At 41.8% G+C, this 1,079,852-nt stretch overlaps 2 protein-coding genes across 4 annotated transcripts; both read left to right on the top strand.

Annotated features, from left to right (window-relative positions):
* Positions 1 to 113,402: 113,402 nt before the first annotated feature.
* Positions 113,403 to 427,450, top strand: LOC124556328 (NACHT and WD repeat domain-containing protein 2). Its single transcript, XM_047130299.1, has 29 exons — positions 113,403 to 113,505; positions 126,016 to 126,104; positions 126,369 to 126,485; positions 168,727 to 168,930; positions 173,567 to 173,711; positions 182,521 to 182,746; positions 182,827 to 183,025; positions 200,229 to 200,471; positions 214,767 to 214,967; positions 218,233 to 218,372; positions 232,823 to 233,033; positions 237,106 to 237,350; positions 238,761 to 238,907; positions 253,015 to 253,120; positions 266,859 to 267,031; positions 300,730 to 300,949; positions 313,467 to 313,679; positions 330,151 to 330,275; positions 335,992 to 336,192; positions 350,293 to 350,404; positions 356,979 to 357,223; positions 361,834 to 361,945; positions 369,185 to 369,438; positions 384,579 to 384,787; positions 389,474 to 389,673; positions 391,761 to 391,930; positions 402,445 to 402,603; positions 420,838 to 421,027; positions 427,298 to 427,450. Exons 1-29 carry the CDS (start codon positions 113,403 to 113,405, stop codon positions 427,448 to 427,450), a joined length of 5,112 nt encoding a protein of 1,703 aa, XP_046986255.1.
* A 22,825-nt stretch (positions 427,451 to 450,275) lies between these two features.
* LOC124555498 (arrestin domain-containing protein 2-like) lies at positions 450,276 to 687,916 on the top strand. 3 transcript variants are annotated; one of them, XM_047129423.1, is made up of 10 exons: positions 450,276 to 450,406; positions 538,875 to 539,037; positions 552,679 to 552,832; positions 554,849 to 554,971; positions 562,879 to 563,009; positions 593,516 to 593,611; positions 619,230 to 619,409; positions 625,191 to 625,388; positions 659,140 to 659,254; positions 686,965 to 687,916. In XM_047129423.1, exons 3-10 carry the CDS (start codon positions 552,721 to 552,723, stop codon positions 687,138 to 687,140), a joined length of 1,131 nt encoding a protein of 376 aa, XP_046985379.1. In that variant the 5' UTR covers positions 450,276 to 450,406; positions 538,875 to 539,037; positions 552,679 to 552,720; the 3' UTR covers positions 687,141 to 687,916. The 3 variants fall into 3 exon arrangements, with proteins under 3 accessions (XP_046985379.1, XP_046985381.1, XP_046985380.1); XM_047129425.1 differs by lacking the exon at positions 659,140 to 659,254; XM_047129424.1 differs by lacking the exon at positions 538,875 to 539,037 and having other exon boundaries at positions 450,302 to 450,406.
* Positions 687,917 to 1,079,852: the final 391,936 nt, after the last annotated feature.

Here is a 1,079,852-nt window from a genome sequence, read left to right as displayed (position 1 = left end):
CCAGGCTGCTGTACATGGTGGCAGCCAGTCAAGTATTATTTTAGGGAACTGGTTTAAAACATTTATTTCAAAGGCCCAATCAGATCTTTACAAGTTTACTCCTGGAGCAACGTACTCTGTGCCTATGTGACACAAGTTGCCTGTCTTTCAAAACCGAGGCATTTCTGTCCAGTTAAAGCTGCTGACAAGAGACGCTCTTGAGACCACTGCTGGAACTGCTAGCGAATTTACGCCATTGGTTTTAGCCAATAGCGTGCGTGGGATACAGGTCACGTGTGTGGACGCTGGAGTGTTCTGCGCTGCGCAACACAGTTGCCTCTCTCTCTTGTAATCCAGACCTCGAGCAGAACAGACGTCTTTTCGGAAGGCAGAGCCTCTGGCTCTGCTTTTCGCTACCTGCCACCACCGTAAGTTAACATGAACCGCTTCCCCTTCCGTTGCTCATTTCAATTAATTGTTCGATCTCCTAGACTGGCCTAAACCTGGTAACTTCTGACCCTACGCGCGCCCCTTGTATGCCATACACTGAAATGGCTCTGAGCACTATGGGACTTAACATCTACGGTCATCAGTCCCCTAGAACTACTTAAACCTAACTAACCTAAGGACAGCACACAACACCCAGCCATCACGAGGCAGAGAAAATCCCTGACCCCGCCGGGAATCGAACCCGGGAACCCGGGCGTGGGAAGCGAGAACGCTACCGCACGACCACGGGATGCGGGCATACACTGAAATATATTCTCTTTATTGTACCTAATTTCCTGTTCTGTCATTTAACGGCAGCCGTGGATGCCCACTCTCGAGTCCTGACCGCTCGACCTCCTGCTCACTGTTGTCACGAGGCACACGTAACAACCTTCTCCCCCCTTCCCTGGCCCTATACGGTACACTGCGGTGGTGTTTGCAAGTGTGGCGAATTTATCATCGATGAACTGGGCTGTGCTAATGAACACATCATCTTGTCAAGCCATGGAGTAGTTGTTGCAGGCACAACTCTGAGTCTGCACATATCCATCACATACACAAGAAGAAGAGGAGAAGGAGAAGAAGAAGAAGAAACTAATCATCGTACTGCAGCTATAATTAGCACACATAAACATAAAGACACCAAAAAATCATCTTAAATACATACCTGTAGGATCACTGGAGTCAAATCAGGTTCGCTTGTTCTGATGAACCATAGTTTTTATCATCTCTGCTGGTTCTGTCAGCCCTGTTCCTTCTAGCAAGTCTCTGACTGGACTGACTTCACAAACCAAAATGACTCCTACTTATTGCCAAGAACCACATTCCTTTGCTTTTTTCAACCAATAGGAAGCCAGTATGATTATCTCTAGTGACGAGATTTTAGGCAGGATAGCACTGGCACAGGGCTGTTCATAGGCAACGCAGTCTTACACAACTTCCGCCAGTGTTCTTAAATATAGGATTATATTTCAGTGCAGGTGCATGCTGTGGTCCATCCTGTGGATGGAGCATCTGTTGTTGAAAGAGAGGTATTATTTTCTGACGCTCTAAGACTTGGTACACGCCACAACCAGTATCTGCTGAGGACTACCAACGAATCAGGTGCTGCTGTCGTCCCCATTCAAAGAATACCGTACATAATTTAGTAAGGCACCTCTTACCTTTTAGTGTGGAAGCTATCAGTGTAAGAACCATGCATAGCTCAGTGTTGGAAGCTGTCAGGGTATAAACCGCTTCTGAAAAAGTAATAGTAATAGGAATAATAATAATAATAATAATAATAAGGCCCGGGAAAAGAATAGGCCTCCGGTATGTTCTGCCAGTCGTAAAAGGCGACGAAAAGAACAAACCACTAATAGGGCTAACCCCCCATTTAGTGTGATTAGTTGGTTCAGGACAGAACTAAAGAAGCCTCGGGCAAGCGCCGTCATGGTCGGGGACGACGTTTGAACACTATGCCCGCCCACAATGGTAGCGACACTGCTAGCCAACTGGAAAATGATTTAAATCCAAATAGAGGTGTTTTGCAGGATATGCTTCCTGCAACCACCCTAGAAGGAAAACAAAGACAGAGGATGAGATGGTCAGATGAAGTTAATCGACACCTCATGTTCTGTTATTACCAAGCAACAAACCTAGGAACCAACACAACTGGATACAGATCACAAGTATACACAACATTTATTATCAGATACCCAGAATTAAAATTTTTAACAGAACAACGACTAGCTGATCAGATCCGTATAATAATAAGAAATAACAGGATACCCCAGTCATAACTAGAAAACATCAAACAACAAGTACAACAAATACTGGAACAAAATAATGTACAGTCAGAAGAAGAAGAAAAAACAGTAATGGACTCAAACATCCCAGAGCAAACAAACAAAGAACAACACACATCAGTTAAACAATCAGAGGAAAACGAAATCTTAAGACAGCCACCAGAACAAGCACAAATAGAACTCGAAGTAACACACATGTTAGATATAGAAGAAAAATTTCAGCTGGCATATATAGAATACAAAGACACAAATACAGACATTAGACCATTCTTGCATAGACCACCAAATAACCCACAAGTCGAAACAACATTAAAAACTATCAACACAATCATACACAACAAAATAAATGAAAACCCAACTATGGAAGAGTTACAACTACTGGTTTATATAGGAGCACTCACTACACTAAATATACGCACTAGGCAGAGATCAGAACCAACCAACATACAGAAGAAAGCCACAAAACCAGCATGGCAACACAGGCTACTGATCAGAATAGAAAAACTGAGAAAAGACATTGGACAGCTAACACATGAAATATCAGACAAAAAACGAAAAAGGTTAGGTAATATCTCACAACAAGAAGCGATAGAGCAATTAGATGAAAAGAAGCAAAAATTACAAGCATTGGCCAAACGACATAGAAGATACAAAAAAAGTAAAAACAGAAGGAAACAAAACCCAACATTCAACAAAAGCCAAAAGAAATTTTGCCAGACAATAGATAACACACACATTAAAATAGACAATCCACCAAACATAACAGACATGGAACACTTCTGGAGCAACATATGGTCAAACCCGGTACAACATAACAGGCATGCACGGTGGATACAAGCAGAAACAGACACATACAAGATGATACCACAAATGCCTGAAGTGGTAATTTTGCAACATGAAGTCACCCGAGCAATTAATTCTACACACAATTAGAAAGCCCCTGGAAAAGATAAAATAGCAAATTTCTGGCTAAAGAAGTTCACCTCAACACATTCACATCTAACTAAATTATTTAACAGTTACATTGCAGACCCATACACATTCCGTGATACACTTACACAAGGAATAACTTATCTGAAACCTAAAGATCAAGCAGACACAGTAAACCCAGCAAAATATCGCCCCATAACACGCCTACCAACAATATACAAAGTATTAACTTCAGTCATTACACAGAAATTAATGACACATACAACACAGAACAAAATTATTCATGAAGAACAAAAAGGCTGTTGCAAACGAGCACAAGGATGTAAAGAGCAACTGATAATAGATGCAGAGGTGACATATCAAGCTAAAACTAAACAAAGGTCGCTACACTACGCATACATTGATTACCAAAAAGCTTTTGATAGTGTACCCCACTCATGGTTACTGCAAATATTGGAAATATACAAAGTAGATCCTAAATTGATACAGTTCCTAAACATAGTAATGAAAAATTGGAAAACCACTCCTAATATCCAAACAAATTCTAATAATATCACATCACAGCCAGTACAGATTAAGCGTGGAATATACCAAGGAGACTCATGAAGTCCTTTCTGGTTCTGCCTTGCTCTGAACCCACTATCCAACATGCTAAATAATACAAATTATGGATACAATATTACTGGAACATACCAACACAAAATCACACATTTACCATACGTGGATGATCTAAAACTACTGGCAGCAACAAATCAACAACTCAACCAATTACTAAAGATAACAGAAGTATTCAGCAATGATATAAATATGGCTTTCACAACAGACAAATGTAAGAAAAATAGCATAGTCAAGGGAAAACACACTAAACAGGAAGATTACATATTGGATAACCACAGCGACTGCATAGAAGCGATGGAAAAAACAGATGCCTATAAATATCTAGGATACAGACAAAAAATAGGAATAGATACTACAAGTATTAAAGAATAACTAAAAGAAAAATATAGACAAAGACTAACAAAAATACTGAAAACAGAATTGACAGCAAGAAACAAGACAAAAGCTATAAATACTTATGCTATACCAATACTGACCTACTCATTTGGAGTAGTGAAATTGAGTAACACAGAGCTAGAAGCACTCAATACACTTACACGATCACAATGCCACAAATATAGAATACATCACATACATTCAGCAACAGAAAGATTCACATTAAGCAGAAAGGAAGGAGGAAGGGGGTTTATTGACATAAAAAACCTACATTATGGACAAGTAGACAATTTAAGAAAATTCTTTATAGAACGAGCAGAAACTAGCAGAATACACAAAGCAATCACTCATATAAATACATCGGCTACACCATTGCAATTTCATAACCACTTCTACAACCCTTTAGATCACGTAACATCAACAGATACGAAGAAAGTAAATTGGAAAAAGAAAACACTACATGGCAAGCAACCATATCTAACACAGCAACACATTGCCAAGACGCATCAAACACATGGCTAAGAAAAGGCAATATATACAGTGAGACGGAAGGATTCATGATTGCAATACAGGATCCAACAATAAACACCAGATATTACAGCAAGCATATTATTAAAGATCCCAATAACACAACAGATAAATGCAGACTTTGCAAACAACAAATAGAAACAGTAGATCACATCACAAGCGGATGTACAATACTAGCAAATACAGAATACCCCAGAAGACATGACACTGTAGCAAAAATAATACATCAACAACTTGGCATACAACATAAACTAATAAAACAACACGTTCCCACATACAAGTATGCACCACAAAATGCACTGCAAAATGATGAATACAAATTATACTGGAACAGAACCATTATAACAGATAAAAAAACACCACATAACAAACCTGAAATCATACTCACCAATAAAAATACATATTCAATTACCTGAAAGTTCCTAAATGCAATGTAACATATACTGTACAGTTAAAAGGAAGTCACGCTTGATCCAGGTCCACGTCACTTTCCATTTTTAACCAGACATAACGTTTGAGAAAGGAAAGAAATAATAATAATAAAAGAAGGCAGTGAGAATAAAATTTTATTGCGGCAGTGAGACAATACCTTAGAGCTGCAGAGCATCACGTAGTGGCAGGCACTCGCTATCGCCAAGAACATGTCCATAGCTCTGTGGGCGCCACCTGGAGAGACTGCCACACATCTGTATCAAGACATTACTTGGCTCTGTCCTGTGTTTGAGAAATTTGATAATAACAGGAATGTTTTTAACAATAGCACTCTGCAAGGAGTATTTATATGTCGTTCTGTGGCATGTAATATGAGTACACAAACAGCATGAATTTGCATAATCGATTCCCACGTTAAACAATTAAAGTTATAGACAATGGAAACTCCAAATAGGAGCATCAACAATTCTAGGAAAAGACACATTACTACTTACCATAAAGAAGACACATCAAGTTGCAGGCAGGCACAATTAAAAGACACTCAAATATATCTTTTGGTCACAGCCTTTGTCAATAAAATAGACACACACATGCACCATTCAGACTGCCAACAGGCGCAGCATCTGGACGTTCCGGAGCATGGATGTGGGGAAGAGAGGAGAAGAAAAGGAGAGGTGGGGAAAGATGGCTGGGTGGATTGGCAGAGGGCCGCAAGTAAACAGGGTGGGAGATGAGAATAGGGAAGAGATGATAGGACAGAGGGGGTGGAAACTGTTCGGTGGAGTTTGCAAGGAGAGTATGTTACTGTAGGTTGAGGCCGGGATAATTATGGGGGCAGAGAATGTGTTGTAAGGGAATGATCCATACGGCTCGGGTAGTGAAGCAGCCATTGAAATCCAATGTGTTACATTCAGCTGCATGGGTGGTTTACTTTGGAGGAGGAGGAGGAGATTAGTGTTTAACGTCCCATCGACGATGAGGTCATTAGAGATGGAGCACAAGCTCGGGTTAGGGAAGGATGGGGAAGGAAATCGGCCGTGCCCTTTCGAAGGAACCATCCTGGCATTTGCCTGAAGTGATATACGGAAATCACGGAAAACCTAAATCAGGATGGCCGGACGTGGGATTGAACCGTCGTCCTTCCGAATGCGAGTCCAGTTTGCTAACCACTGCGCCACCTCGCTCGGTGGTTTACTTTGCTCTTGGCTGCAGTTTGGCGGTGGCCATTCATCCTGGTGGACAACTGGTTGGTACACATACCGATATAAAAAGGTGTGCAACAACTGCAGCAGAGCTGGTAAATAACGTGGCTGCTATCACAGAGGCCTGGCCCCTGATGGGGTAGAATAAACCAATGACAGGACTGGAATGGGAAGTACTGGGTGGGTGGATGGGGCAGGTTATTCACCTGAGCTTTTCACAGGGATGTGATCCTTGTGGCAAGGAGTTGGGATTGGGATTGGGAACAGCACATGTATGGACTAGGATGTTGTGTAGGCAATGGAATACCACTTTAGGAGGGGTGGGAAGTATCTCGGGTAGGATGTCCCTCATTTCAGTGCATGATGATAAGTAATTAAAGCCCTGGCGAAGGGTGTGGTTCAGTTTTTCCAGTCTGGGATGGTACTAGTTGATGAAGAGGTATTCCCTTGTGGCTGGTTCTTGGGGATGTTGGAAGGATTGGGGGTGTGAGGGGAAATGGCACGGGAGATTTATTTGCAGACTACATCTGGGGGATAGTGTCTGAAGGCCTTGGTGAGACCCTCAGCATACAGAGCAAGGGAGTTTTTATCACTGCAAATAACACTGTCCTCGTGTTTTCAGGCTGTATGGGAGGGATTTTTTGATGTGAAAGGGGTGACAGCTGTCAAAATGCATGTACTGTTGGTTGTTGGTGGGTTTAATGTGGACAGGGGTGTGGATGGAGCATTGGAGAGGAAGAGGTCAACATCTAGGAAGGTGGCCCGCTAGTTTGAGGAGGACCACACGAAGTGGATGGGAGAGAAGGTGTTGAGGTTGTGAAGGAACAAAGATAGAATGTCTTGGACCTGAGTCCAGATCATGAAGATATCATCAATGAACCTGAACCAGACTAGGGGTTTGGTGTTTTGGGAGACTTGGAAGATCTCCTCTAGATGGCCCTTAAAGAGACCATGATAAAAAGTTCTTGAAGCTTAAAAACATCCCCCCCCCCTCCCAGGTGTGATGCTCCTTTCTCGTAGTCTATATGCCGACTTCATGTGCTTCCTAGTTCCTGTAGAACCTTTTGAAGGTAACCCCATTGCCTCCCATACTACCTTCATGGAATGAGATGTATGGTATGTTGCATTGTATCACTACAGCTATCATAGGCAGTTGACCAACTGGATTTATCACCACATTACCATGGCTACCTCATAGGAGGGATGATGTCTCCTATGAGCAAGGGAACTGATTGTCATATTTACGAGGTACCACTGGACAGAGAAGCGGAATCCTACATAGAGACCATTGTCATCTAATGAGGAAGTTCTGTGGTGCAGTTCACAACACCTGCAACATGAAATACCAACTGCCATGGCACATACCCATCTTGCCAATTTTTTCGGGTAGATACCCACTTCCTTGTTGAGCACCTGAGTGATTTTGGTTTGAATGGTGGCAAGGTCAGTGCTATTCGTGACACCATTGAAAAGTAAATTTTCTTTTCCAAGAAAATCATACCAAGAATAACTCTTCACTTCCTGGATTGGCCACATTTAATTCAGGCATCTCTTCAGAAACTTGTTTATACAATGTGCCAGGAAGATATGCATATCACCAAAGTCACATATCCTAATGACGAAAAGTTTCAGCTTATGACAGTGAAGGAGGTCTTTCTATATGAATGCCTGGATTTGATAGAGAGACTTTATGAAACCACATTGCTCGATATGATCACATTGGCCAGTAAACCAACAGGCACTTCCGTAACAGATGCAGAGTATGGGTACATCGTGAATATTTGGCAGGAGTTCAGCATCCCTGATTTAGGAGAACTTTCAAGATTATTCACGAGCATGAATGTATATCTTCTCGAAGACAGTTTTGAGAAATTCTGGAGTATAGACTTTGACACATATTCTCTGTATCATACCTTCTATTTCACCACACCATGGCTTTCATGAGACACAATGTTAAGTAGAACACATGTTAGCATCGAACTGTTGACCAACCTTGACATGCTGCTCTTCTTTGAATGAGCCGGCCGAAGTGGCCGTGCGGTTAAAGGCGCTGCAGTCTGGAACCGCAAGACCGCTACGGTCGCAGGTTCGAATCCTGCCTCGGGCATGGATGTTTGTGATGTCCTTAGGTTAGTTAGGTTTAACTAGTTCTAAGTTCTAGGGGACTAATGACCTCAGCAGTTGAGTCCCATAGTGCTCAGAGCCATTTGAACCATTTTTTCTTTGAATGTAGGATTTGCGGTGGACTTCACCAGTGCACACACAGGTATGCCAAGGCAAATAACCTGCAAATGAGTGAGGAGAAATACATGCCATCTGTCAATTTGAGTTACATCCTCTATTTGGGTGTAAACAATCTTTACAGGTATGCTACGCTACATAGTCTACCGTTTGGAGGGTTCTGGCGGATAGCCAAAGAGGAAACTGCCAGATTGACGAAAAAGATCGAAAATATGATGGCGAATGCTGGTGAGGGATATATTTTAGATGTAGAGCTGGCATATCATGCCCATTTCCATTATGTGCACATTGACTTGCCACTATGTGCAGAGTGCCTAGACACACGAAATGTATCCATCCAGGAGCTGTTGACAAAACTGGGGAATATTCAGTGATACATCCTGCATTTCAGAAACCTCCAACAGTGTCTCAGGTTGGGACTGAACTTGTTAGGGTCAAGTGCAGCATCTCCTTCAAGCAGTATTGCCAAATTTCAAGCAGGTCACCATGTTAAATAAAGGAATAGTTGCTATGCAGATGGCTAAGGTTTCAGTGCAGTTCACGAACCATGTCTGTATTGGTATGTGTGTTCTGTACCTCTCTGAACTCCACATGTGGTGATTCCACTATGAGTCTGCAAAGTCACTTTTCATTGATCCCAAGTAACGTTATATGGATGCAGACAGACAGAGGAACAGTTTAATCTACTAGGTGAAAGGCTGTGATACATATTGTAGTGGCGTGGCAAGACAGCCAAGCCACTCGGAGGTAGCCGAAAGGCACGCGTTAAGCTCATGCAGATTGGCGTGACGTCTGGAACAGTTAAAGGATTTGAGTCTAGCAAATAAAGTACGTAGCTGTTGGAATACTTAACTTTAATCCACAATTGGTGTACTTCTCTCGTTACTGTACAAGCTTCACAATATTAATTATCAAATGCTATGGCGCCTTGCTCGGTCGTAGCAAATGACGTAGCTGAAGGCTATGCTAACTATCGTCTCGGCAAATGAGAGCGTAATTGTCAGTGATCCATCTCTGGCTAAGTCGGCTGTACAACTGGGGCGAGTGCTAGTACGTCTCTCTAGACCTGCCGTGTGGCGGCGCTCGGTCTGCAATCACTGACAGTGGCGACACGCGGGTCCGACGTATACTAATGGACCGCGGCCGATTTAAAGGCTACCACGTAGCAAGTGTGGTGTCTGGCGGTGACACCACACATATGAAGCAATTAGGTACAGTTACAAAGAAGTAGAGACATCTTGTTATGTGACCAATAACCCTTCTATAATAACACCACAAAAGGAGAATGTTATTGGCCTGATGAAAGATGAGGCGAATGAATCACTGATTGCACACTTCATAGGGCTCAGGTTGAAAATGTATGTATATTGTATAGATGTAGCTGCTACCCAGAGGTGAGCTAAGTGTGTGTATTGTGTGGTCTCAAAGGCTATCTTGATGGAAGATTACAAGATATGATTGTTCAAGGATATTGGCTCTGCACCATATACACAAATCAAAAAAAGTTTTGCATCACCCCAGTTCCCAGAACATCTGAAGATAGACGTTGACTGTGGATATTGTGTCACAGACACAGTCCCTTTGACTGTTCTGAGATGTCATTAAACCCGCCCAAAGATGTAAACAACCATGCATGTGCAGTGCCTATTAGACGGAGGGGTCTGACAGCCGATCAGTTCCAGTCATTCAAACAGGAAGGAGGTACACAGCTTGTGTAGTCTGTAGTTCAGTCATGCCTGGACCGTCAATACCGCAGTTCGATCTTGTCCGCATTGTTACTTTGTGCCAGGAAGGGCTCTCAACAACGGAAGCATCCAGGCGTCTCTAAGTGAACCAAAGCGATGTTGTTCGGACATGGAGGAGATACAGAGAGACAGGAACTGTCGATGACATGCCTCGCTTAGGCCACCCAGGGGCTACTACTGCAGTGGATGACTGCTACCTACAGATTATGGCTCGGAGGAACCCTGACAGCAACGCCACCATGTTGAATAATGCTTTCCGTGCAGCCACAGGACGTCGTGTTACGACTCAAACTGTGCGCAAGAGGCTGCATTATGCGCCACTTCACTCCAGACGTCCATGACGAGGTCCATCTTTGCAACCACATCATGCAGCGCGGTACATATGGGCCCAGTAACATGCCGCCCAGGATTCGCATCAGGTGCTCTTCACCGATGAGTGTCGCATATGCCTTCAATCAGACAATTGTCGGAGACGTGTTTGGAGGCAACCCGGTCAGGCTGAACGCCTCAGACACACTGTCCAGCGAGTGCAGCAAGGTGGAGGTTCCCTTCTGTTTTGGGGTGGCATTACGTGTGGCCGACGTACGCCACTGGTGGTCATGGAAGGCGCCGTAACGGCTGCACGATACGTGAATGCCATCCTCCGGCCGATAGTACAACCATAACGGCAGCATATTGGCAAAGCATTCGTTTTCATGGACGACAATTCGCGCCCCCATCGTGCACATCTTGTGAATGACTTCCTTGGGGATAACGACATCGCTCGACTACAGTGGCCAGCATGTTCTCCAGACATGAACCGTATTGAACATGCCTGGGATAGACTGAAAAGGATGTTTATGGATGACGTGATCCACCTACTACTCGGAGGGATCTACGCCGAATCGCCATTGAGGAGTGGGACAATCTATACCACCAGTGCCTTGATGAACTTGTGGATAGTATGCCATGAAGAATACAGGCACAGTGGGTACAGTATTGGCACCTTCCTGTACTGTTACGGTTCATTGAGTAAGTGTGTGAGTGTATGTGGTTTTTTTCCACTTGCTACTGCTAGCCCTCATTACCCATATATTTTATATGGAAAAAATGATTAAAATGTAAATATTGTGTGCATAATGATAGAAAGAAAATGTAAATGATGTATAAAAGTGCGTATTGAAACACAGTGGAAAACTTAGTATTTAAGTTGTTGTCTCTGTACTAGCTTTAGCGTAAATGAATGTTGTTACAGTGATAAGTCATCTGAAAAGTAAAAATTAATTTGTTGATAAAACCAATATGTGTACATGCAAGAAAAATAAATGGCTATGTAAATACACTAACAAAAAATGTAAAAAATTTGCTGTGCAAATTACTGTAAATACGGAAAAAGCATTGTAAAGAACCCACTGTGCGTGTTTTCAGAAAGAAATAACTTTGCAAGTAAAATCTTCCCCTTGTGGAGTTGCTAGCCTCCCATCGGGCGCCTCCCCAAGTGGCGGATAGAGGAATGCTCACCAGATGTGGTGGTTATCAGGGAAATAAAATACCCACCCAAGTTGGACCAAAACTAGCGGATGCTGCCCTGTAACGTGATACTGGCTTATCAAAGGCTAAAGGAAGAAAACCTTGAGAATAAATTACCTGGTCCTCAGGGGGGGGGGGGGGGGGGGGGGGGTTGTGCAGTGGGCCAACTCCTCACTCAAACGTGAAAAAATTAAAACCTTAAAAACCTAATAATATGTCTCAGAGAAACTTGAATCTTGGACGACGAACTGGCGAAGAATATATTACCAACAGAACTTCACAGTTTCGAAATGGATGTTGTACTGTCTGAGACGAAGAGGAAAAGCAAAGGAGAAGAAGAACTTGGTAATTATGTACATATTTGGAGTGGTGTGTTCAGAGCGGTAAGAGGCAAAGCAGTAGTCTCTACTATGATAAAGAAAGCATGGAAAAAGAGAATCAAAAATTCCAAATTTATTAATGAAGTACTGTTGTGGTAAAAAGACTATTTGCCATGGAAGTTGCAATTATTGGCGTATATGCACCCACGAATGATACCAAAGAACAGGAGAAAGATATTTTCTGGACAATCCTTAGGGAGACTCCAAAAAAAAATCCCAAGGAGGAAGGAACTGGTTATCATGGGAGATGTGAATGGAAGAATAGGAATTAGAGAATCATGTTCGATAGTGGGAAAACATGGAGAAACAGAATATAACGGTAATGGAGAACGATTGATCGAATTTTGTGAACAGTTTGATCTGAAAATTACCAACACACTTTTTACAACACAAGGATACTCATAAATATACTTGGTAACAGAATACTAGAGAACTTTGTTCTATAATAGATTATATTAGCAGTAGGGAGTTGGCAGCATGGGTGCAATTTTGATATCAAATTGATATGGAAATTAATTAAATTGATCAATTAATGACCCCCAGTCTCCAACTGCCCCTGACCACGACCACGCCCACGCCCACTCCTGCCCCAGGATTACATCACATCTTTTTCTCAGCTAGCATGTGGGCCCCAACCTCCTCTCCCCATCCTCACATCGTCACCCTCCCCCTCACCATACCTACCCTATTGGCGGGTATTTAGTATTTTGGTGGGAATTTCTTTCTCCTAGGACTGTGCAGACATCGCACCCCCCCCCCCTCCCCCCCCCCCCCCGGAATTGGACGGAAGTTAAAATTGGCAGTACCCTTTCCAGGACTCGAACTTTGGTCCTCCTGAACTGAAAGCCCAAGTGCACCGCCCTAACACAGTTACACCACCAGTGGTGCTTGGAATTGATGGGACATTAAAAATATCAGTGCCATTTCTGGGCCTTGAACCCTGATTCTACTGGATCGAAAGCACAAGTGCAGCCCCCAACACATGGAAACTGTTCAGGTGCAGGAGAGGAAGGTTAGGTTAGTGTACTTTATTTATTTTCGTCGGGAAAATGACGCAAAGATCCATCCTAATTACGTAAGTAATCATAATGATCGGGCGTAATTATACAACAATATGTATAGTGCTACAAAAGGATGGCATAAAATCGCAATACAACTCAAAAAACTGATGATGCCATACAACTGGTGTTATCCCGCTGGGAAAAAATTTCGCAATACCACTCGAAACTAATGACAGACACACTCAACCTACATATACAAGATGTTGGGAAAAAGACAGTGGTGTAAGGCACTATCTTTATTGTTTTTGGCACGAAATATGTTCAACTGACGAGATGCTGGTGTTGGACAGAGAGGAGTTTAAAAAGTATATTACCTTCTAGCATACAGTATCTATTGTTGTTTGATGTCAGCATTTGCTACATACACCTACTCAAAAACAACCCTACAGCCCAGCTAATTGAAGCCAATACACAAAAGCACAACTGATGGGAAAAATGTGTCATAGTTCTAATTACACTTCGAAATTGTAATGAAAAAACAAAAAATCACTCATAATGAATGGGTCATAATGCAGCACATGTACTGGGGAAAATCGTCGTCCTAAAAGACAGGAAATGGGGTGGTAGTTGAACGTGCATTCTCCTCGATGTACAATCACAAACTGCCGAATAATCAAGGCCCTCTCCCCTCCCTCCCTCTCTCCATTCATCTACAGGGAGGATACAGGCATTTTGAAACTGCCCGCTATTCCACCGACCATCTTGTGGCAGGAGCTGGCCGCTGTTCAGCTTGAGGCGATGGTCCTCCGTCAACACAAAAGCAGGTATAGTTAACTAAACGATAAGAGATAAAATGACGTCTGTCCCAAGTGCAACTCGTTCTTCTCATGTAAAGTGCCACAGCTGCCCCTAATGGTTAGGGGGTCCACTTGTGATGGCGACCTGACACAGACTAGGCAAGACCCCAACGCCTCCAATAGGACTCTCGTTCTTCGATGGAAAACACTTTTATTTAACGTCAACAACTCTTTCTTGCAATCTGTTAAAAGTATATCTTGGAAAGACCGGACCCCTCTGGAGCAACAACGAAATTTCAGTGAACAGTCCAGATGGTCCGCAGTGTCTTCAGTACAATGAATTGCTGGGCGGTCAGCGTTACAACAGAGTGTGATGCAGGCATCCCTCAGAACAAAACCGTGATAAATAAGACCTATCCTGACAGCTGGTTGTTTCTCTAAAGGGACAGCCGCGGCCTATTAGGGAACAGCCTGCTATTCTGTGCTGGAGAACAACTGTATTTTGACGTTAGATTAGATTAGATTAATTATTCATTCCATAGACCCATGAAAGAGGGAATCCTCCTGGGTGTGGAAAATGTCAGATAAACACATTACAAAAATGTAATTAGAAAAACTTGAGTTTCATTAATTTTTATGATCCTCAGTCAATAAACAGTAAAATTATGTACATGAATTAAATTTAAACATCTACTATTTACAGGTTTAATACTTACATCTGCTTTCATTAAATCCATCATTCAGACATTTGCTAGTTTCTTGGCTATTACAACCAAGTATTGTCAAAAATTAAAGTAAATTATTCATTTCAGTGATCCTCAGTTAAGAACAGTCAGATTATGTACAAGATTTAAAATTAAACTATTTACAAACTTAAGACTTACATCTGCTTTCCATACATCCATCCGTCAATACATCTATAATCTAGCATCTATTAAAAAAAGGAAAACAGATGCGACGATAGTAAATGTCCTCTTTCCACGAAAACAGGCGCAGTCCATTTACTTTCATTTTGTATGAGCAAAATCGGTATAGCTTTTACATTCAACTGCATGATACAATTCGCATATCATTATTAACCGATATCCAGCGAAGGGTAACGCCGCCGATTACAGATGATCAGCGGAATCATGCCCACTCTGCATAAAATCGGGAAAAAAACTTTGACTATTTTGCAGCACAAACACAAACATACTGAAAACAGAGTAAACGTGTTGCAACTGTAGAATATGCGGGTGGAGGCGACTGGATTCATTCAAGTACGGTGCTATACTATGCCGCCCGACCAGAAAAATAGTGCATTTGCGTTAGGTGTTAGCAGCTGCACTACAAGCAATTTTAGAACACGGAACGAGAAGTGATGTCATGATCGCATGGATAGAAGTGACATAAAATCGATAAAATGGCGGAAAATACGAATAAATTGAGGGAAAATACGCCAAAATGCAGGGAAATTGAGGGAGTACTTGCATGTCTTCTGACTGGTGCAGAACAATTTTTCTACATGGGAACGAGTATACGGCAGCAAGAGGAATACAGGAAAACAATGAGATGGACGCACCTGGAACTGGGGAAACAGTTTTTATTTTTCGCCGAGGTAACATTCCACCATATGTCTATTGAGGTAGTAATGATACATGCAAGTTGACTGCCGTCTTTGATACTTTCTTGGAAAAAAGAGAACTATCTGCCTTTAAACTTACTTGCATATGCATTAGGAATGACAGAGTGTGGATGGAGTGATCAGTTGTGATGGAGTTGTAACAAGGTAGGATTTCATGTTAGACTGATGATGAATTCTAGAGAGAGAGAGAGAGAGAGAGAGAGAGAGAGAGAGAGAGAGAGAGAGAGAGAGATGTTTCTACAGGTCATTTGATCATTTTTTTCCAGTGTTCTGTTGGGATGCATCAGTTGTGTGACATAACCTGTGTTCATCCCACAGACAACTGCGTGTTCTGGTTGTTACTTAGAGCACTGCCTACTTGCGATCATTAACAGCAAACCTCTCGGTCATCAGGGACTTTCATCTCATGTGTAATGAAACGCAACCATACTGTTTCGACACATTCCTCTGGACAAACGAAGATTTATGCCATGTGCTGCGTCCCCCCGCCGCATCTTTGGAATAAAATCGAGTCTTTAGTTTCATAACTACAGTGATTCTAAGTTAGTGACAGGTGTTTGTGAGGCTCTACAGCCCCCATGTATACATCTGCTTGACAGATGTCCTGTTTACTGGTTAGTGATGGTATGATGTGTAATTTCACATGTCAAACACCGCTACTATGGGTTTGTCTCTTTCTTTGCGTGAGGCATTCTGCGTTACTAACGATCATTTTATATTGGACTGATGCGGGCATAGTATAATTTCTGAACCATGACGTGTGTGAGCAGTGGGCAGAAACCATAACGATCTAACATTATAGCGTGTTTTAAGCGCAGAACATTGTAGCCTTAGGAGGGCATGTGTTATTTTCTCTCTTACCAATGCCTTCTTGGTAATGACCCCAGACACTAGAACAATACTTTAGAATTGATAGCACAGTTGTTTTACTTAAGCTGCTACAAACTCCGTCTGTCTGGAGCTCCATCACGCATAAAAGCCACCCATTTCTTGTTCTTAACCGTCTGTTACGCCATCACAACATTTTCATATCTACTATTCACCGATAACGGGTGCCAACCTCCTCGACATTCGCGCATTTGGAGAAATCTTGTGCTCTTGGATGGATGCAGGACATCAGTTACAGCCTCGGTTCGCACTGTTCCTACTTCTGGTTAGCTGCAGATTAAATTGATGCCAGTGCTACAGGGAGCGTTGGTCAAAGACAATGCGAGGTGATCTTTCGGTCTCTAACTTTATCCTAAGATTGCGAGAATGCCCTGTGACTCCCATCCGCATTGAGAAAGATCGTAAATTACGCACTATGATTGAAGTTCTAGAGAAATGTAGGTCGCTGTCTGGTATACTTTGGTGTATATGTTCCAGAATTAACAATGAATGAACGTACTGCACAGTCAGCTATTTAAATTCGCTATGGTACTCGCAAAGCAGTGGAGGGGCTGTTTAGCGACTATACAGAAATTGGTAAGCATGCTGCTGCGTCGTTGGTTGGTGTTGAAAATATGATAAAATTGCTAAAATTGATCGCACTATCAACTATGATGTTTATTATTACAGTACATCGACGGTGTCTTTCCCATCCAAGCCGTCCACTGGTACGCTGTTGATTACCACGTAATGGTTGACTAACATCGCTTGTTTTATGTGGACAAAGAGTCTTGGTGGAGGGGGCAGCACCTTTCGTGGATGGCTAACGCTGAAACAGTGATCATGTGCATGGCATCAATACGAAGAATCAGTCAAACAGAACACAGCGCCATCAGCTACCCCATCACTGTGAATGATGAGTTTAAGTGTAGAGGACGTCAACCACCTTCGGACACCAGTTTGGAAACGCTCCACAGTGCCTCAAAACTCTTCCAGTTCCCTTATGTTGTGTTGTTGTTGTTGTGGTCTTCAGTCCTGAGACTGGTTTGATGCAGCTCTCCATGCTACTCTATCCTGTGCAAGCTTCTTCATCTCCCAGTACCTACTGCAACCTACATCCTTCTGAATCTGCTTAGTGTATTCATCTCTTGGTCTCCCTCTACGATTTTTACCCTCCACGCTGCCCTCCAATGCTAAATTTGTGATCCCTTGATGCCTCAAAACATGTCCTACCAACCGATCCCTTCTTCTAGTCAAGTTGTGCCACAAACTTCTCTTCTCCCCAATCCTATTCAATATCTCCTCATTAGTTACGTGATCTACCCACCTTATCCTCAGCATTCTTCTGTAGCACCACATTTTGAAAGCTTCTATTCTCTTCTTGTCCAAACTAGTTATCGTCCATGTTTCACTTCCATACATGGCTACACTCCATACAAATACTTTCAGAAACTACTTCCTGACACTTAAATCTATACTCGGTGTTAACAAATTTCTCTTCTTCAGAAACGATTTCCTTGCCATTGCCAGTCTACATTTTATATCCTCTCTACTTCGACCATCATCAGTTATTTTACTCCCTAAATAGCAAAACTCCTTTACTACTTTAAGTGTCTCATTTCCTAATCTAATTCCCTCAGCATCACCCGATTTAATTTGACTACATTCCATTATCCTTGTTTTTCTTTTGTTGATGTTCATCTTATATCCTCCTTTCAAGACACTGTTCATTCCGTTCAACTGCTCTTCCAAGTCCTTTGCTGTCTCTGACAGAATTACAATGTCATCGGCGAACCTCAAAGTGTTTACTTCTTCTCCGTAAATTTGAATACCTACTCCGAATTTTTTTTGTTTTCTTTACTGCTTGCTCAATATACAGATTGAATAACATCGGGGACAGGCTACAACCCCGTCTCACTCTTTTCCCAACCACTGCTTCCGTTTCATGCACCTCGACTCTTATAACTGCCATCTGGTTTCTGTACAAATTGTAAATAGCCTTTCGCCCCCTGTATTTTACCACTGCCACCTTCAGAATTTGAAAGAGAGTATTCCAGTTAACTTATGTTGTGACTGCCTCTTATTGCAATCACCCAGTGCGTGGGTGTGTTGTGGGATCAGCAGCACCAACATGATTTACACCGTGCGATGTCTAGTTTTGTGGGGCAATGGAACAAAATTTGTTAATGTCAGTTTAAAACCTGACACAGACGTCGAAGTCGTGAATGTCAATTTAAAACCTGACACAGACGTTGAAGTCGTGGCGGAAAAAAAAAGTATGGCAGTGTACAAAACGTGTTACAGCAGAAAAAGCAGTGTGTCAAACAACGAAACAGGGACCCTCTCCTGCGACTGATAATCTGTGAGAGATGGTCCTCATACAGTATAGGTGATGCAACCTTACACCGGTCTGTGCAAGCAACGTCGATCACTGGCCACCTGTTCCAATGGATCAATACCTGTATATTTAATAGGATTGCCGCATGTGCTAGATGCCAGACTGCAGACGGTATTTGTTTTCGATATATCAGAAGAGAGAGATGCGGTAAAAATCTATTGGATAAAGTTAGCAGAGCTTTTATATTTCGCAATTTTTCTCTGTTGGATGGTACAGAGTAACGATGATAGAGTGTTTGGGTGATAGACGTGAATGGCTCCTGAGGGACGCAGGTCTGCTTTGGACTGCAGTACCTGTATGATGTTGAGTCTTCCTACTTTTTCCGATAAGAAACACCACTGTAACTGTTCATACTGTCTTTTATACTACGGTGTGTTGCAGAAGCAGGCGCTGACCTTACATATTGTACGTGGGCGGGGGGAGGGGGGGGGGGGGAGCTACTACATGTTCCCATTTCCACCGAGTGATCAAAACACAGTCCTATAGCATTAACTCAGCTCACTCTGTTTCTACATGGGTTGCAGAATGTGGTGGATATAGCTCTCACCAACTTCTGGGGGGTAAAACTGATCTCGCTGTCAACCACAGTGTGTATTACAGTACATCGTTCCATATCAATGGTGTCTTTCCCATCCCGACTGTCCACTGGGTATGCTGATGATTACTGCATAATGATTGACTGTCACCACTTGGTTGAGATCGAGGGAGCCTTGGTGGAACACCAAATATCTGCTACTTGTCACTGTGGAGCATGGGATTAAATGTAGAGGTTATCAACTCCATACAGTTGTTTGGTAGCGTTCCTCAGTGCTACAGACTGGTCCTATTTCCATATGCTGTGATGCCCTCCACGTTTTTATTTGTACTACTTCACACATGTTGTGAACAACACCTTATGGCGATGGTCAACACTGGACCAGTAATCATGTACATGACTGCCAAATGAAGGAACAATGCTTTTCGAAATGGAACGCCAAGATATCCGCTACCCTGTCGATGGGGAAAATGAGATTAGCTGTACAGGTCATCACCTTCGAATAGCTGTTGTAAGCACTCTACAATACTGCAAACTCTTTCAGTTTCCATATGTTGTGATGTCTCCCACATTTTTGTCAATGAGAAACATTGCTTCTCTGTTTTATTTCTACCAGCCTGTGTTGTGGTAGCCGTGCAGTTTATGCCATGCGATGTTCAGATATCTGTGAGAGCCAGAGGATCAAAATGTGTTAACGTTGGTTTAGCAGCAGCTGACATGGATCTCTAAGTCATGGTAGAAAAAAACAGTGTATGGCGGTGTACACTGATAAGGTGTGTTACGACCGAAAAAACAATTAAACTGCTTATGAAGGAATAATACAGGAACCCTCTCGTGTGATTGATAGTCTGTTGGACATGGTCGTCCTACAGTACAGGTGATGTAACTTTACACCGGTCTGCGGAAGCGATTTCGGTCACGACCAAGATGCAGAGGGACTGTCTACAAAACAACGTTGGAGTTTTTGCTGTATGGGATCCTTAGCAGATAGGTTCGAAAAAGGCGACTCGCTTCGAGATATGAGAGGGGCACGTATATGATTCACCAGTGGCTGTAATCATTAAAAGATGTCTCTACAGGATTCAACGCAAGTACATGGTAGAATGGATAGACTTGATTCCAAATCGCAGACAGCATTCTACCCGAAAGCTTAACAGTATCAGCGACTCGTGTGTGTGCCTGCGGTCCTGGGGACGATTAATTGATCAATTTAATTAATTTGCATATCAATTTGATGTCAAAATTTTACCCGTGCCGCCAGCTGCTTATTACATATATTATCATTAGACAGAGAAGTAGTTTCAAGGCAGCAGGTGTTGGATGTTATAGAGGAGCCCAGTGTGGATCAGACCATTATTTAGTAAAAATGAAGATTTTTTTGGCCATGGAAGAATGGAAAGAATGATTCTAACCACATAAAAACGAAATGTACTGAGAAAGCTCAAAATCTACACTTCAATATTGACAGCATATAAGATGAACGTATAGGAGCATTCTTTGCTGCCAAAATAGAAAAAAAGAAAGACATCGGAAGAATCATTTTGAGGAAGTAAAGAGGAAATATATGAACACATAACATCCGATGGTAAGTATAGCAACAGAGGTGCTGGGCATAAGGGGAAACAACCACAGTCGTACAGCAGAATAGTGGTCTGTGGAAATAGAGGCGTCAGTTAAAGATATTGTAAATAACAATCTATAGGGAAAAGAAGAGTGAAGTGATGAAAAAAAAATAAGGACAGCAAAGAATGAAGTATGGCAAAAGACATGTGCTAATGTCAATAGCAAACTAGGATTTGGGAGAGCGAAAGAAACGGGGTCAGTATTAAAAGGACTTCGACAGGAGATGAAAGCCAAAACCAATCTTCAACTGATAACACCAAAAGAATGGGAAGAATATCCCAGAAATTATTAAATGAGGACAGAGAAGAGTATCTGGAGGAAGGAACAGTGAAAGAAAAGGAACGGGAAGAGGAGGAGATCCAAGTTTTAGAAAGCGAGGTGAGTAATGTATTAACGATGGGGAAGAATGGTAAATCACCTGGACGAGGCGTATCAGTCTGTAGCTCTTAAAATATGGTGGCGACAAAATTATGAAACTAATAACACGGTTATTCAGTAAAATTTTATGTGGAGCTTCAATACCAAAGGAAATGAAGCTGGGCTGTATTAATACTATATTTAAGAAAGGGTACTGCAAAAGCTACTCGAACTATAGAAGAATTTATGTTATAAACACATTAATGGAAAGTTTTGGGAAAATAATTAAAAATAAGCTGGAATTAAATTTTAAAACCAGGAAGAACAATGTGGCTTCACAGCTGGTAGATCATGTATAGACCATATTTCTCCATTGCGACAGATCTTAAAGAAACATCAGCAAAAACAAAAAAAACAAAAAAAAAACATACGATTAGTTTTCATAGATTCAGAAGAAGCATATAATATTGTACCGAGAAAACTACTTTGGAGAGCATTACATATGGCAAACATAAAGTGTACTTTAATTAAAACAACACAAGAAATATATAAAGATAACATGTCAAGTGAAAATTGGTAGTACACTTTCACAAAAATTTAGAACAAGCAAGGGTTTTGTTACAAGGCTGCCCCGTGTCACAACCATTACTTAAAATTTAAATAGACATCAGTCTTAAGACATGGTCTCGTTATGCAATGGGGTGGGGCTAGAAATTAAGCATGGAGATTATTTGCATCTCCTACTGTTTGCTGAAGGTCAAGTAGTCATAGTACAAGATGGGGAGGATGCAAATTATATATGTAACCAATTAGCAATGGGCTACAGAAACTGGGGATTGAAGATTAATTACCAAAAAGCAGAATACCTAACTAATGATCCATGTGACTTATACGTAGAGGGAAAGAAAATGAAGAAGATCGGTACTTTCTGTTATTTGGGATCCATTTTAGAGATGGAGGGAAAATCAGAGGTAGAAATTAATAAAAGAATTAGCAGTGGAAGGAAGGTCATTGGGATGCTCAACTCAATCTTATAGAGTAGAAATATAATAAACCGAACAAAAGAAAATCATGTATAAATCTATACTAGAGAGCATAGTTATGTATGGAGTGGAGACCTGGACTACTAATCTGAAACACACAGAAAAAACTGCAAGCAGTAGCAGTGGACTTCTGGAGAAGATCAGCAAGAATTTCTAGAAAACAGAAATTACGAAACGAAGAAATCATAAAGAGAATGGAAGTAAGAGAAAGAATACCTGACGTGATGGATAAAAGGAAATTGCAATGGTACACGCATGTAAGAAGAATGGAGGACGCCAGAATTCCGAAAATGATCCTGGAATGGGAACCGAAGGGGAAGAAGAGAAGAGGACGCCGTTTGATCAGCTGGTTCCAGAATTTACAATTAACAGTGAGAAGACTTGGCGCAGAGGAAGATCGGAAGAGCTGAAGGGACATCATGAGGAGCTAAATTAAGATCTTATGTAACAGATAAAATTATTCCTGGGTATTTGTTATGTTGGAAAAAAACCTTTTTACAGAGAAAAAACTCAATAAACAACAACAACAACAAGAATAAAACCTTTAAAATTGTTAGTAAACAATAAAAATATTGTGAAAATTGTATCACAAACAACTATTAATAACAATCAATTATGTAATTTGTCATAACACTTATTTTCAAGTCCTGCCACTATAGAATTACTGTTAACAATATTTTTTTCTAAGAAACCTGAACCCTCCACATGATGGACAGACCACCGAATGATGAGGCCTAGGCAATTGATCCTGTTATAAAGGAAGATAAGAGGGAGGTAGAGCCCGAACCTTATTGGTCCAGGCGAGAGGAGGAGGGGTTTCCAACCATGTTGGTGTCCACCCATTGGCCCACAGTTTCCCACTAATGTTATATTATGTGACTGGTATAGAGTTATGTCATGACATAGTCCACTTATGTAAGGTGCATGGGTGGTTCTGGGGTTTACTTGTTTGAGCTAAAATATAATTCGCACAGTAAGGTATTTGAGTTTTCTGGAAACTGTCTTAAATGTTTAATTATGTCACTTTACAGTCCTAACATGCTTTCTTCCCGCTTGAATTTCAGTATTCTTTTGTAAAAACGGAAATGAAATTGAAATTATTTGAAAGCCCACTAAAACGCTTCATTCGGGTTACGTGATGCCTTTAATGTTACTGGCTACATCGCTGCTCCTGCTGTCAGAGCTCATTCACAGTGAGATTTTGTTTTGGAATTTACATTTCGGAAAATGGGTTAAAATAGTGTGTAGTACAATACTCTATAAATACATTGATAAAAACTCCTGAAAAATTGTTTTTGGATGTTCCAGAGAATGAGAAGATGCGTAAAATGTGGTCGCAGCGCGCCGACAAATTGCCACCACGTCGCCGCACAAGTTCACGACTTAATTAAAAGTGTGTCTCTCTCTGAGGTTGACTATTAATTTACCTACGAGATATGCTTTCCTACTGTTACAAAAAAGGATAGCTCATTCAACGAAATCAAACTCCTTTGAAAATTGTTGTTTTAGCCAAATGTACCTAAATTCCAGAATGAGATTTTCACTCTGCAGCGGAGTGTGCGCTGATATGAAACTTCCTGGCAGATTAAAACTGTGTGCCCGACCGAGACTCGAACTCGGGACCTTTGCCTTTCGCGGGCAAGTGCTCTACCAACTGAGCTACCGAAGCACGACTCACGCCCGGTACTCACAGCTTTACTTCTGCCAGTACCTCGTCTCCTACCTTCCAAACTTTACAGAAGCTTTACCTAAATTGTTTGGTAGCTTAGTTGTTATAGTGTTAGACCGTCCAACTGTATAAAATGACGATCATAGATCACTTGTGCAAATTCAGTCCGAAAAACGATATTTTACCTCATTTGTAAAACTACTCGACAGTCGTCTCATATGAAAATGACAATTACAAAACATCACCACGCTGGCCAGAAACAAGATATTATTATGTTTTCCTTGCTGTTTACATGCGCTTATATTTGCAATCGCTGTTCACATACGTTGTGTTCAAAAAGATTTTCTAGTTACTGTCACCACACACGTTTTACTTTATTAGAAAGAATCAATGTTCTCTTTATCTTCCAGCTAGAATCCTTATTGTATAAACTTTTGAAGTTCCATCATCTTACATAAAGGTAAAGAAAGTCTGATTCGAACACTGACGTTGCATTGCACTCACAAACGTCAAAGCCCTTACGTTTATGTTACGCAGATGATGTACATGCATTATCTCTCCATACAGAAAACTTCATCGTCCCACACGTCGTTGTACTGTGGGAGTATGGTGATATCAGTATTGGGAGAAAGCTGTTAGGGGTGCACTCTGCATTGTTGCCAGATGTGTCCAAGATGGCGGTGATGACGTCATCCAAGATGGCGGCGTGTAGACTTGGCAACAGTGTATGACGTCATCCAAGATGGCGGTGATGACATCATTCAAGATGGCGGTGATGACATCATTCAAGATAGCGGATTTTGGCGGGAAAATAGGTCAATTGGGCTACCTAGACTAACCTAACCCCTCCTCCCCTCCCCCAGAAAAATGGTGAGAAGTTCAAATTTCAACAGGATAATGCATCACACCTTGGTTATCTCTACTAACCCAAGAAAATGGCGGGAAAGAAAGGGCAGTTGGGATACTTCCATAACCTAAGTTATCTGACCACCACCTCATTCTAGGGATTGGTGCGAAGTCTGAATTTTGGTTGTAAAGAAAGACCACTTGGGATATCTCTACTAACCTAAGAAAATGGCAGGAAAGTAAGGACACTTGGGCTACCTCCACTAACCTAAGTCATCTGACCACCTCCTTGTCCTAGGGGTTGCTGGGAAATTTGAATTTTGGCAGGAAGATAGATCAATTAGTGTAACTCTACTAACCTAAGAAAGTGGCGGGAAAGAAAGGACAGTTGGGCCACCTCCACTAACCTAAGTCACTCGACCACCGTCTTGTCCTAGGAAATGGTGGGAAGAGGACTCGACCTGTACTGGACATAAGTCTTTATTATTTTGCATACATGAGTCTTTATTTAAACAATTTGATGCAGTACCACCATCCAATGTGTTCACCATGAGGTCCGGACTCCAACTGACCTAGTACACAGTACTGCCACTAGAGGGTGCTGCCATCCCTCCTGTGACATAATCCAAGATGGTGGTCTGGAGGAGGAAGATGGCACGAAAATCGCTCAGCCTGCACAGGGCTGCTAGAGAGAGTAAGGAAGGAGTGTACATTATTTATATTGCAACAGTCGCCATGGGGTCCAGAGTTAAAGTGACCTAGTACACAGTACTGCCACCAGCAGGTGCTGTCATCCATTACGTGACAAAACCCAAGATAGCGGTCTGGGGTGAGAGAAAATAGCGGGAAAAGGACTCTGCCTGTGCTAGACATAAGTCTTTATTTAGCAGGCAGTGTCTCCACCATGAGATCTTGAGTCCAGCTGACCTAGTACACACTACTGCCACCAGAGGGCGCTCTCATCCATGACATAACACAAGATGACTGTCTGGAGGGGAAAATGACTCAGCCTGCGCTGGGCTGCTGGAGAGAGTAAGGAAGGAGTGTACTTTATTTATTTTTGAACAATTTATTTAGTGACGGATTTTGAGAGATAGTATATTTATTACGCTGACACAAAACACTCGCCCTGATGTGCTTGGGGTCACAATACACAATCTGCAGGCCTGCAAACTACTCGTAAATAATGCAACAGACACGCTTGCTAATTGTAAACTGTCGAAATAGTGCATTCTATAGCTTACACACAGGCAAACTACTACACCAAAATAATTTCAGTACACAGTACACAGACCTACAAACTGCTCCTAAATGGTGCAGCACACTGATGTGTAGACATGTTCTGTACTCATAAACTGTCCAAATAACGCATAGCACAGTCTAGAGACCTGTAAACTACTCCTAAATAACGCTCTGCAGACACACAAACAACTCCTAAATTACCGAAATAATTTCAGTACAGCCTGCCAACTGCTCCTAAATAATGCAGTACACTGATGTGCAGACATGAAATCAACTGGTAAACTGTCCAAATGACGCACAGCACAGCCTACAGACCTGCTAGCAAAATAATACAACAGTCACGCAATCAACGTATGCAGATACCGCATGCCACTCCCTGACCACTGGACTGCACAGGAGGCTACAGGCAACCCCCATGAAGTGACGCGGCTGTCAGCTGTTAAACCATGCATAGGCACCACAAGCATGAGGCGGTGACATCCCTTTCATACTTGACACCTGAGAAATTCCTCTCAAAGTATGTGTTCACCTAGGTACCGTTACTGAAGCGACCAGACGGGAGCGAAGACCTATTTGCAGAGCCACTGCTGAACCCAAGCCAGCACGAGCCACCACTCTCATGCTGCTGCTACATGCAGCGAGCAGGTGAAAGCTGCTTCTGTTTTCGGGTATACAGTTAGAGTTCTTAGAGTGTTATACTGACGTCACAGAACTCCATATGCAAGACACCTCTGGGCAGCACGTGTGTTTTACCATTTCTGATGCGATATCTGGGGTTACTGACATCACCGAATAGCACAGGGTACATTGATCCTAGTGCAACATGCGAGATACATCTAACCGTGCTTGACTGTCCACCGTGAAGTGCGTGCGTGTAGCTACAAACCAATGCAAGCGCATCTAACAAGGTTCTCAATGTTACACTCAAACCACATCACTATCTAAAATAAGAACTGAGTCGACCTCTCAAAAAGTGTATAGTGTCCCAGAAATGGTTAACGCTCGCTTTCTTGATGTCTCAGCTTGTACGCACGGAAATTCTTGCCCTAACAAAACCTGTTTACGAAAATAGCGCATAATAATATCGAATGCAGTTCCTCATGGTCCTAACGTGGTACCCCATCCATCACATGTTACCCTTCTTGCTTTCAACACACAGAAACGTTCTCACCACTATGTAGAGACTCCTATATCCCAGCACAAACGAATGTCTTGTGAATGTATCGAGCATTATAATTGGCTCTTATCGAACTTATCCTCTGAATTACTGATGCCGCCGGTGTGGAAGCCCCGTCTGCCTTTTCTTTCTATATGCAGATGGGACTTTCAGAGGCAAAAAACTATTTTACACAGATTGCCCTATTGTATCCACAACTAAACCCTGCAAAGTGCCACTACATATCGTCAAATATGGAAAGACTCATAGTCAATTACACTGCTCTCCCACTGAGGACAGGAGCTTGAATATTAGAGGGTGAAACCAATCTCCAACCCAGCAATATATCACAATCTACCGTAAGTAGGTACAATGATAAAACATATATGTGTCAATGATAAAACATATAGGATACCTCTGTCTGTGTGTGGCCTGTGGTGGGAGCGATTCACATTTCCAGCTAGTGGCAGGAGCTGTCCGAATGCAAAGGTCTGTTTGTATGCAGGAATGTAGTTGAGTTAACTGCATCATCCTCTAGATGGCAGAATAGCAAACTAATACTTAGTATGTGTTGGATAGCTTTTGTGATCTAGTGGAAATTTCAGAAGATTCAATATGGACGTGTGTTTGTGCTGGGCCATTATTCCCATCCATGTAAATTGTTGGGTCATTACTTCTGCACATTTCACACCTTTATTTAGTTGAGGGTACATGGATTGTGGTGTGTCCATCTAGCAGGTGAAAGTCACGTTTGCTGGTTCTCTAGAGAAGAGAAACACGTTGTTTGACTTTGTAAATTATAGGGATGATTTGGAATCTGTTACATCACCAACATCGGTATTAGCGAGTGGAAATATCAGTTTCCTCTATTTCTCTTTTGTCGAGTTTTTTTCACATAAAGGCTCTTACACATGGGATAAATTTCTAGTTACTCAGTGGTCTAGAGCACGCTCCACCTCGCTAAAGTTTGGGGTTTGTAGATAAATAATTTCCAGTCTATATCTTGGGAATTATGTTGTGCCAGCTATCAGTAGGATGCTGCAGTGTGCTTGATATCGAGAAGTACTGCGAAAATGGTATAATATTATCGCAAACCATGCGAAAATACATCTGTTCTTGTAATCCCAGAGTCTGGAGATGGATGCAGAAAAGCAAGTAAGCAATCAGGTTCAGACCAGAAACAGTAACGTGTTTGTGCCGAGGGGAAGCGAGCCCGAATTTGTGGAACTGTTGTGAGAATGACTTCGATCTGTGGAGGGCGTTCTGCTCAACCATCAGGTGTGGATGACTGCCGACCTTGCAGGGAAATATCTAGTGTTGCGAGGGGTATATATGGCACTGTCTGTCTCGCGGTATATGTATGAGTGATGTTAAAGGGATGATTTCGTATACAAATTGTATGTTTACTACATCGAGATGGTAGGTGGTGATATATTGCTGGGTTGGAGATCGGTTTCACCCTCTAATATTCAAGCTCTTGTCCTCAGCGGAAGAGCAGTGTAATTGACTAAGAGACTTTCCATATCTGATGATATATAGTGGCACTTTTCAGGGTTTAATTGTTGATGCAATATGGCGATCTGTGTGAAATAGTTTTTGGCCTCTGAAAGTCCCGTCAGCAGAAAGAAAGAAAACACAGATGCTGCATACACACTGACGGCATCAGTAATTCAGAGGGTAAGTTCTATAAGAGCCAGTCATAATGCTTGATTCATTCACATGACATTCTTTTGTGCTGGGATATAGGAGTCTCTACATAGCAGTGGGAATGTTTCTGTGTGTTGAAAGCAGCATGGGTAACACATGATGGATGGGGTACCACATTAGGACCACAAGGAAGACTGCATTCGATTTTATTATGCGCTATATTTGTAAACAGGTTCTGTTAGGGCAAGAATTTCCGTGTATACAAGCTGAGACATCAAGAAAGCGAGTGTTAACTATTTCTGGGACACTGTACAATTTCCGAGAGGTTGACTTGGTTCTTATTTTAGATAGTGATGTGGTTTGAGTATAACATTGAGAACCCTGTTCGATACGCTTGTGTTGGTTTTTAGCTATGCGTGCGCACTTCACAGCGTTGCGTCAGTCACGCTGGGCAGTTAAGTATGGTTAGATGTATCTCACATGTCGCGCTAGGCGGTGGTGTGGTGAAAGGCCACAGTCGGGGAGGGGTACACCATTTTTTGGGTCATTAATTAGCAAAATTAAAATGACAGTTATCACTTTATGCTGTAAGCATTGAACACCTTGGTAAACATGAACCCAAATCCCAGACTAGCCTACCATCTTGCCTATAAATGATGGCAATTATCATGGCAGTTATTTACCATTAATTGCGTCATAATTAAACAAAACTTGGGCCCAAAAAATAGAGTTTGTTAAAAAAAGTGTTAATAAATTAGGCTAGGGCAAGTTGACACTTTACATAAGAAAACATTGGCCCCCATTTGGCCAGAACTACCATACATCCACTACCAGTTATGTGATTGAGAAGTGGAAACGCAAAGATCTAGGCAAAGCTAAACCGAGATCAGTCAGACCTGATGTACTGACAGAGGGGGCCGTTGACCACTGTGGAGGGCTGATGTAAAAATTCGGACAAAATCGATGAAAGGAATTCCTTGTGTGTTCTAAAGTTCCAAAGTGCTACCAGCAGTCCAGCTAACACAACGGCTGTACATAAGAAATTATAAAGGCTAGGGTACAGTGGTCGAGCAGCTCCTCATAAGCCACACATTTATGGATTCAATGCTGAGTCACGCTTGAGCTGGCCTAATTAGCGACAGTACTGGATGATTGGAAACGAATGATTTGGAGTGATGAATCACGCTAGACCCTTTGGCAGTTCGATGGTAGTTTTTTTTTTTTTTTTTTTTGTTTTAGGGTGCAAAAACGACTAGGGTCATACGCGCTCATGGCAGAACTATAGAACACGAAGAAAAACGACTGCGCGTTAAGCGCAGTCGACGGAAGGAAAGACAGCTAAAAACAGGGACTTGGAGAAAGGTCCATAAAATACGCCATAGAGAAACTGAGGTCCTGAACTAAAAATTAAATTTCCTCCGCCATATTGCTACGACGGATAAAATGTAAAACGCGGTCGACAGCCCACGCGTCGTCCGCTAACACGGCCGATAACTCAGACGTCATACATAAATGAGAACGTAAGTGGTTAAAAAATGGCATTCCGCCAGGTAATGGCGAACTGTCAAAGATTGAGTGCAATGAGCACAAAGTGGTGGGGGAGCACCACTTAACAAATGGCGATGGCTGAAAAGACAGTGCTAAATACGCAACCCAGGTAAAATGACTTCCTCACGGCGAGAGGCCAAGAATAGGTCGTCCAAGCCACTGGGAGAGGCTTAATTCCCTAGAGCTTGTTCCCATGAAGGGACGACCAGTGGTGATGCCAAAGTAACACCACCTGCTGACAGACGGTAACATAGAGATCATAGGAGGAAGAACTAACGGGCTAAGGTACAAGGACTGCAGCCTTGGCAACAGCGTCAGCAGTCTCGTTTCCCATCAGACCGACGTGACCAGGAATCCACATAAACTCTATCAAGAGTGAGCAACTGACAACTTTCCTGGACCCGTTGCTCTAACAGATAGACGGTGTACAAAGGAATGGACTGTTTACAGCACACATAGGCTCTGAAGGCCACTGAGAGAGTCAGAGCAGATGCCGCAATTGAGCCTGTGTCTCTGGACGTATCGTGTGCTGATGCAGGGCAAAGAGCTCTGTTGTAGATACTGAGCAGTGTTCCGGAAGGCGATACCGAAAATCGTCTGTGCCAATGACGAAGGCACACCAGACACGGTGGTCATCTGAGAGCCATCAGTGTACGCAAAGGTACTATCGCGAAGTTCCGTGCGAAGGTCGTGAAACTTTCGGCAATAGGACGAGGCTTTAGTAGTGTCCTTAAGAAGCGAATGAAGGTCAAGGTGAACACGGGCTGGCGCACGAAGGGTTCACACCCATCGGGAAAGTGGCAGGAAGCGTGAAGCTAACCTGCCGGAGCAAGAGCCAAAAGCGAACTACAGGAGCATACAGAGAAGAGGGACGCGCTCCATACTGACGATCAAAGGAGTCATCGAAGGAGGAGGCATAGGATGGGTGGCCAGGCATGGCAGAAATCGCATGCGAATCTGCTGAGGAGAAAGTCACGATGGTATGACAGCGGTAGTTCGGCAGCTTTTGCACGCAGGCTCTCAACCAGGCTAGTATATAAAACGCCAGTGGCCAAACGGATGTCGCGATGGTGAATAGTATTGAGACAGCGTAATAGAGACGGACGTGCAGATGGATAAACGAAACACCATAATCTAGTTTCGAACGGACGAGGGACTGGTACAAGCGGAGGAGGGTGGTCCGATCCGATCCCCAGGGAGTAACACCGAGGACACGTGGGACACTGAGGGACTGCGTACAGTGGGTGGCCAGGTAAGACACGTAGGAGAACCAAAAAAGTTTCCTATCGAGCATGAGCCCCAAGAATTTCGTAGTTTCAACGAATGGAAGAGCAATTGGCCCAAGATGTAAAGACAGTGGAAAAAAACCAATTGCGCCGCCAGAAATTCATACTAACGGTTTTTTCGGTGGAAAAGCTAAGACATCGTCGATTCTCCATGAGTAAAGGCAATCAAGACATCGCTGAAGATGCTGCTGAAGGAGACAAGTCAGTGGCGAACTGCAATAGATCGCAAGATCGTCAACGAATAGGGAGCTGGGAAAGTCCAGTGGGATACAGGACATAATAGGGTTAATGGCGATAGCAAAGAGGACAACGCTCAGGCTGGAACCCTGAGGCACATAGTTTTCCTGGATGAAGGTGTCCAACAAGGCAAAAACTACACGTACCTTGAAAACACTGTCCTTAAAAATTCCTGAAGGACACAGAGAATGCGACCACAGAAGCCCAATGTCTAGACAGTACAGAGGATACTAGTCCTCCAGCAGGTGTCGTAGGCTTTCCCCGAATCGAAAACCACGGCCACAGTCTAGTATTTCCGCAGAGAACCATTCATGACATGGGTTGAAAAGTGACGAAATGGTCAACTGCAGAACGGCGTGCTCGAAATCCACTCTGTGCACAGGTTAGTAAGTTGCAAGACTCGAGCCCCATACCAGCCAGGCATGAATCATACGTCCCATCACCTTGCAAAAACAGCTGGTGAGAGAAATGGACAACAACTAGGAGGAAGCTGTTCGTCCTTACAGGGCTTAGGCATTGGTATGACACTCGATTCACGCCATTGTCTGGGAAGCGTGCCCTCTGCCCAGATGCCATTGTATGTATGAAGGAGAAAGTGCTTGCCTGCAAGGGAAAGGTTCTGCAACATCTGAACATGAACATCGGCCGGTCCCGGGGCGGAGGACTGAGATGAAGTGAGAGAATGATCTAGCTTCCTCATAGTGAAGGCAGCATTGTAGCACTCACTATTCTGAGAAGAGAAGGGTATTGCCCGCGCCTCCTTCACTAGTTTCCGATGGCGGAAGGAAGATTGATAATGGGAGGGCTCGAAATCTCCGCAAAAAAGTGGCCCAAGGTGTTGGAGACAGCAGTAGAGTCCACTATGAAATCATCTGCTACGTTCAGACCGGAAATTGGACCTTGGTCCCAGACAGCCGTCGGAGGTTGGCCCACACGATAGAAGGGAGAGTGGAACTGTTAAAAGAACTAGTAAAGGAAATCCAGCTAGCTTCTTTGCTATCCCGAAGAACGCGACGACACTGTGCATGTAACTGTTTATAACGAATGCAGTCTGGTATCGTAGGATGACGGTTAAAAACGCGGAAAGCACGTCTCCGCGCACGAATTGCGTCGCGGCACACGTAAGTCCACCAAGGGACTAGCACATGGCGTGGTAAAGAGCAAGTGCGAGGAATGGGACGTTCTGTGGCGGTAAGGATAACGTTTGTAAGACATTCGACTCGGTCATCACAACTGAGGAAACGGTGTTCGTCGAAGGTCGCCAGGGAGCAGTAAAGCCTCCAGGCAGCCTTAGAAAGTTGCCATTTGGGTATGCACTTAAGTGTGGTAGAAGTCAGCAAACAGATAGCACATGGCAAGTGGTCCCTCAAGTACGTGTCAGAGAGAATGGATCACTCAAGACAATGGGCAAGATGGGCAGTGCAGAAGGAGAGGTCCAAATGGGAACAGGTGTGCGTGGAATCTGAAAGGTATGAAGGTGCTGCCGTGTTATGGCAGATGAGATTAAGCTGACTGAAAAGGTCAGCCAAGAAAGCACCTCTTGTACAGGCTCTGGGAGAACTCCAAAGCGGATGGTGGGTATTAAAGTCAGCAAGCAGCAGAGAGGGGTGAGGTGGTTGCTCAGTAAGCTGGAGGAAATCTGCCTGGGTGATACTAAATGACAGACGGATGTAAATGGTAGAGAGAGAAAAGGTCAAGTGAGGAAGGAAAATGTGGACTACAACAGCTTGAAGCTGGGTAGTCTGGGAGATAGGTTGACTATGTACGTCATCCTGGACGAGTAGTATGACTCCCCCTTGGGACGGAGTGCTGTCCTTGGGGGGAAGGTCAAAGCAGACTAGGAAGAAATGCGAGAGCTCAAAGCGGTCGTGAGGATGGAAGTTTGTTTCCTGGAGGCAGGGAACAAGCTGATGCTGTGATTCCAAGATCAGCTGTGAGTTCTCTTTGTTGGATCAAATGTCGTAAACGTACCATTGGAGGAGAGTCAGGATGAGGAAAGGAGAGGAGGGAAAAAAAGAAGGGGTGTCATCTCGGTGGCTGCTGAGTGCCAGCCTTCGAAGACTCACTGCTACAAGGCGCAGAGGCTGGATGATCCAGCTCCATGAGATCTACAGAGGCATCAGCATTCTCCTTCTGTCGGTCTCTGGAGTACAGGGCAGAAAAACGTTTGGCAGCACGCACTGGCGACACAGAGACCGGACGAACGAGGGAATCACAAAGCAACACTGTCAAAGAGGATTTCTGAGTCGGCGAAGGAGAAGACCGTTTGCCTTTGTTTCATTTATTGGAGCCATTCCGGTTCGCAGAGTAAGACACAGATGTCTGTTGGCTGGAGGAACGCAGGAAGTCTTTTCGAGTGTATTCCTTCTGTCCTTTATGGCCTGCTGGATGTGCAGCAGGCGACTACGACCTGTAAGGTGAAAGTTTGATGACTTGTTACACAGCTGGAGGAAGGGACAGGTATGCTACCATGAGACTGGACGATTTTGCAACTGCCGTACACAATTTGAGGTCGCATGTCTGAGTGGCCATGTCCTTTGTGGTGCGAGATGTAGCAAGAATAGTACTGTAAGTGCCGAAGTGCCGGATGGTGGAATGCAGGGTTTTCGACTGGCCAGCAACTTGTGAGCGACCAGGTAAGGCACTTTTCCCTTTACCCAGCTGTCCATGACTCACCCATCTAGATACATGCCATAATCTCGGGGGGAGGCGGTATGGTCGCCACTGCAATTGATATGGTGGGTGGAAGGAGGTGGACAAGTGCCTTCGTGAGCAACCCTATCACGGGTTACGCATTTGGCCAGCTATCGACAGAACATTCGAGTGTGGCTGTAATGATGACACTAGTAACAGCACATGAGGTTTGGAAGGTGTGGTCAGACTCTCATAACTTCATAGCCTGCTTTAATCTGTGACGGAATCACCACTCTATCAAAATTGAGAAAAAGAGTGTGTATGGGCAACAAGGATTCATCTATCTTGTTCATCACCTGATGGACTGCAATGACACCCTGATCAGAGAGGCATATTTGGGTTTCTGCCTTGGTCAGACCATCAAGCAGCATAGTGTAAATAACACCACAGGAAGAATCCAGCATTTGATAGTCCTCGACACGAACAGTATAGCTGTGGAGAAGCAAAGCTGCAAGCAGTTACGCTTGAGAGGGGGAAAATGGTGAGAAAACGACTCTGCCTGTGCTGGCCATGAGTCTTTATTTTGCAGGCAGTGTCTCCACCATGAGATCTAGAGTCCAACTGACCTAGTACACTGTACTGCCACCAGAGGGTGCTGTCATCCCTCCTGTGACATAATCTGAGATGGTGGCCTGGAGGGGTAAATGGCGCGAAAATGACTCAGCCTGCATTAGGCTGCTGGGGAGAGTGAGGAGGGAGTGTACTTTATTTATTTTGGAATAATTTATTTGGGGATGGAGTATATTTATCACACTGATACAAAATACATGCTTGGGGTCACAATACACAGTCTGCAGACCTGTAAACTATTTCTAAATAACGCTATGCAGACACGCAAACAACTCCTAACTTACCTAAATAATTTCAGTACAGACCTGCAAACTGCTCCTAAACAATGTGGCACAGTGATGTGTAGACATGCTCGTTGTTGTTGTTGTTGTTGTGGACTTCAGTCCAGAGACTGGTTTGATGCAGCTCTCCATGCTACTCTATCCTGTGCAAGCGTCATCATCTCCCAGTACCTACTGCAACCTACATCCTTCTGAATCTGCTTGGTGTATTCATCTCTTGGTGTCCCTCCACGAATTTTACCCTGCACGTTGCCCTCCAATGCTAAATTTGTGATCCCTTGATGCCTCAGAACATGTCCTACCAACCGGTCCCTTCTTCTTGTCAAGTTGTGCCACAAACTCCTCCCCAAATCTATTCAATAGCTCCACATTAGTTATGTGATCTATCCAACTAATCTTCAGCATTCTTCTGTAGCACCACATTTCGAAAGCTTCTATTCTCTTGTTGTCCAAACTCTTTATCGTCCATGTTTCACTTCCATACATGGCTACATTCCATACAAATACTTTCAGAAACGACTTCCTGACACTTAAATCTATACTTGATGTTAACAAATTTCTCTTCTACAGAAACGCTTTCCTTGCCATTGCCAGTCTACATTTTATATCCTCTCTACTTCGACCATCATCAGTTATTTTGCTCCCCAAATAGCAAAACTGCGTTACTACTTTAAGCATCTCATTTCCTAATCTAATTCCCTCAGCATCACCCGACTTAATTCGACTACATTCCATTATCCTCGTTTTGCTTTTGTTGATGTTCATCTTATACGCTCCTTTCAAGACAGTGTCCATTTCGTTCAACTGCTCTTCCAAGTCCTTTGCTGTCTCTGACAGAATTACAATGTCATCGGCGTACCTCAAAGTTTTTATTTCTTCTCCATGGATTTTAATACCTACTCCGAACTTTTCTTTTGTTTCCTTTACTGCTTGCTCAATATACGGATTGAATAACATTGGGGAGAGGCTACAACCCTGTCTCACTCCATTCCCAATCGCTGCTTCCCTTTCATGCCCCTCGACTCTTATAACTGCCATCTGGTTTCTGTACAAATTGTAAATAGCCTTTCGCTCCCTGTATTTAACCCCTGCCACCTTCAGAATTTGAAAGAGAGTATTCCGGTCAACATTGTCAAAAGCTTTCTTTAAGTCTACAAATGCTAGAAACGTAGCTTTGCCTTTCCTTAATCTTTCTTCTAAGATAAGTCGTAGGGTCAGTATCGCCTCACGAGTTCCAACATTTCTACAGAATCCAAACTGATCTTCCTAGAGGTCGGCTTCTACCAGTTTTTCCATTTGACTGTAGAGAATTCGCGTTAGTATTTTGCAGCTGTGACTTATTAAACTGATAGTTTGGTAATTTTCACATCTGTTAACACCTGCTTTTTTTGGGATTGGATTATTATATTCTTCTTGAAGTTTGCTCAGTACTCATAAACTGTCCAAATAGCGCATAGCACAGCCTACAGACCTGCTCGCAAAATAATGCAACATAGACGTGCAGACATCACCCACTGCCCCCTGTCCATTGTACCGCACATGTTCCCAGAAGCCAGGAAGCACTGACAGCCCTGTGAAGTGATGCGGCCATCAGTTGTCAAACCACACACAGGCATCCATTCGGGTCCCGCACACATGAAGTGGCGGCATCCCTTTCATACTCAACAAATTTCTCTCGAAATATATGTTCACCTTGGCGCCGTTGATAACGCGACTGCAGACGCTCCAAGGTGGGCTGCGTGGGCGTGTTCACTGCTGCTGGCATGAACCCTCCCTCTACCTGTGGTCCAGCGAAGAGCTTTTTGCCGAGCAATGGTGCAGAGATACGTTTCAGAATAGCACAGGCTGCTTTCTCCCTAGCAATTGTAATGGATCATGCGTGACGTGTGGCTGACACATCGTTGTGCTTAGTTACATACCATCGCAAGCGCATGTAGCAATGTTCTCAATGTTATACTGCAGCCACACGGCTATCTAAAATAATAAACATCAACTCTAGTAAATTGCATAGTGTACTAGAAATATTTAACGTGCGCTTTGTATGAGTTTTCGTGAGTCTCAGCTTGTATGCACGGAAATTCTTTCCATAACAGAACCTGTTTACGAAAATAGCGCAGAATAACATTGAATGCACTCTTCCCAGCGGTCCTAAAGTGATACCCTTCCTGCTCTCAACATATGCAAACGTTGTCGCCACTATGTAGAGACTCCTATATTCCAGCACAAATGATGTCTTGTGAATGAATTGAACATTATGATAGGCTCTTATCGAATTTACCCATCGAATTGCTGATGCCGTCGGTATCAAAGCACCTTTTCTTTCTTTCTGCAGACAGGAGTTTCAGTGGTACAATTATTTGATCAGATCGCTAAACTGCACTGACAGCTAAACCCGCAAAGTTGTTTACAGATCATCAAATACATACGAGACTCACAAGAATATTGGATGCCAGGAACATTTTTACCAGTGTTACAACAATTAAATAATACGATTGCTGCTACAGTCTGACACCGATCGATGTACAGGTAATGTCTCCTCTTGACGGCTATGCTTCTGGAACGAATCTCAGTATCTATAGCACACATAATTTTCCATGTAAAAAATCTCTCTCATACCTTTGCAGTTATCGATGTGCTGAATCTATACCTCCCTCACGATAGGGTACACAGTCATCCTCTCTAGTCATGCCACAACATAAACCACAGTAAGTTCACAATACAATATATACACATTTTACGCAACATAAGCCACAGTAACTTTACAATGATGTACAGGGTGTTAAAAAAAAACGTATGGCCAGACTTTCAGGATACATTCCTCACACACAAATAAAGAAAAGATGTTATGTGGACAAGTGTCCGGAAACGCTTAATTTCCATGTTAGAGCTCATTTTAGTTTCGTCAGTATGTACTGTACTTCCTCAATCAAATTGTAAATTTTCACAATCAACATGTGTGGGCTGACGAGAATCCGCATGCAATTCTGTAATCACGTCATCAACACAGATTTTCTGTGAACGTTTGGGCAGGCATTGTTGGTGATGTCTTGATTGGGCCCCATGTTCTTCCACCTATGCTCAATGGAGCATGTTATCATGATTTCATACGGGATACTCTACCTGTGCTGCTAGAACATGTGCCTTTACCAGTACGACACAACATGTGGTTCATGCACGATGGAGCTCCTGCACATTTCAGTCGAAGTGTTCGTATGCTTTTCAACAACTGATTCGGCGACCGATGGATTGGTAGAGGCGGACCAATTTCATGGCCTCTATGCTCTCCTGACCTCAACCCTCTTGACTTTCATTTATGGGGGCATTTGAAAGCTCTTGTCTACGCAACCCCGGTACCAAATGTAGAGACTCTTCATGCTCGTATTGTGGACGGCTGTGATACAATACGCCATTCTCCAGGGCTGCATCAGCGCATCAGGGATTCCATGCGATGGAGGGTGGATGCATGTATCCTCGCTAACGGAGGACATTTTGAACATTTCCCGTAACAAAGTGTTTGAAGTCACGCTGGTACGTTCTGTTGCTGTGTATTTCCATTCCATGATGAATGTGATTTAAAGAGAAGTAATAAAATGAGCTCTAACATCGAAAGTAAGCGTTTCTGGATACATGTCCACATAACATATTTTCTTTCTTTGTGTGTGAGGAATGTTTCCTGAAAGTTTGGCCGTACCGTTTTGTAACACCCTGTATGTACACATTTTACACAAACAGTGGAGTTACCTTTTATATCTGTACAGCACCCGAAAAAAGCTGATCGACACAGTGCACGGACAACTACACCTCGCCAAGTGCCTTACATATCGTCAAATATGGAAACACTCCTACTCAATTACAGTGCTCTCCTACTGAGCACAGGAGCTTGAATATTAGAGCGTGAGACTGATATCCAACCCAGCAATATATCACCACATTGATGTAGTAAACATAGAATTCATATCCTTCGACATAGAAACGACATAGAAAATCATCCCTTTTACATCAGAAACCTGTCAGTGGATCGAAGTCACTCTCAGAAATGTTCTACAAATTCGCCCTCATTTCCACCCTCTGCACAAACGCATTACTGTTCCTGGTCCAGACCTGCTTGCTTGCTTGCTCGCTTTTCTACGCCCCTCTCCAGACTTTGGGATTACAAGAACATATCGAATTTCGCATGGTTTGCTAGAATATCTTACCATTTTCGCAGTAATCCTCGATATCAAGCCCATATCAATATCGTTTGCAAAAAAATGGTTCAAATGGCTCTGAGCACTATGGGACTTAACATCTGAGGTCATCAGTCCCCTAGAACTTAGAACTATTTAAACCTAACTAACCTAAGGACATCACACACATCCATGCCCAAGGCAGGATTCGAACCTGCGACCATAGCGTCACGCGGTTCCAAACTGAAGTGCCTAGAACCGCACAGCCACACTGGCTGGCTATCATTTGCATTGCAGTACCGCTCGCGTGATATAATTCTGAAGATACAGACCGGAAATTGTTTCTCTAGAAACCCAAAACTTCAGCTAGGTGGGGCATGCTGTAAGCCACTGACTAACTGGGAACCTCTCACTTTCAAAATGCGATAATTTTATCATGAGTTCGAGTCTCGGTCGGGCACACAGTTTTAATCTGCCAGGAGGTTTCATATCAGCGCATACTCCACTGCAGAGTGAAAATATCATTCTGGAAAAATCCCCAAGGATGTGGCTAAGCCATGTCTCCGCAATATCTTTTCTTTTAGGAGTGTTAGTCCTGCAAGGTTCGCAGGAGAGCTTCTTTAAAGTTTGGAAGGTAGGAGACGAGGTACTGGCGGACGTAAAGCTGTGAGGATGGGCTGTGAGTCATGCTTGGGTAGCTCAGTTGGTAGAGCACTTGCCCGCTAAAGACAAAGGTCCCGAGTTCGAGTCTCAGACCGGCACACAGTTTTAATCTGCCAGGAAGTTTCATATCAGCGCACACTCCTCTGCAGAGTGAAAATCTCATTCAGCGAACTAATACTTAGTATGTGTTCGATAGCTCTCGTGACTGCGTGAAAATTTGAGAAGATTGAATATGGAGGTGTGTTCGAGCTGGGTCGTTATTCCCTCCCATGTAAATTTTTCGGTTGACTACTTCAGCACATTTCGCTTCTTTATTTAGTTGAGGGAAGATCGATAGTGGTGTATGCATCTAGCGTGTGGAGGACACGTTTGCCGGTTCTCTAGACTTGAGAAACAGTTAGTTGACCTTATTAATTATAGGGATGATTTGGAATCTGCTACATCACCAACATTGGTATTCAAGAATAGACATATCAGATTGCTCTATTTGTTTCGAGTTGCCGAGTAAATGTCTCCGCAGATGTGACAGGTTTCTAGTTAGTTAGTGGTTTACAGCACGCCCCACCTAGCTGAAGTTTTGGGTTTCTAGAGAGAAATAACTTCCGGTCTATATCTTCGGAATTATATCACGTGAGCGGTACTGCTATGCAAACGATATTGATATGTGCTTCATATCGAGAAGTACTGCGAAAATGGTAAGATATTCCAGCAAAACATGTGAAATTATACATGTTCTTGTAGTCCCAGAGTCTGGAGATGGGTGTAGAAAAGCGAGGAAGCAAGCCAGCAGTAATGCATTTATGCCGAGGGGGGAAACGAGGCCGAATTTGAAGAACATTTCTGAGAGTGACTTCGATCCACTGGCAGCTTTCTGAAGAAGTAAATATTCCAGTATTCGAATCGAGAACAGCTGTCATCATGAGTAACATACACTCCTGGAAATTGAAATAAGAACACCGTGAATTCATTGTCCCAGGAAGGGGAAACTTTATTGACACATTCCTGGGGTCAGATACATCACATGATCACACTGACAAAACCACAGGCACATAGACACGGCAACAGAGCATGCACAATGTCGGCACTAGTACAGTGTATATCCACCTTTCGCAGCAATGCAGGCTGCTATTCTCCCATGGAGACGATTGTAGAGATGCTGGATGTAGTCCTGTGGAACGGCTTGCCATGCCATTTCCACCTGGCGCCTCAGTTGAACCAGCGTTCGTGCTGGACGTGCAGACCGCGTGAGACGACGCTTCATCCAGTCCCAAACATGCTCAATGGGGGACAGATCCGGAGATCTTGCTGGCCAGGGTAGTTCACTTACACCTTCTAGAGCACGTTGGGTGGCACGGGATACATGCGGACGTGCATTGTCCTGTTGGAACAGCAAGTTCCCTTGCCGGTCTAGGAATGGTAGAACGATGGGTTCGATGACGGTTTGGATGTATCGTGCACTATTCAGTGTCCCCTCGACGATCACCAGTGGTGTACGGCCAGTGTAGGAGATCGCTCCCCACGGCATGATGCCGGGTGTTGGCCCTGTGTGCCTCGGTCGTATGCAGTCCTGATTGTGGCGCTCACCTGCACGGCGCCAAACACGCATACGACCATCATTGGCACCAAGGCAGAAGCGACTCTCATCGCTGAAGACGACACGTCTCCATTCGTCCCTCCATTCACGCCTGTCGCGACACCAATGGAGGCGGGCTGCACGATGTTGGGGCGTGAGCGGAAGACGGCCTAACGGTGTGCGGGACCGTAGCCCAGCTTCATGGAGACGGTTGCGAATGGTCCTCGCCGATACCCCAGGAGCAACAGTGTCCCTAATTTGCTGGGAAGTGGCGGTGCGGTCCCCTACGGCACTGCGTAGGATCCTACGGTCTTGGCGTGCATCCGTGCGTCGCTGCGGTCCAGTCCCAGGTCGACGGGCACGTGCACCTTCCGCCGACCACTGGCGACAACATCGATGTACTGTGGAGACCTCACGCCCCACGTGTTGAGCAATTCGGCGGTACGTCCACCCGGCCTCCCGCATGCCCACTATACGCCCTCGCTCAAAGTCCGTCAACTGCACATACGGTTCACGTCCACGCTGTCGCGGCATGCTACCAGTGTTAAAGACTGCGATGGAGCTCCGTATGCCACGGCAAACTGGCTGACACTGACGGCGGCGGTGCACAAATGCTGCGCAGCTAGCGCCATTCGACGGCCAACACCGCGGTTCCTGGTATGTCCGCTGTGCCGTGCGTGTGATCATTGCTTGTACTGCCCTCTCGCAGTGTCCGGAGCAAGTATGGTGGGTCTGACACACCGGTGTCAATGTGTTCTTTTTTCCATTTCCAGGAGTGTAGAAGTAAATATCCTCGGAGTAGTTAAGCAACTTAAATAACTTAATAAAAGCAAGTCATCTGGTCCAGACTGTATACCAGTTAGGTTCCTTTCGGAGTATGATGCATTATCTCCATACTTAACAAACATATACAACCGTTAGCTCGACGAAAGATCCGTACCCAAAGACTGGAAAGCTGCACAGGTCACACCAATATTCAAGAAAGGTAGTAGGAGTAATCCACTAAATTACAGGCCCATTCGTTAACATTGATATGCAGCAGGATTTTAGAACATATATTGTGTTCCAATATTATGAATTACCTCGAAGAAAACGGTCTATTGACACACAGTCAACATGGTTTTAGAAAACATCGTTCGTGTGAAACACAACTAGCTCTTTACACACACGAAGTGTTGAGTGCATTTGACAAGGGATTTCAGATCGATTCCATATTTCTGGATTTTCGGAAGGCTTTTGACATGGTACCACACAAGTGGCTCGTGGTGGAATTGCTTGCTTATGGAATATCATCTCAGTTATGTGACTGGATTTGTGATATCCTGTCAGAGAGGTCACAGTTTGTAGTATCTGATGGAAAGTCATCGAGTAAAACAGAAGTGATTTCTGGTGTTCCCAATGTAGTGTTATAGGCCCTTTGCTGTTCCTTATCTATATAAACGATTTGGGAGACAATCTGAGCAGCCGTCTTCGGTTGTTTGCAGATGACGCTGTCGTTTATCAACTAATAAAGTCATCAGAAGATCAACAACGAAAAGTGTGAGATCGTCGACATGAGCGCTAAAAGAAACTCGTTAAACTTCAGTTACATGATAAATCAGTCTAAACTAAATATCTTGGTATTACAGTTTTGAATAACTTAAATTTGGAAGGAACACATAGAAAATGTTGTGGGGAAGGCTAACCAAAGACTGTGTTTTATTGGCAGGACACTTAGAAAATGTAACAGGCCTACTAAGGAGACTGCCTACACTACACTTGTCCGTACTCTTTTAGAGTACTGCTGCACGGTGTGGGATCCTTAGAAGATAGGACTGACGGAGTACATTGAAAGGCAGTTCAAAGAAAGGCAGCTCGTTTTGTATTATCTCGAAATATGGGAGAGAGTGTCATAGAAATGATACAGGATTTGGGCTGGAAACCATTCAAAGAAAGGCATTTTTCGTTGTGGCAAAATCTTCTCACGAAATTGCAATCACCAACTTTCTCCTCCAAATGCGAAAATATTTTGTTGACACCGGTCTACATAGGGAGGAACAATCACCACGATAAAGTAAGGGAAATCAGAGCTTGTACAGAAACATATAGGTGTTCATTCTTTCCGCATGCTATACGAGATTGGAATTATAGAGAATTGTGAAGGTGTTTCATTAAACCCTCTGCCAGGCACTTGAATGTGATTTGCAGAGTATCCATGCAGATGTAGATGTAGATGTAAAAGGGATGTTTTTTTATGACGGAGGATGTGAATTGTATGTTTACTACATTGATGCGGTGATATATTATATTGCTGGGTTGGATATTGGTTTCACGCTCTAATATTCAAGCTCCTGTCCTCAATGGGAGAGCAGTGTAATTGAGTAGGAGTCTTTCCGTATTTGACGATATGTATGGCACTTTGCGAGGTTCAGTTGTCAGTGCAATATGGCGATCAGTTTTTTATGGGTGCTGTACAGATATAAAAGGTAACTCCACTGTTTGTGTAAAATGTGGATATATATCATTGTAAAATTTACTGTGGCTTATGTTGTGTAAAATGTGTATATATTGCATTGTAAACTTACTGTGGTTTATGTTGTGGCATGACTAGAAAGGATGACTGTGTGCCCTATCATGAGGGAGGTATAGATTCAGCACATTGATAACTGCGAGAGTATGAGAGAGGTTTTTTACATGGAAAATTATGTGCAGTATATATACTGAGATTCGTTCCAGAAGCATAGCCGTCAATCGTTGTCAGAGTGTAGTAGCATTCGTATTATTTAGTTGTTGTTACACTGGCAAATATGTTCCTGACTTCCAATATTCTTGTGAGTCTCGTATGTGTCTGTGCGTCTCTGTTGCACTATTTTGCGAGTGGGACTGTAGGCTGTACTATGCGCTGTTTGGACAGTTTACGAGTATTGAACGTGTCTATACATCACCGTGCTGCATTGCTTAGGAGTAATTTGCAGGTTTGTACTGAAATTATTTAGGTAAGTTAGGAGTTGTTTGTATGTCTGTCGAGCATTATATAGAAATAGTTTACAGGCTTGTGTATTGTGACCCCAAGCATGTGTTTTGTATCATTGTAATAAATATACTCCATCCCTAAATAAATTGCTCCAAAATAAATTAAGTACACTCCCTCCTCACTCTCCCCAGCAGCCCAGCGCAGGCTGAGTCATTTTAGCGCCATTTCCCCCCCCCCCTTCCCCCCAGACTATCATGTTGGATTACATCACAGGAGGAATGACAGCACCTCTGGTGGCAGTACTGTGTACTAGGTCAGTTGGACTCTAGATCTCATGGTGGAGACACTTCCTGCAAATAAAGACTCATGTCCAGCACAGGCAGAGCCATTTTCCCACCATTTTCCCCCACCATCTTGGATTATGTTAAGAAAGGACGACAGCGCTCTCTGGTGGTGGTACTGCCTACTAGGTCTGTTGTACTCTAGATCTCTTGCTGGAGACACAGTCTGTCGCCATTTTTCCCCTGCGATCTTGGATCATGTCACAGATGAGTGCGCTCTCTGGTGGTGGTACTGTGTACTAGGTCAGTTGGCGTCCAGACCCCTTGGCGACCACACTGGATGGTTGTAGTGCCCGTAATTGTTTAAAGAAAATAGTGCATGCAAAATAGTAAAGACTTATGTCCAGCACTGTCGAGTCCTTTCCATGAATCCTTAGGAGGAGGTGGTGGTTGCGTGACTTAGTTTAGTGGAGGTAACCTTTCTTTCATGTCATTTTCTTAACTTAGTAGAGGTAAGCGAACTGACATTTCTTTACCACCGAAATTCGACTTGGTGCCAGTTCCTAGGAAGAGTTAGTGGTCGGATGACTTACATTAGTGGAGGTAGCCCAAGTGGTCTATCTTCCCGCGATTTTCTTAGGTTATTAGAGATAGTCGTGCTGTGATGCATTATCGTGTTGGAATTTGAACTTCCCGCCATTTTTCTGGGGGAAGGGAGGGGGGCGTGGCACTTTCCCACCATGAGCCACCATCTTGGATAACGGCACTTGCGTCATCAGCTCATGTCATGGCCGCCATCTTGAATGACGTCATCGCCGTCATCTTGGATGACGTCTTCAGCGCCATATTGGATAACAATACTTGGGCATAGAATCCGCCTTGCCCAATTCTACTGTGTACTGTAGGCGAACATTTCGGAGACGATGGCTGTTTGTATCAGTATGGCAATGCTCCATGTCAAAGTAGCATTTGTAAGGCAATGGTTTGTGGACAATGACATTCCTGAAATGGAGCAGTCTGCCTAGAGTCCCGACCTGAGTCCAATGGAACACCTTTGAGATGAGTTAGAACGTGCCAGAGAGCAGCGTCCATCACTACATTCCCTGGTTTCGGTTCTTTAGGAAGAATGAGGTGCTGCTCCTCTACAGGCACTGAGACATCTCTTTGAAAGTATCTCCAGCAGAGCTGAAACCGTTATAAATGCAAAGGGTGGACACTTCCTGTATTAATGTCCGGTAATAGGAGTCTGGACACTTTATCAGTTAGTCGATATGAAGTTTTATTTGCAGCTACTGTTGATCAGTTGTTCCTGCACCATCACTGTATTTGTAGGAGTACGAGTACATGGTATGTATTTTCTTCAAGCTTCCGTCCAGAATCCCTGGAGACCACCATCAAAGCGTAATCTACTACTCTGTCTGCATTACCGACCTCGTACAGCAGTATCTGCAACTCATGATCATCTGGTCTCAGAAAATTGTCCCACACGTCAATCTTTGCGAGCAACCCATGTTAATCTTTCGTATTACCGTGTGCCACCCAGCGAATCATCCTTCTATCCGGCTCTAGAATAGTCCATAAAACTAAGATTTTAAGGCATTTTAGCACCCACAGACATCTTAGGCGATCCAACAGCACAGGCCTATACAAATTATTGAAGGCGCCTACGATGTCAGTCACCATTGTTGCACGATATTTATTGTTTACAAATCTACAATCTGAGAGCATGTTTGGAAACGTTGTCGATAGGTATATCTCTACGTAAGCAAAACCGACACAGAATAAGAACACAGAGATCCGTACTGTCGAAAATTCTTCCACAGTAGCCGCTTCAGAACTTTTTCCAAGGCATTTATTAAACGTAACGGTCTACAGCTGTTAGTTAAGCAGTGCCTTTTACAATCCCTATCCTTGTAATAACTAAATATCTTAATATCAGAGTCTTCCATAGCCTACCCAATCTCAGTGCTTTATTTAAAAGATTTCTCAAGAAGAGCACTAACTTCCGTATTACTTCTCAACAGGTCACGGTGCTTCGACTCAATTCAATGTGGTTATCGTTGACGTTGCTCCTTTCTATTCAGTCAGGAGTAGGATGTCATTGTTATTGCTCTCAGAACTCATTTGTTCACGAAGTATTGATTGATAGAGATTTCATATAAGGCGCTTCTGCCGCCTAGACTAGAATACTGCTAGAATGTGCGGGATTCACATCGATCACGTACAAACAAAGACAACGCCAACGACTGCAAATTAGTTTCATGCACTGTACTGTTTTACATGAGTGCTTAAAAATGAGAACTCATAGATGCTCCAAGTGAAACATCACTTATCTTGCAAAAATCTGTTCAGGAAATTAGTGAACCATTTTTAGGAGATTTATATAATAGTTTATTGTTGTCGTACCACATTGGGACTTTTGCGTAGCGTTGTACGGCTGCTATACGCAACCACGAGAAACAATGCAAATACAGAAAAGACAGCTGTAAGATGATATTTCCATTAAATTTGAGTGATTTCTTTAGTTTTCGACTTTTAACGCTGGAAATTGTTAGGTTGTTTACGATTCTCCATATTACAGAGATTTTTACCCGTCTCCACCGGTCATATTTGTTCAATTAACTTCATTAGCAAGTAGTGAAAGCACCACTTATTGATGATCATTTGACGATCGCCAACACTGACCGTGGGGATTTTGGGCGTTTTGGGAATTTCTATCGTATTTTTATAACCTAGTTAAGCAGGTGAAATAAATTTGCATAATAACAATACTTACGTTTTAGGCGTTCACACACAAACTTTCGGGAGGCACTAGCTTCCCACAATTACTTTTAGAAGTAGTTTCTCTTGTCGTGAAATTGAAGTAGGCAGTTCCTGTGAGATAGTATGGACAGAGGTCATTCTTGGCAACCGGAATAAAATATTAATTGGATCTTTTTACTGACCTCCCAACTCAGATTATACAATTGCTTAAAGGTTCAAAGATAACTTGAGTATAATTTCAAACACGTACCCGACTCATACAATTATAGTTGGTGGTGACTTTAATTTACCGTCGATATGTTGGCGAAAATACATGTTTAAATCCGGAGGTACGCATAAAACATCAACAGAAATTGTGCCAAATGAATTCTCTGAAAATTATTTCGAGCAGTTAGTTCATGAGCCCACTCGAATAGTAAACCGTTGTGAAAAAGACACTTGACCTCTTAGCAACAAATAAACCTGAAGTAATAACGAGCACCAAAAAGGATACAGGGATTAGTGAACAGAGGGTTGTCGCAGCGAGACTGAATATTGTAACCCCCAAATCCTCCAAAAATAAACGAAAAGTATGCCTATTCAAAAAAGCAGATGAAACTTCAATTGTCACATCCCTGATAGACAATCTCCACTTCTTCCAAAACAACAATGTAAGTGTAGAACAGATGTGGCTTGAATTCAAGGAAATGGTATTGACAGCAGTTAAGAGTTTTATAGCAAATAAATTAACAAACGACGGAGCTGATCCTCGTTGGTACTCAAAACGTGTCAGAACACTGTTGCAGAAACAATGAAAAAAAGCATGCCAAATTTAAACGAACGCAAAATCTCCAAGTCTGGCGATCTTTTACAGAAGCTCGAAATTAAGTGCGGGCATCAATGCGAGACGCTTATAATAGTTCCGACAACGAAACTCTGTCTCGAAACCTGGCAGAAAATCCTAAGAGATTCTGGTCGCATGTAAACTATGCTAAAGGCAACGCCTTCTCTCCGCGATAGCAATGGAAATACTACCGACTAACGTGCTGCGAAAGCAGAGTTACTAAACACAGTCTTTCGATATTTCTTCACCAAAGAAGACGAAGTAAATATTCCAGAATTCGAATCGAGAACAGCTGCCAAGACGAGTAACTTAGAAGTAGATACCTTCGGAGTAGTGAAGCAGCTTAAATCACTTAATAAATGCAAGTCTCCCGGTCCACACTGCACTCTAATCATGTTCCTTTCAGAATATCCTGACGCAATAGCTCCATATTTAACTATCACATACATCCGCTCACTCGACGACGGATCCGTACCCAAAGACTAGAAAGTTGCACAGGCCACGCCGATATTCAAGAAAGGTAATAGAAGTAATCCACCAAATTACAGTCCCATATCATTAACGTCGATATGCAGAAGGACTTTAGAACATATATTGTGTTTGAACATTATGAATTACCTCGAAGAGAACGGTCTACTGACACGTAAGCAAAACGGATGTAGAAAACGTCGTTCGTGTGAAACACAACTAGCTCTTTACACGCACGAAGTGTTGAGTGCAATTGTCAGAGAGGTCACAGTTCCTAGTAGTTGACGGAAAGTCATCGAGTAAAACAGAAGTGGTTTCTGGCGTTCCCCAAAGTAGGGTTATAGGCCCTCTGCTGTTCCTTATCTACATAAACGACTTAGAAGATAATCTGAGAAGCCGTTTTAGGTTGTTTACAGATGATGCTGCCGTTTATCGTCTAATAAAGTCATCGGAAGATCAAAAAAATTGCAAAAAGATTTAGAAAAGATACCTGAACGGTGCGAAAATTGGCAATTGACCCTAAATAATAGAAAGTGTGAGGTCATACACGTGAGTGCTAAAAGGAATCCTTTAAACTTCGGTCACTCGATAAATCAGTGTAATCTGATGGACATAAATTCAACTAAATACCTAGGAATTACAGTTACTAACAACTTAAATTATAAATAACACATAGAATATGTTGTGGTGAAAGCAGACCAGAGACTGCGTTTTATTGGCAGGACACCTAGGAAAAGTAACAGATATACTGAAGAGCCTGCCTACACTACGCTTGTCCGTCCTCTTTCAGATTACTGCTGCGCGGTGTGGGATCCTTGCCAGATAGGATTAACGGATTATGTCGATAAAGTTCAAAGAAGGACAGCAACGTTTTTTACTATCGCGAAATAGGGGAGAGAATGTCACTGACATGATCCAGGATTTGGGGTGGACATCATTAAAACAAAGGCGTTTTTCGTTGCGACGGAATCTTCTCATGAAATTTCGATCACCAACTTTCTCCTGCGTATTCGAAAATATTTTTTTGACGCCGACCTACTTAGGAAGAAATGATCATAATAAAGTAAGGGAAATCAGAGCTCGCACGGAAATTAATAAGTGTTCTTTTTTTCCGCGCGCTGTTCGAGTGTGGAATAATAGAGAATTATTGTGAAGGTGGTTCGATGAACCCTCCGCCAGGCACTTAAGTGTGATTTGCAGAGTATACATGTAGATGTAGATAAAACAAAGTTATGCTTAATTAAAACTGACAATCTTCTCGTCTTTTTCCCCTGATAATAAAACAAAGGTGGTTGAACCAGGAATATCACACAATGATTGGCGGAGTACAGATGCAGGCTTGGATTAAGTAATATCCAGTTTACCACGGTTTATGTAGCAAGCTACTTGCAGATGAGCTTGCCAAATGATGTCAGGTAAATATTCATATTCAGCTATTGCTGTACAATTATGGTTCATTTTCTCTACCCAAGCTGACATATGAGTTTTCTGTTTCTTTTAAATTTCGATGGTGTTCGTATTTTGTGTTTCATATTAGCAAAGAATGCGAAGAGGAAGAGTAATAATAAATTAATAACGTGAGTTTATAACGCACGAGTCGCAAATTAAAATAATATTTGGAGAAATAAACAGTATTTCTTAATTTACGTTGGAACTGTGGGCTGGAAAACTACATACAGAGATAAGAACTATAAAAGTCAGTGCATTATTATTAGTAAGCACTGGAAAGAATTATAAGATCCCGTACTGGCATTAAAGTTAAAATTCTCGTACGAATGTTTTGACATGGTCTTCTCTGGACCTTTTACGGAACGTGAAGTGCTTGTTTCTATCTCCTAGGTCACCGTGGTGAGTAATGTTGTATTTCTATTGATGTAAACCAGTAGAGATTAAAGGGAAGAGACAAAGTGACAGGCGATGACGGTACACACTTCACTCCTTTCAGATAACGTCGTGAGCTTAACGTCCTCATCCGACACACAGGTGGATCGTTATCACAATATCACAAACCCTCACTTCGGAGCACTCCAGAGTGTCTCTAATTTAATCCAGCGTATGTATGCACAGTTTTGTGACAAAGAAATTTCTTCTGCCTCTAAGATTAGAACCCGGTATCTGCTCGTCGGCTGCGGATGTCTGCTGTAAAGATGAGAAAAGCTTGAAATGTGACGTGTTGGAGACGACTGTTAATGTTTCAAGCGTTGACAGTTTTTTATCTATTCTCAAGTTACACGAAACAGCTAAACCGCATGAAAATTTCTTCGGAACGCTGTCGAAATGCTTCACTATCAAACTTTACCTGAAGATTCATCCACATTCAGAACTCACTTTCCTTTTGTTTGTACTATCAGACATCAGATCCACTGTAATATTCTCATTCTACAAATTATTAATTATTTCTTTGAATATTTTACGCAGAAACGGTAGGTCTTATTTTCACTATGAATTTGAGTTCTCATACTTTCCTATTTCAAACGGTAGTTGAAATTTCCGGTTGAAATGAGTGACTATATATTTTAATTTGTTTTTAACAAAAATGAGAAAAACGTAAGAGGAAGAACATGATAAAATAAGCAATAGGCAAACACTGCGTTGTGTTGTAACTTGAATCTTTCTTTCAGGTTTCGAATAACTTTTTGGTATCACAAGTTCTAGACTTTTGCTAACGTACAGCTTCAGAACCAAACGCTGTTTATAATTTTACATTTATCTGTGGAACTGAGAAGGAGAAGGCAGGCATGAAATAGGAATAATGTTTAGTTTTACTTTCTCTGTTTGTAACCCGTGATATGCAAACAAACAAATTTCAATATGTTAACATCGTTTGAAACGCAATGAATTTTTTGCCATGAATGTTTGTGTCCAAATGCGCTGAGAGCGTCTCAAGAACGCTTCGAACCTGAATAATGCTAGGCTGCGGCGACAGGCGTATTTACATTTTTTTGCAAATAGAAACTTCTGCTTTCAGTGAGGTTAAGCGCCCTTCGAGAACATTACGGGAGAAGGAAACTGGCCTGCACTCCCAAGTTGGTTTGTTGCTAGGTGACGTCCGGCAAGCGATCGAACAGGAAATGCAGTTTGTGGCCTGTCGAGATCTCGGTTTCTGCTTGACAGTTTGAAACCACGGACTAGGTCTTTTCTTTCGTCCTTTAAAAAGAAGTTGGTACTGAAGATGTGAGCATGTGGTGTTATTTAGTAGCGGCACTCCCTGAGGATGTCGCGTTCTGGTGAAGTGTAGAAGCAATCAATATCCCCTGTGTCGGTGCCAGGAGGCGCGGGGATTGCAGACGGACTTCTTCCTCTGCATGCAGGCGGTCGGCGCGTATTTGGTAGGTAAGTGAACAGCACTTCCGCGGAAGTGATATTAAAGGCTCTCGGCCGGGCATTATGAACCTAGCAACGCGTGATAAGAAATGTGAGACTTATTTGCATTTATTTGTTACATTCTTTTCTTGTAACACCAAAACCTGTTATCACTACTGCCGTAGTTGTTTGAATAAAACGTCCCATCTACCCGGAACTACGGTACACAGCTGTTGATGCATCTAGGCGTTCCACTTTCACCATCCCAGTAAGTATATCGTCACGCGAGATTGATAGATAATAATGAAAAGGCACTTAGAAAGTTGTTCAGTATTCACTGAGTGAACACTTACACAGTCGAAAATGTGCATTTAAATTACACTGTCTTAACTGTTGTACAGAAAGGTGTGTATTATTTTGCAGGCTCCATTTTCATCAGGATTCCTCAGATTTTCAAATCCAAGCTGCAACGCGGTCTTTTTATTCAGCTCATGAGTTTCTCGCAGCAGTATTTCGCTGATATATAATGTACGAGAAATCTCTTGTTCTTCGTGTTTTCCTCCTTTTTATGAACATTCTGTGAACTGTAAATGTAGTGATTCCTTGCAAGTGGCTGTGGATTAGATGGTCCCATGTATCCTGACAAAGTAAAACAAAATCCTTTTGACCATGTTTCGGCTACATTCCGTTCTGTTAACCTATAGGACTTCGAACAATATTTCCGAATATTTGAAGAGGGAAATTATTTGCTGGTACTTTTGTATGCTCGGTATCCCTTCTGCCTAACACCACCTAATATCAGCCGATCTGAAGGTGCGTCACTGGTAAATTAATAATAATTACAACACAACGACTAAAATTGTTTGTTTCCTCGCAAGAATGTGTAAGCTTTTGCATTTGTGGTCGGCAACATTCGCGAACCATTGTAACCTACTCTGAAAGAATTTCAGTGTACGGTTGACATATCTTATATTAAATATGCTTTTCCCCATTCGGAAGCAAATTAGGTGTCAACTTATTTCAAGATATGTAGAGTTATTGACAAGATAGTTGTGTGATATGGTGATTCCAGACAGTTTCATGTGGTTCAATAGACACGGTTATTCCTTTCTGCCAACGCTTTATAATTATTCAGCAGCGTACTGAAACGCTATCGGAGTCAATATTCTGGAAGTATATTCTTGACAAATAGTTGTTAATAAGCCATTTTTTAGTTACTTTAATACTAAAACGATTTTCGCTTCTGTTATATAATTGAAGGGCTTATTTCAATAGTGGTACAAGTCCATTACCTCCACTTTTCTGCCTATAATGCTTCTGAAATTAATGATCCAAACAAACAGAAAGAAAGGTTCATCTCTAGCAAGAAGCCATAAGCTTGAATATTTCTGGTATCTCAACTGCCGATTTTTCAGCGCTAATTTAATTTTAGGACTCTGTATCTCAAAATGAACAAAAATGGACTTGTACCACTATTGAAATAAGCCCTTCAATTTTATCAGAAATAGTGTTTCACACGTATGTGAGTCTGTTATGTTCTTTCTAGGCTAAAATAATGCAAAATACCCATCACAATTAAGAACTCTATCGCAATGTATTTACTAAACTTTTGCTATTGGCCAACTGATATAACTAAAATCACTGCTCGAAAAATGAGCTCATCTGCGTTGCCTTCCACAGAGGCAACTTATTTATACATGAGGCCCTGAAATACTGTGTGATCAGGAGTTTCTTCCGACACCCCAAACCCACAACGATGTATTACGCTTTTCCAAGTACAACATACATGTAGTGGATATGGCCCATGGCAATAAGGAAGTGTATTATATCCTTTGTTAGTCATATGTAAGTCCTTCATTATAAACACTATTTAGCACGGCTTAACTCACTTGACAATCTCTGAGTAGATAAAAAAGGTCTTTTGTCTAAATTGGGGAGTTTCTCCCTCCAAAGCCGATGTATTAGATTAACTACTTACTCCAATAAAAAGGGTAAACTCTTGAGCAGTTATTCATAATTACTGATTACGCTGTTATTCATATTTGTGTGCTCATAACTGTCATAATTTTGGAGAAGCAGACATAATATTTTACCTGTTTTTCATCAGATTTTGATCGTCTCATTCGTACGTGTTTTGTTGAGCGTTTACTTTATTTTGACAGATATTTGATCTTAATAAAATATTCTTTACTTCGTCTACGATCGCCTTTTTCAAGTGAGGGACTTCATCTAAGACAAATTACCTATTAAGTGGGCCGAATTCCAACTCAAGTAGTTCCTATTCTGCTTTGACTACACTCCCCTGATATTCGTTGCACGAGAGGATAACCCCGCGCCTGATTTGTGATCTTAAATAATATCTAATTATTATCTTCAGCTCTGAAGTCACTTATTCACGTTAACAGACTCTTAATGCAAAATCTAACTTCACCAAAACTGGACGCAATTTCGGCTACTTGGTACCCCAGTTATCCAACAAAGAAAAGAGACCTACTGTTTAACATGGAATCCAATCCACGTGTAGTTTCTAGCGACTCCTCACATCGTTGAAAGAGGAGGCTAGGTAAAACGAAGAATGAAAGATCCAAGATCCGACTGGGATTTTTTGCCGCGACCTTTTGGTTTCCAGAAAAGCGTTTTACCGCTTTCTTTCTTTCGTTTTCTATTATGTTCGTCATTGTTTTCGTCATTTGGTCTGGGCGGACGTCACATGACACCCCTTCAATTTCATCGTTGGATACTTCACTCAGTTTTTCTTTTTCAGTAGAATAATAACCAAAAACTCACTGAAGATAGCTCTGACATGTTTAGGCAATGCAAAGCTCGATAAAATATACATTGTTACAGTTGTGGTACAACTTTACAGTTGCTATGCTGTTTGTGATGGATACTACTTTCAGACTTCGTAATACAAAACTATTCTGGCAGTGTACCCGGGGCAAAGTCTCCAGGTCACTGATGAAATCTTCCCATTGTAAATCACTGATCACTTTTCAGGACTGTTGTGGGCTAAAGGGAGAAAAACTGTGTTGCATTACTTCCTGGAAATTTGGCATATTTTGGAGGATGTACAAAACATGCTAATGACGTCAGTAAACACTACTTAACAAATAACATTAAACACTTTATACTTTAACCCTCAGTATTTACAGGTTCTCGTGCATGATGAATTTTCAGATGCTTATTGTGATTAGATTTAGTTGGAGATGCTTTGCCACAAGAGTGGCACGTGTAGGGCCGTACTCCTGTGTGCACAGTCGCGTGTTCCTTCAGGTAATGGCCTCTATGAAGTAGTTTTCCATACACACCACACACATAATTTTTTCCTAATTCGTGTTCACGTACATGGCGTACACAATTGTATTTATACACAAAGCAACGGCCACAGTCATTGCAAGTATAAGGCCTTGTACCACGATGAGATCGTACCTGAGCTGAATAGCATGTTTCCCCATGAAATGCTGCTGTACAAATTTCACATATGGCTTCGCAGAGCGTGCTGTATGGGTCCAGCGATGAAGCCGCAAATTCCACTTTGAGGTGAAACTCTTTGAACAAAGGGGACACTGGTGTGGTCGCTCTCCAGAATGTAAACTCATATGAGCCGAAAGTGAATTTTTAAGACAGACAGCAGAACAGACAGGGCACTCGACATTTTCTCCATCACATTCCTTCTGAAGTATATAACGACTATCGTGAGCTTTGCGTATGTGTCTTGTTAGACTGACTGCATATACAAACCTCACACTGCAGAATCCACAGGATTTTGGTTTTGCATCATGTGCCTCTTTGTGCCACTCCAGTTTCTTTTTTGTATGGAATACTGACCACAATCTATTGGTTATGAACTGTAGATTAAAACTGAAGAAACTGCAAAAAGGTGGGAATTTAAGGAGATGGCACCTGGATAAACAAAAAGAACCAGAGGTTGTACAGAGTTTCAGGGAGAGCGTAAGGGAACAATTGACAGGAATGGGGGAAAGAAATACAGTAGAAAAAGAATGGGTAGTTTTGAGGAATGAAATAGTGAAGGCAACAGAGGATCAAGTAAGTAAAAAGACGAGGGCTAGTAGAAATCCTTGGGTTACAGAAGAGATACTGAATTTAATTGATGAAAGGAGTAAATATAAAAATGCAGTAAGTGAAGCAGGCAAAAAGGAATACAAACGTCTCAAAAATGAGATCGACAGGAAGTGTAAAATGGCTAAGCAGGGATGGCTAGAGGACAAATGTAAGGATGTAGAGGCTTATCTCACGAGGAGTAAGATAGATACTGCTTACAAGGAAATTAACAGAGACCTTTGGAAAAAAGAGAACCACTTGCATGGATATCAAGAGCTCAGATGGAAACCCAGTTCTAAGCAAAGAAGGGAAAGCAGAAAGGTGGAAGGAGTATGTAGAGGGTCTATACAGGGGCGATGTTCTTGAGGACAATATTATGGAAATGGAAGAGGAGGTAGATGAAGATGAAATGGGAGATATGATACTGCGTGAAGAGTTTGGCAGAGCACTGAAAGACCTAAGTCGAAACAAGGCCCCGAGAGTAGACAACATTCCATTAGAACTACTGACAGCTTTAGGAGAGCCAGTCCTGACAAAACTCTACCATCTGGTGAGCGAGATGTATGAGACAGGCGAAATACCCTCAGACTTCAAGAAGAATATAATAATTCCAATCCCAAAGAAAGCAGGTGTTGACAGATGTGAAAATTACCGAACTATCAGTTTAATAAGTCACAGCTGCAAAATACTAACGCGAATTCTTTACAGACGAATGGAAAAACTGGTAGAAGCTGACCTCGGGGAAGATCAGTTTGGATTCCGTAGAAATGTTGGAATACGTGGGGCAATACCGACCCTACGACTTATCTTAGAAGAAAGATTAAGGAAAGGCAAAGCTACGTTTCTAGCATTTGTACACTTAGAGAAAGCTTTTGACAATGTTGACTGGAATACTCTCTTTGAAATTCTGAAGGTGGCAGGGGTTAAATACAAGGAGGGAAAGGCTATTTACAATTTGTACAGAAACCAGATGGAAGTTATAAGAGTCGAGGGACATGAAAGGGAAGCAGTGTTTGGGAAGGGAGTGACACAGGGTTGTAGCCTCTCCCCGATGCTATTCAATCTGTTTATTGAGCAAGCAGTAAAGGAAACAAAAGAAAAGTTCGGAGTAGGTATTAAAATCCATGGAGAAGAAATAAAAACTTTGAGGTTTGCTGATGACATTGTAGTAATTCTGTCAGAGACAGCAAAGGACTTGGAAGAGCAGTTGAACGGAATGGACAGTGCCTTGATAGGAGGGTATAAGATGAACATCAACAAAAGCAAAACGAGGATAATGGAATGTAGTTGAATTAAGTCGGGTGATGCTGAGGGAATTAGATTAGGAAACGAGACACTTATAGTAGTAAACGAGTTTTGCTATTTGGGGAGCAAAATAACTGATGATGGTCAAAAAAAATGGTTCAAATGGCTCTGAGCACTATGGGACTTAACATCTGTGGTCATCAGTCCCCTAGAACTTAGAACTACTTAAACCTAACTAACCTAAGGACATCACACACATCCATGCCCGAGGCAGGATTCGAACCTGCGACCGTAGCAGTCGCGCGGTTCCGGACTGAGCGCCTTAACCGCGAGACCACCGCGGCCGGCGATGGTCAATGTAGAGAGGATATAAAATGTAGACTGGCAATGGCAAGAAAACGTTTCTGAAGAAGAGAAAATTGTTAACATCGAGTATAGATTTAAGTGTCAGGAAGTCGTTTCTGAAAGTATTTGTATGGAATGTAGCCATGTATGGAGGTGAAACATGGACGATAAATAGTTTAGACAAGAAGAGAATAGAAGCTTTCGAAATGTGGTGCTACAGAAGAATGCTGAAGGTTAGATGGGTAGATCACATAACTAATGGGGAGGTATTGAAGAGAATTGGGGAGAAGAGGAGTTTGTGGCACAACTTGAATAGAAGAAGGGATCGGTTGGTAGGACATGTTTTGGGGCATCAAGGGATCACCAATTTAGTACTGGAGGGCAGCGTGGAGGGTAAAAATCGTAGAGGGAGACCAAGAGATGAATACGCTAAGCAGATTCAGAAGGATGTAGGCTGCAGTAGGTACTGTGAGATGAAGAAGCTTGCACAGGATAGAGTAGCATGGAGAGCTGCATCAAACCAGTCTCAGGACTGAAGACCACAACAACAACAACAACATGGAATACTTCATCACACTGGCAAACAAAATCTTTCACTTTTTTCTTCAAATTCAGATGATGTCTGTTTTTATGTTGTATGGGACTGCTGTACTGGTGAAACGTCTCACTACACAAATCACATCTAATAGGAGTTTCTCCAGTGTGAACATTAGTGTGTTCATTTGATTCCTAGATGCCTGTTTGTATAGGGGTTAAGGTTGTGATGTCTCCACAATATTTGCACTCCAGAGGATGTATTTTTAAATGTGCACGGTATAAAATGTCGGTGCTGAAGGCTTTCCTGACAAGTTGGTTCAAATGGCTCTGAACACTATGGGACTTAACATCTATGGTCATCAGTCCCCTAGAACTCAGAATTACTTAAACCTAACTAACCTAAGGACATCACACAACACCCAGTCATCACGAGGCAGAGAAAATCCCTGACCCCGCCGGGAATCGAACCCGGGAATCCGGGCGTGGGAAGCGAGAACGCTACCGCACTCCTGACAAGTTGGACAGACATGAGAACCCCGTTTCTTCCTGAGTTTGTGTGCTGTGTGCACATGTTCTTGCAAATCGTCTTTCAATGTAAAAACCAAAGCGCAGTTCACTGAAACGCATTTATATTCTTGTTTCTCTGTGTCTTCCGGACCATTTCCTGTCTGTGTCTCACCTACTGCAGTCTCTGGTGTGGGTTTGGCGACTAAACTATCACTTGTTTTTATTTTTTTTCTGATCAGGGTCCACATCCAATACAGGAGTATCAGTTTTCTCAGTCTTAATTTTCACCGCTGCAGAACTACTTGGACCATTACTGTCAGGCGTCCTTGCAGCGGATAAGCTCTCTGCGGGAGGAGTAATCACGTAGATGAAAATATACAGGGTGAACAGTAATAAAACTAACAGGCCGGCCGGAGTGGCCGTGCGGTTCTAGGCGCTACAGCCTGGTGCCGAGCGACCGCTACGGTTGCAGGTTTGAATCCTGCCTCGGGCATGGACGTGTGTGATGTCCTTAGGTTAGTTAGGTTTAATTAGTTTAAGTTCTAGGCGTCTGCTGACCTCAGAAGTTAAGTCGCATAGCGCTCAGAGCCATTTGAACCAAAACTGACAGACTGTAGGGACGGATTCCTGACTGGAAGTTGAGGGAAAAAGGTCCTATGAAAATCTGTCAGGAAAAGCATCGCTGCCACTGTAGATGGCGCAGACGAATGAAAGTTCCTATGACCACGTTCCGTGTGTTCCTTGGGTGTTGCAGGCTGTGTGATCAACTCAGCATACAGTAAGCAGCAGAATGGGCTGGTATTCATGTCGGGAACAAACCGAGATGATGTTTGTGTTAGGTCTCATTTGACGAAGGTCTGTTCCTAAAGACTTTAAAGTAGCACAGGTCACACCAATTTTCAAGAAAGGAAATAGGAGTAACCCATTGAATTACAGACACATGTCGCTGACCTCAATTTGCAGTAGGATTTTGGAGCATATACTGTACTCGAACATTATGAATCACCTTGAAGAAAATGACTTATTGATACATAACCAACATGGATTCAGAAAATATCGTTCTTGTGCAAGACAGCTAGCTCTTTATTCCCATGAAGTAATGAGTGCTGTCGACAAGGGATCTCAGATCGATTCCATATTCCTAGATTTCCAGAAGGCTTTTGATACCGTTCTTCACAAGCGACTATTAATCAAACTGCGTGCATATGGAGTATCGTCTCAGTTGTGTGACTGGATTCGTGATTTTCCTCTCAGAGGTCACAGTTCGTAGTGATAGACGGTAAATCATCGAGTAGAACAGAAGTGATATCTGGCGTTCCGCAAGGTAGTGTCATAGGCCCTCTTCTGTTCCTGATTTACATAAATGATCTAGGTGATAATCTGAACAGACTCCTTAGGTTGTTTGCAGATGATGCTGTAATTTACCGTCTAGTAAAATCATCAAACGATCAATTCCAATTACAAAATGATCTAGAGAGAATTTCTGTATGGTGTGAAAAGTGGCAATTGGCATTAAACAAAGAAAAGTGCGAGGCCATCCACATGGGTACTAAAAGAAATCCGATAAATTTTGGGTATACGATAAATCGCACAAATCTAAGGGCTGTCAATTCGACTAAATACCCAGGAATTACAATTACGAGCAACTTAAATTGGAAAGACCACATAGATAATATTGTTGGGAAGGCGAAACAAAGGCTGCGCTTTGTTGTCAGAACACTTAGAAGCTGCGACAGACCCACTAAAGAGACGGCCTACGTTACACTTGTCCGTTCTCTGCTGGAATATTGCTGCGCGGTGTGAGATCCTTACCAGATAGGATTGACGGAAGACATTGAAAAAGTGCAAAGAAGGGAAGCCCGTTTCGTGTTATCACGCAATAGGGGTGAGATGTCACTGATATGAAACGCGAGTTGGGGTGGTAGTCACTGGAACAAATGCGGTTTTCTTTGCGGCGAGATCTATTTACGAAATTTCAATCACCAACTTTCTCTTCCGAATGCGAAAATATTTTGTTGACACCCACCTACGTAGGGAGAAATGATCATCATAATAAAGTAAGAGAAATCAGAGCTCGAACGGAAAGATTTAGGTGTTACTTTTCCCCACGCGCCATTCGAGAGTGGAATGGTAGAGAAGAAGTATGACAATGGTTCGATGAACCCTCTGCCAGGCACTTAAGTGTGAATTGCAGAGTAACCATGTACATATAGATGTAGGTCTAGTAGATTAAAATGGTCGAGAGGCAGCACGAATATACGAAAACAAGTACCTCAAAGAAACGAACCGCATTACACAACAATTCAAGCCCTTTTTGGGCGTTTATGTGATCATGGGTGCTTGCAGACAGACGAACGTCCAGGGAGGCGGAGCACTGTGCGTGCAACAGATTTCGAGGACCGGCAGGATACTGAGCTCCAGGCAAGTGTCCCTGCATGACAACCGCTACTATCCCTATCACCTGCAGTCCCATGGAGTCACTTAAAACATCAGTTGTGATGTGGATGCGATGCCGCTCTGTACTGTGTTCTGTGGCGACTTGTAGTCGTTGCACGTACACCGTCCATTTCCGGACACGTGTCCATACGACCTTTTTTCCTCCACTTCGAGTCAGAAATCCGTCCCTGCATTTTGTCGGTTTCATTAATGGTCACCCTATATAAGGGGAATTTGTCTCCAGTTATTCGTTTAATCTCCGAGTTTCGGCACAGATGTCTTAAGAGTTAAATATTTGGGACATGATAAACTGTATTCTGAACTGTGTCTCTAACTTGGATACTTGACTGCAACAACTATGCTAACTGATCACGCCACACGCATTGAATATTTTCAACTCCTTTCCACACTTTCCAAGATGCTACTCCGGGCGGTGTAAAATGAATGTGCGCAACGGAAAATACCGAATGCGAAGGTCAAGATTTGGCCCTGTCTGACTATCCCCTGAAGCAGCTCTTAGGATTTCTTAATTGTGATATTATTTCCTCCTTCTTGCTCTTTAATATATAAATTACAACATAAACATAAATGAATGGTTAAGGGAACTAGTGACTACAAAATGACACATGCTGTTTCTGCGTATAAATTTGTTGTAGATTAAAAACCCTTTTATATATTACAAATGTTTATATATCAATGTCCAATGGACATAAAGAGATACAAATATATTTCCTAACTAATATGATTGATGAAATTGCCCAAATATGTCTCCTTTTTATGGCTACGCGGTCTAATACAAATAACGCGAGGTGACTGACATCATCTACGTACCAAACCCTAGAAGACAATACTTTCAACGATGGTCTACAGTGCTGTGCAACCTCGGTGGAAATAAAACTTAAGAGATCACAGCTGTTTAGCTTTACAGCCCTAATAAGCCGAAACAATTAGCAATATCACCGTATGTACTGCGTCCAGTGCGTCGGATATATGGTTCTCGTACACGCCTGCGACGATGGAAGAACTCCAGCCACAAAATAAAAAAACTCTTTCAAACAGTAGGACGTCAGAAGGCGGTCCCCCCACCCCCCCCTGACTAGTATACTCTAATACTGTCTTCTCCTCTCTGTGTTCTACAGACAAGAAACGAGAGCTCCCAGCCACAAGGACGGATTCAGATAACGCCTCTATATCAGTATAGGCAGAGGAAGTGCTCTCATTGAACGCTGCGTACTCAACGACGACTCCCTACCCGGAGGCGAAGTCCAGAATCGTGTAAGTTCGCGACTGTACAGTGCCTAACAGTTCTAACCATAAAATCTCCTGAGAGCAAAGATAGCAAGTCCGTCTGTACTAAGCGACCGTCAGACACGGGCGCTCAAAACGCAAGACCTCATTCTATCCACCGCTGGCTTCGCAGCAAAGCTCGGCCCCCCTCCCTCGTAACTGCAGAAGGCGAATCATATTCTCGAAACCACGGAATATTCTCCCTCTCTACAGATTCTTCCGAACGGCGACCAACCATATTCTAATCCGCCGGCCGCGGTGGTCTAGCGGTTCTAGGCGCTCAGTCCGGAACCGCGCGACTGCTACGGTCGCAGGTTCGAATCCTGCCTCGGGCATGGATGTGTGTGAGGTCCTTAGGTTAGTTAGGTTTAAGTAGTTCTAAGTTCTAGGGGACTGATGACCACAGATGTTAAGTCCCATAGTGCTCAGAGCCATTTGAACCATATTCTAATCCTTTGTCATCCAGTGCAGAAAGCTTGTGAGGAAATACCTATACCCGTTAATTAGGAATTCATACAGTGGCACGCTTCTCAGAGTAAAAATCCTCGGAAATCCCAGCCTGCGTGATTTCCGAAGTAACACTTCCTTGTTCCTCTCTGCTGCGTCAAAGATTTTCAGAGTTTCCGGTTATCCTTCCGGCCTAGCTACAAAACCGGCCAGCCGCCACTCTACTGTGCTTCAGCGCTCAGGTGCCCCAACCGTCCGGCTAGGCCTACTTCCTCTGTTAAGCAGGACCAACACACCTGTGCGGGCTTTCCCACTCAGCGCCTGAGTTACGCCTGCCGTTTCATTTCCACGCGCATTCCAACCTCTACTAGTATAGGCAATCATCATTACGCCGTTTCGATAATAAAGACACTCCATCACCTTTCATGCAATAAGCGTTAACAACTATTTACAAGGTGCACGTGGCAATATCAGTCTTCTATAAATATTCGTATATTCTATGTAAAACCTATCAAATGACACCTAATTCCGGTTGTAAATCATGGCAAAGTATGTAGGTGAGCGCTTGTAGGGTGCGAAATTATAGCCACCTTACAACTGATTAAGCTCTCAGCTACCCTGGTTACCTCCAAGCAAATTTTTTTTTCTTTTTGCAAAACTAGACATCAGGCTGTTAATTTGATACCCCACTTGTCCATTTCCTACTCCTCATCTAGCTCATGTGAACGTCATCTCAGTTAGGAAAAGGTAAAAATAGTGTACGACATTAAGAAAAGTTATTACATATACTTTCGCAGAAGTGGAGGTATTCTGAATGAACACGACAACAGTTGCATGACTGTACTCGTAGTTTAAAGGAGGTTGGTTGGTTGGTTTGGGGAAGGAGACCAGACAGCGTGGTCATCGGTCTCATCGGATTAGGGAAGGATTGGGAAGGAAGTCGGCCGTGCCCTTTCAGAGGAACCATCCCGGCATTTGCCTGGAGTGATTTAGGGAAATCACGGAAAACCTAAATCAGGATGGCCGGACGCGGGATTGAACCGTCGTCCTCCCGAATGCGAGTCCAGTGTCTAACCACTGCGCCACCCCGCTCGGTAAAGGAGGTATTCGAAGTGTTTTCCTTCCACCTGGATTCTGGCCTGTACCTATCACCGCAATGAGTTTAGAATCCTTGCAAACACGCCTGGATCATTTCGAAATTCTTAGCAAGCACTGACGAGTCTCAGCTACAATTCTTCAACTCTGCTAAACAGACTGGCGTTTACTACATCTTAAAGGCGGCCCCGAACGCAGAAATCCATGGCTATCAGATAAGGTGATCTTTGAGGCGATTGTACAGGTGCAACTCGCCCAATCCAGCTTTGGGAATATTGGCGCGTTAGATGTCGTCCCACCATAGCAGCAATATGTGCCGGTGCTCCATCATGCATGTACCTCTTCCTTTGGCGTCACTGCGTTGCCTACAGCTTACTGTTGCATTCACTGACTGAAGGTTAGCTTAGAACCAAAGTCCATCTCGCTAAGACACTGAACTCATTGGAGATGGTACGGGTACATTGCACTGTGTTGCGTTATTCTCCAAACACTGCAATGGCTTATTCCAGGAATTTGTGTGACAAGTCTTCTTGTCGAGATTCTGGAGTTTGTTCGGCTGTTTTCAGCACTACATCTTCAAGCACAGGCGTAATTTGTGCAGCCCTACCGCCCCCGCAGCATGTGCGAAGCTCCTAGTTTCTCGGACGTGTTGATGCACCCTAGTAAACGTTCACAAGGTGTCTTCGGGCACGGCATGCTTCTTGGTACAAGTGTGCAGCCTCCCTTGTATTGCCGTTAGCCCGCCTATAAATGAATACATATCTGCATACTCTTCGTTACTGAAATGTCCCATGTTACCTCCAGCACCTGTCCAACACAGCTGATGCTCCGCAAACAACTGATATGTGTGGGACTCTGTGTTTTGGACTGTCGTATCCATGCTGTTTACAACGCCACGTCTCAAAAATGCAAAGAGCACACCACGGACCGGTATGGGCTTTTTAAGCATAACTACATCAGCAATAGCTGGTAACCGCAAAGTCGCCATTATCTCGTAAACGGTTCGTTTGCGGACCTATGTTTACTGAGATTTTTTTTTACCTCTAGCATCGTTTAGTTTCAACTGTTAGCGTTTACGCCGTTAATTATGATACACCCTGTAGTTTACTTTCGTCTGGAGGCCAGGGAAAGAATGGTCCGATGGCAAACAGCAAAGCAAATAAAGAACAAGGAAAAGTGTATGTTTGTGTCTGAAAAGAAAAACGAATATCATTGGGTTAGTGAATAACTATTTTTTAAAATTGTCAATAAACTCGAAGTAAGTCAAATAATTCCCGTTTCTACGCAGGAAAATAAATTTTTCATGGAGTGGAGCCAGTGATGTCTAGCGCTAATAAGTTGTATAACTGTAGAAAATATTCGCTCGACCAGACCAAGTGAGATTGGGATAATAGAATACAAAATGGCAACTTCCCTTAGCCCGTTGGTATGATTTTCATGTAACAAGTATCCCAATGGCTGGAGTGACTGAGGTACGTACGAATTTTCAACTTACTGAACCTCAAAAATTGTGACGTCAACGGTAGCCGATTCACACGTGAATTTGCTACGCCTTAAATACACCACTCCTTCATTATTATTTATGTGCTATATTCTTTATCGTCTTGGTTTTGCTTAAAAACACGATACAGGAGACACAGGAGTAGGTAGGCTTTGACAACAATGTACACAGGACGCAAGTTACAACTGGACAAGGGGGCAACGCATATGATTTTCTTGAAAGAGGGAAAAAAAGGAAGCTTGGGGTTTAACGTCCCATGGGCATCGAGTTCATTAGAAACAGAGCATATGCTCTGAAAGTTTCAAAAGAATCATACCAGCATTCGCCGGAAGCGATTTCAAAAATCACGAAAATTTCTTAAAGCGTTTATTAACGAGTCTGTCAACAGATGCTCATCTTCAACCCTGACCTACTGAGGCTACAGAAAATCAGGACAGAGTTGTCTGTGAAAAGTGAATACATAAGTGGAATTACAGTAAACAAATCTAACAGAAATTAATTATTTGAATTCAAACATACCTGCACTGACAGTGCCTGATCTTAGTAATAAACATCAAAGTCGCAACACATGCTTTCTAAATGTTTGCCGAATGAATATCACAATCCACACGTGCCTCTTAGCAAGTAAGAGTCAAACTGGAGGCCAACACAGCAACCAGCATCAGGAAACATTCGATGGCGATAGCGTCGCGCCTCACGTAACAGCACAGAATAGAGAGCATACACTAGTGTCGCGTGTACAAGTTACGTATTTGAACAGAAAACAAGCATTTAATGTTCAGTTGCGCGTCCACGGCCAATGGGCGCTTTCAGTTGAAATTAAAGGGCCTCGCAGCATCTTCATTAACCTGTCACACTGAAAATAAAGGCCAATGAAAATCATGTTTGTTGGTCAATTACAAATTTTGCGTCATGAATGTCGATGCTTGACTCCAAAAGTCTAAATCCATAAATAGTTTACATATATAAAACATAGAAAAACACAGATCGTTTGTTTAGCCAATAACCTTTGAAAAAAAAAAACAGTTACATAGTTCTACTCAATCAGCGTCTCATGGTATAGAATGCGAGCTAACATCTGAAAGATGTTCGGGCACACATGCGATTCCCCTTCGTCGAAGTGTCTTGGCTCAAGCTCGCCTAGGGGTTGAACCGCACATGTCGCATTAAACGCCCTAAATTAGACACTAAATTGTCTGGCTGATGGCAAGATTGCGATATTGTATGAAACATACAACGTTAATATAACAACAGCAATAATAATATCAGGAGCTAAATTAACGACCCTTAAATGATGTAGGCCACACAGTTGCGATTTGGTAAGAATAACATTTATTCAGAAAGCAAACTAATGGCGAAAGTGGTCGTATTTAGAATTACTATTACACTCGAGTGCATATCCATTTGACACAGTTCGATCATTCACAATCTCATTGCGAATTACAAGTCCAATACTCCGCCTCGTTAACTACACGAGAAGTTGAAGTTCACACCAGGCGCACGGCTGCTCACCGCTCAAGAGACTAAGTCCCGCGATCCCACACAACGCGAAATTTTCTAAGTCGTTTCACTTCCTAGTTACCTAAGACCGACTGTCCGCTTTCGCGGCTCCACCAGCACTGTCCCTCTGCCCGTCGCCGCCCGTGTTTCACTTTCCTGACGCCATCCATCTGATTGGCTACAACTTATTCTACATTATTCTACATTTAACATATTTAAATAATTAAAGCTTGACCACTTTCACGTTCTAAATAAAGTTACAATAATATCCATTACACAATAAACGTAAAACTTTTTTACATAAAACCATTACAATTTCCTTCTTAGCTTTGAATGTCACGGCTAGTAGCCTTGCACCAATATGCTTTCTGATAAATAAATAAAGAACAAAAGTAATTTTTATGCACTAAACTTTACAAAAAATATTTTGTTACCTAATGATTCAATAAGGTGTCATGCTGTCGTCGTTCAATGTGGGTTGTGTGGAGGAAATGATGATCTGATGCTTAACTGAAAATACCGATAATTTAAATTTACTATGTCTTTTAAACAAATAAAGTTACAGAGTTGATACTCACAACATTTGTCATTATAATTATGCGCTTTTATGTGAAATATCGGTCGCTAAGATCTGCCAAAGCGTTCAGATTTTAGCATTGAGGTCTTTGTTACAGAACTTGTTCATTTCAACAGTAAATCCTAAACTATTATAAGTATGATCAGTATTCAAGTTTTATTGGCATCACCATGCAAATTTATGAAGGGTGGTTCATTAAAATTACTGTGGCTTCATGCCCTGAATTACTACAGAATTAAATAGTTTTCATAAATTTTTCCCTTTATGACCGATCTTAGGTCCGTCATATTTAACACTGCTACATCTCCCTGGCCACAAACAGCTTCTATGGGGTTTCCCTATGACGTAGATTCTCGTCTGTCTCACACACTACAGTGCTTAGGCCTCATTCAGCACAATAGACGCCTGTGAATTTCCCCATCCTGTGGCGAATCTGCTCTCTTTGTGGTACACGGTCCTGGACGACAGGGTTCGTTTCACAGTTCCTGAAGGCCATATACTTAAATGAGTGTGAAATGCTCATTAACTCACAAGGATCATTACGACAGCACGTCATGCGTCATTGAAATCGCTTTGTTCTGCACTCTTAGAGCCTATCCGTTCATGCGAATCCCGATGTTGTAAATCACAAAGGACGAGTACAGAAAGACGGATATTCAAGGATGTTACATAATTCTAAACAATTTTGCGTCATTGGTCACGCATGTCTCATGATAAACTTCTTCATATGGTGTCACATTGAATTACGGCGCCAGTCAGATACAAACATCATGACCTGGGATAATTTACTAACTAGTCATGCTAATCCAATTACAGAGGCACTTAAGTGCTCTTCTACAAAACATTGTTTAAAATCATGTACAAACGTATTTGCTGGCGTGACGTAGATATCTAATTACAGATTACATCCAGTTGATGTGATATCAACTTCAAGCACTCTCGCACAAAACATTGTGCTACGTGTCATAATTCCTATATATTGGCTGTGAGATCATCATACACTATTTTGGGTACCTAATGCAGTAATTAAAAACTGAAAAGGCCATTATGTGTAGCGTCCATGCGAAAATCTACATGTCAAATGGTTCAAATGGCTCTAAGCACTATGAGACTTAATATCTGAGGTCATCAGTCCCCTAGACTTGGAAATACTTAAACCTAACTAACCTAAGGACATCACACACATCCATGCCCGAGGCAGGATTCGAACCTGCGACCGCAGCAGCAGCGCGGTTCCCGACTGAAGCGCCTAGAACTGCTCGGCCACAGTGGCCGGCATCTACAAATCCTCAACTGAAAAATGGCTCTGAGCACTATGGGACTTAACTTCTGAGGTCATCAGTCCCCTAGAACTTAGAACTACTTAAACCTAACTAACCTAAGGACATCACATACATCCATGCCCGAGGCAGGATTCGAACCTGCGACCGTAGCGGTCGCGCGGTTCCAGACTGTAGCGCCTAGAACCACTCGGCCACCCCGGCCGGCCTCAACTGAAAAAACTTAAGTTTAAAGTCAATAAACAAAATTTAAAAAATGAGACCTTTGTGTCCGGCCTACGTGTACGAGCCAATCTGCACGTCATCACGTCATAAACACGGAGGCAGACGTCACTTCAAGCCCCAAGTCAATCTGAGGAGCGTGATTATACGAAGCCATGGTTGGTCAACCGACACTTCCACTTACAGAATCACTATCCTTACTCTAGCCAATAGTTTTTATTCAGCCCCCATGACACCATCAGGAAGCGCAACCATAACAAACGGATAAAGTAATTGTGCTAATGTGTCAGTATTCAGCCACTGAATTCCAGAAATATCTTGTTCTACTAAAGTTGATATTAAAAAAAAAAAATAAAAAAAAAAACACGGAAAACCTAAGTCTGGATAGCCGGACGTGAATTTCAACCATCGATCTCCCGAATGCGAGTCCATTGTAATAATCGCTAAGCCGCCTCGTTCGGTGATTTTCTTGGAAGGGAGGGTGGTGAAGGAAACGGAGCACAATTTCTTACAAAATAAGACTCAGAAATACCGGAAAAAGGTGTTTATCAGTCATCAAATATACTAATACTATCACTATGTAATACGTAACTGTTGTTGTTCTAGACTCTTCAGCCCGGATCCGCGCGACTGCTACGGTCGCAGGTTCGAATCCTGCCTCGTGCATGGATGTTTGTGATGTCCTTAGGTTAGTTAGGTTTAAGTAGTTCTAAGTTCTAGGGGACTGATGACCTCAGATGTTAAGTCCCATAGTGCTCAGAGCCATTTTTGTTGTTGTTGTGGTTTTCATTCCCAAAACTAGTTTGATGCAGCTCTCCATGCTACTCTATCCTGTGCAAGCCTCTTCATCTCTGCGTAACTATTGCATCATATACGCATTTGAACCTGCTCGTTGTAGTTACCGTTGGTCTCCCATTACAATTTTAACCCTTTGCCGCTTCCCCAACTCACACACACACTTTTCTCCATTACCAAACGGACGATTCCTTGATGTCTCACGATGTGCCCTATCAACTGATCTCTTCTTTTAGTCCAATTGAGCCATAAGTAACTTTTCTTCTCCAATTCAATTGAATACTTTCTCATTTGTTAAAAAATGGTTCAAATGGCTCTGAGCACTATGGGACTTAACATCTGTGGTCATCAGTCCCCTAGAACTTAGAACTACTTCAACCTAACTACCCTAAGGACATCACACACATCCATGCCCGAGGCAGGATTCGAACCTGCGACCGTAGCAGTCGCGCGGTGCCGGACTGAGCGCCTAGAACCGCTAGACCACCGCGGCTGGCTTCTCATTTGTTATCCGGTATACTTATCTAATCTCTAGCATTCTCCATTAACATTACATTTCAAAAGCTTCTAGTCTCTTCTAGTCTGAACTGTTTAACATCCACGTTTCACTACCGTATATCCCTACTTTCCAGACAAATATCTTCAGAAAAGACTTTCTAACATTTAAATTTGTATTCGATGTTAATAAATTTCTCTTTTTCTTAATTCTTTTTCTTGTAATTGTCAGTCTGCATTTTATAGCCTCTCTACTTCGGCCTCCATCAGTAATTTTACTACCCAAATAGCAAAATTCATCCATTACTTCTAGTGTCTCGTTTCCTAAGCCAATTACTTCAGCATCGTCTGATTTAATTCGACCATGTCGAATTACTCTAGTTTTTCCTCTGTTAATGTTCATCTTATACCCTCCTTTCAAGACATTATCCGTTCAGTTCAACTGCTCTTCCAAATCCTATGCAATCTCTAACAGAATTAAACGTCATTGGCAAACATGAAAGTTTTTCTTTCTTCTCCCTTTCTTCTGAACTGTTTAACATCCACGTTTCACTACCGTATATCCCTACTTTCCAGACAAATATCTTCAGAAAAGACTTTCTAACATTTAAATTTGTATTCGATGTTAATAAATTTCTCTTTTTCTTAATTCTTTTTCTTGTAATTGTCAGTCTGCATTTTATAGCCTCTCTACTTCGGCCTCCATCAGTAATTTTACTACCCAAATAGCAAAATTCATCCATTACTTCTAGTGTCTCGTTTCCTAAGCCAATTACTTCAGCATCGTCTGATTTAATTCGACCATGTCGAATTACTCTAGTTTTTCCTCTGTTAATGTTCATCTTATACCCTCCTTTCAAGACATTATCCGTTCAGTTCAACTGCTCTTCCAAATCCTATGCAATCTCTAACAGAATTAAACGTCATTGGCAAACATGAAAGTTTTTCTTTCTTCTCCCTGAAGTTTAACTTCTTTGCCAAAATTTTCTTTGGTTTCCTTTACTGCTTGCTCAATGTACAGATTGAATAACAGCGGAGATACGCAACAACCCTGTCTCACTCCCTTCTCAACCACTGCTCCTCTTTGACGCCCCTCGACTGTTTGTAACTGCCATCTGGCATCTGTACAAGTTGGTATATAACCTTTCGCCCCCTGTACCCCTGCTACCTTCAGAATTTCAAAGGGAATATACCAGTAAACATTGTCAAAAGCTTCTTTAAATCTACAAATGTATACGTAGGCTTGCCTTTCTTTAGCGTACCTTGTACGATTAAATTGTAGGATCAGTATTGCTTCGCGCGTTCCTACAATTTTCCGTAACTCAAACTGATCTTCCCAGGAGGTCGATGTCTACCGGCTTTTCCATTACTGTGTAAACGATTCGTCTGCATTTTGCAACCACGACTTATTAAATTGTTGGTTCGATATTAGGCACACTTGTAGCTGTAAGCAGCTGCCTTCTTTGGAATACGGATTATTTCGTTCTACCTAATGTCTTAGGGAATTTCACCAGTCTCATACATATTGCATTCCAAGTGGAATAGTTTTGCCATATGCAGTCCCAGGGATTTCAGTAATTCTGAGAGAATGACGTCTACCCCAGGGATCTTGTTTCGACGTACTTCATCAGTGCTCTGTCACATTCTTCTCGCAGTATCATATCTTCCATCCTATCTGCATCTACTTTCTCTTCCTTTTTATAATACTGTATTCAAGTTTGTTTCCCATGAATAGCCCACAGATATATTGCTTCCACTTCTCAGCTCTCTTTTCTACGCTTGGTACGGGCGTGATATCTCACTTCTTGATATTTTTAAAACTGCTTTTTTTTCTGCAGAGAACTCTTTAATTTTCGTATGGATGAAATCTATCTTTCTTCTAGTTATGCGTGCTTTTACAGCCTTGCATATGCCTTCTACCCATACCTGCTTGGCCATTTTGTACTTTCAGTCAACCTCAATTTTTAGACATCTGTATTCCCTTTCACCTGCTATATTTGCTGCATTTTTATACACCATTGTTTGTGAAAATTGCTACATCCAAAAGGAATGTTCTGAATCACTCCAAAGTCGGAGGATGTGTACAACAGTGATTAAAATTATGGACGTATGGCTTATACGTAGGTCCAGTAGCACATTCCTTTGTGTGACCGGACAGGTCAGTTCTAGGACACGCTCAGTCGATGCAGAGCCGTCAAACGAAGTGGAAACGGGCAAGCAAGCGCGATTATTCCTTGTCGTCGTCAAAGGGCTCAATATCTGCCGGTGAGTGAGTTCGAATGGGGCAAAATAATTAGTCCCCATGAAACGGTTTTGTCCTACCATGCTGGTGCGGCTCGTAAAGGAACGCTTTTACGACAGTGGAGAGTGTATGGAACCAGCGGATAGAAAAGAGTCGTACACAGCGACAAACGGGTAATGGACCACACATAATGTGGCCACAGTTCGGGATGACCGCTATCTTGTTCGCATGGCTGTAGCCGACAGAACAGCGTCGTCCACGACGTTGGCTCGACGTTGGGCACTACAACAGGGATGGACATGTCTTTGTCGATGGTTCGCCGCCATCAGCTGAGAGCTGAGCCGGTGGCACGCATGTCGTTGCGCCAACTTTCATGCGGCAGAAACCATAACGCCTCAGACGGAAATGGCTATGTGAACGCCATCAATGGAAAGTGTTTTCGGACGAACTCCACTTCATCTTGCCCTACAGTGATGACAGCGTTCGTGTTAAGCGCTACTATGGTGAAAGGAATCGGGCAGATTGAATTGTTGAGCGCTATAGCGCACAAACGCCATTTTTAATTCTTCGGGACGTCATTGGCTATAACATGTGATCTCGTCTCTAATGTACTGAGGAAAATCTAGACATCAACCACTACATCAGGCAGTTTTTAGAGCCCGAGGCTATACCTCTATTGCAGGCAGCACCATAGGCCATATTTCAGTGGGACAATGCCCGGCCACACGTTTAAAGAAATGCGGATCAGTAGGAAGAACAAATCTGTAATGTTCGGTTGCAGTATTACTAGTGTCCTGCTAGACACAGTCAAGTCGTTTAAATATCTGGCCGTAACGTTGCAAAGAGATTTGAAATGGAACGAGCGTGTGAGGACCGTGGTAGGGAAGGCGAATGGTCGACTTCGGTTTATTGGGAGAATTTAAGGAAAGAGTGGTTTACCTGTAAAGGAGACTGCATATAGGACGCAAATTCTTAAGTACTGCTCGAGCGTTTGGGATCTGTACCAGGGGTACCGTCCGCCACTCCCCGTACATTGGCCTGCGGAATATCTATGCAGATGTAGATGTGAATTCAAATGTTATTCGAAGAATGACGAGTACTACAGTTGTCCTGGCTCCGCGTTCGCCTGACATGAAGCTCAGCGAACACGTTTGGGATACGGTCGGTCGGCAACTTGTTCGTTCTGGTCTTCCAGCAGTCACTGTCGACGCTTTGTGGACGTGCCCACAAAGTGTGTTATTCAGCAGCATTTCCAGGTCCTCTTTGGTTTCATGCCACGACTTCTAAAGGCTCTAACAGCAGCTCGTGGTGCCTTCACACTGTGCTGAATTCTCACGGTCATACTGCATGTGTGTATCTGTAATTCTAATCATTTGTGTGTTCTCACGTCGGTTATTTGTGGAAGAAAATTTACTGTAGTTACGAATGTCAGAAGAGAGTAAATATTCTGGGTTTCCAACTAGAGACAATTTTGCTGTGGCACGAATATCAGGCCCAGTTGAAATGGTTCGGGAACTGGAGACGAATTCCAACGTCGAAGTAAGCGATACAGTACGTTTCTTGTGGGCAAAACGACTGAATTGAGCACAGATTTATCGCGGAATTCTGTTGGAACATGAACCAGATGCAATGTCGCGTCGAATTGTAGTGAAATAGTGCCAACAATTTGACCGAAGTTGCACATAAATGAGTGGTGGGTGATGTTGATACAGAAGTCCAGATCTTGGACCATGCGATTTCCATCGTTTCGGAAAGCTGAAAGACATCTGGGGGACAAGAGATTTTCCGATGATAAGGACATTCACACAGAAATTCTAGAATGGCTCTGTGACTAAGCAGTGGATTTCCAGCGTCGAAGAACTGAACGATTGGTAGAACGTTCCAACCGTTGTTTACAAAGACTTGGTGACGAAGCTGAACAATAATGTCATTTCTTGAAAGGAGGATATAAGATGAACATCAACAAAAGCAAAACGAGGATAATGGAATGTAGTCAAACTAAATCAGGTGATGCTGAGGGAATTAGATCAGGAAATGAGACACTTAAAGTAGTAAAGGAGTCTTGCTATTTAGGGAGTAAAATAACTGATGATGGTCGAAGTAGAGAGGATATAAAATGTAGACTGGCAATGGGAAGGAAAGCGTTTCTGAAGAAGAGAAATTTGTTAACATCGAGTATAGATTTAAGCGTCAGGAAGTCGTTTCTGAAAGTATTTGTATGGAGTGTAGCCATGTATGGAAGTGAAACATGGACGATAACTAGTTTGGACAAGAAGAGAATAGAAGCTTTCGAAATGTGGTGCTACAGAAGAATGCTGAAGATAAGGTGGGTAGATCACGTAACTAATGAGGAGGTATTGAATAGAATTGGGGAGAAGAGAAGTTTGTGGCACAACTTGACTAGAAGAAGGGATCGGTTGGTAGGACATGTTTTGAGGCATCAAGGGATCACAAATTTATCATTGGAGGGCACCGTGGAGGGTAAAAATCGTAGAGGGAGACCAAGAGATGAATACACTAAGCAGATTCAGAAGGAGGTAGGTTGCAGTAGGTACTGGGAGATGAAGGAGCTTGCACAGGATAGAGTAGCATGGAGAGCTCCATCAAACCAGTCTCAGGACTGAAGACCACAACAACAACAACATCTAAGTCACTTTGGAATGTAGTGCAGCATTCAATAAAAGCTTCCTGGCCTGTCATAACGATGTGTAACTTATTTTTTGAAGTCGTCTCGTACAAGACGTTGTCTTTGTAACTGTTAGATCCTTTGCTGCCTTCACTATTTAATCCCTCAGACCGTCCTACCTTTACGCAATCAAAAAAATGTGTGTGAAATCTTATGGGACTTAAGCGCTAAGATCATCAGTCCCTAAGCTCACACACTACTTAACCTAAATTATCCTAAGGACAAACACACACACCCATGCCCGAGGGAGGACTCGAACCTCCGCCGGGACCAGTTGCACAGTCCATGACTGCATCGCCTGAGACCGCTCGGCTAATCCCGCGCGGCTTTTCGCAATCTCTTCGCTTTTAATCTGCGCTTTATAAGCACTAACTTCAGGCCAGAATCCACGGTTTCTTCTAGAAATGCCTTACAGCGTAAAATCTGGTTTCGAAATCTCTGCGTCCGGCCATCCTGATTTAGGTTTTCCGTGATTTCCCTAAATCACTCCAGGCAAATGCCGGGATGGTTCCTTTGAAAGGGCACGGCCGACTTCCTTCCCCGTCCTTCCCTAATCCTCTGAGACCGATGACCTCGCTGTCTGGTCTCCTCCTCCAAAAACCAACCAACCAACCGAAATCTCTGTCTTATCTTTACATGATCAGTCTGAAGCCTACCAATGTCCCCAGGTTTCTCCCGCGAATATAATCTTATTTCGTGATTTAAATTCTGTAACCTACCTAGCCAATTAGGGGATATAACATTCCACACATCGACCCGTGGAAAGCCAATTTCCTTTTTCCTGATGACGACGTTCTCCTGACTAGTCACTGAGCGGGGTAGCGGAGTGGTTAGCACTCTGGACTTGCTATTGGGAGGACGAAGGCTCATATTCGCGTCCGACCATCCACATCTCCGCGATTTCCCTAAATTGCTCCAGGTAAATGCCTGGATGATTCCTTTGAAAAAGGCACGACCGATTTCCTTCCCCGTCCTTTAAAAATCCGAGCTTGTACTCCGACTCTAATGATCTCACTGTCGACGGGACGTTAAGCTATTTATCTTACTTCCTTCTTCCTTACTGAGTAGTCCCCGGCCAGTGATTCGAATGGGGGCTATTTTACTTCCGAAATATTTTACCGAAGAGGATGCCAGCATCATTTAACCATGCAGTAGAGCTGCATGACGCCGAGAAAAATAACGATCGTAGTTTTTCCTTGCTTTCAGCCTTTGGTAGTACCAGCACAACAAGGTCATGTCGGTTAACGTTACAAGGCCAGATAAGTCAGTCAATTATCCAGACTGTTGCCCTTGCAGCAGCCGAGAAGGCTGCTGTCCCTCTTGAGGAATCATAGGTTAGTTTGGCCTCTGCACAGATACTCGTCCGTTGTTGTTGCACCTATAATATGGCTATCTGTATCGTGAAACACGTAAGCTATCCCGCCTCAGAAAGACCCGTGGGGTCTGCCATACGCGGCAGTATGCGGTATGATCTGGAAGTTTGCTCCAGGTAATTTCCAGGGTGTCGCCGAGCTGTTACCGATGTTGTCCGCCAGGGATGGAGAATGTATCGTATCGCTGGACTATATCTGCCTCTGTCTTCCTCTGCAAATGCTTCCCTCTCATTCTAACCCGTGCTTCATCGTTATCACGCCGGAAGCTCTGCGCCGAGTCAGTTGAAACAGTATGATTTCCCTAGAGTTTTAAAGTTGGCGCACGTAGGTAGAGGCATTAGATTTGCTTGTTCTCTACAGGGATGGAAACGCGAATAAGCGAGATAACCATGAATTTCATAAATGCAGTATATCTACAACCAGAGCTGTGGGACGCAAAAGTAATGCATGGAACGGCCACAGTTTGACAAAGGGTAATTGACAATCTGTTGCCGATGAGCACAGAATCAGGCATGATGGAGTTTACAAACAATTTCGAAGCCCTCGCTTTATGCAAAATGCGATGGAAAAAATTATGTTCTCCGTGCTTCGTCGTGTTAGAGTAGGAGGTGAGTACAAAAATTTATAGTGAATATGTTAACAATGCAGGTAGCTTCTGCCATACTTTCTTCTTCTTTCTTCGTTTTGTCATCTAAGGACCACACACCAATTTCAGTGCTTCCTTCTTTGTTGTTTTTTCTTTTTCCTCCAGTATTCTTTCATCTTTTCACTATGTATCCTTTTTCTTTCCTCGGACTATTTTGACCCTGTCTTCTTCTCCCTCTTGCCTTGGAATCCTTCCATTTTTAACACTTTCCTCTTGAAAATCTCTCTTTCTGTTGCATCTTTTTCACTTATGTTGTTTCTTTCCAAATCTTTCCTAACTTCTTGAATCCAGGCTACTGTTGACTTCTTTTCCCAAAGATATTTAAAAATCTGTTTGGTTAACCTGTTGCTGTTCGTTCTGTATAGGTGTCCAAAAAATAGCAGTCGCCTCTTTCGTAGTGTTTCATTTATGTTTTCTATGTTGCGATGAACTTCTTCATTGCTTCTTAATTTCCATACCTCTGTATTTTTTGGCGGTCCAAGTACTTTTCGAATGACTTTTCCTTCTAGGACTTCAAGTTTGTGTAATTTGTAGTTCAGTACTAAACATTCACTTGCATAAAGACATTCTGGTTTTACAACTGTATTGTAGTGCTGCATCTTCAAATTTTTAGACAGTCACCTTTTGTTGTAGACATTCCTAGTTATTCCATAAGCTCTCTCCATTTTATGTACTCTTTCTTCCACAGCGAATTTTTCTAAGCCATTTTCTTGGATAATTCCTCCCAAACATTTAAATTTATTTACCCTCTTTATCTGGCCAATATCTATTGCTAGGGATTCCGGAGCATTTTTTTTATATTCGTCATAAATTTTGTTTTTTCTACAGATATTCTTAAACCTGATTTGTTGGCTATTTCTTCTAAGAGATTAATTTGTATTCCAGCATTTGTTAGGTTTTCAGAAAGAATGGCAAAATCATCCGCAAATACTAAACAGTGAATTTCAATAACTTTGTTTGTAGTTCCCAGTCTGATTGGTGATAGCTTCTCTTCTTTTAGTTTTTGTTTCCATTCTCTAACTATTTTCTCTAGTGCGCAGTTAAAGCGGAGTGCAGAGAGGCCATGACTTTGCCTTACACCTGTTTTCATGTTAAATGCCTTCGATATTTCACGCTGAAACTTTACTTTTGATTTGGTGTCTGTGAGCGTTTCACGAATTAGGTTTGATAATTTAGATGTGAAGCCAAATTCTTTGATCTAGTGTTTCCCAATCAACTGAGTCAAATTCCTTTTTAAAATCTATAAATGTTACAACTATATCTTTGGAGTTTGTAGGTCTGTGGCGAATTATGGACTTTAGGTTGAAAATGTGTTCTGAGCAGGATCTGCCCTTTCTAAATCCACTCTGATTCTCTCCCAATTGGCTATCAAGTGTTGCTTCTACCTTGTTTAGTAGTACTGTTGAAAATATTTTATAACCCACTTGCAACAAAGATATACATCTGTAGTTATTTATGTTTTGCTTATCACCTTTCTTGTGCAAGGGATGAATGAGAGCCACTTTCCAGTCTTCTGGTATCTTTTCAGTTTCTCATATTTCTTCAAACATGAGCTAAAGGTTAGTTATAAGTTTTGGTTGGGACCATTTAATAAGTTCAGCTGTAGTTGATTCTTCTCCAGTGGCTTTGTTGTTTTTCAGGGTACTTATTGCTATTTTAATTTCTTCAGCTGTAGGTGGTGGATCTGCTTCTGTATTTTCATGGAGATCTGGAAATTCTTGCTTACAATTTGGTTCTTCACAGTACAATAATTTTTCAAAGTACTTTCTTAGTAGTTCACAATTCTGGCTATTGTTTAGGCCTACTTTACCATTTTCATCTTTGAAGCAAATACTTGGAGCTTGGTAGCTCTTTAGATGACTTTTAAACATCTGATAGAAATTCCGGGAGTTATTTTTTACAAAGTTGTTTTGTATGTCATGAAGTTGTGATTTCTCAAAAGATCTTGTAGCACTCTTTATTATTCTTCCTGATTCTTTCCTTTGCATTCTAAATGCATCAAGGTGTTCAGGCTTCCCAGAACATTTCTATTTCTTCCACTGTTTTGTTCTTTTTGTAAGTGCTTCTTCAAAGATTTCATTCCACCAGATTTTCTTCTTCATTTTTGTTGTTCCAAATACATTTTTTTGCTGCCCTATTGATTTCCTTCGCTATTTCTTCCCGTTTCCTTGATTTAGTTCATTTAATTTCTTCCTGAAAATTTTTATTACCTATTTGGTGATGTTGAGCCTGTCTGTATTATGTTTAATTAATTTTTGCTGTCTCTTTTGGTTTTTATTGGGGAGAAGTTTCAGTTTAATCTTAGTCAGGTAATGATCAGAATCAGATTCCCTGTTTCATGCTACTTTTACATTCATGATTTCTTTAAAATTGCATTTAGAAATAGCCACGTGATCTAACTGGAACTCCCCTAGCACTGGATTCGGAGAGATACATATTTTTGTCTTTTTTGGTAATTTTTTGAAGAAGGTTGACATTACCTTCAACTGAAATGTGACTGATTAGTCTTGTGCCATTTTTGTTTGTTGTTTTATGAGCTGGACAATATCCTATTATTTTTCGAAACGATTTTTCCCTCCCTACTTGTGCATTAAAATCCCTCATTAGTATAACAACATTTGATTTTGGAATTTTTGATATTTCTTCTTCTAGAAATTCCCGGAATGCTTCTACTTTACTTGGATTTTTCTTATTGTCATCATTGATTGGAGCATGAAAATTAACAAAGGTATACTGTTTATTTTTGCATTTAGCTGTGAGAAGAGATAGTCTTTTTGAACTGGATTTGAATTCTGTAATGTTATCTACAAATTTTTTTATGAACATAGAAAGCGGAACCAAGTATTGGCATGCCTTTCATGGTTTTTATTGTTGGTTTACCCTTAAAAATTCTATGGTTTTTGGTTTCTGTAACATTTTCATCCAAAAATCTTGTTTCTTGAACTGCTAAAATTTGTATTTCATGCTTATCTAAGAGAATTCCAAGTTCTTTTTGTTTACCAATTTTTAGTAATGAGTTTACGTTCAGGGTGCCTGCAAAGAATTTCCTTTTCAACTTGAGTTTGGAAGGATACCAAGGATGCTCCGACTCATCCTTAATGCAGATGCACTCTCCTCCCTATTTCGGGATAATACAAAACGTGCTACTCTTCTTCGAACTTTCTCGATATACTCCATTAATCCTATTTGCTACGGACCGCATACGGCGCAGCAGTATTCCAAAAGGGGACGGACATGCGTAGTGTAGGCAGTCTCTTTTGTAGATCTGTTACATTTTCTAAGTGTTCTGTCAGTAAAATGCTGTCTTCGGTTTGTTTTCTCACGCCGTCCGCCTGCTTAGCTGAGCGCAGTCAGCCTTCGGCGGCGCAGCGGTTCGGACGGTGTTTACGTCCCTGCCGCACGTCTGCGCGAGAGGTGTTTACGTTACGTGTGTAGCGGTGTGTCGCGGTAATACATAGAACGAATCATGGCCTTGTCCTTCCGCAAATCGACACTGAAATTTAGTTTTGTTAACGAATATGCTCGACCGAAGGCTTACGAGATCGAACGTTATTTATGGGACGAGGTGAAAATCGAACCTGAAGTTCTAGTTGGAATCCACTTATCTATAGTCAGCAGCGTGGTTTATGTCAAGCTTATAAATGAAGCGGCATGTGACGAACTACTACTTCGACACAGACAAGGACTTCGTTTCTGTCATTCGGACGGGAATGTTGGAGCGGTAACAGTTGAACACGCCGGCATGGGACTCAGAACGATCCGCGTCTTTGAGCTTCCATTCGAAGTGCCAGAAGAATTGGTGACAGACGCCCTGCGTCCTTACGGAACGGTCCTATCCCACGTGGCTGAAAAATGGGCGAGCTTCAAGACGTATCCTGTCCTCAATGGCGTCAGACAAATACGGATTGAACTCCGAAAACACGTCCCGTCATACTTGTACATCGCCGGTTGTAGGGCGATTGTCATTTACGACGGACAACCAAGGACGTGCTCTGGATGTGGGAAGGAGGGACACATACGTTCTGAGTGTGCTCAACGAAGGTTATTACAGCTGCCACGGGATGATCCACCCCTCACGCCGCATCCGACTGTGCTCCCCATGACTTACGTCGCCGCATTACGCGATGACGTGGGCCGCGAGACAGACGCGTACCAGAACACACAGACAGCGGCGGATCGTGGCGAGCCACGGAAAGACGACGTTGCGCTGGACCGCCTGCAACAGTCACAGGACGCCCTCTCTTCGGTTCCGCTTGAGGCCCCTTCAGATAAGGCACTTGGAGACGTCGAAAATACGACGGCGCACGATTCTGACGTCCCCCACGAACAACTGGAGACCATGCTGACCTCTGATTCCGAGGCCCGGCAACGTAAACAGCGCTCACCAAAACGCCGGAAGAAGCGCCGCCTCACGGTGGAGAACGATCACTCTGATCTAGTAGATAATTCTGAGAAGTTTACGGGTACAGAACAGACGACCATGGATACAGAAGAACTACCTCGCGTGGATGCAACGGTGGCCAGCGGGACGGCGGCACGACCTAATGCTGACGATGCTCCAGACACAGCGAAGGAGCTCGATAGACGGCAACAGGATACTGAGGAGGCTACGGCGCCTGCATCGCACGACAACGATGGGACACTAGGGGACTGGTCAGAAGAGCCACCCCCTTGGGGAACAGATGATGCCGGAGGAACTGCTCCCACGCACTCTCCCGGTATAAGACCGGCAGGGTGCACGGAATAATGGCAGACTATATGAGGGGACGGCGGGGGACGTTAGTCCGACAGCAGCCTATGTACGGCAAAATTAGCGACCGTACGGTACCCTATCTACGTTGACCGCCATGCACCAAGCTTATCGGATAGGGTCTGTTAACATCAATCGCATTGGGACGCCGGTGAAAATCAAGATGCTCAGTGACATGATAAAGGCTGCGGATTTAGACATCGCACTATTACAAGAAGTTCGGGTACTTCCCCCCTCGGACTTTTACGGTTACGAAATTTACTGTTCCCCGTGTGACGAGAGAGGCGTTGGTACAGCTATACTATTAAAGGAAGGGATACGTGCAGACGACGTAGAGTATTTGCCTTCTGCCCGTGGTACGGCCGTGACCATAGGAGGAATACGTTTGATCAACATATACGCACCGTCAGGTTCGGATAAGAGAAGGGACAGAGCAGATTTTTACGCCCATGAGGTTGCACCGTTGTTCCAGGGACGATACGATGGTTGCATACTCGGCGGAGATTTTAATTGTGTGCTTGACAGAAAGGACCAACAACCTAACTATACTACTAGCCAAGAACTTAGGGAGCTGGTCAACGGGATGGAATTAGTCGATACATGGGACCTGAAGTATCGCAACCAACCAGGATATACATTTTTTACTAGCCACTCCGCGGGCCGTTTGGATCGAATCTACGTTTCAAGGGCGTTAGCAGTGTCGACGGTGGACGCAGAAATATGGCCGACAGCGTTTACAGACCACGAGGCATATATTTGTACAGTTAACCTTGATAGACAGCAGGTGTGGAGACGGAGGGGTAATTGGAAGATGAACGTCTCCCACCTGCGAGATGCGGAATGCCGACGCATGGTGGAGGACGCGTGGCATGGCTGCCTCCGTCGACGAAATACTTTCGGTTCTATCCTGCAGTGGTGGATCGAGTGCGCGAAGCCAGCTTTACGGAGGACGTTAATAGGTTATGGGAAGGAGGTTTCTCAATGGCAGCGCACGACCACTGAGTTTTACTTTACGGCTCTCCGGGAACTGTTAGCTCAACCACCTACACCAGAACGCCAGACGGCCGTCCACCGAGTTAAGGCGAAGCAGAGGATGGCAGGTATGATGATACGCGCGAGGTCGCAGGATTTCCTGCCCAATGAGGTTCCCTCGATGCATTACGTGATAAAGGAAAGACGAAGAAGACGCAGGAATTTAATACATGAGATCGATCTCGGCGATGGACGTCGTTATACAACACAAAGGGGCATAGCACAGGCGTTCACGGATCATTTTAGCAGATTCTATGCGAGCAACGGGGAGGGTCAGAGGGAGCTGGGGAACGTCCTGGAAGAGATCCCTGACGCGACGACGGTGAACGGGGAAGCAGACGGGTTATCCGAAATTACATGTGAAGAGCTGGAAGAAGCGATTACACGAGGTGCTTGCAACAAGTCCCCAGGTCCAGATGGATTTCCGTTGGAATTTTACCGTGCCTTCGTGACCATTATGACACCGATGTGGCTATGTATGTTTAATGAGCTTCTGCGGCAAGAAGTACCGGTTCACATTCAGTTCACGGAAGGACTCATGATACCGATACCGAAGCCCCGTGGTGGCAAACGGCCTTGTGATTATCGCCCCTTGACCCTCCTTAATAGTGACTACAAGATCTTCATGCGCATCCTGGGAAGTCGTATCAAAACGTCGCTGGAGCATCGAATACATGCCGATCAGACTTGTCTTGGCGGCATCAGTAATATCCACACAGCCTTGGGAGACTATCGTGACGTCGTCGCCCTCGCGGCTGCATGCCGCCTCCGGGGAGCGATGGTTGCTGTAGATTTCGATCATGCTTTTGACCGCGTGGATCATGTGTACCTCGCGGCGGTGATGAACAGAATGGGTGTCTCGCCATTATTGACCAATGCTGTGATGCGGCTGTTGCACGGCGCCAGATCAGCGATGGTGGTCAACGGAGGGAGAACTGAGTATTTTAAGATCTTAAGATCAGTGAGACAGGGTTGCCCCTCGTCGATCCTCCTTTATGCGATTGCCTTAGAACCGTGCCTCGCAGGCCTTCGCCGCCGTCTTACCGGGATCTCCCTACGGCATTTATCATTCAAATGCAGAGCATATGCGGATGATATTGTGTTCCTCGTACGGAATGAGAGGGAGACTCAAACAGCACTGGATTGGCTACAGACGTATGGGATGGCAGCTGGAAGTGTGGTCAACTACCGAAAATCACAATTCATGCATGTGGGGCGTGTCCTAGAACCAGGAACGGAAGGACCCTTACCTGCGGTGGAAACCCTTCGCTGTTTGGGTATCACCTTTCATAAAGAGACAGCGGGAACGGCTGCGGACAACTACCGAAGATTGTTACTCAGAGTCCGCACGGCAGTACGACTAAACGCCCTACGGTCGATGGATATGTTGCAGCGAGTGATACTCGTCAACCTTTATCTCGCGCCCATGATGTGCCACCTGACACACCTTCTCCCCTTGACGCGTACGATGGCTATGAGGATTCAGGCGGCTTTTGGGTACTATGTGTGCCTGGGACAACTCTTTAAGGTACAGTACAACACGCTTACCCTCCCAGCGCGAGAGGGGGGCGTTGGTTTAGTGAACGTGCACGAGAAGGCGCGTGCCATGTATATTAATACTATGCTCAAACGGTGGCGCAACAGGAACCACTCGCTTACGGGGACGATCATCGAAGAACTCGTACCAACATCGCATCTTCCTCCAGTCAGTGTCGGCCATATATCGCCCCCTTTAACGTATGTGCGCACGTTCATCGTGGAACACAGTTACGTTCGAGAGCGTTTACCGACGACCCGACAGTCGACATCGAAGGACGTGTACCATCAGCTCCTTCGACAGATTGCCCGGAATAGGGTGGAACGCAAACATCCAGCTGTTAATTGGCACGTGGTGTGGCGCACGGTCCACCACCCCCACCTACCTACATCAGTCAGATCAACATGGTATCTTGTCGTCAACCGAAAATACCCTACAAATGATAAAAAGTACGCAATACATTTGGCGGATTCGCCCTTGTGTCAGCAATGCGGCGTACTGGATACGGACGACCATCGGCTGGTCTGCGGCGAGGCATTGGCTGTCTGGACTCTCGCAAGAAAGATAATAGCGTTCATGCGGCGCACTATCTATACAGCAGTCTCATCTGACATAGTATTTTTTCCAGAGGAAACGTATTTTCCGCGTCATAAGACGAACGCGGTGGCGTGGATCACAGGTATGACGGTCCATTACATCTATAGAGACACACGTACGAACTTACTGAACGTCCTGGATTACTGGCAATACTTGCAAGATGGACACACAAAACTATTACGGCTACAAAAGTACAAGGATTGGTATGCCAATTTCCTAGTAACGGTTTTTGCGGACCCGCCATATACCTGGGGTGTGCCGGGTGCGCAAAGATGAGCGGCGGTGCTGTCTTGTGAAACCGACCAAATTAAAGTGATCGACTAAGAACACTATGCGAGTATGCGACTTGCGAAAAACTCGCGCTTGAACAGCTATCAAATGGATGTATTTCAAATTTTGTTTTCATATCCAAAATGCTTTTCTTTAGGGTGCCGGAGGTGGCCCCACTTCGATTTTGTTGTTATTTCATGCTGCATGGTAGGACGGCAGCAAGGATCCTTCCAGAACAGTTATCATGTGACAGGACGTACTATGTTTATTTTGTGAATAATAAAGGTTTATGTTTCTCCTACCTTCCTTCAAAAAAAAAAAAAAAAAAAAAAAAAAAAAAAAAAAAAAAAAAAAAAAAAGTGTGTGATGTATGATGCACTTCCTTTTTTTTAAAAAAAAAGGTTGGAAAAAAAAAGTGGTAACGTGCTTGGCTACCACGCCTCGGTCCCGGGTTCGATTTCCGCAGGCTTCGAGATTTTGTCCACCTGTGGACTGGGTGTTATGTTGTCCTCATCACCATCTCATCATCACCGACGCGCCAGTCACCCAATGAAGCGTCGCCTGAAGTAAGACTTGCACCTGGAGACCGAACTTCCCCGGACGGGGTCTCCTGGCCAACAATGCCACACGATCATCATCATTATCTTCCCCACCACATTTCCTACGTTCCAATTTAAACTGTTCGTAATTGTAATTCCTAGCTATTTAGTTGAATTTATGGCCTTTAGATTAGACTGATTTATCGCGTAACTGAAGTTTGACGGATTCATTTTAGCACTCATGTGGATAACCTCACACTTTTCGTTATGTAGGGTCAATGCCAGTTTTCATACCATTCAGATGTCTTTCCTAAATCGTTTTGCAATTTGTTTTGATCTTGTGATGACTTTAATAGACGATAAACAATAGCATCTTCTGCAAACAATCCAAGACGGCTGCTCAGGTTATCTCCTAAATCGTTTCAATAGATAAGGAACAGCAGAGCGCCTATAACACTATCTTGGGGAACACCAGAAATTACTTCTGTTTTACTTGATGACTTTCCGTCAGTTACTACGAACTGTGACATCTCTGACAGGAAATCATGAATCCAATCACATAACTGAGACGATATCCCATAAGCACGCAATTTCAGTACAAGCTGCTTGTGTGGTACAGTGTCAAAAGCCTTTTGTAAATCTAAAAATACGGAATCAATTTGAAATCCCTTGTCAGTAGAACTCCACACTTGATGTGTGTAAAGAGCTAGTTGTGTTTCACAAGAACGATGTTTTCTAAATCCGTGTTGACTGTGTGTCAATAGACCGTTCTCTTCGAGGTAATTTATAATGTTCGAACACAATATATGTTTCAAAATCCTGCTTCATATCGACGTTAATGACATGTGTCTGTCATTTAGTGAATTATTCCTACTACTTTTCTTGAATATTGATGAGACCTGTGCAACTTTCCAGTCTATGGGTACGGATCTTTCGTCTAGCGAGCGTTTGTATATAGTAGTTAAGTATAGAGCTATTGCGTCAGACATGCCTAATTGGTATGCAGTTTGGACGGGAAGACTTGCATTTATTAAGTGATTTAAGTTGCTTCACTACTCCGAAGATGTCTGCTTCTAAGTGATTCATGTTGGCAGCTGTTCTTGATTCGAATTCTGGACTATTTACTTCGTCTTCTTTGGCGATGGAATATCGAAAGACTGCGTTTACTAACTCTGCTTTCGCAGCGCTGTAGTCGATAATATTTCTATTGCTATCGCGCAGAGAAGGCGTTGACTTTGTCTTCTCGCTAGCATAGATTTCATACGACCACTAAACAACACACACAACTTGTTGTACACTTTTAAACATCGAAAACATTTTACATTAATGTACAACAACATTTTACATAAATGTAAAATGTTTTCGATGTTTAAAAGTGTACAACAAGTTGTGTGTGATGTTTAGTGTTTGTTAAACTCTGCACAAATGGACCATAAGGAAACTTAAAGTCAACGAAGTGAAACAGACTCTCACACATCGACAACATCAAATAGAACACAAAAAACGCACTTCAAAATGGGAGTCATTCCCGAAACGCGTCGTGCGAAAAATAAAATAAAGAAAATCTTGACTGGTAGCAGATGCATTATTTATAAACAAACCTATTGTTTCCACAGTCGCAAGCTTTCAGAACCATTTATGATGGATCAAATCAGATCTTATTTTAAACCTGTGAATAGGCAGTCAATGTGGGTATGTGTGAGGCTAGCGCAATTTTTGGCTGTCTGTTTTAGATGTATGCACTGATGTGTTCCATGTATCTGATTTGTACAGCTCTGCTGTTTTGGTCTACGCACATCGACGGAAAAAATTGCAACACCCGGAAGGAATCGTGCAACACAAACGAAAGTTGGCAGGCATGTTTCTACATCTGAAAGATGATGTCTACTTGAACGAGGTTATGTTATAGGGTTACGAGGTTATGTTATAGGGTTACGAGAAGCTAGATGTTCCTACAGCGATATTGCAGAAAGACGTCGCAGGATTGCTGGCAGCGGTGGTCAGGAGAATGTACGGTTACAAGAAGACACGGCTCTGGACTGCCACATGGCACTACCGAGAGGGACGACCATCGTGTTCGGCGCATGACTCTGGAGCATCGTACTGCATCTGCAGCAGCAATCTGAGTATCAGTCGGCACCACAGTGACACAAAGAACAGTTACAAATCGGTTACTTCAAGGACAGCTCGACGCTAGACGCTGTAACACCTACAGCGCGTCTCGGAGTTGAAATTAGCTCCCATGTCCTTAAAATATCAATTTACAAAATGACCCAAGTCCCTCCACAAGTAGTAATTAATAAAAATAAATAAAAAACAAATAGAGGGAAATATTTAGTATAGAAAGCAAAAGAAAAGAAAAGGAAAATTTAATTATAAATTTTAGAAACATGGGAAGGGGCAAAATAGTAGAAAATATTAAAATATCAGTTATTCCAATACGTAAGAAAATCAATATTATAGTCATAGAACGTAGGTCTGGGACACCAAAGATAGTGTTTATTAAAGTATAAATAGCTATACGTTGTAATTACGATACTCCAGTCTCTAGTCTGTTCTAGTTCGGAATTTATTTAGGACGTACAGCTTTAGAGAACAACAATTGGGACTTTATTAAACGGGGATCATGAATAGATCGTGACGAGATTGTTTTTGAGGATTGTCAATTCAAAACTTTAATTTAGACATTTATCAGATTAGCTAAACGGAAAGGTGAATAGTAATCTCTTTGACTTTAATGTCAATTCTTGTGAATATTTAAACGCTTACTGAACTGGGAATTTTAACCGGATTCGGACTTTGAATTGTGATAGTGGGAAACTTTAACTTCACGCGACTAGTTGGGGTTGGGTTGGGTTGTTTGGGTAAGGAGACCAGACAGCGAGGTCATCGGTCTCATCGAATTAGGGAAGGATGGGGAAGGAAGTCGGCCGTGCCCTTTCAAAGGAACCATCCCAGCATTTGCCTGGAGCGATTTAGGGAAATCACGGAAAACCTAAATCAGGATGGCCGGACGCGGGATTGAACCGTCGTCCTCCCGAATGCGAGTCCAGTGTCTAACCACTGCGCCACCTCGCTCGGTCACGCGACTAGTGATCATAGTTAATGACAGTTTGCGGATATTAAATAGAAATAACTTATTTACCGAAAGTGGTAGGATATTATCTAACATCTCTGATGCTAGTGGGAATCCTACTTAGACATCTAATTAAAGAACTTCTTTGAATGAGATCATATGAGTGAACCTATTTATTAATAATTCTTGTCAATAAACTGACGTTGTTAATTTGAAATATAATACAAGTCTTGAACAATAATTTAACTTAGATTAATAAACGTTACGGTTACGTGATCTACGCCAAGAACAAACTAGCGATTCGTAACTAAAACAATTGAACGAAAAGTTAAAGTATCGTCGTCTGTAAACATTGGTAGTAAAGCTATTAAAGATTTTTTCTCTCAGAGTTGGAAAGACTATACGTGTAGTGACCCACGTTTAACATTGGGTTTTAAAAGTAATCAAACTGATACTTAGCCGGGACAATATTAAATAAAAGTAAAACTCTTCAATGACAGTCAATGTATAAAAAATAAAATCAATCTTTCACCTGTTAGACGAAAAAGCGAAAAGAGAAAAAGTGCTGCTACAACGCCCTGCAGCGTGCATTTCAGTGACCCCAAACCACCACTGTTTCAGACTTCTGTGGTGTCAAGCGAGAGCCCATCGGAGGACAGGATTGAGGTCTGTTGTGTTTTCTGATGAAAGTTGGTTCTGCCGCAGTGCCAGCGATGGCACTGAAACGTCCCCTTAGAAAAATTTATATGACTGTGCTTAAACTGACACACAATATTTTGTTAGCGCAACGCAATCTGACTTTCAAAATTCCCTACAAAAGAATGGCCCTGACTAACATTAAACTATACCTTTCACAAATCACTTACCTCACAATAATCTTCGTTTCTCCCACTACTGCAATACAGCAAGCGCCACTACTGCCAGCTTGATAAAAGATTCAAACTATGGAAGGCACTAACTACTGATAGGGATAGTTAGCAAATGAAAGATATTAATAGAGAACAAACAATGTATTTACCTTGATATCATCATATATAAATATAGCAGTTCATGACAAATTTCAAAACTCCGCCATCTCTCTCCCCACATCCACCACTGCTGGCGGCTCACCTCCAACTGCGCAACGCTACGCGCTGTTCACATCCAGCTGCCGCTGCCCAACACTACAATGGCAGACAACAATGTAAACTAGCCACAGACTGCACACAGCACAGCCAGTGATTTTCATATTGAGCGCTACGTAACGTTGCCAATAAGAAAACATAAACAGCCTACTTACATAGAGAAAACATAAACAGCCTACTTACATAGAGAAAACATAAACAGCCTACTTACAGCACCACTGTTTGAGACTTCTGTGGTGTCAAGCGAGAGCCCATCGGAGGACAGGATTGAGGTCTGTTGTGTTTTCTGATGAAAGTTGGTTTTGCCGCAGTGCCAGCGATGGCCGTGTCAGAAGGAGGCCAGTCGAGGGCCTGCAACCAACCTGTCTACAACCTAGACGCACTAGACCTACACCTGGAGTTATAGTCTGGGGTGTGGTTTCTGATGACTCTCGTGGTTATCCCACGTACCCTGACTGCAAATGTTTACGTCAGTCTGGGGATTCGATCTGTTGTGCTGCCATTCACGTACACCATTCCAGGGAGTCTTTTCCAATCGGACAACGCTCGTCGATATACCGCTGTTATAACCTAACACGCTCTGCAGAGTGTCGACATGTTGTCTAGGCCTGCACGATCACCAGATCTGTGTGCAGTCGAGGACATATGGGACATCATCGGACGACACCTCCAGCGTCATCCACAAACAGCATCAACCGTCCCTGTATTGACCGATCAAGTACAACATGCATGGATCTCCAGCCCGCAAACTGACATCTGTCACATGTGCAACACCATACATGCACATTTGCACGCTTGCACTCAACATTCTGCCGGTTACACCGATTATTAATGTACCAGCATTTCACATTTACAATAGCTTGGCTCGCCTTTATATTAACCTGTGATTTTGCAATGTTGGCCACTTAACTATGTTACCTAGACAAATGTATTCCCGAAATTTCATTATTCCGCATTACTTATTTTTTGGTGCTGCGATTTTTTCCCCGTCGGTGTATGGTTGACAAGAAGTCATAGATATTACACTCGACGATAAAAAAATAAATTGAAGCACCTAAAAGGGGAGAAGGAGAAAACGAAATAAAACTTTATGGGTTGGAGGGTATGTGATGTTATTACAGTGGTTACAATATCGAGTCAAATTTAAAAAAAAGTGGTTCAAATGGCTCTGAGCACTATGGGACGAAACAGCTGTGGTCATCAGTCCCCTAGAACTTAGAACTACTTAAACCTAACTAACCCAAGGAAATCACACATCCATGCCCGAGGCAGGATTCGAACCTGCGACCATAGCAGTAGCGCGGTTCCGAAAAAAATGGTTCAAATGAATCTGAGCACTATGGGACTTAACTTCTGATGTCATCAGTCCCCAAGAATTTAGAACTACTTAAACCTAACGAACCTAAGGACATCACACACATCAATGCCTGAGGCAGGATTCGAACCTGCGACCGTATCGGTCGCGCGGCTCCAGACTGTAGCTCCTAGAACCGCTCGACCACACCGGCCGGCGCGGTTCCGAACTGAGCGCCTAGAACCGCTCGGCTAGCGCGGCCGGCGAGTCAAATTTAGAAAGAACTTAGCAGTGAGCACACTTATCAATATGACGTTACACTCCCTCTGAACTGTATGCATGCGCTGAACTGGTTGAGAAGTTACAAAACGAAATGTTACAAATCGGTTTCTTCAAGAACAGCTCCGAGCCAGACGCCCTGTAGCGTGCACTCCTCTGACCCCAGACCACCGCTATTTGCGACTTTAATGGCGCCAAGCGAGAACTGGGTTACCAGCACTGGGACAGAGTTGATATTCGAGGTCGTTTATCGCGTTCTATCGGGCACAGATGTCGGGATCTTGCTGGTCATGTGAATACCTCAACATCACGAAGACAGCTCATAGAGAATTGCGCCATGCTTGGACGAGCATTGTCCCGTTGAAAAATAGCACTACAGTACTGCTGCATGAAGCGTAATACATGAGGGCGCGGGATGTCCGTGACGTACTGTTACGTCGTCAGATTTCCCTCAGTCACTACCAGCCGTGACCCGAAGCCGTATCCATGACACCAGGAGTAACATTGCTGTGCCTCTCCATAAACGTCTGAAGGGACCTCTCCCAAGGCAGCCGCTGCCATGCTCGCTGACAATGGTCGTCTGGAGTAGAGCAGAATCGCAACTCCTCGCTGAAAGCAGTGCGACTCCATTCATCACCTGTCCATGCTTCCCAGTCATGGCACTACCCTAAACGCAGCCGTTTGTGTTGTGGTGCGGTGCTAACGGCAGCCTACGCACGGGACGGTAATTCTTTTGTCCGGCTGCTACTAGTATCTGACCAACTGTGCAGGATGTCAGAGAATGTCGCTCGGAGTCAAAATGGCTCTGAGCACTATGGGACTCAACATCTTAGGTCATAAGTCCCCTAGAACTTAGAACTACTTAAACCTAACTAACCTAAGGACATCACACACACCCATGCCCGAGGCAGATTTCGAACCTGCGACCGTTGCAGTCCCGCGGTTCCGGACTGCAGCGCCAGAACCGCTAGACCACCGCGGCCGGCGCTCGGAGTCCACTACTTGCTCTCGAATGGAAGGCGCAGATATGAAGAGGTTCCGATGTGCTTGGTGATGGTCAGACAGAGACGACCAGGACCTTGACAACGAGTATGCCTGCCCTCAGGTTACCGTGCAGTCCTACATCCGACCACTGTCACATCCGAATGCCCCACCAATCCGGATATTTCACGATTCGACCAGCCTCCCAAAAGGAGATCAACGTTCTACATTTACATCTACATCTACATACATACTCCGCAATCCACCATGCGGTGCGTGGCGGAGGGTACCTCGTACCACAACTAGCATCTTCTCTCCCTGTTCCACTGTCAAGCAGAACGAGGGAAAAATGACTGCCTATATGCCTCTGTACGAGCCCTAATCTATCTTATCTTAACTTTGCGGTCTTTCCGCGAAATGTAAGTTGGCGGCAGTAAAATTGTACTGCAGTCAGCCTCAAATGCTGGTTCTCTAAATTTACTCAGTAGCGATTCACGAAAAGAACGCCTCCTTTCCTATAGAGACTCCCGCCCGAGTTCCTGAAGCATTTCCGTAACACTCGCGTGATGATCAAACCTACCAGTAACAAATCTAGCAGCCCGCCTCTGAATTGCTTCTATGTCCTCCCTCAATCCGACCTGATAGGGATCCCAGACGCTCCAGCAGTACTCAAGAAAAGGTCGTATTACTGTTCTATAAGCGGTCTCCTTTGCAGATGAACCACATCTTCCCAAAATTCTACCAATGAACCGAAGACGACTATCCTCTTTCCCCACAACTGCCATTACATGCTTGTACCACTTCATATCGCTGTGCAATGTTACGCCCAAATATTTAATCGACGTGACTGTGTCAAGCGCTACACTACTAATGGAATATTCAAACATTACAGGACTGTTTTTCCTATTCATCTGCATTAATTTACATTTATCTATACTTAGAGTTAGCTGCCATTCTTTACACCAATCACAAATCCTGTCCAAGTCATCTTGTATCCTCCTACAGTCACTCAACGACGACACCTTCCCGTACCCCACAGCATCATCAGTAAACAGCCGCACATTGCTATCCACCCTATCCAAAAGATCATTTATGTAGATAGAAAACAACAGCGGACCTACCACAATTCCCTGGGGCACTCCAGATGATACCCTCACCTCCGATGAACACCCACCATCGAGGACAACGTACAGGGTTCTATTACTTAGGAAGTCTTCGAGCCACTCACATACTTGGGAACCAATCCCATATGCTCGTACCTTAGTTAGGAGACTGCAGTGGGGCACCGAGTCAAATGCTTTCCGGAAGTCAAGGAATATGGCATCCGTCTGATACCCTTCATCCATGGTTCGCAAGATATCATGTGAAAAAAGGGCGAGTTGCGTTTCGCAGGAACGTTGCTTTCTAAAGCCGTGCTGATGCATGGACAGCAACTTCTCTGTCTCAAGGAAATTCATTCTATTCGAACTGAGAATGTGTTCGAGAATCCTGCAACAAACCGATGTTAAGGATATTGGTCTGTAATTTTGAGGATCTTTCCTTCTACCCTTCTTATATACAGGCGTCACCTGCGCTAGGCGTCACCTGCGCTTTCTTCCAGTCGCTCGGGACTTTACGTTGGGCAAGAGATTCGCGATAAATGCAAGCTAAGTAAGGAGCCAATGCAGTAGAGTACTCTCTGTAAAACCGAATTGCAATCCCATCAGGACCTGGCGATTTATTTATTTTTAACCCATTCAGTTGCTTCACAACCCCAGAGATGTCTATCACTATGTGCTCCATACGGGAATCTGTACGAGACTCAAACGGCGGTATGTTTGTACAATCCTCATGCGTGAAATATTCTGTCACAACGAGCACTCAACATCTGATGCTGTTCACGTCTCTTATCTATACTACTAGGCCGAGTACCAATATTCAACACAAACTACACTACTGTATTCTGGTGGATATTCAAGCTGTCAGAGAATTGCAACTCTATAATCATTTACATACCCGCCGATGGTTTGTATGTGTATGGAGTTACAGTAGCATTCGAACATATCCCCTGGCTACGTCATTTTTTTATCAGGCAGTGAATTTTATAACCTGTCCTGGCACATTGATGTGAACACCTGTCAAAAGCCTGAATAACCACCTTTTGCAACGCAAACCGCTGCGAGACGCGCAGAAAGAGAGTCAGTGAGGGTCTGGAATATACTGACAGTGATGTCGAGCCGTGCAAACTCCAGTGCGACGGCCAGCTGCCCTAGGTTTATCGGTTGAGGATCCACAGTGCAGACAGCCCACTCCGGGTGGTGCCACAGATTCTCCACTGGGTTTAAATCCGGAGGTTTTGACAGCCGTGAGAGTATAGTAAACCTACCATCGAACTGCACACTACATTGCGAGCTTTGTGACAAAGTGCATTGCCCTGATGGTATATTTCATTGTGCCGACGAAAAACAAACAGCATGTAAGGGTGTAATCGTTCCTAAGGACAGATGCATACTGGTATTGATCCATTGCGCCTTCCGCAACGGCGAGGTTACTCAGGGAATGCCACGATACATTTCCCAATTTCCCAGACCGTAACGTTCCCACCTCCAGCTTTTAAGCTTGCTTTCAGACATTTCACACCGGACACTCCAACGGCCATCTGTCCGTTTGAGAAGAAAACGTGACTCATCTGAAAAGGCCATCTGTCGTCGCGCAGTGGACGTCCAGTTGCGGTATTGGCGTGCAAATTTCAGTCTTCGTCGCCAATGAACAGCACTAGGCATGGGTGCATGAACCAGGCGCCAGCTGCGGAGGACCACGTGCAGCAATGTTCGCTGAACAGTGGTTGAGGAGACGCTGTTGGTAGCCCCTTGGATCATCTGGGAGGTCAGTTGCTCAACTGTTGCACGTCTATTCGCCCTAATACATTTCCGCAGCCGTCGTTCACCACTGTCATCTATGAGCTGTGATGCGCTAAAGTTGCCCCGGCACCAGTTTTCGATAGCGCCAGTTTGCCATGCACAGTATATGTTAACTGTTACCGAGCGAGGTGGCGCAGTGGTTAGCACAGTGGACTCGCATTCGGGAGGACGACGGTTCAATCCCGCGTCCGGCCATCCTGATTTAGGTTTTCCGTGGTTTCCCTAAATCGTTCCAGGCAAATGCCGGGATGGTTCCTTTGAAAGGGCACGGCCGACTTCCTTCCCCAATCCGATGACCTCGCTGTCTGGTCTCCTTCCCCAAACAAGCCAAGTCTTAACTGTTATGGCGTGAAGTCAAGCACTGGCACGCCAGTCGGGAACGAGAGAGCAGAGAGGGCTGCGAAGAAGACGGCAGCCAATTGCCCGCTAACTGACCCCTTTCCAGGATGACAACGCGACAGCAGTGGCCTCTATGCGAAGAGGACATAAGCGCCGCGCCCGATTGGTCGCGGCCCATTTCTACTAGAGCTTCATCACCAGCGACCTGAATAGAAGTGTCAAAGCTCATTATTTTGCTTTGCTGTAGCTGAAACTTGGAAGTGTTATATTGAAGAACCTTGCTTATTTTGTCTATTGTCCTTTGCTTTCAACACATCTGTATTTCTCAAAGTTAAGAACTTTATATTTTCCTTTTGTAATAACATTCATTAATACGATTCGTTTGAATTTTGTCTAGCAATCCGAGAAAGCAGGTTTTCCAGACACCCCACATTTTACGACTACGCCGGGTTCGACATGAATCACGGCGGCACGTTGACAGTTTACAGACTTAGCCATTTTGGAAATGCTATACCATTGACCTAGAAGCCAATGATCATGCCCTTTCGGACCGCTCCGTGTCCCACTGACACACTTCATGTACCTTCCACTGCTAGTGTTGCCAACTGCCGTCTGTGAGTGGTTCCTGCACGTTGACGTCGAACATAGTTGGTCACATTAATGTAACTGGACTGTATATCTGTGCTTCTACGGATGGGTACTGCGGAAAGTATGGTTCACATATGAACTTTTGGGCTCGCAGAAGTTCATGTGAAATGTATGGTTAGTTAATGATGTCACACTGGCACCAAATTTCACCACAATGCTGCCCAACGCCACCGTGGACGTTCCACACAATGGGAAGGTCGTCACACACCCCTTACCCACATTTTACCCGTTCTCTTGACACCTGTGCGATGGAGGTAAGAAGGCGATGCCCAGCGTTGAAATCGCACGGTTTTCTTATGGGTGGCCGAGGAAAACATTTCAGACACACAAACGCTCAGAATCGACCCGAAAATGCTTCAGAGGGTGGCATAAAGGGCGTCCCTTCCCCTGGAGTGTTGATTCCCACACATTTCGCGATCGAAAACGACAGTTCGCAGTGCAGCGAGCAACAGGACGGCGTTACTGGCAACCTTTGACACTGCTGACATTCCTCGGACGATTCAATCCGTTTTCAAGGAGGGCCACTGGACCCCACTGAATGAGATCGCAGTCGTTTGGAGTGTAGCACGACTGCGATTTTTGCTCTGATGTGTATGATGGAACTACTTGGTAAAAGGATGGCACATCTACGGTGGCGTTGGGCAGAACTATAGTGAAATTTGGTTCCAATGTGACATCATTAATCCATTTTAAACGTCAGATGAACTTCTAAGCTCTGGCCTTTTCTTCGCATGTGTCGACATTTTGCTGTTTGAAATGTCTTCGAGCCCGAAGGTAACTTTGCAGGGTGTAACGCTTTTGCACCACTACAGAGAAAGCCTGCAGGCACCTTCGAGCCTGGTCGCAGGTTCGAATCCTGCCTCGGGCATGGATGTGTGTGTTGTCTTTAGGTTAGTTAGGTTTAAGTAGTTCTAAGTTCTAGGGGACTGATGACCTCAGAAGTTAAGTCCCATAGTGCTCAGAGCCATTTGAACCTTTGAGCCAAATTTCAAATTTGTGCGTCGCAATGTGAGGCAGTTTCGGTATTTCAAAGAAGATACCCTTTGATTGTGTTGTGAAGTGTATTTCCTTTTGTGCATTAGCTGTCTCAAGCTATATTTTTATCCTATGTATCACATTGTTTTGGATGTCATTATCTCCTGCATTTTCCTTTATGGTGTTTATTTCATTCTGGGAATTGTGTTTGTTTAGTGCAGTTTATATGCCTTATGAAGCAGTGAGCTGTATGCAACTTGCTTTTGACAGTTGTTCATGAATTTACTAGTGTTGGCCAGTGTTTTCTTTCAATGAACGTTGAAGGTGGTTCTGTAGTCGTGCTTTGTTGGTTCACATGGCTCTGGGCACTATGCGACCTAACTTCTGAGGTCATCAGTCGCCTAGAACTTAGAACTAATTAAACCTAACTAACCTAAGGACATCACACACATCCATGCCCGAAGCAGGATTCGAACCTGCGACCATAGCGGTCGCTCGGTTCCAGACTGTAGCGCCTAGAACCGCACGGCCACTCTGGCTGTAGTGTCTCCAATGTCTCCATTTATATTTCAAGATTATTCAAAATACAGGGTGGTCAGAAGCGGCCTGAAAAGCTTGTAGGGGTGTTATAGAGTAAGTTGTGCTGAGAAGTTACTGTTTCCGACTTATTTAGCATTGAAGTTAGCCGATCAAACTGTTGCGCTCGATTGAAGCGGATCGCCAGACACGGAGTCGCCAAACAAGTTCTTCGTTTGGTTTCCCAAAACCGAACAAGAAAAATATATAAACACTGGACATGGGACGGCACTAAAGTTCGAACCCGAGCCAAAAGCTGAGCATTATCGTGCGCTTTCATTTACACTATGAGAACAACTGACATTAATTGTATTGCCGGGCTGCTTGGATTTGCGCCGTTACGGCCTGAGTGGCTAAGTTCAGTGCTAAATAATTCGGGAACGGTGCAAGGTATCGAATTTTTCTCTTAACAGTTATTTCTAACCACAACCTACCCTGCAACACCCCTACAAGCTTTTCAGGCCGTATATGACCACCCCGTATATCAGGAATAGTGCCAGAAAAAGAAAATCCCATTGCCACTCCATTAAGTTGCATACAAATATTATTATTTAATCTGAAATAATTTTAGCTTAAAATTAATCTGAAGAGTTCCAAAGTTTCTATAGTATCTATGAAGACAGCGTTTCGTATTTCAATACATTGTTTTGAATGATATCTGTGACATTTTGGTTCGGAATGTTGTAGTATAATCTTCTGTATGTAGAGATGAAAAATGTGAACCTTCAATAATTTTAACATACTTCAACTCTTAGATAAGGAATTAGTGCCATTTATGGAGTACGTTTTGCTGTATAGGTAGCTTTTAGAAATTATTTCATTTAGTTTAAGGGAGAGTTTGTAAGCAACGTTGACTATTGAATTAACTACTGATCTGACTGGATGTTCCTCATTGAGTAATTTTATTTGAGCTTTTAACTTTGGAGCTCTGGAATTCAGTCATGTAAGGTAATTTTCCACTCTCGGTAAGTAGGGGCCGTACGTTCTGAATCTGATATTTATTTTCAGACGCAGTGATTAGATTTACATGTTACTTGATACTCTGACACTGGGCTCTCGTATTTCTGGTAACGCTGCAGATACAGTATACTTCTGAACCACAGATATTACAGGATAATGAAACGTGCATCATGAAAATATTTTTTCACGCGAGATATGTGGATGATACAGCACTTTTAACAATGATACAGCACTTATAACAAAAGGGAATACTGGTGGCACCATAGATTCTTTTTCACTAATTTACTCGGTAAAATAACATTCTCTATAGAACATGAAGTAAACAACAGCATACAATTACTCCTTCTACGTAGCCAGTTACAACCAACTGAAATAAAGAAATACTAGGCACAAACTGCTAATCCAGCATTCCATTCTTAGGCAAAATCTCACAGAGGGCTACAAATACTTTCAGATCACACAAAAACCGGAATAATTGTTTCCACAATCAATAAATTAGGACAGAAGTTAATACATAAACCATATTGTTCACAAGGGTGTTACGTAGAAGCACGGATTTATAACAAAATGCGTACAGCTTGTTCCCAAATATACCTAGGACAAACTGGCAGACATTTTTGAACCAGAGATATGGAACACATCACTGTATACATCCACAACAGATGTGCAAAATACGCAGTAGCCGCAGGAACATATGTATTCAGGCCATCTGTTCACAGACAGAAAACAAGATCTTAATATTTGAACAAAGGTTACACAATGGATTTGATAGTGGAATTAGAGTTAGGTTGCCACAATACAAAGTAGGAACCAATATAGTGAATGTAATGTTGGAAAGTGATTTAAAGAGCTTTTCAAGAGTTTTTCAGGAAAACTGTGTGAAAACAAAGATTCATCAGGTATTTCAATGATAGAAGATTTGTTTATATTTATATAAGTAATATCTGTGAAAATGCATCGTCTTAAAAAATATCCGCCTTTCTCCGTAGAAAATGTGTAAACTTTGACAAGACGATATTTTTCTTTAAATTTTTTACGTTTTGTGACAGATGTATGCCGGAGCTGTGTACTGTAACCCCAGACATCTCACATATAGTAAGTAAATACAACAATATTGAGATTATTGGCTTATATAGTTTTAAATACTGAACTTTTTAGCTTCACAGCAGAATAGAGAAGCAAAACTTAAAATGCAATAAATCGCTCGGTAATCACACTAACTAGATGATTATACAGGGTGTAACTAAATTCCCTTTACAGACTTTGAGGAGAGGTTCATTACATAAAAAATGAGAAATAATATCGGCTAAATGTGGGCTCTAAAATGCACATCTTAACACCTATGAACACTTGTTCATCTTCGCTACTGTGAAAGCCGTCTCTTCTATTGAGGAAGTGCTCATAGCCCGCAAAGTATGCGTTGTACAGCCAGTTTTTAACAGACGTTTCTTGTTTTGGTGTAAGAATCTATCATTAGAGTCTGTAAAAGAAATTTATTTACACCCTGTATATAAAAATATGTAAGAACAAGGATCTAAAATGAGAATGAAACCTCGAAACGTCTCGTGTTTATCAACATGAAAACTATCTTATACTGTCTGTTAGCAGAAATTCATTACTTTATGAGATATTACCTTATTTGTTACAGTCACTGGCTTTTTCACAACCATTGCAAAATTGATAAAATGTGGTTACATGTACCACAATTTCGGATCTCTGCTCTTCAAAAAACTTCCATACATCTGGTCAACCTTTTGATATCTCCGAGAAGTGATTTATTTCCGATAAAAACACAGTAGTGTTCTCAGAAAAGTGTCATCGTGTGTCCGACAAAAATTCACCTGTATAAGTCAGCTCATTGCTTAAGTTTGTGCTGTCCGTATTTTATATTCACAGATTACAGCAAAATTGGCTGTTTTCTCTTATTAAATGTATTTCATAGCCTTAATTTACTAAAACTTTGTTGTTGTTTTATTGTTTTAGAGATATTAAAAGTAATACATACGATATGTGCAATTTTAAGCAAACTGAAGAAGAAATATGTATTTGCGAAATAAATAAGTGTATAAGGTACCTGGCACGCTATGTTCACTTAAGAAGTAGGACACTGCATCAGTAGTCATATGTATTATGAGCTCCCATGGAAATACGTTCTAGTTTTCGTGTTCGAACTAATGACTTGGCATAGAGTCGAAGTAATTTCATATGTGAAATTCTGAACAGAGCAGTGTGTGCAAAACTAATATATTAATTAGTGTTCATTCCAGTCAACCTGTAATGGAAAAGAAACTTATAACACACGTGATCTTAGGCCTAATGTTTCGGGTACACAAGTTTTGAGTTTTAACATTATTTTAAGCGCATTATATTACTATATTAAGAGTATACACATATATTAGCGCGCCACATAACTTTATTGACTGTTGTTATCTGTAATTAACAACATTACTGTTATTGTCTAGATAAACCATGAGCGAGGAGTGTTTGAACTGCCATGGGAAAGTTAGTTCTGGGGATCTGTGCAGCCGTCGTGACAGATGGTTACATTGGGGGGAATGTGGTGGTATGGGAATTGGGGAAGTAAATGTGTCTCTTCCATGGTATTGCAAAGTATGTTCAGGGAATAGGAACATAGCTGAACAGGAAGGAAAGAATAGAGCCCTTGAGGCTGAATTGGATAGTGCTAAGGGGAACTGAAGAGGTTAAGGGGAGAGAAGGGTGAAGACAGGTGGGAAGTGGTAGCAAGGAATAGGGGCCACAGAAAGAGAACAGTATCTGACAGTTTAATCATTAGCACAAACAATAGGTTTGCTTGCTACCTCAGTTAACTAAGGAAGAGGTTCAGGTAGAAGTAAGTGTAGTTAATACTCATCAGACTTTCACTTTTAAAAATAAGTAGTAAGTAGCAGGAAAGTTTTGTTACTACATAGTGGCTGTGGAAGAGGTATGGCCCAGATCTTTCAGGAAAAATTAGGCGACAGGTACCAGGTCACAAGTTTTTTCAAGCCCATTGAATGTCTTAGCCATGTGATAGAGGATGTAGGATCATTGTGCAATGGTTTTACACAGCAGGATCACGTTGTCATAGTAGGTGGAGCAGAAAACAATATTGATAGGGATCAGGGCTACAATATTGAGTGTGACCTGATAAAAATAGTATCTGCAACGAACCTTACAAATGTTGGCCTGGTTCTTGCTTTCATGCAGTATGATTGGCCCGAGTTGAGCAGCTCTGTCAGAAGGGTCAATATGGAGTTACATCAGCTGCTTCGGGCAGTTACTTTGTCAGGCAGAGGTTTGGTTCCTATTGATGCTAGTGGTAGGTGGGATTTCACGAGGCAACACCTGCATCTGAATAGGAAAGGAAAGGTTAAACTGGACAGGATGACAGCAAAGTCTTAAAGGGGAGGGGTACTGAAACTCGTGGGAGTACCTATTTTTTAGGCTAAGGTTAGTGTCCAATGATTCAACACTGAATGAAATTAAGCTTAATGAGAAGCTCAGACAGGAAGATACTAGAGATGCTAAAATATCACAAGATTCTCACGAAAGTACAGTAAAAAAATAAAGTTAGTATATCACAAGATTCTCACAAAAGTTCAGTGACAAATATTCTTATGATATTGCTTCAGAATATCAGAGGATTAAAAAGCAAAGTAGATGACTTTCTGGTCTGTTTAGAAGATTTAGAAACTGAGGGTAGAAAAGATGTACTACGCCTGTCTTTACACCATACAGTCACAGATTTGGAAAAGATAAATGTAGATGGATATAACTTTTCAGTACATGTAAGTACAGACACTATGGATAGAGGAGGAGTTCCCATAGTCGTTGTACCGAGCGAGGTGGCGCAGTGGTTAGCACACTGGACTCGCATTCGGGAGGACGACGGTTCAATCCCGCGTCCGGCCATCCTGATTTAGGTTTTCCGTGATTTCCCTAAATCGCTTCAGGCAAATGCCGGGATGGTTCCTTTGAAAGGGCACGGCAGATTTCCTTCCCCAACCTTCCCTAATCCGAGCTTGTGCTCCGTCTCTAATGACCTCGTTGTCAACGGGACGTTAAACAGTAATCTCCTCCTCCTCCCATAGTCGTTAAAAAATTATCATAGTGTGAAAAATTTAGAAACTAAAAATTTTGTGAAGAGCAATGTATAGAAGGATATGTCTGCGATCTTAAACTAAATGATGGTACTTTTATAATTGTAAGTGTGTATAGGTCCCCATTGGGAAATTTTCAGCTATTTCTGAAAAACTTGGATTCTTTGTTATGCTATCTGTCAGACAGAGGGAAGGAAATTTTTGTTTGTGGGGATTTCAATGTAGATTTTCTGAACAACTCTGATAGAAAGCTTGACCTTGAAATATAACTTGTTTCTTTCAATTTGACATCAGTTATTGATTTTCCTACTTGGGTAGCACAGGAAATCAGCACACTGATAGATAACGTTTTCATAGACCAAGATAAACTTAATCAAATAAAAACTTTTTCTGTTAAGGATGGACTTTCAGCTCATGATGCACAGCTAGTTGCAGTATATGGCATGGTTCCTTACAATAATGCAGAACAGTCCTCCAGAACAGTACATTCTATTAACGATTTAAGAGCTGGAAATCTTAGGGAAAGTTTGCAAAAGTTAGACTGGGATGAGGAGTACAGGGAACCTGATAGTAATTTAAAATTTAACCTATTTCATAATACTTTTGTGAGTATATTTGAAAAACATTCTGCCTAAGAAAACAATGAAACTTAATTATAAGAAACCATCTAAAAAGTCCTGGCTTACTAAAGGGATAAAAATATATTGTAAACAGAAAAGGGAAATAGATCCTATCGCTAGAAGGAGTAACGATCCAGAAAGAGTCAACCATTATAAAAACTACTGCACTATATTAAAAAAAGTTATTAAAAAGTCCTGAAGTATGTGCACTGATATTAGTACCATTGATAATAAAATTAAAACAATTTGGAATACTGTTAAAAGGGAAATAGGAAGACTGTATTTCTATTAAACTCAATGAAAAGTTTGTTAACAAAAAGTCAGAAATAGAACATAATTTAATAATCATTTTTAAGTGTTGTAGAGAAAATAGGATCTAGGTGTTTATTAGAAAGTGCAAGGCTGTAAATTAAAGAGGCAGTATCTATGCAATTGGATGAAGTTGAAATTCAACCCACCTCCCCTTCTGAAATTATGGAAATAATAAATTCACTCAAAAGTAAAAAGTCACATGGAATTTGATGGAATTTTCAGCTGAGTATTAAGTACTTGTTCCTAATAGATAGGCAGGATCCTCAGCCACGCATGTTGTAGCTCACTAAAACAGGGAATAATTCTGGATGAACTGAAATATGCTACTGTTAAACTATTGCATAAAAAAGGAATAGGTATGATGCTAACAACTATCGCCCAATCTCACTTCTGACAGCGTTATCCAAAATTCTTCAAAAAATAATGTATTCAAGACTAGCTTCACATATCTGAAGTGAAGTACCAACAAAAAGTCAGTTTTGTTTCAGAAAGGCTTTTCAACAGAAAATACTATATATATATGCTTTCACTGATCAAATATTAAATGCTCTGAATAAGCAAACATTATGCATTGGGATTTTTTGTGATCTCCCAAAGGCTTTTGAATGTGTGAATCATGAAATTCACCTAGATAAGCTTAAGTATAGCTTAAGTATTGCGGTATAAGTGCGACAGGGCACAAATGGTTTAACTCATATTTAACTGGAAGAATGTAGAAAGTTGAAATTTACAGTACAGATAATCTAGAAAAATCAGTGGAATCCTCTAACTATGAAGGTATCAAGAGTGGTGTCCCACAGGGTTCATATTAATGACTTGTCTCTCTATATTCATGATGATGCAAGATTTTGATGATATCACACCTCACAAACAATAATTAGATGAGAAAATTGTAAACAATGTCTATCAGATAATCATTAAGTGGTTCACTGTAAATGGACACTGACTAAATTTTGAGAATACACAGTACATACAATTCTTTACAGTAAGTGGCATAACACCATTGCTAAATACAGACTTTGAACAGAAATCTATTGCTAAAGCAGAATATTCAAAATTTCTGGCTGTGTGCAGTGATGAGAAATTGAATTGGAAGAAACACATTGATCTGCTGGAACGTTTAGATTCACCTATTTATGTCATAAGAATTATGGCAAATTTTGGTGATAAACATATCAGTAAATCAGCCTACTATGCCAATTTTCATTCACTGCGGAGGAGGAGGATATTAGTGTTTAACGTCCCGTCGACAACGAGGTCATTAGAGACGGAGCGCAAGCTCGTGTTAGGGAAGGATGGGGAAGGATATCGGCCGTGCCCTTTCAAAGGAACTATCCCGGCATTTGCCTGAATCGATTTAGGGAAATCACGGAAAACCTAAATCAGGATGGCCGGAGACGGGATTGAACCGTCGTCCTCCCGAATGCGAGTCCAGTGTGCTAACCACTGCGCCACCTCGCTCGGTTTCATTCACTGCTTTGGCATCATATTTTGGGACAATTCATCATTAAGGGAAAAAGTATTCATTGCACAAAAGCGTGTAATCAGAATAATTGTCGAGCCCATCCAAGACCACCTTGCAGACGTTTACTTAAGGAACTCAGGATATTCACAGAACCCTTTCAATACATATATTCACTTATGAAATTTATTATTAACAACCCATTCCAATTCAAATATAATAGGAACTCTAGAAGAAAGGATGATCTTCACTGTTCTTAGTTAAATCTGACTTTGACAAAGAAAGGGGTGAATTATGCTGAAAGAAAAATCTTTCGTCATATACCAAATAGCATTAAAAGTCTGACAGACAGCCAACCAGCTTTTAAATGCAAATTTGTATATATGGAGTAGTAATTGCAGCGCCGGCTTTAGGGTGGGGCGACTCGGGCGGTCGCCCAGGGCGCCGGGGGCCAAGGGGCGACACGTACTAAACGCATGTAAAAAAAAAAATTACAATTTACAATCACCCATTTCGCGAAACTAAAATATTATTCAGTCTCATTCAACATACGTCGCTAATCTCACGAATGCGCGATGAATTCGGGGTAGCAGAAGAGAAATCATGCTGAATGCAATCTTCGTATTGTCTGCAACCATCCATGTTTGACGCGGGCTAGCACGGGCTCTACCAAAGCGCCTCTCTTATTTGTTTCAAGAACTGCAACAAGGCAGAGCCCATGCAGCCGCACCATCTCTCGTTTACAACAGAAACTACCGGTCGCTCCAAATAAAAGAAAATACAGACTGTGAAATATACATTACATTATGATTTAATTAGTACGAATGTATTTATATCGAATATTTGTGACTTAATGACTCATGTACATTAATTAATAGATCATGCAATGCGTGCACTGCATTCATAGAGAATTCTCCCCTAACTTACTGAAACAATACAGCGCCACACAATGTTTGTTAGACTGCATATGTTGGCAGCGCTACGATTTGCACCCGCATGTCAGTAATTGTCAGTAAGAGTCGGAGGCAGCGGTCATGTTTTCGTGGCTGAATAATTGTGAGTGAAACGAGTGTCGTGACTGTGTCAACATTTTAATTTTCTGGTAGGTGCGAAAAACATTTTTAAATTCAGTTCCGGTTTTTTTCTAGTTACGTCTACTGATAGGTGAATTTCTTTATTTGTTATAGATCGATTTTTTGTGGTCGCGAAATAGAGCAGTGTCCAAGCAATAATTTGTCAAATTATTAAATCATGCCAGAAGAGAAGGAAATGATTAAAAAAAAGCTTTCTGGTTCAGAAAATCGGAAAAGAAAAGCTGAAAAAGAAAAAGTTCTTGAAGAAACTAAAAAGCACATTAATATTTATAAGTACCTTAAAGGAAATTCTAAGGCGAATACTTCAGATATTGAATCAAAAGTCCATGTATCAGCAAATATTTCTTCAGACTGTGAACAATTATACACAAAAAATATACAATCACCTATTGAAGGTGATCAAATTGACCAGCGCAGTACATCATTGCATGAATCCTCTGATATTTCTCCAAGTCAAAATCAACACATGACATCTGTGGTCGATGAAAGTATCAACGTTCTTGCAATAAAAGAGTACAATGTTTCTGATGTAGGTACGTGGCCAAAAGTACTTAATGCTAGAGATATAGATCGCATTATAATATGTGGACCCTCACAAGTATGTCTAAATAACTTTCCAAAAGATGAAAATGGGCGTCATTTCTCTTCAACTCATTACACAACAAAACTATCAAACGAAGAAACTATCAGATGACGGTGGCTAGTTTATTCTGTATCAAACGACAGTGTTTTTTGCTTTTGTTGTCGACTGTTTGATTTAAAGTCAACTACTAATTTGACTACCACTGTGGGTTTCAGAAATTGGAAACATTTAAGTGAAGCTCTGAAACTGCATGAAAGTAGTCCTAACCACAAAAAAGCATTTACTCAATGGACTGAAGCTGAAATCAGGTTTAAAGCTGGATTAACTATTGACAAAGAAGAACAAAAGCTAATTTCTAAAGAAAGTTTACGATGGAGCAATGTGCTTCAAAGATTGATGCACATTACTTTGTATTTGGCTGAAAATAATATGGCATTCAGAGGGTTATCAGATAAATTATTTACCCCAAATAATGGAAAATTCTTAGGTCTTGTACAGTTATTGGCAAAGTTTGATCCAATCATGGAAGAGCACGTCAGACTGGCATTGAATGGTGATTTGGCTGACCATTATTGCGGCAAAAATATACAAAATGAATTAATAGAACTCATGGCATCACACGTTATGTCTACAATCGTATCCCGCATAAAGGGTTCAAAGTATTATGCAATCATAGCTGACTGTACTCCAGATATAAGCCACAAAGAACAACTTCCGATAACTTTAAGATGCGCCGAGATAACAGAGGATGGCGTAAGTGTAAAAGAACATTTCATCTCATTTCTGCAAATAGATGATACAACAGGTGAAGGCCTCACAGAAAGCATTTTAAAAACATTGAGTGATCTTGACCTTAACATTAATGACTGCAGAGGACAGGGCTACGATAACGGCGCGAACATGAAGGGGAAAAATAAAGGCGTCCAGAACAGAATTAAGAAGTTAAATCCACTAGCTTTTTTTGTGCCATGTGGATGCCATAGTTATAATTTGGTATTGTGTGATGCGGCAAAATCATCAGTAAAATCCGTGACACTGTTCGGAATGTTACAAAAAATGTTTAATCTATTTGCTGGATCGGTAAATAGATGGAAAATTTTGACCGACCATTTGAAGATATACACCCTGAAAAATGTAAGTGACACACGCTGGGAAGCTCGAATTGACAGCGTCAAAGCGGTTCGTTATCAATTATGCGAAATGCATGACGCTTTGGTTTCCTTGGCCGATGCTACTGAACAAAGCGATGCTGCGGTGTCACACGAAGCGACAACACTAGGAGGACAATTAAAAGACTTCAGCTTCATTGTTTCTCTCGTGACATGGTATGATGTTCTGTTTCAAATTAACGTTGTGAGTAAAGCAAGTCAGTCACCCACAATCAATTGTCGAGTTTATGGGAATCCTTGACAAATGTTGCTCTTATTTGGAAACATATAGACAAACAGGTTTCGAACAAGCTATTGTAACAGCAACTGAACTGGCTTCGGATCTTGATACGCAGCCATTATTTAAACCACAAATGCGATTAAGACGTATTAAACGCAGGCCGGGTGAAGAGGCTGTTGATGATCAAATAACTGACCCAAAAAAGAAGTTTAAAGTAGAGTTTTTCAATGCACTGTTGGACACCGTGCACATATCCATGAAAGAAAGATTTGAACAGATGCAAGAATTTTCTGCGACGTGGAGTTTCTTGTTTGACATTAAAAAAAATCAAAATAAAGAAGAACTAATACAATGCTGTTCTAAATTACAAGAAAAGTTAACTGTCAACATGAAGTCAGATATTGATGGAAATTTGCTGTGCGACGAAATTTTAGGCCTGCAACACTATCTCGAAGACAGCCAGGCAACGCCTATTGAAGCCTTAAACTTCATAAAAAAGCATAATCTTCAAGAGTTATAGCCCAACATCTGGATAACGTTACGTATTTTGCTAACAATACCAGTGACTGTCGCAAGCGGCGAACGCAGTTTTTCCAAACTGAAGTTGATAAAAACGTACTTGCGGTCTACAATGTCTCAAACAAGACTAACCAGTTTGGCCTCACTGTCCATTGAAAATGAAGTTGCAGAAAACCTGGACTTTGCTAATCTGATCAGAGACTTTGCCGACAGAAAAGCGAGAAAAGTAAAATTTTAGTCGTTTATAATTTTTTTCATTAGGCGTGATATGCTTTGTGTTCAGATGACTGACAGAAAATATAGGTTTATGGCTTACAGTTATATTAAATTCAATAAAAATATGGTACCCAATTCAAAATTAGTGTTTTTTCGTTATACATATTACCTCCTATATATAAAAATCAATTGTTGTGTGTTAGTCTCACCAAAACAAAGAAATAGCTTGACCAATTTGAATACTTTTTGTTTTGTTTTGTTCGCTTTAGTACAGGGGTGCTTCAGAAAAGAAAAGAAATATTTGGGATATACGAGCCTATTTCAACCACATTTTACGCATCTTTTCTGTGTTTGGAACCCGCAAAAACAATTTTCTGGAGTTTTTGTAGATGTACAGTGCAGTACTACGCAATATTTTTAGACAATTTCCCAAAACGTGAATACCCAAACAATATATCACTGCTATACTGACTGTTACGGCAGCGACAGCAGCATGCTGGACTGACGTCACAGGCTACACAAGACTCACATGGAGCGTCTTAGCGGGCTTTCAGATTATTTGGATTTCATTTCCATTTAAAAAAATAAAATACTCAAATTTACGATGGAAAAAACCATGTTATGATCATAAGATGACGCCATTAACCACTTAAGACGATTTCTAGAAAACAGTCAAATACCGTGTTGCAAAGCACTGCCAGGTTCGCTATTTATACAATAAAGGGCGCCAACTGGACGACTCGCCCGGGGCACCTGGATGGCTAAGGCCGGCCCTGAGTAATTGCAAAAAAAACGAAAAAAAGAAACGAGATTCTGTCGTGTAAGGAAAATTTATGTTACACGGACACGTTTCAAAGCACTACAGAGCGTCGTATGCATGATCTATGGAACAAGTATTAATTTAATGTAATGTAATTTCTCTATCTCCTCCTACACCCAACGACACAATCCAGTCTTAGATTGCAGCTTTTCACGGACCACATTTGCGTTATTGCCGATACTTGATTTGTGAGCATAACCAACGTGGTCCAAGGCATAATTCTCTGCCTAATATTCCGTCTTCCACTGCTGGAAATGTTTAAACACGGAAAAGGAACTTCACCCGCTGTAGTATAGAAAATCCCTCGCACTTGCGGAAAAGAATAGAAGCATTAACAAAAAAGAAGCATTAACACCCCCCTAAAGAAACACAAGAGCAATTGGTGGCTGGACGACACGTATAAATCAGCAGTGGATCTTGCACTAACACCCGCCTAAAGAAACACAAAAGCAGTTGGCGGCTGGACGACACATATAACACTCCGCCAGCTTAGGCAGCGGCCTGATGACGTCACGAACCGACCTGTGCGTCGATCGATACACACACACTTTAAGACGGCAAAAAAAAAAAAAAAAAAAAAAAAAAAAACGCACCTCAATAAGGAATTATTCTAATGGGACCGAAATCGGTAGATGTGATGCACATGTACAGACAAACAAACGATTACAATTTCAAAAAACTGAATTAGTTATTCACGGGAAAGAGCTTCACAAATTGAGCAAGTCAAAAAGGCGTTGGCCCTACTCTGGCCCTAATGTAACCAATTATTCGGCTTGCACTGGTTGATAGCCTTGTTGGATGTATTCCTAGCGATATCGTGCGAAATTTTGTCCAATTAGCTCTTTAGATTGTCAAAATCTCGAGATGGCTGGAGGGACGTGCCCGTAATGCTTCAAACACTTTCAACTGGAAAGAGACCCGGCGACCTTGCTGGCCGACGTAGGGGTTTGGCAACCACGGAGACAAGCAGTAGAAGCACTCACCGTGCGCGAGCGGGCATAGTCTTTCTGGAATGTAAGTCTAGGATGGTTTGCCATGAAGGGCAAAACGGAGCATACAATATCGTTGACGTACCGTTGTGATGCAAGGGTGCTGCGAATGTCAACGCGGATGCCACATCAGACCATCACTTTCGGTTGTCGGGTGGTATGGCGAGCGACAGTCAGGCTGGTATCCCACCGCTGTCTGGGGCTCTCCACACATGTCTTCACTGGTCATCGGGGTTTAGTCCGTGCCGGGACTCATCACTGAAGACAAGTCTATTCCAGTCAGTGACATTTCAGGCCGAATGTGCCCAACACAACTGCAACGGGCTCGTTCGTGTACACAGCAGACTACGCAAGGGGCACCGTGAGCTCAGCCCCCTTTCTGTGAGCCACGTATCAATGCTCGTGATCACTGAAGCACCAGCTGCACGTCAGATCGGTGATAATGATGAATCCAAGGCTCTGAGTTCCTCTCTGACGGTTGCTCCGTCTTGGCGTTCTGTCGTCTCTCTATGTCGACCGCTTCCCTGTTGACGCTGTGTTCGGCCATGGTTCATCCATTCCTGCATCGCTCCTATTCAAATGTCGAGCAATTCACCGATTACTCGAACCAGTGTATTTGAGACCAACTACACGTTCTCTCTCAAATGCTGACATTTACGGATACTGTTCATGCGCCTGCCTGCGCGACATAATTACTATACAACAGAGTAACGAAATGAAATTCGCAAAGAGTTTATGACTTGATATCAACATGTCTCCTGGTTACCGTCTACATCTACATCCACATGGATACTTGCATATCACACTTAAGTGCTTGGCAGAGGGATCATCGAACTGTCCTTGCCAGCTGTACGATGAAATTGCGCTGTAGTCTCACACAGCCATCCATCGGCCGCCAAAGTTTGCAATTTTGCGCTTTCTGTCGATACCTGTCCGAATATCAATTTGGGATCAATTTGCAAAACTCCTTCGACGGTCGTCTTTTTTGTCTTAGTGTGTATAAACAGTTCGGCTTACTGAACTTATTTGAGTCTGTAACAGCTTTCTGAGTCGTTTAAGCTTCTAATAAGGTCTCCGGCAGTGTAAGACGAGAATCATGCCTTGGACTATGGCCTTATGCCCATAAATCAAATATCAGCAAAAACCCAACCTGTCACCTTGGGATGCATTTCACCAGTATAACATTATATTTTACAGCAATACTGCTTTCAGGCTAGCAAGATCACGTTAGGAATCACACTTAGTCGCCAAAGGGGACAGACATGGAGGAGCTCTAACTTGCACCAGAATATGGACGAGCAAAAGTTTACATGCATCAAAATTGATCCTCAGTCAACATTTAAATGGTGGATACTCAAAATACAGAACATTATCTTTTTATCCGTTACAGTTGTGACTGCTCAGCTTTAAGCGCTGTTATTGTGTGCTGTTATTGTTTTTTTCATATTTGATGATAATGTACTGTTAGATTGGTTTTGTTTACAGGAACATAGAAATCTCCTCTATCAACAACCATGGATGATCGAACAATAGACTTAATTTTCTCCGGGTCCCTTGAGAGTCTACCTCCTGTGAGTTCAAAAATTGTGAGGATATTCACAAGCTCCACGTTCACTGGTAAGCTACCATAATACAAATATTATCATTTAATTTAATTTACTGTTAAGCTTTTCTAAAGATAATCACATAATAGTTCTTATTTACAATATTACTCTATATGAACCACGCATCGAATTTGAGGACGCTTTTTTTAACATAAAAACTGTAGTTGTCTATCGAGATATTTTATTCCTTATTCCTCCAATAGGAGAAACTCTGTGTTGAAATTTTATCGGTGAGGGATATATATATATATATATATATATATATATATATATATATATATATATCAAAACCACTGTTATTAGCCGCCGGAGTGGCCGTGCGGTTCTAGGCGCTACAGTCTGGAACCGAGCGACCTCTACGATCGCAGGTTCGAATCCTGCCTCGGGCATGGGTGTGTGTGATGTCCTTAGGTTAGTTAGGTTTAATTAGTTCTAAGTTCTAGACGACTGATGACCTCAGAAGTTAAGTCGCGTAGTGCTCAGAGCCGACCACTGTTATTATACACTATTAAATTCGGGCCCTCCCTTGAAATAGATGTGAAATGCACATGTCAGTGAGATAGATGAAACTAAGTCGAAATCTCAGTTAACGGAATCGATGAGCTGAAAAGTTAGTAATTCAAAGTAATCTAGTAACCATAAACACAGGGCTACAAAAAATTGTTTCTAAAAATTATTTACGTCTTTGAAGCATATTCTGAATATTTTTGCAGTCCTGATTTCGACAATGACATTCGTTTTTCTTCATCAGGTCATGGTTTTTGCTAACTTGATTTCATAAAAGTGCGAACTTGAACGAAATACATTGAATTTTTGTGACATGACCTGTATATTTTGTTAATATTTCTTCTCCAAATTTGATTTTTCACAGGAAAAAAATCTTTTTATAAATATAAAACACTATACGACAAAACACTATTAATTAAACAAATGTAATAGCATGCACTGTGTAACGGAGATTGATACACTATGTGATCAAAAGTATCCGACACCTGGTTGAAAATGACTAACAAGCTCGTGGTGCCCTCCATCGGCAATGCTGGAATTCAATATGGTGTTGGCCCACCCTTAGCCTTGATGACAGCTTCCACTCGCGCAGTCATACATCCAATCAGGTGCTGGAAGGTTTCTTGGAGAATGGCGGCCCATTCTTCACGGACTGCTGCACTGAGGAGAGGTATCGGTGTCGGTCGGTGAGGCCTGGCACGAAGTCGGCGTTCCAAAACATCCCAAAGGTATTGTATAGGATTCAGGTCCGGACTCTGTACAGACCAGTCCATTACAGGGATGTTATTGTCGTGTAACCACTCCGCCACAGGCCGTGCATTATGAACAGGCACTCGATCGTGGTGATTTCTTTAGTTGATGATATGGTGGGGCATCCAAGGCGCTCCTCATCTTCGTCTTCACAGACTTCTTTGAAACGCTTACACCACTCGTAAACCCTTATGTTATTCATAGCAGACTCATCAAATGCAATAATCAACGTTTCTAAAACTTTACTCGAGCAATTTTTTTACAAAATAAATAATCACCGATACTACTTTAACACATATAAACACTTTGATAGCTGACCACAGACTACTAAGTACCCGATATGGATATCACTGTACAGACACATTTATGACATGTATACCAACAGGACAACGAAAAAATCGTGTGAATCGTACTAATGCAACACGCGAAATTGAAAGATTCTAGTTACTTTTTGACACACCGCGTATTTTCCGTTCGTGAGTGCAGTAATCACTGTATGTGAAAAAGTGAGCAATATGTAATTTCAATTTGTTGATTCTGCTGAAGAAGTGGTAATGTCGCTTTTCCTCTAATATCTTTGAAATTCGATAACTTCATGCTAGCAACATTGCTTTACCTCATAAAAATTTTAAAAATGTGCTACTGCTACGCGAATGCCTTGCAAGCGGTGATGATACATTAAAATATATTTGATTTACTTGGAGTAAGTAATGATGTCGAAGCAGTTCAATAACATCTGAATTGTACTATTATTTTTCAGCCATGTAGCTGAGGTTCTAGTTAAATTGAAAAGAACCTGGAAAGGACAGAAGAGAGAGCACATTAACTTTGAGAAATTGAAAGACAAAGGCAGTTGTGAAAAATTAGAGAACGCATGTTGTGAAATCATGATGCAAGGACACAAAACGGAATGCACAAAAGGAAGATGGGATCGTTTTAAAAATGGGATGAAAAAGGTAGCTAAGGAAACGCTTGGAAGTCAAGGAGAGGAAAAAAGTAAATAAAGAATAGGTAACACCATATATGATAACCAAGATGGATGACAGCAGGAAATGGAAAACTGTAAACAAAGAAGAAGGGAAGGGCAACTACAGGAGGTTAAATAATGAATTAAGAAGGGAGACAGAAAAGCAATGGAGAAATGGCTGACAGAAAAGTGTGACAAAATAGAGCAATTAGAGAAAGAAGGAAAATATGATTTGATGTACAAAGAAGCAATGGATTTGACATTGAGGAAAAAGAGAAACAACAATGGACTAAAGGAAGTAGAGGCAGCAGACGGTAAAATGGTGAGTGAACCCCAAGAAATAATGAGAAGATGGGAAGAATATATAGAATGGCTATACGCTACAGACAGCCCACCAAGTGAACAAGAGCTTGGGATAGAAGAAGCAGATAAAGTTTCAGATGAGGGCAAAGGAAATGCAATACTGACTAGTGAGATTGAAGCATCTATAAAGGAGATGAAAAATGGAAAGGCAATGGAAATTGATGAGATTCCTGCGGAACCGCTGAAGCCATTGGAGAAAGAAGGGAAAATGGAGTTGATTGAATTGTGTAATCAAATGACAGGAAAATGGCCAAAGGGCTTTACAGAAAGTATCTTAATACCTATACAAAAGCAAAGAACAGCAAAAAGTGTGAGGAACATAGAACAGTGAGCCTGATATCGCATGCAGCCGAAGTCTTGGCGAGGACGCTCAACAGAAGGCTATATGGAAAGCTGAATTGCGTAATAGGAGATGAACAATTTGGTTTCACGCAAGGAGTGGGAACTAGAGATGCCATTGGTGTGGTGTCACCGCCAGACACCACACTTGCTAGGTGGTAGCCTTTAAATCGGCCGCGGTCCATTAGTATACGTCGGACCCGCGTGTCGCCACTGTCAGTGATTGCAGACCGAGCGCCACCACACGGCCGGTCTAGTGAGACGTACTAGCACTCGCCCCAGTTGTACAGCCGACTTAGCCAGAGATGGATCACTGACAACTACGCTCTCATTTGCCGAGACGATAGTTAGCATAGCCTTCGGCTACGTCATTTGCTACGACCTAGCAAGGCGCCATAGCATTTGATATTGAGATTATAACATGTACCGTCAAGAGCGATGTACACCAATTGTGGATTAAAGTTAAGTATTATATCAACTACGTACTTTATTTGCTACTATTAATTCCCTTAACGGTTCCAGACCTCGCGCCAGTCTGCGTGAGTTTAAAAGCGTGCTTTTCGGCCTCCTCTAGCAACACAGTGTTGGCTCTCCTGCCAACACTACAATTGGGCTACTAAGTGATAGGGTAGAGGTACATGGAGAAGAAAATGAAGGTAAATGTTGTGTTCATTGATCTTGAGAAGGCTTCTGACTGTGTCAGATGGGACAAACTGATGGAAATCCTAAGGAAACATGGAGTTGACCGGAGGGGTAAATGGCTAATTAGAAATTTATATTTGAACCAGAGAGCAAGAGTAAGACAAAGATCCGAGGAAGAGACTTGCCAAATGTTACAATTGGAGCGTTGCACTGTGTGGTGCGGAGGCCTGGACACTGAGGAAGGAAGATGAAAGAAGATCTGAGGCACTAGAGATGTGAATATGGAGAAGAATGGAAAAAGTGAAATGGGAAGACCGAGTAAGGAATGAAGAAGTATTAAGAAGAGTTGGGGAAGAAAGAAACATTTTGAAAGTCATCAGAATGATAAAACGGAACTGGATTGAACGTTGTTTGCGGAGGGACTGTTTATTGAAGGAAGGAATAGAAGGAACGGTAGAGGGAAAAAGGGGAAGAGGAAGAAGACGATATCAAATGCTGGACAATATCAAAGGAGACAAATATTCAGAAATGAACAGACTGGCTATGGACATACAAAAGTGGAAGAGGCTTAGCCCATGAGAAGACCTGCCGCAAGGCAGAATACCATACTACTATTAGTATGTGAGCTACATATGAATAATGCAAGATGGACAGATGTCTGTGACGGTGGTAATTTACACTACCGAAAATACTTGTTCACCTTTTCCACATTCTTTGTTTAATTTCATGTACCGCATTGTGCGCCTTGTGAATTTTTTGAAGAACACATCATTCAAGATATGTAGCAGTAGTGAGTCCTTTACATAATGTATCGCTACGGAGACGACTGGAAAACTATGCATTTTTGCTTAGGTCACTATTTTAGGCTCCAACAAATGCTGCACGAGCAAAATGTCCAACGAAAATATCTATCAGTTGCACATTAAGCGGAGATTGAAATGGTGGTTCGCCTTATGCATACGTTTGTAATAATACAGTTTCTTTTTCTAATTTAAGGCATATCAGATCTGCATGGATACGTTGTGTTTCATAAATTCACATCTGAAACATCAAGGCCAGTGTTGTGCATAGCGAGAAATAGGTGCATCTACAAACTTCTGAAATACACCATTGTTTGCAAGAATGGTCTTTCGCGCGGTAGAAATATTGAAGCTCGTCAAGCTGTCGAAGGTTTTCTTTTCTTCGATGCATTCCTTGTCGTAATTTATGGCCTCCTGATTGTATTTCCCCTCATTATTATAGTAATCTTTACACTGAGGTGACAACAGTCACAGTGTAGCAATATGCGCTTATGCAGATGGCAGCAGTATCGCGTACACGAGGTATAAAAGGGCAAGGCATTATCGGAGCTGCGATTTGTACTCAGTATCCATGTGAAAAGGTTTCCAACTTCATTACGGCCGCACGACGGAAATTAATACACTTCGAACGCGGAATGGTAGTTGGAACTATACGAATGGGACGCTCCATTTAGGAAATCGTTCGGGAATTTTGTATTCAGAGATCAACAGTGTCAAGAGTGTGCCGAGAATACCAAATTTCTCGCAATGTCTCCCACCACGGACAACACAGTGGCCGACGGCTTTCACTTAACTACCGAGAACAGCGGCGTTTGCGTAGAGCTGTCAATGCTAACAGACAAACGACGCTGCGTGAAATAACCGCAGAAATCAATGTGAGACGCACGGCGAACATATCCGTTAGGACAGTGCGGCGAAATGTGGCGTTAATGGGCTATGGCAGCAGACGACCGACGCGAGTGGCTTTGCTAACAGCACGACATAGCGTGCAGCGCCTCTCTTGGGCTCGTGACCATATCAGTTGGACCCTAGACGATCGGAAAACCCTGGCCTTGTCAGATGAGTCCCGATTTCTGTTGTTAAAAGCTGATGGCAGGGTTCTAGTGTGGCGCAGAGCCCACGAAGACATGGAACCAAGTTGTTAACAAGACATTGTACAAGCTGGTGTGGCTCCATAATGGTATGGGACGTGTTTACATGGAATGGACTGGGTCCTCTGGCCCAAATGAACCGATCATTAACTAGAAATGGTTATGTTCGGCTACTTGGAGACCATTTGCAGCCATTCATGGACTTCATGTTTCCAACCAACGATTGAATTTTTATGGATGACGATGCACCACGTCTCCAGCCCACAATTGTTCGCTATTGGTTTGAAGAAAAGTCTTGACAATTCAAGCGAATGATTTGGCCATCCAAATCGCCCAATATGAATCCCATAGAACATTTACGTGACATAATCGAGAGGTCAGTTCGTGCACAAAATGCTACACCGGCGACACTTTCGCAACTATGGACGGCTATAGTGGCAGCATGGCTCAGTACTTCTGCAGTGAATTTCCAGCGCCTTGTTGAGTCCATGCCATGTCGATGCTGCACTATGCCGGACAATAGGAGGTCCGGCACGATATTAAGAGGTATCCCATAACTTTGTCACCTTAAATGGTCTTAGAGATTAGATGTTCCTCCACTTGCAACGTTCAAAATGGTTCAAATGGCTCTGAGCACTATGGGACTTAACGTTGGAACTTTCACATGTTATCTAATGTCAGTTCTCCGTTCTTTCAAAAAACAGATTGTACGTTCTCACAAATCCAAAACTAATTTATTTTCTGATTAGAATGTCATCACACTATTACATAAATCATATTTGCCTTAAAGAAGCAATTTTCGGTCGGCCTAAATATGGATACAGAAAAGAAATCGGTCACCAAGTACAAGTAAAAAGCAACCTGGACTATTTTAGGGTCTGGAAACGTAATTCAGTAAAGCCTTTGAAGACAGAGCAAATATGTGAGCTTAAAGTCCCACCGACGACGACTTTCTTAAGATGGAGCACAGGCTTAAAAGGGGAGGCGAAGGCGTTGGGATCGCGGATTTACTTCAAACTTTGTACACTTTTAGTAGGCTATTAAAACAACATACTGTGCAAGTAGTAAGGTGACTACTCTGGCAATTCCGAGAAAATCGCAAGAGAAGTTTTACGCGCCTGATGTATCTGTGCGAAGGCGCAGGCATGGAAAACCCAAGTCAAAGTTTGGTAGATAATGATGCGAATGATGTTATTCAGTAATGTAGTAAGCTACAATGTGCCAGACCACAAGAGCAATGTACAACTACTCGTCGGATGTGCTCTCGGCATCACACGATGCAGGATGGTTTTTGTCATTCAGACCCGAAAACATAAATTGAAACGACATCTACTACAGCGAACGAATGCAGTTTTCCGTATTTATAGGGAATATTTAGAGTTTCTAAGGAAAAACACATATCGGCGATATTTTGAAAAATTTCTCTTTCTTCCGATAATATAGATTAAAAAATAAGTTTGAGCCAGAGACGAACCGTCACCTCATACACGTTAAGTTCATGAAGCTCGAATGCAGACCACCTTTTTTTTTATTGTTGTTCCCATTTTGTTCGTTGCATTTATTCGGTGCGGATGTCCCATGACACCCGTTCGAGTTCAGTGCTGAGCCGTTAATTCAGTTTTTTATTAAAATGTGTGTTCAAATGTGTGTGAAATCTTATGGGACTTAACTGCTAAGGTCATCAGTCCCTAAGCGTACACACTATTTAACCTAAATTATCCGAAGGACAAACACACACAGCCATGCCCGAGGCACGATTCGAACCTGCAACCGTAGCCGTCGCGCGGTTCCAGACTGTAGCGCCTAGAACCGCTCGGCCACTCCGGCCGGCGGACGACGAGAAAGTTTCCGATCTAAGGCCGTACAGCCGCGCGGAGAGTGTAAGTCTAGGGACCGATGACCTAAGCAGTTTGGTCCCTTAGGAATTCACTCACACACACACACACACACACACACACACACGCACGCTGTCTAAGGCCGTACAGTCCAGAATCGGTATGTCAATGAGGCAGAAACGCCGTTAATTATTCCACCGGCACACCAGGTTGAACATACCCGTTGGGTATAACACTGTGTCCTGCTGCGTGAAGAAGTTCGTAACTGCCAGTTGCACAGCCTCGTCTGACTGGAATCGTCGACGCTTCAAGGCCTTTTTTAAGGGATCTATACGTGATAATCGCATGAGGAGAGATCAGGACTATAGGGCGGGTACTCGAGTGTCTCCCACTGGAGTTGGAGTAACTTATGCGTACTACATTTGCGGTAAGGAGACGTGCGTTATAATGAAGCAGCAACACGGCACTTGGGGTAGCTTCTAACCCTCCTAGCGGATAATAACTAATGTGAGGGCTTGAAAAACTACAGACTTAAAAGCGCCAACGTAGGTACTTTGCAGAACTGTGAAATATATTTGATGCTCACTTATGATATGTTTCTTCGAGAACGAAAAACTTCTCAGTAGGAAGCAACATGAATTCCTAAAGTTGCAATTGTGTGAAACTGTGTATGCTCTATTCATTTCCAGGATTCAGTACTTTGTAGACAACGGTCCTCAAACTCATTCCAAGTTACTTCACCTTCTGTGTGTCTTTCATGTAGTTAGAGTTTGTCACTTTATAAACGAAATACGTACTTTCAGAAAATCGGTCTCGGTAAGTGACTGCAATAACAACTTCCTTAGCAGGCAGAACTCAAGATGTCGACCTCAAGAAGGAGAAGTCGACAAAAAGTAAAGTAACGACTGGTGTACCTCAGGAAATTTGCTAGGACCGTACAGAAATGACGAAATATGAGGGTAATCCCAAAAGTAAGCTCTCCTATTTTTTATAAGTACATAGACCTGTTTATTTCTGCAATGGTTTAAATCAGTTTACAGCTTGAACATTTATATGTTCTTCGACGTAATCACCATTTCTGTCGATGCGTTTTTGTAGACGCTGCAGCAGTTTTTGTATGCCCATGTTATACCAGCTCGCCGCCATGCTGCGAAGGATGCCGCCACTGGCGTGATTGTTACTTGGTCTCAGGTGTAAAGGTTTCGTCACCCATGACAATTGAGTCCAGAAAATTGTCCTGTTCGGCTGCAAGGCGGTGAAGAAATGGGGGAGAAGCATCAACTCGTTGCCGAATGTGGTCCTCAGTCAGCATGCGTGGCACCCATCTTGCGCACACCTTCCGGTAGTTCAATGTTTCCGTTAAAATTCTGTGAGCGGTGCTTCGGGAAACCTCAGGAACCAACGTGTAGAGATCATCCACGGTGATCTGCCGATCTTCACGCATGCTTTGCTCAACCTTCAATACTGTCTCCTCAGAAACGGCTTACGAAGTCACCGCCTCACTTTTAATAGCGGGCCGACCGGTCCGCTGGAACAGTGAACAGAAAGATGAAAACCCAAACACTCTGATTAAATAAAAGTCGGTACTTATCTTTATTGATGAAGATACAGAAACACAATAGTGAACTCCGTGTCTACAGAGATCTGTCTAGTTCGAGTCGGAGCGGCTAGGTCAGCGTCGGCTGACGACAAACAACAACTCTGCTGCGATGAACACACAACTGACTAGCAAGTACACAATTCGGTGGCGAGTATACAACTGAGCGGCGAATCCAGAACTGTCCTAGCGCTCGCGACTCCAGCGCTTAAGAAGCCAGAAGCCAGCGGTGGCGCGCGCAGACTTGCGGCGATTTCCTGTCTCGCTGGCGCTGCTTATGCGGACGGCGTCCGGACTTTGATGCTGCCAACCTTTTGGCAGCGGGCTCGGGTGGCATTACTGGCTAGGATATAACAATACACTTTCGTCAATTGGCGATGGATTTCAATCGGCGCAGTGCCCTTTGCGTTCAAAAACCGAATAACTGCACGCAATTCGCACTTGGCGGTAACATCTAACGGGAGCTCCATTCTCAACGGCTGCCAAGCCAAGACTGAGCGGCTCAGCGCAGCGTGCGCATGTTTACACACAGCGCGTGAAGCTCTCTTCATAACAGTATGACCAACTGCCACACAAACAGAGTTCTGTACTTATAAAAAATAGGAGACCTTACTTTTGGAATTACCCTCGTACATATCACAGAAAAACTCAGTCACGATGGCCAGATGGTGGTTTGCACCCCTTTGCTTCTGAATGCGAATCCATTACCTTAGCCACTACGCTGCCTCGTTTGGCTATTTGGGATAGCGCGTTTGGAGGCATTTACAAATTTCAGTTGTAGATACTCCTTCCAAGTCAGCACTGTCAGTTGACCGAATCTATTCTGCCACAGCAACAACATGCAGTGTCCCTCCCAGTCTAAAGTAAAAGTGTATGCAGCATAGCGCTGACGAAGTCAACGTATTTCCGGGAGAAGAAATCTTTTCCAGCGCAAACTGATGTTTCAGCTATTCTTGCATTTTACACTGAGGAGACAAAAGTCACGGGATACCTCGTAATATCGTGTCAGATCTCCTTTTGCCCGGCATACTGCAGCAACTCAACGTGGCATGGACTCAACAAGTCCTTGAAAGTCCCCTGAAGAAATAATGAGCCATGTTGCCACTTTAGCCGTCCATAGTTGCGAAAGCGGCGCCGGTGAAGCATTATGTGCACCAACTGACGTCTCGATTATGTCCCATAAATGTATGTCGGACGATCTGGGTGGCCAAATCATTCGCTTGAATTGTCCAGATTTTTCTTCAAACCAATCGCGAACAGCTGTGGCTCGATAACCCAGCGAATCGTTGTTTGGCAAGATGAAGAGCCTGAATGGCTGCAAATGGTCTCCAAGTAGCCGAACATAACCATTTCTAGTAAATGATCGGTTCAGTTGGGCCACATGACGCAGTCCATTCCATGCAGACACACCCCACACCATTATGGAGCCACCACCAACTTGCCTAGTGCCTTGTTGCCAACATGGTTCCATGGCTTCGGTGGGGGAGGGGTCTGCGCCACACTCGAACCCTACCATCAGCTTGTACCAAATGAAATCGGGACTCACCAGACGAGTCGTCTATGGTCCAACTGATAAGGTCACGAACCGAAGAGAGGCGCTGCAGCCGATGTCGTGCTGTTAGCAAAGGCACTCGCGTCGATCGTCTGCTGCCATAGCCCATTAACGCCAACTTTCGCCGCATTGTACTAACGGAGACGTACGTCGTACGTCCTACACTGATTTCCACGGTTATTTCACGCAGTGTTGTTTGTCTGTCAGCACTGACAGCTCTACGCACAAGCCACTGTTCTCAGTAGTTGAGTGAAGGCCATCACCCACTGTGTTGTCTGTGGTGAGAAGCAATGCCTGAAATTTAGTATCCTCGGCACACTCTTGACTCTGTGGATTTCGGAATATTAAATACCCTAACTATTTCCGACAGACTTCAAGAAGAATATAATAATTCCAATCCCAAAGAAAGCAGGTGTTGACAGATGTGAAAATTACCGAACTATCAGTTTAATAAGTCACAGCTGCAAAATACTAACGCGAATTCTTTACAGACGAATGGAAAAACTGGTAGAAGCGGACCTCGGGGAAGATCAGTTTGGATTCCGTAGAAATGTTGGAACACGTGAGGCAATACTAACCTTACGACTTATCTTAGAAGAAAGGTTAAGAAAAGGCAAACCTACATTTCTAGCATTTGTAGACTTAGAGAAAGCTTTTGACAACGTTAACTGGAATACTCTCTTTCAAATTCTGAAGGTGGCAGGGGTAATATACAGGGAGCGAAAGGCTATTTACAATTTGTACAGAAACCAGATGGCAGTTATAAGAGTCGAGGGGCATGAAAGGGAAGCAGTGGTTGGGAAAGGAGTGAGACAGGGTTGTAGCCTCTCCCCGATGTTATTCAATCTGTATATTGAGCAAGCAGTAAAGGAAACAAAATAAAAATTCGGAGTAGGTATTAAAATTCATGGAGAAGAAGTAAAATCTTTGAGGTTCGCCGATGACATTGTAATCCTGTCAGAGACAGCAAAGGACTTGGAAGAGCAGTTGAACGGAATGGACAGTGTCTTGAAAGGAGGATATAAGATGAACATCAACAAAAGCAAAACGAGGATAATGGAATGTAGTCAAATTAAATCGGGTGATGCTGAGGGGATTAGATTAGGAAATGAGACACTTAAAGTAGTAAAGAAGTTTTGCTATTTGGGGAGTAAAATAACTGATGATGGTCGAAGTAGAGAGGATATAAAATGTAGACTGGCAATGGCAAGGAAATCGTTTCTGAAGAAGAGAAATTTGTTAACATCGAGTATAGATTTAAGTGTCTGGAAGTCGTTTCTGAAAGTATTTGTATGGAGTGTAGCCATGTATGGAAGTGAAACATGGACGATAACCAGTTTGGACAAGAAGAGAATAGAAGCTTTCGAAATGTGGTGCTACAGAAGAATGCTGAAGATAAGGTGGGTAGATCACGTAACTAATGAGGAGGTATTGAATAGGATTGGGGAGAAGAGAAGTTTGTGGCACAACTTGACTAGAAGAAGGGATCGGTTGGTAGGACATGTTTTGAGGCATCAAGGGATCACAAATTTAGCATTGGAGGGCAGCGTGGAGGGTAAAAATCGTAGAGGGAGACCAAGAGATCAATACACTAAGCAGATTCAGAAGGATGTAGGTTGCAGTAGGTACTGGGAGATGAAGAAGCTTGCACAGGATAGAGTAGCATGGAGAGCTGCATCAAACCAGTCTCAGGACTGAAGACCACAACAACAACAACTATTTCCGAACTGGAACGTCCCATGCATCTAGCTCCAATTACGATTCCGCATACGAAGTCTGTTAATTCCCGTTGCGCGGCCGTAATCACGCCGGACACCATTTCACATGGATCACCTGAGTACAAATGCCAGCGCGCTGCCCTTTTATACCTTGTGTTTGCGATACTTCCGCCTTCTGTACATGTGCATGTCACTATCCCATGGCATTTGTCACCTCTTTGTTCGTTACAATTTATAGGATATTTCTGTAACATTAACGTCGCTTTATTTATTTATTTATTGATTTAGTAGGATTTCAATAGTTTTTATTTTCAGATACTTAAGATAAATAAAGACACTAAGAACGTTCTTTCCTCTTACAGATACAACTATGGAGCGAAACACTCTTATGGCTCAGTGTTATCCGCGACTGAAAGACTATTGTCGAGAGAAACACGGACTGGAATTTCAGGTAACAAAGCAATCATATCAGAAAATATAGTATTTCAACTTTCTCATGGAACAAATTTTAGAAAAAGTGATTTGTCGAAGTTGTCACCAATAGTATAAAGAACGATTTCCTGTTACAGTGAAATTTCTTTCTACTTGTTAAATATCGTGCAGCTACTAAAACTGAGTAGTTTGGCTCAAAAAATGAAAGTTAATGCTTTCTACAAGAAAGCATTGCGTAATGAGTTTGATAATTTACTTGCTCGTGTAAATCTTGTTACTACAGGTGGTAGACATGCGATGGGGAGTCCGAGACGAAGCTACCGACGATCACATGACAACCGAGTTGTGCATGAAAGAGATTGAAAACTGCCAGAGACTTTCCATGGGTCCAAATTTTGTGGTAAGATTTCATTTTCCGAATAACTCAGATACATAGTACTTTGACGAAAGTGTTACAGCAGATCTTTTGAAACTGTCGAATGGATTTTACTATGTTAAAGGTTTTGTGTATAATAATCGGTGAAATTGTCTTTTCTACACCTTTAAATCCTACTCACATCCGTACCTTCGTTTACTATTTTCTCAATTCACCGTTGAAGCCCTTAAAACAAATATGCGTTCTTTCACTGAGGATGACGGCCCAAATCCGTCTCAAGCTATGCAGATTTAAATTTTCCGTGATTTCCGTAAATCACTACAAGCAAATTCCAGGAAGATTCTTTGAAGGGGCATGGTCAGTTTTCTTCTCCATCCTTGAAATAGTCCGAGCTTGTGAGTAGTGGGGCAGTGTATGTTCTGGACGAAAACGCTGTCGCAGCATCCAGCAGTACTTTTTTATTTGCAGTGTCATATTACAGCTGAGAGGATTACACATCTTGTATTTCGCTGACAGCAGCATCAGCACTTCCTTAGAGAGGAGAGAGAGGGGAGGGGAGCGCACCCATCCCCATGACACCCAAAATTTTGTCAACTATGTTTACTTTACTGACTAGGTGGCTACACTGTAGAATTGTGGATAATTCTTTCTTTGAACCACAAGCAGTGCCCACTGACACCAACAGATGGCTCCACTGTTAAAAATGCAACAGAATGGTTAATTAATTATTTTCAATATCTAAGATGTTGAAACATTCCAAAAGTCTGCAAAATATGGTGACAATGCAAAAGTGCGATGTTTACACCAGTTCTGTTGAGGCACATGCATGAAAAAACACTGTACAACTCAAATCAATTAATGCGATGTCACAATATTGCGAAAATACAACTGAAGTGCAAAACAAAATGAAAGTTAATTTTCACATATACACATATTCACTAAATTAGTGCTCCATTCTGCGTAGTTCTAAATGGTTCAAATGGCTCTGAGCACTATGGGACTTAACTACTGAGGTCATCAGTCCCCTAGAACTTAAAACTATTTAAACCTAACTAACCTAAGGACATCACACACATCCATGCCCGATGCAGGATTCGAACCTGCGACCGTAGCAGTCGCGCGGCTCCAGACTCTAACGCCTAGAACCGGTCGGCCTCTCTGGCCGGCTGCGTAGGTCTAGGTCCAGCTTCTATAGATAAATAGGGTGTCCCACAGAACTCTGCCATCTCATGTAATACCGACATGCAACAAAACGTAAAAATTCAATTGGCCAGGCATATTTCAGCGACTCACATATTAGGCAGGAATGCATCACCATTTTAAACACAAAGCCAAGTTTGTTTCTTAAATGGCACGTGTATTTTTTTTTCTAGAGAAATGAAAACTTGAGGTACAGTTAGTGATGGCAGACTTGGTTACACTGTTCTAAACCTCATTCATTCTGAAATATCAGACTTTAATGGGAATATCGCCGCGATTTCTGCTGTAATGCGCGGGGCAAGAGGTGCCTGCACCATCCTGTGGTGTGCTGTCAGGGGCTCACATGATGGGCAGGAATGCAAACTCCATAAAACTAAACACATATAACTTTCAGCATAATGTTATGTTTATTTAAATGACACATGTTTGTTTTTTGCTACAGAACTGAAATGTGGAGGTTCATTGATGATACGACGTGATTTCAGTGCCCTAAACACAATTAGGCTTATTAGTGGCATATAGCCTACAGAAACTTCATGTTCGGACATGACATCCAGCACAGAAAACGCACTCACAACTAACCACATCCGATGAACCTGCATCACTCAAGATGTGTTCGAAGTTCCCACCGTTTGTATCAGTACACTTGTGTAGATGGTGAACAAGTGAGTGTTACACGGACTGCAGTGTTTCCACAGATATTGCCGCACACACAGCAGTAATACTTTGTTGCATATCCTCTGGCGTCGTTGATGGTTCGTGGTACACACACTCTTTCAATGTACCCAAGAGACTGAAATCTAACGGCGTCAAGTCGGGTTACAGGATGGCCAGCTCACAGGATCTCCTCGTCCTATCCACCTATTTGGAAACAATGTATCCACAACTTCTCTGGAAACACGTGTATAGTGTGAGGGGCATCCATCATGCTGGAACCACATTGACAGTCGCGTTTCCAAGCCCCTGTCCTCAAGGAGAAAGGGTAGAGTGTTTTCAGAAATGATGCATCTCACTATTCAGTTAATGTTTTCTCATAAAAATAGGGACCTACAACACGAGTACCAATGATGCCGGACCGGACATTGACAGCCCATTGAGCATGATGAGCAACAACGTGAAACCAATGGGTATTTTGCATGGACTAGTAGTGTATGTTCTGTAGACTCACATGGCCATGATTTGTGAACAAAGCTTCATCCATAAACAACATATCACATACGAAGTCAGGATTACCTTGCAATGGCTGAAGTGCAAAACGACAAAATTCAGTGTGGACTTCAAAGACATTCCTGCACAGTTCTTGGCGGTGTGAGATACGATACGGATGAAACGTATGCCCATGTAAAATTCTCGACACACTACTTCAGCTTATTCCAGAACCACGTGCAGTCTGTCGTACACTCACCTCAGGACTGTGCACTACAGCAGGCAGGGCAGCAATTTCGTTGTCATTGTTAGTGTGTTTGTACGTTGATGATCTCTGGTGCCCAGCTGCCTGTTTCCATGAGACTGGTGCAGATGCTGGAAATGGTATGATGCGAAGGAGTAGCGTTCAACCTAAGTTGCTACACATGTGTCTGCACTTGTGTGAAATTCGCCGCAAATTACCATAGAGTAAATATCTCTGGAGTGAGCATTCACATGCGCAGAACAGATTTTGTGTTGTCAACATACATTGCCGGCCTGGTCACGTGTTCTCGGGACGTCGTGTGTTTGTCCGTATGTTTAGAATGTCACTACATCCCTAGTACAGACAGATTCTTTTCGTAAGTGTCGTGGATTTTATATATATATATATATATATATATATATATATATATATATATATATATATATATATATATACTCCTGGAAATTGAAATAAGAACACCGTGAATTCATTGTCCCAGGAAGGGGAAACTTTATTGACACATTCCTGGGGTCAGATACATCACATGATCACACTGACAGAACCACAGGCACATAGACACAGGCAACAGAGCATGCACAATGTCGGCACTAGTACAGTGTATATCCACCTTTCGCAGCAATGCAGGCTGCTATTTTCCCATGGAGACGATCGTAGAGATGCTGGATGTAGTCCTGTGGAACGGCTTGCCATGCCATTTCCACCTGGCGCCTCAGTTGGACCAGCGTTCATGCTGGACGTGCAGACCGCGTGAGACGACGCTTCATCCAGTCCCAAACATGCTCAATGGGGGACAGATCCGGAGATCTTGCTGGCCAGGGTAGTTGACTTACACCTTCTAGAGCACGTTGGGTGGCACGGGATACATGCGGACGTGCATTGTCCTGTTGGAACAGCAAGTTCCCTTTGCCGGTCTAGGAATGGTAGAACGATGGGTTCGATGACGGTTTGGATGTACCATGCACTATTCAGTGTCCCCTCGACGATCACCAGTGGTGTATGGCCAGTGTAGGAGATCGCTCCCCACACCATGATGCCGGGTGTTGGCCCTGTGTGCCTCGGTCGTATGCAGTCCTGATTGTGGCGCTCACCTGCACGGCGCCAAACACGCATACGACCATCATTGGCACCAAGGCAGAAGCGACTCTCATCGCTGAAGACGACACGTCTCCATTCGTCCCTCCATTCACGCCTGTCGCGACACCACTGGAGGCGGGCTGCACGATGTTGGGGCGTGAGCGGAAGACGGCCTAACGGTGTGTGGGACCGTAGCCCAGCTTCATGGAGACGGTTGCGAATGGTCCTCGCCGATACCCCAGAAGCAACAGTGTCCCTAATTTGCTGGGAAGTGGCGGTGCGGTCCCCTACGGCACTGCGTAGGATCCAACGGTCTTGGCGTGCATCCGTGCGTCGCTGCGGTCCGGTCCCAGGTCGACGGGCACGTGCACCTTCAGCGATGAGAGTCGCTTCTGTCTTGGTGCCAATGATGGTCGTATGCGTGTTTGGCGCCGTGCAGGTGAGCGCCACAATCAGGACTGCATACGACCGAGGCACACAGGGCCAACACCCGGCATCATGGTGTGGGGAGCGATCTCCTACACTGGCCATACACCACTGGTGATCGTCGAGGGGACACTGAATAGTGCACGGTACATCCAAACCGTCATCGAACCCATCGTTCTACCATTCCTAGACCGGCAAGGGAACTTGCTGTTCCAACAGGACAATGCACGTCCGCATGTATCCCGTGCCACCCAACGTGCTCTAGAAGGTGTAAGTCAACTACCCTGGCCAGCAAGATCTCCGGATCTGTCCCCCATTGAGCATGTTTGGGACTGGATGAAGCGTCGTCTCACGTGGTCTGCACGTCCAGCACGAACGCTGGTCCAACTGAGGCGCCAGGTGGAAATGGCATGGCAAGCCGTTCCACAGGACTACATCCAGCATCTCTACGATCGTCTCCATGAGAGAATAGCAGCCTGCATTGCTGCGAAAGGTGGATATACACTGTACTAGTGCCGACATTGTGCATGCTCTGTTGCCTGTGTCTATGTGCCTGTGGTTCTGTCAGTGTGATCATGTGATGTATCTGACCCCAGGAATGTGTCAATAAAGTTTCCCCTTCCTGGGACAATGAATTCACGGTGTTCTTATTTCAATTTCCAGGAGTGTATATATATATATATATATATATATATATATATATATATATATATATATATATACACTCCTGGAAATGGAAAAAAGAACACATTGACACCGGTGTGTCAGACCCACCATACTTGCTCCGGACACTGCGAGAGGGCTGTACAAGCAATGATCACACGCACGGCACAGCGGACACACCAGGAACCGAGGTGTTGGCCGTCGAATGGCGCTAGCTGCGCAGCATTTGTGCACCGCCGCCGTCAGTGTCAGCCAGTTTGCCGTGGCATACGGAGCTCCATCGCAGTCTTTAACAATGGTAGCATGCCGCTACAGCGTGGACGTGAACCGTATGTGCAGTTGACGGACTTTGAGCGAGGGCGTATAGTGGGCATGCGGGTGGCCGGGTGGACGTACCGCCGAATTGCTCAACACGTGGGGCGTGAGGTCTCCACAGTATATCGATGTTGTCGCCAGTGGTTGGCGGAAGGTGCACGTGCCCGTCGACCTGGGACCGGACCGCAGCAACGCACGGATGCACGCCAAGACCGTAGGATCCTACTGGGACTGGATGAAGCGTCGTCTCACGCGGTCTGCACGTCCAGCACGAACGCTGGTCCAACTGAGGCGCCAGGTGGAAATGGCATGGCAAGCCGTTCCACAGGACTACATCCAGCATCTCTACGATCGTCTCCATGTGAGAATAGCAGCCTGCATTGCTGTGAAAGGTGGATATACACTGTACTAGTGCCGACATTGTGCATGCTCTGTTGCCTGTGTCTATGTGCCTGTGGTTCTGTCAGTGTGATCATGTGATGTATCTGACCCCAGGAATGTGTCAATAAAGTTTTCCCTTCCTGGGACAATGAATTCACGGTGTTCTTATTTCAATTTCCAGGAGTGTATATTGCGCAGACATTTTAACAGTATCCATTTGATACCGGGAATAAACCAGCTACGTAACTTTTAAGGGCAAGTGATATTACATCCTGTTTCTTTGCGATAGGTGTCACAGTTCAGATGGTCTCGATTTTTGATAGCTTTCGGTGTGATACGGCACTTTATAGCATTACAGAGCCTGACGTACATTTTTGCAGTGATAGTCTTGCAAAACGACTTGACAGTACGCTACTACTTTTGCAAGTGTCCGAAAAACACGGAATTTGCCACACATTAGCCATTATATCCCTGCTAATTCGTCCTTTTTTTCTGTTATTTCTGCGTATTTATTTTCTCGTTTTTGCTACCTAAGGCGCAATTTTTCTTACTGGTGACACTTTGAAGTATTTATTTAACGCATTTTACGTATTTGCTCCCAGTTTATTAAATAAATAGTAGACCGAGTAATCTATATACATAATCGATAAGTCACTGATAAATGCATGGAGGATAGTATTTGCTGAAACAACTAACCATTTCCTTCCTGTTCCACTAGCAAATTTACGAGAGGAATCGATTGTTTGTAAGCTTTCGTACGAGCCGTAATATCTATTATATAGTCATAAAATCGTAGAAAAATAGGTCTACAGAATCAAGCCTTAATTATAATGCGTCTCGAAATTTTTAAACATATACAGTTTTTCTTACTAATATGATAACTATAATTAGAGCTACATGGTATGTACCCATGAAAAGTTACTATCCTTCCATGTATTTTTCTTTGCATCCGTAGCAACAACAGTAATTCACCATCGCTATTACAATATCAACAAACGGTGAAAGACAACAAAAACTCTTGATATTATAGACTTCAAACGCTGCAGAAAGCACACACGCACAGCGAAGTCCCGAAAACACGTGACAATCCTGGTTTAATGTTGACAACATGCGCAGAACGCAATGCTCGCTCCAGAGATATTTACTCTATGTAAATTACTATAATATATAGTTCTTCTCCATTACTGAAGACCGGCATATCGACGAAGAGACAGCAAATGCCACAAGCCACACCAAAACAAGGAAAGCACTGTCTGAAACGCACGTGAAAAGTGTCAAGTGTTCAAATGTGTGCGAATTCCTGAGGGACCAAACTGCTGAGGTCATCAGTCCCTAGACTTACAGACTACTTAAACTAAATAAATAAATGTCGTGTGACTAGGGCCCCCGTCGGGTAGACCGTTCGCCGGGTGCAAGTCTTTCGATTTGACGCCACTTCGGCGACTTGCGCGCCGATGGGGATGAAATGATGATGATTAGGACAACACAACACCCAGTCCCTGACTGGAGAAAATCTCCGACCGAGCTGGGAATCGAATCCGTGCCCTTAGGATTGACATTCTGTCGCGCTGACCCCTCAGCTACCGGTGGCGGACCTCAGGATGGTGACATGACCATTATCGATAACAGATGACGAGTATCTTTGGTTGTAGGTTTAAAATTTCCATGCACTGCTTGTGAGGAAGAAAACTTTCTTTGTCTAATTGTTCCACAGTAGTGATCTCTCCTGTAAAGCGTAATAACCATTTTCGCCTTTATAATAGGGAGCTGCACATCTGCCAGTAACATCGCATGCTTTGCAGGGGATTTCAGAAAGCCAGTCGCACAGGCGATGCAGTCAAGTCGACATTCTCCTGTGGCTACAACCTTGTACAATAGTGATGCTGTCGGATGCCCTGCCGCGCGGGGTAGCCGTGCGGTCTTGGGCGCCTTGCCACGGTTCGCGCGGCTGCCCCCATCGGAGGTTCGAGTCCTCCCTGGGGCACGGGTGTGTGTGTTGTCGTTAGTTGTAAGTTAGTTTAAGTTAGATTAGTTAGTGTGTGGGCCTAGGGACCGATGACCGTAGCGGTTTGGTCCCATAGGAACTTACCACAAATTTCCAAAAAATTTCGGATGCCCTACTACGACACGAGTATTTCTGTGGAAACTGCTGATCAGGGTGTGATCGAGAACTTTCACGACAAAAACAATGTTGTCATGCAGACACGTGTAGTGTATTTCTGTGGAAACTGGGAGCCATCACTCATTCCAACGACCCCGCGGTTGTGATATACATTGTTCTGCAACTATCGCGAACTGGAATCACAACACACTTTGCCACACCACTTGCAGCTGCAGTAGAAACGGAGAACCGGCGATTCAGCAGAGCAATACCATACCTGCTGCGACAGGCGTCATAGCAAAGGAACTGCAAACTTCCGCCTGTCGCCGATAGCAGTCGCGTGGGATCTGGCAGAACCAGTCGTACACGCCAGCGACATAGCCTACTCACTCTCGGAGCCATTTAGCAACGTAATGCTGCGCAGATGTCACCTGGTCGCAGCTCTGTCTTCTTCATTCGTGCTTTAGTACAAAGAGAATTTTTCCTTGTGGACATCGTGATAGCTGCACTCTGTATCTCGCTGCAGGATTTGTATTGAGTCTTCATTCATTTGGCGAAATACAAGTTAAGAAAATCTTCCGTTTGCTGTGTTACTTGTTCACTAATCCTTTCTGTTCCTGTCCAGCTTTCCTATGTCGACAGTTGCCATACTACTCTATAGTCCACCAGTCCTTACCGTTGTATACAGGGTGTAAATTTTAAGTTGACAAACCAGAATAACTCGAAAAATAAGCTTCACACGAAAAAAGTATGTAGACTCCAAAGTTAATTATTTTCGAGGGGGACATTTACTGGCGCTAAAATCCCCCCCCCCCCTCCCCTGGGGATAGGGCGGGAGGCAACCTTAAAATTTCAATTGGGAACCCCGATTTTTTATTGCAGAATCAGATTCTACATAAAAACCACGTACATTTGTCTTAAACAAATGTTTTGATTCGTGGTAGTTGGCGCTGTAATTAAAAAATCCATGTTCTCATTTTTGTGTGGAAAATGGTTACGGATAAATAAAAAATACTTATTTACTTCCTAAATTTTGATTCGCTAAAACTAAAACTCTCCCTCTTTCCCCGTAGGGTGGTGTTTGAGAGAGAGGAATTACAGTTTTACAAATGTTGACCCAAACATTAATTTTTTCCGCAGATTCGGGTAAGTCTCGTATGTTTCGTGTTCATGAGGCCACACGACTTTTAATTATCAAACAAATCATCTGACTAGCTAACTAACTAACCAAACATCCTACTTACTAACTAGTGAACTCATTGACTAAAAAAACTAGCTGACTCACGAACCAAATTTTTTATTAGATTCGGAGTAATCACTCTTGTTTGTCGAGAGGTCTCACAGCTGGGGTGTCTTTGAGTCTTTTAGTTTCGGGTGGAAAAACGTAGAAAACGACATTCATAAATTTATTGACTTACACTACTGGCCATTAAAATTGCTACACCAAGAAGAAATGCAGATGATAAACGGGTATTCATTGGACAAATATATTATACTAGAACTGACATGTGATTACATTTTCTCGCAATTTGGGTGCATAAATACTGAGAAATCAGTACCGAGAACAACCACCTCTGCCCGTAATAACGACCTTGATACGCCTGGGCATTGAGTCAAATAGAGCTTGGATGGCGTGTACAGGTACGGCTGCCCATGCAGCTTCAACACGATACCACAGTTCATCAAGAGTAGTGACAGGCGTATTGTGACGAGCCAGTTGCTCGGCCACCATTGACCAGACGTTTTCAATTGGTGAGAGTTCTGGAGAATGTGCTGGCCAGGGCAGCAGTCCAACATTTTCTGCAACATGCGGTCGTACATTATCCTGCTGAAATGTAGGGTTTCGCAGGGATCGAGTGAAGAGTAGAGCCACTGGTCGTAACACATCTGAAATGTAACGTCCACTGTTCAAAGTGCCGTCAATGCGAACAAGAGGTGACCGAGACGTGTAACCAATGGCACCACAAACCATCACTCTGGGTGATACGCCAGTATGGCGATGACGAACACACGCTTCCAATGTGCGTTCACCGTGATGTCGCCAAACACGGATGCGTTCATCATGATGCTGTAAACAGAACCTGGATTCATCCGAAAAAATGACGTTTTGCCATTCGTGCATCCAGGTTCGTCGTTAAGTACACCATCGCAGGCGCTCCTGCCTGTGATGCAGCGTCAAGGGTAACCGCAGCCATGGTCTCCGAGCTGATAGTCCATGCTGCTGCAAACGTCGTCGAACTGTTCGTGCAGATGGTGGTTGTCTTGCAAACGTCCCCATCTGTGACTTAGAGATCGAGACGTGGCTGCACGATCCGTTACAGCCATGCGTGTAAGATGCCTATCATCTCGACTGCTAGTGATACGAGGCCGTTGGGATCCAGCACGGCGTTCCGTATTACCCTCCTGAACCCACCGATTCCATATTATGCTAACAGTCATTGTATCTCGACCAACGCGAGCAGCAATGTCGCGATACCATAAACCGCAATCGCGATAGGATACAATCCGACCTTTATCAAAGTCGGAAACGTGCTGGTACGCATTTCTCCTCCTTACACAAGGCATCACAACAACGTTTCACCAGGCAACGCCGGTCAACTGCTGTTTGTGTATGAGAAATCTATTGGAAACCTTCCTCACGTCAGCACGTTGTAGGTGTCGCCACCGGCGCCAACCTTGTGTGAATGCTCTGCAAAGCTAATCATTTGGATATCACAGCATCTTCTGCTTATCGGTTAAATTTCGCGTCTGTAGCACGTCATCTTCGTGGTGTAGCAATTTTAATGGCCAGTAGTGTAAATCCATGGTCGTTAGATCGGCAGGGCAGATCCTGTGAATTGGCCAGCCAGATCGTCTGACCTTACCTCGCCAGAATTTTTCTTATTGCGTTATCTAAAAGATATCGTTTATCAGGAAACGCTTACCACTCGCGAAAACATGATGCAACGAATAAGAGATGCTTGCGCTGCATTTACACCAGACATGTTATGAAGATGTGTGCAGGGATTTACAGCACGAGTCAATAAATGCATCGAAGCCGGAGGTCATCACTTTGAACATTTGGTTTCATAAAACGGTGAGATGCAACAACTTTACTGGCAACAAGCAGGCCGAAAGCGAGAGGCGAGGGGATTAATGGGAAACAAGCACCCCGAAATTCATGTACTTGCAAGTATTTCCAAATAATCAACAATAAAACGAAACAAATCGTTTATTTTTAGGACCACCAAATCTTAAATGGGAGTACGTTCATCTTTAGTTAGCGAGTGGGTTAGTCTTTTCCTCAGTTAGTCCTTTACTTTGTTTACTCCTTGAGTTAATGAGTTCACTCGTTAGTAAGTAGGATTTTTGGTTAGTTAGTTAGCTAGTCAGATGATTTGTTTGAAAATAAAAAGTTGTGTGGCCTCATGACCACGAAACAAGCAAAACTTATCCGATTTTGCGGGAAAAATTAATATTTGGGTCAACATTTGTGAAACTCTAATTCCTCTCTCTCAAACACGGGGAAAGAGGGAGAGTTTTAGTTTTAGCGAATCAAAATTTACGAAGTAAATATGTATTTTTTATTTATCCGTAACCATTTTCCACGCAAAAGTGAGAACATGGATTTTCTTGAATTACAGCGCCAACTACCAAGAATCGAAACATATGTTTAAGACAAATGTACGTAGTTTTTTTTTTAATGTGGAATCTGATTCTGCAATAAAAATGAGGGTTCCCATTTGAAATTTTAAAGTTGCCTCCCGCCCCACCCCCTGGGGGCCGGGGGGGGGGGGTAATTTTAGCACCAGCAGATGTCCCCCTCGAAAATAATCAACTTTGGATTCTACACATTTTTTCATGTGAAGCTTATTTTTCAAGTTATTCTGGTTTGTCAACTTAAAATTTGTGCCCTGTATAAAGTCATTCACAACAGTAAAATCCCAAACGTAATACCAAAGTTACCATATACAAAGAGACTTGCGAGGGAACCTGTATGCAAGTAGCAATCGACCACTGGTTCTTTGATTGTCGTATTGCCGATGTCTCCAAAATCATTTCTCCTGCTCTGCAATAGGAGCACTGATGACGTATGTTAAATACTTACCTGAAGTCTGTAAGTGAGGAGGTGGAAAAAAGGAAGTGAGTAAATAAGTACATAGTTCTGTTTAAGGACCAGTTTATTTATTGGTGGACTACGTGATGAAATTTTGCAGAAGGCACCAGCCTTACATACGTTCTCGTCACAGCCAGCCACGTGCATTTTCGCCTCAGGGCTCGCACTAAGCACAATACAAGTAAGGCCTACCACCTGCTTACGGGTAAGTAATTAATATACGGTGATAGAAAAAAAATCCCAGCACCAAGAAGTAGTTGTGCGTGATTAAGAAAAGTTGGTAGGCATGTTTCTACATCGAGGCAGTCCTCAGGCCTCGCACTAAGCGCAATACACGTAAGGCCTAGCACCTGCTTACGGGTAAGTAATTAATATACAGTGACAGAAAAAAAATCCCAGCACCAAGAAGTAGTTGTGCGAGATTAAGAAAAGTTGGTAGGCATGTTTCTACATCTGAAACATGATGCCTATTCAAATTTCGCGCCAGTCGCATAAGGGCGGTGGTATTAGCACCGCTGTGAGGAGGCAAATCAGTTTTTTTTTTTTTTTTTAATACGGGATGTGACGGTTGTTAAGTGTTAGTTACTTATGAGATTGGTTGTAGTGAGCTGATGTTAGTGAAGAATGCCTTTGAGGCGACGAAAACCCCATTATCGGCAGCTGGCGCTGAGCACTACGGGACTCAACTGCTGTGGTCATCAGTCCCCTAGAACTTAGAACTACTTAAACCTAAGTAACCTAGGGACATCACATACACCCATGCCCGAGGCAGGATTCGAACCTGCGACCGTAGCAACAGCGCGGCTCCGGACTGGAGCGCCTAGAACCGCACGGCTACCGCGGTATCGGCAGCTCACTGAGTTTGTATGTATTCATGTAATAGGGCTACGAGAAGCTGGATGTTCGTTCTACGATATTGCCAATAGACTTGGCAGGAATGTAGCCACTGTACATGCTTGCTGGCAGTAGTGGTCACGGGAAGGTACTGTAGCAAGAGGACCGGTCTCTGGACGGCTACGTGGCACTTCTGAGAGACAAGACCGTCGTGTTTGGCGTATGACTTAACGCATCATACTGCGTCTACAGCAGCCATTCGAGCAGCAACTGGCACACCACAGTCACACGACGAATTGTTACATATCGGTTATTTCAAGGAAAGCTCCGAGCCAGACGCCCTGTAGCGTACATTCCAATGACCCCAAATAACGGCCAATTGCTTTAGTGATGTGAAGCGAGATCTCAATGGAGGGCAGAGTGGAGGTCTGTTGTGTTTTCTGATGAAAGCCAGTTCTACCTCGGTGTGTTGGTCAGAAGGAGGCCCGCGACAGGCCTAGACATGGCTCTGAGCACTATGGGACTCAACTGCTGAGGTCATTAGTCCCCTAGAACTTAGAACTAGTTAAACCTAACTAACCTAAGGACATCACAAACATCCATGCCCGAGGCAGGATTCGAACCTGCGACCGTAGCGGTCTTGCGGTTCCAGACTGCAGCGCCTTTAACCGCACGGCCACTTCGGCCGGCTAGCCTAGACATGCTGGACCTACACTTGGAGTTATTTTATAGTCTAGGATGCAATTTTGTATGACGGCAGGAGAACTGTAGTGGTTATCCCACACAGCCTGACTACAAATATGTACGTCAATCTGGTGATTCGACCTGTTGTGTTGCCATTGATGTACAGCATTCCAGGTGGTGTTTTCCAACAGGATAACGTTCGCCCACATACCACTCTTGTAACCCAACATGCTTTATAGAGTGTCGACATGTTTCCTTGACCTGATCAGTCACCAAATCTGCCTCCAATCGAGAACATATGGAACATCATAGGGCGACAGCTACAATATTATCCACAACCAGCATAACCGGAACTGTATGGACTGACCAAGTGCAACAAGCATGAAACTCTATACCAATGCATCCATTTCTGCATGCTTACGTTCAACATTCTGGCTGTTAAAACAGTTATTAGTGTACTAGCATTTTACATTTGTAGTAGCTTTTTCTGGCACAGCTGTTAAGCTGTGACCTTGCAACATTAATCACTTAGATATGTTACCTAGACAAACCTATTCCCGAAATTTCATTACTCCATATCAATTATTTCTTGGTGTTGGGATATTTTTTCATCACTTTACATCGTCTGTGCTGCACTTGAAGAACAGGTGAAATAATTTTGGAGGCTTCAGCAATACGGTGGTTAAAGCGCCTGCAGTCGATTGATTCTTGCATCCAGAGGCCATGTGAGCCTCTCTATATATGGTAAAATTCCAGTCGTCCAATAAATAAAGTGATGCGCACACAGAGGCAGGAAAGTGAACTCACTTCCTGGTATTCATACTTCCAGCAAATGTAGTTCAGGTGTGGTTGTTCACCGGGAGGCCCACCTGTTCTCTGGTTGCATCAGCAGGGCCCAAAAGACACGGCGCTGAGTTGGCAGCTCTCAGGTTCTCGCCCTAGCTGATACCAAGAAGAGCGTTGGAGACCCGGGCTCTCTCTCAGCTGGCACTGGCAGGTTGCACCAGCATGGTATTGCTGTACTGAGTCCTCCCCACAAGCAGCTAAGCGTGAAAATTTTAACTTTCAACCAAAGTTGCTCACCGTCTGTTATCGATAATTGTCCTGTCACCATCATATACGGGCCAAATATCTCACGAAATAAGCGTAAAAACTAAAAAACTACAAAGAACGAAACTCATCTATCTTGAAGGGGAAACCAGATGTCGCTATGGTTGGCCCGCTAGATGGCGCTGCCATAGGTCAAACGAATATCAACTGCGTTCTTTAAAAATAGGAACCCCCATTTTTTTAATACATATTCGTGTAGTACGTAAAGAAATATGAATGTTTTTGTTGGACCACTTTTTTCGCTTTGTGATAGATGGCGCTGTAATAGTCACGAACGTATAAGTACGTGGTATCACGTAACATTCCGCCAGTGCGGACGGTATTTGCTTCGTGATACATCAGCCGTGTTAAAATGCACCGTTTACCAGTTGCGGAAAAGGTCGATATCGTGTTGATGTATGGCTATTGTGATCAAAATGCCAAACGGGCGTGTGCTATGTATTCTGGTCGGTATCCTGGACGACATCATCCAAGTGTCCGAACCGTTCGCCGGATAGTTACGTTATTTAAGGAAACAGGAATGTTCAGCCACATGTGAAACGACAACCACGACCTGCAACAAATGATGATGCCCAAGTAGGCGTTTTAGCTGCTGTCGCGGCTAATCCGTACATCAGTAGCAGACAAATTGCGCGAGAATCGGGAATCTCAAAAACGTGCTATGTTAGAATGCTACATCAACATCGATTGCACCCGCACCATATTTCTATGCACCAGGAATTGCATGGCGACGACTTTGAACGTCGTGTACAGTTCTGCCACTGGGCACAAGAGAAATTACGGGAGCATGACAGATTTTTTGCACGCGTTCTATTTAGCGACGCAGCGTCATTCACCAACAGCGGTAACGTAAATCGGCATAATATGCACTATTGGGTAATGGAAAATCCACGATGGCTGCGACAAGTGGAACATCAGCGACCTTTCCGGGTTAATGTATGGTGCGGCATTATGGGAGGAAGGATAATTGCCCCCCATTTTATCGATGGCAATCTAAATGGTGCAATGTATGCCGATTTCCTACGTAATGTTCTACTGATGTTACTACAAGATGTTTCACTGCATGACAGAATGGCGATGTATTTCGAACATGATGGGTGTCCGGCACATAGCCCGCGTGCGGTTGAAGCGGCACTGAATAGCATATTTCATTACAGGTAGATTGGTCGTCGAAGCACCATACCATGGCCCGCACGTTCACCGGATCTGACGTCCCCGGATTTCTTTCTGTGGGGAAAGTTGAAGGATATTTGCTATCGTGATCCACCGACAACGCCTGCCAACATGCATCATCTCATTGTCAATGCATTTGTGAACATTACGGAAGGCGAACTACTCGCTGTTGAGAGGAATGTCGTTACACGTATTGCCAAATGCATTGAGGTTGACGGACATCATTTTGAGCATTTATTGTATTCATGTGGTATTTACAGGTAATCACGCTGTAACAGCATGCGTTCTCAGAAATTATAAGTTCACAAAGGTAAACTTGACAGCAATAAAAGTGGGTCACTGCCGAATACAACCAACATAACGTAGCTGTGTTGCAGGTCCTCTAAGCACAAAAACCCCATGGGGTACAGTCGTTTGACTACACACAATGGGTACCACAAGAGACTACTAAGAGACCAAAAGTCTTTATGGCGGTCAGTCTAAGCGTCAACTAATATCGTCATACAAAACATATTAGAAAACACGTTCTTAGCGATGAGACATCCCATAACACTCATAAACTAACTCAATTACAACAAGTGACATCCCAAAAGTTCTGAGAAAACTGATTATTTTACATATATCGTACAGTAATCATTAGTCAAAATTAAATACTTGCGACAATATATGGAAAAAAGTTTTTCGCTCTCTAAAGGGTTTTCCATCCACGTGCTGAAGGTCGCTTAACGGCAAGTGGCTGTGGAAACTGGATACTGGACGAACCAGTAGAAAAACGCGATTAACGGCAACAAGCACTCTAAGGAAATCTCAACATCAACAGCGAATCACCAGTAATATCATTGTTCTCGTAACACATCAACAGCTACGTGTACACAAATTTGAACTTTAAATGACATGACCAACGTCGTCCTTCTGGACCTGGATTCAAACCCGGCACCTATAGCCATTGCTAACTAAGCTAAGCTTTGTTTGTGCCTTATTGAGAGCGGATCACTAGGCATAAAGAGACGTGAAGTATAGACGTTTGCACCAGTATCGGTTATCAATTCAGATCCTTAAAATAAATGACGAAAATGTTTGTACTGAACTTGGAATCCTGTCATAACAGTTACCGTCCTGGGAACTACCCCCAACGACGTTTAATATGGTGTCATTCACAACGAACAAGGTATGCTCATGTTTAAAATTGAAATGCCATCATATAAAGCTTTTGACAGGGATGTGAACCCAGCACCTAATCGGATTGTAAACGAAGTACAGTCATGCTCAAAAGTATCCGAACGACCTGTATTGCATTTCGCCTGATTCCCAAACAACCCACATAACGCAGCTGTCTAGCAGCTCCTCTAATCGCTCCTTAATACAATCGTTTGACTATTGAAAATGGTTCCAAGAAGTCACCACTAGAAAACACTGCTCTGTGTCGCAATAACTCAGGATGTAAAGTAATACCATGATACTAAAAATATCAGGGAACACCTCATCACAGATAAGACTGTCCTAAAGGCTTGTGAGCTCGCATTTATTGCAATAACTGACGTACCAGAAATGTTAGCACTCTCATTATTACGTCAGATAGGTAATGCACGAAGTAAGTTCGTCGTATTCATGATTTCCTCTTCAAAGTAACATACCATACTTGTTATTTAACACAAAATGTCATTGAAAATTTACGTTATTCACGAGCAGCTAGTTGAGAATATGTATGAATTTCAAATGATACGCCGAACCGACTCGTTCTGCATATGGATTCAAACCCAGGTCATGCAAAATAAGATTTCGTGACTGCCGGAAATTAACAGTCATTCCCGACTACGCACACAGAGAGTGATATACATCGATTTTAGACAGTATCAGTTAACAAATATCAACTTTAAATTACATAACGTAAACATTTTTAACGGACGCGAATTCCTACCCAGCATCTATTGTCACTGTTAACGAACTACGAGAGATGTTAAATACTGCTTCTTCACAAGTAACTTACTTGAAATGCAGTGAGGTAAAGCTTTGTGTTGGACAGGGATTCGAAGCCAGAACCTAATCGGATTGTTATCGAAGCACAATCAACTTTGACATATCGGATTTTCTCGGCAGTAGCTAAATGTATTAACTGAAATGACGGGACGAAACATTAATTTTTCCTTCCCAGGACTCCAACCCGGCACGTATCGCTGATATATTCTAGAGAAAAGGAACGTTAAGTATGGGTTTGTTACAGCGACATGTAAGCATGTTTGAATTAGAAATAATATGACGAAGTGTTCAGTGCTGACTGATAATCGAACCCCAAACATATCGTTGTTGACTACACGCAAAGAGACGACACTTACCGAATTTTTCACCACCAGCAGCTCGGAAGAACATCCTTGAACCTTCAGTGCTCTCGCAAATAGTTCTGTGTCTCACTCGGAGTAAAACACGTCAGATATCGTTGGTGTTGACAACGAATGAAAATGCATTAAAAATAATTATCCACCAGCAGATAGGTGTTCTCATGCTAGAGCTTGATAATACATAGTGAGAAGTTTAGTGCTGGGACAGGATTCCAACCCATTCATGCGCAATATGTGGAGATGTTGAGGAATCTGCAGTTTTGAACAAACAACAAGTTGTAGTCGAGCTGTATTGTCACGAAGGGATCAAATTCCGCGTTAAGGGCGGTCTGAGTTGCATTCCCAGTTCAGAACCAATTTTATCGACATACAGAAGCTCAAATAAAAGATGGAATAAGTGTCCTGTGACCATACACAGGGTTTGTTTCATCACTAGAAATAAGTAACTAGTATAAGAGAGGTTACTGGTGATAGAGTTTCTACATGTCGCCACTCCTTACTTCATTGTGGTTCCACCTAACGTCTACTTGGTAGAGAAGGAATATCATGTTTAGTGTGATTTTCAGACGACAATGCCATTATGCCTTCTTCACTTGGCGTAGCCAGAAGAGAATAGTATCTGCCTCTCCCTATCAAAAAACATCGGCGGAAGTTGGAATCCAACCTGGACCAACATCGAATGAAACTATCATCATTCCAACAGACCACCAAAACCTCTTCTCTACTACTCATTTCTCTATCACAACACCGTTGCGGCACACAAGATGAGAATTCTGACACACAGGCTCCCTGCAGTGGTTTTGCAGGACGTTCAGTACATTCATTTACTTGGTTGACCGAATCGCCATGAACTAGCTGCCTTGGCTACCCAGTGCATACATTCGACTCTATTTTGTAATCACCGAAACAAAATAACGTAACTGCCACCTACACAGAACTGCCAACAGTGTAGGATGCAGAAATTTAAATAGGAAGTGTTCCTTTCCATTTGAGCTACTCTATTGCGCTATCTGTTTGTTGAAACCATCGTGCGGTGCAAAAGAAATGCTGTAACTGTCTGTCTCTCAGAAGTCTATATCCGGCCATATGCACTATCTCACAGCACTGTGGAATGACGAAGTTCTGGAGGAACTGTCATTCACTTCCAGAGGTGCTGTAGCTACGTCACAGGTAGTAGCGTAACGGTAAGCATCGCGCACTGTTGATAAACGTCACGTGTTCTATTACATTCGCTACTACATTTTTTTTAAACGCAATTCTGCTGTCTGCTGAAGTTATCAATTTAATGGAACTTTCAACATAATTCTCCTCACTTCTCAACCCAAAATAGTCGCATGTGGAAAAAAGGCCAACTTCTGCGTCATTTTGTTCTTTTCAGGTTTAATAGACGGCCAGGCAGCAGATGCGCTCAAAGCTTTTGTATTATGTATGGGGAGAGCGCATCGTGCCAAAATAGTCAGAAAAGTATTTTCTACATTAGCTGTCGTCTGGTAGTGGCATTTTATTCTTCTTCAAACCTTGTTTGACAGCTTTAACTCAGAACAAGTTTTCTACATGGATGTAATCAATGAGCTGCATGTGCATTGTCAGACTGTTATAGATAACATCAGAGAATTCGCATATTTCGTTGATGATTAATTTCTCTCTCATGTTTAGTATTGTTTTAACAACACTAAAAGAAACCTTACGAAAACTGTGCACTGTATTGTAAGAAATGAAATAAAATTACCCACGATAACCTTACGACGAAAGTAAGTCTGTTTTGATAAAACTGAGTATCTGTACACAAGCGTGCCTCTATCTGCACGAATTAGTAAAACACTATTCACTTAGATTTCGATTGGGTCTGTGTTTAAATGGTATGCTGTGTCATACTCAACAGGTATGCAAATGTGGCATTTCATAAATAAAGTTACGTATTCCTAGAAACCCTAAATTTGCTTGTCAGCAGCGGAATGAGGCGTTACCTGTTGTGCAGCATTGTAAGTTTTTCACCATTGCACTATGAGTTGAAAGTATTTTCTTACGATTTGCTTATCGATGTTTGATCTGGCTGCTTGCAGCTCTTACACAGAAGGGATAAAAACGTTGCATTCAGCGAGGCTAGAACCGCGGACCATAACAGTCGCGTTTCCACAGGTCAACACGTCAACACAGGGCTAGCGGGTAGATATGGTTTGTGCATTCCTCTTACGAGGGTAATAGTGGCTAGAACTCGTAAACCGCTAATTACAGAACGAGATTAGTTGCGATTGCCACGTTCAATGACTTTGCTGGGCTGAAAACCGTAAATTTACAATCTTCTGTTACACTTCAAGCGATAACAACTCAGGTTATTCAATGGAAATGACACGAGAAATCAAGTGAACTTTGACGCTTAGTTTCGTGCACACCAGGAAGTAACTCGTCGATCACAGAGTTGCCAAACATACCTTGCGTTGTTGCCAAATCTCAGTTATATTACCAGCAGGAAGAAGACGAACCGATGTGATCCTACAGCGGGCTGGGAAGTGACCATAGCTGGCGCCTCAAAGACGCGGCTGCTACGGTCTGGAATACGTAATGCGTCTGATTCGCATTTCTGTAACTAGGTTTAGGGACTGGGGCTTAGTTGCTAATAATAGTCAGAACTGACTGCTACTAAGCATCATAAATCAGTAACACTCATAGTTGTTTTTATATTTCTTTCGTATCTGTACTCAGAACTAAGAAACTCATTTACGGACGTTTTCGTGCCTCGCCGATAGTCGAGCACAACAAACAAATAAAAATAAAAAGAGAATGTGGGTGTTTGTGTGTGTGTGTGAGGGAGAGAGAGAGAGAGAGAGAGAGAGAGAGAGAGAGAGGGTAAAAAATTGTTGTAAAGAAATTGAATACTGGTATGTAAAGAAATCTTTCATTGAAATGACTCGTTCCACATCATTACGAAATGTCGTATTCATGATCTATGGAACAAGTATTAATCTAATCTAATCACATTGCTGACTATCCATGAAGAGTCATGAAGTACCGAAATTTTCGCCTATATCAGTAACCAAATCTAAACTTGAAAATAAAAGACGACAGTTTTTGTAATAAACCGGGACTCCTATAAAGACCCTTTCATCCCTGTTAACTAACCATAAAAGATGTCTGATGTACCTCAATTCAGAAGTAACGAAGTGTGTATGAATTTAAAGATGAAGCGCATGATGTGAAGTTCTGCGACCGAGATACGAACCCAAGACGTAATCGGATTGTTAACTAAGTAAAATCAAATGTTAGGTATTGCTTTTTCTTGCCAGCTGCTAGGTGTTTAATCTAAAATAAGGACACAAATTTTTGTGCCTGAGCGACACTCGATCCGCACTCCTATCGTTCATCTTTATTGTCCACGAATATTGGTTAAGTATCAATTGCTTACTCACCAAAAGTAAGATGTATGCTTGTTTGTCCAGAAATTGTTGGCAACATGAACAGACATTAAAAATGCACGTTATTTTCACTAGCAGGCCGGTGTGCACGTGATAGGGCTTGAAATGAAATTATGAATATTTTTGTACTGGATCAGGATTCGGACCCACATATTTACCTTTGGAGGAGACCTAGAGAAGACTGCAGTCTTGCGAAAAGGAATGAAATGATTGAACTATACTGTTCAGAGAGATTCAGATCCTCGAAAGAGGAGATACGAATTTGAGTCACAGTCCAGCACCAAATTTTTCAACGTCTCTAGTTCAATCAAGTACAAGTAAAATAAGAGCCCTGTTGATTTAGACGGCTATCAGTTCATCAAATAAAATAAAATTTTCTAATGTAAGTAAGTTTACTGGTGACAGCATTTCTGTTTACCCTGACTTCCACCTATGTCATTTTCCAACGTAAACCGGCTCTGCCCAGTTTGGAAAGAAGGAACGTGATGTTTAATGCGGATTCTGGATTATAACAGCTTTCTCTTGAGGTTACCACAGGTAAAGTAAATCTGTTTGTGCCTCTTAAAAGTAAATGCCTGAACCCACGCATTGCACTTGTGATAGTTCGTTCCACCAGACCATTGTGGCCACATTTCCCAGCCCCAGGAGTGTGCTGTAATGGATGTGTGCTTAGCTTACTAAACTAGTCACGGTGGAAAAAAACGCGAGTCTATTAAATGGTTAAGTAGAAGCAAGCTTATGACGTGGAGATTATGCTATTCTCATGTCAGCAGGATGTAAAGACTCTTCTAGGCGTCATAGCCTCGATTTGAAGCCATTTTGAAATTTTCACTAATTCAGGAAATTTCTTAGTTCGAGAAAATCCACTGTGAAGTGTGAAGTTACCGGATAATTCGATTATCACCGTCATTATTACTATCATTTTCTTCATACCGCTGCTGCAACACATGTGCTTGAAGATCATTTAAGTCCTTTTGGTCATTACAGAAGTAGTTGCCCAAGAACAAGTTCTTTCCCTGTCTACGGAATCCTTTTCATGTTAATATCAAACATCAGCTATTACTCGTAGATCACATTAAAACTAAAGTAATTGATGAAGACGTTACTTGATAACGAAAACGCGCTGCCTTTCTTCATTTACTTGCGCCTAGAAATGGCTGTCGAATGCTGCCAAACCAAAAGCCAAGGGATCTTACTGCCTTCCAATATACGTCGCTGTCGGTTCTTCCATATGATTTGGTCGACGTGACCTGTTTCAAGTTGTGTATGACACAGAATGTTTTGAAAAATCAATTGTTTTCCTTTGCAATAAACAGAAAGATTTTCATTCTAAGCTATCCAAGTCCAAAATTTTCGCAACATTAGTTCAAATTTAACATTCGCTTCCGTAATGTAAGGTCCGCAGCTCGTGGTCGTGCGGTAGCGTTCTCGCTCCCCACGCCCGGCTTCCCGGGTTCGATTCCCGGCGGGGTCAGGGAATTTCTCTGCCTCGTGATGACTGGGTGTTGTGTGCTGTCCTTAGGTTAGTTAGGTTTAAGTAGTTCTAAGTTCTAGGGGACTGATGACCATAGATGTTAAGTCCCATAGTGCTCAGAGCCATTTGAACTATTTTAGCCATAATGTAAGGAAAGTATTTCACAGTTGCAAAACCCGCATCCAACTCACTGTCCTTACACTTAGTCGCTGGCCATAAACTCTAGCTCAAAGTGACGCCAGTTTAAGTAACCTAATGTAGCGAAGACTGTTTGCCAGTGCTGTTTCTCACCGGAAAATATGCAATTCACTCATTGGGTTCCAACTACCCTGGCCAGCAAGATCTCCGGATCTGTCCCCCATTGAGCATGTTTGGGACTGGATGAAGCGTCGTCTCACGCGGTCTGCACGTCCAGCACGAACGCTGGTCCAACTGAGGCGCCAGGTGGAAATGGCATGGCAAGCCGTTCCACAGGACTACATCCAGCATCTCTACGATCGTCTCCATGGGAGAATAGCAGCCTGCATTGCTGCGAAAGATGGATATACACTGTACTAGTGCCGACATTGTGCATGCTCTGTTGCCTGTGTCTATGTGCCTGTGGTTCTGTCAGTGTGATCATGTGATGTATCTGACCCCAGGAATGTGTCAATAAAGTTTCCCCTTCCTGGGACAATGAATTCACGGTGTTCTTATTTCAATTTCCAGGAGTGTATTTCCCCTGGGGCAGTGTTTGTTGATGTGAAAAATGCCGAGTTGCACTGTGATCTGAAAGACACGTAAAATTGTAGGTTCCCCTATTAACTGGCTAGGTAAGTCAACTCAAAGGTCGGATGAAAGCAACAGCATACCACCTCCAACAAGTCCGTGCCTATTAAAGCACTGTGGTGTTCAAACCACTCTTGCGACTGATGACTGCTTTACTTTCTATGGATTACAAAACTAATGATCTTCGGGTTATTAATATTTTTGTGTTTTCATGCTGTAGCTTTGATACCAGTAAACGTATGTAACCGGCCGAGCACTGTCACGGTTCGAGTTGTCAAGGTGGTAGACGACGATGCTGTCGACCCCCGTTACAATTTTGGTCATGACTATGTTTCAGTCGAATACCTCTATGGGCCTCTCTGCGTATTTCAAGATATACTTTTATACACTTGGTACGCTTCCAAATTGATATCTGATAGAGATGTCCTTAGCAACATGAATCAGTTATGTTTTCCGTGCAATATATCGGACAACACGTAAGTGAGGCGAGATTTCGTTTATGTGTTGCGCATGGTGCAAGAAATATTTGTGTTTTGCTTGCTTCTGTGATAGGTTTCACCCCACTGAATGCGAGCAAGCTCACAAACAGACTCGTCTCCAGCCATCCTGATTTAGGTTTTCCGCGATTTCCCTAAATCGTTTCAGGCAAATGCCGCGATGGTTCCTTTGAAAGGGCACGGCCGATTTCCTTCCCAATCCTTCCCTAACCCGAGCTTGTGCTCCGTCTCTAATGACCTCGTTGTCGACGGGACGTTAAACACTAACCACCACCACAAACAGACTGTCAATAACTGGAATTACGCAATAACACACTTAAAAGTTGTATTTTTGCATTATGTATCCAAATGAAAATAACTGTAAACAGGTTATATGCCTACTTGCTTATTATCGCGCTTCTCGATGCTTTCCTCAAAAAATTAAAATAAAAATAAAAAGAGAGAGAGAGAAAACAGAAATGTATTTCAAATATCAGCTCAGTGACGCCATGTTCGTCTCGTGATGTAAAGCAAGGATATTTGATAGGTAATATCTTGACGTACTAGCGATATGTATGGCTACATGGTTCTTTGTTTTCTCTCTGCAAACAACTAGAACAGAATTCAGTAACAAAGTGGTAAGAACACCTACTGAGTGCGCCAATTAAACACTCAGCCATTCTTGGTTATTTTGTTAATCGTCTGTAATGCAGTAAACATCCTTGATTATTGATTTATAATTACTACCATTGTTATTGTTATACGTCACCCCACAACAGCTTTCGTATCACTCATTGCCGCCGATGCACGTAACGAATGGATCAGGATGAATGGAATGTGGGATGTTTCGTCACGGAGAATATACACATTTATCTCGGCGTCTTGTGTCAGGGTAATATGAAAATCTCAATAAGAAAAGGCGACAATAACACCCAACTATTTCTGTCCACTTAACACCATGACGACAGACAAATTGGCGTCTCACTGTATTTTGATTATAATTCGTTAGCCTTTTTGCGACCTCATTTTAATACCTCGTGCTAGCAGGCATAATATTTTGCTTTTTGAACACCAAACAATAACACACAAAGATAGTAGATGGAAGGATACAAAGGAAAAATCAGACTCATGGGTGTGGATCCAGTTCATCATAAGAAGACTAAACAAGAGGGAAACATTACGAAAGCAATGAATACCCTGGTTAGTATACATTATTTGTATAGATCTGAAGATGAAAAATGGCAGATCTGCACAGTGCCCGCATCTGCACTTTAGTTTCTGTCGTAATGGGTATAAGTTTTAGTTTCTTATCTTCTGAATTATCAAATGAATTGATTATTACGTGGTACAGAATAATTAGGTAACTGTGTTTCTTACAGCTTCCATTCGCACCAACATTTTACTACATTCTCGTGCAATTCATGAAATTCCACTTGTATGATCACAAGACTGCACATAGATGCAATCGATTTCGAGGTGCAAAGTGTTTGTTATCTTACTTTTCGTGACAGGTTGGCAAAGTTGATTTCCAAAGACTTTTTATTGTACTGAAATAATCTTTTGTAACAAAATAACAAGGTAAGTGTTTTATTCGCATATATTTTATGGGAAACTCTAATCGTGATGGAAGATTACACACCTGAATGTTTGACACAGCTGGTAGGAGAAAACGCTCCATAATAACCAAACCCCGCGCCTCCTCTCCGTGTCCTCCTATGACACGAACACAGGATTCTCCTCCTATAACGCTACAGAGCTGTTCCTAGCACAGCTGAGAATTGGCAACAACACTGTCACAAACATTTGGCAACACTGTGACAGTGCAATCACTTCCGCGTATGGTACTGAACTGACTCGCTAAATTCACTTGATATTCCCTTTCCATTTGAATGACTCGTGGTATATAATTCTCACGTAAACTAAGACACTGAGACCGAAATTTCAATTTTTTGGCTAAAGAAATGCTATTCTTCACATACGTGACAACTTTTAATATCTTTCACGATGCGTTATGGGGCTGAGCGACCAATACCATGACGAGAGTGGCGTACTGGCAGCAGTGTGTCCGTAGCCCCGCGGTACCGTCCGTGTCCCATGTTCCAAGGGTTAACAGAATCGTCAGTTCTAACTCTAGTAGCGGCAGCGCGTGCGAGATTTTTTTGTGTATTATTTCATGGAGCTGCGAATTCCCAGAAAAAATTCTGTAACAAAATCAGAAGAAAACCTTTACACATCAAATACTCTTGGCAACTCGACTCAGTAAGTTGTATTAATGGTCGTAGATCTCGGCTTTCTGACTGCCAAGCTGCTATACAATACAAGCGTCTCTGAAGAAATTCGAATCGACCGTCAACGATACGAAATTCAATAATGTTTTTCACTTAAGATTCCCATGCCAGGGTGATAAGTATAAAGGAAATAAATTAATTAGCAAATCGCAAGAAAATACTTTCAGCTCAAAGTGCAATGGTGAAAAACTTACAATGCTGCACAACAGGTAACGCCTCATTCCGCTGCTGACAAGCAAATTTAGGGTTTCTAGGAATACGTAACTTTATTTATGAAATGCCACATTTGCATACCTGTTGAGTATGACACAGCATACCATTTAAACACAGACCCAATCGAAATCTAAGTGAATAGTGTTTTACTAATTCGTGCAGATAGAGGCACGCTTGTGTACAGATATTCAGTTTTATCAAAACAGACTTACTTTCGTCGTAAGGTTATCGTGGGTAATTTTATTTCATTTCTTACAATACAGTGCACAGTTTTCGTAAGGTTCCTTTTAGTGTTGTTAAAACAATACTAAACATGAGAGAGAAATTAATCATCAACGAAATATGCGAATTCTCTGATGTTATCTATAACAGTCTGACAATGCACATGCAGCTCATTGATTACATCCATGTAGAAAACTTGTTCTGAGTTAAAGCTGTCAAACAAGGTTTGAAGAAGAATAAAATGCCACTACCAGACGACAGCTAATGTAGAAAATACTTTTCTGACTATTTTGGCACGATGCGCTCTCCCCATACATAATACAAAAGCTTTGAGCGCATCTGCTGCCTGGCCGTCTATTAAACCTGAAAAGAACAAAATGACGCAGAAGTTGGCCTTTTTTCCACATGCGACTATTTTGGGTTGAGAAGTGAGGAGAATTATGTTGAAAGTTCCATTAAATTGATAACTTCAGCAGACAGCAGAATTGCGTTTAAAAAAAATGTAGTAGCGAATGTAATAGAACACGTGACGTTTATCAACAGTGCGCGATGCTTACCGTTACGCTACTACCTGTGACGTAGCTACAGCACCTCTGGAAGTGAATGACAGTTCCTCCAGAACTTCGTCATTCCACAGTGCTGTGAGATAGTGCATATGGCCGGATATAGACTTCTGAGAGACAGACAGTTACAGCATTTCTTTTGCACCGCACGATGGTTTCAACAAACAGATAGCGCAATAGAGTAGCTCAAATGGAAAGGAACACTTCCTATTTAAATTTCTGCATCCTACACTGTTGGCAGTTCTGTGTAGGTGGCAGTTACGTTATTTTGTTTCGGTGATTACAAAATAGAGTCGAATGTATGCACTGGGTAGCCAAGGCAGCTAGTTCATGGCGATTCGGTCAACCAAGTAAATGAATGTACTGAACGTCCTGCAAAACCACTGCAGGGAGCCTGTGTGTCAGAATTCTCATCTTGTGTGCCGCAACGGTGTTGTGATAGAGAAATGAGTAGTAGAGAAGAGGTTTTGGTGGTCTGTTGGAATGATGATAGTTTCATTCGATGTTGGTCCAGGTTGGATTCCAACTTCCGCCGATGTTTTTTGATAGGGAGAGGCAGATACTATTCTCTTCTGGCTACGCCAAGTGAAGAAGGCATAATGGCATTGTCGTCTGAAAATCACACTAAACATGATATTCCTTCTCTACCAAGTAGACGTTAGGTGGAACCACAATGAAGTAAGGAGTGGCGACATGTAGAAACTCTATCACCAGTAACCTCTCTTATACTAGTTACTTATTTCTAGTGATGAAACAAACCCTGTGTATGGTCACAGGACACTTATTCCATCTTTTATTTGAGCTTCTGTATGTCGATAAAATTGGTTCTGAACTGGGAATGCAACTCAGACCGCCCTTAACGCGGAATTTGATCCCTTCGTGACAATACAGCTCGACTACAACTTGTTGTTTGTTCAAAACTGCAGATTCCTCAACATCTCCACATATTGCGCATGAATGGGTTGGAATCCTGTCCCAGCACTAAACTTCTCACTATGTATTATCAAGCTCTAGCATGAGAACACCTATCTGCTGGTGGATAATTATTTTTAATGCATTTTCATTCGTTGTCAACACCAACGATATCTGACGTGTTTTACTCCGAGTGAGACACAGAACTATTTGCGAGAGCACTGAAGGTTCAAGGATGTTCTTCCGAGCTGCTGGTGGTGAAAAATTCGGTAAGTGTCGTCTCTTTGCGTGTAGTCAACAACGATATGTTTGGGGTTCGATTATCAGTCAGCACTGAACACTTCGTCATATTATTTCTAATTCAAACATGCTTACATGTCGCTGTAACAAACCCATACTTAACGTTCCTTTTCTCTAGAATATATCAGCGATACGTGCCGGGTTGGAGTCCTGGGAAGGAAAAATTAATGTTTCGTCCCGTCATTTCAGTTAATACATTTAGCTACTGCCGAGAAAATCCGATATGTCAAAGTTGATTGTGCTTCGATAACAATCCGATTAGGTTCTGGCTTCGAATCCCTGTCCAACACAAAGCTTTACCTCACTGCATTTCAAGTAAGTTACTTGTGAAGAAGCAGTATTTAACATCTCTCGTAGTTCGTTAACAGTGACAATAGATGCTGGGTAGGAATTCGCGTCCGTTAAAAATGTTTACGTTATGTAATTTAAAGTTGATATTTGCTAACTGATACTGTCCAAAAATGAGGTATATCACTCTCTTTATGCCTAGTCAGGAATGTCTGTTAATTTCCGTGAGCCACGAAATCTTAGCCTGCATGATTTGTTCAAATGGCTCCGAGCACTATGGCACTCAACATCTGAGGTCATCAGTCCCCTAGAACCTACAACCTAACTAATCTAAGGACATCACACACATCTATGCCCGAGGAGGGATTCGAACCTACGACCGTAGCAGTCACGCGGTTCCGGACTGAAGTGCCTAGAACCGCACGGCCACCGCCGCCTAGCCTGCATGACCTGTGTTTGAATCCATATGCTGAACGAGGCGGTTCGTTGTGTTATTTGAAATTCATACATATTCTCAACTAGCTGCTAGTGAATAACGTAAATTTTTAATGACATTTTGTGTTAAATAACAAGTATGGAATGTTACTTTGAAGAGGAAGTCATGAATACTACGAACTTACTACGTGCATTACCTATCTGACGTAATAATGAGAGTGCTAATATTTCAGGTATGTCATTTATTGCAATAAATGTGAGCTTACAAGCCTTAAGGAGAGTCTTATCTGTGATGAGGTGTTCCCTGATATTTGTAGTATCGTGGTATTACTTTACATCTTGAGTTATTGCGATACAGAGTAGTGTTTTCTAGTGGTGATTTGTTGGAACCATTTTCAATAGTCAAACGACTGTACCAAGGAGCGATTAGATGACCTGCTAGACAGCTGTGTTATATAGGTCGCATGGGAATCAGGTGAAATGCAATTCAGGTCGTTCGGATACTTTTGAGCGCGACTGTACATAAAATCAGAAGTTAAATATCAAATGTTTTCACCAATAGCGAAATGCTGGAACCTTAATTGACGATAGAATTGTTTTTGCCTGACTGGGATTCGAAACCAGCATCTAGCACCGTCGTTTTCTAGCCAGGAACAGACGATAAATAGCTATTGTTGGTTCACCAGTAGCGAGATGGGCACATGTTTAGCTAGACATCAGGCGACGAAAAGCTCTGTGCTGAATAGAATTCAAACCCCGCACACGTGGTCATGAAGAAACTTAAACTATCGAATTCTTTTCCAATAATAGCTAGGAATGGCATGTTTGTACTTTCAATGATGTGATGGAAAATACTCTGCTGGCTCGAAGTTGAATCCACAACATGTCGTCATTGGTGATCACAACGAACACAACGTCAAACTCAAATCCGTTTTCACCAGTAGGATAGAGAGGAACGTTTGAACTTGAAAAGATGTAAGGAAATGTTTGATCTTGTAATTTTGTGATAAAAAGCTCATCATGTGGCTGTGAGTTGAAACGAACACGATACAGCTGACAACGCACGAAGAGACGTTAAAATGCAACTATTTTTCACCAGTAGTTCGGAGTGCACATGCTAGGGCTTGAAATGAAATAATGAATATTTTGTGCTGATCAGGATTCGAAATCAGATAGGTGCCTTTCGAGGACGCCTAGAAGAGTTTGCAGTCTTCGGGAACTCAGTGAAATCGAATTCTAATCCCAGTCCAGCACCACAATTTTCAACGTCTCAGTTTCAGATAAAGTAAGAGCCTTGTGAACTTACATGGCCATTAGTTCATTAAATGAAATACGTTTTCTATTTTACGACGGCTTGCTGGTGACAGAGTCTCTGCCTGACGAGGTTTCTCCATCTGTCACAGCTCAAACGAATGCCCAGTCGGCAGCGAAGGGATATTATCTTTACTGCGGATATTGAACTACGGAGCTTACTGGCGTTCTGCACTTGGCGTTACTATGGATGAAGGAGAGCTACTTGTGTGTGTTAAAAATCTACGCCTGACGTGATATGTGAACCTACACGTTTTACACATCAATACAAGATTAATCCACCAGACCACAGAACCCCTTGCCAAGCACAGAATTATGAATTGCAGAGTATTCATTTAGATGTAGACGCAGATGTCAAGGGACGCGTAACAGGAAGGAGGGCGGGATCTGGGAATGGATAGAAGTGCAGAAGTGCAAAATATAACCGTGAAATGCTTGCAAATTATTTCTTACTTAGATGTGTGCCACAGTTCGTTTTATCTTAGGACCGAGAGATAAGGAAGGACTCTTCTCAGAACGAAGAATGGGCTATAGGGAAGGGGAGATCAAAAATACGGTTTCATAGGTGGTGAGAGGAATGATAGAGAGTAAAGACAGCAGCAATTAAAAGAGAAAATGTAGCCTCATTGGAAACCGCTAGATTTGTTTACAAAGTTTTGGGGGAGTATAATAGAAGGGCGTTTGCGGCGATAGTGTCAGAGAGAGAGTGTGTGAGAGAGAGAGAATAGAAGAGATATTAACAACGGGTAAACATAAATGTTCAAATGTGTGTGAAATCTTATGGGACTTCACTGCTAAGGTCATCAGTCCCCAATCTTACACAGTACTTAACCTTAATTATGCTAATGACAAACATACACACCTATGCCCGAGAGAGATCTTGAACCTCCGCCGGGACCAGCCTCACAGTGCATGACTTCGGCGCCTTAGACCGCTCGGCTAATCCCGGGCGGCGAGTAAACTAATATGAAATCGTCGTCGTATTGTGTGGAGGACGGAGGATGTATTCATGGATGGAGGGAAAGAGAGAGACGTATTTTAAATAACAAAAACTACTGTGACAGAGTCCATCTACGCTGATTAGTTTGTAAGTATGTAGACAGGGTATAAATGAAATCAAAATAGAATACTTAACAAACTGTATATTCAAAAGAAACCCACTTGAATTAAAAGGGCAATTCAAAGGAAAGCTAACCCATATTGTATCTTTTCTGTTGCCACGCGATCTTCCACTAGCTCCCAATGAGGAAACATGACGAAAAAGAAGACATAACAAAACATTTTAAGAACTCTAATATTTTATCAAGAATCCTCATTATTTTGTGCTTCTATCACGCGTCTTAGCATAGAATGCATAAGCCGTCGGACGTAACGGCCTTAAGAAACAACTTCCTCCCAGGCTTCCAGGACGCAGTCCCAAAGAGCGTCCGCAGTAGTTGGTTGGTTTCGTGGCCAGTTCTCTGGCGACCTCAGCCCACATGTTTTCCATGGAGTTCATATCAGCCGCCCGTGGCGGAGAGTCGATGACGTTGACGCCAATTGTGGAGAGCCGCTGCTGAACAAATGCAGACTTGTGAATGGGAGAATGGTCCTCTTCCAATGTGACGTCCCCTTCTGCGTACAGCGTTCGCACTGACGGAAGCATCACGTTTTCCAACATGTGGGCATACTGCGCGCTGTCCAGAGTTCCTTCTATCCTGTGAAGAATTCCCGCCCCTCTCGCAGAACTCCAACCCCAGCAGCTAACAGATAGCCGGCCACTTCTTCTCGTCGTGCTTACATATTCGCGTCGATGGCGAGTCCCTTGCGGCCTGAAAACGATTCGTGGACCGTCGTTATTGGTGGAAAACACCTTCTCATCAGTGAAAATGACGTTGTCCCACGACGCCCTCAGATGGAGCTCCGCAAATGCTAGCCGGTATAAAACGTTGTCTTCGCTGAGCTCTTGTTTCACGGCGGATCGTCGTGCATGCAGTCCAGCGTCCCTCAGCCTTCGGCGAATCGTGTCACTGGAGCCGGAGAAGTTGGTCTCCCGCCGTAACTGCTTCGCGTTCAGAAAGGGATTTTCTCTGCTCCTAGACACTAGGTCCCTGTCTTCCTGCTGTGAGATCACTCTCTTCCTGCCTGAGCCAGGAGCCCTGTTGGTGGTGCCTCTTTCAAGGCAGATCCTCCACCATCTCGTTGCAGTGGTATGTGGTACGCCGTACCGTCTGCCAGCTTCTCTGATGGAACATCCTCCTTCCTCAGTGAGAGCGACGACTCTACCTCGGCCGGCCGCAGTGGCCGAGCGGTTCTAGGCGCTTCAGTCTGGAACCGCGCGACCGCTACGGTCACAGGTTCGAATCCTGCCTCGGGCATGGATGTGTGTCATGTCCTAAGGTTAGTTAGGTTTAAGTAGTTCTAAGTTCTAGGGGACTGATGACCTCAGATGTTAAGTCCCATAGTGCTCAGAGCCATTTGAACCATTTTTTGACTCTACCTCGAATAGACATCTCCCAGTGAGCCATTACGGCAGACAGCCTGATGTGTATTTTTTTTTTTTTCCTTTATTGTATTTCAATTCCCCATCGGGGCGGGCTGGCAGCAGCATATGCGCTGCTCTTCAGCCGAAAGACATAGAACAAAACAATAGAAGACATTTAAAAACAGCAAAGGAGAGAAGAAGGCGAACATAGATATAAAAAGGGAGAACATCATGGAAGGCAATAGACAAAGAAAAAAACGGGGTGACTGTAAAATGGAGATAAAAAACTGTTTAAAAGTAGCACACACAAAAAGCCACACACTGCGACGATTAAAAGAACACAAGGCACAGTATGACTGGAGCATAAAGGTGTTGACGGATGGCATAGCACACAACGTAACACTGACGGCGAACCTCAACAGACAGCCTGATGTGTATTTCTGTTTGCCGCTCCAGGAGAGGAGGTAAACATATTTACGTCAAATGGAGCTGCAGAGGCAGAGGCATGCGGCGCAGCCGTGCTGGCTCGTCCCGGGCTGTTGGCCCACCAACGCCACCGCCAGGTCGCTCACTTCCGTCTCGCCTCGGCCAGCCTGGCTGGCCCGTAGCTCGCAAGCCGCGGCTAGTACAGACCCGGGCCGCATGGCCACGATCACTGCTTGAAGGATCAAAAGTTACACCTAATCTACCCAAGTCTGTAGTACAAACTAACGCAGCTACAGCTATTATACTATAACATGTGCAGGCACACCTACAGTTGACGATTTATTCAAATATTTGACGAACAATATATTCAAAAATACATTCATTTTAAACATTGCTACCACAAAATATTTCACCTAGCTAGCAATAGCATGACGCAGGAAACTATGCTTTCTTGTAAGCGCTGTGCATTAGATGTAGCCTTAAGAAAACCTGTATTCAACCACGACAACTAATCGGAATGTAAAAGTAAACAGGTTTGGCGGCAGCTTCCCCAAATAATAGTATATACTTAGTATATACTACACGTTTTGTGCACTTATAACATGTACTCAGTGTCTCTGAAACAACACGTGCTGCACGACGGAAATTACTTTCTGCTGAGGCACTTTATTTACATCTCAATGATACACGACTACTAGAGAACATTGCTCTTTACGGCAGTCAATCCACTTGTAAATTAACATCATGATATCGCAGATATTAGGCAACACGTTACTAGGGATGAGTAAGGCCTTAAGTTTTGCAACTAAACATGCTACTCCTAGCTACTACTGAATATGAAGTTGATTATTAACGTGTCTTCATAACCATGTGTGCAGCGTTCGACTCTCAGTCAGCATGGACGTTTTCGTCACCTTATTTCTAGTTAAACGTGTGCACATCTCGCTGATGGTGGACCAACATTGGACATTTCTCGTCTGTTCATGATTAGACAACGGCAGCGTAGGCGCCGGGTTCGAATCCCGGTCAGGCAATACAACTTCAGTCGTCATTTAAGGTTCCAACCCCACTACTGGTGACAAACTGTGATATCTACATTCTGGTTTTACGTACTTATTCAACAATCCGATTAGGTGCTGGGTTCGCATTCTTGTCCCCAGCATTACATGATGGCATTTCAATTTTAAACATGTGCATCCTTTATTCCTTGACAATGCAACACTATACAACGTCTTTCGAGGTTAATTACCGAGAAGGTAATTGTCATGTTAGGGTTCCTGCTTTCGTACAAACATTATCGTCATTTACGTTCAAGTTGAGAATTGATAACTGATACTGGTGCAAACGTCAATATTTGATGTCTCTTTCTGCCTAGTGATCGAGTCTCGATAAGGCACAAAGCTTTGCTTGGTTAACAATGGCTTTACGTTCTGGGTTTGCATCCGAATCCAGAACGAAGACGTTGGTCATGTCATTTAAAGTACAACTTCGTGCACAAGTAACTGTTAATGAGTAATGCGAACAATGATATTACTTGTGATTCGCTGTTAATGTTGGGATTTCCGTAGAGTGGTTGCCGCCATTAATCACGTTTTCTTTTAACTGCTTAGTATTACATAAAGTTGATGCGAAACCACTCCCCGTTGAACGTTGAACGACGTTCAGCATGTGTTGGGTAAACCTTTTAGACAGCAAAGAACTTGTTTCCAATTTCCATACAACTTTATAAATCCATATACTGTCTCAAATATTTAATTGTGCCTAAGGATTACTGAACGATTTATGTGACAAAACTAGTTGTCCCATAACATTTGAAATGTCACTTATTGTAATTAAGTTTACTTTACAAACGTTAAGGACTGTCTGATCTCGTCTGTACTGTCGTGGTGTTACTTTACATCTGGACGGACTGTCATAAAGACCGGTGTTCTCTAGTAATCTCTAGTGGTACCCATTGTGTATCTTACAACGACTGTACTGTGGAGGGTTGCGACTATGTGCAACACAGACATGCAATGTTGGTTGCAAACATTCACGTACAGCCTACACGTTGGAATTCAGGCGTGATCCACTTTTTTTGCTGTCGAGTGTACGTGTCTCACTGTAACAACCGAAATAAAATGTTCAAACGTACCTACGTTCTGTATTTTAATTTACAAAACCTACCTGTTACCAACTGCTCGTCTAAAATTGTGAGCCATATGTTTGGGACTATTACAGCGCCATCTATCACAAAGCAAAAAACGTGGACCAACTAAAACATTCATATTTCTTTATGTACTACACGAATATGTAATAAAAAATGGGGGTTCCTATTTTAAAAAAAAAACGCAGTTGATATCCGTTTGACCTATGGCAGCGCCATCTAGCGGGCCAACCATAGCGCCATCTGGTTTCCCCCTCCAAGCTAGACAAGTTTCGTTCTTTGTAGTTTTTTCGTTTGACGCTTATTTCGTGAGATATTTGGCCTGGTCACGATCGATGGACCACCCTGTATATGTATACATACGTTTGTCAGGTAGACCTGTGAAGGTTGGAAGTATCTCCAAATTCCCTTCCCAGATTAACACCTCATAAATACAGCCGGCAGGAGGTAGATTAGCAGCATTCGATGAGTGGCCTCTTGCTACTAAGCAGTGACCGATCAGATAAGTAAAGGGAGGTTCTTTTACACCAGTAATGGTGATGCAACACAATGTTTCCATTGTGGTGGTGGTTTGAAGCATTGGCATGAAAAGGATGATTTACGGACAGCACACACTCTATGTTTCTCCAGATGTATGTTTCTGATTCATGTAAAGGGGACTGAATTTATGGATACTATCTATTGAACGAAAAATGCGATAATTACAGCAAATGATGTGTCATATATTAAATTTTGTGGCGGCGTTCGTAGCGACAAACAATTCGCTGTGGAAACGGCTTACGAAGTCACCGCCACACTTTTAATAGCGGGCCGACCGGTCCGCTGGAACAGTGAACAGAAAGATGAAAACCCAAACACTCTAATTAAATAAAAGTCGGTACTTATCTTTATTAACGAAGATACAGAAACACAGTAGTGAACTCCGTGTCTACAGAAATCTGTCTAGTTCGAGTCGGAGCGGCTAGGTCAACGTCGGCTGACGACAAACAACAACTCTGCTGCGATGAACACACAACTGACTAGCAAGTACACAATTCGGTGGCGAGTATACAACTGAGCGGCGAATACAGAACTGTCCTAGCGCTCGCGACTCCAGCGCTTAAGAAACCAGAAGCCAGCGGTGGCGCGCGCAGACTTGCGGCGATTTCCTGTCTCGCTGGCGCTGCTTATGCGGACGGCGTCCGGACTTTGATGCTGCCAACCTTTTGGCAGCGGGCTCGGGTGGCATTACTGGCTAGGATATAACATTAAACTTGAGGCAGATATTCTAAACAAAGCGGTGTCACCTGAGAAACACATGACTGAGGGTAGTCGTCTATGTAAAATTTGCTTTCAGGACGAGATGACTGCAGTATTCCACCCATGTGCAAACGTTACTGTCTGCGCGTAATATGCACTATCCATTCCCTCCTGTGTTGCATTTTGGGAGCCTATGGCATCTACAGTTAGAGTATCCGTCCAACATAATTAAGACAGTATGAGCAAACATTCATTGTGCTTGCAAAGTGTATGATGTCTCACGGTAAATGGTAAGCAGTTTCATTTATTTCCAAGACATAGAATCAGATTCTGTCTTTTGATATGTTACATCTATCATTATCAGCGTGTTTGATCGCATGTTTATGAACTGTTCCTTTTGTTCTGCAGTTTAAGTGATGTATCATAATAAAGCGTATTATTCCTTGCTTTCCTAATAGTGTGTGTGGTATAGTTGAGTACAGCTTTTCTTATCATTTACGCAATCCATATTGTTCTAAAATGCATCTGCACAAAGTGACTACCCAATTTACTTGTCTAGATACCGCTGCAACATAAACGTTACATTTTCTGTCGTGTTTTATAATATTATGCCATATTATTGGAACTTCATAGTTGTGGAAAATAACACAGCTCTAACGCTTTTAGATAGCCTTGCCACCATAGTTCTTACTTTTAACTAGTGTATTGTACATAGCCTTCAGTAGGCCTGTGTTACTTGAAATAATGGCAATAATTGTTAATCAGCAGCATCAGTTATATTTTTTATAGTGACTAACAAAATGCATTTCGTTTATCCCTCCTAAAATGGTACTTGAGAAGAATTTAAATGTGAAAATATTCAATCTGAGCGTCTGTTTTTAGTTACTGTCTATTTTTTTTCGTGCTTGTCTGTTTAGCGTAATATTTTAGCTGACACATATTTTTCTGCAGTTATAGACCTGGTAATGTTGGTTTTATGACACTGAATTCTTAGGCCCAACTTCTAAAATGTCACCTGTTATTAGACATGGAACACTAGCACTAAAGTATATACTTCAGAATTTTGGGCGCTAATTTGGTGAATATGTGTATATGTGAAATTTAACTTGGCTTTCTCTTACACTGCAGACGTATTTTTGCAGTATTGTGACTTCACATTAATTGATTTGAATATTATACCGCTTTTTCATGTTTTTATCACAACTAGGCTCTCGATAATTGATTTTTTGCGCTTTGTACATATTTTGCAGATCTTTTAGAACACTTTAAAATCTTAGATACTGAAAATAATTAATTTATAACTCTGTTGTGTTTTTTTAACAGTGAAGCTACCTGCCAGTGACAGTGAGAATTACTCATCGGTCAAAGAACCAATTATCCACTTTTCTACAGTGCATCCACCTACTGGTGGCAGTAATAACATCAAATAAATTTTGGTACAAAGATCGAAATTAACTCGTTTTCTGTAGTGCAACCATTTGCTCGTGACAGAGGCAGATAGAATTGAAGAAACTAATTTATTTTACAAAATAAGCTCACAGGCCTTCAAGGTAACCTCCATTGGTGCTTATGACAGCTCCCCAATGTTTTGGCAACGTGTGTATTCCGGATAGGTCACCTTCATTGTTGAGCTGTCTGATTACACATGTCACCTTATAGGAAGCTACATCAGTTGTAGCAAAACGTTTTACACGGATTTGTTCCTTCGACTGCAAAAAAAAAAAAAAAAAAAAAAGGTCTGGTGGGTTCATAAGGACTGTATGGTGCCTGGGGAAGTATTTCCCACCCATATGTAGTAGTTGCAATATTTTACTATGTTACATGCGTGATCTTGCATTATTGTGCAAAATGAGAGCAGCAGTTGCAAACATGTCAGGCCTTCTTTGACGAATTTTTGGATGCAAAGCGTTTTGGAGACACAAATTCTAGTACGGTACATGCCTGTTACAGACTTCCCCTGGGGCATTGTATTTGTAGCTATGATTCAGTTCGTGTCATATGCAAAGATCATCATCAGTTTCACGTTTGATTGTTGATGGCGGAATTTTTTCGTGCGTGGGGAGTCAGAAGTTTTCCATTGTGACTACTGAGACTTCAGTTATGATTCAAAGTCTTGTATTCAGGTTTCATCAAATGCAACACTCTTTTTCAGAAATTATTCTGCTTCTGTTGGATATCTTCGAAGCAATCCTCTTGTGATTGTTTTGCGAGCTGCTTTCTGCTCTGCACTCAGATCATGCAGAATCCATCTGGTAACAACGTTTCTCATGTTTAACTTATCGTCCATGATTCTGTAAACTGAAGTGACAGACATTGTGGTCTCATGTGCGATTTCCTCACCTGTTTTTCGTCCATTCCCTCTCAAAATGTCGTTAACAATGACGTGAAACATGTACTCTATTGCAGTTGATGCCCATCCATTTCTTGGGTTGTCCTCAGTGCTTGCCCAACCTTAGAGAACCTTTACTCAACCTTAATGGAAACGAGCAGACCATCGTGATAGTGTGCTACGATCGACTACACTATTTCCACACACCTCTCTCAAAGCATTGTAAATTACTGCTGGGTTCTTTCCACGTAGGGGTTCGATTTTGATGTAGGAGTACCGGTCACTACGTATAAGCCGACCTGACTCGGTTTCAGCTTCCATTTTAAGACTGAATAACTCATGAGTGGACGGCACGTTAGCCGAAGAACCACAGGAGATTCTGAGCAGATGGCAAGAATACATAGAATTTCTGTGTATCGTGGATTAAATATCAGGCGGTATCAAGGATGAGGAGGAGGAATACGTGCCAGAAGATGGAAAGTGGTGCAGCATTTTGGGAACAGAAGTATAAAAGGCGCTGAAGGAGATGAAGAAACGAAAGGCGTTGCCAACAGAAGCGTTGAAGAGTTTGGAAACAGGGGAAGGGAGGAAATCTGTCTCTGTAATTAGATATACAACAAAGGGGAATGGTTTGATGACTTTTTTGCAACGGTAATGATATCTGTTGATAAAAAGAGAAATACCGAAAAATATGAAGAACATAGTGTACCAGCCTTATTTGTCCTGCAGTTAAAGTATTACTGAGAGTGCTGAGTAAAAGGCTGTCTGGCTAGTTGGATGTTTCGATTGGGGAGGAACTCTTCGTATCTATAAGGAGAAAAGTAACAAGAGATGCTATTGGCGTGTTAAGAATCAAAGAGGAAAGATGTATTGAGAGAGGTCGAGAAAGTTACGTTGTTTTTATTGATTTGGAAAAAGCTTTCGACGGGGTTTAATCGAACGACCTGATGAATATTTCGAAGAGGAAAGGAGTGGATTGGAAGGACATATGTCTGGCTCAGGATCTAGATTTACAACAGAGAATAAGCATAAGGAGTGTAAATGAAATGTTGGAAGAAAGCAAAACTGGAAGGGGGTTTAGACAAGGTTGTGTCCCTCCCCTTTGTAGTTATACCGGGAAGAGATTATTGCGATAGGTTTAGATGGGAAAAGAGGAGTATGTATTGGTGGAAAGAGAACAGATTATATAAGATTTGCTGATGACGTGGAATTAGGGAACGAACTGTAAATGAAATGCTAAAAGGTCTGAACGAGATTGTGTGGAGCATGGGACGACAATCAATATAGCAAAAATAAAGAGTATGGTGATCGGAACAGGAAGCAGGCTCGCAGATATTAAGATAGGACAAGTTATTATTAGCCAAACGAGAGCATTTAAATACACTACTGCCCATTAAAATTGCTACACCACGGAGATGACGTGCTACAGACGCGAAATTTAACCGACAGGATGAAGATGCTAAGATATGCAAATAATTAGCTTTGCAGAGCATTCACACAAGGTTGGCGCCGGTGGCGACACCTACAACGTGCTGACATGAGGAAAGTTTCCAATAGATTTCTCATACACAAACAGCAGTTAACCGGCTTTGTGTGGTGAAGCGTTGTTGTGATGCCTCTTGTAAGGAGGAGAAATGCGTACCATCACGTTTCCGACTTTGATAAAGGTCGGATCGTAGCCTGTCACAATTGCGGTTTATCGTATCGTGACACTGCTGCTCGCGTTGGTCGAGATCCAATGACTGTTAGCAGAATACGGAATCGGTGGGTTCAGGAGGGTAATACGGAACGCCATTCTGGATCCCAACGACCTCGTATCACTAGCAGTAGAGATGACAGGCATCTTATCCGCATGGCTGTAACGGATCGTGCAGCCACGTCCCGATCCCTGAGTCAACAGACAGGGATGTTTGCAAGACAACAACCATCTGCACGTATAGTTCGACGACGTTTGCAGCAGCATGGACTATCAGCTCGGAGACCATGGCTTCGTTTACCCTTGACGCTGCATCACAGACAGGAGCGCCTGCAATGATGTACTCAACGACGAACCTGGGTGCACGAATGGCAAAACGCCATTTTTTCGGATGAATCCAGGTTCTGTTTACAGCATCATGATGGTCGCATCCGTGTTTGGCGTCATCGCGGTTAACGCACATTGGAAGCGTGTATTCGTCATCGCCACACTTGCGTATCACCCGGCCAGTGTATCACACGTCTCGGTCACCTCTTGTTCGCATTGACGGCACTTTGAACAGTGGACGTTACATTTCAGATGTGTTACGACCCGTGGCTCTACTCTTCATTCGATCCCTGCGAAACCGTACATTTCAGCAGGATAATGCACGACCGCATGTTGCGGGTCCTGTACGGGCCTTTCTGGATACATAAAATGTTCGACTGCTGCCCTGGCCAGCACATTCTCCAGATCTCTCACCAATCGGAAACGCCTGGTCAGTGGTGGCCGAGCAACTGGCTCGTCACAATACGCCCGTCACTACTCTTGATGAACTGTGGTTTCGTGTTGAAGCTGCATGGGCAGCTGTACCTGTACACGCCATCCAAGCTCTGTTTGACTCAATGCCCAGGCGTATCAAGGCCGTTATTAGGGCCAGAGGTGGTTGTTCTGGGTACTGATTCCTCACGATCTGTGCGCCCAAACTGCGTGAAAATGTAATCACATGTGAGTTCTAGTATAATATATTTGTCCAATGAATACCCGTTTATCATCTGCATTTCTTCTTGGTGTAGCAGTTTTAATGGCCAGTAGTGTATATAGCCAGCGAGTTGCTGGAGGACCTTCAGTTCAACGTGGTCTCCACCTGCATTGCAAGTTGAAATTTTTTGCGTATGAAAATCGTCGTCAGAGGTAAAATAAGCGATACATGGCAGGAAAAGAACCTTGGACCAACCGAAAAATGAACCCAGGGCCTTTGGATATGCAGCCTTACGGTTACCCTTTTAAACACTAAGCCACGCTCAGGTTTTCCTATGCATGGAAAATATTCTAATATTGCGGCCTCATCCTCTTGACCACATTTCCCCATGCCCTTGCTGCAGCCATAAAGTATGGATTCGAGTCTCGCTGTTTACAGTTGGTCGACAAAACTCACGCTTACGGAAACATGAGCATTTTAGCTGAGAAGTATGAACAGTGTAGCATTTTTTTTTTGAGACGTGCGTTTGTGTGCAAGGTGTTCCTGGGCCAGAAGTACGGCTACCGGCCGATCCCGACGTACATCATCTCATCGGAACTGCAGATGCTGCGGGACGAGTTGGCCAACACGGGGAACGACGTATCACTGCTGGACACGTGGTACCGTAAGGACAGCAACGCCGTGCCGCCAGTCTCTGTGCTGCAGCCCATCTCTTCCATACTCATCAACTTCAACAACAAGGTCAACAACCTGCTCATTCTCCTCCTGGCGAAAGCTGGCTGCCAGTGCTGTTTCTCAATTCATACAACAAATACGTTAAATTACTCGGACGCAATACAGGAACTACACGGTTCTCCGTGCACGCAATGTGTTTTTTAGTTGAGGTTTTATTTTTTGTAGCAGAATATCCATTTATTACAAATAAAACAGAAATATAAAATGAAGCATACTGGCAGATTAAAACTGTGTGCCCAACCAGGGCTTGTACGTAGGACCTTTGCCTTTCGTGAGCAAGTGCTTTAGCAACTGAGCTACCCAAGAACGAGTCAGAACTCATCCTTACAGCTTTCCTTCCGCCCGGCCATCATCTTCTACTTGCCGAACTTCAGGCTTGAGACCTGGCCGGCACACAATTTCAGTCTGCCAAGATGTTTCATGTCAGCACTGCAGAGTGAAAATTCGTTCTAGAGAAATATCTAATGCTCAAAAAACGTTTTGCATCACTATCATTATTTACATTTTTTTGTAATCGGAAAATCCAAACATGCAGTTCTTTAGAGCGTGCCGTGTCCCCATTCGTTAACGGGACAATGTGCATTCAATCTGTACGCGATCGTGTTCAAAGTCTTGGATATCGGAAGGATTCTTCAACATATCTTTTTGACGCAACGAAGTAATTAACATTGACCCAGTGGGGACTAAGTGAAAATAACTGATCTATTTGGCTAAACAGGAAGTGGGTTTTCGAACGTAGTGAGACTAACGAGGCCCCAAGTAATTGCCGTAAGCGAAATAAACAGTGTTTAAATTGAATCATTTTTATCATTACTGAACAGTCGTTGAACATAGCTCCCTATTATTATAGGATGTAGAGCACAGAATGGTTGGAGGCACGCGGTTTTATGGGCTATCTACCAGTGTGCTTGATAAACGAACACCTTCACTATTCCAATTGCCGTAAACTTGAGTGAACATTTATGAACTGAATTTTACAAGGTGCGAGAGAAGGCAGTTGTCAGGTCTCGGATTTTTATCCTGTTGTAAATTCATGCCCTTTTATATTTACTAAAGTGCAGTTGAAACTACAGATTTATTTTCAAGTTTGTAAAGACTCAGTCACACTTTTCGCGACAATTATCAGCAGGGTGAAGCCCTGCAGTGTGTGGTGTGTACGATTTCTAAGCGTCTGATCGTCGGTGACATGTCCAAATTGCTATAATAATTGGCAGCTTTTCGTGACATCTGAAACACCGTTTTCAAATGGAGAGCGTGTGTGGCTGATAGCCAGTGAGTAAAGACCATATAGTGCCATGAAAGATTCAAATGTGTGTGAATTCCTAAGAGACCAAACTGCATAGGTCATCGGTCTCTAGACTTACACACTGCTTAAACTAACTTATACTAAGAACAATGCACACGCACATGCCTGAGGGAGGACTCGAACCTCCGGCGGGAGGGGCCACGCAGTCCGTGACGTGACGCCTCAAACCGCACGGCCACTCCGCGCGGCGCCATGAAACGTAATGCCACCAAAATTTTATATGAAAACTCTCATACCTTTCTAAATAAAACAAATGTTATTAACACTCTGCGCATTATTTTTCGTGGCTACATATTTACAACCCCCTGCCGCTAGAGGGCTCCGAATTGTAGCTTGTAACATGGCGGTGGGTAACGTAAGTATGTCGCTGCGTGAGAAACAGCGTACTGTAATCAAGTTTCGAATTCGAAGAGTTCGTCCACACACGGAGCACCCTTTTATTCAGCATGGCAATGCTACACCACACACGAGTGCTGCAACATCTGCAACAATCCGACGCCTATAGTTCACAGTCATCCATCATCCTCCATACAGTCCCGATTGGCCTCATCCGCTTTTCATCTGTTTCCAGAACTTAAAGAACACCTCCGAGGACTTCACTTCCTCTGTTACGCCCATCCAGCCTGGATCTCCGCCCCCCCTTCCTTTTATAAATCCCTCCAAATCCTTGAACGCCATGCTCTCCGCCTTGCCTATCGCATCCGTCTCCCTTCCCCCACGCGGATCCTGTATGACCTTATCCCCTTCCCCCACCTCCTCCTCTTCCTCGAAAGGATACGAATCCTATACACCTCCCGTAAACTCGATCCACCTCACCCGCTCGTCTCCCCGATCCTCTCCCACCCCCGCCCGCTGCCGCGCCTGTACTCCCATGTCCCACCCGGTCTCCATCTCTCCACCCTCCTTACCCTCTCCCAAGGTGGCTTCCGCCAGCTCCCCCTCCCTGATGATGTCCTCCTCCCCTGCATCTACCCCTCCTATCAACTTTGATCCTCCCCCCCCTCCTGTGTCCTTTCCTTCAGGCACCCTCTCTCCCCCCCCCCCTTTCCCTTCCCTTCTCTTTCCTTTCCCCCCTCCCTCCTACCCTCTCCTCCGGGCTTCACTCCCCCTTCCTCCCTCCCCCTCTCTCCTTTGCCCATGGCATCTCTGCTCTCCCCTCTCCCATTTCCCCTTCCTCCTCCTCCACCTCCTCTCTTGGCAGGTCCCCGGACTCGTACACGCTGAGTGGACATTCGCGCGCCGGAGATCATCGCCATCAGTGTCTCGTGAGTGCCGTCGTGTTTCGTGTTCAGTGTTCCCGTCATACTCCATCGTTCACCTGTGCCATCGCCATCTTCAGTGTTAGTGCGTCGTGACAACAGTTTGTAGTGAATTCCCGTCAAGTGTGAACGGCTCCGTGTTTGTCTTTATGTGTCTACTGTTTTATTACCCACCGTTATGTCACATTTGTGTATTCTTTCTGTTCTTTCTTTATCTCCTCTACGGCTGAAGAGCGGCGTACCATGCTGCTGACAGCCTGCCTGTTTGTACGGGTTTGAAAATAACAATAAAGAAAAAAAAAAAAAAAAAGGACTTCACTCTCATAGTGATGAAGCGGTGCAAGCAGAGGTGAGGTTTTGGCTCTGTCAACAAATCCAAATATTGTACAATGATGCTATCAACAAAGTGGTTTCTCGTTGGGAGAAATGTGACGACGTCGAGAAATAAATATGTAGACATGAAGAAGAAAAATGTAAACTGTTAATAACGTTTGTTTTATTTAAAAAGCTTTAAAAAGTTCGGATGATTACTTATCAGCGCGCCCTCTTAGGCATGTTATATGAGAATCTTGGACGGATGGAAACAAAACAAATGGCAATTGCGATACACACTACGCGAATCTATACGTTACAGTAACTAAAACGCGAGACTACACCCACTGTTGTGGCGTAACAAGCTAGCTACGCCATACTGAGAAGGGAGCCGAAAGGCACGCGTACACACACGCCGACTGGCGTCAAGTCTGGAACAGGATACGTTATGACTGCTATAAAGAAAATACGTAGCTTTGGAATATACTTAACTTTTAATCACTCCTTGTGATACATCTCTCTTGACTATACAAATGAGACTCGTAAGATACATGCACTGTTACAATTGGCGCCTTGCTAGGTCGTAGCCATGGACTTAGCTGAAGGCTATTCTAACTGTCTCTCGGCAAATGAGAGAAAGGCTTCGTCTGTGTAGTCGCTAGCAAAGTCGTCGTACAACTGGGGAGAGTGCTATTCCGTAACTCGAGACCCGCCTTGTGGTGGCGCTTGGTCTGCGATCACACAGTGGCGACACGCGGGTCCGACATGTACTAAATGGACCGCGGCCGATTTAAGCTACCACCTAGCAAGTGTGGTGTCTGGCGGTGACACCACACCCACTATGTACAAAAACACGCAAGGAATTTAAGAAAAAAATCATGAAGATAAACGTAGGTGTTGAGGTGGATCGTGAGTAGATAGAGGATGAGGAGTCTGATGGGTGGGCAGAACCGTAGTATCAAGAGGAAAAGGGATGGGGGAGATGAAAAGGGAAGAGGGAAAGGGGAGCCCCGATACGGAGTTATTGGAATCTAGTTGGCAGATAGCGTAGGATATATAGAGATGTTCGATGTGGGTGAGGGAGGGGGTGGGAATTTGATGAGCTGGTAAAGGATCCACGTGAGGGAGGGTAAACGGTTGTGGAAAGCAAGGTGGAATGCGTCAGTTCAAGGATTTGTAGGTACTCATAAAAATTAGTGGGAGCTAATACCCATGAAAAATTTGCATAGGAGAGGATGGGTCCTATCAGGATTTGTAGGTGAGAAGGACAGTGGATGGGTGTAATCCTGAAGTTCAGCCAGTTAGTATATTGCAAGCTTTCTGTAAGATAGTTATTAGGTGGCATTTTCCACGTTAATTGCCGGTCGGAGGTTAGTCCAAGATATTTTAGTGTACTAGTTAGCTGAATAGAACGGTTATAAATGTTGAGATAGAAGTGATGGAGGCCGAAGCTACGCGTGGTTCGTATTAGAATTGTTGGCTGGGTTTTGAATGGGGCCGTTGGTTGCCTCAGAAGGTATACTGATTGAGGTGGATTTTGAGGGATCGTTGGAATTTTTGGATTGTAGGGCAGAGGGCGAGGAAAGACGAAAAATTAATGCGGTAACCTCAATTTCGTGTTTTTCACTGTACTAAGTTAGTATGACATTGCCCGAGTAATTCTGTTAAACTGTAAGTGGTAGCCAAAACGTGTAGGATCAGTATTATGTTTTCTCTAAAACACTGAAATGTGTACATGTGTGTGCGAGGTGTAATGTGTCCGCAGAGGGTGCCGAAGCTACAACAGCACGACCAGGCGCTGTGGTGGGACACTTTGGCCCGCATGCAGAAGCTGCTGCGCAAGGCGGCGCATGCGCTCTACAGTGCAGAGAAGATTGACAAGGATACCATGCACAACTACTTCATGTCTGGTTAGTACTGCTTGAGCCTATCATATTATTATTGGTGTTGTTGTTGGAATTACCATGCAGTGACGTTTCTTAAGTTTGCTTGTAGAACGAATTAGGTAATCCAATGGCACTGTGAGGTCATGTAGTGCATTACTGTACAGCTTCACATTACTACGAGGGCAAGCTGAAAAGTTTGTGGCCAGGCACCGATATCAGTGAAATTTGGTTTTTGGTACCAAATGGTGTCTAATAGTTTCCCTATTTTGAATTTAAATTTTTGTCCCTTGTATCTTTTGGATCAGTTTAGAAAGTGTTTGCGAGCTGACTGCTGTGGTTAGCTGTTGGTGAGCATGTTTCCATTGTAGTGTTTCCGCGAAACTGAAGTTTTGCTGTGGCTAAAATGAAAGTACGGCGTGCCTGTATAAAGATGCTTTTATACTCGGGAAAACTGCTGAAATGCACTTAATGTTGAACCAAGCTTTTGGAAACAACGCTTCATGTCAGATCAATAATCACGACAAGTGTAAGCGTTTCTACAAATAACGAACAAGTGAAAGACCTGACTTCAAGATCGTAGATAGACCATCCAAGACCTCTGCAATATCTTGGTAATAAGTTGTGGTGCATTGCAACTTATTCTGTGAGACGCACTGAACACGAGAAGGATTGCTACGAAGTTTGTGACACGACTACTCCAGGGCGATCCATACATTCTTTCAAAGGTTGATGCTGGTAATGAAAGGTGGATTTATGGCTATGACTCCTAAATGAAGCAGTAATCGTTACAATCGAAGAGTCTTTCACCTAACCGAAATAAGCATTAAAAGTGAACAGTTACATAAAGTCCTTGATGATATGTCAGATGATCAATAAAAAGTTCTGTCGTGATGTTCTAAGACGTTTAAGGGCGGGCATGAGGAAAATTCGTCCACAGAAGTAGCATAAGATTTATTTACTTATTTTATGTACACGTCAAGTTCCGTAGGGCCAAATTGAGGAGTAAATCTCCACGGTCATGGAACGTGTCAGTACGTGAAATTACAACTTAAAACTAATAACAGATACGGTTCTAGGCGCTTCAGTCCGGAACCGCGCGACTGCTACGGTCGCAGGTTCGAATCCTGCCTCGGGCATGGATGTGTGTGATGTCCTTAGGTTAGTTAGGTTTAAGTAGTTCTACGTTCTAGGGGACTGATGACCTCAGATGTTATGTCCCATAGAGCTCAGAGCCATTTGAATAACTGATAAAAATAAACGATCATGAACCTGAAAAATGTCAGTCCATAAGTTTAAGTAAACACTATCAGCAATAAATAAGAATCAGCTTAATTTTTCAAGGAACTCCTCGACAGAATAGAAGGAGTGACTCATGAAGAAACTCTTCAGTTTCGATTTGAAAGCGCGTGGATTACTGCTAAGATTTTTGAATTCGAGTGGCAGCTTATTGAAAATGGATGCAGCAGTATACTGCACACCTTTTTGCACAAAAGTTAAGGAAGTCTGATCCAAATGTAGATGATTTCTGCCGACTGTTAACCGAGTGAAAGCTGCTTATTTTTGAGAATTTGCTAGTTGATACCCACATTCATATATGCGTTACACATAGAACCTACTTGGTTTATTTTTTTTAACTTTGTACCGTACATAAACTAGCTTACCTTATTCTTCAGTGTTTCTCATTTTCCTGTTAGCAAATTTCGCAGTCAGTAGGTAAAATTATATTTCAGTCCTTTAACATCTTCTACTGTTGATAAACAGTAGTATTGTATCCTATTACTCCACAGCGACTAGTAAAGAAACAAAGACACAAAAGAAACGCAGGAACCGCGGAACTACATCTTATACAACAATAATCCACAACAGGAAAGCAATTTTCACTCTAGATGGCACGTATCAAAGGTACTGTAAGAAAAATAGGTACACCAGGGGAGGAATGAACGAGTGTAATAGTAGACTTACAAAAATAAATACGGTATCCATTAATTACTTTCTTATTAGTAATCATTAGAACCCTATCCTAATTGATCGAGTTATTACGACTAGCTCGGACAGCACTACAGAATTCCCTGTAAATGTTATCAACTTATGACACATAGTGTAAGGTGGCAGATTGAATGAATGTCAATTTCACACCTTACATGAAATATTTTATATGTCATAACAAGTAGATGAGTATGTCACTTCACATACTTCAGCGTAATGAGCAGATTGGCCTATTAAAATGTGCGGCAAGTAATGCAAACGGATGACACCTGATTCGACGGTATTAGCACACCAAACCCAAATCCTACATGTCAGTTAGCTAAAGGTGAAAAAAGCTGCTGGAGGAAACGTTTTAGTTTAAGGGCAGATGTGAGTTGCGCCGTCACGGACCAAGTACAACGGAGCGCTTTTAAAAAGGGACTGGTGACCCATGGCGAAAGGGACAACGAACGCACTGGGCGATACATCGAAGAGAGCAGGTAGCGGGCCAGTGGGCACGAGATATCCGATTGGCTGGAATAAACTCGAAAGGAGTAGAAAAGGGTGAAATTGCGACGCAGTTTAAAGGTAGGCCCTTTGTGATTGGCAGAGGTAGTTTCCACAAGATGAAAGGAACGTTCCCATTGGTCTGAAAAAGCTGTGACGTGAAACACGGAAGGGCACAGGTGGGGTACAGTTTGCTACGAAAGACACAAGACCGAAAACTTCAGGGACTCTCCTCTGACTAGCATCAAGTGTAGAACAGGGTGCATCACGCTCTGTACGACGCCAAAAGAGGAATTTTGTGTGAACACTGCGTTCACTTCGGGTGACATTCACCGAGAAATTAGCTGAAGAGTCGTTGAGCTCCAACAGCGGAGAAACGAAACAGCCTCATAGTTAATTGTTATTGTGAGAACTGAGAGGGCATTGTAGTATACACGCTGCTCCATCTATGCACGTGTATATCGCCATATTTCCAGACTAGGGATGAGTGCATGTTTTCTCGCCTAACGAGAAACATAGGACAGTTTCTGCTGATAAAATCAGTGAAGATTTTGATTTGCCATTTTTATAGCATTTTCAGAGGGCGAGAGCAGTCCTGCAGCTGACAGCTCATCGCAGCTAAGGTAAATGCCGCTAGAAGAGGCGAAACTTGTTGGTTCACCAGCTTGCGTCCACTGTGAACTCGAGCAACCTTTAGTAATCATTTTCTCATCTTGTCACAAAAACTAACCCTCCTCCGTAGACTTGATTGTCATGCTAAATACACTCCTGGAAACTGAAATAAGAACACCGTGAATTCATTGTCCCAGGAAGGGGAAACTTTATTGACACATTCCTGGGGTCAGATACATCACATGATCACACTGACAGAACCACAGGCACATAGACACAGGCAACAGAGCATGCACAATGTGGGCACTAGTACAGTGTATATCCACCTTTCGCAGCAATGCAGGCTGCTATTCTCCCATGGAGACGATCGGAGAGATGCTGGATGTAGTCCTGTGGAACGGCTTGCCATGCCATTTCCACCTGGCGCCTCAGTTGGACCAGCGTTCGTGCTGGACGTGCAGACCGCGTGAGACGACGCTTCATCCAGTCCCAAACATGCTCAATGGGGGACAGATCCGGAGATCTTGCTGGCCAGGGTAGTTGACTTACACCTTCTAGAGCACGTTGGGTGGCACGGGATACATGCGGACGTGCATTGTCCTGTTGGAACAGCAAGTTCCCTTGCCGGTCTAGGAATGGTAGAACGATGGGTTCGATGACGGTTTGGATGTACCGTGCACTATTCAGTGTCCCCTCGACGATCACCAGTGGTGTACGGCCAGTGTAGGAGATCGCTCCCCACACCATGATGCCGGGTGTTGGCCCTGTGTGCCTCGGTCGTATGCAGTCCTGATTGTGGCGCTCACCTGCACGGCGCCAAACACGCATACGACCATCATTGGCACCAAGGCAGAAGCGACTCTCATCGCTGAAGACGACACGTCTCCATTCGTCCCTCCATTCACGCCTGTCGCGACACCACTGGAGGCGGGCTGCACGATGTTGATGCGTGAGAAGAAGACGACCTAACGGTGTGCGGGACCGTAGCCCAGCTTCATGGAGACGGTTGCGAATGGTCCTCGCCGATACCCCAGGAGCAACAGTGTCCCTAATTTGCTGGGAAGTGGCGGTGCGGTCCCCTACGGCACTGCGTAGGATCCTACAGTCTTGGCGTGCATCCGTGCGTCGCTGCGGTCCGGTCCCAGGTCGACGGGCACGTGCACCTTCCGCCGACCACTGGCGACAACATCGATGTACTGTGGAGACCTCACGCCCCACGTGTTGAGCAATTCGGCGGTACGTCCACCCAGCCTCCCGCATGCCCAATGTACGCTCTCGCTCAAAGTCCGTCAACCGCACATACGGTTCATGTCGACGCTGTCGCGGCATGCTACCAGTGTTAAAGACTGCGATGGAGCTCCGTATGCCACGGCAAACTGGCTGACACTGACGGCGGCGGTGCACAAATGCTGCGCAGCTAGCGCCATTCGACGGCCAAAACCGCGGTTCCTGGTGTGTCCGCTGTGCCGTGCGTGTGATCATTGCTTGTACAGCCCTCTCGCAGTGTCCGGAGCAAGTATGGTGGGTCTGACACACCGGTGTCAATGTGTTCTTTTTTCCATTTCCAGGAGTGTAGTACCGAATTTAGAACCGGAATCGGATGATTTGTTGTAGTATTGGACAACTTCAACTTGTAGAGAACCTTCAATTTAAATTTGATATTGTTGTGTTGAGTGTAATTTCGGCTAAACAGGAAGTAATGCGTAATCTTGACAACTGTCCTAACATTGTCATGTCACAACCTACTTATATGCAAATTCGTGTACTTCTTTGACAATAATTCTGAAATTAAACAAATTGTGTACAGCTAAACACCAATGTGCTCTCTCCTAGAATAAGGATCCATTCCTAACCCCAGTCACTGATTCTAGAGACGCTAATGCATTCACAGGATGTTTTTTCTGATGTCTGACAAACGTGAAAAGGAGTGGAGTGTCAGAATAGTGTATGGTGTGACCAGCGCTCGCTTCTAGCAATGAACTGAAATTGTTACTACTCATTGTAGATTTGGACACCACCGTCTTTCTATTGATCGGTAGGTAGAATACCACGGCTTGTGAATTGCGACAGCCCTCTGTTAATTGTGTGAACTGTGGACAGGGATAAACTGGAGTCATTTGAACTGCGGACAGAGGATTGGCCACCCATTTAGCGTTACCCGAGAGACAGCCGAGAATGTTGGCTGATTGTCTCCCATATTCGCCACCGAAGTAACAACTAAAAGGTCAGTCAACAAGTACATAACTGAAAAACATTAAATCGTCAAAAATAAGTCGTCCAGTTTATTCTTCTTCAGTTCTTTGAACAAAAACTTGAAGCTAACTCTTTTAACAAAACCGAATCGATCGAATACTTTTTTCTTCAAGTCTGACATCCGCTCCCGTAAAAATGCTTCCTTCTCAACAGTTGGCCGCTTCGCACTGTTTGCACTCCTGATTTTCACGTATGTGTCTGCTTGCACCCCAAGAAGAATCCCCGCAAGACGGCAGACAGAAGGATGGGCAGAATAAAACGAACCGTTCAGTTTAGAATGAAAAGCTTCAGAACTTTTCATGGTATGGTTGCAGGTGAGCAAGTGTTCGGTGGATATGTATGTGTCGAAAACATAGTCGGTAAATTTTACTATTGCAGGGGTCTGTTTCAACACGTACTCCCCGTCTTCCCATATCCAGTCGCCAGAGGTAACTGCCATGAAATCATCAGTGAAGCACTCCATTGCCATATCTGGACTCAGTATCAAGAAGATTTTCAAGTAATATCTCTCTGGCGCGCTGCTGAACTGATCATTGCCAACTTCAGTGACTGAATCTGTTGGGTTATTTGTGGTATTGATGGGCAATGATACCACATATAGAACATGATGAGCGGAAATGTGGAACAACTACATGAGTAGTGAGTAAATAAAACTAGGTGGATGAGCAGAACGACGTGTTTCCGAACGTGAGTAAATAATTGTCCGCAGATCACATTTTCGACAGCGAGAGTCGAGGAGCGATTACTGGATTAGTCGATAAGCCGATAAATCGGCTCTGTACGCAGTTTACATGGCAACATAGTGATGTGGAACCCGGTGAACGTAGTACACACGCAACCTAGAATACCATTCGTATTTAACTTCTTTCTATGTACCCAGGCGTGGAGTCGCCCCCCTACCCCTCCCTCCCATCCAATGTGCGGGGGCCCGTATAATTCGCTAACTCTTGCTACGCGGCTAACCCGGCTAACCCGGTATTGCCCCCAATACTGACTTTTACAAGTCGGCATCATTCGGAACACTTCGTGTCGCCTATTCTCTATTTCAGAGACGCTAAAGATGTGATATTGTAGTTGCTGAATTGCTTGACGAAGGGTTGTCATGTTGTCTGTGTGAGCAAACGATTAATTTATTAATAACAGCAACTGCAATTTATTTGAATTTAAATACGTTATACAATACGTGACACTATCAAAAATGTGTACTAAATGCTTTGAATGTTATTTTTCTTCCAATCATTGTGTTGTATCACAACAACCTGGATTTAATTTCATATTCCTTACTACAAATATGTACTGCATTCGAGGATGACTGTCTCTATAATGCGCATTCACGAATCCGTGTAATTTCCGTGTCAAAATTAACACCATAGCAGCTGATCGGTTCGAGTCGCACATGCGCCTGAGTTGTCATTACTAAAAGACAAAATAAAACATTCCCTGTCTCACATCGCCGGCCAGTGTGGCCGAGCGGCTCTAGGCGCTACAGTCTGGAACCGCGCGACCGCTCCGGTCGCAGGTTCGAATCCTGCCTCGGGCATGGATGTGTGTGATGTCCCTAGGTTAGTTAGGTTTAAGTAGTTCTAAGTCTAGGGGATTGATGACCTTAGATGTTAAGTCCCATAGCGCTTAGAGCCATTTGAACCATTTTCTTGTCTCACATCTTGTAATTTTACCCACGATGTAAGCGACCAACTTTACTCAGCTCACGGCCGAATTCACTAACATCAATTAAAATTAGGTACATTTTAAAATATTACTGTCTCTGTGATTATTTTTGTTTGTTACTGAGCAGGAAATAAAGCTCTCAACGTTAGTTGTCGTTTTTCCATTCGTCTGTTAGTTGCTAGATGCATTTTACTTAAAAATACGGCTGAGAGCCGAGGGCCGGTTGAATACTTGATTTGGACTGCTTGCTGCTACAGTTAGACGACCACTGCTCTATGCGATTCTTTCTGCGTCAATGTTGTTGATTAACGAGTGTCGTTGCTTGCAACGTTAAAATGGTTCAAATGGCTCTCGGCACTATGGGACTTAACATCTGACGTCATAAGTCCCCTAGAACTTAGAACTACTTAAACCTAACCAACCTAAGGACATCACACACGTCCATGCCCGAGGCAGGATTCGAACCTGCGACCGTAGCGGTCGCACGGTTCCAGACTGAAGCGCCTAGAACCGCTCGGCCACACATGCCGGCTGCAACTTAAAACATTACACGAGATATCACTATGTACATCTCATGGCACTCGTTCCGTTCAACAGCGAATGCAGCTGGATTTTGAACTTGTCTGTAAGCTATCTCGAATGAAATTATTTAATGACATATCCAAAGACTATTTGATTTGTAAAAGCTCGTATCAGAGCATCTGATCTGAATTATGAAATTCAAAATTATTTTATTCCCCCAATACGCTTTATTATTTCTTTGAGAAACTGTCTTTCTTGTTGGATTTGGAGAACATTATACGTCCACACAACACGGATTTGCCACGACTTAGGTAGTGAATGAGATAGTAAACTATTCCACTATTTTTCTTTAATTTTAACTCTTCCTGTACGTATTTGTAATTGATTTGGTATCATATTCGTTTAGAAACAAAGTTGTGTTGTAATTTGGAAACAACATTGTCCCACTGTTGTTATGCAGCCTGGAAGACAGGCTTTATTTGAGTAGCAACGTAGAAAGTCAGTATGTAGAATGAGTTTAAATAATATCTGAAAATTCATTTATGTCATTCATATTAAAAATCAGTATTGTAAATTATCAGCTCTGTTCCACGGTCCAATGAAAATAACTTTTTTATATTGTGAAAATCATCGAGAAGTTTCCCTATTCTTCAAGAGTCGGTTTTTCTTTCTATAGTATTTATGCTTTCTTCGTAAAACATTGTTCGTAATACTGTTGATTCACATTACATAAGTTTGTGAAATCAGGCATGATTTAATTTGCATAATAAGTCAAGCATGACCTCCACTCTGCAGACGAATATAAAGACGACTTTCCTAAATAACGTTTTAGAATTTACACAACTCTGATGGAAAATTCCGAGATTTGTGTGAAGAATGTGTAAATACAGTGGATACCAATTTGGATAACGACTGTAATGAAGCTAAAAATTCATTATTGAATAAAAATTCCAATTATTTCACAATGTCCTTAGTATTTTATACCATCTTGGCCCACAGAAGTTTCCACTTTGTGGAGCGTTATGGAAGAATCATGGATAAAGTGATATTTGGAACACATTGGTTAAAGGCATTTCACCCTTACAGCATTTAGATGAAGACATTTTTCTCTATTTTCAGTATGTTTATAATGCCTTAAACGACCTCAAAAGCAAATTTTAGGCAAAATAAAGTCAATCAGTGCACAAACTTGCATTAGTCTTTCAAAAACCACTTTTATATCATTACGCCCAATTTTCTTAGTTGTTACATAAACCTTAATTATAAGAAACATCTAAGAACTAAGAATGGAATCTTTCGTTTTCAGTGACAGAGAGAGAAGTTATAAATGGTATCTTGAACGTTAAGAATACTAAAAATCATTGCCTGGCCTATGTGAGATATATAAATAACATAAACTTACAAAATTTGAAGAAAGCTTCATTGTTCTTAGACATTCTAAACAGAAGTTTAGACAATGAGGCCTCGAGACTTTTGGCAAATCTCAGGGACGAACGTCTGCCAAATAAAATTGAGTCTACGAACTTACAACGGTAAGTAGCTTCACAGAAAGTCTTTAGCATGCTGATCATCTGGTGTAGCTTTGTGTTACTTACAGTGAATATGTTTACAGGTATACTGTCGAATGGATTGGACGTGAAGGTTTAGACACGGAAACACACGAGGAATACCTACAGCACTTTATTACGCATTTTTATAAAAATATCACAAAACTTGTGGATAGAGCAATGAGAAAAGAAGACTCAAGTGCTCAAGGACAGATCGTCACCGAAATATTACAGCACTTACATGCGTGTAATAATTCAGTGAAGGTAACATTTTAAATTATACTAGACATGTTTGATCGACTGTTTAAAGCTAAATATTTGCGGAAAATATAACTGTTAATTTATCTTTGATTGTACGCTTCTTTATTTGCATGTTTTCTACATTGTTTTATAAACTGTTTGTTATAAATCTGCAAACTTAAGAAACCTACTGCGGTCTGCGGACGAAGAATGTCTCAAAGACAAATTTACAGTGCTGGAGGAAGTAGAGGGAACTATTTCGTTCTTATTATTGACATTTGTTTGGCACTACTATCCATCAATTTGTTTCTAGGGTAAGTTACATGCACAGTAGCTGTTAATGGACACTTTGCGTTGCATAGAACTCGAGAGACCATCTTGGGAAAATGTCATAAATAGTAGCAAATGCCTGTTTTCATTCACGTAAGAGGTTACTACTGACTCTAGTTCACAGAAAAATTTGTTCCCGTCCACATTTGCGTTAACTTTCGTTTGACAATAAACTGAGAGACCATTTTGGTTATCATCAATCGTGTAACGCGTTTAAGAAAGAGCCGAACATACGGTAGAAAAATACATTAAGCAAGTTGTTGAATATTTTTTAAGTTGTAACTTCTGTAGAAACCTGAAAACGAGCTATGGTTTTCCACACGCTTTCATCTGCTGGTCAGTTTATGACTTCACGGTGAAACGAAACTCCACTGACAACATTTCTAAGATTGCTCAGGGATATTTTCTGAGCATTGGTTGCCGCTGCGGGAACAGCTTACCATAGGTTCTACGGCTCCTCCGTTGCATTCAGTGAAACTATACACGAGATGCATAATGGCCAAGTCTTCTTCAGTAAACCTATCCATACTACTGTGTGTTACTTAACCTACAACTCACACAGCTGGAAAAACAAACCCGACGCAGGTCGGAGCAGTGCTAAATGCAAGCTCAAGGGCGAAGAGTAAAGCAGGTATCACTGTTGAAAAAAATGTTCTCGGGTTTCCAACCGCGTCAATTGCTTAAAACTACACGAGCTTTCGGCCAAGCTCCTCTTGGCCATTGTCAAGTGGTGTGACTGCCAATGAGCTGTTGGTGCGTCCTTATATACGCTAGCTGCCGGCTGTGACGTCACTGGTGCCCGTGACATTGCCATATATGGACATGTTTTGAGTCGGCCTTGGATGTGCCCTCTTCAGTCGCGCGATCGCTGGATCCCGCGCAGCGCTGAACTGCAAGCCACCGTCTCTATTCAGGGTGTTTGCGGTAATTTTTATTTCAATAGTTGCCTTTATTAAACTGTCCCAGAAGCAGTTAGTGCGAGCCACGACAGAGGTATCGTCAAATTTTATATGGTGACCGTTTTCTAACGCATGCTCAGCTAACGCAGATTTCTCTGGATACCGTAGGGGATACCTCTCATGTTCTTTCCTGCGCTGTTCCACAGTGCGCACTGTCTGTCCGATGTACTTCTGGCCACACTCACAAGGTATTTCGTAGACGCCAGGTGTTCTGAGACCTACTGCGTCTTTAACTGGTTTCAGTAATTGACGGATTTTCGTTGGAGGCCTGAAGATTGATTTGATCTTGTGTCTTTTCAACAGGCGGCTTATCTTACCTGACACAGAGCCACGGAATGGCAGCAAAGCAAGTTTCTTTTCCTGCTCTTCGTCGGTGGTCTTATTCTGCTATTTCCCTGATCCATCGAACGCCGACTCAAAACATGCCCATATATGGCAGTGTCACGGGCACCAGTGACGTCACAGCCGGCAGCTAGCGTATATAAGGGCGCACCAACAGCCCACTGGCAGTCATACCTCTTTACAATGGCCAAGGAGTGCTTGGCCGAAAGCTCTTTTAGTTTTAAGCAATTGACGCGGTTGGAAACCCGAGAACATTTTATTCAATGTTATCGCCGCGAGACTCTGCATTCAGGTATCACTGTTGTCAGTAACAAGTACAGTACGAGGTCTGTTCACAAAATGCCGGAACTATATCCACAAAATTTTTCTACGTTTACCTTTTACTTACTGTGCATGGTCTCCTTCGAAATACTCGCCTCCACAATTGACACACTGCGCCCAGTGCCGGTTCCACTTCCGGAAGCAGTCTTGGTACGCGTCCTGCTGGATCGCGCGAAGCGCAGTCTGTGAATTTTCATTTATCTCATCTACCGTTGCAGGTCTTCGACCTTACTGGCTGTTACTGGCGTGCTGTGTAGTAAAAATTAGCGTTTTCGGACGAATCTTGCATCAACTTGTCCCACGCTGATGACCACATTCGTGTCCACCAGTACTGTGGTGAACGCAATCGGGCAGACCGCATTGTTGAGCGGCATAGCATACAAATTTCAAGGTGATGATTTGAGGTTGTCTATCGTGCGATCTCGTCTCCTACGCGACCCGTACAGGAACCGCTATATCAGGGAAGTTTTACCTCTAAAGGTAATTCACACATCTCACATTGCCCAGTTCGAGTCCATTGTATGTTACACGACGAGCACGTGCGCTAATCGACTGTGCCTTGTGACCTACAAAAATAATTTGAGGCGTCAGCATAGAAGCAGCTGCGCAGGACGTCGGGGCTTTTGGCACAGCATCGGTGGAGGCACTGTGCGTAGTGTTGGGTGTGTGCCTCATTAACATCATTATCCGTCAAAGAGCGGCAGCTTAGGCTGAAGAAGGGCAGGCATGATGACGTACTGGAAATAACAGGAGAAGAAACCACAGAAAAGCGCCAACTAAACTGTTGGCGGAATGACACCTGGCAAAGAGAATTGGGTACAACAAATTAAGAATGTCGCGTCTACTCCTTGTTCCCCAGTATCTGGTAATGGATGAGGCTAAAGCATGTCGATCCAACGCGCGCCATGGTTCATTCTCTCATCGACCATGTCCCGTACGCAGCATATACAGGGTGTTACAAAAAGGTACGGCCAAACTTTCAGGAAACATTCCTCACACACAAAGAAAGAAAATATGTTATGTGGACATGTGTCCGGAAACGCTTACTTTCCATGTTAGAGCTCATTTTATTACTTCTCTTCAAATCACATTAATCATGGAATGGAAACACACAGCAACAGAACGTACCAGCGTGACTTCAAACACTTTGTTACTGGAAATGTTCAAAACGTCCTCCGTTAGAGAGGATACATGCATCCACCCTCCATCGCATGGAATCCCTGATGCGCTGATGCAGCCCTGGAGAATGGCGTATTGTATCACAGCCGTCCACAATACGAGCACGAAGATTCTCTACATTTGGTACCGAGGTTGCGTAGACAAGAGCTTTCAAATGCCCCCATAAATGAAAGTCAAGAGGGTTGAGGTCAGGAGAGCGTGGAGGCCATGGAATTGGTTCGCGTCTACCAATCCATCGGTCACCGAATCTGTTCTTGAGAAGCGTACGAACACTTCGACTGAAATGTGCAGGAGCTCCATCGTGCATGAACCACATGTGTGTCGTACTTGTAAAGGCACATGTTCTAGCAGCACAGGTAGAGTATCCCGTATGAAATCATGATAACGTGCTCCTTTGAGCGTAGGTGGAAGAACATGGGGCCCAATCAAGACATCACCAACAATGCCTGCCCAAACGTTCACAGAAAATCTGTGTTGATGACGTGATTGCACAATTGCGTGCGGATTCTCGTCAGCCCACACATGTTGATTGTGAAAATTTACAATTTGATCACGTTGGAATGAAGCCTCATCCGTAAAGAGGACATTTGCACTGAAATGAGGAATGACACATTGTTGGATGAACCATTCACAGAAGTGTACCCGTGAAGGCCAATCAGTTGCTGATAGTGCCTGCACACGCTGTACGTCGTACGGAAACAACTGGTTCTCCCGTAGCACTCTCCATACAGTGACGTGGTCGAAGTTACCTTGTACAGCAGCAACTTCTCTGACGCTGACATTAGGGTTATCGTCAACTGCACGAAGAATTGCCTCGTCCATTGCAGGTGTCCTCGTTGTTCTAGGTCTTCCCCAGTCGAGAGTCATAGGCTGGAATGTTCCGTGCTCCCTAAGACGCCGATCAATTGCTTCGAACGTCTTCCTGTCGGGACACCTTCGTTCTGGAAATCTGTCTCGATACAAACGTACCGCACCACGTTTATTGCCCCGTGCTAATCCATACATCAAATGGGCATCTGCCAACTCCGCATCTGTAAACATTGGACTGACTGCAAAACCACGTTTGTGATGAACACTAACCTGTTGATGCTACGTACTGATGTGCTTCATGCTAGTACTGTAGAGCAATGAGTCGCATGTCAACACAAGCACCGAAGTCAAAATTACCTTCCTTCAATTGGGCCAACTGGCGGTGAATCGAGGAAGTACAATACATACCGACGAAACTAAAATGAGCTCTAACATGGAAATTAAGCGTCTCCGTACACATGTCCACATAACATCTTTTCTTTATTTGTGTGTGAGGAATGTTTCCTGAAAGTTTGGCCGTACCTTTTTGTAACACCCTGTATACACCGTGTTGGTCTAAGCTAGACAGACAAAAAAAAAAAAAAAAATGGTTCAAATGGCTCTGAGCACTATGGGACTTAACTTCTGAGGTCATCTGTCCCCTAGAACTTAGAACTACTTAAACCTAACTAACGTAAGGACATCACACACAGCCATGCCCGAGGCAGGATTCCAACTTGCGACCGTACCAGTCGCGCGGTTCCAGACTGTAGCCCCTAGAACCATTCGGCCACCCCGCCCGGCCTTGACAGACACTTGCACACGTGGAAAACATGGATCGCCTGAACATGTAACAGTATATTGCAACACATACAAATTAGACCAAGGACAGAGTATGACGACATCGGACAAATAAAACGACAACCGGATAATTTTTCTGTGCTGAACAATATATTTGATGAAGTGTTACGAACCTTATGCGAAGCATACAGACAAGAATGTCCATACGCAAGAATTACAGTGCACACACAAGAAAGATGACAATAGAACACATGGAATGACACAGACACAAACACAGACGCAGACTCAGGCACTAAAGCCAACACAGACAATGATATACATATACAGATCTAGATATAAGACAATACTAAGATTTATAGATTTAGAGCAATCATTACCGTATCTATAAAGCAGCCACCTGTATAACACCTGCCTAACGTAAATGGAGAAAGGTAAATAAATTCTGTTAAACATACAACACAAACATCACGCACATACACAAACACACACACACACACACACACACACACACACACACACAAACACGACATATAGAGCTAAATCTAGTTACAGTTACATGAACACTGGAATAGCAGCGTCCTATATAAAGTACTCAAACCTTGTAACAAGTAGCAGTAATTAATAGGTAATAGAAATACATGCTCATGTAAACACACGTTATTTTACGCAAGTAAACAAAGAAGGTACAATTACGGTATGCTACCTCGGCTGAGACAGGCTCGATGTTCTACTGAGCCCTCATACCCGAAATAGATTGGTGTTGGGACTTCTAGTTTCTGTCTACAAATTTACCTGTCATCTTTTATTCCCATCTTAAACGGAAGAATACTTTTATTTCTCTTTCCCAACTTTTATGTTATTTTATTAATAATCTGTCTATATTATATGTGAGCACTTAGCTCCACGCTGTACATTGTTGTTGTTGTTGTTGTGGTCTTCAGTCCTGAGACTGGTTTTTACAGCTCTCCATGCTACTCTATCCTGTGCAAGCTTCTTGATCTCCCAGTACTTACTGCAACCTACATCCTTCTGAATCTGCTTAGTGTATTCATCTCTTGGTCTCCCTCTACGATTTTTACCCTCATCGCTGCCCTCCAAAGCTAAATTTCTGATCCCCTGATGCATCAGAACATGTCCTACCAACCGGTCCCTTCTTGTCAAGTTGTGCCACAAACTCTTCTTCTCCCCAATTCTGTTCAATACCTCCTCATTAGTTATGTGATCTACCCATCTAATCTTCAGCATTCTTCTGTAGCACCACATTTCGAAAGCTTCTATTCTCTTCTTATCCAAACTATTTATCGTCCATGTTTCACTTCCATACATGGCTACACTCCATACAAATACTTTCAGAAACGACTTCCTGACACTTAAATCTATACTCGATGTTAACAAATTTCTCTTCATCGGAAATGCTTTCCTTGCCATTGCCAGGCTACACTTTATATCCTCTCTACTTCGGCCATCATCAGTTATTTTGCTCTCCAAATAGCAAAACTCCTTTACTACTTTAAGTGTCTCATTTCCTAATCTAATTCCCTCAGCATCACCTGACTTAATTCGACTACATTCCATTATCCTCGTTTTGCTTTTGTTGATGTTCATCTTATATCCTCCTTTCAAGACACTGTCCATTCCGTTCAACTGCTCTTCCAAGTCCTTTGCTGTCTCTGACAGAATTACAATGTCATTGGCGAGCCTCAAAGCTTTTATTTCTTCTCTATGGATTTTAATACCTACTCCGAATTTTTCTTCTGTTTCTTTTACTGCTTGCTCAATATACAGATTGAATAACATCGGGGAGAGGCTACAACTCTGTCTCACTCCCTTCCCAACCGCAGCTTCCCTTTCGTGTCCCTCGACTCTTATAACTGCCATCTGGTTTCTGTACAAATTGTAAATGGCCTTTCGCTCTCTGTATTTTACCTCTGCCATCTTTAGAATATGAAAGAGAGTGTTCCAGTCAACATTGTCAAAAGCTTTCTCTAAGTCTACAAATGCTAGAAACGTAGGTTTGCCTTTCCTTAATATATTTTCTAAGATAAGTCATAGGGTCAGTATTGCCTCATGTTTTCCAACATTTCTACGGAATCCAAACTGATCTTCCCCGAGGTCGGCTTCTACCAGTTTTTCCATTCGTCTGTAAAGAATTTGGGTTAGTATTTTGCAGCTGTGACTTATTAAACTGATAGTTCGGTAATTTTCACATCTGTCAACACCTGCTTTCTTTGGGATTGGAATTATTATAGTCTTCTTGAAGACTGAGGGGCCTTCGCTTGTCTCATGCATCTTGCTCACCAGATGGTAGAGTTTTGTCAGGACTGGCTCTCCCAAGGCCGTCAGTAGTTCCAATGGAATGTTGTCTACTCCCGGGGCTTTGTTTCGACTCAGGTCTTTCAGTGCTCTGTCAAACTCGTCACTCAGTATCGTATCTCCGATTTCATCTTCATCTACATCCTCTTCCATTTCCATAATATTGTCCTCAAGTACACCGCCCTTGTATAGACCCACTATATACTCCTTCCACCTGTCTGCTTTCCCTTCTTTGCTTAGAACTGGGTTTCCATCTGAGCTCTTGATATTCATACAAGTGGCTCTCTTTTCTACAAAGGTCTCTTTAATTTTCCTGTAGGCAGTATCTATCTTACCTCTAGTGAGATAAGCCTCTACACCCTTACATTTGTACTCTAGCCATCTGTGGGGCGGCGGGTAGGAAATTTACTGTTGTTAAATGTTTGAATGTTGAAACACTTCCCGGCCGATGCACCATATGTGGGGCGGCGGGTGGAATTATTGTTGTTAAATGTTTGAATGTTGAAACACTTCCCGGCCGATGCACCATATGTGGGGCGGTGGGTGGGAAATACGTCAATTTTATGTTGTTTATATAAATGTTAGGTTTGTAGAATGTAAAACCAGTTCCTATTATTTAGAATGTTATTTATGCTGTCTTTCGCCGTTCTCAACACTGGCTCTCTAACTACAATATTGGCAACCAGAAAGTGATTAGCAAAACGTGAAGCCTGTAATTAGTATTCCTAGTGCCCACTTCATCTGAGAATACACTTATAGTTACAGCTTATAGCTCTGATGAATTAGGAGATTGTCTGGGATTTATAATCAAAAACGGTCGTGAAAAAACTTTCTGTATTCTGAAAGTCACAGATCACAAAAGAATCCACACAATCTAACAGAACAGTTCAGAGTCTAATGCGCTGATGCAACTATAAATGCCCAAATTAAATATTTAAATGAATGCTCGCCATAATTTGATGATTAGGTTCATCAAACGCCACGCTAAATAATGGTAGAATGTTTGTCCCGCGGCGGCACGTGAAAATACGACAATACGCAAACTGAAGATTGATAATTAAAGTCATCCCAGAATTAACACTTCACTCGAAAATGATTTCATGGTTACGCGTATCTCGAGTAACTTAATACGCCATCCGAGGCTGTTTGTAGCAATGATACCGACGCGACGTGACTCCCGACACAGATGGCGTGCTATTCAGCGTCTGGAGAGAACTGGGGCCTTGCTTCCTCGCGCAGCGTTCTTATATATAAAGCCGCGGTGCGGACGGCTAAGGGAATGCCTGATCAAATCGGCTCTCCCGACTAGCGGCTGGGCTAGTAATGCACCACATTAAATTATTGAATAAATCATAGCTTCTTTTGCTGAAGGCCGATGAAGCTCTCAATTTAAATGTGCATTCAACACACAGGTAAGTAATCATAATAAAAGTTTGACGTGGCTAAGTTAAATATTTTGGGCGAGAGAATTAATTTAATTACACTATACGCAGTAGACGAGCTCTGAACCTGCCCTTTGGAGATACGCTATCGCTATAGTTTTATAGTTATTCACATCTTTATGGTTATAGCGGATCTCCATTCTACTTAAATATAAACATCCTAGCCTTATTTATTAGCCTACTTAATCTATCTTGCTTCCTTAATTTTTAAGACAAAAACCAGAAAATCATGAATTTCAACTAAAATCTTAATTTGTGAGATCCAGAAGACTTTTTCTATTAAATTATTATTGAAAAGGAATCTAAGTATAAATTTTCAAATCTGTAGCTCTTTTCTGTTGCGCCAATGATTTTTACAGAAAAACGTCCAAATTTCGAAAATGGTTAAAGTTATTGAACTGACATTCAACACATGTTAATTTAGTATTACTCCTGACATGCTAGAAACATTTTAGGTTATTTATTTGATTTTTAAAGTATTGCGCAACCTTTATGACGTCAGAGCTAGTTACCGCGGACTGGCTGGCACACAATGGAAAAACTGCTGTGAATTTACTACGGCGTGAGTAGGCTGCTTCCCTACACATCCCTGCTTAGCCATTTTTCACTTCCTGTCGATCTCATTTTTGAGAAGTTTATATTCCTTGTTGCTTGCTTCATTTACTGCATTTTTATATTTTCTACTTTCATCAATTAAATTCAATATTTCCTCTGTTACCCAAGGATTTCTACTAGCCCTCGTCCTTTTACCTACTCGATCTTCCGCTGCCTTCACTACTTCATCCCTCAGAGCTACCCATTCTCCTTCTAGTGTGCTTCTTTCCCCCATTCCTGTCAATTGTTCCCTTATGCTCTCCCTGATAATCTGTACAACCTCTGGTTTAGCCAGTTTATCCAGGTTCCATCTCCTTAAATTCCCACCTTTTTGCAGTTTCTTCAGTTTTAATCTACAGTTCATAACCAATAGATTGTGGTCAGAGTCCACATCTGCCCCTGGAAATGTCTTACAATTTAATACCTGGTTCCTAAATCTCTGTCTTACCGTTATATAATCTATCTGATACCTTCTAGTATCTCCAGGATTCTTCCATATATACAACCTTTTTTTATGATTCTTGAACCAAGTGATAGCTATGATTAAGTTATGCTCTGTGCAAAATTCTACCAGACGGCTTCCTCTTCCATTTCTTACGCCCAATCCATATTCACCTACTATGTTTCCTTCTCTCCCTTTTCCAACTCTCGAATTACAGGCACCCATGATTATTAAATTTTGGTCTCCTTTCACTACCTGAATAATTTCTTTTATCTCATCATACATTTTATCAATTCCTTCATCATCTGCAGAGCTAGTTGGCATATAAACTTGTACTACTGTAGTAGGCATGGGCTTCGTGTCTATCTTGGCCACAAAAATGCGTTCACTATGCCGTTTGTAGTAGCTTACCCACACTCCTATTTTCTTTTATTGATTATTAAACCTACTCCTGTATTACCCCTATTTGATTTTGTATTTATAACCCTGTATTCACCTGACCAAAAGTCTTGTTCCTCCTGCCACCGAACTTCACTAATTCCCACTATATCAAACTTTAACCAATCCATTTCCCTTTTTAAATTTTCTGACCTACCTGCCCGATTAAGGGATCCGACATTCCGCACTCCGATCCGTTGAACGCCATTTTTCTTTCTCGTGATAACGATGTCCTCTTGAGTAGTCCCCGCCAGGAGATCCGAATGGGGGACTATTTAGCTCCGGAATATTTTACCCAAGAGGACGCCATCATCATTTAACCATACAGTAATGCTGCATGCCCTCGGGAAAGCTTACGGCCGTAGTTTCCCCTTGCTTTCAGCCGTTTGCAGTACCAGAACAGCAAGGCCGTTTTGGTTAGTGTTACAAGGCCAGATCAGTCAATCATCCAGACTGTTGCCCCTGCAACTACTGAAAATGCTGCTGCCCCTCTTCAGGAACCACACGTTTGTCTGGCTTCTCAACAGATACCCCTCCGTTGTGGTTGCACCTACGGTACGGCCATCTGTATCGCTGAGGCACGCAAGCCTCCCCACCAACAGCAAGGTCCAAGGTTCGTCCTTAAACTTCCTTCATTTTCTACAACTACTAATATTCTTATTTAACACCCTCAGTTTCCCTTAATTAATTTAATTCTTCTTTGTAAGTCATTATTATCATTTCAGATTTTTATTGCTGCGAACGATATTTGCTTGCAGTACTGAAAAAGTTATGTTATGCGAAGAAAAATGTACAATGTACGACCTGTTTTTAAAGTAATAGGCAATAGGTCTCTAAATATTCAATAAAATGAAATGAAATATCCCTCCTGTAGGCAGTCCTACCTGTCATATTTCAGCAGAACAATGCCCGGCCACATGTGGTGAGAAATGTGCCACCCTCCTTCGAAGAACTGTGGTACCATTATTCCCCTGGCCTGTTCGTTCACCTGACTTGTCACCCTTTGAACACAACTGCCCTGTGATCAGTCGGCAATTTGTTCGTTCTGATCTCCATGAAACCACTGCCTTTGCCTTGTGAACGCACCTACAAACTGTGTAGCAGCGTGTTCCCCATCACTATATCCAGGTGCTCTTTGATTGAATGCTACGATGTCTGGAGGCTCTGACTGCAACACGTATCGTCATCAAATGGTTCAAATGGCTCTGAGCACTATGGGACTTAACTTCTGAGGTCATCAGTCCCTTAGAACTACTTAAACCTAATCTAAGGACATCACACACATCCATGCCCAAGGCGGATTTCGAACCTGCGATCTTAGCGGTCGCGCAGTTCCAGATTGTAGCGCCTAGGACCGCTCGTTCACCCCGGCCGGCGTGGCGTCTTCGTACCGTGCTGAATTCTCAGCGTAAAAGTGCGTGCATGGTTCTGAATTTCTAATCATTTGTACAAGGGGCGATTAGAAAGTTTCCATTCGATGGCCGTATGGTCCATGCCTATCAGGCAAAATCGCCGTGAGCATTGAGGAAATCATCCCACCGAAGCAGCTGGTTGAAGGTATCCTTTTGGTAATACGTAGTGCCCTGCTGCGTCAAGAAGTTCGCAACCGCCTACTGCACATCCTCATCTGACAGGAATCGTCAACCCTTCAAGGCTTTTTGTAAGGGACCGAAAGTTCAAAATGGTTCAAATGGCTCTAAGCATTATGTGACTTAACATCTGAGGTCGTCAGCTCCGTAGACTAAGAACTACTTAAACATAAGTAACCTAAGGACATGACACACATCCATGCCCGAAGCAGGATTCGAACCTGCGACCGTAGCAGCAGCGTGGTTCCGGACTGTAGCGCCTAGAACCGCTCGACCACAGCGGCCGGCGGACCGAAGGCGTGATAATCTCGTGGAGAGAAATGAGGACTACAGGGCGGATGCTCCAATGTCTCCCAATAGAGTTTGCGTAACTTCAGCGTTACGAAATTTGCGATATGAGGACGTGCATTATGAAGCAGAGGCACTCCTTGTCGCAGTTTTCCCGGACGTTTCGCCTTAATCGCACTCACTCTTCATTCTCCGATGGAGGTCTAGCGGTGTTTGTCTTTCGGCAGCCAAGAAAAGAATAATAGTATGTTGGTCCTGCCTGGACTTACTTGGTAATAACGTCGCCGTAGTTCACGTTTATGAATTTACCGTACACGTGTCGGAAAGACGAGAACGCTGTACTAATCCCGTGCCTACATGTTGGTGTTTATATACCCGCACCGGAGTCGCGCTACGGTGCATGAAGGCCGCAGCAACGCCTTCAAACGACAGCTTTTTAATAGCCCTTTATTACATTGCCGTGCCCCTAATCTGTGGAATAAATTTGGTTGTAGTCACATATCTCTTGTTACTGCAATTTTCACAAACAGTATTGTATTTTCTGTGCAATACAGCTGCAAATATAAGCTGGAATAAGAAATCGAACGAAATGCATTTACGGGCCTCTTGTATCAAAATTCGCTGGAAATAACTCCTAGCAATCTCAGAAAGTTTGTAGCTGGAGTTTGGTTCACCCTGTATTAAGGCGATCGACGATCTCTTATTTGCATTCGATTTTAAGTCAGCGATTTTCTGTTTTAATATCACATATCATTTAGAATCAACATACATACAAGGTGTACAAATTTGCTTCCGCCGTTTTTTTCCCCCAACATCTGAGGCTTTAATGAAACAAATTGGTTACACATGTATGATTCAAAGTATTTTCCATCGCTGGCCATTACTTTCTCCCATCTTTCGGGCAGTGTACGAATCCCGTGTCGAAAAAATTGTTCATCTTTTGAAGCGATCCACGAATCGATCCAATTTGCGACTTTTTTTTCCATACTCCGCAAGCCACCTGACGGTGTGTGGCGGAGGGTACCCTTAGTACCCCTATCGGTTCTCCCTTCTATTCCAGTCTCGTATTGTTCGTGGAAAGACGGATTGTCGGTATGCTTCTGTGTGGGCTCTAATCTCTCTGATTTTACCCTCATGGTCTCTTCGTGAGATATACGTAGGAAGGAGCAATATACTGCTTGACTCTTCGGTGATGGTATGTTCTCGAAACTTTAACAAAAGCCCGTACCGAGCTACTGAGCGTCTCTCCTGCAGAGTCTTCCACTGGAGTTTATCTATCATCTCCGTAACGCTTTCGCGATTACTAAATGATCCTGTAACGAAGCGCGCTGCTCTCCATTGGATCTTCTCTATCTCTTCTATCAACCCTATGTGGTACGGATCCCACACTGCTCAGCAGTATTCAAGCAGTGGGCGAACAAGCGTACTGTAACCTACTTCCTTTGTTTTCGGATTGCATTTCCTTAGGATTCTTCCAATGAATCTCAGTCTGGCATCTGCTTTACCGACGATCAACTTTATATGATCATTCCAGTTTAAATCACTCCTAATGCGTACTCCCAGATAATTTATGGAATTAACTGCTTTCAGTTGCTGACCTGCTATATTGTAGCTAAATGATAAGGGATCTTTCTTTCTATGTATTTGCAGCACATTACACTTGTCTACATTGAGATTCAATTGGCATTCCCTGCACCATGCGTCAATTCACTGCAGATCCTCCTGCATTTCAGTAGAATTTTCTATTGTTACAACCTCTCGATACACCACAGCATCATCTGCAAAAAGCCTCAGTGAACTTCCGATGTCATCCACAAGGTCATTTATGTATATTGTGAATAGCAACGGTCCTATGACACTCCCCTGTGGCACACCTGAAATCACTCTTACTTCGGAAGACGTCTCTCCATTGAGAATGACATGCTGCGTTCTGTTATCTAGGAACTCTTCAATCTAATCACACAATTGGTCTGATAGTCCATATGCTCTTACTTTGTTCATTAAACGACTATGGGGAACTGTATCGAACGCCTTGCGGAAGTCAAGAAACACGGCATCTACCTGTGAACCCGTGTCTATGGCCCTCTGAGTCTCGTGGACGAATAGCGCGAGCTGGGTTTCACACGACCGTCATTTTCGAAACCCATGCTGATTCCTACAGAGTAGATTTCTAGTCTCCAGAAAAGTCATTATACTCGAGCATAATACGTGTTCCAAAATTCTACAACTGACTGACGTTAGAGGTATAGGTCTATAGTTCTGCACATCTGTTCGACGTCCCTTTTTGAAAACGGGGATGACCTGTGCCCTTTTCCAATCCTTTGGAACGCTACGCTCTTCTAGAGACCTATGGTACACCGCTGCAAGAAGGGGGCCAAGTTCCTACGCGTACTTTGTGTAAAATCGAACTGGTATCCCATAAGGTCCAGCGGCCTTTCCTCTTTTAAGCGATTTTAATTGTTTCTCTATCCCTCTGTCGTCTATTTCGATATCTACCATTTTGTCATCTGTGCGACAATCTAGAGAAGGAACTACAGTGCAGTCTTCCTCTGTGAAACAGCTTTGGAAAAAGACATTTAGTATTTCGGCCCTTAGTCTGTCATCCTCTGTTTCAGTACCATTTTGGTCACAGAGTGTCTGGACATTTTGTTTTGATCCACCTACCGCTTTGACATAAGACCAAAATTTCTTAGGATTTTCTGCCAAGTCAGTACATAGAACTTTACTTTCGAGATCGGAAGTGTTGGTCAGCCAGGCCATGCACCATTGATCTAAACAGGTGACAGTCAGAGGGAGCAATGTCTGGAGAATACGATGGGTGGGTAGGACTTCCCATTTGAACGTTTGCAAGTACGTTTTGACCTCTTTTGCAACGTGGTGTCGAGCGTTATCGTGCTGTAAAATCACTTTATCGTGCCTCTCGCTGTATTGCGACCGCTTGTCTTTTAATGATATGCTCAAACGCACTAATTGCGTTCGATAACGAGCACCTGTGATTGTTTCACTTGGTTTTAACACCTCATAGTACACGACGCCGAGCTGGTCCCACCAAATGCAGAGCCTGATCTTGGAGCGGTGAATATTCGGTTTGGTCGTCGAAGTTTTTTGCGTTTAGGGTAATCGTAACGATCCCATTTTTCGTCCCCGGTCACAATGCGATGCAGAAATCCCTTCCGTTTTTGCCTCTGAAGCAAATGTTCACAAACACACAAACGCCGTTCAACGTCTCTTGGTTTCAGCTCATACGGAACCTAAGTTCCTTCTTTCTGAATCATGTCCATAGCCTTGAGACGTTTTGAAATGGCTCGCTGTGTAATTCTTACTAATCGTGCCAATTCTTCTTCAGTTTGATGCGAGTCTTCACTCAGCAATGTTTCAAATTCTGCACCATCGAAAACATTCTCCCTTTCACCACTATGCAGGTCTATGACGTTAAAACCACCTTTCTTGAAGCGTTGAAACCACTCGCGACACGTTCTTTCACTAATAGCGTCCTTACCATACGTACTTGAGAGCATTCGATGAGACTCAGCCACTGTTTTCTTCATACTGAAACAAAAAGTAACACCTCCCGCAAATGACGAGAATTAGGCTCGTAAACTGACATTTTCAATCAAGAACAACTTTATGATGCAGACACAAATCGACTAATGTTTGAATGTGGTTATGTTGACCGAGGTCCAAGCTAACTGCCTGACGTCTGCGATTTATTTCTTTCGACCGCTACTTACCGTTTTCACCACCTATCGGCAAACGCCGGAAGCAAAGTTGTACACCTTGTATGTTGAGTCGTACATTTGTAGTCACTTACCAACAAGATATTTAAGGACATTAGACATGCTCCAGGCGAGAGTCGGACCAGAGACCTCTTTACGCTGCACAAGACAATTTTCACCCGTACGTATGACATTCGAAATGAAGACTATAAAATAAAAAAACTTAAAGATAACCAGTTTTCGCGTTAGAGGAAGTACTTATAACGAACCTGCAGCAGAATAAAAATACTGAGCAGTCCATATACAGGGTGGCGCACGAAATGTGTTACCATTTTGTTTTTGAATATAAACTTTATTGTCAATACAATCTGAATGTAATATACACTACAATGAAGAGCCGTCCATGGAGATTTGATCCAACTCAGCACATGCTCAATATGTCCACCATTTCGTTTCCTAACTTCCTTCAAACGAACACTGAAGTTAGTGATTACCCTATGGCACATGTCTTCCGTAATTTCACTGCAAACTTGAAGAATAAGTCTTCTGAGCTCCATTAAATCACGTGGACGTTTCGGGAAATTTTTTTCCTTTAGATACCCTCAAAGAAAAAAGTCACATGGATTGAGGTCTGGACTATTGGGGGGCCAATTTTGTCCGTCATTGAAGCGACCTGGAAACCTGAGTGAAATGATCCGCATGTCGAAATGCTCGTGTAAAAACTCCAACACAGCGTTTGCAAATGTGGCTTTGCTCCATCTTGCATGAACCACTGCGTGTTGAAGGGCAAGGCAGTAGCAAGAAGCTGTAGAATGAAGCTATTGCGAAGCATGCTCAAATAACGCTCGCTGTTCACAGCTTCTTCAAAGAAAAATGGTCCAATAAGTCCGTGACTGGAAATTGCTGCCCACACTGTAATCCTCGGAGCATAATGTTGTCGTTCATGAAGCACTTGTGGGTTTTCAGTGGCCCAAAAGCGAACATTTTGTTTGTTAACCACACCGTATAAATGAAAATGCGTCTCGTCTGAAAACCAAACGTTCTTGAGAGTTTCTTCCCTATCCTCCGCCCACTGAGCAAACAGTAGTCTCTGCTGCTTGTGTTCTTCAGTGAGCTTCTGTGTACAGGTCATCTTGTATGGGTACATATGGAGGTCACTTTTAAGAATGCATTGAACGGAGCGTCTGGATATTCCCAGTTGCACTGCTGCCTTTCTACACGATTTCCTGGGACTTCTCTGTACAGCAACTCGTACCGCTTCAATATTCTCCGGTTAACAAACAGGCTTAGGCCGAGGTCGCTTCGCTTCCAATACTGTTCCTTCCTGTACAAATTTATCGTACAACCCGTGGATGATCTTCTTGCAAGGGACCCATCGCGTGTTAAACTGTTGTCGAAAACGACTCTGAATCACAACAAGGCTTTTCGTTTCATGAAGAAGTAACACAATTGCCGATTGTTGCTGTGTCGTCAGTCTTCCATTGTCAGCCATTGCTGCTTACTAGTCTCCTAGCGGCAGTATCGTGAATTACACGTCATTTCGTAACTCATTTGTTTTTCCAAGCTCTGCTGGTACTGCTGTAGAGATGCCAGCGGGATATCTAATGTGCGTCGTAAACTGTGAAAGAAACAATTGGTAACAGATTTCGTGCGCCACCCTGTACATTGTATACTGTATTTTCAGGTGTTTTATGGGAGAGAAGATGACCTGGAGCGTATCCAGATGTACATGACTGGGGATTCGGAGAAGCCACTGGTACTGTACGGAGAAGGAGGCTGTGGCAAGACGTCTCTGCTGGCGAAGGCGGCCAGCCTCACATCTACGGAGTGGTTCCGCGGCCGCAAGCCCATCAGCGTCATCCGCTTCCTGGGCACCACCCCCGACAGCAGCGCGCTCACGCCCACGCTCATCTCCATATGTCAGCAGGCAAGTTTCAAACAGCTGGTCACATTTTGAAAATCAAAATGACGACATTTTCTTTAACTCAGAAATGGGTGAGTGTTTTGAGTTCACTCTAGAGACCATCAGATTCATCAATATGGTATAAGCTGCCTAAACGATGATCTTGACTTATGAGATTTGTTTTCGAATAAAAGATTGCTACTTGCAATCGGCTGAGCCGCTGCAGCTGGCGCTAACTCGAAGTAATTAACACAGTTTTAGCCAACTTAACGCACTGCCTGATCAAAAAAGTGAAATACCTAGAAGACATGGTCGGATGTCAATCTTAACCTATTAGCACCGATTGTCCTCGATTGGGGACAGTCCATTTTTCCGTCATTGTTACAAAGTATGCTACTACGAACCAACAATGGGCTTTTGTTGTTGTAAAGTAACCTCTCTATCAGCAATGGCTACTATAGTTTGCTACAGTTATTCAATTGAAGACTATTAAGAGGAGAGGAGCGTCTTTGCAGAGCCTGCTGGTTATTTCTATTTTTATTTTTGTGACTGCATCTAAGATAAGGATCACTGTCATTTTCTGCTGCAGCGTAACTTAATACTGTAATATTGTTTGGTACTTATGAAGGCGAAAACAGTTTATTACATTTTCTGTCCCAGTGCATGAAAACCTGCTGTCCTCGTTTGAGGACACTGGGCATTTCCGCGGTAGGTAATTTTTTTTTTTTTTTTTACAGATTTCTTTGCCATGGCTCACCATGTTTTTAAAACTATTTAAGAGGCAGTAGAATACTTATTTTCTGAACAAACAGAAACAGACATAGTAGTTCTACCTCCAGATGTTGATGAGCAGATCAGTGAGGAAAATATTGAGTATGACTTGTTAGGAAATGCGTATGTAGGCGATATTGCAGGTATTACTGAAATATTGCATGAGAGAGACAACGAAGACATTCCACATGTTTCTTCTAAAGATTCCGGTAATTGGAATGATGTGACCAGGTTCCGACATATTCATTTCCTGACTTAGGGAAGAAAGCTTCTAGTATGTCGGATGAACTGAAAGAACTCCCATACAGGTTTATGAAGAACTCTTTCCACAAGAAAAGCATTATTGTAGAGGAAACTGAAAAATACGCTAGGGAATGTAAAAATAAAATAAATCTTTCAGTTTAACCTGATGAAATCCGTGTAATTGTTGGGTTCTTGATCTTTACTGGCTATCATAAATTGTCCGATGAAAGAGATTATTGGTCTGAAGATGATGATCTAGGTGTTTAAATAGTGAATGGTACGATGAGTCGTAACAGGTATCTTGAGCTCAAATCTGTAATATATTTCAACGATAACATAAGGCCAATGAAAACAAGAGAGGCAAATCTTTCAGAATAAAACTACTAGCAGAGGCTCCGGTAAAAAAATTATCAAAAATGGGGAGTCTTTCAGGATAATTTGGCAGTTGATGAAATGATTATGATACTATGGACATCACCCTATGAAGCAATTTATGAGACTGAAGCTCATACGCTTTGGATGTAAACTTTGAGCCATATGTGGTACTGATGGCTACTGTTAAAATTACTTACTCTATTGCGGGAACGATCAGAATGATGACAACGCAAATCTACCACTGGGTTCCAAAACAGTTTTGGAAATGTTGTCCATTATTAATGAGCCGAACAGTTACAAAGTGTTTTTGGCATTTGCTTTACTAGTCATGACCTGCTCGTCCAACTGAAGGAACTGGAATTCCATTCAAGTGGAACTATAAGAGAAAGCAGAATAAGAAGTGCACCAATCACCAGATAAAATTGTGAAAAAGAAAGAAAGGGGATATTTTGAATTCATACTTGACAGAGAGGAGGCAATTTTGATTACAAAATGGGATGACAAGAAATGTGTTACACTAGCAACTAATTTCGACAGTGTGCTTCCTATCGTCAAAGTCCAACGTTGGAATTGATCCCAAAAGAAAAGGCTAGTATTCCATAACCACATGCATTGAATATGTACAAGAATTTCATGGAAGGCGTCGATCTTCACGACTGGCTAACAAAGAAACATACCATTGCAGTGCATGGTTAAAAGTGGTAATGGTGCCTATTTGCGAGGATGGTAAATATGACTGTTGTGAATGTATGTTTGGCTTTGAAGAGATGCAATGAAGGAACTTCTGTTTCAGTGAAAGAATTCAGAAGACAGACTGCGAGAACATACCAGAAAAAAGGTCTTGAAATCAGATCAGATGAGGGAAGACCAACAAAACTCCTCTCACCTTCCAGGAGTAATGTACCAGGTATATGGTATGACCAGAAGCTGCACGTTATCTAGAAGTGTGAAAAGCAAAGAGGATGCCAGTATGAGAACTACAAAGGAAAGCCGAGAACATATTGTGCGAAGTGTAATGTTACTCTCTGTATGGAATGCTTTCCCAAATAACATATCAGGCCTTAACGAAATTTCACTTTTGGAGAAATTTTAAGTTAAAACTCTTGCAGATGTTGCTTATTGTAAAATAAATAGTAATAGTCTTACAATGTTATTTTGGGTTTATTATTAACAATTTCTTTATCACTTGTTTTTCGTGGTAAGCAGTGTAATGACAAAACAACTGCCAAGCGCCCAGCGTCCTCAAATGAGAACGGCCAAAAATTTCACGTTTAGGCAACAAGTGAAGCAAATTTCTTCATATTTCCATAAATTGTGTTGGCAGGACGTAGTTTTCCAAAAATACAAAATATTTGTTAACTGAAACTAAATTGGGTGATGATGGTTAATGTCATACATTACACGCCATCAGCAGGTACGTAAGTGATCAGAGTTGCAGTAATCTCTGTGACAGGCAGAACTGCCACCAGAGTGCATTAATGTTATTCATGTTTAAAGTTGTTTCTAGGCCTGCTAGGGTATATAAAGGGGCATGAATTACGTCAAATGTTAAGTGATCACTGTGAAGACACGGAGATGCCGCGTATTCATGTGAGACACTGATATCAGCACCTGACACAGTTTTGAATGACTTCATTTTGGGTTCCAATTTGGTCGACTGGTTGACTCATGCAATATCCAGATTTGTGGGGCATTTGGACGTTACAGTGGCCCGATGTTGGATTGCATAGGAACGTGTGGGCAGGCATACCCACCATCCAAGTTAGGGTCGACAATGTGTGAACACCACAAGGGAGTATAGACGAGTTGTGCACCAAGCACATCATAACTGCTTGACATCCGCGCCTGAGAGTCGAGAACAAGGAGTGGACTCCCTAAAACATTATGTGTCATGCCGCACCATCAGTCAGAGACTAACAGTAGCCAAACTATACAATTACCGCCCCATTGTGTAGGCTGCCGTTAACACCAAAACATAGACAGCTTCTAATAAAACATTCTCAGGTTTCAAGCCGCGTCAAGTGAATTACTGCCCACGAGCTTCTGGCTGAGAACTCCTCTACCATTGTCAAGTGGATGACTGTCATGTGTTTTTTTTTTCTTTATTGTGATTTCATTTCCCTGCGCCATATGGGCAGGGGAGGGCTGTCTGCGGCACAATCCGCCACTCTTCAGCCGAGTGACATAACAACTTAAAATAAGAATAAAGTGTTACATACATAAGGCGAGAAAGGGGAACTTAAAACAAAATAATGGGAGAAAATGGAAGTAAAAAATAGACTAACACGGAGACGTTCATGGAGGACAGTTAAAAGTCACCAGAAAGTTAAAAAAAACACAGTTGCGAGTCTTCAAAACTCAGAGAAGACACTGAATGGACACGCACACGTTAAAAGTCGGCCACAGTAGTAAAAGCACTCTGGAACAACACACTTAAAACCCACTTGGAGCACACACGACGAATTATAAAACTGCCAGGTGGGACGTGCCGAGGGAAAGGGCAGAGAGGATGGAAAAGGAGGGGAGAGCATGGGGCAGCAGGGGAAGTGGCGGGATGAAGAGAGGAGGGGCATCAGTGGGTTCATGAAGAGGCAGGAGACACGTGGGGTGGGAGAGGAAGAGGGAAGACAGGGCAGGAGGGAGCGCAGAGACACTGAAAGGAGGCACAAGAGATGGAGCGGGAGTAGGAGGGGAAGCTGCTCAGGAGGAGGGAGGGGGAGGAGGGTCGTGTAGTTGTCATTGCCGTGCTTATATAGCCGCGCCGTCGCTCGTGACGTCACTGGTGCTCGGTCCTGCTTCATGTATGGTAATGTTTTGGCCGCGCGACCCCCGGGCCTGCTTCAACTCCCTCAACTACGGATCCCACGCCGTACTCAGCTGCAATCCACCGTCTCTACTGAAGGTGTTGTCAGAAATTCTAATCTCTATGGCTTCGTTTATCACGCTATCCCAGAAGCCATTAGTCCGTTTAATAATAGACGTCTCATCGAATGCAATTCGGTGTCCGTTTTCCAGATCATGTTCTGCTACAGCTGACTTTTCGGGATAGCGCAGATGGCAACATCTTTCATGTTCTATGCGGCGCTGTTCAATAGTGTGAACAGTCTGGTCGATATAGAGCTGCCCACATCCACACGGTATCTTGTAAATTCCTGGCGTTCTGAGACCTACATCGTCTTTCACAGATTTCATTAGTTGCTGGATCTTTGCCGGAGGCCTGAAGATTGTGTCTATTTTAGGCCTCCTCAGGAGCCGAATAATCTTCTCTGTTGTCGAACCACAAAACGGTAAGAATGCAACCTGCTTGGTGTCTTCTTCAGAGGTCTCCTTCCTTTGAGGCTTGGATGACACTGCTTGTGAGATCTGTTTGTTGTTGTAACCGTTTTCCTTAAAAACTTTGCGTAAGTGGCTCAGTTCTCTCGGCAAGTTTTCTGCGCCTGAGACGGTTTCAGCTCGATGTACTAAGGTCCTCAGAACTGACTGTTTCTGTGCTGGGTGATGGAAGCTGATGGCGTGCAGATACCGATCCGTGTGTGTGGGCTTGCGGTAAATGCTATGACCTAGAGACCTCTTGGGTTCAAATGGCTCTGAGCACTATGGGACTCAACTGCTGAGGTCATAAGTCCCCTAGAACTTAGAACTACTTAAACCTAACTAACCTAAGGACAACACACACATCCATGCCCGAGGCAGGATTCGAACCTGCGACCGTAGCGGTCGCGCGGTTCCAGACTGTAGCGCCAGACCTATTGGGTTTACGGCAGACAAGCACGTCCAAGAACGGCAGGGAACCCCCCATCTCTACTTCCATTGTGAAGTTGATGTGGTCGTGGATGCTGTTGAGGTGCTCGAGGAACTCTTCTAATTTTTCTTGTCCATGAGGCCAAATGACGAAGGTATCGTCGACGTAAGCTCTCTTTGCAGGAGCCATGTCCAAGGCGATGTCTTCGAAATGCTCCATAAAGAGGTTGGCTACTACTGGAGCTAGTGGACTTCCCATCGCCACGCCGTCAGTTTGGTTAAAATATTCTCCATCAGGTAAGAAATATGATGACGTCAGAGTGTGCTTAAATAAATCCACGATGGTGTCGTCAAAGAGCTGGGACAGCAAGTCAATAGAGTCTGTGATGGGGACACACGTGAATAAAGAAACCACATCGAAGCTAACCATAATATCCCCTTCAGCAAGTCACAGACCTTTAATCCGATTGATGAAGTCAGCCGTACTCTTTATATGGTGTCCACAGTGTCCAAAGTGAATAGAGAGGAGGCTGGCAAGATGTTTAGCAAGTTTATAGGTCGGCGATCCGATGGTACTCACTATCGGCCTCAACGGTGTGTCCTTCTTATGCACCTTCGGCAGACCATAGAACGTGGGCGGTCTTGGTGCCTTGGGGAGGAGGTTCTCAATAGTATTATCTTCCAGTGATGACCGTTTGAGAAGCTCTGAAGTTTTCCTCACTATTCTGGATGTTGGGTCCCGAGGTAATTTTTGGTATGTGTCTTCCTCCAACATCCGTCTGATTTTTGCGTCATAGTCGGCTCGTTCCATTAATGTTTCTGCATCTACATTACATTACAAACCAACCATTATACAACAGCAAATAATTCCGCCAGCCGCCCCACAAAGGGATCACAAATTTAGCATTGGAGGGCAGCGTGGAGGGTAAAAATCGTAGAGGGAGACCAAGAGATGAATACACTAAGCAGATTCAGAAAGATGTAGGTTGCAGTAAGTACTGGGAGATGAAGAAGCTTGCACAGGATAGAGTGGCATGGAGAGCTGCATCAAACCAGTCTCAGGACTGAACACAACAACAACAACATATTTCAAAAGAGAAATTTTTCCTTTCTTCCAATATTTTTCATTGAAATTCCCTATGTTTCTCTGTATTACGCGTGGGCTAAACGGAACGGTGACAACACTACTAGCACATCGCTGAATATTTTTGTCTAGTACATGAAGTGGAGCTAATTTGAAACTTTCAGACAAACGTGGTTTTTGTTCAAAATGCTAACAATTGCTTCCACGTGCAGCATGGGTATTTCATCAAGAATGTTAGTCGGCAACTGAGAATGTTGACTAAGTGAAACTTCTTCTGATTGGGCGTTTAATGAGACCACGTATGGAAATCGCTGTTTATTCCAAAAGATGTAAATACAAACACATAAAGAAATAAAGGAAGATGAGAATTTGAAGTCGAAGTCATCAGTGCGTATTTGGAGAAAGTTCCATGACCGTTTTGAAGGAACTGGCGTTCGCTTGAAGTGATTCTGGTGGATCAGGGAGAGTCTCGAACTGGATTCTCAGACACAGACTTGAGACTCACTCCTAAAATGAATGTAGTATCTTAACAACTGCGTCACACGAATCCGTGGAAACACAGGGTATTTCTAAATTACTGTAGCAAAATCGTAAGATTTGTAGGGGTGATGTATAAGTAATGGCTTGAATACGAACCGCTTTCTGGAGGTGTATTCTTTCCTTGCTACAGCAACAAGCATGTGAAATTGTGAGTCTCACTAGCCTACATCTGTTGACTGAAAGATAGTAATTCATCATAAATATGTAAATTATTTCATCTGCAAAAAAGTGGCTAACGCTGTAACAATGCCCACTGTCAACCGCTGTTTTTAGAAGCACTGTGGACTCCTGACCATCAGTGATAGAGGAGACAGTGAGTGTGTAATGCGATACGTTGTTACTGGACGTTTCATGTGTCCCTCTACCTTGGGAATGTTACCACATTAGTTAATCAGGTATGTATGTAGTAATTACCAGTCAGTGTAAGTTATTATGATTCTTTTAATCAAGAGACGCGGGATAATGAAATACATTGTTCTGTGTAGAACTGAAACAGTTCATTTCTGGGTATACTATATGTGATCAAAAGTATCCGGACACAAGCAAAACATACGTTTTTCATATTAGGTGCATTGTGCTGCCACCTACTGCCAGGTATTCCTACCAGCGACCTCAGTAGTCATTAGACATCGTGAGAAAGCAAAATGGGGTGCTCCGCGGAACTCACGGACTTCGAACGTGGTCAGGTGACTGGGTGTCACTTGTGTCATACGTCTGTACACGAGATTTCCACACTGATAAACATCCTTAGGTCCACTGTTTCCGATGTGATAGTGAAGTGGAAACGTGAAGGGACACGTACAGCACAAAAGCGCACAGGCCGACCTCGTCTGTTGACTGACAGAGACCACTGACGGTTGAAGAGGGTCGTAATATGTAATAGGCAGACATCTATCCAGACCATCACACAGGAAATTCAAAATGCATCAGTATCCACTGCAAGTACTATGACACATAGGTTGCAGGTGAGAAAACTTGGATTTCATGGTCGAGCGGCTGCTCATAAGCCACGCATAACGCCTGTAAATGCCAAACGACGCCTCGCTTGATGTAAGGAGCGTATACGGTGGACGATTGAACAGTGGAAAAACGTTGTGTGGAGCAACGAATCACGGTGCACAATGTGGCGATCTGATGGCAGGGTGTGGGTATGGCGAATTTCCAGTGAACGTCATCTGCCAGCGGGTACGGTGCCAACAGTAAAATTCGGAGGTAGTGGTGTTATGGTGTGGCCGTGTTTCTCATGTAGGGGGCTTGCACCCCTTGTTGTTTTGTGAGGCACTATCGCAGCACAGGCCTACACTGATGTTTTAATCGCCTTCTTGTTTTCCACTGTTGACGAGCAATTTGGGTATGGTAGTTGCATCTTTCAACATGATCGAGCACCTGTTCATAATGCACGACCTGTGGCGGAATGGTTACACGATAATAACATCCCAGTAATGGACTGGCCTGCACAGAGTCCTGACCTGAATCCTATAAAACACCTTTGGAATGTTTTGGAACGCTTACTTTGGGCCAGGCCTCACCGACCGACATCGATACCTCTCCTCAGTGCAGCACTGTGAAGAATGGGCTGTCATTCCCCAAGAGATCTTCCAGCACCTGAATGAACGTATACCTGCGAGAATGGTAGCTGTCATCAAGGCTAAGGGTGGGCCATCGCCATATTGAATTCCAGCATTACCGATGGAGGGCGCCACGAACTTGTAAATCATTTTCAGTCAGGTGTCCGGATACTTTTGATCACATAGTGTAGGCTCTAATCCAAATCATTATCCATCGGGTACCCTCCACTCTTACTTGGTGAATACAAGTGTAGGTTTTAGAAACATCCTGTATATGCTTTGGGAGTCCATGTAAGATTGGATGGGACGCCACTTTTCAGATAATGCTTCATGTACTGTCTATTTTCCTCATTCACCAGTCTTTACACGTCTACGAGTTTGCCAGTGCAAAAGACGAAGCTGTAATATTAAATCAGAACGGCAATTCCAAAAGTTATGTAGGGTTATTCACAAGTACCTCTGAGGTTCCAGAAGACGACTGCACGGAAACTACAAGATATACAGAAAAATGACACATATCGGTGTATTAACAAGAGCATGCTGAGGGGTAGTGCCACCAATTCTTCATGTCTACATATTTATTTCCAATATAGCCACTGCTGAAACAAAAATATGTCTCCGAATGAGAGATCAGTTTGTTGGTACCGTCACTTTAGAATGTTCGACTTTGTTGATGAAGCTACAACCTTCCCTCTTTTTGCAGCGCTTCATAACTATCAAAGTGAAGTTTACGAATATGTTCTTTAAGTTTTGGAAACAGATGAAAATCAGAGGGGGCCAAATCGGGACTGAATGGGAGATTATCAATGACAGTGAACCCAAGGCGTCGGATTGTTGCCGCTATCGCAGCGCTCGTCTGTGGTCTGCAACTGCCATACTGATGGAGAGGATGAACTCTTCAAATTTGTGCTTTGTTTTCCGAGGGTCTTGCAGTACCTTGCAGAGCTTTTGGTGGCGCCTTTAGGCATGAATTCCAAGTGTACCACACCTGGAACATCCAAGAACACTGTAGGCGTGATTTTGCCTGCTGATGGCATGGTCTTGATATTTTTTGGCGTCGGTGATTCCTTGTGGCGCAACTCCATTGATGCTCTCTTGTTTTTGGGATGAAAATGGTGAACCTAGCTTTCAGCACCTTTCATAATATTGTTAAGGAACGCATCACCCTCACGCTCAATATGCAAAAGAAACTGATGACGCCGGCCTCTGTGGCCGAGCGGTTCTAGGCGCTTCAGTCCGGAACCGCGCTGCTGCTACGGTCGCAGGTTCGAATCCTGCCTCGGGTATGGATGTGTGTGATGTCCTTTGGTTAGTTAGGTTTAAGTAGTTCTAAGTTGTTCTCGGATGTTAAGTCCCGTAGTGCTTAGAGCCATATGAATTTTTGAAATTGATGACAGATGTCCAATCTTCTCTGTTTAATGTCAGGTGTGAGCATTCGAGGCACCTGCCATAAACACAGTTTTCTGTACCACTGTTCTGCATTGGGTGGCCCGTATACACACTTGTGATATGCCACACTCACCTGAGAGCTGTGTCTATGTTATCCGACGATTTTCTCTGATGAGGTCATCAATGTGATTCTGATGTGCCTCATCGGTTGAGGCACTCGGTCATCATCTCTATGCTTTGTCACACACGTTGAGGTTAACACTGCAGTTACTTTCATGACAAGCAGAAATAACCAACTATCACACATAACTGATGTTGATACAATCATCAGTGTGTACACAGCTTTCATTCTTCTATGGATTTCAATTGGAGGCATGTTTCTTCAGTTAGAATCTCTATTACAGCATGCTGTTTCTCACGCTCCGACGTAGTTACAGTACCAAGTTAGATGCTACAATTGGGAGTCATCTAGCGGCAGTGGGTTGCATCTCGTGTCAGGGAAACTACCAACTAATATGCATAACATGCACGAGCAGTACCTCAACCGATACTGAGAACAGAATAAAAAATTCGGGGGCATTACTTTTCAGCATGCCCTCTAACGTTCCTAATACGCGCCATGGCGCAACACTAGGGTGCAGGCGTGCCAGAACATGCAGGAAAATCATCCGCTCTGCATTATGACATGGAATTAGTTCGCGCTTGCGGATAGGCAACCCAGTGAACAAATTTACAAATCGTGCTACTGTCGTTACGCCTTCCTGGGCATGCGGCAGCAACTTCAGTGAACTGCACGCGTATATTAACATTTGCTACATCACAAAGGCTGCCCATTCTGAGCGCATGTAATGTGGGTTTAAAACTCAGAGAGGTGCTTTATCCTCTGATATGTGTCTATTTTCTATATGTCTTGTAGTTTTCACGCAGTCATCTTCTGAAGCCCCAGAGGTATTATGAATAACCCCGACTTGAACTCTCAAGACAGCACATCTTAAAAGAGGCATCCGCTTGATTTCATGCGATTTTTTACAACCACGTTTCACAATTTCGATGGGCCCTGTCTGTCAGAACATGAGGTCAGCATGGTCTTGGTTTAACTGCAGTTGTCTGTTCACGTTTCTACTTCACAACCACTTCACCAACAGTCGGTTTTGGCAGCTTTAGAAGGGTTGAAATGTCCCTGATGAATTTGTTACTCAGGTAACATCCAATGACTAGTCCATGCTCGAAGCCACTGAGCCCTCCTGACCAACCCATTTTGCTGTTTTAGTGGTCAATTCTGCTTGACATAGGGATTTACAGACACCTTTCATCAGGTAGTGTACATGATTTTCAAAAAATGGCTCTGAGCACTATGGGACTTAACTTCTGAGGTCATCAGTCCCCTAGAACTTAGAACTACTTAAGCCAGACTAACCTAAGGACAGCACACACATCCATGCCCGAGGCAGGATTCGAACCTGCGACGTAGCGGTCGCGCGGTTCCATACTGTAGCGCCTAGAACCGCTCGGCCACTCCGGCCGGCACATGATTTTCGGCACACTTGAGAAACTACAGTGCCTCATAGTGCAACAGATACGTGAATGTTACTGTATCTACTATCTAGGAACAGCTCTGATGTTAGAATTTTAATGCGTTACAAAGAATACTGGTACTGCAAAATATGGAAGCAAGTAATCCAGAAAAAGATAATTACATCAGGCAATAAAATAAAAACCTTATGGGATATAGGGAAGACAGAGACAGATGGGGCCAAAAAGGAAGAGGAACAGATAGCTCTAAAAATAAATGAGACTTTGGCAAAAGTGCATTTAGTGTTGGAAATCTCTTAAACAAGTACTTCATTTCTGTGACCAACAGGTTGGGGTTATCAGGTTCGATGAACAGTTTAATGGACTATATGATACTAGTCTTTAAAAATAACTTCAGTAAAATGGAAATGTCACTCACGTCTCCCAAAGAAGTGGCATCCATCATAAAATCATTAAAATCTAAGTATTCCAGTGGGTATGATAACATATCAATGTAGTTAATCGAAGAGTTCTCATGTGAGTTGAGTTCCATCTTAAATTATTTGTGTAATCAATCTCTTATCAGCAGAACATTTCCAGACTGACTAAAATATGCTGAAGTTAAGCCTCTTTACAAGAAGGGGGATAAACAGATACCATCAAACTATCGACCAATTTCCCTTTTGTCTGCTTTCTGAAAAATATTTGAGAAGGTTGTGTTCAAGCATCTCCTTAAGCATCTGACTGCCAATAACATATTGTCCAAGTTACAGTTTGGATTTCTTAAGGGGTCTGATATACAGGAAGCTATTTACACTTACAGTGGGAATGTATTTAATTCCTCAGATAATAAATTAGAGGCTACTGGCATTTTCTGTAACCTGTCAAAAGCTTTTGACTGTGTGAGCCACAGCATTCTTTTAAGTAAATTAGAATATTATGGTGTCACCAGAAATGCTGTGAAATGGTTTGAGTCTATCTAACGGGAAACAAAGGGTGTCATTGCAAAGTACCTGTGCAGTAAGCAGTCAGCCTTCATCTGATTGGGAATTAATTGCTTGTGGTGTTCCTCAAGGTTTCATCTTGGGTGCACTGCTTTTTCTTGTGTACATTAATGACATCTTGTCTGTTACATTGCCAGATGCTAAGTTTGTTTTGTTTGCAGATGATACAAACATTGCAGTAAGTAGCAAGTCAAGTACAGATTCAGAAATAGTTGCTAATCAAATTTTCACTCACATTAATAAATGATTTAAAGCTAATTCACTGTCACTAAACTTTGAGAAGACCTACTATATGCAATTCAGAACCTGTAAGAGATTTCCTTCCATCATGTGTATAATATATGAAGACATGCAGATTGCAGAGAGTGACAGTGTTAAATTTCTGGGATTACAACTTGATAATAAATTCAGTTGGGAAGGGCATACCACAGAATTGCTTTAGCGCCTAAACAAGTCTGTATTTGCAGTCAGAATGATGTCAAATGTAGGAGATATAAATATAAAAAAACTTGCATACTTTGTTTACTTTCATTCTATTATGTCATACGGCATCATATTCTAAGCAAAAGTTTTAAGCGTGCAAAAGCGTGTGATGAGAATCATTTGTGGTGTAAATTCAAGAACATCATATAGAAACCTGTTCAAGGAACTTTGTATTCTAACCACTGCTTCTCAGTATATTTATTCCTTAATGAAATTTGTCGCAAGTAATATATCTCTGTTTCTAACCAATAGCTCAATACATAGTATCAATACTAGGAATAAGAACAATCTACATAAAGACCTAAAATCATTTACCTTGGTCCAAAAAGGGGTCCAATATTCAGGAACACACATTTTCAATAAGTTTACAGCAACCATTAAAAACTTGGTTTCAGATAAAGCATAGTTTCAACAGAGTTTGAAAGCCTTTTTGATAAGCAACTTCTTCTACTCTATAGATGAATATCATAACAGAGACTGTTACGGCAGCTTAAGTAAAAATGTCTGTTAGGTTTCAGCTTTAACAGCACTTGGTCACAACAGTCAAGATTATGTATTTTATGCATGGTAAATTAATTCATGTTAATTCTGTAAATATTGGCTGCTCCAGTTTACCGCGTTGTATTTACCTATTTCGACAATCTTCTGACAAATGATCAGGGTAGTAAATATTATATTCAAATGTTTTGTATTTTTATGTTATACTTTCTGACATGTTCTACACACACGAGAATCATCTCATCTTTTGGGACTATGGAACAAAAACTGAATCTAATCTAATTTAGCCTCATTGCTGAAATACAGAATGCCAAATTGTAGTGTTTTTAGATGTACTGTGCTGTAGTGCAACATACTTTGACGTCTGCATACATTTCTAGAGCTTTTGCAGTGACTATAATCTGGATGCCTGCATTGGTGAGTGGCATAGACGAACACCATGTGTGGTGGTACCAGCAACATCCCTCTACCGGCTGCAACACGTGATGGAAATTTTGTGGAACACATTCTCCCAATATGACATCCAAAGCTCTATGGTCTTCTCTGTGGATGGTTACAGTGCTGCTTTGTTGCTATAGAAGGCTTACGAGATACTGAATAAAACTTAATTCGTGTAGGACCATTACTTCAAGTTCATCATTTTTAATTTTCTTTCCATGTCATCTGAGGAATTATGTGGTTTTTGCTGTGTTTCCTAAAGTGATAGATCATAGATGATGATGTGTTTTGACAACTACTGACCCACTCCTCTTTGTGAATTTTTTGTCTGACATAGAACTACCATTATTGTTGAGACTCAGCTATATAATTGTTTCATCATCTTGAAGGGTTTTTGATGCCTATGCTCCCAGGCAGTCTTTTGAGAGCCAATTTCATGAACCATTACTTTTGTTATATTTACTTTTGTTATGATATTTCCCAAATGCCTACCCTAATTTATTTATGTATGGGTTGTATTACACTAGTGTTGAGTCAACAGAACTGCACAGACAACATGAGCATGATAACTGATATTGATGTGGTGCCCACATTTATTTCTCATACCAGTCTAGCCTATAACAGTCAAAATTTTATATCTAGATGGTAAGTTAACATTATGGTACATTTGCAGATTTCATACAACTACATGCTTCCATTTGATGACATTCCTGTGGATCTGGTGCCTCTGACAGCACACTTTAAGTACTTACTGAACAACGCGACCAAAGAGCAACCGCTGATCCTGTTCCTGGACTCAGTGGACCAGCTGACAGGCACACAGGATGCCAACAAGGTTTCCTGGCTGCCGTTGCGCCTGCCTCCCAATTGCAAGGTACATCTTCCTCAACAGCTAAAGTATAACTTTTAAATTATTTCCATACATCTTCTATTACTTACTGCAGGAATATTGTTCTGCAATATGCAGCTAGGCACTTTGATCACAACTATTAATGGACACAAACTGTTTGTTTGATTTTCTTTGTTATTCTTCAGACATGCTGGCATTTGTTTTAGAGTCGTTAAAGGTAATTGAATCAGTATCTTATGTCATATATGAGTGCTTGTTTGCAAATTAATGCCTCTGAATTTTTGTATGAAAACTCTTAACGCTTTTTAAATAAAACAAATGTTACTAACATTCTATATTTTTGTTCTTCATGTCTACATATTTATTTCTCAACACAGTCACTCTGGAAACACACACATTTCTCCCAATGAGGGACCAGTTTGTTGATACCGTCACTTTAGAATGTTTGACTTTTTTGGCAGAGTCACAACCTCACCTCTGCTTGCTCACTTCATCACTATCAAAGTAAAGTCCTCAAAGGTGTTATTTAAGTTTTGGAAACAGATAAAAATCAGATGGGTCCAAGTTGGGACTGTATGGGGGATTGTTGATGTCAGTGAACCCAAGACATCAAATTGCTGCAGATGTTGCAGCAACTGTGTATGGTCTGGCATTGTCATGCTGAAGGAGAGGGTACTTCACATGTAGATGAACTCTTTGAGTTTGAAACTCGATTACAGTAAGCTGTTTCTCATGCATCATCATAGTTACATTACCCATGGCCAAGGTACATGCTAAAATTTGAAGCCCTCTAGTGGCCGAGGGCTTTGTTTTTCTTAAGATATGCTGGTATTTAGTGTAGATTCATTAAAGGTAATTGAATCAGTATCTTATGTCATGTTTGACTGGGTACTGAAAAGTAATAACTACTAAATTTTTATGTGAAAACTCTTATAGGTTTTTAAATAAGACAAACGTTAGTAACATCTACATCTTTATTCTTTATGTTTACATATTTATTTCTGAGCATAGTCACCCTGGAAACAAATATATTTCTCCCAATGAGAGACCCGTTTGTAGATACCATCACTTTATAATGTTGGACTTTGTTGTTGAATCCATAACCTCACCTCTGCTTGCACTGCTTCATCACTGTCAAAATGAAGTCATCCAAGGTGTTCATCAAGTTTTGGAAACAGATGAAAATCAGTTGGTGCCAAGTCAGGACTGTATGAAGGGTGATCAATGACAGTGAAACCAAGGTGTCAGATTGTTGCAGATGTCACAGTGCTTATGTATGATGTGGCATTGTCATGATAAAGGAGAAGGTGCTCCATGTGTAGACAAATTCTTTAACTTTGAAACTCAATTATAGCACACTGTTCCTCACAAACTGACATAGTTGCATTATCCATTTCCATGTTACACACTTCAATTCAGAGCCCTCAAGTGGCTGAGGGCTGCAAGTATATGGACATGAAGAATGAAGATGTAGAGTGTTAATGGGATTTGTTTCATTTAAAAACCTTTAAGACTTTTCTTATAAAAATTCAGAGTCATTACTTTTCAGCACTTTCCCATAAGGGGCTGCCTTTTTAATTATATAACTCTCATCATTTCAGATTAATATATGAACATGATATATTTCATGTATACTACTCTGATGAACCAGAACATTATGACCATCTTCTTAATATAATGTTGGTCCACCTTTGGAAAGGTTCTGAGATGATATCTCGTTTGCCACATATTTATTTTCCCTTTTGTATGTATAATATATGTTTTCACATTCGAAAGGGATTAGATTAACCATTTCCTCAGCTATTCATACACTTACCCACTACTCTCTCTGTGATAAACAACACCTTGTTGCAGTCTTTCACGGTCGTGGTCTAATGGTGATCCCTGCATTCTGTTTGAGCAAAACAATGAGGCAGTGTACATTGCATTGCTTGCAAAGAGCAGCAAGCTCTACATCTACATCTACATCCATACTTTTTTTTCCATACTCCGCAAGCCACCTGACGGTGTGTGGCGGAGAGTACCTTGAGTACCTCTATCGGTTCTCCCTTCTATTCCAGTCTCGTATTGTTCGTGGAAAGAAGGATAGTCGGTATGCCTCTGTGTGGGCTCTAAGCTCTCTGATTTTATCCTCATGGTCTCTTCGTGAGATATACGTAGGAGGGAGCAATATACTGCTTGACTCCTTGGTGAAGGTATGTTCTTGAAACTTCACCAAAAGCCCGTACCGAGCTACTGAGCGTCTCTCCTGCAGAGTCTTCCACTGGAGTTTATCTATCATCTCCGTAACGCTTTCGTGATTACTAAATGATCCCGTAACGAAGCGTGCTGCTCTCCGTTGGATCTTCTGTCTCTCTTCTATCAACCCTATCTGGTATGGATCCCACACTGCTGAGCAGTATTCAAGCAGTGGGCGAACAAGCGTGCTGTCACCTACTTCCTTTGTTTTCGGATTGCATTTCCTTAGGATTCTTCCAATGAATCTCAGTCTGGCATCTGCTTTACCAATGATCAACTTTATATGATCATTCCAGTTTAAATCACTCCTAATGCGTACTCCCAGATAATTTATGGAATTAACTGCTTTCAGTTGCTGACCTGCTATATTGTAGCTAAATGATAAGGGATCTTTCTTTCTATGTATTTGCAGCACATTACACTTGTCTACATTGAGATTCAATTGCCATTCCCTGCACCATGCGTCAATTCGCTGCAGATCCTCCTGCATTTCAGTAGAATTTTCCATTGTTACAACCTCTCGATATACCACAGCATCATCCGCAAAAAGCCTCAGTGAACTCCCGATGTCATCCAAAAGGTCATTTATGCACATTGTGAATAGCAACGGTCCTACGACACTCTCCTGCGGCACACCTGAAATCTCTCTTACTTCGGAAGACTTCTCTCCATTTAGAATGATATGCTGCTTTCTGTTATCTAGGAACTCTTCAATCCAATCACACAATTGGTCTGATAGTCCATATGCTCTTACTTTGTTCATTAAACAACTGTGGGGAACTCTGATTTTTCTACTTTTTGACAGAGTTTGTATGGATTGCACCCTCATTTTCACTATATCAATGTAACATGCATAGCAGAACAGCAGATGCTACAGTGCACCCAGTTACCAACATAAGAATAATCACACTGATGTAAGTATATGAACTGTGACTTTACTTGAAGCAATTTTTCTGGGACATAAGCATCACTTGAGAAAATATGTAATTGTATTCTATAAAATGATGATAAGCAGCAACACTCATACACTGAAATATATATTCTGTTCCAGCTGCTGGTATCTTGTGCAGCTGAAGCAAATAACCCAGAGGTCTCTAATGACTATTACCTTTTAAGAAGAATGATTGACATTGAGGAGAACTTTCTTGAGGTTACTGACCTCGGAGAGGATCTTGCAATGCAAGTAATAAGGTAACAATTTCTTATGTGCATATTTGGGGGTTTACGTGTGGTATTGACTTTTATTTATTCTTGCAGTTATGTCAGAGACTTGTTATAGGCAAGGTTTCAGACATTCAACTGGGCTTCTCCATCTATGACAGCTGCATTATTATTTGATTATTCATCCAGTTTTATCCCTGTTTCCTTATCTTCTCCTGAGATTAACATTTTCTGGGATAATATTTTCATATCAGAAAGAGTGGTTCACTGAAAGTTTTACGGTGTAAACATGACTTTGTATGAAATAACTGGAAATATGTATAGAATGCAATGCAACAGAGTGTTTAGTTATTCAGTTTTGTTGCTTATAAAACTAATTTTTCAACTCAGTGATTTGTTTAAAGACTGTATTTTTTGTTCAGTAAACTGTGTAATGGATTGTTGGATGATTACATTTTATTGTTAATCACAGTGACCAGTCCTGTAGGAATCATATCTCACAATTAATTTCACTAACGCTGTAGTACTTATTTGATTTAATTCTGTTTCTGCTTTTATTTCATGCCCTTCTCTGAGCCCATTACTACTGTTCCTGATGTTTCCTGATTGTAATATTCAGCCTCTTGCTTCACTTTACTTTCTGCTGCTACATTTTGTAAAATTTTGTTCTCTGAGGCCTGTATTTTACACTCCTTGCTGTTACTGTGCTGTCTCTTTGTTATCAGTACATACTGCCTCCTCACTTTGCTCCCCTGTTCTTTGGGCATAGTTTCTCACCGACAAATGAATTCATGTTGTCATCCCCTTTAGGCTCTACTCTTATTTAGATTCAGAACCTGATATTTTTTTCCAAATTTCAGTTTTAGTAAGATTTGTTTCAGGAGAATAAACAATTGCAATGTGTAATATGACCTTCTCAATTCAGCATCCAAACTTCCCAATGCAAAATATCTAACTGCACAGCTAATATCAACACAACATGCTATTTTGTACTAATGACTGTCTCTTATAACAGGGTAGTTTCCTTTAATTTTAACTAACAATTACAAAAGATACAGATGCGGCGAGTATACACGTAGTTTCAAATCGCTCGGTAATTTGTGATCGTATTTCGTCAGTGAAGTGTACCATATGCCATAAAATTGTGTTAAATGGATTAAGAATTTGCGCGTTCAATCACAAATGGTGCCATACCCATTGTTTCTCACGATCGGAAGTTCTAAATAAGTGCGACTGCGGTATAGAATGCAACGGGCGGGACAAGGCCAGTGAAATGCACAGGGCAGGTTTGCAAGTGAATGTAGAGAACGAACTTAGGAAAGAACTCGATTATATTATAAAATACGCAAAAACGCTTGAAAACTTGGTAATAAGTGTGAGAAATTCCTCAAAATCTAGCCTACAAGAGTTCTCAAATACCAGTCAAATAAGCAGCACACGACCAAAAACAAAAACAGCGGAACTTACTTTAAAACTAAGTAATAGGTTTAGTGTGCTTGAAAATAGCACAGAGGAGAAAGAACAATCAAATTGTACCATCATCCACACGGACAGTTCAGTGATCAACGCTAAATTGCGCTCACAAAGCAAAACAAATCGGCCTGCTATTTGTAAACAAAACAAAAAACACACGTTGGAAAACAGACATGAAATCCTTATTCTAGCAGACAGCCATGGAAAAGGTGTAGCCGAAATTATGAGTTCTAAGAAAACAGGATTCAAGGTAACTGGCGTAATCAAACCAGGAGCGCCGCTATGTGAAGTTTTAAATAGCTGTAATCAATCTATGACGAATGGCAGCACATGTGTGATAATTGGAGGCGCCAACGATGTATACCACAATGAAACTAGACGTGCTACAACAGGTTTAAAGCAAGTAATTTGTAAAATGCCTGAAGTGAAATTTTTTGTTGTCAGTATCCCTCATAGGTATGATCTCATGGAAAACTCTTGCGTGAATACTGAGATTATTACCGCCAACATACTTTTCGCTAAGATATGTCGAGGTTATCCTAATGCTACATATGTTGGGATAAATAGTGATCGCAGAGAGCATTTTACAGAACATGGACTTCACAGAAACATGAAAGGGAAAGAAGCCATGAGTGCTGAAATATCGAATGCTATTAAAGACTCTAAAGTAGAACGAAACACTATTACCCTGTCTGAAAACGGCCTTATTAAAGTATCAACATTAGCGGAAATAGGAAGAGCTGATGTCCCACAATCATTGGTAGTAACAGAAGATTCTTTGACGTTAGAAGAAGTAAAAAAATCTGAAGTGTCGTCCAGTACAGCAGCCACATCAGCCAAATTGTCAGTAGTGTCGAAATCATCAAAAACAGCTGAACCATTATCATCAGCAGCAGATGTGCCACCCTCCCCAGCAGGTTCAAAGTCAAGTCCAGAATCTGTGACTAGTCCATCAATCAGAAGAACAAAGGCAAGAACAGTGGTACAAAATGCCACTCAGATATCATCAACAGAAGGAAAATCAACACCATCGGAGCTTCATTTATCAGCTTCATACGCAGCTTCAACGTCCACAGTAACGTCAGTGCCAACTGTAGCTCAAGATTTAAACGAAAATACAGTTTCAGCAAAAGTTCCAGTATCAATTGGAACATCACTTCCAGTATCAATTGGAACATCACTTACAAAACCAGACTCAGCATCAAAACTGGCAGCATCTCCAACATCCACTGAATCATCAGCTTCAGAAACACCTCCAGCATCCACTGAAACAGCAGCTACAACTACAGATACAAGAAGTATGGTGGCACGTCCAGGGGTAAGAAATACAAGGAGCAGGAAACGTGTAATTCTTGAGGAGTTCTGGTACCCAGCCTCGGCAAGGAGCAGCCGGTAACATTGGGAAACATGAGTACAAACTCCTCTCAATCTAATTTCAATAATTTAAAACTAATGAGCCTTAACATACAATGCATTAAAAATAAAATATTAGAACTTGAGATTGCAGCCAGTGAAGCTAGTATAGATTGTATTTGCATTCAAGAACATTGGTGCATGAGTTATGAACTAGAAAATATTTGCATTTCCCCATACAAATTAGTAAGCCATTTTTGCAGGAAGGAAACAAGACATGGCGGTGTTTGCATTTATGTAAAACCTGGAGTAAAGGTTAAAAATATGACTGTAACTGAATCCTTGAATGAAGAAAAACATTTTGAGGCTGCAGCAATACAGTTGAATATGCAAAAGAGTAAATTAATAATAATGTCAGTGTACAAATCACCATGTGGTGATCCTGAAATTTTTAGAAATAAGTTAGAGGCATTGCTCAAAATATTACATCATAAAAAATCAACAATAATTATAAGTGGAGATTTTAATGTCAACTTATTGACTGAAGGTGCATCCAAGGATCAGTTCCTGAATGTTTTACATAGCTTCAATTTGTATCCACATATAACTAACCCTACAAGAATAACAAACTCTTAAAAAGTCTCATAGATAATATCTTCACACATATAGATGCCATAGATGTAGATGTAATAAATGTTGACCTAGGAATATCTGATCACAATGCACTTATCCTTAAATTTCCCATAGCCCCTGTGACCAAAAATAGTTCATACCAAATGTACAAAAGAACCTTCTCCACAAATAGTTGCAGTCACTTCATAAATACACTGACTAACCAATCATGGGCAGAAGTACTGTTACAAACTAGCCCAAACACTGCATATAATGTTTTTTCTTCCCTATTTATGTTGAATTTTGAAATGTGTTTTCCTAAGAAACTTGTCAAAACAAACACATATGGGCATACACATGCTAACTCCTGGATCACAACAGGTATTAGAAATTCCTCCAGGACCATGAAAATGCTTAACTATAGACTGAAAAGTTGGACTGACCCGAAGTTTAAAGAATATGTAACAAATTACAAAAAATATATATAGAAAAGTAATTACAAAAGCAAAATTACTAAGTAATGATAAATTAATAAGAAAATCAGCCAATAAATCAAAAACTATTTGGGAAATTGTGAAAAGGGAAACAGGTAAGGGCCTCAAGGATCAGGAAATAGTACTCAAAAATAGTGAAAATATTGAATTAAAAGATGAAACTCTGGCAAATTACATTAATAATTACTTTTTAAGTGTACCAATGTCATTAAGTAAAAACTTTACTAAACATGAGAAATTAACAGCCCCAAAAGTAGACAGTAGTATGTTGTTAACTCCCACAAATGATAATGAAATATTAAAGGTGATAAACAGTCCAAAATCAAAAATGTCTGCAGGTGTGGATGAAGTGCCTGTGTCAATAATAAAAAAAGTTGCCCAACAAATTATAAAGCCCCTGGTACATATTGCCAATTTTTTTCTTTCAGCGAAGGTGTGTTTCCTGAGAGGTTGAAAATCTCTAAGGTTAAACCTCTGTTTAAAAATGGAGATCCATACAAGGTAGAAAATTATAGACCAATATCCCTTCTCCAATCATTTTCAAAAATTCTAGAGAAATTAATGAAAACCAGACTCATAAATTACTTAGATGCTCACAAACTTCTAAACTGCAATCAACATGGCTTTCGCTCAGGCCACAGCACAGAATCAGCTATCCATGCCTATACCAAAGAGATTGTCAGGAGTCTCGACACTAAAAAATGTGTAGTGGGAATTTCATTATCAAAATTCTGTTAAACAAGATGGAGGCAGTAGGTGTAAGGGGAGTTGTGAAGCAGTGGTTTGAATCTTACCTTCAAGATAGAACTCAGGTGGTAGAAATCATCGCAGAGAATAAAAATCAGAAAATCAAGTGGGTCTCAGATGCAAAGAAATTGGAAATAGCTGTCCCACAGGGCAGTGTTCTCGGTCCTTTATTATTCTTGCTTTATATAAATGACAAAAAATCCTAATATTTCTACCAAAATAATGTTGTTCGCAGATGATACTAGCATAATTATAAGTGATGATAAAAAATCATTAACCACCACAACTGATATAGTCCTGAAATATATTCAACATTGGTTTAATGCTAATGAGTTAACACTTAATCTAAGTAAAACAAATTATATACAGTATGGCAAAGCAACTCAAGATATGGACCTCCAGTTAAAACTAATGGGTAAGAAGATAGAGAGTGTACAATCCACATAGTTTTTGGGCATGCACATTGATCAAAACCTAAGCTGGAAAGACCATCCCAAGTACTTATTCCACAGGCTCAATTCGGCATGTTTTGCATTGAGGATATTATCTAGTGTATGCAGCACAGACTGTACTAGACTAGTGTATTTTGCTTACTTTCAGTCCCTTGTGTCTTATGGCATAGTGTTCTGGGGTAAAACTAAATCAAGCTTAACAGATATCTTCAAATTTCAGAAAAGAGCTGTACAAATCATAACACATAACTCTCCAAGAACTCATTGTAGGCCCCTTTTCAAAGAACTGCAAATACTCACAATACCATCACTGTATATTTTTAAAAGCATTCTGTGTACAAGAGCACATATGAAAAATCTACGTACAAATGAGGACTGCCATAATTATAATACTAGAACTCGTAAGAATTTGTATGTAGAAAGGGTAAGGACAACACAAACCCAAAAGCATGTAAGTTATTTTGGAATAAAACTCTACAATCCTCTGCCAGTGTACATGAAGGCAATAATAGATGAAGTAAAATTTAAGACTGAACTTAAAAATTACCTTTTAAGCAAAACTTTCTATGACATAGATGAGTACTTTGATTGTGTGTAAATTTATTGCCAAAAATTTTAATTTTTATGTCTAAACTTGTACTTTTAAAAAATGTCTTGAAAGTGATATTCCATTATTATGTCTGTAGTACTTGTACTAGTATGATAACTTTGTTGTGACAATTCCTACATCATGTAAATGATATACAGGAAGATAATAAAATGAAATGAAATGAAATGAAAATGAAATAAAGCTGTTATAAAAGTTCCAATCTCATTTTGATACATACTCTTGAAAGGTAAAATGCTATGTAGCAATGATTTCATAGTTTGTTTAAGTGTTGCGAATGGTGTGGAAAGCAATGAAGCTGGTGTCTCCATTGAAGCTCTGAAGAATTTCCTTGAGGAAAATTAGCAGAAAAACATGATTGTCGCCAGTGTCCTGTATTGGTATGATCTGATCACCAACACGTGTGTACACAAGGAAATAAGAAAAACAAATATTAGGATTAAGACAATATGTTCAAACTATGGAATCTGTTCAACTCTAGATATAGGAAAGTTGGATGTGGGGTCAACACACTAACCAAGGATTTAATTTGAAATATTCAGATAAACATTATTTGTGTCAAAAACTAAATCAAATAATAAAAGTAAAACAGTTCATTCACAACTGAAAGAAGTCCTACAGAAACTTTTTTTTAGAGTAAAACAGCCTTGACCATGTATATGTGAAAACAAAATATTTGAAAACTAAATCATAAATGACATCACGTCACAAAACGTCCAATATATTACCAACAAAATAGAACAAATTGACGAAATTTTAAGTGTTACTAGTGTCCTCATATCTATCGTGTGAATGAACTAGGGTGCAAAACCGAAGAAGAGTGTAGCATTAATTTAAGTAATCATAAAATGGTCCGTGTCTATTATAGGAAACAACAAAAAGGTGGGGTGTTGGTATTTACGTCATAAATAATGTCCAGTGTGAAAAAATTGATTGGTTAGATAAACTTGCATATGAGATGGTTTTTGAAATAGCTGCAAAAAGAATAAACCTTAGAAATAGCAGTTTAATAATAGCTAGTCTGTACAGATCCCCTAAGAGCAACATGGAAGAATTTTTCTGTCATTTAGAGGAACATGTTGACAAACTCTCACCTCATAAAAACAGACTATAATAGTAGGGGATGTGAACATAGACTCCTTAACTAATAATATAAATTAACTTAGGTATATTAATGTTTTACAGACATGTATTGACCATGTTATTACAAACTTAAGAAAGGAAGACCTTGTAGTTAGAACTGTTGAGAATCACATTTCAGATCATAGTGCATTAGACCTAGAACTTCATACAGACAAAGAAATAGTATCTGATGGGGACCTATTTACTTATAAAAGAAAGCTTATCTATCGTACATGAAAACCCTGGTACAAATAAACTGGAATCAGGTAGGTCTATATGAAAAAGGAGATATTTATGAAAAGCTGGACAAATTTTATACATCATTAACCCATTGTATTTTTCAAGTGTGCCCAGTGGTCAAAATACTAAAGAAAATTGACAGTTCCAGGAATCGCTGGCCACGGTGGCCGAGAGGTTCTAGGTGCTTTAGTCCGGAACCACGCGCCTTCTACGATCACAGGTTTGAATCCTGCTGTGGGCATGGATGTCTGTAATGTCCTTAGGTTAGTTAGGTTGAAGTAGTTCTAAGTCTAGGGGGCTGATGACCTAAGATGTAAAGTCCCATAGTGCTTAGAGCCATTTGAACCAGGTTCCACGAATCTCAAACTTCCCCCTAACACAGTAAAATTAAAGGAAGATATGAATTATTTATATATTCATTTTAGACACACCAAGCTGCAGTACTTCCAATCTAAGTACAAAGCCTGTAGAATAATCTACAGGGAAGCACTTAAGACATTAAAAGCACAGATGTATGCTGAACAGCTGAGGCAATCTAATAATGTTACCAAAACAGTGTGGAGCATAGTAAACAAGGAAAGAGGAGGGAGCAACAATGCAGTGTGAAATAGCATAATAGTAAGTGACAATGAAAAATTGCTGAGTGACCCAATTGAAGTATGGGAGAGATTCATAGACCAGTTTAGTAAGATGGGTAGGGAGGATGTGATTGACCCACCACAGATGCTAAATCAAACAGCTCTTTCAGTCAGGGGTCATTTCCTGACCTGTTAAAAGTCACTGAAATAAGACTGGTGTATAAAAAGGGAATAACTACAGACATCCAAAATTATAGGCCTATTTCATTGACATCAATATTTAGTAACCCATTGGAAAGGCTACTTCTTCATCAAACTGAATCATTTTTCTGTAAGTACAATCTATTAAAAAACTGTCAGCATGGTTTCAGGAAGGGCCAGTCTACAAGAACAGCTGTAGCTACATTTTTGCAAGTGGTATTGAATAAACTTGATGATGGAAACAAAGTTATTGGCACCTTTTTAGACCTATCCAAGGCTTTTGACTCTGTAAATCATTCTGTTCTTCTACGAGGGCAGTTCAATAAGTAATGCAACACATTTTTTTCTGAAACGGGGGTTGTTTTATTCAGCATTAAAATACACCAGGTTATTCCCCAATCTTTTAGCTACACAACACTATTTTTCAACGTAATCTCCATTCAATGCTACGACCTTACGCCACCTTGAAATGAGCGCCTGTATGCCTGCACGGTACCATTCCACTGGTCGATGTCGGAGCCAACGTCGTACTGCATCAATAACTTCTTCATCATCTGCGTAGTGCCTCCCACGGATTGCGTCCTTCATTGGGCCAACATATGGAAATCCGACGGTGCGAGATCGGGGCTGTAGGGTGCATGAGGAAGAACAGTCCACTGAAGTTTTGTGAGCTCCTCTCAGGTACGAAGACTTGTGTGAGGTCTTGCGTTGTCATGAAGAAGGAGAAGTTCGTTCAGATTTTTGTGCCTACGAACACGCTGAAGTCGTTTCTTCAATTTATGAAGAGTAGCACAATACACTTCAGAGTTGATCGTTTGACCATGGGGGAGGACATCGAACAGAATAACCCCTTCAGCGTCCCAGAAGACTGTAACCATGACTTTACCGGCTGAGGGTATGGCTTTAAACTTTTTCTTGGTAGGGGAGTGGGTGTGGCGCCACTCCGTTGATTGCCGTTTTGTTTCAGGTTCGAAGTGATGAACCTATGTTTCATCGCCTGTAACAATTTTTGACAAGAAATTGTCACCCTCAGCCACATGACGAGCAAGCAATTCCGCACAGATGGTTCTCCTTTGCTCTTTATGGTGTTTGGTTAGACAACGAGGAACCCAGCGGGAACAAACCTTTGAATATCCCAACTGGTGAACAATTGTGACAGCACTACCAACAGAGATGTCAAGTTGAGCACTGAGTTGTTTGATGGTGATCCGTTGATCATCTCGAACGAGTGTGTTCGCACGCTCCGCCATTGCAGGAGTCACAGCTGTGCACGGCCGGCCCGCACGCGGGAGATCAGACAGTCTTGCTTGACCTTGCGGCGATGATGACACACGCTTTGCCCAACAACTCACCGTGCTTTTGTCCACTGCTAGATCACCGTAGACATTCTGCAAGCGCCTATGAATATCTGAGATGCCCTGGTTTTCCGCCAAAAGAAACTCGATCACTGCCCGTTGTTTGCAACGCACATCCGTTACAGACACCATTTTAACAGCTCCGTACAGCGCTGCCACCTGTCGGAAGTCAATGAAACTATACGAGACGAAGCAGGAATGTTTGAAAATATTCCACAAGAAATTTCCGGTTTTTTCAACCAAAATTGGCCGAGAAAAAAATGTGTTGCATTACTTATTGAACTGCCCTCGTACATAAATTAGAAACTTATGAAGACAGAGGAGTAGCATTAGATTTATTAAGATCTTACCTTGCTGGCAGGAGGCATTGTGTAAAGCTGTATTATACAACTGGGAGACATATACAAACAGGAAAATTGTTTTATAAAATTCTTAACTGTGGAGTCCCTCAGGAAGCATTATTGGGCCTTTTTTTATTTATTGTGTACATCAATGATATAATAATTCCACAAAATTCGAACCTAGTAAATTATGCTTATGACACCTCCTTCATAAGTTGGGGCTATTCAAAATAGTTAGCAGTGCAAAATAATGCAGATAACATTAGCCTCATCACAGGATATCTCACCAAAAACAAATTGGCACTAAATAACAAGACAATTCTGATGTAGTTTCTGGTTACAGAAGCAGAGCTATCAGTTGAAACAATTGATAAACATAAATTCCTGGGTATTATAGTAGATGAACATATTATGTGGAAGGAGCACATCAGTTACATGTGAAAAAAATGTCCTGTAACACCTACCTGCTAAAACAACCATCCTAGCATAATAGTGCCACCTGTTTTGAGACAAATCTATTATGGAATTACACACTCCCAGCTGCAATATGGTACCGAGATTTGGGGTGGGGAATCAACAACATATATAGATAGGGCTTTCAGAACCCAGAAAGCACAATTGGGATAATAGCTTATGTTAGTAAGTGTCAGTCATGTAGAGAATATTTCATTAAATATAACATACTAACAGTGTATTCATTGTATGTTCTCAGAACTATATTGTTTGTAAAAGAAAATGAGGAGCATAGTGTAACCAATAGTGAAATCCATAATTATAATACAAGAAAAAGAGAGAATTACCACATAAAATTTAGCAATAAAAGAGCAACAGATCATAGTCCATTTTATGCTGGAAGACATTTTTATAACAGATTGCCAAACAATACAAAATTGTTAAAAGGAAACATATTTAAGACAAAATTAAAGCTACTGTTAATTGATAATTGTTTGTACTCCATCAAGGATTTTTAATATTATTGTGTGTAATTTATCTTTACTTCTAAACTTTTTTTTAATGTTCTTGTGTTTGTAAACTGAATAAATTCATGAATGTTAAGTTATTATGGACAAATTTTATTTATTTATTTATATAAAGTTTGGCACACAGTGCGCTCCTGTAATTATGACTGTATCTATTTCAAAGTAAATCTGCAGTGCAGAGAAACATTCTACTGTTAATCTAACTTCTGAGTAGGTTTACAACAACAGCAATAGGTCTGACTGTGTCCAAGATATCTAACTGATCAGGAGGACAATACCTAATTGAAAACAGTAAAACTTGAAATAACTGCCTAATGAAAGAAATATCAAATATATTATACACTGTTTAAGGGACAACGAGCCACAAAGTGAAACACAACACAGACAGATATAAATCACAGTTTGAGTGACACTGCATCAAAGCAATGTCAGATCTCACAACACAGCTGGATTTCATCACTTTAAAATCAGAAAATGGAAGGAAAACATGTATAATCACTCACATTTATCAGCATGCATGTAATTAAGTCATACTAAAATACAAAAATAGCATTAGATGCTGCTGCTAATAGTTAACAGAGACTCAGTCACAGCTGTGCAATATGGCTTTCTAGTTGTAGGCCTATACAAAACCATTCACACAGATTTTTCAAGTGTAGTGGAGCATAGAAAATAGTTTAAACATATGGTATGTTTGTTAAGAACAGGGTTGATATACACTTGTGTTCAGGAAAAAACAAAATGCCTTGAACAACTGGAGATAGGACATTCATATTGACAGGACAGCTCGATTCAGCATATTTCCTGTTCCCTAGTAGGCACAAGATCATCCATGGGCCCTGATAACTTGTTCCATGCATGATGGCATCGATGCGTATAAGGTGCGAATGGCGTCCTGTGGTATAGCCATCCGTGTTGAATTTCCTGATTCCGAAGTTCATCTGTGGTGGTTGGCATTGGGTTATGGCACTGCACCCATCGTTCCAACATATCCCACACATTTTTGTCTGGCGAGAAGTTTGGTGATCTAGCAGGCCAGGGCAAAATGCTGACATCCTGTGACACTAAGTAGGAATGTGCTCATGCAGCAACATGTGGTCATACATTGTTTGATGAAAAATGGTGTCTGGGGTGTTGTGCAGAAGGGATTTGGCAGTGGATCACAGGGTGTCATTCACGTAGGTCACACTGGTCACTGTGCCCTGGACACACACCAACTGTGATTTGTGGTTGTACCCAGTACCAGCCCACTCCACAAGGCCTTGAGTTGATGCTGTATGTCTTATGTGAATGGATTCACTGTGATTCTACTCCCCCTGTCTGTGGCAAACCAAAATATGGTCATCAGTTTTAAACAAACAGAACCTGGATTCATCCAAAAACATTATCTGATGCCATTCCTGTCCCCAGTGATGTTGTTCAATACACAATTGTCGTCTAGCATGTTTCTGCACATTTGTGAAATGTAGGTGGAGAAATGGACGGTGCACAAGTAACACATGCCATAATAAATGGCTACCAGGGGTGACAATCCGTTGCTGTAATAAATGGCGATGTATTGTCACCATTCCACTGTTGTGCTAGAGTTGAGGAGATGCAGATCTGTCCTGCAATGCCATTTGGATGAAGTGTCAATCTTCTCGGTGGTGGGTGGGTGGTGCAGCCTGATCCATCTTGTTGTGTCCTGTGGCATGCCATGAACCATTCTGCTTCTACCCACTGCACTACCAAAACACTTTGTCCCACATGAGCAGCAATTTCCCAGATACATCGCATTTGCTCATGCCAATAATCGACCCTCTTTCAAACTCAAAGGTTTGATGGTATGGTTCATGCATACCTCTGTGAGGTGTCCTGCACAACTGCTCAAGTCATACTGATTCAGTACCTTCAGTTTATATTGACAACAAGAGCCACAGGCACATTTTACTGGTAGGTGATGCTGCACCACAATATCGATGTTGACCTTGAACCTGTGGCCAACATGGTTCAGACGCTGATCATTTATGCAATACATAGAAAGAAGGATCCTTTATTGTATGATTATATGATAGCGGAACAAACACTGGTAGCAGTTACTTCTGTAAAATATCTGGGAGTATGCGTGCGGAACGATTTGAAGTGGAACGATCATATAAAATTAATTGTTGGTAAAGCGGGTACCAGGTTGAGATTCATTGAGAGAGTCCTTAGAAAATGTAGTCCATCAACAAAGGAGGTGGCTTACAAAACACTCGTTCGACCTATACTTGAGTATTGCTCATCAGTGTGGGATCCGTACCAGATTGGGTTGACGGAGGAGATAGAGAAGATTCAAAGAAGAGCGGCGCGTTTCGTCACAGGGTTATTTGGTAACCGTGATAGCGTTACGGAGATGCTTAGCAAACTCAAGTGGCAGACTCTGCAAGAGAGGCGCTCTGCATCGCGGTGTAGCTTGCTGTCCAGGTTTCGAGAGGGTGCATTTCTGGATGAGGTATCGAATATATTGCTTCCCCCTACTTATACCTCCCGAGGAGATCACGAATGTAAAATTAGAGAGATTAGAGCGCGCACTGAGGCTTTCAGACAGTCGTTCTTCCCGCAAACCATACACGACTGGAACAGGAAAGGGAGGTAATGACTGTGGCACGTAAAGTGCCCTCCGCCACACACCGTTGGGTGGCTTGCGGAGTATAGATGTAGATGTAGATGTAGATGTAGATACTAATGTACATGTCCTGTGAATGTGAATATCATATCTGCAGTGATCCAAGTTGTTCTGTTTTTTTTTCTGAACATGAGTGTGTTCATCTAACCAAACTTCATGAGAACTGAACTCTGACAATTTTACTTAATAATTTGATTAAGAGAAACAGGATTTTAAAACTGTGTGAAATAAAAGCTTTAGACATTGGCTGTTAAAGGATATTTCAGTATGTTGTTTATTTTGAAGCTGAATTTACATGAGTAGTTTAAGCTAATAGATGCTAAAGAGGAGCTAATAGCAGTGTATCACTCTTTTTGGGTATGTAATCCACATTAGATATCTTAATACTTTTTCACCATTTCTTTTAGCAAAGAGATTTGCATCACAGTACTGATTTTTAGCAAAATAATAGTTATCATAATCTCCTTGGGGGTTGCATTTTTTAATCTAATGGCCACTTGTGGTATAAACAGAGTAATGTAGAGTAAATCTGTTGTTTTATCTGTCTAAATGTCTTGTCTCATGTTTAATTGTACAGAATGTCACAACGTAGAAAATCTTCAACTTTGCATAGTTTAAAACTAAAAGAGGCAAACATAATTAAAGTATCTGTGCTGTAAACCCTTGAAGTCAATTAATGTGCTCCCACAAATCTTTGTCTATCCTGTAATAAGAAGTAAACAATTGAAGAAATGGAAATTACATTGGCTTGTATGATTATTTTTTAAGATTACTTTTATGATTTTTTCAGAGTGTCTTATGTACATAGGATGCAAATTTTTTATGATTATTACTTCAACAGAAATTCAAACACTCCATTATGGAAAATTTTAAAACAAAATAGAAATTCTGTAGACTAGGCCTATTTGTAACCACTCAAACAGTTTTATGGGTACAAATGTCAGGATATGATGTCTACTTAGTGTTTCACATTGAAAAAAGACAGAAGTGGCTTTGCAGCATTCTTCAATCAGCATAATAGACTTCTTTGTGTAAGGGAATATCTCATTCATTGATATTTTTTCAAATTATGGCTCTGCTTGATTAGAAACAATTTTCCTTGATGTCATCATCATCATCATCATCAAAATTCTAAATAGGGAACAAAAAAGAGTGTCACCTTTTTTCCATACCTACTTAAGAGAATTATGTTTCATTTACTGATGTGTCAGATGCTGAATCTCCAAGATAAATATTTGTTGAAAATGTTTTGGTGTCACAGAGTGTTTTGTATTTCAGAATGTGGATGAAGACTGCTCATAGGGATCTTTCAAACTATCAGTGGCGGCTTGTTGCAAATGCAATCGGCCAATGTTCACTACCAATATTTGTCAAACTAGTCTTTGCTGAAATCTGTCGCTGGCGGAGCTACACAAAGCCACAAGAAACACATCTGGCTTCAACTGTCATGGATTCAATCATGATGCTGTTTGAAAGAATTGAGAAGCAGGTAATCTATAAACTATCATCACTGAAGTTCATTACAGTCATCTATTTTTAATTCTCTGTTTCAGATTTCTCATGTCCATTCACTCTCAGATATAATGCTACATACTGTTTTTCCTAATAACAGAGCATCTGAACTTGAGAAGTCATTATATTTCCTTGTTTCTTCATTCTTCCCAAATTCTCTTCATACAATTCCAGCGTCCTCTGTGGTATTCTTTTGACAATTTACCTCCCATTCTCTTTTCCATTTGTTTTTTGTTTAAATATGTGTTTTTTTATAATGTTTCTTAACTGATCCTTATTGCATATGTTATCTTGTTTGATTTCTGCTTCTTTAATAACTTCCTGTGTTTTAGAGGTCCATTTTGTCTTGTTTTTACTAGTGTTTGCTGTCTTGAAGATTTTCCTCATGAGCCTGTTCTTATTCATCCTGTGGCTATGTTCAAAATTTAATCTTTCTCTTTCTGATGGTGCTAATTATTATTTCTGTCTATTTGTAAATGTTTCTTGACGGCCACTTCATCCAAATTTCTTCACAGAAAACTGGTTCAGATATTTTTCTGAGAATTTTCCTTTCCTGCTTTTTAGTCTCTCATATTTTTCTGTGGCCACGAATCACCATAATTTTTAGAGTGTAAAGTGCTCCCAGTGGAACTACTGTGCTGTAATGCCCTGGATTTGCATTTAGAGAGATAGATTTGTTGTTGTTGTGACTCCAAGTTAGCTTCTATGCTTTTTGTAATTTTGAGATTCTTTCTTGATTGTCTATCATGCTCAGTCCTGATGGCTGGATGACAACTCCTATATATTAAAAGTGTGTAACTTGTGACAGTTCCCCACACAAAGTTATAATGGGGAGGTTATCTGCAGGCTTCCTCTGCATGTACTGACATTTCTTGTAGGAAATTTGCAGGTCAGTTTTCTGTGATATTTCATGTGGCTTCTACAGGGCACGTTTAGCATCTCCTCTATTATTTGTTAGGATGATGAGATTGTCTGCAAAAACCAGGCACTTTGCATTGATTCTCTGCTCTTTTTAGTTCATTGATGGATTCCTTTTTTTATTTTCCCAGCTCTTTATAATTTTTTGCAGAACTATGTTAAATTGGGGGGGTGGGGGTGGGGGGAGAGTCCATCTCCTTGTCAAACACTGGTATGGATTTGAAATGCTTCTGAAGTTTAACCTATGAATTTAACTTTGGAGGTTGTATCTGTTAATGTCTGTTGCATAATTGCCCTTGCTTTCCTGTTAGTTTTGAATTCCTGTAAGGATTGGAATAATGTTTGCCTATCTATCAAATCATAAGCCTCTTTGGAGTCAACAGAAGTTACGTCAGTGATTAACTTAATAGAGCCTTTGAACGAATTTTGTTCACAACAGGGAACAATGAAATTCCCCTGTAATAATTCAGATTGGTTTTATCTCATTTTCTTGAAGAGCACCAATTAATGCACATTTATTCATTTTCCCAAATGTCTGATATCATTATTCTTTGAGTTGCTTGTGTGATATTACTATAATTTAATTTCCATATTTCTGCTGTGTGTGTATAAGACAATACTATTACTTCAGATTCCATATTTCTGCTGTATATGTAAGTATGTGTGCGCACATGTGTGTGTGTGTGTGTGTGTGTGTGTGTGTGTGTGTGTGTGTGTGTGTGTGTGTGTATGTTTGTGTGCACCTGTATCACATTGTTGTTGTCATAGATATTGCACTCTCCATCTGTTATCAAGCGACAATTATTTACAGCACAGTGACGATTAGGCATATAAAGTTGGATAATGCATACTCAGCAGGAAAAGTAGCTTCTACACAACAGTATAACTGATGTGATATTACACACTTAGTGGCTGCTATGTTCTACAAGATGGTTGCTTGATAATGGACATTTAGTCTGATACCAGCTAAGAAGGTTTTTACCCTGGGAAGTTTATTGAATTTGCTAGTTGCAGCTCTCAAAATGAAGACATTTCTGATATATTTGAGCATTTAGGATTAATTGTCTGATAATATAATTGTCAGAAAGCTATTATAATAATTTAAACAAAAAGTCTACATTTTCATTTATTAGAAAGTTTCTTTGAAAAATGAATATATGGTATTATTTGGAAGACAAATTGCTGTTAAATACAATATTTTTTGCAGATTCAAATCCTCCTAAGAAAATCTCCTTATTTATTTGGCTTTCTATTCAGTCCAAGCATTCAGTAATTATTCCTGGCATTATTTAGTGCATCAAATAGTTATACCTAACTTGAAAACTATTTCTGCCTTCTGCATTTAGTGTATGATTTAAAAAAATTATTTTCTGAAAAACATTGTTTAATACCAGACAGGCAAAAGCTATCTAGAATAATCCGTGTGATACAGTTTCCAAATGTGGAAACCTTGTAACTGTACATTTTGTGAATATCGTAAATTTTAACTGAGTGTCTATATTCTTGACCAACTGAATATATGGTCATGTTCCATGCCATATACTATCTTCCCAGATAGCTGGATGCGTTATCATGTCTGGATTCAGGAAGGCACACCAGCCTCAGATAAAATCTGCATCGTAGATAAACAATGAGGACCAAAGTGCTGGCCAACCTGGATAATATTTTTAGGTGGATTCTGACATCTGACTAGCTGAATACCGGACTGATACCCACGTTTCATCTCAATTACATAATTTCCAAATATTTATAAAATATTCACACATGTTCACGTGGTTCACATGGGGTAGCACTACATGCAGACTGCTGGGAAACACAAATTCTGTCCCAGGTGGAAAGGAGAGCAGTGTGTGGGGAGTATATGGCCACCCTCTATCACTAACACTACCAAATTCACATCGCAATTAACATGCAGACACTATGAAGAGATGGAATAAAGGCCAAGGAAAAAGGTGATGAAAGTTTCATGCAATATATCAAAATTTCAATTTGGAAAGTTATGTGAGTAAACATAATCTATAATCGCCTTTGTGAACATTCATTTAGTTCAGCCCTATGCATCATGCTACATAAAGAATTCCAACTGTTACATTTTGTTACTATTTGCCGATTTCAGAGAGGAATTTCTGCATTTCAGTCACAAATACTGATATTTGTCGTTAATGCTCACAAAACACTGTTCACTTCTATCTGACTGTTATTACTTGTTGTTTCATGATATATATTCCAATGCTGAAATCGTGAAAAGTGTCAAATGAGTTTTCTGACATTTTATTATTTCAGAATAACTTTATTGAGCTAACTGTACTTCTTTTTCATGTGTTGCAAAGAAAAAGGTGCTTAGGTATTAATTGTAACAAGCTTGTAGTAAGTTATTTCTCTTTTCATTATTTGGGTTTCATTAACACCCTTCTTATCTCTCTGTGGTGCTTTTCCAAATGTTGAAGCAACAAATATGTTCTTTAGTTTCTTTACCTATAACTTTGGTTTATTTTGGACGAATGTCTGAAAGATATTAACTTCTTAAGAATGTAAGTAGTCTTAATAATTAGTGAATATCAAGGAAGGAAAGAAATATCCAGAACACTTGTATTGCATATAATATTTAATTTCCAACTAAGAGCAGCTATTTGATTCCAAAATAGTCATATTTTGATTTCTATTGATAATGTTTGATTAATAATCAGTAGAATTCCATTGTACATAGAATTAATGTATGATAATCGTTATTTATTCTTCATCTTTAAAGTAATTTTATCAGTGCAAAATTTTATGTCAGTTGAAGGAGGTGTGATGACATTAGTCTCACCAAGTTTAAGAACTAACACTAAGTCTATTAGAGAAAATACTAACACTTCACAGTATATTTGAATTATGTTCCTGTCATTTGGATTATGGCAAAGGTGAAGTGCAGGTTGTGAATGTCATTGATGTAAACAATGGTTAATTTTGTACAAATAATTTATTAGTTTCTTTATGGGTCATGCTAAAGAAACACAAATATGTGTAACATGATTGCAGGTTTAAACACGTATGGTGATGCAATTTTACTGTGGGAAGTGTTCCATTACATCTATTTTTATGCTTTTTCACCATCTTACTGTTTGTACAATACAAGAAATATTCCACAGCATGGTCGCATATTGGTATTCCATGCTTTGGCCTACATAACAGCTGCTAAAAGTGGACTGTCAGAATCTGAATTAGAAGATTTGATTTCCCTAGATGATAAGGTACTTGATGATGTCTACCAGTATCATCTTCCACCTGTTCGAAGAATACCTCCTCTGTTGTGGACACGTATTCGGAATGATCTGCCAAATTATCTGTCTGAAAGAGAAGCTGATGGTGTCAGTGTTATGAACTGGTACCACAGGTGAGCTTGCTCAGCAGCATATAATATCACAGTATTCTTATTAAAATTAGTGCTATAATTTGGTCAAACCATTACATAATTATGGAACATAGTTTCAGTTGCTGCGTACAACATAAAATTTTTCATATAAAGAGACAGGGAATGTATGTATCATAAGCATAATTTTCTTTTTACTTATTGATAAAGTAAAAGCAGCAGCAAAGTCTTCACTCTGGATTACTAAGCTTATGTTTGATTCAACTATGTAAATGAAGGAAGGATAAGAGTTTTATGAACAAGCTTTTGTAGTTTGTTGAAAATATTTGCCAGGTTGTTTTATACAAGCAAATGGCTAATGACTTGTTACAGATCAATTCCATGATGATGTGTTAAGCATTTAGTGTTTCCAGGAATGTGACAGATTGATTTTCATACTGAAAATGAACCACACAGTTATTTATTATGTTCCAACAATGGTAATTTGTTTGAAGAAGATATTCTGAATACCTGTAGGCTTCTATCTGCACCATTCTGATATGCAAGTTTTGTGATGTTTAAGAATGAGTGTTCTTTTTCTCTAGTAACTAGGACTTGTTTCCTCCTAAACAGCCTTTCATTCTGCTGTCATTTTCTTAATGTTAAATATTCATCCATCAATAGTGTTGCAATGTTGACCTACCACAACAGTTCTTGGCAAGACCCATGACCCATTTAGCTCAACATGTGTAAGTCCTGTTCAAAGGCTTCTGATTTCTATCACCTGATGAATTAGTGAGAATGCATGTTACAGTTTCATGGGTATGTCCAACAGTTCACTGTTCACATACATCAGTGATCATTGTTTAAGAAGAACTCAGACACCCATTTGTAGAGTACACAGGCCTGAACAACACTCTTGATTTCAATAGAAAGATCTCTTTTTAGTTATCTTACCTAAACCATACGGATCGAAAAGTCCCACCAGCACGTGTTTCAGTCGATCTTTTTGTCTTCTTCACTGTAGAATGCTACTCATCACTCTTGTAGTGGCACAAGAAATGTCTGTGTGTTGATGTTTAAACTTACAGATTAGAAAGAGATTAACTCTTTGAAAACTGCTCAGGAGTCATCTCTACATTTTGCAAATCTATTGACAATTCAGAATTTTGCCTGTTTGGTGAATGATAATCTTACATCTGAATAGATGTTTCTTTTCTCATTTTTGCTGAACAGTAGCTTTTAAGTAACAGAGGTAGTTGTGACTCTTTGGTAATTTGGAATGCAGTGTCATATGTAGTTACTTTTGCCTCACAACAAAATCTTTACAATCCTCCATTGTATTAAGACACACAAAATGTAATGATAAGTAATTACATCAATAATTTTTCTAGTGTGCTCAGTCATCATAAGGAGAAAGAGTTTCATTAATACTAACAAAGTTTACCATTTCAGACAGTTTCGTGATACAGCGAAAGAGCGTTACTTCAAAAATATGAACATGGCCTTTTACTTCCACTCATCAATTGCTGATTACTACCTTGGAATATGGGGTGGTGGCAATCCTAAACCTTTTAAATATACAGAAATACAGAGGCACAGGTACGTTTTCATACCTAATTTGCAAGCAGATAATTTAATACAATTTATCAGTTGTAATAGCAGTATATGAAAAGTAAATTTAAGTTCTTCTCATTAATTTCTCTACAGTGTAGAAAGGCTCATTATACAAAAATTTTAAAAAAATTATGAAACAAGTATATTTATTCAGCTGTGAGCACTAAATTTCAGATGTGGAATATATACTGAATTACCACCACTCTTCATGTTTCTAATTTTCAGATACAATCATTTTTCACAGATTCAAAGTAATGTTTCGAATTAACTTTGTGATACTATTTTATTCTTTATTTCTCAGACATTGAAGGTGTAGTGATAAAATTGCTACAGTCAGGATACTTTTATTGCCAAATGTTAATCAAATCTAGATGAAGTCTTAAAGCCTTGATGGTATCTTCAAAAAGTTTGTAAACTCTTTTGCTTCAGAACTTAATGTTTTGATTGAGGTTTTCCCAAGTATATGAAAGTTGCAGTTGTTTTCTTAAGTGGAACTGTTCAAAACATCAACAATGACATCATTAGAGCATACAATGAGACGAAGTTAGGAGTTTAAATATCATTTTGTTATATGTAGATAACTGTGATTCTGCAAAGATAAGCATAAAGCCATCATATATTAGAACTACTATTTTGATATGAAATTCAATACTGCCAGTTGGAGTGAGACTGATCCTGATGCGTAGTATTTTTCCATTGAGACTAATTTTTAATATACTTTGTTCCTGTCAAAATTGGTGAGAAAATTTTGAATTTCCTGTTTGCCATCTGTTTTAAAACAAATACCAGTGACACTGCAGCACCTGTTTGAATTTTAGAAAGGTTTCAGTTCAGGCAGCACTAGTTTATTTTGGCTCAATATTCTGAACATAAGAAAAGCATCCAGCTACTTTCACAGATGTGTAGTAGATGATAATAGGCAAGCTTCTGGCAGGCAATTATATTACTCAAGGATCAGTTGCATTTTTAGTAATGGAACATAATCTTTCTCTAATAACTGGCAGTAAGTGAGAGATTTAAATTAGAGACCAGAAATGGGTGTGAAGCAAAACTTGAAAAATCCACTCATAAATCACACTAGAACAGAAGAAAGAGTTGAAAATGGCAACTTTTTAACGTCTAGGCAGAGTGCCAGAGAGAATCCAGGGAAGAGGGATTGTTCAAACCTTCTTGCTGGTGACAAGAAAGTACATACTGTTGGTAGTATGAAAATTTTTGGGAGGAAAATTTCTTTCAGGAGTGCTAGTTCTGCAAGGTTCACAGGAGAGCTTCTGTAAAGTTTGGAAGGTAGGAGACGAGGTACTGGCAGAAGTAAAGCTGTGAGTACCGGGCGTGAGTCGTGCTTCGGTAGCTCAGTTGGTAGAGCACTTGCCCGCGAAAGGCAAAGGTCCCGAGTTCGAGTCTCGGTCATGCACACAGTTTTAATCTGCCAGGAAGTTTCATATCAGTGCACACTCCGCTGCAGAGTGAAAATCTCATTCTGGGATTTTTATTATTGTTTGACCAAAGATAATTGTTTGTCATACCAGAATGACATTATTTTGTTTGAGTCAGTAGTTAATGGCTGGCTGTTTACACCAAGTTTTGATTATTAACCATCTTCATGGTTTAACAACCTCCTTTGTTACACATACACTGCTAATTGTAATTATTGTTCATGCAGTAATTAAATATTATTGGCTAGGTCTAGTGGTAGTTTTAAAGAGAAAATATTCATCTTGTTTCTCGAGGATCTCCTTAAATCTGTTGCTTGAACTTCTTCTGTCTGGAAGCCAGGTTCTTTTGTAGGTCTGGAAGTCCTATAGGTTGACATGTTTGTAGAATAATGTAGACAACAAAGCTGATTCATATGTAATTTTCATATTTAATAGTCCTGGATACCTTGCTGCCATAAATTTTGCAATGTTCACACAGTGAAATACACTCCATTTGTACATAACTCCAGAAAAACTTTACATTTCTCCTTCCTTTCTTCCTGTCACACACGACATGCAACCCAACCATACCCAGTTAACAGTTCTGAAGTACATCAATAAAGATATATTCATACTAAGATTGAAACATAGAACACAGAACATTAAATTGAAAATAATTTACAAAAAGTGACATTTCCTCAACAGCACAATGGAAGTATTATGATAACATTTATTGACATAAACAAAAAATATATCTTTTTGTAGTACAGTAATTTTATGAAATTTGATTTTTAAATCACGTGGATTAATTGTGTTAGCAAGACTTATTATACAGTTGAAGTTATAAACATTTCAAATAAGATCAAAAAAAGGGTAAGATAAATTTGAGAATATACATGGTCCAAATGGTTTATTGCACATTACAGTGGTATAAAGAAATGTTAGTTATGCATCATGTTAATCTTCATCATGGTAATACAGTTTTGTATCTCATCAGAACTGAAAAAGTGGGTATCCAAAGATACTCTATAATCAAGAGGAAGTACAATGGTAGTGTATTAGATGTGAAGACACAGTTATGAGATACAGATTTAATGCACTTCCTAAAATACACAGATAACAGCTTTTGGCGGTGACATTCAAAAAAATGTGAAGGGAATTAACTTGAACTTTGTAATAATTGAATATAATTTGTGCAGATGGTACTCCACAACTTCTACTTGAAATAACAAGGCATGTCTATTGGAAAGCTGTAATATGACTTTGGTAATCATTGTTGTACTTTCAGTGTGATCTCTTTACTAATTTACCTAATTTCAAAAAGTGTGGTTTGTTTCCCTTTTATACATATACACTCCTGGAAATTGAAATAAGAACACCGTGAATTCATTGTCCCAGGAAGGGGAAACTTTATTGACACATTCCTGAGGTCAGATACATCACATGATCACACTGACAGAACCACAGGCACATAGACACAGGCAACAGAGCATGCACAATGTCGGCACTAGTACAGTGTATATTCACCTTTCGCAGCAATGCAGGCTGCTATTCTCCCATGGAGACGATCGTAGAGATGCTGGATGTAGTCCTGTGGAATGGCTTGCCTTGCCATTTCCACCTGGCGCCTCAGTTGGACCAGCGTTCGTGCTGGACGTGCAGACCGCGTGAGACGACGCTTCATCCAGTCCCAAACATGCTCAATGGGGGACAGATCCGGAGATCTTGCTGGCCAGGGTAGTTGACTTACACCTTCTAGAGCACGTTGGGTGGCACGGGATACATGCGCACGTGCATTGTCCTGTTGGAACAGCAAGTTCCCTTGCCGGTCTAGGAATGGTAGAACGATGGGTTCGATGACGGTTTGGATGTACCATGCACTATTCAGTGTCCCCTCGACGATCACCAGTGGTGTACGGCCAGTGTAGGAGATCGCTCCCCACACCATGATGCCGGGTGTTGGCCCTGTGTGCCTCGGTCGTATGCAGTCCTGATTGTGGCGCTCACCTGCACGGCGCCAAACACGCATACGACCATCATTGGCACCAAGGCAGAAGCGACTTTCATCGCTGAAGACGACACGTCTCCATTCGTCCCTCCATTCACGCCTGTCGCGACACCACTGGAGGCGGGCTGCACGATGTTGGGGCGTGAGTGGAAGACGGCCTAACGGTGTGCGGGACCGTAGCCCAGCTTCATGGAGACGGTTGCGATTGGTCCTCGCCGATACCCCAGGAGCAACAGTGTCCCTAATTTGCTGGGAATTGGCGGTGCGGTCCCCTACGGCACTGCGTAGGATCCTACGGTCTTGGCGTGCATCCGTGCGTCGCTGCGGTCTGGTCCCAGGTCGATGGGCACGTGCACCTTCCGCCGACCACTGGCGACAACATCGATGTACTGTGGAGACCTCACGCCCCACGTGTTGAGCAATTCGGCGGTACGTCCACCCGGCCTCCTGCATGCCCACTATACGCCCTCGCTCAAAGTCCGTCAACTGCACATACGGTTCACGTCCACGCTGTCGCGGCATGCTAACAGTGTTAAAGACTGCGATGGAGCTCCGTATGCCACGGCAAACTGGCTGACACTGACGGCGGCGGTGCACAAATGCTACGCAGCTAGCGCCATTCGACGGCCAACACCGCGGTTCCTGGTGTGTCCGCTGTGCCGTGCGTGTGATCATTGCTTGTACAGCCCTCTCGCAGTGTCCGGAGCAAGTATGGTGGGTCTGACACACCGGTGTCAATGTGTTCTTTTTTACATTTCCAGGAGTGTAATTTGTGATTATTTAATTTTGATTTGTGCACTTTATATAATAAAATACATTTTGAAAACAGGTGGATAATATTTCCTTTGAATACACATTCAGACACACCTGATGCTTGAGAAATGCAATTCCAGAACTGATCGGTTACCCAGAAACATGGTGTTTGCAGTGTGGTCATCCAAGGTCTGGGTGAAATTTTTCATTGCATTTCAGGCTGTATATCTCAAAATGTATGAAACATATTTTGCTTTTAAAAATATCATGTCATTTCTACATCCTTAATAAACATAATGTAGAAATCCTTAATAAACATAACCACCCCATGAACCTTGGACCTTGCCGATGGTGGGGAGGCTTGTGTGCCTCAGCGATACAGATGGCCGTACCGTAGGTGCAACCACAACGGAGGGGTATCTGTTGAGAGGCCAGACAAATGTGTGGTTCCTGAAGAGGGGCAGCAGCCTTTTCAGTAGTTGCAGGGGCAACAGTCTGGATGATTGACTGATCTGGCCTTCAAACACTAGCCAAAACGGCCTTGCTGTGCTGGTACTGCGAACGGCAGAAAGCAAGGGGAAACTACAGCCGTAATTATTCCTGAGGGCATGCAGCTTTACTGTATGGTTAAATGATGATGGCGTCCTCTTGGGTAAAATATTCCGGAGGTAAAATAGTCCCCCAATCGGATCTCCGGACGGGGACTACTCAAGAGGACGTCGTTATCAGGAGAAAGAAAACTGGCGTTCTGCAGATCGGAGCATGGAATGTCAGGTCCCTTAATCGGGCAAGTAGGTTAGAAAACTTAAAAAGGGAAATGGATAGGTTCAAGTTAGATATAGTGGGAATTAGTGAAGTTCGGTGGCAGGAGGAACAAGACTTTTGGTCAGGTGAATACAGGGTTATAAATACAAAATCAAATAGGGGTAATGCAGGAGTAGGTTTAATAATGAATAAAAAAGTAGGAGTGCAGGTAAGCTACTACAAACAGCATAGTGAATGCATTATTGTGGGGAAGATCAGTTTGGATTCCATAGAAATATTGGAACATGTGAAGCAATACTGACCTTACGACTTATCTTAGAAGAAAGATTAAGGAAAGACAAACCTACGTTTCTAGCATTTGTAGACTTAGAGAAAGCTTTTGACAAGTTTGTATGCCAACTAACTCTGCAGATGATGAAGAAATTGATGAAATGTATGATGAGATGAAAGAAATTATTCAGGTAGTGAAGGGAGACGAAAATTTAATAGTCATGGGTGACTGGAACTCGAGAGTAGGAAAAGGGAGAGAAGGATACATAGTAGGTGAATATGGATTGGGGCAAAGAAATGAAAGAGGAAGCCGTCTGGTAGAATTTTGCACAGAGCATAACTTAATCATAGCTCACACTTGGTTCAAGAATCATAAAAGAAGTTTGTACACATGGAAGAATCCTGGAAGTACTAGAAGGTATCAGATAGATTATACAACGGTAAGACAGAGATTTAGGAACCAGGTATTAAATTGTAAGACATTTCCAGGGGCAGATGTGGACTCTGACCACAATCTATTGGTTATGAGCTGCAGATTAAAACTGAAGCAACTGCAAAAAGGTGGGAATTTAAGGAGATGGGATCTGGACAAACTGATTAAACCAGAGGTTGTACAGAGTTTCAGGGAGAGCATAAGGGAACAATTGTCACAAATGGGGGACAGAAATACAGTAGAAGAAGAATGGGTAGCTCTGAGAGATGAAGTAGTGAAGGCAGTAGAGGATCAAGAAGGTAAAACGACGAGGGCTAGTAGAAATCCTTGGGTAACAGAAGAAATGTTGAATTTAAATGATGAAAGGAGAAAATATAAAAATGCAGTAAATGAAGCAGGCAAAAGGGAATACAAACGTCTCTAAAATGAGATCGACAGGAAGTGCAAAATGGCTAAGCAGGGATGGCTAGAGGACAAATGTAAGGATGTAGAATCTTATCTCACTAGTGGTAAGGCAGATACTGCCTACAGGAAAGTTAAAGAGACCTTTGGAGAAAAGAGAACCACTTGTATGAATATCAAGAGCTCAGATGGAAACCCAGTTCTAAGCAAAGAAGGGAAAGCGAAAAGGTGGAAGGAGTATACAGAGGGTCTATACAAGGGCGACGTACTTGAGGACAATATTCTGGAAATGGAAGAGAATGTAGATGAAGACGAAATGGGAGATACAATACTGCGTGAAGAGTTTGACAGAGCACTGAAAGACCTGAGTCGAAACAAGGCCCCGGAAGTAGACAACATTCCATTAGAACTACTGGCTGCCTTGGGAGAGCCAGTCCTGACAAAACTCTACCATCTGGTGAGCAAGATGTATGAGACAGGCAAAATACACTCAGACTTCAAGAAGAATATAATAATTCCAATCCCAAAGAAAGCAGGTGTTGACAGATGTGAAAATTACCAAACAATCAGTTTAATAAGTCACAGCTGCAAAATACTAATGCAAATTCTTTACAGACGAATGGAAAAACTAGTAGAAGCCAACATTGGGGAAGATCAGTTTGGAGTCCGTAGAAATATTGAAACACATGAAGCAATACTGACCGTACGACTTATCTTAGAAGAAAGATTAAGGAATGACAAACCTACGTTTCTAGCATTTGTAGACTTAGAGAAAGCTTTTGACAATGTTGACTGGAATACTCTCTTTCAAATTCTAAAGGTGGCAGGGGTAAAATACAGGGAACAAAAGGATATTTACGATTTGTACAGAACCAGATGGCAGTTATAAGAGTCGAGGGACATGAAAGGGAAGCAGCGGTTGGGAAGGGAGTGAGACGGGGTTGTAGCCTCTCCCCGATGTTATTCAATCTGTATACTGAGCAAGCTGTAAAGAAAACAAAAGAAAAATTCGGAGTAGGTATTAAAATCCATGGAGATGAAATAAAAACTTTGAGGTTCGACGATGACATTGTAATTCTGTCAGAGACAGCAAAGGACTTGGAAGAGCAGTTGAATGGAATGGACAGTGTCTTGAAAGGAGGATATAAGATGAACATCAACAAAAGCAAAACAAGGATAATGGAATGTAGTCAAATTAAGTCGGGTGATGCTGAGGGAATTAGATTAGGAAATGAGACACTTAAAGTTAGTAAAGGAGTTTTGCTATTTGGGGAGCAAAATAACTGATGACGGTCGAAATAAGGAGGATATAAAATGTAGACTGGCAATGGCAATGAAAGCGTTTCTGAAGAAGAGAAATTTGTTAACATTGAGTATAGATTTAAATGTCAGGAAGTCGTTTCTGAAAGTATTTGTATGGAGTGTAGCCATGTATGGAAGTGAAACATGGTCGATAAATAGTTTGGACAAGAAGAGAATAGAAGCTTTTGAAATGTGGTGCTACAGAAGAATGCTGAAGATTAGATGGATAGATCACATAACTAATGAGGAGGTATTGAATAGAATTGGGGAAAAGAGGAGTTTGTGGCACAACTTGACTAGAAGAAGGGATCGGTTGGTAGGACATGTTCTGAGGCATCAAGGGGTCACCAATTTAGTATTGGAGGGTAGCAGGGAGGGTAAAAATCATAGAGGGAGACCAAGAGATGAATACACTAAGCAGATTCAGAAGGATGTAGGTTGCAGTAGGTACTGGGAGATGAAGAAGCTTGCACAGGATAGAGTAGCATGGAGAGCTACATCAAACCAGTCTCAGGACTGAAGACCACAACAACAACAACAATAAACATAAAATCTATTATAAGTACTGGAGAAACCTGATATCCAGAAAAGACTGGTTCTGTAGTGGCCACTGATAGATACATCTACAAATCACTATCAACAATAAAAATCATCATGGTTTCATCTTGGAAGCATAATTGTATTTTATGTACTTATTTAAGAAGAAAAACCTGGTAGCAGAGGGTGGTTGCAAGCAATGAATTTAGTTTTAATTAATTTATTCTCCAAAGAAAGAACAATACATTAGGTACACTTTACATCAATAAATATACACTCCTGGAAATTGAAAAAAGAACACCGTGAATTCATTGTCCCAGGAAGGGGAAACTTTATTGACACATTCCTGGGGTCAGATACATCACATGATCACATTGACAGAACCACAGGCACATAGACACAGGCAACAGAGCATGCACAATGTCGGCACTAGTACAGTGTATATCCACCTTTCGCAGCAATGCAGGCTGCTATTCACCCATGGAGACGATCGTAGAGATGCTGGATGTAGTCCTGTGGAACGGCTTGCCATGCCATTTCCACCTGGCGCCTCAGTTGGACCAGCGTTCGTGCTGGACGTGCAGACCGCGTGAGACGACGCTTCATCCAGTCCCAAACATGCTCAATGGGGGACAGATCCGGAGATCTTGCTGGCCAGGGTAGTTGACTTACACCTTCTAGAGCACGTTGGGTGGCACGGGATACATGCGGACGTGCATTGTCCTGTTGGAACAGCAAGTTCCCTTGCCGGTCTAGGAATGGTAGAACGATGGGTTCGATGACGGTTTGGATGTACCGTGCACTATTCAGTGTCCCCTCGACGATCACCAGTGGTGTACGGCTAGTGTAGGAGATCGCTCCCAACACCATGATGCCGGGTGTTGGCCCTGTGTGCCTCGGTCGTATGCAGTCCTGATTGTGGCGCTCACCTGCACGGCGCCAAACACGCATACGACCATCATTGGCACCAAGGCAGAAGCGACTCTCATCGCTGAAGACGACACGTCTCCATTCGTCCCTCCATTCACGCCTGTTGCAACACCACTGGAGGCAGGCTGCACGATGTTGGGGCGTGAGCGGAAGACGGCCTAACGGTGTGCGGGACCGTAGCCTAGCTTCATGGAGACGGTTGCGAATGGTCCTCGCCGATACCCCAGGAGCAACAGTGTCCCTAATTTGCTGGGAAGTAACGGTGCGGTCCCCTACGGCACTGCGCAGGATCCTACGGTCTTGGCGTGCATCCGTGCGTCGCTGCGGTCCGGTCCCAGGTCGACGGGCACGTGCACCTTCCGCCGACCACTGGCGACAACATCGATGTACTGTGGAGACCTCACGCCCCACGTGTTGAGCAATTCGGCGGTACGTCCACCCGGCCTCCCGCATGCCCACTATACGCCCTCGCTCAAAGTCCGTCAACTGCACATACGGTTCACGTCCACGCTGTCGCGGCATGCTACCAGTGTTAAAGACTGCGATGGAGCTCCGTATGCCACGGCAAACTGGCTGACACTGACGGCGGCGGTGCACAAATGCTGCGCAGCTAGCGCCATTCGACGGCCAACACCGCGGTTCCTGGTGTGTCCACTGTGCCGTGCGTGTGATCATTGCTTGTACAGCCCTCTCGCAGTGTCCGGAGCAAGTATGGTGGGTCTGACACACCGGTGTCAATGTGTTCTTTTTTCCATTTCCAGGAGTGTATATACACTCAATGAACACAAAAAGTCAGAGGCTCTCCATCACCAAAGATGAATATACAACAAACTAATGGGCTATTTGTATGTCATAAGTCACCTTTCATACTGCCTGCAGAAGTCACTATTTTAGTCACACATGTACCCTCTCACACCACCAGTGTTGTAAGAATTTTTGTGAGCTTGTGTTTGGAAACTTGTTTCAAAATAAATCACACCCAGAGGAATTATCAGTAAGTTTCTTACAAGTTTATAACACTGATCATGATTTTTGCATTTCTGCATCATGTACGGTAAATGTCAATCAAAAATAACTTCTAAATCCAGTGGTTATTTTTCCTGTTGTGTTCCTTTAATATAAGCGTCACAACTGTTCTAATTATCAACTAAATTTTGCACACAATTTTATACGGAGAAATCAAAACACATCCCACAGTTGAAGGTTTCTAAACTGATTTGAATTCTTCGCATAAAATTATAATATTATGTTCATATAACAAAATGTAAACCTTGGTTATTAGGTTCCTGTAAGTATACAGATGTCCATCAGCACTTCCTGGAACAAAATGTAGTTCCATAACAAACTTATTGAACAATATATTTGAAGATCTTGAGGTCCGCTTTAAACCATAAATTACTTTGTTTAGCATACCTGCAGTAGCTGGTTCTACAGTAAATCCTATTGGTACCTTTACATAAATTTCATCACCTAAATTTCCTTGAAGAAAAACACCTTTTACATCCATTTGATTTGCAATCAATTTTTCATGATTTAAAAGAGTAAGTAATGTTTTCAGAGTTTTGCCATAGAGAATATGTTTCATTACAACCTAAACCTTTTCTTTGAGAACAACAGTGAGCAAATAGTCTAGCTTTATAACCACTAATATTATCTGCATAATTGTGTTTCACATTAAAAAGTCACTTAATGTCAATAGCCTTATTGTTTGTATCTCATTCAAATGTTGTCCAGGTCTTGTTTCCATTTAATACTTGCATCTCTTCTGCTACAGCAAGAAGTCATTCTTCTATAGGCCTATACAAGCTGCTGTAGATGCCACTGAAAGTATCTAACAGATCCTCAATGTAATTTCTGCAATCGGTGTAAAACGAAGCAGGTTCAATCCAGTCATTTAACATGAACTCCTCATTATCTTGTCATCATAAATATACATTTATGTTCAAAACTTAAGGATGAAAGTAACTTTTGCATGATGTTTCACTGCCAAGTACTATAGCTTGATGAAACCTGGTCCATACATAGAAAGAACTGCTACACTATAGTGAAAAAAGTAGCTAAAAGAAATATGCAGTGAGATGAACAGTAGTGACACTTGTATTAAAAGACAATAACTACTCTGAAGTCATCCTGATTTGTATGGTCACATGGACATTACAAAAAGCATATTGTGATTGTTAATAGGGTGTATGGTCACCATAGATGACAAGTGTATGCTCTGCAATGTGCTCCTGTGTTGGCCATGAGGTTAGTAAGAAGATTTTGTGGTAGGGCATTCCATTCCCCTGGATTGCTGGATTGTCATTGGTGATTTGGAATAATCGCAGTTAGTCTCCCCAATGCATCCCATAAATGCGATATTGCAATGACAGTGTAATTGTTCTTCATGTGCATCTTGGCATTCAGCCCTAACTTCATCGAACTGTGCAGGTGGAGGAGCTCTTAGAACAAGAGGATATTTGGCAAATGGATTGGCCTGTCCGTTCTGCTGACTTAAATTCCATTGAGCACACGTGGGATATATTTGGGAATGTATTGTAGCACTAGTGACCATCCAGCAGTAGTCAACTGTACAAATAGAGGTAGCGAATATCCTACCACAAAAACTCCTTACCGATCTTGTGGCCAACATGCAAGAACATATGCGTTGCCATCCATGGTAATCACACACCATATTAAGAGACATGTCCCACTTTCTGTAATGTCCAGGGGACTATCATAAATCATGGTGATGTCAGGATGATTATTCTTTCAATTAAAGTGTCATTTCTGTTTGCTCCATTGTGTATTTCTTTTAGTTACCTTCTGTACTATATTGGAGCAGTTCTTACTATGTGTGGTCTAAGTTGAATCGAGCTGTGTTTCATGGTAGTGACACATCATCTGAAAGTTATTTTAGTCATTATCTTTTCCACACTAGAGTAGAATTGTGACTGCATTATAATTATATACAAATTTACCAACTTTCACCTTTGATACAGGATTTAATATTCTTAGTACTGCAGATACATTTTATCCAATCACAAACACTGTGGAGTAATTTTTTTTACTTAAAGTTAATTAATTCAAAAGCTATCAGAATCCGAAGACATCATAGTGTCATTGCCATACAAAAATACATGTGTTTATAGACCAGTTGTTCATGGTTCTGAGAAAGTATGTAGTTCAGTTTAAATATCCATAATTAATTATTAATTATAATGCAGTTTCAAGACATCCAACAATATTTATATCTTGTAATAATTCAAAATTTTGGGCTTATCTTTTGATAAGACTGAAGCCCAAAATTTTCGAAACATTATGATGCTCAGTAGATTTTTCATGTTTGGATTTTTAAAGGAAATATTCAAAGTTTAAAATTTTGTTAAGTAAATTATAAGTGGTAGGTCTCTGAGAAGCTGCAGAATTTTATTAAACATGGAGATACAGTATCATTATAATATCAAAAAATGGTGCCTTGTGTTTCTGTAAAACACAAGGACACAAATCATTGAGTGCATGAAGGAAATGGTCCTAAAAATCTGGGCTGTTTATCTTTATAATTTCTCTCTTTTGTCATAACATACAGTTCTCAACAATTCTTATAGTATTCCTGTGTGTTACATATCACATGGTCTTCTACATAGTCTGTGCTCTTGGCCAACCATAACTGAAACTCAAGTGCAACTGGTCTTCAACTAACTGCTACTGATCTGTAACTAACAACTCCTGATTCATGCCCAGCTATTTATAATCTCACCCTTTGGCAAGAATGCATTACTCCATGGATGACTGATCATGTCTTCTGGATGTTGCACTTTTTTTGTTAGGCAGTGTTAACGTGTACAAAACAGAACAAGTTAGTTAGGTTAGCTTAGCTGAGAAGCAGTTAACATCAGTTGCATTATGGGTTTCGGCCTTCACTATAACTCTGCATTTTGACATGAGGCTCTTACAGCATGTTACTAAGTGGTTCAGTTGGACGAAGTTTTTGAAGTTTTGATTTTTTTTTTAATGAGGTGTCTGTTACTTCTTAATCATGCCCCCTTTGTTTTGGCTTATAACAGACCTGCCTTTCCAAGAGACAGATCAAGCTGATGTGTTTTATAAGTTATTGCAGTTCAAATGAACTTCTGTCATACCTTGATTGTAGTAGTCTTGCTCCTAATATTAATTTTGTGGAATTGTAACAGCATAACAGACAAGATATGACAAGAGACCACATGATTAAGTAGCCCTGGGCTACCAGTATTATAGTATTTCACTGTTTTTTGTATGTGGTTTTAATTAGCATTTATCTGAAAGGAAATAAAATCTAAATATTGAATACCATATAAAAGTCAATAAAGATATGCAGAAACCAAAGTGACACCACTTGTAAATTTGACTTTGAAACATTCAACTTAAGCTGTTTCTATATCTCACATTTTCTAAATCCGTCACACCTCTCTGTGTCAATACTGTGTTAAATATTTCTAAAAATAACTGTAAATTTTACTGTTTTGGTGGAAATAAAATTGGTCTAACAATATATATGTTCAAAAAATGTTGCAGTGGAAACATGTTCATATGGTAGTGGACCAAGAACAATATATACAGCATTTTGTTCACCATGATTTTCACTTCTAAATGATTAGATAGGATGGGAGGAAAATATATAGTTCCTCTTCTAAGCATGCACCATTTTGTGTCCTTACTGAATACCAAAAATTATTCAGCTGCCTTGTAACCACAGAAAGAAAACAAAGCCTTTAAAATGGTTATAGAAAATCACAGGAAGATTCTAAAGTGATTCACTTTACAGGTGAAGCTACAAATGAAAAATGCAGTAACTTCAGCGCAAGTGATGATTACCTCAGACTTCAAATTTATCACTTATATCCACAGACAGAACAAATAATTGTTGTAATATGTCATTTAACAGATTTGGGAACTATATGATGAAAGTATATGAAGCATGTGAGAGCAAAGCATTTGATGAGCAGAGAAGTTGATGTAATATAAGCAAGGTACAACTACCTTGATCTTCAGAAAAAACACATTCAGAGAAAAGTTGCTAGTTACTTTGAGAGAAATTTTTAACTTGTTTATCATGTAACATTACTCAGACACTTGTGATGGGTGTTTTAGAAAAGATTTATGCACAAGAAATAGGAGAAGATAGGATTATGTTGGTATAACAAAATTTGCAATACAGTTGCTCAGGCAAGCTGCTTTCTCAACTTCACACAGTCAAAATTTTACTGTCAAGTATTGCTGCATTGTTTTCTGCATTGTATTTCTTCTTTTTGCTTACAGGTTTAATCTCACTGAGAAGGAAGGTTCTGCTGACAGGAAAGTTCCTATTCAACCTCTAGTATTTTATTCAAAGGATGGGAATGTTTCACGTTATAATTTAAGAAAGGTAAGTAAACCGGTTACCTATTACTCACACTAAAGTATTAATTGAAGACAGAATGAAAATTATTAATAGTATATGAGTTATGACAGAAAATTTCAATTTTGGAAAAGGAAGGAATAAGACCAGGACAATGGATTAGTGCAAAGATTACTGAAGTACAGTTATGAACAAACAGCAGCAAGGCAAGGGAGGAAGTCAAATTACCACAATATGTACAGATGTTCACTCAGTCACATATCAAAGCTGTGAAGCCAATTAGCAATTTGAAATGTAGTTTGTATATGGAACCCATCAGCATCTCTGTATAAAATGAGACAGAACTCGAATCTCACTTTGATCAATCTTGACACTTTCTGAAACATCACGAGATATCAACGCTACCACCCGACTGGAGACCTGAGAAAACTTCATCAATAGTTTATGCTGGGAAAGCCTACAGTCAAATATTGAACTTTTTTGTCATTGGTTCAATTGTCTTTGTAATGTTACCTAGAAGGAGAGTTTTTTTATTAGGAACCAGTTACAATGATATCTTTGCCTGTCAGCAAAACAAGTAAGTGATAGCATTGTTTTGCATATTCACACCATATCATTTCAATATGGTAATGGAAATTCCTTGGTAGAACATAAATATCAAAGCAATAACTGTAACAATTCACTGTATAGTTGAAATGCTGAGTTAACAAAAGGTACACAAGCAAGACTGAGACAGATATAAAAGTGTTGGTAGCTTTCAGATGAATCCTCTTCCAGAGCCCAATATATATGGGTACATGTGTGTGGCCACAGTGCTACAGCTGACTAAATGTGTCAGTATTGAAGTTCAGCTTGGTTGAGCAATTGTGGAGAATGGAGGAGGCAAATGAGTAATAAGGAAGGGAAGAGAATGGTAGCTTACACATTGGTGGAAGAGTCAACAGACCCACAAGACAGGAATACTGATGGTGTAAAGATGTGAATTCGAAAGGGAAGACAGAACAGTGGAAGACATAGGCTACAGAGAAGAGGGTATTGGTGGATTATGCATAAGGTTGGAGTCATGAGGCATGGTTAAAGATGAGTGTGATGCAGGGGCTAAGGGAAGTTATGGCCAGGAGGACTGCGATATGGACTTGCCAAAGGCCTACTCCCCTTCTCACAGTTTCTACAGTGGAAACACTTTTTGCCACCAACCTCTCCAACCAAAGGTAACCAAAAGCCAACAATGAATCTTACCTGTCCCAGTTCATACTTCTGTGCAACCATGAACTTTCTCCACTCCCACCTAGTTGCCCTATGGTTGCCTTCTCCACAAATTTCTTACCTACAGTTTGGTTTCACTCTCCTTTCTTTAAGCCCTTTCCTAAGAACACAAACTTCCCAATGAAGGGAAGAACAGTCATTCACAACCTGAAGAGAGATGATGATTTAATTATCCTTCTTGCAGACGAAGTCCCCATCCCTATTGTCATGAACTGCAGTGATTAACTTACACAAAGTATTCACCAATTGTCTGCCTCTTCAACCTACAAGCTCTAGCATAGTGATCCCATCCCACAAGTCCAACGTGACCCCCAGTTAATAGTCAAATCCTTGGGTCCAAATCAGAATCTCTCCTTTGAATCCATCTCACTCCTAATCCCAACTGTCCACACATATCCACCTTCAACTTTCTTTCAAAAATCCCCAAATAAAGAATCTTACCTCTTGTTGATGAACATTCCCAAACAACAGCCCACAGTCTAGTTTCCCATATCAAAGACATGGACCACTTCCTTCACTGCCATTCTACCATCCCCACCCCATTACCACTTCCATCCCTAATCAGTCACTACTGATGCCACCTCTCTACTCACAAAAATATCCCATGTCCATGGCCTTGCTGCACTGCCTCTCCGGAAAAAAGATGGCGGCGCGCGTTGATGTAGTAATAAATCGCTCGGTAAACTATGAGTATTTAGCGTCTACAAAGTGCATATCATGTGATAAAATAGTAAAAAGCGGTATTAGAACTTGCCCAGTGATGCATGTGTGGTATCATCCACACTGCTTTGCGAAAGTAAATCTCGAAAACATATCGTGTGCTTGTGGAACAAAGTGCAACGGTTATCTAGATGCGACTGGAATGTATCGTGAAAATCGCGAAACCAATGTATTAGAAACACTGCAGAAAGAACTTCAAACCGCAAGACAACATGCTCAGCTACTGGAAAGCATGATCAAAAACCTTTCTGAACCGCCACATAAGGAAAAAGTTCGAAATTTGTACAGTGATGTTGTTTTAAATACTTGTACTAACGAAAGAAATGACGCTCCATTGAAGAAGAGTGAACATGAAAAATGTGAAACAGTAAACAAAGGTAAGAGTGAACATATAAAATGTGAAACAGTAAATAAAGGTAACCTACAAAGTGCTTCTGAACACTTCTCGTGTAATTTAAAAATGGTTAAGAAAAATGACTGCAGTAAGTTGAAAACAAACACGAACATGAGTCAGCTTACAAATAACAAAAAACAGGTACTGTTACTTTCAGATAGTCACGGTAGGAACTGTGCAGAAGTACTGAACGAAATTTCAACAACCAGCTATAAATTTACATCTTTGATAAAGCCAAATGCTATATTCAAAGAAACAACATGCAATATACAAAACAAAACGTCTAGTCTAGGACAAAATGATTATGTTGTCGTCTTAGCTGGTGCAAACGATATTAATGGATCAAAACGTGGTTTTATGACATCACTAGATGAAACGATCACAAAAACTAGGCACACACAACTAATTCTATGCACAATACCGTACAGATATGACATGCCAAATGAAAACTGCAAAATCTACCAAATGAAGAGTTACTTGATGCAGAAGGCATCTTACAGTGAACACATCAGAGTTTTAGATGTAAATAGCTTCCTCCAACGGAAAGACTTCACCAGGCATGGGCTTCACTTACATAAAAATGGGAAAAAGAAACTGTGTGTTAATCTGCTGAATGCCATCAAAAGTCCACTGGTAACAAGAAGTGCCATAAAACGTGTTACACCAGGACATCAAACATATTCGTGGTCCAATGAAGCTAGTTTGGTGGACAATCTCAGAAGAATGAGCAATACTACAGCTGAACCAACAGCAACACCAGGAGCTGAAGAGCCATCAGTAACAACAACAAAAGTGAATATGCAGTCAGGGTCATCAAGAAAAACACCAGAAACAGTTTTAGAAAAGAAGAAGGTATCCACAGTCAGCACTAAGTCACCAACAACATCCTATGCAAATATCTCGTCAAGTGCCACAAATCAGTCAGCCCACGACATCCAAGTGGAAACAGCAAAAAATGTGCAGCCACACTCCAAATCAGCACCACTGGAAACTGTGACAAGATCTTCAACACGAAAACGCAGACCTCCAGTCCGCAGCCAGGATTTTTTATGGGCAAGAACACCAGTAGCTCCCTGCTAGCAGCAAACCAAAGGAAAACAGGTGCAGAGCAAAATTTTCATGAACCAAAACTACAAGAAAACCCGGTGAGTGGTGTCAAAAATCATTCCATTGGAAAACAGTCACTATTATCCTTTAAAATATTACACCATAATGTGCAGTCAATGTTTAATAAGTTACTAGAAATAGATCTCTTCCTAAAAACAAAGCCACACTTAGATGTTCTCTGTATTACTGAACACTGGTTAACAGAAGACAAAATTAAAAAAACCCCACTTGGCGAATTTACTCTAGCTGGGTATTCTTGTCGGAACAAAAGTAAGGGAGGTGGTACAGCAATCTATGTCAAAAAATATTTAAGATACAAAAGCCTCACAAAGTACAATAATATGCAAATAGAAACAGACTTTGAATTCTCCTTAATTATCTTAACAGACTATAACCTATTGATACTGAATATATATAGAGCCCCTGATGGAAACATCCAAACCTTCAAACACTCCCTCGAAGCACTACTCACAAAAATTCACTCACTAAACAAAAATCTATTAATAAGTGGAGACTTTAATATTGACTTCCTCACACCTGGAAAAAACAAAGACGAATTGTTGAATATTACAAATTCATTCAACCTATCCCCAACTGTAAACACACCAACCAGGATCACAAAAAATTCAAGAACAGCTCTAGATCAGATTTTCATAAACACAGACAAACTGCACCACTCAATCGAAGTCATCAGCACAGGTTACAGTGACCATGAAGCCCAAATACTAACAGCGAATTTAAATTACATAGGACAATATCCCACAATAACTAAAATGCAAAGGCAATTTAATGATGATAATATAAGGCTTTTTAACTATCTGTTAAGGGCTGAAAACTGGGCAGAGGTCTATAAAGAAAATGATGTAAACTACATATTTAATTCCTTCCATGAAACATTTCTCCAACACTTCAATACTGCATTTCCACTGAAATCCAGGAAAATTGGAAACAAACACACAAACTCATGGGTAACAAAAGGGATAAGGATTTCCAGCCAAAAAAAGCGTGACTTAAAAAATCACATGAAACACCATGACGTCGATGATCAGTTTAGGTCATATTGTAAGACCTATTTTGCAATCTATAGGAAAGTTATCCAACAAGCAAAAAAATTATACAATGATAAATTTATAAAGGAATCTAACAATAAAATGAAAGGCTTGTGGACGGTTGTAAAAAATGAAACAAACAGCAAGCAGCATGTTATAAACAAAACATTAAAACTAAACCTAAATGATGAAGTCACATCAGATCCCCAAAAAATAGTAAATGGTTTTAATGACTATTTTAGCAAAATAGCAGAAAACCTGATAAAGAACAACTGCCACAGACCAAATGCTCAACACCAAACACTAATAGAAACCGCACCGGTACAGGCATCAATGTTTCTTCACAAAGTCTCCAATCCTGAAGTACTTACAGTTATAAAAGGACTAAAGAATAAGTACTCCAGTGGTAGTGACAATATTCCTGATTTAATTGTTAAGAAATGTGGAGAATCCATTGTAGAACCCCTAACCCACATAATAAATGCATCCTTTACAAACGGAGTTTTCCCTGACCTACTAAAGACTTCTAAAATTACCCCACTTCACAAAAAGGGCTCTAAAAATGATGTAGCCAATTACCGGCCCATAGCACAACTCAGCTCATTCTCAAAAATATTTGAAAAATTATTTTACACCAGATTGGAAGACTTTACTAATAAACTATCCTTATTGACAAAACACCAGCATGGTTTTAGAAAGCAAAAGACAACTACCACAGCTATTTATGAATATCTCAACGAAACCTTAAAAGCACTGGATAATAAGGAAATCACTACTGGTATCTTTTTAGATTTATCCAAAGCATTTGATGTAATTGACCATACCATACTCCTTAAGAAGTTAGCAAATAAAGGTATAAGAGGAATTGCAAACAAATGGTTAGAATCTTACCTGTCAAACAGATTTCAAAAAGTTGAAATTAATTTTGAAAAAAAGAATACAACCACCCATCAATCTACTGTCCACTCCTCTGACACAATGCCTATTAGATATGGTGTGCCACAAGGCTCAATCCTGGGACCCATACTGTTTCTGCTATACATTGATGATATAAGCACAAAGCTTGCTACAGGACATACCACACTATTTGCCGATGACACAAGTATTCTAATAACGGGTACTGATACAGAGGACCACAACCAAAAAATTAAACCGCTTATGTCGTCACTCAGCAAATGGTTCAACGAGAACAAACTGATTATAAACATACAGAAAACAACCTACATCAACTTCAGACTCTCATCCCAAAAACAAGAAATGCCTGATGTGATTCTAAATAACCAAGAGCTTATGTGTGTGGACTCTGTCAAGTTTCTTGGCATATGGCTTGCAGAAAATCTTAAGTGGGAGACACACACAAATTATATCTCAAAAAAGCTCTCAACTGTGTGTTACATTTTAAGGATACTCAAAAAATCAGTCACAAAATCTGTTCTCATACATGTATATTATGCTTACTTCCATTCTACATTACAGTATGGAATCATATTTTGGGGGAACTCACCTGGAGGTAGATATATTTTCAAAATGCAAAAAATGGCAATACGCATAATATGTAATCTAAGACATAATGAATCATGCAGACAACATTTCAAAACAAATGGCATTATGACACTGCCCTCTGCTTACATTTATAATATCGTCTCATTTGTCAAGTCATACCTGTTAAACAATGACTGCACACTAAAATTCAATGGAGATATTCATAACTATGCAACAAGGCAGCAATCTGACCTACATATGATTCAGTCCAGAACTACCTGCTACCAAAAAAGTGTTTTAAATGTTGGGATAAAAATGTATAATAATTTACCCAATGAAATCAAAGCAACAAAGAACCCAAGAGCCTTCACACATAAGTTAAAAAAATATCTCTTGGACCATTGCTTTTATGCAGTTGATCATTTTTTTGAAAGGGGTTAAAAATGTAAAAAATATGATAAATGTTCAATTAGGTCTGAAAATTATATACTGTGCATGTCTATGAAATACACTGGACTACTTTACTATTACATTTGTATTGGCTGTTTGTATTTTACCATACAACATTTGCATTTACTGTTTTGTTAAAGATAGCTAACTTCCTCATTGCAAAATAATGTAAAAACAATTTATTAAATATTACCTGCAAATATGTTCCCTTGCCCTATCCAATATCGTATGTAAAACCTTACATCTCTTTGATTTGTATTAACTGTTTTGTTGAAGAAAGATAATTTCCTTGCTACAAAATAATGTAAACATCAATTTGTAAAAATTACTGTAAATAGCTCTCTTGACCTATCCAATATCATATGTACAGCTGTACAATACTATGATTGCCTGGATCAATAAAAATACAATACAATACAATACAATAATGTCCTACCAGCTCCAGATCCACCACCTCATTCCTTCAACAAATTACAAATTACATCTTTACACATAAAAATTTTTTCTTTGAGAAGAAAATAAGCAAAAAATGGTTCAAATGCCTCTGAGCAGAGGTCATCAGTCCCCTATAACTTAGAACTACTTAAACCTAACTAATCTAAGGACATCACACACATCCATGCACAAGACAGGATTCAAACCTGTGACCATAGCCATCGTTTGGTTCCAGACTGAAGTGCCTAGAACCACTTGGCCACACTGGTCGGCAAAATAAGCAAAGAAATTTGTGGCATACTCAAGGTAACCCACATGACACCCTTCTATGCCAACCTATTTGTGAGCCATATAGAAGAAGCCTTCCAAACCACCAAAAATATCTAGATCCTTGTCTGATTCAGGTTCTTTGATGATATCTTCATGATTTGGACCAAGGGCAAAACACACTCTCTTGTCATTCCTCTGCAGCCTCAATGTTTTCCCTCCCATGAACTTCATTTGGTCCTCCACAGACCAGTGTGTCACCACCACACCTCTTCAGTAACTCCAGACAAACCTCTGTACATCTGAAGCCCACTAACCACTGGCAATACCAGCAGTTTGATAGTTGTCATTCATTACAGATTAAAAAGTGCCTTCCACATAGTCTGTCTATCCATGGATTGTGCATCTATAGTTATGAGCATTCCTTACCCAATGTGCTGAAGGTCTTAATGACACCTTCACAGACAGACATTACCACACAAACATAGCTTGCAAACAGATTTCCTGTGCTGTATCCACATATGCACATAAACCTCTCAACATCCCCATGAACCAACTGCAGAGGAGCACCCTCCTCATCACCTAATATCATCCCATACTGGAACAACTTAACCATATCCTTTTCAAGGGCTTTGACCACTTATCATTGTGAAAGACCCAAATGCAAGACCTGTCAGATGCATCCACCCAATACAATCAACTTCAGATCAGTGGCATGACAACCTGTGAAAAGTCACATCATATACTAATTCAGTATTAACTTTTGCACAATATTTCATTGGGCATGACCACCACCCAGCTGTCCACCTGAATGAATGCCCTCACCAAACTGTGGTCACAAGCAGAGTTGACCATCTAGTAGCGTAAACCACTGCTCCGTTTCAATGGATGCCTCATAACCTGTACTATATGGATCCTTACCCTAAATCCTTACTCTCAAGTCTAGCTTCTCTGAATTATGTAGATGGGACTTGTCCTTACAATATAGCTTTCGATTCTGTAACCCCAGTCTCAACATCTGCTACCACCATCCTCACATGGTCATTCGTCCTTGCCCCATGAACCTATCCTCTCTCATACTGCACCCACACCTGCTGTCCACAGTCCCCCTTTTCTTCTGTTATATCTCTCACTCTCAATCCACTCCTACACATCACATCCACTGTGCACAACGCACATTGCCTGCAGCCAGAACAAGCTCACTGTTTGCAACATGCCTATCCAGTGTGCCTACTCTACATCTATCTACATCTACATCCATACTCTGCAAGCCACCTGACGGTGTGTGGCAGAGGATACCCTGAGTACCTCTATCGGTTCTCCCTTCTATTCCAGTCTCCCTCTCCCTCTCAGATGACCATCCCTCCCACACCCTCCCTTGTCCCTCTGCCCACTCCACTTGATACAACTCCTCACCCCAGTCAAGCTGCAGCACCAGCACAAAATAGTTGGCAGGGACAGTACAGCTGTGCAAGAGTATTTGTATATAAGTATGTATATGTATGTGTATTCTATAAGCTCTGAAGAGGGAGTTGTCTGGAAGATAGCAACATTACCAGTCTCATTTATGTGCCTATCAATAAGTCAAGGCCTCAGTTATAAGATGAGTTATTAGTTTTACACCTTCTGTTATTTATTTATTTATTTACACATCAAGTTCCATAGGACCAAACTGAGGAGCAAATTTCCAAGGTCATGGAACGTGTCAGTACATGAAATTAAAACATAAAAGTAATAACAGATAAATGTTTAAGAACCCCAAAAAAGTCAATCTATAAGTTTAAGTAAACACAATCAACAATACAACACAAATCAGCTTAATTTTTCAAGGCTCTCCTCGACAGAATAGAGGGAGTGACACATCAGGAAACTCCATAGTTTTGATTTGAAAGTGCATGGATTACTACTAAGATTTTTGAATTAGAGTGGTAGCTTATCAAAAATGGATGCAGCAGTATACTGCACACCTTTCTGCACAAGAGTTAAGGAAGTCTGATCCAAATGCAGGTTGGATTTCTGCCAAGTATTAACTGAGTGAAAGCTGTTCATTCTTGGGAATAAGCTAATATTGTTAACAAGAAATGACAGTAAGGAATATATGTATTGGGAGGCCAATGGCAAAATACTCAGACTTGTGAACAGGGGTCGACAAGAGGTTCATGAACTTTCACCACTTATTGTCCAAACAAAGTAGACTAATTTTTGTGTCGAATGATAACTTACTTCGTATACTGTTTGAATAGTATATGGCAGCATTAAGTCTGTGAATGAGATCCTGAATGTGGACTTTCAATGACAGTTTACTATGTATCTGAACACCTATAAATTTGAACTGTTCAGTTGCACTAAATATATGCCCATTCTGAGAAGTTAAAACGTCAGGTTTTGTTGAATTGTGTGTTAGAAACCATAAAAACTGAGTCTTACTGTGATTATCATTAGTTTATTTTCTACAAGCCATGAACTTAGGTTATGAACTGCACTATTTGAAACTGAACCAATGTATACGCAACATCCTTTACTGCCAAGCTAGTGTCATCAGCGAACAGAAATATTTTAGAGCTACCCGTAATACTAGAGGGCATATCATTTATATAAATAAATAAGGAACAGGAGTGACCCCAGCACTGATCCCTGCCCCCCTCCCCCCTCCCCCCACTTGACCGTTCCCCACTCAGACCTCACATCACAGTCATTCTCAACATTGTGAATAATGACCATTTGCTGTCTGTTGCTAAAGTAACAGGTGAACCAATTGTGAGCTACTCCCTGTATTCTGTATTGGTCCAACTTCTGGAGCAATATTTTGTGATCAACACAATCAAACGCCTTAGTTAAATCAAAAAATATGCCTAGCATTCGAAACCTTTTGTTTAACCCATCCAATACCTCACAGAGAAAAGAGAATGTAGCATTTTCATTTGTTAAATGACTTCTAAAGCCAAACTGTACATTTGATAGCAAATTTTGTGATATAAAATGATCAATTATCATTACATACACAGCCTTTTCAATAACTTTATCAAACACTGATGGCACAGGAATAGGTCTAAAAATGTCTACATTATCCCTTTCTCCATTTTTATAAAGCGGATTTACTACTGACTACTGTAATCATTCAGAAAACTGACGATTTCTAAAGGAAAAATTACAAATATAGCTAAATACAGGGCTAACGGGTGCAGCATAGTACTTTAATATTCTGCTAGGCACTCCATCATAACCACAAGAGTCCTCAGTCTTCAGTGATTTAATTATTGACTCAACCTTTCCCTTGTCTGTATCACAGAGGAGTATTTCAGACATCAATCTTAGAAAGGCATTTGCCAAGAGAGTTATATGATTCCCTGTAGAAGCTAAATTTTTATTTAATTCATCCACAATGCTCAGTAAATGATTGTTTAATACTGTATATATATCTGATTTATCAGTAACAGAAATCTTTTACTGCAAACTGACTTTATAACGTTGACCTTGTGCTGCTGACCAGACACTTCCTTCACAACTGACCATACGGTTTTAATTTTATCCTCTGAATTAGCTATTCTGTTTGCATACCACATACGCTTTGTCTTCCTAATAATGTTTTTAAGCATCTTACAGTACAGTTTGTCATGGGCTACTGTAGCATAATTGTGACTACTTCTAACATTTTGATATAATTCCCACTTTGTTCTACATGATATCCTTATCCGACTGGTCAGCCACCCAGGCTGCCTATTACTGCTAGTACCCCGTTTAGAAGTTCTAGTGGAAAGCAACTCTCAAAGAGCATGAGAAATGTGTTAAGGTAAGCATTATATTTATCATCTATGTTATCGGCACTATAAACATCCTGCCACTCTTGTTCCTTACAAGGTTTCAAAAACTATTGCTGTTGGATTAACTTCACTTCATAGTTTGTAATTACATGTGACATTATCTGAGTACAAAAGCCTTTTAGTGTTAAAATTTGTGCATCATGGTCTGAAAGGCCATTCACCCTTTTACTTACAGAATGCCCATCTAGTAATGAAGAATACACACACACACACACACACACACACACACTCACTGGTCATACTGGACTCAAGAGTCTATTACCGCAGCAACGTATTTTCGCCATCTGTCCCTGTCTTGGGCTATTTCCTTCCATTCACCTTCAATACCTAGGCTCTTCAAATCAGCCTTCACATTGTCTACCCATCTACACCTCGGTCTCCCCACAGGACGTTTTCCCTCTAAGTGCCCTACCAGTACTCTGCGCGCTGACCTGCCCTCATGCATTCGGGCTATGTGACCCGCCCATCGCAGCCTATGTGATTAGTAATGAAGAATGAATAAAATATTGTCTATGGCTGTGCTGCTGTTCCCCTGCACCCTAGTTGGAAAAAAACACAGTCTGCATGAGACTGTATAAATTTAGGCGATCTACCAACATCCTTTTTCTTGCACCATCATATACAAAATTTATGTTGAAGTCATGACATGTAACAAATTTCTGGTACTTCCTACAATCAAGAACCCTCTCTAGTTTGAGCAGAAATACTCTGAAGTCAGAGTTAAGGGACCTATAAACAACAACAATTAGCAGTTTAGTGTCACTAAATTCGACTGTCTCTGCACAACATTCAAATATATGTTCAGTGCAGTGCCTTGATACCTCTATAGACTGAAATGGAATACTGTTTTTTTGTGCATAGCCACTCCCCCACCCCACAAGGAACTCCTTGAAAAAACTGCCAGCTAATCTGTATCCTGGTAAAGGAAGGCTCTGAATTGTCAAATTACTTAAGTGGTGCTGCAACATACTAATAATTTCAGAGTCAACATCTATAAGCAGTTCACTAATCTTATCTCTAATACCTCCTATATTTTGATGAAATATGCTAATTCCTTCTCTACTAGGAAACGTGGCATCCTCTGAGGGTGAGTCCTTAGTTAGAGGGACTTCCTTTAAGCAGGTATAGCTATCAGCTGACTTCAATCTAAAAAAGGTGCAGCTCTAATGCCAGCTACTACAGGAATTTTTCCATGAGTGATATCACCACCATCCACTATACCCCTTCCCATACCCACTGAGGTGCAGACCATGCCTAGTGAAACCCGATCTACTGATAGACCCAACTGGCACCACTGAAAAGTGACCTATGCCCTCTGCCATCAGCGCCCCCTCCAGCCCCATGTTAATGCACCTAACAGCCGCATTAAGATGAGGCTGATCATGATGCTGGAACATTTGCACAAAATGCACATTAGTGTCACCAGTTTGAATAGCTATCTTTACCAGGTCGCCACCTACATAATATTCCCTGTCTCTATCAAGACTGTTCCCTGCTCGACCCACTATCACTACCTGATCCTCCTTCATAAAATTCTTACATAACTCCCATATGCTGTCAGTCACCTGAGCCAACCCTGGACTAGGCTTCACAATGCTGGTGACCTGGTACTCACTCCCCAACACTTCCTGAAACTGCTAGCCCACACCTCTACCATGTGAATTACCTAGTAGCAGAACCTCCTTCTTTCTGTTAGACTTTGCAACTGACCTAGGCCTCCTAACTGCTGAGGACTGTTGCATGTTCCCTACATCTACAGCCACAAGAAGCTCCTCACCACTCAATTCTGACAGTTGGACAAATCTATTGCATATACGCAAAGTATAACTGTCTGGATACCTCCTCCTCCTAGGCGCCTTCTTGGCAACTGCAAGTTCCCATTCCCCACCACCCTTCACCCTCCTCTACATATGTAGTTCCTCCTTTGCGCATTTTAACTGCACCTGAAGGGCACAGATCTTATGCTCCTGCTCCTCTGTCAACTTATTTCTACTACAGACTCTGCATTTCCAGGAGAGGATCACCATGCTAGAATGCCAACTGGCTTCCCCACTGCATCCCCCCCCCCCAAATGAAAATACTTTGAACAAATCCCTCACCATAACCCACTACTGACGAACCTGCAACAGAGCCCACACTTCTCACTCATGGTAAAGCTATATGTCTATGTTACCTAAGTTCAGTTACACCACTAGAACTATTTATAGTAACAATAGTGGTCTCGAAATTTTCTGTGTACTAAGAAAGCAACTACTTGTATTAATACTACTGCACCACAGGTAATACCAATACCAACAAAACTTCACAAAATTATTAGCTAAAAATAAAAATTCAAGTGGCCATTGGAACACTTGATGAAGTTAAAACTATGAATGAAAATTTTACTGAGATATTTCACTAGAAACAAGAAGAAATGTCAGCTGAAAACTAAAGCATGAAATTTAATAACCGATTTCAATGCACAGAAAACTCTAAAAAACACAGAGAGTGAATGTTTCCAAAAGTTTGTTAAATCATTATTTCATCACAAACAGCATGAAACACCACTGAAAACTATTAAATTTATTAACTGTATAACAACACAAAAGAAACTTTGTCAGTACTTAGCTTTATAACCGCTACAGCTGCAACTACATGCCACAAAATGTAAGCACACTACTGAAATATATGATTTCATAAGATACACAGAAGGATACTGTTTTTGCATGAATATCTGTTCTAGTAGAAGTCTCATGCATGTCAAAAGTCTTTATGAATATAATTCTGTATTTCAGTTTGGAGAACTGCCTTTCCATCTGGTTAGATCAAGAAGATTCCAGGATTTGTTTGAAAATGTCTTATTTAACTACGAGTGGCTGCATGCAAAGTTATCCTCATGTCCTCTCCAAGCAGTACTCAGTGATTTTGAAGATGCTTGTGTGAATGTGGGAGACAGAGAGGCAACAAGGTAAGAGATATGAGATCAGGTGTGCAACCTGGTTGTTGAAATAGTAGAATGTTCATTTTGGATATTTGATTGAATTCAGGTTGTGTGTTTGTTCACAGATTACCCTACATGGAATTTAATAGAAAATCAGTCCATTCTCTGGAATTGCAATGCATAGCTGCTTTGACAGCTATCATTGTGCAAGCTTTTTAAATGTGCATCATGGCCTATGGCAGAGAACTTTCTCAAACAAGAATCTTTTCTGTGACTTTAATTCCACAACCACATTTTTCTGATGTCTAAATTACCAAGAGTATTATGATGGATGCATTATAACTTCAGTGATTTGATTAACTTATTTAAACTAATAATTTTGTATTCAAGTTTAATTTTTTATTACTCAGGCTATATGAACTGTGAGCTCCTGATCTCATAATTTGCTATGGAAATGGAAAAGCCAAAAAAGACCAAATTGACACAGTTTTTTCTGATGCAAGGATTACTTATTGTATGAAGTTCTGCTAACACAGGAATATGTCAATATATGATATGCGTTTAATACATTATGTAAAAAACATGAATTTCAGAACTTGCTAAATCATTGTAATTATATGAAATTATACCAGTAATATGATGATAATATGAGCATTGGGCCTTTTGGTCTAGCAAAACAAGTTGTAGTAGCAGGAAATGCAAGATTCTGTAGTTACCTACTAATGGTAACAAGCCAACAAAGATGAAAAGTACATTGAGAAAACCTGGCCTTGTATTGTTGAAGCCCAGGATCATTGCACACCAGACCTTTAATATAATGGGGAAATGAAAACCGAAATTTTAGCTGTACAAGAGATATAGCCAAATGTATATCGTAATCAGATGAATACTGAGTTTTTAAAGGAGACCAGTTCAAAAATATATAATAGAAAAGGGATACAAATGTTTGGAACACAAATATTATTACAGAATTTGCTGACCAACATGATGCTGAAACTCAGCATCAACTTACCATGTATGACAACTCTCACCACTAGAAACATGAACAAAAGTATAAAATTTTAAATGTGCATGCACCACTAAGAAAGAGGAATCAACAAAATGTCACAAGAATACAATAATGGAGGAAAGAAAAACAGAAAGAAATACTACATAGGGTTCCAGAGACTAGCGGACTTGAGAGAGCAGACTGGAAGGAGCTGTTTGCTTACGATCACTGATGATTGACTGTGCACACTAGCATAATCATTGGTGGTAAGAGCTTGATGGAACTGGGTGATGAATTAACATGAAGTTCAGGAAAACAACATGCAGAAGAAGCTTAAGAAACAACTGTGAAAATAACCAAACAGTCATTAGACAGACTCCATTTTGACCATGTTGCTATCACTTATTATACCTGCAAGGAGACTCAACGTCTACATTTTATGGAAGGAGAGAATATGCCCTTGACCACTATCCAATAAAAAGGAAGCTGAAGCTGACACATAAAAAAAAGAAAGTAAAATGTCTGTATAGGGATGCTGAAGTACACACTGCAAGATTTAACATCCACGTAGTAGATTTTGAATGGATACAATGATGGGGTAAAAGTAACAAGTAGCCACAAGCAGCTAGAAATAATAATATCAATACTAGGAGCAGCAGAGCAAGCAACCTTATTTAGAAAAATAAAAGAGGCAACTGTGATGGAAGGAAGTTTGTGAACTAGGATTACAAATAAGAGTTAAAATGTGGGATAAGAATACAACAAAGCAGCTAGAAGACTGAAGAACGTGCAAAGTGCAGAGGAGACATCCAAAACAAAATTAGGCAAACAGATGAAATAAAATACTCAACAACTAAATAAAGAACTATAAAAGAGTAGCCCAGATGCAAAAGCTGCTAACTCCACAATAAATGAAACTGAGATCATTGTGAAAAATTTGTCCCATTCAAACTATTAAAGTTAAAGACTTCATTTCTTTTAAAAAATAAGTAAAAAAATAATTTATTACACAGTATCAATGGTTTAAATCTGTGATTGAGTTTTACATGTTGAAATCTTATATAAAATACTGAGTTAGCAGTTTTTGCACCCAATTTATGCAGTTATCAGGTTTTGCAAATGTATCAATCCAATTCCAAAACAAACATTTGGTTGCAAAATCCACTATTTGATGATATGTTAGGAATGACAGGATGGTGGAATTTAATTATTGTGGATACAAACAGAATACATTTTATTTCAAAGAGAAGTCTGAAAATTCTACAAGATTGGAACATAAAAAATCAAATGTGACTTTAGTTTGCCACAAAAAACTGACTTACTTAACATCAAAAAGAGAGGAGATAAGAATGCTCAGCATTAGCTTTTTCCTTTTTTTTTTTTTTTTTTAAAAAATACACCATTATGTTTTTGACATCACAAGATATTGTAGAAAATAAAATAAGCTCCAAATTTCATCTGAGTAACACATCAACAAAATTTTAGAAAATAATAAAATTTGCAGTAAGTCGCATCCTAAGTAAAACAGTGACAAAAAGATTCTAGAAAATGAAATTAACTGAAAATTTCTTTTATGTGACATCAACATCAATACTGCCCGTCAACTCAAAATTGCTTCTGTCATCTACAGATTGTTGACCCTGGCAGGAGCGATATTGGAGTGCCTTCCTTCTTGTCTAACACCTTGGTGTAGAATTCAAGTTTGTCGTTGGTCACTCAGTCTTCACCAAAGCGAAGCTCCAAAAGCTGGTTGACATCTCCGAGTTTGGCTTCTGAAAGTTTTAAATGGTTCAAATGGCTCTGAGCACTATGGGACTCAACTGCTGAGGTCATTAGTCCCCCAGAACTTAGAACTAGTTAAACCTAACTAACCTAAGGACATCACAAACATCCATGCCCGAGGCAGGATTCGAACCTGCGACTGTAGCGGTCTTGCGGTTCCAGACTGCAGCGCCTTTAACCGCACGGCCACTTCGGCTGGAGAAAGTTTTATACCAGCGGTGATGGGTGTTGGGCCGTTTTCTTTGCTGAAATTTTTTCCCCTCTTCAGGATGCTCTTCCCATCTTCAACTTCAAAGTTGTAGAAGTGCTCTCCACAAACTAGAGAAGTTTCCTTATTTTGCTTTTTATAAACATGTTCTTTTTTTTTTTTTTTGGCTTTCTGAATCTGCAAATGCCAGTTACCATTAACTTTCACTAATCCTGCCACATATGTCATAACAGTTTGTGTCAACACAGTATTCATTGCGTAACATTGCTTTAATAATACTTTTCATGTTCTTACCCTTCTGTTTTGGAAACATCTCTTTTTCACTAATCAGGATGCCTCTTCCTTTTCCAGGAGAGACCGTTGCCCTTGGTCCTGTTCTGGGCTTTTGCAACTACAACGATGGGTTCAACTTCTTGGAAAATCCTTACTTTTTCAATTACTCCCACTTCATTTCTACCTCCTTCTACATTTAAACTGTCCAAAAAATCCCTTATTTCCTTCAAAATGCTCACACAAGTGTGTCGACAAACATCTAACTGATCAGCTGAAGTATGCTTACTGGCATATATTTTGACAATACATTGGCAGCAAGAGCTTCATTGTTGCGTTTATATTCACTACAGTGCAGCCAACCTAACTCTGAATAAGAAAAATATCCCTTCAAATCGTAACAAACTTCAAGGTAGCTTTGAATGTCTAGATTGGCAAGTCTGATGTCAGTTGGCATTCCTTGCATCCAGACATGGCACAGCGACTGCGATGACTTTTGAACTTGGCAGGTTTTGCAAATGTTGGAGATTTAGCGGGCTTTGCGCCCAAGGGCAACATGCAGTTAGTGGCTTTTGCAACTGACCATTATTTTCTACTGTCAATTTCAACCATTTATTGTGGGTTGTACCCTGAAACCTATTCATTCATGTCATCTCCAAAAAAATCTATCGGTAGTGTGCTCAACTCAAAATGGACAAAAAATCCATTTAGCGGCTTTTGCATCTCGCCTACTCAAAACTCCTTCTAAACCAATATACATAATTCCTACAAAATTTTTATGATGAAACTAACAACATTGACTCCCTGTTTCAAAGATTAAAAAGGAAACATAATCATCAATAATGAACAAAGTTGCCAACATCAAGCAAATTACACCCAAACACATCACGACATTACAAAACCTGAAGAAATGGCATTATTTGAACAAGTACAAGAATGAGAAGAGAAGCCTCTCAATTAATAAGAAAGCAGGAAAATAATAAGAGAATTGAAAAACATAAACAAAACAAGCAGGGACTCAGTAGTCACAGAATCGCTCATATATGGAGGACAAAATTGGTGGGGATGTAAAAGCACTATTTGGGGAGACCTGTAATGCAGAGAACATCTTAAGGGAATATATGACAGTGTTACTGCATCCGTTGCCCAAAAAAGGAGATAAAATAAACATTAAAAATAGAGAGGTAAGACATTAATTACAATATGTTATTTTAATCAGTAAAAAGCAATCTTAAGAAGAATATTGAAAAATAATTAAGTAAACTGAGGGAAGGTTTAACAAAGTGAGACTGTACAAGGAGTAAATTTTTCACATCAGTTTATAATAAAACCATGTAAACTCACTGCTAAAAACTTAATAAATGTCTGTAAGAAGACAAATAACCTTGATAGACCCTTTAGCACTTCAGAGGAATCGAGTGCAAAATTAGAATTAAATTTAGAAATTATCACTGACATTACATTTGAAAGAAACATTGTGGTTATGCTGTCAAAAACACAGATTTTATTTATTTCACTTTATTTTACTTCAAGATCCATAGATCCATGGGCATATACATCACAAGGATGTTGAACATGTGAAGCATTTATAATAAATATGCACACTTTTCTCTTATATACTGGTTTGTATATAAAACAGTCATTTGTAAAGACAAACAGCAGTTAACAATGAAATTCATATTAATCACTCTACATTGCACTACATAAAAATTCTCACAATTATGCGTTATTATAAAATTCTTGTGAGGAATAGAAATATTTTTCCAGAAGGTGCTGTTTATCAGTTTTTAAAATCTGTTTTGACTAGTAATCTAGGACATGATATTAAATAAAAGAGCATTGTACAGCTATGTGCTAGAGTAGGGAATTCCATTTTGGATTTTGCTGAGTCTTTTTAGCTCTATATGGAATTATAATTACTTCTAGTGTTACATCTCTGACACGCAGCATTAATTCTGCACAATTTTAAATTCTCAGCAACAAAAAATGTAAGGGAAGTAATGTACTGGGATTAGAGTCATGCATGGCACAGGTTTCAGCCTGCTCAGGCAATTTGAGCCACAGATTGAGAAAGAAAAATTCAGACTTTGCCAATCATCTTTTAACAGAAAACCAATCATATGATGTAGGATGTGAAGTTTTACACTCTGTAAAGAAAAGCACAAAGCCGACTCCACTGGAAATCAACAGACATATGAGAGAGAATGACAGCTTAGTGTTAAATGACCAGACTCAATTTCCTTTTTATCCTCTGTTAAATTAAGTTTTAGTTACAAATAACAGATTGAAATTGTAAATTCAACTTTATTTTTCATCAGTTGTTAAATGTATGGGCACATAAAAAGATTTGCTCTCTTTTTTTAGTTAATGTAACTATTTCTACATAGCAGACACTGTAACACTTTCCTATTTAAACACTTTTCTTGCTGGTCATCATTTTTTAATCTTCAACGAAAGTAATATCTTTGTTTGCAATATTCGGTTGTCACTTAAAGGTGGCCCAAGAAGCCAAGAGTCAGTTCATGGCCAAATAAATATAATTTTGCAGAACATTAGGAAATATTTCCTATTTAATATTGTTGTTGTTGTGGTCCTCAATCCTGAGACTGGTTTGATGTAGCTCTCCATGCTACTCTATCCTGTGCAAGCTTCTTCATCTCCCAGTACCTACTGCAACCTACATCCTTCTGAATCTGCTTAGTGTATTCATCTCTTGGTCTCCCTCTATGATTTTTACCCTCCCTGCTACCCTCCAATACTAAATTGGTGACCCCTTGATGCCTCAGAACATGTCCTACCAACCGATCCCTTCTTCTAGTCAAGTTGTGCCACAAACTCCTCTTCTCCCCAATTCTATTCAATACCTCCTCATTAGTTACGTGATCAACCCATCTAATCTTCAGCATTCTTCTGTAGCACCACATTTCGAAAGCTTCTATTCTCTTCTTATCTAAACTATTTATCATCCACATTTCACTTCCACACATGGCTACACTCCATACAAATACTTTCAGAAATGACTTCCTGACCCTTAAATCTATACTCAATGTTAACAAATTTCTCTTCTTCAGAAACGCTTTCCTTGCCATTGCCAGTCTACATTTTATATCCTCTCTACTTTGACCATCATCAGTTATTTTGCTCCCCAAATAGCAAAACTCCTTTACTACTTTAAGTGTCTCATTTCCTAAACTAATTCCCTCAGCATCACCCGACTTAATTCGACTACATTCCATTATCCTCATTTTGTTTTTGTTGATGTTCATCTTATATTCTCCTTTCAAGACACTGTCCATTCCATTCAGCTGCTCTTCCAAGTCCTTCACTGTCTCTGACAGAATTACAATGTCATTAACCATACAGTAAAGCTGCATGCCCTCGGGAAAAATTATGGCTGTAGTTTCCCCTTGCTTTCAGCCGTTCACAGTAACAGCACACCAAGGCCATTTTGGTTAGTGTTACAAGGCCAGATCAGTCAATCATCCAGACTATTGCCCCTGCAACTACTGAAAAGGCTGCTGCCCCTCTTCAGGAACCACACGTTTATCTGGCCTCTCAACAGATACCCCTCCGTTGTGGTTGCACCTACGGTACGGCTATCTGTATCGCTGAGGCAAGCAAGCCTCCCCACCAATGGCAAGGTCTATGGTTCATGGGAGGGGGGCATATAATATTATCAAAGATGTTTCGTTATTTTGTTGATGTCACACACCAAAAAAGAAATACCTATGTTGACTCTAACTAGTTGGAGGTAAAAAGGTGAATGAACTGGCACTACAGTGTGAAGCATGCAGTCTTGCAAATTTAGTGAAACAGCCATCAGCCTTTCCCACATAGTTAGAAATACTTAAGCATTGTAACAATAAAGAAGGAGAAATGTAGGGTTTGTGAATGAAAGCAGAACAGAATGCAATGGAAGTGATATGCTGGCCTGGAGAGTAACAAACTGGATAAGCTGAGGAAGCAGCGGGCTGGCAGGGCATGTCAACCCAGCTGGACTGGTACAATGGACTGTACTGAACTGCAGAATTTGGTGGATCAGCCAGGTTGTCCAGTGTACCATACAGCCAGGCCAAAAGACATGGGTTTGGTGGGCTGAAACCTGCACCATGCGTAACTGTAACAGAGATGTCATGGTGAAGGTGCCTAGCTGTTTGAATAAGTACCTACATGAACTTTTTGGGTGGGCTCCATACATAATTGTGATCATTTGCTTTTGTACTGTAAAGATCTTCTTTACATGTCTTTGGTTGCACCAGGATAGTATGACATACATGTTAAGACATGACCTAAGGGAATAGTGCAAGTATACATTTATGGTTGCTACCTTATTAGCAGTCAAAGCAATAGTATGATAGCAAATACTCCTGAGCTCAGTCTTTTAGACAATTCCAGGGTATGTGCAGACCAATTTAACTTGTCTATGTGTGGTTCCAGGAATATGGAGGACTAAACATCCATTATTTCACTATCAATTTATTTTATTTACGTTTCTTCCTCTGTTACGTGTCTCACACAGAACAGTATTAGTTGTGTCTTGGTGACATTAAGTGTCAGACCATTTGCAGTGAAACTTTTCAGGGCCCGTCCAAATATTGTGTTTTTCCCATGCTCTCTCTGTTGCTGTTATATGTTTTCTCAACAGATTCATTTGTGTCATCTGGAGAGAGAGTAAAGTGTGTTTGAGAATTGTTCACATTGGATGGTCATTTACAAATATAACAAATAGCAGAGGATGGAGCACAGAAACTTGTTGTACTCCACAGGTCATGGTGTCCTGCTAGTATGGAGTGCTGTACTTTCCAAATTCTTGAGAACTATATTTTTTTTGTCTATCATTCAAATATGATTTGAGCAGAGGTGCCTTTTTGGAAACCAAACTGGCTTAGGTTGAGGTTACTGTATTTGTTAACCCTTCAAACCAGTAGTTTATATGCTCACAGCTAGTCTACTCGTGGTAGTTCACACAGCTGGTACAGGACTGCAGCATTTTATTTAAATTGCTGTAGCACAGCAATTATTAGTCAAAAGTTAATGAAATTTCCAGGAATTGTTAACAATAGCCATTCATTGTGTTGAAAACATACATGATCACATAAAATAAACTTTCAGTGTGGTCTACTTTGAAGAAACATTTGATACATAGTCCTATACCACAGCGTATTCCTGTGAGCTTTCAGCAGAATGAAGGCTTTCACGACCGGGTGACATGGCTGTTGATATACTTTCTGGGATGTGAGGTCGTGGTCCAAGAACTTTTCTGCTCCTGACGTTTCGTCCAGAACTGCGCTGGACTTCCTCAGAGGTGCTGTTCCGCTGAGTCTTGAGTCGGCAAGACTCAGCGGAGCAGCGCCTCTGAGGAAGTCCAGCGCAGTTCTGGACGAAACGTCAGGAGCAGAAAAGTTCTTGGACCACGACCTCACATCCCGGAAAGTATATCAACAGCTTTCAGCAGTTTATGGCTTGTCCCTTATGTGTTAATGTTCACATATCTTGAAATTTTATATTTCAATGCTATGAAAGAATACACTGATGAGCCAAAACATTATGACCACCTGCTTGATAGGTCATTTGTCCATCTTTGGTATGAAATATGTCACTGATTCTGCGTATCAGGGACCCATCAGTGTGTTGCTAGGTTTGTGGAGGTATTTGGTATTAGATTTCTACACACAGGTCATGTAAGTCACATAAATAACAGGCTGCTCATTTGTGATGTGATGGCACCTGACAGTGACCCAAATTTGGCGAATTTGGTCACAGAAACATCAATGTGATTTCACTATAATGCTCCTCACACAACTGTAGCATGGTCTGGCTCTGAGACACGGACAGTTATACTGCTGAAAGATGACATCACTGTCACAGAAGACATCACGCATGAAGGTATGCAGATGGTCCACAGCTGTCAGTGTGCCTTTTATTACTACCACAGATCCCATGCAAGCACAGGAGAATGTCTCCCATAGCATAATACTGCTCCCACCAGCCTGCATCCATGGTGTGCTGCATGTTTTAAGTCACTGTTCACTTCAATGATGGTGTTGTGGAGACAACCATTGACCTAGTGTAGTGATTCATCTCAAGAGCCGACACATCTCTATTGATCGATGATCAGATCCCGATGGTCCCATGCCCACTACATTCATAATTGATGATGTCATTGGATCAATATGTGAACACATAATGGTCTGCTGTGGAGCTCAATGTTCAACACTGTACAATGAACGGTGTGCTCTGAAACACTTTTGTATGCACCAGCATTGTGATCTTTCAGCAGAGATGGCACAGATCACCATCTATCTTACTTTACAGAGCAGACAAGCCTTCGAATCCCACATTCTGTGAAGAGTCATGGACATCCAACCATTTATCACCCAGTGGTAGTTTCACTGTTATTCTACCTCTTTCTGTAGATGCTCATGACGGTAGTATGTGAACATTTGACCAGTTTCACCATTTTTGAGTGACTCATTCACAGGATGTGCGTAAAAATCATCTGTCATCTGTCAGAGTAGCTTATCTGAATGGATTTCCCCATTTGCAGCCCGTATCTTCACCAGGGTGACCCCTGTCCATGTCTGCTCTGCTTAAATACCTTTGTTACTGAATCACGTGCTGACAATGCCACCAGTTGGCACCCAATATCACAGTGGGCAATGGTCATAATGTTTTGGCTTATCAGTGTATGCTGAAAACTGACTTTAGAAAGGATTATGCCAAATGATTCAGTCCACCCAGTAGTTAAAATTAAATGAATCTTTCCCACTGTATTTTCGCTTTGAAGATTTTGATGGCAAGTTGCCGTTGCACAGTACACCACTTTTACAGGTACAGAGAATTGCACCTATTCCTTCATCCACATATTCAGAGATAGATAATCAAGCAATAATTCAGTGACACACTGTACACTAAAAGTCATGGTTAAAACTTGACACAGTGGCAATACATCATAGCAAATACAATGCACAAGTTATTGCCATGTAGAAAATTGACAACATGATTAAAAATCCAGTAAGTAGATTTTACGGAACAGTTATACTTAGACATTGTTTGTTTACTATCACACCGAAGATTTGAAGATACAAAGATGCTATGCAGTTACATAATAGTCAAAGACTTTTGCAGATAGACTGCATAGATGTTTAGTGTTTACATCCTGACTTCAGATTTTAACTCAGTTCTACTTAGAGATGTTAGGTTTTTGATGATGGACCTAGGACTTTCACAGAGGTATTACACCATTCCTTGCTCACTCAATATTGGTGGTTTTGGTGTGGGGTGGGCTATTTAAAGACAGGCCTACAGGTATTTATTGATCTTGGAAACTACATAATGTTGTGAAATTGCTTAGGTTTGATTTCATTGTATCATTTGGTCTATAAGACTTAACTGCTTCCTAGTTTATGAAAAATGTTGAAGTTTAGTAAGTTATAAAAGTATACAGAACCATCTTATGCTCCAGCATTGGGATACCCTATCTATGAATATGGCATACCTCTTGAAATTTATTTTACACTTTGTTTAATTATTCAAAATCTTAATTAGTGATTTAATGAGCTACGGTGTCATCTGATACAGAAAAATAGCAGGAAGTACAGTTTCAAAATTTAGGATGTAACTAACACAAGTGCAAAATTGCTAATGGGAAACTGTGAATGTCTAAAGTTTCAGTGTCAGTTATTTCAGTATTAATTAGTTCCAGGTAATTTAAAGTACTTCTCACAAGGGAAACTCTCCATCACATCCCCATCAGATTTAGTGGTAAGATGGCCCAGTGGATAACCCATCAAAAACTGAATACAGATCAAGCATGAAAACAGGAAGAAGGTTTTTCTGAACTGTGTAAAAAAAAAAAAAAAAAAAAAAAAAAAAAGCAAAATTCGAGGGTAATCCCAAAATGAAGGTCTCCTATTTTTTTTATAAGTATATAGACCTGTTTATTTCTACAATGGTTTACATCAGTTTACAGCTTGAACATTTAGCTATTTTTTGACATAATCTCCATTTCTGTCAATGCATTTTTGTAGATGCTGTGGCAGTTTTTGTATGCCCATGTCATACCAGCTCACTGCCTTGCTGTTCAGAAAGTTATGAACTGGTGTGATTGTTGCTTGGTCTCAGGTGTAAAGTGGTATGTCCAGGTTTCGTCACGCATGACAATTGAGTCCAGAAAGTTGTCCTGTTCAGCTACAAGGCGGTGAAGAAATGTGCGGGAAGCATCAACTTGTTGCCGCATGTGGTCCTCAGTCAGCATGCATGGCACCCATCTTGTTACCAATGTTTCTGTTAAAATTCTGTGAGTGGTGCTTCGGGAAACCTCAGGAACCAACGTGCAGAGATCATCCAGGGTGATCTGCCGATCTTCATGCATGCTTTGCTCAACCTTCAACACTGTCTCCTCAGAAACTGACGGTCTCCTGCTCTTTTGTTCGTCATGAATTTCGGTCTGACCAGCTGCAAACTCTATACACCACTTACGAACATTTTTGACATCCATGCATGACTCACCATACACTTCCGTCAATTGGCAATGGATTTCAATTGGCGCAGTGCCCTTTGTGTTCAAAAACAGAATAACTGCGTGCAATTTGCTCTTGCCGGTAACATCCAATGGGAGCTCCATTCTCAATGGCTGCCAAGCCAAGACAGAGCACCTCAGCACGGCGTTCGCATGTTTACACACAGCGCGTGAAGCACTCTTTATAAGAGTGTGACCAACTGCCACACAAACAGAGATCTGTACTTATAAAAAAAAAGGGAGGCCTTATTCTTGGGATTACCCTCATAGAAACAGTGAATAGTCCGAGAACAAGAAGTTCAATAAAGAGCAGAGTGAAACAGCAGTGGCATTGTGGGTAAGTGGTCATGGTGTTGGAATGCCAAGTGCATGAGCCATGTTTGAAACCCCCTTTTGCCATTTTTTTCCACAACATTATGAACTGTCTATCTGGTCATTGAGATGTTTGATCTCTTTCTGTAGTCATGGCAGTTGTTACACTATCATTGGTTATAGCATGTGAGTCATGTGGTAAGAATATGTTACCATCACAAGTAAATGTGACACAAAAATGAAAACAACAAATAAATGGGCATGAACTAATTTACAACAAAGGAATTCAAGAGTCAAGACATTCAAAACAGAAAACAACTTAACAAACATTAAAAAGACATGTTGTGACAGAGCACAGAGGAACTGTGTGATTGTGAAACTGTTGCATTCATTTGTTGCAGCTTATATGAAAAACTATTTTGTTCTCATCATTGGGAGTAATCACATCCACATTCATATGAACACCTATACCAAGCAAGGAGGCATATCTCACTCACTTATCAGTCATACAAACTAGGTGTGTCAAAAAGAGATTCCTATTGTATGACACATGTACTGTCACTAATGCCATGTATGACACACCAGATGTGTTTTCCAGTGGAGGATTCAGTAGACTTATCACCTCATCAAACTTCTGCATTTCCCATTCGAAAGCCACTTCCCTTCAGCTGCTAATAGAGTAGTTGTGCAGAATCAGCTGTCATTATAGGTCCATACTTTACACCTTACTGTTGCAAACACACATTACACCACGATACAGACACAAATTTGTGTAAAGCAAACAGCAAAAATAAAAGAAATTGGCATGAGGGAGGTTTTAACATGGCTTACCTGCATAGCAGTCCAACAGTGTAACCACTTAACCATGACACCATGGCTCTAGCTGGCTGTCCTGTATTGCACTTCTTCTTCTTGGACCATTCACTGTTTCTATTTTGCTTTTTTTTCACAGTCAGGTACATCTTCTTCCTGTTTTCATGCTTGATCCATGTTCAGTTTTTGACTCGCAGTCCACTGGGCCCTCTTACCATTAAATATGTGGGGGGTGCAATGGGCAGTTTCCCTTGTCAGAAAAAATGGGGTGATTGCTTTTGAATGAATAGTAACAAGTCTTCAGATTCTATTGATAATCTCAAAGTATTATCCTTGTACTAATTGCATTACAACTTTCAATTTGTCATAACCTTTAATTAATCAAGTTTCTAGTAACGCTAACTGCATCATCTGAAATCAGCGTGTTTAGTATAACCAAATAGATAATAAATGTAAATGGAACCTCTCCTAATTAACTATTTGAAGTATTCACGTATATATTGCTTACTTCATGAGGTGTTGTATTGAAAATAGAATGAAAAATCAGGAAAAAATTTGGTTATTGATGGGAGCAGAAGGCACTTGCTATGTTTTATTTCCTACCTCCCCCACCCCTAAAAATTGAATTACATAGACAATTATTGAGGAATAGTACAAACACACAGAATCAGGGAGCACATTAACACACAGTCTAACAATGAAGTATTGAGTCATCATGCAAACATTGGAATGGCCAAAGGCCCAGTGCAGTGTCTTACATACTAATATTTCACACAGTTGTGCTGTCTGGGCCAATGTCACGCAGCCTCTTTAAGCCAGCCATGGAGACATGCACTGCTTAATTATGCATGCTCATTGCAAAAGGTTACAACACTCCTTCCCACACGGAACAGAACTGTTCACCATGGAGATGTCCATGTCTTCATCAGAAGGAGCAGGAGATGTGCCATCACAAAAGAATATGGTCTGAAATGGCACAGGTGTGGACAGGCACAGCACCCACTCCCCCATGAGAGACTGTAAGGGAGTACTGGTGATGGAGACTCCTTATCCATGGCCAAATCTGGGCAGGCACTCAGAAATGGAGGCAGCAGAGAAGACAAAGGTTGCAGCATCATCAGCAGTGACTGCAGGGGCTGTGGCGAATCAGGTGGCCCAGCATTAAACTACTTTGCCCAGCATTGGTGGCACCCCAAACAAAGATGGTGCAGGAGCCAAAAGGAGCATGGACCTTGCTGCAGGAGCTGGCACTGAAGGTGGGGGCTGCTGCAAGGGCGGTGGAGCCTCCAGTGCACAGTTGGTCACACATGGGTGGAGCTGGTTGTAGTGTTGGGACGCCAAACCATTGGAGGTGCACACAATGCAGAGGTGGTGGCCTCAACAGTGATGCCGGTATCCACTTGAGGTGCCAGCCAAAGCTGCAGGCCCAGAGGGTGGAGTCTTCATGGAATAGCTGCGAGGCGGCAGCGGAGGGTGACCAGGCATTGGCCAGAGCAGGTGAAACAGTGTACAAAACTGGTGGCTATGAAACATCCTTGCCAAGCTATGATTGCAGCTGGGATGAACCTATATGAGCTCAAGAATCAATTGAGAGCTTCCTCAGGAGAAGGTTGCATGACAGTTTTGGCAGTACATATCAGCTACTCTTCCTCACTGTTGAACTGAGGATGAAATGGAGGAGCCATAGCATGCTGAATGCCACTATTTGTACAAAAGTCTTCAAAATCCTGTGATAAAAGTTGCAGGACATTGCCCGTCGCAAGTGTATATGGTAATCTTTTCAAAGAAAAAATCCTTGCGAGGGCCATTACCTAGCCACTGTGGATGTGGATGGGGAATGAAACACAAAAGGAAATTCTGGGAAAGTATCAACTACAACAAGCCAAAAAGAGTTAAGGAAGGAACCTGCAAAATCAGCATCACTCCCAGGAGCTTTGGGCGATGGACCACAGGGAAAGAGAGGCCTGTGGTGCTGCATGATGGGCAGTTCACTATGAGCATGCTGACACAAACACGAATGATTTCATTGTCAATACCTGGCCAAAATACATGGCAGGAGGCAGCAATTTTGTACTAAAAACACATCAATGGCCCAGGTGGAGAAAGCATGTGATGTCCCACTGCAGTGCAGATGGGATCACAACCCTGGGCACCGACTCTTCGATAGACACACCATCAAGAACAAAGAGGCAGTGGTGGAGGGCATAGTAATTACCCCAGTGGTTCATCCAGACAGTCATGATGGACAAATTGAACAATCTGATGCAATACAGGATCAGCTGTGACAGCCACTGAAATCTGGAAAATGGTAATGGAAGAACTGTCCACTGTGATTTGGGCTTCAACATCTAAATGGAAATACTGCATTTCATCCTAATAAAATGCTGGATTGGGACCAATTGGCAACCACATTAACATGTTATGCTGTGGGGCAGAAGTGAATCTCCTAGTTATAATATGACAAAAACAGGACCCAGTATTCCAGGCAGTTTGATTGATAGATTGATTTCTTTATTAATCCATGTAACAATTTACATTGTGTGGATTTCGTCAGAAAAATCATATACAATACAATATACCTACAATTTATACACATAGAATTGGTATTTACACACATTTTTGAGGTATCTTACATTAGTTTTATATCCTTATGTAATTTTCTTATAGTACTGTACAATTCTGGATTTTATATTATAATTATTTCCTCATGTATTACAGTGCAGGCTACTTTAATTACACTACATGTTTTAATTCAGATAGTCCGTTACTGCGTAATAACTTTTATTTAATAAAAAATATTTTAGTTTTGTTTTGAACTGTCCAATTGTGTCAATATCTTTTATATTTTGGGGTAATTTATTAGATAATTTAACAGCATTGTACAACAAGCTCTGCTGAGTTTTAACTTTATTTTTCCTCTCTAGATGCAGATTGTATTGGTTTCTAGTTTCATAGCTGTGTACTAACGAATTTTTCATATAGCAGTCAATATTTTTTTTACATACATAATACTTTGAAAAATGTATTCACTGGGAACAGTTAGGATTTCCAGCTTTTGGAAATGTTCAAGGCAGTGAGCCCTACTGCCACTCTTGGTTATTATACGAATTGCTCTTTTCTGTAATTTGAAAACTATTTGAGTATTTTTACTGTTGACTCCCCAAAATATTATTCCATAGGTAATAACAGAGTCGATATAAGAAAAATGTACAGATCTGACACATGTAGTATCACACACTGCAGTCAGAATTCTAAGAGCATAGCATGCTGTAGCGATTCTGTTACTAAGTATTTTAATATGTTCTTCCCACTTTAACTGACTGTCAACATGCATACCAAGAAATTTTGTGTAGTCTACACATTTTATTGTTTCATCATTTAACTTAAAGTTGTTATAGTGTGGTTTTTTGCAGAGAAGTTAACAGCATTTGTTTTTTTAAAATTTAGTGTTAGTTGTCTGGAAGAGATACCAAAGGATGGAAGAGAGAAACCAAAGGTGTATGATCAATAATCTAAAGAAATTTAGAACCATATAGGAAATCATGAAATTCTTTTAGGGTGTACACAATAGCAAAAGCTTCTTTTCTGTCTGTGAGTAGTGCTGTTGTGCCTGATTCAGGATTTTGGAAGTGTAAATGATAGGGTGTTCAGACCCATTCATGTATTTGTGTCCAAGAATGTCTGCAGGGCCATATTGGGAGGCTTCTGTGGCCAAAACAAGATGCTGGCCCAGTTGGAAGGTAACCAAGGAAGGTGCCGAGTGTAGTATTGACTTCCACAAGGTAAAAGCATGTTGCAAGTGTCTGGCCAGTTAATAGGAACACCTTTATATAAGAGAGCATGAAGTGGTTGAGCCACTGTGGCCACATCAGAAAGAAATTTATGGTAGTACACAATCTTTCTGAGAAAGGCCTGCAACTCTAGGGTACCACAAATCTGCAATGCCATCGACATGGTGGCATAAAGACTTGACAGCAGCACATGAGACTTCAAAACCCAGACAGATGATATATGGCTGGAAATACTGTGATTTGTGCAAGTTACATCCCAACCCAGCAGCCTGCAGCTTTCTAAACATGGCATGAAGGTTGGACAAGTGTTCATTTATGGAGGAACCAGAGACCACAATATCATCCAGGCAGTTCATGCATACCAGCATGGATGCTGTGAATTGCTCCAAAAATTGTTGGAAAATAACGGGGGCAGTAGCTACACCAAATAGCAAGCAGGTGCTAGTAATGATATATCCCAAAGAGGGTATTCACTGCGTGGATACATTTGGAATCATCATCCAGAGGCAGTTGCGAGTAGGTATCTGACAGGTCCATTTTGAAAAAATATTGGCCCCTAGAAAGGCATGCTAAGAGTTCATCATGATAGGGTAAGGCATAGGTATCAACAACAGACAGTGAATTTACAGTCTTTTTAAAATCATCCAGAGCTGAAGGTTAGCATTTAGTTACTATTGAGGTAGACCATTCGGTGGAGGAGACTGGCATGACAATATTTAATTCAACCAATTTCTGCTTTGACTTGCTCCTGTAAGGCTCTTGGGATTCGGTGGGCATGAAAAAAATTGGAATGTGCCATCAGTTTTGTTGTGATTTGAGCCTTGAAATCTGTCGCACACCCTAAACCTTCTGAAAACTGCGAGGAAAATTCTGAGCAGAGTACATCCAGTTGTTGGTAGAGAATGTGATCCAGTACTAGATTCACTTCATCTGAAACAGAAAATCCAAAAAAAATTGAAGGCATCTAACTCAAATAAATTTTCAATGTTGGCATCATGGGTATTTGTTGTTTGTTGTAACTCAAGAACTAATGAAAGGCAGGGGACAATGGCAGTGGCTGAAGATCCACATATATTTGAGACTTAAACAAAGTCACTGCTGCACCCATGTCTACTTGCATTTTTAACATCTTATCCATAACACATACTTCTATGTAAAGGTTGTTAGTGGCTGCTGTCACTTGGGAAACACTGTTCACATCTATGTTCAGGTCTGATGCAGGAGGTTGAGAGTTGCATACAGAAACAATGTGTTCCATTTTTTACAATAGTTGCATGCAGCCCACTTATGTTGAACAAAACAGTAAGTGTATGACAGGAGAGCAGTACGTGGCCACTTTTGTGACACTGACTGCAGTTGCTTCTTAGCATGGTGCAGCCCCATACATTGTGGAGACCACACTTGCAGAACCATGACCTCATCTTCCTTTGTGAGCTAACTGACTGCTGCTGACGAGGAGAAGCAACAGCTGCTAGTTCACACCAGGCTTCTATCTGATGTCCTGCTTCTCTTGATACCTCAAAAGACTGGGAAATGTTTGAGACCTCTGTGAGAGAGGGATTTTCATATTGTAAGACATGTTCATGAACTTCTCTATCATGAGCCAAGTGCATTATAGCATCATGAACCATCGAATCAGCATGAGTCCTGGTTAGCTTCAATAACAAACTGGCAATGGCAGCTAAGCCAATGCAGTTCTGCTGCCCAAGCTCTGTATGACTGTTGCAGTCACTTTTGACAACAGTAAAACTCAATGCGAGCAGCAATAACATGAGTATGTTTGCAGTAATAAGTAGAGAGCAGCTGACACATTTCATCAAAAGAGAGAAACTGTACACATATTGAGGTCAGTGACACCAAAAGCCAGAGAATGTTCCAAGGGGTTTTTGTATGTGTTCGAATCTTCCACAGAATCATCATACAGAGGAAACAGTGTGGGTTGCATCAAGGGTGGTGAACCCTGGCACATCAGTGGGGCTGCAAAATTGTTTAGTGCCAGGGAGACAGCCTGCTGCTGGTTGCTGAGAGCTCACTGCTGTTTAATGGGGTACTGAAGAATTTCTTCCACTGACATATTGGTCCCAGTGAACTACGAAACAAAGTATGTGGAGTAGAATACTGCACTTGTTGCCAAAAATACCTTTTCGAGCCTCTGACAGCTTTCTTCTAGTGTGATAGTTGTGAGAATTACAGTTCAAGTTATGGCGCATTATTTATGAAAAATTTCAGTCTCAGTAGAGTAGGTAACTTCTGTTTGCAATGAACCAATATTTTTATTTGATTCTTACTTAATGATTAATTATTTAATAGGCAAGGTGCATGCTTTTGTCTGTTTTAATAATCAAATTTCAGATTTCGTAAGACTCTGAATTGTTATTCCAGTTATTTAATATGATCCTTTCTTGGCACACTATACTATGATCCTTTACATTCTATCATATGTATGCATAATTTCTTAAATATACGTTTACCTATTTCAGTGGAAAATGGCTGGAAATGCTATACCAACAGAGATTCAGAAAGAAATTGCAGTTTACATTTATGATGGACACATCTTCTAGCATTTTTCTAGTGACACTGTAAACATACTCATAAAATTAAGCCAGGCTTTGGGAAACGTATGCATTTGAAAGGAAAATATTCTTCTTTCTTGTAATCTAATTATTAATACCCTGAAGTCATGTAAGGCTAGTTGCGTAGGTCCAGTCATGTTGCATAAACTATCACCAGTTATTATCTATGCAACAAAAATAACCAAATGTCTAGCAATGAGTAGTGACATAAGTACTGTCACAGGCAGGCAACAAAAATAGTGAGGTAGCTGTTTTACTAGTGGTTACTTGCGTAAAAATAGTAAATAAAGTCCTAACAATGGTTAAACAGGCCAATAATGAAGCACCTTATTTAACAAAAGTGGGTTACTCATTTGGTGCCTAGTGATCTGAATCCTAGTCTCAAAATACATTATTATTTAGTGCTCAGTAATTCAAAAATGCATTTTTTGTGATTTAAATTACATACATTTGAATTAAAAATAGTAGTTCAAACATAAACTGTCAGATGTTGTACTCATTAGTATATATTATAACCACAATAATAAGATTTTTGGCTCTTCATCATTATTTACACCCGTTTACTCTGCTACAATGTAAACTAATTTTTCTAGCTTTAAGTGCAATGGGTACTCATGGTTGCAAAAACTGTGTTGGCTATTTTTATTGCATTTGTGATGAGTTAGTTATTAAGTAATGTCAGAGGAACATTACAGATTTTGTAAAGGAAGAGTACCTCTCATACTATGGAAATAAACTTGGTGATCAATATAAGCTGTAGGAGCCACTTCAGGTATGTTGTGTATGTGCGGAAAATCTAAAGAAACTATCATAGAAAGAAAAAAAATAGGCCTTTAGATTTTTTATTTCAGTTATATGAGGTAGGTAAGAAACCACTCCAATGACTGTTACTTTTGTAGTCTTGGACTTGCTCGATGCAACTCAAGCAATAAAAAGGGAGTAAAGTACCCTTTGGCAGCCATTCAACAAAGGGTCCTGATCTTTGGGTTCCTAAACCACCAAAGGTTCTTGATGATGTTGTAGTGCTTCCCTGTTCAATGCAGCTTAACAAGCTCCAGTCAAATGTTATTGTTCTTTGGGCAATTTAGAACCAAAGATTTTTTATAGAAACCAATATAAATAATTTGGTTGGGGATTTTGGCATAATGAATAAAAAATTTTACTTGTTTTATTCCAGATTTTAAAGAAAAGAACATGTTAGCAGCAGGAACAAACATTTCTGTATACAGGAGAAAACAACATGCATTTACTCAGTGTTTGAAAAAAGTGGGTTATTTAAAGTATACCTCAGATATTTACCAATTGCAGCTCATGGTCTAGTAGCCAGAATCACTGCCTCTAGATTGTGGGGTCCTGGGTTAGATTCCCAGCTGGATGAGAGATTTTTTTCATTGGAAACTGGGGATTTGCATTCTACTCATCATTGCTTCTCATCTTCATCAATGTGCAAGTTTTCAAAGTAGTGCCACGTAGAAAGACTTGCACCAGGTGGCTGAACAGTCTCAGATGGGGTCTCATGTTAAATAAAACCATACGGTCATTTAATTTCATTCATAATTGTTGCCCATTATGTACATATGAAGGAAAGTTGCAAAAACATGGACATAGTTTTGCCTCATTGTTGGAAGATGTGTGGCAATTTAAAAATGACGTGTGCTTCCTGGTTAGCAAATTGGCTTCACCGTATTCCCTTCTTTTTTATGTGAATTGGGTAGTAGGGTTAGGGATTAATGTTGGTGCAGAATAATCTTTCCTGCAAGAAAATCATTGAAGTTACCTCAAACCTATTATCACCATGACTCAATGAGTTGGGCCCTATTAAAAGATGTACAATGGACCTGATACTTGATTATTGATGTTTGATTCCAACTTCAGATAAAAAGAGACTATGAATGAGAGGGAGACTTCGGTATCATCCTAGGAGGTTGCTACTAAGTTCTTAGGTATCAGAAATAATCCACATATTTTTTCCATTGTAGCCAGCATACTGGAAAACTTCAGTAAGTTTGGATGTTTAATCAGCATCAAGATTCACTTTTGCTGAAAATTTGGGTGATGTCATTGAGGACTGCTTTAATCAAACAATCAAAGTGATGGAAAGCCAGTGCAAGGCAATACTAGTATATGATGGGAGACAACTGTTGATCACTTCACCAAGAAGTAAAATGGGCAATTTGTTGCAGTAAAGCTATATCAGATGCTTTAAGGTGAAAAGAGGAAAAAAATAAGCCAATGGACACAATCACTACGTAATAAGAGGTATTTTCGTGTTTATACTTTAAGAAAACCTTCGTTTATATTGAAATTCACAAACACAGTATCAGAAGTAAAATTAATTTCTGTATAAAGTTTTTGATGGCATTGACCACAGTCACACAATACTTTTTAAAAGACTAAACTGCCATTTTACTGAATTATTATACTTTCTTTTGTACTATCAATATTTCAGCTTTTATGACATTATCAAGTACAACGCTAAAAGTTGTTAGATGATTATTAAGTCATTTTTGTTAAGGCAGTGCTGTAAGAAATATGATTTAATAAAGGTGTAATAACTTTTAGCATTGTACTTAATAGTGGCATTAAAGCTGAAATCTGGATAGTATAAAAGATAAATATCATGATACAGTCAAATCGTAGTTTACTATTTTTTAAAAATTTCTATATACTGTGTATTCACGTCTAGGATTCAGAATGGAGTTCTATATTCTGATGTAAAAGGCTATAAGAGATTTAAAATCTCCATATATTCAAAGACAAAGTAAATGACCACTATATTAACCACTGCTATATTTTATCAGACCATTGATAATCAAAAATGTAAATTCCTCTTACCTCTAATGTTTCTATTAAACATGATTTAACTTTTCGAGTGTGTGGAAATCTAACACTATTCTGTGTAAAGTTACTTAAATGTTTAATTTGATATATTATATAAATCAGCAGCTGAAGAGCAGTCATGAAGTAATCTGGATAAAATTTCTACAATTATCAAAGTGATTAGATTAGCACTAGCTTTACAGAATAAATCTTTAATGGTTGTGTCTCATTGTTAATGAATAACTTTACTCATTTCACACCACTGAAGGCCCATTTTCATGGTGGGATTTACACTACATGATTGTTTGCAAAAGAGTTTATGCAGAGTACCACACACATTTAAGTAATGAGACATGTGAATAAATTCACTAAGCTATACATACAATGTATTAACTGAAATTCAAAAGTTGATGAAGGATTTCTTAAAATGTTACACTTGATTCAAACATTATATAAAAATAACTGTGTGATTGAAGGAATCCATAAATCCTTTTAAAGTCTAAAGCAACTCAGTTACACTGAAAACTATCCCAGGACACCAGCCTTCTTGATGGTTTATGTAACCTAGGTATAAACATGCAGGTGCATGTTTCTTGTTGTAAAGAAGTGTCACATTCCAGAATGAATTTTCACTCTGCAGCAGATGTGTAGTGATTTGATACTTCCTGCCATACAAAAACTCTATGCCAGACAGGGACTTGAACCTGGTACCCTTGTCTTTTGTAGGCAAGTGCTCAACTGACTGACCTATCTAGGCATGATTCATGATGTGCCCTTGCAGCTTTATCCCCATCAGGACCTTCTTTCCTACCTTTCCACCTCCCTAACTTATAATTTTAATCTACCAGACAGTTTCAGGTTAATAAAACTACACATGATATTACAGTATAAGATGCTGTCAATCAAGAAACAGGGGAAAAAAAGAAAAGACCATGGAAAAAATTCTTAAAGATACCTTTATTCATAATCCAAAGAATCTGGCAAACTAAATTCGAAGGACTGTTGTATCAGTACAAAGGCCAAACTGTAATAAATTCTCCAAACAAAAATTATCCAATACTGGGAACTTTGCACTTAATGTAATTTTTTTGTTACTCAACACTGAAGGTGGAATAAGTACTTAGTGTGAAAATAAAGAAAATAAACTTCTGTAAGGCCAGCTAAGATATGAATTAATTTCTTGGAGGATTCCATAATCAGTAGAAAAGTATCTTTGACCAACATTTTAAAATAGTCATTCATATTGGTTTTCAAAATAGTCATACATATTTGTTGCTTACATGCTACAAATATCAACATATAATACCTCAGTGTGAAGTGTATATAATGCATGTATCTCCAAGCTTCTGTGATTCATGGTTGGACCATTATGTTCTGGGGAAGAAATATTCAGAAAATTAAAATTGTCTTTAAACTACAGGAAAGGCTATCTGAATAATTACCAAAGTGACAAATGAGCTCAGCATTTTCAGCCATTTGAATGCTTTGTATATTGATTTTTACATGTGAATTTGATCTTGAAGGCCAAAATGTGTAAAAATAGAACTCAGCACAGTGTAAATGTACTTTTCTGTTATGTAAGTAATCATTACATTAATTAGGATATCTTTTGCAAATCGCTTATTTACTGAGAGGTTTCTATTTCCAACTCTTAACGCTCATGTCAAAAGCAAATGTCAGTAAGACTTTCAGGTTATTTATGAATCGTTATTAACATGAATCTCAGTTGATGAATAATGATTTAATGATTATTTTTGGCATCCTGTGAGAACTAGCGATTTTTACTGTATGAAATCTGATATTGTGTCAAAGGATTTCAATTGTTTTTATTAATTACAGAAAAATACAATCTGAGCACGTATCATTATTACTTCCCCCCCCCCCCCCCCCCCCCTTAAAATATTATAGTTCTAAAATTATTTTCCAATGGAAAAAACATACATTCACACAAATTTCACATGCTTCAGCATCTAACATTCATCAAGCTCATATTTTGATGATTTATATAGAGTTTCTAGTCATTGTGATATTTGGTATTTACAGTCTGCAAAACTTTGTTTCATGGACCAGTTTACTCATTTTAAATATTTTTTTTATCATCCCTGGGTTTTACAAACTTTTATTGTAAGCAGGACTATGTCAGATATTATAAAGTAAAAGAATGGTGTAAGAGCTGATGGCACAGAGTGATTTCAGCAAAGCTACATCAGTTGCAAATGCTTGCTAATGCTACTCCAAGCAAAATTTATAGATGTGATGTACATGTATAGACAAACAAATGATTACAGTTTCAGAAAAACTGTGTGGTTTATTCAAGAGGAAGATCTTCACAAATTGAGCAAGTCAATCATGCATTGGCCCATCTCTGGACCTTACACAAGCAGTTATTGGTGTGGCATTGTCTGTTGTTGGATGTCCTCCTGAGTGACATTTTGCCACATTCTGTCCAATAGGTGTGTCAGATCATCAAAATCCCAAGCTGTTTGGAGGGCCTGGCCATCACACTCCAACCATTCTTAACTGGGGAGAGATCTGGTGACCTTACTGGCTGAGTTAGGGTTTGGCAAGCACGAAGACAAGCAGTAGAAACTCTCACTGAGAGCAGTCAGGCATTATCTTGCTTAAACATAAGTCCAGGATGGCTTGCGGTGAAGGGTAACAAAACAGGCTGTATAATACCATCAATGTACTGCTGTGATGTAAGGGTGCTCTGGATGACATCGAAAGAGGTCCTTCTATGAAATGAAATGGCATCATAGACTATCACTCCTTGTTGTTGGGTCATGTGGTGGGTGATAGTCAACTTGGTATCCCACCACTTCACAGGGCATCCGACCCAAGGGGAGCCGTGAGCTCAGCCCCCTTTCTGTAAGCTGCATATTATTGGTCCTTGTGGTCATTGAAGTTCCAGTTGCACATCGGATTGAGGATAATGTGATGAATTCAAGGTTCAGAGTGCCTCTCCGATGATTGCTTGGTCCTCACATTGTGTCGTCTCACTAGGTTGACTGCTTCCTTCTTGGTACTGTGTTCAGCCACAGTTCACCCATTCCTGCCAACATCATCAAGTAATGGTATTGCATCTATTCAAATGTTGAGCAATTTGCCTCTTACTCCTACTGGCTTCTTTGAGCCCAAATATACATCCTCTCTCAAATGCTGACATTTGCGTATATTGTTCATGCACATGTCTGTGATGCACTGTTACTGTCAACTGAGTACATGGAATGAAATTCGCAAAATATTTATCACCTGGTATTGATATGCTCACTGTTTACTACCCTTGCTAGCTGTGCAGGGAAACTGTCATGCAGCATCACACATTCATCAATCAGCTGCCAACATTTACAATTTTGCATTTTCTGTCATTATCTGTGTGAACAGAAATTTGTGATCAATTTTAGTAACTCTTTAGTGGTCTTTCTTTCTTTTTTTCTTAGAATGTATATTCTCTGCAGAAGATTGATGTTAATCTGGATCTTGTGATGCTGAACATACTAGCACTAGTGCTCACATGATGTACAAAGAGACAGATGGTTTAATGGCTTTCATCCTTTTTGCAATGAGTATTTCACTAAGCAAGGTGGCACAGTGTTTAGCACACTGGACTTGCATTCAGGGGGATGATGGTTCAAATCCACATCCAGCCATCATGATTTAGGTTTCCTGCGATTTCCCTAAATAGCATCAGGCAAATGCTGGGATGGTTCCTTTGAAAGGACATGGCTGATATCCTTCCCCATCCTTCCCTAATACAAGCTTGTGCTCCATCTCTAATGACCTCATTGTTGATGAGATCTTAAACTCTAATCTCCTCCTCCTCCGTGAGTAGTTCATTAATTTCACACCACAGTTATCAAATATTCTGAAACAATTAGGTTTGTGCACTGATTGAATTACAAAAATAAAATTCTTACGTTCACTGAAACTTTTCAACAAACAACCATTTACATGGCTGCAGTATGCTATAATATTGATGTTTGATTAATTTCTGAAACTAAATATTTGCTCCAGTCCTATTTTTTCTTATAATGTAACTTCTTTCTGTCCTCACTGCTGAAACAAAATGTGCTACTCTGACATTGTAACCACTGATATTTTCCCATTTATTACTTACCTAGGACCTTCATCATTACAGTTACCTCAATAAAAAACTGTAACCATCATACCAAACCCTGGAGATGGAAAGTCAAGCACTTTTGGTACATGGCATAGAACTATAATTTAGCAAGATTAAGTTGAATGATTGCCAAATAAATAGGAAAACTCATGCATCAAAATTAGGCCTACACATGACTGTATATAAACAAATTAGGGTTTCTGTAAATTTGTTACAGAACCATGATTAAAATTTACTCTGTCTTCCATAAATAAGTAAAAGTCAATATAGGGATAAGTCTTGCTCACTCATGCTGCAATAAAAAACAGTTGAATGAAATGGTATCTATTTCTTGCACTGAAAATATAAGAAAATATTAGGCATAATACTCACTTTTATGGAGTTAATACATTTTAATAATACGCCTTTTGTATAGAATTCACTAGCACAACATTTAAATTTTTGTAGGTAGGATTTTTAATAGTGATTCACTAAGCTCAATCTTAACACACTGATAGCTTCATCTGCAGCTCTCCATGTTACGAAAACACTGATGCAATCTTCCAATCCACAAGACTTGTGCCTTACCAGATTTTGTACTAGCTGTTGGTGTAGTAGTCAAGCACAGGATGAGAAAGACATGTGATATCAACCCTTTGGAATCATGACCAAATTGTGGGTGAACATCTCATGAGAATTTTGATCTCTACAGTCATAGAGGCACTACACTTTTCATGTGGCATTCTATGTAGGGTGTACTACAGAGACTTTGTTACAAGGGACACTATCAGGGTCACAATATGTTGATGACAGGGGTTGTTATCAGATACTGTAGATTGTAACACTAAGTGGATGGAACACAGTGGAGAAAATTACTCAGCAATTCAATGATGGACTACAATGCCTAGTGAGCAGCTGAACCATCCAAAACTGCCTCCTCAATTTGGGATACAGGAGCCATTGCTTCACAATGGCACCTGTGCTCATTACACATCCCATGACACAGCGATTAGCATGGGTGCTAGAACACCACCATTGGATGCTCAAAACATGGGAGGAGGTCATCTGGACTAATGAGTCTTGTACACATTGCTACATGCAGGTGGTATAGATATGTAAACTGAAAGCCATGTGAGGCAGAACATTTCATTTTGTAGCAAGATCCCAGCAAGTCTGGTGGCGGATATATTGTCATGCCTGGTGACGTTTACAAGAGGTGAATGAGCATCCCTCATATTACATAGACCAGCACACTGCCTTAGGAAAAAATTGTTATTTTCTTTAAAAAAATTGTTTGTGATATATTATAGCATTAGGTCATACAAAGTTGGGTGACCTGTGGTTGTAATATATATAATTAAAAATTTCACTGGTACAGCTGCCATCATTTCATCTGCGGGACTCCACAGGAGACCAGTACCTTCAGCATTACTCATGTAAGAATGGTTAGAGGACCATGAATGTATTTGTGTGATCCTTCATGTCATCTACCCCAGACATATTGAGCACATCTGGGACATCATTAAGGGATGTGTGTGTGTCTTGAATCCAGCTTCTATCAGTCTTAATGCTTTGTGAGTGGTGTTTACCTCACTGTAGTACCAGAGCATTTTCATTGTCTTGTGGGCATACAATGATGTCACTGTTATGAAATGCAGTGTTCCACACAGCTGGCTATATGTGTCTATCTCATGAATGTATTACAGGTTTTATTGTTAGTATTTATGAACAGTTTTACAGGTTGGCAATTATAAACACATGCTTGTATATGGTTTGAAAAGTACTGTATCTGTAACTTTTTGAGTAGAGGGTTTGTACATAACTGCGAAGGGCTGTCTGACATGATTCAAATCTCACAATTTATCAACTTATACAATGGGAGTTACCCTGTGCTATGCACTTTACACTAGTTTGAAAAGTACTGTTGTAGATGTACACATTCATTTATTTATTTATCATATTCTGTAACTCCTGTTATGAAAGAGTTACTGCAATGATTTAAAAGAAATTTAGGAATACACTGACAGAAAGTAGAAGTTCTTAGAAACTGCATTAATAATCAACTATCACTAATCTGCTGTTATCTACACTATGATAAATTTAATATGGTAAAATTAGCAGGAAAACCCCAACTTAAAGAAAAATCTGCTACGTCCTCAAATATGAAACATGGATACTTTTTATCTCCAACTGAGAACTTATCATATTCATTAACACCTTGTATTTATCATAGAATATCTGTTATCTACATTAAAATCTTTGTGACAGATTAATATTTTGAGCCGGACTAGGACATATTTCAGGAAATCTTGCCTTTTGTGGGCAGTACACCATCAGTTACACTATCTATAATTAGCAGCACACCTCTCATGAAAGATAGGACTTTTGTGTTTGAGTTCTGGTTTGGTTTCCAATTCCAGCTTGTAAAAAACATTAAAAATATCATACAAGGGTCATCCACAAAGTAAGTTCCGTTTGGTTATATAAAACAAACTTGTACAGATACAAAAAAAAATTTATTCTACAAAAATCTACAACTGTTAAACTACTTTTTTTACATAGCTTCCAAAATTTTGTAGGCACTTGTCATAGTGTGGCTCAAGTTTTTGTATGCCTTTTTCATAGAAGGTTGCTGCTTGTGTATTCAACCATGTGGTAACACGTTCTTTCAGCTCACCAACATCATTGAAGTGTTGACAACAAGGACAGATCTTAGGTGTAAGAAGAGATGAAAATCACTAGGAGCGAGGTCCAGGCTGTACGGAGGATGATTGTGTGAACCAGTTCATCAGTACCACAGATGGGCATCCACTTTGTTCTTCATCGTGCACTTGATCACATCCTTCATTGAACAGTCTGACCCATCTTCTAACCATTGAATCACTCATAGCATTTTGTCCATAAACCTCACAGATTTGTTGATGAATTTCCTTTGGCTTAACTTTCTTTGCATTTAGAAAATGAATCACAGATATGATTTCACATGTGGCAGCATTTTCAATTACGGCTGACATTATAAAGAAGCATTACAAAGCACACATTGGCAGCAGCGATATGAAAATGGTGTACATGTCTTCTCCTTGAGTCAGAGTAACTGCCGTGCATGCTCGGAACTGCGATCGTAGCGCTGCCATGGATAGAAATAGAAACAGAACTTACTCTGTGAACGACCCTCATATAATCCACATAGAATAAAAGGTATTATCTCAAGAAGACCCCCAATCTGCCTTTTTGTCAAAATATTTATTCTGTCAGTGTTTTTTGTCCAGCAGCGTAGCAGGAGATTTTTGTAGATCTTGGAACATAAGGAGAGAAACAAATTATAAGTAGAAACTTTTAGTCAGCCAATTAGGAGTCCACATTAAGCATATTTGGAATCACTGCTCATGGAAGGCAAGGGTTCTGGGTTTGAGTCTGTGTCCAGTACAGTTTTAGCTTGTCGCAAAAATGATGATCATATTGTATAATCTGCATAAAGTAAAATACACTTTACTGACAAAAAAAGTGAAGCGCAAAGAATGCATGGGTTTATGACAATATAATTTAAAACATGTACAAATCATCAACAGGTATGTAAATGGCTAGAGTTTCAGTTTTCTGTGACATGTAGGATGGCAACCAGATTGCATTAGTGGCATGCATGTTTGTGTTGTTACCAGGCGTGGTAGGGTATATAAGAGGTGTAAATAGTGTCAGATGCTGAGTGATAACTGTGAAGGGTACATAGAAGCCACATAGTCATGTGAAACAGAATTATCAGCACCTCGCAGATCTGTGGGGCATTTAGATATGTCAGTGGCCCAATGTTGGACTGTGTGGGGATGTGAGAAAAGGCATACTCATCAAAGTTCTGGTAAAAATGGAAATGTCATGTGACTAGGGCCTCTTGTTGGGTAGACCATTCGCTGGGTGCAAGTCTTTTGATTTGACGCCACTACAGCAACTTGCACCTCGATGGGGATAAGATGACAATAATTAGGACAACACAACACTCAGTCTCTGAGTGGAGAAAATCTCTGACACCACCAGGAATTGAACCTGGCCCCTTAGGATTGACATTCTGTGGTGCTGACCACTCAGCTACCAGGGGCTTGTACTTGCCAGCAAATAACAAGTAATGGACACCCTGTAACATTCTGTGTCATCCTGCACCATTGATTGGAGACTAGGAGCAGCCAGACTAGGGAATTATCATCCCATGTGTAGACTGCCAGTAACTCCACAACACAAGTGCCTGGGAGCATAGAATGATGATAAAGGGCATTGCTTTGTGTTCAGTAATGAATCATATTTCTGCACTCCCCCAAATGCATTGCGAATGTGGTGGTGACCTGAAGAGACCACACATTCTTCTAACGTTTTGGAGAATCATAGCAGTGCTGTAGGAAGCCATCAGGTATTATGTCATGCCACAGCTGGCAGTGGCTGAGGGGACTCTGATAGAACAATGATATGTCACGGACATCCTTCACACTCATGTGTTACCTCTTATATAACAGTATCACGGTGCCATTTTTGAACAGAATAATGCTTGTTCACACATGGCAGGTGTCTCTATGAACTGTCTGCACAATGTTGAGGTAGTCCATTGACCAGTGCCAGTATTTGTATCAAAAGTTGTTGGCCAGCTTTCCTCAGAAGAGGATACTATGGCCTTATGACACTCTCCAGAACCAAATCAGTGCATGCACAGACCAGAGGGAGTGCAATGTCATGCTGATAAATGGGCTCACACTGCCAAGTTCTTTGTAATTTTGACTCATTTTTGTACTGATTGAAATAACATCATATATCCTTTCAACTCATTAAGTTTAATTTTTTGCTCTTTCCCTTCTGGATGCTTGACTTTTTTTGTCAGGCATGTTTCTACACTTCCCAGAATGCATGGCAAACACAGTGGCAACCTGATGGGACCACACATTCTTCTAATGTTTTGGAGAGACACAGCAGTGCTACTCCTAGTGTCACAGTGTGGGAAGCCATCAGATTGTTTCATATGAGTGACATACTCTAAGTATAAGTGAACACTGCTACTTCTCATGCAACTATCAGGAACAACCAAACCTTGAATTTAAATAATTGGATAATTTGTAGAAGGAGTGAAATGTGTGTTATTAGTTTTAATTTGAATTAATAGGAATTCACAAATATTTGATTATCTTTGCTGATCCATTATGGACCATGGGACAACGGCTGGCATGTATTTCTTGATGTAATAATTTACCAACTGCCGTATGTATTGTGGAAATTTATTTTTGAAGTTCTTATGTGCTACCAGTTTCGGCATTACATTGATGCCATCTTCAGGCTCCACACGTCATAGTCGTAAAATTGCTATGAAATGCTGAAACTGGTAGCACATAAGAAGTTCACAAAATAAATTTCCACGATACATATGGCTGTTGGTAAATTATTGCATCATGAAATATTTGATTATGTCTATTTGGAACCTGTTGAAGAGATTTACATTTGAACACACAAGACAACTCTCAATCCTGGACAAGGAGACAAAGCTTATATAGAAATGATTTTTGTGTCTTGTATTACTCTTAAGGATAATTCCATAAGACAATATGAAATTAAACTCTGTCAACAAAGTCAAAGAGAATATATGATCAGCATAGTTTTTGTTGTTTAGCTTTGGCAGGCCTTTATTTATGAAACCATATACAGCTCCTGTGAAATAGCTTTCAGCTGTATATGGTCTCATAAATAAAGGCCTGCCAGAGACAGTAAAGAAGTTATTATCTGAAAATAGAGTCAGTATTCCTTTTGTAGGGCATTTCCCCAATATGGTTTTGAAAAGAGTTAAAGGAGTTAAATGAGTCTATAATTATAGATAATATGCTTATTTCTTCATTATGCTCTAGTTGGCTGGACATCAACTCTTTGTTATGCCTTTGCCATCATCATGGGTATTCTAGTTTTATTTATGTACTTCAAACTCTTTTCCATGTATTTACAAGTTTCTAATGTATAAATGCAGGGAATCAAAAGGACAAAGAATTTTGAAAAGGGTGTGTGTAATAATCTGTGAAACATGATACACTGCTCATATATTTATTTTATGAAGCAAAAAGATGACAGCATATATCTTCCTTTAAGCAGAAGTCTTGAAATTTTTTTCATCAATCAAGAATTTCTTCTTCTAATTTAGCTGGTCAGTAATGTTATTTACAGCTGCTTGTAGATGACTTAAGGCACTTCTCAAATGAAGGATGTTAGCATATTCTGAAAACTAGGTATTCGCATGTGATTTAATGTTCAGGTCTATTTTGCTTATATACATGAGTAACATGATTCGTCAAAGAATTGACTTTTGAGAGGTTCTTTTCTTTTGAAATTTCTGCATCTGAGAAATATGTCCTAATATTATCATTTAACTTTAGTTTCATTTCTACCTTCTGTTTACAGTTTGTGAAGAAACAGGTGAACCATTTTGGTGCAGTGCCTCCAGTCATTGCACTTGAAGCTTTTCCAACTGACTTTTATGGTTAAGAATATCAAAAGCTGTACTAGAGTCTAAAAACATGTTTTCTCCACAATACTTTCAGAGCATTTTGAAGAAATTCTATGTAATTTGTTTTATTTACAGTAGTAACCTATGGCTTTGAACAATGAGTGTATATATCTGAAAACTTGATTGATAGTTGCTCACTGAAATTCAGTTGTTTCAGTTACTATTATTCTGCCATCATATTTCATTTTAGCTGTGGTGTCTGTGGACTCTCTGTCATTTATGCAAATGGACACTGGCAGAAGAACTAACACACTGCTTTGTGTTGCTCCTATTTCAATTTCAATTGAATTGATTACTAACTTGATTTTATGATTAGCATAAGATAATGGTTTCACAGCATTTTTCTGCCCTGTAGATATAATTTGAATCATATTTTTCTTATTCCTTGAATATATAGTTCATCCAGTTTTTCTAAAAGTATCAAAACCTTAGAGAAATCTAAATTGACTTACAGTGTATCAATACTTTTGTTATTTTCTAGATTTCCAATTCTGTACTGAAATTCATCAATGTTGTTTCTGTACATCTACTTGCCCAAAGCTATGTTAGTCAATATTCAATAATTTATGGTCATTTAAGGATTAGTGATTAGTTTCTTCATCAGTCCCTTTAATGTTTTTCCCAGTCGTCTGTTTGTAAATCAACAGTAGCTAAGTAAAGTCATCACAGTTTACACTGTGCATTTGTGATATGATGATCTCTCTTTTCAGCAAATAAAGAGAGCAGTTATTCTTACATAAATAGTAATTTTGTAACTGGTAGAATGAAGTGGCTCTGTGAAATAAATAGTATAATATTTCTTAGGTACACTTCTTTCATTTTCATGATGTAAAAAAGCAATTAGGTGGTTATGTGACTATTAACAGTGTTTCTTTACAATCAGCTATTAACGTGGGTCATCATGCAAAAACTCATAAATGGAAATGGCACTTGCATTGAATCATAAATACGAAGCATTTGGATTAGATGAACATAAAATAAGAGTATTAGTCTGTGTAAATAAGTGATGCCAGTTATTATGTTGGCAGGGAACTGATGCTGGTTGCAGATGCATTGAGACTTGGTGGAGCAATTCTCAGTGTGTACCCTAACATGCTTGCACCTCAGCTGGTTGGAAGACTGTTGCCAGAAATTGGTGCTAACCCCAATGTGAAGATGCTCTTGCGCCAGTGTGATGAGAAGGGTCCAGAGCATTGTGCTTGCTTACCACTCTACCATTGTTTACATACACCTGGTGGACCTCTTAAGGTAGCTTATACATTTTAGAAGCTTTTTCTAATAATGAACTGTAACTGTTCCTTAAATGTTATGGTTACAAAATTTGCAATCAGTTATTTGGTTTTTGGTTGCTTGTTTGAGCTTAAGGTTGCTCAATATCAAGTTTATCAACATCCAAAAAATTTGCAGAGGAATGAGCTTGAAGCTTACAAAACTTTTCCTATGATTATGTTAAAACAACAACATTATCAATGAGATAAAATACTGTTATAACTTCAAGTTGAACAAATATATTTCAAGGAAGACACAATACATGAAAGTCACAGATCAAGTAAACAGAGTAAGACATGCATACACTTTAACAGCCAAATCATAACTGAGTCCAAGTCTAGCGGCCGCTGGCTCTCTGGCCGCTTAGGTGGTGCTGCTGCTGCATGGCTGGCAGACAGCGCCGCATGTAGAGGACGCGCGTAACTGCGCGGCGGAACTTTGAAAGATCGGCGAGTCACAACACTTTTCCCCCCTTTGAATTTTTTGCACAGATCTTGATGGATGTGGCCTGTAGATTGCTAACATCCATAGGTGTTGTTTGACTGGCCGTAAAGTCTCGAGGAGGAGGCTTCCCGTATGGACAGAAGTGTCCCCGATGATAACAGGTCGAGATGACAGGAGACGCGGGGGTCGAATCCGCTGGGGCCCCATGCACCAATCTGCCCATTGCACCAAGTCTGGTTGTTATAACAGGAGACATGAGCGATGTGTCCGTGTCCATAGGAGAAGGAGGCAATTAGAGTTGCTCCGACAGATGATGGTCATCTGATTCCTGTATGGGCATATCTCCTGGTGGCGTCAGTTCTAAAGCTGGCACTGATATGATGGTGAGAGGACTGCGTTGTGAGTAATGAGAGATTCCAGTATCCTGAGCGTCAGGTAGAGCCGAAGGTTGTGTAGCGGCATCTGGAACAGGCGTTGCCGGCACACAAGGCCAAAGCTGGTCCGAATGACGCACTGCAACACCCGTGTCCATCTCAATTTCATACAGGCACTGGCCACGGTGTCGTAAGATGCGGCCAGGACTCCATTTTGGCAGCCTGCCATATCCCTGTACCCATACAAGGTCATCGGCCGTGAACCAGCCAAGCAAAGGCACCCGCGGCTGTGAGGTGGAAGGCCGCAGAAGATGAAGTAGACGTGCAGGGCTGTCGGCCATGTAAGAGCTCAGCCGGGCTGTGCTCGTCCACAGGGGTGAAATGGTAAGAAGCCAGAAATTGGAGAAGCGCATCATCAGCAGAAGAAGAAGCAGGAGTTTCCTCATCTGAGCTTTAAATGTGCGGACCAGTCGTTCAGCCTCAACGTTTGACTGTGGATGGAATGGAGGGGCCGTGACATGCATGACGGCGTGACGGGCACAAAAATCCACAAAGTCAGAAGAGGCAAATTGCGGACCATTATCAGTAACAAGAGTAGAGGGAAGGCCTTCCAAAGAGAAAATGCGAGCTAGAGCATTGGTGGTTGCTGCGGTGGTAGGCGACGTGCAATGGACAATGAAAGGAAAGTTAGAGTAGGTGTCTATAACGAGAAGCCAATAAGTACCTAAAAAAGGTCCCACAAAGTCAGCATGAATATGCTCCCAGGGTTTCTCAGGCGAAGGCCACGGTGACAAAGAAGACTTCGGGGTGGCAGCCTGTGACACACAAGGGCTGCAGGCAGCGACCATGTGTGCGATTTCAGAGTCAATGCCGGGCCAGCACACATGACAGCGCGCCAGAGATTTTGTGCGAGACACACCCCAGTGTCCTTGGTGAAGGAGGTGCAAGACCGAAGCACACAAAGACGCAGGTACCACAACATGCGGCGAAGCATTGTCGGTGGAAAGGAGGATAACACCATCCCTAGCTGTGAGGCGGTAATGCAAAGCGTAGTAGTTCCACAACTGATCAGAAATCTTAGTGGACGGACAATCTGGCCAACCCTTCTGAATACAGCGTAAAACCCGGGAGAGGGTAGGGTCAGAACCCGTAGCAGCCACCAGCCGGTCCCCGGTGATGGGGAACCCGTCCACAACCCACTGCTCGGCAACATCCAGGCGGAAACACAAAAGTTCGTCCCTATCGAATGCCAGATCAGGCCCCATGGGAAGGTGAGACAGTGCATCAGCATTTGCATGTTGAGCCATCAGCCAGAAATGAATCTCACAATTGAAACGAGACAAGTAAAGAGCCCAATGCTGGAGGCAGTGTGCAGCCTTGTCAGGAAGTGATGTTGATGGATGAAACAAGGAAACAAGTGGTTTGTGATCTGTAACAAGATGAAATTTGGATCCAAAGAGAAAAACACCAAACTTATGAAGAACATAAATAATGGCCAAAGCTTCTTTTTCGATTTGAGAATACTTTTGTTGGGCATCTGTGAGCGTTTTGGAGGCATAAGCAATGGGTTATTCAGAACCGTCAGAAAAACGGTGCGCAAGGACTGACCGACCCCTTATTGAGAGGCGTCCATGGCAAGAACAAGATGTTGGCCAGGTCGATAAGTAGCCAGGCACGGGGCCTGTTTCAGCATAGTCTTCAATTTCTGGAAAGCCACATAGCATGACGCAGACCAGTGAAAAAGACACGTTTTTATGCAACAGGCGATGCAACAGCTGAGCCACCGAAGCAGCAGACAGTAAAAACTTGTAATAGTATGCTATTTTCCCCAAGAAGGTCTGCAGTTCCTTAACAGATGTAGGGCGAGGAAGGGCATCGATCGCAGCGACAGTTTGCTGAAGCAGTCAAATACCATCCTGAAAGAGTTGAAACCCCAAGTACGTGATAGATGCCTGAAAAAATTTTTATTTCTGAAGATTACACTTAAGACCGGCAGCCTGTAAGACGTGAAAAAGTGTGTGGAGATTTTGAAGATGTTCGTCAGTGGTGGAGCCAGTGACAATAATGTCGTCCTGGTAATTTATACACCCAGGGACAGTGAGCAATAATTGTTCCAAGAATCGCTGAAAGAGAGCAGGGGCACTGGCAACCTCCAATGGCAATCGTTGGTATTGATGGAGGCCGAAAGGCGTGTTAAGGACCAGAAACTGCCGGGAAACAGCATCAAGAGGAAGTTGATGATAAGCTTCTGACAGGTCAAGTTTAGAAAAATACTGACCTCCAGCAATATTTAGTGGACGATTCTTCAGGTCGAGGCATAGGGTAAGTGTCGATAAGGCATTGAGCGTTTGCAGTGGCTTTTAAATGACCACAGAGACGAATATCACCATTTGGCTTAGCAACTACAACGACAGGAGAGGACCACTCACTGGAAGTGACAGGAAGCAAGAACCCGGAAGCAGTGATATGATCCAGCTCCCATTTGACCTGATCACGAAGGACCACAGGAATGGCCCAAGCCCAAAAAAACTTAGGCCGAGCAGTGGGTTTGAGCGTAATATGAGCTTCAAAGTCATTTGCACGGCCTAACACAGGAGAAAAAAGGGAAGAAAATGTCGTCAACAAGGAATCCAATTGAACGTAAGGAATAGCATCAGAGACGATATTGACAGACTCATCTATGGAGAACCCAAAAACATGAAAGTCTTTGAAACCAAAAAGATTCTCCGCGTTACTATGGTCGACCACAAACATGGGAACAGTGTGAACAACAGATTTGTAAGATACCTCAGCATCAAATTGTCCCAAGAGAGAAATCTTCTGTTTATTGTAAGTCCGTAATTGCCTAATGACAGGTGACAGGATTGGAGAACCCAACTGAAGATACGTCTGAGAATTGATGATAGTGGCAGCAAAACCGGTATCCACCTGCATGCGAACATCTCGACCAAGTATTTGGACAGTGAGGAATAACTTCCTTGAAAGGGAAGAAGTACAATTGACAGACAACACAGAATCAGAATCAGCCTCATGTTCATGAACATCATGTATGTGGTCAGATTTGCAAATGGATGACACACGACCCTTTTTTTTGCATTTGTGAGACATGGCCCAACGTTGTGGACAATCTTCTCGTGAATGCTTCATAAAACACCGCGGACATGAAGGAAGTTGCCGTGGGTTTTGCTGCAGTTTCTTAGAGGTTTGTTTACGGTTAGGCCGAGGCTGCGCTTGGGAGCGTACTGCGGCCACGTCGGCTGGTGGGGACACGCCACATGCTTCGTCAACATCGCACACAGGTTGTATTTCCCTGACGTCGCCCCATGCCTCTATTTGCGCTCCAGCGGCGTGAGAAATTTCAAAAGACTGAGCGATGGATAGGACTTCATCTAGAGTTGGATTTGCCAACTGAAGTGCACATTGCCTAACTTCTTTGTTGGGTGGCGATTGGATAATAGCATCCCGTACCATGGAATCGGCGTAGGATTCTTTGTGAACTTCAGTAACAAATTGACACTTTCTACTGAGGCCGTCAAGTTCAGCAGCCCAAGCATGATAGGATTGATTCGGTTGTTTTTGTCAATGATAAAAGGCAACATGTGTTTACTTTTTAAAATAGACGGACAGAAGTGAGCACATTTCAGCAAAGGACAAAGACACAGGATCTTTCAAAGGAGCCAAGTGCAACAACAACTGATACATTTGAGGTGAAATCCATGACATGAAATGCTAAGAAGTGCTCTCGAAGACGTTTTTCGTAATGAGACCAGTCTTCTGCCGTCTTGTGGTAAGGAGGAAAAGTAGGTAGAGACAACGACGAGAGACGCCCCGCATTTGATGCCGCTACAAAATCACGAATCACATTTGTGAGAAGCGTTTGCTGTTCTATGAGACCTTGCAATAGTTGCTCTAAAGTAGCCATGGAAACATGTGGGTCAACATTGGAAAAGAAAAATCACTACCTCGTTGCCAATTGTTATAACTTCAAGTTGAACAAATATATTTCAAGGAAGATGCAATACATGAAAGTCCCAGATCCATTAAACAGAGTAAGACGTGCGTACACTTTAACAGTCAAATCATAACTGAGTCCAAGTCTAGCGGCCGCTGGCTGGCTGGCCGCTTAGGTGGCGCTGCTGCTGCATGGCTGGCAGACAGCGCTGCATGTAAAGGACGCATGTAACTGTGCGGTGGCACTTTGAAAGATCCGTGAGTCACAACAAATAATTTTAAGCTGATGAGCTATCTGCAATATAGAATTACTTAAAATTTTTATAAATAGATGAGAGAGCCAGCCACTCTGATATGCAGTTATAATGTTTGGAAAAACAAACACACACACACACACACACACACACACACACACACACACACACACACACACACACACAGAGAGAGAGAGAGAGAGAGAGAGAGAGAGAGAGAGAGAGAGAGAGATGAAGTTAGATACATGTAAAATCTTAATCAGTCAGTGCTTCTAAAATACTTTCAAATAAACAATAAAATATAAAAATTTAAATATGCAGATGTGAGTGGCTAGATGTTTATAAAATGTATTGGATTAACCATACACTCTGTGATGCATTACAGTCTGCTCCATCCTATTTAAGAGAGAATTTCTGATAACATACAACATCTTAAAATATGTGCTACAACCAGCCTCCCATTACTTAAAATTTTGGCCAAAACCTCATTTAAACAGTTGTTGCCCTTCTTCCAGTGTATAAAATACAATAATTTAAAATATCCAGAATGAAGCTTTCACTCTGCAGTGGAGCGTTCATCGTTTTGAAACTTCCTGGCAAATTAAAACTGTAAATGTCTTGTCTTCATCACCAATTTAAGTTTATGTATTTATTATCTCATGATGCATTTCAGGATAACCCCATCATCAGATCTGTTAAAATCAATACAAAGTATCTTGTTGGTTCCTGCTCCATTATATCACAAAATCAGTGCCCAAACTGCTGGTTTTACAGAATGGAGTAGGTAGCAAGAAGATAATTTGTATTGATTTTAACAGATCTGATGATGGAATTTTCCTGAAACATCTCATAAGATGATATATAAAGTACATATATAGGCAGTCAAGGTAAGTGTACTACCATTTAGTGCCAAAGCTATTCACAGATCTCCTGAGAGAATTTTTGTTTACAGTTATAAGTTTACAACGCTGTGGGTAAGATTGGGGTAAGGGAATTAGGAGAGAGGTGGGTCCTGAGTCATGCCTGTATAGCACATTCAGTAAGGTAACTGCCATTAAAAGTCAAAGTTCTGGGTCTGTGTCCCATTTCAGATCACAGTTTTAATCTCATAAGTTAAAATATGTTACAGTAAAAGCAGTTCTTCACAAGTATCGCGAGGCAGCTTCTTATGCAAAGGCATGAAGCCATGTGTAATATACTCCATAATTATTCTCACCCATGTGAGAATAACTTATTTCTGCTTCATGATTGTATGGAGGTAACTGATGGATTTCTTGTGAAGTTTATTATAAGTCACAGCCAATCTCCTGTTTCCCCACTGATACATACATTGTGTCTTAAGAGGTTGGTAACTGTGTACTGATGAATGATGCACTGTGCTGTGGTAAGTACTCTACCTATATTTAATTGCTGATAATGACTGTCTTGCATGTTCTCAACAGTTTTGTTTGCTGAATGAACAGTACAATACTCAGGGAACTTGAGCACATAGGAAGTTCAGGCCTGAGTCACATTTCAACTGCTCTGTTTCATTCAGGACTGCATAATGATTAGTGTCAAATTAAGTAAATTTATTAAGAAGACAGATCTTGAAGTTACAGGCTGGGGAAATGTTTCTGTAAGTCACTACTCTACTTCTGTTTGGAACCACCTGTGCGTATCAACTCAAGTTCAAAAAATATGATTTGGGGTGTGAAACATACTGTATTCCACCAAATTTAAACATTTCTAAACATTACCAGTAACCAAGAATGAGATATTCCTACCTAGAGATAAAATATTAATGCCTACAATGTACTGAGTCTGCATAAAATTCGAACAGCTGTATGACTTCTGGATGTCATGCATATAAACATTCTGTACAATGATGGGCAACTAATAAGTATAAAAATGACTTCACAATGGAGAAAACTCTGTCCCTGTGTCACATCATGAGGAGCTGCCTCCAAATATTATGAGGAACTGCCTCCAAATGGATATTTGTTGGCTCACCTGCTACAATTCAGGGGCTGGGAGTGTATCAACACTGAACCAAATAAATTTTATTTACATGCTTCAGGGGCTGGGAATGTATCAACACTGAACCAAATAAATTTTATTTACATGATTCTATGTGTGTAGTTCTTTCTTTGATCTAGCTGTAAGGTGTTTCAGATGTAGCATCCAAGGAGCTTTCTCCTTAAATTCTAGGACCAGACACCTCACTCAATCTTTACAGCAAGAAACATGCTGTTTTGTCTTCAACAAATGTAAAATGGATATTTTCTGCCCATTTCTGTGGCCTTTTGAGAATGAGTTAAAGTTGAGGAGATATGGTTGCAAAACTGGAAGATGAGTAGGAAATAGAAAAACTGCCCACACTCAAAGAATGCTCAACCATTCTATTTACTATGGAAGAAATGCTGTAAGGGACATTCAAAAAGAATTGAGCAGGAGACTGTAAAATGAAAACTGCTGAAGGCATTGTAATATCATTGCCTATGGAAGAAAGTATGATCCCTGCAAGAGAACTGAGGCCCCAAAATCACCACTGCAGGACAACAGACACAAACCTACATGATGACAGAGTGAGCATGTGCATGTGTCAACCCTCCACGGCACTCGATACTACTCAAAACAGGGAAATGGAGGCTTCAAATGAAGAGCAAATGGATGTAGTGCATTTCCTTACAGTGGGAGTGTAGGGAATGGTAATTCATTGAAGACTGGTCCAAGTATATGGAGAGCATTGCACATCTGTTGCAATTCCGATGCCCACTTCGACCTCTTGGGCAATGGTAAGTCATTGGTCATCAATGAGGGCAACCATTTATTGGACACTCATATCTATAATACAGTGAGGCATTCCAGATTGTGTGTCACTGGCCACTGATATCCATCCTTCTTTGAATTGCTTGTGCCTCATCAGGAAAAGCACTACACATCTATGATCTTCTTTTGAAGCCTCCATTTCATCATTTTCAGTGTGACTAAGTGCAGTGGACTATTGATGTGTGCAAACTCTACTCTGTCAGCATGTGGATATGTGCCCAAATCTGTCTAGTGGAGAGTTTTGGACCTCAGCGCTCTTACAGGCACCACACCTTCTTCTGTAGGCAATGACATTACGAACCCTTCAGCAGTTTTCATTTCACAGTCTTTGACTCATTTATTTTTGAATGCTCCTGATATTTAATGGTACAACAGACAGAGTAACACTTTAAATTTTTCCATAAGGAACACTTCTTCTCAAAAAAATATGTGACAAGTTATTTCTGATCCTTTAGCTGACGTGTTGATAATTGAAGAAGTATCACAATGGACAACCCTCTAATTGTGGTGCTGACATAAATTTATATATCACAAAGTGGTGCCTTTACCAGCAATTTTTAAGATTTATTTTTGTAGAATCAACACAACGTGGCTATTGTTCATGAACTCAAGTGTGTGTCTTACAGAGCTGATAAAAATAAAACTGTAAAAACTACTTGCACATTTGACATATTGCCCTTGTTTTAGGAAAGAGATCAGGATACACTTCCTCTAGGAGCTGGGAAACTTTTCCTGACCAGGTCTTATTGAAACGTTGTAGGAGAATATCTTTTTATTGGAGATCCAATTGCAGCAGCTGTAGTGAACTCTCTCAGGAGCAGTAACTATATTCTTCATTGAAGACAAATCAGATTCTAACTTATATATTGAAAACAAGGAATTACACAGCTATGTGTTTGTGGGCTAGTAGTCTAGCCTTCTCTTTTCATGACTTCATCACAGTATACAATTGTGGGATCTTGTCTTGCAACAGATTTTTATGGAGTGCCAAAGAGCATAATGAGCATGGAAATCTGTGAGGAGAAATAATTGTTGTGGAAACTCCTTACTTAACTTTATGAGAGCTTCTATACAAAGTGGGTAATACGCTGGGAGACACATCAGATATTAGATGAATTTGATCAAGGCATTAATAGCCTCTAAAAGTGAGCAGTGTGAGTTATGAGGCTGGTTATGAGGCTAGAATGATATGTCTCACTGCAAGTACAGCAAACTACTTTTTGCTCTGTCACCATTTTGATCATTTTTGCTGCACATGTACATTCACCATTATAAGCAAACCTCTGACACTTACACATCTTGTTGGATGTTTTAGAAAGTGTCTTACTCTGAGGCATAGATGGCCAACCATTATGTGTTCCAACAATGTTAAACACTAAAATAAATGCTACTGTTTCTTTCAGTACATCACATATTTTCATCATGATTTTCTTCACTTCACTGATGCTCATATCTGACCATCTGACATCTATATGTATTCTGTTTTGCCTTTCAAAGAACCCTAACAAATGTTGAGTGTGTTGTGATGTTCACAAATGACAGAACAGTGATCAAATTTCTCTGTTACTAATAATATTACTACCTGTTGAGATGTAGCAGACTCAATCAGAAGGATGATAAGAAACATCATTTTCACAACTTTTAAAATACTTTTCTTTATTTTTAATCCTGCCTGAATGTAAGTGATGTTTTTTTTTCACAATTGTCTTCTTATTTCCTAACACAAAAAACAGACATTGGTACTATGTCACCCAGATAATATTCCTAACTTTTTTCATTATCTCCAGCAAAGGACTATGTGATAATTTAATTCCCTTCCCATTTGTTGTTTTGTATTGATCCAATATTCTGTCTTCTTCTCATCATGTGTCTTCTTTTCTTTTTTCCCTACTGATCTCTTACCTCCTCTATCTTGAAATTCTTCTTATTTCAACACTCACCTCTGGAAACAGTTACTTTTGTTGCTTCTTCTTCTTTTATGTTTTGTATTTCTGAATCTTTTTGAGCTTCTCATGTACAACTTATTAGGTATTAATTTTTTGTCTCAGATATATGTGAGGATAATTTTTGTTAGCTCATGTTCACCTACTCTGTATCAATGCAAAAAGTATGTCTTATTTTCATTTTTTTTATTTTATTTTTTTTCTGTGGCCTCATGTATGTTATGACTGATTCTTAATTTGCAGGATTCTATGCTTTTTATTGAACCAAAGATTATCCTCATAATTCTTCTCTCTAACACTTATAGTTTGTGTAATTTATAATTTAGTGCTAGGCATTGAGTTGTATATACACATTATAATTTCATTCCCGTGTTGCGGTGTGTTGTTTTTGCATTTTGTGACATACACTTTTTATTGTGAATATTTTTAATTATTCTATCTCCATTTGGTGTATCCAGTGCATAAAACTTGAGTTTTTCAAACCGTTGCCCTGTCTGAACTGTGTGAATTCCTAGAAGTGCCTGCCGTTTGCCATGACCCAGTAGTCTTGTTAGGTTATCAATTACTTTACATGTGTAGTCTTTCCCTCCTCTCAGTTGTTCTTTTGTTTTGGTTTTTACAGTAGAAAAAATTATAATTAACCTTGTTCTACCCTTAATTTAGTAAATGAGATAACTTGCTCCAGTATTATTATTGACCTACAAGGATTTAGTTAGTATTCATTGTTTTTAACATATAACACAGATTAATATTTTATGCAGACAAAGTTTATCATTTTATACTGTTTAACATCAGATTTGTTATGATGTTTCCTTTGTTATGATTCTCTTAAACTTTTTCACTGCACAATATAATTTACATTTGATGAATTTTGCCGTTGTGATTTCAATTTATTCATAGATAAAGTTTTGGTAGTTTTGGAGACTGTGTTGAAGCAAGTGAGGCCAGATTTTGTTATCAATTGCAGGATACATAATTTATATTGCTGATTCCTTGTGTTTTGAACATCCACTAAAATTTACTATACGTGTTTAGGTCTTCTTAGCTTGGACAAGCTAGCATTCACATAGCAGCAATCTTTTTGCCCTAGGATCAAGACCAACAATCCATTCAATACTCTTTATTGACCAGAAAATACAGTCGACTAGCAAATGGAAAGCAAGTGTTGACAGGTGTGAAAATTACTGAACTATCAGTTTAATAAGTCATGGTTGCAAAATACTAACATGAATTATTCACAAACAATTGGAAAAACTGGTAGAAGTTGACCAAAGGGAAAATCAGTTTGGATTCTGTGTGGAAACATTCGAGGCAATACTGACTCTACAACTTATCTTAGAAGACAAGTTAAGGAAAGGCAAACTTACATTTCTAGCATTTGTATACTTAGAGAAACCTTTTCACAAGGTTGACTGGAATACTCTTTTCAAATTCTGAATGTGGCAGGTGTAAAATATAGGGAGTGAAAGGCTATTTACAATTTTTACAGAAACCAGATGGCAGTGGTTGAGAATGGAGTGAGATAGGCTTGTAGCCTATCTCCAATATTATTCAATCTGTATATTGAGCAAGCAGTAAAGGAAACAACAGAAAAGAAAGATAGAGTAGGAATTAAAATCCATGGAGAAGAAATACAAACTTTGAGGTTTGCCAACAAGATTGTAATTTTATTAGAGACAGCAAAGGACCTGGAAGAGCAGCTGAATGGAGTGGACAGTGTCTTGAAAAGAGGACATAAGATGAACATTAACAAAACCAAAATGAGGATAACAGAATGTAGTCGAATTAAATCAGGCGATGCCAAGGGAACTAAATTAGGAAATGAGACACTTAAAGTAGTAGATGAGTTTTGCTATTTGGGGTGCAAAATAACTGATGATAGTCAAAGTAGAGAGAATATTAAATCTACACTGGCATTTCTGAAGAAGAGAAATTTGTTAATATTGATTACAGAGTTAAATGTTAGAAAGTTTTTTTTGAAAGTACTTGTATGGAGGGTAGCCATGTATGGAAGTGAAACATGGATGGTAAACACTGTAGACATGAAGAGAATAGAAGCTTTCAAAATGTGGTGCTACAGTAGAATGCTGCAAATTAGATGGGTGGATCAAGTAAATAATGAGGAGGTACTGAATAGAATTTGGGAGAAGAGTAATTTGTGGCACAACTTAACTAGAAGGGACTGGTTGGTAGGACATGTTCTGAGGCATCAATGGATCACTAATTTGGTATTGGAGGGAATGGTGGAGGGTAAAAATCATAGAGGAAGAACAAGAGATGAATGCACTGCCAAGCAGATTCAGAAGGATGTAGGTTACAGTAGTTATTAGGAGATGAAGAGACTTGCACAGGATAGGTTAGTATAGAGAGCTGCATCAAACCAGTCTCTGGACTGAAGACCATGGCAACAACAACAACTAGAGCATTTTACTAACATTATTTATGTGACAGATAAATTTGTCCAGATTGTCTTTATATTTCTAATCAAATGGGGCCCTGAGTAAAATTATTTTAATTGAATATAATGTATTTAATATTGTTACCACTAATTTCCAAAAACAAAATTGTTCTCTTATTTACTGCTACCACATTATTATATCACAATTTATCTCTTGTTATATTGTCAATTTCATATTCCATTAATGATAATTGCGATCTTTTGCTATGGTGATATAGAAGGATTCTTAGTTATATCTGGTTTTATGTGAATGTGTTACAGTATTCTCTAGAGGGCCACCAGTTTGCTGTGTTTGGATTTTGTTTAACATCTGACTTTCGGTACATTGTCTCAATTTCAAATAAGTTTATCACTTGGGATTTGTCAACAAGTGATCTTACAAGAGAAGTGAACCCAGGAATACAGGGAATAATGCAACAAATGATTTTGAGCCCTGATAATCGTTTTGCTGCAGCATTTACTAACAACAACCAGGTTTGTGTAAATATAAATTATGTGTTAGCAATAGATTACAACTGATAAAATTCCTTACACGTAAAATAGAAGCTGATTAAAGTGAAATGGCTGACCTTACAGCACTTTTCTGAAGCTATTTTTGTGTATAAGATTAACTTTAAGATTCAGTCAAGTATTTACAGTCAAATCACTTTAATTAAAGAAATGTTAGATTGTCATTCAAGAGTTCATACCAAAAAAGTTATAAGACATATGAGAAAACTATCAGTAAGGATGTTGTATCATAATTAGAATTTTACTATCACAGTTTATACAGTTTTAAATAACTGATTATATGTATAGGAAACTCATAACAAATAAACAGTAAATAGAACACTGCTATAATTTATAGTATGGTATTGGTATTTCATCACAAGTATGTAATATATTTATATAAACTTAGAAAGCTAAATTAACTTAGTGGGTGAACTAGAAAATGAATGTGATGCTTTACTTTTATATTTTATACTGCTTTGAGTCCTGAGCCTTTGTGTTAGGTTCTGCTGGAAGAAGATCAGCCTAAGCTGGTAGCCCAAGAACTTGATCATCTTGAAGATTTTTTGCAAATCCTACTTCTACTACTTGTACCCAGCCATACCAGTTACCAAAAGGAACAGTAGCGGTCTCTTATCAGTCCAGTCAAGTAGCTCTATCACTATATCTCCAAACCCAGTATATAGCAACCCGTTCTGGACCATATATACCACCACAGCAGTCCACATAGGAGTACCTTGAGTCTTCTTCATGTGCTCCATCTCTAATGCTGGGATGACATTCTTGTCAAGAAAAAGCTTGACAGCCTTATAGCTCTACAAGTATTGAACCAGAACCTCCAGCAGTATATAATTGTTAAGCCACTTCACACTGACCTCAAAGAAAGAATTGTCTGCTAGCTCATTGATGATCTCGAGTGAGCCATCGCCCTTGTGTTAGATGTGTGGAGGAAGGAGAGACAGATTGTGGGGAGGGGGGAGCATATGCCCTCAGGTTGCTATTGTGCTGTCAATAATCCTAGGGTCATTTGTCAACTACAGTGCACCATCTGCGGTGTGAGCATACCATGATCCTTCTTCTACTACTTGTTCTCAGCCATACCAGCCATTCTTGTCATACTCACAGCTGATGTCATCCTCAACTAACCTGCATAGTCAGTCATCTGAGTTTTGTTGGGTGTAAGTCAGTTGGTCATCAGTGAGAACATCAGTTAGTCACTTGATTAAATCAGAGGGCAGGATCACCAAGGATATCTTGGGTTCTCTGGGCATCTTTTGTCCATCAGTCTTCCATTGCCCATTGTGCATGCAAAACATTAACAGTTTGCTTTCACTGTTAGTACAGCAAACACAACAACTTTGCTCAGGTGTGTGTGCTTAACAGGTCTCTCAGTTCTGCTCTCTCCAGCAGAATTGGTGTCTTTATTACTTTATTGCTATATCTGCATCATTTAGTAGTCATGGCTGGACAGACAGCATGAAACACATATACATATGTGTTGTTTGCAATTTTTCAAATAACACATAAGGAATATTTTTCACAATAAGGACAATATCATTTAGTTCAGTCACCTTGGTCACTGTTGAAAAATTCTCAAATAGGGTTTGATGGATGGCATTTCAAGTCCTGTGCAGTTTTTCTTTTGAATAATCCAGGCAGCAGAAATTCCACTTGTCAAGGCAGTGTGTTGAACATTTTTTGAGCAACCATTGGGAAACTATCTTGTGTTCCAGACAGTTGACAGCTTGGTATAAATATTTCAACATTCCTCTTGTAGCGGATATCATAATAATAGAGTGTGTAAGAAAAATGTATGGCACGAATTGCAGGACACATTCCTCACATGTAAATGAAGAAATTATGTTATATAAACATGGGTCTTGAAACCATCTGTTTCCATCATGTTACAACGCATTTTCTCCAACTCATTGGTTATGGAAAATACACATGAACAGAACACACTAGTATACCATGTGCAACTCTTTCTTACAGGAGATGTTCAATATGCCTCTGTGGGCATTGATACATGAATCAACCTGCCATTGTAGTGAATCTCAGATGTGCTGATGTATCCCTGGAGTATTGCATAGGGTTTTGCAGCCTTGCATAACATGGGCATGGAGACTCGGAACATCTTGTACTTGTGTTCCATACACAAGAGCTTTCAAATGCCCCCATAAGTATTAGTCCAATGGAATTAGGTCCAGAGAACATGAAGACTAGGCGATTGGTCCATCTCTATGTATCCATCTTTAAGCAGATCTATTATTTAGAAGCCAATGGACATTGGGACCAAAATGAGGAGTTGCTCCATTGTGCATGAAGTACACGTTTTGTCACACAGCTAGAGGCACAGCTGCTAAGAGATCAGGTACAACATTCTCTATGAAATTATGATAACTTTGTTCATAGAGCCTGGGTGGAAGTTACTGAGGCCCTACCAAACAGTCACCAACAATGCTGGCTTAAACATTGACAGAAAATCTTTTTTGGTGACTTGCTTCAACAGCTGTATGATGATTGACATCTGACCATACATGGTGATTGTGAAAATTTAAAATATGATCTCATTCATACTCATTGGAGGAAATGAGTTCTAACATGGAAACAAAGTGTGGCTCCATAAGCTTTCCCAGCATAGTAATTGATGATATTCATGTCAGGTCTCCAGCTGGAGCCTATCATCATCATGACACAATATTTCAGAAGTTCACCTGGCCACCATTTCCAGGTGAGTAAGGTGTCACACTAACTCACCAGAACTGAAATCAAACACATTACAGCAGCTCCTTCATACACTGACTGTAGGTCCACCACTTGCGTGCGGATATAACTGCCCTCTAGCACAAGGCACAACAGTGCACCAGTGGTGAAAACTTGTAGAAATGATAAACTGATATAAAATGCTATTGGCAGCTTTTGGTGATGAAAATGTAGACTGTTGCTTTTTATTATCAACCAAAACAGGATTACAACTCTTGCTTAAAGGATACCCCTCATCTCTGTTTATATTAGTGTCAGACAGCCAGATTTCAATGGCTCCTTTCACTACACAGTCTCAGTAATATGACACAGGGCAACCCCTTGTGTCTCATCATACAACATTGTATGTCCTTCAGTAAGACAATGTCTACAACTGCAGATTTTTCTTGCTGAAATAAATGCATGTGGCGATGGTGCTCCGAGCATCAATCCTGGACTGTTCGAATCATTTGTCCAATACAGGCTTTCCTGCAATGGCAAGGAATTTTGTAGACATTGGGCTGCCTCAAATGCAAATTGTCCTTCACTGAGCCCAGCAGAGCTCTAATCTTAGCTGGCAGACAGAATAGACTTTTAATATCAAATTTCTTTAAAATTCTTCCTTTTCTTGAAGATGTGCTTCCCACAAAAAGTAGGAATGCCCTGATCTGCTTGTATCTTCAGTTGGTTCCCACAAAGGTCCAATCTGTAGAGCATGACAGATCTGGTTGTTGACATAATCATTCTGCTTGAACACAGCTTTTAGATGATCTAGTTCTTGTGTCAAACTATCTACATCTGAGATGGTGTAAGCCGTTCTTACCAGTGTATGTAGGACCCCGTTGCATTGGTACAATGGATGACAACTTGATGCATGAAGGTATTGGTTTGTATGCGTGGACTTACAATAAACACTGCACCCTTGTATCTCATCTTACCTCCTGTAGACTAAGACATATAAAAATGGAAGTTATCCATCCTTTTCAACTTCCATTATGAACTTAATATTGGGATGCAGACAGTTAAAATGATCTAGGAAATGATTCAGAGCATCCCTCCCATGTGGCCACACCATAAACGTATTGCTGACATGTCTCGAAAAACAAGTTGGGTTCAAGAACACCGTCTTCAATGCCATGTCCTCAAAATCTTCCCTAAACAAATTGGCAACTATGGGGGATAATGGATTTCAGATACTCACTCCATCAGTTTGTTCAAAGTATTTGTCATTAAATAAAAAATACATTGACACATCGGCACATGGTGACAAAGCTTAGTTGTTTCTTCGACCAATTTTTCATCAATTAACTGCAAAGAATCTTTGAGAGGAACTCTGGTAAAAAGTGACACACCATCAAAGCTAATGAGAAAATCCATGGGACTGAGACACTAAGACTTCAAACGCTGAATAAAAACAAGAGAATTGGAAACATAATGTTCACATTTTATGACATGAGGGCTGAGAATGGATGTTAATACTTGGCTATGTTGCAAGTAGGAGTGCCCAAATTGCTAACAATAGGCCAAAGAGGAACTTCTTGCTTGTGTACCTTAGGCAAACTGTGTAATCTTGGTGGGACTGCAGCACCAGGACGAAGTCCTTTAAGAACATTGTCAGATAATGAACTCTTCTTCAAAAGTGAAAGTTACTTGTATTTTATAGTTTCACTTGGATCGTTCTGTAATCTTTGGTATGCCAATTCTGCATGCAAAAGATCCATTTTACCCACATAATAATCTCATGAAAGAAGAACCATTGCCTTGCCCTTGTCCACTGGTAGAATTACTAAATTCTGGTCTTCTCTGATGGACCGGATCACAGATCCTTCATGCAAGGAGGTTACATTGTGAGGAGTGGCACCTGATACAACATCAGCCAGATCGTCAGGAAACCTGGACACTACTTGTTCAATGGCGGAAATGAATTCTGTAATGGGAACATTCCTGGATGTAGGGGCAAAATTTAATCCATTTTCCAATACTGCCAGTGTAGTATCATCCAGTTGTTTGATTGTGAGGTTAATCACAACATGTTAATGACGTCATCATCCATTATTGTAGATTGAGAAGAAAGCCGTTGAAACTTCAACATTGACCACTGACAGCATTTGCATGGACCCAGTTTGATATTGGGCAGGATAAATTGTTAACCCAGTCCCAAGATGCAGAAGACAGCAATGCTGAAACATCCAAATGCAAATAAAATAAATCCTATGATATGAAATCCTATTGTCTATCTGTAAAAAGAATATACTGTTTCTTTTTTCTTCTTTCTTCTTTTTTATGAACTACTTTTTAATTTTTTTAAAGAGCACATCTGTTTCTAGGAGAGCTGTACAGCAGATTTTCCTTCAATAAAAAAGGTAGTGTCATCATCAAAATGTAAAATGTGGTTATTATAACATAGATCATTGACAAAAATAGGGAAAGGAGAGGTCTTATGACATATCCATGGAGTATGCTACACTCCAGTTTTTGTTCTTGGAAGATTTATCCATGGACTGATACTACCTGCCTTCAGTTTTCAAAATAAGACTGAAGAGTTACCAGAACAACAACTCCAACACCACAACACTTTAGCTTATTGAGCAGTATCTTGTGCAAGATACAGTCAAATGCCTTGCTGAGGTCACTTTCTCTGTCCTTGAATCCCTGTCTTATCTTTGGAATTAAAATCAGTGCTGCTATAATTGTTGGCTTTCCTTTTCAAAATTGTGCTGTGTGTCCCGAAAGATTTTACTATCTTCAAAGTAACTTATTATCTGGTGTTTCAGCCCAGACTCCATAACTGTAACTAAAATTGGTCTGAAACTTGATGCTTTGAACTGGTCCCCTTTTTTGTAGGCTGGTACTGTCTGTGCCAGTTTTTTGGAATTCTGGGATAACACCAAAGGATAAACATTTATTTATTACTATGGGTAATGGTAAATGGTAAATGATATTCTTCAGGATTGTGCAGTACATGTCATACATATCTGCATTCTCTGAGTGCTTATATGAATTCACTGTTTTTACTGTGTTTTAGGATGCACTTCATTCTACTTTTTAATTGTGCAACAGTGTAAATTTCCTATATGAGTTTTAGGATCTAATCCCATGTCTGGTATTTCACTTATAGTATTTTTCACTGTTCTAAGTACTGACCGAAGACATCAGAACTATACGAATTTAATGCAGAGTTAGGCTTTCTTCTGGGCCCATTTACCAGATTCCAAGTTGCTTTACATGGGCTGTGAGCCTCTTTAATACACCTGTGATTGTATTTTGTTTTTGCATCCTCTACTTCCTTTGTGTAAATTCTCTTGGCTCTTAAGTAGTTAAAATGGAGTAAGTTTGTATGTCTGTAATTGGAAGATCTAAAGCTGTCTTCATCCAGTCCCTGATCATTATGACAATGCATTTTAATTTATCTAGCTCTTTAGTAGGTTTTTCCTTTTCTTTTGTTTTCTCTATAGGATTATTCTTGGGGATTATTAGGAATATGTCATCAAATTTCATCAATAAGCTTTGGAATAGACATTCTAATGAATCACTGGTCCACATTTCTGCAATTTTATGCTGCTCTTCTTCAATAATCCTTTTACTGAATGTGTGACTTGAGTACCATATGAATAGTTGCAATTTACTTTTGTTCTTCATACCAAGTTCCATTACTAATGTGCTGTGATGTGCAATCATAGGTTCAACTACAATTGTATTATAATTCCATGTACTGAAGTTGGTGGTAGCTGTGCCTCACCAGGTATCACTCATTGTTGGGGAACAATTTGCTACAAGCATCCCATAGCTATTTATTAAGCTCTCAAAGAGCCTCTATACCACTTCCACCACCTATATATATGATGGGGTCACCATACAATGCAGTTTTAGACTTAAGGCATGTAAAGTAAGATAAACAGTTCTCCATCCATGCAATAAAGTTTTCAAAGGTACACTCTGGTGAATGGCACACAGAGTTAACAATGAGAGCCACTTCAAGATCCAGATCTGCACAAAAAAATTTAAAATTGACTCCCTTTACACTACTTTTTTTTTACATACACTGTCACACCACCATGAGTTGTAGTAGTTTGATACCATGTATGTACCATATCTAAATATTCAAAAGATCTGTAACAGCCACCTTCTGCTTCTGTCAACCATTGTTCACAGACACATAAAACATCTGGTTTCACATCTTCTATAAAGAATGATAAAAGGTTCACCTTGGTTCTTAAACACTGCACATTAAAACTTGCTATGCTGAAAGTCATATTACTGTCAACACTACTATCCTTTCTGTATGATATTCTGTGGCCCTGATTTTTTATTTCAAACTTATTTTACTGGGGCACTGGTTGATGTCCACAATAAACAAATGCTTTATTCCAACTTTCTTGGGCCATATGACAATGCCCACTAGCTTGTCCTCAAGATGGAAATCAACATTGATCTTGAAACTACTATTTACATGCTTAGTTTCTAGTGATAATTGGTATAGCATGGAAATATTTTGTCAATTTATTTGTTTAGATTTTTAGTTGTTGCACCATTTTCACTCGATATAGCACTCCTTGTTCCTCACCAGTGCTTATTACCAGATTATTTTCTGTCTCTGGTGCTTGAATTTCATGGCAGGTGATTGGGGTTTTTGTCTTTCTTCCTCTACAGGTGTCTGGAGTGCTACCTTATAAGGCATTTTTGGCTGTACAGCTACATCTTAAGTCATTTAATGCATGTTTGTTTGTTTGTTGTTCTGCTGTACTGGATGGGATTCCCTTATCACTACAACGAGCAGTTGTTTTCCTATAACGTGCCTCATGCCAATCTGTAATTGCATTGAGTGGAAGTATCTCTTCTGAAAGACTCACAGGGTTGTAAAGACTATTTTGATAGTTACTGACATCAGTTTTTGTTTTCTTAAAAGAAATATTATTCATGCATCATTTCTGTGTCACATCATGGACTGTAGGTTCTTTATTATTATTTACTTGTTCTGACTTGCTTATTGTGGTTGCAATATTGTTTTCTTGTTCACATGCATTGCACATGGTGAAATTCTGACTATAAATCTTATTATGCACCCCTTGGTCTTTCACTGGTTGCCACAAATGTGGCAAAATGTTGGGCTGGCCCTCTGTAAACATTTCTTATATACAGCAACGTAATTTTTAACACCAATCACAGCCCATCTTTTACTCCAGTTACATTTTATAGTGCTTTACATTGTATTATATGAAGTTGTCTTTAATTAATGTCTTTTGATGGGTTTTTATAACTCCTTCTGATGACATGTTGATAGGTGATTGTTTAGCCCTTTTGTTGTACACAAGTGATGCCTCACATTTTAATATGTATCCTCTAAAATATATAATTTTACTCAACTTTTGTCTTGAGCTAAGTTGTAATTGCCATTTTAATTGTTGTCATGGACTAACCTAATGTGTATTACTGATACGTAGAAATAATTGTATCACCAGTGAAATATATATTGTATGCAATGTGGTGTATCATTGCATCTTATTACATTGCTGCAGTATTAGGTCACTTCTGTATGGAAAGATGACATAGCAAGTACTGAATAGTTGGTTATAGCTCAATGAGCACTCACTGTATAATCCAATGTATTTTGTGTGACATATATCTTAATAATCACCTTAAAAAGTCAGACTGTTGGTTTGTTAGTCTTTGGTAGTCACTAGGAAGTGGAATCATGAACATTAACTAAACCAATAATCACACAAATAAATGTGACTTGATCAACTTTGATCAACTTCTCTTATGAAATGAACAGACCAGAACTGTTCCTAACATTAGGTGTTAACCTAATATTGCCACTGAGGATACACAATCTCAGATTTTTTATTTTTTTACCTCTTACTTTATGTCAGTGACAAACATTTATTTGTATTTTTGTATGTTTTAAAGTATAGGGTACATAACATTGCTTACATTCTGACCATTGTTATTTCATTATGAAGGGCTTAAACATGTGCAATTCATTTATAATGCAAGATTTCTTGTATTCTCATTTCTTCTTGTCCATCAGAAACTTCTTTTGTTTGACACTTCTCTTGTCCATCTTGATTTATTTTAATGAAAGTTTATCAGATCCCTTAATGGAGTAGTACATCAACATGAAACAGTCACAGTTTTATAGTTATATCTTGTGGTATTTCTTGAAATCATCAGTTGAGTTAACATTGGCCCTTTGCAAGTAACATTGGCCCAGATGAAAAACAAGTTACTATGCCTTGCATTGCACATACTTTAATGAATATCCATATCTCTTATGTTAAACAATAGGTAGCAGCACTAGCTGCACTGTTTTTCCACCATTTCTGTAGTTCTAGAATCTGCTGCCACATAGGCACTTGTTACGTAAAAGGCTTTTTAGTTGAGGCAGAATAGTGAGGTTCCAGCTTTCATCTGTTAGTCTGTTAAAGAAGTCATTTTAATTTTTATAAGAGGTTTAGACTGAGGTGTAAAATATGAAATTCATAATTTTCATTTGGGTGAAAATAAACTCTATATTTCGCAATGGGATAATATTGTCCTGTGTTTTGGGCTAAGTTTCACCAGAAGGCTGAAATTTTGTTTATGTTGTTACCTACCAGGCTGACAAGTGTTTCATTAACTACTGAATGGCCTAAAAGAGGCCATTTTCCAAATCCTTATCTCCAGATTCAAAGGCTTGGGATTGTCTCCCTAAACAGACAAAAGCTTCTTGAAACTTTGGCAATGAACAAAAATGAAGTTGACATGGTAGAAGACACAATCTTAACAGCTACAGAAAAAAGTGACTGTTTAACATTCTTAACTGAGGCTAAGAAGATGTGTTACTGGAGGCCGTACAAAATAAACCAACCCAAAAATTTTCTAAGAACAACCTATTTTCTGCTCCTCAACTGCATAGCTTTGTGTAATCCTTTTTGTTAACATTTAAATTGTCTTATGCTTTGGAAATGATTGACCTGAAAAAATAAAGTAATTAGTATTTTCTTTGACATTTTATCTCTTTTAATTGTTTACTTCGCTGCTTGGAATTTAACAATTCATTGAACTTTAGTAATGATCTATTACATACACAATTGATGTTTGGTTAGTTTAACATGGGATCAGTGCAATTTGGCTTTCTGTGAGTAGATTTGAACACATGGGACAATGTCACCCCAAGTAATGCTAACACTACCTGAATACTTTGAAAAATTATTGCAGCAATAGACAGTTTCTAAAATATGATAACATCTACCCTGATTTAGTCACACAGGGGATACAGATACTAAAAAAAATAAATTACACTGCAGTTCACCAGCACTCTGCCAACTAATCAGATGTTAACATGTCAAAGGAGATGGGAAAGTGGAACAATTTTACCCCAGCTGATGGTAATTAATTACTTCTTGGAGTCATGTGACTCTGTATAAAATGCTCATCACGAGGACATTCTTGTTTACTTTCCTCACTTAATTTTCCTTCTTTGATTCCCAAAATCTACATGATACACTTCATCAAAGCTACTTTATGTATGAATACCTCAACTTTTTCCTGCATCTTGCCCATTTTGTTTTGTCGGATGATGGAAAATCACAAAAGTAATGATAATCTGAGAAGTTATTTTACAGATGAGTTGAAAATAAGCCAAAATTTATTAAATGTGTTAGTATAAATGAACATTCATAATGAAGTTCCTCATTTCACAAATGTATTTTCTTCATGTTCTCCTGTTCCTCTGTGTCAGGTGAGAATATAGAGGGTGATTCAGCTGCCCTTTTTAAGTGTTGTTTTATGCAACCCCCAATCTCATATATGGCCTTTAGAAACCATGTGTGAGATTTTCATATTCTCTCACTTGCTATGCCCAAATTATTTGAAGAAATGAACAAGGCCTTTTTGTAGGAATTTTAATATAGTTAAGTTTTGTACTGGGATATTTTTTCACACTAGGCCATGGTTTTTGTGTTATTCAAGACAAATGTACTAAAGTGACCTTCAAACAAACCTCTAACCCCACAGTCATCCCTCACCAGTCAGGATTTCTAGTATGTTGTTAGTGGCTCTCCTTCCTGCCATCGTACAAAAATTTCCAAATACACTATCTATTCCTGATATTCAACCTTTTTTTTAGTCTTTATCAATTAAGCTATTATGACACCAGTATAGTTGGCTATTTCATTAACATTGTTAATTTGAATGTGCTTCTGAGAATAATGAAAGAAAGATGACTTTTTTAAATGTTACACTAAAACCAATTAAACTGCAATTTGATCCAAACGTGACCCTTTCAAGCATGGTAGTTTCATATTCAGAAGGTCTGAAGAATACAATTATGCAATTGTTTATTGTATGCTGCTAAAATTCACAAAACTGTTAGGTAATATTCACACAAATGTCAATTTTACAATTTTTAAGTGCTCAACTGTACCAGTGGCATAATAAGGCCAGTCACTGAAGAGTTGGAAATAATTCAGGCAGTCACAAATTTTTATAAAGTGGTAGGAGTGAATGCCATGAACAATGTACTAGAAATCTTGACAGGTAGAGGTTGAATGTGAGGAAGGACTGTGTGTCTGAAGGTCACTTTTGTATTTTTTCTTGAGTAAATCAAAAACTAAAAGTGCTAGCAAAAGTGTATCCCACTACAAAATTCAACTACATCAAATTTCCTACAAAAAAGGTCCTGTTCATTTTGCTGTGGGACTAATAGTTTGAGTTTGCTTATAGTAAGAGAGAAAATATGAAAATCTTGCATGTGGTTTCTGAAGGCCTGGTGTGCAAGATGGCGACGAGTGTAGTGATGCATAGTGAGCGAGTGAATAAAAGTTACTGTTCTGTCTTAAAAAAGGAATCCTGTGAAAACTGTAAAAGTGAAATTGAAAAACTAAACAAACACATTTCAAGTTTACAAAAAGTTGTAGATGTTCTTAGACGTGAGATTTCGTATATAACTAATGAAAACTGTGAGCTGAAGAAGTTGCGCCATATTCTAAATGGTAAAACAATAAAGCCACAAAACGGGAACCTGGTGAGTTATGAGAAGCGGAAAGGAAGCGATAGACGGGCATCAAAGGCAGTAAATGAAATTATAATTACAGATAAAAACAGGTACAGTGTTCTGTCGAATAGTAGTGATGCCTGCAATAAGGATATGCAAAACGTTAGTGAAGTGATGCAAGACAGTGAAACAACGTCCGAGTGGATAAAAGTGTCACTAAAAGGTAATCCCTTGCCCACTAAAAGAATAACAAACTCCGTAAAATCTGTCACATTTTGCGATAAAAACAAATACGACGTTTTGCAACAAAGTGAAAATACAAATAAACAAAAACCGACGTGTGTGACAAAGAAGAAAGAATCAAAAGTCGACGTCGTTGGAGACAGTCACGCCAAAGGAATTTCTCAAGAACTGCAAGTAAATAGTAAATCAATGACAGTCACAGGCATGGTTAAAGCAGGTGCTGGTTTCAAAGAAGTGACGAAAAACATCGTAAAATATAACTATGGCAAGCAGGACAGTGTTGTAATCTGCGCAGGAGCTAAAGACATTTACAAAAACAATGCTATGAAAATGTATAAACAGCTCTTGAGTCTTTTGCTAGTAATGTCAAATACAAACATTTTACTGGCAAACTTTACCCACAGGCATGATTTACCTGAATGGTCATGTGTGAATAAGGAAATTCACAGAATTAATGCGAAACTTAAAAGTAGTTGTAGGCTATTCAGCAATGTGAAATTAATTGACTCAAGCACACTTGACAGAGAATGTTTTACGAAACATGGGCTTCACCTTAATAGAAATGGAAAGGCCAGGTTAGGAAACTTAATAAGGGAAGCAATTAAATGCAATTACAAAGTGACAGCCACTGAACTGGGATGGTATAAATCTCCAATAGCAGAAACACCAGCAAAAACAGGAGCCGCACGCAAATGGACCATCCAAAAAACAGTAGCAACAGAGGAATCTACTACTGAACCAACATTACCAGCAGCAGAACTAACAACAGAAGCAATAGTTACAGCATCAAAAACCAACCAACCAGAATCATTAGCAGTTACAGCAACATCAGAAGCAGTAGTTCCAACATCAATAACCAAGCAACCAGAATCACTGGCATTCTCTGCAACAGCACACAGCAGCAGCAGTGGTAATAGGAGCAGTCATCACACCAGAAGAAGGCAGCCACCCTAGAGAAGCCAGGATTTTTGCTGGGGCAAAGCAGTGAACAACAGCACATAACAGGGAAAGAGATAAATGCTTGCAAGCAGAGCAATCTACAACAAGGACTTTTGGTACCTGGCCTCAGTTACAAGACTAACATAAGGCAGATACCTTCAGATACACCAACTTCCAAGTCTAACTGGCAACAGACTCACCTCCACTGTCATCAACAGAAGAATAACCATGCCACCAGCTCATCTAAAGGATTTTTTAGCGTCATGTCTAAAGGGAAAAGCGCCACCAAGATAAGTGAAAACAAGTGCCTAACAGTGTTTCACCAAAACATTCAAGCCATAAAGAACAAAGCACAACAGCTAGAAGTAGAATTGGAAAATTTTGATAGCCAAATTTTGTGTATCACTGAACACTGGTGCAAAGGGAAGGAAATTGAACACATTGCATTAGCCTCATTTGACCTTGCATGTTACTATAGCAGAATCTCAATGAATGGTGGAGGTTCATGTATCTATGTAAAAAAAGGTATGTCATTTAAAGTTAGATATGATCTTTTAGATCTAGGTGAGGACAAACATTTCGAACTTTCCGCTGTTGAAATAATAGGACCTGGCATAGCAAAAAAATTAGTCATATTTTGTGTGTACCGCTCTCCCAGTGGAGACATTGATATATTATTCTCAAAACTGAATCAAAGCTTAGACAAGGTTTCTGGACCAAAAGCAAATGTGATTATCTGTGGTGACTTAAACATTAATATGATGAAGCCTGATAAGGCTAGCAACATATATGTGAATATTCTAAGCTGTTATGGAATATCCTCCCTTGTTAATTGTCCAACTAGAATAACGAAAGAATCCTCCTCATCTATAGATCATGTAGCTACAGATATTGATAGTAAAAAATGTCATATTGTTGTCCAAAACCTGGGCCTATCAGACCACCTCTGCCAGATCTTAAAAACCAACATTCATGTAGAAACTCCTCCTAAACTTTGTACATACAAAAGAATGTTTTCCAAATCAGCCCTGTATCAGTTTAAACCCCAGCTAGAATATGAAGATTGGAGGAAAGTCTATGCAGAAACCAATGCAAATCAGAAATTTATCAAGTTCATGTCAATTTTTAAACTCAGATTTGAAGAGATGTTTCCCAAAACTCTTTATCAAATTAAAACTACAAAGAGAAATCAGTGGGTGACTACAGGTATCAAAAAATCTTCAGAAACTCGTAGATATCTCAGCTCCATAAAAAATAATCAATCTAACCCAGAAGTTCTGCAATTCCACAAAAAGTACAGGAAAATATACAGAAAGGTGTTGCCAGCCGCAAAAAAACTTTCAAACAACAAAATATTACTTGAAGCTGAAAACAAGGGCAAAGCAGCCTGGAACATCGTCAAACAGGAAACATCTAACTCTGCTAACAAGGACCTCAATTCACATATTAAAAACAAAGATGTACCAGTAGGTAACCCTAAAAAATTAGTTGATTTTGTAAACTCATATTTCAGTAGTATTGCAAAAAAGTTACAGCAGAAATTTCTAGATACGTATGATTTATGTACTCAGAACCAGCCAACAAACTCAATGGTGCTCTTGCCAACTACAGAAAGGGAAGTGGCACTAGTAGTACACCAACTAAAAAATAAAACTTCAGTAGGACTTGATGAAATCCCAGTCTGCGTAATTAAAGATTGTATAGACTCCATAAAGGGCCCATTAACAGACATAATTAATGAATCTTTCGAATCTGGATACTTCCCGGAGTACCTAAAACAAGCAAAAGTTATACCTATCCTTAAAAATGGGGATGTGGAAAATGTAGAGAACTACAGGCCAATCTCTATACTGTCTATCATTTCTAAAATAATACAAATACTAGTCAAAAAGAGACTGCTAAATTACTTGAATAAATATAATCTTCTTTCCAATGACCAATTTGGTTTTAGGCCCGGAAAAGGCACACAATCTGCTATAGCACAGTTCACTAAAGTAATTTTAGAAGCACTGGACAAAGGTGAAAATTTAAGTATCTTTCTAGACTTGTCCAAGGCCTTTGATACAGTTGACCACAAAATCTTACTTCATAAATTAGGGCAAATAGGAATGAGAGGTGTGACAAAGAAGTGTTTCAAATCATACTTGGAAAACAGAGTTCAACGAGTTGAGATATCACAAGTTTCAAACAATTCCCTTATAAAACACCTGTCTGACCCAGAAAATGTGAATATAGGCGTCCCACAGGGAAGTGTATTAGGCCCAATATTGTTTCTTATATACATTAACGACTTCCCACAAAGTATCAGACATGGAGAAAAAATACTTTTTGCTGATGACAGCAACATAGTAATAACAGGTAAAAATCCAACACAACTGTCAGAAAGAGCAAACGAGGCTCTTAATGATGTCCACAACTGATCATTTAAAAATAAAGTAACCCTAAATGTAAAGAAAACTAACTATATTAACTTCCAATTGAACAAAAAGCACAATGCCACTAGAATAAAAGTTAATAATAATGAATTAGAATGTATAACAAGTACCAAATTCTTAGGGATGAATGTAGACAGCCAACTGAAATGGACAAACCCTGTCAACATTTTGGCAAAGAAATTATCCACAGCATGCTATTTTCTTAGAATCCTTGCACCGGTATGCAATAATACCTGTCTTAAAATAACATATTACGGATATCTACACTCAGTCCTCAGCTATAGGATCATGTTTTGGGGAACAAGTGCCAGTAACATACAAACTGTGTTCAAAGTACAAAAAAGAGCCATAAGGGTAATAACAAACAGCAACAACAGGGCCCACCGTCTAGATTTATTTAGAAAGCTAGGAATTCTAACTGTTTCTTGTGAGTATATCTTTCAGAACATAATGTTCATTAAGAAAAATCTCAACATGTACAACACAAACAGCCTAATACATGACCATGAAACAAGAGCTTGTCACCACCTCCATCTAGATAGAAAGAACAAGGCAAAGACGCAAAAAAGTATATTTTATAATGGGATAAAACTGTATAACAAATTACCACATGAAATTAAAGAAATAAATGAGCCCTTCACTTTCAGACAAAAGCTTAAAACCTTTTTAGTAAGTAAAAGTTGTTATACTGTAAAAGAATATTTAACATAGATGTAGATTATTAGCAACATATGACATTATCACCAAAATATTATGTAATTATAAATGTGTGTATGACTAGTTATAAAAACAACGCAAAATATGAGAAACCTGCTTCACTGTAAATGTAAATGTGTGCTCATGTGTTGTAAACTGATGACATCCATACAATATTTATTGTTCCACGGATGAATAAATAAATAAATAAATAAAATAATATTGCGAGTTGCATAAAATGACATTGGTAGGGGCAGATGAATCACCCTGTATTTATCTACACCATTGGCCTTTTAAATACATTCTAAAGCTTGAATTTTTCTGTATGCTTCACATATTGTGTGTGAGAAAACTGGCATTGTTGTTATTATAACAGTTTTTTTTTTTAAATGATGAATGTACTATGAATCTTGTGTTTATTTTTCAGACAGTTCTGTTAAATATGCTCACTAGTGAGTATGTTGTGATAGAAAATCCTCTGCCTGATGATCAGCCAATAACGGCAGTATTTCTTTTAAATGCTCACCTGTTTATTCTTGGTCCTCGGAAATGGTGAGTGTTAGTGAACAAAGTTGCTGTGCTAAATGTTTCTGTCCTTAGTCATTCCAGTAGCCTGAATCAGATATCTGAGAGTGAACTAGAAATGGTTTTATAAATGAATATTACAGAATGAAACACAAGGAGAAGGAAGACAAAACTCATAAACATGTAGATACTCTGATGGAGTCTGTTTTTCCTTATATGTGATTTCTTAGTAAATATCTCAGTAATCCTTTAGTCACTTCCTCTGTGTAATTTCTTAAGTATTTCATGACATGCTAACACTATCAGTTCATATGTCAATCAATGTATAGAATACTTTATCCATGATAAATTAATTAGCTTTACTCTGCAACCATGAAACATAGGGAAGGGTTCTCAGTACTCTCTGTTTCAAAAAAGCAGCAGTTCATTAGTCTTGTTCCTGAAAATGATTAACTCAGATTTTATGAAACCATAGTCACACTAATGTACGATCTTATGAAGAAATATTTTAGTATAGTACTTTGAGTTAGAGTTCCGACATAATGGATTACTGGAATCATTACATTTATTGTATGCATCCATCTGGCTTTGATATATGACAAGTGAATACAAGCTCCATAAACTGCATTTTTGCATGCTCAAAATTCTGTAATATCTAAAACTCTCAGTTTAGGAAATAGGCACTGTATATCTGTTACTCATAAGTATTTAGTATACCATTATAATCAGTTAATTCCTAGAGATAATGAATAAGAGTCTTTGTTGTTGAATCATATGTAACTCAAGATATCAATAAGGCCCTGGACTCTCTTTTAGAAGGGCAGTTGTTCAAATATCCGTCTGGCCATCAGCTGACCTTCGAAGAATTGTGTAGTCCAATTTAAACTGTAGATTATGCTGAAATAAGTATAAAATACACTGAAGCTCCAAAGGAACTGGTACAGGAATGCATATTCAAATACAGATATGTAAACAGGCAGAATACAGTGCTAAATTTTTCAGTGCCTATATATGACAACAAGTGTCTGGCACAGTTGTTAGATCAGTTACTGCTGCTACAATGGCAGGTTATCAAGATTTAAGTGAGTTTGAATGTGGTGTTATAGTCAGCGCATTAGTGATAGGACATAGTATCTCTGAGGTAGTGATGAAGTGGGGATTTTCCCATATGACCATTTCCCTAATTTACCATGAGTATCAGGAATCTGGTAAAACATCAGATCTCCAACATCGCTGCAGCTGGAAAATGGTACTGCAAGAATGGGACCAAAGATGATGGAAGAGAATTGTTCACCATGACAGAAGTGCAACCCTTTGACAATTTGCTGCAGATTTCATTGCTGGGCCATCGACAAGTGTTGTGACCCATTCAATGAAATGTCATCAACATTGGGCTTTCAGAGCCAAAGGCCCACACTTGTGTTCCCGTGATGACCACACGACACAAAGCTTTACGCTTTGCCTAGGCCCGTCAACACTGACTGTTAATGACTGGTCATAGGAGTCTCATTTAAAATTGATTTGGGTGGATAGACGTGTATGGGTATGGAGACAACCTTATGAATATATGGAGTCTGCATGTCAGCAGGCGACCGTTCAAGCTGGTGGAGGCTCTGTAATGGTGTGGGGCATGTGTAGTTGGAGTGGTATGGGACCCCTGTATGTCTAGATATGACTCGGACAGGTGGCACATATGTAAGCTTCCTGTTTGGTCACCTGCCTCTATTCACATCCATTGGGCAATTCCAGCACAACAATGCGACACCCCATAAGTCCAGAACTGCTACAGGAATTTAAAAACTTCTGACAGCCACCAAATTCCCCAGACATGTACATTATTGAGCATATCTGGCATGCCTTGCAACATGCTGTTCAGAAGAGATCTCCATCCTCTCGTACTCTTAGGGATTTATGGATAGCCCTGCAGGATTCATGGTGTCAGTTCCCTCCAGCAATATTCACACATTAGTCGAGTCCATGCCACATCATGGTGCGGCACTTCTGTATGCTTGCATGGGCCCAGTATTAGGCAGGTGTACCAGTTTCTTTGGCTCTTGAGTACATATGTATACTAGCCACAGCAATAAAAGTAGCTCTACAGTCTTTAAATGGGAGATAAAATAATGGAGACAGTGATATGGTACAAGAAAATATGAGGGAAGGATAAACCTCTCCAGCCACCATTTGTCTAGAGGAATCTGTGGGCTGTGTGAGAAGAACCAATATATGAGGTCAAGGAGAGAAATTCTGAGCCTGGCAGTGAAAAAGCATGTTTTTAGCTCAAATGTGTACTTTTCCAAAATAATAAAATGATGGAAAGTCCAAGATGGAATAAAAATGATATGGAAAGGATAGATTGCTACTCACCACATAGGGGAGGCATTGAGTCACAGATAGGGACAATGAAAAAGATTACTAATATAATTAACCTTTTGGACAAAGTCTTACCTCCAAAATAGTTTGGACAAAGTCTTACCTCCAAAATAGAAAACAGACACATATTCACATAAGTGCACCTCATTCACACATGGGTACTTGGAGCTATTGGCCATGTGTTCTATGTTGTGCTTTTGTGAACGTGTATGTGCATGTTTTCTGTTTTGGACGAAGAACTTTGTCTGAAAGCTTACTTATGAAAGTTCTTTTTCATTGTTCCAGTCTGTGACTCAATGCTTCCTCTATGTGGAGAGTAGTTATCTATCCTTTCAATATTGTTGTTTTTCAAAATAATCATCAATGCCAACACATTTTGATGAAGCTGTCTCCAGTGAGTGAACCTCCTGTATTAAGATTCTGGAAGGTCTGAAAAACACTTGTCTACAGCTGTCATACTCATAACCTCAGAATTAAAAAGGTTTCCAGCCACAAATTCATTTAGATGTCAGAATGAAGCAAGCCAGAGCATAGCACATCTGGTAAAGATAATGGATATTGGATCAATTCATACTTCAAATCTCTTAGTTCTCTATTGTCAAAACACCTTTGCAGACAAATAGGCTGAGAATTATTATTCTTAGTATTATTATTGTACAGCCCACTCATTTCTTAACTTTTCTAACATGTTTCTTCATTACTTTGATTTAAGAAACTTGCATAGTTGTTACATGTCCATAGAGCATTTGACTGATTCTATTATTGAAGTGATGTGTAATGAGTCAATTTCCTGGATATGTACAAACAATTAGTTTTAACATTAGAGACTACATTATTGTTTTAGTTCTACACTTAAAAACAAGATTTTTTAAAATTTTATCTGGCTACCAGTTTTCAGTAGAAAATCATTGATAGAATAGAAGGAGTGGTCCAGGGGAGATGGTTTTAAGTCAGATTTAAAATGTCCTTTCATACCTGTCAGACATTTTACGTTACTGGCCTGTCAGACATTTTACGTTACGGGAAAAATGATCAAAAATTTTTGTTGCTTGATATTGAATTCTTTTCTGAGCTACTGAAAGCTTTAATATTGGATAATAAAGGTTAATTTTCTGTATAGACCATTCTTCTCCAATTGTGTTAGATTATTTATAACGAATTTCATTATCGAATATATATATTGTGTTGTGCAGTTAAAATGCCTAGCTCATTGAATAGGTACCTACTTGATGTCTGTGGGTGTACACCACATTTTATTCTTACTACTGCTTGCTTTTGTGCAATCAATGGCTTCTTTCTAAGATATGAGTTATCGCATAACATTATTCCACAAGACATTAGTGAGTGGAAATATGCAAAATATGTCAGGAGATTGCTTCATTTGTTTCCAAGATTAGCAGTTTATGAGGAGCAAAAGTAGCTGAACTTCACTGTTTGAGAAGCTCAGTACTGTGCTTCTGCCGGAACCAGTTTTCATAAATGTGTACACCCAAAAATTTGGAGAATTCTACACTGTTTACTGACTGCTGTTCATGTGCTATATCAAATGTTGGTATGACTTTAATTGTTATGTAGAATTGAATATAGTGTGTATTTTTCAGTTACTGGAAAACAATAACTGGCCATAAACATGCAGGTTTGCTAGATCAACTGTATGGAAAAATTACAAAAGCCTGAACAAATTTTTTGCCTACAAATTTGCTTTGGGAGTTGAAAAACTAAGAGATTTGAAGCATGAATTGTTGCAATATTCACATTGCAATGAATTGTTGCAATGTTATTTGGTCTATTAGGTAATCAGTCAGAAGAATGCTTTTGCATCATAGAAAATGTAGGCCATTACTTTTATTTTTCTTCAGAACTACCCACTTCCCCTCATGAGTTTGTGTGCTGTTGCAATTTTGCCATTTAGAAACAGTGATCATTAAAAAACATGTCAACAATCTTGCAAAAAGCTTTCTTATGGTAAATTCGTTATGTGAAATGTACTCTATTCTTTAAATGATACATCTATGTTGTCAACTGCTTCAGGCACCTTAAATTGCTAGTTATCCAATATCAGATTGTGTACTTTCTTGATGTTTTCATCTGTAGTTATAGATTTTGGACATTCTTCACATGACTCATCTGAAATAGACGTACAACACACTCAAATTCAACCCATGATTTAATAGCTGTTAAAAATGAAGGACCTAAATCTTAAAAATCATGAAAAAATCTTTTAATAAATTTACATTGTTAATAAACAATACAAAACAGAGTTTTACAATGTCATAGCATTCGAATTTATTCATTTGAACCAAACATACAGAACAAAACTAACATTAAGCTTTATAAACAAAACTATTCAAGTATCAGGTTGATGCTTGTCTTAACAGTATTGTGCAGCATGTGCCAATATTTGAAAAAACAAAAAATGTTTATATCTGCCCTCTATGTTAGACCAAGAAAATCCTCTTCTTGATATCATAATATGTTGGACATTTCAGAATGATACTGAAAGAAACTTGTAAAGGGTTTCTAAAGGAAAAAAATTGAGAACAGCAATCCATACAACCTAAGAGGATGTTCACAATCTAACAGACACCTTCTAGTGAGAATGTCAGCCAGTAGGACACTTTCTGTAATTTTGTTTATTTCCTGTTGGTAATTTAAATTTTCTTTTCCCCTATGTTTACTTTCCATTGCAGTACAGGAAAGTGTCAAATTCTTCAAATCTGTAATGCTGAATGTGATAAATGATGCTCAAGTGGTGTACCTGTAGGTGTTGATCTCTGTATTTTCATTGCTCTATAGCTTCGTTTGATGAGATTTATGAACTAAAATTTCTGATAGATTCTGTACTTGTTTTTCCAGGTATTAGTTTTCCATGGTTTACATACAATAATATAAATCATATTAGCTGTGTGTCTGTTGTGCATTTGTATTTGGGGGTGGGGGTGCAGGGGCATATATAGTGCTGGTGATAAATTTCAAGTTCCTGAATTAGTAATCCATGTTCTCTGACTGAATTTTTATCAGAGATATGCTGTAGGATCTAAAAATCATGAGAGGATTTTTTCTAATTAATTTGCTGTTTGATTGTAGATTGTATTTGCACTTGTTTTGTATGAAGCATTGAATAAAAGATCCTCAGTTGCTTTTGTTAATCATATCCTATTGTAATGTAGTTACATTTTAAAGAATTATTTTTACAACTAACAAAAATTATAGATACTGACTCTAATTCATGAAAATCACAGCTTTCAGATTATTAATATAGATTGTGTATTTGTGGGGAAATTAAAATGCACTAGTTTCATTCACTTTATGAATGAAGCATGTTTTCTTAATGAGATGCACCAATTAAGACTCACATTTTCCAGTACAGGTGCCAATTTAACATGCGTGGCCAAATGGAGGAAATACATGATGTTCCCTCTGCAACTGATAAATTTGTTGTGTCAACTGCTGATTTCACATCACTTGAAGACTATCGTCTGTTACTTTGGACAGGCGATCTGGAGGATCAGGATATGCAGCTCCATTATTTCACTGAAAATGGTTCTGCTGAAATTCTCAGCTTTCATAGGTTTGAATCTATATATTTCTAAGTCTAGCTATATTATTTCACTTGTCAATATTATGTTGTGTGTCAGATTATACATCACATCATTACTATATTCTTAAATAACAACTGTGATTAATTAAATATTTGGCATGTGATGCTTAAAATACAGGTGGTTAAGGGGAAGCTGCTGAGTAGGATTAAAAATCATTTATCTATTCATTCATTCAATCACATTTCATGACCAATAAATTCCTTAATGAAAGAGAGTATTCAGGGATGTGCAACATGTCAAATTATACAACAGTTGGCAGAAGCATCCACTGTAGACTACTTTGAAATAACAAATAAACAGTAAATAAACAATATATAAATAAATCTACTGTTCTTCCTCTACCTTACTTAGTTGCTATATGTTGAATGAATGACAGTTTATATATTATTCAAAACTAATTGTATATGTAATTTTACACAGAACACTATTAGTTGTCTGTATAATTGAAAGTTAAAACCTGTCTGTGATAAGCATTAGTTTTAAGCAGAATTATGTCCATAAGTCCAAATATTCCAATCAATTACAGTATGTAAAGGTTAAATGCCATACAATCACTGGGCTGGTATATTCATGTTGCTGATTATAGCTTGAAGTGGCTGAAGTAGAGGGTTTCATAGGCTAATCCTAAAGCCTATGAGGTACCACTTTGACTGTACATCAAACTCAAGGATAAAAAGTAACTTGGAATGAGCACACAACTCACTGAGGATAGTAGGCAAACACCTCCCTACTACTATAATTTCATCTTGTTGTGGAGAGTAATGAACTACTTATTCTTTTTATTTTGATATTCATCTCACACATCTGTAGTTAATTTTGTTTATTAATTAAGAGTTCTTAGGACTTCATTATGAGGCACATCTGGTGACCGCTTATGTACTGTACAACGACAAGTTTGGCTCCACCTTGACTAGAAAATCAACTAAGGTGCTAGATTTATCATTAATTTTATTTGGCTGCTTAGCAGAACATATGTAAAAAGCCAAATATATTTGTTTTCACTGTTTATTATTCATGAACAGAATGTGAAAGTCAATCAGTAATATTGACATATTTATTGTTGAATGTTCCAGCGTGTTTAAGATAGACATATGTACAGCTAACTGTTCTGACCATCATACAGAAAACAATGAATATGTTATTACACAGAATACAGAAACACTGGGCTTTCAGAAAATTTATATGAGACTCACTGGATTCTGAAACTACTTGTCTACCTCACTGCCATACTGATTTAAAATCTTATAAAAATGCTGAAAAAAATTTTGTGTACAGGAACTTTTGTTTTACTCATTTTTTTACCAAGCTGTTATAAAAATCACTGTCAGTTTTTTATTTCTTCATCACTTGCAAATCCAATTAGAATGAGAAAACCATGCACTTCAGGGAAAAGGTGATGATAAATCAACATAGGTCCAGGTTATTAACAAGGTATTAATTATTTTCAAAGAAAATGAAGCAACTACTATTGAGTCATTGCATCCAAGCATGGACAATCATTATGATGAATTAGGACATGTTCAGTATATGGAAAATCTAATTTATTGAATAACATATCTCAATCAATAACAGCAGAAACAGCTGGATTATTAGTTACTGTCTCTTGTGATCACATAATGTCAACCAAACAGACAACCTTTCAGTGCCAAAACATCACCACCATCACTCTTGAAGTGCCCAATTTGCTGGTTGTGACAAAGACTGACTATGATGCCATTCTCTAGATTAGCATTTGTATTTTGCCATTTTGTGTTATGACAAGAACTCATAATCAGTTATAATGTGATCACAAAACTAACCACCATTCTTCTCATTGCAACTGATGAATTAAAAGGCATTTCTCTATTTATTATTATTACATGTATTAATTTGAGGAACTCACATAGCAATCAGATTCTGAAATATACATGAATGATAATTTCACAAATAAGAATTCGAAATTTTATACATAAAGGTGTGTAAAATAGTCCAGGGGATATATTCCAGATATATTTTGTTAACAACTATTTTGGGTGAAGTTGTCTACAAAATATTCCAGTTAATAATCAGCCCTTAATGTTTTGTCAGTAGTTGTGTTCTTTTAATGCATTGAACACCATGTGCTATGTACTGTAGCATAGACAGTTGGCCTTGTGGCAACCACTGGTCCATTTCCTGTACTTGTAGGCCATATTGCCACATATCTCCATCTATGTCTGAATGTAAACATGACACTTTTGTGATTACTAGATGAACTAGTGATGAAACACACTGCTCTTGTTTGTATTCTCCCTATTACCTCTATCAACTGTATCTGGGAAAGGTTCTAGACTAATGAGCAATACTCAGGTATCAACAAAATATGGGTTTTGTAAGTTATCTCCTTCATGGGTGGACCACACTTCCTGAGGACTCATCCAGCAGATCTCAGACTAGCGTCTGCCTTTCCAGCAGTTAATTTTGCATGTTGTTGAACTTTTTATGAATACTACCAGTTAATTAATGGGTATAATTGTTTCAAGTGACTGTTCAGCATTCATATAATCAAACACAGGTGGACCTTTCCATGCATTAAAGGTGAATATGGCTTGTCCGTAATTATAACGGGGTGTTAATTTCAGATTTGAAAATTGAGGATGATTCTACTACTTCAAATAGCTCCTCAGTCTCCCTCATTAAGCTGAATAGACTACATTTACAGTTTCCTCACCATGGAAAGTTCCTTGATAGTACTGGGGAGTAAACCTGGGTTCTCAGAGTGCCAGTTATATATACTGGCTATTCAATCAAGGCGTAGCACTTTGTTTCCTAAATGAATGCAAGACACTGCACCTGCTGACCTCTCTTTAGAAAAACATAGTGTAAATATACAAATTACCAGGGTTCTGCAAATTGGAGCAATGGATGGGTGGCATATAACAGATCCATTCATGAAAAATTATTAAATATGGTTTATCTTTGGGGTACCAGTCTTTAACCAGCCAGTTAAATGTAATAATTATAGATTGCCAATAGAGCTAGTCACCTCACTAAAATCTCCCCCAATACTAGTTTTGCCCTTTTAAGTGCAACATTGATGACAGACTTATTTAAATTAAGAGTATAGCTACAAATAAGGTCAAGAAAGCTAATTTGAATGTCTTGGTGTTATTAATAAACTTGCTTGTTTTTCTCTAACGAATGTAACTTTTTATTGCATTGTGTAATGGTGGCAGGAAGAAGATACCTTCTTGCAAGAGAAGTACATCCAATCTTTCCGTTTCTGTTACCAGAGCAGTACCTCAAATCCACAAAAGGGGCCTGGCTCATTCCAGGAAGGCCCATTTCACTCCTCTTTTCTTTGTTTCCTCCACAAGGAGGTCGGTGGCAGTAGCAGCAGCAGAGAAGAACTAGTCAATGTTGGCTGTGATTTCAGTGACTGCCTCTGCACTCATCATGAGTGCCTCCAACACCATAGTGCACATGCTCTCATGGAGAGCCACAGTCCCAGTGGCATACTGCTGTTCAGCCACATCCTTTGTGGCTTGCCCCTGACAAGCTTGATCCATGGACCTTTGGATAGAGGTTGCAGTTGTGTGTCTTATGGTTACTGTATTAGCCCTACCTCTGTATTTTCCTTTGTGCCAAACTCATGGTTGACCTCCTCATTATCCACTTGCTCATATTTTCGAAACAATTTCTAATTAAACGTGTGTGCTGGTGCAAAATCTCTGACCTGGCTGGTCAGTGCCAATGTAGTTGCCGCTGCCAACCAACCACGTGGTAAAATGATGCCAGGGCTGGACTTCAGTTTAGTTGTTTTAATTCGACGTGGTACCATGGTACTATAGGTTTTAATTTTTAATGTTGACTGTGCCATACTCTGGAATGTTATAGTAATTTTATGCTTCTGAAGAAGGCTAGATTATTCTAGCCAAAACCTGGGTAAAGACCAGAAACTTTTCGCAACTGAGGCAGATTTTTCAATGCATTAAGTTTCCTTTACTTGTTTTTTCTCTGACAAATATAACTTTTTACTGTGTTAAATAACACCAGCAGGAAGGAGAGCCCTTAACCCTTACAGGACACCATAAATACGAAATATGCAAAATTACAGAGCATGTACCTCTCGTGCAAGTAGGCAGAGAAGTCCCAATTGCGTATGCAAGGGATAAGCATTGAGTGTGAATTAATCTCATATGCATGGCAGTATCTCCTCAAAAGACTATCCTGTACCTCCCAGCTACCATCATCCAGTTGCCTCCTCACCCAACCTTACTGAAATGAAAATGGGTGATTAATTTACAAAAAATGGTAAAAAATTACATTATTACAACAATATATGCTGTTGTAGAATACAGTGGTATCTTAAATTCCCCAGATCATGATGACAAATATTTTGCTTGTTGTATCTGTGAAAAAGAAATGTTTTGCATGTGCAGCAATGCACAGATCTTTGACTTGTCAGAATAGTAAGTGCACCACAACACTGGACTGGACTATGGGTGTAGTAAATCAGCAATCCTGGAACTTGTTTTTAAGAAGACTTTATTTATCACATACATGCTTGATTTTTCTTATAAGCAAGCAGTAGTAAACTTCCTACCTTTTTCAGTATTTCTGGGATTCTTTCACATTTAGACCTAAGATAGCAAACTGGTAAGATATCAAACCCAAAGTAGTGGGTTTATATCATTTGAGACTGATGGTGTATGTAGTGATATACCCATACAAGTTATGGTGGAAACGTGATTAATTACATACTTCCAATTATAAATTTCTGTTTTTAACAAGTAATAATAATAATAATAATAATAATAATAATAATAATAATAAAGTAATAAAAATAAAAGAATACTAAGACAGAAAGTGAGAAGTCCTATACAGGAAGTGACAAAAAGATCTGACAGTTTTAAAGTACAAATAACACAAATGTTAAGAGTGATAAAAAATGTTTTATTGGTTATTGCAGAATGGTGTTAATGGGTATTAAAGAAAATAACATTGGAACACTCCATTTCATCAGTTTAAGATTTGAAGATGACGTCCTTCAAATGGCGCCCTTCTGTGTCGAAGCACTTTCCCAGTCCCACACCAAAACTGTCGAACACCTTCCCTAACATTGCAGGAGACAGGTCGGCAATTTCTTGAGTTATAGCTACCTTAAATTTGCCCATTGTGTGGGGCTTGTTTGTGTAGATTCTTGATTTCAAGAAACTCCACAAGAGAAAAATAAAAAACGCTTAGACCAGGAGAGCATACTGGCCATGCAATATACTCGAAATGCGAGATTACTCAGCCACAAAACTTACTTTTAAAAAAGTCTATCACCTGATTGGCTGTATGGGCAGTTACCCCATCCTGCTGGAACCACATACTACTGTGCACTAAGTGTTTTCTCTGAAGTTCAGGGATCAGGAAGTTTTGTAACATCAACAGATAACATTGCAACATTTTTTTGCAAATTGACCATAACAGTTTGACCACCCTCTTCAAAGAAGTATGGCCCAATGACACACATTTTTGTTACACCACACCACACAGTGACCCTAGGACTACGCACAGGAGATTCATACAGTGCTTCAGGATTTGTAGCTGACCAGTAACGAAAGTTCTGTTTGCTTACATAATGGTGCAGATGAAAATGCACCTTGTCGCTCATCATGAAAATTTTTTCATCTGTCATCAAATCAGTCATTTGCTCTGAAAATACTTTTCGCTTTGCATAGTCATTTGGCTGTAACTGCTGAACAATAGCCATTTTGTATGGATAGAAATGCAGATCGAACCACAAAATTCATCTTACTGAGTGGTCAGGAGCTTGTTTACAGGTCGGCCATTAAGGACTGGCTTCCACAACTTCTCCTACTCTATTGATATTCTCTGGCTGACCTTGGATGGCCTGTCAACTTCTGTTTCAGTGCTGGACTGGTAGCTCTGAAGTTACTCACCCACAGCATCATTGTGTTGCATGTCGGAACTTTTCTTTGTGGACCTAAATTAAATGCCTATGGAACTGCCACTGCACAGCAATACAGGAATCGCCACTTTTAAAAAACACCTTGAAAACAAACGCACGATGCTCAACCAACCACTGCTCCATGGCTACTAAAAATGTCCATGTGTAGGCTCTGAAACATGGCCACCAACCTCCACCACCTACTTACTCAACTGTGTGGTGGCAAAAACTGTCAGATAATTTTGCCACTCCCTGTATAATGGGAAGATATTCAGTTAAACACTCAAGAAGAAAACAAAAAGTAAGGATCAGAGTAATGAGATTTGTTGTATCATGCAAATAATATCTGACATTATCACCATCATAACTGGTGTCCTGTGTTCAGTGAAGTGTCCATCATGGGGACACAGGGAAAACAATGATCAAGTTGCAGACAAGTTTATTGACAGCAAAAATACATCTGTTTCAACAGTAAGAACAAAAGGCACAAAATATGTCTTATTTGGTACTGGTTCAGCGGCTTGACCGAGCTGCTATCTATAAAGTCACATGACTGTTTTCTAGTATATTGTAACAGCACTAAGAGCATCATAGGAAACTACACTTGCTGGGAAATAATCCAAGTTCTGAGCATGTTATCCTGATTAGGCCCAACTAAGGCACCGAAAACTCTATCCTAATTGCAGCCTAAGTCCACAGAGGAAACAATGATGAAAGATGAGAACAGTGGCATTGGCCCTAAAATGGGATTTGAGAGCATCCTGAGACAATGAGGTCAGTATAACCCACCTGGAGGCCAGGAGAGGCACTTGAAGCTGGAAGAACTGGCTCATGTAGTCCATGCACTGATCTTTATAGCTGCTGGAGGTGGAATATTTGTGATACTATTTCCTTCTCATGCATTGTGGGGATGCAAATAGGTCTGTTGGAAGTGATGGGCCCTGCCAGTACTTGTACCACTACCTAGTGTCTGGTCATGACTGCAACATGGAGATCTCATGATGCTGAGGCATGTAGACGATGTGTAGACTGCCATATGCTCGAAGCGGCCTAGGTACGCAAGGGATTGATACTTACTTTTCCGTAGATCTCTGATACAGCAGTCAGTATCTTAGAACCTGTAAAAATCTATGAAATAAAGATATTCTTGAACATATTCTCAGTTCGAGTATAACAAATTTCCTTTGAGACAGAAAAGCTTCTGTCCACAAATCAGCATGGGTTTAGAAAGACTCACTGAAGCGAAACACAACTTGCTCTTTTCTCACATGATATCCTGTGAACTATGGATGAAAGGGAACAGGCAGGTTCCACATTCCTAGATTTCCGAAAAGCAATTGACATGATGCCCCACTGAAGACTGCTAAAGAAGATACAAATATATGGAATAGGTTCCCAGATATGTAAGTGGCTTGAAGACTTCTTAAGTAATAGGACCCAGTACACTGTCCTTGAAGACAAGTGTTCATCAGAGACAAGGGTATCATCAGTAGTGCCACAGGGAAGTGTGGCAGGATTGCTATTATTCTCTGTGTACATAAATAATCTCATGGACAGGATGAGGAGGGGTCGTTTGCTGATGATGCAATGGTGTGCAGGAAGGTGGCATCATTAAGTGACTGTTGGAGGGTACAAGATGACTTAGAAAAATTTTATAGGTGGTGTAATGAATGGCAGATAGGTCTAAATGTAGAAAAATGAAAGTTTATGCAGATGAGTAGGAAAACCAATCCCTTAATGTTTGAATACAGCATTAGTAATGTGCTGCTGGACACAGTCAGGCTGATTAAATATCTAGACATAAAGTTGCAAAGCGATATGAAATGGAATGAGCATGTAAGGATTGTAGTGACTCATCTGTAAAGGAGACTGCATAGAGAAAACTAGTGTGACCCATTCTGGATTACTGCTCAAATGTCTGGGATCTCCACTAGTTCAGATTAAAGGAAGACATTGGAGCAACTCAAAGGCAGGCTGCTAGATTTGTTGCCAGTATTTTCGATCACCAGGCAAGTATTACAGAAGTGCTTCAGGAACTCAAATGGGAATCCATGGAGGGCAAGCAATGTTATTTTCAAAGAATGCTGTTGAAAAAATTTAGAGAACTGGCATCTGAAGCTGACTGCAGAACGATCCTACTGCTACCAACTTACATTTTGAGAGAATTTAGGGCTCATTTGGAGGCATATAGATACTCATTTTTCCCTTGCTCTGTTTGAGTGTGGAAAAGGAAGGGAAATGACAAGTAGTGGAACAACATACCCTTCACCATGTGCTGTAGTGTGGCTTGTGGAGTGTGTATCTAGCTGTAAATGTAGATCATCTCAAATTTCAGCTTGTAAGAAACTTAGTAAAATAAGGAAGACTGTATTGTATAGAACAGCACAAACTTCATAGAAAATGCTTAAAAACCAAATAAATAACTTGATTTACTCCTCATAATGCCAGATGCTGTTGGTGTAAATTTTGTTTAACACCAAACAACTGCAGAGATTTTTTTTGAAAAATAAAGAAATTTTAATAAAAAGTATAATAATTATAATTGTTGGAGTGGGAGAAGATTTCACAATTTTGGAAAAAAAAAATTTGAAGATTCTCATCCATCACTGAAATGATGGGAAACCCATGTGCTGTCATCAAAAGTTATAAGTAATTTTGCAACATTGAAAATACCAATTCATTGGGGATGTCATATATTTCTTCAGTAAAGTCAGTTGAAACTGCCTTATACCCATAAGACATCACAACATACCAAGTAGTATAACATATTTCTGTCATGTTGGGATGTTGTAACTGAGTATTATGATCAATTCAGCCCAAACATTTATGGTAGCAGAAGCGGTATTACCTACTATGTTTCTATATAAGGTGGCACTTACATGCTTGTAATATCTAATTATATGCTTCCTTGACAGGGCAGAACTACAACAGAAATATGGCAACACAATAAGTAATAATCAATAACATTTATTAATAGTGATGATATACAATTGTATTAATGTTAATAACACTTTGGTGCATGGCATTTAATGTCATACGGCACTGATTTGTGCTTGCATTCTTTAAGTTGCCATCACCCATCACAAACCATGAGTGGTTTTAAAACCCTTGTGCACAGGGCACATACGGTGTTGGATGCAGAGAATTTGCCTATGGAACTTGCACAGTTAAGGACGATGTTCAGAGACAATGGATACTCGACCCAGAAAATTGACAGGGCTTTCTCAACTAAAGCCAGGAACCGGGAAGTGGATAAAGAGGAGAACGTGCCAACCAAATCTCTATCTTTTCTTCCCTTTGTTGGAAATATCCCCTTCACAATAGTGAAGATTCTTAATAATTTTCACATGAAAGTTGTTTTTCGTCCACCTTCTAAGATTTCGGATCTGCTGGGATTGGTGAAGGATGATTTGCTGCTGCAGAAGGCAGGAATTTATAAAATACCGTGTCAGTGTGGTATGGCCTATATAGGACAGACAACAAGTACAGTGGAAGAGCGTTGTACGGCACATCAGCATTGCATTCGCCTACTTCAACCCAGTAAGTCTGCAGTTGTGGAACATTGTATTTCCAATGGACATTCAATGGAGTATGACAGAAGTTCGATTTTGGCCACAGCAACAACATTTTGGGAATCCATTATCAAAGAATCTGTTGAAATATGCATTGCAGAAAATCTAACAAACCGTGACAATGGTTACCAACTAAATAACGTGTGGATTCCCGTCATCTCCGAAGTTTGTTCGAGACGAAGATGCCAGAAGACTTTGATAGCTGTAGCCAGCAACAGTACCAATGGCAGCTGAGTCTTGCAGTTGCACCAGTGAGGGCGCTGCCACTGGGCAGTGTGGTCCTACTGTCTCTGCAACTTCAACACATGCATGGCAGTACCATCAGCACACTATATAAGATAGAGTGGAGAACATCTTTGTCAATCCTCGTGTGGCTCACCTGAAGATGGCTGGCAGTTGTCCAGCCAAAATATCATGGAATGAAGTTTAGGACAACTGGTTGCAATCCCAAAATCTCTTTGAACAGTCATATAACTAATACAATAAAATCTAAATAGCTTTGCTGTCTCTTGTCAGTCTATGAATTAGTCACTATAACAAAGTATTATGCAGACACTCATAGTTAACTGTTGCTATTACTCCATAAACAGTGATTGATAAACCAGAACTGTAGTCTTCTGAATGGAACTGTTCAAACTGTATATCTGCTGCTACAGCAGGAACTGGTAGAACCATTAGAACTGTGTTAGTGTCAGCAGCACGTCGTTTTTTTGTGCTTGTTGGTGGAAGGGTCTCCCTCCATGCTCATTCTTGGTGGAAGTGGAGTAGTCCACTGTTGACAATGCTCTCTCTGACATTTTACAACATGTGTAGCAAGTGGTGTGGCTGTGTGGTGGTGGCCTCTCATGGAATTGCTGTGTATGTCTTGAGCTATATACACATCCCTCCCCTGGAGAGGGGGGTGGGTGCTGATGAAGCTGGCTGGCTCCATAAGTATCCTGCTTCCTCGGTCCCCAACATATGTATTTGGTGGGTGCACACATGTTACTCCCCCTGACATTCAACCACGGCACCATGGGAAATGGGAAATCCACAAAAAACTATGGTGAGGGGGCAGATGGTCAAGATTTTGTCATTTTGATGATCATAGAGTGGTCTGAGGTGTGAGGCATGATTTCCATTTTCATAGATTCATCGCTAGATCCCACTGCTGGTGTCACTGGAGGAGAGGGGGTTAGGCTGGTGGCTGCATCAGAAAGTTCCTCAGACAGCTGGCTCCACAGAGGTCTTCTAATCATATAAAACAAAACAGCCTAGGAGCTGTGCATATATGTATATGGGCACAGTGTGGCCCGATTTGATTTTTATGATGCACTGTGACTCCATGTGAACATCTAACTTTAATCATTACATTACCAAGCTGCTCTATGACTGTGCCTGGTACCCATGTCTTTTTCCTAAATTTGTACATTGTAATGAGTACCAGATGATTCAGTTTAAAAAATGTTTGTTTTGGCTGTTTTCAAAGCTCAGCTGGTGGATCCATAAGTAGCTTTAAAATGGACAGTAATGTGCAATGTAGTCTTCCATGTAGTTTCTCAGCTGTAGATTGCGCATCATGTGCAGTGGCTCTTTACTGAGAGAGAGAGAGAGATCAATAATGCTTTGTCTTTATTATAGCATTGAACCAGCTTTGTCATGTGCAACCTGAATCTTCATACGAATATTTCATTGGGAGCATTGGCCTCAGGCTGAAATGGCACAGTCTTGAAGTGTGAAATGGCATTGGTTTCACCAAATAGTTTAAATATCTGAGAAGAAAATTGAGTGACACTGTCAGTGACAATAGATTTCAGCAATCTTTTAATAGAGAAGGCCTTTGGGAAAAACTGAATAATCTTTGGGGAAGATATCTTGTGAATTATGAATTGTTATTTATTTGCCTCATAATGTACATAATCTAAATCATTTGATTCAGGTACAGGAGACATGTCAAGTTGTGGTAAAATTTCACCACAAACAAAGAACAGCAGATGTTAAAGACAGCAGCATAATAATAATACAATTTCATTATACATACATACAATAGAATCTAATACTTAATTACCCCTTGCTCAACCTCTATGAATTCTTTTATTGAATAGTAGCATTTCTCCCACAGATTCTGCTATAGACTCATTTTTAAATTTCTGGCTTCATACTAAATATGTTTTTGACCATTAACTTGTTATATATTGTCATCCTCATATACTGGGGAGTCCATGTATATAATTTCAACTGGTGTGTGGGTAGCATGAAATTATTTTTATTTCTTGTGTTATATGCATTGGTAAAAGGATTCTCCTGAAATAATTTTGTCTGGGTTTACTGGGTCTCGCCACACTGGTTGCTTGGCTGTGCTGGTCGTTGATGCATTACGAACATGTCAGTGTCCTCATACTGTATTGCTTCATCAGATACATGCATTTGTTTATATGCCCACATTAATGGCAGAGTCTTGCAGAGATGGTTTTCTTAGACTAAGCAGGCCCTTCCAACATATCTTTAATGGAAGATCAGGTGAGAGTCACAGGCTCACAGGTAGGTGATAATTTCTGTAGGAGCTGAAATACAGATGAGCCTGCATAAATGAGTAAAAATGATTTGTGTTCCAAATCAGCTGATGTACGATGTGTGATGAAATACTGCTCTAGATATTGTACATAATTGTTTCTTACTGTATGCTGGAAAGGTTGGTGACAGCATCTTCAGTTATAGTAGTTATTTTCAGCCTTAATCTGCGCTTTCTTCAAATCTGGTCAAGTGCACCACGATGAGCTCCCAGGTTGATGACAATTCTTGTAGAAACTGGGGCACTGTAGGACTGTCAGTTCCAGTTTGGTTATTGTTAGAACTTCAAGTTTAACACATATATTTCAGAACGACACAACAACACATATAAGTCACAGAGTAAGTTGACAAGTAAGACATGTGTACACGTTAGCATTCGAATGAGCACTGAGTCCCAGTCTAGCGGCCGCTGCTCGGCTGGCTGCTTAGGTGGCGCAGTTGCTGCATGGCTGGCAGACAGCGCTGCACGTAGAAGATGCGCGTAATTGCGCGGTGGCACTTTGAATGATCGGCGAGTCACAACAGTTATATCTGAAAAATGTGCTCAGAACAGTTTACAAAATTCTCAAAAATCTTCCTTGAAAGGAAATGGATTAGCAGTCCTAGAGTCTAATGTGCACAGATAATTCTAAGCCATGCACTGTTGCCACAAAAATCAAAGACATACATTCCCTCTGAAATAATTGAAAATAAAAAAGCCTCCTTAGTTCTGTAATCTTGTCTCCAGTATTGGTTCTTTTACTCATCACCCTTGTTGACAGGAATAAATCTGTAAGTTTGCACCTCCTCAATGTCAGTGTTGGAAACTGGCAAAAACATCATCAATCTTGACTTTACCTCATTGCCAGTGTTAGATACCAGTCCAAATAATAATTAATAACATTTATTTATAGTGATGATACTCAATTGTACTTAACTTTGGTAACAGTTTGATGCATGCCACTTGATGTCCTGTGTGTAATACAATGAAATCTAAATAACTTTGTTGTCTCTTGGCCGTCTATGTTTTCATCATTATGACTGAAAGTCGTACACTGACACTCATAGTTAACTGTTCCGATTGCTGCAGAAATAGTGACTGCTAACTAGGAACTGTTGTCTTCTGAATGGAACTGTGTAACTACTGGCTCTAGTAGAACTTCAGGAATTGTAGGAGCTGCGGGAACTGTGTAAGTGTTGGTAGCATGTTGTCTTTTGAGCATGTTCGCAGGAAGATCTTCTTGCATGTTCATACTTAGCAGAACCAAAGCAGTCCACCATTGACAGCACTGTCTCCAGCATCTAGCAACACTGTTTCTGGATGAATATTATGTGCTGATGGATGTGTGGTGGAAGCAAAAAAAGGTAGTCCTGGTTAGTGAGCACCGTCTGGAGACAGATGCTTGGAACTGAGAAGGCACCTGGTTAGTGACTGTCTGTGTGCTGGCAGCCTTTTGTGGTATTGCTGTATACCTCTTAAGTTATGTATACAGCATATACAATCCAGCAGTTAGATTTTGGGGTTAAATTTCAAATGTGCCTTTCATCTTATTTAGTAGAGTGACATGTGCTACTGTAAGATCAGAGAGGTACATAGTGTTTATATTCACTCTAAGATGCGATGTGTCATAATGTGGGTGCTATGACAAGTGAGTGTCTGATGTACTAATAAATTGAATATTATGAAATGTAAAAAATGATCATGTTCCATTATCTGCACTTTATCTTGATTAATGGTAGACTATGTGGTTATAAAGGCTCAAAAAGTGTTATTAACCCTCCAGGGTCATTGTGTTACCTGTGGCTGCTGCTATTACTCCTCATGTCCTCCTTTTTATTAATATCAATAAAATTAGAGTTAGTTATGTGCTAATATGCCCTAATTACATGTCCCAGGGAATTTAAATAAGACCTTGCTTTCTTTATGGTTTTATCACCTGTTCACTTTAGAATGTTAGAGGAAGCTGAAATATGGAAAAATGTTCATAATTTTTCCTTTTTTCCTGTAATTGCAGATCTTGAAAATGAAACTTGATTTTTAACTGTTTTAGTGCAATGGTACTTACAGAAGACAAACAAAAAGTTTACTGCTGCGCAAACAGTGATCACTACCAGGTCATGCAGTTCATATTTGACAAAGAAGCTATGGAATGGATTCAGGAAGTAAGTAATCATGAAGACCTGATGCTTATTTATGTAGCTACTGCTGTAATAATCTTACCATAAATTATCCTGGAGTTTACTAAAAGTGATAAGACTCTGAAATTAACATGTGAATTGATCTACACATCTTGATCTGATTAAAATGTTTGAGAAACATAATTATGTCAACTACTTTATCAGTTGGTCAGTTGTTTGTTGTAGAAATAATTTGTTGTGATTTATAATTGAATTACAGAATATCTGCTCCTCTCCCCCCCCCCCCCCCCCCCCCCCTCTTTCTCTCTCTCTCTCTCTCTCTCTCTCTCTCTCTCTCTCTCTCTCTCTCTCTCTCTCTCTCTCTCTCTGTCACACACACACACACACACACACACACACACACACACACACACACACACAGAGAGAGAGAGACCAAGACTGCATTAAAAAAAAAAAAAGTATGAACAAACTTTACTGCGGTATGTGCAGACATAGGAGAACATTTAGGAGCATATGGACTCTAATAATACTGACTTGCTATTGTCGGACAGTCCAAGGTTCTTGTATATTCTATATGTAGGAGGTTTTTTTTTTCTTTCTGTTAGTGAACAATTTCAATCCATTCTTTCACCAGATCTAAATTTTGAATTAATTCGTATCTTCCTTCATATCAGCATTTCATGTCTTCAGTTGATGGCTTCTGTGACTTGAGCTACTTGCACTTTGTCAACCTCATTACTCCTTAATACACATGAATTCAGTCTTCTAATTATAATGAACATGGATCTCCCCTTCTCCATTGCTGTATAATTCCTGAATGAAATTAATTAGACTTCGATTTTAAAACTTGGGCATTTGTGCGAAATCTTAGTACTGCACAGAAAATGTTTGCATTGTGCAAACTCTTATTCTGAAAATGTTGGTCATGCAAAACCTAACTCATTGTTTTCTTCCATGACATCTGGAAAGCTACAGATCAAGGTAATCAGATGGATGTAGTATTTATTGATGTCCAAAAGCACTTGGCTCAGCACCATGCCAAAGCTTATTATCAAAAGTACAATCATATGGGGTATACACTGAGGTGACAAAAGTCAAGCAATAGCTAAAAGTACATACACAAATGGTGGTAGTATCACATAGACAAGGTATAAAAGGGCAGTACATTGGCGGAGCTGTATTCAAGTGATTCGTGTGAAAAGGTTCCTGACGTGATTGTCGCCACATGATGGGAATTAACATACTTTGAACATGCAATGGTAGTTGGAGCTAGATACATGGGGCATTCCATTTCTGAAATAGTTAGGGAATTCAATATTCTAAGGTCCGCAGTGTTAAGAGTGTGCTGAGAATACCAGATTTCAGACCTTACCTCTCACCCTGCGTAACTTAGTGACCAACAGCCTTCACTTAACAATCGAGAGCAGCGGTGATTGCATAAAGTTGTCAGTGTTAACAAATGAGCAACACTGCCTGAAATAACTGCAGAAATCAATCTGGGATAATATGACAAACATATCCATTAGAACAGTGTGGCGAAATGTAATGTTAATGGGCTTTGAGAGCAGACGACCGACACAAGTGTCTTTGCTAACAAGACAACATTGCCTGCAGCTTCTCTCCTGGTCTCATGATCATATCAGTTGGACCCTAGTCAACTGGAAAACCATGGCCTGTGAGACCCAATTTCGGTTGGTAAGAGCTCATGGTAGTGTTCATGTGTGGTACAAACTTCATGAAGCTGTGGATCCAAGTTGTCAACAGGGCACTGTGCAAGTTGGTGATGACTCCATAATGGTGTGTGTTGTGTTTACATGGAATGAATTGTGTCCTCCGAACTTATCTTTGACAGCAAATGGTTATGTTCAACTAGTTGGAGACCATTTGCAGACATTCATGTACTTTATGTTCACAAACAACAGTGTCATGTCACTATGTTACAATTGCTCGCAACTGGTTTGAAGAACATTCTGGACAGTTTGAGTGAACGATTTGGCCATCCAGATTGCCCAACAAAAATTTATGGGACATAATTGAGAGGTCAGTTTGTACACAACATCCTGCGCTAGCAACCCTTGTACAACTATGAATGGCTATAGAGGCAGCACGGCTCAATTATTTCTGCAGGGGACTTCCAACAACTTGTCGAGTCCACGACATTTTGAGGTGCCGCACTACACCAGACAAAAGGAGATCTGATATGGTATTAGGAGATATCCCATGACTTTTATCACCTCAGTGTAAAGAAAATTTTGTGAGTGAATTGAGGATTTCATGGTAGGGAGGACCTAGCATGTTACCTTGGATGTAGAGTCGTTGACAGATGTAGAAGTAACTTCAGGTATGCCCTAGTGAAGTATGTTGGGACCCTTGCTGTTCATGTTGTACATTAATGACCTAGGTGACAATATTGATAGTGACTTCAGACATTATGCAGGTGCTGTTACCTATATTGAAGTTCTGTCTGGGAAAAAAAAAAAAAAAAAAAAAAAAAATCTGCGCAAATATTCAGTCAGATCTTGATAAGAGTTGAAAGTATTCAAAAGACTGATAATTTCTAATGTTTAGAAATGTAAAATTATTCACTTATCAACACACAACAATGTAGTATACTGTATAATAGTTTGTGGAGATATGAAATGGGATGATCACGTAAGCTCAGTCATAAGTACATCATGTGGTAGACATCAGTTTGTTGGTTGGATATTGGGAAAATGCAACCAGTCTTAAAATGAGATTGCCCACAAAACACTCATGTGACCAATCCTAGAACACTGCTCTAATGATTGGGACCTATATGAAATAGGAGTAACAGGAGATACTGAATGTAGACAAAGGGCAGCAAGAATGGTAACAAGTTGGACTCCCAAGAGGGTGCCACAGAAATGCTGAAAAACCTGAGCTGGAAGACACTTGAAGATAGACGCCAAATACAAGGTGCCCACTTATTCTGACGACCTCAGATAACTATTTGTCCAGAATCAAAAATGAAAAAATGTATGAAGAAAACGTTTAGCTACCATAGAGATGTTAACAGGCATGACTGCCTATCTTGTAACTTTGTTCATTATAAAGGTATGAACAGCAATAGGCCTTTTTTAAATCATCATCATCATTTGGTTATCTTTCTATATTCTGACATAATTGTCGTAAAGGAGCGTGACTATAATATAAGGTAAATGTTTATTTGACACTACAATGGTGAAGCAATCGTCATAGTACATAAAACTTTTCTTTAAAAAAAGGAGTTACATTACCAGTTTGAATGAACGCCGTTGTCATTTTCAAATGTAAAGCATCAGTTGGAGAATATATAATGAGAACTGTGACCAAACATCTGACAACAATTATGAAAAATAATGAGTCCAGGCGACCGAGGAAGTGGTGGCACAACCAACTCACTACAAGTTATGCCCATGCTTTCCCAGCCGTTCATTCCATGTCCTAATGTAGAATAGATAAAAACTACACCAGGGTAAAAATTGCCAGAGATTCTTGTAATGTGTCGTGCTGTGACATAATGATCGTATGGCTGATATAAATTCAAAAGCCTTAAGTGTATGAAGCACAGCAAGTTTCCACATGGAAAGCAGCACATCATTTTACTATATTCCGAAAAAAAGGACCTTCAGACATGGTGTACTCTCATGTTGGACTGACACAATACTAACTTGCTAACATAACATTGCTCCATTTGAGTGGTAACCCATTCTGTCACAGAAGAGAAGAAAAATTTTATGTACTGTGACTATGGCTTCACCATTGTAAAGTCAAATAAACATTTGGTTTTCTGCCTTGCAGCAGGTTTAGCCTTCATAGCTCTCCATGCTTCTCTGTCTTCTGATTTTCTCTTCATTCCTTAATGACGATGATGATGTTTGGTTTGTGGGGTGCTCAACTGCACAGTCATCAGCGGCTGTACAAAGTCCCAGTTTTTACACAGTCCAATTTTTTACACAGTCCAATTAAGCCATTTTCACAGATCATGATGATGAAATGATGAGGATAACACAAACACCCAATCCCTGGGCAGAGAAAATCCCCAACCCAGCCAGGAATCGAACCTGGGACCCTGTGATCTATAAACAGCAATGCTAGCCACTAGACCACGAGCTGCGGACTTCATTCCTTGATACCCTCTTTGTGGTCTGCAACGTCTGGTATCTTCTTCTGCCCTTCCACCTCTATCCTACAAGAAAACTTTCAGTTGCTTCTACTGAAAGGCAATCTTATCTCAAATTAAGTCATATCCAGTTTAGCTTCCTAGTCTTGGCTGTCTGCAATGTCCACTGATGGCCGGCCGCGGTGGTCTTGCGGTTCAAGGTGCTGCAGTCCGGAACCGCGGGACTGCTACAGTCACAGGTTCGAATCGTGCCTTGGGCATGGATGTGTGTGATGTCCTTAGGTTAGTTAGGTTTAAGTAGTTCTAAGTTCTAGGGGACTGATGACCTAAGATGTTAAGTCCCATAGTGCTCAGAGCCATTTGAACCATTTTATTTTTCGTCCACTGATCTTCTCCAACTCTTCTCTCAACCTTCCTATTCGCGACTTTTTTAAATAGCAATCTATATATTTTTTATTCAGTAATCTATCTCTTCTCCTCAAGAACAGTTCAAAAACGTTATCATAGTATAGTATTTCTATCTTCTCTTCGTTGATGTACATTGTATTCGCACAAATCTTCAACTTTTCCTCGTGTTTCCGTTTGTTTACTGTAAACTTAAGCAAGTGAACGAGCTATGTTAACTCAGGTACCTGTGGTTAATGTTCCTGTGGTAGCTAAACACCATTTTCTTGATACGAGGGTCACTCCAAAAGAAATTTACACTATTTTTTTAATCCATCTTTTATTCTACATGTTTGAAAGTTTTGCAGTGTGTAGATACATCCTTTAGGAACAATGTTTTCAGTTCTCCACATAATTTCCATCCCTTTCAACTTCCTTACGCCATCTTGGACCCAGCGCCTGTATACCCGCACGGTAAAATTCTGGACCAACCTGTTGGACCCACTGTTTGGCAACGTGCACAAGGGAGTCATCGTCTTCAAACTTTGTTCCACGAAGAGAGTCTTTCAGTTCCCCAAAGAGATGATAGTCACATGGAGCCAGGTCAGGACTGTAAGGCGGGTGTTTCAGTGTTGTCCATCCGAGTTTTGGGATCGCTTCCATGGTTTTTTGACTGACATGTGGCCGTGCATTGTCGTGCAACAGCAAAACATCCTGCTTTTGCCAATGTGGTCGAACACGACTCAATCGAGCTTGAAGTTTCTTCAGTGTCATCACATATGCATCAGAATTTATGGTGGTTCAACTTGGTATGATTTCCACAAGCAAGAGTCCTTCAGAATCGAAAAACACCGTAGCCATAAATTTTCCAGCAGAAGGTGTGGTTTTGAATTTTTTTTTTCTTGGGTGAATTTGCATGATGCCACTCCATTGATTGCCTCTTCTTCTCTGGTGAAAAATGATGGAGCCATGTTTCATCACCTGTCACAGTTCTTCCAAGAAATTCATCTCCACCATTGTCGTACTGTTCCAAAAGTTCGCTGCATACCGTTTTTCTTGTTTCTTTGTGAGCCACTGCCAACATCCTGGGAACCCACCTGGCACAAACCTTTTTTAACGCCAACACTTTCAGTATTCTGCAAACACTTCCTTCCCCTATCCCAACGTAGCGTGACAATTCGTTCACCGTGATGCGTCTGTCAGCAGTCACCAATTCGTTAACTCTCTGCACATTGTCTGGAGTGTGTGCAGTACGAGGCCTGCCACTGCGAGGACAATCCTCAATATTGCCGTGCCCGCTTTCATCACGTAACCTGCTTGCCCACCGATTAACTGTACTGCGATCGACAACAGCATATCCATACACCTTTTTCAACCTCTTGTGGATGTTTCCCACTGTCTCGTTTTCACAGCACAGGAATTCTATGACAGCACGTTGCTTCTGATGAACGTCAAGTGTAGCAGCCATCTTGAAGTCATGCTGTGACGGCGCCACTCACGGGAACAGGTTGAACTAAGTTTGAAAACAAGCGGGAAGGATGTATCTACACACTGTAAAACTTTCACATATGGAGAATGAAAACTGTATTTTTACAAAAATAGTGTGCATTTCTGTTGGAGAGACCCTCGTACATTTTTTATTGCTTCAGGACAAAAAGTTATTTGGGTTGGTGAAGGCGAATGGGACACACTAAGATTAAGAGCCAGAATTAAGTGACTAATCTGGGAATATATTACACATCCCCTCTCACGTCCCCCCCCCCCCCCCCCCCCTCTTCCTCCATGTATCTCTCATCTCTCCAGTAAGAACTACGTTGTCAAGATTAGACCAGTTGAAGTGCTCACAACAAAGGGTTTAAGCAGTCATTCTTTCCACAATCCAGGTGTGAATAGAACGGCAAGAAAAACTAATACTCAGTACAATGGGAAGTACTCACTGTAGTGCGCTTCACCGTAGATTGCAGAGTATGGATGTAGAAGCTTTGTCACTTGTGTCTGAAGTGGTAGCTCTCACTGCAGAAGCAGTGGTATGGTATGATAGAGGAACAGGAAGAGAGTGGTAATTGACATCGAGGCGTTTTTCGCTTGCAGAGGAGCCTGGGTAGGACACCGAATGACGAGGTGGAGGCGCTGCTGCAGCTGAAGCTGGACAAGGCAGAGGAGACACTGCTGGGCACGACGAGCAACGGCTTCGTGGTGTGGGACGTGCGCGCCAGCGAGCCCGCGCCGGCAGTGCTGGCGCTGCCGCACGGCGTGCGCAACATCTCCACCCGCATCCTGCACTCCAACTCCTGCATGGTCTCCGCTGCCAGGGACTTCGCCGTCGCAGGCGTCAGGTCAGCTTCGTACAGAGCAGCTGTAGGCCATATAAGCTCATCTGACGCAGCACAGGGCTAGTCATAACGGAGAAAGAAATCTTCCCAAGCTTCGATTCATAATTAATTGGTGCCGTGGCGTAGTTACTGAGCGCACCACTAGGAGGCAGGAGTATCAGCATATAGCATAGCTCTTTCGAGGTTGGTGGTTGAGGTGGCGGCGCGGGGGGGGGGGGGGGGGGGGGGAGGGGGGGGAGGGGGGGAGGGGAGGGAATAGGGCCACATTCGTGACATTCTCGGCTTGCTCGGAAAAGACGTCAAAATGACGTGTCACTCAATGCTTGATTTCGTCATATTTCGTTATTTTTGCGTTATAACTTGCGTGTTATGGCAGTATGATATTTCATGGATCGACACACTGAAGATTTATCACGGCTAGTGTGATTTCTTATAACTTTCATTTATTGACACATCAGTGGTAACAGCCTTCAGGAGATCCTAAGATGAATGATAATATTGTTGAGAGTTCCATATGTGAGAGTTTAGAAGTGCTGACACTTCCTTTAACTCTAACGTCCGCCCCCGGTAGCTGAGTGGTAGCCAGCACGGTAGCTCAGCGTGTTCGGTCAGAGAGCTGTTTGGCCTCTGTAATAAAAAAAAAAACTGAGTGGAAGGATCAACAAACGAACCTGAGCGGATGTCATGTGACGTGCGCAACGACCAAACACAACGAAAAAAAAAAAAAAAAAAAAAGTGGTCAACGCGACGGACTGGCAATCCTAAGCGCCCGGGTTCGATTCCTGGCTGGGTCGGAGATTTTCTCCGCTCAGGGACTGGGTGTTTGTGTTGTCCCAATCATCATCATTTCATCCCCATCGACGCGCAAGTCGCCGAAGTGGCGTCAGATCGAAAGGCTTGTACCAGGCGAACGGTCTACCCGACGGGAGGCCCTCGTCACACGCCATTATTATTATTAACTCTAACGTTTTCAATGCAAATAACTATAAACGTGTCGATATCTTTCCGTAAATAGTATAACTGCACCTAGGAAATTTTTTTCGCTTGTCAGCCGGGACATCTCATTTTACAGCTTACCTGTCTGACTGCTTATAGTCAAGGTCTTCTAGTTCTCTTAAAATCCCTTAGATCCAAAACATCGATGGTGCATTAAGCTATGCTAGTATAAAATACTTCCTTGGTCATCTTTTATATTTTGACATGGTGTGACTGCACTTCAGCATCGTCTACGGACACATTTCATTTTGTTAGCTATCTACTGGCTGTCACTTATTCTTGAAAAACTCCTCTGTTTTAACGTAGCCAATAGTTTGACGGTGTGGCCACATCTCGACTACTGTTATACACTGATTAACGGGACATTATGACCACCTACCTAGTAGCTAGTACGTCCACCTTTGGCACGGATAACAGCGGTGAAACATCATGGCAGGGAAGCAATGAAGCCTTGGTAGGTCGCTGGAGGGAGTTGGCACCACATCTGGACACAAAGTCACCTAATTCCCGTAAATTCTGGGGAGGGGACCATGGGCTCTGACGCCACATTCAATCACGTCCCAGATGTGTTCGATCGGGTTCAGATCTGGCGAGACGGGGGGTCAGCACATCAACTGGACCTCGCCACTTTGTTCCTTGAACCACTCCATCACACCCCTGGCCTTGTGACATAACGCATTATTGCATTATATTGTTGAAAAATGAATGGGTGTACGTGGCCTGCAACCAGTGTACGATACTCCTTCGCCATCATTGTGCCTTGTACGAACTCCACTGGACCCATGGATCCCCACATGAATGTTCCCCAGAGTATAATAGAGCCGCCGCCATCTTGTGTCCGTCCCACAGTACAGGTGTCAAGGAACTGTTCCACTGGAAGACGACGGATTTGCTCCCTCCCACTGGCATGATGAAGAAGGTATCGGGATTCATCAGACCGTGCAACGCTCTGCACTGCGGCAATGACCAGTGATGATGATCACGTGCCCATTTCAGTTGTAGTTACCGATATCGTGGTGTTAACATCGGCACTTGCGTGGGTCGTCGACTGTGGATGCCCATCGTTAGGAGTGTTCGGTGCACTGTTTGTTCAGACACACTTGTGCTGTGCCCAGCATTAAAGTCTTATGCTAGTTCCGCCACAGTTCGCCGCTTGTACTATTTTACAAGTCTGCCGAGCCTACGATCTCCGACTTCTGCAATGAGGGGTGGCCACCCAACCCCACGATGTCTGGACGGAATTTCATCGTGGTTTCGCCACGTGTTGAAGACACCCACCACAGCACTCCTCGAACACCCGACAAGTCGTGCAGTTTTCGAAATTCTCATGCCGCGTCTCTGGACCATCACAATCTCTCCTCGGTGAAACTTAGATATATCATGCGCCTTCCGCATTGGACACAGGGACAGCACGCTCATTGATACTACACTCCTGGAAATTGAAATAAGAACACCGTGAATTCATTGTCCCAGGAAGGGGAAACTTTATTGACACATTCCTGGGGTCAGATACATCACATGATCACACTGACAGAACCACAGGCACATAGACACAGGCAACAGAGCATGCACAATGTCGGCACTAGTACAGTGTATATCCACCTTTCGCAGCAATGCAGGCTGCTATTCTCCCATGGAGACGATCGTAGAGATGCTGGATGTAGTCCTGTGGAACGGCTTGCCATGCCATTTCCACCTGGCGCCTCAGTTGGACCAGCGTTCGTGCTGGACGTGCAGACCGCGTGAGACGACGCTTCATCCAGTCCCAAACATGCTCAATGGGGGACAGATCCGGAGATCTTGCTGGCCAGGGTAGTTGACTTACACCTTCTAGAGCACGTTGGGTGGCACGGGGTACATGCGGACGTGCATTGTCCTGTTGGAACATCAAGTTCCCTTGCCGGTCTAGGAATGGTAGAACGATGGGTTCGATGACGGTTTGGATGTACCGTGCACTATTCAGTGTCCCCTCGACGATCACCAGTGGTGTACGGCCAGTGTAGGAGATCGCTCCCCACACCATGATGCCGGGTGTTGGCCCTGTGTGCCTCGGTCGTATGCAGTCCTGATTGTGGCGCTCACCTGCACGGCGCCAAACACGCATACGACCATCATTGGCACCAAGGCAGAAGCGACCCTCATCGCTGAAGACGACACGTCTCCATTCGTCCCTCCATTCACGCCTGTCGCGACACCACTGGAGGCGGGCTGCACGATGTTGGGGCGTGAGCGGAAGACGGCCTAACGGTGTGCGGGACCGTAGCCCAGCTTCATGGAGACGGTTGCGAATGGTCCTCGCCGATACCCCAGGAGCAACAGTGTCCCTAATTTGCTGGGAAGTGGCGGTGCGGTCCCCTACGGCACTGCGTAGGATCCTACGGTCTTGGCGTGCATCCGTGCGTCGCTGCGGTCCGGTCCCAGGTCGACGGGCACGTGCACCTTCCGCCGACCACTGGCGACAACATCGATGTACTGTGGAGACCTCACGCCCCACGTGTTGAGCAATTCGGCGGTACGTCCACCCGGCCTCCCGCATGCCCACTATACGCCCTCGCTCAAAGTCCGTCAACTGCACATACGGTTCACGTCCACGCTGTCGCGGCATGCTACCAGTGTTAAAGACTGCGATGGAGCTCCGTATGCCACGGCAAACTGGCTGACACTGACGGCGGCGGTGCACAAATGCTGCGCAGCTAGCGCCATTCGACGGCCAACACCGCGGTTCCTGGTGTGTCCGCTGTGCTGTGCGTGTGATCATTGCTTGTACAGCCCTCTCGCAGTGTCCGGAGCAAGTATGGTGGGTCTGACACACCGGTGTCAATGTGTTCTTTTTTCCATTTCCAGGAGTGTAGTTGCACCGTGCGTGTGTCTGACCAGCAGTCATTCCTCGTCAGGTAACGCTGCTATCGCCTGAACAGGTTTATAGCAGTAGTAGGTCGGTGGTCATAATACTCTGGCTGATCTGTGTATCTCTAGAGGAACAGTGGAATTTTGAAGAAAAGGGAATGCTGACCCTGGGAATGTATTTTCACTATATGCATTGTTTTGGTAGAAATTAGAATAAATCTTCATTGATACATTTTCTTTGGTGCATCAAATGCTGCTCAGCACCATATAAGCTTCATTCAGAGTTTTTCATTTAAAAAAAGTATTTCATGCATAATATAACCATACAGTTCCAATGACTCATTTCTGTCATTATATAGAAAGTTTCATCTCAGATTATAATTTGTGTTCAACACTTCTCCTGTTGCTGCTGTGGTTTTGTCGTCGAATAGTTCATTCCCTGTAACTGTTAAGTTGTAGCTTGTTTGTCAAACGTGGGTTACTAGCTTCTAGCTAGGCTTCATGGTAACTATCGTTAATAGATTCTAACTTTAGCTTTTTAGTAATCTGGAGCGCATTATCATAATAGTAACATTGTACTGTCCTTGGACTCTAAAAGTTTTTGACCTTTTTATTGCAGCAGGCACGTATTTAAAAACTTGTTGATAATTTTTAAATGTAATTCAAACCAGACTCTTGGAGCAGCAGTGGCCAAGTTTTATATCGTATGTATAACCCTTTAGTATGATTAATTTAGCTGTATACGCTCGCTAATGTTTCTTTGGTTTCAGGAAGAATCTGTATGTTTGGAATCTGGAGACATGCGCGTTGCTGAAAGTACTGGATGCTCATTTTGGGAGGATAATCTCCCTGGAACCACTCACTATCGGAAACTGGAATTCCGTAAGTGGCCTATCTTTATTATGCAGCAGTATTATAGATGGAAGAATGTGAACTGTAATGATTCTATCATAGAAAGTTTTAGATGCTTCTTAATTAGACTGTACAGTCTTCATGAACTTGACGCAAATAGCGGGGCTTTATTCAAATTGAAAATCAAGGATACATTAAAACACTTGTATCTGTAGTGACAAAAAGATTATTCATGTTACTGAATGGAAAAGAAATGCTTCATTACTCATGTTTCAGTTCGCTAACTTAGATATGGTGTCTCATTTTCAAAAAGTGTCAGCAAAGTGTTTCAAATGAAAGCAATTTGAATTGCTGTTTAAAAAGGTCTGTTTGCAATATGGCAGTGGAAGTCTTTATACTGCCTATGCAGCGACTAATGACAACCCGTGTTTCGAGTGGCATCGTCATCCGCAATATTCATCAGGCTGCGCCGTCGGTGTATTTGTCCTCTCAGCAAGCACTTGCCGGGGGTGGGGAAGAGTGGGATGGTTATGAGTGGAGAGGGGTACGGGGAGACGACTAAGTCCCGTCCTGCCAACGGCATAATGCAGGTTGCACAGACACACATACAACCTTTTCTGTAGGGAAATTCACTTTGGAACAGACGAAAAAGTGGCACTGAATGATGGGAAGACCATGTTGCCCATACCACATGAAAGTAAATCTATAATATAGTATACGCTGTAAGTCGTATAGTAACTTACGTGTAGCAGGAAGAGTGGTTTCAGCTGCAAAATACAAATACATAACTAATGCAGCAGCAGTGTGCTGCGACACAAAAATTTATCGTAATAAAGTAAGCAAAATATGTTTGGTAAATTCTACGCTCTTGTATGCATACGTCTAATTCAGAAACAGCATATTGTACCCCTGAAGGTGTTTCAATTTAAAGCAAACGAAACGTAGTTGGAAAAGTACATGGGCTTTTAGAAGCTACACTTTTGAATTAGAATTATAACATTAGTAGCAACTAACAGACTACAAGTCACGTACTACAAAGGTTTACAGTTCTCCATACTTATATCATATACATCTTTGAGGTAGAAAAAAAATGCTGTATAGATTTGAATTTTTTGTATAACTGCTTATTTTGGTAATTCGTTGCCTTGCACCAAAGATATCAAGAGTTTTACTGTTGAATTGATTTTTTAGTATGAGGAAACAAAGTTGCTACTGAAGTACAACAATAAACGTACCAATGTTTTAAGCTGAATATTTACAAATTGTAAACGCATTTCAGAAATATTTCTTAATGAAATTATTGCTAGTAATCTTTGTAACGAATTAAGTCGTAGGTAGATTTCAAAAGCCGGCCGCGGTGGCCGAGCGGTTCTAGGCGCTTCAGTCCGGAACCGCGCGACTGCTATGGTCACAGGTTCGAATCCTGCCTTGGGCGTGGATGTGTGTGATGTACTTAGGTTAGTTAGGTTTAAGTAGTTCTAAGTTCTAAGTTCTAAGGGACTAATGACCTCAGATGTTAAGTCCCATAGTGCTCAGAGCCATTTGAACCATTTAGATGTCAAAGCCAATTGAATTAAATTCCATTGTAACGGTAAATGAGCAACAGTTCGAAGAAATGTTCTTTACCATTTCTAGTGTGCAAGATGTACGAAACTAAAGTGTTAAAATCGACGGATAAGGCTGTATCTTCATAACAGTTTCTTCTGAAACATCTTTTTTTATTACAAATCATGTTTTAGTGCAATTAAACCCTTTGCAACACTTCATTTCATCACCGAATGACACAGCTGATCGATAATAAGCTAATTTTTGGTACTTATTTTCTCTAGTCTCTATTTAAAATTGACATAATAAAATGCACAGTGGACTGAACTTTTTAATCAGTATATGGCCAAGAAACTTTTCAGGAAGTAATTAAAAAGAAAATTTTATTGTCTAACAAGTTAGTAACTAAGTAGAAACAACTGTGAAACTTAAGCAGTACTGAATCACTATTGCAATACGCGATAACGATGTCTACAGTTGAGACGCTCTTAAATGTGACGGGAATTTAAGCAGTAATGTTAACCAAAATTTATCCAGTGGAATCTTTTAACGACTAGTCAATTTTAAGATTGCCAGGGTATGAGAGAAAGTTATTATGTAAATTGTTACGGTGTAAAGCCAAGCGCCGGGACTCCAGTCGGGAACGATAGGGAAGCGATGACTATGAGAAGACGTCAGCCAATCGCACGCTGATCGACCACTCTCCAGGACGACAACGCGACAACAGCGGCGCCTATGCGAAGAAGACGTAAGCGCCGTGCCCGACTGGTCACGGCCCAGTTATAGCTTCAAGATTAGTGACTTGCATAGCAGCGACTTAGGGTTGTCTGTACTGAAGTAACTTGACTATTTCGTATGTCGCCCTCTGTTTGCGACACTTCTGTGTAGTCGCGAAGTTAAGTATTGTCTCTTTTCATTTTGTAATAAAACTCATTAATACAATTTGTTTGAATTGTTTGTCTAGCGAACCGAGTGCGTGGGATTCCCAGACTCCCCATATTCGACAACGAACACAGACACATAAAATTGACGACTAGGTTGGATTTAACAGAAATACACTCCTGGAAATTGAAATAAGAACACCGTGAATTCATTGTCCCAGGAAGGGGAAACTTTATTGACACATTCCTGGGGACAGATACATCACATGATCACACTGACAGAACCACAGGCACATAGACACAGGCAACAGAGCATACACAATGTCGGCACTAGTACAGTGTATATCCACCTTTCGCAGCAATGCAGGCTGCTATTCTCCCATGGAGACGATCGTAGAGATGCTGGATGTAGTCCTGTGGAACGGCTTGCCATGCCATTTCCACCTGGCGCCTCAGTTGGACCAGCGTTCGTGCTGGACGTGCAGACCGCGTGAGACGACGCTTCATCCAGTCCCAAACATGCTCAATGGGGGACAGATCCGGAGATCTTGCTGGCCAGGGTAGTTGACTTACACCTTCTAGAGCACGTTGGGTGGCACGGGATACATGCGGACGTGCATTGTCCTGTTGGAACAGCAAGTTCCCTTGCCGGTCTAGGAATGGTAGAACGATGGGTTCGATGACGGTTTGGATGTGCCGTGCACTATTCAGTGTCCCCTCGACGATCACCAGTGGTGTACGGCCAGTGTAGGAGATCGCTCCCCACACCAGGATGCCGGGTGTTGGCCCTGTGTGCCTCGGTCGTATGCAGTCCTGATTGTGGCGCTCACCTGTACGGCGCCAAACACGCATACGGCCATCATTGGCACCAAGGCAGAAGCGACTCTCATCGCTGAAGACGACACGTCTCCATTCGTCCCTCGATTCACGCCTGTCGCGACACCACTGGAGGCGGGCTGCACGATGTTGGGGCGTGAGCGGAAGACGGCCTAACGGTGTGCGGGACCGTAGCCCAGCTTCATGGAGACGGTTGCGAATGGTCCTCGCCGATACCCCAGGAGCAACAGTGTCCCTAATTTGCTGGGAAGTGGCGGTGTGGTCCCCTACGGCACTGCGTAGGATCCCACGGTCTTGGCGTGCATCCGTGCGTCGCTGCGGTCCGGTCCCAGGTCGACGGGCACGTGCACCTTCCGCCGACCACTGGCGACAACATCGATGTACTGTGGAGACCTCACGCCCCACGTGTTGAGCAATTCGGCGGTACGTCCACCCGGCCTCCCGCATGCCCACTATACGCCCTCGCTCAAAGTCCGTCAACTGCACATACGGTTCACGTCCACGCTGTCGCGGCATGCTACCAGTGTTAAAGACTGCGATGGAGCTCCGTATGCCACGGCAAACTGGCTGACACTGACGGCGGCGGTGCACAAATGCTGCGCAGCTAGCGCCATTCGACGGCCAACACCGCGGTTCCTGGTGTGTCCGCTGTGCCGTGCGTGTGATCATTGCTTGTACAGCCCTCTCGCAGTGTCCGGAGCAAGTATGGTGGGTCTGACACACCGGTGTCAATGTGTTCTTTTTTCCATTTCCAGGAGTGTATATTGTTTATAGAAGTCATTCTAATTCAAGGATTTGATCTACGTTGTTATGCTTCCAGTTACGTGGCTGCAGTATAGCTTCTTTATTCAGTAACTACCAAAAAAGGGAGACTTATTTTTTTGTTTTAATCCTACTGAAAAGAAAAAGATTTTACAAAATCGGTAACGGATCTCGGTGTAGTACCGAAGATAAATTTTGTCAATTAAGGTCCTACAGATTTCATTTTCATATTTTGTCTTTAAGCAAGTAAAAGTTTTGCTACAGGTCTCAAGGAAACCAGTCATGTAAGAGTGAGGATTGAAATAATGTTGATATATGCCGTGCACATAATGCAATAGTTTGATTCTTGCCAAGATTATATATATTGACGTCCACGTAAAGCTCAGAAGACGAACCATTATATACATGTATAAAACCCCCGATAACGTCAGAAATTATTATGTAATCTGGGATAAAACGATAGAAGTGGAGTGAAGAGCACAGAATGAACGTCGTTCAACTCGAATGAGCTTCATAAAGCAGTATGTGTATGTAGAGAGAACGTAGTGGTTAGCTTGCGACAGTCACAAGCAAGAAACTCAAATCCAACGAGACAGAAATTGAAGCTGCTTGCGAGATTAGTTGGGCAAGGCTCAGTATCAAGGGCAGGCATAAACTTATAATTGAATCATTTTATCGATTACCAGATCCACTTCCAGATATAACTGAAAACTTAACAGAAACCACCACTTCGCTAGTATGTAAGTTCCGTAATGATATTGTCATTATTGGAGAAGACTTTTATCGTCCAGTAATCGGTTGGCATAATTAAGCTTGCAGGTTTGTAAGTGCTGAGCGTAACAAGCAAAACTGTGAAATAATACCAATTGCCTTCTCTGAAAACTACTTAGAAGAAGTAGTTCAGAAGCCCACTCAAGATAAAAATATTGGATCCGATAGCAACAAATGAATCTGATCTCTTTGAGGGTGTCCACGATGAAACTAGTATGAGCGTCCATGAGGCAGTTGCAGAAACAAGAATGCCGAAGTTCAGAGGACAACAGAAACTATTAGATAGATCTATAGATTCAGCAAAGTAGATAAACATCCAGTAGTGTAATATTTCCATGAGGAATTTGAAACATCTAGTTGGATAGGATCACATAGAGGAACTATGACTTGAGTTTAATGAATAATTCACCAAGCACTGGATACATATGAAGTGCTTATTTAAATAGTGGTACAAGTCCATTTTTGTTCATTTTGAGATACAGAGTCCTAAAGTTAAATGAGCGCTGAAAAATCTGCAGTTGAGACACCACAAATATTCAAGCATATGGCTTCTTGCTAGATATGAACCTTTCTTTCTGTTTCTTTGGATCATTAACAGAAGCATTATAGACAGAAAAGTGGAGGTAATGGACTTGTACCACTATTGAAATAAGGCCTTCATATGTACCTACTAGAGTAACTCGTGATGGGAGAGACCTCCATGATATACAACATTGGTAAAATAACATCTAAAGAAGCAGCGACTACCATACAATAGATTTAAAACGCAGAATAGGGCTATAGACAGAGAAATGTAAAATTAAGTACGTTTGACTGTCACTAGGGCTGTGCGTGAAGCTTGTAGTAACTACCATAGCAAAATCCAATCGCAAGACCTCTCACAAAACGCAGAGAAATTCTGGTTATATGTAAAGGCAGTCAGTGGCGTCAAAGATAGTGTCCAGAGTTAATGGATGACCAAGGAACTGAAACTGAGTACATCAAAGCAAAAGCAAAGTTCTGAACTCCCAAACGTTCCTCTACAAACGAAAATACGGGAGTATTGCCACAGGTGAATTCTCACCTTACTGTAAAAACGAGTGACGCGGGTATTAGTGTCAGTGGTGTTGAGAAACAGTCGAAATCGGTAACACTGAACAACTCGTTTCCAATGAATGGTGGGCTCCATGTGGTTCCCAAGTCGTGCAGCAACCGTAAACCATAAAATTACCAAATATGCAGCAACCAGTCGCAAAATCATGTTTTATTTATTCACTTTTGCAAATCGATTTCAACTGATTAACAGCCATCATCGGTGCTTTCAACCAATATGTGCCCTAAGTAGTAATACTGTCTTAAGCAGAGGTCAAACATAAAGTTGCTTAAAACAGTGTTACTACTCAGGGCACATATTGGTTGAAAGCACTGATGATGGCTGTTAATCAGTTGAATCGATTTGAAAAAGCGAATAGCCGGTCGGTGTGGCCGTGTGCGGTTCTAGGTGCTACAGTCTGGAACCGATCGACCGCTACGGTCGCAGGTTCGAATCCTGCCTCGGGCATGGATGTGTGTGATGTCCTTATGTTAGTTAGGTTTAAGTAGTTCTAAGTTCTAGGGGACTGATGAACTCAGAAGTTAAGTCCCATAGTGCTCCGGGTCATTTGAACCATTTGAACCAAAAGCGAATAAATGAAACATGATTTTGCGACTGGTTGCTGCATATTTGGTAACTCGTTTCCAGTCATCCTCTGACCACTGGCGTCGCCCTTTACGTCAGCTCGCATGTCACTCAGCATTGACTACCGAAATTTGTGACTATTAAGGAGCTGCTCGACAGTTGTATCCCGTTATTTTCAACTCTTTACGCACTGTCATTTTGCTAGCTGGATTGCTGTTAGCACTTTTGGAACTCACCGGTGATTTCTTCCTATGACTTCGTGCAATTTTTTGCAGCCACCCTCTGCAATTCTTGAAGCGACATAAGGTCTGCCTGTTCTTGATTTAGCTGCGGTTGTTCAAAATGGTTCAAATGGTTCAAATGGTTCTGAGCACTATGCGACTTAACTTCTGAGGTCATCAGACGCCTAGAACTTAGAACTAATTAAACCTATCTAACCTAAGGACATCACACACATCCATGCCCGAGGCAGGATTCGAACCTGCGACCGTAGCGATCACGCGGTTCCAGACTGAAGCGTCTAAACCGCACGGCCACACCGGCCGGCTCTGCGGTTCTTACTTCGTGTTTCCACTTCCTAATCACATCACCAGCAGTGTACGTGAGTGGCATTAGAAAGACTGAAACGTCTCTGATTGTTTTGTTGCTCACGTGACATCCAATGACTAGTACACGTTCGTAGTCATTGAGTTCTTCTGACAGACTAATTCTGCTGTTAGTGCTTCTCTACTGAAGAAAGAGTACTTCCCGCCTCCTCTTCTGTTCACGAGTCCGCCTCACGTGACATCTAGTGGTTCGTGTACTGATGTGTTTTAGGTGATAACGTCGTCGATCGACCGCACGGTGAAGGTGTGGAACATCAACAACATCTTCGAGCAGGTGCACGTGATCGACCGGCACGAGGTGCAGGTGGACTGCGTGCGAGTGTGCCAGGAGGCGGGGTTGGCGGTGACGGTGACGCGCGGCTGCGTGGGCGTCTGGGACCTGCAGCTAGGCCGCCTGCTCGCCAGGCTCGCCGACAGCCCGCTCGGGGCCATCGTCACGCACGCCGAGATCACCCCCGACAGCAGGTAGCTCTCCTGTCTGCTGGCGCCCAACACCACTGGGTGAAGCGAGCGCGGTGGTGCAGTGGCTAGCACACTGGACTCGCATTCGGGAGGATGACGGTTCAATCCCGCGTCCGGCCATCCTGATTTCGGTTTTCCGTGATTTCCCTAAATCGCTCCAGGCAAATGCCGGGATGGTTCCTTTGAAAGGGCACGGCCGACTTCCTTCCCCGTCCTTACCTAATCCGATGAGACCGATGACCTCGCTGTCTGGTCTCCTTCCCCAAAACAACTCCAACCGAACCACTGGGTGGGGCGTAGTAAGGCCTATGCAGGATATTCATTTAAGCTTTCCTAAATACTCTGACGGGAAAAAATCGTAACTCCAAAAAATAATTAACGTAAAGTAATGAAATTTCGGGAATACATTTGTCTAGGTAACATATTTAAATGTTTATCATTGTAAGATCACAGGTTAATGTAAGCGCGAAGTAAGCCGTTGCAAATGTGAAATGCGAAGGCTGGGTTACAAAAGCGGTGCATGGGCGACCGTTATACTGTTGGAAAACACCCTCTGGAATGCTGTTCATGAATGGCAGCACATCAGGTCGAATTACCAGACTGATGTACAAATTGGACTGTCAGGGTGCGTGGGATAACCACGAGAGTGAAACTTCCTGGCAGATTAAAACTGTGTGCCGGACCGAGACTCGAACTCGGGACCCTTGCCTTTCGCGGGCAAGTGATCTACCAACTGAGCTACCCAAGCACGACTCACGCCCCAGTACCTCGTCTCCTACCTTCCAAACTTCACAGAAGCTCTCCTGCGAACCTTGCAGAACTAGCACTCCTGAAAGAAAGGATATTGCGGAGACATGGCTTAGCCACAGCCTGGGGGTTGTTTCCAGAATGAGAGTGTGCGCTGATATGAAACCACGAGAGTGCTCCTGCTATCATACGCAATCACATTACCCGACCGTAACTCCAGGTGTAGGACCAATGTGTCTAGCACGCAGACAGTTTGGTTGCAGGACCTCAAGTGGCCTCCTTCTAACCAAAGCGCGGGAGAACACAGAGCCAGAACCAGCTTCCATCAGAAAATACAACAGACGTCCACCCTGCCATTCGGTGAGCTCTCGCGTGACACCACTGAAGTCGCAGACGGCGGTGGTTTGGCGTAAGCGGAATGCACGCTACAGGGCGCCTGGCTTGGAGCTGTCCTTGAAGTAACCGATTTGCAACAGTTCGTTGTGTCACTGTGGTGCCAGCTGCTACTGAAATTGCTGCTGCAGGTGCAGTACGATTTGCCAGAGCCATAGCCGAAAAAAAAATGGCTCTGAGCACTATGGGACTTAACTGCTGAGGTCATCAGTCCCCTAGAACTTAGAAGTACTTAAACCTAACTAACCTATGGACATCACACACATCCATGCCCGGGGCAGGATTCAAACCTGCGACCATAGCGGTCGCGCGGTTCCAGACTGTAGCGCTGTTGGATAAGCAGCTGCCAGCAGCAAGTCGTATACTCCTAGCTTACTTATTTGTTACATAGTTTAATTCTTAATTTCTTTGCGTGTTTTTTGGTACTTGCATTGTTTAATTCATAATTTCGGGCGTATTATAGTATTTGAGAGCTGTAGCATCTCGTTTTAGTACCTGAATAGTGTAAATTCGCGTAGTCGTCTGTTTTCTGTTTTTGTTTTGAACGGCCAGTGTCGGTTGGTCACAGCCAGTGTGCTCCTTGCCGCCGTTGGATGAGCAGCTGCCAGCAGCAAGTCGTATACTCTTATCTCATTTATTTGTTACATAGTTTAATTCTTAATTTCTTTGCGTGTTTTTGGTATTTGCATTGTTTAATTCATAAATTTCGGGCGTATTATAGTATTTGAGAGTTGTAGCATCGCCTCTTAGTACCTGAATAGTGTAAAATCGCGTAGTCTCCTTCCGCCGCCGAGCAGTGTGTCAGCAGTGCGCAAGTAGCAGCATTACTGCATTTACTAGGCAATCTTGTATTTTAATAACCGTTTAAATTTTGTGTCGAATTGTTTGTGCTCTCTGTAGATTAGTTCAGACGTTCTTTGCGCAACAGGTTTTAGCATGGATAGGGACTGCAACTGCTGTGTTAGGATGCGGTCTGAGTTGGCATCCCTTCACTCCCAGCTTCAGGCAATGTTGGCTTCGGTCACACAGCTTTAGGCTGTTGCCAATGGGCATCACTGTGGGGGTCCGGATGGGGGTTTGTCGGGGACGGCCAGCTCGTCCCACGCATCCCCTGATCGGTTCAAATGGCTCTGAGCACTATGGGACTCAACTGCTGAGGTCATTAGTCCCCTAGAACTTAGAACTAGTTAAACCTAACTAACGTAAGGACATCACAAACATCCATGCCCGAGGCAGGATTCGAACCTGCGACCGTAGCGGTCTTGCGGTTCCAGACTGCAGCGCCTTTAACCGCACGGCCACTTCGGCCGGCCCCCTGATCGGACTAGGACTGTGGCTGCCCGGGATACTGCCCACATTGAGACTGATCCCTCACCTGTGGTAGAGTGGGAGGTCGTCTTGAGGTGTGGCAGGGGGCGAAAGACATTCCGGAGGGCTGAATGGAAGGCCTCTCCAGTTTGTCTGACGAACTGGTTTCAGGCTCTGTCTCAGGCTGATACTGATCTTTGGCCGGACATGGCTGCTTGTCCTGTTCCAGAGGTTGCCCCTCAGTCTGCAAGATCCAGGCAGTCGCAGAGGGTGGGCTTACTGGTAGTTGGGAGCTCCAACGTCAGGCGCGTAATGGGGCCCCTTAGGGATATGGCAGCAAGAGAGGGGAAGAAAACCAATGTGCACTCTGTGTGCATACCGGGGGGAGTCATTCCAGATGTGGAAAGGGTCCTTACGGATGCCATGAAGGGTACAGGGTGCACCCATCTGCAGGTGGTCGCTCATGTCGGCACCAATGATGTGTCTCTGCTATGGATCGGAGGAAATCCTCTGTGGCTTCCGGCGGCTATCTGATTTGGTGAAGACTGCTAGTCTCGCTAGCGGGATGAAAGCAGAACTCACCATCTGCAGCATCGTCGACAGAACTGAATGCGGACCTTTGGTACGGAGCCGAGTGGAGGGTCTGAATCAGAGGCTGAGATGGTTCTGCGACCGTGTGGGCTGCAGATACCTCGACTTGCGCCTTAGGGTGGTGGGGGTTTCGGGTTCCGCTGGATAGGTCAGGAGTCCACTACACGCAACAAGCGGCTACACGGGTAGCAGGGGTTGTGTGGCGTGGACTGGGCGGTTTTTTAGGTTAGATGGCCTCGGGCAAGTACAGAAAGGGCAACAGCCTCAAAGGGTGCGGGGCAAAGTCAGGACATGCGGGGGCCAAGCAGCAATCGGTATTGTAATTGTAAACTGTCGAAGCTGCATTGGTAAAGTACCGGAACTTCAAGCGCTGATAGAAAGCACCGAAGCTGAAATCGCTATAGGTACAGTAAGCTGGCTGAAGCCAGAGATAAATTCTGCCGAAATTTTTACAAAGGCACAGACGGTGTTTAGAAAGGATAGATTGCATGCAACCGGTGGTGGCGTGTTTGTCGCTGTTAGTAGTAGTTTATCCTGTAGTGAAGTAGAAGTGGATAGTTCCTGTGAATTATTATGGGTGGAGGTTACACTCCACAACCGAGCTAGGTTAATTATTGGCTCCTTTTACCGACCTCAGCAGCATTAGTGGCAGAACAACTGAGAGAAAATTTGGAATACATTTCACATAAATTTTCTCAGCATGTTATAGTCTTAGGTGGAGATTTCAATTTACCAGATATAGACTGGGACACTCAGATGTTTAGGACGGGTGGTAGGGACAGAGCATCGAGTGGTGGTAGGGACAGAGCATCGAGTGACATTATACTGAGTGCACTATCCGAAAATTACCTCGAGCAATTAAACAGAGAACCGACTCGTGGAGATAACATCTTGTACCTATTGATAACAAACGGACCCGAACTTTTCGACTCTGTAAGTGCAGAACAGGGAATCAGTGATCATAAGGCCGTTGCAGCATCCCTGAATATCGAAGTTAATAGGAATATGAAAAAAGGGAGGAAGGTTTATCTGTTTAGCAAGAGTAATAGAAGGCAGATTTCAGACTACCTAACAGATCAAAACGAAAATTTCTGTACCGACACTGACAATGTTGAGTGTTTATGGAAAAAGTTCAAGGCAATCGTAAAATGCGTTTTAGACAGGTACGTGCCAAGTAAAACTGTGAGGGACGGGAAAAACCCACCGTGGTTCAACAACAAAGTTAGGGAACTACTGCGAAAGCAAAGAGATCTTCACTCCAAGTGTAAATGCAGCCAAAACCTCTCAGACAAACAGAAGCTAAACGATGTCAAAGCTAGCGTAAGGAGGGCTATGCGTGAAGCGTTCAGTGAATTCGAAAGTAAAATTCTATGTACCGACTTGACAGAAAATCCTAGAAAGTTCTGGTCTTACGATAAATCAGTAAGTGGCTCGAAACAGCATATCCAGACACTACGGGATGATGATGGCATTGAAACAGAGGATGACATGCGTAAAGCTGAAATACTAAACACCTTTTTCCAAAGCTGTTTCACAGAGGAAGACCGCACTGCAGTTCCTTCTCTAAATCCTCGCACAAACGAAAAAATGGCTGACATCGAAATAAGTGTCCAAGGAATAGAAAAGCAACTGGAATCACTCAACAGAGGAAAGTCCACTGGACCTGACGGGATACCAATTCGATTCTACACAGAGTACGCGAAAGAACTTGCCCCCCTTCTAACAGCAGTGTACCACAAGTCTCTAGAGGAACGGAAGGTTCCAAATGATTGGAAAAGAGCACAGGTAGTCCCAGTCTTCAAGAAGGGTCGTCGAGCAGATGCGCAAAACTATAGACCTATATCTCTGACGTCGATCTGTTGTAGAATTTTAGGACATGTTTTTTGCTCGCGTATCATGCCGTTTTTGGAAACCCACAATCTACTCTGCAGGAATCAACATGGATTCCGGAAACAGCGATCGTGTGAGACCCAACTCGCTTTATTTGTTCATGAGACCCAGAAAATATTAGATACAGGCTCCCAGGTAGATGCTATTTTCCTTGACTTCCGGAAGGCGTTTGATACAGTTCCGCACTGTCGCCTGATAAACAAAGTAAGAGCCTACGGAATATCAGACCAGCTGTGTGGCTGGATTGAAGAGTTTTTAGGAAACAGAACACTGCATGTTGTTATCAAGGGAGAGACGTCTACAGACGTTAAAGTAACCTCTGGCGTGCCACAGGGGAGTGTTATGGGACCTTTTTACAATATATATATAAATGACCTAGTAGATAGTGTCGGAAGTTCCATGCGGCTTTTCGCGGATGATGCTGTAGTATACAGAGAAGTTGCAGCATTAGAAAATTGTAGCGAAATGCAGGAAGATCTGCAACGGAGAGACACTTGGTGCAGGGAGTGGCAACTGACCCTTGACATGGACAAATGAATGTATTGCGAATACATAGAAAGAAGGATCCTTTATTGTATGATTATATGATAGCGGAACAAACACTGGTAGCAGTTACTTCTGTAAAATATCTGGGAGTATGCGTGCGGAACGATTTGAAGTGGAATGATCATATAAAATTAATTGTTGGTAAGGCGGGTACCAGGTTGAGATTCATTGGGAGAGTCCTTAGAAAATGTAGTCCATCAACAAAGGAGGTGGCTTACAAAACACTCGTTCGACCTATACTTGAGTATTGCTCATCAGTGTGGGATCCGTATCAGATCGGGTTGACGGAGGAGATAGAGAAGATCCAAAGAAGATCGGCGGGATTCGTCACAGGGTTATTTGGTGAGAGTGATAGCGTTACGGAGATGTTTAGCAAACTCAAGTGGCAGACTCTGCAAGAGAGGCGCTCTGCATAGCTGTGTAGCTTGCTCGCCAGGTTTCGAGAGGGTGCGTTTCTGTATGAGGTATCGAATATATTGCTTCCCCCTACTTATACCTCCCGAGGAGATCACGAATGTAAAGTTAGAGAGATTCGAGCGCGCACGGAGGCTTTCAGACAGTCGTTCTTCCCGCGAACCATACGCGACTGGGACAGAAAAGGGAGGTAATGACAGTGGCACGTAAAGTGCCCTCCACCACACACCGTTGCGTGGCTTACGGAGTATAAATGTAGATATACACTCCTGGAAATGGAAAAAAGAACACATTGACAGCGGTGTGTGAGACCCACCATACTTGCTCCGGACACTGCGAGAGGGCTGTACAAGCAATGATCATACGCACGGCATAGCGGACACACCAGGAACCGCGGTGTTGGCCGTCGAATGGCGCTAGCTGCGCAGCATTTGTGCACCGCCGCCGTCAGTGTCAGCCAGTTTGCCGTGGCATACGGAGCTCCATCGCAGTCTTTAACACTGGTAGCATGCCGCGACAGCGTGGACGTGAACCGTATGTGCAGTTGACGGACTTTGAGCGAGGGCGTATAGTGGGCATGCGGGAGGCCGGGTGGACGTACCGCCGAATTGCTCAACACGTGGGGCGTGAGGTCTCCACAGTACATCGATGTTGTCGCCAGTGGTCGGCGGAAGGTGCACGTGCCCGTCGACCTGGGACCGGACTGCAGCGACGCACGATGCACGCCAAGACCGTAGGATCCTACACAGTGCCGTAGGGGACCGCACCGCCACTTCCCAGCAAATTAGGGACACTGTTGCTCCTGGGGTATCGGCGAGGACCGTTCGCAGCCGTCTCCATGAAGCTGGGCTACGGTCCCGCACACCGTTAGGCCGTCTTCCGCTCACGCCCCAACATCGTGCAGCCCGCCTCCAGTGGTGTCGCGACAGGCGTGAATGGAGGGACGAATGGAGATGTGTCGTCTTCAGCGATGAGAGTCGCTTCTGCCTTGGTGCCAATGATGGTCGTATGCGTGTTTGGCGCCGTGCAGGTGAGCGCCACAATCAGGACTGCATACGACCGAGGCACACAGGGCCAACACCCGGCATCATGGTGTGGGGAGCGATCTCCTACACTGGCCGTACACCACTGGTGATCGTCGAGGGGACACTGAATAGTGCACGGTACATCCAAACCGTCATCGAACCCATCGTTCTACCATTCCTAGACCGGCAAGGGAACTTGCTGTTCCAACAGGACAATGCACGTCCGCATGTATCCCGTGTCACCCAACGTGCTCTAGAAGGTGTAAGTCAACTACCCTGGCCAGCAAGATCTCCGGATCTGTCCCCCATTGAGCATGTTTGGGACTGGATGAAGTGTCGTCTCACGCGGTCTGCACGTCCAGCACGAACGCTGGTCCAACTGAGGCGCTAGAAGGAAATGGCATGGCAAGCCGTTCCACAGGACTACATCCAGCATCTCTACGATCGTCTCCATGGGAGAATAGCAGCCTGCATTGCTGCGAAAGGTGGATATACACTGTACTAGTGCCGACATTGTGCATGCTCTGTTGCCTGTGTCTATGTGCCTGTGGTTCTGTCAGTGTGATCATGTGATGTATCTGACCCCAGGAATGTGTCAATAAAGTTTCCCCTTCCTGGGACAATGAATTCACGGTGTTCTTATTTCAATTTCCAAGAGTGTAGATGTAGAACCGCTCGGCCACTTCGGCCGGCGCTATAACCGAACGCGATGGTCTTCGCTCTCGGTAGTGTCACGTGGCCGTTCGTCCTCTTGCAACCGTACGTTCCCGTGACCACCGCTGCCAGCAATCATGTACACAGGCTGCATTCCTGCCAAGTCTTCCCACAATATCGCAGAAGGAACATCCAGCTCTTCGTGGCCCTATTATATGATCTCGTTCAAACTCAGTGAGGTGTTAATAATGGCGTCCTTGTCGCCTTAAAGGCATCTTGGCTAACATCAACTCACCATATCAAATCTCAAAGGTAACTGACGCTCACGATTGTTATAGCATGTATTTAAAGCAAACCTGATTGGCATCCTCATAGTGGTTCTATTAGCCCGACTCTTACGTGACTGGCGCGAAATCTGAACATAAATCATCTTTCAGATGTAGAAACACGTCTACCAAACCATTTATGTCGCACGACTCCTCCTTGGTGTTGCGATTTTCTCTGTTAGTGTACATCTTGGGTCGTTGTTTCCGATATTGTAGTGAAATATGCTGATGGAAGTGGAAAGGGTCACTCTATGAAACACCAGTCCTACATTTATCGAACTTTGTGGGAAGATTCATCATATAACTGGTTTTACATTATTTTACTTTCATTCCTTGAGAAACTTACGTCCGTCATAAACACGAGTGCGGGCACGGGCATGGACAATAATACGGTCTTGTATTTGTTGTGATATGGGAGCAAGTGTCTTCGAATGCTACAAAGGTACGAGAGGCAAGTTATGGTGACAGTTACTAAAACAATGGCGTTTTTCGTTGTGGCGAGTTCTTTTCATGAAAATGCAATCTCCAACTTTCTCCTCAGAATGGCAGAATATTTAGTTGACTACCACCTACTTAGGGAGAAATGACCATTGTGATAAAATAAGAAAAATCATAACTGGATGGAAAGATTTAATTTTACATTTATCCCTCTTGCTATTTCGAGAGTTGAAAGGTAGAGAAATAGGCTGAAAGGGGTCCTGTGAACCCTCTGCCAAATACTTAAGTATCAATTACAGAGTAACCATGTAGGTGTAGAAACAGAACTCCTTGCCATGCCTGAAGGGGGTGCTGTGTCAGTATGTGAAGATTACTGGCTGGAACGTTGCAGAGATGCTCTATGGGTGACAAATTAGGGTACTGGGCAGACCGGTCAGGGATCACTACACTATTCAAAGTGAACTGAGGAATCGTGCATTATACTGCTGGAATATGGCTTTTAGTGGGGGAGAATGTTGTACGTAAAAGATAGAGTATCTAGGAACACACGACGATTTTTGGTTGGTAATTTATTCTAGTGACAGGTTTTAGATTCGAGTAAAGGAATGCCCACTAGGCACCGCAATACCCATTTTCCACCATTTTCTACAGTTTTTATTGAATTTAGACATCATGTTGTGTTTTGTGCCGAATTTCTGTTTAGTGCCCCCCCCCCCCACATATACGTCTTGTATAATGTATTAATGTTGTTTGGAATATATTGTTAATTCTTCAGGTACAGAATTTTATGGAGTGTAAAATGCTGTGTATTTTTAGAACTATTTATATAACTTGCGGGCAGTTAAGCCGTACTTCGTCGGTTGTGCAGCATCCTTAATCTTGAAACAGAAGAAGGTCTTTTACAATGGAACATGTGTACTTGCGAATGAACTAAATTTCTTTGATGTGACAGTTTTACGTGTTTTGAATGATGGAAATTTGTGATAGTTTCCAATACTTTTTATTTCAAAATATATTTGACTTGTAACTGGTGTTTGTTTAGTATTTCTGCTTAATTTGATTTCACTTAATGATTATTGGTCTGTAGTAGAGTAATAATGTAAAAGATCGAATATTAAATACAGTACTGACATGAGTTTCCCGACTGCAACGCTCCTAAATTTCAATCGAATATTTGTTCCTAGGTACGTGACCATGTTCTATCTTGGAGCATGTTTTCACATTTGGAAAAACCTTGACTTCTGGAGAATATTTGTAATTTCGGAAAAAGACTGTACTACATGAAAAGTGAAAGCATCCTTTAAAAATCACATTAAGCTTCTATTACAGGGCAGCGGAAGTCTAAAAACGTACCAATGTAAAACACTCTCCGCTACCCTGGTCATGAAGGATATAAAAACAAAGTTTACCCATTCTTATCACATACACTTTGTGATCAAAAGTATCCAGATAATGACTTGTAAGTTCGTGGTGCCCTCCATCGGTAATTTTAGAATTCAGTATGGTGTTGGCCCACCCTTAGCCTTTCACGGAGTGCTGCACTGAGGACAGGTATCGGGTATCGTTGTCGGTCGGCAAGGCCTGGCACGAAGTCGGCGTTCCATAACATACCAAATATGTTCCACAGGATTCAGGTCAGGACTCTGTGCAGGCCAGTACATTACAGGGATGTTATTGTCGTGCAACCACTCCGCCACAGGCCGTGCATTATGAACAGGTGCTCGACCGTGTTGAAAGATGCAATCGCCATCCCTGCATTGCTCTTCAACAATGGGAAGCAAGAAGGTGCTTAAAACACCAATGCAGGCCTATGCTGTGACAGTGCCACGCAAAACAACAAAGGACAAACACACACACCCATGCCCGAGGGAGACCTCGAACCTCCGCCGGGACCAGCCGCACAGTCCATGACTGCAGCGCCCTAGACCGCTCGGCTAATCCCGCGAGGCACAGTCACTCTCTGCCATCGGATCGCCACATTGTGTACCGCGATTCTTCACTGCACACAACTTTTTTCCACTGTTCAGTTGTCCAATGTTTACGCTCCTTACACCAAGCGAGGTGTCGTTTGGCATTTACCGGCGTGATGTGTGGCTTATGAGCAGCCTTTCGACCATGAAATCCAAATTTTCTCACCTCCTGCCTAACTGTCATAGTACTTGCAGTAGATCCTGATGCAGTTTGGAATTCCTGTGTGATGATCTAGATAGATGTCTGCCTATTACACATTACGACACTCTTCAACTGTCGGCGTTCTCTGTCAGTCAACAGACGAGGTCGGTCTGTACGCTTTTGTGCTGAAGTGTCCCTTCACGTTTCCAATTCACCATCACATCGGAAACAGTGGACCTAGGGATGTTAAGGAGTGTGGAAATCTAGCGTGCAGATGTATGACACAAGTGACACCCAATCACCTGACCACGTTAGAAGTCCGTGAGTTGCGTAGAGCGCCCCATTCTGCTCTCTCACCATGTCTACTGACTACTGAGATCGCTGATGTGGTGTACCTGGCAGTAGGTGGCAGCACAATGCACGTAATATGAAAAACGTAGGTTTTTGGGGGTGTCCGGATACTTTTGATCACAGTCTACTAGCGGGAATTCAGTCTTCCTTCAAAAAGTACCAAATCAGTCCATTCGTCATATCCAATAGCTCCCTACACCATGATCCCACGAGCTGGAGAGGCACAAGTGTCGAGAATCACGCCGGCCGCGGTTCTAGGCGCGCAGTCCGGAACCGTGCGACTGCTACGGTCGCAGGTTCGAATCCTGCCGCGGGCATGGATGTGTGTGATGTCCTTAGGTTAGTTAGGTTTAAGTAGTTCTAAGTTCTAGGGGACTGATGACCACAGCAGTTGAGTCCCATAGTGCTCAGAGCCATTTGAACCATTTGAACCATCGAGAATCGCTGCTTCCTGTGGGTTCTCGCCAGGTCATCTACGGGCACTGTGGCGCCTATCTGACCGCTACAAACAGAAGCGAGACTCATCGCTGAAAGTTACAAAATGCCATTCAATGTTCCAGTTGACTCTGGTCCCACACCATGCAAGAGTCTGTTGTCTGTGACATGGTGTCAACGGTAAACGGTAACCGGTAACCGGTAAACGATAAACGACAATCGCAACCCAGCGGCCAGCAATCTGTTCCCGACGATTCGTAGTTGCTCTCTGGCTGCCCGCCAGGATGTCCGCTGTTGAAATCCGTGTATTAGCCAGATTCACTCGAACAATCCTACGATCTTTTCGTGGTGTAGTCCTTGTGGAAGGAGCCATATCAACTGTTCTTACCACACTGTTGGCCTGAGTTCATCTCGTCACCATCAGTTCTGCAGCATTTGAATTACAGCCAACGGTCTGTGCGATATGTCGGTATGATATTCCCACGTTCCTGATGGCGGTCTCAAAGTCCAAAAAACGACGATAAGCCGAAACCGCATGTCCTCCGGACATACTCTGTTGCAATGTCCGCCTGAAAAGTTCCAGTAACATTAGACACCCAATAGTGATCAAGTACTTGCACATTCCAGACGCCAACGGACAGCTGTCCGATGGAGCGTAAAACCAATCGCAACTAAGTGGACATCCAGTTGCGGTATTGGCGAGCAAATTCCAGCCTTAGTCCCCGTTGAACAGCAGTCATCATGGGTGTATGAACCAGGCACCTACTGCGGAGGCCCATACGCAGCAACGTTCGCCGAACACTTGTTGAGGAGACGCTGTTGGTAGCCCCTTGGTTCATCTGGGCGCTCAGTCCTCAACAGTTGCACGTCCATTCGCGCGTACACATTTTTGCTGTCGTCTTTTACCCCAGTCATCTGTAATAGCCCGTGGTGCGCCACAGTTGCCTCGGTACCAGCTTTGGATAGCGCCGTTTTGCAGTGCACGGCATATTTTAACCTCAGCAGCACGCGAGCTGTTTACTAACTTAGCCGTTTCGGTAATGCTTCTACACTTGGCCCAAAAGCCAATGATCATGCCCTTTTCGACGTCAAACAAATCTCTCCGTTTCCGCGTTACGACAACGACTGTACTGTTTTCCGCATCCCACTGACACGCTTTATGTACCCTCCACTGCTAGTGATGCTACATGCCGTCTGTGAGTGATTATTGCACGTTGATGTCGAACATGGGCGGTGGTCACCTTAATGTGATTGGACCTTGTATTCACCTGCACTAATGGGATTTTCCTGTACCGAGATTAAGCTCGTATGTAGATGAAATTTTAATCAGTATTTGCCACATATATGGAAATATTGGAGTATCAGTGTGGTAGTGTTCGGTACAGGTGTTTGTGGTGCAACATTTTCCATTTCCGTCAGTGTGGTAATGAGGTCTTCTCGTATGGCGCAACGCACACAGCACTAGCTTGCTCAGAACAGAGTTAAGTATCCTGATGGCCAGATTTACAATCACAGGTCTGTTATACAAGGCATATTATCCGCGTTTTTTCAGCAGTTCGTAAACCAGTTTTAGGTGAATGCTGGACTAGTTCCCTATTTGCGCTTCAGAAATCCAACACACAAATAGTTAAACATGGAAACATATAAAGCAGAATTCACACTATTCGTAGACCAGTGGCGTATCTCATAATGGGTTTTTTCAGTTATGTTGGCTCTATGGCATTAGAAAAGATGTCCAGCCATAGTATGAAGTGCCACATCTCCTATGAGCAACAATTCATTACCTACAGGCCATGCGAAACAGTATTATGTCAGGAGAAAGATGTGTTACAGTATTTATTGTTGTAAACCTTTCTTACATATTTTGATTAACGTGAAAAAATCGTCGTCACACAACCTTCAGCGTAAAAATGTTCACGCGTTAGAACATTCTTTGCTAAGTGTCCACATACGTACCTCTTATTAACGTTACCCCAGTAGTTTGTTACCAGACGACATTCGAAGTTCATCTTAGATTTACGAATAGTTTTTAAAGACTCTGAATAGGTACTGAGTATCAGAAATAGATGGTTATTAACAGTTCTATTTTATTTTAAAAGTAGCAGGTTTGATCTGAATGTTTCATATTTCATAAAAAAATAGCCTCTCAAATTTTCATTCTACGTGCTTATTACCGCAGAACGTCGTTTCCCGTACAAGCTTCAGATCCGGCATATGCTGGTTTCTAAAAATTTTACATTCGTTATATCCTGATATCCACTCTAAGCTGAACTACCGTGTACCTGTATGCAACTGAGTGAACCAAGAATCTGTCCCTTACGTAACATTGTGTTCTCTGTAACGTGAGAACTTTAGGTAATTACACTCTTCTGAAAATTAGGTCAGGTAACTTCTTTCAGTGAGCTACACAACATATTATAGTATACTTTCCATTCGAATCAAAGTGGAAGAGTATTAGAAGGCAACCATATTAGTAAATGCACTGAAACAACAGTTTTTCGAGGAGTAGGTTGGATCTACTCCATGATCTTTCAATAAAGAGATGATAGACTTCTAAAAACCTTTCATCATTTGAGGCCTTTTACTTGGGTTCTAACTGTAAAGTTCACCAGTTTCAGTAAATGAAGGGAACATTTCAAATATTAACAGAATCATCATTTCAATATAGCCATAAATAAAGAGATGATAGACTTCTAAAAACCTTTCATCATTTGAGTCCTTTTACTTGGGTTCTAACTGTAAAGTACACCAGTTTCAATAAGTGAAGGGAACATTCCAATATAGCCATAAGTTAAAACACGGATACTTGTTGATACTACGAAAATTACGCAGAGTGAAATGTAGGCGACACGGTGCACATGAAACATGGAATCACTGCTCCATACAATTCATAATGCGGAGTGGTACAACCGCGAGGAGCAACGCAGCAACACAGTGATGCGTGGAGCTGTTAATGATACTGTTTATGAGCTCCATAAGAGCAAGGCTATTTCTGGGGATTAGGACTGCAAGCAATAACAAACGTCTGCCACGATCATCCCAAACATGCATTATGGGATTCAGACGAAAGATCGAGTTGGCTATCTCACGCGCTGATTTTTTTTTTAATGTAAAGATTTCTGTACAAGACATGTCAGTCGGTTTCGTAACCTGGGGCACAGGCTAACGAGCGCTCATTAACATCAGGGATGTTGCAGCCAACAGTCTCACGTGGAAAGACATTTAGGTCTGAGCGTCCACCTGTAGATTTGTTATCTGTTAAAGAATACACACAGGCACTGACTCATTGGCAAGTATCCCTTTAACGGGAGTTCGTTGGAGAATGGCTTCTGGTTTCCGGCTAAATAAAAAAAAAATACTGTCATTTTGGTACCAAACCGGGACTCATCAGCGATGAGGACGGTCATCCATTGATCTACAGCCTTGAGTACAGTTTTTGGTTGAATCCCTGGCTTGCCAACTAATTGGTGCTGTGACTAGATGTGAGGCTTCCTGTGACAGTACAATAAAATGGGCCGCTACCAGACGGGTGTCTACAGAAACATCGAAACTTTGGGTTCGTAGCCCGTTATTTAGTCACGATCAACTGAAACATTCGTCGTTACGCGTAATCCTTCAATACTCTATAGAAGAATTGACGAGGTGTTTGCAAGAGTAGAGATTTTATTTGAATAACGGGGAGTGTGTGTCATGTTCCATTAGTGTCCAGACTAGCTTGGAGCCAATAAGTCTGAAAGAATTATAGAGAAATGTTTATCATTTCTGTAACCGCGAATTTACCCCATACCAAAGGCGTATTACATGTATTTTATGACAAAACCAACTGAAATGCACCTATTTGTAATACAGTTTCCTTACTGATGTTTGGCATGCCATTAGTTGGAAGTATATCATATACTGCACGTTGTTACAGATACATCGTGTCCGCAGAATCTGGAAACATCTTGATATGGAACCGTCTAACTGAGCAAGTTCTGTTCAAAGACGAACAGCCTGGTGTTCAACAAATTACTCTACTCGAAGGTGGAGCCAAATTTCTGGCTGTCTCAAAGTCTGAAGCAACACAAGGAAGTAATGAAGGAATGCGTGTTAATGCGACGGGAGTCGTGCGGTCTATTCCTGGTAAGGAAAAGTGTTTGTTTGCTCTTATTAACTGAAACTATATGTGTATGTTGTGATACCGTTTACTGTTGTACAATACCCAATGTCTTCAACGATCATTATTTAATATGATATTAATAGTAGCATAGACTTGTTAATTATTATCTTGCTGCAGCTTTTTAGTTTTACGGAGAGCACAGCATCCACACAGAATCGATGTTAATGACTGGACAGAAAATGTGTGGAGAATTATTGTATCATGCCAGTTTTGCTATATCCGACGGATTCAGCAAAGAGTAGCTTGGCTGTGCTATTGATAAGCATGGCTTAGCGGCGTGGCGCTGGTGCACCCCGGAACATGTAGTCCATCATGTGCCATAATTCTTATTTGCATTCATATCAAGCGATAGCGGTGTGAGGAATTTGGTTTGTATCCTCAGTACTGTATGAAGGGGATTTTACGTTGTTAAAAAATCTCACTGATCTGAAGGAAAAAATGTATGAGCTTAAGAATTTGTCGACGAAGTCGGGAAAGATTGAGCAAAGTCGGGAAAGAAAATCGTTCGTGTTCTTCTCGTGGGAACCAGACCGGCATTTGACTGAAAGCACACCATCGCTTTGACGACAAGAACGAGTGCAAGTGATATAATAACCTAACGTATGTGCGACGTTGATTGGACGTATCAGTGTCAACGAGAGGCGCCCAAACACTCGCTAAACATCCAAAAGCTCACCTAGGACCAGTTGGTAATCAGGATCGGTGATCTCCAATGGTCTGCCAGTATGCGAAGCCGATATACAGCTCGAACATTAGCTGTACCGCAACTCATTCAATCGAGTCACCTGTTGACAGACTTCTGTGGCCCAGCGAGGGACGTCAGGACCCTTTAGTGGTTTCAGAGACGTATACAGTGAGTTTTCATATCCAGTGGAAAATAGTGATCGCCTCATTGCCCTTTGGTATTACACGCTTGGCAGCCCGTAAATTAAAAAATGATTTTCTTCCTACGTTTATTGCTAAAGATAGCTACTCGTGTTCGCAAAGCTGTAATTTCACTATTCACTGTGGATGCTAATGCTTCATAAACAAAAAACCCTTAATCTTCCTTTTTTATTCCCTCCCCCTAATGCAGTACCGCCGTTTATGCAATGAACTGAGAAATTTTTAAAACAGAAAAAAGTGAAAGAAAGGCTAAGTACCTCTCAGACTCCTTAAATCTACATTATTCTGCCGTTACATTTTAGCGCCTATTTGATGAAGTAAACGAGCATTTTACTTAGGTTTACTCTTTTGAAAGTCGTAGTATTGATACATACAGACGGTAGTATCACTCGATACTCGTGGACGAGAATCTGAATTCTGGCATTGTCTGCCCCTTTAAGACACGCGAATTTTATTTTGTAATTTTCAGCAGATCGCTATTCCACTGACCTCAGCTCACCAGATACTCTCAACTGATCAAAATGGAAAATCGGGCTATCGTGGCAATTGGTGGCACTGGAATCCTATGTGTTTTAGTAAACGTATCAGTTTCATTTTGAGATTTCCTGTTGTTATTTTGAAGTTACGGAAGTCGATATTTAACCTTATAGCGATTCTCGTAGATAATTAAATTTCTATGTAATGGGAAATTATGACACACATCGTGTGACTGGTCACTTCGGGAGTAGGATTATCCCCAGAAATATCAGCGAGTTGTAGAGATTTACTAAAATTGTTCGGATTCAAAATTTTGAACACGGCATTATAATTTTATTTCTCTGTGCTCATAAAAAAACAGAGGAGTATATGAATGGCTAGAAACAACTTCTCTTGCCGGACCTAAATCAACAAATAGTATCATTCAGAATTGTAATGAAGTTACCCCCAAACCTCGACACAGAATACGTACCTTCCGTACCTTCAGAATGACACGTAATTATAGTCTCTGTCGGATCGAATGGGTGGTCAGAACTAATTATACAATCACTTTAAAAGAATTCCAGATCGTCAAGGACGCACACATTCTTCCAATGACTGTAAGTCTATGCTACTCTTAAATTCTTCGGATATATAGTTAGAACAGGACAGCAAGGAGAAACTTGTATTTCATAGAAAAGTAGATGGAAACTAGTATTTAACAGTGCCTTGATCGTGTAGAAATCATGGAAATTAGTGTAAAGGGAACTGCAATACATGGAGAGAGGTTACAAACAGACGAGTATTAGGTCACGACAATCACAAACGGATTACATCGAAGATGGCAATTACATGATTATTCTAAACGATTCTGGACCAGTGTCACTGTTGTTTCTTTAGAAATGGTGGGAGTTCTCTGTCTTCTTGGCTTCTGAAAGAGTAGCTCTCCAGCTCTAACAATATCAATACTGAAATGCTGTATTTCTGGAACCGAAAGTGACAGATCGACCCCAGTTGTTAGGCTGTAAACCATTGCTTCCCAGGTCAGCAACTGGCACTAGCTGTGCTTTTGACAAGTACATAAATGTACTTATAAACAAAGGGATCAGTGCATAACTAACGCCTGATAAGGCTGACTGGATTCTATTCTGAAATATACTGCGTGAAATCTGCTGCTGCCTTTAGCTAAACACTTCAATAACTTTACAATTTCTGAAATGTTGCATATCGCACTATGTTTTTGTTGATGAGGTGTTTAAAATGTAAAAACGAAATAAGTGAATGGCTTACTGTCAACAGACGGACCTCTCGACCTTTGATCAGGTACTAGACATCCTGTGAAAATGAGAATCATTTTACGAAACGCAACATTTCTGGTACAGCAAACAATAATTAAAAATAACTGGCAACACAAATATATATTCTCCATTAGGAATGGCCTAATCTGAATACTGAAATCCAGAGATAAAACTTGAGTCACACTACGGTGATTCACATTGATTTGTTTATTTTGGATATTATAGCAGCATTTGAAAATGACAACGTCCGAAAGTGGTTAGTAATGTGAAATACGAGGGCAGTTCAATAAGTAATGCAACACATTTTTTTTCTCGGCCAATTTTGGTTGAAAAAACCGGAAATTTCTTGTGGAATATTTTCAAACATTCCCGCTTCGTCTCGTATAGTTTCATTGACTTCCGACAGGTGGCAGCGCTGTACGGAGCTGTTAAAATGGCGTCTGTAACGGATGTGCGTTGCAAACAACGGGCAGTGATCGAGTTTCTTTTGGCGGAAAACCAGGGCATCTCAGATATTCATAGGCGCTTGCAGAATGTCTACGGTGATCTGGCAGTGGACAAAAGCACGGTGAGTCGTTGGGCAAAGCGTGTGTCATCATCGCCGCAAGGTCAAGCAAGACTGTCTGATCTCCCGCATGCGGGTCGGCCATGCACAGCTGTGACTCCTGCAATGGCGGAGCGTGCGAACACACTCGTTCGAGATGATCGACGGATCACCATCAAACAACTCAGTGCTCAACTTGACATCTCTGTTGGTAGTGCTGTCACAATTGTTCACCAGTTGAGATATTCAAAGGTTTGTTCCCGCTGGGTCCCTCGTTGTCTAACCGAACACCATAAAGAGCAAAGGAGAACCATCTGTGCGGAATTGCTTGCTCGTCATGTGGCTGAGGGTGACAATTTCTTGTCAAAGATTGTTACAGGCGATGAAACATGGGTTCATCACTTCGAACCTGAAACAAAACGGCAATCAATGGAGTGGCGCCACACCCACTCCCCTACCAAGAAAAAGTTTAAAGCCATACCCTCAGCCGGTAAAGTCATGGTTACAGTCTTCTGGGACGCTGAAGGGGTTATTCTGTTCGATGTCCTTCCCCATGGTCAAACGATCAACTCTGAAGTGTATTGCGCTACTCTTCAGAAATTGAAGAAACGACTTCAGCGTGTTCGTAGGCACAAAAATCTGAACGAACTTCTCCTTCTTCATGACAACGCAAGACCTCACACAAGTCTTCGCACCCGAGAGGAGCTCACAAAACTTCAGTGGACTGTTCTTCCTCATGCACCCTACAGCCCCGATCTCGTACCGTCGGATTTCCATATGTTTGGCCCAATGAAGGACGCAATCTGTGGGAGGCACTACGTGGATGATGAAGATGTTATTGATGCAGTACGACGTTGGCTCCTACATCGACCAGTGGAATGGTACCGTGCAGGCATACAGGCCCTCATTTCAAGGTGGCGTAAGGCCGTAGCATTTAATGGAGATTACGTTGAAAAATAGTGTTGTGTAGCTAAAAGGTTGGTGAATAACCTGGTGTATTTCAATGCTGAATAAAACAACCCCTGTTTCAGAAAAAAATGTGTTGCATTACTCATTGAACTGCCCTCGTAATTGTTGCAATAAAAGATTTGTTTCAATAAATTAAAAAGCCTGTGTTGGGAAATAGATTTAACTTTCACAAAAATAGCTCTCATGTTTCACTAGTTCTGCTGTCAATGGCCCATATTATTCTCATTCGACGTAAACGGTTTCTGATTGAGTCAGATCTCGATATTCTGTGTAGTATACATAATTCAGCTTTTTAATTTGTTTAAATCTGTGAACAAATAATTTTGTACAACATACTACTGGAAATTTTGGACTTATTTTGAATTGCGCTAGCGACTAGCAAATTAATATTGCGCAATTAAAATTCAGCACCTGCAGTTGCCTTCATACTATTGCTTGTAAATGCACTGAAGTTTGTTGCTGCAAACCTTTTGAGATAATTGTTGCCCTTTTTACAGAAGGTACGAAACTATATTCATTCGAGTACCCAGTGAGATGTACTCCTGGTGTGCCATTTAAACCTGGAGTTGTAACATGTGACGATAGTTACATTGTCGTGCTTGGAGCCGATAAAGGTGCAAGAGATTGTTTGTACGTATATAATGCACGAACAGGCGCCAGTATGCATAAGATTCCTCTGAGAGCAGCTTCAGTTAAGGTAAGTGAAAGTTGGAATTATCACTTAAACAGCAGTTTTGTCATACTTATTATAGGAAAGAAACAACCCTGTCCCCATAAAATCGTATCATATACTGAACGCTTGTTTTATGGTAGTCTTATTTCGATGGCCTCCTTAATTAGGGTGTCCGAAGAATTTTTTCGGTCTTGTAGCCACTATTGTATGTCAAGGGCATGCCGACGATTGCAAACGCTCATCTGGCATAGTTCGCAAATGACAGTGCGTGCTTTGCGAATGAACGCCAACATCGGAAGACTACAGACACAATTGAACCTCTCCACAGAATTGTGCGGACATAACAAGATTAAAATCAACCCGACCAAAATAAAGGCAATATACGTTAACAAAATACGGTTACAGGTAGATAACAACCTTACTATACAAGGCGAAGAGGTATCATGGATCGCAGCTGTCAAGTACTCGTATTTTGGAGTCACACTGGACCGTCACCTTTTTTTATAGACATTTGCAAGACTTAAAAATGAAAGCCTCTGGCCTGTCGAGGGAACTGATGTCACTATTCTGCAGCAGGAAGCTACACATCTCAACAAAAGTTAGACTCTACGCGGTAACTGCCCTAGCAAAAATCCTGTATGGGTGCACATAGCAGGGCCTCGCTAGCAAGCAAATACAGCACATACAGCTATTAAAAAATAGTCCTTCGGTGGATACTCAGGACTTCACGATAGACGTGTATCCAGACACTGCATGAGGAGCTCAATTTAGAACCTATTATTGACATTATCAAACTTAGGTCCACAAAAATCATGAGAAATTAGACCAACTCAGGCATGTTATACATCACATCCGAGAAGTATGTATCCCCAGAGCAGAACCTTGCCATCGTTACAGAGTCCCCAAGGCATTAATTGAATAGGAAAGTAGAAATGAGACACTACAAATACAGAAACAAACACTCGGAGGAGCGACTTACGCACGTGTGGTTCTTACAGGATCTTCTAAAGTGCAATAAAGAAAGTGAAAATGAAAACTTACTATTGTCATATCTCGGTTCGTTATTAAACGATAGCAAATGCTCGGCGACAGGATGTCGGGAAAACGTATAAACAGAAACGGAGGTTTTGATTTAAGAAATATTTCGGATCTGATCCTCACTTCATCTCATCCGTCAGAGCAGGAGGAAGTTAGTTTCACAGAATAGTATCTCAGTCGCAGAATAACAAACAAAGGGCGTAGTGGGTGCTGAGTTTCCAACTACCATCACTTTTAGGTCGAAGTCCACTATGAATAAGACCACACTACCAATCCACTTGGACACTTCTTGGTTCAATTTCCTGCTCCCTGTGATTTCGCTGAAAAGATTCATGAGTTTTACCACAGCCTGCGCTGTCCTCTTGGGTGGAGAATGAAAGGTGCAAATAAAAATAAATCGTCTGGATGCTGCCCATAAAGCGACTACACACGTAAAACTAACACTCGCAACACTTAAAGAAGACAACTAGGGCAGTCATCCAAATATTGTGCGCAATAATTGAACCGTCACCCAATATGGATACACGAAATCATACCAACAATCAGTTATGCAGAGAAAACCTCAGAAATCCTGCTTACATAAATTTAGCGTTTTTCCTTTTGAACGCTTTCTTATTGTCATATTATCACTAGCCATCTAGACTTACTACTGAAATTTCTGTAGGCACATTTGGAGTAACAGTCTTTTTAAACTTATATTCAAATATAGCGTCGGTCAACACAAAATGGAAACAGCATTTCATCTTCACTCTGTTATCAGCATGTGCATATAAAATGATTGCAAAGCTGTGAAGAATACTAAATTTTTCAAAGTATTGACTTCAGATATCTGTAATTTCTATGTTAATTTCGGAGACTTATTGAACAAAAGAATAGCATTTTATCTCTGAGGAAATTTTTAACTAAAACTGGCTCTTCCAATAACTACTATACTTACTCGAAATTACGCATGATAAGTACATGGATGAATTTTCTAAAATTTCTGATAAATAATTATTTAACTAATTTATAATCACTTGAAAAACAGTATTATTTTGCCAATTTGCCTTTTCATATGTTGCCATTCATTGCAGGATGTCGTGAGTTTAATAGCAATGCCCCACAAAGCTCAACTTGTTGCGCTAATTGATGCGGAAAAGGGCAGTATTATTGATATAAGACAGAAACGTGTTGTCAGAAGTGTTCCAAAATGGGGAGGAAGCTGTACAAAAGATGGGAAATTTGGACTGTACGCTCCTTCAAGGTAATTTCTGATTATCTTTTCGTTATTAACACAATTTTGAGGCTGTGGCTTCACGATATGGTATATTGCTCACGGTTGTTACTGTTACAAATAAATTAGTATTATAGCAGTGAAAAGTTATGGTTGATCTTCTTCGATAACGTAAGTTAAACAGTTCATTCCGAGTCTAGTAAAGTGAGACATATACGAATGGAATGAATTCGTGAGTTCAATAAACTTTTAGATTACGTTACCTGGGTGAAGTTTTAATGCGACTTCTCATACTTAGGTGTATTTTTGGCTGATTCTGTCTGTACTTAATGACACTGTTGTCGACGAGCACCGTCCCGTACTTTCGACACAGGAAAAAAAGTAGGGCACGATTTATGGGACGCATCAGCATCTGGTACGAATGACTTCTCCCGCCAAACCAATTTATTGTCTATGTTAAACTAAATCTGACGGCAGAAACGTCATTTGGACATAGAAACATCTACGGAAAACTGATCTGTCGAACAGATTTTTATTAAAACAATAACTACAATGTACGAGACACAACAGCAATATTTGAGCCGAAAAGACAGCAAAATACTGCTGAAGCGGCCGGTACGTGCAGCTAACGTGTAATACGTTAGCGATAGAGTCGATATCTTCGTATTGAAAACTTTCCGCCGTTAGCATGGCGAACGAAGCACAAGTAGGGTTCAGAATCGCTGCCAGGAGGAATAGCACAGTTCGGAATAGTATAAGACGGCCAAAAACGTTCAATATGTTAATGCAAGGAGAGTAAACACAAACAAGGTCGTCTGTGAATGGCGCTGAAGTCGCTGCGATAGCAGCGTCACTTGGCGGACCGTCTCAGTTACAGCGTCACCATAGGGAACCATATTGTGGTGGCGGTCAGATCTTACACCGCCACAAAAACAGTGGTAGTTAAAATTTGGGCTGTATCCAGCTACAAAATCTACAGTGGATATGGTATGGAATAGTGAATAAATATTATTACCGGAGAAATACATGTTAGAATTAGTGATTGGAATCGTTTGAATATCTCTACTTACTGAAGGAATGCAGATGAGTTTTCTCTTTTTCCCTGCTTCATTACATTTATTACTCCAATCCCACGTAGGTAATGCATGTAGGATCCCATTGGAACGACATTTCATGTGCTCAATTCTCTCAAGAACGTGGTGAAGAAGGAAGAATAAGGTTTAGTAACCTGTCGAAACCACATCATTGGAGAAAGTGTGCTCGGTCGATTGCAAGAGAAATAGGTAGCGAAGCGGGCGTGGTACTTTTGAAAGAACCGTCCCGATATTCACCTACATTTATTATGGAGACAATAGAAAACCTCAGCCCGAATGTTAGGACGGCGATCAAACCGCTTCGTCATCCATATCTCTCGATTTTGCTCTGATGAATAACTCGTATTATTGTCAACTTGAATATGACAAATCTGAAGTTTCTTTGTTTCTCTGTTTGATCTAATGAATTTGTGCATTAACACAAATTATGTGGAACTCAATTTGTGTACTCTACGCCCTGCTGCACCTGTATTCAGTGATCAACGTTTTATTTAATCGTTGAAACCGACGTACCATTTTCACGCAGAGGCAGCCGGATGGGACTTTGCAACACTGGAGGAAGGACATAGTTCCACTTTCGCATACTACTTCAACTGAGGCCGCATTCTGATTTGGAATGAGAAATGTGTTATTCACAGCAAATCACCGGACCAGCTGTCCAAGCTGTTATTTTATGATTGTGCATAACTGAGTGCGAATGTCATGTGAACATCCCAGAACCCCAGCTACTCCACCTAAACTCTACTCGAACACCTACACGTTTCTGATGTCAGATATTTACCACGTGCTTTTCAGGTCTTTCGAGAGGGTGAAGATGGTCCTACATCGGAAAGTCTGGGATTTTGTCGTTACTTCATCGTCATCACATGACGCGTAGGTGAATAAGTATCGAACAACGATACAGTCATCGAGACTCAGATGTATGTCAGGTATTTATCGCGTACTTCTCAGGTCTTTCGAGAGGGAGAAGATGGTCCTACATCGGAAAGTCTGGGATTTTGTGATTGCTTCATCGTCATCACATGACGTGTAGGTGAATATGTATCGAACAACGATACAGTCATCGAGACTCAGATGTAGGAGACTCAGAAACTGTGGTTGACTGGAAGTGTTTTATGACAAACTAATTGCAAGATACTACGGTAGATACATTTGGAGTCGGTGTGGTACAAAATTCGCCAGGGGTGACAAAATATTATCGCTATATTAGAAGTATCTTAATTAGAGACTAATCATACATTGAGCCAAGCTATGATATTATTATCATTATTTTCGATTATTCCCATTTAAAAAGAGCGTTTGAACTTGAATTCCTTTATGATGATTGTTTATGTTTTTTCTGAGCCCAAATTTTCTTCATGTGTTCACTGTGTTGTTTCTTTCGCTCCGCTGTCCATTTGCATCCTGGTCTCTTCTGTGTTGTGGTGTCAAATTTATGTTTTTTGATGATGTTCCTGAATTCAGTTTTATTTTCTGCATCGTTTACTGTTATGTGTACTTGTCTGAGGTCCCCTTCAACTTATTTTATCCATTTTGTTTTTCCCCTGCCTGAGTTTATGACTTTAAGAATTCGCTTTGAAATTCTGTTTTCATTCATCCTGTGGATATGTCCGTAGAATTGCATTCTTCTTTTCCTTATTGTATCCGTAATCATGTCTGTGTATTTATATAATTCTGATGTTGGTGTCTTCTTCCAGATTCCTTGCTCTTGTATCGGTCCAAAAATTTTCCTGAGAATTTTCCTTTCTTGTTTCTCTATTTCTTTGATTTTAGTTTGCCCACCTGTTTGTGTTGTTTCAGATGCATACAGTGCCTCCGGAAGTACGACAGTGTTGTAGTGCCTCAATTTTGCGTTAATGGATATGGACGTTTTGTTATAATAGTTCTACGTGAGTTTATATGCTTTCTGTAGTTTTTTATTCTTTCCTCATTGGCCTTTAGGTTGATCCCAGATGGCTGGATGATTTCTCCCAGGTAGTTAAAATGTGGCACTTGTACGATTTTCCCATGGGTTGTCACAATAGGCAATTTGTCTTGTGGCACTCTTTCTATGTACTGGGTTCAAGCTATGATATTATTATTATTATTATTTTGAATTAATTTTTACTATAATTCGATTACTGATTACGACCATGGACGAGACATACCCATTAGACAGTAACGATGCCCCAGTATAGACGTATAGAGGTGTTGCCCATAATCTTTTCTAGTTCTAAAATGCAGTTAATTCGGACTTTTGTAATTCTCGCAAAGATAGCGTTTTCCGTTGCAAAGGAGCCGTTTCTGCTAAGTCTCAATTATCCTTCGCAGATGAATACACCGGAAAGGCGCCAGAGAAACGGTTCTGGCCGTTAGAAGAAGTCGTTGTCTGGCAACCTAAGGTAATTAAGCAGCCGGCGCAAAATTGTAAGTGAGCACAGTTTAGTTGGCAATGAAATGCAGAGAACTTTTCGGCTGTTTTCTCCGAAACCCGAGGTTTTAAATAACCTCCACAGCAAGAATCTGTCTCACTGGGAGCCGAATTCTCTTGCTGACAAGAAGTGTTTCTCTGGAGCAGATGGTCCTATCGTTAGACGCCATGTTGAGACACTTTAACTGAGTGCTACAGGCACTAGAAGGTCAATAAGACTGCCGGCTAGTCGGAGAAGCAGTTAATGACCTGTTTGCCCGCTAATTGCGACAATCAAATCATCCGGAATTACGGCAACTCGTAATTGCGATCGCGTCCGGACCAGCGACGGCTCCGCTTCTAAGGAAATCTACCACGTTCTACTGCCATGTGCCGTCATTAGACGGTGTTTATATCGCTCGCCCTCAGTTATGTGCTTTATTTCTTCATTTTGTATGCATCCGCTGACTAGCGATGTGTATAATTTTTCTTGAATGAGTTTTGGCCTCTCGTTCACTTATAACTATCTTGTATCCACACGTATTGTGATCTATTTCAGTGTCTTTTTACGTGATCTGTCGAGAGAGATTCATTATTAATGTAGGCCTGGACGAAAATATACATATTTAATTGAGTCTGTAATAGATCCTTATTTATTATGAATGGAAAAAACACAACATTGGTGTAATATATACACTCCTGGAAATTGAAATAAGAACACCGTGAATTCATTGTCCCAGGAAGGGGAAACTTTATTGACACATTCCTGGGGTCAGATACATCACATGATCACACTGACAGAACCACAGGCACATAGACACAGGCAACAGAGCATGCACAATGTCGGCACTAGTACAGTGTATATCCACCTTTCGCAGCAATGCAGGCTGCTATTCTCCCATGGAGACGATCGTAGAGATGCTGGATGTAGTCCTGTGGAACGGCTTGCCATGCCATTTCCACCTGGCGCCTCAGTTGGACCAGCGTTCGTGCTGGACGTGCAGACCGCGTGAGACGACGCTTCATCCAGTCCCAAACATGCTCAATGGGGGACAGATCCGGAGATCTTGCTGGCCAGGGTAGTTGACTTACACCTTCTAGAGCACGTTGGGTGGCACGGGATACATGCGGACGTGCATTGTCCTGTTGGAACAGCAAGTTCCCTTGCCGGTCTAGGAATGGTAGAACGATGGGTTCGATGACGGTTTGGATGTACCGTGCACTATTCAGTGTCCCCTCGACGATCACCAGTGGTGTACGGCCAGTGTAGGAGATCGCTCCCCACACCATGATGCCGGGTGTTGGCCCTGTGTGCCTCGGTCGTATGCAGTCCTGATTGTGGCGCTCACCTGCACGGCGCCAAACACGCATACGACCATCATTGGCACCAAGGCAGAAGCGACTCTCATCGCTGAAGACGACACGTCTCCATTCGTCCCTCCATTCACGCCTGTCGCGACACCACTGGAGGCGGGCTGCACGATGGTGAGGCGTGAGCGGAAGACGGCCTAACGGCGTGCGGGACCGTAGCCCAGCTTCATGGAGACGGTTGCGAATGGTCCTCGCCGATACCCCAGGAGCAACAGTGTCCCTAATTTGCTGGGAAGTGGCGGTGCGGTCCCCTACGGCACTGCGTAGGATCCTACGGTCTTGGCGTGCATCCGTGCGTCGCTGCGGTCCGGTCCCAGGTCGACGGGCACGTGCACCTTCCGCCGACCACTGGCGACAACATCGATGTACTGTGGAGACCTCACGCCCCACGTGTTGAGCAATTCGGCGGTACGTCCACCCGGCCTCCCGCATGCCCACTATACGCCCTCGCTCAAAGTCCGTCAACTGCACATACGGTTCACGTCCACGCTGTCGCGGCATGCTACCAGTGTTAAAGACTGCGATGGAGCTCCGTATGCCACGGCAAACTGGCTGACACTGACGGCGGCGGTGCACAAATGCTGCGCAGCTAGCGCCATTCGACGGCCAACACCGCGGTTCCTGGTGTGTCCGCTGTGCTGTGCGTGTGATCATTGCTTGTACAGCCCTCTCGCAGTGTCCGGAGCAAGTATGGTGGGTCTGACACACCGGTGTCAATGTGTTCTTTTTTACATTTCCAGGAGTGTACATTATTGTAGAATATCACACTAGTGTCATGTGTTTTTCTCATTCATGTGCTATAAATAAAACAGACTGTATGTGTGTATCTTTGTGTGTTTGGTATTTCTTCCCAAACCCCTTGATCGATTCCAACCAAATTCGGCACACAAATAACAGGCTTTACAAGTATCAGCAGTGTAGGGTTTATATCCTCCTAGCTCCAATGGAAGCTACTATATGAGCAAAAATGTGTTTTTCCAGTCTCTGGTGTATAGGTTGCCCTGCACAACAGGCATGTTGCATGGAAACAGTATCAGTCAGCGAAGTCAACTTCCTTTACAGGGCATCGTGCTTGGCAGGGACAAGAAGCGGTTTTCTGGGACCCAGTTTTAGGCTGCCTTACATGACAGGTGTGTTGTGTTTGGAGATTTGGGGTAATATTGGATTGCTTTATCGCTCTGCATTGCATGGTAGCCTGTATGTCAGAGGCAAATAGATTTTCAAGCCCCTGATGTGTAACTTGCCCTTCATGACAGGCATGTTGTGCATGTGCTGTTGGCCTTTTTTTTATTGAACTGTATTGCAGGGGATATAGCGCCAATGGACATGGCTGGGGGCAGGTTGAGATGGACAGAACAGGGGATGGACAGAGCCAGGGGAGTTGGAAACGGACAGAGAGAGAGGAGAGCAGGAGATCCATGAGGCAGGTGCAATGTGCAGAGGGGTGAACAGGCAGGTGGACTAGGAAGAGCGGGAGGTAGAGATGGAAAGAGAGAGGTGGAGGATGATATGGCCAAATGAAGGAGGGAGAAAGATATAGTCAGAGAGGGGGAGGAGGAGATGACAGAGAGAGTGGGTTTGAGGAGGTAGACAGACAGAGGTGGGAGGATAAGGTGGAGAGACAGAGGGAGGGAGAGGTGGACGCAGAGAGGGGGAGGAGGAGGAGGTGTGTTCATTGTATGTGTTGAACGCAAATGCTAGTAATATGTAAGGTATTTTATCAAGAATCGGCAGAATAGCCAATTAATTTCATTGGAGTTACGCTATCCCCTTTCGTCCTTAATCTATCATCACACCTGATCTATTCCACTGTGATTGAGAAGCCAAGGTCGGATCACAGCTGTAGTTGGAGATGAATTTCACGCTTTAGCACAGTCAGGGCAGGTTGTAGGGTGCTGGGCGCTCGTTCCCAAGACACACAGCTAAGATTGCGGTTTCATCTTTTCACATCGGGAGTTTACGACTGCTGGAATCACAACTGTAATTAGTACATAAACTAGCCTTGCCAAAGAGCTGTTCGATTGTCACAACTGGGGACCGATTAACTCGTAAGGTACTGGTTATGTACTGTTCCATAATACTAGTGCATATCAATCTTGGGACCACTGTGGCAGTATCCTTCACATCTGCTTTTTGTCAGTGGTTGTTATTGGTCTCCCCCAGACATATCATGATGCTCCACTGCATATTTCTGTTAGAAATATGTTTTGGAAATCCACAGGACTGTCTGCCATGTGTGACCTGCCTTTTATAAAGTTCAAAAATCTGCCAGTACCGAATGTAAGACGTACAAACCGTTTGCGGTAGCCTTTCGGACTGTGTTAAACATGGCTGCCATCTATGCTAGCGGTGTGAAACGCCTCGACTCGGCGGTTTCAAGCTGTTGTGATTTCAGAGCAACGATAACGATCTAGTATGAGTATCAGAGTGCCCTACTGGATCTTCGAAGGAAAAATTTCATTGTCGTAATGATTCCTGCCTGGGCCTTCCAATACTGTCCAGTTGGTGAATTTGAGATAACAGACAGAGAGGCAAAAGCAAAGAGTGCAGTGGATGAAGAGATGGTACTTCAATTTCATGCAAATAGCAAGGGATGGTTATTGTTTGCGATTCGCAAGTGCAGTGAAGGCCAGACAAGTTGAAGGGTATACCTGTATCTTTTTTCCTTTGGCTGATTAGGCACATCGACGGGTATGAGATATTCTCCACTACCTTGGATATTTTGTGAACTAAGACCTCTGGATGCATTATCTTACAGAGACGATTAAATCCCTACTCGACCACTCAGTCGGTATGAATTCTTTACAATCGATGTAATGGGTAATTTTCTGTTTCTTCCTTGTCAGATAACAATTCTGGTTTTCCACTTTCGAGAAGACTTACCTCTTCCCTCTACTGACAATTAACATCCAGTGATGTTCCCACGTCATTGCTTTCATAATGTCAGCCTAAGTGTATTTTTTGGTACGTTTTTCAATGGTATTTCCCCTCACTATATGCTTAAATGCAATAATGAACCTAATTGTGGCCTCAGCTCCTAAATTTTGTTTACTTCCATTTCGGGTCTAGGTACTGCGTAATGCGATAGCGATTTCAGTATAATATGCACTTTTCATCACTTACATCTTCTAGGTATCAAAATTCTTCTGCATCAGGATACCCAAAAAGAAACACGTCAGAGAATGTGCAGTAAGTTTTTCAATTCTTGTTAGTACTGAGAGACTGTGGAATAATGTTTCACAATGTCAGCGTTATGTCTCGTGTAAGTAGGCGAGTGACAAACTGTATCGTTGCTTGGGGTGCCCGTCAGCGGTAACTGCTTATACATGTTCACCTTCAAGGATCACGTCACCAGATAAGAATCTGATATACTACTGCAGCATAATTTGTTCATTTACTATGTTAAACTAAGGAAGACATATGCTGACATATTCAGGCGCCTCTGCTGTTTTACAGTCAAGTTTAAACATAGAAACGAAACCTTATGTCGTAGATTGTACGCAATCGTACTATATACATTCACACAAATGACTGCGTCTTAGCGTGCATGAATAATAATATTGTGTTACTCGTAACTAAATTCAAGTCTTTCGATGAAACGCTGCTTCAAAGAATTTAACTTCAGTCTCGTTGTTTATTTTATTCACAAGCTTCTCATTGAGTCTCATGAGGTGGCCCGTTCCAGGATTCTCGCATTTGAAAATCCAATGTGGTCATCGGCCTCGAGATCACTGAGGCGATCGTTTTATGCAATGATCTGTAAATATTACTCTTCAAGAAACTGATAGCATCAAGCAGCTTTTCAGTATATCCGTCTTATGCCATCCTGCGAGCAGAAGGTGTATTTTACATGCAGTAGTATAATAGGAAGCTATTTTGTTATACGCATTTAAACTCATTCTCGCAACGTGGTATGTAATTTTCAATAGGAAAAAGAGAATTAGAATGATACAGAGGTTAGACAAAAATATGGAAACACTGCGAGAAACGCATGCTTGAACATAAATACAGATGCTAGCCAAGCCCGCAGGTTGCGCTGTTGTATAGACCACGAAAGGCACCTGTGCAATGTTCTAAATACGTTGCAAATGTCAGTCGTGATTATAACAGTGTTCTGTATAGCTGTGAGTGCATTATGGCAGAGCTAAGTGAATTCGAATGTGCGTAAATTTTTGGTGGTCATATTTCAAGAGGCACCGCATCGGAAAAAAAAAATCCACAAGTCACAAGGCAGACGAAAGTGTGTGGCGAGTTATCATAACAGACGGTCATTGAAGAGGATTGTGGCGAAAATAAGAGGATGAGAACTGCAAAAGTCACTGCGGGACTGAATGCCACACTAGCCAATACTGTCAGCTCCAAAACAACACAAAGGGAGCTCCAGAAGCAGGGATCACAGAACGACTCGGAATTCCAAAACCAGTCATCATTGATGCAAATGTCTGTAACAGGGAAAGGTGGTGCCGAACCCATCAAAACTGAACTGTGGTGCGATGAAAGAAAGTCATTTGGGCCAAATGGCTCTGAGCACTATGGGACTTAACATCTGAGGTCATCAGACCCCAGATATTAGAACTACTTAAACCTAACTAACCTAAGGACATCACACACATCCATGCCCGAGGCAGGATTCGAACCTGCGACCGTAGCGGTCGCGCGGTTCCAGACTGAAGCACCTAGAACCGCTCTGCCACACCGGCTGGCAAAGTCATTTAGTTGGATGAGTCTTGCTTCACACTGTCTTCAACTTCTGGCCGAGTTTACGTCCCAAGAGTGAAACATGCCGTGAGCTCAGTATTAATTTTGGCAGCCGTATCATGATATTCTCTGGGGCCCATGGTCACTCTGCAAGAGTCGCATTACTGCCAAGGATTAAGTGACCATTTTGGCTCTTCAGTTCCATCCCGTGCTACATTGTCTGTTCGCCAATGGTGATGCTGTGTTCCTAGACGACAGCGTCCCTGTTCACACAGCTCGTAACGTCCATAACTGGCTTTTGGGCAACGAGAATGAGTTGTCGCATCTTCCATGGCCACCACAGTCACAATGATGATGATGGTGATGATAATGTTTTGTTTGTGGGGCGCTCAACTGCGCGGTTATCAGCGCCCGTACAAATTTCCAACCTGTGCTCAGCCCAAGCACGCCACTTTCATGAATGATGATGAAATGATGAGGACAACACAAACACCCAGTCATCTCGAGGCAGGTGAAAATCCCTGACCCCGTCGGGAATCGAACCCGGGACCCCGTGCTCGGGAAGCGAGAACGCGACCGCGAGACCACGAGCTGCAGACCAGTCACGAGATCTCAGTATCATTGAGCCTTTGTGGTCTGCTGTGGAGAGAGGGGTACGTGATCACTATCCACCACCACCATAGTTATCTGAACTTGCTGCTATTTTGCACGAAGAATGGTATAATATTCCCTTGAAAACCGTGCAGAACCTGTATTTATCCGTTCCGAGACGATTGAAGCTGTTCTGGATTCCAACGATTTTCTTACACCGTATTAGACTAGTAATGTGTTGTTTTTGGTGTTTCCATACTGTTGTCCCCAGTAAATTTCACTAAAATAAAATAAATGGTATCCGAAAGTTGTGAGACAATGAAGTACTGGGTAATATTTATCAGCCTAAATGGAAAGTTTGTTGTATACTATTTCAATGCTTTAATTTTCAAATTTTACAGAGGAGGGCTAGAACTTCTGGAACTAAAACACGGAACAACTGTGAAGACATTCATACCTAAAGTAGCTGAAGGTGTATTCACAGTTATCTGTATGTTTAACAAAACAGATGAATATGTCCTATACTACCATAGCGGCAAGAAGACGCTCAGAGTGTTCAGGTAAGCGCTGAAAAAAAATCGTGATATGCCGATACCTTACTATAGCTTTTTATTAACTGTTCGTCGTCAGCTTCCTATTGGCTACCAAACAAAATTTTTATGAGTCATTTGTATTTGTAAATATTTATGAATCTATGAAACCAGTTCTGTTAGTGATACTGCTGTCTAACAATACGTCATTACAACACGTAATAAATATCTGCTGAACTAGTGCATGTGTGCTAACGATCCGGAGAGTAATGGTATAATTAAGTGCTGCCATATTGTTATTCTCCTGCAACCCAGTAAAGAAAAATTTTTTGTAATATTTTTTATTGATTGTGTTTCACAGAATTTATAAACTGCAGAAATGACATCCGGTAACATCTTAAGGTGATGTCCGATTTACTCTTTATAGAGACACTGTTTCGATCAAAGACCATTATCCAGCATCTGTTGCGATGATGATTTTTGGTTTGTGGGCGCTCAACTGCGCGCTCATCAGTGCCCGTATAAAGTCCCAATTTTTACACAGTCCATTTGTTTTGCTCAGTCCAATCTAGCTGCTGACACGAATGATGATGATGATGATGATGATGAAATGATGAGAACAACACAACCACCCAGTCCCCGCGCAGAGAAAATCCCCAACCCGCTCGGGAATCGAACCCGTGATCCAGAGACAGCAACGGTAGCCACTAGACCACGAGTTGCGGACGCAGCATCTCTTGTACACACGTCATGGAGAGAGGATAATTTCAGGCAAAAAAGGATTTTTGAAAATTGTAGAAAAAATACAAGCAATATTAACAGATTTTGGTTAACAGCAAGAGAAATACGTACATCTAAGAACACAGTATCAGAACTATAATATTTATAAATAACTTTTAGTCATGCAGAGATAAATTTTTTTACATCATGCTAAAGATCAAAGTTTCATTTTGAATGGACAACTCGAACTGAAAAAAAGAATTGAAAATTTTCGTGCTGTACTGTTACAGGAGTAGTGCTAGTCATGAAGGCGAATTGATTACCCCTAAAAGCTACGGCATTTACAGGTTACCGATGTTGTACGCTACCAGTTGTTCAAGTCTCTTTGTCGTTTCATTCTGTGTTCCTTGGATAGTTGTCTGAAACTGACACTCCATGCGTCTACCTCTCCATGAGTGAGCATTAATTGATAAATATTATATTTTTGCAACTGTTTCTGTTAAGAAAAATCTGTAAATATTGCTTGTATTTTCACTACAGTTTTCAAACATCCTTTCCGCCTGAAATTTTCCTCTTTCCTTGACGTGTGTACAACATATGCGGGATAATGATCTCTGAACGAAACTGGTCGCACAAAGAAGAATAAACTGAACAGCAGCTTAAGGTGTTAGTTAATGTCGTTTCTACATTTCTTTATGACTTCGAGGATGCGCAATGTGATAATGCACCATACGTCCTTAATAATCTTCAGCTGCGATGGTGGGTTGTAAATATGCTTCCTACCAAAGTGTTAGTTATTTGTTATTCTTAAGTAAAGAGGCGTTTCTGTTCATTGAAAGTTGGTATCCATGTTTAAAGATTTTGTTATGATCTATCTACATCTGTTCTATGCAAGTCAATGTACTGTTCGTAGCGGACTGAAGGGTACTTATCGTACACTACGCGGCAAGAAGGAATGTCAAAAATCTCCGTATGTGAATTTATCACTCCAGTTTCATCTTCTTGGTCATTTCGTCAGATATGAGAGGAAGTAATACCTACCCTGACACTGTTCAGAATGTACTCTCTCGAAATTTTAACAGCAATCCTCTCGGTGATGCACTTCGCATCTCTTATACCGTCTGCTACCAGCGAGCTTCATTTTATTGCATGCAGATGTCAATAGTGCGCCGTTACCGTCGAGTACCTTTATTTGGCCCGATCAGTGGCTGTTGCAGCGCAAATACAGAGAGCTGGGATCCGCCGATATAGTTGATGATGATGATGTTTGGTTGTGGGGTGCTCAACTGCGCAGTCATCAGCGCCCAAACAAAGTCCCAATTTTTTTCACAGTTCAATTTTGCCACTGTCACGGATGACGATGATGATGAAATGATGAGGACAACATAAACTCCCAGTCCCCGGGCACAGAAAATCCCGAACCCGGTTGGGAATCGAACCCGGAACCCAGTGATCCATAGGAAGCAACGCTACCTACTAGACCACGAACTGTGGACCCCGATATAGGGAACAGTGGAGAAGCTTGGGATGCTTGTCGGATGATGGACTGGAACGTGATGTTATGATTTAATTAAACCCCAAAACAGCAATTATTTGGCGGTGCGTGTATATACACTGATGAGGTAAAACCTTATAACCATATGCGTAATGACGTCCAGGCCCACCTTTAGAACGTAGTATATAAGCGATTCTGCGTGGCAGGGCTTCGATAAGTCCTTGGTAGGTTTCAGAGGTATGTGACACCAGATACCTACTCACAGGTCACATAATTCCCGTAAATTATGGTCCGGTGGTGTGTGGCAACGGAATTGGCGCCCGATAGTATCCCTGGCGTGTGGGTTCACACTAGGCGAATTTGGTGATCAAGACATCAACGGAAGATCATTATCATGCTCCTCAAACAGCTGTAGGACGATTCTATCATCCTGCTGGAAGATGTTATAACAGTCAGTCAGATATCAAGCATGAAGGGATGCAGATGGTCCTCAATGTTCACGTAGTCCACAGCCGCCATTGTGAGTTCGATTATTAGCAAAGGTCGCGCTAAAATCCTTGAGCCCATGTTTATGTCCCACACAGCATAATGTTGCCCCCAGCGGTCTGCAACCATGGCACCGTGCATGTTTCGAGCTGCCATTCGCATGGCGTCACACGAACATGACTATCGACCTCATATAACAAGAAACATGATTCATCCAACTATGGGACAGGTTTCCACTGATCCACAGCCTACTCTCGATGATTCAGGTCTCACTGCAACTGTAACTGGTGTTGTCAGTAGAACAAGGGAACACATCTGCTCCAGAGACCCATGGTCATCAGTGTGGGTGCACTGGGGTGCTCCGAAAAATTTCTACTACGTTGTCAGATGTGCCACACATCGCCACCTATCCTGCTTTACGGATCGGTGAAACCTCTGACCTCTACGTTCCGTGATGAGCTGTGGACGTCCTCCATCTTGTCACCTACTCGTAATTTCATCATCCTTCAACCACTTTCCATAGAGCTCACAACAGTAGCACCAGAACAGTAGACGCCAGACCATAACGATCTGTCCTTTGTCAGAGTCGCTTATGTCAGTTTGTTTCCGTATTTTTGGCCCACATCTTTGCTAGAATGATTCCCCCATTCGTCTCTGACCCGCTTATATACTTTCCATACCACTTTGAGTGCCCGCAACACTACCAAGCGGCGTTTAGTCTCGCGGTGGGCAGTGGTCGTAATGACTCATGAATGCAGTTCGCATTCATGCACCAGCGAGAGATGGACGGCTATCAAAACGGCGTTCTCCACAGACTTTCTGACCAGTCCCTAAACCGTTTCTACATGGATGCTGCCCTTTCCGTAAAACTAAAAGAACTACAACAAGATATTAGTTAACCACTCTGTGACCGTACCGCTATCACTGTACCATGAATCTGAAAGACAATTGCACACAGAGCCAGTGTGGTGAGCATAATTACACTGTTCAGTCACATCAATGTGACCACCTGTCAAAATCCTGAATAACCACATTCTGCTGCGCGCACCGCTGTGAGACGTGCAGGAAGAGAGTCAATGAGGTTCTGGTAGGTACTGAGAGGGATGTGAAATGAGGTGGAATCGTATTTCCATTAATTTTACGACCACAGCTTCTGGGGTGCGTGCTGGTGCACTGTCGTGATGGAAAAGGACTTTTTTGCGGTCCAATCGCCGGCGTTTTTCTTGCAGCTCGGTTTTCAGACGGTCCAATAACGATGAATAATATGCACCCGTAATTGTTTTACCCTTTTCCAGATAGTCGATGAGGATTATTGCTTGCGAATCCCAAAAGACAGTCGCCATAACCTTTCCGGTCGAAGGAATGGTCTTCGCCTTTTTTGGTGCAGATTCTCCCTTGGTAACCCATTGTTTAGATTGTTGTTTGGTCTCAGGAGTATAGTAATGTATCCATCTTTCATTCACAGTGACCAAACGACACTTAAAGCCCTGCGGTTTCTTCCTGAACAACTGTAAACCATCCTTGCAACACTTCACACGATTCCGTTTTTGGTCAAGCGTGAGCAGTCGCAGAACCCATCTTGCGGATAGGTTTTTCATGTCCAAATGTTTATGTAAAATATTATGCACCCGTTCATTCGAGATGCCCACAGCACTAGCAATCTCACGCACCTTAACTCTTCTGTCATCCATCGTGGATTTTATCAGCGATTTCTGGAGTCGTAACCTTGTGCCCATATAGCCACTCCGTAGATTTTGAAACCACTTACAAACTTTTCTAATCGAAGGTGCAGCAGAGTCATCGTAATGTTTATCAAGCTTCTGTTTAGCCTCTTGAGGCGTTTTGCGTTTCATAAAGTAATGTTTAATCACCGCACGAAATGCTATTTCGTCCATTTTTTGACAATCACTCGACTTCCTTGAGTCACACGAATGCCAAACACAAAGAAATAGACCAATATGGCTGAAACTTGGTGTGCGTTCTGTCCAAAGATGCTACTGACTAAACATGACCTCGATACGCGCCAGGGTTGCCATGTCTTGGACTTTACACGGACTTTCCAAACGCCCCTCGTATGCTGACTGCTGTTCATCGGAGACGAAGGCTGGAATTTGCACGCCAATATCGCAACTAGACGTCCACTGAATGGCGACAGGTGGCCTTTTCACATGAATCACGTTTTATGCTCCATCAGAAACACACTGCAACAATTGTCGGAAATGTGCAGGCCGAAGGAGGGAGCATTATGGTCTGGGGAAAGTTTTCGTAGCATTCCCTAGGTTATCTCGTTATCTGGAACACACTGTGGATCAGCACAAGTATGTATCCATTCTTGGAGACCATGGATCAACGCAAGTACGCATCTGTCCTCCTCGACACGATGGCATCTACCAGCAGGACAATGCAACGTGTCACACAGCTCGCAGTGTACATGCATGGTTCGAAGAAGACGAGGATGAGTGTACCGCACTCTCCTGGCCACCAGACTCCCCGGATTAAAACCCAATCGAGAAAACTAGCGCAGCTGGCCACAGCACTGGAGTGAGCATGGTTCCCATCCGCTCCGGCCGGGTTGGCCTAGCGGTTCTAGGCGCTACAGTCTGGAACCGCGCGACCGCTACGATCGCAGGTTCGAATCCTGCCTCGGGCATGGATGTGTGTGATGTCCTTAGGTTACTTAGGTTTAAGTAGTTCTAGGTTCTAGGGGACTGATGACCTCAGAAGTTGAGTCCCATAGTGCTCAGAGCCATTCGAACCATTTGTTCTCATTCGCCTAAAAACCATCCACAGACTGGCCGGCTCACCGGACTTCGACACAAGTCCGCTGGGCGGATTCGTGCCGGGGACCAGGCGCTCCTTCCTGCCCGGAAAGCCGTGCGCTAGATCGCACGGCTAGCCGGGCGAGATGGTCCGTACATATTCAGAGTTAACAGAGCTGCCGAGCATTTTGTTCATTTACCGCCATCATATTTTGTTGTAGTACATTACGTTTAAAGTGCATGTGCCCTTTTTTTTCTTTTTGAAAGTATGCTTCCATTATCATATTAATTAGTGGCCGTTGAACATTTTACATATCGTTGGAATGCTATCACAACTTAAACACATTGGTTTTGTCGATATGAGCAAGCAAACAGTTTTCCCTACTTCTCTGTGTCCCTCAGGCATTGATACTACTAGAAATTTGAATCCTTCTTTTACTTGGATAATTTATTGAAAACCTAGCTGTTCATCTCTGAACAGTACTTGTTCAGTCAGACGTTTCCATGTCAAGATAATTACAGATTCTACTCAAAATTCTATACCAGACGTGTGGGTAGCAATGAAATACCGAAAAATATTGATCTGTCTGGCAATTTTTACAGAAATTTCTCCTTTGGTTGTTCAAATGGTTCAAATGGCTCTGAGCACTATGGGACTTAACTTCTAAGGTCATCAGTCCCCTAGAACTTAGAACTACTTAAAACTAACTAACCTAAGGACATCACACACATCCATGCCCGAGGCAGGATTCGAACCTGCGACCGTAGCGGTCGCGCGGTTCGAGACTGTAGCGCCTTTAACCGCTTGGCCACCCCGGCCGGCCCCTTTGGTTGTAATTAATTGTTTTGAAACAATAATTTCTCGAGATTTTTTCTTTTTTTTCATTTAGTGGAGTTTTGAAACACACACTCCTGGAAATGGAAAAAAGAACACATTGACACCGGTGTGTCAGACCCACCATACTTGCTCCGGACACTGCGAGAGGGCTGTACAAGCAATGATCACACGCACGGCACAGCGGACACACCAGGAACCGCGGTGTTGGCCGTCGAATGGCGCTAGCTGCGCAGCATTTGTGCACCGCCGCCGTCAGTGTCAGCCAGTTTGCCGTGGCATACGGAGCTCCATCGCAGTCTTTAACACTGGTAGCATGCCGCGACAGCGTGGACGTGAACCGTATGTGCAGTTGACGGACTTTGAGCGAGGGCGTATAGTGGGCATGCGGGAGGCCGGGCGGACGTACCGCCGAATTGCTCAACACGTGGGGCGTGAGGTCTCCACAGTACATCGATGTTGTCGCCAGTGGTCGGCGGAAGGTGCACGTGCCCGTCGACCTGGGACCGGACCGCAGCGACGCACGGATGCACGCCAAGACCGTAGGATCCTACGCAGTGCCGTAGGGGACCGCACCGCCACTTCCCAGCAAATTAGGGACACTGTTGCTCCTGGGGTATCGGCGAGGACCATTCGCAACCGTCTCCATGAAGCTGGGCTACGGTCCCGCACACCGTTAGGCCGTCTTCCGCTCACGCCCCAACATCGTGCAGCCCGCCTCCAGTGGTGTCGCGACAGGCGTGAATGGAGGGACGAATGGAGACGTGTCGTCTTCAGCGATGAGAGTCGCTTCTGCCTTGGTGCCAATGATGGTCGTATGCGTGTTTGGCGCCGTGCAGGTGAGCACCACAATCAGGACTGCATACGACCGAGGCACACAGGGCCAAGACCCGGCATCATGGTGTGGGGAGCGATCTCCTACACTGGCCGTACACCACTGGTGATCGTCGAGGGGACACTGAATAGTGCACGGTACATCCAAACCGTCATCGAACCCATCGTTCTACCATTCCTAGACCGGCAAGGGAACTTGCTGTTCCAACAGGACAATGCACGTCCGCATGTATCCCGTGCCACCCAACGTGCTCTAGAAGGTGTAAGTCAACTACCCTGGCCAGCAAGATCTCCGGATCTGTCCCCCATTGAGCATGTTTGGGACTGGATGAAGCGTCGTCTCACGCGGTCTGCACGTCCAGCACGAACGCTGGTCCAACTGAGGCGCCAGGTGGAAATGGCATGGCAAGCCGTTCCACAGGACTACATCCAGCATCTCTACGATCGTCTCCATGGGAGAATAGCAGCCTGCATTGCTGCGAAAGGTGGATATACACTGTACTAGTGTCGACATTGTGCATGCTCTGTTGCCTGTGTCTATGTGCCTGTGGTTCTGTCAGTGTGATCATGTGATGTATCTGACCCCAGGAATGTGTCAATAAAGTTTCCCCTTCCTGGGACAATGAATTCACGGTGTTCTTATTTCAATTTCCAGGTGTGTATTTTACTTGTATCACGTTGCGTGTTTATTTGAATAACTGATAGAGGACTCAGTACCTTAGCACCAAATTTGTTGAAAATGGTTCGACTGACAATAATTTCCTCAAATAATCGCACCTAAATGGAGTACTTTGCTGAGGATAGACGCTTCTTGCAGTGATTTTAAGTTGAACCTCAACATAAGGAAATGTAACCTACTGTACATAAATAATAAAAAAGACCTGTTATGTTTTGATTACACTGTAGCTGAACAAACATTGGAAACAGTCGTATCTATTAAACAAATGTTTGTGTATGGAGTGGTTTAAGGTGGAACATAAGTACATGAAACTAATCAAAGGAAATGGAAATGCCAGAACGAGCTTCATTGAAAGAATCTGTCGAAACTATGAGGTACCGACAATGGAGGAAAAGCTTACCAGGCAGGACTGTTAGAGGAAAACTTGCGTGTGTAAGCATGGGTTCACTTAGTGGACTCAAAAGTGTTTCGTAGATTCTCTGCAGAAGCTCCAAGTGAGAGGTTATGCATCACGGCATGGCTGAAACTGTTAAAAGGTCGAGAGTTACGTTCCTAGAAGATTCAACCGAAATATTGCTCCCTCATGCATATGTTTTGTGAAGAGTCCATAACAGTAAAATTAGAGACATTGTAACTCATATAGACCGTTACCAATAGTGCAAAATTCATATGCAACATTCTCGACTTTAATAAGAAGTGGATAAAACGACAGTGGTACGCGCTGTAAGGTTGCGTCCATAGTATAGACGTCCATGCAGCTCCAGAATCTTTAAATATATTTGGATTATGTGCATTCTGTCTGTGAAGAAACTGGAGTAAGAGGGTGAGAGGAAGGTAGAAGTATTATGTATGACCTTATAAAATACCGCAATGCTCCATTTTCAACACATTTTAGCGTATTTGCAGGTGATTACCATCGAAATACATGAAGGGCTAACCTTTCGCTTGTAAACTAAACTGAGAAAGAGAGACATTTTGCAATATATGATACATTCTAATACAATGGATGCATAGGTACAGCGGCTTCATATTGTAAAACAAGTTTACAGATCATATATGTTGTGTAAAATATCAGAAACCATTAAAAATTCAGAGTAAACTATAATTACCTATCTTTGCTCACAGGATGATATATTTCCGATTCCATTTTAAATGTAATCGTTGTACACTGTAAAAAAATTTAAAAAACGTTTCCACTAATGAAGGAACTTTCGGACTCTCTGACCATCCATACATTTGCACTCTGTGGACATTGTCTTTAAATAAACAGAGCACTTCGTTAATTTGGGCTGAAACACCTCAGCACTCTTTAAGACAGATTCCAAACAAAGTCCAAGATGGTAATAAATCATATGGAATTGAGAATGGTGAATGCATTACCAAATAGGCAAGTCTACAGAATAGCAACATTTGTGTCATTCTATGAACTCAGAAATCATGGCCACTGATCATTAGGCTCTTTTATACAACTTAATGTAACTTAGCACTTTCTAAATATAGTACATTAATACTTAACAAATTTGACTTGATAAAAATTTTAAAAATCCTCACACTATTCACTATGGAGTAAGGAAAATGTTAACAATAATTTGCAAATTAATTGTATCCAATTGATAAATAAAACTGTTGATTCAACTACATATAATTTACAAATTAATAGAAAAACGATACAAAACTAATTAATCATTGTTTACCAAAAATTTTCATTTTCTTACCATTCATTGAAATCTCCAACTTAGGGCGCCTGCCTAATTCAAAGGTAAATTAAATTCGTTATTTAAAGTGATATTGACATTTCTACCAAATTTTGGGTAGTGCTATTACCCCTGATAAACCGCTACCTGCTATACATGAGAATATGGTATACTGATGAACATGCAGAGGATTAGCAAAATATATTTCGTTAATTTAAGCCAAATATCACCATATTTTAAATATTCAAATTGTTTTTATAATGTACTATCAAACAGTATGTAAAACTTTACTTAGATTTTCTATTTCAGTTCGTAAACTGCACTAAATGAAGTATCATACACAAATGATTGAAATTTATTTACCTGACCTACCAGAATTTTGTCAAAATTGTGCACAGTGCTGTAGTGATGGTAATAAATATTGTTACTGTCACACTAATAGAAAAGGCCACAAAACAACCAAAGCTATAAATCGAAATATTTTCATAATTATTTATTGAAACTGTACGAAAGAACTACTGTGGGATGCATATGTGTATGTTCAAGACGGATGACAGGAATCATATTGAAGTACTGTTCAAGTTACAAAGCAAAAACACTACCATACAAGTTTTTTTGCACAAAGGTAGCCGAACTGTTGAATATACAGCACCACATCTAGGTATCTAATAGTAAGTGTAACATTAATATATTACAAGAATTTTTAGACATAAAGTAACTTCATGTGGCTCAAAAGCAAAAAGTGTTTGATGCCTATGTGCAAGCTTAGTTTAGGACAGTAAGGAAAACACCTGTGTATTATGAAGCTACGCTACATACATTAGACCAATGATAATATGTCAAAACATGCAACTGGGACATTCACGAATTTCTGAATTTTCTTCTTCATTATTTATGAAAAGTTAAATGTTATTTTCTCAAGTTTACATTTATCACATAAATAGCATAGCTGTTTTGGAAATTGTATGGGCTTATATAATCTTTCATTTGTGTAACATGTTTAAAATCACAAAACGAATCCTATACTTTCACATAATTATCTGGTAGTCCTGGCTTATACCTTTCTTGTGGAAATACGTCATTTTGTCTATTCTACAATTACAGATTACTAAGTTTTATGTAATCAGTTAGTGATTAATAATTCAGTGTATTATTCTTCCTAGTAGTTTGAAAAAGAACAAATATAAAGGAAGGCATAAGAAAATTCATTGAATTGTATTAATTCATGATGTATAGAGGAACATCTGTGTTTGCCCTCAACCTGGAAACTTTATGAGTGTGTAACTCATAGAGAGTCATTAAAGTTTTCAGTATAACTTCTCACTGTTCAGGCTCACAAATAGGTTTGTATTTTGTGATGGGAACATGAATCTTCATATCCTTTACAACTATCTTGCCTTCTTTTTCATATTGTATTAGGAGCCTCACTTCCATCGTAATTCGTTCTATGTAATTTAACAAGATCATCAGTTAACATTAAACTCAATATGAAACATATAGTTAAATCTTCTTCCTGTATAACATCTTTCTAATCTTGGAAAAACCTACCAGTGAACTACTAGGGATATATTACGTTATTTGGTTTGTTTTATTTTAACATTATTAACTATCTGAATTTCCTTTTATATTTTGTCTGATAGTATTTTAGTTAAGAATAATAGTGCTGTAGAAGATATATATGGGTATTCGGTTCTAGACAGAATATTAGTTCATTTCTTTATGGTTGTAAAGTCAGATAACTTGGCAATGATGTTGTTGGTTAATTTCATGTTGCTTATACCTTCATGAGAAGTAAAATATGATCCATTGACATGACAACATCAAAAACCATACATAACTGACAATGCTTAGGAATACAGCCACCACAAATTTTCATGTTAACCTCTTTATCGTTGTTTGTAATATTCAAATTATTTTTAGACTGCCCGTTCACAAGAAATGACTAAAATTGACAGTTTTAGAAAGAACAGCTTTCAAAATTGATAGCTTTCAGTATTGTTCATTTATAAAGACTAAAAGCTAAAATATTACTTTTGTGCTCCCCACAAAACAATCAAATATTCATTTTCATCAGTTACAATTACAAATAATTGTGAATTTTTCATGAGCATGAAAAAATGTAGAAGATGATTAGAAAATTATAGGTGTACCAAATTCAACATCGGGCTTACATAAGGCAATGGTGTTTCTGATCTGTGTGCTGTGTAAATGTACCATCAACTAAAGGAAATTTTATGTTAGTAGAAATGGTATAATTTTAGGAACATAATTTTTTTATATACTGCATTATTCTGGTTATTAAATGTAACAAACTTGTAGTAGGCTAGTATCTTTTTTTTATCCAAGTATGAGTTAAAGGTAGCTCCATTTAGGTATTCCACTGATTTTGCATATAGATTAGGTGTCTGTTATTTCTCTATTGCAGTACAGTTTTTGATTCAAGTTCCATAAATTCAAACCAGTGTTACAGTATTAAGACTCTCTCTTATTAGCACATTTAATCTTTTTCAGACCATCAGTGAATTATTATTCAGCTTTAGTAATGTATTCATTTACAAAGAATTAAATAAGATAATTAAACTACACTCAGTTTGTGTTTTATAGTAGGAGTAATACGTAGGTTGGTTGGTATGTGACAGAGCTCGACAATATTGGTGGCAAGGTTTCTTTAGTCGCAGTCAGTGTCACGGCGGCAGGAACCTCATCATATTTCTGCAGTACAATGCTTGCATCAGCGAATCTGAAGGAACTGTGAGTGAATCGATTTCCCTTCTGAAGACGGCTGCAGCGCTGCACAGACTTCGGCAACATCTTTTTGTCTCTTAAGAAACGTTCTCTCATTGATTCTCCAAGAAGCCGAAGGTCACACGCTCTAATGGTAACACAAGCGTTAGCAGCTCTCATCTATGCAAGCGCTGCAGGCAAGCGCAAATATTCTATCTATTTTTAAATGACAACATTTTCGCCTTGGACTGCACTATTTATTGTAATTTCCCCAATTAGACAGCGAGATGTTTTGTAATGTCCAGTATGAGCCATCCTAAATCGCGGTGACTTAATTGTAATTATTATCTTTGGTGATTTATCTGGTAATAAATATGCAACCAGTCGTTTTCTTAGTTTTTTGATACGATTTATTCAACCACAAACATGTTTTCGAGTCATCTGATGATGAGCCTGCAGTGGCTCGAAAACGTGTTTATGGTTGAATTAATCGTATCAAGTAACTAAAAAACCGACTGGTTGCATATTTATTACCAGATAAATCTCAAATTTAAATCACAGTCGCAGTTCGTCATCCACAATGGATATACTGAAATTATTATCTTTGAATAAAAGTGTCACTTCTCTTCGTGTCATTGGGTATTTCTTTCCGTTAGATTCTGTACTATACTGTAGAAGTTTTTTCTATGTACTGGCAGTGACACATCATGCGAAAGTTTATTTCATCCCTAAGCACTTCCCACAAGTGCACTATGAAACATAGCCTCTTCACTATGACATAGTGAGTCCATTAATGACTACTTAACAGTTTTTCAAATGTGTTGTGTAAGTGGAACAAATCACAATAGTTACCCATTTGTATGTATTAGGCTGTGCGATGTATGAAGAGTAAAAATTTGCCCCTGCTTGCGACCGAAGTTAGATGCGTTTGATACTCGAAGCCCAGATCCGTAAGTCGCGGTAACACAGTGCGGAGAAAATCGTTGACATGTTGCAGGTCGGTGAAAGTGTTCTGGAAGAGTACGTTTCATCTGGAGAATAAACTCAACAGTACGTTCCCCAAGGAAGTTAGATTGCCGGAGAAGATTGAGCGGAACGCAGGATGTTCTCCACGATTCGCGAGGAATCGATTTAATCAAGTCGGAAGTGCCGCGCTGATGCTCATTGGTCTTAAAGGGGAGCTCTGGAAGAAAAACAGAGCTGTTCACATGGAACTGTCTGTGGATTTGTGTAGTAGTGTTTCGAAGAGGTCTTCCAGTCGATTCTATCGCTTCTTGCTAACTTTAATTAAACAACACTAAGGCTGAAAATTTCAGTTGCACGTAGAGAGAAGCAGATGTCCTTTTCTCCCATAGTGCATCTTCTAATGGGTCTCTAAAGGTACAGAATGACATTAGTACTCGAAAGAGGCACAATGAAATTGGTAGTAAGCGTCTTGCGCCAGGCAACGAGAAAGAGCTCGTGAGCATTAGATTTATATGTATACGTGAATACAGACTCAATAGAGAAAAAGTATTTCTCCTTACAGCTTCTGTGCTGTACATGGATCGAAAAACTTAAATTCTGAGATATTTCTGTCTTGTTTCAACTGAAAGTAGTTTATGTTCAGTAAAATTCGGAAGTACAAAAACGAGACTCAATTACCGAATTCATATTTGACTAAAATTTCGTCACCAATCGTCGTGAAACAATAGTCTGTTCCTGGGTACACAAACGGGAAAAATAGAAAATTGAGCATTATTACATTATTTATGAGGTTAGACACTTATGTGCAATTACTGTAAACTAGACTGAATTTTCAACATGATTTATAATGATTCAGTTTATGACACTTTCTGTACATTATTATCAGTTTCTCCATTACACAAAGGAGATTATAAATATAAATTTACTCCCGTTACTGTCATTGATCGTAAAGTTCAAGTGAAAAAATAATGACATGTGGTACGTTTGACAATATTACTAAATTGCTTGTTTTCTATCCCTTATAATGCTACAACTATTTGCCTTTGCTGACAAGATACCGTGAGAGCATTATTTTCATTTAACATATCTGAGTTTCTTTTGCTTAAGCATTACACCTTCTTATAGTAAGCTAAAGTCATTACTTTACCATACAATATCCGCCCTTTTCGTAAAATATCCGTCTCTTACATCCGCAGCTCGTGGTCTAGTGCCTAGGGTAGCTGATACTGGATCACGAGGCCCGTGGTTCGATTCTTGACCGGGTTAGGGATTTTCTCTGCCCGGGGACTGGGTATCTGTGTTGCCCTCATCATTTAATCATCATCGTTATTCATGACAGTGGAAGAAGTGGACTGTGTAAAAATTGGCATTGATGACCGCGCAGCTGAGCGCCCACAAGCTGAACATCATCATCATCATCATCATCCGTCTGATATGTATTCACCATCTACGTGACATTGCATCACAATCTTTTTTTCCTTCCGCGATGATAATTAAATGACCTACTGCTAAACATGGATAGGAAATTGAGGTTGACTTAGAACACAGATAGTTATAATTCCTATACAGTAATTTAGTTACTTCTTCAAACGGATGGGATTAATCGGCGCTTACGTAAGTGATACATTTCGCTTGAATTTTTATATACAACATACTTTTATCACTTGAAGAGAAACTTGCAACATATCTCTCATACAGGATATAGACTTTTTTATGCACTTAAACCTGCATGATGCTTAACGATGAATGGCATTTAGCGGATCTGATGGCACTTGTGGAAATTCTGAAGTACGTTGCCAGCAGAATTTGTCTCTTACATTTCTCACAGTCTCTATGATTGTGACAACTTCTTTTGAATATCACATCAAAACCTCAATAGCATTTAGTCACCATAACAATTACTCATTCCCCAATTCTACATAGGTCGAAAAACCTACTTTCTTGTAAGCAGTCACTGAAAGAAGTCATCCCTTTGCGTTTGCATAGGCACATGGCTCGTGTAGGTTAGTTATGGCTAGGGAGGTGCTTTCTGAAAAAGAGGAAGTGTTATAGACAGGTGATTTACAGAAAATTCACACATCTTGACTAGAAATAAAATCTAGTGCACAAATTCTGCCATAGAGCAGCAAAAACCCCAGGCTTCAATAGAACTCTTAAAGATCACCTACAGTGGGCAACAGTAAAGAATAATAAGATAGTTTTGCAGTATGGGGTTTCAAGAGGAGACGTCACACTTCTCTTCTATGTGTGTTTAAAACCGAACGTACATGCCCAGTAATCAACAGCTCGAGTGTACATCAGTTTTGCCCATCTGTTACTTAAAATGAAATAGTAGTCACGGAGAGTTTTTGTCCATTCCAACCATAAACGAGTTCATGGTCATACTCACAGCTCAAGCTCCGTTTTTTGGCAACGTATAGATCCAAAAATAAATTGTTTCATCACTACAACGATCCATTCCATTGATAAAATGTTTATTGGCTTTACATCTGCTGTACGATTCAGATTCTTTGGTCACATACTCATGGGCATGTCACATGCAACTTACCTTGGCATGACTAGTGAAGATTGCGTGAAAGGGTAAAGGTTTTTTTACCGATGAACACATGTGGAGAGTAACGAACAACCGGCCGGAGTGGCCGAGCGGTTCTAGGCGCTACAGTCTGGAACCGCGCGACCGCTACGGTTGCAGGTTCGAATCCTGCCTCGGGCATGGATGTGTGTGATGTCCTTAGGTTAGTTAGGTTTAAGTAGTTCTAAGTTATAACGGACTGATGACCTCAGCAGTTAAGTCCCATAGTGCTTAGAGCCATTCGAACCATTTGAAGAATAACGAACAAAGAATGTTTTTAGCCGCCAAAACTTACTGGGAAATTCTTTTGTAGATCATATATTTGCAATAATGTACAAATAATTTACTTGACGTGTAAATTATTTGTAAGAAGTAAATTCAATGGCTATCTTCCTAGTATGCTTTGCAGTTGTCCCAAAATCGGCCGTATACTCACTTTCATATACATAGAACCAATCTTGGCACGTCTGTACGCTCCGACATCTTATCGTGTTTATTAGTGGAGACTTGTTGATCCTTCGTAGATGTGACTGCTATGGTTGACTGTCTGCTGTCCATGAGAGGACCAAAAAGATCATGATCTCCAGCCTAATCCTACAGGCTGAATGAAAATGGTGTAATCTTTGACCTGTGGCCAGTAAACACATGGTTGGTGTTGGATTCCTAGTCTTGCATACACACGTCAATAGGTACGGTATCAGGATGTGGGATGAGTTAAAAGCGGATGTTGCAGGTCTACGTCCAGATTTGTAGGATATGGTAAGAGGCGATGGAGAGAAATTACAGCGCGAGCCATCTAGAGAATTATAATGAATGATTTACACGACTGGGAACTGAGGCTTTGTTCAATAATCTATGAAGTCTAGGAGCTCAGTAACAAGGGGCTAATCTACAAAGAGAGCCCTGCTTGGAAAGGAAAGGAATCTATTGTTTTCGGTGGAAGGGGGTTTCATGTTTTTTTTTTTTCTCGGTCTTCTTATACTCATTTTCCTTTTGGTGTATAATTCAGCAATCTCTGTGGTTTTCAAGGAAGGAAAGAAGATTAGTATTTAATGTCCCCTCGATCTATGTACAGGCATCCTATGTAGATCCTGCCGTCTTCTATTACGTGTATGTACTTTACTAGGAAGTAATTCTCTTCCTATTGCCGCGTTGTTAGAGGCGCCATGTCAAAGATCGCGCGGCCCCACCCGCCGGAGGTTCGAGTCCTTCGGGCATGGGTGTGTGTGTTGTTCTTAGCATAAGTTATTCTAAGTAGTTGGTAAGTCTAGGGACCGATGACCTCCACAGTATGGTCCCTTAGGAATTCTCATATTTGAACATTTTTCTTTTCCTGTTTAATAGGGTATGTTCAAGGCTATCATTTAAGAATTTCATTTCTGCCGCTTTAATTCGGCGTTTGTCTTGTTCCATTTGTACTCTGCCTTCACATCCAAACATGAACTGTCACAGCATCTGTGTTGAATAATTTTATGCATTTTTAGAAACAATACTTCACACTACAGCAGAGTGTGCGCTACTGTGCGGACTGAGACACATTCGAAGCCTTGCCTTCAGCTGAAAGCTCCTTACTGACTGAACCATCCTGGCACGCCCACGTCCCGCCTTCAATTGAAGCTGTGAAGGCGGATCGTGAGTCTGTAATATCCATATGTTAAAACCTATACCTACACCGTCCGTCCAAAAATTCCAGAGACTGTTTTTAGTACTGGTGTGTAAGCGACCTTAGCACACTAACTACGGTGACAGCTGTAAATAAAAGATATGTTTTCAGCCCTAGTGTGCCACAAATTGCAATGGAACAGCATCTCTAAATCAAATGTTCAAGACATACTCCAGAATGTTCTGAAGAAGAGAAAAGTATGTGCAGCGTTTGTCCCTCACACCCTGACTCCTGAATAATAACAACGACTCGTGGATGCTTGCCGCGACTTCATTGAAATGAAAAATGTGAAAAAATTTTTAATGTGAAAGATCGTCACAGGTGACGAGACTTAGTATTATCAATACGAAATTACCAAAAAACGATAAAGTTCAGAAATTCGCAGAATGGTCAACGCTTTTACGACATAACGGACATTCAAGCCTATGTGACGCGTGGGTTGAACAACATCACAAAGGAGGATATTTCTGACAGTTTCGCATGGTTGTATTAACATTCTGTGCGTTGTACTCAAGTGGTGAGAGGCTATGTACGTCACCTGAAGCTTTAAAGTCACTATCTTACCGTTTCTCTACTTTTTATTAATGCAGTCTCAAAATTTTTTGCACTGACGTATTATGTCGGAGCTGAGTATGAAGCAATCGCTTTGAAAAACGTTTTGGTTCATAACACGATGGCAAATACAGTTTATACAACTTACTGACAACGTGTAAGGTAATGTCATGCCTATCTGAAAGGTTGGCAGCGTCACGTTATTGTTGATATCTCTACTATGACTTTTTTCAATGTAGACAGGATCATGTGCTCGGTGTGACAAGCTTGTGTGGTGTGACGCAGGACTCAAGACGCTGAGATGATCGCTAACTACCGTGTGCAAGCGGAGCTGACAGCGATCGAGAGCACCGAAGACGGACGCGCCGTCGTGCTGGGCACCGTCGATGGCTGCGTCTCTGCGCTGGCGCTAGCGGACCCCGACAAGGCCGACGTTGTCAGCTTCCTCACCACTCTGCCCTCCCGCGACGAGGAGGTTCTATCTTTATATTGCCAAATTATTCTTTGCTGTACTTCTCGTCCAGTCCTGCTGCTTCGAATAACATGATTTTGTACACGGATAGGGTGGTCAGAAACAGTCTGAAAAGCTTATAATGGTGCTGTAGGGTAGGCTGCAATGAGAAATAATTGTTACTAAAAAAATACAATACATTGCCCCGTTTCCGAGTTAATGCACATTCAGGACGTTATGCGCGCAAATTCAAGCGGCCCGCCAGAGACGATGTCGTCAGACGTGTTCTTCGATTTGTTTCCTAATACCGAACAAGAGAGCGATACACAAACTGGACATGGTACGGTAGCAAGGATCGAATCCGAGCCAAAAGCTGAGTAGTTATCATGTACACTATGAGAACAACTGACACTAATTGTATCTGGCTGACTGCTTGAATTTACACGCACAACGACCTGATTGGCTAACTTCAATATTAATTAATTCGGAAACGGCACAAAGTATTGAATTTTTTTCTTAACAGTTACTTCGCAGTAAAACCTACCCTACAACACCCTCACAAGTTTTTCAGGCTGTTTCTGACCGCCCTGTATGTACATGATGTCCCGGAAACGTTGCAAAAATTTCGAGGGGTTGTAGTGGGCGTTTTGTGGAAAAAATCGAGGATAGAAACCCGTGTCCATGAACATCATACAACGACGCTACAGAGTGTAGAAGTTATAGAAGCCAGCGCCTGCCGCTAGGCTACCCCTTCAGCAGCAAACGTGACTTTGTACGTTGACGGGCCGTAGACGGAATGTCTCGCAATGTTGCTTGTTACGTAGTGATCGCGACTGATTGCCACGATTGCCATTGGACGAGATGGAAGTAACTGCTGCGTCGATAGGCCTTGTCTCGTATGAATCCTATGCTTTGTTGCCTCGGTGAATGACGGTTTCCATTCGCTGTCTTTTTTACTCCTGGAATCATCTAAAATCTCCAATGTTTTTTGGTATACAGGAGAAAAATAAACAGCAGATGGAAACCCATGTTCGAAACAGTCATACACTAAGGCAACAGAGCATCGCATCAATAGAAGACAAGGCTTGCCTATGCAGCAGCTAGCTCCATACTGGCGATCGTGGCAATTAGTCGCGATCACTGAATAACAAGCAACATTGTGAGACGTTCCGTCAGCGTACCGAGTCACGTTTGCTGTCGAAGGGGTAGCATAGAGGCAAGCGCTGGCGCCTATAATGTCAACGCTATGTAACCTCGATGGGTGACGTTTCCTCGATTTGTTCCTCAAGACACCATCTACAACTCCCTCGAAGTTGGTCACAACATTTCTGGTGCACCCAGTATCTGTATGTAAGGTGTCTCAGATTAAATGTTTTCCTCTGCAACTTACAAAATAATAAGTGCAAGGAATGTTTATTTAGACAGATAAACATAAGAAACGTTACTATTTGTGCGGAGTTATGGACATAGTTTATTTATGTATTTTCCAGACAGTAATTTATAGAACGTAATTTTTAGGATTCCGTACCGCAATTGGTAAAAACGTGATCCTTGTATCATCAGTTTATTGTCCATTTGTCTGTGTGTCTAGACCCCTTTTTCTCTACGTTAAACTGTAGGTCACGTTTCTCCGATCGGATAAGTGTGGTAATTTACGGACAAGCAATTCGCCGAAGCGGTATCCAGTAGAGCAAATAGCCGAAGCGGTATCCAGTAGAAAGACTTGCACCAGGCCACCGAGGCACACGAACTTATTATTATTGTTATTATTATTATTACTATCTATAGACATAATTTGTGCAATGTGTAGAACCCGCAGATCCCGAGTTCATCCACACTTGGCCGGTTCTTTTCCCTGTCATGTAACTGATATGTTTAAAACGATTCCGTAAAAAAGAGTATAAATCAAATTTATATCAGTTTCGGGTAGGTAACTAGAATCGTTCAAAGCTTTTGGGCTGTATGCAACATGCTGTGCATAATTGGCTGTGCTCACATGTATGTTCTGGATTTAGGATGTTCACTTAAGTGATGTGTTGGGACGAGTGCTCCCAATGCGCTATTTGGAGTCATCTGGAGTTTGTTTGTTCCACGTTAATATCCGTTGCAGACCTAATCTTGTTCGTTTATGTATCCTGACCCGCCTTGTACGGCAGTGTAGGTATACACTCTATACTCTTAACTGAACAAGACTTAAAACAAGGCCGGCCGCTGTGGCCGAGCGGTTCTAGGCGCTTCAGTCCGGAACCACGCGGCTGCTACTGTCGCAGGTTCGATCCTGCCTTGGGCATGGATGTGTGTGATGTCCTTAGGTTAGTTTGGTTTACGTAGTTCTGAGTCTAGGGGACTGATGACCTCAGATGTTAAGCCCCAGAGTGCTTAGAGCCATTTGAGCCATTTGAATTTAAAACAATGCATCGAGGAAACTTGTAGCTCTGTGACAGCAGAGGCTTTACATGCCCTCCACTGGTCGCTCAGAAGTCACACTGTATTGTGCATTTAGGAAATTGGGCACGCGTTTGAACATCTACCTTAAATTAACGTTCCTCCACGAGAAGATCCATCTGAAAACAGCGTGTTGCAGCCAGTCTTAAAATGTTGAACGTTTCATACTACCTATCTGAAATTAATGGAAATTTTATTTAAATTGATTTATACACGGTTTAAATACATCATCTACATGATAGAAAAATAGTATTATGCTTAAAAAGTTATAGCTCTGGTGCAACTCGTTGGGAAGTTCTAAATAAAACATAGCACAAATAAGTGTAGTTATAAATTTAGTGCAACAGGTGGTATGTAAGATTAAATGTAACGACTGTCCTAAATAGTATATAGATCAGACTGGTAGAACTTTTGGGACCCTCTTTGAAGAACACGCTTAACTGCGAAATAGTAAGACAGCATTACGGGACCATCTAACAAAAAAAAAAAAAAACGTTCGGTAAGACCAAAAGTGACACATCTTGAACTGTAGAGGACGTTTTATGAACATCGTGGAAGGACTTGAAGTCTATGGGCATCATCTCAAAGAACTGACTAAAATAGTCAATCTCCATTGTGGCTTCAAGAATTTCATGTAATTAAAGAGTTTTAACGACGTACTGAGACGGCCCAGACAGCTGTAACTCTCCATGATTCGTGCAGCCCACTCGGCAAAAGACGACCTCAAAAAAATGGTTCAAATGGCTCTGAGCACTATGGGACTTAACACCTATGGTCATCAGTCCCCTAGAACTTAGAACTACTTAAACCTAACTAACCTAAGGACATCACACAACACCCAGTCATCACGAGGCAGAGAAAATCCCTGACCCCACCGGGAATCGAACCCGGGAATCCGGGCGTGGGAAGCGAGAACGCTACCGCACGACCACGAGCTTCGGACAAAGACGGCCTCATAGTAGCGCTACGCACTTCTAGACAGTGTGGCAGATTGAACCCAAAGTACACAAGCAGAAACACACGCCTCAAACATCGTCAGATGTAATCAGCGTTCACTCATCGTTTTAGTACAATATTTTAATTCAATTGCGAATTTTTACAAAATGTCTCATTTATGAATTTAGGTGCATTTATCTGTAGCGATTATTAGTTTTAAATTAATTTTAGTGTTTACTTAAGACAATATGTATGTTGCGTGTTGACACCGCACAATATTATTTCCCTGTCCAGTCCCCTTCCTGCCCTCCTCCCCCCCCCCCCCCCCGCCCGAACCATCATCCATGACAAGGATCTGTGCGACTCACAGTGGGATTAGTAAAATCCTCCACTGCTGAATGTCGTCACAATTCTGTTATAGTTAATTATTTTCAGACTATATTATCTACTTAAATACGAAGGCGTGCTGGAAAATAATGCCTCCGAAGCTTTACGTGAAAATTCTTAAGGCTTTTTAAATAAACCGAACGTTATTAACATTCTGCATCTTTATCCTTCATGTCTACATATTTACAGCCCTCTGTCACTAGAGGGCTGCGAATTGCAGCGTGTAACCTACAAATTGTAGCGTGTAATATGGCGGTGTGTAACGCAAGTGACGGTGCGTGGGAAAGAGCGTGCTGTAATCGAGTTTCATACTCGAAGAGTTCGTCTATACATGGAGCACCCTCTCGGTCACCATGGAAATTCCAGACGAAACACGAGCGCAGTGACAATCCGACGTCTTGGGTTCGCTGTCATCGGTCATCCACCATACAGCCCCGACTTGGTTCGATCCGAATTACATCTGCATTCAAAACTTAAAAATCATCTTCGAGGACTTCAGTTTGATAGTGATGAAGCGATGCAAGTAGATGCAAGGCTATGGCTTCGTCAACAAAGCCAAGCATTCTACATTATCAACAAACTGGTCAATCTTTGGGAGAAATGTGTTTGTCGCCAGGGTGACTGTGTTGAGAAATAAATACGTAGAGATGGAGAATAAGGACGTAGAACGTTAATACATTTGTTTTATTTATTATTTTTCACATAAAAAATTCGTAGGTGTTACTCTTCAGCACTCCCTATTAGGTACTTATTAATGTTTTACTTTTTCTTTTAGATCTGAAGACGATCATTAAGTGATCGAAACTAGTTATAATCTGCGACAAATATCGACTGAGACTGTTACAAAAAACATATTAAAATCGATACAGTTTCAACATCTCTGATGACAATATGTCATCTATTATTACAAGTAAATCTACTTATATGTTCATAACTCCGCAATAAGAGTAAGGTTTTTCTACGTTTACTCTCTTAAATAAATATTCCTTTCACTTGTTATTTTATAAATTACGGACAAAAACACCTCATCTGGAACACCTTATAAGAGGGTGAGTCAAATGAAAACCTTAAATTTGTAATAACAAATCGAAATTTCGCGCCGTTATCCTGTAAGTTGGTAAGAGTGCTACAAACAGCGTGCAGAATGGCCTGCAGGTGGCAGCGTAGTGCAGATGCACACCGTCACAGTATCAGTATAAAGATGGCCGCGCCACTTGCGACTTGCACCGGGGAAGTACAGCGTTCTGTTATTCGGTTTTTGGGTAGTGATGGTGTGAAACCTAATGAAATTCATCGACGAATGAAGGTTCAGTACGGTGATGCATGTTTGTCACAGCAGCAAGTCTACCAATGGAGTAGGAAGTTCGCAAATGGTGTGACTTCATTGGAAGATGTTCCTCGTCCAGGTCAGGCACAACAAGTTGTGACTCCACAGAACATTGCAGCAGTTGAAGCCATAGTGAAGGAAAACCGCCGAGTGACAGTGAATGACACTGCAACATGTTCACAGATTAGTCATGGGTCAGCACACCACATTGTTCATGATGTGCTCCAGTTTCACAAAGTGTCTGCAAGATGGGTGCCACGTCAGCTGACTCCTGAATTTAGAGAACGACGTGTTGATGCTTGTGAATGGCGAACAAGGACTGGCGCCATTCCTTATCAACAAAACAAAGAAGTTTCGAACAGAACCATCAGCAGGGAAGGTTATGCTGACTCTCTTTTGGGACAAAAAAGGCGTCATTTTGGATCATTACATGCCTAGAGGGACCACTGTCACCAGTGCATCATACACAGATCTCCTAAAAAATCATCTGCGGCCTGCAATCAAATCAAAGCGACGTGGATTTGCTGTCAGCAGGTGTCCTTTTGCAACATGACAACGCAATGCCCCACATTGCCCGTACAACAGTTGTGACATTCACAGACCTGCATTTTGAGTGTCTTCCTCGTCCACCATACTCATCAGACCTTGCCCCAAATTATTTCCGTCTGTTTGGACCACTCAAAGACGCAATGGGAGGAAAGAAGTTCCGTTCTGATGAAGAGGTACGCCACGCGGTGCATGAGTGGTAGCGCGGACCACCAAAAGAATTTTTTCTAAAGGAATTTATGCACTTTGTAAGCGCTAGAGGACTTGCATTGATGTCCTTAGGTTAGTTAGGTTTACGTAGTTCTAGGTTCTAGGGGACTGATGACCTCAGATGTTAGGTTCCATAGTGCTCAGAGCCTTTTGAACCATTTGAACTTGCATTGAGCGTGGGGGAGATTATGTTGAAAAGTGATACAGCTTTGTACCACTTCTGCACAATAAATAATATTAAAAAATATTTAAGGTTTTCATTTGACTCACCATCGTATCATTGTTGTCCCTATGTTTCTGTATATTACTCTTCAGAGTTGGTAGCGGAAAATGCATAACGCAAGGAATTCTCGTATAAAGTGATATACGAACGATGAGTTCAGGTTTTGTAACTGAAAAAAAATGCAAACTGCACAATTGACGTTAATGGTTTTCTATTCCAGTGGAAGAAGAAAGCAGAGAAGCTAAGAGCGACGACGAGATTCAAGGCTGCCATGTCGATTGCGAAGCTGACGACGCAGTTCATGGCCAGCGCAGGCATCCCGGCTCACCCTGACGACGTGGACGACGAAGAAGAGGAGGAAGCTGAGCAATAGGCTGCTATCTCACAAGGTAGAGGAATACGCGCGGGAGTCGACTCGTGCAGTAACACTTACGTCGTTATCCGAAAACGTTCAACCCTCAGATTACAACCGACAAGATGAATTGGGTTTTACATAATCTCGTGCTGTCGTCGTTGGAATCTGAAAACATGGCGCTGTACAGTGTTCTAGTCGGGTTGTGTCTCATTATCTAGAGACAGATACAGCTGTTCTGCCACTGATTCGGTTACCTAGACTGCATTTACACCTGTATTTTGCTAGACATTGGCTTTTAAAGTGCACCACCATGGACTTTTACAAGTCAGTCCCTATTTTTTGACAAAAATTTTTGTTCGTTGTGGACTTTGTTATTTTGAGATCTGAATGCTGAAAAGAGCGGCAGTGGAGTGCTCGCATCGAAGGGTTGTGCAACGGTGACCCCATTGTTGGGATCAAATGAATTCGTTTCCTGCTTCCACCACTTTGATTTAAGCTTTACATGGTTTCATTAACTCACGCCAAATAAATGAGACGAAGGCCCTGTGAACAAGAGCTTAGCCAGTTTCTCACTTCATTCGTGTCAAATATGAGGTAGTTCTCTATAAATAGTGCATGGGATCTTCAGGTATGATTTAAACTCAATTATGAGGAACCGGTTGATTGCAACTGTTTTAGGACTTGAGAAGTAGAAAAGGAAATAAATAGAAATGAGCGTATGGCATCGTTGGCCGGGAGGCCTCATTCGGGGGAGTTCGACCTCCAAGTGCAAGTCTTATTTCATTCGACGCCACATTGGCTCGCCGGAGATCAGGATGAAATGATGATGGGGACAACACAACACCCAGTCCAAAAGCGGAGAAAATCTCCAACCCGGCCGCGAATCGAACACGGGCCCGCTTGCGTGGGAGGCAAGCACGTTACCACCCAGCTAAGCAGGCGGACATAGAAAAGGAGAATTAAGATTTAACATCTCGCCAAGGACAGAGTGTAAGAGACAGAGCAGGAGCTTGGAAAGCACAATATAAGGAAAAAATAGACCTTTCCTTATGAAAGGAATAATCGCAACATTCATCTTCATAGATGTAAAGAAACCACGGGTAACCTCAATCTGGATGGCTAGACATTAATTTGATCCTAGCTGTTCCCGATTGCGACTTCCTCGATTTTTGGAGATCTGCGTGCTAATTTATAAAACTTTATCGTAATGTGGTAGCTTCTAGATAGAAAAACAGTAGCTTAATAATACACAAACGTTTCCTGCAGCACACCCGACTACTTCAACCTAGTAACACTGTTGTGGCAATGTTGTATTGCCAGTAGGCCAGCAGTCATTCAGTAGACTGTGGCGGTGTTCAGAGCATCATAACCTTGAATTGGGGAGAACAAAGAGTGACAAATACAATCAGTGAATAACTTTATTAAAGGTAACGATAAATTTAAGTTAGATAAAGAGTATTCGCCTTCCCCTCAGGGAAGCCAACACGACGCCTGCCAGTAAATCCAGCCGCAACCCGCCGAACTGATAAACCGTGCCGGGTTACCTATCTAGAACTTAGCGGCGCTTTCGTTGCTTATCTTTGCCATATGTTGACTCGTTTCTTGTATCACATGTGGCCCATACGCACGTAACATCCTCGGACTGACCTTGTTAATTACTGTATGGCATACTATAGAATTATTGGAGAACAAATGCTGAATGTACAGACGCAGAGCGGAACGTCACGAACTATCCGATTTTCCGTTGAAAACCTCAAGATTTAGACAGTTTTCCCTTTGGTATAGTTACTAATCGTTGCGGAGTGCATGCATACAGCCTTTAAACCAAATTAGTATTCGACCATTCTCACTGTAGTGCTTCTGTGAACGAAGATAGGGAAGTAAATCTCCACCAGATTATCTGCACGTATTTTCAGTGGTGATGTAATGTTAAAAACGAAAGCCATGGGCAGTTTTGAACTTCATACACTCTGCTCTCGCCGGACTATACAATACTTTCCTGACGTGACATGTGTCGATCAGTGACTAATCATCTTCTGTTGCATGACTGTTCTAGCTTCGTGTAAGGGGGCGATCAAATTGTTTCAGTTCGAAGGCCTTATAGTCCAGAATCGGTTGCCAGTCTTGAAAAAGCGCCATGAGCATTGAGGCAATCATTCCACCGACGCACCAGGTTGAAGGTAACCATTTGGTAGAACACCGTGTCCTGATGCGTCAAAAAGTGGGTAACTGTCTGCTGCACATCCTCGTTCGACAGGAATTGTTGACCCTTAAAGGCATTTTTTAAGGGACCGAAGGCGTAGTAATCGCATGGGGAGAGATAAGGACTATAGGGCGGGTGCTCGAGTATCTCCTACTTGAGTTGACGTAACCTGTGAGATACGTCATTCGCGATATGGGGGCGTGCGTTATCATGAAGTAGCAGCACCCCTTGTCGCATTCCACAACAGTGGTTTTCGATAGATGTGCTGCCCCGTATACATTCTTCATTCTCTGTTGGATGTCTGTCAGTGTTTGTCCTTCGACAGACAAGAAAAGAATAATATCGCATTGGTCTTGTCTGGACGCATTTGATAATAACGTCGCCATAGGTCACGTTTCCGCATTTAACGCACGCACGTCGGAAAGAATGAGAGCCACACAAATTCCTTGCCTAAATGTCGGTGCATATATACCCGCATCGGAGCTGTGCTACGTTACATATACACTACAGTAACGCCCTCGAATGGAAACTTTTTGATCGCCCCTTATACTGTAAATGTAACAGACCTTCCATCCATAGTAAACAAAAAGTTCAAGTATACGGAAACGCAAGTTAAAATTTTCTGGAAATATATGAACCACATAGCTTGATAGAGAGTTCACGTATAATTTATAAATGCATGTTACAAATTTCCAATCAAAAAGAAAAAATAAATTTTTCCCTCATTTTCAGTCAATAACCCCACCATTGTCAAGAAAGTTTACTGGCACTGTAAGTGCATTGTAAGACAAGATGAGCATGCGATTTCTCTGTGAGGGGACTGGTGGCGGCTTTCTGAAGACTTGTTTGGTCATCGAGCACTTGATGGCAACGAATCAGCAAGTACTTGAAGACAACGAAATGCAGCAGCACGAAAATCTAGCTTTAATTTATCAACGTAACGCTGAAGTGTTGGGAGCTTGGCTTCAGAAATTATGTAGCATCATACAAAAACAAATAAAAGAAGACTGCATAACAAACTGAAGTATTACATTGCTGCATATCCAAATTTCTATACCTTTTATTATTGGTAACGAAATATTTCTAATATCTCACAGGCTGGAAGTTCATGGTATACATTAAGACTCAGTTGTATTTGAGAGTGTAATTTAAGTTGTATTTGGGATTAGCAAGTAAGAGCTCGAAAATATTGTACGGGAAGTATTGCTACAGAGCATTCTGCTCAAGTCGCGAATCGTGTCCTTAGACGTGCCTGACCATTCTTTCTGCAATTGTGGGTATAGATTTTCCACTTTTTTTATTTCAGTGGGTGGGCAGCGGAGAAGAAATCCTCACATGAAATCTCCAGTGTGACGCAAAAGGGATCTCATAAGAGCTGTCGTCAACAATTTTAGAGCCATTTGGGGACATATATTAAACCTGATTGGAGCCATGTTTTGTGGAGAAAAGTAGCAGTATATGGAGCCGCACGCCTCAGTAGCATTTGGATATTTTATTAGCTAGCCTCCAATAAACGCCGTCAGGTCACCAGGTGTCATAACTGTCAACGTTTGAAAACATAGAGCCTTGTGTCCAGAATGTATTGGTGTTGTATTAATGAGTTGTTCTCTGCTACGGTATACGGCTCATGTACCAATTACTTTCAGTACTGTAGCGCGATTCATCAGAACGTGCTAAGGCACCGTGTCTGGTTGTTGAGAAGTTCACGCAGACAGGAAGATGCGGCCACTGACTTCCGAAAGGATGCTCCTAGATGTGCAGTGCATTTCTTGCCTATTGTCGAGAATCATTGACAAGATGAATGATGTTTCTAGTTTTTTCTCGGAAAGGTGCGAAAGACCTCAGTCTGCAGAAATTATCTGCTGCTGCTCCTTTGAGTGTATCTGACGAGACTCTCAAATTATAAAGTTTCTAATGGAGAAAGTCTGTCACATTGTTACACAGTAACTACCATCATACACCGATGAGCCAAACATCGTCACCAACTACGTAATAGCGTTGAGGTCCACCTTTGTGACGTAATACAGGACGACTGAGCTTGGCATGTATTCGACAAGTCCTTGGCAGTTTCCTAGCGTACGTTACAATTCTGGTGAGCCAGTATATTTTACGATTCTTTATCTAACTGCGTATTGGTGCATAATGCTTGTATGTGCCGTATTTCATTTAGACTCCTGTCGGAATACTTTAATTATATCCGCTCCAGGGCTAGTGCGGGGTTCTGTTCTAAATTTGTACCTTATATGTGGTGTTCCTTACGTGACAATTTTCATATTCAGCAGTATTTTGTGCTTTTGCATTTATTTACTGAGTGTACCTTCTCTTAACCTCTACTGTTGTGTTATGTCCTTCAAATGCAATTGACAGATCCAGCTAAGTGGGGTTTGAATCCTTTTTGTCACTATAAACACAGGTGCTACATTCTAGTCTATATAAAAACCTTTAGGAAGCACAGAAAAAAATACTTAGAAGTCCACTATGGTAAGTGTGGCTACCGAAAAAACGTATTTCAGAGTATCGTTGAGGTGGCTGTAGAATTTTTAGTGCACGGAGCGCACCTTTCATGTTTATGACGTACAATAGTTTCAGAAACAAAATGAAAAGAAATTAAAAGCAGTATTATGTATAGTGTTATTTAACAGACTAATACACATAACTGCAGTATTTACTAATCTACTTTTAATATTGCCGCTACGTGCGTATATGAGATTATTTTATTGCGGCCACTAGTTTCCCTAAAACCTGTTGTAAAGCGGACTTTAATTCACCCTGTCTCTCCACACATGGCTGACGGCAAAGCATTAGCGCTAATGGCATAATTAAAATGCATGCATTTAATACATTAACAGCTACGAGATTTGCTTTAATTTAAAGGATAAGAACACACTAACTTCAAAATGAATTAAATCGAGGGTTCGTTGAAATTTAATAAGGACAAGAAAAGTTTTACTGAAATACTATAATCTTTTAGTGCCTGTATCTTACATAGTAAAATGAATAAAATTATTTTAAATATAATATAAAATCTGCTTAATTTGAAAGCCAAAAAAGTTTATTTTATCATCGTTTTCTTTATTTCGGATCATGTTAAGCAGTATGCATATTTCAAATAACTTGTCTAAGTGAGGAAGAAACGTTTCAGCGTTTATCCTTGCATCTCATTCACTGTGCTATCTGAGAGTGCCATGGGTTAAGAGGTAAAAAATCTGGGAAGAATGCACGTGACATTTTCGTGTACCATTGTCCATGAGAGTATACAACCAATCAATCTTAACTTCTATGGAACTTCAAAAAGTAAGTTAAATATTAATATGCTAGGCCAAGAAACTTTAACTGACTACTGCACTACACTTCAAAGTGACGCAGGTACATGACACTATTTTTCAACAGAGTCACAAAGCCCCTGCAAACAACGGTCGCAACATTTTGCCAACTGTTCTATTCTTCAACGATGGAAATACGCTTCTTGGTCACACAGCTATACAAGAACCGCTGTGTGTACGTCCTTATCGCTGGAAAATGTGCGGTTGCTGCGAATCATTCCATCAGTTCCTCGACTGCCTGCACAATGTCGCCTGCTATCGATATCGATGGACTTCCTTTCCGATCAGAATTAGCCATGTCTGTGCGACCTTGGTCAAATTGGTGACACTATTTCACTACGAATGGACGTGAGAAACAGCACTGGTTTCAATAAATCAATAAAAAACAACCAAATTACAATAAATCATAAGGTTATGTTTCGACTGTGATGAAACTGAGGCATAAAATACAAGGCACGGCATAAATACGCCTTGAAAACACATTCAGGCGAAACATTCATGTCCGACTTTACAACATGTTTCAACAGCCCAGAGTGGAAACACCAATTTCAAATAATACCGTATGATTTGTATGAACTCTATAAGAGTTGAACGACATTTGTTATTTTATACATAGTGGATCTTGTGAACTCCGCAGCAGTTAATGATTGTTGATGAATAACGCAATGAGATACAAATGCTTTTAATATGCTTTGTTTCAATGCCATAACCGGCTTCCAGGTACCATGCCCATCTTCACATTGCCAACATTTACAATTACATACATGTTTTGGTCAACAGTTGTTTCATTAATAAACAACGCTAATGTGCCTACGTTTATTTAGATATCGAGTTAAACAGTTGTATTCATTTACATATATTATAGTGGATGGCGATATGATTTGTTGTGATGCTTAAGTATATGCAGGATGATGCAGAGGTTCTCGCATTGCAAACAGCACACATAATGTCAGTAATTCACTGTGACGCACTTCTTAATGTCAGTTTGAATTTTACACATGTCTTTTACACTCGATGTGATTGTTTATAATGCAAGGAGTATCCATTAAACAAAAATATAAAGATATCATTCATTTCCTATTGAACAAATATTAAAGTAAGTGAAGAAGATGTATGGCATGTGCAACATTTCAGTGTATAATTTAGTGGAGCAAAATACGACAGTAAAAAGTGTGGAGGGTGGAATCGGGGCAACACATATGCTCAACATTACAGTTTATATTTATGTAACTTTATATTGGCATCATAAACAGGTCATTTCAGATATAAATTTTTGCAAGTTACATTATAGAATATTTTAGGAGGTGTTAAAAATTAATAGCTTTGTTGTTAGGCTACTCTGAGAGTACTGACTTTTGGTGAGCTGTTATCACCGGCATAGCTTCCCTCTCAGTATATCACAAGTGTTTCCTTCTTCCCAACAGCGAACTAATATTCCTTTCACATTTTAAACTATCTACGCTCTTTCCACTCCTTCCTATTTCTGTTTCCTCCGTTCCATCTCATGTGCTAATCTTCGCCTATTACTTCTCGTTCTTCCTCTGACCAATCGACATCTTCTCCACCTTGACCCTTGATGTCGCAACTCACATTCGACAAGAACATAATGAGGAGATAGCTTAATGTTAATAACACTGGCACGTCTTAAATTCTGCACATCTATTGCTTTACTTATTATTATTATTATTATTATTATTGTTGCTATTACTTATTCCTCACGTTCTATGGTAACTGTAATATTGCCTCACTAAGGAATTTTGGTAGTTTAAACAGAGAGAGAGAGACCTCAAAGGATCTATTCTTTCTAGATGAAATAAATGCAAAAATAAATATCACCCTTTTGGTGGCTGCAAGAAAGACTGAGTAATGTCGATATGTGGTTGTGCCCCAAGCCTTCAGAGAAGCAGAAAATACCAGTTTTAGTTGAACGTCGTTCTTTTGGTTAATCATGGCTTAAGTTTCTCGTTTCCCAACCTCAGATTAGAAACATATTACCTACAGGCCACTGGGTGAGCATAGTTTGGGCTAAATACAGTCTGTCAATGCCACTCAGACTGAGTTTCCTCACGCGATCCGACGTCATCAAGTTGGCTATCCAAGATGTTGTGCGTCATGTACACTTCATCAGCTCCTTCCTACTCTCAAGCAAGTAGTCGTGTACTGTTTAAAAATACGGAAGCCTACTGCACAATCGCTGGTTTGTATGTGGTAGTTCTATTCGGCATTACAGCGTAACGAACATAGTCGTTTTTGTGTAAACAAATCTATTGCTTCTCGAATTATAGTTATACCTAACTTTTCTATCGTGTAATGCTTATAAACCAGTATAGTTACCAATGAAAGAATCAGTTCAAGCAAATAAATGACCAAACTAAGCAGAAATATGACCCTAACATGAAATAATGTTGTCATCATTCGGTACCCGAAGCAGTGCAACAGTGACTGACACAGTAATGAATTGGTGGTTAAAACCAGCTTAAATAGCTCGATAGACCAATTTTTGAGTACTGCTCGGATGTCTGGGATCCCCACCCGGTAGGATTAATGGGAGACCTCGAAACAATTCAGAAGCATGCTGGTAGATTCATTACTACTGAGTTTTGTCAGTATGGGTGTGTTACGGAAATAATACGTCTCCTTATATAGGAATCCTTGGAGAGAAGACGATCTTTTAGCGAAACGTTATTGAGGTAGTTTAAGGAACCAGCATTTGTAACATACTGCATAACGACCCTGTTACCTCCGACGTTCTTTTCCCCTAAGGCTAAAGTAAGGAAAGTTAGGGTTCGTACAGAGCAAAGAGGCAATTATTTTTTTCAATGCTCCATTTGAATATGGAGTAGGAAGGGGAATGGATAACAGTGGTACAAATTACCCATCCCTATGCACTGTCCAACGGGCTTCCGGAGTATGTATGTAGATTTAAATATAGATATCAGGTACCATCATGAGCAATAGTGCCTGCTATACAAAACCTACAATGTAATGCATATATGCACGGATAGGCAAATGTTAATATAAACGCCCACGGCTACAGTGGGTGCAACGCGTGAAGTCTTCAACAATTACGGTTGCTAAAAATACTATCGCAAAACCTCCCCAGCGACCCCAAGAAATTTTGGTCATGTGTTGAGGCTATCTGTGACTCACGAGAAGAAAACTTACAAACTAAAAACTGAAACGTTGAATTCCGCCTTAAAAATTGTCTTCGCAGAGGAAAATTAATACCCGTGTCGATGCAACTATGAGTTACACAGTAATAAATGGTAGTGGAGTTGAAAGACAGCTTAAATCGCTAAAATTCATTAAAGCCAGGGGCCATACTGAGTCGCCGTATAGTTTAAAGACAGTTTACAGGTAAATTAGATTCACTATTGATCATAATTTTTCTCATATTTCTTAAGCATAAAAATGTAATTATAAAAGAGCACAGCTCAACCGAATAGCCACAAAAGAAAATAGAACTTATGAATAGAACTGCCGAACTACACTCCTGGAAATTGAAATAAGAACACCGTGAATTCATTGTCCCAGGAAGGGGAAACTTTATTGACACATTCCTGGGGTCAGATACATCACATGATCACACGGACAGAACCACAGGCACATAGACACAGGCAACAGATCATGCACAATGTCGGCACTAGTACAGTGTATATCCACCTTTCGCAGCAATGCAGGCTGCTATTCTCCCATTGAGACGATCGTAGAGATGCTGGATGTAGTCCTGTGGAACGGCTTGCCATGCCATTTCCACCTGGCGCCTCAGTTGGACCAGCGTTCGTGCTGGACGTGCAGACCGCGTGAGACGACGCTTCATCCAGTCCCAAACATGCTCAATGGGGGACAGATCCGGAGATCTTGCTGGCCAGGGTAGTTGACTTACACCTTCTAGAGCACGTTGGGTGGCACGGGATACATGCGGACGTGCATTGTCCTGTTGGAACAGCAAGTTCCCTTGCCGGTCCAGGAATGGTAGAACGTTGGGTTCGATGACGGTTTGGATGTACCGTGCACTATTCAGTGTCCCCTCGACGATCACCAGTGGTGTACGGCCAGTGTAGGAGATCGCTCCCCACACCATGATGCCGGGTGTTGGCCCTGTGTGCCTCGGTCGTATGCAGTCCTGATTGTGGCGCTCACCTGCACGGCGCCAAACACGCATACGACCATCATTGGCACCAAGGCAGAAGCGACTCTCATCGCTGAAGACGACACGTCTGCATTCGTCCCTCCATTCACGCCTGTCGCGACACCACTGGAGGCGGGCTGCACGATGTTGGGGCGTGAGCGGAAGACGGCCTAACGGTGTGCGGGACCGTAGCACAGCTTCATGGAGACGGTTGCGAATGTTCCTCGCCGATACCCCAGGAGCAACAGTGTCCCTAATTTGCTGGGAAGTGGCGGTGCGGCCCCCTACGGCACTGCGTAGGATCCTACGGTCTTGGCGTGCATCCGTGCGTCGCTGCGGTCCGGTCCCAGGTCGACGGGCACGTGCACCTTCCGCCGACCACTGGCGACAACATCGATGTACTGTGGAGACCTCACGCCCCACGTGTTGAGCAATTCGGCGGTACGTCCACCCAGCCTCCCGCATGCCCACTATACGCCCTCGCTCAAAGTCCGTCAACTGCACATACGGTTCACGTCCACGCTGTCGCGGCATGCTACCAGTGTTAAAGACTGCGATGGAGCTCCGTATGCCACGGCAAACTGGCTGACACTGACGGCGGCGGTGCACAAATGCTGCGCAGCTAGCGCCATTCGACGGCCAACACCGCGGTTCCTGGTGTGTCCGCTGTGCCGTGCGTGTGATCATTGCTTGTACAGCCCTCTCGCAGTGTCCGGAGCAAGTATGGTGGGTCTGACACACCGGTGTCAATGTGTTCTTTTTTCCATTTCCAGGAGTGTATTTCACTCATATCTACCTGTAGAAGAATCGTAGAATATATTCTGAATTCAAACAAAATATCCTACCTGTAACAAAATAACCGTATCTAGGGAAAACTACATGGCTTCCGAAATCATACATCAAACTTAACCCATCCCACGCCTGTCATACGCAACATCCTCAGTGCCATGGATAGAAGAAACAAGGTTGATTCGGTGTTTATAGATTTTTCAAGAAGCGTTTGATTCAGTATCCCACCGACCCATTCTAAACGAAGTGCAGCCATATCGAATATCTAACCATACTAACTACAAATTAATTGCCAAATCAAGTACTTTCCCTTATCATCTACAATGAAGCAGAATTTCAGAGAAAGCTTAAAACATTTGCAGCATTCATCCCTCTCTCAGCAACCTACGATACAGTTTGGAGAGGGGGCATAACATGGACTTCTTCGAGACATCTTTTACAAAATAACTCCCCATCTAATTAGCTATGTATTTAGCAATGGAAGCTTTCAAGTGGTTATGGGCAGTGATATTAGTCATCCAAGGAATCTCAACAATGGCTTGCGACGACGGTACGTACTGACTCAACTTTTTTAACCCTGTATCGGTAAATTTCTGACATGGCAGATACACACTGTAGAAAATTTGGGTGTTCTGATAGCTGTGTGTTGTCTACAACATACAAATCTCTGGAACTATCTTAAAATTTACTAACATATTGTTCACAGACTGCGTAGATAAATCGGAAAATGGATATTCTAAGCCAGTGCCTTCAAGACTGGGGTTTCCAGATCACACAAAATTAACAACCTAATAAAAAGAAAACTCAGTAAACCGTTTGAATACATCTGTCTTCACTACAATCAGAAGCTGAAGTCGTTGTGGATTGTGTTAGATTGTAACGTGTATTTAAGAAACAATTATCAAAAACTACTAACAAACTGATGGCGAATAACAACGCCACCCGAAAACTTTGAGGTATATCATGGCTGCGTTTCGCTCCTGTGCTTTGGAACTTGCCTTCTGTATGGCCAAATACTGTGCCTCTGATTAGCGTTAACAGCCAGCATACAACAAAGACACATACACGGCACAGTAACACTATGAGAATGATTCCCAGCATAATCAACGCAACGTTGAACCACTGGCTCCTAGTTTTAAGTCACATTCTGTTTCTTACTTTTTACACTGAGAGCTGACTACACCAACATCATTTGAAAATTAACCGCGGTTGACTCGGCAAATAACACTGGTCAACACAAAATTCGATTCCACCAACATCGCTCAAAGTTAAACGAGGGAGCTGATGGCAGTTTTAGTTGACCAAGGTCAGAGGATCGTTTATCTTGAATTGATCGCGGTTAAAATAAACATGTACCATATGAAGATAGCAGTTTTGATGTTTTAGATGGTATAGAAGATGAAGAAATGTTATGTCTTGACTATGTAAATCGTCGCCGCAACCTTATTGGTGTACTTATGGAAACGGGAAATCCTTTCGTAGATTATGGGAACGTGATGTATTGGGGATTACAGCAGCAATGTCCCCAAAATACGTGAAATTTCTTTTACGAACAGAATTACACTCTGTGATGGATGGTTTCAGCGTACTGGAGTCACTGACACAGTGGATTGTACTCATGTAAAGATTCAGTCTCCTGGGGGATACAATAAAGAACTTTTCCGGAGTAGAAAATAATATTTTTCGTTTAAATGCAGCAGTGACCACAATTTAATAATACGAAATATTGTGGTTCACTGACAGTGGCATGACAGTGCAGTAATCTCCAGTTTCTCCCTAAAACTACACCTGTCAGTTTTTTGCATTCCAAAATTTTCGAAATTCAGCCGACCAGCTCTAAAAGTGTATCAGTTTGGGCGCTTTCCTTTGTAACACAGGGATTAACCACGGCCAAATTGTCGGTTAGCTGAACGCGATTTGCTAACAGGAGTTTAAAATTTGTGCAGCGCGCTGTTGAGCTTTAAGTGTGATCACGGGATCCTCAGTTATCTTGATTTTTTAATCGACGTTGGTATTGTCAGCCGCGAGGTGAATTTATATGGAAATATACACGGAAGAGCCAAGAAAACTGGTATAGGCGTGCGTATTCAAATAAAGAGATATGTAAACCGGCGGAATCCGGTGCTGCGGTCGGCAACGCCTATATAAGACAACAGGTGTCTGGTGCAGTTGTTAGATCTGTTATTGCTGCTACAATGATAGGTTATCAAGATTTAAGTGAGTTTGAACGTGGTAATATAATGAGCGGACGAGCGATGGGACACAGCATCTCCGAGGTAGCGATGAAGTGGGGATTTTCCTGTACGACTATTTCGCGAGTGTACCGAATATCAAGAATCCGGAAAAACATCAAATCTCCGACATCACTGCGGCCGGAGAAAGGTCCTGCAAGAAGGGGGCCAACGATGGCTGACGAGAATCGTTCAACGTGACAGGAATGCAAGCCTTCCGCAAATTGCTGCAGATTTCAATGCTGAGCCATCAACAAGTGTTAGCGTGCGAACCATTCAACGAAACAGCATCGATATAGGCCCTCTCTTGTACCCTTGATGACTGCACGACACAAAGCTTTACGCCTCGCCTGGACTGCTTATGACTGGAAACATATTGCCTGGTTGGACGAGTCTCGTTGCAAATTGTATCGAGCGGATGGTCGTGTACAGGTATGGAGACAACCTCGTGAATCCAGGGTCCCTGCATGTCAGCAGGGGACTGTTCAAGCTGGTGGAGGCTCTGTGATGGTGTGGGGCGTGTGCAGTTTTAATGATACGCGACGCCTGATACGTCTAGATACGACTCTGACAGGTGACACGTGCGATCACCTGCATCCATTCATGTCGATTGTGCATTCCGACGGACTTGGGCAATTCCAGCAAGACAATGCTATACCCCACACGTCCAGGATTGCTACAGTGTGGCTCCAGGAACACTTTTTTCAATTTAAACACTTCCGCTGGGCACCAGATTCCCCAGATATGAAAATTATTCAGCATATCTGGGATGCCTTGCAACGCGCTGTTCAGAAGAGATCTACACCCCCTCGTACTCTTACGAATTTATGGACAACCCTGCAGGATTCATTGTGTCATTTCGCTCCAGCACTACTTCAGACATTAGTCGATTCCATGCCACGTCGTGTTGCGGCACTTCTGCGTGCTCGCGGGGTCCCTACACGATATGTTTCTTTGGCCATTTAGTGTAATAAAACAATGAAGGACAAAGAACTACGAATCTACATTGCCTGACAGAAGTGAAGCACCGAGAACACATGATCTAATGTCAACATAACGTTGTACATGTATACATCTCGGTGGGTATGTAAATGATTGGTTACAATTCTCTGTGACAGGTAGAATGACATCCGGAGTGCATTAGTATTGTTCGTGTTTAGTTTTGTTACCGGGGCTATTAAGAACACAGAGATGAGGCGTCTTGTGTGAGACAGCGTTATCAGCATCTGAGAAAATTTGAAAGGGGCCTCATTGTGGGTCTCCATTTGGCCATCTGGTCGAACCGTGCAATACGCAGATTTGTGTAGTATTCAGATGTGACACCGGCCGCTGTGGCCGAGCGGTTCTAGGTGCTTCAGTCCGGAACCACACGGCTGCTACAGTCGCAGCTTCGAATCCTGCCTCCGGTATTGATGTGTGTGATGTCCTTAGGTTGGTTAGGTTTAAGTAGTTCTAAGTCTAAGGGACTGATGACCTCAGATGTTAAGTGTCATAGTGCTTAGAACCATTTGAACCATCAGATGTGACACTGCTGGGATGCAGGAATATATGAAACATGAGGGCGGACATACATGTTGTCAGTTTTCATATCGACTATGTCTATCAAAAGGGATGTGCCCCAAGCGCATCATAACCCCCTCACATCTGCGACTGACATCCGAGATCAACTAACGAGCTTCATGCTACATTTGGTTTCATCCTGCACCATTGGTCGGAAACTAGCAGCGGGCAGATCAGGATATTGCCGTCTCATGCGCAGACTGCCGTTAACACCACAACACAAACGGCTGCATTTGGACTGGTGCTGTGACTGGGAATCACAGACAATTGATGAACGGTGTCAAACCGTGTTCAGCAATGAATCAGGGTTCTGCACTATTACGGATGACCGTGGTCGGCTAGTACTGCTGCGTCCTGAGAAGAAGTCCCATTCTTCAATGTTTTGGAGAAGCTCAGTGGTCGTAATCCTGGCGTCAAGGTGCGGGGGGTTCAGGTCGCGGCTGGTCGTGATTGAGGAAGCTATGATGGCACAACGCTACGTCACCGACATCCTACGTCCTCATCGTTACTTCTCATGTGACTGTAACTTGATGCCATTTTCAATAGGACAATGCTCGTCCAAACACGGCATGCGTGTCACACATAACCTTGTGTGTGATATTGAGGTATTCCAGTGATCAGCAAAATCCTCACACATATTCCCGATAGAACATGTGAAGGACCAGCTCGGACATCAAATTTAGACACATAAGGTACCAATAAAAGTCGTACCTGTTCCTGAAGACGACCATCCAAAGCGGCTAAGGTATCAACAACAGAAAGCCTTCAATTAGCTCTGCATTGTCTCAAGAGTGACCTGTTTTACGTCAGAAATGTACACCCTGTAGCACCAAAAAACGGCTGACTTTTAATTACCACGCATGACGTGGTGCACGCTGATCACAATCAGAACCCAGCGTTACATGTGCGATTACTCTCTGGACAAATGGGGCAAGCTAACGTCACCTCAGTTCAACCGTAGAGAAAATCGGATCATGATACATATTACTGAAGAATATCCTATCAGGTCTTGCTATGGCAACCCAAAACACTTGCTGTTGGTGACTGCTAAGCCGATACGTTATACTGCAGCTTCACTCTTTCCGTCATTCTGGCCTCTGATGGTCCAATCGAGACCACCCGACAGCCATCTCATCCTCAGCCAGCGGCTTCATTTGGATGCGGCAGTCATCCACGTTGACCACTCGACTACGGATTTCTATATTGAAAGATTAGATATTAATCTCTCAGCTTTTTCCTTATTTCATATTATTATAATATTTGGGTCAAAATTTTGTGCATAATATACATCAAATAAGCCATGCGATAAATAAAGTCTAACCATGTTAGCGAGTGGACCGAACATTTATTGACAGGCAGGACTCAGCACGTTATCCTGGACGGAAATTATCTACAGCCCCTTAGATAATACGTAGTGTGCTTCAGAGGGCCGAGACAGGGCAATTACTATCAGTGTTATGCATCAAGGAATTGGCGGATGGGTTTAGTTAAAATCCTAAGACGTTTTTCAGATTATTTAGTTACCTATTATGTTATTCTACACGGTAAAAATTGCACTAATACCCAGCTATATTCCCATAAAAGATCCGCGTGATTCAATGACTGGTAATTAAATGCTATTATAGTGAAATTCGGAGTTGTGCACATGATGTAACATAAAAACGTCGTGTCCTTTGAGTACAGAATTAATGAGTCACAAATAATATCAGTCATGTCATACAAACATTGGAGAATGACGAAGGCCGGCCTCAGTGGCCGTGCAATTCTAGGCGCTACAGTCTGGAACCGTGACACCGCTACGGTCGCTGGTTCGAATCCTGCCTCGGGCATGGATGTGTGTGATGTCCTTAGGTTAGTAAGGTTTAAGTAGTTCTAAGTTCTAGGGGACTGATGACCTCAGAATTTAAGTCCCATAGTGCTCAGAGCCATTTGAACCATTTGAATAATGAAGACTAGAGATATGTACTGACAAGGCTACATTGTCTCTATTGTAGGTAAAGCAATTGACTAACTATAAAAAAGAGATAACATATAGAGCTTCAATTAGTAAACAGCCAGACAGTTGCTGGAAGTTTATTTGGTTAAACTTAACTAGGTTTAGATACTACCGTATCTTCTTCCGAACTACTTGATATTACCTACAAAAATTATGACAGAACCAACAATAATTTTTAGCTTCCAATTATGACGTAAAATAACCGAAATTCCCAGTCGGGAAATGAAACAGTTACTTGGTTACGTTAATTAAAACATGTTACATGTATCACGAGCTAATCAGCTCGAGTGACCATCAGTAATTGCAATTAAAATGTCGATGAGAACTGTGAATGAAATATGTATGGATGCTAAAAGCATAGCATCCATCTACAATGCTTACGTAAATTATCGTAGTGTGTGCCACACGTTGCGCGCTGATGCTGTAATGAAAAGCTCAGTTATGTAGTAATTATCTTTTCTGCTCCGACATACTGTCGTAACATGCATATAATAATCTATGTGGCTATTTGTGTGAAACAACTTACCTGTAATGAACTATTAATTGGTAAAATTAAAATTTACAAGAACAAGTAGCAAATAGTCTTAAATGAACTAAGTGCTACATTTTTCATATTATGTAGGTATAAAAAAAATCTATATTTAATGAAGTAATAAATTACTTGCTTCTCTAGTGAAAAATTGTGCCGGAAATTAAAGCTCTGAATACGACGCTACAGACAATATAGCAGTGCCGTATTTTGATAAATTGTCCTATCAAAGAGTAACTATCATCTAGTAAAACTAATGGAAAATAAAACCACATTGTGTACAAGGAAAATGACGCCTCCGAAGAGGAAGTGATGTTGACAGACAGGAATCGCAGCAAGATATGTACACTGTCGCCAGTAACGGGTAAAGAAACCTCATTTCTCAATTGTAACTCTCCATTTAAAAGAAAGCCGTATTTTCTTATCATGTATCTAAAAATCTTTCCTTTCTTTTCTTTCTGCAAAATCTCAATTTCTTCGACTCTTTTTGGATTATGACTCGATGTTAGCAAGTGTTCTGTGAATGTAGAATTATGCACAGTAGTATCTTTTTCACCTATAACGTGCTTTTATACCTAGCATTACATGCCCTTCCAGTTTTTCCAATGTAGAATACTGAACATCCATCGCATTTTATCTCGTAAACATCTGAGCTGCATAAGGAGTCATTTGCGGTTTGGATATTATTAATTAAGTTTTCCTTTAGGCTATTTACAGTAGAGAATGCTAATTTAGAACCATACTTTTCAGCCAACAATCGTCTAGTCCTCTATGATATATTGCCTGTGAATGACATTGAAATATCTTTTTTCGCTTTTCCCGTTGTACCTTTCCTTCTTGTTTTCTTCTCAGAAATTTTATCTGCTGTATGTGGTACGTGTACATTACGATAGGCTACAATTTTAATTAAATTCGTCTGTCTCTCAGTTTTTCTTCTGGAGTTAAAGGTGTTGCTACTGCAAGATTTATGGCTGAGGGGTAAAACGCCATCTTGTTTGATTGATTAATAGTTCAGATGGTGTATGATCCGTACCAGTTGCATTGCGGCGGAAAATAGCCGAACTTATTCTGTCAACTGTGAGGACGAGATTTGTGTCCAAAAATTTTTTATTTCACAATTCACATTTTGTAACTCGCTAAAAGAAGACCATTAAATATTTTAAGCAGTTGATCAATTTCATTATTTGTCCCATTAAATACAGTCGAAATATCGTCATCATACGTGGAATAAAGTTGAATTCTTAATATTATAGGTGCCTTTTATTTCTACTTGGCTATTTGTCATGTGACATTACTAAACTTTTTAGCCGCGTCTCTATGACCGCTTACTTTCTGTTCAATGGGAAATATTTCTAAATGACCGATGGGATGGTTTTGGGTTCTTCTTATCACCAGCTATTGCTAACTACTTTATGGAAGATTTTGAAAACACGTATTTTTGCATTTTGATCTCTATGACCAATTTGTTTTATAGTTATGTGGATGACACGATTTTTATATAACCTCGCGGAATGGACGCAATGCCTCCGTTCGTGGACCACGTTAACTCCATACATCCGAACATCAGATAGAAGTAGAAACAGAAGACAAGTTGCCGTTTTTGGACGTGTTCGTGGATCTTAAAATGGATGGGTGATTGGGTCATTCCATATACAAAAAGGCATCTCGCAACGATCTTTATTTCAATGAGCGAAATTTCCAGCAGCTAGCACAAAATTATTCCGTCCTGAGTACCTTATAGTACGAAGCACATAAAATTTCAGACTATGATCGCCTGGGATCTGAAGTGAAACACCGTAAGAATGTGTCCAAGAGAAACGGATACAAACAACATCAAATTAAAGCTGTATTTGCTGATAAAACGTAACCACAAAACCCATCCAGCCAATGGGAAAAGACAAACCGGCAACATTATTTCCATTCTACAGAGCCACCTCAGGCAAAATTAGAAGCATAATACGCAAATATGGTAGTAGACTAGTTTTACGATCTGCGCGGAAAATCGAGGATTTGCTACTACCAGTAAAAGACGGCCTGGATTTGAAAGTAGCTGGTGTCTGCAATGTGTCGCGTGAATGTGGGGAAAACTATGTAGGGCAGACAATCCGCACAGTAGCCGAGCGCAGCACTGAACATAGTCGGGACGTCAAATAACGAAATCTCGAGAAATCAGAGATAGCGGAACTCAGTCTTACGGAAGCGCACAAGAGCAAAAACGACGGTATTGTTCCATGCATCGGCCTACCGGAATTCTGTCATAAAAGTATCGGTAGAAATTCGCAGGTCCAATAACAACTTCAACAAAGGTGGAATTATAATCTGAGTAATGCCGCGGACGAGCACTTTCGATGAGCGCCTTGATAGCAATACAACCAAAAATTATAACTCTTAAGGAGACAGGTGTTGCTGGGGGTGGTCTCCGTTCCCCTTTCGCCCCTCAGCCGCGACCGGGCAGAGGAGGGGTGGGAGCACCCCGCGCGCTGCCGGACAACGCGCATGCGAATCACGCCCTCCAGGTAACGTCACCGCCAATGGAAGTTACAACTCCAAGCACATCAGCCCTCCAATCACAAGCTTGTACGACACTATAAAGGAGGTAGATTTCGCTCCCGACAGACAGTCATCTCCCGACTAAGAGGTCTTAATCTTGGAATGCTCGAATTTCAACTGTGATTCGACGCTGTCTGAACGCCGAGAAGATTCTATACAACATTGTAAGCGTATTATAACTTTGGTTTAAGAACCTGAGTAGTGTCTTTAGATGTTAAGTTATAATATTTGTTCTTATTACTTCTTCTTCAACTTGATGCTTCATTTATGGATTAGGTTCGAGGAACTTATTCCGGTTTCAGCATCTTAGCTCCATCGTTCCGTGATACGATCGACGTCCCTTTCACCTTTGGGTACGTGTTGCAAAACTTTTTCTTAATTCTGCTTTGTTCCATTCTGTTTGCGTGTTCTTCCCGTTTCTGGTTATATGTGTAGATTTTTTTCTGTTGTTGCAGTTGTTTTGGTCTCACTTTAACATCTTCGTTTCTTCATCATTTAAGTGATCCGAGGAATTTCATTTCTGACGTTTGTATTCGGTTTATGTCTTGCAAGCCTCAGATCCATGACGTAACAATGGCCTAGCTAGTGTTTTATAGAATGTAAGTTGCATTTCTTTAGTTGTCTTTTTGTTTAACGTTTATTTTATTGTTCTACAAACACCCTGGTATTTTGCTGCTTTGCTATTTACATCTTTATCATAATCAAAAGATATTTCGCATCCCAGGTAGTTAAAATAACTTACCTGCTCGATTATTTTGTTTTCTATCACTATTTTTGACCGCACCTGCTGTTTTCGTCGGAATGCCATTATTTTTATTTTTCCTATAGATATTTTGAGATTACTATTTTGACAAATTTCGCTTACGTTAAAAATACTTGTTTGTAATTCTTCTTCTGGAGTAGTTATTATGGCCTGATCGTCGGCATACATTCACGTTTTTATATGATGGTCATTATAACGTTAATAATTGTTCTTATCATCAGGTAGCTCGATAATGCCCAAAGCCTCGATATTAGCTAATCGGTAACAACGAAATAAAGGTTTCACTTGGAATGAAAAACAGCCTGCATAGGAAACCGACATCTTTTAAGATTCTTTCTTGTGTTCTGAAGTATGTACACTTAAATTTTTCTTACCAGTACAGCCGTGCTTTCGGTCATACTTAAAGTGAACAGTAGCGTAATCGCAGCTGTTGTAACGACTTTGAGTTTTTACTAGAGCAGCTCAGTGCATTTACTAAATCTGACGCTGAGCCAATAGCAAGACGTAATGAGTACACATACAGCGCCAAATATCGCTACGATCAGTTGAAATATAACGAGGTATGTAGACAGCTCGGTGCTTAAGAGATTAATTCCTAGTCTGGAAACAGGTTTAGTTTCGGAATTTGAGAACTGGAACGTTCTTACGTCCTTTAGTTTATGAAGACCACTAATGAAGGAAAGATGGGAGGGAGATGAAGGTTTAACGCCCCATCAACGACTAGGTCATTACAGATGGAGCACAAACTCGGGATGGGGAAGGAAATGAGCTGTGCTCTTACAATGGAACCATCCGGAATACGCTCCAAAAAATTGATTTTTTGTTTTTCGTCTTAAATCGATGTTTAGAGTTTTTTTGAACAAAATGGTGGTTAAAATAACTGAATTGGAGATGAGGAAGTTGTTTAAAAATGAACTTAAAGATCTCGTGGTGTGCATCCACGCCCTTGTTTCCGCTCCCTTCACCCATCAGTGTCGTCATTAGACTCATATTCGCGAAACATATACCATAAAACCGTTTTTCAAGTTGAAAGCCCTGTAAGACGATACGTTTTGCGATGTTCTTATGTCTCCCTTGTATATATATGGTTTTCTAGCGTTGTTTTCCTTATAACCTTTTCTGTAGTTTTATCTGCAGCTATTTTGTCATTCTCGAAAGTTATTATGCCTGTAATTTGTCTTAATGGAGAATAGTTATCAGGTGAAGTCTAGAATTGCTAGGACTATATATTCTGCGTTTAATAGGAGACAATCGCTGTTGGCAGTCGATTATTTGAGAGTAACCGAAACTGAAAAGTGGGTCCTGGAGGCAAGCGAAGACGGCGGATTACGGAGAAACGAGAAAACGAAGAAAGAAGATCAGGAACGTGTAATCTAAGAAGATTATGCAACTGGAACGTATTACGAACAACAGAGGTCAATCGTTAATCAAATACATCTTTGAATTGAATTTCCCAAAGATAAAATTTTCGACATGTTTATTTTATGCAAGGAAAAAAATCTGTTTGAGGTAGAGGTCTGAATTTTTTTGCGATGTCGCAGGATACTATATGGAGGAAAGCAGACTACAGACACTAACGTACTCTCAACAGGAAGGAAAATACATACTGATTAATTACAAAAAAGTACCCTTAATTTAGATTATAAGGTGTAAGTATTTCTAGAATAAAAACTTGTGGCAGAAATGACGTATTTTAGTCTACTTTTTAGACAGACATGTTGTTTGTGTGTACTTAAAGTTTCACGCTTATCAGAAGCACAGTTAGTCAGTAGAAAGATTCCAAGTATGTCACGGTATATAGAAGTGCAACCAACTGATCTTCACAAAAAAATTGTTATAAATTAAACGTGAGAACTAATTTCATTAACTGTGTACCAAAATGTTCAGCAAGAAACATTCCTATTGTCCTACAATTTTCACCCCACTAGGAGTTCACGTTTTTTGGTCAAAGCCGAGTAAAATTCATGAAAATTGTTTATATCTTTCCAGGTGTTCACAGGCAAGTTACCTTCAGCGGGTCAGGGAAATCACAGAAAACCTTAATCTGGATGGCAGGATACTAAATTGTATCGTCATCCACCCGAATACGAGTCTAGTACGCTAAGCAAGGCACCAACTCACTCAGTACCACTATTCAGACAACCAATCACTTTCTATAGCGCCCAGTGTTTGCTGCAGAACCAATCTAGTTGTGCTTCCCTGTGTGGTCAGTTTCATATACGCATGCTAAGGACATTGATCTTATCGCTAAGCATACTTTTTGACAAAGCATCTCTGAATATAGGTTGCCGTTTCAGTCGCAAACCCTAAAAAGGATTCTGTATCTTCATTATTAGGTTACACCTTTTTATATCGTCTTAATTACAATTTCTAAGGGTTCAAGCAAGGAACTGCAAACCTATGATCGGTGTTTGTGATAGTTAAGTCGTTATCAATAAGAAATTAACAATTTTGAGCTGACGAGAAATGTACTATAGCGGAAATCGATTAACGTATACGCACTCACTTCATTTCGAATTAATTTTCCCTTTTTCTTTATGTACAAGTTAGTATAAATACTAATACCTGCCGTTAATAAATTACAAAAATTGTAGCGCCTTTAGTTTTCTGGCTACTATCCTTATGAAAGCGGCATCGTTTTTGAAAAATAAAGACTTAAAAGGCCGTCGAGTTGGTCGAATGTCACTATCGATAGGTCGCAGGCGGGGCGCGCCCCCGCGTCGACGCAGTGGACCCGTCCGCGCTTCCTGTTTGTGTTGGGCGAATATCGAACGGCAGGGGCAGTCGGTGTGTGCTAGCACGTGCAGTAGGCTTTTTAGCCGCTGTGCCTCCATCCAAGCTTCACGCCCCGGCACCAACGGCGAAGATATTCTTTCGCGCCGACTACGCACATACCAGGTAAATATACCGTACCGCTCGCTGTAAATTCGTTGGCAAGTTAGCATGCAGAAGCGCGTTCATGTTAATGACAACACACGACGTTGCTCTTCGAAAACCGTTTGACTGAGAACGAATGTGGTTAACACCGTGACAACCACTAATTGTTTCCACATATAACACAAAGTGTCGGCTTCTTTCCCTCTAAAATGATGCCAAAATCTACATCTCCTCCGAATCCCTGAGCGTATATGCGGCACTTCGTGGCTATGCAATTTTTCAAAGCAACTCTCTTGTACCCCAACCCTGCAGACACAGGTTACTGTATTTGAATGTGAAAATACGAAGACGCTTGCTGGGTGCTTTCCAGTCGAGCAGTGGTTACGCCCACTCGAAGCGTCAATGTGTGTGTGTGTGTGTGTGTGTGTGTGTGTGTGTGTGTGTCTGTCTGTCTGTCTGTCTTCACTCACGCGTAAATACGGTCTCCATCTGTTCACCATACTTCAGGTAATTTCACTCAGTTGGCAATGGTGAACACGATGCACTGCTGGATAGCACGGAGTTTCAACCATATTTTATCATAAGAACTTATACTGCCATTAAAAAAAAAAAAAAGAAAGAAAAAGAGAAACTTTCGCAACGTTTGGTCTTAGGACGCTTCAGTGCAAGATTTGGAATGAAATAATACATGATTCCCAGTATAGTTCAATGTTGTCATTATCGAGAGCGAAATTACGATTTTGCCCACCATTTGAGACATTAGAATATTCCACAAATGTGCAGTATACTTCCTCGCATAGACACCAAGTGCAAACAATGATTTCTTCGAATCCTTGCAGAGAATTGCACACTGTCCATATTTTCCCCACTGTTTAATATGCAGTAGCTACAGCGTTTCATTTTTCTATAAATTGTAAGGCCAAAACATTAATTGTTGTTCGCAGTATCAAATTTCCTTGTCAGGCAGGAGTTGTAAGTACTTTGTGTCACGCAAGAGTCATAAATACTTGTTTGAGCAATCTGATTTCTGGTTAACTTAATTTATGAAGTGTTATAAATGTTTTTTTCTTTCAGTTACCAGCATGATGCTGCTCTTTTAATTGTATTTCGGACCAGACATTGTTGCTAAATCCTTTCGTTCAGACTGTCTGCTGAGCCTGAATGAATTTCGGGAAGCGCTTAATCTCAATGGCGGCATGTCAGATGGCAGCACCAATGACTGTCCAGTAAATTCTCTCAACGGATCAGCTGACCTACCACTGACACAGATTGTGCCTCTCAACCACCTATACGTCGAATATGATTAACTATACTTTATAATTCGCTCATCGATACTGAAAATGTCTGTGACGTTGCCTTGTTCCAAGATCGATTAAAATGAGTTGAGAAAATTACTGAACTTTAGCCGAAATCACGTGAGACAGTGCACATGGTATCTGCGACAGGTTTTTGGCTTTTTTTTTTCGAGCGCCGTAAATATTGATTAGTACGCTGATACGTGAACAAGCACTGGGAGGAACGCTTGTGCCTCTTTCTAGCGAAGCAGTTGTGCGGTTTGTATTAAACTGATGATGTAGGAATAAAAAAATCCAAATGTAATTAAAAATGACAATGTGTCTTTTTGATTAGGAAATATGGAACTGTAATTTAAGTATGTAACATATCATTCGAGATGGTAGAAAGCCGAACAGACTAGCAGATGATGTGACACAAACTGAAATTTAATGTTAGGAGAAACATTCTGATAAAAACATCTTTTAGAGCCGTTATTGGTCACGAATAAGGTAGTTTAATTTCATGAATGAAGTACTTGCTATTCCCCTAACTGAATTTTATATTTATGTAAACAGCTTTATGTGTTTTCTTACACTGTATAGTGTTTGAGGATTATATGAAAAATTTATTTTTAAATGTTTTCGGCGTGGGTGGTTATTCTTGGCTATAAAGATAAAGAATATAGATCTTTTCTGTCAATTATAACTAACTGCTTAGTTGTTCTTTAATTGCGATTACTTTATGAAGCATTTTTAGACTGATAATGATATGTGTGTTTGGGCTCAAGTCAGCCAAGCCATTAGCACCCGCACTAAAATATTTTTGAGACTATTGTAGTTAAAATTTGTAAAACGGAGAAGTGTGAGCAACAATTGAAACATAAAAATGCACCCTCTCCTCACACACACACACACACACACACACACACACACACACACAAATGCAAAAGTACTGATTCATGGTTGTCCGTTAGTGATACTGAATCTATAAAAGTTTTATTAATTATTTGAGTTTCCAGATATCTCTCATAATATAGTAACACTGTAGAGATAGTTCATCGACATACAACCTTCAGCATGTTACAGATAAGTAATTGCAGCATTTTTGTTTTAGTGTACCAATTGTGTCATGTAAATACTGTAGCATTTAGTAACAGTTTCATTTTCTTAAGAAATTAGTTTACAGCTTCTATAACACATCCCAATGACGTATTTCTGATACTGTTACCTTCTTCTTAGCTTTTCATGATGCTTCAGAAATTCATGTGTCTTACCACTTTTATTTTATTTTTACTATTATTGTTGCCATTGAATTGCTTCAACTTGATACAGGTGAAATAGTAGAATAAAAGATGGATATGCAGGGCTATCCTGGAGAATCTATGAAAGAAGACTGCTAATTCCGGAAAACAAAATTCTCAGATTTGAAGCTGAGGTAAATCTGTAGTATGATAAGCGTAAAAAGCGCTTGCAGTGGAACCGGATCACGTAAGCTACGAGCATTGTGAGTTAATTGAGTCTGACAATGGGAGACTTCTTAAAGGCTTTAAATAATAAGGATGCGTAGTCACTACATACATGACATTCCATATGGATTCTCTGAAGCAAAACCTTTGATTGGTAGAAGGTTGTAACAAAAATTCGCTTCCTAAATTGGGAAATTAATATTCTCAGAATAGAACTACAATATTAATTCATGTTAACTTAAATTTATCGAAGCAACTATTTTCATGCGAGTGACTTCAACAGCCTCTAGAATCTTCGTAGGATATTCATAGCCGTAACTGATAATATACATCTTCCAAGACAACTGAAAGATAGTCAGATTCCTCGGAGCTAACAAAACGGATAAACTGAAAGAGTATGTTTAAGAAATTAAGTGAATAATTCCAGTCGCAAATCTTCTTCTTCTTCTGATGGAGTTACAAAGCTGCATGGGCCTTAACCTCTTCAACAAGGTTCCTCCATTCCACCCTTTCCAGAGCGCTTCTTCAGCATTCTCTAACTCGGAGATCTTATCTCTACTTCCAGGTGGTCTCTCCACGGCTTTCGTGGCCTTCCTCTTTCTCTTCTCCCAGTTGGCCTCCACTGGGAAACCTTTTTAGTTGTTCGTCCAGTAGCCATCCTAAGAACGTGTCCAAACCAGACTATTCTCCTAGTTTTTATTCTTCTGACAATGTCAGTTCCTTGTATGAGGCGACCCAGCTCAGTTCGTTCTAGATCTCCAGAAACCATTTTTATCCTAAATTGCCCCATAGATCTTGAGCAGCACTCGTTAATGTCCATGTTTCCCACTTCCGTATGTTACAAGTGGGCTGATCATGACCTTATAAATTTGAAGTTTCAATTGTGTATTTAATGTCGTAGAGGCCAGCAATCTCTTAAACTTGTGGAAGAATCTATTACCACTTGGGATGCGCTGTTTTATTTCAGTTGACATAGAATTTGCCCGACTAATATTAGATCGCAGATAATTCTGCGTGTTCAACATTGAAACCAGCTGCTGATAGTTTATCAAAGTTATTATTTCCCTTCCTAGTGAAATTGATGTATTTCGTCTTCTTTTCAGTAATAGAAAGGCCTCCATGTAGTTTGGCTTCTTTCAGATCACCTATTGTTCTCTCTAGTGAAACTCTTCTTTTACTAATAATTGCTACATCATTAGCGTACGAACATATCTGGGTTGACTTAGTGCTGACGTAACCAGATATTTGAAGCTTTTGATTGGCTGCTTCAAGAGTCATATTAAAAAGCATTGTACTTAGGGGATCCCCTTGTCTGTCGTCATTACTAACGCTAAACCATTTATTGAGTTCCAGTCGTGAACAGACTTTCATTAATGCGTAAGAGCATTGATGCGCAAAGGACAGTGAATTATTAAATGGCCATACGAGATAGTATCACGGAGCGTAGTGAAGTAGTCTGCGCCTTAATGGAACTTCACAAGAAACGCTACTCAAAACTCGTGGCTGTCTCGAGTTGCTAAAGTGTGATCGCGGGCTAGGCCTTTGAAAGGAAAGGAAATGACTAATTGAAAGTGTCTAAATAATGAGTTATTTCCTAGTCGTTCAGCCATAACTCAGTGTTCGTTCCCTTAGAATTGCAAAACCATACACAATGGGAAGCTTAATGCTTGCGCCTTTACAACAATAACTTCGTGTTTCAACCTGTGTTGGCTTCATTGAAAGACGCCACACAAGTACGATGGAACTAAGGCAACTGTCATAGTCAGCCATATATCATATATATTTTCCAAGAGAAGATATTTATATTGCTTACCATTGCTGTATAGAATCGTATATTTTGTTATATGATGTACTGAAGAGCTATATACATGAGAAATTACACAAAACTCGTCCTCTATCCGGAATTAAGACTCTTTCTATTCACGATGCAGTACGCAAACTAGCGGCTCGTTAAAGGTACTTTATTTATGTTATACATAATATAGTTGCGTGTGTGATTCGTTCTGCTAATTTCTATCATAAAAAAATTCACTTTCAATTCGATACTTCGTAACTAGGAGCTTTAATGCTGCATATCAACTCGGTTTATGAACACCGTAAGCTCATGGTTACAAAGTGTACAAGTGGTAATTCAGGTTACGCTGGCGTAGAAGTAGATCCACCACGTTATTGATATCAGTATGCTGTATTTTCTTTTGATCACCACGAGAGGCAATCGGAAATGGACGTAAATTCCATTTAAACGCTAAGTAAGCTGTATAGTTATTTGCGTTTATTTTTCTCGTGTTTCTGTCTTCAGTAATATGTCGTATTCATTTGAAAGTCTTTCTTCCCTAAGAAACATAATTTTATCTATACTTCGAGTTTTTCTCTTTTTCAGTGCACCGTGCTTCCTTTTGCGACATTCCATCACTGTCTATAAATTTAAGTATGCAAAAGTTTCTTTTATCGTAAATCGATCATTTCGTCCTTCTTTTCTTTATATTGTTAAACTTCAAATTGCACCTGATCGTTATCTACCAATACGTTTACCCTTCTAGCCGAACAGTAAATTCTGGATGTCAAAGAAGCACAGGCAGACTGAGATATTAAACTCTGCCGATTTCTCCACAATCTATCAAAGTGAAAACAGCATCTATTGTGCTCCTGTCAATTATTAATGCTCTCGCTTGTGCCACTTATTTATTTCATAAATCTGGTGGAAGGTACAATACAGTTAAAATTTCCTCGTGGAAACACTCTTCTTTATCTGGTGACGAAACGAGTGCTGCGCGCTCTAATATTTTTTTGTGTTGGCTGAACTCCGGCTTGGACGGTTGGTGAAAAATATCAACATGTTACAAGGTTTCTTACTCAGCTGTAATGGCACCACATGCATATGAAATTATATTTTAGATGCTTGATTAAGATAAAAGCTTTTAAATAAAAAAATAGGATCGCATTAAGTTGTTAGAATTTAAATATTTTGTAACAACTTACATGCCATTCTAGACACTTTTTTTTTTAAAAAAAACTTGTATTCTAATTTCTGATCGCTGTTTCCCAGGAATGATGTTCCAAAAGCTGTTTGATTAAGCATTTCTCTCTCCCTTAAATACGTATTTTAGAATGCAGCTGATAACTTGAAATAAAAATTACTTATTTTTAATTGCTCTCGTTTTCATTGCTTTATATGACCTGTGTGTCACGTGTCCCCAAAAGCAACAAAACTTAGTAGATATTCTAACGCGTTAATGCGGAACCGATTAACTCTGGAAAAACTAGTTCCAATTTTGGCCACCAGGTGCAAATCTGGTGCTATGAATGAAAGAATGACGTACAGAAATATTTCCATGAGTAACAGATTAGGAATGGGATGTGGGCAGGAAAGGTCAAACAAGAAACTAATAATGTTGATGTTATTATTAATTGCCGCTTACAAAGTTTGTTCAATATGAGCACCCGAGATGTCGACGAGATGCTGTATAGCGTGAGATTTGCACCTAGTGGACAAAATTGGAAATAATTTTTTTCGGGTGTAAATCGGTTCCATATTAACGCGTTAGGATATCTACCAAGTTTTGCTGCCTTACGATAATTACAGTTCACACTGTGAGTAGCTGCAGTTTAATTATAACCACCCAGAACCTTCTTTGAAGTCTCCCTGAAGGCAGACTCTAGATTTTTAAATGCGGTTCCTTCAGCAACATGTAGTATCTGTCGTCTAATGGAAGAAGGAAGGAAGATTAAGGTTTAACGTCCCGTCGACAGCTAGGTCATTAGAAACGAAGCGCAAGATCAGATTATTTTTAAGGATGGGGAAGAAAATCGGCCCTTTCAAAGGAACCATCCCGGTGTTTTCCTGCAGCGATTAGGGGAAATCACGGAAAACCTAAATTTGGATGATCGGACGCGGATTTTAACCGTCGTCCTCCTGAATGTTAGTCCAGTGTGCTTACCACAATGCCATCTCGCTCTGTGCTCGACATTCGGATCATTAGGGGGAAAAATTGCTGTAGAGTTACCAGAGAGAAGCTTTGTAATCGCCCTCTTTCGTAAATAAGGTAATCTCCCTCAGGAAGATTTTAATGAATCTCAGCCTAGTATTTTGTCTAGAAACAGATTTGTATAGTCGTTGCATCCTAGTGCGATTCGGCAGACACTCAAACAAATAGAGGCACGTGGAAATTTATATAATTACAAGCAACCGTCCGCCGTCAATCTGACTGGTACAGCGCGTCACGTGATAATCGAAGGAACATTACAGTGGGGTCGCTGCGTAGCAGATGGACAAAGCACGAATTCAGTAGATACGGAGTCACCTAAAGATGTTATAGACAGCTATGTGAAGACGTATACCATCGTGCAGATAGTGAATTCCATCCATAAACACATTTCGTCCATTTTGTCATACAACCAGATGCGCGGATTTTCGCATGGATGGATCAGTGAATGGTAGTGACACTGTCATAACAAATCCTAAGTGTATTCAGCCGACGATGGCATGGGAAAGCTTGCAGACTAGTAAATCAGGTTCACAATTCGTGGAATATTTTAGACGCGCCTAAACGTGTAGCTACGGTTACCATCAGCCTGCAAAAGAACAACTCACAGGGAATGGTATGAAGTGGGCCTGCTGAACCTGGTGGCATACTGGTTTCTTTCTCCGGACTAGCATGGTGCACGAGATGTAATTGCGAATCTGGCAGGTGCCACCACAAACCTACACAAGTCGCTTTGCTAAATGGGCACAAACTGCAGGAAACGATCGCTGAAAGGATAAGGGACAGAAATAAAGTTCCGCAAATAACTGCACTACAGGAAATGTCTCGTGCTCAAATTATTCTTGGGATCCTAGCCGGCCGCTGTAGCCGAGCGGTTCTAGGCGCTTCAGTCCGGAACCGCGCTGCTGCTACGGTCGCAGGTTCGAATCCTGCCTCGGGAATGGATGTGTGTGATGTCCTTAGGTTAGTCAGGTTTTAGTAGGTCTAAGTCTAGGGGACTAATGGCTTCAGATGTTAAGTCCCATAGTGCTTAGAGTCATTTGAATCATTTCGGGACACTAGGGTTGGCTGAAAACCGAAGTAGAAAGCTCTGAGATCTTTAGCGGTTCATGGAACGTGTATCGAGAAGGCAGATTTGTCTCCATAGAAGGAGGAGTGTTCATTGCAGCTGAGAAAAATGTAGCTATTGAGGTCGAATGTGAGTGACAGTGAAGTCATCTGGTTGCGTAGCTCTAGGCGAAATCAAGGTAATTGTTGGACGTTTTTACCGGCCACCCGATTCCGTTGTGACAGTTTTCGAGTCATTCAAAGCTAGTAAACTGTCAGCATTGTAGAAATGCCCAGATCATGTAATGTTGGTTGGAGACGACTTTAACCTATCGAGTATAGACTGGGACATCTATGGGTTGATTGCATGGGGTACAGACATATCCTGCGAAGTACTTTTGAACACGATTTCCGAAAACTTTCTCGAACAGCTAGTTCGACAATCCACACACGATGGAAATATTTTAGACCTTATAGCTACAAACAGGCCACGTTTTATCGACAGTGTCAGTGTATGGACAGGGATTAGTGATCATGATATCATAGCGGCTGTCGTTACTAAAGTTTACAGTTTAATTAAGAAGGATAGGAGGGTATTTATGCTAGAAAGAACAGACAAGCAGTTGTTAGCATCCCACTTAGACAATGAAATGACATGATTTACGACCAGTATGATGGATATAGAGGAATTATGGGCAAAGTTTAAACGGACTGTAAACCAGATTAGGCTTATCCATTACGGGTGTTTAAGAACTCTTGCCTGTTTATCCAGTATAAATACGGGAAATTGAAATCTGTCACTTTTTTTGAAATAGTTATTTGTTCTATAAACCGCTTTACGAACCTTTTCGGACTGGTCTTCATGTGGTGCACGAAATGTTACATGACTATTTTAACGCATAATGCCGGTTGCTGGCTCTGTGACAAGAAGATGGAACATGCTTTAATGCAGTACCATGAGTATTGTTTATATGACGATTTGGATCCAAAAATGAATTCTGTACTTAAAGTGACAGTGTGGGTGGCTTTGTTGTTAACACCCATCCAACAGCTTCCATTGTGATGGAAAGCTGCCAAGGTTTTGTAAGTACGGTGTATATACATACATATCCTGTGAAAAGTGAGTAGTGTTGTCTACTGTCCATCACAGTGGAAGTTGATAGATGGTTATTAACAAACCCACCCATACCGTCGCAGTAAGTACAGAATTCAGTTTCGGATCCAAATCGCCTTATAAACAATACTCGTGTCGATGCATTAAAGCATGTTCCATCTTCTTGTCAGGGAGCCAGCGCCCAGCATTACGCTTCAAAATAGTCATGTAACCTGAACACAACCTGAAGACAAGCCTCAAAAGTCTCGGTTAATGGAATAAATAACCATTTCAAAAAAGGGTTGACTGCAGCTTTCTGTATTTATATGGATTGTAAATCGTGCAATGGAGAAGTAAGTGCTGAGTAACTGAATTAAGGATGAACAAGACGCACCGCGGTTTAACAACGAAATTGGGAAAATTCAGAAGCAAAGGCAGTTGCACTATCGGTTCAAAAGAGAACACACAAATGACGACAGGCAGAGGTTATTAGAGATTCGTGCGTCTGTGAAAAGATGTATGCGCGAGACATACAAGAACTATCACCTACCTTAGCAAAATATCTGCCCGAGAATCCGAGGAAATTCTGGTCGTATGTGAAATCGATAAGCGGATCTAAGCATTTCGTCCAGGCACTCGTTGACCAGGTAGGTGTGGCAGTAGAAGACAGCAAAAGGAAAGCCGTAGTTTTAAATTTCTCTTTTAAGAAATCGTTCACGCAGGAAGATCGTACAAACACACCGTCATTTGGCCATTCCCGTATGGAAGACGTTATAATAGACACCATGTCGTAAAGAAACAACCGAATTAGTTTAAGGGTGATATCCCAATTAAGTTTTACAAAGAATGCTCTCCGGCATTGACCGCTTACTTATCTTGCATTTACCTCGAACCTCTCGCCCAGCGCAAAGACCCAAGCGACTGAAGAAAAGCTCAGGTGACTCCTGAGTATAAGTAGGGTAGAAGAACGGATCCGCAAAATTACAGACCAATATCCCTAACATCGGTTTTCTGCAGAATTCTTGAAAATATTCTCAGCTCGTTGCTGATGATGCTGCGGTGTACGGGAAGGTGTCGGAGTTGAGTGACTGTGGGAGGATAAAAGATGACTTAGAAAAAATTTCTTGTTGGTGTGCAGCTGGCTCTAAAAAGTTAATGCAGATGAGTAGGAAAAACAAACCCGTAGAGCTCGACTACTGCATTAATAGTCACGTCGAGTAAATATCTAGGCGTAATGTTGCAAAGCGATACGAAATGGATCGAGTATGTAAGGATTGTAGCAGAGAAGGTGAATGCTCCACTTTGGTTTATTGGGAGAATTTTAGGAAAGTGTGGTTCATCTGTAAACGAGACCTCATATAGGACACTAGTAAGATCTATTCTTGAGAACTGCTCGAGTGTTTTGGATCCCCACCACGTCGATAAGAAGGCATCGAGACGATTCGGAGGCGGGCTGCTACATTTGTTTCCGGTAGGTTGGGACAACATACAAGTTTTACGGAGATGCTTCGGGATCTCAAATGGAGGAAACGCGATGTTCTTCACGAGGAATACTAGAAAGAAAATTTAAAGAACCGGCATTTGAGGCTGACTGCAGAACTATTCTACTGCCGCTAACGTACATTTCGCGTAAGGATAACGAAGATGATAGAATTTAAGGCTCATATAGAGGCGTATAGACAGTCGTTTATCCCCTCGCTCTATTTACCAGTGGAACAGGAAAGGAAATGACTAGTAATGGTGTAGTGTACACTCCATCACGCATCATACGGTGGCTTGCGTGATACGTAGATGTAAATGTAGGAAAGGACGTACGGACGGAAATGCGTTCCAAGGGAGGTGGAGATAAAAGATCTTTCACGGTGACCCCAGTATCAGTACTGGGCAGGTGATCTGCCAGCATGGGATGAGCCAGACGACCGTGTGGAACATTTTCCACAACTGCCACTACCTGCGTCACATGCGTCTGCAGGCTGTATTACATGTGGACTTGCTCATTAGCACCGTTTCAGCCTCAATGTGTGGGTGACGATTATTGGCGACCGTCGCGTGGTCATCCTACCACAGCACCTGTGCGCTTTCAGTCATTGAAACCCACTGTGTCGAAGATATTTTATCTCCAACTTCATGTAGGACCACCTCCCTTGCAACGAATTTCCCACCATATCTACGTCTACATACATACTCCACCGGCCATCCTATAGTGCATGGCGGAGGGTACCTTGCATTACTGTTAGTCATTCCCTTTCCTGTTCCACTCGCAAGTAGAGCGACGAGGTAAACGACTGTATGTGGCTCCGTATGAGCTACAATTTCTCGTATCTTATCTTCGTGGTCCTTAGGCGAAATGTATGTTGACGGCAGTACAGTCATGGCTGAAATGGGTCTGAACACTATGGGACTTAACACCTGAGGTCATCAGTCCCATAGACTTAGAACTACTTAAACCTAAATAACCTAAGGATATCACACACATCCATGTCCGAGGCAGGATTCGAACCTGCGAGCGTAGCAGTCGCGCGGTTCCGGACTGAAGCGCCTAGAACCGCTCGGTCACATCGGCCGGCTAGTACAGTCATTCGGCAGTCTGCTTCAACTGCCAGTTCTCTAAATTTTCTCAATAGTGTTATTCGAAAAGAACGTCGCCTTTCCTCCAGGAATTCGCGTTTGAGTTCCAAAAGCATCTCCGAAACACTTGTTTGTTGTTCGAACCTACTGGTAACAAATCTAGCAAACCACCTCTGAATTGCTTCGATGTCTTACTTTAATCCGACCTGGTACGGATCCAAAACGCTCGAGCAGAACTCAAGTATAGGTCGCACTAGCGTTCTATATTCGGTCTCGTTTACAGATGAACCGCACTTTCCCAAAATTTTCCCATTCGTCTTTACTACCACAACGCTCACTTGCTCGTTCCATTTCATATCGCTTCGCAACGTTACGCCCAGATATTTAAACTATGTGACTGTGTCAAGCAGGACACTTCTATTGCTGTATCCGAACATTACGGATTTGTTTTCCCTGCTTGTCTGCATTAACTTATATTTTTCTACATTTGGAGCTAGCTTCCATTCATCACACCAACTAGAAATTTGTCTAACAAGGGGAGGCCGCCAATTGTGAAATTCAGATTGGATTCATGCTGCGCATAATGGAAGCTCATGGCCAGAGGTGTAATGTGGCAAAGCACCAAGGTGCACTTCTCAGCCGTTGGCGAGAAAATCGACAGTTAAAAGAAACCGGTGCGGTGAAATACTCTCTACGATTAATAATTTTTACAGCGTCGTGGCGCAGCGGTAAGCGCTCGGGTTCGTAATCCGAAGGTCGCCGGATCGAATCTCGCACCATGCAATTTTTTTAGTATTTGTTTTTTGTAATTCAAATATATATATATATATATATATATATATATATATATATATATATATATATATATATATATAACAATTAATGAATTGCTTATGCATGCTGGTGAAGGCGGATCGCTCTCCAATTGTACTGCCTCCATTTTTCCGTTTTTTTAACAGGGTGTACCAAAGCGCTCCCGTCCCTACTGATTTTCGACGATGTTATAAGTTGCGCTAGGGACCGCATCTACCTTCTTTCGAAGTTAGCAGGCAACTAGGCTGTTATGCGGTGGCTCGTTTCGGCCCATTCAACATCTGTCCTTCAAGTGTAACGAGCGAGTAACGGAGTTTATATTTCATACCTGCAACAGCGAATTTGTGTTCGTGCGAGATTCGATCCGACGACCTTCGGATTACGAACCCGAGCGCTTACCGCTGCGCCACGACGCTGTGGAAAATTTTAATCGTAGAGAGTATTTCACCGCAACGGTTTCTTTTAACTGTCGATTTTCTCGACAACGGCTGAGAAGTGCATCTTGGTGCTTTGCCACATTACACCTCTGGCCACGAGCTTTTATTATGCGCAGTATGAATCGAATCTGAATTTCACAATTGGCGGCCTCCCCTTGTAAGTCATCTCGTATTCTCCCACAGTCACTCTACTTGCCGTACACCACACCATCGTCGGCAAACAGCCGAGATTGCTGCCCACCCTATCCGCCAGGTCATTTATGTATATAGAAAATAATAGCGTTCTGTCACACTTCTCTGGGGCACTCCTCACGATACTCTTGTCTTTGATGAACACTCGCCGTCGAGGACAATATCTTGAGTTTTGTCACTTAAGAAGTCTACGAGTCACATATCTGGGAACCTATTCCATACACTCGTACCTTTGTTAACAGCGTACAGTGGGGCACCATGTCAAATGCTTTCCGGAAATCTAGAAACATGAAATCTGGATGTTGCCCTTCATCCATAGTTCGCAATGCGTCATGTCAGAAAAGGGCAAGCTGAATTTCGGACGAGCCAAACTTTCTAAAACCATGAGATTCGTGGAAATAAACTTCTTAGTCTCAAGAAAACTTCGTAGGCCTATATACGAAATGAGGAGGTGTTCAAGGATTCTGTAGGGAATCGATGTTAGGAATTTTGGTCTGTAATTTTGCGGGTCCGTTCCTTTACCCTTCTTTTACAAGGGGGCACGTGCGGTTTATTCCCAGTCACATGGGACTCTGCCGTAGAGTACTCTTTGTAAAACCGAACTGGAATTCCATACGGACCTGACGACTTATATGTTTTCAATTATTTTAGTTGTTCTGTAGGCCAAGGATGTTTAGTACTATGTCATCCATACCGGAGTCTATTCGACGGTCAAACGACGGTATGTTTGTACGACTTTTCTGCATTAACGACTTCTTAAATGCAAATTTTAAACTTCGGATTTCGTTTTACTATCTTCAGCTGCTACAACAGACTGATCAATGAGTGACTGGATGGAAGCCTGACTCTCTTAGCGGTTTTACATACTACCAGAAATTTATTGGGTTCTGGCCAGATCTTTTGCTAAAGTATGATGATGGTAGTTCTTTTGTGCTTCACGCATAGCTTTTCTCACAGAGGCACGAACCTCTACTAACCTCTCCCTGTCATCATTTGTGCGTTCTCGTTTGGATCGGGAGTGCAACAGCCTTCGGTTCCTCGACATTTTTCATATTTCATTGTCAAACCATGGTGGGACTTTTCCGTCCTTAATCCACTTACTCGGCACATACTTCTCCAGACCACGAGGCCTTAGGTTCACTGTCATCGATCAAACTGCAAACAGTCTCGATATGATCCTAATTGTATTTCATTAGTTTCGAAAACTTAAAAGAAAACTTTGAGGACTTCATTTTGATAGTGATGATGTGGTGTAAGCAGAGGTGAGGTTGTGGCTCCATCAACAAAGTCAGACTGTCTACAGTGACGGTATCAATAAATTGGTCTCTCGTTGGGCCAGGGCGCCTACGTTGAGAAATATGGTTATTAAGAACCATTTCCTTCCTTTTTGTAATGTCCAAGGGACCATCATCAATCGCGGTGACTTCAGTGTAATTATTTTCTTTTAATAAAAGTGTCATTTCTTTTCGTCTCATTACGTATTTTTTCAATTACCTTCAGTACTACAATGTAGCAGGTCTTTCTACGTACCATCCAAGTTTCACAGAGCTATGTTGCTTTGCAATGACATATCATGCGAAAGTTACTTCCGTCTTCCAAGTTTTGCACACCTGTGTACATCTGACACTATGACACTCTGACTAAATAAACCAGTTTCGAAATATGCCGTTCTTCTTTGATCTTTCTCTGTCTTATCAGTGAAAACTGATTTAGAAATGTCTCAGATAGAGAAGTAGTACTAGACTGTGCCTCCACTCCACTTGTGAGCAGCGTCCTGCCTAAATTATTGTAGCTAACCTTGCATCTACGTTATTGACAGCTGGCTTCTCATCCTATATTTGACTTCTAGTGCTGGTTCTAATGGCTCATCGCAGCTATTGTAATCAGGAAATAACACTCCTGCTTGTTACATTTGCTGATATTCAGAATAGGTTGCAGATATATACATAAAACGTGCAAAAAGAAACGAGCCGGAGGCATGATTACAGAAAACAGTACCTGTATGTTAGAAGTATTGAGCCTGGCTGTTGAGACACTTGTTCCACTGTGACACAAGGCGGTGAATGGCTGTCTTCTAAAATTTCCGGGGCTGCGATGTTAACCAGCTCCGCACGTACAGCTGGACGTCGTCGTCCGAGGCGAATCGTTTGCCCCTCAGTGCCTCTTTAAGGGGACCAAAAATGGCCTAATCACAGAGAGAGAGGGTGACCGAGAACCTCCCATTTGAATTCCTGCAAGAGTACCTCTAATACCCAGTAGCACGTCCTCTTGCATTGATGCATGCCTGTATTCGTCGTGGCATACTATCGACAAGCTCGTCAGGTACTGTTGGTCCAGATTGTCCCACTCCTCAACGGCGATTCGGCGTAGGTCCCTCGGAGTCGTTGGTGGATCACGTCGTCCATAAATTCATGTCAGGAGAAGATGCTGGTGCTTTAGTCAGGAACCGCGCTGCTGCTACGGTCGCAGGTTCGAGTCCTGCCTCGGACATGGATGTGTGTGATGTCCTTAGGTTAGTTAGGTATAAGTAGTTCTAAGTCTAGGGGACTGATGACCTCAGATGTTAAGTCCCATAGTGCTCAGAGCCATTTGAACCATTTTGAATCCCCCACTCACTCCGTCGCCAGGCCACGAGTGGCCTACCGGGACCATCCGACAGCCGTGTCATCCTCAGTGGAGGATACGGATAGGAGAGGTGTGTGGTCAGCACACCGCTCTCCCGGTCGTTATGATGGTATTCTTGACCGAAGCCGCTACTATTCGGCCAAGTAGCTCCTCAATTGGCATCACGAGGCTGAGTGCACCCCCAAAAACGGCAACAGCGCATGGCGGCCTGGATGGTCACCCATCCAAGTGCCGACCACGCCAGACAGCGCTTAACTTCGGTGATCTCACGGGAACCGGTGTATCTACTGCGGCAAGGTCGTTGCCCAATTCCCCACTACAAAACCCTATTTTTCAACAATTTCCGTTCAATGGGACCACCATACGTTACCCTTCTGGGAGGGCTTATATGCTCTCTTTTCTGGTCGACGTCGGATCCAACGTCTTGGTGCATCAATAACTTCCCCATCATTCACGTGCTGCATCCTGTGGAGTGCCTCCTTCATTGAGCCAAACAGATGGAAGTTGGAAGGTGTGAGATCCTGGCTGTAGGGTGGATGAAGAAGAACAGTCCAATGAAGTTTTGTGAGCTCCTCTCGGGTGCGCAGACTTTTGTGACGCCTTACGTTGTCATGGAGAAGGAGTAGTTCGTTTGCACTTTTTGTCGACGAATATGCTGAAGTCTTTTCTTCAGTTTTCTGAGGGAAGTACAGTGCATTTCAAAGTTGATCATTGCACCATGAGGGAGGACATCAAACGGAATAACTCCTAGAGGACCGTCGCCGTGACTTTAAAGGCTGAGGGTGCGGCATTTAACTCTTCTTTCGGGGGAGACGTGGTACAGTGCCATTCCACAGATTGTCATTTTGTTTCTGGTACGAAGTTATGCACCCATTTTTCATCGTCTGTGACGATGTTCGTCAAAAAATCGTCACAATCAGCCTCATAACGCTCCAGCAGTTCCTCGCAGATGGTTCTTCGTTTCTCTTTATGTTGCTCTGTTTGGTGGCGGGGAGGCCAGCGGGAACACATCACTGAGTAACCCAACTGGTGGATGAGTGTGTCAGCACTCTCAACAGAGACGTCACGTTGTTCCATTGTACCAATGAGTTCGATTATACGTACTCATCTTACAACATTGGGACCACTAATCTTGGGATAATGTTCATGAGACTTGAACACACCATTGTTCGCTGCCCGTGCCTCCAGTCTTTTTTTTCCCTCGTTCTACTGCAAAGTATGCCCTTATCTTCAGAAAGCGGATGGTCTATTAGCTTCCCGAAAAATATTATAAGAGCTTCATGCAGCCTGTAAATAAACACACAGGACAACAAATTATTCACTTTCAGAACAATATAAAGCCATATTTACTGTTAATCGACCGTAATCGAATATCAGACCAACTGTGTGATTGGACTGAAGAGTTTTTAGGAAATAAAACTCAGTATGTTATTACGAACAGAAAGAAGCCCCAGGAGAGTATTATAGGACCATAACTTTTCACCATATATGACGGTTGTAACTTTAATAGTGGCAACTATTTATTTACAGCTCGTATAAAATAGATACGTGTTTCAATGTTTTACTGACCTTCAAAGTAGTCACCAGCATTGTGTATAACCAATTGCCAGCGATGTGGAAGTCATAGGACACTCTTAGCAGTACCAGTTGTGTTGACAGTTCGAGCGGCGCGGTCTATTGCCCGACGAATTTGTAGCAGTTCTGAACCGAATGCCGTGAAGTGTTTCCTTCAGTTCAGAAATCGAGTTGAACTCACGAGGGCTTAAGTCAGGGAAGTGCAGTAGGTGGTATAGCACTTAGCAGCCCCATCAGTCAAACAAATGAATAACAGCTTACACTGTACGTGCTTGAGCATTGTCCTGCTAAATGATGGAGAGGTCCTGCAGAAAGTGTCATCACTTCTGTCTCTAAGCTGGTTGTAGGTTGTGTTCCAAAAATGAACAGCAACAGTGTTAGCAGTCATTACAGTACACTTAAATTTCTAGAGCCACTTAGATACTGAAGTATCGGCACATACGCATATTCCTCTGCTGCTGTACGTGTAAATTTGTAGTGTTTCGATCAGATTTCTTAATTGCATCGTTTCTTATTTCTAAGGAGTCGTTACGAGTTGTTTATTTTATCTGTAGTAACGTATGACGTTGAATCGACCTTTCTACATAACCTATTTTATCCAACAAAGGCAGGAAAAGTTACGGCTAGAGAGAGAGAGCGCTATTGCATTTGTTTTCCAGAAACAGTGAGACCAAAGAAGGAAACCGTTGGTTGTATAGCTCCCAGGTTCGGATATTCTGCACATTTCAAGGAAAACAAAGGACACATAAAAAATGGTTCAAATGGCTCTGAGCACTATGGGACTTAACTTCTGAGGTCATCAGTTCCCTAGAACTTAGAACTACTTAAACCTAACTAACCTAAGGACATCACACACATCCATGCCCGAGGCAGGATTCGAACCTGCGACCGTAGCGGTCGCGCGGTTCCAGACTTTAGCGACTAGAACCATTCGGCCACTCCGGCCGGAAATGGACCATAAATTGGTAAAATCAGAACAAGGAAAATGGTTGCTTCACGCTTCCATCCAGGGCATATCACACCAAGGTATTTTCAAAATCGAATAACTTATAATTACTTTCTTACTTGTAGTGAGTCAGTGGAGATCACGGGTCCCTTATACGAAAATACTCTGAAAATATCCTTCAGCAACCTCCAAACTTTTGTCCGTTAGGCTAGAGTTAACCTTGTATAGAATCGAAGTAAGACACTCTCAGACTCAGTGTACATCTAGTAGACGATGGAGACGCGACTGTTTTTAAAATGGAATACGCTAAATATGCCCTATACCAAAACAAATCGTGGATAAACCTTGTGAAATAGCGGATTCCTCTGTTAGTCAAAATGAAACCCCTAATGTATCCAAGCAGTATTAAATTAATAATGTAACTGCATGCGTTTTGTGAGAAGCCCGTATAATCCTCTGACGCAGCAAATGCTGTACTTTTATGAAACTTATAAGGGGCAGTTAAATGAAAACGAGATATATGGAAAAAAGTGTCAACTGTTTATTATTTGAAAAGTATCCGCCGTCACTGAGAATACATTTATCGCACTGTGAGACAAGACGGTCAGTGCCTTCATGGAAGGTTCAAATGGTTCAAATGGCTCTCAGCACTATGGGATATAACATCTGAGGTCATCAGTCCTCTAGACTTAGCCGGCCTTGTGGCCGAGCGGTTCTAGGCGCTTCAGTCTGGAACAGCGCAATCGCTACGGTCGCAGGTTCAAAAATGGCTCTGAGCACTATGGGACTCAACTGCTGTAGTCATAAGTCCCCTAGAACTTAGAACTACTTAAACCTAACTAACCTAAGGACATCACACACAGCGATGCCCGAGGCAGGATTCGAACCTGCGACCGTAGCAGCAGCGCGGTTCCGGACTGAAGCGCCTAGAACCGCTCGGCCACAGCGGCCGGCTTCATGATAGGATATTCGTGGTTACTTGCGGAACCACGATTGTATCCAACCGTGTACCTCTTCGGCCAAAGCAAATCGACAGCCACGAAAGTCTCTCTTCAGGGCCCCGAAAATATGGCAGTGGCATGGAAAGAAATTGGGACCGCATGGAGGATGTGTAAGGGCTTCCCAGAGAAACTTCCGGAGCGTAGTCGAAACAACCTTGGCAACATATGGGACCGACCACGTATTTTTTGAACCGCATGTTTTAGAAACACTGAAGAAAGACATTCGTGGCCATCAATTCGCTACGGACGAAGATATGCACGTCTGGGTACAATCGTGGTACCGTAGGCAAACGCAAACATTTTTCCATGAAGACGTTGACCGTCTTGTCTCACAGTGGGATAAATGTATTAACAGTTATGACAATTACTTTTGAAATACTAAACAGTTTACTTACTTTTTATCTATTTGTCTCATTTTCTTTGATTAATATCTGAGGTCATCAGTCCCCTAGACTTAGAACTATTTAAACCTAACTAAGTTAAGGACAGCACACACAGCCATGCCCGAAGCAGCAGAACCTGCGACCGTAGCAGCAGCGCGGTTCTGGACTGAAGCGCCTAGAACCGCTCTGCCACAGCTGCCAACTGTTGGCGAACAGTGAGGTGATAAAAATTTGACACATATATTTGAGGCGTGCATTTAATGATTTTTGCCTGTTTACTTTTTTGAACATGCTCTTTTTAGATTTCAATACATATTTATTCCTTAAATTATAGTAATTCATCTAAATACCTAAGATAGGCCATAAAGTGCATATACTTGCGTATAAAAAAGGGTTTATAATAATTATTACTACTTGCTACTTACTAATGCTGCAAAAAAAAACTGATAGTACAAAAGGGAAACAGAAGAAGGCAGAAAATAAAACGTCGGTAAGCATTGTCTGTTGAGATCCTTTGAAGTGTGGCTGCACGTCAGAGCCATTTTCACTGTAGTAATCGATTCTTTGATACATTGTAACATCTCAGGAACCACATTTCCATAATCACATGCACAAATGAGCAGGAAAATCTTGAAGACCGTCTCCTCCGATGGTCGCTGACCTCAGTTTCTTTCGGGATAGTTACGCACTGACGGGTGGTTGAGTGTCTCGCAAAATCATCTCTGAGCTTCGTGGGTGCTGCGGCTGCTGTATCGCGAAAGATTTACCAAATCGATTTGTTTTTCAGCGCTGTTTTGGGATTCCGCGTCCTAAATGACTTACGAGTATTATCTATTGCGCCTCCGTTGAGTACGCAGTCGCGCAACATGTACATCGGAGTGCCCACACTGTCGTAATAAAAGTATCATTTATCTGTCTTTTGATTTCTTACAAATATGAAGCTTATGGTCCATGTCCGGACAGGTAATATATCAGGAGTTCCCATTCTTAACTTCTCCCTGATGTTGCGGAGAAATTACTATATTCTTCTGCCTGTGTCGGAAGTATCCCATTCAGTTTTCCAAAATCATAAAATGCAGTAGTGTTTTAATTTCTGTTTAACCAATGCAGGTTTCTTCTTTTCCAGATCTCCAGGTCCAGTTGGCATATTGTCAGAATTACTAACAATGCATAGTTTGGCATCGTACAGTAGACGCCTGTTGATCTCCCTCGTATATCTAGTGGTCCTCCAAGTGTTGAAGGTGGTTTCATGTATTTTTGGACCCACACTCACACCATATAACTGACGCTAATTTTCATTCATATCATACCTCGACTGTTTTCAAAGGAGGCCGAAACTGTCTATTGGCGATGGTTATAATTTTGTACACCAACTTTGAACATTTTCTGCCTGCCTTCAGTACACTACTATGATTGTAGCTACGGCTTTCATGTGTGAATACACCTAAATATCTGATTACTAAGCGTCTTGTAATCGTTAAGTTATTCAGTTTTGTTGTAAGATGTGTTGTATGTTCGCTTTCAGCAAAACGTTTGTTACTTTTTGAGGTATTAGTGATACCAGTTCACGGAACATCACATTACATCCATCTTTTACAATTCTTCTCAAGCCATAGCTTGCGATGAACAACGTGTCATCTGCAAATGCCACCAGTCGGCTCAGCTTATCGCTGTCTTGTAACTTCCGTACTGTGAGTTCAAATGCTACATTCTAAAACTCTGGAACACACACCAATCTCTGCGGATAGCCTTTAGAGATGTTATTTGTCATTTTCAATCCTGGAAACATTAAATAAGTTTGTTTCCCACAGTAATAGTGTCTTAGGTTGTTGTACAGTACCTCTGGACACTCCAGCCCCCTCAGGTGACCAAATGGAGAATGCCAACACAGGTTGTATACCATCTTCGCTCGAAAATACACTGTCTGACAAAAAGAGTGAAGCACTCAGCAGACGTGGTCGGATGTCAATGCAACTTCGTTCATGTTCACACCGTCGGTTGCTATGAAAATTAATAGAGTTGCAATTCTTTGTGACAGGTATATCGGTCACCACAGTGCATTAGTCTTGTTTGTCTTTAGTGTCGTTACAACTGCTGGTAGCGAATATCATGGACATCGACGACATCAGATGTTGAGTTATCTCGGTGAAGGACGCAGAGATGCCGCTTGGTCGTGTGGAACAGCGTTATCAACACCTGACAACGAGTTCGAAACGGGCCTCCGTTTGGCCGGATGGTCGAATCGTATTGTATCCAGATTTGGGTGTATATGGTTGTGACGCAAGCCTACTTCACATCGAGGTTCAAGTCGAGCCCTCTGACCACCACAAGGGAGGACTACCGTATCTTGCACCAAGAACATAGTAAACCAGCTGAGAATTTTTCCGGGTTGTATGGCCGTGGTCCATGGAACTCTTCAATCCCTGACGTTTCGTCCAAGGCTTCGTTGGACATCTTCGGAGGTGCTCCTGGTTGTGCTGAGTCGTGCCGACTCCGGTCGTGAAAACCTTCATTGTATGACATAGTAAACCCTTCGCATCTGCTCCTACCGTCCGAGAACAAGTGATGGACTCAATGCAACATACTGTGTTATCCCGCAAGATTGATCAGAGGCTAGTAGCAGCCGGACTATGGAATTACCGTCTCAAGTGTAGACTGTTGTTAACACTGCTGGTTGGATTGCTGCCACGGCCGGGAAGCGTGGACTGCTGATGCATGGCGTCTCATTGCGTTCAGCGATAACGCGGACCTATACTACCCAGGATGACCATTATCCGCGAGTATGGTGACTACCAAGGGAGAGGTCTCATTCTTCCAATGTTTTGAGAGGCACAGTGGCCTTACTCCTGACGTCACGGTGTGGGGAGCCATCAGGTATGATTTCAGGTCACGGCAGGTAGTGACCGAGGGAACTCTGACGGAAAACAGTAAGTCACGGACAGCCTGCGTCCTCATGTGTTACCATTTATGTAACGGTGGTTCAAATGGTTCAAATGGCTCTGAGCACTATGGGACTTAACAACTGTGGTCATCAGTCCCCTAGAGCTTAGAACTACTTAAACCTAACTAACCTAAGGACATCACACACATCCATGCCCGAGGCAGGATTCGAACCTGCGACCGTAGCAGTCGCGCGGTTCCGGACTGAAGTGCCTAGAACCGCTTGGCCACCGCGGCCGGCTATGTGACGGTATCTTGGTACCATTTCTCAAGAGGACAATGCTCTTTCTCACCTGGCACCTGTATTTGTCAACAGTCCGCGTGATATTGAGGTACCCCATGTCCAACAAGATCCCCAGATCTGTCCCTGACAGAAAATACGAGGGTTGTCTAGAAAGTAAGTTCCGATCGGTCGCTAAATGGAAACCACTGTGAAAATCAGAAACATTTTATTTGCAAGAGTTAGCTACACTTTCCAGATACTTCTCTACACAATCGCTGCTCCGACTTAGACATTTGTCGGAGCGTTATACCAAATTTCCAACACCATCGTCATAGAAGGCAGCCGCCTGTGCTTTTGTCTTCGTATCCAGCGTTTCATGTGAACAGAGATGATACTCAGGACGAGCCAATTAGGGCTGTTTTGTGGGTGATCGAACACTTCCCAGCGAAAAGGCTGCAGGAGCGTCTTCACTGCCCCTGCTGAGTGCGGCAGAGAATTGCCATGAAGAAGGAAGTGCGTGGCAATTGTGTTAGGTGGGCTGCATTCAGTAAGGCGAAGCCTCTCAGAGGGTCCTCCTACGTGGCGGGAGACATCGTTGTTCTAGGCTTACTCGCTCACAGTGCGCTCACAACTGAAAAGAGCGTCTTGATACGATCAACAGTCATACTAGAGACACTACCCAACACATCTGGGCAAAGCTTCATCGGGTTTTCACTGTGCTGTCCATTTCGCAACTGATCGGAACTTTTTTTTTGAACAACCCTCGTATGTGGACCAACTCGGACGTCAACTCCGTGGCTTTGCCAATATGCAGGGTATCGAGGTCCAGTTGCAGCAGTTATAGATTATTTCGTGCAGTGTGGCTTGTCTGTCGGCACTGACAACTCTACGCAAAAGCCACTGCTATCGGTCGTTAAGTGAAGGGCATCGGCCATTGGTTGTTCGTGATGATAAATAATTCCTGAAATTTGGTATTCTCAGCACACTCTTGACAGTGTGGATCTCGGAATACTGAATTCCGTAACGATTTCCGAAATTTAATGTCCCTTGTATCTAGCTCCAACTACCATTCGGCGTTCAAAGTCTTAATTCGCATCGTGCGGCCATAATCACGTCGGAAAGTTTTTCACACGAATCACCTGAATACATATGACAGCGTCTGCCAATTCACTATCCTTTTACGCCTTATATAAGTGATACTGCCACCATCTCTGTATGTGCATATTGCTACCCCATGACTTTCCTCACCTCAGTGTGCCTATTTTGTGCAGAACCACAAAGTCACTTGAGAATGGCCTAGAAGGTTGAAACTCGTGAACAAATAAAATTAATACATCAGCAGTGGAAAAGTCACCTTGATTTTTATTACTCTTTTAATCTGGCAATTTCTACAACAGACTACCCTGGGTGTAACATTGTATTAAGAGTTTCTTTGCTAACCCTGAAATCTAGTTTTGTTAGACAAAAGTTTATGTTTTTCGCAGAATTGTTAATGGAATACGTGTTGTGAACACTTAGCTGCTTCTCTTTCTTTTTCAACAAAAAAAAGTATCGACTCAATCAATTTCAACATGGTGGGAACCATCTCCGTCACCACTGCTGCTCTTTTCTTCCTCTAAAAAATGGTTCAAATGGCTCTAAGCGCTATGGGACTTACCATCTGAGGTCATCAGTCCCCTTGACTTAGAACTACTTAAACCTAACTAACCTCAGGACACCACACGCATCCATGCCCGAGGCAGGATTCGAACCTGTGACCGTAACAGCAGCGCGGTTCCGAACTGAAGCGCCTAGAACCGCTCGGCCACAACGGCCGGCTTTCTGCTTCTCATAGCCAACGAATCCAATCATGTTAATACTAACCCCCTCACGCTTGTCTGTGAAGAAATTTTCAACAACCATTTCTCAGGCTGCTTTGAACTGAATACTGGCTGTAACCAGTCAAGTTACCTAATTAGTTCCCACTATGGTTGAAACCGAAGTTTGCTTGGTTATAAATGTATGGTCTCATTCGGCTCTGAGTTGCCAGTGGAAGAAACTGGTTTGAGCCACTACACGCTTTGTCCCTCAAGCTGGTACATCCAATGTTTTCAAGCATAGGAGACAGTGGAATGTGAATGTTTGAACGTTTGTTTTGATGTTGTTGTAATCTATTAAATTAGTCGGTACGTTGGTACTTGAACCGACAACAGACACACACATTTTCTTACCAAAGTGCCACTGGCTACTCTAGAGGCTGTACCACTTGGAAGATGTAGATGTATGTGATTGCAGCATGATGGGTACTACGTTATGGCTACGAACACGCTCACCCAGCTGTTTCTTGACCGCTGCATAAGACGGCTAAGACCTTAACACGGGCCCGGCTACGGCGTGCCAGACTTTAGCGCGTGCAGTGTGTGCGAACCGCGGGCGTGACAAAGCCCGGCCTATCACTCGAGTTTGCTCTATCCTTCTTGGAAGTACTCGGAACGGCGTGACACTTCATTTAGCATTGCAGTGTGGCATTTTTCGGTCGGCGCAACTCTCTGAAATCGACAGAATCGTTGTGTCAGCTCTGTTTACCCTTAGCTATTTGTTCTTGGTATGAAGGACGTTCACAGGTCCAGTGGCTGTTTGCCCAAAAAGAGGCAGTCTATCGATCTATCGTTACAATACTTTAAAATAAATGGGAGTGAGAAGAGAGTGATGAGAATTCTCAATTCGCGTAAGCGAATAGTACTGCTTATTTGCTATGAAACTACATTACGAGACTGGAATAGAAGGGAGAACCGATAGAGGTACTCAGGGTACCCTCCGCCACACAACGTCAGGTGGCTTGCGGAGTATGGATGTAGATGTAGATGTAGATGTACAGTATGATTCAGCGAGAATTTAAAAATTTAGATGACAATGAAAGAGCAAAAAATTACAACGATCGGCAGATGGTACTCATTGTTCTGTATATAAAGAAGTACTTCGTGCTAAATTTTCAGGCATGAAACACTTGAAAAAATTGGTGGCTAGAATAGTAAAATTCCTGAAGTCGCACCCATTGTTCTATTGTCATATTGCAAAAATTTTCGGAGGAAACGAACGAAGAGTTTGGAGACTACATATATTACTACAAAGTAAATAGTGTAAGTCAAGGGGCATACCTGGAACGATTTTTCGATTAAGAACTTGTTATTGTTGAATTTGTGAAGGAAAAAGGATGCAGGAACGAAAATTAGAAGATCCGGACTGGATTGTAGACTAGCATTGTAAGTGGACTTGACTGAATACTGCCCACAGTAAAACACTGCAGGGTAACTTCTTTCCGGTTTGATGGGAATACATTCAAAAAAAGAATCGCGTTGTAGAAGGGAGCCGGAGGGAGTAACCGTGCGGTTCTAGGCGCTACAGTCTGGAACCGGGCGACCGCTGCGGTCACAGGTTCGAATCCTGCCTCGGACATGGATGTGTGTGATGTCCTTAGGTTAGTTAGGTTTAATTAGTTCTAAGTTCTAGGCGACTGATGACCTCAGAAGTTAAGTCGCATAGTGCTCAGAGCCATTTTTTGTAGAAGGGACTCAATCTGACAAAGACAGTAAAGCTGCCTAGGCTCACTGGCTTTCAAGAAAGCGCGAGGTTTGAAGTATTCATTGCGGCCTTGCAAGAATTAAAAGGATAGTATTACAAAGCTTTTGACTACACTGTCAGTCTTACATCTCTTTTCGAGGTGTTTTCGAAACCGTTTGCCATTCCAGTTCAAAGCGGCCTGTGCATGTGCAGACATAACTGATTTACCTGCAAGGTAGTTTCAGTTTCGGTGACAATTTTTTTTACGTTAAAACTGTTCCAGAACATCTACATCAATTACCTCAGGTAGATTTTCCAAACCTCCATAATGACGCTGCAAAAGGCCCTGAGCACTATGGGACTTAACTTGTAAGGTCATCAGTCCCCTAGAACTTAGAACTACTTAAACTTAACTAATCTAAGGACATCACACACATCCATGCCCGAGGCAGGATTCGAACCTGCGACCGTAGCGGTCCCGCGGTTCCAGACTGTAGCGCCTAGAACCGCTCGGACACCCAGGCCGGCGACGCTGCAAAAGTGCTGCAATATGTCGATCGACATATTTGTGTGGAAGAATTTTGTTTCGTTATGAAACTACACTGAAGCGACAAAGAAACTGGTATAGGCATGCGTAGTCAAACACAGAAAGTCGGCCGCTGTGGCCGAGCGGTTCTAGGCGCTTCAGCCCGGAACCGCGCTGCTGCTACGGTCGCAGGTTCGAATCCTGCCTCGGGCATGGATGTGTGTGATGTCCTTAGGTTAGTTAGGTTTAAGTAGTTCTAAGTCTAGGGGACTGATGGCCTCAGATGTTAAGTCCCATGGTGCTTAGAGCCATTTGAACCATTTTGAACGAAATACAAAAATACGTAAACAGGCAGAAAACGGCGCTGCGGTCAGCAACGCCTGTATAAGACAACAAGTGTCTGATACAGTTTTTAGATACAATGGCACGTTATCAAGATTTAAGTGAGTTTGAACGTGGTGTTATATTCGTCACTCGATGGGACACAGCATCTCCGAGGTAGCGATGAAACGAGGATTTTCCCGTACGACTATTTCACGAGTGTACTGTGAATATCAGGAATCCGGTATAACATCAAATCTCCGACATCCCTGCGGCCGAAAAAGATCCTGCAAGAACACGATCAACGGTGACTGAAGAGAATCGTTCAACGTGACAGAACTGCAACCCTGCATCATCACGAATTTCCATACGAGACAGCAATCAGTTTGATGCTCAAAACAGGGAAATCTTAAGTTCTAAATACTAATATTTCTTCACAACTACTTATCGGAATTAACAGAGCGATACTCTGTAGAAATCGTCTCTACGTCGTTACTAGCACAGATTACTGTAATTCATTTAAATACGAGAAAAATCGAATATGATATTGGTACCCGCGTAATTGTTGTTTCTTTGACGAGAGAATATAGGGCATTTAGTGACGACTTTCATGTAACTCACCGTGATGAAAACAGAACTACGATTTAAGCTCAAAAATGGCTCTGCGCACTATGGGTCTTAACTTCTGAGATTATCAGTCCCCTAGAACTTAGAACTACTTAAACGTAACTAACCTAAGGACATCACACACATCCATGCCCGAGGCAGGATTCGAACCTTCGACCGTTGCGGTCGCGCGGTTCCAGACTGAAGCGCCTAGAACCGCTAGGCCACACCAGCCGGCTGATGAAAATTAAAAAAAAGAATGTAACAAATCAGCCAGGCAAGAGGGAATACTGACTTTTAAAAATGAATCTGATGTTGTTGTTGGTGCTGTGGTCTTCAGTCCGAGGACTGGTTTCATGCAGCTTTCCATGGTACTCTATGCTGTGCAAGCTTCTTCATCTCCGAATAACTACTACCCCTTACATCCTTCTGAATATGCTTACTGTATTCATCTTTTGGTCTCCTTCTACAAGTTTTGCTCTCCACACATCTCTTTGGCCAGCCGGGGTGGCGGAGCGGTTCTAGGCGCTACAGTCCGGAACCGCGCGACCGCTGCGGTCGCAGGTTCGAATCCTGCCTCGGGCATGGATGTGTGTGATGTCCTTAGGTTAGTTAGGTTTAAGTAGTTCTAAGTTCTAGGGGACTGATGACCTCAGAAGTTACGTCCCATAGTGCTCAGAGCCATTTGAACCAACATCTCTTTGGTGCTAAACTTGTGATCCCTTGATGTCTTACAATGTGTCCTATCAACCGATCCCTTCTTTTGGTCAGGTTGTGCCACAATTTTCTTTTCTCTTCGGTTCTATTTAGCACCTCGTCATTAGTGACATGGTCTACCGACCTAACCTTCAGCATTCTTCTGTAGCACCACATTTCAAAAGCTTCTATTCTCCTATTGTCTAAACTGTTTATCGCCCATGTTTCACTTCCATGCATGGCTGTAGTCCATAGAAATACTTTCAGAAAAGACTTCCTGTTCGATGTTTACAAATTTCCCTTCTTCAGCCACGCCGAGTGGCCGCTTGGTTTCAGGCGCCATGACACGGATTGCGCGCCCCTCCTGCCGGAGGTTCGAGTCCTCCCTCGGGCATGGGTATGTCTGTTGTTCTTATCATAAGTTAGTTTAAGTAGTGTGTAAGACTAGGGGCCGATGACCTCAGCAGTTTGATCCCTTATGAATTCACACCCATTTTCTCTTCTTCAGAAACGCTTTCCTTGGCATTGCCAGTCTACATTTTACATCCTCTCAAACAGCAAAACTCGACTACTACTGTAAATGTCTAGTCTTCTAATTTAATTCCCTCGGCATCATCAGATTTAATTCGACTCCATTCCGTTATCCTTGTTTCGCATTTGTACATTTGTTGATGTTCGCCGCTGATGAACATGGAAGGCGCCGTAACGGCTGTACGATACGTGAACGCCATCCTTCGACCAATAGTGCAAACATATCGGCAGCATATTGGCGAGGCATTCGTCTTCACGGACGACAATTAGTGCCCCCATCGTGCACATCTTGTGAATGACTTCCTTCAGGATAACGACATCGCTCGACTAGAGTGGCCGGCATGTTCTCCTGACATGAACATTATCGAATGTGCCTGGGATGGATTGAAAAGAGCTGTTTATGGACGACGTGACCCACCAACCACTCCGAGGGATCTACGCCGAATCGCCGTTGAGGTGTGGGACAATCTGGACCAACAGTGCCTTGATGAACTTGTGGATAGTATGCCACGACGAATATAGGCATGCATCAATGCAAGAAGACGTGCTACTGGGTATTAGAGGTACCGGTGTGTGCAGCAATCTGGGCCACCACCTCTGAAGGCCTCGCTGTATGGTGGTAGAACATGCAATTTGTGGTTTTCATGAGCAATAAAAAGGACGGAAATGATGTTTATGTTGATCTCTATTCCAATTTTCTGTACAGGTTCCGGAACTCTCTGAACCAAGGCGATGCAAAACATTTTTTTCTGATATGTGTACTTGCTCAATGTACAGATTGCATAATATTGGCGATAGACTACAACCCTGTCTCACTCCCTTGTCAACTTCTGCTTCCCTTTCATACCTCTCGACACTTATAACTGCCGTTTGATTACTGTACAAGTTGTAAATAGCCTTTCGCTCCCTGTATTTTACCCTTGCTACCTCAGAATTTCAAAGAGGATATTCCAGTCAAAATTGCCAAAGGCTAGTCAACAAATACTATAATCGTAGGTTTGCCTATCCGCTAAGATAAGCCGTAGGGTCTGTATTGCCTCGCGTGTTCCTACATTTCTCCGGAATCAAAAAAATGGTTCAAATGGCTCGAGCACTATCGGACTCAACATCTGAGGTCATCCGTCCCCTAGAACTTAAAACTACTTAAACCTAACTAACCTCAGGACATCACACACATCCATGCCCGAGGCAGGATTCGAAATTACGACCGTAGCAGTCACGTGGTTCCGAACTGAGGCGCCTAGAACCGCTCGGCTACCGCAGCCGGCTCTCTGGAATCCAAACGGATCTTCCCCGGGGTCGGCTTCTACCACTTTTTCCATTCTTCTGTAAAGAATTCGTGTAATCGTTTTGCGACCATGACTTATTAAACTGATAGTTCGGCTTTCTTTGGAATCGGAGTTATTACAACAGTCTTGAAGTCTGAGGGCATTTCGCCTGTCTCATACATCTTGCTCACCAGATGGAAAAGTTTTGTCATGTCTGGTTCTCGCAAGGCTGTCAGTAGTTCCAACTGAATGTCATCCACCCCCGGGGCCTTGTATCGAGTTTGATCTTTCAGTGCTCTCTCCGATGCTTCTCGCAGTATCGTGTCTCCCATCTCATCTTCATCTACGTCATCTTCCAGTTCTACAACACTGTCTTCAAGTTCATCTTCCTTGTATGGACCCTCTGTATATTCCTTCCACATTTCAGGTTTCCCTTCTTTGCTTAGGATTGGTTTTCCATCTGAGATGATATTCATAAACCGCTTCTCTCTTCTCCAAAGGCCTCTTTAATTTTCCTGTGGATGGTATCTACCTTTTCGCTAGTGAAATATGCTTCTGAATGCTTACATTTGTCTTCTAGCCATTCCTGCATAGCCGTTTTAGCCGTTTTGCACTTCTTCTCAATCTCATTGTTTAGACGTTTGTGTTACCTTTCGTCTGCTTCTTCAATATCTGATGTGTTATCTAAGGATTTCTACAAGACCTTGTCTTTTTACCTATTTGATCCTCTCCAGTCTTCACTATTTCATCTCTCAAAGCTACCCATTCGGCTTCTAGTGTATTCCTTTCCCCTATTCTAATCAATCGTTGCGTATTGCTCGCGCTGAAACTCTCAAGCAACTTCTGGCCCTTTCGGCTCCTCAATTTCCTACCTTTTTGCATTTTTTTATTTTTAATCTACAGTTCATAACCAGTAAATTGTGGACAGAGTCCACATTTTTCCCTGGAAATATCTTACGATTTAAAATCTGTTTCCGAAAACTTTTTTTTTACTATTATTTAATCAGTCTGCTACCTTTTGATGTCTCAAAGTCATTTCCATGTATATATCCTTCTTTCATGATCCATAAACCAAATGTAAGCTATGACTAAATTATGCTCTGTGCAAAATTCTATTAGGCGGATTACTCTTTCATTCCTTTCCCCTAGTCCATACTCACCTACAACGTTTCCCTCTCTTCTTTTTCCTACTATAGAATTTCAGTCCCCCATCGCAATTAAATTTTCGTTTCCCTGAAATATCTGAATAATTTCATCTGTCTCATTGTAAACTTCTTCAGTGTCTTCGTCGTTTACGGAGGTAGTTGGAAAGTAAATTTGTAGTACTGTGGAGGGTGTTACCTTTGTGTCTATCTTGGCTACAATAGTGCGTTCACTATGCATTTCATAGTAGCTCACGCGTATTCCTACCATCTTATTCATTATTAAACCACCTTCTGCATTACCCATATTTGATTTTGTATTTATAACCCTGTATTCACCTGACAAGAAGTCCTTTTCCTTCTGCCACCGAATGTCACTAATTCCCACTACGTCTAACTTCAACCAATCAATTTCTCTTTTTAAATTTTCTAACCTACCTGCTTGATTGTGATCTAGGATTCCACGTTCATAGAACACTAGTTTTTCTCTCCTGATGACGACATCCTCTTGAGTAGTACCCGCCCGGAAATCCGAATGGGGGACTATTTTAACTCCGGAATATTTTACGCAAGAGGATGCCATCATCATTTAACCATACAGTAGAGCTGCATGCTCTCGGTAAAAATTTTTCTGTAGTTTCCCCTTGCTTTCAGTCGGTTGCAGTACCAGCATAGCAAGACCGTTTTGACTGGTGTTACAAGGCCAGATCGGACCATCACCCAGACTGTTGCCCCTGGAACTACTGAAAAGGCTGCTGCCCCTCTTCAGGAACTACATGTTTGTCTGACGTCTCAACAGATACCCATCCGTTATAGTTGTACCTATGGTACGGCTACCTGTATTGTTGATGCATGGAAGTCGCCCTATCAATGGAAAGGTCCATGGTTCATAGAGGGTGGATGAAACTGATAAGAAGCACAAAATGCCAGGGCAGGAATGGCTAGAGGAGAAATTCAAAGATATAGAAGCATGCATGACTGCCGGAACTATAGAGAGTGATTCTTATTAAAGTTTAAAAATCCCCGAAGCGACGTAAATGACACTGAGACAAGTAATTTAACATAAGGCATATGGGACCGCAAATGTCGGAAATGCCCCAAAAGTGGATGACAAGTGTTGAACACGTGACGTCACCAGATGCAGTCAATCAGAAGCTGTTCTTATTTTGATTTTCTTTCCTTTTGATCCTTCTATTTTTGTTCGCAGACTTTATTTTGCTAAGAAAACGTTGGCCATTGCCATTTACTGGTAACGACGCATTTCGGTGTTGTACGGTACTTTGCAATAAACCAGCAGAGACCGGGAGACCGGCAAATAAAATAATAAATATCACTTGGATCAAAAAAGTAACTGTCTAACACAATGCAAAAAAGCACTGCCTGCCGGACGCAGAACTCGAATCCTGAGCCCCACGCACTGAAAGTGCACACGTAGACCTGCAGCCACACCGTTACAGGTTGGGATGATCAGGTACGCAGATCGATAGGCTCAACAGGTGCACGTACGCCGAGGTACGTCACCTCGTGACGTCACATCTTCAAACGTTGTTATCCACTTTTGGGGTATTTCCCGACACTTGCGAGCCCATGCGTTTTATATTAAATTACTTGTCTCGCCGTCATATACGTCGCTTCGGTGGTTTTGAAGCTTGGGATTCAAACCCGGATTTTCCGCTCATGCCGAGCGGTCGTCTAAACCACTTAGGCTATCCGAGCACACCTCGAGGACCGGCAAAAGTTTTCATTTGTCACCAACAACTGACGTCAATCCGCATTCGAAAAATGTGAATCCATTTCGCTAAGAAGGAAAGGTTGAAAGATGAAAATATAGGACTACTTAAACGTAGCCGGCCAGTGTGGCCCAGCGGTTCTAGGCGCTGCAGTCTGGAACCACGCGACCGCTACGGTCGCAGGTTCGAATCCTGCCTCGGCCATGGATGTGTGTGATGTCCTTAGGTTAGTTAGGTTTAAGTAGTTCTAAGTTCTAGGGGACTGATGACCTCAGAAGTTTAAGTCCCATAGTGCTCAGAGCCATTTGAACCATTTGAACTTAAACGTACGAAACATGAAGACAGTATTATACACTGAAGTGCCAAAGAAACTGGTATAGTCATACAGAGATATGTACTAAGAGAGAATACGGCGCTCCGGTCGGCAACGCCTATATAAGACAACAAGTGCCTGGCGCAGTTGTTAGACCGGTTACTGCTGCTACAATGGCAGGTAGCGATGAAGCGCGGATTTTCCCGTACGACTATTTCACGATTGTACCGTAAATATCAGGAATCCGGTATAACATCAAATCTGCGGCCGGGAAAAGATCCTGCCAGAACGGGACCAACGACGACTGAAGAGAATCGTTCAACGTGACAGAAGTGCAACCCATCCGCAAATTGTTGAAGATTTCAATGTTGGAACATCAGCAAGTGTCAGCATGCGAACCAGTCAACGAAACATCATCGACATGGGCTTTCGGAGCCGAAGGCTCACTCATGTACCCTTGATGACTGCAAGACATAAAGCTTTACGCCTCTCCTGGGCCCGTCAACACCGACATTGAACTGCTGAGACTACACACATGTAGCCTGTTCCGACGAGTCTCTTTTCAGATTGTATCGAGCGGATGGACGTGTACGGGTATGGAGACAATCTCATGAATCCATGGACCCTGCATGTCAGCATGGAACTGTTCAAGCTGGTGGAGGCTCTGTAATGGTGTGGGTCATGTGCAGCTGCAGTGATACGGGATCCTTGATACGTCTACATACGACTCTGACAGGTGACACGTACATAAGCATCCTGTCTGATCACCTGCATCCATTCATGTCCATTGTGCATTCCAGCAGGCCAATGCGACACCCCACAGGTCCAGAATTGCTACAGAGTAGCTCCAGGAACAATCCTCTGAGCTTAAACACTTCCGCTGGCCACCAAACTTCCCAAACACGAACATTATTGAGTATATCTGGGATTCCTTGCAACGTGCTGTTCAGAAGAGATCTCCACCCCTCGTACTCTTACGGATTTATGGACAGTCTTGCAGGATTCATGATGTCAATTCCTTCCAGCACTACTTCAGATATTAGTCCAGTCCATACCACGTCGTGTTGCGGCACTTGTGCGTGCTCTCGGGGGTTCTACAGGATATTAAGCAAGTGTACCAGTTTCTTTGGCTCTTCAGTGAAGAAACTAAAGCGGAAATGGACGAAGATGAGATGGGGAAGAATATGACAGCACTGACATACCCAAGTCGAAACAGGGCACCTGAGGTTGACACCACTTCCTTGAGTAATTGAGATGCTTGGGATAGCCAAACGTGAAAAAACTGTTCTAGATGTTCTGCAAGATATTGTAACGCCGGAAATGCATATCATCCTATTTCCATCTATTGTACTATAATTTGTTTTCCTTATTTTTGTTACCTGAATATATGACATTTCTGTGTCTTTACATATTGTAATTGTTTTACTATTTGTATATATATATGTATGCATTTATGTCGATGTATAATTGGTTTGTTTCGTAAATATTATTTGTATTTTTACGCTGGGTCTTGCCTAGGGAAAACTGCTATCGAACGATTACATCGATAGGTCGTGTGAAGACTCAAAGTGTGTAGGATCTTTGGTAGTGTTAACTCTGCCGCGTGGAGCGCGGGCAGAGCTGTCGGAGTCTGGCTGGAGTAGCGAGTGGAGCAGGTGTGTGGTGTGAAGCTCCCGCGAGTTGCCGCGCTTTCGGGGTTTGGCAGCATGTAACTGCGCTCGACTTGCGATGATAGTTTCTGACATGGTGTCGCGGACGGGAAGCATTAGCTGGCGCACGTCAAGAGCCCGTTTCGTCTGGTGACCGTGTCGAGAATAAGGCGCGCCAACATCCAGCTTCTGCAACAGCGACGGCCGACAATGAGTGACTGTCGCCACCTCCTCGATCGACGGCTTCAAACCTTCAATCAACCAACAAGGAAGACTAAAAGCACGTAAAGTTTCAGAACTGTATGGCAGACCTCAGCTTTTCAAATTGTTCCATTTGCCTCGCAAAATTACAGCAACTTAGAATGAACCTTTGTTGCTCATTGTCCCAATTGCATTGCCAAGCAGGGTCCCTTCCTTTTCCGATATGAACCCGAGTGTCGTTGAAATTCAAACGCCAGCATAATTCCATTTCACTGCTTTAATTTCAAAGTTCAATTTAAGTATTCATAGCTGGCTACAATAGTTAGATTACACAAGCACAAATTAAGAGTGCGAGTTTTGTTACCGTATTTTAGCTTACCTGTGACTGCAGCTCAGCTTGGTACGTACTAAATTTTACTATTGTTAATTGTTCAGAATCGTTTAATTCAAGTTCAAAGTTAAATCTCTTCTTTCTAAATTGCGTAGATTCAAGTAGCTTTAGAAATGATTGTTGAGGTAGTCCAAGACTAACTGTATTTCGATGTGCTTCAGAAAGAAAGCTCACTATTAACTTCAGTCACTAAATTAACTTTCGATTTTCCGGTTTCATTTATTCTTTTGCTAAATTAAGTGTAGCGAAATTTATTACTTCTGACAAACTTTCAGTTTTCTCACTACATGTGTCAACCTTCACTTGCCACGCTTCTAGTGCTAATCATATGTGCAATAACCTTTCTTTTTCAGTTATTATAGTAATTGTCCATAGGACTGGCGACCGTAATTTCCCCCAAATCTCAAATATCTAATTACCGCTAGTTGATTGTTAACGTAACGGCCGCACATTTACTTTCTTTATTAACTCTATCCCTATTTCAAAATTAATTTCCACCAGTTTCACTTGCATTTTTCCTTTCATTTAGATGTAACCCTTTCCTCCCTCTTTACCGACAGGTTAACTTCGGTGACGATTGCTTTTCCAAAATTCCCATTAGGTGCACGCGGTTTCATTTTTCACTGTCATTAAGGTCGATAAGTGAGGGGGAGGTTACAATATGAGAGAGGCGAAATACCCTCAGACTTCAAGAAGACTTAAGGACTCCAATTCCAAAGAAGGCAAGTGCTGACAGGTGTGAATATTGTCGAACCATCAATTTCATAAGCCAAAGGTTCAGAAAATTAACAGAAATTATCTACAGAAGAGTGGGACGACTGACAGAAGCCAGCCTGGGGAAGGATCAAATTTTTTCGGGAGAAATGTAGAAACACGCGAGGGAATAGAGAGCCAATCACGTTTCGTAGATACGATGCAATGTTGCTTCGGACGTAGTTGCATTAGGAACAGGCACTGCGGCGTTGTGGAACACAAGAAACGTATTCGCAGTTGCGAATATAGACATCCATTAGCTGTGTATTGGATTGGGACTCGAACCCGGATTTCCTGCTTATTGCGAGCTGTCGCCTTATCATTGGGCTATCGGAGCACGACTCAGGGCCACCCCCGAATTTCGATATGTCGTCAACCATGTGTCTACAACCTGTGGTCGTATACCCATTATATATACTCCAGTACAGGGGAGATATTTTACTTGAAAGTCGCTTACCCCGTGTCGACGGATAAATACGGCATTTCAGTGGCGGTGTTATTCCGAATTACGATGCAATGTTCCCTGGGACACCCATGTATATATACCGCACTTATCCGGCGGCACCTGGCAACCGACTTTCAAGTAAAATGTCTCTCCTTTACGGGAATATACACAATGGGTGCACGAGTGCAGGTTTTAGACACATGGTTCACGACATATGAAAGTTTGGGCCGTGTTCGGATAGCCTAATGGTAAGGCGACCTCTCGCGATAGGCAGGAAATGTGTGTTGGAATTCCAGCCCGGCACAAATTTTCATTGTCGTCAGTCTATTATAATCCTGATGTTTGTTCACATTAGCAACTGTGAATACTTTTCTTGTACTTATCTTAGAAGACAAGCTCACTGGTCGAAATATTATTCACCCACTTCGAAGAGTAGACTGGCCGCTTTAAAGTGCTGCACGTGGTGTGGATCTTTTACCAGGCGATCATGTGACCCTCCTCCAGGGCCTTACCGTGACCGCGGCGCAACTGACCCCGCCAAGAGCGCAGACACATAGAGAGCGCAAAAACTGACTGAAAAAAAAAGACCAAGGTAGGCGGTTTAAAAATTTAGCGGGAGGGGTACATGAGAGAAGGCCCGGGACTGCAAAGGCACTCTGTTGTCGGTGTCAGGTGTCCAAGCAGCATCGTAAATAAATGAGTACTGCCGAACAGGCGTCACATGGGTTGTGTGTCAACAGTGCACCTGGTGCATACCGCTACCAACTACGCAGCAAACTCATGTTCAATAATGGAGTTTTGCAGAAACTTCAATACGATATTGTAGAATCTCAAAGTTTAGCAAGTGGTTGCTGAGGCAAATATGTTATTTGACTGGAGGCTTATGATTTTTGTCGCACGCATCAGATTATTTGGTAGAATAATACATGAAATGGGGAAAGGAATTTCTCTCACTTTAATTTCCTGTTAGCATATATATATATATATATATATATATATATATATATATATATAGCAGAATTTGGTGTCAAATATAGCAGAAATATCTATACAACTAAGCTGGTTAACGAAATAGCGGCTTTCAAATTCAATAGAAAGAGCTGATCAAGAGCGCCTACACACCTTCTCATTTGAATTTTTTGAAGTTTTGTTTCAAAGTGTGGGTTATGAGATGCTTATCCAAACACTGCAGTAACTTCGAAGATATTTGATAATTCCAGTGATTGAAGCATCTTTCCAACTTAGTTTCTGCAAATTAAAGATGATAAGAAACCATTTAAGCTCGAGTATAGGTTCAGCGGACTGTCACATTCAGTTGTCTTGTTGATAGAACACGTCACAGCTGCTAAATTTGACCCCAGTGACATAACCAATGAGTTTTCTTCTCTCAAACAAAGCAAATGGAGACTAAAATTATAATAAAACATAATTTTTGGAAAGGAATATGTTCTCAACTGTTATTCATAAACCATCTCGTTTATTTCCCACTAATAATATATGTGCTATTAATAATTTGTGAACAGCAATTAAGATCTGTTATTTGTTATACATTATACTAAACTTGGTATGCAGTAGCCGACATAAGAAAATAAGTAATTTATATTACGACGTGATGACATTGTATAATTCATGGTTTTACCACCTGACGAGAATGATTTATAGTTTGCCTGAAACGATGTTGTGAATTCTTTTATGAACCTGGTGATGGTCAGACTAATGAAACTGGTTGTGTATATAAAGAATTTTACCAGCAGCTCAAGGCTGTAATATGACGTTTCTCAAGTAAAAAATAAAACAGATTTTAACTTTCAGTTGTTTAGAAGGTTTATATAATTTGTAACTTATTTACAACAATGATGCATTTAATTAATTGTGTGCAGTGGTTTTAGTTTATTATTGTGGTCTTCAGTCTGAAACTGGTTTGGTGCAGCTCTCCCTCCTAGTCTCTCCTATGCAAGCCTCTTCAACTCCGCGTAACTACCGCAACCTACATCCATGTGATCATGCTTTCTGTATTCAAGCCTTAGTCTCCTTCTACAGTTTTTACCCACCAACACTTACTGTCGCTACCAAACTGATAATTCCTTAATGCGACAGCAATGCACCCTGCCAACCAATCCCTCCTTTTAGTTTAGTTGTCCTCGAATTTATTTTTTTCTCCATTTCGATTTATTTGTTATCCTATCTACCCATCAAATCTTCAGCATTCTTCTACAGCACATTTCAAGTTTCTACCTTCTTCTTGTCTGACTTGCCTTTCGCCCACGTTTCATTTCCATTCAATGTTCTTCCCGAAGTCTGAGAGTTTCGTATGTGTCATACATATTGCATACCAGGTAGAGTAATTGTGTCATTGTTGGTTCTCCCCAGAATCTCACTCCAGACAAATAACTTCAAAAAAAGACTTCCTTAGGTTTATATTAGATGTCAACAAATTGCACTTTTTCAGGAGAGCTTTTCATGCTATTATCAGCCTACATTTTATTTTTTCCGTAGGCCCCTACATCGGCCATCATCAGTTATTTTCCTGCCCAAATCACAAAATTCATATACTATTTTAGCGTCTCATTTCATAATATAATTCCCTCTACATCACCTGATTTACATTCCATTATCCTTGTACTTTTGTGGGTGTTAATCTCAAAATCTATTTTCAAGACACTACCCAATTCGTTCAACTGCTCTTCCATTCTCAGCCTTTGAGTCTTATACTTGCAGTCTGGCTTCTGTATAAGTTCTACATAACCTTTCGGTCCCTGTATTGTATCACTGCTACCTTTAAAATTGAGAAGAGTGTAATCCAGTTCACACTGTCAAAAGCTTTCTCTAAATTTATAAGTTCTATAAATGGAGATTTACCTTTTTTCTGTCTAGGTTCTATGAGTCTAAGATATGTCTTAGGCTCAGTATTGCCTTGTGCGTTTCTATATTTCTCCGAAACCCTAACTGCTCCTCCTCAAGGTCAGCCTCTACCCGTTTTTCATTTTCCTGTAAATAACTCCTATCAGTATTTTGGATCAAAAACTTACGGTTCGGTAGTATTCTCACCTGTTAACACATGCCTTCTTTGAAATTGGAATTATTATATATTATACTAGAACTGACATGTGATAACATTTTCACGCAATTTGGGTGCATAGATCCTGAGAAATCAGTAACCAGAACAACCACCTCTGGCCGTAATAACGGCCTTAACACGCCTGGGCATTGAGTCAAACAGAGCTTGGATGGCGTGTACAGGTACAGCTGCCCATGCAGCTTCAACACGATATCACAGTTCATCAAGAGTAGTTACTGGCGTATTGTGACGAGCCAGTTGCTCGGCCACCATTGACCAGACGTCTTCAATTGGTGAGCGATCTGGAGAATGTGCTGGCCAGGGCAGCAGTCGAACATTTTCTGTATCCAGAAAGGCCCGTACAGGACCTGCAACATGCGATAGTGCATTATCCTGCTGAAATGTAGGGTTTCTTAGGGATCGAATGAAGGGTAAAGCCACGGGTCTTAACACATCTGAAATGTAACGTCCACTGTTGAAAGTGCCGTGAATGCGAACAAGAGGTGACCGAGACGTGTAACCAATGGCATCCCATAGCATCACGCCGGGTGATACGCCAGTATGGCGATGACGAATACGCGCTTCCAATGTGCGTTCACCGCGATGTCACCAAACACGGATGCGACCATCATGATGCTGTAAACAGAACCTGGATTCATCCGAAAAAATGACGTTTTGCCATTCGTGTACCCAGGTTCGTCGTTGAGTACACCATCGCAGGCGCTCCTGTCTGTGATGCAGCGTCAAGGGTAACCGCAGCCATGGTCTACGAGCTGATAGTCCATGCTGCTGCAAACGTCGTCGAACTGTTCGTGCAGATGGTTGTTGTCTTGCAGACAGCCATGCGGATAAGATGCCTGTCATCTCGACTGCTGGTGATACGAGGCCGTTGGGATCCAGCACGGCGTTCCGTATTCCCCTGTGAACCCACTGATTCCATATTCTGCTAACAGTCATTGGATCTCGACCAACGCGAGCAGCAATGTCGCGATACGATAAACCGCAATCGCGTTAGGCTACAATCCGACCTTTATCAAAGTTGGAAACGTGATGGTAGGCTTTTCTCCTCCTTACACGAGGCATCATACCAACGTTGCACCAGGCAACGCCGGTCAACTGCTATTTGTGTATGAGAAATCGGTTGGAAACTTTTCTCGTGTCAGCACATTGTAGGTGTCGCCACCGGCGCCAACCTTGTGTGAATGCTCTGAAAAGCTAATCATTTGCATATCACAGCATCTTCTTCCTTTCGATTAAATTTCGCGTCTGTAGCACGTCATCTTCGTGATGTAGCAATTTTAATGGCCAGTCGTGTACTTTTGAACGTTCTGTCAATTTCATTTTTAGGCGTCTGTATCCATTTCACCTGCTTCATTTGCTGCATTTTTATATTGATAATATTTCGTCGGTTGAAGGAGTCGGAGGAAGAAAGAGCTAACCCGTAATTTAATAAGGGCTAATTTAACCATGTTTATGTTGTGTCTTCAGCTGCACCACATTCTGGCATGAAGCAGATCCATATGTATCTCTACACAGTGTTGTCTGCTATACGTATTGCTTTCTCTTATTGTATTTATAATCTCGTCTTTGAATTTAACCTGTAATATAACACGCACTAACACAAATTAAGCTCCTGTGGGTTAATACCTTCTTCTGCTGACCCCTTCAATTACACTTAATATCTGATTAGTTATCCAAAGATTTCTACTAGGTCTAGTCTTTTTATCTGCCTTCACTATTTCATCTCTCAAAGCTACTCATTCGTTTTCTATTGTATTCTTTTCCCCTGTTTGAATCAAACGTTGCCTAATGCTCCCTCTAAAACTCTCACAAATCTCTGGTTGCTATAGTCTTTACTCATGTCCCATCTCCTTAATTTCCTACCTTTTTGCAGTTTGTCCAGTTTTAATCCGTATTTTAAAACCAATAGATTGTGGTCAGAGTGCAAATCTTCTCCTCTAAATATTGGCAGTTAAAAATCTGGTTTCGAAATCTCTGTCGTACCATTATGTAATCGATCTGAAACCTTCCAGTGTCCCTAGGTCTCTTCGACGCACACAACATTTCTTACATGATTCTTAAACCAAATAAAGGATATTATTCAATTAAGCTCTGTGCATAATTCTAACACGGCAACTTCCTCTTTCATTCCTTTCCCGTCGACCATGTTCTCCTACTATTTTCTTGTGTCTTTCTTTTCCTTTTGCTGAATTCTAGTTACCCATCACAATTAAAGTTTCATCATCTGTAACTATCTAAATAATTCCCTTTATCTCTTCATACATTCTGTCAACGTCTTCATTACCTGCGCAGCTTGTAGACATTTAAACTTGTGCTCATTTCCGTTTTTCTTACTCATTATTAGACTTACTCCTGCATTACCCCTCTCTGATTTTGTATTGATAGTCTTGTAATGACTTAAATGAAAGTCAATACATCTGACTTCAACCTATGCATTTTCCATTCTAAATAATCTGACCTTCCTGCCCTAACATTCCGCGCTCAAATCCGTAGAATGCCACTTTTCTTTTTCTTTATGAGATCTTCCTGATTACGCCTCGTCCAGTGATCCGGATGGGTACTGCTTTACCTCTAGAATATTGTACCCGAGAGGATACCATCATGATTTAAACATACAGCGTAGCAGTATGCCCTCGGGAGGGAAAAGGGACGGATGTAGTTTCCCCTTACTCTAAGCCGTTGACAGTACCGACGCAGTGAGGCCATATTGGCAAGTATTACAAGGCTAGATCAGTCAGTCATGCAGACTGTTGCCCCTGCAACTACTGAAAAGCCTGCTGCCCCTCTTCAGAAAACATGGGTTAGTCTGCCCTTTTCTCACTTTCTCTCTCTCTCTCTCTCTCTCTCTCTCTCACACACACACACACACACACACAAGCTTCGTTGTGGTTGCAACTACAGTACGGCTATCTCTATCATTTCATCTATATAGCTCATTTAAGTAATATTTTTCAATAACGCCTCATTTTTATTGCATCTACCTTATAAATTACAAAATTTTCTAACTCTATGTAGGAAAATTGCAGAAATATAGTTTTTTATGAGGGGGAGGGTGTGCTGGTTTGGCAGTTCTGCAAAGGGGGTAGGATCACCTCGGTACGGTTCTGCCTTCCACCGCTGACGTATGTCGTATCAGTGAAGCAGCGTGTGCGTGCCAGATGGTTGTATGGGATCAACGTAGTAAGATGGTCTGACTTGGAGACGAGGCACAATGCCAGAAAGCAGCTATCGTGTTTGAACGTGCCCATGACCACACCGTGAACGAAGCTACCATTTTTTCTGGTGTATCAACGAGCACTTCCCAAAGTGTTTACAAGGAATGGTGCACCCCTCGCAGTAATGCAACATGGAGTAAGAACAGTGGTCGCGTACTGATAATGCTGTCACATCTTTTCCGGATGCCCTTATAATTTTCACTTGTGACTCAGATTCTGAAAAAATTGAATTTTAATAAAAAACTCTATTTTATTGAATGAAATTTTTCCCTTGCAGCGCAGTGTTCGCTGATATGAAACTTCCTGGCAGATTAAAACTGTGTGTCGGACTGAGACTCCAGCTCGGAACCTTTGCCTTTCGCGGGCAAGTGTTCGTTGTATTTGGTGGTAGCGGGCATCACATGACATCTGTTGAAGTTCGTTGTTGATCCCTTCACACAGCTTTATATATATATATATATATATATATATATATATATATATATATATATATATATATATATATATATATATATATATATCACAGAGAACAGCCAGTTATCTGACCGAACATGTTGAGCTACCGTGCCGGCTGCCAACTCAGCTACCCAAATACGAATCGCGACGCGTCCTCACAGCTTCAATACTGCCAGTTTCAAACTATTTTCTTCTTTACTGTTGACTCATAAATTTCACACAATTTGTATTTCAAGTTTCTAACTAGAATCAGAGTATCGTAAAATTGTTATTACATCTCTGCACCGCGTAACGTCTTAAGAATGTCTCTATAAGCGTTCCAGGCTATTAAATAATGATCGTCTTAATACTACTGTATCAGGACATTACTTTTGGTTGTGGTACATAACAGAAGCGTAGAAGATCGTAATCTAAGCTATTTTATTCTCTTGTCCTGGGTAAAAAAAATTTTCCGCAGTAAGCGACGTACCAGTTGTGCAATCTCATTGCTGTACACTAGCGCGATGCCTTGCATCTGCAGTCTTCCTATAAATCACTACATTATCGCGAAACGGCCTGTCAGATTACAGACCATCTGCTTTATCATTTGTTTGCTAAGTCCAGAATGTTATAATCGTTAACAGAGATTACACTTTTTACCTCTTCAGCTGTCTGTCCGAAAGTCTGTACGCGTTTTATCGATTATAAATACAGATTTCACTGATGACTTTAAATGTATTTCGGTACTTTCCTGCAAGCTATGATCCCGCACGAACTTGTAGTCTGATATGTGGTCACTTTTTTTTTGCATAGATACATATAATCTCTATTTGTGATTCAGATTCCACATGTAACTATCATATTTGAACAAACTGGTCGATTAAAAATGAAACAGAATGAAGCAAATTTTGATAATTATTATTCGAACAGCCAGTCATTCAAAACATTGGAAATCGTCATTGCTTTAGAATTCCTAACAAGAAAGGCGGTCTGCTGATTACCTTCGGCATACAATAAAACTTCGCCGTTCACCGTTTGAAATAGGCTCTCTTGTTTATGTGACAACTGTACAGGGAGATTAGGGGTTATCGTCCAGTCGGCATAGAGTCCATTACAAGAGGAGCAGTAAAACGTCGACAAAATGGCCCTATATTTTCCGAATACGGCTGTAGCGCAGTAAACATGATGTCACCTCGTTTGCTGAATAAAAGTTTCACCGCTGACATGTTAAAAAAATTCGAACATTTGCCCTCATCCGACGGTAGTATCACTGTCAACGTATGGTCTCAATTCACGAAAGACTGCAAAAAGTTTCAAAAGTTTGATCCAGATTACCGACGATAAGTCTAGTGATCAGGAGCTATACGCTACGACCTCTTCTCGTCTTATTCGCCAAACTCTGTTGATAAAAATTTCATCCACCCCCAAGACTCTAACGAGCTACCTTCTGGTCGGGCGGGACTGCAATACTGTTGCTACCCCACACTTCCCTTATATTTTTTAAGCTTTTCCATCTCCCCTTATGGCTCATCCTTTCTTTCTAAAAAAAATTCTTTCTATGGATAGCTTCTCACATTATATTCTTCCACATTTTTTTCGTTTATTCTCGTCTCCTTTTCCTTGTCTTATTCGAATTCTCGAAGGCAAAAGTCCCGAGTTCGAGTCTCGGTCGGGCACACAGTTTTAATGTGCCAGGAAGTTTCATATCAGCGCTCACTCCGCTGCAGAGTGAAAATCTCATTCTGGAAACATCCCCCAGGCTGTGGCTAAGCCATGTCTCCGCAATATCCTTTCATCAGGAGTGCTAGTTCTGCAAGGTTCGCAGGAGAGCTTCTGTAAAGTTTGGAAGGTAGGAGACAAGGTACTGGCGGAAATAAAGCTGTGAGGACCGGGCGTGAGTCGTGCTTCGGTAGCTCAGATGGTAGAGCACTTGCCCGCGAAAGGCAAAGGTCCCGAGTTCGAGTCTCGGTTAAATTGATGAATATCTTCTCTCTGGTTTGAACATTGCTATAGATTACGTTCGACCAAGCGGATTTGATATCTGTTAGCAGAAATTTTGGATTAACATTTCGCCAAACTCTGCTCCAGTCTAGTAGTAGTTTTATTCATCTGTGGATCTCTTTTACAAGGATATTGGATACGTTTTGGTATTACTGATTATGAACAACAAAAATAAAGTAATTCATATACACAGACATTTACACATTTACAGGTTTATTAAGCTAAGGATGGGACAGGTAGTCGGCCGTAGCCTTTGTAGTAGTAGGACTCATCCCAGTTGCCTGACGTAATTTAGAGAAACAACGGAAAATCTAAATAACGATGGCTGGATGAAGAGAGGAGCCTCCGCCCTCCTGAATACAAAGCCAGTCTGTTTAAAACAATGCTAGCTTTTCGGTTTGTCAGTAGCGTACGATACTGTTTTACAGATAAATTATTTAATAATGAAAGAGGCTAATGCAACACTTGTCATTCATTTCTCACTCCTAGTCACTGCACGCACTACAGACAGTATACACGCATTGTTTCATAATACTACACTCACTATCAGCTGATGTCAACACCATTTTGTGTGGCACAGCTTCCCATTTGCTAGCCTGAAAAAGTGGGTCAGCATCCCTCTATGACGAATGAGATGTAGAGCTCAGAATGAGAATAAGCTGTTAGAAGTCGTTATTACTATACAGTCCATAGTTTTGCGAGTAAATTGCTTCAGAAAAGCAAAAATGAAGGAAAAAAATATAGTGTGAAATTGTTATATGGAATGTTATATGTTTTGACATCGATATTGTTATTATTATTATTATTTCTTACCAATCTGTCGATGTGTAATTCCTGTAAAGTCCGTGTACCGGTGAGTGCTGAAATGCTTGTTGATATAAAAAAAGCTGTGGAACCGTGGAGGGATCCCTCCCCCATGTAACTTTACATGATGAAATACGACTCCACACGACGGGGCCTCTGTTTCAGGCATGAGTATGGACTGAGACGTATCGACAGGTCTTGAGGCGTTGAGCAAGGTTTTACTCCCAGAATTTGTAATAGCTGATAAGACACTGAAAATACTTCTGGCCTTAATAATGTTGAAATACGCTAGAAAATTGTACAGACTCAAATCGCCTTCAGAAAGGAAGTGACTGTCGTTAGAAAGAGTATCATGAAGACGTTAGACGCCCAAGATTGCCCAGGCAGTGGCGGCCAGAATCTTTTTTGCTATGTCGCCCGGGATGGGGTGAACTCGTGCGACGCGGTTAATGAAATGGAGCATTTGCAATCTGTCGAAATGTCGTAGTCGGTGCTCTCGCAGTGTTATCCAAAAATACTGCATTTTGCTCATCTAGTTTTTGTGTAATATGTCCTTGGGATTGGCTAAGATGTGTATTCATAGTTAGTTACGGAGCGTGAAGTTTTGTAGCCATGCAGTTAGTTCACGTCTTGTTCACAGCCCACCAGTTGAACAGCTGATTTTTGCCTATTGAGAATGACGTCGTTATTGTCTTCATATTCCTGTATGAATTGTTGCGTGAAACGAAGATATACGTCGCCAGAAAGGTTGATGTTTACGTCATCTGCCTTTGCCTGCGCTCCATATTTACAGTCAGTTCGACAAGAAAGAATACGCGGTTATATATATATGAAATAAAAAAAACATTATTATAAATATATGTTTATATTAAAATACATGTTATTACTAATTGCACGATTACCTAACAGTTAATCCAATCGCCGCCATTATCAATTATAGCTTGGCATCTTTTTGGCACGATTTTCACGAGATTTTCTGCATATTCTCTCGGTTACAATCTCCCTATTGTCCTGATTTTGTATGACAGCTGCTTCAAAGTACATACTGGCTTTCCTTTAAGCTTCATCTTAATATACGATCAAACATTTTCGATCGTGTTTGCATCCAGGGACACTGCAGGCCACTCCGTCTTGGACATCCCATTGTCTTGTTTCCACGCTGTACAGCGACGGCTGCAATGTTTCGGATTATTATCCTTTTGAAGTACCCAGTTTACCTCGTTCGAACGAAATACCTTCTCAACGGACCTCAGAAGGCATTTTTGATAAATATTGCACATTTTTTCAGCGTTTAAATTGGCTGGAAAGAAGTGCAAATAGCCAAAACCACGTTTAGAGAGCCGGCCGGGGTGGCCGAGAGTTTCTAGGCGCTACAGTCTGGATCCGCGCGACCGCTACTGTCGCAGGTTCGAATCCTGCCTCGGGCATGGATGTGTGTGATGTCCTTAGGTTAGTTAGGTTTAAGTAGTTCTAAGTTCTAGGGGACTGATGACCTCAGAAGTTAAGTTCCATAGTGCTCATAGCCATTTGAACCATTTGAACCACGTTTAGAGAAACATCCCCAAACATCCACTTTTACCTGGTGTTTGACAGTCCGTTGAAGCAAATTCGTACATCAAGCTTTCGAAAGAGGAGACCAGGTCCAAAAAAATGATTGACAAGGAACACTGCCTTGTGACGCTTCAGATATTTTTCACTCATCTTAAAATGCAACCGACAAAACGAAACGTTAAACTCTCACATTGTGTTACCTGTACACTGTGCAAAAGTTCAGATTCGAGACCATCGCCAGAGATGTCGCTGCGGACGTTACATTTAAAATTATGGCGTACATTTTCTTGTGGAACTGACTGTATGTCCGAGTAGTGTTAAGCATTCGACGTTGAAATGGAGGCGTCGCAAAGGTGCTTCCATGACTACAGCACATAACCTCGCCGATAGTTGGCATTCCTGCCTCAGATTTCGATGGAAGTTTACGAGGGATGTGTGGGACTTATTGACCCTGATTCTTGTTTTCTTGTAGAAGAAACACCCCATTATAGCCTGCTAATATCTCGTATCACTAGTTTAATGTCTCCCCGAGTAATTGCTATTTTGCATTTTTTTCTTTAATTTACGGGAAGCCAGCGTAGTTACCAATCTTTTAAAGTTTTGGTAATCGGCTCCTACGAATCGCTTTTCCATGTTACGCTTCCTCAGTCTGCATTGATGTCAAACATTTCTTGCCGTTACTGCTGACTCGAAAATCTCTCCCTACAGGGGAAGTGTTGAACGCACTCGGTGTGCAGCCGTTCCCGTGTGTAGTGGAGATGGGCGAAGCTAGCAGCCTGGGGAAACCATGCTAGCTCGACCGCCTGTTCGAAAGCCCGAGTCCGTTCTCTTGACGCCAGTGCTGCGTCAGCTAGGACGTCGCCCGGTAGCCACTTCCCCAATTACTTCAGCCGCCGGCAGGATTAAAATATACTCTCATCTTCGATCCCTAGTCCCTTGCTTCACAGTGGAGCAAGGTATTACTATCAGCAGCTAGCTGCATAACTTACCAACAGAATTCTAAGAGCGTTAAGATAAAGGAAGTGAGGAAAGAAAATTAGGGTTCATAGAAAGTATTTAAATTCCGTCTTTGCACGTACAAGAAAATCCTTGTTTTTGTCACCAAAAGCATTCCGTTTTATTGAAATAAAACATCATCAGTGGTCTGTACTGAGAGATATTTACAAATTGGCTTTCTTTCTAGATCGAAAAATAGTTCGTTAAAAAAACATGTTGACTCTACTTACGGTATTTTCTGGCCGGTTTTCACTCACGTCAGGAAACGCCGTCTACTTGCACGTTTTTGAGTTATTCCTTGTTTTGGCACTGTCGATTATGGTCTAATACCATACTTCTTTGCAGAACTATGTGAAACGCGTGACAGTATATCACCCAAAGAGTTTAAATTTCAATCGTCCGCCATGTTTGCGGAAAATTTAGCTGCCTTGTTTTCTGGGTAAAAGGTATCAGCTATTATTCCATAGCGAAGGATCCTGACTCACATTGTTATTCAATAGTGAATCGTTATTTAACTCACATAACAGTTTTCAAAAGGCAAGTAGTTAAAATTTTCTAGGGGATGTGAAATACTAGCAAACACCTCATACTCCAGAAAAAATGGCAGTTCAATTTGCCTAAAATATGGCGGACGTATAGCGACTCTATAACATTTAAACTATTTAATATCACTACTATTGTCTGTTTGTATTTTTCTGGCCACATATGCCTAGTGTGCTTTGCGTAGTATTACCAAATTTACTAATAGGTTTTTCTTGATCTAGAAATGTACTCATTCTCTTTTAATCGTCATTTGTATTGTCATCTAATCATGTTTTTATATATTTATTTAATGTGTCAGAGAAATGAAGGTATAGTGATGGAGTTGAAGTTTTAAATGGCGAGTAGTTGGCGGAAGAGGGGAGGGGGGAGGGAGACAGGGGCAGAGAGGGGAGATGATTGGTCAGTGAATGCAAATTCGTGGAAAGGATAGTGTGTTGGGAGAAAAGGGGGTAAGAAGAAAGAGGTAAAAAAAAAAAAAAAAACGGGGAGAGACAGACTGAGAGAAAATGAGGGATTGGAAAGGTAAGGATTGTTTTGCATTATGTGATTTTTTCGATTAATTTATATAGTGTCTGGTTTCCAATATTTATCTGTTAATTCAAATGGTTCAAATGGCTCTGAGCACTATGGGACTCAACTACTGTGGTCATAAGTCCCCTAGAACTTAGAACTACTTAAACCTAACTAACCTAAGGACATCACACACATCCATGCCCGAGGCAGGATTCGAACCTGCGACCGTCGCGGTCGTGCGGTTCCAGACTGTAGCGCCTTTAACCGCTCGGCCACTTCGGCCGGCTATCTGTTAATTGAGTAACTGTTTATTTTGTGTCAATACTTTCTGTGAATAAAAGTTTTCTGAAGAAGGAGGAGGTGCTTGTGTTTAGTGATTTTTATGATGTTCATCTCTTTCTCTACTGTGCTTGGTCTATGGTATTTCTACATCTACATCTACATTTATACTCCGCAAGCCACCCAACGGTGTGTGGCGGAGGGCACTTTACGTGCCACTGTCATTACCTCCCTTTCCTGTTGCAGTCGCGTATGGTTCGCGGGAAGAACGACTGCCGGAATGCCTCCGTGCGCGCTCGAATCTCTCTAATTTTACGTTCGTGATCTCCTCGGGAGGTATAAGTAGGGAGAAGCAATATATTCGATACCTCATCCAGAAACGCACTCTCTCGAAACCTGGACAGCAAGCTACACCGAGATGCAGAGCGCCTCTCTTGCAGAGTCTGCCACTTGAGTTTGATAAACATCTCCGTAACGCTATCACGCTTACCAAATGACCCTGTGACGAAACGCGCCGCTGCTTAAGACGATCTGAAAATGTTGTGTATTTCCATGTCCTGATGCGCTCTTAACGTATTATGTCAAATGTACTGCTAGCCATCCCGGTGTAGATTTTCTCAGTCTCCATTATAAGAGGAGTGTATTTCTAGTTCAAAGAAACACTATCGACAAAGTTCGTAATCCTACACAAAACGGACGAGGCTTATGTGGCCCTAAAGATACAGAGAGTATTTGTGAAACATTTTGGTCGCTTTAACATCATAAAATGCATGGCTCTCCCAGGCTGTATGGGATTAGACCAGAACCAACGGTTACAAAAGACGGAATAACTCAAAAATGTGCTGACAGAATGCGTTTCCTTATGTGAGCACAAACCAGGCACGAAATACCGTGAGTAAAGTCAGCATCATTTTTCACTAACAGTTTTTCGATTTAGAAAGAACGCTAATTTGTAAATATCTCTCATTGCAGACAACTGATGATGTTTTATTTCAATACAAGGGCCGCGCGGAGTGGGCGCGCGGTTTGAGGCGCTGTGTCACGGATTGCGCGGCCTCTATCGCCGCAGGTTCGAGTCCTCCCTCGTGCATGGGTGTGTGTGCTGTTCTTAGCATAAGTTCGTTTAAGTTGATTTAACTAGTGTATAAGTCTAGGACCGATGACCTCAGCATTTTGGTCCCTCAGGAATTCACAAACATCTGAACATTCAATATAAGGAAAAAAGACGGAATTAAAGTACCTTCAATGATTATAAAGTAACTACGGACAATATGTTCCCACAAACGAAGAATTAATGTAGAACGTACAGTTGACGTCGAAGTCATTAGAAAATGAGCACAAACGCGGACTGGACAAGAATGAGATAGGAAATCCTCCTCGTCCTTTTCTAAGGAAGCATCAGAGCAGTCACTGCCAATAATTAAAGTAAATTCTCGCCGTTGTCGCCCAGTCCGCTAACACACGCCTCTGAGGTGGCGCTCGACTGGGAGGGAAACCGATTAAAATCCTGGCAGTGGGGAAAAAAAAAAAAAAAAAATTCATCGTTGGTAACTGGCCGACAAGGGGAAGAGAGGTGGTGGTGGAAAGTTCTTGATCACCAGACTTTGCGCCAATATCCTGGACTAAATTTCAAATCTCTTCATAGTGTATTATGAAGTGAGGGCATGTGACATTGTGAACAGTGATCCTTCCGTCGGATAGGTGTGTTACACCCGGCGGCCTCCTCTGTGCTACTCGTGAGGATTAGACTGTGTGTCGTAACGGGGTTTTACTCTCTCACTTCTCTAATCATCATGCAACACTAACATGACATCACTTTACACAACCCTTTACAGTTACCCACACTCTACGCATACACTTAACACATTACCCGAAGGAAAGGTGTCAATTGTGCTGGAAGGAATGAAAAATCTTTTTAATTAGGTGGTTGAACCTACCCTTCACGTCTCCCACCAAACCATGTCCTACAATAATCAGTCATTTAAAATAAAGCATGGAAAACCTAAATCTGGATAGTGAAATGGCGATTTGAAACCAGCTCCTCCCGAATGGAAGTTAAGTGACTTGAAACCATAGCGCTACCTTTGTCGGCCAGTAAGAGGTTCAACTTCTGGGTCCATCGGCATAATTTAGACTTAGGACTTTAACTGAAACACTAATGCTTACTTTTTTATAGCTGCGGGTCAAGTTATGAACTTCCATGGCTCTTCATTTACCATTTCGTGCACCAAGATAGACAGTAAGAAAATTCGAGGGGCGTTCAATAAGTAACGCAATATTTCTTTTTCTCGGACAATTTCTGCTGAACAAAATTCGGAATTTGTTGCTGGACGTCTTGGAATCTTCTTGCTTCAGCCCCAATAGTTTTAAGTTCCGATGGTTGACGGCCTTCAAAATAGGATCTGCAACGGAGGTGCATTCCAAGCAGAAAGCTGTCTTTTGGAGGAAAACCAGAGCATAGCAGATATTTATAGGCACTTGCAGAATGTCTACGGAGACCTGACAGTGAACAAAAGCACGGTGAGTCGTTGGGCGCGGCGTGTGTCGTCATAGCAACAAGGTCGCGCAAACCTGTACTATCTCCCTCGTGCCAGCCATGCGCACACAGTTGTGACGCCTGCAATATTGAGACATTCAGGCACTCTCATTCGAGGTGATCTACATCTACATCTACATCTACATCTACATCTACATGGATACTCTGCGAATCACATTTAAGTGCTTGGCAGAGGGTTCATCGAACCACGTTCACAATTATCTATTATTCCAATCTCGTATAGCGCGCGGAGAGAATGAACACCTATATCTTGTCGTACGAGCTCTGATTTCCCTTATTTTATCTTTGTGATCGTTCCTCCCTATGTAAGTCGGTGTCAACAAAATACACTCCTGGAAATTGAAGTAAGAACACCGTGAATTCATTGTCCCAGGAAGGGGAAACTTTATTGACACATTCCTGGGGTCAGATACATCACATGATCACACTGACAGAACCACAGGCACATAGACACAGGCAACAGAGCATGCACAATGTCGGCACTAGTACAGTGTATATCCACCTTTCGCAGCAATGCAGGCTGCTATTCTCCCATGGAGACGATCGTAGAGATGCTGGATGTAGTCCTGTGGAACGGCTTGCCATGCCATTTCCACCTGGCGCCTCAGTTGGACCAGCGTTCGTGCTGGACGTGCAGACCGCGTGAGACGACGCTTCATCCAGTCCCAAACATGCTCAATGGGGGACAGATCCGGAGATCTTGCTGGCCAGGGTAGTTGGCTTACACCTTCTAGAGCACGTTGGGTGGCACGGGATACACGCGGACGTGCATTGTCCTGTTGGAACAGCAAGTTCCCTTGCCGGTCTAGGAATGGTAGAACGATGGGTTCGATGACGGTTTGGATGTACCGTGCACTATTCAGTGTCCCCTCGACGATCACCAGTGGTGAACGGCCAGTGTAGGAGATCGCTCCCCACACCATGATGCCGGGTGTTGGCCCTGTGTGCCTCGGTCGTATGCAGTCCTGATTGTGGCGCTCACCTGCACGGCGCCAAACACGCATACGACCATCATTGGCACCAAGGCAGAAGCGACTCTGATCGCTAAAGACGACACATCTCCATTCGTCCCTCCATTCACGCCTATCGCGACACCATGGAGGCGGGCTGCACGATGTTGGGGCGTGAGCGGAAGACGCCCTAACGGTGTGCGGGACCGTAGCCCAGCTTCATGGAGACGGTTGCGAATGGTCCTCGCCGATACCCCAGGAGCAACAGTGTCCCTAATTTGCTGGGAAGTGGCGGTGCGGTCCCCTACGGCACTGGGTAGGATCCTACGGTCTTGGCGTGCATCCGTGCGTCGCTGCGGTCCGGTCCCAGGTCGACGGGCACGTGCACCTTCCGCCGACCACTGGCGACAACATCGATGTACTGTGGAGACCTCACGCCCCACGTGTTGAGCAATTCGGCGGTACGTCCACCCGGCCTCCCGCATGCCCACTATACGCCCTCGCTCAAAGTCCGTCAACTGCACATACGGTTCACGTCCACGCTGTCGCGGCATGCTACCAGTGTTAAAGACTGCGATGGAGCTCCGTATGCCACGGCAAACTGGCTGACACTGACGGCGGCGGTGCACAAATGCTGCGCAGCTAGCGCCATTCGACGGCCAACACCGCGGTTCCTGGTGTGTCCGCTGTGCCGTGCGTGTGATCATTGCTTGTACAGCCCTCTCGCAGTGTCCGGAGCAAGTATGGTGGGTCTGACACACCGGTGTCAATGTGTTCTTTTTTTCCATTTCCAGGAGTGTATTTTCGCATTCGGAGCAGAAAGTTGGTGATTGGAATTTCGTGAGAAGATTCCGTCGCAACGAAAAACGCTTTTCTTTTAATGATGTCCATCCTAAATCCTGTATCAATGGATGACAATGAAACACATCGATGCTTAACTGGACGTCTCTGTTGATAGTGCTGACACAATTGTCCACTCGTTGGGATTCTCAAGGGTGTGTGCTACTAGGTTCCTCGCCGCCTAATAGAAGCATGTAAAGAGCAGTGGAGGACCCTCTGTGCGGAATTGCCTGTGCGTTACGGTGCTGGACGTGATAATTTTTTGTTAAACATCGTCACAAGCTCTGAAATGTGTGTTCATCACTTCGAACCGGAAACAAAACGGCAAATTACTAGGGTGGACGATGGTTCAAACCAGCGTCTGGTCACCCTGATTTAGTTTTCCGCTATTTCCCTAAATTACTTCAGGCATATGCTGGGATTGTTCCTCTGAATGGGCACGGCTGATTTCCTTCGCCATCCTTACCTAATCCGAGCTCGTGTTCCGTCTCCAGTGACCTCGACCTCGACGGGGCTTTAAATACTAAATCCTCCTCCTTCTAAAACGGCAGTCCATTGAGTGGCACCACACCACTTCTTCTCCGAAGAAAAAGTTCAAAGCCGCACACTTAGCTGGTAAAGTCATGGCGACAATCTTTTGGGACTCTGAAGCGGTTATTCTCTTTGATGCCCTCCTTTATAGTGAAACTATCAACTCTGAAATGTATTGTGCTATCCTCAAGAAATTGAATAAACGACTGCAGTATGTCCATCGCAAAAAAAAAAAAAAAAAAAAAACCAAACGAGCATCTCCTTCTCCATGACAACGTAAGGCCTCACATAAGTCGGCGCATCCTAGAGGAGCTCACAAAACTTCACTGGCTTGTTCTTCCTCATCCACCCTTCAGCCAGGATCTCTTACGTTCAGACTTCCATATGTTTGGCCCAGTTTAACGAGTTCCTTTTAGCACTCGTGTGGATGACCTCACACTTTTCATTATTTAGGGTCAACTGCCACTTTTTACAACATTCAGATGTCTTTTCTAAATCGTTTTGCAGTTTGTTTTGATCTTATGATGACTTTATTAGTCGATAAACGACACCGTCATCTGCAAGCAACCGAAAACGGTTGCTCAGATTGTCTCCCAAATCGTTTATATAGATAAGGAACAGCAAAGGGCCTGTGACACTACCTTGAGGAACGCCAGAAATCACTTCTGTTTTGCTCGATGACTTTCCATCAATTACTACGAACTGTGACCTCTCTGACAGGAAATCACAAATCCAGTCACATAACTGAGACATGTTGACTGTGTGTCAATAGACCGTTTTCTTCGAGGAAATTCATAATGTTTGAACACAACATATGTCCTAAAATCCTGCTGCATATCAACGTTAACGATATGGGCCTGTAATTTAGTGGATTACTCCTACTATCTTTCTTGAATATTGGTGTGACCTGTGCAACTTTCCAGTCTTTGTGTACGGATCTTTCGTCGAGCGAACGGTTGTATATGATTGTTAAGTATGGAGCTAATGTATCAGCATACTCCGAAAGGAACCTAATTGGTATACAGTCTTGACCAGAGGACTTGCTTTTATTAAGTGATTTAAGTTACTTCACTACTCCGGGGATATTTACTTCTACGTTACTCGTGTTGGCAACTGTTCTCGATTCGAATTCTGGAATAATTATTTCGTCTTCTTTTGTGAAGGCATTTCGGGAGGCTGTGTTTAGTACCTCTGCTTTGGCAGCACTGTCTTCGATAGTATCTCCATTGGTATCCTGCAGGGAAGGTATTGATTGTTTCTCGCCGCTAACATACTTCACATACGACCAGAATCTCTAGGGATTTTCTGCCAGGTTTCGATACAAAGTTTCGTTGTGGAAACTGTTATAAGCATCTCGCATTGAAGTCCGCGCTAAATTTCGAGCGTTGAAAGGAATTATGTTGAAAAGAAGGGTTTTGTAGCCAAAATAGTGGGCAATAATATGGTGTATGGGAATCCTGAATAAAACCAACCTGCTTTCAGAAAAAAGTGACCTGTGGATGCTACGAATATTAACTCAAAATCATTTAGTATGTCATAAAATTCCCTACCCGAGTAGCTCAAAATGATGGGATCGTGACATATCGTTTTGGTCATGATGTGCAGTTAGTAACACTAAAAAAATGTAACAGAATATACACTTCAGAAAAATATAGACAACACTAATGCTGCTCGATGAATTAATATTAGAGTAAACATAAAAGCGGTTTTGAATTAGCCGAATTACATCTCTGAATTTCACGTATTTCCTGATACGTTTGCATAGTTTTTTGTATAAAGGCTTCTAAAACAAAACTTAACGCAATAGTACGAAGTTAGCTAAGAAATTTGGGGTCACTAAAGGAATCAGTGAGCCTTCAGAACGAAAACGGATATGTACAAAACCACAATCCATTTACAATTTAAGCAGCAACCAGTCACACATATGGTTTATAAAAGTTTATTTAACTCAAACCGTTATCAGTTTCGGATTTATTATAAGGGCAATCAAAAAGTTCCCGTTTGAGGGCGCTGTTGTAGCGTGTATACAACGTAACGCGACTTCGATATAAGAAAGGGATTAGTGTGGCAGGTGTGTCGTTCCGACGTGCGGCAGATGTGGAAACGTGATCTGTGGCGACGTTATTTCAAAAGCTTCTAAACATGACCAACGAGCTGCTATTCTTTTCTTCGCTGCCGAACAACAAACAACGGTATACATCCACCACAGAATGAAAGTTATATACACTACTGGCCATTAAAATTGCTACACCACGAAGATGACGAGCTACAGACGCGAAATCTAACCGACAGGAAGAAGATGCTGTGATATGCAAATGATTAGCTTTTCAGAGCAATCACATAAGGTTGGCGCCGGTGGCGGCACCTACAACGTGCTGACATGAGGAAAGTTTCCAACCGATTTCTCATACACAAACACCAGTTGACCGGCATTGCCTGGTGAAACGTTGTTGTGGTGCCTCGTGTAAGGAGGAGAAATGCGTACGATCACGTTTCCGACTTTGATAAAAGTCGGATTGTAGCCTATCGCGATTGCGGTTAATCGTATCGCGGCATTGCTATTCGCGTTGGTCGTGATGCAATGACTGTTAGCAGAATATGGAATCGGTGGGTTCAGGAGGGTAATACGGAACGCCGTGCTGGATCCCAACGGCCTCGTATCACTAGCAGTCGAGATGACAAGCATCTTATCCGCATGGCTGTAACGGATGGTGCAGCCACGTCTCGATCCCTGAGTCAACAGATGGGGACGTTTGCAAGACAACAACCATCTGCACCAACAGTTCGACGACGTTTGTAGCAGCATGGACTATCAGCTCGGAGACCATGGCTGCGGTTACCCTTGACGCTGCATCACAGTCAGGATTGCCTGCGATGGTGTACTCAACGACGAACCTGGGTGCACGAATGGAAAAAACCTAATTTTTTCGGATGAATCCAGGTTCTGTTTACAGCATCATGATGGTCGCATCCGTGTTTGGCGACATCGAGGTGAACTCACATTGGAAGCGTGTATTCGTCATCGCCATACTGGCGTATCACCCGGCGTGATGGTATGGGGTGCCATTGGTTACACGTCTCGGTTGCCTCTTGTTCGCACTGACGGTACTTTGAACAGTGGACGTTACATTTCAGATGTGTTACGACCCGTGGCTCTATCCTTCATTCGATCCCTGCGAAACCTTACATTTCAGCAGGATAATGCACGACCGCATGTTGCACGGGCCTTTCTGGATACAGAAAATGTTCGACTGCTGCCCTGGCCAGCACATTCTCCAGATCTCTCACCAATTGAAAACGTCTGGTCAATGGTGGCCGAGCAACTGGCTCGTCACAATACGCCAGTCACTACTCTTGATGAACTGTGATACCGTGTTGAAGCTGCACGGGCTTATGTGGCAAGCTCTGTTTGACTCAATGCCCAGGGGTATCAAGGCCGTTATTACGGCCAGAAGTGGTTGTTCTGGGTACTGATTTCTCCGGATCTATCCACCCAAATTGCGTGAAAATGTAATCTCATGTTTGTTCTAGTGTAATATATTTGTCCAATGAATACTCGTTTATCATCTGCGTTTGTTCTTGGTGTAACAATTTTAATGGCCAGTAGTGTATATATGATGCAGCACGTCTGTCGAAATCCATCGTTGTGGAATTGTGCGTTAAGGAGTGCTGCTGCTTCATGACAACCCACGTCCCCATCTCGCAAATGTCGTAATGCAGAAGATACGCCCAGTGCGAGCCCTCGATCACCCGCTCTATAGCCCCGATCTCGGTTCCTTAAAAAAGGTCGACAATTCCTGTCGGACGAGAATATGCAGCAGGCGGTTGCGGACTTCTTCACGCAGCAGCACACTGTGTTCTACCAAACGCATATCTTCAGCATGGTAAGTCGGTGGGATAATTGCCTGATTAGCATACCGACTCTAAACTGTACGCCCTTCTAACGGAAACGTTTTGATCGCTCCTTACACAAATTCACCTGCAGATGCCTCTTACATCCCTTTTTCCTGCTGGAGCCTCGTTCTGTGTTCGTAACTGCTGCGGTATCCTAAGATAAACTCTTGATCTGTCATCCCCAGGAGACCTCACCCTAAAATCGTGTAACACCGCCTCTACCCCTGCAAATGACATCAGTTCGGCGAGGAAGAGAGCAAGAATGTTTCTTCAGGCATGGTATACCTAACTGGAGCCACTCACTGTTGATTAGACCCCGTAGAATTACGAAATTACGGAAATGTTGATGCTACGTTTCATCCGCTGTTCTAGATATTCCACTCATTTTGTATGGGATTAAGAGCGGGTGATTTAGCGGGCCAGTTGAGATGCGATACACTGCCTGAGTGTTCGTCAAACCAAGAACATATTCAAGCATCCCTGTGTCATCTGGGGAAACAAGAGGGTCCACAGCATACATATTATGAGAATGTAGAAGAAAGAGCTACATCTGCTTGCCAAGATGGTTGAGAACAGCATCCAGGTTCATGTTTACGGTAACATACAGTCCAGTTTCTGTGTTGTTTGGTCCACTGAAAAGGTGTTTATGTTCCTCTGAGAGAATGGACTTTTGCAATCACCGGGGCAACGAAAGATACCAGGCGATTGGAAAAAGCGCACATTATTACCGTTTTGAAGAAGTATCGCAGAGAAATTCTTCCAATCCATATGTGGCATACAGCAAACCAGTGCTTAACAGTATTGGTTAAAAGCAGTCTTGGTTGCAATTTTTTTTTTAATTTTTCAACGACGTGTTTCGCCTTATTTAGGCATCTTCAGGCTATCTTTTCTAGATGGACGCGAGAGGCACCAAGAACTGCATAACGCGTTCCCGCGCATGCTTACTACCTGAGCCCGCATCTTACTGTTACTCGCTCCTGAGAACGGGAACGCGTCATGCAGATCTTGGTGCCTCTCACGTCAATCTAGAAAAGATAACCTGAAGATGCCTAAATAAGGCGAAACGCGTCGTTGAAAAAAAAGAAAAAAAACCTAAATTGCAAAAATGGTTCAAATGGTTCTGAGTACTATGGGACTTAACATCTGTGGTCATCAGTCCCCTAGAACTTAGAACTACTTAAACCTAACTAACCTAAGGACATCACACACATCCATGCCCGAGGCAGGATTCGAACCTGCAACCGAAGCAGTCGCGCGGTTCCGGACTGATCGCCTGAACCGCTAGACCACCGCGGCCGGCTAAAATTGCAACCAAGACTGTTTTTAACCAATAAGTATCGTAGAACAGATGCTAATAATTATAGACCTATTTCGTTGACGTCAACCTGTTGTAGAATAATGGAACATGGTTTATGTTAAATAATTATGGTATTTTTGGAGAACAAAAATCTCCTGAATAAAAATAAACATGCATTCTGTACAAACAGAGTTCATTAGAAACACAGCTCACTCTGTTCCTCCATAGCGCTGCAGACAACGCGCTCAGGCCGATGCCTATTCCTTGATTTCAGGAAGGCTTTTGACTCCGTCTTGCACTAACTTTTAGTTAAAAAAACTTTCTGAGACTCGGACCAGATATGTGACTGGATTCAAGACTTCCTTGCAGACAGAACTCAACAAACAGCTCTTAACGGAACAGAATCGACAGGTGGAGAGGTAATTTCCGGAGTACCTCAGGGAAGAGTGATAGAACCGTTATTGTTTACAATGTATATAAATGATCTAGTAGAAAGCGTCGGAGCTCTGCAAGACTGTTCGCAGATGATGCGGTTGTCTATAAGGAAGTAGCAACGCCAGAAGACGGTATCGATTTGCAGAATAACTTGCGCAGGATTTGCGAATGGTGCAGTCTCTGGGAGTTGACCATGAACGTAAGTAAATGTAACACAATGCGTATATTCCACTGCTTTAAAACTACACTGTAGATGCCAAATTGCTGGGAACAGTATCTAACGTAAAATATTTAGGAGTAACTATCCAGAGAGCCCTTATGTGGATAGGAAAAGCAAATGCCAGACAGAGTCATAGAAAGAATCATAAGAAGTGTAGCTCATCCACGAAGGAAGTGGCTTACAAGGAGCTTTTTTGATTCTTTGAGTATTGCTCATCGATCTGGAATCCTTACCAGATAAGACTGATAAAAGAGGCAGAGAAGATGAGAAATTTGCTATTGAAATTTCGAGACAGTACTTTCAGGGAAGAGCCGGACAGCATATTACTTCCTCCCTCATACAGCTCACGAAATGACCACGACGAGAAAATTCAAGAGATTAGAGTTAATACAGAGGCCTCGCCATTTGCGAGAGGAACAGTGAAAGGCAGGGGGGAGGGTGGGAAAGGAGGGGGGGAGGGAAGCAGTTAGTGGTATCAGAAGTAGCCTACGCCCCATACCGTTAGGTGGCTTGCGGAGTGGGGTGTAGATTCAAATGTGCACGACTACTGATGCCCACTGCGAGTATTTCCCTGGCTGTGATAGATCTGCATCCATTGACAGAAGAAGTTCCTGTCGTTTTTGAAACCCATTTTCAGTGATAAGATGTGACACTCGCCTTCGCTTCTTATCTATTAGGATCCTTTTACGACTACTGTTCCTACATTGTTTTCCATGGTTTCGAACAGTACAACATTCCATATAGTTACGTAGGACAGTCCACGTTGATACTTAAGAAACTGAGCATCGTCATTCACAGTTTGGTCGTGGGCACATCCAAACACTACAGCTTCTTTCTGCCACGCTGTGACGTTTCCATGTCGACCTGTCTGATTCCATACAGTAGATTGTCACACACACACCGCTTCACTGCCATGACATACGTCAGCGGGTTAGCGTCATATGAGAGCACGATACCAGTTCTGCACAACTAGCAGCATTCCAGAGCGACCAGTATGCCCTTTCAAGGAGGTGATTAATATTCGGTCAACTGACCTTACTTGATCAACCAAAACACTCAAGTAAAGCTACTTTTCTAAAATAATAATAGCCTATTTTGAACACATATAAATAACTTACAGAAAGATATAATCGCCATTTGACTGTATGATATGCTTTATTACTAGATCTAGGTTTCAGCCTCAGGCAATTTTCAGGTGTTGCAAATGTCAAAAATCATCTGACTTATGTGGAACACAAGTAATCGTGAAAATATATATCTTCAATTATATAAACCTGATGTTTCGTAAGTAAAAGTGAGAATTTTTTTGGTATTTTAATTGGCTGGCGTCTTGCAAGTTCTCACTTTTGCTTACGAAACATCAGGTTTATATAACCGAAGACATATTTTAGCGATGACCTGTGTTCCACACAAATCAGATGATTTTTGACATTTCAAACCCTTGAAAATGGCTTAAGGCTGAAATCGAGATCTTGTAATAAAGCGCATCATACAGTGAAATGGAGGTTATATTTTCCCGTAAGTTTCATATGACTGTAGCTCCACATGAAAGAAAAATTATCTGCATGTAAGTAAATAAGTTAAGTCCTACGGTATAATATCGGATGTTAATCCTAGAAAGTAATTAGAATTACGTGTGAGATTCACACATGTTTATTTTCTAAGCACGTGTTTAAATACCTGAGCCTATAGATTAAAGCGTGACAATGCATTAACTCACTAATTAAATCGATTGTAGGTTTTTAAACCGCCAGGTTAGCCGAGAGCGCTAATGCGCTGCTTCCTGGACTCGGATAGGCGCGCGGGCCCCGGATGGAATCGCCCGGCGGTTTACCGACAAAGGCCGGTGCGCCGGCCAACCTGCATGTTGTTTTTAGGCGGTTTTCCACATCCCACTAGGTGAATACCAGGCTGGTCCTTACGTCCCTCCTCAAGTTACACGACTCACAGACATCTGAACACATTCGCACTATTCCATGGATTACACTAGGCGCAGACAGCTGGGGTACACTAATTCTGTCCCAGGGGGTACAGGGTGGCGACATGAAGGGCATGCAGCCACCCCTTAAATTAATCTTACTAGATCCGACTCCAACCATGCCGACCCTGCGAAACCGTGGGACGAAGGCACAAGCGAAATAAGAAAGAAGAAGAAGACTCGAGTGTAAGTTTTTAGTAATAGTTATTCAAATATGCATTTAGAATGAAAAAGACACTCCGCTCTAGAAGGTCCAACTTCAAGAAAAAACGATAACATACGCAACTATTAATCTTTCTAACAGCTTATCTAGAGAATTAAACCGACTGAAAGCCACCAGTAGTGTTTTCAAATACTGATGAAAGTTATTTTTTCTTTACAGTTCCTTGTATGCCATAGTGGGGGTCTTGAGTAGTAATAATGAATTAATTACAAATCTGTAATAGATCAACATTTTGTCACATCAATATATATTTACAGCTTTGGTGCAAATTATGCTTTTTACGCTATAACGTTTATCGTGAGTATAATTTGCAGAACACACAAGTAATCAAATTGGTTTAGAACTGGAGTAGCTCCCGGCGTATCCAAATACGGAAAAAAGAAGCCAAAGTTGGCCAAGAATGCAGTGGAGATGGGGAAGGGTGCTTAATCGATAACAGAAAGACAGACGATTACAGTAATTAAATTAAACGATTGGAAACTTTGTAACACAGTATAGCCTTGCCCCACTTTTCGCCTTCTTCTAACAGCTGCCTCTTGAGGAGAGTCCACGCAAAACTTTAGAACAATCTACAGCCACCTTGCACAAATAGCGCTCCGTTTTGATTAGGAATGTGCCTTGGCGTGCAACTGTCAGCTTCGTGGGATCTGAATGTCCAGTAATGAAAGAAATGGGAAAGTTCCTGCGTCGATTACTTTTTCTAGAACCTGTGACAAACATACCTGCAGTAATCGACAGATTGACAGATTTGTCCACAGACCCCTAAAAGTGGGGCTTTTATCTATTTATTTTCTGCTAATGTAATTCACCAGGAGACAGATTTTCGTGTATACCAATCCATATTAATGAAACACCCCTTTGACATTCCATTAAAGAATATGTTTCTAGGAAAGTGGCACGAGGCAGCTTCTGTTTAACTCAGTTGAGCAAACTACAAAATATTTAGAATTCTTCGTCGTTAAAATCTTCTACCACAACTTCGAGATTCACAACTATTTTAATTAAATCTGTGGGATATAAAATTTGACCTAATCATTTGACGTAACATGTAAAGCGACGGCTAATGAGGCAGGGAGGCAATCCAGACATCGATCGAATCCGCGAGCCGGACGACTATCCGTTGCTGTGGCACATCAGCCGTCTGGGAACCGGTAGGCGATTTCTACATCCTATTAACTGAATGCCAGCCTAGTTCATTATCTGTCTCAATGACACAATATACAAAGAATTTAGTACTAAAATACACAGGCCTTTTCGTAGATGAAGCTGGTGTTGTGATATCTAGAACTGCCACGGGACACAGTAACACGTCCCATATTAACGATGAGCAAATATTCATCAGGTGCAGATCTTGGAACTCGAATAAAAAGAGAAAGAAGAAGCTAACAAATGCAGCATTTAAAGCAGCACAGGAGACGTAACCCCAAATAACTGCTCTTATGTTCTTTTTTGTGATGAATAAACTGTCAACATTCCTATGCGTCGCAATCCGTGGCACGAGGAAGTGATGCTTGAGAATTTGATGAAAGTCGAAATTCGCTGTATAATTTATTGTGTAACATGACATTTAGGAAGTGGTTTTGGGCTACTTCGCGTTTCAGTGTCTGATCTTTCTCATCAGACACTGATATATGGTGAAATATCATCCAATAGTTTTCAGACCTTACTACTGTAGACAGCCTAATTGCTATATATTGGAAATGTTTCTGCAAAAATAGGCATAATACTAAGAAAAAATGAGGTTAAAGTGATGTTTCGCTCTCTATTAAAAATCTCGGAGTTTTCGCTTCTGTAATCCGTCAAATACAGCATAGAGCTGCGGAATGCAGGTGTTTATAAGATCCAATGCGAGTGTGGCAAATGATATGCAGGGTGTCCCAGGAGCAATGGTCAATATTCAGGTATATGAGAGGAACGCTCATTTGAAATAAAATACTTCGCGTGGACATATGCCCTATTCCAAATGGTTTCAAAGATAGAACAGATTTAATGTACATTTTACCAGACGTATGAGGGTACATCTCAGCCGCACTTACCCTAATCGCCTAATTGGTCGTGGCAGTACAATGAATTGGTACATCGAAGGGGTATATGAAGAGAGGCCAGAATAACATATGTTACCTGAAGAGTCGCAGCAGGGTTTTGAGTTCTTGCAGCGGCAACAATTTGGATGACTGGCTGATATGGCCTTGTAACATTATCGCAGATGGCTCTACCATGTTGATGCCGCGGAAAGGTGAAAGCAAAGGGAAATTACAGCCGTATATTTCCTGAGGGCATTCAACTCTACTGTATGGTCTAATGGTGTCCTCTTGAGTAAGATACTTCAGAGGTAAAATAGTACTCTATTCGCATCTCCATGAGGTACTACTCAAGAGGCTGTTGTCATCGGGAAAATGAAATCTTGTGTTCTGCTGTGCAGCGCATAGAATGTTACAACCCTTAACCGGATAGGTAAGACAGAGAATTTAAAATGAGAAATGCATACATTGAAATTACATATAACTGAAACAGGCGAAGTGCTGTGGCAGGACGAAAAGAACTTCTGGTCAGGTGATTACTGGATTAGCAACATAAAATTAAGTGTATTTAGCGCAGGAATAAGTCTAATAAAGGGTAAAGATAGAATTTCGGGAGAGCTACTATGAACAACAGAGTGAACGTATTGCAGCCAAGACTGACCCAAATCCAACACCTACCTACTATAGGTTTATATGCCTCCTAGTTCCACATATGACGAAGAGATTGAAAGCATATATGATGAGACAAAAGAAATTAATCAGATCATTATGGAAGACGAAAATTTTGTTGTGCTAGGTAATTGGAATTCGATAATAGGAAAAGGAAGAGAAGGAATTGTAGGAGGAGTGTATGGAAAGCAGGAAAGGAATGAGACAGCCGCCTGGTAGAATGTTGCAAAGATCACAACTTAATCACTGCTGTCACTTGGTTCAATAATATAAGTGGGAGAGATCTGGAGACAACGAATGGTTTAAGTCCGACTATACGAGGCATGTTTTTTTTAAGTAAGTACCGTTTTAAAATTTAAAAAAAGACGTGCTAAGATATCTCATTAATTTTATTTTTACATGAAGGCCTGTACCTTAATTTACTTTTCTACGTAATTTCCGTCAATATTGAGGCACTTGTCATAAAGTTGTACCAGTTTTTGAATACCCTCCTCTTAGAAGTCTGCCGCCTGACTTGTTAACCACTGCATCACCACTGTTTTGACTTCGTCACCGTCTTGAAGACGCTGACCGCCCAGGTGTTTCTTCAAGCGCAGGAACCGATGGTAGTCACTGGGCGCAAGATCGGGGCTGTACGGAGGATGATCTAGAGTTTCCCATCGAAAAGATGTGATGAGATCTTTTTCAGTCTTGCAGCAAAACGATGTCCTTGCTCAACTTCCATGGACTGTTGCTTTGATTCTGGTGTGACGTAAACCACCCATGTTTCATCGCCCGTAACAATTTGGCTTAAGAAATCATCACCGTCGTTGTGGTACCGCTCAAGGAAAGTCAATGCACTGTCTAAACGTTTGGGTGTGTGCACATCCGTCAACATTTTCGGATCCCAACGTGCGCTCAATTTTCGGTCATTCAAGTGCTTGGTCACAATGCCATACAAAACACTACGAAAAACATTAGGAAAGTCATCCCGCAAGGAGTAAATCGTAAAGCGTCTGTTTTCTCTCACCTTATTGTCCACTTCCTGCACCAAACTTTCATTGACGACCGAAGGACTCCCACTCCGTTGTTCATCATGCACATTTGTGCGGCCATCTTTAAATGCTTTCACCCACTTTCTTACCATTCCATCACTCATAATATTTCTCCGTAAACTGCACAGATCTCACGATGAAAATCGATCGCTTTTTAAGCCATTAGCACTAAGAAATCTTATAACAGCCCGTACTTCACAGTCGGCGGGACTCACGATTATCGGAGGCATCTTAAACACTCAGTACACAACGTAAACAAGGAAGAATCAGACTGTAATGGCATCAGTGCGTAGATTAAGGAACAGTCTTTCATGTAAAAATAAAATTATTGAGATATCTTAACACGTCTTTTTTTTTTATTTCAAAACGGTACTTACTTTAAAAACACGTCTCGTACTGTGGTAAGACAGAGATTTCAAAACCAGATTTTAGACTGTATATCTTTTCTGCGGACAGATATAGACTGCGACTAATATTTATTGGTTAAGAAATTCAGATTAAAACTTCCATGAAGGCAAGAAATTGAGGAGAGGAGACATTTATTATGTGACTGAAGCAGTGGTTATTGAGAGTTCCAAAGGGATCATCAGGTACCTAAAGACTGAAACAAGACAAAGGAATAGAAGATGAACGGGTAGCTTTGGTAGACGGTATAGTGAAGGATGCAGAGGGACAAATAGGCAAGAGGACAAGCAAAATCCAGCAGATATCCTTGGCAACACACGAGGTAATTAATTTAGTTGAATAAGGATAAAATTATAAAAAATGCAGAAAGCGGAAGTAACAAAAGAGAATACAGATGTCTAAAAATGAGAGTGATAGGAAATGCAAAATGGCAAAGCAGCAAATGCTGGAGAGGAAATATAAAGCTGTAGAAGCGCGCACGGCTAGGGGAAAGATAGATACCATTTACAAGAAAATTAAAGAAGCAACTGGAGAAAAGAAGAAGATTAGGGTTTAAAATCCCGTCGAAGACGAGATCATTGGAGAAGAAGCACAAGGTCGAATTGAGGAAGGATGGGAAAGAGAACTGGCTGTGCCCTTTAAAAATAAGGATCCCGGTATCTGATTTTAGGAAATCACGGCAAACTTAAATAAGGGTGGTCGAAAGGGGATCTGAACCCCCGTCCTCCTCATTACTAGTCTAGTGCCTTACCGCGATGTCACTTCGCTCCGTTCGGAGCAAACCAGAACCAAACAAAGAAGAGAAGTGTGAAAGTTGGAGAAGGGATATACAAAGCAAAGAAACTAGGAGATAATATTATGGAAAAGGAAGAGGAAGTAGATGAAGATGAGATGAAAGATGAGATACTGCAACAAGAGTTTGACAGAGTACTGAAAGGACACATCTTCAGGCGTCAAGGAATAGTTAATTTGGTAACGGAAGAGTATGTGTTGGGTTGAGAGACGGGAAAAATGCACTGCGCAACAGAATTAGAGCGCCACTTTTTCGAAATCTCGTAATTATTTCCTGTTGCGGCGTATAAGTTTGAAATTTGGTTCAAAGGTGCCTGTAATGGTACAAAACCGTGGTGCCCTGCAACATCAACTTCGGGCTCGACGACGCTCAAACGTTAAGGTGTCGACACATGCGAAAAAAGCCACACCTCAGAAATTAATGTGAGATGTAAAGGGTGTTAATGATGTCACTTTTCTCACCAAATTTCACCAAATTCTACTCAACGCCACAGTGGACGTGTCACAAGGTGCCGCTCAGAATCGACACGAAAAGGCCTCAGGATGTGACACAAAGGGCGTCAATGAAACCACCCTTTCCATCGAGGTGTTGATCCGCACACATTTTGCTGTCTAAAACGATAATTGAGCAACAGGACGACATTCTTGACAATCCCTGACACTGCTGATACCCCAGTGACGCTTCAACTCTTCTCTAAAGACATCTTGGTCCAGCAACCCCGCGAATATGATCGCACACCTTTGGAGTGCCGTGCGAACGCAATTTTTGCTCTGGTGTACAGTGTGGAAATGCAAGGGGCACTTCAAAACCATTCGACGAAATTTGGATGCGATCCGAAGCAGGAAAGGGTGCTTATGATTTTTTGGCCACACTGTTTTGCGTCCTCGTGTGGTCTTATCACGGAGGGATTGGCATTATGACAGGCGTGAAACAAACGTCATAGGATCCCTCTAAGACCACCTAGTTCGACCTTCAGTGCCACCCACCCACGTTTGTTGAGCACTTTAAAAATTTAGCTGTACAGAGAAAACCAACGACGAGAGTCCTGGGCGGCTGCAGGTAGGCAAACCACTTGACTCCTCTCCTTTCCAGCGTGCATACTACACTACTGGCCATTAAAATTGCTACACCAAGAACAAATGCAGATGATAAACGGGTATTCATTGGGCAAATATATTCTACTAGAACTGACATGTGATTACATTTTTTCGCAATTTGGATGCATAGATACTGAGAAATCACTACCCAGAACAACCACCTCAGGCCGTAATAACGGCCTTGATACGCCTAGGCATTGAGTCAAACAGAGCTTGGATGGCGCGTACACGTACAGCTGCCCATGCAGCTTCAACACGATACCAGAGTTCATCAAGAGTAGTGACTGGCGTATTGTGACGAGCCAGTTGCTCGGCCACCATTGACCAGACGTTTTCAGTTGGTGAGAGATCTGGAGAATGCGCTGGCCAGGGCAGCAGTCGAACATTTTCTGTATCCAGAAAGGCCCGTACAGGACCTGCAACATGCGGCCGTGCATTATCCTGCTGAAATGTAGGGTTTCGCAGGGATCGAACGAAGGGTAGAGCCACGGGTATTATCACATCTGAAATGTAACGTCCACTGTTCAAAGTGCCGTCAATGCGAACAAGAGGTGACCGAGACGTTTAACCAATGGCACCCCATACCATCACGCCGGGTGATACACCAGTATGGCGATGACGAATACACGCTTCCAATGTGTGTTCACCGCGATGTCGCCAAACACGGATGCGACCATCATGATGCTGTAAACAGAACCTGGATTCATCCGAAAAAATGTCGTTTTTCCATTTGTGCACCCAGGTTCGTCGTTGAGGACACCATCGCAGGCGCTCCTGTCTGTGATGGAGCGTCAAGGGTAACCGTAGCCATGGTCTCCGAGCTGATAGTCCATGCTGCTGCAAACGTCGCCGAACTGTTCGTGCAGATGGTCGTTGTCTTGCAAACGTCCCCATCTGTTGACTTAGGGATCGATCCGTTGCAGCCATGTGGATAAGATGCCCGTCATCTCGACTGCTAGTGATACGAGGCCGTTGGGATCCAGCACGGCGTTCCGTATTCCCCTGTGAACCCACCGATTCCATATTCTGCTAACAGTCATTGGATCTCGACCAACGCGAGTAGCAATGTCGCGATACGATAAACCGCAATCGCGTTAGGCTACAATCCGACCTTTATCAAAGTCGGAAACGTGATGGTACGCATTTCTCCTCCTTACACGAGGCATCACAACAACGTTTCACCAGGCAACGCCTGTCAACTGCTGTTTGAGTAAGAGAAATCGGTTGGAAACTTTCCTCATGTCGGCACGTTGTATGTGACGTCACCTGCGCCAACCTTGTGTGAATGCTCTGAAAAGCTAATCATTTGCATATCACAGCATCTTCTTCCTGTTGGTTAAATTTCGCGTCCGTAGCACGTCATCTTCGTGGTGTAGCAATTTTAATGGCCAGTAGAGTAGTAGGCAGCCAGGCCTCTCTTACAGGTTTTCTCCGTGCAGGTACATTTTTAAAGTACTCAACAGACGATGGAACAAGGCATTGACAGTATTGCCGAGGTGAGAGGTCTTAGAGCGACCCTTTGCCGTTTTGTTCACACATGTGTCGATGTCACACCCTTCCATGATCGCACCACAGGAGGGGGCGAAGCAGGAGGGTTGAAAAAGTATAAGCACCCTTTCCTGCTTTAGATCGCGTTCAAATTTCGTCGAATGGTTTTGTACAGTCCAATGTTGTTTCACGCTTTTAAGCAAAGAAAATATTGCAGTCGCACTGTACGCCAAAGAGGTACTGTCGTGTTCAGAGTTGTTGCTAGCCCACAGTGACATTCGAGATGGATTGACGTGTTCGTGGGGTGTTAGCAGTGTCAAAGATTATCAAGAACGAAGTCCTGTTGCTCATCGCACTGTGAACTGTCATTTTAGATCACAAAATGTCTGGGAATCAACGCCCCTAATGAAGGGGTAGTTTCACTGACGCCCTTTATGCTACCCCTGAGCGGCGGTGTGTCTGAAACTTTTACCTCAGCCATACATAAGAAATCACGTGAATTTAACGCTGGGAGTCTCTGTTCCAATCTCCATCACGGAGGCGTCAAATGAAGGGGTAAAATGTGGGTAAGAGAGGGTGCGACGACTTTCCCTTCGTGTGACACGACCACGGCAGTGTTGCACAGAATTGTGGTGAAATTTGGTTCCAATGGGACATCATTAACCCACCTTACACGTCACATGAGCTTCTGATATCTGGCCTTATTTTCTCATATGTCGACACCTTGCTGTTTGAAGCGACGCCGAGCTCGAGATTGACGTTGCTGAGCGGCACTGTTTTCCACCATTAGAGAGGAAGATTGTAGGCACCTTTGAACCAAATTTCAAACTTATATGTCGCAATGGGAAGTAATTACGGGGTGTAGCGTAAGTGATCCTTAAATTCCGTTGCATAGTGTATTACACAAGGAGGCCAAAGCTTGACTGCAGTAAGTAGGTTTAAATTGGCGAGATTTACAGTAGTTATGCAGAGATGGGATATGGAATATGGGATATGATCACCATGCACACGTACACAGGCCTCACAACGGGTTGGCATACTCTGGATCAGTTGGTCGAGCAGCTGCTGGGGTATAGCCTCCCATTCTTGCACCAGTGCCTGTCGGAGCTCCTGAAGTGTCCTAGGGGTTTGAAGACGTGCAGCGATACGTCGACCGAGAGCATCCCAGACGTGCTCGATGGGGCTTAGATCTGGAGAACAGACAGGCCACTCCATTCGCCTGATATCTTCTGTTTCAAAGCACTCCTCCACGATGGCAGCTCGATGGGGCCGTGCGTTATATCCATCAGGAGGAAGGTGAGACCCACTGCACCCCTGAAAAGGCGGACATACTGGTGCAAAATGTCGTCCCGCTACACCTGACCTGTTACAGTTCCTCTGTCAAAGACAGGCAGGGGTGTACATGCACCAACCATAATCCCACCCCACACCATCAAACCACGACCTCCATACAGGTCCCTTTCGAGGACATTAAGGGGATGGTATCTGGTTCCTGGTTCACGCCAGATGAAAACCCGGCGAGAATCACTGTTCAGACTATACCTGTACTCGTCCGTGAACATAACCTGGGACCATGTACTGTGTTCTTGACATCAGGCTTTACGGGCTCTCCTGTGACCAGGGGTCAGTGGAATGCACCTTGCAGGTCTGCGGAGGAATAAACCATGTCTGTTCAGTCGTCTGTAGACTGTGTGTCGGGAGGCAACTGTTCCAGTGGCTGCGGTAAGGTCCCGAGCAAGGCTATCTGCAGTACTCCGTAGCCGTCTGCGGGCACTGATGGTGAGATACCGATCTTCTTGTGGTGTTGTACACTGTGGACGTCCCGTACTGTAGCGCCTGCACACGTTTCCTGCCTGCTGGAATCGTTGTCATACTCTTGAGATCACACTTTGTGGCACACGGAGGGCCCGTGCTACGACCTGCTGTATTTGACCAGCCTCCAGTCGCCCTAGTATTCTATCCCTCATAACGTCATCAACATGCGTTCTTTGAGCCATTTTCCACACACTGTCACCATTAGCACGTCTGAAAACGTCTGCACACTTACTCGCTGCACCGTACCCTGACATGCACCAACACACCTCTGTATGTGTGGACTGCTGCCAGCGCCACCGTGCGACGACCGCGGGTGAAATGCACCTCATGGTCACACCCCGAGGTGATTTAAACCCGCAAACCGCCCACCAGAGCGTTGTTTTACCATGTATCAGCATTATCCTTAATTTATGAGCATGAGTGTACATATGTGTCACACTACACTTTCGTTATCTCCTCTTTCAATGACCGTTTGTGTTCTATTTTCTACTGAAACTGAGACTATCGTTGAACTAGGTGTACCTGTTCGTATCGGACGACTCTAGAGAGTGTCGAAAATATGAAGATCAACGCTCACTGATGCACCAAACGAGCGATACCTGGTGACGTGTTCGTTAGTGAAGGTTGCGGAAAGTCAGTCAAAATCCATAAGTAACAATTCAGGTTTTATGAAACCAAAAGTTTTCTTTAATGTAAAGAAAAGAAATGACATACAAACATAAAATAAAGAGAAACCTGAACTGTATACAGAGTTCGTCCAAATAAGCGAAACAAGTGCAAATAAATAGGCATTATACTTCAAGGTAATGCTGAAAGGAAACTAACAAAATTATAGGAAGTGTTCTAAGACCCCGTGCTCAGTGTTGGAGGGAGCATGACTCGTGCATAAGGTTTACCATCGACTTGCGCTCTGTCGCAGATGCCTGGTGCTCTAGGAACGTTTTCATGAGCCGACATGTCGTGTTAGCTAATCCCCTGCCTGATTCCTCCAGCATTTCACAGATTCCGCTCTCCAAAAGTCTTCAGGAAAATAAGTCCAGGTGGCTTGGGTCATTCGATGGATGCGATAATGAGCCACTATTTTCGATACTTTGTAGCGTCGTTGAATAAGATTTTGGACCAGATATATCTTCTGTTAGCTCTTTCAGGTACCCTCTACAATAATTCGATGTTTTTCAGCATCATTCTAAGACACTCTATTTATTAATATCGGACGAAATGTAGGGAGCATAATGAAAGGTTAATGGTGGAAAATGATCCTACAGCAGATATGAAACGCCTGTCTTTCACAGCGTTTTGTAGAGATAACTTACATGTCTGTGCGACCTGTCGCACCCCTGAAGCCGCCTATTAAAAAAAGCGTTATCTGTTAAATTTCTCCAGCAGGAGGATCAGATTTGGAAGGCGTATTGTTACGTTAGTGACAGCTGCTCCACTGGCGCTTCTTGGGCTGGGAAATAAGGATGACACAATATTGTCCAGAACAGCATTTATTCAGCTTGTAATAAGAGAGCGTGCGAGCTTTGTTCCCACTTCCTTAATTCTCACACTGGCAATTCTAATAGCCTAGCACGGGAATGTCAGCGGTTGTAATGTGTTTCCCGTGAACACAGCCACCGGATATTTACAGTGTTTAACCACGGGTGTCAAATCCACAGCACAAAAGCCAGATTAAATTAAAGTTAAAACACAAGTATTTCCACTTCATGGTGTGGTGGCACAGCAACCAGTTATGTAGACTTTGGTGAAAATAAGTCTTGGTTCCAGAATTCATTTTATTGCTTTATTAACGTATTTCAGGAAGCCTAGAAGGCTTCTGAACGGCCTTCTCACACTTACATGTTTAGAAAAAACACTCTGCAAACCAGGCCTATCCCTGCGTCACCCTCTGCCGATGGCGCCACTGTACGTCGTTATTCGAGGTGCACGATATCAGCACACCGCTTGCCCTCTCATCAATGTCAGCCTTCCCACACCAGTGCCACTAAATCTCCTTCATTACTAATGGACTGAGGGTACCTTGTTCCAATGCTACAGTCTTGTAACCAAGGAAAAGTTCTTAGCAACACTGGAATTCATCACCTAGTAATCAGCTCGGACGGTTGACCGCTCAGCTACGGAGGCAGGCTGTGTGTGTTTTTCTTGTCATAGTTTCACTGCAGTAAAGTCACTGTAACACACGGTGTGAGCCGAACTACTCTTCTTCACAGCAGGAGATTACTCGGGAGAACTAGCCTGTTATATTTCATTTGAAGGCTGGGTGTACACGTTGTTACATTACGTAGTTACATTACTGTGAGTTTACGAGTTTTACCTGTTTGATTGCGAGCAGTCATACTGGTGCCCACAGCAGTTATGGAAATAAGTTCCCTCAGGCGGAGCCCGCATACCTGGATAAGCTTAATACAGGTCTGTTGGACTGAGGTTACTCTCTAACGAGTCAGTCGCCAGAACACCCTTTAATCTTCTCGGCACGTTACCTACGATGAGACCACACGATGATTTTCGTGCAGTTGCTATTTTTTGTGGTTTCGATAAGGAAATCAAATTACCGTTCCCTGGATTAACAGGATCTGACCGCTGTGCGCAACATTTGTCGATGAAGCACACCCCGATTCTAGAAAGGGGCACCGTGCTTTTCTTCTCAAAACGCAAAAATAATTTGTTGACTCCCACGTAGACAGGGAGAAATTAACATCGTAATAAAATAATAGAAATCGGAACTCGTAATGTTGTGCGTATCTAGATGAGCTAATCGGCAGCCTAGAATTGCTGCGACGTAAGATGAATTTGATGCATGGCTGAACACTAGTGGGGTGGGACACTACGAATGTAGTGTGTGGACATACAAGGTGAGAAATGTGGGTCTCACGGGAGACGTGCGCGGGATAGTTCCTGCAGTCGCACTATCCTCTGTGCCCTCGGGGGCTCAGATGGATAGAGCGTCTGCCATGTAAGTAGGAGATCCCTGGTTCGAGTCCCGGTCGGGGCACACATTTTCACCTGTCCCCGTTGATATATATCAACGCCCGTTAGCAACCGAAGGTAATAATATAATTCTAATTTATTTCTAGACAGCTGCAGGTCCGAAAGAACAGACTCCATATCCATATAAGTATAAGGTTAAGGATGTCCACTTTTTCAGCACTTTGAGATTCGACAGTAACCCACATCAAATATTAGTGCAAATCTGCATACATTTGCGATCTCAGAAAAATGAGACGCATCCAATGACACAATAATATCTCAATATCTTTAAAACTGCAGAATTTAATATCTCGCAGCTAATAAACATTTTTACAGTGGCTCTCTGAATTAACAGCTTTTAATCGCTTCATTCGATTTCAACAAACTTCATGTCAGATGATAGCATTGCACTATAGCTATCATCCCTGAAAGCTATAGTGCCTGTATCTATTTCATTTCTTCATTTACAACGTCTTTTACATCTTTTTCATTATACAAGTGTATATCAGAACATAATATTCTCCACATTTACACAGCAAATGAATGAAACATGAATACCGCTATCTTGTCGTACTTGTGTTTTCATTTAATAAATAGTCTACTGTTGTACCTGTAACTTTATTTAAATGTTGGTTGCAAGTGCTATTAATAATCTGTGCTAATTTAAAAGTGGTCAATCGCATGTGTCAGCAGACAGCACAACTGTAAAGAGAACCAAAAGACGCCTCTGTCAAGAGGGCATAAATAATTGTTTAAATAATATTTAGCGATAATCTGTAATTATTTAACGTGATCGCACTTGCGCAAGAATACTGGTTTACTTATTTATAAACAACTATTACTAATAATTGTAAATTATCTGAATATAACCGAATGTTTATAACGTTTCTTTTATTTAAATACTGTTGTAGTATTAGTTTGGTGCGGGAAAGTCGTCAAGATGAGTTAAAACCTGTATGTAGAACCTGAGAACGATGTATTTTTGGTGGGGATGGCCTTCAGCCAGCGAGAGTTGGACAGTGGCGGAACACTGCCGGAGTCAAGTGGACTGGGACTATACGAGTGCAGGTGTCAAGGGATCGACTCTCGACGCTTTTACGTGACTTCTGGAAGGAGTGGACCTGCCATAGTAACGAGTCGTTTTCGATTGTGAAAGTGCTTGATTCTGGGCGGTGAACGGCCGCTATCATACTTAAAACTTCTGAACGGACTTTATATTTCGAGAGGTCTGAATGTGTTCCAGAGTAGGACTCTAACTTAGCTGCTTGATTTACGGAACGTAAAATACACGGAGTATGAGTTAATATTCTTCGTACTGAGTGTGTTCATTTGTGAATCATCATGTTGAACTCAACAACTACTTTGAGCTGGAAAATCTTTCGTGTATTGTGATCACGAAATGGACTTAGTTTTTGTAAGTCTTTGATCACTGTGTAGTTAGGGGATTTTGCTAACATACTCGTAATGCTCTCAACGAAACTTTACTGCATTTTATAAGGATACTTTCTGTTTGTATTTTAACTGAATATCGGAGGACCACTTCACGCTTATTTGAGACGTCCTTTCCTGAACAAACATCATTCATCATAATTCTTTGCCGTCTACATCAATTACAGACGTTAGAACAGAACCCTTGTTATTAAATTATTCATATATCATTTAGCTAATATTTCTGAGTATTTTAGTAACTCACAATTCTAGCCAATGCATATATTATTTGACTGCAGGATCACAGCTGCAGGTAATTATTTGCAACGTATAAGATGCGGGGCATGAGAACAAACGTGCGCTGCTCGACCCAAATACAACATCAAGCTATTCTTTTTAAACAGAGCCGTGCATATCCCCAGTACATGAAGTATGAGTAACCGCAGGTGAAGACGCAACTGGTTTGCTCCTATGGAGTGGAAGAGCTACACTCTATTTTAGCAGTAACCCTTAGGTACCGTCGCAGACTTCAGGAGAGATTTAGGTTTTCATTTTCCCCAAGTGCTATTTGAGAGTGGAACGGTCGAGAAGAAAGAGGTTCTGCGAACCCTCTGCCTGGCACATAAGGATGAACTGCAAATAGTTACATAGACAACAACACAACTATATCTAAATGTATCTCCTAACTTCGGAATTCTGGGTTCGGCAAACCTATACACACCGAAAACAATCCGAGGCCGCTGACTTAACGCTAGTTTTCTACTCTGTTGAGACAGCGTCGTCATCCTAGAGCGAATTATTTCTTGAATGCAGTAGAACAAATTTCTTTTGCGTAATGTATATGAGTCCCAATGTTAGTAGCATTCTTATCTTATGGCATTGCTATAAGTGTCAGAGGTTTAATCAAACCAGCCAGTCGTGTTCCAATACGGCCAAATGTATTACCTGTGGCAGGGATGCCCATGAGGGTGATTGTCCACCCCCATCCCCTCGTTGCATCAACTGTATGGGGGACCACACTGCTTCCTCTAGAGATGGCCCTATTTTTAAAGATGAACACATTATTCAGGAAATCCGAGTGAAGGAAAATGTGTCTACCTTTGCTGCTCATAAGTTATTCGCCAGTAGAAAGCCCACTGTGCTCCCAGCGGGTAAATACAGCAGTGTCCTCGCCTACCCTTGACCTACTAAGGAGGTAGCCCCGCATACTTGCGATCTCACCTTTAGGGCCACGGTTGTCAGATTGGCCAGCCCAAAGATCGCCTGTTCAACCTCTCCAGTATCACCCACTCACTCTAAAGCTCAACCTTCATCGGCTCCTGTTAAATCACGGGCCCCAAAATCGGGTGAACGGACTTCCCAAAAAGAGCCTACTCGTGAAGATATTTTACCTACCCAGACCTCACAGCCATCCACTCCTCCTTCATCTCAACGTTCTGCTTCCAAGAAGGCTCATAAGAAAACCAGTTCCTCTCCTTCTACAGTGCCACCTAGCAGTACCCGCCCTCGGCCGTCTTCCATGTTGTCGAGACACACCACTGGCAGCCGATCAACCAGCCGATCATTGGCGGCAGGAGCTGCCCCCAAACAACCTATGGATCAGAATCTTCTGCCTCTGGCTGAGTGCCATTCCATGCCACTGACCACTGGCACTCAGCGGTTGCTGAGTTGATGGCAAGTGTGGTGAGACTTTTCCTTTTTTCTTCCACCCTATGTCAATTATCCAGTGGAATATCCATGGAATTCGCTCAAATCGGGATGAACCGTCGATCCTCTTACGATCCTGCTCCCTGGTCATCTTCTGTCTTCAGGAAGCAAAGCTATGTCCCCATGATTGCTTTGTCTTCCCTTATTTCCAATCAGTCCGGTACCATACACATTCCATCGTCCACAGCAATGGCAAGAGCCGATCTCCTTCATCTCCTTGGTCAGTTCGCCCCCCCCCCCCTATTTGCTGGTTGGGGACGTCCACGCCCACCACCTGCTTTGGGGATCTCCGCGTTCTTGCCCGAGAGGCTCCCTATTGATTGACCTTTTCCACCAAGAGGATTTTGTTTGTCTCAACACTGGGGAACCTACATTATTGTCTGCCTCCACGTCAATCTACTCTCATTTGAACCTTTCGGTTCGCTCTTGTTGATACACACTCAAGTGACCATTTTCCTTGTGTCCTTCGATAACAGCCACAACTGCCATCTATGTGCCCAAGACGCTGGAAGTTTTTCCAAGCCAATTGGACACTTTTCTCCTCTCTAGCAACATTTGATGACCGTCAGTTTCCTAGCATCGACGATCAGGTCACTCATGTTACGGAAGTTATTCTGACAGCTGCAGAACGTTCAGTAACTCGTATTTCCCCTTTGTCCCGGCACCAGCCAATTCCTTGGTGGAACGAGGCATGCCATAACGCAATATGTGAGCGGATATGTGCTCTTCGCGTTTTCTGCCATCAACCTACGTTGGCCAACTGTATCCGTTATAAGCATTTACGTGCGCGATGCCGTCGCATCATACATGATAGTAAGAAGGCAAGCTGGGATTCCTTTACTGGCTCCTTTAATAGCTTCACTCCCTCATCAGTTGTTTGGAGTCGAAGTCAATGGATATCCAGCACGTCCAGTTTTTCCCCGGCCTCTGGGATAACTGTCGCGCAGGGTACCTTAGTGAACCCAGTCGCAATCTCTAACTCATTGAGTCGATACTTAGCTGAGAGTTCGAGCTCTTCTAATTACCCACCAGCCTCTCTCCCGAAGAAACGGATAGCGGAAGAGTGACCTCTTGTTTTTTCCTCTCAAAATCGCGAAAGTTGTAATACCGTTTTTTCTATGCGGGAACGCAGACATGCACTCTCCTCCTCCCGCTCTTCTGCTTCGGGACCGAATGGTATCCACGTCCAAATGTTGCTGCATCTATCATACCCTAGTCTGTACTACCTTCTTCGCCTTTATAATCGACTTCGGGTCGACAGTACCTTTCCCAGAAGATGGCGGGAAGCTATCGTCATTCCTGTTCCAAAACCTGGAAAGGACAAACATCTCCCCTCCAGCTATCGCCCAATCTCTCTCACGAATAGTGTTTGTACGGTTTTGGAGTGTATGGTAAATTGCCATTTAGGCTGGTGGCTGGAGTCCCGAAACCTTTTAACAACTGCCCAATGGGATTTCCGAAAGCGTCGTTCCACAGCTGACCATCTTGTCGCTCTCTCCACTTACATCATGAACAATTTTCACGGGAAACGAAAAACGGTAACTATATTTTCTGATCTGTAGAGGGCATGCGATACCTGTTGGGGGACAGGCATCTTCCACACACTGTTCTCTTGGGGCTTTCGATGTCAGCCACCCCTTTTCATCTGTGAATTTATGACAGAGCGCACATTTAAGGTGCGAGTGAACACTACTCTATCCCGTACTTTCTCCAAAGGAAAAGGGGTGCCCCAGGGCTCTGTACTAAGTGTTTTACTGTTTGCCATCTCCATAAATCCAATTATGAATTGTCTCCTTTCTGATGTCTCGGGCTCCCTCTTTGTCGACGATTTTCCAATCTACTACAGCTCTCAACGAACCAGCCTTCTTGAACGACGTCTTCAAGGATGTCTCGCTCGCTTCCACTCATGGAGCATCGAAACCGGCTTCCGATTTCCTCCCAGTAAGACTGACTGTGTAAATTTTTGGCGTCGTACGGAGTTTTATCCACCTTCCTTAAAATGTTCAAATGTGTGTGAATTCCTGAGGGACTAAACTCCTGAGGTCATCGGTCCCAAGACTTACACACTACTTAAACTAACGTGTGCTAAGAACAATACACACACCCATGCCCGAGGGAGGACTCGAACCTGCGGCGGGAGGGACCACACAATCCGTGCATGGCACCTCAAACCCCGCGGTCACTCCACGCGGCCCGCCTTCCCTACATCTACGCCCTGTTGACCTTCCGTTCTCGCACGTCGCCAAGTTCTTGGGACTTAAATTTGACAGGAAACTGTGCTGGTCGTCCCACGTTTCATATCTTTTGGCTCGCTGTCTGCGATCTCTCAACGCCCTCCGTGTTCTGAGTGGTACCTCCTGGGGAGCGGACCGAGTGGTCCTCCTCCGCCTATATCGCGCATTAGTTCGCACGAAATTGAACTATGGAAGCATAGTTTACTCCTCTGCATTGACGTCTATTCTTTGGCGTCTAGATTCTGTCCACCACCATGGGTTGCTTTTATCGTCTGAAGCTTTTTACACTAGCCCCGTGGATAGCCTTTATGCTGAGACTGCTGAACCTCCGCTGTCCAATCGGCGAGCTGTCCTTCTGAGTCGTTGCGCTAGTCATCTGTCTTCCACGCCTGCTCATCTGACCCGTGCCCTTTTTTTCGATGCCTCCTTGGATTTAGCGTATGCAGTCAGCCCTTCCTTTCGACTACCACTGGGAGTTTGCTTCCGTCAACTGCTGCATTCACTTTCCTTCCAATTTCCTAAAACTTTCTTGACAAGTGGGGGTACGACACCACCGTGGCTTCGGTCCCGGACCTGCCTTCTCCGTGACCTTTGTCAGCTTCCCAAGGATAGTACCCTCCCTATAGTATGTCGTCAGGCATTTGCTGCTCTATACGCACAAATTGAGGATGTCACATTTATTTACACTGACGGCTCCAAGACCACCTCTGGTATCGGGAGTGCCTATATTATTGGCACCACCCCTATTAGATTTCGGCTTCCCAATCAGTGTTCAGTTTTTACTACGGAGCTTTACGCTGTTCTCCATGCTGTCCAATACATCCGTCGCCACCAGCGGCTACAGTATGTTATCTGCTCGGATTCGCTCAGCTCTCTTCTCAACCTCCTAGCTCTTTATCCCGTCCACCCTCTGGTCCACCGGATTCAGGACTGCCTCCATATGCTCCACTTTGGGTGCATCTCTGTGGCATTCCTCTGGATCCCAGAGCATATTGGTATACGCCGAAACGAGGCAGCCGATATAGCGGCAAAGGCTGCTGTCTCTCTTCCTCGGCCCGCTGTTCGCAAGGTTCCCTTTGCCGATCTACAGAGCGTTTTATGCCGTCGTGTCTTTTATGGCACACACATTGGTCTGCACTTCAGGATAATAAACTACGGCACATAAAGCCTCTTCCCTGTGCTTGGACCTCTTCCTCCCGGCCTCGTCGTCGAGAGGAGGCAATTTTAACCAGACTCCGGATTGGGCACTGCCTTTTTAGCCATCGACGTCTTTTAAGTGGCGATCCTCATCCGCTTTGTCCGCACTGCTCTCAGTTATGGACGGTGAGACACCTTTTACGTCAGTGCCCCTATTTTAATCCGCTACTCGCCCGTTTACAGCTGTCGACTGATATATATTCCCTTTTAGCAGATGACGCGCGCTCAGCCGATCGCGTCCTTGAGTTTATAAATGTTAGAGAGATGACATCGGTCATTTGAAGCTCTTTTTGGAGAAAACAACCCCCCTTCAAAAGCACTTTTCTAAGATTTCCTTCCGTTTTTGGCCTCCCTCCTTCTTGAGTTTCGCTCCCATTGTTGCCAATTTACATTCCTGTTTTTACCCTTCACAAAGCCACAGACTGGACGCTTATGACCATAGCTGATTTGCGCTCTTAAACTATAATCTAATAATAATAACAAACATTAGTACAAGTTTATATGCCAACCAGCTCCTCAGACTATGAAGAGATTGAAAGAATCCATGATGAGAAAAAAGAAATTATTCAGATAGTTAATGGAGAGGAATACTTAAGTTTGATGTGTAAATGGAATTCGGTACTAGGTAGAGGAAGAGAAGGAAAAATATTAGGAGAATATGTACTAGGGCCAAAGAATGAAAGGAACAGCCGCATGGTAGAATTTTACACAGAGCATAATATAATTTTTGCTAACACTTTGTTTAAGAATCACGAAAGGAGGATGTATATGTGGAGAAGACATGAACACAATGGGTGATTCCAGACTGATTATATAGGGCCAGTCAGCTTAAACTTGTACCGCAAATATTGCGGAAATGGAAAGTGCTATTGATGTGCGGTGTTCACAGAATGGATTGGTAGTCAGGGCTCGTATTGTTAGCGAATCAACAGATTGTAATACTACTTAGAAAATGTATTTTTGTGCGAACATACACTTTTAAATGGAACAATGCCTACTGTTATTAACAAACTAAAAGTAGGGTTAATTAGAATGTCAGTGGTGTTTGCTGCAAGATTCTAGTGCGAGTCGCCGGCCGCTGTGACCGAGAGGTTCTAGGGGCTTCAGTCTGGAACCGCGCGACCGCTACGGTAGCAGGTTCGAATCCTGCCTCGGGCATGGATGTGTGTGATGTCCTTAGGTTAGTTAGGTTTAAGTAGTTCTAAGGACATCACACACATCCATGCCCGGGGCAAGATTCGAACCTGTGACCGTAGCAGTCGCGCGGTTCCAGACTGTAGCGCCTAGAACCGCTCGGCCACCCCGGCCGGCCTAGGTGCTACACTACCACTTTCACGTAACTGGTTGACGAGGTTGGCAGGCAACTGCCGAGATGCTTGACGTCTATTGTGATATCTTGCCGTATACACCGTACATAAACGAACTGTATTCTTCCTACACACTCCATACACCGTGAGCATGTCGTCTTTTCCTTCATTGGTAAATCCCATCGTCCACTCACCACCAACCGCAACAGTCGCGCGGTTCCAGACTGTAGCGCCTAGAACCGCTCGGCCACCCCGGCCGGCCTAGGTGCTACACTACCACTTTCACGTAACTGGTTGACGAGGTTGGCAGGCAACTGCCGAGATGCTTGACGTCTATTGGGATATCTTGGCGTATACACCGTACATAAACGAACTGTATTCTTCCTACACACTCCATACACCGTGAGCATGTCGTCTTTTCCTTCATTGGTAAATCCCATCGTCCACTCACCACCAACCGCAACAGTCGCGCGGTTCCAGACTGTAGCGCCTAGAACCGCTCGGCCACCCCGGCCGGCCTAGGTGCTACACTACCACTTTCACGTAACTGGTTGACGAGGTTGGCAGGCAACTGCCGAGATGCTTGACGTCTATTGGGATATCTTGGCGTATACACCGTACATAAACGAACTGTATTCTTCCTACACACTCCATACACCGTGAGCATGTCGTCTTTTCCTTCATTGGTAAATCCCATCGTCCACTCACCACCAACCGCAACAGTCGCGCGGTTCCAGACTGTAGCGCCTAGAACCGCTCGGCCACCCCGGCCGGCCTAGGTGCTACACTACCACTTTCACGTAACTGGTTGACGAGGTTGGCAGGCAACTGCCGAGATGCTTGACGTCTATTGGGATATCTTGGCGTATACACCGTACATAAACGAACTGTATTCTTCCTACACACTCCATACGCCGTGAGCATGTCGTCTTTTCCTTCATTGGTAAATCCCATCGTCCACTCACCACCAACTACTTGGACTGTCACACCAACTGACTAACAATTAGCAACGCACTCAAAGATCACACAAGCACACTGTAAGCAAACGTAACAACATCGTACATACAGGGTGTTTCAAAACTGACCGGTATATTTGAAACGGCAATAAAAACTAAACGAGCAGCGATAGAAATACACCGTTTGTTGCAATATGCTTGGGACAACAGTACATTTTCAGCCGGACAAACTTTCGAAATTACAGTAGTTACAATTTTCAACAACAGATGGCGCTGCAAGTGATGTGAAAGATATAAAAGACTACGCAGTCTGTGGGTGCGCCATTCTGTACGTCGTCTTTCTGCTGTAAGCGTGTGCTGTTCACAGCGTGCAAGTGTGCTGTAGACAACATGGTTTATTCCTTAGAACAGACGATTTTTCTGGTGTTGGAATTCCACCGCCTAGAACACAGTGTTGTTGCAACAAGACGAAGTTTTCAACGGAGGTTTAATGTAACCAAAAGACCGAAAAGCGATACAATAAAGGATCTGTTTAAAAAATTTCAACGGACTGGGAACGTGACGGATGAACGTGCTGGAAAGGTAGGGCGACCGCGTACGGCAACCACAGAGGGCAACGCGCAGCTAGTGCAGCAGGTGATCCAACAGCGGCCTCGGGTTTCCGTTCGCCGTGTTGCAGCTGCGGTCCAAATGACGCCAACGTCCACGTATTGTCTCATGCGCCAGAGTTTACACCTCTATCCACACAAAATTCAAACGCGGTAACCCCTCAGCGCCGCTACCATTGCTACACGAGAGACATTCGCTAACGATATAGTGCACAGGATTGATGACGGCGATATGCATGTGGGCAGCATTTGGTTTACTGACGAAGCTTATTTTTACTTGGACGGCTTCGTCAATAAACAGAACTGGCGCATATGGGGAACCGAAAAGCCCCATGTTGCAGTTCCATCGTCCCTGCATCCTCAAAAAGTACTGGTCTGGGCCGCCATTTCTTCCAAAGGAATCATTGACCCATTTTTCAGCTCCGAAACGATTACTGCATCACGCTATCTGGACATTCTTCGTGAATTTGTGGCGGTACAAACTGCCTTAGACGACACTGCGAACACCTCGTGGTTTATGCAAAATGGTGCCCGGCCACATCGCACGGCCGACGTCTTTAATTTCCTGAATGAATATTTCGATGATCGTGTGATTGCTTTGGGCTATCCGAAACATACAGGAGGCGGCGTGGATTGGCCTCCCTATTCGCCAGACAAGAACCCCTGTGACTTCTTTCTGTGGGGACACTTGAAAGACCAGGTGTACCGCCAGAATCCAGAAACAATTGAACAGCTGAAGCAGTACATCTCATCTGCATGTGAAGCCATTCCGCCAGACACGTTGTCAAAGGTTTCGGGTAACTTCATTCAGAGACTACGCCATATTATTGCTACGCATGGTGGACATGTGGAAAATATCGTACTATAGAGTTTCCCAGACCGCAGCGCCAACTGTTGCTGAAAATTGTAACTACTGTAATTTCGAAAGTTTGTCTGCCTGAAAATGTACTGTTGTCCCAAGCATATTGCAACAAACGGTGTATTTCTATCGCTGCTCGTTTAGTTTTTTTTGCCGTTTCAAATATACCGGTCATTTTTGAAACACCCTGTAGCAACTACGCAGGTTAAATGGCACAAACAAGTGTCGATGTGGAAACTTTACAATATATGATACGTCGTTAACGACTCGCACTAGAATCCTGCAACAAACGCCACTGATATTCTAATTTACACTACTTTTAGTTTATTAATGTCAGTAGGCATTGCTCAATTTAAAAAAGTGTATGTTTGCACAAAAAGTACACTTTTTAAGTGTTGATTGGCTAACAATACGAGCCCATAACAACCGATCCATTCTTTAAAAAAGGCACATCAATAGCAATTTCCATTACCGATGCAAATTTTAGATGTTTCCCCCTGTATATCGATAAGACAAAAATTTCGCAGCCAGATTTTAAACTCAGGGATATTTTCAGGAGCAGATGTGAACTCTTACCATAATTTATTGTTTATTAACTGTAGATTAAAATGGAAGAATTTGCAAAAAGATAGGAAATTGAGAAGGTTGACCTGTTTAAGTTGAAAGAACCAGAGGTCGTTGAGAATTTCAAAGCGAGCTTTAGGCAACGATTGACTGAAAATACAGAAAAGAATACAGTACAAGGCCAATGGAGAGTTTTGTGAGATGACATAATGAAGGAATCAGGGGCTCAAATAGGTAAAAAGACAAGGTCTAGTAAAAATCCTCGAATAACACAGGAGATATTGAATTTAATTGATGAAGGGAGAAAATATAAAAAAAACAGCAAATGAATCAGGCGAAAGGAAATACAAACGTCTGAGAAATGAGATTATTAGGAAGTGCAAAATTGCTAAGCACGAGTGGCTAGAGGATGAATGTAAGCCTATGAAACCGTGTATAACAATGGGAAAATTAGAGAGTCTTTGGAGAATGGAGAGGCTGTCGTGTGAATATCAAGTGCTCAGATGGAAAACCAGTTCTAAGCAAAGAAGGGAAAGCTGTAATGAGGAAGTAATACATAGAGGGGCTGTGCAAGGGAAATTAAGTTGGAGGCAATAGAAAGGGAAGAGTTCCAAAGAAATCAGACGCTGATAGGTATGAGTATTACCGAACTATGACTTTAATAAGTGCTGATGCGTATGATTTACAGATGATTGGAAAAACTGGTAGAAGCCCACCTCGGGATAGATCAGATTGGGTCCCGATGAAATGTTGGAACGCACGAGGCAATAATGAAACTACAGCTTATCTTAGATCGTGGGTTAAAGAAAGGTAAACCTACGTTTGTAGAATTTGTAGATTTGGAGAAAGCTTTTGACAATCTTGGCTGGGATACACCCTTTAAATTTCTGAAGGTAACAGGAGTAAATTACAGGGAGCGAAAAGTTATTTACAGCTTGTACAGAAACGAGACGACAGTTACAAGAATCGAAGGGCATGAAAGGGAAACAGTGGTTGAGAAGAAAATGGGACAGGACCTTCCCTACCACAATCCTCACATGCTCATTCCATTTCATATCGCTTTGCAACGTTACGAAAGACATTTAAACGACGTGACTGTGTCAAGAACACTACTAACGCTGTATCCGAACTTCACGCATTTGTTTTTCCTACTCATCCGCATTAATTTGCATTTTTTCTACATTTAGAGTTAGCTGCCATTAATCCCTTCAACTAGAAATTTTACCTATGTCATTTTGTATCCTCCTATAGTCACTAAACTTCGCCACCTTTCCGTTCTCCACAGCATCATCAGCAAACAACTTCAGATTACTGCCCACCATGTCCATCAGATCATTTACGTATACAGAACGTAATAACGGTCCTACCACACTTTCCTGGGACACTCCTGACGATACCTTTGTCTCTAATGAACACTCGCTATCGAGGACAACGTACTATGTTCTATTACTTACGACGTCTTGGAGCCACTCGCATGTCTGTGAACATATTCCACATACTCGTACCTTCGTTAACAGTCTGCAACGGAACACCATTTCAAATGGTTTTCGGAAATCTAGAAATATCGAATCCTGCCTTAGCTTGCAGCGATTTCCCCTTGTACCAGTGGACTAACGAACCGTGTCTAATTTTTTGGCAGCAGGAACGGTTATCCCGTGAATGGTCGACTTTCTGTGCATCGAATATTCTTTGCAGGTGGTCAGGCAGCTAGCCCATCTACATGGGCTGGCTCTCAAGTTGCAAGCTCATTCGTGTGGGGAGCCTCACGCAAGCAGCTGAAAAATATCCTATGTTAAACATAGTTTACAATTCCTTAGAATTACTTGCATTTTGGAGATTCAGTTTTATGCTAATTTAATCTCTGAAAGTTAGTTGAGAAATTTGGAACTTGAGGAATGTAACAACATAATGCTTTTACCACAAATTCTTTTAAGGGGCGGATTTGCCCCTGGATTTAAGAGCCAATGAAATAGTTGTTGAGCGAGCAGGCGGAACATTTCTACGAAGTTAGAATAAATGTTTTTCTATCAAATGCATCAAATGAATGAACACTATGTCGGAAAAAACTAAAACTAGTTCATAAACCCACATACGAAGCTTCAATTTTTCTGTATGTCGTATCTTTGCATTCGGGTCACACCCATCATTACATAACTTTTATTGCAAGAGGTTTCTAGTGCTAAATTGTTATTGTCTACGACATCGTTCTTAGTTATTATGTTCAATAGTCTTTGCCATATGTGGTGGTATGCTGTGCATTTTTACCCTAATGTAACTGGATTGTGGTCACTGTTGCATTTAACTGTTTTCTTTATTTTCAGAGTATTGCTTCGCTCCGGCAGCGGGATGACAATTTTCATTATTTCATGAGAACGTCTCCAAAGAATTTCAGAAATGTCGAAACATCGCCCTGTCAAGGATAATAACAGTGAACATGTTGCATGTTTGCTGCAGACTGTCATCGAGTAGGAGCCCCACTTACAGGTAATGAACACACGAGACAAAATTTGTGCAAAATTACCTGACCAGTAAAAAATTAATGACATATGACAGTTGTTTCACACCTTTTTATGTGAAAACTATCAAGAAGACTAATCAAAGAAGTTTCCATAACACTGACAGAAAAACTGCCTATTGGCTTTTGTCTCGGGTTCTTCGGCCGACGTGCGTCTGATGATCTTACTGACGTTTCGCCAGCACGAGTGGCTGGCATTGTCAGAGCTTCCCCCTCCATTGCCAGTGGTGAATGGAGGGTGAAGCTTTGACAGTGCCACTCACTCGCACTGGCGAAACTTCAGTAAAATCATCAGACGAACGTCGGCCGAAGAACCCGAGACAGAAGCTAATAGGGAATTTGTCAACAAGTGGACATGAAAACCTTAACAATTTTGTACTGACAGAAAACCAACAGACGTGCGCCAGCACGAGTGGCTGGCATTGTCAGAGCTTCACCCTCCATTGCCAGCGGTGAATGGCGGGTGAAGCTTTGACAATGCCACTCACTCGCACTGGCGAAACTTCAGTAAAATCATCATACGAACGTCGGCCGAAGAACCCGAGACAGAAGCTAATTAAGGAATTTGTCAACAGGTGGACATGAAAGCCTTAACAATTTTGTACTGACAGGAAACCAACAGACGTGCGCTCTAAAGCTTAATCTTTCTTCAAAAAGATCTGCTATGACAGTCGATTGCTACCTCATATTAGTAGAAGGTGTACAACTTTGTTTCCGCCGTTTTCCCCAACATTTGAGGCTTTAATGAAACAAATTGGTTACACTTGTATCATTCAAAGTGTTTTCCATCGCTGGCCACTGCTTTCTCCCATCTTTCGGGCAGTGTACGAATCCCGCGTCGAAAAAATTGTTCATCTTTTGAAGTGATCCACGAATCGATGCAATTTGTAACTTCTTCATGAGATCGGAAGTGTTGGTCAGCCAGGCCATGCGTCATTGATCTAAACACATGATAGTCAGAGGGAGCAATGTCTGGAGAATACGGCGTGTGGAATAGGACTCCCCATTTTGACATTTCCAAGTACGTGTTGACCTCTTTTGCAACGTGGGGTCGAACGTTGTCGTGCTGCAAAATCACTTTATCGTGCCTCTCACTGTATTGCGGCCATTTGTCTTTTAATGCTCTGCTAAAACGCATTAACTGCTTTCGATAACGAGCACCTGTGATTGTTTCACTTGGTTTTAACACCTCATAGTATGCGACGCCGAACTGGTCCGACCAAATGCAGAGCATGATCTTGGAGCCGTGAATATTCGGTTTGGCCGTCGACGTGGAAGCATAGCCGGGACATCCCCATGATTTTTAGCGTTTGTGGTTATCTTAATGAACCCATTTTTCGTCCCCGGTCACAATGCGATACAGAAATCCCTTCCGTTTTTACCTCTGAAGCAACTGTTCACAAACACATAAACGCCGTTCAACGTCTATTGGTTTCAGCTCACACGGGACCCAAGTTCCTTCTTTCTGAGTCATGCCCATAGCCTTGAGACGTTTTGAAATGGCTTGCTGTGTCACTCCCACAAATCGTGCCAATTCTTCCTGAGTTTGACGCGAGCCTTCACTCAGCTTCGTCTCCAATTCTGAATCTTCGAAAATATTCTCTCTTCCACCACTACGCCGGTATATGATGTTAAAATCACTGTTCTTGAAGCGTTGAAACCACTCACGACACGTCCTTTCACCAGTAGCGTCCTTACCATACGTACTTGAGAGCATTCGATGAGACTCAGGCTCTTTTCTTCATACTGAAAAAAAAAAAACAGTAACACCTCCTGCAAATGACGAGAATTAGGCTCGTAAACTGACATTTTCAATCAAGAACAGCTTTATGATGCAGACACAAATCGACTAATGTTTGAATGAGGTTATGTTGACCGAGGTCCTAGCTAACTGCCTGACGTCTGCGATCCGTTTCTTTCGACCGCTACTTACAGTTGTCGCCATATATCGGCAAACGGCGGAAGCAAAGTTATAACTAGTGCTAGACCATAGGCTATACAAAGCGTGTCGGAGGGATACGGAAAATAGTGGAGTCGCCAAAATGCAGAAACGGAGAAATTTATCTGATTTGCAAAAGGGTACAATCGTTGGCTTTCGGGCCAAGGGTGGAAGCATTTCCGAAACGATTAGGTTTCTAAACTGTTCACGTGCTACCGTGTGTGAAGTACGCTGAGCGTCTCAAAATGGCCCTATCCGAAACTGGCGCCGGCCGCTGTGGACGAGCGGTTCTAGGCGCTTCGGTCTGGAACCACGCGGCTGCTACGGTCACAGGTTAGAATCCTGCCTCGGACATGGATGTGTGTGATGTCCTTAGGTTAGTTAGGTTTAAGTAGTTCTAAGTCTAGGGAGCTGATGACCTCAGATGTTAAGTCCCATAGTGCTCAGAGCCATTTGAGCCATTTTGAACCAAAACTGGGGCCGAGGCAGATGTTCTGCACCACGGGCTATAGACGGCAGGAGTGAACGACGGCTGCGGAGATGTGTACGGGTGAACAGACGTGCAACTGTTGAGTAACTCACCGCCCGGATGAACCAAGGGACTAGAAACAGTGTCACAGCGAACGTTGCTGCGTATGGGCCTTTGCAGCATGCAACTTCTCCACGCAATCCATGCCGACTGCTGCTCATCGGTGACGAATGCTTGAATTTGTACGCCATTACCGTAACTGGATGTTCAATATGTGGCAACAGGTAGCCTTTTCAGACGAATCACGTTTTATGCTCCATCGGACCGATGATCTTTGCATGTATGCCCAAGCAACAATCATCGGAAGGGTCCAGGCCAGAGGAGGAAGCGTTATGGTCTGGGGAATGTTTTCGTGACGTTCCCTCGTCATTCTATAAGGCACAATGGATCTACACAAGTATGCATCTGTGCTTGGAGACCATGTCCACTCCTTCATGTAGTCTGTTTTTCCACAGCAATATGACATCTAGCAGCGGGACACTACATCGTGTTACACAGCTCACAGTGTAGATACGTGGTTCGAAGATCGCTAGGACAAGTTTATCGTACTCCCCTGGTCGCCAGACTCCCCAGTCTAAACCTAATCAAGAATCTGTTGTACCAGCTCGATCGGGCTTTACGCTCCATGGGCCTCAACCGATTAACCTAGCACAGCTAGCCACAGCGCTGTAGTCGATGTGGCTCCAGATCCCAGTCGGTACCTTCCAGAGCCTCACTGATTCTCTTATTACACGTACCGCGGCGATCTGCTTTGCATCTACATCTACATCTACATGTATACTCCTCAAGCCACCTGACGGTGTGTGGCGGAGGGTACCTTGAGTAACTCTGTCGGTTCTCCCATCTATTCCAGTCTCGTATTGTTCGTGGAAAGAAAGATTGTCGGTATGCCTCTGTGTGGGCTCTAATCTCTCTGATTTTATCCTCATGGTCTGTTAGCGAGATATACACTCCTGGAAATTGAAATAAGAACACCGTGAATTCATTGTCCCAGGAAGGGGAAACTTTATTGACACATTCCTGGGGTCAGATACATCACATGATCACACTGACAGAACCACAGGCACATAGACACAGGCAACAGAGCATGCACAATGTCGGCACTAGTACAGTGTATATCCACCTTTCGCAGCAATGCAGGCTGCTATTCTCCCATGGAGACGATCGTAGAGATGCTGGATGTAGTCCTGTGGAACGGCTTGCCATGCCATTTCCACCTGGCGCCACAGTTGGACCAGCGTTCGAACTGGACGTGCAGACCGCGTGAGACGACGCTTCATCCAGTCCCAAACATGCTCAATGGGGGACAGATCCGGAGATCTTGCTGGCCAGGGTAGTTGACTTACACCTTCTAGAGCACGTTGGGTGGCACGGGATACATGCGGACGTGCATTGTCCTGTTGGAACAGCAAGTTCCCTTGCCGGTCTAGGAATGGTAGAACGATGGGTTCGATGACGGTTTGGATGTACCGTGCACTATCCAGTGTCCCCTCGACGATCACCAGTGGTGTACGGCCAGTGTAGGAGATCGCTCCCCACACCATGATGCCGGGTGTTGGCCCTGTGTGCCTCAGTCGTATGCAGTCCTGATTGTGGCGCTCACCTGCACGGTGCCAAACACGCATACGACCATCATTGGCACCAAGGCAGAAGCGACTCTCATCGCTGAAGACGACACGTCTCCATTCGTCCCTCCATTCACGCCTGTCGCGACACCACTGGAGGCGGGCTGCACGATGTTGGGGCGTGAGCGGAAGACGGCCTAACGGTGTGCGGGACCGTAGCCCAGCTTCATGGAGACGGTTGCGAATGGTCCTCGCCGATACCCCAGGAGCAACAGTGTCCCTAATTTGCTGGGAAGTGGCGGTGCGGTCCCCTACGGCACTGCATAGGATCCTACGGTCTTGGCGTGCATCCGTGCGTCGCTGCGGTCCGGTCCCAGGTTGACGGGCACGTGCACCTTCCGCCGACCACTGGCGACAACATCGATGTACTGTGGAGACCTCACGCCCCACGTGTTGAGCAATTCGGCGGTACGTCCACCCGGCCTCCCGCATGCCCACTATACGCCCTCGCTCAAAGTCCGTCAACTGCACATACGGTTCACGTCCACGCTGTCGCGGCATGCTACCAGTGTTAAAGACTGCGATGGAGCTCCGTATGCCACGGCAAACTGGCTGACACTAACGGCGGCGGTGCACAAATGCTGCGCAGCTAGCGCCATTCGACGGCCAACACCGCGGTTCCTGGTGTGTCTGCTGTGCCGTGCGTGTGATCATTGCTTGTACAGCCCTCTCGCAGTGTCCGGAGCAAGTATGGTGGGTCTGACACACCGGTGTCAATGTGTTCTTATTTCCATTTCCAGGAGTGTAAGTAGGATGGAGCAATATACTGCTTGACTCCTCGGTGAAGGTATGTTCTCGAAACTTCAACAAAAAAAAAAAAAAAAAAAAAAATTGTTCAAATGGCTCTGAGCATTATGGGACTTATCTGCTGTGGTCATCAGTCCCCTAGAACTTAGAACTGCTTAAACCTAACTAACCTAAGGACGTCACACACGTCCATGCCCGAGGTAGGATTCGAACCTGCGACCGTAGCGGTCGCGCAGTTCCAGACTGTAGCGCCTAGAACCGCTCGGCTACTCCAGCCGGCCGAAACTTCAACCAAGCTACTGAGCGTCTCTCCTGCAGAGTCTTCCACTGGAGTTTATCTATCATCTCCGAAACGCTTTCGCGAGTACTAGATGATCCTGTATCGAAGCGCGCTGCTCTCCGTTGGATCTTCTCTATCTCTTCTTTCAACCCTATCCGGTACGGATCCCACACCGGTATGCAGTATTCCAGCAGTGGGCGAACAAGAGTACTGTGACCTACTTCCTTTGTTTTTGGACTGCAAGGTGGTTTATTCATGCTTTTAACAGGGGGTCACATTACTGTGCTGGACAGTGCAGATGTAGTTGTAGATGTAGACTATACGTCAGCTTGAAAGCTTGCAGTTGTTTATTTGCATTATCAATCTTAGAAAAACAGAATTGCACTTAAAATTTTGCATAGTGCATGTTAGCGAAGGAAATTCGTAGTAAAACGTGAGATTTTTATCCAAAGAATCTACGTAATGACCGTTCGTTGAACGCGACTTGCCGCCGGGGTGGCCGAGCGGTTCAAGGCGCTACAGTCTGGAACCTTGCGACCGCTACGGTCGCAGGTTAGAATCCTGCCTCGGGCATGGGTGTGTGTGATGTCCTTAGGTTAGTTAGGTTTAAGTAGTTCTAAGTTCTAGGGGACTGATGACCTCAGAAGTTAAGTCCCATAGTGCTCAGAGCCATTTTTTGCATATATCTAATATGCATTGGCGGAGAAGAGACCAGGCTATTATACACCGTTATTTCAATCTAATCGTATGTTTCCAGTTGCATTCCAATTTTCAAGACGATGGATTTACATTACCGATCTCTGACAACCTCAGAATCGTAACATTAGAAAGTTTGTTCTATGTTATCATTTACGGCCATCATCTCAACAACGAAACAGTACAACTCGACAAGAACATTAGCTCTTGTTAATCTTGTTATGGTGCCGTGAAACAAGTAAAGTAATTCTACGAAATCGAGAAGTATTTCGGAATACAAGCGCATGGTCTATATAGTCACGTCTGACAGAAGTGATCAGCATTTCATTTAAGTGCGACATTATCTTCTTGGAAGACAACGTTCTTCTTCACGAACAACATCTATACTAAAGGGAGTACTTTGTCATACCCTCAATATCCATGGTCGTAATGTGTCATTACAATAGATCAAGAGGAAAACTATGAAATTGAAACTCATACCATCATACATACGCCCTCACGTTTGACGCCAGGAAGTAGGTAATCCACCACGTAAGTTCCTTGGATGCCTACCGCACTACGAACTCGATGTGTGATTGAAAACAAACGAAGGAGTGGTTCATAGGACCATGTTGCTCTCTTTAAACCATTTTTAATTCACATTACATGATATCGACACTATTTGCTTCGTGTAAAGCGTTCTCCTTGTTAATCAAAGACGTGAAACTTATTACCTAGCCGAGGATATTCAGTTTTTGAAGCTCGTGTCTGCTTCTGATAACAGGAACATATTTTCAGTCTAATAATTGAGTTACGAACTAAGTCGTCATAGTTTTACTGTCCTCTTCAATGAGGATTGGCTTTCGACTGCAATTAAATTTCCGTGATGATGTCTTGCCACGATTCGAACACACTGTCCTGGCCTTGAAACAGGGTCGGTTTAAGTTCCAGATGATACAAGCGACAGCTTTGGGACTGAGAGAGGCACCAGAGTGCAAATTTTGTACACAGTGTGTACCAAAATTAGTAACGAAAACTGAGACGAGTGGAAGTATACATGGGAAAGGGGGAAGAGACGCCAAATGAAATGTAAACACGTCCTCAAATCGGCCCTCTCTTGAAAACTGATGCTGGCTTTGTTTCTCGTCCTCTGAGTAACTTAATTTCAAGAAACCGCCATCGCTTTTAGTCAGAAATCTCTCCCATTCGTGTAAAATGGGTATTAGGCGAACTGATAAAAGCAGACGAAATGGTGAAAGTAATATTGCCTGCAGGCTGCTATAAAATAGAGAAAACGAAACTAACTTCAGAATTTCAAGTGGGAACGTGTGAAAAATTAGTACCTTTGGAAAGAGCTCTTAAAACTTTATTTCAAAAATGTTGTTTTATTATTTTGCACCGTTTCGGTGATATAAAAAATTGTTTCTGATGCTAGCGACTCGAGAAACGATTAAGGACAGCAAAGAAAAAATTGTAGGGTAATAGACGTGCTTTTAAATTTGAATAAACTTTATCTATTGATTGAACACAACAAATTATTAGAAAGTATCACGTTTCTCGGTTTAGGCTTACTGTAATAGGTGTTCAAAATGCTTTTCGCCTAGTTCTAAGCTCAGCAGTGACCGCCTTTATGTACACTGACTACCTTGAAGTATCTCGTCATCTAAGAGAGATATCATATGCTTCGCAGTTTCTGTCTTTAATGTCATCTTCTATTGTATGACGCTATTGATACTTAATATCTTCGAACTGTACCTAAGAGAAATAATGAACAGGATTTTAATCTGACTATTATAGGTTTAAAGTTGCTGAACCTCCATTACCATGCCATCGACCTGATAAAATCTGATTTGAATTATGCCTGGCCATCAAGGAAATTTAACCGACAGGAAGAAGATGCTGCGATATGCAAACGATTAGCTTTTCAGACCATTCACACAAGGTTGGCGCCGGTGGCGACACCTACAACGTGCTGACATGAGGAAAGTTTCCAACCGATTTCTCATACACAAACAGCAGTTGACCGGAGTTGTCTGGTGAAACGTTGTTGTGATGCCTCGTGTAAGGAGGAGAAATGCGTACCATCACGTTTCCGACTTTGATAAAGGTCGGATTGTAGCCTATCGCGATTGCGGTTTATCATATCGCGACACTGCTGCTCGCGTTGGTCGAGATCCAATGACTTTTAGCAGAATATGGAATCGGTGGGTTCAGGAGGATAATATGGAACGCCGTGCTGGATCCCAACGGCCTCGTATCACTAGGAGTCGAGATGACAGGCATCTTATCCGCATGGCTGTAACGGATCGTGCAGCCACATCTCGATCCCTGAGTCAACAGATGGGGACGTTTGCAAGACAACAACCATCTGCACGAACAGTTGGATGACGTTTGCAGCAGCATGGACTCTCAGCGCGGAGACCATGACTGCGGGTACCCTTGACGCTGCATCACAGACAGGATCGCCTGCGATGGTGTACTCAACGACGAACCTGGTTACACGAATGGCAAAACGTCATTTTTTCGGATGAATCCAGGTTCTGTTTACAGCATCATGATGACCGCATCCGTGTTTGGCGACATCACGGTCAACGCAAATTGGAAGCGTGTATACCTCATTGCCATACTGGCGTATCACCCGGCGTGATGGTATGGGGTGCCATTGGTTACACGTCTCAGTCACCTCTTGTTCGCACTGACGGCACCTTGAATAGTGGACGTTACATTTCACATGTGTTACGGCCCGTAACTCTACCGTTCATTCGATCCCTGCGACACCCTACATTTCAGCAGGATAATGCACGGCCGCATGTTGCAGGTCCTGTACGGGCCTTTCTGGATACAGAAAATGTTCGACTGCTGCCCTGGCCAGCACATTCTCCAGATCTCTCACCAACTGAAAACGTCTGGTCAATGGTGGCCGAGCAACTGGCTCGTCACAGTACGCCAGCCACTACTCTTGATGAACTGTGAGGTGGTTGTTCTGGGTACTGATTTATCAGGATCTATGCACCCAAATTGCGTGAAAATGTAATCACATGTCAGTTCTAGTATAATATATTTGTCCAATGAATACCCGGCCTGCCAGGGTGGCCGAGCGGCTCTAGGCGCTACAGTCTGGATCCGCGCGACCGCTACGGTCGCAGGTTCGAATCCTGCCTCGGGAATGGATGTGTGTAATGTCCTTAGGTTAGTTAGGTTTAAGTGGTTCTATGTTCTAGGGGACCGATGACCTCAGAAGTTAAGTCCTATGGTGCTCAGAGCCATTATTATTATTATTTTTTTTTTTTTGAGTACCCGTTCATCATCTGCATTTCTTCTTGGTGTGGCAATTTTAATGGCCAGTAGTGTACATGAGTGATAACAATAACAGCGAGAAAATGAAAGTTACGTTGCCTAGCGCCAACAGTTTCCGTTCTGTTCGGTTGACTGGTGTGGTGTGGTGAGGTTCGGCGCGTTACCACAAGAGTTTCTTGATGTTTTTGAGGAAAGGATTGAAAATATAAAACAAATTTTTGGTAACAAAATGCTCTGCTTTGAGAGCTATTTTCAATGACACTATTTTTTTTGTCGATATTCTTGTTTCAAATTCTGAGGTTGAGTTTAATTTCTCCATCTTCCAGAGGCTTCTAGGCAATGGAAGGCACACCATTCTACTCATTCTTACCTGCAAGAAGCGGCCTGCAGTCGCTAGCCACACAGGTACACTACACACGGCGAACAGCTCATCGGTTTTATATTCTATATACACCATCTGATAAGGAAACCAACCAGTGGAAATTAATATGACGAGTGTCCATCCTTCGCCTTTATAATGGTTTGAACCCTGCTGGAAACACTTTCAGTGAGGTTTCCAAATGTCTGTAGAGGAGCAGCAGCCACCTCATCCCCAAACAGCAGAAACCACAAAAGCTAGTGTGTTGGATGTTGTGGTCAGGAGCGAAGATGACGTTCTGGCTCATTCCAAAGCAGTTCCATTGGCTTCAGATCGGGACTCTGGGTAGATCGGTCCATTCCAGGAATGTTATTGTCCACAAACCGTGGACAGATGTTGGTTTATAACATGGTGCATTGTATGTTGATTCACTCAAACTTGCTGAAGTGTACCTCTATTGGACACAATACACAATGCTCTAAAATGTGTTCGTATGCTTCTGCCTTTAGCGTTTTCTTAATGGTAGTAATGGGACCACACCCGAACCGCTGCTCGATCATTGTATCCCATTCTTTTCAAATCCATACACAAATTCCGTGTGCTAACTGGATTGTTGGTAGTACTTTCCAACTCACGAGTGATTCCTTCCGCCGATTTCATGCGATTTTTCACAACCATCCGCCACAATGCTCGACGGCCCTCATCGGTCTGTTCACAAGATTTGCCTTGTCTTGTTTTATCAGTGGTTCTTCCTTCACAGTTCCACTTCAAAATCACATCATCAACAGTCGATTTGGGCAGCTTTAGGACGGAAGAAATATCCCTGATGCATTTATTACTTCAAAATGGTTCAAATGGCTCAAAGCAAAATGGGATTAACATCTGAGGTCAGCAGTCCCCTCGACTTAGAACTACTTAAACCTAACTAACCTAAGGACATCACACACATCCATGCCCGAGGCAGGTTTTGAACCTGTGACTGTAGCAGCAGCGCGGTTCCGGACTGAAGCGCTTAGAACTGCTCGGTCACAGCGGCCGGCTGATTTATTACTCACGCGACGTGCAATGACTAGCCCACGTTCTAATTCACTCAGCTCTTCTGACCGACCCATTCAGCTGTTACTGATCTCAATGATAACATAAAATTTTATACAGAATGCGGGGGGTCCCCCCTCGTGCATCTAGTGGTGAATTTGCGTTACGTAGAGGTGTCCACCGGATGTTGTTGATCAGATAGTGTCTCATAAACAAATACACTTTCATATAACTTCCTGGCAGATTAAAACTGTGTGCTGGACCGAGACTCGAACTCGGGATCTTTGCCTTTCGTGGGCAAGTGCTCTGCCAACCTAACTAACCTAACCTAACCAAAGCTAAGTCATGTCTCCATAGTATCCTTTCTTCCGGGAGTGCTAGTTCTGCTAGGTTCGCAGAAGAGCTTCTGTGAAGTACGATAGGTAGGGGACGAGGTCCTGGACGAATTAAAGCTGTGAGGAGCGGTCGTGGGTCGAGCTTTGGTAGCTTAGTTGGCAGAGCACTTGCCCACGAAAGGCAAAGATCCCGAGTTCGAGTCTCGATCCGGCACACAATTTTAATCTCCCAGGAAGTCCATATCAGCACACACCCCGCTGCGGAGTGAAAATCTCATTCTGAAATACACTTTTACATTAACCAGGCTTCCAGTTTTTGGTCTGTGACATATTGCCCCAGAATTAAAATAAAAATGATTCCCAGCCCCCCCGCCCCCCCCCCCCCCTCGGTTCTGCGAAGGTTTTCAGGAGGTTTCTCTTGGTTGTTAGGCAAATGCTGAAACTGAAAATTACCTTCCAAATGATCTCAATGGGGACTCCCTTTGCCTCACTACTGGCTCGCCTGAAATTTGGCTGAAAGGGACCTGGCTTTACCTAGCTTGCTCCACCTAGAGAATGAAAAAAGGAAACGGACAAAGTTTGGACGTACCTATACAGCAAGTACCGAAAAACACATCGCCTAATGTATTGCAAGCTAACTCCTTTCAGCATAATAACAAACGACATTTTTGGTGCGTAAATCATAAAATTGTAGCCATCAGTATTTTTTTGTCTTCATTACTTTATTTTTAGCACTTTGTGGTGATGTACACTACACCACCCACTGTCACTGAACACTCCACTGCACCTGCTGTGTGACATCAGCCTATGCATTCGCACTTGCAGAAATGTAGACACAACCCGTACATGTCCAAGGCGTGCTTTCTGTCATTGTGAGTGACTGGATAGAGCTGACTGGATTCAAATTGATCATAGGGGCCCACAAGTTCGAGGATTTGGTCAGATATTTCAGAGAAGTGATGAAGGAAGGTCACAAAGTTCTAGCTGCTGCTATTAAACTTGACAACAGTGTTAGTACTCTCCGTAGTCACTCATCTGTGCGACACATTTCTTACGCCGGTGAATGACTTGGTTGTAAAAGTCTGTTTTTTATCTGTTTTGGCATTACACCTCGAAAATTACTCGTCGTCAACATACATCTGCATCTACACACATAGTCTGCAAGCCACCGGATGGTGCATGGCAGACAATACCTTGTACCACTGCTAGTGATTTCCATTCCTGTTCCACTCGCAAGAACAGCGAGGGAAAAACGACTTTCTGTATGCCTAGGTTCGAACCCTAATTTCTCTTATCTTCGTGATCCTTACACGAAATGTAAGTTGGGGGCAGCAGAATTGTTCTGCAGCCAACTTCAAATGCTGGTTCTCAAAATTTTATCAGTAGTGTTTTGTGGAAAGGTCGTCCCTGGAGGGATTTCCATTTGAGTTCATCTCCCATTTGAATTCTTTTCCATAATAATTTTATGCTTATCGTACCTTCTGGTAGCAAATCTAGCAGCACAAGTATGAATTTATTTGATGTCTTCTTTCAATACAACCTGGTGTTTCTGTGTCTTGCTTGAAGCTGACCTGGTGTGGATCCAAAACACTAGCACAGTACTCACGAATGGGTCATGCTAGTATTCTGTACACGGTCTCCTTCACTGATGAACCACACTTTCCTAAAATTCCCTCAGTAAATTGAAGTCAATAATTCACTTTCCCTACTACTGTCACTATGTGCTCATGCCATTTCATATCATTTTGCAACATTCGCCTAGATATTTAATTGATGTGACTGTTTCAGGTAGCCCACTACTAAAGCTGTATTGAAACGTTATGTGATTGTTTTTCCTACTCATTCACATTAACTTAAATTTTTCTACATTTAAAGCAAGCTGCCATTCATCACATCAACTAGAAATTTTGTCTATTTTATCCTCACTCAACAACACCTTCCCTTACACCACAGCAAAACTTTCTGTTTGTAAATGAAGTAAAGCTGTATCCTACACTGCATTTTACTCTATGCAAAAATAATAAAAAACCACTGGCTTTGGGCTGACATGTTTCTTGGCTATGCAGTTTTTCTGAAATGATTGCAATCAGTTGGGTGTCACTTAGGTGGCTTGCATGTCCATAACCAGTTATCTAACTGGGGAAAGGGGAGCCACAGTGTAACATCGAATCTGAGCCACTATGTAGCAGTGAAATTGTTTTCACATCTTAACTTTAATTCATCATTATTCAGACAGTTTGTACAAAATATTTAAAAAATTGCATACAAAAACCTTCCTCGTGAATTAGTAAACACATTAGTGAACACCAGATCAAAGCCTGCACATACAGACAGACCTGCGAAGGCAACTTAAAAAAAAAAGTATATCTGGTGTTCACTAATGTGTTTACTAATTCACGAGGAAGGTTTTTGTATGCAATTTTTTAAATATTTTGTACAAACTGTCTGAATAATGATGAATTAAAGTTAAGATGTGAAAACAATTTCACTGCTACGTAGTGGCTCAGATTTGATGTTACACTGTGGCTCCCCTTTCCCCAGTTAGATAACTGGTTAATTTGCTATAGATTTTCTACTTTTTTGAAAGTAAATACCAAAATATTCTCATGTTGTTTGTTTTCTGCTCAGTTACCACACATTACATATATATATATGTATACTGAGCAGAAAACAAACAACATGAGAATATTTTGGTATTTACTTTCAAAAAAGTAGAAAATCTACAGCAAATTATTCATCTGTAAATGTGTACCTAACTGAGCATAATAACTGTATGTACATTCATTTTAGGTGGTGAACTCAAAGTACTATGGTAAAACTAAATAACCCACTATGGATTACATCCGTGAATTTGACATACGTTTGGACCGAGAAATGTACTATGCCGGTGAAAGCCTGGCAGGACATGTTGTACTTGATACAATAGAGAATTTCAAACTAAGGGGTAAGTTAATGTTATGCAAGTGGTAATATTTAGTACAACAGATAATGCATTGCATTTTTTTTTTTTTTTTTTTTTTTTTTTTTTTTTTTTTTTTTTTTTTAAACAACAGAAATGATGCTATGAGCAGTGGATTGGAAATTAATTTTCTTTGAAACACCGTTCTGTACATGCTACTGAATCCTAAAGTGTTACACTCTGTAACCAGATTTTCTGTTTCTTGCACTGTAGAAAAAAATAGGGGTGTTTATAAAGCTATAAGCAATTTTTCTTCAAAATTGCAACATCATTTCTGTGTAAATACATACTACCATAATTCTGAAAATGTATTAAACCAATAAACCATTTGAATTTTTTGCATAATATATATCTCTGCATTACTTAGGTGAATATGTTCTCATTCAACTTCTGTTTAAAAGCAAAAAACATATATTTCCTCTTTTTACACTCCTGGAAATTGAAATAAGAACACCGTGAATTCATTGTCACAGGAAGGGGAAACTTTATTGACACATTCCTGGGGTCAGATACATCACATGATCACACTGACAGAACCACAGGCACATAGACACAGGCAACAGAGCATGCACAATGTCGGCACTAGTACAGTGTATATCCACCTTTCGCAGCAATGCAGGCTGCTATTCTCCCATGGAGACGATCGTAGAGATGCTGGATGTAGTCCTGTGGAACGGCTTGCCATGCCATTTCCACCTGGCGCCTCAGTTGGACCAGCGTTCGTGCTGGACGTGCAGACCGCGTGAGACGACGCTTCATCCAGTCCCAAACATGCTCAATGGGGGACAGATCCGGAGATCTTGCTGGCCAGGGTAGTTGACTTACACCTTCTAGAGCACGTTGGGTGGCACGGGATACATGCGGACGTGCATTGTCCTGTTGGAACAGCAAGTTCCCTTGCCGGTCTAGGAATGGTAGAACGATGGGTTCGATGACGGTTTGGATGTACCGTGCACTATTCAGTGTCCCCTCGACGATCACCAGTGGTGTATGGCCAGTGTAGGAGATCGCTCCCCACACCATGATGCCAGGTGTTGGCCCTGTGTGCCTCGGTCGTATGCAGTCCTGATTGTGGCGCTCACCTGCACGGCGCCAAACACGCATACGACCATCATTGGCACCAAGGCAGAAGCGACTCTCATCGCTGAAGACGACACGTCTCAATTCGTCCCTCCATTCACGCCTGTCGCGACACCACTGGAGGCGGGCTGCACGATGTTGGGGCGTGAGCGGAAGACGGCCTAACGGTGTGCGGGACCGTAGCCCAGCTTCATGGAGACGGTTGCGAATGGTCCTCGCCGATACCCCAGGAGCAACAGTGTCCCTAATTTGCTGGGAAGTGGCGGTGCGGTCCCCTACGGCACTGCGTAGGATCCTACGGTCTTGGCGTGCATCCGTGCGTCGCTGCGGTCCGGTCCCTGGTCGACGGGCATGTGCACCTTCCGCCGACCACTGGCGACAACATCGATGTACTGTGGAGACCTCACGCCCCACGTGTTGAGCAATTCGGCGGTACGTCCACCCGGCCTCCCGCATGCCCACTATACGCCCTCGCTCAAAGTCCGTCAACTGCACATACGGTTCACGTCCACGCTGTAGCGGCATGCTACCAGTGTTAAAGACTGCGATGGAGCTCCGTATGCCACGGCAAACTGGCTGACACTGACGCGGCGGTGCACAAATGCTGCGCAGCTAGCGCCATTCGACGGCCAACACCGCGGTTCCTGGTGTGTCCGCTGTGCCGTGCGTGTGATCATTGCTTGTACAGCCCTCTCGCAGTGTCCGGAGCAAGTATGGTGGGTCTGACACACCGGTGTCAATGTGTCCTTTTCTCCATTTCCAGGAGTGTATTTCACAAAATGATATTTCAGTATCTATCACTTACCCCTTTTCAATTACATTTTATTTTTGTATTTTCATATGTTAAATGCAAAAAGAGGACTGTGTCTATGTTGTGGGTAATCTGTAATGCCACAATATCTATATTTTTCTTTTTTTCAGCTGTTCGTGTTGTCCTAAGAGGAAAAGCACATGCTGAGTGGAAAGTAGTTGTCAGTGGTGACAGACGCACAGTTAAGGATGATCAGTATTTTCTTGATGATCGTGCAATTATATGGGGCAAAGGTATTAGAAGCTTACAGCATGAAGAGCATGTCACATAAGTTTTCATTCTCAGTTTTCAAATTATCATTCAGAATGGAGACACTTCTGGAGTGAGATACATATAATTTCTGTAGAGTAATGATACACATCTAAAATACAAATTCTGTAAGCTCTAAAACAAAGTAACTCATAACTTGCTGTTTGAAATATTCACCATTTTTGTGTGGGCATTTATTGTAACAGAACTACAACACATCTTTTTATGTGGTATATGTGTCTGACCTGCCCGTATAGCATAATGTGCAGTGCACTAGCTTATGGGACAGGAAACCGAGCCAGACCAAGATCAAATCTGCACAGCAAACTGACAACTGGGGTTGGCACACCAGTCAGCCTGAGTGTGGTTTCTAGGTGGTTTCACACACTCATTTAGGAAAATGCTAGGTTAGCCCTCACCTTCTATCCCAGATACATGATAAACAAACAGCTGAAATGCGATCACACTCTCAGAGGAAATGATGATTGTAGTATCACGGAAGGGTTCCAGACGCAAAGTTAAATAAAAATACTTTTGTCAAACTTAAATACAGTGTGGCCTGTCCTAGATGGGTAAAACACAAATAAAAAGAAGATGAAGATGGGGTATATGTGTCTCTCAACAGAGACTTTCATTAAGATTTTTATAGAATGCTAACAATGAGACCTATGTGAATTTAGAAATGAATACGATTAAACAGAGATGGTTGGCTACTAATGTCTCCATATGAATGTGAAATTGACTTTCTGCAAATTATCTGCCTCACTACCTGATCATTCTGTCATTCATGATAACAAGGCTATATGCTTTCAAAGATTTGATTGCCAGCTTCCTTAATTTATATCCTAGTGTAAGACAGCTGGCATGTATGATGCCTGCAGTTTGCAGAAAATTATGTTCTAGTATCACTTCCTGACATACTATTAATCCAGAACTAGTGCTTTTACAGTTGTGCAGCCAATATTTATTTCAGATTTATCTATCTTCTGACTTCTCTGAGGTGTCCATTGCAATCCCCTCCATTATAAAAATCTCTTCAATTCAGAAAAACACTCACACTCAATGACCTAATTATTTGCTATGTCTTTCCCCACAAGTTTTGCCCTCTATGACTCCCTCTAAAACCATGGAAGCTACTCCCTAATGTATTAGCACATATCCTACCATACCATTATTTCTTCTACATTGTTTACCATTAAAATGGTAACACCATAAATGCATCATGGGACAAATGTCATCTTGGCAGGAATTCTACTACATGTTTGAATATGTAAATGACTACCGTTTCCGGGAAACCACACAAAGTTGTTAGAAATGATGCCATACTCATTCTGTATATAAGGAAAGATAATGCAGTGGGTCTCTCTACATATTCATCTACATAGGTACTCTGCAAGCCACCATCAGGTGCATGGGAGAGGGTGCCCTGTACCACTTCTTGTCATTTCCTTTCCTGTTCTGCTCACAAATAGAGCAAGGGAAAAATGACTGTCTGCAAGTCTCTGTATGAGCCCTAATTTCTTGTATCTTATCTTTGTGGTCCTTACTTGAAATGTGTGTTGGCAGCAGTAGAATCATCCAGCAGTCAGCTTAAAATACTGGTTCTCTAAATTTTGTCAATAGTGTTTCTTAAAAAGATCATCACCTTCCCTACAGGGATTCCCATATGAGCTCCCAAAGCATCTTCATAACACTTAGGTGTTTTTTGAACTTGCTGGTAACAAATCTAGCACCCCACCTCTGAATTGTTTTTATGTACTCCTTCAATCTCACCTGGTGGAGATCCCAAACTGCTGAGCAGTACTGAAGAACGGGTCACACCAGCATCCTATATGCAGTCTCCTTTACACATGAACCACTCTTTCCTAAAATTCTCCCAAGAAACCGAATTTGACCATTTGCTTTCCCTATCATAGTTCTCACAAAGCTCGTTCCACCTCATATTGCTTTGCTATGTTATGCCTAGATATTTAAACAACTTGACTGTGTCAAGCAGGACACCCATAATGCTGTATCCAAACATTACATGTTTGATCTTCCTACTTATTAACATTAACTTACATTCTTCCTCATTTAGGGCTAGCTGCCATTCATCAGACCAACTAGAAATTTTGTCTAAGTCGTCTTGTATCTTCCTACAGTCACTCAACTTTGACATCTCACTGTACACCATGGCATCATCAACAAACTACCACAGATTGCTGCCCACCCTGTCAGGAAAATCATTTATGTATATAGAAAACAACAGTGGTCCAATCACACTTCCCCAGAGGAATCCTGATGATACACTTGTCTGTGATGAATGCTTGCTGTCAAGGACGACATACTGGGTTCTATCATTTAAAAAGTCTTTGAACCACTCACATATCTGTGAACTTAGTCCACAGGGATATTGGTCTGTAATTTTTCAGGTCCATTCTTTAACCTTTCTTATATACTGGAGTCACCTGCACTTTTTTCCAGTCACTTGGAACTTGGCACTGGGAGAGAGATTCCTGATAAATGCAAACTATGTAAGGGACCAATGCCATAGAGTACTCTTTGTAAAATCGAACTGGGATTCCATCCAGACCTGGTGATTCATTTGCTTTCAAATCCTTCATTTCTTTCTTTATGCCAGGTATACTTATTACTGTGTCATCCATATAGGAGTCTGCCCAATGTTCAAATGATGATATGTTTGTACATTTCTCCTCTGTGAATGGTTTCTTGAACATGAAATTTAAAACTTTAGCTTTCTTTTTTCTATCTTCAACTGCCACACCAGACTGGTCAACAAGGGACTGAATGGAAGCATAGTGATTCTACTTATGGCCAAAATTTTCTCAGGTTCTCTACCATATCTTTTGCTAAGGTGTAATGGTGGTAGTCATCATATACGTTACACATAGACACATGAATCTCTACTACCCTTTGCTTGTCATCGTTTATGCATTCCCTTTCCAACTGAAAATGCAAGAGCCTTTGCTTCCTCAGCATCCACCAGATTTTGTTATTAAACCATGGTGGATCATTTCCATCCTTTATCCACTTACTAGGTGCATAACTCTCCAGACAATGATTTACAATCTGGTTAAACTTTGCCCATAATTCCTCTACACCCATCTTACTGGAACTAAGTGATGCCAATTCACTGTTTAAGTGAGATGTTAATAACTGCTTATCCACTCTATCTAGCAGAAAGGCTCTCTTAGCCTTCTTGACTGATTTATTAACTTTTATAATCATAGTAGCTATAATGACATCATGATTGCTAATCCCCATTTGTATACTGACATTGCCAATAACATCCAGCCTGTTTGTAGCTATAAAGTCTATGATATTTCCATTGTGTGTTGGCTGACAAGCTAGCTGATCAAGACAATTTTCAGAAAATGTGTTCAAAATTATTTTGCATGACTGTCTGTCTGTACCCCCAACAGTGAATCCATAGACATCCCAGTCTATACATGGCAGGTTAAAGTTGCCTCTAACCAGTATTGCATGATCTGGGTATTTACTCACCATTAACTGTAGACTTTCATTGAATGACTACAGAACTGTCCCAGCTAAATTGGGTGGCCAGTATATACATCCAACAATCAGCACGGTGTCACCTACACCTGTTATATGTGACCAAATGACTTCACTGTCACACTTATTAGAAATAACAATGGATCATTATTATTTTATGAGGGGATTGTTATGCCTTATGTAAGAAACAGTCATCTTTAAGCACATTTTGGGATTTGACTGTGTCAGGATCAAGGATTACTGAAGCTGCAGTTTATTGTTCTCTGATATTGCCAATATGTGTTGGTTGAGGTCCCATGCCAGTCATGCAAAAATGGAACTGATGGGTTTAGGACAGCCACAATGAATCCTGTGCAGGACTTCAGTGGCCCCAAGCTACTAGTGCATGATAGGGCTGAATTATTGTTTGGTTGACTGTGCAGGTTCATACAACCATATTACTTACAGGGATTGGACAAAAATATTGAAACACTATGTGAAATGCAAGCTTGAATATGATGTTAGCTAGCTAAGTCTGAAGGTTACATTGTTGCATTTGGCTTCAAACAGCACCTGTGCCTCGTCCTCAATATGATGCAAGTGCCAGTTGTTAAAACTGTGTTCTGAGTAGTTGTGAGTGCAGTATGTCAGAGCTAAGTGAATTGAAACATGGGCAAATTGTTTGTGCTCACATTGCTGGTGCTTCCATATCAAAGGCCTGCTGAATCGCAATGCAGACAAAATTATGTGCTGATTTATCATGACAGATGGTCATTGAAGAGGAATGTGACAAAAAATAAGAGGACAACAGCAGCAAAAGCCACTCCAGAACTGAATGTCACACTTGCAATCCATTCAGCATGAAAATAACACAAAAGAATTGCAGGGCAAGCTGGAATTCCAAAACAACATATCAGGGATGCAAATGCCCATAACAGGAAAATGTGGTTCCAAAGCCATAAAACCAGGGCTATGAAGCAATGGAAGAAAATCTTTTGGTTGGAAGAGTCTTGTCTCACACTGTATTCAAGTTCTGGCCAAGTTTACATCCCAAAAGTGAAAAATGGCAGGGGATTGGTGGTGATTTTGGCAACTATATTGTGGTATTCCATGGGTCCCATGGTTACTCTGTAGGGCTGCATTACTGCCAAGGATTATGTGACAATTTTTGTTGCCACAGTGGTGATGCTGTGTTCTAAAATGACAGGGTCCTTGTTCACATGACCCACATTGTCCAGGGCTGGTTTTGTGAGCACCTCGTCTGGCCACTGTAGTCACCAGCTGTCAATATTGTTGAGGCTTTGTTGTCTACTTTGGAGAGAACGACATGTGATTGCTATCCACCTCCACCCTTGTTACCTGAACTTGCCACTATTGTGCAGGGTGAATGATTTAATATTCCTCTGAAAACAATATAGGACCTGTATTTATCCATTCCAAGAAGAGAGGAAGTTGTTTTGAATGCCATTGGTTTTCCTACACCATGTTAGGCATTTTAATGTGTTCCTTTTTTGATTTTTAAGTATTTTTGTCCACCCCCTGTATCCTAACTCAGTAAATGACCTTGTTAGCAACAAGACAACTGTCCACATGGACACTATAACAACATTTGGAGCACCACAAACTGTCGGCATGGTAACGATTGTTGCTGCTTCCATTTGCACAACATCAGAAATAGATGAGTGAACATTGGTGCACCAGTGACAACAGTGGACACAGAAGTGGCACTATGCCATATTTTCAGAGAAGTCCCAGTTCTGTGTGAAGTATAACAACTGATATATCAATGTGTGGAGGCTCTGAGGAGAACCAACATTGTCAGATTACATTTGTTATCTTCACACAGACTGAGCAACTGATGAGGTCATATGGAATACTATCGCATACACAAGACTACCACCTTAGGTTTGCACAGTCTTTAATCTGAACAGTAGGCATTACACTGCTCACATATTAAGGCTGGTGGTCATGTCCTATCTACTAGGCCTCCTTGACATTAACTTTCAAAAAGACAACCCAAGACTGCTTGTGGTCTGTGCTGTACTCACCTACCTCAATACAGATGTGTTCAACTGTTCCCCTGCCTAGCATGTTCTCTTATCCACTTAAAACATCTGGTCAAGAGTCGGACAGAGATTGGCATGCTATCACTTACCAGCCAGTGTTATTGATAAATTATGGAATAGAGTTAAAGCAGCATGATAGGAAGAATCCATATCTGTGATCCGAGCTCAGTTCAACTCAGTCTAGATAAGAGCCATTGTTGCTACTAGATGGGTCAGCTCTGTGCACTACATTTTTCCTCATGTCAACTTCCAAATCACCTACAAATTTAACCATATGTTCTTCCTGCTATATTGTATATATTCAATAAGTAAAAGTTCATTAAAATTTTGAACATAGCTGCTGTTCAGCAACAGTGAATATAAATGAATGATTTGAAAAAAATCAGCAAATGAGTTGCGAATATAAAGATTTATTAACAGCCCTTGATATGGTTTCAACAATTGTAAGATTGACTTCTTCACACATACATGGACCTATTGAGGAAATTTTTTGCATCATACATGCCATGAGCCACAAACAGCCCACTCCACAGACTTTTAATCCCATGTGCAGTTTAATATGAAGACTTTTACACTTAGCCTATCTCCAGTGGGAATGTCTTTTTATGGATTTTATTTGGTTTTATTGATGGTCACTCATACCACATCACTTGATATGTGCTTGTTTGCTCTGAAATTTGTCATCATCAGTACTTGATTTTATGTGTAAGTAATTTTTATTTATTATATTTTCATCCTGGGACTTTGTTCATGCTTTACACTTGATAATTCTTTTTAATTATGATGTAAAAAAATTCCTCAATAGGTCCATGAACTTCTGAAGTAAACAATTTTACAAAAAAGCTGATCCCACCCCTGGAGACTTCTCCTTGTAAGTGAAACAGTTCCAGGAGTTCCAACAATGAATAACAGTGCTCAAACAAAATGACAATTTTAAAGTAACTAAGACATAGGGGAAGACTGTTTCAAAGCACTATGGAACTTAAAAATTTGAAATGAAATTTACCTCATTTTGGCAGGAGTTTCTGGTCATTTCCCAAAATTATATTTGCAAAAACTTTGAATTCTTCTCACAGACCTGAAGCTTGCTTCTGTGCACATCACTGTTCATCTCACTGGCTCAGAGAAAGGGTAGAGATCTTCTTTGTTTTTGCTTTCCTGCTTGCAGCATTCAGTGACATTATTAATTATTTTTCCAGCTCCAATTGATAAACTGCTAAGCCATACCCTTATCTGAGGAGTGAAAAGATTATCTGGTGCTGCCCATTATGTGCAAAGAACCTCTTTTTACTTATCAGGAGATATTAATTTGTGACACAACACAGCACAACACAACACAACAATCATTTCACAATGACTACATATAGAAAGTTCTGTATGAAACTGCTGACATTAGCAGTTGCAGGACAAAAAACATGAACTGCCGAAGTCAACCGATGTCCACCGACCTCTGCCATGCTAGAACTAGGGAGCCATCATTCATCTCTTTGTGAACAGATCATACATCTGTCTTCATTTCCTTCAGTGACTCCCACTACACCTTGTTTCCATGTTTGCATTCCACTTTTCAGTCATTCTAGCTTCTCTACCACATTCAAACTTGTAACAATCCATGCTATGGCTCATAGAAAATTGCAGTTTCCAAGGCTTTTCGTTCTTTTCCTCATGTTCACCTCCTCACTGGCAGCTGTTTCCAAGATAGCTGAATGGCAGACTAATGCAGTGTCCTTGGCCAATGGGGAGATGATAATGATGCTTTATCTATATATTTCATGTTTTCTCAATTACAGGTAACTTTTACTGTGAATACACTTTCTGTGTGCTCAGTCCAGCAGTTTTCTCAACTGCTTAGGGCATCCTAATGCTGTTTATCATCACTGATTCTCCCTGTTTTAGGAAGAGTTTCCCACCCCAATGACAAGATGATGCGCTAAACCTCTACCATCTCTGCCACCCTTTTTGGACAAGGCTGTTGGCAGAAAAAATGTGATTCCCAAAATCAGAAGTCTTCCACCACCATAGCTGATGAGTTTTATTCAAAACAAAGTAATGACTATGATCAAACACAGACCCCAAGACCTTTGAATTAGTAGTCAAAGGTGCTATCCACAAACCACTAAAAATATTACAAGTTACTGTAAGATAGGAGTTTGCAGCTATGAAAGGCATAATGGATATATGTGAAGCTTAACTTCTGAAGATCTTCTGAACTAGTATTAAGTATGTGTAAGCCTCAACAGTCTCAGCAACAGACAAACTAATATTACCAAAAATATTTTAGTAACAGTACAACTATGCTAATAACATTTCAAACACTCTTCTTTTTTCTTTAGATAAACCAGAAGGAAATGTCCCAATATTGCCAAGGGGTGTACACCAGTTCCCCTTCAGATTCCAGCTTCCAGAAAGTTCTCTTCCATGTTCATTTGAAAGCAAACCTGGCTTTATTCGATACTACATAAAGGTAATATGGACAACTGCAAATTAAATTCTAGTGAATGATGATAATTATTATATAGAAATAAGAATAACTTTTTATAAATATTAATAATCACTCACATTAATGATCAATCACATTCAGTATAGTATAATCAAAAAAATGTTACATCATTACTCCACTGTAATTATCATTATTATTTTATCAGAAATAACACATTCATCAGCTATTATATGAAACTTTGTGATGACATATGCAACACAGAATATTAAAGATATTTACTGAAAAGAGCTAGTGAAATTATGGGCTCATTACTGAGAGACAACAAATAATTTTTAATTCCTTCTTAATAAATGCAACATTCATTTTATTGATTCCATGTTATTTTCATCAGAGTTCATCATGAAATGAATCTTAAGAACTGCCATCATGCAAAAAATATGATGGGAGTGCACATGGTCATTATAGACAACAGACTGAAGAAAAGTGTGCCTTAATGTAAAATCAATTATTAGCACACATCTGCACTTTAAAGTTTTATAACATTTTAGAATAGAGTTAACTACATTTAAAATAACAGCTAAGTTACTAAAACTAAATGTAGAACTTGAGTCCAATGAAATCCTTGTCATGCTCAGTGTGAATCTAAAGTTGAATTACCTCTGTTGCCAACAAAACTTTATTAAATGGTCTGTGAACAGAAAAATACTCTGTAACACCTCAGATTTATGTATCTCGACCCGATCTGGATCTGAATAGCAGCCCAAATAAATATTAATTAATGTGACCGTGTACCTAATGGGGCTGGCAATCGGATTTGACTGCTACGGAGTTGTTACATTCCATTTTGTCCTTCTCAAATGCTGTAATAATGAAATGTTCGGTGACAAGAAGAGACGCCAACACAGCTTCACTGATCAAGGACCTATATTCGTCTCAAAAACACAAAAAGAAGGCGACAGCCACTGCCTTTGTCATACATATTTAATTACGGCTAATCTCAGCACAGGCTTCCTTGCTATTCATTATCATCACACGCAAATTCAATCACTGCAATCCAACACTGCAATCCAACTGATGCTGGCGCGGTAGACGCTAAACCACAAATATCAGCACAGAAATATCACTGATCACTATCGTAATTATACTTCTTCACTTTCCCGTATTATTCTAACACAAAGGGGTTAAACCGCAGCGATGGCCACTCCCTTTGTTGGTAAGCCTTGTATTACAGCAACCGGCCTCCACACGGCTCGGCCCGCAACCTGGGAACTACTGACTCAACTCTCACTCGCTCTTGCAACCCGACACTATCGATTGTTTGCCCTTTCGACCTGTGCCAAGTGCAAACTTATAGTAAGGGCCTACAGACCCCTTACATCCCCGCCCTCGAAAACTTCTTTGGAGCCACTGGCGTAAAAGAATCGGCAAGGGAATTAGACATTGCTACATCTGAACAAAACACATAGTGTAAATAATTAATGAAATTACAATTCACCAAATAATCCCTCTACTCCGGTAGTGGGCTGTCTCCACAATAATATTCTACAAAAGGTTATTACATCTCATAAACATGGCATTGTCCAAATTACAATTTTTTTTATCAAGCAGCAATAATCCTCTATAGTCCAATATTGAATGAAACGCACAACATACAATCAAAAATTATTACTTGAACACATGACATATGAATTATTATACTACAAATTAGTTATTACAGGTTTTATACCCATTCTCAGGCAATCGTCAATATGAAATATGCCATTCTAATTATAATACATCAGAAAACACAATGTAAATAAACATTTTCCTTTTTCAAATGTCCGTCTAATAACTAAATGTTCTAAACATGTCCTACTCAACTACATCAAGGAGCTTGAACACTCTCATTTCAGACATTTGCCCTAATCGAGTTCCCCTTCCTCATCTGGGTTATCCCTGTTCTCGTGTGAGTAGTACCTTTTTATGTTTTCCACATGTTCCTTACCATGCACTCTCTTTGTCCGTGCATATTCCAACTCCACAGTGTTAGGATGACCAATTTTTATAATCCTGTACGGTCCCTTATAAACGTGGTTAAATTTATGTATTTCAGAGTTTATTTTCTTTGATTTTGCATGAACCTTTACTAGTACCAGGTCTCCCACTCAGTAAGTTATCAGTTTCACTAGCTTGTCGTGTCTTTCCTGTCTTTTCCTAGCCTTCTCCTTCATACTTAATTCCACTAGCTCCAATTTCCTTTCCCAAGCCAATAAACTTCCTGGTGGGTAGACTAACAACTCACGAAAAATACTGTCGGGTTCTTGATTGAGCAATACTTCACATGGTGCAAACCCTGTAGAATCATGTGGGAGGTGATTCCTGACTCGCTCAAATTCTTCCAGATATTCTTTCCGTGAACCATGCTTCCAATGACAGTATGTTCGGCATAAACGGTTCAATTCCTTCATTGTTCGTTCTGCTGGGTTAGAAGCTGGCCTATACCTAGAAATGGCAATTTGCTCTATTCGGTGCTCATTTAGCATCTCTGTCCACTCCTTTGATCTAAATTGTGACACATTATCACTCAAAATTCGCTTAGGAATACACACCTTTTGAAAATAGTCTTTCTCAAAATGGTTAATGATGGCTCTACTAGTGGCATTCTTCAACGGGTAGAATTTTATGTACTTGGAAACCAGTTCTTCCACTACTAAGACTTGTGTGTAATTCCCTCATGAGGCAGGAAGTGGCCCAAAGAGATCCACTGCAACTATGTCCTTAATTGCTGTTGGTACAATTGGATGCATATATCCTTTGTGCTGTACTGTAGTCGTTTTAGATTTTTGACAGATGTCACATGTACTCAGTATCTTACGTATACGCCTTCCCATGTTGTTGAATGCACAATCTAACTTCAACTTTTCCAGACACTTCTTCGGTCCATAATGCGCATTACTATAGTGCGTATGCCAAATTAATTTTTCTACCACATGCTCAGGCACACAGAGTTTCCTGTTCTCCTCACTCTCCTTGTTTCTCTAATAAAGTATCCCATTATGAATATAATAAAATGTGCGAATTTTTTCCTCTCCTGCACACCTGTATTTGGTTTTAATTGTCTTTAATTTCTCGTCCTCGTTCTGTTCCCTGCGCACATTCTTTAGGAACTTCCTTATGAATTCTTCATACTGTACTCCCTTCATCAGGTTAATTCTAACTCCTTCTTCTTCTGGCCTGTCCACCAACATTCCTCTCGAGTCAGCTGGTAATCTTGATAAAGCATCAGGTATTATATGTGTTGCTCCTGGTTCATAAATTATCTCGAAGTCATAGTCTTGTAATGCCAGGGCCCATCGCGTTAGTCTGCTATGCCTCAACTTGCTTGTGGTCAGAAATGTAAGGGCCTTATGGTCAGTCACTACTTTCACATGCCTCCCGACCAAATAATACCGGAAACACTTAAATCCCCACACAATTGCCAATGCCTCCCTTTCAGTAATCGAATATTTCCTCTCCCAAGCATTTAAACTTCTGCTACCGAACGCTATTGTTCTTACACTCTCACCATTTCTGCTCCTCTCCATTTGGTACAAATGTATTCCTATTCCATAGTCAGAGCTGTCTGCTCCTAAATAAAAATCCTTGGAAAAATCCGGGTGGTACAATATGTCTGCACTATATAGTGCTTCCTTGATATTCTCAAACTCGGTTTGGCACTCTGCACTCCAATGCCACGGCATCCTCGCCTTGGTCAATTCCCTCATACTCGGGGCAGATCCTTTGACAAATTTTCTATAAAACTCACAAATCCCAAAGAATGCTCGCAACTGTTTCTTACTATGGGGGGTTGGAAAATTTCTAATAGCCTCCATTTTACTAGGATCAGGATAGATACCCTCCTAAGATATTATATGGCCCAGGAATTTTATCTTTGATTTGCCAAATTCCGACTTGTCCAGGTTTACAGTTACCCCTGCAGTTTCAAAAGCTGCTAAGATTGCATCCAATCTATTTAAATGTTCTTCCCATGATTCGCTTGCTATCAAGAGGTCATCCACGTAGACGGTGACCTTTTTAAGTAACTCCTCGCCTAGTATCTTATCCATTGGTCTTATGAATTCAGACACTGACACATTAAGCCCAAATGGCAACACTCTAAATTGATAGCACCTTCCTCCGTAAGTGAATGCTGTATACTGGCGGGACTCTGTGGCCAATGGTATTTGCCAGTAACCAGCAGTCAAGTTGATACTACTAAGCACCGGAATTTTTGAATCAGTTCTTCTATAGTCTCAGGTTTGTCCCGCTCCGGCTCGATGATCTTGTTCACTGTTCGTGCATCCAAAACTATCCTCACCTTTCCATCCTTCTTATCAACAACAAATAGGGGGTTGTTATATTGACTATTGGCCCTTTCTATAACACCAAGGTCCATCATCCTCTGTATCTCTTCATCTACTGCTCTTCGTTTCGCCTGGGGAATGGAATACTGTTCTATATTGAACAGTTTATGGTTCTTTATCTTTAGTTTACACTCCACCCCTTTCATGATACCTGGCCGTTGAGAAAATACCTTACAATGCCTGTATAATACTGTGGCTAATTTCCTCTTGGTCCCCTCATCTAGGTGTGTCATCTCCTCCAACTTTTTACTGATCTTATCCTCTTTATGTCTATCCTCTCGTGTTAATCCCTCAAGGTATATCAACACTTCTTCTTCTAGTTCCTCTTCCCCGTATCCCATGGTGGGTTCCTCTTCATGACACAAATTTATCCACCTGAATTCCTCCTCTTCTTCGATTGCACTCCTCTCAGCAAACTTTAACCTCTTCTCTTCTCCCTTTCTTCCTTTGACCTTGATAGTACCTTCATCAAAACTCACTACTGCATCAACTTCATTCAACCAATCTATCCCTAAAATAATTGATGTGTTCAATCTGGCCACCACCAAAAATGTTGCTTCGTATTCTTCTCCCTCTATCTCGAAGGTAATCAACACTTGTTCTTTAATAGGTTTACTCCTTGCACCCAACGCATTCACAATTCTCACTCCACTCACCGGGAAACTAGGCAAGCTAATATTTGCTTTTAGTACCTGTTCATATAACCTTTTGGATACTGCACATGCTTCACTTCCTGTATCGACTAATGCCTCGATATTCAGTCCACATAGCTTGATCCCTATCATGGGTAGCATGGGTTCTTTGGGAATCCCACTTCTTTCCTCCAGTAGATCTTCTCTCAGATCTCCACCACTGTCGTGTCTTAGTAGGTTTACTCTGGTCCTTGTAGCTCTCACTCCTGACCGGACCTCATCTGGAGTGTCATTCAGTTTTCTGGTCTCTCCGCCTCTTCTATATGTACTGTGTCATTCATTCGCCTATCCCATCCTCTCTCATGATCTCTTGGTTCTTCACTCCTTCTCCAATCATTTCTCCATTGCCGTTCACCACCATGGTTCCTGTACCTATGGCCACCACCTCTTCCTCTATAATTAGACGAATTACCAAAATGATTCCTTGGGTCATTACTTCCCCCTCGGTTTTGATCATTAGCTTGATTGTGTTCCTGTGATCGAACAGATTCCAACTGTTCCAGTATTTCCATCAAGGCCTCCCTATCTTTAATTAGGCTCCCGGATACAGTTTCTTGCATTCTCCGGCTCATTCTTCTTTTTATCGCTGATATCATTACGTCAACACTCAGGGGTTGTTCCAAGGTCTCGTTCAATTCCCACAAATGTTCGGCAGACTCTCTCAACGTTCCTCTCCATGTACTAAGTGACTTGCGGTGGAGTAGGTCCTCAATTGCTGCACACTGATGACTTTTGGACCAGTATTTCTTCAAGAATTACTCTTCAAACTGATCATAACTAGTAGTCCCTTCCTTTTTCCTGACTCCCCAAGTGAAGGCCTCACCTTCCATCCTGTCTATTGCAAATTGAATCTTGTCTGAGTCTTTAAAATGTGTTGGGAAAACTTCTTTTAGCCATTTCATAAATATCATTGAGTGCAACCCTCCTTTCGGTCTAAATTTCTGCCCCGTATTATTTTGGACGTACCAATTATCACTGCTCATCAAGGTAACGACTCTACCTTCCCCAACGGTTAAAGTGGCATTGCTAATTCATTTATCAATTTCTTCTGTCTTGCTCTCCAATTGCTGCACTCCCTGTTGTAATTGCCTGACCTCCATTGCAACCTTCTTGTTATCCTCTTCTCGTTGCACGGCTATAGCATTTCCCAGATTGACAGCCAGTTGGTTTTGCCTATCTCCTATCCCCTTAACCACATCATTGCATTGTTTCTGCATCTGCATCACCTCGGCGATTCGATGATTACAATTTGTTTCCACTTCGTTGATTCTTTCTCCCAATTCGGCTTTCGTTTCTTCAATATCGTCTTCCAACTTTTTTGTTAACTTTCCTTCCATCTTCTCCACGTCTCCCTGGACTTGGTCTATGCTCTTCTGTAGCTTCCTCTCTCTCTCATCGATGTCCATCTTCAGTCGTTCTTGTAACTCCTGCATTTCCTTCTTCAGATTACATTCCATCTTCATTTGCGATGTTTTGATCTCTTGTAAATCTTTCTCTAATGATGCGTTATTTTCCTTTATCAAGTTTACCAACATTGACCACTTATCTGCATCTTCTGATATTGACTTATCTCTCGTTGTTTGTCCTGGTGTCTCGGGATAACTAGTTGAATGTGCTACTGGGCTATCTAATGACACTCCATAATCACTGATACCTGAATCATCTCTGTCTTCCTGTCCTATCCCTTTCCTTTCAAGTACTGCTTCACAAACCTGCTTATCTTCAGTAGACATGTTTGGTTTATTTTTAATGCACAGGCAAGTAATACAAAATAACCTCTAGTAACCCAAAACACTCCTAATTACCATGAAACTAATCAAACAGTACCTGCAGTATCTTCAGTTAATCCCAAATTGATACAATATGCATGAGTACCGAACATAACAACCCTCAAAACCTAATAATTTCAAATAACAATTTTCACATACACAGTTTATGTAAAATGTTTTAAATAAGATAAATCACACCACTCATAAAATCTATAAATGTAAAATCCCCAAAAACAATAAGCATATTTGTATAATCACCATTTAGACTGCGCAGTATGCATAAATAAGTATGCTATATTTCAGAGTATGTTTCGCAAACTTTTCGGAAATTACTGTAATTGGGCACTTTTCCTAACGTGAACTCAGTTTACAAATGTTTATTTACCACGAAGACTGCACACTACAATTTAATGTTATGTCAACCAGTTGTCCTCACTCACCAACTGATGTTACCACGAATCGCGATGTTTTGACATTTGAAGTGGGCGAGGCGCTGTACCAACGCCGGAGCTGCATGAAGTCGCACTGAAGATCTGTGGCGAGTCGTCGTAGTTCTCCGTCGGCCGCTCCGTGGTGCTACAGGCGGGCGTAGTTTGTAGATCGGCCGCTAGATGCCGGGTCGGCGCTCGGTGTCTCGAAGTCGCGCTGAAGACCGTCGGTGTAGTGCGTCTGTGCTTGAACTACTCCTTGCACAGGTAGTTGGGATGATGTGTGAAATCACCTCGCAGATCGAAGCTCTTTGGCGCAGCTGCTACACGGGTCTGCGTGACGTCACTCAATAATTGCGTCGCCACAATACATTGTCGTCCGCATAACAGTTTATGGGTCCACATGAAGCTGTCCGATTTTCACTATTCTAAAAGCAATTTCGGTCACAATATTACCACTAAACACTTCTTTAAAGATTTCATGGCGAATTCTTAGTACGTTTTGCTATAGTAATGTTCACACGTGTCTTTCTTTAGTGTTCACTTTTCACAGTTTTTCGCGCGGATTTACGCATTTGCACATTATAACACAGTTTATTGACACTATTATTCTTATCTGATATGACGAGAAAAAAGTTTAGTCACAATCGTAAGATGCTATTACTTCGTATTGTTCAAAATTCACTGTTTCTTGTCGCAATTTCAATGTTTATGCTCTGTCTCGATCCAAAGTTGGAAAAAATATTTTCTCGCGTTCAGCAAGATAAAATTACCTATTGTTCTTTATGATTCGTCCGAAAATTGCACTAGTCCTGTCACGGTTGCCAAGGGTGTAACACCTCCGATTTATGTATCTTGACCCGATCCGGATCTGAATAGCAGCCCAAATAAATATTAATTAATGTGACCGTGTACCTAATGGGGCTGGCAATCGGATTTGACTGCTACGGAGTTGTTACATTCCATTTTGTCCTTCTCATATGCTGTAATAATGAAATGTTCAGTGACAAGAAGAAACGCCAACATAGCTTCACTGATCAAGGACCTATATTCGTCTCAAAAACACAAAAAGAAGGAGACAGCCACTGCCTTCGTCATACATATTTAATTACGGCTAATCTCAGCACAGGCTTCCATGCTATTCATTATCGTCACAGGCAAATTCAATCACTGCAATCCAACACTGCAATCCAACTGATGCCGGCGCGGTAGACACGAAACCACAAATATTGGCACAGAAATATCACTGATCACTATCGTAATTATACTTCTTCACTTTCCCATATTATTCTAACACAAAGGGGCTAAACCGCGGCGATGGCCACTCCCTTTGTCGGTAAGCCTTGTATTACAGCAACCGGCCTCCACACGGCTTGGCTCGCAACCTGGGAACTACTGACTCAACTCTCACTCGCTCTCGCAACCCGACACTATCGATTGTTTGCCCTTTCGACCTGTGCCGAGTGCAAACTTATAGTAAGGGCCTACGGACCCCTTACAACTCCCAGTGAAGATAGATAATGGACTTAGCTAATTACATAGGTTCAATAGACCTTGACTTTTAGAAAGTTTGATTGCATTCTGCTCTAGGAATCATTCCCTTGGTATATCTAGAGAAAAGAGAAAATGAAGGGACTCAGATTTATTGGTTAGCAGAAAGCTAGAAAGCTTAGGCAATCAAAAAGTGAACAAAACCTCAAAAGAAAAAAAAGAAGAAAATATGATAGCCTTCTCATGGAAACTGGTGGACAGTATTGGTCAGCTCATCAACATTGGCAATAAACCCATTCATAAGCAAGAGTTGTCACTGAAATTCTTGCAAATGTTTCATGTTCAAATTTAGCATTAAGAACACTGGTTCAAGTTTTTCTAATAGTTTTATTCACACAAAAAGTAAGTTATTTTCACTTTTTTCTTGATGTCAATGTATTCATACATTTTTCAATCAATATTTTACAAGTTTTCTTGGCAGTGTGTTCCTGGATGTTTTTTAAGCTGTTCATCTCCTATTTCTTGTATGACTTGGAAATCAATATTTCACTTTTTTTCATAGTTTTGGCATTAACTACATTTCTTTTTGTTTCTTCTTGTATCAGGAACTGGGCTCTCAGTTTCCTTTAATACATAGATGGTCAGACAAGGGGCATTAAGAATAGCATGGCTTCAAGTACCAAGATGTGAACAGTTTGCCTGGAGTGTAGTTGTCAATACAGGCTGGTCTGACAAAGGTGACAATGGGCTGGGGGAGGAAGAGGGGTCATTCGATCCCTGAGACACCAACTACTGAAAGGGGCCTGAACATGATACAACAAGGTCATCTGACACATTTAGTAAAATTTTTTTTTAAATATGTGACTGAAGGAAAGGTGAATTTAATTTATAGAAGTTTCAATTTATGTTAGAAAGTAATGATAAAGGGTACTCAAGGCATTTGACTATGGAGCAGCATGGTTTTCCCTTTTCACAATCTCAACAATGGATAAACACAGAACTTCATGAAGTATTGTTTGGCTTCACAGAACACTACATGTTGTACCATGTGTACCACATTCTGACATAATGAATTTTTCCCAGTATATTTATTTATAAAACTGTTTAGCAGTGTGTGTTACAATAAATGAGAAATTATACACTGCTAAACTACACTATGGAACATATTGCAGGTCCCACTTCTTACATACTTTTCTGATGTGTGAGTTATTTGCTGTGTACTTTTTATTATACAGCCAAATGATATGTTGTATAACATAACTGAATTTCTTTTGTCAAAACAGTTGTTTCAAAGCACACTTACAGGCCTATCAAAAAATCTGACAGAGATATGTAGTATTCTTAGTCTAGTCAAAGAGCATAGTGAACCAAACTTAGGGCCTATTCTGTCTCTCAAAGGGCCTGACAAAGGAAATTCAACTGCTGCCTTGAATTCGGACCATTTGGTTTTATCTCTTCATAGGAGAATGTAAGAATCTTCTACATTGAAGTCTATTGCAAAATTTGTCATTGGCATGTCAAAATTCAGATCTATGAAAACATTTAGATTAAGGGACTGATCTCCTGTTCACCAAAAGCCCTTAAAAGGTGTCTTGTGAAACTCTTCTAAAAGCACCCCTTACAAGAAAGAAATGCTACCTTATAAATAAGCATCTGTAATTGGTGAGGATGAAGCACTCGGGTTATATTTAGTGGATTGCTAATTTTTTTAATGTGGTGACTTTGAGCATAGGTGATAGCCTCCAGGTCTTCATCTCATTAAAGATTGTTAATAGAACAAGGTGTTTAGAAGAGTGATATGCAAATTTAATAAGGTGCTGCATCTCTTTTAAGAACTAGTCAGACTTCATTCACTCATTTTGTTAGGACTCTCCTACATTTTCTTTGGAAGCCCCACATGCTGCCACAGAACTGTAAGAAATGGTGGAATAAACTGATGCCCAGAATTCATGCTGAAGATCATGGTCACACTACTTCACTGTTCAGCAGAAATGATTCACCAGCTTCCTTATTCTGTCTGCATTGTAGACCCCACATCTTACATACTTTTCTTGTTTCAGCACAGTACTGTCATAATCAAAAGTGTCTTTTCTCAACTAATGAGTAGAATCACAAATGTGAAAGCCCCTGTTCCAACTCATACTAGTCAATAAACACAAACTTTACATGATCATTACTTCCAGCAAGGAACTACAGCAAGGAATTACCTCAAGTATCACATGCAAGTTCCATCAACAGCTATGTAAATCCAAGGAAGCTGAAACTTTGTTAATTCTCCACATCTTAGAAATTAATTGGATTTAGCCTTTTTGGTACTAATCAGAACAAAATATATCAGTTTACATCGAGAGAAAATAACTGCCCAAACGCTAACCAACAACATACTATAGGACAAATTGTGTGTCTTAGGATGTAGAAGCCAAACTGGGGTGCAGGACTCAGTTGCAATGTGAACCTACCTGTTGGTACTGCAGCTTTGAAGCTCATCCGCACATCCTCAGCCTGTTAAACTTACCTACCCTTACCTGCAGTGCAGTTGCTGGCATACTACACTCCAATGTATGAACTCTGTTGATGAATTACTCAAACACAACAACACTCTGGGAGAGGTTGGTACACCCGTAATTGAACAGCAAACACATCTGATAAAATCTTAATATTTATTTGTCTGTATTTTCTGGTACCAGTCAGCTTTATTTGTTTTATGTTTAATTTAGCATACAGCATTGGGTTTTGAGCATGTTCTGTTCACCTTTGGGCATTTATATACACTCCTGGAAATTGAAATAAGAACACCGTGAATTCACTGTCCCAGGAAGGGGAAACTTTATTGACACATTCCTGGGGTCAGATACATCACATGATCACACTGACAGAACCACAGGCACATAGACACAGGCAACAGAGCATGCACAATGTCGGCACTAGTACAGTGTATATCCACCTTTCGCAGCAATGCAGGCTGCTATTCTCCCATGGAGACGATCGTAGAGATGCTGGATGTAGTCCTGTGGAACGGCCTGCCATGCCATTTCCACCTGGCGCCTCAGTTGGACCAGCGTTCGTGCTGGACGTGCAGACCGTGTGAGACGACGCTTCATCCAGTCCCAAACATGCTCAATGGGGGACAGATTCGGAGATCTTGCTGGGCAGGGTAGTTGACTTACACCTTCTAGAGCACGTTGGGTGGCACGGGATACATGCGGACGTGCATTGTCCTGTTGGAACAGCAAGTTCCCTTGCCGGTCTAGGAATGGTAGAACGATGGGTTCGATGACGGTTTGGATGTACCGTGCACTATTCAGTGTCCCCTCGACGATCACCAGTGGTGTACGGCCAGTGTAGGAGATCGCTCCCCACACCATGATGCCGGGTGTTGGCCCTGTGTGCCTCGGTCGTATGCAGTCCTGATTGCGGCGCTCACCTGCATGGCGCCAAACACGCATACGACCATCATTGGCACCAAGGCAGAAGCGACTCTCATCGCTGAAGACGACACGTCTCCATTCGTCCCTCCATTCACGCCTGTCGCGACACCACTGGAGGCGGGCTGCACGATGTTGGGGCGTGAGCGGAAGACGGCCTAACAGTGTGCGGGACCGTACCCCAGCTTCATGGAGACGGTTGCGAATGGTCCTCGCCGATACCCCAGGAGCAACAGTGTCCCTAATTTGCTGGGAAGTGGCGGTGCGGTCCCCTACGGCACTGCGTAGGATCCTACGGTCTTGGCGTGCATCCGTGCGTCGCTGCGGTCCGGTCGCAGGTCGACGGGCACGTGCACCTTCCGCCGACCACTGGTGACAACATCGATGTACTGTGGAGATCTCACACCCCACATGTTGAGCAATTCGGCGGTATGTCCACCCGGCCTCCCGCATGCCCACTATACGCCCTCACTCAAAGTCCGTCAACTGCACATACGGTTCACGTCCACGCTGTCGCGGCATGCTACCAGTGTTAAAGACTGCGATGGAGCTCCGTATGCTACGGCAAACTAGCTGACACTGACGGCGGCGGTGCACAAATGCTGCGCAGCTAGCGCCATTCGACGGCCAACACCGCGGTTCCTGGTGTGTCCGCTGTGCCGTGCGTGTGATCGTTGCTTGTACAGCCCTCTCGCAGTGTCCGGAGCAAGTATGGTGGGTCTGACACACCAGTGTCAATGTGTTCTTTTTTCCATTTCCAGGAGTGTACATAGGAAACTGTTACTTAAAAATAAATTATCTTAAACTAAATTTACACAAAACGTTTTGTTTGCTATTCACTGCTGTGGTATTTGGAGGGGGGGGAGCAGTGGTTGGCCATTTTGGCATCCCAAAGCTTCATTTACATCTTTGGTACTCTAGCAGAGCTATTGTGTAACATAAAACTATTGCACTATTTATTTTGACACTGATTTTTGATGTAATTCACTACGCAAATTTTTCTGCACTATATATTTAATACAATATGGTGGTCTTACAGCATGTGGATGAGTATTGACTATAGCATTTTAGTAATATTCCCAATACTGGCAGTCTGGTAATCATTTCTTTCATACCGGCACAAATTAATTCAGCTGCATTAGAATTGGCTGAACACTACTGAACAATTTTGGATTTTTGAGTTTAGTTATCTCATAAGAATGTTATCTCCATGTTTTGTATTGTGAATGAAAATTTCCATTTCTTCCACGATACCCATTCTTTTACTTTTTCTAATTTTTTGACAAATTTCAAGGTTGTCTTCACCTATCATAGGGTGGCCTGTGTCTTCAATGTGTATTGCTACTGTTGATTTGTTACATTTATCCAATGTTTAGGATTCTATGTAGTCTTTTAACTGAGTTCTGAAATTTTTGCGTGTTTGGCCTATATAATATTTGTTACACTGGCTGGAGGTAATTTTGTAAATGCCAAATGCATCAAAATCTGTATCTAGTGGTTTTATATTGTGTTTAAGCTACCTACTTAGGTTGTTGGTGGTGCTGAAGCTGATTTTTACATCTGTGTTTCTTAATAGCTTTGCTAATTTGTCAGATGTTATATCAATATAAGGCATTTTTACATATTTAACTGTTGGGGTACAATCAGTTGTGAGTGTAGTTTGATTTTGTTTGTTTAATTTATATTTTATACGTCATGACATTGTATTAATGAGTGAAGGATCAAATCTATTTTTTAATGTGATACATTTTACGGTTTTTATTTCTTGCTGGAGTGCTGTATGTTGAACCAGAAATTTGTGGGTTCTGTATAGCATTTGCAGCTTTATGGGAGGTGAGATGTGTAGAGAAATTTTGTATAGTGGTGTGTGTACCAGTAGGTTTCCAGTAAACACTGAAAGACAGATTTTGGTTCCGTTTTGGTAGTTTAATGTCAAGAAAAGGTATAGTGGTGTTCTCTTTATGCTCATGGATGAATTGAATATTTTTATGGAGGCTACTGAATTTATTAAGATGTTTGTCACATCGTCATCTGTGCCATCATACAGAATAACGGTGTCATCCACATACCTGTCACAGAATTTAACTTTGGTTGTAGCACTATCTTTAAGTGTCAATATTTTATTCTCTATATCCTTGATAGCTTTTTTTACTATTAGGCCACTAAGAGGCCTTCCCATTGTTAGCCCTACATCTTGCTTGTAAATTTTGTTGTTGAAAGAGAAGTAATTGTGTGAGAGTACTAAAGTAAGTACATCTATAAGATTTATTATTTCTGGTCTGCTCATAATCTTGTTTTTTAATAGGCACTTTCTTATTACCTCAAATGTTTCATCTACAGGCATAGTGCTGTACAGGTTCACAATGTTTAAGGCTAAAAACTTAGCTTCAGGTAGTGCAGTCAGGTAATATATATTTGTGGTTCAGTGTCATTCAGTTTGGTAGGTGTACATTTATTACATCTATAGTGTGAAGTTAGAAGTGTGTTTATCAGAATTCATGGAGCTCATGTGACTGTAGCTAATTCCGATCAACATGACACAAATTCCACAAACAAAACAGTTATCTGCATATAAATTTACACTTCCAAGCTGCTGCAACACTGCTCTACTGTGTAGCATAAGATTTTTGGTCTTTGCAAGTGAGACTTAAGATGGCAATGTCAGGATAATTTAGCATCTGCTGTCATTAAATAACATAATATTCTTCAAGACACAAAAATAATCTAAATATACTTTCTTGAGTACAAGTATTTTTGTGACCTGTGCAACTTTCCAAACTTTAGATATAGATATGCAATCATCTGTAGCAGTAGTGTTTGATTGTTATGTATAGAGCTAATATATCACTATACACTGGAAGGAAACTAATTGATGTACTACCTGAACTGAAGGACTTGCTTTTATTAAGTGATTTAGACTGCTTTGCTATACGGAGGGTATTTACTTCAAACTTACTCATGCTGACACCAGTTCTGGATTTGAATTTTGTATGTTTACTTCATCTTCTTTGGTGAAGGAATTTTGGGAAACCATATTTAGTAACTCCACTTCAATGGCACTGTTGTTGGTAACATTAGTATTTATACAGCAGAGTGAACGTATTGATTGGGTCTTGCTGCTGGTGCACTTTTCATATGACCTGATTCTCTTTGTATTGCGGAAGCTATTAAACGCATCTTGCACTGAAGGCCATGCTAAGTTTAAAGCATCAGTGAAACATCACCATCCTTGGAGATTTTGTATTCTTTTAAATTTGTCATGCATTTTCTTTGCTTCTGCAACAATTTTCAGACCTGTTTTGTCTGCTATGTGGCATCAGTACTGTCTTGTAGTAATCTATTCAATGTGAATGTCTCAGTTGCCACTGATACTGTTTCTTTGAATTTAAGCCACATTTGGTCTACTCTTACATAGTTGGTGGGGAAGGAGTGGACACTGTTCTTTAGGAATCTGTCAAGTGAATTTTTATTTGCTTTAGTAAATATATATATTTTGCAGCTACTTTCTGGTAAATTTTCATGTTGCAGTGGCCAGTCTTGCTACAGTGAACTTGTGATTACTAACTCCTATAAGCATCATGATGCTACCTATTTACTGAGGATTATTTGTTGTTAAGAGGTTAAGTATGTTTTTGCAACCATTTACACTCTGAGTGGGCTCTTGAACTGATTGCTTGAAATAATTTTTGCAGAAAGTATTTAGTACAATGCCTGACAATGTTTTTACCCATCACTAGGTTTGAACATGTATTTTTGGCAACATATCAAGGGTAAAATGAAGTCACCATCAACTATAATTGTACGAGTGGGATGTCTATTTGATATGATACTCAACTTTCCTTTGAACTGTTCAGCAGCTTAATCATTGAGCAGGAGGGGCAGGGGGAGGGATGTGAGGGGTGGAGGGGGTTTCTGGCAAGGGGAACCAATTATTAATTTATAAACTCTACCCATACTAACTCTCAGGAAGTATCTGCTTCAATTTCAGTAAAAGATAAACTATTTCTAACAGCACCAAACACACCACCATGAACTGCATTTAATCTAACCATTCTGAACACCAATAGGTCCTCTGTAAAAATTTTGGATGAACTTATCTCTGGCTTCATCAGTTCTTGGTACCTATAACAATCTGAGCTGTTAGTGCTTCCAGCTCTGGTTCTTTCCCAACACAGCTGCAACAGTCTACAGTTACACTACTGATTGTAGCTATATTTATCAGCATCCTGTGTTTCTCCTGCACACTTTGACACTGAAGTCATTTATGCACTTTGCTAAGGCCCTCTAACCTAAATACTGCCCAGTTCATTCTGCACAGCCCCTACTACTTGTGTAGATGTCTCCTGTATGTAGTAGACCCCTGACCTATGATGTGGAACCCAAAACCCCACCACTCAATGGCACAATTTGGAAAATTTGTAACCTACACAGTACATAACTGTCTGAGCCTCTGATTCAGATCCTCCATTCAGCTCTGTACCATAGGTCCACAATTGATCCTGTCGACAATGCCTATATCTTGCAAGCAATACTGGCAGTTTTTACCACTTTAGCTAGCTGCCAAAAATGAGACAAATCTCTTCTGATACAAAGCAACACACATCATTAGTACCGACATGGGCCATCACCTGCAGTTTACTGCACCCTGTGCTCTTTATCCACATCTGGAATGACTCCTCCCAGTATGCACACATAGTGCACACTGGATTTCTTTGCCTCTTTGGCAGCCTTATCGCTAAGGGACCATGTTATATACCTAACAATGGAACTCCCAACTACCAGTAATCCCACCCTCTGTGAATGCCCAGGTATTGTGAACTGAGAGGCTTCCTCTTGAGCAGGGCAAGCAACTGCATCTGAATCAGGATCTTTGTCAGCTGCAGATAGCACCTGAAACCTGCTTTTCAGGCAAACTGGGGAGGCCTTTTGCTGGCTGCTACAGTTTGAAACAAACTCCTACTCACCCACAGATGAAGGTTCATCCTCAATACAGGCAGTAACCTTGGTGGTAACAGTAGTGAATTATGAGGGATGTGGTGGATGTACCCTGCATCCCCATGTGTGACCCTCCACAATAATGCCCACTGGCAATAGTCTCAAGCAGCATGACTGAAGCCAGCACTACCTGGAGCTGTGAGCAAACTGTCACCAACTCAGTTCACATCTAAATACAGCAATCTAGTCTCTATCCACACTGAAGATGGCAGATCTATAGACTAGACAGATACTGAAGTGTGGAACTGTGAGTGCAAACACACTGCTGCTGCAGAGATGAGAGCAGCTATCAAACTAATGAGTTTTACACCATAACTGGCTATTCACTCAGAAACAAACAGCTGTTGTGGTAGAAACAGTAGAAATATACACTACACTGATGTTAAAACACTGAACTGTGCTTATTAGATATACACAGACATGCAAGAAATGTAAGAATTTAGACTAAAATGCACACAATATATAAAAATAAGTTTCTTCTAGTTATTAGAAGCTCACTACAACTCACAAACAAAACACTGTGCTTTGATGTGCTGCTGCATAGATGGGAGTTTCTGCCCAACTAACTCACTACTTTCTGCACCACAGTAAGGCTGGATGATGATTAGTGTAAATAATTTCTAATTCTAGTATTATACGTATGAATGTTACTGTAGTTTTCACACTATGATTGATTGTTGCCAACAACCTCCGTAAGGGAGTAAATGAACCAAGCAGCTGCTATCAGTCTGCCCAACTATTTAAAGAGATGTCTATAAGAGGTTCTAGAGTGGACAGCTCATACATGTATTATCCTTACTAAATGCTTCTGTTGGTAATGACTGTACGAGTGCCACAGTTGCTGATATCAGGATTAGTGATAAAAGAATAGAAAATTAACTAAAATCACTCAACAAATTAGATGTGACTGGATCTGATAGGACATCTAAACAATTCTTTATAGACTATAAAACAGAATTTGCTTCTCTTCCTGTAGCTGTTTATCATAGGTTGCTGGAGCAATGACTTGAAAAGGTGCTGGTTATTCATACTATCAAGGAAAGTAATCAGATAGATGAGCTTAACTGTTGGTCTACAGACTCATGTGTGCTATAGAAATATGGAATGCATCTTATACTCACATACTATGGCATTTTTGGCGAAGTCTTCTAAGTCTGAATCAACATGGATTCTCGAAAAACTGATCTCATGAAACTCAGCTCTCTCTACTTACCCATGACATCCTGAAAGCAATATATCATGGGGCACAGGTTAATGTTGTGTACACTGACTTACATAAGGCACTTAATACAGTCTTATATTGTCAATAACAAATGAGGTATGAGTTTATTGAATATTGGACATACTTTTTCATTGGATTGCAGACTTCCTTGCGATTAGAGCTCAGGATGTCATTCTTAATGGGGAGAATGTGGCAGACAGAATGCAGCATTGGGTGTAATCTAAGACATAATAGGACCGTTACTGCTTCCAAGATCCACCATAAATCAAAATTCAACTGATAAACCTTCAGAGGTGCTTCTGTGATACTTTCTGAGTATTTGGGTATAAGGGAATAATGGTCTCCCGTTCTTTATTGCAGAGTAATTGAATTTTATTTGGTTAGCAATGGATTGGTCACTCACCAGACATGACACACGTGGACTTCTTCTTCTGGGGGCATATGAAGAGCCTCTAGTTTTTGAGACTCTGATTAATACTCACATGGACCTGAGTACTGGAATTATCGCAGCTGTGGAAGAAGTATGTGAAACTACTGGAATTAGTGAGCTCGTAAGACTGTCGATGGTGCATCACTGTAAACTCTGCCATGGGTATGGTGCTCAAAGTTTGAACAATACCTGTAAGGAAACAGTTCTGCATTTCTTACATATTGTGCTGTACACTGAAAAAAACAGACTGAACACACTGTAATAAAAGTGTACGTGTTTTGTCTGAGGGTTGTTGCATTACTATGTGTCGTGTGTTGCACATTTTGGTTATTTTGTGTTACAGCCTTTTTCACTGTTGTGAAGGTATTTTCATAGAAATGAGGGTGATTGTAGTGACAAACTGAATAAATCATAATTACAATATTACTTTGTAATGAGCCACCAGGGGCTATGGGTCGTTTATATAAAATAGCCGGAAGGTATACCTGAACAGCCTCTTAAAGTTTGTCAGTAGGCATCTGATTCACCCCATATATAAATAATATTGTGGGTAATATCAGAAGCTACATAAGACTGGTCACAGAGGGTGCTTTTGTGTAGATATCATAGTCTGAGGAAATTGTAGCAAAACACAGGATGATCTGGAGAGGATTGCATGAGTTTACCCTCAAAAGAAACAAATGTTATGTAGTATACATAAATGGCCAGAAGAAGTGTAATTGGCTTAGAAAGGAGGCAACTTACAAATCCCTCATTCAACTCATTACTGAGTTTTCATCACCACTCCCAAGCTCTTGCCATGAATTACTAATAGAGGGGATCTGAAGAAGAACAGCACATTTTATCAAATGTTCATTTACAAAGTGCAAGAGACTCACAGAGATGCCCATCCCACTTTAATGGAAGATGCTACAAGAGAGATCTTATGCATTATGAAGAGACTTACTTGCAAAATTTCAAGAACAAAAAGGGGGAAAGCTACTATAGTACATGGGATAGACTGCCAAATACTGAGGGATGATTTGTTGGGTGTATATACAGATATAGACGTAGAATGGTAATAGGTTTCCTGACTTGAAATAATGTGCCACAGAAATATTGAAACAGCTGATATAGAAAAGATTCAAAGTATGACCTATATCACCTTGTAAAGATTTATAAACAAAATTGTAACAGCTTTCAGGGAGGAACATATCACTTGTACTGGAATGTGACTCTTAAGCTTAGGGTAGAAACTGCATGCACAAAAAGGTACAAACAGTTCTTTCCCTCATACTCTTCCTCTGCTTCAAGTGCACATAAACTTTAATACAGTGCTCTACTATCAGTCTTATCAACTGTTCTGGACATCAGTTTGCTGCACAAACTTCTCTTCAATCAATTACTGTCATATAATTTTTCTTCATATTTATTTTATTTATTTATTTATTTCATTCGTGTTCTGTAGACCCATTAGCGATAAATCGCTTGGGTGTAGAACGTGTCATTTACATAGATTTGAGACATTTGTTTGTAATAATAGGTTGTACAATGAATGATATGTTACATAGAAAAAATGTTTACAAGAATTGTTTTTTGTAAAAAGTTACAAATTACATTGAACAGAGTTACAATAGATCAAAATTAATTCACATATTCTCATACATAAATTCATCCAGTGAGTAAATGGTTTTACTTAGAAGATACTGTTTAAGTTGATCTTTAAAAGTAGGTGGATCAGTAACTGACATTTTTATTGCCTGAGGGAGAGCATTAAATATTTTTATGCAAGAGTAGTGTACTTCTTTTTGCACCAAACTTAGATTCTTTTGCTCAAGATGTAGATCATTTTTTACCCTAGTGTCGTAGCTATGATACATGCTGTTCATTTCAAAAAGGGAATGGTTTTCACACAAGAAACACATGAGAGAGAAAATGTACTGAGATACTGCTGTGAGTATTCTCAGTTCTTGGAAGAGTTTCCTGCTGGAATGTTTGTAATTGACACCACACAGAATCCTAATGACTCTTTTCTGGGCTATGAGGATTTTGTTTGCCTTTGGCTGGTTTCCCCAGAATATAATTCCATAGGCCATCAGGGCATGCAAATAACCAAAATAGGCAGCTTTCAAAGTATTTAAGTCACTGAAGGAAGCAATCACATGAATAGCGTAAATTGCTGAGCTTAGTTTTTTTTATATAGGTAAGGAATGTGTTACGACCAATTTAGGTTGCTATTAACAAGTAGACCCAGGAACTTTGTTGACTCCACTCTTGCTAAATTCCCATCATTGTATTTAACATTAATCTCCCCTTCGATATTTTGGCTTGTATGGAATTGAATCAATTGAGTTTTTTCAAAATTTAGTGATAATCCACTAGAGGTAAACCAGTTAAAGGTCTCTTGAAAAATTTCATTTACAGTGATTTCAAGATCAGTATTTGTTGAATTGTCTACCAGAATCGATGTGTCATCAGCAAACAAAGTAAATTTTATCTTAGCCCTTGTACACATTGGAAGGTCATTTATGAAAATAAGGAAAAGTAGAGGACCCAGAATAGAGCCCTGTGGGACTCCACAGTTTATTGTGCTCCAAGAAGAGGACACTGGTTCCCCATTAGTGTCGTTTACCATGACTTTCTGTTTCCGTTCCTTCAAATAGGAGGCAAGCCACATCCCTGCTTCTCCAGTTAATCCATAAAATTCTGCCTTTCTCAGAAAAATCTCATGGTTCACGCAATCGAATGCCTTAGAAAGATCACAAAAAATTCCAGCTCAGTCTCTGATTATATCAATCCGGTACCCTGTGATTCTTCCACTGTATTTTGTTCAACAGCATGGTATTAAATCTTCAGGAATGTTAGTTTAATATTTACATGACTTCACTGATAATTATCAGGGATTTACATATATTTATGATAAGTGTATTATTTACTCTTTAAATTGTTAACATGAATTTTACACTTTGATTCTAGATAATTTGCATAAGGAGACATTAATAATATATGCTACATTTTGTTGACAAGCGTTTTTGGACAATGATGTCTTGGAAAACTTACTATAAGAAAACAGGGGTGAATGTATACATAGTAACCCAAGTCTTCAGGTCAGCACAGTCAGAGGTACTTTTAAAAGCAAAATATTCCAAATTAGGCTTCTTGATTATTATATATAATTTTTGAGTCAATTTAGCTTACCATATAGCTGGAAATCTAAAATTTAAGATGAAGTTTTTTATTTATGACATGATGTTACTTTCTATTTCCGGTAGAGGTATTTTAAATTGTGTAACATGACTCTTTGTGAGACTAAGGCTTAAACTATTTGCTGTAAATGAGTTAGAGGTGCATTCATCTACAATGTGACTGTGTTTTGGGTGGTTGAGTTTGGGCCCTTCGCATTACTATGCTCATGTCATCAAAATATTAGAAAGTAACCATAAGTTGTGCTGCATGTAATGTGGCATAGCAATTAGTACTTCTGGCGCCATCAATTATTTGTTATTTTGTATTTATCATTTCTGGGAGGTTAACAAAATTTCTAATGCTTTTAATGTTTACGTATTCTTGAATATTTGATGTTTCTGTAAATAACACCACTCTCTGTCCAGGAGTACATTTTTCTTCCATCTGTACACTGGTGTTCATAACAAATCTGTATTCAGTGCTAAGAGTTGTAGATAACCCTGCTTTTGGATTTTGGCAGTCTGAATCATTATATGCTCTTTGTGTCTCTGGAAAGAAATTATTTCTAGGGCATTTATTGTTTCTTTGTTCAACATCTTGTTTCCTAAGCAGTGCATTCAGTGTCACTTTTCTCATTGTTATTGATAATCTGATGATCTTCTGTTGTGAGAAGTAATTCCAGGTTCTCTCCTCAGCTACTGTTTGTAATCTACCTCTCCCTCACATAATTTGTTGAATGTCTCAGTCTTTATAGTTAACTCTTTTAATAAGCTCCGAGAGGAGTAAGATTTACAATGAGCCCTTTACTTATCTTCTTTTCTCATAGTTGGTTCCAGTTCTTCACATCTGGGGGCTGATTCTTGAAGCTGAAATTTTGACATTACAGGTTCTCATGGTTCCAATTGATGTAATAAACTTGAAGTGAGGAAATGAGCCAGTAAAGCTTTTTTTTTTTTCCTAATATATTTTTGGTGTCGATTACTTTTGTAGAGGCAAGAATTCCCATTTTCTCTGTCTTTGCTGTAGATTTTGGATGTGGTAATTACTGTCCATCACACAGCTTAAAGAAAGCACAGGTAATAGAAACATCTACATATCTACATATATATATACAACAACTCACCTGAGGGTACTTCACAACAATGTTATCTACTTTGTTGCAATTCCACTTGCACTCAGTCCATAGAGAGGGCAAAATTAATGTTTGTATGCATCTCTACATGTCCTAAAATTTCTCATTTTATTCTCATGATGCCTGCAAGAGATATACAATGATGGCTGCAAAATGGTCACACAATCTTCTTCAAAATAATGTTCTCTAAATTTATGCAACTGTGTTTCATGAGAACTATATCCCATTTACCTTCCTCAAGCATTTCTGTTACACTTTCATACGAACCAACTTGCTATGATCCTAGGTTTTGAAGGTATGTGGAACCAGATGTCTATACACAGGTCATGCAATTCCCATAAATTACAGAGAGGACATTTGTTGGCACAAAACTGGCACTTGGTAGTGTCCCAGATGTTCTACATCAGGTTCAGATCTAGTGCATTTGGTGGCCAAGACAATTCTTGAACACTACCATGCTCCTCAAACCATTGTAATATGATTCTGGGCTTGTAACATAGACAGTCATCCTGCTGGAAGATGCCATCATCATTGGGGGGGGGGGGGGGGGGCGGGAGGGGGGGGGGGGAGATCAAGCAATAAGCCACCAGGATATCTGCAGTAGTATTCTCATAGCCCCCAGCTGTCATTGTGCTGTTAATTATTACCACAAGTTCCATGGAAGCCCAGGTGAATGGGTAAATGTTGCCCACAGTCAGCCAACAGGCTTCATTTTTGAAGCACCAGGAGACTAGCAAGTCACACATTTAGCTCTTTTCATTTGTTTCATAGTTTAATTCTTAAATTAGTGGGATGGATGGGGTGTGAGCATGTTGTATGCAGATGATGGGGAGCTGGATGCAGTTCATGAGCAGCTGAAGGCACTTATGGTCACAGTCAGCCATCTGCAGGCTGCTGCCTTGGGGCGTAGTGGTGGAAGAGCGTATGGTGAACCACATGGGCACCTCAGCTGTTTTGCCCATGGGCTCTGCTCCTTAGGCACCTTGCAGTGTATACATAATGGGGAATCTGCACTCACCATGCACAGAATTGTAGGTTGTAACGCATTGCTTGAGATGGAAAATCAATGTGGTGGCTGGCTATCTGGCCTTGCCCATTCATCCTGTGAGTGGACAGGTGGCTGCCCCTTCAGCAGGTTCCAAGCAGGCACACAAGGGGAGGTATTTACTAGTTATCAAGAGTACCAACATTAGGGACTTTATACAGCTCCTTAGGGAAATAGTATCCAGGTATGGAAAGAAAGCCAATATGCATCTACATCTACATGTACATCTACATCTACATCTGCATAGATACACTACAAGCTATGATACAGTGCATGATGGAGAGTACCCTGTACCACTACTAGTCATTTCCTTTCCTGCTGTACTTGCAAATAGAGTGAGGGAAAAATGACTATCTATACATCTCCATATGAGCCTTAATTTCTTGTATCTTATCTTCATGGTCCTCATGTACAAAGTACATTGGTGGCAGTAGAATCATTTATCAGTCAGCTTCAGATGATGGCTCTCTAATTTTTTTCAATAGTGTTGCATGAAAAGAAAGTTGCCTCCCCTCCATAGATTACCATTTGAGTTCCTGAAGCACCTCCATAACACATTTTGTTCAAACCTACCAGTGACATATCTAGCAGCCCATCTCTGAATTGCTTCAATGTCCTCCTTCAATTCAACCTGATATGGATCCCAAACACTCAAGCAGTATTCAGAAATATGTCTTTACAGATGAACCCCACATTCCCGAAATTCTTCCAATAAATCAAAGTCGATCATTTGCCTTCCCTACCACAGTCCTCACATGCTCATTCCATTTCATATCACTTTGCAATGTTATGCCCAGATATTTAAGTGAAGTGACTGTGTCAAGCAGTACACAACTAATGCTGTATCTGAACATTACTGGTTTGGTTTTCCTACTCACCCACATTAACTTACATTTTCCCATGTTGGGAGCTAGCTGCCATTCATCACACCAGACAGAAATTTTGTCTAAGTCATATTGTATCTTCCTACAGTCACTCAACTTCAACACATCACCGTACACCACAGCATCATCAACAAACAACTGCAGACTGTCTCCCAAATCATTTTTGTATATAGAGACCAACAGCAGTACTGTCACACTTCCCTATGGCAATCCTGACAATATCCTAGTCTCTGATGAATGCTCGATGTTGAGGACAATATACTGGGTTCTGTTACTTAAGAAGTCTTCAAGCCACTCTAGTATCTGTGACCTTATTTCATAAGCTCATTCCTTTCTTAACAGCCTTCAGCGGGGTACCATGTCAAATACTTTCAGAAATCTATAAATATTGAATTTGTCTGTCTGCCATTCATCCATAATTTGCAGTGAGAAAAGGGCAAGTTGAGTTATGCATGAGTGATGCTTTCTAAAACCATGTTTCATCAAAGACATAAGCTTCTCAGTCTCAAGAAAGTTTATTATATTCAATCTGAGAATATTTTTGAGGATTTGCTGCAAACTGAAGTTAAGGATATTGGCCTGCAACTTTGTGGGTCTATTCTTTTGCCCTTCTTATAGACAGGAGTCACCAGTGCTTTTTTTCCAGTCCCTTGGGACTTTGTGTTGGGAGAAAGATTCATGGTAAATGGAAGCTAGGTAAGAGGCCAGTGCCATAGAGTACTCTTTGTAAAACCAACTTTTCATCCATATGGGAGTCTGTCCAATGGTCAAATGATGGTATCTTTGTATGATTCTCCTATGCAAATGATTTCTTGAATGTGAAATTCAAAACTTCAGCATTCGATTTACTATCTTCAACTGCCACACCAGACTGGTCAACATGGGACTGAATGAAAGCAACATGTTTATTTATTTTATGTGAGACCAGAATTTTCTTGGGTTATCTGTTAGATCTTTTATTAATGTATGACAGTGCTAGTTGTTGTATGCTTCATGCATAGATATTTTCACAGGTGCACAAATCTGTACTAACCATTGCTTGTTGTCATTTGTGCATTCTATTTTGAACAGAGAGTGCAACAGCCTCTGCTTCCCCAGCATCTTCTGAATTTTGATATTAAACTATGGCATGTCTTTTCCATCCTTTGTCCACTTACTTGGCAGATAACTCTCCAGATCACAATTTACAGTGTGCTTCAACTTTGACCGTCCATCTTATTAGAATTAAGTGACATCACTTCACTCTCTGAGTGAGATGCTGACAACTGCTTATCTGCTCTACCTGGGCCAAAACACTCTCCTAGTCTTCTTGACTGATTTATTAACTTTTGTAACTATACTTGCTATAATGACATCATGAACTCTAATCCCCATTTCTATACTGAAATTGTCAATAAGATCTGGCCTGTTTGTAGCCACAAGGTCTAAGATATTTCCATTGAATGTGGGCTGCCAAGGTAGTTGCTCATGACAGGTTGCAGAAAATGTGTTCAAAAGTTTTCTGTATGGCTGTCTGTCTCTACCCCCCTGCAATGAATGCATAGACATCCCAATCTATACTTGGTATGTTAAAGTTGCCTCCAACTAGTATTGCATGATCTGGGTATTTACACACTGCTGACTGTAGACTTTCTCTTAATGACTCTAGAACTGTCACAGCAAAATTGGGTGGCCAGTAAAAAACATCCAGCAATTAACTTTGTTTCACCTACACCTGTTATATGTGACCACATACCTTCACTGTTGCACTGGACTACAATCTAAATAGAGACAGTATTTTTGTCAACTGCAATGAACACTCCCCCTTCTACAGGCTCTTTCTGATACACATTCCATGACTCAATATGTCTGATGGGGGATCTCATCAGTAATGTGGAGGTGGCTCTGCCTGAGGCTATCAAGCATGGAGGGTGTAGTTGTCCACAAGTTGTGCCTCACATCAGCATCAGTGTTCTGTCACTAAGGCTCTGAGGCCATCCTCACAAGGGAATGGTCCAACATGTCAAAACATGCCCTGAATTTATTTATACAGGAAGAATACCCCTGACGAAAGACACTATCAATATTTTAGCTCCTAAGATGCACTGGAAGTAGTTTTCGAAAAATGTTGAAAATTGCAAATTTGTAGCTCTCCAGGTGGCTGGAGCAATGTACACCCTTACTGGAGCTGTAGCATGCTGCAAATGCACAATGTGGCAGCTGCATGTCATTGGTTGATGGAAAATCGATACTTGTGTCCTGGTTGGACCTACCAGTAATGAATCTAGCAGCATGTCTCTGAATTGCTTTTATGCCTTCTTTTAATCTTAAATCCAACCTGATGTGGATCCCAAACATTTGAACAGTACACAAGAATGGGTCACATCAGTGTTGTCTATGCTGTCTCCTTTATAAATGAGCTACAGTTTCCCAAAATTATCTCCATAAAATGAAGTCAAGCATTTACCTTTACAACTGCCAACTTGATGTACTCACTCCATCTCATATCACTTTGCAACATCATGCCTAATAATTTAACTAATGTGTCTGTGTCAAGCAGCACTTTATTATTGTTTAGATGCTTCAAATCCATACATCACTCTGGATATTTGTGCCATGTGGCACTATGTGGTGCTGCACTCTCTTGTCATCACTGATCATGCACTTGGCAGGAAAACACGGTACAAAACACTGTTGAAAGCAGTTATTCATGTAGCGAAAATGACTAATTTCAAAAATTTTGAAAAAAAAGAAACTTTCAGTGTAAGTTAGCAGCTAAAATTTTGACAGTGCATTTCTTTTGTTGTATTGTTGCTGCATAAAAATTTCATGGTGGGTTTCAACATGTTGGACTGGACCAGTCCCTTGTTACTTCATATGGGTGGCTGGTGGAAGTGGTGAAGAGGCTAGCTTCATGCACAGAGTGCAAGCAAAACTTATAATTTGCAACATTATTCCTAGAATTGATTGGGCCCTTTCTTTTGGAACCAAGTGGATGGTCTAAGGCTCCATCGATTCCGTGATGGTCTTGGCTGCAGATTTCTTGACTTTTGTACAGGATGAAGAGTTGTAGGATCCCCCTTAGTAGGTCAGGGGTGCACTACACAAAGGAAGTAACTACTTGGTTAGCAGAGTACTTGTGGAGTGCACGTGGATGTTTTTTAGGCTGCATGGTAATTTGAGGGCCTCTGATGAACATTCACTAATTGATACATTGAGGGTGAAATTTGATTGTGCACAAAGAAGAGATACCTTGACAGTCATAATTTTAGCAGTAAATGGTTGAACTATTCGTAATCAAGTTCCTGAACTTACTACCCTCCAGGAAAGTAGTCACATTATTCTCAGAACTGTGAGGTGCCTGAAACCCAAAGTAGAGAGAACTGTAATATTTATTAAGACATGGAACATTTATCAAACTGACAAATTAGATGATATAGGAGGGGCAATGTTCATTGCTGTCAACAAAAATATGGTTTCTATTGAGGTCAAATTTTAGTCTGACTGTGAAGTTATCTGTACATGAGTAGATGACGTAGGTAAACTGAAGTTAATTATTGGATGTTTTTACCAGGCATCTGTTCTGCTGTAACATTTTTAGAATCATTCACTCCTTTTCTGTTCCAAATTCTATGAACTTGAATCTATACACTTTAATCATATCAATAAATCCTGCTGATTCACAGGATTCATTTATGGCATTTATGTTGGAATCAACAACTGATATAATATTTTTTTGTAACTATGGATAATCTGTTTGTCAGAAGGGCCATCCACTATTTCTCTTATTCCATTTTTGGAGGAAGCAGATAGTTTCATCCTTATTTTTGATTGGATATTTAGATGGTTTATAGCTTGTACTTTCCACTTATCATTTTAAAGATGTTACACAAAACAGTTTTGATGAACTCTGTTGGCAAAGCCTCTTGTAAATATATTCGAAGTTTTTTACAAGACAGACTAGAATGAAAAATATTTGCTACTTTAAGTTGTTCAGCATTCAAAATATTTTCAATTGCAATGTATCGCCGGCCGCGGTGGTCTAGCAGTTCTAGGCGCTCAGTCCGGAACCGCGCGACTGCTCCGGTCGCAGGTTCAAATCCTGCCTCGGGCATGGATGTGTGTGATGTCCTTAGGTTAGTTAGGTTTAAGCAGTTCTAAGTTCTAGGGGACTGATGACCACAGATGTTAAGTCCCATAGTGCTCAGGGCCATTTTTGCAATGTATCACAGTTTATCCATAATCCTAATAACTGAAATGCCATTACATTCTTCCCTACTTGAATTCAATGTGGTTTCAAAAATGTCTCAAATGAACACTGCAATGGGACATATTCCTCTAACATTACTTTTCCTCAACAGTAGTTGTTGATATCAGTATTATTTTTTGAATTTTGGATGGGTCAATATTATCTCGGCTGCTTTTCTGAAAATTTTCATATAATTTTCTGCACAATATATTATATTTCAAGCTAAACTTTATGAAAAGGAATTACTTTATTTTTGATTTTGCAATTGATGAGTGCTAGCTCTGAATGTAGAGTTAAGTTATTTTTTTTAGAATTATTTGAAATTATAAATTAGTTGGCACACTTAAAATTACTGTTATTAACTATGCAATCTAGTACTGTTCACTATGTTTACTTGGATTCATTTATGAAATAATAACTGAAATTGATAGAAATTCATTTGTCAAGAAAAACTGTAAACCCTTTGGAATATGGTTATTACTGCAGAGCGAAGTAGTAGTGAGCATGCAGCAGATGTGATAGGACGTATTTTTGTATTTTGGGCAAACAATGTAATTTTGACTTTGTTACAGTGAAAATTCTGAAGACTCTATGATATACTAATATGTGACAAAATATATTAACATAACAACAAAAATTCTGCAACAAAAACCTTCAAATTTATTTAGATCAGTTAAACCATGAGTACCTAAAATGTAAGAATTTCAGCTTCAAGAACCAGATCCCTAGGCAAGAAGAGCTGGACCCAACTCTACAAGAAAAGCTAAGTAAATTAGAAAGGTTATTGTAATCTTCACTCCTCTCAAATTTTTCAGAAAAGGCTTTGCTTATTGTGGACAGCAACTGGAGTTAGTAAGGAGGGGGGAGAGTACAACACTTCTTTGATTCTATATGCAAGGTCCTAACCCCCAATCCTTGTCTCTGTGAGTGTGTGCTCCATGAACTGAATTGGTTAACATAATTTTTTGATGTGCTTACTATATTCATTCAGAGTTAATTGAAAATACTTCATAAAATATATATGGACTATTCTATGAGACATTTCTTTTACTCCATCTTCCAGAAGTTCACATAATATGTTGAAACTATGTTAAAATTAATTTTGATTGCTTTGAATTTATTAGTTATTAAATCAAAAAAAAAGTACAATAATTTTGGAAAAATTTGCTATTGGACTGAAGAGCATTAAGGGGTACTGTCTATAAATTCTGTACCCAAACAGCAATAAACTTCTCTTTTCAGGTTACTGTTGACATTCCATATGCCTCTCCACCACAAGGAATGAAATATTTTACTGTAATAGGACCTCACATTGACTGCATGGATGAGCAATACCTGGTAAGGACTTTTTGAATATGTTTCATCAACAATTAACAATCCTAAATGCTGATTGTTGACTACATTGGTACTTTGCCAGAAATATCCAGTAACAAGTTCCATTAAGTTTTGGGTGTGCAGCTGCAAGAAATCTCCTTCTTCTTCTAATATTTTGGCTGTAAAACGTTCAGCCATCTTCAGAGTGAGCCTCAAGACTGCCGCTCCAGTGCTTGCTTCGTCCCTTTATACTGTTGTACCGCGCGACTGCGCATGTGGCCACAGATGCAAATGCGCCACAGCCGTTGCTCGGCGGCAGAGACGTGCATAATGCGCGAGTTGTATCTAAGACTCCGCAGTTGATCTTTGTTGGCATATCGATATATCATTGTGAGCTGGACTGTGACAACGTCTTTGCGAGTTTATTACAGCAAGTGCCGGATTCCAGGATTTATCAAGATTGAAACCACTATCTCTATTAATTAAGTTCATCGTCAAGCGAATTTCAATTGCCTCCTTTACTATAGAGTCCCAAAATGATGATGTAGTTGCCAAAATTTCGACGTTGTCATACAACATACTGTGACGATTATCAATACAGTGCTCTGCCACAGCCGACTTGTTAGGTTGTAGAAGTCATGTGTACCTCTGGTGTTCTGTACATCTTTATTGGACAGTACGAGTTGTTTGTCCAATGTAAGAAAGGCCACATTCACAGTGCATTTTGTAAACTCCAGATTTTCGGAGCAGCAAATCTTCTTTGATAGAGCCCACGAGTGCAGCTGTCTTAGGTGGAGGACGAAAAATCACTTTTATTTTGTGTCTGCCGAGAATGCGTCCTATTTTTGATGAGAGGCTACCCACATATGGCAGGAAGGCCATCTATTTAGAGGTTTCTTCATCTTCTTCTGCTTTCTTTGTGGCCTCTTTCGGTTTCATTTTCAGTGCCCTCTGTATTCGTTGTGGGGAGTACCCATTGTCTTCAAACACTCTTTGTAAGTGGGAAAGTTCATCTTGCAGACTGCTTTCATCAGAAATAATATGCGCTCTGTGAGTCAAAGTTCAAAGAACACTCATTGTCTGGGCAGGATGGTGGCAGCTATTTGCACGTAAATACAGATCGGTGTGTGTCAGCTTCCTATACACTTCATGTCCCAAAGTGCCATCCTCTCTGCGGCGAACCAGAACATCCAAGAATGGAAGGCATCCCTCCTTTTCAATTTTCGTTGTGAACTTTATTTGATCATGGAGGGAGTTCAGATGTCTTAAAAAGTCTTGCAAGTTGTCTTCACCATGGGGCCAAACTACAAAGGTGCTATCAACATACCTCCAGAATACCGTGGGTTTCAAGTCAGCAGATTCAACCGCCTTCTCCTCGAAGTCCTCCATAAATAAATTGGCCACCAGAGGGGATAAGGGACTACCCATGGCGACTCCGTCTGTCTGTTCAAAAAATTCGTTGTTAAATAAGAAATATGTGGAGGTCAGAACATGTTTAAATAAAGCTGAAATCTCTTTGTCAAAACTTCTTTCAATAAGTTGTAGAGATTCTGGAAGGGGAACCTTTGTAAATAAAGCCACCACATCAAAACTAACTAATATATCAGATGGGTTCATTTTCAATGATTTCAGTTTACTAATGAAGTCTGCCGAGTTTCTTATGTGGTGAGTACATTTTCCCACAAGAGGCCTCAACAATGATACCAGATGTTTGGCAACGTCATAGGTCAGAGAGCCTATGTTACTCACTATGGGGCGTAGAGGAACATCTTTCTTGTGGACCTTTGGTACACCATAAAGTCTAGGAGGCACCGGACCACTTGGTTTCAATCTCCGAACAACTTCTGGTGGAATGGGAGAATCATTCAGAATCTTTCAGAGACTCATTCGTCTCGGGATGAATACCATGATAAAATGTACAATTTATTGAGTGATAGCATGTACCGGAAGATCAGCAGGGATCCCACTAATCGAGTGGCAAAGAAAACTTTTTCGCTTCTGAATGATTCTCCCTTTCCACCAGAAGTTGTTCGGAGATTGAAACCAAGTGGTCCGGTGCCTCCTAGACTTTATGGTGTACCAAAGGTCCACAAGAAAGATGTTCCTCTACGCCCCATAGTGAGTAACATAGGTTCTCCGACCTATGATGCTGCCAAACATCTGGCATCATTGTTGAGGCCTCTTGTGGGAAAATGTACTCACCACATAAGAAACTCGGCAGACTTCATTAGTAAACTGAAATCATTGAAAATGAACCCGTCTGATATATTAGTTAGATTTGATGTGGTGGCTTTATTTACAAAGGTTCCCCTTCCAGAATCTCTACAACTTATTGAAAGAAGTTTTGACAAAGAGATTTCAGCTTTATTTAAACATGTTCTGACCTCCACATATTTCTTATTTAACAACGAATTTTTTGAACAGACAGACGGAGTCGCCATGGGTAGTCCCTTATCCCCTCTGGTGGCCAATTTATTTATGGAGGACTTCGAGGAGAAGGCGGTTGAATCTGCTGACTTGAAACCCACGGTATTCTGGAGGTATGTTGATGACACCTTTGTAGTTTGGCCCCATGGTGAAGACAACTTGCAAGACTTTTTAAGACATCTGAACTCCCTCCATGATCAAATAAAGTTCACAACGAAAATTGAAAAGGAGGGATGCCTTCCATTCTTGGATGTTCTGGTTCGCCGCAGGGAGGATGGCGCTTTGGGACATGAAGTGTATAGGAAGCTGACACACACCGATCTGTATTTACGTGCAAATAGCTGCCACCATCCTGCCCAGACAATGAGTGTTCTTTGAACTTTGACTCACAGAGCGCATATTATTTCTGATGAAAGCAGTCTGCAAGATGAACTTTCCCACTTACAAAGAGTGTTTGAAGACAATGGGTACTCCCCACAACGAATACAGAGGGCACTGAAAATGAAACCGAAAGAGGCCACAAAGAAAGCAGAAGAAGATGAAGAAACCTTTAAATAGATGGCCTTCCTGCCATATGTGGGTAGCCTCTCATCAAAAATAGGACGCATTCTCGGCAGACACAAAATAAAAGTGATTTTTCGTCCTCCACCTAAGACAGCTGCACTCGTGGGCTCCGTCAAAGATGATTTGCTGCTCCGAAAATCTGGAGTTTACAAAATGCACTGTGAATGTGGCCTTTCTTACATTGGACAAACAACTCGTACTGTCCAATAAAGATGTACAGAACACCAGAGGTACACACGACTTTTACAACCTAACAAGTCGGCTGTGGCAGAGCACTGTATTGATAATCGTCACAGTATGTTGTATGACAACGTCGAAATTTCGGCAACTACATCGTCATTTTGGGACTCGATAGTAAAGGAGGCAATTGAAATTCGCTTGACGACGAACTTAATTAATAGAGATATTGGTTTCAATCTTAATAAATCCTGGAATCCGGCACTTGCTGTAATAAACTCGCAAAGACGTTGTCACAGTCCAGCTCACAATGATATATCGATATGCCAACAAAGATCAACTGCGGAGTCATAGATACAACTCACGCATTATGCACGTATCTGCCGCCGACCGACGGCTCTGGCGCATTTGCATCTGTGGCCGCATGCGCAGTCGCGCGGTACAACAGTATAAAGGGACGAAGCAAGCACTGGAGCGGCAGTCTTGAGGCTCACTCTGAAGATGGCTGAACGTTTTACAGCCAAAATATTAGAAGAAGAAGGATATTTCTTGCAGCTGCACACCCAAAACTTAATGGAACAGTCTTTGCGCCGCCAAAACCTGAAGATTCATATCCAGTAACAATTTTACCATTTATATACTTAGTCCTAATTATATACAGTTTTTAAAACAATTGCAACCACTGAGTTGTTTTACATTCTTATATTATTTGTGAAATCTGAAAATCAGTTCTGAACTTCCAAAATTTTTCATCAACTGAATTTATGTATTTTAGTTTTTTAATTGACTTTTTGCCATATATTGCATCTGCAGCACACTGATATGAATTTAGTCCATTAGGTATGTGACTTGAACCTGCTGATGTAGTCAGTAGATTAAATTTGATTAGATACACTTCTTTTTCTATAGATTCATAATGAAAAGAGTCTCAAGGAAGTAGGACGTGCCGTAACACTAGAATACATAATACGATTTACAGAAAAAAGGATATGCTTATGTCCTTTCCACTGATCCTAAGTGAAATACTTGCCATAGGTGTGGAATAAGTAACAGAACCTTAAACATATATTCATTTAAGTGCCAATACCAAACTTTTTGTGTTGTGGTATGTCACATCATATTTGCACAAACATGGATGGATCGGAGCACTGACAATATTACTTTTGCTCCTGTATTATTTTTTTCTTACATTTAAATTGCTGGAACATACTGCTCCATAGCATAGGCCAAAATCTTTATCAGGTTGAAAGGGAACAGTCTGCAATGCTAACAAATATAATGTTCAGAGAAAATTATGATTCTTGTTATGGCGCATATGTAATGCATATCGCGTTTTGATGAGTGAGTTATGTCCATAATTTTTATCATGTTGTGGGTGAAAGTTGTGGCAGTATTGGCCAGTAGGATAAAACAGTGGGATCAGCTGACTGATTCTGAGTTACCAAAACAACAACTATACATTTATTTTTATCATAAGGAATGTAAGAAAAGATAACGAACAGTTTTCAGACACAGATTTTAACTTGATGTCATATAAGCATCATTTCCTGTAGATCAAATGCTTCCTGACCACAAATACTTAATGGTGCCAAAGGAATTTAAGACCATGAGAATAATAATTAAAATACTGTATTTACAATCAGTGCCATAGTAGAGAACAATGAAATAAGGTAAATAATGGTACAGCAAGGTTAAAAGCTTCAAATATTCTTATTGAATCTTGTAAAGCAAATGTTTAACACACATAATTGTGAAGATGAAGAAGAGTAGCTTCATCTAAATCTGTATCTACATATTTACTCTGCAAGCCACTGTATGGCGCAAGGTGGAGGGTACCTTGTATCTCTACTAGTCATTTCCTTTCCTGTTTTGCTTGCAAATAGAGTATGGGGAAAACAACTGACTAAAAGCCTCTGTACAAGCCCTAATTTCTCTTATCTTATGTTTGTGGTCCTTAGGCAAAATTTACATTGGTGGCAGTAGAATCAGTCTCCAGTCAATTTCAAATGATGATTCTTTAAATTTTCTTAACAATGTTCCTCAAAAAAGAACATTGCCTTCAGTCCAGGGTTTCCCATTTGAGTTTCAAAAGCATCTCCTCATAACTTGAATATTAAACAGACCTGCTGGTAGCAAATCTACCAGCCCAGCTCTGAACTGCTTCAATGTTATCCTTTAATCTGACTTGGTGGGGATCCCTAACACTCCAGCAGTAAAGAATGGCTCACACAGGTATTCTATATGCAGTCTCCTTTATAGACAACCCACATTTTTCTAAAATTCTTCCAATAAACTGAAGCTGACAATTTGCCTTCCACACTACAGTCCTTACATGCTCATTCCATTTCACATTGATCATACAATGAAGGTTTTCACAACTGGATGTTTCAGCTGCCAAGAATTCTTCCGGGTTGTATGGCTGTGGTCCATGGAACTCTTTTATCCCTGATATTTCATTCAAAGCTACATTGGACCTCTTCAGAGGTGCTCCTGGTTGTGCTGAGTCTTGCTGACTCAGCACAACCAGGAGCACCTCCGAAGATGTCCAACATAGCTTTGAATGAAAAGTCAGGGATAGAAGAGTTCCGTGGACAACAGCCATACATCCCAGAATAATTCTTGGCAGCATTTCATATTGCTTTGCAACATCACTCCAATATATTTAATCGATATGACAGTGTGAACTAGTGCATTATCAATGCTGTCTTTGAACATTATAGAATGGTTTCTCCTACTCATCTACATGAACTTACATTTTTCTACATTTAGAGTTAGCTGCCATTTATCACACCAACTAGAAATTTGGTCTAAATCATCATGTATCCTCCCAGAGTCACTCAATGATAACATTTTCCCATACACCATAGCATCATCAGCAAACAGCTGCAGATTGCTTCCCACACTATCCATCAGATCATTTACATACATAAAGAACAATAAAAGACCTATTACACTTTCCCTGGTGCACTCCTGACAATACCCTTGCCTCTGATTAACACTCACTGTCAAGGATAAGGTACTGGCGTCTATGACTTAAGAAGTCTTTGAGCCACTCACCTGTCTGGGAACATACACTGCATGCTTATACCTTAATTAAAAACCTGCTATGGGCACCATGTCAGATACATTTTGGACATCTAGGAATATGGTATCTACCAGTTTCCCTTAATCTGTGGTTTGCAGGAGATCATGTGAGAAAAGGGCAAAGTGATTTTTACACAATCAATGCTTTCTAAATTCATACTGGTTTGTGGACAAACTCATTTCTGTCAAGGAAATTTGTTAAAAGATGCATTCAATGTGTAATGCAACACTTTTTTTCTGAAAGTTTTTTTTCAGGATTCCAATACATCATGTTATTCCCAACTATTTTGGCTACAAAACTCTATTTTTCTACATAATCTTTGTTCAATGTGATGAGCTTATGCCACCTTACTGGGAGGGCTTGTTTGCCTGCATGGTGGCACTCTATTGTTCAATGTCAGAGCCAAAGTCTTGCATCATCAGAACCTCCCCACTATCGCCATACTGTTTTTCACATGGTGCATGCTTCATTGGGCCACACAGATGAAAACTGGAAGGTGCAAGATCCAGGCTGTAGGGTGGATGAGGAAGAGCAGACAAATGAAGTTTTATGATCTCTCGTCAGGTGTTAGGCCTTGCATTGTCATGGAGAATGGGAAATTCATTTTCATTTTTATGGTGATGAAGACACTGGAGCCATTTCTTCAGTTACCTGAGGCTAGTATTATATACACTCCTGGAAATTGAAATAAGAACACCGTGAATTCATTGTCCCAGGAAGGGGAAACTTTATTGACACATTTCTGGGGTCAGATACATCACATGATCACACTGACAGAACGACAGGCACATAGACACAGGCAACAGAGCATGCACAATGTCGGCACTAGTACAGTGTATATCCACCTTTCGCAGCAATGCAGGCTGCTATTCTCCCATGGAGATGATCGTAGAGATGTTGGATGTAGTCCTGTGGAACGGCTTGCCATGCCATTTCCACCTGGCGCCTCAGTTGGACCAGCGTTCGTGCTGGACGTGCAGACCGTGTGAGACGACGCTTCATCCAGTCCCAAACATGCTCAATGGGGGACAGATCCGGAGATCTTGCTGGCCAGGGTAGTTGACTTACACCTTCTAGAGCACGTTGGGTGGCACGGGATACATGCGGACGTGCATTGTCCTGTTGGAACAGCAAGTTCCCTTGCCGGTCTAGGAATGGTAGAACGATGGGTTCGATGACGGTTTGGATGTACCGTGCACTATTCAGTGTCCCTCGATGATCACCAGTGGTGTACGGCCAGTGTAGGAGATCGCTCCCCACACCATGATGCCGGGTGTTGGCCCTGTGTGCCTCGGTCGTATGCAGTCCTGATTGTGGCGCTCACCTGCACGGCGCCAAACACGCATACGACCATCATTGGCACCAAGGCAGAAGCGACTCTCATCGCAGAAGACGACACGTCTCCATTCGTCCCTCCATTCACGCCTGTCACGACACCACTGGAGACGGGCTGCACGATGTTGGGGCGTGAGCGGAAGACGGCCTAACGGTGTGCGGGACCGTAGCCCAGCTTCATGGAGACGGTTGCTAATGGTCCTCGCCGATACCCCAGTAGCAACAGTGTCCCTAATTTGCTGGGAAGTGGCGGTGCGGTCCCCTGCGGCGCTGCGTAGGATCCTACGGTCTTGGCGTGCATCCGTGCGTCGCTGCGGTCCGGTCCCAGGTCGACGGGCACGTGCACCTTCCGCCGACCACTGGCGACAACATCAATGTACTGTGGAGACCTCACGCCCCACGTGTTGAGCAATTTGGCGGTACGTCCACCCGGCCTCCCGCATGCCCACTATACGCCCTCGCTCAAAGTCCGTCAACTGCACATACGGTTCACGTCCACGCTGTCGCGGCATGCTACCAGTGTTAAAGACTGCGATGGAGCTCCGTATGCCACGGCAAACTGGCTGACACTGACGGCAGCAGTGCACAACTGCTGCGCAGCTAGCGCCATTCGACGGCCACCACCGCGGTTTCTGGTGTGTCCGCTGTGCCGTGCGTGTGATCATTGCTTGTACAGCCCTCTCGCAGTGTCCGGAGCAAGTATGGTGGGTCTGACACACCGGTGTCAATGTGTTCTTTTTTCCATTTCCAGGAGTGTACTTCCAAGTTGATCATTGCACCATGAGGAAGGACATCAAACAGATAACCCCTTCAGAGTCCCAGAAGACCATCGCCGTGACTTTACCAGCTGAGGGTGTGGCTTTGAACTTTTTCTTTGGAGCAGAGGTGGTGTGGTGCCACTCCACAGATTGCTATTTTATTTCCAGTTTAAAGTGATGAATCCATGTTTCATTGCCTGTGATGATGTTCAACAAAAAATTGTCACTATCAACCCAGTAAGGCACAAGCAATTCTGCACAGATAGTCTTTCATTGCTCTTTGTCAACTTCTGTTAGGTGGCAAGGAACCATGTGGGCACTCACCTTTGAGTACCCCATCTGGTGGATGAGTGTGTCAGCACTGCCAACAGATATGTCTAGTTGTGCAGCAAGGTGTTTGATTGTGATCCATAATTCACCTTAAATGAGAACATCCATATATTCAAACATTGCAGGAGTCACAGCTGTGTGCGGCCATTCGGCATGCAAGAGATCAAACAGGTTTACGTGATCCTATTGCTGTGATGGCAGACAATTTGTCCAATGACTCACTGTGCTTTTGTTCACTGTCAAGTCTCTATAGACATTCTGCAAGTGCCTATGAATATTTATGATGCTCTGGTTTTCCACCAAAAGAAGCTCAGTGACAGCTCTCTGCTTGGAACACACCTCCATTACAGACGACACTCTGAAGGCCACTGCTGGTCTATTCCTTTACCTTTCTTATATAAAGGAGTCAACTGCACTTTTTTCAAGTCACTTGGGACTTTGAACAGGTTGAAAGATTCATGATAAATTTAAGCTGAGTAAGGGGCCAATGCCAAAGAGTTCTCTTTATGAAACTGAACTGGGATTCCATCTGGACCTAGCACCTTATTTGTTTTCAACTCTCAGTTGTTTCTCCATTTGAGGGATGCCAATTACTATGTTCTCCATAAAAGAGCCTGTGTGGTGATGGTATGTTTGTACAATCCTCTTGCTTGAATGATTTCTTAAATGCAAAATTTACGACTTCAGATTTCCACTTGCTCTCTTCTTTTGCTAACCAGACTGACCAACAAATGGCTGTGTAGAAGCCTTTGAGCTATTTAGTGATTTTACACAGGACGAGAATTTTCTCAGGGTCTTGGTAAGATCTTTTGCTCAAGTATGACAGTGGTAGTTGTTGTATGCTTCATACAGTGATTTTTTTTATGGACATTCAAATCTCTATTAACTTTTGCCTGTCATCATTTGCACATTCTCATTTAAATGAGAGGGTGAGAGTCTTTGCTTCTTCAGCTTTTTCTGAATTTTGTTATTAAATCATGGTGGGTCTTTTCTATCTGTAATGTATTTACTCAGCACATACTTCTTTAGAGTGTGATTTACAATCCATTTAAATTTTGCTCGTAATTTTTCTACATCCATCATACCAAAACTAAATGATGTCCATTCATTCTCTAATTGGAGTGCTAACAATCACTCATCTGCTTTTCCTAGCATAAATACTCTCATAGCCTTCTTGATGGATTTGTTATCTTACTAACAATCATCACTATGATGGCATCTAGAACATTATTCCCCCTCTCTCTATACTGCCTCTGTTGATAAGGTCAGGCCTGTTAGTAGCTGCAAAGTCTAAAATATTTCCATTGAATATGGGTTGCCTAAGTAGTTGTTCAATGCAATTTTTGGAAAACATGTTCAGAAGTACTTAGAAGACTGTCTGTCCATACCACCTGTAGTGGATACATAGACATCTCAGTCTGTACTCAGTAGATTAAAGACACCTCCAACTAATACCATATGATCTGGGTAAATCCTTGCTACTGAGCATAGACTTTCCTTGAATGATTCTACAACTTTTATGTCAGAATCAGGTGGCTGGTAAAACCATTCAGTAATTAACATGAGTTCACCTAGGCCTGCTACTCGTATCCAAGGTAACTTCACACTCAGACTCAAATTCGATCTCAATAGACACAATATTTTTGTAGGCAGCAGTGAATGCTACCCTCCTGTATCATCTAATCTGTCTGTTTGATAAACACTCCAAGCCTTGATAAATATTTTGGAGCTTTCTACTTTGGGTTTCAGCCAGCTCTCAGTTTTGATAATTATTCAAGTGTGACAACTTTCCTGTAAGGCCATTAGTTCAGGAACTTTGTTATGAATAATTTGACAATTTGCTGTTAAAGTTTGAAGCATTCCTCAGAAGACTTCAGACTACCAGCTAACCTAAAAAGAATTAAAAATGCACAGTCAAAAAGTACTCTGCTTCCCAAGTAGCTGCTTCCCTTGTGTAGTGCACACCTGACCTGTCAAGGGATTCCTACAACTCTCCACCACATAATGCAGGTTTGTATCCATTCTTTAGGCAGTGCTCAAATATGGCTGACTTGTCAAGCTCCCTCTGTGTAATGTATCACTTGCACTCACAAGGGAACCTCCCCACCGCACCCCCCTCAGATTTAGATATAAGTTGGCACACTGGATAAGCCTTGAAAAACTGAACACAGACCAATCGAGAAAACAGGAAGAAGTTGTGTGGAACTATGAAAAAACAAACAAAATATACAAACTGAGTAGTCCATACGTAAGATAGGGAACATCAAGGCTAATGTGAACTCAGGAGCGCCGTGGTCCCATGGTTAGTGTGAGCAGCTGCGGAACGAGAGGCCCTAGGTTCAAATCTTCCCTCCACTGAAAAGTTTAATTTCTTTATTTTTGCAAAGTTATGATCTGTCTGTTCGTTCATTGACTTCTCTGTTCACTGTAATAAGTTTAGTGTCTGTGTTTTGCGACCGCACCGGTAAACCATGCGATTAGTAGACGAAAGGACGTGCGTCTCCAATGGGAACCGAAAACATTTGATCGCAAGGTCATAGGTCAACTGATACCTCCACAGGAAAACGCGTTTGATATATTCTATACGACACTGGTGACTGCATGTGCGTCACATGACAGGAATATGTTGTCAACCCACTTAACTTGTACACTTGGCGAATGGGTAAAAAGATTCTTCTACCTTACCCGATATCGGTTTTCTTGTGGATGTGATAATCATTCCCAAAAAAGTGATGAAAACATAAGAGTTTGTTACATAAACTGAAAATAAAAGATTAAAATTTTCACTGGAGGGAAGACTTGAACCAAGGACCTCTTGTTCCGCACCTGCTCACCCTAACCACAGGACCACAGCACTCGTGAACTCACAGCAGCCTTGATGTTGCCTATCTTGCATATGGACTACTTAGTTTGTACATTTTGCTTATTTTTTCGTAGTTCCACACAACTTCTTCCTGTTTTCTCGATTGATCTGTGGACAGTTTTTCAAGGCCTATCCACTGTGCCAACTTATAACTAAATCTGAGGGGGGTGCGATGGGGAGGTTCCCTTGTCAGTACAATCTTCTGCAACAGTGTAAATAGTTTGAACCATATAGTTTCTGCGACATTTGCAGGAGACACCATACACTCCTTTACCAAGGAAATGTCCACTCCATTAAAAATGGAGTGGTCATGAAAGCTTTCCTTGGTCCATTAAAATGGTGTCAGGAAATCTGAATAGTTTTACTAAGTGATACACAAAGGTTTTCACCATGCTCTCTGCCATCATATCTGCGATTGGTACGGATCAAAGTGATCAATAATTGACAGACTGTATTTATTATCTTGTTGAATCTGATGACAGGGTACCATAATATTCAACACAATGATCTCAAATGGCCCAGAATTTCCAGCACTCTGTGCACACAAGAGACAAGCATGTATGTATCTCTCCATGTCAAGTTGTCGACTTTGCCACCAGTAATGGCCAGCAGTTTGAGCATTAGAGGTGCATCTTCCACTATGTCAAGCATGAATGCTGTCATGAAATTGGCAATAATACAGTGCTGTAACCAGTGCCTTAGGTATCACTAACCAATTCCTGAGGGGATTTTTCCAGTGCAGTATATTATCTTTCAATACAACATCCAAAAGAATAGTATACTGCTGACAACTGGTGTCCTCTCTTTGTGCCTCTTTCAGCTCCACAATAAGCACCCCATCTGTTTGCACTATGTAGAGTTTTCTACTTAATGCTTCTGCATGTTGATGAAGTTTCCCCAGATTATGATGTGCATTGTAATCATACTCACTCAACTTGCATGCCCAGCATGTTAAATTTCTGCTGGGGTCTTTCAAATTCAATATCCACAAAAGGGCACAAAATGGCCAGTTACCATTGTGAACTTCCTGCTATATGAATAGCATTTAAAATAATTAGGTCAAAAGACCAAGACCAACAGTTCCTTTGCCATTGCATTGTAATTAATTCAGTATTACTGAATTGTTGAGATGAGTAACCATTCGGTTTCACTTTGCCATTCTGTTCTGACTTGGAATGCATCCTACAGCTAAATCAGGTATACCACATGCCAGTATAAACTGCTTCTCAAAGTCAGGGTACATTAGCAAGCATGAAACTTGTCAATGCATCTTTGAGCTGTTGCATTGCAGTCTCAAATTCTGCAGTCCACTCTAAAGTTATTCATGTTTTCAACAACCTGTCAAAGGCTTACTTAACAGCATAACTCTTGAAATGATGATAATATACCATCCAAGAAAACTGTGCAGTTCCTTCACATTAGTGGGTGCAGGGAAATTGCCTTTCACCATCATTAATCAAGGATCTCATTTTACCCCACCTAAACCAATAATATGTCCCAGGTACTGAACCTGTGACTCTGCAAAGAACTTTTTTCTAACTTTAAGCTCAAGTATGTGCCTTGTACTCCTTGGCAATATTCTTCTTAGCTGTTCAGCATGCTCCTCAATTGTTCTGAAGAATACAGTAATATCATCTAAATAAACCAGGTACGGTGTTGGTTTCAGACCTCTTAACAAGAAGTCTACAAATCACTGAATTGTGGCAGGCATGTTCCTTAGACTGAAAAGACACTCTCAAGAACTCATATAACCTGTAGGACACTAGAAAAGCAGTTTTTCAGCCTACCTTATGGTGCAATAGGAATCTGATAATAGCCTGATTTCATATCAATAGTGGTTAAATACTAACCTATCCAAGGTTTCATTTATATTGGATGGGAAAGGGAGACTTATTTATCAGGTGTTGTGACTTTGTTGACTGCCGTTATATCAACACAAAGGCAACAGCAAGACTGAAAAAGATTTAATAGTGTTTCTCTACTATTGATCTGGCACTCCTGGTAAGAATTTTGTGGTATGTTAAGCCAGTGGCTGGAAAATATTGCCTCTCCTCAAACAACCACACAAACTGTTCTAACACAGGAGAAAAAAAGACTTCAATCTGATTCTGAAAAATGTGAAAACTTTTCCTGGAAGTGATTTTTGAGGGGTGGCATGATTATATAAGCTTCTTTTTCTGTCAACGATTTCTGAATCTCACTCTTCTGAGATATCTTGCCTCACATCAGAGATAACTCATCATCCAGTATCTCCTGTATACTAGCCAGTATAATTTCACATGGTTTTACATCTCTCACTCCCAAGTTTTCTAAGCAAACTGGGGCGTATACTTTCATATTCATGGTTTTGACCCAACAAAGGCAGTCTATGTATTTTATGTGAACCTGAAATCTATCGTGAATGTCATTGTGTGTTAACAGGCCAATCAGAAAGCCAGTTCCCTTAGGCCCTTGGATTCTGGCTGCATCCCAAAGAAACTAAGAGGTTTTACAGTTCGTCTGAGAGCACTGAGAGATGGCTGTTCTGGCTCCACTGTCATTTCTATGGTTAGATCTTTCCTTGTTTTTAGATTTTGGTGTCCACTTTGGTCTTGATTCACTCTACTTGTTTTTCTTTTGGGGACATGGTGATGGTCATCATTGTGTGCAGGGATTGACATAAATTGCCTCACTTCTTCATGCAACAGTGCTAAATAGACTGCTTTGTATAAAGAGGGTGTTGACTTTTCCAGCAATTTGTGGACTAATGGTGCAGGTAAATACATACACTTCCTCTAAAAATGCATTACATATTGTATCTCTGGCTAATTAATAACTTTGGCATGAAATTATTCTGATTCTGTCATCAAATGCCTCAATATCTTCTCCTTGGTTTTGGCAAAGGGTAGACGACTTTTTGTAATAATTACTGACTTCCCTCTTATCAGTATACTGCTCTGTTAGTACCTACACCAGAATTTAAAAATTTTCAATGTTCTTCAGTGCCTCTTATGACTCTACATATAAATGTTTGCCACCCAATAACTTCAGGTGCACCACATTTAACAGAAATTCCTCCAGTCACAAACACATGTGAACAATGTCATGGATATTTTGAAAAAAAAAAAAAAAAAAAATTCCGTGTTACCAACAACTGTGATTGTACCTTTGATAACTTCTCCACTAGGATGAGATTTTTACTTGTCATCATGTCCACCAGCCCCTCAGAGCCCTAATATTCTCTTCATCACTTTCTTCCATTCTGCTATCTGGTTTTTATCGACTGGAGCCAAGGTTATCAATACCATTTTGTAAAACAGAAAAACCAGGTCCTCCATTCTAATGCATAATTTCACCAAAGAAAATATTTTGTTCATCTCTTGGTCATGATGCCCCTTCAGTTAGTATCTGGAAACATCCCCAGGCTGTGGCTAAGCCATGTCTCTACAATATCCTTTCTTCCAGGAGTGCTAATTCTGCAAGGTTCGCAGAAGAGCTTCTGTGAAGTCTGGATGGTAGGAGATGAGGTACTGGCAGAACTGAAGCTCTGAAGACGGGTCGTGAGTCATGCTTGTGCAGCTCAGTTGGTAGAGCAGTTGCTCGCAAGGCAAATGTCCAGAGTTCGTCTCTGTCCAGCACACAGTTTTAATCTGTCAGGAAGTTTCAGTATCTATAGTACTTGGAATACCAACACTTATAGCAGTTATGATGAGGCATGGTGCACTGTGACCTGACACAATGTGTGAGGGGCAGTGGCATGTGACAGTGGGGCAGTACACATTGTGCTACGGTAGATGTGAGAAGCTAGACCCTGCAAGCATACTGCTGCCATGTGGTAATGGCATGCGTGGTGGAGAGAGTGACCTGTATTGTAGTGAGGCTCAATGTGGCCCTCAGTGCTGAATGTTGAACTCTCAGATGGAGCACAAATCCACAGTAATTAGATATAATTATTGGTGGGTGGCTTGGAGGCCACAGCACGATCAGTGCACACAAAATAGCCTACAGTGCCAGAGACTTAGCTATTCACAAGGCCACATAGCAGTGGGACAACAAGACAATAGGGCCAGCCATTCTGCCATGCAGCAGCTGATGGGGCAGCACTGGCGGGTGATGTGCTTGCAGAATTCTCTTGGTGTGATCAGGTAGCAGCAAGGCTGTGGTAGGTGGCAAGTGCATCTACAGCAGGGCCATGTTAATGTGTACCTTGCAGGCAGGCCACATGGCAGCATGAGTCTAGCATGTGACAGTGCAGCCAGACTTTACTTGACATGACTCAGCATCTTATGGAGAATAGCAGTGGCTTGGTGACAGCACCTGGGCACAACTGCTACAGTGTAATGATTGTACAATATCTCGCAGCTCCTGGCCCACTTGTTGATAGTGGGTGACAAGAGCAAAATGCATTGAACACAGGAAACAGGCTCACAACACCCCATAGTGTCAGTGGATGAATTTGGGCGGCACCAATCTCTCACAAAAATACTCTATCTGCAACCATGGCAACATAACAACTAATCTTATTTTGTGGGTAACTGCAGCTTAAGTAATTCATATTTTATGAATAAACCACTTCCAGCTGTATATTAAGCTTTATTTACAGGAACATGACCAGTCGTGTGATATCAAATCACTTCCTCATATGTACATCTGTACAAGATACAAAATAATCAGTCAACATTATGATCCATGGACTTCTGTCCTAATAATCTAAGCCTTATGCATCTGGTATATTTTGTTGTATCTATTTTTTATGGTGAAGTATTTTATAGTTTGCATGGTAGTGTTGTTAACATGGACCCCAGTCATCTCATGATATTTGGATATGTGCAGAAATGTTTATAACTTGCCTCACTTTTCTGCATGATGGTGCTAGTGTCCTGTGCCATCACACATGAGTATGTTGATTAGGGTGCCACCCTACATGGAGATGTAGTTGGAAGGATACTGTACACCACTTCCTGGTATGAAGTAAGTTTTCTTAAGTGTCAGGCTTTGAATGTTACTGGGACTTTTTCTTATGTTGGTCTTATCACTGCAACTTAATGTGGTTTGAACATATCAGTTTTTCAGCTGGTGAATTTGAGCTCTGATGCCCTGCTTATTGTTGGTAAGAGCATTTTAATTTGAGAAGGTTGAGTGCACTTCCTTCCCATATTATGGGATAAATATTTTACTCACATGTAAGTGTTTCATATTGGTTGTCATATGGCTTAGATTATTATGAGAGGTGTCAGCTTTGGTTCATAATTTTGACTGATTTTCTTTTTGTATCTTGTTCAGATGTACACCTGAGTAAGCAATTTGATATCACAAAACCAGTCATGTTACTGTAAATAAAGGTTTATATACATCTATAAGTGGTTTGTTCATCAAACATGGTAACCTGTATTTTGGAATCCAGCTGCAAAAACCAAGACACCATAAGATGACTCAGATCCTGATTCTTATACTAGCTGTTCAGGATGTGAGGTGTCAGGACTTACAAGTGGGCATTCAAAAGGTCCTTTCAAATAAGAACAGCCAAATTTGCTAAGAAGAAGACATGCTGTAATTCATGATATGTGGTACTCAGTGCTCACTTAGAGAAGGTGTGCATGCTTTCATTGGCTTGGAAGAGCCTCATGACTCAATTAAGATGGAATGATAGGACCGAGGGAGGACTGCAGGTTACCAGGTCAGAGGCTGAAGGCAGATAGATTCCATCATGTGGAACATGCTCTGCTTGCAACCTCTGAAGACATATGCAACATCCTCCCCCATATCCAGCTGGTGGCTTACTGTAGACAATGCATGCTAGTGTGCCTCACCAGCAGTATTCATCATGGAAACTATGATTTAACCAGCTACATAGGCCATTTCTGGAGCTCGAGTCAGGGATCAATCCTGTGAACAAAGTAAAAGAGAATCCTATCAATCAGTGTCCCCAATAAACTCCTCCAAATGAGTGGCCACCCACAAATTTCAGTCTTTCAGTCACTGTCTGTCTGCAAAGGTAATTAAATTGGGGGAGGGCCATTATCAAGTCAGCATTTTTGGCTGAAATACTATCATAAACAAACCAACTGGATGACAGGGTACAGTCAGCTGCATTGATGTTTGGTAAACAGAAACTAAACAAAATGTGACTGTCTGTTCAGTCTGTATTTAGCTATAATAAGAGGTTATTCTGTAGTCTGGCACCCCATGACAATTTGTAGAGTAACTGTAGACATCTGTCCAGCACGATCTCTTTGTATAAAAGTAAAATGACTGTATATACATCGACATACAGTGAGCACAATTGTTTCCTCATTAACATCCAGTATTGTCGATATTCATGTACAATAAACAAAACAGCCCATGATTAACTAGTAAAAGACAAAACTACTATGTTTTTTCAGTAGTACTCAAAGACACCTGTATCATAGAAACTGACTCAATTATTATTTTCCTATTATATGTGTGGCATTTGAGTAGTAAGTTCAGTATTGCAGTTCATGTTCTGAAAACCAAAAGACATATTTAACTGGAAGAATGAAGAAGGTTGAAATTAATGGTACAGATAGTCTGCAGAAATCGGCAGAGTTGTCTAACTGGGGAGGTATCAAGAATGGTGTCCCATAAGGGTTCAGTCTTAGGTCTCTTATTGTTCTTGATATATGTCAGGGACCTGCCACTCTAAATTCATGAAGATGCAAGACTGGTTCTTTTTACTGATGATACTAGTATAGTAATCACACCCAAAAAACAAGAATTAACTGAGGAAATTGTAAATATTGTCTTTCAGAAAATTATTAAGTGGTTGTATGCAAGTGGACTCACTAAATTTTGAGAACACACAGTATATAGATTTCTGTGCAGTAAATGGCATAACACCATTGATGGATATAGATTTTGAACAGAAGTCTGTTGCTAAGTCAGAATATTCAAAATTTATGGATGTGTGCATTGATGATAAATTGAATTGGAAGGAACACATTGATGATCTGCTGAAACGTTTAGGTTCAGCTACTTATGCTATTAAGGTTACTGCAAATTTTGGTGATAAACATATAAGCGAATTAGCCTACTATGCCTATTTTCATTCATGGCTTTCATATGGCTTCATATTTTGGGGCAATTCATGTATTCATTGCACAAAAGCGAATAATCAGATAATAGCTGGAGCCCACCCGAGATCACTTTGCAGTCATTTATTTAAGGAGCTCCAGATATTCACAGTACCTTCACAATAAATATATTCATTTCTGAAATTTGTTGTTAGTAATCCATCCCAATACAAAAATAATAGCTACAACAATAGGAGAAATGATGATCTCCACTATTCTGGCTTGAATCTGACATTGGCACAGAAAGGGTGAATTATGCTGCCAACAAAAATCTTTGGTCAGTTTCCAAATAGCATTAAAACTCTGACAGATAGCCAAACAGAATTTAAAAACAAATTAAAAGAATTTCTGAATGTAATGTAATGTAATGCAAGAATCATGGGCATTATGTACCTTATACACTCTGGGATGTGCTTCAGAACAACTCATTCAGTCTTTATAAATTACAGGAACTATGACCTCTTGCTTTAGCTTGATACTTACAAAATTTGTGAGTTATTCTTATTCATTTATGATGAAAAGCAGAACTGTAACATTGTAAAACTTTTATTAGTTTTTTATGGTCTTTTGCTCTTTGAAATATTTTTTCCAGGCATACTACTTTCTTTTTTATAGAAATTACACACTGAAAATAATATGGACCAATGATAATTTTTGTGTTATTTTCAAATGCAACTTCATGTCAAAATAAAATTGCACATCAATAAACTATAGGGGTGGAATTCAATTGAATGAATAAAACTAGATTTTGGTTTACCATAATTTATTTACATAACTGGAAAAATACAGGTATCTTCATTTTTATTTCCTTAAACATTATTATACAAAAGGCTCTTAAATAACACCAATATGGTACTTTGTTACATACAGCTTCTTAGCTACAAAATAAAAAATATGATATACAGATTTACAAATAATTTTATAATATATATATATATATATATATATATATATATATATATATATATATATATATATATCTTGATCAATGGCTGTTCATTAAGAAGAACTTCTCCACTCTGTAGAAAAGCTATAGCATAATGTTCATCCTTGGCACTTAAGTATTCTGTGTATTGCTGGGAGAAAGAAATATCTCCATTTAGATTAGCAATATTTTTTCATACTTTCCAGAACATTAATATTTGTTTCCTGTCTACACTATGCTGTTTTACTAAGTTCAGTCAAGATCTCTGAGTGTGATATTACCTCCTCTTAAAATGTATCTGCCAGTATGTTTACATATATTTAAGTTTAAAATATTGTATAAGTAAGTGCATCTCTATGAATGCACACATATATTGCAGATATTACATTTTAGTGAGCATTTCTGTCCACACATCAGTTCTGACTTTTGTCTAACAATATAGACTTTGAAACCATGGGAAGAAAGCACTTTCCTCAACTCTGCACCACTGATCCAGTCAACTTACTTGTGACTTCCAAACTATTCAAATGTTTTGTTCTTAATTTTGAGCCCTAACTATGCCATGTACAAGGGCAAGCTAAAAAGTAATGTTTCTGAACTTTTATGCGAAAACTCTTAAAACTTTCTAAATAAAACAACCATTATTAACATTATACATCTTTCTTCTTCATGACTACATAATTATTTCTCAAATATAAGCAACCTGGTGACAAACACATTTCTCTCAACGAGAGACTAGTTGATATTGCCACTGTACAGCATTTGATTTTGTTGACAGAGCCATAACGTCACCTCTGCTTGCACTGCTTCATCACTATGAAAGTGAAGTCTTCAAAGGTGTTCTTTAAAGTTTCGAAACAGATGAAAATTGGATGGGGCCAAGTTGGAACTATATGTAGGATGAACGACGGTGTTGAGCCCAAGGTGTTGGTTTGTTGCAGTGCTCATATGTGAGCTGGCATTGCCATACTGAATGAGAGGGTGCTCCATGTCTGGACAGACACTTAATATGTGAAACTCAATTACAGCATGTTGTTTATCACACACCAACATAGTAACGTTAAATCCTACCATATTACATGCTACAATTTGGAACCCTCTAGTGCCAGAGGGCTGAAAATAGGTATAGATGAAGAATAAAGATGTAGAATTTGTTCTACTTAAAAAGCATTAAGAGTTTTCACACAAAAAGTTAAGGGGCATTACTTTTCAGCTTACACACACACACACACACACACACACACACACACACACACACACACACACACACACATATATATATATATATATTCCACGTGGGAAAAATATATCTAAAAACAAAGATGATGTGACTTACCAAACGAAAGTGCTGGCAGGTCGATAGACACACAAACAAACACAAACATACACACAAAGTTCAGCTTTCACAACAAACGGTTGCTTCATCAGGAAAGAGGGAAGGAGAGGGAAAGACGCAAGGATGTGGGTTTTAAGGGAGAGGGTAAGGAGTCATTCCAATCCCGGAAGTGGAAAGACTTACCTTAAGGGGGAAAAAGGACAGGTATACACTCGCACATACACACATATCCATCCGCGCATCCGTGTGCGGATGGATATGTGTGTGCGTGCGAGTGCATACCTGTCCTTTTTCCCCCCTAAGGTCTTTCCACTCCCGGGATTGGAATGACTCCTTACCCTCTCCCTTAAAACCCACATCCTTTCGTCTCTCCCTCTCCTTCCCTCTTTCCTGATGAAGCAACCGTTTGTTGCAAAAGCTTGAATTTTTTGTATATATATATATATATTGATTCCAAAAACTGTAATCTCTCTGTTCTTGCTATTTAATGTGCAGTACTGGATTGTCATTGTGCGTTTGCATTTCTTCAACTCTCAATTTCATACTCACAGCATTTTTTTTGCCTTCCTTTATTGCATGTCCAGTTTCAAAATCTCTTTTGGTGCTATGCAACTTATCTTTATCTTCATACCAGGTGCAATTAGTATACTTCATATATCTTGGAGAATTTGTGTAACAGAAATGTCTTTTGATAAAATCAATAATAAGTGTCTGTTCATAAAAAATAATTTCTTAATTCTGTGTTCTTATCACATGATGAGTCACATTATTTGTCTACCTGTCAACTTTGAAATGGCCTTCCAACATGTGTACCATGTGTTTTCGATAAAATTTTGCTAAGCATTTACTGTTTGTTTTTGTCACTAGGCAGGTAATGCTTATTTTGTAGCTACCGTAGTTTTAAGAGATTGAGTCATGACAGTGGTATTACTGGACATTTTTTGAAAGACATCATCAATGACTTAACTGTTGAAACTACCTATCCAAAATGTTTTGTACGTCTGTGAACCCTAGCAATAGAAAATTAATATTGGGCTGCTGCTTCTCAGAAAATCTATTACATAATGACCCTGACTCATTTTCCTATAAAAATGGTATATAGAACTGATAAAAATATCTGCGTAAATGTAATTCCTATTTTCTGCAACAGATTAGCCAATCAGTCACAAGAATAATGTTATAGAACATAGATATATGATATTCACTATTATATGAAGAAGAAAAACTTTCACTACGTCTCGTACACTATGTGACCAAAAGTATCCAAACACCTGGCTGAAAATGACTTAAAAGTTCATGGCACCCTCCATCAGTAATGTTGGAATTCTATATGGTGTTCACCCATCCTTAGCCTAGGTGATAGCTTTCACTCTCACAGGCATACGTTGAATCAGGTGCTGGAAGGTTTCCTGGGGAATGGCAGCCCATTCTTCATGGAGGGCTGCGCTGAGGAGAGGTACCAATGTCGGTCAGTGAGGCCTGGCACAGAGTTGGTGTTCCAAAACATTCCGAAAGTGTTCTATAGGATTCAGGTCAGAACTCTGTGCAGGCCAGTCCATTTCAGGGATGTTATTGTTGTGTAACTACTCTGACACAGACCGTGCATTATGAACAGGGGCACTATTGTGTTGACAAGAAGGTGCTTAAAACATCAATATAGACCTGTGCTGTGATAGTGCCATGCAAGCCTCCTTTTTTTTTTTTTTTTAAAAAAAAAAAAAAAAAGAAAACCACCCACAGCCACACCATAACACCACCGCCTCCAAATTTTACTGTTGCCACTACACACACAGGCAGATGATGTTCATGAGGTATTCACCATCGGATTGTCACATAGTGTACCGTGATTTGTCACTCCACACAATGTTTTTCCACTGTTCAGTCGTCCAATGTTTACACTCCTTACACCAAGCAAGGTGTCGATGGCATTTACCGGCATGCTGTGTGGCTTATGAGCAGCTGCTCGACCATAAAATCCCAGTTTTCTCACCGGCTGCTTAACTGTCATAGTACTTGCAGTGGATCCTGATGCAGTTAGGGATTCCTGTGTGATGGTCTGGATAGATGTCTGCCTATTACACATTACAACCCTCTTAAACTGTTGACAGTCTCTGTCAGTCAACAGATGAGGTTGGCCTGTACGCTTTTGTGCTGTACGTGTTCCTTCATGTTTCCACTTCACTATCACATTGGAAACAGTGGACCTAGGGATGTTTAGGAGTGTGTAAATCTCATGTACAGACATGTGACACCCAATCACCTGACCACATTCGAAGTCTGTGAGCCCCGTGGGGTGCCCCATTCTGCTCTCTCACAATATCTAATGACTGCTGAGGCTGCTGATATGGAGTACCTGGCACTAGGTGGGAGCACAATGCACCTAATATGCAAAATGTATGTTTTTGGGGGTGTCCAGATACTTTTGATCACATATTGTATACAGGGTGTCCCATTTATCTTGACCACCCTAAATAACTGTTTGTTCAGATGAAAATTACAAAATGTTTCAAGCAAATGCTCTTTAGCTGTCCTGGGGACATCAATCAGCATGATTGCCTTCATTGCAGCTTTGTTTTTTTACAAAGATATGAACAGTGGCATGACTTTTTTAAATGGCACCCTGTATTTGTTATGCAGTAATTCATTTCCTCTCCTAAAGACCTATTCAAAAATGTATGACAGCGTACCATTCACTGAAACACAACATTATTAATTACATTACACAACATAGACATTGACGTTGACAGCACTTAGTGCAGGTACTCAGGGTAATGGAACACGCCCATGTGCTGACTTTGACAGAGGATAAATGTAAACATAAGTAGAATGCACACCCGTCATTCCGTCAACCATCATCAGTTGAAGAGTTGTGCGAGTGGAATATACACCAATGAAGAGAAGGTAGAAATGCTCTTCATCTATGGGGAATGTAAGTTAGCAGAACAGTAATTGCAATTCTGTTTTCTTTTGTATGGATACATTTAGTACAGTGGTTTAGTCCTTTTAAATACTGTTGTGTAGAGTAGGCATACAGTGAAGGCTATCCTTCCTACAAACTGCATCAGCATAACATTTCTTTTATTGTTGTTGTTGAAGGTAGGCGAAATGCTACACAGGCAGCAGAACTGTACAGAGAGCAATATCCTGTAAAGAACCCACCTTCCCGATGGATGTTTTTTCGTCTTGCTGTGACACTTCAGGAAACGGGAAGTTTCAACCCACAACAATGCAATCATCACAGCACTCACACAGACAAATCTGCCGAAGTTACTGTTCTCACTTCTGTTGCTATGAATTCACATGTGAGCACACGACAGCTTGAACATGAGGTTGGAATTCCTAAAACCAGTGTACATCATCTTCTTACATGTCACCAGTTCCATCCTTACCATGTACACCTACATCAAGAATTGCAAGGGGATGATTTCCAGTATCATGTACAGTTCTCTCAGTGGGCACAGCAGCAAATCCTCATCAACCCGAACTTCTTCTCCAGTGTTCTGTTTACCGATGAATGTTCCTTCTCAAACAAAGGACAGGTAAACACAAGGAACATACATTATTGGTCCAGCAACAATCCATGATGGCTTAGACAGGTGGAACATCAGCGTCAATGGAGAGTTAACGTCTGGTGTGGGATGTTTGGTTCTACAATCATTGACCCGTATTTCATCAATGATAGTCTAAATGGCACAGTGTATGCCAACTTCCTCAGATTAATTTTTCCTCTTCTTCTGGATGAAGTGCCGCTAAGAACCAGAATGCTTATGTGGTATCCACACGATGGCTGTCCAGCTCATAATGCCTTGGGTGCACATCATGTTCTGAACTGAAGGTATCCTGCCAGCTGGATTGGTCGAGGAGGAACAGTTACTTGGCCTGCTGGGTCTCCTGATTTCAATCCTGTAGACTTTTTTCTTTGTTAATGCATTGAAGACTTGTCTATCATGGTATTCCAACAACTCCAGAGGACATGCAGGAACTTATTGCACTTGCTTGTAATTCTCTTCAGCAGCCAACAGTGGAAGCAGTAAATAATTCTTTCATTCAATGAGTGCACCAGTGTATCAGTGTCCAGGGTCACCACTTTGAGTGCCTATGAATGTTCTACTCCTGGGCAATTGTACAGGAGAGTCAAAGTCAATTTTGTGTTATGTCTCTACTTGGTTTTCATTTGTCTTCTGACTGTTCCAACAAGTGGACAAGTTTGTGATCCCATGCTCAAAGTCAATGTTGTGTTATGTAAGTAATAACGTTGTGTTTCACTGGATAGTACACTGTGATACATTTTTGAATAGGTCATTAGGAGAGGAAATAAATCACCAAATAAAAAATACAGGGTGTCATTTTAAAAAGTCATACCGCTGTTTATATCTTCGTAAAAAACAAAGCTACAATGAAGGCAATCATGCTGATTGCTGTCCCCCTGACAGGTAAAGAACATTTGCTTGAAACATCTTGTAATTTTCATCTGGACAAACAGTTAGTTAGGGTGGTGAAGATAAATGGGATACCCTGTATATACTCATAATAAATGGGCAGTAACAAATAAACAGCAATTATATTGTAGACAAAATGGAAGATACTCAAGAATAAAATGAGTGGTGCTGCAGATGGGGGTCATCTTTCTTATTCACTGCTTCACTTCACTACTTTTTAATGCAACATAAAATTTACATTCTGGTATTTTTTCAGCATTATTAGTATTTATTGTGAGTTTTATGATGTATAGTAGCCACCAATCTACAATAATTAAATGTAAATGTTAACAGAAACCAATGATAGGACAAGACAAACGGACCAAATGCTGCCTGTGCTGTGAAAAGGGACCAGTTGTATTAAGGACTCAACTTGAGCGTTCAGCATATGTGTGTGGTGAATCAATTAAACTGAGAGCAAACATTGACAACCAAGGAGAAGAAATTGTCCGACTTAAAGTGAAAGTCATACAAGTAAGTGTTACATTGTCAATTGTGACTAACTATTTAGTATAGCTCTTTGCAGGAAATCAGATACTTAGTGGTACCTGAGTTACCTAGTGTTTGCGATCAAACTTATAATGGCATAAGTCATGTGCACACTAGTTCCACATAATAATAACTCTTGATAAGAGTGCTATAAGTGCAAAAAATAGGAAGTCTGAGAAATTGTTTCTAATTATTTGGAACAAATAAGATACTTTTTAACTAGAAATAATCCCACTAGAATCATTATCAAACAAGATACAGATTTGTGGTGGAGAAAAAGAATAAGAGAGAGATATGAAGATAAGAAAAAAATTCTAAATCTTACTAGAGCCTCTCAAAAAATTCAGTTGGTCTGTAAATAAAAACAGAAAGTCTAGAGACAACAGTCAACTAAAATTCTATGTTCAACATAATCTTTCAAGCATAGTTCATCAGTAACATTCATGACAGTGTAAAACTGTGTGATAGACAGGTCTCATGTTTTCCATACTGATGTATTAATTCACATCAGGATGCTACAAAAAGCTCATATTACAAAACTCTCTCTATGAATGTGAAATATCTAATCCTAAGTTACATTCTGGCACTCACTTCTAATGTCATAAAATTTTGTTTAAAAGCATACTTTTGCACAGTTACATGTTTCACTCAAAATTAAAAACTCTGCATATGTACTGCCAGAAATTTCTGGGCTTACAAAAAATTGTAAAGTAGACTCAGACTCAAACACAGACACTTGCAGGTACCAGTAATGGGAAATGCTCTTATAGGTGAGCCGCCTGGTCATGACTTATGACTTATCTTAAAACTTCAACCCACTAGTATATCTCTCTTGGTTTCAAAGCTTTTGAGATACACAAATACATTTCTCACTGTGAAGAAGAATAATCTGGGAAAATGCCTTAGTCCCAACACTTTTTACCAGAATGCACATTTTGGTCTGCTGTACAATGTGTATGCATACTACAACAGGTAGTTACAAAACTGAATACTAACAATATCCATGATGAAAGAGTTGTACCTGCCAAGAGGCTGAGGCAAGTCTAATCATAAAAGAAACTTTTGAAATGCACTTTAATCTTTGAAACACTTCATTAAGGCTGTGGATGATAATGGAGATAATTAGGAGGATGAGTTCAAATCAGTTCTAGCTGAATGACAAAACTTGAGTATATGATGGACTGTCACTTCTCCTCTCTGGTGTTCAGATACACTGGAGCTTAGAAGGAATTTCATATGAGTTCTGTAGTGAAACAATGACTCATATCCCAACTGTTATGTTCCTTAGCCTGTTCAGTGACAAGATATTGACTGATGCTGCTGTATACATCGTATAAAAAAAACATTAATTCTGCTTGACAGAGGCCATGCCAGAATAAGAAGCTGATGGTATATACTTCTTTAGCACCATTATGTTATACTTAAAATAATGATAAAATGACAGTTTCATAATGGTGCAGAAGTAGAGATTCTATGGTAAAACTTTGCACATACATACCATGCCAACAAATGAAAGTGTGTTATTGACTGAAAATGCTTAAAAGAAGGGAAACAAATCACTATTTCATTGTGAGCAAGCACAAGAGAACTGTACCATATATATAGGGATTCTAATAAACATGTTATTCTCCTGATGATTACATTTCATAACCAATGTTTCATAAGTTCATACAGATCCTCAACAGAAATAGTTTTAGTGATAAAAGGAGCGCAGAATCAACAGGGATAAGTGAAAATTTTGAGAAAAGTAAAATAAAATAATTAGAAATGGAGTGTCAGCTTTTGGACTCCATCATGTTTTGTGAATAGCTTTGTGAGTTGAACAGATAGGGAACTGTTGAGGATGTAGACAGATTGCGTAGCACCAGTAATCCTGAAACAGTGCAGTGGTGGTCACTGTTCGTATCATGATGTAGGAAAATTTAAAGTCTTATGAAGAAAAAATAGTTCAAATGCAGGAAGAAGGCTTGTTATTTTATCACATTATTGTATTTTTTTCTTTTTTTTTTTTGGTTTCTTTTTTTTGGGGAGCGGGGATGTAAGAACATGACTATGATGGAAAGTGAAAATAGAGAACTGAAGAAAACTGGAAGGATTAAAAGCCTGTGGTGTAGAATTTAGCAGCCCTTTTGATTGACACCCATCCCATAAACATAATGGTGATAATCCGTAGAGCCACTTCTTGAATCTCAGCATAACATGGCAGTACTGTCACAGGTATCAGATGGTCTATTACAAAACTCATATTTTTTGTGTTTAATAGAACTGGATGAAGCCATTTCCCCATGCAGAATATCCTCATATCATAAACATCAGCAAGTATAGCTGCAAACTGCTCATGAAAACATATAATATGTGTAGTTCTTGCAAGAGTCCTTCCTTATCATGTTCTACATTGTTGACTTCTCATAGATATTGTGATGTTATGGTAAATGGCAAGTTTGATATTTATGTTGTACTACCACAGAGGTGAAACAGGCTCGGTTGAAGTCTGCTTCATTTCCAGATCTGAAAACAGCACCTGAAGTATTACAGGTATTGTTGGTGAACTCAGCTGTTAAGAACTGTGAGTATTGTCACTACAGCCAGTATGCCAAGGAACCCTTAGAAACTGGAGCCCAGTCCCATCTTTCACAGAGCCATGATTTATTGCATTTCAACATGATAATGTCTGATTACTTGTAATAAAATTGTTAAAGCTTTCTACATGTCATTTCTTCATTGAATCACTCATCCACTGCCAATTTTGTTATGATGGCTTGAAAGTTCAATAAATCAATTTCACCACAATTAGTCATGTGTACGTCAAATTGCCTCATAACAACACATTTCTGGTAGCCCAAATACTATAAGTTCTGCAGATGACAGCATTTATAAAATAATTTTTCTGCCTCAGTCACTTTTTACCAGTATTTATCAGCATAACATAATTTGGCAGCATGTTGCCTTCCTCAGATGCTTCACAAATACATATACCTCAATTTATAGTAATAGATTCTTTTGATGTGTGATGAGTTTAATTTGTTGGATGTACAAGTGAGGTTATGAACTGAAATTTGTCCATTTATGCTGAGTATGTGTTTATCTGGCACACAGAGCAGTAGAATAAACATAACACAATCACTTTAAATTTTCACTTCCAGCTTTTTACATGGAAAGAAAATGTAAATAACTCAATGTGAAAATATTGCACGATGGTATTGTGATTGTTCTTGTGCTCTGTGTGCCAGAGAAATACATATTCAGCAAAAATGGATTAATTTTGATTCATCACATCACTGGCACATCCAGCAAATAGAGCTCATCATACTCCAAAAGAATCTACACGCATAAAAAAAAGTTTTGCATCTGAGAGTTCTGGAACCTGTACAGAAAATGGGAATAGAGATGACATAAACATCATTTCCGCTCTTTTTATTGCTCATGGAAACCACACATTGCAGGTTGTACCACCGTACAGCGAGACCTTCAGAGGTGGTGTTAGAGATTGTTGTACACACCAGTACCTCTAATACCCAGTAGCATGTCCTCTTGTATTGATGTGTGCCTGTATTTGTTGTGGTATATTATCCACAAGTTCATCAAGGCACTGTTGGTCCAGACTGTCCAACTCCTCAACGGTGATTTGGTGTAGATCCCTCAGAGTGGTTGGTGCGTCATGTTGTCCATAAACAACCCTTTTCAGTCCATCCCAAGCGTGTTCGGTAGGGTTCATTTCTGGAGAACATGCTGGCCACTCTAGTTAAGTGATGTCATTATCCTGAAGGAAGTCATTCACAAGATGTGCACGATGGGGGTGCAAATTGTCATCCATGAAGACAAATGCCTTGCCAATATGCTGCTGATATGGTTGCACTATCAGACTGAGGGTGGCATTCACGAATTGTACAGCCATTACGGCTCCTTCTATGACCACCAGTGATGTATGTCATTGCCACATAATGCCACCCCAAAACAGCAGGCACCCTCCACCTGGCTGCACTCGCTGGACAGTGTGTCTAAGGTGTTCAGCCTGACCAGATTGCCTCCAAACACATCTTAGATGATTGTCTGGTTGAAGGCATACACGACACTCATTGGTGAAGAGAATGTGATACTAACCCTGAGCGGTCCATTCAGCATGTTTTTGGGCCCATCTGTACCATGCTGCATGGCTGCAAAGATGGACCTCACCATGGACATTGGGAGTGACATTGCACATCATGCAGCCTATTGTACAAAGTTTGAGTCATAATATGTGGTCCTGTGGCTGCACAAAAAGCATTATTCAACATGGTGGCACTGCTGCCAGGGTTCTTCCGAGCCATAATCTATAGGTAGTGGTCATCCTCTGCAGTAGTTGCCCTTGGGCGGCCTGAGCGAGGCATGTCATTGACAGTCCCTGTCTCTCCGTCCCTCCTCCATCTCCAAACAATATCGCTTTGGTTCACTCCAAGATGCCTGGACACTTCCCTTGTTGAGAGCCCTTCGTGGCACAAAATAACAATGCAGACATGATTATACAGTGGTATTGACCATCTAGGCATGATTGAACTACAGACAAAATGAGCCGTGTACCTCCTTCCTGTTGGAATGATTGGAAATGATCAGCTGTCAGACCCCCTCCATCTAATAGGTGCTACTCATGCATGGTTGTTTACGTCTTTGAGTGGTTTTAGTGACATCTCTGAACAGTCAAAGGGACTGTGTCTGTGATACAATATCCACAGTTAATGTCTATCTTCAGGAGTTATGGGAACCAGGGTGATGCAAAACTTTTTTGATGTGTGTATTACTAAACATTAATGTACATATAACTCTAAAGCACCTGAGGGTAGCAGTGTGCTGTAAAAACATGTTATGCTCATAGACTTGTGAAAGCTTACTGAAGCAGAAAGACTGTGTAATAAATTTAGTAATACAATCACTGACCTTACCAAGTTTCATACAAAATGGATAAATTAAGTTCAAAACATGACAGTATGGTATAAAGTTTGATAAGCCACCTTCAGATGGTAGAACTATTTACATATCTTTTTTAATGGTAGCTATTCTTCCACACTTTGAAAATTAGTGTATAAAATGTATAACAAAAATATGATAAATAGTCTGCTGAGTGCTGTTGCAGCTAATTTGGTCATTCCTCCCATCAAAAGTGCCCCTCATTGGCTTGTAGCCTAAAAGCTATCATAGCTACAGGGAAAATTCACTGCACATTATCAAAATAGAGGGATATTTCCCATGCAGTATGTGTCTCCTGTGACAGAAACTGTTGCAACTTACAGGTTGACCATTCAGCTACAGTAATGACCAGCAAAATTTTTTTTTGTAAAAGATCAACATAGCATACCTAGAGCTTCTTGGAATAGGTGTAGAATACAGACAGAACCATTTTGGGTAATACATCAAGTAACAGTCCCTCTTCTGCATATTTTCTGCATATTGCACGTTACATTTCATTTGCATCAGTGCTCTATCAGACTTTGGATCTGACAGGCACTTTCTGCCAACAGTTTGCATTTTGTCAACTGTACTTGCCATTTTGGTTGTCATGCATATTTCTTGCTCACAGTTTGATATTGCAGTTTGAGAGTTTGAAATCTCTTACAGATAATGACTAAATAATAATTTGTCTACAAAACCCAAATTTCTAAAGATTGAAAGTGTTAGCTAGGGAAAAGGTATTAATGTCAGAATTTATCTTTGTCATTAGTCTATTTGATTTTATTGAGTGTGCTGAGTTCATCTATCCACTATTGTATATTTCCATTATTTTCTTTTTTTCAGTATGTGGAGTATTTCATAGACCGTGGAGTGTTAGGTGTCAATAAGGAAGTTCAGCATCTAGTTCTGGAGTACAGAGGTGACCCAGTCCATCCAAACACTCGATCCAAGTGGGATTCCGCACAAAGCCTTGTAGTTCCTGTTATGCCTCCTTCATTAGTTGGCGTATGCAGACTGCTTCAGATATACTATGTCCTGAAGGTACTATCAAAGAACTTAAGTACAGAATAATTATGTTTGTTTTATCTTATGTTTGTTTATATTTTCAGCATTCTCACACACTTTTTTACGTTCTGTAGTCAGTACATGCATTCATACTGTTGTATACATAAGTTAGTTTGCACAAAAATGCACCATAATAGTAAAAATCTCAGATTTCCCACTCATGAATCAGATAAATTTATTTATTTTGATGCCTAACTTTTTAAGATATGTCCTATGTAAAATTTCCTTTATTTATCTCAAATGATACTGAAGTGAAGAAACATATATTTTTTTGTTATATACATCACTTAACTTATTTCAAACAATGGAAAATCCAAGATGAAATGTAACAATGTTATGAAAAGGATACTTGCTACCCACCATATAGTGGAGATGCTGAGTCTCAGAAAGGCACAACAAAAGGACTGTTAGCTTTAGGCCAACATGGCCTTTGTCAAAAATAGACAACACTCACACACACACACAACACACACACACACACACACACACACACACACACACACACACACACACACACAAACACACACAAACGTAACTCACACACACATGACGACAGTCTCAGCCTCGAACTGCCAGAGATTATGTCGTGTGTGTGTGTGTGTGTGTGTGTGTGTGTGTGTGTGTGTGTGTGTGTGTGTGTGAGAATGTGCGTTTGTGTGTTGTCTAGACCTTGTTGGCTGAAAGCTAACTTTCCAACAGTCTTTTTGTTGTGCTTCTCTGCGACTCATCATGTCTGCTGTATGATGAGTAGCAGCTAACCTTTTCATAGTATTGCCACTTAACTTATTTCTGTATTGAAGGGTAGCATCTGATAAAACAATAATTTATTGAGAATACAGATGAATGTTACAGCATGTAAGCAGTCTTGGTTGTTCATACATATACTTATATCAGAATAAAATAAGCATGGTACTTCATTCTTACTTATTTATTGTTAAACCATGAAAGTTATCTTGAGAAAGTTTTCTGTATCGAGTTATTTTATTATATGTTTTATATCTATACAGTAATGCCAGTAAGCTTGTCCTGGATGTGTAGCATGCCACATCATATGTAACAAATAGTGAAATGTATATCATGTTTCATTTAGATACTAATAAATTCTTTTGAAGATGCCTTTATAATGCAAAAAAAGTATAAGTGAGTAATATATTCACACTTAAAAGGTGATGTATTCAGGTGAGGTTGACAGTTCAGCCCAGCTGTTGTCATACTTATGGGCAACTGAGTCACATGTTGCGCAATCTGCTTGTGCTTCATTTCTATGATGATAATGGGAAAACTCCACAGATATCACTCTCTGTGTTATGACAGATGCTTGCAGGATCACTGTCACAGTCATTGTAATTATTTAATGAAATAATCATTTCCTCCACTGATTTTCCAAAACAGCTTCATTCTGCCATGCCACATTCTGTTGTATGTCTTCTCATCAGGTGTTTGTTGATGCTGGAATGGTGTCCTCAACCATGGTGCAGTGCCATACCTTCATCTCCTAAAATTAAAGCATTACACTGGTTCTTTCTTACTGTCTGGCAAACATTAGAGTTTCTCCATATCCTAGCATCATGTATAGACTCAGGCCGTGAAGCACTGACACCAGTAAAAATTTTACTATAAGTACATGTTGCCTGCACATTGACACTAGGAAAGACCCTTTGGTCAATGTATTCATTCCCATGTGCAGAAGGTTTCATAACTGATATGTGTGTGCAATTGAGGGCCCCCAATGCACAAGGAAACTGATACTATTACTGTTTCTAGTTCTCCTTGATTCTGGGAAACTGAATCCAAGAAGGTGCTTTTTGTCTAACATGATGGAGAACATTTGAAAATGTCAGTGACATAGTTATCTAGAGTAACCTAAGTCTTCACCTAGACAAGTTCAAAAACCTGGATGCACTAAATAATGTAAGACTGTTTTAATTTTCACTTGATTTGAAAGGCTACCACCTCTTCTTTTATGATTTTCAGGAAGGAAGAGATTTGCAGCCAAAAAAAGTTTTCGTTGTTAAACCTGTATAAACTTGTGTTGTTTCTCTTTACAGTAATTATTTAGGCTAAGTGTATCTTTTTTGTCTTCTTAGCAACATAAATTCTGCCATTTTTACTGAAAGAAAACCTCAGTAAAATTAAATTTCAACAGAATGTACTCAACTTAAAATAAGCTTCAGAGCTCACTTCAAAAGATGGAGAATGTTCTCAGCTTGCAAGAATTCATATGAAAGTGGAGAATGTTCTTCACACTGAACAGTTCCCGTCTCACACTCTACTCAAGCTGGGAACATTCTCAGGTGAAGCACATTCTCTGACTTGGTTTATTCATGTGAAACTGAGAATCTGCTCTGAAAGTCTAAGAATAATGTACATTCTCCATTTTATTCATACAACCCATGGAATAGCATTCCTTGTGTCGGAAGCTTCTAAGAATTAAAACTTTGACAGCACCATACTAAACATCCCTTTGCACTAACGACAGGTTTATTTAAATACACAGTGAATGCCATTTTTGATGTGGTGTCATGCATATGGAGATATTATTTTCATAAGTTCCTTTATAATGAAGTAAATAAAGGAAAATATGTATTTTTATGCAACAGTTAATAATTGGAGCTGCCTTAACAGTTTACAGCAGAAGCTTTCCTGGCTTACCTTACAAATAATTCTACTTATGACACTCTTCTCTGTGCGGCAGAGACTGTACAGTTAAAAAAAAAAAAAAAAAAAAAACTGTATGAAAGTAAATTCATAAGACATTATTACTTGCACATATTTGTGTAAGTAGTTTATGCTTATTGTACTTTACTAAAAATTCCTCTCAGGCATTGTGGATGAAACTGAACAGAATGACATTGGTCATCCTTAGGTTGTCTGAGGCTGCAAACAATTTAAGGCCAGTGCTAGGATGTTATTGGTGTTGGAGATTGATAAAAAAATTAATCACAGTGCTGGGATCATCTGCAAACATACTCTAATTTATTTAAATTTTATTCAACTGGACCTCTCTGTTAGTTGCACAGTCTCGCAGAATATGTTATAACTTACTGAGAGAAAACAAAACAGGATAATAAAAGCATGTGGCACAGTCTCACAGAATATGTTATAACTTACTGAGAGAAAACAAAACAGGATAATAAAAGCATGTAACTGTGTAATTCCAAAAAGATAATAACAGGAAACACAAGAATAGTAAAATTATTAATCATGCGGGACAATAATGTACTTAATTTAGCAATTTTTAATGATGGGCAAAGATAGGGAAAGGCATTGACCATGACATCTTAATACTTGTCTTCCCAGCATTCACCAGGAAAAATACTGGAAAACCATAGAACACCAAAATGGATGTATCAGGTAAACAAGTCAGTTTCCTCTGTACATGAACAGTGTTCACACTTGCCAGTGCATGTCAGTGAGTTTCAGTTGCAATAAGGCAGATTAAGCAAACACTGAGGACTCATATTTAAACAAAATGTGTTAAATGCAAACCCTCTTGAAGTTTCAGAAATTGTACAGTGGTCATAACTTTATATCAGAGCCTCCCACTGTCCTGTGCAAGAAAGAGTACCTTATCTGGTCACCTCTGAAGCTATTTCTAAATCAAAATGATTCTTCTCAATAAATTCTTCTCAAAGAAACAGCTGTGTTTGTCTAAATGGACTCTATATTGACTTTAGAAAAGCATTCTGTAAAAATATTGTGTGAAAGAAATTTAGATTTAATTTGCCCACAACAGTTAATAAGTGATATGTAAAGATCCTACATCTATATTTACATCTAGCTGACTACTCTGCAATTCACAGCTAAGTGCCTGGTAGAGGGTTCATTGAACTAACTTCAAGCTATTTCTCTACCATTCCATTCAACACTTAAATCTTTCCACACAAGCTCTGCTTTCTTCAATTTTGTTACAGTGGTCATTTTTCCCTGTGTAGGTAGGCACCAACAAAATATTTTTGTATTTGGAGGAGAAAATTGGTGATTGAAATTTCATGAAAATATCCTGCTGCAACAAAAAATGCCATTGTTTCAATGGTTGCCATCCTAACTTGAATATCACATCCATGATACTTTCTCCTCTATATCACAATAATATAAAATGAGCTGCCTTTCTTTGAACTTTTCCGATGTACTCCATCAATCCTATCTGATGTGGATCCCACATCATGAAACAGTTCTCCAGAAGAGGACAGACTAGTCTCATGCAGACAATGTCTTTGGTATATTTGTTGCATCTTCTAAGTGTTCTGTATATAAGACACTGTCTTTGGTTTCAAGTCCCTACAATAATTTCTTTGTCATGGTTCTGATTTAAATTGTTATAATTATCATCCCCAGGTACTAAGTTGAAATGAAAATCTTTATATTTGTGTGATTTATTGTGTATCCAAATTTAATGGATTCTTTTCGGTACTTATGTAAAGGACCTCACACTTTTTATTGTTTAAGGCCAATTGCCACTTTGCACTCCATACATATATGTTTTCTAACTTATTGTACAAATTGGTTTTGGTCATCTGATTACTTTATGAGTAGTTAAATGACAGCATCATCTGCAAACAATCTATGACAGCTGCTCAGATCATCTTCTAAATCATTTATATAGACCAGGAAGATTTAGAGGGCCTATAACATATTCTTGTGGCATACCAGATATCACTTCCATTTTACTCAATGACTCTCTCAATTACCATGAACTGTGGCCTTTCTGACAGGAAATCAGGAATCCACTTGTAAAACTAAGGTGATACTCCATAGTTACATAATTTGATTAAACGTTGCTTGCAATGAACAGTGTCAAAAGCTTTCTGGAAAGCTAGAAATATGGAATCAATTTGAGATCTCCTTCCAATAGCACTCATTACTTCATGTGAATAAAGAGCTAGTTGTTTTTCACAAGAATTATATTTTCTGAACCCACCCTGACTGTGTGTCAACCTACTGTTAAATTCAAGGTAATACATTCAATTTGCCAGTATCCCAAGTACATGTCCATGGTTGAGAAAACCTTAGCCCCCTTCAGATAATCTAGTGTATCATTAATTCGTGGAAGAGGGTAAATGTCCTTTTTAGTTGTCTTATTAAGCTTCCTATAACCAACAGAAAGGCACCAACTGCCATCCTTCTTCCTGATGAGAACTGCTGGTGATGACCACGGGCTCTGTGAAGGCTGAATGATGTCATTCTTCATCATTTTCTCTACTTCATCACGAATTATTCAACATTCCATTGCTGACACATGGTATGCTCTCTGGCTTATTGGTTGACGGTCTCCAGTGCTAATCCTGTGCTTCACTGTTGATTTTTCTAATTTGCCCTTCACCTGTGGATTGGAGCATTCAGAAAACTCTTGAAGAATGGCAATTAGCTTCTTCTGTTGTTCCTTTGTGAGATCTGGTGATAGTCAGGCTAGAAGATCTTGTCTCATAATGGTAGCACCAATTTCGCCCACAGCCTCAGCATGGGAGGTCTCTATGACGCTCAGCTGTCCAGAAATTAACAGCTCAGCATTTGCTATGCACGTGCATCTTGGAAGGATCTGCGGTTCTCGGCGACAGTTAACTACCCACAATTCACCAAATCCATTGTTAAACAAGACGGCAGAGGCTGAGATGACCAAGTTATTCTTCAGTGGTATGCTTCTCTTACATTCCACTACAAGATCCATGGGTTGATGCATGGCATGACACGTGACAGTTATCTTTCTAGTGCTGACTGTAGGAATGATCACTTCATCCAGCACACATAGTCTCCACACACTTGGATGTGCATCTTCCTGTCCACAGTGTCTCATCTCATCTAGTATAATCTTCGAGTGACCACCATCTATAATTGCCTGAGAAGCTTTCAAAAAGTTCCATCTGAGAATGATGTCATGACTACAATCTTGTAAGATGATGAACTCTAAGGGCTTGTACCCACACGAATGACACATCTTCCTTTAGGTTTTAGATATTTCCCATTAGCTACTTTCAGCAGAGATGTTTTGCTGTCGGCGAATGCTGTTTTCTGCAACTGGTGACAGTACTTCTCCAAAATGACTGAATATGATGTTCCAAAGTCCACAAGAGCTTGGGCTGGTCAGCCATCCATGAGGATATCGACGTAGTTTACTATCATTTTTGTAGTGATCGACGGTGGAAGATTTTTCTCTGCGGCGGCCTCACATCCAAGGAAGGTCACACCAGGTGATCAGCTGGTGCTTCTAAACGGTGATGGAGACCTTGATTGGCGTTTTGGGGAGTGTTCTATCCAGTGGCTAGCTTCGGGCAATGTTGACCTACATCCTCCTGCACTCACATCTTCTTGTTCATCTTCGTCATCCCGGAGTTGGCGCCATCTAAGATCGGTCTGCTGTCTTCTGGCACAGGTGTCATCAAATATCTGCCACCTTTCTTGACAATAGCACACCACATGTCCCAGGCATCTGCAGTGGAAACATACTGGTTGGTCATCGTGGGTCCTCCAGACGTCAGTCTTCCTTGGTGCCCTAACAGGTCTCTCATGCAGCATTGTAGGAATGTAACTTCACCTGGGTTTTGACTTTTTCACTGTTTTAAAGGGAAATGAAGGAAAAGAGACTGGGTTCAATGTTTGTACCACTTCCTTCCTTATGACCTCTTGAAACGTCTCAGTTTTCAGCTCGCCGTGCAATCCAAGCGACTTCTGAACTTCCTCTCTCACTATCTGACAAAGAACACTTGTGAAATCAGTTCCTTCCCCCATCACAGACATCAGTACGATGTTTGGAAGGCATTCAAATATCTTGCTTGTAATTCTTTTCTGATGCATTGTCTCGATATACTGGCACCATTTTACGAAGTCGTCTGCTGTCGAAGCCTCCTTCAGGAGTAGGGCTTGATGCATATCCTCTGCAACACCCTTCATGAGATGTGCAACCTTATCTTCCTCCTTCATTCTAGAAGCCACTATTTTACAGAGCTCGAAGAGGCCTTAAATGTAGGATGCTGTCGTTTCTCCTGGACACTGTGCCCTGTACTTTAATTTATCTTCAGCTTTACACTTCTGTCATTGTGTGTCGCCGAAATACTTGCACAGTTCTGCCTGGAATACATCCCAGATTGTGAAATTCTTCTCTTTGTTCTTATACCATTGCTTGGCAGTGCCCTCCAAGTAGAAAAATGCATTAGCCAAACACATGGTGTCATCCCATTTGTTAAATTTGGCTGTACGCTCATATACATTCAGCCACTTTTTTGGATCTTGGTCATCATCACCAGAGAACCCAGAAGGATGTCTCATGTGGTGGCATACAGTTGCTGTCATCATAACATCCTCTTCTTCTTCTGTCTCTGATAGACTGTGATCTATTCAATATGGCTCGAACTTGGGTTTCTCACCACATAAACGGCAGCTCTGTTGTGGCTTGATGGGAGCCACTGTGTTGTCGATAATGTGCACTATCACACGTTTCAATACCCAGCATCTCTACCAGAATAATGTCATGTAGAAGAAGGTGTAATTAGATGAATGACAAGCACTAACCTCACTTAACGAAGGTTTATTCGGCACAGAGCGCGGAGTGAACTGCCTCCGGCCAGAACACATACGATATATATACAGTAACAGAACTTTTCAGTACAATGATTCTTGATATTTGTGGATACTTATAGAATGTCCTTGTACCAAATATACAAATTAAAATTTTGCAGTTCAAGTGAGTTTTGAACTCAAGGACCCGCCCTGCAACAGTCTAGTATCATAACTGCTACACCACAGTGATGCGACAATATCTATATTACCCATTTTATAGTAGTGTGAGAATTAAACTCAGGCAAAGTTTCTGTATCTTCCTCTGTAAAGGAACATTTGAAAACAGAGTTTTCAGCTCTTCTGCTTTGGCTTTGCTACCCGCAGTTTGAGTTTGAAGCACTTGCACTTTCCCATTAAGTATCCAAGATATAAGAACCCAGATGAGCAAACCAGTTGAGACACTACTTTCCCTTAATTAGCCCTGCTTTCAAAGCATTTCAAACATGCAAAAAAATTTCACAGTAATTTTTATGAGTCACAAATTTTAGTTTGTAATAATACCTTTCTAGTACGTTCTACACTAATTTTGCTTGTGACACTGTCATTTCAAATATACAGGGTGAACATCAACAAGACTGACAAACTATAGGAGCAGATTCCTAACTGGAAATGGAGGAGAAAAGGTCCTATGAATGTGTGTCTGGAAATGGATGGTGTACATGCAATGACAACAAATCATCCCAGAACACAGCAAGAGCAGCATCACATTGATGTAGATATAGATGTTCAAAGTGCCCTCTGTGGGATAGAATTCACCTGTTCACACATTTCATGTCATGGATTGCCATAGTCTTTTAGATGTTTGGGCCTCTCTTCGAATAGCGTCACAGGCATAGTGAACATGTCATGTCATGGATTGCCACACTCTTTTGGATGTTCGAACCTCTCTTCAAATAGTGTCACAGGCATTGTGAACATGCTGTTGAAGGGTCTGCAAGTCAGGAACTGGTTCAGCATACATAATGCTTTTCAGATGCCCCAGAGGTAACTGTCCAGGAGATTTAAGTCTGGTGATCTATCAGGCCATGCTACAGGGCTCTCCACATCCTATGCAATGCCCGGGAAAGATGGTGTTGAAGTGTCAATGAACTGTTATGCAGGTGTTGGGTAGTGCTCCATCATGTAGAAACCATATAACCTGTCATACTGCCGAAGGCACATTCTCAAGTGGTCCAGGCAGAGTATTCCACAGAAAGTCCATGTATGTTCCTCTGTCAAGGGATTGTGGAATAATAACTGGTCCATATATGAGGTCACCAAGAATCCCTGGCCTCACATTGATGCTGAACCAATGCTGATGAGATGCCTGAACCATTCCTTGAGGATTATCTGTAGCCCATAGATGATGGTTATGCAGATTGATGATGCCAGTTTTGATACAGGTTGCTTCATCAGTGAAGAGGAACAATGACTGATATCCCATAATTTTGATGGACTGGTGCAGAATCCATCAACAAAATCCTTCCTGTAGAGGAAAATCTGCTGCTGATAATTCTTGCATTCATTGCAGGTGATAGGGATAGCAGTGCTTATTATGCAGGATACACATAATTGTTCTTTGGTTAATACCATGTTTCTGCACCTGTTAGCTGAGTGGTCAGTACAACAGAGTGTCAATCCTTAGGGCCCGGGTTCGATTCCCAGCTGGGTCGGAGATTTTCTCCGCTCAGGGACTGGGTGCTGTGTTGTCCTAATCATCATCATTTCATCCCTCCCCATTGACATGCAAGTCACCAAAGTGGTGTCAAATCGAAAGGCTAGCATCCGGCAAATGGTCTACCCGACGGGAGGCCCTAGTCGCACGACATTTAAATTTAATACCATGTTGGTGGGCACTTGTCTGGAGCTTGTACTAGGGTTTGTCTCAATATACTGTAGAACCTGGTCCTCCAAATCTTGAGTGCACACAGACCTCTGCCTCCCTGTATGCTCATCTATCTGAAAGGACCCACAATCACACAAACACCCAAAAAGGGCTTAAAATATTGTGTGATGTGTTTGATATCTGTGAGGGTGCTTATTTTGGTATAGATGTGCTGCCTCGTGACCATTTACATATGCTTGGCTGTACACAAACACCATTTGGCCTGCAACATACAAGGAACACACAGGACACGGACAGAGGGACTTTCATTCATCAGCGCCATCTACCATGGCAACGATGCATTTCTAGACACATGTTCATAGGACCTTAATTCCTCAGTTTCCAGTTAGGGATCTGTCCCTGCAGTTTGTCAGTTTTATCAATATTCTTGCAGTATATATTAGCTAATACTCATCTATACTTGAAGACAGCAGTAGAGTGGCATCATCACCTAGAAGGTCATAGGTTGCTACCTAGTATGAATGATAAAATAGTTGTCTTATTCTTGTAATCCTTCAAAACTTTTCATAATACCTTGAAACAGCTTCATAAAATTGTTTCTATTACAATGCAGATGTCAGAAAATGACAAAAAAACAATTCTGATGAAATTTCAAATGTTTAGATACACATTTACTGAAATAATGTCATCATTCAAAGATCTTGCAAAAGGTAAAATTGGAAAAACTAACTTACATGTTGCACATTTGAAATCTAAATAACAACTGTAAATACTACCATATAATTAGTGCATCATTTGGACTTATATACACTGTCTGACAAAAAAGTGAAGCACCCAGAAGACATGGTTGGATGTCACTGTGACTTCATACACATACACACCATTGACAGGTACATAAATATTAGAGTTACAATTCTCATAACAGGTAAAATGACCACCTGAGTTCCTTAGTGCTGTTCATGTTTAGTGTCATTGCCAAACCTGGTAGGTTATATAAGAGGCATTAAAAGTGTCAGATGTTGAGTGATCACTGAAAAAGACATGGATATATTGAGTACACATGTGAGATAACATTATCAGCAACTGATGGAGACTGAAAGGGGTCTCATTGTGAGTCTTCTTTTTCTCGGCTGGTCAAATCATGCAATACTAGATTTGTGCGGCATTTTGATGTTACAGTAGCCTTACCTGATATTGGACTGCATGTGCATATGATGGCTAGCATACTCATCATCAAGAGTCCTGTCAACCACATCTGACCATCACAATCGAGGATCACCATACTGTGCAAGAAGCACATTATAATCCTTTCACAACTGTGCCTGTCATCAAAGAACAAGGAATGGACTCCCTGCAACATTCTGTGTCATTCTGCACCATTGTTTGGAGACCACCAGCAGCTAGACTAGGAATTTACTGCCTCATATATAGGTTGCTGTTAACATTACAACACAAACAGTTGTGTTTGGAGAGTTGCCATGTCCACAAAGCATGAATGGTGCCACATCATATTCAGTGATGAAGTCTGGTTCTGCACTACCCTGAGAGACCATTGTCAGTGGGTACGGTGGTAACCTGGGGAACAGCCTAATTCTTTCAGTGTTTAGGAGAGCACAGTGATGTTACTTCTGGCGTCATGGTGTGAGGAGCCATTGAACCATGACTTCAGATCATGGCTGATAATCATTAAGGGAAGTCTGATGGCACAACAGTATGTCACAGACATTCCATGTCCTCATTTGTTACCTCTCACATGGCAGTATTGTGTTATCATTTTTCAATAGGGCAATGATTGTGTGTATAAACTGTTTGCATGATATTGGGGTACTCCCATGGCCAGCAGGATCCCCAGATCTCTCCCCTATCTGGGACCAGCTCAGACATCGACCCTGCCCCAGTGCAAGTAGCAAATATATGAAGGACCAGTTACAACAGCTGTGTGCCAACTTGCCTGAGGAATGAATCTGAACAATCTCCAAATTTCAAAATAGAAGTAAATTAAAATATATGAATATATTTTCTGAGGTTGCAATTTAAGTGCTATAAAACAGTGGTGTTTTCATTTAAATTGAATTTGTCTTATTTTGGAACTTTTTAGAGGGACAGAAGCGGATATTCTTTGTTGACATTATTATTTTGAGTTTTTTCTGTAAGCAATGTGTTTCTGAAAAAACTAATAACATGGTTAGTGAGTAGTGATGTTTATATCATAACCTTCTGAAGAAAATTTTCAAAAATATCTTTTATTATTCTTTACTGTTCCAAAATAAATTATGGAATGACAAATCCTAATTAAGAAACATTATGTTTATGTATTGTGTGTTGACTCATGTGTTTAGTGGGGAAGGGGGAATTGGGGTGCTCAACATTTAGGTTATCAGTGGCTAACCCATGACTGGTAGAAATGCTGACTGTAGTTACTGACAGTTTAAAGTTGTACTGACACTATATAAGTCTGAAAGTAGCACTTGATTCAACAGTAGAACCATATCAGGAATTAAAAGTCTGCAATTGTATTCAACAGCATGAAATAAAGATAATTTTAGTCTGTTCATACTACCAATTTGGCCTATATTTTGGTACTTCACAATTTGCTATCATTTGTGTTTGTTAATTTTGTTGCCTCTGACAGCTTTTACGTATGACCAGAATTTCTTTGTGTTTTGTGAGGTCTTTCAATAAGACTGTGGTGCAGTAGTCACTGAATACTTCATGTATTGTGCTCTTGACAGCCAAATGCATTTAATTCAGCATCTATAGCCCTGTCTACACCTATAACTACATACACACTCCTCAAGCCTACATAGAGTGCATGGTGGACAACTGCTAGTCATTCTCTTTCCTGTTCCACTCACAAACTGTGTTAGAGAAAAATGGCTCTTGTCTTTGTGGTTGTTACATGAGATAGACATTGGTGGTAGTAGAGTCATTCTGCAGTCTATCACAAATGCTGGTTCTCTAAGTGTTCTAAATAATTTTTCATGAAAAGAACATTGCTTTCCCTCCAGGGATTCCCATATGAGTTTTCACAGCATATCCATTATACTCACATGGTAATCAAACGTACCAGTAACAAATCTAACCGCAGACCTCATGGAGATCTCAAAACATTTCAGCAGCACTCAGGAATTGGTTATACAAATGTTCTATATGTGGCTTTCTTTAGAAATAAACTAAAGTTGACCATTCACATACCATATAACAAACTTTATGTGCTCATTTCACGCCATTGCTCTTTGTAACGATATGTCTAAATATTTAATTAAAAGGTGACTGATGACCTCAGAAGTTAAGTCGTATAGTGCTCAGAGCCATTTAATTTAAATGAATGTGTCAAGCAGCACATCATTTATACTGTATCCAGAAATTACAAGACTATTTTTCCTATGCATTTTCATTAGCTTACATCTTTCTACAATTAAAGCAAGTTGCCATTTGTCACACTGAAGAAAAGTCATCCTCTGTCATCCTACAGTCATTCGATGATTACACTTTCCCACACACTGCAGTGTCATCAGCATACAGTTACAGACCACTGTTCATCCAGTCCATTAGCTGATTTATGTATATAGGGAACTATGTAGGTCATATCACACTTCCCTGTACCACTCCAAAGATACCCTTGTCTCTGATGAACACTCATCATTTTGGACAATGTACTTGGTTCTACTACTTAAAAGGTCATTGAGCCACTTGCATATCTGAGAACCTATTCCACATGCTCAGACATTTATTAACAATCTGCAGGGGGCACTTTGTCAAACACTTCCTGGGTGGCTAAAACCAGTGAACCTGTCTGTCGCCCTTCATTCATGGTTCTCAGGATATCCTGCAAGAAAAGAGCAACATCCATGTACACTTCACAAGTACTCTCCTAGCCAAGTAACCTCCACTGTGTAGTGCATCCCTGATCTATCAAGGGGAATCATTCAGTTATCCATCCCATAACATAGGTCCATTAATGTGCAGCACAGATGGTCACGGATCCAACAGAACAGTCAATTGAAACCCTCCACTTGCCTCCAAGCCAAAGGACCCTGATAATGTTTGGGTACAATACTGCAAATTGTAAGCCCTACTTGCATCCTCCAAGCAAGGCCAGCAGTCTTCACTGCTTCCACTAGCTGCCTGTACGAAGTGAGGATGACCTCAGAACCCAACCAAAGTGGCATCATTGGTGCTGACATGATCCACAGCTTGCAGATGACTGTACTCTGGACCTTTGGTAGTAGCAGGCTAAAAAATAGCAAACTTCTGGCCCCAATTAACCTGTTTGTATCCTGTCAAAGGTGCAGCCACTTGTCCATTCATAAGATGAATTGGTGAGGGCACGCAATCAGCCCCTGATTCACTCTCCACTCACCCTGCGGTAAGTGTGGTTCCCCCAGTCGGGTATGTTGGAGGTGCCTCAGCTTTACAGCCCAAGAGAAAAATAATCAACACCTAATGTGTTCCATACCATTGCTACACCCCAGGGCAGCAGCCTGCAGACAGATGACCATGGCCAACAGCATCCTCAGCTGTTCACAAACTGTGGACAATTCCTCCTGTAAGTACACACAGAAGGCACATTCCCTATTGATTCTACCATAAAATTTGAATGGAAACAGTATATAGGGCCCCAATTAGTTCTTGGAAAAAAGCTGGTCCTCTCAATCCTCTTTCTTCAATGGCTGTCAAAATAGCCTCAAGCATGTTGAACATAGCCATTGAGCATACACACTGAGCTGTTAAGACGATCCTTTCCATCCCTTGCTGTCATTTTTTTAAGCAGTACCATTATTTGCCATACATTTGATATACCAATAATTAATAAACTCCTACTCTTTTGAGTTTATATCCCCTTGAAATAGGACACACCAGGTTTTTCAACAGATGAAGTGAATCACACTGGCACAGTTTCAGTTTTAGTGGATGACAGTCTCTCCAATGTGTTGGCTAGGGATATGGTGCTGTAATACCCTGAGTTTCTCTTAGCACCTATCTGCTATTGACATGCCACATACAGACAAGGGGACAAGAGGTGACAGAGACTGTACTTCTTGTAGAGGAGACAGTATCCATGATGGGAAACTATTTGAGGTACCTTTGGCGGTTCACCCAGCACGCCTATTTAAGTCAGTTTCTAATCACTTTGCAGTAGTCAGGGCGTTTTTTGGCTGCTTACAAACAGCATTTAACTCAGTGTCTGCCTGACAACAGCATCCAGAGTGAGGGGGCATTCTGACTGGTACAATATTTATATTACTATTAAACAAAAACCTTTAAATTATGCTTACTGAGTTTATTTTAATTTCAAAATCTGTTATGTTACAAGGATTGTAAGTTCCTTCTAACAAGGGAACCTCCCCATCGCACCCCCTCAGATTTAGTTATAAGTTGCACAGTGGATAGGCCTTGAAAACCTGAACACAGATCAATCGAGAAAACAGGAAGAAGTTGAGTGGAACTATGAAAAAATAAGCAAAATATGCAAACTGAGTAGTCCATGCGCAAGATAGGCAACATCAAGGGCAGACTGAACTCAGGAGCGCCGTGGTCCCGTGGTTAGCGTGAGCAGCTGCGGAACGAGAGGTCCTTGGTTCAAGTCTTTCTTCGAGCGAGAAGTTTATTTTTTATTTTCAGTGAATTATCAAAGTTCAGACACTCACACATAATCAACCTCGCTCTCCAAAATTCCAGGACATGTTCAGATTTGCTTGGACATATGCAGGATTTGACGGTCTACACATGGAAAAATTTGAAAACGTTAGAAACATATGTTTTGACAGAGCACAGGGAAAAGTGTGCGACTGTGAAACTGTTGGATTCATTTGTTGCAGTTTATTTGACAAACTCTTATGTTTTCATCTCTTTTTTGGGAGTAATTATCACATCCACAAGAAAACCTAAATTGGGCAACGTAGAAGAATCTTTTTACCCATTCGCCAAGTGTACAAGTTAGGTGGGTCGACAACATATTCCTGTCATGTGACGCACATGCCGTCACCAGTGTCGTATAGAATATATCAGACGTGTTTTCCTGTGGAGGAATCGGTTGACCTATGACCTTGCGATCAAATGTTTTCGGTTCCCATTGGAGAGGCACGTCCTTTCGTCTACTAATCGCACGGTTTTGCGGTGCGGTCGCAAAACGCAGACACTAAACTTATTACAGTGAACAGAGACGTCAATGAACGGATGGACAGATCATAACTTTGCGAAAATAAAGAAATTAAAATTTTCACACGAGGGAGGACTTGAACCAAGGACCTCTCGCTCCACAGCTGCTCACGCTAACCACGGGACCACGATGCTCCTGAGCTCAGAATATTCTTGATGTTGCTTATCTTGGCATGGACTACTCAGTTTGTGTATTTTGCTTATTTTTTCATAGTTCCACTCAACTTTTTCCTGTTTTCTCGATTGATCTGTGTTCAGTTTTTCAAGGCCTATCCACTGTGCCAACTTATAACTAAATCTGAGGGGGGTGCGATGGGGAGGTTCCCTTGTAAGATGTGAAACTATAACACCCAAGAAAGTGGTTGTGTTACATATAGAAAGAAAAAAAGAAAAAGAAAAAGCAGGATAAAATTTGCAGATTCCTTGAAGAAACCTTTGTGGCTCAAACTTTTGTTGAGGTTAACCATACTAAAAGACTCATTTATCAATTTCAAAAACAGTGATAATCTGATAATCTGTGACAAATGTTGACTCTATACACCACTGTTGCTTGGGAAAACTAAATGGAACACAATAGGACAGTTACAATATGCCCAAAATACATTACACCATGCCAATTGATTTTGTAAGAGCTATATTTATGTCTCAATCATAAAATTTCAAACACTGACCTATAATAAGCAGATTAGTGAGCAGAAACAAGTGGAAATATTGCACTAATCACATAATTTCATTATTTGCTATGCCTGAAACACATACTGTGTCGGATCATTAATATTTCCTGTTAGAGGCTGATATGAAAGTAGGTGTCTTCCATCGCATCCCAGGCATTCCCTGTGGATAACAAATACAGGGACCAGAAAGGCCAGCCAAGTATCCATACTTTCATAAAAGTATTTGTGGTGTGAAGTGCAGTGTGTGATACTAGATTGTCATGCAAGAATATGTCATTTGGTACCTTGGTTATGAAGGGTATGATAACAGGATTTACAATTCTTGCCACATACTGATGAGTCCTAGTATTGTATTAAATAGCTCTTAACACTGTGAAACAAGGAGCTGGGGAGGTGTGGATCTTGAGAATCACAGTTTCCTGTGATTTCTCACCAGATCATCTACAGATGTTTTGGCACCAGTGTGACTGCTACAAACAAAAATTAGACTCATTACCAAACACTACAGAAAACCACTCAATGTCCCAGTTGACTTTGTTGGTTTAAAATGCTAGTCTCTGCTGTCTATAAAATGGCATAATGGTAAAAGTTTATATGGCAGCTTGAGACATCAACCCAAATTCTACTGATCTGTTGGTGACAGTTTGTCTTGCATAATGATCATAACCTCAACCTGGATTTCAGCTGCTGTAGTCCATCTATCTGTCACAGCTGAACAATGCTACAATCTTCTCATGGGTTTTAGTCTCCCTGAAAGGATCAAAGCCTAATGTTCTTGTCACACTTTTGCCCAAATTCAGTCTCATTACCACTCATTCTATAGACAGTTCTCTCTGCAGTCTGTTGCTATGATGGTATCCATATAAACCACTCCATTGTTTCAAACTTTCTACAAATCTGAAAGTTTGAACTTCACATGGTGTTAGTGATCTCCACCTGAGAATTTCCAGTAATGTTAGACACACCCAATAGCCATTATTTTCTCTTACAACTCTGTATGTGTAAGAGAGATTTCTTATGTACTGAAAATACTGAATATAAGCTAACAGATGGATGAAATTTTAATCAACAAATCCCACAGGCTTTGAAATTAGTTTGGTAGCTTTTGTTCAAAATGTTCATCATGAAGATTTTTCTGTTTGCATCAGTGTGAGAGAAGGGTAGGAAAACTGACCCTCTGATACTAGTAATATAATAGACACTTATCTCTTTTGGAATCATATGATGTATTATTAATTCATTTATTATGGCTTATCTTCAACAGACCAGTGTTTGTCTGAAAACATAAATCTTCAAAATGCCAGATTATACTCTTCATATATGATACCCTAAAATCAATAGGTAGCTACAATTAGGTCGATTGAGTGCTTTTTTTAAATTTAAAAACATTTTCATGACAATCATGCAATGATGATTTCTGAAAAGAAAGATATATTCATATGATGTATCTATCCATTATTATTGTCTGTAGACATAATGCATTACTTGAACAAATAATGTAAATGAACACAGTGATTATCACTTGAGCAATGTTATGATCAGTTTTTCTTTTTTAATTTTGAGAAAACTACTGGTGTCTAATTTATAATGCTCAGGGTGTAAGGGTATATTAAAAGTCAACAAATTATAAAAACAATGAATCTCAAGCAATGATACAACAGACTGATAGACTATGTCATATTTACAAAAATGTTCAAATGTGTGTGAAATCTTATGGGACTTAACTGCTAAGGTCACTAAGCTTACACACTCCTTAACCTAAATTATCCTAAGGACAAACAAACACACCCATGCCCAAGGGAGGACTTGAATCTCCGCTGGGACCAGCTGCACAGTCCATGACTACAGTGCCTTAGACCGCTCGGCTAATCTCACGCAGCTCATATTTACAGCTGTAGATATATTTTAAAAAATCATTGTGCATTTCATGTTGAGGGAGCACAATATCATTATTAGGTGCTCACAGTCCAGTGCATTAGCGAGTAGAGTGGGGTAAAATTGAAAACTTTATATCTCCATGTGCTCCATAATGTACAAGGGGCATTTGAAAAGTCTATGCAAAAATAAAAACTACTTACGTGTTTGGGGTAAACCTTTTTTATTTTTTGACATAGTCTCCTTTTAGGATTGTACACTTCATCCAATGCTGTTCTAATTTGTTGATCCCTTCCAAATAATAGGAAATGTTCAAGTCTGCAAAATAGCTATTAGTTCCTGCAATCACCTCCTTGTTTGAATAAAATCTTTGTCCCGCCAGCCATTTCTTCAAATTGGGGAGCAAATAGCAGTCTGAGAAAGCCAAGTATGGAGAATAGGGGGGATGTGAAATGAGTTTGAATCCTATTTCCATTAATTTTGCAACCACAACTGCTGAGGTGTGTGCTGGTGCATTGTCGTGATGGAAAAGGACCTTTGTGCGGTCCAATTCCTGGCATTTTTCTTGCAGCTCGGTTTTCAGATGGTCCAATAATGATGAATAATATGCACCTGTAATAGTTTTACCCTTTTCCAGATGGTTGATGAGGATTATCTCTAGCGAAATACTGAATTACAGTTTGTACAAACTTTCCTTCAAAAATGTTCTAAATTTTCCCAGATTCTTACAATAATGTAAGATTGTTGTTCAAATGTCTTTCAAAACACTGTTTCTTACTTAATTAATTAAAACTTCCAGGCTGAATTGCCATGGTCCATATACAAAACTGCTTCTCCTCCCTTATATTTTAATTAATGAAGACGCTGACCATGAAAGCTTACATGTTATGACTGTTTCTTACTGTTTATTAAGTAATAGAAACTTGTCATTATGGTTTTATGTCATCTTTTAACTGAGTTTAACAAAACTTTTGTTTACATTACATTGTCATGTGTGTCATGTTACAAAACAGAAATAAATTAACATTTGTTTGCTGTTATAACAAAGTGTAAATACCGTGTGTCATGTAAAATTATTCAGAGATGCTGATCATGATAAGAAGTAGCTAATACCCCAGACTGATTAAAATGCATAATATGATAATCAGGAAATTACATATATTATAACGAAACTCCACCCCAACAGGCCATGAAGGCCCAACAGTACCAACCAGGCACTGTGTCATCCTCAGCCCTCAGGTGTCATTGGATGCAGATATGGAGAGGCATGTGGTCAGCACACTGCTCTCACAGCCGTTGTCAGTTTATGAGACTGGAGCCACTACTTCTCAGTCAAGTAGCTCCTCAGTTTGCCTCACAAGGGCAGAGTGCACCCCACTTGCCAACAGTGCTTGGCAGGCCAGACAGTCACCCATCCAAGTTCTAGCCCAGGGGAACCAGTGTTACCACTGTGACAAGACTGTCGGCAATTACATATATTTCTACCACGTATTACCAAGCCTATGTCATTCATCAGCCCTGGCTTCATACACTGAATCAAAAATCACAAAAATGATATATTACAGTACAAATAATATGTAACATTACAAAAAATTTGAACAATTTAAGTATTTTGCAACAGATACATTTCATGTACCATTGACAGCTTAGTTTTCTGACAAATTTACTAGTTTTAGAGAAAGTTCAGTAATTCCATTCACTTTCCCCACAGTCATAAAATTCCTGGATGGATTATAGTGCATGTAGTTTTAAGTCTGAAATTTTTTTTCTTGAACCTCTCCAGTGGCAGAACCTGCACATCCATGAATAATGATATGATGATTATGATGTTTGGTTTGTGGGGCACTCAACTGCTCGGTCATCAGTGCTATCTGTAGAGGTGGACTGAATGGGCACCATGAACAGTGACTTTCTAAAAGCACATGAACAGTAACTTCCTAAAAGCATCTACCACAATAAACCAACAGGGACCTGCATAGTCAAAATGCAAATGCTCCCAAGTGGCACTGGGCTTTGCCTAATCAAAAAATTTCTGGTGTTCCATACATGCAAGACATTGTGAAGCCAATTATTCTATTTGAGCATCTATGCCAAACCACACGCAATGGTGTCAGACGAGCTGCTTAGTGTGTACAATGCCCCAATGGCCTTGATGGAAAAGGTGAAGAACTTTCTTCTGTAACCTGCTGGACTAATAAGCTGTGCCAAAGTGCAAAATAATGGCATATGACTGGATAGCAAATCTGCTTAATTGTATATGGCCAACTGTTGTGTTGGTACTTCAACAGAATCTTGAGATTGGGGTCTCCAACCATTGCCTGAGTAGTTGCCTGGTTGACAGGAAACCAGTCAAATGTTTCATTATCCTGGACATCATTATGAAAGAGAGAATCCTCTGAGGTGTCAAATGCTGAACCAATGCCAACTGGTAGGTGAGAAAAAGTGTCTCCATTCAAATGCTTAGTCACTGCCATTGCCTGTATGCAATTTCATACTGATACTCTGGGAGGAGCAGAGACCAACAGGAGGACTGGTTTAGAGAGCTGATAAATGAGGTGAGAGTCTTGTAGTCTGTCACCAAGTAGACTTTTCTACCACACAAGTGTTGGTGTAATTTAGTCATCCCATATATGACAGCAAGAGCTTACTTCTGAAATTGTGAATAACTGCACTGCACTTTGTTGAGGAATTTGGATGTGAAGACGAAGTGATCCAACTCTACGAGAGAAAACTACAAATCCCACCAGCATGAATGGCTTAGTGGAATCGAAATGTACCAAACAAAGATTGCTCAGTAAAGAAAGCATCTTTCAGTTTCTGAAATGTGACTTGACACTCCCTAATCCAATCAAATGAACATTCTTTTGTTGAAGATGATGCAGTGGAGCTGCAATCTGTACAGCATTTGGAATGAACGGAATGTAATAAATTATTTTACCCAACACAGATTGGAGTTCACTGGGAGGTTCTACATGGTGGCTAAGTGCAGTTGGATAGGATGGATACCCTGACTGTTGATTAAGTGTCCCCAAAATTCAACCTCAGTCTCAAAGAAGGAGCATATGGCTTTATTACACTTTAACCCAGCATCTGAGAGCACTTGAAACAACTGCCTGGGCCTGGAAAGATGTTCATTGGGAGTATGACCCAAAACTACCATGTCATTCAAATAGTTCAAACAAGAAGGAGCTGCAGCAGTGAACCATGGTAAGTATCATTGAAAAATTACAGGCGCACATGTGCTGCCAAAGAGAAACCACAAAAACTTAAATAACCCCATGTGGGTGTTTATCACAAAAACATGTTGCAACTGTTCATCTAAGGGAAGCAGCAAATAAGCATTGCAAAGAAGAATCTTGGAAAAGAAGGGTTCTGCACCAAGCTTGTCCATGAGTTTCTCAGACTGTGACACTGAAATCTGGACATAAGCATAACTTGCCTGAAGCCTTCTTTATAATCACCAAAGGGGATGCCCATTGACTGGCTTCTACAGGAGAAATCACAGACTGCACTTGGAAACATCATAGTTGTACATTGTCTTCTTTTATGATGACGTGAGCCTGAAAATTAACAGTTTTGCATATGCTATTTTGAAAAGTCACTAAATTCATCACAAATTTCAGCTACCTTGTCCTTAGGCATGGAGGAGTTCAGAGAGAATGTTGTCTTGAATGTGCAAACCAAACAAATCATATATTCATATACCTAAAAACAAAGATGATGTGACTTACCAAATGAAAGCGCTGGCACATCGATAGACACACAATCAAACACAAACATACACACAAAATTCAAGCTTTCGCAACAAACTGTTGCCTCATCAGGAAAGAGGGAAGGAGAGGGAAAGACGAAAAGATGTGGGTTTTAAGGGAGAGGGTAAGGAGTCATTCCAATCCCGGGAGCGGAAATTCACATTATCTCAAAACTGTTTTAGTAATGTTATGAAATGTGGCAGGTAGGCAGCAAATACCTAGCACAGGAATGTCATGTCCACCATAATCAGAAAGAGTTGCCTGTGACTTTTGTAGCTTGGGCTTGCCTGTCAATTCAGTTCTTCTGTTCAAAAGAGTCCCTGATGCACCAGTGTCTAACTGCATGCATACTCTATGTTTGGCACTCTGTAAAGTAACAAACAATTTAGTGGCCTGATGATGAATGGAAGGATTGTGTCACTTCTTCACTGTTGCACTTGATTTGCATTGTGTTGCACTGGGATCACTTCTGGGCTTCTAAAAATTGCATTTACATTCATTGACTGAGATGTTGGAGAACATGCAGAGTGCCTGTTTGACTTGCATTTCTGCAGACAGGCTGAATATGACTATGCTTGCCACAATGATAACACTTAACTTCATAACAGGACACACCAGCTGCTTGCAGGCAGTGAAACACCAAAGGCAGGATATAACAGTGCTAGCTTGCCATCTAGTACACTGGTTTTGTTTATGTTACTGTCCTGACTGAGTCTTTACATGCCACAGTGCATGACCTATAGCTGAATCCTGTTTACCATTAATCTGAACAGCATGAATAGGAGCAGAAAGAAAGTCTATTGCTGTACTATCACATGAGTCTTGGATGCACATCTAATTCCAAAACCTGTTGTAAACTAGGATCAGGACATGTAATAATCAGTTCATTTATGCAAGGATCTGACACATCTTGAGAAATGGCATACCTAATCATGGCATCACTACAATAATTTCCACGTCCACATTTGAATTTGTAATGGCGTTTAACTCGTAAGTCAGTCAACCACTGCTTATGATTCTTACTGGGTTGCCTACACAAATGAAATAATTTGCAATATGCAGCTGCCACATTAATTTGTTCAACATAGGATTTATATAGAGCAGCAGTCAGTTCGTCATAAGGCATATATTCAGGATGGGTGGTGGGAAAAAATTGCAGGCTAACTGGTAAACGGAGAGACTGACTGTTACAAGAAAATATTGGTTGCATATTACTTCCTTCAATATGCTGCACAGTCAAGTGTGAGTCAAGCTGTGCATGGTACTCAAACCATTCCTCTTGTGTAGAATCAAATGCACAGAATGGTAGCACAGAAACATGCACTGCTTGCTGTGGCAGTGCTGCAGGTGCTGGTGGCATTGCTGTGTTGTTTGCTTCTGCAGAAAACAATGTGCTCATCATTTCTATGAGCTGCTGCACCTGCTACAGCTGATACTGAACAATCTGAGTTACTGAAAGATGTCTTGGGGGACTGGCCACAATGGAACACACAAAAAATTACAAGAAATATAGCACAACTACTAAAGAAAGTATGGGTTAGTATCAGTTGGAAGAACAGCCCCTGTAAAGCACAATGAGATAATCTCAGTTGCACGGATAATGTTCTGAAACACACTCAGAAACAGAGAAGCAAAGTAGCAGGCAAGCACGATGAGTGGACACAGTTCTGCAAGAAAGACACACAGTTAATATTGTCACCAGTTGTTTGTATGGTGAGAAGTAAGTGGAAACCAAACATAGTTTTCCCTCATTGCCAGATGTTTGGTCATCCTGGTGGTCGATGCCAAGAAGCTGCTGGGTTATAAGACAGAGAACAAGACAATGAGATGCACCCATAGTTTTTAATGAGATTTTTTTTACTTAACTTGAATAACTGCAAGTCCGGAGCACTACTGAAAGTGAGTCCTTGAGATAGGCCAGTTCATTATCCACAATAACAACATAGGATAACTGACAATGCTCCAACTACACAGGCAGAACTGAACTAACAGACAGATTAGACACAAGGTCAGTGTGCCATCCTTTTAAGTCATCTCTATGGCAACACTCACAGAGCAGACTGAAGAGGGTATGTCTTGGAGTCAGCTACAGATTGGTAGTGCAGTCATATGGGTTAGTGCCAACTTCTGGTCATGAACTGGTGTGGCATAATATCGGTAATGCATGATAAGGCCATCATTAGAAAGATGTCTCTTGTTTTGGGTAATAGACATGTTGGCAAATTTATATTCTTTTTGGTGTGGTCATGCATGTCATGCCTCTTGCTGAAGGAATCTAGGTTTTCTTTAACACAAAGGAGACATAAAAATACATAATTACTGTAAACAGTCATTATTCCAAATTTTGTGAGCAAAGGCCTTCAGTGCTCCAGTCTCCTGCTTGTGGTACACAATATTCTAACTTTTGTTCAAATGGGTCTGAGCACTATGGGACTTAACATCTGAGGTCATCAGTCTCCTAGAACTTAGAACTACTTAAACCTAACTAGCCTAAGGACATCACACACATCCTTGCCCGAGGCAAGATTCGAACCTATGAATGTAGCGGTCGCGTGGTTCTGGACTGAAGCGCCTAGAACCACTTGGCCACTGCAGCCAGCCTTTCTAACTTTTGTCCCTGTGATGATGTTCCTTCGACTGAAACAATCTGCCATCTGTTTTCTAAGTAGCATTTAGAACAGTGCCTTACACACTGTAGCATTTTAATTTATAGGGGAATGCAGTCAAATATTTTGCTCAAATCAAACAATGTGATTGCCACAGACTCTCTCTTTATATTTTTTTAATAAGTATAAAATAGCTGCAGTTGTGAATTTTCCCTTTCAGAAACCATATTGTCCTTCAGGAAAATAATTGTATTCCTCAAAGTAATCCAGAAGCTGATTTTCCTAATAGAGTCAATCACTTTAACTAAGATTGGAATGATTTAATTTGGCCTATAGCTTGGTACTTGCTCTGGGTCTATCTTTTTGTAAATTGGAACTGCCCCTGCCAGTTTCAAGAAGTCTGGGAAGGCTCCTGTTGATAAGTAACTGTTTAGTGCTATGGTTAATGACTGAGCTATTTCAGTGCTACTTTTCACCAGGACTGTACAGGACATCCCATAAATGTTTACACTCTCCAAATGTTTGTAGTCTTTCACTATTTTCACTATGTCATTTGGTTGTACTTTTTTCCACTTTTCCATTTTGCAGTGGGTTATAGTTTTTAAGGAAGCAACAGGATCCACACACACGTCTGGAATTTCAGCTGTAGTATTTTCAACAACTTTAATAAAGCAGTCATTTTAATGATCAACAGTCCAAGTATTTAAGGAGGATGTAGGCTTTTTTCTGTGTTCATTCACTAGACTCCATGTTGCTTTAATGGATTATAGATTTCACTTATGAATCTATCATTGTTTTTCATATTGGATTTGTCTACTTCTTTTCTGTATAGTTTCTTGGCCTTTAAGTATTTACAATGAAGCATGTGTTTAGTTTCAAGGTCTGTGGCTGCCTTGAAATGGTCATTCAATATTTGGATAATACTTTTCAGACTAACTAGTACAACTGTGTATGACACCTTTCTTTGCCTATTTTTTGTTTTTCTTGTGATTTCAACCTCTGTTTCATGTAGTTAATAGACACATGAACAAGAAATGGAACATGTTAAATCTGCAAAGGAACTTGCATTTTTCTTCAAAGCTCATATACAAGGACAACTGTTTAATCTTGGTACTGTGGAGCAACTGTAGAGAATACCTGCTTTGATTTGTTGTGGATGGAGTGGATGAAACTAATAAGAGAGATATTGGAAAAGGAGGGCCTAAGGGAAACAAGAAACAAGGGAAAAAGCAGGAAGGATTAGTATGGCAAATGGATTTGAATGTGCTTCCAGAGAGAGTTCACATTGCTGTATGATGGTCAAGTTTTTTTTGGAGAGGGCAGAATAGGGTAGAAAGACCCCCCTACATAAAAAAACCATAGCAAATGAACTTCAATGCCCATGGACTCAACAACTGATTTATTTAAGCTTTTATTTCATTTAAGGTTATCACTTCCATACTTCTTTTCCCACCTGACATCCACCTATCATTATAGAGACATTTCACATAATTTTTCTATATGAAGGGATAACAAAAAGCAACTTGAATTCTTTCCCTGCTGGCAAACATTCACATTATTTTGAATCAATTAGCCTACCATCATCCATGGAGAAGCATCAGATTGCTTGTTTTCATTAATTTGGATTCATATCTTCCATTATTTTTGTTTAATCTCCTATCTGTAAGATTTCTGTACAGAACATGTCACTGTTAGTACCAAATATGTTTGCCACTCACTAAGATACCCCTTTCCAATATTCCATACAACCATTGATTCAAAAAAATCTGAAAGAATCTAAAATCTGCACATTTTTCAGTCCTATCAAAATGTCTCATCTTCAGTTTTATGTCCAAATTCAACCATGGTATACAAATCAAAAATCTGTTCTCCTTCCCTGTTCTTTTTGTCACCTGGCTTTTTTAGCAAATCAATGGTAAGCCTGAATTGGGCGTTGCCTCTCCCAGTTTGTACCTCAGTCAAACTGTGATCCTCCCTCATCCCAACCACCTCCCACCCCTGGTAATCTTTCAGGAATTCCTGTATGTCCCTCACTTTTTCCTTGACCTTTTTCTTACCTTGACAAGGTAAGAGCAGCATTCTGTTGTCTTAAAACAGACCATGATCTGACCAGTCTCTCTTTAGTGATGGGATCCATCACTGATGTGATGAACTGTGGAGATTTTCTGGCAGAATGTCTCTGACATGTCCATCTACAATCCTTATTATAATGATTAAAAGAGTACTGCAAGACGTTTAGTGCCAACTAAAATCTTGAGGAGTACCTCAGAATCTCTCATGTGAATACATTACCCTGCTCAGTTTCCGCATGTAGAAAGCTTTTAGATGCTTCTTAAACAACACAAGCCCAACTTCTGGAGAAATCACGTTGCCTCTAATTACTGTGTTTCAATGGAGAAGATTTCTAGCATAATTGACTAACACCTTCAACCAGTTTCCACAACTTAACTTCCTACATAAATAACACCAACCACAATACTGTGCTACTACTGAACACTACTTTTCCCACTCTCCTGCCTACTCTATACCCATCACTTCATTCCTTATACTGGTTATGAATTACATCCTCCATACCATTAAAACTAACTACTCTGTCCATTTCATTCTGATGATGAATTATATCCACCACACCATTAAACCTACCTATTCTACCCATTTCATCTATTTCTCATCAGTTCAACAAATCACATTCCTTGATATACACTTCCAACTCTCTTATTCCTCCGCAAACAACCTTTGTCCATATAAATCTACAATATTATCATCAGACTCATTTCTATATATGCTGTCCACCCTACACTAACTAATATCTCCCACACATTCTTGTCACCAAAAGAGAGCACATCTGCAGTGAAATGGAGTATCTTTACCATGCTGAAGGCTTTACTGAAACCTTAACATATAGAGTTATAGGCACTCTCTGCCAAATGAGGCTAATTAACATATCTCATGTGCCATACATATGTCTAAAACTCCGAACAGACTCACTAACCAGCTAGCCATCCAGTTAAAAAAATATTACACCATACCACTATAAGCTCAACCACAACCTATGATGAAGCTTTGACTACTTTTCATCTTGACTTGAAATGAAGCACAACCCCTCTCGCTAAGCCTACAAATATCCCACTCCATTACTATGCAACTCACACTGCCAAATCCTTGTCATATGGATTCTATGGGTATTAAAAATCCAGATGCAAGATCTGTAACATGCACTCATATTGTTTATCTTATTCCAGTCGTGTGTAACTCATTCCATACAATCAGTGTCACCTGTGAAAGTAGCTATGTCAAGTTTCAACTCTGCTGGAATGAAAACATATACTTATTTTGTTGTGACCATTAACCAACTGTTCAACAATATGAATGTCCTCTGCTAAACCATAGGGTAGAGCAAAGTTGATCACACTGTGGTTGAGCCCATTACTAAATTCAAGACTTGTGTTGTAACCCATGCCATTTGTGCCCTTTCCCCTACACACACATCAACTGAGCTGCATAGGCAAGATTATCTCACTAACCATACAACACGTAATTTGGTGCCAGTCATTTCATTTCATTTCATTTTATTATCTTCCTGTATATCATTTACATGATCTAAGAATTGTCACAACAAAGTTATCATACTAGTACAAGTACTACAGACATAATAACAGAATATCACTTTCAAGGCATTTTTTAAAAGTACAAGTTTAGACATACAAATTAAAATTTTTGGCAATAAATTTACACACAATCAAAGTAATCATCTATGTCATAGAAAGTTTTGCTTAAAAGGTAATTTTTAAGTTCAGTCTTTAATTTTACTTCATCTATTATTGCCTTCATGTACACTGGCAGAGCATTGTAGAGTTTTATTCCAAAATTACTTACATGCTTTTGGGTTTGTGTTGTCCTTACCCTTTCTACATACAAATTCTTACGAGTTCTAGTATTATAATTATGGCAGTCCTCATTTGTATGTAGATTTTTCATATGTGCTCTTGTACACAGAATGCTTTTAAAAATATACAGTGATGGTATTGTGAGTATTTGCAGTTCTTTGAAAAGGGGCCTACAATGAGTTCTTGTAGTCCCAGACTCCACTATTATCTTTGACACATCTACTTTCCATCCCTGTTCTCTTGTTTCTTCCTAGGCCCACCTATCCTCATTACATTTCTTCAGGCTTCTCATTTTACATTACTGAATAGATCTGTCAGTCCATGAAACTATGTCTACACAGTTTTTTAGCTGTCTCCCTCTTTCTTTATTTTATAATCATGTTCCTAAATTCCCCACCACTACATCACCAGGTGCAACATGCTCCTATCTCAGATTTCATAAAGCAAGCTCTGTTTGAACCCATATTACTATCTCTTTTCTTATTGTTCCTACCCCCTCTGGCCAGGGAATGTGTGGTTCAATCCATGTTAATGTGACTATCTACTGCTCAATGACTTCACTGTAGAGTGAGTTATCTCTTTACTCATTACATTGTTTCACTGTGCCTAATATTTAATTAATATTTACCTTCTTTGCATTTAGATCACATGACATTTAGTTATTGTGTATGTAATCAGGGGTACCTGTTTTGTTTTATTTTGAGGGAATGTGCTGCTGTGTTTGTAAATTTCTAATGGTTTGAATCTTGAACTTAAGTTGTCAATTTAAATTTTCATGGGACTTCAGAAACATAGATTGAAGATTTTCTTGAGATGGTATTTCAAATATTTACCATTCAGGTTTTGTAAAGTAATAAATAAGGTTGAAATCAACTCAGGTAACAGTATCTAGTACCCATGAAAGTTACACAATTGGAACACCAATTCAAGAACTGCTGAATATCCTTTGAAGCCCTAAAACCTCACTCAATTAATTTTGATTATTTCTACATACACTTCAATGTTCCTTGACTGACAATTTTTGTAAATTTTTACTAAGGTGACGAAAATTTTCACTCTCAAAATTATCATATTAGTCTTTGATTAGTACTTTGGTGACCCTTCACTCCATATTGACAAGTGATTATCATTGTTTAGTTTTCTCCTGGTTTTATTCATAGTTACTGCAATGACAGATGCATTTAATTTTCCTTATCAGATTAAGTAACTCTAAAGATAGACCCATATTTACATATCTTTCTCATGTAGTTCAAATGTCAGTCATCTGTTTTGTGCTTGGCACCATTAAATCCAAGAATTCCTTTAATGCTATCCTCCAACACTTCAAGGCAACAAGGTTTCCCTACTTTACTGTTGGCTGGAAAATTCCAATGTTGTATCTTTGATACTTTTCATAGAAAGCACTATCTAGATGTCTGTTTTCATGTACAAAGAAACAGGACTTACTGAAAAAGTTGTGAAGGCATCACAGAAGCTCTTCTTACAATTCCCCTGCCTTAATTCTTTCAGATTTTGTTGCAGTCTCTGTGACTACATTATCCTTAACTCCTATAAACAGGAGACAAAGCTATGGTTTAGTCACTTAACATAAGGTAGCATCTACTTTAGTAATATGACATGTAAGGGGTGATTAAAAGGGATCTGTTCAAAGGCTGTAAAGTCCAGAATAGATATGCCAATTAGGCAACATCACCATGAGCAGTGAGGCAATCATCCCACTGATGCACCAAGTTTAAGGTACCCATTTGGTAAACACTGTGTTCTGGTGCATGAAGAAGCCTGTAACTGCCTGCTGCACATCCTCATCTGACAGCAAACGTCAACATTTCAAGGCATTTTTATGGTGTCAATGGCAAGATAATCACATGGAAAAAGATGAGGACTATAGGATGATTGCTTATATATCTCCCGCTTGGCATAACTTCTGCATTACAAAATTTGCAATATGAGTATATGTGGTATCATGAAGCAGCAGCACCCCTTGGTGCAGTTGGTGATTTTTGACAGACATGCTGCTCGATACCTATTCTTCATTCCCCAATAGCTGCCTATCAGTGTTTGTCCATTAGCAGCTCATAAAATAATAAAAGCCATTTGGTCCTCTTTGAAAGCATTTGGTAATAAAGTTGCCATAGTTCACATTCTCACATATACCGCACTCAACTTGAAAAGACATGAAGAGTTGTGCTACATTGCATATACACTGCAGCAATGCCCTCAAATGGAAAATTTTGATCACTCCTTATAAATACTTCAAAGCATGTTGGTGGCATACTGTGCTCACATTTTTTGTTCAGAAATGAAAAACTGTGCATTTCATAAAAAGAAGGAAAAACAGTGTCTTATGACTATGATAGTAATGACTCACAACTGGAATCAATCAACTCATTTAAATACCTAAAAACTAAACTCTTCCCAAACAGGGCATGAAGGCCCAATGGTACTGACCAGCTGCCATGTCATCCTCAGCCCAAAGGCATCGCCAGATGCAGATATGGAGAGGCATGTGGTCAGCATATTGCTATCCTGGCCAAATGTCATTTTCCAAGACTGGAGCCACTACTTCTCAGTCACGTAGCTCCTCAATTTTCGTCTCAAGGGCTGAGTCCATGCTGCTTGCCAACAGTGCTCGGCAGACTGCATGGTCTTCCATCTAAGTGCTAGCCCAACCTGACAGCACTTAACTTCGGTGATCTGATGGGAACCGGTGTTACCACTGCATCAAGGCTGGTGGCCATTTAAATACCTGAATGTAATAATTTGTTGGAATATGGACTGGAATGACTGTGCAGAATCACTCATAGGTAAAGGAGGTGGCGGACTTTGGTCCATTGGTAGGATACTGGGAAAATACAGTCAGTTTACAGAGGAAATTGTTTATAAAACACTCATGCAATGTATCCTAAAATATTGATCTTATATGTGAGAACTGTGTCATATAGGAATAACATGGGATATAACATATACGAAGAAGGACAGCAAGAATGACCACAGATTTGTTTGATTTCTGGGTGAGGATTACAGTGATACTGAAAAACCTGAACTAGCAGATGCTTGAAGATAGATGCAAATTATGCCATGGAAGCCTGCTCACAAAATTTCAAGGAACAAGTGAGGAATCTAGGAGCCCATACATATCCACTAAGGTGTTAGGAAATCATGCTTCCCACACTCCATATGCAAATGGAGAAGGAAGAGGTCCTAATAAGTGATACAATGAGGAGTACCTCTGCTGTAAACTTAACAATTGTTTGCACAGAATATATGTGGATGTACATGTAGAAATTTGAGAGGAGTAAAATTTAAATTCCAAACAGGCCACACAAACTTAGGTTTTATGTGGGTCTCCTAATCTGCTTCAGGCAACTGCAAGAACAGTTAACTTAGCCAGGCTATGGGAGATATGTTTCCCACTATATTGCTACTTATAAGCTCAACCAGTGCCATGCACTAGTGCATGCAGGACTGAGTCTGTAGAATGAAATAACAGGACATATAAATGTTCTCATTGTTTGTTTATTGGAACCAGACGCAACTACCTATAACATACAGTACAATTGGATACGATTGTCCCAAAAGTGAAAATAAATGCTAGCTTGAAGGTGTCCACATCATTTAACATAGTACTCATTGGTGTATGCATGAGTACAAGGAATTTGTGTGTATTTGGCGTGACACGCAGTTAGTGGTCACACTTTGAGATGTGGACAACATTTATTACACATGACCTTATCAACAATGCACTAAATAATCTATAACATGATCATGGCAGTCTACATAACTTGGCACACAGAATGTTACTGTGACAACAAAAAACTATCGCGCACTCACAATACAAGATGAAGTGGACAAAGTGAATTTACTCTAAACATGCAACAGAAATGATACAATTAAATATTCTTGTTAAAGTGGCAAGTGGAATGGTGCACTATCTATGAGGATCAGTTACATGCTAATAGCATAGCATACATGACACACAAAGGAAATAGGCAGGTGAAAGGGCAAGGCATGTGTGAATTTATTGTATAATAATTACAATGCAAGCAAATCAATATGATTAAATCCTCTGTTTGGTGGCACAGCTTGGTCTCATCAAGAATAAATGAAGCACTCTGCCACCAGCTGTTGATAAGGCTTGCAGCTGCCAGCAATTACAGTCAGCCAAAGTGTGCAGTAATGACTCAGCAGCATTTTCTTCACTTTACTCATACCTGTGTGGAGCAGTATGGAAAGTAATTATCAGGGAGTACTTCCTAGCACACACCTTTCTGGGAAAAACCCTCAAGCTCCAGCAAGGAAGTGCATGTCAGAGAGAGACACCAACTCTTAGGTCGACTTTTACTCGCAGCCCAATCTGCTGCTGTGCGGTGTGTCATTTGCTGTTGATGTCTGTTGAAGAAGTTGGGTGGAGGGTGTATAGTTGATGTAGTGCATTGCACAAGGCCATTGTTGATTCCCGTACTCAGTCTTACAAGGCTAGGCTAGCTCTTTGTCTTTGATTATTTTGATTGTCATGGGACATGAAATCCTTATTCTTTCCTCCTTTTTTCCTACCAAAATCTGTAGAATTTTCTTACTCTTCCTTTCAAGAGGATAGTGTTGGACATTTTAACCAGTACTTGATTCAATGTACCATGAAAAACACAAACACTGCAAACACTTCAAATCTGAAATATGCTATTTATGGTGTGTATTTATGTGTTTTAATATATTTTTATTGACACTGTATGAAATTATGGCATTGCATATCTATACATTTCCATCATAAACTATAAGACAATAATGTTGTTTCATCTTTAATTCTTTATGGATATCATACATTTCTACAAGTATATTATGCTGAAGAAAGGAGTATTCTCCATTAAGATTATTAGTGTACTGAACTGTCTTTGTATCACTATTTTAAGTAGTGAAATATGAAGAGAACTTGAAAAGTCTTTATATTTACAAAGTCTATGTCTTTACTGTGGAGGCAAGTTTTTCCTTTTAGTCCTTCAGCTAATTTACATATTCAATGTAGCTTAACAATCATATAATTCAGTCCATTTCATTATGTCCCTGTTCTTGTAGTTCTTTTTAAATTGTGCACGCTACTTGATAAAACAATTTCATATGCATTGGATAATAATGACTTTTTTCTGCATGATTTTAGAACTCACTGTATATTGCTACATGCACAGAAACTAGCAGCTCACATAATCACTTTGTAAAAATTAAATAAAGTAAATACCACACTTTACTGTGTGTAAATAAAACTGTGGTGTAACAGTTGTTTGTTGAACAACTGATCTTCACATGTATTGTGTTTATTACTAGCTGTTTAACACAGTTATAGTTTTCTTTTTATTGCTTATGGCATGAATTTTCCATTTTTTATGCATTATGCCAACAGGTCAGCCTAGAATTTGAAAAATCTGGAGATGATTTGCAAATGCACTTTCCAATTACTATTGCGACTGTGCCATTTCGTATTCCGAACTCAAACCAGCAGCCTAAAATTCAATATGGTAATGTATTGCCACCAGAAAAATTATTAGTTATAATAATTGTATGTTCTCAGATAAGAAACTGGCCAATATAAGAAACAAAAATCAGACAGATTTGCTTCTACTGACTCTTTAGAAGAAGGAAATATAAAACATGAAAAGAGATGTGAATAACTGAAACTGACTAGAATGAAAGCTTAATCCAATAATGCTGGCTAGTGATGAATATAATTACTAACACATATATACATGTTCTATCAACCCGACTTCAAGACAACATAACAATAACCATACCATTATGTAAAGTGTGAATTCCATATCTTCTTTATGAAATTGACTAGAAAAATGTATATGATTATTTCGTAAAACTCTTATTGTTTCCTTATGAACAGTAGTAATTTTATCTCTCTCTTTCACTGTATTTTACTGTCTGATATACCTGTATTTGAAAATTTGTTTCATGACAACATATTATACCTTTCACTGCCGCCTTCCCCTTTGCAGATTCTAAAATTTTGTCCTTTCCATGTGTCTATACTATTACTATACAGTAGTCTCAGTGGCTAACACATTAATAACCTATGTTTCCCTTCATGGCGACATCTACACAGTAACACAAGATATGAAACACATGTCCCTGCCTCGATATGTGTAGATGGCAATACACTGCATGCTGCATCTATTTAACCTCAAACAAAGAATGCTGCACAGTTTGGCAATGCTTTTCTAATAACTTTATATGGAAAAAACCACTTTAAATGTATACAAAACATGAAGTGACAGTTAAATGAAAAGTATCAAGTAATGGTCAAATGTTAATATAAACCAGACTATCAGTTATATCAGAATTATCTGCTTTTGTGAGTTTAATTTGAAGTTTGCTAAAGTAATAAGTCACTGTCTGTCATATCTGTAATTCTTATCAGACTTTCAGAATATGAGACAAATGTCATATGTCACACTATTTTGTGAATTCAAATGAACTGTTGTTATCACTGGTTCAGCACAACATAGGACACAAACATAGAGACTTATCTGTGGGATTTAGTTACTTGAGATAATCACAATATTTGAACAGATTATATATATTATATACTTTTCCCTTCTTTTGGTGTATCCATGTCTGATGAACGATTTTTTTATTTCTTTAATTATTGTCGGTGGTTGACAGGAAAGGAATGGAAAAATAATAAGTTTACTCTCTTTGTGCATGTTTTCCAGTGACTGTTACAATTGTTATTTGTTTTTTGTAAACAAAACAGGCTCATTTTATGTTCATTCAATACATTCCACAACAATAAGTAATGATAGGGACTAATAATTGCAATGGTGTTATCTATGACATTCCTCAAAGGAACCCCTCACTGTTATGGTTACAATCAAGAATATTTGTACTAAAATATGTTATGACTCTCCAGATGTCAGTTTAAATTATGTATAACCCTTGGTCAGTCTGCTTGTTCACTCATTCTTGAGCTACAAATCTAAAGGTTTGTACTTCAACTCTCAAATTATGAGGCACTTAAGAATATAACATTGGTAATTTACTTTGTGTGTGAAAATTGTCAAATAACACTTGACTTGTATTGGATGTTGAACCAATGAGCCCCTCTAACTGGCTCATTAATCTATTTATCAAGTCAAAGGAAGGTAAGGATATATGACATCCATGAGAATTGCACCTAGTGAATCACTCCAGTTTTCAAATCTGCATTCAAACTGAAAGTAGCTTTACATTTACACAATATGCCTTTGCAGTAAAATAAGGGGACTTACGGCTTAATGTCTCATTGATTGTGAAGCTATTAGAGATGGAACTCTAGCTCATACAAGGGAAAGATGGGGAAGGAAATCAGCTGTGTACTTTCCACAGGAAGTACCCATCATTGGTTTAAGTAATTTTAGGACAATTATGGAAAACTCAAATATGGATGGCTGAATGAAGATTTGAACTGCCACCATCCTCAATGTGAATCGGATGTTCTAACCACTGTGTCACTTCACTCACCTTAACAGATGTGTCTACAATTGCTACCTGTATCATTTTGAGCTTTTTCTAGGCTACAAACATGTTCCCAGCTTTCTGCTACATCTCTTCACTGTATTACTCAGAAAACTGTAATCTTGTTTCCTGTCCTTTTGATTAATTTGTATTGCTACAATTTCCAGAGTATAAATACTTGCAGAAGCTGCAAGTTTCAGTTTTTAGATATTATCTTCTGTTTGCTGTGATTTCCTTGTTATTTTTGGGCTGTTTAACTTATTTATGTAATTATATATCCTTTCACAATTTGGCATAATGATGTAGGACACATCATATAAATTACAAAAATGTTTGTGTTGTATCAGACAATTATTGTTAAAATGTGCCTAAACATTAACAATTTCATTTACACCTTCATTTAGTTAGTTACATACATTTTCCATGGATCATTTTGCACAATAGACTGTAATGATGTGGAACAAATTATTTTAAAAAGAAAAAAAAAGATATTCAGATGTGAGTGAGTAATTCCTACCCCCCAGCCTTTACACATAACAGTAATAGAAATTCCTCTGTGGAGTAGTAAGAGTTGTCAAGGAGAAACTTTCTGTTTGTTATCAAATTATACTTTGCTACTGTCAGATATTTTATACCACTGGGTATGTGATCAAAACTTTTTGTTGCAGCAGTGTGCACCCCTTTTTGTGCTAAAGACAACCTTAATGTAGAGTAATGTATGTAATTTTTCCTTCAGATACTGTAATTGTGTGCCCCATTGTTCCTTTTGAACTGTAGTAGCCTATTTACAACAAACTTCATGAGGGAATAAATATACTGTGATCAATAGTCAAAAAGCCCAATATCTCATCTTACTGATTTGTGTCTTCCCAAGATTTATAGTGATTCTAAATGCAAAAGTAACTGAACTAAGTCGTTTTAGGAGTTCCAAAATGTGTTTTCTCCAATTTTAATTCTCGTCAATATCAATTCCAAAGAATTTTGAAGCTTCCCCCGTACTTATTATTTCCTCACCCTGAGTTACAGTTATCATTGGTTTAGTACATCTGGGTGTGCAGAGCCGAATATGTAGTGTCTTTTTAACATTGAGGGTGAGACCATTCAATGATATTTTTATGAACTCTGTTTACAATTACTTCTGTTTCTGTATGTATGCTTGGATTGATTACGGTAATAGTGCCACATGCAAAAAGAACTAAGTCTGCTTGTTCTGCTTGTTGTATATGAGGTGGAAGATTGTTTATATATATTAGGAACAGTAGTGGACCTAAAAATGAGCCTTGGTGAGCCCCATATGTGATTTCTCCCCATCAGAATTATGTCCCTGGACTATATTGCTTGAATTACTAAGTACAGCTTTCTGTGTTCTTTTGGTTAGATATGACATTGTCTGTTGGTTGGCTTTACCACCAATCCACTAAAATGTCAATTTATCTAGACGAGTACTATGATTCACACAGTCAAATGTATTAGATCATTAGCACAAAATACAAACTGTCACTATTTTATTATTTAATGCTTGTAAAATCTGATGAGTGAATGTGTAAATGGCATTCTCAGTGGAGCAGTCTTTCTCACACTTAAACTGTGATTTGCTAAGGATATCACAGTTGCTAAGGTGAAATACTATTCTAGACTATATCAAATTCACAAAAGTTTTGGAAAATGGTGTTAGCAGTAAAACAGGATGGTAGTACTTGACATCTCTCTTATCATCTTTCTTAAAGAGGGGTTTAACAATGGCATATTTCAATCTCTCTGCAGTAATGCCTTGAGTCATTGATGTGTTCAATACATCAGATGAGACTGGGTTTATTACATGGGAACAAATTTTTAGTACTTATTGAAAACACCATCAAAACCAGATGAGGTTTTCATTTTTGAGAGAATGTATAATTCATTAGACTGAATTTGTAAAAGTTACATTTTCAACATACTGCTGTGATTTTGCTCTTGAATTGTTTGCCCCTGTGCTTTCTACTATATTTAAGAAGTGGCTATTAAATGCATTAGTTATCTTTACTAATCATTTATAGCCCTTCCTTTCATTTCAATAATCAGATTGTCTTGTTCTGTGGCTGGTTGTCCTGTCTGTCATTTCACTACACTCCATGTGACCTTAAGTCTGTTTTCAGAAGTACTGATTTCTGCCATTATATTCACATTCCTTGATTTTTTTAACAACTGTCTTAATAATTTTAAGTAATTTTTGTAGTGTGCAACTATTGCAGGATCCATACTTGTTCTTGTCAAAGGATACAATTTCCTCTTCATTTCAAAAGGTACTGTGATCCCTCTGGTGATCCACGGTGTTTTTGATTAGCTTATGCTAATAACAGCAACTACAAACAGTGTCCATTTTTAACTTTAACACACAATCACACATACTGATATGTACATTGAGTGTATTAAAAATATATTTGAAAATTTTCAGGACAGGTTTCCCACACTAAAACAAAGAGGATAGTCAAATTACTGAGTTAATGAAAGAGTGTTTCACAAAGTTGACTAGTCAGGAACTCATAATAAATGTTTAAATTGTCTGATCTAATCTTCTCCTTACTTATGTACATTCATAAACTCACAAAATCATGGATTACAGCAGCCTTTCAAATACCCACATTTGGTGCTGAATAGTTGCATAAATTTCTGTAACTTTTGAAGAAATGTCTAAATTATGAATTTTTCTTCTATAAATCAATAGTCTTAGATAGGCCTATTGATAATTATCCAAATGACTGAGATTGAGGTGTCATGGCATTTTTTGTCTTCTACCTATTTGTCTTCCATACTAAATGTCTTCCTGTGCATTTTTAACAATATGACAATGGATGTTTTTAGCTTTATAGTAAAAATTGTGTACTACTTATTATCTAGATATAAACATAGTCACCAAACTCTTTAAGGAATTAGATTAGGAGGACCTAAAATATTCAAGTAAACTCTTTTAGAACATTTTAGAAACATTCTGTATCTTGGTTTACATCCTCCACCTCACCCCTTTCCTTTCAGAGTGAACTGTGAGAGGTGATGTCAGTGTGACTCATATGTCTGAGTGTTGATTATTTTTACCCATTATAAATTAAGTAGTTTAAAGATAACAGTTCCTCTCCTCAGTTGGCTTTAATCATAGACACACAGTTCAACATCCTACAGAGATATACAGTATGTCTGTGAATGATGCAATGACATATTTTAAAAAGAACTTTTTTGTAATGTGAATGAATCTTCTAATCTACTGTGAACCATGTGTTTTGGTTTGAAATTTCTTGCTAGATGAATACTAAGTACTAAAGCAAAAGTACTGGACCTGAAACTTTGACTTTCACAGGCAATGCTTCAACACACAATATTACTTTGTAAGGAAGGTTTAAAGGTTTAACTGATAGTTTGCTGTAACCCAAAATTGCATTCCATACATGACAAGGGACTGATAACACCCAAGTGATTTCATTCTGGCAACTTGTGTTGGGCACAGTTCAAAACTAATTTTCATAAAAGAAAGAAAGAAAGATTGAATTGAGCCTGTGATAAAGTCTCTTAACAGGATCTTTATAATACACGTAGTGGTCCACATACATCCTCAACACTTTTGTAGATTATGCAATTTCTATGTCTTTATGAACCAACACAAAATATAAATGAACATTCTGAATCTTTTTCTTTTTTAAGTTATGTTATCACCACCACCATCATTGTCATCATCAGCCACTTGACATCCACTAATTGGTACCTCATAGATTTACATCTATTTTCTGCATCATGAAGTGCATTGCACACATTCTACCCCATATTATGGTTTCTTCTCATTCCATTCATATATGGAGCAAGGGAATGCTCTGTGCACATTTAATTAGTCTGATCTTGTCTTTGTGGTCTCTGTGGTAGTAATATATAGGAGGTGGCAGTATAACTCTCATGAGTCCTCACCAAATACTGGCTTTTGAAGGACAGTTGATATCTATGCTCAAGCATTTTCCACTTCACATTTTTCGCCTCTTGTGTGTTGTTCTTCCATGAGTCAAATAAATCTGTTACCATTCTTATTGCCCTTCTTTGTATATATTCAATACCCCTTGTTAGTCCTATTTAGTATAAACCCAGCACACTTCAGGAATATTCTAGAAAAGATCATGTGAGAGGTACATAAGCACTCTCCTTTCAAGACTGGCTAAATTTTTCCCAATGTCCTACCAATGAACAGGGGTCTGCCACCTGCTTTACCTATGACTGAGCCTACATGGTCATTCGGTTTCATATCCCTGCAAACAGATCTATGTATCTGTATGAGCTGACTCACTGCAATTGTTATTGATTGATATTTTAGTTATATGGTGCTATATTTTTGCATTTTGTGAAGTGCACAAATTTACATTACAGAACATGTAAAGCATGCTGCCAGTCTTCACACCACTTTGAAATCTTATCAAGATGTGACAATGCGTGTGCATGCTGGTTTCAAATTGTACTATCAGAGTTATTGGCCGCATCATCAACATAAAACACACCACTTCACATTTTTCATCACCTGAATGATGCTCTTTCATGAGTCAAATAAATCTGTTACCATTCTTGCTGCTCTCCTTTGTGCATATTCAATACCCCTGTGCCAGTTATTTCTAATGTCTGTGAATGACTCTCAGTTCAAGACAACATTCTGTACTCTCCTTATCTTGATATCCCTTATGATTTTTCCTTCATTAACAAGCATTGTTATGGCAAATGTTATTTGGAAATAAAGAAATACTGCATCTGCCTGGTTGCCTTGATCCATGGATTTCACAATATCACATGAAAGACCCCAAGTTGAATTTTGCATGACAAATGTTTACAGAAACCATTCTTGTTGGCATGAAAGAGATCATTCTGTTTGAAATATCTCATTGTTTTTGAGATCATAATATCTTGTAAGATTCTACAATAGATGGATGTCAATACTAATGGATGGTAGTTCTGTGGATCATATTGCCACCCTGCTTATAGATGGACATGACCTGTGTTTTCTTCCAACCACTGGGCACAGTTTTTGTTCATGGGCTCTGTGATGTGTTATAGTTAAGACTGGGGCTAACATAGCTGTAAATTCTATATAGAATGACTGGGATTCCAGCAGGCTTTGAGGTCACTTTAAATTTTAGTGACCTCAGCTGTTTCTCAGTAACACTGACACTAATATTTATGTCTCTGATTTTTGTAATGATGGGAGAATTAAACTGGATCTTCCACTGTAAAAGAAGATTTAAAAATAGAGTTCAAAATTTCTGATTTTCCTTTGCTACTCTCTTTTTTTAATTCCTGTGACATCTAGTGAAGGCTTCATGCAGTACCCATTTGCTTTTCATTTAGCATTTCTCTCTCTATAGGCTTATGCTTTGTTTGATAACTATTGTGCAGTAGCTGCTGGTTCCTTAGAATTTTCACTACAGGGACTGTATACCATAGTGTGTGTTCTGGCCATTTCAAGTGAACTACATGAAAAACAAAATGTCCTTACAACTGAGCGAGAACAAGGAATATTACTGACACCATTTAAGAAATAAGCGAGTATAAATGTATCTATATAAAACTATATTTCAAAAGACGGTTTGTAAAAATGTAATAATGTTTTATTGTGTTTGTACAACCATACCATTTTCTGCATGTTTTAAATTAAAAAACCCCACTGATGATGGTGATATTTGTTGCCAAAACTATTTTGGGATAATAAAGAAATAAACAAATAACACGGTGTTTTGCATCATGGCAGACTCAATTTGTGATATTACTGTTAGACTTAAAAAATTTGCTGCTGATAAGCAGTTTTCCTGAGACACTATCAGACTCCTTTAATGAAAAGAAAAGAGAAAACAGTGCAAAACAAAACCTCATGTACTGAAAAGGACACTTGATAATTGGTAATCTTAGAACAGTTGGTACAAGTAAAATTGAACTCTATGCAGGCAGCCAAGGGTGATGTATAGACACAGAATTTAGGGGTAGAAGCACTCATAAATTAACTTACATATTAAAACCAGGAGTAAAATTTAGTGCAGCCACACCAATGAATCCAGAAAATATTTCATTACTACTCACTAACAAAGATTTTTCCATCTTCCTGGTGGGATCGAATGATACTGTAAGGAACAAAGAGAGGGAGGGAGAGAGAGAGAGAGAGAGAGAGAGAGAGAGAGAGAGAGAGAGAGAGAGAGAGAGATGAGAAGGACAAATGTCATTGTTTTTTAAGTGCCACATTGACACAACTTGGCAGAGTGGTCATGTGTCAACAAAAAAACTGGAAGTGCTAATACAGAGATGCGGAATTCTGCAGCCATTTTTAAAATGCAACATTTGTTGACACTAGCAATTTGGGGGAAAGAGTCCACACTGCACATGGTTTTCACCTAAATAGACTAGGAAAAAATGTTATAATAACAAAGATTTTATAAATGTAAATAAGAACTCAAATGTGTAGGTTGATGCTACAGTCATGCATCTAATGGACAGAAAGTGTATGTTATCAGGAGAATCAAATGTAATTTCTGCTGCCAGTGAGGCTACATCACTCCAAGGTAACTGTAAGATGTTGTTAAAGTAAGGAAACATCCAGAATGACACCAGTTCACAGAGAAGAATTGGAAGAACAAGATCAGCTGGTGTGCTTGATACAACATATGATGGGTTACCAAGTATGAAGATTTCTCAGCCTCCAGAAACATCTCAAAGAAATACTAGAAACTAACAGGAGAGCACAGTAGCAGTGACAGAGCAGGCACCCAAAGCCTCTGTAACAGCAGCACCATCATCACTGAAAACAAAGTTGGAAAAAATGGCAGCGGTGGCAAGTTACTCACTGCAGCCCAGTGAATGATTCATGAGGTGCAGGAAACCTGCGCTTCTCAAGGATTTTTTGAACCTAACCACAACAAAGGACAGAACATGACACTGAATACTGTAAATATGACTGAAAAACAATCTCATATTAATAAAACACTAAGTGTGATGCAAGTGAATTTCTGTAGCTTTAGGAATAAATTGTTGAAATTGAGGCACTTCTGCAGTAATGAGGAAGTAGATCTTGTATGTGTATCAGAGCATTGGATGAGGAATGATGAGGTAGAGTTCTTTATTCCTTGGGGATATGTTGTTGCAGATGTGATATGTCAGGAAATGAAAAAAAAAAAAAAAATGGTGGGGCAGGCATAATTGTTAAAGAGGGTATGAGATTCACAAAAACTGGTATTACCTCATACTGTTTCAAAACAGATGGGGAGTTCAGTGGTGTAAATCTTGTAGAGTATAACCTAACCATTATAAAGGATATCAAATTAAACACCTTTCAGCCATCAATTTTTAACCTTATTTTATTGGGCAACCAGTTTCAGCATTTTGCTACGCTATATTCAGGCTCCTGACAAATGGGTAGGAATAATCTACATCGCTTGTGATCAAAACAGGGGCCAGCAATACTGGTGTTAGTAGTTACAGTGGCCACTTCAACCATCTCCTGCCGACCATGGAAAATGGTGTAGTAAAATGCTGAAACTGATTGCCCAATAAAATAAGGTTGAAAATTGACTGCTGAAAGGTGTTTAATTTGATATCCTCTATCGAACAGCCAAGTCCCACAACCATCGCTAAAAAGATGGACATACAGTAACCATTATAAGTCTCTACAGGTCTCCATGTGGAGAGACAGACATTTTCTTTGAGAATTTTGAATTGATAATGAAAAAGTTGTTAAAATCTAAAACAAAAATTGATATCTGCAGGACTTCCATATAGAAATGGGAAATGAGAGTGAGAAAGTCAATATGTCATTTTTCAATCTTCTCAGAGTATTCAATCTACACTGTAGCAACAGAAAAGTCACATGTGATGGAACATTTATAGATAACATCATTGTTAACTCTGAAAGTGATGTGTACATTATCAGTATTGTTGGTGGGGGATTTGCACTGCATGATCCAATACTCCTTAGGTTTAACCAAAACAAAACTGGTGAATTCCTCTATAAAAAAAAGTGCCAAAACTAAGGGAAAGGTGACATGGGGTAGAGGACCAAAGGAAGAAGTAGTAAACAAGTTCATTTACAAATATTAAGTGGAACTGTATATACTAGTGTCAAATGGGTATAAATGAAACTGAAACTGCTTTTGAGAGGTTCATTAAAATTTATTTAGACCTGTGGTATATTTGTTCTCCTCTTATAAAACTCATTCATAAAAGCAAACCTATAAAGAAGAACATTAAGTGGTCTACAGATGAACTTACCAATATCAGGGAAATATGTTATCTTTGTACCATGTGTATAAAACTTCTCCTAAATATGAAACAGAGCAGAATAATGAATTGTAAGAAGCTTATCTTGAATGTACGAGCACCTACAGAACTAAGCTTAGAATTGCAAATAGAACAGCATATGAAAGGTACATTGAAGGTGCTCCTGATAAGTGCAAAGCTGCATGTAATGTTGATGCACAAGAGCATCACATGTAGCATGAACATGATACAGTTCGTGATCTGGACAAAATTAATCTTTTTGTCATGGATTCTGTAACTGATATTAGGAACAAAATTAAAACTACACATACTAATCCAACTGATCTACTTAAGCATTAAAACTGTAGAAACTACAGCTTTAAATGTAGGACAATCACACCCGCTGAGATTAAAAAAGTAGTAGCAAAGTTCTCAAACTCAAAGAGCATGGACTACTCTTGGTTGTCCAGTTATATGATTAGAAAAACAGTACATATAATTAGTGAAACTTTGGCCTTTCTTTTTAATGGGTGTCTAGATTTGGAAGTATTTCCTACAATACTAAAAATATTCAAAGTTATTCCAGTGTACATAAAAGGCAGCAAACATGGTTTCAAAAATCACCAAACAGTTTCAATAGTTCCTGTTTCCTCCAAAATATTTGAAACTCTTATTTATAACCAATCGAACAACTACTTTGGGTTGCATAATCTATTTTCTAATAGTCAATTTCGCTTCCACATGGGAAGAAATACTACCACTGCTGTCCTCTCAATTATGAATGAAGTAATAACAGCCTTTGAGAATAAAAATAAAGCTTCACTCCTTTTTTGTAATTTGAGTAAGGTATTTGACTGTATTTCTCATGATATCTTACTTGATAAACTCAACTTCTGTGGTGTACAAGGATCTGCATTGGCAGCAATTGTATCATACATGGACAATAGAAAACAGTTTGTCTCTGTCAGAAACAGGCACTCACAGCTGAAAGAAGTTAAAACAGTGGTCCCACAAGGTTCTGTCCTTGGGAACTTTTTTTTTCATAATTGCAGTCAATGATTTACCCCACTGTGTAATTGCTGATGACATAACATTGCTAACTAAGCATTAGAATACATTAGATCTGCAAGATATGATGCAACATGCCATGGAAGCAGCACTAAACTGGCTCTCATCAAATACACTGGTTTGCAACCATGATACACACCAGCAGATTATATTTGGATTGTCAAAACTTTAGAAGTAAAAGCAGTTAAAATTCTAGGAATTCGTGTAGACTCTATGTTAACTTGGGAAACATGCAGAATTATCTCGAAAGATGACATTTGTCTCTCTACCTGGTTTATCATATATCTAAATCTTTCTACTTGGTTTAGTTGACATTTGTACTTTCTTAAGTACTGTTGCTACAACTGCTTAAAGATCAGTGATATCAGTTTAAGAGTGATGATCCTCAAATATATCAGATCTATTTGTTCCGTAAGATGTACTGTACTATATTTCTGTTACCAATGTTCAACATGCTAAATGAGACTGTACAGGCATACACACAGAATGTACAATATAATCCTTCACATCATTTGCTGTCATTTCTGTCTCTACTTTCCCACACATTATATTGTCTTCAGTTAGATACATGCATTAGTTCCTGCATGTTTTATGATGTCATCTACTCACCTTCTTTTAGATTGTTGTTTCAGTCATGTCTCTACCAGCTATCCATATGGTTAAATGTTCTCACATCCATTTTATTTTCATTACAGTTATAATTATGAATGCAACTCCAGTCTGTTTCCTGGCACATTTGTTCATTTTACTTTTTCTCCTAGTAATTTTCATTAAGTACCTTCCCTTTGATTGATGATTAATCCTCAGCTATTGAATAGTTTTTGTGTTAAAACTCCATATCTCACTACTGTGAGTCAAAACCTTCCTTTTCAGATACATTGTAAGTTTGGTTTTGAAAACCCCATTTAATTTACCATAAGCACTCCAGACCATTTTACCATTGTTTTATTTCTTTTGCTGTACATTTAGTCACTGTCTTCAACTGCTGAAACTATACGACTTCATCAACTGGTTATATGACTTTATTTTTTATCTATACTGTTTTCATTTTGATATGTTGGTTGTACATTATTATTGTCTGATCATAACTGAATTTAAGCCCCCTTTCAGTCTTGTTCTATTACATTCTTACATTTTATGTTGAAGTTTTTATGCACTAACTCAAAATAATGGTCAAAAATTGGCAATACAAATGTACAATGAAGATGTGGAACTTTCTGTGACAGAGTCATTCCCCACAGAAATAAGGGATGCAAAAAATTATGTCAAGATGCTTGAAGATGCATTAAGGTACCTTGCAGAGCTTTCTGTGCAGTCAACAAGTGATAGGCAGTCGCAGTTCACTGAGTGTAAAAGCACTTACTGTTCTAGGCCTAAACTAACAAACCATCATGTACTGCTAAATAATAGATGTGAAATACTGATACCAAGTTTGCACACTCCAAATGTTACTAAAAATGAAATCACAGCAGTTGAGGTAAATAACAAATGTAAGAAGTCTCTCACATCATGAAATATAGCCACTAAACCTGAAATTATTCCACCTACAGTAAGCCAGACAAATGTAATTAAAGAACAGAGGAATAACAGTGATATCTCTATATATTCCAGCAGTCATGGGAGAGCAACTGCCAACATTTTACAATATGAACAGTGTGTAAATGCCACCAATTTCATCAAACCAAGTGCATCCATGCGTGAAATCATAAAGAACTGCTCCAATACCAGTAACAAATCGTGCATGGAATTAATTGCAGGCTCCAACAACATGTGTAAAAATGAACTCAAACAAGCCCGAAAGGCGTAAATAAAAACACTGATGCTACTAGAGGAACAAAAAACAGTTGTTTTGGGAATACCACACAGATTTGAGCTCCTACATTTCTACTGTGTAAAAAAAGAGATTGAGAAAGCCAACAAGCAGTATTATAAAATCTGCCAAGCCTTCCAATACCACATTCTTTCTTGACACTGGCTATATGGACCAAGAATTCTATACCAGACATGGTTTGCACCTTAATGGGAAGGGAAAAAGTTACATTTGTAAACAAATTGTAGAAATCCTGAGGAATGTTCATGGCACATCTAGCTCATTGGTCATTCCTTTACCCCAGTCAATCCAAATAGTTTCACAAAGTACAAATCATAATCAGACAAAGTGCAGTGAAGTGTCCCAAACCATAGGAACAACAGCAGTATCAACAGTGACATCTGGACCAGAACCAGAAGATAAAGTATCCCTACCAACAGAATAAGAGGAAACAGCTGCAAGTGAACTGTGTAGTGAAACAGGCAGGCCAAAAATAGTGCCTCCATCCCACCTGAAAGATTTTTTAACATCAGGCACAAGGAGGAGGAAACCACCACGTTAAGTAGAACCAAATTTTAACTGTACATATACACTCTAGTATAAATAAGAAACCAGAAAAGAGTCAGTGTGGAAATCTTACAAAGAATGCTAATTTTGAGACATTATAGAGAAGTACCAGCACTTTCTTAATGCACTTTAACATAAATGTATTAGGTACAACCAATCATAATGGCAGAGTGAATAAAATTGACAAACTGCAGATTCTACTCTCAGAACGCAGAAGTATTGAAACTATTTTTTTAAATGAACATTGGCTTACAAAAAATTGTGTCACAATTTTAAATATGCTAAACAATTTCAGTGTAGCATCAAGTTTCTGTAGAACAAATAGTACCCATGGAGGCTCATGCATACTTGTACACACCTCTTTGGAATACAAAGTGAAAGATGATTTCAGTATTCTAAATGAAGAAAGTGTATTTGAAAGCTACTCAGTTGAATTAGAAAAGCAAAATACTGTCATTGCGTCAGAATACAGAATTCCAGGTGTAGCAGTAACAAAATTATTTTTATGAACGTTAATGGGTCTTTTACAGAAAGTCAGTAATGACAAAAAGAAAAAGCACTTTATTTTTACAAGTCCGTCTTGATCACATCAAGATGAACTTGTAAAAATAAAGTGCCAAAAAAATGATTGATGGATCTAATCCAAAAATTTGGGTTCAAGGCAAAGTTCATGGAATTCACAAGAAAAAATGACAATACAGAAACCTGTATCAGTAAAATTCTAACAAATTATAAATTTGAGGAAGCTATGTGTAGATTTAGGACTTTCTGACCATTCTGCTTTGTTTATTGAAATGACTAATACAAATGAGCAAAGTACTAGAAAAACTTAAAGCAAAAGACATTTTACTGTAGAAAACTTAAAATTGTTCTGCTCTAAACTAGAAGAGGTGGAGTGGGAAGTCCAAGATGAGATTCCAATCTCAGTACATTTTAACACATTTTTTTGAAAAATTTTTACATGTCTTTAATGAAATACTTCCACTTAGAGGGTGCCAGACAAAAGTGTCAAATAAGCTAAATCAGATCACTGCTTTTCATTAACTATGTTAAACAGTATAAAAGCATATTTAAAAGGGTAGTGTAAGCAGCAAAATAAATGGTTAATACTAAATACATCTCGGCTCATGGAAACAAATCAAAGGTATTATGGTCCATCATAAAATCAGAACTGGGAATTAGAATTGACAGCAAAGATATTTCCATAATTAAGGTGGGGAGTGAAATTGTAACAAACCTGGCTCAGATTTCAGTCATTCAACACTTTTTTTATAAACATATCTAAATCAGATGTAAATGTACATGCTTAGGCAGAAGAATACTTTAACAATTTTGAGAAAATCACAGTTAAAGATGTAGAAAAAGACTATTTTACAGCTAAAAAACAAAAATCCTGCTGTATGGCATGGCATATCTACCAAAGAAGTTAAAGCAGCTGCCAGGATAATAGCTCACCTTCTTTGCTCAATAATTAATAAATCACTCGAGTAAGGCCACTTTCCAGATGTCCTAAAGCATGCGGATGTAAAATCTTTGTTTGAAAAAGGCTCAAGCAAAGATATGAGGAACTGACACCCAATTTCTATTCTCCCAATTTTTTCAGAAATATATGAAGAAGAGGTGTAACACAAAATAAAAAAATTATGGAGGAATCAAACATAATTTCAGATAATCAATATGGCTTTCAAAAACGAAAGAGAACAATAGAGGCCATTAATGAAGTTGTGAAAAAAATCAGTTCCACCTTAAACAAGTCGAGGAAAGTTGCAGGAGTACTGTGTAACCTCACAAAAGCATTTCATTGTGTAAACAATCACTTGCTTCTGTATAAAATGGAAAGGTATGGAATTGGGGGTTGTGTTTTAGAGTGGTTTAGGTCATACCTCATGAATAGAAAACAAAGGGTAGTTATATCATCAAGTCAGGGAAATTCCTTCTCTGAATGGATGCTTATTTCACAAGACATTCCACAAGGCTCAATTATGGGTCCAATTTTGTTTTTACTTTATATAAATAATCTACACCTGAACACAAATTCACACTCTGTTTTAGTCACTGATATTACTTCTGTCCTTGTTGAAAACAATGACCGTGAACAAATTCCTTCAACTGTTACAAAACTATTAGACAGTATGGGCTAAAACTGAATACTGGGAAAACACAATTTCTACAGTTTAAAACTAAGAACTCTCAGTTAAAAGAATTCCACATTAGTCATAGAAACCAAGAACTGAAAGAAACAAACTGTTTTAAATTTTTAGGCATAATTTGGATCAAAATCTATCCTAGTCTTCACACATAAAGTATTTAGCAAGTAAATTAAACAGCCTGATATTTGCAATGGATATCTGTCATATTCAACAAGCATGGAGACAAGAAAAGTAGTTTACCACAGCTACTTTGAATCAGTTATAAGGTACGGCATTATTTTTTGGGGAGGCACAACCAAAATGACTATAATATAAAATCACAAAAATCAGTTGTTAGAAATATATGAAAATGGTATCTGTTGTTTCAGACATGTCTGAAATAACAGATACCATTGGTTACCATGCAGCTCTCTTAGAATGAAATTATAATTAACTCAAGACCTTAAGCTATCAACAGGTGTTGATATACATCAATGGGGACACTTGAAAATGTGTGCCCTGACCGCTCGAACCTGGGATCTCCTGCTTACATGGTACATGCTCTATCTATCTGAGCCACCGAGGGCACAGAGGAGAGTTCGACTACGTGAGATCTACATTCCCACCTTAATGCCTTCACGCTACATTCGTAGTGCCCCTGCCCATTACACTCATTACTCGCGGCAGACAATCTTACCGAGTCCCGTATGCATGTGCATCCAGGACACAAGGAGAAGGTCAGTGGCCAATTAGCCTTAACTATATGAAGATAGTGACCATGCAGCTCTCAAAGAATCAAATAATAATTAAATCAAGACCTTGAGCTGTCAACAGGAATTGATATACATCAATGGGGACAGTTGAAAATGTGTGCCCTGACTGGGACTCTAACTCGGGATCTCCTGCTTACATGGCAGATGCTCTATCCATCTGAGCCACCGAGGGCACAGAGGATAGAGCAACTACAGGGATTTATCCATTGCATGCTCGCCATGAGACCCACACCCCCAACTTAATGTCCACATACTACATTCACAGTGCCCCTGCCCATTACACTCATTACTCATGGCAGACAATCTTTCCGACTCCCATAAGACTTCGGGCAATGCGTGTGCATCCAGAACAGAAGAAGAAGGTCAATGGCCGGTTAGTCTTAACTGTATGAAGATGGTATCTGTTCTTTTGGACATTTTCAACTGTCCCCGTTGATGTATATCAATGCCTGTTGACAGCTTAAGGTCTTGATTTAATTATCATTTCATCCTAAGAGAGTTGAATTGTCACCAATGGTATCTGTTCTTTCAGACTGTTGATAGGCTACACACAGATTATAAATTAATAGATTAGATTATAAATTAATAATTATTGTTTCTGTAATACACATAAATTGTAATTGCAGTACTGATGAGTCCCCTGTACATTAAATCTTGTGATTTAACTCTGTATGTTATAGGACAGTAAAAACATGATTCTGATTCTGAGTACAATATCATTAGCAAAGTGAAGGTATTGCATATATGTTCCAACAGTTTATACTCCTCTGTTGTATTAAATTGCTGCTGAGAATAAATTTGATGGTATGGAATGTCCTTCTTTTATTCCTCTTTCAGGTCAATATTTCTCACTATTCTGATCTATCTTTCCAAATGTTTATTACATTGTACAGGGTCTGCTGTTTTCCATGACTTGGTGAATTTATTTCATTTTTGCTTCATTGGTTGGTTCCCCTCTTGTTGCCCCCAGTAAACAGTTACCTAAGGGAGAGAAGGGTTGTGAATTATCTGTCTGTGAGTCATGTAAACTTTGCTCCATGTACAACAAAATTTTAACTGTTTGTATTTATATTTTCTGAGTCCAAGCTTGGGGACCAGCCATTTGCCTAAAAGAGTCTGAGAAACCTCCTGTTAATCACATCTGGGCTATCTGATGTAGCTGACTGATGGTTATTAATAATGATAAACATCATCATCTTAATTAGTTTCAAGCACTGGGCTGAGTCTGTTTGGAACATACACCTCACCATCTAGTCCTGTTTTCCCACCATTTGCAATGCTGCAAAGTAAGGCACGGCCTACAGGGATGAAGTACGATGGGGACTTCGAGTAACCCGGGACCAATATGGTTACTGTGAAGGCCCTGTAGGAACTCTAAAAAGTGGCAGCTAACAGGGCTCAGGTGAAGCTATGATAGGCTTAGCTAGCCAACAGTACATCAATAATCAGCTTAAAAAAAGGAAACTAGCCTCAGAAAAAATGGTTATCAATCCACTGCATTAATTCAATCTGGAACAGGTTCAGATTCTGCCTCACAAGGTAGTGCAATGTATGTTAAGCAAGATGAGAAGATGCTCTAACTTTATTTATGATTTGCTAATGATTCATTGAGCTTCATCTATTTATTAAGCTAGTTTGGTTTTTGCTTGATTAAAACTCAACACTTTTTCCTCTATGGTTGGTAACAATTAAGATGTGTTTCAATTCGGGGTAATTGATGGATTTTAAATAATTTTGCTTGTTCTTCTTTTATTACTTTGCCTGCAAAATTATTGAAACACCATTATTTCTGTGCACGCTGCATTCCTTTATATCATGGATGGCTTTACACACCTCAGCTAGCATTACTTCTGGGATGTCACTATTTTTGTTACCAAGTACCTATGATTCTGATTCATATCTTGAGCTATAAAATCTATAAAGAAATGTTGGTATATTGGTAATATTTTCTCTATGTTGTTTGTTCCTCTGCTGTTTGCTGTGTTAACTGATGAAATGCGGTATTTGACCAACAGAAGTATCTGTTTTGTTTTCTTGATATTCCTATTGTTTTCAACTGTCCCTCTTATCATATTTTCATTGCTCCTTCACATAACCTCTTGATTATGTAACTGAATGATCTTGATTGATTCATTGTATCCTATGAGTGACAATGGTAAATCATCTATATCTAGTTACATTTTGAATTTTTGCGTTTTAATCACTTTTAGTGCTTAATTTTCATTCACTAGTACTGCCCAAATGCCACAGATGAGTATGAAACTTGCCCATTTTTCATTACTTGTGAAGTTCCAGTTTAAATTTTAGTTGGATTTACAAAATTATCTACAACAGTTCTGTTTCAGTTTTTACAATTTGAATTATATATTTTTATTTATTTCCGAACTCTTATTATGCTGTTAGCTTGTAAGTTTCAACAAAAATGAAGGATGTCTTCATGTTTTCATTTGAATGTTGAGTCTTTCAGTAGATAATTTTTAATGCTTGTGATTCAGATACTAGATTTAGTGACTGTACAGAAATTTGTTCTGTCCAGCTTCCTTGAAAGCACATTTCAAAATTAGTTATCAAGAATTAAAAACTGCTATACACATACTTTTGACAGTTGTTCTTATCAGGCATCTACTTTCTCTACCACCTTATGGACCACTATATCACATACAGTAACATGGACTGAAAACACCAGTTAACACGAAATGTATATGGAAGAGTATTTCTCTATATTACATTTAATAATAATTATAGCTCTGCAATTTTTTAAGTATTTTCATTGAACATCTGTGTTCTAATAAATACTTAAACATTGGAGACAAGGGACTGGCAGAATTAAAGCTGTGAGGAGGATGGGGTGTGAGTCATGCTTGGGTAGCTCAGTCAGTAGAGCAATGCCCGTGAAAGGCAAAGGTCCCGAGTTCGAGTCTCGGTCCGGCGCACAGTTTTAATCTGTCAGGAAGTTTCACTTAAATATTTGTTTTCCTGTGCAGATAAATTAATCCTATCTATATTATGGATGAATTGAGTTATTGGATTTTTAAGTTTCATGCAGTTATGTATATAGTAATGGAAAGCCCTGGTGAAATTTAATGGATTTAAAGAGTAAAGGTAACAACTCATTGGATAGCAAAGGCCTGTGTGGCTACAGGGTCGTTGCTGACTACATTATGCCAGCACTACAGATCTACAGCACTACTATTAAGTGGAATGTTATCTATACCACTTAATTTATTAAATGCAGTTGTTGATGCTACAAAATTGATTTAACTCCAGTGGTTATCAATAGTCACTTAAGTTTACCTTTACATGACTTTTTTATCCATGTGATACAGCCATACACTTTGGAGGAATTACATTTATTAGGTTATGATTAGTTCCAGAAAAGAGTTCTCACTCTGCCATGGACAGTAAATTAGATTAAATCTTTATGATAAAGAGTGTGGCTTGAACTTGGAGATTAGTTATTTATTAGCTTTACTGTAAAAGGTGAGCAATTCAAATATGTCAAATATATTAATGTAAGACTTAAATTTGTCCACCCACTTCTCTCTCTTCTGGCAGTGAATTGCAGAAAATTTGTATTCAGGACCCAGGCATGCATAAATTATTAATGTGTTAAAAGGTTGACTTTGCTCATACTTCACTGTTTTGTGAGATATGTCATTCCAGAATAAAATATAGATTATGGTCACACTACTATCTATCTTTCCTCCAACAGGTGCCAATGCTGCATAGTTTAAAGAGATCCTTTGTAGAGTTCTGGAAAATTTTAACTGTGGTGGTATATCAGCAATTTACAGAGCGAAAAGCAGAGATCCGATTTGATGGTTTAAGCTTTGCAAGTATGGTTATGATTTTTTTCCAGAGAGAGATATTTCATTATGGAAAGGCAATTCAGTGATTCAATCATATCGTAATGCAAATTTGAGGTTTTAATGATATGAAATTAGTGGAAAATGGTCCACTTCTTCATTAAGTCCTATTTTTGGATTGTTTTCACTGTGCATTTTCCTTGGAAATTTATGTCAGTTTTTTTGCATAGAATTGATTTAATTGCAGAAATGATGTTAGAACCAGATACTTATTGGTCCGAATGATTGAAAAAATGGCTCTCTGCATCAGAATCAGAATTTTTATCATCCAATAACATACAAAGTCAAATCACAGATCTGATGTACTGGGGACTCGTCAACATCACATTTACATTACGATTACAGTTTGTATATACAGTATTACAAAAACAATACATCAACATTCCAGTTTACATGTATTACAAAGTAATATATTACAACAGCATTTACGTAGTGAACGTATTTTTACAATCATTTATCTGACACAAAACTGCCAAGCTTAATTTACAGGTGATGTTTCCTTGCTCAGACTTCCACATCATCATTCATAAATTCTTCTATGGAGTAATAACATTTCTCCACTAATAATTTGTGCAGCTTTGGTTTCAGTTGCCCTAGCTCCATGCTGTTTATTTGTTTCTTTTTTAGCATGTTGTAGATTTTCAGATTAACAGCAGATTCTCAATCAAAATGCACACAGTCTTTCTAATCTTTCAGATTATATGTATTTTCTGATTTTGGATTTCATAGAGAGCTTATTCCTGTGTCAGCACTCAGAACGATTTATGGATCTTGTTAATTGATTTTGACTAGTACTACATTACAGTACAAGCTGTGTATAATGAAATTTAATGGGACTAAGTAAAAAACAAATAAAATCAGATGAGTAACTAAGAGTTTCCAAGTTGTGAATTCTCTCTGCTTATCTCTGGAACAAACTTAGGAGATGAAAAGTAAGTTGAAGACTGGCAAAAACACCTAGAACAGGGAGACATTTGACTGAAACAGAGTAGCCCTTAGGATGTGGTGTTTCTAGCTTTTGCAGTCAGTTCAACTTTGGTATGTCTGAGGTTCATACAGTGGGTAATGTAAATTAATAAACTTATCTCAAGAATGATGTTCTAGTTACTATTCACCAAAAGCTGAATTATCCAGCTGCCAAAATGTTTTTCTGTAACTTCCCCATAGAATTCTCCAGGTTGTAAATCTGTAGTCATAAAGGCTTCAAAATTATAAAAGGAATGGTCATGCTTAAAAATATTTACTTTCGTTTATTTGTGGCAAACATAAAACACAGCCAAAAACACACAGTTAGATGTTGGGGAACTTCGGTTGGAAAAATAGCAAACTATTTAAATAAAAACATATCATCTTGATACTGGATGTATAATGAGGAAGATTTTTATTTACATTATGGGCAGCCTTGCAGCACTTTTGGAGCTTGTCACACTACATTACTTACCGAGTACTAGTTTCTTGTTCAACACTGTGTTGTATTTTCACAAACAGTATCACGACATTTGCATAAATTTCAGTTCAGTTGCAATTTAGAGTAGTTTAACAAGAATATTATGCCATAATTTGCACTATAATATGTAGGACAGGTTGCCTCAGTAGGTTTCTAAACAGGAACTCTGCTTTCATTTGTCAATTGCATTGTTCATTATGTTTACAAATGTGGACGCATATTGTAAATTAAGAAGCACTCCAAAACCTTCCTCATGCAACACAGATATTTTCCTAGTTTAAAGTGTAAGTAATTATATAAATGATAATAAAAATAAATAATACATTTCCATTTGCTCACATTAAAAAATATCACTTTATCAAACATGCCAAGGAAACTTGTTCTGCATAAGCAAAGACTATAATTACCGATACAGGTATACATCCACAGATCAAACTAGTCGGGACAATACTGTCATTTAACAGGCTGGCAAGGCCTGCAACATTAAAATATGCCTCCAATTTATTAGTGACACTCCTTATCTGTGTCTTCTTTCACTGTTATTGTACCAACTGCTGTCCTGGTCTCAAACATCTCTTTTCTATTATGGACAGAGAATGTAAGCTGAGTCACTGCTGCTAGTTTGCACAGCTTACTGTTTTGAATTCCTACAGTCATGACACTATATTCTGCTTGCATGCCAATTGCTTTATTTTACTTTGAATTCCTGTTATTTGTGTCAGTTTTATTTAATTTGTATGAAGCCGAGTAGCAATTCATATAGCAGAACTACAATAAGTAACATCTCTGTGGTTGACAAATGATCATGATGGTACAAGAGACTACAGTCAATAAATTTAAGTGCCATAAACCAGGATGTGGAGGTTTCTACTCAGCATTTTCTGAGAAGTTTTACTGTCCTTTGTGTGAAGTACGATGCACTGTATGGATGTTGAGCATTACTGGAAGCAAGAGGAGAAGTTGAATGTTCAGCTGATAAATTCAGCACTATTCCCATCTGATCTTATACTTTAGGCTCATTGCAGAAAATCATGATGAATCATTTCAATATACACTCAACTCTGGATAAACATGCACTAAATTATACTTCCACGTTTTATTGCATCAAAAATATTTTTCTGGCCATTTCTTTGAGTACCTAGATCATGCCTCTATTCTGGAAAAAAAAGCAGCTCATTCTAAGATATGTATGAGAATGTCCTCTCAAAATATATTTTTGTTTTCTTTCTTCTTGCACATAAAACTTGAAGCCTGATTCAAAGTTCTCTTAGGAGGTAGTAATTTGAGGCAACCGATTTGAAGTAAACATGCATACAATTTGTCATGGTATTAATTAAGAGTTGTGGTATTGTTGTGTGTTGAAGGACCACAGCCTCATTACTGACCTACTGATGTGTTTATTTAGTCACAGATGTGATAACTTCTAAAATCTTAAACCATGAAAGTGACTATCAAACCTTGTGCATTTCTCAGATCTCTTCAAAATGGACTGACAGTGTTCGATGAGTATAATAATACTCAAAGTGCTAGTAACCAGTCCATCCTTTGTATCTACTCAATATTCTTCTTACCTGCCATTCTTATGCATGGAAACATAATGAACTAAGATCCATTGATCTTAGTGGATGATGAGAATGACTAAGATTGCTGGTTCATCATTGATGTAATGCTAAATGTAGCTAATGCAGCACTTCACAGTCAGGTTGTGCAAGTCTTACTGCCATAGGAAAAACCTATAATATCAACAGGAGTTTATTTTCTGACACACTTTTACATTTTTGGGCATTTTACAGTAAGAAAATGGCCACAGTTAACTGATTTTAAGAATCAGAATTTAGAGAACTGATGAAAATATAGTGTCATTCCTTTTCAAATCAACAAATGAAAGTGTGATTTTTGATCTGGGCATTCTGGATTTGTTTGAAATTAAGAATGCATGTAGTTTTCATAGTGAGGAACATAAAGCAATGTTTTTCACATTTTTGTGGTGAAAGGTTCCTGAGTAATGGGGGCTAAAAAGTTTTTAAAATTTTTTTAAAAATGGCTTGTGGAAAAATTTTGATTTATTCACAACTTGTGTTCTAATTAAGACAGAATGAAGAAACTGAGTTTATTAGAAACCTCTTTCAAAGAGCTTTCATATGATATAAGATATAGTTAGCTAAAATATTATAAAAATATGATTATTGGATAAACTGAATGCTGAAACAATGCATTTTATGATTCTAAAAAACTCTGTGTGGAAGATGCTGTTTCCCTCTATGTATTCTGAAAATTTCAACTTGGAATGAGCATGGGATTGCTATGGAGAGTAATTTTGTGTTTAAGATGGTGCGTTAAACGCCATAAAAATTAATTTATTTTAAATATTAGGTCTACTTGTCATCAACTATGTCTTATTGTACAACTAAATGTTGACATCAAAATAAGATATCTTACAATAAATGGAAGACAAAAACAATATTCTCCTTATCAGTGTTGAATTAACAAACACAACAAGTTGAAAACCTTCAAAAAAATCAAAACAACTGAATACCAGAGATGGACAAAGTTTAGTTTGACTCCTTACTGAGAGGTATCATATCAGTCTAATGCATGACACTTCTAGCAACTCAGTTTATTGAACATTATCATTTCTGCATACATCTTATTCTGAGATCCATCAACTCTTATAAGAACAATGGTTTTCTACCTTCATCCACTCGGCAGCAGGACACAAGTTTTTCTTATGGTTGTTATGGTCCTTTTCATTAAAGGAGTGACTGAGCTCACAAAGTTGGTATTTTAGGTATTTTATGTCATGTACAGTATAATTTTTATGAAATGTTTTCAAACTTCACTGCATCAGTTTTCTGTATTTTGGAATACACAACATTACTTCTTCATTATTCATGTCCTGGAATGTAATGTTATGTTAACAGTTGGAAGTTTAACTGGGTGTAGACATATAAACTTATACACTCTTGTGAGAATTGTACAAAAGTACCTTTAAACTAATTTTGAAATACAACATTTCAGAATTAATCGCATTATTTCACTTTGTAGGCTATATACACACCAAAAGAAAATGTACAGGGCTCTTTCAAAAACAACTGATAACAGCTGGCTGACTAGAATCCAATGACAAAATACTAAACAGATGGCAGATAGTCACAGCAACCAGTCACCTTGCATTTAGTCTTTAAAATAAGTTTTTTCCATTTTATTAAGATATTTTAGAATTTAGGTCAATTTATAAATTTTGAGTTATTGATTTAGCTTGTACTAAGCTTTAAAACCCAGTTATTTGTATGAAAAGTACAATTTAGTAGTCTAAGTGATAAATCCAACTATGATTCTCAAATGTGTCACAGGTAGCAAAATAAAAATAACAATTCACAATCTGAATGACATTGAACACGATAGTGATAAACGTAAAATTACATTTATTGGTGATCCCATGCTCATTCCAAGTTGAAGCTTTCAGAATACATAGAGAAAAATAGTATCTTTTGCATAATTTTTTTTTTTTTGTGAATTTTAAAGAAAATTTATCAAAATTCAGTCAATTCAATAATGATATTTTTATAAAAAAATGTGTGTATATTTTTAACCAATTATGTTTTATATCATATAAAAGCCCCTGAAAAGAGCTTTCAAACAAACTCAGTTTCACTGTTCTATCTTAATTAGAACACAAGTTGTGAACAAATCAGTGTTGTTGCACAAGTCTTTTTTCTTGTCTTTTCATTTTTTCTAGTACCCATCAGTCCTACTCAGAAACATTTTGACAAAAAAAAAAAATAGAAAAAATTGTTGTATGTTACTGTTTATGAATACTACAAGCACACTTAATATCAAATAAGTCAAAGAGGGTGAGGTTGTAGCACTTGTTGATTTGACGCAGAATAACCCCCTCTCTAAGCAATGGCAAGTGGAATTTGTTGAACCACTGCTGTGTGATTCATGGTTATTATCTATTTCATCATGAGTAAAAGTTACTCCAACAGTGAACAGGTGTTGCTGATAAAAGGCTACATCACATGCTGATGCAATGTTCAGCCCAATTTGCTATGCTGAAGTGATCAGAATTTACGGCATTCAGAGACATACAAAATAGCCTACTAGACATCCTTACCTTAAAATAATGTGGTACTGCAGCCTGTACTGTCAGTGGTTGTATTGTATTCATATTCATAAATATGGAGAAAGTGAATCATGTAAGCTGTTTTGGTTCAAAAGCTATGCCCTTTTCTGTTCTCAAGCTGTAAGGTCTTTGTCACATGTACAGTACCATGCTAATAATTCAACCTGTATAATTGTGTAGGTGTCGGGTGGTGATATATTGCCCTACGTCTTGCATCCTAAAAATCAGTCTATTGATTATAACAGAGTTTGTGTTCCTGGGTTTCTATTTCATGTGGATGATTCAGTTTTTCTACACAAAATTTTGATCACTGACATAGGTAGCTGTCTTTGATAGGTGGTTAGCACATCTAAGACCATCACTGGCACCACCAGATCATGGCAGCTAAGTCTGTTGTTGAACTGGAATTATGAGACTGAAAGACTGCCTCAAAATATATTTTCCAAGAATAGTAATTTTCGAGACATCATCATTATGGAAGTAAATAGTGGATTTTACTGTCCTGGATAAGCTTCTTTGCAGTCTTGAATACGAATGCTGCCAGTAAAAATTAAAGTCAGCCACAATTTTCTCAGCTGCACATGACACTCAAATGGATATTACAGGGGCTACATAGTTTGGATATTCAGCATAATGTATTGTGTTAAATTATCTAATGTGGATATCTCAATAGTTATGTAGTAATGTTGAAATATTATAACTATGAGAATGAATATAGATGGCAATCGTAATGAATCTTTTCTTGGGACTTCCTTTTTAGTCTCTTCTACATAACCCAATTTACAATCAAGATCAGCTGTTTCTCATAGCTTACTATTTATATTTTTCATCTATATTAAACAATTATATACTCCTGTAAATAACTTATTTATCTCAAATTTTTATGTCAGTGCTACCTGATCTAAATGTGTATGAATGTATAATACAAATCATGCTGTTTGTTGCCACCACTTATTCTTCTTTGTCTATGATTCATTACTCTTCTAATCTTACAGCTTCTGTTTCATCCTTCAGAGAATCAGTCAACCAGTAGTTATTATGACACATTCATCAATTTTGACTTTACTGTTTGAGCATTACATGAAAGACTTGATGACAGTGAAGTTCAGCAATTAAATCACAAAGATTAACTGAATATGGTATGCACAAGAAAGTCAGGGATTTCTGTAGAACAAATCAGTTTTTTGCTTCATTCTATTCATCATGAATCTAAGTGAATTCCATTACAATCATTCTGACATCCTTAAACAATTTTAAAACTTTCACTTTTGTTGTGGAATATGTGGGTGTTAAGAATACTCTACAGTTAATGGGTGTAAAAGTCAGTAATATAGATAAATACGTTTCTGACTATAACAAAACAGTTTCTAAAAAATTCATGAACTCACTAATGACAAAAATAACTTGACAACATAACAGAGGGGAAGTGATTGCAGCAAAATCTGAATATATATTTATAAAAGTAAGGGGTTAAAAAATCATGTAAGGGACCTTTATATTTACTGTCAGTTACTGGGAACTACAGGTAGAAGTCACTCATGATACCATAATTAGGCTGTAACTATGAAATGTCTCAAACATAATTAAACCAACAAGTAAACTGAAGTAATAAGGCCACTGAGGAAAATGTGTGAGAGTCAGTGCAGTTCTAAATGTGAACATGAGATTCATTTTGTAATGTGAGATTTATGTTGTATTGTTGCAGAAGTCGCATGTGAACATGTTGAGGGTGGTCTGTATATTGGCCCAGAGTTCCTGCTGGGGCAGGTCTATGATGGCAGCAATGCACATGAAGCTCGTGAAACAGTTGTCCTGTACAGGCCTGTGTATGTGACAGTTGTCCGAAATGATGGCATTAAACCTAATGCCACAACTACTTAAAGAAGCTGTCAACCATTACTCTGCAGTGTGTGTCACACCCTGTGTATTTGTTACCTGATTAAAATTTTTAAAAAATCTTTTAGTATGTGACATAATAGTAATTTGTCTCATGCTGTCATACAAACTGTTAATTAATTTAAAAACAAAGTTTCATGTGTCTATGATCACTAAACTTTTATTCCTGAAAACTGAGGTGAGTGCTCAGTTATGAGATTATTTTTATTGTACAAAATATTTTTAAGCAAACCTCTTTTCACAATGAATCTTGACAGTTCACAATTAAGATTTTTCAGAACTGATGACTATTTAAAGTTGCACGAAAATTACTATCATATATGAATCAGTCATGTATTTTTCATTGAAATAGTCTCAAATTAACACTTCTGCAGTTTACAGAACGTCTTGACTATGGGATTAGCATATATCTAGCAACCGAAAGTTGACAGTTTCCTGTTTGTCTTGCTGTGAACATGAGGAACTTATCATTTCAAACTGTGGATTTTTCTGAATCACGCACAAATTGTCTGCAGTTACCTCAATGTAGTTAAGGAGCACTACTTACATAGAGAGAATAAACATGTTTCATTGATTGGCAACTCCATGGAGTGCTGTGTGCGCAATGACCATGTATGTTAAATTAAAAGAAAGGTCAGCGTTGGTGATAATATTGATGCTTAATTAATAGCAGAATTGATTTTCGATCACATAGTGATCATCTTCGGTGCTGTACACATTAAACTCAGACACTGGTATCAAGTTATCAATAACCAAAACTGAGAAGCGATCACAATATCGCTTTTCAGTTTTGGTTATTGATAACTTGATACCACTGTTTGAGTTTAATGTGTACAGCACTGAAGATGATCACTATGTGATCAAAAATCGATTCTGCTATTAATAAAACATCAATATTACGACCAACGCTGACCTTCCTTTTAATTAAACATGTTTCACTCAGTGGCATTTCAAATCAAAATTCAGATAGTTAACTGGGATCAGAATTCTGAAGATTTGTAGCAATAGTTACAAAGTGCTATTGATATGATTAATGAAAATCGTTTGGTTGAAATTAAACATACGAAATTTGGTCAGTCTGGATTTGTGGATACAGACACATCAATCTTAAATACATTTGACTATTTCACTACAAACAAAAATATTACCTGAATAAGTTTCAAAAATATTACCTGGTCATGCATTCTAACAGCTTATAAAAATTCAGTTCTAATGCTCAAATACAAATTTGCATTGATACTTTTGTCAGGTCACTAATGTATCTGTGAAAGAAAACCCCTAATCACTAAAGCAAGCTATATTTGAACCTCTATTCTTGCTGTACACATAGTTCAAACATCTTAATTGTAAAACTGCCGATTAAACTAGATTCATTGTTAAAAATGAGTTATTTAAATGATAATTCTTTGTACATCTATTTTTCTTTCTTCTTCCTTGTGTAAAAAATTTTCTTGTAACTGAGACCATCATTGTATGACAAAAAAATACCTAATATGGAAGAAATGCTTGGTGAGACATAGACATCTCAAGTGTTTTTAAATTAATTAACTTTGTTTCACCAAGCTACAGATAAGTCAATCAGAATGCTACATTTGGGATTGAAATGTGTCTTAGATAATATATTTCCATGATGAAAGAATATGCAAAATAGCTTTAAATGTTGTTTCTATATTGGATAAATTTTATCATGTAAATTTTATAATTGAGCAGAGGCATTATTAATGTTTTGTGTGAAGACAGTGTTATATGTGTGTTATGTACTGAAATAAAATATGTAGATTTGGTGTTAAATATTGTTTCCATGTGGTTAGAGGCTGGTTAGTGGGAAGCCCTATTCAATTTCTTCTGTACAAATATTTAACAACCTTAAAATGGAGAATGAGAAAAGAACTGTTCAATCAACAGTCTGTTGAGACACAATGCCCTAATCAGATGTTATGTGTGTGCCTGCATAGCCCAAAAATACCCCTTCAAAGTACCTCTAAAACAAGAGGCATAAATTTGTTTACAATCATTTTGAAAGCATTTTCCCATATATATATATATATAACATTTTATAACACTACATAAATTATGAAAAGTGATTTTGATAGAGCACAGTGGAGTACACTTGTTCTCTCATTGCGGTGTTTATGAAAGTTATTGTTATTTTTAAATGTGGGATATAACATTAATAAAATTGTTGTTGAATGTTAATGATTGTGAAGCTGTTTGTTATTGTGTACTTAAATATATGCATAAAAGAGGTTTATGTGTGAATCAAATGTTTTATTCTTCTCACCAACTTTTGTTCAAGTGCAGGTTTATTGCAAAATATAATGCAATAAGACAAGATGAATATACATTGGGCAAACAGGCCAATATATATGCTGGTTCAAAGTCTTTGCATCAAGTGTGTAGGGGCAATAAATCATGTCTTGGAGAAGAACTTTTGTTAGAGACAAAATATTCACTGATGCATCCTTTTCACTGGCTATGCCCCTGAAATTGGAAGGGCATAGGCACTCTGCTGTTTGTGTATGCAGTGTGTGTTGCACATGATCCAGTCATCTGCTCCATATGAAAAGGATGACAAAGTAAATTAAAGTTCTTGATTTGTTTCTAAAATATCTTTCCCACTTGAGACATTCACTCTTATGGTTTTCTTTTTCAAAATTACTCTAGCAGGTTATTGGTGTAGGTAACATGCAGCACATCTCATTAACAGACTCTGCTGCTTCATTGAAATCTCACTGTGCCAGTGCAGTGAATAGTAAATGACACTTAGCATCAATAGGAATCTTCAGCAAACATTTTGTCTCTAACAAGAGATGTTACCCATGATTGCTTTGAAAGATCCTGTGTGACATAGGGCCTATATATGAATCCTTTTTAAATTTATTTATTTATTAGGATCTGACCTTTTGAAAAACTCTCAGCACACAGCACAAGGTTTTATATAACAAAATTTCATCTAACATTATGTATGCAAGATATTTTCATCCAACTTTCTGCTTTTTTACTCTGGCTCCAATTCTTTTAGAAGCACTATCCTCCTTTTATTCCTCCTTGATCATTACCATACTTATCATTTACTAGCCATGTCAATGTGTGCTCCATTCAGTATTAACCAGTAGAAATATGAAGAGACTATTTTAATTTAGCTGAAAGTTATGTAGACCCTGTTTTGGAGTTCACAAAGCTTATCATTGAAGCTGAAACCGGCAGCAGTTGAAAACTTTACAGATCACTCTGGATGTTTGTTACTGTTTTAAGCATTTCTGACTTGAATATTTCCAACATTTTACACAAATTTCTGTATATTCACCTTAAGTGGTGGAGATAAAAGTCTGTCATAACAGCTATCTATTGTAATAGGGCCTATAGCAAATACAAGGTGAAAAAATCAAGCTGACAATAACATCAGAAATGGCAGGGGACATCAAATTGAGCAATACTTATGAAATTAAACATAGGCTACAAATCATTAATTTTCAAGCTACAGCCAATGAGAAATGACCACATGGAAGTTAATGCACAGTACAGTAAGAAAACATGTTTTTAAGTTTGTCTAATAATGTGGCATACGTGCTGCCATGTTCTGTACAATGCTTGAGTCACCACCAACAAGTACACAAACAACAGACTAACCCAGCCCAGGATCTGTGATATTTCTGAACCGGGGCAAAACCTTGATAGTGGCATTTGAGATATGATGTCAAAAATTAAAAAAAAAAATGTTTTTCAGAAAATGTTCATTTTGTAGTGCACATCTTTCTGAAGAGTTTGATGTATAAAATGTAAATGTTCAAAGATATGTGTGTGACATGTCATTTGGTCTTAAGTGTGCCAAAGTACAGTGTCACGCCTCTTCACACAGTGTTCTTCTATCACACATCACTGTATTTCGCTCTGTGGAATTCAAACAGGTATATTTTGTAATGAAAGCCATCAGACCTGTATTCAGGATGGTGGAAATTAAAATGTCATAGGTGCCTCTCCTGTTCCCAATTGGCTGGTTTGACATCCTACCCCTCTTCTTTTTTTTCCTTTTTTTTTTTTTTTTTAAAGTCACTATTAATACTGGGTGGGATTATTTATGGCCTGAAGAAAGTGTAGTGATCTGGCAAAAATTTTCTGTCAAAATTTCATGTTCTTGGACACCGAGAAGATAATATGTAATCTTTCTTACCTGTTAGTAACTTATTTCCATTCTGGTAGTTTGAATCTATGAATTTTGCTAATAATTATAACAACACTTATCACTTGCTCACCAAATCAACCACATAAATAAACAACATTTGGCATTCACCTGTTCAGGTTTATTCAGCTCAACTCATATAGCCTGATACACTTATGTCTCCAGGAAAGCTTTTTTTTATTTCCAGATGTGATGGGGATTCTGCTGGCAGAGACATCACATACACTATGCACGCATTCCGAAATCAGCTTACAATTTGTTCAGAAATGAACTTAGAATATGATTAAAAAGATCCAAAAACCAACAGGGATGTATTGCAAAATCATATGAATAACCAATAGGCCAATGTACACTGGATGCTAGGTGCTTTGTGAAGCTAAGATTTTTTTTCTTCAAGAATATGATTTTGACTACCCCTGAAGGAAGTTGTAATATATTCCTAGATTCATCACTTAAACTTGGTTCTAGAAACTTTCTGTGTAGGTTTTCATGAGACAGTTTGCATCTATCTTCAGGCATCTGCCAGTTCTGTGTTTTCAGCATCTTTGTGGGACACTCCCATAGGCTGATTGGCTCTATGACCATTCACACTGGCCATCTTTGTATCCATTCAGTATCTGCTGTTAGTCATATTTGAAACAGGTCCCACACACTTTAGAATATTTTTGGATGAGTCTAACAAGTGTTTTGTATGCAGTTCCCTTTGAATACTGATTGCACATCCCTAATATTCTACCAATGAGCTGTAGTCTATCAACTGCTTTATGTATGACTGAGCCTATGTAATAGTTCCATTTGATGTATTTGAAAATTGTTGCATACAGGTATTTGTGTGAGGTGGCCTATTCCAACTGTGATTCTTTGATATTATAGTGAAAGAAATTCATGTTGTTTGTGTTATGTGAAGTGCATAATTTTACATTTCTGAACATTTAAAGTAAGTTGCCAACCTTTCATCACTTTGAAATCTTATCAATATCTGACTAAGTATTTGTCTAACTTCCTTCATTACAGATAATTGCATAATCTGTGAAAAGTGTGAGGTTACTATTAATACTGACTTCAAGATCACTGATATACAACATGAACAGCAAGGCTCTCAACATACTTCCCTGGGAAAGACACAAAGTTACTCCCACATCTGCTGATGACTCTTCATCTAAGATAACTTTGTGCATCCTCCCTAACAAAAAACTCTCAGACTAGTCACAAATTTCACTTGATAACCATACAATCGTACTTTTAATAATAAGCATAAATGTGGTACTGAGTTAAATGCTTTCCAGAAATTGAGAAATAATGCATCTACCTGCCTGTCTTTATCCATGGCTTTCAGTATGTCATATTAGAAAAGTGTGAGTTGTGCTTCACATGATCTATGTTTTCGAAATCTATGTTACTTGCCATGGACATAGTCGCTCTGTATCAGATACCTCATTGTATTTGAGTTCAGAATATATCCTAATATTCTAGGATGAATGAATATCAAGGATATTGCATGGTAATTTTGTGGATCATGTCTGCTACCCTTGATGGATGTGGACATGTGCTTTTGTCCAACCACTAAGCATGGTGTTTTGTTCATAGGATCTACAGCAGGTTATAGCAAAGTGAGAGGAAAACTCAGTCACAAATTTGGTACAGAATCTGATAGGGGTTCCAACAGGCAATAGAGCTTTGTTCAGTTTTAGTGATTTCAGCTGTTTACAAATGCCACTGACTCTAATATCTATTTCATTCATCTTTTCAGTGGTATAAGAATTAAATTGGGGCAATACTCGTGGGTTTTCCTTTGTAAAGGAACATTTGAAAATGGAGTTAAGCATTTCTGCCTTTGCTTTGCCACCCTCAATTCAGTTCCTGTCTTATCCTTGAGTGGCTAGACACTAACTTTAGTGCCACTAACAATCTTTACATGCAACCACGATTTCTTAGGCCTTTATGAAATGTCTTTGGACAGTATTCTGACATGGTAGTCATTGCATTGCTCTCTTAACAGTGAAATGTGTTTTGTTCAGCATCTCTCTATCTATTACCCTATGCTTTGTTTTACACCTCCTATGCAGTAGTCTCTATTTTGTTAGGAGTTCTTTTAAAGTGACTGTATACCATTGAGGATCTCTCACATCACAAACTGTTCTGTTGGGTGGATATACACACATTAAAAAAAGTTTTGCATCACCCTGGTTCCCAGAACTCCTGAAGATAGACGTTGACTGTAGATATTGTATCACAGACACAGTCTCTTTGACTGTTCATAGATGTCACTAAACCCGGCCAAAGCTGTAAACAACCATGCATGAGCATTGCCTTTCAAACGGAAGGGGTCCGATAGCTGATCAGTTCCAGTCATTCCACCAGGAAGGAGGTACACGGCTCATGTTGTCTGTAGTTCAGCCATGCCTAGATGGTCAATACTGCAGTTTGATCATGTCCACATTGTTACTTAGTGCCAGGAAGAGCTCTCAACAAGGGAAGTGTCCAGGTGTGTTGGAGTGAACCAAAGCGATGTTGTTTGGATATATAGGAGATACAAAAAGACAAGAACTGTCGATGACATGCCTCGCTCAGGCCGCCCAAGACCTACTACTGCAGTGGATGACCACTACCTATAGATTATGGCTCAGAGGAACCCTGACAGCAGTGCCACCATATGGAATAATGCTTTTCGTGCAGCCACAGGATGTCGTGTTATGATTCAAACTGTGTGCATAAGGCTGTATGATGCGCAATTTCATACCCGATGTCCATGGTGAGGTCAATCTTTGCAACCACGACACAATACAGTGTGGTACAGATGGGCCCAACAACATGCCGAATGGACCACTCAGGATTGGCATCACATTCTCTTCACCGATGAGTGTTGCATATGCCTTCAACCAGACAATCGTCAGATACGTGTTTGGAGGCATCCCGGTCAGGCTGAACACCTTAGACACACTGTCCAGCGAGTGCAGCAAGATGGAGGTTCCCTGCTGTTTTAGGGTGGCATTATGTGGATCCAATGTACACCACTGGTGGTAATGGACGGTGCAGTAATATGTTATACGATACGTGAATTCCATCCTCTGACCGTTATTGCAACTATATCGGCAGCATATTGGCAAGGAATTCGTCTTCATAGATGACAATTCATGCCCTCATCATGCACGTCTTGTGAATGACTTCCTTCGGGATAATGACATCACTTGACTAGAGTGGCAAGCATGTTCTCCAGACATAAACCCTATTGAACATGCCTGGGATAGACTGAAAAGGGCTGTTTATGGATGACGTGACCCACCAACCACTCTGAGGGATCTACGCTGAATCGCCATTGAGGAGTGAGACAATCTGGACCAACAGTGCCTTGATGAACTTGTGGATAGTATGCCATGACGAATACAGGTATGCATCAATGCAAGAGGACATGCTACTGGGCATTAGAGGTACTGGTGCGTACAGCAATCTGGACCACCATCTATGGTGGTACAACATTCCATGTGTGGTTTTCATGAGCAATAAAAAGGGCAGAAATGATGTTTATGTTGATCACTATTCCCATTTTCTGTACAGGTTTCGGAACTCTCAGAACTGAGGTGATGCAAAACTTTTTTTTTTATGTGCGTATATCCAGTGCATGGTCAATTACTCTTTTAAGCTTGAGCTATAGCTCCTCTGCATGTTCCTATCCTGAGCTAAAAGTTTCAAATTCCTTACTCAGATGTGACACTACTGCTTCTTTATGTAATTTACTGAACACATAAACCTTTCTACTTTTTTCATTTGCCCCTTGTACATTGCTAATAATTGTTGCAACAGCTGCCTCATGGTCTAATACCAGTTTCAATGTGGACATCCTCAAAGAGGTCAGGTTTATTTGTTGCCATTTGATCTAACATATTTTCATCATGAGTGGGGTTCTGAACCATCTGTCCTAGTTAATTTGCAGAGAAGACATTTAGTAATGTTCACAGGGTGTCTTGTTACACTCACTACTAACAAAACTGTAATTATCCCAATTCATTGTTGAATGATTAAAATCTCCTCCGACAATTACAGTATTTACACTCTAGTGAACTGAGGTTTCTCTAAAATTTTCAGTTACACCAGGAGCCGAGTCTGTTGGTCAATAGAAGTGTCAAATTATAATTTTGTGCCCACTCCTTGTACTGAGTCTTGCCCAAACAATCTCACACCCAGCTTCAGTTTCTGTCTCCATAGGTTTGAGTTTATTGTCTACTGTGACAAATACCTCACCTCCATTTCCCATTAGCCCATCCTTTTAATGAATGCTTAAATTTACCCAAAAATCTCACTGCTGTCAACTTCTGGTATTAACCCGCTTTTGGTACTTATTACTATGCGTACTTCACTGCTTTTTAAAAGCACTTTAAACTCTGGTACTTTGTTGTAAATGACACTAGGATTTTAATACTCTCACCTGTGAGGGAGAGGAGGGGGGCATTTTTTTGACCTTACACTGATACTTCTGGCTATCCTGCATGTATCATTAACTGCACTGAATTGAGAGTCAAGCGATTATGCAATTTTTTTTTTTAAAGAAAAAAAGAAAAACCTTGTGTTCACACCCATACACAGACAGCTACCTTGGTAGCAGCCTCTAACTCTAATGTTAGTGCACACGTGACCAATTTAGGGGAACCTTACAGTTCTCAACCCTATGGCACAAGTCTAGGAAGTCACAGCTTAGCTTGTCACAGAACCTTCACAGTGTCTAGTTCAAGCCTTCCATTTGACTCAGAATGAGGGGGCCATAATATGTTCTCAGGACAATGTTGTTGATTGCCAGCTTTGTTGAAACTCTGTGAGTGAGGCTGGCATTGAGAATCTTCTCTAACAGTGACCGGAATGATACCAGTGACCGGAATGATACAAGTACAACCTCAGAGCCCAGATGACAGACATTGTTCATTGCAACATGTGCCATAATCTGCAATTGTTTACACTCCACTACCTTAATAGCTGCTGAATAGCCTCTCAACATGTTGAACAAGGCCCTTGGCATAGACTGATTCTACAGTTTTCCTTCCCATCCCTTTCTGTCATTTCTCTAAGGGGTACGATTATTCACCATACAGTTGGACTGCCAATGATTAATAGGCCCCTGTCCTTTAGTGTTTACCTCCAATTGACTGGGACTCAGAACTTTTTCTAACAGGTTCAGTGAGTCACATTGGCTTGATCTCAGTTTTAGTGAAAGGCAGTACCTTGAATTTTTTGGCTAGGGTGACAGATGTAACATCCAGAGTTCTTCCTGGTTGCTGTCTCCATTGTACAGGACAGCTAGACCTACCATTGACATGTCACCGAGTCAAGTGGATGAGTAGTGACAGAAACTGTATTTCCTGAAGAGGAGAGGATAGAACTTGAGGTATCTGTGTGTGCCTCCCAACACACACATTTGCAGCAGCTTCCAATTACTTCGCTGAAGTCAGGGTGATTTCCAGTTCTTATAAACAAGAACTAGCTCATCCCATGCCTGACAATGGAATTGTACCTGTAGCAATATTTCACTGAATAGTAAATAACCATTTGATTACCTATTAACTTATGGGCCTGATCGGCTACAAGTGTGACCAGTAATCTATTAGAACTTAAGCAATAAACAACCAAAGCGAGATATCTGTTACCAAGGATGCCCATGGCCGGGGGCAAAGGAGGCCCTTGTGCCCCCTCCCCTTATTTCTCAAAAAAAGGAAAATATAGTGTAGTCAGGTGATTTAAAAGTCGGTATTACGCAGGTTTTCAACTGGGTTGTAGCTAGAACTTTTATTCTTCCGAAAGATTAAAATACTCCATACCTACAGGTCTAGTAGGAACCCCCCCCAAGTAAACTATCGTATGGGTGCCCATGTCTGTCACAAAAGAAAAAAGCGATACAAAATTTCCTGTTTCTTTGAAACTTTTTTCAGGTTATGAACACTAACAAGGCAGTTTAATATAAATGCAGAGAATGTACACCCCTGTTAAAAGAATGTGACATGGTATGTTAGTTATTTACAGTAGGCCTAGCACAACTGTAAAACACAAATGCAATTTAAGAAAATTCTCGAAAATATACGTTAGTAAACGTCCATAAATTTCCAAAAAATTACCTTTTTCACGTAAATATCGGTGTAATGGAATTAGGAAAGAAAAAACGGAGGAAGATTAGGTATACCGTCCCGTCGACATCGAGGTCATTAGAGACGGAGCACAAACTCGGATCGTGTATAGTATGTGGAAGAAACTCGGTCGTGCTCCTTCAAAGGAAACATTCCGGCATTTGACGGGAGCGATTTGGGGAAATAACGGAAAACGTAAATCTGGATGGCCGGACGCGGATTTGAATCGCCGTCCTCACGAATGAAATTAAGGAACGATTGGTTTTGAACGAGGATACTGTGACCAACATAAAAAGAACAAATTACTGTCAACGATAAAGTTCAGTGCCAGTTATTCACAGCATTCTTAAATGTTCGAAAAAACACTATGTATCACGAGACATGCGAGTACGGCAACCGTTAATGAAGGATTACGCTAAAACGTCACGAGCCGTATAATATTATGCTAGAATCCAGATTTTCAAATCGGACATATCTGACACGCGGTGTAACACAAAAGAAAATTTGAAAGTCGTCTTACATATTTAAATAATTGAGCTAATTCCACACATTTCTTACCTAGCTGAATTTAAGACATCCCCTACTCTAGCGGGCCAGAGATTGGACGATGCAGCTTCAGTTTATCACAGTCAGAAATTGTGGACGAGCAACAAAGCACGGCTTCCGCATACGGCGGGTAACAGTCCAGTACTGCAGCATTTCGAAGCAATTTCTTCAACCAGCAGTTGAGCACCACTTCACGAACTCGTCGCTACTCATTAGCTTGTTTGGAATGTCGCGACAAAAAAATTTTGCATCGCTACCACGCACAAAAAAACGGACGATTGGAATTAAATTATATAAGGTGAGCAACTTTTTTGTCTGGACATTAAGGCAGTGTCAGAGTCCCAACAATGCGAGGTTTCCCTAATCCATCCAGTTTACGTATGAGGTTAGATTTACTAGGGAGGCAGTATTTAACGTTCTCACCTGTCACCAGTGAGTATACGAAAACGACCATTATGTTCAAGAACTTGGTCACCAGGAAATATTTTCGGTGACTGTCTAAGCAGGAACAGTTGGTGACAACTTGACAGGATCTTTTGTTCTACCTCATCGATTTTGGGCACAATTACGAGGGTTGCAACTTAAATAGTGGCAACTATTTATTTAGAACAGATACAAAAAAATGGTTCAAATGGCTCTGAGCACTATGGGACTTAACATCTGTGGTCATCAGTCCCCCAGAACTTAGAACTACTTAAACCTAACTAACCTAAGGACATCACACACATCCATGCCCGAGGCAGGATTCGAACCTGCGACCGTAGCAGTCGCGCGGTTCCGGACTGAGCGCCTAGAACCGCTAGACCACCGCGTCCGGCACAGATACAAAAGAGTTACATGTTTGCACCCGTTACTGTCCTTCAAAGTAGTCACAAGCGTTGTATAAAACCCGTTGCTAGCGATGTGAAAGGCGAAGTAAACAGTTAGCAGAGCTTGTTCTGTTGATGGTGCGAATGGAGCTGTCTGAAGTTATGATGACACTCGTGTACGACTGTGATGGTGTTATCCTAACGCATTACGTTCCTCCACGGCAGACCGTCAATGTATTACTGTTCGTTTTTGGAACAACACCTTCGACCAGCTTTGCGAAAGAAGCGGCGACAATTTCTGCGCAACCCACCCATCAGTTTGCACGACAATGCGTAGGCGCGTACAGCGCAAACTGTGGCTGCTCTGTTCGGTCGTGGGACTGGAAAGTACTGTACCATCCACCATACTCCCCGGTCTTAGTTAGTCCTTGTGACTTTGATTTGATTCTGAAGATGAAGGAACTACTTCGTGACACTCGCTTCAGAATTGTTCCAGAGATTCGACAGGTAGTAGACCGCTCCATTCACACCATCAACAGAACAGGCTCTGCTAACGGTATACGAGGTGCATTCAAGTTCTAAGACCTCCGATTTTTTTTCTAATTAACTACTCACCCGAAATCGATGAAACTGGCGTTAATTCTCGACGTAATCGCCCTGCAGATGTACACATTTTTCACAACGCTGACGCCATGATTCCATGGCAGCGGCGAAGGCTTCTTTAGGAGTCTGTTTTGACCACTGGAAAATCGCTGAGGCAATAGCAGCACGGCTGGTAAATGTGCGGCCACGGAGAGTGTCTTTCATTGTTGGAAAAAGCCAAAAGTCACTAGGAGCCAGGTCAGGTGAGTAGGGAGCATGAGGAATCACTTCAAAGTTGTTATCACAAAGAAACTGTTGCGTAACGTTAGCTCGATGTGCGGGTGCGTTGTCTTGGTGAAACAGCACACGCGCAGCCCTTCCCGGACGTTTTTGTTGCAGGGCAGGAAGGAATTTGTTCTTCAAAATATTTTCGTAGGATGCACCTGTTACTGTAGTGCCCTTTGGAACGCAATGGGTAAGGATTACGCCCTCGCTGTCCCAGAACATGGACACCATCATTTTTTCAGCACTGGCGGTTACCCGAAATTTTTTTGGTGGCGGTGAATCTGTGTGCTTCCATTGAGCTGACTGGCGCTTTGTTTCTGGATTGAAAAATGGCATCCACGTCTCATCCATTGTCACAACCGACGAAAAGAAAGTCCCATTCATGCTGTCGTTGTGCGTCAACATTGCTTGGCAACATGCCACACGGGCAGCCATATGGTCGTTCGTCAGCATTCGTGGCACCCACCTGGATGACACTTTTCGCATTTTCAGGTCGTCATGCAGGATTGTGTGCACAGAACCCACAGAAATGCCAACTCTGGAGGTGATCTGTTCAACAGTCATTCGGCGATCCCCCAAAACAATTCTCTCCACTTTCTCGATCATGTCATCAGACCGGCTTGAGCGAGCCCAAGGTTGTTTTGGTTTGTTGTCACACGATGTTCTGCCTTCATTAAACTGTCGCACCCACGAACGCACTTTCGACACATCCGTAACTCCATCACCACATGTCTCCTTCAACTGTCGATGAATTTCAGTTGGTTTCACACCACGCAAATTCAGAAAACGAATGATTGCACGCTGTTCAAGTAAGGAAAACGTCGCCATTTTAAGTATTTAAAACAGTTCTCATTCTCGCCGCTGGCGCTAAAATTCCATCTGCCGTACGGTGCTGCCATCTCTGGGACGTATTGACAATGAACGCGGCCTCATTTTAAAACAATGCGCATGTTTCTATCTCTTTCCAGTCCGAAGAAAAAAAATCGGAGGCCTTAGAACTTGAATGCATCTCGTACAACGCCTTCCACATCGCTGGCAATGGGTTCTACGCAACGATGGTGACTACTTTGAACCACAGTAACAGGTGCAAAAAATATAACTCTTTTCTATCGGTTGTGAATAAATGGTTGCCACTGTTTAAGTTCCAACCCTCGTATTTACAATTGTTGCGGGTGGAATCGCTTATATCGTTAGAAGATGTTCCTTTCCACATACATCGTTGTTAGCTGCATTCCACTACGGCAGTCAGGTATTTGAAAACAATATTCGGGAACAGGTGGGTTGGGCGCAGTGAACCGAGAGAGTGGCGTCCCATGTCGCCTGATTTAGCGCATCAGGACTTTTTATGTGGAGTAACTCATTATGAAAGAGTGTATCTAAAATAGGTCGTCTAACAAGCGAGAAGAGCTGATCGCAAAAATTTTTCAAGTCACTACATCATTCGTAATGTGTCAGGAATTTTCAAGATAGTGAGCCATTCATTTCTTCGACAATGTGAACTTTGTAGCGATGTTGGGGACTCGGAGTACGTGCATTTGCTGTAAAGAAATGCGATTTGAGAAAAAATTACCTTTTAAATTTAATTTCTGTTTTCTTTCTCATCATTATCTTAAAACAGGCGGCCTTCAGGTTTCATTATTAATAACTTATAAGGTTTAGTAACAATATCAGATTACAACTTTTGACATTTCAAGATCTCAAGACCGACTGAAAGTTTTTCAGTATAAATTATATCTCTTTGACATTCGTAATGTGTCAGGAATTTTCAAGATAGTGAGCCATTCATTTCTTCGACAATGTGAACTTTGTAGCGATGTTGGGGACACGGAGTACGCGCATTTTCTGTAAATAAATGCGATTTTAGAAAAAAATTACCTTTTAAATTTAATTCCTGTTTTCTTTCTCATCATTATCTTAAAACAGGCGGCCTTCAGGTTTCATTATTAATAACTTATAAGGTTTAATAAAAATATCAGATTACAACTTCTGACATTTCAAGATCTCAAGACTGACTGAAAGTTGTTCAGTACAAATTATATCTGTAACTCTGTATTCACTGTTAACAAAACTAGGTACAGCAAGAACTTGACGCTCTTCGCATCTTCTACATCACTCTGGCCACCGATTTGTTCTCTTAGGTGTGAACACTGCCGTCGCTGCCAGTTTCATGCTGCGTCTTTCATGGAACAAAATTAAGCAACCTCTTTTTGTGGTTACAAGCGAACAATACAAATTACATAAGGTTAAATCATAAGTCAGAATTACGTTAAACATGAATTCGGCTTATCATATATCGTTGCCACTGGGAAGACAGTAATAATACGACTGAATACTTTGTATCACAACAAAACAATTCCATTCTAAGAAATTTAAACTATTTTCGGAAAGCAACGGCATTTCACCACTTCGGACCAGCACCGTCTCATCCTGAACGAACTTTCAAGTTGCACGTAACAAAACTGGTTCAACAGTACAATAAAGACAATGATTTATTGATCTTCCTCTCTCAGTCCAGAGAAACTCCACACGATACACAGTCTCCAGAGGAGAAACTCCATGGAAGGCCTCGCCGAGCATTAATGTCGATTTTAAAGGCACTTACGTGTTCACAACCTGAGCTTCGACAACCGTCCAAGCAGAAAGTTTTTTAAAGTTAATGATCCAATACTCATTTCAATGTACAAGTGTAGGAAAAATACATGGGTACCAGGTAGAATTGCGCTCTACCAAAACTACAGTTCTGGAGTTTTAGTACAGTACTAAAAATAACGAGTGAGTGGAAAAAGGGAAATTAGACTGTATCTGCTATCCAGGGAACGAAAAATGGGGACTGTTACAATGGAACTTCACTGATATAACTGAGATTGAGAATTTGGTTGAGAGATAATATTCCACTCAAAGGTGCTTAATTATTTTAGATGTTTAGAAATGGCAGGAGAATGGCTCGACAGTGAGAGCTAGGTTTGTTGATAGCTCTGTAACAATGCAAACTGGATCAGTTTGCTGCATGTGTGTTTATATTCAATGGGTGGTACATACAGTAGATATTTCTCAGTGAGTGAAGCATTCTTTTGTGTTCTGTGAAAAATGTCTGAGTCAGATGAGGATGTGACTGAGCCTTGAAGAAAGCGAGGTAAGATGAACAAAGATAAGCATTCAATGGAAATGGAGAAACTGGTTAGAGAAAGGGGTGAAGAATTTGTCACAAGCAAGGGTTATTTGGTGGGTGCCAAAAGATTCCGGATATAGTTAGAAGTGCATGTCTGGTTCCAGTATTGTACAGAAACGGAGTGTGATCGAAAATCTGTAAAGTGGACGTCGGAAAAATGAGAGATATACACATCTCCTGTGATTGATACAAAGACACGATGTTGCTAGACATCGACCAACCACCGAAAACTCTAAGCAAGACACGTCATCCTTCAAATACTTCGCCATGAATTGATTCAATCGGGTTGAAGTTAGCAGTAAGGCCTATGTTAGTTTGCATGTTGTCTCAAATAAAGTGGTGCAACGTTTAAACAAGTTTTAGAGAGTAATCAGTAGCCTATTGGCACGAGAGGTAAATCATTTAAACCGTGGAAATCTGAAACAACGCCCACAGCTAAAATTTATGACCATATCTCCTCATTTCCCAACCACGAGTCGCACTACACTTCCATTTCCGTAACATCCTTGGGATCCTCTTTAACAGTTCGAGAAATGCACGAACTTTTCATTGAGAATCATCCTGAGCTCAGAGGGATAACTAAATGCGAGTTTTATTTAAGACATTTTAAATGAGAACTGTTACTACAAGTGTTGCAGGTCACAAGTTGATGTTTACTGCGAAAATCTGAATGTAAAAATAAAATCTTCAAGTATTAATTAGGTAACAAAGAGAGCGGCTATCGCTGAGATGATTGTCCACAAAACAAGCGCCAAGAAATTTTACAATAAGATGCAAAAAAGTAACTGAAATCTGCAAGACTAGAACTAACGTCAAGGCCATTGCTTTCGATTTGATGCAGAATCTACCTTTGCGATTTATGCCAGTTTCGTTTTATGTTCTCAAAATTCATGATATAGGAAACGAGACATCACTATTCTACATATTCACAGAAAGGAGAGCTAAGAAAGGCCGTAATGAGGTGCGCAGCTGTTTCCTTGACTTCATTAACAGGATTCCCGTAGGAGTGGAAGAACTGCATATATTTAATGATACATGTGGTGAACAGACTCGCAACCATACATAAGCAAGGCTGTTTTTGACACTCACCACAAATGACAGATTCTCGGTCATCAACCACTAAATGGCTCTGAGCACTATGGGACTTAACTGCTGAGGTCATCAGTCCGCTAGAACTTAGAACTACTTAAACCTAACTAACCTAAGTACATCACACACATCCATGCCAGAGGCAGGATTCAAACCTGCGACTGTAGCGGTCGCGCGGTTCCAGACTGTAGCGCCTAGAACCGCTCGGCCACTCAGTCCGGCCATCAACCACTATTATCCGATTCGAGGACGTAATTTTTTGCCCTGTGACAGATACTTCTCAGCCGTCAGGAGAGTCACTCGAAGACTCGATTGGATTCATTTGGCTGAAGAGTACGAGCAAATCATTTGATCTGCAAGGAAACGCAAACTCCCTTTTGTCGTTCAGAGCTTCCAAACCAACCAAGTGCTGAACTTCAAGGACTGCTTGCTCGCTACTTCAAGAAGACGTCCAAGGACATTGGGAGGAGTCGCTGTTCGTTCAACATTACTACACACAGACATTTGGAGTACAGTAATAAACTGAAAGGGTATGAGAAGGCTTTTGAGTTCATCGATAGCCTAGTTGAGAGAACGTTCAAACTGAAGAAAGAAGAGGATATGGTGCTCCCGAAAGACAAAGCGTATGTTGGAAAAGGCCCTGTCATTTCTAAAAAGCTGCAAGCATCTGCGAGGTCAAACACTATGTTCCTCAAAAACACAGGATATGTTATAATGAGATTCTTCAATGGTCAACTTCTGACACAGTGAAGAGTGACACTGATGCGTGAAGTAACTCGAAATGATTATGTAAATTTTAATGGGTCTACTTTTTGTTCTTCAAGTAAATAAAGTGTTCATTAACAGCTGTGAATTATAGCTATTGTCCTCAGTATTTTGTTTCGAACTATTTTCTGTCCCAATAGCCTTTCTCATCACTATTTATCGAGGTGTTTGAACAGCGAGGGGAAAAAGCATAATATTCCAGCACATTTAAACGCTAATTAGTCGTTAACTAATGACACTCCTGTTGCAGCAAAGAGCTTTTTTCGATTTCCCAGAAACATGGCAAATGGTATGTTGTTCTTTTTCCACTCAGTTGCTATTGACGTATTAAATGGTAGGACTACCCATAGTACTGCTTCTCTTTGTTTTTTGTTTGTTTGTAATGTTTGCTTGCTTTTTACATAATTAGAACTGAACATCGCTCAGTGTTAGTCCAACGTGTATTATATTCTAAAAAAGATAAATTGAATTTTGTAAGTAATAAAAATTAGTTGCTCGTGTAACTTCTGACCTTTTATTTAACTACAGCAATTACTTTTGATGCAAGTACAGTTTACATGTACAAACATAAAATATTAAATAATTGTTGTTCTTATTCTTGACTCAATGAAACGTTAGTCATCGTAATGAAACGCAAGAATTTGCTGTTTTTATTGATAAGTGCAAAAATTGTTTATGAATAACAGAAACATGTTTTATACAAGATCGACGAAGTATTGAAGCGAAGTCTGACATGTTTTTGTTTTGAATTTTTTATACCTTTGTTTGAGGATATTACGTTTTCCAGCTCTATATTATAAATCTGTTTCTATTTTTTAATTTTACTGCAAGATCTCCCTGTTTCACATTCCAATTAATAACTTGCGAATATAACATGAATTAAAGATTGAAAGTTTCAATTTTGCTATAAATACCGTTTATTTTTAAGTAACAGACAGAAGGATAGCTACGTAGAACAAACGACCCCTTCATACACTACTGGCCATTAAAATTGCTACACCACGAAGAAGACCTGCTACGGACGCGAGATTTAACCGACAAAGAAGATGCTGTGATATGCAAATGATTAGCTTGTCAGAGCAGTCACACAAGGTTGGCGCCGGTGGCGACATCTACAACGTGCTGACATGAGGAAAGTTTCCAACCGATTTCTCATACACAAACAGCAGTTGACCGGCGTTGCCTCGTGAAACATTGTTGTGATGCCTCGTGTAAGGAGGAGAAATGCGTACCATCACGTTTCCGACTTTGATACAGGTCGGATTGTATCCTGTCGCGATTGCGGTTTATCGTATCGCTACATTGATGCTCGCATTGGTCGAGATCCAATGACTGTTAGCAGAATATGGAATCGGTGTGTTCAGGAGGGTAATATGGAACGCCGTGCCGGATCCTAACGGCCTCGTATCACTAGCAGTCGAGATGACAGGCATCTTATCCGCATGGCTGAAACGGATCGTGCAGCCACTTCTTGATCCTCGAGTCAACAGATGAGGACGTCTGCAAGACAACAACCATCTGCACGAACAGTTCGACTACGTTTGCAGCAGCATGGACTATCAGCTCGGAGACCATGGCTGCGGTTACCCATGACGCGGCAACACAGACAGTGTTTGGCGACATCGCGCTGAACGCACAATGGAAGCGTGTATTCGTCATCGCCATATTGGCGTATCACCCGGCGTGATGGTATAGGGTGCCATTGGTTACACGTCTCGGTCACCTCTTGTTCACACTGACGGCACTTTGAACAGTGGACGTTACATTTCAGATGTGTTACGACTCGTGGCTCTACCCTTCACTCGATCCCTGCGAAACCCTACATTTCAGCAAGATAATGCACGACCGCATGTTGCAGGTCCTGTACGGGCCTTTCTGGATCCAGAAAATGTTCTACTGCTGCCCTGGCCAGTAAATTCTCCAGATCTCTCACCAACTGAAAACTTCTGGTCAATGGTGGCCGAGCAACTGGCTCGTCACAATACGCCAGTCTCTACTCTTGATGAACTGTGGTATCGTGTTGAAGCTTCAGGGGCAGCTGTACCTGTACACGGTATCCAAGCTCAGTTTGACTCAATGACCAGGCGTATTCAAGGCCGTTATTACGGCCAGAGGTGGTTGTTCTGGGTACTGATTTCTCAGAAGCTATGCACCCAAATTGCGTGAAAATGTAATCACATGTCAGTTCTTGTATAATATATTTGTCCAATGAATACCCGTTTATCATCTGCATTTCTTCTTGGTTTAGCAATTTTAATGGCCAGTAGTGTATATCGTTAGGGGCCCACGCGTTCGATAGGCAATCATTCTTGGAAGTAACCAAAAGTTTAGTATATGATGAAGCGAGTTCGATCTAGTGACCTGAATCCCAAAGAGTTTGTTGGGGATATTCTTGGAAGTGTGTTGTCGTCCCCAATCCTCCACAGGCAACTGCCACATCGAGAGTAACTTTTCTCCTCATTCTGCGGAATCCGTAGATACCATTAGTAAGTGCTTGTAGTAAACTCACAATACGTGTGGAAGTTATCTGTTGTGTGCAAGACTAACACATCAGTTTCGTACATTTCAAACATGTTCCTGATACGAATATAATTGCTTGCTTGAAACTGTACTTTAATGTTTATTCATACTGTGGCAAATGTAAGCTTTGCTAAGTCTCATAAAAATTCTCTTACAATGTTTGTGCTCTTGCTACTGATTTTCTCTTATTAATGGGAACCAATCAGTTATTGTACTATACGATGTTGCAGTGCCTGTGTTATTCTGTATGATCATGTAATTTCCTGCCGGCTTTAGTGGCCGAGTGGTTCAGTTCCGTTTCAGCCGCGCTCGCGAGTGCCCGCTGTTAACTGTTGCGCTGCACTTCAGTGTTTACATCGCTGTACTTGTGCTTCGCCGAGTGCCGTCCGTCCGTTAATCTCCGTGTTCGTTCCTGTTCCTTGTGATCTGATCGCTCTTTCTGGTCTTGCTGCTGCTACTTGGAATTTCGCTTGTTTAACCGAAATTGCTTCGCTGGATTAACCATGGCTACAAACCTCAGGAAGAATACTCTGGTATTTGCTTTTGACAAAGAATCCCGTCCTGTTCAGCCGACATCCCTGGAAATAGATGACTGGATTACACAGGTAATTGGTCTAAATTCTGAAACCGTTCATACCTGGCAACTGGATCAGGAAAAATACTGTGTTTTTGTCAACTTAATCAGTGCTTCGACTGTTGATAAAGTGTTACGAAAGTGGGGCTATGAAGTAGATTTTGTGCATAGAAATGGTTATAAAAGTAAGGTTTCCATCTATAGAGCGGACATTCATTACAAAACCGTTCGTGTCTTGAATCTCCCCATTGAAATTGAAAATGATAAGATTAAGGAAGCTCTTTTAAACTACGGAGACGTTAAATCAATTGCAAATGAAAGATGGTCGCCTCGCTTTAAACTGCAGTGTTTTAACGGGGTCCGCTGTGTAGAGATGGACGTTAAGACGAATATTCCGTCTCACATAACTGTTTGTGGGTATAAGGCACAAATTGTTTATACAGGTCAGGAAGCTACATGTCATATATGTAACGAAACCGGCCACTTCAGACAGGAATGTCCGCGGCGAACTGTTGTGCTTAAAAGTAATTTGATACAGCGTCAGAAGCTTACCTTAAATGATCTGTTACCAAAGAATAGCCCGGAACAACTGGTTGAGGATGTTAACGCAGCGGGACAAGCTGATGTCTCCCTTCACGATAACAGTCAATTTCCCCCGTTAACAACAAAAGGAAACCCCGTTGCCACTACTCGTGAAACTAAAATGCAACCGAAAAAACGACCTCTGGAGATAACTGATAGTTGTTCAGAGGACGAGCTGTATTGTCCCACTCCCTCACTTCGCAAGCAAAAACAGTGCGATGAGAAGGCAGAGGAACCTGAAGGCAAAATGCGAATGGAAACTAATGAACAGAAAGATAATACACATACGTTACCAGAAAATGAAAGGGGTGTAAGCAGCATTAATTTGCAAGAAACAACAGGTGCAGTAGCCGATTGCAAAGATCAGAATCTATCTGTTAGTAAACAAATTCAGGGAGAGGATGCAAAACTGCAGTCTCCATTTGTTTCCCTCGATCAGAAAGTGAGTGAAATTAATAAAGAACGAGGAAGTGGTGGCCAAACTGAAATCATGGTCAACACCTCAGGGCAGGCGCCGGCAACCGAAATTGCTAAAGCGTCTGCTGCTGCTCCAGATAAGCCGCGAAGTAAAATACCCACGCAACCAAATGAGAATGTAGCTCGTAACCAAGGGAAGGGAAAATCCAGTAGGGGCGACCCAAGCCCAAAGAATGTTCAGTCCGAAACGGTCGTACACGAATCACTGGAGGAAAAATCAGAAAGTTTACCAGGAAATCAATCTGCTGGCGGTACAAGAGAAACCATCAGAAGTAGAAAAAAAACGGGACAGTAACTAATAAACTGATTGAAGAGTTATTCCATGTTCAGCCTTCCGAGAAAACTGTTACAGCTTAACTGAACCCTGAACCACAGTAAACTAAATTAGTTCAACAAAACAACTACATAGTGACAGCACAATGACGCAATCTTATTCTGTCACCACTAGAAACATAAATAAAATCACGACCGGTTTGAAATTATCGGCCCTTAAGGAATTTTTGTACGAATCCGCGACTGATATTGCCCTGTTACAAGAAGTTCTAATTTCGGATTTGGTAATTCCCGGTTCTGTCAGTTACATAAATGTGTCTCCCGAAACAAGTGTTGGAACAGCTATTTTGGTAAGGGAAGGGATTACAGTAAGCGAGGTGGAACGACTGGAATCCGGAAGGGGAATAGGACTAAATATCTATGATGTGACTATCATCAACTTGTACGCCCCTTCAGAAAGTTCTCATCGAGCTGACAGGGCACGTTTCTTCAAAGATGACCTGATATACTTGTTAAGGAAATCACCAAGACAGTTATTACTTGGAGGTGATTTTAATTGTGTTTTAAATCGAAAAGATCAGTTACCTAATTTTAATTTCTCAAGTGAACTAAAACAATTAGTTACTGGTTTAGAATTAAAGGATATATGGGAAATCAAATACCCCTCCACTGTTGAGTTCACTTATGTCACGGCAACATCACGTAGCAGGATTGATAGACTATATATTTCTAAACATCTTGTAACTTCCGTGACAAAAGTAGAAACCATTCCTACGTACTTTTCAGACCATTCAAGTGTCTTAGCTTGCATAAATCTAACAAGACAGCCGGTTCGCCGATTCAAGAATCAGTGGAATTTGAACACTTCCTTGTTAGTTAATCATGATTTAGAAGATCTGATTAAAGAAACATGGACAATATGCCTGCGAGCCCGTAGTAGATATGACACTGCTATTGACTGGTGGGTTAAAATGGCAAAGCCAAAGTTGAGGAAAGTTCTTATTCAATACAGTGCCCAGAGCGCAAGGGAAATGAAATGCACTATAGAGTATTACTATTCCGTTTTGAGAGATCTATATGATCAAGTCTCAGCAGGTTCCTCACTTCGGATAGCAGACATAAAAAAAGTCAAAGCCAAGTTACTTAATATCAAGAGAAGTCAAATGGAAGGGTTGAAAATGAAATCGAAGGCAAATTCGGTGTCAGCAGATGAAACTACTTCCCTATATCATTTAGTGAAGCATACGAAAAACGGGAGAAGGACTTTTATTGAAGAAATTCGAACAAAACACGGCACGATTCTCAGAACCCAGCAGGATATCATGGACGAGATTTATCGCTATTATTGCGAGCTATATTCTGTACATCAAAGTAGTGATGCTTCCTTGGAAGAATTCCTTGACATCCTAGCCCCACAGCTGACAGAAGATGACAACGAAAATTTTCTCGAGATTGTCAGTGAAGAAGACGTGTATGAGACTCTGTGCGCCTCGCCACCAAAAAAATCCCCAGGACCGGATGGTCTGCCAGCAGAGTTTTACATCCGTTACTGGCCAATAGTAGGTGCGAAAATCACGGACATTGTAAATGAGGTTATTCAGGGTAAAATGATTCCGGCTGAGTTTAAGGAGAGTAAAATTGTTCTGGTGCCAAAAAATAATGGAAACAAAGATATAAATAATTTTCGTCCAATTTCACTGCTGAATTCTGATTATAAATTAATAGCTAGAATAATAAACAAGAGAATTTCATGCCTTACAGACAAAATTATTAGTCAACATCAGAACTGTGCGCAAGGCAGAACCATTTTTCAAAATCTAGCGGAATTGAGGGATATCATTGCAATAACTTCTGTAACAAACATAAAGTGCGCTTTATTGTTTTTAGATTTTTATAAGGCGTTCGATGTAGTAATCCATGAGTATCTTCTACAGACATTGAAGAAAATAGGTTTCAACGATAGGGTTATACAGTTGATTAAGAACATAGCAACTGGAATAAATGCTAAAATAGCGGTGAACTGTCAACAATCCAGGCCGATGCAAATACAACGAGGTGTTCCTCAAGGAAGTCCTCTGTCCATGTCGCTCTTCGCAATTTCGCTGGAACCTTTCCTCCGACATGTCCATGCTACATTAAAAGGCTTAACATTATCAGGAAACAAAACAGTTATAAGAGCCTATGCTGACGATATAGGGGTCATTATAAGGAATAATGACGAGGTAACCACGATAGCAACAGTCATTGATTCGTACTGTAGAGCATCTGGAGCCAATGCAAACGGAAAAAAAAGTAAGATGTTAAATCTCAGAGGTTTTGATAATATCAACGTCGAGTGGGCAAAATTAGTCCGACAACATAAAACACTTGGGATCATCCTGACAGCATGCCCTATGAAACTGACGGCTTTAAATTGGAAAGTTGCAGCAGATAAAGTGCAAGGAGCCATTGTAGAGAATTTAACTCGATGTATGAACCAAGTTCGAAGAACACAGTATATCAACTCATGCATCCTTGCTAAGGCTTATTATACTGCCCAGCTGTTTCCAATACCGAGAATGATAGCGAGGAGAATAATGTCCAAAATCACAAAATTTTTGTGGAGGGGTGAAGTGTTCAGAGTACCTGCTAAAGTAGCCACTTTAGATCCTAAAAATGGTGGACTAGGATTAACTGATATAACGGATAAAGCCTCTGCTCTTTTTATCAAAAGGCAAGTTAATTTAATAAGAGACTCGCGAGAAAGCATAACCAGCCAACTTTTCGAGATCATTAAACCTCCAAGCCTGCTTCCCCCGATTGACGTGCAGAATATCAACAGTCGCTTACAGCACGTGAGGATTTTCTATGTTGAGTTTAGTTATGTCAGTGTCGAACTCAGGCAGTCCCGACACTTAACATCGAGAGCCATAATGCGGGAACGAAAGAAATGCGAAGGAAGAAACAAAATAGAACGACAGTTTCCAAACATTGAGTGGACTGAGATTTGGAAAAACATTAGTTCTAATGTGCTCACGTCTAATATAAAAACGTCATGGTACAAGACAGTTAACAACACAGTTAGCACCAATGAAAGACTGCGCGCAATCGGACTCTGTGAAACAAATTTATGTCAAAAATGCCATCTAGTTGACACAGTAATTCATCGATATACTTGCAGTGGTCACATGAATAGTTGGAAGTGGATCCGGGAGCAAATAGCTCTGATTACAAGAACATCCCCTGAGTATATATCGCTGTCATTGATACACAGGCCTGAAGCACGCTATTTCCCAGAAGCAAAAAATAACGCTGTGTACTGGTTGCTGGGAAATTTTGTTAACTACGTCCTTAACAAATTAGGATCCGATAGCATCATAGAGTCAAAGGTACACATTCTGTGTGAGTTCCACAAAATTAGAAGCTATTCGAATCACAAGAAAAAGTTCGGTAACATGCTAAAAATTGTATTTGAAAGAATGGGCATTGGTTAATATAAAAAAGAAGACTGTGTTGACAGTGATGTATTGTAGTTACCTTAAGGATACTATTTAAGATTTTACAGTATATTTATGATGTGTGCTTTCTCTACTTCAGAGAGTAGTTTTTTGAAATTTATAAGCTAATGTACAGAACTTATGTGACATTGAGATTGTGTGTCTAATAGTGCCAAACGCAAAACATGAAAGGTGCATTATTGGCTTATACTAGAAATTTGGAAATAGTTTTTATAGAAATCTCCTTATCGATTGGTTAAAACCATAAGATTCTATCCGATAAATGTGATATTCAATGGCTGGCACATTGCCCTGTTCATTTTTGCAGTGAAAGACTGATTATATAGATCTGATCACTTCAAATACTTAGATTCAATTAATGTCCAGAAAGTGTAGTTGGAAGGCTAGTCAACTTTATTATATATCTCCTTTCCGCCATTCTCAAGTATTTATGTTTAATTTAATTCTTTCTGGTGATTTAGTCAGTAACACAATCTTCTGTTGTCTTTCCTTAATGTCAGCGCAATTGAAATGATCAAATCGCTTTGTTTAAATAACTTCATGTATGTATAACTTAGTATGTATTTGCAATGTGTAACATTGTTTTTTTTAATAAAGGTTTTATAAAAAAAAGCGGTTCTAGGCGCTACAGTCTGGAACCCCGCGACCGCTACGGTCGTAGGTTCGAATCCTGCCTCGGGCATGGATGTGTGTGATGTTCTTAGGTTAGTTAGGTTTAAGTAGTTCTAAGTTCTAGGGGACTGATGACATCAGAAGTTAAGTCCCATAGTGCTCAGAGCCATTTGAACCATTTTTTTGTAATTTACTTCGTACATGTATGCAGGTCCGAAGGAACAGGCACAGCGGTGACTATAGCCCTTATGAAATATATTAAATGTATTCGCAGTTGCGAATATGGATAACTATCAGCTGTTAAGTGGAATAGCGACGGTGAAAATTTGTGCCAGAATGGGACTCGAACCCGAATTTCCCGCTTATCTCGAGCGGCCGTCTTACAATTTGGCTATTCGAGCATGCCTACATGTCCGAAGGAAGTCCGTTACTGGTTCTCGGATGGCAGGCGCAGATGTGAAGGGGCTACAGTGTGCTACGTCACATTCGAATGCCCCACAAAACTTTCTGTGGCACGATTCGACCAGCCGGCCGAATGGGGATCAACAACAACGCCTCTTTCAAATTTTGCCCGGTGCTGATAACTCTGTATCGTACGAGTACACGTATTTCATTCAACATCTGACACTGTTCGCGCCCCTTGTATTCCCTAACAGCCCTAGTAACAACATTAAACATGATCAACACTAATCCTCTCTAATGGTTATTTTACGTGTCACAGAGAATTGCAACTCTAGTCATTTACATACCTGCTGATGGTGTGTACTTGTACGCAGTTACATTGACGTCCGACCACGTCTTCTGGGTACCTCACTTTATTTGCCGGGCATTGTATTCCCGCCAGACTTCTTGGATCACGTTCCAGAGAAAAATTGTGCTGTCTAGTGTTTTGCACTGAGGCACCAAATACCACAGATCAGGTAATGATGAAAGGGATGCGGACAACGTTGTAGGGTCACTTACCGCAATAAACACATATATGTGCAGCAGTACGAATACGAACAAGGCAGCAAGCGAGATTAGAAATACAACTGAGCACTGTCGGTTGAAGAGGTCTGGACGGAATTTTTTGTTTTGGTAAAAATACGTAGGATGACTATCTCTGATTTTGTTATGAAGTGGAAACCAGACGAAATGTTTACAATCTAACAAGGGGAGACCACCAATTGTGAAATTCAGATTCGATTCATACTGCGCATAATAAAAGCTCATGGCCAGAGGTGTAATGTGGCAAAGCACCAAGATGCACTTCTCAGCCGTTGTCGAGAAAATCGACAGTTAAAAGAAACCATTGCGGTGAAATACTCGCTACGATTAATACCTTTCTACAGCGTCGTGGTGCAGCGGTGAGCGCTCGAGTTTGTAATCCGAAGGTCGCCGGATCGAATCTCGCGCCATGCAACCTTTTTTTTTTAGTATTTGTTTTTTGTAATTAATATATATATATATATATATATATATATATATATATAAAATTCCCGGCAATCAGTTGCAACAATTATGCATATAATAAGTTGTTGAAAGTCGTTTGTCGTGGAAAAATTGGCGACTCCGAACATCATTATGTTTTCCGCAAACAAAGTTGTATTTCACAAATGTTATTAATTGTCTTCATAATGTTAACCACGTATAGTTAACGGAAGACGTAGAAACGATATTCCGAAACGAATACGTATAGCGTAAGTCAAACGTTCGAATTAGAATAGAGACCCCACGAACACAAATTTGCTGTGGCAGGTATGAAATATAAACTCCGTTACTCGCTCGTTACACTTGAAGAACAGACGTTGAATGGGCCGAAACGAGCCGCCGCGTAACTAGCGTAGTTGCCTGCTAACTTCGAAAGAAGGTAGATGCGATCCCTAGCGCAACTTATAACATCGTCGAAAATCAGTGCGGACGGGAGAGCTTTGCTACACCCTGTTAAATAAACGGAAAAATGGAGGCGATACAATTGGAGAGCGATCCGCCTTCACCAACATGCATTATATATATATATATATATATATATATATATATATATATATATATATATATATAAATTACAAAAAACCAATTATAAAAAATATTGCATGGCGCGAGATTCGATCCGGCGATCTTTGGATTACGAACCCGAGCGCCTACCGCTGCGCCACGACGCTGCAGAAAATTATTAATCGTAGAGAGCATTTCACCGCAACGGTTTCTTTTAACTTTCGATTTTCTCGACAACGGCTGAGAAGTGCATCTTGGTGCTTTGCCACATTACACCTGTGGCCATGAGCTTTTATTATGCGCAATATGAATCGAATCTGAATTTCACAATTGGCGGCCTCCCCTTGTAAGTGTGACCAAACGAAGTGTGTGCTTAGAAATTTTGGAAATTTGTGGAAAGGTCTTACGGGACCACACTGCACAGATCATCGGTCCCTAAGCTTACACACTACTTAATCTAACTTAAACGAACTTACGCTAAGGACAACACACACACCCATACCCGAGGGAACACTCGAACCTCCGACGGGGGGAGCCGCGCGTATCGTGACAAGACGTCAGACCGCGCGGCTACCTGTGTGCTTGGAATAAAAGATATCGTAGAGAATTTGCGCACGTCGTCTACTGGTCTGCCCGGTAGCCACAGAGAATTTGATGGCTCCAATTGTCGCAGAGCAGACCTATTTCCCATAAAGAGAGCTTGGGGCTGCTATTTCTCTGTGTGAAAATACGACGCCTAACGGATACGAGGTTATACTAACTATTTACTCTTACACTAGCAGCAAAACATTAAGTGTAATCAGAAAAATAGGAAAATCAGAGATGAAAAGATGAGAAATCACTGTAAATGACTCTGAGTATTTCGTCCAAAAATGGAGTTGTGCAACACAGCGAGGTGGAGCATTGTGTATCACGCTTGACTCGTAGTCGGGAGGGCAGCGTTTTAAATCTCCGTACAGAAATTCCGATTTACGTTTTCCATGATCTCACTAAGTAGACAAATTTCGGTATGGTTCCTATGAAAGAACACGATCGATTTCCTTCCCCATCCTTCCTCCATCCGAACTTATGCTCCTTCTGTAATGATATTGCACTCAAAGGGACGTTAAATCCTAAATCTACCTCGGAATTGTGCTAACTTTATGAGAACTAGAGGGTACCGGCTTCGAATAAAAACGTGATTCAAAGATGAAAAGCAGTGCATTAGGCTAGTGACATGACAACCGTGTTTTTACTTTCGTTGTGATGCCACAACTGTGTCCTTCGTAGCCGCCACACCTTTTTTTCTGCGATGTTTTGTCCCTGGACGCCTTGAAGCACGTCTGACACAGTCCTCAACTTCAGCAGCTTTGAAGACGTCATACACTATTATTTCGAGGCTTTGGCGAGAGTTCTGAAACACAAGAAATGTTCGCCGTATGCCTGTACAAAGCCGGCCAAAAATAACAACTACACAACAAAACTCGATGTATTGACGGAAGTTGCAACTAAAGTCGACGTTGTCCAGATGACAATTGTTTTTATAGCTTGCAGGTGCCTCAGGAGCTGTAATTTGCTGACAAGAAATACATTGAAGGTTCACAGCAGTTTCCGAACGTTCGCCACCGTAGAGGACACCAACAGCACCGTGATAGGACCATCATAGATGATCCCCGCTTTACTGTGCAGAGTGAAAGAGGAAGTGGTAACTTGTACAGTCCAACCCCGTAATCAGTGCGTCAAGGAAATCTGGTAGGTGCAATATTTATTGATTTCGAGAAAGCATTTGACTCAGTACCACATTATCACTTATTAAGGAAAGTGTGATCATACGGGACATAAAACGAAATTTCAGACTGTCTAAGGATGCCTCGGTTAAGAGGACGTAGCATGCTATCTTGGATGTATAGTCATCAACAGATGTAAATTCAAGAGTGCTCCAGGGAAGTGTGTTGCGACATTTGCTGTTCACGTTGTATAATAACGACCTGTGAATCAGTACTAATAGTAGCTTCAGAAATTTTGTAGATGACGCATTTATCAATTATGAGGTAGTAGCTGAAAAAAAAATCACAGATATTCGGGCAGATACTGATAAAATTTCGAAGTGGTGAAAAGACTGACAACTTGCTTTAAATGAACAGAAATGTAAAATTTTGCACTGAACGCAAAAACACAGTATCCTATGACTATAATATCAGTAAACCACAAATTCAAATACCTGGCTGTAAAAATTAATGCGATATGACATGGAATGTTCACGTAGACTCAGTGGCAGGTAAAGCGGGTGGTGGGCGTCAGTTCATTGGTAGGGTACAGGGAAAATGCAGTCAGTCTACGGATGAGACTGCATACGAAATAGTCGTGCGACCTATCACAGAATATTGCTCAGGTGTGTACGACCCATAACAAATAAGTTCAACAGAGGTTATTGAATGTATACAAAGAAGCACAAATGGTCACAGGTTTGTTTTACCCATGGGAGATACTAAAAACCCTCAACCGGCAGACGCTTGATGGCAAGTATGAATTATTCGAAGAAAGCCTTCACCATCTGATCAGTAGCATCCGGACATCTCAATGAAATGCGGCATTGGCCACTACACATCACGAGAGGTGAACGCGCTAGTATAAAAAGAGGTGGAGTGCACCGTCTTGTCAGTAGCGAAGCAGCAACAGCAGCGGTCAGGAGAGTTCAGTGACTTCGTACATGGACTAGTCATTGGATGTTACTTGAGTAACGAATCCATCAAGGACATTTCAGCCTTTGTAAAGCTGCCCAAGTCGACTGTTGGTGACGTGACTGTGAAGTGGAAACGCGATAGGAACAGCCACAGCTAAACCAAGACAGTCAGACCTCATGTGTATTGACAGATGGGGGCCGTGACGCATTGCTAAAAGTGCACTGCCCTCCATAAGTTTGGAAACACGATGCTGCGTATCACAACGGAGCAAGATGGAAGTGATCTACGTGAGTTATTGGTTATAATACGGAATAGCAAGCTCAAATAACGGTTAATAATGACACGTACAGTATTGTACACTTAATTATTGTACATATACATACATATTGGAACATACTAGTATTGCTCCGTTTTATGTAAACCGACGTTACCTGTCCATGCAGTTCTACTAAACACGCTAGGTGGCGCGAGTAGACCGCATGGCTACGTAGAGATACATTGTTTACATTTCTGTTCACTTGTAGTTGCGTTTGCATAAAGGTATAACACGCATCATCATCATCATCATCATTTAAGACTGATTATGCCTTTCAGCGTTCAGTCTGGAGCATAGCCCCCCACATAAAATTTCTCCATGATCCCCTATTCAGTGCTAACATTGCTGCCTCTTCTGATGTTAAACCTATTACTTCAAAACCATTCTTAACCGAATCCAGGTACCTTCTCCTTGGTCTGCCCCGACTCCTCCTACCCTCTACTGCTGAACCCATGAGTCTCTTGGGTAACCTTGCTTCTCCCATGCGTGTAACATGACCCCACCATCTAAGCCTGTTCGCCCTGACTGCTACATCTATAGAGTTCATTCCCATAACACGCTGCGAAAGTAATTGAAAATGGTCCCAAAGTGCCAGCTTCCTCATGGATCACGGGTAATGATAATCACTTTGCACCAAGAAGGCAATGGTGACCGACAAATAGCAAAGAAACTAATGATTCCCATCACAAAGTTGTCAAAACCATACACCGGCATCGAGAAACAGGCTCCTATGGAGATCGTCCTCGCTCAGGAGCACCTAGGAAAATATCAGAAAGACAGAAAAAGTGTTTGGTAGTGATCAGTAAACGTGACAGATTAAAAACTGTCCGTGAACTGACTGCTGAACTAAACGCAGCGAGGGATACACCGATGAGTGAGTCAACAGCGAGACGACGCCTGGCAGACAACAACCTCCGAGTTTATGTAGCAACAAGGAAACCACTGTTGCGCCCCGTTAAAAAGAAGAAAAGGCTTCAGTGGGCTAAGACACACCAACATTGGACAGCGAGGGATTGGGAAAGAGTATTATTCACTGATGAATCGAAGTTCGAAATATTTGGAAGTAAACGCCGTCAATTTGTACGCCGTTTACCCCATGAACGCTTGAATCCTCAGTGCGTAATTCCAACTGTAAAGCATGGAGGAGGTTCTGTGATGGTATGAGGACCCTTTGGAGAGAATAGAGCCGGAAATTTGGTGAAAACAGATGAAAAAATAAACCAAAAGGACTATCATGCCATTCTCCAGCGACATGCTAAGACATCTGGTTTGCGTCTGATTGGGAAAGGGTTTGTCTTGCAGCAAGACAACGACCCGAAACATGCGTCTCGTATGTGTCAGAAGTATGTGAAGTCTCCAGAGGTTCGTAAAATATTGAAAATATGGAATGGCCTCCCCAATCCCCTGATTGTAACCCAATCGAGCTGCTATGGGATGAATTGGACAGGAGGATCCGAAATCGGGAAATCATGAGTGGGTCATAATAGTGGGAGGTCCTGCATCAAGAATGGAGATTAATTCCAAGTGAAACCTTGACAAAACTGACGCAGAGAATTCCGAGAGTGAGCAAGGCAGTGATGAAAGCAAAGGATGGCTATTTTGAGGAATCGAAAATTTAATTGTTTCATCTTCCTGTGTATTTTTTGAGCTTAATAAACATTTGGAAAACAACAAAATGCATTTTTATACTGTATTTCCTTTCTGTTGTCTAAAATTACTAGGTGTTTCCAAACTTTTGGAGGGTAGTATAGCTATAAAAAATCGAATGCAATTAGCGGAAAGGAATCACTCGAGAGTTCCAAAGTACTATCAGCAGTCCAGCTAACACCCTGACGGTGAGTAGGGACTTGAAAAGAACGAGGGACAATGGTCGAGAGCTCCTCAAAAACCATGCATTTCTGCAGTCACTTACAAGCGACGCTTGAGATGGTGTAGAGAACGACGCCACAGGACAGTGGATAACTGGGAAGAGCGATTTCGAGTGATGAATCACGCTGTGGCAATCCGATGGAAGAGTTTGGATTTGGTGATTGCCTGGCGAACATTACCCACCATCATGTGCAGTGCCAACAGAGAATTACGGAGGAAGCGATATTATGGTTCAAATGGCTCTGAGCACTATGGGACTTAACATCTATGGCCATCAGTCCCCTAGAACTTAGAACTACTTAAACCTAACTAACCTAAGGACATCACACAACACCCAGCCATCACGAGGCAGAGAAAATCCCTGACCCCGCCGGGAATCGAACCCCGGAACCCGGGCGTGGGAAGCGAGAACGCTACCGCACGACCACGAGATGCGGGCAGCGATATTATGGTATGGGTATGTATTTCGTTATTAGCGTGTCCTCTTATTGCACTTACGGAACGATTAACGATGGAGTATGAACTCATTTTACAGCTTTGTGTACTGCGTGCAGTAGAGAAACAGTTCACAGATGATAATTGTTTGCATCAGCGTGACAGTGCACCTTGTGTTAAGGCAGCGTCTGTCAGACACTGTTTTGTGAAATGGAAATGGAATGACCTGACCAGAGTCCTGATCTGAGCCCAATGGAACACCTTCGCTCCAGACCCCAGCGTCCATCATCACTACCTTCTCTGGTTTCGGCTCTTGAGGAAGAATGACTGCTATTCGTCCACAGAAATACAGACACCTCATTCAAAGCGTCCTCAGTAAGGTTCAAGCCAACAAAAAGGTGAACGCTGGAAACATCCCATACTAATGTCCACTAATAAGTGTCTGCGTACTTTGGATCAGGTAATGTACATAACCCGCTCCTCTCCTTCTCATTTTCGTAATGGTCATACTTACGTCTTCGCCTCCAGTCTGTAGCCTAATAAATGTTATTTTATTCTTGTTGGTGCCAATAATTCCCAACATGCTCCTCTCTATTTCTCGCTCAGGAGTCCTCAGAGACTGAATGGTTTTGGTACTGGAAGTCCAGGTCCCACTGCCATAAGTTAAAACTGTTGATTCAAATTGATTAGAAACCTTCATTTTCAGCAGGTTGGAAACTTGGCTTTTAAAACGCTACTTAGTTCACCAAAAGCATTCCACATCATTTTTCCTCTTCTGGTTATTACTTTTGCCTTCCATACAGTCGTATTAATTTACCGGTTATAAGTCTTCGTTGTTAATATGTACTATTTTCATTTCTAACTGCTTGTTATATATTATTTTAATTTCATTGTAACTGATTTTCAGGGCTTTTTTCAGACTTTTTGTAGTACGTTTTTGCATTCATTGTTATGATTTATGTACACTAGAGGTAAACAATACAACATAAGTGTCAAAATGGAGGTGGTTAAGATGTGTTCCATCAACATGCATTCCTTCTTCGTTTTCCCAAGTTTAATAATCTGAAAAGTTCCTCTAGGTCTGCTGAGAATATTTTTAGCGACATGATACCTTCTTTTCTGACCCCTCGTTTAGTTTTGAATTTCTCAAATCCTAATGAAGTCAAGTGCACCCTTTGCGTAACGCGTAATACTTTTTGTTGACATCACTTTACCCACCAAACTTTCTGCAGCACGGGCCGATGAGCAAGGTATCTACAGTGTGGCCAAATTATCTGGCCCGGGAAATAATTATATACTCAAAAATAGGCAACCTAATTTATATCATCTATTCCTGAGGCAATTGGGTTACCTATCTTGAGGTGCATGAAATACACTGCGCAACAGACTCAAAGGATCACTTCTTCGAAACCACGTATTCCCATCCACTGCGATGCTTAAATTTGAAATTTGACTCAAAGGTGCGTACAACCTTGCTCTGTAATCGTGCAAAGGCATGGCGCCCTGCGACGTCAGCCTTGGACTCGACGACGCTGTCGACACACTCTAAAAAATGTCACAGCTCAGAAGTTCATGTCACTTGAAAGGTGGGTTAATGATGTCACGTTAGTACCGAATTTCTCCACAATTCTGCCCAATGCCTCCGTAGATGTGTTACACAATGGAAACGTCGGCACACTCCGTATTACACACATTTTTGCCCTTTTTTTGGCGCCTCTGCGATGGAGGTCACAACCACAACGCCCAGCGTTGAAATCACGCGGATTTCTTACAGATGGCCGAGGAAAGCATTCCAGAAACACCGCCGCTCATAATCGGCAGGAAAAGGCCGCAGAGGGTGGGTAAAGGGCGTCAATGAAACCAATCCTTTCTGTGAGGTGTTGATTCCCACACATTTCATGAGCGACGACCGAAAGCGACAGTTCACAGTGCGACGGGCAGTAGGAAGACGTCCTTCACAACTTTTGACACTGCTAACATCTTCGGGCGTTTCAGCCCTTCTCTGAGGACATTGTTGGGCTGCGTCCCCATCGAACGTGATCGCACCCGTTTGGAGCGCAGCGCGACCATAATTTTTGCTCTCTTGTACAGGATGGAACCGCTAGGAACTGTACAGAACCATTCGATGAAATTTGAACGTGATCCAAAGCAGAAAGTGGTTCTTACGCTTTTCAGTGCTCCTACTTTGTCACCTCCTGTGGCGTTATCACGGGGCGATGCGATATTGACACATGCTTTAATACACTACTGGCCATTAAAATTGCTACACCAAGAAGAAATGCAGATGATAAACGGGCATTCATTGGACAAATATATTATTCTAGAACTGACATGTGATTACATTTTCACTCAATTTGGGTGCATAGATCCTGAGAAATCTGTACCCACTGGCCATTAAAATTGCTACACCAAGAAGAAATGCAGATGATAAACGGGCATTCATTGGACAAATATATTATTCTAGAACTGACATGTGATTACATTTTCACTCAATTTGGGTGCATAGATCCTGAGAAATCTGTACCCACAACAACCACCTCTGGCCGTAATAACGGCCTTGATACACCTGGGCATTGAGTCAAACAGAGCTTGGATGGCGTGTACAGGTACAGCTGCCCATGCAGCTTCAACACGATACCACAGTTCATCAAGAGTAGTGACTGGCGTATTGTGACGAGCCAGTTGCTCGGCCACCATTGACCAGACGTTTTCAATTGGTGAGATATCTGGAGAATGTGCTGGCCAGGGCAGCAGTCGAACATTTTCTGTATCCAGAAAGGCCCGTACAGGACCTGCAACATGCGGTCGTGCATTATCCTGCTGAAATGCAGGGTTTCGCAGGGACCGAATGAAGGGTAGAGCCACGAGTGGTAACACGTCTGAAATGTAGCGTCCATTGTTCAAAGTGCCGTCAATGCGAAAAAGAGGTGACCGAGACGTGTAACCAATGGCACCCCATATCATCACGCCGGGTAATACGCCAATATGGCGATGACGAATACACGCTTCGAATGTGCGTTCACCGTGATGTCGCCAAACAGGGATGCGACCATCATGATACTGTATACAGAACCTGCATTCATCCGAAAAAATGACGTTTTGCCATTCGTGCACCCAGGTTCGTCGTTGAGTACACCATCATAGGCGGTCCTGTTTGTGATGCAGCGTCAAGGGTAACCGCAGTCATGGTCTCCGAGCTGATAGTCCATGCTGCTGCAAACGTCGTCGAACTGTTCCTGCAGGTGGTTGTCGTCTTGCAAACGTCACCATCTGTTGACTCAGGGACCGAGACGTGGCTGCACAATCTGTTACAGCCATGCGGATAAGATGTCTGTCATCTCGACTGCTAGTGATACGAGGCCGTTGGGATCCAGCACAGCGTTCCATATTACCCTCCTGAACCCACCGATTCCATATTCTGCTGACAGTCATTGGATCTCATCCAACGCGAGCAGCAATGTCGCGATACGATAAACCGCAATCCCGATAGGCTACAATCCGACCTTTATCAAAGTGGGAAACGTGATGGTACGCATTTCTCCTCCTTACACGAGGCATCACAACAACGTTTCACCAGGCAACGCCGGTCAACTGCTGTTTGTGTATGAGAAATTGTTTGGAAACTTTCCTCATGTCAGCACGTTGTAGGTGTCGCCACCTGCGCCAACCTTGTGTGAATGCTCTGAAAAGCTAATCATTTGCATATCACAGCATCTTCTTCCTGTCGGTTAAATTTCGCGTCTGTAGCACGTCATCTTCGTAGTGTAGCAATTTTAATGGCCAGTAGTGTAAAACGGCTAAGAGTCCCGCTAAGACCCTCAGTTCGGCAAAATTCTTGGTGACACCCGCCCTCTCCAACCTTTATTGAGAATTTTTAAAATGTACCTGCACAGACCGAGCTTTTGACGAAGTCCTAGGCGGTTGCAGTCTGGCGGCGAAAGAGCAGCATCAAGCCTTGCTTGCAGGCCCCCGGGACTCACGTCACAGGTTCCGTCCGTACAGGTACATTTTTAAAAATTCCAACAACTGTCGTTTTCGACCGCCAAATGTGTGGGAATCAGCACACTAGGGAAAGGGGTCGTTTCATTGACTCCCTTTGTCCAACCCCCTGCGGCCTTTTCCTGCCGATTCTGAGCGGCGGTATATCTAGAATGATTTCCCAGGCCACTCTTAAGAAAACAGGGTGATTTCAACGCTGGGCATTGCGTTTCTGACCTTTACAGAAGAAGAAGGGGTGAAATGTGGGTAATACGGAATGTGACGACGGTCCCATCATGTGACACGTCCGCGGTGGCATTGAGCAGAATATTCGTGATATTTGGTGACAATGTGATTTCATTAAGCCACCTTACACGTGACATGAACTTCTGAGCTGTGACCTTTTTTTTAGCATGCGTCGTCACCTTGCTGTTTGGACCGTCGAGAGTGACGTCGCAGGGCGCTACGCTTTCGCACCATTACAGGGGAAAGTTGTTTGAGCCAAATTTTGGCTTAAGCGTCGCAATGAGTGGCAATTACGGGGTTTCGAAAAAGTGATCCTTAAATTCTGTTGCCCAATGTATTTCCCGGGTCAATTTTATTTTTTCCACCCTGCATATTGGTTCTCACACGGCGACCTATCAAGTCTGTTGCCTAATGGGTTCAAACAGTTGCACCGTGCAAACCTCCAGGTTGCATAGTGGGATATAACCTGGTTGGTTCTGTTAATCTCACTGAAGTGTAATTAAGGTCTCCCCCTCAATTTATTGGTAGAGGCCATTTTGTTACCACATGATAAATTGTTAATCACGATTTCTAGTCAGACTTTGACAATATGTCGACCCGGTCATTTCTGAAAACCCAGAATCTACTCTGTAGGAATCAACATGGATTCCGGAAACAGCGATCGTGTGAGACCCAACTCGCTTTATTTGTTCATGAGACCCAGAAAATATTAGCTCAGGCTCCTAGGTAGATGTCATTTTCCTTGACTTCCGGAAGGCGTTCGATACAGTTCCGCACTGTCGCCTGATAAACAAAGTAAGAGCCTACGGAATATCAGACCAGCTGCGTGGCTGGATTGAAGAGTTTTTAGCAAATAGAACACAGCATGTTGTTCTCAATGGAGAGACGTCTACAGACGTTAAAGTAACCTTTGGCGTGCAACAGGGGAGTGTTATGGGACCATTGCTTTTCACAATAATATATAAATGACCTAGTAGATAGTGTCGGAAGTTCAATGCGGCTTTTCGCGGATGATGCTGTAGTATACAGAGAAGTTGCAGTATTAGAAAATTGTAGCGAAATGCAGGAAGATCTGCAGCGGATAGGCACTTGGTGCAGGGAGTGGCAACTGACCCTTACCACAGACAAATGTAATGTATTGCGAATACATAGAAAGAAGGATCCTTTATTGTATGATTTTATGATAGCGGAACAAACACTGGTAGCAGTTACTTCTGTACAATATCTGGAAGTATGCGTACGGAACGATTTGAAGTGGAATGATCATATAAAATTAATTGTTAGTAAGGCGGGTGCCAGGTTGAGATTCATTGGGAGAGTCCTTAGAAAATGTAGTCCATCAACAAAGGAGGTGGCTTACAAAACACTCGTTCGAGTGTTGCTCATCAGTGTGGGATCCGTACCAGGTCGGGTTGACGGAGGAGGTGGAGAAGATCCAAAGAAGAGCGGCGCGTTTCGTCACAGGGTTATTTCATAAGCGTGATAGCGTTACGGAGATGTTTAGCAAACTCAAGTGGCAGACTCTACAAGAGAGGCGCTCTGCATCGCAGTGTAGCTTGCTGTCTAGGTTTCAAGAGGGTGCGTTCCTTCCCTATACTTATACCTCCCGAGGAGATCACGAATGTAAAATTAGAGAGATTCGTGCGCGCGCGGAGGCTTTCCGGCAGTCGTTCTTCCCGCGAACCACACGCGACTGGAACAGGAAAGGGAGGTAATGACAGTGGCACGTAAAGTGCCCTCCGCCACACACCGTTGGGTGGCTTGCGGAGTATTAATGTAGATGTAGATGTAAAGGCTGTCTACAAATAAAATGTACTAGATTTTGTTTCCATTATCACTGAGTTACGATAGGACTCCGTCTGTCTCATTTCCAGCGTTTATCCTATCGTACCGAATCCGCCGTTTTCATGATTTGGCATATTTGGTTTATTTCTACTTTGTGAACGGATGTCCTTCCTGTCGCCACATTTTTCATTTAAGCTCAGGGTGGGAAGTCGTCTGCGTCGCTCTCTGTTATAGGATTTTAAGTATTTGCGCATCGTATTTTTTGAGCCAGTGACTGGGCACTAGCCCAGCATTTGCCTAAACGAACCTGGAAAACCGCCGAAGATCACGCTCAGTCTGGCCAGTGAACCAGGTCGACTGTCGTTAATCCACTACGTGAATTCGATTCGAATGTGCCTTATCTTCGTGTCTCGCAAGCATGCGCATTGTGCGTTACTCTATACGTGCATGTGTCACAGCTAGTCTTATAATACAGATACCTGGGAGGAACATCTGGAGTGGAATATTGCCATAGGGTCAGTAGTGGGGATGTCAAGTGGCACTCTTAATAAAACCAAATGATTTCAACGCTTGGCGTTGCGGATCTGACCTTCATCGTAGAGGGCTTTAAAGAAGGGGTGAAACGTGGGTGATACGGAATGTAACGAACTTCCAATCGTTTGACACGTTCACGGTGGCTTTGGGCAGAATATTGGTTTACTGATAACACATCTGGAAACTTCGCTTTATTTGCGAAACACGAAGAATTATATGAATGATATGAACATGTACAGGGAAATGAAGCAAGATATTCAGTTTACTGGAAAGTGTCTCAGAAATGTTCAACAATATGGAGCAGCAGGTGCTCGAGGAGAGAGACTTTTACCTCAAGAGAATTTGGTGAAAATGTTTGAGTGAGAGGATATTGGTAGGGACGCTAAGAATATCCTGTAATACACTACTGGCCATTAAAATTGCTACGCCACAAAGGTGATGTGCTACAGACGCGAAATTTAACTGACAGCAAGAAGATGATGTGATATGCAAATGATTAGCTTTTCAGAGCATTCACACAAGGTTGGCGCCGGTGGCGACACCTACAACGTGCTGACATGAGCCGGCCTGAGTGGCCGAGCGGTTCTAGGCGCTACAGTCTGGAACCACGCGACCGCTACGGTCGCAGGTTCGAATCCTGCCTCGGGCATGGATGTGTGTGATGTCCTTAGGTTAGTTAGGTTTAAGCAGTCCTAAGTTCTAGGGGACTGATGACCTTAGAAGTTAAGTCCCATAGTGCTCAGGGCTATTTGAACCATTTTTTGCTGACATGAGGAAAGTTTCTAGCCGATTTCTCATACACAAACATCAGTTGACCTCCGTTCCCTGGTGAAACATTGTTGTGATGCCTCATGTAAAGAGGAGAAATGCGTACCATCACGTTTCCCACTTTGATAAAGGTCGGATTGTAGCCTATCGCGATTGCGGTTTATCCTATCGCGACGTTGCTGCTCGCGTTGGTCGAGATCCAATGACTGTTTGCAGAATATGGAATCGGTGGGTTCAGGAGGGCAATACGGAACGCTGTGCTGGATCCCAACGGCCTCGTATCACTAGCAATCGAGATGACAGGCATCTTATCCGCATGGCTGTAACGGATCGTGCAGCCACGTCTCGATCCCAGAGTCAACAGATGGGGACGTTTGCAAGACAACAACCATCTACACGAACATTTCGACGACGTTTGCAGCAGCATGGACTATCAGCTCGGAGACCATGGCTGCGGTTACAATTGACGCTGCATCACAGACAGGAGCGCATGCGATGGTGTACTCAACGACGAACCTGGGTGCACGAATGGCAAAACGCCATTTTTTCGGATGAAACCGGGTTCTGTTTACAGCATCATGATGTTTGGCGACATCGCGATGAACGCACAATGGAAGCATGTATTGGTCATCGCCATGCTAGCGTATCACCCGGCGTGATGGTAAAGGGTGCCATTGGTTACACGTCTCGGTCACCTCTTGTTCGCATTGACGGCGCGTTGAATAGTGGACGTTACATTTAAGGTGTATTACGACCGGTGGCTCTACCCTTCATTCGATCCCTGTGAAACCCTACATTTCAGCAGGATAATGCACGACCGCATGTTGCAGGTCCTTTACGGGCCTTTCTGGATACAGAAAATGTTCGACTGCTGCCCTGACCAGCTCATTCTCCAGATCTCTCACCAATTGAAAACGTCTGGTCAATGGTGGCCGAGCAACTGGCTCGTCACAATACGCCAGTCACTACTCTTGATGAACTGTGGTATCGTGTTGAAGCTGCATGGGCAGCTGTACCTGTGCAAGCCATCCAAGCTCTGTTTGACTCAATGACCAGGCGTATCAAGGCCGTTATTACGGCCAAAGGTGGTTGTTCTGGGTACTGATTTCTCAGGTTCTATGCACCCAAATTGCGTGAAAATGTAATCACATGTCAGTTCTAGTATAATATATTTGTCCAATGAATACCCGTATATCATCTGAATTTCTTCTTGTTGCAGCAATTTTAATGGCCAGCAGTGTACTTTACATATTGCTGAGACTGTTACTGTAAGGAATGACTTTATTGTAACGTATAAAGAGGAATCTAAGTAATGATTTTCTCCACGTTTCAGGTGTGACGGACGGTGAGAAAACTTCAAATATTGTGCAATGGAAACTATCTTCGGGCATCCAAATTTTAAGTTTTACTCTTAGTTTCAAATTTACGTGATGTGTGATCTGATAGGAAGATGTACAATTACTGAAACTAGCCGCTCTCTCATTACTATGCACTACAGCTCGTTTGAAGGACGAGTGGGAAATGCTGTTTATAGTATTAACAACTTCGGTAAATGCTACGCCACCACATTAGGAATATGAGCCATCACTGTATTGCTTATTTCCTTTTCCACATCCCGTGAGACTCCCTCACGCATGCTACCGCCATTCTGAAAGCCACTGCTCGTAACAAGAACGACATTGCAGTAAACCGTAAGAAACGCGACCTTGTCGCCCAACACTCGTAAAAACTACTCCGTCTCGTTTGGCGAAGGCGGCAAAACATAGAGTTGAATTCGTGCCCAGCATGCGTCTACTTGAGCCGCAGTATGACGTGTCCTGCTACTGCTTGTCTGCTCTCTCATATGAGCCTTGTCGTTGACTATAAGACTTCTCTCACCGAGGATATTATCCAAGTAAACTTTTGTTCCCCATTTTTCAGCAGTGCCTGTCAGGTACAATGTGAAAATTTGTAGGACTTACTTTCTGCTCTCTAGTAATCAAAACAATAAGGAAATTACTGCGTGGTTATAACTGAACTTTTCGCTACTCGAGAGGACCCACATGAGAAACGAGTGAGCGAAGGATAATGAAACTTCGTGGAAACGTTTGTAAGGACATGTGGAAGACAAATAACGAATAAACTATTGAATTTCATACCAAGTTACAAACGTTGTTCATTGTGACGACCATCTGCATCCATGACAGCCTGGAACCGCACTAGAGATATCATTTCACAACTGTTCGAAGCACTTTCCGAACAGAGGACTATGGAATGTTCAGCAGCTGTGACACAGCTCGTGCATTGGTTGAAGATTGCACATTGTATCCATCATTCTCAGCTATGACAACAGTAACTTCTTCAATAATCTGTGGTGCAATTGGCCATCTGCCTCTCCTAGGAGCAGTTCCCAAATCGCCAGTTAATTCGAACTTACTAATCACGTTCTTCAACCCCAGTGCCAAAAGGGGACCTCTCCATATTCCTTTAATGCATCGATACTCGCAAAAAAAAGGTAAATAGTTTCCCTTCAACACTGGCTCAAGTAGCGAAAGTTTAATTACAATCCTCCTGTATGTATGACGTGATGGTCTTAAGCCACTTTAGAATTTCAAGTGATCATACACTCGCAAGGTCCGGAGTAAAAATTGACGCGAAGCTAGAAAGAAACAAACAAATGAATCAGAAATTATAAATATACGTTATGAGAATTTACTTCAGAGGAGGGAATCTATACTAGATTCAATGAAGCAACAAGCTCAGCATAACTGAAAATGAAAATTATACCCGCATAAATCAACGGGGAATTATTTAACAAAGTTATTTGGGCAAACAACACAAGATGTTGCAAATGCAAAGAAAGCAAAAGAAAAGATTACTTTATCTCAAATGGAATAAAGCAACTGTTAAAGATACGGTAAGAGTTTGGAACAGTGAATGGTAGGAACATGACAGAATATTCTAAACAAAACATAGAAGAATATCCTAAACAAAGCTAATCAGAATAGCTTCCGAGAGGATATGAAAGGCTTCAGTGTAGATTGGTTAGCGAAAGAATTGAAAACAATAAAATTCTGAAGGAAAAACTTACATCGTGAACGAAATTATAGAACGTGGAACTACACGGCCCCAGAATATGTAGGCTGCAGATTAGGATCGGTATAACAAAGGGGCCGGCACCACAAAAACAAAAATTGTTGCTTTAAAATACTGTGATACTGGAGCTCTTATAGCCGTAAAAGTGGTGAACGTAATTATTTTGTATGGGTATACGTGGCAGAATTTTCCATTGGACAGCTGACATGAATCAAGGCAGCAATTACCTCTCGAACCCGTCGTTCACTGGCACTAAATTCCCAGTGTTTCCTACTCCACTTCTGTTCGCAAAATCGCTAAGACTTAAAAGAATGGTTAAGGTAATTTTGGCTATTTGAAGTAATTTTCCCTCATTTCATCCAAACCAGGACCAATATTTTTTTACATTCTGTGAAACTATAAAACATACATAGGCCTGCTTTTTTGCTACGAAACCTACTGAGTTAATTGATCGCACTGCCAGTGAGTACGAAAGTGAAATACAACGATAACGGAGATCAGTTTTACAAGGAAATTGAGAACAGCAAAAATAACATAATTATCATATTTATAGGTCTAGCTTGACAAGGATGGGGGAGGTAGACGGTCGTGAACTTACAGTAGGAACCATTGCGGCATTTGCCTGAAGCGGTTTTGGGAAACCACGGAAATCATAAATCAAGATGACCGGATGAAGAACGGACTCTCCATCCTGCAGAATACAAGCCCACGCTGTTTAAAATAGTGCTACCTCAGTTGGGTTGTCCATAGTGTACAATGCTGAATGAAGTTATTTACTTACAATAATGTAAAAGGCTAGCGCTACACAGTTTATTCATTTCTCACTCTAGTCACCGCACACACTACACAAATTGTTTCATAACACAACACTACACCCCGCATCAGCTGATGTCAGGACCATAGCAACAATGCCTAGTTTCCATTTTGTGTGCTGCAATTTCCCGTTTGTTATTCTGAAAAGCTGCGTCATCATCACCCTATAATGTGTGAGATATTGAGCTCAGAAAGAGGATAAGGTGTCAGTATTATACATTGCATAGCTTTGGGAGTCAGTTTTTCCAGAAAAGAGAAAAAACATAGTGCCTTACGTATTACGTGAAATGATATGTCTTGTATTACGATTATTATTATTTATATGTATTACATTTTTTTTTACCAAACCCTATTCTGTATTACTTAAGCAATCCTTACATGTATAGAATATATTATTCAACTGGTACTCATTAACCGCCCTTTTAAACAAGTTTATCACCTCTTAAATATATCGAAGCACCAGAAGTTGAGCTGATCCCCGTAGAATATGAAAATCTTGTTTACTCATTGTTCCGCAGCTTGCTGGTACTTGTTGAAAGTCTTCTGCTGTACACCATGAGTTGCATATAAAATATTTCATTGCCAGATTGGTATTCGGGCTTAGGACCCATCGTCAGTAGCGTCTGTATAGTGTTCACTGTGACCAGGAAGTGTGGCCGTTCGTCGTTCGACAGCTGTAACACGTAAGCACAACATCCTGTGAACAGCAGAGATGGGCTGGCGATTGATCTTGTCGTGATCACATAGACATGCTTATAATTAGATTTTAAATATCCATGCTATGTTTTCTAGATCCACATCAGTTTTGATATCATAGATATTTTATGACTGATAATTGATGTCAATTTTATAATTGATAACTGATGTCATTTGAAACGGAAGTACACAATAAACACAGTACGTTTCTACTTTTAGGTATACATATTACACTCGTGTTCAGAAAAAAACAAACACCTTGAACGACAAGAGATAGGATGTTCATACTCACAGGTCGTTAACATTAGAATTTCTTTTATTAAAATGAAATTCCTCTAGCTGTACTTAAGATTTTTTATTTACTTCGCTACTAGTTTCGGCGTTGCGTCAACGCCATCTTCAGGTCCTATATAACAACACCGTACATAAAACAAACAATGGGAGACATCAGTAGTCTGTGAGCTAGTGTACAAAATAAATATATTATAAACATATTACACAGGGTGTTACAAAAAGGTACGGCCAAACTTTCAGGAAACATTCCTCAAACACAAATAAAGAAAAGATGTTATGAGGACATGTGTCCGGAAACGCTTAATTTCCATGTTAGAGCTCATTTTAGTTTGCTCTTCCACCAACGCTCAATGGAGCACGTTATCATGATTTCATACTGGAAACTATCTGTGCTGCTAGGACATGTGCCTTTACAAGTATGACACAAAATGTGGTTCATGTACGATGGAGCTCCTGCACATTTCAGTCGAAGTGTTCGTACGCTTCTCAACAACAGATTCGGTGACCGATGGATTGGCAGAGGCGGACCAATTCAATGGCCTCCACGCTCTCCTGACCTCAACCCTCTTGACTTTCATTTATGGGGGCATTTGAAAGCTCTTGTCTACGCAACCCCGGTACCAAATGTAGAGACTCTTCGTGCTCGTATTGTGGACGGCTGTGATGCAATACGCCATTCTCCAGGGCTGCATCAGCGCATCAGGGATTCCATGCGACGGAGGGTGGATGCATGTATCCTCGCTAACGGAGGACATTTTGAACATTTCCTGTAACAAAGTGTTTGAAGTCACGCTGGTACGTTCTGTTTCTGTGTGTTTCCATTCCATGATTAATGTGATTTGAAGAGAAGTAATAAAATGAGCTCTAACATGGAAAGTAAGCGTTTCCGGACACATATCCACATAACATATTTTCTTTCTTTGTGTGTGAGGAATGTTTACTGAAAGTTTGGCCGTACCTTTTTGTAACACCCTGTATATTTGACTCCTTAGTTTTAACGTAATATTTTACGTAAATCAAGAACGATATACTTCTAACTTCCCACGCCAAATTGTGGGTGCTATGTTTTACATTAAGCAATCGTGTATGTTTGATGTCATGTATGTATGGGTTCTGACCCAGTGCTTATGCGGAAGCGTATAACCATTGTTATAATAATGTTAGCTTGTCCAAAGGGACAAACGAGATGTACATCATCATGTCGGTTAAATATAATTAGAAAATTGTTTGTCTACACCTTCCAAACTTTTTATAATGAATATTGTGTTTCACGGCATTTTAATTATTACGTAATGGCATTTTCGTACTATTACTATTTTTATGTATTTGACTCCTTAGTCTTAACGTAACAGTTTACATAAATCACGAACGTTATACTTCTAACTTCCCACGCCAGATGGTGGGTACTATGTTTTTTTATAAAAAATCTGTGTTATACCTCATTTCATGTTATTCATATATTATTCTATTTCCTTCCCTTTTTCTCTTTTACTTGTCCTGCACTCTGACAATTTATTATCGATCCGTTTTAAGTTTTGTAAGTTTTTTTTTTAAGAAACAATACACCAGTGTATTTTAGATGTTTCCTTCCCCCTTAGTCTGCTATGTTCTTTACGTACATTTTAAATTTGAATTACTTCATGAGTCACAAATGCACAAGAGGTATTTTGTGTTAATATCTTGCAAAACCAGTAATATTAAGTCTTCACGTGACCCATGTCACATAGAGGGCGTTCCAGGCCCTGTCACACCGAAGTCTGCTGTATAGGTGCATATAAACAGCGGCCTCAGTTTATGTGATCGCTCTAAGCTTGTGGTTATAGCTTGATACCAGTGCCCACCAATTCTAATTGTATATTACAGGAATGTTCCTACCAACTGTTATGTTCATACGCAGGTGTAGTTGTGATTTTCGGTTTTATACTCTCTGATCGTTATGTGAAAATTTTTAACTTCTAGCACTGAGGATGGTCACTAAGTGACCGAAAATCGATTTTGCTGACAATAAAACAACAAAATACGGCCAATGCTGATTTTCCTTCCAACTTAGTTGATGTTATATCTAGCACTACATTCAGGCAAATAAATATGCGTGTGAAACTAGTTCACATGATGCTGATAACCCGGCGGGTAAAGAGCTCATAGATGAGATGAACGCTTAACCGTATTGAAGGCGATCCCACAAGACTTGACACCTAGAGAATTGCTGCGAAAATTCAAGGAACTAGAAATATAATGAGCAAATAATGCCGAGTCGTCTGGTATGGAGACCATCTACACTGCCAGAGAAAATAATACATCTCTTTAGAGGTTTCCATTTCATTCAAGATTTAATGTTGCAACAGTGCATATGGAGTACCTGACAAGATTACATTTACACATCAGTAGCATAAGCGGTTCTGAGGTACCAGGTATCGACCCATGCTGAAACGCCCATATTAAAAGGTGGTGTAGCTTCCACAGGTAGCATTGCAGGCTCTGACTCTGGCATCCAGTCGACCGTACAGATGGTGAATACTGCCCTGGGATATTTTATGACACGCCTGATCAAGCTGTTCACGTTACTCTGTAAGAGTTGTTGGTTGGCGAGTCGCCCATCATATCCCACACGTGCTCGATTAGAGACAAGTCCGGAGTTCGTGTTAGCCAGCGAAATACCTGCACGCCTTGCAGAGTACGTTGAGTTTCACGGGTAGTGTGTGGTCGAGCGTTATCCTGTTGTAACAACGCATCACCTTCCTGTGGCAAGAATGACAAAAGAACTAGTCTAACAACATTCTGCACTTCCCGATCGCTGGTTAGTGTCCACTCCAGAACCACCACTCCGCAACTCCTGGTCTCGCGTTCGCGTTCTCGCTTCCGGAGCACGGTGTCCCGGGTTCGATTCCCGGCGGGGCCAGGAATTTTTTACCAGCCTCGAGATGACTGGCTGTTTGTGCTGTCCTCAACATTTCATCATCATTTATGAAAGTGGCGAGACTGGACTGAGCAATGGTTGGGAATTTGTACGGGCGCTGATAACCGTGCAGTTGAGTGCCCCACAAACTAAGCATCATCATCATCATCCAGAAACACCAAAGCTGAGCGAGAGTTGTAGCTTATAACACCGCAGACCATAAGGCCTGGGGTGTGGCTAGTGTGTTTTGGACGAATGCACTCTACAAGACAGTGCTCACCATGTCAACATCGTATGTGCAAACGAGCATTACTTGCGTGCAGATAGAATCTGCTTTCATCGCTGTTAACAACGGCGCGCCATTCCATCTTCCAAGTGATCTTCTGACGGCACCGTCGAGCTGTGTACTTCAATGCTGTGGCGTGAGTGGAAGAGGCGCAAGAGGTGTGCGTGCCCAAAGTCTTGTTGCTAATAACAGGTTCACCATAGTTCGTGTTGACACGTCTGGGTTCAGCTTTCTTATCTGTGCTGTGGTAGCTGTAGGATCTGCCACTCGTGATCCCGGTGGGCGTCTGTGCTGTGTGGACGTTCAGAACCTCGTCTGCGGGTGTAAAAATGTTCACGTGACTCCTACCGACACCAGTATAGTTGCACAACTGACGCAACACACACAGCTTGTGTGGCAGTTCTCCGCAAACACCATCCCGCCACTCGTATGGCCACAATTTGACCCGTTTCAAACTCATTCAGTTGTTGGCCGTAGAAAGCACGAGTGCTTCTCCGTCGCATCGCTACCTGGTTGCTTTACACGTTTGCGCCACACTGAGCCTTCTGGCTGTGAGCATTCCCTATTAAAGGGTAGACACAGATGGTGCTCTGGTATTTATGCCAGTACGATATCTGTAGGCGGACGACGTTGAAACCATTATCAGTACATCTACATTCTCCTAGGTTACATATGCCGTCATTGGCTCAAATTCGACGTCCTCTTTCCAGGTAAACTCATTTTTGTTTTCCAGCAATTTGCTATGAAACGGGTGCTCCCAGTGCCGCTGCGAGCTCTATTGCGATCCACTGGCAGTAATACACTGTATTGTCTTAAAAAGAGGATGAAAGTCCTGAGATGATGGAGATCCATAGTCACACTGTTATGGATCAACTCTGTACGTCTTCACTATCCGTGCCACAGTCTGGAAACAACTGATGTCATCTTGCTTGTAGCTGTTGTTTTTATTTGGAAATTGGAAATTTGTGGTAAGGTCTTACGGGACCAAACTGCTGAGGTCATCGCTCCCTAAGCCTACACTACTTAATCTAACTTAAACTAACTTACGCTATCGACAACACACCCACCCATGCCCGAGGGAGGACCGAGCCTCCGACATGGGGAGCCGCACGGACCGTGACAAGACCCCCTTAGACCACGCGGCTACCCCGCACGGTTGTTTTTATTTTACTATCGCAATTTCGGCATGTCATCCATTTTCAAGCATCTACAAAACATAATACAACGTACTGAGGAAAATGAAATATGGGATTAAGGGTATGACAACCGATTGTGCGGTTTGTTGATGTTCATATACTTAAATGACTTTTTAATTGCACGCTGACGTGTAGAGATATCAACGTAATATGCATGCACATCAAAGAACAACCAGTCAGCAATACGAGTCAGTTATCGATCTTGACATTTCATTTTATGTACTGTAATTCTGAGTGGATTGTGTATTTTACGACAGGCTGGTACATCTAAAAGTGTACACTTATAATACATTAGGCTAAATGTATAAAACAACTGATAAAAAGCCGGCCGCGGTGGTCTAGCGGTTCTAGGCGCTCAGTCCGGAACCGCGGGACTGCTACGGTCGCAGGTTCGAATCCTGCCTCGGGCATGGATGTGTGTGATGTCCTTAGGTTAGTTAGGTTTAAGTAGTTCTAAGTTCTAGGGGACTGATGACTACAGATGTTAAGTCCCATAGTGCTCAGAGCCAGCCAACTGATAAAATTTTTGTTTCCGAGGTCCAGTTTTTCACTGAGTATATATTGTGGTTGTTTCTTGAAGGTGCAGTGCATCTCATTTTCTTCCAGGGCATCCATTAACCTGCTTTTATTTAGCCAATGTAATACCTTTAAAGATTCCTCGATACATCTGGTGTTATGACTGTAGTTTCGCAGATGTGCACTAAATGAGGATTTACTGTTCTTGCTAATGTTTGTGTGTTCTCTGAGTCTGTTGAAGAAACATCTACATGTTTATCCCACGTAGAAACTTACACATTCACCATACCTGAGTTTATAAATTACTTGTTGAGTTAATGGTTCTCTTTTGTGGGTGGTGTGTCTGACTACAGTCCCTTCTCGTGCTGAACCCTGTTCGTACATTAGTTTTACGAAAAGTGTTGGCTATTCTATCTCATATGGTACCATAAAGAGGTTGTTGTTGTTGTGGTCTTCAGTCCTGAGACTGGTTTGATGCAGCTCTCCATGCTACTCTATCCTGTGCAAGCTTTTTCATCTCCCAGTACCTACTGCAACCTACATCCTTCTGAATCTGCTTAGTGTATTCATCTCTTGGTCTCCCTCTACGATTTTTACCCTCCACGCTGCCCTCCAATACTAAATTGGTGATCCCTTGATGCCTCAGAACATGTCCTACCAACCGATCCCTTCTTCTGGTCAAGTTGTGCCACAAACTTCTCTTCTCCCCAATCCTATTCAATACTTCCTCATTAGTTATGTGATCTACCCATCTAATCTTCAGCATTCTTCTGTAGCACCACATTTCGAAAGCTTCTATTCTCTTCTTGTCCAAACTATTTATCGTCCATGTTTCACTTCCATACGTGGCTACACTCCATACGAATACTTTCAGAAATGACTTCCTGACACTTAAATCTATACTCGATGTTAACAAATTTCTCTTCTTCAGAAACGCTTTCCTTGCCATTGCCAGCCTACATTTTATATCCTCTCTACTTCGACCATCATCAGTTATTTTGCTCCCCAAATAGCAAAACTCCTTTACTACTTTAAGTGCCTCATTTCCTAATCTAATTCCCTCAGCATCACCCGACTTAATTCGATTACATTCCATTATCCTTGTTTTGCTTTTGTTGATGTTCATCTTATATATATATATATATATATAAAGAGGTAAAGCAACATATTTCGTTTTTTCTGGTTCTGCTTCTAGTGGTACTAGTTTTTCTTTATCTATGTTGTCATTTTTGTTGTGTAATTTTGTTGTATACATTTTATTTGCCATACCTGGACTTCAGCCGTTATTTGTTGTCATACATTTTATTATACATAATCCTTCGGTAATTCTGTTCTAAGGAGAGGTTAATGAATCTGTTGGCCAGGGAGAGAAAAGAGGTTTTCTTATGTGTTTATAGGCAGCACGAACCGTTGTGGATAATGCTGTCAGTGCAGGTAGATTTCCAAAATATTCTGATTTTATGAGTGTCACTGTAATTCTTTTTCATCAAGTATAAAAAATAATGAAATGTTGTTTTTCTAGTTCTATAGTGAAAACAGTATTTGCAAATGTGCTTTTAATTAGTGAAAGCATACTTTCGACGTCAGCAATCGCGCCACTTTCTTAAGCAACTGTCCGGTATTACTTAATACACCGTACTTCTGGACATCAGTCTATAGGAAGAAAAATCTAGGGAAGGAGGAGGAGGAGATAGTGTTTAGCGTCCGTCGACAACCAGGCCATTAGAGACGGAGGACAAGCTCGGATTAGGGAAGGTTAGGGAACCATTTGCCAAAGAAACCATTCCGGCATTTGCTTGAAACGATTTAGGTAAATCACTGAAAACCCTGGTCAGCATGACCGGACGCGGGTTTGAACCGTTGTCTTCACGAATACGAGTCAAATGGTTCAAATGGCCCTAAGCACTATGGGACTTAACGTCTGAGGTCTTCAGTCCCCTAGACTTAAAACTACTTAAACCTAACTAAACCAAGGACATCACACACATCCATGCCCGAGGCAGGATTCGGACCTGCGACCGTAGCAGCAGAGCGGTTCTGGACTGAAGCGCCTAGAACCGCTCTGCCACAGCAGCCGGCGAATGCGAGTCCAGTGTGCTAACTACTGCGCCAACACGCTCGGTCGAAGAAAGGTAAAATGACATAAAAGTTTAATATAAATACAGATACCTGTGACCAGTTAATTAGGAAATATTTATTTGCTTTTGTAAACTACACTGAAGACCCAAAGAAACTGGTACATGTGCCTAATATTGTGTAGGACCGAGCGAGGTGGCGCAGTGGTTAGCACACTGGACTCGCATTCGGGAGGACGACGGTTCAATCCCGTCTCCAGCCATCCTGATTTAGGTTTTCCGTGATTTCCCTAAATCGTCTCTGGCAAATGCCGGGATGGTTCCTTTGAAAGGGCAAGGCCGATTTCCTTCCCCATCCTTCCCTAACCCGAGCTTGCGCTCCGTCTCTAATGACCTCGTTGTCGACGGGACGTTAAACAACACTAACCTAACCTAACCTATTGTGTAGGGCCCCCGCGACCAAGCAGAAGTGCCGCAACACGACGTGGCATGGACTCGACTATTGTCTGAAGTAGTGCTGGAGGGAATTGACACCATGAATCCTGCAGAGCTGTCCATAAATCCGTAAGAATACGAGGGGGTCGACATCTCTTCTGAACAGCACGTTGCAAGGGATCCCAGATATGCTAAATAATGTTCATGTCTGGGGAGTCTGGTGGCCAAACTCAGAAGAGTGTTCCTGGAGCACTCTTGAGCAATTCTGAACAAGTGGGGTGTCGCATTGTCCTGCTGGAATTGACCAAGTCCGTCGGGATGCACAATGGACACGAATGGACGTAGGTGATCAGACAGTGTGCTTACGTACGTGTCACCTGTCAGTCATATCTAGACGTATCTAGACTCCAACTGCACACACCTCACACCAGCTTGAGCAGTCCCCTGCTGACATGCAGGGTCCATGGATTCATGAGCTTCTCTCCATACCTGTACACGTCCATCCTCTCAATACAATTTGAAACAAAACTCGTCCGACCAGGCAACATGTTTCCAGTCATTAACAGTTGACGGGCCTAGGCAAGGCGTAAAGCTTTGTGTCGTGCAGTCATCAAGGATACATGAGTGGGCCTTCAGCTCCGAAACCCCATATCGATGATGTTTCGTTGAATGGTTCACACGCTGACACCTGTTGATTGCCCAGCATTGAAATCTGCAGCAATTTGCGGAAGGGTTGCACTTCTATCACGCTGAACGTTTCTCTTCAGTCGTCGTTGGTCCCGTTCTTGCGGGCTCTTTTTCCGGCCGCGGCGATGCCGGAGATTTGATGTTTTACTGGATTCCTGATACGGTACACTCGTGAAATGATCGTGCGGGAAAATCCTCAATTCATCGCTACCTCGGAGATGCTGTGTCCCATCGCTCGCGCGCCGACTGTAACACCACGTTCAGTCTCATTTAAATTTTGATAACCTTCCATTGTAGCAGTAGTAACCGATCTGATAACTGCGCCAGACGCTTGTTATCTTATATAGGCGTTGCCGACCGCAACACCGTATTCTGTCTGTTTACATATTTCTTTATTTTAATACTCATGCCTATAACAGTTTCTTTGGCGCCTCAGTGTAGTTTTCGAGCCTTTTCAGACTCCTCTTCAGAGGGAGCATGCAGACGTTACTCCCATTTGAAGATAAGCCTGAAAAGTCTCTAAAACTAGTTTATGTAAGTAAATATTTCAAAAGTGACTAGTTATTGTTATTTACATTTGTGTTTAATTATTACACATTCACATAGTCTAAAATTTCCGTGGTGGATAAGGTTGAGCTTACAATTTTCGGACTTTTATGGTCTTCCAAAACGGACTAATTGTTTCCTGAATTGGGAGTGGTCTATTCCTTCGTCACACCAACGGTTAGGGGATCAGTAATGTCACGTGCCACATTTTTTAAAACAAATAGTGCTCCATGAAACCACTTTCGCAGCAGGACATAACGAATATTACGCACGTTTTCAATGGCGGCAGGTTATTGGAGAGATATTCTCTCAGCATTCTAGCATGTGAAGCAAGTGTAGTTAAGGACATAGAGTATTTTCAGCCGTGCTACAAATAAGAAATGTATTCTTTATGAAGTTCATATATCAGAAACCTCGTTTACTTACCTACTAATCAGAAATTTCTGAGTTGTAGCTAGTGCAAAACGCTTAAAATTGTAACAGAAAGGCTGGTGTTTAAGAGTTGTCATTGATGGTATGGCTGACGACTTACACGAAGCTAGCGACTGAAAATTGTGATTTCCGCCCGAAGGTTGCCTCAGAGCAATAGGAAGACTAAAGCCTTCCAGTTGCAGAACCACAGCTAAAATGTTACACTAGCTCATTTTTTAATCGCTGTGATATCTGACATAGTGTAGGTTGACTGCAAACTCTGACGATTATGGTACGAAACACATACCATTCCCATCTTGTTTGTAAAAAGAAATTTTAATAATGTGTAATCCATTGATCTTCTTCGGTTTCATTCAGTTCTGCTGCATGTTTTTCTGACTGGTTTACCTGTCTCAGTAGCCTTAATTGCCTTTGAGCAATGGCCTTTTACGAGGTAGCCGACTCCAAATGTGCATTGGATGCAGTCGTCTTCACAATGTTCACTCGAAAACTGGTTCAGATGGCCCTGGATTCATTGAATGCATAAATTCCCGACTGGTTTGACAGCGATTGTCAATGAAAGGTGTGACACTCGTCTCCGGTTGCTGTCGGTTAGGATCCTCTCACGACCACTGTTCTTACGCGGTATTACTTTGATGCGAGAGTTAAACTACGTTTTGTAGACATCTTAGTTCGCATTGATACATCAAAAACTCGGCAAATTTCGTTCCCGGTGTGGTCACAAACACATCCAAACACAATAGTCCCCTTTTGTCATTCTGTTGACTTACTGAGCTGATACGGTTCAACGGACTGCCACATACTAATACACACATACACACTCACACACACACACACACACACACACACACACACACACACACACACACACACGCACGCGCAACATTGCACTGGCACAAATTACGTCAATAATAGTTATGCCCAAAATTTTTTTAGGTGAAGTTATCTGTCCAAGGAAAGCCATACGTTCGACGCAGGGTGATTGACTTCAATGGTTAAATTGGTCGCTGGTTATTTCTACTGAGAGAAGTGCTTATTTTGTGGGTGTGAAAGGTTAATCCATTAACAAAGGTTTTCTATTAGTAACAAAAGTTATTGTTCTTTGACACCTTACACGCACTGTGGTGCTGGTAATCTTACATAACTATTAAATTCTTGTTTTAGATTTTGATCTTTACTGTGGCGCAGCCTGTAGAGGCAGTTAGTGACAGGCCATCGTACGTCGTCGAATACTGTACATATACATACACATAGATACTCCGCAAGTCACCGTATTGTGCATGGCTGAGGGTACCTTGTACCACTACTAATAATTTCCTTTCCTGATCTCATTCGGCTGCCCATGATCGCCGATAGTTCAATCATTTGTTTAAAATACAGAACATTTTGCTGCATATGAAAAGTTTATCAAATGAAAGTGAATTTATTCAGAGATTATCCATTTGTTCCTTACTTTTGACCGGTACCAACTTTCCTTGAGATTTATCTGCAGCCATTTGTAGCTTCGGCTCCTAATAGTGCTTTCAGGAACTATGTCCCAACATGCTGGCTACTGAGACAGATGTTATGCTCTATATAAGCCACAGTGCCTACATCATGGAAACGGTTATTGCTGTAGCTATAATGTTCCTCACAAACGACTTGTACTTGAAATGAGTGCCTATGGAGTGTCGTCTCAGTTATGTGACTGGATTCGTGATTTCCTGTCAGCAGGGTCACAGTTCGTAATAACTGACGAAAGGTCATCGAGTAAAACAGAAATAGTAGCTGGCATTCCCAAGGAAGTGTTATAGGCCCTCTGTTGTTCTTGATGTAGATAAACGATTAAAATAACAACCTAAGCAGTCCTGTTAGATTGTTTGCAGATGATGCTGTCAATTACCGTCATATAAAGTTATTAGATGATCAAAACGAGATGCAAAATGATTTAGACAAGATATTTGTACGGCGCAAAAAGTGGCAATTGACTCTAAATCATGAGAAGTGTGCAGTCATCCACTTGAGCACTAAAAAGAATCCACTAAATTTCAGTTACACTGTAAACCACAAAAATATAAAGGCTGTAAACTCAACTAAATACTTAGAGATTACAATTACGAATATTTTAAATTGGAACGATCACTCAGATAATGTTGTGGGGAAAACAAACCAAAGACTGCGATTTATTAGCAGAACACTTAGAAAATGTAACAGGTCTACTAAAGAAACTGCTTCTACTACGCTTGTCCTCCCTCTTCTGGAGTATTGCTGTGTGGTGTGGGATCCACATCAGATAGGATTCACGGAGGCCATCGAAAAAGTTCAGTGGAAGGGCAGCTCGTTTTGTACTATCGCGAAGTAGAGGAGAGAATGTCACTATATGATACACAGATTGGGATGGCGGTCATTCAAAAAAGGCGTTTTTAGCTGTGGTGGGACGTTCTCATGAAATTTCAATCACCAACTTTCTCCTCAGAGTGTGAAAACATTTTGCTAGCGCCCACCTACATAGGAAGAAATGATCGTCATAATAAAATGAGAGCAATCAGAGTTCGCAAGGAAAGATTTAAGTGTCCGTTTCTTCCACGCGCTGCTCGACAGTGGAGTAGTAGAGAAGTAGCTTAAAGGTGGTTCGATGAACCCCCTGCCAGGTAGGTTGTTTTTCTGTAAATACGCATCACATCTATCAATTTCCGTCCCATTCGAATAATTCCCTCGTGATGTGTCTTTTTTCCTCTTTGTGTCAGTGTGTATGTCACTTGCAGTCAATTGTTGTGCCTGGACCTTCACATACCCACGTCCAGCAACCCTACTTGAGGTCTTATCGGCAGGATGACAACTTACCATACGTCACAAACAAGCTTATCCCATGAGGGTGACTTGAGATGGTATCAGGGTGGTCACAGACCTGCAGGAAGGTTACCTCAAATTATATGTTTCTCACAGATGTACAGGTATAGCGAAACAGTCTGTTTTCCTCACACAGAAAGCTAGTTGCCGACGAATCTCCTACGTAAATCATAACTCTTTCTCAGTAAGGTCTCTAATGTGGAAAACAGTGTGCTTCTCGGCACAGTCCACAGTCGCATTGTCCATCGCTCATGTTTTGAGGAAGGATTTCCCCAAACATCCAATAAGCATTTAGCTGTTATTTTTGCGTGTAAAGCCGGTGCATGCTAGTCACAAACTCTCTGATATACTTTGGAATTCACTTCTACATCTACATTTACATGATTACCCGCAATTCAAGAGAAAGGCTTTCATAAATTGAGCAAGTCATTATCGCATTGGTCCACACCTGGCCCGTATGCAAACAGTTGTTCGGCTCGGCATTGATTGATAGAGTTGTTGGATGTTCTCCTACGGAATATCGTGCCAAATTCTGTTCAATTGGCGCCTTAGGTCGTGAAAATCCCTAGCATTCGGAGGACCCTGCCCATAATGTTTCAAACGTTCTAAATTGAGGAGAGATCGAGCGATCTTTCTGGCCAAGGTAGGGTTTGGCAAGCACAAACACTAGCAGTAAAAACTCTCTCCGTGAGCGTGCGGGCATTATCTTGCTGAAATTTAAGCCCAGGATGGCTTGCCAAGAAGGGCAACAAAACTGGGCGTGAAACATCGTCCACTAACCACTGTGCTGTAAGGGTGCTGCGGATGACAACAAAAGGGCTTCTGCTAGGAAAAGGAATGGCACTCCAGACCATTCTTGTGTTTGTCAGACTGTATGGCCAACGACAATAAGGCTGGTATCCCACCACTCTCCAGGGAGTCTCCAGACACTGCTTCGCTGGTCATCAGCGCCCAGTTGGAAGCGGAACTCATCACTGAAGACAACCACCCGCCATATGGCCCGACAGCCAGGTGATGGTCTGAGATGCCATTCTTTTCATAGAAGGACCCCTTTTATTTTTGATGGGTTTCGGAGTTACGGTATTCAGTCTCGCTGTTACAACCTTGGGTTCACTAATCCCTGTATCCATTTTGATGCTCGTTATTTGCTCAGGATTATTTGTTGGTAAGAGTTCAAGTGTATTTTCACAACCGTTTACTATTCACATGGGCTCATGAACCAATTGCTCGAAATAATTTTCAGAGAATACATTTAGCACAGTTTCGGATGATGTTTTATGCGTACCTCCGGACATGTCTTTTCGCCAACGTATCGAGGGTAAATTGAAGTCACCACCAACTATACAAGTAACTGTATGAGTCGGGCATGTGTTTGAAATTAGGCTCAAGTTTCCTTTGAACCTTTCAGCAACTGTATCATCTGAGGTGGGAGGTAGGTAAAAGGATCCAATAATTATTTTATTCCGGTTGCCGAGAGTGACCACTACCAATACTAGCTGACAGGAACTACCCACTTCAATTTCGCTACAAGATAAACGATTTATAACAGCAACAAGCACGCCACCGTTACTGTATTTAGCCTATCCTCTCTGAACACCGTTGGGTCTTTCGCAAAAATATTGACAGGACCTACCTCCGGCGTAAGACAACTTTCAGTGCCTTTAACGAGTTGAGCATCAGTTCTTTCTATTAGCGCTTGGAGCTGTGGTACTTTCCCAACACAACTAAGACAATTTACAACTGTTATACCGATGGTGCCTAGATCTACGTTCTTTCTATGTTGGACCTGCACCCTTTGAGACCAAAGCCCTTTTTGTTTCCCTGAGATCCTCTAACCTAAGAAACCGCCCAGTCCACGTCACACAGTCCCCACTACCCATGTAGCCGCCTCCTGACCTATTTAGCAGATCCTGAAACCCTACCACCCTATGGTGCAAGGCGAGGAATCTGCAGCCTGCACAGTTACAGAACCGTCTGATCCTCTAATTCAAACCCTCCACTCAGCTCTGTACCAGAGGTCCACAGGGGTCCTGTCGACTGTGCTGCAAATGGTGAGCTGTGCTCTCATCTCGCAAGCAAGACTGGCAACCTTTACCACTTCGAATAGCTGCTCAAAACCAGAGAAAATCTATTCCGATACAAAGTGACACAAATCATTGGTTCCGACATGAGCCACCACCTGTAGTTCATCGCATCCGAAAGGATTCGTTCCACATTTGGAATGACTCCACCCAGTATCAACACGGATTGCACATTGGGTTTCTTCCCCTCATTGGCAACTGTGTCTCTAAGGGGCCCCATAATGCACCTGGAATTGCAGCTCCCAGCTGTCAGCAATCCCATCCTCTGTGACTGTCCGGATCTTGCAGGCTGAGAGATTTCCTCTCAAACAGAACAAGCAACTGCATCTGGCTGAGGGACATTGACAGCCACAGACAGCAACTGGAAGCTGTTTATCAGAATAACCAGGGAGCCCTACGTTCGGCCTCATGGGAAGTCTTTCGCATCCCGCCACGTCCCAAGGCGACCTCCCACTCGACTACGGGTGAGGGGTCAACCTCAATGCGAGCAGTAAGTGGGCTGGGGCCATATTCTGTATCTTTCCGCCATTTTGCCGATCGGTTCGGTACGCTAGCGCACCGAATGGTCTTGTTTTCGAAACAGAGCCCCAACATTATTCAGTAAGCATTTCGAAAGCAATGCCGAACGGTCCTAGCGAACCGTAACGCTGTTGTTAGTTCTCTTCGCGCCAACCAATGAAAAGCAATCTGCCTCAGATCCGCGCATGCGCACTGCAGCACCACAGCAGCATGAACTCGAAGCGGCTAGCAGCCGACACAGTCATGCCATTCTTCACAGTACCGAAAAGTACGTAATACTGTTCAAATTTCGCTGAGCACGGGCTTCCATTAATGCATGATAACGATAGAATATTGACTGTGTTCTGGAAACTGTCGTAAATGTCAAATTATATCATTTTATTCTCATTCACATCGACGTCTTGTTTTGGATTTTACGTTTCGGAATATGAGTTAGGAATGGAGTGTAGTACTGCATCGTACAAATATATCTATAGATACACCCAACAAATTCGTCAATTTTTCTATTTTCTGTTGTTCCTTAGTTGCTTCAAAATTCATGGAGGTACGTTCCGTCCATGTAACTAATTGAAGGCAGTTTGTTTATTGCCATACGCATTTCGCTTCCTTTATTCGTGATGATGCTTCAGAAATAAAGATGCGAAACACGCGTGGGAATAAACTGCCTTCAGTTAGTTGCATAGACGGAACGCATCTCGACGAACCCGAAAAATTGTTTAAGAGAGTGTCAAAGAATAAGAAGATGCATAGAATGTGGTTGTAGCTCGCTCCTAGAGATCCAATGATGAAGCAGCCTATTTCCTTATGTGATGCATCAACGATCTGGTACATAAAAACAAAATGTAAAAAAATCGCCTTTTAGAGAGCGTGTGGCGAGTGCGGCTATAGAAGTTGGTTGCAGTTTATAACATGCATCTGATGAATCAAAATGTTTCATATATGGTGGTATAGTCTGAAAATATTATGGCAGGAACCATTCATCTCTGTCTACTGTTCTTAAGGATTCGATCCAGGTAAATAAATGTGACAAGCTAGAGTATATAGATAATTGCTGCTAGGTTCATTCGCAGTAATTTACGTTGTGCTCTTAGATTCCTTTCTGATCACTCTTTCGGAAATCGCTAAGAAGAAAATGGTGAATTATTTGTGACAAGAAGTAATATATGTGTGACTGGCAGTTGTTTCATGCACAGTAATTTCATCTTTCATTTCTTAAACATACGGACGTCACGAAATCGGAGATACTCGTTACTGAGAAAGCGTGCTCTTACGTGTAAATTACAACGAATATTTCATAAGAATGCTTAACTTTGACGATTAACGAAGTCTCAGAATGTATTGCAAACACAAAGAGGAAAAAAAAAAAAGAAAAAAACGTTTTCGCATCCAGCGGTACACACTTCTTCCACAGCAGTTCATCACCTTAGCAACTCCGCAACTGCAACTTACGCACTGTTGGCGCTTTATTTTGTGTAATTCCATTCGAGAGAGACGCAGGCTGACTTCGTTGTCGGATGATGCGGGTGTAAGTCGTAAATGTTTGAAATTTTGGAAGGTTTCCTCTCTCAGACTTCACAAAATTCCTTTGCATTGTTACCTAAAAGTTTTAAACGCGTTTCGATAGTTAATAAGTAAACCATTTGCGGAGAAGAGTACGCGAAGTCACTAGAAATTTCAGCTAACACTCATATAATATACATAAGCAGAGCCGACGTCTTGATATTTATTGATCTTTAAACTCTTAATTACATAAAAATAAAAAGTATTTTGAGAGAATATTGATCGAAAACTTTTTTTTATGTTGTAATCATTCAATGTGACAACCTAACCTAATCATATTTCTAACAAAGGAAAATAGTCTATTATGAACTCACTTTCCAACCGGACACGTGCTGAGGTGATTGACTAGTAACACAATCACTAAATCCAAAGCTAAAACCGCTGAATATGTTTAAAATAACAAATTATAGGTGTAAATAAACCACAGCTAACGGAACGACAGGGCCATACCGAAATCCAAAACCTTTCGGTACAGTTGTCGAAAAATCGGCAGGAGGATCATTCGGTAAAGGTCTCAGAAGCTTACTAATAGGAAATTCGGATAAAGAACCGAAAATGACGTCACTACCGAGACTAACCTACTGCACCGATCGGTACGAAGGATATAGAATAGGGCCTCCGGCCACCAGTGCAGACCGATTGGCGGATTCGTGGGTTGTGCCGGATGTCTTTTGGTTCCCTGCGGCCGGTCCACAACTGTGATGCCCATCCACTGCAGCCTCAATCTCTGTAACCGAAGCTTGGAGCTGAGAGCAAAGTGTCACCAACTCAACTCCTATCAGCACACAGCAACCACAGTCCCTGTTCACACTAAAAACCAATGAAAACTACGCTACAAAGACAAACAAACGATTATCGACAGACGGTACGAAACTCTACTGTAGACGCGAAGATGCAAGAACTGTGTCTAGTAAATTATATTTTCAAACAGAGATTCAAAAACTAAAATACCGAATCACACAGGTGAGACTAAATAATTCGCTCCTGGATAGAAACTTGCAAAATGTCACAAAATCAGTTACTTTATTATTCAAACGAAAACGTGAGGATTGTGTCTGATAAATATTCAGTTAACACGCAGAAATGCAAAAACTAAACTACCTAACTCCTGGTTAGGAACTGGTAAAATGTCACAAATCGGTTACTTCTCCGTTACTGCTTTGTCTTGGACGGTAGCTGATGTCTGACTTCGTGATGACTTCCGAGACACGTCGTGCTGGGACTTCATCTGAAGACTTGGTAGTCAGGACTTAGTCTGCGCTCGCCCATAGTGCTGATGTGATGCCATGATAACCTCAGTCTTCTCCAAATTGTTCTCATTGCCACTCCAATCTTCTCTGGTTTTATTCAGATTCGATGCTCATTCTGACTAGAATTCGCCTTTGTATTCTTTTCTGAATTCTGTTTTCCTTCTCTCAGCTGATGCTGTTTTCGCAGTCTGATTCCAGTACTGATCTCTGCTGCCAAAGAGTCATTCTCATGACCACGGTCATTTGATTCAAATTCGTATCATTGGGTGACACCTCTGTAATTAGGTCCCATGCAAAATGTCACCCCGGTCACAGAGGTGACCCTTTGTGATGCAGCAGCCTAAACAGCGAATGCGCCGGCCGTGTAGCCCTTGCCAGTGTAGGAACGCAGCGCTAATCCCTCTCGGCCTGCACAAAGGGAACAGGTAATTCGGTCTGCAACAGCTGTCAATCATCTGCCACGCACTGCTTGGACGCAGAGAGGACTGACAAAACAACAGCCCAAGAAACGCGCTGCAGCAAATCGACGCCCACCAATATTCAACTCTGCACAGCCAACGGCCGATTTAGAACTCCGATGAGATATAACCAACAAGTGAGCTCCTTAGAGAAACCATCTGTACCTTGTATGTTTCTTTTTTGTGTTGTTTTAATAAATTGTTTTGATATTACTGTCTGTGCTACCCTGACAGACATTCCAATGTTTTGCGCTTATGTAGTGAGGAGGTGACTTTTAGTCTGATTAATGATGATCAAGCCTGGCGCTCAGCACACAAGAAATCAATTAATTTTCCCTACATCCCCACTAAAAATTTCTATTCACCGTATTTTAGCTTCCAACGTGGGCGCGATGTTACGTGATTTACCACAACATACACCCCTGTTTAAGACGAGCATAGCTGTGAAGAATAATTAATTTCCCATCTGATTTTTTCAAGAGGTTTGGAGAGTGTGTTCGACGATGGTTTAAATGAATTGCATTTTGTTGAGACTGTGGTGAGTAGCAACTCTGTATACAGGATGCGGCACTCCAACTACATGTGCAACGTGAACGATCTGCGGTTAACAAGCTTTTTTATGGCACAGCTCTCGCGTATCACTGCCGCATAACTGTTGGCACTTTATTGTACTGCACCTGGCAACCAGTATGTAACACATATCAATAATCGCAGAATGTAAGAATGGAGAGTAGCCAGTCTCTAATGTAAGTCATTTAGTGAAGATACCTAATAATATACCAGCAAATATCGCTCCTTCATCATATGCTCAACTCCGAATCGCGATTTCTCAATTAATTACTTCAGCAGTATCTCATAATCTGATCACAGTAATTCTTCTATGGGTAAAATCAGACGTTTATATAATTAGTTTGTGAATTTAGGAAGACATTTAATATTTTGTTTCTCTCTAAGCCATTTTAGAATTCTCAAACGGTCGTGTGGAATTTTGGAACAGTGATTAAAATTTAAAATTTGGCAATCGTAACTGGCAATTGCAACAGGCCGCAACTGTTTTGCGCAGTTAAGCTGTTCAGCTGCGGTGAACGTGAGATGAGTTCACATTCCTTGAAAATCGGACACACACTTACGTTCGGAGCCACAACGCACAAAATTAAACCAGGGAGATATATGATGTGTATCAGAAGAATAAGGGCTACTATCGATATTTTATACTAAAGCTCGAGTACTAGTTAAAACTGTGTGAGGGTCTCTGTATTTTCAAGTGAACATCAATAGACATATGATTCTTTCACTCCATTTCACGTAGACTGATGAAGATCAGATGTCATAAATTGTTGTGATACCGCTAGAGAAATGAAATGCACGGTTGTTCGTCAAGGGGAATCAGTTACGTTCTACGGGGTAACACTCCAGGTGGATTGGCCGTATCCTTCCTCTGTGCAGTTTATATCTATACAAGAGATATATTCCAGAGTTAAAGGTCCCCTCTAACAGTTCTGCCTTAAATGGCTCAAATGGCTCTGAGCACTATGGGACTTAACATCTGAGGTCATCAGTCCCCTAGAACCTAGAACTACTTGAACCTAACTAACCTAAGCACATCACACACATCCATGCCCGAGGCAGGATTCGAACCTGCGACCGTAGAGTTCTGCCTTAGATGATGATCATATACAAGGAATATCTCTATAGATGCAGGACCAATGGCAAGTAGTTTAAACGCAATTGTCGGAGAGCTAACTTCAACCGGGAGGACATCCGCACTCATATTGACCTTCTTAACCGGCCAGCGGGGACTATATTGCTATTACACTAGCTCTTGTGGAGAAATACTTAGACGTATCGACGAAGTGATCTATTGGTTCAAATGGTTCTGAGCACTATGGGACTCAACTGCCGAGGTCATTAGTCCCCTAGAACTTAGAACTAGTTAAACCTAACTAACCTAAGGACATCACAAACATCCATGCCCGAGGCAGGATTCGAACCTGCGACCGTAGCGGTCTTGCGGTTCCAGACTGCAGCGCCTTTAACCGCACGGCCACTTCGGCCGGCGAAGTGATCTATCTTAGAAATGAGTATCAATATATAAGACATAAGAGATATTTAACAATAGTTACGAGCTAGTGACATTACTGTAAAGGTAGAAACATCATGGAGCTCTAAACATAATCATCGTTCAAACCTAAGAAGTTAACCGATAAGCATCACTAAATTCTAAACTTGTTTATATACAGTAGACATTTATCCTTGGCACTTACTGCTTGAGATACGCGACTTAAAGGTATTAATACGTTGGTGGCTACATTAGGCATGACATTCGTTTGATGAGAGGCTCTCTTTAAGTCACCCACATGATGCGTGTTTGTATGGTTTGCCTCTGAAGGCCAGACTCAAAAGCTGAAGAACAGGTGGTGGCGCAGAGAACCTGATCACCAGGCGTGTCCTGGATTAAATTCCAAATCTCACCCCAGTGCCTCAATGATGATGGTGATCAGTCAGTCCGATGGGAGCGTTTATATCGGCTGCCACCTTGATGCAGTTCGAGAGCAGTGGGTTATGCTCCAGAAACTAGTTTCACTCATTTCTCTCTCTCATCATCGCCAAAACAGTCATCAACAATACTAACACGGGACTACGCTAAACACATTCACATTACAGCCACCTACACAAGACAATTACTTTCAAGATACCTGAAATGTGATTCGTCAAAATACTTTCAATTACACTGTCTGAAAAAAAAAAGATAAGCGCTCAGAAGAGGAGGAGGAAACGAAATGAAATTGTGAAGGTGGAGAGGTTATGTGACGTTATTTAAGTGATTGCAATATCGAGTCAGATTTAGAAAGAACTTCGAAGTATGAGCTCACTCATTAGTAGGACGCTCCACCCCTCCCGGACCTCGATGTAGGCACTGATTCCATTGGGAAAAGTGTCATAAAGCAGTTGTATCTTCTCCTGAGGCAAGCTGGCCCACAAATGTTGTAAATGGTCCTTAATAGTGGCACTGGGATGGAGTTGACGTCCAAACTAGCTCCATACACCTTCCACTGTGGATAGATCTAGGGATGTTGCTAGGCACAGGAGTCCCTCTGCAACATGCAGATATTTTATAGTGGCACGAGCATTGCTCTGTTAAAAAGTGGCACCACGATACTGTCGCATGAAAATTAGCACTTGATGACGAAGGATGTCCGTTAGGTCCAGTTGCGCCGTCAGAGTTCCCTCAGTCAATACCAGTCGTAACCTGACGTCATACCGGATGGCTCCCCTCACCATGACACCTGGAATAATACTAAAGTTCCTCTCAAAAACATTGGAAGAATGGCATATCCCCTCAGGACACCACCATAATCGCTGACGATGGTCATCCGGGTTAGTCAAGAATCGCGATTCATTGCACTGAACACAGTGCACTGCCATTCATCAGAAGTCCATGGTTCCCAATGACGGTACCACTCCAAATACAGACGTTTGTGTTTTACCGTTACTGGCAGCCTACTCGACCTGCTGATTGTCTCCGACCAATGGTGCTGGATGACACGGAATGTTGTCGTGAGTCCATTACCTGTTCTTGGATAGCAGGCGCACATGTGAAGGGGTTACGATGTGCTTGGTGCACAAAACGCCGATGCTCCCTTGTGGTGGGCAGACGTTCAAAAAAATGGCTCTAGGCACTACGGGGCTTAACATCTGAGGTCATCAGTCCCCTAGACTTAGAACTACTTAAACCTAACTAACCTAAGGACATCACACAATCCATGCCCGAGGCTGGATTCGAACTTGCGATAGTAGCAGCAGCGCGGTTCCGGGTTGAAGCGTCAAGAACCGCTCGGCCACAGGGGTCGGCTTGGGCAGACGTGTTCGACCGAAACGTTCGGTGAGTATACCTGCACTCATGTTCCCATGCAGTCCAAAATCGTGCCGCTGTTACATCCGAATGTCCCACAGTTCTGGATGTTGCAAGATTCGTCCAGCTGGCTAAACAGAGAGCCGCAACGAAGCTCCTTTCTAACTCTGCCAGGAGATGATAACGCTGCGATTCCGAGTCCTTCACAGGGACCACTCGACACGTCCGCCCACGGTAACTGAGTGGTCAGCCCGACAGACTGTCAATCCTAAGGGCCCGGGTTCGATTCCCGGCTGGGTCGGAGATTTTTCCCCGCTCAGGGACTGGGTGTTGTGTTGTCCTAATCATCATCATTTCATCCCCATCGACGCGCAAGTCGCCGAAGTGGCGTCAAATCGAAAGACTTGCACCAGGCGAGCGGTCTACCCTACGGGAGGCCCTAGTCACACGCCATTATTATTTATTATCACTCGACACCATACGCTGCTCACGTGGTTTATTTAACTTGTCAGGCCAGGTAACAACACCAAACACGAACAACACTAACGTGTTCTATCTGTCACAAAGAATTGTAGCTCTTGTCATTTACGATGGTGTGTACTTGTACGCAGTAACATTCACATCCGACAACGTCTTCTGGGTACTCACTTTTTTGTCAGGCACTGTAGGCAAGGTTTGCAGTAGGCAGCGACCAACATTATTTCATTCATTCATTTAGTCACACCGTCGTTATTAAGCATTAACACACTGACGAGAAACAAATCGCAACACCAAAAAAGAGTTGTACGACATAAACGAAAGTTCGTAGACGTGTTTCTACATCTGAAAGATGATTATTCAAATTTCGCGCCAGTTGCATAAGAGTGTTGGTAGCGCCACTATGAGGATGTAAATCAGTTCGCTTTAAATACGCTCTGTAACGATCGTGAGTGTTAGTTGCCCTTGGCGTTGGACGTGTTGAGCCAGTGTTGGTCAAGAGTGCCCTTAAGACCACAAAGACGCTATTATGAACTGCTCATTGAGTTTGAAATAGGTCGTGTAATGGGGCTATGAGAAGCTGGATATTACTTTCACCACACTGCAGAAAGGCTTGGCAGGAATGTAGCCACTGTACATGATTGCTGGCAGCGGTGGTCACGAGAAGGTGCGGTTGTACGAAGAGCCAGATGCCATGGAGCGTGCACTCCACTAACCCCAAATCATCGCCGTTTGTGTGTAGTGGTGTCAAGAGAGAGCTCATTGGAGGGTGGAGTCGTGGTCTGTTGTGTTTTCTGGTGAAAGCTAGTTCTGTATCGCTGCCAGTGATGCCCATGTGTTGATTAGGAGCAAGGCAGGTGAGCGCCTGCAACAAACCTGTCAGCGGCTTAGACACACTCGACCTACACCTGGGTTTTAGTCTGAGATGAGATTTCGTATTACAGAAGGAGGACTCTCGTGGTTATACCAAGCACCCTGACTGGAAGTTTATACGTCAATCTGCCGATTCGACCTGCTCTGCCGCCATTCATGAACAGCATTTCAGGGGATGTTTCCATCATAATAATGCTTACTCACATACCGCTGTCGTAACCCAACATGCTCTACAGAGTGTCGACATATTGCCTTCTATGTCTACATCTACAGCTATACTCCTCAAGTCACCTGACGGTGTTTGGCGGAGGATACTTTGAGTACCTCTATCGGTTCTCCCTTCTATTCCAGTCTCGTATTGTTCGCGGAAAGAAAAATTATCGGTATGCCTCTGTGTGGGCTCTAATCTCTCTGATTTTATCCTCATGGTCTCTTCGCGAGATATACATAGGAGGGAGCAATATACTGCTTGACTCCTCGGTGAAGGTGTGTTCTCGAAACTTCAAGAAAAGCCCGTACCGAGCTACTGAGCGTCTCTCTTGCAGAGTCTTCCACTGGAGTTTATCTATCATCTCCGTAACGCTTTCGCGATTAGTAAATGATCCTGTAACGAAGCGCGCTGCTCTCCGTTGGATCTTCTGTATCTCTTCAACCAACCCTATCTGGTACGTACCCTACCCCCCCCCCCCCCCCCTACACACACACACACCAGTGAGCAGTATTCAAGCAGTGGGCGAACAAGTGTATTGCAACCTACTTCCTTTGTTTTCGGATTGCATTTTCTTAAGATTCTTCCAATGAATCTCAGTCTGGCACCTGCTTCACCGACGATTAATTTATATGGTCATTCCATTTTAAATCACTCCTAATGCCTACTCCCAGTTAATTTATGGAATTAAATGCTTCCAGTTGCTGACCTGTTATATTGTAGCTAAATGGTAAACGATCTTTCTTTCTATGTATTCGCAGCACATTACACTTGTCTACATTGAGATTCAATTGCCACTCCCTGCACCATGCCTTGGTCTGCTCATCACCAGATCTCTCTCCAATCGAGCACATATGGGACATCATTCGACGACAATTCCAGTGTCATCCACAAGCAGCATTAACCGTTCCTGTACTGACCAACCACCTGCGACAGGCAAGGAACTCCATCCCACAAACCGACATCCGGTCCTGTGAGTCATATTGCATGCTTGTTAGAACGCTTGTATTCATAATTCTGACGGTTACACTGGTTATTAATGTACCAGCATTTCACATTTGCAATGGATTCTCTCGTACACACATTAACCTACGATTTTGCAGTGTTAATCACTCAAATATATTACCTCCGCATATGTGTTCCCGACATTTCATTTCCCTACTTTTTTTGTTGTTGCGATTTTTCCTGTAAATGTAATTCGAACACAGCTCGAAGCGGTCGTATTTTCGCCAACACTTAATGTAAATTCTTGACCATATCAATAACACTAAGAGGAATGTTTGAATTTTCGACGCTGGCAACTGAGTGCCAATGCTATTAGTAAACAGGCACGTTGTTGTTGGAGAACATGGCTGCGTTTCCGACAGATGTCCACCTTCTTAGATGAATTTCCCTTGGGGGGTTTCGTCTCACTTAAGGTTGACGTTCATACACTTCCAGCGAAGCTAAAAAATACGAGTTGTACCAGAGACATCGAGAACACAACACAAGAACAGCTTGAGAGAGCTTGGTGAGAATGACACTACCACCTGGTACTTTATGTAAGCACAATGGATGCGTCTGAAGTTGGTGTAGAAATGTCAAGCCTCCCTCCATGAGATGATAGTAATGTCATATTTTTATATTCAATGTCGGTGCAGATACGGCGATACGACAACGTGGAATAACATCTAACTTCTTTGTACTGCAGTTCTGTGGTTTGATGACCGTCTGACTTTTTGCTGGTGCAGCCCTCGCGGCGGAGACGTGGCAGAGGGCACTCAACGGAGGCAGACGCTTATCGGCCAGTTCAGCGGGTCGCCAGATAAGCCGACGCCCACGTGACCGGGCCCGTTCCATTCAGCCGCGCCGCCGTCCCAACCTGTCTCAGCTAGACTGCACTTAACGTATCACCTTCAGAGTTAGAGACGCAAATCTTGTGAGCGTTCGCATGTTTTATTGGACGGCTTGTTTAATTTTAGTGTTGTACGATTTAAGTAATTAAGGTTGCCGACTGCAGATTATTTACTGTTTTGAAGTTTAAGTACGTGGGTTCTGCACGTATACTTCTAGATTTTTCTTTGTTTCTCGTCCGAAAAAGTTGATATTAAGGTGAATGTTTTCATTCTTAAGAACCTGAAATGCGCCGACAAAATTTCGGGGATAGTTCAGGGATATTTTCTGGGTATTCAGGTATAATGGACTTGTAGTTCCCGACGACTCGTAAAACATTAAGAGTACCTCCACATTTTGGCTAGCAGCCGAAATACACACACTATTTCAAAAATGCACCAAATCCACAGTTTTGGAGATATGGCAATAAAATTTTGTACCACGCTTTACATGAAAGTAACACATTTACATATAAAATCCTTTGATTATATATATTCAACCTGTTTTTGAACGAAATTTGAAGTTTTATTTTCAAAAAATAATGTATGTTCTTTTTTCTCAGAAAGTATTCAAGAGATTTCTACAAAAATTTCTCTGTCGCATCTCTTTATATGTTGTAAGCTTCTCTCATGAGGTTTTTGGAATGTGTCAAATAGGAGAATTTTCATAATTTTTAATTATAATTCCACAAGAACAATTTTAAATTCATGCAAAATTCCAAGCGCTTGGTCCCATATCTCAGCTTGCATACAGAATTTCAAAATTTGCTCTTGAGACAACATTTATTAGGTTTACAGAAATATGTGTACAAAATTTCATAATTCTAACATTTGCAGAATCTGAGGAAGAGGTACATAAACTTAAAAAAAAAAAAAAAAAAATTATCAGGAAATGCAATTTAAAGTTCAACCTAACTTTTTTCCTTATGTCACTTCTCCAGAAGGCACCAAATTTGTACTCTGGGTCGTCTTTCCCTTCAAGGCTTCTCTTCTGGTTTCTTATTGTCTGTCTTCTTTCTTTGCCAGGTCTTCAACTGACTTTTCAGCTGCAGAGACGCGCTGTAAATCTATTTTTCTCAGGATGTCTTGAGTAAAATTTCCTATCTTGAAGCCCATTCTTTCTAATAACTTCATCCTCCCGACGTTCCCATCATTAAATACAATAACCGCATCATAACTTACAATTCTGAGAACTGTAGCAGATGCAAATTTGTTTTTAGGGCATCGTTTCTATATGAGTGAATTTAGAGAATCACTTGGATTTTGGGTTTTGCCATGAACACAGTTTTTGAGAAGTGCAGGAACAGCCAAATATGATCTATAAAACCCAAGAGTATGTACCACGGCCCGCACACGTTTGATTGAAAGTAATACACAGAACCGTTGTTCACTGAGCTGGTATTAAAGTGCTGCTTCAAAACATGGGCGTGGCAAGGAGGCCGCGTCACACTTTTAATTAATTTTCATGCACTTCGGATGCGATTTCAACATTGAAACTTTGGGAACTTATTGTCCATGAGCTGTACTAACAAATAAAAAACAAATCGAAAATTGACATTTTTGGTCAATTTCATCACTGTCCCCCCCTTAAGTCATATACCTCCATCACAACTGCGATGGCAACACGCATTTCTTAAAGAATTCAGGAAAATTCTGAACCATTAGCAATTTCCTGTTCATTCGTTCTCCGGCAACATAAATATTGAATGACTTCGCTCTAGAAAACCATCATTTGCGTATTTGATTACGCTGCAATAAAACAAAAAACAAAATTTGTATTCCGTGGTTCTGGAATAGTTTGAGCAGCAAATGTACGCCTAGGAAAGCAATCTGCATGATGTCGACTATCATAGCGTAATAACATGCTAGGAGTGGTCTTCGGATGAAACCTGGGTTCACCATTGCCATAAGGAAATTTAATTAAAAGGATCCAAAATTTAATTACTGATAGGAATTACTTAGTACAATACGTTTAACGAATTAACCAAGAAGTTTATGAAACGTAAGTAATTCAGAGTATTTTCTTACTGCCTGGGAGACCCTAAAAAGTAAGTTCAAACTCTTAACTGATTTCCTGCTTCTAGAGTTTGGCAGAGTGAACAATGAGTGTCGTCTCAAGTGTAAGTACTTAGCGTGACTGTGATCAGTGTGGGTTCAATATAGTGTTGTGTTTTGTGTTATTAATGACGATGAGAGAGAGAGAGAGAGAGAGAGAGAGAGAGAGAGAGAGAGAGAGAGAGAGACAGAGAGAGAGAGATGTGAGAGGATGAAACCTAGCTCTAGCATGCTCTAGCATACAGGCTATGTCTCTCCGTTAGTACAAAGAGTTTAATTTCCCCATCTGCGAATGGATCCCCATCGCACCGTCACTGCCCTCATTCGATAACTCATTGCGGGGAGGACTGGGTCTTAACCCAAAACAGTTGTGTCCATTTCGGTGCGCAATAACTGTCGCCACTTTCACTCCTCCACTTGCAAGCCAAACCACTGCGATGAAAAGTTCTTTTCGTACAGCGATCCGAATGATATACATCAAGGTTGTGCGCCAAGACGTTATCGTACGTTAGTGACCCTATTTATGAAAGAGGGTTTATTTGGACCACTATAATGTTTAATACAAGTATTTTAAAGAATGTAATATTCATTTCACTGAGAAGTTGTTTTAGTATAGACAGAATCTCCGTGAAACTACACTGAGGTCCAACGTTCTTGCTATCCATGTAACAAATATATCCTTCCAGCATCTTCTTACTTGACTCTTGATAGTTTTGCCGTACATCTATATTGGTTTGCACTGAGCAGACTGGAGCAATGTTAAAGGCAATGGACGCGTATCCGGGAGGTATAGGTTCCAAATGCCCGTCCGATTAAATCGTTTAAGACGAATGACTTGCCAGACTATAAGTTAAATATGAAACCGCTTTCTCATCTTAATCAACAATTTAAGTAAAATAATACGTTGAATGTTAATTTATTACAGTCATCCACACCGAGCAGTTAGACTTAGGACACAGCACACGCACTTCGCAAAGTAAAGGAACATAATGGATGTGACTAAAGATAAGCTTTGGGATTTACGGGACTTCAAGTCCGAAGGGGCATCCTAGCAAACAGTATCATGTGCAATGTATATTTTTCAACTGCCAGTAGGTTCGCTGCCGCTGAGCTTCAGTATCTGACTTCAAAATTGGCTCAGAATTGGCACATGACACACGTTGATTGATCTTGCTGACATGGGCGTATTTTAGATTAATGTGGGCTGTATAAATACCTGCGCATCGCGTGAAGGTGTAGTGCCCAAGGTGAACAGAGCTCACACATGACTGTTACCCAAGCTATGACAACACATATCAGAGAAGTTTTACAGTTAAACCAAGGACACGTGCAGCCAAAAATTGACCAGTAAATATAACATTTCGACATTACATCTCTTACAGGTGGAATTCTGTCACAGAAAATTTATACCACCAACGGGATTTGATACAGCAATTCCCAGGGCGAGCAATACTGCGTCGCAGCGATTTGGTGGCAGTGTCTACTGAAAGATTATTCTTATTCTAAAACTCTTCCTACCGAGCGAGATGGTGCAGTGGACAGACACTACACTCGTATTCGGAAGAATAGTGTTCCAGATTTAGATGTTTCGTTGTTTCACAAAATCATTTAAAGATGATTCCTTCGAAAAGGGCACGGTCAACTTCCTTCCCTATTTTTCCCAGATCAAAGCACTAGCTCCGCCCCTAATGTTCTCGTCGTCGATCGTACGTTGAAAACAAATCTTCCTCTCTCGATTCCTTAAAACTCTACTTTGAAAATCTTAAACATGGCTGCGAAACAGCAACTGTGTAAATCTGAAGAGTTTGAAAAATCAGCCAACTAATTGCAAACAAAGCTTTATTAGCTCATTGACCTAGGTTTCGATATTTGTAAACATATCTTCTTCAGAAAGTGTGGGTCTTGTTGCATCACATGATGGTATATTAGATGAAGCCCAGCGGCTTTTGACATATATTGGCCTTAGTCTCTGGCATGATGTACACGTAACGTATGCAGATATATCCTGTGACCCCTATTACAACTTTACGTTGACAAGAGCCTCTACCTGTGGGCATTTACTAGTGAACATTCATTCTGAAGTATGATATGTGTAATCTGGCTGCTATCTAAAGCCATGGCTTGGGATAATTCTTGTTTTATCAATTTTATATGTGACAAGAGCCGCTCGGCTTCATCTAATCTAATGTACCATCATGTGATGTAAGAAGGCCCATTCATTCTGAAGAAGATATTTTTACAAATATCGAAAACTAGGTCAATGGGCTAATAAAGCTTTGTTTGCAACTGGTTAGCTGATTTTTCAGCCTCTTCACTCTACTTTGAAATTCTTCTAAGGTCTCTGTTATAAATTTATTTATTACTTTGGATTGATGGGTTTTCAGTGTTTTTACTCGTTTTCCTTCTCTTCACTGAATGTAGCATGTGCTTTTCTCTTTTCCATGCCTGAGTATTTGCACTTTATATCTCCTTCAGATATTTTTCTATTCGTTTATTTGGTATCAACTACATTTTTCACCAACAGACAGGCCAATGTGATACAGATAAACTTTTTAAAATCTTTCAAAAATCCACCTCAGTGAACAAGCAGAAAAGTGCATATAGGAAAGAAAATAACGATTTTTCTAGTCGTATGACTAGCCACTTATAACGAAAACAAGGTAAAGAAAGATCATTTCTTGCCTGAAAATAAACCAATTAGGTTTTCAGTGTTCAAGCGGCCATTAAATTTCTTGAGGCCCACCAAGTTATTGGAACTGGAACACAGGGGATGTTATGTACTTGTAAATCCATTTCAAATGAACGGATGAAAGATTCTTTTTAGGAGGGTAGTAAATCAAAAGAAGAGCTCACATCTCTTCCATTACAGTGCAAAAGCGTTAACTAAACTCTGTAGAACGGTACCTACACTGCTATGAATCTGTGCGGCAAAGTTATAAAGATCTATAAGGTGGTTCTTGGCTTAAGACTTCTTGGCTCCTGGGTACGTTGATATATGAGTTACGAGAGGGGACTGAAAAGTAATGCCTCCGAATCCCTTATGTGAAAACTCTCAATGCTTTTTAAATAAAACAAACGCTATTAACAGTCCAAATCTTTATTCTTTATGTCTACATGTTTGCAGCTCTCTGCCGCTAGAGGGTTCCGGACTGTAGCGTGTAACACGATAGTGTGTAACGTAACTATGTCGGTGCGTGGGAAACAGCGTGCTGCAGTCGAGTTTCTAATTCGAAGTGTTCGTCCACACATGGCGCACCCTCTCCTTCAGCATAACAACGACAGACCACACTCGAGCGATGCGACATCTACAACAATCCGACGCCTCGGGTTCACTGTCCTCGATCACCCTACAAACAGTCCCTGCTTGGTAACATCCGATTTTTATCTACACTCATGCTCATAAATTAAGGACAATTGCAGAATGTGGTGCCACACAACGTGGCACTACACAAAACTGGCGGTAATAGCATAGGCACATAGGGAACACACATGACACAGATCTATAAGTCCACGGTATTGGTGATAAGTTGAGAAAACCGTCCCGAAACACATGTGCTTAAAAACGTCACTGTTTCCTGCGCATATACCCCGACATCAATATGGGATATGATCACCATGCACACGTACACCAACCGCACAATGGGTTGCCATACTCTGGATCAGGTGGTCGAGCAGCTGCTGTGGTATAGCCTCCCATTCTTGCACCAGTGTCAGTCGGAGCTCCTGAAGTGTCCTAGGGGTTTGAAGACGTGCAGCGATACGTCGACCGAGAGCATCCCAGACGTGCTCGACAAGGCTTAGGTCTGGAGAACAGGCAGGCCACTCTATTCGCCCGATATCTTCTGTTTCAAGGTATTCCTTCACGATGGCCTCTCGGTGGGGCCGTGCATTATCGTCCATCAGGAGGAAGGTGGGACCCACTGCACCCCTGAAAAGGCGGACATACTGGTGCAAAATGACGTCCTGATACACCTGATCTGTTACGATTCCTCTGTCAAAGACATGCAAGGGTGTACGTGCACCAATCATAATCCCACCCCACACCATCAAACCACGACCTGCATACAGGTCGCTTTCAAGGACATTAAGGGGTTGGTATCTGGTTCCTGGTTCACGCCAGATGAAAACCCGGCGAGAATCTCTGTTCAGAATATACCTGGACTCGTCCGTGAACATAACCTGGACCACTGTTCCAATGACCATGTATTGTGTTCTTGACACCAGGCTTTACCGGCTCTCCTGTGACCAGGGGTCAGTGGAATTCACCTTTCAGGTCTCCGGGAGAATAAACCATGTCTGTTCAGTCGTCTGCAGACTGTGTGTCTGGAGACAACTGTTCCAATGGCTGCGGTAAGGTCCCGAGCAAGGCTACCTGCAGTACTCCGTGGCCGTCTGTGCGCACTGGTGGTGAGATATCGGTCTTCTTGTGATGTTTTACACTGTGGACCTCCCGTACTGTAGCGCCTGGACACGTTTCATGTCTGCTGGGATCGTTGCCATAATCCTGAGATCACACTTTGTGGCACACGGAGGGCCCGTGCTACGGCCTGCAGTGTTTGACCAGCCTCCAGTCCCCCTAGTATTCTACGCCTCATAACGTTACCAATATGTGTTCTTTGAGCCATTTTCAACACACAGTCACCATTAGCACGTCTGAAAACGTCTGCACACTTACTCACTGCACCGTACTCTGACATACACCAACACACTTCTGCGTATGTGGACTGCTGCCACCGCCACCGCCACCGTGCGACGACCGCAGGTCAAATGCACCTCATGGTCATACCCGGAGGTGATTTAAACCCGCAAACCGCCCACCAGAGTGTTGTTTCACCATGAATCAGCATTACCCTTAATTAATGAGCATGATTGTATTTCCAAAACTTAAAGAACACCTTCGAGGACTTCACTTTACTACTGATGAAGTGGTGCAAACAGAGGTGAAATTGTCTCTCTGTCAATAAGGCTGATCATTCTACAGTGATTATATCAACAAACCGGTCTCTCATTGGGAGAAATATGTTCGTCGCCAAGGTGACTATGTTGAGAAAAAAATACGTAGACGAGAAGAATAAAGATGTAAAGTGTTAAAAATATTTGTTTTATTTAAAAATCCTTACGCGTTTTCAGATGAAATATGCGGAGGCATTACTTCTCAACACGCCCTCAAACATCAGCAGAGACAGGAACGGCGAGGGAAATATTACTCGAGGAGAGCAGCACGTCTGCATGAAGTGAAAATGCGTTTCGGTAAGAAATAGAGAAAGTTGAAAGAATGTAGGCAACACATCAAGGAAAAGACAAGATGGGATAGAACACAAGCTACATTGATTTGGAAACCAGCAGAGAGCGGTTTAGAATAAAAAAATGTACAAGTACTGATCAGGATTTCTATTGCAGCTATCCATAGCAACCTAATAGTGAGAGTACTTCGAGATATGTAGAACTGGCATGTTTTTCTACACCGAGGTGACGAAAGTCATGAGACAGCAATTGCACATAAACAGAGGGCGGTAGTATCGCCTACACAAGATATAAAAGGGCATTGTATTGGTGGAGCAGTCATTTGTATTCAGGTGATTCGTGTGAAAAGTTTCAGATTTGATTATGGTCACACGACGAGAATTAACAGAGTTTAGTAGTTGAAGCTACACGCATGAGATAAATCGTTTCAAAAAGCGTTAGAGAATTCAATTTTTCGGGATACACGGTGTCAAGGGTTTCCCAAGAACACCAGATTTCTGGCATTGCCTCTCACCACTGATGATGTCGTGGCCGACGGCCTGCAGTTAACAACAGGGAGCAGCAGCGTTTGCATAGAGTTGTCAGTACTAACAGACAAGCAACACTGCGCGAAAGAACCTCAGAAAGCAGTGTGAGACGTATTACGAACGTATCTGTTAGGACAATACAGCGAAGTGTGGCAATAGTGATCTATGGCAGCAGACGGCCGACGCGAGTGTCTTTGCTAACAGCACGACATCGCCTGCAGCGGGCCGGCCAAAGTGGCCGAGCGGTTCTAGGAGCTACAGTCCGGAACCGCGCGACCGCTACGGTCGCAGGTTCGAATCCTGCCTCGGGCATGGATGTGTATGATGTCCTTAGGTTAGTTAGGTTTAAGTAGTTCTAAGTTCTAGGGGACTGATGACCTCAGAAGTTAAGTCCCATAGTGCTCAGAGCCATTTGAACCATTTGAGCCTGCAGCGGCCCTCCAGGGATCGTGACCACATCGGCTGGACCCTAGACGACTGGAAAACTGTGGCCCGGTCAGATGAGACCTGATTTCAGTTGGTAGAGCTGATTGTTGGCTTCGAGTGTGGCCCGGAATCCACGACAACCGTGGTCCCTAGTTGCGAACAAGGCACTGTGCAAGTTGGTTGTGACTCCACAACGGTGTGGGCTGTGTTTACCCGGAATAGACTGGGTTCTCTGGGCCAACTGAACCCATCATTGACCAGAAATGGTTATGTTCGGCTACTTGGAGATCATATGCAGCCGTTCAAGGACGTCATGTTACCAAACAAAGATGGAATTTTTATGCATGACAATACGCCATGTCCCCAGACCACAATTGTTCGCGATTGGTTTGAAGAACATTCTGGACAGTTCGAGCGAATGATTTGGCCACTCATATCGCCCGGCACGAATCCCATCGAACATTTATGGGACACAAAAGAGAGGTCAGTTCGTGCACAATATCCTGCACCGGAGGCGCTTTTGCAGTTATGGACGGCTGGAGTGGCAGCATGAATCAGTATTTCTGCAAGGGACTTCAAACGACTCGGTGAGTTCATGCCTCGCCGGGTTGCTGCACTACTCCGGACAAAAGGAGGTCCGACACAATATTACCACGTACCCTATGACTTTTATCACAGTGCTGATAACCTTGGCGTTGAGTGCCCTTAAGCTCCAAACACACACACACACACACACACACACACACACACACACACACACACACTTTTGTCACTTCAGTGTAAAGAGTACTGAGAGTAGTGTGTGTGTGTGTGTGTTTGAGAGAGAGAGAGAGAGAGAGAGAGTCAAGGTAGGAAGGACCGTCAGAGTTTAGCGTCCTCTCGATATCCTAGGTCGCTAAAGACGGAATACTGGCTCAGATGAAATAGTAATGAAAGAAATATATCGGCATTCATGTGAAGCGATTTTCGCGAATCACGAAAACTTAATGTGTGCGCGGAATGGAAATTTGAGTACACATCGATGTCTTACGGTAGGGTGGTCGCATCTAGTATAAGATGGTGCTTACGCTAACGAATGGCACAGGAATGAAATTTACGGGAGCGAATGTATGAGAACAGGGAGCGAAATGAATATTAGCGTTTACAGATCGCACATGAAAATTATATGATCGGTAACTAAATAGTTGTGTTACGATATCATTGAACCACGCTGCAACTTATTTATTTTTTTATTTTTCCCAATTTATCTCAGAAACATGGTCTTTGGAATGTACGTCTCTCCGACAAGGAAGAAATATCCATATGTTAACCGGCCGCGGTGGCCGTGCGGTTCTGGCGCTGCAGTCCGGAACTGCGGGGCTGCTACGGTCGCAGGTTCGAATCCTGCTTCGGGCATGGGTGTGTGTGATGTCCTTAGGTTAGTTAGGTTTAAGTAGTTCTAAGTTCTAGGGGACTTATGACCTAAGATGTTGAGTCCCATAGTGCTCAGAGCCATTTGAACCATTTTCCATATGTTATGCAAATATCTTATTTGTTGATTTTTGTGTTGCAGTTATCTGAGTTACAAATATAAAGCAAATAGATAGGTAAATAGTAAAACAGGAAATCTGAGTTGTGGGACTGCCACAAACTTCTGACTGATTCGGAAGATTTACATAAGTTTTTGTTGTGTCTCTAAAAGTGTGAACTGAATACAATACAATTCTGATACGGAAGAATGTTGTTTTCATTTGTTATTTTAGACGACCGTACATCAAGCATTAATTTTCTTTTCAATTAAATGTTGTTACTTAGATTAGTGCTTTGCCTTGGAAGTGGATTTACCCAGGAGCTTAAATTACAGGCGGTGCGGCCAGGTAACGTAATAATTTGACGTCTCCTGTTGGCGTTGAACATTTCAAATGTGCTGGTGTTTATTTTCAAAAACAGCACCACCAAATATGTGAACTTAAACGAAAATAGCTAAGCTACAAGACTCTCACTGGAAATTATTACTTGAGTGAGGACAGTTGGAGTAATATGTACTAAGAGAATGTTTGAAGATACCCTAAACGAAAATAACGTACAATACAGATGTTTGTGTAGAAACAGCCAAACCAAGAAAGATAATTGTTTCTATTTTATATGTGGTGTCTGTTCTTTTGGACATACCATGATTCTACGGCCGTATATATACAAGCTGAAAGAGAAATACCGACGTCGTCCACATCAGGACATTGAAATAATTCAGTGCCGACAAGTGGAAATTAGTGCCGGATCCGGACTCGAACTGGGACTTTCTCTTTTACACAAGAGGAAGCCTTAACAGTTTCGGGTGTCCGACCACGCTAAGTTCCAGGTCGTGGCACACTACTGCTGTAGTGCTCCCTTGACCATTTTCTTCATTGCTCACAGCATCTCTCATGATTCCCGCAGGAGGTCGGACCTAGGCTGCATTCACGCTTGAGATATTATGAAATGCCGTCGAGACTGAGATATTACTATTATATCTGTAATGCCGATATCTGTTCATTCGTACATGCCCGAAAGAACAGACACCACACGTTTAGTACTACTATCTAAGCCTTGACGGCATTTTATGCTATCTTCAGTGTGGATGCAAACTAGGTCCGACCTCTTGCAAGAATCATGCGAGATGCTGCGAGCAATGGGGAACATAGACAGGATGGCGCTACGTCAGTAATGTGCGACGAACTGGGGATTTGGGTCGGGCATGAAGACGATCGCTCACGTAAAGCGGGAAATCCAGTTTTGAGTCCCGGTCTGGCACAAATTTTCACTTGTCACCACTGAATTATTTCAATGCCCTCATGTGCTAGCCGTTAGTATCTCTCTTTCAACAAAGTTAATTCTGACTGACATCAGCCTCGTACCACAGCTGAAGTGCATGAAAATACACATTTAGTTATGATTATGGAAATACACACGATCTCTAACGCCGAGAATTCCGTGTGGAGTTAGGCCCCCACATGATGCTTCAGGACCTCTATACGCCGTGCCGTCGAATCAGCGACAACTGTGTAGCAATCTCAGGTGTCCGCCTAGGTCACAGAGTAAGTTCTCCACGATATTTCGACCAACATACTCTTCGTCATCTTCAGGTGGTTGCTCATGGCTCAGCAACCACATGAAGGTCGCAAGGATTCTGTTCGTCGTACAATAAGGAGAACTTATGATGTGACCCAGGCAGATACCAGAAAATTTCACCACTTAGAAACATTCCGGGAAAAAATCAGATCGCAAATGAGAACCATTCTGAGGGATCTTCCCGCAGGTGTTGGATAAGAGTGTCCGCAAAGCATCACAAGTGGGGAGAACCGTGTAGCCATCCAACTGCATACCAGACCTGTTAGTGTCATGATACGTTAGGTAACCGTGTAGCTCGAGGGCCAAATGCTACCTGAAGCACTTTTAGGAACACTTGCACATTCCACACTACATGTGGCTTAGCATTGTCGTGCTAAATGTTGCTATTGGGATTGCTTGAACGTGGGACAGTACCGAGAGCTCTAAAACCTCCATAACGTTTCGCTTATTGCTCAGATTGCATTCCCTACGTAGGAGACGGCATTGCACACTGTAGCCAATGACGTCCCGCACAATAGTCAGCTGTGCCACTTGAAAATCCAAGCTGCCAGTCTATGGTTACTGTTGTCACAGGCACGGTCTCGTCGTTTACTGTTCTCCAGTGTCAAGTCGACACTGTGTACTTAGTTGTAATATCCATTACTGCTAGACCGACAAGACAGCTGTCGTCCTGCGCAGTTAGCACATTGTGTACTCAAGTAGCCACTCGCTGTAGCGTACGATCCTCGTCAATCCGATGGCTACACATTCTTCTCTGTGGTAGTGGGATACACTGTAGTAACTGAAATGGCGTGGTTTCACAAACTCATTTCTGGGAGACATATCTTTCCGCCCTGCCTGAACTCTGTATTGTATTGTATTATATTGTACTGAACTGGGCACCTAGAAACGACGGAGAGACTTCGTCCCCGCCGAAGCCCTCAGTGGTTCACAACCCCACAACAGGCTACAGCAGTCCACTCACCCCACCGCCGCCCCACACCGAACCCAAGGTTGGTGTGCGGTTCAGCCCCCAGTTGACTCCCCCGCCCCCTCCCCCCTCCCCCCCTCCTACCGCCGGGAACGTCTCACACCAGACGAGTGTAACCCCAAATGTTTGCGTGGTAGAGTAATGGTGGTGTGTGTGTACGTGGAGACAGTGTTTGCGCAGCAATCGCCGACATAGTGTAACTGAGGCAGATGGAAAACCGCCTTAAAAATCATCCACAGACTGGCCGGCACACCGGACCTCGACACTAATCCGCCGGGCGGATTCGTGCCGGGGACTGGCACGCCTTCCCGCCCGGAAAGCAATGCGTTGGACCGCACGGCTAACCGGGCGGGCTGCTAGAACTTACTCGCATGCTGATTTAGTGCCCTTTGATAACTAATAGGTATGCTGGCACTTGTTTTCGAGTTTTCAGATCTTTTTTTTAGTGGTCACTAGCTTAACTTGGTGCAATTCCAGAATTTTCTGGCACTTAAGATGGATCACTGCTGCAAGCAAGTGTGCGCCATCTCTCTGCACTGGAGATCACATATTGATGTTAAGATACAACAGTGAACGAACCGAAGATTGGTCATTGGAGGTGGTATGCCTTTGCTTTCATGTGGCTTTTGAACTGACGTACCTACGCATTTATAGGGGGCCTACAATTAAGGTTGACTCTGAAGGATGGAAGGAAGAGTTTAACGTCCCAGCCATTACAGACGGAGCAGAGGCTCGGACTACTAACGGATGATGCAGGTAATCGGCCGTGCCCTTTTCGGAGGAACCATATCCCAATTTGACTGCAGAGATTTAGAGGTATCACGAAGAACCTGGATGGCGAGACACGGATTTGAACCGTCGTTGTCGACAGTGCAAGTCCAGAGTGCTAAACACTGCGCCACCTCGCTCGGTGTGAACTCTGAACCTCGATGCAAGTCTGAATTTTTCACATTAACAAACACTGCCAGAGGTAAGATAAGTGACTGATAAAAGAAATATAGGAAGGGCAACACGTTTCGTCGGAGGTTCGTTTAGTAAGGGCGAAAGCGTCACCGAGACGCTCGTCCAACTCCAACGGCTGGTGTGTTAGACAGAAGACTTCGTGCATCACGGTGTGGTTTACTGTTAAAATTTCGTGATCGTATACTTTCTTAAAAGACTCAACCAGCATATTACTTCGTCTTACAAACATCACGCGGAGAAACAATTCAGGCAAAATGACAGAGATTAGAGCTCACACGAAGGATAATCAACAATCGGTCTTTCCCATAACATTCGTGCCTGGAACAGGAAAATGGATGATGTTACAGTGGCACACACAGTACCCCAACCACTCACCATAAGGTGGTTTGTGGAGTGTAGATGTAATTGTAGGTGTAGATAAGTGACAAATACAAATCCTAGTAGAAATTTAAGGAGTGAGACCTCGATAAATTGAAAGACCAGAAAGTTTCAGTGGGAGCATTAGGCAACGTTGGACTGATACGTTGGAAGTGAATGCAACAGAAGACAAATGGGTAGCTTTCAGGGATGAAGTAATGAAGGCAGGAGAGGATCACATGTGTAAAAAGACATGGCCTAGTACAAACCCTTGAGTGACACAGGAGATATTCAATTACATTGGCAAAAGGAAAAAAATAAATTAAAATGCAACAAATGGAGCAGACGAAAGGGTATACAGACGTCTAAAAATGGTACTGATAACAAGTGCAAGATGGCTTATCAGGAATGGGTAAAGGACAAATGCATGGTTGTAGAAACATGCATGACTAGGGGAAAGTTAGATGCCACCTATAGGAAAGTCAAAGAGTGGAAGAAATATGCAGACAGTCTATATAGAGGAAACAAATTTCAGAACAATATTATAGAAACAGAATAGGAAGTAGATGAAGATGAGATGGGAGTTACGATACTGTGCGAAGAATTTGAAAGAGCACTGAAAGACCTCATTGGAACCCCTGGAGTAAGCAACATTACCTAAAAATTTTTGAGATACTTTGGAGAGCCAGCCACAACAAAACGATTCCGCCTGATGTGCAATACGTATGAGACAGGGGAAATACCTTCAGACTTCAAGAAGAATGTAATAATTCCAATTCCAGAGAAGGCAAGTGGTAATGGATGTAGATACTACCAAACTATCAGTTTTATACGTCATGGTTGAGACGATTTTTTTTTTTAGAGGAGAACAGAAAAGCTGGTAGAAGTCGACCTTGGGAGATATCAGTTTGGTTTCTGGAGAAATTTAGGTTGGTTTCCAGAGAAATTTAGGAACACGCGAGGCAGTGCTCACCCTACGACTTATTCTAGAAGATAGGTTGAAGAAAGGCAAACTTACATTTATAGCATTTGTAGACTTAGGGAAAGCTTTTGATAATGTTGATTTGTATACACTCTTTGAAGTTTGGACGGTAGTCGGGATAAAATACTAGAAGGGAAAGGTCATCTACAACTATTACAGAAACCACACTACACTTGCAGGAGTCGAAGGACATGAAAGCAAAGCAGTAGCTAAGAAGGAAGTGAGACACGTTTGTAGTCTGTCCCCCATATTATTCAGTCTTTACATAGAGCAAGCAGTGAAAGAAACCAAGGAGAACTTTGGAAAAAGCATTAAAATTCGGGGAGAATAAATAAACACTTTTAATTTTTATCGATGACATTGTAATTCTGTCAGGGACGGCAAAGGAATTAGAAGAGCAGTTGAACAAAATGGGCAGTGTCTTGAAAAGAGATTAGAAGATGAACATCAATAAAAGTAAAACAAGGATAATAGAATGTCGTTGTGTTGTAGTCTACAGTCCACGGACTGATTTGATGCAGCTCCCTGTGCTACTCTATCCTGTGCAAGCTTCTTCATCTCCGAGTAACTACTGTAAACTACATCCTTCTGAATCTGCTTACTGTATTCATCTCTTGGTCTTCCTCCAAGATTTTTACCCCACGTGCTTCCCTCTAGAACTAAATTGGTGATACATTGATACAGAATAAGTCTTACCAACCGATCCCGTCCTCTAGTCATGTTATGCCACAAATTTCTCTTCTCCCCCTTTCTGGTCAGTACCTCCTCATTAGTTACGTAATCTACCTATCTAATCTTCAGCATTCTTCTGTAGCACCAGATCTCCGAAGCTTCTATTCTCTTATTGTCTAAATTGTTTATCGTCCATGTTTCACTTCCATAATGCCTACACTCCATTCAAATACTTTCAGAAAAGACTTCATGACACTTAAATCTATACTCGATGTTAATAAATTTCTCTTCTTCAGAAACGATTTTCTTGCCGTTGCCAAACTACATTTTATATCCTCCCTACTTTGACCATCACCAGTTATTTTGCTTCCGAAATAGCAAAATTCATCTACTACTTTAAGTGTTTCATTTCCTAATCCGATTCCCTGAGCATCACCTAATTTAGTTTGACTGCATTCCATTATCTTCATTTTGCTTTTGCACATGTTCACCTTATATCCTCCTTTCAAGACACTTTGCATTCCTGTCGGATGCTTTTGCAAGTTCTTTGCTGTCTCTGACAGAATTAAAATGTCATCGGCAAACCTCAAAGTTTGTGTTTCTTCTCCCTGGACTTTAATTCCTACTCCAAATTGTTTTTTGTTTCCTTTACTGCTTGCTCAATATACAAATTGAATAACATGAATAACATAGGGGATGGGCTACAAGCCTGTCTCACTTCCTTCTCAACCACTGCTTCCCTTTCGTGCCCCTCGACTCTTATAACTGCCATCTGGTTTCTGTACAAATAACCTTTCGCTCCCTGTATTTTACCCCTGCCACCTTTAGAATTTGAAAGAAAATATTCTAGTCAACACTGTCAAAAGTCTTCTCTAAGTCTACAAATGCTCTAAACGTAGTTTATCTTCCCTTAACCTATCTTATATGAGAAGTCGTAGGCTCAGTATTTTCACACCTATCAGCACCTGCTTTCTTTGGAATTGGAATTAGTATATTCTTCCTGAAGTCTGCTGGTATTTCATCTATCTCATACATCTTGCTCAGCAGATGGAAGAGTTTTGTCATGGCTGGCTCTCCCAAGGCTATAGCTCTAACCAAATGTTGTCTACTCCTGGAGCCTTGTTTCGACTTTTCAGTGCTTTGTTAAATTCTTCACGCAGTATTATACCTACCTTGTCATCGTTATCTACGTCCCCTTCCATTTCCATAATATTGACATCTAGTACATCTCCCTAGTATATACCATCTATATACTCCTACTAGAGGAATGCAGTCGAATTAAATCAGGCAATGTTGAGGAATTAGATTAGGAAACGAGACATTAAAATTAATGTATGGGTTTTGCTATTTCGGCACCCAAAATAACTGACGATGACCGAAATGTAGACTGGCAATAGCAAGAAAAGCATTTCCGAAAAAGACAATTTTGATAACATATGATACAATTTTAAGTGTTACGAAATATTTTCTGAAGGTGTTTGTATGGACTGTAGCCATACACGGAAACGAAACGTAAACGATAAGCACTTCAGGCAAGAATACAATAGAAGGTTTTGAAATGTTGTGCTACAGAGGAATGTTGAAGATTACATGGATAGATCTACTAATTAATGGGGACGTCCAGAATCCAATTGGAGAAAAAAGAAATTCAGGGCACAAGTTGACTAAAAGAAGGGATAGGTTGATAAGGCACATTTTGAGGCATCAAGGGATACGCAATTTGGTACTGGAGGCGAGTGTGGAGAGGAAAAAATTGTAGAGGGAGATCTAGAGATGAAGACAGTAAGCAGTTTCAAACAGATGTAGGCTGCAGCAGTTATTCAGTGATGAAGAGGCTTGCACGGGATACACTGGCGTGTAGAGCAGCATCAAGCCAGTCCTCGGACTAAAGACCACAACAACAAACAAATCCTAGGACTCACTGCGGACATAATCCCAGACATTCTGATACGTAGGGTGGGAAACAGCCACTAAGCAGCCGACGCACACACGTATTAACGGTAAACTCTTCTGCAAAGTCTTCCAGCTTGAACACTATCGAGGAGTCACAGTGGTTAAGACACTGTGCTCGCATTTGGGAGGACGACGTGTGAAATCGCGATCCGCTCATCGACATTTAGGGTTTCCAAGGTTTTACTAAATTGCTTAAGGTAACTACCGTAACAACCGGGATAGTTCCTTTGCAAAGATGCGGTCAATTTCCTTCCCCATTTTTACCTAATCCGCGTTCGTAGCATGTTCCAATAAAATAGTTATCGAGCGGACACTCGTCTGAGTTTGAACTTATTGTGGGCATTCATTCCAGTTCTTGCAGTTTTTACAAACGTAAAAGTTCCTATCCATGGACCAGACGACAGAGATATGATGTTGGATGAAAATATGAAAGAAGATGATGTGGCACTGGGGAAAACTGAAGGAAACAAGATCAGTTCATATGCGGCCGAGAAGTGTGCGTAGGAGCACAACGTGTGTAGGAGCACAACGTAAGGAACAAGTTCAAATGTGTGTGAATTCCTAAGGCACCAAACTGCTGAGGTCATCGGTCCCTAGACTTATACACTACTTAAACTAACTTATGCTAAGAACAACACACACACCCATGCCCGAGGGAGGACTCGAAGCTCTGGTAGGAGGAGCCGCGCAATCCGTGCATGGCGCCTCAAACCGCGGGCCCACTCCACGTGGCACTCAATACATAATGCAACTGTTTTTCTTGAAAGATAGTTGGTTTTATTCAGGAACCCAATGCACCATATTATTCTACATCTACATTTATACTCCGCAAGCAATCCAGTGGTGTGTGGCGGAGGGCACTTTACGTGCCACTGTCATTACCTCCCTTTCCTGTTCCAGTCGAGTATGGTTCGCGAGAAGAACGACTGCCGGAAAGCCTCCGTGCGCGCTCGAACCTCTCTAATTTTACATTCGTGATCTCCTCGGGAGGTATAAGTAGGGGGAAGCAATATATTAGATACCTCATCCAGAAACGCACCCTCTCGAAACCTGGACAGCAAGCTACACCGCGATGCAGAGCGCCTCTCTTGCAGAGTCTGCCACTTGAGTTTGCTAAACATCTCCGTAACGCTATCACGCTTACCAAATAACGCGGTGACGAAACGCGCCGCTCTTCTTTGTATCTCCTTTATCTCCTCTGTCAACCCGACCTGGTACGGATACCACACTGATGAGCAATACTCAAGTATAGGTCTAACGAGTGTTTTGTAAGCCACCTCCTATGATGATGGACTATATTTTCTAAGGACTCTCCCAATGAGTCTCAACCTGGCACCCGCCTTACGAACAATTAATTTTATATGATCATTCCACTTCAAATCGATCCGCATGCATACTCCCAGATATTATGAGAGGCAACCGCATGCCTTGCTCATACTGTGGCATCAAGCAGTCAGGCCTGCAAGATGAATGGTCTGCCAAGCGAGTGGATTCATTTTTTTATTTATCAAGTAACATGAACTCTAGTACTCACAATTAAGTTAAAAGTTATTCTCCTGCTTGGATATTACGCAACGGAAATGCACATCTGACTATTAGTAATTTACACAACTCTGACTGTTCACTACGCACTGGCAATACCACATTTTCGTTCTTATTCAACGGCTCTGATCAACACGTGGCCATCGCACTGCATATGAATGGCGCACACATTATAAAATCTGGGTATCATGGCAACACACTATTCAATGGAAAAGGCAACCAATCTTTTTCTTTTCACTATCTTATTTATTCCGATAAATTCTATAACCTAAACACTCAAATTCTATAACCTACAACAATAACACATGAGAAATTCCGCCCACTGGGCATGGCTTTACATTGGTGATTCTCTATCTTATGGTCTCGTAATTATTTAACGCTCCAGTGCGCTTTCTGGATATGATGGTGGATCTTATGCTACATTCCTGGAAATGGAAAAAAGAACACATTGACACCGGTGTGTCAGACCCACCATACTTGCTCCGGACACTGCGAGAGGGCTGTACAAGCAATGATCACACGCACGGCACAGCGGACACTCCAGGAACCGCGGTGTAGGCCGTCGAATGGCGCTAGCTGCACAGCATTTGTGCACCGCCGCCGTCAGTGTCAGCCAGTTTGCCGTGGCATACGGAGCTCCATCGCAGTCTTTAACACTGGTAGCATGCCGCGACAGCGTGGACGTGAACCGTATGTGCAGTTGACGGACTTTGAGCGAGGGCGTATAGTGGGCATGCGGGAGGCCGGGTGGACGTACCGCCGAATTGCTCAACACTTGGGGCGTGTGGTCTCCACAGTACATCGATGTTGTCGCCAGTGGTCGGCGGAAGGTGCACGTGCCCGTCGACCTGGGACCGGACTGCAGCGACGCACGGATGCACGCCAAGACCGTAGGATCCTACGCAGTGCCGTAGGGGACCGCACCGCCACTTCCCAGCAAATTAGGGACACTGTTGCTCCTGGGGTATCGGCGAGGACCATTCGCAACCGTCTCCATGAAGCTGGGCTACAGTCCCGCACACCGTTAGGCCGTCTTCCGCTCACGCCCCAACATCGTGCAGCCCGCCTCCAGTGGTGTCGCGACAGGCGTGAATGGAGGGACGAATGGAGACGTGTCGTCTTCAGCGATGAGAGTCGCTTCTGCCTTGGTGCCAATGATGGTCGTATGCGTGTTTGGCGCCGTGCAGGTGAGCGCCACAATCAGGACTGCATACTACCGAGGCACACAGGGCCAACACCCGGCATCATGGTGTGGGGAGCGACCTCCTACACTGGCCGTACACCACTGGTGATCGTCGAGGGGACACTGAATAGTGCACGGTACATCCAAACCGTCATCGAACCCATCGTTCTACCATTCCTAGACCGGCAAGGGAACTTGCTGTTCCAATAGGACAATGCACGTCCGCATGTATCCCGTGCCACCCAACGTGCTCTAGAAGGTGTAAGTCAACTACCCTGGCCAGCAAGATCTCCGGATCTGTCCCCCATTGAGCATGTTTGGGACTGGATGAAGCGTCGTCTCACGCGGTCTGCACGTCCAGCACGAACGCTGGTCCAACTGAGGCGCCAGGTGGAAATGGCATGGCAAGCCGTTCCACAGGACTACATCCAGCATCTCTACGATCGTCTCCATGGGAGAATAGCAGCCTGCATTGCTGCGAAAGGTGGATATACACTGTACTAGTGCCGACATTGTGCATGCTCTGTTGCCTGTGTCTATGTGCCTGTGGTTCTGTCAGTGTGATCATGTGATGTATCTGACCCCAGGAATGTGTCAATAAAGTTTCCCCTTCCTGGGACAATGAATTCACGGTGTTCTTATTTCAATTTCCAGGAGTGTATATCTCACACTTCGACTCTCACAACCATCATCACGAAACTTTCCTCCAGACCGAGCGGTACAAAAGGAACATGCATAACCCACTACCTCTGAAACTACCTTGCTACTCTCCCATGCAAACCACACATACTTAAATTACATGACATGCACCACACTGCAACATGGAATACAACACAAGGAATAGTATTTATCCCAGTTTCACACGACACTGCCCCACTTCGTAATTTTTCTTTCCTACTATGAACTCTGGAGGATATATGCACGTCTTCCTGTGCAATGCAAGCCAAGTGGCGTTGCTGGATAGACGGCTGACTCACCTTGCTTCTCTCTCAGAGTATTATAGTTAGAATCAAGCGTCGCACGGAAACATAACGCGCAAAGAAATATTAAGAACATATTCATCATACACGCGAGTCCTCAACTGATACCATGGACGAGTACTTCTCTTTATCCTTTGTCTCATACACAGATTGAGACTCACACAGTACTCACCACGTGGAAGTATTCGTCTCTAATTTCAAGCCCTGCACACGCCATTTCTTAAATATTTCCAATTTATAGTACACACACTAGTAATTCAGCTTAACTTAAGCACTCGGAAGTATTTCAACTTATTGCTACACGTGGTTTCATTGTGACCGTCGGTCACTTCCGAAGATTACTACGATCCCCTTAATATTACCTGCCTGACATTTAATTCTCCCCACAAAAGTTCCTGAAATAGAGAAATTTTTATTCTAAACTACTCTTAAGTATTTCACATGCACACTACGTCTCCTCTCTTTTGCCTTTACGGAGCACACCTAAGACAGGTCTTACCAACACGAGATCCAGCGGCAGAGTGCTGAAACATGGCCGTTCTTCAGGTCCTCTCGCACCTCTGCGGAAGTGGGGAAGCACCTTGCTATCATATTGGTCAGCCACATTTCAGGCGCTCAAAGCTCCGGTAAATTTCATCTCTTTGGTTCCACCAAAGGTGGCCAAAGGATCGTCTCAAAGATGATCATATATTCACATTCACTATCTGCGGTTAGCAGATGACCATACATTCATTCATTTCACTGATCTCACCAAACTGGATGTAGGGATTTATTTTGTGGGAGTGCACATGTGGTCAATTAAATAAATAAATTGTCATTCTTTTCCACACTGGTATCGGGCTTCGCTGTATTAATTGAAACTGAGTTATTTTTACACAAAATATGTTGTTCTGACAAGAATAATGAAGTATGTTGTACCTATTTTCAATGTTGGGCAGTACTGTACCTTTTCACACACAGTACCCCAACCACTCACCATAAGGTGGTTTGTGGAGTGTAGATGTAATTGTAGGTGTAGATAAGTGACAAATACAAATCCTAGTAGAAATTTAAGGAGTGAGACCTCGATAAATGCAGAAAAAATGGCACAGTACTATCCTTGCTATGCGAGGGTAGTTCTGAACATTTTTTAAGAAAGCTGTATTAGAACAAACGTAGCAAGTCATTATAATAACCAGGAGGAGACCTTAGCCCCTGGTGACCTCAGATAGACGACCAAATGCTGTTACTTTACCAAATTATTGACACAGTTGTTGCATTATTGTACTCTCCACGGTCCGGAGTAACGTACACATACGTATTTACAACAATCCAAATGACAAATAAAACATTACAGCATACAAATAAAAAATAATGGTGAGATAAAAATTCGCTTAGTTACCGGGACTCCGCCATTTTTAGGAGTAACCCAAACTTCAATAATTCTAAAACAAATAAAAAATACTAATTGTACTCATAAAATTTTAAATAGCTCACCGTCCACACACAGAACAAGTAATCTGACATTCATAAATTGCGTTGTAATAATCTTTACATGGCAATTTCTAAATACAAAACAAAATCAACAAAAGAAAAAAAATTGCGTACACTAGTTACATGTAGAATATCAGGCTCCGTACCATTACTCTAAAATGTACATCAAACCTACAGAGAAATTAAACCGAGAAAAAAAAAACAATGAAATATACCACAAGTTACATACTGGTTACGTAATATAGTCAATCTATGACATCATGTCATACCTCATTAACTATCATCACTTAAGCAATTGCCACCACTACTCAACTGTGAGTTTAACCTTATCCTTGTCCACCAGTACAAATACCTGCTGCTGAGCTAGTCAGTCCATCAACTTCGATCAATACACGCAGTAAATAGTTAGCAATAAGTGCTTGAATCCACCAGTAGCTTTCGTATTTTACTCTACTGCTCTTTTCTCTGTTACATATTTAGACAACAAGAACTTGCATTTCGAGTAGCCTCCGTTACACTTCAATGTGAAATATCACCACTGTGATAATGAAAGTAAGTGGCTTCAGTCAACACACCAACAAGATTATTACTGTCCACGACATCAAAATGCATCACTTAATTCCGATATTTGTTGTGCAATGCAAACTCTTGTCGCCTGTGACAACCTTACTGACCAATGCAACAAGAGCTGCTACATTAGTATTACACCACTGGCTAATAATTAGAGCATCATTGTACCAAATATTCTAATAAACATGCTACATGAACTTGATAACCCAGAACAAAAAAAAAAAAAAAACTAACTATTCTAAACACAAATGTTAATGAAATACAATTACACTTGCTGTCCCTTCATGAATGAAACATATAAAAAAATTTACACAATTACAAGTACAAATACATTATTCCCTATCTTGCGAGTCACACGGAATCATTTCATTCTGTGATTTTCTTGGGGTCAAAAAGTTGCTGACAGTTTTCCTAGAAACACTGTCTCGGTGTCAAAGCTCTCCCATGGTTACCCGGATGAAAGTCTTTAAGTCACTCAAATTGGCATTTTGAACACATTAAACACAAATGTCAGTCACTCTCAGAGTACCATCCACACGAATCTGGTCGTCCAGAAATGGCCCTACAACTACTATTACCCACGGTTCTGTGCTTTCAGTTCATGGTGTAATTAAAAGTCGTAAGTTCCAACAAACAGCACTTATTCCTGCACCAATTAAAGAAATGTCTCCTACTACAAATGCAAATGTCAATGTCCCACTTTAGTTTCTTGCGTTCAGACAATAATTAGTCACCATACGACAAGTATAACAAGCGTCCCACATGCAATTTACAAAGCACACTTAACAAGTCACTGGCAAAAGTTTATGGATCCCACCGTTCAGTGGTCAAGAGAAAACAAAACAATTGTCCTGTCTGCTAAAGACAAAATCTTTTCCACCACTCACACCGTAGAAACACCAGTCTTTCACTTTCCAACTTATTGAGACACATGAGCAGTCATCTTGTTTCACGGCTCCGCAGTCCAGTACTAGTTAATAGTTGCTGTTAAAAAATGCCCGCCGGACTCTGACTCTGCCGCGCGTCGTTCATTCTGCCGTCACTCCGCCGCCGCGCGAGCCGTTGAGTAGAAAAAACCACCCGCTGTTGCCTCTGCAGGATACTGTCTCCAGTCGTAAGGGTGGAACTTATGAATGACCAGTGGTACGTGCGTGTCGCCCCAGGCCGTTGACCTGTTGTAGCTGGCGCGTGGAGTGTACCCCGACCGACAGTGGAGTGGGGAGCGCAGCGGCTTTGTCACCTCTCCCATGGCGACGTCAGCTTGGCCCCCGCTAGCGGTATGGGCGCGTTCTGCGTAGCAGCTCAGCGCTACGACACCCAATCAGTCAGACCCTTCCGTGCATCTCGCAACATTACAGACAAAAGGATATTCTTACAGTATTTAAATACTCATTGATTACATGTATGATCTATTAGATACATTGATAATAAAAGAATCTTTGTTCTAAAAAACATAAAATCATACACCCTAGTTTTCTACACATACAACATCAACATTTATCCCTTTTCTATATACAGCCCACACTTGTGCTATTGATTGTACCTGTTGTCCCTCATACAAAACATGAAAGTCTAAAAAAAAAAAAAAAGGATTAAGAAACAATCTATACAGCTCATAATTACAATATCAAATAGTAGACTACTCTAACATCCTATCACAGTGAAAATATTAGAAACTGTTGATTCTAAAACTACAATATACAATGAACTTTTGTGCTTGTGACAGACTGAAATTAATACCCCTTGAAAGTGTTCTAACAAAAAAAATAAGAAATAATCTACAGAGCTAACAATTACCTACCACATGATGTTAAATAGTAAACTACTTTAATATCCTAACACAATAAACATTTTAGAAACTGATGACTCTAAATCTACAACATACAATGCACCTTTGTGCTTGTGACAGACTGAAATTTGTATCTCTTTATATATTTTACCTTTTATTACATATAACAACATTTCTAGGACATGTATGTACGATCCACATGATGTCAGATCCTGACCTGCCATCGAGGTTCATCGAAATCAAACAATAAAGCACAATAATGTTTTAGTTATGGATCGGTAGCATCCCCTTTACAGGAGTGTGTGCATTGATCACACTACTCTACGACTCCAACTCAACTGACACCACATTCTCCTTCTCATTCAATCCATTAATACACCAACAGAATAGGTCTAGAAGTCAGCTAACCTTAACACCACCACACTCACGTCAACATACCATACCTTTGCTCCCTTATACTCAACCACATAACACATGGAGTTGTTTCGGAGATAGCATTCCAGTCTCCGATTACGGCCTTTCACTCTGGCACCCCTCTCCATTGGCTTACCTCTGCATTCGCTTTGCCGATTATTCATCCTGCTAAATATCACTTTAGGATTGCGACATTTCATCTAAGAACAAAAAATACACAAATTATTCATCCTGCAAAATAACTGTACACATTCTTGGTACCGTTTTGATTAGTTATACTGGTACCAGGCTTCAACAACAACAACAAAAATTATTTTTTTCGTATTGCAAATGTTATGGTAAGAATTAGATTTACACTTATATTACATCTTACGTCAGTATTCCACAACGTTCACCATCTGGATCTCATACTCCCTTTATGTCTTTCACGTTGTGCAGTTGTCCTCATCTCTTCATTCGTATTTCGGCTCTCCGTCCGTCCAATACTCCATCATTTCCTGGTCTTCCTTCGCCATTCGCATCAGTCTCGATTGCAGCATACACAGGCCTCTCTGTAACATACATCTAAGACATATCCACATTATTAATTCTACTCACCTTCATTTACCACTGTTTCATCACGTTGAATCTCTCTTTATTAATCACACTGCTTCACGTCGCTTCTCTCCTTAAATATCACCTTTATCAACTACTATTTATTACGTTGCTTCTCTCATTATCTTCCATCTTTATCCACTCATTAATCATCACGTCGTTTCTGCTTGACCCTTATTCATATGACAAAAAATACGTACATACACCACTCTGTCAACTCCTGTTCATGACTCATTCGACCAGTCTATTCCGTCATACTTCCTGACATCCCGCCTGAAAATTCTTATGTTCGATTTGACCCTGCACAACGTTACACACCACAAATAAATACACTGACTATCTACCATAACTTGCCTACTTTCGATCTATCCTTAACTTTTCCATAATTTGATGTTAGAAATGTGATGAAGTCCACGCGATTGTTTGCCCTCGATCGTCTCAATCAGTACAGCATTTTCATGGACAACCCGCCTCACTCTGAATGGTCCACTATACACAGTAAATAATTTGCTAGTTAGGAATCTGTGCTTACATGAAAATTAAATGTGTGCAGAGAATACACAAGCTGGGAGAAAGGTACAGCACAAGTGTTAGAAACTTTGGTGCTAGTGACCCCTTTCCCTAACACCAGAAACTGTCACCACGACAATGACATACTATAGATCAGATGGCAGCTGATCTAAGAACTTCGATCACATTGCTGATGTTACGCGTAACAGCAGTGTAAATGTACCCCATGCCATACAGATCACAATGTTGACTTTTTACATTACGTGTTAAGTGCCTGCAATAGTCAAATCGCACTAATTAAATTGGACTCATTGGCATTATTACATGACATTTTTCGCAACTGGTTTTTTGAGGAAACAGTCCTTTTACTTTAGTGTTTCAAATAAAAATTTGCAAATTTTGCTCTGAGAGACCAGCCTATCAGACGCCATTACTGGTGTTTCATTCTGTGATCAGAAGTATGGTATTTGCATTCCTACATATCAGTAGAGTATGTCTGCTACATAGACAATTTTCAGTGCCAGCGGCCTGTGTTTTAAGGCAACATGCTAAAGGCTGATATGTTGGATTAGTTTCTCCTATCCATCAATCTATTACGACAAGAAAGAAATGCCAGGATTCCATGCTCTCCTGTCATTCTGATGGTTTCTGCCGTTCCTATCCTCGACTCTGTCTGACCTATGAGTCGTGTCTCCATTCACAATGTTGCTCTCATTACCAAGTTCCTGTAACAAGTGCTGAAATGATGCAGAATCGTCTAAGCCTCTGCCTGCTATCACTATATCTCTGCACGATTTTACTGGCAACTTCGTTATACAGATCCTAATGAGTTCCTCAGGTTCGTATGTCACATCCAAATACCTATTTTGACTCAGTATTTCCTGGTAGCACGCCACTGGATCTCTTATACCACCTTCGTTACAATTTGGCATCATCAATATGCTTTGCTTAACCTGGTCGTGCTTACTTTTCGACCATAATTGCTCTAAAAACTTGTCACAAAATTTCTTGTAGCTACTACAGTCTTTAATAACGTCCTGCATTTTCGCTCTAGCCTCGTTCCTCAAATGATTACACACAAACTTCATTTTGAGGAGCGGTTCCCACGATGAAGGTAATGAGTCTTGAAATTGAGACAGCCTTGGACTACACCCAGTTGGGTTTGCCACCTGTTTTATCCGACACAACCGTTCTTGTGACTCTCTGAATTCGTCTTCCTCTTTCTGCCTATTTTCCTTTTTTGAATTTATCTCACTCTCCGTCTGCATATATACCTGGTGGTGTATCACCTTCGCTACTGCACGCTAATTGCAACTGTGCTAGTTCTTCCCTATGTTTCCTACTTATTTCTAATTGCACCTCTTTAAGCCGTAATAGTGATTGTATCTCCTCCTAGTCGGCATAAACCTCTCGCTGCGTACTGTCAGAACCTGTTTCGCCTCTTATACTGATCTTTTCTACATCTGCGCTAATCGTATTCATTCTGACCACTACCTCCGCAACTTCATCCCTGTGTTTATTTAGCGCCACTTCCTGCCGGGTGACTAGAGCTTCCACGCTGTCTAATGCCCTTTATTTATCTGCAAGTAAGTCCTCCACTACCTCTTTGATTCGCTCATCCGGCAACACGTCCCTACGTTCTGTAATATCACTCTCTATTGCAATTATTCGTACCTCCAAATTATTGGCTTTTTCTTTCACGGCGTCACATACTTCTTCAATGCACCCAGATTCTTCTCCCCCTTATCTAACCGATTATCAACTGCGGACAGACGCTCATCGATAACTGTGTGTAGCTTCCCCATTGCCTCTTTATTTCCCTTATCTATTGCTTCCAATCTTTCCTTATTATTTTTATCCATCGCTTCCAATCTTTCCCTATTATCTCTATCCATCCTCTGTAAAAACTGCAGTAGCATATTGTCATTTGCTACTTTCGGTGCGCTCACCTCGCTCGCCTGAGAAACCGTAGCTTCGCTAAGGGTAGCTACACCTTCACTGCATACCGGACCTAGTCCCGGCTCCCCCGCGTCGTCGGGAAAAGCCCTCATTTGTGCACAAAGCCCGCTGCCTAAAGGATCACCTAGCTGCGGTCCGCTGACCAATTCAGCCCCTTCCGAGTGTTTGCTGTTCTCGCTCATTAACCCAAGGTCGACATATACTTCCTGTTCCACTGCTACGTTCACCCCAGAATCACTCTCCTCCATGGTGACTACACTTTTCGACTGAGACCTAGTTACTACGGACATTACGCAAAAATAAAAAAATTATACAACGGTCTTCCAGCCTTGGAAAATATAGCAATTAATTACATAAAAAAAATAAAAGATCCTCACCAATCCAGAAAGAAATTGCAAACAAAAAATTTTACTTCTTAGCGCTACCACAATATATTCCATCAAAAAAAATCTTAACAGCAAACCCTAACAGCAACATCCTGGCAGGGTCGAATTATGAGAGGCACCTGCATGACTTGCTCGTATTGTGGCGTCAAGCAGTCAGGCTTGCAAGATGAGTGGTCTGCCAAGCGAGTGGATTCATTTTTTTATTTATCAAGTAACATGAACTCTAGTACTCACAATTAAGTTAAAAGTTATTCTCCTGCTTGGATATTACGCAACGGAAACGCAGATCTGACTATTAGTAATTTACACAACTCTGACTGTTCACTACGCACTGGCAATACTACATTTTCGTTCTTATTCAACGGCTCTGATCAACACGTGGCCATCGAACTGCATATGAACGGCGCACACATTATAAATTCTGGGTATCATGGCAACACACTATTCGAAGGAAAAGGCCACCAATCTTTTTCTTTTCACTATCTTATTTATTCTGATAAATTCTATAACCTAAACACACAAATTCTATAACCTACAACAATGACACATGAGAAATTCCGCCCACTGGGCATGGCTTTCCATTGGTGATCCTCTATCTTATGGTCTCGTAATTATTTAACTCTACAGTGCGCTTTCTGGATATGATGGTGGATCTTTTGCTATGTCTCACACTTCGACTCTCACAACCATCATCACGAAACTTTCCTCCAGACCGAGCGGTACAAAAGGAACATGCATAACCCACTACCTCTGAAACTACCTTGCTACTCTCCCATGCAAACCACACATACTTGAATTACATGACATGCACCACACTGCAACATGGAATACAACACAAGGAATAGTCACAACATTATAATCATCACATCACTTTCAGCTTTCCCACTTCAATTAGTATATATCCCAGTTTCACACGACACTGCCCCACTTCGTAATTTTTCTTTCCTACTATGAACTCTGGAGGATATATGCACGTCTTCCTGTGCAATGCAAGCCAAGTGGCGTTGCTGGATAGACGGCTGACTCACCTTGCTTCTCTCTCAGAGTATTATAGTTAGAATCAAGCGTCGCACGGAAACATAACGCGCAAAGTAATATTAAGAACATATTCATCATACACGCGAGTCCTCAACTGATACCATGGACGAGTACTTCTCTTTATCCTTTGTCTCATACACAGATTGAGACTCACACAGTACTCACCACGTGGAAGTATTCGTCTCTAATTTCAAGTCCTGCACACGCCATTTCTTAAATATTTCCAATTTATAGTACACACGCTAGTAATTCAGCTTAACTTAAGCACTCGGAAGTATTTCAACTTATTGCTACACGTGGTTTCATTGTGACCGTCGGTCACTTCCGAAGATTACTACGATCCCCTTAATATTACCTGCCTGACATTTAATTCTCCCCACAAAAGTTCCTGAAATAGAGAAATTATTATTCTAAACTACTCTTAAGTATTTCACATGCACACTACGTCTCCTCTCTTTTGCCTTTACGGAGCACACCTAAGACAGGTCTTACCAACACGAGATCCAGCGGCAGAGTGCTGAAACATGGCCGTTCTTCAGGTCCTCTCGCACCTCTGCCGAAGTGGGGAAGCACCTTGCTATCATATTGGTCAGCCACATTTCAGGCGCTCAAAGCTCCGGTAAATTTCATCTCTTTGGTTCCACCAAAGGTGGCCAAAGGATCGTCTCAAAGATGATCATATATTCACATTCACTATCTGCGGTTAGCAGACGACCATACATTCATTCATTTCACATTTCTCACCAAACTGGATGTAGGGATTTATTTTGTGGGAGTGCACATGTGATCAATTAAATAAATAAATTGTCATTCTTTTCCACACTGGTATCGGGCTTCGCTGTATTAATTGAAACTGAGTTATTTTTACAAAAAATATGTTGTTCTGACAAGAATAATGAAGTATGTTGTACCTATTTTCAATGTCGGGCAGTACTGTACCCTTTCACCTCATCCAGAAACGCACCCACTCGAAACCTGGACAGCAAGCTACACCGCGATGCAGAGCGCCTCTCTTGCAGAGTCTGCCACTTGAGTTTGCTAAACATCTCCGTAACGCTGTCACGCTTACCAAATAATCCTGTGACGAAACGCGCCGCTCTTCTTTGGATCTTCTCTACCTCCTCTGTCAACCCGATCTGGTACGGATACCACACTGATGAGCAATACTCAAGTATAGGTCGAACGAGTGTTTTGTAAGCCACCTCCTATGTTGATGGACTACATTTTCTAAGGACTGTCCCAATGAGTCTCAACCTGGCACCCGCCTTACGAACAATTAATTTTATATAATCATTCCACTTCAAATCGTTCCGCACGCATACTCCCAGATATTTTACAGAAGTAACTGCTACCAGTGTTTGTTCCGCTATCATATAATCATACAGTAAAGGACCCTTCTTTCTATGTATTAGCAATACATTACATTTGTCTATGCTAAGGGTCAGTTGCCACTCCCTGCACCAAGTGCCTATCTGCTGTAGATCTTCCTGCATTTCGCTGCAATTTTCTAATGCTGCAACTTCTCTCTATACTACAGCGTCATCCGTGAAAAGCCGCAAGGAACTTCCGACATTGTCTACTAGGTCATTTATAGATATTGTGAAAAGCAATGCTCCCATAACACTCCCCTGTGGCACGCCAGCGGTTACTTTAACGTCTATAGACGCCTCACCATTGAGAACAACATGCTGTGTTCTGTTTGCTAAAAACTCTTCAATACAGCCACACAGCTGGTCTGATATTTCGTAGGCTCTTACTTTGTTTATCAAGCGACGGTGAGGAACTGTATCGAATGCCTTCCGGAAGTCAAGGAAAGTGGCATCTACCTGGGAGCCTCTATCTAATATTTCCTGGTTCTCATGAACAAATAAAGCGAGTTGGGTCTCACACGATCGCGGTTTCCAGAATCCATGTTGATTCCTACAGAGTAGATTCTGGGTTTCCAGAAATGACATGATACGTGAGCAAAAAACATGTTCTAAAATTCTACAGATCGATGTCAGAGATATAGGTCTATAATTTTGCGCATCCCCAGTCTTTCTGCTACAGAACCCTACTTTTCATCGTAATATGCGTTCAATGTGACGGCCTTATACTACACTTTACTGGGGGCGTGGTACCACTCTATTGGTTGACATCGGAGCCAACGTCTTGCTGCATCAATAACCTCCCCGTCATCCACGTACTGCTCGCTGCTGATTGCATTCTTCATTGGGCCAAACAAATGGAAGTCGGATGGTGCGAGATCCGGGGTAGGGTGGATAAGGAAGAACCGTCCAATGAAGTTTTGTGGGTTCCTTTCGTGTGCGCAGACTTGTGTGAGGCCTTGTGTTGTTGTGGAGAAGAAGAAGTTCGTTGTATTTTTGTAGCGACGAACACGCTGAAGTTACTTCTGTTTCCTGAGGGTAGCAGAACACACGTCAGAGGATATTGAACAGAATAACCCGTTCAGAGACCCAGAAGAACGTTTTCATGACTGTACCGGTTGAGGGAGCGGCTTTGAAATTTTTTTCGGGAGGAGAGGTGGTGTGACGTCACTCCATGGTGGTGGTAAGTTCCTGTGGGACCAAACTGCTGCGGTCATCGGTCCCTAGACTTACACACTACTTAATGTAACTTTAACTAACTTACGGTGAGGACATCACACATACCCACGCCCGAGGGAGAACGCGAACCTCCAACGAGGGGAGCCGCGCGAACCGTGGCGAGGCGCATTTGACTGCGAGGCTACCCAGCGCGGCGTCACTCCGTGGATTGCCATTTTGTTATGAGGTCATGTTTCATCGCCTGTGACGATGCCCGACAGAAAATTGACACTATCAGCTTCGTAACGCGCAAGCAGTTCCGCTATGATATTCCTTCGTTGTTCTTTACGGTCTTGCGTTAGGCGACGAGGAACCCGGTGGACACAAACTTTTGAGTACGATACTCCAACTGGTGAACGAGTGTGTCAGCACTACCAACAGAGACATCGATTTGAGCAGCAGGGCGTTTGACTGTGATCCGTCGATCATCTCGAATGAGAGTGTCCGCACGTTCCAACACTGCAGGAGCCACAGCTGTGTGCGGTCGGCACGCGGAAGATCGGACAGGTTTACGCGACACCTGACAGAGCGACTCACCGTGCTTTTGTTCGCTGCCAGATCTCCTTAGACATTATACAAGCACATATGAATATCTGTGATGCTCTGGTACCGGCCACTGTGATCGAGCGGTTCTAGGCGCTTCAGTCTGGAACCACGCGGCTGCTACGGTCGCAGGTTCGAATCCTGCCTCGGGCATGGATATGTGTGATGTCCTTAGGTTAGTTAGGTTTACGTAGTTCTAAGTCTAGGGGACTGATGACCTCAGATGTCAAGTACCATAGTGCTTAGAGCCATTTGAACCATTTTTTGATGCGCTGGTTTTCCGTCAAAGGAAACTCAATGACAGCTCTCTGCTTGGAACGCATCTCCGATACAGGCGCCATTTTGAAGGTTACGTATAGCGCCAGTACCTACTGGAACTTCAAGAAACTATAGGGGTTTCATCGGAAACTGGCCGTGAAAAAAAATTGTGTAGCAATGCTTACTGAAGTCGCCTCATACTTTAAATGAAAATCCGCAGTTCTTGAGTTAGGGGATTGTTTTGAAGACGTTCATCCTGATAGGGAAAATGTTCATTATAATGGCCAGCCTCGTAAATGCATATTCTAAGGCCTCGCAGCAACTAACTGCTAAATAGCACTTGAAGTTGAAATAAGAAGCAGTAAATAATTATAAGAAACGGGGAGCCACTGTAGTTTGTGACGTATCCGGTAGCAGATAACAGTGGCCTGCGTGGCTAATGTGCTTCTGTCTCGTGCTGTGGGCTGTGAATTCTTATACGCGAGAGACGAAGGCTATCTTACGTAAGCAGCCGGCTAGCCGGCAAATGTTTAATGGAACGGCCGATGCGGGGAAAGACACGCAGCAGAGCGGCTATCACTGACTGCGTTAACAGAGGCGGCACAAAAAGCGGGGGAGCCGCTAAGCCAGCATTTCGCTTCCTAAATGCTGTACATAGGCGTTAGTCGTCGAGCTGACTTTTGGTACGCTGTATACTTGCTGTATTACGCTCTGCGACATCTGACCGGCTTGACGAACGTATGACACACCAGCACAGAACACTGCTAATGTTATAAAGAAACGTTCTTTTTAAGTTTTATGTTCCTTTTTCACATGAACTCCATTTATATCAGGCAGAACGTGTTCTGAGGTACAAGGATTTTCGTCAGTTCATTTTAAAACGAGACGAGTAGATTTCTATTTCGTGATGAAGTAGCGTGGCTTTTATTACGAGCCATACAACTAGGTTATTGTATGAAATTAGCAACTGTGGGTTGGGAACTGCTGTACAGTAATCTCTCTCGTCTCAAGGATTGATGGTAATTCTCGTGTTAGTTCTTTGTACTTTTGGATCAAAGTTTGTAGTGCATATCCATGTCTGTGTAAATATAACTCCCTGCTTGAACCGACAGTAATGTCCGCCGCCGAATGGCAAACGAAAAATTGCCATCTAATTTTGCGTCTACTCTAGTAGACGGCAAAGGAGTCCGCATCTGGTAACTTAGAATCTGAAAGAAGTCACAAGCAAGGCACTCCAGAAGGAGCAGGACGAATAATGCCGTCGTACATAACGGGACACAGAACAGAAAGTACACACACGCAAAAGAACCACTTCCCCATCTCGCACAGAGACATAAATAATGAACAGAAGTCGTCGTAATTGGCGCTACAGTTTTTCATAGCCACATGCGATACGCCTCTCGCGACACACGCGAACAGCAAGATGGCGTAATATTCTGGATTAGAAACAAAGTGCAAAAGTTTTGTATTTCTGTGTATAAAAGCAGCCACATACCATCCGACGAACGTGAGTACACGAATAGCTAAGCAACAGCTCAGTACACACCAAATAACTGGTTTCCACAACACTACCACAACCCCAAGTATATACTGTTGATATACGAAGTTCACCTTTTAGTATTTGTTTACTAACAGTAAAAAGACAGCAACAAGAAGAGCACAGAAAATATGTCGCAAACAGCGCCAATAATTGCTTAAAACATGCTGTAACATACAATAAATAAGGTAGTATGAAAGTATCAATAGAATACTATATTTCAAAAGACGAATTGTAAAAATGTAATAATGGTTTACTGTGTTTGTACAACCATGCCATTTTCTGCATGTTTTTGATTAAAAAAAACCACTGATGATGGTGATACTTGTCGCCGAAACTAGTTTGGGATAATAAAGAAATAAACTAATAACATGGTGTTTTGCATCAAGGCGGACTCAATATCTGATATTACTGTTATATTACTTTTTTTTCCATTTTCGCAACGTTGACGTCCTCACATTCTTTTAACAACTAGTCTTGTAACGTCCAGTCTTTAAAGTGTAGTCTTTGAAATATTGGGATAGCTAACTAACTTGAGAAAGTTCTAACTGTGTCTGCCAAGGATGAAAAGGATGGCAAAAGCAATTGGCCACGTCCTTATTGCAAGACCCATATCTGAATTTACGATAAGCTATTTGGACAAATAGCCCAGTGCTTTACCATTGCATAACGCTGATCGGAAGGTTCAAGACACTGCATTGGAGTTCTGATCTGATGTAGTGTACATATTTAACATATCTTGCAACTATAAACATGTAGTGTATATCATTTTGAGCCTCTATACGATTTATGAATCATGTTTCGAACAAGTGTCTGGAAAATTTATGAAAGCAAATGAGGGAAAAGTAAGATTTCCTGACTCGAGTTATGGAAATAAACTGCCTGACACAAAAAGTGAAGCATATACGAGGGCAGTTCAATAAGTAATGCAACACATTTTTTTTCTCGGCCAATTTTGGTTGAAAACACCGGAAATTTCTTGTGGAATATTTTCAAACATTCCCGCTTCGTCTCGTATAGTTTCATTGACTTCCGACAGGTGGCAGCGCTGTACGGAGCTGTTAAAATGGCGTCTGTAACGGATGTGCGTTGCAAACAACGGGCAGTGATCGAGTTTCTTTTGGCGGAAAACCAGGGCATCTCAGATATTCATAGGCGCTTGCAGAATGTCTACGGTGATCTGGCAGTGGACAAAAGCACGGTGAGTCGTTGGGCAAAGCGTGTGTCATCATCGCCGCAAGGCCAAGCAAGACTGTCTGATCCCCCGCGTGCGGGCCGGCCGTGCACAGCTGTGTCTCCTGCAATGGCGGAGGGTGCGAACACACTCGTTCGAGATGATCGACGGATCACCATCAAACAACTCAGTGCTCAACTTGACATCTCTGTTGGTAGTGCTGTCACAATTGTTCACCAGTTGGGATATTCAAAGGTTTGTTCCCGCTGGGTCCCTCGTTGTCTAACCGAACACCATAAAGAGCAAAGGAGAACCATCTGTGCGGAATTGCTTGCTCGTCATGTGGCTGAGGGTGACAATTTCTTGTCAAAGATTGTTACAGGCGATGAAACATGGGTTCATCACTTCGAACCTGAAACAAAACGGCAATCAATGGAGTGGCGCCACACCCACTCCCCTACCAAGAAAAAGTTTAAAGCCATACCCTCAGCCGGTAAAGTCATGGTTACAGTCTTCTGGGACGCTGAAGGGGTTATTCTGTTCGATGTCCTTCCCCATGGTCAAACGATCAACTCTGAAGTGTATTGTGCTACTCTTCAGAAATTGAAGAAACGACTTCAGCGTATTCGTAGGCACAAAAATCTGAACGAATTTCTCCTTCTTCATGACAACGCAAGACCTCACACAAGTCTTCGCACCCGAGAGGAGCTCACAAAACTTCAGTGGACTGTTCTTCCTCATGCACCCTACAGCCCCGATCTCGCACCATCGGATTTCCATATGTTTGGCCCAATGAAGGACGCAATCCGTGGGAGGCACTACGCGGATGGTGAAGAAGTTATTGATGCAGTACGACGTTGGCTCCGACATCGACCAGTGGAATGGTACCGTGCAGGCATACAGGCCCTCATTTCAAGGTGGCGTAAGGCCGTAGCATTGAATGGAGATTACGTTGAAAAATAGTGTTGTGTAGCTAAAAGATTGGGAAATAACCTGGTGTATTTCAATGCTGAATAAAACAACCCCTGTTTCAGAAAAAAAATGTGTTGCATTACTTATTGAATTGCCCTCGTATAAGGCGAGGAGGAAAGTAAATTAAACTTCAAGGGTTAAGAGGGGCCGGTCGGTGTGGCTGAGCGGTTTTAGGCGCTTCAGTCTGGAACCGCGCGACCACTACGGTCGCAGGTTCGAATCCTGCCGCGGGCATGGATGTGTGTGATGTCCTTAGGTTAGTTAGGTTTAAGCAGTTCTAAGTTCTAGGGGACTAATGACCTCAGATATTAAGTCCCATAGTGCTCAGAGCCATTTTAACCATTTTTTGGTTGAGAGGGTGATGGTATTACTTCAATCATTACAAAATCAAGTCAAATTTACAAAGAACTTGGCAGTATGCGCCCACGTATCAGTTTGACGTTTCTCATCCTCTGGTCAGAATGCATGCATTGATTCGTTTGGGAAGGATGTCGTAAAGCCTCTATATCCTGTCCTGAGGGAATCTGACCCGTAACTGTGGTACCAGGTGCTTGATATTCTGGGTACTGGCACTGGGATAGAGATGAAGTCCGAGGTGGCCCCACACTTGTTCTATGGGGAACATGTCTAGAGATATGAACATAACGCAAACAGTTCAGACAGACACGTTCTATTTTCATGTTGAAAAATGGCACCGGGACACTGTCACGGACTTGAAGCCATGACCGATGGCTCATTACACCAAGACGTCACCGCTGCGACTCTCCAAAATATTGGGAGAATTGGACCTATCCCCAGCCTGCCGCCGTACTCACCGACGATGGTCCTTCTGGGTAGTGCGGAAACGCGATTCATCGGTGAACATAATGGGACACCAGTCATTAACAGACTACAATTCCCAGTCACTGCAACAATTCAAACGCAGCCGTTTGTGTTGTGGTGTTAAAGGCAGACTACGCGTTGGAAGGAAACTTTTAGCTGGAGACATGCACGGCTGCTGTCGAATTTAGGCTCGTTCAGCGCACCTGATGTACGCATAATCCGACAGCCAATGACCCATTCTGCAGTAATCTGAGAGCTCTGCTGGTACTGTTGTAGGCAGTGCGGGCATTAAACGTTATTGTGACGAGCTATTCAGTGAATTCTTGCTCCATTTGTTGCCAATTGTCATTGCTAATGATCGTGGTAAGTGACAAATTCTACATAAGCAAGGAAATGTAAATTGCTGGTTCAAACTTTCTTTAAGCCCCTCTATGCACGTACGGCAACTGTCGCTTGGAACCGGCAACATAGCAGCCTCCATCTACGCCTCGAGCTACACGGAGCGCCATCGTTCGTGAATCGGACTGTAGTCTGCGACCAACGGTGAGAGGTGACACAGATGTTGAAGGGCGCATGTTACTTGTCCTCGGACGAAAGGTGCGGATGTGAAGCGGTTATGACGTGCTTGCATACCAACACAGCGATCTTACCTTGTGGTGGTCAGACGTGGTCGACCGGAACCTTCACAACGAGTATGCCTGTTCTCACGTTCCCATTCAGTGCAACATCGGACCACACTCACACCCAGCCGCCCCACAAAACTGCCTATTGCGCAATGCGACCAGACGGCCAAATGGAGACCCAAACTGAGTCCTGTTACAGACTAAGTTAGGTACTCATCACACTGTCTCACTCCAGTACACGGCGTTGTGTCATCCACAGGGATCGCTCACATCTGTCGTTATTCACATCCCTCATATATCAACAATACGAAACACGAACAAAGCTAATGCACTCTGGGTACCGTTCTACATGGCACGGAGAATTCCAACTCTAATTATTCACATACCCGCCGATATTGTGTATGTGTACCGTTATGATGACGACGAAGGAGTCGTCGCCAATGTTGACTAGTGGCCAATGCTAAATAGAAACATATAAATCACAGCAGGTTTGTTAGTAACGTTGATAAGATGCTGGCTGCATGGTCTGGATCTGCAACGACTAAAATAATTAGAAGTCGTTGTTAAAAAATAGTATATATTGTACTTAACTGGTTGTACAGGATTTTTCTTGACTGCATACATATAATTATAAACAGATAGCTATTGAGGCCTCACTTGGGCCATACGTCACTAAGCGCCTTGTTAGAGGTTGCTTCCTATCAGCTGAAGGCTGTGCTACTTTACTACTTGTCGTCCCGAGCAAGAGTAGACGAGAGCTCGCTAGAAAATTGATACGATCCGCGGAGCGGCGCTAGCGGCGCTGGTCGCGACTCGCGGGTCCAACGATACTAATACGGACCGCGGTCGATAACTGCAACCCCTAACAAGTGTGGTATCGAACGTTGATACCACATGTACAACGTTACTTTGACATCCGACCAGTATACATCTACATCCATATACATACATCGCAAACCACCGCATAGTGCATAGTGGAGGGTATCTCGTACCACTACTAGCAATTTCCTTTGCTAATGCATCCGCAAATGGAACGAAGAAAGAACCAACATCTATATGTCTACGTAGGAGCCTTAATTTCTCTTATATTATCTTCAAGGTCCTTTCGCTAAATGTTCATTGACGGCAGTAGAATCGTTCTGCAGTTTGCTCTCTAAATTTTCTCAATAGTGCCTCCTGAAAAGAACATCACCTTCCGTCCAAGGAGTCCCGTTGGAGTTCTGTGGTGTGCGTACTGTAAGACCTTCGGTACACACTCAGATTATTTGACTTGTCGCTCTAACGAAGTAGACGAGTGTCAGCAATATGTCTCGTGGTCTTATCGTGGCGTATTTATCTTCTGCCGTTAGGTCAGACGATAGAAATGCCACTTGCACGCTTAGAGTAGCCGGTTGATGGTGACCAACTTTAAACAGAACTTGATTAATTTTCACACACATTTATTAAAATAATAAAAAGCATAAACCTTTCGTAACTTGATTGTGGATGCTATTTACAATTGAAAATCTGAACTTTCTTTGGCCTTGGTACGCTAATCTTATTCTCACATATCTCTGATACTTGACAAAGTGTCTATACATTTCTCTTCATGGCTATGTACAGGAATATGATAATCTTACTAGGTGCATACTGAAACTTTACTACAGATTGGTACAGACAAATGTAGACTGGTACAGACTGGTGCAGACAAATGCAGACTGACTAATTGGAGGTCTGTACACTCGTTATAATACCTCGCGCGTTCAGGTATCACTGCGCGAGTGCGATCCACGAGGACAAAAGGTTCTACGTTAGCAGCGATCTCATTGGCTGCGTTACATATTAATACGCGGATCGGCGGAAGCAGAATTTGGTCCGTCTCTAAGGCAGCACCATCTCGTAGTGCGGAGACGGACGAGCGCTGCGCCTGTGCTGTTGTGCTTGGCGGGGCGCGCTCTAGTGGGAAAGTTGTGTACGCGCTGACTACGCAGAACTATGTACACAACAAGTTTACAAACCAATTACGGAATGCTTGCGTGCTGATCGAACCAAGCGGTAACAAATGTAAGCAGCGCGCCTTTCAATTGCTTCGATGTTTTCCTTTAGTTGTTTCGCTGAGTTCGGAGTGGGAAGGGGGGGGGGGGGGACACCGAGGTCATCGGTCCCATCGGATTAGGGAAGGATGTGGAAGGATGTCGCCGTGCCCTTGCAAAGGAACCATCCCGGAATTTGCCTGAAGCGGTGTAGGGAAATCACGGAAAACCTAAACCAGAATAGCCGGACACGTATTTGAACCGTTCTCCTCCCGAATACGAGTCCAGTGTGCTAACCACTGCGCCACCGAGCTCAGTGATATTTTCATTTAATCAGACCTGATGGGTGATCCATGCACTCGAGAAGTACTCATGAATGGGTCGTACTAACGTTCATACGCTGTTTAGATGAGCTACACATTCCTAGAATTCTCTCAATAAAACAAATTAGACCACTCGATTCCTTACTACCGTCCTTACATGCTCGTTCGGTTTCATATCGCTCTACAGTATTACGCCTAAGTGTTTAAACGACACTAGTGTGTCAAGCAGCACAATAATGATCCTGTATTCGAACATCACGAGATTCTTTCTCCTAATCATCTGCATTAACATAGATTTTCTTACATTTAGAGCAAGCTGACACTCGTCACACCAACTAGAAATTTTGTCTAAGTCAACTTGTATTCTCCAACAGTCACTAAACTACGGTACCTTCTGGTACACCACAGTATCATCAGCAAACAGCCGCATATTCCAGAATGAGATTTTCACTCTGCAGAGGAGTGTTCGCTGATATGAAACTTCCTGGCAGATTAAAACAGTGTGCCGGACCGCACTGTGCACTTGCCCGCGAAAGGCAAAGGTCCAGAGTTGGAGTCTCGGTCCGACACACAGTTTTAATCTGCCAGGAAGTTTCATATCAGCGCACAGTCCGCTGCAGAGTGAAAATCTCATTCTGGAAACATCCCCCAGGCTGTGGCTAAGCCATGTCTCCGCAATGTCCTTTCTTCCAGGTGTGCTATTTCTGCTAGGTTCGCTGAAGAGCTTCTGAAAAGTTTCGAAGATAGGAGACGAGGTACTGGCAGAATTGAAGCTGTGAAGACGGGTCGTGAGTCGTGCTTGGGTGGCTCAGACGGTAAAGCACTTGCCCGCGAAAGAGTTCGAGCCTCGGTCCGGCATACAGTTTTAATCTGCCAGGAAGTTTCAGCCGCATATTGCTGCTCACCCTACTCCACAGATCATTTATGTATATAGAGAATAAAAACGGTCATATCACAAGCCGATGAGCACTCGCTGTCGAGGACAATGTACTGGGGTTAATTACTGAAGATGTCTTCGACCTACTCATATATCTGGGTACCTATTCCGTATGTTTCTACCTTCGTTAACAGTCTGTAGTGGAACACCATGGCAAATGATTTCTGGAAATCTAGGAATATAGAATCTGTCTGTAGACAATCATCCAGGGTTCGCAGGGTGTCATGCGAGAAAAGGGCAAGCTGAGTTTCGCATGAGAGATGCTTTCTAAATCCGATCTGATTTGTGGCCAGAAGCTTTTCTGTCTCAAGGAAATTTATTATATTCGACCTTAGAATATGTTCTAGAATTCTGCATCAAACTGATGTTAAGGATATCGGTCTGTAATTGTACGGGTCCGTTCTTTTACCCTTCTTATATATGAGAGTCACCTGCGTTTTTTCCAGTCGCTTGGGTCTCTGCGCTATGTAAGAGTTTCGCGATAAATGCAACCTAAGTAAGCGAACAATGTTGTAGCGTACTCTCTGTATAACCGAAGTAGTAGTACGTAGGGACCTCGTGACATTTCTTTTCATCTCTTTCAGTTGCTTCTCTAAACCAGGGGCGCCTACTACTATGAACCCCATACCTGGGTCTGTGCTACAGTAAAATGGCGGTATGTTTGTATGATCATCCTGCCTGAATGCCTTTTGGGTGTTTCACATATTTTTATCGAGCAATGCACGTACAATGCGAAAAAAAATTAAGAGATCACTTTTTAAAACATCGTCATTCCCTCTCCCCGGTGATACGCAGAAATATGAAATTCTGCTCAAAGATGCCTACAACCTCCGTCTGTAATGGTGTAAAAACGTGGAGCTCGTGATGTCACCCGCGGGCTACGCGACGCTTGAAACAGCGAGGCGCCGACACATGCAAAAAAAAAAAAAAAAAAAAAAAAAAAAAAGTGGAGAGAGAGAGAGAGAGAGAGAGAGAGAGAGAGAGAGAGAGAGACAGTTCTCAAAAGTTCAAGTGGGAAGATGCAAGCAGAACCGGTTGAGAGGACCGCCAGGGGCTCCCAAACGCAAGATTTGAAGGCAGTGCGTATCGGGGGGCAGGATTCCCCAAATGATAAGTCTCTTACGTGGAAAAGTGTTTTTGAACCGACCCAGGGTGTAAGGTGGGTTAACCACATCACGTTGGACCAAATTTCACCACAATCTGCCCAATGCCACCTTGGACGCGTCATGCAATTGAAAGGTCGTCAGCCGCCCTTACCCACATTTCACCCCTGCTCTTTACTCCTCTGCGACGGAGGTCAGAAACGCGACGCCCAGCGTTTTTTTATGGATAGCAAAGGAAAATATTTCATTCACACTGCGCTGACAATCGACACGAAAAGGAGGTGGCATAAATGACGTCAATAAAACTAACGCTTCGTTTACATAAATTTCTGGTTGAAAACGAGAGTTTGCAGTGTTTAATAGAACGGCGCTCTTGACAACTTTTTACACTGCTGACTCTCCCTGGACGATTCAGTCCACGTCTGACATTGTGGGTTTGCAACTCTATTGAACGTGACATGACTATTTTGAAGTGTACGTGACTGCAATGGTTGCTCTTGTATATAGGGTGAAACCTCTAGTGAGTGATCAAAACAATTCGACGAAGTCTGAACTCCTTCCGAAGCAGCAAAGCGTCCTTATGCTTTTTCAGCACTCATGTTTCGCGCCCTCCAGTTTCATGATCATGGGGGGAAGCGACATGGACATGTGCAAGAATGAAATGGCAAAGGGTCCCACTAAGACCTCCTTAGTGCCACCCGTGCACCTTTGTTGAGCACTTTAAAAATGTATTTGAACAGAAATAACCTTTGACCGATTCCTAGACGCCTGCTGGCAGGCAACCTACTGGTCACCCTGCAGTTGAATGGTGCTGCTCTGCTGTTCTAGCGCCTGCCTGTGGGCATGTGGAATTTGATAGGTGTTCAAGGGATTGTTTGTCCACAGGCGTCTAGGTATCTATCAAGGGTTGTATCTGTGCAGATACATTTTTGAAGTATTCAACAAAGACGTGCAGGTGGCACCGAGGGTTTTGCCGTGTTGGAAGCCTTAGAGGAACCCTTTGTTAATTTATTCACACGTGTGTCAATTTAATACCCCCCCTCCCCTCCCCCCCTCCAATAATCATGCCACTGGAGAGCGTTAAACAGGAGAGTTGAAAAAACGCATGAGCACCAGTAGCTACTTTGGATCACGCCCAAGTTTCGTCGAATGAGTTTCATCAGTCCCTAGCGGCTGAGCGCTGTATCCTACAGTAATCATTGTGGTCACGCTATACTCCGAAGGGGTGAGATCACGTTTAATGTGATTTCAGCCCCAAGATGTGCTTAGCAAAGGGGTGAATCACTTGGAGGTGTGTCGGCAATTCAAAATTAGTAAAGAACGTCATTCTGTTGCACATCGCCATGGAGACTGTCGTTTTCAACCGCGAAATGTGTGTAAATGAACGCCACAAGGGAAGGGGTTGTTTCATTGACGGTCTTTATGCCACCCCCTGAAGCAGTGTGGTCTCGATTCTAAACAGAAATGTTCGCGAAATGTTTTCCTCCAACTCGCAGGCGTCAAGAGAAGCGGCCAACTGTGGTTAAAACGGGGGGGGGGGGGGGGGGGGGGTGGAGGGGGGGGGGGGAAGTTGCGACATTGCCACCGTGGGACACATCCACGTCAGCGTTGAGCTGAATTGTGTTGAAATTTGGTTCCAATGTGTACTCAGTAACCCACCTTACTCCTCACATGGATTTCCGAGCCCTGGCCTTTTTTTCGAATGTGTCGACACCTTGTTGTTCACAGCGTCGCAGGGCACATTGCTTTCGCACCATCACAGAGGGAGGTTGTAGGCACCTTTGAGACAGATTTCTCGTTTTTTCATCACAAAGTGGGAAAATGACGAGGTTCCAAAGAGTTATCCTTTAATTCATTTGCTCAGCCTATACACGAAGTTTGAGAAAGGTAAGACTGTTTGACACTGCTGTTTTATGTTAGCTGATGCGAATGATGGCAACAGGTGTAATTGATTGTTATTAAACTTTAAAATAGCTTCCGAATGTGAGCCCGGTTAATGTGAAGAACGACATCGGTCTACTAGGCTGTGAGGAACCCATCATGTCCACACAAAGCCCTTAGAGTGTGATGATTTTCCTTCGTCCAAATCGAGCAAGGTGACGCCCAGTGGTTGGGACAATGAGGAGCTGATTTCAAACATTCTTCGTGTCATCCAGATATATATATATATATATATATATATATATATATATATATATATATATATATATATATACCAACTAGCTCTGCAGATGACGAAGAAATTGAAGAAATGTATGATGAAATAAAAGAAATTATTCAGGTAGTGAAGGGAGACGAAAATTTAATAGTTATGGGTGACTGGAATTCGGTAGTAGAAAAAGGGAGAGAAGGAAACGTAGCAGGCGAATGAAAGAGGAAGCCGCCTGGTAGAATTTTGCACAGAGCACAACTAAATCATAGGTAACACTTGGTACAAGAATTATAAAAGAAGGTTGTATACTGGAAGAAGCCTGGAGATACTGACAGGTTTCAGATAGATTATATAATGGTAAGACAGAGATTTAGGAACCAGGTTTTAAATTGTAAGACATTTCCAGGGGCAGATGTGGACTCTGACTACAATCTATTCGTTATGAACTGTAGGTTAAAACTGAAGAAACTGCAAAAAGGTGGGAATTTAAGGAGATGGGACCTGGATAAACTGACTAAACCAGAGGTTGTACAGAGTTTCAGGGAGAGCATAAGGGAACAACTGACAGAAATGGGGGAAAGAAATACAGTAGAAGAAGAATGGGTAGCTTTGAGAGATGAAGTAGTGAAGGCAGCAGAGGATCAAGTAGGTAAAAAGACGAGGGCTGGTAGCAATCCTTGGGTAACAGAAGAAATATTGAATTTAATAGATGAAAGGAGAAAATAGAAAAAAAGCAGTAAATGAAGCAGGCAAAAAGGAGTACAAACGTCTCAAAAATGAGATCGACAGGAAGTGCAAAATGGCTAAGCAGGGATGGCTAGAGGACAAATGTAAGGATGTAGAGGCGTATCTCACTAGGGGTAAGATAGCTACTGCCTACAGGAAAATTAAAGAGACCTTCGGGGAACAGAGAACCACATGCATGAATATCAAGAGCTCAGATGGAAACCCAGTTCTAAGCAAAGAAGGGAAAGCAGAAAGGTGGAAGGAGTATATAGAGGGTCTATACAAGGGCGACGTACTTGAGGACAATATTATGGAAATGGAAGGGGATGTAGATGAAGATGAAATGGGAGATACGATACTGCGTGAAGAGTTTGACAGAGCACTGAAAGACATGAGTCGAAACAAGGCCCCGGGAGTAGATAACATTCTATTAGAACTACTGACGGCATTGGGAGAGCCAGTCCTGACAAAACTCTACCATCTAGTGAGCAAGATGTATGAGACAGGCGAAATACCCTCAGACTTCAAGAATAATATAATAATTACAATTGGCCGGCCGAGGTGGTCTAGCGGTTCTAGGCGCGCAGTCCGGAACCGCGCGACTGCTACGGTCGCAGGTTCGAATCCTGCCTCGGGCATGGATGTGTGTGATGTCCTTAGGTTAGTTAGGTTTAAGTAGTTCTAAGTTCTAGGGGACTGATGACCACAGACGTTAAGTCCCATAGTGCTCAGAGCCATTTGAACCATTTGATGGCATTGTTCTTCGATCGTGGAAAGAAGATTGCAACGATCCGTCACATTGAGACCAATACGAAAACGTCGCACGTTGATAGATACAATATAATGAACAACTTGGTACCACGAGGACGCCACTTCCATCGGGAAAATCGGCTGGCTAACGTTAGACCAAACAATCTTCCAATTCGTTTCTGGCAACAGGGCTTCCACAGAGGGAATACTATGGGGAAATGGCCAGCGGGAGACTTTAGTTGCTAGTGGGCATTGATTTGTATCAATGGGGCAAGTTGAAAACTTGTGCTAGGCTGAGATTCGAACCCAGGTCTCCTGCTTACTTAGACAAATGCGTTGACCACTACGCCATCCAGACACAACTATGTCCACAACTCCACAGACTACCATAGCACGCCTTCCGTCAGACCTAAATTCTCTACTTATACCACACACTACTGGTGCAGTACCCCTGCTCAGTAGCCTCATTACTCACGGCGTCTCGCTGAGTCCTGTAAAACTTCGAACTTGGTGTGCATCTGCACAGAAGGGGTCACTGGCCGTCATCGCTATAATTATATATGTTGTGTCTGTTCTTTCGGAAACACTCGGTAAAGTGCGACATCTCATTTAGGAATGCGGTGTGGCCTTATTCGGTATGCACAACTCTCTTCAGTTGGGCAGAATCGTGGTGTCAGCGCTGTTTACCCTTCACTGTTTGTTCGTGGTATGAAGGACGTTCACTGGTACAGTGGATGTTTGCACAAAAAATGACACTCTAGCGATCTATCGTCACATGCCTTTGAAAATGAATGAGAATGACATAAAAGAGGTATCAGAATTCTCAGTATATATTATGCACTCTCATAAGTGGCGGATACAGCAAATTTCCTAGGATACGATATTACAATACCATGCAGAAAGAATTTTAAAAAATGTTCAAATGTGTGTGAAATCTTATGGAACTTAACTGCTAAGTTCTTCAGTCCCCAAGCTTACGCACTACTTAACCTAAATTATTCCAAGGACAAACACACACAACCATGCCCGAGGGAGGACTCCAACCTCCGGCGGGACCAGCCGCAGAGTCCATGACTGCAGCGCCTTAGAAAAGAATTTAAAAATTTAGTTGACAATGAAAGAACAAAGAAAAAAGAACTACAACGATCGACAGATAGGATTCATTGTTCAATATATCAAGAAGCACTTTGCCCTAAATATGCAGGCATGCATAACGTGAAGATATTGGTGGTATGAATAGAAAAATTTCTGAACTCAGATGCATTATTCCACTGTCAGCTAATTGTTTTCGATGGAAGTAATGGAAGAGTATGGTGACTTTGTATATTACTCCAAAGTACATTGGTTCAGTCAAAGGACAAGCATGGAACGATTTTTCGATTTAACTGTCGAAATTATGAAGGAAAGAGGGATGCAGAAACGAAAATCAGAACCTCCGGAATGGACTGCTCATCTCACATTTTAAGGGGCTCCGGAACGCCCTATACTTGCAATGTTAAAATCACGCTTATAAATTACATCTTTCCTCACAAAGTATTTGAGGTAGGAAGTTGAACTTTTTACAGATTATTTATTGGAATATGGGCTACAACTTAACACAGGGATTTTACAAAATTTTAGTTCAGTTATTAAACATGATTTTTTTTCAAATGTAATGAAAATTCACAACATTTTTTTGCAATTTTTTATTTATATATTCAAAAATATACAGTTTTTTGGAAAAAGGCTGTGTTAAATTATGCAGAAGGTACTGTGTAACATTTACTGAAAGTTTGAAACAAATATGTTTGGAAGATCCTTAGAAAACATGTAATTAGTATGAGAAAATAAAAGTTTTGGGAATCGAGCGACAAAGATTGGATTAACTTTTTAGTGCATTCCAGGTCCATAGGATGGATTATCTTCATCCTCTGCAAACTCCTCCTCCAGCTTCCTCTTGTTCCTCCTCCTGTTTACTCTTTCTTGTATTTCTAGACTCTACAGCCCTGTCTGCAGCCCGAAGGCGTTCCTTGTCTAAAGCAAGCATCGTTCGTACCATGTTAGAACCTATCTTCATTCCCATATTTCTAAATACCTTGCACCTTACAATGTTGCCATCATTGAAAGTCGCAACAGCATCATACACACCAAAGTGAAGTGTTTCTATTCCAACAAATACAGTCTTGGGGATTCTCGACCATATAACACTATTTACACTTTCATTGGGGTTTTGAGTTTTTCCGTGAATACACTTTTTCAACAGTTCAGGTGCTGCTAAGTCTCTGAAAATAGGTTTTATCACCTCCATTATTGCATGAGGCAGACTATCCTTATGAGTGTACACTTCATTTGACTTCATTTAACACCATTTGACAGCAGTTTAACAGCGCCACAGTGGGTCACGCCCATGTAGAACACATTTCAAAAAAAATTTAAAAATAGTTGTAGTCTTCGGAATTGAATAAATTATATATCTATTAAAAGGTAATAGTCTGCAGATTCAGAAAACGCAAAAAAGTAAAAATTGAACTTTTCATGATTTTGAGCCTTTCCGGAGCCCCTTAAATAGACTTGACGGCACACTGTCCACAGTAAGACATTGCAAGGTGAGGAACAACTTCTTTCAGATTTGATGGGGGTGCATTTAAAAAGAAAATCCCTAATTTTAATGCCCTTAAAGAGAACACAAGGTCTGAACAATCCATTGTTGCCATGAAAATTTACAAAGAAACTTTCCTAAACGTTTTGAGAACACCGTCAATCTTACATCTGTTATTAGAGCTGTTTTCGAGACCGTTTTCTGTTTCGGTTGAAAGCGCCCTGTGCCTCTGCAAGGCAACTCCCATTTTAATGTCAAATTCTTTTACTTTAAAGCTGCGCAGGACGCCTACATTTCTCCCCTCAGGTAGAGTTTCTATATCTTTATAATGAGGTTGCAAAAGTGCTACAATATTTCGATTGACATATTTGTGTGGAAGACCGTTTCCGATTATGAAACTAAATAAGTCATGGTTATGTGTCAACCTGAGTGCAAAAATCTGTGAAACTGTCTGCATCTGTCCGTATGCCGACAGTTTGTACCAGATAAAAATTATGTCTACAGCACGCCAAAAATAATTAAATAATACTGAAAGTTTGTTTTATTTGTGATCTACGTTTTTGAGAAACGTGAAATATAAAACCAAGTCGTATGCAATGCTATTATAAATGCGGTACGTTCTGTTTTCCCCTCTCCTCCCTACCCCCCCCCCCCTTTCCACCGCTCCGACAGCCTGGACAGCGTGGTGGGAAAAACGTGCAGTCCAACTGACCGCTGTGGCCCTAGTGCCAGGGCACCGCCTGCGATCCGAAATCTTGTTCACCCCTGGTTTACTGTGCGCTGACCCCTTCTACACAGTGCATCAACGAAACAGATGGTACCAGAGGAAAGTCACTTACTGGCTGTCAGGAGAGACTTCCAATATACACTGGCCGGCCTTACTAAGAGCGAGTTTGATAACGTGTCGCCAGCCGCTGTGGCCGAGCTGTTCTAGGCGCTCAATCCGGAACCGCGCTGCTGCTACGGGCGCAGGTTCGAATCCTGGCTCGGGCATGGATGTGTGTGATGCCCTTAGGTTAGTTAGGTTTGAGTAGTTCTGAGTCCAGGGGACTGATGACCTCAGACGTTAAGTCCCAAAGTGCTTAGAGCCATTTGAACCATTGATTGTGTGTCCTGAGACTTGTACGCAGACGATCTAATCCAGTAAAAACAATAAAGTTCTGTGCTGTGAATTCAATTTGTTGTCTTTAAAGTTGAAACGCTTCTGCGACTAAAACTTGCCGTATCTTTTAGTGTGTGACATATTGACAAATTTCAGTGAAACGTGATGAGTTGTAAAGATATTTTGTGATCCTAGTCCCTTCCATCTTGTAGTATGTGATCAACCTTGCCTCTCCGTCGTTCAGTGGCTTCTCAGAACATATCATTCTACGATGTGAACGTTCTTACAATTTTTCTCACACTTTTCAATTTCTGGAGGAATTTGATGGAAAATTTTTCCTTGCTCTACTGATATCATGAATAGTCTCTGGGTGGCAGAAATAATGCAGACAGGGCTATAGAAGTGTTTCTGTTCCCATCTAAATGTATTTTATATTAATTTATGAGAACGTTCAAAACTAAGAAAGTATTTATCTTGGTATGGAAAGCAATTTATGAAAATGTTTAGCAAAAAGGTTCAAAATTTACGAAGACAGCATAAACGAAGAGCGTGTACAAATATCCGCTAGTCATCTGTGACCCCATTAGTTGACTAATACTTTCAAAAGTTTCTTCTCTTTATTTTTCTCCGGATTTTGTACATCATCGCGTTTTCTGTGCGATATGTTGCCCGATACAAATTTTTGTAAAGATATGTTGCTATTTGTAAAAAAATTGTCCTAAATTGTCTTAACGTATTTTAATGTCTACAGGGTATTGTAGTACTTTATTTATTTCATAGTCTCATCATAAAGCCCGGGAAGGGTGGTTTGGTTTCACCACATTACTTCTTTTTATCGGAATGCAGTCGGTTGATACATGCAGATTCCTAATTCCGACGTTTACATCATGTACTCTTCGCTTTATGTTTATACGAGGATTAGTTATAAAGTTTTAATTATCACAGCGAGATGATCTAGCTGACAATTGGTGATGATGTTAGCCCATCTCTATACAGGTTGGACAGAAACAGTCTAAAAAGCATGTAAGGATGTTCCAGCGAAGAAATAATCGTTTAGAAAAAACGCGATACGTTATATCGTTTCCTAGTTATTTAGCATTGAAGTTATCCAATGAGGTCGCAGCGCTCGCAAATTCAAGTAGCCTACCAGATACAGTGTGTGTCAGATGTTCGCATAGCGTAGATGATAGCGCACTAGACCGCCCAGAAGTTGGTTCGGGTTCGATCTTTACTACCGTCCCACGTCCAATTTTTGTATCGTTCCCTCGTTCGGTTTTACAATCAAACGAAGAACACGTCTTGCGACACCGTCTCTCGCAGGCCACTGGAATTTCTGCATACGGCGACCTGATTGGCTGACGTCAATGCTGAATAACTCGGATTTTTTTTTTCTTAACAATTATTTCTCAGCACAACCTCCCCTGTAACTACATTACAAGATTGTTTCTGACCACCTTGGATATTTACTCTTCCATGCAACACATTATTGTCATCGATGAGTGACATGGCGGAGAGCTTGATAGTAGGAGTCTGTATTTTGGCTGTTCAGGAAGTGTTCTGCCTCCGAAATCAGCTCTTCCTCTGTCTCGAAACGTCTGTCAAGCAGTGTTTCCTTCGTACCTAGGATCGATTGCGGTCCTCTGGTTTAGAATAAAGTAGAAAGTTTAAACCAGAGGCTCAGACGATTCTGCGACGGCGCTGGATGCGAATTTATCGACTTCCATCCGCCTTCTTAGCTGAGTGGTAACGTGTTTGTCTACCATGTACCGGGCTCGGGTACGTTTCTCGACCGGGTTGGAGAAAAATGTTCAAATGTGTGTGAAATCTTATGGGACTTAACTGCTAAGGTCATCAGTCCCTAAGCTTACACACTACTTAACCTAAATTATCCTAAGGACAAACACACACACCTATGCCCGAGGGAGGACTCGAACCTCCGCCGGGACCAGCCGCACAGATTTCATCATCACCGACGCGCAAGTCGTCCAATGCCGCGTCACCTGACCTAAGACTTGCACCGAGCAGCCGAAATTCCCCCATTCCCCTTAATAGGTCAGGTGTGCACTACACACAGGAAGCGGCTACTAGGGTAGCGCAGTATGTGTGGCGTGAACATGGGAGGGGGGTTAGGTTAGAGAAGTCTCCCCATCGTGGTCAGAGATGAGCTGACTCCCGAAATCGGAGATTCGTCAGCCAAAATGTTCTCAGAGAATGTTCGTCCTCGCAGATTGGGTATAGAAAAGGTTAATATGATACACTCCTGGAAATGGAAAAAAGAACACATTGACACCGGTGTGTCGGACCCACCATACTTGCTCCGGACACTGCGAGAGGGCTGTACAAGCAATGATCACACGCACGGCACAGCGGACACACCAGGAACCGCGGTGTTGGCCGTCGAATGGCGCTAGCTGCGCAGCATTTGTGCACCGCCGCCGTCAGTGTCAGCCAGTTTGCCGTGGCATACGGAGCTCCATCGCAGTCTTTAACACTGGTAGCATGCCGCGACAGCGTGGACGTGAACCGTATGAGCAGTTGACGGACTTTGAGCGAGGGCGTATAGTGGGCATGCGGGAGGCCGGGTGGACGTACCGCCGAATTGCTCAACACGTGGGGCGTGAGGGCTCCACAGTACATCGATGTTGTCGCCAGTGGTCGGCGGAAGGTGCACGTGCCCGTCGACCTGGGACCGGACCGCAGCGACGCACGGATGCACGCCAAGACCGTAGGATCCTACGCAGTGCCGTAGGGGACCGCACCGCCACTTCCCAGCAAATTAGGGACACTGTTGCTCCTGGGGTACCGGCAAGGCCCATTCGCAACCGTCTCCATGAAGCTGGGCTACGGTCCCGCACACCGTTAGGCCGTCTTCCGCTCACGCCCCAACATCGTGCAGCCCGCCTCCAGTGGCGTCGCGACAGGCGTGAATGGAGGGACGAATGGAGACGTGTCGTCTTCAGCGATGAGAGTCGCTTCTGCCTTGGTGCCAATGATGGTCGTATGCGTGTTTGGCGCCGTGCAGGTGAGCGCCACAATCAGGACTGCATACGACCGAGGCACACAGGGCCAACAACCGGCATCATGGTGTGGGAAGCGATCTCCTACACTGGCCGTACACCACTGGTGATCGTCGAGGGGACACTGAATAGTGCACGGTACATCCAAACCGTCATCGAACCCATCGTTCTACCATTCCTAGACCGGCAAGGGAACTTGCTGTTCCAACAGGACAATGCACGTCCGCATGTATCCCGTGCCACCCAACGTGCTCTAGAAGGTGTAAGTCAACTACCCTGGCCAGCAAGATCTCCGGATCTGTCCCCCATTGAGCATGTTTGGGACTGGATGAAGCGTCGTCTCACGCGGTCTGCACGTCCAGCACGAACGCTGGTCCAACTGAGGCGCCAGGTGGAAATGGCATGGCAAGCCGTTCCACAGGACTACATCCAGCATCTCTACGATCGTCTCCATGGGAGAATAGCAGCCTGCATTGCTGCGAAAGGTGGATATACACTGTACTAGTGCCGACATTAGCCCGCATCTCGTGGTCGTGCGGTAGCGTTCTCGCTTCCCACGCCCGGGTTCCCGGGTTCGATTCCCGGCGGGGTCAGGGATTTTCTCTGCCTCGTGATGGCTGGGTGTTGTGTGCTGTCCTTAGGTTAGTTAGGTTTAAGTAGTTCTAAGTTCTAGGGGACTTATGACCACAGCAGTTGAGTCCCATAGTGCTCAGAGCCATTTGAACCATTTTTGCCGACATTGTGCATGCTCTGTTGCCTGTGTCTATGTGCCTGTGGTTCTGTCAGTGTGATCATGTGATGTATCTGACCCCAGGAATGTGTCAATAAAGTTTCCCCTTCCTGGGACAATGAATTCACGGTGTTCTTATTTCAATTTCCAGGAGTGTATTAGTAAACTGCTTGAGCATCCCAGGAAAGGTCTCAGAGTACTATCGCTTATTGAATATTATAATGCTCATATAGTACTAGGATCAGAAAGATGGTTGAAACAGGATGTGAGTAGCAACGAAAACCTAAGTTCAAATGGGAATTTTCATCATAAGGGTAGGTTACTGGCCAACGGTTGCGGCGTATTTATTGCAGCAAAGAATTCGATAATACCTAGCGAGGTTATCATGGATTCCGAATGTGAATGAATGTGGTTGAAGTTAAGGATCCAAGATCGGTCAAAAATGGTAATTGGATACTTTTATAGACTGCCTTGGTCAGGAGCAGTAGTCGTAGAGCGCTTCAGAGAATATCATTAACAACTTTCCTGATCATGCCGTTGTAATACGGGGTGGCTTCAACTTGCCGTGTATAGCCTGGGAGAGTCATCCAGAGATAGGGAGGCGTATCACGTTATTCTGTATGTTGTGTTCGAAAACTGCTTCGAGCAGATAATCAGAAGACTAACTCCTTAAAGTAACTTCTTAGACCTCCTAGCGACAAACAGACCTGAGGTTATAGAATAAGTTAACGTATAGGAAGATATCTGTCGTGTCGTCCGAAGAACGACCTCCCATGTCAAAGTTGGCACCTCAAGACGGACCCACCAGCAAGGACAGTCGCTGTGTTAGGTATCGAGGAATGGGAGACATCGGCGTGGACACGTCCTCCAGAGGTTCCATACGCCGCCGCTGCCGGAAGATTACTTAGGTTACAACGTAGCGCCCCTCACCACTACTCAATAATCATCCCCTACGACGACGGAATCGCTTTACATCAGACCCTGCTGCAAACTAACAGAACTAATAGTCAGAACTGCGAATGAAAGTTTATAGTTAATTGTACCTTGAGATGTGGCTATTATTCTGTATTGTATCACTCGACATCAGTCACAGTGTTTAGCCACAGTAACAAGAACAGATTGTCACTCAAGTTTCAAAAAAGAGATCTAATATCTCGTATGTGTTGTAGCATCCACTCAACCTCCTCCCGAAGTAAACCTAGGCAAGTTACAACACTCTGCAGTATTAGTGATAATAAGGCTGTGATAGCAACTATGACTACGGGTGTTACAGGGAATATTAACAAAGGTAGTGTTGTGAGTTGGCAAGACAGCCAAGTCACAATGAGATGAAGCCGAAAGGCACGCGTTAAGCTCACGCAGATTGGCGTGAGGTCTGGAACAGTTAAAGGAATTAATAGTAGCAAATAAAGTACGTAGTTGATGTAATACTTAACTTTAATCCACAACTGTAGAACATCTCTCTTGATGGTACATGTTATAACCACAATATAAAATAATATCAAATGCTATGGCGCCTTGCTAGGTCGTAGCAAATGACGTAGCTGAAGGCAAATGAGAGCGTAGTTGTCAGTGAACCTTTCCTAGCAAAGTCGGCTGTACAACTGGGCGAGTGCCAGGACGTCTCTCTAGATCTGCCGTGTGGTGGCGCTCGGTCTGCAATCACTGACAGTGGCGACACGCGGGTCCGACGTATACTAATGGACCGCGGCCGATTTAAAGGCTACCACCTAGCAAGTGTGGTGTCTGGCGGTGACACCACAGGTAGGAAAATATTTTTTCTTAGTAAGAGTGACAGGATACAAATCGCAGAGTATCTGAGTAGTCAGCTTCAAATACTCAGCACTGAGGACGAAGATGTGGAGCATAAACGAAAAGAATTCAAAAGCATGTTTCAATATGCCTTTCACTAGTGTGTTCCGAGTAAGGTCTTAATGGACGAGAAACACCTACGGTGCTTTAATAGCCGCGTTAGAAAACTACGACGTAAACACAGAGAGCTTCATCACAGATTCAACACAAGAAAAAATCTAGCTGACAAACAAAAGCTGAGCGAAGAGTAATTGAGCGCAAGGAGCGCAATAAGAGAAGCGTTCAGTGATTTTGAAAGTGAAATTTTGTCAACCGATCTGCTAAAAAACCTAAGAAGTTTAGGTATTACGTAAAATCAGTAAATGGTTTGAAATCATCTATTCACTCAGTGACCATACTGGCATCGAAATGGAAGACAACAGAGAGAACACCGAAATACTGAATTCGGGCTTTCGGAATAGATTCAGCGCGGAAGATAATAATACGGTCCCTTCATTCAGTCATACACTCCTGGAAATTGAAATAAGAACACCGTGAATTCATTGTCCCAGGAAGGGGAAACTTTATTGACACATTCCTGGGGTCAGATACATCACATGATCACACTGACAGAACCACAGGCACATAGACACAGGCAACAGAGCATGCACAATGTCGGCACTAGTACAGTGTATATCCACCTTTCGCAGCAATGCAGGCTGCTATTCTCCCATGGAGACGATCGTAGAGATGCTGGATGTAGTCCTGTGGAACGGCTTGCCATGCCATTTCCACCTGGCGCCTCAGTTGGACCAGCGTTCGTGCTGGACGTGCAGACCGCGTGAGACGACGCTTCATCCAGTCCCAAACATGCTCAATGGGGGACAGATCCGGAGATCTTGCTGGCCAGGGTAGTTGACTTACACCTTCTAGAGCACGTTGGGTGGCACGGGATACATGCGGACGTGCATTGTCCTGTTGGAACAGCAAGTTCCCTTACCGGTCTAGGAATGGTAGAACGATGGGTTCGATGACGGTTTGGATGTACCGTGCACTATTCAGTGTCCCCTCGACGATCACCAGTGGTGTACGGGCAGTGTAGGAGATCGCTCCCCACACCATGATGCCGGGTGTTGGCCCTGTGTGCCTCGGTCGTATGCAGTCCTGATTGTGGCGCTCACCTGCATGGCGCCAAACACGCATACGACCATCATTGGCACCAAGGCAGAAACGACTCTCATCGCTGAAGACGACACGTCTCCATTCGTCCCTCCATTCACGCCTGTCGCGACACCACTGGAGGCGGGCTGCACGATGTTGGGGCGTGAGCGGAAGACGGCCTAAAGGTGTGCGGGACCGTAGCCCAGCTTCATGGAGACGGTTGCGAATGGTCGTCGCCGATACCCCAGGAGCAGCAGTGTCCCTAATTTGCTGGGAAGTGGCGGTGCGGTCCCCTACGGCACTGCGTAGGATCCTACGGTCTTGGCGTGCATCCGTGCGTCGCTGCGGTCCGGTCCCAGGTCGACGGGCACGTGCACCTTCCGCCGACCACTGGCGACAACATCGATGTACTGTGGAGACCTCACGCCCCACGTGTTGAGCAATTCGGCGGTATGTCCACCCGGCCTCCCGCATGCCCACTATACGCCCTCGCTCAAAGTCCGTCAACTGCACATACGGTTCACGTCCACGCTGTCGCGGCATGCTACCAGTGTTAAAGACTGCGATGGAGCTCCGTATGCCACGGCAAACTGGCTGACACTGACGGCGGCGGTGCACAAATGCTGCGCAGCTAGCGCCATTCGACGGCCAACACCGCGGTTCCTGGTGTGTCCGCTGTGCCGTGCGTGTGATCATTGCTTGTACAGCCCTCTCGCAGTGTCCGGAGCAAGTATGGTGGGTCTGACACACCGGTGTCAATGTGTCCTTTTTTCCATTTCCAGGAGTGTAGAACGAACGTCCAAATAGCAGATACTGAGATAGCCAATTGCGGAATAGATAAGCAATGCTTAGCAATGGAAAGACATCAGAACCAGAGAAGATGCTTATAAGTTTCTATAAAGACTATGTGATAGAACTTGTGACCCTTCTAGCAGCAGTTCATAGTACACTGCCGAAAAAAATCGCAACAACAAAAAGGAGTTGTAACGAGGTAAACGAAAGTTGGTACACTACTGGCCATTAAAATTCCTACACCAAGAAGAAATGTAGATGATAAACGGGTATTCATTGGACAAATATATTATACTAGAACTGACATGTGATTACATTTTCACGACATGTGATTACATTTTCACGTAATCTGGGTGCAAAGATCCTGAGAAATCAGTACCCACAACAACCACCTCTGGCCGTAATAACGGCCTTGATACGCCTGGGCATTGAGTCAAACAGAGCTTGGATCGCGTGTACAGGTACAGCTGCCCATGTAGCTTCAACACGATACCACGGTTCATCAAGAGTAGTGACTGGCGTATTGTGACGAGTCAGTGCTCGGCCACCATTAACCATACGTTTTCAATTGGTGAGATATATGTTTCCAGAAAGGCCCGTAAAGGACCTGCAACATGCGGTCGTGCATTATCCTGCTGAAATGTAGGGTTTCGCAGGGATGGAATGAAGGGTAGAGCCACGGGTCGTAGCACATCTGAAATGTAACGTCCACTGTTCAATGTGCCGTGAATGCGAACAAGAGGTGACCGAGACGTGTAACCAATGGCACCCCATACCATCACGCCGGGTGATACGGCAGTATGGCCATGACGAATGCACGCTTCCAATGTGCGTTCACCACGATGTCGCCAAACACGGATACGACCATCATGATGCTGTAAACAGAACCTGGATTCATCCGAGAAAATGAAGTTTTGCCATTCGTGCACCCAGGTTCGTTGCTGAGTACATCATCGCAGGGACCGAGACGTGGCTGCACGATCCGTTACAGCCATGCGGATAAGATGCCTGTAATCTCGACTGCTAGTGATACGAGGCCGTTGGGATTAAGGACGGCGTTCCGTATTACTCTCCTGAACCCACCGATTCCATATTCTGCTAACAGTCATTGGATCTCGACCAACGCGAGCAGCAATGTCGCGATAGGATAAACCGCAATCGCGATAGGCTACAATCCGACCTTTATCAAAGTCGGAAACGTGATGGTACGCATTCTCCTCCTTACACGAGGCATCACAACAACGTTTCACCAGGCAACGCCGGTCAACTGCTTTTTGTGTATGAGAAATCGGTTGGAAACTTTCCTCATGTCAGCACGTTGTAGGTGTCGCCAGCGGCGCCAACCTTGTGTGAATGCTCTGAAAAGCTAATGATTTACATATCACAGCATCTTCTTCCTGTCGGTTAAATTTCGCATCTGTAGCGCGTCATCTTCGTGGTGTAGCAATTTTAATGGCCAGTAGTATATCTATGTACTAGACACACAGGACCTACACCCGGAATTACGGCCTGGGTTGCTGTTTCGTATGACAGCAGGAGCACTCTCGTGCTTATCCCACGCACACTGACTGCAAATCTATACTTCAATCTGGTGATTAGAGCTGTTGTGATGGCATTCGTGAACAGCATTCCAGGAGGTGTTTCCCAATAGGAAAAGGTTTTCTACACTCCTGGAAATTGAAATAAGAACACCGTGAATTCATTGTCCCAGGAAGGGGAAACTTTATTGACACATTCCTGGGGTCAGATACATCACATGATCACACTGACAGAACCACAGGCACATAGACACAGGCAACAGAGCATGCACAATGTCGGCACTAGTACAGTGTATATCCACCTTTCGCAGCAATGCAGGCTGCTATTCTCCCATGGAGACGATCGTAGAGATGCTGGATGTAGTCCTGTGGAACGGCTTGCCATGCCATTTCCACCTGGCGCCTCAGTTGGACCAGCGTTCGTGCTGGACGTGCAGACCGCGTGAGACGACGCTTCATCCAGTCCCAAACATGCTCAATGGGGGACAGATCCGGAGATCTTGCTGGCCAGGGTAGTTGACTTACACCTTCTAGAGCACGTTGGGTGGCACGGGATACATGCGGACGTGCATTGTCCTGTTGGAACAGCAAGTTCCCTTGCCGGTCTAGGAATGGTAGAACGATGGGTTCGATGACGGTTTGGATGTACCGTGCACTATTCAGTGTCCCCTCGACGATCACCAGTGGTGTACGGCCAGTGTAGGAGATCGCTCCCCACACCATGATGCCGGGTGTTGGCCCTGTGTGCCTCGGTCGTATGCAGTCCTGATTGTGGCGCTCACCTGCACGGCGCCAAACACGCATACGACCATCATTGGCACCAAGGCAGAAGCGACTCTCATCGCTGAAGACGACACGTCTCCATTCGTCCCTCCATTCACGCCTGTCGCGACACCACTGGAGGCGGGCTGCACGATGTTGGGGCGTGAGCGGAAGACGGCCTATCGGTGTGCGGGACCGTAGCCCAGCTTCATGGAGACGGTTGCAAATGGTCCTCGCCGATACCCCAGGAGCAACAGTGTCCCTAATTTGCTGGGAAGTAGCGGTGCGGTCCCCTACGGCACTGCGTAGGATCCTACGGTCTTGGCGTGCATCCGTGCGTCGCTGCCGTCCGGTCCCAGGTCGACGGGCACGTGCACCTTCCGCCGACCACTGGCGACAACATCGATGTACTGTGGAGACCTCACGCCCCACGTGTTGAGCAATTCGGCGGTACGTCCACCCGGCCTCCCGCATGCCCACTATACGCCCTCGCTCAAAGTCCGTCAACTGCACATACGGTTCACGTCCACGCTGTCGCGGCATGCTACCAGTGTTAAAGACTGCGATGGAGCTCCGTATGCCACGGCAAACTGGCTGACACTGACGGCGGCGGTGCACAAATGCTGCGCAGCTAGCGCCATTCGACGGCCAACACCGCGGTTCCTGGTGTGTCCGCTGTGCCGTGCGTGTGATCATTGCTTGTACAGCCCTCTCGCAGTGTCCGGAGCAAGTATGGTGGGTCTGACACACCGGTGTCAATGTGTTCTTTTTTCCATTTCCAGGAGTGTATTGTAACCCAAAATGTTCTACAGAGTGTCGACATGTTGCCTTGGACCACTAGATCACCAGATCTGTCTCCAATCGAGATTATAAAGGACGTCACTGGGCAATAATTCCAGCGTCATCCAGAAACAGCATTAACCGTCCCTGTACTGACCGACAAAGTGCAACAGGCATCGATCACCATCCCACAAACTGGCTACTGCACCTTTACGACACAATGCATACACTTTTGAATGGCTGCATTAAATATTCTGGCCGTTACACCATTTACTAATGTACCAGCACATCTCATTTTAAATGGTTTATGTCACGATTACATTATCCTGTGATCTTACAATATTAATCACTTAAATATGTTACCTAGACAAATATATTTCCAAAATTTCATTACTCTAAATTAATTATTTCTATGTGTTGAGTTTTTTCTCCATTAGTGCATATCTCTTGATCAACGAAGAGTACCCAACGATAGGAAAAAAGCACAGGTCATTCCCGTTATCAAGAACGTTCTTAGGACAGATGCACGTAATTATGGGTCTACATCGCTGACGTCAATATTTCGTAGAATTATGGATCATATTTTATGCTGTAGATTTATGACATTTTTGGAGAACGAAAATCTCCTCCATGATCATAATGGATTCTGCAAATAGAGATCTTGCAATACGCTGTTCCTTCATGAGATTTATAGTGCTATAAACGACGGCGCTCACGTTGATGCTTTGTTTCTTGACTTCTTCAAGGCATTTTACACCGTCCGACATTGCCGTTTAACAAACAAAACAATAGCTTAGCGAGCATCGGAACAGATTTGCGACTGGATTCAGGACTTCCTAGGAGACAGAACTCATCACGTCACTCTCAACGGTACAAAATCAGCTTATGTAAAGGTAATTTCGAGAGTACCCCAAGGAAGTGTGATAGGACCTTTACTGTTTAAAATGTACATAAATAACCTTGTAAAAGACGCCTGAACCTCTTTAGGACAATTCGCAGATGATGTGGGTGTCTATAAGAAAGTAACAACAAGAGAAGGCAGTATCGATTTACAGTATCGTTTTACGGGAAGACCTACAGAGGATTGATGACTGGCGTAGGCCCCGGTAGTTGACCCTGAATGTAAGTAAATGTGACATACTGCGTATATATCAGAAAAGACATCCAATACTGTACAGCTACACTACTAAGGACAAATTGTTGGAAACAGTGTCTAACGTAAAATATCTAGGAGTAACTATCCAGAGCGCCTTTACGTGTAATGATTACATGAAACTAATAGCAGGAAAAACAGATGCCAAACTGAGATTCATAGCAAGAATCTTAAGGAAATGTAAATCATCCACGAAGAAAGTGGCTTACAAGGCGCTTCTTCGACCAACGTATGCTACACCACGAAGATGACGTGCTCCAGACGCGAAATTTAGCCGACAGGAAGAAGATGCTGTGATATGTAAATGATTAGCTTTTCAGAGCATTCACACAAGGTTGGCGCCGGTGGCGACACCTACAATGTGCTGACATGAGGAAAGTTTCTAACCGATTTCTCATACACAAACAGCAGTTGACCGGCGTTGCCTGGTGAAACTTTGTTGCCATGCCTCGTGTAAGGAGGAGAAATGCGTACCATCACGTTTCAGACTTTGATAAAGGTCGGATTGAAGCGTGTCGCGACTGCAGTTTATCGTATCGCGACATTGCTGCTCGCTTTGGTCAAGATCCAATGACTGTTAGCAGAATATGGAATCGGTGGGTTCAGGAGAGTAATACGGAACGCCGTCCTTAATCCCAACGGCCTCGTATCACTAGCAGTCGAGATTACAGGCATCTTAGGTTTAATTAGTTCTAAGTTCTAGGCGACTGATGACCTCAGAAGTTAAGTCGCATAGTGCTCAGAGCCATTTGAACCATTTTTTTTAGCCATGATTTCAAACCTTTTTTAAACTTTTTATTGTTGACACCTCTTACAGAATGGCAAAAGGAAAAAAGTTTATTGCTTAATAACTTTCGCTGTTCGTGCACTAAAACGACAGCATCAGATATGACGTTTTAATTTATTACGGACTCTATACATGCAAAATCATATCATTGTGCGATACATAGTTCAGGAGATATGACTTAATAGATATTTAGATGAATGAAGAACTAGCTTCTGCCTAAAAAGGAGCGCAATAAAACAGCAACATCAGGCACGATATTTTAATTCATTACTTGTTTACTACCGACTCTATATTCACAACACAGTTTGCAGACGGTATCCACACATACGTCTGAGTGTTCCTTCAAAATTATGTCACTATATGGCACATTGTTCAGGAGATAAGATGTCATAAACACTGAGGTGAGTGAAAAGCTTGCGTTTGTTTAAAATGGAGCGCATATTACCCAGACTATAGTCATCCAGAATTTCGTAATGAGAGCCCTTAGTGACTTCCAACAAACTTTAAGCATAACTTCAGACCTTTACCAATTTTTTTCGCTTTCATGCTTAACGTCAAATACACTGTCCAGTTACGTTAATACGACCGCCTGTCAAAAGCCCGAATAACCACCTTTTGAAAGGACGGACCGCTGCGAGATGTACAGGAAGAGAGTCAACTTTTCGGTGTATGTTGATGCATTAGCTCCATACTTAACAATCATATACAGCCGTTCGCTCGACGAAAGATCCGTACCCAAAGACTGGAAAGTTGCACAGGTCACACCAATATTCAAGAAAGGTAGCAAGAGCAATCCATTAAATTACAGGCCCATATCGTCAACGTCGATATGCAGCGGGATTTTGGAACACACATTGTGTTCAAGCAGTATTAATTACCACGAAGAAAACTGTCTATTGACGCACAGGCAACATGGGTTTAGAAAACATCGTTCCTGTGAAACACAACTAGCTCCTTATTCACATGAATTGTTGAGTGCTATTGATAAGGGATTTCAGATCGATTCCGTATTTCTGGATTTCTGGAAGGTTTTTGACACTGTACTACACAAGCGGCTTGTAGTGAAATTGTGTCCTAATGGAATATCGTGTCAGTTATATGACTGGCTTTGTGATTTCCTGTCTTAGAAGTTACAGTTCGCAGTAACTGACTGGAAGTCATCGAGTAAAACAGAAGTGATTTCTGGCGTTCCCCAAGGTAGTGTTATAGGCCCTTTGCTGTTCCTTATCTATATAAACGTTTTGGAAGACTATCTGAACAGCCGTCTTACCTTGTTTGCGGATGATGCTGTCGTTTGTCGACTAATAAAGTCATCAGAAGATCAAAACAAATTGCAAAACGATTTAGAAAAGATATGTGAATGGTGTCAAAGTTGGCAGTTGACCATAAATAACGAAAAGTGTGAGGTTATCCACATGAGTGCTAAAACGAATTCGTTAAACTTCGGTTACACGATAAATCAGTCTAATCTAAAAGCCGTAAATTCAACTAAATACCTAGGTATTACAATTACGAACAGTTTAAATTGGAAGGAACACACAGAAAATGTTGTGGGGAAGGCTAACCAAAGACTGCGTTTTATTGGGAGGACACTTAGAAAATGTAACAGATCCACTAAGGAGACTGCCTACACTACGCTTGTCCGCCCTCTTTTAGAATACTGCTGCGTGCTGTGTGATCCTTACCAGATAGGACTGACGGAGTACATCGAAAACGATCAAAGAAGGGCAGCACGTTTTGTATTATCGCGAAATATGGCAAAGAGTGTCAACCGCCCTCTTTTAGAATACTGCTGCGTGCTGTGTGATCCTTACCAGATAGGACTGACGGAGTACATCGAAAAAGATCAAAGAAGGGCAGCACGTCTTGTATTATCGCGAAATATGGCAAAGAGTGTCAACCGCCCTCTTTTAGAATACTGCTGCGTGCTGTGTGATCCTTACCAGATAGGACTGACGGAGTACATCGAAAAAGATCAAAGAAGGGCAGCACGTTTTGTATTATCGCGAAATATGGCAAAGAGTGTCACAGAAATGATACAGGATTTGGGGTGGACATCATTAAAAGAAAGGGGTTTTTCGTTGAGACGGAAGCTTCTCACCAAATTCCAGTCACCAACTTTCTCCTCCTAATGCGAAAATATTTTGTTCACACCTACATATGGAGAAAAAGTCACGGCAGTAAAATAAGGGAAATCAGAGCTAGTACGGAAAGATATAGGTGTTCGTTCTTTCCGCGCGCTATACGAGATTGGAATAATAGAGAATTGTGAAGGTGGTTCGATGAACTCTCTGCCAGGCACTTAAATGTGATCTGCAGAGTATCCATGTAGATTCAGATGTAGATGTAGATGTTTGGTAGGTACCGAAAGGGAGTGAAACCACACCAACTGCAGTGCTGTGACTAGCTGCGCTAGGTTTCTCAGCTGAGGGTCCATGTTGCGGACAGCCCGATGGAGGCAGTGCCGGAGATCCTCGATTGCGTCTAAATTCTGGGAGACTGGTGGGCACTTGAATTTGGTAAACTTATCCTGGTGCTCACCGAAGCACACACGTACACTGTGAGGTCTGTGACATGTTGCATTGTCCTGCTGTTAGATTCCATCATGCCGAGGAAAAACATGCATGTAGGCGTGGACGAGGTCCCCAAGGATAGATGCATTCAAGTGTTGATCCATTGTGCCTTCCAGAATGACGAGATCACCCAAGAAATGCCATGAAAACATTCCCCAGATCATAAAACTTCCTCTTCCAGCTTGGGCCCTTCCGACGATTGCTGCAGGATGTATGCTTTCAGCCGTTTCACGCCATAAAACGCTGATTAATCTGAAAAGGAGACCTGTCGCCACTCAGTGTACGTCCAGTTGCGGTATTGGAGTGCAAACTCTGCCGGCCGCGGTGGCCGAGCGGTTCTAGGCGCTACAGTCTGGAACCGCGCGACCGCTATGGTCGCAGGTTCGAATTCTGCCTCGGCCATGGATGTGTGTGATGTCCTTAGGTTAGTTAAGGTTCATTAGTTCCAAGTTCTAGGCGACTGATAACCTTAGAAGTTAAGTCACATAGTCCTCAGAGCCTTTTTTTTTTTTTTTTTTTTTTTTGTGGAAACTCTGCCTTTGTCGCCAATGAACAGCTCCCAGCATTGGTGCATGAAGCAGGCACATCTCTGCAGCCGTCATTGACCCCTCTCAGCCGGCCGGTGTGGCTTAGCGGTTCTAGGCACTTCAGTCTGGATCCGCGCGACCGCTACAGTCGCAGGTTCGAATTCTGCCTCGGGCATGGATGTGTGTGATGTCCTTAGGTTCGTTAGGTTTAAGTAGTTCTAAGTTCTAGCGGACTGATGACCTCAGATGTTAAGTCCCAAAGTGCTCGGAGCCATTTGAACCATTTTTGAACCCCTCTCATATGTCGATCGTGGTGCGCCACAGTTCCATCGGCCACGGATTTGGACAGCGCCATTTTGCCATGCACGGTACACGGTAGCCGCAGCGGCACGCGAGTTGTTCACAAACTTAGCCGTTACGGAAATGGTCCCCTCTCCTAGGTCCAAAAGCAAATGATCATGCTCTTCTGGACTTCAAATAAATCGCTCCGTTTCCGTATAACAACAACGACTGCACTGTTTCCCGCGTCTCCCGGACACGCTTTATATGCCTGCACTGCTGGTGCTGCCACCCGCCATCTGTGAGTGGTTATAGCACCTGACGTTGAACATAGGCGGTGGTCACATTAATGTGACTGGATCGTGTATTTAACAGATATTAACTCATTTGTAAAGTAAACAGACGTCTGCAGCTGTTTTGTATTCTTTCTTTCTTTCGCTTACGCCATAGTCCCGCAGCGATCGCAGGGTCGGCGCGGTTAGAACGCATTAGGCAAGGTTATTTTTTAGGGGTGGCCGGATGCCCTTCCTGCCGCCACCCCGTACCCCCCCCCCCCCCCCCCCCCCCGGATGGAATTAGTGTATTCCAACTGTCTGTGTCTAGTGTAATCCATGGAATAGTACGAATGTGTTCAGATGTCTGCGAGCCGTGTAACTGAGGCGGGACGTGGGGACCAGTCTGGTATTCACCTAGCAGGATTTGGGAAACCGCCTAAAAACCAAAAACCACATCCAGGCTGTCCGGCACACCGGCCCCCGTCGTTAATCTGCTGGGCGGATTCGATCCGGGGCCGGCACGCCTACCGGAGTCCAGGAAGCAGTGCGTTAGCGCTCTCGGCTACCCTGGCGGATCTTTGGAGCTGTTTTATATATAGGAGATCAATTATTTAAAGAACTGCAGTTTTACTGGTAGTCTGTGAACACCAAACTACGCTCTCAGAAATCGCTCGGCATCACCTAGCCCAATGATGGTTGGATCATCGCCAGTTTCGGCTATGGGTCATCCACATGCTTCCATTGCTCGCTTTGCTCCTTTGTGTAACATACAGAGCGCTCGTTCGTGGTGATTAGGTGGTTAAATACATCATCTGGATTGGTCAGACACAGCTGCAACATTTCATCTTCTGTCTTGCTCCGGCGGGGCTTTTTGAATGAGTGTGAGCATGTGACATGTGCAAAATCTCGTACAATACGTTGAAAACTGATCCATGGCTGATTTTTACGTTTTTCACTCTCTCCTCATTTATGATTCTCCGGTCTTTCATCACGAGGGCCTTCAATTCTCTTGCGATTACCAGTTCTTTCGTTATTCCGTCTTATTTGATCACAATGGGAACGACTGCGCCATCGAACCAATGTGTCACATTATGGTGCGTTACTGCTGTACGTGTTCACCAACGTAGCATGGATTGATGTAGCGTTGTCCCGTTTCAATTTCAGGAAGTTAATTGTTTCATGATATTCCACTTTATCAATGGACTATGCCATATTCTTTTGACTCTCTAGTGGTGTGCTAGGGTACTGTGGCGTGGGGATTTCAACGCATACCAGGACTACAGATACGTATACCTATAAACATACACACATATCCAGCGATCACAGGGCCAGCCGACCACGCACTGTTTCCATAAACTGCCTCCATTCCTTTGTTTGGCAATCGGTTCCTCCAGGTGTCTTCAAACCCAAGGCTGTCAGGTCCTTCGCCAGGTCGTCCATCAAGGTCTGCTTTGCAGTGCTATGGGGCGTCTGGTGTCTGGTTTTCCTCAAATGGTTCAAATGGCTCTGAGCTCTATGGGACTTAACATCTGAGGTCATCAGTCCCCTAGACTTAGAACTACGTAAACCTAACTAACCTAAGGACATCACAACAAACCATGCGCGAGGCAGGATTGAAACCTGCGACCGTAGCGGTCGCGCGGTTCCAGACTGAAGTGCCTAGAACCGCTCGGCCACTCCGGCCGTCTTGGTTTTCCTCTCAAGTGCTTTCATCACCTGTCTTTCTTCTGGCATACACGCCATATGGCTGGCCACTGGATTCTTCTGCTCTTCAGCATCTGTAGAATTGTTGGTTGTTGCATCAGAGGCAGATTCTCTCGTTCTCCCTCCTCCTCCATTCTCCTATATCTAACAGTCGGTCCCCAGGTCTTCCTTGTCACTCTTCTTTCAGCTGCTAATAGCTTTTCCTTTTCTCGTTCAGTCATGCTTCAGATTTCTGAACCATACGTTACTGCTGAGCATATCATTTTGACTAAAATTTATGCGGCCCTCTGCTTTTTCCTGTCGTCGTCTGATTAGTTCCTATATTATGGACTATAAGTGCGATTATGTTCTACATTTCATTCCCGCTATCGATCCCATATGGTTTTTGTTGCGGGCATCCTATAGTGCTGCCGGAATTATGGCCGAGATATCGAAATGGTGTTAACATTTTTTCATCTGAAATTTATGGAGTGGGTTCTCCTCCTCAGTGATTTTTTGTCATTTTGCACTTTATTTACTTATTTACGAAGTACACGAATTGTATTAGTTTGTACCTTTGGTACAGAGCCGAGTGGAGGGTCTGAATCTGAGGCTCAGACGGTTCTGCGACCGTGTAGGCTGCAGATGCCTCGACTTGCGCCATAGGGTGGTGGGGTTTTGGGTTCCGCTAAATAAGTCAGGTGTCCACTACACAGGAGGCGGCTGCAAGGATAGAAGGTGCTGTGTGGCGTAGACTGGACTGATATTTAGGTTAGACATTCTTGGGAAAAACCAAAAAGGGCTCCAGTCTCAAAGGGTACAGGGCAAAGAAACGACGAGAATCGACCAAGTAACAGTCGGTATTGTAGTTGTAAGTTGTCGTAGCTGTGTTGGAAAAGTACCAGAGCTTCAAGCGCAGATAGGAAGCACTGAATGTGAAATCGTTATAGGAACAGAAAACTGGCTAAAGCCGGAGATAAATTCTGCCGAAATTTTTACAGAGGCGCAAACCGTGTTCAGAAAGGATAGATTAAAAAAAGTAGGTGGTGGTGTGTTTGTGTCTGTTGGTAGTAGTTTATCTTGTAGTGAAGTTGAAATATGTAGTTTCTGCTAATTACTATGGGTAGAGGTTATACCCAACAGCCGTACGAAAATAATAATAGGCTCCTTCTACCGACCCCCCGACTAAGATGATATAATAGCTGAACGCTTCAAAGAAAACTTGAATCTCATTCCAAATAAGTACCCCACTCATACAGTTATAATTGGTGGAGTCTTCAATCTACCCTCGATTTGTTGGCGAAAATACATGTTCAAAGCCAGTGGTGAACAGAAAGCATCTTCCGAAATTGTACTAAATGCTTTCTCTGAGAATTACTTTGAACAATTAGTTCATGAGCCCACACGCATTGTAAACTGTTGCGAAAACACACTTGATCTCTTAGCCACAAATAATCCTGATCTAATAGCGAGCGTCATGACGGATACAGGGATTAGTGAACACAAGGTCATTGTAGCGAGGCTCAAAACCATATCAACCAAAACCACTAAAAATAAACCCAAAATATATGTATTTAAAACAGCAGATAAAAGTTCGCTTGATGCCTTCCTAAGAGAGAGTCTCCATTCCTTCCAAGCTAATTATGTAGACCAGATATGGCTCAAATTCAAAGATACGGTATCGACAGCAATAAATAGATTCATAACGCATAACTTAATAAGAGACGGGACTGATCAACCATGGTACACAAAACACGTCAGAACACTGTTGCAGCAGCAACGAAAAAAGAATGCCAAATTCATAAGAACGGAAAATCCCCAAGACTGGCTAAGTTTCACGGAGGCTCAAAATTTAGTGAGGACGTCAATGGGAGATGATTTTAATAGTTTCCACAATGAAACATTGTCTGAAAATGTGGTAGAAAACCCAAAGAGATTCTGGTCGTATGTAAAGTACACCAGTGGCAAAAAAACAGCCAATACCGTCACTGCTCGATAGTTGTGGAAATGTTACCGATGATGGTGCCACTAAAGCGGAGATATTAAATACAGTTTTCCGTAATTCCTTCACGAAAGAAGACGAAGTAAATATTCCAGAATTCGAATCCAGAACAGCTGTTAGCATGAGTGACATAAAGTAGATATCTTAGGTGTTGGGAAACAACTCAAATCACTTAAGAAAGGCAAGTTTCCGGTCCAGATGGTAAACCAATCACGTTCCTCTCAGAGTATGCAGACACAACAGCGCCTTTCGTAGCAGTCATATAAACCGCTCACTTGACGAAAGGTCTGTTTCTAAAGACTGGAAAGTAGCACGGGTCACACCAATATTCAAGAAGGGAAATAGGAGTAACCCATTGAATTACAGACCCATATTACAGACCTCAATTTACAGTAGGATTTTGGAGCATATACTGTACTCGAACATTATGAATCGACGTGAAGAAAATGACTTATTGATACATACCCAACACGGATTCAGAAAATATCGTTCTTGTGCAACACAGCTAGCTCTTTATTCCCATGAAGTAATGAGTGCTGTCGACAAGGGATCTCAGATCGCTTCCATATTCCTAGATACCGTTCCTCACAAGCGACTATTAACCAAATTGCGTACACATGGAGTATCGTCTCGGTTGTGTGACTGGATTCGTGATTTCCTCTCAGAGAGGTCACAGTTCGTAGTTATAGACGGTAAATTATTGAATAGAACAGAAGTGATATCTGGCTTTCCGCTAGGTAGTGTCATAGGCTCTCCGTTCTTCCTGATTTATATAAATGATCTAGGTGATAATCTGAGCAGCCCCCTTAGATTGTTTGCAGATGACGCTATAATTTACCGTCTAGTAAAATCATCAATTACAGAATGATCTAGAGAGAATTTCTGTATGGTGCGAAAAGTGGCAATTAGCACTAAACAAAGAAAAGTGCGAGGTCATCCACATGGGTACTAAAAGAAATCCGATAAATTTAGGGTATACGATAAATCGCACAAATCTAACGGCTGCCAATTCGACTAAATGGCTAGGAATTACAATTTCGATCAACTTAAATTGGAAAGACCACATAGATAATATTGTGCGGAAGGCGAAACAAAGACTGCGCTTTGTTGGCAGAACACTTAGAAGATGTGACAAACCCACTAAAGAGACAGCCTACATTACACTTGTCCGTCCTCTGCTGGAATATTGCTGTGCGGTATGGGATCTTTACCAGGTAGGATTGACGGAGGAAGGGTAGCTCATTTCGTGTTATCGCTCAATAGGGGTGAAAGTGTCACTGATATGATACGCGCGTTGGGGTGGCAATCACTGAAACAAAGGCGGATTTCTTTGCGGTGAGATCTATTTACGAAATTTCAATCACCAACTTTCTCTTTCGAATGCGTAAATATTTTGTTGACACCCGCCTACGTATGGAGAAACGATCATCATAATAAAATAAGAGAAATCAGAGCTCGAACGGAAAGATTTCGGTGTTCCTTTTTCCCACGCGCCATACGAGAGTGGAATGGTAGAGAAGTAGAAGGTTCAAATGGCTCTGAGCACTATGGGACTTAACTTCTGAGGTCATCAGTCCCATAGAACTTAGAACTACTTAAACCTAACTAACTTAAGGACATCACACACATCCATGCCCGAGGCAGGATTCGAACCTGCAACCGTAGCGGTCGTGCGGTTCCAAACTGTAGCGCCTAGAACCGCTCGGCCACTCCGGCCGGCTGAAGTAGTATGAAAGTGGTTCGATGAACCCTCTGCCAGGCACTTAAGTGTGAATTGCAGAGTAACCATATAGATGTAGATGTAGATGAAATATGATTCGTGTTATTTTGCATATACTAACTAACTAATATAATTACAGAGTTATCACGATGCGTGCCGTTTCCGCCACGCCTATTTATCATAGTTTTGTTTTCATTTAATTTTTTAACTCACTTCTTTCTGCAAATTGTTCATTCTCTTCTCCTTTGTCTAATGAACTCGATAATAATAAAAACATTGCTGCGCCTTGGTTCCGCAAATACAGGAAAAAGTGTGTACAGCAAGTTTACTTAACTTAGAGCACCCTGCCTGTAACTTTTTAGACACTGTATCTTATCAAGTTTTTTTTAAGCGATTTGATAATTTCAGCGTTGTGCCTTTTTCGATTATACGAACATAAACTCTGTTTGAGAGTTTTATTTTATTAGCGTTCGCTAGAAAGAGAGTTATGAATTTTCGAAAACAAAAAAATGGTTCAAATGGCTCTGAGCACTATGGGACTTAACTGGGGTGGTCATTAGTCCCCTAGAACTTAGAACTACTTAAACCTAACTAACCGAAGGACATCACACACATCCATGCCCGAGGCAGGATTCGAACCTGCAACCGTAGCGGTCGCGCGGTTCCCGACTGTTGCGCCTAGAACCGCTCGGCCACTTCGGCAGGCTTTCGAAAACAGTTTGTGCAAAAAAGACCAGAGTATGCAAGCTTGCAAACATCAGTCTATATTAGAATCTGAAGGGATTGCGTATAAGTACTGCGTCGTTTTCTTATTACGTTTATTTCGTGCATATACACTGTTAACGTGGAAATCCGAAGTAACGCCTGTACATAGCACTATTTCTTTGTGGCTCCTCATAGCTCTTCAAAATTCGTTTCCTGTTTCATTATGACCTTTCTGGCTGAATCTTTTGCTTCCGAACGACAGCTAGTTTCTGTAGAATGTCGGCCTAAAGGTCACAGCAAAGGTCACGCTAAGCAAACAGCTCCCGTCTGCTGATCACCAGCTGGCAGTCGTACCAAAGACGTACGCTATCCTAAATACGTGAGAAATATCTCTGCTGTATTTCATCTCTAAGTAACTTCAGTTTTTTTAAGTTCCTAGAGTTCTTACGCTTATATTTCCAAGAAAGAAACATTCAACTCACAGGGGGAGTGTAACTGTATTTCTGTGTCTTGTTACTCGCACAGTATGAACCTCATTAATCTGAGACCTTGATAGCGTCAGTGCTGTTATTTAATGTCCATCACGCTAGTCACAACTGTACCAATTTAGTGAATGTGGTTATCCCTTTAGACTTGTTGTAAACATGTGACGAAATCTTCCATATCGCACATAGTGCCCTTGAAGCTTCTGCATCACTCAAAAGTTCTCTGGTAACCGAAAGCCAAAGCAGTTAAAACTCAATTTCGTTTATGTCTGTGTTGCGTTAACGAGGACAATACATTATATTACATTACATTGCATATGATGAAATGATTCGTAGCATCAATGTTTGGGTAGGCATGGAGCGGCCCTAGCCACAATGAATTGTATTCAGTGCACATATCAGTAAATGATGAAAATCATTTTACGCACATTCTTTATCCTGCACTGACATGATGCCTGTGAAACGTGGCTTTCATCATTTGCAGGTCTCCTTTGTGGCCATTTGTAGTCCTGAACTAATTGATGGCAAGTTGTTACTGATGCATGCAGTGATTTCCTTGACTATATTACAGGAGAATAATCTGTCTCGATCACAAGAAGGACTATTATCCTGTAAAAAAATCCGGTATGATCACGGTTTTCCAGAGGCTTTATGTGATGATTTAAAAAAAAAGTGTGTTTGGTTGTGTTGTTCGAAGAGAGGGAACAATCACAAAAGTTTGGCTGTAAGGAAAACGAACACCCAATTAAGCTTTTCCAGAAAAATGCTTACAAAATGTAACTTAATTAAGTATGAGGTTACCTATAAAATTTTCCTCGAACTATTTTTGATACTCGTGATAAATGTTAAGGAAGAAAGTTGCTACTAGTAACAATTCCGACAGACTAACTATTTATTCTTGAGCTAGCGGTTGTGAATCTGAGCTCATGTTCAGGTGGCTGCATAAATTTTCTGTGCTAATAACATAATATTTCTGGAAGAAATTTATTCACAATTTTGTATATCATATGCACAAAAGATTAGTGACGTATGAAGATTTGTGCTAGACCAGGACTCGAACCCAGATTTCCCGCTTATCGCGAGTGGTCGCCTTACCCACTTCGGCTATCCAGGCATGCCTCCTGGACTGCCCCAAACCTTATGTTATAGTGTCCATGTCCTACGCTTGTACCGGTTTCATGTGATTCCCACACAGGGACAGAGAGTCACATGAAAGGTGTGTAATCATTGGACTTGGACGCTATGACATATGGAGGTTTTGGTCAGTTTGGAAAGCGTGCCTGGATAGCAGAAGTGGCAAAGTCTGCCTTCGGCAACGTAGTGGCATGTACGTCTCTGTTTACATCCTTGCCATACAGCTCGCACTCAGGGTACTTTGTGTGCTCCAGCTGTCTTTGTATGCTATATTTCCTTTTGAAGAAGAATGGCCTACTTGTATCGTAAATCGACAATGGAGATCAGTTTTTCGAAGGAATATGCACTTCTAAAAGCACATTAAATTGAATAGTTTCTCCGAGATGTTCATAAGATTGACTATAACGATCTTGCTGGCATACACCTACCCATGCCTATCCATGGTGAGCAGTGTGTTATGTAATGTTAATGTGACAAGATTCCAAATGACACTAGGAATTGTCTCAAATTCCGTCATTCAGGTGTCAATATTGGAGATGTGTCTATAAACTACGCAGAACTTGGACTGACAATGACACGTGTTTTTGCACTTATGTTTCAAGTACACTACTGGCCATTAAAATTGCTCCACCAAGAAGAAATGCAGAAGATAAACGGGTATTCATTGGACAAATATATTATACTAGAACTGACATGTGATTACATTTTCAAGCAATTTGGGTGCATAGATCCTGAGAAATCAGTACCCACAACAACCACCTCTGGCCGTAATAACGGCCTTGATACGCCTGGGCATTGAGTCAAACACAGCTTGGATGGAATGAACAGGTACAGCTGCCCATGCAGCTTCAACACGATACCACAGTTCATCAGCAGTAGTGACTGGCGTATTGTGACGAGCCAGTTGCTCGGCCACCATTGACCAGACGTTTACAATTGGTGAGAGATCTGGAGAATGTGCTGGCCATGGCAGCAGTCGAACATTTTCTGTATCCAGAAAGGTCAGTACAGGACCTGCAACATGACGTCGTGCATTATCTTGCTGAAATGTAAGGTTTCGCAGGGATCGAAAGAAGGGTAGAGCGACGGGTCGTAACACATCTGAAATGTAACGTCCACTGTTCAAAGTGCCGTCAATGCGAACAAGAGGCGACCGAGACGTGTAACCAATGGCACTCCATACCATCACACCGGGTGATACGAAAGTATGGCGATGACAAATACACGCTTCCAATGTATGTTCACCGGATGCGACCATCATGATGCTGTGAACAGAACCTGGATTCATCCGAAAAAATGACGTTTTGTCATTCGTGCACCCAAGTTCGGCCTTGAGCACACCATCGCAGGCGCTCGTGTGTGATGCAGCGTGAAGGGTAACCGCAGACATGGTCTCTGAGCTGATAGTCCGTGGTGCTGCAAACGTCGTCGAACTGTTTGTGGTGTCACCGCCAGACACCACACTTGCTAGGTGGTAGCCCTTAAATCGGCAGCGGTCCGTTAGTGTACGTCGGACCCGCGTTCGCCACTGTCAGTGATTGCAGACCGAGCGCCGCCGAACGGCAGGTCTAGAGAGACTTCCTAGCACTCGCCCCAGTTGTACAGCCGACTTTGCTAGCGATGATCCACTGACAAATTACGCTCTCATTTGACGAGACGATAGTTAGCATCGCCTTCAGCTACGTCATTTGCTACGACCTAGCAAGGCGCCATTATCAGCTGCTATTTATCTTGTGATACATGTACCGTCAGACCGATGTTCACCAATTATGAATTAAAGTTAAGTGTTCCAGTAGTTACTTACGTTCTTTGCTACTATAAATTCCCTTACCTGTTCCAGACCTCACGCCAGCCTGCGTGAGCTTAAACGCGTGCCTTTCGGCTTCCTCTCCTAGTGGCTTGGCTGTCTTGCCAAGTCACAACACTGTTCATGCAAATGGGGATGCGACCATCATGATGCTGTGAACCGAACCTGGATTCATCCAAAAAAAGGACGTTTTGTCATTCGTGCACCCAAGTTCGTCGTTGAGCACACCATCGCAGGCGCTCCTGTCTGTGATGCAGCGTCAAGGGTAACCGCAGACATGGTCTCTGAGCTGATAGTCCGTGGTGCTGCAAACGTCGTCGAACTGTTCATGCAGATGGGGATGCGACCATCATGATGCTGTGAACAGAACCTGGATTCATCCGAAAAAATGACGTTTTGTCATTCGTGCACCCAAGTTCGTCGTTGAGGACACCATCGCAGGCGCTCCTGTCTGTGATGCAGCGTGAAGGGTAACCGCAGACATGGTCTCTGAGCTGATAGTCCATGGTGCTGCAAACGTCGTCGAACTGTTCATGCAGATGGTTGTCGTCTTCCAAACGTCGCCATCTGTTGACTCAGGAATAGAGACGTGGCTGCACGATCCGTTACAGCCATGCGGGTAAGATGCCTGTCATCTCGACTGCTAGTGATACGAGGCCGTTGGGGTCCAGCACGGCGTTCCGTATTACCATCCTGAACCCACCGATTCCATATTCTGCTAACAGTCATCGGATCTCGACCAACGCGAGCAGCAATGTCGCGATACGATAAACCACAATCGCGATAGGCTACAATCTGACCTTTATCAAAGTCGGAAATGTGATGGTACGCATTTCTCCTCCTTACACGAGGCATCACAATAACGTTTCACCAGGCAACGCCGGTCAACTGTTGTTTGTGTATGAGAAATCGGTTGGATACTTTCCTCATGTCAGCACGTTGAAGGTGTCGCCACCGGCGCCAACCTTGTGCGAATGCTCTGAAAAGCTAATCATTTGCATATCACAGCATCTTCTTCCTGTCGGTTAAATTTCGCGTCTGTAGCACGTCATCTTCGTGGTGTAGCAATTTTAATGGCCAGTAGTGTACATTCAGAGATGGTGCTTTCTGTGCTCCTCGGATGTGGCGAGGTGATTAGCCATATGGCTGAAAAGATGGCTCACTTCACCACGTACCTAGTCCTCAATGGAGTGAAGTAGACCTGTATTGAACTGACCAAACACGTGCCATCCTATTTATGTATTGGTGGGTGTCACGTCATTGTAATCTATGATGGACATCTGAAGACATTCTTTTGCGTTGGCCGAGCGGGACACGTTCTCTCAGAATGCTTGCAGCAAAGGATCATGCAGTTGCTACCTGGTGATCCACTGGTTTCGACTACGCTTTCAGAGAGGTATGTCGAAGTTCTCCGAAATGACTCTAGACCATTGTCTGCACCGCCTCCCGCTACTGAACCCTTACCGACTGAGACTGTGCAACTGATAGGTACAGTGCTCTCTCCTGCTCCACCTGTGCTGACAGATGGTGAGGAGGTTCTCACGGGAGGGATGGACGTCGACTTCATGGTCATACCTACTGAAACCTTCATGCTTGCCCATCAGAATCCGCTGGCATCCTCAAATACTGAAGCAAACATGCGTAAACGGTCGCTGAAGAGCCACAAGAAGCATCAGCTTACTCTGTCAGACACCCGCCGCCTACAGCCGATGGACGATACTGATCATCTCTACCAAGGCCTCCTGTTGGATGATCCCATAGTGGAACATCATGCCCATATCCCGTCTGATACAGAAAAATCATCGGCACCTAGCAACATGCCTCCCCTCGATGGACAGTAACTGGAACATCGCCGTTCTTTCTCTAACACTACACTGTCGCCCTCGGGTGCTACAGAGGTTCTGCTGGAGGCTCTGGCCCAGGCACTAATGCGTGGTCTGATGACGCTGTAGATGGATCGACGAACGTTGATGTAGCTGCGTTCACTGCAGCAACAACCAATGACTTAATCGACTGGGGATTTGGATGGAATCGCACTGTCTGTTGGAAGGGCCTTCACGGATACTGCTGGTCTTGTTGCTTCAATGAGTGTACCTCTGGCTATGGTTCCGCCACAGTATTATAGGGTTGACTCCATAAATGTCAACGTAGCTGGGACACAGGTCAAACTGCACTTGCTCCACAAAATGTTGCGGGGATGGGACATTGATATTGCCCTCGTGCGAGAACTTCCCCATGACAAGTTTCTGGCTTTTCATGGATACGATGTCTGTGTTATGCCATGTGCTGAAGGCAGTAGGGGGATGGCGATACTCCTGTGGGAAAGGGTCGTGGTTGAGGATGTGGTCTTCTGCTGTTGGCCAGGGAGCTCGCGGTGACGTTCCATGGTGTTCGGATCATTTATGTTCATGCTCCCCCTGTCTCTTGGAAAAGTGGTGGGTACAGTCGCAGTTTCATTTGGAACAAGTCACCCCTTTGTTTGCTGGCCACTATGAACATTTTATTCTTGGTGGCGGCTTCAACTATGTGTTATCCCAGAAGGATCGGTTACCCCATTATACCTCATGTCTTGCACTACATCTGTTGGCGCGTGATTTGAATTCTGATGACACATAGGAACGAGTTCATGAAGATCCAAGTGGGTACACGTATGTTAAGAACCATTTAGCGAGTCGTCTTGATGGTGTCTATGTTTCCCAAGGTCTCAATGTCGATGCTGAGTTGTGGCCTAAGTACGTCTATCACCATATTGCACATATAAGCAGTGTTTCCCTCCAACAGCATAGAGTGCGGCGCAGTCGAGGCACATGGAAGTTGAATATCACACATTCCAGAATCTGGAGTCCAGGCAGTTAATAGAAGAGGTATGGGCCACATGCAAAAGTTGCTTTGGTAGTGGGTTGAATATACTAAGTCTGCTTTGCGTCACACAATGGTACAATATGATCGTGAGGAGATGTTTTGGCATCGAAATAATTTGGAATTTTATTTCATGCTGCTCTAGGAGCTCTCTGGCTGAGTACCGTCCCTTGATCGACAGGTTGAGGGCGCAGATTATCTCACTTACACGTTGCTGCCTTGAGGGCGTAGCCGGCCGGAATGGCCGAGCTGTTCTAGGCGCTACAGTCTGGAACCGCGCGACCGCTACGGTTGCAGGTTCGAATCCTGCCTCGGGCATGGATGTGTGTGATGTCCTTAGGTTAGTTAGGTGTAAATAGTTCTAAGTTATAGGGGACTGATGACCTCAGAAGTTAAGTCCCATAGTGCTCAGAGCCATTTTTTTTTTGAGGGCGTAATAATAGGTGCGAGATGTCAAGATTAGACCCTGGGGCAGCTACCATCAATGCACCACATTGTTAGAGAGAAGCAGCGGTGCTGAGAGTACTGATGGATGCCCTTGTTACGCTGGATGGTCGCCACCTGACGTCCCAGAAAAATCTTATGAGTGCCTTTGTGGACCACTATCGACAGTTCTTTGGGCAGAAGTGGACCAGGATGCTATAGATGAAATCCTCCAGTCTTTTCCTAGTTTTCTTGATGGGACAGCCACGGAGATCCTTATGGCAGCAGTTTTGGCTGATGATGTCGACGACACTCTCAATATGGGAGCCCGCACCAAGTCCATGGACCCAGATGGTTTCCTACAGGAAAATATTTGGGAATCAGCGATGACGAGCAGCGTTTGGCTATTTCCAGAGCTCGAATCTTACCTTCAGAGTTCGTTATGACACACTTACTCCTTCCCCTCGTGAATGAAGCCTTGATCTGATCAACGTACATGATAGAGTGACTGCCCTCTATGTCTGCATAAGGGTTAAGTTGTGGAGCCGCCATCAAACTGATGAACTTGTTCCTTCTTCCAGAGTGCCACCCGCTGCAATAGTACATAAACAGTTATGCCCATGCAGACTTACTTCGTACCAGAATTCCTACAGCATAGGACGTTTATCGCCTAATGATGAGAAGTCACACCAAGAACATGGTGGAGGCCGGCATCCTGAGATAGCAGGGCCCATGGTGTGTCGTCCCATGCACCACATCGACCTCGACATAGAGCCTCGTGTGCCATGGTATCTGGTCGTCAATGATAAACCCATGACGTGGCTCTGTCTACATGTCATTAACGTGGCCGATTCTCAGCTTTGCCCTTACTGTCAGATGCTTGACACATATGAACATCGACTGGTCTGTGGATCCCCTGCAGACGTGTGGCTGCTGATACGGAAGCTACTTGCTTTACTTCTTCGTGCTGCTGCTGTGCCGCAATTGCTTCTGTTACCTTATGACACCTTTTTCCACAGCACGAGGACAAACGTAATGAACTGGATCAAAGGACTGTCAGTTCACTATTTGTTTCAAGATGGTAGCAAGAGCGAACTTGAATTTTGGGTGTTTCCCCAAGCTCATCATACCGCTTCAATACACCATTCGAGATTTCATTAATATTATGCCGATTTTAGGATAGTGTTTTCATGGATCAACCTTGCAGCTGGGGTGTGCTGAGTATTAGTAGGTGAATTCTTGTTTGGTGTTGTTCCGAAATTTGAACCATGCAGTATTTATCGAGACGACGAGCCTGAATCACACCCTCTGGGAAATGGAGATCAGTGTGTACCTACTCATCTCTTGTTGGCATGTGGTCACTGTTTTGATTTGTTTCGACAGGAGGGCGTTGTCGCTTGTTATGTTGATGTTGTTCCCAGTCCTTGAAAGAACCAATTCTATGATTATTTTTAAAAAATTGTCTGTTAATGGAATTATAATAAATTCAGTAGTATGTTATACACTGAAGCGCCAAATAAACTGATACAGGCATGCGGCCGCGCGGAATGGCCGCGTGGTTTGAGGCGTCATGTCACGGACTGCGCGGCCCGTCCCGTCGGATGTTCGAGTCCTCCCTCGGGCATGGGGGGTGTGTTTTGTACTTAGAAAAAGTTAGTCTAAGTTATGTTAAGTAGTGTGTAAGTCTAGGGACCGACGACCTAAGCAGTTTGATCCCTCAGGAATTCACACACATTAGAAAATTTTTGAACAGGCATGAGTATTCAAATACAGGGTAAACGAGCAGAATACGGCACTGCGGTTGGCAACGCCTGTATAAGACAACAAGTGTCTAGCACAGTTGTTAGATCGGTTACTGCTGCCACAATGACAGGTTATCAAGATTTAAGTGAGTTTGAAGGTGGTGTTATAGTCGGCGCACAAGCGATAGGGCACAGCATCTCCGACGCAGAGATGAAGTGGGGATTTTCCCGTACGACCATTTCACGAGTGTACCGTGTATATCAGGAATCCTGTAAAACATCAAATCTCCGACATCGCTGCAGCCGGAAAAAGATCCTTCAAGAACGGGTCCAACGACGACTGAAGAGAATCGTTCAACGTGACAGAAGTGCAGTCTTTCCGCAAATTGCTGCAGATTTCAGTACTGGGCCATCAACAAGTGTCAGTGTGCGAGCCACTCAACGAACGTCGATATGGGCTTTCGGAGACGAAAGCGCACTCGTGCAAGACGCCAAGCTTTACGCCTCGTCTGAGCCCGTCAACACCGTCATTGGACTGTTGATGACTGGAAACATGTTGCCTGGTCGGACGAGCCTCATTTCAAATCGAGCGGATGGACGTTTAGGGACATGGAGACAATCTCATGAATCCATGGACCCTGCATGTCAGCAGGGGACTGTTAAAGCTGGTTGAGGCTCTGTAATGGTGTGGGGCGTGTGCAGTTGGAGTCATATGGGACGCCTGATACGTTTAGATATGTCTCTAATGGGTGACACGTTTGTAAGCATGCTGTCTGATCACGGGCATCCATTCATGTCCTTTGTGCATTCCGACGCACTTGTGGAATTCCAGCAGGACAATGTGACACCCCACACGTCCAGAATTGCCACAGAGTGGCTCCAGGAACATTCTTCCAAGTTTAAACACTTTCGTTGGCCCAGACATGAAGATTATTGAACATATCTGTAATGCCTTTAAACGTGATGTTCAGAAGAGATATCCACCCTCTCGTACTCTCACGGATTTATGGACAGCCCTGCAGGATTCATTGTGTCAGATTCCTCCATCACTACTTCAGAAATTAGAAATCAGTTACTGCAAAAAATGTAGCCCCCGTCTGGCAAAAGTACTCATATGACACTAATCATTTGTACCGCTGTGTAAAACCACATTCGAAATTTGCGAATAAATTTCTTCCATTTAATACGGCTCTTGATGGTCGACAGTGTATGTTCCTACAGACATGCATGCTTGCCTGAAGGACATTGTATAGTACTATTCAGACACTGTGAAATGCAGACATTTCAAAACCTGCATAATATGTTGCATCATGGAACTAGTAAAGAGTTTAATAATATGCTGAAAGATAACGGTATAGCCATGCACAGAAAAGTGGTCTGTCTAAAACACTACAAATGCGCCCAGTGAACCGGTTCACTTCACCAAATAGATTGAAGAAAATATGAAGGATACATTGGCTTTTGAATGGGGTTTACTACTGGAGTCGGTTTAGGTCACTTACGCTTAGCAAAATATAATTGAGAAGTCTTTAGCGAAGGTTTAAAAATCATTATTGGATTTTGTAGTTAATCTCTTGAGTGACAGACTTCGTTTTGTGAACGTTTGCATTTCGTGCGGCAATATCAGTTACCTACTTTTGTAATTATGTGGTGGAAAACAGTTATAACATGAAAATATTCCTAATCTTCTTGTCATAACTGTTACATACAAGCGTCCTATGCGTGAGGTACCGACAAATTTTGGGGCCGACCTCACTGAGCATGTAGGTGCTGAACAATCAGTTTACTATGCATTGGAGGATTTCTGCCATTAAACGTAACACCCCTTCAATGTTTACGCGCTTGCTTCTGCAAGGCAGGCACACAAACAATAGTCATGACTTTGTGGTTGTTTGTAGTAGTATTTATGGTATGGATGTATGAAAAGCTGACGACAAGGAAATTGCTGAACTAGCAAGCAACCTTTGAGATTCGTGAAGGCATTTTGCTTTCACTGCATGTAATTCATATGTTAAATGAAAACTGCGTTTGACCACTGTTGTTTCTATTGTAATTTTATATATACGACAGTAGATTTTAAGTTTTGGAGACCTCTTTCAATAAAATAAGCATGTTTTTATTTGCAGGACATAGAAACGCAAGTTACTTTACTTTTTTTAGTCCCGTATACTGCTGTCCCCATTTATCAATCATGTCAGTTACACGTTAAGATTATTTGTACCTCCTTTCATACCTAGTTATGTCCCCTGTCCATATCTTTTTAATACAGGGCTGTTTCCATCTTGTTTATTTACGATATGGTTATGTACTCGTGTAATAGTCTGTAGTGTCGCTCGACAGACTTATTCCAGCTTAACGTGAACATTTAATTTGCCTTATCTTTTGGCTTATTCTTCTACTTCACTTGACTATTTCCAAATGTGTATAGCCTAAGAGGATTCACTACGGCTTTGAGTCATGTGTTCCTTTGCGTTATAGGAAGTTCTACCGTTCAAACGACAACTGATGTACCGTTATTTTTGTTGTATGCTTCTTAGATTGTCTCCCTTTTCACTTTGTCGACTTAAAGGTTGACTTAATGACTTGAGCTACAAAATTAAAGCACTAAAACAAGGGTCCTGACGTGTTGCACTAGCTTGGTCGCGTCTCAACATTCACTGATCAGCCAGAACATTATAACCACCGACCTACTATCGATATACCCGTTCAGTCGATAGCAGTGTCACCTGTCGAGAAATGACTGCTCGTCAGACACACGCATGGCGCATGTAGGATCAGTGAGCATGCTGTCAGTGTGTAGAATGGGGAAGGCATGCGATCTATCTGAGTTTGACCGATGGTAGATTGTGATGGTCCGGAGGCTCGGCACGGTATTTCGAAAACTGCACGACTTTTCGGGTGCTCGGGGAGTACTGTGGTGAGTGTGCGCGAAACCAAGGTGAAACCACGTCGAGATGGTGTGGGGTTGGGCGGTCATCCCTCATTACAGATGTCGGACGTTGTATGCTGGGCAGGCTGGTAAAACAAACTATGGCGGACCTAACATCAGGCTTCAATGCTTGGCAGAGTACAAGTGTGTCTGAACACACAGTGCACCTAACACTCCTAACGACGGGCCTTCGTAGCCGAGGACCGTACATGTGCCAATCTTCAGACCACGACATCGCCTACTACGACTGAAATGGAGACGCCAAATCGGCATTGGACGTTGGCACAGTGGCAGAGCGTTGCATGGTCTGATGAATCTTGATACATTCTTCATCATGTGGATGGAAGAGCGCAGTTTTGTCGTCCATTATGTTCTGGAGGACTCCCAAGAGCGTTCCATAGGTCCAGTGGAGCTCGTGCAAGGCACCATTACGGCTAAGGAGTATCGTACATTGGTTGCAGAGCACATACACCACTTCCTGATGATCATGTTTCCCGAAGGCAGGGGCATTTTTCAACAAGATAATGCACCATTCACAAGGCCAGGAGTGTGATGGGAGTAGTTTGGTGAACGCAGTAGCGAGTTCCAATTGATGTGCTGGCCCCCAGCTCGCCAGATCTGAACTCGATCGAACACGTCTGGGATGTGACTGAATTATTGGACGAGACGTCAGAGCTCAATGCACCCCCCATCCACGTCCGGAATTTACGGAAATTGGATTACTTGTGTGTGCAGATGTGGTGTCAACTCCCTCCAGCGACCTACCATGGCCTCATTGATTCCATGCCACGACGTGTCGCTACTGTTAGCCGCGCCAAAGGTGGACGTGCCGGCTATTTGGTAGGTGGTCATGATGTTCTGGCTGATAAGTGTACATTGCTCTGGCCGTGAATGATCCTCGTACAAACATTTCACGAAATGACCACGACGAGAAAATAAGGGAAATCCGAGCTCGTATGGAGACTTCGCGACAATTGCTCTTGTCACGCGCTAATCGCAAGTGGAACAAAAAAGGCTTGAAATGATAATGCTAGCCAAAGTATCATCCACTATACACCATACACTGGCTTGAGAAGTGTAGATTTGGAGATAAACTTGCATTAGCTTTTATACACGCTTAAATATCATGGCAATCACAGTATGATTCGTGGGCTTTATCATCATCGCTGCTGTATTCTTAATATTCGTCACTCACTCTGCTTTCCTCCCCATCAGCGTACTTACTATAGCTCTCCTTTGGCCTTGTGGAAGAATGAGTATTATTTCTGAAATTACTTTTACACAGGAATTGTGACAGAATTCTTCCTTTCTGTAATTAAATATTATATCCAGATTCGTAGCTTCGGCTCTAACGTACTGCAGATGCTGTCGGTGGTGAGGCATAAAATCCTGTGGGTATAGTGCTCCCCCGCTTGCCCCCCCCCCCCCCCCTCCATTGTAGTGATGGAATCTTATCTGGGTCATACGGGAGTTTCATTTTATTCAAAGTCCATTATCACTGTGAGAAGTTTTTATGTTGTCATCAGAGTATTCAACGATTTTTTTTTTCTAAACAGAGCGACCCTGATTACTTGGATTGGGCAGGGTTTACAGTAACGGCAGAATATTTCTCTTCTGTAGCCTAGTGTTGTTATCAAGAAGCCACGCTCGATGTTTGTCATATTCATCTGCTCAAGAAAATCCGCAGTTCTTTTGGGACCGGGAAAGCAGCGCAGTTGGCAGTATGAATCTCTTAGCGGAGACGGCGCGGAAAAGAATGAGCCGACTGTGAATTCCTGCCGGCACTGGTATTATTCGTAGCCGCGTATTGTCTGTCTGGACAACGGAACTCGCATAGCTTGTATTCTCCCACGTTTCGTCAAATCGCCATAAACTGCATGGAACTGCTTTCAAAACATCCTGCACGAACATTATCACTCCGCAATAGCCCTTCCTTTCAGTATCAAACATTTCTCGCAGTATCTTCTGAGTGAATTTTTCAATAAAAAAAAGTAGGCCTATATTATCAAAATAAATAAATTAATCTTATTGTGTAGTTTCCAGATTTTTCACTTTCTAAATGTTATTGTTGCGGGTAAATCACCCACGTATTGGACTTCTATTCTTTCGAAACCTCTAACAATCCGAGCGAGGTGGTGCAGTGCTTACAGCACTGGACTCGCTTTCGGGAAGACTACGGTCCAGATCCCCCTTCAGTCGTATAGATGTAAGCTTTCCGTGAGTGCAAGTTTTCCGTGATTTTCTAAACAACTTGATGTCATCGCCAGGATGGCTCCTTTGAAAGAGCATGGCTGACTTACTTCCCTATCCTTTCCTAATCGGAGTTTCTGATTCGATTATAATGTAGTCGTTGTCGACGAGACGTATTTCGTTAAACAGCCACCGTATGATTCAGTTATTGTGCGTTATGGAAAATTACATAATCGTTATCAGGTTTAACACTCTGGCAACAAACTTGATTCTCATTCCCTCTTCTGTCCATTGTAGGCAGTTCGCCATTATCACGTCTGTGTCCACATTTATCGAATCGGGTATAGGAGAGAAGGAGGAAGCACCGATCACTTAAAGAAACTGACCGCTCATATAGAATGTGTACAACTGAATATGTAAAATTTTGTATAAAATAACAGATAAATCTGTCCTACTGCCTACTGTCAAGAAGTAGAAGTCACACAAGTTCTACTTTGTGGTATAGAATTTGAAAAACAAGCAAAAAAAAATAGTTTTTATCGGTATTCCCCAACCCGTTGAATGGTTCAAATGGCCCTGAGCGCTATGGGACTCAACTTCTGAGGTCATTAGTCCCATAGAACTTAGAACTACTGAAACCTAACTAACCTAAGGACATCACACACATCCATGCCCGAGGCAGGATTCGAACCTCCGACCGTAGCGGTCGCGCCGTTCCAGACTGTAGCGCCTAGAACAGCTCGGCCACCCCGGCCGGCCCCAACCCGTTGAGTAATACTGTTCATATGTTTGTGCCATGTATTTTATATGGGAAATACTGATATATAGGAATACTAAAATTTAATTATTATATACATATACTTTATCCACTGCGTTAAAAATTCTTAGAAATAATACATACTGCAATAATTTTCACCAAAAGGCTGCCGGCCGGAGTGGCCAAGCGGTTCTAGGCGCTACAGTCTGGAACCGCGCGACCGCTACGGTCGCAGGTTCGAATCCTGCCTCGGGCATGGGTGTGTGTGATGTCCTTAGGTTAGTTAGGTTTAAGTAGGTCCCATAGTGCTCAGAGCCATTTGAACCAAAAGGCTGAAATAATTGACTCACCTGTGACTCTTAGGGTAAAACTATTAAATTTATGGTTTACCAAAAATTTTTTGACCGACACAAACACGTTACTAACTAAGAACATAATGGTTTAAATGCAAATCTTACTAAGAAAATAGGCCTTGCAAGAAAATTTGCTAAACGTTTAACAAAGTGAAACTTCCTGGCAGATTAAAACTGTGTGCCCGACCGAGACTCGAACTCAGGACCTTTGCCTTTCGCGGGCAAGTGCTCTACCAACTGAGCTACCGAAGCACGACTCACGCCCGGTACTCACAGCTTTACTTCTGCCAGTATCTTGTCTCCTACCTTCCAAACTTTACAGAAGTTACCGGGCGTGAGTCGTGCTTCGGTAGCTCAGTTGGTAGAGCACTTGCCCGCGAAAGGCAAAGGTCCTGAGTTCGAGTCTCGGTCGGGCACACAGTTTTAATCTGCCAGGAAGTTTCATATCAGCGCACACTCCGCTGCAGAGTGAAAATCTCACTCTGGTTTAAGAAAGTGTTTAACCCATCTGAGAAAACAATAATTTGAGACAGTTTTTTCTAAATTTTAACTTAAACTTAGGCCTACTATTTCCTCAAGCAAATGTCAATAAAATAGTGAATAAGCTTCGCTATAAAGAGTATGGTTCCAAAGCCTACAGCCTGTTCTGTACCTGCACCACTCTTCACAATTTTGTCCAAATTCACCGCAAACGAAGCACACATCTTCATCTTCATAACCCGTCAAATCAAGTTATTATCATCACACGACTCATCTTCATTTATGTTAATATCGCAGTCTTCAGTACTTGAACCAAACTTTGAATTGCGGTTGCGTTCCTTAGCTCTCATCGCCTTAATTGGTTTCTTTCGCTTTGTCTCTTTCGCCCTACGTTCCTTAGGGGAGTTCTTGTTTAGTAGTTTATCCTCCAGTTTTTTTTGGGTTTTTCCTTTTTTTTGCTTTGTTTTGGATTTATGAAGATGGTACTGGGATTAGCTCTTCAAAATTTGAATTAGACCCATTTTTGGACTGAGAACTGATATCAAGAGTTTCCATGGTCTGAGTCACTGGAGCCAAATGACCACTGGACGCTGATGTGGGTGGTTTGCTAGACATATAGAATGCTGAATGCGCCGAGTCATTCGGCTTCGTTTTGCTAGTAGGTGATCTGATCATTGACTCATCACTCTCTACAGCTGTTTCTGGAATTTCATCATGTTGCAAGATGGTTTTAGCACGTAAGTAAACTTCATCTCTGAATGTATCTGAGTTCATAGGAAAAATACGTGTTTGTTTCAACCCAGAAGCAGTATTTCAACAATGGCTACACTGGAATTCACAGTCTTAAACAATCCAGCAGTATCATACGGGGCTATTTTCCGTAGGCAGGTGGATATGATTTTGAGTGGATTTGATTTTTATATTACATTCACGTCGAAATGCAGATTTCAAAGGCGAAAACCATGAGATGCCCAGCGGCTGAAGCCAGTGACAAGTGTGAGGTGGGATGGGGAACATAACTATGCCTTTATCATGACACAAATGGTACGACTGTAAGGTGGTATAGCTATCATGGTTGTCCAATACCAAAAGCACTTTATTATCTACACTAGCGCCGGCCGAAGTGGCCGCGCGGTTCTGGCGCTGCAGTCTGGAACCGCGAGACCGCTACGGTCGCAGGTTCGAATCCTGCCTCGGGCATGGATGTATGTGATGTCCTTAGGTTAGTTAGGTTTAACTAGTTCTAAGTTCTAGGGGACTAATGACCTCAGCAGTTGAGTCCCATAGTGCTCAGAGCCATTTGAGCCATCTACACTAGCATTTGAGTGGTAAATGAAGTATTTAAGCCAAGTAACGAATAAAGCTTCATTTGACCAACTATACAACGCAAAAGGAGGTCCATCCTTTTGCAAATGTGGGGACATTCTTTTCCGAGAGAATATAAACATAAGCGGAATATAGTCCCCCGCAGCATTTGTGCAACAAATCACGGATATTATTTTTCCTCGCTCCCAACTAACTACAGAGCCAACTTTTCTCCTGTTGCGCTAACCATTTTACAAGGACTTGCCAGTTGTCACTCCCGTCTCGTCCATGTTAAAAATACGATCCAGTGTGGAAAGCAAATTTTGTCATCACAGCTCCCAAATGGTAAAAATAATTCTTACTTCCTGTCGGTTAAAGTCTGTAAGACGGTTGCTTCTTGTTTTCGAAGACTTAAGGGATTTCTTTTGAGAAAACTATAAAGCCAGTCTTTACGAGCTAAGCAGGAAACTTTGGAAAAATTGTTATGGACATTGTTTGCCTCGGCATATGCAAAAGCCACTCTGCGGACTTGCAGTGGAGTGAGTCCCTAAAAATTATTGTCCGTTAACTTTATTTGTTCAGCCAAAGCTGTCTCCTGCTCTTGAGTAAAAACTGCTTTTCGGTCTAGAAGTGGATCTCCTGCAACTCCCTTAAATTTTCTGCCATGCAGTGTTGTGAATGGAATATTGACCTGTTTACTTACTGCTCTTATGGAGTGCTTTTCATTGATAACTAACATCGCCCGTTTCAGCTTTTCATTAGTCCGTTCTCCCCTGGTAGTGGCCCTTTTCCATGTCCTGGGCGTCTGAAAGAATACACTTTTATGCATTCTACTATAGCGACAAGCAATAGAGGTATAAAAGGTCAACGCATTAGTATTTAAGTCTGTGAATTTGTTTCAAAAACACAGTTCACTGCAACAACGATGCGGAACTTGGTCAGTGCCCGATAGTTGTTCAGTGTTGAACAGGATAAAGTGCAGCACTCACCGTACTTCGCTACAGTAGACTGTAGTGACGTTTATAACCTGATCATTGCTACCCGCTGATCGATGCCACCCCACTATCCCCTAACATTTCTCTACTGGCATTCTGAGAGCGCTTATTTATGAAAGTCCATTTCCTCTCCTTTCAGGGAGCCGAATGTGCATGCCCTCGTAAATTTAAGAATATCTTAACGATGTGGTAACTGTTGCTCGAGTGACGATAGGCTATCCCCGTCAATGCTGACATACACTCTAGGGAAAGAAATGGACGCACCAAGAAGGAATTATCCGAATGGGACGAAAGTCGGTAGATGTGATGTACTTGTACAGACAAGCAAATGACCACAATTTCAGAAAAATTGAATCATTTATTCAGGAGAAAGAGCTTCATAAATTGAGCAAATCAATGACGCGCTGGTCCACTTCCGGCCCTTATGCAAGCAAATATTCGGCTTGGCGTTGGTTGATAGACTTGTTTGATGACTTCCTGAGGGATATAGTGCCAAATTCTATCCAACTGGCGCGCTAGGTCATCAAAATCTCGAGATATATGGAGGGTACTGTCCAGAATACTTTAAATGCTCTTAGTTGGGGAGTTATCCGGCGACCTTACTGGTCAAGGTAGGGTTTGGCAAGCACGGACACACACTGTAGAAGCTCGCCGTGTTGGAGGGCATTATCTTGCTGAAATGCAACCTCAGGAAAGTGTGCCATGAAGGGCAAGAAAATGAGACGTAGAATATCGTTGTACCGCTTTGCTGTAAGGATGTCGCGGATGACAACCAAAGCGGTCCTGGTATGAAGTGAAATGGCACCCCAGATCATTACTCGTGGCTGTCGGTCCGTATGGCGAGCGATAGTCAGATAGTCAGGTTGGTATCCCACCGCAGTTCGGGTGCTCAGTTTGAAGGGGGACTCATCACGGAAGACATTTCCACTCCACTCAATGAGATTCCAGATCGAAGACGTGACCGGAGACAGCCCGGACAGCGTCTTTTTTGTCTTAGGGTGTATAAAACAAACTATTGTATCGAGTAAATATTCAGTTCGACTAAGACTAATTTAGCTTAACTGTTATTGTGTCAGTTATCGGTAGTGCCTTTCACTTTAAAGCTGCTCGGTTGTTTTTTAGCTCCCTATGTGTATAAATTTGACGATTAGGCAGATTTTAACAACTAACGACTACATTAAGTGATAGCATACTCTTATAAAGTGCATTTCTGTATAACATAATTAGCCAGCCACATTTTGGTTTTCAAAATACCTACTGAGAAACAAGTTCCTTACAAATTAAACAATGTACGAGTATCTCAAGATTTTAAACATGGCAGAAACAGCAACTGTTGAAATTCTTCACGGTAAATGATAACAGCCAAACAGCTGCAGGATAAAGATTAATTAAAATCCTTGACCACGATTTCGGTATATCTAAATATACCTTCATCAGAAGCAAAATACACTAAAATCACATCCTGCAGTGGAGATACATAAAACAATAGTGCCAAAGGCGTCGTCAGTTCACAGGCGAAGTACTGATGCTGTGCTGTGTTCGCAACGACCTTCTCTTCATAATTATGTTGTATAAATGGAGATGATGTTTTAACTGCTGACGACACCTTTGGCACGATTGTTTTACGTATCTCCACTGCAGGATGTGATTTTAGTGCATTTTGCTTCTGATTAAGGTATATTTAGATGTACCGAAACAGTGGTCAAGGATTTTAATAAATCTTTATCCTGCAACTGTTTAGCTGTTATCATTTCCCGTGATGTACGAGTATTATAAAATGTTTATGTGCCGAAACTTGATAGGCCGTTTTACCGTTCCTCGCTGGAGACTTCTTACAACCGTGCAGCATATCTTTTGGTAAATATTTCTTTCACTGGTTATACTAGTATCTTCGACCTCGTCACAAGCTGTATCACATGTTACGTATTGCAAATGGAATATCTGTTCCCAAGCTATTCATTCGATGAAAATTTGGGATCGTTCTAAGACGGTCATTAGTTTAGTTTCAGTATTAAAATATTTAAGTTATTCATGGAGTTCAGAAGAGAACATTGAATAGTAAAATGCCATAGACGATGGTATGATAATTAGCACTGAGCGAGTTATTCAGGTACCTTTGGTTTCCATTTTAATGCACAAAGGCGTCCCATACTCCTTCGTTGTTTGTAAATGTTCAGATTCTTCTTCTTTTTACTTATGTGCTTACTTAATAGGTCTAGGCTGGAATAGGTAGGTTTCAATCATCCCATATACCCTCCTGGATGGTTTTAATGTTGGATTTCGTTCGTAATGAAATTCCGTGGTACGATTAATCAATTTTTATAGGAACTAGAGCAGTGGGGCGCAACTCGTAACCTAAGTTTGGTGAGAAATAAATTCCTGTGAAATATAGACTACGGCGAAGTCGAAGTCTTTTGCGATATACTTGGTATAAAGTTAGGACAAGTACCCACAGAAAAATCAACCTAAAGGTAAACGGTCGTCCACACACTCAAATGTATCAAAGGAAGGTGTTCTTTTCATTCAACATTGTTCTGTGTTGCTTTTCTGTTATTGGTAGCACTCCTGTTTCTTCCCTTATGGAGTAATTTCTGATCTTGTCCAGTAAACTTCAATTTCAGTCGAGATGTTTATACCTTTAATTCTTTCTTCCTTGAATCACGTTTTTTGTGTTTAATTCGATTATATGCTATTTGTAATCACCCATGTATCTCATTCTATATTACGTTTCTAAATGTGTCCAACGGTAAATGTTGTGCTCTTCTTACTACTTCCTTGCTATATGACTCTACTGCTTTGTGTCTTCAAACATTTACAGTAAATAATTTTTGCGTGACCTACTTCTCTCAATTTATATCATCGTTTCAAACTTTTAGGCCTTTTTCGCCGTCCTTCAGAGATCTCAGCGATTGATTTTGCTACAACGTCTCTGAGGTTCTCCCACTTCATATTAATATGTCTGTTTTCCGCCCGATATTTGAATCAGATAATAAGACAGTCTGCACTGATAGAGAGAGCGGTTCCTGGAAATTTCATAATGGGTATTCCTACAGGAAACTTGTGGACAAAACCACTTCCTTCAGTACTTGTTATCTTACTTCCTCATTCCAGATAAATAAGTGTAGTGTGGGACGCTTCATACTACGAACCAATTATTTTCGTTTATTTTTATGTACGGCCACTAGAAGTAATAGTTATCTCGAACCATGTGCGTCATTAAACATTTGCTGGAATCTTCATTCAGTGGCAAACAGAGACTAGGATTCCTCCCGCCATACCTAGGTGATAAAACTTTATTCTCTACGAGCAATGTCTTTTGCTAGCAAGTCACTTAGAGTCTATGTAATCAGCCAATCCTCCGTTCGCTAGTTACAGTTATTCTCTGTGATATTACCATGCATGAATTTCTGCATAAATTAGTCTCCCTGAAAGTGAACCGTGTAGCTCGTTCATACTATCTCACATTATCGGATGCTAGTCATAAGTTGTCTCGTTGGCGTGTTTTGCATAAGCAGCCGATGCGTAAGTGGTCTCTGAAAAATGGTTTTCAATGCAGAAAGAGGTAAGGCTTGCAGATAGAACTAATGTTTTACTATATGGATGACAACTCAGCCATCCTCACGATACAGTAACCGATCAGGGACCGCCGGTAAATTTAACACAACTTTATCTTTCTCTGTCTGTTTAGGTGTTTAATTAGCCTCCACACTAATTTTTGGTCTTCCATATGATTCTGTCTCTGTTGTACACTGGTGCGCAAACCTTAAGGATGAAAGTAACTTTCGCATGATGTGTCATTGCCAAATAATATAATGAAACTTGGATCATATACAGACAGAACTGCTACGCATAGAACAGAAGGCAACTGAAATAAATTCACAATGAGACGAACAGAAATGGCACCTTCATTCAAAGGCAATAATTACACTGAAGTCACCACGAATTATGAAGATCCCCGAACATTACGAAAGGCCGGACATGGTTCTTAACAGGATATATGATCATCAGGAACGGCAATGCATGCTCTGCAAAGTGCTCCCATACTGTCCACAAGGTCTTGTGACAGGGCTTTCACTCATCTATCAGCGCGGTTGACAATTGCTGGGTGATCGCCAGGGCCGAACGCATCCCGTAAAATACGCACATGGGGATATAGCACAGTTTCATAATAATGTTGACTGGTGAGGGTACCGTGTTCAAAGATTTGGAGGTCAGTACGCCAATACAACATTATGCCTACCCAACCGTAAAACCTTGACAATCAACACGATCGTGTTCGACAGTGTTTCTGGGTGCATTACATGTTCCCACCTTTCGCCATATGAGGGCCAGACGACTCACACCACATGCGTTGAGTGCGTCAGCTGTGTACAGATGAGAGCATTTGCATGAAACAGTAATACCTAAAGAGAGAATCGAGCTAGTAGCAAGAATGGCTGCCTTAACAATAAAAGAACGCCCTGTGGAGACCACGATGCTAACAATGTCCATAATGTCGTATAGATCATGGTTAGTGAAGACTATTATGGAGTAGCTAGGTCATGACTCATTCAACTAACAGTCTGTCTTAAATATGAAAGCACTACGTACGCACAGGAACGTAATGTGCCAACAATTGTGTGTCAGGAGCGACATTGCTATGATTCTACAGGTCCAAATTCATATATTATACGATCAAAAGTATCCAGACAACTGCTATGTAATGCGTGATTGACCACTAGATGTCACGAGAGGCAGTATAAAAGGTGGCCGGGAAATCGCGTTGTCAGTAGACACGGAGTAACAGTAGAATGGGTAGGCCAAGAGAGTTCAGTGGCTTTGAACGTAGACTAGTCGTTGGATGCTACATTTGATCTATTCTAAAGCCGTACAAGTCGACTGGTAGTGATGTGATTGTGAAGTGGAAACGTGATGGAACAACCACACCTAAACCGAGACCAGGCAGACCTCATGTATTGGATAACTAAGAAAATTAAAACCGAATAACGAGGGAGAGGGAAATTTATATGGCCGGCCGGAGTGGCCGAGTGGTTCTAGGCGCTACAGTCTGGAACCGCGCGCCCGCTACGGTCGTAGGTTCGAATCCCGCCTCGTGCATGGATGTGTGTGATGTCCTTAGGTTAGTTAGGTTTAAGTAGTTCTAAGTTCTAGGGGACTTATGACCACAGCAGTTAAGTCCCATAGTGCTCAGAGCCATTTGAACCATTTGAAATTTATATAAGGACCAGATTACGTCAAGATACGACGTTACCTGCATACTACAAAAAATAGTGTTGCATTTTAAGGAAAGTTATTAAAAAGCCCAAAAGTACGCACGTCATGTTGGAAATAAATAATGCAGATAATAAGATCTCAAGGAAAATTTAATTATATAAGATATAAAGATTAAAACTGTATGGGATTAAAACAGAAGTGGTATCTGGCGTTCCCCAAGGAAGTGTTATGGCTCCTCTGTCGATCCTAATCTGTATGAACGACTTAGGAGTCAATCAGAGCAGCCCTCTTACTGGTAACCCCTTGAATGTGAGGTCGAAAGTTCAATCTTTAATAATGCTCATTCGAAAGTATTGCGTTAGCAATTGTGACAGTAAAAATATTAGCTGCTAATGACTCACCTCCCGGAGGTGGAGAGATCAGCCTTCTACGGGATGTGTTTATTACACTTCACAAAATGGACATTGTAGACATTCAAGAAATGTTCAAAACAAACCATTAACTTGCTCCATGAACAGCGAATGAAAAATGGCACACCACAGTGATCAAAAAGGTTCGCACCATCAAGATCCAAAACGATTTCCTTGGGAGTTACAAACCGTGAAGGACATTGAGCTAGGTATCCACCCTTAAAGAATGCATATAGAATCATATTGGTGTAACGGAGTGATGAGATCTGAGGGAATGTGACGGCATGCAACCGAATGCGTATCAGTCTGCCGTGGAGATTATCTTGAAACTGGCTATCCTTTAAGAGGCAGCTGTAAATAGTGTGATAACATATTTTACAGTCTCGGAAAAATAAACATCCAGAGACCGAATTTGTCCAGTTGTTCCAGGTAGGGTGAATTGCAATGTCTCACACTTTTCAGGAGGGATAGTTTGTTCTGAAGGAGTATGATACTTATACGCAGGCCAGAAATCAAGCGAAAGCTAGTTATGTTGACCAGTTATTGGCCAAAAGCAGTGCTCACACCGCGGTTGTAGTTCTCTTACGCCCATCTTCCCACTCTTGCTTGCTGTGACGTAAATATTCCCTACTGCCCTTGCAAGATCACGCACACGAGAAAGAATCGTAAGAGACAGAGCACCTCCAACGTCTCACAGCACAATAAATAACTTTCCAGCAAATTTACCATTCAGATTAACAATCGGCATAATTGTATCAGAATGTGTTAAGGCACTGTTACAACTCTCTTGGTACCTCGAATGTCCAGGTTTACTTCATATGTATTTCCTCATCAAATCGCGACCGTCAGGAGCTGAAAACAAATTCCATTCTGAACGATGCGATGTTTGTTTATCTCATCTATAAATTTTCTTGCTGATTCCACAGTTTTTTGTGCATCATCAAGCTGACGCTTTGTTTGAAATTTCGTAATCTTACGCCTTCCAAATCTGTAGCACTGTTTGAAGTTATGCAACCATCCACTGCTTCCTTTGAAATCGGTGAAACCTAATCGCGGGTAATTGGTTGTGCATAACGTAGTAGGTCACTATCATGCACATCTTGTAAACTGTATCGAGCATCCTTCAAACACGCAAACACCACTTTTTGTAACAAGTACGCCTTGTCCTCTCTTGAATACCCGTAGTTTTCCTTATGAAACACATGGTCATATTACTGCGTACTTATTCGAAATGTGTTCATAATTGTTTTGTTACCGTGCTGTGGATGATCTTTCATCTACGTAATTATGTAAATTACCCGGTCGTTGGATGACTGTCCTTTACTACTTTTCACTGGCGACGGGATTTGTGGCTCCCTGTCCGACAAAGATGATGAACTACATGGCTCGAAACCTGTTTCATTATCACTTTCACTTGTTAAGCACGAATCGTCATCATTGTAATTCTCATGTGCACTGTCCGCACAATCGAGCGTATTCGACACCACACATTCCACTGACTCATCTTGCAGGGAGCTGATATTTAATCTGCAGCTTCTTTTTCACTCTGCGTAATTCCTTGGGTTCCTTTCTGACGAAATGTCAAGTTCGGCAGCTGTTGTTGTAGATATAATGCAATGTTTGCATTGTTTATCGTTGCCATTTGTCTGCTTTGTGTCAACAACACTAGCACTGTACTCGTCGACTAAGCAGTTCAACTGCGCTCCATAGCCTCATGCTGTACTCGCCATTTGATAACTCCAGTCCCACCCCCTGTTATCAGTAGCAGTCAATATCGTGGTTGCATGACAGACAATATGTGGGGCTTCGAATGATGTAAACATCACTGGCCATTTGCGACATCGTTCTCAAGAGGTTTCTTGTTAGATTGTTAGTAGATGATGTTGTCATTTGCCGTCTAGTAAAGTCATCAGAAGATGAAAACTAATTGCAAAATAACTTAGACACGACATCTCTATGGTGCGAAAAGTGGCAATTGTTTCTGAATAAGGAAAGAGTGAGATCATCCACATGAGTACGAAAACAAATCCGTTAAATTTTCTGTTGCACGATACATCACACAAATTTAAAGGCTGTAAATTCAACTAGTTACATTAAAATTGCAGTTACAAACAACTTAAATTGAAACGATCACATAGGTAAATGCGCGCGGAAGGCAAATCAAAGGCTGCGCTTTACTGGCAGAACACTTAGAAGATGCAACAGGCCTACTAAAGAGACTGCGCTTGCTCGTACCCTGCTGGAGTATCGCTGTGCGATATGGAGTCCTTATCAGATAGGATTGAGGCAGTGCATAGAACAAGTCCAAAGAAGGGGAATCGTTTTGTATTATCGCAAAATAGGGGAGAGACTGCCACGGATATAATAAACGAGTAGGGATGACAATCATTTAAAAAAATGGCGATTTTCGTTGCGTTCGAGGTCTTTCTTTTGCGAAATTTCAGTCACCAGCTTTTTCTTCCGAATGTAAAAATATTTTACTGTCGCTACCCTACGCAGGGAGAAATGATCATCTTAATAAAATAAGAGGGATCAGAACTCGTACAGAAATATTTAAGTGTTCATTTTTCCTACGTGCTGTTACATAGTGGAAAGGTACGAAAATAGTGTAAAGATGGTTCGAAGAACCCTCTGGCAGGTACTTAAGTGTGAACTGCAGAGTAGTCATGTAGACGTAGTTACGGCTGGGTGGTAGACGTGTCTCATTGGCGAACGAAGGATCCTGATCCGAGCCGCAGGACCACTAGAGATGTTTGCTTGGCGGGAAGACCCGAAAGAGCACTTCTCAACCGCGTGAGTATAGCTGAGGAGTTATTTGATTTATCTTAATTTGGTATTAACGACCGGTGTACCGATGTCCTGACAAGAATTCACCTCAACGCTGCCATCCAATGACGACAGATGCAAAGCACGAAACAGTGGTCGCTTGGTACGCTTAGTGCCAATCATTAATGTATAGTAGCAACTGGAACCGAATTCGATTCCTCCACGTGGCAGTCATATTCATTTATCACTAGCCACAGAAGCAGGACACTGTTTGCACGTGTTGATTCTGATTTAATTCCTTGCGCTAAAATCGAAATCTCTTTGACTGTTAACGTGACACTTCAGTGACACTTCTGTGATAGTTCAAAAATGGCTCTGAGCACTATGGGACTTAACATCTATGGTCATCAGTCCCCTAGAACTTAGAACTACTTAAACCTAACTAACCTAAGGACATCACACAACACTCAGTGATAGTCCCACTGTCTTTATTCGAGGAAGCGGAATCATACATGTATTGCAAAACGGCACTGTTTGTTACGGCGATGAATCAGGTAATGTCTGAAGCTGAACTGATTACCACAACCTTTACTCAGAAGAGTGAATCATCTTTCCGATAGCTAAACAGATTCCAGACTCACTCTCATACAGTTTCAATGCAGGGATGATGAGGGAGATAAGAGTTTAACACTAAGCCGACTATGAGGTCATTAGATAAGCAATACAAGCTCGAATTAAACAAAGATTTGCCAAAAGATAAGACGTATCGTTATCAAAGAAACCATCCCGGAATTCACTTTAGTCGATTTAGGAAAATCACTGTATCCTCACACTTCACAACAATTTCGAACGAAAAGTAAAATGTAACACGGACTTTAGACACTATTGTGCTATAATGCCTCAGAAAACTACGAATAGAAAGAAAACAGACTTTTGTTTCTCTTTCTTAGAATTAGCGTACCAGTTTTAAAAACAAGATGTATATACATAATTTTAATTTGCAGTTAACATTACGATTACGTCGATGTACTGATTGCGGGTCGTATTGGTAGTATGGTATCACATTACTAATTCGAAGAATTAAAAGTCGATCCCAAGCTGTTCTCAGGAGCTTTTTTGTAGTAGTTATAACGCTACCGGCTGTTACCGAATTTGCACTACCCGAAAATGTTACTGCTGTGAGAGGAAACTAGAATGACCGTGATCGTGCGCGGATAAGATATCGGACTAATCTTCGTTTCTCAAAAGATTTCTATACGAAGAAAGCAGTAGCAAAACAAACAGTAATCGAACTAAGGTTCTATTAATAATAAAGTAAACTGCAATTGTCGCCAGCCTAATTAGGCAAAGTTGTGCCAAGTACTAGCACTGTTCATAAAGAAAATTAACTATTAGTATTTACTTTACTCGATACTGAAATTCTACTTTTATCTTATACGACACGAGACATTTGCACAGTCCAGAAAGCAATGCACCAGTCGTTTGTCGAGAACGATATAGGAGAGATATTAAAACGTTTTGGACACTTACTATCTGTACATTAAAGCAGAAGGCTAACGATCATTACAGGTAAGTGATTACTAATGATGGAACAATTCTAACTTGAACAGGTGCATGTTTTATCAGTTTAATTACCGAAAGAAACTGTCATTGAAATGGTTTTCAAATAATTGTATTTTATTTTGTTATTACTATTTGTTTTCTCAAGGAGAACTCTCTTCTTTATGCTATATAGCTCAAATGAAACATGTGGTCCCTAGACCTGTTACAGTCCGAACAGTAATAGCCACTTACTTATTATAGCACACACAAGTTATAAGAATGAAAATGGCACTTCTTTAGTTCTGTTATTGTAATGTACACCGCAAAACAGACTCAACAACTAGCATGGGGACCCAGAAACTAATCTATCAGTAGACTCAGGTCAAGGCTCACAAACCTGTACAGTAATTATTCCTAATGCCGGTCCTTCAGGCTTACTAGCCAGTAACTATTCTGAATAATCTGAGTTTTATTCACGTAAAAATGCTGTACTGGTATTTGAATAAGAACAACATTCAAGCAAAGCAATTTAGATCTTTCTTTGGCAATTATACTTTAGTGAAACTGTAATTATTTTCCTATGAAAAACACGAGGAATACTTCAGGAACAAGTTTCATTGAATGTTAAAGAAATCTACTGTTCCACAAATGTTATTAAATGTTGTTACACAGATCAATTACTTTTCAGTTCATTAAATAGGATACTCAGAAACATTGCGTCACTTGGAACAGTACCCCGTCAAGGTAAATGACTCAGGATAAAATATGTGTGCTCAACACAGTGAGTAAAGAACACGATTTATTATTGGATAAGATGCCAAATAACAGGTCCATGCAATTCTACAGTACTCAAATTATGATCTGGATGATTAGAGACGAAGGTTGTGGCGATTTGCTGTGGCTTCTCAAAAAAGACGGCGGAAATATCCATGGCTCTTGCTGTATGATAAGCTCTGGAAATTCTCTTCTTAACGTCTGATTTTCATAGGACATAGCTAACCAATGTATGCCATGAATAATGAGCGAAATTTCTGTGACATCCGAGGCTATATTAAATAAAGTTGCTGCTTTTCTTGTCTCATTCCGCACACAAGATACGAACACTTCGCACGTGTTAGTAGTTAACAGTGTCTTGTAACATAATTAGCTCTTGCCACGAAGAAGCCTTACAGTTCGACCTCCAAATCCACCTTTTCTACTCCCGCCAAGCTAATTTCATTTCAGACGGTCCTCATTACATGTTTTAATTATTATAAACCTAAGTCCCTTATGAATGAACCAGTATTACAAGTAAAATTTTAACATTTCCACTCTTTTACAGAAGATTACTTTTAAAATTACGTCCATAGAGTAGTTATATTGACATAAATGGACATAAACGATGGATAAAACATATACATAGGTGTTACATCAAAGAGCATTGTTATACAGAAGCCACATTAAACGTAAGCAGACAAAGAATTGCGATGAGTTAAGTTTAGATAATATCGATGTTAGTGTTACATATAGAGGAGGTCTATGTTGCCTCTTCGAACACTTGAATCTTTTAACTATGTAGAACTGTCCTAGCACAGGTAATTTTCTCTCCGAGCATCTCGATATCATACCATCCCAAAAGAACCAGGCATACATGGTGTAGTACGGTAACGGTCAAACCAAATCTTGAGTGGAGAACTGCTTTACACAATTTCTACATCTGGAGCTATACTCTGCAGATCGCTATAACGTTCACAACAGCTATAAAATATAATCTTCCCCTACTTTTTCATCAGGGAGTGAGTGGGAAGAGAATGATTGTTTATATGCCCCTGTGAGAGTTGTGTTAATGCTCACGTTATCTATGGCACGGAAAGAATATTGGTAACTGGAATTTTCTAGGCTGGTTTTGTTGGGCATTAGGCATCTTTCTATGAGTGTCTGTGAAATGTGTTTGCATTCGTCTGCGAGGCAAGCAAGCCTGTGACCGTTCACGATGCACATACTTGTGTAGGATGTTTAAAAATAAGTGCGAAACTGAAAGTTCCTAGTCTGGTGCTTAATCTGTGAATTATTACCAGCTCATGACCAGCTTATACTTCTAGGGGAAGTGGAATCAGCTCTCCCTAGTTAATAAAACCAAATCTTAGTAATACAAGATGTGTGGGTTCAATTCTCGTTGCTGTCATAGAATAAAGTGTAAAACTTGATCGTAGTACCAGATGAGCGAGCCCTATGCTCGTTGCTTTCACAAAATAATAAGTAAATTATCCTTGTATTTGGCTACTGCACACAAGGATAACGCCAAAGCAGTAAAGTTACCTAGCTGGGTATTTAACAGGTTATATTTATTTTTAATTGGTACCTAAACAGCAAAATCTGTAAGCAAGGGGAAAGGTCTTGAAATTTAAGCCACGTATGCGTACAACTGGAATTTACTTGTTATGAATGTTCAGCGAAATTAACAACAAATTGACAGAGCGCGAAGTCACCCGAATACTCGGTTAAAGTGACCAGGAATGACGCTAACATTTTGTGAAGTACCAAAACTGACCCGGAATACTGCGTGAAGAATAAACCACAAAGATCCTATCTACGCAGAACGCGAATTCAAAGCTAAAGAATCCGAAAGTACAATTTACAATAAATCAGATCGGCAACACAAGTTGCGTTTGAGTCACACATAAGTAAGCGAGATGCTCAGAATAAGGATCGCACAACTACAGACTGCCAGCGTACATTTTCTCAAGAATAGCAAAGTGTGCCGAACAGCACCAGACAGCCGCTAGGACGTGATCCCACGGATTACCTATTCAGACGGTAGCCCGCCGCCGAATCCCCTAACTTACTTGGCCTGAGTTGCAGTGCAGGCTTGCTACAATAAACATCGTCGTGATTGGCGTAAAATTAAACAAAATTTTTTGTCGTAGGTGAAACGAAATTTGTGTGTGGAAAACGAAAATTATTTCAAAAGAATTCGACTTAACATTCACGTTTCTTCGTCAGAATCCAAAATAATGTTTTCCTACGTCAAAATATTCCGATCAAGACAACAATTGTTTGTTAAGGTAGCAAAAGTTTGGCATATTAATTCTTTCTTTGTTTGCTTGTGCCTTGTTCCCGGAATGGTTAATCGGATTTGGCAAGGTTAATTTAAGGGGTGGCTCGATGCCCTTCCTGCCGCCACCGTGTACCCCCGGGACAGAATTAGTGTACCCCAACTCTCTGCATCTAGTGTAATCTATGGAATAGTGCTAATATGTTCAGATGTCAGGGAGCCGTGTAAATGAGGCGGGACGTGGGGACCAGCCCGGTATTCACCTTGTGGGACGTGGAAAACCGCCTAAAAACCACATCCAGGCTGGCCGGCACACCAGCCTCCGCCGTTAAGCTGCCGGGCGGATTCGATCCGTGGCCGGCGCACCTACCCGAGTCCAGGAAGCAGCGCATTAACGCTCTCGGCTAACCTGGTGGGTCGAAAATTTGCCATATTAATCTAACTGAAAAAAGACATAAACTAAATTAATCTAGTGACTGCAAATTACTGTGTGGTTAGTTACATGATTAACTGGTGGCGACTGCCACGTTTTTATGTACAAAACTGTGTGTGAAATATAATTTACATTCCTTGTGGTTACTGAAATCAAATTAATATTAAGTAAAATGGTTCAAATGGCTCTGAGCACTATGCGACTTAACTCCTGAGGTCATCAGTCGCCTAGAACTTAGAACTACTTAAAACTAACTAACCTAAGGACATTACACACATCCATGCCCGAGGCAAGATTCGAACCTGCGACCGTAGCGGTCGCTCGGTTCCAGACTGTAGCGCCTAGAATCGCATGGCCACTCCTATTAAGTAAAATCTTGTGATTATTTACGAGAATGAATTGTCTTTGCATGTGCTCACTGCGTCCATTTCCACTGAAAATAAATAATTTATCGTGAACAGTGTTCCTTCTAGTGAGTGGACTCCCACTCCGGGTGGCTACGGGTTCACTGACCCCGGCGCCTGTCGACCCTATTATTTGCTCCAAGCAGAGCGGCACGTGGCAACTCCTGTGCCCCCCAGTGCGTGCTGGACCCCTGGGTCGAGCATTCACTTGCAAGTGACAGCCTACCTCTGCTGTACGTGCTACCTGAATCTCCTCTTGCACATCCTCGCAACACGTTCTCCAGCTTCAATGAGCAAAGGTTGGCCACTTATACAACCTTAGCACAGCACGATAACTCTGTCATTACATTTCGTTACAATGTAAATGTGCTCCTTAGAATAATTTAACAAAAGATATTAACTCTAGTTATTCCACCACATTTTAATGCAAATTAATTCGCAGTTACTGTACTAAATCCGAACGTTAGTTTCAAATCCTGACTGAAAAATCTTCCTTACTAAAAAAAAATTAAAACACCAGCTGTATAATGGAATGACGACAATTAAAATTTGTGCTACACTGGGACTCTAACCTGAATTTCCTGCTTATCGAAATTACTATTGGCTCTCAGCTATAGGTCCTCCTGTATGGTGATCGAATTGAGATGTGTGTTGTGCATCGCGTTCAGAGAGCGTGGCGTAAATACAAATTAGTTACATTATCTACCTGAGCAGGCCGATGAACATACAAAATGATATAGCGGAGTGCAAAACACCTAACAACACGGTGGAGATCTCTCAGTGCTCTGCGGGCAAAAACTGGCGTCCTAAAAATCCTAAAATCAACCCGGCAAGTACGGTAAGGCTTCCTTTATGGATGTTGGTAGGCCGAAAAACTCATAATAACATATACATTGCATTCTATGACCAGGCAGAACACGAAATCCATTAATCTTCCTCTTACCACGCACAAATAGTCACCATTTACGGTACACTGTGATTCGCTGCATCCGTTGAAACTCTATAACAAAAAAATGGTTCAAATGGCTCTGAGCACTATGGGACTTAACATCTGTGGTCATCAGTCCCCTAGAACTTAGAACTACTTAAACCTAACTAACCTAAGGACATCACACACATCCATGTCCGAGGCAGGATTCGAACCTGCGACCGTAGCGGACACGCGGTTCCAGACTGAAGCGCCTAGAACCGCACGGCCACACCGGCCGGCTCTATAACAATGGGTTGAAACTAACGGTTTGCCCCAAAGATAATTTGCAATCTCACCAGAAAACATCTGTCGTGCAACAGGTGCACAAGACTTTAAGAAAAAAGACAACGAGGTGAGGCACCACAAGAAAAATATTGGGGAAACAATACCGTACTTTGTTGCCTTCTATCTTCTTCATAATTCTAAAACAAAACTACAATAATGTTGTCAGGACACACTGATGATTGTCGCTGACGGTGACTCCATTTCAGTCTGAGACATTTGCAAAACTGGCATTATGCTTGTGCAGTAAGGAATTATTGCAACATGCGCTTTTGCGACCAGCAGGCGTGGGCCTGAATACAAATTTTAAAATAAAGATAGTCTTACGAAGCGCGTCTAACTCTTACGCCCTATGCATCTCTTTACCCATTATATGTCTATAAATGCAACACGCATATGTACAAAATATAGTAACCATAGGTGAAATCAGAACACAAAATTACACAGAGAATTTACTACTCATCACTAGCAAGAGCCGGCCGTGGTGGCCGAGCGGTTCTAGGCGCTACAGTCTGCAACTGCGCGACTGCTACGGTCGCAGGTTCGAATCCTGCCTCGGCCATGGATGTGCGTGATGTCCTTAGGTTAGTTAGGCTTAAGTAGTTCTAAGTTCTAGGGGACTGATGACCTTAGAAGTTAAGTCCCATAGCGCTCAGAGCCATTTGAACTAGCAAGAACTTACGGGTAAGAAGTATCTCTAAATAACTTACATAACAAACAAAAATTACGTAATATGTATTAAAACAAAGCTAACCCTATTTTACAGGTACTTTGAGGTTCGATAAGTGGTGCATCCCAATTATTCTCCTCATGCGAAACATCTTCAGGCCGGTCGTATTTGCAAACTTGAGGCATTTTATTTGGAATGTCCCAACGTACAAGGAGAATAGGTTCAAATGGCTCTGAGTACTATGGGACTTAACTTCTGAGGTCATCAGTCCCCTAGAACTTAGAACTACTTAAACCTAACTAACCTAAGGACATCACACACATCCATGACCGAGGCAGGATTCGAACCTGCGACCGTAGCGGTCGCGCGGCTCCAGACTGAAGCGCCTAGAACAGCTCGGCCAAGGAGAATAACTTAGATGATTGAATCTTCAGCTTACAGGAGAGGCGGGAGTCCGCACCTTCTAACCTGTATAGAAGAAACGCTGTTCTACGTTTTTGGCAGTCCTCCTGTGCTACTGTTGTGCCACTTTCTTTATGTTGGCAGCTATATTACTGAAGAGTTGAAACAGCTGGCCTACTGTATGGATGGTCGAGAAGCTGACTCCATTTTGAAATCTCCTCCAGATAGCCGGCCGTTGTGGCCGAGCGGTTCTAGCCGCATCAATCTGGAACCGCGCGGCCGCTACGGTCGCTCTAAGTTCTAGGGAACTGATGACTTCAGATGTTAAGTCCCATAGTGCTCAGAGCCATTTGCACCATCTCCTCAAGATAGTGCAGATAAGACTGGAAGTGTATTGCTGCAAGTGGAGTGGGTCTTATGATACTTGCTCATACTCTATTTTGTTCTGCAGCTGATGAGTACAGCTTCCTGATCTCGGCTTCGAATTCGGCAAAAGGATGTACCATATCTATGACTAGCAAAACTTTCACGATAACCTCTCCACTCGTTTGACTACTCATGAATTCTAATTTTCTTTGGATTTGTTACGTCGTAAAGTCAAGCGCCGGCACGCCACTCGGAAACGAGGGAGCAGAGAGGGCTGTGAAGACGACGTCAGCCAATTGCACGCTGACCGACCCCTTTCCAGGACGACAACGCGACGGCAGCTACCTTTAAGCGAAGAGGACATAAGCGGCGCGCCGACTGGCTGCGTCCCACTTCTACTGCAGCATCGAGATTTGGAGCTTCAAGACCTGCGACTTAGGAATTGTGTATACTGAAGAACATTGTTTAATTTGTCTGTCGCCCTTTGCTTCCGACGCATCTGTTTAACACAAAGTTAAGTATTGTAATCATTTCCTTTTGTAACAAAATTCATTAATACGATTTGTTTGAATGTTATCTAGCGATCCGAGAAAGCAGGTTTCCTGGGCACCCCATATTTGACGAGTAGGCAGGATTCAACAGGATTGACCAGGAGTTTGACAGTCTGTCCTTACATTGCCCTATCCAAGTGTTAATACGCGGGTCTCCACCTGCGGTGTAGGTGAAAAATTTGCTTAGTGAAAAGTCATCAAACTACTGTCTATTGAAAGACATGGGCCTTGATGATGGAGATGTTTCCCTCACAATGTTCCTACAGGGTGTTACAAAAATGACCGGTATATTTGAAACGGTAATAAAAACTAAACGAGCAGCGATAGAAATACACCGTTTGTTGCAATATGCTTGGGACAACAGTACATTTTCAGACAGACAAACTTTCGAAATTACAGTAGTTACAATTTTCAACAACAGATGGCGCTGCAAGTGATGTGAAAGATATAGAAGACAACGCAGTCTGTGGGTGCGCCGTTCTGTATGTCGTCTTTCTGCTGTAAGTGTGTGCTGTTCACAACGTGCAAGTGTGCTGTAGACAACATGGTTTATTCCTTAGAACAGAGGATTTTTCTGGTGTTGGGATTTCACCGTCTAGAACACAGTGTTGTTGCAACAAGACGAAGTTTTCAACGGAGGTTTAATGTAACCAAAGGACCGAAAAGCGATACAATAAAGGGTCTGTTTGAAAAATTTCAACGGACTGGGAACGTGACGGATGAACGTGCTGGAAAGGTAGGGCGACCACGTACGGCAACCACAGAGGGCAACGCGCAGCTAGTGCAGCAGGTGATCCAACAGCGGCCTCGGGTTTCCGTTCGCCGTGTTGCAGCTGCGGTCCAAATGACGCCAACGTCCACGTATCGTCTCATGCGCCAGAGTTTACACATCTATCCATACAAAATTCAAACGCGGCAACCACTCAGCGCCGCTACCATTGCTGCACGAGAGACATTCGCTAACGATATAGTGCACAGGATTGATGACGGCGACATGCATGTGGGCAGCATTTGGTTTACTGACGAAGCTTATTTTTACCTGGACGGCTTCGTCAATAAACAGAACTGGCGCATATGGGGAACCGAAAAGCCCCATGTTGCAGTCCCATCGTCCCTGCATCCTCAAAAAGTACTGGTCTGGGCCGCCATTTCTTCCAAAGGAATCATTGGCCCATTTTTCAGATCCGAAACGATTACTGCATCACGCTATCTGGACATTCTTCGTGAATTTGTGGCGGTACAAACTGCCTTAGATGACACTGCGAAGACCTCGTGGTTTATGCGAGATGGTGCCCGGCCACATCGCACGGTCGACGTCTTTAATTTCCTGAATGAATATTTCGATGATCGTGTGATTGCTTTGGGCTATCCGAAACATACAGGAGGCGGCGTGGATTGGCCTCCCTATTCGCCAGACATGAACCCCTGTGACTTCTTTCTGTGGGGACACTTGAAAGACCAGGTGTACCGCCAGAATCCAGAAACAATTGGACAGCTGAAGCAGTACATCTCATCTGCATGTGAAGCCATTCCGCCAGACACGTTGTTAAAGGTTTCGGGTAATTTCATTCAGAGACTACGCCATATTATTGCTACGCATGGTGGATATGTGGAAAATATCGTACTATAGAGTTTCCCAGACCGCAGCGCCATCTGTTGTTGAAAATTGTAACTACTGTAATTTCGAAAATTTGTCTGCCTGAAAATGTACTGTTGTCCCAAGCATATTGCAACAAACGGTGTATTTCTATCGCTGCTCGTTTAGTTTTTATTGCCGTTTCAAATATACCGGTCATTTTTGAAACACCCTGTATCTCGCATTGCTGACGGCCCGCCACTAGACACAGAGTTATGACAAAAATACTACTCACTATGAAATGACAATGAAATGAATACCCTTAGCTGCATACAGGCGTTGACATAAGTCAACGGGGACAGTTGAAAATGTGTGGCCCGACCGGGGCTCGAACCCGGGATCTCCTGCTTACACGGCAGACGGTCCATCCATCTTTTTTTTATTTTTTATTTTGTTCGTTGCATTTGTTCGGTGCGGATGTCCCATGACACCCGTTCACCGAGCGAGGTGGCACAGTGGTTAGATACTGGACTCGCATTCGGGAGGACGACGGTTCAATCCCGCGTCCGGCCATCCTGATTTAGGTTTTCCGTAATTTCCCTAAATTGCTCCAGGTAAATGCCGGGTTGGTTCCTTTAAAAGGGCACGGCCGACTTCCTTCCCCATCCTTCACTAAGACCGATGACCTTGCTGTCTGGTCTCCTTCCCCAAACAACCCAACCCCAACCAACACCCGTTCAAGTTCAGTGTTGAACCATTGACTCAGTTTTTTATTACAGAGATCAGCTAACCCTCTGACCGAACACGCTGAGCTACCGTGCCGGTATCCATCTGAGCCACCGGGTAGTTATCTCTGGCACGCCTTCCGTGAGACCCACATTCGCAACTTATTGTCCCGCACTATACTCATAGTATCCCTGTATCTGTTCTTCTGGACATGTCCGAAAGAACATATACCATCTTCATTTATATATACCACTCACTGTTGTTTGTCCGCAGCTCGTGGTCGTGCGGTAGCGTTCTCGCTTCCCACCCCGGGGTTCCCGGGTTCGATTCCCGGCGGGGTCAGGGATTTTCTCTGCCTCGTGATGACTGGGTGTTGTGTGATGTCGTTAGGTTAGTTAGGTTTAAGTAGTTCTAAGTTCTAGGGGACTGATGACCATAGCTGTTAAGTCCCATAGTGCTCAGAGCCATCTGAACCATCTCACTCACTGTTGGCTCTTATCCTGCTCTGTGCCGGGGGCAGGGGCTCCATTAGTTGCGGCTGCTCAGTCTCTTTTCTTCGGTTCTCGAGATCTCATTAAAGTGAGACAAACTTCTCAGTTTCCAAGAATCGCACGGTTTCTGTGAGTTCAGATTCTGTACACTCCTCTAGAGCCTGCACTCTCTGAAAAAGCTAGCTGTTCCTCTCCTCCTTCCACTTCATTCAGATTCCTCTCAGCCTGGGCCAGCCTAGTCACGTTGCTTTCAACTCTCTTAGGAACCTCAATCACTTCTTTTGTCTACCGGTTTTATTCGATCATCGGATTCCCGTCGTAACACTTCCATCTCCTCCCTATTTTTTTTCTGTCTGCTTCCATTTTCTCTCTATCTGCCTCTGCTCGTTTCCTATCTTCCTAGGCTTTTCTGTCTCTTTCCTTGTGCGGCTGGTCCCGGCGGAGGTTCGAGTCCTCCCTCGGGCATGGGTGTATGTGTGTTTGTCCTTAGGGTAATTTAGGTTAAGTAGTGTGTAAGCTTAGGGGCTGATGACCTTAGCAGTTAAGTCCCGTAAGATTTCAGACACATTTGAACATTTTGTCTCTTTCTTCTCCTTGATTCCTTTATGATTCCTCTTTCCCGCCTCTTTTCTCTGACTTTTCTTGCCTGCTTCTGCTTTGTCTCCTTCTGGCTTAACTTTTTCTAGTATCTGCTTTGCCTACAATGGGATATCCCCTCAGTTTCCAGAGTTCGAACTGCTCTATACTGCTGTCGATTGCGTTTCGCATTCTCAATAGTTTAGTTCTGTTGCCACTACAGTTTCCTGGGTTTCCGCAGTGCAACTGCTGCTGACACCTATTTCACAGAAACTCCTGGCTAAAAACATTCCTTGTTCCTATAGATCTCATTCGACAATCCCTACCCCACAAAATTTAACATAAAAATATAGATATACACACAATAATACCTTCAAACAAAAATATAAAATTAAAATCTTTACGCGCAATACAAAATCTTCATATACAATACAAAAGTCTCAATAAAATCATCCAGAATACAGGTGCATACAAACCATCAATATTAAAAAATGTTTTCAGGCGCCGCGCTTTCATATGGTGCAGCCATTGGTTCAACTGTACATGAATGTAAAATGGGACAAAATTGTCATTAAAACTTCTTGTACCGCAAGACGTATTTGACTGTGCCACCCTAACTACAGAAAACTCAAAGAAACCAAAAGGAAGATCCTGGAGCAGGATTGACGTGATAGTTCCTAGCCTAGCGGTTAAATAATGAATTAATGCCTGCTCACGACGCACTTACACTTTTAGGGAAGTGCTGTCAACGCTCCCTAGTTAATAAACCCAAATCTTAGTAACACGAGATGACCAAGTGTACTGCTCATTTCTGTCACAGAATAACAAGTAAAACTAAATCATATTGATACTAGATGATTGACTGCAATGCTCTTAGCTTTCACAGACTAATAAGTAAACTTTCCTTGTACTTAGCCATTGTGCAAAAGGACAATACCAACATAATGAAGTTAACCAGTTGGGAATACAACAGGTTCAAATGGTTCAAATGGTTCTGAGCACTATGCGACTTAACTTCTGAGGTCACCAGTCGCCTAGAACTTAGAACTAATTAAACCTAACTAACCTAAGGACATCACACACATCCATGCCCGAGGCAGGATTCGAACCTGCAACCGTAGCGGTCGCTCGGCTCCAGACTGTAGCACCTAGAACCGCACGGCCACTCCGGCAGGCAATACAACAAGTTATATTTATTTTTAATGGGTGGCCTAACCAGGAAAAGTCGTAGGACAAGTTAGAGGTTGTTGAAATTTAAGTCAAGTCTGCGTATAACAGGAGTTTATTTGCTGTGTATGTTTCACGAAATTAACAACAAACTGACAGAGAGCGATGTTATCTGAATCTGGATTCAATTGGGCAAGGATAACACTAACACTGTGCAGCTTGTCTATTCATATTTAAAGAACCCAGAAATACAGTTTACTATAAATCAAATCGGCAACAAAAGTTGCTTATTAGGAACACATAAGTAAGTGAGATACTCAGAATATGGATCGCACTACAGCAGACTACGAACTTACATTTCTCGTGGAGCAGGTCTCTACCCAGACGCTTGCGGAAACTGCCCGTATCCCCAAAGGAGGTGCTCTTCATCTAATGAGATTCACACACTGCCTTCTGCCAACAAAGGAGGCCATAAAGACGTTCCGCCTACACACCACCCCAGTGTGACGGGCGCAGGGTTGACTTTCCAAGCACACCGGTCCAATACTCTCACTAAAATAACATCAGGTTCACTTCAGTATCAATATACGGGCTGGAATTATCGGCAACGGACTGAAAGGGCGTGACACGTTACCAAACAGTCCTACTTATCATCAATATTACCAGTGCTATTGGAGAACGTTATCCTTGCAGCAGAAAGACAACGTCTGTGGTATATGCACGGCAGAACACCACACTACTTTCTATGGATCGTACGACAGTACATCACCGCAACGTTTCATGGGCGCTAGATTGATCGTGGAGATCTGATACCGTGGCCTCTCCGTTCACCGGACCTGAATCTGTTTGATTTCTGTCTAAGGAGACACTTAAAGTCAGTGATGTATGCCTAACTCATCGACAATGTACAGACGTTACGTGAGTGTGTAATGTGCATATGACGCAATCCGATTGGCTCCAGGTGTATTTGAAAGAATGCGTGGCTCACTGCGAAGAAGGCTGAAGGATATCCCAGGAAGTGTGGTTAATCACATGCAGCACTGCCTATAGTATTTACTACTACTTAACAGGCAAATGGGGATGAGTCGGTAGATTGGCCAATATCACACCAGGTACTGGTTTTTTGATATATCATTATGGGAACTTTTTTTCTAGTTTTGATCAATACTACCTCCTGTATGAATGTGTGATACTTTTCTTGAGCACATTGTAGAGGTTCGATGCCCTTCGTTAGTCACATCTAACAAAGAGCCCACAAACTAAAGCAGTCTTCCATTATAGCTTTTTCAAGCAATCTGTCTTGCAGACAAAAAACAGTTTCCGAGCAGCCTGCCTATCAATAGTACCTGACGTTTCCTTATAACTGATTTTATGTGATACTTATACCCAACGGTACATACAGGTGCCTGTATAACATGTCTGGCTCATTGATAGCATAATCAAAGGTTACGCAAATTTTACATTTCCTGAAGTGTACAATTTTACAGGTCTCTTGGTCTATGTAAAAAGCTTGTTTTTAATCTTTGCGTAAGTTCCACGTTTCGTAAGGATCGGACTTCATACTACTGCTGTTTCTTTCTGGTAACGGTTCCCCGCAGATGGAATCGTAACTAACGCTATCCACTAATTTATTACCATGAACAAAAATGGCCGTAATATCCTGGGATATATTCGAATTTACTTGAGGTTTTGTTGATGACTCTCCTCTCATTTAGCAGCGTTCTGCCTGGCAGTAATTTCTCAATTAAGTCCCTAACTTGTCTGCATACCCGGTAAAAACACATTTTCTTTTGTAGACGTTGGTTGGTATTGAATACATTCAGAATGTCTAGAAAGATTGAGTCTACCTGGTTGTTTGTATCCACCATAATTTTTACTGCCTGATAGTTAATGAGGAGCATTTATCATTTGCGGGAGATATTTTCGATGAGCTTTACACGACGCAAACATATCCCTGCCCCTAAATAAACCGAGATTCATTATTCGAGCTTCATTTCTGTACCTCCAGCACACGTGCTGCCATTCCCATATCCACTGCTACTGCCTATGGTTGCTCGTTCCACTGAAGACATATATTTGCATTTACATTTACACGTACATCTACGTCTGCATCTGTACTTCGCACGCCACCTTACGGTGTGTGGCAGCGGTTACCATGTGCTCCACTGTCACCTCATCCCACCTGATCTCTCCCAACGCGAACAAAATCAAATGGCTCCAAGCACCATGGGACTTAACATCTGAAGCCATCAGTCCCCTAGACTTAGAACTACTTAAACCTAACCAACCCAAGGGCATCACACATATCCATGCCCGAGGCAGGATTCAAACCTGCACCGTAGCAGCAGCGCGGTTCCGGACTGAAGCGCCTAGAACCGCTCGGTCACAGCGGCCCCCAGTCGCTAACAGTTCGCGGGAAGAACGATTGTTGGTAATCGATTGTGAGGTCAAATCTCTCAAATTTGACATTCACCGTCTTTTCTCGAGATATACCCAGGAGAACGCAATATATTGGTTGACTTTTCTAGGTACGTTCGCTCTCGGAATTTTAACAGCAAATCTTACTGTGATGCTGAACGCCTCTCTTGCAGTGTCTGCCACTGGAGTTAGCTGAGCATCTGTGTGACGCTTTCGCGCTTACTAAATGAACCTGTAACGAAAAGCGCTGCTCTTCTTTGGATCTTCTGTATTTCTCTATCAATCCTGTGTGATACAGAAGCCGACTGACCATCAGTATTCAAGTATTGGTCGAACGAGGGTTTTGTGAGCTACCTCGGTCGTGGACTGCGCTTCCTGAGAATTATTCCAACGAATACCAGTCTTGCGTCTGGCTTACCAGCGATTAGTTTTATATCGCCATTCCACTTTAAATCGCTCCAAATGCATATTTCCGCCACAACTAGTAGTTTTGGTACAATAGATAAACGACATAGTAAATGGTAAGATTACCGTTGGTATTGGTAGCATTAGTAGGGAAAGAAACACAAATGAAAATGTAAGAGGGAAACTGGGAGCTGACGACTTCTCTCGGCTTTTTCGCTTGTCTGGTTACTTGTTTTGCACATAAATGGAACCGTGCATCATTCAGCGTTAGTCCACTGTGGATCTTATATTCTTACAGAATATAAACTGCATTTTGTAAGTAATAAAAATTGGTTAAGCGCCTAACTTCTGCGCTTTTATGTAACCAAAGAAACTAATTTTGATGCAAGTACAGCTTACATGCACAAACGTAAAAAGATATTTAATTATTATTCTTATTTTGTACTCGGTGGAACGTTATTCATCATGATCAGTGGCAAGAGTTTCCTGTTATTATTGATAAATATGAAAGTTGTTTATGAATAACAGAAACATGTATCTCTATTGTTTTCTTTATTTTTACTACATAATCCCTCTGTTTCACGCTACAAATCAACAATTTTCACATAAGACTAGACTTAGACATTGACATTTTCAGTTTTGCTATAAATACGGTTTACCTTTAAGTACCAGACAGAAGGATAACTGTGTAGAACCAAAATGTTCGGTAGGTTACGTGGCCCTTTATATATCCTCATTCAGTTTCTAGACGGTTCACCACTTCCGGTTTTTAGGGGAATATATTAAACCTTGATCGTATGTGCAAGGAAAGCGATCGTTATGAGGTAACGGCCAGTAGGTATGCAACGCACCCAACTTACAGGTTATGTGGGGGTGGTCTGAACTGACCAAAGCTACTAGGAAAACTACCATAGTTCATATTTACTTACGATTTTCTGCGGTAGTTTTACAACTCTAGATGTGACTGTTTCCAGTTACTGCTTCTGCAATCGAATAATCAAATAATAATAGGTGTTTCTGCCTATTTATGCGCAATAAGTTACATTTGTGTACGTTGAGGATCAACTGTCAATCCCTACACCAACAGTCGATGCTCTGTATGTCTTCCTGCATTTCGGTACAATTTCCTAACGTTGTACAGTCTAAGGAAGCAATGTATATTTTTATTTGCAGTACTGGGATATTTAAGTTGCATTTGTTTACGTTGAGGATCAACTGTCAATCCCTACACCGACAGTCGATGCTCTGTAGGTCTTCCTGCATTTCGGTACAATTTCCTAACGTTGTACAGTCTGAGGAAACAATGTATATTTTTATTTGCAGTACTGGGATAGTACTTGTGATAAGAGGTACTTACTGAAACTGCCGTGACCGTTTACTTACGGTAATGCGCGGTATGTCCAAACTCTGCGTAAAGGAAAAAAAAAACTCATCAAGTGGAATGCTAGTCTCTCTGATCTTACGCTGAACACGAATTTTAAGGCGTCTTATGTCTCAAGCAATATACGCAAAGATTTGACCTCCAGATTTAACGTTCTGATCTGGCAGATGGAGCACATTTAAATTGTTTTAAAGCTTCACATCACATGAAACTGTGAAAGGGGTCGGAATGTAACACAAAGAATAGGAGCACAGCCTGATTATCAAGAACTGGAGGTCACCACGGAATCGGCATAATTCTAGAATAGAAAATTCTTACCACCCCAAAAATCTGAACAGAATAACAAATCCAAGCAGTCTCCAAGTTTAAGAGAGTCAGTCACACCTAACTTATAGCAATGAGCCATTTTCAGTCTGTCTCAGAATGGTTTCAGCTCTCATTTGAACTGCCTCACGAAACTATGAGCGCTTAGCTGCGCTCAGAGCTGAGGTAGTTAAACCACCGAGAGCTGTGTCGGTCAAGCAGAGGACAAGAAGACCCGCCACCATCGATTGCCCGCAGTCCTCGACAAAGCAGAGACGACTAACTGCTGATACCAGCGACTTCGCCTCGCCACGGCCTCGGGCGCCTCAAGCGATACCTCTTCTTCACAGTCACCCTCCTTATGGATGTCGCATCTCCATGTCCCACGTCCTCTACTGAGGCATGGCGATATTTTTCGTGTTGTACTAGTATCGTCTGCCACTCTGCTTTCACTGTCATCTGTTCTTCACAGAACGTGAAACTTCTTAATAAAACATTTGCTTGAACTGCTGAGTGAAATTGAATGCAAGTGTCACTTTCCTAGTCTTTATCCTTACAAGACTGACCTACTGAATTTGCCCTGACAAACAGAACTCAAACTTTTCGTATTCATGACTTATTCTCAGTATACAACGGTAACGCGATCTGACTGCTACCAAATTAACTCAAAAGAATGGCCCTGACTAAAAAGAAATCTTAACAATAACCTATATATTTCATTAAACACTATTATTATTATTCTGGATTTACAATGTGAGTACATTTTTCCAGCACCTATTCTAGATTACAGTAAGTCACTAATTATTGTTCTCCACTCTTCTCTATTTGTCCATAAATCTTCAGGAATGTTGTTCTTCCTCATTGCTGACTGAACTCCCTGTATCCATGTATCAGGTGGTCGTCCCCTTTTTCTTCTTCCAATTGGTACCCAGTCGATTATGCATTTTGGTAGCCTTTCCTGTTCCATTCGTCTGATGTGTCCATACCATTTAAGTTGTTTGTGCTCGATGAAATCAATAAGTGAATTTTTACATTTCATCTTGTCTCTGATTACTTCATTTCTTATTCTTTCTCGTCTTGATATTCTTGCTGAACGTCTCCAGAAATCCATTTCTGTGGCTAATAATTTTGATTTCAGGTGCCATTTTGTTGTCCACACTTCTGAACCATATGTAATAATGCTCCTAACTATTGTTTTAAAAATCCTTATTTTGTTATCAGTTGTTATGTGTTTGTCCCAGAGAATTCCATTCAATAAATAGATTGTCGTCTTTCCAGAATTTATTCTTGATCTAATTTCTTTGTCCTGTTTCCCATCATTTTTAATTTTCACACCTAAATATTTATATTCCTCAGTAGCTGTTATTGTTCCCATCCCTTCTTCTAATATTAAGTCTCCATTCATTCCACCAATTACCATGTACTTTGTTTTATTCATGTTTACATTTAGACCTGATTTTTTTATATTCTTGAATCAATTTTCTGGTCATATACTCTATGTCCTCATAGTCTTGGGCTATAATCAGTTGGTCATCTGCAAATTGTAACGAGTATATTGTTCTATCATTTATTGGTATTCCCATAGTGTGGCATTTTTTCTTCCAATTCTGCAAAGTTACTTCTGTATGTATTTTATACAATGTAGGTGAAATGCTACATCCTTGACGTAATCCTTTTGTGACTTGGAATCCATGTGATAAATATTTACCAATTTTTATTTTTGAAATAGAATTTTTTTATAAATTTTGAATTGCTTTAATTATTCTTGGATTTATTCCTATTGATATTAAAGCTTTCCATAAACTGGATAAAGGCACACTATCATAGGCTTTATCTATATCTATGAATACTAAATGTATAGGTTGTGTCCGAACCATTTTTTTTTCAATAATTTGTTGTAGGCAAAAGATATGATCATTAAACACTTATCTCACAAAAATCTTCATTACGCGAACTACTGCAATACAGCGAGCTTCAATACTGGCAGCTAAATAAAAGATTCTAACTACTAAAGCCACTAACTACTAATAGGCATGTGGTTAGCAAAGGAAAGATTTTGTTGTAAACGATATAATGTATTTTTTTTACTTTAATAATGTGACATCCAGCTCAGACACGAATATAACTCGTCATTGACATCTAGTACAAAGGTATATAATGATGAATAATATTCAATCCCCAAATCGAACATGTACAGATCGTTAGCCTATGCTAACACTTCAGACCTCTTCCATCCGTCAATGCTAACCTCTCACATCCAACATCTATCACTGCTGGCTGTTCACCTCCAACTGCCCAACAGTATTTCCATCACTGCTGGTGACTAACTTCCAACTGCCCAAGAGTATCGGCGATTAACTTCCAACAACGAGTCCAACCAGCGACAGAGCCTCTTACAAAGAAAGCGCAGTCAGAGATCCAATGCAAAGCGCTACACAGCGCTGCCAACACAGAAGCAGTCCACTTGCGAATGCACAGGGCGTCACATAGTATGAAAATGAATCCGAAGGACGTATGTTAGGACATATTCTCAATTAAAACAGCCAAACCGGAAAAGGAGTGTTTACAACTCGTTTCCAGATATATCACGCCGATTGATCATAGATACACATTAAAATATACACACTAACAACTGGTTCAAATGGCTCTGAGCACTATGGGACTTAACATCTCAGGTCATGAGTCCCCTAGAACTTAGAACTACTTAAACCTAACTAACCTAAGGACATCACACACATCCATGCCCGAGGCAGGATTCGAACCTGTGACCGTAGCGGTCGCGCCGTTCCAGACTGAAGCGCCTAGAACCGCTCGGCCACACCGGCCGGCTCACTAACAACTAAGAGAGGATTAATTTAAAATAAATACTACACGATCTCTACCGTCATGCAGTGTAAGCCCGTTGCTAATTACTGGGACATCCTCTCTTCATAAAATAAAATACAGTTAGCTAAATGATAGGGTTTCCAAGCAAATGTCCATGATGAAAACACCCGTGTAGGCTGTAGAACGTGACGTCACACTTTTATTTACAGCATTTCAATGTACCACCGTTCAGTCCACTATTAAAAATGAGTACATACTACGTAGAACCCAGTCAGCAAGCGAAATCACCTCTACACTTCTATACAAAAGAAGCTGCTCTGCAAAACAAGGCAACTGTCACGCAAGTTGAGTATGCTGCTGCTCGAAGTTATCATATGCAAACAAATATGACTGTAATACGCTTGGTTTAAGCAGAATACCTTTTCGATGTATATGGAAAATCGAACGACATGCAGACATTCATGAAAAGAATCGAAAACTTTTCTACCATTCTTATGGAAATACAGCTATCTGTACAGATCACAAGAACTAGTCGGAATAACACAAAACTAAGTAATCTGTATATAAAATGATCACACCATACAGAATCCATAGCCCTACTTCGTCTAAACGGTGTATATTGGTCGCAAAATACACGAAAAGCATCATCGAACGCACTGGGCATAATTTCATTTGTATTCATCCTCCGCGTATTGTCAGTACGAACAAAGAGGGGATGTGGCGGCTGTTTGTTGCGACACGCGCGAGGCTGCCTGTTTCGGCCACCGGAATTCATCATTGACTAAACCGATGGCCAACCTAAAAAAAGAAAATATGGAAGAGGAATTTTCGCCTGCAAATTATCCCTAAATTCTATTGACGACGTTTCGATATGATCCGAAAAGTCACGCTGCTTGTGAGGCAGTGTCAGCAATGATCACATCAACATATAAGCTGGACTGCGGATCGATTGAAGAAGAAATATAGGTACAATTTAAAGTTCCATAGACGGGAAAGGCAGAAGGATATTTCTCTTAACTGGTGTGTCCCCCTTTAGCTGAAAACTAAAAGGAGACTTCTTTTGCCAAAAGGAAGAAGCTATTACATCAGTCTCCATGATATCAGAAGATCGATAGTAAATATGTGCACCTGATTAAAATTTTATGCATTTTAAAACTGTTCTCAGTTTTCTTCTATCGTACACGGGTTTGTTCCTATATGAATGAAGTTTATTTTTAGTTATAGAAATTTTATTAGAGCAGCAAGCTGGGTACACGAAAATTCCTTGCTTTGATTGGAAAAGGGGTGGTTGGACGAAGCAAAATAACTGTAGTGTAAATGTTTTACTAAGTCAGACCCGCCAGGGTAGCCGAGAGCGCTAATGCGCTGCTTCCTGGACTCGGGTAGGCGCGCCAGCCCCGGATCGAATCCGCCCGGCGGATTAACGACGAGGGCCGGTATGCCGGCCAGACTGGATGTGGTTTTAGGCGGTTTTCCACATCCTGCTAGGTGAATATCGGGCTGGTCCCCACGTTCCGCTTCAGTTACACGACTCACAGACATTTGAAAACGTTCGCACTCTTTCATGACTTACACTAGACACAGACAGCTGGGGTACACTTATTCCATCCTGGGGGGTTCGGGGTGGCGGCAGGAAGGGCATCCGGCCACCCTCTGCCACTAACATTGCCAAATCCGTCATAACACGGCCGACCCTGCGTTCCTGCGGGGTAAAGGCCTACAGAAAAAGAAAAAGAAAAGAAAGAAAGAAAGGTTTTACTAAGTATTGAAAAAATCTCTCATGAATTGCTTGTTGATCACAAAAAATTTTACGAAGGGGCCCTGAAAAGTAACTCGTCCGGATTTTTTATGTAAAAACTCTTAAAGCTTTTTGACTAAAGCAAACATTATTAACATTCTACATCTTTATTCTTCAAGTTTACATATTTGCAGTCCTCTGTCGTTATAGGGCTCCGAAATGTAGCGTATAACATGGCGGTGTGTAACGTAACTATGGCGGTTGTTGAGAAACAGCGCGCTGTAATAGAGTTCGAATTCGAAAAGTTCGTCTACACAAGGAGCATCCTTCCCTGTAGAATCAGAATGCCAGACCACACACGAGCGCTGCGAAGTCTGCAACAATCCAACACCTTAGGTTCACTGTCATCGATCATCTTCCATATAGTCCCGACTTAGCCCCATACGATTTTATTCTATTTCCAAAACCTTCGAGGACTTCACTTTGATAGTGATGAAGCGGTGCTAGGAGAGGTGAGATTCTGCCTCCGTCAACAAAGTCAAACGTTCTATAGTGACGGTATCAATTAGTCTCTCGTTGAGGGAAATGTGTTCGTCGCCAGAGTGACTATGTTCAGAAATAAATATGTAACAATGAAGAATAAAGATGTAGTATGTTAGTTATGTTTTTTTGTTTAAAAAGCTTTAAGAGTTTTCACATAAAAATTCACAGGCATTACTTACAGGACGCTCTCATATTTTCACCATTACATATCAAATTGAACTAGATGAAGCAGTTTGTACTGGCTCTCTCACACCATAGATCCTTTTTTCAGGCACCTTTCAATAAAATTTTCCTTCGCAAGTTAATAAGGACTGGGAGCTGGAACTTTTTGGTCTTCAATTCCGAAAGTAATGAAGGACCATGAATCTGAGGGGAAACGTGCATATATTGGCGTAAGTTCTGCGATTGAAAATTTTCTAAAGCTAACAAAACAAACGTCGTCCAAACAGGCTTTGAAGGCCCAGCGGTACCGACTGGCAGCCGTGACATCTTCAGTCCATAGGCGTCACCGGATGCGGATACGGAGCGGCATGTGGTCAGCACACCGCACACCCGACCGTTATCAATTTTTGTGGTCGGACTGAAAATCTTCTAGAAAGTAAAAAATACCTAAATTAAAAGAACATTTTAAAAACTATGCTGGTAAATTTGGAAAAAACTGGTTGTACCTAAGGTGTTACATTACATCTGTATCTACATCATACTCCGCAATCCACTTAATGACGTGTGGCGGAGGGTACATTTTTTGTACCACTAACTGAGCCTTCCAATCCTGTTCCTCTAGCAAATAGAGCATGGGAAGAATTATTGTCGATAAGCATCCGTATTGGCTGTAATTTCTTGACTTTTCTCCTCGTGGTCATTACGTGAGATTATGTGGGGAAAGTGATATGTTATCCGATTCTTCCCGAGAAGTGCTCTCTCGAAATTTCAATAGTAAATCTCTCATTGAAGCATAACGCCTCTCTTGTAACGTCTGCCAATGGAGTTTATTGAGCATGTCCGACACTCTCGCTCCGGCTAATTAAACGATCCAGTGACGAAACGCGCCGCTCTTCGTTGGACCTTCTCTATCTCTTCTATCAGTCCTACCTGGTATGGATCCAAGACAGATGGACAATACTCAAGAATCGGTCGAACAAGCGCCTTATAAGCCACTTCTTTCGTGGGTGAATTACATTTCCTTAGGATTCTTCCTATGAATCTGAGTCTGGCATCTGCTATTCCCACAGTTTATTTTATGTGGTCATTCAACTTAAGGTCGCTCTGGATAATTGCTCCTACATATCTTACGGTAGATACTGCTTCCAACAGTTTATCCTCAGTAGTGTAGCTGTACAGTAGTGGATTTATTTTCCTGTGTGTGCGCAATATGTTGCGTTTATTTACGTTCAGGGTCAACTGCTACAGCCTGCACCATTCATCAATTCTCTGGAGGTCATTCTGCAAATCTTTACTATCTTCTGGAGTTGCTGCTTTGTTACAGAGAACCACATCATCTGCGAAAAGCCTTAAAGAACATCCGAAGCTTTCTACTAAATGGCTCTGAGCACTATGGGACTTAACATCTATGGTCATCCCTCCCCTCGAACTTAGAACTACTTAAACCTAACTAACCTAAGGACTTCACACAACACCCAGTCATCACGAGGCAGAGAAAATCCCTGACCCCGCCGGGAATCGAACCCGGGAACCCAGGCGTGGGAAGCGAGAACGCTACCGCACGACCACGAGCTGCGGACGCTTTCTACTAGATCATATATCCCCTTAGAAAAATTTATGAATTACTGTGCTGATAAACCTCTTACGTTATTTGATTTCCAAACAGCTGAGCAAAACTGAACGTACTCAGACATTTCTCTCTTTACTTATTCTGATCATCACTAAACTGACACAATATTTTTAGCGCAACGCAGTCTGACTTTTAATAATCCCTACAAAAGAATGGCCCTGACTAACAGTAACCTATACCTTTCATGAGTCACTTACCTCACAAAAATCTTCATTACTCGAACTACTGCAATACAGCGAGCGCCAATACTGCCACCTAAATAAAAGATTCTAACTACTGAAGTCACTAACTACTGATAGGCATAGTTAGCAAATGAAAGATTTTGATAAAGAACAAACAATGTATTTACCTTAATAGTGTTCAAAAGTCATAATATATATATATATATATATATCAGTTCATGAAATCTAGTCTTACAAATTTACTGTCTCTGATGGACACACGTCCAGATCATCCGCTCTCAAAACTTCGCCATCTCTCTCGCCACATCCACCACTGCTGGCGGCTCACCTCCAACCGCGCAATGCTACGCGCTGTTAACAGCCAACTGCCCAACACTACAATAGCAAATTCCAAGAATGCAAACCAGCCACAGACTGCACACAGCACAGCTAGTGATTTTCATATAGAGCGCTACGTGGCGTTACCAACATAAAAACCTAAACAGCCTACTTACAGTGTGTGTGAATGCGTGTGAATTTCTATGGGACCCAACTGCCGAGGTCATCGGTTCCTAGACTTACACACTACTTAAAGTAACTTACGCTAAAGACAACACACACACCCATGCCCGAGGGAGGACTCGAACCTCCGGCTGGAGTGGCCGCCCGATTCATGACATGGGGCCTGCAACCGCGCGGCGATGTGTGATAGGACCGTTACTGTTTACACATCCTTGGCGTACTTCGGAAATTACCTTTACATCTGTCGATTTTGCTCCGTTAAGAGCGACGAGTTGAGTTCTGTCCCCAAGGGTGTTTTGAATCCAGCCGCAAATCTCGTTCAAATGGTTCTGAGCACTATGGGATTTAACTTCTGAGGTCATCAGTCCCCTAGAACTTAGAACTACTTAAACCTAACTAACCTAAGGACATCACACACATCCATGCCCGAGGCAGGATTTGAACCTGCGACCGTAGCGGTCGCGCGGTTCCAGACTGTAGCGCCTAGAACCGCTCGGCCCATCCGGCCGGCCGCAAATCTGGTCCGAAATTCGATAATCTCGTATTTTTTTCTCTAAATGGCAATGCTGGACGGCGTCAAATGGCTTTCTGAAGTAAAGGAATACGGCATCAACTTGAACGCCGTTTTCTATGGCGCTGTGGCTCTCATGGAGGAACAGAACGAGCTGGGTTTTGCAGGCTCTCTGTTTGTGGAATACGTGTTGATTTTTTTACAGGAGGTTTTCATACTCCAAAAACGTCATAATTCTTTAGCATAAAACATGTTCCGTAATTCTACAACAGATTTACGTCAACGATAAAGCTCTGTAATTGTGTGGATCTGTCCCACGGCTCTTCTTAAAAACGGAAATTACTTGTGCTTTCTTCCAATCGCTAGGTCCCCTTCGTTCCTCAGATGATCTACGATAAATTACTGCTAGAAGGGGAGCAAGTTCTTTCTTATAGTCTTTGTAAAATCTTATAAGTATCTCATCTGGTGCTGACACCTTTCCACTACTAAGCGATTACAGTTGTTTCTCTATTTAGAGGTCGGTTATCTCAATAATCGTTCGTACGACTATTGAAAGGAGGGACCGTGTTACGATACTCCGGGGTGAAACAATTTCGGAAGACTGAATTCAGTATTTCGGCCTTCTCTGTTATCTCCTGTTTCGGTGCTAGGCTGGTCACTGAGTGAAATAATATATGATTTTGACCCACTTACTGATTTTACATACGACCAAAACCTCTTAGGATTTTTACCGATGTCGTTTGACAAAGTTTTACTTTCAATGTCACTGAACGCTTTTTTTTTAGGTGCTTCAGTTGGGAACCGCGCTGCTGCTACGGTCGCAGGTTCGAATCCTGCCTCGGGCATGGATGTGTGTGATGTCCTTAGGTTAGTTAGGTTTAAGTAGTTGTAAGTCTAGGGGACTGATGACCTCCAATGTTAAGTCCCATAGTGCTCAGAGCCATTTTTTTAATTGCTCTTCTTAAGCTCATTTTCACTTCGTTCAGCTTTTGTTTGTCATCTAGGTTTTCACTTCTCTTGAATCTGAGATGAAGTTCACTCTTCACTCTATTTACGTAACAGTTTTCTAACAAGGCTATTATTTCTTTCCCATCCCTTAAGACCTTATTCCGAACATACTTGTCTAGCGCATACTGCATAATGTCTTTGAATTTTCTTCCATTTGTTTTCCACATCCTACATCTACATACATACTCCGCAATCCACCGTACGGTGCGTGGCGGAGGGTACCTCGTACCACAACTAGCATCTTCTCTCCCTGTTCCACTCCCAAACAGAAAGAGGGAAAAATGACTGCCTGTATGCCTCTGTACGAGCCCTAATCTCTCTTACCTTATCTTTGTGGTCTTTCCGCGAAATATAAGTTGGCGGCAGTAAAATTGTACTGCAGTCAGCCTCAAATGCTGGTTCTCTAAATTTCCTCAGTAGCTGCTCACGAAAAGAACGCCTCCTTTCCTCCAGAGACTCCCACCCGAGTTCCTGAAGCTTTTCCGTAACACTCGCGTGATTATCAAACCTACCAGTAACAAATCTAGCAGCCCGCCTTTGAATTGCTTCTATGTCCTCCCTCAATCCGACCTGATAGGGATCCCAAACGCTCGGACAGTACTCGAGAATAGATCGTATTAGTGTTTTATAAGCGGTCTCCTTTGCAGATGAACCACATCTTTCCAAAATTCTACCAATGAACCGAAGACGACTATCCGCCTTCCCCACAACTGCCATCATACGCTTGTCCCACTTCATATCGCTCTGCAATGTTACGCCCAAATATTTAATCGACGTGACTGTGTCAAGCGCTACACTACTAATGGAGTATTCAAACATTACGGAATTCTTTTTCCTGTTCATCGGCATTAATTTACATTTATCTATATTTAGAGTTAGCTGCCATTATTTACACCAATTACAAATCTTGCCCAAGTCATCTTGTATCCTCCTACAGTCACTCAACGACGACACCTTCCCGTACACCACAGTATCATCAGCAAACAGCCGCACATTGCTATCCACCCTATCCAAAAGATCATTTATGTAGATAGAAAACAACAGCGGACCCACCACGCTTCCCTGGGGCACTCCAGATGATACCCTCACCTCCGATGAACACTCACCATCGAGGACAACGTACTGGGTTCTATTACTTAAGAAGTCTTCGAGCCACTCACATATTTGGGAACCAATCCCATATGCTCGTACCTTAGTTAGGAGTCTGCAGTGGGGCACCGAGTCAAACGCTTTCCGGTTGATTCAAATGGCTCTGAACACTATGTGACTTAACTTCTGAGGTCATCAGTCGCCTAGAACTTAGAACTAATTAAACCTAACTAACCTATGGACATCACACACATCCATGCCCGAGGCAGGATTCGAACCTGCGACCGTAGCGGTCGCCCGGTTCCAGACTGTAGCGCCTAGAACCGTACGGCTACTTCGGCCGGCCAAACGCTTTCCGGAAGTCCGTCTGATACCCTTCATCCATGGTACGCAAGATATCATGTGAAAAAAGGGCGAGTTGCGTTTCGCAAGAGCGATGCTAACTAAAGCCGTGCTGATGCATGGACAGCAACTTCTCTGTCTCAAGGAAATTCATTATATTCGAACTGAGAATATGTTCGAGAATCCTGCAACAAACCGATGTTAAGGACATTGGTCTGTAACATCATCGTCTTCTTCACCGAATATTTGATCCTGATTGCTCAGACACTCTGCAATTTGCATCCTGCCAGCCTTGCTAAGCAAAAATATCTTTCTACCTTTCTTAACATTCTTTGTAAGGTACGTTGTCATACATGCTATCACAGCCTCATGATCACTGATAACATCCTCTACGTTAACTGATTCTATAAGTTCAGTCTGTCTGTTTGCCAGCATGCCTAAGACGTTACCCTAACGAGTTGGTTCACTAACTACCTGCTCAAATTAATTTTCGAACAAGATATCCAGAACAATGAGACACGAATCCCTGTCTCTGGCACCAGTTTTGACAGCATGACATTCCCAGTCTAAACCTGGAGAGTTGAAGTCACACCCTATTACAATGACATAATCAGGTTCAAAAATGGTTCAAATGGCTCTGAGCACTATGGGACTTAACTGCTGTGGTCATCAGTCCCCTAGAACTTAGAACTACTTAAACCTAACTAACCTAAGGATATCATACACATCCATGCCCGAGGCAGGATTCGAACCTGCGACCGGAGCGATCACGCGGTTCCAGACCAAAGCGCCTTGAACCGCACGGCCACACCGGCCGGCACATAATCAGGAAAATTACTAACGATATTCTGCAAATTCTATCTGAAGACCTCTGCCACTATAGCTACTGACCCAGGTGGTCTACAAAAGCATTCGATTACCATTTTTTACCGATCTTTGATACTTAACTTCACCTAGATTAATGCACAATCGTAATCCGTGATAACCTCTCTAGATGTCATAGAATTTCTTACTGCAAAAATGTGCCACAGTCGTTGGCAACTAACCTATTCTTATGTAACTATTCGAGTCTGAATTTAGGATTTCGTTGTCATTATCGTCCGGTTTCAACCATCTTTCTGTTCCTGATACTATCTGTGCATTATAACTTTCAGTAAGCGATACTAATTCTGGGACCTTTCCTTGGATGCTCCTGCAGTTTACTAAAGTCACATTAACCTTTGTAGCATAGGTGTGCGACGACGAAGATTCTCTGTGGACATTGTGGCTAATGTATCAGGCAAATCGTCTTTGATCCCAAGGGAAGTTCCTCTAACCTAAAATAGCCCCATGTGCACGCCACACGTACTCCGCTACCGTAGTAGACGCTTCCTACGTGTAGTGCACGCCTGACCTATTAAGTGGAATCCTACAATTCTGCACCCGATAGCGGAGGTCGAGAAATTCACATCCGATACCGTCGCAGAATCGTCTGAGACTCTGATTTGGACCTTCCACTCTGCTCCAAACCAGAGGACCGTGACCGACGCTGAGTGCGATGCTACAAATAGACAGCTTAGCTTTCACCCCGCGTGCGATGCTAATTACCTTCACCAAATCAGCCATCCGCCGAAGGGAGCCTACGATGATATCAGAACCCAAGCGGCAGGCGTCATTCGTGCCGACATGTGCCACTATATGTAGTCGGTTGCACCCAGTGCACACGATAGCTGCTGGCAGGCCCTCCTCCACATCACGGACGAGACCCCTCAAACATATCGAGGGCACAGAGGCATTCTTTCCCACCTTGCCTGCTATTTCCCTGAGGAACTCCATCACCCGCTTAATATTGGAGATCTCAATGGGAACCATAACCATCCTCGTGTCCGGACTGGGCAGGAAAATCGGCCATAGGTCCGACAGGAGAGGTACGCCGTGCTGGCTCAGAGTTATCATCAACACTGGGTAGCACTTCGTACCTGTTGCTAAGACGTATGGAGCCAGCCGCGCGACCTAATCCCTCTTTCGTCTTCTGCCCAGTGACACGCGAACCCACCACTGTATGCCACTCGCTTTCGAATGAGGACGGGCCGGTCAGATGTTGCGTATCAGAAGATGCAGCGACACTCGGGTTACCAGGGGATTCCAACGGCACCAAAGGTGTCGCAGGTCTCGTCAACAGCACCCCTATGTCGCCGGACTTTGAGCATTAGCCAGAAGTATGTCGGCGGTAGCCAACACAGCTTCCAGCTGTTAATGGACAGCAGCCAATTCTCCTTGTGTCCGCTCGCAACATGCACAGTTCCTAGCCATATCGTAATGTGTAAAAAGAAAAAAATGGAAAAATGAGAAGGCTTCCGCCAGCGCATTGATGTGGAGAAGATGTGCCAGGAAAGATGGAGTGAAAGTGTATTGCCTACTATTTTTGGATATTGAAGAGGAACACTGAAGATGAAAAATCTGCGAGGAAATCAAAAATGAGAAAATTTGAAAATTAAATATAAGAAAATATCCAGTGTTGCTAAGAAAACTTTTTATAGCATTTTCATTATGTGCCTAAAAATGAAACAATAATTACAAAAATATGGACCTTGATTCAAATTTTATTTTAATTTTTGTGCTTCATTTACTTAAATCTCTAAAATATGAGATCTTATTTTGTGAAAAATCATGACGAGATAGAACAAAATGAAAGTAATTTAAGGCATCTGCGCTACAAATTGAATTTGGAACACTAATTTTTGATAAATCATCTGAAAAATGTTTTTTAAACGAAGCCTTGTGTTATCATCCATCAAACCGTTGTGAAAGGACTGTCTTCGGACGAGGTATATTCTGTGTATTGGGTGATACATCTATACGTAAACGTACGAGCCTACTAACTGATGTTCGTCTGACGTATGAGATGGTTACACAAGTTGATAGTTTCAGGTATTTGGGTAACGAGAGTAACTCTTATTGTGGTTCATTAACTCTGTGGTCGATGGTAACGTGCATTTGTACTGTGCTGTGGTTAAGAAACTGGACTCAAATTGGGCGTTCAAATTCCACTACAGTCATTCACAGTTCAGTTTTTTTACGATGTCCTAAATAGATTTAGGCGTTAGTTGGTATGGTTTCTCTAAAATGGGAACGACCAATTTACTTGTGATGCTTGTCGTGTTTGTGGCTGCTCTAGGCTTCTAAGGACATTGTCATCGACGGGTTGTTAAACCCTAATCTTTCTTTCTGTACTACTTCCCACTAACTGTTGAAGAACGTAGCTATGGCCGCTATGGTTGTATACAGAATATTAGTCAGTTACATAAATTTTAGAAATAATTTTGTTAGCAAGTTTTCTGTAAGCTGTCCCCTAGTCGAACTAATGCTGTTAGAGACTTGGCATTCACAGATTTTGATGTTGCCCTGGTAAGGCGAGCGACAGCTCCTGCAACTTTCCATAAACGTAATGAAGCACATGAATTGTGAGACGTGTAAGCAAACAGTACATTCATTGGAGTACCTCGACTCTGCTTTACTGTCACATCAGCATCTGCTTCGCCGTGCAGTAAGAAAAAACTGTGACTTGCTTGAGAAATATTCCACCTTCAGAATTTGAAAGAGAGTATTCCAGTCAACATTAACGATACCAAACATAAATAACACTAATGCACTCTCATGGCCGTTCTATCTGTCACAGAGAGTTGCATCTCCAATCAACCCGTTGGTGGTGTGTACGTGTACTACGTCATATTGGCATCTGTTCTTGTCATCTGGAGGCTTCGCATTTTTATCAGACAGTGGAATAGTATCGAGTTAAGTAAAAAATTTATATCTTTGCATTGTCGTTAATAGTTATCCCCAAACATTTTCAAACAGTGTGAAATTTAAAATGGTGGTTTGATTGTCTGATAGTTTCAGTTTGTATTTTACGAAACGTCGATGCTATAGTCTTAATAAGTCATGTCAGCTCCCCACGTTTCAAAATCAACTTTCCTCGCAGATACAGTCACCCAACTTTATAACTCTAAGCGCTTCTGGTCGATATTAGAGTATTAGGGTAGTCAAATGAAAACGAGACTCGCTGATACCTTTGCCGTTGAGCGCCCGTAAACTCCTTGCTACGGAAAACGAGACGGATGGGAAAAAGTAAGCAAAGTGTTCATTATTTCCAAAGTAATCACCATAACAGTTAATACATCAAACTAAATCTGGGAAAAAACGATCAATTCCCTCATGGAATAGTCTTTACGTTGTCTACGAAACCATGATTCTACCCAGGAGTACACGTCTTCGTCAGAAACAAATCGACGGGCAAGAAAGTCTTTCTTCGGGGCTTGAAAAATATTGTAACGTTGTTGCATTAATTTGTTATGAAAGCGGTGCTGATAGACAATAAAAGCGGTGGTTTAAAAGCTGTGAGCTGTCTGGGGATGTTAACCTTGCATTACTGAGCAGCTGTTTCACCAGGTATCCAGTGTAGCTTACCAAATTCCCAACCAGACTAACATTAATTATAATCTTTTAATAGTCATACGACAACCGGTGATATATATATATATATATATATATATATATATATATATATATATATATATATATATAAAAGAGAATTTAAATAAAAAGAAAACAATCAGTTTATATTTGGAGATTTATTTTAACATTGATCATAGAAATTTCAGCATATTAAACGTGAGTCATAACTAAGCTGGTGCCTTATTTAGGACTGTGAAAATGTGGGTTTGTAATCTTACGGAACACATCAAATAGGGAGCCAAGATTGGGAGACTACATACAACACTGCATTCATAAAATAACACACGAAGAACGTTGTAACATATCCAAGATGAAATTAACCACAACCAACCGATTCAATTTCCACCCAAAGAAGTTACGTTCGTAGCGCAATATTGTCCGTCATGAAATTATCACACACTGGTATACTAAATTCATACTAACTCTCTGTGAAATCTTCCCGAAAAGAATAGCTGAGGGCTACTTTGATGATTACACCACATGCTTCACGTGGTCAACTTGGATTACACAAATAGCGTAACTCCACAATAATTTTGATAATTAAAATAAATTAGATCGAAAAGCAATTTACAAAAGAAAAACCTCGAGCTGGTTACTATCGTCTTACTATTAACCTGATGGGTCAAACAATTGTATAAGCACGTGGTACTGGTCTCACAAAGGACACCCCACGTGAGTTGAACATAAAGAAAAGTTGCTATATTGAAAAATATTGTCAAGACGAGACGTTATAATCTCACGCACATTCGCATTTAAGATTGATGATCTTTGTTAGAGTTACTGATCAACACGTGGTTCCACTTTACTCACAAAGTAGTGACAAAGCAACTACCGGAATATATTCTGAACTTCACACTCGAATTACACTGCGTTGCAATTTAAGGTAACATTAGATATTTTAGAGCTAAACCTGAAATAAAGGTGATTAAATTTTCAGTTAGGCTGAACTTAAGAAATCCATTGTCCTACGGACTTAGCAGACACGCGCTTAGCCGGAGATCTTACCACTTCAGACGCTCGCCGCAGACTGACTGCCCTGGTCCCTTCCTGAGTGTGGCTCACAAATACAAACGGAAGTGGCCAGAGGGGCAGCTTCCTATACCAACATGACAAGGGATGGACAGGACCATACGAAGAATAGAAACCTCTCTGCTTTTAGAAAGCGTAGCTACCTGTTCCGACGTTGGTCCTACTGTTCTCTAGCAGACAGGCTTGTCTGCTACCATCCAGCATGCAACTAGAAATACATTTGCTCATTCATCCTCTCACACAGAAGGGAAGGGGGATGACAGTATCTTATCATATACAGTATATAAAAGAAAGCGGATGTATGTTCCGTATGAGACTGTGTGACATGAATTACATATAAACTGTGTTTTAAAGTGTAGTAGTGTGACAGATCGTTCTTGTTTATGTGTAAAAGTAACACGTTCCACTGCTCAGTCTCGTCTCAGATAGTCAGAAACACCACAGTAAATTTAGAAGAGGAATTTATGCCGTAAATGACAAAATATTTAAGAAATTAACATGAAAGGAATCCAACAGAGACCTTTCAATATGTGTAAGGACTTTCTTACGAAACTTCTGTAGCGTATTCAAAACAACCTTGGCAACAGGGAGGGTATTATCTCTTTAGTTTTTGCAAAGTGTCCGCGTATCGCTATGTGTTAACTGTGTTATCGTTTTCCAGAAAATGAAAGAGCGGTGGGCCCTTCCAGTCAAATAAAAAGATCATCATGACTTTCCAGCTGCTGGCGTCCTTGATGTTTCGACCACGCTGCAGAACTTTCGCTGGGAAGTCTTTACACATTCTCCATGCATTCCCAATCTCTCCCAGTGCGATATACCTATTTTTAGAGTCCTCAACAAAGACGTTCGTGTCTGTCGATTTGATTCGGAAGAAGAGGTGCACACCTGGGTACAATCATGGTTTCTTGGGCAGCCGCAAATATTTTCCCATGTAGGTATTGAGCGTCTTGTGTCACAGTTGTATAAATGTAACAACTGTTATGGCGTTTGAAATCACAACCAGTTAACTTAATTTTTCCCCATATGTCTCGTTTCCATTTGACTGCCCCTTATATACACTGCCCAAAAAAAATCGTAACACCAGCAAATAATTAATGGAGTACAATGAAATTTTGGAAATACCTGTCGAGGTAACATGTATAAGTGATTAACATTGAAAGATCATAGGTTAATGTAAGCGCGAGAAATGCGAAATGGTTCAAATGGCTCTAAGGACTATGGGACTTAACATCTGAGGTCATCAGTCCCTTAGACTTAAAACTACTTAAACCTATCTAACCTAAGGACATCACACACATCCATGCCCGAGGCAGGATTCGAACTTGCGACCGTAGCAGCCGTGAGGTTCCGGACTGAAGCGCCTAGAACCGCTCGCCCATAGCTTCTGGCCGAGAAATGCAAAATGCTGGTACATCAATAACCAGTTTAACGCCATAATATTGAATGTAAGCATGCAAACGTGCATGGATTCTATTGTACAGGTACTGTATGTCAGTTTGTGGGATGGACTTCCATGCCATATGGTCGGTCAATACAGGGACGGCTAATGTCTGTTGTAGATGACATTGGATTTGTCGTCCGACGATGCCCCATGTGTGCTCGGTTGGAGACAGATCTGGTGATCGAGCAGACCAAGGCAAAATTTCGACACTCTGTAGAATATGTTGAGTTACAACAGCGGTATGTGGACGAGCGTTATCCTGTTAGAAAACATGTCCTGGAGCGCTGTTCATGAATGTCAGCAAAACATTCGAATCAGAAGACTGACGTGCAAATTTGTAGTTAGGGTGCGTGGGATAACCACGAGAGTGCTCTTGCAACCCAGGCCGTAGCTCCAGGTGTAGGACTCGTGTGTCTGGCATGCAGATAGACTGGCTACAGGCTCACTGGGCTCCTTCTAATCAAAACACAGACGTCACTGACACCAAGGCAGAGCCAGCTTTCGTCAGAAAGCACAACAGACCTCCAACCTGGCCTCTAATGGCTCTCGCTTGATATCACTGAAGGGCGTCTGGTTCGGAGCTGTCTTGGAAGTAACCGATTTGTAACAGTTTGTTGTGTCACTGTGGTGCCAACTGTTGCTCTGATTGCTGCTGCAGATGCAGTACGATGCGCCAGAGTCATAGCCGAACACAGTAGCCTTCCCTCTCGGTAGCCGTGCGGTTCTAGGCGCTACAGTCTGGAACCGAGCGACCGCTACGGTCGCAGGTTCGAATCCTGCCTCGGGCATGGATGTGTGTGATGTCCTTAGGTTAGTTCGGTTTAATTAGTTCTAAGTTCTAGGCGACTGATGACCTCAGAAGTTAAGTCGCATAGTGCTCAGAGCCATTTGAACCATGTTTTTCCCTCTCGGTAGTGCCACGTGGTCGTCCGGAGCCTGGTCTTCTTTTGACCCTACATTCTCGTGGCTGTCACCTGCAGCAGTCATGTGCAAGGGTAACATTCCTGCCATGTCATTCTGCAATATCGCAGAAGAAGCATCCAGGTTTTCGTAGCCTTATTACACGACCTCGTGTTGATAATGGCGTCTTTGTCGCCTTAAAGGCATTCCTGACTAACATCAACTCCCCACTTCCAGTCTCGAAGGTAACTAACGCTAACGACCGTTACAGCGTGTATTTAAAGCGAACCTGATTTGCATCCTCATACAGGCGCTACTAGAGCCACTCTTACGCGACTAGTGTGAAATCTGAATAGATAACATCGTTGAGATGTATAAACACGGCTACCAACTTTCTCTTATGTCGCACAACTCTTTCTTGGTGTTGCGATTTTTTACGTCAATGTATTTCCGTGTGAACACTGATTCTCTTATTTTATTACGATGGCCATTTCTCCCCTTTTAGGGGGAGGGGTATGATTTTGGAATTCGAAGGAAAAGCCGCTGTTTGAAATTTCGCGAAACGATCTTTGTTCCAGTTGTTGGCACCCCAACTGGCTTACCATATCCATGACGTTCTCTTCCCTATTTCACAATAATACAAAACGAGCTAACATTTCCCACTACAGAAGAGAATGTCTTTCTCGCGGTTTCTGACCGTGAACAATAGCAGCGCTCCCTGCGAACTTGTGCCCGAATGAGGTGACGAAGAAAATTTAAAGACACGCCACGAGCGACTAGTACAGTTTTCGGATTTTATGAGGCGTCGACAGTTGTCCGATAATAAGCAAAAGAAGATAGATTTGATAACTACAAGCATTTTCTAACCTCTATGTTTGAGCTGAGGCTATGCGCCACCAGATGTGACGACACATGTTTATTATTATTATTGGGATTAAAAAATGGTTCAAATGGCTCTGAGCACTATGGGACTAAACACCTGTGGTCATCAGTCCCCTAGAACTTAGAACTACTGAAACCTAACTAACCTAAGGACATCACACACATCCATGCCCGAGGCAGGATTCGAACCTGCGACCGTAGCAGCCGCGCGGTTCCGGACTGAGCGCCTAGAACCGCTAGACCACCGCGGACGGCTTTGGGATTCATATAAACTGTGGAATGTGTGTGTGCTCACAAGTACCTCGAAGTAGCCAGGCCCAGAGTAATTCAACAAAAAAATGGCTCTGAGCACTATGGGACTCAACTGCTGAGGTCATTAGTCCCCTAGAACTTAGAACTAGTTAAACCTAACTAACCTAAGGACATCACACACATCCATGCCCGAGGCAGGATTCGAACCTGCGACCGTAGCGGTCGCGCGGTTCCAGACTGCAGCGCCAGAACCGCGCGGCCACTTCGGCCGGCTCAGTAATTCAACAACACACAAAGATTAATGTACAGCAGGGAGAACGGGAGGCGGGAGTAGACTCGTTTGCTATGGAGATAGTATTCAGAGAATGCAGTAGGCGCGCAGCTGCGTCGTCAGAAGTTTTTGTAAAACATAAAAAAGAGAAAAGTGAAGCCGCTAGTCTCTTTTGTGTATCGTATACCTCTTGCATTCAGTTTCTCATCGAATGTTCTCGAGTAGGCCACATGAAATTCATGAGGTGCGTGGTAGGCATCCCAGATGCACAATTAAATGCCAAACTGTTCATAACAGCTAGTTTCTTTTTGGGTTACAGAATACAGTATCCAAGCTCTTCACATTTAGAAGTTTAGTAGCATAGAGAAAAAGGTGAAACACTAATGCAGATACACGTAGCTGACTGACTACCAAACTAAAAAGTAAAAGAATAAGTCGCTCTGTACCACACAAAGACTTCCAGTCTCAAAACGTAGGCTGAAGTCCAGACAATAGAAAGCATTGTTACACTTCAGTTATTCTCGCCTTACCTTCAGTTAAAATTGCGGTGCTCCTCATTTAAATTCACTATTTCCTTCGATTCAGACTATAAAATGGATATCGTTAAAATGTAACATGTGAATAAATACACCGAGATGACAAAAGTCATAGGATACCTCTTAATATCATGTCGGATCTCCCTTTGCCCAGCGTACTGCAGCAACTCGACGTGGCACTGATTCAAGTCGCAGGAAGCCCCATGCAGAAATACTGAGCACTTGCTAGTCTCTCATTTATTTTTCCGTCAGTGGAGACGCTAGCGATATCCTGATCGGGAGACGCTGCCTCTTAGCCCTTTCAGATGCCTGCCGTCTCCATGATACTTTTCATTAAATCCAATATAGCGGCAATCGGTCCAGAACAGATAATAATAATGACTAAAACAATAAAATTATTATTATCGGTCTTTTTAATACAAAAGTAGATGTAAATTGTAATATTGACGTAGCCATTGAACTCTAAACCAAAGTATTATTGCGAAAATCCGCATCAGCGGAAGCTTTTACCCACAAAACCAACATTGTTGCACATATCCGCGAATATGCAGGCCTCTACACGTAAGTGATATCCAGCCTAAATGAATCTTCCACTTCGTAGCAATGCTTACGCTGTTGTGAAGCAGATTAAAACTTTCAATCGATTCATTCCTCGATTCGTTGTAGAAAACGTTTATATTTATGGGTGAAACTGAAACTAATTTCATTTTCTTCCTTTAGGAAACTGGCCTCTGGACTCGAAATGCAAGCCTCGTGCTCCTCATGTAGAGCTCTTAGTACCTGAATTATTCGGACACAACTAAGGATTCACGACCTATGTCACAGGTTCACTCCTGGAAACCTCAGTTTGTAGTTAAATCTGTACAGGAGGTTTCATAATTGCGTGCCTTCTACTGTAAAGTGAAACACTAGTTCTGTAAACCTTCATATCAAAAAATGGTTCAAATGGCTCTGAGCACTATGGAAGTTAACATCTGTGGTCATCAGCCCCCTAGAACTTAGAACTACTTAAACCTAACTAACCTAAGGACATCACACACATCCATGCCCGAGGCAGGATTCGAACCTGCGACCGTAGCAGTCGCGCGGTTCCGGACTGAGTGCCTTAACCGCGAGACCACCGCGGCCGGCTTCATAATATCCTTTCTCCCAGGAGTGATAGTCAGATGTGTCATAGAGAGCTCCTGAGAAATCGGAAATTAGGAGAGAGGTACTATCAGATGAAAGCTGTGAGGCGGACTATATGTGATATCAGAATAACATTGCGGGTAGGAGAAATGCTTGTGGATGACAAAGATACAGATTCGAGTAACGCACAGTCGCACAATACCAATTTGTCATTAAGAGTCATAAAGGTCTAACTATGCTACAGAATGAAATATTTGTTCCAGCAGCTCTCGGAAATTTCATTATTTAATTCAGTTTGGAATACGTTTTTCTTGACACTTTATTTGGAAGTTTTCTTTGTGTCGAAGTTCAGTGATACCTAAGTCCCAGTAATTTGGATTCGCCTTGTATTCGAAGTGGGTCGAATCTTCCACAACGGTACTTAGCTAGATCTGAGACTGAGTTGAAAACTTCGTCTTTAGAAGAATACCTGGCTTAATATTTAGGCACAGACAAAAAGTAGTGTCGGGTGCGCCGCAGAGAAGTATAATAGGGTCATTACTGATTGTTGCATGTTATTACTTAGGAGAGAATTTCATGATGCGGATCTCTATCAGGAAGCGTTACAGAAACAAATTTGTAATAATATACACACAGATCTTCACAAAATGTGAGCTTGATGTGAAGACGAGTGGATGTACAATATATCATATAATACAACTACAACTACGAGGGCTATTCGGGAAGTAAGGTCTGATCGGTCAAGAAATGGAAACCATCGCGAAAATCAAAAATGTTTTATTTACAATACTTAGCTACAACTTCCAGCTACTTGTCTTCATAGTCACCGCTTCGACTTAGACATTTGTCCTAACGGTTTTCCAGTTTTCTAATACCCTCGTCATAGAGGCCAGCCGTCTGGGCTTGTTGCCAATTCTTTTTGCTGGTCTGCAGCTCGTTGTCTGTACCAAAATGTTTTCTTCATAGCTAGCGGTTTACTTGAGCAGAGATCAAACTCAGCTGAAGCAAATTATGGGCTGTATTATGGGTGATCAAACACTTCCCGATCGAAATCGCGGCAGGAGCATCTTCACTGCCACTGCAGAATAATGACAGTTGTGTTATGTGGGCTGCATGACATCAGGCGAACTCTCTCGCCAGGCGCTCATACTTGGCGGGAGACACTATTTTCTAGGCATCTTTATGTGGTCACTGTGTTCTCAGAACTGAAAAGAGCGACGTGACGCAGTCGAAGGAAATACTAGTGACACTGCTCAACACATCTGTCCAAAGCTTCATCAGATGTTCACAGTGGTTTCGCACCCGATTGGACCTTACTTTCCGAATAGGCCTTGTACTACTACTACAACTGCATACATACTATGCAAGCCACCGCACGGTACGTGGCGGAGGGTATCCTTAACCACAACTGTCGTTTCCTTTCCTGTTCCACTCGTAGATCGAGGGAAAAACGACTATCTATATGCCTCCATATGAGCCCTAATTTCTAGTATCTTATCTTGGTGTCCCTACGCGAAATGTATATTGGCGGCAGTAGGATCGTTCTGCAGTCAACTTCAAATGTCAGTTCTCTAAGCATTCTCAGTTGTGTTCTTCGAAATGAATGTTTCTTCCCTCCAGGGATTCGCACTAGAGCTCCTGAAGCATGTCTGTAACCCTTGCATGCTGACTGCACCTACGGGTAGCAAATCTAGCAGCTCGCCCCTGAGTTGCTTCGATGTCTTCTTTCAATACGATCTGGTGTTGATCTCAAACACTCGAGCAGTACTCAAGAATAGGGCGCACTAGTGTGCCATATGCGGTCTCCTTTACAGGGGTACCCGCAATTTCCTAAAATTCTCACAATACATGGAAGTCGACCATTCGCCTTCCCAGCCACAAATCTCACATGCTCGTTCCATTTCATATAATTTCGCAACGTTACGTCCAGATATTTAAACGACTTGACTGTGTCAATAAGGACACTACTAATGCTGTATCCGAACATTACGGGTTTGTTTTTCCTACTCATCTGCATTAACTTACATTTTTCTACATTAAGAACCAGCTGCCATTCATCACACGAATTATAAATTTTGTCTAGGTCAGCTTGTATCAGCCTACAGTCGCTTGTCTTCGACACCTTCCTGCACACCACAACATCATCGGCGACCAACCGCAGATTACTGTCTACTCTCTCTGCTAGGTGACAACGGTCCTATCACACTTCCCTGGGGCACTCCTTCTGTTACTCCTTTCTCCGACGAAAACTTCCTTTAGACTATTATCCTGTTTCATTTATGGAGAAGGCTATGGGCGTAAGTGGCTAGAAACGAGTTGGAGACGACGTAGTTAATGTTTTCCGCGCTCTTCATTCGATCTATTCGTCGAATCTGAGAGCCGTCTGAAAACAGTGGGTTTGCTATAGGACATTTATTATCTGTCTATGAGTAGTGGCAAGTTTAACTCCGCCTCGCGTGTCAAAGCGACGCTGACGGCCCTTATTAAAAATGTAGCACAAAATTGTTAATACAGGAAACATATTTCAAATATGTGACACTTTCAACTACTAATTTTCATCTAATTCGAATAACATTCTGTGTATTCACGACGGCAGTAGCTTACACACTGGGTGTAATGAGTGTAAGTGCAGATATTTTTATATGTGGTAGCGTAATTTTTACATACATAAGTGCGTTGGTTGTTTTTTCTTAGTGTCTAGCATACTCCCCACCAACAGGGCACATAATCTACTGCCAGATGCTTATTGCACGCTCCTAATTGCACCACTATGTGGAGTACGCCTGTCAGGATAGGCTAACAGTTTTGTTACCACGCATCCACACTTCAAATTGGCATCAGTGCCTTGCTCTTGCTGCATGTTCGTCAATGTACTAACCAACCTAAACACATACTTCTCACAGTAGCTATAACTATTAGTCTGCAAATAACGTAAATACTAATACATGTTGTGCAGTACGCCACCCTCAGTCACCAATACAAATATCTACACTTATACCCATTACACCCTGTATATAATATGAAGTAAATATACGGGATGATTCTATGATCATGTTACAAACTTTCAGGGCTAATGTAAAAGGGGAAATATATCAATCTGTGGCCAGAGACCCTGGTCTGGAAACGACCGAATCGGAAGTAATAAGCGAAAATAGTTCTGATACCTTTGACAGTGGATCTCTTCCACTGTAAGCTGTTTGCCTTCCAGATTTTGGGAGTAGATAATATGGACCAAAACAAGAAAAAAGGTCCAGTAAACATGGACTCCTAAGGTATGAATTTTAGAGTCCATGTTTACTAGACAATTTTTTCTTATGTTTTTCCATACTAAATCCTCCCAAAATGTGGAAATCAAAGAACTTGCAGTAGGCAGAGGTCCACTGCGAGAGGTATCAGAACCAAATTCGCTTTTAATTTTCGACTCGGTTGTTTCCAGGCCAGGGTCCCTTACCTCAAATGGACACATTTACTCTCCTCCATCATCCATGAAAATTTGTAACATGATAACGAAATCACCCCTTATACTGGGTGAGGCATCTGAGAAAGGCCACCGGAAATATATCCAGAATGAATAAATATATCGAGGTATGGTTTTCGCCTAGTTATAGCGGACAATATGGAAAATTTTCTAACGTTCACAAGTAATTTTTGTTGTTTACAGTCGCCGAATTAGGATATCGAGTTGTATTTTTTTCTAATGGAACTATGTAGCTTTTTATGTGGCATCTGAAAGAAGTTTCTAGAGAACTTTGGCGACATAACATGTTGGGACTAGATAAGACAATATCTAGATAACAGCACCGCTCACCACTGTCCCGCCATCACGAAAAGAGGTGCCACAAACATCTGTCCTACTGCAACAAATGTGAGCAACCACGTAACCCATACACGGTTCGTGTGTTTATCACGGCTGTCATATAAAGTGCTCAAAATGTTGATTTTGAGCACTGACACATACTATAAAGTGATTCTGGAGAGCCGGCCGGAGTGGCCGAGCGGTTAAAGGCGCTACAGTCTGGAACCGCACGACCACTACGGTCGCAGGTTCGAATCCTGCCTCGGGCATGGATGTGTGTGATGTCCTTAGGTTAGTTCGGTTTAAGTAGATCTAAGTTCTAGGGGACTTATGACCACAGCAGTTGAGTCCCATAGTGCTCAGAGCCATTTTGATTCTGGAGAAACAATATTGCATATGGAATTTCACATGGAATTAACGGCAGCACAGGCCCGTGATATGAGGCATTTCATGCCTTCGAAAGTCGTCGATGTTTCCTAAGAGTAGTCTTCTTCTAATTCTCGCCGCAGATAAAAGTACAGAGGCTTTAAATTTGGCGAATGTGCAGACGATTTTGCGTCACTTGAACAGCATTTCCAATGCTCTCCAAATGTTCTCTTGAGAGGGTCTGTCATTACATGTGCGGAATGAGAGGGGCATACGCCATGTTGGTACCACACTGATTGTCTTACGTCCAGTGGGATGTTTTCCAATAACAGCAGCACCAGCATATCTTAGGAACTCCAGATATTTGACTGTTCTTAGATTCCCATTAATAAAAAGGGGGCCAGTGAAGCGGGCCTTGAAAAACACGCACCAGATGTTGATAGGCGAAGAGCGTTGTTTTTATCCATTTCTTTGAGTCAGCGTGGATTTTCAACTGACGATTAACGTGCACTGTGAAGACTGGCTTGCCCATGGTTTGTAAACGATGCTTCTTCCATAAAGAAAATTTTGCACAGATACGCCACATCACTTTGCACTTTTTGTTGGTAATATTCGGAGAACTGTTACCGGTTTTCGATGTCGTTGTCATGAAACTGTAGGTACAGCGAAATGTGAAGAGGATGAAATGCGATTGAATGTAGTGCTCGTTGAACACTTGTTTGGTTGATCGGCCTCGTACTTCCGAGGTGCCTCTCAATGACGTTTGCATTGTGTGTTACTACTGCTAGTTTGTTAGTTTTATTTCTGTCATCATTTACTCTTCTCTCTCCTTTTTTACACACTTGCAGTTTCTAGAATTTCTTTATAACGTTTGCAAAAACAGGTCGTGGGTGCTTGGCACGACCTGGATACTCTTCAGCGTATAACCGCATCCCTGCTCTAATATTTTGGCGACATTTTTCACAAAATATATTAACTTTTTCGACTGTCGTATATGCTGTTAATCTTTCAACAGCTTTACGAGCAAGCTATCTGATTGCTAAACAGCAGAACACAGAATAATGTTCTTCAAGCACACAGATAAACACAAGTTGGCTTACATTTGATACAATAGGTCGGACGTTTGTGGAACCTCTACTCCTGACGTCAGGACAGTAGTAGCGACGCTGTTATCTTGACACAGTTTGATCCAGTCCCATACATGTTATATCTACATCTACATCTATACTCCGCAAGCCACCCAACGGTGTGTGGCGGAGGGCACTTTACGTGCCACTGTCATTACCTCCCTTTCCTGTTCCAGTCGCGTATGGTTCGCGGGAAGAACGACTGCCGGAAAGCCTCCGTGCGCGCTCGAATCTCTCTAATTTTACACTCGTGATCTCTTTGGGAGGTATAAGCAAGCAATATATTCGATACCTCATCCATAAACGCACCCTCTCGAAACCTGGACAGCAAGCTACACCGCGATGCAGAGCGCCTCTCTTGCAGAGTCTGCCACTTGAGTTTGCTAAACATCTCCGTAACGCTATCACGCTTACCAAATAACCCTGTGACGAAACGCGCCGCTCTTCTTTGGATCTCCTCTATCTCCTCCGTCAACCCGACCTGGTACGGACCCCACACTGATGAGCAATACTCAAGTATAGGTCGAACGAGTGTTTTGTAAGCCACCTCCTTTGTTGAGGGACTACATTTTCTAAGGACTCTCCCAATGAATCTCAACCTGGCACCCGCCTTACCAACAATTAATTTTATATGATCATTCCACTTCAAATCGTTCCGCACGCATACTCCCAGATGTTTTACAGAAGTACCTGCTACCAGTGTTTGTTTCGCTATCATATAATCATACAATAAAGGATCCTTCTTTCTATGTATTCGCAATACATTACATTTTCCTATGTTAAGGGTCAGTTGCCACTCCCTGCACCGAGTGCCCATCCGCTGCAGATCTTCCTGCATTTCGCTGCAATTTTCTAATGCTGCAACTTCTGTGTATATGTCGTTGAGGTTTTCTTAGAAGCTTCTTTAAAATACCACAAAAAAGTATATATTTCCATTAGAAGAAAGCGATTTCAGTGTCGTAGTTCGACGACTATAAACGATAAAAATTATTTCGTCATATTGTTCGCTGTAGCTTCACGAAAACCGTGCATCGATGTATTTATTGATGTTGAATATATTTCGGGTGGCTTCTCTCATCTGCCTCACCCTGTGTAAAATAGACCCAAATTATTAGTTACCCATCCGGTTAGCCGTGAGTGTTATAACGCCGCTTCCGTGATGTGGAGGTGTGCTGGCACCAAATAGAAACCACCAGACGGATTAACGCCCACGGTCGTAGTGCGGGCCAGCCTGGATGTGGTTTTTAGGCAGTTTTCCACATCCCACTATGTGGACACCGGGTTGGTATCCGAGCCCTGCCTCAGATACATGATTCGCAAACATTTTTGAAAACTTTCGATCACTTTCACGTGAATAACACTTCACGCAGACAGTTGGAAATCACATATCCCGTCCCGAGGGGGATGTGGTGGTGACAGGAGGAGCACTTGGCCACCGCTCAGAATGACTATGCCAAATCCGTTATTTAACCATGCTGACCCGCCGATGTGGGACAAAGGCGTAAGAAAAAGAAAAAGGAGACAGAAACTATTAGTTAAAAGTGTCCCAAATACGAGGGTCATTCAATAACTGAAGACACAAATTGGTCTGGGGAAAAAACTGTTAGTAGGGCAGGTTTGGTACTTTTATGGCTTTAAGTTGGTATCACTGGGATGAGCCCTGATCAGCTGATGTATCAACATTGTTTTGCATATAACCTCAAAAATACATTTCAAGATGGCGAGTCCGCTTGAAACGTCCGCATTAGCTGAACAATGTTCTGTTATTCGTTTTTTAATTTCTGAACGCGAGAAACCAGTTAATATATACTGTAGAATGTCTAAAGTTTATGGTGAAGGCTGTATTAATCGTGCAAATTCTTACAAGTGGGTAGAGCAGTTAAAAAATGGTCGCGACTCAGTGACTGACGAACGCCATTCTGGCCCACCAGTTGCAGTTTCAACTCCCTCACTTGAAAGTCGAATTGACGACATTATTCGTGCAGACCGCCGTGCGACTGTGGAAATAATAGTTGATAAGGTTCAAATTAGTACTGGTACAGTTCATAGCAATATCTGTGACAAGCTGAAGTACCACAAAACATGTGCAAGATGGGTCCCAGAGGAGTTGACGCTGCATGTTGAGAATGTGCACAGAGCTAAAGGAACGTTATGAAAGAGAAGTTGAGCACTTCCTCAACAAAATTTTAACTTGTTATGAAACTTGGGTTCACTATAATGAGCCAGAATAAAAAAGACAAAGTATGGAGTGGAAGCGCACTAACTCACCTGTCAAGAAAAAAATTCAAAACCCAAGCATCAGCAGGAAAAGTCACGTTGACAGTGTTTTGTGATGCTGAAGGTCCAGTTTCTTGTGATTATCTCGAAGAGCAGCGTACAATGAACAGCCAGTACTACAAGGATTTGCTTTTAACAAGGTGAAACCAGCCATGAGAGAGAGAGACGTCATGGATCTCAGAGGAGAGTTCTGATTCTCCAGCAACAAAACGCACGTCATCATATTGCTCAACTAACCATTGAAACCATCAACAAAATGGGCTGGGAAGTACTGCCTCATCCCCTTACAGTCCTGATTTAGCACTTAGTGATTTCCGTCTGTTTGGTGCACCGAAGGAGGCATTACGTGGGAAAAGGTTCCAGACCGACGGGGACGTGAAAAAGTTTGTGGGAAATTGGTTCAAACATCAAAATAAAGAGTTATTTGCAGCCGGAATAAAAAGCTTGTAGCCCGTAGGAACAAGTGCATAAGTGTTCAAGGGCATTATGTTGAAAAGCGGAAAAAGTATTGCTTTGTAAAAGTAAACGCTTTTTCCTCCAGATCAACTTGTCTTTTTCATTATTGAATGATACTCGTGTATTTCATTTACAGTGCGTCAGGGTGTAAAATGAACTCAGTTATAGATAAAGCCAGTTTCGTATCATTCAGATAAAGATTGCAGAGGTAAAATTAGACTCTTATCAGCTCGCACATAGGCACACAAGTAATCACTTTTTGGAGCGCATATCCGTTAACACAACGTGAATAAGACGTCATGTTCGGGTGAGTAAATCTCTTCCACATGCTTTTAAATATAAAGGGGGTCAAAAAATTTCTGTTCGAAAACCACACGAACCCCTGCCTGAATGTCCGTGCTTATATACCCTCACCGAACTCTCACTTCGTTGCATGTGTCCTGAAGCAACGCCCACAAACTGAAACTTTTTGATCGCCCCTATACTTCACGCAGTATACATACATGTGGTTCAGTTATGATGTTCATATGTGCAGGGGGTCAGCGGAAGGATGTGCTAACCCTCAGTTTAGTAAGAATTGGTCAAATCACATACTGTTCTACATTCGAATGCCTCAGAAGCTAGTAACAAGTTATTCCGCAAGTACCGCTAGAAACAACTGTCATCTAGGTTCAAATGGTCCAAATGGCTCTGAGCACTATGGGACTCAACATCTGTGGTCATAAGTCCCCTAGAACTGAGAACTACTTAAACCTAACTAACCTAAGGACATCACACACATCCATGCCCGAGGCAGGATTCGAACCTGCGACCGTAGCGGTTTCGCGGTTCCAGACTGAAGCGCCTTTAACCGCACGGCCACACCGACCGTCTGTCATCTAGGTAAACTGATTTGTATTATTGTACTTAAGTTCATGTCTTTGAATTTAACCACGTATATATCATGCACTGACTCAAAATACGTTATTGTACGTTAGCATTTTCTTCCGTAGATCCCCCCCACCTCCCCCCCCCCCCACCTCCACCCCCCCCCCTACTGCCCGGTATCAGTCGTAAGTGCACTTGCACTGCGCATCGACCACGGCAGTATTGTCGACAAATTGTAATGTTGTGTCGACCGTTGTCAATACCCGCTAATCTGTCGTACATGGGATGTAGAAAACAGCTCCCGACACGCAGTATTGTCTGGGCGACACGCTCTGTTTGATGTTGACTCTTACGACACAAGTCCAGTGGCAGAGATAATTCTTGATAAGATTGATATATAGCCCTGGGATGTTGTTATCATCAAGTTTGTCTAACAGGCCATTGCGCCGCACGTTATCAAAGCTTACATTCTTCGACGACGACCACTCCACAGTATCCCTTGTTATGGAACATTGCCGTCGCCTCCACTGATACTCCGAGAAACTGGCAGAGTAAAGTATTATTATTTCAAGAACTGTATTTCATGCTTAACATTTTTATTATCTCCACTACCCCACTGACTATTCTGTAACTTTAAGGGCCATGACTGTCTTTCACTGGGTTTAGTACATCAAGTTTAGTTCGTTTCAATATTTACGTGATTTTTTTCCACCAGAGAGACCAATTTTATATTACATAAGGTGTTCTATTTATCAAAACATCTGAAATTACTTTTTCTCCAGACGAACGATAAAAAAATGTATCAAGCTAATGTCTTTTAGCTACCATGGGGACATTAAACAGGATGAACCCCTTTCTTTAACTTTGTTCCTTAAGAAGATATGAACAGCAATAAGACTTTTTTAGACAACACCTTGTATTTTCCTCGGTAATCTACTTTCTCTCGTCGAGACCTGTTCATACATGTATCACAGTGTAGCACTCGCATACATATGACGTTATTAAATACCTAACAAACAATTGACTTTGACTGGTTTAACGTCAAGTTAACGTCAAAGTCATTAGATAATAGAATCTGACCTCCTGTCCTAGCGCACTGTGCACGTACCCTCTGACGTGTCCTTCACAGTGATTTGTAGAGTATAGATGTAGATGCAGATGTCTGGGAGTCACAAATTCATGCTACAGAATGCCATTCCACAGTCGACGGGATTATCTGAACAGTGGTCCGTTGCTGGTGTTCGGCAGCTGGTCAAAGATGGTTCCAGAATCATTGGAATGTGTTCCACTGTGCAACCTGCGCTAAAGATTGAAGCATTCCCTTTGGCTCCTTTGTGATACATCTTTTTATGACGATCAACGCTTAGCTATTTGCCAATACCGAAGAGGGACAAGCAACGTAGCGAGTGAGCTGGTGCAGTGGGAAAATCTGGACTGAACCTCATGAAGATTGCAGTTCAAATCCACAGCTATCCATCCTAATTTAGATTGCTGTTCTTTGTTATTAAATGAAATTTGGTTCTGCTAGACGTAGGCTTTCACCACACGTTTGTAATGGATAAAATAAAACTGATTTAGGTTTCTGTGCCTTCCAATATTAATAACGGTACAAGCCGGGATGGTTAAACACTATTCTTCGTCCTCAAAACAACGTAAACTATCACATTCCGTTACTTATTATAGGTCTTTGTCTCTGGCCCCCAATGAAGTTTGTCAAAACGATAGCAAAGAACAGAAATAAACTGAGTTTACCCACATCTGCAGCCAGTAGCGATGTATAATAAGAGAGTTTTTAACGACAGATATATTGTACACCTCCGTTTCGACACGGTTCCTAAGTGGTACGAAATTACAAGAGTAGTTCAGAAATTCACGACATTAGGAACTCGAAGTAGAAGATTTTACTATGGACATAGTCAGTAACTCTATAATTTTTTTACGTCGATGCTTTGTTTGTACAGAAGGCCGGCCGGGGTGGCGGAGCGGTTCTAGGCGCTACAGTCTGGACCCGAGCGACCGCCATGGTCGCAGGTTCGAATCCTGCCTCGGGCATGGATGTGTGTGATGTCCTTAGGTTAGTTAGGTTTAAGTAGTTCTAAGTTCTAGGGGACTGATGACCTCAGAAGTTAAGTTCCATAGTGCTCAGAGCCGTTTGAACCATTTTGTTTGTACAGAAGTAGATTCGTGAAAACATTCTGGCAGATTTGCAGAAGGCAGCGGATCTCTTGATATTATGACGGCAGCTCACTTTTACTTCAGGCAACTGCAAAGAAATGCACCTGACTTAACAAAAGTCACCTTTGTTATTTTGTTATAGCGTTAACGATACATCATCGGAGTGAGTGATGCTATTTGAATGCCTCAAATAACAGTATGGAGTTTAACAGAATAGGGGGATAGGCGCCTCTGAATCTTACAGCCAGGCAGCGATTCTTTTCAAGTGACGTAAGAAGGGACAACTCCTGTGTGAAGAAAGTAGCTTGAGAGAAATTAACTGAATTTTGCGTCGGTGTTGGCAGAAAACAACACTAACGCTAAATAGATTATACTTCCTAATGTTCCGTTATTTGACCACTGACATGTTTTCAACCAACTTTGATTACATAAGGAATCGTTGTGCACAGTGGTAAAATATCATCCGAAATTGTGCTAAACGCATTCTCTGAAAATTATTTCGAGCAGTTAGTTCATGAGCCCACGCGAATAGTAAACGGTCGTGAAAACACACTTGACCTCTTAACAACAAATAATCCTGAGTTAATAACCAGCATCAAAACCGACATAGGGATTAGTGAACACAGGGTTGTCGTAGCGAGATTGAATATTGTAATCCCCAAATCCTCGAAAAATATGCGAAAAATACACCTATTCAAAAAAAGCAGATAAAAGTTCACTTGACGCCTTCCTGAGAGACAATCTCCACACATTCCAAATTAATAATATACGTGTAGACCAGACGTGGCTTGAATTCAAAGAAATAGTATCGGCAGCAATTGAGAGATTTATACCAAATAAACTAACAAACGACGGAGCTGATCCTCCTTGGTACATAAAACGCGTTAGAACACTGTTTCTAGAGACAACGAAACACACATGACAAGTTTAAACAGACGCAAAATCCCTAAGATTGACGATCCTTTACAGAAGCTCGAAATTTAGAGCGGAGTTCAATGCGAGACGCCTATAATAGTTTCCATAACGAAACTTTGTCTCGAAACCTGGCAGAAAATCCAAAGAGATTCTGGTCGTATGTGAAGTATGTTGCCGGCAAGAAACAATCAATGCCTTCTCTGCGCGATAACAATGGAGATATTATCGAAGACAGTGCTGCCAAAGCAGATTTACTAAATACAGCCTTCCAAAATGCCTTCACAAAAGAAGACGAAGTAAATATTGCAGAATTCGAATCGAGAACAGCTGCCAACATGAGTAACGTAGTAGTAAATATCCTTGGAGTAGTGAAGCAACTCAAATCACTTAATAAAAGCAAGTCTTCTGGTCCAGACTGTATACCAATTTGGTTCCTTTCGTAGTATGCTGATGCATTAGCTCCATACTTAACAATCATATACAAGCTTACGCTCAACGAAAGATCCGTACCGAAAGACTGGAAAGTTGACAGGTCACACCAATATTCAAGAAAGGTAGTAGGAGTAATCCCCTAAACTACAGGCATATATCGTTAACGTCGATATGCAGAACGATTTTAGAACATATATTGTGTTCGAACATTATGAATTATCTCGAAGGAAACGGTCTATTGATACACAGTCAACATGGGTTTAGAAAATATCGTGCCTGTGAAACACAACTAGCGCTTTATCCATATGATGTGCTGAGTGCTATTGACAAGGAATTTCAAATCGATTCCGTATTCCTGGATTTCCGGAAGGCTTTTGACACTGTACCTCACAAGCGGCTCGTAGTGAAATTGCGTGGTTATGGAATATCGTCTCAGTTATGTGACTGGATTTGCGATTTCCTGTCAGAGAGGTTACAGTTATTAGTAATTGACGCGGAAAGTCATCGAGTAAAACAGAAGTGATTTCAGGCGTTCGCCAAGGTAGTGTTATAGGTCCTTTGCTGTTCCTTATCTATATAATCGATTTAGGAGACAATCGGAGCAGCCGTCTTCGGTTGTTTGCAGATGACGCTGTCCTTTGTCGACTAATAAAGTCATCAGAAGATCAAAACAAACTGCAAAACGATTTAGAAAAAATATCTGAATGGTGCGAAAAGTGGCTGTTGACCTTAAATAACGAAAAGTGTGAGGGCATCCACATGAGTTCTAAAAGGAACTCGTTAAACTTCGGTTACACGATAAATCAGTCTAATGTAAAAGCCGTAAATTCAACTAAATACCTAGGTATTACAATTACGAACAACTTAAATTGGAAGTAACACATAGAAAATGTTGTGGGGAAGGCTAACAAAAGGCTGCGTTTCATTAGCAGAACACTTAGAAAATGTAACATATCTACTATGGAGACTGTCTACACTACTGCCGTCCTCTTTTAGAATACTGCTGCGCGGTGTGGGATCCTTACCAGATAGGACTGTCGGAGTACATCGAAAAAGTTCAAAGAAAGGCAGCACGTTTTGTATTATCGCAAAATATGGGAGAAAGTGTCACAGAAATGATACAGGATTTGGGCTGGAAATCATTAAAAGAAAGACGTTCATCGTTGCGACGGAATCTTCTCACGAAATTCCAATCACCAACTTTCTCCTCCGAATGCGAAAATATTTTGTTGACATCGACCTACATAGGGCGGAACGATCACCACGATAAAGTAAGGGAAATCAGAGCTCGTACGGAAAGATATAGGTGTTCATTCTTTCCGCGAGCTGTACGAGATTGGAATAATAGAGAATTGTGAAGGTGGTTCGATGAACCCTCTGCCAGGCACTTAAATGTGATTTGCAGAGTACCCATGTAGATGTAGATGTAGAAGATCACTTAAGCAAGGATAGGACCACAGCAATCAGTCGCACCACTGGTTTTCTGTTATTCTTGCATATCCAGATTTAAGCTATAAACAGCCATCTTTTGTGCACTTGAGTGAGTTAACATCCAACAAACCGGCAGCAGTTCATGTCGTCATAGGACTTTACTGGTGTGTAGGCAGAAGGCTGAGTTTCCTTCTGCTTATGCACCGGTAAAATCATATGGTGACATGTACTGCTGCTAGTTTGTTGAGCACTAAATCACTCAAATGCACTGAAGATGGCTATTTGTAGCTGAAATCCGGATATGCAAGAATAATAATAATAATATAAAAAAACACTGGGCTTTAGACTGACTGCTGTGCTCCTATCCTTCCTGAACATGCTTTCGGCTTCTTAGGACATCGTCAAGTGATAACTGAATGCCGAAAATAGAGATAAAATGACGTGCGAGTTACACAAACATCGCTTATACGGAAGATACCTTTCATCAGTAACATTATCAGATGCCAAGTCGTTTTGTTTGCCTATGATACATGCATTGCAATAAATAGCAAATCAAGTGCAGTCTTAGAAAGATCGGCTAATAAAATATTTTTGGGCATTAATCACTGGTTTCTAGCCAATTCTTTGTCACTAAACTTTGAAAAAGCACACTACATGGAGTTCAGAAATTGTAAGGGGTGTCCCACGAGTATATGCCTAACATATGATGACAGGCAGATAGAAGAAGTGGACAGTGTTAAATTCTTGGGATTACAGCTTGATAATAAATTCAACTGGGAGGAACACACCACAGAAATGCTGAAGCGTCTTAACAAATCTCTATTGCGAATTGTGTCAGACATAGGGGATATAGAATTGAAAAAGCTGGCATACTATGCTTACTTTCATTCCATGATGTCATATGGGATTATTTTTTGGTGTAATTCATGAAGCCAAGCTTAAGTTTTCCGAGCACAAAAACGTGCAGTAAGAGTTATATGTGGTGCAAACTCAAGAACATCCTGCAGAAGCTTGTTTAGGGAACTAGGGATACTAACTACTGCTTCCCAATATATTTATTAATTAATGAAATTTGTCATTAAAATGTATCACTTTTTCAAACCAACACCTCAAATCATGGAATTAATATTGGAAATAAGAATAATCTTCACAAGGATTTAAAGTCACATACTCTTGTACAAAAAGGTGTGCATTATTCAGGAACACATATTTTCAATAACTTGCCAGCAACCAATGAAATTCAGTTTAAGAGAAGCCTAAAGGATTTATTGGTGGCCAACTCCTTCTACTCCATTGATGAATTTCTCAATAGGACCAACTTCTGCACCATTTCAGTGCAGTAATGTGTTCATTGTAAATAAGTATCGTAGTAGTTCTATTACATGTTTATTATCTCATAAATAAAAAAACTTTTTTTTTTAAATTCAGTGTATTAGTGTTTGTAAAATGATTCTTTCATATAGTGTTCATTAAAAAAATGACAATCATTCCACTGGGACCTATGCAAAGTACATTAGCTTTTTTGTTTCAGTTGTAAATATTTGCCATGTATTGTTGTTTTTCTGTCATGTTCCACATCCTGGAGGACCCCCTCACTATGGATCAATTGGAATGAAAGTAAATCTAATCTAATCTACAAAAAATTATGAAATATGGAGTGTTTACAATGGAAAGAATTACTTTTTGCGTCACGTGGAAATATTTATATTTAACAAAAATGAAAAATAAAGCTGAATTTAAATTGTAATCTAATCTCTGTATAATTGAAACTTAATTTAACGGAGGGGGAAAAGGAAAATGGGTTTGTTCTTTAAATTCATCCCCCCCCCCCCTCTGTTAAATTAAATTTCAGTTATCAGTTATACAAATATTAGATTACAATTGTAATTTCAGCTTTATTTTTCATCTGTTTTTAGATGTAATTATATTAAACAGTAAAACTTTATTGTTCATTTTTAGTTCAAACAAGAAAAAAATAGACGCTTTTGAGGTGACTGAAGGAAGGATTCGGTTTAAAGGACTCGGCATGAGGCGTTAAGGAATTGTCAGTTTGATAAAGGAAGAAAGTGGTGGGGGTGGGGGGTGGGGGGGGGGGGTAGGTTTCTAGGTTGTAGTAACTTTCATGAGATAGACTAGCGTGGGGAAATCAATCAAACAAGTCTGCTAACTGGAGACCAACACAGCGATATTTCGGTCGAAAAATGAGGTACTTGCTTAGTGGACTTCAAATTAGTTTATTAAAATTGGCTCTCTTGGTGTAAGATAGATGACTAGCCAAGAAATGCCAGACTAAGGATGTTGTACAAGTCAAGAGGTTGAAGACGGAAAAAATCTCTGTTAGATATGGGATTCACTGTAGAGTCGACAATACTCTTCATCTAGCACAAAGTATTAATGCAACGAAACAGGTTCTTATGGTTGTTTCATTAAATTATGGGAAAACAATCTCTCGATAGCGGCACCGAGAAATGGGTCCAAATGTTTGTATAAGAAGCGGGGTTTCACTGTGTACTACCGACTTTCTCCCGGGTCGGCTGGAGCGTGTCCGGACAGTAGCCGCGTGGGCAATCGAATGCAAGTGTTTCCGAGCAGTGCGTTGCTCCGTCAAGCGCTGCCTAACCACAGAGAGAGCGTCAGCGCGCGCGGCTCCGGCCGCTGTACAAACAGCGATACCGCGCTATGGCTTTTAAGCGAACGGCGCGGACTTAATTTGTAATTTGCATTCATAGCCGAGAATCCCATAACCGGCTCCCGAATCGTAAATTAAATATTGTGCCCGGTGCGCTGGCCTGTGTTGCCGCTTCCCGCTGCCGCCGTGGCAGATATCGCAACGCAATGCTAAGTTCGCAACTCCTCAGCGATCGCCGCCGACGACTCATAGCGTCAAGTGACCGTCAGGGGAAAGAAGAACCAAACATACTTACTTCTTCTATTTGTCGCTACTGATGACTAACCAAGCAACCCCGGGGCGATTATTAACTGCTTTGAACGATGTGTGCTACAATTATTACGTACATTTTATCTCAGACTTGTATGGTAAACTATTTACCTCTTATCAGGACACGAAACTCATTCGTTATTTTCACAACAACGGTACGCAGACTGAAGACCGCGATCAGGACATAAAACACCCTGAACTTAAAAAATAAAAAAGAATACTTGTTGTGCAACGTTAATACTTTATTTCACTAATGATGTTTGAGGCGAATTGGCTATGTTACTAGTCTGTTTTGAAATTACATATTTTGGGCCTCCGATTTGGGCAATACATCAGCTCACTATGCGTAGAGAACACAATGTGTCCACTTGTACTGTAACGGGGACGTAAAACCGAAAGATTGAAAGATTATGTAATCCTATACAATTATCGTCTAGGTATTTACAGACTCAAATGCTCACTCATTCCTGAGAAAGATCAAGTATTTGAAGTATGACCCAAAATATGTGGCAGTTCTAGGATTCCGTTCTTCCTACATGGAAGTTGTAACAAACCTACCACAACAAAGGTCAAAAATTAATTATGATTGTAGTGTTGCTCACGCTGCTAAATATTGCATTTTCGGGCAACAACAAAGTTATATTATGTGGCAGGTGTCATTAGAGCACAGTTAATAAAGTCATTTCTTGAAATAATGGATAAACTGCGCACTCATCTTTTCGTGTTTCCCACGCTGGTCTCGTTGTGAACTCATGGCTCAATCGTCGAAAATTTAGGTAGTGATGATTCCAAGCTCGGATGCAAAGAGCCCTAGGTGTTATTCTGCGGTATTCAAAAGTTTTATAGATGTGTTTCATAAACCATTCTTGAAGATTGAACTTTTGCAAGTTAGGACAATGCTGATGTAAAAAAAAAAAAAAGTAATCAGCACTCCGAATTTAAGTTACACTTCTTTTTTATTACTTTTGTTGCAATATCACGTAACTCGTTCCAAAACATCACTTCACAACATAAAACATACTTGAAAATATCTTCCTCACTGTTAAAGTTAACATTTCATAAACTGACTACAATTTGCGTCTTTTTAACATGACGACCAAAGCTTGACTCTCTAATAACCGCTTACGCGCCCAAAAAATCAGAGATACAAGTACGTCAATGATCATAGTGACAAAAGAAAGGATACACATAAGAATAATATCATTGCAATATACAGGGTGTTACAAAAAGGTACGGCCAAACTTTCAGGAAACATTCCTCACACACAAAGAAAGAAAATATGTTATGTGGACATGTGTCCGGAAACGCTTACTTTCCATGTCAGAGCTCATTTTATTTCTTCTCTTCAAATCACATTAATCATGGAATGGAAACACACAGCAACAGAACGTACCAGCCCGACTTCAAACACTTTGTTACAGGAAATGTTCAAAATATCCTCCGTTAGCGAGGATACATGCATCCATCCTCCGTCGTATGGAATCCCTGATGCGCTGATGCAGCCCTGGAGAATGGTGTATTGTATCACAGCCGTCCACAATACGAGCACGAAGAGTCCCTACATCTGGTACCGGGGTTGCGTAGACAAGAGCTTTCAAATGCCCCTATAAATGAAAGTCAAGAGGGTTGAGGTCAGGAGAGCGTGGAGGCCATGGAACTGGTCCGCCCCTACCAATCCATCGGTCACCGAATCTGTTGTTGAGAAGCGTACGAACACTTCGACTGAAATGTGCAGGAGCTCCATCGTGCATGAACCATGTGTTGTGTCGTACTTGTAAAGGCACATGTTCTAGCAGCACAGGTGGAGTATCCCGTATGAAATCATGATAACGTGCTCCATTGAGCGTAGGTGGAAGAACATGGGGCCCAATCAAGACATCACCAACAATGCCTGCCCAAACGTTCACAGAAAATCTGTGTTGATGACGTGATTGCACAATTGCGTGCGGATTCTCGTCAGCCCACACATGTTGATTGTGAAAATTTACAATTTGATCACGTCGGAATGAAGCCTCATCCGTAAAGAGAATATTTGCACTGAAATGAGGATTGACACATTGTTGGATGAACCATTCGCAGAAGTGTACCCGTGGAGGCCAATCAGCTGCTGATAGTGCCTGCACACGCCGTACATGGTACGGAAACAATTGGTTCTCCCGTAGCACTCTCCATACAGTTACGTGGTCAACGTTACCTTGTACAGCAGCAACTTCTCTGACGCTGACATTAGGGTTATCGTCAACTGCACAAAGAATTGCCTCGTCCATTGCAGGTGTCCTCGTCGTTCTAGGTCTTCCCCAGTCGCGAGTCATAGGCTGGAATGTTCCGTGCTCCCTAAGACGCCGATCAATTGCTTCGAACGTCTTCCTGTCGGGACACCTTCGTTCTAGAAATCTGTCTCGATACAAACGTACCGCGCCACGGCTATTGCCCCGTGCTAATCCATACATCAAATGGGCATCTTCCAACTCCGCATTTGTAAACATTGCACTGACTGCAAAACCACGTTCGTGATGAACACTAACCTGTTGATGCTACGTACTGATGTGCTTGATGCTAGTACTGTAGAGCAATGAGTCGCATGTCAACACAAGCATCGAAGTCAACATTACCTTCCTTTAATTGGGCCAGCTGGCGGTGAATCGAGGAAGTACATTACATACTGACGAAACTAAAATGAGCTCTAACATGGAAATTAAGCCTTTCCGGACACATGTCCACATAACATCTTTTCTTTATTTGTGTGTGAGGAATGTTTCCTGAAAGTTTGGCCGCACCTTATTGCAACACCCTGTATACATATCGATGTATCGAAGTACCTCTACATTAATGAAATCAAATCTGAATGTTGTGACAGAAATATGTTAACTATTTTACAGAAACACAGTGGAATATTGCTGGTATCGAGAGGGTGAGGTGAGGTGCCGTAATGGTTAAGTAATTCAAGTACCATTACAAAGTGTAGTTCTCCCAAAGAGGCCCCAATTATTTTCCTGCATTCGCGGATGCAGTTTCCAAGTCATATCTTTGTGTGACTAGTTTTCTTATACATTCACTCTCATTCACTGTGAACATTTACTTCAGTATCATTGCTTTTCGAGGGCCTCTGTGACCGAGTGGTTCTAGGCACCTCATTCTGAAACCGCGCGACCGCTACGGTTGCAGGTTCGAATCCTGCCTCGGGCATGGATGTGTGTGATGTCCTTAGGTTAGTAAGATTTAAGTAGTTCTAAGTTCTAGGAGAATGATGACCTCAGACGTTAAGTCCTATAGTGCTCAGAGCCATTTGAGCCAATCATTGCTCTTCGCTTACAGGAAGTTCTAATAGCAAAAGGAAAAGTGTAAAATCAATCACCAGAATAGTGCAAGTAACGTCTAATGAATCTAGACGTTATATTTTCAAGTTGTTATTGAATAGATACTTTTAAAGGGTATTTCTGGCAACTGTCTGAGTCCTAGGACGGTACCATAATTCCAACATCTAACTGGACGTGACCTAAGAAATAAGGTTTGTGATTATTCATGATCGGATAATGAGCCTTTAGAGAGTCTAAAGCCACTTAATAGAAGCAATTAATCATTTTAATAGATTTTAAATGTCCGTTCACAGTTTCTCCACAAACCAATCGCTATTATACAACAATCACAGTGCTCTATGCTAAAGAAGAAAAAAAATTTAATTAACTACTGTTTCTCATGAAGGCGGTTTCCAAACGATTTCGAATTCGATTGTCCAGACGTATCTAAATCAGCACGCCAGATCGATGGATTGGTCAGTCATTGTCCGAAGACAATGCCATTTCCACATGACGATGCCTGTCGTATGATGTATGAATGTGTGATTCCTTTCGGTGGGATATCATATACGACAAACTTTACATCCAGCCGTTTTCACCTTCGTTGCCTCTTGTGAAAAGGTATTTCACTTCACAGAAACCGCTTTATGAATAGCACTGAGAACATTCTCGCAACACAACTCCGTTTCATATCGTGAAAACTAGTGACCATCTTATTCTCGTGTAGACCAAAAACAGAATTAAAAGTGTTTCTGATGAACACTGTAACGTTGTTACTTTTTTTTATTCTGCAAGCGGTGCTGCTATTCAAGACCATAAAAGTGGGTTAAAACCTGTGAGCTATCTGAGGAAGTTAACCTTGCATTACTGCGCAACTGTTTCACCAGATATCCAGTCTAGCTTACCAAATTCCCAACCAGGCTAACATTAATTATAATCTTTTAATAGTCATACGACAACCGGTGATATATATATATATATATATATATATATATATATATATATATATATATAACAGGAATTTAAATAAAAAGAAATAAATCAGTTTATGTTTGGAAATTTATTTTAACATTGATCATTGAAATTTCTGCATGTTGAACTTGATTCATAACTAAACTGGTGCCTGATTTAGGATTGTGAAAATGTGAGATTGTAATCTTACGGAACACATCAAATATGGAGCCAAGATTGGGAGAGTGCATATAACACTGCATTCATAAAATAACACACGAAGAACGTTGAAACATATGCAAGAGGAAATTAACCACAACCAACCGATTCAATTTTCACCCAAAGAAGTTACGTTCGTAGCGCAATCCTGTCCGTCATGTAATTACCACACACTGGTATACTAAATTCATACTAACTCTCTGTGAAATCTTCCCGAAAAGAATTGCTGAGGGCTACTTTGATGATTACAGCACATGCTTCACGTGGTCAACTTGGTTTACACAAAGAGTGTAACTCCACAATAATTTTGATAATTAAAATAAATTAGATCGAAAAGCAACTTACAAAAGAAAAACCTCAAACTGGTTACTATCGTCTTACTATTAACCTGATGGGTCAAACAATTGTATAAGCACGTGGTACTGGTCTCACAAAGTACGCCCCACGTGGGTTGAACATAAAGAAAAGTTGCTATATTGAAAAATATTGTCAAGACGAGACGTTATAATCTAACGCACATTCGCATTTAAGATTGATGATCTTTGTTAGAGTTACTGATCAACACGTGGTTCCACTTTACTCACAAAGTAGTGACAAAGCAACTACTGGAAGATATTCTGAACTTCACACTCGAAATACACTGCGTTGCAATTTAAGATAACATTAGATATTTTAGAGCTAAACCTGAAATAAAGGTGATTAAATTTTCAGTTAGGCTGAACTTAAGAAATCCATTGTCCTACGGACTTAGCAGACATGCGCTTAGCCGGAGATCTTACCACTTCAGACGCTCGCCGCGGACAGACTGACCTGGGCTCCTCCCGAGCGTGCTTCACCAATACAAACGGAAGTGGCCAGAGAGGCAGCTCCCTATACCAACATGACAAGGGACGGACAGGACCATACTAAGAATAGAAACCTCGTTGCTTCTAGAAAGCGTAGCTACCTGTTCCGACGTTGGTCCTACTGTTCTCTAGCAGACAGGCTTGTCTGCTACCATCAAGATGCAACTAGAAATACATTTGCTCATTCATCCTCTCACACAGAAGGGAAGGGGGATGACAGTATCTTATCATATACAGTATATAAAAGAAAGCAGATGTAGGTTCCGTATGAGACTGTGTGACATGAATTACATATAAACTGTGTTTTAAAGTGTAGTAGTGTGACAGTTTGTTCTTGTTTATGCGTAAAAGTAACACGTTTCACTGCTCAGTCTCCTCCCAGATAGTCAGAAACACCACAGTAAATTTAGAAGAGGAATTTATGCCGTAAATGACAACAGATTTAAGAAATTAACATGAAAGGAATCCAACAGAGACCTATCAACACTTACGAGTATTTTGCTTAATCCATTGAAGATATTATATCTAACTGACAGTCCTCAATGAGATGATTGTGTAGGTCTTGCGTAGGAGTGTACCAACGAAATATTTCCTCCCATGGAAAAGCAGAGTAATACTGTGTCAAGAGTTCAATAACATTTTCAGTGTCAAGCGGGAAATACACTGATCAGCCAGAACATTATAACCACCATTATAACCCCATTATAGCCACCTACCTAAGAGCCGGTATGCACACCTCTGGCACGGATAGCAGCGGCGGCGCGTCCTGGCATGGAAGCAATGAAGCCTTGGTAGGTCTCTGGAGGTAGTTGGCACTACATCTGCACACACAAGTCAACTAATTCCCGTAAATTCCGGGAAGGGGTGCGATGAACTCTGATGCCACGTTCAATCACACCGAGATGTGTTCGATCGGCTTCAGATATGGCGAGTTGGCGGACCAACACGTCAATTGGAACTCGTTCCTCGAACCAGTCCATCACACTCGTGGCCCATTATCTTGTTGAAAAATGCCACTACCGTCGGGAAACATGATCATCATGAAGGGGTGTACGTAGTCTGCAACCAGTGTACGATACTCCTTGGCCGTCATTTTACCTTGCACGAACTCCACTGGACCCATGGATCCCCACGTGAATGTTCCCCAGAGCATAATGGAGCCGCCCTCAGCTAGTCTCCGTCCTTCAGTGCAGGTGTCAAGGAGCCGTGCCCTTGGAAGACGACGGATTCACACCGCCCCATCGGCATTATGAAGAAGGTATCGGGGTTCATCACACCATGCAACTCTCTGCCACTGCGCCAGCGGCCAGTACTGATGGTCACGTGCCCATTTCAGCAGCAGTCGCCGATGTCGTGATATTAATATTGGCACATGTACGGGTCATCGGCTTCGGAGGCCCATCGTTAGGAGTGTTCGGTGTACTGTATGTTGACACACTTGGGCTCTTCTCAGCATTAAAGTCTGATGTTAGTTCCGCCACACAGTTCGCCGCCTGTCCTGTTTTACTTCTGGCCACACTGTTGTTGTTGTGGTCTTCAGTCCTGAGACTGGTTTGATGCAGCTCTCCATGCTACTCTATCCTGTGCAAGCTTCTTCATCTCCCAGTACCTACTGCAACCTACATCCTTCTGAATCTGCTTAGTGTATTCATCTCTTGGTGTCCCTCTACGATTTTTACCCTCCGAGCTGCCCTCCAATGCTAAATTTGTGATCCCTTGATGCCTCAAAACATGTCCTACCAACCGATCCCTTCTTCTAGTCAAGTTGTGCCACAAACTTCTCTTCTCCCCAATCCTATTCAATACCTCCTCATTAGTTATGTGATCTACCCACCTTATCTTCAGCATTCTTCTGTGGCACCACATTTCGAAAGCTTCTATTCTCTTCTTGTCCATACTAGTTATCGTCCATGTTTCACTTCCATACATGGCTACACTCCATACAAATACTTTCAGAAACGACTTCCTGACACTTAAATCTATACTCGATGTTAACAAATTTCTCTTCTTCAGAAACGCTTTCCTTGCCATTGCCAGTCTACATTTTATATCCTCTCTACTTCGACCATCATCAGTTATTTTACTCCCTAAATAGCAAAACTCCTTTACTACTTTAAGTGTCTCATTTCCTAATCTAATTCCCTCAGCATCACCCGATTTAATTTGACTACATTCCATTATCCTCGTTTTGCTTTTGTTGATGTTCATCTTATATCCTCCTTTCAAGACATTGTCCATTCCGTTCAACTGCTCTTCCAAGTCCTTTGCTGTCTCTGACAGAATTACAATGTCATCGGCGAACCTCAAAGTTTTTACTTCTTCTCCATGAATTTTAATACCTACTCCGAATTATGACGTCCGAAATCTATAAAGAGGGGTGGCCGCCCAACCCCACGACTTCTGGATGTGGTTTCCCGTTGGTTTCGCCGTGTTTTGAAGAAACTAAAGCACCCTTCGAACTACCGACTAGTCATGCAGTTTCAGAAATGCTCGTGCCGAGCCTCCGGGCCATCACAATCTGCCCTCGATCAAACTCAGATAGATCGTGCGCCTTCCCCATTCTACACACGTACAGAAGGCTCACTGATACTGCATGCACCGTGAATGTGTCTGACTAGCAGACATTCCTCGCCAGGCGAAGATGCTATCTCCTGGACGGATTTATATCGATAGTAGGACGGTGGTCATTATGTTCTGGCTGACCAGTATACAGGGTGGTCCATTGATAGTGACCGGGCCAAATATCTCACGAAATAAGCATCAAACGAAAAAACTACAAAGAAAGAAACTAGTCTAGCTTGAAGGAGGAAACCAGATGGCGCTATGGTGGCCCGCTAGATGGCGCTGCCATAGGTCAAACGGATATCAACTGCCTTTTTTTGAATAGGAACCCCCACTTTTATTACATATTCGTGTAGTACGTAAAGAAATATCAATGTTTTAGTTGAACCACTGTTTTCGCTTTGTGATAGATGGTGCTGTAATAGTCACAAACGTATAAGTACGTGGTATCACCTAACATTCCGCCAGTGCGGACGGTATTTGCTTCGTGATACATTACCCGTGTTAAAATGGACCGTTTACCAATTGCGGAAAAGGTCGAGATCGTGTTGATGTTTGGCTATTGTGATCAAAATGCCCAACGGACGTGTGCTATGTATGCTGCTCGGTATCCTGGACGACATCATCCAAGTGTTCAGCCACATGTGAAACGTCAACCACGACCTGCAACAAATGATGATGCCCAAGTAGGTGTTTTAGCAGCTGTCGCGGCTAATCCGCACATCATTAGCAGACAATTTGCGCGAGAATCGGGAATCTCAAAAACGTCGGTGCTGAGAACGCTACATCAACATCGATTGCACCCGTACCATATTTCTATGCACCAGGAATTGCATGGCGACGACTTTGAACGTCGTGTACAGTTCTGCCACTGGGCACAAGAGAAATTGCGGGACGATGACAGATTTTTTGCACGCGTTCTATTTAGCGATGAAGCGTCATTCACCAACAGCGGTAACGTAAACCGGCATAATAATATGCTCTATTGCCGGCCGAAGTGGCCGTGCGGTTAAAGGAGCTGCAGTCTGGAACCGCAAGACCGCTACGGTCACAGGTTCGAATCCTGCCTCGGGCATGGATGTTTGTGATGTCCTTAGGTTAGTTAGGTTTAACTAGTTCTAAGTTCTAGGGGACGAATGACCTCAGCAGTTGAGTCCCATAGTGCTCAGCGCCATTTGAACCAATATGCTCTATTGGGCAACGGAAAATCCACAATGGCTGTGACAAGTGGAACATCAGAGACCTTGGCGGGTTAATGTATGATGCGGCATTCTGGGAGGAAGAATAATTGGCCCCCATTTTATCGGTGGCACTCTAAATGGTGCAATGTATGCTGATTTCCTACGTAATATTCTACCGATGTTACTACAAGATCTTTCGATGCATGACAGAATGGCGATGTATTTCCAACATGATGGATGTCCGGCACATAGGTCGCGTGCGGATGAAGCGGTATTGAATAGCATATTTCATGACAGATGGATTGGTCGTCGAAGCACCATAGCATGGCCCGCACGTTCACCGGATCTGACGTCCCCGGATTTCTTTCTGTGGGAAAAGTTGAAGGATATTTGCTATAGTGATCCACCGACAACGCCTGACAACTTGCGTCAGCGCATTGTCAATGCATGTGTGAACATTACGGAAGGCGAACTACTCGCTGTTGAGAGGAATGTCGTTACATGTATTGACAAATGCATTGAGGTTGACGGACATCATTTTGAGCATTTATTGCATTAATGTGGCATTTATAGGTAATCACGCTGTAACAGCATGCGTTCACAGAAATGATAAGTTCACAAAGGTATCACATTGGAACAACCGAAATAAAATGTTGAAACGGGGTGTGACTATTCGAAATGATCTCAAATGGAATGATCAGATTACACAAGTAACGGGCAAGGCGAACTCTAGATTGCGGTTTATTGATAGAATCCTGAAGCGATGCAGACCTTCAACAAAGGAAATAGCTTACAATACGTTAGTTCATCCAGCCTTAGAGTATTGTTCGTCTGTATGGGACCCTTACCAGTTGGGTCTGATTCAAGAGACTGAGAAGGTCCAAAGAAGAGCGGCAAGATTCATGATTGGTACATTTAGCCATCGCGAGAGCGTTACAAATCTCATAGAAAATTTGAAGTGGGACACACTTGCAGATTGACAGCGCGCTAAACGGAAGGGGCTGCTCACTAAATTCCGAAATCCGATTTTCGCCGAGGATGTAGAGCATATATGAATACCACCAACTTTCAAATCGCGCAGAGATCACCATTCAAAGATAAGGGAAATTAGAGCTCGTACTGAGGCGTTCAGACAGTCGTTTTTCCATCCCGCTATCCGCGAGTGGAACAGAGGGGAGGAAATATGACTTTGGCGCGAATTGTGCCCTCCGCCACACACCGCTTGGTGGCTAGCAGTGTAGATATGTAGATACAAGTAACCAACTAAACGCAGTACTGAGATCATTTAAAGTTGTGCGGAAATCGTGGAGGGTCGCGTATATTCGGGCGGGATTAGGCTAAAGACGCATGTAGTTAGTTTGTGCGTCAGTCTCAAAGTTCGAATTAATCACAATAGAGGTTAAATCTGCACGGGTTAGTCTTTTGTAGCAATGGCTTGTACAACGAAATACAATATAGAAACAATGGAAGGGGAAGGCTACTTCAGAGGACGGAGAAGCGTAGTAGGAAATTTTGTCATGTCTCGTCTTCTTTCTCGTTACTCTCTCTACAGCCATGTTTTCCAATTAAATTTTATATATGGCCACGCTTATTTTGCGATTACGTAAAACAAATTTTTTGGGACTTAAGTTTTTTTGTTTTCTCATCTAAAGCTTTTTGTCATGACGTATGTCACTGTATTAGTTGCTAAAAAGTGCTTGAAGAAGTAGGTAGTTGCAAAATTATACACTGAGCAAGAACTAGGTTTCACTTGTTGTACATACACAGGGTGATTCAGTTGCTCGTACCGATGTTGTTTTACGCAGCCCGTAGTGTTGTATCTGACTTTCAAAAACCATGCGCGAGATTCGTATTTTGCTCGCTACGCACAAGCTGTTACTCCTATAGAAAAAATAAACAGGATCTTTTTGTAGCAAATATAGTGTAGTGAAATTTTGTTCTTAGGCACGTTTTCGCTGGAGGCCACGGTTTTCCAGTTATTCAAGGAAAACGTACAAATGTTACCTTCAGACGCACATACACCCCCACATTCATCCTTAACCAGTCAGGATTTCTAGTATGTTGTTCGTGGCACTCCCTCCTGCCAATGTACAAAAATTTCGGCTTACGCGAACTGTTCCCGATATTCCACCTTTTTTGGTCTCTATTGATTGGGCTATCACGCCAGCAGCGTAGCCGGCTATTCTGTTAACATTATTAAAGTAAACGTGTCCGTGAGGGTAATGAAAGAAAAACGACTTTTGTGAACGTTACGCTAAAACTAATTACGCTGACGTTTCCATCAAACCTTAACCCTTACGAGCACAGTAGTTTCGTAGTCAGAATGCCTGACAAATACAACGATGCAGTTGTTTGTTTTATGCTGTTAAAATTCACAAAAATGTTAGTTAATATTGATACAAACGTCAGTTTTGCAGTTTGTAAGTGCTGGACTAGGACGGGGCCGTAATAAGGCTAGTCAATGAGTACCATAGAAGGTCCAATGAGGGAAACACAACTAGCTCTTCATTCTCATGAAATGCTGAGTGCTATTGACAAGGGATTTCAGATCGATTCCGTATTCCTGGATTTCCGGAAGGCTTTCGACACTGTACCACACAAGCGGCTTGTAGTGAAATTGCGTGCTTATGGAATATCGTCTCAGTTATGTGACTCGATTTACGATTTCCTGTCAGAGAGGTCACAGTTCGTAATAATTGACGGAAAGTCATCTAGTAAAACAGAAGTGATTTCAGGCGTTCCCCAAGGTACTGTTATAGGCCCTTTGCTGTTCCTTATCTATATAAACGATTTGGGAGACAATCTGAGCAACCGTCGTCGGTTGTTTGCAGATGACGCTGTCATTTATCGACTAATAAAGTCATCAGAAGATCAAAACAAACAGCGAAACGATTTAGAAAAAATATCTGAATGGTGCGAAAAGTGGCAGTTGACACTAAATAACAAAAGGTGTGAGGTCCTCCACATGAGTGCTAAAAGGAACTCGTTAAACTTCGATTACACGATAAATCAGTCTAATCTAAAAGCCGTAAATTCAACTAAATACCTAGGTATTACAATTACGAACAATTTAAATTGGAAGGAACACGTAGAAAATGTTGTGGGGAAGGCTAACCAAAGACACTTGGAGAATGTAACAGACCTACTGAGGAGACACTACGGTTGTTCGTCCTCTTTTAGAATACTGCTGCGCAGTGTGGGATCCTTACCAGATAGGACTGACGGAGTACATCGAAAAAGTTCAAAGAAAGGTAGCACGTTTTGTATTATCGCGAAATATGGGAGAGACTGTCACAGAAATGCTACAGGATTTGGCCTGGAAATCATTAAAATAAAGGCGTTTTTCGTTGCGATGGAATCTTCTCACGAACTTCCAATCACCAACTATCTCTTCCTATATTTTGTTGACATCGACCTACATAGGGAGAAACGATCACCACGATAAAATAAGGGAAATTAGAGCTGGTACGGAAAGATATAGGTGTTCATTCTTTCCGCGCGCTATACGAGATTGGAATAATAGAGAATTGTGAAGGTGGTTCGGTGGACCCTCTGGCAGGCACTTAAATGTGATTTGCAGAGTATCTATGTAGATGTAGATGTAGAAATAATTCGTGCAGTCACAAATTGCTGTGCAGTGACTACGAGCTAGTTATTGCAGGAAGAATTAACACATTCCAGGTAACAAGCTTTTCCAAACCATGTCGTAGTCAGGTATTAGATGACACAGGGAATTTAGGCGAGCGTTTTAGAAAGGTAGAGTTTCTTATTATAGTAGGTGATGGAGGTACGTTGTTGACAGGCAACAGGACTGAGGGTGACCTCTTAATAATGTTTCAGCAAGTAATTATAAAAATGTTGGATTTGTTCCACAGGTTCTGCGACTGTGAGCAGTTTGAAGAACGAAATGAATTTGACGTGAACACAAACGTGGTATCTATCCTACCGCTTGAGATTCATTTGAAATCGCAGGTTACATAATTTGACCTTTTTTACTTTTTGGAGGAAGGAAGATTAAGGCTACCGTCCCGTTAACTAAGAAATCATTAGAGACTGATCACAATCTCGGATTAGACGAGGGGTGCGGATGGAAGAGTGCCGTGTGCTTTCGAAGGGAACCATCCTGGTAGCATTTTTCTTAAATGATTTACGGAATCCACGGAAAACCTAAATCTGGATAGCAACACGCGGGCTTGAACCACCATCCTTCCATGTGTGAATCCAGTATAGTAACAACTGTGCCACTTTGCTCCATTTGAGGCATTACAATCGACTTTGTAAGACGTGTATATTTCTATTGTCTTTTGTGAAACCACAATTTATGAAAGATGTTTATATTTTATTAGTCGGATTAAGCAGGAATAATTAATATTTGTCACGTTGGAAATAATTGTGGTAGCAGGGAAGGTCTGCACCAAAGTATCGTTGGCAGGAGAGACCGCACATTGATATAATTTTAAAAAGAGCGGGAGAGACAGCATATGGATACATTTTAGGAAAAGAGCGGGAAAGAGCGCCCATTGATACATTTTGTAATGGTAGCAGGGATTGTTTGCACCAGAAAGCATTGTTGGCAGAAGAGACCGCGCTTCAGCGTTCGTAGGAAGTCAGTAGTAAGCGAAATGTGGAGCGAGTCGGTAACAGGTCTGAAGCGAGAGGTTGACAAGAGCGGTGTGCCTGCCAGCCACCAGCTACGAATGATTTCCAGGAGATTATAAACGGATGTACAGAGACATCAGCTAATTATTATCATAAGAGGAACTAATATTATTGAATTATTTTTTTCAGAAATTCAGTACTACTGAAGGTATGTTTGCGCAATGCTAGTTGCAAGATTATTGTAAAAAGTAAGTCCCATCTGAAAGTTTGTAAAATCATTTCATTCAGAATATAATTAATTTTTGCCATCAATATTGCATTACTGATTATAATCCATCCCAAAAACCATCAACGTAAAACTTTGCAAAATTTTATTTTTGTCAAGAAAAATTTTAACTATGAATTACGTAACTTCAGTCAAATTAATTAAAGAATAACGTCAGCTTTGCTATTGAAGAATAACGTCAGCTTTGGTAATAAATACAACCACTTATTATGACAGCCCGCCAGCTGCTAATAGAGTATAGTAAAACAGAGTAAGTATATTCATGTCGCAGTTCGATGTTGCAGTCAGATGTCGATCCAGTAACAATAAAAAAGGTAAGGAACAGTTTTGGGTTATTTTAGATAACGACTGAGGGCCACGACGACGACACATTCTATGTTTCGTCGAAATAATCAGAAAATCACTTTTAATAAGCAGCATTTAAATTTGTATGCGAAGATTGAGAAAGAGAATAAATTGCAAAGGGAAGATTTCATTTGTTATTATTAAGCAAGAGATAGAAATCCTAAGGGAAGGTTTCATAGGTTATTGTAGAAGGAAGGTTGCGTAACAAAAGGGATATAGAGGAGACGGGAAGGTTTCAACTTCAACGCATCTTCGTGGTGTGGCATGATGGAGTAAGATCTATTGCTCTTTATATAGCTTTCGTATCACTTGGCAAGAGAAGGGTAAATACACTATGTTTAAATGGCGATACTGAAACTCATGAGAGTATACCCGTAGGCGTTGGAGTCACCTATCAACTGTACTTTAGTATAGAAAGAATAAACAAAGAGAATCTGGACGTATTGACACGGATTTGAACGCTATTCCTCTTCAAAAACGTTTTCTTGACGACTGGGCGCAACTCTTCTTTCATCCAGTTACAATCGTAACGCAAAGCAGCTTCTCCATACTTACGAGTTCGCATCGTGTGAGACAGTCGCTGTGACAGCAGGCGGCAGCTGAGCTTTTGCACAAGCGTGCACCTCCGGTGTCAGCTGAATCGTCACGTCTCGGTATGAATCAGCACGCAGATTCATCTTGTTAGGTGCGTGTAGTTCCTGGTGGCTCATAACAGTTTCCTAGTCAGCTGCGAAAGAGCCGCACCAGATTTGTCTTCTAGTTTATGTAGTATAAACTTCTCAGAAGACATTAATTCTGTGTAATTCAGCTTATCTAAGGAGATCAATTTTCTCTCGTGCAGTATTGTTAGAGACAAATTTCGTTGACTAAATGCGCGAGGATGATGCAATTTTAAGTCAGCTTTAAGGCATTGGTGGAAGTGTCAAAGTGATTTTCCCTAGATGAGCGCCGGAAAATGTTTGTAGTCAGCAAGCGGTTCTGTACAACATGAACAGCTGATGGCTTCCGTTTTCAGCTGCATTGTGACACCTGCTTTCTGGTCAGCTGTTTCCGTTTACACTGCTTGCCAACATTAGAAGTCTATAACAGGATGAAAGATGCTTTACGTCAGAAGTTATCTCAAACACTCCCACAGTTAGTTGAGAAGTTAAATAAGACTGTTGCCACAAGCGACATCTTCCCAACGATGAGCCGCATGTGCACACGTAGGTGTGCTCTCCAGAGACATACATTCTGTTCACGTGGGACAATATCTCAAAAGGTTAAGACTTCGTATGAGTCGTGACGATTATGCAAATTTTGTGAAGAGAAGTTCACGAACACTTGAAAGGTTTACACATTAAGTGACATGGTAGTGAATCAAAGTTTATTTGGTATGTTAGCTCTTGCTGCATCTTTGAATGCAAATAAAAGAAAATTATCTGCTTATTTGGAATACCGGCCCTTTAAACATCTTTCCATGCGGAACACATAAGCGATACCTAGTGTCTTGTTTCCAGAGGTTGTCTTATTGAGTAGAGCGCTGGCAAGCAAGTACGTAACAGTCCGCATTCGGGAGGACGACGGTTCAATCCCGCGTCCGGCTATCCTGATTTAGGTTTTCCGTGATTTCCCTAAATCGCTCCAGCCAAATGCCGGGATGGTTCCTTTCAAAGGGCACGGCCGACTTCCTTCCCCGTCCTTCCCTAATCCGATGAGACCGATGACCTCGCTGTCTGGTCTCCTTCCCCCAAAAACCACCACCACCATGTAACAGTCGAGTACAGTTGCAGCCTTGTGCAGGAGTAGTTGTTGAGTCGTTGAGAGAGGGTGTTGTATCATTGCAGAATGAGCAGTCTGGATAGTAGATGTGCTGCATAGAGATATCTATTTGAGATGATTGTATAAGGAAATAACACTTCAGAAAAACGTAAGTTGTCTTGAGTTTGTTAGCTGCAAGTACTAGTTCAATAATTATCGCTATGCAAAGCTTTCAGTCTGTCTAATAATACCTACGTGTTCTTAATGAGGGAGAAATGTTAATCATGTGTTCAGTATTGTAACGAAGTTAGCCTTCCTTCGTTTAGATTAGCTACACAGTACGACATTAGAAAACCAAGAAACCAATTTTGGTAATAAAAATATTTTGTAGAAGCAGAAATTATTATCTATGACCATGCGGAGAAAGAAAATGTCGCTTGTTCATATCAGTTTGAATTAGTGTCATTAAACGCAGTAACCCTTGTATAATCCGCGCAACTTCGTCAAAAGCTCTCTCTCTCTCTCTCTCTCTCTCTCTCACGGCTCTGAGCACTATGGGACTTAACATCTGTGGTCATCAGTCCCCTAGAACTTTGAACTACTTAAACCTAACTAACCTACGGACATCAGACACATCCATGCCCGAGGCAGGATTCGAACCTGCGACCGTAGCAGTCGCGCGGTTCCGGACTGAGCGCCTAGAACCGCTAGACCACCGCGGCCGGCTCTCTCTCTCACGCACACACACACACACACACACACACACACACACACACACACACACACACACACACACGAGCGCACATCCACATTTTGGTCTCCCAATCACATCTCAGTAGTTTAGCAGACACTGAAATGAAACAGCCAATCATGACCGAGTATTTTACTGCACAGCCAATCACTTCATTTGCTACGTACACCAGAGTCAGCCACCTTGTCCTCACTTGGCGGCAGCGACTAAAGTATCACCTTTTTAGCCCACCTGGTGCAAGGTACAATGGACCGTCAAATTAAATAACACAATATTGTTTCCATGGCTAAACTGTATGGCAGAGTTGAAGCTGTGAGGACGGGTCGTGAGTCGTGCATGGTAGAGCACTTTCCCGCGAAAGGCAAAGGTCCCGACTTCGAGTCTCGGTCCGGCACACCGTTTTAATCTGCCAGGAAGTTTCATATCAGCGCACACTCCGCTGCAGAGAGAAAATCTCATTTTGGTGTCTGTTTTATTGTTTCACTATAGCACAAAACTCATGTGTCTCACTTACTGGCACTAATGATTTAACTTAGAGGTTGAGGTGTAAGTACCACAATGATATTTCCACTTTTAAATTGACCAATGTTTATCAAAATACGTAAAGATGTTGGCATTCCGATCTTAGACCTATTTGAGGTTATGTTCCACTGTTGGTACAAAAACTAATTTTCGAGGAAGGATGCGACACTTACCGACAGGAACTACGTTGCTAAGGCTCCCTAAAAAGTTTACAGACTGTATCTCCTTTTCTTTCCATGGACAGTTACTAAATAATACCACGATGTATAGCATTTTTAGCAACCGACGTCACATTTTCCGACTCTTAAGCACAACAAACCATACTAAAAATGACATTTTTTAGGAAATCTTTAATTCAGTGCATCGCTTACACTATACATATTGATAATACGCAAGTATAACTACGAAGAGAACCAAGTACAACATGTTAGACTTATAAACACTTATATTAACATGGTGACTGCTCGGTTTGTTTTGCTTGAAAGCACGAACTCTCCACAGGATTAGAAATTTCTTTGGATAAGGTTACACACAGAAGAATGTTCGTTGTCCTATAATGGACGAAACGTCGATCGTCGCACCACATTAAAATAGCAGTAAATCAAAATTGTATCTCTTATATTTCAAAATACATTAAGATTAATTCTATAACAGTCACAACACATGTGGATCACTTATTTAGCACTGTAAATCTAACGTATAGGTAAAGTGCATTTGGCGAAATATCGTTGTGATACTCAGTTTGAGAGCCCACAGTCGTGTTTTAGGTGTCAAGTGTACCTTAACCTGTATCAGTGGTGCCAGTAAGTGAGGCACATGTGTTTTGTACTGTTAGCGAAAAATAATACAGTCATTTCAGACACAGAAACAACATTGTGATATTTGAGAATCCATTGTGCCTTGTACCGAGTGGGCTACAATGTTCAAACTTTAGTGGCTGCCGAGTGGTATACAGAGAAAAATATGGCTAACTCTGAGGTACATAGTGATTGGCAGTTTCGTTTTAATGGCTGGTAAAATACTGACCTGTGATTACGAAGCAAAACGTCTGTGTGTGTGTGTGTGTGTGTGTGTGTGTGTGTGTGTGTGTGTGTGTGTGTGCTGGTGAAACTTTATGAATCATGCAAGGCTTACCACAATAACTGCACTTGTAACACCCTATGTGCCATTAAAAATAAACATAGTTTAATGAAAACTGAATTATAAAGGGAGAAAGGGAGATTCTTTCAAAATTAATAGGACTGAGAACACAAATGTACACTCTCGAAACTGAAACGTAACTGATAACAGGTGGAGCGGAAGGTGTGAAACGCTCATCAGCGTAGGAAAAGGAACTAAGCATGTATATTTACAGGAAACTCTATTAATTAGCGTTGAGATATCGACTGTAGAGTATATAATTCGATTCTAGCTGCATACAATTTCTATTATAAAGCAATGTAAATTATCACAGTTGCCAAGACATGATAAATGTTACATACTACATCATAAAGAAAGCAGTGTTGTGCGGGATCACAGTTATGCATGGTATTTTTGATTTAGTAGTAACTTGCTGCCTGCAAACGTAAAGTACTGCAGTTGTAACCTACATGTTGTACACGCAGTAATGACATTGTAACCTATACGTTATAGATACAGAAAAGATGCCAACTAGGAATGTAAGCCAAATGTTTTACACATAGAAAAAAATGTAAACTGAGAATGCAAGCTATATGTTGTAGATGTATTATGACTTGGCAACTGAACTTACATATTGTAGCTGTATTAAGAAATTGAAACTATAATCTATTTGTTGTAGATATAAAATAGATGAGATTTAAACGACAGAGAAGACGTAAACTGAGAAAAGAAGCTATATATTCCATATGAATTATGAACTGAAATTGTAATCTGTATGTTGTGAATGTATTATGAAACTGAAATTGTAATGATCTGATTTGATCCATTATAAATGGTTCTGAAATGTGTATGTTGTAGATGTATCATGTCCATATTATAATATACTGATCTACATATCTAAGCGTTTTTCTTGTGATCTGTACCTGTAATGTCTGTTTGAACTTCCATAACAGTTGGAATATTTGTTGGGTTAGAATCACTCTGACTGATCTATTCCAAAAAAAAAAAAAAAAAAGAAAAAAAGAGGCCTGGCTTAGGAAGGAGTTGCTTGATTTTAATGTCCAGTAAAATACTGTGCTGTGACAGGGAGATCTAATCATCTGTGTGTTGTCTTAGAAGCTCTCTGATTAGCTGATTTCCGAAACAGAGGTGGGGATTGGAGAGGGGGTCACGGTGGCGTCATCTCGCCTTTGCTACCGAGCGAGGTGGCGCAGTGGTTAGCGCACTGGACTCACATTTGGGAGGACGATGGTTCAAACCATGTATGGCCATCCAGATTTAGGTTTTCCGTGATTTCCCTAAATCGCTCAAGGCAAATTACGGGACGGTTCCTTTGAAATTGCACGGCCGATTTCCTTCCCCATCCTTGAAACAATCCGAGATTGTGCTCTATCTCTAGTGACCTCGATGTCGACGGGATGTTAAATCTTAATCTTCCTTTCACCTCTGCTGTTCCTGCCACATCCCAGCCCCTGCATGTAGGCAGTTTTGTGAGGGTTCTCTCTTGTGCTAGTCATGTGCATTTGAACCAGTTGCTGCAAAGTCTCTGCAAGACTCAATTCCTATAGGACTTTAGTTATTCACAATTGTCGTTGTTAGGAGTCCAATCCCCTGTTGAAATTACACACTTCAAATTCTTCCTAACGTTATTTCCGCATGTACCGGGTGATCAAAAAGTCAGTATACATTTGAAAACTTAATAACCCACGGAATAATGTAGATAGAGAGGTAAAAATTGACACACATTCTTGGAATGGCATGAGGTTTTATTAGAACCACCCCATATTGCCAGACGCGTGAAAGATCTCTTGCGCGCGTCGTTTGGTGATGATCGTGTGCTCAGCCGCCCCTTTCGTCATGCTTGGCCTCCCAGGTCCCCAGACCTCAGTCCGTGCGGTTATTGGCTTTGGGGTTACCTGAAGTCGCAAGTGTATCGTGATCGACCGACATCTTTAGGGATCCTGAAAGACAACATCCGAGGCCAATGCCTCACCATAACTCCGGACATGCTTTACAGTGCTATTCACAACATTATTCCTCGACTACAGCTATTGTTGAGGAATGATGGTGGTCATATTGAGCATTTCCTGTAAAGAACATCATCTTCGCTTTGTCTTACTTTGTTATGCTAATTATTGCTATTCTGATCAGATGAAGCGCCACCTGTCGGACATTTTTTGAACTTTTGTTTTTTTTTTGTTTCTAATAAAACCCCATGTCATTTCAAGCATGTGTGTCAATTTGTACCTCTCTATCTATATTATTCCATGATTTATTAAGTTTTCAAATTTATACTGACTTTTTGATCACCCTGTATTTTAGTGAATAAGTCTGACACGTTGCCTTGCTAAACGTCACAGCTGAAAACCTGTGGGTGCATAGATAATGATGAGTAACAGATTCTGTAATTGTTCTGCAATACCCCCACCCTGCCAGAAGAATCACCTGCGTAAAGGGTGGAGTAACCTGCTAATACAAGGTGAATCACTTAAAATTTGCTCCCCTCTTATTACGTGAACCGTTCGAGACATCGAAACGTGGTTTTCGGCCTATAATAATACGCAGTGGGACATGTAATTTTGATGAATGATGAACATACTTAACTCTTGAGTCAACCGAGCAGAGACATTCAAGATTGATTGTTTTTTAAATGTTATATTTATTATTAAGTCCTTTAACTCCTTTTGTGGACGTAGTGCTACGACAAAAGATCACCATCTTGTTCTTTCATCTGTTAGTATTATATTCCTCACTGTTGACCTGCTTCCACGTCATTCTGGGCCTGCCTCGGCTCCGCGTCCCTGCGGAATCCAATAAAGTGCTTCCTTCGCAATATGTTCGTTTGGTCTCCTAAGTGTATGTCGCAACCATCTCCACTTTCTGCTTGTTATCTGTAGCTCATTTGGCTTCTGGCTGGTTCTTTCCCAGAGTGTTTCGTTAGAGATGACATTTGGCCACCGTATCCTCAGGATGTTCCTCAGACATTTGTTGTTGAATGTCTGCAGCTTATGGATTAACTGTTTTGTCACTCTCTCCGTTTCACATGCATACAGAAGCACAGATTTTACATTACTTTCTAATATCCTCTGTTTGGTCCTCAATGTTGCTTATAACTTTACGTCAAAGTTCCATTTATAGCTTAATTGGCGAAAAGTGGATGTCTGCATTAGTTAACATACCCTACATGATGTTATTGTCTATTTATTTTGGTAGCTATTCTGCTACACAATATACAACTTGTCATCAGCAAACAGCAAAACGTAATTTATTTTTCTGTTTGTTATGCATTTACGAACGTAAATGAGTCTGCACCACGTTTTTTTTTTTTGTAACTTATAGTTTTGAAGTTGTGGTGTGTTCTCCTGTGTTGTTGGTGAAGTAAATAGGCTTACTTCGTGACCTATGATCGCTTGGCACTGCTCCTTTTCGATTTCTCAAACATACAGTTTTCGTTGGCATTACTTGTTGTTGTGGCTGTGTGGTGTTCATTTGTTTTTAGAGTGTTTGGCTAGGTGAGGCGCGCGAGTTAGAATTGTATTTGGCGTCAGTGGTGTAGGGTTTGTGTGGGTTTGCGTGCGTGTGTTGAGTACTGGGGTAGAGAGAGAGATAGATAGAGACCGAGATAGATAGATAGATAGATAGATAGATAGATAGATAGATAGAGAGACAGAGAGAGAGATAGAGATAGAGAAAGTGAAAGAGGGATCTATCTCTCTTTCACTCTATCTATCTCCCTCTCTCTCTGATAGATAGAGATCTATCTCTCTTTCACGCTTAAATTGTTGCAACTATTTATTCATGACCGATACAAAAGAGTTCCTTGTTTGCACCTGTTACTGTCCGTCAAAGTAGTCACCAGCGTTGTGTAGAACCCGTTGCCAGCGATTTGGAAGGCGTACTACACCGTTAGCAGAGCAGGTTCTGTTGATGGTGCGAATGGAGCGGTCTTTCTGCATGTCGAATCTCTGGAACAGTTCTGAAGCGAATGCCACGAAGTGGTTCCTTCATCTTCGGAATCAAATCAAAGTCACAAGGACTTAAGCCGTATTACTGTTCGTTTTTGAAGCATCACCTGCGACCAGCTTTGCGAAAGAAGCGGCGACACTTTCTGCGCAACCCCCATCATTTAGCACGACAATGCGCGGGCGCATACAGCGCAAGCTGTGGCTGCTCTGTTCGGTCGCTGGGACTGGGAAGTACTGTACCATCCACCATACTCCTCGGACTTAAGTCCTTGTGACTTTGATTTGATTCCGAAGATGAAGGAACCACTTCGTGACATTCGCTTCAGAACTGTTCCAGAGATTCGACAGGCAGTAGACCGCTCCATTCGCACCATCAACAGCACAGGCTCTGCTAGCGGTTTGTACGCCTTCCACATCACTGGCAACAGGTTCTACACAACGCTGGTGACTACTTTGAAGGACTCGAACAGGTGCAAACATGTAACTCTTCTTTATCGGTCGTGAATAAATAGTTGCCACTATTTGAGTTCCAACTACCGTATTAGATTTGAATAGCGACGTACACATGACTGAACAGGCCATGGGTGGTGGGGCAAGTTTCGGTATCATCTTCAGGCTCCGGATCAAATTTTCTGCTTTCCTTCTTGGATCTGGGAACATAAAATAATTTTCGTTGTTTTCCTGCACACCAATTTCTGTTTGAATTTTTAAGATTGTTTTGTGTGTTTGACTACATCTCCAGGCTTCCGCAAAAGTTACAGAGAAAAAAATTCTGGAAAGTCTTGTTTTGTCGTCGCGGTGACTTTGTGGATGTGATGAAAAGGACTCAGGTTCGTTAAAAGAGGAACTTCGGCCCGTGCGAGATAGAGATATTTTCCTGGTGGCCTTGTTTGCCTGCGGCCATGGGTGAGGCCTATTGATTATCCGGTGGGTTAGACCCAGCGTCCGTCAATGGGTCAGTGTCCCACCAGTTGATAAGCGCGCCGTTAGTTGCGGGTTCTGATCAAGTCTACTCTCATGGACCCTGAAGATAAGAAACGGAGCGCGAACGCAAAAACCTAATGCTCTAGCCCATATTACAATGTTAAAGTTATTTGGCAAATATTTCATAAAAGCTGGGAGTACGCTTTAATTTTCATAAAATATATAATAAAAATATCCAGTACATCGTTAAAGGCCTTATAAAACGTCCTTTATAAAACATCTGAGACATAGATATTTTAGGGAGTAATAATGGCTTTAGCGGTTACTGCCGAGAAAAGCTGAATAGTGAAGGTAAGCGTCTCCGCATAGCTCAGCACAGCCTCCAGATGTGTACCGAACGCGTTGTTTGAAAATTCGCTCATGCTTCGAGGGGAGATTAATTGTGGCACTGCACCACATGTCGAGCACGTGCGTGGCAGACCGGCGTATACATGGCCAGCTATTAAAATGGCAACAGTATGAAGGCAGCATGCAGTAAACGTCAATTTGGCGTCAAGTGTACGACGTGCTTGGATATTTATTCATTTATTTGCTGCTTTAGCATTATGGCTCGCCGTCTAGATACGATAACGTATCCTACATTCCAGCAACTACACTATTAATAATCATAATTACAACAATGAAATGACATAAAATTGCCAAATTTCTTCATAATTTGTGTGGACAGTGTTGCTTCATACAACGCGAATAACTGAAGAAATGACCGTTCTGTTAGTGTTTTGCGCAGTTTATCGCTGCTTAATGAAAAAGAACTGCTGCCAACATAAGTAACTTAGAAGTAGATAAACCTGACGTAGAGGAACAGCTTAAATCACTTAGTGAAAACAAGTCTTCCTGTCCATATTGCACACCGAATGCGTTCCCTTCAGAATATGCTGATCCAGTAACTCCACACTTAGCAATCATATATAAGCACTCATTCGACGAAATATCCGTATCTAAAGACTGGAAAGTAGCACAGTTTACAACCATACTCAAAAAAGGAAATATGAGTTATCCGCTGAATTACAGACGCATGTCACGGATGTTGACTTTTTGTAGGATTTTTGAACATATACTCTACTCGAAAATTATGAATTACCTCGAAGAAAACGATCTATTCACACATAGTCAGCACGGATTCAGAAATACATCGCTCTTGTGAAACACAACTGGCTCTTTATTCACATAAAGTACTGAGTGCTTTCGACAGGGGATCTCAAATTGATACCATGTTTCTAGTTTTTCAGAAGGCTCTGGACACGATCCCTCACAAGCGGATTCTAATAAAATTACGAGTCTATGGAGTATTGAACGACTGAAATCGTGATTTTGTGTCAGTAAAATCACAGTTCGTAGTAACTGACGGGAAGCCATCGAGTGAAACAGATGTAACATCTAGGGTCCCCCAAGGAAATGATACATGCTCTCTACTGTTCGCAAACTATAAAAATGATTTAGGAGACAATCTGAGCTGTCCTCTTAGATTGTTTGCATGATGCTGCTGCTGTCATTTACTGTCTAGTAAATTCATCAAAAATCAAGTACAATTTAAAAAAAAATTTGACAAAATATCTGAATGCCGCGAAAATTGGCTATTTCCTCTGAGTAATGAGAAATGTGATGTTACCCACATGGATACTAAAAGGAATCAGTTAAATTTCAGTTACACGATAAATTACACAAATCTAATGGCTGTCAATTAAACTAAATAACTAAGATTAAAAATAAGTATAGCTGAAACTGGAGCGATCACATACATAATGTAGTGGGAAAAGTGAACAAGAGACTGCGTTTTATGGCACAACACTTAGAAGACGCAACAGGTCTACTAAAGAGACAATACAATTGTCCGTGCTTTTCTAGAGTACTGCTGAGCTCTGTGATATCCACGTCAAAAGGAGAGCAGCTTGTTTTGCATTGTCGCGCAATAGGAGAGACAGTGTCACTGATATGATTCGCGATTTGTAGTGGTAATCATTAAAAGAAAGGCGTTTTTCGTTGCGTTGAGATCTTGTTTCGATATTTTAATCACCAACTTTCTCCTCCGAATGTGAAAATATTTTGTTGACGCCAGTCTACACAGGGAGAAATGATCATCGTAATAAAATAGGAGAAATCGGAGTTCGCTCGGCAAGATTTAAATCTTCGTTTTTCTCGCTCATTTTTCAAGAATGAAACGGCAGAGAAACAGTCCTAAAGTGCTGCGATGTACCCACCGCCAGGCACTTAAGTGTGAATTGCCAAGCAGTCATGAAGAGGTAGATGTCGATGTTGAAGATATAAAATGTGCAGGAAGACTCAAGACATCTAAGTAAAGATGATAAGAGGGAAGAAGAACTAGAAATGAGTAAGAGATATGGGTAAGTCCCTATTGCAGCAGCCTGGGGCTGTAGCCTCGGAATTTATGTCGAGGTTCCGCCCTACGACCAGTTGCCTACATTCTATTATGCGACCTTGCATGTGTGGTTCGGATTCTGAAGATCAAGCACGTTTGTTACATTGACAAGGCTGCTGTTAGTAATATATTATATATCTATAGTTAATTAAACCTAAGCATCTGACCTGTGCCAGATATGGTAACAGCACTTTTTTGTCGTTTAGGTAACGTTAATGTGTGAGTGTCGCCTACGATGTTGTCACCTGACCACACGCAAAATACCATCTCTGATTATTTCATTTTCACTACCTGACACACCAACTTCACTCGTATTGCTTGTGGGGTTCTACTCCCAGTTTTACACACACAGCAGCCTGGGAAGTCCACGGCGACACCTTTGTTTATGTTCTATGAAGTCCTGAGCTGTGTAGCCAGGAATCATTGCTTTTACCGTAGTTGTACCAGTTTCACGCTAGGGTTTCCTTGTAGAAATGTAGCAATTCGGAGAGTTAGTTACTTGTACCATAGATGATTTGAACGAGTCTTTTATCGAAATGATGTGGAACGAGTCACACTGCAGGATATGTATACATGATGACTGTCAACAATAATGAACACATTTTTCTAGTCCTACTCATGCAACTACACTTAAAAACAATTTATTTTTATTTTGTTTTCACAGGATACGAGTTTTTAAAGAGAAATTCGTCCATGGTATAAAAGGAGTTGTCAAAGAAAAATTAGTTTAATTAAGATTTGATATTTACTATACTACCTGTCAGACATTTCAATTTATTGAGAATGAGATCAAAGAGTTTCGTTGCTTCATGTTGAACTCCTTTCTTAGCCACTGAAACCTTAAATAACATGTAATTAAGGTCTTCTCTGCCTCTAGTGTTGTAGGTATGGACTTTACTGTTCTTCTCCAGTTGTAATGGATTATTCATGACGAATTTTATTAGAGAATATATGTATTGTGATGGCACAGTTAAAATGCATAGCTCCTTGAAGAGGTATCTGCATGATGTCTGTGGGTGAACATCACATATTGTTCTTACTGCTCGCTATTGTGCGATCAATACTTTCTTCCTACGTCATGAGTTATCCCAGAAAAGTATTGCATAAGACATTCTTGAGCGGAAATATGCATAATACGTCAGAAGGTTCCAAGGTTAGCAACTATACGAAGAGCAAAAGTAACTTAACTCAATCGTTTGTAAAGCACAACAATATGCTTCTTCCAGTTCAAGTTTTTAGCAGTACATATTCCCAAAGAGTTGGAGCATTCTACCCTATTTATTGTCTCCTGTTCATGTGATGCTCATACATCAATTGTTGATATAACTCTGTTGTACAGAACTGAATATAATGTTTTTTTTTTCAGAATTAAGAGAACCATTTTCGTAGAACCACTTAATAATTCTTTAAAAAAACATCATCAACAATCTCTCCCGTTGCTTTCCCTCTAATAAAGTTCATTATAACAATAGTATTGTGGTGTGCGTACTGTAAGACCTTCGGTACACACACCATCAGATTATTTGACTTGTCGCTCTAACGAAGTAGGCGAGTGTCAGCAATGTGTCTCGTGGTCTTATTGTGGCGTGTTTATCTTCTGCCGTTAGGTCAGACGATAGAAATGCCACTTCAGCTTAGAGTGACCAACTTTAAACAGAACTTGATTAATTTTCACACACATTTATTAAAACAATAAAAAACATAGACATTACGTAACTTGATTCTGGATGCTATTTACAACTGACAATCTGAAGTTCCTTTGGGTCTTGGTATGTTAATCTTATTCTCACATATCTCTGATACTTGACAAAGTGTCTATACATTTATCTTCATGGCTATGTAGAGGAATATGGTAATCTTATTAGGCGCAGACTGAAACTTGACTATAGACTGGTACAGACTGGTGCAGACTGACTAATCGGAGATCTATAATCTCATTATAATACCTCGCGCATTCATGTATCACCGCGCGAGTATGATCCACGAGGAGAAAAAGCTCTACGTTAGCAGCAATCTCATTGGCTGCATTACATATTAATACACGGATCGGCGGAAGCAGAATTTGGTCCGTCTCTAAGGCAGCGCCATCTCGTGGTGCGGAGACGGACGAGCGCTGCGCCTGCGCTGTTGTGCTTAGCGGAGCGCTCTCTAGTGAGAAAGTTGTGTACGCGCTGACTATGCGGAACTATGTACACAACAAGTATCATCTACAAAAAGTACTAGTTCTGCTTGCTGAATGTTACTGGAATGTCAGTCACAAGTACAGTATGTTCAGAAACAGTCTGAAAAGCTTGTAGGAGCTTTGTAGGGTAGGTTGTGATTGGAAATAATTTACTGTTAAGAAAAAATGCGATACGATTTAGAGTTAATTTGTGTCGAAGTTATCCGATCAGACCTGTTCTCGCCAGATACAGTTAGTGTCAACTGTTCTCATAGCGTAGATGACAGCGTTCGAGCCTGCTCAGCCTTTGGCTCGGGTTCTATCCTTACTACCACCCTGCGTCCAATTTTTGTATAGCTCTGTTTAATTTTTGGAAAGCAAACGAAGAACATTGTAACGTAGCAAATTATTACGAGTTGTCACCTTGCATTCAAAGCGTAGCTTGCTTTGGAGCAGGGTGGAGAGCAGATGTTAGTTCTCACGCTGACACAGCTAACGCTGCCTACTGGGCCCAGCTGGCAGTGTAGTTGCTTAACGCTGTGTGCAGTACGTTACACATACTCTCTATGAATCTGAAGAAGTACTATTAAATATTGACCGATCTTTTTCGTTCTTAGTGTAACAAATTCTATGAATCATTGCGCCATAATGCTAAAATTTCAAATCAATAACTGCAATATTTTGGAGATATAATTTTTTACCTGAAACACATAATAACCGTGCCGACATTTTGAACCTGTGTAGGGACTGTAATGTATTCATCAGTAGTATCAATTGAATCTACAACCACGACAATAGGTTCGTAATCTGATTTTCTGTATTTTTCTTTACTTTCATTGCCACAGATTTCTGACTTAATTAACAGTACATTGGAAAATTATAATTTCATAGTGTTTTGATTGTGTGAGTGTTTTAGGGAGACTGAAAGAATGTCTGGAGGACATACATAAAGTGAGAATGTGATCTTTTACTAAAACTACGTAAATGGATGCGTGAGAAAGTTGTTGTGTATTAGGGGAATTTGTGACGTATGTTCGAATGAGCTTCATTTTGTAAAGGGCAGCCAGAAGGGGCGTTGAGTATTAAATTTATTAGTAATTTACTTTTGTATAAAGGAATCGTATTTTGTTTTAATTAAATTTTATTTAGTTTCAGAATTACGAAACTTATAATTTAAATTACCTGTGGTAATCTGATTAGCTGACATTAGAAATACCGCGAGTATAGAAGTGCTCGAGATGATTTGGTTGGCTGCTTAATACACATGCTGATAGGAATTCAGCATTTCTCGCGCGTCTGAGTAGGGCCCAGATCCATGAGTCTAGGTATGGTCGTTCGGGAGGCGTCTTCTGGTAAACATCTGTGTTAAACTGCGCAGATCAAATTTGTACGAAAATGAAGTAGTTCGCGCGTTTGATCGACTCTCACGACAACAGTATTGAGTATTTAGTGAAAGATTGAGCCTTGTGAGTGGTGTATTTCACGAGATATTCGCACGTGAGTTTATCATGTCGTATATTAACCCTGCGTGGCGTACTCTGTGCAGATTACGAGACGTTATGGTGAGCACTTCTTCACAACAAGCCTACTGAACAACCGAATGTGTTAACGTGCAAGCTTTCGTGGGTCAGTGACTGTTCACGACGTTTAAAATACCGGGTGGGACTAAATACCTTCTCCCTGCTTTTCGGTGAGAACTTGTTGCAGAGACAGTCAGTAACATTGAATAATTGATGTCGAGATGTTAAATACGGACTTGATAGCCATTTTCCTTGTTTGAAAGACAACAAACCAACTAAATGGAAATTTTTGACATTTTTTTATCAAATGACTCTTGCAAGAATCCCGAACGCTCGATAGTTTAAGTACATTTCAGCTGCTACCCATGGACTGAAGTAATGTGGCCTTTGCGTGGTAGGTATTTAGTCGAATTTTCTTCAACGCTGCTTTTGTCGGCTAAACCAGTATCTACCATCGCATAATGAAGGGGCAGACAACCTGAAGCCTATCCAGGTAGGTGGACTGATTGTTTCAAGGATTGCGAGAGCGCGACCCGCCCTGCCTCAACATGTTTGGCGACATCGTCTCTAGAAGGCCACTTGAATTTGCGCGAGCAACGGCCTGATTGGATAACTTCAATACTAATTATCTGTGAAACGGCACAGCGTTTCGAATTTTTGTTTTAACAATTATTTCTCAGTCTACCCAGCAACAACCTTACAAGCTTTTCAGACAGTTTCTGAGCACCTTTTATGAAGATGAGAAAGGGGCCGAAAACTGAACTCTGTGGGACTCCCTTTGTGATTTCTCCGCCGCGACTAAAATTTTCTATTCTTCCAGCATTGTTTGATTTATTTTGCACACACTTTTTGCGTTCTGCATGTACCGTCGCAACCAGGTTAAGAGTCAATTTTGTGAGAAGGTGTAGTGGAACATAGCATTACCCACCGATGGCTAGTGAACCGTGAGCACGGCATGTCGACATTTGGGTTGAGACAACAAACCTGTGAAATTATTACCAGATAGCCGGCCGGTGTGGCCGTGCGGTTCTAGGCGCATCAGTCTGGAACCGCGTGACCGCTACGGTCGCAAGTTCGAATCCTGCCTCGGGCATGGATGTGTGTGATGTCCTTAGGTCAGTTAGATGTAAGTAGTTCTAGGTTCTAGTTGACTGATGACCACAGATGTTAAGTCCCATAGTGCTCAGAGCCATTTGAACCATTGTTTTATTACCAGATGGGCTAGCCTCACTCGGCGTAATTTGCCGGTGCAGCGGTAATGTACAGTGCAGGCAAGGCAATGTCTCATCATTGGGATTTCAGTCGTGTCGCGGGGTGTGTGAGCAGGAGTAGCTCACTGTAAATGCCACTTCTGTCTGGTATAAAAAATCGCTGACTTTGTAACAGATTGATTGGCAGTCCAGCAGTGCCATAAGTTTTCAGAGGGTACAAATAGTTCAAATGGCTCTGGGCACTATGGGACTTAACATCTGAGGTCATCAGTCTCCTAGAACTTAGAACTACTTAAACCTAACTAACCTAAGGACATCACAAAGATTCATGCCCGAGGCAGGATTCGAACCTGCGACCGTGGCGGTGGCTCGGTTCCAGACTGAAGTGCCTAGAACCGCTTGGCCACATCGGCGGGCGCAGAGGCTACATCAGACGAGAAGACGACATAGAGCCACCAGTTGCAGCCGTGGGTTAGAGTTTCCTCTGGGGTACCTGCTTCGTGCACTAAGTCCGCCCACTGGACTTGGTGTCACAGCACAGTGGACCTGCTGCTCCAGTCCAGCAGCAGCCTGATTCGTGGCAGGAGGCAGCAGGTCACACTCCGGATATGGCAGCTGCCTTCCGGAAATGGGTGGGCGCACCTCTTGCTTCCTGCCTTCGCCACCTGGCTGCTGTCATTCAGTCAAGATGTTGCGTCTGCAACATCCCAGTGTACACTGCTGACGTCAGTGCTGTCGCACGTGCAACATAGCTCCATGCACAGCGCCGAGTGCAGACGCCAGGAAAGCAGGACACCAGCATGTGTTGAGCCAGCTTGACATATGCTACCCACCAGCTGACCGACTACTGGCCCACTCCTGTGGAGCAGGGCCATGATCGCCTCCTTACCACGCTTCAGAACCAATGTATAAGTAGGAAATAAAGTGTTAATTTTGACAGGCACTCTTTCCTGAGTCTCATCTTCCTTCCATCCTGTCTCACGCCTTGGCCACCGAGCCTCCTGTCAACGTAGGTGCCCCACGTCACCTTGGAGGTTGGCTGCAATGTGGGTCAATTACTCAGGGAGCAGCAGAGGATGTGTTGCCCACACAGGGTTTCATCTGGACCACAATCTGTAGTGTAAACTAAGTGTGATGGGTGAAGAAACTGTTTTTTCTTTTTCTTTTTATATGTGAGACTGGCACGGGCTGTTATTGTAACTCGAGGCTTATTATGTTTAAACAAGAAGAATTGCCTAACATGTCTGAATTTCGTGAGATCGTAAGGAGCAGTATGTAGAGACTGTGAGGTGTTCGCAGCGTAATCTCCGAGGGCATTTCGCACCATGTGCTGTATCTGTATTTGTAACTAGTTTTACAGTAATCATTTTGGTCATGTTGTGAAGCCATATAGAGAATTGACATGGTTGATGATAGGGCTCATGTTGTAACTGTTTGCTTTTTGTCGACTGGTAATCATTGTGTATTTGTATTGTGTATGAATGAAGGATAAAAGTGTTGCAATAGAGGCAGAGATGCAGAGTGTCACAAGACTGGAGGGATTTCAGGCATGATGGAGAGCATAAAATACGGTTTTACTGTGTAAGTTTGCAGCTAGAGATGAGGAGTCAGCTTTGGTAAAGACACTGATCCTTGCAATAGATCCAGCTGCCTTTAACATAGTCAGCCCTTTTTATGGACTGTCGTTTGAGGACGTGTCGTCATTCGAGGAGGACCTTACAACGTCGATGATGATTGGGGCTTGGTCCAATAACCAGTTGTTGCAGGTAGCGAAGTTGCATTTAACGGGATTAGCAAAGACTCTTGTGAGATCCACGGGAGCGCTGCAGAGTTGTTGAAACAAGGGTTTCTGCAGAGGTATAAGAAGTAGAATAACGTAAGGTTCTTTCGGAAGCAGTTGACCGCTATTACGCAGAGGCAAGTGAAAGCTGTGGAAGATATTGCCGACAGAGTTAGGAAGTTGAATGTATGAACTGGCTCATAGTGAAGAATGATGATGTGTCAACGGCTGTGAGTGATAGGCTTGGTGTATTCTCTGCTAAAGCGAATTTTTACAATTGTGAGTGTACAGGTCATGTCCAGAAGCAGTGCCGCCGACCTCAGAAAATAGGGGTGGTATGGATTACGAACAGCATTTTGATAATGGTAATAAGGATGGACATGGAGGAAGCAAGCAGCCATTGAACGCAATAGGGAACCCTAAATCCAGTGAAAGGTATTCCAGTTAAAATTACATGCAACAAGCATGTATGCAGAGGGGGAATGTGCAATACTGAGTGTGGTGAAGGGCAGGAAGTGGAAGTTTTTATTAGACACAGGAGCGAATGTGTCAGCAGCCAGTAACCCACTATGCTATGGATTGCGTAGGGTGGGGGATAATGATATATGGTCTTTGGGGACAACGCAAATAGATTTTCAGGTGGAGGCAGTCAGTTTTTAGAAATGTGTGAAACTGGTGCCTCAAGTAAGCGAGGGCTAAAGCATGATCCTTGAGTTACACCCTTTGCATCAACATCGTGCCACAACTGATCTTCGATGACATGTAGTGGAACTTAGTGGGAAGATACTCCAGCTAGGGAAAGCCATTGCAAATGTAAATCTGTCACAAGGTGCTTGTATCATAGCGAGCACTCCAATTAAGCCGTGTACAAATACATTAGCGCTTGATTCACAGATTGTGTGCGAAATTGCACAGAGAAGTCGCTTTGGGTGAGAATGGAGCAAGACCAACCGGTCGATATATTATGCATAAAAGAGCTGCTGGAAGGGAACGATGTGTTAGATTCAGCAAGATGTTTGGTTGAAAGGAGTATCGTACGTGTATGTGAGGACAGTGGGAAAGTAGTGCCCATCATACGCTGAAAATCTGAGTGCCGAAGAAGTAAAGTTGACAAAGGAGATGTTGATAGCGAGATTGGAGGAGACTTGCTGTACAGAAAGTGTAACCCAAAAATAGCTGCACAATGCCACTAACAAGGTTAGTAAGAAGGTGGAATATCTAAAGGAAGTGGAAAGAACACAGATGGAAGAGCTGCTGGTGGAATATGAGGATTTGTTCTTTCCTCAGAGCCCATATCCTGTGTCACCCTTTACATGACACAGAATTCCAATAGGAAATGAAGCACAGGTGTACTGCAAAACATATAGAATTCATCGGTATTTGCAACTACTTCTGGAGGAATTTATTACATAGCAGTTGACTGATGGGATAACAGAAGAGAATATCAGTCCATGGGGAGCAGGAATTGCGATTGTGCAAAAAAAGTCTACAGACAGTTCCACGAAACACAGACTTTGCTGTGATTTACCACCATCTCAACAGCAAAGACTCTAACATATGCGCCCGCATCTCGTGCTCGTGCGGTAGCGTTCTCGCTTCCCACGCCCGGGTTCCCGGGTTCGATTCCCGGCGGGGTCAGGGATTTTCTCTGCCTCGTGATGGCTGGGTGTTGTGTGCTGTCCTTAGGTTAGTTAGGTTTAAGTAGTTCTAAGTTCTAGGGGACTGATGACCATAGATGTTAAGTCCCATCGTGCTCAGAGCCATTTGAACCATTCTAACATATGCCTACCCAGTATGCAACATCACAAAGACATCTACATCTACATGGATACTCTAAAAATCACATTTAAGTGCCTGGCGGAGGGTTCATCGAACCACCTTCACATTTCTCCATTATTCCAATATCGTATAGCGCGCGAAAAGAACGGACACCTATATCTTTCCCTACGAGCTCTCGTGAGAAGATTCCGTCGCAATGAAAAACGCCATTCTTTTAATGATATCCAGCCTTAATCCTGTATCATTTCAGTGACACTCTGTCCCATGTTTCGCCATGCTGCCCTTCTTTGAACTTTTTCGATGTACTGCATCAGTCCTATCTGGCACGGATCCCATACCGCGCAGCAGTATTCTAAAAGAGCACGGACAAGTGTAGTGTAGGCACTCTCCTTAGTAGATCTGTTACATTTCCCAAGTGTCCTGCCAATAAAAACGCGGTCTTTCGTTAGCCTTCCCCACAACATTTTCTGTGTGTTCCTTCAAACTTAAACTGTTTGCAATTGTAATTTCTAGGTATGTAGTTGAATTTACGGCCTTTTGATTTGACTGATTTATGATGTAACCGAAGTGTAATGGATTCCTTTTAGCATTCATGTGGATGACCTTACACTTTTCGTTATTTAGGGTCAACTGCCAATTTTTGCACCAATCAGATATCTTTTCTAAATCGTTTTGCAATTCGCTTTGATCTTCTGATGACTTTATTAGTCGATAAACGACAGCGTCATCTGCAAACAATCTAAGACGGCTGCTCAGATTGTCTCCCAAATCGTTATTTAGATAAGGAACAGAAAAGGGCCTATAACACTACCTTGGGGAACGCCAGAAATCACTTCTGTTTTACTTGATGGCTTTCCGTCAATTACTATGAACTGTGACCTCTCTAACAGGAAATTACAAATCCAGTCACATAACTGAGACGATATTCCATAAGCACGCAATTTAACTACAAGCCGCTTGTGTGGTACAGTGTCAAAAGCCTTCCGGAAATCCCGAAATACGGACCCGGTCCGAAAACTCTTGTCAACAGCACTCAACACTTCATGCGAATAAAGAGCTAGTTGTGTTTTTCCCCAGAACGATGTTTTCTAAATCCTTGTTGATTGTATGTCAATAACCGTTTTCTTCGAAGTAATTCATAATGTTCGAACACAATATAGGTTCTAAAACCCTGCTGCATATCGACGTTAATGATATGGGCCTGCAATTAAGTGGATTACTCCTACTACCTTTCTTGAATATTGGTGTGACTTGTGCAACTTTCCAGTCTTTGGGTATGGATCTTTCGTCGAGCGAATGGTTGTAAATGATTGTTAAGTATGGAGCTAATGCATCAGCATACTTCGAAAGGAACCAAACTGGTATACAGTCTGGACCAGAAGACTTGCTCTTATTAAGTGATTTAAGTTGCTTCACTACTCCGAGGATATTTACTTCTACGTTACTCATGTTGGCAGCTGTTCTTGATTCGAATTCTGGAATATTTACTTCGTCTCATTTTGTGAAGGCATTTCGGAAGACTGTGTTTAGTATCTCTGCTTTGGCAGCACTGTCTTCGACAGTGTCTCCATTGCTTTCGCGTAGAGAAGGCATTGATTGTTTCTTGCCGCTAACATACTTCGCATACGACCAGGATCACTTTGGATCTTCTGCCAGGTTTCGAGACAAAGTTTCGTTGTGGAAACTGTTATAAGCATTGAAACCGATTCAAATTTCGAGCTTCTCTAAAAGATCGCCAATCTTGAGGATTTTGCGTCTGTTCCAATTTGGTATGTTTGTTTCGTTGTTTCTGCAACAGTGTTCTGACTCGTTTTGTGTACCAAGGAGGATCAGCTCCGTCGTTTGTTAATTTATTTGGTATAAATCTCCCAATTGCTGCCGATACTATTTCTTTGAGTTCAAGCTACATCTGGTCTACACCTAAATTATTAATTTGGAAGGAGTGGAGATTGTCTCTCAGGAAGGCGTCAAGTGAATTCTGGTCTGCATTTTTGAACAGGTATATTTTTCGTTTATTTTTGGAGGATTTGTGGGTTACTATATTCAATATCGCTACGACAATCTTGTGTCCACTAATCCCTGTATCCGTTCTGATGTTCGTTATTAACTCAGAATTACTTGTTGCTAAGAGGTCAAGTGAGTTTTCACAACCGTTTACTATTCCCGTGGGCTCATGAACTAACAGTTCGAAATAATTTTCAGAGTATGCGTTTAGCACAATTTCTGATGATGTTTTATGTGTACCACCGGAATTTAGCATGTATTTTCGCCAACATATTGAGGGTAAATTAAAGTCACCACCAACTGTAATCGTATGATTCGGGTACGTGTTTGAAATCAGACTCAAGTTTTCTTTGAACCTTTCACCGACTGTATCATCTGAATTGGGAGGTCGGTAAAAGGATCCAATTATTAATTTATTCCGGTTGCCAACATTGACCACTGCCCATACTAACTCACAGGAAGTATCTACTTCAATTTCGCGACAAGATAAACTACTTCTAACAGCAACAAACACGCCACCGCCAACCATGTTTAGCCTGTCCTTTCGGAACACCGTAAGTTTCTTCACAAAAATTTCGGCTGAGCTTATCTCCTGCTTTAGCCAGCTTTCAGTGCCTATAACGATTTGAGCAATAGTGCTTTCTATTAGCGCTTCGAGCTCTGGTACTTTCCCAACACAGCTACGACAGTTTACAACTGTTTTCCTGTGGTTCCGGTATCTACGTTCTTCCTGTGTTCGGCCTGGAACCTTTGTGACTGAAGCCCTTCTTGTGTTTCCCGATACCATCTAACCTAAAAAGCCGCCAAGTCCACGCCACACAGCCCCTGCTACCCGTGTAGCCGCCTCCTGCGTATAGTGGACACCTGACCTATTCAGCGGAACTGAAACCCAACCAGCCTTTGGAGCAAGTCGAGGAATCTGCAGTCTACACAGTTGCAGAACCGTCTGAGCCTCTGATTCAGACCCTTCACTCGGCTCTGGACCAGAGGTCCACAATCGGTGCTGTCGACTTTGCTGCAAATGGTCAGCTCTGCTTTCGTCTTGCAACCAAGAGTGGCAGCCTTCACCGCTTCTGTTAGCCGCTAGAAACCGAGAAGATGATGCAAAGTGACAAGCGTCATTAGTACCGACGTGAGCAACCACCTGCAGTTGGCTGCACCTTGTGTTCTTCATGGCATCCGGGAGGACCCGTTCCACATCTGGTATGACTCCAGCCGGTATGCACACGGAGTGAACATTGGTTTTCTTTCCAGTCTTGACAGCCATGTCCCTAAGGGGCCCCATAACGCGCCTAACGTTGGAGCTCCCAACTATCAATAGTCCCACCCTTTGTGGTTGTCCGGATCTTGCAGGATGAGAGGTTTCCTCTTAAACAGGACAGGTGACAGCATCTGGCTCAGCGACAGTGTCAGCCACAGACAGCACCTGGAACCTGTTTGTCAGACAAACCGGGGAGGCCTTACTTGCGGCCGCTTGGGAAGTCTTTCGTCGCCTGCTGCGCCACTGAGCGACCTTCCACTCGACCACAGGTGAGGGATCAACCTCAGTGCGAGCAGTAACTGGGCTGTCCACCGGTGAGGGCCGATCGGAGGACTCGGACGTGCTGGACATCCGTTGGATCTCCATGGTCGGGCCACAACAGTTGTGCCCATCCACTGCAGCCTCAAGCTGTGTAACCGAAGCCATCACAGCCTGAACCTGAGAGCGAAGTGTCACCAACTCGGTTCGTATCCGCACACAACAATCGCAGTCCCTGTCCATACTGAAAACCGTGGAAAACTAAAGTATGGAGATAAACGGATTATGGGCACGTGCTGCGCAACTCTAGGGTAGACCCTGACGAAAACGCAGGAACTGTGTATAATAAATCAGATTAATACGCAGAGATTCGTAAACCTAACTACCGAAGCACTCAGGTGAATCTACATAATTCGCCCCTGACTAATAACTTGTAATATGACACAAAATCGGTTTACTTTCCGACACAAACGAAAACGCGAGAACTGGGGCTATTAGATACTAAATAAACACGCAGAAACTCAAGTAACTAAACTATTAAAACACACAGATCATATTATAAAATTCGCTCTTAATTAGGAACTCGTAAAAGCCACAATATCGGTTACGTCCCTGTTGCTGATTGTGTCTCGGCCGGCTACTGCTGACTGACTGCCTATCGATAACTTAGGGAAGTGCTCGTATTTCTCTACCGGGGATTGAAGATATGAGCACCATGAGTTGGAGGTGGTTCCAGAGGACCAACTGAAGAAAGCTTATACGTTACTCCGGGGCCATTACCAGTATTGAAGAATGCTGCTTCGGCTGAAGATTTCTTCTTCAGTATTTGAGAATTTGTTGGACAGTATGTTGAAGGAGTTTAAGCCCTCTGAGTGTCTAGTTTACCTGGACGATATAATAGTGTATGGGAGAACATAGATACTGTCTGAGAGGGGTATTTAAGAGGCTGCAAGCTGAATATCTCATGCTGAATGTGGAGAAGTGTCATTTTGCATTGCAGAAAGTAAGTAAATGTAATTAGCAAAGATGTCCGCCCCTGGTAGCTGAGTGGTCAGCGCGACGGAATGTCATACCTAACGGCTCGGGTTCGATTCCCGGCTGGGTCGGAGACTTTCTCTGCTCATGGACTGGGTGTTGTGTTGTCCTTATCATCATCATTTCATCCCCATCGACACGCAAGTTGTCGAAGTATGGGACTCTCGAACTATTATAGGAAGTATGTGTGGAGGCTTGCTGAGGTAGTGGGACCATACTCACAACTATTGAAGAAGGGAGCGAAAGCTGCGTGGACAGAGGAATGTCAGGTGAAATTCGAAGGGCTGAAGAGAATTTTGACATTGAGCCCAGGGTTGGTGTCCCTGGATTTCCAGAGGGAGTTTATATTTACCTGCAGCACATCTAATCATGCTCTTGAATTTATTGTGAGTCGGGATATCAGTGGTGAGAAACACACTATTGCTTTTCATCTAGATAACTTAACAGGTACTGAGAAGATACTATTAAACCATGGACAGAGAAATGCTTTGCCTCATATAAGTGGTGACATATTTGCGACGTTACCTTTACAAATAGAATTTTTATGTGGTGACTGATTATGCTGCTCCGAAATGGTTAGTAAGGTTGAAGGACCTGCCCAACAGACCAACGAAATGTGCATTAAGACTCTACGAATTTGAATATGAAGTAGTTCACATGTCAGGCAGTAAACATGGAAATGCAGAGGCATTAAGTACGAATGTTGTGGTTGTACAAGTACTGGGTCGAGGCCTTGCAGAATGGCAAGCAGCGCTGAACACTGACAGTGACTACAAACAATACAGGACACAACCACAGTTTAGCATTTGTTGTGCAAGGTAACTAAGTTAGGGCAATGAGTGGTGGTACTGGATAAGTTGCAGGAAGAAGTTCTAAAGGAAGTACGGTCGTGTGCTGTCTGGTCATGGAGGAAGAAGTGCAATCAGCTGAAGGGTATCAGAGAGGGACTGGTGCAAAGGAGCAAATGGAGATGTGGATCAGTATGTGAAGAATTGTGTGCACTGTGCATAGCGTCTGGACTTGAGTCGTAGCAAGAATCATTACAGAGACTGCCAGAAGCTTCAAAAGAATTCGAGATTATTAGGTTGGATATGCTAGACCCGATTAACTGGACTCCAGTGCAGAATCGTTTTCTTCTGACAATGATTGATCATTTATCTCGGTTTGTCGTGATGATACCTATGCCGAATCAGCAAGCGATTACAGTCACACAGGTTATGGTCAGTAATTAGATACTGAATTTTGGAGTACTAGAAAAGATGATTAGTGATCAGGGATACACTTCTTCTTCGAATTGATGAAGGAATTATGTTCGTTGTTGCATGTAAAGAAATTAAGAACTAGTCCATTTCATCCTCTGTTGAATGGGAGGATAGAGTGGGTGTATTAGACAGTCAGGAGGATGGTGAGGTACTACGTGAACTCTCACCACAGTGATTGGAACATGTATCTTTCGTTTGTAATGTATGTAATTAAGGCAAAAAGAGGGAAGGACAAGTGTCAGTCTGTAAGTTCGCGAGAACATTGACAGCGGTATGGGAGCGAGTACAGAGGGTGGTCACCAAGGCATTGGAGAGAGAGGACAAAGCTGTCAAATACAGGGCTAATACAAATGATTGAAGCGATTTCATAAATTCACTGTAGCTCCATTCATTGACATATGGTCACGACACACTACAGATACGTAGAAAAACTCATAAAGTTTTGTTCGGCTGAAGCCGCACTTCAGGTTTCTGCCACCAGAGCGCTCGTGAGCGCAGTGAGACAAAATGGCGACAGGAGCCGATAAAGCGTATGTCGTGCTTGAAATGCACTCACATCAGTCAATCATAACAGTGCAGCGACACTTCAGGACGAAGTTCAACAAAGATCCACCAACTGCTAACTCCATTCGGCGATGGTATGCGCAGTTTAAAGCTTCTGGATGCCTCTGTAAGGGGAAATCAACGGGTCAGCCTGCAGTGAGCGAAGAAACGGTTGAACGCGTGCGGGCAAGTTTCACGCGTAACCCGCGAAGTCGACGAATAAAGCAAGCAGGGAGCTAAACGTACCACAGCCGACGGTTTGGAAAATCTTGCGGAAAAGGCTAAAGCAGAAGCATTTCTTAAACAGGAGATTGGAAAACCGATGGATCGGTCGTGGTGGAGATCATGATCAACAATTCATGTCATGGCCTCCACGCTCTCCCGACTTAACCCCGTGCGATTTCTTTCTGTGGGGTTATGTGAAAGATTCAGTGTTTAAACCTCCTCTACCAAGAAACGTGCCAGAACTGCGAGCTCGAATCAACGATGCTTTCGAACTCATTGATGGGGACATGCTGCGCCGAGTGTGGGAGGAACTTGATTATCGGCTTGATGTCTGCCGAATCACTAAAGCGGCACATATCGAACATTTGTGAATGCCTAAAAAAACTTTTTGAGTTTTTGTATGTGTGTGCAAAGCATTGTGAAAATATCTCAAATAATAAAGTTATTGTAGAGCTGTGAAATCGCTTCAATCATTTGTAATAACCCTGTACATGAGTAGCTTACTATGGTATAGAATGGGGCAGTGGGTGGTGCTGTATAGCCCTTACACACTGAAAGGCAAGACGAAGAAATATGTGACGAGATACAAAAGTTGTTATCAGGTAGTAGAAACCACATCACCAGTCAACGCTAGGTTACAGTTGCTGATGACGACGACAGTAGTGTGTTTTGAGTCCTACTACCGTTCACTACCGTTCAGAGGTGGTCCGTAGTCGATCCCAGGGAGAGTCAGAGTGGAACTAGAGGAAAAAGCAACAAGGGAGAATTGGAGGGGGGACACAGGAAAGTGTAAATGAACCTTTGCAAGAAAACGCCATGTGCATTGAGGTAAAGGAGGTAGCAGGTGATTATTTAAGATATAGTGTGTTGGGTACTGGGAATATTATGTTAATGGTGAATGTATGAATTTTTTATTAGAATGAGGGTGTTTTAGTTTTGCTTGTATCAAATATTCCAGTGATAGCATACTTCTTAGGGGTAAGGGAGGATTATGGTAGTCGCTGTCCTCAGGCTGCTTTACTCTGAGAATGACAATGGGAAGGATAAAAGTCATGACAGTGCTGTACCTGTTTGCCTGGGGCAGAGTGGGGGCCTGCAGAACCATCATCAGGAATGAGGAGATCTGTTTGCCAGACAAGAGTATGTGGTGATTACTAATCATCAATGGACGTTGTGTTTACTGTTTAGTGCATGGGAATTCCGGAATGAGATAAGGAGGCTGGAGGAGGTGTTTTCTGGTTTGCAACAGAGGGCCAAGAACTGGAGAGTACGTGGAGAAGTTTTGGGGGAGTGCAAGATATCGCGTAAAGCATATGAGTAATTGTGAGGAGAGATGCACCAAGTAGTGGATGATGTGCTGCGTTTACTATGATGGAAGAAGAGAGCTTGAATAGACGCTGGATGAAGAATTTTTAAGACTGGAACAGCGGATGCTGGAGACATAACGGAGCTGAACGGTACGTTGGAGGCAGCGAAGGAGTTGGCTGACGATAGTCAGTCCGTGGTGAAGTGGCATGCCATGCAGACAACCAGTTTGGAGAGAGAAGTGTTGAACAAAACCCATATGCTTTGGGGGCTGACAAGTGAAGTGATGAGCTATGCGACGGTATCTGAGGACACTATGACCAGGAGCTGGGGTTCAAGTAAGCACTAGTAGAAGTGCTGGATGCAAGAGTGAGCATGACAGGACAACTGCAGTCGGCTAGCGAACAGCATCTGAGAGACGAGAGTGGAAATGACGAGCTTGCGAGACGCTGTTCATCACAAGATACATGGACAGTTGAATTCCATCTTTTTTCACAAGAACAGTATATCTTAGGGTTGAGAAAAGTGCAAAGAGAACTTCTATCAGAGCTAGGACTGATAGCAGAGCCTAGTGGGCAGAACCTGCCTTTCTGTTACCATAAGGCATCAGTGGATGTGAGGACAGGCAAGGCGCAATTTTACATGCTGGTTACGATAGTGGTGTCCAGCAGAAACGCACATCTTTAGTGCTACATCATACACTCCTATCTGGCGAAATTCGGAGGCATTGAAAAATGTATGCAGTTGAGGGCATGTGGTGTGAAGAGGGAGACAGTCGTGCAGTGATTACAGAGGAGAGATGCGACAGTGTCAGAGGGGAAGTTGCAGAAAGTTCAGCTCATGTGATTCAGACTAGCGTGAACACATGTACAGTGCAGTTACTCATGGGCAGAGCAGGGGATCAGCATTGGCTTAGGAACATCGTGGAACTTATGCTGTATATCCAGCAAGCAGGTCTGCACTGGCTTTAGTCCATATATAACAATGTGGTAGTAGTAGCAAGTTGCTGTGGGAAAGGCAGGCTCACGGAAGTGAGATGGTTGGAACTGAGTGATAGTGGATTTTTGATTAATCGGACAGAATGCAACGTAACAGGGCCAAGTTTCCATCTACAAGCATTAGTGACAGGACTTCCTCACTTGTACGTAACACAGCCACAGTTGTACTGACCATACGAGACACTGAAGATACTCTCAAAGAGGAATTTAATGTTTCTGAGTCGAGCGGGGTAGTCGCGTGGTATATGGCGCCTTGTCACGGTTCGCGCGGCTCCCCCCGTCGGAGGTTCGAGTCCTCCCTCGGGCATGGGTGTGTGTGTTGTCCTTAACGAAAGTTAGTTTAAGTTAGATTAAGTAGTGTGTAAGCTTAGGGACCGATGACCCCAGCAGTTTGGTCCCATATAACTTACCACAAATTTCCAGTTTTTCAAATCTTTCTTAACCATGCATGGACCCTGACCTGATTCATTCCCTGAACCAGCTAATAGCTGCACAAGAGGGGCGAATCTCTACAGAGTACTTAATACAGCACGTTAAACATCTAGCACCATAGTGACCTTAACTATGCTTTTCATAGCCTTCATCTATTTGAGGCAGAGGGCCACCCTGCAGACCAGTCCACCAGTAATACGGATCCCAGCAGATCCGTTTTGTAGAACGAGAAAGTGAATATAATTTTATAAAAAAACTGTATCCCATAGAATTTAAGAGGATATAAGGCCATAAAGTAAGCAGAGAATATTTGCATATTATCAAGGGCGTATGTTTTCACAGATTGTCAGACATGTAAAAGCACAAAGTGATGAAAGTTAACGGACTATTAAGTGGGATAGACGTAAGCAACTAAATAGCGTAAGGAGGCATTTAGCATGTAGCAGCTGAAGTCAAATGCGGACTCTGTGCTTTGAAAACTGTAAAGGGAACTTGTATATGTGGCACATGATGGGAATGAAATTAGTTGTTCAAGTAATAAAATCTGAACGATTTGGAATGTAATAAAGAGGGAAACAGGAACTTCACCATCTGACAATGTAAGAACTGCTGTACTAAAAATTAATGATTCGAAAAATAGCAGACACATTTAACAAACCACTTTTTAACTGTCACTTGCCAAAAAAGTTGCAGCGGTGAAGCTGCAGATAATCTGAAACTCAGCCTCCCTGAAATTTCTACTGATATAATTGCACCACCCATACCTGTCAATGAAATAAAAATAATAATTCACTCATTGAAAAGTAAAAGATCTTCAGGTATAGATAACATCTCTAGCAAGCTGTTAAAAGCCTGCAGTAATGAAGTAAGTGTAGTATTTGCTCACATTCACAACACATCTCTTCGTGAAGGAGATGTTCCAGAGAGGATGAAATATGCCATTGTGAGACTTCTTTACAATTCCAGCGATGCTACAAATGTCACGAATTGTCGTCCTGTCTCTCTTTTAACAAAAGTTTCAAAGGTTCTTGAAAAAGCAGTGTATAACAAGATTATGGCCCACCTAGATAATCATAATATTATTAACCTCAGACAGTTTGGTTTTCAAAAAGGGGTTTCGACGGAGCGAACCAGATACTCACTCACAAATGATATCTTGGAGTCTATTAACAGTACGATGTCACCAGCTAGTTTCTTCTATGACCTTTCCAAGGCTTTTGATTGTGTAAACCACAAGATACTCTTAGAGAAGACCTATCATTATGGAATCAAAGGGTCTACATGTAATTAGTTAAAATCATATATCGAAGACAGGAAACTACATGGCTGCAACAATGGATCTTTTAATACAGTGGCTTCTGAATGGGACAAAATACAGCATGGGGTTCCCCAGGGGTCTATCCTTGGGCCCTTTCTGTTTTTAATATAGGTTAATGATAAAAACGTGAATTCAAAACGTTTGCTGATGATACAAGCATTGTGTAGATAGTACGTCCGCAATTGATCTAGAGCCTGAGGGGCTGAAGTTACAGCTTGGTTTACAATTAATTCTCTTTCAGTTACTATTAAAAAAACTAATTTTATTCAGTTCCACACTAAAAATAAAAGTCCAGAAGACATAGCCATTGCACGTGATAACCAGGTACTAGAACAGGTGCACTCCACTACATTCCTAGGAGTTCATATCGACAGTAAGCTCAGCTGGGAACATAATTTGTCCCTGACTAAAAAGGCTGTCATCGGCAACTTTTGCTTTAAGAATCATAGCTCATCTTTGGGACATCACCGTTTTAAAATCAGCTTATTTTGGGTACTTTCACTCATTAATGAGTTATGGCATAATTTTATGGAGTAATTCTCCAGTCTCAAAAAAAATCCTAACACCTCAGAAGCAGAATTATGGGTGGGGTTTCTCCACGAACCTCATGTGTGAAGAATTCACGCAGCTAGGAATACTGACAACAACAAGTCCATACATATACTCTCTGACGAATTTTGTCTTAAAAAACTATGCTCAGTATGAGAAGAATTGTTCATACCACAACTGTAACACTAGAGATAAAGATGATCTCCACTCTGAACTAAAAAGTTTGTCATTTTTAAAGAATGGAGTAAAGTATGGTGCTGTTAAGACTTTTAAGGCACTGCCTAATTAACGTTAAAGAAATACGTGCTTGACCATCCACTGTACTCCTTAGATGAATTCTTCACCAGAAATAACTAAAAGTTGCCATATACACTTTTAATGCACTTCTTGAATAACAAGATACATCTTGTTATTCATTTGTCAGATCAAGGATACGACACTATGTTAATGTTAGACAGTGAATTACAATACCAGATGAATGTTAGCTAGTAAATAAGAAAAATTGATACTTTCTATTATTTATATTATTGTACTATGTTATTATTATACTACAGTATTAACTGTATTTGTATAATTGTATTGACACGTTCCACATCCAAGCGAAGTACTCGCATGTACTGATCCATGGAATACGCTTATTCAAACAAAAAAATAAACATAAGAACCAGTGCTAAGGGAGACCCAAGGGGCCAGGTCTTCTCCGTGGAGGGGGTAACGTTGCACCGCTACCAGGTTAAGTGTAAAATTTGTGAGAAGATGTGGTCGAACATTGCATTAGCCGCCAGTGGTTGGTGAGCACAGCGTGTCAGCATTTGGATTAAGATAACAGGCATGTGAAATTATTGTGAGATCGGCTAGCCTCACTTGGTGTAACTTGTCAGTGCAGGAATAATGCATGGTGCAGGCAACGCCATGTCTCCATCACCGGGGTCTCAATGGTGCTGCCAGGTACCTGAGCAGGTGTGGTGCATTGGCACAAGTGCACAGCTATCTGTTATAAATAACCATTGATTTTGTAGCAGATTCATTTGCAGTCCAGCAGTAGCAGCCAGGAGGCAGCGATCCGCATCCCGGGTACAGCAGCTGCCTTCCGAAAACACGGTGGGTGCGCCTCTTACCACTCGCCTTGGCTGCCTGAGTGCGACCACTAAACGGCGAGGGGCAACCTATGCAGAGTTCCTGTATGCACCGCTGACGTCGCTGCTGTGACTCACCCAATGTAGCCGCGGGCCCAGCACCCAGTACAGGCGTGAGCAAAGTAATAGCATCAGAGCGTGCTGCAGTCAGCTGGACGGGCGCTAGCCGCTCAATGACTGACTAAAGACTCCACCACACTACGCCGCTGAACCAATGTATAAATGGGAAATAAAGTGTTAATTCTGACAGCCGCTTCTTCCTCAGCTCAATCGGCTTGCCACCCAGTCTCATTCCTTGGCCACCCATTCTCCTGACGACCTACCTGCCCCACGTAACCTTCGGGATTCACTATATTGAGTACGATTCAAACTAACTCTGTGGAAAGCCATCAGTTCTATAAAACTTGAGTCTTTACATAAGAGTGACATGCTCTACACAATCAAACGCCTTGAAAAGGTCACAAGAAATACCGCCTGACGATAGTTTGTTATTTATGGTTTATACTGTCTGATGAGTGATTGTACAAATAGCATTACCAGTCGAGCAACCCCTCTGGAATGCAAACTTTGATATGCCAAGGAAATTGTTTCCGTTTAAGTGTAATGCTTCTCCCGAATACATTGCTTTTTCGAATATTTTGGCCAAAGATGTCGACAAAGGAAATTATTTAAGTCATTTTTGTCACGTTCGATATGAAGAAACACTAGCATGTTTTAACGTCCTGAAATGATTGTCTGTCAGTGGTGGATTGCCATTAATGTCATGACTTATTGGGTGGAACAAATTTTCAGAATTCTGCTTGGAATTCGGACAACACTACATAAGCTTTTCATATTTGGAATTTTATAATTCTACATAGCCAAGTCCCATTAATGTGACTATACCCTATGTTGGACGACAACGTACAGTAACCACTCATAGAAGGCAGGTGATTGTACTAGCAGTGGAGGGTGTACACTACTGGCCATTAAAATTGCTACACCACGCAGATGACGAGCTACAGACGTGAAATTTAACCAACAGGAAGAAGATGCTGTGATATATAAATGATTAGCTTTTCAGAGCATTCACACAAGGTTGGCGTCGGTGGCGAAACCTACAATGTGCTGACATGAGGAAAGTTTCCAACCGGTTTCTCATACACAAACAGCAGTTGACCGGCGTTGCCTGGTGAATCGTTGTTCTGATGCCTCGTGTAAGGAGGAGAAATGCGTATCATCATGTTTCCGACTTTGATAAAGGTCGGATTGTAGCCTATCGCGATTGCGGTTTATCGTATCGCGACACTACTGCTCCCGTTGGTCGAAATTCAATGACTGTTAGCAGAATATGGGTTCAGGAGGGTAATACGGAACGCCGTGCTGCATTCCAACGGCCTCGTATCACTAGCAGTCGAGATGACAGGCATATTACCCTCATGGCTGTAACGAATCTTGCAGCCACGTCTCGATCCCTGAGTCAACAGATGGGGACATTTGCAAGACAACAACCATCTGCACGAACAGTTCGACGACGTTTGCAGCAACATGGACTATCAGCTCGGAGACCATGGCTGCGGTTACCCTTGACGCTGCATCACACACAGGAGCGCCTGCGATGGCGTACTCAACGACGAACCTGGGTGCACGAATGGCAAAACGTCATTTTTTCCGATGAATCAAGGTTCTGTTTACAGCATCATGTTGGTCGCATCCGTGTTTGGCGACATCGCGGTGAACGCACATTGGAAGCGTGCATTCGTCATCGCCATACTGGCGTATCACCCGGCGTGATGGTATGGGGTGCCATTGGTTACACGTCTCGGCCACCTCTTGTTCGCATTGATGGCACTTTGAACAGTGGACGTTACATTCCAGATATGTTACGACCCGTGGCTCTACCCTTCATTCGATACCTGCAAAACGCTACATTTCAGCAGGATAATGCACGACCGCATGTTGCAGGTCCTGTACGGGCCTTTCTGGATACAGAAAATGTTCGACTGCTGCCCTGGCCAGCACATTCTACAGATCTCTCACCAATTGAAAACGTCTGGCCAATGGTGGCTGAGCAACTGGCTCGTCACAATACGCCAGTCACTACTCTTGATGAACTGTGGTATTGTGTTGAAGCTGCATGGGCAGCTATACCTGTACACGCCATTCAAGCTCTGTTTGACTTAATGCCCAGGCGTATCAAGCTCATTATTACGGCCAGAGGTGGTTGTTCTGGGTATTGATTTCTCAGGATCTATGCACCCAAATTGCGTGAAAATGTAATCACATGTCAGTTCTAGTATAATATATTTGTCCAATGAATGCCCGTTTATCATCTGCATTTCTTCTTGGTGTAGCAATTTTAATGGCCAGTAGTGTAAAAAAGTGTCGCAGGATGCGGAAATCAGAGCAGTCATTGTTGCAATGAAGAAACGAAGCGATTTATCTGATTTCCAAACGGGCATGATCACTGGCTTTTGAGCATGCTATATCTTTGACATCGGGGGATCCGCAGTCAGATGGGGTATCCTGGATGCCAGACAGACATCGCTGGACCATGTTCAAAGGCCGCAGCAAGTTGCTGTGGAAATCTGTATGTATGCCTTGGAGAAGACGATTAATAGGTAAAGTGCACCATCCGTCGACCATCACGTGTAAAAAATGACCAACAAACATTTCATAATATCCCGGAGTAAGTATAGGGCCAAGCTCCTTCCTGGGACGCCGCTCCGCAGCCGATGACAGCTGCCCCAGACTTCTCGTTGCACGGCTTCTGGTTGCAGCACCGTATCAGCAATCCCGTACAGTGATCTTTGAACTTCGTCTTGTATACGCATTTAAAACACCAGGTCGTCCACATACATTGTAAATAGGCTGTTTAGGTTTCTGTATTGGTAACGCCACGTAGCGCTCTGTATGAAAATCGCTGACTGTGTTGTGTGCAGTCTGTGGCTGGTTAGCCTTGTTAGAATATTCGCTATTGTAGTGTTGGGCAGCTGGAGGTGAGCCGCCAGCAGTAGTGGATGTGGGGAGAGAGATGGCAGAATTTTGAGAACGGACGATCTGGACGTGTGTCGGCCAGAAAGAGTAAATTTGTAATACTGGATATCATGAAAATATATATATAATGACTTTTGAACGCTATTGAGGTAAATACATTGTTTGTTCTCTATCAAAATCTTTCATTTGCTGACTATGCCTATCAGTAGTTAGTGCCTTCAGTAGTTAGAATCTTTTATTTAGCTGGCAGTATTGGCGCTCGCTGTATTGCAGTAGTTCGAGTAACGAAGATTTTTGTGAGGTAAGTGATTCATGAAAGGTATAGGTTATTGTGTGTCAGGGCCATTCTTTTGCAGGGATTATTGAAAGTCAGATTGCGTTGCGCTAAAAATATTTTGTGTCAGTTTAGTGTTGATCAAACTAAGTAAAGAGAGACATGTCTGAGTACGTTCAGTTTTGCTCAGCTGTTTGAAAATCAAATAACGTAGAGGTTTATCAGCACAGTAATACATTAATTTTTCAAATCGGATGTTTCAACATGTGGCAAATGAAGGTATGGGCAGTCAGCTAAAGTCTCTGTAGGTGGCACCATAGTCCATGTAACAGTCGCTCCATGGCAGTGGCATATATAACCACCAACAGGGGGCAACCTTGCGTCACAGAGCAGGTAATAGTGATCGTGTCTACTATGTGTCCACTGATCGTAACCTGTGAAGTCACACCATGCAGAATGCGCATGACAGTGTTAATTGAGGACTAGCACCTACTCAAGATAGACGTGGCATCCCCTATCAAAGTCCACTGATACCATGGCCCTGTGCACGAGATACGCCTCAGCCAGTGTGATGAGATTATGGTAATCGCTGAGCGCTGTCTGGATGTTGCTGTTATCACCGAGACACATCTGGTCTGTAGAGACGACTTGGGACAGGATACTCCGAATGCAGGCAGCCAAAATCCTCGTAAAGATCTTGAAATCGTTGTTGAACAGAGTAATAGGTCGGTAATGGTCGACTTCCCTTCCGCAGATGGCTTGGGGACAGATATAAGAATGTCGTTGACAAAGGTAGGTGGCATCTGCACTACAGGTGTCGTCAGTTCCTGGTACATCATAACCTATCGGGGCATTATAACCTAGTGGAACTTACGATAAAAATCCATCAGGAGACCATCTGGGCCTGGTGATTTGTTGATCGCACCTTTGAGGAGTCGGTGACGTACTCTGCCCTTATGGGGTTCGTGAAGGTCGTCGCCACTTTTCCATTGAGGACCCGAGGCAGCAAAGAGAGGACTTCATCTATCTCCAGAGCGTCGTAGTGTTCTGCATCGTAGAACGGCCGGTAATGTTCCGAGAAAGCGTTGGCGGCATCCATTTTGGCCGTCAGGCGCTGGCGATCTGACACGCCCAAGACGGGGATCAATGCTTTTCGGTATCTGCGACATTCGAGGATAATATAATGCATGGCCGGCGGTTCAGCCCCGATCTGGTCCTGATTGCTCATGGACCACATGTGCACAAGTGTGCCCACGAGACAGTGTCGCAATTGCAGAATGTCTCCTGTAATAGTAATCTAAAGTGATATTCTGTCGTGTACCACTGCCAGCACATTGCCTCTCAACCACAACCCTTCATCGGGCACCACAGAGCAGGTTCTGTACAATCGAACATCACCGCGTCGTGTAAGGAAACGTCAGATGGCGGCTATCACAGTTCTCTCACGTCTTCACTATTGTTTACCGACACTCTATATTCTCAAAGAGCACAACATTCCTTTACCACGACCTCGTGCGCCACTATACCCTCATCTTGGGGGGGAGGTGGTGCAGAGGTAGGCATTATGATCATTGAAGGCCGTCGGTGATATCTCAACATCAAGTGTCTCCACCATAAATACCTGGAAGACAAAGACCCAGTCAAGGCGACTCGCCAAATGTCATGTAATGTATGTGTTTCCCTGTCTGGCGCCATGAATACATCGCCGGATATTGACAAGGCAAAAGTCTTGCACCAGCCATTGCAGCTCCTGACACGTGCTAAAATGTGGCATTTGATCCTGTGGTGAGAGGACTCGCTCCTTAGGATGATATGATGGTAGCATCCCTCGATAAGGGCTCGACATCCTCTGCATAAATCCTCTTGTCTGTACCAGTGGGGGTATACATATTCGCAATCCTGATGCCCTGATATGAGATAGACAATCCTCGTGCTAATGGGAGGTAGGTCTCACCATAAATCAAAATGCCTTCCTTCACGAGAATGACCACAGCACTTCCGTTGCCCTGTGCTCGGTGTCTGGTAAATATCTTATCCATAACAGACAGGAGCTAGCTTAGGTGCACTTCTTGTAGGAGTGTGACGTCGAGATTCACTGCCCGCAACAGGTCGCAAAACATCTACAGCTTGACCCTTGAACTGATGGTACTGAAGTTGATGGGGGCAACCTGGTAGGCCTGGCACGGGGAGGCAATATCATTGGAGCCTTAGCTACGGCTGCAAATTTCACGTCCGTGACATTGTTAGCCCACGCATTCGGGTTCGTGCAGTGATCGTCCCATGGAATTAACAGGGCGGCTCAAGGTTGCAGCAGGTTCATGATGGGGACAGAGACCGAATTTGTCTGCTGCCCATCATCCAGAAGCATGGCGCTGCAGAGGTCTCCTGCATGTCCGCTGTGAATCAAATCCCATGAGGGGAACCGACGATCATATCTTCCTGCTGGGCGTGGGCGCCACCATCGAAATGTTTGTCCTCTGTAGACATCGCATGGCAGGTACTGAACGGAACCAGTTGGCATATCTTCCGTGGCTTCGGAGCCTTTTATTTTCGATATGAACATCAATATCCGACAACGACTCGGGGTTGTTACCATCGAGGACAAAAGTATCGGTCCTCATCACGAAATCTGCGACAGTCAAACTCTCCATCTGGGCCATTACTCTTTGACGTTGCAAGACTAGTGTGCCCTGTCGCCGCATTGGTAGCTACGCAGGGTCGGCTGGGGACGACGCTTCTGTCGATAGTCGACGATCAGATGGTACAAATTGAAGGGACTCCATGTATGTCTACAGGGGCACCGCCAGACTGGGCGACATATCCCCTGGCAGCAGCTGCAAGATGCGATGTTGCATACAGGTTGATCTGAGATGTCACTCTTGCCCACAACACAATCACGTTTGCGGATGACGGTCGTAAATTACGATGGCGCAGCTTCCGCCTATGTCAATTATGACGGGATATGTTTAATACGATCTATGTGCACCTGATGCATCCAGTACAGAACTGGATATGTGGTAAGCCATATGGATAAACGCAATGCCCTAGGGTCTCAACGCTGCGATCACTATCTTTGCTGGCACCTCAAATGACAGCTCGAACACACAGACCGTCCACCGGCCCAAAGCCGCACGTTCCACTTTCATGGGGCCAATGTGTGCATCCGAATGTCTGGGGAATATCGCAATTCGTATTGAGGATCCTTGTACAAGCAGTGTCTTCCGCCTGTTTCACATAGACCACGCTAATCATGATGGAGATGTGAATCCCTACTAGGTCATGATAATCGATGCAAACATCATCTCGAAAAAATGTCAATGCTTTTCTTCGCGCATAGTTGGTCGTAAAACTGAACATCAATGTCGGTCTTAGTTGTGAAAATACCATGGTGCGTCGAAGGAAGTAGTTGCGCGGAGATGACTGTAGGCCCAACACTGCACGGTCTCTATCACGGCAGGGACGTAAACAGGACATCCGCGGCGCTAAACTGTCAAAGGCAGGCTGTGGGGTCTGTCAACGAGCGTTTTCCGCCGCCAGACACTGAATTCGCATTTTTGCTTGTGGTGACGGAGGATGGCCGACATTGTGTCGTCGTCATATATTCCTGCTCAGAGTTCCTCGACCTGTTCCTCCAGGTCTACCTATAAGCATGCCTAGGGAATAAAATTTCGTGAAATGAAGATCGCGATATTTGATGTCCCATAGCTAGTTTTTTTTACTGCAGTGATTTCATTTACTATTTCGCCCATGAAGTTATAATGTCTCCCTTTCCGTGATCTTTTCACGATATAAACACTTTTGCAGATATAAAACTAAAACATGTACTCTTCTAGCAATAGACGCTGCTACTACAGCACATTTCTAATATTATCGGGAAGGTCGACATTACATGAAGTTCATAAGGAAGCTATTATTTATGATTTTCTACTCATCTGTACAATAGTTCCAGATTCGAGGTTCTTTCTTCGTTGTCTAGGGAGGAAAAAGTGGTCCATGTTTTTCTAATTCATAATAAAGAAGCTGTTCTTCGCTCTCAATATTTAATGGTTTATTCCAAATTGCTGATTCTTGTTAGCATACCAATATTTCACTAAGAATATTCCTTTCTGACTAAAAAGCGCTTATTTATATTTTTTCATGATAACCACAACTCACAGAGCATGCATATAAGCAGAAGACGCAATGTTCTCACATTTATATTGCCTACTACCACGAACTGCGAAAAGGTGGGAATTTAAGGAGATGCGACCTGGATAAACTGAAAGAACCAGAGGTTGTACAGAGTTTCAGGGAGAGCATATGGTAACAACTGACAGGAATGGTGGAAAGAAATAAAGAAATACAGTAGAAGAAGAATGGGTAGCTTTGAGGGATGAAATAGTGAAGGCAGCAGAGGATCAAATAGGTACAAAGACGAGGGCTAGTAGAAACCCTTGGGTAACAGAAGAAATATTGAATTTAATTGATGAAAGGAGAAAATATAAAAATGCAGTAAACGAAGCAGGCAAAAAGGAATACAAACGTCTCAAAAACGATATCGACAGGAAGTGCAAAATGGCTAAGCAGGGATGGATAGAGGACAAATGTAAGGATGTAGAGGCTTATCTCACTAGGGGTAAGATAGATACAGCCTACAGAAAAATTAAAGAGACCTTTGGAGAAAAGAGAACCACTTGTATGAGTATCAAGAGCTCAGATGGAAACCCAGTTCTAAGCAAAGAAGGGAAAGCAGAAAGGTGGAAGGAGTATATACAGGGTCTATACAAGGCCGATGTACTTGAGGACAATATTATGGAAATGGCAGAGGATGTAGATGAAGATGAAATGGGAGATACGATACTGCGTGAAGAGTTTGACAGAGCACTGAAAGACCTGAGCCGAAACAAGGCTCCGGGAGTAGACAACATTCCATTAGAACTACTGATGGTCTTGGGAGAGCCAGTTCTGACAAAACTCTACCATCTGGTGAGCAAAATGTATGAGACAGGCGGAATACCGCCAGAATTCAAGAACAATATAATAATTCCAATCCCAAAGAAAGCAGGTGTTGACAGATGTGAAAATTACCGAACTATCGGTTTAATAAGTAACTAACGCGAATTCTTTACAGACGAATGGAAAAACTGATAGAAGCCGACCTCGGGGAAGATCAGTTTGGATTCCGTAGAAATCGTGGAACACGTGAGGCAATACTGACCCCACGACTTATCTTAGAAGAAAGATTAAGGAAAGGCAAACCTACGTTTCTAGCATTTGTAGACTTAGAGAAAGCTTTTGACAACGTTGATTGGAATACTCTCTTTCAAATTCTAAAGGTGACATGGGTAAAATACAGGGAGCGAAAGGCTATTTACAATGTGTACAGAAACCAGATGGCAGTTATAAGAGTCGAGGGACATGAAAGGGAAGTAGTGATTGGGAAGGGAGTGAGACAGGGTTGTAGCCTCTCCCCGATGTTATTCAATCTGTGTATTGAGCAAGCAGTGAAGGAAACAAAAGAAAAATTCGGAGTAGGTATTAAAATCCATGGAGGAGAAATAAAAACTTTGAGGTTCGCCGATGACATTGTAATTCTGTCAGAGACAGCAAAGGACTTGGAAGAGCAGTTGAACGGAATGGACAGTGTCTTTAAAGGAGGGTATAAGATAAACATCAACAAAAGCAAAACGAGGATAATAGAATGTAGTCGATTTAAGTCGGGTGATGCTGAGGGAATTAGATTAGGAAATGAGACACTTAAAGTAGTAAAGGAGTTTTGCTATTTGGGGAGCAAAATATCTGATGATGGTCGAAGTAGAGAGGATATAAATGTAGACTGGCAATGGCAAGGAAAGCGTTTCTGAAAAAAAAAAAAAATTTAACATCGAGTATAGATTTAAATGTCAGGAAGTCGTTTCTGATCGTATTTGTGTGGAGTGTAGCCGTGTATGGAAGTGAAACGTGGACGATAAATAGTTTAGACAAGAAGAGAATAGAAGCTTTCGAAATGTGGTGCTATAGAAGAATGCTGAAGATTAGATGGGTAGATCACATAACTAATGATGAGGCATTGAATAGAATTGGGGAGAAGAGGAGCTTGTGGCACAACTTGACTAGAAGAAGGGATCGGTTGGTAGGACATGTTCTGAGACATCGAGGGATCACCAATTTAGTATTGGAGGGCAGCATGGAGGGTAAAAATCGTAGAGGGAGACCAAGAGATGAATACACTAAACAGATTCATAAGGATGTAGGCTGCAGTAGGTACTGGGAGATGAAGAAGCTTGCACAGGATAGAGTAGCATGGAGAGCTGCATCAAACCAGTCAAGGACTGAAGACCACAACAACAATAACTACTACTATTTGAAACAAAGAATAAGAGCTTCTCGCACAAACAACATGAAAGATGTTGTTGCCTTAGTAACGACTGTACGTGGACTGTATTTATTCTGAATGTTAGAAAATAAAATTCTCGAATGTTCTAGAAACTGTAATGATTCAACTTATCGTTTGTATTCATTTTCTGTTTTTCAACAGTATTTAATTTAAGTAAAGCTACATCTTTTGAAGTTTACAAAAATGCAAAGATAAAATTGGTAACATAGTTCGTTTTAAATAACTAAGAAATATGATATTTAAAATTTCTAAATATGTCAGGTGTGTAAGACAATGAATATTTGACTTTTTCACCTTATGACTTTATTTATGTAAAATTAGGCCTGTTTTTAAGACATAACAACAATTTTCCATTTATTGAATAAATAACTTCTGTGAACGATTGCGTAAATGATCTCTCGGCAGTCATCTAAAATATGTGACCTTTTTGGGAATACATGTAAAGTGGAATCTGTAGGGTAACTAATTTTCCTAACACAAAATTAATTCACAGAAATATGAAAAATTATTACATTGTTCACAAATTTGGAAAGATAGAAATTTTTAGCAAATGCACCAGTATATAGCGTAAAGATTTGTGAAACACGAATCATATAATTTGTCGCTAAAAATCAGATAAAACATTCCTGAAATGAAGGTGGTACTGCAAATTTCGGTTCTCTCCAGAGGTTGTCGTGAACCTTGGGTCGTTATAAAGTTCACCTTCGCCGTGACGGTGTATTCAAATGTGAAGTCCATGTCAAGGCAGAGGACTAAAGTGCTTCGTGCTGTCACGTTGGTCGCTGAATGGTTTATGCAGCCGCCATGTCGCCTGTTTCCGCTAATCCACAACAGAGCCGTCGCTGCAGGCTAATAACAGTTTTATGGAACGTACTGAACAACCAACGCTACAGGGTGTTTGTTAAGGAAACCGCGTCCGAAATATTCGGCCGCAAGGCAGGAGTGCTACAGGGAGCAATCCTCTCTCCTTTGTTGTACTCCGTTTATACGATTGACATACCACTACCGAATAGCTAGAATGAAGGACTCGAAGTATAAGCTGATGGCACAGCGAACTGATTCCATTAGCAAACAAAAACTGAGATTAACCCTAGTTTACTAAACCCTCGTAAAATTTACGATTGCAGTTGCTACCAATGATCGGTTCCCGCCAGTCTGATATGTAAAACAGGATATTTTGTTCTTATTTTGCATGTGACATACCTCTGAGTGGAATTTTGTTACGTTGACCATGTTGTACCTAACGGAGGTAGCTTATCGGAAGTGAAAGTCAAAATTACGTAAATATTTAAACAGTAACAAACAATATTTTACCTATCTACACTGTTCAAAGAATAAAAGAAACGGTCGTCAGCCTAATTAGGCAAGAGAATGATTGACATTCTTGTTCAAGAAACTAGGTATGAGTAACTTTAACGGACAAACACAACCTATACTCTGCCACACGCGAGTGCAATGAACTCTGACACCTGAATACAGTATGTTCACGTTAAGGTTGGAGTCAACAGATCAGAAAAAACTGTTTACATAAATATAAATGATAACAAAACACACTATTAGCTTGAATACTTAGTCAAACTGAATGGTCTCATTAATGTTACTATTAATATTCACTGCAGGATCGTAAATTGGGCATAAGTTCAATATTACTTTTCAAACATTTTCCTATCTGACAAAAAAATTGTAAATGTATTTCACTGCAAAATTATAAACTGCTCATAGGTTAAGTCTCTCTCAGCTAAATACCTTTTTATTTAGAATGAAAATTAAATGGAACAGATTACTTCTCACTGTCTTTTGAATAAAGAAATTATTGTTTTCATAGATAGTGGTCTTTCTATTAATCGTTATCCAGCATGAGCACAATAGACAAACTGTTGATCCTGTTACGCCATTAATATGCACTTTTAATACGCAAGGGGAGTCCAGTATTGTACAGAACTTCACTTGAGTAGGAAGAGTAATTGAAACTTGCTACAATTAAGTAACTTTGTGCATTTGAACTACTTTCAGTGGAGGGGGGGCCCTTAATCTTGACCACTGTAGCAGAGCATACTAAACACACTTTCAATACACTAAAGAAACAAGCCCTTAACAAGTATGAACATGTAACCTTCAACAGTATTAGTTCTCAACTCTTACTGCAGTAGAACACAACTTGATGTGGTTATAAGACAATAGCTCACCTTTGGTTGATTTTCAACAGACTGCACTGTGATCACTTACTAAGCAAAACTTTGTAAGCCTCAGTTTTGAGAACTTTCACTTTAGAAGTTGGCAACAAAATTTTAATAAGCAGTTTTAATAGAAAAATTAGTTTCAGCAAGCATTATTCACTATATTACTCAGTTCTGCTAAAACACTGAGCTTTAATGTTCTTTCAGTAAGGACTCTCGGTAATCACTTTAGCATGGGAAGGACCCTAAGTGGTTGTGTGACTAGGGATAAAAATCAAGGTAGGTATAAGAGTTCGAGTGTAAGTTACCATATATTTGTGCGCACTAAAACATCCAATGAGCTGATACTTCACCATACATTTATAATATTCCTTGGTTCCTTTTCAGTGATTGCGCAATGTGGTGGTGATTGCATGTTGGTAGGTGGATTTGCAGGTAGAATTGCGGCGCCAGCAAAATACACAACTTTTACATGAGCAGTTGATAGTTTGATAGCTCGTCCCCGACTGACTCTCAATTCCACCTTTTCTACCTAGGCCAACCACAATTTTCTCGCGCTGCATGCTTCCGTTCCCAAGGGGAACCACAACACCTTTCACGTACAAAATAACTAAGAACCCTAAGTGAGGATCAGCAATTACATAACAACAGCCAAACATATTAATTAAAACAGAACATTTGCACATATTGGTATTTTTACAGAAAATTTATTTGAGCAAAATTATTCAATCCCAAAGGTAACCAAAGACAGTAAATGAGAAAGACAAACATATCATTTGCTGATATCGTTCATATTACATAGGTCACACTTCCCACATTCTAAAAGACATCAAAGATTTTAACAGAGAAAAGAATAAACACTCTCATGGCATGGATTCAATCCAACAACATTTACAGAAACTCAACGATATAACATTAAATAAAACAAAAGGCAAAAGAAATCAGTAGAGCTATGGTGTTACATGATGATTAGAACTCACAGAGAAACTAGGCGTCAACATATTCAACGAAAGACCATCCATCATTTATAGTTACAATGGCTGTAATTATACAGTGTCCATCAGACGCGGTCATGTTGCCTAGCTGCTCTTCTGGGGCGCCGTGTTGTTCAGATGGATATGCAGATATGCATTTCAATACAACTGAGAAAAGCCGGTAGTTCTAACGCCGTCTGCACTACGTACATATACGAGGAAAGATTACACGGCGACTTTCTTATTCAAAAAACCATATGAGTGAAATGAAGCTGTGTGTTTCCAGAGACCTTTTTAAGTCTCAGACATCTATGATGTATATATGCAGACGGAAGAGCTGCGTGAAAATTTATAAAAAGGCTGGGATTCGAACCTGGTTCGCCTGCTCATTAGGCAGATGCGCTACCCCACCCTTGCACAGTGGCTTTGCCATCCTGCACGGCCTACCCTAGCACGCCTCCCTCCACAGTCCTAATTCCCATTCACGCCTCAGCACACTGGTATTCCACTATACTCGAACAGCAATGGATAGGTTCTGCGGCTGTATTGGAATAGCACCTAAGCATCGAATGAAACTAGAGATCCTGTATGAAAGCCAGGCATAGGTGCTTTAATCTGTCCCCTATTTCGATCGAGGCTGACGCGCTATTCCAATAAAGTTGGAGAGCCTATGCAATGCTATTCGAGTTTAGCGGAAATAAAAGTGGGCTGAAGCGTGAATGAGAATTTGAACTGAAGAAAAAGGCGTGCTAGGGTAGGCTGTGCAGTTGTGCAAAGCCACTGTGACAGGGTGGCGTAGTGGTTAGCGCATCTGTCTAGTGAGCAGGACACTTGGATTAGAATCCTGACCTTGGTATAAATTTTCATTCGTCGCTTCAGTTTGCATACATACATCACTTGAATGAATGTTGTTTATGAGAAGATCGTGTTGCGACTCGTGTAAGGAGGAGAAGCATCTACCAGCAGGTGTCGGAATGCGACTGTCGGAGGACCGTGGCTTATCGAGACTGCTGTTGATCGTTCCGCGATACTGCTGCTCACTTTGGTTGGGATACCATGCGAAACGGGCCTGTTTGCAGCAGTACAAGTACTGACACATACACTGAGGCGACAAAAGTGGTGGGATAGCTTCTAATATCGTGTCAGACTACCTTTTGCCCAGTGTAGTGCAGCAACGTGACGTGGCATGGGCTCAAGAAGTCATTGGGAGTCGCCTGTAGAAACAATGAGCCTTGTTACCTCTATAGCCATCCGTAATCGGGAAAATGATGCCGACCTCACTAATACGTTCCATAAATATTCGATTTTTCCAGAATGTTCTTCAAATCAATTGCGAACAATTTTGGACCGGTGACATGGCACATTGTCATCCATAAAATTTTCACCATTATTTGGGAACATGAAGTCCGCAAATGGCTTCAAATGGTCTCAGTTGATTCAGTAGGACCAGAGGACCCAGTCCATTCCAGGTTAACACAGCCCACACCATTATTGAACCACAACCAGCTTGTATAGTGCCGTGTTGGCAACTTGGGACCATCATGGCTTGGTGGGGTCTACTCAACACTCGAACCCTACCATCAGCTCTTACCAACAGTCGTCTAGGGTCCAACAGCAAGGTCATGAGCCCAGGAGAGGCGCTGCAGGTGATGTGATGCTGTTAGCAAAGGCACTCGCGTCGGTCGTCTGCTGCAATATCCCATTAAAGCCAAATTTGTAAAAAATTTTGTTTATTTATAGACGCAACCTCATTCTTACGACACAGTCATAACCGGTTTCGGCCATACAATGACCATCTTTAGATTCTATAACAATACAAAAGGAAATTTATATTAAAACCTAAAAATAAGTGCAATATTTAACCAGGTTTATTAGTAGTCTACTGAATTTATGCGAAATACATATACTTCATACCTAAAGGCGGCATACACTGAACACTGGTTCATGGGTTGTAAAACACCGGTCTTATGTAGATATAAATTTGTTAGATTTAGTTCCCCCTCTTTCCACTAGATGCGCGCGTTCTCTATAAGATGGTAATTTATTTTTCAAAAGCCTAAAATATGACAAATTTACTATGAATATTTAGGTCAAATGTATATAAAATTTAAAATTACAGAACAGATCGTTAAATCAGTGAAATAACATTTCAGAACAAAGAGAAAACATTGCTATAGATGAAAATAGTAGTAGCACTTGTAGAGTGTATTTCTGACGCCCGATGGCGCTGTATTTCTGGCTATTGCCTGTTTATGCCGTTGTCCATTAGTACGGCAGGGACGACACGGGCAAGACGACGAGTGTAGTGCTCTGCTGCAGGTGGCTGGCACGCTCTTCCGCCTTATGGATTGTTGATATCTGCACTAGACAGTGCAATATTTCGTAGTGGCGTACTTATCCTTTTCGTATGTCGGTTTTACCTGCCGTTTCTCGCTCCTTTTTATCTTCTTTTTAATTTTGCTGCGTATGGATGGCTCAAATGGCTCTGAGCACTATGGGACTTAACATCTCAGGTCATCAGTCCCCTAGAACTTAGAACTACTTAAACCTAACTAACATAAGGACATCACACACATCCATGCCCGAGGCAGGATTCGAACCTGCGACCGTAGCGGTCGCGCGGTTCCAGACTGAAGCGCCTAGAACCGCTCGGCCACCAGCGGCCGGCAGTGGGTGATTGCAGTAGGCACTGATAGTCACGTCCGAACATGTTGGTTTCCTAAATATTTGGAAAGCATGTCTACCATTTTTGTTATGAATCGTCAGATCTAGGAAATTATCTTTTTGGCTACTTCAATTTCTGTCGTGAATTTTATCTTGGAATGCGTACTGCTTAACTTCTGTGCCACACCTTCTATTTGCTTTTTACTACCTCTATAAAGAATAATTGAGTCATCGACATATCTTTTGTAATATACTGTATTCGTTAGAATCTCTGGATTCGTCTCGAGGAAAGTATTTTCTAGCTGGTTAATAAAAATGTCTGCTATTGTTCCTGCTAAGCAGTTTCCCATAGCGAGTCCATCGCCTTGTCCGTAACATTTACAAAATAATCATTCACTCACTCCATTGACAAAATGTTTTTTCCAAAGCCAACTTTCACCGTAAGAACCTAGCGGATACGTTCGTCGTGCGTCCCACGGGTATTTCACGGAGCGTTGCTTTTCTGTCAGCACTGTCAACTTTAAACAAACAATGCTACTCTCGGTCGTTAAGTGACACCCGTCGGCCACTGCGTTGTCCGTGGTGAGATGTAATGCCTGAAATTTGGTATTCTCGGCACGCTCTTGACACAGTGGATCTGAAAATACTGAATCCCTTAACGATTTTCGAAATGGAATGTCCTATGCGTCTACCTCGAGCTGCCATTCGGCGTTCAAAGTCTGTCAATCCCATCATGCGGCTATTATCACATCGAAAACTTTTACACATGAGTCTCCTGAGTACGAAAGACAACTCTACCCAATGCACTGCCCTTTTATACCATGTGCGCACGTTACTACCACCATCTGTATATGTTCATACGGCAATCTCATGATTTTTCACCTGAGTGTAGAGTGTGATGGCTTATGGAGCACTGCCGACTGTCATATCGGCTACAATTGTTGTGGATTTCCTTGACTCGCCAGCTAAGAGACAAACGTCAAACGTGGAGAATGTAACGACGTCACTGGCCACAGGATTGACACTACACCGTCTTTTCAGACGAGTTTCATTTACGTGTACAGCATGGAGATGAAGGTATCCGTGTCTGGAAGCTCCGACGGAAAACGTTCTGTGAAAGCATCCTAATGTATGCAGGCCAACTAAGTAAAACTCCAGGACTACTCACATGGAGTAGCATGTTCACAGAATCGCAAGTAGAACTAAATAACAATTTATCCTTACGAAACTGCGTTCCAAAAAGTTATTTCTTACCTAAAAATAAGACAATAGTAACAAAAACTGTAAACAGTAACATACCTATAATTATTATATAACGCTATTATCTATATTACTGTAGATAGACATATCGTAGTTTAATGTAATTACCAAAAAATCTCGATAAGTTTTCGATCGATTTACCTCGTATTTCTACACGATATTCTAATAAACGTTCGGGCGGACATAGATAACACTTTTTTAAATTATGGCTCTGAGCACTATGGGACTCAACTGCTGAGGTTATTAGTCCCCTAGAACTTAGAACTAGTTAAACCTAACTAACCTAAGGACATCACACACATCCATGCCCGAGGCAGGATTCGAACCTGCGACCGTAGCGGTCTTGCGGTTCCAGACTGCAGCGCCTTTAACCGCACGGCCACTTCGGCCGGCTTTTTTTAAATTATATATATATATATATATATATATATATATATATATATATAGGGGAGAGGTATTTCGCAAGGAAACTTCTAGATCGATTTATGTCATATTTTTACACGATACTCTAATAAACTTTTGGATAGATATGGGCTGCACACACACACACACACACACACACACACACACACACACACACACACATACACACACACACACACAGATATATATATAGTGTATGTGTGTAAAAAAGCTATACTTCTAAATAAAGACAAGAAGTAGTCTAACATTGTTACCAAAAATCTCGAAAAGTTCTTGACCGATTTACTTCTCAATGTTACACGATTCTGTAATAAATGTTCAGACAGATTCAGGCTACAGATCATATTTTTGTACAAATAATATTCTTCTAAGGTTGCTAACTCACAGCCGTGTTTAAAACTGTAAAATGTATAGACTACATAAATGGGGAAGAGTGTTGACAAAAATCTTGAAAATTCTGCACCGATTTACTTCATATTTGTACGCGATACTCCAATGAACATTCAGACGGACAAGGGAAACGTTGTTGGCCAAATCTCGATAAGTTTTGATCGATTGTCTTCAAATTTTCACACGATATTCTAATAAATTTTGGATGCTCATACACTATATATTTTTAAATATATATATAGTATAAGTATATACAAGATATAAAAGTTTTTAGCAAAAATCCTGAGAAGCTCGATTACTTTAAATTTTGGCACAGTTCTCTAATAATCATTTTTTTTTTTTTTTTTACTGTGAGGAAAAAATTCTGTTCTGTGCTGTGAAAGTATGTGGTTTAATTTCCTTTCTCGCCGTGAATTTTAGCTACGATATCTGGGCATTTAAACTATTAGACAAATTGTTTCTCCTATGTATATTCTTTCTTATTATATATAATTTTTTTAAAAAAATTGTATACACAATAATGTATTGGTTCGTTTTTTTAACAAAAAATGAGAATGTTGCATTTATGACTTATCAGCTTATGTTTAGAATTGTCCGAAACTTTGTAATCCTACCCGTTCGCAGACTAATACCACGCTAAATACTTTCATTGAAGCTACTATCCTCGCAGATCCACCAGCTGGAGAGGTCGCATAATCCGTATATCAATGGTCCAAACCGTTTTACTCACTCGTTTTAAACAGTTTCAGTTCCCAGTCATGGTTTTCTTGGCAGTACCAAAAACAAGGTTCAAAGTCAGAGATAAAAAGGAAGAGGAGGTGGATAGAGAGGGGAAGGAATTGCACATAGTTAGGGGAAAGGAGGAGATGGACAGAGAGAGGAGGAGGAGGAGGTAGGACGCAGAACCAATTCCCATACATATTTATGAATTATGAAACATTTTCGGGTTCGCTAGTTATACGTATAAAACAAAGAAGTATTGCAGATCACTGAAGATACTTCATAAATAAAAAGAAGTGAAACACGTATGGCACAAAAGAAAAAGTCTTTCATCTATTTGAATAGACGGATGACATCTCCAAGAATATGACGGAAAACGTAAAAAATGACGACGTTCTCATTGTAGGAGAAATTTAGAGGTTTACACTTCACGCACACAAAAATTTGGTATCCTCCGATTACACAACTAACCAGTAAAACTTCGAGCCCATCGTGTAATAAATACTTGGTAGTATCAGTGTCTGTGAGTATGACTTAAATTATCACAAAGGCTGAGTAGTAGACTTCGATTTATTAATAGGATACTCGGAATGTGCAGTTTCACCAAGAAAGACATCGCTTACAAAATACTGTTTTGCCCAAAGTGGAATACTGCTCAAGTGCTTGGGATCTTTGTCAAGTCGGCTGCACGAGGGACATCGAAAGTACGCTGGAAAGTGTAACGGAAATACTGAGAAACGAAAACTGACAGATACACTAAGAAATAATATCACGCTAAAACATAACTAATACATTCCAAGAACCAGTTATTCAGTCTCATCTAACAATATTCTTCAGGTCCTCACGAATCGAAGCTGCACTGTGGAGACATAATTAGACTAATAAGAGTACTCTCATAGGCTATAAAGAGAATTCTTTGCACGCTACATCAATAAATGGAACCGCATGACATCTTACTAGTTGTAATTTTCTAGAAAAACTAGTCTCATTACCTACCCTGAAAAGATCATGATCTCAGTTGCGTCTTATGTACAGTGCGGGTGTTATAAACAACAGTGCTTACCCAAGTAAGAGAAGCGAAATTAGTGCACTGCACGGAACAACGTTCCAGAGGTGGTGAAATACATTGTATGTTCTGTATTTTGATATCATTTCATTCCACAATATAAGGCAAATATGACACTGAGGTCTAATTCATTGCTTCCAAGAAGAAGGGTCTCCATTTCTTAAAAATATCTATCAAAGGAGCAGTGCCATATGGAAAACTTTTTTGTATGATAAGGCTTGTCGCTTTTAATCCAACAGAACGTGAACAGTCTTGTAATTATAGAAGTCAACCACAATTTGTCTACTTTTATCCCCGTCTACTAATTTTCACTCTGTGTTAATTTGCCAGTACGTTCGATAATTACAGCCTTCTCCATGCCCACACTACTCTATCTTCTCTCCCCCCCCCCCCCCTCTCCTTCTCACAGATCATCCACTTGCTATGAGCGTCAGAATAAGCTCGTGACTTGAGTCTTGTGTACGTCAAGGCTGGAACAAGACGGAAATAAATATTTAATCTCTAATCGTCTTGTGAAGCTAGAAACAAGTAATTTTTGTCTTATATTCAGATATTTGCCTACAACGTATTCATACAATAAAAAGAGAGTTGCCAATAAGAGCAGCTGCAGTAATAGTATATTTCCTGAAACTTTAGCGTAAAATTCTAATGTGAACGTATCTGTTAGTTGGTACTAGTAATGGCTGATTCGTCAAGTGTATCGTTGCCTTTGTGAGCTAATTTTAATGACCTTCGTGCCTACGAGTCGTTAAATCAGCAACAACTTTCCTGGTGATCTTCTTGTTCTTATTCTTTTCTTTTTCTTCCTTTCTCACCACATCCTCTACTTACTGTTCTTCTAAATCTTTTGCTTAGGCCACTTACTGGGACCTTTGTTCAATTATAAATTTTCGAAACAACTTTCTTGAAAACTCAGGTAGTTGAAGCATTTAGAGGCTTGAATAAAACTTCACCACACGAGAGACATTTGTAATTAGAATCATGTTTTCAGTTCTGGTAAATATTCTATGTTAGATTAGTTTGACTGAATATCTGAAGACAAATTCTTAGTGTGTTTCTGTCATGCCGCCATACTTGCAGATGACTACGTCACATAAATGCTCTGAGGTTGCATGATCAGAACTATGCTCTTAGCCCAATTGGTCTTCAGTGTACGATTCATTTAATATTTACAACAGCGCAGTGACGTCATAATGTGTGTGATAATCATAATACATTAACATTTTCTGAAGTAAATGTATGCATAAATAAGGTGTATATTTCTGTTCGTTACTAGAATAGCAGAGTGAAAGAAGCCAGCTCATTTCCGATTTCATTTTTTTGCTCACAATACTTTTGCTTTTCTTCACTCGCGAGTTGTTCTTGATGTATGTCTGGTATATTCAACTTCAATTAGTCAAACTAAGCTCTTTGAACAATCTCTCTGTGTCTCTACTAATGCCTTTCGTATCTTATGAACATGTATTAGGCCACCAGCCAATGAGAAACATTGGGCCAATCTATAGGTTATTTCAAATGTGCATTCCAAATACTGGGACAATCAACTCGTGATCACGCCACGTTCTCACGTGCGATGGTATTCTCCCGTGTGGTTAACTCCGTCGTACTGTAGATTCAAAGTATTCATCCGCTCCTTTACTACAAAAGAGTTATTGTCTTGTTAGAAGTTGTGTAAAGAATGTATGATTCTTGCCTCTCTATGTGAAAATATTATTTTTATTTGCTGCATTGAGGACCTTTGTGGGCTTTGTAAATCTGTTTCATTCCTCTGAGGACAATATATTAATATATTTATATCATTTTGCCTGCGTTATTTCGATCAAATCAAATCATTTCATTCATTGTCTTTACTCAAAGCAGTTACATTCTGTCATGCCACCATACTGTGCACACTTGTTGCAGATGACTTCGTCACATAAATGCTCTGAGGTGGCACAATCAGTTAAATAAATTAATTACATTCTGAAATCACGATCGATTAGCAGTAAATACCCTGCTTCTTTACATGGAGTTAGGGTTTATATGTAGAAAGCTAAGTCGTCGACTGTTGTTTGGAGCTTTGCTGACTTCTGAGTACGATATGTAATGATCTCGTTTATTAATGAGATATATGATGTAATGTAATGTAAAAGAAAAATTTGGAATAGGAATTAAAATCCATGGAGAAGAAATGAAAACTTTGAGGTTAGCCGACGACATTGTAATTCTGTCAGAGATGGAAGAGCAGCTGAGCAGAATGGACAGTGTCTTAAAATAAGGATATTCTATGTTAGAGTAATTTGACTGAATATCTGAAGACAAATTCTTAGTGTGTTTCTGTCATGCCGCCATACTCGCAGATTACTTCGTCACATAAATGCTCTGAGGTTGCATGATCAGAACTATGCTCTTAGGCCACTTGGTCTTCAGTCAGAACATCAACAAAAGGGAAAGAAAGATGATGGAATTTAGTCGAATTTAATCAGGTGATGCTGAGGAAATTAGATTAAGAAAGGAGACAGTTAAAGTAGTAAAGGAGTTTTGTTATTTGGGGATTAAAATAAGTGATGATGGTCGAAGTAGAAAGGATATAAAATGTAGACGGCCTATGGCAAGGAAAGCGTTTTTGAAGAAGAGAAATTTGTGAACATCGAGTATAGATTTAAGTGTCAGGAAGTCGTTTCTGAAAGTATTTGTGTGGAGTGTAGCCACGTATGGAAGTGAAACATGGACGATAAACTGTGTAGACGAGAAGAGAATAGAAGCTCTCGAAATGTGGAGATATAGAAGAATGCTGAAGATTGGATGGGTAGATCACTAACTAATGAGGAAGTACTGAATAGAATTTGGGAGAAGAGGAATTTGTGCCACAACGTGACTAGAAGAAGGGATCGGTTAGTAGGACACGTTCTGAGGCATCAAGGGATCATCAGTTTAGTACTGGAGGGAAAAGTGTAGGGTAAGAATCGTAGAGGGAGACCAAGAGATGAATACACTAAGCAGATTCAGAAGGATGTAGGTTGCAGTAGTTATTCGGAGATGAAGAGGCTTACACAGCATCTGGAGAACTACATCAGACCAGTCTCTGGACTGAAGACCACAGAAACAACATGATGTAATATATATGTGCCAGTGGCCTTGTCGCAGTGGTAATATCGGTTCCCGTCAGATAACCGTAGTTAAGCGCTGTCGGGATTGGCTATCATTTTGACCGGTGACCGTTGAACTTGCCGAGCGCTGTTGGCGAGCGGGGTGTACTCATCCCTTGTGAGGCCAATTGAGGAGCTTGGTAAGTAGCGGCTCCGGTCACAAAAACTGACAACGGGAGAGCGGTGTGCTAGAAGGCGTGTTCGTATGGAGTGTAATATATGATAGTGATGGTCCATCTAATAACAATAATAAGAGCAGATATCGTTTTGAAGTTTTGTTCTGATTTTGGTGGTTAAAGAAAGTATTTCTTTAATTATTCTTTCAATTCCAGATTTAATGCGTACAAACAAGACAGAATATCCCTATACGCACTAGCTGGGACAATAAGTCAAGACAAAATACAAACTAGATGTTCTGGACAGTTTTTCAGAGGGAAATCATTTACTGTATGATATTTGAATGGTTAGTTATGCAAAAGTCATTTCCTTGGTGCGTATATTACGAGGAGCCGTCAGAAACTAAGGCTACGTAGCCTGCAGTGAAACGTGTGGATTTTATTTCACAATACCAAAACAGTATATCCATTTTCCGGCGTAGTCCCACATCGGTTTAGGGATTTGTCTCTTCATGGGATGTGTTCGAAAGCACCCTCCAGGAAAAAATCCTGTCCTTGCGTGTTTACCCTCACCTCCTCATCTGAAGCGAATAGTAGGGATCCTAGGTGCTCCTCCAACCGAGCAGTGTTCAAATCTGTTGATGCCGTGCTGGGTCGACTACTGCGCTCCACGTCGGTGATATTTTTTTCTACCGGCCGCAAACTTTCTACACTATTCTGCAACTTGCTCAAGAAACAAAACTCTACTAGCTGACGGTAAATTTCAGCCGATGTTACATGTTTCGTCCACCCCACAGAAATAGAATAACTGATCAGATTTCTTCGCGAGACCTGTTTCCCAACCGAATCACCATTTGTGTTTACCTTACAACAAGCCCTGAATCTGGGAGGGGTTGGGGGGGGGGGGGGGGGCTGAAACTCTGCATCATTGCCAACTGCATGTATCAGAATCACCGCATACCACCAATTTCACTATGAGGAACGAAACTGCTGGAATATCGGCTTGTAAACTTTGTTTCTGAGCACGCTTCGTAAGTAAGTGTGTATGTGCCTGTAACTATTGCCTTAAATATTCGTGGTAAGATAGCGTTTCCAATTTGTTTTCTTCGGCATACAGGTTCTTATGTTACAAGATGGCTTAATAATTCACACCTTTGCTTAACTTCTCACGGGAGTTATCCAGTTTGTTTCATAACACACACGTAACAGGAGTAAACTTAACTGAACATATATAGGCACTGAAGCCAAAGTGAACCACACGATACTTCACTTACACCAACGCTAATTTGTGAGTGATTGATTTTCTGACTGTAGCGTCTGATGGGAGGTTTGTGAAATTACTTTCGCTAGTGCGTCTGAGTAGCCATCTATCACAGATACTAATCACGCAACCTCGCTTGATAACGGATTCAACACTTCAAAAATCAGCTTAGAAGAAGCTTTCTGCAAAGTAAAGTGTTGCAAGATGTTTCAAATCCTAAAAAAACTAGGTACGTATAACGGGGAAAGACGGATATATACAATATGCGCAAGGAACAAGAGGGAAAAATAAGAACAGGAGACCCAGAGAAAATTACTGGGATTAAAAAGAGCATGAGGCATCGGTGTAGACGTTTTCATCTAACGTTCAACCTGTACATTGGAAGAGGCAATGACAGAAATAGAAGAAACTGAATTAAAATTTACTGTTATAGGACATCAATGATAAGATTCACTGATAACATCGTTATCCTCTGTGGCAGCGAGGAAATATTACGGTATCTGTTGAATGAAGAGAACCGTCTACTGTGCATAGAATATGGATTGACAGTAAATCATAGGAACACAAAAGTATTGAGGAGGTGCAGAAATGAGATTAGTGAGAACCGTAACATTACAACTGGGGACCATGTTGTAGATTTGTGAAGGAATTCTCCTAGCTTGGAATCAAAATTGCGCATTGTGGACGAAGAAAAATGGACTTAATAACCAGATTAAGGCAATAAAAGAAAGTTTTCCTTGCCGAAATAAGTATACCGGTATGAAACATAGAAATGAATTTGAGAAAGACAATTTTGACGATTGTATCAGACGAAATAACACTCGTCGGTACAGTGGTGGGTTCTTAGCTTTGCTCCTCAAGGGAGCTGAGTTCGTACTATAACACATAAAAAATATTAAAGCACTTTATTATAGCTTGAACTGGACTATATACTTAATTTTGAAAAGTCCATTGCCACAGGAATGTCATGAAAATTCGTTACCTTCACTGAACATTAATATATCACTTGATTCAGAAGAAGATACCAGACTCTTCTCGCAGATTACAGTTGACTATAAACCTTAATGCAAAGTTTTGTCTAATATAATTACCGCACTGCTGGCCTAGTGGCGTGACGATGCTATCGTCTTTGGCAAAGAATGTGGACAGGGCTTAGCGGCACTGCGCTAAGACGTAAGTAAGCTTGCTGATGCGGTGACGTGTGGAAACTCTCCTCGGGATGCCTTCGACGACTCTGCTCAATCGTTGCTGCGTCCGGCAGAGAATACACTTACTTGTGGTTTTGTCGCGAGGTGCCAACTTTGCCTTGGCACCTCGCTCTTCGGATGACTCTACGCTGACAATATACATCTGGAGCAGAGCACTGTATAGTGTATCATGGAATCTGGAAAACTGGAAAATAGGAGAGTCAAACCGTTTGGGATTTGTTATTCCAGAAGCATTCTGAAAATGAAAATTAAATGGGTTGATATGATAAGAAATGAAGGTCTCCGCAGAATCGACTAAGAAGGAAGTATGGGGAAAACATTAGAAGCAGTGTCGTGTTGGTAGGAAGTGTGGTAATGCATCAAGGAATGTCTTGCATGCCACTACGGGATTACTTATTGTAGTACCCTGCTGGCCATTAAAACTACAATATCATGAAGACGACATCCAAAAATACCATATTGGAGTGAAGTATACTTAATACTTATTTAACAATTCAGAGCAGCTCCACAAATAAAGTGGGAGTAACGCCGTTTACATTCTGCATATAAGGAAACATAATTATACAACTGGTTTCTCATTCAGAAATCGCATTTAGATGTTGTTTGTCTGTGCATAGACTGTGTTATGCCTTGTGTTAGATGGACAAACATCTACCAGCATCTGCCGGAATTCGACAGCGGCAGGATTGTGATCTATCAAGACTGACATTGGTCGTTCTCCGATATTGTTGATAACGTGGTTCAGGATCCCATGTCTGCCTTGCGAATATGCAATCGATATGCTCAGGACGGCCATACCCACCACCATGCAATATCTCAACAGCTCCACACGACTGGCGCTAGAGGGGACAGACATCTGCGGTGTGTCTGTGACGTTATATGCCAACAAGACAACGCAATACCGCACGTTTCTGTCGTGACCTACCTTGATACAGAAGGTATTTTACTCTTTTCCTTGCTATCTCTTTCTCCAGACTGAACATCCCTCGAAAATATCCGGTCATGTGTTGTCGATATACTGATATACCAATACTTACCAGTCACTATGATTGATCAACTCTGGAATATCGTTGAAGCAGTATATCCTACAAATTAAATCACTTACTCTTTCTCTTATACTGTATACGCACAATGAATAAAATTTCGTTATGTTCCATTCATCCTCGTGTTGCAGTTTTAATGGTCAGGAGTGTACGTGCAACAAATGATACGAAACTCTGAATTGAAAAGTTTGGTAAAGGGTAGTATATCGTGGTGTGATGCATCAAACCAATCAGAAGACATCTGACCCTCCAAAAAATATCTCCCTCTTACATTTTATAAAAGTTCTATCGTATGTCTTGTTTCTGTCAGTTTATTCTGAAACCAAATTATTTCTCAGGTAGATTTTCTTCCAATTACTTTCTCCATTCTTTTGTTTAAAATTTCTAGCATCTATTTTGCAGTAAGTGAAATAAGGCCAATTCTTCTGAGTTTATCACTCTCCGTAATCTCATATTTTCTTGAAATTGACGTTATTACTGTTTCCAGAATGTCTTCCTGCCATTCATCTAGGCCATATACTCGTATTTCATTGCATAAAATTCTTTTTGCATTTAGTTCTTCTTCATTCAAGCATTTAAGTGTTTCTTCAGGTAGCACATCAGTATCTACTGTTTACGTCTCTTTCATAGCTTCTATCGTACTTCTCATTCCATATGCCATGACTGTAAATTATCTCTCTCTTGCGGTTCTAGCCTCCATGGCGCTTCGTCTGTGTCATTCAGTACCTCCACACATTCCTCTAGTCTGTCGAAAATCACTTCCTGATATTTGTACATTTGGTTTCCATTGTTGTTAAAATTTTCCATAACGTTCTTTTCATATTTATGTCAGTATCATGCTGCATTCCTACCTTTTTCGTACAAGATATCATATCTTTCTTAACCCATTCCCAGTTTACTTTAGTTCTTTTTCAACTACCTCGTTGTAGCATAGTCTACGTTCCGTCGCTCTGACATTTTCAGCCTTCTGTTCATCCATATTTACTGTTTCTGTTGCTGATTTCTTCGTATGGTGGCGTGTGGCTGTTTGACGTACCGTTTCGATGTTCTTTTCGGTTTTTTTTTTTTTTTTTGTATACGTAATATTCCAGTTCCAAAGAAAGCAGTTGCTTGTACAGAAATCTGACCGCGATTGTAAGAGTCGAGGGGCATGGAAGGGAAACAATGGTTCAGAAGGGAGTCCGACAGGGTTGTAACCAATCCCCGATGTTATTCTATCCGTACTTTGACCAATAGTAAAGAAACTAGAGAAACAGCTGGAGTACGAATTAAAGACCAAGGAGAAGAAATAAAAGCTTGAGGTTAGCCGATGACAATGTATTTATGTCAGAGACAGCAAAAGACAAGGACGAGCAGTAGACAATGGATAGTGTCTTAAGAGGAGGATATTAGGCGAACGTTACCGAAAGCAAAACAAAGATAATGAAATTTAGTCGAATTAAGTCAGGTGTTGCTGAAGGAATTAGGCTAGTAAGCGAGACACTTAAAGTAGCAAATGAGTTTTTCTATTTGGGCAGAAAAATAACTGATTATGACCGAAGTAGAGAAGATATAAAATGTAGACTGGCATTGGTGAGAAAAGCGTTTCTGAAGAAAAGAAATTTGTTAACGTCGAATATAAATATAAGTATTAGGAAGGCCTTTCTGAAGATATTTGTCTGCAGTGTAGGCATATATGGAAGAGAAACATGGACGATGAACAATTTCGACGAGAAGAGAATAGAAACTTTTGCAATGTGGTGCTACAGAAGAATGCTGAAGAGTAGATAGGTAGATCGTGTGAATAATGAGGAGGTAGTTCAAATGTTCAAATGTGTGTGAATTCCTAAGGGACCAAACTGCTGAGGTCATCGGTCCCTAGACTTACACACTACTTAAACTAATTTAATCTAACTTATGCTAAGGACAACACACACACCCATGCCCGAGGGAGGACTCGAACATCCGGCGGGAGGGGCCGCGCAGTCCGTGACAAGGCGCCTCAAACCCCGCGGCCACAGTGCGACTCACCATTTTGGTATTGGAGGGAAGAGTGTCGGGTAAAAATCGTAGAGGGAGACCAAGAGATAAATACAGTAAGCAGATCCAGAAAGGTGTAGATTGCAGTAGTTATTCGTAGATGAAGAGGCTTGTAAAGGATAGAGAAGTATGGAGAGCTGCATCAAATGAGTTTTCGGATTGAAGACCTCAACAACAACATATCTAAAGATTTCTCTCCATCTGTTACATTATCTTGAATCCATTCTACGATATGTCGACACGTTCCGGAGTTAACGTGTTTAAGTGTACTGTTTATTTCATATGACATTCCTTGAGACTTTTTTCCTTCTATTATTACTTTTATAGACCCCATTTCTTTTCCCATTTAGTGCCTTCCCATACGTCTCTATTTTATACGAAATCACACCATCAGAAATAAGCAATCCTCACTAATATCTACCCCAGGTAGCGAGTGCACTCTCTTTATTCAATTTCCGCACCTTTCTTGTTGCAGAAAATAACCACTCTGATTCTAAAATTGTTTCCAAGTAACGTACAAGTAAATAGTCTGTGTCGTTGTGTGTAAGACACGAATCTATGACCGTCAAATGTCTTCGCATGCAAACGTCAATAATTTGTTCCACCCCTCTATCTCCAAAAACAAACACAGATCTGTTTATTATAATTCCTTCAGCCCCTTCTCCAGTTCCTCCGTTGCTACATTGCAACATTTTGGATGGTTATCCATTATTCTCTTTATGACAACAAAAGTTCCTTCGGTGTATTTCTCATCATATTGTGCAGTTAGCAAACACATTCATGTAATTATATATGTGTAGCTATTACATTTATCTTCGCTTCAGTGACCCTGTGAAATCCATAATCAACTCTGTTACTGCATCTAAAATTACCTTCGTCAACTTAATTCTACTTTCCTTCTTCCTTTTATATTGTCCTCCTCAATAATTCGTAAAATCTCATCTACTTGTATTTCCTCACATTCATTTCATCTCACTTGTTTTTTGCTATTTCCGTTTTCAGTTTCTCCCACTTTACATCATATAACGAAGTTAGTAGGTTCCATTTATCAACTATTATTTTCGTATTTAGCTGGTGGCATTTTTTGTGTTATGTTTCCTGGAGAACCGAACGAGATTACGTGTCAATAACCCCTCCCAAACACACAGAAATGGAATTGATCACACAGGGAGCTGTAGTACAGAGTGGTTTTGTCATCCCTTACACGAGGGACAATCTTGTTCTGCAGCCACCTGCTTGCGGGCCAGACCGTCCGCTGCTTGCTGGTCCGCGCGAGGTATTTCATTTTCCTCGTACCACTCATATCTGGGAGGCATTCCCCGGCCCACCACCTGCGGTCGCGCGCTCTAGCGCTGCACGCTCCGAAATCAGTGATCAGTTGTGGAGGAGGTGCTGGCAGTGTGGAACGTAGCACGGTAGAATTGCTACACTTCCTTTAACACCACTCCTAACTACAATAATTTTCATTTCTTTTCTGTTCTCTTTTACTTACTTAATACATACTGCTATATACATCAAATAATTCAAGTTGAAACATTTAATGTAAAGAGATATTTAAAATTTACAATTCATGAAAATCACGCCCACTTGAAAATTCGAACCCGATAATAATTCTTTATTTTATGGCTGACTTACTTTATTTGAAAGCCCTCATTTTCCTTTCGGTAATTAACGTCTTGTCTTCTCTGCTGGTAGTTTCATAATTATACAACCCTCATTAAAATGTTTTTTTTTGTGAGAAATCCAAAATATTCCAATTTGAAGCCGGCCGGGGTGGCCGAGCGGTTCTAGGCGCTACAGTCTGGAGCCGCGCGACCGCTACAGTCGCAGGTTCGAATCCTGCCTCGGGCATGGATGTGTGTGATGTCCTTAGGTTAGTTAGGTTTAAGTGGTTCTAAGTTCTAGGGGACTGATGACCTCAGAAGTTAAGTCCCGTAATGCTCAGAGCCATTTTTTTTCTAATTTTAAAATATAACCTTTCTCAAAAACTTTTGTTCTATCTTTCTGGTTTATTTACCACCAAGAAAGTACACGTTTACTAGGATAACATATTAGTTAACATTATTACATAATAAGAAAATTTGAATTCCCAAAAAATTCTTGGAGAGCTTTGCTAAATCACGTGGATAAAAGCGAATCTAGACTCCTCGGAGTCTGTGTGGTATACTGATCTGTTGCACTACAAGCATGACGTATACTGCTGAGGAATGAGGAGGTTCTACGCAGAATCGGAGAGGAAAGGAATATGTGGAAAACACTGATAAGGAGAAGGGACAGGATGATAGGACATCTGCTAAGACATGAGGGGAATGACTTCCATGGTACTAGAGGGAGCTGTAGAGGGCAAAAACTGCAGAGGAAGACAGAGATTGGAATACGTCAAGCAAATAATTGAGGACGTAGGTTGCAAGTGCTACTCTGAAATGAAGAGGTTAGCACAGGAAAGGAATTCGTGGCGGGCCGCATCAAACCAGTCAGTAGACTGATGACAAAAAAAAAAAAAAAAAAAAAAAGCGAACATCTAAGATTTCGCTACATAAAATAGAACCTATCATCCATACTGTCTTAAGATTGTAGAGCTCATACTTCAAAAAATAGTTAACTACCTAACATTTTTCCTATTCTATATTTTTCCTTTCTTTTACGTTGATATTAAAAATGTAATAGCCTTGTTTTTAACATTTTGCAATGACTGTCCTACACGCATCCTTACAGAAGAGCGGTGAAAACGCCACAGGCAGTACGGTAAAATGTATCTCGTGTTACGCACAGTCTGCCACTTGTATAATTATGAACAGCCATCCATCCGTTTAATCTAGACTCCTCGGAGTCTGTGTGGTATACTGATCTGTTGCACTACAAGCATGACATATACTGCTGAGCCGACAGTGACGATGATATGAAGAGCGAGGCCCGCTAGCTCAGTGAGGCGATCCCACTGAATTGAAATGCGACGTCTGCCGAAGACGAGCACGAGCAGGCTGCTGCAGGACTATTACTAGGCGTCGTCCTACCCGAGCGAACTGCGAACGGACGCGGCAGGCGGCCGCGCGAAAATATCAATCGCCCGCAGCTGAATTTTTCCACGTCAGCGCACACGCGCGGAGTATCGTGAAACTCTCGATGCGACGAAGCGGATGCGACCTATTAGTTTGATATTTCATGCCAGGTGCACGCAGATTGATGTTTGTGGTTCAATTACAATCGCCGGCCGGAGTGGCCGAGCGGTTCTAGGCGCTACAGTCTGGAACCGCGCGACCGCTACGGTCGCAGGTTCGAATCCTGCCTCGGGCATGGATGTGTGTGATGTCCTTAGGTTAGTTAGGTTTAAGTAGTTCTAAGTTCTAGGCGACTGATGACCACAGAAGTTAAGTCCCATACTGCTCAGAGCCTTTCAATTACAATCCCTCAAATTTTGGTCAATGCTGTTCAAGAACGCTATGTTCATCGAAACATACATTACACCTTGCTAAACACTGTGGAAAGTAAGGCATAAAGTACGTCCCAACGACCTACATAAACAACATAGACCGACTACAGCGCAGTCATATTAGAAGCAGTTAGGCAGCAGCTGCCGGCCGAGACACAAGCATCAACAGGGAAGTAATCGATATTGCGACTCTTACGAGTTCCTAACCAGGAGAGAATTTTATTATATCATCTGTGTGCGTTAATAGTTTAGTTTCTTCTGCGTGTTTATTTCATATCTAATAGCCACAGTTCTCGCGTTTTCGTTTGCGTCGGAAAGTAAACCGATTTTGTGACGTATTACAAGTTCCTAATCATGGACGAATTATTTAGTTTCACCTGATTGCTTCAGTAGTTAGGTTTCTGAATCTCTGCGTATTAATCTAATTTATTAGCCACAGTTCCTGCGTTTTCATCAGGGTCTACAGTAGAGTTGCGCAGCACGTGCCGATAATCCGTTTATCGGCATAGTTTAGTTTTCCACAGTCTTTAGTATGGATAGTATGTGTGCGGATTCGAGCAGTGTTGGTGACACTTCGCTCTCAGGTTCAGGCTGTGATGGCTTCGGTTACACATCTTGAGACTGCAGTGGATGGGCACCACTGTTGTGGGCCGGCCGTAGGGATCCAACGGACGTCCAAAACGTCCGAGTCCTCCGAACGGTTCTCACCGGTGGCCAGGCCAGTTACTGCTCTCACTGAAGTTGACCCCTCACCTGTGATCGAGTGGGAGGTCGCCCTGGGGCGTAGCAGGCGGCTAAAGACTTCCCAAGCGGCCGCACGTGAAGCTTTCCCAGTTTGTCTGGCAAACAGGTTCCAGGTGCTGTCTGTGGCTGACACTGTCGCCGAGTCAGACGCTGTCACCTGTCCTGTTTAAGAGGAAACCACTCAGCCTGCAAGATCCGGGCAATCGCAGAGGATGGGATTATTGGTAGTTAGGAGCTCCAACGTTAGGCGCGTTATGGGGCCCTTTAGGGACATGGCTGTCAAGACTGGAAAGAAAACCAATGTTCACTCCGTGTGCATACCGGCTGGAGTCATACCAGATGTGGAACGGGTCCTCCCGGATGCCATGAAGAACAGAAGGTGCAGCCAACTGCAGGTGGTTGCGCATGTCAGTACCAATGATGTGTGTCACTTTGGATCAGAAGAGATTCTTTCTGATTTCGAGCGGCAAACAGAAGTGGTAAAGACTGCTAGTCTTGCTTGCAAGATGGAAGCAGAGCTGAACATTTGCAGCATAGTCGACAGGACCGATTGTGAACCTCTGGTACAGAGCCGAGTAGAAGGTCTGAATCAGAGGTTCAGACGGTTCTGCGACCGAGTAGGCTGCAGATTCCTCGACTTGCTCCAAAGGGTGGTTAGGTTTTGGCTTCCACTCAATAGGTCAGGTGTCCACAATAAGTAGTAGGCGGCTACATGGGTAGCAGGGGCTGTGTGGCGTGGATTGGGAGGTTTTTTAGGTTAGAGGGTCTCGGGAAAACACAAGAAGGGCTTCGGTCACAAAGGGTGCAGATCGGACACTGGAAGAACGTAGATACGGGAACCATCGTAATAACAGTTGTTAATTGTCGTAGCTGTGTTGGGAAAGTACCAGAGCTCCAAACGCTAATAGAACGCACTGATGCTCAAATCGTTATAGGAACTGAAAGATGGATAAAGACGGAGATAAGCTCAGCCAAAATTTTTGCGAAGAACCTAACGGTGTTCCGAAAGGATAGACTATTAAAACTAGTTTATCTTGTCGCGAAATTGAAGTAGATAGTTCCTGTGAGTTAGTATGGACAGAGGTTATTGTTGGCAACCGGAATAAAATAATAATTGGATCCTTTTACTGACTTCCCAATTCAGATGATACAGTTGCTGAAATGTTTAAAGAAAACTTGAGTTTGATTTCAAACACATACCCGACTCATACAATTATAGTTGGTGGTGACTTTAATTTACCCTCGATATGTTGGCGAAAATACATGTTTAATTCCGGAGGTACGCATTAAACATCATCCGAAACTGTGCTAAACGCATTCTCTGAAATTATTTCGAGCAGTTAGTTCATGAGCCCACGCGAATAGTAAACGGTTGTGAAAACAAAGTTGACCTCTTAGCAACAAATAATCCCGAGTTAATAACGAGCATCAAAACGGATACAGGTATTAATGAATGCAGGGTTGTCGTAGCGAGATTGAATATTGTAATTTTCAAATCCTCCAAAAATAAACGGTTGTGAAAACAAAGTTGACCTCTTAGCAACAAATAATCCTGAGTTAATAACGAGCATCAAAACGGATACAGGTATTAATGAATATACGTATTCAAAACGCAGACACAAATTCACTTGACGCCTTCCTGAGAGACAATCTCCACTCCTTCCAAATTAATAATTTAAGTGTAGACCAGATGTTGCTTGAATTCAAAGAAATAGTATCGGTAGCAATTGAGGGATTTATACCAAATAAATCAACAAACGACGGAGGTGATCCTCTTCGGTACATAAAATGGGTCAGAACACTGTTGTAGAAACAACGAAACAAATATGCCAAATTTAAATAGATGCAAAATCCCCAAGATTGACGATATCTTACAGAAGCGCGAAATTTAGCGCGGACTCCAATGCGAGATGCTTATAATAGTTTCCACAACGAAACTTTGTCTCGAAATCTGGCAGAAAATTCAATGAGATTCTGGTCGTATATGAAGTATGTTAGGGGCAAGAAACAATCAATGCTTTCTCTGTGCGATAGCGATGGAGATACTATCGAAGACAGTGCTGCCAAAACAGTGTTACTAAACACAGCCTTCCGAAATACCTTCATAAAAGAAGACGAAGTAAATGTTCTAGAATTCGAATGAAGAACAGCAGCCAACATAAGTAACGTAGAAGTAAATATCCTCGGTGTAGTGAAGCAACTTAAATCACTTAATAAAAGCAAGTCTTCTGGTCCAGACTGTATACCAGTTTGGTTCCTTTCCTAGTATGCTGATGCATTAGCTCCATACTTAACAATCATATACAACCGTTCGCTCTACGAAAGATCCGCATCCAAAGACTGGAAAGTTGTACAGGTCACACCAATATTCAAGAAATGTAGTAGATGTTATACACTTAATTACCGGCCCATATCATTAACGTCGATATGCAGCAGGTTTCTGGAACATATATTGTGTCCGATCATTATGAATTACCTTGAAAAAAACGGTATATTGATACACAGTCTACATGATTTTAGAAAACATCCTTCTTATGAAACACAACTAGCTCTTTACTCGCATGAAGTGTTGAGTGCTATTGACAAGGGATTTCAGATCGATTCCGTAATTCTGGATTTCCTGAAGGCTTTTGAGACTGTACCACCCAAGCGGCTTGTAGTGAAATTGCGTGCTTATGGAATATCGTCTCAGTTACGTGACAGGATTCATGACTTCCTGACAGACAGGTCACAGTTCGTAATAATTGATGGAAAGTCATCGAGTAAAACAGAAGTGATTTCTGGCGTTCCCCAAGGTAGTGTTATAGGCGCTTTGCTGTTCCTTATCTATATAAACGATCTGGAAGACAATCTGAGAAGCCATCTCAGGTTGTTTGCAGACGACTCTGTCGTTTATCGACTAATAAAGTCATCAGAAGGTCAAACCAAATTGCAAAACGATTTAGAAAAGATATCTGAATGGTGCGAAAAGGGCAGTTGACTCTAAATAACGAAAAGTGTGAGGTCATCCACATGAGTGCTAAAAGGAGTTCGTTAAACTTCGGCCACACGATAAATCAGTCAAATCTATAGTCCGTAAATTCAACTAAATACCTAGAAATTACAATTACGAGTAAATTAAATTGGAAGGAACACATAGAAAATGTTGTGGGGAAGACTAACCAAAGACTGCGTTTTATTGGCAGGACACTTAGAAAATGTAACAGACTTACTAAGGGGACTGCCTACACTACCCTTGTCCGTCCTCATTTAGAATACTGCTGCGCGGTGTGGGATCCTTACCAGGTAGGACTCATGGAGTACATCGAAAATGTTCAAAGAAGGGCAGCACGTTTTGTATTATCGCGAAATATGGGAGAGAGTGTCAATGAAATGATACAGAATTTGGTCTGGACGTCATTAAAAGCAAGGCGTTTTCCATTGCGACGGAATCTTCTCACGAAGTTCCAATCACTAACTTTCTCCTCGGAATGCGAAAATATTTTGTTGACACCGGCCTACATTGGGAGAAACGATCACCACGATAAAATAAGGGAAATCAGAATTCGTATGGGAAAATGTAGGTGTTCGTTCTTTCCGCGTGCTACAGGAGATTGGAATAATAGAAAATCCTGAACGTGGTTCGATGAACTGTGTTTTGCATAGTATCCATATAGATGTGGATGTAGTAGCCAAGTATAAGAGATACTGCATTGTATTTTATTGTATTGTAGTGAACCGGGGACCTAGAAACGACAGAGAGACGTCGTCGCCACCGTAACCCCCAGTGGTACACAACCCCGCAACAGGATACAGCAGTCCACTCACCCCACCACCGCCCCACGCCGAACCCAGGGTTACTGTGCGGTTCGGCCCCCAATGTATCCCACCGGGAACGTCTCACACCAGACGAGTGTAACCCCAAATGTTTGCGTGGTAGAGTGAGTATGGTGTACGCGTACGTGGAGACAGTGTTGGCGCAGCAATCGCCGACATAGTGTAACTGAGGCGGAGTAAGGGGAACCAGCCTGCATTCGCCGAGGCAGATGGAAAATCACCTTAAAAACCGTCTACAGATTGGCCGGCACGCCGGACCTCGACACAAATCCGCCGAGCGGATTCGTGCCGGGGACCGGCACACCTTCCCGCCCGGAAAGCAGACGGCACGGCTAACCGGGCGGGCTGTTAAGAGATATAGTCGTCTGCTAGCAAGTAGTCATGTAGTTTTGTTTGTCATACAATAACATTTGTTACTGCCAGACGCAATTTTTTCTTTATTTATTGGCCGCACGACGCTTTTCGGGAAATAATTCCCAAATATGAAGTGTTTTCTTTGTGTACTATGTCATCTCAGTATCTATCGAAGAGATATATGTATATAGTTCGATGGTGTTTACAGAGAAAGCAGACGATAATAGTCGCAAATAAGCATTTTAATACGCTATTCGAAGGTTTAATTATCCTTGCTGTTGAGGTCAATTCCAGGTTTTCCTTCTAGAGTCATTATTACTATTATTATTATTATTTTTTATTTTTTTTTGCTTTACCAGCTCTAATGAAATATAGGACTGTCATGTTTCATCTCACAGTGCGTTAGGAATTTTGTTTCTCAGAAAAGAGTATTTACCAGAAGCTCTAAGATGAGATGCGAGAAGCGTGTATAACAGTACTGAGTCGGCCGCCCCTTGTTCACGCCTTATGTTGGTTTCCCATTGTTGTGTTAGCTCGTTGTTTTACAAAGGGATTTAGTACAAAAAAATGAAGAATAGCTCAGAGCTTATACACAATGCATGCATAGCCCATATGACTATTGTAGTTATTGTTTAACACTTAATTTTATTGTGAACAAACACATGTATTTTCTATACACTAATAAAGTCAGTTGCCTAACATTCCAAATAATGATTAAGATCCAAAAAATACGACGTAGAAATTTGGCAGATACGATAGATACATACAGGGTGTCCCATTTTAATCTATCCCGGCCGATATCTCAGTAGTGGCACAATTCTGCAAAAAAAGTCTCTCGTAAAAGTTGTAAGGTTTGAAGGGGCTCATGGAATGGTTACCTCGAAATGACCTTGAACCCTGTTTTTAAGGTCAAACCAAGGTCAAGATCATTCTTAAAATGGTAACCCCTATTTTTTATTCCATATCTGTATTCTACGTGAAAAAAGCGCATCGTTAGTAGGGAACCTTTTCTTCGAAAAACCAATAGTTTGTCGCCAAGGGCACTTCATTATAGCTTTCCGAGGTTACCAGTATCATGAGAACGAAGCAAGATCGGGAAAAATTTTCAATGAAAATCTTGTATTGTTTCTGAACTCTGTCCACTGGTGAAATTTTCGTGAACTTCAAATGGCCTTGAAATTCTTCAGTAGGGATTAACCTGAAAGCAAATATCGTTGGCGTTAGCAGAACCCAATGTGCACCAATTGGAGAGTGTTGAATCAGAGACCAGCATTGTGCTTGTGCCAGCACAATCAGAGAAGAGAAGGGTGGATCTTTGAGACAAACTAATAATCGTCATTGTCAGGGAATTTGAAATCATGACTGGGTGTTCAGAGAATTTTACCTTTGGAGACTCTGAAGATTTCTCGTCCCTGCTCACTTAGAATGATTCTTGACGGGAGTGACCCTCATAAATTTTTCTCATATGGACAGGAAAAACGTGTGTTAAGGGAATTAGAGAAATTCCACCCCGTCGAACTCAGATATATTTCGCCTCGTAGCACTCAGAACAACCTCGTCTCGCGGCCCCATATTTGAAAAGGACAGATTACCATGGAGTATTTCATTATTTTATTATTGACGGCAATATCGAGATATGCTAAGGTGCCCTCTTGAAAGACACACATTCGTTAGACACGTAAGTAATTTTCTGAAAAAGCGCTTCGTTCTCGAGATACTGATAACCTAGGAAACTTGCAATGAAGTGCCCCCTGGCGACAAACCTTTGGTTTTTCGAAAAAAACGTTACCCACAAACAATGCGTATTTTTTCACGTAGAATATGAATATGGAACAAAAAATAGGGGTTGCCGTTAGCAAAAATGAACTTGACCTTGAAAACAGGGTTCAAGGTCATTCCGAGGTAGCCACTCCATGACGGCCTTCAAACCTTACAGCTTTTACTAGAGACTTTTTCTGCAGAATAGTGCCGTTCCAGAGATATCGGGCGGTAGAGATTAAAATGGGACACCTTGTATAAGAAATGCTGCATGTGAAAACATGCTGATGCCTAGCTGAACTTCAACATTTCAATGGTATCATTACTACGATTAATACAAGTGTACACTGTACATGCACTGACCATGTTTTATGATTAAAAAAAGTTTTAATTTATTTTTCAATCACAACAATGTATGATTTTTCAACTTCTCTTGCATCTGTCCAACAGAAATAAAAAAAAAAAATATGGCTGCCAGTGTTGTTTGTTGCTGCCACCCAAAGCGGTGTAATGCATAGATACCCTCTCTATGTTGATTATATATCTCTTTGGTACGTCCCATTGTACAAGTACTTAGAGCTTTTTCCCGTGCCACTCACCAATTTTGTGCAGCGGAGCTTTTACTACTGGCTCCAAATACCATGCAAACATACCCGGGCCACCAAAAGAGGCACTAATTTCGCATGAAACTATTTTTAATTATTATCTGACTTTGGCATGAAGGTTAATCTAAACTATATTCGGTAATTTGGCAGTCAAGTGCCGAATCTAATGTCGTGTCATTACAGTTGAAGTAGACACGTCAAAACTACATAACTAACAACCAGTCTTTGATTAATGTTAACATTCATATACACTGCCCAGTCACTTTAACGTGACCACCCGTCAGAAGTATGAATAACCAATTTTCGCAGCGCGAGTTGTGCAGGAAGAGAGCCAGTGAGGCTCTAGAAGGTGCCGACAGGGTTGTGGAGGCATGGTGATTCCTGTGCCTTGGTCAGCAGCGCTTGGTTTCTCGGTTAGGACCAATGTCACGAACAGCCCATTCGAAGTGGTCCCACAGATCCTCGATTGGGTTTAAATCCAGGGAATCTGGTGCCCAGCGAAGTAGGAGCCGCGCGGTGTGGCCGCGTGGTTTGAGGCGCTGTTTCACAGACTGCACTGCCCCTCGCGCCGGAGGTTCGAGTCCTCCCTCGGGGATGCGTATATGTGTTGTTCTTAGCATAAGTTAGTTTAAGTAGTGTGTAAGACCAGGGACCAATGACCTCAGCAGTTTGGTCTTACAGGAATTCACACACAGTTGAACAGTTGAAGAAAGCACGTTTAAGTCATGCTGGTGCTTTACGAACCCCGCACGAACTGTGTGATATGTTGCATTGCCCTCCTGGTAGATTCCATCACGCCGAGAAAAAAAACAAACTACATGTAGCGGTGGCTTCAGTTTGGAACCGCGCGACCGCTACGGTCGCAGGTTCGAATCCTGCCTCGGGCTTGGATGTATGTGATGTCCTTAGGTTAATTAGGTTTAAATAGTTCTAAGTTCTAGGGGACTGATGACCTCAGATGTTAAGTCCCATAGTGTTCAGAGCCATTTGAACCATTTTTTGTAGCGGTGGACATTGCCCCCAAGGATAGATGCATACTTGTGTTGATCTACTGTACCTTACAGAATGACGAGCTCATTCATGAAACGCCACGAAAATATTCTCCAGACCATAACGACCCCTCCTGGTTGCAGGGTGTTTGCTTTCACACATTTCACTACATACACGCCAACGGTCATGTGTCCTATGGGGCATAAAACGTCATTCATCTGAAAAGGCCATCTGTCTCAATTCAGTGGACGTCCAGTTGCATTATTGGCGTCCAAATCACAGACTTCATCGCCGTTGAACAGTAGTCAGCATGGATGCACGAACCTGGAGCCTGGTGTAGAGGCCTATACGCTGCAACATTCGCTGAACGGTTGTTGAAGAGACACTGTTGGTAGTCCCTTAGTTCATATGGGTGGCCAGTTGCTCAACAGTTGTACGTCTATTCGTCAACGTGGTGCACCACAGTTGCCTCAGTTTCAGTCTTATACAGGGTGTTACAAAAAGGTACGGCCAAACTTTCAGGAAACATTCCTCACACACAAAGAAAGAAAATATGTTGTGTGGACATGTGTCCGGAAACGCTTACTTTCCATGTTAGAGCTCATTTTATTACTTCTCTTCAAATCACATTAATCATGGAATGGAAACACACAGCAACAGAACGTACCAGCGTGACTTCAAAGACTTTGTTACAGGAAATGTTCAAAATGTCCTCCGTTAGCGAGGATACGTGCATCCACCCTCCCTCGCATGGAATCCCTGATGCGCTGATGCAGCCCTGGAGAATGGCGTATTGTATCATAGCCGTCCACAATACGAACACGAAGAGTCTCTACATTTGGTACCGGGGTTGCGTAGACAAGAGCTTTCAAATGCCCCCATAAATGAAAGTCAAGAGGGTTGAGGTCAGGAGAGCGTGGAGGCCACGGAACTGGTCCGCCTCTACCAATCCATCGCTCACCGAATCTGTTGTTGAGAAGCGTACGAACACTTCGACTGATATGTGCAGGAGCTCCATTGTACATGAACGAAATGTTGTGTCGTACTTGTACAGGCACATGTTCTAGCAGCACAGGTAGAGTATCCCGTATGAAATCATGATAACGTGCTCCATTGAGCGTAGGTGGAAGAACATGGGGCCAATCAAGACATCACCAACAATGCCTGCCCAAACGTTCACAGAAAATCTGTGTTGACGACGTGATTGCACAATTGCGTGCGGATTCTCGTCAGCCCACACATGTTGATCGTGAAAATTTACAATTTGATCACGTTGGAATGAAGCCTCATCCGTAAACAGAACATTTGCACTGAAATGAGGATTGACACATTGTTGGATGAACCATTCGCAGAAGTGTACCCGTGGAGGCCAATCAGCCGCTGATAGTGCCTGCACACGTTGTACATGGTACGGAAACAACTGGTTCTCCCGTAGTACTCTCCATACAGTGACGTGGTCAACGTTACCTTGTACAGCAGCAACTTGTCTGACGCTGACATTAGGGTTATCGTCAACTGCACGAAGAATTGCCTCGCCCATTGCGGGTGTCCTCGTCGTTCTAGGTCTTCCCCAGTCGCGAGTCATAGGCTGGAATGTTCCGTGCTCCCTAAGACGCCGATCAATTGCTTCGAACGTCTTCCTGTCGGGACACCTTCGTTCTGGAAATCTGTCTCGATACAAACGTAACGCGCCACGGCTATTGCCCCGTGCTAATCCATACATCAAATGGGCAACTGCCAACTCCGCATTTGTAAACATTGCACTGACTGCAAAACCACGTTCGTGATGAACACTAACCTGTTGATGCTACGTACTGATGTGCTTGATGCTAGTATTGTAGAGCAATGAGTCGCATGTCAACACAAGCACCGAAGTCAACATTACCTTCCTTCAATTGGTCCAACTGGCGGTGAATCGAGGAAGTACAGTACATACTGACGAAACTAAAATGAGCTGTAACATGGAAACTAAGCGTTTCCGGACACATGTCCACATAACACCTTTTCTTTATTTGTGTGCGAGGAATGTTTCCTGAAAGTTTGGCCGTACCTTTTTGTAACACCCTGTATAGCGCCATTTTGCCATGCACAGTATACTTCAACCACTGCGGCAGGTGAACAGGTTATGAACTTAGCCATTTCAGAAATGCTACAACGATTGACCCGAATTCCAATGTTTTTGCCCCTTTGAGCGTCAGATAAATCACTCTGTTTACGCGTCCCCGAAACACGCTTTATAGACCCTCCACTGCTAGAGCTACCACTTGCCGTCAGTGCGTGGTTATTGCACGTTGACATCGGACATAGGCGATGGTCACATTAATGTGACTGGGCTGTGGAGTACGTCGTATTGGCATCATGGGATAAAAGAAACTGAATTAGAATATCAGACGCCTCGGTATAAAGACAATTTAGTAGCGTTGCTGGAGAGACTAGTTGACAAGCTGACATCATTATGTAGTACTATAAAACATTCTAAAGATTATAAATAAACAAAAGATCTTAATGGAAACTGAAATAATTAAAACGTGTAGTTACTTACTGGTCACATCTTGTGACATAATAACGAACAGCTTTCAATTAAAGCTGAGAACCCACATAGAATACGGCAAACATTAATGTCTTCAAGCCCACGGGATTCTTCTTTCTTGTAATATTAAGTACTGTTAAAAAGTTAATCGTTCATAAAAAACTGTAGTTACTTCCATATCGCGATAGATAGGAAATTTCGAGTTTTAATCATATGGTAAAAATGGCTCTGAGCACTATGGGACTTAACATCCATGGTCATCAGTCCCCTAGAACTCAGAACTACTTAAACCTAACTAACCTAAGTAAATCACACAACACGCAGTCACCACGAGGCAGAGAAAATCCCTGACCCCGCCGGGAATCGAACCCGAGAACCCGGGCGCGGGAAGCAAGAACGCTACCGCACGACCACGAGCTGCGGGCTAATCATACGGTAAAACTCGCACCTCTTTGCCTGCTGCAATTTGCAAAAAACCTAGTTTCAATATCTTTAACGGTTTATAAAATATGGTGGGTGTTATGGCCAATTGATTCAAGTCGTGCATGGACAGAACTAGGCACATTGCACACGTCCCTCCCATAAAAATACAAACTGATATCTCGAGGATGGAGAAACATATCACTCTAGTCGCAGCTTTAAATACAGTTTAAATACTTTAGCAAAATTTAATACACTTTAATGTAAATACAGTTTAGATATGTTAAGAATTTATGACCTAAAATGAACCACATGCAAGTGTTTTTATCCCTGCAGACTCTTAAAATATACTCAATTTGATACAGCACACTAACTGTGGCAAACAAAGAAAAAATGCAGACCTTTATCGAGCAAGGTATCGAAGAATAATTTTTTCCATCCAGTAGTTTTCTTAAAATCGGATGATAAGTATTTCGTAGGGCCCAGTACGTCCACTCAAGTGTTCTACCGACAATTGGTGTAGCACAGTTGCGCTGCACATGTAGGAGATTGTGACGATGTCATGTTGGATTGCTGGAACATTTTATGTGGTCCCACATGTGCATCAGTTCTCTCACATAGGACGAAGTGACAGCAACTATGCGGAAACCCCATTGACCAGTAGAGATGGGCGATCTCCTCCTCAACTGATACAGTGAGACAGATCCTTCTAAGGAATCAGCGATCGATGATATAGTAAAAATGAGTTGTAGCTCGTCTTGTCCAAAATGTCTCTTCAGTGACATCACTGAGAGAAATGAAGACTCTGTTGCAGGCTTATGAAGCAGTTCCCTGCATCACATGCTGAAGGAAACTTTCCCAAACTACAAAAAAAATTATTTTAGACTATGTCGATGTATGGGTTTGCATACCTTACTAATGTATGCAACTTTTCAGAGCCATGAAAAGAACAGAAAATAAAGAAATTTCGGTGTTTCAGAATGCTACGTTAATGCAGAAAACACTTTACCACCTTATACAAGATTTAACTGATAAATATTTAAGGTATCACGGTAGTGTGCAGGAAATCGAGAGGAACAATTCAAAATAGGACCCTTTGCGTCTATCTAGTAGGGAAACTAATCAATACTTGCCTACAATAACTACCTAAGCTACAAGTCACGTGCATCATGCGAGATTTTCAATATTCTCTCGCTCTTCGCAAAAACTATTTAGTCCTTGAAAAAAAATGAATAGCACCTTTTTTACTGTAAAATAATGAAGTTTAACCTCGTACGGGGGAACAATTTCGCTACAGGCCGCGTTTTTGGTGTTATTAAAAAAACGTAAAAAGTCGACCTTCAGCGCCAATGAGACCAGAATTGCTCGAATATCGGAAAGAAATGGAGCAGTCACATTTTTTTATGATGATACGAGAGAGTGCCACGAACAACATAATAAAAATCCTGACCGGTGGGGAGGTGAGTGTGGGATGGGTGGCCATTAAAGGTCACTGTTTTACGTTTTTCTTGAATAACTCCGGTACAAAATAGAACTACGTTAACTTTCTTACAAAAAATTCTTATTCATTTTTTCTCTAGGGCTTACAGATTGAAAATCTTAGGTAATTTTCGTAGGCCACTTTGAGGTAGTTCCCAACTAGATAGACCAGAAGTATATTGTATCAAACTGTTCGTCTCGACTTCCTTTACACCACTGTGGTGAGTAGTAAACAGCTGGCGTCCACACCCAGTATATCCACACTTGATTTGAAAAGTCTCAGATTTCTGAAGACCATTATCCTTTGGCACAGCGTCGCACTTGGAATACGTTGTCAATGATCAAATGATTTATACAAGCTACGGTCTTCAGCCACCATTTGCATGCAGCAGATCACAAAGCGAATCAGGAGTTACTACGCTCCCAATGACTAATCACTTCCACTGAGCGAGGTGGCACACAGCACCCGCATTCGGGAGGACGACGGTTCAAACCCGCGTCTGGCCGTCCTAATTTAGGTTTTCCGTGATTTCCCTAAATCGCTTCAGGAAAATGCCGGGATGGTTCCTCTGAAAGGGCGCAGCCGACTTCCTTCCCCATCCTTCCCTAATCCGATCGGACCGATGACCTCGCTGTTTGGTCTCCTCCTCTCATATCAACCAACCAATCACTACTGCCAATCGCTCTTATGGAGTGGCTCGCAAAGCGACTCGGGGGTCAATCTGTGCTCTGCTCTCTGTGCTTTTGGTTCACTCACTGTTTCAACTCGCAGCTCGCTTTCTTGACCCAGCACCTCTCCATCCGGGTTTGGCTCTAATCGATACTGTTCTTTATAGTATTGATGCCAATTATACAGGGTGATTCAAAAAGAATACCACAACTTTAGGAATGTAAAACTCTGCAATGACAAAAGGCAGAGCTAAGCACTATCTGTCGGCGAATTAAGGGAGCTATAAAGTTTCATTTAGTTGTACATTTGTTCGCTTGAGACGCTGTTGACTAGGCGTCAGCGTCAGTTGATGCTAAGATGGCGACCGCTCAACAGAAAGCTTTTTGTGTTATTCAGTACGGCAGAAGTGAATCGACGACAGTTGTTCAGCGTGCATTTCGAACGAAGTATGATGTTAAACCTCCTGATAGGTGGTGTATTAAACGTTGGTATAAACAGTTTACAGAGAATGAGTGTTTGTGCAGAGGGAAAAGTTCTGGACGGCCGAGAACGAGTGATGAAAATGTAGCACGCATCCAGCAAGCATTTGTTCGCAGCCCAGGAAAATCGACTCGCAGAGCTAGCAGAGAGCTGCAAATTCCACAATCAACTGTATGGAGAGTCCTACGGAAAAGGTTAGTTATGAAACCTTATCGTCTGAAATTGGTTCAAGCACTGTCTGCAGCTGATAAGATTAAAATAATCGATTTCTGTGATTTTATCCTTGCTCAAATGGAAACAGATGAATCTTTCGTTTCAAAGATTGTGTTTAGTGATGAAGCAACTTTCCACACTAACGGGAAAGTCAACCGTCACAATGTCTGTATATGGGGCACTGAGAATCCGCGGGAAACAACTCAGTATGAACGTGACTCGCCTAAGGTGAACGTTTTCTGTGCCATTTCAGCCAATAAAGTTTTTGGTCCCTTTTTCTTCGAAGGTGCTACTGTAACTGAACTACAGTATCTGGAGATGTTAGAGAATTGGCTGTTCCCTCAGCTCGAAAAAGAAGCACAATAATTCATATTTCAGCAGGATGGAGCGCCACCACATTGGCACTTATCTGTCCGTAACTACCTGAACGTCAACTACCCGAGGCGATGGATCGGCCGCCAGGCAGCCCGTGACAGAGCACTTCATCACTGGCCTCCAAGAAGCCCTGATCTTACCCCTGCGATTTTTTTCTTATGGGGGTATGTTAAGGATATGGTGTTTCGGCCACCTCTCCAAGCCACCATTGATGATTTGAAACGAGAAATAACAGCAGCTACCCAAACTGTTACGCCTGATATGCTACAGAGAGTGCGGAACGAGATGGAGTATCGGGTTGATATTGCTCGTGTGTCTGGAGGGGGCCATATTGAACATCTCTGAACTTGTTTTTGAGTGAAAAAAAACCTTTTTAAATACTCTTTGTAATGATGTATAACAGAAGGTTATATTATGTTTCTTTCATTAAATACACATTTTTAAAGTTGTGGTATTCTTTTTGAATCACCCTGTATTACATAATTATTTTTACATAGGTGGTAGTGCATGTAAAAATTATTGGTTTTTATTTATCAATTTATTTCTCCTAATCGGATTAATGTCTTCAGGACCCCTCAGACATTGAATCAGGGTTTTATACACTGAGGTGACAAAGACACAGGATACCTCCTGATATTTTCCTGGACCTCCTTTTACCTGGCAGAGTACAGCAATTCGACAAGACATGGATTCCACTAATCGTTGGTCGTCTGCAGAAATTCTGAGCCTTGCTGCCTCTACAGAGCGGGTCCCGTAAGAGCGTGCAAAAATTTTACAGGACGTAGAGAATGCTCCACTGAACAATTTGAGGTAGGGAACCTGGGGTCGGAGAACCCAGTTGAAGGAAATATGGAAGTAAACTTGCCTACCGCTTTGTCTAGCATTACTGTTTTCCAGCTTATTTACAACTAACACGTGTAGTAGTTCACATGTAATGTGCTGTTTATTTACACGAACATTCTTTACTTCCTTCAAGGAAACAAGGAGAACGAGCCTGATTACTAGGAAGTCATGATGCAGGATTTTTTTACTTTTCCCATTCATAAGGTGTCTCTGTTGTATCGTATTTACACTCGTGCTCATAAATTAAGGATAATGCTGATACATGGTGAAACAACGCTCTGGTGGGCGGTTTGCAGGCTTAAATCACCTCGGGGTATGAACATGCGGTGCATTTGACCTGCGGTCGTCGCACGGTGGTGCTGGCAGCAGTCCACATATGCAGAGGTGTGTTGGTGCATGTCAGAGTACGGTGCAGCGAGTGTGCAGACGTTTTCAGACGCGGTAATGGTGACTGTGTGTTGAAAATGGCTCAAAGAACTCATATTGATGACGTTATGAGCCGTGGCATACTAGAGCGACTGGAGGCTGGTCAAACACAGCAGGTCGTAGCACGGGCCCTTCGTTTGCCACAAAGGGTGATCTCAAGATTATAATAACGATTCCAGCAGACAGGAAATGTATCCAGGCGCATAAAGCACGGGACGCCCACAGTGTACAACACCACAAGAAGACCAATATCTCACCATCAGTGCCCGCAGACGGCCACTGAGTACTACAGGTAGCGTTGCTCGGGAACTTACCGCAGCCACTGGAACAGTTGTCTCCAGACACACAGTCTACAGACGACTGAACAGACATGGTTTATTCGCCCGGAGACGTGCAAGGTGCATTTCACTGACCCCTGGTCGCAGAAGAGCCCGTAAAGCCTGGTGTCAAGAACACAGTACCTGGTCATTGGAACAGTGGTTCCAGTAATGTTCACGGACGAGTCCAGGTATAGTCCGAACAGTGATTCTCGCCAGGTTTTCATCTGGCGTGAGCCAGGAACCAGATACTAACCCCTTAATGTCCTCGAAAGGGACCTGTATGGAGGTCGTGGTTTGATGGTGATGGTGGGATTATGACTGGTGCATGTACCCCCCTGCATGTCTTTGACAGAGGAACTGTAACATTTCAGGTGTATCGGGACGTCATTTTGCACCAGTATGTCCGCATTTTCAGGAGTGCATTGGAGTCCACCTCCCTCGTGATGGATGATAGCGCATGGCTCCACCGAGCTGCCATCGTGGAGGTTCAAAAATGGTTCAAATGGCTCTCAGCACTATGGGACTTAACTTCTGAGGTCATCAGTACCCTATAATTTAGAACTACTTAAACCTAACTAACCTAAGGACATCATACACATCCATGCCCGAGGCAGGATTCGAACCTGCGTTGTAGCGGTCGTGCGGTACCAGACTGTAGCGCCTAGAACCGCTCGTCCACCCCGGCCGGCCATAGTGGAGGAGTACCTTGAAACAGAAGATATCAGGCGAATGGAGTGGTCTGCCTGTTCTCCAGGCCTGATCCCATCGAACACGTCTGGGATGCTCTCGGTCGACGTATCGCTGCACGTCTTCAAAACCCTTCGACACTTCAGGAGGCTATACCCCAGCAGCTGCTCGACCACCTGATCCAGAGTATGCCAACCCGTTGTGCGGCCTATGCACGTGTGCATGGTGATCATATCCCATATTGATGTCGGGGTACATGCGCAGGAAGCAGTAGTGTTTTGTAGTACATGTGTTTCGGGACGGTTTTCTCAACTTATCACCAATACCGTGGACTTACAGATTGGACCGCGTGTGTTCCCTATGTGCCCATGCTATTAGCGCCAGTTTTTTGTAGTGCCACATTCTGCAATTATCGTTAATTTATGAGCATGAGTGTATAGTGTCCCATGACAGAACGTGCTATGAATCAACGATCGACCCATTCATTACTCAGTGCTATTCAGAGACGTGCAGTACTACACGATGGAGCAGTACCGGTACAGTTTCGCAGAACTCACTGGCATGGACCTTGTGTATGGAGAAGTGCGTTGAAATGCTCTCGCTGCTGAAAGGCTGTACAGGGAACGATTTCCTAACAGGCATCATCCGTCACGACGAGTGTTTATTTCTCTCGATCGATGAATGCTGGAGACTGGTTCACTGGAAAGAAGAAACGAGGAACCTGGCAACACGAGGACCACTCGCACACCCGAACTGAAGAGGAGGTGGTGGAACGTGTTGCAGAGACCCCCACTATGAGTACGCTTCGTATTGCACATGACATGGCTGCTGCACATACTAGCGTTTGGCGAGTACTCCACGGACAACAGTTACACCCATATCACCCAGAATGGCTCCATGTAACACTTGTTACTGACTTTGTGCCAAGGGTCTCGCCGCGTCAATGGTTGCTCCCCAACAGTGGATTGATCGACCAGATTTCCTCCAAATCGTGTTGTTTACTGACGAGGCCTCATTTGAACGTGATGGTATTCTAACAGCAGGATTAGCCATGCGTGGGATGAGGAAATCCCTCACGCTGTAGTAGAGTCACACCATCAAGTACGTTTTGCTGTGAATATCTGGGCCAGCATTGTAGGCGGCTGTCTTACTGGGCCATATGTTCTACCTGGCCGTCTGAATGGCCACTTCTACTTGAGGTTCGTGCATGGAGTTCTACCTGAGTTGTTGGAGGACGTACCCTTGGTTGTTCGTGAGAGGATGTGGATGCAACATGATGGTGCACCGCCACACTTCAGTGTGGATGTCCGTAGCGATCTCATTGCTGTATTTCCTGGTCGCTGGATTGGAAGGAATGGTCCTATTCCATGGCCCGCGAGGTCACCTGACCTATATCCCCTTCATTATTTCCTATGGGGATATCTAAAGTCACTTGTGTATGAGACTCCAGTGTATACAGAGATGGAACTAATTGTCAGAATTGTAGCTACCTATGATGTGATTCGAAACAAACCAAGGCAATTTATCAGCGTGCGTCTGACTTTTGTTCGCCGATATCATGCTTCTTGCATTGATGTTAAAGGGCGTCAGTTTCGGCACATTTTATAAGATACAGTACAAATGATACGTGCATTGTATCAGTAATGGTATTTGCAGTTAATTGTAACTAATGTAAATAAAAAAGTATACAATAATGCGATTTTATTCCTATTATCTTCATAAGCTGGCTTCTCCGACCCCATGTTCCCTACCTCAAATTGTTCAGTGGAGCATCCTCTATGTCCTGTTAAATTTTTGAACCCTCTTACAGAAGCACTCTGTATAGCCGTCTATAATTGCGAAAGTGTTGCCAGAGCAGGATTTTTTGCACTAGCAGACCATAAGATTATGTACCATAAATGTTCGATGGGATTCATGTCGGGAGATCTGGGTGGTCAAATCATTCGCTCTAATTCTCCAGAATGTTCTTCAAACCAGTCCATGAATGGCTGAAAATGGTCTCCAAGTAGCCAAACATAACTATTTCCAGCCAATGATCGATTCAGAAGGGCCAGAGAGCCCAGTCCATTCCGTGTGAACACAGCCCACAGCATCATGTGACCACCATCTGCTTGCACAGGATCCATGGCTTCGTGGGATCTGCGCCACATTCCAACCATACCATCAGTTCGTACCAACTGAAAACGGGACTCATCAGACCAGACCATGGTTATCCAGTCGTCTAGGGTCCAACTGATATGGTCACGAGTCTTCAGGAGTGGCGCTGCAGGTGATGCCGTGCTGTTAGCAAAGGCGCTCGCGTCGGTCATCTGTTGACATAGACTATGAATAGAATAGAATAGTATAGAATAGAACGACACATTTCGCACCGCTATCCTAACTGACACGTTCGTCGTTCGTCCCACGTTGATTTGAGCTGTTATTTTACATGGCGAATTCCAAATGAGGTGTCCCATGCGTCTACCTCGAACTACCATTCCGTGTTCAAAGTCTGTAAATTCCCGTCGTGCGTCCCTAACCACGTCGGACACCCTTTCACATGAATCACCTGAGTACAAATGACAGCTCCGCCAATGCACTGTCCTTTTCTACTTTGTGTATGCGATACTGCCGCCACCTGTATATGTGCATATCGCTATCCCATGACTTTTGACGCCTCAGAGTATGTAATTACAAAACTTATCAAAACAATTACTTAAAACCTCGTAATACTTTCATATGAGATGTCTTCTTCTTTCTGCATGTTTTATTCATTCGCCTCTTACGCCCTCTTGGTTGAAATTATTGATGTTTCCACCTTTCTCTCGATCTTCCTAATGATCTTCTGCCACTGGGTAATAATTCATCATTAAATTTGGTATTCAGTCATCTTCCACTCTTCTGAGATAGTCCTTTCAGAGCCGGCCGCTGTGGCCGAGCGGTTCTAGGCGCTTCAGTCCGCAACCGCGGTGCTGCTACGGTCGCAGGTTCGAGCCCTGCCTCGGGCATGGATGTGTGTGGTGTCCTTAGGTTAGTTAGGTTTAGGTAGTTTTAAGTCTAGGGGACTGACGACTTCAGATGTTAAGTCCCATAGTGTTTAGAGCCATTTGAACCATTTTTGTCCTTTAACTTATTCCTATATTCCTAAATCTACTCATTTAAGGTTTTCATTTACATATCTTCGCTGATGACACCATTCACCCTCCTGAGGAATCTCATCTCCGGTGCTTATATTCTTAGTTCATTTGTTTCTGTTAGAATACACGACTCGCTTCCACATGTTGTAGTTGGTACTGACATCGATTTGCAGAACTTAGATAGAATTTCCTGTCTCACTTTAATTCTCAAATGGTTCAAATGGTTCTGAGCACTATGGGACTTAACATCTGAGGTCATAAGTCCCCTAGAACTTAGAACTACTTAAACCTAACTAACCTAAGGACGTCACACACACCCATGCCCGAGGCAGGATTCGAACCTGCGACCGTAGCGGTCGCGCGATCACAAACTGAAGCGCCTAGACCCGCTCGGCCACAGCGGCCGGCTTTAGTTCTCAGGTTCCTATAGATTGCTCCGTTCATTCAATTAAATCTTTCTGCCGTGAATGAGAAAGTAGTTCCTAAGAAGCTGAAACAGTCCACTTATTTATTTTTCCAATCATTTATTACAATTTTACTTGGAATTGTCCCTTGGCCCCTGAAACCCACAACTTTTGTTTTACTTGAAAGCACGAACAGATTATATAACTCACCTGTTGTGGACAAAAGCCGCGCGGGATTAGCCGAGAGGTCTAAGGCGCTGAAGTCATAGACTCTGCGGCTGATCCCGGCGGGGGTTAGAGTCCTCCCTCTGGCATGGGTGTGTGTGTTTGCCCTTAGGTTAATTTAGGTTAAGTAGTGTGTAAGCTTAGGGACTGATGACGTTAGCAGTTAAGTCCCATAAGATTTTACACACATTTTTTGTGGATAAAATATGAGGAGTTGTTTGGAGTGTGCTCGTTTTTTCAGTTCAAAGGAGGTCATCTCACAGGACATGTGGTGGCTATCGAACTAGACAAATATTTATCGGAAGAAAATTTACTTAGAAGCAGCGATCCTTTAAACTATTAGGAAACCTGAAAATTTCTGTACCCAACACTATACCAACTGGCTCTGAAAATATTATGTATCCCACCTACGTCAATGACCTTTTCAAAAGCAGGACATATATGCACAAAAAATACACTGCTGTTTGTGAAAATTGCAACACCCGGAATTAATGGTCTGAATCACTCTAAAATCAGATGATGTGTAGAACAGTGGAATCATAATAAGTGATTAAGATATCAGAGAGATGGCATGAACATAGAACCAGCAATGCTTCCTTTTGTATGTCCAGACAGATCAGTGTTACGTCAATCCCAGTTGTTGCAATGCTGTCAAACCAAGTAGAAACGTGCAAGGAAATTCTAGTATGTCTCATCAGTGTAGTATCAGCATGTATCAGTGTTTAGTATCAGCGTGTGAATGGGTTCAAACAGGGTGGAATAGTTAGTCTCTGGGGAATGAGTTTATCGTACCGTGGCACTGCTGCTTGTACAGGGCATGCTGCTATGACAGTGATGCGTGTGTGGAACCAGTGGACAGAGGAGGGTTGTACACAGCGGCGAGCCGGTACTGGATTGCACGGTTGACCACAGCATGGGATGACTACCATCCTGTCCATGTGGTCATATCTGACAAAGCAGCTTCATCCACAGCGTTGACGTTGGACCTTTGCAATGGTTGTGGACGTTTCTGCACCAACAGTTTGACGCCTTCGGCCGAGGGGTGGACTGGTGGCACGCATGCCGTCGCATTGGCTTCAATTGTCCTGAAACCACCAACAGCTCATACTGTTATGGGCATATAAACGCCGTCCCTGGCATGCTGAGAAGCAAAATTTAGTGTTTTCGGAATGGTCCCGCTTCAACTTGTTCTACTGTGATGGCTGCGTATGTGTTAGATGCACCATGGTGACAGCTATCTCACAGACTGCATTGTTGAGCAGTATAGCTGACAAACGCTAAGTCTGATGGTTCATGGCGGCGTTGGCTATAACGCTTTATCGCGCCTCCTACATACTGAGGATGACCTAAACAGCAACCACTCCATCAGAGACATTTTAGAGCCCGAGGCACTACCCCTCCTACATGCTATAGTTCAACAGGTCAAAGCCTGGCCACCTGTGGCGAGGAGTGCGCAAGCCTTCTTCAAGGAATGACATGGACGACTGGTACCCGTCTTCATGTAGGCCTAACAAATCGTCCACCAAACAAGTCTGGGACATGGTCTTTCAGCAACTTGTTCCTTTTGGTCCCCTTGCAACCAATGCCGATGCTTTATGGGTACTCATACAAAGCCTTCTTCAAAGAATGACGTGTGCAATTGCTTCCCTGCCTGCATGTATGCCTGACAAGTCGTCCATCACACATGTCTAGGATATGGTCTTTCAGCAGCTTGTTCCTTTTGGTCCCTTTGCAACCAATGCTGATGCTTTATGGGTACTCCTACAAACCATGTGGAAGTGTGTTCCGCAACAGCATATCCAGACCCCCTTTGATTCCACGCCACGACATCTAGAGGCTCTGATTGCAGCAAGTGCCGGTTTCACACCATACTGAATTCTGGCAGTCGAACTGCGTGTACAATTCTGTAATTCTAATCATCTGTGTGTCGTCATGTCCCTAATCTGTGGAATTAATTTCATTGTAATCACGTCTCCTATTCTTGGAGCTGCAATTTTCACGAACGGTAGTGTATAAACCGACAGACTTCGAGTAAACTAGCACAAATTTTATTTATAAATCATAATACTGATTAATTTTTCCTCCTTGGGTAAGTATATTTTCATACTGATTGCAACTGACGACTTATATACTGAGATTAATTACAATTATTTATGTAGTTCCAACATTTTGTTGGTGAAAGACCGGCAACTAAGATTTGATAATTCTTTATTTAAATTTCTGTCACAGTTGCGTGACTAGTTTCGAACGTAGCCTTACATCACGGGTGGGCAACCGGCAGCCCGCGGGCCGTATCCAACTTACGACTGGTTTGAATTTGCCCCACAGACGACGTACTGGGGAAACCTAAAATGAAAGTTTTCTCAAAACACGTGTTTCAAGGCATAATTTGTTGGTGTGACGTGTCGGGAGATAGGTGCCGTTCATATCGGTGTGTTAACCCATAAACATTAAAATCATGGACGCTACAATTTTCACTTTATGCACTAGGAGTGTTCCTGTCACGTCGTGATGATGCGGCCCGTGAGCTTACGTAAGTATGTGAATCAGGCCCGCGGACCACCAAATACCACCTAATGCCATGGAATTCAGTTTCCAATAAATGTGGTGACATTAAGTGTACTATATCCTTTGTTCATCTGACCTTAGCATTTATTCCTTTTCAACTGATTGAGATGGAGCTGGTATAGACTAAGATGACATTCATCTCATCGGTCTATTGTCTTTTGAACGATAGGGTAAGATATGGCAGTCGTTAAAAAACTTGACCCCTATTCGGGACATTCAGTCACACATCCAGACTTAGGTTTATCGTGGTTTCTCTAGCTTATACTTCACCCAGATGTCTGGTTACACCCTTTCATTAGAACTAGATGAACGTTTATCAACTTTTTATAGTTAAGTTCGTGCACTGCATCATATGACCTTGATATCGAGGAGATTATTTTGTCTAATGTAGACGTGCAATAGCCCGACGTTGTACGTTCAGGCCGGACAGAGTCAGAAACATACTGAATTGTGTACCTCATGCTGACAAGCTAAGTGGCTCATAAAAACTTCCGAAATCATACAATGATTAAGCACTCCTAATGTAATCATATACTATGTTTTCGATATTTTACACTTTATAGACACGACCATCGGCAGTCATTAGAACTATAGCTCTTGATATGCAATTTTTGGATTATACTGGAACCAAATGTGAACGCGAAACACTGTAATTTCATGACTATCTCAAGTTTCCAGTTGCACGTGGACAATGCATACATTTTGTCTGTCTCTTTGTCTTTTGTAACTGTTGCGAGACACGCCGCGCTGATAGTTCGTCTGTTTTGTAACAATCAGAACGCTTGGAATCATTTGTAGACGCGAATATCGGTAGTAAAGAAGGACGTGTCATGTCCCTGTATGCATTAAGGCAGGGCTTCCCAACAAAATTTTCTCGAGGACCCCCTCATCGAGTATGATTAGTACCTTGTCATATCACAGTATCAAGTACCTAAAAAAGCCAAATTAAGAGTCTTTTTATATGTTTTATATTTTTGGTACTTAGAAAAAACAGTGATTTATTAATTATTGAAAAACAACGCTTTACAAACACTACTGTTTTAATACAGAATATTGAATATGTAAACAACACGGTCTGTGAAAGCACTGGCAATAAATTAACAATGGCTGATTGTCGTCTGAAATGTTTCTGTGTAAAGTGACTGTCAGTTGTCAGCTGCAAATAGGCAGCGCGCGCACTCTAATGGCATACAGCAGAAATATTTGCCTCTATCTAATTCTAGTTTTGCGCTAGAGTGTGCTAGTGTCAGTTGGCTCTAGGAAGACGCTAGACGCAGAAGTTAGCGTTCGCTAAAGCTCTGCTCATGCAGGAAGCGGCCAAAACAACAAATCTGTTATCATACTAAATATATTTAATATATTTTTTATTCCAATAGCATCTTGCGGACCCCTCTGGGATAGCTCGCGGACCCCTGGGGGTCCGCGGACCACCTGTTGGGAACCACTGCATTAAGGAAATGAAAAGTGAAAGAAAAAAGGTCAGACCTAAAACAGTGACTGGTTTTTAGAGTAAAAGCGTCCGCAACAGTTAAATTCAATGATCACGCACGAAGCCGTCAACCTTGATATCTTAGAGAGTCGACGACCGCCACTGTTTGAATGTGGGGACTGTACTGATTTGTATTGACTTTGAGATAACTTGAAAAAAATCTGTCGAATTTCTGAAAGTAAAGAAAACGTCCACACAACGTTCCCTTGTCGGTGTTATCTGTCTGTGGATAGTTACGCGGAAAACTGCTCTTTTGTAGCAAAAAGAGAACTGTGCCTGACAGCTGCCACGTCTTCGCATTCCGGCAGGATCCAGTGCACACATCGCTGCGTAGTTTTGCGCTGCTCCCTTACAGCTGCATGCCGAATCAGCTCGGCATGGAGTGTATTCAAGAAATTCCTTTCTGATTCATTGAAGGTTGATGGCTTTCGGCTAAAATTGTGCGCCTGGTTGACAAAACTGAATCGTCGATGCTAGGTTTTTTTGTCACTTTTCTAATTTTATTTTGCTTTATTATCCATGGCTGTTCTTCATCTCATTATTTATTACCCTCGCACGTACTGACAATTCGCTTTCCTCCAGTACTTTAGTGTGATGTGAAGAGAGACTACTGTGTAGGGAAGCTTTTAGTGAACTTCATACCACAAAAACTAAGATTTACTAGCATCTTTGTGGAAGAACGATTTCTCCATACACTATCTGACCAAAAGTATTCGGACAACTGTTAGTGGACATTAATATGCCGTGTGTCCACCCTTTGCCTCTATGAAGGCTTTAACTCTTCTTGGGCTAGAGAAAGTAGTGATGTTGAACGTTGGGTTCTGAAGCAAAGTCTACGTTCTAACGCATTCCAGAGTTCATATACTGGGTTCAGGCCGGAGCTGTGGGCAGGCTAGTCCATTTCAGGACTGTTACTCTTATTTTCGGATTTCAAAAATGCTGCTCCACTAAGACAGCAATATACAATTTCACTGTCCACATAATAGTGTCTATAAATAGTAAAATGTCACCAATAGCAATTTTCTATGGCTTGTTAAAAGCATTTGATTGTGTGAACCATGACATTATGTTACAGAAATTACAATTCTATTGTATAAATGGAATAGCATATGAGTGGTCTAAGTCATACCTACAGAACAGGAAGCAAAAAGTTTCCTTATATGGGTCAAGTGATTTAAATAAGTTTGACACTTCATCTAACTGGGGTGAAATTACATTAAGTGTTCCACAGGGTTCAATCATGGGGCCCCTTCTGTTCTTGATATATGTGAACGACCTCCCTTCCTATCTGAAACAGGAAGCTGAACTGACACTGTTTGCTGATGATACAAGCATCGTTATTAATTCAGTAAAAGAAAGTCCAATTGAAAATGATACAAATAAGGTCTTTGGAAAAGTCATTAATTGGTTTTCTGCAAATGGGCTTGCACTAAACTTTGAAAAATTCTGCTGCAAAAAGTAAAGTTCCTTCAATAAATATAACACATGAACAGAAGTAAGCAGACAGGGTAGAGCATACAAAGTTTTTGGGTGTACATATAGATGAGAATCTTAATTGGAAAATTCCTATTTTGGATCTCCTAAAGCGACTAGGTTCAGCAACTTCTGCGATCAGAATAATTCCCAATTTTGAGTATATATAAATTAGTAAGCTAGCATATGCTTTCATTCTCTGATGTCATAAGGAATAATATTTTGGGGTAGCTCAAAATTTAGAGAAAAAGTATTCACTGCTCAAAAGAAAGTGGTTAGAATAATGTGTGGGGTTCATAGTCGCACATCTTGTAGGCATCTTTTTACAAGATTGGGAATTCTTACAACAGCCTCACAATACATCTACTCACTAATGAAAGTTATTCTCAACAACATGGACCCGTTTAAAAACAACAGTCATATTCATGATTATAATACCAGAAAAAAGAAAGACTTACACTATCCTTTGCACAGAGGGGTAAAATAAGCTGCTATAAAAATTTTCGACAAATTATCAGATGAAATAAGGTGTCTGACAGACAGCAGTAACAGCTTAAAAAATAAATTGAAATCATACCTCCTTGACAACTCCTTCTATACCATAGATGAATTCTTGAATAGGAATAAATAAATCTATAAATATAGTATATGCATTTTGTGCCATTTAAGGGAAAGGGGTAAATAATAGAAATATTAATATTTAACTCTGTATTTTAATACATATATATATATTAAAAAAATTTTGTTTCATATGTGCATTTCTTGTGCACTTGACACGTTCCACATCATAAAGGCTACCGTACCTTGCGATTGATCAATGGAACACGCAACCAACTAACTAACTAACCAACTTTCTAAGAACCACTGCCTCACAAATGTTGCTTAATGACAGACTCCATTGGCATGCAGATACGAACAATCGTCGTCTCCCAACTGACCTCTACTGCAAGCAGTACATAATGCTGTAAAATGTGTTCATATTCTTCCAGGGTATAGGCTGATTCATCAGTGTAAGTAAATCGTTTCCATTCATCCACTGTCCAGTGGTGTCCTCTTTAACACCTGACGAGTCACTTAGCATTGACTACAGAAATGTGTGTCTTATAAGTAGCTGCTCGAGCATTGTACCACATTCTCTTTAACTCCCTACGTGCAGTCATTGTGCTAACAAGACTGTTGAAGCTCATAAGTGATTCCTGCCGCTGATTTATAGTGATATTTTATAACCACCTTCCGCAATGCTAGACGGTCCCTGTTCGTCAGTACCTGTTCTTGATTTAGCTGTTTCCACTTCACAGTCACATCATCAAAAGTCGAATTGGGCATCTTTAAAAGGACTGAAATATCCCTGATGGATTTGTCATTCCGTTGACATCCAATGACTAGTCCATCGTTTGAAATCACTGAGTTCTCCGGACCAATCCACTTTGCTGTTCCTGCTTCTCCACTGACAACACATTACTCCCCTGCCTGCTCTATCCTCTGCTGAGGCAAGGTGCCCCACAACTGTTATAAGTGACACTTGACATCCTCAGTATTACCACTGTGACGGAGATGACGTCCGAGCTGGTCCCAAACATATCGGGGACAGATCTGAGGATTTAGCTGGCCACGGGAGTATCTCAGCATCACGCAGGCAGTTCATAGAGACATAGTCCGTGTATGGACGAGCACTGTCCTGCTGGAAAATGGCATCAAGATACTGTCTAAAGAGTGATGATACGTGAGGACGCAGGATGTCCATGACGTACTGTTGTGTCGTCAGATTTCTCTCATTAACCTCCAGCCGTGACCTATAGTCATAACTGACGGCTAGCCACACCACGACGCCAGAAGTAAGGCCGCTGTGTCTCTATAAAACATTGAAAGAATGGGAACTCTTCCCAGGTGACCGCCATATTCGCCGACAATGGTCATTCGGGGTAGCGCAGAAACGCGATTCATCGCCGAACAGAATACGATGCGATTTATCAGAAGTGCCTGATCCTGGTCACGACACCAATACTAAACGTCAGCATACGCATGGGAGCCGGCCGTTGTGACAGAGCGGTTCTAGGCGCTTCAGTCCGGAACCGCGCTGCTGCTACGGCAGCAAGTTCGAATCCTGCCTCGGGCATGGATGTGTGTGATGCAGCCGAATCAATGCCTTTCCATGACGATCACGTAATTAGGGGAAATGTATGGTTTTACTTCAAGATATGGGATAGCTTCATCTTCACTGAATTTATCCTGGCCGAGAGATATTTTTCTCTCCAGTAATATCCATCCGCTTGGAACGATTTAAATTAAAAAGAAAAACACACACACATCTGGATTCTAAACTCGTCATATTGGCTCTTTGTTTTCTTGTCATGCCGTGCCATTTTATACAGGTAACGAATACTGCGCACTAAATAAATGTCCGAGTCTCTCCATTTTTCCCACTAAAATGGTTTTCACCACGAAGGTAGCAGATTAACGAAACTACTTATCGACGAAACATATTAAAACTTTGATTAAAAAATACTAATAATATACAGGGTATCACTGTCAAACTTGACCCCATACCCTCAACCATATCCTTATCTTTCACCCTGTGGAGGCAGTAGCCCTATAGCGTAGTGATGTGTTTTCGGACAGTGTATCTTGTACACACATACTTTTTCTTCACTATGCTGATATCTTCGAATCATTTACATGTGTTATAAGTCAATTTTAAATTCCGCTGTGGAGGCTATTTTTAATGATTCAGCTTTTTCTTAAGTCGTAGTACTTCATGAAGGTCATGTCGAAATCCTTGGTACTTTCACATCTATTTACGAGATGTCCATAGTCTGCTTTTCAGAAGCTGTGACTTCAGAAATATTCCCTTCTTCTTCGTTTTAAGAACGATCTTCGCAGGCTTGGAAAAGGACGGTAGCGCTTTTGAAGCAGCATTATATGAAAACTTTCTTCTGAAGTAACGTAGTAAGACAGGCAGCAATTGCATCATTAACAATGGTCACTGCTCATCACTGCGAATTTGTTGACAGATCCACTGACGAGCCAGAACATTATGACCACCTACTTAGTAGCTTTTTTGTCCGTCTTTGGAACGAAATACATCACTGAGTCTGCGTATCAGGGATCCGACAGTTTGTTGGGAGGTTTTTGGAGGTATTAGATGTCTACGCACAGGACATGTAATTCGCGTAAATAACCGACCGCTGATTTGCGTAAGCGATGATGGCGCCATATAACGACCGAAATGGGATTTACATCATGCGAATTTGGTCGCCGACACATCAACGTAAGCTCACTATAATGCTCCTCAAACCACTGGAGCCCGGTTCTGGTACTGAGACATGTACAATTATACTGCTGAAAGATGACATCGTTGTCGGGGAAGACATCAAGCATGAAGGTATTCAGGTGGTTCGCAAGAGTCAGCGTGTCTTCGATTATTAACACAGGTCCCGCGCAAGCGTAGAAGAACGTCTCCCATAGCATACTACTGCTCCCACCAGCCTGCGTCCGAGGCGCGCTGCACGTTACGAGTCGCCGTTCACTTCGATGACAGCGTTTCAGGAAAGGACCATCGACCTAATGTAGCAAAAAAATGTGATTCGCCTATGGAGCTGGAACGTTTCCATTGATCGACAGTCGGATCCCGATGGTCCCGTGCCCACTGCTATCGTAATTGGCGATTTCGTTGGGTCCACATGTCTACACGTAGGGGTGGTTTGCTCCGGCGCTCCATGTTCAACAATATACGACGAACGGTGTGCTCTGAAACACTTGCACTTACACGAGCGTTGTGCTCTTTCGGCAGAGATGCCACAGATCACCATCTATCCTACTTTAGAGAGCAGACAAGCCTCCGAACCCCACGTTCTGTGAAGAGTCGTGGACGCCCAGTCATTTAGAGCCTAGTGGGAGTTTCACTGCCCTTCTACCTCTTTCCGTAGATGCTCACGACAGTAGCACACCAACATTCGAACAGCTTCGCCGTTTTCGAGGTAGTTGTTCGCAGTCTCTGCGTAACAATAATGTGCCCTTTGTCAGAGTCGCTTATCTCGATGGATTTCCCCATTTGCAACCCATATCTTCGCTCAGGTGATCCCCCATCCCAGTTAATGTACCTCTTCGGCTTCGACAGGTTGCTCTATATGCTCGACAGCCAGTTAGATGCATTGTCACCTCCTCCTTCCCACAAAAAAACACAGTGTGGTTCGGCGAATGCGGTCTCTTGTCCACCCTGGATGGACTTTCCTACTGCTGAGCAGTGTCGCCTTCATATATGAGTCAAGGTTTATTATACAGCGATTTTCGCCTTTCATCTAGCGTACACCTGGGACGTAATAAAACCTGGCCAATTTTGCAGAATACCCAATATGGCGGCGCCAGTGTTCTGATTTCGAATGACATGTTGGCAGCACTGAATGTCACTACTTGTATTTGTCAGCTGCAATGTGACTGTTGCTGTCTGTGGGAAAAGTATCGCTCTGCGTTATGTGCACTTTTCTCTTGTTGCACGTGGATGGGCTGGCCAGGTGGAATAATCTGTGACACGAAAAAAAATGGTTCAAATGGCTCTGAGCACTATGGGACTTAACATCTGTGGTCATCAGTCCCCTAGAACTTAGAACTACTTAGACCTAACTAACCTAAGGACAGCACACAACACCCAGTCATCACGAGGCAGAGAAAATCCCTGACCCCGCCGGGAATCGAACCCGGGAACCCGGGCGTGGGAAGCGAGAACGCTACCGCACGACCACGAGCTGCGGACTTGTGACACGCGAACACGCGTTTACTGTCCAGTTTGATCTGCGGACTTGAATCCTGCTTAACATGCAAAGGATGCTATAGGCCGAAGGATTGCAGCCGCAATGCCAACGCCACGCACCATTGCAGACTTGCAGAGAGCGCCTTTACAATTCTGGGTGGCAGTAAAACGAGGTATGTTGGACGATGTTGTCCACAGCATGAGGAACCGTTGCGCATCTAGTACAGTCAAGCTTGGGCGTTCACACAGTACTGACGTTCTAGCGCAGGTAAGTGACAGACAAACACCACGACCAGGTTTGTGCTTCATTTCACAAATATCACTGACTGAAAGGCACGTTTTAGCGAACAGCTTATCGCCGTCCCTATACCTAGTTTATCTCTAACAATGGAAGTTAACACCGAATCTGCCACCGACTTTTTTCATCTCGTACATACATAGATGTAACGAAAACTGCCGTGGTATGATGCACCTCAAGAGTTGACGAGAAATCGGAGTTCAAAATTGTAGGAGCATGTTCAGTAGTACACAAGAGCGCCAGCAGTCAAGCAGTGGTGCTAACGGCCGGTTAACGCGACACGCAATGTAGCCATGTACAGCATTCAAGCTCCGTCATTTCCATTTTTGGTAATTTTCCACCAAATACTTGTATCGCTACAACGAATCAACTTAGAGTGGTATCATGATGAAATGTCCGCTTCCATAGCTGAATGGTGCCGGCACGGTAATTCAGCGTGTTCGGTCAGAGGGTTAGCTCCCCTCTGTAATAAAAAAAAACTGTACGAGGGGTCAACGAGGAACTTGAACGGGTGTCATTGGGCATCCGACCCGAACCAATACAACGAACCGTAACGAACAAAACGAGATCAATTAACAAAAAAAAGGGGTGAGCCTAGCAGAATGCCATGCGAGGGTCGCGGGTTCGATTCCCGACTGGGTCGGAGATTTTTCTCCTCTCGGGGACTGGGTGTTGTGTTGTCTTCATCATCATATAACCCTCACCAACACGCAAGTCACCGAAGTGACGTCAACTAAAAAGACTTGCATCCGAGCGGAGACCCCAGCCAGACGACAATTTATTCTTAAGATGAACTAAACATACATTCACAGATACATATACGTGCGTATCGCAAACACAGTGTACGTTATTCAAAGCATGTATTCCAGGTAGGACTTCAAAGTAAATTCTTATTATATCTTGACTGTGCCCCACCACGAATGTACCATAATGATTATCATTATTACAATTACTTTTCCTTCCCGATGATGATGATGTTTGGTTTGTGAGGCGTTCAACTGCGCAGTTATCAGCGCCCGCACAAATACCCAACCTTTGCACAGTCCAAACTCGCCACGTTCATGAATGAGGATAAAATGATGAGGACAACACAAACACCCAGACATCAGGAGGCTCCTTTCCGAAGAAACATGAGTCTTTGTTGCGACAGTCGTGTTTAATACGAAATTAGAAAAAAGGAAATATGACTAATACAATACATGCATACTTCATCTCCCGCCTTAACTGGTTACGCTAACACCGCTCCTCGACCGTTGGACGATTGGAGCTCTCGTGTGGTATTCAACACGCTCGTAAGACATCGTATCTCTATTTATAGACAACGCTTGAGGAGCATGTCGTAACAGTGGAGCATTACTTACATCTAAATGTTTACTACAACCGTGAATGTACGCATCCTCTGTGAGACACCTTTGCTTGTTGACATGATGTATTTGTAATCTGATGCGTATGCCATTTTGTATGACATTTTGTACGTTATTTGTCACGATGGTATTAGATCATCATTAATGAATCTCATTGCTTATTTACACTGCCTGACAAAAAAGTGAATCACTCAGAAGGGTAAGAGGAAACGAAATGATACATCACGAGTTAGTAGGGATTTTGATGTTACTTCAGTGATTACAGAACCTGAGTCAAATTTAAGAAGAAACTGGCAGTGCAAGTCCACTAATTAGCATGACTTGCACCTCCTCTGGCCTGGTTACATGCACTGATTCTGTTGAGATGGGTGTCAAATCCGTTGTCCTCTCTTGAGGCAATGTAGCCCACAACTGTTATAACTGTTGATTGATATCCTGCAAACAGACAATGAGAGGGAGCTGACATCCGAGCCGGTCCCACACATGTGTTATCGGGACAGATTTGGGTATCTTCCTGGCCACGGGAGTACCTCAACATTGCTCAGGCAATTGATAGAGAAACGTGCCATGAATGGAAGAGCATTGTCGTATTGAAAAAGGACGTCACGAAGCTGCCGTTTGTTAGGTAACACATACGGACGTAGGATGTCCGTGGCGTGCCGTTGTGCCGTCAGAGTTCCCTCAATCACTATTAGCTGTCACTGGAAGTCGGGCCCGATGGCTCCCCACACCATGGCGCCAGAAATAACATTGCTGTGTCTCCCCAAAAACATTGGAAGACAGGGACGTCTTTACAGGTCGCCGCCCTATTCACAAATGATGGCCATCCGGGGTAAAGCAGAAAAGCGATTCATGGCTGAATACAATGCTATGACGTCCATCAGCAGTCTGTGCTTCCTGGTCACGGCACCAGTCCAAACACAGCCTTCTGTGTTTTGGTGTAAACGGCATCCCACGCATGAGACGATAATTCCGTAGGCCGGCTGTTGCTATTATCCGGTCAAAGGTGTGGAATGACACAGAACGTTGCAGAGAGTTCATTACTTATTCTCCGATGGCACACGCAGATGTGACCCCTCTGGTGGTCAAACAACGTGGCCGGAACTTTGACAAGTATGCTTGCCCTCACAGACCTATGCAGTCCAACACCAGGCCACTGTCACATCCGAACGCCCCAGGAATCTGGATACTGCGCGATTCGGCCAGTAAGCCAAACGAAGACATCATGTGAGGCCCCGTTTCAATATTTCCTAGGTACTGGTAACGCTGTCTACTACGAGTACACGCAATCTGCTTCCTTCACAATTATCACTCAAGATCTGACGCTGTTCACGCCTCATATACAGGGTGTTACAAAAAGGTACGGCCAAACTTTCAGGAAACATTCCTCACACACAAATAAAGAAAAGATGTTATGTGGGCATGTGTCCGGAAACGCTTAATTTCCATGTTAGAGCTCATTTTAGTATCGTCAGTATGTACTGTACTTCCTCGATTCACCGCCAGTTGGCCCAATTGAAGGAAGGTAATGTTGACTTCGGTGCTTGTGTTGACATGCGACTCATTGCTCTACAGTACTAGCATCAAGCACATCAGTACGTAGCATCAACAGGTTAGTGTTCATCACGAACGTGGTTTTGCAGTCAGTGCAATGTTTACAAATACGGAGTTGGAAGATGCCCATTTGATGTATGGATTAGCACGGGGCAATAGCCGTGGCGCGGTACGTTTGTATCGAGACAGATTTCCAGAACGAAGATGTCCCGACAGGAAGACGTTCGAAGCAATTGATCGGCGTCTTAGGAAGCACGGAACATTACAGCCTATGACTCGCGAATCTAGAACGACGAGGACACCTGCAATGGACGAGGCAATTCTTCGTGCAGTTGACGATAACCCTAATGTCAGCGTCAGAGAAGTTGCTGCTGTACAAGGTAACGTCACTGTATGGAGAGTGCTACGGGAGAACCAGCTGTTTCCGTACCATGCACGGCGTGTGCAGGCACTATCAGCAGCTGATTGGCCTCCACGGGTTAACTTCTGCGAATGGTTCATCCAATAATGTGTCAATCCTCGTTTCAGTGCAAATGTTCTCTTTACGGATGAGGCTTCATTACAACGTGATCAAATTGTAAATTTTCACGATCAACATGTGTGGGCTGACGAGAATCCGCACGCAATTGTGCAATCACGTCATCAACACAGATTTTCTGTGAACGTTTGGGCAGGCATTGTTGATGATGTCTTGATTGGCCCCATGTTCTTCCACCTACGCTCAGTGGAGCACGTTATCATGATTTCATACGGGATACTCTACCTGTGCTGCTAGAACATGTGCCTTTACAAGTACGACACAACATGTCGTTCATGTACGATGGAGCTCCTGCACATATCAGTCGAAGTGTTCGTACGCTTCTCAACAACAGATTCGGTGACCGATGCATTGGTAGAGGTGGACCAATTACATAGCCTCCACGCTCTCCTGACCTCAACCTTCTTGACTTTCATTTATGGGAGCATTTGAAAGCTATTGTCCACGCAACCGCGGTACCAAATGTAGAGACTCTTCGTGCTCGTATTGTGGATGGCTGTGATACAATACACTACTCTCCAGGGCTGCATCAGCGCATCTGGGATTCCATGCGACGGAGGGTGGACGCATGTATCCTCGCTAACGGAGGACATTTTGAACATTGCCTGTAACAAAGTGTTTGAAGTCACGCTGTTACGTTCTGTTGCTGTGTGTTTCCATTTCATGATTAATGTGATTTGAAGAGAAGTAATAAAATGAGCTCTAACATGGAAAGTAAGCGTTTCCGGACACATGTCCTCATAATATATTTTCTTTCTTTGTGTGTGAGGAATGTTTCCTGAAAGTTTGGCCGTGCCTGTTTGTAACACCCTGTATACCCTACCAGGCCTGGTAACAACACTAAAAACGAACAACGCTAATATACGCTAGTGGTCATTCTGTCTCAGAGAAGGCCGGCCGAAGTGGCCGTGCGGTTAAAGGCGCTGCAGTCTGGAACCGCAAGACCGCTACGGTCGCAGGTTCGAATCCTGCCTCGGGCATGGATGTTTGTGATGTCCTTAGGTTAGTTAGGTTTAACTAGTTCTAAGTTCTAGGGGACTAATGACCTCAGCAGTTGAGTCCCATAGTGCTCAGAGCCATTTGAACCATTTTTGTCTCAGAGAATTAAAACGCTACTCATTTACGTATCCGTCAATAGTATGTACGAAGTTACACTGACAGTCGACCATGTCTTCGGAGTGCTGCACTTTTTTTGTCATTCAATGTAATAGCTGTTTATGGTCTACTGCATTAAATTTATGGTGACAGGAGTAAAACCAAACCCATTACTATACAGGGTGTTTCAGAGTCTTTGCATCAAACGTTTCAGGTTGACGGATCACGACGAGGGGAACAACTTTTCGGTACTGAGAATGTTACCTGGAACAACTTTTGTTATTGTTCGATGCGCATCCCGACGACGCCAGGCGGCCTTTAGTATTAGTTATGCCGATGAGAGTTGGCAGGACGTAGGCAGTCTGCAGTGTGCGTATGCCTTGTGTGTTGCGTATAATCCAGTCATCTGCTATGGATGAATGGGGGTAGAGCCAGCAAAATTAGTGCTTCTGATTCGCTTCTAAAATACCTTCCTCCACTTAGGGACACTCATTCTGAAGGTTTTCTTGTTGAAAATCACTATCAGTTTACTGGAGTAAGTAGTACGTAGCGCACCTGGTTAGCAGACGCTGAAATCTCGTCGTCCCAGGGCCGTCACATAGTAAAGGACGCCCAGGGTCGCCGCCGAGCGTCAGCGAACATTTTGCTCTAACAGAAGTTGTTCCCCATAACGTGATGTAGTACTCCGAGACGTTGGATGAAAGACTTTGAAGCACCTTGTACTGTGCTTCTCAGGCGCCTTTTTTTTTTTTATTAAGTACCAAAATTCTTGCCTTCTTCGGATTCTGTAGAAGGCTACACTAACTCTGCGGTATTGTGGGCGGATGGGTCGCTAATATTTCAACTTTTTTCGGTTCCTACGCTAACGGTCACAGCGGCTAGTAACTATCTTAGGACATTGGTAAAAAAATACATTAAAATAAGGTTGATATATTTCATCCAAAACGGCTGACATATCCTGTTGCTACCAATATTAGCATTCTCTCTCTTTTTGCTTATTATTATATATACTGAAACTGTCACATTTACACACAGTGTGGTAAAGTGGACAAGAACGTCCGGTATTCAGCCTGTAGTCCAAGGTTGCATTTTCGTGACGTGCACGAATGGTTTTGGGACGAAGCGCTGAAAATCATTTACGGGACACTCCTACCTTTCTGTGAGGAGTTAATTACGACCTGCTTCTCAGTCATCTGTGTGTCTTCTGCATTTGAATTTTGCTTCTCTGTGTGGAATAAAAACAGTTATCGAAAAGTTTCGTGAAAAATAAATATGAAATTAAGATGGTTCCTCCAACGTGCCATTATTTGACTCTGGTAGCCTAGCTATATCGCAAGACTGACGTGCCATTTGTGACAGCCGCACAAGGCACAAGCTTACAGATTTTCCTTAGTACTGCAATTTATGTAACCACTTTAAGCTATACATGTTCTACAAATCTAATGAGATCAATGTCCATGAGTTATTCTCTGCAAATTCCATGAAGACCAGCTACACTGTGCTAACTTGCTCCCCTTTTATGCTTTTAAATTTCTTATGAAATAGGCTGATTCACTTTAGCTGTAAAATGAGCATATTGAAACATCCCCTTAGAAAAATTAAGATTGACTGTGCTGGTAAACCTCTTACGTTATTTGATTTTCAAACAGCTGAGCAAAACTGAACGTACTCAAACATTTCTCTCTTTACTTGTTCTTATCATCAATAAACTGAGACACAATACTTTTAGCGCAATGCAATCTGACTTTCAATAATCCCTACAAAAAATGGCCCTGACTAACAATAACCTACACCTTTCATGAATCACTTACCTCACAAAAATCTTCGTTACTCGAACTACTGCAATACAGTGAGCGCCAATTCTGCCAGCTAAATAAAAGATTCTAACTACGGAAGGCACTAACTACTGATAGGAATAGTTAGCAAATGAAAGATTTTGATGGAGAATAAACAATGTATTTACCTTAATAGTGTTCAAAAGTAATTTTATATATATATATATATATATATCAGTTCATGACATCCAGTCTTACAAATTTCCTTTTTCTGACCGACATACGTCCAGATCGTCCGTTCTTAAAATTCTGCCATCTCTCTCCCCACATCCACCAATGCTGGTGACTCACCTCCAACTACCCAACACTACAATAGCAAATATTCCAACAATGCCAGCCAGCCAGCCAGAGATTGCACACAGCACAGCCAGTGATTTAAATATTGTATGTCAGTTTATAGATGATCAGAATAAGTAAAGAGAGAAATGTTTGAGTACGTTCAGTTTTGCTCAGCTCTTTGAAAATCAAATAACGTAAGAAGTTTACCAGCACAGCCATTCATAATTTTTCTAAGGGGATGTTTCAATATGAATGAAATTAGTAGTAATATATTAACTGTACACCTTTCGCAGGTTAGCACCATATACACTCCTGGAAATTGAAATAAGAACACCGTGAATTCATTGTCCCAGGAAGGGGAAACTTTATTGACACATTCCTGGGGTCAGATACATCACATGATCACACTGACAGAACCACAGGCACATAGACACAGGTAACAGAGCATGCACAATGTCGGCACTAGTACAGTGTATATCCACCTTTCGCAGCAATGCAGGCTGCTATTCTCCCATGGAGACGATCGTAGAGATGCTGGATGTAGTCCTGTGGAACGGCTTGCCATGCCATTTCCACCTGGCGCCTCAGTTGGACCAGCGTTCGTGCTGGACGTGCAGACCGCGTGAGACGACGCTTCATCCAGTCCCAAACATGCTCAATGGGGGACAGATCCGGAGATCTTGCTGGCCAGGGTAGTTGACGTACACCTTCTAGAGCACGTTGGGTGGCACGGGATACATGCGGACGTGCATTGCCCTGTTGGAACAGCAAGTTCCCTTGCCGGTCTAGGAATGGTAGAACGATGGGTTCGATGACGGTTTGGATGTACCGTGCAGTATTCAGTGTCCCCTCGACGATCACCAGTGGTGTACGGCCAGTGTAGGAGATCGCTCCCCACACCATGATGCCGGGTGTTGGCCCTGTGTGCCTCGGTCGTATGCAGTCCTGATTGTGGCGCTCACCTGCACGGCGCCAAACACGCATACGACCATCATTGGCACCAAGGCAGAAGCGACTCTCATCGCTGAAGACGACACGTCTCCATTCGTCCCTCCATTCACGCCTGTCGCGACACCACTGGAGGCGGGCTGCACGATGTTGGGGCGTGAGCGGAAGACGGCCTAACGGTGTGCGGGACCGTAGCCCAGCTTCATGGAGACGGTTGCGAATGGTCCTCGCCGATACCCCAGGAGCAACAGTGTCCCTAATTTGCTGGGAAGTGGCGGTGCGGTCCCCTACGGCACTGCGTAGGATCCTACGGTCTTGGCGTGCATCCGTGCGTCGCTGCGGTCCGGTCCCAGGTCGACGGGCACGTGCACCTTCCGCTGACCACTGGCGACAACATCGATGTACTGTGGAGACCTCACGCCCCACGTGTTGAGCAATTCGGCGGTACGTCCACCCGGCCTCTTGCATGCCCACTATACGCCCTCGCTCAAAGTCCGTCAACTGCACATACGGTTCACGTCCACGCTGTCGCGGCATGCTACCAGTGTTAAAGACTGCGATGGAGCTACGTATGCCACGGCAAACTGGCTGACACTGACGGCGGCGGTGCATAAATGCTGCGCAGCTAGCGCCATTCGACGGCCAACACCGCGGTTCCTGGTGTGTCCGCTGTGCCGTGCGTGTGATCATTGCTTGTACAGCCCTCTCGCAGTGTCCGGAGCAAGTATGGTGGGTCTGACACACCGGTGTCAATGTGTTCTTTTTTCCATTTCCAGGAGTGTACTATTGCACCTCCGCATAGCAAAATTTTAATTAAAATGTTATATTTTGACATTTACTTTGTGATACACACTCTGAGACAAAAAATGACGCATCATAAAGGTATTATCGGAATGGGACGGACATCAATAGAAGTGATGTACATGTACAGACAAACAAATGATTACAATTTCAGAAACATCGGATGATTTGTTCTAGAGAAAGGCCTTCACAAATTGAGCAAGCCAATAACGCCTTGGTCCACCTCTGCCCCTTGTGCAAGAAGTTGTTCGGCTTGGCATTGATTGATAGAGTTGTTAGATATCCTGAAGGATATGGTGCCAAATTCTGTTCAATTGGCGAGTTAGATCGTCAAAATCCCGAACTGGCTGGAGGACCCTACACGTAATATTCCAAACGTCCTCAATTGGAGACAGTTCTGGCGAACTTACTGGGCAAGGTAGGGTTTGTTTCAAATGGCTCTGAGCACTATGGGACTTGACATCTGAGGTCATCAGTCCCCTAGAGCTTAGAACTACTTAAACCTAACTAACCTAAGGATATCACACACATCCCAGCCCGAGGCAGGATTCGAACCTGCAACCGTAGCAGTCGCGCGGTTACGGACGGAAGCGCCTAGAACCACTCGCCCACAACGGCCGGCCAAGGTAGGGTTTGGCAAGTACGAAGACAAGCAATAAAAACTCTCAGTGTGAGCGGGCGGGCATTATGTTGCTGCAGTGAAAGCCTAGGATGGCTTGGCATGAGAGGCAACACAATGCGGCGTAGAATATCGTCGACATACCGCTGTGCTGTAAGGGCGACGCGAATGACAACCAAAGAGAAAGGAAGGAAGAAAGAAGGAAGGAAGATTGGATTTAACAACCAGTCGACATCGAGGTTATTAGAGACGGAGCACGAGCTCGAACTGTGTCAAGGATGGTGAAAGAAATCGGCTTTGCCCTTTCAAAGGAACCATCCCAGCATTTGTTTGGAGCGATTTAAGGAAATCACAAAATACCTAAATTTGGATGGCCGGATGCTAGTTTGAACCGTTGTCCTCCCGAATGCGAGTCCAGTGTGCTAACCATTGCGCCACTTCGCTAAATGACGACCAAAGGGTTCCTACTATGAAGTGAATTGGCACCCCAGAACATCGCTCCTCGTTGTCGGGCCGTATGGCAGGAGACAGTCACACTGGTAACCCACCGCTGTTGGGGGCATCTCCAGACACGTCTTCGCTAGTCATCGGGGACTCATCACTGAAGGCAATTATACCCTGTTCAATGAGGTTCCAGGCCGAATGTGTCCAACACCACTACAAACGAGCATGGTGGTGTACATGAGGTCGATGGCAGTCGGCTCAAGGGGCACCACGAGCTCAGCCTCCTTTCTGTGAGTCACCAAGTAATGGTCCTTGTGGTCACTGAAGCACCAGTTGCACGTAGGGTCGATGATAATGATGAATCCGTGGCTCTGAGTGTCTCTCTGACGATTGCTCGGTCCTTACGTTCTGTCATCACTCTAGGTGAACCGCTTCTTTCTTGACGCTGTGTTCGGCCATGGTTCACCCATTCCTGCCAACATCGTCGAATACTGGCATCGCTTCTCTTCAGATGTCCAGATATTCACCGAATACTCCAACCGCCTTCTTTGGGTCCAGCGACGCATCGTCTCTCAGATGCTGACACCTGCGCATATTGTTCACTCTCCTGTCCGCGAGGCATAGCTTTTTTTTTTTAATTTAATTTATTGACTTTCGGGTTGAGCTCATTCAGCCATCTCAGTAATGGAATGTCAATGATGACGATATGAACGTAAGTAGAACACAATACCCAGTCCCCGAGCAGAGACAATCTCCTACTCGCCCAGGAGTCGAGCCCGAGCCCCGAAATCCACCGCGCTGACCTCGCAGCTACCGAGGCGTACGAGGCATACTTACTGTCCAACTGAGTACACGGAATGAAATTCGTAAAGACTTTATGCCCTGGTATCAACAGGTATCCTGCTTACTATCCTTGACAGCTACGAGGTGAAATTGCGCTGAAGCGTAACACATTCATCGGCCAGCCGCCAAAGTTTAAAGTTTTGCATTTTCCGTCGACAGCTGTGTGAATGTCAATTTGTGACCAATTTGCATAACTCTTTCGTTGTGCGTTTTTCTTTATAGAGTGTGTATGTAACACTTGCTGTTATCAAAAATCTATACAGGAATGTGGTATCTGACCAAGACCGGTCGTACAATATATATATATATATATATATATATAGCAGCTTCTCGTGTTGCTATTTGCCATTTCTGCGTCTTACACCTGTTTCCAGAGATTTTGTACTTCCTGAAAAGTTCATTTGACTCGTTGCAGCATTTCATCGCCAAAGATGGAGATAGCGATAATTTCTTCGACCAAGGTATTTGGCCGAGCGGTTAAAGGCGCTACAGTCTGGAACCGCACGACCGCTACGGTCGCAGGTTCGAATCCTGCCTCGGGCATGGATGTGTGTGATGTCCTTGGGTTAGTTGGGTTTGAGTGGTTCTAAGTTCTAGGGGACTTATGACCACAGCAGTTGAGTCCCATAGTGCTCAGACCCATTTGAACCAAGGTATTTTTGCTTCACATTTCATCACTTGCCTCACAAGAATAAAAATAGTGAGGAAAATTTAGAAGTCTATTACTTTTAACGATTCAGTGACAGTTCTCTGAAATTAAATCATTCATATCTACATAATGATGATAAATTTTACAACTTTTAAAATATTAAAACTTTTGCACAGTCTACTGTGTGAAAGGTAGTGGCGTTCTTCCGCAAAAAAAGTTATATGTTAATTGAAAGTGCCAGAAATGGCCCCGATAGAACCGTGTACCATCAGCGTTCAACACGGTGGAAAACTTCAGAATCCTACCTCACATGATATTTGTATTCAATTTAGTTTCGAAGGAAGCAAGAATGTTTAGAGTTTGATGTCTCATCGACTTCAGTGCCATTCCAGACAATACCCAGTACTGGGGGGACGGAAAACAACCATGGCGAAATTCTTGTCATATTATTAGGGACCACTTCAATTAGGATGGCAGGCTATTTGCTCTAGCAAAAATTCCACCTGCCTTATGAACAAAACAATTGTTCAGTAGACACAGTTGATCGGTATAGACGATACGCCATAGATAAAACCCATGGGGACCAGTGAATGTCCCTCGAATTCGCTACGGAGACCAGTGAACATCTTTGAAATTCGCTTGGAACAGTATTCAGTGTCAAACAAGAGCGAGCTTAAGATCATGAGTTAGCTGAATCACCCTTTCGGGGTCGTCATTCACAGTATCCGTGCCATCGTCTATGCTCATCGACGTTGCACTGTAACCCACCAACCTTTAACGGGAATATGGAACAACTAGCTCTTTGTTACTGGTCATATTTCATCAGCAGGCATTGCGCGCAGTGCTATTTAACACCTGGCAAGGCTGTAGTGTTGTGCAAGATGCGCTGTGGGACACCGAAAGCCGCTTTTAAACCACTGACAGTCTGAAAACAAACGGCTAATATGTATTTAAAGTCTAATTTCAAATGATTCAAATGGCTCTAAGCACTATGGGACTTAACATCTGAGGTCATCAGTCCTCTAGACTTAGAACTACTTAAACCTAACTAACCTAAGGACATCACACACATCCATGCCCGAGGCAGGATTCGAAACTGCGACCGTAGCAGCCGCGTGGTTCCGGACTGAAGCGCCTAGAACCGTTCGGCCACCGCGGCCGGCATCTAATTTCAGCTCTTATATTAATATTAGTAGTAATTTCCGAGGTTCGGTGCAAAGGGTTTAAGTCTGGTTTCGCAGTGCTTTATTTATTCTGAAAGTTAATGCTTTATGATTAAATGCTGATGGGGCTTCCTTGACAGCTTGAAATTCAAGTCTAACAATATTTTAACTATTACTTCTGTGAATTTTATTAATACGAAAATTTAAGCAAGGAGATCTAGTTAGCTGATTGAACATTTCCCAGTTTCGTTGGTCCCAGATCATTTGATCTGTCGAGGTGAAAGACAGCATTATTATTGCTTTCATATTAGCTAGGTGCTCAACACTATGTTTAACACTAAATTTTTCTCCCTATGTTTTTCGTCTTTGAAAGTACCATTTAAATATTTTAAAATTCAAAATTCACGGTCATTTAAAGCTAATATTTTGATTGGATTTCAGACAAAATGAGCTTATGAAGGGTATGGTTCACAATACCTTTTTATTAGTTACAAGACCTAAAATGTTACTTATTTGTAACTACACCAGCTTCCCAACCTGATGATGTGAGGTTAAGAAATGTAGACTAGAGCCAGGTTAGAAATCTACGCTACCTTTTTAAGCTGCTTTCTTCGGAGTCTTCGAGAGAGTACATTGTACTCCACTTTAAGCTTTCCATACTGCTGGTTTATGATATGTTGAAGGATAAAATCTTTATTTTCATGAGATCTGGGAAAATATACAAATCTAAGAATTCCTTTACTTTCATTCTGAGAGTGCAGTAACTCCGTAATTTTCTAAGACCAGTGTACGTATTTGACAATTATTCCAGTACAATCACTTTCGAACTATTCATATTGCACTTATTTTCTCGTAACTCATAGGATGAGGAAACTTAGCTGGTAAGTATGGTTAAGAATTTGGTTTCAATCTCAGTACGTTACAACACGTACACGTAAACACGCAGGTCGATAAGCGAACGTAAAGCTACCCACTCAGGTATTCTGAACATCACCTGAGCCCTAGGGCCGGCGTCTCCGCACAGGCGAGATGCTATGCCTGCAAGGGGAAGCTCAGCCACTAGAGTGGCGGCACAAACGATAAGGCGTGCTGGCTGCGGTCCTCCACTTGCTAGCAAAATGTTCTTGAGGCTGAGCCGGCGCCAGGCGCAGAACACCCCACCACGGGCCCTTATCAGTTCTCCGTCCAGTAGTCATACACACACCGGACATGAGAATGACAAGGGCTCGGAGTGAGGAAAAACGGCGACTCCACGTGACGTTCATCTGGAAATAGAAATGGTGCCATGAATATTCTCTGAGAACAATCACAACTCACCGATGCAGAATGTGTTTTGACACAGCCCCTAAGCCACCACGTAGCAGTGTACATACCTAAGGATTGTGTTATGTATTATCTTTGCGAGACACATCTCATTGTTATTTGGTGCGGATAAATATTGAACTAGTTCTGCAAGGTTCGCAGGAGAGCTTCTGTGAAGTTTGGAAAGTAGGAGACGAGGTATTGGTGGGACTAAAGCTGTGAGGACGGGGCGTGAGTCGTGCTTGGGTAGCTCAGTTGGTAGAGCACTTGCCCGCGAAAGGCAAAGGTCCCGAGTTCGAGTCTCGGTCCGGCACACAGTTTTAATTTGCCAGTAAGTTTCATATCAGCGCACACTCCGCTGCAGAGTGAAAATCTCATTCCGGATAAATATTGTTATTCGCACGAAATGCACAGTGGAACGGTGGTTTTCCGGGCCTAATGATTAATTATTTCTTAAGCCGTTTAGAATGTTAACGTGTTCATGTGAGGTAAGCGCACGGTCGATGCAGGATTGACTCTACATGGCTGTACATTGAAGAAGGTGGAATTGTTACTATAGACCACTGATGTGTAGGTCGTGCGTCAACTATAAGGATATTGTGTGTGTGTGTGTGTGTGTGTGTGTGTGTGTGTGTCTGTGGGTATGTATGTACGCACATTTTCATGTGTAAACAGACGCTCAGTAGTTCGGAATTGGGACTACAGTAGATTACAGAGGGTCATTACCCTTTTCTTTATTGCACTTAGAATTCTGATCCACCTAGCCGTAGCATCAGGCGAGAAACAGGAGAATTAAAACACTGAAACCGTTCCTGAAAAGAACTGATATGAATATCTAAGCACTGTGGTCTGAGGAATGTTTTCGTGACATTATATGGGTCCGTTCGTCCTAGTGAAAGACCCTCTCGGCAGGTATTATCAGTCTATGCGTACATATCACTTGCAATTAAGTCCGTAGAGTGCCTTTCCCATGGCAGGCGGGTTCTTTCAACGCGACAGAATGGTCTACATCTACACCCACACACATACTCCGCAAGTTAACGTACGGTAGATAGCGTAGGGCAACCCGCACCACTACTAGTCATTTCCTTTACTGTTCCACTTGCAAACAGAGCGAGGGAAAAACGACTGTTTGGTTCAAATGGTTCTGAGCACTATGGGACTTAACTGCTAAGGCCATCAGTCCCCTAGAACTTAGAACTACTTAAACCTAACTAACCTAAGGACATCACACACATCCATGCCCGAGGCAGGATTCCAACCTGCGACCGTAGCGGTCGCGCGGTTCCAGATTGTAGCGCCTAGAACCGCTCGGCCACTCCGGCCGGCTAAACGACTGTTTGTATGCCTCCGTATGAGCCTTAATGTTTCGTATCTTATCCTCGTGGTCCTTGCACGAAATGTAAGCTGGCAACAGTAGGATCGTTCAGCAGACAGCTTAAAATGACGGCTTTCTAAATTTTCTCAATACCGTTCATCAAAAAGTACGTCGCCTTCCATCCAGGGATTCCCATGTGCGATCCCGAAGCATCTCCGTAATACTTGCACGTTGTTCGAACTTACCTCTGAATTGCTTCGACGTGTTCCTTTAATCCTACCTAGTCTCAAACACTCGGGCAGTATTCGAGAATGGCCGGCCGGAGTGGCCGAGCGGTTAAAGGCGCTACAGTCTGGAACCGCGCGACCGCTACGGTCGCAGGTTCGAATCCTGCCTCGGGCATGGATGTGTGTGATGTCCTTAGGTTAGTTAGGGTTAAGTAGTTCTAAGTTCTAGGGGACTTATGACCACAGCAGTTGAGTCCCATAGTGCTCAGAGCCATTTGAACCAGTATTCGAGAATCGGTTGTACTAGCGTCCTTTATGCGGTCTACTTTACAGATGAACCACACTTTCCTAAAATTCTTCCAATAAACCCAAGTCTACCACTCGTCTTCCCTATTACAATCCTCACATGCTTGCTTCATTTCATATCGCTTTGCAACGTTACGCCCAGATATTTAAACAACGTTACTCTGCCAAGCAGGACACTATTAGTGCCGTATCCAACATTATCGGTTTGTTTCTCCTACTCATCCGCAATAACTTACACTTTTCTACATTTAGAGCTAACTGCCATTCATCACACCAACTACAAATTTTGTCTAAGTCATGTTGTATCCTCCTACAGACATTCAACTTCGACACCTTCGCGTATACCACAGCATCATCAGCAAACTATCGCAGATTGCTGCCTACCCTGTCCGCCAAATCTGTTATGGATATAGAAAATAGCAGCGGTCGTAACACATTCCCCTGGGGCACACCTGACAATATCCTAGTCTCTGATGAACACTCGCCGTCGAGTACTACATACTGGGTTCTTCTACTTAAGAAATCTTCGAGCTCCTGACGTACCTGAGAACCTATTCCATATGCTCGTACCTTCATGAACAGTCTGCAGTGGGGTACCGTGTCAAATGCTTTACGGAGATCTAGAAATATGGAATCTGCGTGTTGCCGATCATCCATAGTTCGCAGTACTTCATGCGAAAAAATGGCATGCTGAGTTTCGCACGAACGATGCTTTCTAAAACCGTGCTGATTCATGGACTTAATCTTTTCAGTCTCTGGGAAATTTATTATATTCGAACTCAGAATATTTTCTACAATTCTGCACCAATAAAAATTCTGATGGATTAAAAATTTCCGACCGTGTTTTTAAGACCAACCTCACAACTACCACAACATTAATGCTGGTATCTGGGGGCTATAATTTCGTAGCGATCTTTGGTACACGGCGACTATAACGCAAGAATCTTGACTTCAAACTTGTATTAATCTGAACTGAAGGCACACATTCATTTTCAGCTCGTCAAACTGCTGTTAACTTGGTGTAATACCTACTGGAGCGGAACACATTTGCTACTATAATCCATCTCCACGAAATTCGCGAAGTGAGATGACTCAAAGGGTTAAGACACGAGACTCTTAATCGAGAGGGGCGGTACTAGAAATCTCACGTGCCTATGCTAATTTGATTTGGGAGAATTCCTGAATGACTTCTACCAAGTACCGGAAATATTTTCTTAACAGATGAAGGCAATATTCCTTTCGGAGCCTCGTCCAAATTAGCTGATGTTCCGGCAACACTAATCTCTGCCTCGACGGTACCATATGATTTAATTTGAAAAATGTCGTGATTACCGCCTCGAGCTGCTGATAAAATTCTTTAAGCAACAACTAGTTTTGGTCGACAGACCATCATAAGCTTCTTAAATGCATTTACAGCATCATATTAGGTAAATATAAAATAATTGACGTTAGATAATAAAACTACGAAATTGTCAATGTTGTCACATCGTAATGTAAATTACACCGTCAATATATAATGGGCTGTATGTGTAAGGCATCCACCCATAGCGTTAACGCCGACTGCTGACGTAACATGAAGGAGTGCAATGCCTAGTACAGTTTATATATAGACGATGTAATTTATATTAAGTTGTTCAAACAGTAACAAATTCATGGTTTTACTATCTGACGCCATTGATTTTCTATCCGCCTGATATGATGTTGTAAATGGGTTTAAGTACCTGAGGATGATCCTTCGACAAATCTAGTTGTTAAGTAAAGAATCTTATGAGCAGCTCGAGGTGCTAATCAAGACGTTTTTTAATACTTATGAATTGTGGGGCACCACCTCCTGAGCTTATGACTTAACTTACTTACATTCCTATAATTTCAAAAAACAGTAAAATAGTTTATTATATCTCTGCAGAAACTAAAGTGGAAGCTAGCTGTCCCTACATTAGCTCGTTTACCTACGCTACCGGCTAGGACTCTCTCCCATCGGTTGATTTCGTCAGAATGACATATGTATAACTAGGCAAAAAGGACCAACGGGACAATTTTACGACGCTTCAATCTTAGGTCTTCGAGCTAACTGCCGTCTTGACTTAATCCAGCGCTTCTAGCTGTTCTTAAATCATGCCACGAGCAAACAGTGCGTGGTTACGTAACACGAACACTTAAAGATATCTGAGCAGAAACTCCTTCAAATGTACGTCATTCTAATTTGTCACATTTTTCTGTAAGAGTATGGCATTTGCTTAATCCCAGCATCTATTTCAGCCATTTCTAGCACTATGATACGTATAGAATATTCTCATTTGAGGAGTATAATCAACAAAGGAGCTATCTCTATGTTAATGCCTCACGTCATTTCGTTTCGCTGTTTTAAACTGCAACGGAACTTGGCTAGATCTTTGAATTAAACTGTTGGCCTCCAAATTGAAGAATCATGTATGTTCTTGGCAAGGGTATATGTACACATGAGGTAGATAACTGAAGTTTGAATCCAATAACGATGAATTTCAACCTTGTACTTAGAGCTCTGCAAAATGAAATTATGCCTGCTCTCGCAAATGAAAAACTGGGTAAGTCACAGAATGAGAAGGTGCAATTCGTATTTCAGATATCTTTCTTATATCCGCTAGCGGTCATCAATACTCGTCTACAGTTTCGTTATCATCTGCGTCGGGTAAAACTTCAGATTCCTTTTGTTTCAGTGAGGACAAACCTCCAGGGCTTCACCAAGTAGTTCATTCGATCACCTTCCGAGTGGAAAAGTCAGAGAAGAGTGCGCTTGTCGCTTATAAATGCCTCCACTGGCAAACTGTAAGCGAATAAAATTAGTTACGACAGGCGTGTTTCTAGTATATTTAACTGAGACTCAGTTCTTGTAAAAATTTAAATCACCTTAGTGAAGCTAGTATTCCTGGCATAAAGGAATAATTAAAACGTAGGCTTTTGAATCAGTACTTTCATCAGACCGCGTTATAAAGTGTGCAGTGTAATGAAGTGATTTAAATTTACAAGTTTTCCGACATGTGTAACGGAGTAATAATTATGTATGTTGGGGCGAGGGCATATTCGACTGAAAATACTGAAATTTTAGCTGTACTTAATGCAATGACTTGTCATTTATAAAAGACAACTACGCTAAGAGCTGCAAATCGCGTGAATGCCGAACTGAGCCGGAGCAGCGACAGGCGAGGAGGAGTCGTCCCGCGTGTGCTTGTGCCCCGGAGTGCTACAGGGCACTGGAAACTTACAAGCCGGCACTGCACAGTCGCTCCCTAACAAAGCGCTCGTTAACATTTCAAAAGCTATCTGCAGTGCGTGCGACCAGTTCAGGGACGCTCGTGACCTTTGAGTCGACTGCCGGTCTTCTCGCTCTGCCCATGGGAGCCCTCTCGCGCCAACCGCTTACGGATTTACCAAACTTCACTGTCACTCGCACACGGCAGCATATGCCAGCCCAACGCAGGCTGTGCGCCCAGTCTCAGCGGAAGTGAATTCACAGACTTACCATTCTTCGAGCAATGCACATTGCAGAGAACTGCTGATGTCATGCTCTACAACATCTGCTTGTTTCTGGATAGTGAACCACATGAGCGAGAAACATTCAAATTCTCTGCGTGATATACTGCATAGAGACTTTATCGAGTACACTACAGGAAATCAATTTTCTTCTTTGTATTTAATTCCCCTTGTATTATCAATGCCTCAACAAATAATGGTTTAAAACCGTTGTGTATCCAAATCTGTGTCTTAAAAGGTACAAGAAGATATAATTATTCGTAAAGTCGCAGCTTGGCAAAGTATTCTGTACGTACAGTAAGGTTCTTCACTTTCATTAAGAATGACTGCATAAGCACGATTTCCAACAGATATTTACAAAAACAAACAGCGTAGTAAGTTTTTCATCTTTGTAAGAAATATGAAAAAGTGTCTTTTCATTCACAGAGAAGGCGCTTGTTCGACTGAGACTTGAGTATTGTTCATCAGTACGGGATCCTTAGCAGGTAGGAGCGACAGAAGAGCGGCGTCTATCACTACCGCGTCATTTAGTGGGTGCGAGAGCGTTACACAGATGCTCAACGAACTCAAATGGCAGACGTTACAAGAGAGGCGTTGTGCATCGCGGAGAGGTTTACTTCTGAAATTTCGAAAGAGCACTTTCCGGGAAGAGTTGGAAAACATATTACTTCTTCCCTAATACATCTAACGATATAACCACGACGAGAAAATTCTAGAAATTAAAGCTAATCATTCTTCCCGTGCGCCATCCGCGAGTGGAACGGGGTGGGGTCGATCAGTTAGTGGTACAAGAAGTACCCTCCGTCACAAACCGCTAGGAAGATTATGGAGTATGATGTAGACGTAGATGTAGATGCACTGCCAATACGAAAAGTCCGCCATTAATATTAAAGATGTTACGCCAATGAATAATTATCGAAAAGTGTGAACTGATTACAGCGATAGAAATATCGCTTCCACAGCATTAATTCGCCTATTGCAAGAACAGGAAGATTAAGATTAATCTATGTGGAGGCATGACAAGCATTTTAGTTTTCCTGTCCGTCAGGTGGCCTTTTACCTCGCTATGAGATCAACAGTTCATCTCTCCTCTAAAAGGTACACAGGATACCTTGTACCCAAGCAGCTCCAAGCCACATTCTTTCCGTGCGGCTACGACTATTTAAAACGAGTATTTGAAACTTAGTACATCCGGTTCACTTTTTATGAGTGTACTAGATGTCTGCTTCTAATTTTCTCTGATGAACAGGTGAGAAACTCTATAAGAACTCAAACCTAGGGTCATGAGTGTTACTCCTGCAACTCTCCCGTTGGTGACTTTATGTGGTGAATGAGGCCGGATTGCACCAACAGCAACTAATTTTAATTTCCAAGCATATAATTTCCAGAATGACCAAACATCACTTCATGCTTAATCTAATACTTCGTGCTGAGTGCTGTATGGAGCGTCGACATCTCTTCACAGTGTTGATTATGAAAGCCGTAAGTCACGATGTAGTTAGCGTTTCGTCAGCGGCATTTATGCCTTGTACTAGGCCGGCCGCTGTGGCCGATCGCTTCTAAGCGCTTCCGTCTGGAACCGCGCGACTGCTTCGGTCGCAAGTTCGAATCCTGCCTCGGGCATAGATGTGTGTGATGTCCTTAGGTTAGTTAGGTTTAAGTAGTTCTAAGTTCTAGGGGACTGATGACCTCAGATGTTAAGTCCCATAGTGCTCAGAGCCATTTGAACCATTTTTGAACCTTGTACTAACATGTCACAAAATATAAGAGTCTTTTCGCATTATTGAGACACAGTTTATAGTAGTGTTATAGTTACAGTGTTAGTAACTAAAGTTTCTCAGTCGTTAACTGTGTCCTTACACCGAGGCAAGCTTTATCAAATTCGTGGCAGTGGAAGAGCAATTGGCCGGCCGGTGTGGCCGAGCGCTTCTAGGTGCTTCAGCCTGGAACCGCGCGACCGCTACGGTCGCAGGTTCGAATCCTGCCTCGGGCATGGATGTGTGTGATGTCCTTAGGTTATTTAGGTTTAAGTAGTTCTAAGTTCTAGGGGACTGATGACCTCAGAAGTTAAGTCCCATAGTGCTCAGAGCCATTTGAACCAATCATTTAAAACTGACGAAGTTGTGGCTTTATTTCTTCACTGCCGTAACTCATGCGCCCGCCGATACTTCAGTGCCGAGTCACATTAACGTGGCCGGCCGCTGTGGCCGAGCGGTTATAGGCGCATCCGTCCGGAACTGAGCTGCTACTGCGGTCGCAGGTACGAATCCTGGATGTGTGTGGTGTCCTTAGTTTAGTTAGGTTTAAGTAGTTCTAAGTCTAGGGAACTGATGACCTCAGATGTAGTCCCGTAGTGCTTAGATCCATTTGAACCATTTGATCACATTAACGTGACCACCCGCCAAAAGCTTGAATAGCCACCTTTTCTGCTCGAGACGTGCAGGAAGAGAGTCAGTAAGGCTCTGGAAGGTACCGACAAGGATACGGAGCCAAGCTGCCCCGTGGCCAACAAGGCTAGATTTCTTGGTTGAAGGTCTGTGACGATCGAGGTGGTTCCACAGATTCTCGATTGAGTTTAAATCCTGGGAGTTTGGTGGCAAGGGGAGTTCGATAAACACATCCTGAAGCTCTTCGAACAATGCACGTACACTGAGAGCTGTGTTATACCTTGCGTTGTCCTGCTGGTAGAGGCCAACGTGTCGACTAATACAAATTGCATCTAGGGGTGGAAATGGTCTCCAATGATAGATGCATATGTGTGTTGATCCACTGTGCCTTGCACAATGGCCGGCCGGTGTGGCCGAGCGGTTCTAGGCGCTTCAGTCTGGAACCCCGCGACCGCTACGGTCGCAGGTTCGAATCCTGCCTCGGGCATGGATGTGTGTGATGTTCTTAGGATAGTTAGGTTTAAGTAGTTCTAAGTTCTAGGGGACTGATGACCTCAGATGTTAAGTCCCATAGTGCTCAGAGCCATTTGAACCATTTGAACCTTGCACAATGACGAGCTGACCCAAGGAATGCCACGAAAATGTTCCTCCGACCATAACGCTCCCTCCTCACTCCGATGGAGCATTAAAAGTGATTCATATGAAAAGGCCACCTGTCGCCATTCACTGGACCGCTAGTTGCAGTATTGGTGTGCAAATTCAGCCTTCGTCACCAACGAACAGCAGTCAGCATGGGTGTATAAACGAGGCACCTGCAGCGGAAGCCCATACGCACCAACTTCCACTGAACAATCGTTGAGGATACACTTATGCTAGCTCCTTCGTTCATCTAGGCGATCAGATGTTCAACAATCACGCGTCTGTGCGCCCGTACTCATCTCAGCAACCGCCGTTCACCACTTTCATCTGTGGCCCGTAGTGCGCCGGCGGCAGTGGCCGAGCGGTTCTAGGCGCTCAGTCCGGAACCGTGCTGCTGCTACGGTCGCAGGTCGAATCTTGCCTCGGGCATGGATGTGCGTGACGTCCTTAGGTTAGTTAGGTTTAAGTAGTTCTAAGTTTAGAGGACTGATGACCTCAGATGTTAAGTCCCATAGTGCTTAGAACCATTTGAGCCCATGGTGCACCACAGTTGCAACCGCACCGGTTTTGGATAACGCCATTTTGCTATGCACGGCGCACTTTAACCACGACGGCATGCGAACAATTTACAAACCTAGCCGTTTCGAAAATGCTTCCATTCTTGGCCCGAAAGCCCATGATCACGCCCTTTTGTATGTCAGATAAATCGGTCCGTTTCCGCATTACAACAACGAATGCTCTGCTTTCCGCTTCCCCCTCCACTGCTAGAGCTGCCATCTGACGTCTGTGAGAGGTTACTGCACCTAGTCGTCGAACAAAGGCGGTGGTCACATTAATGTGACTGGACCGTGTATTTCGTGGCGCCTACCGGAATCTAAATTTAGCTATGGAAATTGTGACATGAATACGAATGTATTCAGTATTCAACTCAGAATCATATTACCAATTACAATGGAGGTGTATCCCTGTCAGGATGACGATTTTCTGTGAATGTAAAAGCACTGAATAAAAACTATCCAGTCCACATAGTCATCTGCTCGCTAGAAAAAACTCGAACGCGAGTGAATCTCCGCAATGATCGAGCAGTCGATCTATTACCCCTCGGTGCATGCGAAATACGCATTGATCAATCTGTCACTGGATCGATTTTGGTGCACGGCACAGTCCTTATTATACTAAGGGATGGCACGCAGCGAGGAATGTTGACGCCTTTGCGGAAGACCAACTAGCTTCGGAAACTTCCTCCTATCTGTTGGTCTTAGATAACTCGACGAAACAACGGACCTCACTTAGCGAACGTCCTTAGCCCGGCATGCCCTCGCGAAGTATTGCGAGAGCCTACGTGCTGATAAGCGATGTCAAGCAAACTGTCTGTAGCTCCGTCATACCACAGTGCAATGAATCATTTCCTGGCTCTGAATTCAGGACAGAGAGAGATTGAATGGCCATGCGACGACAGATCACAAATGTAGCACATACTGTATGTGTAGTGTCTGCCACCCTGTGTTTAGCATCATTTCACTGAATAACAGTTCCAAATAACTCCCGAGGTGAGGTTTACGATCTCGTTGACTGAACACTTTTAAGTCTAATTGTGCATTTACAGAGAAGAGGAAGACGAAAGGAGAGAGGGAGAGAGGGAGAGGGAGAGAGGGAGAGAGGGAGAGAGAGAGAGAGAGAGAGAGAGACAGAGAGAAAGAGAAAAAGAGAGAAAGATGGCAGCGGTGGGAGGGGGGGGGAGGCTCGAGGGAAGGAGAAAGGGAGGTCGTCTTCGCAAACAATCTTCCCTCCTAGCGAGTATCGAGTTCATATGCTTGTAACATACATGACGTGAAGGACGAAAAGTGTAATGCCCTGTAATCTTCTGGAATGCGGACTTGCAATACCATTGTGGCTGGGTTGAGCCTAATGCATCTTGTCCGAAACAGGATTACGCATCAATTATCTGTGATCTTCAAGCAATGCGTGAAGTTTGGAGCCCGACTTTTAGACAGTGTACGGAAAATCGTGCACAATGCCTGGAAAATCTATTTTGTCAAGAGTATTTTCATCTAAGCGAGACGTGCGGGATGTACATGGAAGGTGCCTAGTGATCTTAAGTTATCTTTTATATGGCGGAATAAAGCACTAACAGTCACCAGTTTAGGAAATTTGTTCCTTTATTCAAACAATTTCGGGTACTTACTCCTGTATTCAGATAGTAAGTGGCACACTGTGTTCCACCATTGTGTCGGCTGTTGCTTAGAAGAGCGTTTTGGTTAGTCACTTTCGAGGGGGGGGGGGGGGGGGAAATGAAGCCAAATGGGCGCTACATATGCGAGGTTTGTTATTGGTATTCAAGAACAGTTTTTGCGAAAATATTTCTACTCAATATCTACCTTTCTTATACAGTTGCATAGAAATCGGCATTCTAGAGACTTCTTGCCGACTGTTCAAGAAATATTTTGTTTGACATCTTCATCAGCATATCGGCATATCGACCGCTGTTTAAATAACTACTGTGTGCCTTGTAGTCACAATTATCAGTCAGTAATTAAGTCCAAGTTATGAGTCAGTAGTTGATATGCGAATTACATTATTGACAGTGCTTTCATCTGTTTAAACCTCAGTGACAAAATAGTGATGCAAAAATATGTGGCTTAATCTGTAGGAGAGGGATTCAGTTCCTTATGCAGCTTCACTCATTTTTCTATATAATCATTGGATTGACTGCAATTGCCTGTACATGAGAGGAGAGCGTTTCGAGTCCCGATGACAAGGGTTCTTGCTTACTTTTCTTCACCTGCACACGTGACTGTCAGTGGCCGAGTTATCCTTTTATTAGCTTCGCATAACCAGATGGTTAATTATTATTACAGAGAACTGAAAAGGGCGGTTATCAAAGCCCAGCTATTTGTGAAACAAGTGCGTTGGTTTCCATTTTGTGAAATGTGTGGTTTCCATGGAACGGTGGCTTCGTGAAATGGAAATCGCATCAGGGTTGAAGTAAAATTTGGAAATTTGTGGTAAGGTTTTATGGGACCAAACTGCTGACGTCATAAGTCCCTAAGCTTACGCACTACTTACTCTAACTTAAACTAACTTACGCTAAAGACAACACACACACACACACACACACACACACACACACACACACACACACCCATGCCCGAGGGAGGACTCGAACCTCCGACGGGGGGATTCGCGCGGACCGTGACAAGGTTACCCCGCGCGGTGGTAAAGCCCTATGGTCACACAGTGAACTGTGTCGTGGGGAAATGTCTACGAAAACGCTTACTAATTGTCTTTCTCAGATCTTTACATTACGTAAAAACTTTACAGTGGAGGAATTCATGTTAGTGGTTGTATGGTCTAGAACGAGCCTAGATATTAAATGAAAGAAGCGGATGTCAGGCCGTGCTCTCGAATGGACCATTTCGTTCGCATTAATGGAGCTATCGGTCCTTAGATGCTCTTCCGACAGACAACTGTCATTATCTTACGTCTGTATTCCACAAGGTAGCACTTATGACCTCCATCGCCACTGCTATGTCGCTCACAGTTTGTCTAGGATCAGGCCACTAGTGACGGCAGTTCGCAGTTTGTGGATGGCTGCTAATGCACGTCAAAGCGGATCGCTTTCAAGTGCCAAGTCTGAAGGCTCAGTTGATGCCCGTACTTGTCTATGCTGCAGTGTGGCCAGTTCTAAACCCACAAAGGAAAGGTCATGTGCGACACTAGCTTTGGTCAGTGAGTACATATGGCGCATGGATTGAAAATCTATACATTTTCATAGTAACAGAGTGATAGGGAGTTACTACATATCTCAAGATGTGGACCATGCGCATGAAATGACAAACAGCTCCAGACGGGGTGACACCATTATTATACTTTGAAACCTACCGCTTCAGGAAAGCTTTCGAAGTGAGTATTATATTAAGGTCTGTGTATTGCCTTTGCCCTAGTAGAAACCTCTCAAAGGTCGTACAGTAATCCAGTAAGTAAGACAGTGATTTATGCAACACCATCCATCGATGTTTGATTTTAGGACAGTAAAAGTAGCCTCTCACTGGTTTGAATAACGACGGAATGTACGATATACTGCAACTTTGTTAGTGGTTAAATTGTTTTTGTTCTGAAATAGAGAAAGTAAGATAAATCACAATTTATATTCTTAGATAATACTAATCCTTACATAACAAAATACTAGACTAACCACTGAGCGAGGTGGCGCAGAGGTTAGCACACTGGACTCTCATTCGGGAGGACGACGGTTCAACCCCCGCGTCCAGCCATCCTGATTTAGGTTTTCTATAATTTCCCTAAATCGCTTCAGGCAAATGCCGGGATGGTTCCTTCGAAAGGGCACGGCCGACTTCCTTCCACATCCTTCCCTAATCCGATGAGACCGATGACATCACTGTTTGGTTTCTTCCCCCCAAATCACCCCCCCCCCCCGTCCTCCCCAAATCAACCAACCAACTAGACTAACCAAATGACATGTTACAATTAGAAGATTCTTTTTCAAGAAAAGGAATGAGATGGCAATGTAAAAATGCCTTATTTGCCTCTAACCTGGCTAATCGTGTATAGCGTGTCTTGAAAGAGCAACGGAGAGAATTTAAGTTCACCAATTATACAATTTTGGTGCGGTGCTATAATAGACGAAGTTTAAAAAAAAATTGTTCAAATGGCTCTAAGCACTATGGGACTTAACATCTGAGGTCATCAGTCCCCTAGACTTAGAACTATTAAAACCTAACTAACCTAAGGACATCACAGACATAGATGCCCGAGGCAGGATTCGAACCTGCGACCGTAGCAGCAGCGTGGTTCCGGACTGAAGTGCCTAGAACCGCTCGGCCACAACGGCCGGCAGACGATGTTTCTCTTCAGTTAATACTATGTTACGTAAAATTTAACCTTTCATCGGAGGGTTCAACAAAACGTACTTAATTTGATTTCGTTGCAGTGGAGATTGATGATATATTCAACTATCTTTCTATCCAGTTACCATACAACACTGAAACAGATAGCATTTTTGAAGGTTGAGGCTACTTCTCACACTTCTATCAGTTTGCCAAACAGTCGCATCATATTTTTCTTCAGATTTCTGCTTAATAGAAAACATTCTCAAAGAGAACGTCCAGCGCCTTCGCTCATAAAATCTGTAGTTACTTTATCATACGAGAAACTGCAAACAGGATTTCGTATTGGTTATCTTTAAGTTCACACCACTGCGATTGATTATGGTGGGAGCGCAACCTGCCATGTAAAAGCTCCGTTTCAATAATTAAACTGTAAAGGTAAATTCTGGCCTCTAAAATACGAATCTGTTTCAAGGTAATATGATGTACTCGACGCGTTTGAGTCCTTAGATTCCATGAGAGATTCAGGCGAGTGTGCCAATGTAAACGAGGCGCTACGCCAGACAGCAGAAGTGGGTAACGTATGTACAGCGTCAACTAGCCCATCCGGCTCCCGTGCAGATATATCCGGAAGCACCACCGGGCTCAAATCAGTGTTCCGGTGTGTGCCACCTGGGCAGGACGTCATGTTTAAACAGCTGCTGCATACCGTAGCCGACCTCAGCAGTAACCTACGCTGGTCGTTCAAAACCTGGAGACTGCTGACCGGTGGCCACATCTCGCCCACAGCAAAAGCGCGTAAAGAGAACTAAAGTTGATTCTCTGACCTTTGGCGATTCTAGAGTTTAATAAACTTGAGAGAAATATTGCCTTAAGTCTATAACTCCATCATATCAGAGTTTCTGAATGACGGCGAAGACGTATGAAACATAACTCGGAAATACTGGAGCTGCAGTGGAAGACTCCTTTCTTCGCTGGAAAATTCAGAGCTCTAACTAGACGCTACTTGGCTCACCAAATGAAGCCATTTCAGTTGAATTAGAAATACCACAATCTCGAAAACCAGCAGATTTAATAATAAGACAATATTCGAGATGATAGTGGCTTACCCGACTCTGGGTGGTGTGCCCTATACGCTTTGGATCAGCATATCGCTGATGAAGTCGTATGCCACGCAGTCTAAGGTGACGTAACATTTTTTTATACCTAGGCAACTGGCAGATCATATTCCTCTGCACACCATCAAAACCTACAAATTTTCTCCGAAAATCACTGTAGAGTGCATGGAGGAGGATACTTCACGTCACTAAGAGATCTTCAGAGGGATGCTAGTCGCCTTGCTCGTTTAGCTAAACGTGCAGAACATTAGACAGAGAGATGAACCAGAGGCTCTGAGCAATATGCGACTCAACTTCTGAGGTCATCAGTCGCCTAGAACTTAGAACTAATTAAACCTAACTAACCTACGGACATCACACACATCCATGTCCGAGGCAGGATTCGAACCTGCGACCGGAGCGGTCGCTCGGTTCCAGACTGTAGCGCCTAGAACCGCAGGGCCACTCCGGCCGGCTAAATGAACCAGCCCGAATCGAATCCAAGTGGGAGTCTGGCGATCGTTGGTTTTGTGCACCGGTCAGCGTGACTAGTTTTTAGGCGGGTTTCCCCCTCATTTCAACAATGCACGGGTTTGTCCCCAATCTTCACTTCAGAAAAAACGATACATAAAAAGTTGAAATACGATTACTCATAGAACTAAGCTTACACATTCACAAAAAGGTGGGGCACATGATATCCCTCCCTTAACAGACGACTGTGGCGACTCAGAGCATCGGACCACAAATCCGAATAAAATACATATGCCAAATCACGAAAACAGCCCACCCAGTGTTACAGGATAAACGTTAAGAGAGAATCGTATATTATTCCCAAGTGAAACAATGGAAATAGGACTAGAGTATGACTCGAAACGCGCTCTAATCTCAGTTTCATGTGGCCTACGCAAGGGAAGAAATGAATAGTTGAAACATTGTGAAACGAACATCTGTTTCCTAAATCCATGCAAAAGCATTTCATGACGACATCACATTTGAAACTTCCTGGCAGATTAAAACTGTGTGCCGGACCGAGACTCGAACTCGGGACCTTTGACTTTCGCGGGCAAGTGCTCTACCATCTCTCTTTTTTTTTTTTTTTAATCTCATTTTGCTCGCTTTAGTTCGTTCCATCTGCTCGAGGCGGACGTCGTAAGACATCCGTTTAAGTTCGTTGTTGATCCATTAACTCAGTGTTTTTTATTACAGAGGGCAGCTAACCCTCTGACCGAACACGCTGAGTTACCGTGCCGGCGACCATCTGAGCTACCGAAGCACGACTCACGCCCGGTACTCACAGCTGTACTTCTGCCAGTATCTCGTCTCCTACCTTCCAAACTTTACAGAAGCTCTCCAGCGCACACTCCGCTGCAGACTGAAAATCTCATTCTGGAGACATCACATTTCTTCCATTGATTTCTATTAAAGTACTCTGAGCATCGCTATTACACTTTCGTGTGGACTGTACAGACTGGGTGCCAACGAATGATCTTACAGTACTGAATTCGGCATCTACTATCATGTCTACTTGACAAATATTCCACAGTCGTCTACGTTAGTCTAGACCTGGCCGACATGAGTCAAGTCGTAGACGAGATGCGGTTCATTTCGGGAAGTTGTCTTCACGTCGGAGTCTGCGGACAAACTACTGCTCTCACTTACATATCATCAGAGGAACACTGATAAAACAAGATACGTTAGGACACGCACGGGATGCCACAGTCAACATTTTTTCGCGTAGCCTCAGTGAAAGGAATAAGGAGGAGGACAAACTGATCTGCAATATTCTCCTCCAAACGCCATACGGTGGATTTTTGATTAACTTTTATGTAGTTCTACCAAGCATGCTACATCTTTGCTACAGCTCCTCTAAGTTTCTGTATGATGTCACGAATATTAAGTACACACACACAACAAGACCAATTTCCGCATCATGTTCGTAAATAGCTGCATCAGCCATTCCCGGGAGCACAGGTAGGGAGGAAGAGATACCGTTGGATGGACAGGTTATTCGCGTGATGCGACTGCAACTGATTTTTCCTGTGGGATCGTGTGAAAAGTCTTGGGTATGGTACCAGTCAGGACACAAGAGGGTTTTCCGGCAAGAATTCTCACTGCATCTGACTATTCAGAAGAGTTTGAGAGAACTTATTTAGGAATTATCTTGTCTGCACACAAGCTGGAGTACGGCACTTTGTAAAACACTTGCGCAGAAAAACAAAAGTAGCACACGACTGCGTCTGGTTAAGTTTTTGTCATCGCCAGCAGACGACCAGTAAATTCGAAATCCTCATTTTTGGTTAAAATTTTCGACAGTCTGTGTCATAAAAATACTCTGTAGCTTACCAAATTATTCCCTTAAAATAAAAAATAACTATCTGCGTTAAATGCATTGCGGAGGGTATTGGACCCAGGAAGTTTATCTCTGTGAGGAGCGAATGAATTTTCGAAGATAATAGTAATCCTCTTAAATTCAACATACGAACAGGATTTCAATGTTACTCGTTATGATTACGAGTTCAGGATCGTAACTACTGGATAAACTCACCAGGCTACTTACGACTACAGAGTAACTCTGAATTTTATCGTCGAGCAAAGACATGGAAATTAAATACAATGGACACTGAACAATACGGCACATGTATCAGTACATTTACATACTAGCAAGTTGGATGGAATACCGTTGTGGGTCAGGCTAGAGACGAGGAGCAACGCAGATACAGATTCTGTAGATTACTAGTAGAGTTTTGCCACCAAAATATGTCTTCTGCAATAAAATTTTCTTTAACAAGTAAGCAAATAAAACGCTGTGGCTGGAATTTGGTGTTAAGGGTTAAGTCATCTGTGACTGTATTTGCAGTATATATCCATATTGCTCAGATATACCGAGTCTCTGGTCGTGCGGTAGCGTTCTCGCTTCCCACGCCCAGGTTCCCAGGTTCGATTCCCGGCGGGGTCAGGGATTTTCTCTGCCTCGTGATGACTGGGTGTTGTGTGGTGTCCTTAGGTTAGTTAGGTTTAAGTAGTTCTAAGTTCTAGGGGACTGATGACCATAGATGTAAAGTCCCATAGTGCTCAGGGTCATTTGAACCAATTTTTTTGATACCGAGGCTCGAATTAACCTCGTGTCTTCGCAACCACTACACCACGAAGCATTCGTTAATAGCTAATACTGGTGATCAAGTGTTCATCGAACGAGTTTCGTGTGAAAGTTGTATGACGATACACTTGTTGCTTTCTGTCGCGCACGCGACCCGAGTCTGCGTGTGTTTTCTGAGCTAGCAGTTTTGTGCAACTAAAATACATTTGGGATTTCAGTCTGCAATATCCAGTCGACACTGGCATCCTCGTGACGACAACCTCAATTGGATATCTATGTGAGAAGAAACCAGGCGGCTATTCGCTTACGATTATTATGGTATGAACTGCTATATTTCGCAGAATCGTCTTACTGGTACTTGGGCACGGAAACTATACGGACGCTGTGAGTGAGTGACACATGTGTTTCGTGAAAAAACGTATAAAATACTCCCTCTACTATAGGTTGTAGTCGAATTCTACAAAACCGAAAGCCTTTAATTCCTGTTCTGCTTCCCAAACGTAGAAAGTTAATTTTGTACGAGGCTGTAGAGCTAGTGTGATTTTGTCATGCGACAGAACCGCGTTGGAGCTAAGAGGATTGAAGGTTTTTGTAGACGGTGACGCAATTCGCTGAGCCGCCGCCAGATGTCAGACCACAACAGGATACAGGTCGTGCGATATGCTATCAACGCTCATGATATTCAAATGGAGGATTTACATTGTTAAACTGACAGCCTTGAGCGGAAGGCAGGGACATGCTGCACGAAACTTCAGTGCTGCCTAAGGCGTAGTTACGAGAACTTCTTACTTCAGCTTTGCCAGTTACTGCCGATTTTATGATCTAATTCATGAAAAATTCCGACGCGAACTGAATTATGCTGGAGCCTCATCTACGACAGTTCATGATTCTTAGTGCGCCTTAATTACTGCAAAGGTCAAAAGCCAGGAATGAGGAAGTAATAGGTTTCTGAGAATTCTAACTCAGAGCGTATTACTAGAAGCGAGCCCTGTCTCCTTTCTCTCTCTCTCTCTCACGCACGCACGCACAGCCGCGCGCGTCAGCGACGAGCATCCGCGTAGCCAATGAAAAATAAACGAGGGAGCACGCAAACAGTTTACTTCCTGCTCACGCATGATACTATGTACAAGTCCGCAGCTATCTTCTCCACAATATTGAGGGTTTTGTACTCTGCAGGAACCTCAGAAGCAAACCTCAGTAGTAACTTTGAAGGTACATGTACATAAACTAAATAACGCGCTTTCAGACGAACAAAAGATGAACAAAAAATGAGAATTGGTCCTGTAATGCTACTCGTGTTTCCACACATTTGGTGAGTGCTTGGTTAATCATTGTCCAGAGATTTCTCTTACCACATCACGAAGTCGTTCCCATACAAACAATGGCTATTTGTTGTATGCGAGAACTTTAAGGAACGAAGCATCAAAATGTGCACTACTGTGTAGAAGTATTGTACCTGAAAGACTTAACGCAAAGGTTATGTATACCGAATGTACTACACAAATTCGCTGTGAATATAAAAAAATTTACACAAACCGTGTTTCGATGGTTCGTTTTATAAGTTAAACATTTACAAGATAGACAGTTGCATCAAAAGCGACAGTTTATACACATTAACGTTAACAGCACTTCAGCAGTGACCTAGCCACAGTACTTCCTTTCTGAATTTTGTACGTAATGACTTAATCTTTACCAAGAATTTTACGTGCCATTCTTATCACTCAGATCCGTTACTGACACTAAATACTACTCCCTACTTTTTAGGCTACAGTATAACAAATTAATCAAAAAATACAATGTTTCTACTACATATCTACACACGCTTTTTGACAAAATGGCAGGGTCTTTAAGTTGTTTTATTTGATTATACCGTGCGATATGCAGATAGTGACAGATATTTTCAAATTTCTAAAACTACTAAGCAGCTGCCGTCTGCAAATGATTGGAATCCGGAAGAGTATCGAGGCTGTCTCGACTGCCGTCCGTTACTCCCGATAACACATGTTTGCACAGCGTGTATTACGAAACTGGGATTTCTAAATATTGACAAAGTCTTCAGCCGCACGTCAGTTTAGATGGACCTTGGGCCCCCGCGAAAAAGTGTGGCAAATTTCACTTCCCCCTAACGTAAAGAACGTCCGTCGGGAAATGTTGAGTGTTACATGTTATTCCTAATTGGAAGAAAACTGTATAAAAAAGTATTCCTTCTATTCTGTACAACAGTACAGAGTAGAAGGAATTGAGCTTCCCTTTTGGAGGGCTTACAGCCACTTAGATTGTCCATTGCGAGTCTTCAGGTCTTCAGGCTCTGCCCCGACAATATAGCTTACACTGCAAAACGTATACGTTCGACCGCCGCTTCGGAAGTGTTAACCGTCAGTGAATGCATTGTTACCAGCAGTTTTAATGGATATTCGGTAATGTGTAAAAGTGGAATCTAAAAAATACCAATTTGATACATAAGATATGTGTGGATTCTAATATACAAAAGAAATTTTAATTCATAGCTATAATGGACGATTTTCTGAAAAACGTGAAATTTAAAGCTTTTTTATATTTCTCCGATATTTCATTTCTGAGTTTTGGGTTAAAAAATGAAGAAAAATGTTCGCCTATCCCTCAGAAATACTTCTCTGGGTTTGGAAATTCCATTACAGGTTGTCAAAGTGGACCTTAACTCATAGGTCAAATACCAGCACAACACACTGTTCCTTCTCAACAGCCAGTACGTGACAGCGTGTCACAGGTCACCATTATCTATGCAAAGAATTCAACAATCAATCGTTGATTTTCTAAAGTTCTCGAGTACGACTATAAACTGCTGAGCGCGCAATACTTTGTGCGAAACCAGGAAGTCTTCGTCCGCAGCGAGCATTGAGTTGATTGTCAACCGGCGCGAACAAGTTTTTTGAGCGTGTCACACTCCAAGTTGGCGACTGGTAAAGCCTAAGAAAGCCTCAGCTTGCGATTAGAGCGGGGAAATGAACTTACCACAGACAAGACGCGGAGCAGCGATCCGCACGGCACGCAGTTTCACCGAGTTATGGCGACACGCTGCTCTCCACGTAACGACTAGCGCCTGGGGCGCGCGCCGCTAGGAGGCAGCACCTACCGCCACCATTACTGCCCGCCTCATTCAATCCACATATAGCAGCCGAGCAGCAGGGTCGCCGAAAACGAGGTCAGCCAAGAAAATTGCGTATCTTACCCGTCACGTGGCGAAAACACAACAAATGAAAGGCAGGACTCGTCTGTACACCAGGGAAAGGAAGGAACTACCTCGAAGACGAGATGAAGAGATACAAATGCATATAGACAGAATTAGCGGACTGACAGAAAGAATGTATTTCCTATACTTATTGAGTTCCGAAAAACATTTGACTCAGTACCATACCAATGCTTACTAATGAAATTACGATCATCCAGGGTATGAAACGAAATCTGTGACTGGATTGAGTATTTCTTGGCAAGGAAGACGCAGCATTTGTCTGGAAGTGTGTTATCAATGGGTGTACAAATAATCTGACATGTCCCAGTGATATGTGTTGGGACACTTACTTGTCGTGTTTTATATTAATTAGCTGGCAGAGAATATTAACATTGTCGCCAAAGTTTTTGTGGGTGGTGCAGTTATCTCTAAGTACCATCCGAAAACTTGCACAAATATTCAGTCCGGTTTTGATAAAATTTCGTAGTGCAGCAAGTATTAGCAACCTCCTTTGGTCTTTTCATGCCAAAACTATGAAAAGCCGTACCAAAATATTTAATATTTGGGGAGAATGTTACCAAAGCAACTAAAAACAATGTTGTACATTATAATACATATACACTGACAGAAAAAATCACAACATCAAAAAATAATTAATGTAGAGTACCGAAATTTCAACATTTTCTGGGTAACGGATTTAAGGGCTTAATATTGCAAGATCACAAGTTAATATAAGTGGGAAATAAGCCATTGTGAACGTGAAATTCTGGTTCATTAGTAACCGGTGTAACTGCCAGAATGGAGAATGGAAGCATGAGAACGCGCATACATTGTGTTATATACGTACCGGACGTCCGTTTGTGGTATGGAGCTCAATGTCTGTTGTACTTGGTCGGTCAATGCTGGGACGGTTAATGCTGTTTGTGGATGACACTGGAGTTGTCGTCCTATGGTGTCTCATATGTGCTCGACTGGAGACAGATCGGGTGATCGAGGTGGCCAAGGTAACGTGTCGGCACTCTGCAGAGCATGTTGGGTTACAACACCGGTATTTGGTCGAGTGATATCCTGTTGAAAAACATCCCCTAAGCGGTCTAAGGCGCTGCAGTAATGGATTGTGCGTCTGATCCCGGCGGAGGTTCGAGTCCTCCCTCGGGCAAGGGGGTGTGTGTTTGTCCTTAGGATAATCTAGGTTAAGTAGTGTGTAAGCTTAGGGACTGATGACCTTAGCAGTCAAGTCCCATAAAATTTCACACACATTTGAACATTTTAACACCCCCTAGAATGCAGTTCATGAATGGCAGCAAAACAGGCAAATCAGCAGATTGACGTACAAATTTGCAGTCAGGGTGCGTGAGATAACCACGACAGCACTCCTACCTTCAAATGAAGTAGCACCCCAGACCATAACTCCAGGAGTAGGTCTAGTGTGTCTAGCACTCAGACAGATTGGTTGCAGAAACACAACTGACCTCCTTCTAACCAACACACGGGCATCACTGGTACCTTGGCAGAACCAGCTTTCGTCAGAAAACACAACAGAATTTCAACCAGCCCTCCAATGAGCTCTCGCTTGACACCACTAACATCGCAAATGACAGTGGTTTAGGGTTAGTGGAGTACACGCTACGGCACGTCTGGCTCTATGATGTCTTGAAGTAACCGATTTGCAACAATTCGTTGTTTTACTGTGCTGCCAACTACTGTTCAAATTACTGCCTCAGATGCAGTACGATGCACCAGAGCCATAAGCCGAACATGATAGTCTTCCGACTCGGCAGTGCTACGTGACCTCCCGGAGCCCGGTCTTCTTGCGACCGTACATTCTGGTGACCAAATTTCAAATTCAAATTTGTGTGAATTCTTATGGGACTTAACTGCTAAAGTCATCAGTCCCTAAGCTTACACACTGCTCAACCTAAATTATCCTAAGGACAAACACACACACCCATGCCCGAGGGAGGACTCGAACCTCCGCCGAGACCAGCCGTACACTCCATGACTGTCTGGTGACCACCGTTCCCAGCAATCATATACAGTGGCTACTAAATCTTCCTGCAGTATCGCGGAGGGAACATCCAGCTCCTTCTAGCCCTATTAAAAGAACTCCTTCAAACTGAGTCAGATGTTGATTACGGCGTCTTTGTCGCCTTAGAGGCATTATTGACTAACGTCAGGTCACCACGTCGAATCTCAAATGTCAGTAACCCTTACGACCGTTCCAGAGTGTACTTACTGCAAACCCGATTTGCATCCTCATAGTGGTGCTACTAGTGCCATTCTTATGCGACTGGGACGAAATTTGAATAGATGTACTCTTTCAGATGTAGAAACACACCTATCAGCGTTTATGTTGCGCATCTCCATTTTGCAACTCTTTCCGTCTGTGTATTTTTTTTTTTAACTTCTCTGTTCTGTCAGGATATATTAATCGTATCTGATCGGGTTGTTTACTCACTGCATTAGTAACATCAGTTTACATGAAATAAAATGATACTAAATCAGGCAGTACGACAGTCTGTCCTTTCTTTTCTGCCATCTGTGGACATAGATGTTGAGCTATTACGGCCAGAGAGTTTCTGTGCTATAACAGAGATACACAGACGTACCGACAGGATGCCAGTGCATGAATTCAACTCCATGCCGTTTTATGACTCTAAAAGTCCTGTCGCACAGGAAAGGGTTAAATGTTCGGAAATGTGAAAGTGTGAACTTCACAAAGCTGAGGAAGTGATCACGTAGATTCAGTCGTAGGTAAAACAGGTGGTGGACTACTGTTCATTGGCAGGATGCTTGTGAGATGCAATGCCTACCGAGGTGGACTTTACTTTTACTTTACCGAGGAGGAAGCTTACAAATGGTTCTGAGCACTATGGGACTTATCATCTGAGGTCATCAGTTTCCTAGAACTTACAACTACTTAAACCTAACTAACCTAAGGACATCACACACATCCATGCCCGAGGCAGATTCGAACCTGCGACCGTAGCGGTCACAAGGTTCCAGACTGAAGCGCCTAGAACAACTCGGCCACAACGATTCTCTATAAATAACTAAGGATCAGTCTGAGAAGAGCCGTATATTCGCTCATATCCGCGTTTGGTGGATGGATGATCGCTTTGGAACGCAAGATGGAAGCACAGCCCATGCTATGTGTGCTCTGTATGGCGTCTACCATAACTATGTTGCGTCTCTCTGGAGGATGGCCTTGACGTGTGGCGCCCTCTCTGCGTATGGCAGTGTAATGCATCTTGCGGCGGACACAGCAAAATGGAATAGGACAGATAATATTTAACATTGGTAAGATGTATTCCCAGCCATGAAATGTACATTGGATCGTAGAGCGCATTTTATATGTGGACTATATATCGTATTAACCAGTTACACTACTGGCCATTAAAATTGCTACACCAAGAAGAAATGCAGATGATAAACGGGTACTCGTTGGACAAATATATTATACTAAAACTGACATGTGATTACATTTTCACGCAATTTGGGTGCACAGATCTTGAGAAATCAGTACCCACGACATACACCTTTGGCCGTAATAACGGCCTTGATACGCCTGGGCATTGAGTCAAACAGAGCTTGGATGACGTGTACAGGTACAGCTGCCCATGCAGCTTCAACACAAATAGCACAGTTCATCAAGAGTAGTGACTGGCGTATTGTGACGAGCCAGTTGCTCGGCCACCATTGACCAGACGTTTTGAATTGGTGAGAGATCTGGAGAATGTGCTGGCCAGGTCAGCAGTCGAACATTTTCTGTATCCAGAAAGGCCCGTACAGGACCTGCAACATGCGGTCGTGCATGAAGGGTAGAGCCACGGGTCGTAACACATCTAAAATGTAACGTCCACTGTTCAAAGTGCCGTCAATGCGAACAAGAGATGACCGAGACGTGTAACCAATGGCAGCCCTTACCATCACGCTGGGTGATACGCCACTATGGCGATGACGAATATACGCTTCCAAAGTGCGTTCACCGCGATGTCGCCAAACACGGATGCGACCAACAAGATGCTGTAAACAGAACCTGGCTTCATCCGAAAAAATGACGTTTTGCCATTCGTGCACCCAAGTTCGTCGCTGAGCACACCATCGCAAGCGCTCCTGTCTGTGAAGCAGCGTCAAGTGTAACCGCAGCCATGGTCCCCGAGCTGATAGTCCATGCTGCTGCAAACGTCGTCGAACTGTTGGTGCAGATGGTTGTCGTCTTGCAAACGTCGCCATCTGTTGACTCAGGGATCGAGACGTGGCTGCACGATCCGTTACAGCCATGCGGGTAAGATGCCTGTCATCTCGACTGCTAGTGATACGAGGCCGTTGGGATCCAGCACGGCGTTCCCATATTCTGCTAACAGTCATCGGGTCTCGACCAACTCGAGCAGCAATGTCGCGATACGATAAACCACAATCGCGATAGGCTACAATCCGACCTTTATCAAAGTCGGAAATGTGATGGTACGCATTTCTCCTCCTTACGCGAGGCATCACAACAACGTTTCACCAGGCAACGCCGGTCAACTGTTGTTTGTGTATGAGAAATCGGTTGGATACTTTCCTCATGTCAGCACGTTGTAGGTGTCGCCACCGGCGCCAACCTTGTGCCAATGCTCTGAAAAGCTAATCATTTGCATATCACAGCATCTTCTTCCTGTCGGTTAAATTTCGCGTCTGTAGCACGTCATCTTCGTGGTGTAGCAATTTTAATGGCCACTAGTGTGTTAACTTTGGGACCATGCTCGTCTGCGAACAGTGGCATACATTCCCGTTGCGGACTGTGAATAATTCGTTTATAATACAGACGGAACATGGGGTTTGTCACAAAACTAATTGGGGTTAAATAAATTATTCAATGACTGATTTTATTGTTCTCATTTATATAATAAGAGCACGATAGGTGAACTACCATTTGCCTGAAACTAGAAAAGCGTTTCAAATACTGAGACACCGGTAGTCAATAATAAGCGAAGAGTCGTGGCGGTAGCAGGTGCGAGCCAGGTGAAGTCCGGGCAACGAGCAGGAGGCTTGTGTGTGACTCAGCTTTTTAGTGAGCTAGATGCAGCAGATGTTTGTCATAATTAAGGACATGGTGTCTCTGGGAACAGTGACCACCGTAAGTATAATGAAAGAAAAGAACACCATCTGGGTCACGTGCTACGTTTTACTTGGATCATCTTCATACCCTCATAACAACATGTATCGCATGACATGCGGCTGCCAACATAATTTTCCTTATAGCTTCCTTAGTTTTTTGTGAACCCTAGTCATGCTGAAAAGCTAATCTTTGCAGTAATGACCCGTATTAACGGTCGAAACCTATAACCCAAATAAAACATAGCAAAAGAGCCATATGGTGTCTGTTTTCATTGCACTTGTTTGTGCCAGTTAACTTCTGTTCAGATATAAGCGACGTTGTTATGTCCTTTCGGCCAACTTGCTGTGGTTTGCCACGACTTCCCGGAATTACCTGAAGCAAATTCTGGGTGGTTCCTTCAAGAACACGGCCGATTTCGCCCTCCGTCATCCTTGTCTAACTGAGCTACACTATCTGATCAAAACTTTTGAGACACCGCTACGTAATGCAGAACAGACCACTCGATGTCTCGATAGATGGATACTGCTGTGTCGACGGACACGGGAAGCATTGTGTTGTCAGGAGAGCCCAGTGAGTTCGACCGTGGACTAGTCATTGGATATTCCACCTGAGTAACGATCTGTCAAGGGCATTTAAACCCATCTAAACTTGCCCTAATCGACTGTTGGTGATGAGACTGCGAACTGGAAACGTGAAGGAACAACTACATGTAAACCGAGACGAGGCAAACCTCACGTACTGACCGACATGGAGTACTGAAGAGGATGGTTATAAACAGACGTGAAATCAGAAGAAGAAATCAATCGTGAGTTTCAGGATGCTACCAGCAGCCTAGAAAGCACAATGACTGTGCGTAGGGAATAAAAAGAATGGGGTACAGTGGTCGAGCAGCTTCTCATAAGCCGCACATTTCTGTAGTCTTGAGGTGGGAACGCCACTGGACAGTGGATTAATGGAACCTAGTGATTTGGAGTGACAAATCACGCTATACCCTGTGGCAACCCGATAGAAGGGTTTCGGTTTGATGAAGGCGGGAGAACGTTACCTGCCATCATGTACTGTGCCAATGGTGAAGAGCTGAGGAGGTGGTCTTACAATATAGGTATGTTGTTCGTGGTTAGTGTGGGATAATGTTACTGCACTTAAGAAAACACTAAGTGCGTAAGTATGTGAACACACTGGACAGTATTGTTTGCTGCGTACAGTAGACAGACAGATTGGAGACGATGATTGTATCGGCATGAGAACGCACAGAGCAGCATCTGCGAGGCAATGTGTTGTGGACAATAACGTTCCTGAAATGGACTGGCCTTCCCGGAGTCCCGACCTGAACCCAGCGGAATAGCTTTGGGATGATCTAGAATGTCGACTTCACTCCAGACCCCAGGATCCATGGAGGAGGAAGATGAGGAGGAGGAGATTAGTATTTAACGTCCCGTCGACAACGACGTCATTAGAGACAGAGCACACACAAGCTCGGATTAGGGAAGGATGGAGAAGGAAGGTGGCCGTGTCCATTTTTAAAGGAACCATCCCGGCATTTGCCTTAGGCGATCTAGGGAAATCACGGAAAACCTAAATCAGGATGGCCGGACGCGGGTTAGAAAAGTCTTCCTCCCGAATGCGACTCCAGTATTCTAACGACTGTGCTACACCGTTCGGTGCCAGCGTTGCCGTCATAAAAGCAAAGGGTGGAAACATCTCAAATTAATGTCCACTAATAGGTGTCCAGATACTTTTGAGTATGTACGCGTCTCTAATCCCCTTGGGCCGCTGTGGCCGAGCGGTTCTAGGCGCTTCAGTCCGGAACCGCGCTGCTGCTACGGTCGCAGGTTCGAATCCTGCCTCAGGCATGGATGTGTGTGATGTCCTTAGGTTAGTTAGGTTTAAGTAGTTCTAAGTCTAGGGGACTGATCACCTCAGATGTTAAGTCTCATACTGCTCAGAGCCATTTGAATCGCCTTGTTGTCAACGGGCGCTGATTTCAAACCCTATTGCCTTCACTCATTCTGCGATGGTTCCTTCATCCAGGCTACGACGCATTGCTGCCCTTATCCATTTCAGACGGAGCTCTCTGCTCGTTTTTGTAGCAGCCAGCTGATACCAACGAGACCGATTCTTACGTCTTTACTGTTGTATATCAGCTGTTAACAGCAAGGTCAGTGGAGATGGTATTGTGTCAACTTCAGTCTAACGCGTTAATTCGGATTGTCTACAATATTTAGCAGTTTGAGCGAATAGTGTGTGGCTCATTTAAATTTTAGGAAACTTTAATCACGTTAAACAGGTTTTTACCCAAAGTAGATGAGAAGGAACTTGGAATATCAGACCACGATTTCCGTAGGTTCGTGTTCAAAAGCAAACGTCTGCAAGAAAATACATTTTGTCTCTCCGACAGTGGTGGAATTAAAAGAGAAGAGCTGTATCCAAATAATGCTCATTCCGTCCGATATAAGACAGTACTATATTGCTAGTAACCAACTGTATACGAATGTTGAACCTAGTTCTAGAAAAATATTGCAGAATAACTGAAGATAATAAAGATCCCCGTAATTTACTTGCAATATCAGGAAGGCTCTTAAGAAACAGTGCCTGCTGCTCATTAGATGCTTAAAAAAGAGCATAAATCCGCTTACCAGAAGAGCAATACATGTAACCTTCAGTATCCACAGCAGCAAAAGATTTTTACAGAGTTTTTTTCAAAACCCAAAGAAATTTTGGTAATACGTTAAGGTTGTCAGTGGCTCAAATTTTCAGCGTCCAGACATTGGAAGATGAGGCAGGAATCGAAGTAGGAGACAGCAAAACAAAAGACGTAAAACTAAATTCCATCTGGAAACGTTCCTTCATCAAAAGGAAAATCAAGGAAAGCTGAAATTGAAACTTCCTGGCAGATTAAAACTGTGTGCCGGACCGAGACTCGAAATCGAGGCCTTTGCCTTTCGCGGGCAAGTGCTCTAATCTGCCGGCAGATTAAAACTGTGTGCCGGACCGAGACTCGAACTCGGGGCCTTTGCCTTTCGCGGGCAAGTGCTCTAATCTGCCGGGAAGTTTCAAAATCAGCGCACACTCCGCTGCAGAGTGAAAATTGTATTCTGGAAAGCCGAGCCGGCCGATGTGGCCGAGCGGTTCTAGGCGCTACAGTCTGGAACCGCGTGACCGCTACGGTCGCAGGTTCGAATCCTGCTTCGGGCATGGATGTGTGTGATGTCTTTAGGTTAGTTAGGTTTAAGTAGTTCTAAGTTCTAGGGGACTGATGACCTTAGAAGTTAAGTCCCATAGTGCTCAGAGCCATTTGAACCATTTTGGAAAGCTGAAATTTTTCAACAGCCATACCTCCGCTAAAATGAATGGCGTAGTAATCAGTAAAAGAGGTGTTGCAAAGCAAAAATTAAAACCAAACTCCGCCCGAATAGGCCTTGGAAGGCCCAACGGTACCGACCGGCCGCTGGGTCATCCTCAGCCCACAGGCATCACTGGATGCACAGTTTACGAGACCGGAGCCGCTGCTTCTCAATCAAGTAGCTCCTCAGTTTGCCTCACAACGCATGAGTGCACCCCGCTTGCCAACAGCGCTGCAGATCGGACGGTCACCCAGCCCGACAGCGCTTAACTTCGGTGATCTGACAGGGACTGGTGTTACCACTGCGGCAAGGCCGTTAGCTAAAGCAATTAAAATTGCTAAAACTAAATAAAATCCCGGGGCTCGATGAAGTTTTTGTCAAGTTCTTTACAGAATTCTCGAGCGAATTAGCTCTGTCCTTGACCATATTTTACTGTAGATCCCTTGACGTGGATGATCCAAAGCATTTTGACCACCTTCTTAATAGCGTGTTGACAAATCTTTGGAAAGTAATAAAGCAGTTATTATGCGTAGATGTTTTCAGACTGGCACAGATAAAGAAAATCTGCTGACAGAGATATAAATGTTAGTTCCTGAAACCACTGTAGTACGATTCTGGTCTTGTGACACGGACAGTTATCTCACCATCGCAGTCGGTGAAGATGTCAAGCATGAAGGACTGGGTTCAAAATGGTTCAAATGGCTCCAAGCACTATGGGACTTAACATCTGAGGTCGTCACTCCCCTAGACTTAGAACTGCTTAAACCTAACTAACCTAAGGACATCGCACACAACCATGCCCAAGGCAAGATTCGAACCTGCGACCGTAGCAGCAGCGCGGTTCCGGACTGAAGCGCCTAGAACCACTCGGCTACAACGACCGGTGAAGGACTGGGAGTGCTCCGCAGCGATGTTCACATAATCCATAGCTGTCACAGTGCCTTAGATTACTATCACAGGTCCCACGGAAACCCAGGTGAATATTCCCAGTAGCGTAATACAGCTTCCGCCGGCCTGCACCCGTGGCGCAGTGGAGGTTTCGTGCAGTTGTCCACCTGAACGACGGCGTATCCTGATACAGCCATCGACATGGTGTAACAAAAAATGTAATTCATCTGATCAGGTGACATTTTCTTCTTGATCTACGATTTAATCTCGATGATAGTTTATCCACTGTTGCGGAGCCTCGTGTTCAACAATGTGCACTGAACGGTGTGCCCCGAAATACTAGTTCTCGCATCACCATTCTACCCTGTTGTCAGATCTGCCACATATTCCTGTCTATCCTGCTTCACAGAACGGGCAAACTTCTGACTTCCACATTCTGTGATGAGGTGTGTGCGTCCAACACAGTGCCGCACCACGGGACTTAACATCTGAGGTCATCAGTCCCCTAGACTACTTAAACCTAACTAACCTAAGGACATCACACATATCCATGCCCGAGGCAGGATTCGAACCTGAGACTGTAGCAGCAGCGCGGTTCCGGACTGAAGCGCCTAGAACCGCACGGCCACAGCGGCCGGCTGATGAAAATACCTATGAGAAAATTCCATCTGGTAAAAATGGCAGTAATAGAAAGTTAGATCGCGACAAAATATCAACTTGGTACGAAGACTGTGACCTACCTTTTAATGTGGAGAAATGCGAACTAGTGCACTTCACGAACCGCGAAGGCTTGGAATTCTTTGACTACCGGGTTAGTGAGTCACAACTAGAGCCAGACAATACATACAAATAGTTGGTAGTCAGAGTGTGTAGAAATAAGATCTAGAGTGACCATTCAGTCTCGGTTGTACGTACAGCGCTGACAGACAATGATTCGTTGATAGAATACTGGGAAATTGGAGTCTGGTTGCAAAGAAGTTACCCATCCTTCTGCAACCCGAGCTTGTTCTGCCTCTCTAATGAGCTCATAGTCGACGGGACTTAAAACGCTTCTAATCCATATTAAGTATCAGCTGGACCATGTAAAGAACACTTTCTATACCAGTATCATTACTTTCCAGAAAACAACCTTACAGACCCATTATTCCATTTTCCTAAAACTACAATTAAAATAAAAAATCCTTTACAGAAGCAGATACACTACCTGATCAAAAATGAAGCCCTCGGAAGAAATAGTCGGATGTCGATGTAACGATCAGCGGGTATGTAACTGATTAGAGTTTCATTTCTGTGTGACAGGTGGAACTGCCACCAAAGTATACTAGCGCTGTTACCAGGACTGGCAGGGTATGTAAGAGGCTTGAATAGCGTCACATGTTGTGGGATCACAGTGAAGGACACGGAGAAGCCCCACATTCCTATGAGACTGCGTTATCACCACCTGACAGGGTTTTAAAGGTTCTTCATTGTGGCTCTCCATTTGACAGGCTGGTCGAATCGTGCAGTATATAGATTTGTAGGTGCATTTGGATATGGCAGTGGCCCGATGTTGGACTGCATGGGAACGTAAGGGCAGGCAAACTCATCGCTAATGTTCCGGTAGACCATGTCTGACCACAAAAAGTGAGGATTGTTGTATTGCGCACAAAGAACTTCATAACCCCTTCACAGCTACGTGTACCATCCGAGAACGAATAATGTAGTCCCCTGAGACATTCCGTGTCACCTCGCAAACTAGCAGCAGCCGGACTATGGAATTACCGTTCTATGTGTCGGCTACAGTTAACACCAAAACACAAACCGCTGCGTTTGGAGTGGTGTCGTGTCGGGGAAGCATGAGCTACTGATGAATGGCGTTGCGTTTTGTTCACTCATCAAACGCAGTTGCGTGTGCTCCTGATGACCATCATCAGTGAGTACGGTTTGGAGAGGCAAAGCAGCGATACTACTGACGTCATGGTGTGGGGAGCTATAGGGTATGACTTCAGATGACGGTTGGTAGTGACTGAGGGAACTCCGACAGCACAACTGTACATCACTGACATCCTGCGTCCTCATGTGTTTTCTCTCATGTGACAATGTCATGGTGCCATTTTCAACAGGGCAATGCTCCTGCATGAATAGCAGATATGCCTATGTCCTTTCCGCGTTATGCTGATGTACTGCTGTGCCCAGTAAGATCTACAGATCCGACCCCGATCGAGGATATGTGGCACCAGCTCTGACGTCAACTCCGTCACAGCACCGGTATCAAGGATATCAAGGACCAGTTGCAACAGTTGTGGGACATCTTGCCTCAGGAGAGGATAAAACGGCTTTATGACACCCTTCCTAACCGAACTGGTATATGCATCCAGGCAACATAGGGTGTAACGTCAAACTGGTAAGTGGATTCATACTGCCAAGTTCTTTGTAAATTTGACTCGATTTGTAATCACTGCAGTAACGTCACATCTCTGAAGTTTCATTGTATTTGGCCGGTCGCGGTGGCCGAGCGGTTCTAGGCGCTTCAGTGTGGAACCGTGCGACCGCTACGGTCGCAGGTTCGAATCCTGCCTCGGGCATGGATGTGTGTGATGTCCTTAGGTTAGTTAGGTTTAAGTAGTTTTAAGTTCTAGGGGACTGATGTTAAGTCCCATAGTGCTCAGAGCCATTTTTTTTTCATTGTATTTTCTCCTCCCCTTCTGGGTGCTTAACTTTTTTTGACAGACATTTTAATTGCTTAGAATTTAAATTAGCTCGATTGTATCGAAAAAAGAAAGCAAAACAGCAGAAGCTCGTGTGGGGAATATTGGTAATTCCAAAACAAACTCGATACCTGTTCATGATCTATTACAGCTGGAGATAGCATTTAATTTATTTTATTTACTCGTAATTACGTTCAAATATCTAAGCTGCCATGACGCTGTGACCCCTACTTCTGTTATTAATTCACTCACATTCAGTGTGCGAAGGGGCGAAGGGATCTTACTACCGCAAACAACCATGTTTATAAGAAATCCACCTCCACCATCAATAGTATACGAGCCGTGAATGCTTGAGCCATAGTTACTCTCTCGCACTACACTACTGTATATAGCGTCTGCGTCTCATAAGAAAGATCATTCCACTGAGCTTTTCTATAGGCTTTAATGTCAAGCGAAACGAAACCGGAAACGGCTGGTTGTGGGTTCCGTGTACGAAGTCAAATCTCTCTGCGGCCGGTCGATAGCAAAGACGTCTACAGACGTTGCCCTAGGGCCAGCAATTTTTCCTTCCAGCATTTCACAAAAGAATTTTCTTTATCTCCAATTTGCACTGTTGACACTGTGGATGGCAAGGTTACGAAAAGCTCAAAAGTACTTCCGAACTAATTTTAAGTCTTGATCATCGCAATATGATGTTACAATTAAGAGCATAATTTACATTTCGCAAGTTATGCGGAGCTGTAAGCAAACTGTCTTCGCGGTGGAATGTGTACTAGTGTGAATTACTGAGAAATATTGAAACTCGACACTGTACGAGGATGCTAATTCTCTGTAAGACAGTTTAATCACTCGGTTTTCTTTTGTCCTTTTCTTCTGGTTAATTCACATTGAGCTACTCAAAGAAATCACGGCAATCGTATATAGAGGAAGGGCATTAAATGGGAATGCCCAAGCACAAGGTGGTCGAATTCATTGTGGAAAAGATGGGAGTGTATTTTAGTACGTAAATAAGAGACCTTATCATTAACTAGCAAATAGAAACGTGAGTTTATACATACCGAGTCTTTTTAGGTCATAAAGTGCATTATATACGGAGTATCTAGCATCAGACGGATCACAAAGACGTGCATGCCACACAAATTCGAGCCACCAGCAGTAATATGAATGGATGTGAGACCATCAAGGACCTGGAAGCTTATTTCAAAATATTAGCCATTACGGATCAACAGAACAATTTATTCAGTACGCTTCATAAGGTGAAGTTACTGAATGAAACACAGATTGGCTCTTAGCCATATCCCCCAAAAAAGATGAAACCAAACGAATTCAGGCAGTCGAAAATGAAAGGCATCTAACTACTACGCCCAGTCCATCTGTTACCATACAAAGATAGTTCATGTGCCACCAGCTTTTAATTGTAACAAGGCACACGCCTTCCAGAAATGTGAGAAATACATAGTCTGAAAAGTGCAGTTATCGGTATTCTCAGATAATCCTCAGCCATACGACGTGATGACTGATGATTTGAAATCGTGAAATCAATTCGGTACAATATAGGGAGATTGGCACTTAAGCGTAAGAATCTTCATGTAACTTGCCTAGAACCCATACAAAAAATGGTTCAAATGGCTCTGAGCACTATGGGACTCAACTGCTGAGGTCATTAGTCCCCTAGAACTTAGAACTAGTTAAACCTAACTAACCTAAGGACAGCACAAACATCCATGCCCGAGGCAGGATTCGAACCTGCGACCGTAGCGGTCTTGCGGTTCCAGACTGCAGCGCCTTTAACCGCACGGCCACTTCGGCCGGCTGAACCCATACAAACTCGTTTACTCTGCGCTTCTCATTATATATTTGTAGGCAACAATTATCAGTAGAATGCGTACATTTCATTAATTACTGCGTCACTGTACTAGTAGATGGTGGTTAACTACAGTGCCGCACGCAACTCCCTGTTTCACTGGCCGAAACCTGACATTATTTCGCCTCTAACCGATCAAGCTATTCTTACCCGAGCTGTTCTCGTCTTCTTCGCCGCTTACTAGTGGGCAAAGCATCACTTCCGGTCTTCTCGTGTATGTCGTGTCACCCAGCAGAATTTTGAGCAGAGCTCAGCATCGATGCCACGGAGAGCTGTATAATTTATCCTGTTCACCGCATAACCTCTCCCATCATTCATTTTTGAGTGCACGTTCCCGTGTGCCCTGGGCGTCGCCTTTCCGTTGCAGTGCCCGCTCGCCTGCAGGGCTGGACAATGCTTCCTTTGTGTCCACGACTGCGACGGCAGCTGTTCACTCCCTCCCCCCCCCCCTACCCGTTTCCCCTTCATCTACGGCTAGTACTTCCGTTACACCTCCCTCGCTTTAGGTGATTAAGTATTCCCACTCTCGGCTTGCCCCTCCGCTCCTTGTCGGTTTGACTTAGCTGTATGTTTATCTACCTTTTGCCTCACGAACCCCGTTCTCCGCCTCGATCACAGAACTGTTAGTACGATCCTATTTGGACAAAAGACCTGACATTATTTGTAATTTTATTTTCGTATATGGCTTCCTACTATTTGTTCTCAACGCCTCTGAAGTAGCAGGAATATCTTCTTTGACCCGAAGAAACAAATTTCATGTTCCTTAACGAGATGTTCAGATCCTTAAATTCGAACATCATATGTAAGGCTTTAGCTTGACTGCTAACAATGAAGGCAGTGCCACGGGTGTCTTTTTCTGTCATTTTTCAACACACGCACTATGTAAACGCTGAAGTATTTACGACACTGGTTACGAAGTGCATGTGATATAACACGACAGAAATGGAGCCTTTGATCACTGGAAACAGTGCTATACGTTTTTCCGATGTAAACAAAACACATACAAGTCGTATTAATTCTCATAAATCCTCCAGAAAATGGAGGTTTAAACCTCTGAAGCGCCTAGTGAAGATGAAACAAAATTGTGACTGGTAATGGTAAAGTGGTTGTTTTAGTATAATTTATATCTTAGCGATATGATATATTAATGCATAAGCTTACTTGCCGACCGAAACTGAGCTCTTCCGATCACTGTTGAGATAGGACAACACCATTGCACCCACTCGTATATTGGTTGTCGTTATCCTGCGTTAGCAGTTTTGAGTGAAAAGAATAAAACAATTGTGAATAGCAACGCTCGAGGTCAGTAAGACACGTGCTGTTGTGCCACTGACAACGCATTTCACATGCGTGTGTGTGTGTGTGTGTGTGTGTGTGTGTGTGTGGTTTATGGTTTACGGGCGCTCAACTGCGAGATTAGCAGCGCATTTCACATGTGAATAAAAATTTTACTGCGCGAAACAGCACCTCTGAACGATGTACGCACTTATCACAGAACGACACGTTCAGCTGACAAAAGCTGGCTTACTACGTCATTCTCAAATACCTGTTGCGTTTGGTATTGCAGAGAAAGACACTACTGCACTACATATTCATTTACAGAGAGTGATAGAACGATTGAATGTCGGTTGGTACTTAGGGTCAGCTTACGACTGGAATTAGATATAACGAAGAATATCCTCACACCAGGACAGCACTACATGTTCAGCCAAGTTTGCAACAGGCTGTGGGAACAAAACGCTATTTTTGTTCAATAGCAACGGCACCACCTACGACACTGTAAACAAGTCCCTACTTCTGGCAGCCATAGATCTGTCACGGGAACTGACCCGGCTAAATGTGTCCATCATTCAGCGTCTTGCAAAAGCACAGAGTGCCCTCAGTCGTTGATTCACTTAATGCGACTCCTTAAGAGATTTCCGTGGTCGCGGTGATACGATCTTGTGGTCACGAATCTGCAAGCGGCGGGGTAATGGAGCGGAGACGGACAGAACTTCTCACCCTCATGCTGTGAGCGCACTTAGCCTCCTTCGAATCCCCGATGTCACATGAATATTGGAATGTTTTGTTGAAACTATTATCAAGATCGCCGGCCGCTGTGGCCGAGCGGTTCTAGGCGCTTCAGTCTGGAACCGCGCGACCGCTACGGTCGCAGGTTCGAATCCTGCCTCGGGCATGGATGTGTGTGATGTCCTTAGGTTAGTTAGGTTTAAGCAGTTCTTCTTGGGGACTGATAACCTCAGATGTTGAGTCCCATAGTGCTCAGAGCCATTTGAACCATTTTTATTATCAAGATCCGCAGACTACGCAGGAAGAAAAAGTCTGGTATACTATCCCGTCGATACCGAATTCATTAGAGATGCAGCACCAACACGGAATGGAAAAACGCAGGATGATTTATTTCAAGAACCTACCTTGCATTCGCGTCAGTAGATTTATGGAAACCACCGGAAACCTAAATCTTGAAGGGGTTTAAACCCATCTCCAACCGGATGTGATTTAATTGGTACAATAACTGCGTCGTTTCACTCGTTCGATATGTTTGCAGAATGAGCATGCGCTTAGTTGAACAATGATGGAAGAAGGAATTAACCGTAACCTACTTGACAGGACTATACAGGCACTCGCCGGAAGCGTTTTAGGGAAACTATGAACACTCAGTCCAGGATGCCTGGACGGAGATTTCAGGGCCTCTCATGGCTCAAATTTCCGTTTGGGCATATTAATTCACATTTTCCAAGGTTTCCGAAAAACACATCAAACGAATACCATGACAGTTTAGTAGATATTCCCTACTACACTCCCTGAAAAAATAAAATGAATGGAACACACAGAAGACATGGTCGGATGTCAATGTAATTTTGTACACGTACACGCCATCGGCAGGAATTTAAACGATTAGAGTAGCAATCTCTGTGACAGAACGGCTACCAGGGTTCATTATTGTTGTTCGAAATGGTTCAAATGGCTCTGAGCACTATTGGACTTAACATCTGTGGTCATCAGTCCCCTAGAACTTAGAACTACTTAAACCTAACTAACCTAAGGACATCACAAACATCCATGCCCGAGGCAGGATTCGAACCTGCGATCGTAGCGGTCACGCGGTTCCAGACTGAAGCGCCTAGAACCGCACGGCCACACCAGCCGGCATTGTTGTTCGCATTTACTGTTGTTGCCTGGCCTGGTGGTATATATAAGGGACGCAAAATTACAAGCCAATATCCCTAACGTTGGTTTGCTGCAGAAACCTTGAACATGTTGTCAGATCCAAAATCAAAATTTTTCTGGAGACAGTGAAGCTTATCCCCACGAATCAGCATGGTTGTGGAAAGCGTCACTAGTGTTAAACTCAGCTTGCACTTTTCTCACATAATACACACATCAAAAAAAGTTTTGCATCACCTCGGTTCCGAGAGTTCCGGAACCTGTACAGAAAATTGGAATAGAGATCGACATAAATATCATTTCCGCCCTTTTTATTGCTCATGAACACAACACATTGCATGTTGTACCACCATACAGCGAAACCTTCAGAGGTGGTGGTCCAGATTGCTGTACACACCGGTACCTCTAATACCCAGTAGCACGTCCTCTTGCATTGATGTATGCCTGTATCCGCCGTGGCATACTATCCACAAGTACATCAAGCCACTGCTGGTCTAGATTGTCCCACTCCTCAACGGTCATGTTATCCATAAATAGCCCTTTTCAATCTGTCCCAGGCATGTTCGATAGGTTTCATGTCTGGAGGACATGCTGGCCACTCTAGTCGAGCGATGTTGCTATCCCGAAGGAAATCATTCACAAGATGTGCTCGATGAGGGCACGAATTGTCGTCCATGAAGACGAATGCCTCCCCAATACGCCGCCGATATGGTTGCGCTATCGGTCGGAGGATGGCATTCACGTATCGTACAGCCGTTACGGCGCCTTCCATGACCACCAGCGGCGTATGTCTGCCCCACATAATGCCACCCCAAAACAGCAGTGGACCTCCACCTTGCTGCACTCGCTGGACAGTGTGTCTGAGGCATGACCGGGTTGCCTCCAAACGTGACTCCGACGATTGTCTGGTTGAAGGCATATGCGACACTCATCGGTGAAGAGAACGTGATGGCAATCCTGAGCGGTCCATATGGCATGTTGTTGGGTCCATCTGTACCGCGCTGCATGGTGTTGTGGTTGCAAAGATGGACCTCGCCATGGACTTCGGGAATGAAGTTGAGCATCATGCAACTATTGCGCGCAGTTTGAGTCGTAACATGACGTCCTGTGGCTGCACGAAAATCATAATTCAATATGGTGGCGTTGTTGTCAGGGTTCATCCGAACCGTAATCCGTAGGTAGCGGTCATCCACTGTAGTAGTAGCCCCTGGGCGGCCTGAGCGAGGCATGTCATCGACAGTTCCTGTCTCTCTGTATCTCCTCCATGTCTGAACAACATCGCGTTGCTTCACTCCAAGACGCCTGGACACTTCCCTTGTTGAGAGCCCTTCATGGCACAAAGTAACAATACGGACGCGATCGAACCGCGCTATTGACCGTCTAGGTATGGTTGAACTACATACAACAAGAGCCGTGTACCTCCTTCCTGGTGGAATGACTGGAAATGATCGGCTGTCGGAACCCCTCCGTCTAATAGGCGTTGCTCACACATGGTTGTTTACATCTCTGGGTTCGTTTAGTGACAGCCAAAGGGACAGTCAATGGGACTGTGCCTGTGATACAATATGCACAGTCAACATCTATCTTCAGAAGTTTGGGAACCGGGGTGATGTAAAACTTTTTTTGATGTGTGTATATTGCGAACTATGGATGAAGAGCAACAGGCAGATTCCGTATTTATACGCTGTTGAAGAGATACGAGCATATGGGACAGGTTCACAGATATGTGAATGGCTCGAAGACTTCTTAAATTACAGAACCCAGAATGTTGGCCTCGACTGTGAGTGTTCATCAGGGGCATAGGTATCGTCAGGAATGCCCCAGGGGAGTGTGATAGGACCGCTATTATTCTTTATATACATTAATGATTCAGCGGACAGGGTTGACGGCAATCTGCGGTTGTTTGCTGATGATGCTGTGGTGTACGGTAAGGTGGTTGGTTGATTTGGGGGAGGGGATCAAACGACGAGATCATCGGTCCCATCGGATTAGGGAAGGATGAGGAAAGAAATCGGCCGTGCCCTTTAAAAGGCATTAGCCTGAAGCGATTTAGGGAAATCACGGAAAACCTAAATCAGGGTGGTCGGACGTGGGTTTGAACCGTCGTCCTCCCGAATGAGTGTCCAGTGTGCTAACCACTGCGCCTCCTCGCTCGGTACGGTAAGGTATCGAAGTTGAGTGACTGTACGAGGGTACAAGATGACTTAGTTGTTGTGATAAATTTCAGCTAACTCTAAGCGTAGAAAAATGTAAATTAATGCGGATGAGTAGGAAAAACAAACCGGTAATGCTCGGATTCAGAATTAATAGCGTCCTGCTTGACACAGTCACGTCGATTAAATATCTGGACATAGTTTTGCAAAGCTATATGAAATGTAACAAGCATGTGAGAGGATAGTGGTAGGGAGGGTGAAAGACGACTTCAGTTTATTGGGAGAACTCTGGGAAAGTGTGGTTCATCTGTGAAAGACATCGCATGTAGGACGCCAAGTGTTGCAGAGATGCGTCGCGAACTCAAACGGGAATTGCTGGAGGGGAGGGGGGGGGGGGGGGGAGGGACATTCTTTTCGACGAACACTATTGAGAAAATTTAGAGAACCGGCATTTGAAGCTGATTTCAGGACGATTCTACTGCTTTGAACATACAATGCGCATGAGGACCACGAATATAAGATACGAGAAATTAGCCCGTATACGGAGGTATACAGACAGTCATTTTTCCCTCGCTGTATTTGCTAGTGGAACAGGAAAGGAAACGAGTAGTAGTGGTATAGGATACCCTCCGTCAAGCGCCGAACGGCAAATTGAGGGGTGTCTATGTAGATGTAGACGTGTATAGCTTCAGATGTTGAGCGATCACTGTGAAGGACAAGGAGATGCCGCTTACTCGTATGAGATAGTATTATCAGCATCTGACAGTATGTAAAAGTACTCGTTATAGATCTTCATTCGGTTGACTGGTCCAGTCGTGTAATATCTAGATTTCTGGAGCATTCGGATACGACGGTTACCCGATGTTAGATTGCATGGGGACGTGTGAGCAGGTATGAGTGTACTTGTCAAAGTTCCGGTCCACCACGTCTGACCACCACAAGGAAGGATCGCGATATTGTGCACTAAGCTCATTGTAACCCCTTATCTGGGTCTACCTGGCATAAGCCATACATTTCCTGTCGCTTTACTCACAGGCCGTGGGAGAGGATAAAATACAGATTACGTATTGACTGCCAATAGAAGGGTATTACTGCCATTATTTGGAATCTGTTTGAGATAAATGCGCAACAAAACGTAAGAAAAGTGATTACGAACACCAGAACCTACAGAATTACGTATTGTGATTTCAATAAGCAGGCTGAAGGACAGTTAATCTGTTAAAGAAAAGCCAAGTGTGCTATATAGTGAACCTATCAGAAAGATCAAAACTGTATTGGAGCTGCACAAATTCAAAAATATCTGCCTTCAGCAAGCAGCGATCTGCAAAAGAATTATCGAAGAACTCGTCAGGGGTTAAAGCAGAGGACCAGTATCCCTACATCTCTTCCTTGTGAGAGCTTTATCAATGGAACACTGATCTATGTTCACGTTTCCGTTCGACACACGTTTTTATATGATTGGAAGATTTAGACTGAAAGAGATAATCGTAATCTCTTTGGTCGAAAGCGTAAGTGTCTTTTGATGTGGCTATCAGTGGTATGGAAGCAAGACTAAAGGAAGAAGAAATCCCTTCCCGTATGAAGTAAAATCGATGTTAGTTTTTTACGTCCAACTGACAACGACGTAATTATAAATGGAGTGCTCCAACATTCGCCTTAAGCGATTCAGAAAACCCAAGGAAAACCAAAAACTGCCTGACCAGACTCATGTAGAATGCAAGTCCAGTGTGAAACCAAAGCCTCACCCCGCTTGGTGCACAATTCCGGAATTGAAAAACTACTAAACGAGCGTGTGAGAACTGTGGTAGGGAAGGTGAATGGGTCACCTTCGGTTTATTGGGAGAATTTTAGGAAAGAGTGGTTCGCCTGTTAAGGAGACCGCATATAGGACGCTGGTGCGACCTATTCTTGAGTACTGCTCGAGTGTTTGGGACCCGTACCAGGTCAGATTGAAGGAAGACATCGAAGCAATTCAGAGGCGGGCTGCCAGATTTGTTACCGGTAGATTCGAACAACACGTAAGTGTTATGAAAATGCTTCGGGAACTCAAATGGGAACACTACTGAGAAAATTTAGAGAACCGACATTTAAAGCTGCCTGCAGAACGATTTTACAGCCGCCAATATACACTGCGCGTAAGGACCACGAAGATAAGATACGAGAAATTAGGGCTCATACGGAGGCATATGGACAGTCGTTTCTCCCTCGCTCTATTTGCGAGTGGAACAGGACAAGAAATAACTAGTAGTGATACAGGGTACCCTCCACCACGCATCGTACGGTGGCTTCCGGAGTACCTGTTTGGATGTAGATGTAAAAAAAATGTTAACCCTACGGAAGTAAATGTCTTGCAACTGAGTTACATCAGTCAGAACAGGGGCTAAATAAAATACTTTGGAGTAAAGTGCAGGGAGAGGACAAAAAAGTTCAATGAACGCAGAAACATATCCACCAGAGATGTCACAGTGGTTTTCTAAGTATGATACGCATAGAATTGTATCCTGACACAGGTGTGGAGAAAACGTTAAGCACAGTATAAGTGTAAATGTAGAACTTTCTGTTTCCGCCCGTTGTGTATTTGTGTAAGGCACAGGAAGGTTTTTACCTGGCTATAGTGCCTGGTACTAAATTGCTTGTAGTGTGGTCTGGACGGCCGTTAACCTCGCAACAGTTACAAATCTCCCAGCACTCTCTCTGACAGTCTCCAGAGTAGCCTTGGGAGTCGCCTGAATTGAATTACGGCGAATGGGGGAAGGGAGGAGTGGGGGGGGGGGGGAGGTCTCTTCAGGCCGGAAAAATGCGTCGCAGCACCACAGATACGCCAGCTTTGGTGAAGTAAAAGAGGAAAGAGACGGTCGCGAATGGAATTAGTACAAAAACTAATCAGTGATAGCTCAGCTTTTGCTAAGTGGATGTTCGTGTTTCGCGGCGTACTGACCGGAGAGTCCTGTGGAAATGTAGTTATTCTAGCAACTCCAATATGCTGAAATATTGGCTCCGTAAAAATGCAATTTATGACACGCTTTCAAACATAATTACATTTACCAGGTCAGAAGATGGCAGAGCTCGCGTCCTCTTAAAGGTTTCAGACGAGGTAGACGTGCCTCGAACTTAATTGTCTGTTGGCGTACTGCGATAAATTGGCCTGCAACCTCGCTTCTGAGTGGCTTTTTCGAGTGCGGCAAAAGCATGAAAATTTCAGTATTATGTTACGTGACTTTCTGAGTGTTTCATAAATGTCAGCTGTGAATCGTATGTTAAATAGTTTCTGCACACTCCCATTACTGACGTAACGTTCAGAAAGCGTCAAATTTGGAGTCTTGCAGTAGAAATTCAGAAGATGTATTTTCTACCTGGCACATGCTTGATACGGCTTCGAACTAGTGACGACATGTCATAGGAAATGTATTTTTCTGTAGGCGCAAAATTTCAGTCGACTGTTGCGCGTTTGGTGTCCATGAACTAGTAGTTACCGGTAGCTGGCAATTTTCTCGTATCTGAGTTTGCGCCGTGAAACTTAAATTATGTCAACGAAGCTCTCTAAAATACATTGCTGGTCACGACGTACAAGACAAGGATGCGTAAGAGAAGTGTGAAGAATCTGTCACAGAATGTAGCGGAACAACTCACGACATCCGAGGAAAATGACTTTTTTACTCTAATTACTATTATTCACCAACTACCTCGCCAGGGGCTGAGAAATCCCTGTGATGCGAAGTCACGTCACACAGATGCAGTTGACTCAAGGAGTGAGGCTTTAGGAAAATATCGAAGTTGTGCTGCCAATCAGATGGAGTCGACAAGCATGACAGATTTCTTGGAGCTCTTCGAGACAATCGGTTGTGTGTCGACGCCGAGTTTCTCCTTATTTTATACCTTTAGTGCTATATTCATCCACAACAACAGAAAAAGACACGAACTCTTCAAGCAGTCATTACAGTCAAAAACACTGGCTGTACACTGTCTGATGAAATGTATCTGGACATCCTATATAATGCGGAACTGACCATTAGAGCCGGCAGGAGTGGCCGAGCGGTTCTAGGCGCTACAGTCTGGTACCGGGTGACCGCTACGGTCGCAGGTTCGAATCCTGCCTCGGGCATGGATGTGTGTGATGTCCTAAGGTTAGTTAAGTTTAAGTAGTTCGAAGTTCTAGGGGACTGATGACCTCAGAAGTTAAGTCCCATAGTGCTCAGAGCCATTTTGACCATTAGATATCACGAAATGCTGACACGCTAGTATAAAAGGAGGCGGGAATTGTCGTGTTGGCGTTAGAGAAGCAGTAAAAGCAAAGTGGCTCGATAGAAGAGCTCAGTGTCTTCGAACGTGGACTCGTCAGTGGATACCACTAGAGTGACAAATCCATCAGGGACACTTCAACCCTGCTAAAGCTGCGCAAGGCGGCTATTGAAGATGTGACTGTGAAGTAGGAACGCCAACGAACAATCTCAGCTAAAACAAGACGGGGCAGATCTCATGTACCGACGAACAGCGACCGTCGAGCTCTGCGGAGTGTGGTTGAAAAAAACCGCATGAAATAGGCTGCAGGAATCACTCGTGAGTTCCAGAGCACTACCAGCTGTCCAACTAGAAAAATGCGTGGGGAGTTATGAGAATGGGCAACAATGATCGAGCTGCTCGTCATTAGTCACACATTTGTGTAGTCAGTACTAAGCGACGTTTGAGATGGTCTAAAGAACGACGGTACAGGACAATGGATGACTGTAAACGACTGACTTTGATTGGCGAATCACGCTATATCCTATGGCAGTCCGATGGTAGGCTCTGAGTTTGGCGAATATGTAGTGATAATAGTGAAGCACGGAGGTGTTGGCGTTTCAGTTTTTCAGCATCAGGGTGTGGTCCCGTTGTTGGACTTCAGAGAACGCTAAATGCGGAGGATATGAAGTCATTTTATGCATTGCGTACTGCGTAAAATAGAGGAGCAGTTAGGAGGTGGGGACTGTTTGTGGTACTTGACAATGCTCCCTGTCAGAAAGCAGCATGTGTGGGACAATGGTTCATGGGCGGTAACACTCCTGAAGTGAACTGGCCTGCCCAGAGTCCTGACCTGAACTCGATGGTGAGATGAATTAGAACGTCGAAATCGCTCGAATCCGAAGCGTCCCAAATACCTACCTACCTTCTCTGATTTCGACTTCTGACTAAGAATGGGTTGCTATTCCTCCACAGGCATTCAGACACATCAGTGAAAACTTCGACGGGAGGCCCTAGTCACACGACATTTTCTTTCATTTCGAGCGCTGCAGTCATGGACTGTGCGGCTGGTCCCGGCGGAAGTTCGAGTCCTCCCTCGGGCATGGGTGTGTGTGTTTGTCCTTAGGATAATTTAGGTTAAGTAGTGTGTAAGCTTAGGGACTGATGACCTTAGCAGTGAAGTCCCATATGATTTCACACATTTTTTCTTTCTTTTCGAGCTGTCATAAAGGCGAAGGGTGGACACACCCCATTTCAATATCAACTTGTAGATGTCCGGATACTTTTGGCCAGATAGTTTATATCTCATACGCTACTAATACAACCCAGAAGAAGGAAACCGCAAACAACTTCCACTAGTTCAAAATGGTTCAAATGGCTCTGAGCACTATGGGACTTAACTTCTGAGGTCATCAGTCCCCTAGAACTCAGAACTACTTAAACCTAACTAACCTAAGGACATGACACATCTCCATGCCCGAGGCAGGATTCGAACCTGCGACCGCAGCTGTCCCGCGGTTCCAGACTGTAGCGCCTAGAACCGCTCGCCACTCCGGCCGGCTTTCATTAGTATCTTGCCCCATATTCCATAAGAACAGCGGTAGTGGACACGAGCGTCCAGATTTGCAGTCTGTTGTGAAGTACCGGCG

The sequence above is a fragment of the Schistocerca americana genome, chromosome X (genome assembly GCF_021461395.2).
Source record: "Schistocerca americana isolate TAMUIC-IGC-003095 chromosome X, iqSchAmer2.1, whole genome shotgun sequence".
Classification (NCBI taxonomy): Eukaryota; Metazoa; Arthropoda; class Insecta; order Orthoptera; family Acrididae; genus Schistocerca; species Schistocerca americana.
This window is presented reverse-complemented; position numbering and strand designations above follow the sequence as displayed.

Bases quoted from the DNA above. Each gene is read 5' to 3' on its own strand.
- LOC124556328 (XM_047130299.1), top strand. From the start codon at position 113,403: ATGGATGATCGAACAATAGACTTAATTTTCTCCGGGTCCCTTGAGAGT. The intron at 233,034-237,105 runs GTAATCTATAAA...AATATTCCACAG, and splicing joins TTGAAAGAATTGAGAAGCAG to CATGGTCGCATATTGGTATT. The intron at 402,604-420,837 runs GTAAGCGCTGAA...GGTGTGACGCAG, and splicing joins AAGACGCTCAGAGTGTTCAG to GACTCAAGACGCTGAGATGA.
- LOC124555498 (XM_047129423.1), top strand. From the start codon at position 552,721: ATGGATTACATCCGTGAATTTGACATACGTTTGGACCGAGAAATGTAC. The intron at 554,972-562,878 runs GTATTAGAAGCT...TTTTTTCTTTAG, and splicing joins TGCAATTATATGGGGCAAAG to ATAAACCAGAAGGAAATGTC. The intron at 593,612-619,229 runs GTAAGGACTTTT...AAATGTTAACAG, and splicing joins GCATGGATGAGCAATACCTG to AAACCAATGATAGGACAAGA.